Below are 1,153,433 nucleotides of genomic sequence, written 5' to 3'. Positions count from 1 at the left end.
GTTGGCATATAGTTTTTCATATCTTTTATAATTGTATTTATGTGGTATTGGTTGTTATTTCTCCTCTCTCACCTGTGATTTTATTTGAGTCTTTTTTCCTTTTTTCTTGATAAGTCCAGCTAGAGGTTATTAATTTTATTGATTTTTTCAAATAACCAGCTCCCAGTTTCATTGATCTGTCCTATTTTTTTTTAGTTTTATATGATTTATTTCTGTTATAATCTTTATTATTTCTTCCCTTCTGCTGGTTTTAGGTTTTACTTGTTATTCTTGTTCTAGCTCCTTTAGACATGAGGTTAAGTTGTTTATTTGAGATTTTTCTTGCTTCTTGAGGTTGGCTTGTATTGCTATAAACTTCCCTCTTATAACTGCTTTTTGCTGCATCCCAGAAGTTTTGGACTATTGTGTTTTCATTATTTATTTACTTGATGAAAATCTGAATTCAATTTCAAGGTTTTTTTTTAAAGATTTTATTTATTTATTTGACAGAGAGAGAGAGAGAGAGAGGTCACAAGGAGACAGAGAGGCAGGCAGAGAGAGAGAAAAGGAAGCAGCCTCCCCACTGTGCAGAGAGTCTGATGCAGGGCTTAATCCCAGGACCCTAAGACTGTGACCTGAGCCGAAGGCAGAGGCTTAACCCACTGAACCACCCAGGTGCTCCCCAGTTTTTGAGTATTCTGAAATAAAGCTGCTATGAACATTCACATGTTTAGAAGCCTTTAGAAATATGTTTTCAATTTTCTTGGCTTAATACCTAGGAATAGAATTAATGAACAATGTGATAAATATATATAACTTTATCTAACAAACTACCGAAATATTTTCCAAAGTAACTGTACTATTCTGTATTCCTATCAACAATGTATGAGAATTTTTAATTTTAGCAAAAATGGTACATATGTTCATGAGTGATATTTGAAGTTATTCTTTCTTATGATTTCTTTGGTTTTGGTATGAAGTTAATGCTGGCCTCATCAAATGACTTGAGGAGGAGTTCCTCCTGATATTTTCTTCAAGAGTTTACTTTTTAAACTGTATGATATACTTCACCAGTGAAACCATCTGAGCTTTGATTTTTTTTTTCCAGATAAGTTTTAAACTATGGACTAAATTTCACTAAGGAATGTAGGGATATACAAATCATGTATTTCTTCTTGAGTGAGCTTTGGTAGTTTATCTCAAATATTTTTTTTCCTAATCATCTAAGTTGTTGGATTTTTGGAATAAAGTTTTTCATTTATATTTCTTTATTATCCTTAATGTCCATAGAATCTATAGTAATATCCCTTCTTTCATTCCCGATATTTATAACTTGTGTTTTTCTTCTTGCTTTCTCCATTGGTCTGGTTTTTTAATTTATCAATCATTTCAAAGAAACAGCTTTTTGGTTCGCCAATTTTTCTCTAGTATGAGAACTAAAATAAGAAGCATGGGAATGTCTTGTTCAACTTTAGCTATGAACTAGCCCATGATATGACTCAAAGTTTTTATGGTTCTGTGCATGTTCATAAATGACCCCCAAAGTGCCCCGAGTACTGATTTGGGTATTGCAAATAAATTCAGTGAGAAAATGAATTTGCAAATATGGATTCTGTGAATAATGAGGATTGGTTGTAATTGAGTCTACTATTAATAGAAAGGGATGTTGGCAAGGCATGTTTTGGGGAAGGAAAGTGGGATATAGTGCATTCTAGCATCCATAATAAAATAAACAAAGCATTATTCATTTCTTTCTCAGGGCTGAATTGGAGAAGAGAGAAAGAACTGTGGGTATTCCTCAATAGAACTCAGGCTATAGATCTTTGAATTAGGTGGAATTTTTTGCCTTAACCTCATATGCATAAAACTCTTCACATTTAGATTTTTAGTGTTATTTTAAAATAAATTTATTCATTTAGTTACAAAAATACTTGGATGGGATTAAAATAAGATGTACGTTCATCCACAGTTTAAAATGCATTTGAAACTTGTTCTAGAATTTCTTCATTTTTAAAATAAACCTCAAAAATATAAATAGCCAGACCTTGCTTGACTTATCTGAGAGACCCTCCTTTTCTCTTTGGATGCAGAAAAAGAAGAGGGAAAGTTATGAATAAAAAGGACAGGTAGTGAATATAAATCAGCCTAAGATGACCTTAACCTCCCACAGAAATGTACATCACAGCTATCTGAATTCAGAGGTGGGCTGAGGGGCTGTGAGAGTGGATGCCTGAAAGAGCTGCCATAGTCATACTACCCCCAGAGCTTAGAGACTTTAGGCAACTTGGCCAAGATCACAGTAAGTGTTAGATCAATACTGTGTAGAAATCTTTGTATTTTAACGAGAAGTAAAAAAACCTTGGATCCAGTCATAATTTGCCACTACTTAGCTACATGACCCTGCACAAATCATTTAAGCTCTGCTGGCTTGTGTCTTTTTTCTGCAAGATGTGAAGCTGGAATACTCAAGGTCCTTTGCATGATATAAATTAATTTAATGTTAAAAGTAGTAGATTTAGGGGCACCTGGGTGGCTGTCAGTTAAGTGTCTGCCTTTGGTTCAGGTTATGATCTCAGGGTCCTGGAATGGAGCCCCTCATTAGGCTCCCTGCTCACCTGGGAGTCTGCTTATCCCTCTCCCCCTGCCTCTCTCCCCCTACCCACTCATGTGCTCTCTCTGTCTCAAATAAATAAATAAAATCTAAAAAAAGTAGTAGAGTCTAGAAAACAGAGTAAGCAGGGAAGATGCTTTTTTCTTTTTGAATACAAAGAATATTTTTTTTCTAGTGAAGTCCAAATGATTTTCTATTTTTAATAAAGTAGATCTTATCAAGTATTTATAGAAACTGCAGATTTTTTTTTTGCACATCTATAATTATTTGATGATATCTACATAAAGGCTTTTAATTATATGGGAATAGTAATAATAATTATAAAGGCCCACACTCAGCTGATAAAATACATATTGCTCAAGAAAAATTATAATGTCCATTAAAAATGAATTATTTTTGCCAGTGAATGGCTCACATGACATTTTTTCAACAATTAAAACATATTCAATGTTCAGTTTTTTTTTTTTTTTTACAGCTTTATAAACATATATTTTTATCCCCGGGGGTACAGGTCTGGGAATCGCCAGGTTTACACACTTCACAACACTCACCATAGCACATACCCTCCCCAATATCCATAACCCCACCCCCTCTCCCAACCCCCTCCCCCCATCAACCCTCAGTTTGTTTTGTGAGATTAAGAGTCACTTATGGTTTGTCTCCCTCCCAATCCCATCTTGTTTCATTTACTCTTCTCCTACTCCCTCAACCCCCCATGTTGCATCTCCTCTCCCTCATATCAGGGAGATCATATGATAGTTGTCTTTCTCCAATTGACTTATTTCGCTAAGCATGATACCCTCTAGTTCCATCCACGTCGTTGCAAATGGCAAGATTTCATTTCTTTTGATGGCTGCATAGTATTCCATTGTGTATATATACCACATCTTCTTTATCCATTCGTCTGTAGATGGACATCTAGGTTCTTTCCATAGTTTGGCTATTGTAGACATTGCTGCTATAAACATTTGGGTGCACGTGCCCCTTCGGATCACTACGTTTGTATCTTTAGGGTAAATACCCAGCAGTGCAATTGCAGGGTCATAGGGTAGTTCTATTTTCAACATTTTGAGGAACCTCCATGCTGTTTTCCAGAGTGGTTGCACCAGCCTGCATTCCCACCAACAGTGTAGGAGGGTTCCCCTTTCTCCGCATCCTCGCCAGCATCTGTCATTTCCTGACTTGTTAATTTTAGCCATTCTGACTGGTGTGAGGTGATATCTCATGGTGGTTTTGATTTGTATTTCCCTGATGCCGAGTGATATGGAGCACTTTTTCATGTGTCTGTTGGCCATCTGGATGTCTTCTTTGCAGAAATGTCTGTTCATGTCCTCTGCCCATTTCTTGATTGGATTATTTGTTCTTTGGGTGTTGAGTTTGCTAAGTTCTTTATAGATTTTGGACACTAGCCCTTTATCTGATATGTCATTTGCAAATATCTTCTCCCATTCTGTCAGTTGTCTTTTGGTTTTGTTCACTGTTTCCTTTGCTGTGCAAAAGTTTTGATCTTGATAAAATCCCAAAAGTTCATTTTTGCCCTTGCTTCCCTTGCCTTTGGTGATGTTCCTAGGAAGATGTTGCTGCGGCTGACGTCGAAGAGGTTGCTGCCTGTGTTCTCCTCGAGGATTTGGATGGATTCCTTTCTCACATTGAGATCCTTCATCCATTTTGAGTCTATTTTCGTGTGTGGTGTAAGGAAATGATCCAATTTCATTTTTCTGCATGTGGCTGTCCAATTTTCCCAACACCATTTATTGAAGAGGCTGTCTTTTTTCCATTGGACATTCTTTCCTGCTTTGTCGAAGATGAGTTGACCATAGAGTTGAGGGTCCATTTCTGGGCTCTCTATTCTGTTCCATTGATCTATGTGTCTGTTTTTGTGCCAGTACCATGCTGTCTTGATGATGACAGCTTTGTAATAGAGCTTGAAGTCCGGAATTGTGATGCCACCAACTTTGGCTTTCTTTTTCAATATTCCTTTGGCTATTCGAGGTCTTTTCTGGTTCCATATAAATTTTAGGATTATTTGTTCCATTTCTTTGAAAAAAATGGATGGTACTTTGATAGGAATTGCATTAAATGTGTAGATTGCTTTAGGTAGCATAGACATTTTCACAGTATTTATTCTTCCAATCCAGGAGCATGGAACATTTTTCCATTTCTTTGTGTCTTCCTCAATTTCTTTCATGAGCACTTTATAGTTTTCTGAGTATAGATTCTTAGTCTCTTTGGTTAGGTTTATTCCTAGGTATCTTATAGTTTTGGGTACAATTGTAAATGGGATGGACTCCTTAATTTCTCTTTCTTCTGTCTTATTGTTGGTGTAGAGAAATGCAACTGATTTCTGTGCATTGATTTTATATCCTGACACTTTACTGAATTCCTGTACAAGTTCTAGCAGTTTTGGAGTGGAGTCTTTTGGGCTTTCCACATAGAGTATCATATCATCTGCGAAGAGTGATAGTTTGACTTCTTCTTTGCCGATTTGGATGCCTTTAATTTCCTTTTGTTGTCTGATTGCTGAGGCTAGGACTTCTAGTACTATGTTGAATAGCAGTGGTGATAACGGACATCCCTGCCGTGTTCCTGACCTTAGCGGAAAAGCTTTCAGTTTTTCTCCATTGAGAATGATATTTGCGGTGGGTTTTTCATAGATGGCTTTGATAATATTGAGGTATGTGCCGTCTATCCCTACACTTTGAAGAGTTTTGATCAGGAAGGGATGCTGTACTTTGTCAAATGCTTTCTCAGCATCTATGGAGAGTATCATATGGTTCTTGTTCTTTCTTTTATTAATGTGTTGTATCACATTGATTGATTTGTGGATGTTGAACCAACCTTGCAGCCCTGGAATAAATCCCACTTGGTCGTGGTGAATAATCCTTTTAATGTACTATTGAATCCTATTGGCTAGTATTTTGGCGAGAATTTTTGCATCTGTGTTCATCAAGGATATTGGTCTGTAGTTCTCTTTTTTGTTGGGATCCTTGTCTGGTTTTGGGATCAAGGTGATGCTGGCCTCATAAACTGAGTTTGGAAGTTTTCCTTCTATTTCTATTTTTGGGAACAGTTTCAGGAGAATAGGAATTAGTTCTTCTTTAAATGTTTGGTAGAATTCCCCCGGGAAGCCGTCTGGCCCTGGGCTTTTGTTTGTTTGGAGATTTTTGATGACTGTTTCAATCTCCTTACTGGTTATGGGTCTGTTCAGGCTTTCTATTTCTTCCTGGTTCAGTTGTGGTAGTTTATATGTCTCTAGGAATGCATCCATTTCTTCCAGATTGTCAAATTTGTTGGCGTAGAGTTGCTCATAGTATGTTCTTATAATTGTCTGTATTTCTTTGGTGTTCATTGTGATCTCTCCTCTTTCATTCATGATTTTATTGATTTGGGTCCTTTCTCTTTTCTTTTTGATAAGTCTGGCCAGGGGTTTATCAATCTTATTAATTCTTTCAAAGAACCAGCTCCTAGTTTCGTTGATTTGTTCTATTGTTTTTTTGGTTTCTATTTCATTAATTTCTGCTCTGATCTTTATGATTTCTCTTCTCCTGCTGGGTTTAGGGTTTCTTTCTTGTTCTTTCTCCAGCTCCTTTAGGTGTAGGGTTAGGTTGTGTACCTGAGACCTTTCTTGTTTCTTGAGAAAGGCTTGTACCGCTATATATTTTCCTCTCAGGACTGCCTTTGTTGTGTCCCATAGATTCTGAACCGTTGTGTTTTCATTATCATTTGTTTCCATGATTTTTTTCAATTCTTCTTTAATTTCCTAGTTGACCCATTCATTCTTTAGAAGGATGCTGTTTAGTCTCCATGTATTTGGGTTCTTTCCAAATTTCCTCTTGTGATTGAGTTCTAGCTTTAGAGCATTGTGGTCTGAAAATATGCAGGGAATGATCCCAATCTTTTGATACCGGTTGAGACTTGATTTAGGACCAAGAATGTGATCTATTCTGGAGAATGTTCCATGTGCACTAGAGAAGAATGTGTATTCTGTTGCTTTGGGATGAAATGTTCTGAATATATCTGTGATGTCCATCTGGTCCAGTGTGTCATTTAAGGCCTTGATTTCCTTGTTGATCTTTTGCTTGGATGATCTGTCCATTTCAGTGAGGGGAGTGTTAAAATCCCCTACTATTATTGTATTCTTGTTGATGTGTTTCTTTGATTTTGTTATTAATTGGTTTATATAGTTGGCTGCTCCCACGTTAGGGGCATAGATATTTAAAATTGTTAGATCTTCTTGTTGGACAGTTCCTTTGAGTATGATATAGTGTCCTTCCTCATCTCTTATTATAATCTTTGGCTTAAAATCTAATTGATCTGATATAAGGATTGCCACTCCTGCTTTCTTCTGATGTCCATTAGCATGGTAAATTCTTTTCCACCCCCTCACTTTAAACCTGGAGGTGTCTTCGGGTTTAAGATGAGTTTCTTGTAGGCAACATATAGATGGGCTTTGTTTTTTGATCCATTCTGATACCCTGTGTCTTTTGATTGGGGCATTTAGCCCATTAACATTCAGGGTAAATATTGAGAGATATGAATTTAGTGCCATTGTATTGCCTGTAAGGTGACTGTTATTGTATATTGTCTCTGTTTCTTTCTGACCTACTACTTTTAGGGTCTCTCTTTGCTTAGAGGACCCCTTTCAATATTTCCTGTAGACCTGGTTTGGTATTTGCAAATTCTTTCAGTTTTTGTTTGTCCTGGAAGCTTTTAATCTCTCCTTCTATTTTCAATGATAGCCTAGCTGGATATAGGATTCTTGGCTGCATGTTTTTCTCATTTAGTACTCTGAATATATCATGCCAGCTCTTTCTGGCATGCCAGGTCTCTGTGGATAAGTCTGCTGCCAATCTAATATTTTTACCATTGTACGTTATAGACTTCTTTTCCCGGGCTGCTTTCAGGATCTTTTCTTTGTCACTAAGACTTGTCAATTTTACTATTAGGTGATGGGGTGTGGACCTATTCTTATTGATCTTGAGGGGGGTTCTCTGAACCTCCTGGATTTTGATGCTTGTTCCCTTTGCCATATTGGGGAAATTCTCTCCAATAATTCTCTCCAATATACCTTCTGCTCCCCTCTCTGTTTCCTCTTCTTCTGGAATCCCAATTATTCTAATGTTGTTTCATCTTATGGTGTCACTTATCTTTCGAATTCTCCCCTCGTGGTCCAGTAGCTGTTTGTCCCTCTTTTGCTCAGCTTCTTTATTCTCTGTCATTTGGTCTTCTATATCGCTAATTCTTTCTTCTGCCTCATTTATCCTAGCAGTGAGAGCCTCCATTTTTGATTGCACCTCATTAATAGCTTTTTTTATTTCAACTTGGTTAGATTTTAGTTCTTTTATTTCTCCAGAAAGGGCTTTTATATCTCCTGAGAGGGTTGCTTTAATATCTTCCATGCCTTTTTCAAGCCCGGCTAGAACCTTGAGAATCGTCATTCTGAACTCTATATTTGACATATTACCAATGTCTGTATTGATTAGGTCCCTAGCCTTTGGTACTGCCTCTTGTTCTTTTTTTTTGTTGTGAATTTTTCCGCCTTGTCATTTTGTCCAGATAAGAGTTTATGAAGGAGCAAGTAAAATACTAAAAGGGTGGCAACAACCCCAGGAAAATATGCTTTAGCCAAATCAGAAGAGATCCTGAATTGTGAGGGGGGAGAAAGGGGATAAAAAGGGGTTCAGAAAGAAAGAAAAAAAAAAGAAAAAGAAAGAAAAAAAAAGAACTATTAAAAAAAAAAAGCCAATAAAGAAAAAATATAAAAAGAGGAAAAAAAATATATATATTAGATAAACTATTTAAAAAACGTTAAAAAAAAGAAAACGGTAAAAGTTAAAAAAAATTTAGCAGAAGAAGAGAAAAAGAAAAAAAAATTGAAAAAGAAAAAAAAATTAAATTAACTGCAAGGCTAAAAAATCATGGGGAGAAAGCCATGAGTTCCGTGCTTTGCTTTCTTCTCCTCTGGAATTCCGCCGCTCTCCTTGGTAGGTGAACTTGGTCCTGGCTGGGTTTCCCATTGATCTTCTGGGGGATGGGCCTGTTGTAGTGATTCTCAAGCATCTTTGCCCCAGGCGGAGTTGCACCACCCTTACCTGGGGCCGCGCTGAGTAATCCGCTCGGGTTTGCTTTCGGGAGCTTTTGTTCCCTGAGCGCTTTCCGTAGAGCTCCAGAGGACGGGAACAAAGATGGCGGCCTCCCGGTCTCCGGCCCGGAGGAGCAAAGAGCCTGGGGCCCCACTCCCCAGTGCGCCCCCAGAGAACAGCGCCCAATGACTCCCGCCACCCCAGCCTCAGGCCGCGCCCCGAGCCGACCGCGCCCGCGACCGGTTCAAGGCAACCCCGAGCCGAGGGTCACTCCTCGGCTCCGTCCCTGCAGCTGGCTTCCCCGCTCTAACACCGGTAAGCTCTGCGACACTCAGACACCCCCGATCCTTTTGCAACCCTGCGGGACCTGAGGCCGCGCTGACCCCGCCTGGGCTTCACCCCAGTTAAGCCTCTGGAGCGATGTCCCTCAGCGGAACAGACTTTTAAAAGTCCTGATTTTGCTCCGTTGCTCCGCCGCTCGCCGGGAGCCGGCCCCTTCCCCGTGGTCTATCTTCCCGTCGCTTTGGATTCACTTCTCCGCCAGTCCTACCTTGCAGAAAGTGGTTGATTTTCTGTTTCTGGAATTGCTGTTCTTCTTCTCTTCAATCTCCCGTTGGATTTGTAGGTGTTTGCAATCTTTAGATAAGCTATTTAGCTGATCTCCCGCTACCCGAAGTAGTCTCAGCCTGCTACTTCTCCGCCATCTTGACTCCTCCTCCTAGAAACTGCAGATTGCTCAGAGACACAATCCAGTATCTCATTTTATACTGGCAAGAGACAAATGATGCCTCAAACTTTAACAAATGCTTAAGCTGATTCAATGAATAAAGAGTATCTGGAAGGGGCTCATATTTAAAGGAATCCATCCATATATTTCTTGAATGATATGATTTTGGGGGCTACTTAAAAAAATTAATTTTTTCTAAAATCTTTATAGCTGAGGCCTGAACCATGCACCTACCTATTTTTTTTTTTTTTAAGTAGGTTCCACACCCAGCATGGAGCCCAGTGTGGGGCTTGAACTTGCGGCCTAGAGATCAAGACCTGAGCCAAGATCAAGAGTCTGATGTTTAATGTTGTTTCGTCTTATGGTGTCACTTATCTCTCGAATGGTTTCACTTATTTGTGGAGCATAACAAATAGCATGGAGGACAAGGGGAGATGGAGAGGAGAAGGGAGTTGAGGGAAATTGGAAGGGGAGGTGAACCATGAGAGACTATGGACTCTGAAAAATGATCTGAGTATTTTGAAGGGGTGGGGGGTGGGAGGTTGGGGGCACCAGGTGGTGGGTATTGTAGAGGGCACGGATTGCATGGAGCACTGGGTGTGGTGCAAAAATAATGAATACTGGTATGCTGAAAAAATAAAAAAATAAATAAAAAAAAAAGAGTCTGATGTTTAAACAGCTGAGTCAGCCAGGCACCCTGTCCATGCATCCTTCTAAATGTAAGTTCTTTCAGTCATCAATTTTGTTTCTTGGCTCCATAATAACTACACCAGGAAGAAAAAGGAGCAACTAGAGATTATAATTACTAATTCTTTTTTTTAATCTTTTTTTTTTTTCAGCTTAACAGTATTCATTGTTTTTGTACTACACCCAGTTCTCCATGCAATCCATGACCTCTCTAATACCCACCAACTGGTTACCCCAACCTCCCACCCCCCCACCTCTTCAAACCCTTCAGATTGTTTTTCAGAGTCCATAGTCTCTCATTGTTCCCCTCCCCTTCCAATTTCCCCCAACTCCCTTCTCCTAACTCCCCATGTCCTCCATGCTATTTGTTATGCTCCACAAATAAGTGAAACCATATGATAATTGACTCCCTCTGCTTGACTTATTTCACTCAGCATAATCTCTTCCAGTCCCGTCCATGTTGCTACAAAAGTTACATATTCATCCTTTCTGATGGAGGCATAATCCTCCATAGTGTATTTGGATCACATCTTCCTTATCCATTCGTCTGTTGAAGGGCATTTTGGTTCTTTCCACAGTTTGGCAACCGTGGCCATTGCTGCTATAAACATTGGGGTACAGATGGCCCTTCTTTTCACTACATCTGTATCTTTGGGGTAAATACCCAGTAGTGCAATTGCAGGGTCATAGGGAAGTTCTATTTTTAATTTCTTGAGGAATCTCCATACTGTTCTCCAAAGAGCCGGCACCAACTTGCATTCCCACCAACAGCGTAAGAGGGTTCCCCTTTCTCCACATCCCCTCCAACACATGTTGTTTCCTGTCTTGCTAATTTTGGCCATTCTAACTGGTGTAAGGTGATATCTCAATGTGGTTTTAATTTGAATCTCCCTGATGGCTAGTGATGATGAACATTTTTTCATGTGTCTGATAGCCATGTGTATGTCTTCATTGGAGAAGTGTCTGTTCATATCTTCTGCCCATTTCTTGATATGATTATCTGTTTTGTGTGTGTTGAGTTTGAGGAGTTCTTTATAGATCCTGGATATCAACCTTTTGTCTCTACTGTCATTTGCAAATATCTTCTCCCATTCCGTGGGTTGCCTCTTTGTTTTCTTGACTGTTTCCTTTGCTGTGCAGAAGCTTTTGATTTTGATGAAGTCCCAAAAGTTTATTTTGGCTTTTGTTTCCTTTGCCTTTGGAGACATGTCTTGAAAGAAGTTGCTGTGGCTGATATCGAAGAGGTTACTGCCTATGTTCTCCTCTAGGATTCTGATGGATTCCTGTCTCACGTTGAGGTCTTTTATCCATTTTGAGTTTATCTTTGTGTATGGTGTAAGAGAATGGTCGAGTTTCATTCTTCTACATATAGCTGCCCAGTTTTCCCAGCACCATTTATTGAAGAGACTGTCTTTTTTCCACTGTATATTTTTTCCTGCTTTGTCGGAGATTAACTGACCATAGAGTTGAGGGTCCATATCTGGGCTCTCTACTCTGTTCCACTGCTCTATGTGTCTGTTTTTATGCCAGTACCATTCTGTCTTGGTGATCACAGCTTTGTAGTAAAGCTTGAAATCAGGTAACGTGATGCCCCCCGTTTTAATTTTGTTTTTCAACATTTCCTTAGCAATGCGGGGTCTCTTCTGGTTCCATACAAATTTCTGGATTATTTGCTCCAGCTCTTTGAAAAGTACTGGTGGAATTTTGCTTGTTTCCTTTCCCATATTAGGGTAGTTTTTAGCTATGATTCATTCAAATAAACCTGATGCTCCTTTTCTCCCACTCTTCTTCTTCTGAGACTCCTATGATATTGTGCTTTATGTAATTGCGAGTTCCCTGAATTCATTATCTAATAGTTTCTTTCCCTCTTCTTTTCAATCTCATTATTTTTCCTAAGTCTATCTTCTGTATCACCTATTCATTCCTCTGCTTCTTCCATCTCATTGTGATTACATCCAATCATTTTGCATCTCAGTTATAGCATTTTAATGTCATCCTGACTAGTTTTTAGATCTTTATCTCTGCAGCAAGGGTTTCTCTGGTGTCTTGTATGCTTCTTTCAAGCCCAGCTAGTATTCTTATGACTGTTGTTCTAAATTCTTGTTCAGATATATTGCTTATGGCTGTTTTGAGTAAATGGTTGGCTATGATTTCTTTCTTTTTTAATATTTATTTATTTTTAGAAAGAGAGGGAGCAAGCATGAGCAGAGGGAGGGACAGAGGAAGAGGGAGAGAGAGAATCTTCAGCAGCTCATGACCCTGATAGCATAACCTGAGTTTAAATCAAAAGATAGTTACTGAACTTACTGAACCACCCAGGTTCCCCCACCCTGTCCTGGATGTGATTTCTTCTTGATCTTTCTTTTGGGGAGTAGTCTTCTATCTTGTCACTTTATCTAAGCTTATGTCTTTTGCATGTAATTAAAACTTGTTAAGTTTCCTGTTCCTGAGAGTTATTCTATATTAAGAAGGGGCCATATACTGTCCAGGACCTGGCCCTTCAGGAAGTGTTTCTGGTGTATGCAGTGTACACTGTGCTGTTGTGTTTTGGCAGCTCTTTTCCACAGGCCAGTTCTCTGCAGAATTCCTCCTTGCTTGCAGTGGGTAGCCTTTGGATCTTTAACTAAGTGTGCTTTGATTTGTTAAAATAAGCCTGGGGTGGGGGAAGCCAGATCCAAAAAAAGGAGAAAAGGAAAAGGAACAGGACAAACAAACTGACAAACAGAAAACTATAAGCCTGATTGTAAAGAAAAAGAAAGAAAAAAAGAAGCCTGATCCAAAAAAAGAGAAAAGGAAATGAAAAAGCAAACAAACAAAAAACTATTCACCTGACTCCAGGGGTAAAAAGAGAAAAAAGAAAGCCTGGTCCTATTTTCCCCAGAACTGAAGCTGATGCTTGAAGTGCTCTGTGGTCAGTAGACTTGGTGTGTGCAGGGGTCTGTGGTGGTCTGGGGGAGAGGCCCGCTGTGTTGGCTCACAGTCCATCTGCCTTAATAAAGATGTACCTGGGGAGTACAGGGGTGTGCGGTTTGGTGTAAGCAGCTCCAGCCTCCACTGGGAACACTGTTTCCTCTCTGAAGTCCAACGAAACTGGTGGTGGGGGGGGGGAGGAGCAGGGAATGGCATCACCCTGCTTTCTCCTTCACAAATTGGAGAGCCCAGGCCTGTTGCTGTTCGAGAAGCTCTCACAGATAAGTGAACAATCTCCCCTTTTCGTCCCAGGCTTCCATCCGATCCTTGCCCTTTCCCTGTTTGTGCCTGGCATTTTAGCACGAACAGGGGTCACAGTTCTCCTGTGTTTTATTTCTGGTGTGTGGCTGGGATTCAAAACCCCAAACCTGAAAGACCCTGCATAGTGAGGGCCCACTTCTCTCCTCAGGAGAAGAGCCTTGACAAACTCTGTGGGGGCCATTTCATCCTAGAAAAGCACTCGCCTAGGCACTTGGAGTTTATGGTGAAGCATAGCAAAAAGCAGTGACCAGGTTATCTGCCCTCTGTGTGCAACTCTGTCTCCTGCCTATGAATGGCTGCTTAGTGGTGCCCTATGGGTCTTTTGTACTTGAAGAGGCAATAGATCCTCTTCTAAATGTACTCCAAAAAGAGGAGCATTCTCTTTCAGTGCAACCCAGGGGATCTCTACCTATACCACCAGACCTCCAGCCTCCTCCCCAGGAGCACCACCATGCCTACCCAGCTCATCTCCAGCAAATGGTGGGGACTTCCAAAACCTCAGAATGTAAGCTTTGTTGCTTGCAAAAGCTTGCAATCAGTTTCTCTCAACTCCCTAGTGAATGGTTTTGGGCAAGTGTTTAAGTACCATGTTCTCTCCCTCTAATTGTACAGATATTTATCTTAATCCTCAGATTGATTTCCTAGGTGTTCAAAATGACTTGATGCTAATCTAGCTGTGTTTGGGAGGTGGGTGGGGGGATGGGGCAAAACTGGCTGATGTGCATTAAGGATCATGTGTGATGTGATGAGTACTGGCTGTTATATGCAACTGATGAATTACTGAACTGAACATCTGAAACTAATGATGAACTATAGGTTGGCTAATTGAATTTAAGTAAAAAAAAAAAATCTAGCTGTGTTTGAGGGATGAGGCAAGCCCAGGGTCCCCCTACTACTCCACCATCTTAACTCTCTTCCAAATATATTATCTGTCTTATTTTCTATATTTTCTCCTACATGTGGAGTGGGGTAAGAAGAATAGGGAAGAGGTGGGAGCTAAATAAGGGTGTGGTTTCAAGCAAAGTCCCTCAGGGAGAGATTTCAGCCTAATCCTGTAGGACAGCCCTGGAGGTTAAGTTAATCCTGGGAGTGGGACTGTGTCTATCTCTTACTCCTACCCTCAGGCAGGGAGCTGGATTTTCTTGTTCTACATTTGTCCATAGTTGGTCAAAGACTGTTCCAGAGGAAAGTAAATTCTAGGCACTCTGGTTCTGTGCACCTGCAGGTAAGAGTCTGACATTGTCTGCTATAAATTATACTCTGGTTTAAAATGGGGTTATTTTTCTAACCAACACTTTATAAAAGCAGCCATAAGTATCAATAATAATCAACTATAAGTGACAGTTCCATATTTAGTTAGACCCTTGAAAGTGTGTTTAAACTGAATACCAAATAAACGTATATTTTAGATGGTACCTATCATTGTGTGCAATACAAAGTTTTTTTAATTCCTGCTTTATTTCTACCATAACAAATCAGAATCCATCTTCAATAAGGTCACGATACTCATAATGGGTTCTGTCTGAGAAGAATTTTTGTGTGGGGGACTTAGGACAACCTAGTGGGTTCTGAGAAATGGATTCAGAAATTTGTTAGGCTGTCCTATTCTCATTGTTGATTTCCCTGTAGAACAGAGGGAGTAAACATCACTCAAGAGCCCTTCTGCATTGCTTTGGAAACAGCTTTTACATTTTCTTGAGCTGCCCTCTCATCAGCAAGGGCGGCTTCACCTTATTCCTTGACATGAAACAACCTGTACCAGTTGAATGATTTGCATTGATTTTTTCTCATTCTTTGCATCTACCATGTACCATTGCATTTCAGCATCAAAAAGACAAATGCAGGACAAATTTAGCATAAGTCTCTGAATCAAAACCTTTCCTTCTCAGCCACAGATTCTGTCCTTTGCCCATAACAGAGGATCACAATCATTTCCTTGGAAAACTAAAATGTATAATATATTGAAGCAGTTTTTTTTTTTTCCAACCAACATAATAGGGCTTACCTCTCTAACTTACCATTTTTCTTCAAAATCGTCCTCTTGGGAGGCCATTTGTTTATTCCAAATAATTTAGGAACTAACTCATCCATTATAGTCATCACATAAAATGTCATAGACTGGTTCTCCAGAATTAGATGCTTTCAGCAGAGTTTGGGGTAAAATGTTTATCAGGGCTCAACATCTGTGAAGGGAAGGGACAAAGCAGAATTGGGCAGAGGGAGAAATGGAACTGCAGTGTAGTGCTGACAAAGCCTTAACCAACCTGGGACAGGCATATGTGCTGTGGAGCAAGTATTCTTCTAAGGTATCTTGCTTTAGACCAAAATGACTGTACCTTTGTGCCCCTCCTTGTTCATTTACTAGAAGTAGGCTGCTCCTGGGAATAGTATGACCACTGGTGAGGCAGCTTTCTGTGGCTAAAACAAACTCTGAAGCAGTTGATACCTGGAAGCTGTCCTGATGATCACAGTCCCCAAGCTGGGCATCAAGTCCTTCCTTTAAGGGGAGTTTGGGGGTGTGTGTGTGTATGTTCATATCACAGAATAAATTAAAAGTCCAAGGAAAAACTTGATCTTACTGCACTATTGTTATGATCTATGTTCAAATTTATTGACTGTTAGGATTGGAAAGTTTATAGGGATTTTCTTTTTTTTTTTAAATTTTACTCAGCTTTATTTGATTACTATTAAATTTTTTTAAAAATTTCTTTTCAGTGTAACAGAATTCATTGTTTTTGCACTACACCCAGTGCTCCATGCAATATCTGGTTTAACCTCTCCTCTCTTCCTCCTTTTACAGATATTTGACATTTAACACCTGAGACACTGCACCAAAAGATAGAAGGTGCATGATGTTTCCTGTAATCCATTCTCCCCACCCAGCAATTACCCTTTATACCCTCCTTTAAGGAACACAAGTAGCTTCACCACCTCAGCACCCCCCCCTTAGATTGGAATAAGAAGGGACAAAAACTTAAAAAGAGAAGAGAAGGATGGTAAAAATTGGGAAGAAAAGACTTCTTTGGGATTATAACTATGATTTGTGAGCATCATCCAGAAAAACCTAGATCATTCCCCAAATGCTGATGAATAATTGGAGAACTAAACAGGCATTATCAAAAGGTGCTCTTTCTACCTATTGAAACTCTCAAACAAATTACATAGAGATTTACCTAGGGAAAAGATAATCAAAAGGGGGCCTCCTTAGCTGCTATTAATGGCCAGGTGTGTGAAAGGTCATCTCTAACCCCTCATTCTCTCAACAGAGTAACTGTGTGAAAATTCTCATAAATCATTCATTCATTTGTCCATTAAGTGTATTTTGAATACCTACCATGTTCCAGGCTCTTGGAAGAGAGTAGAGAACTGTACTATGCCATAAATTGGTTCCCAGCCAAAGCTGGCTGAAGACATCAGCCAGTACTCCTGGCTGTTTTCCTCTGATTTTGACACCACTTTCCAAGTTATGCTAAACCTATTAATTTGCATGAAAGTGTTCTAAAGCTTAATGTGACAGATTTATTTTCCTTTTTAAAAATTTCATTTTCTCATCCACAATCTCTCTGTACAGGGTCTACGGGAAGCTGAGGACTGGCTTTCATTGCTGGTTTTCCTGCCTTCCTCCTCCCTTTTTTTCTTCCCTGTCGGCTCTTCTCTCCTTCCTTTACTATTTGGACACACACTCAACATTCTTAGGAGGGCCTGCAGTGTGCTGGTGGGGGTGGTAGTGAGGAGTGGGGAAAGGAAAGTGAGTATTAGGGAAGTCTCTGAAGCGCCTATCAAGAAGAATGGTAGACTGAGGTAATAATAGCTAATGTTTGTATAACAGCAGTGGTGTGCCAGCAACTATGTTAATTTAACTCCTTACAGCAACCCAGTGAGTTGAAGTTCTTCTGGTATGTTTTTAAATTGTTGTTTTATAGATGAAGAGACCAATACACAGAGGGGTTAAGGGACTTATCTAAAGTCACACAGATAATTGTCAGAGTCAGGACTGAATTCAGGTTCTTTAGTCCACACTCAGCAGCAACACCACTGTCCCTTGAAAGTGAGGGCAGTTGTCTGCTGAGACACCTCTGACTCAGTGGTTCTCAGCTGGAGGCAGTTTTGTTTTGCAGGCACAATTAGCAGTGTCTGCACTCATTTTTGGTTGTCATGACTGGGGACAGATACTACTGGCATCTAGTGGGTGGAGTCCAGGGATGTTGCTAAACATACTGCAGTTCTCAAGACAGCTCCTACAATAAAGAAATATGTCAAGAGTGCTGAGATTGAGAACCCTGCTCCACCTGGGTATTTACTCATTGTGTAGCCTGCACAGAGAACAGCAGTGTGACTATTTCTTCTCTTTAGCAAAAATCAGTGATGGTTATTAATTCAGCCAAGCACTGCTTATTAATTAATTTAGCCAAGCTAAAAGCACTGGCTTTTAGCATTTATTCATGTCACACTGTTGTCATATGTGGAGCTAGTGTCACCTAAACTCCTTCGGGTGGTTTCTCCCTCATGGATTAATTTCAATCCACATGTTCCCTATATTTTCATTCTATTATTATTTTTTTAGAACCAAGATGTAGATCTGTAAATGTAGCTGTTTAAATTTCATCTTCTTCTTTTTCCAGCCTATGGACCTCTTTTTGAACCCTGATTTTGCTTTCCAGTATATAGAATAGCACTGTCAACTTCATGTTGTTGGTGCTATTGGCAGATATAAAAATTTTGGTCTCTGAGTCTTCATCCATGCTGCCAATAAACGTAAAGGGGGCTACTAACTGAACCCTGGTGCATACGACTAGATGCTTTCCTTCAGATCACTGGTCCCTGAATGCAAATCTCTGTACCAGTTATAGCAGTGATACTTGGGAATCTTAAAAATAAGTAATTCTTTCATTCCATCCTTTGGTATTTTGTTTTTGTGTATGTGGGGTAGAAATCACAAATCAGCACTTTTAAAACTCTCCCTAGGATTGTGATTTTGATGAGCAATCATACTGGGAGCCATTGTTCTGTTCTGGCACTTCTCCATAAACTTCAACCAGCTGTGAATCTCCCTACTTATTTTATTCACATTTTTCTTCCTTAACAAGGATATATATGAGAGCATGTCACCTGTCTTGTTGAAATCAACATTAACTAGATATAAGTGATTGTGTTTATCTATAAGTATTGATTAATTTATTTGTTCCTGTGCATAAATTCCAAAATGATCTAAGGCAGTAGATTAACTAGGGCTTAATAACAAAGGAAATAATGTTCATTTGCAATAAATGATACCCAGAATAGGCATTATGTTTTGTAGATGTTAAAACAGTGTTTGGTAAATAGATGAATAAGTGACCAGTTCATGGTGTCTAATGTAGTCATTGCTTTACTTTCTAAATGAATAGTTGCTGATCATTGACCCAAATTTGCTGGTCTATAATTCCTGGAAATCAAAACTTTTCCCTACATTTGTTCCCATCTTTCTTGGAAAACTGGAACATTTCCTCTCTCTCATCATCTGGAACCTCTTTGATTCTTTATGACTTCCCATATCAGTGATGGTATAGAAGCATTTGTAATGTCCTGAAGGTAACTCATCTAGGTTTGAGCATTGGACTCATTTAAATAGCTGGGCAGGACACTGTGCCTTTAATACTGGGCTTCAGTTTCTTCTAATCAGTATTTGTTTTTTCTTTGTGGTTGGAGTTTGTTCTCCTTGGTGAGATGGTTTATAAAATCATAACTAAATTGCATGTCTTTCTCTGTTTTGCATCATCTTCCCTAAGAAGTGATTGTATTCCATCCTCAGTTTCTTGTCAGCAACTAAGGAAAAGAAATCACAAACAAAACAACACCCAGAAAACTTTTTCTTTTTTTTTTAAGTGTTTTTTACAAGCTTCTTCTCATTTTTGACCAGTTTTGGGGACACTGTTTTTCCAGGTTTTGGCTCTAATTTATTCCCTAATTATGTATCTCTTCTTCCTTTTGTAGAGGACGTTTTCTCTCTATGATTGACTTTTGGGCCAGATAATTCTTTGTTGAGGAGGCTGTTCTAAACATCATCGTATACTTAGCAGCGTCTATGGCCTTTACTCATTACATACCAGTAACAACACCCCTCCAAATTGTGACAACTAAAATCCCCACAACATTGTCAAATATTTCCTTGGGGGGCGGGGAGGTGATTGCTTTCTGTTGAAAGCCACTGCTAGAGATGTGAAGAAAAAAATAAAAACAAGCAAATTCTGAACCTGATTCTAGATGTATTCAATTATATTTTTTCTTCACAACTGCATAGTTAGATTTTTACTTTCTCAAGCATTGCTCCATTGGAAAAAAAATAGCAGTAACTGTGTTTAGTTCATTCAGGATGAAAGGGATACAGTACACATTCCACCTCTCTTCCATCTGGTAGTCACTGCAGATATCTGTAGGTGTTCATTTTTTTTTTAAATGAAAATGAGATTGGCAACATCAAAACTTGACAGAATTTTTAAAAGATATGATTCCTGGAAATTTTCATTTGAAAAAAATAGTGCTGATTTTCAGATACCATGTTCAAATCTCAAACTATTCTTTTTTATTTTTATTATTTTTATTATGTTATGTTAGTCACCGTTCAGTACATCATTAGTTGTTGATGTAGTGTTCCAAGATTCATTGTAAACAATGAAACATGCAGCTTTAAAAAAGAGAAAATATTTAATTGAAGTATAATTGACATGCTACATTAGTTTCAGATGCACATAGTGGTTCAAAAAACTTTTATTAAAAAAGGAACATTTGTATGTACTGATATAGAATGGTCTCTAAAAATATCTAAATATGAAAAAATTAGTACAGAAGAGTTTTATATCAAAAAAAGGACATTCACAAGCATTCTGATACACACATAGGATACCTTTGGAAGCATTCATGGAAACTTGCGTCAGTGATTGCCTCTTCGTTTTCTGAGGATTGAGTGTATGGTTTTTCAAAATTGTTCCTGTTTTCTCCTGATAATAACTAGGCATATTCTCCATGATTATTTTTTGTTTTTATCCCTATGAATCAGTTGTTGCTGCCTTCACATGACTTTGCCTTATTATCTGGATATTTTTCTTTCTCTGTCTTCATTTTTTTTTAAAGATTTTTATTTATTTATTTGACAGACAGAGATCACAAGCAGGCAGAGAGGCAGGCAGAGAGAGAGGAGGAAGCAGGCTCCCTGCTGAGCAGAGAGCCCCACGTGGGGCTCGATCCCAAGACCCTGAGACCACGACCTGAGCCGAAGGCAGCGGCTTAACCCACTGAGCCACCCAGGCGCCCCCTGTCTTCATTTTTTTGTTAGCAAATCTTTTAATCAGGTTATCAAGCCTTTTGCCAAATGTTTTTCAGTCTTTGCAAGATGTCCTCTAGTAAGCAGTATCAAAATAATGGACTTGCCAAAGGACGAAATCTAAGCACTCAAATCCCATTCTTTGGCATGAAATAGACTCTTACTGACCACCTCTACTTAAGTAACCCCAATTTACTCCTTAACACATTACCTTGTTTTGTTTTCATGATAATACATATTACTATCTGATACTTAAAAAATTATAGTGGTAATTATCTGTCTCCTCTCCTTGGAGACCCCAAGATAGATGGGCTTCTCTATCTATTGGACCTACTGTATCTATTCTAAATATTGTCTTGTGCCTAGGATAATGTGTTGCATTGGTGGGAACTCAATAAAAGTTTTCTGGATGTGTGCATAAACCTCCAGAGCTTCTTGCTTACTTTATACATACCCCCCCCCTTTTTTCCTTTTCTAAGCTCATACCCTTATTGTATTCCAAATTCTTCTTTTCCTACTCAGGACTTTAGGGCACTTTGTCCACAGCTTTACTGTGGCAATGGGTGCAGTGTACAGTGCACATTGCTGGTTTATACATTTATACCTTGAATGTGAGCTTCTTGAGGGTATACATCTGTCTGTTTAATCATTGTTTCTCCAGTTCTTTGAATCCAGTAGAAGAATGAAAGCACTGAAGAGAAGATCCAGGTTTCCTTATAAAATTATCAGAAGTCATGACCCTAAAGAATCTCCATGCTTTTAGTTGTTTGAAAGACAATCTTTTTTTGTCTGTAAATTTGTTATTTGCCATTAAAGGAATAAAAAAGATACTCTTTAAGACTACAGAAATAAAGAAGCAGATTTTGAAAGTAAACAAACCAGAGTGAAAGAAAAACTTTATGAAACCAAGAAAGTATAGACGTTTGTTGTTTAGGAAGAAGGAGTCCAGTGCACCATCTGAATCTAGGAAGGACACAGACACTAGCTGTTTAGTGGAAAAGCTTTTGAATAAAGTTCAAACAAAAAAATCCCAGGGATGAGAATCCATTGTCTGGCTGAATCCTTTCTGTGCTCATTATAGCTATATGTGAAGACAAGGTGAATTCATTTCTTCAGTTGAAACATGAAATGCCCATTCAAGATACAACTCAAGATGAATTTACAAAGCACTGGTTAAAAACCAGAGGCATATTACTCACAGAGATGTTTTTAGTCTAGCCCTGATCTCAGCTCTTTAGCCTAGCTGAGGAGGTTGACAAAAAAAAAAAAAAAAAAAAAAAAAAAAAAAAAAAAAAAATAAATCCAGCATTTCTTTGGAGAAAATAGACTCATTTTTAAATTTTGTTTATTTATTTATTTACTTATTTATTTTTTAAAGATTTTATTTATTTATCTGACAGATAGAGATCACAAGTAGGTAGAAAGGCAGGGAGAGAGAGAGGAGGAAGAGGGCTCCCCACTGAGCAGAGAGCCCAGTGCAGGGCTCGATCCCAGGACCCTGGGATCATGACCCGAGCTGAAGGCAGAGGCTTTAACCCACTGAGCCATTCAGGTGCCCCTAGACTCAGTTTTTTAAAATGTGGCTCAGTTACCTTTGTCAGGGGAGAATTTGAAGTTGTTTCCAAAGAATTTCATTGATTCAGCAGGATAAATATATAGGTTGAACAATTATTTTCTGATTTTCAGCATTCTTGAGAATCATAGAATACCAGTTAATTTTATTTTATTGCAATTGCATTTTAATTTTACTCAGCTAGGTAAGATAACAAAGGAAGAAATTGATTTTGAAACTCTGTAAACTATAGAAAACTATGCTAATACTAGTAGCTATATTAATTATGGCTATTATTGTTCTGCAGGCAAACTTGGCAAAGGGAGGAGTGAGTCTAGAGAAACAAACCATCTCTTTAAATGGAGTTGACTGGTTTATCTCAGCCTCATGCCTAAATAAAAAATATAGTTGATTCCTGGATCAGTGGGATCAGCCCTGAAGTGATTCCTGCAGAGCCTGGGGCTGGAAGCTGTCATACCATGGATGACAGCCAAGCTGCTGGATCCATTTCAAAGTGACTCACTGGGGAAGAGAACTATTAATATATTTATCACCACAGGTATTAGTTAGAATGTCATTGTTGAGAAACTGTTGTAGAGTGTTATTTTTTATTCTTTTATTTGTTTAACTATATGTCTATTTAAAAAGTTTTTATTTGTGGGTTGCCTGTGCTGGGTGGCTCAGTCAATTCAGCATCTGCCTTCAGCTCTGGTCATGATCCCATGGTCCTGGGATTGAGTCCCACATTGGGCTCCCTGCCCAGTGGGGAGCCTGCTTCTCCCTACTGCTCTGCCTGCTTGTGCTCTCTCTCTGTTTGAAATGAATAAATACAATCTAAAAAAAAAATTTTATTTTTTCATATGTGTTTGTTTTGTTCATTTGTAAATACTTTATTTCTGAGAATCCTTCAAATTTTATAGTTTATAGGGAGGTAGTGAAAAAGAAACCCAGAAAATGGGTGAGAGGGGCATCTGGGTGGCTTAGTAGTTTAGGCATTTACCTTTGGCTCAGGTCAAGATCTCGGGGTCCTAGGATCAAGTCCTGCATCGGGATCTCTGCTTGCAGGGAGTCTGCTTTTCCCTCTCCCTCTGATCCTTCCCCTAACTTGTTTTCTTTCTCACTCAAATAAATAAAATCCTAAACAAAACAAAAGAAAATAAAACAAAAGAAAACAAACAAACAAAAAAACCCACCAGAAAATGGGTGAGAGACATTTCACTGAAGAAGGAAATACATAGGTGAGATGTTTATAGGGAGATGTAATGGGTTATGTGATTAATGGGTAATGTAGTTAATGGGCCTATAGGGAGATGTAAATTAAACCATAATGAGGTATCACCACACACCTATCAGAATGGCTTAATTGGAAAATAGTGACAACACCAAGATGCTGGAGAAGATGCAAAGAAACTGGATCATTTATTCCTATAGAAAATTAGGTGGTACAACTACTCTGGAAAACAGGTTGGCAGTTTCTTTAAAATCTAAACATGCAACTACCATTAAGACCCAACAGTTCTACTCTTGGATGTTTATCCCAAAGAAATTCAACTTATATCCACACAAAAATATATATATTAATGTTTAGAGCACCAAATGATTAAAATATTACAAAATTTTAAATTGTGGTAAAATACACATATAAAATTTACTATTTTTGACCATTTTTAAGTGAGCAGTTCAGGAGTATTTAAGTACACTCACATTGTTGTACAATCAACCTCCAGAACTTTTTTTGTCTGCAAAAGTGAAACTCTATAGCCATTAAACAATAATACCCTACCCTTTCTCTTTTAGCCCCTGGCAACCACCATTCCACTTTCTGTTTCTATGAATTTGACTACTTGAGATTTCTATGAATTGGACTATTCATCTAGATAGAATCAAAGTATTTTTCTTTTTGTGGACTGGCTTATTTTACTTAGCCTAATGTCCTCAAGGTTCATCCAAGTCACAGCATGTATCTGAATTTTTTTTCTTTAAAGGTTGAATAATATCTCATTGTATGGATAATAACACATTTTGTTTATCCATTCACCCCTTGATGCACATTTGGGTTACTTCTGCATTTTGGCTATTGAGAATAGTACTGCTTTGAATGTGAATATACAAACATCTCTTCAAGACTCAGAGGTAGAATTTCTAGATCATATAATACTATTTTTTATTTTTTTGAGTAACTGCCATACTGCTTTCCAAAGCCATTTAATCATTTTGCATTCCCACCAACAGTGTATAGTGTTCTAATTTTCCCACATCCTCATCAACACTTTTTTTTCCTCACCAACACTTATTATTACTCTTATTTTTTGGTTGTTATCTGAATGGATGTGAGATGAAATTGCACTGTGGTTTTTACTTTTTTTTCTCTAATGATTAGTTATATTGAACATATTTTCATGTGCTTGTTGGCCTTCATCTTTGGCCTTCATCCTATGATCTTTGGAGAAGTGTCTGTTCAAATCCTTTGGCCATTTTTTTTAAAGATTTAATTTATTTATTTGATAGACAGAGATCACAAGTAGGCAGAGAGATAGGCAGAGAGAGAGAGGAGGAAGAAGGCTCCCTGCTGAGCAGAGAGCCCGATGCAAGACTCAATCCCAGGATCCTGAGATCATGACCTGAGCCTAAGGCAGAGGCTTTAACCCACTGAGCCACCCAGGTGCCCTCCTTTGGCCATTTTTTTTTAAAAGATTTTATTTATTTATTTGACAGAGAGAGATCACAAGTAGACGGAGAGGCAGGCAGAGAGAGAGAGGGAAGCAGGCTCCCCGCTGAGCAGAGAGCCCGATGCAGGACTCGATCCCAGGACCCTGAGATCATGACCTGAGCCGAAGGCAGCGGCTTAACCCACTGAGCCACCCAGGCGCCCCTCCTTTGGCCATTTTTAAGTTGAGGTTTTTTTGTTGTTGTATCATAAGAATTCTTTATATATTCTGATTATTAATCCCTTATCAAATATATGCTTTACATTTCCCCCATTTTGTAGGTTTCCCTTGTACTCTCTCAGTTGTATCCTTTGATGCACAAAAATTTTAAATTTTGATGTAGTACATTTTATAAATGTTTGTTTTTATTTGAGAGAGAGAGAGAGAGAAAAAGACAGAGAAGGCAGAGAGAGGGACAAGAGAAAGAGAGAATCTCAAGCAGACTCCCTGCTGAGTATGAAGCCTTCTGCGGAGCTCCCTCTCATGACCTTGAGATCATGACCTGAGCTGAATTCAAGAGTTGGATGCTTAACTGACTGAGCCACTTTTTTTTTTTTTTAAGGGAGGGGAAGGGGCAGAGGGAGAGAGAGAGAATCTTAAGCAGATTCCATGTACAACATGGAGCCTGACATGGGACTGGATCTCGCAACCCTAATATCATGACCTGAGCTGAATTTGAGAGTTAGATGCTTAACTGACTGAGCCACCCAGGCACTCCTATATATAAAAATTTTTTTAAAAATATTTTATTGTTTTCAATATGAATTCTGGTATAGATGACATATAGAGTTCTATAAGTTTCAGGTATAGTGATTCAACAATTCTATACACTGCTCAGAGCTCATCATGATTCACATACTCTTAATCCCCTTCACTGATTTTACCCATCTCTTCACCCATCTCCCCTCTGGCAACCACAAGTTTGTTCTCTATAGTTAAGAGTCTGATTATTGGTTTGTCTCTCTATCTCTTGTTTTGTTTCTTAAATTCCACATGATTGAAATCCTATTTATTTGTCTTTTTCTGACTGACTTATTTTGCTTTGCATTATACTCTCCAGATCCATCCTTGTTGTTGCAAGTGGCAAGATTTCATTCTTTTTTATGGCCAAATAACATTCCATTTTGTGTATATATACACATGAAATTTTCTTTATCCACTCATCTATTGATGGACACGGGCTATTTCTATAATATAGCTATTGTAAATAATGCTGCTATAAATATTAGGGTGCATGTATCCCTTTGAATTAGTGTTTTCTTATTATCTGGATAAATGTCTGGATCATAGGGTAGTACTATTTTTCACTTTTGAGGAAACTCCATGCTGTTTTCCGTGGCTACAATAGTTTGAATTCCCACAAATAGTGCAAAAGGGTTCTTCTTTAGCCACATCCCATCAACACTTGTTTCTTATATATTTGATTTAACCAGCCCTTCTGACAGGTGTGGTGTGATATCTCATTGTAGTTTCGATTTACGCTGATGAATATGTTTTCATGTGTCTGTTGGACATAGAGATATCTTCCTTGGTGAAATGTCTGTTCATGTCTTCTACCCATTATTTAATTGATTGTTTGGTTTTTTGGGGGTTGAGTTTTGTAATTGATGTATTTTGGATAATAAAACTTTATTGGATATGTCATTTGCAAATATCTTCTCCCATTCCAAAGGTTGTCTTTTGGTTTTGTTGATTGTTTCCTTGGCTGTGCAGAAGCTTTTGATTTTGATATAGTCCTAATTATTTATTTTTGCTTTTGTTTTCCTAGCTTCAGAAGATACATCTAGAAAAATGTTGCTATGCCTGATGTCAGAGACATTATTGCCTGTGGTATCTTCTAGGATTTTAATGGTTTCAGGTCTCACATTTTGTTCTTTAATCCATTTTAAGCTTTTTTTGTATAAGAATGTAGTTCAGTTTCATTCTTTTGAATGTTGCTGTCCAGTTTTCACACCATTTTTTCTTTTTGCTTGTGTTTTTTATTTTTTAATTTTTATTATTAATTATTTTTATTAACATATAATGTATTATTTGCCCCAGAGGAACAGGTTTGTGAATCGTCAGGCTTACACACTTCACAGCACTCACCGTATCACATACCATCCCTAATGTTCATGACCCAACCACCCTCTCCACACACCCCGTCCCCCCAGCAATCCTGTTTGTTTTGTGAGACTAAGAGTCTCTTATGGTTTGTCTCCCTCCTGATCCCATCTTGTTTCATTTTTTTCCTTTCCTACCCACCAAACCCCCCATTCTGCCTCTCAAATTCCTCATATCAGGGAGATCATATGATTATTGTCTTTCTGTGATTGACTTACTTCGCTCAGCATAATACCCTCTAGTTCCATCCATGTCATTGTAAATGGCAAGACTCCATTTCTTTTGATGACTGCATAGTATTCCACTGTATATATATACCACATCTTCTTTATCCATTCATCTGTTGATGGACATCTAGGTTCTTTCCATAGTTTTGCTATTGTGGACATTGCTGCTATAAACATTCAGGTGCACATGCCCTTTCATATCACTACATTTGTATCTTTAGTGTAAACACCCAGTAGTGCGACTACTGGGTTGTAGGGTAGCTCTATTTTCAACTTTTTGAGGAACCTCCATGCTGTTTTCCAGAGTAGCTGCACCAGCTTGCATTCCCACTAACAGTGTAGGAGGGTTCCCCTTTCTCCACATCTTCTCGAACATCTGTCATTCCTGAATTGTTAATTTTAGCCATTCTGACTGGTGTGAGGTGATATCTCACTGTGGTTTTGATGTGTATTTCCCTGATGCTGAGTGATGTCGAGCACTTTTTCATGTGTCTGTTGACCATCTGGATGTCTTCTTTGCAGAAATGTCTGTTCATGTCTTCTACCCATTTCTTGATTGGATTATTTGTTCTTTGGGTGTTGAGTTTCATAAATTCTTTATAGATTTTGGATACTAGCCCTTTATCAGATGTCATCTGCAAATATCTTCTCCCATTCTGTCAGTTGTATTTTGGTTTTGTTGACTATATCCCTTGCTGTGCAACAGCTTTTGATCTTGATGAAGTCCTGATAGTTCAATTTTGCTCTTGCTTCCCTTGCCTTTGGGGATGTTTCTAGGAAGAAGTTGCTGTGGCTGAGGTCGAAGACATTGCTGCCTGTGTTCTCCTCAAGGAGTTTGATGGATTCCTGTCTCACATTGAGATCTTTCACCCATTTTGAGTCTATTTTCATGTGTGGTGTAAGGAAATGGTCCAGCTTCATTCTTCTGCATGTGGCTGTCCAATTTTCCCAACACCATTTGTTGAAGAGACTGTCTTTTTTCCATTGGACATTCTTTCCTGCTTTGTTGAAGATTAGTTGGCCAGAGAGTTGAGGGTCCATTTCTGGGCTCTCTATTCTGTTACTCTGATCTATGTGTCTGTTTTTTTGCCACCACCATAGTGTCTTGCTGATGACAGCTTTGTAATAGAGCTTGAAGTCTGGAATTGTGATGCTACCAACTTTGGCTTTCTTTTTCAACATTCCTCTGGCTATTTGGGATCTTTTATGTTTCCATTTAAATGTTAGGATTATTTGTTCCATTTCTTTGGAAAAAATGGATGGGATTTTGATAGGGATTGCATGAAATGTGTAGATTGCTTTAGGTACTATAAACATTTTCACAATATTTGTTCTTCCAATCCATGAGCATGGAACGTTTTCCCCTTTCTTTGTCTTCCTCAATTTCTTTCATGAGTACTTTATAGTGTTCTGAGTACAGATTCTTTGCCTCTTTCTTTAGGGTTATTCCTAGGTATTTTATGGTTTTGGGTGCAATTGTAAATGGGATTGACTCCTTAATTTCTCTTTCTTCTGTCTTGCTGTTGGTGTATAGAAATGCAACTGATTTCTGTGCATTGATTTTATATCCTGACACTTTACTGAATTTCTTTATGAGTTCTAGCTATTTTGGAGTGGTCTTGGGTTTTGCACATAAAGTATCATATTATCTGCAATGAATGTGACTCCTTCTTTGCTGATTTGGATGTGTTTTATTTCTTTTTGTTGTCTGATTGCTGAGGTTAGAACTTCTAATAGTATGTTGAATAGCAGTAGTGATAGTGGACATTCCTGCTGTGTTCCTAACCTTAGGGGAAAAGCTCTCAGTTTTTCCCATTGAGAATGATATTTGCTGTGGGTTTTTTATAGGTGGCTTTGATTATATTGAGGTATGTCCCCTCTCTGTCTACACTTTGTAGAGTTTTGGTCCGGAAAGGATACTGTACTTTGTCAAATGCTTTTTTAGCATCTATTAAGAATATCATATGGTTCTTGTTCTTTCTTTTATTAAAGTATTGTATCACATTGATTAATTTGTGGATGTTGAACCAATTCTGTAGCCTATAAATAAATACCAGTTGGGCGTGGTGAATAATTCTTTTAATGTACTGTCGGATCCTATTGGCTAGTATTTTGGTGGGAATTTTTACATCTGTGTTCATCAAGGATATTGGTCTGTAATTCTCCTTTTTGGTCGGGTCTTCATCTGCTTTTGGGATCAAGGTAATGCTGTTCTCATAATATTAGTTTGGAATTTTTCTTCCATTTCCTTTTTTGGAAGAGTTTCAGGAGAATAGGAATTAATTCTTCTTTAAATGTTTGGTAGAATTCCCCTGGGAAGCTGTCTGGTCCTGGGCTCTTGTTTAGTGGGAGATTTTAGATGCCTGCTTCAATCTCTTTACTGGTTATGGGTCTGATCAGGTTTTCTATTTCTTCCTGGTTCAGTTTTGGTGGTTTACACATCTCTAGGAATGCATCCATTTCTTCCAGATTGTCAAATTTGCTGGTGTATATTTGCTCATAATATGTTCTTATAATTGTTTGTATTTCTTTTTGTTGGTTGTGATCTATCCTCTTTCTTTCATGATTTTACATATTTGGGTCCTTTCTCTTTTCTTTTTGAGAAGTCTGGCTAGGGATTTATCAATCTTATTAATTCTTTCAAAGAACCAGCTCCTAGTTTCATTGATTTGTTCTACTGGTTTGTTGTTGTTGTTTGTTTGTTGGTTGGTTGGTTTCTATTTCATTGATTTCTGCTCTGATCTCTCTTATTTTTCTTCTCCTGCTGGGTTTAGGCTTTTTTTTTTACTGTTCTTTCTCCAGCTCCTATAGAGTTATGTTGTGTACGTGAGACCTTTCTTGTTTATTGAGAAAGGCTTGTATCGCTCTAAACTTTTCTCTCAGGACCGCCTTTGCTGTGTCCCACTGATTTTGAACAGTTGTGTTTTCATTTTCATTTGTTTCCATGAACTTTTTAAATTGTTTTTTAATTTCCTGGATACCCAGTCATTTTTTAATGGGATGCTCTTTAGCCTCCATGTATTTGAGTTCTTTCCAACTTTCCTCTTGTGATTGAGTTCTAGCTTCAGAGCATTGTGGTCTGAAAATATGCAGGGAATGATAAAAATCTTTTGGTACTGGCTGAGGCCCAATTTATGACCCAGGGTATGATCTATTCTGGAGACTGTTCCATGTGCCCTAGAGAAGAATGCATATTCTGTTGCTTTGGGATGGAATGTTCTGAATATATCTGTGATGTCCATCTATGCCAGTGTGTCATTTAAGGCCTTTATTTCCTTATTGATATTTCGCTTGGATGATCTGTCCATTTTAGTGTGGGGGGTGTTAAGTTCCCCTCTATTATTGTATTATTGTCGATGTGTTTCTTTGATTTTGTTATTAATTGGTTTATATAGTTGGCTGCTCCCGTGTTAGGGGCATAGATATTTAAAATTGTTAGATCTTCTTGTTGGGCCGACCTTTTAAGTATGATATAGTGTCCTTCTTTATTTCTTATTATAGTCTTTGGCTTAACATCTAATTTATCTGATATAAAGATTGCCACCCCAGCTTTCTTTTAATGTCCATTAGCATGGTAAATAGTTTCTACCCCCTCACTTTCAATCTGGAGTTGTCTTTGGATCTAAAATGATTTTGTTGCAGACACCATATTAGTGGGTCTTGATTTTTTATTCATTCTGATACCCTATTTCTTTTGATTGCAGCATTTAGCCCATTTACATTCAGGTAACTATTGAAAGATATGAATTTAATGCCATTGTATTGCCTGTAAGGTGACTGTTACTGTATATTGTCTCTGTTCCTTTCTGGTCTACTACTTTTAGGCTTCTCTTTGCTTAAAGGACCCTTTTCGATATTTCCTGTAGGGCTCGTTTGGTGTTTGCAAGTCTTTTAATTTTTGTTTGTCCTGGAAGCTTTTTATGTCTCCTTCTATTTTCAATGATAGCCTAGCTGGATATAATATTCTTGGCTGCATATTTTTCTCATTTAGTGCTCTGAAAATATCACGCAGTCCTTTCTGGTCTGGTAGGTTTCTGTGGATAAGTCTGTTGCCAATCTAATATTTCTACCATTGTATGTTACAGACTTCTAGTCCCGGGCTGCTATCAGGATTTTCTCTTTGTCACTAAGACTTGTAAGGTTTACCATTTGATGACGGGGTATGAACCTATTTTTATTGATTTTGAGGGGGGTTCTCTGTGCTTCCTGAATTTTGATGCTTGTTCCCTTTTTCAAATTAGGGAAATTCTCTACTATAATTCGTTCCAATATACCTTCTTCCCCTCCTCTCTTTCTTCTTCTTCTGAGATCCCAATTATTTTAATATTGTTTTGTCTTATGGTATCACTTATCTCTCGAATTCTCCCCTCATGGTCCAGGAGCTGTTTGCCCCTCTTTTGCTCAGCTTCTTTATTCTCTGTCATTTGGGCTTCTATATCACTAATTCTCTTTTCTGCCCCACTTATCCCAGCAATAAGGGCCTTCATTTTTTAATGCATCTCATTAATAGCTTTTTTGATTTCAACTTGGTTAAATTTTAGTTCTTTTATTTCTCCAGAAAGGGATTTTATTTCTCCAGAAATAGATTCTCTAATATCTTCCATGCCTTTTCAAGCCTGGCTAACACCTTGAGAATTGTCATTCTGAACTCTAGTTCTGACATATTACCAATGTCCATATTGATTAGGTACCTAGCTGTCAGTATAGCCTCTTGTTCTTTTGTTCATCGTGAGTTTTTTGGCCTTGTCATTTTGTCCAGATTAAAAATATATGAAGGAGAAAATAAAATACTAAAAGGGTGACAAAGACCCCAGAATAATGTATACTAACCAAATCAGAAGAGATCCAAAACTGGGGGGAGAAGAAAGTGGAAAAAAGAAATAAAAATGAAAAAATAAAATATACAAAATTATATATATATATGTTTATATAGCTACATATAGCTATATAAATAAATCCATTTATCTATATATAGTTATATGTAAATATATTAGACTGGTGAATAGAACAGAGCCATCCATTTGATTTTGGGTGTATTTTGGTCTCTTAGAAAAAACTACGTTCCAAAATTTTAAAGAAAGGAAAATATAAGTGTAAACACAATGAAGGGATGGAATATGATTGTAAAGATGAAAATTTAAAAAATTCTAAAAAAGGCATTGATAAAATAAGTTGGTTGGAAAAAGAAAAATAAAAAGAGAAGGGAATGTTCTCAGGCTGGAGTCTAGAACAAAGCCATGTGCTTTGTGGGAATATTTTGATATATTAGAAGAAATTGTATCCCAAAATTTTTTAGTAAAAAAAAACTATAAGTATACAAAAAATAAGGTCAAATACAATAGAATGAATTTGGAAGTTCTCCTTCCTCTTCTGTTATTTGGAATAGTTTGGAAATAGGTATTAACTATTCTTTAAATGTTTGATAGAATTCAACTGTGAAGCCATCTGGTCCTGAACTTCTGTTTTTTTTTTTGGGGGGGGAGGTTTTTGATTACTGATTCAATAATTGGTCGTCCAAGTTTCTTATTTCTTCCTGATTCAATTTGGGAGGTATATGTTTCTAGGAATTTATCCATTTCTTGTAAGTTGTCCAATTTTTTGGCATGTAATTTTTCATAATATTCTCCTAAAATTGTTTTCAGTTGTTATTTCTCCTCTTCCTTTTCTAATTTTTTTGATTTCTCTCTGTTTCTCTCTCTCTCCCTTTCTCTCTCTGTCTCTCTCACTCCCTCTGTCTCTCTCTCTCTCTCTCTCGCTCTCTTTTTTTTTTTTTGGGGGGGGGAGTCTGGCTAACAGTTTATCAGTTTTGTTGATCTTTTCAAAGAACCGGCTCTTGGTTTCATCAGTCTGTTGTTGTTATTGTTGTTCTTATTCTTTTTTAGTTTCTATTTTATTTTGGATCTAATATTTACTGTTTCCTCCTTCTACCTTTTTTTGTTGTTTTGTTCTTTTTCTAGCCTTTATAGGTGTAAGGTTATGTTGTTTATTTGGGATTTTTCTTGCTTCTTGAGAAAGTCTGTATTGATGTGAACTTCCCTCTTAAAACAGCTTTTGCTGCATCCCCCAAATTTTGGACCACCGTGTTTTCATCTGTCTCCATATAGTTTTTGATTTCCTCTTTGATTTCTTGGTTGATCCATGCATTGTTTAGTGGCAAGTTATCTAATCTCCATGTATTTGCACTCTTTCCAGATATTTTTCTGTAGTTGATTTCTAGTTTCTTAATGTTGTAATCAAAAAGATGCATAGAATGTCTTTGATATTTTTGAATTTGTTGAAAATTGCTTTGTGGCCTAACATGGGATCTATTCTGGAGAATGTTCATGTGCACTTTTCAAGAATGTGTATTCTGCTTTTTAGGATGGAATGTTCTGAATATATCTGTTAAAACCAGGTGGTCCAATATATCATTCAAAGCAACAGTTTCCTTGTTAATTTTCTTTTTGGTTGATCTATCCATTGATTTAAGTGGCAAGTTAAAGTGCCCTACTATTATTGTATTATTATTGATTAGTTCCTTTATGTTTGGTGTTGTCTTCAATATTTGGGTTCTTTCATATTGGGTGCATATATATCTTCTTGTTGGATTTATTTAATGATTATATAGTGACCTTCTTTGTTTCCTGTTACAGTCTTTGTTTTAAAGTCTATTTTGTCTGTTCAAGTATTGCTATCCAGGTTTTCATTTCACTTCCATTTGCATGGCAAATGCTTCCCTATATCTTCACTCTCAATCTGTATGTGGGTTGAGTTCTGAAATATGCCTCTTGTAGGTAACATATAGATGGGTTTTGCTTTTTAAAATATTTTTAAAAAATATTTTATTTATTTGATACACAGAGAGAACACAAACAGAGGAAGCAGCAAGCAGAGGGAGAGGGAGAAGCAGGCTTCCTGCTGAGCAAGGAACCCAGTGTGGTGCTTGCTCTAAGGACCTGGGATCAAGAACTGAGCTGAAGACAGCTACTTAAGTGGCTGAGCCACCCAGGCATCCCAGGTCTTGCTTTTTTTTACCCATTCCTTCAACCTATGTCTTTTTATTAAAAAAAAAAATTAATTAATTAATTAATTGATTATTTTAATAAACATTAATGTATTTTTATCCCCAGGGGTACAGTGTGTGAATCACCAGGTTTACACACTTCACAACACTCACCATAGCACATACCCTCCCCAATGTCCATAACCCAACCACCCTCTTCATACCCTACCTCTCCCCAGCAACCCTCAGTTTGTTTTGTGAAATTAAGAGTCACTTATGGTTTGTCTCCCTCCCAATCCCGTCTTGTTTCATTTTTTTCCTTCCCTACCCTCCAAGCCCCCCTCTTTGCCTCTCAAATTCCTCATATCAGTGAGAGCATATGATAATTGTCTTTCTGTGGTTGACTTATTTGGTTCAGCATTATACCTTCTAGTTCCATCCACGTCATTGCAAATGGCAAGATTTCATTTCTTTTGATGACTGCATAGTATTTCATTGTATATATATATATACCACATCTTCTTTATCCATTCATCTGCTGATGGACATCTAGGTTCTTTCCATAGTTTGGCAATTGTGGACATTGCTGCTATAAACATTTGGGTGCATGGGCCCCTTCGGGTCCCTACATTTATATCTTTAGGGTAAATACCCAGTAGTGCAATTGCTGGGTCATAACGTAGCTCTATTTTCAACTTTTTGAGGAACCTCCATGCTGTTTTCCAGAGTGGTTGCACCAGCTTGCATTCCCACCAACAGTGTAGGAGGGTTCCCCTTTCTCCGCATCCTCGCCAGCATCTGTCATTTCCTGACTTGTTAATTTTAGCCATTCTGACTGGTGTGAGGTGATATCTCATGGTGGTTTTGATTTGTATTTCCCTGATGCCGAGTGATATGGAGCACTTTTTCATGTGTCTGTTGGTCATCTGGATGTCTTCTTTGCAGAAATGTCTGTTCATGTCTTCTACCCATTTCTTGATTGGATTATTTGTTCTTTGGGTGTTGCATTTGCTAAGTTCTTTGTAGATATTGGACAGTAGCCCTTTATCTGATATGTCATTTGCAAATATCTTCTCCCATTCTGTCAGTTGTCTTTTGGTTTTGTTAACTATTTCCTTTGTTTCCTTTGCTGTGCAAAAGCTTTTGATCTTGATGAAATCCCAATAGTTCATTTTTGCCCTTGCTTCCCTTGCCTTTGGCGATGTTCCTAGGAAGATGTTGCTGCGGCTGAGGTCGAAGAGTTTGCTGCCTGTGTCCTCCTCAAGGATTTTGATGGATTCCTTTCTCACATTGAGGTCCTACATCCATTTTGAGTCTATTTTCATGTGTGGTATAAGGAAATGGTCCAATTTCACTTTTCTGCAATGTGGCTGTCCAATTTTCCCAACACCATTTATTGAAGAGACTGTCTTTTTTCCATTGGACATACTTTCCTGCTTTGTTGAAGATTCGTTGACTATAGAGTTGAGGGTCTATTTCTGGGCTCTCTATTCTGTTCCATTGATCTATGTGTCTGTCTTTGTGCCAGTACCATGCTGTCTTGATGATGACAGCTTTGTAATAGAGCTTGAAGTCCGGAACTGTGATGCCACCAACTTTGGCTTTCTTTTTCAATATTCCTTTGGCTATTCGAGGTCTTTTCTGGTTCCATATAAATTTTAGGATTATTTGTTCTATTTCTTTGAAAGAAATGGCTGGTATTTTGATAGGAATTGCATTAATGTGTAGATTGCTTTTGGTAGGATAGACATTTTCACAATATTTGTTCTTCCAATACAGGAGCATGGAACATTTTTCCATTTCTTTGTGTCTTCCTCAATGTCTTTCATGAGTACTTTATAGTTTTCTGAGTATAGATTCTTTGCCTCTTTGGTTAGGTTTTTTCCTAGGTATCTTATAGTTTTGGGTGCAATTGCAAATGGGACTGACTCCTTAATTTCTCTTTCTTCTGTCTTGTTGTTGGTGTAGAGAAATGCAACTGATTTCTGTTCATTGGTTTTATATCCTGACACTTTACTGAATTCCTGTACAAGTTCTAGCAGTTTTGGAGTGGAGTCTTTTGGGTTTTCCACATATAGTATCATATCATCTGTGAAGAGTGATAGTTTGACTTCTTCTTTGCCGATTTGGATGCCTTTAATTTCCTTTTATTGTCTGATTGCTGAGGCTAGGATTTTGAGTATTATGTTGAATAGCAGTGGTGATAATGGACATCCCTGCCATGTTCCTGACTTTAATGGAAAAGCTTTCAGTTTTTCTCCATTGAGGATGATATCTGCGGTGGTTTTTCATAGATGGCTTTGATAATATTGAGGTATGTGCCCTCTATCCCTACACTTTGAAGAGTTTTGATCAGGAAGGGATGCTGTACTTTGTCAAATGCTTTTTCAGCATCTATTGAGAGTATCATATGGTTCTTGTTCTTTCTTTTATTAATGTGTTGTATCACATTGATTGATTTGTGGATTTTGAACCAACCTTGCAGCCCTGGAATAAATCCCACTTGGTTGTGGTGAATAATCCTTTTAATGTACTGTTGAATCCTATTGGCTAGTATTTTGGTGAGAATTTTCGCATCTGTGTTCATCAAGAATATTGGTCTGTAATTCTGTTTTTTGATGGGATCATTGTCTGCTTTTGGGATCAAGGTGATGCTGGCCTCATAAAATGAGTTTGGAAGTTTTATTTCCATTTCTATTTTTTGGAACAGTTTCAGAAGAATAGGAATTAGTTCTTCTTTAAATGTTTGGTAGAATTCCCCTGGGAAGCTCTCTGGCCCTGGGCTTTTGTTTGTTTGGAGATTTTTGATGACTATTTCAATCTCCTTACTGGTTATGGGTCTGTTCAGGTTTTCTCTTTCTTCCTGGTTCAGTTGTGGTAGTTTATATGTCTAGAAATGTATCCATTTCTTCCAGATTGTTGAATTTGTTGGCGTACTATGTTCTTAAAATTGTCTCATTGTATGTTCTTAAAATTGTCTATATTTCTTTGGTGTTAGTTTTGATCTCTCCTCTTTCATTCATGATTTTATTTATTTGGGTCCTTTCTCTTTTCTTTTTGATAAGTCTGGCCAGGGGTTTAACAATCTTATTAATTCTTTCAAAGAACCAGCTCCTAGTTTCGTTGATTTGTTCTATTGGTTTTTTTTGTTTTTTTTTTTTTTGTTTCTATTTCATTGATTTCTGCTCTGATCTTTATGATTTCTCTTCTCCTGCTGGGTTTAGGGTTTCGTTCTTGTTCTTTCTCCAGCTCCTTTAGGTGTAGGGTTAGGTTGTGTACCTGAGACCTTTCTTGTTTCTTGAGAAAGGCTTGGACTGCAATATATTTTCCTCTCAGGACTGCCTTTGTTGTGTCCCACAGATTTTGAACTATTGTGTTTTCATTATCATTTGTTTCCATGTATTTTTTCAATTCTTCTTTATTTTCCTGGTTGTCCCATTCATTCTTTAGAAGGATGCTATTTAGTCTCCATGTATTTGTGTTCTTTCCAAATTTCCTCTTGTGGAGTTCTAGCTTTAGAGCATTGTGGTCTGAAAATATGTAGGGAATGATCCCAATCTTTTGATACCGGTTAAGACCTGATTTAGGATCCAGGATGTGATCTATTCTGGAGAATGTTCCATGTGCAGTAGAGAAGAATGTGTATTCTGTTGCTTTGGGATGAAATGTTCTGAATATTTCTGTGATGTCCGTCTGGTCCAGTGTGTCAGTCAAGGCCTTTATTTCCTTGTTGATCTTTTGCTTGGATGATCTGTCCATTTCAGTGAGGGAAGTGTTAAAGTCCCCTACTATTATTGTATTATTGTTGATGTATTTCTTTTATTTTGCTATTAAGGCTTATATAGTTGGCTGCTCCCACGTTAGGGGCATAGATATTTAAAATTGTTAGATCTTCTTGTTAGACAACCCTTTGCGTATGATATAGTGTCCTTCCTCATCTCTTATTATAGTCTTTGGCTTAAAATCGATTTGATCTGATATAAGGATTGCCACCCCAGCTTTCTCCTGATGTCCATTATCATGGTACATTGTTTTCCACCCCCTCACTTTAAATCTGGAGGTGTCTTCAGGTCTAAAATGAGTTTCTTGTATATAACATATAGATGTTTTTTTTTTTTTTTATCCATTCTGATACCCTGTGTCTTTTGATTGGGGCATTTAGCGCATTAACATTCAGGGTAACTATTGAGAGATATGAATTTAGTGCCATTGTATTGCTCGTAAGGTGACTGTTACTGTATATTGTCTCTGTTCCTTTCTGATCTACTACTTTTAGGCTCTCTCTTTGCCTAGAGGACCCCTTTTAATATTTCCTGTAGAGCTGGTTTGGTGTTTGCAAATTCTTTCAGTTTTTGTTTGTCCTGGAAGATTTTTATGTCTCCTTCTATTTTCAATGATAGCCTAGCTGGATATAGTATTCTTGGCTGCATGTTTTTCTCGTTTAATGCTCTGAATATATCATGCCAGCTCTTTCTGGCCTGCCAGGTCTCTGTGGATAAGTCTGCTGCCAATCTAATATTTTTACCATTGTGTGTTACCGATTTCTTTTCCCGGGCTGCTTTCAGGATTTTCTCTTTGTCACTAAGACTTGTAAATTTTACTATTAGGTGACGGTGTGTGGACCTATTCTTATTGATTTTGAGGGGGGTTCTTTGAACCTCCTGGATTTTGATGCTTGTTCCCTTTGCCATATTAGGGAAATTCTCTCCAATAATTCTCTCCAACATACCTTCTGGTCCCCTCTTTCTTTCTTCTTCTTCTGGAATCCCAATTATTTTAATGTTGTTTCATCTTATGGTGTCACTTATCTCTCGAATTCTCCCCCCGTGGTCCATTAGCTGTTTGTCCCTCTTTTACTCAGCTTCTTTATTCTCTGTCATTTGGTCTTCTATATCACTAATTCTTTCTTCCGCCTCATTTATCCTAGCAGTGAGAGCCTCCATTTTTGATTGCACCTCATTAATAGCTTTTTTGATTTCAACTTAGTTAGATTTTAGTTCTTTTATATCTCCAGAGAGGGCTTTTATATCTCCCGAGAGGGTTTCTCTAATAACTTCCATGCCTTTTTCGAGCCCAGCTAGACCCTTGAGAATCGTCATTCTGAATTCTAGATATGACATCTTACCAATGTCTGTATTAATTAGGTCCTTAGCCTTTGGTACTGCCTCTTGTTCTTTTTTTTGTGGTGAATTTTTCCACCTTGTCATTTTGTCCAGATAAGCATATATGAAGGAGCAAGTAAAATACTAAAAGGGTGGCAAAGACCCCAGGAAAATATGCTTTAACCGAATCAGAAGAGACCCCAAATCGTGGGGGGGTGTGTGAGAAAGGGGATTAAAAAGATGTTCAGAAAAAAAAAAAACAATTAAAAAAAGAAAACAAATAAAGAAAAAATATAAAAAAGAGAATATATATATATATATATATATATATATATATATTAGATAAACTAGTTAAAAAACATTAAAATAGAAAAGGGTAAAAGTTAAAAAAAATTTAGCAGAAGAAGAAAAAGAAATTGAAAAAAATATTAACTGCAAGACTAAAGAATCATGGAGAGAAAGCCATGAGTTCCGTGTTTTGCTTTCTCATCCTCTGGAATTCCACTGCTCTCCTTGATATTGAATCTGCACTCCTTGATAGGTGAACTTGGTCCTGGCTAGATTTCTCGTTGATCTTCTGGGGGAGGGGCCTATTATAGTGATTCTCAAGTGTCTTTGCTCCAGGCGGAATTGCACAGCCCTTACCAAGGGCCAGGCTGAGTAATCCGCTCAGGTTTGCTTTCGGGAGCTTTTGTTCCCTGAATGCTTTCTGTAGTGTTCCTGAGGACAGGAATGAAAATGGCAGCCTCCAGTCTCCGGCCCGGAGGAGTCGAGGGCTCGGGGCCCCACTCCTGAGTGTGCCCTCAGAGAACAGCGCCCAATCACTCCTGTTGGAATGATTGGGCGCTGTTCTCTGAGGGCATTGCATGCTCGGAGCTCACCCAGCCTGCAACCAGTTGAAGGTAACCCCGAGCTGAGGGCTCACTCCTCGGCTCTGTCTCTGTAGCTGGCTTCCCTCTTCTAATACCTGCAAGCTCTGCAACACTCAGCCCCGATCCTTCTGTGACCCTGCGGGACCTGAGGCCATGCTGACCCCACGTGTGATTCCCCCCTGTTTAGCCTCTGGAGTGATGTCCCTCAGCGGAACAGACTTTTTTTTTTTTTTTTTTTTTTTTTTTTTTTTTTTTTTTGGAACAGACTTTTAAAAGTCCTGATTTTGTGCTCCATTGCTCCGCTGCTTGCCAGGAGCCAGCCCCTCCCGCCGTGGTCTATCTTCCCGTCGCTTTGGATTCACTTCTCCGCCAGTCCTACCTTTCAGAAAGTGGTTGATTTTCTGTTTCTAAAATTGCTGTTCTTCTTCTCTTTGATCTCCTGTTGGATTTGTAGGTGTTTGCAATCTTTAGATAAGCTATCTAGCTGATCTCCTGCTATCTGATGTAGTCTCAGCCTGCTACTTCTCCGCAATCTTGACTCCTCCCCCCACCCTATGTCTTTTGATTGGAATAGTTAGTCCATTTATATTCAAAGTAATTATTGATATGTATATAATTATTGCCATTTTGTTACTTGTTTTATGGTTGTTATTTTAGTTTTTCTTTACTCCTTTCTTCTTCTCTCATGATGACTTACTTTTTTAAAGTGATATACTTGGATTCCTTTCTTTTTATTTTTTGCATGTCTATTACTGGTTTTTGGTTTGTGGTTACCATTTGGTTTGCATATAACATCTTCTGGATATAGTAGTCTATGTTGAGTTGCTGGTTTCTTAAGTTTCAGCCCATTCTTTATTCCTCTCCTTCCCACATTTTAGGTATATTGTGTCATCCTTTTGTTGTGTGAGTCACTTGCCTGATTTTTTTGATATACTTATTTTTACTGTTTTTGTGCTTTCTACTTTCCTTATGGTCTTTGGTTTAGTAGTGATGAATTCCTTTAATTTTTTGCTTGAGGAAAATCTTTATCTATCTTTCTGTTCTGAATGGTAGTCTTACTGGATAAAGTATTCTTGGCTTCAGGCTTTTTTTTTTCTTTTATCTTTTTTTTTTTTTAATTTCAGCACTTTGAATATATTATGCTACTCCCTTCTGACCCACAAAGATTTTTTCTGAATAATCAGCTCATAGCTTTATGCGGTTTCTCTTGTATGTAATTGCTTTCTTTTCTCTTGCTGTTTTTAAAATTCCCTCTTTATCACTACTTTTTGCCATCTTAATTTCTATGTGTCTTGGAGTAGAACCCATAGAATGGATTTTGTTGTGGTATCTCTATGCTTTCTGGATCTGGATTTCTGTTTACACTCCTAGTTTTGGGAAGTTTTCAGTTATCATTCCTTCAAATACATTTTCTGCCCCCTTTTCTTTCTTTTTTCCTTCTGTGATCCCTGTAATGTGAATATTTTATACTTGCTGGTGTCACAGAGTTTCCTAATTCTATTCTCATATTGCATTATTTATTCCTTTTATCTGCTGAGCTTAGTTACTTTCTGTTACTCTGCCTCCAGTTTGCTGATTAATTTTTCTGTTTTGTCTAGGCTACTATTTATTCCATCTGGTATATTATAAAATTTCATTTATTGTGTTCTTCAAATCTGATTGGGTTCTTTTTTTAAAATTTAGTTTAATTTTTTTTCAGTGTTCCAAAATTCATTGTTTATGTACCACACCCAGTGCTCCATGCAATATGTGCCCTCCTTAATACTCACCACCAGGCTCACCCAACCCTCCACCCACTTCCCCTCCAAAACCCTCAGTTTGTTTCTCAGAATCCACAGTCTCTCATGGTTTGTCTCCCCCTCTGATTTCCCCCAACTCCCTTCTCCTCTCCTTCTCTCAGTGTCCTCCGTGTTATTCCTTTGCTCCACAAGTAAGTGATACCATGTGATAATTGACTCTCTTTGCTTCACTTATTTCACTCAGCATAATCTCTTCCAGTCCCATCCATGTTGATACAAAAGGGTATACATCCTTTCTGATGGAGGCATAATACTCCATTGTATACATGGACCATATCTTCTTTACCATTCATCCATTGAAGAGCATCTTGCTTCTTCCCAGTTTCCTGACTGGCCATTGCTGCTATGAACATTGGGGTAGGGATGGCCTTCCTTTTCACTGCATCTGTATCTTTGGGGTAAATACCCAGTAGTGCAATTGCAGGGTCATAGGGTAGCTCTATTTTTAATTTCTTAAGAAATCTCCATATGTTTTCCAGAGTGGCTGCACCAACTTAGATTCCCACCAACAGTGTAAGACGATTTCTCTTTCTCCACATCCTCTCCAACACTTGTTGTTTACTGTCTTGTTGATTTTGGCCATTCTGACTGGTGTAAGGTCGTATCTCCATGTGGTTTTGATTTGAATCTCCCTGATAGCTAATGATGATGAACATTTTTTCATGTGTCTGTTAGCCATTTGTATGTCTTCTTTGGAGAAGTGTCTGTTCATGTCTTCTGTCCATTTTTTGACGTGATTATCTGTTTTTTGAGTGTTGAGTTTGAGGTGTTCTTTATAGATCTTGGATATCAGCCCTTTATCTGTAGTATGATTTGCAAATATCTTCTCCCATTTCATGGGGGATTGCCTCTTTGTTTTGTTGACTATTTCCTTTGCTGTCAGAAGCTTTTGATCTTGATGAAGTCCCAAAAGTTCATTTTCAGTTTTGTTTCCTTTGTCTTTGGAGATTTACCTTGAAAGAAGTTTCTGTGGCCAATGTTGAAGAGGTTACTTCCTATGTTCTCCTGTAGGATTTTGAAAGATTCCTGCCTCACACTGAGGTCTTTTATCCATTTTGAGTTTATCTCTGTGTATGGTGTATGAGAATGGTCAAGTTTCATTCTTCTATACATAGCTGTCTGATTTTCCCAGCACCATTTATTGAAGAGAATGTCTTTTTTCCACTGTATATTTTTTCCTGTGTTGTCGAGGATTATTTGACCATAGAGTTGTGGGTCCATATCTGGGTTCTCTACTCTGTTCCACTGGTCTATGTGTTTGTTTTTGTGCTAGTACCATGCTGTCTTGGTGATCATAGCTTTGTAGTAAAGCTTGAAATCAGGTAACGTGATGCCCCCAGTTTTGTTTTTCTTTTTCAACATTTCCTTAGCAATTCGGGGTCTCTTCTGTTTCCATAAAATTTTAGGATTGTTTGTTCCAGCTCTTTGAAAAATGCCAGTGGAATTTTGATCAGGATGGCATTGAAAGTATAGATGGCTCTGGGCAGTATAGACATTTTAACAATGTTTATTCTTCCTATCCATGAGCATGGAATGCTCCTCCATCTTTTTTGTCTTCTTTAATTTCTTTCATGAGTGTTCTGTAGTTCTTTGAGTACAGATCCTTTACCTCTTTGGTTAGGTTTATTCCCAGGTATCTTATGGTTCTTGGTGCTATAGTAAATAGAATTGATTCTCTAATTTCTCTCTCTCTCTTTTTTTAAATTTCTTTTCAGTGTTCCAGAATTCATTGTTGTTGCACCATATTCAGTGCTCCATGCAATATGTGCTCTCCATAATCTAATTTCTCTATCTCTATTTTCATTGTTAGTGTATAAGAAAGCAACTGATTTTTGTACATTGATTTTGTATCCTGCCAAATTACTGCATTGCTGTATGATTTCTAGTTGTTTGGGGGTGGAGTCTTTTGGGTTTTCCATATGAATATCATGTCATCTGCGAAGAGAGAGAGTTTGTTTGTTTGTTTTTTAAAGATTTTATTTACTTATTTGACAGAGAGAGATCACAAGTAGGCAGAGAGACAGGCAGAGAGAGGAGGAAGTAGGCTCCTTGTTGAGCAGAGAGTCCGATGTGGGGCTCGATCTTAGGACCCTGGGATCATGACCTGAGCGGAAGGCAGAGGCTTTGACCCACTGAGCCACCCAGGCGCCCCAATGAAGAGAGAAAGTTTGATTTCTTCTTTGTGAATTTGAATACCTTTTATTTCTTTTTGTTGTCTGATTGCTGTTGCTAGGTTTTTGTTTTTTGTTTTTAAATCTCATTGTTAAGGGTCATTGTGATGCCCTCTACTCTTCTCTCAAGTCCAGTGAATATCTTAATGATTATTACTCTGAATTCTCTATTAGGCCTATAGCTTATCTCCATTTCCTTAGTCTTCTCTGCAATTTTGTTCTTTTTAAAAAAATTTTTTTGGGACAATTTTCCCATCTCCTCTTTTTTTTTTCTGTCAGTTTCTCAGTGTTAGGAAGGACAGCTATGACTCCTGCATAAAGTAACAGCCTTTTGAAGAAGAGGTTTTGTAGCACCCTGTCATGCAGTGTCCTATATTCACCATACTGTGGTGTTTTAGGGGTGTCTTCTATGTGTGATGCATGTGCCCTGCTATTGTGTCTGCTGCTTTTTCCTTCAGTGCAGTCATCTATAATGGTTCCTTTTGCCTGCTGTAGGCAATGTTTGGTTCCTGTGGTGTTAATGGGCCAGGCTGGGGATGCCTTGGGCTTAAGTTGAGTCAGACTAGGCATTTGCTAGAGATGGAATAGCAACACACTGCCAGGTACTTTCCCTTTGTCATGCTCTGAGAAGTTTTCATTAGTGGGTGGTGCCTGCAGTCAGACCAGTTGTCTGTCTCCAGCTCAATAAGTCCTGTGACTGAGTGGTGTGTGTGGTTATCTTTCCTGTCTGGAGACAGAAGTCATTTTGGAGCAGTGCTGACTACTGTAGGGGCTGCCAAGAGTATATTAGAGAGGGTGGATCCACAGAAGCACAGCGGGTGTGGGCAGGGCAGCAGGGTGATGGTACTAGCCTGCTTTATACCCCTCTTCTGTGGGGAGGCCCTGCAGCTCCAGGACTGAGGTGGCCTATCTGGAGAGATAGATCCTTGGAAGCAGGGTGTTAGCATAGTAGAATGGTGTTGTCAGTATGTTTTGAATGCCCTTATCTTCTGAAGGACTGGCCATGCAGCTCTGGGACTGAGGTGGGTTGTGGGGAGGGGTGGATTAGTAGAAGCACAATGTGTAGGGGAGTGGGACAACAGTTTTAGAAACTTAAGTAGCAAGTCTTGCTGGTGATTATGTGTTTACACTGTGTAGAGGAGGAGGGAGATAGCACCTGCTGGTTTCTTTGTTCCTGGAGTAGTTCCTTAGCAACTTTTGTCCCTTTGGGACAGTTCTGAGATTAGAAATAACTTTCCCTCCAGTACAGCCCAGGTGCCATTCAAAGTGCTGCTTCTATGCTCTATCTCTATGGGCCATTTATTGTGTTGTCTTTTAAGGACAGGGACTCAGTTTTCTCTCCTCCACCACCTCTCTCAGAGCTGAGTCTGCTGATTTTTTAAAAAAAATTCCAGGTATTAAGTCCTGCTAGTTGTAAGAGCTCATGAAGTTTGGCCCCTCTGGTTGTCACAGCAAATATTAATGGAGATCCATCTTCCCCTTGTGGGCCCTGGTGTGGGGTCTGTTTCTGTTCCAGTTTTCTGTTCCCACCACATCACTCCTTCTTGAGGACAGTCCTCTAAGTCCATTTAGTTTCAAACTATATCCCACCCTTCCAAACTCTTTGATGTGACCTCTTCTTTACATTTAGTTATGGAGTTTATTCTCCCATTTGTTTTTAGGTCATTTCGTAGGTATTTATGCTGACGTGAATGTTATCTAGTTGTATATGTGGGATGAGGTGAGCCTAGGGTTCTCCTACTCTGCCATCTTCCCCTGAAGTCCTAAGTTCTATTTGCTGTGCTTTTAGTATCATATCCAAGAAATCATTTCTAAATCCAATGTCATGAAGCTTTTCCTTTATGATTTCTTCTCAGAATTTTATAGTTTTGGGTTCTTATGTTTAGGTCTTTGACCCATTTTGAGTTCATTTCTAAATATAGTATAAGCTAAGGTTCAACTTCATTTTTTTATATGTGAATATCCAGTTTTCCCAACATCATTTATTGAAGTTTACATTATTTCTTAAATGGCATGTTGCCTATGTAAACTGTGTGACATTTATATGCATTAAAATATATGAATGAGTAAGAATCGTAATGATATACCTATAAGACAAATGATTTCATTTTGAAGAGAAAGGCTGTGGCCAGACTGCGAGACAGAAGTACTAAGCATGAAATGGAATGACAAAATAAATGGTCAGCTTTCACATAGAAGCAGCTTAGAAAGTATTGCTAGTGACAAAGCAGCCTCTCATATATCATATATTATATTTATACATGAAAAGTATTACATATTTACTCTAAGAAAACTCAACCTATCAGCCAAATACAGTCAAGAAAAGATACATTTTAATATCTAATAATGATTCAAGATTCTAATGATTTTTGAATCCACTGAAACATTGTCAGATTAATGTTGTTACAATTTGGTTTTGGTGATAATACTAGGTGATTCATTCCCAGTGAGTCATTATAATCTGGTAATTAAATGAATAGTTACTTACAGCTTCTTTTTAAAATTGCAGTGAACTTTTGTTCTAGAATTATCTCTAGGGAAAAGATACATTCTGCCTTTAGTCCCATTTGTTTCTACAACATCAACTGTACCTGTACTGTAAGTGATGTCTCTAACAGAAATGTTAAATTATATTTGGAATACTATTCAAAATCAAATATATATGAAAAGTTTGTTTTAAAGTTTTACAATAAAAAATCTGCTTCTCAGAGGATTAAATATCAGTTTTCTAGACACTATTATTCTTCAAAGATGCTGGATAAAAGGTTTTAGAATGGATCAGGGCATGGTGCTAAAATATACTATGGCTCGGAATACAAGTGAACAGTAATTTATGAGTAGGCTTAGATTAGAAAGTTACTAACTGGTAAAACATGCTAAAACTGTATGAAATTAAAATCAATTCTTTGTACAGCCACAATAAAGTTCTGGTCACATTCTTTAAGTTCTTCTAACATAGACATGACCAATAGCACAGACAAATTTCAATCAGGTAAGAAGAGCTTAAGTGTAGAAAATACATGATCAACCCAGTTTCCTCCTTCCTACACCACAGGGCATAGCTATATGCCATCTGGTGATTATTAGACAAAAAAGCTGCCATCTGCTACTTCTGCTAATACATGGGAGAGGGGTAGTTCTCCCTATTCTGTAAGCCTAGGAGATTTCATTATGGTTGTTTACATGTCTCAAGTACTCAACCGGTGAGTTAGAATTTATTCTCTGTGTGTGTGTGTGTGTGTGTGTGTGTGCACCCCTAACATAGTAAGCATCAAAATGAGACATCCCTTTCTTATAACCCTTACGTAGTATAGGTCTGCATTTGGCCAAGTTAATCCATTCCACAGCAAGCTTCTTCTATCCTGCCTGACTCAAAGCCAAAGTACTATTAAATACAACCTAAACTAGAGAGACAAAATTGGATTGCAGCCATAAAAACAGATTACAAAGTGGACACAAATAGGCTTTAAAGTACAGAAAGGACATGTTAGTCCTTTGTTTTACATCCCTTCAAGGAAAGACAAGACCTAAATCATCTTTAAATAAGTCTTTTCATAGATTCTCATAAAATAATTTTTAAGTTGTCATATCTTTCCTTATGCCAATCAGAAGTTCATTTCCTTATATTTAAAGAAGAAGAGAACATAAAATTATTTCAAAAAGTCCTTAGCTAAACTTCCAAGATTGAAACAGGAAGAAATTGACAACCTGAATAGACCAATATCTGGCAACAAGATTGAAGCAGTGATCAAAAACCTCCCCAAAAACAAGAGTCCAGGACCTGACAGATTCCCTGGGGAATTCTACCAAACATTCAAAGAAGAAATAATACCTATTCTCCTGAAGCTGTTTGAAAAAATAGAAACAGAAGGAAAACTTTCAGATTCTTTTTATGAAGTCAGCATTACCTTGATCCCCAAACCAGGCAAAGACCCCACCGAAAAGGAGAATTTCAGACCAATATCTCTGATGAATATGGATGCAAAGATTCTCAACAAGATCCTAGTTAATGGGATCCAACAGTACTTTAAAAATATTATTCATCATGAACCAGGTGGCTCAACATTCACAAATAAATCAATGTGATAGAGCAAATCAATAAGGGAAGGGAAAAGAACAACATGGTCCTCCCAATTGATACAGAAAAAGCATTTGACAAAGACAGCATCCTTTCCTGATTAAAACTCTTCAAAGTATAGGGATAGAGGGAACATTCTTTAATTTAATAAAATCCATCTATGAAAACCCACAGTGAATATCATTCTCAAAGGGGAAAAGCTGAGAGCCTTCCCACTGAGACCAGGAACATGACCAGGATGCCCACTCTCACCCCTGTTCAACATAGTACTAGAAGTCCTAGCAATAGCAATCAGACAATAAAAAGAAATAAAAGGTATTCAGATTGGCAAAGAAGAAGTCAAAGTCTCTCTCTTCGCAGATGACATGATAGTTTATGTAGAAAACCCAACAGACTCCAGCCCTAAATTACTAGAACTCATACAGCAATTTAGTAATGTGGCAGGATACAAGATCGATGTACAGAAATCAGTTGCTCTCTTATACACTAAAAATGAAACTGTAGAAAAGGCACTTAGAGAACTGATTCCATTTACTATAGCACCCAAAATGGTAAGATACATTGTAATAAACTCAACCAAAGAGGTAAAGGATCTATACTAAAGGAACTACAGAACACTCATGAAAGAAATTGAGGAAGACACAAAAAGATGGGAAAACATTCCATGCTCATGGATTGAAAGAATAAACATTGTTAAGATCTAAATTTGAACTATTTCTAGAGCTTACAAAGGTAGAAATGGGGAAGGAAAATCAGAAAATATAAACATACATAAATTCTTCCCCAACTATGTCTCATGCCTGTTAGTTTCTCAAACCTTTGCACATGATAGGTGCTTCATATTTAGTTACTGGATAAATGAACAGATAAATGTTTGTTTTGGGTTTCTCCTTCTCATTGCATGGAATTAATTGATTCCACTTGGTGATTCAGTCTCACCCACAAAATTTTATATTCTAAAGACATAAGAGACTCATGAAAGAGAAAGGTCATTCTATATTGGTAGGTGGCAGTTTTAATAAGCAAAAAACTTAACATGAGGCTCATTTGGGGCAGAAGCAAGGTGAATAGGTCTTTGCATCTGTTGGTCAAATCTTTTTTTTTTTTTTAAAGATTTTATTTATTTGTCAGAGAGAGAGAGCAAGAGTGAGCACAGGCAGATAGAATGGCAGGCAGAGGCAGAGGGAGAAGCAGGCTCCCTGCTGAGCAAGGAGCCTGACGTGGGACTCGATCCCAGGATGCTGGGATCATGACCTGAGCAGAAGGCAGCTGCTTAACCAACTGAGCCACCCAGGTGTCCCTGTTGGTCAAATCTTAACAGCTTATATAGATTAACTGGGCTCAGTCACCTATCATCCAGATGTCTTAACACCACATCATCCTCTCAAGGCTACATTTTTGAGGCAGCTTCTGGGAGTGGGAAGGCAAGCAGAATGTATATTTCAAGGAAAGAAGAGGAGGTGAGAAGCCTCCAATTGCCAGGGTCCTGGTCAACTGAGGGTCATGTCCTCTCAATGACTTTTCCCAACAACCCCAGGATAACCCAGAGTACTCTCCCTATCCTTAGGTCCTTAATTTAAGCACATCTTCAAAGTTCCTTTGCCATGTAAAATAATGTATTTGTAGCTTTGGGCGATTAAGGTGTAAACATCTTTGGGTCTCCTCTATTCTGTTTCCTACAGATTTTATAGGAGCTAATTATCTTAGGTCCCAAAGGACAGGGGCTGAATGAATTTGTGTGTGTGACCCAAGTGGTATCTTTCTGGCTATTCAAAAACAGTTGACGTTCTGCAATTCATTATATCATCAGCCTTTTTTCTGTCAGTGTCATGAGCTGTAACTCTTAAAACAATCCCAAATTCTTCACAGCTTCTCCACTGGTGAGACTTTCATGCCATGTCACATCAGGAATATTTAAAGCATTCCTATTGTTCTTTCTTTTCAACACCAAACTTTTGAAAAGAGGAATCAGTACTCACCATATCCATTTCCTTAACTCTCCTTCTTACTTCTACCATGAAAAGCTGACACCTCTCTGGGCTTCAGTTTCTTCACCTGGTCCAGATCCCTTAGTATTGAGATGTTCCTCTCCAGGCTTTGTGACTCCAGGCTACTCCTTCTTTTTGATATATGGTCAGGTATGGGCTGGTTCCCCTCAAGTCTCTTAGCTTCTACTCAATTATATTTCTCCCAGGATCTCAAGCCAAATTGTCAGTCTAATCAGTGTGTTGTGACGAGCTTTAGTTTAGAATTCAGCAGAAACTTTTTTGGCATTGTAGAATTCCAACAATTCAAGCTGGGAATGAAGGCTGCTCCTCCATCCCTGGGTGGCTTCTTTCCCAAAGCTGGGCTGCATACTGATGCCTTTCAGGCTACAGACTGCTTTGTACTAAGAAAACAAAAATATCACCATCTCAGAATAGAAGAAGATAGAAACCCCAGCACAGATGTGCTCAAGGCAGCCTGGCTTCTGAGGGACCTGAATTACGAACAGCTTTCACTTTCAGTTATGTATTTATTTTTCATATAATCAGTTACTTCGTTTGGGCTAAAGAAAAACAATACATCATCTAATCAGGGAAAGAGCTCCCTTTGAGAAGAGTTCAGTACCTTATTAAATATTTTAAATTACTTTGTAAAATATATCAAGTCAAGATTTTCTGTAATTTCATTTATAGCCACCACTGAGGGAGTTCTGACAATGGTTGATTAGGCTCCAAAAGCTTTTCCTGATCATCTTCAGAAGGATCTGATTATCTTTCTGCTTTTGAGGGAAGTGGTCTGAGGGAAATGCTCCTGAAATGAAGTGTGAGTGGGAAAGGGTTGCCTCAGATCTTATGTTAACTTGTAGTAAGTGACTAGCTAATACAACTTCATTTCTTTGTTTGTTCAGTATATTTACTGAGGCCTTACCATGTGCTAAGGTCTGTGCTTGGGCAGTAGGTATAGATATGAATTAGACACAGCTTGGTTTTTATGGGACTTCCAGTCTAGTAGGATAGAGGGATATGTCAATATCATGTAAACAAATGGCAACAAAATGTCATGGATGCTACTGAAGCATCTATATAATATACAATGAGGATAAAATAGGGATGGATTCATGATTTTCTTAGGAAATGGGGAAGCTATCTCTCATTTTCCTTGTAAGGTCTTATGCTGAGTAGCAGACATATGAACAAAAATGCATTCTGAAGGACGACTTGCATTATCCACTCATAGATTGAACAACACCCAAATATTTACGGAGTATTCACCTTAAGCCAAGAAATCCTTGATGGTCAGGGGCTCCTGTCTGACTCAGTTGTTAAGCATCTACCTTCGGCTTAGGTCATGACGCAGGGTTCTGGGACTGAGCCCTGCACTGAGCTCCATCCCAGGTTCCTGGAACTGAGCTTGCATCGGGCTCCCTGCTCAGCAGGAAGCCTGCTTCTCCCCCTCCCACTTCTCTGCTTATGTTCCCTCTCTGACTGTGTTTCCCTCTGTCAAATAAGTAAATAAAATCTTAAAAAAAAAAGAGAAATCCTTTATGGTTAAGAATTTATTTGACTGAATAATTGGATAAAAAGGGAGATCAATTATAGAAGACTCAAAAAAGAAAGAGATTCTTCTTGCCAAAATAATAGAAAATAAGAAAATAAAAAGGTATTGAAAATTTAACATAAAATTAATAAAAAATTAAGAGAGTCTACTTCAGTATTAAATGGTAAGGGCTAGAAGTTTTTCTATATTCTGGTCTATATTAGGATCTTTCTGGCAGTGGTAAAAACAGAATGTATGACTTTAAAAATCTAGGCTTTATAAATTCATGGGGAAAAGCTTAAACTCTCAAATGGTTCCTATATTTCTTGTGGAAGAAGAGATATTATTTTTTCTAGTAGTTACTTCAAACCAAAGCCGCACTTGAGATTTAATAATGGAAAAAACTAATAACTCAGTGAAAATATGGGTAAAAAAATAAGAATAGTTTATAGAGGAAGAAATATGAATGGATTATACAAATATAAAAAAAATTCAGCATTACTTATGAAAACATGCAAATCAAAACAAGGAGATACCTATGTCACATTTGGTAATATCCAGTGTTTAAGAATGAAGAAACGAGGAGCGCCTGGGTGGCTCAGTGGGTTAAGCCTCTGCCTTCGGCTCAGGTCGAGATCCTAGCGTCCTGGGATCGAGCCCCATATCAGGCTTCCTGCTCGGCAGGAAGTCTGCTTCTCCCTCTCCCACTCCCTCTGCTTGTATTCCCGCTCTCGCTGTGTTTCTCTCTGTCAAATAAATAAATAAAATCTTTAAAGAAAATAGAATGAAGAAACTATCAACCTCAAATATTTCATTGTTTATGCACCACTGTGGATGAGAGAAAAATGGATGGAACTATTTCAGAGAGCATTTGGATGCTTCCTAACAAAACTAAAATGCACACACATCTTTTGACCTGGTAATTCAACATGAGAAATTTATCCTAAGGTAATTGGTCAAAGACATTATGTACAAAGATGTTTCTATAGCTTTGCTTCTAATAACAATACCAAAATACATCTATTAACTGGAGAATAGTTAAGTAAATTATGGTTGATTTATACTATAGAATATTATATCAGTATTAAGTAGAACTATGGAAATACATTTATGCTAACATAAAAATATCTCTATTGTTAAAAAGCAGATATGCAGAGCACTGTGTGTAATGCATGTAAATAGATTTTTTAAATGGGTACACAAGAAACTGCTAACAGTGGTTCTGCAGGAAATGGAATTGGGAAGATTTGGATTAGGAAGGAGATTTTTACTGTATACATTGGAATCTGTTTCATTTGTTTCCCTATGTATTTGTGTTACTTTTTAAAATTAAAAGCAAAACCTAGTTTAGATCATAGATAGAATTGTCTTTCTCTGCTTGATTTACTTCACTCAGCATAATCCCCTCCAGTTCCATCCATGTCAGTGCAAATGGTGGGTATGCATCCTTTCTGATAGCTGAGTGATATTCCATTGAATACATGAGCCACATCTTTATCCATTTGTCTGTTGAAGGGCATCCTGTTTCCTTCCACAGTTTGCCTATTGTGGACATTGCTGCTATGAACATTGGGGTGCATGTAGCCCTTCTTTTCACTACATCTGTATCTTTGGGATGGTTTCACTCATATGTGGAACATAAAGAATAGCATGGAGGACATTAGGAGAAGGAAGGGAAAACTGAAGGGGGGAAAATCAGAGGCAGAGATGAACCATGAGAGACTATGGACTCTGGGAAACAAACTGAGGGTTTCGGAGGGGAGGTGAGGGATGCGTTATCCTGGTGATGGGCATTAAAGAAGGCATGTATTGCAATGAGCAGTGGGTGTTATATGCAAATAATGAATCATGGAACACTACATCAAAAACAAGTGATGCTACTTACTGTATGGTGACTAAAATAACAAAAAAAAAATTAAAAAATAGTAGACAGAAGAGCTCAGCAATGGGATGTTATTGTCAGAGGAATATTTTTTGTCCTGAAATAGAAATTCCTCAACTTAGTCTTCGTGAGTTCCAACGGTACTTTTAGTTCTTTTCTGGAGCCTCTACTTTCCTGGAGTTCACGGAACCTCCAGTGAACGGGGTAGAGTTCACCAATGTTTCCTTGACTCTCTGTGTTGGTTTCTGCACATTAGATAAAACAGCTAACTTTTCCAGTCTTGTCAGACTGTTTCATTTAGGAGATGAATTTTGTCCATCAGCCTGGCCCAAGTTCCTTGTCATCAAAAGTGACTGTCTTTGTTTTTAATGGTTCCCAGTAGTTGAGAGTGTGCCAAGACCATTAGTGTCCCAAAGTCAGGAGGACTGTAGTCAGCATCTAAATGTGGGCTGAGTAGGAGCTGGACTCTCAGGCAACATCTGGGAAAGTATTCAGTTCCAGGGAGAACTTGGGAGATGCTTCTTCTGCACTAAACCTGTATGTATAGCTGTGGAGAGCGCTCCTGTGCCACTTCTCTTGTTGCTATAGTCTTGCAAGACTCATGAATGCAAGCCCCACTGGAGATCAGAGTTACATGATTTAGTGGACCTGCTTGTCCCTTGAATGGCAGTTGTAGAGGGTGGAATCCTAGATGCTGGTGGTTTGATTTTATTGTTGGAGTGAGTTGGAGAAAGAAAGCAGGGGAAGTACTTACTAGCCTCTCCAGGCCTTGGGGAGGATCACAGTCAGCACATAGATGTATGCTAATTAGAGATGGAGCCTCAGACATCATCTTGTAAAGTACGCAGGAGCTTGTAAACCATGCAGTCAAACTCCTTCTAGGGAAAGACTGGGAGATGGTTGTGGTTTGTTTGTTTATTTTTTTTATTTTTTTTATTTTTTGCCTGTTTCTTCTTGCTGAGACCTGAGGTGATAGGCAAGATGAATGCTTGTGCACCTATAAAGACCTGATTTGATTGCTGTAGACCTGTGGGGCTCATGAAGTCAAGCCCCTTGGGCTTTCAGAATTAGGTGGATTGAGGGACTGATTGCTTGGGTGGGAGCCTTATAGGGAACCAATTTTATGGTCCAAATCCTTTGCTCCTCAGGGAGAAACTGGGAGCTGGGCATTCCCTCCTGACTATATGACAGTGTTCTGGGGTGAGGTTTATGAGGAGAATGACTTTGCCTTTCCTACCCATTTTGATGTGTGTGTTTTATCAGTCCACTGATGTGTAGGATTCACTCAGTTTCTGGATTTCTCTCAGAGGGAATTATTTCATGTGTAGCTATACATTCATTGTGTTCATAGGAGGAAGAAATTTCAGAAGCCTCCTATATTACCAACTTGGTCCTTGAATCTCAGTTCATTTGAGTCTTTTTAAGATACCCATGGATTCACTAAATACTAATACTAAATAAATGGATTAAACCATGAACACCTTTGACTCAGATTGCTTTTGCCTTTCATTAATAAATGAGATACTTGGTCAATCTTCCTGGTACTCAATAGCTCACTTAGGCTGAGGAGAGCAATATATACAGGTGGCTTAGGGACCTTTATAATGGGAAGAGGGCTTTCCTGATCCTCCAGACATATAACACATGCTCCCAAATCTTTATCTATCTCCTATCTATCTATCATCTATCTATCTAATCTATCATCTATCTATCTGTATGTCTATTTTTTTTTAAATTTTTTATTTTTTCAACATAACAGTATTCATTATTTTTGCACCACACCCAGTGCTCCATGCAATCCGTGCCCTCTACAATACCCACCACCTGGTGCCCCCAACCTCCCACCCCCCACCCCTTCAAAATTCTCAGATCGTTTTCAGAGTCCATAGTCTCTCATGGTTCACCTCCCCTTCCAATTTCCCTCAACTCCCTTCTCCTCTCCATCTCCCCTTGTCCTCCATGCTATTTGTTATGCTCCACAAATAAGTGAAACCATATGATAATTGACTCTCTCTGCTTGTGTATGTCTGTCTATTATCTTTCCACCTACCTACCTAAGTATCATGAGGAAATGTGTTAGGCTCTGAAACAGATGGGTCTGGATGAATCAAATTTCTTAAGTAATTTTTTATTTATTTGATTTGATTATTTTATTTGATTTTTTTGGTTTGATTATTTATTTGTCTGTATTAACTCTAAAAAATATACTTATTGTCCGTTAGAATGGCTACCTATCAAGTACAGGCATGTATGATTTTAAATGAGACCTGAGTATCTGAGTATCTGATGTGTAGCACAGTGCAGAGGCACTGAGTAAACTCTAATGTTTTGGAAGGGAATTTTTAAAAAGACTTTATTTATTTGAGAGAGAGAAAGAGAGAAGTAGTGGGGAGGGAGAGAATCTCCAACAGACTGTGCTGAGCACAGACTGATGTGGGGCTCAATCTCACAATCCTGAGATCATGACCTGATCTGAAACCAAGAGTCAGAGGCTTAACTGACTGAGTCATCCAGGTACCCCTTGGAAGGGAATTTTTAAATAGGGATATCAGGAAAACAATGAAATAATTTTTGGAAAATTAGTATTATGAAATGAAAATGTAGAAGTTAAAACATGTACAGATATTCAACAAATTGAAATAGATATATAGTGAGTTATGTTATTAATTTTCAATCTTTCTTCCTTAGACTGAAAACTACTGGAAAGTGTAAAGTTAAAGCAGTAGTTCTGCTCTTATTCTTCCTCTATGCTCTCAGAATCCCTTCAGGCAGTATGGTAGTGCTTTTCGTTCCTAATTATCTTATGCAGAATGCTAATAGCCTGTTTTACTACTGAATAAAAATGACCATTAAGAACCATAGATGTGACCCAGCAATGTTAGATAGCTGAAAAGATATTCCATTGATTTCAAAATAAGAAAATAAAATCACAAAATTGAAATCAATATATATTTAATTAAATGTTTGCAAAATATAACATCTTGTCAGCTAGTCAATAGCAATGCAACACAGGAATCTAAAGTTACATATATATTATCTTCCATGAGGGGTACGGGTATACTTTAATATAGTCTATTTACCATGAGTTGGGGCTTTGGCATATGAAATTGAGGAGGATGTACAAATGGCCACTAAGCACATGAAAAGATAGATGGTTAGCATTATTACCATCAGTGAAGTGCAATTTAAAACCACAAGGAGACATTGTTTCATACCTACTAGGAGGGTTAGAATAAAAAAAAAAAAAACAGATTATAACAAGTGTTAGTGAGGTTTTAAGAAATCAAAAGCCTTCTCATATGCTGCTGGTAGAATTTTAAGATGGAGCATTCACTTTGGAAAGCAGCCTGTCAGTTCTTCAAAAGCCTAAACATAAAGTTACCATATGATCCAGCAATTTCATATATGAGGTATATACTCAAGAGAAATGAAAAATTGTGTCTACATAAAAAGTTGCATATAAATGTTCATAAAGTTACCTTACATAATAGCCCCAAAGTAGAAACAACCCAAATGTCCATCAATGATGAATGGATAAATAAATGCAGTCTATACACATAATGGACTATTATTTAGTAGGTAAAAATAAATGAAATACTTATGCATGCTACAACATAGTTGAACATGGAAAATAATGTTAAGTGAACAGGGGACCACATACTTTATGATTCCATTTATATGAAATATCAAAAATAGGCAAATCTGTAGAGAAAGAAGGTAGATTAGTGGTTGCCTAGGGATGGGGAATGACTGTGAAAGGATATGGGTTTGGGGGAGGAGTTAAAATGGCAGAGTTGTAGGGTTTGCTCAGTCCCTTGAACATAGTTAGATAACATTAAATCATTCTGAACACCCAGGAAATCAATCTGAGGACTGAGAGAAAAAAACTACACAACTAGAGGGAGTAAAGAGGCCAGATTGTGGAAGGAAGGGCGTGCTGAGATGTTCTTTGGGGGAGAAAAGAATCACTGGTGCTATGGAGGGGAGGGAGCCCTGATCAGGGAGAGAGGGAGAGAGAGAATGAGAATGCAAGCACACTCAGTGTGAAAAACACTTCCACAAAACCATTGACAAGGAAAACAAGAGAGGCTGATTATCACAAACTTTATAAACAGTAGAGCTCAAAGGCTGAGGTTTTAGAAGCTCATGCCATTGCTTGGATGAAGCTTTATAGGTATAGTGGTGCTCCTGTAGAGAAGGAGGGCAGAGACCTGGGAGCACATGGTGTGGTCTGAGGATCCCCTGGGTCACACTGGGAGAGACAGTTTCCTTCTTGGAGTGCATTTGGAAGAGGTAGCACTGCATCTCAGGGGACAAAAGAGCCAGTGGACACCACTGAGCTGCCGCATTAATTAACATTGAAGCAGAGGCATCTGCTGAGGGCAGCTAACCTGGACATCTGCTTTTTGCTGCATTTTACTATACACTCCAAGACCCTGCATATTTATGAGACTGCCTTTCTGGGACAAACTGGTACCAGCCACAGTGTGATGAGACTTTCCCTTCAGAATATCAGCATGTGTCCATGCTACACAAGATCCCTAAAATTTAGAGTTTTGAAACCCAGCTGGTGTGCCTGAGTAAAACACAAGAGTGCTTCACTGTAGGGTGGCAGACAGCTTAGACACAGAGAGGGTTTAGGCAGAGATCTGAGGGATGCCTGGGACACAGGAGGGGAGATAGTTTGCTCATCTGTGAGGGCTCCCTGATCAGTGGTGCAAACTTCCAGAAAGTGAGCAGATGCCATTTTCCTCCCTGCTTGTAGACATAGATGGACTTCAATGAGAGCACAGTATCCACAATGGAGGCTTGAGTTGTTTATACAAAGCCCCACCTCCTGTGCTATGCAGGTATTTTTTTTTTAACTAAGCAACTGTGCTTGAAAGTCAAAGCAGCAGCAGCAGCAGCAGCAGGAGTGGGTCCCTCCCCCAGAAGCAGCAGGAGTGGGTTCCTCCCCCAGAAGACCCCTTGCATGTACCAAGTCTACTGACCATACAGTGCTACAAGGATTCAGCTCTAGGGAAAACAGGATCTAGCCTCTTTTATTGAACAGACCAAAACACATCTAGCTAAACTCACTACACACTGGACAAGGTCCAAACATTCCCCTCTGCAGGCAAAGAGAAACTGGATAGGACTGACCTGAGGGAAAGAGCAGCCAAAACATAACTGCAGAGTGCATACAGAGATCACCAGAAACACTTCCTGAAACATCATACCCTGGACAGTATATGACCTCTTCTTAATATAAAATTACTCTCAGGAAGAGAAAATGTAATAGACTTTCCTAAAACACAGAAGACAGAGACCTAGACAGAATGCCAAGATGGGAGATTTACCCCAAAAGAAAACAAAAAAAGGTCATGCCCAGGGATAAAATCAAAACAGATATAAGTAATATACCTGAGCTAGAATTTAAAACAACAATCTTAAGGATTCTAGCTGGACTTGAGAAAAGCATTGAAGATACCAAGGAGTCCCTTACTACAGAGGTAAAAGACCTAAAAACTAGTCAGGCAAAAAAAAAAAAAAGGCTATAAATCTGAGGCAGAACTGACTGGAAATAATGAACACAAGGATGAAAGAGGCAGAGGAATGAATAAATGATATAGAAGATAAAATTGTGGAAAATAATAAAGCTGAAAAGAAGAGGGAAAGAAAAATATTGGATCAGGAATGTAGACTCAAGAACTCAGTGACTCTGTTAAGCACAATGACATTTGTATCATAGAAGTCCCACTAGAAAAAGAGATGGAAAAAGGGGACCAAGGTTTATTTCAGCAAATTATACCTGAAAACTTCCCTAATATGGGGAAAGAAACAAATATCTAAATTTAGGAGGCATAGAGAACTCCCATCAAAATTAATAAGAGTAGGTCAACACCAAGACATATTGTAGTAAACTGTGCAAAATACAGAGATAAGGAAGACTCCTGAAAGCTGCAGGGGAAAAGAAGTCCATAACCTACAAAGGAAGACAAAATTAACAGCAGATCTCTTCACAAAAACTTGGCAGGCCAGAAGAGAGTGGCATGATATATTCAACATGTTGAGTGGGAGAAATATGCAGCCAAGAATACTTAATCCAGCAAGGCTGTCATTCAGAATAGAAGGAGAGATAAGGACTTTCCAAGACAAACAAAAACTAAAGTAGTTCATGACCACTAAACCAGCCCTGCAAGTAATATTAAAGTGAACCCTTTGAGTGGTAAAGAAAGAACAAAAGCAACAAAGACTAGAATGGAACAGAGAAAATCTTCAGAAACAATTTTACAGCTAATACAATGGTACTAAATTTATATGTATCAATAATCACTCTGAATGTAAATGGACTAAATGCTTCTATCAAAAAACATAGGGTATCAGAATGGATAAAAAACTAAGACCCATATATATGCTACATACAGGAGACTCATTTTAGAACTGGAGACATCTGTAGGTTGGAAGTGGGGGAATGAAGAACCATTTATCATGCTAATGGACATCAAAAGAAAGTTGGAATAGCCATACTTACACCAAACAAACTAGATTTTAAACCAAAGATCATAACAAGAGATGAGGAAGGGCACCATAAATAATAAAGGTGTCTATCCAACAAGAAGATCTAACTATTATAAATATCATTCTTCCAGCTTGGGAACACCTGAATATATAAATCAGTTAATAACAAACATAAAGGATCTAATAGATAGTAATACAAGAATAGTAGGAGATTTTAACATACCACTTACAGCAATGGACAGATCATCTAAGCAGAAAATCAGAAAGGAAACAATGGTTTTGAATGATATACTGGACCAAATGGACCTAACAGATACATTCAGAACATTTCATCCTAAAGCAGCAGAATATTCATTCTTTTTGAGTGCATATGGATCATTCTCCAGAATAGATCAAATACATGGTCACAAATCAGGACTCAAAAAGTACAAAAAGACCAAGATCATACCATGCATATTTTCCGACCACAGTGCTATGAAACTTGAAGTTAATCACAAAAAATTTTGGAAAGACCACAAATATGTGGAGGTTAAAGAAAATCCTACTAAAGAATGAATGGGTTAACCAGGAAATTAAAGAAATAAAAAAATGTGGAAACAAATGAAAATGAAAACATGACAGTCCAAAACCTTTGGGATGCAGCAAAAGTGGTCATGTGAGGAAAGTATATAGCAGTACAGGCCTACCTTAAGAAGCAAGATAAGTCTCAAATACACAACCTAAACTTAACACCTAAAGGAGCTAGAAAAGGAACATCAAATAAAGCCTAAAGTCAGCAGAAAAAGGGAAATAATAAAGATTAGGGCAGGAATAAATGGTATAGAAACAAACAAAAACCATTAGAACAGATTAATGAACCTAGAAGTTCATTCTTTGAAAGAATTAATAAAACTGATAAATCTCTATCCATACTTAAAAAAAAGAGAGAAAGGGATCAAATAAATAAAATCATGAATGAAAGAGAAGAGATAATCAGCATCACAGAAATACAATTACAAAAGAATATTATGGAAAATCATATGCCAACAAATTAGGCAATCTGGAAGAAATTGTTTAATTCCTAGAAACATATAATCTACCAAAACTGAAACAGGAAGAAATAGAAAACTTGAACAGACCCATAACTAGCAAAGAAATTGAATAAGTAATCAAAAATCTCCCAACAAACAAGAGTCCAGGGCCGGATGACTTCCCAGGGGAATTCTACCAAATATTTAAAGAAGAGTTATTACCTACTCTTCTCAAACTGTTCCAGAAGCTAGAAATAGAAGGAAAACTTCCAAATTCATTCTATGAGGCCAGCATTACCTTGATTCCAAAGCCAGACAAAGACTCCACTAAAAAGGAGAATTGCAGGTCAATATCCCTGATGAGCATGGATGCAAAAATTCTCAACAAGATAATTAGCAAATTGTATCCAACAGTACATTAAAAGATTATTCTACACGATCAACTGGATTTATTCCTGGGTTGCAAGCATGGTCCAGTATTTGCAAAGCAATCAGTGTGCTACACCATATTAATAAAAGAAAGGATAGCAACCATATTATCCACTCAATAGATACAGAAAAAGCATTTGACAAAGTACAATATCCATTCCTGATAAAAACCTTCAACAAAGTAGGAATAGAGGAGACATACCTCAATATCATAAAGGCCATATACAAAAGACCCACAGCTAATAACATCCTCAATGATAGGATGAGACCTTTTCTGTATGGTCAGGAACAAGACAGGGATGTCTACTCTCACCATTGTTTTTTAACATAATACTGGACATTGTAGCCTCAACTATAGGACAACAAAAAGAAATAAAAGGCATTCAAATCATCAAGGAAGAAGTCAAACTTTCACTATTTGCAGATGATATGATACTCTATGTAGAAAATCCTAAAGACTCCACCAAAAAATTACCAGAACTGATACAGGAATTTAGCAGAGTCACAGGAAGTAAAGTCAAAGTACAAAAATCTATTGCATTTCTACACACGAGTAATAAAGCTACAGAAAGAGAAATCAAGGAATCAATCCCATTTGTAATTGCACCAAAACTCATAAGATACCTAGGAATAAGCCTAACCAAAGAGGTAAAAAAAATCTGTACTCTGAAAGGCCCTTTATGATAAAGATACTACCCACCTTTCATCTCTGTGTTTTACTGATTTCAGTTTCCTAAATATTTCACATTCTCTTCTACTTCAGGTCTTTGTACATGCTGTTCCCTCTGTCTGGAATTTCCTTCATCATTTTTTTTTTTCCCTTAAGAGAATTCTTACTTATCCCTCAGGATCCACCCCATGTTTCATATCCATTGGAAGCTTGTCTGCTTTTCAAGCATAGTTACATGTCCCTGTGTGAGTTCCCACACACCTGAATTTGTCTCTATCACAGCACTTATCAAATTGCATTGCATTGTCTGTGTACCGTTTCCTTGGTAGACTATGAGTTCTTTGATGAGAGAACTCCTGCTTTGTTCAACTTTCTGCTCCCAACACCTTATTTTCTACAAGGCATCCAGGAGGGACCCACTGAGGGTGTGCTCAATGAATGAAGTATAGAAATCTCTTGAATTAGGAAGTATGCATAGGACATTTCCAAACTTAGCCAAGATGAGGATTAGCTCTGTGCCGTGAGCATCTCTTTAAACTATCATTTGGGTGCAGGACCCCTATGATATGATCCTATCATTTGGGTACAAAACTTATGATAAAACTAATATTCATATGTCAAGAGAAGGAGGGGATAACAAAGAACAGGAAATTTTCATGTAAATGAACCAAGAGCTGCATATGGATTGATCTGGTTAAATTATTTCAAAAGGAACAAAACACACACACATACACCACCAAACTTTTCTTACTTGTAGAGTAATTGGCATGTGGGAAGAAACCAGAAAAGAATATTCATCTTCAGAATTTCATGTGTTCTTAAGGTTAAGGTTGTGTGTGACTTAGAAAGACAAAGTGGTATCATTTTGAACTATTCTCTGCTTCATAGAAATAGCTTTATTGCAGAGAAATCCTAAAATGGGATTGTGCTAGTGTCTCTAAAAAATTGAAAATGATATTAAAAAATCATTTGTGGCTATAAGGATATTGGTAATACCTAACTATAGGAGGCTGCATGAATAATGGAGAGGTCTCCCAGCTCAGCCTCTAACTAGATTTGTAATCTTAGGCAAGACTCGGAGACTCAATTTCACTATCTATGTGTAATAAAGGAGCTGGAGTAGATCTAGAAACATAGAGTAATTGTATCAACTGGCTATTTGAAGTGTGTGTGTGTGTGTGTGTGTGTGTGTGTGTGTGTGCATTTCTATAATGGAAAACAGTCCCTGTAAGGCTGAAAGGGTTAAGTTTCTGTAAAAACAAGTCATAATTTATTAATTCAAAACCTAGTTATTTAAATTCCCAATAATATGAGCATGAGGCAGAACTCAGAAGAATATCTACTTATTTTAGTTCCTAAGCATGTGGAGGAATAAAATTGAAAAGAGGGCTCTGGGGTTAGACAGATGTGGTTTGAATCTTGGTTCTCTTATTTACTGTGCCCTTTTGGAAAAATTATTTAAGTTCTTTAAATCTAATTCCTCATCTGGAAATGTGGTCATTGATAGTCTCTGCCTCTGTAGGGACTCAAAAGAATTAAATATGACATAATAGTTTTAAATACTTAGCATACACACAGAAATATTTAGCACAACGTTTAGCCTATTGTAAGTGCTTAATAATAGCAACAACAACAACTTGAATTTCCCTTTGTTCTTACGTATGTAATATATGGTTTTAACTAATCTGTACTGCCAAAATTTCGGCCAGGATGGAGTCCTTAGAGGCATTTGAGGAAAGAGCAGTTAGGGAGTGAATATTGATCTTTCCTGATCTTCACTGAGAGTTAGAGTAATTCAAGGTTTTCATTTTTACAGATGAGGAAATTATATCCCAGATTGGTTTCAACATACCCAAAAGTCATAAAGGTAAAATTCCAGCAAAAATGTTATAGAAAAGAAAACCATAGGATGTTGTATGAGGCCACAAATATTATATTTAATGACATCACATAAGAAGCTTTCATATGGCTGAATTATACACCTGAATAATAGCGGGTGTGAGCTTTGGACTTGGGCTGATTTCTATACATGCTCAATCTGGGAATCTTTAGCTCAGGAGCAGCAACTGCCATTAAGTTTCTGGACTGTATTTTTTTTTATGAAGTGGGATCCTGGGGGCACCTGGGTGGCTCAATGGGTTAAGCCTCTGCCTCTGGCTCAGGTCATGATCTCAGGGTTCTGGGCAGAAAGCCTGCTTTCCCCTCTCTCTGCCTGGTTCTCTGCCTACTTGTGATCTCTCGCTCTCTGTCAAATAAATAAAATCTTAAAAAAAAGAGAAAAGAAGTGGGATCCTGAAAGACACCTGATACTTAAGGACTGGAGATACATGAGATAAATTTTCTTAACCTAGATAGGCATCAGAATTGCTTGGAAAAATTTTCAAATATTCAGGTAACTTGGTCTCATTACAAGATCTGGAGAGAGGGGTGTTTTAATATCTATATTTTTTGTCTCATATTTAAAAAAATTCTAAATAATAACTTCACACACATATAAAATAAAATTTAAGTAACAGAAATACTGTACTGCTAGAGAATATTTTTAAGATGAGGATTTACACATACAATGTATCCCATTGTTTGTACTGGATCTCTGAGAGTAGAAGTATCCTAAATCTCTGCTTGTGAAAAATCTCCTCTGGTGATACTGGTGCCCATCAGGATTGAGAACTCTTGACATAGGGAATTAGTTTTTGGATTCAGTGCTCATTTGTAAGTCCATTAATTATTATTAGGTTATTTACAATTGCAGTATTGTTGGTATTTAAGGTTTATTTCCCCGGTAGGACAAAGGAGAACTGATTTAAACAAAACACAGAGAATGTATTCTGATGTCTCAAGGGATGCTTATATGGCATGAAATTCCCCATCTCAAGGAATAAAATGTCCTTTATGTTGGACAACTCTCAGTGAGTAACTGGCTAGTGAGTAACTGGAGGTGATATGGCATAAAGGAAAGAGCACTAAGCTTGGAGTCAGGAGGCCAGGACCCCTCGATCTGATTCCAACCTCATTGCTTAATGAGATTTGTGAACTTTGCACGTTATTTTGCCTCATGTAATTTGAGGAGGACTTGAATTATATTATTGCTAAGACCCAGTGCATCTCAAAATTCCATGGTTTACTTAATAATATATTTGGTAGTTACAGTTAAAAGCTAAGTTCTCAATTTTGTCTTTCAGAGTCAAGCTCCAAGAACAAAAACAGATGATCAGATTGATCCAGGGTGTGGGAAGGCAGCAAGTCAAAGCTATAACCATGCTAATTGTGTGATTCTCAGGAATGACCATGCTTGGATCCAGGGTAAGTAAGATTGGCTATGAATCTATGGTTGGTAATTTTTTTGGGAAAAATAAGAGGGTACTAGAAGTAGTGGTAAAGTTGAAAAATAGGTGTGATGGGAAATACGGTGGCTAAGAGATGTGTAGTGGAGTACAGGTTTTGGTCAGAAAGTGGAATAATAGAATTTGACTTCAGAGGTAGAACAATTCTACATGCTAACCAGGAAGATCTAGTTGGCCATGGTTTTGGGTTCTGTTGTGGAAGTGAGGCAAGGTCACTGGTACTAAGGAAGTCAAGGAACTGTGTGACCATAGTCTACGTAGGTTGTCCATACCCATGTTGGGATCTACCAGAGTTGCGGGTAATGTTGAGTGGAGAGGAAAACTAATCAGATGTCAAAATTCTCAGTAAACATGAGGCTGGAATCAGAAGAGTGGTGGATAGCTAGCACAGCAGTGTTTATGAGGAGGGGAAATGGATGACCTGAGGGGCTTCTGCATAAAGGTAGAAGACGAAATTTCTGGAAGTAACAGTGGAAATAAGAGTGATGCTTATTTTATATTCTCACTTAGTGGCAGTGTGAGAATGAGCTCTCCTATGTGAGAGCCCATACTATGCTGTGATGCTGTTCTATCTAGAGATTACCACTTTCACTTAGGGAGTCTGCCATGGCAGAAAGAAGAGGCACTTAAAACTTTCAAGTAACTTGGTAGCCCTACTTTTAAGACTTTTTTTATTCCTATGTAATTTCCCTAACATTGACTTTGTTTGGGGCTTAAATATTCTCCCCAGTCCTCAAATTTTTTTTGAAGAGTGGTAGATATGTGGTTCCTCAGTCTTAATAGAAGTTGATTTTCTTTGGATGGAAAATCCAGCAAATCATTGCAGTAATGCATATTGATTCCTCCTGCTCCACCAGCTGGATCAAGTGAGGAGTGAATGTTATTATTTTCTATGCTGTCTATAAGCCCAGATTTATTCACAGAGAAGCTAGTGGTGGGGCTCTGAAGTTTTACTTGGAATAATTGTGATATAGTCTATTGCACCTCTGGAAAACTTAGGGCAGAAATCTAATTATGCCTGTTTGTGACCAAGGCCTTGCCAAAGATCAGAAAGTCTGGGATTTTTGATTCTGCTCTGGAATCCAAAAATGGTGGCCTTTAGTTCATGTTATAGGATTATGGGATGAACCCCTAGACATCAAGATGACCTTGAACTGCTTATCTGTGAATCTGCAGAATTGATACCCATACTTTTTATGAAATGAATATCACCATTTATCTTGGATTGAGATAGAGGTAAATATAAAAAACTGCATAGCTTTGTAATAAATAATGTAGTATAGAAACAAAAATTTTAGAACTTAGTTTAACATCATTTTACAACTGAGTAAACAGAGTCCAGAGAAGTAAAGAGGCTTTCCCTAAGTTACCATCCAATTAGAGGAGTACTGAGCCTAGCTAGGACCAGTATACCACTCTTCTTTGGTTGCTTAAAGATGCGCAGTGGGTGCATATGTATAAAAGTGGAACTAATGTGTAGTTTGAAGACTAAACAGTACTTTGTTTCATGGTGGTATTTGATCTGTTTTGAATTTTAGATGATATTTAAAGAAAAATAAAAAAAATGTCTGAAAGACATTGAAGTTTTCTGGGAAGTCTTCAACCCATTATGGTAATAAAAGGTGATTCTGAGAGTGGTCTTGGTGTGTGCAGAGAATGGGTTTGGTGTGGGGTCCAGGACAAGTTGGGTGTTGTAAGTCTGGAGGCCCTGACCTAGAGGCAAAACAAATATAGCCATTTAAGGCCCAAGAAATGTTGGACCATGACACCTAGACAATGTTAACCTGAGGGAATAGATTAACTATGGTGACGGAAAGATCTAGGGTTGGGGCATCCAGACAAAGTGTCCTGGTCTTCCTTGCCATAATGATAGTATAATGTCACAAGATTTCTAAATGGTCTTTAAAAACTATCAGATGGTATTGTCTTTTTTTTCAACATAATATCATTTTATTCTTATCTCAATTTCTTTTTTTTAATTTAAAAAAAAATTTTTGAAATTTCTTTTCAGCGTAACAGTATTCATTGGTTTTGCACCACACCCAGTGCTCCATGCAATCTGTGCCCTCTCTAATACCCACCACCTGATTCCCCCAACCTTCCACCCCTTCAAAACCCTCAGATTGTTTTTCAGAGCCCATAACCTCTCATGGTTCACCTCCCCTTCCAATTTCCCTCAACTCCCTTCTCCTCTCCATCTCCCCTTGTCCTCCATGCTATTTGTTATGCTCCACAAATAAGTGAAACCATATGACAATTGACTCTCTCTGCTTAACTTATTTCACTCAGCATAATCTCTTCCAGTCCCGTCCATGTTGCTACAAAAGTTGGGTATTCATCCTTTCTGATGGAGGCATAATACTTATAGTATATATGGACCACATCTTCCTTATCCATTCGTCCATTGAAGGGCATTGTCTTTTTTCTGTTTTTTTTTTTTTTTTTTTCCTTTAGAGAAAATTTCTGGGCAGATAGTAGTAGAGTGCCTAGGATGAAATTTCTCAGTGTTTTCAAATGGTATCATTAAGATGTTATTTATTTAAGCTGAAGATCCAGAAGGAAAGTATTTGTTCAATTTCCCTTTCTTAGGGAAAAGGTAATTGTTCATAACTCTATACATTTGAACATCTGTTTCAGAGCCCCTGGGTGGCTCAGTCAGTTAAGTGTCTGCCTTCAGCTCAGGTCATGATCCTGGGATCTTGGGATCGAGCACAGCATTGGCTCCCTGCTCAGTGAGAAGTCTGCTTCTTCCTCTGCCTCTCTCTCAGCAACCCCCCCACCCTGCCCAAACTTAGGCTCTCTCTCTTTTTCTCTCTCAAATAAATAAATAAATAAATAAATCTTTAAAAAAGGGCTATGTTGTTTCTTAGTGCCTTAGTTGGTTGAAAAAAAAGAAAAATTCAATTAATCAGGAGAATATATTGGTCATATGCTGTGGAACAAATGAGCCTATTTTGACTGATTTTTTTTTTCTTGGTGAGTTGACTGATTTTTGGGCCAAACTGGTTGGCTACTTTGGCACAATTCATTCACAACCCAGGATAGCCGTTACAAAACCAAAGTGAATTACAATAAATTCTTATTTTATTTGGAATTGTAGGGGAATAGTATATTCTGGTGAACTGAGAGTTATCTCTGAGATTATGTATAGATAAACTCTTTTGGAAGAAAAATCAGATGTTGAAATTCACCCAACACAAATCCTATGTTGAAAATAGCATAACTTTTTTATGTCCAAGTATGGACTCAATCAAGGTTTTTAGAAGCATGCACCTGAAGCTGGCTATGGCTGACTAAGCAGAAAAAGAGTGTGTTGTCAAGGTGTGATAAGTCAGACAGAGAAAGACAAATACTATATGATTTCACTTACATGTGGAATCTGTAAGACAAAATCAATGAACAAACAAAAAATTAACGGAATCAGACCTATAAATACAGAGAACAAACTGTTGGTTGCCAGAGGGGAAAAAGGAGGGGGATGGGGAAAATGGGGTGAAGGGAAGTGGGAGATCCAGGCCTCCAGTTACGGAATGAGTAAGTCATGGGAATAAAATGCTCAGAGGGAATATAGTCAATGATATGATAATAGTGTTGCATGGTAACAGATAGTAGCTACATTGTAGTCGGCATGGAATGATGTATAGAGTTGTTGAATCACTATGTTGTACACCTGAAACTAATTTAACATTGTCTATCAACTATTCTTAAATTTAAAAAAATGAAAAATGTGTTAAAAGGTCATGGAGAAGCTCATAGAATCATTGGCCTAACTGGAGAATCAGGACTGAAGTTAAATTCTCAGGAACCAAGTACATGACCACACCTCAGTAGCATCATGGCACTCTCCTTAGCTCTAATGACAGTTAGGCCCTAATAACTTTGCCTTGCAATTGTTCCCAACCCTAAATATGGACACCTTTTCAGTCACTTACAGAAATAAAATATTGATTTCTTCCATATTAAACATTTCTTATTAAGTTTCTCATTTCTGAATCTTAGTCTCATATGAGGTCCAGAGCACATGTCCATGTATTACCTTCTAAGGAGTTTGGGATAGTGATTTTCTTAGTTTTACCTTGATATGAGTTCTGTCTTAGAAGATTTTCTAAACACAGCAAGGTGTTCAAAATGTGCTGGCTCTCTAGAGAGCATTACAAATACCCGCTACCCTGTGTGTCTTTGGGAAGATAATGTAATTTCATGAAGCATCAGTTTCACTGTCTGTAGAATGGGATTAGTTATTTTTCCTCACATCTTTTTCAAAAGTTGGCATTTAAGCAAATGATGTTCAAATAAACATACAGGGCCCCAGAGGTACTTTTTAAAAAAAATTTCTGGGAATTCATGATTATTCATGACAGGTTAGATTTTCATACTGGGTCCCAAGATTCCTGGAAAGGAGTAATGACATCATTGTGAAAATTTATAAACTTATTTCTTGCTCTATTTATCACTATGTTTTCTGTTATAAAGGGCAGGCCTGCCAGAACAGAGGATAGGTAGGTCATGGCGAAAGAGGTTGTCTTCCCCAGCTGAGGATTCAGAAGATATGTGTCGTACTTCACGAGTATGGGGAAATGAAAGCTATGGCTCAGCACCATTACAGAGCTTTATTTACAATAACTTTTCCCAAACTGATTTAAGAGAATTTTGTCCTCAGCATGGAGAAAGGTAATTAGCAAGGCTTAGGCTTTTTTATAGCTAGACTGAGCATTTACTAATTTGTTAGAATCTGTGCTAAGTGCTTCCCATACACTATATTATTAAATTCCTATTGTATGTAATTCTATGACATATATATATCATCCTCATCTTATAGATCAGAAAACTGAGTCTCAGAGGGAAGATGTTATTATTCCAAAGCCACGAAGGTGTAAGTGACAGATCTAGCGCTTGAATTGAAGTCTATCTGATGCTATAGTTAAGCGTTCTTAACTATTGTTTATGGTGTACTGTGAAGCCCTCAGAATTCTGTTCACACAAAGGGCTTTTAGTCTTGAAGTGTAGGGCATCACTGAAGCCCTCCAAATGGTGTTTGGTTCCAGTAAAATATAACTCCAATCTGGCAGGCATCTCTAGTTTAGTTCTAAGGGTCCTCTTTACTTCTCATTTGAGCTTTCCTTGTGACTTGGCTCAGATTGAGATGTGTTCCCTTTCCCCAAACTTTTCTCTTTTTTGTTTGTTTGTTTTTGGTTTTTGTTTTCTTTGATCCAGTTTGATTCTTGTCTTGGATAAAGATTTTTTTTTCTCACACTTTCTTAATTTCTGACCATGGATATCCTGGGACTCCACTCATGGGTATTCCTCAGGAGTGGTGCCAATATATGATGATCCCTTGGCCCTTAAAAACCGGGCAAGTGAATGAAGAACTTTCTCCAGTCATGGAGAAACACTGTCTTCTTCATCAGTTTCAATGACACCATCTTATCCCCTTTCTTCACCTTGAGTTCTGCATTTCCCAAAGCATAATCAATGCCCTTTGATTCTATTATTTTCTTTTCTCGCCTTTGGAAAGGAAAATCTTAACCATTCAAAGGACTTAATGAGCCCTTACACTGAGGACTTCCAAATCAAGACTTTGGATTCAACCTCTTTCTCAACCTTTATTTATATGTCTCGAATTACTAGTAGATATCTGTCTTCAACACTAACTCCCAGCATGACTAAATAAAACTCCTCATCTTTTCTTTCTTTTCTGCCTCATTCCTCCTTTTAACTTTATTTCCAACTACTTTTGCCCAATATTAGAAACACTAATGTACCTACTGGTATCCTAGGAACATATATTTTGAACATGGATAGCTCAGTATTTTTCATAGAAGAATCATAAATTCTATTTCTCAGATCTATTTCTCAGAGCTTCAGTAAACAAGGAAGTTCACAGTGAAAATGGAGTTTATCTGAAAACAAATAAGCATTAAGGGAAAAAGAGGGGAAAACCAAGAAACAGACTCTTTAAAAAAAGATTTATATATTTATTTGAGACAGAGAGAGAGCATGAGAGCAGGGAAGAGGGAGAGAGAAACCTGAGCAGACTTTGGGCTAAACACAGAGCATAACATGAAGCTTAATCTCACAACTCTGAAATCACCACCTGAGCTGAAACCAAGAGTTGGCTGCCTAACTGACTGAGAGACCAAGATGGCCCAAGAAATAGACTCTTAACTTAGAGAACAAACTGATGGTAATCAGAGGGGAAGGTCAGCAGGTGGGTGGATTAAACAGGTGATGGGGATTAAGGACCACATTTGTGATGAGAACCAGATGTGGTATGTAAGTGTTGCATCACTAAATCGTACACTTGAAACTAGTATTACACTGTATGTTAACTAACTGGAATTTAAATAAAAACTCAGAAGAAAAAATATTGGAGTATATTTTAGACCCTGAGAGGTAGATGAAATCAGAAGGGCCAAACCAAAGAAATACACTAGAGTGGAAAAACCAGGTAAATGGAAACTCAGAACATTATTTTTCTTTTTTAAATGTGCTGTTGATACGAACTCCCTGAATTGACCTCTGGCCAGTGGATTTAGCTCACCTTTATTATTCCTTGTGATCAAATAAGGAAACTCTCCTGTCTCCCTGATTCTAATTCTCTCATTCTAAAACATCTTTCATCCCAACAGTAAATAAGATATTTTTTTGGGGGGGGGTTATGGCAGCGGGACTTATATCAACCTTTTAGCTATAAAAGCTACTGGGCGGATTGCTAAATTTTAAATGGATTTGTCATCCACCTTGGCAGATTCAAAAGCAGATTTTATGACTTGCTTTAGAATAAAGTTCAATTTAATTCTTCTATTATATCCCAAGAGACTTGTCTTTTTGAATTATTTAGGTCTTGCTAACAATCCCATGACATATTATCCCTGAGATGTGATGGATTGAGATAGGATAGATCTGCTTTTAGTGCTAAAGAAACCCCAAGACACTACTTCAAGACTAGTACATGAATTATTATCTCCTCTTTGAGTCCATCACATTATTAATTACAATCAGGAATAATTTAAGTGTCTATTCTGAAATTATGAGTTGTTTCTTTAGTGTTGAGAAGTTATGACAATTTATCAAATAATGACATCATGTGATATAGGACTCTAATGCCCAAGGTAATATAAATATCTGGGGACACATTTGCAAAGTTAATAGCTGGCCAAATCTCTTAAAATATCTGCACTCTGTGGAAAAAGATGTCTTCTGTCATCATTATGAGTAAAACTGCTGTGGGATGCCAAAATTTATGTGTAACATGAATGTCTCCTAATCTTATCATGTGATGACAAAATGGGCTCAACTGTATATTTATATTATATATGTATAATATATATTATATCATGTATAATTTATAATTACAATAGTTTATAATCAATACAAACTTGTATTTATATTCATTCCTAAATCAAAATGACTTTGAAACCTTTCCTGACATTAATTTAGCCCATAAAATATTTCCCCAGATGTATTTATGAATCCCTGAGGTGTATCCCTTATGCACATAAAAACTAGTTCATCAAATGCAGTGGCTACCAGTATTTTTTTTTTTTTAGTTTTTCATTTTGTTGTGGTACAAACCACATAACATAAAATTTAACATTATAACCATTAAGTATAAAGTTCAGTAATGTTAAGTATAGTCACAAGCATTCCAAATTCTCCACATCCTCACCAGGACTTCACTTCACTTCTCTTCTCTTCTCTTCTCTTCTCTTCTCTTCTCTTCTCTTCTCTTCTCTTCCCTTCCCTTCCCTTCCCTCCTCTCCTCTCCTCTCTTCTCCTCTTCCCTTCCCTTCCCATATTCCCTCCCCTCCCCTCCTCTCCTCTCCTCTTCTTTCCTTTTCTTTGTTCTCCCCTTGCCTCTTTCTCTGTCTTTCTTTTAATGATGGCCATCTTGACTTGACAGTTGTGAGGTGTATCTCATTTGGGTTTTAGTTTGCATTTCTCTAATGATTTGTGATGTGGAACATCTTTTTATATTCTTGTTGACTCTTTGTGTACTACTTTTGAAGAATTATCTAAGTCTTTTGCCCATTTTGATTATTTGACTTTTTGTTGTTGAGTTTTTTTTTAATTTCTTTTCAGCGTAACAGTATTCATTGTTTTTGCACCACACCCAATGCTCCATGCAATCTGTGCCCTCTCTAATACCCACCACCTGGTTCCCCCAACCTCCCACCCCCGCCCCTTCAAAACCCTCAGATTGTTTTTCAGAGTCCATAGTCTCTCATGGCTCACCTCTCCTTCCAATTTCCCTCAACTCCCTTCTCCTCTCCATCTCCCCTTGTTCTCCATGCTATTTGTTATGCTCCACAAATAAGTAAAACCATATGATAATTGACTCTCTCTCCTTGACTTATTTCACTCAGCATAATCTCTTCCAGTCCCATCCATGTTGCTACAAAAGTTGGGTATTCATCCTTTCTGATGGAGGCATAATACTCCATAGTGTATATGGACCACATCTTCCTTATCCATTCATCTGTTGAAGGGCATCTTGGTTCTTTGCACAGTTTGGCGACCGTGGCCATTACTACTATAAACATTGGGGTACAGATGGCCCTTCTTTTCACTACATCTGTATCTTTGGGGTAAATACCCAGTAGTGCAATTGCAGGGTCATAGGGAAGCTCTATTCTTAATTTCTTGAGGAATCTCCACACTGTTCTCCAAAGAGGCGGCACCAACTTGCATTCCCACCAACAGTAGAAGAGGGTTCCCCTTTCTCCACATCCTCTCCAACACATGTTGTTTCCTGTCTTGCTAATTTTGGCCATTCGAAGTGGTGTAAGGTGGTATCTCAATGTGGTTTTAATTTGAAACTCCCTGATGGCTAGTGATGATGAACATTTTTTCATGTGTCTGATAGCCATTTGTATGTCTTCATTGGAGAAGTGTCTGTTCATATCTTCTGCCCATTTTTTAATATGATTGTCTGTTTTGTGTGTGTTGAGTTTGAGGAGTTCTTTATAGATCCTGGATATCAACCTTTTGTCTGTACTGTCGTTTGCAAATATCTTCTCCCATTCTGTGGGTTGCCTCTTTGTTTTGTTGACTGTTTCCTTTGCTGTGCAGAAGGTTTCGATCTTGATGAAGTCCCAAAAGTTCATCTTCGCTTTTGTTTCCTTTGCCTTTGGAGACATATCTTGAAACAAGTTGCTGTGGCTGTAGCAACTTGTTGTTGAGTTTTAAATGTTCTTTATATATTCTAAATATTAGCCCCTTATCAGATAATATGATTTATAAATATTTCCTCTCACTTCCTAGGTTTCCTTTTCACTCTATTGATCACATCCTTTGGTGCACACAGTTTTAAAGTTTGACATAGTTAAGTTTATCTATTATTGCTTTTGTTACCCATGCTTCTGGTGTAATATAAGAAATTGTTGCCTAGTCCATTGTCATGAAATGTTTCTCTATTTTTTCTTCTAGAGACTTTACAGTTTTAGGTCTTGCCTTTTATGTCTTTAAACCATTTGAATTATCCTTAGTATTGGTATAAAGTATGCTTCCAATTTCATTTTTTTTATATGTGGATATCTAGTTTTCCCAACATCATTTGGTGAAAGACTGTCCTTTCCCTATTTAATGGTCTTGTAATCCTCAACACACATCCTCTGACCATGTATCCAAGGGTGTATTTTGGGGCTCTCTATTCTATTCCATCAGCTTGTTAGTCTTTATGACACTATCATATTGTTTTAATTACTGTACCTTTGAAATATATTTTGAAATCAGGAAATGTGAGCCTATGATTTTATTCTTTTTCAAAACTCTTTTGGCTATTTGGAGTCCCTTGAAATTCCATATTAATTTAATTTTTTTATTTTGGCAAAGAAGTACCATTGGGATTTTGACAGGGATTGCACTGAATCTGTAGATTGCTTTGGGTAGTATGGACATCATAACAATATTATGTCATCCAATCGGTTAATTTAGGATGTCTATTTATTTTTGTCTTCTTTAATTTTTTTGGCAATGTTTTATAGGGTTCTGTGTTTAAGTCTTTTGTTTCCTTGGTTAGGTTATACCTGAGTATTTTATTTTATTTTTGATGTGATTGTGAATTGAATTGTTTTGACAACTAGTATTTACTCCAGTGCCTCCTACTGACCACATATGCAAAGCAGCTTGTGGAGGCCTTGCCACTCTGTGTTGCAAATGCTCACTGTGTAAATGCCATTGTCAATTCCAAGGGTGTTGTCTACTTATGTCCCCCAAAATACTAGGGATAAGGGCACTAGAATGCTGTCAGAACCTTTGCAGAAGTAAGGTGAATGTTCACATCCCCACATGGTTCCATAAGCCTCCGGGCTATTATGCTTATGCCTCATCTCTCATAGTCTATTTGCTTTTGTTAATCTGCCCTTGACTACAGTCACATAAAAATTTACACCAATTTTAGGACTTTACCCCATAATCATAGCCTCAAATGAAATATATAGGAATATATATATAGGAAATATATATAGGAAATATAAGGGCTTCAGTCCAAATGCTATCTGTAAATATCTATATTTATATCTGTATCATCTCTCTCTCTCTCTATTATCTATACAGCTTCAGTTTAACTTGAATGGACAAGGTGATATTGTACCATGAAAAAGAAAACCAAGAAATCTGGTAAAAGCTATCTGCTTCAGAGAAATGCTAGAATCAATTAAACATATCTTCAGAGATGGCTTCAGTTTTTTGTTCCTGAATAATTTTTGATGTCTAAGTGTTAGGGATATTTCTTTGCAGATTTCATTAATCTCTTGGGCAATATGAGAGTCTGGTATAGGTTGAAATGATCACATAAGTTTCCTGAGTGACTTCCTTTTCTAGAGAGATGAAATCCTACAAGGGCCATCGGCCAAGGAAGTTCTCATTGGGAACAATATGACTTCTGAATTAGAAGAAGATCTAGGACTGAAAAGTTCCAGACTCCTCTTCTCTCATGTCTTTGGCTTTCCTAGTATTCACCATGTGAATAGCTGGCTTGCTGGGAAATGTGTAGGCTGGAACAAAGAGATGCCAGGCTCTATACATTCTCCCTGAGTAGGCAATAGGAATCCTAGCAGGGTGGAAAGTGTGTTTCTGAGGGTAATGCAGGTAAAGATGACTTGATTTTGTTGACTTGTGCCACTCCATAGCTCCCCTCCCCACATGACACACACACTCACGGAGTAATTCAGATGTGTGTGTGTGTGTGTGTGTGTGTGTGTGTGTGTGCACATATGTGCATGAATGTGTGTAACTTCATTGACAAATGTCAAGATATGCAGTCTTTGCTGCTTGTGTAGGTGTAAGACTATTTTTTTGGTTGGGAAGCTGGTTCTTGTTTATAATGTATCTAACTATGATTTGGATGTCTAGATGTGAAATGTCTAAAACATTTTTTTTCTTCCAGAATAACTTATCAAGACTAGCTCCACAGAATTGAATTGAGAAAGAAGGGTAATACATTCATTTCAGCGGAAAATTGACTCAGCTGAAAGAACATGATATATTGACATCTTAGGTCATAAACATGATGGGTATTGGGAAGAGGGATTTAATTCTTCCTAAATTAAAAAAAAAAGTCATTGTGGATATTAGTTTGGTACATGTGATTCATTTTCCCTACTATGCCTCAAGCACAATTGATTTTGGGGAAAGAATGAAGTAACCATGAATATACAACTATTTACTTGCTGGAAATAAAGTCACCAAACTTTATTGCAATTCAGTGGTAAAGATTGTTCAAACATTCTAGCAATGAACCAATAGAAAATGAATGCTTTCTTTTGTCATTGTATATGAGTTCTGAGAGAGTGTTTGGCATGCTTTCCTTGTATGCTATAGATTGGGTGTACCACATTTATTTTGGATGTTTTCACTAGCAATGGTTACAGTACCTAACTGACTACAGCATTTGAGGGGCAGAACAACCAAAGATTTAGTTTAAGATTAATAGACTTGGAAAAATTCAAAGTCAGCATCATGCTCCAGTTTTAGACATGGCAGTCCCCACTGTCCTGAAGGAACTTAATTCAATGAAAATGTGTTGAGTTCCTACTGTGTGCTACATATTATGCCAGGCACTGGGGAAATGAAAATAAAAGAGGCATTGTTCTTGTTGTTGAGAAATGTCAAGTGCTGATAGAGGAGACATATACAAAAAGAGTAATGAGAACATTAGCAATGGTAACTATTATGATACTTAATCCTTAGACAATGGATACCACATGCCCAGCACCATTTTAAGAACTTTATATATATTAACCAATTAAAACAATAACTAAAATTCAGTGAGATATGTGAAACATATTTAATAATAGTGAAACATAAAGGACTGTGGGAGGTGAAAGGAAGGATCAATTAATTCTGTCTATGAGGATGAAAAGATAAAGATATAGAGAGGAGATAATATTTGATTTCAGCCTTGTTAATAAATAGGAGTCCTCCTAGTTGAGGAGGTGGAGTGGAGGGTTTTCTAAATGAAAGAAAGAGTTTAAACAAAGTCATGAAAGTATGGTAGGTGCAGGACAAAGTGGATATGTCCTCCAGTGCTATAAATGACTGTCAGGAAAACTTACAGGGAAGTTCTATGCATGGCTTATGACATTGGAACTAGGAAGGGGGTTGGGAGAATAAGGGAGAGAAGAATGAATTTCTTCCCATAACCCAGTATAATGAGTTGGATAAATCCTGGGATTCTTAATGACATTTCAGAAAGTTAGTTCTCCCTCAGGAACATTAGCCAAAGAATAAACAGGTTTTCTTCAGAGAGGAATTCCCATTTTTATTGTTCCTTTCCTCCTTTCCTCAATCAGTAAGTGACATTTATTCTTTTTTTCTAAGAATCAGTTTCTCTTGTAAACCTATTTTCGAGTTATACATGCCTGCCTTCTGCAGGTGAATGTGGTTGGAAAGACCAACATCTTAGAACAGTCTTCAACTTGCATAATATTTGCCTCTCTGAATCAGACTACAGAATCCTGATGTATGAAGCCCATAACTCTGTCTGGCAGTCATAGAACAGAGGACGTAATATCTATCTTCAAAGAGCATGTACATTGTCACATCCTCAGTTTCTCTTAATTGACGAGGGAATGGTTATTCTAACTTATTAATAGTTCCAGACATCACTATCTCTTGGACATAATTAGTTCTGTACATTTTCAAGCATGTAAAAAGCACCTGGAGTAATATATTTTTCAAAAAATATTTTTTTCATAATTTAGGTGATATTTTAAAAATTCTGTGTCCCAATTCTGATGGAGAGCACCAAGATCAGAATAATTGGGAAAACAGCATATTCATGGTTGAATATCTTAACATTGTAAATTTGTCATTTTCCCACAAATAAGTATATAAATGAAGTTAAAGTCTATCTTAAATTTTAGCAGAACTTCGGAGAACACAGAACATCTATTCAAACATATATGTCAGTGAAATTGTATGTAGACAATCCTAAGGACTCCACCAAAAAACTGTTAGACCTAATAAACAAATTCAGTGAAGTTTTAGGGTATAAAAGTCGAGACACAAAAATCAGTTGTAGGGGGCGCCTGGGTGGCTCAGTGGGTTAAGCCGCTGCCTTCGGCTCAGGTCATGATCTCAGGGTCCTGGGATCGAGCCCCGCATCAGGCTCTCTGCTCAGCAGGGAGCCTGCTTCCTCCTCTCTCTCTGCCTGCCTCTCTGCCTGCTTGTGATCTCTGTCTGTCAAATAAATAAATAAATAAAATCTTAAAAAAAAAAAGAAAAAAAATCAGTTGTAGTTCTATATGATAACAATGAACTATTTGAAAGAGAACTAAAACAACCCCATTTACAATAGCATCAAAAAGAACAAAACACTTAGGAATAAATTCAACTAAGGAGGTGAAAGATTTATTCACCAAAAGCCACAAGACATCAGTGAAATAAGCTGAAGAAGACACAAGTAAGTAGAAAGATACCATCTTCATGGCTTAGAAAAGTTAATATTGCTAAAATGTTTGTACTGTTCAACACTATCTATAGATTGAATGCAATCGTTATCACAATTTCAATGTCACTTTTTACAGAAATAGGAAAGGCAATCTTAAAATTCATATGGAACCATGAAAGACTCTGGATAACCAAAGCAATCTTAAGAAAAAACAAAGTAGGAGGCATCACACTTCTTGATTTCAGACTGTATTACAAAGCTATATTGATCTAAACAGTATGGTGGTGACATAAAAATAGGCACATAGGTCAATGCAACAGGATTGAGAACCCAGAAATAAACCCACACATATATGGTTAACTAATATTTGACAAGGGAGCTAAGAATACTCATTGGGAAAAGGACAGTCTCTAAAACTAGGGGTACTAGGAAAACTAGGTATCTACATGCAGAAGGATGAAATTGTATTCCTATTTTACACCACTTACAAAAATAGACACAAAGTGCATTAAGAACTTAAATATAAGACTCAAAACCACAAAACTAGAAAAAAAACACAGAAAAATCCTTTGATATAGATTTTGCTGGTGATTTTCTGGGTATGGCAACAAAATCCCATGCAACAAAAGCAAAATCAAGTGGGACTGCATCAAACTCAAAGCTCTGTTTGTCAAAAGAAACAACCAACAAAATGAAAATTTAACCTATAGAATGCCAGAAATTATTTGAAAACCATATATCTGATAAGTGGTTAATATCCAAAATATATAGGGAACTCATATAACTCAATAGCAAACAAACAACTCAATTAAAAACAGGCAGAAGAATTAAATTTTTTTTTCTAAAGAAGATATACAAATGGCCAATTTTATGAAAAGGTGCTTTGCATTTCTAATAATCAGGGAAATGTAAAAAACATAATGAGATATCATCTCACACCTGTTAGTATGGCTGCCATAAAAAGAACAAGAGAAAACAAATGCTGGCAAGGATGTGAGGAAAAGGGAACCCTCGTGCACTATTGGTGGGAATGTAATGAGTATACCACTATAGAAAACAGTATGGAGGTTCTTCAAAAACTTAAGAGTAGAATTACCATTCCATCCACCAATCCCACTTTTGGGTATTTCAGTCCTCATAAATGGACTGAGTGAGGCATTTATTCTGACTCATCCATAAGCCCCCGGCAGCCCCAGACTGGCACAGGGACCAAATCCTGCCCACAACAAAGAGCACAATGCAGATGACAGGACTGAAGACACACATACCTCAACCACGATAGTAGAAAGCATGCAACACACATAGGAGTCACCCCTGAAGTGCCTGGTTCTTGTGAACAGGGAACATTGTACCACAGGACACCAGAGAACCATTTTTTCATAAGGCCACTATTTTCAAGATTCAAGATATAGTTGACTTTTCTAAAATAGAAACAAATACAGAAAGTTAGACTAAATGAAGAGACAAAGGAGCACACCCCAAATTAAGGAACAGGACAAAATCACAGCAAAATGAAACAGATAAGCCATATGCCTGACAGAGAATTCATTTAATAGTCATGAAGATACTTACTGGACTTGAGAAAAGAGTAAAAGATCTCAGTAAGACATTCTACAAAAAGATAGAAAATATAAAAGGAATCAATCAGAGATGAAGAACTCAATAACCAACTTCAAAACTTTTTTTTTTTTTAAAGATTTTATTTATTTATTTGACACAGAGAGAGACATCACAGTAGCAGAGAGGCAGGCAGAGAGAGAGGGAGAAGCAGGCTCCCCGCTGAACAGAAAGCCAGATGCCGGGCTCAATCCCAGGAACTCGGAACCATGACCTCGGAACCATGACCTGAGCCGAAGGCAGAGGTTTTAACCCACTGAGCCACCCAGATGCCCCAACAACTTCAAAACTTTATTTAAAAAAAAAAAGATTTTATTTATTTATTTGACAGACAGAAATCACAAGTAGGCAGAGAGGCAGGCAGAGAGAGAGGAGGAAGCAGGCTCCCCGCTGAGCAGAGAGCCCAATGCAGGGCTCAATCCCAGGATCCTGGGATCATGACCTGAGCTGAAGGCAGAGGCTTTAACCCACTGAGCCACCCAGGCACCCCAACTTCAAAACTTTAAAACAAAGACTGTAACAAGAAAAAAAGAGGGACACTACATAATCATAAAAAGAACAATCCAGGGGCGCCTGGGTGGCTCAGTGGGTTAAAGCCTCTGCCTTCGGCTCGGGTCATGGTCCCAGGGTCCTGGGATCGAGCCCCACGTCGGGCTCTCTGCTCAGCGGGGAGCCTGCTTCCTCCTCTGTCTCTCTGCCTGCCTCTCTGCCTACTTGTGATCTCTGTCTGTAAAATGAATAAATAAAGTCTTTAAAAAAAGAAAGAACAATCCAACAAGAAGATATAAAAATTGTAAATATTTATGCACCTATGTGAGAGCACCCAAACATAAAGCAACTATTAACAGACATAAAGGAAGAAATCAATAGTAATACAACAATAGTACGAGACTTCCAACATCCTGCTACATCAATGATTAGATCATCCAGGCAGAATATCAATAAGGAAACAATGGCTTTGAACAACACATTGGATTAGGTGGATTTAACTGATATATTCAGAACACTCCATCCCAAAGCAGAGGAGTATACATTATTTTCAAGTGCATATGAAATGTTCATCAGAATAGATCATATGTTAGGCCACATAACAAGTCTCAACAAATTCAAAAAGACTGAAATCATATCAGGCATCCTTTTTGACCACATCGTACGAACTAGAAATCAATCTAAAAAAAAAAAAATCTGTAAAGAACATAAATATATGGAGGTTAAATAACGTTACTAAACAGTGAATGGGTCAACCAAGAAATCAAAGAGAAAATTAAAAAAATACATGGAGACAAATGAAAATGAAAACAAAATGCTCCAAAATCTTTGGGATGGAGAAAAAGCTGTTCAAAGAGGGAAAACTATAGCAATACGGGCCTACCTCAAGATGCAAGAAAATATCAAATAACCTAACGTTACACCAAATGGAGCTACAAAAAAGAACAAAGCCAAAATAGTAGAAGGAAGGAAATAATAAAGATTTGAGCAGAAATAAATGAAGTAGAGACTAAAAACTAAAAGAAAAGATTAATAAAACCAGGAGCTGGTTCTTTTTTTTTTTTTAAAAGATTTTATCCATTTATTTGACAGAGATCACAAGTAGGCAGAGAGGCAGGCAGAGAGAGAGAGAGAGGAGGAAGCAGGCCCCCCTGACAGGCAGACAGCCCAATGTGGGGCTCGATCCCAGGACCCTGGGATCATGACCTGAGCTGAAAGCAGAGGCTTTAACCCACTGAGCCACTCAGGCTCCCCCAGGAGCTGGTTCTTTGGAAAAAAATCAATAAGACTGATAAACCCTTCACCAGACTCAAAAAAAAGAGAGAAAGAGAAGGGGAGGAGAGACAGAGAGAAAGAGAACTCAAATAAATAAAATCATAAATGAAAGAGAAAAAATTACAACTGACATCACAAAAATATGAAATATTATAAGAGAATATTAAGAAAAATTACATGCTGGGCTCCTGGGTGGCTCAGTGGGTTAATGCCTCTGCCCTTGGCTCAGATCATGATCCCAGGGTCCTGGGATCAAGCCCCACAGCAGGCTTTCTGCTCAGCAGGGAGCCTGCTTTCCTTCCTCTCTCTCTGCCTGCCGATCTGCCTAATTGTGATCTGTGTCTGTTAAATAAATAAATAAACTCTTAAAAATATATATAAAAAAAGAGAAATTACATGCCAATGATCGGGAAACCTAGAATAAATGGATAAATTCATAGAAACATAACTTCCCAAAACTAAATCAGGAAGAAATAGAAAATTTGAACAGATTACTAACAATGAAATTCGATTAGTAATCCAAAGACTCCCAACATTGTGCAAGACTGATGATTCACAGACCTGTAACCCTGAAGCAAATAATACTTTATATGTTAATTAAAAAAAAAAAGACTTCTGACAAACAAAAGTCCAGGACCAGATGGCTTCACAGTAAATTCTACCAAACATTTAAAGAAGAGTTAATACCTATTCTTCTCAAACTATTCCTAAATATAGAAGAGGAAGGGAAGCTTCCAAATTCATTCCATGAGACCAGCATACCCTCATTCCCAAACCAGATGAAGACACTATGAAAAAAGAGAACTGTAGGCTAATTACCTGATGAACATAGACCAAAAATCCTCAACAAAGTATTAGCAAACCAAATCCAACAATACATTAAAAAATTATTCACCCCAATGAAGTGGGATTTATTCTTGGGTTGCAAGGGTGATTCAATATTTGAAAATTAATGTGATAAATCCCACTGAGTCTGCTTTCTTGGTTTGTCTCTTTTTTTCCTTTGCTTATTTGTTTTGTTCCTTAATTCTACATATGAATGAAATCATATGGTATTAGTCTTTCTCTGGCTAACTTATTTTACTTAGCATTATACTCTTTAGCTCCATCCATGTTGCTGGAAATAGGAAGACTTCATTCTTTTTTATCACTAAATAATATTCCATTGTATATATATATACACTAATTCACTGTCCATTCATCTATCAAGGACACTTGGCTTCTTCCATAATTTGGCTATTGTAAATAATGCTGCTATAAACTAGGGGTGCACTAATCTTTTTGAATTAGTGTTTTTGTATTTTTGGGATACCCAGTAATGCAATTACTGGATCTTAGGGTAATTCTATTTTTAACTTTTTGAAGAACCTCTGTACTCTTTTCCACCGTGGCTACATCACTTTGCATTCCCACCAACAGCGCAAGAGTGTTCCACTTTTTCCAAGTCTTCACGAACTTATTATTTCTTGTGTTTTTGATTTTAGCCATTCTGACAGGTGCAAGGTGGTATATAACTCATTATAGTTTTGATTTGCATTTCCCTGATGATGAGTGGTATTGAGCATCTTTTTATGTGTCTTTTGGCCATATGTATGTTTTCTTTGGAGAAACATCTGCTCTATCTTCTGTCCATTTTTAATTGGATTGTTTTTCATGTGAACTGTATCAGTTCCTTATATATTTTGGTTACTAACCCTTTATTGTATATGTATTTACAAATGTCTTCTCCCATTTGATAGGTTGCTTTTTAGTTTTGTTGATTGTTTCCTTTGCTGTGCAGAAGCATTTTATTTTGATGTAGTTTTTGTTTTCATTTTCCTTGCCTCTGGGCACATATCTAGAAAAATATTTCTATGGCTAGTGTCAGAGGCATTACTACCTATGCTCTCCTCCATGAGTTTTATAGTTTTAGGTTTCATATTCGGGTCTTGAATCCATTTTGAATTTATGGTTGTATAAGGATGGTGTAAGAAATTGGTCCAGGGGCATCTGGGTGGCTCAGTGGGTTAGGGCCTCTGCCGCCTTTGGCTTGGGTCATGATCCCAGTTTCCTGAGATGGAGCCCCATGCCTCTCTGCTCAGCGGGGAGCCTGCTTCCTCCTCTCCTCTCTCTGCCTGCCTCTCTGCTTACTTGTCGTCTCTGTCTGTCAAATAAATAAATAAAATCTTTAAAAAAAAAAAGAAAAGAAATTGGTCCGGTTTCATTCTTTTGCGTGTAGTTATCCAGTTTTCTCAATACCATTTGTCAAAGAGACTATCTTTTTCCCATTGCATCTTCTTTCTTCCTTTGTCAAAGATTACTTGGCCATATAATTGTAGGTTTATTTCCGGGTTTTCTATTCTGTTACACTGACCTATGTGTCTATTTTCATGCCAGTGCCATGCTGTTTTGATTACTACACCTTTGTAGTATAACTTGAAGTGTGGAAATGTGATACCCCCAGCTTTGTTTTTCTTTTTCAAGATTGTTTTGGTTATTTGGAGTCTTTCGTGGTTCCATACAAATTTTAGGATTGTTTTTTCTAGTTCTGTGAAAAATGCTGTTGGTATTTTGATAGTGATTACATTAAATTTATAGATTGTTTTGAGTAGTATGGCATTTTAGCAATATTTGTTCTTCCAATTCCTTAGCATGGAGTCTCTTCCCATTTCTTTGTGTCTTCTTCAATTTCTTCTATCAAAGTTTTATAGTTTTCAGAGTACAAGTCTTTCACCTCTTTGGTTAAGTTTATTACTAGGTGTTTTATTATTATTATTTTTTTAAATTTATTTTTTATTTTTATTTTTTATAAACATATAATATATTTTTATCCTCAGGGGTATAGGTCTGTGAATCGCCAGGTTTACACACCCAGCACATACCCTCCCCAATGTCCATAACCCCACCCCCCTCTCCCAACCCCCCTCCTCCCAGCAACCCTCAGTTTGTTTTGTGAGACTATGAGTCACTTATGGTTTGTCTCCCTCCCAATCCTATCTTGTTTCATTTATTCTTCTCCTACCCCCTTAACTCCCCATGTTGCATCTCCACTTCCTCATATCAGGGAGATCATATGATAGTTGTCTTTCTCCGATTGACTTATTTCGCTAAGCATGATACCCTCTAGTTCCATCCACGTCGTCGCAAATGGCAAGATTTCATTTCTTTTGATGGCTGCATTGTATTCCATTGTGTATATATACCATATCTTCTTTATCCACTCGTCTGTTGATGGACATCTAGGTTCTTTCCATAGTTTGGCTATTGTAGACATTGCTGTTATAAATATTTGGGTGCACGTGCCCCTTCGGATCATTACGTTTGTATCTTTAGGGTAAATACCCAGTAGTGCAATTGCTGGGTCATAGGGTAGTTCTATTTTCAACATTTTGAGGAACCTCCATGCTGTTTTCCAGAGTGGTTGCACCAGCTTGCATTCCCACCAACAGTGTAGGAGGGTTCCCCTTTCTCTGCATCCTCAGGGTGATTTATTATTTTTGGTGAAATTATAAATGGAATTGTTTTCATAATTTCTCTTTCTGCTGCTTCATCATTAGTATATAGAAATGCAATGGATTTCTGTACATTGATTTTATATTCTGTGACTTTACTGAATTCAATTATTATTTCTAGGAGCTTTTTTTTTTTGCAGTCTTTAGGGTTTTCTATATATGGTATCATGTCTTCTGAAAATAGTGACAGTTTTACTTCTTCTTTACCAATTTGGATGCCTTTTATTTCTTTTTGTTTTCTGATTGTTGTTGCTAGGACTTCCAGTACTATATTGAATAAAAATCATGAGAGTGGACATTCTTGTCTTGTTCCTGACCTTAGGGGGAAAGCTCTCAGTTTTTCCCCAGTGAGTACGGTGTTTGGTGTGGGTTTTTCATATAAGGTTTTTATTATGTTGTGGTGTATTCTCTCAATCCACTCTGTTGAGAGTTTTATGTTGGATGTTGAATTTCGTCAAATACTTTCCTGCATCTATTGACATGATCATATAATTTTTATCATTCATTTTGTTGATGAAGTATATCATGTTGATTGATTTGGAAATATTGAAGTATTCCTGAATCATTGGGATAAGGATTTACTTTTGTTTTTAAGACTGAATAATATTTTGTTATGTGTTTGTATATACATATACACACACACAGACACTCCCCCACATTTTTTTAACCATTTCGCCAGATATTTAGATTTTGTTTCCATATCTTGCCTACTGTGAATAATGTTGCACAGACCAAGATAGTGCAGATATATCTTTGAAATAGTGATTTTATTTACTTTGGATATATACTCACATGTGGGATTGCTGAATCATATAGTATTTTTTTTTTAATTTTTAAAGGAACATACAAAATGTTTTTAACAGTTGCTATACCAATTTACATTCTCACCAACAGTGTACAAGGATTCATTTGCTCCACATTCTAGATATCTTCTGACTTTTTGATGATACCCATTTTAACCAGAATGAAGTAAAATATCTTTGTGGTTTTATGTACAATTTCCCTAATAATTAGTGATGTTGAGCAGCTTTTCATATAACTTGATGACTATATGTCTTTGGAAAAATGTCTATTCAAGTCCTTTGTCCATTTTTTAATTGGGTTACTTATTTATTGCCATTGAATTCAATGAGTTTCTTATATATTTTAATATCATTTATGTGGTATTCAAATAATTTCTCCCATTCTGTTGGTTGCCTTTTCATTTTGTTAATTGCTCCCTTTGTATACAGAAATTTTTTGTTGATATTATTGTATTTGTTTACGTCTTATTTTGTTTCGTGTGTGTTTGCTGTCATGTCCAGAGCATCATTGTTAAGGCCAATGTCAAAGATCATTCCCCCTATATTTTCTTTCAGGAGTTTTATGGTGTTAAGATTTACATTTAAGACTTTAATTCATTTTTGAGTCAATTTTTATATGTGGTGTGACTTAAGGGTCCAATTTCTTTACTTTTTTTTTGCATGTGGATATGCAGTTTCCCCAAAACCATTAATTGAAGATACTGTCCTTTCCCTATTGGCACACAGTATTCTTCATTCAGATGGTAGATTTTTATATAAGGGTAGTACAATATTTTATCTATTGTTTTCAAGATTTTCCCCAATATTTTCAAGTATTTTCTTGGTCTCTTTGCCATGACAAGTATAATGAGCTGCTGTTTTAGTAATATTTTTAGTCTGTAATTATTCTTGGATTTCTTTCCTACCTAACCACAACTTGAATTTCAACATCTTATAGGCATACATGAATTCATTTTCTTTAAACAAATGTCTTTAATCCTGATCCACATTGCAGTTCACTCGATAATTTTCATTTCACTTACATGATTTATTCCTATTGGCTTGGCATTTCACTACCTGGAAGAAATAATACCTTTTGAAAATTTGGCTGTACTATTGTGAATTGCCTTTCTAGATCTCTTATAACAACGCTAAATAGGGAAGTTCTATGTAGAATGTCATTGTTAATTTTTTCTGAAGAGAAGTGCTTATTTATTTATTTTTAAGATATCTTGCTATAATATAGTTTTTAGTCCACCAAAAATATACTTCTCCTTATCCTGCCTAGACCCGTGGTTTATTTTTTATTGTTTTAAATAGTCTTTGCTATGGAACATTTTCAGATATTTCTTTAAAACTAAGTAAGTTATGACTATTGCTTCATTTGGTGTCTATGTATGTATTATTCACTTGAAGGACCCTGGTAGATGAGTTTTTAAAATAACCATGTTAGTTCTCACATACTCTCACTGTAAGCATATAGTTTTCATTTGTTCAGTAAGCTAACACTTCATTTTATTTGCCATAAATCCAAATTTCCAATTTAATTTGCTGTGAAAATGGTCTGTTTTAAGATCTATGGTCATTTTCAGAAATTTCCATGTTGCCAAGGCTGATATTTAGCCAATGTACATATATATTATTATGACCAGTGTCTATTCTGACTGGCTAGTGCTAAGCCATACTGGTTGTAAAATATTTTGAATATCATCTAGATATATACAGATATACCTTAGGTGTGTGAGTGAGAGAAACCATCAGAAGAAGGAAAAATTAATAGCAATATACCCAATAATAATGGTATCTGATGTTTAATGAATGCTATGTGCCGAAAAAGGTACTTTGTGCTCTAATACATATCATCCCCTTGAATCCGAAAACAAAACTTTGTCATACCCATTTTATAGAATTATGAAGCAGGGAGAGGGTGAGACTTATACAATATCACATAGCTAGTTAGTGGTGGAGACCAAATTTGAATCCAATCTTTTTGGCTCCCAACTCTGTGTTCCTGTTAATTTCCTGATAAAGTTCCTGATAAAGAAATAAAGACACAAAGAGCTGGAAATGAATGTTTCCTGCCTTTCTTAGAGAGATTAGGACAGGAAAATCAATTCATCTTCGGCTGAGTGATGAGTCATTTTCTAATTTTTTTCGGAATGTAAAAAAATGGGAGACCTATAACCTTATTCTCTATTTCCCACCACCCACGATGCAGTGTAATGCTCCAGCCAAATGGATCTTTTACATTCCCTATCCACATTTTGTGATTTTCCTCTTATGTGCTGTTGCTCTTGCCACTGCATGGAATGCTCTTTCAGGCCTACAGGAGTTCCTAAGTCATCCTTTAATGTCCAGATCAAGGGTCATCCCACCATAAGAATTTTTACATTGCCCAGCTAGAAGTAGTCTCTTCCTTTATTTAATTGCAGCAAAATTTTACTATTGCCTCTTTAAACACACACCCTGTTTTCTTTGGATCATTGTTATGTACACTTAGCTCATAGTCAATGGAGTTGACAGAACACTACCTATGTTCAAGTCCTAATGTGTTACTTGCTACTGTGGGAACTTCTAAAAGTTACTCAGTTTTTCTGTGCCTCAGCCTACTTATTTTTAAAATTGTTATATCTCACAGGCTTTCTGGGAGAATTACATAAGTATAGCCTATTGTATTTAAACTTCTTAGGATATTGCCTGGAACGCAAAGTGTATTTAAATGTTTTCTATAATTGTCATCACTGTTATTGTTATTATTGTAATATTTTTCCTGCTAAATTTTCAGCTCCTTTAAGGGGAAGATCCAAGACTGATTTATCTTTATATCCTTTAATTTGTTTAAAGCAGTGGTTGGCATGTAGGAGGCATTCAGTAAAGTTTTGTTGACTAAATGAAGAGGGACATAGAGACAGTAGAACATTTTGTTTAAAAAAAACATGAGCCTTTGAACTGGCTTCATGTTCTGGTGTTATCTTTACCTTGCTGTGTTATTTTGGGCTACTTAATGCCTTGGACAGCAGTTTATTTATAAAACGGGGACAATAATGACATCTAACTTACAGGGTGGCTATGAAGATTGCATGAGCTAACATGTAAAATAAATAAATAAACTGCACAGTAAACTGGTATAGTTGGCATTTAATGCAGTTAGCTATTGTTTTTACTAAGTTTGTAGTTGAGAGGTAGTACCCAAAGAGCAAGTGAATATGTCTTTCCTTTGGTCATGTTGGAAGCACTAAATTTGAGCTTGTAAAGAAACAAGGACAAGTCTGTAGCCTAAAATGCTGGAAGCTGATGAAAATGAAATAAACAAAATCTTTGACCCAAAATCAAGATTCAAAATGATTTTTAAAGTTTAACTTTATTAATTTCTAAGTATTATATTTAGAAAAGTGAAGAAATCTGTGTGCTATGTCACACATGTTGTTTTGCTCTGATTTGTTTTGATATCTTCTGTTTCAGTTATGTTAAAAACTTTTCCAATACAGTATATACTAAAACAGATAGTTGCACTTCGCTGAGGTCTTGAGGAAGGAGCATCACCTTAAATCTGAGAAGGGGAATCACATTCCTCAGGTACCTCCTCTGTGCTTCTCAGGCATCCTTGTTTTACCCTTACAACGCTTTTTTTTTTTTTAAACACATTTTGCAGACAAGAAAAGTGAACCTGGCCAATGCCATTGGGCCAATAAGGGTTGGAGGGATTTGAACACAGTTCATCTCATTCTCTCTGATTTTACCACAGTTCATCTCATTCTCTCTGCTTTTACCACATGCTTCCACCTGCTATGTATGACCTGGGCATTCTTTTCATCTCTCTGCTGCCTCCATTTCTGTCTGATTCTAAAGAATAACTTTAGGAATAGGATGAATAAAAACAACCTCCTAATTTTCCTCTGGCCTCCTGCTGTGATAATGAGATTGAGTGTTTCTTGCAAAGGCCTTCTTCAAGTTCTCTCTCTGCCTTTGGCCCATCTTGCTTTCTTCTTTTGACTTGTGACAAATCTCTTGCACTGTAATATTTACTATTGTGTTAGAGGAGTGGATCTTTATCTCCCATAAAGATGTGATTCAAAAGCATAAAAGGGGGGCGCCTGGGTGGCTCAGTGGATTAAGCCTCTGCCTTCGGCTTGGGTCATGATCCTGGGGTCCTGGGATCCAGCCCCGCATCGGGCTCTCTGCTCGGCGGGGAGCCTGCTTCCCTCCCCACCCTGCCTGCCTCTCTGCCTACTCATGATCCCTCTCTCTCTGTCAAATAAATAAAATCTTTAAAAACAAAACAAAACAAAAAAACCAAAAGCATAAATGGGGCTTATCACTGAAAAGGGGACTGTTGTCTAGTGGTAATATAAAGAAAGATTTACCCTTGTTAATTGTGGACCCAGAAGGCTGAAAACTCTGGCCTCTAGGTGAAAGATTGAGGAAGACTTGGGTTGGCTTGAAAAAGGGAAGGGAATGCTAACCATCAGATACTCACTTGGCGGTAATGTAATAGAGGGTATTTAAAGGTCAGATAGAACTTAAGTTAGGTTCCAACACTGTGATGCCATGATTCTAAAAAGGAAGTGATGAGAATTTCAGGGAAGGGAGAAAGTGATCAAGAGGCCAGGAGGAGGTACAGAGAAAATGTGAGAGAGAATGTAAGGAGGAAGTGGATTTGAGAAGGGGGACATTCAAAGAGAGCAAAGGGAAACAGCATTAATGTGTTTGGGCAGGCGTGTAGTAGCCATTAGAGTATCATGTGGGGTTGGATCTTGTGTATCCAAAAGTGGGCTCATAGATCAGGGATTTGGGAGGTGTTGCTCCCTTACAGAATTTCCTTGAGTGTCAGATTGTATGTTTCTGATCAATCTTTTCTTATAATGACTTCAGCTCTTTGTTTCAGGAAGGGACATGATGCTGCATTTAAATGGGCTATGATAAAAACAAAAAACAAAAAACAAAAAACCCAGGAAGCACTTACCTAATAGAAGAGAGAATAAGAAAAGAGATTTATAATGAATTTGCTTTTTCCCTGCCAATGAGTAGCATTCTTAAGCAAAATTTCAAATGACTAGACTTTTATTTTAAACATGATTTTTCTCTTTTAGCAGAAATAGTGAAAACGGTAAAATACATCCTTAAACTGTGGCAAAGTATTCAATTGTGAAAGAGCAGTGCATATGGTGCTGGGAATTAAGTTCTCAGGGAATGGCTCTGGAGACTTTCTTCTTTAATTATAGATTAAAGCAGAACTTGGCAGTGTCCTTTTGGATCAATATGAAATACAGAGCATAAATCAATACTATTAAACAGTATAGTATAGAAGTTCTTAAAAAGAAAATGAAAAATACAAATTATCTTAAAGAAAAAAATGATTTTACTTGACAATAAATCCATTTTGACCAAATTAAAGATTATGCTGTGTAGATATAGCTCTGTTTAGATCTCTTATTTATCAGAATGTGCTCATTTTTTCTTTGCTAAAATGGCCCAGGATTAAACCATCAGTGTCCAAAACTAATTCTGCCATTAATTAGTGGAAAAGTTTTTTAATTTCCTAGGTCCAATTCCTTACCTTCAAGAAAATTGGCCTAGATAACTTCGAAGAGCTCCCATTTCTCACCTATGTTAAGATGTTCTTATCAGAAGGATCTTTGAAATTTACTGACTCCAAAGGGTTTGAGGAAATGCTAGATATGTGAAAGCACTGAGATTAGAGGAGGTAACCTGGTACAGAAGAGTACCTCTTTTAGAGGTACCTAGAGCAGAGAGGAAAAGCTGGTATGAAAAACTGGTGGAGATACTGAAACTTTTACTTACGTTGAATGTCATCCTTGGTGAAAAGTTTCTTTTGCATTGTTGTGTTTGAGACCTTTGATAAGGAGTTTCTAATTTGAAAGGCAATTGGAAGCTTGCACATTTTTTGAGGAGGATGGTATGTTTGAAATGATGCTTGAACAATTTGGTGATTTCTTAAGGTAATTATATATCAGCTAGAATGGTGCCTGGCATATTGCAAGTGTTTGTGAAATAAAACAATAAAATAAACAAAATGGCTGATTTTGTAGGATAAGGGAAGCCTGGTTGGGAAACCACAGCCAATATTATCTTTGTGCTGGGAGAGGAAACTAGGGAGACTTGCTTTCTGAAGGTGCTTTAAGGACTCTCAAGCTCTCCTTCCTTCCTTATTCTCTTAACTTGAATTAGGAGACCATCCTGATTTTTTCCTTCCTAAGCAGGGTCTCAGCTAACTAGAACTGAGTCATCTAATTATTTATTCCTTTTCTGAATTTCTTTTTTGAAAATAAAGAACTATAGATGACAGAGAACTGTATCAGAGTCCAGAGACTGAATAAATTTTTATTTTCAAATAAAGCAACTTACCTTGAATAGTTTCAGTGAAAAATATGTCCAGTTTGCAGAAGGGTTGAATTATAAAGACATTTAGCTTTTAGTTAGGAGCCCTTGGCTAGTCCTTGGTTTTCCAAAAAATGTTTGTTATGATATTGGTCAAGTCATATGATTTCTCTGAGCCTTTCTCATTTGTGAAATAGGAATAATAATACCAAGTCTCCTAGCTCATGGAACTTGTATCAATGTCTAGAACAGCCCAATTTCAGCGTGGTATGAAATGTCACTTTCTATGCAAAGTTAGCCAGCTGACCTTAAGCAAGGTGATAGTCACCATGTACCTTTATGGGAACAAGAGGAGACAATCTACTTTGGGAGAAATGACAGGATCAAGTTAGAAAGTGGACTATGAGGATAAAATAAGGTGCTTGGATTTGAATCTTGGCTCAACAACACTTGCTATGGGACTTCAGACAATTTTTTAAACTTGCATGCTTGAGGTTCTTCATCTGTAAAAGAGGATAATAATAGTAATACCTACCTTAGTGTTTTTATGACATAGAGTACTTAGCAAAATATGTGACAGCTTGTAAAGATTCAGTAAATGTTAGATACTTTTTGTTATCCAAAGGAAGGATGAGTAGTAATACAGACTGAAGGTAACAGAATAAAGGTATCTTTAGTGCCTAGGATTTGAAGAAAGTGGACAAGAAGGGTTGGCATGAACACCCAAGATAGGGACATTCTAAGTTTGGAGCATGTACATATCTCAGAAGATATTCAGGTAGTAGGAGAAGAGTTTGGACTATGCAATTAATGTTCTGCTTCTATATCTGGGACTTTATTAAATTTAACATAGCTTTGCTCTTATTATTCAGAGAATTGACATGGAAAGAACAAAGAGTATAATATTGAATGTGAAACTTTTTGATCCTTTGGCACATTAGAATGGTTCAACAGTGAGATGATTATTAGAAAAAAGCCTGATAAGAGTTATAATCATTTTTATTATTAATTTTGTTCAGTTTGAAGCATGAATGAGACTTAAAGAATAGTCATGTGATATAATTTCAAAGCTCTCTTTATGGGCCACAATTTCCAATCTTGCCTCACCTTACCTACCCTCACCCCAGGAATGAATAAATCTCTCGATCTCATATATAGTTAATACATTTACTCATTCATTATTAATTAGTAATTATTATTAATTATTATTGATTGACCAGGTATTATTTATCTAGGTGTTTGGGATACATCAGTGAATAAAACTATCAAAGATCTCATATTCTTAAAATTAACATTTTAAGTTAAGTTTTAAGTTAAGTTAAAACTAACATTTTAAGTTCAGTAGAGAGGGGATAGGAGATGGGGAGGCAGTCAATAAAAAATATCATAGTAGGAATGAAATTATATAACATGTTAGAATGTATAAGTACTATTGAACAGACAGATACCAGAATAGAGAAAGGGGGAGTGAAAATTTAGGTGCAGTTTGCAGTTTTAAATATGATGGTCAGAGTAGGTTTCATGGAGACAGTGATATTATAGAAAAGACTTGAGGTTATTGAGTTAGCTATTTGTATATATGAAAAAAAAAATTAAGTGAGGGGAATAGCCAATGCAAAGACCTTGGTGGTGGAGCATGCCTGGTATGTTTGAAGTAGAGTGAAAACAGAATAGCTAGAACAGAATCAGTGAGAAGGAGAATAAGGGGTAATCAAAGAGGTGAATGGAGAGGTAAAAGGTCATGGAGAGCCTTGGAAGAATTATAAGTATTTTGACTTTTAATCTAACTAAAATGTAGAGGAACATGATTTGATTTAGGTTGCAAATTTTTCCTTCCAGCTGCTGTGTTGTACATAGGCCGTTCAAAAGTGGGGATTCTAGTGAGTTTTTATCGAATATTCCAGGAAAGATATTATAAAGGTTTGAAGGGCATTTGCAGTGGAAGTGGTGAGAAGTGGTCATATTTTGGGGGTATTTTAAAGGTGGAGTCACTAGGACTTGCTGATAGATTAGATGTGGCATGTGAAAGAAAGTGAAGAGCCAAAATGACTTCATGGTATTTAACCTGGACAACTGAAATGGGAAAAGTTGAGGATGAAGCAGGTTTTAGTGGTCAAATAGCAGGAGCTCAGTTTTGGACAAGCTGAGTTTGAGATGTCTATTAGCTGTTACAGTAGATATAATTCTAAAAATGTCCCCCTTCCCCAGATCTCCCGTCCTAACTCCTGGCACTGTGAATATGATGTAATATCTTGCCTGTGAATATGTTATGTTACATAACAAGGGGATTTTTGCAAATGTGATCAAGGTTGCATATCATTTAACCTTAAGGTAGGGAGATTACCACATAAGCTGTTTCAAATCATAAAGTTTTTCTCTGGCTAGAGGCAGAATAAGATAGCAGAAGGGAGAATCATATTTGAAGCATGAGAAGATTTCTACTCACTGGTGCTGGCTTGAAGATGGAGGGAGCCATGTAATGAGGAATGTGGATGCCCTCTAGAAGCTGAGAACAGTCCCTAGCTAATAGTCAGCAAGGCAACAGGGAAATCTATCCTATAGCTGCAAGAAACTGAATTCTGTCAACAACTTATGAGATGGAAGCCAATTTTTCCCAGAACTGCCAGATGAGACCTCATTCTAGCCAACACTTTGATTTTGGCCTTGTCAGATCCCAAGCAGAGAACCAATCCAGTACACTCATACTTCTGACATACAGAAACTGTAAGATAATAAATGACTGTGGTTTTAAGGGACTGTTCTTGGTAATTTGTTCTACAGCCATAGAAAAGTACGGAAGACATATTCGTTGAGATGTTAAATAAGCAGTTGAAGTCTAGAGTTCAGGAAAAAGATTTGGATTACAGATATCTCTTTGAATGTCATTAGTATAAAGATAGTATTTAAAAAAACATATAACTTTGATGATTACCAAAGGAGTGAGTAAAGATGGAGTGGAGACTTCAACCAAAGAGTTAGCCCAATATATACTTTAAGGACATTTTATTTTTACTATATTGTAGTAAGAACACAATGTAAGATTTATTCTCTTAGCAGATTTTTTAAGTATACAATAAAATTTTAACTACAGGTACAATGTTATATGTGAGATTTCTAGAACTTGCTCACCTTGCATTATTAAAGCTCTAAACCCATTGATTAGGAACTCCCAATTTTCCCCTCTTCTCTCTGACCCCCTCAGCAACCACCATTTTGCTCTCTGCTTCTATAAGTTTGACCATTTAAGATACCTCACATAATTGGAATCATACAGTATTTGTCCTGCTCTGGCTGGCTTATTTCACTTAGCATAATGTCTCACAGGTTTACCCATGTTGTTGCATGTTGCAGGATTTCCTTCTTTTCAAAAGTTTAATAGCATTCTATTGTATGTATATACCAGATTTTCTTGATCCACTCATCCATTGATGAACATTTAAGTTGTTTCCACATTTTGACTATTATGAATAGTGCTGCAAAAAAACATGACAGTGCTAATATCTCTTTCAGATCATGATTTAAGTTCTTCCAGATAAATATCTAGAAGTAGAATTATCGGATCATATGGTAGTTCTGTTTTTAATTTGGGGAGTGCTTCCATACTGTTTTCCATAGGGGATATACCATTTTACATCCCCACCAACAATGTACAAGACTTCCAATTTCCCCACATCCTTACCCACACTTGTCTTTTTTTTTTTTTTAAATAATATCTATCCTATTATGTGTGGAATGATATCTCTTTGTGGTTTAGATTTGCATTTCCCTGATGATTAGTGATATGAACATTTTTTTCATATCTTTTGGCCATTTATATTTGTCTTATTTGGAAAAATGTCTCTTCAAATCCTTAACCCATTTAAAAATCAGATTATTAGGTTTTTGTCATTGTTTTGCTATTCAGTTGAGTTCTTTATATGTTTGGAAATTAACAAAGCTACAGTAATCAAAACAGTATGGTACTGGCATAAAGATAGACATAGAGACAACTGAAATAGAACAGAAAGCTCGGAAATAAATTCATGCATATACTGTCAACTGACATTTGGCAAGAGTACCAAGAATACACAATGGGGAATGAATAGTCTCTTCAACAAATAGTGTTGGGAAAACTAGCTATTCGCATGCAAAAGAATGAAACTAGATCCTTACCTTATACCATGCACAGAAATGAACTCACACTTAAATGTGAAACATGAAACTGTAAATCTCTTAGAAAAATATAACGGTTAAGTTTGATAACATTGGTTTTGGCAATGATTTCATGGATATGACATCAAAAGCACAAGCAACAAAAGTAAAAATAAACAAGTGGGACTTTGTCAGACTAAAAAGCTTCTGCATAGCAAAAGAAATAATCCATGGAGTTAAAAAAAAAAAAAAAGCAACCTATGGAATGGGAGAAAACACTTTGGAACCATGTATCTGAGGTCCTTCAATATTAAAAATCAGGAGAAAAAGAAGTAGCAAGGAAAGGAGATTGAGGAGGGAGCAGTTAGATTGAAGGAAAATCAAGACATTATGATAACTTGGAAATCATGTGAAGAAAGTACCAAGGAAGAGTTATGGATTGTATCAAATGCTGACAAGTCAAGTAAGATGAAGCCTAAGAATTGACCATTAGATTTAGCAATGTGGAGGTTTTGGTAACTCATTCAAGAGCAGCTCTGGTGGAGTAATATAGACAAAGAAGAACTGATTGAAGTGGATTTAAAAGAGAGTGGAAGGAGAGGAATTAGAGACCCAAATTATAGAATACCTTTGTGAGGAGGTTTGTTACAATGGGCATAAAGAAATTAGGCAATAACTTGTGGGGAGAGTGAGTCAATATAGAAGTCTTTTTTTTTTTTAAGATGGGAAAAATAATGGTATGTTTGTCTTCTTTTTGGAAAGATTCAGTAGAGATGAAAAAGCTGATGAGGGGAAATTTTCTGGAGATGTCCTTAAATAGGTGAAAGGGGTGGAATTTAGTGTGAAATTGGAGAGAAAGATTTTGATAGGAATATTTTAGTCCATCTTAGCAGGTGGGAAGGCAGAGTATGGAGGGATGATGCTGTCAGAAGGATTGATATGATAGTTGGGGTATTTCAGTAAATAGAAATGATAAGTTCTGACATATGACCATGGGAGTCAGTAGTTGAGGTAGGATAAAGGTTAAGATGATAGAAAAGAGGAGGTTGAGGAACATAGAGGCCAGGGTATTAGCAGGATCATTTATATTTGTATTGAAATTCTCAAAAATTAAAACAGGACTATATTAGGTGATAGTGAAGCAAGGACTAAAATTAGTGAGGACTGAGGTGAGGTTAGTCTGGGGGTTGCTAGATGAAAGTAACAATGAGGGATAGGAGAAGACATATTCTGATAACTTGACATTCAGAGCTGGAGGTTTTTAGGGAAAGGGAAAGGAGAATTAAAATGGTAATGAAGACCCAGGATGATATGTACTGTGCCACTAAGTCCAGTGGTTTGATGGCTGTAGAGGAAAAAACAAGCTCCATTGTAGGAGATTCAGGGAATAGTAACCTCATGGAAAGTGGGTTTTAATAACAAGATATTAAAGGGAACTCCCAGAGAGATAGAGAAAGAGGTAGAAAATAGGATTCTGCTGATGACTGACTGAATTCCAGAGAGAATAGCAGATTGGTTTCAGGAGTTGGGGAAGGATGGTAATGGGGAAGAGGTAGGAGGTAGATAGAAGAGCCTTTTGAGGACTAAAATGTAACAATGAGTGGTGATCTTGGAGTCTTGGGATTCTTACAATGACTGATATAATCAGGGATAAAGGGCTTAATTAGATTAGTATGGGGGGATTCAAGCAAATAGCAGCAAGGCTGTGAGTGTTGGGGAGTGGGGAGTGCAATTACTAACATATTTTTGTCCATATTGGCATTCCCTGCAGCCAAGTTAAACATGATAGAATTTATGATAAACAAACAACCCTCACTTGCACAATAGGAGCCTGTTGGAAATGCCAGGCCCCCAGTGGAAAGTCACCAGTGACTCAGCTCCCAAGAAAAATGTCAAATAATTGGCCTGATTCTAACTGGGGAAAAAAAAACCTGGAGAGCAGAATTTCCCCTCAAGTCATTTATCCTTCAGTCAGGTTATCATTGCTTGTGATGTTCAGGCAAGAGTGATAAGAGAGAAACAGGTCTTGTGTGTGTGAGCAACACCCCACTTTGCAGGAGGAAGGGGATTATCTCCAAGCAGTGATAGCCAGCCAGGTATGAGGTACTACCATGAGCCCAGATGGATAAATTTCTAATATGCTGGAAAACCTTCCAAATTTAACAATTTCTGATATCTCCATGAAAAGGTTGTAATGACCTCATAGCAAAAGCTGAGTATGGAAAACTTCTATGGGTGTGAACACTCACAAAAGTGTTGATAGAAGTACAAAATATTAGAACTAAGAGGGGCCTCAAGATCAATAGAGATCATTTAGTTTTGTGTTTTCAGATGTTTTACACTTTGCAGGGAAAGCTGTATTATATTTTATTTTTTAGAAATCTTACGAGGAACCACAACATACATGAAACAGATAAAAATACAACTGCAATGTATGACTTTTTTTTTCTTTTCTTTTTTTTTTTTTTACAGCTTTATAAACATATATTTTTATCCCCAGGGGTACAGGTCTGCGAATCGCCAGGTTTACACACTTCACAGCACTCACCATAGCACATACCCTCCCCAATATCCATAACCCCACCCCCCTCTCCCAACCCCCTCCCCCCATCAACCCTCAGTTTGTTTTGTGAGATTAAGAGTCACTTATGGTTTGTCTCCCTCCCAATCCCATCTTGTTTCATTTACTCTTCTCCTACCCGCTCAACCCCCCATGTTGCATCTCCTCTCCCTCATATCAGGGAGATCATATGATAGTGTCTTTCTCCGATTGACTTATTTCGCTAAGCATGATACCCTCTAGTTCCATCCACGTCGTCGCAAATGGCAAGATTTCATTTCTTTTGATGGCTGCATAGTATTCCATTGTGTATATATACCACATCTTCTTTATCCATTCATCTGTTGATGGACATCTAGGTTCTTTCCATAGTTTGGCTATCGTAGACATTGCTGCTATAAACATTCGGGTGCACGTGCCCCTTCGGATCACTACGTTTGTATCTTTAGGGTAAATACCCAGCAGTGCAATTGCAGGGTCATAGGGTAGTTCTATTTTCAACATTTTGAGGAACCTCCATGCTGTTTTCCAGAGTGGTTGCACCAGCTTGCATTCCCACCAACAGTGTAGGAGGGTTCCCCTTTCTCCGCATCCTCGCCAGCATCTGTCATTTCCTGACTTGTTAATTTTAGCCATTCTGACTGGTGTGAGGTGATATCTCATGGTGGTTTTGATTTGTATTTCCCTGATGCCGAGTGATATGGAGCACTTTTTCATGTGTCTGTTGGCCATCTGGATGTCTTCTTTGCAGAAATGTCTGTTCATGTCCTCTGCCCATTTCTTGATTGGATTATTTGTTCTTTGGGTGTTGAGTTTGCTAAGTTCTTTATAGATTTTGAACACTAGCCCTTTATCTGATATGTCATTTGCAAATATCTTCTCCCATTCTGTCAGTTGTCTTTTGGTTTTGTTCACTGTTTCCTTTGCTGTGCAAAAGCTTTTGATCTTGATAAAATCCCAAAAGTTCATTTTTGCCCTTGCTTCCCTTGCCTTTGGTGATGTTCCTAGGAAGATGTTGCTGCGGCTGACGTCGAAGAGGTTGCTGCCTGTGTTCTCCTCGAGGATTTTGATGGATTCCTTTCTCACATTGAGATCCTTCATCCATTTTGAGTCTATTTTCGTGTGTGGTGTAAGGAAATGATCCAATTTCATTTTTCTGCATGTGGCTGTCCAATTTTCCCAACACCATTTATTGAAGAGGCTGTCTTTTTTCCATTGGACATTCATTCCTGCTTTGTCGAAGATGAGTTCACCATAGAGTTGAGGGTCCATTTCTGGGCTCTGTATTCTGTTCCATTGATCTATGTGTCTGTTTTTGTGCCAGTACCATGCTGTCTTGATGATGACAGCTTTGTAATAGAGCTTGAAGTCCGAAATTGTGATGCCACCAACTTTGGCTTTCTTTTTCAATATTCCTTTGGCTATTCGAGGTCTTTTCTGGTTCCCAAATTTTAGGATTATTTGTTCCATTTCTTTGAAAAAAATGGATGGTACTTTGATAGGAATTGCATTAAATGTGTAGATTGCTTTAGGTAGCATAGACATTTTCACAATATTTATTCTTCCAATCCGGGAGCATGGAACATTTTTCCATTTCTTTGTGTCTTCCTCAATTTCTTTCATGAGTACTTTATAGTTTTCTGAGTATAGATTCTTAGTCTCTTTGGTTAGGTTTATTCCTAGGTATCTTATAGTTTTGGGTGCAATTGTAAATGGGATGGACTCCTTAATTTCTCTTTCTTCTGTCTTGTTGTTGGTGTAGAGAAGTGCAACTGATTTCTGTGCATTGATTTTATATCCTGACACTTTACTGAATTCCTGTACAAGTTCTAGCAGTTTTGGAGTGGAGTCTTTTGGGTTTTCCACATAGAGTATCATATCATCTGCAAAGAGTGATAGCTTGACTTCTTCTTTGCCGATTTGGATGCCTTTAATTTCCTTTTGTTGTCTGATTGCTGAGGCTAGGACTTCTAGTACTATGTTGAATAGCAGTGGTGATAACGGACATCCCTGCCGTGTTCCTGACCTTAGCGGAAAAGCTTTCAGTTTTTCTCCATTGAGAATGATATTTGCGGTGGGTTTTTCATAGATGGCTTTGATAATATTGAGCAATGTGCCGTCTATCCCTACACTTTGAAGAGTTTTGATCAGGAAGGGATGCTGTACTTTGTCAAATGCTTTTTCAGCATCTATGGAGAGTATCATATGGTTCTTGTTCTTTCTTTTATTAATGTGTTGTATCACACTGATTGATTTGCGGACGTTGAACCAGCCTTGCAGCCCTGGAATAAATCCCACTTGGTCGTGGTGAATAATCCTTTTAATGTACTGTTGAATCCTATTGGCTAGTATTTTGGCGAGAATTTTTGCATCTGTGTTCATCAAGGATATTGGTCTGTAGTTCTCTTTTTTGTTGGGATCCTTGTCTGGTTTTGGGATCAAGGTGATGCTGGCCTCATAGAATGAGTTTGGAAGTTTTCCTCCTATTTCTATTTTTTGGAACAGTTTCAGGAGAATAGGAATTAGTTCTTCTTTAAATGTTTGGTAGAATTCCCCCGGGAAGCCGTCTGGCCCTGGGCTTTTGTTTGTTTGGAGATTTTTGATGACTGTTTCAATCTCCTTACTGGTTATGGGTCTGTTCAGGCTTTCTATTTCTTCCTGGTTCAGTTGTGGTAGTTTATATGTCTCTAGGAATGCATCCATTTCTTCCAGATTGTCAAATTTGTTGGCGTAGAGTTGCTCATAGTATGTTCTTATAATTGTCTGTATTTCTTTGGTGTTCGTTGTGATCTCTCCTCTTTTATTCATGATTTTATTGATTGGGTCCTTTCTCTTTTCTTTTTGATAAGTCTGGCCAGGGGTTTATCAATCTTATTAATTCTTTCAAAGAACCAGCTCCTAGTTTCGTTGATTTGTTCTATTGTTTTTTTGGTTTCTATTTCATTGATTTCTGCTCTACTCTTTATGATTTCTCTTCTCCTGCTGGGTTTAGGGTTTCTTTCTTGTTCTTTCTCCAGCTCCTTTAGGTGTAGGGTTAGGTTGTGTACCCGAGACCTTTCTTGTTTCTTGAGAAAGGCTTGTACCGCTATATATTTTCCTCTCAGGACTGCCTTTGTTGTGTCCCACAGATTCTGAACCGTTGTGTTTTCATTATCATTTGTTTCCATAAATTTTTTCAATTCTTTTTTAATTTCCTAGTTGACCCATTCATTCTTTAGAAGGATGCTGTTTAGTCTCCATGTATTTGGGTTCTTTCCAAATTTCCTCTTGTTATTGAGTTCTAGCTTTAGAGCATTGTGGTCTGAAAATATGCAGGGAATGATCCCAATCTTTTGATACCGGTTGAGACTTGATTTAGGACCAAGAATGTGATCTATTCTGGAGAATGTTCCATGTGCACTAGAGAAGAATGTGTATTCTGTTGCTTTGGGATGAAATGTTCTGAATATATCTGTGATGTCCATCTGGTCCAGTGTGTCATTTAAGGCCTTGATTTCCTTGTTGATCTTTTGCTTGGATGATCTGTCCATTTCAGTGAGGGGAGTGTTAAAATCGCCTACTATTATTGTATTCTTGTCGATGTGTTTCTTTGATTTTGTTATTAATTGGTTTATATAGTTGGCTGCTCCCACGTTAGGGGCATAGATATTTAAAATTGTTAGATCTTCTTGTTGGACAGTTCCTTTGAGTATGATATAGTGTCCTTCCTCATCTCTTATTATAGTCTTTGGCTTAAAATCTAATTGATCTGATATAAGGATTGCCACTCCTGCTTTCTTCTGATGTCCATTAGCATGGTAAATTCTTTTCCACCCCCTCACTTTAAACCTGGAGGTGTCTTCGGGTTTAAGATGAGTTTCTTGTAGGCAACATATAGATGGGTTTTGTTTTTTTATCCATTCTGATACCCTGTGTCTTTTGATTGGGGCATTTAGCCCATTAACATTCAGGGTAAGTATTGAGAGATATGTCAAATAGGTTCTTAAAGTTGTCCAACAATCATACTTTACTTTCTTAGTCACTCTTTCATAAACCTAGATGATTATCTCATAGCTCTTCCTCTCTTCTTTTTTTTTTTTTAAAGATTTTATTCATTTATTCGACACAGAAAGAGAGATCACAAGCAGGCAGAAAGGCAGGCGGGGGGGGGGCAGGGGGGAAGCTCCCTGCTGAGCAGAGAGCCCAATGCAGGGCTCGATCCCAGAACTCTGGGACCATGACCCAAGCTGAAGGCTGAGGCTTAACCCACTGAGCCACCCAGGCGCCCCTCTCTTCCTCTCTTCTCAGCCTCTAAACCCTATATATATATACCCCAATCACCATTCACAACCAATGACTTTGATGCCTATGTGAGGATTAAGAAAATCCTCAGTATTTTATCTACCCATCTACCATATCTGTACTCATACATATTGTATTTATGGCATAGTGCCTTCCTGCAAGTTCCAAAATTCAACTATTTATTATCCTATCTTAAAAGCCTATGTTCCCACGTATCCACTAGATGCTATCCCTCAACCCAGTCATGGACATCATTCTAGTAATTCTCACCACTCTCTCTCACATTGATTTTCCCACTTCAGTAGATCTTTATTATCAGAAATGTGTTTCATTTCTCCCATCTTTAAAAATCAAACCATCTTTTAAATCCATTTTCCCTGGCATCTTATATTCAATTGCCTTCCCTCCTTTGTAGCAAAACTTCCCAAAAGAGTTGTCTAGGTTTGCTTTCACAAATTCCTCTTCCTATTTTCAGTTAAACCCTCTCAAATAAGATGCTTTCTTGTGTAACCCCAATGAAACTTTTCTGGTCAAGTTTACAAATTACCTCTGTGATCCTCATTCTAACCTCAGTTTTCATAACTTTGACACTTCCAAAATACTATACTTTCCTAGACTTCTTTCTGCCTCACAGATCCCTCCTCAATTTCCTTGTAGGTTCCTCCTCTTATCTCAGTCCTTCTGGGACACTTTTGCAGTGACCCAGAACTCTTCTTTAGCTCTATGGCCTTTGGGGATATTATGCCATCTTTCTTCTAACTTCTCTCAACTTAACATGCTAGCCTAGATATCTCTTCAGAATACCAGACTCACACACCTAAATGCCCACTTGGTGTCTCCTTGACAACTTAAACTCAAAAAGCTCAAAATTCAATTCCCGCTGTGCCAGAAACCTACTTCACTGGTAGTCTTCACCATCTCAGATAATGACAGCACTATTCTCACTGCTCAGGCCAAAAATGTTGGCATTATACTTGATTTCTTCCTTTCTCTCATACCCACATCCAAAACTATCTTCAACAGTTGTCACCACCCTCAAAATATGTCCAGAATTCATCCAGTTCTTATTAACTCCACTGTTACCACCTAGTCCAAGTCACCGTCATCTTTTACCTGGGTTGCTATGAAACCTTCTAATTGATTTCCCTGCTTCCACCCTTGGCCCTCTAAAATCTACTCTTAAAGCAACAAACAAAGTGATTCTTTTTCAACCTAAGTCAGATAATCTCACTCCTCTGTTCAAAACTCTCCAATAGTTTCCATCCCACTCAGAGTAAACCCAAAGTTTTATAAAAACACATTTTTCAGCCTCCTTGTTCATCTCTGATCTCATATCCTACTGCTTACCTCTTCACTCACTCTATTCTAGCAAGTCTGGTCCCTTACCCTTACCTCATAATACTTATCATCTTCTAACTTATTATGTACTTCATTTATTGTTTACATCCATTATTTATTGCCTTAATTCCTCTACTATACATGCATAATTAGACCAGGAATGTTTTGTGCACTGATATATCTCAACTACTAAAATACTGTCTGGCACATAGTAGGTGCTTAATAAATATTTGTTGAACAACTCCATCTACGTTTTAACATGTGTGCTTTTTTGAGAGCCAGGGAAATGTCTCAAAGCATAGCAGAGAACAAAGATCCAACATCATGTTCTAGTATCATTTGTCTCCCTTTTCAGGACACCCTCTTCTCTACCTTTCAAAAGAAGGATGTTGCAGACAATACTGGTGCCCATCCTATTTTCCCTTCACACTCACCATTCAGTACACACTTATAGTTTCCTACTGCAAGCACCTCCAACTCTACCTGAAGACTTTCCCTGACCACATAGGTGCACTCTGCCACACACAGCGGGGAAGAAATGCCAAGGAGTCCCTGAAGGAACTTAGACGAATATCTCATGATGGTTGATAGATAAATGAACCAATTTCTTCTTTCCTCAGGTAGGGTAGCTCAGAGGTATGTTCTACAGTGCCTTTCTAGTTGCCCACAGTGGTGACCTATATATTAATGGACCCTGTATTAGCTGCCTCCCCCTTCCTGTGTCATTCCCCATTCCCCTACTGGTACCCCTGGGATCACCTCCTGAAGAAACAACTTCCATTCAAAACCTTGTCACAGAGTATGCTTTTCTAACCCAAGCCAAGACAAGGCATTTGGATCAATGATTGTCAAAACAGCATGTTACACAATCTCTTGTTTCTCCAGAGATTCTCACTTTCATCAAGTGATAGAGAACAAAGAGTAGAAATTCAAAAGCATCTAAAAAGTCATACATTGCGAGGAGGAGTCAAGATGGCGGAGAAGTAGCAGGCTGAGACTACTTCGGGTAGCGGGAGATCAGCTAAATAGCTTATCTAAAGATTGCAAACACCTACAAATCCAACGGGAGATTGAAGAGAAGAAGAACAGCAATTCTAGAAACAGAAAATCAACCACTATCTGAAAGGTAGGACTGGCGGAGAAGTGAATCCAAAGCGACGGGAAGATAGACCCCGGGGGGAGGGGCCGGCTCCCGGCGAGCGGCGGAGCAACGGAGCAAAATAAGGACTTTTAAAAGTCTGTTCCGCTGAGGGACATCGCTCCAGAGGCTTAACTGGGGTGAAGCCCAGGCGGGGTCAGCGCGGCCTCAGGTCCCGCAGGGTCGCAGAAGGATCGGGGGTGTCTGAGTGTCGCAGAGCTTACCGGTATTAGAACGGGGAAGCCGGCTGCAGAGACAGAGCCGAGGAGTGACTCTCAGCTCGGGGTTGCCTTGAACCGGTCACAGGCTCGGTCAGCTCAGAGCGCGGCCGGAGGCCAGGGTGGCGGGAGTCATTGGGCGCTGTTCTCTGAGGGCGCACTGAGGAGTGGGGCCCCGGGCTCTCGGCTCCTCCGGGCCGGACACCGGGAGGCCGCCATCTTCATTCCCACCCTCTGGAGCTCTACAGAAAGCGCTCAGGGAACAAAAGCTCCCGAAAGCAAACCCGAGCGGATTACTCAGCTACTCAGCGCGGCCCCGGGTAAGGGCGGTGCAACTCCGCCTGGGGCAAAGACGCTTGAGAATCACTACAACAGGCCCCTCCCCCAGAAGATCAACGGGAAACCCAGCCAGGACCAAGTTCACCTACCGAGGAGTGCAGTTTCAATACCAAGGAGAGCGGCGGAATTCCAGAGGAGAAGAAAGCAAAGCACGGAACTCATGGCTTTCTCCCCATGATTTTTTAGCCTTGCGGTTAATTTAATTTTTTGTCTTTTTCAAATTTTATTTCTTTTTCTCTTCTTCTGCTAAATTTTTTTTTAACTTTTACCGTTTTCTTTTTTAACGTTTTTTAAATAGTTTATCTAATATATATATATTTTTTCCTCTTTTTATATATTTTTTTTTATCGGCTTTCTTTTTTTAAATAGTTTCTTTTTTTTTTTTTCTTTTTGAACCCCTTTTTATCCCCTTTCTCCCCCCTCACGATTTGGGATCTCTTCTGATTTGGCTAAAGCATATTTTCCTGGGGTTGTTGCCACCCTTTTAGTATTTTACTTGCTCCTTCATGAACTCTTATCTGGACAAAATGACAAGGCGGAAAAATTCACAACAAAAAAAGAACAAGAGGCAGTACCAAAGGCTAGGGACCTAATCAATACAGACATTGGTAATATGTCAGATATAGAGTTCAGAATGACGATTCTCAAGGTTCTAGCCGGGCTTGAAAAAGGCATGGAAGATATTAAAGCAACCCTCTCGGGAGATATAAAAGCCCTTTCTGGAGAAATAAAAGAACTAAAATCTAACCAAGTTGAAATCAAAAAAGCTATTAATGAGGTGCAATCAAAAATGGAGGCTCTCACTGCTAGGATAAATGAGGCAGAAGAAAGAATTAGCGATATAGAAGACCAAATGACAGAGAATAAAGAAGCTGAGCAAAAGAGGGACAAACAGCTACTGGACCACGAGGGGAGAATTCGAGAGATAAGTGACACCATAAGACGAAACAACATTAGAATAATTGGGATTCCAGAAGAAAGAGGAAACAGAGAGGGGAGCAGAAGGTATATTGGAGAGAATTATTGGAGAGAATTTCCCCAATATGGCAAAGGGAACAAGCATCAAAATTCAAGAGGTTCAGAGAACCCCCCTCAAAATCAATAAGAATAGGTCCACACCCCGTCACCTAATAGTAAAATTGACAAGTCTTAGTGACAAAGAAAAGATCCTGAAAGCAGCCCGGGAAAAGAAGTCTGTAAACGTACAATGGTAAAAATATTAGATTGGCAGCAGACTTATCCACAGAGACCTGGCAGGCCAGAAAGAGCTGGCATGATATATTCAGAGTACTAAATGAGAAAAACATGCAGCCAAGAATACTATATCCAGCTAGGCTATCATTGAAAATAGACGGAGAGATGAAAAGCTTCCAGGACAAACAAAAACTGAAAGAATTTGCAAATACCAAACCAGCTCTACAGGAAATATTGAAAGGGGTCCTCTAAGCAAAGAGAGACCCTAAAAGTAGTAGATCAGAAAGAAATAGAGACAATATACAATAACAGTCACCTTACAGGCAATACAATGGCACTAAATTCATATCTCTCAATACTTACCCTGAATGTTCATGGGCTAAATGCCCCAATCAAAAGACACAGGGTATCAGAAGGATAAAAAAACAAAACCCATCTATATGTTGCCTACAAGAAACTCATCTTAAACCCGAAGACACCTCCAGGTTTAAAGTGAGGGGGTGGGAAAGAATTTACCATGCTAATGGACATCAGAAGAAAGCAGGAGTGGCAATCCTTATATCAGATCAATTAGATTTTAAGCCAAAGACTATAATAAGAGATGAGGAAGGACACTATATCATACTCAAAGGAACTGTCCAACAAGAAGATCTAACAATTTTAAATATCTATGCCCCTAACGTGGGAGCAGCCAACTATATAAACCAATTAATAACAAAATCAAAGAAACACATCGACAAGAATACAATAATAGTAGTGGATTTTAACACTCCCCTCACTGAAATGGACAGATCATCCAAGCAAAAGATCAACAAGGAAATCAAGGCCTTAAATGACACACTGGACCAGATGGACATCACAGATATATTCAGAACATTTCATCCCAAAGCAACAGAATACACATTCTTCTCTAGTGCACATGGAACATTCTCCAGAATAGATCACATTCTTGGTCCTAAATCAAGTCTCAACCGGTATCAAAAGATTGGGATCATTCCCTGCATATTTTCAGACCACAATGCTCTAAAGCTAGAACTCAATAACAAGAGGAAATTTGGAAAGAACCCAAATACATGGAGACTAAACAGCATCCTTCTAAAGAATGAATGGGTCAACTAGGAAATTAAAAAAGAATTGAAAAAATTTATGGAAACAAATGATAATGAAAACACAACGGTTCAGAATCTGTGGGACACAACAAAGGCAGTCCTGAGAGGAAAATATATAGCGGTACAAGCCTTTCTCAAGAAACAAGAAAGGTCTCGGGTACACAACCTAACCCTACACCTAAAGGAGCTGGAGAAAGAACAAGAAAGAAACCCTAAACCCAGCAGGAGAAGAGAAATCATAAAGAGTAGAGCAGAAATCAATGAAATAGAAACCAAAAAAACAATAGAACAAATCAACGAAACTAGGAGCTGGTTCTTTGAAAGAATTAATAAGATTGATAAACCCCTGGCCAGACTTATCAAAAAGAAAAGAGAAAGGACCCAAATCAATAAAATCATGAATAAAAGAGGAGAGATCACAACGAACACCAAAGAAATACAGACAATTATAAGAACATACTATGAGCAACTCTACGCCAACAAATTTGACAATCTGGAAGAAATGGATGCATTCCTAGAGAAATATAAACTACCACAACTGAACCAGGAAGAAATAGAAAGCCTGAACAGACCCATAACCAGTAAGGAGATTGAAACAGTCATCAAAAATCTCCAAACAAACAAAAGCCCAGGGCCAGACGGCTTCCCGGGGGAATTCTACCAAACATTTAAAGAAGAACTAATTCCTATTCTCCTGAAACTGTTCCAAAAAATAGAAATAGGAGGAAAACTTCCAAACTCATTTTATGAGGCCAGCATCACCTTGATCCCAAAACCAGACAAGGATCCCAACAAAAAAGAGAACTACAGACCAATATCCTTGATGAACACAGATGCAAAAATTCTCGCCAAAATACTAGCCAATAGGATTCAACAGTACATTAAAAGGATTATTCACCACGACCAAGTGGGATTTATTCCAGGGCTGCAAGGTTGGTTCAACATCCACAAATCAATCAATGTGATACAACACATTAATAAAAGAAAGAACAAGAACCATATGATACTCTCCATAGATGCTGAAAAAGCATTTGACAAAGTACAGCATCCCTTCCTGATCAAAACTCTTCAAAGTGTAGGGATAGACGGCACATTGCTCAATATTATCAAAGCCATCTATGAAAAACCCACCGCAAATATCATTCTCAATGGAGAAAAACTGAAAGCTTTTCCGCTAAGGTCAGGAACACGGCAGGGATGTCCGTTATCACCACTGCTATTCAACATAGTACTAGAAGTCCTAGCCTCAGCAATCAGACAACAAAAGGAAATTAAAGGCATCCAAATCGGCAAAGAAGAAGTCAAGCTATCACTCTTTGCAGATGATATGATACTCTATGTGGAAAACCCAAAAGACTCCACTCCAAAACTGCTAGAACTTGTACAGGAATTCAGTAAAGTGTCAGGATATAAAATCAATGCACAGAAATCAGTTGCACTTCTCTACACCAACAACAAGACAGAAGAAAGAGAAATTAAGGAGTCCATCCCATTTACAATTGCACCCAAAACTATAAGATACCTAGGAATAAACCTAACCAAAGAGACTAAGAATCTATACTCAGAAAACTATAAAGTACTCATGAAAGAAATTGAGGAAGACACAAAGAAATGGAAAAATGTTCCATGCTCCCGGATTGGAAGAATAAATATTGTGAAAATGTCTATGCTACCTAAAGCAATCTACACATTTAATGCAATTCCTATCAAAGTACCATCCATTTTTTTCAAAGAAATGGAACAAATAATCCTAAAATTTGGGAACCAGAAAAGACCTCGAATAGCCAAAGGAATATTGAAAAAGAAAGCCAAAGTTGGTGGCATCACAATTTCGGACTTCAAGCTCTATTACAAAGCTGTCATCATCAAGACAGCATGGTACTGGCACAAAAACAGACACATAGATCAATGGAACAGAATACAGAGCCCAGAAATGGACCCTCAACTCTATGGTGAACTCATCTTCGACAAAGCAGGAAAGAATGTCCAATGGAAAAAAGACAGCCTCTTCAATAAATGGTGTTGGGAAAATTGGACAGCCACATGCAGAAAAATGAAATTGGATCATTTCCTTACACCACACACGAAAATAGACTCAAAATGGATGAAGGATCTCAATGTGAGAAAGGAATCCATCAAAATCCTCGAGGAGAACACAGGCAGCAACCTCTTCGACGTCAGCCGCAGCAACATCTTCCTAGGAACATCACCAAAGGCAAGGGAAGCAAGGGCAAAAATGAACTTTTGGGATTTTATCAAGATCAAAAGCTTTTGCACAGCAAAGGAAACAGTGAACAAAACCAAAAGACAACTGACAGAATGGGAGAAGATATTTGCAAATGACATATCAGATAAAGGGCTAGTGTTCAAAATCTATAAAGAACTTAGCAAACTCAACACCCAAAGAACAAATAATCCAATCAAGAAATGGGCAGAGGACATGAACAGACATTTCTGCAAAGAAGACATCCAGATGGCCAACAGACACATGAAAAAGTGCTCCATATCACTCGGCATCAGGGAAATACAAATCAAAACCACCATGAGATATCACCTCACACCAGTCAGAATGGCTAAAATTAACAAGTCAGGAAATGACAGATGCTGGCGAGGATGCGGAGAAAGGGGAACCCTCCTACACTGTTGGTGGGAATGCAGGCTGGTGCAACCACTCTGGAAAACAGCATGGAGGTTCCTCAAAATGTTGAAAATAGAACTACCCTATGACCCTGCAATTGCACTGCTGGGTATTTACCCTAAAGATACAAACGTAGTGATCCGAAGGGGCACGTGCACCCGAATGTTTATAGCAGCAATGTCTACGATAGCCAAACTATGGAAAGAACCTAGATGTCCATCAACAGATGAATGGATAAAGAAGATGTGGTATATATACACAATGGAATACTATGCAGCCATCAAAAGAAATGAAATCTTGCCATTTGCGACGACGTGGATGGAACTAGAGGGTATCATGCTTAGCGAAATAAGTCAATCGGAGAAAGACACTATCATATGGTCTCCCTGATATGAGGGAGAGGAGATGCAACATGGGGGGTTGAGGGGGTAGGAGAAGAGTAAATGAAACAAGATGGGATTGGGAGGGAGACAAACCATAAGTGACTCTTAATCTCACAAAACAAACTGAGGGTTGATGGGGGGAGGGGGTTGGGAGAGGGGGGTGGGGTTATGGATATTGGGGAGGGTATGTGCTATGGTGAGTGCTGTGAAGTATGTAAACCTGGCGATTCGCAGACCTGTACCCCTGCTGATAAAAATATATGTTTATAAAGGTGTAAAAAAAAAAAGAAAAAAGAAAGGTTGAATACCCAAGTTTTGTAGTAACATGGACGGGACTGGAAGAGATTATGCTGAGTGAAATAAGTCAAGCAGAGAGAGTCAATTATCATATGGTTTCACTTATTTGTGGAGCATAACAAATAGCATGGAGGACAAGGGGAGATGGAGAGGAGAAGGGAGTTGAGAGAAATTGGAAGGGGAGGTGAACCATGAGAGACTATGGACTCTGAAAAATGATCTGAAAATTTTGAAGGGGTGGGGGGTGGGAGGTTCGGGCACCAGGTTGTGGGTATTGTAGAGGGCACGGATTGCATGGAGCACTGGGTGTGGTGCAAAAATAATGAATACTGTTATGCTGAAAAAATAAAAAATTAAAAAAAAAAAGAACCTATTTGAGGTTCATAGTTAAGGATTTGAAGTGAGACCAGTTATAGATTGTATGTTGTTCTTCAGTCATGTTCAGCTGCACAGGGGGCAGGCATAGTATACATAGCAAGCTGTATTTAATGAGTGTTGTGATTTTGGCACAGCCGATGTGATGAAGAGAGGTGCAAGGGAGATGAGGGTATACAAGGGAATGAATTGATTATAGTTATTTATTACAGAATATGCTGGGTAAGGAAAGATTAGGAGATATCAGTGGGTGAGGGAGAATACGGTGGCAAGACCAGTGAATTGAGGGATCTTATCAGGGATCTTGGTAATGATGAAGTCTGGGCACCAGAGGGTGTCAGCCAGAAAGGTAAATAGTGGTCCTGGAGTAAGATGCATGAATTTTAGTTAATAGAGGGGTTGTAATTATTGGTAAAGACAAGGTCATTATGAGCATGGCCAAGGGAGTGAGTGGTTGAGACAAAGTGGAGGACAAAGATCATTTGTGGAGAGGAGTTCTAGGAATTGAAAGGTTAGGATGCTGGAATCATATGTATATTGAAACCTTGAGGAATTAGGACCAAAACAGTGTTGTATAAGAAAGAGAATAGAAAAAAATATTTCAATACATGTATGGGGTATTATCTGAATGGTGGATTATTGTTGCTTTAAATTTATTTCTTACAATTCATGTGTTACTTTATAATCAGAAGTAAATGATTAAAAAAGATAAATTTTTGTTTCATTTGGAGTTCAGCCAGGAAAACACAAATTTATTTAATTTTATGCAGATATTCAGGTGCTTATAAATCACTAGGAAGCCCAGAGGAGTGAAATTCATGGGGTCAGCTATCAGTTTTCAATTTTACCTATTCCTGTGGTCCAGAGTCAGAGTGCTGTCACCTGTGAGGCAGAAAGCTTCAGGAGACTGCTGCTGACTTCACAGCTTCTTCACATCCTGTGTTGAGTGAATGGCAGGGGAAAGTAGAGGCTGTTGAAAAACTTATTTGTGCAAAGCCCATGATTTTGGAGCTGGAGGAAGAAGAAAATGGCTACTTTCTCATTTACTCCTTTCAAATCTCATGGGAAAGCATCTCCCTGGCAGAATGTAAATCATATCCAACCCTCTGCAGGCAGGAGAATCTGTACACGGTAGTTCTAGATGCCAGCCCCCATGACACAGGGGAGAGCATGGGAATGGAATGGGAATGAATGCTGATTATAGAACAAAACAAAGCAAAACACCCTAAATATCCAGTCTACCAAATATCGCTTCATAGAGTCAAAATGTATTTCATGACTTAGTTTGTACTGGAGAGCTTGGGACTATGTCTTCTTTTTTTTTTTTTTATTTATTTGTCAGAGAGAGAGGGAGAGAGAGAGCGAGTGCAGGCAGACAGAATGGCAAGTAGAGGCAGAGGGAGAAGCAGGCTCCCTGCTGAGCAAGGAGCCCGATGCGGGACTCGATCCCAGGACGCTGGGATCATGACCTGAGCCGAAGGCAGCTGCTTAACCAACTGAGCCACCCAGGCGTCCCGGGACTATGTCTTCTTAACTTAAAATTCTCCCTGTCTTGTATTCTACTGAGTCCAGAGAGAAGGACCTTTCTCTTTCTAGCACCATTTTTGGAGATTGTAGGATCCAGCATCAATGGAGAGTTTTCTTAAAAATTGTGTGTAAGGGGCACCTGAGTGGCTCAGTGGGTTAAGCCTCTGCCTTTGGCTCAGGTCATGATCTCAGGGTCCTGGGATTGAGCCTCGCATCGGGCTCTCTGCTCAGCAGTGAGCCTGCTTCCCCCTCTCTCTGCCTGTCTCTCTGCCTACTTATGATCTCTCTCTCTCTCTCTCTCTCTCTGTCAAATGGATAAATTAAAAAAAAATTGTGTGTAAGTGTGTATGTGTGTGTTTAGTGCACAGATATGTTTACCCCACAAATATTCCCTAGTCTTAAAGGAGGGAAAGTGTTGGGTTTCAGTGGAGGACAGTTACCAATATACTCAGAGCTTTAAAGAATCAGAATAGCAGAGCAAAGGGAGAGCAAAGTGGGTCAGCATAGTCAGGGATAGCTTTGTGTAAAGGGTAGAGCTTGATCTAGGTCTTGAAGAATAGGGAAGAAGAAAAACTCATAAATTGTCTTCTAGTTTTGGTTTAGTACAGAGCCAACTACGACACTGGTTGACCTTAGAGCTGTTCATAAACATTGCTGTTCTCTTCCTTTTGGCTGGGTACCAGGATAGTACTTCCGTAGACTTTTAAAATGAGACAATGGCTGTGACTTCCTTGGGCAATGAAATGTGAGTGGAAAAGATGTACATCACTTATATGTAGACGTTTCAACTTGCTAGTTCCTGATGCCATCTTCCCTTTTCTCGTAATTGTGTAAGCATGTACTAAGATGGAGCCTCTGTCAGTCTGAGTCTCTGAGGGATTATGAAGAGATGTGTCAGAAAAACACATGTGTAGTGTATGAAGGAAGTACACCTTTGCAGAGGTAAGCTACTGGGATTTCTGGAGCTCTTGTTGGAGTGTAACCCTGCCCATCCTGACCCCTAGAGTGACCTCAAGCAAACCCCTTCCTGTGTGGAAGTACCAGTGTCCATGGTTAAGATGAAAGATTTAGAATAAATAAATTGTTTTAAACAAATTTTACTTTCCAGCAGCAGATTTCAAGAGAAATCTACCAAGAAACCTAAAGTATAAATGGATGCAAAGAATGCTCTGTGTCCTCCAGGTGAGAAATCCTGGATAGAGACCAATAACATTTTGTCCAGCCCCAGCTAATTATAAGTCTCTGGGATGACCCAGAGTTTGGAAATTCTGGCAGCTTGCCCAACTTCTCTCTCGCTGGAGCAAAACTGACAAGTATGAATTTTGGTACCACAAATCAGTTGTCCTTGGATTTCCACTCCTAGGTAAAGTGAACATGGTGATTCTGACTGTAGAACAGTCTTTGGAGTCTGACTGAAATGGCTTCTTGGTTTCTCCTTGACACACTGTGACAGAGGCAGCTAAGATGACCTCCTTACCAGGAAACAAGGCATGCGGCTGGCAGATAACACTGAAGATATGCCAGTGAATTCCTTTACTAATGCTAGAGTGAATTCATGTGACCTCAGCTATGGAGATACTGGACCACATTGTTAGTGAGCATGATGGCATTTCAGAAGCTGGGGAGTTGGTGGTGCTGGGAGGCTTGTTGGGTAAGCATCAGACTCTTGGTTTCAGCTCAAGTCATGATCTCAGGTCCTGGCATCAAGCCACACATCAGGCTCCATGCTCAGTGCAGAGTCTGCTTGAGATTTCCTTTCCCTTGCCCTCTGCCCCTTGCTCTATCCAGGCATACCTGATCTCTCTTAAGTACATACATACATACATACCTACATACTTTAAAGAAGCTGGGAAAAGAACTGTTAAAGAGACTAGTGTGGACTTCAGAGCTACCACTGGTTTGAACCTTTTCCACAAGAAGGGGTCTGTCATCTCCTGACAACTCTTTCTTCCTCTCCTAGTCCTCAGTGTTAAAATGATCTGGGTTTGAATCCCAACTCATTTAATGGTTGTCCCTGGGCATGTACTCTAAGGACCTTGTACCTCAATTTACTCAACTGTAAATTGGAATAATAACAACTACCTGGTTAGGTAATTGTGAGGATTAAATGAGATAAAACATGCACAACACTAGGTAGATACTTCCTTCTGACTTCCACCCTCCTGATTTCCTTCCCTTTCATTTCAGTCTATTTGGCAATGCATACGGTACATCTTTCCTACTTAATGTATTATTTATATCTTCAGAAGTGTTATGTTTTTATTTATTTGAAGTTTGTGGGCATCACTCTGTACTCAGGTAGAGGGGATGTTGAAAGTTCTCTCCTTTGATATATTTTATGAGAATGTGTGTTAAAGTTCTATCTTGGCTGCCTCCAAATGCCTTTTTGAATGGTGGAGATACCTAGCTGCATTTTTTTTTTTTTAACAAAAAGGAGGTCTTAGAACGCAATCACACCTGTTTACATTAAAACTGGCTCTTAAAACTCTTCCTGTGCTGAGTTGGATATGTGGGGAAGATGAATGATAGGACATCCTCAGCAAAGGAAAGAAAAATTTCTTGATTTAGTGGCTTCATTTGCAATGAGGTAAAAATGGCAGCCAGGAACAGGGTACCCGAGATCATGAGTCCCTACGTTTGTAACCTGGGAGGTCATTTCAGTTTTAAATGAGAACCACATCTAGTGGGAGGGCCCAGTGGCTTAAGGAGTGGGATGGATGACAATGCAATGAAATCAGAGCAAGATTCAGAACCATAAAACCTGGGCTTGGTCCTTGACTTCTGTACTGACCTTTGAAGAAATTTTATCTTATTGATCCTCACTTTTATTCACCTGTAAAAGGGAGACAACATTATTTAAGAGCAATGTTATGTGGCTTAAAGAGAAGGTACATGAAAAATACTTTCTGGACTCTCACCTGCTGTACAATGTTTAGAGTTATGATGATCATCCCCATCTTTGTGTCTTATTGGGTTAACATATGGGTAATACCTTACAGGGGGCTCAGGGGCCATATTAAGCAAGAAACCTCAGAGGCAATATCTCTGAGGTAGGGCTGTTGACTTTAGCTCTATCACTGTCTCATATATTTGGCACAACTCCTGTTCAGTGGTTGTGAGACCCAAAGTAAGCTGTGATGAGGAACTTGATGAATACCTTATAGAAGTTGGTAGCAGAGCTGAGACTAGAATTTATACCGAGTTCATCCTTGTATCCTGGTTAGTCGACTACTGCTAAGTGAATGAGTGTGAGATTAGACTTTGCATAAACACATACTAGCTCTATAGTAACATCCTTGTGAACTCTTGTGTGTTTAGAAAATGGCTTTCCAGAGGACAGGCAAAAGGCAAATTCATTCATAATGAATATGACAAAATTTGGAGAAAGAATTAGAGGTTATTTTCCTCAGGTCTTATATTACACATCCATTGCATCTGAGGAAAAGACCATTTTTCTCAGGACTTGTATTTTTTAAAAATTCCGTTGAGATTTGTGCTATTCCCATCACTAGAAATTGTCATTTGTCAAAGTATTTATCATCCACCTGTGGTTTTATACAACAAACATGTACTGGGTATCTTCTGTGTTTAAACTGCTATGTTAGAAAACCATGGATAATTATTTCCTTCACCATTTTATTATAAAAATTTTCAACCATAGAGAAAAATTGAAAGAATTTTATAACCAGAAACTGGCTTATATAATTATGTATCTAAACACATTTATTCTTCTATTTGTTAATCAATCTATTTACTGTTTCCCCTTAAACACTTGAGCATGCATATCAGAAACCATGAAAGGTTTTCGAGCAGGGACATAATAAAACTTAAGCTGCCTGTCATGTAAATGTTCTCTATGAAAATATGGATGTGACGGTGCTGGTTTGGTGGTTGTGCCCTTCTCACTTCCTTTCTCCTTCTTTCTCTTATTTTTAGGAGCATCAGTCATTGACTGATTGGAGGAAGGGCAGAGAGTTTCTATAAGGTGGATGGAAGAGATTAGGATGGTGCTGAACTATACAGGCATGTTTTCAAACATATACTGAAAAGATGGATACTGGATGGGATCATGTGGCATAGGGCTACTTAATGTTTCTAGGCCTAACTTATCCAGAGCATCATTTTCCAAATTGTGCAAATTTGCTACTGTGCTAGGAGTTTTATTGGTATTTTTTCTTTTCACCTTTATGGCAGCTTTTTGAATTGTTTTTACTCTTCCCATTTTTCTGACGTGTATTCTGAGTCTCGGAAAGTTTGAGTCACTTGTTTGCATTACTTGGCCGGGGGGAGGGACAACTGGACTCGTACTCTAGATACGGTATTCTTCTCCTTCATTGGCTATTGCCCAGAACCGACATTTATTCAATCACTTGTAAGCCACAGTACTTCAGAAGGAAGTTTTATAAAAGCAAAGGAAATCAGAAAAAAATGATGTCTCTTCTAATAGACAAATTATAGGATCCCTCAGTCTTATGGTAGCAATTATCCAATGTTCCTTTTGGTCTGTGGACATTGATGAGGAAACATTTGCCTTTTGAGCGTTCTGCTAATTTGCTATTGCTGGCACAATATGCACCTCTCTGCTGGCCTGGCTTCTGCTGATCTGATTGACCTCTGTTCACCAGTGGTATTTTTTTTCCCTCATATAAGGCACTCATTGCCCTTTCTGGCACCCATGAGAAGGCTTTCCCAACCTCATCAGGAACTAGGTCCTTTCCCAATGTTCATGTCCTAGCAATATGAAGTCAGATTAGCAACTTCCTTTTTGAGGCCAGGGCTCTCAATTTATGCATCAACTTTGTTTTGTGATAAAATGTGAAAAAATATGGAGAGATTGTTACTTCTGAGAGATTTACATATACCTGTTTTTAAAAGAATAGTAATGAAAATATATAAAATTTACCATCTTAACCATTTTTAAGTGTACAGATCGATGGTGATACATATATTCATATTGCTGTGCAACAGATCTCCAGAATGTTTTTATCTAGCAAAATGAAAACTATGCCCATTAAACAACTCCCAAATTTTCCCTCTCCCCAGCCCCCAACATTCTGTCTGTATGAATATGACACCTTAGATACCACATATAAGTGGAATCATACAATATTTGTCGTTTTGTGACTGACTGACTTCGTTTCACATTTGTCCTCTGTGTTCAGCCATGTTATAGCAGGTGACAAGATTTACTTCCTTTTTAAGGCTGAATAATAGTCCATTGTATGTGTATGCAACATTTTGTTTATTGGCTTATTTGTCAATATACCCTTGGGTTTCTTCCATCTCTTGGTTGTTGTGAATAAAGAGATTATGAATATGGGTGTGCAGATATTTTTTTTGGATCCTTCTTTCAACTCTGGGTAAATATCCAGAAGTGGGATTGCTGTAACATGTGGTAACTCTACTTTTAATTTTTTGGGGAAACCACACTGCTTTCCACAGTGGTTGCATTGTTTTATATTCCCACCAACAGTGCATAAGGGCTCCAATTTCTCCAAATCCTCACTAGTATTTATTAGTATTTTTTGATAGTAGCCATCCAAATGGGTGAGTTGACATATGATTGTGGTTTGGATTTATATGGCTCTAATGATTAGTGATGTTGAGCATCTTTTCATATGCTTGTTGGCCATTCATATACCATCTTTGGAAAAATGTCTATTCAAGTCCTTTACCCATTTTTGATAGGTTTATTTGTTGTTGCTGAGTTGCAGTTCTCTCTCTCTCCCTCTCTTTTTTTTTTAAGATTTATTTATTTATTTGAGAGAGAGAGAACAGAGGGGAGAGGCAGAAAGAGATAGGGAGTGAGAATCTCAAGCAGACTCCCCACTGACAGCAGAGCCTGACGCAGGGCTGATTTCATGGTTGGGAGATTATGACCTAAGCTGAAATCAAGAGTCAGATGTTTAACCCAGGTGCCCCTGAAGGAGTTCTTTATATGTTGTGAATATTAATCTTTTCTCAGTTATATAATTGCAAATATTTTCTCCCATTCTGTAGGTTGTTTTTCACTGTTAATTATGTCCTTTGACTACATCTACCTCTTTTTTGAAGATAAGCTTCTATGCTAAGTATAAGAAAAGCTTCTCAGATTAGAGCTTATTACCTATCTCTGGTATAGCTCTACTACATTTAACTATCACTTAATTAAGATCTTTAAAAACAGGTACAGTGTTCTATTCAACTCAGTATTCATAGTGCCTAGATCAATAATAGATTAAAATAAAAATTAAATTAGTTTCCCCCTTAGTTCTCATTTATATATTTATGTTTTCTTCTCCCAGAGTCACTTTTCTTTTTTTGTTGTTGTTGGGGCTTTCAGAGAAGGCCATTTCATCAGTTTGTCCTTGAGTAGGATGGTTCCAGCATGGAGGACTATTAGGAACGGGAAGTGGTCACCATCAATTTCTACTAGCAAAGCATTTTCTAAAGCCTGCCGAGTCTTTAGGGTCAGGCATAAAGAGTACCAAAATGGTACAGGGGTCATAAAGAGCATTGGACAGAAGTTAGATTTGGATTAACTCAAGAGAAGCTACTTACATAGGATGTGATCTTGGGTCTTGGGCAAATCATTTAGTCTTTCAGGCAGTTTGTTTCCCTCCTTTTAAAGTGAAAGTTTTGTGGTGCCTTGGTGGTGGGGTTGGTTAAGTGTCTGAATCTTGGTTTCAGCACAGGCTGTGATCTCAGGGTCTTGAGATTAAGCCCCATGTCGGGATCCATGCTCAGCATGGAGTCTGCTTAAGACTCTCTTTCTCTCAAATAAATAGAAATCTTTAAAAAAAATGAAAGTTTTGAGCTCTAGGTCTCTTTCAGTTTTCATGATTAATCTGTAATTCTCATAGGCATTTCCTAATTGTTTGTGGAATTGAAGTGCCAACTTGCTTTTTCATCAGATTTGTTATTCTAGGAATTCTTAAATTTATATGTAATCTTCCTTTTACATTTCTGAACAGGAAAAAGCCAAAGTGGCTAGGGCAACTGTTATCTCTTAGTAATTGTGATATGAATTTTAGCAATATTTGTGATATAGCACCCCTTTATATAAGGACACTAATATTATTTAATTTATTTTATTTAATAGCTACTGGTCCAGTAGATTTACAATGGGATTAGAGGCTAATAAATTAATACTAATTATGGCAACATTTTTGTTTCTTTATTGACTCTGGCAAACGCTAATTGTGATTTTGCACTAGGTTAGGATTTGCTTACTTATTTTGCAGATTTTTAAAGTGGCTGGAGGGACTGGTTAAAAGTTTCCATACAGGGGTGCCTGGGTGGCTCAGTTGGTTAAGTGACTGCCTTTGGCTCAGTCATGATCCCGGAGTCCTGGGATTGAGTCATGCCTCGGGCTCCCAGCTCCATGGGGAGTCTTTTTCTCCCTCTGACCTTCTCCCCTCTCATGGTATGTTTCACTCTCTCTCTCTCAAATAAATAAATAAATAAAATATTAAAAATAAAAGTCTCCATACAGAGTTAGTGTTGTTATATTGAATCACTTTTTTATTTGTCCCTCAAATTTTGGAAAATATGTGTATTTGAAATGTCTTAGAAGTCTGGAAATGTTTCATGATTTATTTAAAATGACTTTTAGATGGAAAGCAAAGAGTCCTTAGCTGTAGTTGTTGTTCCCAGTGGGATCCTGTTGCCATCAATTATATTAGGGAAGAGTGCAAAGTCATGGCATGTCATTGCTAAAAATAGTCTAGACTGTGGATCAACTCCAAGTCACTGCTTATGCTGCAGCAACATACCCAGGCTTGTTTTGGTGCACCTGAGCCTAGTGAAGCCTGGAGCCAGGCATTCAGTCAGTCACATCTCCCCTTCCCCTGCCTCACAGACCCCACCACACCACCCCACACCACATCCCACCACACCTTCCCCCATATGCATACCTCACACACATTGTCACCCACACAAATACATACCATACCACCACCACACACACACCTCACATCACTTACTACACACACACACACACCACTCACACATACAACATGCGTAGGGAAGAACTGAGAAATGTGGTGCCTCACTGAGGATCTGTGTGTAGAATGAGAGATCCATGAGCAAGAGCAGCTAATTAAGGCAACCAAATTGCTGTCAGGGATGCATAGGCCTCCCTCCTCCAACTCCCTCCCTCCACCTTTCTCTCTTTGCTCCTGCTTGTGCTCTGTTCTCCAAGTCTTTGTCACCACACTGCTCAGAGTCTGACTGAATTCCCATTCAGAATTAAAGGGTCTTTGTGCTATAAAATACTCTGCACAGCTTCCTGTGAATTACTTTGTATTCAGGAAGCAGCCAGAGGCCAGTTGGGTCCACTCCCCTTCCTTGATCCTCTAAATACTGCATCTGGTTACAGCAGTCCTGCCTGACAAACAATTCCATTTTCCTTGAGTGACTGACACTTCTCCTAGGAATTTCATCAGCCAAGTCCTTCTCCTGTGCTTGAGAGTAATGTTTTTAGGAGCCTAGAAGAAGTAAAAGTCTTCCTAGAAATTTTAGCTACTTGTCATTTTGATCCAATGCCTTAGTCATCTAGCTTTGTGGGTTTTGGGCTGGTTGTGCAGGTGACAGGTGAGAGATTATATGTCATCTAGGGCATGAAGACAGTCTCACTGCATTAATTCATTTATCAGACATCAAGTAAGGGAAGGTAGGGGTGAGACTCAAAGCACATGGGAAAAATTCTCCACTTTTCAATTTCAACATTTTTATGCCCTCAAGGTAGGGGAAGAGAGTTGGACTGAATTTTAGCTGATTCTGTATAGGTTCTGCATAGATAGTAAATAAGTTTCCTAGAGCTGCCATGAACAATTAGTATAAACCAGGTGGCTTAAACCACCAGAAGCTTATTCTCTCACAGTTTTGGAAGTCAGAATTCCAAAATCAAGGTGTTAGTAGGTCTATGCCCTCTCTGAAGAATCTAGGGGAAAGTCTGTCTTCTGACTTTCTCTTAGTTTCTGGTGGTATCAGCAATGTTTGGAGTTTCTTGGCTTATAGATGTATCACTCTAATCTCTGCCTCTGTCCTCACATGGCATTCTTCCTGTGGATCTCTGTGTTTCTGTTCTATCTTTTTATAAGGACAACAGTCAAATTGGATTAGGGCCCATTCCAACAGTGTATGACTTCATCATACATGAATATATCTGACTTTATTTCCAAATGAGTTCATATTCATAGATCTTCCTTGCCAGTTTTTGTTTGATTGCTAAGGCTGGGACTTACGGTGCTGTGTTGAACAACAGTGGTGACAGTGGATATCTCTGTTATGTTTCTGAACTTAGGGGGAAAGTTCTCAGTTTTTCCCCATTGAGAATGATATTTGCTGTGGGTCTTTTGTTTCCTCTAGAGGTATGTTTCCTCTATCCCTATATGGCAGAGGGTTTTTATCAAGAAAGGTTGTTATATTTTGTCAAACAATTTTTCTGCATCTATTGAAAGGATCATATGTTTCCTCACCTTTCTTTTATTAATGTGGTGTATCACATCAATTGATTTGTGTGTATTGAACCACCCTTGTAGCTCAGGAATAAATCCCACTTGGTTGTGGTAAATAATCCTTTTAATGTACTGTTGGATCTTATCGGCTAGTATTTTGGTGAGAATTTTTGCACCCATGTTCATCAGGGATATTGGTCTGTAATTCTCCTTTTTAGTGGGGTCTTTGGTTTTTTGGATGAGGGTAATGCTGGCCTCATAGAATGAGTTTGGAAGTTTTCCCTACATTTCTATTTTTTGGAACAGTTTCAGGAGAATAGGTATTATTCTTCCTTAAATGTTTGGTAGAATTCCCCTGGGAAGCCATCTGGCCCTGGACTCTTGTTTGTTGGGAGATTTTTGATTACTTACTCAATTTCTTTGCTGGTTATGGGTCTGTTCAGGTTTTCTATTTCTTCCTGTTTCAGTTTTGGTAGTTTATGTGTTTCTAGGAATGCATCCATTTCTTCCAGGTTGCCTAATTTGTTGGCATATGATTTTTCTTTCTTTCTTTCTTTCTTTTTTTTTTTTGTAATTGTTTGTATTTCTTTGGTTTAGCTGTGACTTTCCTCTTTCATTCATAAATCTATTTATTCAGGTCTTTCTCTCTTCTTTTTGATAGGTCTGGCAAGGTATTTATCTATCTTATTAATTCTTTCACAGAACCAGCTTCTAGTTACATTGATCTGGTCTACTTTTTTCCCCCAATATCATTGATTTCTGCTCTAATCTTTATTATTTCTCTTTTCGTACTGGAACAGCAAATAAAGCTGTTCTTTTTTCCAGCTCCTTTAGGTGTAAATTTAGGTTGTGAATTTGAGACTTTTCTTGTATCTTGAGGAAGGTCTGTATTGCTATATACGTCCCTCTTGGGTCTGCCTTTGCTAAATCTTTTCAGCTTCCTTTTCTTCCATCATTTTATCTTCTATATCACTGACTTTCTCTTCTCCCTCATTTATCCTCATTTTTAAAGCCTCCAATTGGGACTGCATCTCAGTAATACCATTTTTAATTTTAGTCTGACTAGAATTTAGTTCTTTTATCTCTACAATAAGGGATTCTCTAGTGTCTTCTATGCCTTTTTCAAGCCAGCTAGTATCTTTATAATCATTGTTTTAAATTCTAGTTCAGACATCTTACTTATATCCATATTGATTAAATCTCTGGCAGTGGGTTCTACTTCCTGTTCTGTCTTTTGGGGTGAATTTCTCCATCTCATCATCTTGTCCAGATAAGAAAAGAAGAAAGAAAGAGAAAACAACGACAACTACTACAACAACAACAACAGCAGCAATAACAACACAAAAAAGAGGAAAATCAAAAACCAAAACTAAAACAAAACAAACTAGGTATTGGGCATGTTTTGGTTTGCTTGTTAAAGGAAACTGAATCCCAAAATAAGAAAGTAAGAGAAACATATATATGTATATGTGTATTTATATATTTATATGTATGTATAGGTACATAATATAGATATAAATAAAATAAAATACAATGAAAGGAAACAGAAATAAAAATATAACATAAAAATTAAAATTAAAAAAGAATAAAAAAGAATTGAAAAATGAGAAAATAACTGAAAAAAGAATACTAAAAGACCGATGAATAAAAAATACAAAGAATGCTGTATACTATTTTCCCCAAGAGCTAAAGCTTTGCAGCCCTCTATGAGCAGTAAACCTTGTGAGAGTAAGTTGTTCGTGCTGGTCTTCTTGGGGGAGGGGCCTGTTGCACTGTTTCTCAGGTGGACTTACCCTAGAGCAAATATGCCTCTCATGCACAGAGGAAGGGCTCAGTGTAAGCAGCTCTGGATTCCACTGTGGAGTTGTTTTACTCCCTGAAGTCTTTCAGCACCCATAGGCAGGATGGATATGGCTGTGCTCTGCTTTCTAACCCTGGAGCTGAAGATTCTACTCCTCCACCCCCAGTTTCAGTGAGTCCACACAGAAAAGCAATCGATCACTCTTGTCTCCCCATTCTTCTTGTGATTCCAGGGATCCTGAGCTCACACTGTCACTCCTGGTTTTCCGCCCTGCTTTACCACCTGTACACCTTTAAGCCTGGGACATACCTCACTGTAGCAGAGGTCTGAAAGTTCTCATTCGGCACTCCTCTGTTAATAATACTTTGCAGTAGCCTCCTTAGGCAGGCATCCTCCCCTCTGCCATATCCTCAGCTGTATCACACCACATTCAAGTCTCTGCATTTCCTACCTTCCAAATGGTGATCAGTTTTCTACTTAAAGAAAGCAGCATTTGTTTTCTCAGATCTCTGTTTGATTTCTTAAGTGTTTTGTATGATTTGATAACTATCTAGTTGTATTCAAGAGGAAAGATACACTTAGGGTCCCTCTACACCTCTGCTATCTTAACTCCTCCCCCTGCTCTGTTGATTTTGTTTGTTTGTTTTGTTTTGTTTTCTTTCTGTATTTCATTTTGGATACTCTATTGCTATGTCTTCAAGTTCACTAATATTTTCTTTTGCAATAGCTCATCTGCTGTTAATCCCATGCAGTGTATTTTTCATCTTGGAGATTATACTTTTTAACTCTAGAAATTCTATTTGGGCATTTTTACATCTTCCATGTCTTCACTTACCACATTCAGTCGTTCTTCTAGCTTCTTGAACATATGAAATGCAATTATAATAACTTTCAGTATCTTTAGCTACTAACTAATTACCTATGTCATTTCTCCATTGGTTTCAATTGATTTTCTATTGTTGTTTTTGTTGTTGCTATTTATGTTATGGATTCTATTTTCCTGTTTACATTATTGATAATCTTTGACTGGATATCAGACATTGTGAATTTTAAATTGTGGCACTAGATATTTTAAAAATTTCTGTATTCTTTGACTTGGAGGTCTGTTCTGTACATCGTAGTATGTGTAGCAGTATCATTGGTCTCTATATACCAGTGGCGTCTCTCCAGTGTGATGACCAGAAATGTCTCCAGACGTTGCCAAATGTCCCTTAGAGGCAATATTGCCCATGATTAGAAAGTATTGGTCTAGGGCTATTTTTTTTCTCCAATAACTGAGGCCAAACTTTTCCAAGCACTTTATCTGGTGCTCTGGTTATCATGAGGTTTCCTATTCTGGCTAATGGGAACAGGAACTGTTTCTGGCTCTGAATCTCTTGGGTTTTTTATACTGGCCTCAGGTGGTTTCTTCACATGGATGTGCTGATTACTAAAACTCAAGGGGGACACGGCAGACCTCCAAACACTCTTACTAGCTATCTCTGGCTCGGTTTCTCTTTCTCTTAACAGCTCTGTCATCTCTGGTGTTCTGCTTTGTGAATTTTAGGTATCTTGGCTTCCCAGCCTTCCAATTCTGTCTCATTAACTAAGAAAGTCAACCAGGATCTACTTATGTTCCCTCTTTTTGTATCCCAACCTGGAGACTTCAAGCAGTAAGTTGGGGCAATCATAGAACTTACCTTACCTGTTTCATTTCTCAGGGATTATTGTCCTTTCACTGCCTGAGGTCTAAAGTTTTGAAATATATTGTTTTATTTATTTTCCCTTTTTTTAGGTGTTTCAGTTGGAAAGATAAATGTGCCTTCTGTTACTATATCTTGGCTGGAAGCAAAAGTTAAAACTATACCATTTTGACACATAGACATGTGTAGAATGTATATATGTATACTGCCATGGAGTATACTTTTTAATGTTTCTTGAGAAACATGTTCTTGAGACTCTAATCTTACCTTATTGCTCTTTCTATTTGATAGCTATGTTGTTCAAAGAGGACACAGCTACCTGTGGCCATTCAAATTTAAATATATCAAAACCAACAAAATAAAAAATTCAGTTCCTCAGTTGCACCAGCCACATTTCAAGTGCTCAATAGCCACATATGTCTAATGGCTGCTGTATTTGACTGGGTGGATAGAGAACATTTTTATCATCATAGAAATTTAATTGGACAGTGCTATTCTAGAGTCTAGTTGGAAGAACTAATTTAAGCCTAAAACTTTAATTATTATTTGTTCTCTAAGAACTCCAAATCTATATTTTCACTGTAGTAGATGTAGTAGATGTCTTTCCACCATTCCAGATCCAACACCTGTACATCTTTCTGTGGCTCCTTAAACATATTTTGTCTCAAATTAAACTCACCAGGATCTTTCTTCTGCCCAATTATGCATGGATATTTCCTCTCAGTGAATAGCAACATCCACTGCCACCCAATTACACAGGTCAGAAACTGAACATTTGCTCTCAATGTCTCATCCTATCAGCACTGAATTCTGTCATCTCAAAATTTCTAGTAGCCACATGCTCAACTATAGCACCCCTTTTTCCATGTTAACTAAGACCCTGCTTGCTTTGTGCCTTGATTCCAATATAGGTCTGCTAACTGAATTTTTCTCTTTCCAACTTTCTGCTCCCAATGAAAGTGCCTCAGTGCTATGTAACTTCAAGGATATAGAAGAGTATTATCCTACTGAGCTACTGGAAGGAAGAGAACAAGACCCATTGCTAAATATCACTAATGACTATGGCAGAGGGTAAGAAGATGACTACTAATTCATTAATTTTATACTCTGAATTTTGAATTAGTTTTCCTTCTAAATGTGGAGAATGGGTTGCCTCCAACTATTTAGTAGTCCTCCTTGTGTTTAATGTCTCCCATCCTTGGCTTGGCTAGTTTATATGTGCAATCAAATTGTCATCACTTTATTAACCATGGTGGAACTTTTTAAACTCCATAAAAAGGAATGACTGATATTATATGATATTCAGGTATCTGCCCTAGCGAATTTTAACTTGATTTTTCAGCACTTAACACAGTGCTTGAAACATAAAAGTATTCAAAATGTTTCTTGAGTGAAGTGAATGTGCTCTGCATATTAAGTATTTTGTCCTCCCAACCTTACTGTGATAATACATTTTTTTAAAAGCCACCCCTAGAGAAAAATGTGGAAGGACTGAAATATTAACTCTGATTATTTCAAGAGGTAGAATTAAGGGAAGGGGGGAGTTAACTCTTTTTAAAAAAGAGTTTTCCCTGTATTTCTAAACTTATTACCCAATGCAATGTATTTAATTTAATAAATCCAGTGAGATGAAAACAACTATAATCAAAATTCTCCATACTTCAAAGCAAAACTAGAATAACCACTAATGATTGTTGGGTTGTGGACTGAGTAGACGGGGATCCAGGCATGTTCTGGAGTTAAGAATGGATGGATAATAGCCCTAAAAAGGAAGAGAAGACAAGGAAAAGAATGGATTCAAGTAATGGAGAAGGTGTACTGACAGTTGTAACCACTCAACTTTGCCATTATAATGAGAGAACAGGCACAAACGATATGTAGACAAATGGATGTGGCTGTGTTCTTATAATACTTTATTTATAAAACTCAGTGAGCTGGTTGGATTTAGCGCATATGCCACTATAGTTTGCTGACTTCTATATCAGAGGGAGGAAAGGATTGAGGTAAAGTTGACAGTAATCTGAGACTTCACCAATCAGGCCTGCCAGAGGCAAAGTTCTTTCATTCCAGGACTTCCAGTGATAGGCATTCTGGTTCCATGTGATGATTATAACTGTACTAGTGTGAGCTACTGAGACCGCAGCTATGGGTCTCCATTAGCCCATTAGCCACATTAACAATCATACCTCTTTGGGAAGATGTGTGACTAATAGATTAAAACAGTTAAATATATCAACTAATATAAATTACTTTGGATATGATATACAAAGATGAATTTAACTGTTACCATCATAACCTTCTCAAACAGAGAGCTGATGAGGAGCATGGGTTAAGCCAGGCCAGGCTTGTATGAGTCTACTTCATTTTCTTGTGAGTCTTGCAAGATGCTCATAGTATCCCTTCAGTATGTCTTTGTGTCTGTGGCTTTGCTGGCCTCATTGCAAAACTCATTGTTTGAACTCATTCTTGATAATGCTTTTTTGTTTTGAACAATTTCTTGCCTGCTTGATCTCCATGTGCGGAGGCAGGGCCTCTCATTTCCTTTTGCTCTTCCTCTTACTATGGGGACTTCAAATTGTCACCCTGTCAATAGCCCATATCATTAACACCCTTGATGTTATTTCTGTTGTGTTGATGCTTTCTCATTTTACTCACTTTAGGTAGTCTTTATTTTCTGCTTCTTTGGACTATGCTGGCATATGGAGGATGGTCCTGGAGCATTCTTAACAAAATACACACAAAAAAAATGTCCATTTATTTCTCTCAGTATAATCCTTAATTTTGGAGTAATAAATAGGAGTCTGGGCTCTAATGGGCTGTTTGGGCAAAAGCAAGACTTTTATTTTGTCCTCATCTCTGGGATATCTCCTGGCCACTTTATTTCAAAGTAGCCTTGAGAGATGATATCATCCCCCTGAGTATTAGCATCTCTGGAAGAACTGTTTGGTTGTAATTCTTTACTGTTGTCCCTACAGCTGCTTCTCCCTAATGCTCCCTTGCATGACTGAACTTAAGAAGAGAAGATGTTTTGACACAGTCACACTGAAACCTGGTAGAGAGCCTTTAGGGTCTTGATTTATATCATGCTAGAATCTATTCTGCTGTTGACTTGGGCTCTGTTAGGACCCTGAGAGAACCTCAATCACCCTGGGGAAGTCTTAACAGAGGTAGAGAAAATTTTGTTGAATGAAATGATGTGTCATGAGATCTTTAAAAGATCTTCCAGGAGAGTTCCCACCACTTATATTATTTATGTGGTTATTTATATTTGTATGCACTGAAATCACATGGTGTCTTAGTTGTCAACATAAACTGAGGAGTAATAATGAAATACTAGCCAAACTTCTCATGCTTGTGCTCTGGATTGTTTTATCAATGGCAATATTTTAAAAGGTCCATGGCATTGTGTTGTAGATAAACTTGGAGGAGAATAGATATTTTATAAATGTAAAATATCAGATGATCTATGAAATGGAAAAAAAAAGATTTATGAAATGGCCTCTTTGGGACAGATCCCAGAACATGACCAAAGAGAAGAATGGCCTGATCAGAAGTTATTCTCTCATCCTAATATTTGAAAATGGGCATGAAAGCACAGAGCCCCAAGAGTCCTCAGCTTCCTAAGCAGCTAATATTGACCCAAGAAGAGTATAAACTCTGTCCAAAAGCTTTCCATTCAGTCTTGGGGAAGAAGTAAAGCTATTTCAGGTTTCTAATGTAGGCTGTTAAACTTCATTTCATAGGTCTTGACTTTAAAAACTCAAGAACATTGTCCTAAGTGTTTAATTTAGTCAGCTTCATTAAGAGTGAAGAAGAAATTAGAAACAGTAACAAATAATAAGGATGCTACATTTTCTTTGTATTTAAGACTAGTCAGGAATAGTATATGAGGACCCGTGAGGGACTACAGTTGAGGATCTGGTGAACTAAGTGTCAAGGAATGGAAAGGTCCTTTGAGAAGTGGGGGGAACTTAATGTTTGTGAGTTTGGCCCTACATTGGATGTGTGGGATGGAATCTTTCCCCAGAGTGGAAGTCCAATCCAAGCTTCTGATGGGACTGTGGGTATCTACAAAGAGTATTATGGGCATGATTGGTACCTAATTCTTATAAGAATCATAGAAGAAGCCCATGGGACCGAGCCACCTAGGTCCTTATTCTCAAATCTATCCACTTAAGACTTACCTCCAAGTCTAAATACAGGACCCTGGTGGGGTCGTTCATGAAGTGAGGGTTTGCCTGAAAAAGGAACTCCAGGTTGAGTGAGTGAAGGAGGATGGGTGAGTTTCCCAGAATAATGAAATGAAAAGAGCACTGACATCTTCTGGTCCTAGGGTTTTTAGACCTGGCTTTGCCACTTAGCACCTATGTAACCTTAAATAACTTACCTTTCTTGGTTGCACCTTTCTTCTTTTTCTGGAAAATTAGGGAGTTGTATTCCATAAGTTCCAAGATACCTTCTAGACCTAAAAATTCCCTAAATAAAAGGGGTTGGTACTGAAGGAAACATTAAAAACCAACCAGCAAGGAGGGGCTTCAGAAATGCCCTAAGTGATCACTGGCTAGCATGGCCCCTACTGAGTACTCTGCTTTCTTGGAAGTTAGTTGATTCCTATGTGTTTTTTCTTCCCTGAGACAAGCCCTTCAGCTCTGAAATTTGGGGGAGTTGTTGAACAGATGTCTCCTCCCAGTCTCCATAAATTATGGCTTTGAGTGAGTTGGATTCTTGTGGTCAAAAACTTGCCAGTCATCCCTCATGCTATAGCCTGTGTCAGGATTTCTCATCTAACTGGTTGCAGTCATTTCCTAGCTCTCTCTTATAGACCAGGTCAGCATATATTTTGTCAGTAGGTCTAACCAAAACACAAAGTGCAAAAGGAGACTTTTTGTAACAAATAGTAAATATGTGACTCATGGGCTGCTCCTCCCTGCTTCTGAGCTCATGATACAACCTTAGAGTCTTTCTCAGCACAGTGCTTCAATCACTCACTCACAATTAAAGTTGGCTTATGAAATGAAATATGTGTCATCCATATTCTTCATCTTAGTATTACAATGACATCTCTAAAAACTTTAACTTTGTACTCCTAAAACATACTGGTTACTGGTCACAGGGAACTTAGTCCTCTATAACTCTCACCAAGATTTCCTGTATATCCATCGCCACATGGACCTCTTTGTTTTGCTGTTGTCCATGTATGAGAGTGATGCCTAGCCATTCTCCAATATTACACTTCTTACCCCATGGGGAAACACATGGCTTCCACCAGCAAATCTCTGTCAAAGTCCAATCACTCTCAATATACAGCAGCTGGTGGGAGAGAATATGCTGCCAAATTGTTTCCATGGTTTCAGTGATCTCTCATGAAATGTTTTATCATAGAAGATGGTAATTTCAGTAGAATACAATGACCCTTCCATTATATACACTGCAAATATTTAGTATTCATATATACCGATAGAACTATCTGAAAAGCTATTTTTTTTTTCATTTGGGAAAACTTCCAGATGTCATTTCAGCATTATTATATAGATCACAGTCTTGTTTTCAGGACAGAAACTCAACTTGAGGTCAATTCTGAACTGTAGTTACTTAGAATCAAAGGGGAAAAGAAGCTAGTTTAAAAAACTTTATTTCAACAGTAATAAATATAACATTGAAGATGTCAGCTGCTGATATTCAATAAATACCCTCAAATGAACTGTATTATGAGTTTACCTCTTTCCCTGTAGGCATAGATTTTTTAGGATGTCTTTTGCATTCTGCCACAATGTATGTTTGTATAGGAATTTTCTTTTCTTTTCTCTCTTGGAAAGATTTTATTTATTATTTACTTGAGAGAGAGTGCACAAGTGGGGAAAGGGGCAGAGGGAAAGGGACAAGGAGACTCTTGCAGATACAACACATTACATATATGTTTTCCAAGAAAAATAATAACTGATTCTTAAATAAGAGGATTTCAATAACTCCATTTTGTTAGACATAATTCATCCTAACTTTACCTGGTAGTTGGGGTGACCATCTGTGTTGCTAAGTTGCTTTATCCAGAGGAAATATAAACTTCTTATCACTTTATAACAGGAGGTAATTTTGCAAAATTGAGTAAGTTGCCCCCTGAAATTTGTCCCCTACCCTTCACTTGAAAGTGAGAGATGGGGGTGTTGATCTTCTTTGATGTTGGCATCTCAAACAGATAGTTCCCAGGTCCTTGAGAAAGCCATTCTGGGTCATAAAATAGGCATAAAATAGGCAAATTATCAGTTGACAAAAGGTCCATGTGGGCTTCAAAAGGATTTATATACATTTCAAAGAATAGAGAAAGTACTTACAATTCCAGGGTTTTTAAGGTAAATGCTCAAGGCAAAAGGAGGAGTGGAAAATATCTTCCCCCTATTTTCAATAGGGAGAATCAAGTTATTTTTAATTAGTATTTGTTTTTGCTCAGCTAAACATTCTAGAGTAAGAGGACTCTAAGAAGGCTGAATAAAGCTATAGGAGCTAAAATGGTAAAAGGATCTACTTAGAAAATGGGGGTCTTGGGAAGAAGGAGGTGAACCAAGTATGCAGCTCATTCTTGTATAGATCTAAACAGATTCTTTTGGCAGTGAAAAGTTCCATTTGCCCAGGAAGGAAATAGAAACTCTAGGAATTAAACATGATAAAGAAGGGAGGAGAAACTGATTTCACTGAAGCCCAACCCACTCACTGTTCTTTCCATTCTTGTTTCCAAGCCTGTGAGCTATAGCTATTGTTTATTTCTTCCCTTCAACATTGAAGACATTTCATTATGCAGCTTCTTTCTATCCTTTCTATGTTTATTTTTCTTCTTCCTTTTGTCCCAATCTTTCTTCAAGTCTAGGCTTACTACAGGTTTTTAACAGCTTACTACCATTTTAAAAAATAATCCTAAGACCTCTTTTATAGTCATACCTGATGATGCATCTTATTTCCAACTTTTCTACATTTTTAAAGATTCTGGGCTCACCAGAGAACCTTCAGGGCATCCACACTAGTCCCTCCTCACTTAGTCTTCTCTCTCCCATTCTCGTTTTGAAAAAAAATCTCATATAACACTTATTTGAATGCATTTATTATTCTTTAAGTCAGGATGTGATGCTAAATAATAAAAGTTATTTTTAAAATCTTCCAACTTTCTGAGTCACTTTCTTTTATGGAGATGAGGGTATAGAATTAATTTTACTTTTCTTTTGAATGTCTTGGAATCCGGCTTCCCAAGTAGTATATGTTCTTGACTGAGCCAACTTCCCCTTTGGCCAGCTGTTGCAAAATCCAAGGTTATATGGTTACCTTCCCTCCAGGATTTGACATTTCTATTTAACCAAGTCTTCATTCCCTTTTAGATAAGCAGTTTTACAGGTTACTTTCTACACTTTCAGAGAGAAACACATTTTGGAAGCAAAGTCCAGAATTTCTCAGGTAGGATTTGACCAAAAAAGGAGTCTTGATTATTGATCTCCTATATCACTTGTACAACTTGTGCTTATAAAGTTTATAACCTGAATTAAGGTTTATTCACATATTTTCTCAATCTGGTTTGTAGTCTGTTGTATAATTATAGAATTATTTACTCTTTCCTCCAGCCCTATTGCTTCTAAAATCAAACACTGAAGCTTCCTTTTATTCCTCAATTTGCATATTTTCTTGTAAATATATACTTTCTTGACAATGAAATTTACTACATATTTATATTGATCATATGCTTTTCTTGAATCTGGTTTCCATTTCCAATGCTGTATTCCAGCTGTGTCGTCCTACCAAATCTTTGTGAAACTTCTGGACGTATATTTACCATTTTCTACCTCATAGACCACTTTTTTTTTTTAAATCATGTTGCAACTTCTATAATGGGCAGAAACTGTTTTTATTTTTATTTTTCCCTATGGTGCATATCATAAGGTTTGAGGCATAGGTGGAAACAACTATAATAAAATAGTGAAGGCAGAATCTGTTAGTCCTAATTATAAATTTACATAAGACTAATATTTGAAAAATTTTTTTCTCTTGTTAAGCCCAAATAGAGTAATCAGGGAAATAAAGAAACAGGATACTTAATTTAGAAGTGAAAACAAGACAAGTGGACCAAAATTAACTGACAGATCAAAGATTAAACAAAGTAATGTAAGTTTATTTATAGGAGTAAGAAACAAATAAAAATGGAAGTATATTCAGGGAAGAGTGATTTATAAACAAAAACTAGTTTAAAGATTTTATTTATTAGAGAGAGAGTGCGTATGAGTGCAGGAGGAGAGGTAGGGGAGGAAAAGAGAATCTTAAGCAGACCCCACACTGAGCATGGAGCCCTAGATGGTGCTCAGTCTCACAGCCCTGAGATCATGGTCATGATCTGAATCCAAACCAAGAGTCTGGAGCTTAATCAACTGAGCATCCAGGTGCCCCAAACCAAAACTAGTTTAGAAGACCTTTTATAATTGGTTATTTTGACTATGAATCCATGTATGAGTAATACATGCAGCAATAGTGAGCGGAGTTCTTATCTACCACATTTGTAATTCTGAACAGAATAATGTCTGATAATCCCATCCTTTGAACTCTCTATCTTCTCAGCCTTTGAATATATATTGTGGCTTATTTTGATGGTAAATGTCTAATGGAAATATTTTGGGAGTTAAAGGCACTGGCACTCAGCTAGAAATCCTACCCCACCAGCCAATTCTGCCTATCCATCAGGCCAGCCAGGCCTTGGTAAAGAGGCTTTTCCAATTGCAAAAGTAAGATAAGAACAGAATATGGCGAAAATCAATTTGCCTGACCTGTGTGATGATGTCTCTGAAGAAGGCAGGGAGAGTGCTTTCTGTAAGTGGGTTCAGAGTAGGCAATCAATCCAGAGAACAGAAAGCTTTTTGTTGTTGGAGGGAGTAATAAATTATCTCTCCACTGTGCTCTAGATGCTCCTGAGGGTACCCTTTGGATGGTGCTTCTTTCTGAAACACAAGTGAGAAACACACTTTTAAACTCCTGGCCCATGTTCCTTTCAAGCATATCGCTGATCCCCTCTCCTAGGAAACTGACTTGAGTTGCTGGGCCAGGTTAAGTGTGTGGGTGGAGGATGTGTCAGATGAGTATGGGTATTAAGGAAGACAGTTGTTATGACGAGCACTGGGTGTTATATGTAAGTGATGAATCACTGAATTCCACTTCAGAAACAAATATTGCACTGTATGCTAACTACCTAAAGTTTAAATTAAAAAAAATTAAAAAAAAAACAAAACAAAACAATTGCTCTCTTTTAAAAATTTTATTTATTCATTTGAGACAGAGAGATACAGAGAGAGCATGAGCAAGGGGAGAGGCAGTGGGAGAGGGAGAAGCAGGCTTCCCACTGAGAAGGGAGGCTAATTTCAGGGCTTGATCCTAGGACCTGGAGATCACGACCTAAACCAAAAGCAGACACTTAACCATCTGAGCCACCCATGCACCATTTTTGAAATTTATTTGGAGAATACCAAGAAAAGAAAGTTGTAAGCTAGTAGTTTCTAAACTTTATTAGGCATTAGAATTACCTGGAAGCTTTTAAAACTCCAATGGCCTGTCTTGCCTCATACAGATCCAATCAGAATGTCTGGGGTGGGAGCCAAGCATTAGTATTTTTTAAAGATATCAAGTAATTAACAAACACCACTATTTAAAAATACAAACATAAGAAATAATTTTTTACCTTGTTAATTACAGGAGCTTCCTGGACCAGAGACAGGGTATCTTTTTCTGCCTTTGGTGATTTTTCACTTTGAAAATTTGCCACCCTTCCTTTTGATGACATTGCTCTAGTTTGGTGTAGATGTGTTGGCAATTACCTTAATACACTGGGAGTTTTGGTAACAGCTGTGGTTGATCATTTATTGATAATTTGGGTGAACTATGTGTAGGTGCAATACCTGATTCCCTACATGGAGTAATTTCTTTGTGAAGGGAATCTTTAAGATCTACCTTTAAATATCCTCTATCAACAATCTTTCTAAAATTCTCTCATTTGGAAAAAGTCCATTTTTTTAAAAAAATGAACATATGTTAGCCATTTTTTTAATTAATTTTTTATTTTTTCAGCATAACAGTATTCATTATTTTTGCACCACACCCAGTGCTCCATGCAATCCGTGCCCTCTACAATACCCACAACCTGGTGCCCCCAACCTCCCACCCCCCACCCCTTCAAAATTCTCAGATCGTTTTTCAGAGTCCATAGTCTCTCATGGTTCACCTCCCCTTCCAATTTCCCTCAACTCCCTTCTCCTCTCCATCTCCCCTTGTCCTCCATGCTATTTGTTATGCTCCACAAATAAGTGAAACTATATGATAATTGACTCTCTCTGCTTGACTTATTTATTTCACTCAGCATAATCTCTTCCAGTCCCGTCCATGTTGCTACAAAACTTGGGTATTCATCCTTTCTTTTTTCTTTTTCTTTTTCTTTTTTACACCTTTATAAACATATATTTTTATCACCAGGGGTATAGGTCTGCGAATCGCCAGGTTTACACACTTCACAGCACTCACCATAGCACATACCCTCCCCAATATCCATAACCCCACCCCCCTCTCCCAACCCCCTCCCCCCATCAACCCTCAGTTTGTTTTGTGAGATTAAGAGTCACTTATGGTTTGTCTCCCTCCCAATCCCATCTTGTTTCATTTATTCTTCTCCTACCCCCTCAACCCCCCATGTTGCATCTCCTCTCCCTCATATCAGGGAGATCATATGATAGTTGTCTTTCTCCGATTGACTTATTTCGCTAAGCATGATACCCTCTAGTTCCATCCACGTTGTCGCAAATGGCAAGATTTCATTTCTTTTGATGGCTGCATAGTATTCCATTGTGTATATATACCACATCTTCTTTATCCATTCGTCTGTAGATGGACATCTAGGTTCTTTCCATAGTTTGGCTATTGTAGACATTGCTGCTATAAACATTCGGGTGCACGTGCCCCTTCAGATCACTTTTGATTAATTTGTTCATTAAACAAATCTTTGTTAATCATTCATTCCATTCTTAGGCTCTCTTCCCAGTACAGGAAATATGGAAATAAGCAAGACAGAGCTGGTCACAAATCTCATGGATCTCACAGTGTAGAAAGAGAAGAAAGTGAAGAGACTGAAAATGAAAACAGGAGTAAATGTACAAGTGCTATGATATAATTTAGGATGCTTTGGGGTACGTGGGTGGCTCAGTCGATTAAGCATCTACCTTCAGCTCAGGTCATGATCCCAGTGTCCTGGAATTGAGCACCACATTGGGCTTCCTGCTCAGTGGGGAGCCTGCATCTCCTCTCCCTTTGCTCTCCAGCTCCTGCTCTCTCTCTCTCTCTCTCACTCTCTAATAAGTAAATAAAATCTTTAAAAAAATTAAGATGCTATAAGTGCTCTGACAAAAACAAAATGGGGTAATAGGGTAAAGAAGTATTGGAGATGGGCTGGAAAACATCACTTCAACTGTGTGGTCTGGAAACATACCTATGAAAAGTGACATTTGAGCTAAGACTCCAGTGACAAGAAAGATCCAACCATGGGGAGGTCTGGGGCCAGAGTGTCCAGGCAGAGGGACTGCCAATGTCAGATCCTCATATAGAATGAGCTTTGTACGTTCAAGAAACTGAAGGCTACTATAGCTGGAACTAACAAATGCTGAGAAGAATGGAAGGGGTGGGATCTGAGAGGTAGTGTCCCAGGATGATCTTAACTATGAGAAATTGAGCACTGAGACTCAGACTGACTTAGACAATAAGGAAATTATCTCACATGGAATGTTTGAAGATAGGCCAGCCTTCAGGGTTAGTTGCTTCAATAGCTCAATGATGCACTCAAGAGGCAGGTTTTCCCCACCTCCTTAATATGTTATCTTTTTGCAGCTTCTCTCATGACCTCATGCTGGTTGCAGTTGATTTAGATATTACATTCAAGCACCATACAGGTATGAAAATATATGTGAACTCTAGCAAAACAAAACAAGTAAATACACAAAAAGCAGAAACACATCTGCAAATACAGAGAATGAACTGATGGCTGCCAGAGGGAGGAGGTGGGGGGAATGGGTAAAATGGGTGAAGGAGGCTGGGATATACAGGATTTCAGTTATGAAATGAGTAAGTCACGGGGATAAAAACACAGCATAAGGAATATATTCAAAGGTATTATACAAAAGCATTGTATGGTGACAGATCGTAGCTAGACTTGTCGTGAGCATAGCATAACATATAGGCTTATCAAATCATTATGTTGTATACCTGAAACTAATGTAATGTGTGTCAACTATTCTTCAATTTAAAAAAAAGAAGAAGAAATGAAAGACTTAAGGAATTAAAAATTCTGGATGTAGCATCCAGTCATCAATATTTTTACAGGCCTTCTGGTTGATTATTATGTACACTTAATTGTTAGTTTTAGCTTTTAAGTGTATATGCAAAGTAGAACAAGGTATAAACTTGTAAGATCTATTGACAATTGTAACCTATCTCTAAGTTTGAGAAAGTCAAAGAGAAGTGATTGCAGGATTTCTGCAGGTAAACATAGGCTGGGGAACCTCATACCAACTTTACTATGCCTTTGGGGAAAAGGAGAAACTAAAATAGATTTTATTTACATCTGGAGCATTAGAGCAGTGCCTAGTCTTAGTAAATTTGTGGTGTAAACGAAAAGTCACCTGGAATTTGAATAAGATTAACTCAAATTCTGATTTCAAGCCCTGGAGTAATCCACTCAGAGAGTTTAAAACTTCCCCATGAGGTTTGTCTTCTTTTCTTCTTTTCTTAAAAACTTTCAAAAAGCAGACATTATTTTTTAGAACAGTTTTAAATTTAGAAAAATTGAACAGATAGTACAGAGAGTTCCCATATACCACCCACCTCTTTCCTCTATTATTAACATTTTATATTAGTGTGCTACATTTGTTACAATTAATGAGCCAATTTTGACATATTACTATTAACCAAAGCCCATTGTTTGTTTAGATTTCCTTATTTATATCTAATGTCCTTTTTCTGTCCCAGGATCCCATCCAGATGCCACATTACAGTTAGTTGGTATAGGTTCCTCTTGGATATGATAGTTTCTCAGATTTTCTTGTTTTTGCTGACAGTTTTGAGAAGTACTGGTTGGGCATATTATAGGATATTTTTTTACTGGAGTTTGTGTTATGTTTTTCTAGTGATTAGACTATGCTTATGGGTTTTTTGAGAGAAAGACCACAGAAATAAAATGTCATTTTCACCAAGAGCACACACGATCAATATGATTTATAACTATTGATGTCGACCTTAATCATCTGGACTGAAGTGGTGCTTCTCAGAGTTCCCTTTAGGGTGGAATATCTGCATAATTTATTTGGAATTCTTCTTCATGAGAGAAGAATTTATTAATTCCCCATTTATTAATTTACTTGACCTTTCATTTATGGATCTTATACTTTGATTTACAATCCTTTGATTTACTACAACTTTATTTTGTTGCTGAAGTTATACCAGTTTTGGCCACTAGATACTCTTTCAGTTAGCTCCTGTGCCCCTTTAACATACTTTGTCAATAAGTATGTGTTACCACTTCCTTACTTTTTGGTGCTACAAGATGCTCCAGGCTCATCTTGCATATTTCCTGTCTCAGTCTTAGAATCATTCAACTTTGAGAATCACTGGTTTAAGCTAATTATTTGAGGAAAGAATATATGTTTAGGAGCACAGGAGCACAGGATCAGATCATTAGAAATGTAGACCAAAGTAAAGAATTAGATATTATTCTGGGCATTGTTAAATGCCACTGGAAGTTTTAGTCAGAGGAGAGATTTTCCTGGATATATCTGCTGAGTGAAGAATACATTGTAAAGGAAAGGAATAATAAACATAGAGAGATAATTTAGCAATTTAACCTAGAGAAAACTGACAGTGACTTGAACTGAAGTGGTAGCAATGGAGAGAGTGAGAGGTGGCTGGATTTGGAATGTGTTTTGGAGGTAGAACCCAAAATGTCAGTTGATGGATTGATGAATGGAATATGGAGGTAGAGTAGAGAGCTGAAGGGAATGAAGGAAAGAAATCATGTATTAAAAATAAAGGACACAAATGGATGAAAGACCTGAATGTGAGACAGGAATCCATCAAAACCCCAGAGGAGAACACAGGCAGCAACTTCTTTGAACTTGGCTGAAGCAATTTCTTGCTAGACATGTCTTCAAAGGCAAGAGAAACAAAAACAAAAATGAACTGTTGGGACTCATCAAGATAAAAAGCTTTTGTACAACAAAGAAAACAGTCAACTATACTAAAAAACAACCTACAGAATGGGAGAAGATATTTTCAAGCGTTTTATCAGATAAAGGGCTAGTGTCCAAAATCTGTAAAGAACTTATCAAACTCAACACCCCAAAACCAAATAATCTGGTCAAGAAATGGGCAGAAGACATGAACAGACATTTCTCAAAGAAGACATACAAATGGATAACAGACACATGAAAAAATGCTCAACAGCACTCAGCATCAGGGAAACACAAATCAAAACTACCATAAGAAACCACCTCGCACCAGTCAGAATGGCTAAAATTAACAACTCAAGAAACAGCAGCTGTTGGTGAGAATGCAGAGAAAGGGGAACCCTCTTACACCGCTGGTGAGAATGCAAGTTGGAGCAGTCATTCTGGAAAACAGTATGGAGTCTCCTCAAAAAAATTAAAAATAGAGCTATCCTGTGACCCAGCAATTGCACTGCTCAGTATTTATCCAAAGGATACAAATATAGTGATTTTAAGGGGCACCTGCCCCTATGTTTATAGTAGTAATGTCCACAATAGCCAAAGTATGGAAAGAGTCTAGATTTCCATCAACAGATGAATGGAAAAAGAAGATGTGGTATAGATATACAATGGAATATTACTCAGCCATACAAAAGAATGAAATCTTACTGTTTACAATGATGTGGATGGAACTAGAGGTTATGCTGAGTGAGGTAAGTCAGAGAAAGACAAATACCATATGATTTCACTCATATGTGGAATTTAAGAAACAAAACAGGGGACGCCTGGGTGGCTCAGTGGGTTAAAGCCTCTGCCTTCGGCTCAGGTCATGATGTCAGGGTCCTGGGATCGAGCCCTGCATTGGGCTGTCTGCTCAGCAGGGATCTTGCTTCCCCCTCTCTCTCTGCCTGCCTCTCTGCCGACTTGTGATCTCTGTCTGTCAAATGAATAAATAAAATCTTAAAAAAAAAGAGAAACAAAACAGATCATAGGGGGAAAGTAAGGAAAAATAAGATTAAAACAGAGAGGGAGGCAAACCATCAGAGACTCTTACCTATAGGGAATAAACTGAGGGTTGCTGGAGGGGAGGTGGGTGGAGAGATGAAGTAACTGGGTGATGGGCATTAAGGAGGGCATGTCATGTAATGGGCATTGTATGTTATATGCAACTGATGAATCACTAAACTCTACTCCTGAAACCAATAATACACTATATATTAATTAATTGATTTTAAATTAAAAAAAAAAAAAAACCAGCAAAGGACCAAAGAACCAAAGGATCAAGAACAATGGGTGGGTGGTGGTGTTATCAGGTGAGGCAGGCAAATTTGCAGACGTGCAGGTTTTGGGCTTGAGAATAAATTTCTGTGTTGGACACATTAAATTTGAGATGTCTATTAAACATACAGGACACAGTAAGTGAATAGCTTGTAGGTTTGCAAGTAGATAAGCAGGTTTGAACTTGGGGAAAGGTCAGGGTTGGAGATGTAAATCTGGGAATACTTAGCACTGAGATGATATTCAGAGTCATGATAATAATATTCTGAGTTGTATAACTACATGATAATGCCTTTAGGCAGAAAAGGAGGACTCAAGAAAGAGACTATTAAAGGGAAATAAATAGAATAAAACATGGAATCTGATGTCATAGAAGCCAAGCCAAGAATGAGTTTCAGGAAGGAGGTAATAACAGCCCTGCAGAATGCTGCTGAGAGATTGAGGAAGATGAAAACAGAGAATTTCTCATAGAATTTGGCAAAAGTGATGTTGGTGGTAATTTTGACAAGAGTGGAGTGGAGTTTCAGTGGAGTTTCAGTGGAGTGGTGGGGATGAAAGTTTGTTTGGAATGGTTTCAAAGAGATTGGATAGTGAGAAAGTAGAGAATGACCATGGGCAACTCTAGACTAATTTTATTGCGAAGGGTGTCAAAAAACGGGATAGTAACTTTAAGGTAATTTGGGTGTTGGTTTGCAAACTGACACTTTTACATGGAGGGTAAGGATAGGCAGACCACTCCAGATCGGTAGGTGGCAGGTTTTAATAAGCAAAAGAATTTGTTTATAAGACTTGTGTTGGACAGCCTCAAGATAAGTAAATCTGCACATCCACCCGCCAGAATCTTAAAATTCATGTGGAAACCTTAAACAGGTTCAGTCACAAAATATGCCCAGATGGTTACAGTAGCTCATTATTCTGTCAGGTCTGTGTCCTTGGTCAGCCTCCAGTGCAGGAAAAGCAAGTGAAATGCATATTCCAAGGAGAGGGAAGTGAGCAAGGAGTCTCTGATTGCTTTGGTCTAGCTCAGGGGTCATCCAGCCATCACATCCTTTTGATGACCTCTTCAAACAGTGGGGTTAAGGAAGATTTTTAAAAAGGATTTATTTGTTTATGAGAGAGAGACAGAGAGAATCCCAAGCAGCCTCCAGGCTGAGCTTGGAGCCTCACACAGGGCTCAATCGATCTCATGACTCTGAGATCATGACTTGAGCTGAAACCAAGTGTCTGACATTTGGCTGACTGTGCACCTAGGTGCCCCTCAAGGAAGATTTTTTTTTTTAAAGATGTGAAATATTTGAATATGCTTTGCCAGTGGGAATGATCCAATTGAAAGAAGTAAAATGATAATTAGAGAAGAGAGGAGATTATTGTTATCTAGTAGAAAACCAAGGGACTCTACTATGAGATGGTTACATTTTGATAGGGAAAGAGGATATGAAAAGATTCAAATAATGAGAGGTCCTAGAAACTAAAGAGAGTAAGTGAAGTGTGCCAAAGACAAACTTCAACTTAAATTAAATTTAAATTTAGTATGCGGGTTTGCTCCAGGTCTGACATTTAAATCTGTACTTAAGTTTGGATAGGTATCTTTTCTGCATGTGTTTTAACCTGAAGGGTTATATAGGGATGGGTGTTGTTGAAAGGATGCAAAGAAGTATAAATGAAATTTAGTTAAATTGAAAAGCATTTTGGCTAATGAATTTATAAGGGAGATTACAAGAATTAACTATAGCAAGATAGCAGGAGTAAAAACAAGAAAAGAAGTACATTAAAAAAAATCAGGTGACAGTTGTAATTGGCTTACGAAGGAGAGATACTTGGATCAAATTGAAAGACAGGGAGAGTAGAAAAAGGTTAATTGGATATCGTTATTTATAAGTTTGTATGTCTTACATTTCTTAGTCTATGAAAGTACAGACTACATTATGCTTATGTAGGCAAGAATTGTGTATGGAAAAAAATAAGCACTTTCTGGTGATTTTTCAGAAGTACATAGAGGTACACAGACAGTATCACCTTTGAAGAATTGCATTGTGACCCTTCTAGGACAGAACCTAAAGCTCTGCAGTTGACAAGTTGGCCCAAGGGTGGAAAAAGAGAAGGACAATTACCAGAATGCTGGTAGCACAGGTGCCACACCACATCATTACAGACATTACATTCTCCCTTCTCAATACCTCATTTCCACCCTGTATGCATACCAATATTTCTTTCAAAGTCAATAAGGAAGAAGGCAGCTATTTTACAGAGCTGGTAGAGTGGGATTGTTAAGAATTTTGTCTTTGGGGTAGATAATCTGTGTTTCTTCTATCTCAGTTTTATTACTCCTATTATTATATTATTACTATTATTTAACATTTTTGAGCTCAACTTTTCTCATTTGTCAAACGTCTGTAATAATAACAATACTCTCCTACCCCATGGGATAAGCATGAGGTTTACATCCAATCACTCCCAGAATCACACCTTTCTAAAGAAAATACCCATTCATACATGGAAGAGGAAGCAGATAACAGGTGATGACCTACAATGTCTAAGGTATTTGTGTGTATTATAATGTTCATTATTCTTAAAATGCTTTGAGTTAGTTGGTTTGGTTTTATCTCCATTTTATAAATGAGAAGACTGAAGTTGATTAAGGTAAAACCTTGCCCAAATCCACTGAACCAGAGGGTTAAACCCCAAGTTTATCTGATTTGTAAACTATTTTCTTTCTGAAAATAGTTTATGATTTTCTTTCTGAAAATAGTACATGATGTTACCATTCATCCCACTGATTTTAGGTTGAGGACATAAATAAATAAAGTAGTCACAATTGTAAAGCCAACATAATTGTGATTTGTATTTGTTCTGGTATACTGTTTCCATAGCCAGACCCCTTGCTATTGCCACTATTTATTGTAGAAGTGTTCTTCAATTTTGCCTGCAAATTGCAATCATCTGGACAGATTAACACCATCATTGCCTGGATCTGACCTAGAGATTCTGAACTAATTATGTGATAGACACTGAGAGTTTCAAGCTCTTTAGGTTTTTCTAATGTGCAGCCAAGATTAGGAAGCATTGCACTAAAGGAAACTGCATTCCCCACAGCCTTTTTGAGGAGCAGTGGTTATTTTAAGGTCATATGATCCTGCAATATTCACTCTTTGCCCCACAACTGGTTAGGTTAAAATTAGCCAATTTATAGGATTGTTAAAGGTGCACCACATAACTTTGTATAAAACTGAATAGCTGGGGCACCTGGGTGGTTCAGTCAGTTAAACATCTTTTTTCAGCTCAGGTCACGATCCCAGAGTCCTGGGATAGAGCCCTGTATTAGGCTTCCTGCTCAGTAGGGAGCCTGCTTCTCCCTCTCCCTCTGCTGCTCCTCCAGCTTGTGCTCTCTTGCTCTTTCTGTCAAATAAATCTTCAAAAAAAAAAAAAAACCAAACAAAACAAAACTGGACAGCAACATGCAGAAGAATGAAAGTGGACCACTTTCTTACACCATACACAAAAATAAATTCAAAATGGATGAAAGACTTTAATGTGAGATAGGAAACCATTAAAATCCTGGAGGAGAATGCAGGCAGAAATCTCTCTGACCTCGGCCCCAGCCATTTCTTACTAGACATGTCACCACAGGTAAGGAAAACAAAAGTAAAAATGAGTTACTGGGACTTCATCAAGACAAAAAGCTTCTGCAGAGCAAAGGAAATAATCAACAAAACTAAAAGGCAGCCTACGGAATGAGAAGATATTTGCAAATGACATATCTGATTAGTATGTACTAGTGTTTGTAAGGATTAGTATCCAAAACCTACAAAGAACTTATCAAATTCACCACCCAAAAAAACAAATAACCCGGTTAAGAAATGGGCAGAAAGCATAAGCATACATTTTTCTAAAGACATCCAGATGGCCAACAGACACATGAAAAGATGCTCAACATCAGCCATCATCAGGGAAACACAAATAAAACCACAATGAGATACCATCTCACACTTGTCAAGATGGCTAAAATCAACACAAGAAACAGCAGGTGTTGGCAAGAATGCAGAGAAAGGCAAACCCTCTTGCACTATTGGGAGGAATATAAACTGGTGCAGCCACTGTGGAGAACAGTATGGAGGTTCCCCAAAATGTTAAAAATAGAACTACCTATGATTCAACAATGGCAATACTAGGTATTTACCTAAAAGATACAAAAATACAGATACGAAGGGATACATGCACTCTGGTGTTCATAGCATCATTAACAACAATAGCCAAACTATGGAGAGAGTTTAAATGTCCATTGATCAATGAATGGATAAAGAAGATGTGGTATATATATGTAATGGAAGATCACTCAGCCATAAAAATGAATTAAATCTTGCCATTTGCAAAGACATAGATGGAGCTAGAGTATATTAAGCTGAGTGAAATAAGTCAGTCAGAAAGACAAATACCATCTGATCTCACTCATATGTGGAATTTAAGAAAGAAAACAGATGAACATATGGCAAGAATGAAAAGAGAAAAAGAAGAGAGAGTAATAAGCCATCAAAGACTATTAATGATAAAGAACAAACTGAGGGTTGATGGAGCAAGATGGGAGGGGGAATGGGCTAGACAAATGATGGGTATATAGGAGGGCACTTGTTGTGATGAGCACTGGGTGCTGTATGTAAGTAATGAATCACTGGATTCCACTTCAGTAATCAATATTGCACTGTATATTAACTACCTAAAATATAAAAAAATCAGCAAAACCACACAAAAAGATAAGATGAGTTAATCAGATGCTCTCTTTTTGGAAATTTAATTGGAAAATACCAAGAAAAAATAGTTGTAACTAGTAGCTCCCAAATTTTATTAGTCATTAGAATTACTTGGAAGCTTTTAAAACTTCCAGTGGCCTATCTTGTCACTGTATGATACATATCCAATCAGAATGTCTAGGGTGGGAGAAGATATTCGCAAATGACAGTGCAGACAAAGGGCTGATATCCAAGATCTATAAAGAACTTCTCAAACTCAACATGCAAAAAACAGATAATCATGTCAAAAAATGGACAGAAGGCATGAACAGATACTTCTTCAATGAAGACATACAAATGGCTACCAGACACATGAAAAAATATTCATCATCACTAGCCATCAGGGAGAATCAAATCAAAACCACATTGAGATACCACCTTAGAGAAGTTAGAATGGCCAAAATTAACAAGACAGTAAACAAAAAGTGTTGGAGAGGATATGGAGAAAGGGGAACCCTCTTACACTGTTGATGGGAATGCAAGTTGGTGCAGCTGCTCTGGAAAACAGTGTGGAGATTCCTTAAGAAATTAAAAATAGAGCTACCCTATGACCCTGCCATTGCACTACTGGGTATTTACCCCAAAGATACAGATGTAATGAAAAGAAGGGCCATCTGTACCCCAATATTCATAGCAGCAATGGCCACAGTCGCCAAACTGTGGAAAGAACCAAGATGCCCTTCAACAGATGAATGGATAAAGAAGATGTGGTCCATATATACTACAGAGTATTTGCCTCATTCAGAAAGGATGAATACCCAACTTTTGTTATCAACATGGACAGGACTGGAAGAGATTATGCTGAGTGAAATAAGTCAAGCAGAGAGAGTCAATTATCATACGGTTTCACTTATTTGTGGAGTATAAGGAATAACACGGAGGTCATGGGGAGATGGAGAGGAGAAGGGAGTTGGGGGAAATTGGAGGGGGAGACGAACCATGAAAGACTGTGGATTCTGAGGAACTAACTGAGGGTTTTGGAGGGGAGTAGGTGGGAGGTTGGGTGACCCTGGTGGTGGGTATTATGGAGGGCATGTATTGCATGGAGCACTGGGTGTGGTGCATAAACAATGAATTCTGGAACACTGAAAAGGAATTTAAAAAATAAAGAAAAATTTAAGAAAAAAAGAATGTCTAGGATGGGGCCAGGCATTAGTAGTTTTTAAAGATGTCGGGTAATTACAAGGTGCATTAAAATTTGGGAACCACTGCATTGAAAGGTAGAAGCTTAAGCCTAGTGGCCATGATATACAGCAGTGCCAATTCTGATTTAGTAGGTCTGGGGTGGAGCCCAAACAAACTCCCAGGTAAAAGCGATAATGCTGGTCCACAGACAACACTCTAAGTAGCAGTAAGAGGCTAAGAAACTGCAGGGGAGACACCAACCAGAGTGAGGAAATGGAGATTATGTGATTAATAACAACTAAAATATAAAATAAAACAGCACTGCAATAAAGATTTCTGAGCTCCTGATGCTGAGATTTGTAGAGGTTTCTTGGATAAAGAAAGGCCTTTAAGTTCCTATTGTGCTTTAAAATTCCGTTTGGATTTCCTGAACTTCTTGGCATGTGTGTTTTTACACTGACCCTTCATTAATTGAAGCAAGAGGCACTGGACACTGGTTGCTCAAGATGGTTTTTCTTTTCTTCTTTCCAGTTTTGTTTACTTATTGTATTAACTATTGTGGCATAACAAACTACCCTTAAAATTTAGTGGCTTATAATAAACATTTATAATCTTATAGTTTTTGTGGGTTGGGAATTCAGGAGCATCTGATGCGGGGGTGGGAGCGATTCTGGCTCAGGATCTCATGAATTTGTAGGCAGGATAATGGCAAGGGCTGTGGTCCTCTGATGACTTGTTTGGAGCTGGAGGACCCATGTGCAATGGGGCTCACTCTCATGACTATTGGCTGGAGTGAGATGGAAGCAGCAATGTGTTTTCTGACTTACTATTAAGTAGTACTATTAAGTTATAGATCATCACTTCCACTTTATTTTATTTGTTAGAAGTGAGCCACTAAGTCCCGGTCATAGAGAAGGGTAATTCAAGTCCACCTATTAAAGGGACTCGCATAATTTGTGGACATCTTTAAATAACCACAAAACCTCAACCTCTCTCACAAAACCATGTGTTTTAGAGAAAACTGCTTACACCTGCTCTAGGCAGGTGGTTCTCGAAGTGCATCAAAATCGCCTTAACTTGGGAACCAAGTATGAAAACACTTGGGTCCTATCCTGAATAAGGATTAGTACTGAATAAGAAATTGTGGGGGTGGGACTTGGTGACCTGTAGTTTAATAAGCTGAACAGGTGATTTTAATGTACACTTCAAATTTGAGAACCATCAGGTTTATCTAGTCTTGGTAATTCAGTTGCCATTGTCAGCTTGGAACCAAGGTGTGGCCAATTAGCTGTGAGTGGGTCTATACCGGGGGCTGCTGGGAAAGGTTTCCTTGCTATAAAGGAGCAGCTAGGGGGTGTGTCTGGGTGTATGGTATTGACGTGGCTGCAAGTTGTCTTGTTCCCAGCCTGAGGTGGGAGACATCAGGCAGGGCAGTTTGGGAGAGCTTTGGAGATGTATGGCTGCCCCCTGGATGCCTCTTCGTAGAAATCTGCCTGTGGACTTCTGACTGTGTGAGTTCATAAATTCCTTTATTATTAATGGCAGCTTGACGCAATGTTTTGTCGTCTTTGCTGTTGAAGTCATGATTGACAGTCTGAGTGAGTACTTAAAACTTGGAAGTAGTCAGCTCAGTGATTTTTCTCAATCCTATCTGCCTTTTTGGGTTAGATGGGAAATTTTTAAAAAATACAATTTTGAATCCCTTCTAGGGAATCTAAGTAGCTTTTAGCATGGAGACATGTTGCATTTTTCAGTAGGTTATTCGGAAATACAGGCGTCACTGAGAACCGTGGAGAACTCCAACTACTGAAGGTTTGCTTGTTCAGCTATTGAAAACCATATTTTTAAAAAGATTTTATTTATTTGACAGAAAAAGCACAAGCAGGGCAAGCAGCAGGCTGAGGGAAAGGGAGAAGCAGGTCCCTGCCGAGGAGGAAGCCTGATGCAGGACTCAGTCTCAGGACTCTTGAGGTCCTGAGCTAAAGGAAGATGCTTAACTGACTGAGCCACCCAGGCACACGGAGAACCATTTTTCCCCCCCTAACATTCCCAACTTCTCTATGGTGAGCATTATAAACCAAAAGGAATAGATAGGCAGTATCTTTTTAAGTGGAATAGGACTTTTCTTTTATATAATTGATGCTAAAATAACATTTTGCTAGGTTAACATGACCCTTTTTCTTAATTTGTAGACTAATTTTCTCTGAGACTTGAAGTTTCTTTTTGGTCCATGGTTGGTTCATTTGGGATGGTAATAGGAGGGAATCTGTGTGGAAGTAATTCTTGGTAGTTTCTTAAGTCCCTTTTGTTTGTTTGCATAAAAAGGCAATTCCAGCAACACTTCTCTAACATAATCAAAAAATTACTTGTTGTGTTAGGAGTCTTTGTTTCTCCACCAACTTCCTACCATCACTTCTCGTTTTGTAATTATTATTCCATTCTGTAACAGCCCAGTATAAGAGTATCAGGATTTATATTATAACATTGCTGGGAGGTAATTGGGTATTTGTGGTAACCTAAGTGTCCATCACTTGGGGAATGGAAAGATGAAATAGGGTAGATAGACTCCACGGAATAGTGTACTCTAGTTAGAATTAAAGAATAAGATGTACATCCAATTGCTTGGTTAGAACTAAAAAACCTCATGTTGAATGAAGAATATAAACAGCAAAGGTCTACAGCATAATACAATTTTTGGAAGTTGAAAACAGATCAGCTTGAAAATAGCATCAATACATTATATTTAAAGGATTATAAGTAGTTTTGTATATTTCTACCCACTTGCATTAATTTGAACATATGTAATTAGTGTTAAACACCCTATGTTTTCTATAAGGGAGGAGAAAGGAGAAGAGTGGTGATGAAGGGGGAAATACAAAAAACAAGAGTATTGTTAGTTCGAGCCCACCGAGGAATGCCAGAGCAGGGTGTGGGAGAGCCCCAGTAGTCTTGGAAGGAACAACAATGAGGGCATCCCATGGACAGAGGAGTAGCGTTATCCATTCTTTGTACCTGATATTACCACCCCCACCTAAACCTTATAAAGGCCTGTAAAGCCTTGAAATACACTGTAGAACTTAAAAACCTAGAACTGAGCTTGAGAATTTCGTAATAAATAGACATAAATAAGATGAAGGTTAAGCATAAGGCTTTGTTTAAATAAGAGTGTCATGGTGACTATCTGCTTGTACAGGTTGTACAGGTGAAGAAATTGTTAAAATGCAGCCACTGCTCCACTTGCTGTATGGAAACCTTTTTTTTTTTTTTTTTTTTTTTTTTTAAATTCACAGGAAAACACCTTGTGGACTAGTGGAGCCCCTGTTGTAATTTTTTATTTTTGGCAGTTGAGTGGCAGCTCCAGGAAGGTGGAGATGGCTTCCTCCAGATGGTGTGGCAGTACTTCCCACAGGGCTGGGTCACAAACAGTGCCTAGTAAACATTTCTTGAAACTGCGAATTAAAAGTGTTTGCTACAATGTTTGGGCAGGGTGAAGCTTCTGGATGCCTAATTTAAGTGGAATATCAGTGAATCCTATGCAAGACTTTACTCCGATATACACATGGACCTATAAATCAAACACCTATATGGTAGTGTAGAAAAAAATGTTTTAAGCAAAACTTCATCTTAGTAGGATAGGCAGTAGTGTCTAATGATCAAGGGTTTGGGCCCTGGACCTGGGCAGGGTGAAGTGAGTCTTAGCCTTGGATCACCATCATTACCCACACCTGGTAAAACCAACACTTGCTAGAACTGCATTTCTTGGGTTCTTCTTACCCAGGCCGGCTGAGCAGGAATTCTGGAGATGGGGCCCCAACTATCTGATTGAATGTGCTCTCTAGGTGATTCTGATACCTGGCTAACATTTGAGGGCTCTTAGCTTGAGCCATTTATTGTACGACATTCCCTCTACCTTTTCTCTTTGAAGACCCATGTTTTATACTTTAACATTTGCTTGAGGATCCAAAATAATGGCTGTATTCACACTGCACTATTTTTCTGCTTGTAGATAGTGGGAAACAAAGTCTTGTGGTATACCCTATTCAAGTGGGTTTTGCATTCAGTGGAGCCTAATACGTATTGTTAAGTTTATTTCTCTGAGTAGTGCATGTATGGTATGGAGACTAATAGACAATCTGGAAAAAGAAGAAATAAAAATAGTCAACATTTCATTGTAATGAATCATTCTTTAAAATATTTTATTTTTTGCTTAAGGTGGCTACATGTGGTTTTAAAACCTCCAAAAGATGAGGTACATAGGAAGAGGGTAAATATTTAATATTTAGGTCTAAAAATCATGATGGGGGAAAAAATCAATTACTTAGAAATAAGTAAATATGAAACAGTAATAGTAAATCAGTAGTGAAATATGTGCTATAGGAGGTACTTGGGAATTGTCTTGTTATAGGCAAGATCATGGTAACTGAATTAATTTTTGAGCTGAGGAAAATTTTCATCTTCACTTGCTTTGACAAATGAAACCAATGACTACCAATGAAGGGAACATAAAACAACTGCCTTTTAATATCCTAGACCTGGAAACTTCTCTAAAGTGAAAAATGGTAATACAGTAGTCAACAAGTATTATACTGCATTATCACTGGCCTACATAAGCCTCTTGGTTTTTTTTTTAATTTTTTTTATTTATTATAAACATATAATGTATTTTTATGCCCAGGGGTACAGGTCTGTGAATCTCCAGGTTTACACACTTCACAGCACTCACCATAGCACATATCCTCCCCAATGTCCATAACCCCACCCCCCTCTCCCAATCCCCCTCCCCCCAGCAACCCTCAGTTTGTTTTGTGAGATTAAGAGTCACTTATGGTTTCTCTCCCTCCCAATCCCAACTTGTTTCATTTATTCTTCTCCTACCCCCTTAACCCCCCCATGTTGCATCTCCACTTCCTCATGCTTAGCGAAATAAGTCAATCGGATAAAGACAACTATCATATGATCTCCCTGATATGAGGAAGTGGGGAAGCCTCTTGTTTTTCTTTTTATATCTCTTTGCAACTCCTACCTTTCACTTCTTTGGGTAACCATTCTGATGCATTTTACATATGTTTTCTTTCTTGCTTTTGGGCGGCGGTGGGGATTTGTATACAAGCATTTCAAAAAATAACAAAATTTTAGGTGTACAAGAGAGAAAATTACAATAAACTCTGTATACTCATTACCAGCTTGAGTAATAAACTCCTGGCCAGATTATCTATAACTGTCCCCAGTCTCTACTCCTCCCCACACCAGTCAGATTATTTTGAAGCAAATTCCAGGCCTAATTTTTATTTTATATATTTTAAACTATGTAAATGAGTTTATAGTATTTCTTGACCTTGATTTATGATTATCCATCTCTGGAGCTAGTGGCTACATCTAGCCTATTCTGACTACTTCATGGTACTCTGTGGTGTATCACATATTCATCCATTTTTCAGGAGTGGAAGTAGGGGGGGGCGGTACCTGGATGAACTTTACCTCCATCTTAGCACAAATAGAGCTGTAAGGAACATCTTTATACATGCCCCCTACTGAGACTGTGTGAAAATTCCTCTGTGATGTATGCTTAGGTATAGAATTTCAAGGTCAAAGTAAATAATTACTTGTTTTGATTAGGTGCTGCCTGATTGGATACAGGAAATCTGGAGGGCAGTCTATACATGCACCAGGAACATCTAGCATTATCTAGTATTTCCCCCTAGTTTGTTAGGCATAAAATTATACTGCATCATTTTAATTGGTTTTTCTAATTAGCATTAGGTGTGACCATACTTTCATAAGCTTGTTAGCTTTTTTGTGTTCCCTTTTCTGTAAATTGTTTCTACCTTTTGCCCATTTTCTCATTGGAATTTTTAATCTTAGTGATCTACAGGAATTCCTTCAGTTTTAAAAATATTAGACCTTTGCTAAGTTTGAGATTTGTTGTGTTTTATAAATTTGTCATCTGTAACTCCATGTTGACCTTCAATAGAAATTCTTTTTTTTAACTTTTTAAAAAAATCTTGTTAGTCACCTTACAGCAGTTCTTAACTAGGGTACAAATTCAATCTTCCTTGTGGTGTATTTCTGTTCTAAGAAATTCTTCTTTGCCTTTATCTTGAGGATATGCTTCCATATTTTCTTCTACTGACTTTGTGGTTTACTTTTCCTGTTGAGGTCTTCATTCCATTTGGGCCCACCCTTTATAGTTAAGTAAGAATTTCTTAATTTTTTTCTAATATATGAACACATTTTTTCCAGATCTGTCTAAATAATCCTTGCAACATTGATTTGTGGAGTTATTTCATACTACATACTAAGTTCCCTTAGATAATGAGTCTCTCAGCTCTCTCATGAGAGCATTTGTTTTTATACAAGTATGATACTGATTTTAATCTGTTTATAGTAGATCACGTCTGTAGTGTAACATAACATTTTCTTTTCTTTTTTTTTTTTTTAAAGATTTTATTTATTTATTTGACAGAGATCACAAGTAGGCAGAGAGGCAGGCAGAGAGAGAGGAAGGAGGAAGCAGGCTCCCTGCTGAGCAGAGAGCCCGATGCGGGGCTCGATCCCAGGACCCTGGGATCATGACCTGAGCCGAAGGCAGCGGCTTTAACCCACTGAGCCACCCAGGCGCCCCAACATTTTCTTTTCAAAGCTGTTATTCATGTATCTTTATTTTAACAGGCATTTTAGAATAAATGACTTCCTTGAGGCCGGCTGGAGTTTGGATTAGAGTTACTTTAAACTCGATTAATCTGGGATGAAATAGTGTCTCATAATGATTACTCTCACCCATGATGATGAAAACATCCATGGATATTCATCCATGTCCTTTGTTAGATGAAAAAGTTTTATCTACATGAGACTTTTTAAAAAAATTAACCTATAATGTATTTGTTTCAGGGGTACAGGTGTGTGATTCATCAGTCCTACACACCGGGCAGCACTCATCTTAGCACATACCCTCCCCAGTGTCGGTTACCCAGCTACCCTCCCTCCCATCCCCTCCCCTCCAGCAACCCTCCGTTTGTTTCCCGAGATTAAGAGCCTCTCATGGTTTCAGACCGTTTCTTTAGGCTAAAACCTAGGTACTTGACTGTTTCTGCTGCTAGTAAAAATGGTAACTGATTTTCGTGTTTCCTGAATGATTTCAGGCTTAGAGAAGTGTTACTGAGTTGCATGCGTGCTGTACATGCGCAACCTGGGGGTGGGGGGAATGGGAGGTGCTGTGCTGTGCCTGAACAGCCTGAGTTTTGAATCCAATCTTCGTGAATACTCTCAGTATAACAGTTTGATCATTTCTCTTGCTCAAGGTTTTCTGATAGATAATCATAGGGTTGAGAGATTCTTCTTTATTCCTGGGTTGCTAGTGTTTCTTTTAAATTCACGTATGCCTCTATTATGATTTTTTCCATTAGGATAAGTGCCAACAACAGGCTATCTTCCATATACTTGATGTTTTGGAAGCTTTCTCATTTTTTTTTTATTGTGTCCTGTGTTCTTCAGTATGAAATTCCAAATCCCTAGGTCTTTGGCCTTTGCCATACTACTTACTCCAAATGAGTTTTTAAAAATTCACCTGTTGCCACTTACAAAACTGCTTAATTGTAGGAAGAACTCTTAAAATGAGAACCTTTTACATATTTAAGTGTAAAATACAGTGTTAAGTATAGGTACAATGTTGTGCAATAGATTACTAGAACTTGTACATCTTGAATAACTTCAATTTTATACTGATTGACAGCAACTCCTTTTCCCCTTCCTTCAACCCCTGGAAACCACCATGTTATTTTGGCTATGTGAGTTTGACTATTGTAGACCACTCAAGTGGAATAATGTAGTATTTCTATTTCTGTGACTGGTTTATTTCACTTAGCATAGTATTCTCCATGCTCATGACTGTTCGCACAGCAGGATTTTTTTTAAGGCTGCATAATACACTGTTGTCCATATAGACGACATTTTCTTTTTATCCATCTGTTGATAGATACTTAAATGGTTTCCATATCTTAGTTATTAGGAATAATGCTGCAATAAACATAAGAGTGCAACTATCTCCCCAAGATCTTTATCAATTCTTTTGGCTATATACCTAAAAGTGGGATTGTTACAGATTATTGCATTTTTTAACTTTTTTAGGAACTGCCTCAGTGTTTCTTATAGTGGCTGCACCATTTTGCATTCCTACTAAGAGTACTTTAAAATATCTATGTTATCATGATCCCAGGGTCCTGGGATCGAGCCCCGCATTGGGCTCTCTGCTCAGCAGGGAGCCTACTTCCCTTCCTCTCTCTGCCTGCCTCTCTGCCTACTTGTGATCTCTGTCTGTCAAATAAATAAAATCTTAAAAAAAAATAAATATCCATGTTAACTGGTGTGAAGTGATAACTCATTGTAGCTTTGATTTGTATTTCCTTGATGAGAATTTTTTAAGATTTTATTTATTTGACAGATCACAAGTAGGCAGAGAGGCAGGCAGAGAGGGTGGCAGGAAGCAGGCTCCCCGCTGAGCAGAGAACCTGATGTGGGACTCGATCCCAGGACCCTGAGATCATGACCTGAGCTGAAGGCAGAGGCTTAACCCACTGAGCCACCCAGGCACCTGGGTTAAGCCTCTGCCTTACATTCTTAAAATATAAGAATATTTTAATACCTATTTCTCTTTGTATGGCATCTTTGGAGAAATTTCTACTCAAGTCTTTTGTCCATGTTTTAATAAAGTTACTTGTGGTTTGTGTGTTTGTTTTGCTAGTGAGTTGTAGGAGTTGCTTATATTTTGGATATTAGCCCTTTTTCAGATACATGATTTGTAACTATTTCTTTCATAGGTTGCCTATTACTTTATTGATAGTTTTGCTGTGCAGAAGCTTTTTAGTTTTGTGATCACTTATTCTGGCTCTTATGTTATCAGTATTTTTCGTGTCCTATCAGACAAATGCTATCTAGACCAATATCATGAAGCTTTCCCCCCGTTTTCTTCTAGGGGCTTTGTAGACTTAAGCGTAATACCTGAATCTTTAATCCATTTTGAGTTGGCTTTTGTTTATGATGTAGGATGTCCAATTCCATTCTTCATGTGAAAATGAGTTTCCCTAGCACCCCAAGCATCACAAAGCCACTGTTAACACCCCTCCAGGCAACGCTCTGGTCAGGTTTTTGCCCTCTAAGCCCCAGAGATGTTAAAATTGGATCCAGGGGGATTGGAATGTAAACATGCATCTTGAGGCTTTAGAGAAGTGCTAAGAGATGAATGGATGCTCAAGGATGGCTGGACTCTTTTCCTTTATTCCTTACTCTTGAGGGCTTTATGCTACCATGGCTTTATTCTGTCCATGCTGGCCTTTGTGACCTAATGACTTGGTGATGAAGAGGCTGGCAATCCTTTTTCAATGCAATCTGGGAAGAGAAATGAGAATTTAATTCCACCATATCCTTTCACTGTCACCATCATCTAAGACCTTAATCCTGCAGGGGATGTGATCCTGCAAGTGCACTGCCATGGTAGAGAAAGAAGAAACAGTAAGCTTGATAGTCCAAGGTTAACAATCTTGTACATGTGGCCAGTAGTGAAAAACATTCAGTGAGGTTACGAGTTAACGAGGAAAGTATACTTGCTTTCCTCAGGAGATTGTATTTCTTTCAATAATGGTACTTAAACACAATTTATGGCTCTTTTTTGGCTAAAAATTCCAGAATAACATATTGTCTGTAACAAACTGTAACAAACTCTGCAGAATCTGACCATAATGTTCTGACTCTGAGCAGATTTTTGGGTGATAGGAATTTCAGTGGAATTGAGTTGAGATTTGTGGATGAAGAAGGAAATTGGCAGGAAGGCTAAATCTGGGGCAGGTAGGAATTAGCCCAAGGCAACTCCGAGCTAGGAGAGTTGTGCATAGGAGGATGAGAACAGTACTGGTATAGCACATACTGGTATAGCACAACTATGCTGGAGGCCACATGTAGTGTGGGGATGTGATTGGATGAGAAATGATCTTGGGGAACGAACTGGGGGCAAATCAGGATAGGCTGCATACAACATGCTAGGGATGGGAGCCTTATATTAAAGACAATGAAGAAGCTTGGGAGTACTGATTAAAAGTGAAATATATTGTAACAGAAAAAGAGGGTTCATGTGGTTAAGTAATAATACATAAGGGTAATAAACTTTGATTTAGACTTCTAAAAAACCAAAACTAAAACAAAACAAAACCGCACAATTACTTGTGTCCCCCCCCCCCCACCTTAGTGAGTTTGGTTTTTCAGTAGGTATGTCACAAATTTTAAATAGTATATACTCATACTTAACTATCTGAAATGCATTTTTATTAAACAGGGCATCCTATTCTTAATTTGATCTGAAAACCCTAACAGGATTTATTAAGTCAATAGAACCAGGTGAATACGGCCCAAGTAATAAGAAAATACCTTGACTGCAGAGATAGGAGATGCTAGTTTGAAACTTGTGATCCTCTAGATGAGAAAGAGCTGGCTTAGAGTTCAGGAACAAATTTGTGCAGATGGCAGCGATCAAGTACCTATGGCAGGGGGCTTGAATTGTGGCTGAGCTTCTATCTGTAGGTAGTTAACCAGTGGATAATTGTTCTAGGGGATAACTGCCTCCCGTGAGGATCTCACCGGATGGAGCAACTGGTCCCTTAGTGGAAGCTAAATCTGTATATCCTTTTCCTGGGCTTTCCATGCTGGTCTGTTTTTGCTTTTGCTGTTAGTGCTGTAGTATCATATAGCTAAATAAGTACTTTAACAGAAGGGGAAAAGGAGAAGGGAAAATCTCCACCAAAATAGTGAACAAAGTAAAATGATAGGAATAAAACCAAATGCTTAAGTACTTTAAATAGAGTAAAATCACTGGAGGCTCTTAGAATAGGTGAAAACAGATCACTCCCCCCATCCAGAAAGGATATAATATGCCAGATACATACTGAACAAAAAGGAAGCCATAGTAGTTACATAGCAGACAAAAAGCAGTTATAAGGGTAGTTAAGATGTCTATAAATTTAAACTTACAAGAACCCCAATAACCCTAAATATTTAAAACTGAAGTCAATAAAATTAAAGATGAGCACCATAACAGCTGAATTAGGACTGGAACAAAATATACAACTTCCATTGCTCTAAGGAAATCCCATTTCTCATCCTTTATGGCAAGCGAGGAAGGGTGAAACCACCTGAAGTTTAAGGTTGAAAGGGTAGTTATCCAGCCAAACCTTGCTAAGGCATCAAAGAGAATGAAAACTGTTGAAGACTTAAAGAGGCCACAGCAACTTTTTTTTTTTAAATTGGTTTTAGGGAGGAGCAAAAGTCAGACTGTGGAAGGTTTAAGACCAAACTGGACGTAACAGTGTAGTTATTGGAAGCCCTTGCATCTCTTTGATGCCACTGGCAGCCCTGAAATCTTGGAGTTTCCTTTGGCCTGGATATAACATGGTGCTAATTCTATTGCCTTGAACATGTCCACAGTACAGTTTCTCTCAGACAGCAGCTCTCAAATCCCCAGCCATAAGTGAGACACAAGCACGTTTAGTTCTGATTTACAAATTTAAAGGGGTGTAAAATTACTCCTTTTCAGGCACTCACCTGACTAAATTACTACAATGGACCTGACTGAGACTGTCCTACTAAGGAAAAATAATCCAAACCAGATAATTCAATAGAAGCAATTTAATACAGAGAATTGTTCACATAGTTGACAGAAGAACTAAAGGAGGAAGTAGGGGATCACATAGGAACTCAGGGGCATCCTAGGCTGGAGGGAAGCAGGAAGGAAGGTATGGTGCTCCCAGAACCAGGAGGCTGGTGATGCCTGGAACCTTGGAGAAGACTGCTTGATGGAAACGAGAACTGCCGAGAGGAGGGCTTTCAAGTGGCAGCCGGAGCCATGGAGCAGGCAGCAGCATTACTGGAGGCATTGCCTGATTTGGAAGAAGAGGCAGAAGTAATCCAGCTTTAGCTCCTCACTTCCTTTAGTCTTTAATCAGTGTCTCACCATTAACTTCTGATACCCAGAAAGCAAATGATAAGGGAGCTGAGGCTGGAGAAAGGAGTAATCTAGACATGAGAAGCAAAAAAGCCGTAACAAACCCAGGTAGGCAGGCTTAGAGTATAGGCAACCTGCCTTCCTTTCTTCCTTCTGCTCTGGGATAGTTCTTTCTCCCTACCTAATCAGGGCAGGAAGAAACACTGATCTTTTTATTTGGAACCAGTCCTTACTGTTGGTATCTTCTATGAACTGTCCAGCTTTGGAGTTAGGAACATGGTATCTTTTCTCTGCAGTCAAACCCACAGCACTAAGTTGTTATGTCACCAATCTAGGGAGAGTAAAAAGGAAACTACCTAGTGGAGGGTACTGATTTGAGAGTCTGGTCAGGGCTGAATTTCCATGTAGAATTTAGATGATAAAAGCCACAGATCTAGCACATGAAACCATACACAATGCTCCAGCTCTGGCTTACCTGCTTACAAATGTATTTTTTATTAAAGGCATTAACTAATATCATGCTTAGCAAAATAAGTCAATCGGAGAAAGACAACTATCATATGATCTCCCTGATATGAGGGAGAGGGGATGCAACATGGGGGGTTGAGGGGGTAGGAGAAGAGTAAATGAAACAAGATGGGATTGGGAGGGAGACAAACCATAAGTGACTCTTAATCTCACAAAACAAACTGAGGGTTGATGGGGGGAGGGGGTTAGGAGAGGGGGTGGGGTTATGGATATTGGGGAGGGTATGTGCTATGGTGAGTGTTGTGAAGTGTGTAAACCTGGCGATTCGCAGACCTGTACCCCTGGGGTAAAAATATATGTTTATAAAGCTGTAAAAAAAAATAAAATAAAATAAAAAAAACACCTTAAACCATTCCTAGGAAAATAGCAATAAAATATATTTGAGCATGTACCTGGGAGTTGTGAGAGATGGGTAATAAAACCTCAGACTTCCTACTTTACTAACTGCATACCTGGGGAAACCAGGCCTCCATTTTCTCTTTTGCAAACCAGAGGTAGAGCTGATACTGGGTACATGCTGCAAGCTACCATGATTTATATTTATTCCCATCATATTTCAGGAAAGTGAGCAGGTACCTTTTCTTCCTGCCTGGGATGTGTATACAAAGCTGAAGGTGGGGCAGCTATCTTGCCCTGTGAAAGTAGCAGAATGATAGAAGGAATGTGGGTCTAACATTGCACGGAATGCCATGCCAGCTGGGTACTGCCCATCCGTGAAGGTTGTACTAAGTATATAAAACTCCAAACTTAAGCCACCATTGTGCAGGATTCTGATACTCACCACTGAATACAAGCACCATCTGATATAGTATTATGTGTGATTTTATTCTTTATGCTTTACATTTTTCCAATTTATAAAATAAAGAAGCCCTACATGGAAAGAACATCGCTTCCTTCCACCCCCAATTTCTATTACGAATTCATAATACTAGAAGACCTTGCCTATGGGTTCCCAGAAGTAATAATTCTTTCTTTGTAAAGTCCTAAAGAATGGCAATTTTTTGAAGATTAAAGAAAAAAATGCTTTATATGTTTTCTTAGAGCAGACCAATAGGTCTACTTCATTCCTATACGCAATTCTATCAAAGTATTTATGAGCACTTTCAGGAAATAGTCATTACCATAAAACAGTATAAATTCATTTAGATCAAGTCCTGTCAAATAAATGGCTTTTCCTAAAAATGAGGTTTGCAACAGTGATGGATTATAGGTAAGTTACAATCATCATCCCTGGATAAGATGGAAAAATATAGGTTGGCAGAAAATATAGCTAGATAGGTTTCTAGTTGAACTGTGCCCAAAGAGGGCCAACTAATGAATAGATAATAAGGAAACCCAACAGCCTCAGTATTCTACCAATATCCTAGAGGGGAAAAAATACTTAAAAGGTTTCCTGGACAATTTTGTGAGTAAATTATGAGGAATTTGTTATGTGAAAAAAAATATATAAATCTAATAATCTCCCAAAGATAGTTTTATGGAGATGAAGAGCTTTGCTTTACAACTGAGAGAATAAAATATCCAAGGAAGTTTTATGAAGCCATGCATGATAGTAGTTGATGCAAAGGAGACAAACTTCAAGTAACTGTTGAAAAGACCAAAATAGTTAACACAAACCCAGGCTAATTTAGCAAATTTATAAATTTTCTGATGAAGCTAGATTGTCTTGGTTAATGCCTTTTTTTTTATAATTTTTTTTATTTTTTCAGCATAACAGTATTATTTTTGCACCACACCCAGTGCTCCATGCAATCCGTGCCCTCTACAATACCCACCACCTGGTGCCCCCAACCTCCCACCCCCCACCCCTTCAAAATTCTCAGATCGTTTTTCAGAGTCCATAGTCTCTCATGGTTCACCTCCCCTTCCAATTTCCCTCAACTCCCTTCTCCTCTCCATCTCCCCTTGTCCTCCATGCTATTTGTTATGCTCCACAAATAAGTGAAACCATATGATAATTGACTCTCTCTGCTTGACTTATTTCACTCAGCATAATCTCTTCCAGTCCCGTCCATGTTGCTACAAAACTTGGGTATTCATCCTTTCTTTGTTCTTTTTTTTTTTGGATTCCTTTCTCACATTGAGATCCTTCATCCATTTTGAGTCTATTTTCGTGTGTGGTGTAAGGAAATGATCCAATTTCATTTTCCTGCATGTGGCTGTCCAATTTTCCCAACACCATTTATTGAAGAGGCTGTCTTTTTTCCAGTGGACATTCTTTCCTGCTTTGTCGAGGATGAGTTGACCATAGAGTTGAGGGTCCATTTCTGGGCTCTCTATTCTGTTCCATTGATCTATGTGTCTGTTTTTGTGCCAGTACCATGCAGTCTTGATGATGACAGCTTTGTAATAGAACTTGAAGTCCGGAATTGTGATGCCACCAACTTTGGCTTTCTTTTTCAATATTCCTTTGGCTATTCGAGGTCTTTTCTGGTTCCATATAAATTTTAGGATTATTTGTTCCATTTCTTTGAAAAAAATGGATGGTACTTTGATAGGAATTGCATTAAATATGTAGATTGCTTTAGGTAGCATAGACATTTTCACAATATTTATTCTTCCAATCCAGGAGCATGGAACACTTTTCCATTTCTTTGTGTCTTCCTCAATTTCTTTCATGAGTACTTTATAGTTTTCTGAGTATAGATTCTTAGTCTCTTTGGTTAGGTTTATTCCTAGGTATCTTATAGTTTTGGGTGCAATTGTAAATGGGATGGACTCCTTAATTTCTCTTTCTTCTGTCTTGTTGTTGGTGTAGAGAAATGCAACTGATTTCTGTGCATTGATTTTATATCCTGACACTTTACTGAATTCCTGTACAAGTTCTAGCAGTTTTGGAGTGGAGTCTTTTGGGTTTTCCACATAGAGTATCATATCATCTGCGAAGAGTGATAGTTTGACTTCTTCTTTGCCAATTTGGATGCCTTTAATTTCCTTTTGTTGTCTGATTGCTGAGGCTAGGACTTCTAGTACTATGTTGAATAGCAGTGGTGATAACGGACATCCCTGCCGTGTTCCTGACCTTAGCGGAAAAGCTTTCAGTTTTTCTCCATTGAGAATGATATATGCGGTGGGTTTTTCATAGATGGCTTTGATAATATTGAGGTATGTGCCGTCTATCCCTACACTTTGAAGAGTTTTGATCAGGAAGGGATGCTGTACTTTGTCAAATGCTTTTTCAGCATCTATGGAGAGTATCATATGGTTCTTGTTCTTTCTTTTATTAATGTGTTGTATCACACTGATTGATTTGCGGATGTTGAACCAGCCTTGCAGCCCTGGAATAAATCCCACTTGGTCGTGGTGAATAATCCTTTTAATGAACTGTTGAATCCTATTGGCTAGTATTTTGGCGAGAATTTTTGCATCTGTGTTCATCAAGGATATTGGTCTGTAGTTCTCTTTTTTGTTGGGATCCTTGTCTGGTTTTGGGATCAAGGTGATGCTGGCCTCATAGAATGAGTTTGGAAGTTTTCCTCCTATTTCTATTTTTTGGAACAGTTTCAGGAGAATAGGAATTAGTTCTTCTTTAAATGTTTGGTAGAATTCCCCCGGGAAGCCGTCTGGCCCTGGGCTTTTGTTTGTTTGGAGATTTTTGATGACTGTTTCAATCTCCTTACTGGTTATGGGTCTGTTCAGGCTTTCTATTTCTTCCTGGTTCAGTTGTGGTAGTTTATATGTCTCTAGGAATGCATCCATTTCTTCCAGATTGTCAAATTTGTTGGCGTAGAGTTGCTCATAGTATGTTCTTATAATTGTCTGTATTTCTTTGGTGTTCGTTGTGATCTCTCCTCTTTCATTCATGATTTTATTGATTTGGGTCCTTTCTCTTTTCTTTTTGATAAGTCTGGCCAGGGGTTTATCAATCTTATTAATTCTTTCAAAGAACCAGCTCCTAGTTTCGTTGATTTGTTCTATTGTTTTTTTGGTTTCTATTTCATTGATTTCTGCTCTGATCTTTATGATTTCTCTTCTCCTGCTGGGTTTAGGGTTTCTTTCTTGTTCTTTCTCCAGCTCCTTTAGGTGTAGGGTTAGGTTGTGTACCCGAGACCTTTCTTGTTTGTTGAGAAAGGCTTGTACCGCTATATATTTTCCTCTCAGGACTGCCTTTGTTGTGTACCACAGATTCTGAACCGTTGTGTTTTCATTATCATTTGTTTCCATAAATTTTTTCAATTCTTCTTTAATTTCCTGGTTGACCCATTCATTCTTTAGAAGGATGCTGTTTAGTCTCCATGTATTTGGGTTCTTTCCAAATTTCCCCTTGTGATTGAGTTCTAGCTTTAGAGCATTGTGGTCTGAAAATATGCAGGGAATGATCCCAATCTTTTGATACCGGTTGAGACTTGATTTAGGACCAAGAATGTGATCTATTCTGGAGAATGTTCCATGTGCACTAGAGAAGAATGTGTATTCTGTTGCTTTGGGATGAAATGTTCTGAATAGATCTGTGATGTCCATCTGGTCCAGTGTGTCATTTAAGGCCTTGATTTCCTTGTTGATCTTTTGCTTGGATGATCTGTCCATTTCAGTGAGGGGAGTGTTAAAATCCCCTAGTATTATTGTATTCTTGTCGATGTGTTTCTTTGATTTTGTTTATTAATTGGTTTATATAGTTGGCTGCTCCCACGTTAGGGGCATAGATATTTAAAATTGTTAGATCTTCTTGTTGGACAGTTCCTTTGAGTATGATATAGTGTCCTTCCTCATCTCTTATTATAGTCTTTGGCTTAAAATCTAATTGATCTGCTATAAGGATTGCCACTCCTGCTTTCTTCTGATGTCCATTAGCATGGTAAATTCTTTCCCACCCCCTCACTTTAAACCTGGAGGTGTCTTCGGGTTTAAGATGAGTTTCTTGTAGGCAACATATAGATGGGTTTTGTTTTTTTATCCTTCTGATACCCTGTGTCTTTTGATTGGGGCATTTAGCCCATTAACATTCAGGGTAAGTATTGAGAGATATGAATTTAGTGCCATTGTATTGCCTGTAAGGTGACTGTTATTGTATATTGTCTCTGTTTCTTTCTGATCTACTACTTTTAGGGTCTCTCTTTGCTTAGTGGACCCCTTTCAATATTTCCTGTAGAGCTGGTTTGGTATTTGCAAATTCTTTCAGTTTTTGTTTGTCCTGGAAGCTTTTCATCTCTCCGTCTATTTTCAATGATAGCCTAGCTGGATATAGTATTCTTGGCTGCATGTTTTTCTCATTTAGTACTCTGAATATATCATGCCAGCTCTTTCTGGCCTGCCAGGTCTCTGTAGATAAGTCTGCTGCCAATCTAATATTTTTACCATTGTACGTTACAGACTTCTTTTCCCGGGCTACTTTCAGGATCTTTTCTTTGTCACTAAGACTTGTCAATTTTACTATTAGGTGACAGGGTGTGGACCTATTCTTATTGATTTTGAGGGGGGTTCTCTGAACCTCCTGGATTTTGATGCTTGTTCCCTTTGCCATATTGGGGAAATTCTCTCCAATAATTCTCTCCAATATACCTTCTGCTCCCCTCTCTGTTTCCTCTTCTTCTGGAATCCCAATTATTCTAATGTTGTTTCGTCTTATGGTGTCACTTATCTCTCGAATTCTCCCCTCGTGGTCCAGTAGCTGTTTGTCCCTCTTTTGCTCAGCTTCTTTATTTTCTGTCATTTGGTCTTCTATATCGCTAATTCTTTCTTCTGCCTCATTTATCCTAGCAGTGAGAGCCTCCATTTTTTATTGCACCTCATTAATAGCTTTTTTGATTTCAACTTGGTTAGATTTTAGTTCTTTTATTTCTCCAGAAAGGGCTTTTATATCTCCCGAGAGGGTTTCTCTAATATCTTCCATGCCTTTTTCAAGCCCGGCTAGAACCTTGAGAATCATCATTCTGAACTCTATATCTGACATATTACCAATGTCTGTATTGATTAGGTCCCTAGCCTTTGGTACTGCCTCTTGTTCTTTTTTTTGTTGTGAATTTTTCCGCCTTGTCATTTTGTCCAGATAAGAGTTCATGAAGGAGCAAGTAAAATACTAAAAGGGTGGCAACAACCCCAGGAAAATATGCTTTAGCCAAATCAGAAGAGATCCCGAATTGTGAGGGGGGAGAAAGGGGATAAAAAGGGGTTCAAAAAGAAAGAAAAAAAAAAAGAAACTATTAAAGAAAGCCGATAAAGAAAAAATATAAAAAGAGAAAAAATAATCTATATTAGATAAACTATTTAAAAAACGTTAAAAAAGAAAATGGTAAAAGTTAAAAAAAATTCAGCAGAAGAAGAGAAAAAGAAAAAAAAATTGAAAAAGAAAAAAAAATTAAAATAACTGCAAGGCTAAAAAATCATGGGGAGAAAGCCATGAGTTCCGTGCTTTGCTTTCTTCTCTGGAATTCCGCCGCTCTCCTTGGTAGGTGAACTTGGTCCTGGCTGGGTTTCCCGTTGATCTTCTGGGGGAGGGGCCTGTTGTAGTGATTCTCAAGCGTCTTTGCCCCAGGCGGAGTTGCACCGCCCTTACCCGGGGCCGTGCTGAGTAATCCGCTCGGGTTTGCTTTCGGGAGCTTTTGTTCCCTGAGCGCTTTCCGTAGAGTTCCGGAGGACGGGAATGAAGATGGCGGCCTCCCGGTCTCCGGCCCGGAGGAGCCGAGAGCCCGGGGCCCCACTCCTCAGTGCGCCCTCAGAGAACAGCGCCCAATGACTCCCGCCACCCTGGCCTCCGGCCACGCTCCGAGCTGACTGAGCCTGTGACCGGTTCAAGGCAACCCCGAGCTGAGAGTCACTCCTCGGCTCTGCCTCTGCAGCCGGCTTCCCCGTTCTAATACCGGTAAGCTCTGCGACACTCAGACACCCCCGATCCTTCTGCGACCCTGCGGGACCTGAGGCCGCGCTGACCCCGCCTGGGCTTCCAGTTAAGCCTCTGGAGCGATGTCCCTCAGCGGAACAGACTTTTAAAAGTCCTGATTTTGCTCCGTTGCTCCGCCGCTCGCCGGGAGCCGGCCCTTCCCGCCGCGGTCTATCTTCCCTTCGCTTTGGATTCACTTCTCCGCCAGTCCTACCTTGCAGAAAGTGGTTGATTTTCTGTTTCTGGAATTGCTGTTCTTCTTCTCTTCAATCTCCCGTTGGATTTGTAGGTGTTTGCAATCTTTAGATAAGCTATTTAGCTGATCTCCCGCTACCTGAAGTAGTCTCAGCCTGCTACTTCTCCGCCATCTTGACTCCTCCCTTAAGGTGTTTTTTTTACTTTAAAGGATAAAGTTCTTGGTTTTGACTTATTTTACCCAAGAACCAAACTTCAGTGTCTCCTGTGATCCTTCCCTCCCTCATAATTAAAGCAGTCTTTTTCTGGGCACGCCTGGGTGGCTCAGTGGGTTAAGCCTCTGCCTTTGGCCCAGGTCATGATCTCAGGGTCCTGTGATTGAGCCCCACATTGGGTTCAGCAGGGAGTCTGCTTCCCCCTTTCTCTCTCTGCCTACTTGTGATCTGTCAAATAAATAAATAAAATCTTAAATGAGTCTTTTTCTGAAAGTAAAACTTGACATGATGTGCTCTAGGATCCAATTCCATTAGTTTGTGGTGGTGGTGGGGGGTGCTTTTTAACAGGATTGGACCCAATCCCAGATAAAGCAGACTTTGGAGGCTTGGTTCCATGAAAATGCATTTTTAATAAGCTGGACAACTGAATGATGTGACCGTTAAATTTTTAGAACTACTGTACTAGATGATCGTCTTCTGCTGAGCACAAACTTCTGAGTTGCAGCTGCTTCCAGGTCATTTAGTACTCGGGGGTGAAATGAACCAAGAGTACTACCTTGTCCTGAAACAAAAGGTTTCTTTGCTCTGAGAAGTGGTCCCACACCTCCTGGAGGCTATGGAAATGATTTCTGCCAGCAAATACAGTTGGTGAGATTGCTACGTATGTTTACCATATGTCCTGGCTAAAATTGTAGGGTCTGGAGTCAGAATGACTAAGCTCAAATCAAGACTGCCAATAACCTGGCTGTAAAACCTTGGGCAATATTACTTAAATCCTTGTGTCTCATTTACCTAGGAGGTATTATTATCCCCACCTTACATATCTCAGGATAGTTGTGGAGATTAGAGTAAAAACAAAGCACTTACGTTAGTGTCTGGTATTCTCAATAAGCGTTAGTTATTAATGATGTTTTTGTGATGTCATGATCCAAGTCTCAATACCTATATGGATGGTGCCTCTTTGCATTACTGTAAAGTCTCTTACCACCCTTGTACCTGGTAATCTTTTTTTTTTTTAAAGGATACATGATGAAATAGAACGGGTCATTATTAAACCATCACTGGCAAACAGCTTATGGCATAGAGCCTGTTAACGGCAGACAGAGCTTGTGGAGGTTCTCCTGCAGACTGTCTTTGTAGCAGAGTTAAGTTGTGATCAGCTGGCTGATTTCTTCAGTTGCAGCCTCAAAGCAACCAGGTAGTTGGGAGGGAGATGGGTCATGACTTCTCTGAACTTCAGCTCTTAATTGAGGAATACGTGATCGTATCCCTCCTACCTTGGAGGAAAGCTGAGAGACTAATTAAGCTATTTCTGTGGCTCAGCATTTTTAAGGGTCTTAAGTGAATCAACTACATTAAAATGTGACCATTGCAGCCTGTGGTTTATATTAACTATGATCCCTGAAGCTTCTACCTCTTCCAGCTTGGAATATGAACAATAATAATCTAAAATGCAAGAAGGTGGCAAATAATGAAATATGGTAAGTCCCTTTTATGTATGTGCAGAAACCGTGCACTCTACAATTAGAGTCAAACGATTTGATTGAACAGAAGACCGAATCAGAGGCTTTAGTTCAAATACCTAATGAGATTAGTTAAAAGACTCTGTTCTTGCTGTGAGGCTGAGGACAAGGAAGCATAAACTGGACTGTCCTTGTCAAGAAATGTCAGGTGAATGTGCTTATTTGGGAGGGAAAACACACCTTTTCAGATATTATGTCCCTCCCCATCTATTCTGTGCTTTAATTGTATAACACTGTAACTTGTAACATGTTCATATGATACCTTAACCTAGCAATTAAACAATCTTGCTTGGAATCCTTCTTTTTTTTTTTTTTAAAGATTTTATTTATTTATTTGACAGAGAGAGATCACAAGTAGACGGAGAGGCAGGCAGAGAGAGAGAGAGAGAGAGAGGGAAGAAGGCACCCTGCTGAGCAGAGAGCCCGATGCGGGACTCGATCCCAGGACCCTGAGATCATGACCTGAGCCGAAGGCAGCGGCTTAATCCACTGAGCCACCCAGGTGCCCGCTTGGAATCCTTCTTGACTGGTTAAATAAACCTCTGCTACTGAGTTTTGGTATAAGCATTGTATGGTCATCGCTTCTGCATTGTCCTCAGTAAGCTTCCTTTTTTTAAAATTTTATTTATTTTATTATTTTATTTTTTATAAACATATAATGTATTTTTATCCCCAGGGGTACAGATCTGTGAATCGCCAGGTTTACACACTTCACAGCACTCACCATAGCACATACCCTCCCTAATGTCCCTAACCCCACCCCCCCAACCCCACTACCCCCAGCAACCCTCAGTTTGTTTTGTGAGATTAAGAGTCACTTATGGTTTGTCTCCCTCCCAATCCCATCTTGTTTCATTTATTCTTCTCCTACCCCCTTAGCCCCCACCCCATGTTGCATCTCCCTAATATGAGGAAGTAAGCTTCCTTTTTATTTTCTATCCTACCCCATATCTTTCTGGTCTTGGATATGGAGTAGATATTCTACTTGTTCATTAATACTGCTTTCCAGTGATGGTTCATTTCTCCCCTGCCTCTTCTCAGGGCTTTTGAAGCATCATACTGTCAATTCCACCTTGATGTAGTAATCTGGGACTGTCATTTTCCCTTATATTTTGATGACCTTAGCACCAGATCTCCTGGGTTTTTGAAAATTTCAGTACCCATAAGGATGAGCCACCCAATGTCCTGGCCTTACAGTTCTTTGAACTCCTGTTACTTTTGTCCTCCATCCTACCTCAACAACTCCTCTTATTGTCCTATCAGTTTAGAGCCTCCTACTCTGGCCATCACCTATTTTTCCAAATTACTCTATGATGAACACTCCAATATCTCACTAAGAACATTCTACAGTTGACCTTTTTCTTTTCACTGTTCAAATCTTCAAAGGAACCTGTTCCCCTTTTTCCAGTTAAGATAACATTACTATCTCCATTATTACCTTCATTTTTCTGCATCTGTATTCCTGAGACCCTCTTTACCTTGAATTTCATTCTTAAACACAAGCACATGAAGAAAGTTGGAACAACCTATAAGCATGCAGAACAGTTTCACATTAAATTCCTCTATTAAATATGCAAATGGACTTTTAATGATACCAAACAATCCTATTTCATTATCTTTGTGAATTCCCCCTCTCCTATCTTTAAACTATTGCATACCTCTTTTTCAGCCTGAAAAACCCCTTCCTTCTCTCCACTCTCAGCTAATGATCTCATTGTACTGTGAAATGGAAGTAACAGAAGACAACATCACATCTTCCTAAGTACAATGAACCAACACACCTGCATTTGCACCCTTAACTCTGCTTTCATCCAGTGTTGACCTCTAAGATCAACTCTTCAACTTGTGCAATGGATCCCATTCTTTCTTACCTGCTTGAGGGCTTCACTCATCTATGTATTCATTATCTTTGGCATCCTTATTCCCTGCCATTTCCACCAGCATACAAGCAGGGTACTTTCCATCCTCAAACTCCTTTTCTTTTGACCTACATATTATATTACCTCCTATCCTCTTGATGTCGATTGGGTCTTCATTCCACTGAAAGTCTCTTCACAGTTAGGTGTCTCTTTAAATTAAATGGTCAGTTCTAAGTTCTCTTTTTTAATGTTGGTAGCATTTCATATTGCTGATCACCAGCTATTAATTTTGTTTTCTTCTATTGGTTTCTGGTATTCTACTCTCTTTGAAGGCTACCCTTCTCATTGACTATTTCTCAGCCTTCTTTGTTGAATCTACATGTTCTTAACCTCTAAATTTCTGAGGGTCTTCAATTTTTTCTATCTACGTATCCTAGGTAATCTATGGTCTTAAAGCTCTAAGTATCCTCTGTAAGCTGATGACTTCATAACTTATATCCCAGCTCCAACCTTCCTCCTGAACTCCAGAGCTGGATAAAAAGTTTTCTACCAGACATACCAAATGGACAGCTATTGTACACCTCAGCATGGCTATGACCACTATGTAACCTACTTCTTATCTTCCTTCATGAATTTCAGAAACTCCATTTACCCTATTGTCCAGGTAAAAACCAGCAAACAAAACCTTTGGCGTGATTTTCATACCTCTTATTCTTTCATATACCACTTCGAATTTACCATCAAGTTCTATAGCTTAATATTAAAAATATGTCAATCTAAACACTTACACAACTTCTGATACCACCCTAATAACAAGTTGCTGGCATCCCTGCATGGATGATGGTAAAGACCTCTTTTTAAAAAATGAAATTGGATCATTTCCTTACACCACACACGAAAATAGACTCAAAATGGATGAAGGATCTCAATGTGAGAAAGGAATCCATCAAAATCCTTGAGAACACCGGCAGCAACCTCTTCGACCTCAGCCGCAGCAACATCTTCCTAGGAACTTTGCCAAAGGCAAGGGAAGCAAGGGCAAAAATGAACTATTGGGATTTTATTAAGATCAAAAGCTTTTGCACGGCAAAGGAAACAGTTAATAAAACCAAAAGACAACTGACAGAATGGGAGAAGATATTTGCAAATGACATATCAGATAAAGGGCTAGTGTCCAAAATCTATAAAGAACTTAGCAAACTCAATACCCAAAGAACAAATAATCCAAGAAATGGGCAAAGGACATGAACAGACATTTCTGCAAAGATGACATCCAGATGGCCAACAGACACATGAAAAAGTGCTCCACATCACTCGGCATCAGGGAAATACAAATCAAAACCACAATGAGATATCACCTCACACCAGTCAGAATGGCTAAAATTAACAAGTCAGGAAATAACAGATGCTGGCATGTGTAAATTATATAGAACAATTCCATCAGATTTAAGGAACTTCCAAACTGTTTTCTAGAGTAGTCATTTTATACTCTTAAAATCCATGCATGACTGTTATGCCCCAATAATGGGTCCGTGATTAAAGGAGCGAGACTGATATAAAGCGAAGGTCCAGCAAAGCTTTATTTTGTGATAAGCATCAAGAATCTAACTGAACGTTCAGGGACACACTCTTAGAAGAGAGGGCGACCCTTTTCTGTTTCACAGTCTAGCTTTTAAGGGCAAAGGCCATGTGGTCGGGCCTGGCCACGCACAAGTGACCAATGAGATTTTAACACACACAGGAAACTCTACAGTGATGCTAAGTGACCAATTGAGTTACAATTTACCCTAGTAGACATTTGAACCAGCCTATTACACCTTGATTGGGATTGGCACCCAAAAGGCTCCCAAAGGGTGGGGGCCCATACTCCTTGGTAGCTAGGGAGACCGTATGCAACCCTCCCACTGTCGATGTCTCCACTTGGCCTGACCCACCGTTGTATCTGGGCTTTGTTACCTGGAGCTGGTTTCCGGGACTTGTTTTTAAGTGAATCCCCTGGGGGAAGGGGAGCAGGGACAGTTTAAGGGTTAAACAACAAGGTTTTTGTTTAACCTCAATGAAAGCCTCTTGCTAAAATATAAAAATGTAAAATAGGTCCTTACAATGACCAATCTAGTTTTTTCATGTCCTCTATGGTATTTGTTATTTTATTAAATACCATATTAAATGATTTTATTAAATCAGCTATTCTAATCAGTATATAAGGTCTTATCATAGTTTTAATTTCCATTTCCCCAGTGACGAGTAATGCTAAGCTTAATTGACATCTGTAAATCCTCTTCAGGGAGATGTTTTTCACTTGCCCATATTCCCTCAGGTCTATGAAAATTGTCCTGTTTGTTTGGGGGCATACTCCTGTCTCTTCATTTTGTCTAACTCTGTGTCTGTGTGTTGCTGTGTGTTAGGAAACTCTACTGTGTTTCCTGGTCCTGAAAACAATGACCTTATGAAGAAGAGGTCCTGCAGTGCAGTGTCACCTGTTGCCCAGAACCCGGTGTGTCCTTTGTGTTTCCTGTGACCTGCTGTGTCTTGGCCGCTTGTTTCTTTCAGTCCAGTCCTGTGCTGTGGCTCTCTGCCTGTTTTAGGGTAGTGTTTGGTCCCTGTCCTGTTAGTAGGACACACTGGGGCCACTTTGGACTTGAGCTTAGTCAGACCATCCATTTGCCAGAGGTACAATGGTACCAAACTGTAAGGTGCATTCCCTATGTTGTCCCTTGAGAAGCTTTTGTTGGTTGGGGCCTGCAGTCAGACCACTTCTCTGCCTCTAGCCCCCTGTTACGGCCTCATTTTAGTGTATATAGTTATCTTCCCCTCAACCCAGGCCAGGAGTGACTTGGGAGTGACGTTTGCCTGTCAGGGCTGCTTGCATACCATCAGGATTGTGGCCTCAGTTGGAATGGGCTCTAGGTAGGAGCAAATTGGAGGAGGATGGCTGTAAAGTACCCACAAAGTTTGTGCCTATGAGAGGGGCCACCAGGACTAGGCTAATTGGGGAGAGGCTTGCAGTTTTAACAAGGTGTGTGCAGGGCTTCCCTTGGTGAGGTCACTGCTGTGACCAAGGCCTCGCCAAGTGCATGGGTTGGGAAATGTGGTATTGGAAAGTTTTGTGCAATTGTTCTGGGAAAGGAGACCTGTAGTATAGGGACTTAGGCAAGCATGACTGGAAAAGGCAAATCTGTCAAGGCCCTTGGAGGGGGCAGGGATTGGTGTAAGGAAGTTAGTAAATCTCCCTGCTCCTCTGGCTCCTGTAGGTGGCTGTATGTTTATGCTGAGGAGTGGGGGAGGGAAATGGCAACTACCTGCTTCTTTATTCCTGGAGAAGTTCCTCAGGGAATCTGCTACCCTGAGATAAGTAAATAAATCTTCCTCCTATATGCCCCAGGTGTTTTTTGCCAAACTACTGCTACTATGTTGTGGATCACCACCGAAGATTCATTGTATTCTTTCAGAGAATGATGACTTGGCTTCTTAACACCTTCCAAGGCTCTCCCAGAACTGAGTTTGCTGATTTTTTAAGTTCTAGGCTTGAATCCTGATGGTCCTTAAGAACTCATGAAATTCAGCCCCTTTAGTTTTTTTTTTTTTTCATTTTTTAAAAATTTATTTTCAGCATAACAGTATTCATTGTTTTTACACCACACCCAGTGCTCCATGCAGTCTGTGCCCTCTCTAATACCCACCACCTGGTTCCCCCAACCTCCCACCCCCCACCTCTTCAAACCCTTCAGATTGTTTTTCAGAGTCCATAGTCTCTCATTGTTCACCTCCCCTTCCAATTTCCCCCAACTCCCTTCTCCTAACTCCCCATGTCCTCCATGCTATTTGTTATGCTCCACAAATAAGTGAAACCATATGATAGTTGATTCTCTCTTCTTGACTTATTTCACTCAGCATAATCTCTTCCAGTCCCATCCATGTTGCTACAAAAGTTGGGTATTTATCCTTTCTGATGGAGGCATAATACTCCATAGTGTATGTGGACCACATCTTCCTTATCCATTCGTCCGTTGAAGGACATCTTGGTTCTTTCCACAGTTTGGCAACCGTGGCCATTGCTGCTATAAACATTGGGGTACAGATGGCCCTTCTTTTCACTACATCTGTATCTTTGGGGTAAATGCCCAGTAGTGCAATTGCAGGGTCATAGGGAAGTTCTATTTTTAATTTCTTGAGGAATCTCCACACCGTTCTCCAAAGAGGCTGCACCAACTTGCATTCCCACCAACAGTGTAAGAGGGTTCCCCTTTCTCCACATCCCCTCCAACACATGTTGTTTCCTGTCTTGCTAATTTTGGCCATTCTAACTGGTGTAAGGTGGTATCTCAATGTGGTTTTAATTTGAATCTCCCTGATGGCTAGTGATGATGAACATTTTTTTCATGTGTCTGATAGCCATTTGTATGTCTTCATTGGAGAAGTGTCTGTTCATGTCTTCTGCCCATTTTTTGATATGATTATCTGTTTTGTGTGTGTTGAGTTTGAGGAGTTCTTTATAGATCCTGGATATCAATCTTTTGTCTGTACTGTCATTTGCAAATACCTTCTCCCATTCCGTGGGTTGCCTCTTTGTTTTCTTGACTGTTTCCTTTGCTGTGCAGAAGCTTTTGATTTTGATGAAGTCTCAAAAGTTTATTTTGGCTTTTGTTTCCTTTGCCTTTGGAGACAAGTCTTGAAAGAAGTTGCTGTGGCTGATATCGAAGAGATTACTGCCTATGTTCTCCTCTAGGATTCTGATGGACTCCTGTCTCACGTTGAGGTCTTTTATCCATTTTGAATTTCTTTGTGTATGGTGTAAGAGAATGGTCGAGTTTCATTCTTCTACATATAGCTACCCAGTCTTCCCAGCACCATTTATTGAAGAGACTGTCTTTTTTTCACTGTATATTTTTTCCTGTTTTGTCGAAGATTAACTGACCATAGAGTTGAGGGTCCATATCTGGGCTCTCTACTCTGTTCCACTGCTCTATGTGTCTGTTTTTATGCCCGTACCATGCTATCTTGGTGATCACAGCTTTGTAGTAAAGCTGGAAATCAGGTAACGTGATGCCCCCAGTTTTTTTTTTTGTTTTGTTTTGTTTTTCAACATTTCTACCAAACTTTCAAAGGAGAAATAATACCTATTCTCCTGAAGCTGTTTCAAAAAATTGAAGCAGAAGGAAAACTTCCAGATTCTTTCTATGAAGCCAGCATTACCCTGATCCCCAGACCAGGCAAAGACCCTACCAAAAAGGAGAATTTCAGACCAATATCACTGACGAATATGGATGCTCAGATTCTCAACAAGATCCTAGCAAACAGGATCCAACGGCACATTAAAAAGATTATCCACCATGACCAGGTCGGATTCATTCCTGGGCTACAAGGATGGTTCAACATTCGCAAATCAATCAATGTGATAGAACAAATCAATAAAAGAGAGAAGAACCACATGGTCCTCTCAATTGATGCAGAAAAAGCATTTGACAAAATCCAGCATCCGTTCCTGATTAAAACACTTCAAAGTATAGGGATAGAGGGAACATTCCTGAACTTCATCAAATCTATGAAAGACCCACAGCAAATATCATCCTCAATGGGAAAAAGCTTGTAGCCTTCCCGTTGAGATCAGGAACACGACAAGGATGCCCACTCTCACCACTCTTGTTCAACATAGTATTAGAAGTCCTAGCAACAGCAATCAGACAACAAAGAGAAATGAAAAGTATCCAAATTGGCAATGAAGAAGTCAAACTCTCTCTCTTCGCAGATGACATGATCCACCCCCAAACTACTAGAACTCATACAGCAATTCAGTAATGTGGCAGGATAAAAAGTCAATGTACAGAAATCAGTGGCTTTCTTATACACTAATGATGAAAATACAGAAAGGGAAATTAGAGAATAGTTTCCATTTACTATAGCACCAAGAACCATAAGATACCTGGGAATAAAACTAACCAAAGAGGTAAAGGATCTGTACTCGAGGAACTACAGAACACTCATGAAAGAAATTGAAGAAGCCCCTTTAGTTTTCAAAGCTAAATGTTAAGGGGATCCATCTCCCTAGTGTGAGGGTCTCTTCTCTACTATCTTCACACCAGCCAGCCCCTCCTTCCCTCCTGTGGATGGGCCCATGGTTTATTTAGGTCTTCACTGTGTCTCTGCCCTTACTACCTTCTAAGAGGTGGTCTCTTTATCCTAATTTGTGGAGTACATTCTGCCAGTCTTAGGGTTGTTTTCTGGGTTATTTACACTAATGTTTTGCCTAGTTGTATCTGTGGGATGAAGTGAATTAGGGTCTTCCTACTCCACCATATTCCCTATCCACACTCTATCATTTGTATTCCCAGTAAGTGCCTGTCATAATTTAACCATCCATTTACCCATATAGCCTACAATATCTCTAAGTAAATGAACAAAGATCTTCATTTATAAAAGGACCCTTAAAGTAACAAGTACAAAATAAACTTGATTAGGCTAAATAAACCACAATATTTATATTGGCATAAAACACTTAAAAATCCAAAGGAAAAACTTTTGAATCCTGGGCATTCTGGAATTGTGACTGTGTAGGATCTATGAGTTACCTTAAGTCACTCTAGGTACCTGGCCATGTGGACAAAAAATTTCAAAGCCATTTCTAAGCAGTTGACCACTGGGTTCTGTTCATCAGCCCTTTCTGGGTATTGCACTCTTAATCCACTTCCTGTAGGTTAACCCTTAAGGGGCTCCTATAGCTGCAGCGACAACTCTGTGTAAGTGGCTCTGGAGAGGATGGGTAGGGCTTTGTCATATGGTAGGAAAAGTTCACCATAAGAAGTCAGATCTGGTTGAAGTCCTTGTTTTGTTAATTGCTGATGGTCTAAACTCTCATGTGACAACTGTAAAATTCATATTTTTAACCTATAAAATGGGGGCAACTGTTAGGTGTTGAATTGTGTCCACTCCCTAAGTTGAAGGTCTAACTGTGGGTACCTATGAAAGTGACCTTGTTTAGAAATTTGGTCTTTGTAGATAAAATAAAGTTAAAAGAAGGTCATTATGGGGAGCTCTTTCAACATGACTGTTATTCTTACAAGAAGAAAATGCCCTGTGAAGAAAGACACACAAAGAGAACACAGTGCTATGAAGAACGAGGCAGACGTTGGAATGTTGCAGCCACAAGCCATGTAACATGAGGCTACCAGAATCTGGGGGAGGCAGGAAAAGATCTTCTCCTAGAGGCTTTAGAGAGCATAGCCCTGCCTACACATAGATTTCATATTTATGGCCTCCAGATGTGTGAGAATAAATTTGTTTTAAATCTCCCAGTATGTGGTAATTAGTGGTAGCAGCCTTAGCCAACAAATGCTATTACTCATTCCTACCTCATAAAGTTTTTTGTGAGGATGAAATGATGTAATACATCTGCATATGTGAAAGCAAGCATGTACTATAAGTTGAGCAAATGGAATGAACATTTCCAGTCAGCATCAGGGAGGAATGCCCATTGTCAGCTCTGCCCAGTATGACTGTCACCACCTTTTCTTCCAGTCTGTGACTATTTCATTGGTTACTCCTGGCCATTCTGATGAATGCTGCTCCACCCTGCCACCCCTTTTACTTCCAGTACAGGTACAGACTCACCTGTGGGAGTCCTGTGTTTTGTTTCATTTCCAGAATGTTCTTCTCTTGTGACAGTTGATGTTTCCCCACTCCAGGTTAGAGTAACTGTGCTGATGGTTATTTGCGGGGGTGGGGTGGTGGGGTGTGGAACATAACTATTTATCAGTTCATTCCTGAGGAAGGAAAGAAGGTTCTTAAGTACTGGCTGATTCCTACTTGAAATATTCCTGGGAAGATCTTGTGTTGTAATGTCCCAGAGAAGATTAATTGAACTAGATTGACTTCTTTTTTTAAAAAATTTAAAAACTTAAAAAAATTCTTTTCGGTGTACCAGAATTTATTGTTTATGGACCACCCCCAGTGTTCCATGCAATATGTGCCCTCCATAATAGCCACCACCAGACTCACCCTAACCTCCCACTCCCTGCCCCTTCTAAACCCTCATATTGTTTTTCAGAGTCCATGGTCTCTCATGGTTCGTCTCCCCCTCCAATTTCCCAAACTCCCTTCTCCTCTACATCTCCCCATGTCCTCTGTGTTATTTCTTATGCTCCACAAAAAAGTGAAACCATATGATAATTGACTCTCTCTGCTTGACTAATTTCACTCAGCATAATCTCTTCCAGTCCCATCCATGTTGATAAAAAAGTTGGGTATTCATCCTTTCTGATGGAGGCATAATACTCCATAGTGTATATGGACCACATCTGCCTTATCCAGAACTAGATTGACTTCTGCTAAGAATGAACTTCATCCTGGAGCCTTCCTTCCTGTCTTCCCAAACTTTGCACTTTTTCCCAAGTCACGTTAGTTGACTTCCTTTGTTAGTGAGGTTATCAAAAGAGTATTTTGCAGGTGTATCTGTGTACCAGATGTGAGAGGCCAATTTAGAACTTGGTCTATCTATCAGAAGTTAACATACCATGCCATCTCTTTCTTTCTGGGTTAATATGTGAGGAATGTCTTGATGTATAATCCTTGCTCCTAATTGCCGTTGTCCTGTGTTTCCCCATTATCTTGAAGTGTTACAGTGTACTAGCAAAGACAACAGATAAAATGAGGGAATAAAAGTCCATTTTCTGAGTGTGTGTGTGTGTGTGTATGTTCATGTGTGTATGTGTATAATATATATATACACACACCTATCCATCTATCTATCCTCTATCTCTCTATATGATTCTTACTGACTTGTCATAGGGAGGAACACTAGGAGATGCTCAAGAAAGAAATGGTGAAATATAAATACATTGTATCTCTTCTATTTGAAGGTGAGGTTTTCCTTGAGTGGTTAAAATGATTTGTCCTCGGGCACCTGGGTGGCTCAGTGGGTTAAGCCGCTGCCTTTGGCTCAGGTCATGATCTCAGGGTCCTGGGATCGAGGCCCGCATCGGGCTCTCTGCTCAGCAGGGAGCCTGCTTCCCTCTCTCTCTCTCTGCCTGCCTCTCCGTCTACTTGTGATCTCTCTCTGTCAAATAAATAAATAAAATCTTTAAAAAAAAAGATTTGTCCTCAAGTACAGGTATGTTTATTCTTCAGTAGAGGGTACATTTCCCTAATAGACTTCATTAAGGCTATTCAAATGAGGATTTCTTTGAAGATTTAGGGGGAAATAATACACAAAAATTCTTGAAGATTTTGGTCTAGAGTTCAGAAAACCATATAGAAATGTGGAGTTGAAGCCTAAACAAGGAATAAAAAACCGATAATGTTAATGTCCCAATTGGCTATTTATAATAATTCCTAGTAACAACCCCCAAAACACAGTGGCTTACCAAAATGAAGATTGCTCACTTAGAAGTTAATATGTCTTTCTATTATATCCCTCTTGGGCTTGGCTTGGATTGACTGCACTTGATGGGGACAGTTTGGGTTCAGATACTTGATGCTTACCTTTTTTATCTTGGGAGCAGTGGCTGAGACCTTTTTCTTATGTAGATTACAGATGCTTCAGTGGGCTCAATCCCATGACCATGAGATCACAACTTAGGTTTTGGCAAACCTAAAAGTCAGATGCTCAACATACTTCACCCAGGCAGCACAGAAGACTCTGCTGAGCACAGAGTCTAACATGGGTTTGATCTCATGACACTGAGATCATGACTTGAGCCCAAACCAAGAGTCAGCCACTCAACAGTCACCCAGGCACCCCTTAGTCTGAACAAGTTTATAGCCAAGCCCATCAATGGGGCAAAGAACCATTTGTATGTACTCAAATAGAAAGCACTTGTGGAGTTACAGGACAAGGGACATGGATGTCCTGTTTCCTGGGAGGGATTGGAGAGTTGGGAACACTTTCTCAGGTGGCTTCTCAAGAATTTTAAGAGTGTAGATAGAACAGGATGGTAGAGATTGTAACTAGTGGCCTAATTATCACCTGTATTAGCTTCCTAGGATTGCCTACCAAAGTGCCACAGACTGCAACCTAACACAACAAAGTTACTGTCTTATAGTTGTGGAGTCCACAAGTCCAGAATTAAGATGTCTGTAGGACCATGTTTCTTTCTTTTTAATTTTATTTATTTTTTGACACAGATCACAAGTAGGCAGAGAGGCAGGCAGAGAGAGCGGGAAGCAGGCTCCCCATTGAGCAGAGAGCCCAATGCGGGACTTGATCCCAGGACCCTGAGATCATGCCCTGAGCCAAACGCAGAGGCTTTAACCCACTGAGCCACCCAGGCTCCCCTATAAGACCATGTTTCTTTGAAACCTTGATTTTTCTTCCTGGCTTATGGTGGTTTGTTGGTAATCCTTGGCATTCCTTTGTTTGTAGGTGTGTAACTCCAATCTTTGCCTTTGTTGTCACATGCCATTTGCCCTGTGTGTGTTTACACATGGCCATCATGTTACAAGGATACCAGTTACACTAGATCATAGACCCATACTGCTCCAGTAAAACCTCATGTTTATTTTATCTCCAGTGACCCTATGTCCAAATAAGATCACATTTGAAGGTACCAGTGGTTAGAACTTCAACATAACTGTATAATTTTTTATGGGTGGGAACATAATTCCATTTAAAGCTTAACCAGTGTCAGATATTATGACTGCCTTATGCCAAATGTTAAGAACTAGAATTGTGTCATTACCTTGTTTTTCTGCCTATTACAAATAGACCTGATATAGTGAATGTTTTCTTTATGTATAGATATGTATGAATAATCATTTATAAAGGTATCCCATTGTAGATGTATTCCCATTGAGAGTATAGCTTTTATTTATTGATTTATTTTGAAGATTGGTCTATGTCAGAGTGTGAGCAAGTAGGGGGAGGGGCAGTGGGAGAGAGTCCTGAGGCAGTCTCCCCACTGAGCACAGAGCCTGCCATGGGGCTGGATCCTTGGACCCTAGGATCACGACCTGACCTTAAATCAAGAGTTGGCTGCGTAACTGACTAAGCCACCCAGGTACCTCAAGAGTCTAGCTTTTAAAAACAGTTGAGTCTATATGAATTTTTTATACCAATAGAAGGACCTGAGAAAGGGAATGCCTTATTCTGCAAGATTTTTTTTTTTTTTGGAAAAATATCAAGGAACAAAGAATACTAGCTCTATTAAAATTCCTTAATCACAGTGACCACATTTTCTTCACTAACAATGTTCAGCACTGAAAGACAGTATTTTTAAAGTCATTGATTAAAAAAAAGAAAAGTCACTTGTTTTCCAAAATTATTTCAGGCCACTTCAAGGACACAGGATAAGTCCTGAAGCTGTTTATTAATCTTGCTTTCTCTAATACATGAATATTCCTAGGATATACTTGCTAAGAATCTACCTTTAATATCCTTTATTAAAATCTGTTTTTTTTTTTTCCCCACATCCTGCCAATCTTTGGACAGGAAATATCACCTTTGCCTAAATTAGTGGTTCATCTACCTACACTACATTTTAGATCCTTAGCTCTTAAAAATACTAATATTTCTGGTAGTCCTCAGGGGCACTACATATTCTCAGAAACAAAGCTCTTACTTCTTTTTCATTTCAAGCTCTGCATTCATCTTTTCCTTGCTCATTTCTCTTCGTCTCCTAGCTATGCAGAGGGCTTTGATGAGGTGCTTTCTAGTCCTCACAGAACGCTATTAATGTTCTTGATCCTAGGGACCTCTATTGATAGGCCCAAAGCTGCCCAATCTAGGAGTTCCAACATGGTTTTGCTTACCCTGGGGCCTCACTGTATCTTGTACACGAGAAGGGAGAGTGTTCCTCTCCCAATCTGTGCAGTGCCTTTAACTTTGAGCTGCTAAGGTCCCTCATGAGACCCAGGTACCTAGCTTGAATGTCATCTTGGAAACCAGATTAAGAGGGCTCTTTCCCCTTACTCTTGCTGTGATAAGAATACATAATGCAAAATCTATCCTCTTAACCAATTAAGTGCATGACATAATGTTGTCTGTGGGCATGCTGTTGTTCAGTGGATCTTTAGAATTCAGCATGTATAACTGAAATCTTATACCTATTGGACAGTGATTACTCATTAGCTTTTTCCTCTAGGCATTGGAAAACCACCATTCTATTTGGGTTTAACAAATTTAGATAGGTCATATAAATCATATAATGCTTGTGCTTTGTGACTGGCTTGTTTCATTTAGCACAATGTCCTCCAGGTTCATCTCTGCGGTCACATGTGCAGCATTTCCACCTTTTTTTTAACTTTTAATTTATTTTTAAGACGGTATGGTCTACTGAATGAATGTACCACATTTTCTTTACCTACCTGTTGATGGCCATTTGAGTTATTTCCATGTATGGACTATTGTGAATAATCTGAAATGAATGTACAGGTGCAGTTATCTCTTCAACATTCTGCTTTCAATTCTTCTGGGTCTATACTCATTAATGAGATTTCTGGGTTATATAGTAGCTCAATTTTGATTCCTTTCATTACTGTTTTGACTGTGGGGACTGTGGGAGACTATGTCTTTACATTCTTCTGAACAGTATACAAGGATTCCAGTTTCTCTGTATTCTCACCAAAACCTTCAAAAATAATTATTGCAGAAGGCATAAGGTGCTATCTAATTGTGGTTTTATCTCCTTGTTATCAGAAATGCAAATAATAAATGAAATATTTTTGATACTTGAAAAAGAAAAAAAAAGAAATATTTTTGATAAAAATCAATGAAAATTTTTAACATGGTAATTCTCAAATTACAAATGTTGGCCATTTATAATTTCTTGGGAGAAATTAAGACATAATCTGCTAAGATTATCCTGGGACCTTTTGTCTTCATTGAACCCTGCTTAAGAGTGCTGTTCTACCCACTTTCCCCTCATCTCAGCTGTATGTAAAAAGTTCTTCCCTTGTTCACCTGCAACAAAATTTCAAAACAATATGAAGAAAAATAATGTGAAGTAAAATATGAGGACACTCTTAAGGAAACTTCTAGAGGTCACATGTTAATCAATTTACTAGTTGGGTCTGAGTATCTTTGTAAGCTTCTACTATTTCTTTAAAAACTTACTACTTTAATATATAAAACATCAAAATAGTAGAATAATAGAAGCTCAAGAATAGTTCTGGGAAGGAAACTATCCCTGCTGACAATAGCAGAGGTTGTGTAAAAAATGTCCAATGTCTGAGAAGAGCAGACTCTAGTTGGAGCCTGATTAAGTTGACTGATAGGCCTAAAAAGAAATTCAAATCTTAATTCCTTGACTTACAAATGTGAATGGCTTGGATGTTAAACCCCATACAGCTGTATCTTTAGAACAATCTGAGGATAGGGTAGATGAAGAAAGGTGATACAAAAATGTTATGAACTTAATCTCTAGGAATAATCTGGGTCTGTTAATTGAGGACCTCAGCTATGCTGTTGGATTTCTTAACAACCATTTGTGATATTCAGATAAGCCCCATGTCTTCCTTGTGCTTCACTTTCTTTATATGTAAAATAGGACTATTTGCCATGCCTCCTCCTGGTGGCTGTGAGAATAGCATGTGGCGTAGTTGGTGTAAAAATGTTCTGAAGTAAGCAGAATGAGGAGAATGGAGGGTCACTGTAAGGTACCGATCAAGTAAGAGTGCTGTGGTCACTGCTTTCCTTTAGGGTCTTTGTTTACTTAGGCTTCTGTTGACTCCAGGTCCCTCTCTCAGTAAATCGACGAATGACCAAGGGTGTTCCACCTTGGAAGCGTTAAGTCCTCTCATCCTTCACCTGTCTACTTCATGGGGCGAGGTTAGAGTGGTTGGTCTTGTAGACCATGCCAGCAAACCTCTAAGTTGTGGCAAGAGTGAAAGAGATGATTGTGGTATTTATGGAAAGAAACTTGCCATGGCTCTTGTTTCTATTGGAGGAAAGCAGTGTGGACCATGGAAACACTGTCTTGTCTAGTTAACAAAGTTAAAATGCAAGGGCAATAGGCATGTCATTAGGAACATTTCTTATTTTGGCAGAAAAGGAAAGATGTGCAGCTTTGTGACTTCGGCAAATGTTAAAATATCACAGGCCAAGGGAGAATATACGTGCTAACTCCTTTCATGAAGGGCAGGGAGGTTGACTTTGGGGGTAAACAATAGTGTTCTGGAGTTAAGAAGTTTTTGGTTTACCTTGTAGTGGTATAATAGATCCTCTGTTTCCCTATCTTCCTGTCACTGAGTACTTACATAGTCCATGGACTCCCATCTTCACGATGACTCTATGAGGTAGAAGTTTTCTTCCAGATGGAGAATCTGGGACCCTGTGATACTTGCACATGTCAAACACTCATTAAGTTTTGGAGCCAGTAGTCCATATCAGGGCTAACTCTGAACCAGGCTCCAATTTTTTTCTCCAATTGACTCTTGACTAAGTGAGAACTATTGATGAGCTATTGTAATCAGACTGTTATTTCACTCCCATGTTGAGCTGAAGAAATGATGAGCTATTCTGTTTTCTAAACTGTGACCTAAGAAGTATCTTCAGGAGGTTCTGGACAAGTAAAAAGCCTATGAAATTACTTCATGACAAAGTCATTTAACATAGCCTTATTTTTGTATTTAGTGGTTTCATTCCTTTGTATTTTGGAATCAATCCACACAAGCTTTATGAGGTAAAGTTTGGAGGAGTGTCAGAACTAAGGACACATTAACAAAGGGATATTTGGGCTGAGCTTTAGAAAACAAAGATTTTATTTTTATTTAAAGATTAATTGTGAGAAAGAACGCGCTCATGCACAAGCAGGGAGAGCAGCAGGCAGAGGTAGAAGCAGGCTCCCTGCCAAGTAAGGAGCCCAATATGGGACTTGATTCCAGGACCCTGGAATCATGACTTGAGCAGAGGGCAGATACTTAACTGACTGAACCACCCAGGTATCCCAAAAACAAAGATTTAGAAGAAGACAATGGGAATGGGGGTGCTTAAAGAAGACTATTCATTGGGACGCCTGGGTGGCTCAGTCGGTTAAGTGGCTGCCTTCAGCTCAGGTCACAATCCCAGCATCCTGGGATCGAGTCCCGCATTGGGCTCCTTGCTCCGCGGGGAGCCTGCTTCTCCCTCTGACTCTGCCTACCACTCTGCCTGCCTGTACTCTATCTCTCTGACAAATAAATAAAATTAAAAAAAAAAAAGACTATTCACACTGAGACTGGAATAAACTTATAGAATCATGGTGATGCAGTGTATTGGGTAGACATGCATTTGGGTATATCACAGGGCACATTTGTAAGACAGCAGAAGTTGACACTAAAAGTAAAACTTAGGGGCCAATTTTGAAGAGTTTTGACTTCCATTTTAAAGGCTTGGACGTAGACCAGTAGTCACTCGGTTACCCATTCATATACTTAAGATTTGTCATATGTTAGGACTTTTTGTTAGAACTTGGTCATATAGATACTGTTGTGTACTAATGATCTGGTGTAAGAAACAAATTAATGGTGTTGAAAGGAGTGTGAACAGAGTAACATGTGAAGATGTAGAGAAGCAAGTTAGAACTAATGGAATCTGGAAGGCTTTGCCAGAGGAGGTGAGAAGAGTTTCTAAAGGATAAATAAGTATTAGACGAGGAGTATGAGGTTGTCAGTGAAGAAGACAGAACAGGCAGAGAGCCCGGCATGTACAAAAGCATGGAAACATGAAAGAAATGTGATCCTTGGAGGGAACACCTAGTAGGATAGACTGTAGAACAGAGATCTTACACTGGAACTGGAATCCCAGGCCAGTCTTAGGGGCTGGAGATTAAGTTCAACTATGTAGACAATCATACTTAAGTAACAAAGCCCTAATATAAGCTCCCAACACTGAAGTTGAAGTGAGCTTTCCGGTTTGGCAATACTTCATATGTATTACCACACATTGATGCTGTGAGGTGTTATATTCTGAGGACAATTAAAGCTCCATGCTTGGAATCCTCCTAGACTCTGCCCTATGCCTCTTTTCCTTTAGCTGGTTCTTATTTTCCTTTTCCTATAATAAATGTAATGATGAATACAACAGGTTTCAGTGAATTCTAGGAGTTTTCCAACAAATGATAAAACCAAGGAAGGTCATAGAAAACTCCCAAACTGGTAGTTGGTGTCTGAAGTGAGGATTGTCTTGTGTGGACTCATCCTTCTAACTTTATAGTTGTATCTTAACTTTTGGCAGTTGAAGGTCAGAAGTCATGGGCTAACTGGTCAGTCTGGAGTACTGTAATCTTAACCTTACATCTTGCTAACTCTGGGTAGATACTATATTAAAAGTTCTGTTGAGACATGAAAACATAAATGCAAAGACAATAGAAATGGAGATAACAGAATGGATTCAAGATCCATTTTAGGGATGGAAACAATTTGATTAGGTGTGCTAATCAATTAGGTGTGTGATTATATGGGAATATGGCTGGGGCTGGAAAGGGGAAGGAAGAAATGGGTTTTGTTTAGAATACTTATAATGAGCATTTGAATAATCTCATGCACCTCCTGTTAAAGCCCAACAAAAACCATCTTTTGAAGCCATATCAACTCTCAATAAACTGGTCTGTGGCTCTATGCTTTATAACTCAGCCTCTCTAATGGAGTTGTCAATATTGCCATCCATATTGCCATCTTTATTTTTTAATTCTTAATCTTTCAAGTCAGTCCAGTCTGGATTTTACTGTTAACACTAACTACTCTTGCTAATATCAGAAATCTATTTGTTTGTAAGAAATTTATAACCCTTCATGAAGAACTTGGAGTCCTTAGATGACCTTGAAATGTCTTTATCTTAAACATTGGTCTTTTGAATTTTGATATTCCTTTTCCTGTTTTTTTTCCTACCTAACTTATCTTTTTTTATGTCAGTCCCCTTTCTACTAAAAACTTCCAAATACCGTATTCATCAGCATTCTTTTTTTTCCCTTTTGTCACTTTTTTTCTTAAGGACTTTTTCTTTTTTTTTTGCTTAAAATACCAATAATTTCTAAATTTGTTTTTATAACACATAATCCTGCTTAGATTTAGATTAATATTGCCAATACTCTGTGACAATGTCTTCTTAGGTATCCCATAAGTCTCCTAAATCTAACATGTTCCAGAGAGCTCACTCTTTCCACCAGCCCTTTCACCTGATTCATGATCTTTCTCACCAACTTACCTTTCCCTCCTGCTGCAGGAGCCAGTCATTTGGTAGCCATTATTGCCACCCTGCTCTCCATCACTATTCCTCCTTGCATTGTAACCATTATCACATTTGCCAACTCCAACTCCAAAATCCATTCTATTTATTCCCACTGTGATTACCTCCTGTAGGTCAGGGCCTGTCTTGCTGATTACATAAAATGTCCGAGTGAGTCTTGCTGCTTTCTTTGTCCAACAATCCAAATCCATTCTCCCCACAATGTCCAGAGGAATGCAACTAAAATATAAACATGTCTGCATTAAATAAAAACCTCAAGTACCCTCTACTGTATTTAGAAAACAGCCTCTTAAGACCTTGAATAATCCTGTCTCTAAAGACTTCTCTGCACTCATCCCTTAATCCTGCCCTTCTTGAATTGCTCACTATGTCATACCCTCCTGGTGTGCTTTCCATTCCTCATATGAATAATCTTTACTACTCCAAGGCTTTTAGATTTGCTATTCATTTTCCTGGAACACTACCCACCCACCCCCACGTGGCTCCTATGTCCTATTTCTCTTCTGGGTCTTAGGTCTTTCTATACCCCTCTGTATCACATTGGACTATGTTCTTTTTAATAACCTAATATATGAGAAACTCATGAGGGTTTTTTTTTTTCCTTTTTTTTTTTTTAATGTCCAATGTGAGTTGGTAAGTCACTCAAGGATTGTTTGAAATTCACCATTGCATAGGATGCTCATTTGAACTTAAGATCTTTTGTTACTGAGGTAAGAGAAGAACATGTGAAAAATTGTGATCCTGTTCTTAAATCTGCCTGAAATGATGCATCATTTCTACCTACATTTCATTGGTCAAGGCACTAGCCAGGGAAGTATCATTTTCTCACAGGCCTAGAAGGAGAAGAAAACTGGCAGTGTTTGTGATCTGAACCCTGGGATTGCCAGTAGACACTCATTTCCTTCGTTCTTCATTACATCTGATAGTACTCTGTTCGATTTCTAATTGTAGCTCTCAGAACTGGAAAACACCCACGAATAAAACTTCCATGTTTGAGGTGCATGAATGCAAGGCCTATGACTGTTCATCACTTGTTTATCCATTGTGCTTATCAGTGTCTAGAATACAGTAGATATTCAGTAGATACTTGGTGAGAGAATAATCTGTATGTGTAGAACAGCCTTTCCTACACAGTAGGAAATTGGATAGTCAGGTCTGGAACAAGTTAGAGATTGTTTTTCTGTTTCCTGGGCAATTTTGAGTTTTTGTTTTAGTGTTTTATTTTTTCCCCCAAGGTTATGTCTCTAAGTGATGACTCTAAAGAATACAATGTAATTAAGGTACAGCCTATCTTAACGTCACAATGTGAGTACTCTGTAAAAGTGTAATTCTACTTATCCCAGCTTCCCCTCCTTAGTACTATTGTTGAACATTCTACTCTACATGTGTTCTAATCACAATATATCGTATTTATTTTGGCAGATACCAAGAGACTGCGATATTGAGAAAAAGACTTAAAGGTCATTGAGGCAAAACAAAAAATTCAGAAACAGATGCACACAAATAGAATTTTTAAAAAATTTGACAAAGATGACAAGGTAACTCCATGAGGAGAGGAAAGTCTTCTTGATAAACTGTGCCAGAACACTGTATGTGTAAAAAAAGTAAACCTGTATAAAAATTAATATTAAATCTATCACAAACCTAAACATAAAAAACCTAAACATGCCAGATCTCTCAAACAGAAGAAAATCTTTGTGGTCCTAAATTAGGCAAAGATTTCTTAGAAAAAACAAAGCATAGACCATAAAGTACAGATTAGGGTTCATCAAAATTAAATACTTCATTCATTGAAAGGCACTGAAGAACATCCTTTGATACATATTAGGAAAATGGAGATTCAGGTCTAGAAAAAGCAAGAGCTCTTTTTTCCTGTCTGTTGGTAGTTAGAGGGTTTTGTATTTTAGTTAGTATTTTTGTATTTTGTATTTAGTTAGTACTTTTGTATTTTAGTTAGTCCTCAGCGACTTGTAAATTAAAACCACAATGAGATAGCACTACATATCTATTACAGTGGATGAAAATAAATAAAACACTTAGTACCAAGAGGATATGAAGCACCTGGAATTCTCAGAGCTCTTGGACCTTGGAAATCCAACATGGTAAAGCTACTTAGGAAAACTGTCAGTTTCTTGATACATGAAACATCAATTTACTATTACTAGTATGGAAAGAATTTTACTCCTGAATATTTATTCAAGAGGAACAAAAACATTCCACCAGAAGAACTTGATAGACAAGTGTTCATAGCTGCCTGATATGCAATTGCCAAAAATGAGAAGCAACTCAAAGTCTTCTCAGCTGGTGAATGTATCAACAATTGTGGTTCATTCAATGAAATACTCTTTAATAATAAAAAGGGTTAAATTAGTGATGCACGCAGAAACAAGCATGGCTATTGCATGAATTATGCTAAAAAGGAACATGAACACAAAAGATTACATACTGGAAGATCCCATTTATATGACATTCTGGAAAGGCCGGACTATAGGGATGGAAATGAGATCAGTGCTGGACTTGAGTAGGAGTTACCAATGAGTACAGAGGAGAATAAGTGACTTGGTTACACAAGTCGATATGCTTCTTAGTCATCAAACTCCATATATAAAAAGGATGCATGAGTGAAAACTATTGTAGAATTGTATGAACTTGATACTTAAAAGACTTTTTGTGGGTTTATACATACCACATACATAAGTATATATTTGCATGTGTCTGTGCATATTGATATACATACTTTTTTTAAAAAGATTTTATTTATTTGATAGAGACCACAAGTAGGCAGAGAGGCAGGCAGAGAGAAAGGGGGGGGGGGGAGTAGGCTCCCCGCTGAGCAGAGAGCCCGATGTAGGACTCAATCCCAGGACCCTGAGATCATGACCTGAGCCGAAGGCAGTGGCTTAACCCACTGAGCCACCCAGGTGCCCCGATATACATATTTTTAATTCCTGGAATGTTTTCCCATTTGGTATATTTCCATTGCTTTCTGGCCTGCATTGTACCTGATGAAAAGTTAACTTTTGTTCTCATTATAACATTCCTCTATGCAATGTGTCTTTTCCCCCCTATGGTTACTTGGGAGATTTTATTTTTTTCTTTCTTGTTCTCTCTCTTCCCCCGCCCCAATTTAACTATAATGTTCCCAGGTGTGGTTTTATTTCACTTACCCAGCTTGGGGTTCTCTACCAATTTATCACTTGGATTTATTCCCTACCAGTTTTTATCATTTTGCTTCATTTTTGCTAATTTGAATTGACATGTAGTTAAATGGAGTGATTCTTTCTCCTTCAGTGTATAAATTATCCATCAATCACCACAAAAGTTAGTTACTTAAAACAACAGCAAGTTATATCACAAGTATGAGTTGATGGTGCATTCTTCTACAAGAGACATCTAAGTCCGTCCATGGAGCTAAATTCAGCAGGTGTGTTGGCTAGAAGCTAAAGTCAGCTGGGAGAGCTGAGAGGGTTGTACCTCTCTGTCAAGAAGGGACATCATTTCAGGCTTCTTGAAGATATGGCATTCTTGAGCTCTGTGAAGGCTTGAAGTCTCTTTAGGTTTAGTCTCAGATTAAGGCCCACCTTAAAAGAAGGATTAACATAACTGCTGCTGCATTTTCTTGGTCAAAGCAAGTTGCTAAGCCAACTATTCTTTTTAGGGTATAGAAATTTTTGCTATCTCTGTATGAGAAGAATGGTAAAGCCCTATCACAAAGGGATGTGTGTCTACTAGATCGGGAGTAATTTCTGGCCATTAAACAATTTTTTACGTGCAGTGTTCAATCTGCTAAACACTCCAATGACTTATTTCAGACACTGTTTTTTTTCAGCTCTAGAATTTCTATTTTTAGTTTACTTTTCCCTTCGGAAATATCTTTTCACATATTATATCTATCTTTCCCTATAAATTCTTTAACACTTGTATAGTTGATTTTTAGAGTCATTGGCTGCTAATGCCAATGACTTAGGTCATCTGTTTTTTTACTGGCTCTGTTTTTCTTTGATTATGGGTCACATTTGCCTCCTTCTTTCCATGTCCCATCTTCTTATATCCTAGATACTAGGTGTAATAAAACGAGACTGAATTAGAGTTATTGGTTTTGTTTCTAGAGTGATGGCCTTTATTCCATGAAATTGTTAGAATATGGGGCTAATCATTCATATTCTTGGTATGATACAATTGAAGGGAGGGTAGCAGCTTGACCTAGATTGAACTTGTCTCTGTTCGGTCCAACCCCAACCTCCTGTACCACCACTGCCTCTTTGATCTGCCCAGTGGTTCATCTGGTAAGGGATTTTGCTCTAGTATCTGCTCTTGTTGCCCTACCTTATATTCAAATTTGGCAGGGTCCTAGGATGGAAGCCCTATGAGAATGTGTAAAATTGTTACTCTCTGCTTCATAGCTCTTTGTCCACTGCTGCTTCTGTGGTGGAGAGTTACCAGGTCAAGTGATCTGTTACTACATTTTGGGCTCCTTGAGATTCAAATTACTGCCATCCAATGTTGTATTGATCTCTACTGATCTCTATGGAGTCTGCCAGGCTACCGCAGTCTGTTTTCCGATTACTCCTACCCAGACCAAATGCCTTCCGGAATGTATGGAAGCTGCCGCAGCTCTTGCTTACAAAGATAAACTGAATTCCAGAGTAAAAATTTATCAGTCTTTTTTTTCTTGATTCTACTGCTCATTGTAGCCCTACAGAAAAATAAAATTTAATTAAATCTGTTTATCTTGTTACCCCAGGAGTGAGGTTTTTTCTTATCCTCTCTATCATAACTAATCCTAGAAATGAAAACTAATCCTGAATGATTTTGGCATTGAGTAGAAATAGCTACTGAACTAAACAGGTATTGATCCATATCCTAGAGGTTGTCTTGTTTCAATGTTACTGGTTATTGAATTTTTCTTAATTCATGTAGTTGTTTGCTGTAGCACATTTGATTTAAGTTAAAAAGAAGTTTCTTTTTTTTTTCTCCAATAAAGATTATTTTTTTGTGGCATATGGGCACCAAAAAGATACTGTGAGAAACTAAAAGAAATACAGAGAAAGAAAAAATATATATAAATACCTATGGTTGAATGGCATAACAACTAAATACTACTTTGGGGGGTAAAATTTTCAAGCATGTATGTATAAACAAATTGAGCTACAGCTGTGTATTACAATAATGTACAATGGTCCCTAATATACTCAGAGATCAAAGTTCTTGGCCTTAACAGTGGGAAGTAACTCTGGAAGATATTCTTGTCTAAGAATTAAAGGTGAGATCTTTATTTCCACACCTGATACAAGAACCAGGCTCAGGGATCTCATTATTATCCATGATGACAGTGGGAGTAAAGTGCACATGAAAAACAGAATGCATGGGAAGAGGAAGACACTAGACAAAATCCGTATGGCAAGGCGACAGCGTTGCTGTCAAAATTGTCTTTGGAAACACAGCCTGGAATAAATGTTCCTAGAATGTGCAGACATAGTCTTAGGTTACATAAGAGCTCAGTGCTGACCTTTAGGCTGACAAAAGGTAGAGAGCTTTGAGCTATATATTACCTGGAAAAATACATTCAGGTATGGCTATATATGCTTTCACCAGAAGAGCATGCCTGCTTTTACCTTCCAACTGTTGGCCATTACTTTATATTTGTTAATGAAACTGAGGTCATGGAAATATTGACACCTTTTTTCTGTCTTGAGTTGAATATCTTATATGGATCTGATACTAAAAATTTCTGTTGTAGGTCCCTTTTACCTCATATTCTCTTCAGTGGCAATATTACCTTTAGAGCGGGGACGGATACTCTTTTTTCCTTGCCACCCTTTAAAATTTGTTTTTAATTGAGGTTTAATTGAATTCTAGTGTACAACAGTGATTGAACATTTGTGTAAACTGTGAAGTGGTCAGTACACTCTGTTCTCTGTATAAAGTCTGGATTTTATTTTGTGTAGTTGTTTAGATTCCACATGTAAGTGAAATCATGCAGTACTTCTCTTTGACTTATTTCATTCACCATAATACAATCAAGGTCTACCCATGTTGTCCCAAATGACAAGATTTCCCTTTCTTTTTTTTTAATGGCTGATTATTAATTCATTGTACCTATACCACATCTTGATTCATTCATCCATCAACAGACACTTTGGATGTTTCTATGCCTTGCTTATTTTAAATAATGTTGCAATGAACATAGGGGTACATACCTTTTCAAATATATATTTTTACTTTCTTTGGGTTGATGTCCCAGTATTGGAATTTCTGGGACTTATGGTAGTTCTTTTTCACTTTTTGAGAGACCCCCATATTGTTTTCCAAAGTGGCACCAAATAATATTCCTGGCAACAGTTCAAAAAGTTTCCCTTTTCTCCACATCTCACTAGTTTCTTCTGTTTGGCAATAGCCATTTTAACAGGTGCATGTTGTATCTCCTTGCAATTTTGATTTCCATTTTCCATTGATGGTTAATGATGTGCACTTTTTCATGTACTTGTTGGCCATCTGTATGCATCTTCAGAAAAAATGTCTGAGCTCCCCTGCCCATTTTGTAATTGGGATTTTTTTTTTTTTTTTTTTTTTGTTACTGAGTCATAGGACTTCTTCCTATATTGTAGATACTAGCTTCTTACCAAATGTATGATTTGTGAGTACCTCTCCCATTCACTAGGTTGCCTCTTATTTTTGGTGGTGGTTTTCTTCACTGTGTGGAAGCTTTATAGTTTAATGTAGTACCACCTTTTTTTGCTTTTGTTTTCCTTACCTTTGGAGTGAAATCCAAAAAAAAAAAAAATAAAATCGCTAAGACTGATCAAGGACTATATAGCATATGTTTTCTTTTAGAATTTTTAGTTTCTTTTTTTTTTGTATTTTTTTTAATTTTTTTATTTTTTCAGCATAACAATATTCATTATTTTTGCACCACACCCAGTGCTCCATGCAATCCGTGCCCTCTACAATACCCACCACCTGGTGCCCCCAACCTCCCACCCCCCACCCCTTCAAAATTCTCAGATCGTTTTTCAGAGTCCATAGTCTCTCATGGTTCACCTCACCTTCCAATTTCCCTCAACTCCTTCTCCTCTCCATCTCCCCTTGTCCTCCATGCTATTTGTTATGCAACACAAATAAGTGAAACCATATGATAATTGACTCTCTCTGCTTGACTTATTTCACTCAGCATAATCTCTTCTAGTCCCGTCCATGTTGCTACAAAACTTGGGTATTCATACTTTCTTTTTTTTTTTTTTTTTTTTTACAGCTTTATAAACATATATTTTTATCCCCAGGGGTACAGGTCTGCGAATCGCCAGGTTTACACACTTCACAACACTCACCATAGCACATACCCTCCCCAATATCCATAACCCCACCCCCTCTCCCAACCCCCCTCCCCCCATCAACCCTCAGTTTGTTTTGTGAGATTAAGAGTCACTTATGGTTTGTCTCCCTCCCAATCCCATCTTGTTTCATTTACTCTTCTCCTACCCCCTCAACCCCCCATGTTGCATCTCCTCTCCCTCATATCAGGGAGATCATATGATAGTTGTCTTTCTCCGATTGACTTATTTCGCTAAGCATGATACCCTCTAGTTCCATCCACGTCGTCGCAAATGGCAAGATTTCATTTCTTTTGATGGCTGCATAGTATTCCATTGTGTATATATACCACATCTTCTTTATCCATTCGTCTGTAGATGGACATCTAGGTTCTTTCCATAGTTTGGCTATTGTGGACATTGCTGCTATAAACATTCGGGTGCACGTGCCCCTTCGGATCACTACGTTTGTATCTTTAGGGTAAATACCCAGCAGTGCAATTGCAGGGTCATAGGGTAGTTCTATTTTCAACATTTTGAGGAACCTCCATGCTGTTTTCCAGAGTGGTTGCACCAGCTTGCATTCCCACCAACAGTGTAGGAGGGTTCCCCTTTCTCCGCATCCTCGCCAGCATCTGTCATTTCCTGACTTGTTAATTTTAGCCATTCTGACTGGTGTGAGGTGATATCTCATGGTGGTTTTGATTTGTATTTCCCTGATGCCGAGTGATATGGAGCACTTTTTCATGTGTCTGTTGGCCATCTGGATGTCTTCTTTGCAGAAATGTCTGTTCATGTCCTCTGCCCATTTCAGGTCTTTAAGTCTTAATTTGAGGTTTTTATTTTATTTATTTTTTAATTTGTAGTGTAAGATAGAGGTTGAGGTTTTTTATTTGTTCATTTGTTTACTTTTTTTTTTTTTTTGCATGTAACTATCCCATTTTCCCAACACTATTTATTGAAGGGACTCTTTCCCCCATTGCATATTCCTGCTTCCTTTGTCCTAGATTAACATATTGCATTCTATTGATCTATGTCTTTGTGCCAATACCACACTCTAATTATAGCTTTGTAGTATAGTTTGAAATCAGGGATATTAATCTTTGGCTTCATTCTTCATATTGTTTTGTCTACTTGGGTAGGGTCCTTTGTGGTTCCATGCAAATTTTAGAATTGCTTGCTGTAGTTTGTGAAATATATCACTGGAATTTTGATAGGGATTACATTGAATGTATAGACTGCTTTACGTAGTGTGGCTATTCAGCAGTTTTCTTTCAGTCCATGAGTTTGGAATATCTTTTACTTGGATTTTATTTAGGTTATTTCAGCAATGTCTTAGAGTTTTCAGTGTACAGGTCTTTAACTTCCTTGGTTAAATTATTTCTAGACATTCTTGTGATGGTAAATGGGATTTTTTAAAGACTTCTGAAAGTTTACTAGTCTATAGAAATGCAATGGACTTCTGCATATTTTTGTCTCCTGCAACAGTACTAAATTCATTTAAGTTTTTGAGTGGAGTCTTCAGGGTTTTCTATATGTATAGTATCAGGTTATTTGCAAAAAGTGAATTTTACTTCCTTACAGTCGGGGTGACTTTTATTTTATTTTTTTAACTGATATGGCTTGGGGTTCCAATACTATGTTGAATAAAAGTGGTGAGAATGGACATCCTTAATGTCCATTAGGGGCAAAGCTTTCAACTTTTCATCATTGAGTATAGTATTCACTGTGGGTTTGTCAAATTTGACCTTGATGAGGTTGAGGTATGCTCCCTTTATATACTCACTTTTTAAAAAATCATAAGTGGTTGTTAACTTTTGTCAAATGCTTTTTCTGCATCTGTTAAGATAACATTTTCATTTTGTTAATGTGGTATGTCATATTTATTTTTGCAGATGTTGAACTATCCTTGCATCCTTGGAATAAACCCAAGATCCACTTGATCTTGGTTTACAATCCTTTTAATGTATCATTGAATTTTCTTTCCAATATTTTGAGATTTTTTGCATCTATGTTCATCAGAGGTGTTGGACTGTAATTGTCTTTGTGGTGTTTTTGTATGGTTTTGGTATCAGGGTAATACTGGCCTCATGAGTTTTGAAGTATTCCCTCCTTTTGAATTACTTAGAAGAGTTTGATAAGGATAAGTATTAAATCCTTGAATCTTAGAAAGAAGTTACCAATGATCTTTCTGGTCCTGGATTTTTGTTTTGGGGAGGTTTTAATGGTAGCTTCTATCTCCTTAATAGTAATCAGATTATTCAGACTTCCTATTTTTTCATGATTCAGTGTTAGATTCTTAGTTTGTAAGAATCGATCCATTTATTCTAAGTGGTCTAGTTTGTTAGCCTAACTACGCACAGAAGTCTCTTGTGATCATTTGCTTTTTTGTGGTATCAGTTATAATTTCCCCTTTCACTTGATTTTATTTGAGCCCCCCCCCCTTTTATTTTTCTTGGAAAATCTTGGTAAAGGTTTATCAATTTTCTACTGTCTTACCTATTTCATTAACTTTTGCTTTGATCTTTCTTTCTTTCTACTAACTTTGGGCTTGATGCTTTTTATATTTCCTTCAGGTGTAAAGTTACATTGTTTGCAATTCCTCTTGTTTTGGGAGGTAGGCCTACATTGCTAGGAGCTTCCCTCATAGAATTGCCTCTGTAGCATCACATAGATCTGTTTATGTTGTATTTGAGTAAGGTGTTACAGTGGAGTGTGTTCAATTCCCCCACTATTGCACTAATGTCTCCCTTTAGGTTGATTAAAATTTGCTTTATATATCTTAGTACTCTTATGTTGGATGCCTATATATTGATGAATGTTATATTTTACTATTGCCTTTCATCATTATATAGCATCCCCTTCGTCTTTTAATAGTCTTTGTTTTTAAGTCTGCTTTGTCTGATAGGAGTATAGCTACCCCAGAATTCTTTTGATTTCAAAATGCAGTATAATACTCCATCCCTTCACTTGCGGATTGTGTGTGCTTCTGGAGTGAGGCTCTGTAGGCAGCATATAAATATGCTTTTATTTTAATCCATTCAGCTGTCTTTTGGAGGATACAGTCCATTTATACTTGAAGTCATTGTATGTCCTTACCATTTGTTAGTTTTATTTTCTGGCTAGTTTTTATTTCCTCTGTACATTTTTCCTCCTAACCAGTAGTTTTTCTTTAGTGTTATGATACATGCACAAAGAAATAAGAAATCTAAACATAAGTTTTTGCTTTAAGGTTACTGTGAAGTTCACAATTATCATTGTATGTAAGTTTAAATTGATAGCAACTGAAATTTGAGTACATTAGCAAATTCCACACTCTATTCTCCCCCTCTTTTTTTTTGAAGTATAGGTGACATACAATACTATTTTTTTTAATTTTATTTTTTCAGTGTTCCAAGATTCATTATTTATGCACCACACCCAGTACTCCATGAAATACGTGTCCTCCTTAATACCCACCAGCAGGCCCTCCCAACCCCCAACCCTCCTCACCTCTAAAACCTTCAGTTTGTTTCTCAGAGTTGACAGTCTGTCATGTTTCGTTTCCGTGTCTGATTGCCCCCAACTCCCTTCTCTCCTTCACCCAATGTCCTCTGTGTTATTCTTTATGCTCCACAAATAAGTGAAACCATATAATAATTGACTCTCTCTGCTTGACTTATTTCACTCAGCATAATCTCTTCCAGTCCCGTCCATGCTGATAGAAAAGTTGGGTATTCATCCTTTCTGATGGAGGCATAATACTCCATTGTATATACGGACCATATCTTCTTTATCCATTTGTCTGTTGAAGGGCATCTTGGTTCTTTCCACAGTTTGGCGACTATGGCCACTGCTGCTATGAACATTGGGGTACAGATAACCCTTCTGTTCACTACATCTGTATCTTTGGGGTAAATACCCAGTGGTGCAATTGCAGGATCATAGGGAAGCTCTATTTTTAATTTCTTAAGGAATCTCCATACTGTTTTCCAAAGTGGCTGCACCAACTTGCATTCCCACCAACAGCATAAGAGGGTTCCCCTTTCTCCACATCCTCTCCAACACATGTTGTTTCCTGTCTTGTTAATTTTGGCCATTCTAAGTGGTGTAAGGTGGTATCTCAATGTGGTTTTGATTTGAATCTCCTTGATGGCTAATGATGAGGAACATTTTTTCATGTGATCCACAATATTATACTAGTTTCAAGTGTACAGCATAGTTATTGAACACATCGATATATTAGGCTATGCTTATCACAAGTTTGGCTATCATTTGTTACCAGACAGACAATGCTATTATAATACATTTTGTTTTTGTCATGTTTTGCATCTCTATCTTATGTATTTTTTTTTAACTAGTGTAGTTTTAATTTGACTACTTTGGTCTTTTAATTTTCATAGTAGCTTTAAGTGATTATTCCACTATTTCTAGTTTATATCTAACTTTTTCAGTGAGATTTTTACTTTTGTGTATTTTCTTGTCATAAATTAGTACCACCTACCCCACATAAAGTAGTCCCTTTAACTTTTCTGGTAAGACCTGTTTAATGGTGATGAGCTCCTATAGCTTTTGCTTCTTGGGAAACCCTTTCTCCAGTTCTGAATAAGAACCTCGATGGGTAAAGTATTCTGGATTGGAATTTTTTTTTTCTTTCAGCACTTGGAGTATATCATGACACTCTCTTCTGGATTGCTATTTCTGCTGGAAAATCCAATAGTTCAATGGAAAACAAATCATTTTGCTTTTGGTGCTTTTAAAATTCTCCTTATCTTTAACTTTTGGCATTTTAACTTATCACATTTGACTTATGATGTGTTTTGGTGTGGGTCTCTTGTGGTTCATCTTTTTGGAACTGTTGGGCTTTTTGGACCTGAATGTCCATTTCCTTCTCCACATTAGGGAATTTTTAAACCAGTCTTTCTTCAAACAATTTTTTTGTCCTTTTCTCTCTCTCTCCTTTGGAATCCCTGTAACGTGAGTATTAGTCTGCTTGATGTCTCATAGGTCCCTTAAATTACCTTCTTTTTAAAATTTATTACTTTTTCCTGCTCTGACTTTCATTGCATTGTTTTCCAGGTCACTGATCAGTCTTTTTGCTTGATACAGTCTGCTGTTAAGCCCCTTTTGTGTGTGTGTGTGTGTGTGTGTGTGTGTGTTTGTATGTGTGTGTTATTTATCCCCAGCTTATTTTTCAACTCTGACTTCTGCTCAGTACCTAAATTTCCTGCCCCTTTTCAAGTTCTCAAATGTATTCATGCATTCTTCTCCTGATTTCTTTGTTCATCTTTGTGAACATGAGTTTAATTCTTTCATCGGGTAAGTTACTTATCTTTCTCCCATTATGGTCTTTTTCTGAGCTTTTGTCCTAAATTGAAACATATTTCTGTTGCTTCATTTTCACTTGAGTCTGTGTATGTATTAGATGAGGCAGTGATGTCTCTGCCTTGAATGAACAACCTTCCGTAGCTGATAAACTTGTTCAACATTGTCCTCAGTCTGAGTTGTCTCTAAAACCGCTGTGATTGTCTGAATGCAAGTTTGATTTATTCTTTATGTCCCCATTGCTGAGGGTGTGCCAAGACCTATCCCTTTGGCTTCCAGGGAGAGTAATCTCACTGAGCACTAGTTTTGAGCTAATAAGAGGCCAGATAATCAGGCAGCATTATTTAAAGTATACAAATACATGTATTTGTATAATTGTATTTGTGTGTGTGTTCACAACTATAATCCTTGCTGACCTTCAGACCAGGAGATCTAGAGGTATCCCCCAGGCAACAGTTGTGCAAAAAACAAAAAACAAATATATTTATACACACACATATAAGTAGGAGCATACATATATATCTATATATGTATATAAATATAATATTGGGGCTCAGATGAATGTTTAAGACTTTCTTTCTGGGAGGTATTGTCAAACTGTGTTGAGGCCATAGAGGTATGCAAGGATGGCATCTTCCTGCTTATGTTCCCTGGGAGTGTTAGCTTAATCTTCAGATATGTGAGAAACCTGAAGCCTATCCTCAGGCTGATGTTCCAGGCCAAGTAAATACACCTTTTTCACAGGAAGACGGGGCTTGTGTCTAAGACTGTCATCTGTGCAGTTAGTTGGAGTGGTGTCCTGCTAAGAACTGATCGTTGCCTTTCCATTGATCTTAGGAATGCCAGGCTCCCACCCCCTACCCCCTACTAGGGCCAGATGGATGATCAAGGGGCATTCCTTGGGTGCATTACGTGTGCCTGATGGCTTTAACCAGGCAGTTGGTGAGTGTAGGGTTTGGGACATGCTCACTGTCTTCAGAAACAGTGAAAAAGTCTTAACTGTACATACTTATGGGCTTCTGGAATGCAGTGGGTGAGTGCCCTATCTGTGTGTGCACACTGATTATAGATTGGGAGTTGGGAGTATGTTATGGCCATGTGTACTAGCTCATCCCAGCCAAGGAGCAGGCAAGTGCTACAGTTGTTCTCACTCTGACTTCCAACAAGGTGCTGAAATAGTGTTATGGCTACACTCCTCCACCTGTTTTGGCAAGGCAGTGGACAGGGTACAACATGTGAGTTCAACCACCTGGGCTAGCAGGGTAGGTGGAGAGTGTATGAGTGTGGGGGGGAAATTGTCATGTGCCAGCACTTCCCTCTTTGAAGAGTCAAACCACGGTGTGGCTTTTTCTTTTTCAGGGACTCAGGGTGACAGAGACTGCAAGCCCTTTAAAGGGGAAATCTCAGGGGCACCTGAGGGGCTCAGTCAGTTGGGCGGCTGGCTCTTGGGTCATGATCTTACAGGTCATGGGATCAAATGTCACGCTCCACACTTTGTAGGGTGGTGCTGCCTAGAATTCTCTGCCTCTGCCCTTTCTTGTTCTCTTGCTCTCTATCTCTCACAAAAAATAAATCTTTAATAAAATTTAAAGATTGGAATCTGTTTCCTGTAGTACTTAGGGTCTTGTGGACATCAGCCCTGTTGGTTTTCTACACCAGGTGTTTTGGTATTGAATTAATGAAGATCCTTGGTGGTGGGTTAGAGACTTTTGGGGGAGAGTGAATGGCTGAGATGGACTAAAGCATTTTAAAGACTTTTGCCCTGTATTAAGTAAGTAGTTCACCCTTCAACTACAGACACAGACCTTTTTATTGTTTTTTTTGAAAATGAGAGATACTCATAACAATATGCCATCAGTCTGGGGGTCCCAGTTACATTTGGGATATACTTTCAATTGGTACTTTGCCTTAATTGATAAATATACAAATGATGTATAACTTCTTAATTTCCTCTGAGAAAACAAAAACAAAACTTCCTGTATCCCTTCACACATGGGCAACTATATTTCCACTTCAAGAACTTAATGTCTTTATTGTAAAGCCTTGTTTTTTTCTGAAAATATATTCCTTCTGGGGCTTTAGTGCCTCATTGTTCAGATGTACTTACACCTCAGGGTATGGGACACATTTTATACTGGTGGTGTAGAATGGAGTTTCAGAGAAACCTAGGTGGGGCTACTCAATGTTGGAGAAAAGAGGAAAGAAGAGGGAAGCCAGGGAAAAGGTTAAGAAATGTGCTAATTTCACAGCTTTGGTAAGAAGTGGTTATACCGCTGACAGTGTAGATTCTGACTTCAAGGCTCTGAAGCCTCATTACATTTTCACTTATGTCATGAAGTTAAAGAATTTTGGGACAAAAAGGAAACAGGAAGGGAGGGCATGGGTAGAACAGGGAAGAGAGTTTAACATTAGGACAGGTTTGACCTCTTACTTGGGGAGTCAATTAAGGCAGAAAACTAACATTGGCTAACAATAAGTAAGATCAATAACATGAAAAATGACTATAACTTATGAGTATTTATGTGCTAGGCACTGTGCTATGTACTGCACTTCTGTCACAGTAAAGTGTAGTTGTTTAGAATGTATTAATACGTGTTCCTATGCAGTGCTAGCGACTGAGTTAAAACAAGGCCTCCTTCCTTTACATTTCCTTTGCCTTTATTTTCCTTTTAAAAATTTATTTAAACTTGCTATATTGTAATACTCATGGTAAACTGCTTGAAGTTAAAAAAAAAAACACCCACCCATATACAAACTAGGGAAGCTATAGTTGCATGAATATCTCAGCCTCATGCTATTATTTCTAGTTCCTTTGGCTCTCATCAGAACTCTCTTTCATAAATTTTCTGGCTACTTCAGAAGTAGTCTTCTGGTGTGGCCCTAGGCATATTCCTCACTCTCTGGCATATCCTGAAACACTACTTACTGTCCTGTTAAATATTCCTTTGGTTATTAGTCATGACTTCTTAGTCTATAAGGTCTTTTTGACTTTAAAATCCTATGAAATGTTCTGAACTTCTAGGATTGTAAGAATTGATTCTTGGTAGGAGCGTCTTCTAAATACTCGGGTATTGATGGGTCTGAGGACACCAAGGAAGATGGGGATGAAAGCTAAAATAAAAACCTTGAGTCAAGAATACCTTTTAATTCTCTATTTCTTTTGCAATGATTGCTCTAAATATCTCAGCTTCCTGGCTTTCATATTCATCGATCTTGACAAAAGATACATCAAAATTCTGTTTCCATTTTCAAATTAGTTGGTAGAATAAAGCCATGAGTCACAAGGAGGCAAGAAAATTTCTGTGTGATATGAGATAATAGACACCATGTAAATTGTAGATTCAAAATACCAAATCTCTGCATTTTACAGATAAGTAAACTGAGGCCTATCACATGTCAAGTTGGTCAAAGTTGTATGAGGGCTAGAAAACATGGAATAGGTCTATGAGTCCTTGCCTTCTACAATGCATGGTCTTAGGTGAATCAATTCCTTTCATAATGAGATCACCAGAAGAAGCCTCCTGGAGTAGTTCAGGAGTCATAAAATTGGTGAGCAAGTTCATGATTTGTTTGCTAGTTAATAAAACTTCTGTACAAGTACAAAGCATCATTATTGTGACTTGAGGTATTTGATAGCACATATGACTCTTCACAAATGAAACCTAAAAATACTCCAGCATGTGGGCTGTAACTTGGTAGGTGTCTGTGACAATAAATGCAGAACCAGAAATAAAACGGGGTATACAGGGTGTTGCTTAGCAATACAAATGAAAATGGGATGAAAATAGTTCTTCAGCAGAGAAAAAGTTGTTTACTAGAAGTGAAGACATAATGGGGATGGATTTCTTTTTTTTCTCCCAGCTTCATCTACAGTGAGGCATATGAACTTTGTTCTCTGAAGTTACAGGTTTATCACTAGCAATACTAGAAGAAATCTTTCATCTTTTCTAACTTTTATGAGGGAGATGGGTGTGTGGATGGAGTTGGCCATATGCACTTTAGAGATTAAGACTTTGTTTCCTTCTTAGATATTGTAGCACCTAGTGGAGAAGAGGACCAAAACATGTAATACATAAATTATTAAGATGAAGATTGGTGACATGAGTAAACACATCACAGGTTAAGGGAAAATGAATAGTTATAAAAACTTTTGTGCTGGTACATGAAAATGTTTTTGTCTCATAACTTCATATGGTAAGGATTATTCTTCGAATTTCACAGATTAGGAAGATGAGGCTGAGAAGTGATGGTTACCAGAGGGAGGTGGTGGAGTATGGGTTAAATAGATGATGGAGATTAAGGAGCACCTTGTTGAGATGAGCCTTGGGTGTTGTATGGAAGTGTTGACTCACTCAATTGTACACCTGAAATTAAAAAACAAAAAACAAACAATAGGGAAAAAAATGACTTCAGCCTCCCTCTGTTGCCAAAACAACAACAACAACAACAACTCACCCCCCCAAGCAAACAAACAAAAACCATCCATGAACCATGAGTAAAGGCTTAGGAAACCTGCTTAGGACTCTTTCTTAATGATTTAAAGATGGGTTTATTAGAAAATTTGTACAGTCACCCAACTAATAAATGATCCCTGAGTGTCAGGTACTGGAGCTATCAAGGAATAAAACATATATCTCTCTCAATATAAATGTGCCATAAATAAATAGGTATAAACAGTGTCGGGTGTTCAGTGAAATATTGAAAGTATATAGGACATGAAATTGGTTCAGGTGTTCCAGAAGACCCTTGTATATTCTTACAGTTGGGTGGAGAGTCTTTGAGAATTAGCCATTGATAATTCTTTTCTTTGGAAAATTGGAAGTACTGTTACTGAAGTGTGGATGACCATGCTTTAAACACTCCAGACCAAAATAAAATGTTTATGTGTTCCTGTAAACAAACAAAAGATGAGTTCTGCTGTATGTTTAAATGATTTTCTGTTTAGCAATGATGCAAACTTGATATAGTACTGTTTTCTAGTAGAAAATGGGAATTGCCTCTTAGTGCCTTGCATGAGAAAACAAATCTTAAAACTCGATGTCCCTTCAATAGATGACTTATCCCAGAGTAGTTACTCTGATCTCTTAATTTTTATCGCCCTTGGAGAAGTCTCTAAGGTGAACCTTCTAATATTGACCTTGGGAAAATCCTTGTTCTGAACTTATTAGGTATCCAAAACTGCTTGGACTTAAAAAAACAAAATAAAATAAAGAGGGAAAGAAAAGCAATATCATTATAGAGGGCTGAGGAAATGTTCTGGTAATATAGAGATTAAAAGGGGCTTTAGAAAAATCCTTTTCACTGATCTATCTCATATAGTTAAATTTATATCTCATCTCAATTTTGTACCAAACAATAATAAATAAGCCTCAAAAAGTCCTCTGTGCTCATGCAGAAATCCTTCAAAAGCATAGGAAAGACTAATTGAAAAGATAAGAATGAGAGAGATGGCTATCAGAAAATCTGTTAAGAGGGAGGTGTAATGAAGATCAGATGACTATATACCTTCCTGTCATTAGACAGGAACAAATTTATATGTTTCTAATCAATAAGCCATTAAATGATCCTATTCTGTAATGAAAGTATAGTAAAACAAAACAAGCTCTGAGGTTTTAATTGCAGATGTATCCGATTCTTAGGCTGCCTTAAAGTATTAAACCCTGGGTGGCTTAACACAACAGAAGTTTACTTTTTTATGAATCTGAAAGCTGTAAGTTTGAAATCCAGCTGTCAGCAGGTCCATGTTGCCTCTGAAGTTTCCATTGGTGGATTGTTCCTTGTTTGGTCCGACTTCCAGTGGATGTCAGCAGTCCTTACTACCCTTTGGATTGCAGGTGCATCCCACCTATCCTGAGTTCATCTTGTCCAGGTGCCTTTGTAACTCTTTATCTCTGTGTATCTGGGCTGTGGCCAAATTTCCACTTACAAGAACACCAGTTATATTGGAATTGGTTCCAGCCTAATCACGGCATTTTAACTCAGTATTTCTTTAAAGACCCTGTTGCTATGTAAGGTCACATTCTGAGGTACTTGGGACTAGGGTTTTGTCATATCCTTTTAGGCAACATGGTCTAACCCATAACAGCATGGAAAAAGGACTTGTCATTGTCTCTTCCACAGTATCTAAAAGCCAAAGTCCTTCATTAGAGTATGTAAATAGTCTTTGGCAAGTATCTCTACAGAGAGGAAAAGTGATGCACCAGGCTACCACTGCTTGATGGAAGGAAGCACATTTTAATCCTATGTAATGACCTTTGCTCTGTTGGTATCTTTTCCAAGCAAATATTAAATTACTTATTTGTTGATATATTTCAGACCCAGGAAGATTATGTCCTGCCTAATGATTAAAGCCTGTTAATTGTAGTTATAGCCCACACAAAGCCCTTAAAAAATTGTAGGAAGGCTTAACATGAGATCTACCCTCTTCACAATTTTTAAATGCACAATACAGCATTAACTAGAGGCACAGTGTTGGATATCAGATCTCCAGAACATGTTAATCTTGTACAACAGACTTGATACCCATTGAATAGTAACTTTTCATTTCTGCAAGCCCACAACCCCTGGCAATCACCATTCTACTGTTTCTGAAAGTTAAGCTATTCAAGATAGAACATATAAGTGAAGTAATGAAGTGTATTTATCTATTTATTCTGTGACTATTTTGACTTAGCATGTCTTCCAGGTTCATCCTTGTGACATATGACAGAATTTCCCTCTTTAAAGGCTGAATAATATTCCATTGTATACATATATCACCTCTTCTCTATCCATTCATCCCTTAGTGGACATGTAAGTTGTGTCCACATATTTACTGTTACTAGTACTGCAGTGAACAGGGAGTGCTAATACCTCTTAGAGATCCTGATTTCAGTTCATTTGGATATATATCCAGAAGTGGGATTGTCAGATCATATGGTCGTTGTATTTTTAACTTTCTGAGGAAACCTCACTCTGCCTTCCATAGCAGCCACATCATAGTTTTTTTAAATGGCATACCAGCGGCGCCTGGGTGGCTCAGTGGGTTAAAGCTCTGCCTTTGGCTCAGGTCATGATCCCAGGGTCCTGGGATTGAGCCCCGCATTGGGCTCTCTGCTCAGCAGGGAGCCTGCCTCCCCACTATCTGTGCCTGCCTCTCTGCCTACTTGTGATCTCTGTCAAATAAATAAATAGATTTCAAAAAAAAAAAAAAGCTGATGAATCCAAATCAATCTCTAAGATTTAACCTAAAAAAAAAAAAAAAGTCATACCAACAATATATAAAGATTTCAATTTCTTGCCATCCTTCTCCACACTTATCTGTGTTTCTTTGGTTAATATCCTAGTACATGTAAAGTGATGTCTCATTTTGATTTGCATTTGCTTGATGAATGATGTTTGTCTTTTCATATACCTGGTGTAAGCTAAACAAAGTTTGAATATAGCCAGTGTCTGGAAGGATTGTAATAATAAAGGTGCCTTGAAAAACTGAAAGCTGATAATTGATTTTTATATGAACTTGAATTTTAAGAGTCAAATTGTAGGGTCTGATGATATCAAGAGAAGGTGATCAAGATTAGAATCATAGACCTGTGAGAAGACTCTAGACTTGAGGAGTCTTTCCCAGTTATATTCTCTTGGGTGGTGTGAAAGTTTTAATTGTATATGTAAGAAGTATGTTATGTTGGTACCTACTGTGTATCAAGGAATGTATGCAGCATTAAGAAGATAGGAATAACAAGACCCCTCCCAAATCCTATCCCTGCCCTTATGGAACTTATAGGAGCAGGAAATAGAACTAGGCTTCTGGAAGTTAACATAATTAAAACATAGATTGTTAGAGTTAGTTATGGTCTGCCTAATTCGCATCTGGATATTTTAAACTGAAGTTTTATAAGGGCATTAGTAATCTGGCAAGATGGAAATTACTTCAGAAAGCATCAGGCATTAGCAAATCAGGACTTCCTAGGTGTGATGAAAAAAAATAATGCAATTAACAAGCAGTGATAAAGAGAATCAAGCCCAGGTTCTTAGCCTTTTTTTTTTTTTTTTTTTTTTTATTTATTTGACAGAGCAAGCACAAGGAGGGGGAGCAGCAGAGGGAGAGGGAGAAACAGACTTCCCGCTGAGCAGGGAGCCTCATGTCAGGCTCAGTCCCAGGACCCTGTAATCATGTCCTGAACACAAGGCAGATGCTTAATGATGGAACCACCAGCCACTCCCCCAACTGGGTTCTTAGGCTTAAGCATTATTTATTACAATAAGATGGGATCCAGAGAAATTCTGGGGGGAAATCTGTTCACATAATGACCTATAATTATGTAACTATAACTAATATATATGATAAATTGCTACATGGTTAGATTTCAGTGCTGGATTGTTTTATTTTGACTAGTTGACATCACTATTTTCCTTTCAACTATAAGCTCTACGGGAGAAGGGTTTCAAAATATAGCACAGAATAACTACTAGGTTCTTGCTATATAATCTATACACTAAAACCATGGGAAGACCATAACTGTTGTGATATTTAAGAAAAAAAAGGACAAGGAAGATGAATCCCTTCTCTTGAGATGAATATTAAATACACTCAAACTCAAAATGATCTGGTTCTTCTAAATGTCATTTCCGAGTTAGAATTCAGGTATATTTTGGCCAGAGAAAAAGGATTCTAATAATCAGTATGTAATTGTTATCTTTTTTTATTAAATTACATAAATTTATACTTATATTTTTGTATTTGTCTTTTAAAATTTCATAAACTATTTTTATTTTTTATTTTTTTTTAATTTTTTACTTTTTCAGCATAACAGTATTCATTATTTTTGCACCACACCCAGTGCTCCATGCAATCTGTGCCCTCTACAACACCCACCACCTGGTGCCTCCAACCTCCCATGCCCCACCCCTTTAAAATTCTCAGATCGTTTTTCAGAGTCCATAGTCTCTCATGGTTCACCTCCCCTTCCAATTTCCCTCAACTCCCTTCTCCTCTCCATTTCCCCTTGTCCTCCATGCTATTTGTTATGCTCCACAAATAAGTGAAACCATATGATAATTGACTCTCTCTGCTTGACTCATTTCACTCAGCATAATCTCTTCCAGTCCCGTCCATGTTGCTACAAAACTTGGGTATTCATCATTTCTTTTTTCTTTTTTTTTTCTTTTTTCTTTTTCTTTTTTTTTTTTTTTACAGCTTTATAAACATATATTTTTATCCCCAGGGGTACAGGTCTGCGAATCGCCAGGTTTACACACTTCACAGCACTCACCATAGCACATACCCTCCCCAATATCCATAACCCCACACCCCTCTCCCAACCCCCTCCCCCCATTAACCCTCAGTTTGTTTTGTGAGATTAAGAGTCACTTATGGTTTGTCTCCCTCCCAATCCCATCTTGTTTCATTTACTCTTCTTCTACCCCCTCAACCCCCCATGTTGCATCTCCTCTCCCTCATATCAGGGAGATCATATGATAGTTGTCTTTCTCCGATTGACTTATTTCGCTAAGCATGATACCCTCTAGTTCCATCTACGTCGTCGCAAATGGCAAGATTTCATTTCTTTCGATGGCTGCATAGTATTCCATTGTGTATATATACCACATCTTCTTTATCCATTCGTCTGTAGATGGACATCTAGGTTCTTTCCATAGTTTGGCTATTGTAGACATTGCTGCTATAAACATTCGGGTGCACGTGCCCCTTCGGATCACTACGTTTGTATCTTTAGGGTAAATACCCAGTAGTGCAATTGCTGGGTCATAGGGTAGTTCTATTTTCAACATTTTGAGGAACCTCCATGCTGTTTTCCAGAGTGGTTGCACCAGCTTGCATTCCCACCAACAGTGTAGGAGGGTTCCCCTTTCTCCGCATCCTCGCCAGCATCTGTCATTTCCTGACTTGTTAATTTTAGCCATTCTGACTGGTGTGAGGTGATATCTCATTGTGGTTTTGATTTGTATTTCCCTGATGCCGAGTGATATGGAGCACTTTTTCGTGTGTCTGTTGGCCATCTGGATGTCTTCTTTGCAGAAATGTCTGTTCATGTCCTCTGCCCATTTCTTGATTGGATTATTTGTTCTTTGGGTGTTGAGTTTGCTAAGTTCTTTATAGATTTTGAACACTAGCCCTTTATCTGATATGTCATTTGCAAATATCTTCTCCCATTCTGTCAGTTGTCTTTTGGTTTTGTTCACTGTTTCCTTTGCTGTGCAAAAGCTTTTGATCTTGATAAAATCCCAAAAGTTCATTTTTGCCCTTGCTTCCCTTGCCTTTGGTGATGTTCCTAGGAAGATGTTGCTGCGGCTGAGGTCGAAGAGGTTGCTGCCTGTGTTCTCCTCGAGGATTTTGATGGATTCCTTTCTCACATTGAGATCCTTCATCCATTTTGAGTCTATTTTCGTGTGTGGTATAAGGAAATGATCCAATTTCATTTTTCTGCATGTGGCTGTCCAATTTTCCCAACACCATTTATTGAAGAGGCTGTCTTTTTTCCATTGGACATTCTTTCCTGTTTTGTCGAAGATGAGTTGACCATAGAGTTGAGGGTCCATTTCTGGGCTCTCTATTCTGTTCCATTTAAAAGGGAGTTACAAACTAAAATAATAAAAGTACTGTCTGTTACATTTGTCCATGTATTTACCTTTATCAGAAATCTTTATAACTTAAAAAACAAGAGAAATCTTTATAATTTCATGTCTTTAAGTTATCAGATAGTGTGTTTTTGTCATTTTTTTGGTACTTTATTTGGGGATGGGGGAGGGGCAGAAGTAAATGGAAAGAGAGAATCCTAAGCAGGTGCTACACTTGGTACAGATCCCAATACAGGACTTGATCTCAAAACTCTGTGATGATGACCTGAGTTGAAATCAAGAGTTGGATGCTTAACTGAATGAGCCACCCAGGTGGCCCAATTTTGTGAACATATTAAACAAATGTAACCGCTTTCACTGATACATTAGACAGAATTTTAGCCACTAAAATGGGTTAAAATCATGCAGAATCATTTAACTATTTTACAATGTTGCTGCTACTGTTAGGATTACTAACAGTTATAGATACTTTATCACTGGTTAAATTACATGATTGTTTCAACACTTTCATGCCTATAGTCCGGTTCAAAATCCACAATTGGCAGTCATAATATGTGGTCAAGCTGGCTTTTATTAGCTATCTTATGTGACTTAAGGCTAACTAACCAGTTAAATATTTTCACATGAAATATTTTATATTTTCCCTATAATATCTACAAAATCTGCTGGCCTGCCCATTCTCCTTTTCCATTTTTTAAAATGGGCATCATAGAATGCTTTCTCTAAAGTCCATACCATTTTTAGTTCTGCATTTAGTACTGTACTTCCATCTGACAAATTACATGAATCAGGCACAAGAGACTTTTACGTGGAAAGCTATAAGGCACTGATGATGGAAATTGAAGAGGAAAGAAATAAAAGCAAAGAAACTCTGTGCTCATGAATTGAAAGAATTAATACTGTTAAAATGTCCATATGACCCTATGTGATCTACAAATTCAATGCAATCCCTATTAAAACTCAAATGGAAGCATAAAAATAATTGTAAAACTTAAATGGAACCACACACACACACACACACACACACACACACACACACACACACCCCAACTCAAATAGCCAAGGCAATCCTTAGAAAGACAAAGCTGACTGCATCATACTTCCTGATTAGTTTTTTTTTTTAATTTATTTGACAGATCACGAGTGGTCAGAGAGGCAGGCAGAGAGAGAGAGAGAGAGAGAGAGAGGAGGAGGAGGCAGGCTCCCTGCTGAGCAGAGAGCCTGATGCGGGACTCGATCCCAGGACCCTGAGATCATGACCTGAGCTGAAGGCAGAGGCTTTAACCACTGAGCCACCCAGGCACCCCTGATTAGTTTTGTAATATAGTTTGCAATCAAAACAGTATGGTATTGGTATAAAAACATTTAGATCAATGGAACACTATCAAAAGCCCTGAAATAAACCAATGCATATACTGTCAATTAATGACCAAAGAGACAAGAGACAAGAACACCCAGTCAGGAAAGGATATTCTCTCCAGTAAATCCTGTTGGGAAAACTGGACAGCAAGATGGGGAAAAAAGGGGGTGGGAGGGAGAAAACATAAAAAAACTTAAAGGAAAAACTGTGCCCTTAAATCATACTAAGCATAAAAATCAACTGAAAGTGGATTAACAATTTGAACATAAGGCCTAAAACCAGAAACTGCTAGAAGAAAACATAGGGAACCAAGCACTTTGACACTGGTTTTGGTAATGACTTTTCTGATTTGACACCAAAAGAAAAAAAATATAACAAGTGGTACTACATCAAATTGCAAAGGTTTTGCGCAGCAAAGGTAACCCGCAGATGGAAGAAAATACTTGCAAATCATGAAGCTGATAAGGGGTTAGTAGTATGCAAACTATATAAATAACTCGTACAACTCAATGGAAAACAACCGATTATGTTCCTCAAAAAATTAAAAATAGAGCTACCTTATGACCCAGCAATTGCACTACTAGGTATTTATCTTAAAGATACAGATGTAGTGAAAAGAAGGGCCATTTGCACTCCAATGTTCATAGCAGCAATGTCCACAATAGTCAAACTGTGGAAAAAGCTGAGATGCCCTTCAATAGATGAATAGATAAAGAAGCTGTGGTCCATATACACACAATGGACTATTACTTTGCTATCAGAAAGGGTGAACCCAACTTTTGCATCAACTTGGATGGGATTGGAGGGGATTATGCTAAGTGAAATAAATAAGAGAAAGTCAATTATCATATGGTTTCACTCATTTGTGGAATATAAGGAATAGCATGGAGAACATTAGGGAAGGGAAAAGTAAAGGGAAGAAATTGGAGTGGGAGATGAACCATGGAGACTTATGGACTCTGGGAAACATGAAACATGAAAATGAAAACAAAAAAGTGAAAACCAAAGAGAGCACTTTAAACCTGTTGGGATGATTATCGACAAGACAAGAAAACTTGGCAAGGATGGCGAGAAAAGGGAACCCTTGTGCACTGGTGTGGGAATGTGAGTTGGTGGTGCAGCTGCTCTAGAAAACAGGATGGAAGTTCTCAAACATTAAAAAAAATAGCACTACCCTATAATCCAGCAATCCTACCTCCAGCTGTGTATTTGAACAATGCAAAATCATTATCTCAAAGAGATGTCTGTACCCTTAGGTTCTTTGGAGCATTTAGAGTAGCCAAGATATGGAAACAATCTGCCCATTGATGAATGAATGGAAAAGAAAATGTAGTATATATACAAAGGAGTAATATTCAGCCACAGAGAAGGAAATCTTGCCATTTGTGATAACATGGGCGGACCTTGAGGGCATTTTGCTGAGAGAAAAAGTCAAAGACAAATACTCTATCTCATATATAGAATCTTAAGAAAAACAAAACAAAACAAATACAAAAAAATGCAACCTCATAGATACACAGAACAGATTGATGGTTGCCAGAGGCAGAGTTTGGTGGGGTAGGAAGAATAGGTGAAGGTGGTCAAAAAGAATTTCCAGTTAGGAAAAACTCCTTGGGATGAATATACAGGATTGTAACTATAGCTAGCAATACTCTGTTGTGTATTTTAAAGTCGGTAGGAGTAGATACTGAAAGTTCTCATCACAAAAATGTAACTGAGCTTATGGAAGTTAACATATTGTGGTTAATGATATCTTACTAATAATTTCAAACCATTACATTTTTGTACCTAAATACAATGTTGCATGTCACTTAAATCTCAAACAGGAAGGGGCTGGGGGATACCAGACAATACAAGTGGGATAAAACTGGCCACAGACCAGCCACCATCACCACTTCATGATGTTTGGTTTGAAAAACAAATAGATCACAGAAAATGGGTCCTCATTACTGGAAGCAGTTGAGAACAAATGCCCCCGCAACACTATTGATATATTCCACAAAACCTATCAGTGGGTAAGTTTTCACATAAAAACTGCTTTTTTATTCATGATCTCCAAAAGTAACTTTCATCATCTCTGTCCATGATGCACCCTCTCCGAATGTTTATTTCCATGCCTTTTTAAGTAAAACACTTTAAAACTTATCTCTGGGTCTTGCAGGATTTGGGTAGAGTAGCTGGACCAACCTATGGAACTAAGGTCTTCCACCTCATCTATAGCTTTCATATAGGTCTTTGATTCCCGAGCATTTTAATGATGCATGAACTCTGGCAACTCCAAGCTAGTGTGAGAAGTGTCTATTTTCTTTCAAATCTATTATCATTTAATTCCAATTCTTTTCTTTTTTTTATTAATTTGAGAGAGATCACAAGTAGGCAGAGAGGCAGGCAGAGAGGAGGAAGCAGGCTCCTTGCTGAGCAGAGAGCCCAACGCTGGGCTCAATCCCAGGACCCTGGGATCATGACCTGAGCTGAAGGCAGAGGCTTTAACCCACTGAACCAGCCAGGCGCCCCTCCAATCATTTTCTTTGGGTAAATTTTTAATTTTTTAAAATCACCATGTGCCTGACTAGTAGAACTTCAAAAACTTTTTTAAAATTTAATTTTATTTTTTCAGTGTTCCAAGATTCACTGTTTATGCACCACATCCAGTGCTCCATGTAATACGTGCCCTCCATAATACCCACCACCAAGCTCACCTTTCCTTCCATACCCCTCCCTTCTAAAACCCTGTTTGTTTTTCAGAGTCCAAAGTCTCTCATGGTTCATCTCCCCCTCTGATTTCCCCCCTTTCATTTTTCCTTTCCTTCTCATAATGTACTCCATGCTATTCCTTATGTTCCACAAATAATTGAAACCATATGATAATCGACTTTCTCTGCTTGACTTATTTCATTCAGCATAATCTTTTCTAGTCCCATCCGTGTTGATACAAAAGTTGGGTATTCATCCTTTCTGATGGCTGAGTCATATTCCATTGTATATATGGACTATATCTTCTTTAACCATTTGTCTGTTGAAGGGCTTCTTGGCTCTTTCCACAGTTTGGTGATTGTGGACATTGCTGCTATGAACATTGGGGTACATATGGCCCTTCTTCACACATCTGTATCTTTGGGGTAAATACCCAGTAGTGCAATTGCAGGGTCACAGGGTAGGTCTTTTACCCCTCCCAACACAAACTGCTGTCTGAGAAAGACTTAAAGCAAAGTGCCAGGCTTCTAAGATAAACATTATCTCTCCTTCTCCCTGGACTGCCTGAAGATACAGCAAGAAAGATCTCTGCAAGAGTACTTTAATCTTTTCTCCATTGCTGCTATTGGGTGACTATCTGCTATTGGAAGTTCCTGCTCCTAGTTAGAGCAATCATCTGTTTTCCAGAGTCACTAGGTGTTATCCTGATGGCCACCACACCTACAGTGAGAGAAGGTGAAGGTCAAGGTTTTGTCCAGTCTCCCTACTTTGTTCAGGATTTTCTCCTTGTGTTGCTGAGACTGAGAGCGCTATGAAGTTCTGAAACTTCATTATATATATTTTAAAGGTTCACCAATGATGGATCCAGAGCAACACCCAAAAATGGCTCCAGGAGTTTCTTTGTAGAATCCAACTTCTCCTATTCATTTGGCTCTCAATCTTGTTGAGGGGCTACAGAAGATTAATCATGATATTCCACCCCCCACCACCCCAGCATCAATAGAAATCTTTCTGAAATTCAGATTTTAGTCATAGCATTAGACTTACAAATAGACTGGTGCTTTTCCATTATGTGGAAGCATTGTGGTAATTTTCTAGTCCATGAGAAATATATAGATGTTGTAGTCACCCTCCTGATGTAAGTTGTCATGTGCTCAACCTCCTTTTCATCAAGTAGGATGGTTTCTGCCCTGCTGGTTGTAGTTAGAGCACTGCAGTTCAGGTCTGTCTTGTTCAAGCAGCTTTTCAGAGTGGCAGGTTTATTGGGTTTTTCTAAGAGGCCAATAGCCAGGGGTTTATCCCAAGATTTGATTAATCTTCTCCCAATTTGTATCTTGTGGCACTCTGAGGGGTGGTGGTGTTTTAAGAGAAATTTTTCATATTTCAAGTCAATCTTCACTAAAGCTTTTTTTTAAAATTTTATTTATTTATTCGACAGAGAGAGAGAGAGAGATCACAAGTAGGCAGAGAGGCAGGCAGAGAGAGGAGGAAGCAGGCTCACTGTTGAGCAGAGAGCCCGATGCGGGGCTCGATCCCAGGACCCTGAGATCATGACCTGAGCCGAAGGCAGAGGCTTAACCCCCTGAGCCACCCAGGTGCCCTTCACTAAAGCTTTTGAAACAATAGGAATCTGTTTGGAGACAGTGCTGTGAATATTATTTTTGGATGATATAAAGGCAACATCTCCCTTAAGTACAGATCTGACACTAAATGCACAGCCTTAGGTTACTTCCTATAGAAGGCTTTCTTTGGCTTTGAGCTCAGCACTGGCTCTTGTGAGTTTTGGTGTTAAATTTTTGCCTATCTATGGCAATCTTCCTTCAAAAATTAAAACACTTGTATTTTCTCATAAAGCTCATATTTCAGGGTGACCGTCTCATAAATAGAGCAAAGTAGAGCTCCCATACCAGATTTTGGATTTCTTTGGGGAAGTTTCATTAATGTTTCTGTCTTAAGATACCATCTAATTTGAAAATTGGTGTGGCACTGCAGCGGCCTCTCTATGCTGTTGAAGGTCTTCTAGGTCAGCCTGACAATAAGGTAAAGACCCTAGAACTGTAGGAATTTGAAAGGATTCAACACAAATTGGGGTTTGGCAGCAGCGCCTATAAAAGTTCAGGCTGTGTTCTCCTCGAGGATTTTGATGGATTCCTTTCTCACATTGAGCTCCTTCATCCATTTTGAGTCTATTTTCGTGTGTGGTGTAAGGAAATGATCCAGTTTCATTTTTCTGCATGTGGCTGTCCAATTTTCCCAACACCATTTATTGAAGAGGCTGTCTTCCTCTTCGACCTCAGCCGCAGCAACATCTTCCTAGGAACATCACCAAAGGCAAGGGAAGCAAGGGCAAAAATGAACTTTTGGGATTTTATCAAGATCAAAAGCTTTTGCACAGCAAAGGAGACAGTTAATAAAACCAAAAGACAACTGACAGAATGGGAGAAGATATTTGCAAATGACATATCAGATAAAGGGCTAGTGTCCAAAATCTATAAAGAACTTAGCAAACTCAACACCCAAAGAACAAATAATCCAATCAAGAAATGGGCAGAGGACATGAACAGACATTTCTGCAAAGAAGACATCCAGATGGCCAACAGACACATGAAAAAGTGCTCCATATCACTCGGCATCAGGGAAATACAAATCAAAACCACAATGAGATATCACCTCACACCAGTCAGAATGGCTAAAATTAACAAGTCAGGAAATGACAGATGCTGGCGAGGATGCGGAGAAAGGGGAACCCTCCTACACTGTTGGTGGGAATGCAAGCTGGTGCAACCACTCTGGAAAACAGCATGGAGGTTCCTCAAAATGTTGAAAATAGAACTACCCTATGACCCAGCAATTGCACTGCTGGGTATTTACCCTAAAGATACAAACGTAGTGATCTGAAGGGGCACGTGCACCCAAATGTTTATAGCAGCAATGTCTACAATAGCCAAACTATGGAAAGAACCTAGATGTCCATCTACAGACGAATGGATAAAGAAGATGTGGTATATATACACAATGGAATACTATGCAGCCATCGAAAGAAATGAAATCTTGCCATTTGCGACGACGTGGATGGAACTAGAGGGTATCATGCTTAGCGAAATAAGTCAATCGGAGAAAGACAACTATCATATGATCTCCCTGATATGAGGGAGAGGAGATGCAACATGGGGGGTTGAGGGGGTAGGAGAAGAGTAAATGAAACAAGATGGGATTGGGAGGGAGACAAACCATAAGTGACTCTTTATCTATGCCTTTTAAGTCAACTTCCATTTGTATCAGTCTAGGATATCATATGATTAATTTTTTTTAACAATTTATGTAAGATAAGAATAAATGATTGATTTTTTCCCTCAAAAAAAAAAAAAAAAAAAAGAAAAGTTCAGGCTGCCCAGGGGACAATTGGCTTGAAGATGAGCAGACCTTAAGTAGCAACTTTTTGTAAGAAACTTTTCTTCTGCCCATTAATAAAGAATATCAGGCTGGATGTAGTTGGGATGCTATGGTTCTAGTTTAATGCTATGTGTTCTGAGAGCTTGAATAAATTGTGTAACTTCTCTGGGCCTCAGCATCTTGTGCTTGGGCTTCTGCTTCTGTTTCTTCTTTCTTTCTTTCTTTTTAATGGAGTAGATCTTATGGTACCCAGCTGTGATTGAGACCAGCATGTCTTTGGGCAAGCATATGGAACCATCAGAATTAGAAGCTTCTGTTCCTTGAATTTCAGAAAAAGTGATCCTTGAGCAAGTTGCTGAAGGTACATCATAAAATTTCACATGGACTAGGTCAAACTGACCTATAAGAACTTGCTTTTACAAAAGCATTTAAAGAGGGTCTGATGAGGAAGACAAATATGATATCAGGGGACTTTTGAAGTATCAAGAGGTAAATAAGGTAACTAACTGATTGAGAGAAAGCATAAAGAGAAGAAAGGATTAGGCATTGACTCAACCGAAATGATCTTTTCAGAAATAATCTAAGGAATGGTTCTAAAAGGAAATGAATCTTGGCTTTTAGGACTTAAAGGAACATCTCTGGCATATTAAGTTAAGACAGAAAATGTCTCATGAAACAAGGATATTAAGGCTGCCTGTTTTTAATGAAGTCAGAATCTTCACAGTCCCTGATGTATGTTCCAAAGGTGTCAAAACAATGTTGATTAGGGTCTGTTTTTAAGGTGGATTTTAGGTGGAGCTCACATGGCTGTGAGAACACACCAACAAAGACACATAGGTTTCTGTGTATGTGGACAAGGACTTGTGTAAGGAAGAAGAAAATTACCTGTTCAGTTACTCTATCATTCTAGAACAACATGCCATATAGAATACAGCATGGAGGTGGAAAGTCTGGTTTATGAGTGCTAGTCGTGCTGATCAGATGAAAAAATGTCCGGTAGGATAGAAATATAGATCTGGGTTTATAAATGATCAAACTGAAGACTCAGTCACAAGCAGGATTTGCAACTGAAAACAATGAAGTCCTACTTTTTACCCATTAAATAGGCAAACGTTAGTGTGCGTGATGCCAAGTGTAGCGGTAATGTGGTAGCGTTGCCTGGAGAAGCCATTCTGGAAAGCAATCTGGCAGAAGCCCAAATACAGCTAGCCCAGTACAGTGATGTTTTAAATGGGGTGGGAGATAGCAAGATGGGCTTTAAATTTGGCTCAGGAATCAAAGAATTCAGGAAGTTGTTTTTCCCAGAAAAAATATGTCAAGACTTAGGTAAGGCGAGGAGTAGTCCATAGAGGCAAACTATGAAAACAGTTAGATCTAATCAAGTGGAGCAGAGGCTTCTCCTGGCTGAACTAGGTGGGCAGTACTTCCAATGTCCTCAGTTATGATGCTCTTTCCTTCTGTTGGTGATTTTATGATGTGATAAACCACATGCTTATGAAATAAACATTATTACAGAACACTGCCTCCTTACTGGGGAAGTTATATGCAATGGACAAGAATGGGATCAGAGTTGAAGATAAAGGAGGTACTCCAAGTCAGCAAACACAAACATTTCTTGAATTCTGCAGACCTCCCGAGCTGTGGTGGCTGTAGGCACTGTAAACAATGCAAGTGGTAAAGACTCTGTATCACCTCACCTGCTATTCTCTGTTCATACCACTGCTTGGAAGGAAGGGTTGGGGAAGGGAAAGACTTTGAGTCTTGTGTAGATTGTCTTGGGAAACCAGCAAAAGAAACCTTTGCTTCCCCCTGCCTCACTTTATTATCTCCCCTCCCTCACTTTCATTTTAGATTTCAAGAGCAGCTGTACAAAAACACAATGTTTATTTATTTATATATTTATAATGTTTATTTATATATATACCCAAGGTATATAGCTTGATGATTTGATATTTGTATACACTGTGAAAAAATCACTACAACCATGTAGTTAACGTGTCCAAATCCTGCCATTTGTAACACGATGGATGGACTTGGAGTACCTTATGCTAAAAAAGCCAAACAGACAAATACTGGATGATATCATATATGGAATCAAATAGTCAAACTCCTAGAAATAGTGAGTAGAATGGTGGTTTTTAGGGGCTGGGGGGAAGGGGAAATGGAGATGTTGGTCAAGAGATAAGTTTGAGTTAAGCAAAGTAAGTAAAATCTGGGGAATCACCGTATAGCATGGTGACTATACATAACAACACTAATGTGTGATTCAAATTTGCTAAGAGTGTGTGCACATGTGTGCACATGCACACACATGAAACTGACTGCTTTGTTTACTTTCCTTTCTGCTGTCACTCAGCAGGGTTGAATCCAACTGAAACTTAGGATGGTTTGAGGAGTCAGGCATTCTCTCTTCTTAGGTATTTCCCTCTTAGTAAGTCGTAAACTCACAACACAAAAACTTGAGAATATGGAAAAGAAAATCACTTCCTATCTCAGCACTGTACCTATTAGTATGTCTTTCCATTCTGTTGTTTTCTAAGCATGTTTTCTTTTTAAAAAATACAAGAAATAAAAATGTTTTTTAACAATTAAATCCTATGGCTCTCCATTATTCTAATTTTTAGGCATCAGCTTAAGGAAGTTCATGTTTCAGTGAGACTTGGTTTTGAGACCTAGAGCTACTACTTTATAATGGTGTGACATTGGGCAAATTATTTGTGCTCCCAAGACTTGGCTTTTCATGTTTGCAAAATGAGACATTGGGGTAAAAGAAAAGCCCCATCCTTACCAACATTTTTCTTTGATTGTTGAAAAGATGTTTATTGCTGAATCAGTTTCCATGGCCAGAGTGTGAAACCACATGGCCCAGACATGAGAAACACTTAACTGTTTTTTTCATTCTTTCATAGATTAATTTGTTAATTTTTTTCTAATTAACTACCTTCTGCTTTAAATGTGAGAAATCCCATTGTGAGTCCTTTAGAAAACATCAGTTATAGATGTCAAGTGTGTACATGTGGTGTTGAAAGTCAGGGGATTTTTGCATTTAGTTACAAAAACTGACACAACAACTTAGACATTTTCTTCACAGTCTGTTTCCACATAAAAGGAATAAGCTTACCCCACTAAGAAGTGATATGCTCTGTGTATATAGATACTTTAACAGTGTCCTCCTTTGGCCTTCCCCTGCCATCATTTCGTAGGTACACGGGCTGGAGAATGTTCTATTTGAAATGGTCACAGGGCATTGGTTTAATTCACATAGTTGATAAAGTTCCATTGGCCACAAATGCAGGGGGTAACAGAGGCCAAAGGAAGGCATGGGAGAGTTTATTTATTAAAAGAGAAGTTTTAGCATCTCAACTTTTGATAATGGAAACTTAATGTTTATTTAAAAAAAATAGACCAATTATACAAGACTGCTTAGAAAAGTTAGAGATAGACAAGAGACCAAATAGAAGCTTCAGCCCCGGTATAAACAAAACGAATGTTTGGTGTAGCTTTGATAACATTGTATATTCACTGTACATTTGTTAATAAATATGTATCACCATTTAAAATGATTATTAAAATAATACAAATGAATGCTGAATGATAACAATCAAAGTTTTCTGTCCAATGTTATTCCCTCATTCTTCTTTCTGTATATACTTTTTGATCATTTTATTTGACAGCTAATTTTAGAACACCAAATAATCCTATAATGCAGTAATTGATTTATTAATAGATTCCTTCCCCGAGTGAAAATTAGTTTAAATATAAATGAAGACCCACCTATACTCTAATTTGCAAATCATATAAATTTGTATACCTATAAATAAATATATGTAAGCTTCTATTTGGTTAATAATTTTAATAACTATAGTTTTATTCCTATCTTACATATTTTAAATAACTCTAATTTTAAATAATAAACTTAAGTACAACTTATGGTTCCATTAACCTTAAATCTATATCTTGACTCCCTGTTAGGAAATATGTAACTCTAGTTGTCTTCTTTTTCACTTTTTTCTTCAAGTGTTAATTTACCTAAGGCCATAGTTGATCATTTTGCAGACAACTCCAGGGGGTGCCAATCATTCATAGTCATGATACATTTGTATAGTTACATAGAAGTAAAAGGTTTTGCTGAGGGGGTACTATTTTGTAATGTACACAAATATACTGTTTGGCTAATATAGACAAGACTGATGAATTTTGTGCAGTATTTTCTCCAAACTATAATGAAGTTTTTATCCATATGTCTATAGTAAAACCTGAAAGCCAATAAATGGGATAATTTTGTATCTTTACTCCAGAACTAAAGTGATGTGATCCTTCTGGAAATGTAGATGCCTATATGGCTGACACCCTGACTGTGGCAGAATGTCCTAATCATGAAGGCTGAGAAACTGACTTGTCTAATATGCCTTTACTTGGTCCAAAATCATGTTACATTTCAGTTTGCTTCATATTTTACCAAAATCTTTTTATTCTACTTTTTACCCTTGGACTTCTTAATTTTGGTTTCTGTGGTTGTTGAAATCTTATGACTAAATTTTAACTGAGCTCTTAAAACTTTTTCCCCCAGACTTCCTTCTAAGAATGTGTTGACTTCTTAAACTAGCTTAGACCAACTGGGTCTAAATTCCTAGGTTGGCAGTTGAGTTTTTCCTAGGATTTGTGGTGTTTCCAAACTTTTACCTCCCTTTGGTTATGTCCACAGCTTTTATTATTATTATTTTTTTATTCTGAAATTTTTACTGTGTTTGCTGGAATACATCTTCAAGTAACTTTGTTAGGAAATGTGTGTGGAAGAGGACTTAGAGTCTCTAAATGTCTGAATTTCTAACACTTCTACTCTCATGCCAAAATAAGGAAAAGTATACTTGGGAGTGTGATTCCCCATGCTGAAAGTATAATTTTGCTGAGTTGGTCAGTATACTTTATTTGAAAGAGCCTATCTTTTTTTGCCTAGGTATGCACATCATGCTAACCAACCTTACTAAAAGCTCTGCACCATTATGTTTTTTAAAGATTTTATTTATTTATTTGACAGATAAATCAGAAACAGGCAGAGAGGCAGGCAGAGAGAGGGGGAAAGCAGGCTCCCTGCTGAGCAGAGAGGCAGATGCCAGGCTTGACCCCAGAACCCTGAGATCATGACCTGAGCCAAAGGCAGTGGCTTAACCCACTGAGGCACCCACGTGCCCCTGCACCATTATTTCTGATAGCTTTTTAGCAGTCACCTATTGAAGTGATAAGCAATAGACATCTAAACTCTTCCTTCAAAAGCTTTTTCTATCAGAAACAATGCTATAAAGAACATATTTTTTCTTCTCTATTATTCTTTAAATTGTTACATAATGGTTACTGTATGCCAGTATCTAAGTATTTCACATGCACTCAGTTATTCCTACAATAATCCAAGGAGTTTGTTACTGTTGTTATCCCCATTTACAGATGAGGAAACAGATACACAGAGGTTAAGTGATTTTACACAAAGTCAAGCAGCTTGAAAATGGCAGAATTAAGATATGAGCTCAAATATCTGGCTCAGGTCCCTGCCTTTAATCCCACTGCTGTTATTTCTTTATCATAAATCCCTGGAATTGGAATTGAGGGGTCACAGAAAAGGCATCCTATTTTTATCGAAGAGGAAATCACTCCTGGGAATTACAGGCAAACAAGCAGAACATTAAAGGTGAATCTGGGGTTTTGAGATTCGTAGTGAAAATTCCAAAGACAGGCTCAAGAGTGGCCCAGAGATTTTTAGTGCTAACAGCCCCACCTCTGAGAACTGAAGGAATCCTATCCATTTACAATGCTGTAGTGGAAAATGACATTCTGCACTAGCAAAAGGGATTTTATTATCTCTTCCTTGTAGGGAGTCTTATGTTGTCCAGCCTATTCCCCAGAAAGGGAGGAGGGAAAAAGGCAGAATAGAAAAAGAGGTAAGTTATGGCCTTGAAATTGCACTAGGCTGAAAGTGGTATTTGGACAACCTCATTGGAGCTCATGCTTGTACATGTTGCTTTAGAAGTGTAATTCATAGTTTATATGGTTTTATTTTTAAAAAAAGCTCATGTGTTTAGGGAAGTAGAACCAAAGGCAGGGGAGGGAATATTAATCTATAAAAGCTATAGGGTTGTCAAAACAATCTCAGTGATATGATATTTATCCAGAGATTATATGGTCAAAGTTTATAACTGAACAGAAGCTGAATTTGCTTTTTTTTTTTTTAAGGAGTGAAGAATATTTAAAAATAACTATCACTTATTCATTAGTTTCTGCTGCCAGATTGCCGCATGCCGAAAGATTAAACTTTCAGAAGCTGATGTGACATAGAATGTGGCAATTATAAGAAATGCTGTATCTCTTTGATACCGGCCAATTGGTAGCAACAGAAGAGCAGTAAGGCTGAAAGATGTAAGAGTAGTCATTATCTATTGGGCAACAAAATAGCCATCTGAAAGGGTTGGTGTTCAAAAAATGAGAAAGTTAAGATACCTAGGAAGGTGCATTTCCAAGGAAGTAGACATGACCTAAAATACCATCAACAGCCCTAATGTTTTTCTTAGTTGCTGAATTGCATTAATATATTGAGCAACGTTTTTGTCATCTGAGAGAATCTTTCCAGGTATGTGCATAAGAATATAGAGAAGAATTAGGTATTCCTGGGAATTGGAAAGAAGATGAACTATATCTTGCAGGGCCAGACTTAGCAAAGTAATGATGCACAGGAAAGGGACCATGGGCATTCTAAGTATTTTTTTTTTTCCCTTTTAGTGAACAACTCCACCTCCATTAGCATTCGTACACATAGTATACTATTATCTACTAAAATTTCTGATAGAATCACAATCCCTTAAGTGGTGAAATAAACTTCAGTATGCTCTTGGGATATTTTAAACACAAGGAATAAAGTATTTAAAGCAGTTGAAGGTAAAAACACTTTGAGGAAAAAAGTTAGGAGACTTGGCCTGCTAGATATAAAGGTTTGTCTACTGTAGCTTTATAAGACCGTGTGGTATTAGCATAGGTACAGAAAAACAGATCAATGGGATTGAGTAAATCAGTGAATTGACTGGCATGCATATGAAAGTTCGATATATAACAAATGATATTCCAAAGTATACATACTAGACATAAGAATAAACAGATGATCATATCAATCTAAAATTGTCAGGGGGCAATAATTAAGTGAAATAATTTATTTGGGATCAAAAAGGAATTTGGGGTACATAGATTTGGGTAACATCCCCAATTGTGTTCTGCTTGGGAGCAGGAGTCAGGGCTTTTTTTTTTTTTTTTTTGACAAAAGGAGTTACTTGTTTACAAAGAATTTTTTTGGGGTTGGTGGAAGAAAACTACACTGAACTTAATTGGTTGCTAAGGCTATGACTGTATGTGAAAAGTAGCTACTGTAGCAAGTTGCAGGTGTTCATGCAGATTTCTTAAGAGTATTGTGTGGTTTGGCTCAGTTCATAAGCTCATGGTTCCACCTTGTGAAAGTGTGGGTAAGTCCTTCCTCCTTCATGGCCTCCTGACTCTTAAAACCCCTTGACATGGGTGACTCCATTTTATTTCACCTTTCACAATCTAAATTGGGAAAGCAGAATTTAGATTAAAATAAACCACTTGGGCGCCTGGGTGGCTCAGTGGGTTAAAGCCTCTGCTTTCGGCTCAGGTCATGATCCCAGAGTCCTGGGATTGAGCCCCACATTGGGCTCTCTGCTCAGCAGGGAGCCTGCTTCCCTTCCTCTCTCTCTGCCTGCCTCTCTACTTGTGATGTTGTCTGTCAAATAAATAAATAAAATCTTTAAAAAATAAAAAAAAATAAAACCACTTGATGACCATAGGGAAGGGTTTCTTAAATTAAAAAGTGCAATTCGGAGGGGGAAATATTGGACCACCTTACGTTAAAAATGAAATCTGCTGTTTATCAGAAGATACTGTGAGGAAAATCAAAAGATAAGCCACCAATTGAGAGGTAGGTGAGGCATATAATTTATAAAAAATTTGTATCCAGGGTATATAAAGGTCTCTTAGAAATCATAAAGACTAACAACTCAATGGAAAAGTGGGCAAAAGATAATAGATAACCCTCCATCAGAAAGTGAATGGCTGATAACCTCTGACCAAGCCAGCTCTGTTATGCCCCTCAGCTTGACTGAACTTTAGACAGTCTTCTTCCTGACTCTAGGCCACTGACGTCCCTTTTCTTAGAACATTTACCTAAGAAAACTTTTTTTTTTTAAAGATTTTACTTATTTATTTGACAGACAGAGATCACAAGTAGGCAGAGAGGCAGGCAGAGAGAAAGGAGGAAGCAGGCTCCCTGTTGAGCAGAAAGGCCGATGTGGGGCTCTATCCCAGGACCCTGGGATCATGACCTGAGCCGAAGTCAGAGGCTTCAACCCACTGAGCCACCCAGGCACCCTAAAAACTTTTTAATTGTAAATTCTTCCTTTGTGCCTTTCAGATGTAAATATTTTAAAAAACCTTTTGTGTCAGTTTTATATACTAAGAGTATCCTAAGGACCTGGGCACCATCCCTTGGAAATGTAATCATCAAGGGTGAGAGCACATACCTCTCTCTATAGGAGGGGAAGCCCAGGTGGCCTAGCCAGAGAAATATTTGCAACTGGAGGAATAACAGGATGTGCTGGACAGATCCCATTGACTGACCTCTTAAGGTCCTCCAGTACTCTTCCACTAGCTCATGCCAGCTTTGAAAAATCCTCCCATGCTTTATTTCAGCAGATAAAATTCTGACTGTACTTTGCTCTCTGTCATTGCAGTGGCCTCAAATGAAGTCTCCTTAGCTTTCTAAGTTTGTAACTTTTGCTTTAATAAGTCTAATCAGGAAAATGCAAAATTAAAACTGTACATACACAAATTATTTCACAGCCTCCAGAATGTCTGTTAATGAGAACAGAGAGCAATAGGAGCTCTTGGGCAAACTTGATATAAATTAGTATAGTCCTCTTCGGGTAGAGTTTGGCAATCTTAAGAGTGGACCGTGTCTCTCTTATGTAGCAACCCCATTGCTACATGTATACCTGAGAAAAAATATGCTTTAGGGGACAAGGAGATATGTAGGATTATACTTAAAGCAGCTACATTTATAATAAAAAAACCCTGGAGATAACCTAATACAAAGTTATGTATAATCATAAAATAGAATACTACAGAGTAGTGCATAAAAGTACATATACAGTTGAACAAAAATGAAATTGGAGAATACATACAGAATCACATAAACATGAAATTAAAAACACAACATTTTAAATTGCCTAGGGATGAAGAAATACCTTAATGCATTTTGTTGTTGTTGTTTGTTTGTTTGGATACACGATAAACTTGCAATTCTGAAAGAGTGGTTACCTCTAAAAACAGGGATTGGAAGGGGGGAGGGTAATTGATCCAGAAGGAACATGAGCAAGTCCTCATGAGTTGACGGTGGTCCCTCTGCCCTGGAGCTGAATGATAGAAACACAGGAGATAAAATATACATTTCATGTCTAAAGTTTTAGAATAAAAAGAAGTCATTTTGGGGAAGAGTTTGGTGCTAGTACTTTGTTTCAACATCTAGGTGTCACTTGAACTTTTTACTGTGTCCTTAAGGTAGAGAACTCTTTGACCTATCAATGCAATTCAGCCAAGTTTGAGCTGGTGATTGGATGTATCTCCAGTCCCACCCCAGCTTCTGGAACATGGTGTGATTTCTCAGTCATCAAAGTACTTTCCAAACACACAAGCTTCCTTCAGGGAATGGGGAGAAATGGCAGTATTTGGCACACAAATCTTGGGAATAACACTGGGTGTTATGAGCCCATTAGGCCTCTTTTAGCTCAAAGGCAGGTTGGTCAGAGACCATCACACTGTAGGTCCCAAGGAATTATGATTGAGATAAGAAGATACACAAGGGTCTGGGGCTGGAGATAGTGAGTGTTGTAAGATTTCTACCCTGCCTTATTTCTCTTCATGCTGGTCAGTTTTCATGGTGAGGAACTACTTTTCTTACAAATTGGGAAGTTTTTGCAACACAGTGGGCCTTTGACAGGACTTGTATTGAAGTCTGTGGCCACAAGGGACACTTGAGGAAAAGCCCCTGAGTGAAGGCTGGGAGTAGTGGTGGCAGGATAGGTCACTGCTATTTTCTATTCACTGCTACAAAATGCAGGCAAAGCAAGCAGAGGGATTTGGGATGAAGAGTGAGGCATGGGACCATGACCCAGTTGGTAAGCCTAACAGAAATGCCTTCAGATATGTAAGAAGACTCTAATGAAAGGATCCTCACTTCAGGATAGCCATGTAAGTTACAAGGGAAAAGAAGCAACATCTTCTGAGTGTTCTGTAGTTGATGTTACTTATCTTTGTTCCTTTAAATCTGTATTACAAAATGGCTTTAGATTAGCAAGAGAAAGACTGGCTTTTCCAAGTCCACTCACAACTTTCAACTTGATTGAGCAAACCAGTAAGCACTACATTTAAAAGAGACAAGCAACTTATGGAGATTTGTGGATGTAGCAGGCAAATATAGAAGTGGTACCAATTCCCCTTCTATAGCTGGACAGGTAGTCCCACGGTAGGACACTGATGGATGGATGATAGTTGGTCTTGTTGCTTGGTACCTGGGATGATTTTCACAGGAGTAGTGACAGAGGCAGGTTTATTTTCAAAGATCATCTGAGCAAGTTAAGGTTGTCCTCCAGGATGCCATCCTCTGGCTCACTAAAAACGTGACAATTCTTAGTGTTGGCTAGCATGCAGAAGAACTGAAACTCTCAGATTGCTGGTGGGAAGACAAGGTGTTACAGCTACTTTAGAAAAATTTGGTAGGTGTTTGCAAAGTTAAACACACTTGAGTGGCCCAGTGATTCCACTTCGAAAGTGTTTGAAAATAGATGTGCATACAGAGAATTGCAGGAGAATGTTCTCCACTGTTTTAATCAAAATTACTATTCCACCCTTAAGTATTTACCCAAGAGATCTGAAAATGCATACACATGCTAATACACGTAAGCAAATACTAATGGTAGCTCTCCTGGGGCTATTACCCCAAACTGCAAAGGATAAAAATGACCAATTAGTGAGTATCACATTATTGTAATTCATACAATGAAATACACTATTCAGTATAAAGGAGTATGAATTCATGCAACAACATAGATGAACACTGGAGGCATTATGCTAAAGGAAAAAAGCCAGACATAGGGGTAATGGATTTTACTATTAAATTTCCCTTTTTTTTTTTTTTTTTTTAGGATTTTATTTGACAGACAGCGAGAGAGGTAACACAAGCAGGGGAACAGGAGAGGGAGAAGCAGGCTTCCCACTGAGCAGGGAGCCCGATGTGGGGCTGGATCCCAGGACCCTGGGAGCATGACCTGAGTTGAAGGCAGACAGTTAATAACTGAGCAACTCAGGTGTCCCACTATTAAATTTCTTAAAATTATGATAATGTGATACTGTGACTTACAATAATATATACAGCTGACCTTGAACAAAGACAGAGATTAGGGGCACCCCCCATGCAGCCGCAACTCTGCATATAGCTTTGGACTCACCAAAACTTAATAGTTTGTTATTGTCCAAAAGCCTAATGTAAACAGTTGATGAGCATATATGTTGTATGCTATGTGTAACATATGCTATATTCTTAGAATAAAGTAAGCTGGAGGGACACCTGGGTGGCTCAGTTGGTTAAGCATCGGCCTTTGGCTCGTGTCATGATCCCAGGGTCTTGGGATCAAGTCCTGCATAGGGCTCCTGGCTCAGTGAAGAGCCTGCTTGTGAGGGCTCGTGCTCTCTCCCTCTTTCTCTCTGACAAATAAAATCTTTCAAAAAAAAAAAGTAAGCTGAAGGAAAGAAAATGTTAAGGAGATCAAAAGAAATTTATTGTATCAAAAATCTGCATATAAGTGGGTCTACACACTTCAAACCTGTGTGGTTCAAGTGTCAACTGTATTTGGTCTTTGCCCAGTTTCTGACACAGAGCTCCCCAAATCTTTGGAACTTTCTAAGAGCAGTAAAGGTGTTTTCTGATGTCAATGGAGTGACTTCATATCAAAACCTAAGGATTGGGGCAGGTTCTTTGGGAACCAATCATGTGATTAGGAAGTTGAAACTATCTTATCTCCTGTCCTCTTAGAAGTTTCGGTGGGTGGGTGGGTGGGGCAGCTGGAGGTTGAATTAATCACCAGTAGCCAATGATTTAAGTAACTGTGATGGCAATGTGATGAAGCCACCATAAAAGCCCAAAAAGATAGAGTTTGGAGAACTTCCAGATTGGTTTGAGGGTGGAGTGCTTCTAGAAGGCATGAAAGCTCGGCTCCCCTTCCCACATACCTTTCCATCTAGCTGTTGTTGAGTTATATTCTTTAATAATAAAGTAGTGATCTAGTGAGCAAAATATTGAATTCTGTGAGCTTCTCTAGAAAATGAACTGAAAGAGGGGGTGGTGGTAATCTCTGATTTATAGAAGTCAGTCAGGGGAACAGGGAATAACCTGGACTTGGGACTGGTGTTTGTAGTATAAAGAGGGGGTCATAGGAACCTCCAATCTATAGCCTATAGAACTTGTTCATCTTGCATAACTGAAACTTCATACCCATTGTTCAGTAGCTCCCCATTTTCCCCACCTTCCCATCCCTGGTAACCACTATTCTACTCTTTTGGATGAGTTTGAGTAGTTTAGATAATGCAGTGAGATCATGTAATATTTGTTCTTCTATAACTGGTTTATCTCACTTAGCAGTTAATGTTGTAAAGCACACTCTGCTATATTCCTGAAAAAAAATTTTTTATTGTATGGGTTTAAGCACAAATAAGTTAGAAAAATGAGTCTGGTGTGACCAGAAACACTTAGGAAAAACTGTTAAGAAAAAAAGACAAGGTAGTGAAAAGTATGGGAATTGTGATTCTGTTTCAGGTTTTTTTTTAAAGCTAAAAACATCTAATCTTAATAGTGTGTAAATATTTGAGCAAGGAGAAAGTATGAAAGGACACATATTAGATTGTTACTGTTGGTTACCTCAGAATGTGTGTTAGAGTCAGGGGAGAATAGGATTTTATTTTGTCCTTCTGATGTTTCACTGGTTTTAATACTCGTTTGCTGAGAATTATAAAGTAAAAAACCTCCCAAATGTTAAATGATATAATGGATATAAAGCTATTGGCATTCTGTTTCATAGATTGTTTGCCTTCATTCTCTATTATTTGTCCTTTGATATTTCTGGCTCCTTCTTTGTATCTTTTCATTCTCTACCAGGGTTCAACAAACTTTAGTAGCTCTTGGTTGCATGGGGATTAGGGTTCTTAAACAGTTCCAGTCTGAAATTTGAGGTTTGACTCTTGCTTATGGTATGTATGTATATATTGTCATTTCAAGAATCCAGTCTACAAATAGTTGGGTGACTACTATATCCTAGAAACTATGCTAAGCCTGGAAGTACAATAGGGTAATAATCTATACCTACTTCATGCCTCTATGGAGGCTACATTCTGATGGATGTACCCAGAAGGGACAGGAGTAGTTTCAAGCAGAGACATTCAAGTTACTGTCTAAAAGGGAACATGGGCTAACAACTTTGAAGTTCTGAAAATAAAACAAAATCAGTTATTTGGCAGAGGCCTCTGTGTTAAGAAAGAACAATATGTCCAAACCTCAGAACTTTCCCCCTTTAACTGATAATGAAGCAGAAGCCCCTCTCTCAGTCCTACCACGGAGTTTAGTGCTTGGGTTTAATTTGGTGAGAATGAGGCATTCTATCATTGGCAGTAAATGGTAACCATCATTAGTCAACTTCAGCCCTTAATAGCAGCTTGAAACATCATGAACTACGCATATGGGGTTTCTGCTTCAGCTGAGCGGTAGGCAATACAGCATATGTGGTCTCTTTGGGACTCTTAGATCTTGCAAAGGAAGTCGCAGTTCCTTTACAAAATCTTCCCCTTGTTTTCAAATGTATTGCATAGCAAGAACTTCTTCCAGCACCATATTAGAACTTCTTCTGCTTTAGCAGATGTCTGTAGTCCTAAAATAATTTTTTCCCACATTCTATGCTTCTATTAAAAGTCCCTGTGGCCACACATAATAGTAATCTCCAAATTACTAGGAACACTTGAGGGAAATCTGGTACAACATGCAGATTTGGAACGTGGGGTGATGTTAATCTCAAATATCTGAAGTTACCCTACTATCTCAGAGGACTTGAGAAAATAGTCATTTGGGAAAATAAGCAAAACTATAGCCCAGAGAAAAGAGATTTGAGTGCAAGTTGATACTGTGTGGTATATTTAAGAAGGCAGGATGGGAATCCCATCTGCTTCGTTTAAGTAAGACATTCAGAAAGTATGGAAGCTAGCTGCTCAGATAGTAGGATTTGAAAATCACTAGAGTCCTGATTTAAATCTTTCCCACTGCCTGTTTGTTTCCTTTTTGGTCTCTAGAAGTTCTGGATTGAAGAGGGGGAAAAAACCTGTCAGGGAAAACAGTGAAAGATGTTGAAATGTGCAAAGAAAGATCAGTGGGTGTCTTGCCTAGCTCATTCATCTGGGTTATTGTCTTTTGTTGTTTTGAGTTATTTTACAACTCAAATTGTAGCAAACGGTCATAATCAAATAATGTTTGTCCATAGAACTGAAGACTGTGTCCAGTGAAGTGCAGTTACTTATTCCCTTGTGGATAGCCCATTTTGTATTATTTGCAAATTTATTTCAGAGTCCTTCTTGTCTATATGTGTTTGCTCTTTGGAGTTCCCTTTGAATTTGTTACAAGATCTTACCAGCTCCCTCATTAAATTAAAAATCTATGATACACTTCTTAATTTTAAGTGTAGTCAACATAGTGATACATTAGTTTTGGTTGTACAATATAGTGATTCAACATTTCCATATATTACTCATACTCATCAAGGTAAGTGTGCTCTAAATCCCCTCACGAATTTCACCCATCTATCCCACACCTGCCCCCCCCATTCACCTCCTTTCTGGTAACCATCAGTTTGTTCTTTATAGTTAAGAGTCTTTTTTTCCCCTTTTTTTCTTAAATTCCACATATAAGTGGAATCATATGGTATCTGTATTTCTTGGACTGACTTATTTTGCTTACCATTATACTCTCTAGGTTCATCCATGTTGTTGCTAACGGCAAGAATCCATTCTTTTTTATAGCTGAATAATATTCTGTTGTGTGTGTGTATATATATACACACACACATATATATGTGATACACACACATATTCCATCGTATATGCATAAATACATATACATACACAAATATACATATATACATACATATTCCATTGTGTGTGTGTTTGTATGTGTTTGTGTGTGTATGTGTGGATAAAATATCACATCTTCTTTATGTATTCATCTACCAATGAACACTTGGGCTGCTTTCATAATTTGGCTATTGTAAATAATGCTGCAATAAACATAGGGGTGCATGTATCTCTTGAATTTAATGGTTTTGTATTCTTTGGGTAAATACCTAGTAGAGTGATTACTAGATAATAAGTAGTTCTATTTTTACTTTTTTGAAGAACCTCTATATGGCTTTCTACAGTGGCTATACCAATTTGCATTCCCACCAACTGTGCAGAGGGATTCTATTTTCTCCACATTCTCACTGACACTGGTTGTTTCTGGAGTTTTAGATTTTAGCCATTCTGACAGGTGTGAGTGGTATCTCAGTGTGGTTCTGATTTCCATGTCCCTGATGATGAGTGATGTCAAGTATTTTTTCATGTGTCAGTTGGCCATCTGTATGTGTTCTTTAGAAAAATGTCTACTTATGTCCTCTGCTCATTTTTAATTGGATTATTGACTTTTTTTGGTGTTGAGCTCTATAAATTATATATATCTATATGTATGTGTGTGTATATATATATGCATACATATATATATGATATTAACCTCTTATTGGATAAATTACTTGCAATTATCTTCTCTCATTCAGTAGATTGCCTTTTTATTGATGATTTCCTTTGCTGGACAAGAGCCTTTCATTTTGGTGTAGTTCCAATATTTTTTGCTTTGTTTTCCCATGCCTGCGGAGACATATACATAAATATATTGTTAAGGCCAATGTCTGGATGATGAAATTTTTGTTTTGTTTTGTTTTGCCAAATCACTTGGCCAAGAAATACTCTGGGAAAAGGACTTTTGAGAAATCCCGCTTCAAGGAGAATTGCTGTGGGAGTGTTGAACCCAGCTTCACTCTAGAGGAGGAAGGTGGAGAAAGTACGAAAGAGAAAGTAAATATGAAGAGGAGCTAATATAAATATTACATTTGTGGAATTTTGTGTAGGATTAGCCTTGATCGATGACTGGCCCCAATGATGTGCTCAGCTCTTTGACACTTCTGTGATCAGAGAAGTGTGTGTGCCCTTTAGTATATATTGCAGTCCAGGGAGTATAACCATGCTCAGTCTCAGGACGACTTTTGCTCGAGCTTCCAGGGACACTGCCATGCCCAAAGATTTGACAGATTTAGGACAGACCTCTCTAAAGCTTACAACCAACAGGTTAGGGCAGGTGTGGGTATTTGGAAGTGTGAGGAAGTCTAGTGTGTCTTGGTTTACAAGCTGGCCCTTTACCAGAGGACAGGGAGAAATCAAAGAAAGAGGCAGACTACCCCAGATTGGTAAGTGGCATGTTCAGTCAGCAGGGGAACCTCCTCCAGAGATTTGTCTTGGGCAGTTGCAAGTTGTCACAGGCCGACCAGAACCTTAAAAGTTGATACAAAGGCCTTAATTAACTGGGTTCAGTTAGTTATAGTCCCGATAGTTTCAACAATACCTTACTCTCTCAAGACTATGTCTTGAAAGAGCTCTTACTTTGGAGAAGGTGGGCACAATTCACATTTGAAGGACAGGAGAGAGAGTGAAGGGAGTATGATTATCTGGGGTCTAACTCTTGGTTAAACCAGTCTAGTTTTCTCAATTACCACCTTGTGCCATGGCCACGCTCTACTGGTGCTGTCTTTAGTTTATTTACAGAAGTGATGATTCAAAGGAGAATTTCCTATGCACAGCAAATAAGCCAATTGTGATTACTTGTTTTACCAAACTCAAGCAGTTTATTACAAACACATAGGCTCACACACAGAAAAAATAGTTATTAGAAAAAGAAGAGGAGAAGATAATAATGCGTATGGCAGTGTGTCATGGTCCAGCAGTCCAGGAGACCAGCTGTGGTCATTTACCTAGATCATTTGGAGGCCAGATGTTAAGCAGTGTACAGCTGGGATTAGCTCTGCAACTAGGCAGATCCTCCAGCAGCAGATGCCAGTCACAGTGAAACACTGCAACAAAGTGGGAAACACAATAAGATGATTCACAGAAATTCATCACAGTATGTTTTATTGTCCATTAGAGTAGAGGCCAGCTCTTATTTCCCTCTCCAGGCTTATGTTTAAACTTAAGCAGGATCAGGTGGAACATCTATTATTTTGGGGTAATTCCAAGTACATTGGGTGTGGCATGTAAAACATCTCTTCTTTGACAGGTAGTCTTAGGACATAACTATTCAAACACCTGTTACAGAGGCTGATGTGTCTCTTAGCCTAAGTGACTCTATTTTGTGGAGCAACCATTGTAAGTTGAGTCTTCACAACACAGCACTTCTCCTACAGTGTAGTTGGTGGAAAGGAAGAGTTGTCTTCTCCCAGTTTCTTGAGTATCTGGATGGTGTCCAGGTTCATCAAGTCCATCATGCATCTTCAATTACATTTTGCATAGAAATGCTGGGGTCATGCTGGAAGCTAGGGCTCAAGGGACATCAGCTCATGGAGTGCTATTCTTAGGAGCACCTAAACAGGCTTCTGTAGGCTCTAATTTCACGGTCATGCTATGAGTCTTAGTACCAGTCTAGGCCTCCTACAGACTTCCTGGCTCAAAACAAATTGTACCCCAAAAGATTTCTCAGTTTTCTCTTTTCTACAGCCCTGAATTGGATCAAGAACACAGAAATCTAACTGGATAGCTATAAAGTAGTTTTCATTTACCGGTAGAAATTGTTTGGAACAAGTAATGTATCTTGTGATAGATACTGTTTTCTACACTTTATTTTTTATGTGCATGGAGGTCTGTGTATCATCACCATTGAACCCTTCTGCTGTATACAAATGTCAGTTATCCTTACAAAAGATAAATGCATAGCAGTGATTTATGCTGGAACCTTAGCAGAAGTCTACTGGAGAATTACTGGATTTCATTAATCTTGAGGTGCCAACATCAGAGAGCTGATGCATTGAGCCCCTGGGTAGGAGCCCCTGGACATAGACCTAGCACCTGCACAGAGTTGTTGAAGCCTTGATTTGGGTAGTGCTTGAAGAATTACCTTCTCTTTGCCCCCACTTCTGGGTTTCCCCTTCAAATTGAGGACATTAGGATCTTGGTATAAAATCTTATAGTGAAAGCTATAAAATTTTAAAAAAGCATAAAATTTTGGACTCCGACTTTTTTCTGAGAATCCTTTTTTTCTTTGAAAAATTTTTAAATATAAAATGTGCTAACCATTACTCATGTTTATTTAAAATACTCTGGAAGATACTGAAAAAATTAAAATCAGTGATTAATCCCATTACACAGAAGTAGCCAGCAAAAATATTGTATGTTATTCTAGTCTTTTCCTTTTTTTTAAAAGATTTTATTTATTTATTTGACAGAGATATAAAGAGTACAAGTAGGCAAAGTGGCAGGCAGAGGGAGGGGGGAAAAGCAGGCTCTCCAGTGAGCCGGGAGCTCTACATGAGGGTCGATCCCAGGATCCTGGAACTTGACCTCAGCCAAAGGCAACCACTTAACTGACTGAACCACCCAGGTGCCCCATTCTAGTTTTTCCCTATGCACACATTTTATATATGTATTTCTTAATTACAGTATATTGAATTTCTGCATGCTGTTTTTTTTCACTTGAATTACAATGAAAATTTGAATTACAATGAAAATTTCACCAGGATATTAACTGTTGTTCAGAAGTATATTTTTGTGGTGAATAATATTTAATTTTGTATAGTATAATTTAATAAATTCCCTATTTTGCTTATAAATCTTTCATAAATGATACTCCAATTAACACTCTTACAAAGGACTTTGATCAAATCTTTGTTTGCCTTAGGATAAATGCCTTCATGTGAAATTACTATGTCAAAATGCATGTATCTCTTTCATCCTCTTAAAAGGTTGGGCCAAATTATACTCTCAACAGCAATGTATGAAAAAGATTACTTTGCTGATACTAATGTTTTTATAACCTGGCTGTAGGACTATGAGATGAGTGTTGAAAGAACTTTGAGCAAGAAGGCAGAGAGGAACTTGATGAGTTGATTGTTCCTTTTCTCCCTGATGTGGCTTCAGCCTTTGGGAGGAAACATAAATGTCCACCTCATCTTTGTAGAATGTCCCCTGCTGAGACCCAAATGATTTTGGAGGACAGCTGGCAAATGGGAGGTTGTGGGCTTAGGGATACACTGCCTGTGGATTCCTAAAGCTGCTCACTCTGGCCAGACCCCAGGGTTTGTATCCGCATCGGTCAGTCCCTGCACTCCTCCTCAAGTGTGGCTGAGGCCAGGTTCCCAGTGGTAGCTGCTCTAGTTTTCAGGGGGCTTCAGATCAACACCTTCATACTCCTTGAGGCGCGCTGAGACTTTAGGAAGGGAGAAAAGGAGGACTCACACTCAAAATAGCAGAATTAGCCAGTGGACTCAAGAGGGCTCAGAGCTGATAGGACATGTGATTTTCTGTGTCTCCTTGATGGTAGCTTTTAGGTGTGAAACTTGGGTTATGCATTTGTCACATCCACCTTGATTCTGATGCTTTTGAAGGTGAAATTTCATAACTTGCTCCTCTGTGTATTCAAGTATTGGTAATTGGTGTCACTTCTATATTATATTCATTTGGTGCAAATGTCTAAGTAAGCATAAAACCTGGTACAATACTGAGCAGTTAGTCAGCAGAAATCCATGAGAATCTTGTTTGGCACATTTGATATAATGTGTTTTTCTGCATTATTTTTTTAAGAAATTTTTTTATAGGTCACTGTTTTGACAAGCTACTGGTGCATGGTGATTTGCAAGCAAAGTTTACCTTATAATTGCAATGTTTGATATAGAGAATTTTTAAAAAGTGTGTATGTGTGTATCTTTTTAAATATAAACTTATAGGCACAATTTCTTAAATTTTCCGAGTCACAAGATTAATTCTGTTAATTTAGGAAGCTTACCTGATTGTGTGCAAATATAGGCATAATCTATTAATTCAGCACTTTAACAAGTGATCCACTAAGAAACTGCTGTATGTTTTGTAAATTTATCAAAATCAAAACTATTCCCAAACACAGCAGGAATTTTTCTTTCATTTTCTTCTCTTTCTCACCATCTTTCAACCATACCTCCACTCTGTGGCCCCAAGAAAATAATGATTTTAGGTATATTTAATACAAACCAAAGAAAACAAAACAGGTATTACTGTTAATTTTTAAAAAAAAATACACTTCAAGGACATTTTCTAATGAAATTAGAAGCAAAAACTGAAACTTGTTCTTTATTTTTTTGACTCTACATAATTGAATTTATTTCTAGTTTTTATCAACTTAGAAAACTCAGGGATAAAGAATAGTGAATAAACAAATGATGAATCAAAGAATATTTGAGAGGCCATATGAATGACCTAAAGATTCTTGTTTTATAGATGTGACAACCAAGACCTCTTCCTTGGAGAATTTTCACATATAAAGATCAAAGTTTTTTTTCTACTGCACAGAACAAATGTCACAGATTTGTTTGACTCTGATGAATTCTCTGTGAAGCACTTTTAGTATTTGCATGATGAAGTTGAAATGCTGTTTTTCCACTAATTATCTTTGGGCTGTCATTAACAAGCTTAGTTTTGGGCATTTAAAACTTTGAGCATTTGTTCTGCAATTGTTCAGTAATGGAAATACAGTATAGAGCATCAAAGTGACATGTGTTTGAAAATAATCTACAGTTTTAAATATGTATACATTAAGTACAGTTATTTAGAGAAAGGTTTAAAAAGACACCCCTCACTAAGACAAGTCAGTCTAGATCCTCAAATACTTGCAGCAGATTTTAGAAACTAGGCACTAATGTCCCAAAGGGCTCCTCTGAAACAAAAGCTCTATAAATGGACTTTCTGTGACAGAAGCTAGAAATTGATTCCCCCTACCTCGTAATCCAGGCCTAGCAGAGCGAAAATCATGGATCAATTTATGAGAAATACTTTCACAGAAAAGTTGGACCTTTTATCAAATAATTATAGGTACATCAATCCACTCTAGTATTTGTTTTCCTGATACATGATTTTTGTGCAGAAGGGAGTTGAATTCTTCAGAGGCACATAAGAATATTTTATTCTCTATAATTGTGGTTTTAAAAAATTATCACTGGGGCTCCTGGGTGGCTCAGTGGGTTAAACCCTCTGCCTTCAGCTCAGGTCATGATCCCAGGGTCCTGGGATCAAGCCCCACATCAGGCTCTCTGCTCAGCAGGGAGCCTGCTTCCTCCTCTCTCTCTCTGCCTGCTTCAATGCCTACTTGTAATCTCTGTCAAATAAATAAATAATATCTTAAAAAAATTATCACTGTTCATTATGCAGCTTTTTAAAAAATTACGCAGTGTGAAAAGGGACTATAAGAACTTCAATACATTCTACGTAAAATTGTTGATGAATTAAAAATAATGGTTAATGAAAATCTATGATAACTGATCATTAATTATAGAGAAAGCAATCAGTTGAAGGAAACAATTTGAGAGCATATTGGCTCTCAATAGGCAGTGGGAGGCTATTGGTAGCCATATTTGAATGCTGAGGGAAGTGGATGTTGTCTTTTCAAGTTCTCTAAGTGAGTCTGCTGATAGGCAATATTTAAAAACATCTACATTCTGTACCTGGCCACCACCTTTGTTTTTTTCCTTGCTAGTCCATGGATGAAAAAAATGTGGGGGCTTCTTTGAACTCAGGAAATAAGGAAATAAAACAAACAGAACTTCAAAATGTTTAGAATGTCAAACCATGGGTTTCTCTAACATCTAAGAAAAAACAAAAATTATTTAGAATTAGGAACAAATTGTTCAGGAGAATGTCTATTCTTTAAATGCAACAAAGGCTTAATGCTCTGCATTTTTCCGTGAAGGAGTCTGAATGCAAGATATCCATTAAAAAAGTACTGGAAAGAAATTCCCAGAATGTAAGAAGTTACATTTGGAGAAAGAAATATTTTTTTAAGTATGAAATGATTGTGCTCATTAAAAGTAAGAAAGGTATAAAATACATTCAGAATTTCATATTTTAATGTTCTCTACATGTCTGTCAACTTTGTCAAGATTGTAGGGAAATTTATTCTAAATGGTCAGTTAATCAAACCTAATGTAAGATACAAGGCCATATCTTAGGTTATTGTAACGAGGACATTGACTCTGCCCAGCTTGTATCTCCTCCAAGTCCTACCCTTCTGTTAGTGCCTCCTTCCTCCCTTTGAAGAACTGGTCAACCCTGTTCCAACTGTTTGAATACTAAACTTGTACTTCCCTTCCTCTTAGACCATGAACTCTTAGAATGCAACCTCAGAGTTGTCAGCCAGTATGCTCTCTGAGGAAAGGAGACGAGGACACAGACAATCTAGAGGGAGATAGGGAGCTCTAATGGTCTTTGTCTTTGGATCCAACTGATCTTGAAGCCAACATTACCTACATCCTTGGGACTTAAATACATTAAACCACCATGCTTAAGCTAGTTTGAACCTTTATGTCCTCTGCAAAGAACATTCTGATTGATACCCAGTGATCACTTACTCAGTTTGCATATTGAGAAATAGCAATTTTAAATAAGAAAAAGCTGATGGCAAAGTTTGAGGAAAAAGTATAATAAATTTTACATGGAAACTTTCAGTGTCAGAAGTGGGAACGGTGCTCCTTTAGAAGAAAATGCTAAAAATTACACTTATGATTCCATATTATGTATAAATTTTTGTCTAGGATAAAAGTAGATCATAAAATAAAATATTAATATTATGTCTAAAATGACCGTTAACTGATTGTCTTTAGATGGAGTTAAAATCTATCAATTGCTAAGTATACTGAGAAATGATGTGGTACTGAACCAAGTTTCTGGTGTTAAGTACAGTATTATTTTATCAAATGAAGAAAATTATCTCATTTAAATTTAGATATAATAGTAAATTATATTCTCTTTTTTGGGGGGAACAAACAGATGCTTTATTCTATTAAATTATGAGTGACAAATCTTTGAAATATATTAAACATAGATAAAAGGATGGGTAATAAAAAAAAAGTGGGAACGGGTGTTTCAGGGCAACTCCGTGGACTCTGTTCTACATAGACAGTATTTGGGAAATGTGATTTGACAAATGGGCATTTAAATCCATGCAATAAATGAGTTCTATTTTAAATGAGTAGCTGGATTAGCCAAAGAGTCATAAAGGTAATGACTGATATATGTGCTTTCAAGTGTATAAGAACTATTTAAGGAAATAGATCAGTAATTTTCAACCACTTGGTCTAATATTTGTTTTCTTAGTCAATGGCTTTAACAATAGGTTGGACCTTCTTCTTGACTGCATCTCATTTTTTTTTCAATATTTGAGAGGGAGAGAGAAAGCACATGAGTGGGGCAGTGGAGGGGAGGGAAAGAGGGAGACCATCTTCCAGCAGATCCCCTGCTGAACATGGAATCCAACTTGAGGCTCAATCTCAGAACCCATGAGACCATGCCCTGAGCTGAAAGTGAGTCTGAGTCTGAGGCTTAACTGACTAGGCCACCTGGTACCCCTCACATTGTCGTCTTTCTGTTTAAAAAAAAAATCTTTTTATGGCTGATGTTCAGATAAAATTTTGACTAAAGGAAGTGGGTCGATGAGCTCCATGGTAGAAAATACGGAGTTTTCAACAATAGTAATTAATATTTGAGAGATATTTTCAGTATTTCAAAGGTCCCAAGGTTAATATATAATAAAGTAGGTATGATTTATTAAAACTGTACAACATGAGGGAAAGATAATAAAAGAAGTTTGGAGAAAAGGTCAGTAGTTACAACCAGATGACCGTTAGTGACACATTGTTCCTTATTAGGCTGACTTGATTAGTGCCAGGAAATTTTCAGGTCATCTAAAGTTCTTTACACAGAGTTAAAAGTCTATTTTTGGCCCAAAGCATTCTTTATGAATGTTGACTTTCATAGCTGCCCCAGTATTAAGCAAATCTCTTAAATCTTTTAATTTTCAAATTGTTTTTAGCCCTGGTGTTAAATAATGTTCACTTGTCTGGCATAACTTGTGACATTTTCTGGCCAAAATGTATTAGCAAGAAACTGCTTTCTGGGAGCTGTAAAACTTTAAGAAAACCATGAAAATTTTAATGGCTCTGTGTAGAGAAGCTGGTAGACCTACTCTGGTTAGGGAATCAGTGATGTGGCACAGGGAATATATAGAACACAGTGTTTCTCAAAGTATGGGTCTCCAATTGCCTACATTAGAATCACCTGTATATTTCTAAAACATGTTTCTGGGCTTCAGTCAAGAGGTGGTCATATTTGGAGATGGGAATTTTTCTTAATTTCTACAGCTAAATCTTAGAGTTCTCAAACTGTGTAGTTTGAGAATCTTCCATCTGGAAAATAAATGCATTCTTAATGAAATGAATTCTTTATTAAAATAATACATGTTACTATTCATGTTGATTCTTCCTGCTGTGAAAACTTAGAATAAGAAAGGTATAATTGTCTAACTTTGGAGTGTGAAACTTGCAATAACTTATGAAGTTGTGCTTCCCAATGCATCACCTATCTCAAGATTTCTAGGCATAGAATTTTATTAGAATTCTAATGAGCTTGAATCTATAATTCAGAGGTTGATAACATAAAGCTAGCCGAACCCATTTCCCCTATTGGTTAATTCTTGAGCTTTGAGTATTCTTGATCTAGTTTGTGATATCATGAGTGTTTGCATTTGGGGTATGTCTTTTCCAAAAACAATGCCTTAACACAAACTCAAATGGTGGAGGTGGGTAGGGACGTGGGGATAGGGTCAGTCCCTGAAGGTAGGTGTGTATTTTCTGTTGAAATTAATTCATTTACATAGATGGGCTAATCTTAGCTCCAACTTTTTATTGTATTAAGTCCATGCCATACAGAAAGGACATGCATTGACTCTTTTAATCTCCTTCTCTTTTTATTAAAAGATGCTCTTCTTCTTTCTTGAGGTATCCTAGGAAAAAGTAACTCCAGCATCTTTTATGGGCCTTTACTTCATAACCCACAGAACTGTTGACTTGTAAACCTCTCAGTGACTCTTTTATAAATGTTCTGAGTCATGCTTGTTTATAGTACTTTTCCTTAGTTTATAAATATACACTATTTTCAATATTTATGTATTAAACCTAAAGGAAAATCCCTGCCCAGAATAGCAGGAGCCACCTGTGTGGGACACGATCTGAGTTTGTCTCAGATGGACCTATTAGATCAGCTGAGGCTTGCTTGGCCTGATTACAGATGATCTCCTTTGTAGACATGTATAAACATCTGATCTAGGGTAGAAAGTTTTGGCTCCAGTAAAAGAAAACAAACTAGAGGACTAATTTTCCCTAAAAGCCTAATGTCCATGCTCAATTTATGGGTCAGGTCCTAGGATGTCTTCCTCTAAAAAGAGCCAACCCAACAACTCTTCACTTACTGATACATCAGTCAGCAACCTTCATCTGCTTTGGTTTAAACAATGGGCTTTGCTCAACTTTAGTAAAGATGCTAGTTAAAGGATTTTTTTTTCCCAGTATGTTACTGAATGAGAGGTGTGTTGGAGTAAGCTCTTACCAATGAAAAAAGTGATAGATATCTTGTTCTATTTCTCACATAAGATAATATAGCATGGTTTCTCACCTTAAAAAGAATACTTTGTGGGGAAGGAGGATGTTCTTTATCTACCTTTATAGTTCCAGAGAACTGAGAAACAGTGCATGCTAAATATCTCTCACATAGAAGGCCATAAGGACAACCTTAAATATAGTTCATAGAGTGATTAAATGGAATGCTTTAATAAAAAAAAAACAAAAAGTAATTCAACTTCCATAAAATGTCTCCAATTTCTAAAACATGGTTGTGTGCCCATATAAATTTGACTGTATATATCATTACTAGACCGAGGAAAAGGTAAAGGAAAAGGAATTTCTGTAACTGTTGTTTCCTCAACAACATTGCTTTTACCTTTTCTCGATGCTTCTGGCTCATTCATTGTCTATGGTGAAGTGCAAACCAATTGTGGTAAAAATAAGCATAACATAAAATTGACCATTTTAACCACTTGGAGATGGTTAGCTCAGTGGCATAAGATGCAGTCAGGTTGTTGTATAATCATAACCACTATCCATCTCCATATACTCTGCTTCCCTATCAAGAGAAATTAACTGACTGCTGTTGTATCTATTTTCTTTGCCTTCATCCTGTTCTCATTTGGAAAGTAACTTTATTGTTCAAAATGTTGGGCTATTAAGAATAAAACAGCCGTGAATGTACATGTACAAATCTTTGGACATTTCTCTTGGGTAAGTACCTAGCAGTGAATTACTGGGTCATATGTTAAGTGTATGTTTCACTTTCTAAGAAATTGTCAGGGTATTTTACAAACTGGTTGTACCGTTGTACATATTCATCAACAATATATGAGAATTCCAACAATTTGGTAGTCAGTTGTATTAATTTTAGCCATTCCAGTGGATAAGTAGTAATATCTCATCATGATTCCAACTTAGATTTCCCTGTCACCAATGGTACTGAAGCATCTTTCATATGTTTATTGGTTATTACTACAACTCATCTGATGAAAGGTGAGGGTTCTTTATTCTGGAAATGAGCTTTATATCAGAAATATCTATGGCAAATATTTTCTCCCAGTTCCTGGTTTGTCTTTCCATTTTCCTAGTTATGTCTTTCAAAGGACAGAAGATTTTAATTTTGAATAAGTCAAATTTATCTATTTATGGTTTCATGACTTTGTGTCTTATATGTTTCTTTCCACCACAAAAATTTCCTTCTGTATTTTCTTCTAGAAGTTTTATAGTTTCATGTCTATGTTTAGGTTGTGATCCATGATGAGACAGTTGATTCTATTTTTAAAATAGTACAAGCTGGAGTTGAGATTTTTTTTTCTCTCCCCTTCCCACTGCCTCCCACCCTTTTCTAGTTGTTATGGCACATTGAAAAACTATACCTTTCCCAAAGTACTGTGTATACCTTTGTCAAAAACCAATTGACCACACATGGGTGATTCTCCTGGACTCTATTTTGTTTCATTGATCTAAGTGTTTATTTTAACAATCCAATATTGACTTGATTGCTATAGCTTTGTAGTAAATTTTGAAGTCAGTTAGTTTAGAACTTCAAATTCTGTTTTTTGAAATTATTTTTATTAACATGTAATGTATTATTTGCCCCAGGGCTACATGTCTGAATCATCAGGCTTACACATTTCACAGCACTCATCATAGCACATACCCTCCCCAATGTCCTAACCACTCTTTCTCTACCCCCCCACCCCACACAACCCTCAGTTTGTTTCCTGAGATTAAGAGTCTCTTATGGTTTGGTCTCCCTCCTGGTCCCATCTTGTTTCACTTTTTTCCTTCCCAACTCCCAAAACCCTTGCCCAGCCTCTCAAATTTCTCACATCAGAGAGATAATATGATAATTGTCTTTCTCTGATTGACTTATTTTGCTCAACATAATACTGTCTAGTTCCATTCACATCATTGTAAATGGCAAGGTTTCATTTCTTTTGATGGCTGCATAGTATTCCTGTGTGTGTGTGTGTGTGTGTGTGTGTGTGTGTGTGTGTATGTGTATGTATCACATCTTCTTTATCCATTCACCTGTTAATGGACATCTAGGTTCTCTCCATAGTTTGGCTATTATGGACATTGCTGCTATAAATATTCGGGTGCATGTGCCCCTTCAGATCACTACGTTTGTGTCTTTGTGGTAAATACTCAGTAGTGTGATTTCTGGGTCATAGGGTAACTTTATTTTCAACTTTTTGAGGAACCTCCATGCTGTTTCCCTGAGTGCACCAGCTTGCATTCCCACCAACAGCATAGAAGGGTTCCCCTTTTACCACATCCTCTCCAACATCTGTTGTTTCCTGGCTTGTTAATTTTAGCCACTCTGACTGATATGAGGTGGTACCTCATTGTGGTTTTGATTTGTATTTCCCTGATGCCAAGTGATGTGGAGCACTTTTTCTTGTGTCGGATGGCCATCTGGATGCCTTCTTTGCAGAAATGTCTGTTCATATCTTCTGCCCATTTCTTGTAGGATTATTTGTTCTTATGATGTTGAATTTGATAAGTTCTTTATAGATTTTGGATACTAGCCTTTTATATGATATGTCATTTGCAAATATCTTCTCCCATTCTGTCAGTTATCTTTTGGTTTTGTTGACTGTTTTCTTTGCTGTGCAAAAGCATTTTATTTTGATGAAGTCCCAATAGTTCATTTTTCCCATACTTCTCTTGCCTTTGGTGATGTTTCTAGGAAGAAGTTGCTGTGGCTGAGGTCAAAGAGTTTGCTGCCTGTGTTCTCCTCAAGGATTTTGATAGATTCCTTTCTCACATTGAGGTCTATCATCCATTTTGAGTCTATTTTTGTGTGCGGTGTTAGGAAATGGTCCAGTTTCATTCTTCTGCATGTGGCTGTCCAATTTTCCCAACACCATTTGTTGAAGAGACAGTCTTTTTTCCATTGGACATTCTTTCCTACTTTGTCAAAGATTAGTTGATCATAGAGTTGAGGGTCTATTTCTGGGCTCTCTATTCTGTTCCACTGATCTATGTGTCTGTTTTTGTGCCAGTACCATGCTGTCTTGATGACAGCTTTGTAATAGAGCTTGAAGTCTGGAATTGTGATGCCACCAACTTTGGCTTTCTTTTTCAACATTCCTCTGGTTATTTGGGGTCTTTTCTGTTTCCATATAAATGTTAGGATTATTTGTTCCATTTCTTTCAAAAAAAACGGGTGGGATTTTGATAGGGATTGCATGAAATGTGTTGATTGCTTTAGGTAGCATAGACATTTTCACAATATTTGTTCTTCCAATCCATGAGCATGGAATGTTTTTCCCTTTCTTTGTGTCTTCCCCAATTTCTTTCATGAGTACTTTATACTTTTCTGAGTATAGATTCTTTGCCTCTTTGGTTAGGTTTATTCCTAGGTATTGGTTTTGGGTGCAGTTGTAAATGGGATGGACTCCTTAATTTCTCTTTCTTCTGTCTTGCTGTTGGTGTAGAGAAATGCAACTGATTTCTGTGCATTGATTTTATATCCTGACACTTTACTGAATTCCTGTACAAGTTCTAGCTGTTTTGGGGTGAAGTCTTTTGGGTTTTCCACATATAGTATCATATCATCTGCAAAGAGTGAGAGTTTGACTTCTTCTTTGCCGATTTGGATGCCTTTTATTTCTTTTGTTGTCTGATTGCTGAGGCTAGGGCTTCTAGTACTATGTTGAATAGCAGTGGTGATAATGGACATCCCTGCTGTGTTCCTGACCTTAGCAGAAAAGCTCTCAGTTCTTCTCCATTGAGAATGATATTTGCGGTGGGTTTTTCATAGATGGCTTTGATGATATTGAGGTATGTACCTTCTATCCCTACACTTTGAAGAGTTTTGATCAGGAAAGGATACTGTACTTTGTCAAGTGCTTTTTCAGCATCTATTGAGAGTATCATATGGTTCTTGTTCTTTCTTTTTTAATGTATTGTATCACATTGATTGATTTGTGGATGTTGAACCAACCTTGCAGTCCTGGGATAAATCTCACTTGGTCTTGGTGAATAATCCTTTTAATGTACTGTTGGATCATATTGGCTAGTATTTTGGTGAGAATTTTTGCATCTGTATTCATCAAGGATATTGGTCTGTAATTCTCTTTTTTGATGGGATCTTTGTCTGGTTTTGGGATCAAGATAATGCTGGCCTCATAAAATGAGTTTGGAAGTTTTCCTTCCATTTCTATTTTTTGGAACAGTTTCAGGAGAATAGGTATTCTTCTTTAAATTGTTTGGTAGAATTCCCCTGGGAAGCCATCTGGCCCTGGGCTCTTGTTTATTGGGAGATTTTTGATGACTGCTTCAATCTCCTTACTGGTTACGGGTCTCTTCAGGTTTTCTATTTCTTTCTGGTTCAGTTGTGGTAGTTTGTATGTCTAAAGGAATGCATCCATTTTTTCCAGATTGTCAAATTTGCTGGTGCTCACAATATGTTCTTAAAATTGTTTGTATTTCTTTGGTGTTGGTCGTGATCTCCTCTTTCATTCATGACTTTATTTAGGTTCTTTCTCTTTTCTTTTTGAGAAGTCTGGCCGGGGGTTTACCAATCTTATTAATTCTTTCAAAGAACCAGCTCCTAGTTTTGTTGATTTGTCCTACTGCTCTTTTGGCTTCTATTTCATTGATTTCTGCTCTGACCTTTATTATTTCTCTTCTGCCGGGTTTAGGCTTTCTTCTATTTCCATCTTCTTTAGGTGTAGGGTTAGGTTGTGCACTTGAAAACTTTGTTTCTTGAGAAAGGCTTGTGTTCCTATATACTTTCCTCTCAGGACTGCCTTTCCTGTTTCCCAAAGATTTTTAACAGTTCTGTTTTCATTTTCATTTGTTTCCATCAATTTTTTCTCAATTCTTTAATTTCCTGGTTGTTTCATTCATTCTTTATAGGATGCTCTTTAGCCTCCATGTATTTGAGTTCTTTCCAACTTTCCTCCTGTGACTGAGTTCTAGCTTCAGAGCATTGTGGTCTGAAAATATGCAGGGAATGATCCCAATCTTTTGGTACTAGTTGAGACCTGATTTGTGACCCAGGATGTGATCTATTCTGGAGAATGTTCCATGTGCATTTGAGAAGAGTGTGTATTCTGTTGCTTTGGGATGGAATGTTCCAAATAATCTGTGATGTCCATTTGGTCCAGTATGTAATTTAAAGCCTTTCTTTCCTCGTTGATCTTTTGCTTGGATGATTTGTCCATTTCAGTGAGGGGTGTTGTTAAAGTCCTCTACTAGTACTGTATTATTGTCTATGTTTCTTTGATTTTGTTATTAATTGGTTTATTTAATTGGCTGCTCCCATGTTCGGGGCATAGATATTTAAAATTGTTAGATATTCTTTTTTTTTTTTAATTTTTTTATTTTTTTCAGCATAACAGTATTCATTATTTTTGCACCACTCCCAGTGCTCCATGCAATCCGTGCCCTCTACAATACCCACCACCTGGTGCCCCCAACCTCCCACCCCCCACCCCTTCAAAATTCTCAGATCGTTTTTCAGAGTCCATAGTCTCTCATGGTTCACCTCCCCTTCCAATTTCCCTCAACTCCCTTCTCCTCTCCATCTCCCCTTGTCCTCCATGCTATTTGTTATGCTCCTCAAATAAGTGAAACCATATGATAATTGACTCTCTCTGCTTGACTTATTTCACTCAGCATAATCTCTTCCAGTCCCGTCCATGTTGCTACAAAATTTGGGGATTCATCCTTTCTTTCTTTCTTTCTTTCTTTTTTTTTTTTTACAGCTTTATAAACATATATTTTTATCCCCAGGTAAAATTGTTAGATATTCTTGATGGACAGGCCCTTTAAGTATGATATAGTGTCCTTCCTCATCTCTTATTATAGTGTTTGGCTTAAAATATAATTTATCTGATATAAAGTTTACCACCCCGCTTTCTTTTGATGTCCATTAGCATGGTAAATTATTTTCCACCCCCTCACTTTAAATCTGGAGGTGTCTTTAAAACGAGTTTTTCATAGACAGCATATCAATGTGTCTTGTTTTGTAATCAATTCTGTATCTTTTGATTGGGGCATTTAGCACTTTGACACTCAGGGTAACTATTGAAAGATATGAATTTAGTGCCATTATATTGCCTGTAAGGTGACTGTTGCTGTATATTGTCTCTGTTCCTTTCTGGCTTACTACTTTTATGCTCTCTCTTTATTTAGAGGACCCTTTTCAATATTTCCTGTAGGGCTGGTTTGGTGTTTGCAAATTCTTTTAATTTTTGTTTGTCCTGAAAGCTTTTTATCTCTCATTCTGTTTTCAGTGACAGCCTAGCTGGATATGTATTATTGGCTGCATATTTTTATTGTTTAGTGCTCTGAATATATCATGCCAGTCCTTTATGGCCTGCCAGTTCTCTGTGGATAAGTCCAATGCCAATCTAATATTTCTACAATTGTATGTTATAGACTTCTTGTCCCAAGCTGCTTTCAGGATTTCCTCTTTGTCACTAAGACTTGTAAGTTTTACTATTAGATGACAGGGTGTGGACCTATTTTTATTGGTTTTGAGGGGGTTCTCTGTGTCTCCTCGATTTTGATGTTTGTTCCCTTTGCCATATTAGGGAAATTCTCTACTATAATTTGCTCCAATATACCTTATGACCCTCTCTCTTCTCCTGGGATCTCAGTTATTCTAATGTTATTTCATCTTATGGTATAACTTATCTCTTGAATTCTCCCCTCATGGTCCAGTAGTTGTTTGTCTCTCTTTCACTCAGCTTCTTTATTCTCCAACATTTGGTCTTCTATATAACTAATTCTCTCTTCTGCCTCATTTATCCCAGCTGTAAGAGCCTCCATTTTTTTATTGCACCTCATTAATAGCTTTTTTTATTTCAACTTGGTTAGATTTTAGTTCTTTTATTTCTCTAGAAAGGGATTTGACTTCTCCAGAAATGGATTTTCTAATATCTTCCATGCTGTTTTCGAGCCTAGCTAGCACCTTGATAATTGTCATTCTGAATTCTAGTTCTGACATATTACCAATGTCCATATTGATTAGGTCCCTAGCCATCAGTACTGCCTGTCTTTTCCTTTCCTTTCCTTTCCTTTCCTTTCCTTTCCTTTCCTTTCCTTCCCTTCCCTTCCCTTCCCTTCCCTTCCCTTCCCTTCCCTTTCCTTTCCTCTTTTCTTTTCTTTCGAGTTTTTCAGCCTTCTCATTTTATCCAGATAAGAATATATGAATGAGAGGGGTGCCTGGGTTGCTCAGTGGGTTAAGCCTCTGCCTTCAGCTCAGGTCATGATCCTAGGGTCCTGGGATTGAGCCCTGCATTGGGCTTTCTGCTCATTAGGGAGCCTGCTTCCACCCCTCTCTGGTGCTCTGTCTAGTTGTGATCTCTCTCTCTCTCTCTGTCAAATAAATAAATAAGTCTTAGAAGAAAAAAGAATATGTGAATGAGAGAGTAAAATACTAAAAGGGTGGTAAAGACCCCAGAAAAACATATGCTAACCAAATCAAAGAGACCCAAAACTGGGGGGAGAAGATAGGAGGAAAAAAATTTTATATATATATATTTTATTAGACTGGTGAATAGAACAGAGCCACCCACTTGATTTGGGGTATATTCTAGTCTCTGAGAAGAAACTACCTCCCAAAATTTTAAAGAAAAACTTACGTATATGTAAAAATAAGTATAAACACAACCAAGGGATGGAATATGACTGTAAAAATGAAAATTTAAAAAGATTCTAAAAAAGGAATGGATGAAATAAATTGATTAGAAAAGGGAAAAAAAGAGAATGTGATCAGGCTGGAGCTAGATTTAGGGTATATTTTGATCTATTGGAGGATATTGTATCCCAAAATTTTAAAGAAAAGCTATATGTATACAAAAAATAAGGTTAACTACAGTGAAGCAGTAAAATATGACTATATCAATGAAAATTTAAAACATTTAAAAAAAGTTATTGATAAGATAAAAGAGTTAAAAACATTAAAAGAGGGAAGAGGTAATATTAAAAAAATAGAATGAGAAAAAAATAAAATTCAAAAAATTTAACTTTGTAAGACTGAAGGGTCATGAGATAAAAGCCATGAATTCTATGCATTGCTTTCCCTTACCTGTGGAGTTCCTCAGTTCTCATTGATTAGTGAACTTGGTCTTGGCTGGATGTTCTTGCTGATCTTCTGGGGGAGAGGCCTGTTGCACTGATTCTCAAATGTCTTTGCTTGAGGTGGAATTGAACTGCTCTTGCCAGGGGCCAGGCTAAGTAATCTGCTTGGTTTCACTCTTGGAGTTTTGTTCTCTGAACGCTTTCTGTAGAGCTTTGGAGGAGAATTAAGATGGCATCCTCCCAATTCCTGGCCCCATAGGAGCCAAGAACTCGGGGTCCCACTCCTCAACACACCCTCAGAGAAAAGCAGTCAATACCTCTGTCTTTCTGGTCTCTAACTGTGCTCCATGCTCATCCAGCCCGTGACCAAGTGTTTCTATCTCTGGCACACAGCCCCATTTGGAGTCTCCAAACCCAGCTGATTCCTGTGGCATGCTCTTGTGCCCCTCTTTCCAGAGTAGGATAGAGGGGGGTTCTCTCCCGATTTGCCACTTGGGGGGGGGTCCTGGTCAAAGGACAGTGGCCCAACTCTGCCTTGGGTCACATTTTAAGGTAACTCTGGGTTGAGAGCTCACTCCTCATCTCCAGCTCCATCTCTGCAGCTGGCTTCCCTGCTCTGATACCTGGCAGCTCTGCCACACTCAGACATCCCCGGTCTTTCTCTGACCCCATAGGTCTGAGACCACACTGTCTCTGTGAGGGCTCCTCCCCCTGCCTGTCCTCTGGTGTGACATTCCTCTGTGGAGCAGACTTCTAAAAGTTCTGATTTTGTGCTCCGCTGCTCCACCACTTGCCAGGAGCTGGGCCATCCCCCCATAGTCTACCTTCCCATTGCTTTGGAATCACTTCTTCACACATCCTACCTTCCAGAAAGTGGTCGATTTTCTGTTCCTAGAATTGCTGCTCTTCTTCTTTTCTATCTCGTATTGAATTTGTAGGTGTTCAAAATGGTTTGATAACTATCCAGCTAGACTCTTGGGACCTAATCATATTTCAGTCTTCTTCTCCTCTGCCATCTTGCTTCCTCCTTCTCGGATCACTTTCTGTTTTGTTTTTTATAAAGGTTTTTTAAAAATCAGTATTTTGATAACACTGAGCCATCTAATTAATAACTATAGTAAATCTCCTGACTTATTTAGGTCCTCATTAACTTTCAACAATATTTTGTAGTTTTCATTGTAGAGGTCTTGCACATATTTTGTTAATGTATCTCTAATTGTTTCACACCTTGTTGATAGAACTATAAAAGGAATTTTTTGAAAATTTTTCTTGTTTTTTTTCTTTTTTTTGCTTTTTAATTTTTAATTTTTTAAAATTTCTTTTCAGTATTCTAGAATTCACTGTTTATAAAATGCATTTAAGAAAATTGTTCCTGTTTATTGCTACTATATAGAAACACAATAAACTTTTGATTATTGACCTTTAATTCATTCTTACTAAACTCTTCAATTCTAGTGATGTTTTTGTACAGGTTTTTTATTTTTATTTATTTATTTTATTTTTAGGTTTTTCTTTGTATATGACCATGTCACCTGCCAAAAAAACCTATTTTTTTTTCCTTTCTAATCTGACTTACTGATTTGCTTATTTTTACTTATTTACTTAATGCTTTAGTACACTGGCTAGACTTCCAGTACAATGTTAACTAGAAATAGTGATGATGGACATTCTTGATGCAATTGTGAAAGTCTGGTTTTTTGGGCGGGTCTTCTTTATACATTTTGGGTATTATACCCTTATCAGATGTATTATTTGCAAATCACTTCTCTATTAGGTAGGTTGACTTATTCTTTTGTTGATGGTTTCCTTTGCTGTACAAAATCCCTGTATTTTGAAGCAGTCCCAGTAGTTTATTTTTGCTTTTGTTTCCTCACTTCCAGAGACAAATCTAGAAAAATGTTAATATGGCCAATGTCTGAAAAATTGTTGCCTGTGTCCTCTTCAAGGATTTTTTGGTTTCAGATCTCACATTTAGGTCCTTAAACCAATTTGAATTTATTTTTGTGTATAATGTCAGAAAAGGTCCAGTTTCATTCTTTGGTACATAGCTGTCCAGTTTTCTGAGCACCGTTTATTGAAGAGACTGTCTTTTCCTCATTGTATAGTCTTGTCTTCTTTGTTAAAGATTGCTTATATAATTATTGGTTTATTTCTGGACTCTGTTCCATTCTGTTGGTCTACGTGTATATTTTTGTGCCAGTACCACACTGCTGTGATTACTACAGCTTTGTAGTATATCTTGAAATCTGGAATTGTGATGCCTCCAGCTTTGCTTTTCTTCCTCAAGATAGCTTTGGCTATTGGAGGTCTTTTGTGATTCCATACAAATTTTAATATGCTAGTTTTGTGAAAAATAGTGTTGATATTTTGATAGGGAGTGTAATTGAATCTGTAGATTGCTTTGGGTAGTATGGATAACAGTCTTTGGATAATCAGTATGATGTTAGCTGTAGTTTCTTTTTCTTTTATTTTATAGGTGATTTTTAAAAAATGTTTTTATCTATTAGTTTGTTGAAAGGTTTCTTTCTATCATGAGTGATTATGAAATTTTAGTGAACTTATTTTTACAGTGATTGAGATTGTTTCTTTCCCTCCACTGAAGTCAGTAGATTTTTATTTTTTATTTTTTAAAGACTTTATTTATTTATTTGACAGACAGATCACAAGCAGGCAGAGAGAGAAGAGGAAGCAGGCTGCTGGCTGAGTAGAGAGCCCAATGTGGGGCTCAATCCCAGGACCTGGGATCATGACCTGAGCCGAAGGCAGAGCCTTTAACCCACTGAGCCACCAAGGCACCCCAACATTAGTAGATGTTTAAATGTTAAGCCAACCTCACATATCAACCCCTACTTGGTCATGATTTACGATCACTTAACATATTGTTAATTCTATTTGCTAATTTGTTAAGGAATTTTTCATCTATATTCATGAGCTATGTAAATGATTTTTTTTTCTTTGTGATGTCTTTGATTAGTATTAGGGCAGTGCTGGTCACATAAAATGAATAGCGGGGAGTAGTGTTCCTTCATTTTCTGTATTTTGTAAGATTGTTTTCAGTAGAATTTACCAATGAAGCTGCCTGATCTGGTGTTAAGGTTTTCTTTTCTTTTCTTTTCCTTTTTTTAAAAGGAAAGCTTACAAGACTTTGTAGAAGGGGTAATAATTCTGGTTCCTGTGCAATAAACATTGACCCTGTCTCTCTGAGGAAGTTTTCAGTGCTGCTGCCCGAACGAAACAGACCCATGTCTGGAGGTCTCTGGAAGGGCCTGGTGGACACTCTTGGGTGATTGTGGTGCCACGGTTCTCGTGACTGCATCAGCAAACACACTCCACTCTGTGCCTTTTTAGTCCTTTCTGTGCTCCTTTTCTCTCCTTTACACCCGTCTGAACCAGCCTTCAAACGAAGGGAGAGATCATGTGCCAAAAACCTGATACGGTCTTCAAGAATGAGCCCTGGTTCTCCAAAACAGACTTGCCTCAAAGAACACCAGCATTTTTTCTTCTTTTCCGCCCTTCTGCTGTTCTGTTCTGCTTTAAATCATCCTGCGTATCTTCTCAATTCAGTACGGACAAGAATATCCCAAAGCAGATTAAAAGTACCCGTTTACGTTGTGCTTTGTTCCTGTAACTAATACTTAATTGGACTGATCATCACCTGGCCCAGATCAAGAATCTATGACCACATGCAACTGAAGTACTAAATTAAACTTACTCAAAACCAAAACTAATCTTTAAACCAAAAAGGACAATATGATTTGATACTGGATGAAAACCCCTGAATTTTTAAGTTTATAGGTGGATGATGTTAGTTTTGAAACAGGCTGCCTACATGGAATGCTGAAACCCTCCCAGCATGACAAATGAATGCTTCTCTCTCTTGCTGACCAGAAGAAGTAACTGGTGGTTTCCTAACTTCTATTTACCATATGGGTTGGCTGGTTTTTATTAATAATTATTTAGGTACCATAAGATCTGTAATATAAATGATATTCTGTTTCTATTGGCAATGCATTTTATAATCATTTCTATGAAATGTACTTTGTTTAATCAGATAAGCTAATAAATGAATTGGTTACTTTATATTTGTTAGCCTGTTGGACAAGAACTGTGCCTGGTGCACCCACCCCCCCGGCTTTTAATAAATACTCATTGGCTAAAATGCCCTGCTAAAGGCTAAAATGCCTTCCTCTGAAGGAAACACATAACCCAAAGGCCCAGTTTTCAAAATTGCTGTTCAAGACCAACAAATTAGCTAGAGGGGTAAAAAGGAATAGCCTCTCTTCAAATAATAAATCTACAAAATCCTCTGTCCTATACAGCAGATCCTTGTAAGTTTTCTTGTAAGCTTACAAGAAAGAAGGAAGCTCTTTATTTATTTTAGATTTTATTTATTTGACAGAGATCACAAGTAGGCAGAGAGGCAGGCAGAGAGAGAGAGGGGGAAGCTGGCTCCCTGCTGAGCAGAGAGTCTGATGCGGGGCTCAATCCCAGGACCCTGGGATCATAATCTGAGCTGTAGGCAGAGGCTTTAACCCACTGAGCCACCCGGGCACTCTGGAAGGAAGCTTTTTAAATGGAATTCAAGTTTTGTATGTCTGGGTCAGTTTTACTAATTTATATCTAAAATTTTTCTTTTTCTCTAAATTGCTGAATTTATTTGCAAGATATTTTAAATGATATTCTCCTAACATCTTTTTAATATCTGGATGACCTGTAATGATCTCTCTTTAAATAGTGATACCGGTAATTTTTTTCTCATTTTTTTCTCAGGTGGGCTAAAGATTTAGTACTTTATTCAGTCTTCCCTGAAGTCCAGCTTTGATATAATTCATGTATTTTTTTTTCTGTTTTCTAGTTTATTGTTTTCTGTGAGCTATTTCACTTACTCTATTTACTTAGAATATGATTTGCTCTTGTTTCTCTAGCTTATTAAGATGGGAGCTTGTGGTTTAGATTTTTGACCTTTCCTAATGTAAGTATTTAAAGTCATAATTTCCTTAAAATACTGCTTTAGCTCTATCCCATAAACTTGCAATGTTATATTTTTGTTTTGACTCAGTTCAAACTATTTTCCATTTCTTTTTTGAATTATGCCCTAACTTGCAGGTTATTTAAAAGTTATTTTTAAAATACCTCTGAATTTCTCAGATATCATTATAATAATTTCTCATTCAGTGCTATTGTGAACAGAATATGCACACAATTTTAATCCTTTTAAGTTTCTTGAAACTTGTTTCACGTTCCAGAATATTTTATATTCTTGTGTATGTTTTTTGTATATTCCATTTTTTTTTGTAAAGTGTCTAGTAATCATGATTTAGGCCATGGTTCATAATGTTCATATTTTATTCTGTGCTGACTTTCTGTCCAATTGTTCTATTGATTACTAAGAGGATTGTTGAATCTACGACTCTATAGATGGTCTCCTTATACTTGAAGTTGTCAGTTTTGATTCATTTATTTGGAAATTTTGTAGTGACTGGATGATGTTTTAGGATTATTAGGCCTTTTTGATGGAATGTCCTACTTTATCTATCATCATTTCTCTGAAAGTCTTTTTCTGTTATAGCTACTCTAGCTTTCATATGATTAATCTTTGCATGAGACATTTTTTTTCATCCTTTTACATTAAAAGTTTCTATGTCATATTGAAGGTGGGTTTCTTGTAGACCATTACAATTGGGTCTTTTTTTAATCAAGTCTGACATTCTCTGCCTTTTAAGTGGAGTGTTCAGAATATTTATGGTTAAGAAATGTTTATTTATATGGTTAGGCTTAAATCTACTGTACATGCACTTGGGGGACGCCTGGGTGGCTCAGTTGGTTAAGCAGCTGCCTTAGGCTCAGGTCATGATCCCAGCGTCCTGGGATCGAGTCCCACATCGGGCTCCTTGCTCGGCGGGGAGCCTGCTTCTCCCTCTGCCTCTGCCTACCACTCTGTCTGCCTGTGCTCACGCTCTCTCTCTCTCTCGAACAAATAAATAAAATCTTTAAAAAAAAAGTTTCTATGTCATATTGAAGGTGGGTTTCTTGTAGACCATTACAATTGGGTCTTTTTTTAATCAAGTCTGACATTCTCTGCCTTTTAAGTGGAGTGTTCAGAATATTTATGGTTAAGAAATGTTTATTTATATGGTTAGGCTTAAATCTACTGTACATGCACTTTGTTTTCTGCTTGTCTGGTTTGCTCTTTGTCTTCCTTTCCCTCTTTGCTGTTGTCTTCTGTATTTAACTGAGTATTTTTCAGAATTCTACTTTATCTCCACTATTGGATGATTAACAATGTCTCTTTGTTTTATATATAATTTTAGTTGTTGTCATAGGCTTAGAATAGTCCACTGTAACCTTTTCATAATACACCCTCATAAATGTTAAAATAATATTCTATCACTTCATGTGTCACAACCTTGAAAAAATACTTTTCTTTTCTCCATCCTATCTATTGTGCTATTGTCATAAATTTTACTAATATATGTCTTATAAACTCCACAATACATTATATTTTTTTCTTTAAATGCTCAATTCTATCCTAAAGAAATAAAGGTGTGGTAAAATAGCTTATAGTTAACCACCATAACCATCATTTATCACTTCTGGTTACCTGCCTGCCTTCCTTTCTTTTCTATTTCCTTTTTGTTTTTCCTGGAGAAAGTCCTTTACTATATTATGTATTGAATGCATGCTGGTGGATGGTTTTCTCAGGTCCTATTTGTCTGAATGTCTTGATTTTTTTTTTGTTTTTTGCCTTCATTTAAAAAGAATATTTTTTGTTTAATATGGAAATTTAAGTGTAATGGTTGCTCTTTTTTTCTTTAGCACCTTAACAATATTTGATTATTTTCCTGCTTGAATGGCTTTTGTGTTGAAATATGATATTCTTTATTATTCATTATGTATTCAACCCTATGTGCTTTTATAGTTTTCTCTTTATCATTGGTTTTTATCAATTTAATTAAGATATGCTTCAGTGTCCTTTCTTTTGAATCCTACCTGAGTTTTATGGAGCTTCTTGCATCTGTGAGTTTATAGTTCTCATTGAATTTAGAAAACTTTGAGGACTGAAAAATTGTTTCCCCTCCTTTCCTTTTGGGGCTCCAATTACATACATATTACTTGGCTTGATATGTTATCATAGGTCACTGAAGCTCCATTTTTCTGGACTTATTTATTTTTCTCTGTGGCTCCTTTTGGATAATTTCTATCACTATATTTTCAAGTTCACTTATATTTTCTTCTGTAATCTTCAATCTGATCCAAATCTAATAAAATGTTTGTTTCAAGAATTGTAATTTTCATCTCTAGTTCATTTTGGATATTTTGCATATCTTCCATTTCTTTTCTTACCATATTTTTTTCCTTCTAAATCCATGATAATTTTTATGTCATACCATATTCTCATGGTACTTTATACTTCCCTTTCTATAATGTCCAACACTATTTATATTACTCTGTTTAAAAACCTGGTCTTTATTGTAGGATTGTTAGGGTAATGAGGACAGTGACCAAGTCTGTTTTGTTCATTCAGGTACTTTCAGAATTTAAAGTGTCAAGCACAGATTAAATTCAGTAAATACTTATTGAAAGAATTAGTGAATGGATGACTTTAAGGACATTTTCTGTTCCTCAAATCCTAACCCCATGGTCACATGGAAACTTTCACTATGGTGTAAAGCTGCCAGAAAGTCTAAGGAACAAAATCCAATAATGAATATATAAATCTCTAAAAGATTAGAATGAGAAATTTTCTGAACAGTTGGGGCAAAAATTGTTACTGATGGGGGACAAGTTAGCAGGAGAATAGGGCTACAAAGGAGGGACAAGTTTTTCTTTTTAGAAATTAATGAATCCAGTGTTGCAGAGTATACAGAAATGGAAGAGAGAGAAGACAAAGAAGTAACAGGTTGATGGTTTGACTGAAAAACAAGCCAAGAGATTTTTAAAGAACAAAGATGGCTAATAGGGATTTTTAAAAGTTCAATATAGATCCCATCTTTTCACACAGAAGAGACTTGTCTAAGTGATGTGTGCACAGGCTGTGTGTGTGTGAAAAAGAATATGAAAAATTAATGGTAACCAATTAAAGGAACAAAGTTCCAGGTATAGAAAGTGTAACTGGGAATAAGAATAGTATACATGGGGCAGGAAGATAATCCATAATCTAAGCTAGCTCAGTGAGAATTTAGAACAGAAGTAATAAGAATATAAGCCCTTCCTCCTCACCTAAGAATTTGCAGAAATATTGGGACATCATTAGATTTGCGTACCTTTCTATTACATTTCTCCCTTTTCTATTATTCTATTTTCTATTTATTTTTCTATTACTATAATCTTTTTCTCACTTTCCTATTACTCCCACTTTTCTGTTACTACAATCCTAACTAGATTTTAAGAGACCTGGTAAATTCAGGCAACATTTGAGTCAAAAATAATAAGTCAGTATTAATTGGGAATTTATTACAGGTCAGGTGATTTACTTTAAAATATGGTATGTAATCCTTTAAAAACAAATACAAGAGAAATGCTATTAAAAAGTCAATGTTAGGGGGCGCCTGGGTGGCTCAGTGGGTTAAAGCCTCTGCCTTCGGCTCAGGTCATGATCCCAGAGTCCTGGGATCGAGCCCCGCATCGGGCTCTCTGCTCAGCAGGGAGCCTGCTTTCTCCTCTCTCTCCCTCTGCCTGCCTCTCTGCCTACTTGTGATCTCTGTCTGTCAAATAAATAAATAAATAAATAAAATCTTAAAAAAAAAAGTCAATGTTAGGTATGGGAGAAGATATTTGCAAATGACATATCAGATAAAGGGCTAGTATCCAAAATCTATAAAAAGCTTATCAAACTCAACACCCAAAGAACAAATAATCCAATCAAGAAATGGGCAGAGGACATGAACAGACATTTCTGCAAAGAAGACATCCAGATGGCCAACAGACACATGAAAAAGTGCTCGGCATCACTCAGCATCAGGGAAATACAAATCAAAACCACAATGAGATACCACCTCACACCAGTCAGAATGGCTAAAATTAACAAGTCAGGAAATGACAGATGCTGGTAAGGATGTGGAGAAAGGGGAACCCTCCTACACTGTTGGTGGGAATGCAAGCTGGTGCAACCACTCTGGAAAACAGCATGGAGGTTCCTCAAAAAGTTGAAAATAGAGCTACCTTACAATCCCACAATTGCACTACTGGGTATTTACCCTAAAGATACAAACGTAGTGATCCGAAGGGGCATGTGCACCCGAATATTTATAGCAGCAATGTCCATAATAGCCAAACTATGGAAAGAACCTAGATGTCCATCAACAGATAAATGGATAAAGAAGATGTGGTATGTATACACACACACACACACACACACACACACACACACACACAAATGGAATACTATGCAGCCATCAAAAGAAATGAAATCTTGCCTTTTGGGATGACATGGATGGAACTAGAGGGTATTATGCTTAGTGAAATAAGTCAATTGGAGAAAGACAACTATCATGTGATCTCCCTGATATGAGGAAGCGGAGATGCAACATGGGGGGTTCGAGAGGTAGGAAAAGAATAAATGAAACAAGATGGGATCAGGAGGGAGACAAACCATAAGAGACTCTTAATCTCACAAAACAAACTGAGGGTTGTTGGGGGAAGGGGGAGGGAGAGGATGTTGGGGTTATGGACATTGGGGAGGGTATGTGCTATGGTGAGTGCTATGAAGTGTGTAAACCTGGCAATTCACAGACCTGTACCCCTGGGGCTAATAATACATTATATGTTTATTAAAATATTTTAAAAATTATTTAAAAAATTCAATGTTAGTAATGAAGAGAGAGGGTTTAAGGAGATTGTCACTTATGTAAGGTCACACAATTTGATAAGAGGATGTTAGTAGAAGGTATCCTGTCAGATGGATGAAGGACAGGTGGTTGAAACAGTAGAAAAAATACAGCACAATGCAAAATTATAGTTTTTTTCTCAGGCAAGGTCCACCGAAGGGGATAATCTGACAAGCTAATTTTTCTACTTCTAAAATGCATACACAGAAAATTCCCAATGCCATTATTGCATTTGTACTTGCCTTGCCCCAGATGCAACCATCTTGGTCAGGCTGATGGTATGGTGGCTGAGAGTACAGGCACTAGAGCCAGAGAGTCCTAGATGTAAATCTTGGCTCTGTCACTTAGGGGTGTGCAATCTTGTCCCAGCCATTCAAATTCTGAGCCTGTTTCCTCATCTGCAAAATGGAGGATGTTAATACTAACTTTGGCTGTTCTTGTCAAGATTAAACAAGATGTTGAAGAGCTTGATACTGTGCCCAGCACATAGTCAGTTCTCAATTTATACTTGTTATATCTCCCTTGCTACATTCTTACCTGAGAGATGGATTAAAGAAGACTGAGTAGAGAGCAACACTAATTCCAGACCTAGAGTGAGCCAGGCATCCTTTTAGACATTTTTTGTTCCTTACTTGATACTAGAAGTCCTGTGCTATATTTCCCATAAACCACATTTTGCAGCAGAGAGAATTTGAGGCTAATGAGGTAAAGTAACTTAACCAAACTGACATCTCTGTGACATTAGCTATTAACTCAAATTTCAGATGAGAAAACTAAGGCTGAGAGAAATGAAACACATTCATGAATTTGTATACTCTTTCAACAAAGATGTCTTGAATGTACATTTGTTCCAGAAGTTCTCAAACTCCAAAACTTTTCCTATCTAACTATTATCTGTTTGTTTCATTAGGCTATAACTTGAGCACCCATGTAAGATTAATGGATGGCTGGAAAAGAGGTATATTTGCATGAGACATTCTACACAAAGGCTTTATGTCTGAAGGAAGATGGAGTCAGACAGGATTCCTTCGGAGACATTCTTAGAAAGGAAAATGTTCTAAAGTCTAGCACCGTTTGGATCCCCAGGGACTGATCATCTGTGAGAATGAAGGTACTTGAGTTCACAGGTGAAAATGTACTACCTAGGATTAAGGAGGTGGACCTACTTTTATACCTATATATGGAATACAGAAAAATGTAGATGAAAGGAGTGCAGGCTTTATACCTAATTGAACAGAATATCATTTTTCTGGAGGATGTTGTCAGCATTGGTGCCATATTACACTTTACAAGTTTGTCGGCCATGAGCTTCAAGGGGGGGAAGGGCAGGAAACTAGTGAGATTGGAAGAAATCTTGTTTGCCAGGCTGCCAGCAGCCAGCTCCAGGCAGAATAAGTGTGTGAGATGGTAGCTAGGCTGATGTAGTTGCTGTTGTGGTTGACTCATTGATAGCATTTCTACTCTTGCTAATGAGATTTGGAGAACTGTCCTCAGCTCTTGTGGAAGGCCTGATTGACATGAAAGTATTTTAATTCCTTTTGTCAATGATTGGTTCAAAAAGTGACACATAACTTGATGAGATACAAGAAACCTAAACTAAGGTTTCAGGGAAAGTTTTCTTGTTTAGAGGGCCTCATGAGAAATTAGTTTTTCTTTCCTCCATGAGTAAATAAGAAAACTGTTACTGATTTACAACTACTAGGAGAACCAGAATTAAGATGAAGCTGTAAAGAAATAGAAAGCATACAGGTCTTAGATAATGTGGTCAAAATGGTTGATCAACCAGGACTGAACCTATTCCACTACTACTGTAGTGGAAAAAAAAAATATTTTATAAACTACTGTTGGTTTTTATTTCAGCTAAAAGCATCCTGATCTGGATAACAAAATCAGGCCAAAATTCTCCAATTTTGTTTTTGCCATTTAGGTATCAGTCAGCTTGTGGTCTATACATAGACATAGGTGTAGAAACAAAAACTAAAATATTTCTACTAATTTAATAGAGGAGTTGTGCTTGGAACAGATTAAAGAGATGCGATGGAAGTATTAAAGAAAATGTATGCTTGGAATCAAGACTGGATGCTGAGGAGATGACAATCAAATTATTTACTTGGTAAATTTTGAGATTTGGTTATTCACTGAAAATGAGGAATGGGGTTCAGAGGACTGTAGGAGGATGGTAAATGGTTTAACAGCTGCTATTTGGTATGGAAAAGGAATTGATTAAAGATAAGTACTGAGAAGCTCTGAGGGCCCAGCTGAGGCTAGAGATCATAAATTTATAATGGGGATAACCAGTTTGTTTATGAAGCTCTGTCCAGTAGAGCTTTATAAGTAAGAAACAGAAGTAGAAGGAAAGTAAAATTACAGTGGGGATACTCCAAATTGGGGGCTGTAAAAGCAGGTGAAGTTCAAGGACTAGGACCAAAGAGAATTGAAAGTTCCAAAAATAGAGAAATCCTTATATTTCTTTTTAAAATAATGGACATTCTTCAGCATTTAAACTTTCAACAAAGTTTTGAAAAGTAGAATCTGATTTGATAGAATGATATTGTGAGGAAGATTATTAATCCTAGTTTACTGATGAGGACTTGCAGATAAAATTCATTCATTCATTCATCTTACTCATTTTTTAAACTCCTTAAGACATGTTAGGTGTATGAAGATAAGGCTTTAGTTACTAAAAAATCAGAAATGCAGGGTAGAGTGGTGCCTGGGTAGCTCAGTCAGTTAAGCATTTGACTCTTGATTTTGGCTCAGGTTATGATCTCAGAGCCAGGGTCAAGAGACTGAGCCCCTGATGGAACTCCCCACTCAGTGGGGAGTCTGCTTGAGGTTCTCTCTGCCCCTCCCCCTGCTCACATTCTCTCTATCTCAAAGAAATCTTTAAAAAAGAAAAGAAAAGAAATGCAGGGTATAGAACTTGCCCTAAAAGCTTTAACTCTTACCTGGTAATATAGACAATGTGGTTAAACACACACATGCATGTGCACACATACACAATTCAGTACAGAATAAGCCGTAACTGGATTTATGGAAGTCTAAAGAAGACTCCATCACCCAGACTATGGAGTTAGAGAAGTTAGTGAATTCCTGGGGAGGGTAATGTGTGAGTGAAATTTGAATGAAGAGTGTGCATTAGTTATATAAAAGAAGGGGTGGAGATTTCATTTCTTTTGATGCCTGCATAGTATTCCATTGTATATATATACCATATCTTCTTTATCCATTCATCTGTTGATGGACAGAAATGAAATCTTGCCATTTGCAACAATGTGGATGGAAGTAGAGGGTGTTATGCTGAGTGAAATAAATCAATCAGAAAAAGACAATTATCATATGATCTCCCTGATATGAGGAATTTGAGAGGCAGAGTGGGGGGGTTGGGGGTAGGGAAGGAAAAAATGAAGCAAGATGGGATCAGGAGGGAGACAAACCATAAGAGACTTGTAATCTCACAAAACAAACTGAGGGTTGCTGGGGGAAGGGGGTTATGGAGAGGGTGGTTGGGTTATGGACATTGGGGAGGGTATGTGAAATGGCAAGTGCTGTGAAATATGTAAGCCTGACAATTCACAGACTGGTACCCCTGGAGTAAATAATACATTATATGTTAATAAATATAATATGTTTTTAAAAAAGAAGGGGTGGAGAAAAAGGATTCTGTTAGAGGTGGCTATAGGTATAAAGGTATGTACTTGTAAGAGCAAAGGATGCATTCTGGGAACCATAGAAGTTCTGTGAATTTGGAGGGCACAGTGCAAGAGGAGACCATATGGAGAAGAATTTGGGAATTAATAATTATTTTTATGTTTTCTCCATGATACCACACTTAATAACATAGAGGAATCCTCACAGTGTGGTTCATCCTGAAAGAAGTTAAACTGGCATTAGTAAAAATGGAGGAAAGGATCAATTTTTGTCAAGACTGGTATTATCAATGAAGACCTATTACTGTTATTAAACCATCTGATCATTCAGTACCTTCAGTCTTAGGAAGTTATCTTGGGACTTAAAGGAACTCCCTTTAAAACAGCCTCTTGGCTATAATACCTCAGAGACCTTGTATTCCTGCTTTAGCATTTTTGTGTCTCTTACTCTCAAATCCATTGAAAGGGATTTCAGTATTGTCTGATTTGGAACATAAGGATGTCACTATCTATGCCTGAGGTGCCTTCTCCTGGTGTCCTCAGAGCCACTGTATTTTGTAGGTAGAGGGAGGTGGGGTCTCAACAAAGATAGCTATGTTCTCTGCTCTGTTTTACTTTGTAATCTGGTCCCAGAGCAGTAACCCAGCTAATGCCTAAGCTCTCTTCTCCTTGATATTTTAAGCTACTTGAAAGGGGTATCATTTCCCTTTTCTGGTCCACCCTAATTTTCCAAATTAGACAATAGCCCCAAATTAAGAGCCTTTAAGCATATCATTGCATGGAAAGAGATCCCTCTAAGTCTCCTTTCATTTTACACTAATTAAGATTGTGTTGGCTCCACTGAGACAGCCTGATGGATTTTATTTTCCTTGTTCATCTCCACCACTATCCCTACATGTTTCCACCCACTCACATACTTCCACTTCCCGTCTTAATCTGTATAATACACTTTCATACTGAGAACTGTTATTCCCTGAGGGGACATACCTTCTCCCCTCTAGATTCCCGGGGAGGGGAGGAGTGTTTGTAGTAGTCTCTTCCAAACCTCTTGGAAGTAACCCATAAAGATGTTCTTGGTATCTTTTGTCCCTTGGTAAAAGCTGCTAAGAAGATGTGGCTTGTTCTGTGGTATGTCCCTGTTTTTATCCTTCACAGTGTTGCCTTATTTTGTTCAGAATATCCAACTCATTTGTTCATATAATTCATAGTGTAATGAACTCTAGAGAAAGCACCCTCCCTTGTATCCTCTCTCAGTTGATACGTGACAGAGTCCAGAAGGTTCCTTGTGGCTTAGAACCAGGACTGGTATGGGACTCCTGACCTCCACATAGTGTATTTCCAATGCATGAGAATCAGGTGAGTTTAATAAACTTGGATTCATATAGTAGCATGGTAAGGTACTTGAAATTTATTACATGAAGAAGAAAGCAAACTGAGACTTTTTTAAGTTCATATAGCCAGTTAGCAGTGGAGACATTTTGGATTTCATTCACAGAAGTTCCCTCTGACTTAATGAAAATTTGAGAAACAGTGACTTGAATATCCTGAAGTCCACACTACCCAAACATGTTGAGATAGATACATGAATGATACACAAATATATATATATATATATATATATATATACACACATACACACACACAAATATATATATACAAATATATATATATATTTTTTCAGTGGGGGTGGAGGGTAGTGAATTTCCTGAAATCTGGAGCTGTTCCTATGAATTCGTTGAAAGAAAAATGAACTGTTAATTTATCCTCAAGCCTCAAAAAAAAAATGCCATTGGAGAAAAACCTTAATGAAAATCCATCAACTTGGCAGGAAGATATTTTATTTCTGAGAGCTCACCTATCTGTGCTGAAGAACTTTGAGGCTAGAGACAGTGTGAATATTTAGTTTATCATCTCAATTTTCTTGCCAAAGCTGAGGAGTTTTCTCTGATTAGTCTGGCTATATCTTCTGGTTATATCTTCTATGACAGGCTGATTGACATGCCTACTTATAAAAAAGAATTTTTATAGCGTTTTATTTTTGAGAGAAAATTAGATCTGTTCCTCATGGTATGGGAATGTGTGAATATATCCATCAACCCCCCATGTAGTTAGAAAATCCAACCAATAAACATATCCTACTAATTTAATCCTCTCAACTGGGAAGGAGAATCTTTGAATTTATATAAACACTGTGCTATAATGGAAGTGACCTCTTTCCTATGCCAGTATCTAGGTATATAACCTTGGGCGGACTTAAGGCTCTCAGGACCTTTGATTGCTATTTTCAAAAACTAGGTAATCTCTGAGGTCCCTTCCAGCTGTAGGACATTAGTCTCTTGCTTTTCTGTGATATTACCTGACTGTAAACTGAGAATAGAAGATCTGTCTTGTCTAGTTAGGGACTTCATGGTTGCTATAAAGAATAAATAAAACAATGGAAAAAAAGCAAAAATCCAACTGTTGGGACTACACAAAAATAAAAAGCTTTTGTACAGTGAAGGAAACCAATAAATGAAAATGCAAGCTACTGAATGAATGTATTTCTAAATGCTATATCTGATAAGGGATTAATATCCAAAGTATATAAAGAACTTACATGACCAGGTGGGATTCATTCCTGGGCTACAAGGATGGTTCAACATTCACAAATCAATCAATGTGATAGAACAAATTAATAAGAAAAGAGAAAAGAACCACATGGTCCTTTCAATTGATGCAGAAAAAGCATTTGACAAAATCCAGCATCCGTTCCTGATTAAAACGCTTCAAAGTATAGGGATAGAGGAAACATTCCTGAACTTTATCAAATCTATCTATGAAAAATACACAATTCAACACCAAAAGAACAATCTGATTTTGAAAAGGGGCAGAGGACCTAAATAGACAATTATCTGAGGAAGACAAACATGTGGCCAACAGACACATGTGAAGATGTTCACCATCGCAATCGTTAGGGAAATGAAAACCAAAAGCACAACGAGAATAGCATCTTACACCTGTCAGAATGGCTAGACTAAAAAAGACAACATGTTGACAAGGATGTAGAGAAAAAGAAACATTGTACACCATTGGTGGAAATGCAAATTGGTCCAACCACTGCAGAAAACACTATGGAGGCTCTTCAAAAGCAAAACAAACAAAAAACTACCAGGTAATCCAGTAATTCCACCACTGGGTATTTACCCTACCAAAAAAAGAAAGTACTAATTTGAAAAGATTCATGGACTCCTCTATTCCTAGCAGCATTATTTAGAATAGCCAAGATGTGAAAGCAACCCAACTGTCCATATCAATGGATGAATTCATAAAGATATAAGGTGTGTCTCATATATATATATACACATATATATATGTGTATATATGTGCGTGTATACATATATACATACATGCAAACACACACATATACATATATATCAGCCATAAAAAATGAAGTCTTGATATTTGAGACTTCATGGTTGTATCTAGAGGGTATAATGCTAAGCGAAATAAGTCAGAAAGACAAACACCATATGATTTCATTCATTTGCAGAATTTAAGACACAACACAATGAAAAAAATAGACAACCCCTTGGACTCCTAAGTACAGAAACTAACAGGTACTTGCCAGAGGGTACAGGGGTACGGGAAGGGATAGGTAAAATAGTTAAAGGGGATTAAGATGTACAATCTTCCAATTATAAAATAAATCACAGATGTGAAATAGAGCATAGGGAATATAGTCAATAAATTAAAAATGTTTGGTGACGGATGATTACACTTAACATTATGACCATTGAGTAACAGAGTTTTTGAATCATATACCTGAAACTAATATACCACTGTTAATTATACGTCAATAAAGAATGACATAATTGATATAACTATTCCTTGAAAACTAAAACTCATGAAACAAATGATAGGCATGATTATTATGTAAGTACTCAGACTATTCATTTTTTCCCAAGTAATAGCTTACTGCTTAAATAACACATTTCTAAGAAGACTTTATATGAGATGTGATTTTTTTCCCCCCTGTTTTGGAAGGAAAAGGATTAGAGGGGATTATGTTATACATAAAGTCTGAGACTATGCATGGTTATTTTACAAAATAATTCAGATTATAGAATGTACAGAATGTATGTATAGAATCCCATATTTGGGGGCCTGGGTGGCTCAGTGAGTTAAACATCTGCCTTCTGCTCAGTTCCCAGGGTCAAGCCCCACATCGGACTCCCAGCTCAATGGTGAGCCTGTTTCTCCTTCTGCTGCTCCTCCTGCTTGTTCTTGCTCTCCCTCTCAAACAAATAAAATCTTAAATCCCATATTATACCCATGAGGTCAGTGCATTCTGTAAGGCAAGACTCTGCTGGTAGAACTGTAGTCACATTAAAACAAGTATATTCTGGGCTCCCAAAAAGAACAAAGAAACAATTATGTAGGGAGAGGCCAGGGTAAATGTGAGAAGACAAAGGTTAATAAAACCTATGGTAGAAGGAACCATAGCCATCATCTGATAAAAGAACCATAAAATTAAATGTTTTCGGTGTTGAATGGGTTATGTCAGTGAGTGAAATGAGACAGTGTTGTACTAATCAGGACAGCTGCAACTCACCTCCAGCTGATTGACACCTTCTTGTAAATGTGGGACCAGTGTTGATAAGTTGAAGAAAAGCTGAAAATAAGGATTTTTTTTTTTTAGAGTAAACTTTTCTGCAAATGGTAGACTATTCTTCAGTTATGGGCAAGACCTAATATATGGATTACTGATTTGAGGTGTCTGGTCTAGACCAAACCCTAGCACTTAAAAAAACTTTCATTCTGTTACCCATCAAATAAATACTGAGTATTATGGGTTTAGAAACTTTCCTAGCTCTAGGGATACAAAGTGGAGTAGAGCCCAGTTCTGGGGGAGTTAGTCATACAACTGAGTGTAATCATGTAATATGGGGGCTACTATAAGAGATGTGTGTTTAGAGTCAAGATGGCGGAGAAGTAGCAGGGTGAGACTACTTCAGGTAGTGGGAGATCAGCTAAATAGCTTATCTAAAGATTGCAAACACCTACAAATCCAACGGGAGATTCAAGAGAAGAAGAACAGCAATTCTAGAAACAGAAAATCAACCACTATCTGAAAGGTAGGACTGGCGGAGAAGTGAATCCAAAGCGACTGGAAGATAGACTGCGGGGGGAGGGGCCGGCGAGCAGCGAGCGGCGGAACAACGGAGCACAAAATCAGGACTTTTAAAAGTCTGTTCCGCTGAGGGACATCGCTCCAGAGGCTTAACTGGGGTGAAGCCCAGGCGGGGTCAGCGCGGCTTCAGGTCCCGCAGGGTCACAGAAGGATGGGGGTGTCTGAGTGTCGCAGAGCTTACCGGTATTAGAACAGGGAAGCCGGCTACAGAGACAGAGCTGAGGAGTGAGCTCTAAGCTCCGGGTTACCTTGAACCAGTCGCAGGCTCGGTCAGCTCAGAGAGCGGCCGGAGGCAGGGTGACGGGAGTCATTGGGCGCTGTTCTCTGAGGGCGCACTGAGGAATGAGGCCCCGGGCTCTCGGCTCCTCGGGGCCAGAGACCGGGATGCCGCCATCTTCATTCCTGTCTTCCAGAACTCTACAGAAAGTGCTCAGGGAACAAAAGCTCCCGAAAGCAAACCCAGCAAACCTGAGCGGATTACTCAGCCCGCCCCGGGTAAGGGTGCTGCAACTCCGCCTGGGGCAAAGATGCTTGAGAATCACTACAACAGGCCCCTCCCCCAGAAGATCAACGAGAAACCCAGCCAGGACCAAGTTCACCTAACAAGGAGTGCAGTTTCAATACCAAGGAGAGTGGCGGAATTCCAGAGGAGAAGAAAGCAAAGCACGGAACTCATGGCTTTCTCCCCATGAGTCTTTAGCCTTGCAGTTAATTTAATTTTTTTTTCTCCTAAATTTTTTTAACTTTTACCATTTTCTTTTTTAACGTTTTTTAAATAGTTTATCTAATATATATATATATATATATTTTTCCTTTTTATATTTTTTATTGGCTTTCTTTTTTTAATAGTTTCTTTTTTTTTCTCTTTCTGAACCCCTTTTTATCCCCTTTCTCCCCCCTCACGATTTGGGATCTCTTCTGATTTGGCTAAAGCATATTTTCCTGGGGTTGTTGCCACCCTTTTAGTATTTTACTTGCTCCTTCATATACTCTTATCTGGACAAAATGACAAGGCAGAAAAATTCACAACAAAAAAAAAAGAACAAGAAGCAGTACCAAAGGCTAGGGACCTAATCAATACAGACATTGGTAATATGTCAGATATAGAGTTCAGAATGACGATTCTCAAGGTTCTAGCCGGGCTTGAAAAAGGCATGGAAGATATTAAAGCAACCCTCTCGGGAGATATAAAAGCCCTTTCTGGAGAAATAAAAGAACTAAAATCTAACCAAGTTGAAATCAAAAAAGCTATTAATGAGGTGCAATCAAAAATGGAGGCTCTCACTGCTAGGATAAATGAGGCAGAAGAAAGAATTAGCGATATAGAAGACCAAATGACAGAGAATAAAGAAGCTGAGCAAAAGAGGGACAAACAGCTACTGGACCACGAGGGGAGAATTCGAGAGATAAGTGACACCATGAGACGAAACAACATTAGAATAATTGGGATTCCAAAAGAAGAGGAAACGGAGAGGGGAGCAGAAGGTATATTGGAGAGAATTATTGGAGAGAATTTCCCCAATATGGCAAAGGGAACAAGCATCAAAATCCAGGAGGTTCAGAGAACCCCCCTCAAAATCAATAAGAATAGGTCCACACCCCGTCACCTAATAGTAAAATTTACAAGTCTTAGTGACAAAGAAAAGATCCTGAAAGCAGCCCGGGAAAAGAAGTCTGTAACGTACAATGGTAAAACTATTAGATTGGCAGCAGACTTATCCACAGAGACCTGGCAGGCCAGAAAGAGCTGGCATGATATATTCAGAGTACTAAACGAGAAAAACATGCAGCCAAGAATACTATATCCAGCTAGGCTATCATTGAAAATAGAAGGAGAGATTAAAAGCTTCCAGGACAAACAAAAACTAAAAGAATTTGCAAATACCAAACCAGCTCTACAGGAAATATTGAGAGGGGTCCTCTAAGCAAAGAGAGACCCTCAAAGTAGTAGATCAGAAAGAAACAGAGACAATATACAATAACAGTCACCTTACAGGCAATACAATGGCACTAAATTCATATCTCTCAATACTTACCCTGAATGTTAATGGGCTAAAAGCCCCAATCAAAAGACACAGGGTATCAGAATGGATAAAAAAACAAAACCCATCTATATGTTGCCTACAAGAAACTCATCTTAAACCCGAAGACACCTCCAGGTTTAAAGTGAGGGGGTGGGAAAGAATTTACCATGCTAATGGACATCAGAAGAAAGCAGGAGTGGCAATCCTTATAGCAGATCAATTAGATTTTAAGCCAAAGACTGTAATAAGAGATGAGGAAGGACACTATATCATACTCAAAGGAACTGTCCAACAAGAAGATCTAACAGTTTTAAATATCTATGCCCCTAACGTGGGAGCAGCCAACTATATAAACCAATTAATAACAAAATCAAAGAAACACATCGACAAGAATACAATAATAGTAGGGGATTTTAACACTCCCCTCACTGAAATGGACAGATCATCCAAGCAAAAGATCAACAAGGAAATAAAGGCCTTAAATGACACACTGGACCAGATAGACATCACAGATATATTCAGAACATTTCATCCCAAAGCAACAGAATACACCTTCTTCTCTACTGCACATGGAACGTTCTCCAGAATAGATCACATTCTTGGTCCTAAATGAAGTCTCAACCGGTATCAAAAGATTGGGATCATTCCCTGCATATTTGCAGACCACAATGCTCTGAAGCTAGAACTCAATAACAAGAGGAATTTTGGAAAGAACCGAAATACATTGAGGCTAAACAGCATCCTTCTAAAGAATGAATGGTTCAACCAGGAAATTAAAGAATTGAAAAAATTTGTGGAAACAAATGATAATGAAAACACAACGGTTCAGAATCTGTGGGACACAACAAAGGCAGTCCTGAGAGGAAAATATATAGCGGTACAAGCCTTTCTCAAGAAGCAAGAAAGGTCTCAGGTACACAACCTAACCCTACACCTAAAGGAGCTGGAGAAAGAACAAGAAAGAAACCCTAAACCCAGCAGGAGAAGAGAAATCATAAAGATCAGAGCAGAAATCAATGAAATAGAAACCAAAAAAACAATAGAACAAATCAATGAAACTAGGAGTTGGTTCTTTGAAAGAATTAATAAGATTGATAAACCCCTGGCCAGACTTATCAAAAAGAAAAGAGAAAGGACCCAAATCAATAAAATCATGAATGAAAGAGGAGATATCACAATGAACACCAAAAAATACAATTATAAGAACATGCTATGAGCAACTCTACGCCAACAAATTTGACAATCTGGAAGAAATGGATGCATTCCTAGAGACATATAAACTACCACAACTGAACCAGGAAGAAATGGAAGGCCTCAACAGACCCATAACCAGTAAGGAGATTGAAACATTCATCAAAAATCTCCAAACAAACAAAAGCCCAGGGCCAGATGGCTTCCCGGGGGAATTCTACCAAACATTTAAAGAAGAACTAATTCCTATTCTCCTGAAACTGTTCCAAAAAATAGAAACGGAAGGAGAACTTCCAAACTCATTTTATGAAGCCAGCATCACCTTGATCCCAAAACCAGACAAGGATCCCATCAAAAAAGAGAACTACAGACCAATATCCTTGATTAACACAGATGCAAAAATTCTCACCAAAATACTAGCCAATAGGATTCAACAGTACATTAAAAAATTATTCACCATGACCTAGTGGGGTTTATTCCAGGGCTTCAAGGTTGGTTCAACATCCTCAAATCAATCAATGTGATACAACACATTAATAAAAGAAAGAACAAGAATCATATGATACTCTCCATAGATGCTGAAAAAGCATTTGACAAAGTACAGCATCCCTTCCTGATCAAAACTATTCAAAGTGTAGGGATAGACGGCACATACCTCAATATTATCAAAGCCATCTATGAAAAACCCACCGCAAATATCATTCTCAATGGAGAAAAACTGAAAGCTTTTCCGCTAAGGTCAGGAACACGGCAGGGATGTCCGTTATCACCACTGCTATTCAACATAGTACTAGAAGTCCTAGCCTCAGCAATCAGACAACAAAAGGAAATTAAAGGCATCCAAATTGGCAAAGAAGAAGTCAAACTCTCACTCTTTGCAGATGATATGATACTATATGTGGAAAACCCAAAAGACTCCACTCCAAAACTGCTAGAACTTGTACAGGAATTCAGTAAAGTGTCAGGATATAAAATCAATGCACAGAAATCAGTTGCATTTCTCTACACCAACAACAAGACAGAAGAAAGAGAAATTAAGGAGTCCATCCCATTTAAAATTGCACCCAAAACTATAAGATACCTAGGAATAAACCTAACCAAAGAGACTAAGAATCTATACACAGAAAACTATAAAGTACTCATGAAAGAAATTGAGGAAGACACAAAGAAATGGAAAACTGTTCCATGCTCCTGGATTGGAAGAATAAATATTGTGAAAATGTCTATGCTACCTAAAGCAATCTACACATTTAATGCAGTTCCTATCAAAGTACCATCCATTTTTTTCAAATAAATGGAACAAATAATCCTAAAATTTATATGGACAGAAAAGACCTCAAATAGCCAAAGGAATATTGAAAAAGAAAGCCAAAGTTGGTGGCATCACAATTCCGGACTTCAAGCTCTATTACAAAGCTGTCATCATCAAGACAGCATGGTACTGGCACAAAAACAGACACATAGATCAATGGAACAGAATAGAGAGCCCAGAAATGGACCGTCAACTCATCTTTGACAAAGCAGGAAAGAATGTCCAATGGAAAAAAGACAGCCTCCTCAATAAATGGTGTTGGGAAAATTGGACAGCCACATGCAGAAAAATGAAATTGGATCATTTCCTTACACCACACACGAAAATAGACTCAAAATGGATGAAGGATCTCAATGTGAGAAAGGAATCCATCAAAATCCTCGAGGAGAACACAGGCAGCAACCTCTTCGACCTCAGCCGCAGCAACATCTTCCTAGGAACATCACCAAAGGCAAGGGAAGCAAGGGCAAAAATGAACTATTGGGATTTTATCAAGATCAAAAGCTTTTGCACAGCAAAGGAAACAGTGAACAAAACCAAAAGACAACTGACAGAATGGGAGAAGATATTTGCAAATGACATATCAGATAACGGGCTAGTGTCCAAAATCTATAAAGAATTTAGCAAACTCAACACCCAAAGAACAAATAATCCAATCAAGAAATGGGCAGAGGACATGAACAGACATTTCTGCAAAGACGACATCCAGATGGCCAACAGACACATGAAAAAGTGCTCGGCATCACTCGGCATCAGGGAAATACAAATCAAAACCACAATGAGATACCACCTCACACCAGTCAGAATGGCTAAAATTAACAAGTCAGGAAATGACAGATGCTGGCGAGGATGCGGAGAAAGGGGAACCCTCCTACACTGTTGGTGGGAATGTAAGCTGGTGCAACCACTCTGGAAAACAGCATGGAGGTTCCTCAAAAGGTTGAAAATAGAACTACCCTATGACCCAGCAATTGCACTGCTGTGTATTTACCCTAAAGATACAAACATAGTGATCCGAAGGGGCACGTGCACCCAAATGTTTATAACAGCAATGTCTACAATAGCCAAACTATGGAAAGAACCTAGATGTCCATCAGCAGACGAATGGATAAAGAAGATGTGGTATATATACACAATGGAATACTATGCAGCCATCAAAAGAAATGAAATCTTGCCTTTTGCGATGACATGGATGGAACTAGAGGGTATCATGCTTAGCGAAATAAGTCACTCGGAGAAAGACAACTATCATATGATCTCCCTGATATGAGGGAGAGGAGATGCAACATGGGGAGTTAAGGGGGTAGGAGAAGAGTAAATGAAACAAGATGGGATTGGGAGGGAGACAAACCATAAGTGACTCTTAATCTCACAAAACAAACTGAGGGTTGATGGGGGGAGGGGGTTGGGAGGGGGGGTGGGGTTATGGATATTGGGGAGGGTATGTGCTATGGTGAGTGCTGTGAAGTGTGTAAACCTGGCGATTCACAGACCTGTACACCTGGGGATAAAAATATATGTTTATAAAAAATAAAATTAAAAAAAAAAGAGATGTGTGTTTAAGGCAAAGTAAGAGAAGACACATGGATATAATGCATTGTATTAGGCATTGTGTATTTTCTTACCAGTTTGTTTTTATTGTTCATACTATTTTAAGAAAGCTCTGTGCCAAGCATGAGGCTTGAACTCATGACCCGGAGATCAAGAGTTGCATGCTCTACCATTAACCTAGCCACATCCCTCCTTTCTCACCAGAGTTTTTAGTGTACCTTTGCTGCTATCTAAGCCAGTGATGCAAAATTGTGACAAGTCTACTTTAGAGGCATTCCTAATTTTCATCAGACATAATTATTTGTAAATGAAAAATAAATTTTTATTTTTCCTGCTGTGACAGGGAAAGTTTTATCTATTGAAAAGTAATATAGGAAAATAACTCTGGAGTACCAGTTTTTACAAACTCTGGTAAAGACTTAATCAAATCGTAATAGCTAATACTTACAAAATGTTTTACAATTTAAAAAGCATTTTAAGGGGCGCCTGGGTGGCTCAGTGGATTAAAGCCTCTGCCTTCGGCTCAGGTCATGGTCCCGGGGTCCTGGGATCGAGCCCCACATCGGGCTCTCTGCTTGGGGGGGAGCCTGCTTCCTCCTCTCTCTCTCTCTGCCTGCCTTTCTGCCTACTTGTGATCTCTATCTGTCAAATAAAATAAATAAAATCCTAAAAAAAAATAAAAAGCATTTTAAAAAATAACAATAGTGACATATAGTTGCAGCTACTCATAACTGGAAAATATCTGGAAATGCTAGTAGCTGAGATAGTGGGTTGTCCCAGTTGAGCTACACAGGAATAAATGTGTCTGATATTGCCTCAAGGAATATAAAAGGGATTTTTTTTTCCCTTTCTTAACTGAATGAGAGAGGGGGAAACTGTGCTTCTCAACTTTTGAGAGAAGAATGAGATCAGAGGGACAACAATGCTCTACCTTGTAGGCTTTTTATTCTTTATTGCTTTGATCCATGATGGAAGGTTATTCTTAAAAAAGCCAGATGGAGTCAGGTTATTTTCTTCTTTTCTTCTTTAATTGAAAGAAACTTGACCTAGAATGCTGTATAAATTCAAGGTGTACAATACATTGATTTGATACATTTATATATTGTATGATTGACGTGTAACAATAATAGCACCTCTATCTTTTCACAGAACTCTTTTTAGTGGTTGAAATAATTAAGGTCTACTCTCTTAGCAAGTCTGATTACAATACAATATTCTGTGTAATGCCTGTATTGTACATTAGACCTTCAAGTTATTTTCTTGAATTGACATTGGCTTTTGGGGGTTGGGAAGATTGTCAACCAAGAAACAATATAACACAGAGTAAAGCAGGGAACATTTTCCTAGTTTCTTCCAAGAATTTGCAACTTAAGGAATGATGATATTGGGGACAAGGAGTAGAAAGCAGCCTTGCAAACACTGGCATTCTCTGGGAATGGGGATCTTCAGGTAGCAGAAGCTTGAGGTACTATCACAAAGCTTTTTGAATGAAGACATCTGTGGAAAAGGAGGAAAGAAAAGAGATGGCAGTTACCTTAGGGTAACTAGTTGTTAGACCAGCCTATATATGTCAAACACCCCCAGGCACTTCCAGAAATACTAGGAGCCATCAAAGGAGAAATTTTTAGATCACAAATACTCTTCATAAACAAATGAGGGCAAGGGTAGGAAATTGGGCTTGTGGGTTATTTTTTTCTTTTTAAAATTTTTTTTTCAGTGTTCCAAGATTCATTGTTTTATACACCACACCCAGTGCTTCATGCAATACATGCCCTCCTTAATACCACCACCAGGCTTATCCATCAACCCCCCCGTCCCGCCCCAAACCCTCAGTTAGTTCTCAATGTTCACAGTCTCTCATGGTTCTTCTCCCCCTCCGATTTCCCCCAACTCACTTCTCCCTCTCCTCATGTCCTCCATGTTATTCCTTATGCTCCATAAGTAAGCGAAACCATATAACAACTGACACTCTCCTCTTGACTTATTTCACTCAGCATAATCTCTTCCAGTCCCTTCCATGTTGATACAAAATTTGGCTATTCATCCTTTCTGATGGATGCTCCATTGTATATATGGAGCATATCTTCTTTATTCATTTGCCTGTTGAAGGGCATCTTGGCTCTTTCCTCAGTTTCATTCTTCTATACATAGCTGTCCAATTTCCCCAGCACCATTTATTGAAGAGACTGTCTTTTTTCACTGTATATTTTTTCCTGCTTTGTTGAAGATTAGTTGACCATAGAGTCGCCAGTCCATATCTGGGACTCTCTACTCTGTTCCACTGGTCTATGTGTCTGTTTTTGTGCCAGTACTACATTGTCTTGGTGATCACAGCTTTGTAGTAAAGCTTGAAATCAGGCAACATTTTGTTTTTCCTTTTCAACATTTCCTTAGCAATTCGGGGTCTCTTCTGATTCCACACAAAGTTTAGGATTATTTGTTCCAGCTCTTTGGAAATTATTATCAACAGTTATATGTCAATAAGTTAAGCAACCTAGAAGAACTGGATGCATTCCTGGAAACCTATAAACTTCCAAAACTAAATTGGGACGAAATTGGCAACCTGAATAGACCAATATCTAGTAATTAGATTGAAGAAGTGATCAAAAACTTCCCAGAAAATAAGAGCCCAGGACTTGATGGATTCCCTGGAGAATTCTACCTGACATTCAAAGAAGAAATAATACCTATTCTCCTGAAGCTGTTTCAAACAATAGAAACAGAAGGAAAACTTCTGAATTTTTTTCTTAAAAAAAAAAGATTTTTTTCCTATTTTTTCTATTTCTATTATATATTTTTTTCTTTTTAAAGATTTTTTATTGAGAAATAATTGACAAATTAGTTTAAGGTATGGAACATAATGATGTGATATTTGCATATATTGCAAAATGACTACCACAATAAATCTAGTTACTGTAGGTCATCATATGAAATTAAAAATTATTTTACTCAGGATGAGCACTTTAAAAATTTACTCATAGCAACTTTCAAATATGCAGTATGTTATTGTTGACTAATATTGTTGACTATAGTCAACATGTTGCACATAACATTTTCATGACTTATTTTATAACTGAGAGTCTATACCTCTTGAATACCTTCACCCATTTTGCCCAACCCTCAACCTACTTCCCCTTTGGCAAAGAACAATCTGTTCTCCGTATCTATAGGTCTAGGTTTTGTTATGTATGTTTGTTTTTATTTGGCACACATATATGTGAAATCACATTTTCACCCCACCCTCCCCATCCAGCAACACTCAGTTGGCTCCCCAGAGTTAAGAGTTCCTATGGTTTGCCTCATCTGTTTTCATTTTATTTATATTTTTTCTTACCTAATTGTTGTGGCTAGGATTTTGAATACTATCTTGAATAAAAGTGGCAAAGTGGTTATCTTTGTCTTGTTCCTGATCATAGCTTTTCACATTTCAGTATTATAGTAGCTGTGGGATTTTCACAGATGGGCTTTATTATGTTGAGGTATGTTCCCTCTATATGAACATTATTGAGAGTTTTTATCATAAAAGGTTGTTTAATTTTGTCATTATTTTTCTGCACTTATGGAGATAAGATTTTTATCCTTTATTTTGATAATGTCTCTAAACATTGATTTTTGTGGGTGTTAAACCATCTTTGTATCCCTGGAATAAACCTATTTGATTGTTGTATGATCCTTCTAATGTATTGTTAGATTGCTTTATTATTATATTGCCAAGGATTTTTATATCTATCTTCATTGGGGATAGTGGCCTATAATTTTCTTTTTGTGATGTGCTCTTGTTTTGGGTCTTATGATAATGTTAACCTCAAAAAATAAATTTGGAAGCATTGTCTTATATTCAGTTTTTTGGAATTTTGAGAAGGACACGCATTAAATGTTTGAATAAACTTCTACTTTTAGTAGAATTTAGTAGTGAAGTCATCTGGTCCTAGACTTGGGTTTGTTGGAAGGTTTTTGTTTAGTTACTGAATCTCTTAATGAGTAGTCTATTAGACCTTTTTATTTCTTTATGATTCAGTCTTGGAAGATGGTATGTTCTAGGAGTTTGTCCATTTCTTACAGGTTGTCTGAGTTGTTTGTATATAATTGCTCATTGTGTCTCTTATCCTTAGTATTTGTGATATCAGTTGTAACTTTGCTTTCTGATTTTATTTACTTAAGGCCTCTCATTTCTTTTTAGTCTATAATGTTTGTCAATTTTATCTTTTCAAAGAATCAACTCTTAATTTCACCTTTTCTATTGACTTTTTAGTCTTTATTTCATATATTTCTGCTCTCATCTTTATTATTTCCTTCCTTTTTTTTTTTCTCTATTTAGGTAAAATGTTACATTGTTAGAGATTTTCATTGTATCTCGAGGTACACCTGTATTGATAGGAGCTTCCCACTTCGAACTGCTCTTTTTGCATGCCATAGATTGTGGATTGTCAGATTTCTATTGTTAACTTGTTTCAAAGTATTTTCTGATTTCTTCTTTGATTTCTTCATTGATCCATTGATTATTCAGTAGCATGTTGTTCCATTTAAACATATTTGTGCATTTTCTAATCTTATTGTTATAATTGATGTCTGGTTTCATGCATTGTGATTAGAAAAGATGCTTGAAATGGGGGCGCCTGAGTGGCTCAGTGGGTTAAAGCCTCTGCCTTTGGCTCAGGTCATGATCCCAGGGTCCTGGGATCGAGTTCCATATTGGGCTCTCTGCTCAGCAGGGAGCCTGCTTCCCTCCCTCTCTCTGCCTGCCTCTCTGCCTACTTGTGATCTCTGTCTGTCAAATAAATAAATAAAATCTTAAAAAAAAAAGATGCTTGAAATGGTTTCAATCTTAGTAAATTTGAGTTTTGTTTTGTGGTCTAACATAATTTATTCTGGAGAAATGTTCCATGTGCACTTGAGAAACATGTGTATTCTGCTTTTAGATGGAATGTTCTGTATATATCTATTAAGTCCATCTGGTCTAATGTGTTAAGACAGATAAAAATCCTTATTTTCTGTCTGGATAATCTATCCATTGAGTAAGTAGAGTGTTAAGGTCTTTGATTATTGTGCTATTGTCACTTTCTCCCTGGAGGTCTATCAATATTTGCTTACTGTATTTATGTGCTTCTATTTTGAGTACATAAATATTTACAAATGTTTTATCTTTTTGTTGGATCAATCCTTTTACCATTATGTAATACCTGTCTTTGTCTTTCAGTAGAGCACTTAAAGTCTATTTTGCTTGATATAAATGTAACTTTATTTAGTTTCTTAATAAATTTATTTAGTAACTTTATTCAGCTTTTGGTTTCCATTTGCACAAAACTTCTTTTCTATCCCTTTACTTCTTGTCTGTGTCTATCTTTATAGATCCTCTTATATATGACATATATATGGGTCTTGTGTTGTTTGTTTGTTTTTAATCCTTTCAGCTAGTCTGGCTTGGAGAATTTAGTCCATGTACACTTTAAGTAGTTATTGATAATATGTACTCATTGCCATGTTGATTGTCTTATGGCTCTTTTGTAGTCCTTTAGTTTTCTTGCTCTCTTCCCTTGTGGTCTACTTTATTGTTATGCTTAAACGCCATTCTTATTATCTTGTGTATTTGCTAAAGGTTTTTAATGGTGAAAAATTTTTTTACTTACATATGTTTTCTTATTACTAATTAGTGACTTTTCTTTTAGTAGCAATGTGCTCCTTTAGCTTTGCTTGTTTGTAAACTCTGTTCTCTCCAATTCTGAATGATAAACTTGATGGGTAGAATATTCTTGGTTAGAAGTTTTTTCCTTGTAGCACTTGGACTTTATCATTCTGTTCCCTTTGACCTGCAAAATGAATCTGCTGAAAGCCTTATGGCCTTCTCTTGTATGTCACAAATTGTTTTTCTCTTGCATTTGAGATTGTTTCTTTAACTTTTCATACTTTAATTATAATGTGCCTTGATGTAGCTCTCTTTGGGCTCATCTTATTTAGAGCTCTGGGCTACCTGTATCTGGTTATCTATTTCCTTCCCAGGATAGGGAAGTTTTAAACCATAATTTCTTCAGGAAAGATTTCTGCCTCTTCTCTCTCTCATCCTTCTGGGGACCCATTCTCTCTCTCTTATGGGATCCCTATAATGTGAATTTTGTTGTATTTGCTTTTTCGTTTTTAAGATTTTATTTATTTGACAGAGAGAGATCACAAGTAAGCAGAGAGGCAGACAGAGAGAAGGGGGGGAAGCAGGCTCCCTCCTGAGTGGAGAGCCCAATGCAGGGCTTAATTCCAGGACCCTGGGATCATGACCTGTGCCAAAGGCAGAGGATTAATCCACTGAGTATCCAGGCACCCTGTTGTATTTGTTTTTAACACAAAGGTGCCTTAACTATCTTGAAAAGGGTTTTTTTCCCTGCCTCCTTCTTTTTTCTGCTCTTGCTGGCTGAGTTCCACTGATCTGTCTTCCAGATCACTGATCTTTTCTTCTGCTTCATTCAGTCTGATTGAACCCCTTTAGTGGGTTTTTTTTTTTTTTTTCAGTTTATTTAGTGTGTCCATCTTTATTTATTGTATGTGACTTTTATTTGGTACTTCTTTTGTTTTTAGTCTCTTTGTTGAAGTTTTCCTGTGTTCCTCCATTTTTACCCAGTGTTTAGTGAGCATTTTTATGACCACTACTTTGAACTCTTTATTGGGTAGAACTTACCTTCATTTTATTAAAAATTTTCTGGGGTTTTATCTTATTCTTTCATTTGGAACATATTTTTGTTGCCTCATTTTGCTGGACTGTCTGATTCTATGTATTAGATGAAATACTTCCCTTTCTAGTCTTTTTATAAAGATTTTATTTATTAGAGAAAGAGAGAGAGAAAATGAGAGAGCACAAGCCAGGGAGTTGGGGTGGGGACGGGGAGAGGGAGAAGCAGACATCCCGCTGAGCAGGGAGCCCAATGCATGGCTTAATCCCAGGATCGCAGGATCACGGCCTGAGCTGAAGGCCAACACTTAACCAACTGAGCCACCCAGGCACCCCTTTTCTTTCTAGTATTAAAGGAATGGCCTTATGTAAGGAACCTTGGCCTTATGTACAATGAACCTTGCCCTAGTTTGTGTGTATCTCTTGAAACTCTGTGATTGTCTAAGTAGCCTGATTTCTTTCTTTCTTTTTTTTTAAAAGATTTTATTTATTTATTTGACAGAGATCACAAGTAGGCAGAGAGGCAGACAGAGAGGGGGGGAAGCAGGCTCCCTGCTGAGCAGCGGGTCCAATGCGGGGCCGATCCTAGGACCCTGGAATCATGACCTGAGCCAAAGGCAAAGGCCTCAACCCACTGAGCCACCCAGTTGCCCCTGACTTATTTCTTGATAAGTTCTGGTTATTGAGGTGTCAGAGTTTCAAAGGGAAGGGTCTTATTCAGCACCTAGTTTCAGACTGATGGGAAGCCAGACTCTCAGGCAGTAGCCTTTAATATATACAAATACATACAGTTGTAGGCCTGCAATTGTAAACCCTTCTGGCCTCCAGGCCAGGTAATCAGGAGATGTTACCTTGGCAATAGTTGAAAAACTTAGGGTTCCAGAAAAGTGTATAACATCTTTCTTGGGAGGTATAAGTAAGATGCTGTGAAGGTGAGTGCAAAAGTGGCATCCATGTTCACTTGCAGCAACTTTGTGGCCTCTAGACGTGTAGTTAACCTGAAGCCTACCTCTCAGGCTGAAGCTCTAGGATGAATAAATTGGTCTTTTTCACAGGTAGACATAGATATGCTCCATTGGCTGTCTGTGGCACGTCTGGAGGATGGGAGTTATTCTCTAAGAACTGTTTTGCTGGTTGTTTCAATCCTCTGGGGCCCAGAAAAGCAAACCCCACTGACCATCAGAGCCAGGTTCTCAAGGGGTATCCCCTGTGTGGCCTGCATATGCGTGCTGGCTTGAGTTGGGCCAAAGAAGAGTGCAGGGCTGGGATATAGCCACTGTCAGAGCAAGATAGTGGAAGAGCATAGAAATAGTGCTCGCCACTGCCTCTGTCCCTGGAGAGAGTCCCAACAGTTATTTGCTCCTCCAGCAAATGCTCTAAGATTAGCTGATGAATCTTCACATATGGTCTTGCTATTTTCAAACTGCGGCTTTTGCACTGTGTCATAGTATGAGTCTGTGTGTGAGCCTTCTAAGGGTGGGGTCTCAGTTCCATATAGCCCTTTGGGTCTGCTGGATTTCAAAGCCATTCATTCTGGGAGTTGTCTCTCCTGTGCAAGTTCCAAGGGTTGGGATACCTGATGTAGGGTATGAACTCCTTGCTCCTCAGGGAGAAGCTCCATATTCATGAGATCCTTTCTGATTGTGGGTTGCTGTGACAGAGCTGTTTGTGATGAGAGTAGGTCTCTGCCTCTTTGACCTATGTTTATGTGAATTACTTATCCTTTATTGTGGAGGAGCTTTGCATCTAGTTTCCAGGTCATTCTCAGGAGGAATTGTTCCATATGTAGCAGTAGATTTGTTGTGGCTGGGAGGAGAGTTGAAGATCTTCCTATGTTGCCATCTTGAACAGCCTCCCCATAGTTGTTAATATCACTTCATTTGTACTATTAAATGAAATGTGCCCTAGGAATATATAGATTAAGTTAAATTTCTAAGTATACTTGCTTTTTGCTTGCAGCATTGCTATATCAAAACATGAAATTTTTACATTTATAATAAAAGACTGCATAATTCCTGGATGGTATACTTTTCTCATTCTAGTTGCAGAGAGCAGATACTGCCTATTCTATATAGTTGAGAGAGGCTGTCTTGACTCATTATGTAGAAAATCAGGTTACCTGAATTGCACAGAAGCACTAAGATTCTGCATTCTTAGATAAGATTTCAGTATATTTTCCAGAATCACTTGGGAAATTGTCTTTGGGCTGTGAACATTTGATAGTGTCATGTTAGTCCAATCCTGATATCACACGATGCTGTGGGGTTAATCCAGAATTTTATAATTAGGGTTGATATGGTAACTGCTGACAAGGAATTGCTTGACAAAGATTTATAAGGCTAGTAAATTCTAGAATACTTACCTGGTAAGAAGGTAAGTTATTTGGGGCTGGTGTGCACCTATTTTCCCTTGGGAAAATCATAAAGTAAGCAAAGCCATACTTGGTCTGTCCCCAAATATTCTCAGAGACATTGCATTGGCTTACACCCTTGCCTGCATTGCAATTTATTGTTCCTATCTCATATTTTCTTATTTGTATGATCATTTGTTTTTCCTCTTCCTGATACTCATAAGTGTCATAGAAGTGGACTTGGACTTTTACTCTATTTCTTGGTGCTGTATTCTTGTCATCTGATGATGCCTGCCAGATAGTAGATACTCAAAAATATGTTAGAAAATCAATACTTTCGGCATCTTTTGGCAATATTTTATTTTAATTGTATATGTTAGTCACCATATAGTGCATCATTTGTTTTTGGTGTAGTGTTCCATGATTCATTGTTTGCATATATCACCCAGTGCTCCATGCAGTCCATGCCCTTCTTAATACCCATCACCAGGCTCACCCATCCCCACCCCCTTCCCTTCTAAAACCCTCACTTTGTTTCCTGGAGTCCATAGTCTCTCATGGTTTGTCTCCTCCTACGATCCCCCTGCCCTTCGTTTTTCCCTTCCTTCTCCTAATGTCCTCCATGCTATTCCTTATGTTCCACAGATAAGTGAAACCATATGATAATTGACTTTTTCCACTCAGCATAATGTCCTCCAGTCACATCCATGCTGATGTAAAAGTTAGGTATTCATCCTTTCTGATGGTTGAGTAATATTCTGTTGTATATATAGACCACATCTTAAGCCTCTTCATGTTGGCTTTTATTTTCTATTTATGTGGCTTATCAATTTTTGAGCACTTCCTTTTTTTCTGGCACTACATGATAATTCAGGCTGATTTTGTATTTTCTCAGCCTCAGCTCTGGAATCAACCATTTTCCAAAGGATTCCTGATTGTTTTTATTGGAAAATAGTACTTAGAACCCAAGATCTTGGCTACAGATTCACTCATTATTCTTGCAGTATCATTGTTTTTAGTCCATTTCAGCACAACACATAAAATATATGTGAACAATGACATACACACACACACACACACATTGATATTTCCCATAAAACACATTGATATTTTGGGGGGGATAATATGACATTTATAAATTGGGGAAAAAAAACAATATTTTTAAATGTCATCATTTCTAGTAACAGATTAATTTCTTTCCACTTGTTCAACTTTTTTGGTGTGTATTTAGTAGGTATTTAACAATTACTGTTACATAGATTTTGTATATTTACTAAACATATAATCTGTGTTGTTATTGTAAACAGTTTTCTCTACATGGAAGTCTTCTAACTTTATCATCTGTATTATGAGGCTGAGATGTCCTTGTTATTCTGGAGGTAATATTTGATTGCCCAGAGATCCTTTTCCTAGCTTCTTCTGCATTTCCAGCAGTTTTATTTCAACCTACCCTTGCTTGCTATAAAGTCTCAGGGTAAGGCAATAATGGGACAGGGACATTAGAAATCACATATTAGATTTAGTGATTTTTCTTTTTTTCTGTCACTTTGACACATCATTGTTGTCTGTCTTTAAGCTGTGTGTGGCCTTTAATATATATCTTCCCCCCCCTTATTTGTATTTTTTAAAGGAAATATTGAGAAAATAGGTAGCTAGGTGGATGTCATTATCTTTAGCTATGTGAAACTCCTAGGTCAAAATTTTGATTGTTGAAAAGTTTTGTTATCAACAGTATTTTTCACAGAACTAGAATAAATCTAAAACTTGTATGGAACCACAAGAGACCCCAAACAGCCAAAGCAACCTTGAAAAAGACAGACAAAACTAGAGGTATCACAATTCCAGATTTCAAGTCATATTACAAAGTGGTAGTAATTTAAACAGTATGGTAGTGGCATAAAAATAGACATACAGATCAAAGAATGGAATAGGAAAGAAAACCAAGAAATAAACCTACAATTATGTAGTCAATTAATTCTCAGCAAAGGAGGAATGAATATATGATGGAGAAAAGATGGTATCTTAAACAAATGGTGTTGGGAAAACCAGATAGCAATATTAAAAAAAAAAAATGCAACCTGACCACTTTCTTCTATACCCTAGAATAAATTCAAAATAGATTAAAGACCTAAATGTGAGACCATAAAAATCCTTGAAGTGCACATGTAGGAATACCTCTGACAGCCATAGCAACATATTTCTCAATAGGTCTCCTGAAACAAGGAAAATAAAAATAAAAATAAACTATCTGGATTACATCAAAATTAAAAAGCTTCTGCACAAAGAAGGAAATGATCAACAAAACTAAAAGGCAACCTAATGAATGGGAGAAGATACTTGTAAATAACATATCTGATAAACAGTATCCAAAATATATAAAGAACTGACATAATTCAATGCCTCCAAAACAAGCCAATTAAAAATGGCAGGAAAAAATGGACAGAAGACATGAATAGACCTTTCTCTAATGAAGACATACAGATAGCTGACAAACACATGAAAAATTGCTCAACAAATCATCAGGAAATGCAAATCTAAACTACAATGAGATAGCATCTTGTACTTGTCAGAATGACTAATATCAAAAGCACAAGAAATAAGTGTTGGCACGGATGTGTGTAGAAAATGGAACCCTCTTGTACTGTTGGTGGGAATACAAATTGGTACAGCCATTATGGAAGACAGTATGGCAATTGCTTAAAAAATTAAAAATAGGACTACCTTATGATCTAATAATCACACTACTGAGTATTTATCCTCCAAATGCAAAAACATTAATTCAAAATGATGCATGCACTCCTATGTTCATAGCAGCATTATTTATAATAGCCAAACCATGGAAGCCACCCAAGTGTCCACTGATAGATGAACAGATAAAGATGTGTTGTATATATATATATACAATGGAATATAACTCCATTAAAAAGAATGAAATCTTGCCATTTGTGCAACATAAGTGGAGCTAGAAAGTATAGTGCTAAGCAAAATAAGTCAGAGAAAGACAAATACCATACGATCTCACTCATATGTGACATTTAAGAAACAAAACATGCAAGCAAAGGAAAAAAGGGAGACAAACCAAGAAACACTCTTAACTATAAAAAACAAACTGATGGTTATCAGAGGGAGGATGAGTGGGTAGATAGGGGGACTATAGAGGATGGGGTTTAAAGCGTACACTTATCATGATGAAAATGAATAAAACTAAAAAATTAGATAAAACAATAAAAACAAAGAATAAGCGAATACAAAAGTGAAAAAAAGTTTTGAGCCTCAGATTTAGCAAGATTGTGATTTATTGTAATTTATATTTGTAGTTTTTCTAAGTCTGTCCTTATTTCCTTTTCTTTATTTTTTTTTAAAAGATTTTATTTATTTATTTGCCAGTGATCACAAGTAGGCTGAGAGGTGGGGGGGAAGCAGGCTCCCTGCTGAGCAGAGAGCCCGATGTGGGGCTTGATCCCAGGACTCTGGGATCATGACCTGAGCTGAAGGCAGAGGCTTTAACCCACTGAGCCACCCAGGTGCCCCCTCCTTTTCTTTATTTAGACAGAGTAAAATATAAATAGAATTCAGATTGGGACCCAGAGAACAAAAGACACTGAAGAGATATAGGAAAATTCTTACTTGCAGAAAAGTAGGAGTCTGAAAATAAAAGTTCAGAACAGGAGAGAAAAATGCTTAACTGAAATTGATAAGGAAGAGGTGGAAAGTATGGCAGGAGAAGGGTGTGCCCCTTGCCTGTCCTCCTTGGGCTTCAGCATCCAGAGCTATGTTCCCATCTGGTCTGAGATTACGTTCTTTCATGACTCTCGAGCCCTTAACTCAGAGTCAGACTCTACCTTCATTCAAGAGTCCTGCCAGATCTTTGCCTGTGGTCTTCATCCATCTCTGTGGAAGGACCACTCTTTCCTTAATGAATCCTCCACTTGTCTACATGTTGCCATGTGCCTTGGTGGCAGTTTTAAGATGGCAGGTGCCACTTTCTTATCCCCTAGAGTCCATTCTTGCCCTCAGCTGAACGTCTGTGCACTTGTAGCTTTGCTTTAATACCTATAGGTACATTGACTTTTCTTAGAGTGTTCACTCTCACCTCAGCATTATTTCATTTGCAATAATTTGTTAACAATTAATTGGTTCTTACAAGGGCGGCTACTAAATGTCAGGCTCTGTACAAGCAGTTGTCATAAATATAGAAAAGCATTACCTGTGGTTTATACCCTAAGAGTCAATATGAAACATAAAACATACCTGTAAAAAAACACAGTACAAGGAAGAAAGTATAGAAAAAAGCCCTTAACATTCTCTCCTCTATTTGTTTTATGCCTAATTTGAGAAAGGTAGGATGGAGATGAGAGATGATTTTGGGGAGGGTGTGTCATCCTTCCCACTTCCCTGTCCTCCTTCCAACCTTAGTGTTCTAGCTCTAGAAATTGCTCTCCTTGCCTCTAGCCTGGCCACTTCCTTTCTGTGTCATGGATTTGAAGCAGCCTAAGTTTCCTGGATGACAGAAACATTGAACTAGTCTGTCATCATCATTCAGTCCCCTTAATTTTTCATTGAACCCCCTTTCTTACATCTGGCTGTGTCTCTAACTCTTCTTTTATTCACGTTGGGAGTTGTAGGTGGAATGTTGGAGTTTCAGAGGGGAAGGTGTAGGCGCCATTCCTACTTTCAAGATAGCATCATCTCCTGAGAGCTCATAGATTATGTTGAAACTGTGTAAAATCCCATCTACTCTCATGCTTTGATGTCTAATGGAGTGAGGGATCTGGAAAATCCATCATATTTTCTCAGGGTATAGAGTTGTTACTGAACTATGGTTCTCTCTGTTTCTTAGCTCACACATTGCTGAGGCTTTTAGGTGTCTCATATGGATTTTTAATTTCCAATAGTAACTCTAATTCTTTCTACATTACAATATTCTCTAACTTTGTTATTCTGTTTTAACTTTTCCACAACATATTCATATTCTCAACTTTCTGACTTAATTTCCCTTTTTTTCATTTTGTAAACTTTTCTTCATATTTCAATATGGAGTCCAGTTTTCTATCACTTCTAGTACCTTTGGTTTTATCTAAATGTTTCCTCTCCCCCCCCATAAACAAACTAAGGTTAATACACCTTGCAACACTTGCTACAATGAGCATTAATGTTTTTCCAAGGTCCAGTTCATGTGAGGAATGAATGTTTTTTTCAATTAACCTTCTCCCTACAAAATATTCACTCTAGTGTGAATTTACTGAAGTGACATTCCCCTCCTAACCATTCCTGGTCTTATTATTAAATGCCCCTGCTTTAATGGAGAGTGACTTTGTCTAAAATTCTTAACTTTGTGTAACAATTGGCGCAACTGCAATAGATTTACTTTGTTCCCTAATGTCTTCCTTGCTTGAAGATGCCTCAGTGTTTGTGCATGTATGGTCATCTCAGTTTGTAAACTACCACTATCAAGAGTCTATTACAAACATCAAGTTTTAATTACATGGAAAAAAAAAAGATTGTTCTCAATCTTTTGGAGACCTCTATCATTTTGAAAGGATGTATATAATCAGAATACATCCAATGGACTCCATGTGATGGCAATGATTATGACTCAAAAGAATTGAATTACTAATGCAAAACAAATATAAACCATTCTATACAGATTATCTAGGAAAGTAGTGTTGCTGGAGACTGAGACTTAAATCTTTAGATCATATTCCAGAAAAACTATTATCTATTGTTTAAAGCTCTGTGTCCAGTTCTTTCACTAGAAAGAATCAAAACATATAAGGCATTAAGAGATTTAAATTAATACATTGGATGCCCAGTCTATAGAGCACAAATTTCTGAATTATTTGGAAACAGTTTGAGTAATGGTGAAAGATTAAATGGCTTGAGGGATGATTAATTCTATCCCTCTGTGTAAATAAAGAGAATGTTTCATAAAATAAATGTGAGGCAAAAGGAACTATTTTACACCTCATCAACAAAGTAATGTGTCAATAGTAATGAAAATAAATATCTTGAGTTCTAACTCTTTGCTATAAGAAGCCTTAGAGTATTTTATACCAAATACAGTTTTATAATGTGTTGTAAAAGGTAAAATGGCAGGTTGTCCTTTTTTCCCCATGGGGCGTTTGAAGGTTTATGGTTCCAGCTCATTAGCCACAATTAAATAAAGTGGGTAAAAAAAATTTTTCTGATAGAATCTTATAGTAAGATTGTCAGTGAAACAGTGTGCATGGTTAAGCAAACAAGAATTTGGCAATATAGCTATACTTTTGAGATGAAAAATGAAAAAAAATTAAGCAGGAACAAATCAAAGAATAAAAAATACAGGCTTATGAAAAGTCTTTATTGTTATTACTATAATATATAAATGTTTGTATGATATAGTAGGAAAAAACTGCATTGGTCATAACCTTAACATGAATTCAGATAAGTCATCTAAACTTTCTGGTCTGAGTTACCTCACTGAAGAAAAGGATGAACTAATTGAGTAGATCCAGAATGCAATCCACAGATAAGGGCTACTTGATGATGAAATCTTTATTGGATAGAAGGTAAAAAAAAAAAAAAAAATAAGGGCATTAAAAAAAAAGTCCTTCTAAGGACTGTTCTTCAATTTGATACTTCATCTTGCCCTATGGGGATTATACATGTGATAGCAGATGGTGCTTATTTTAAAATCCTAACTTGAAAAATGTTGACAACTGTAGGCTAATACCAGAGGTAATTTTTTTTCTTTTAAGCCTATTGTTGTTTAAATAAAGCTTTCCTTCAACATCTAAGTTTGTATGTACCGTAAAATCTTATAAAAGCAAGTAGTATAAGTAATGTAATTTTAATAAAAATTTATGGCCACAATTTTCAAAAGTCATTGTAGGGGTAGTTGAGGTAATGACAGCTGTTGAAATCTGAATCTCATCACATATACCTCTCCTGAAGTTTCCACAGTTATATGGATCAACACAAAGATAAAGTAAAATCATGCAAATATTATACCTTCAGAATTCCTGGAATATAGAGGGTACGAAAACTTCAAGTTACCTGTAAGTAGGAAAAAAAAAACCCCACTAATTTTTAGTAGATCTGAGTCCTAAGTTTTTAGCCCCAAGAATTTGTGAAAAGCTAAGCTGTCTGGAAAACCTCTGTGGGGAAAGAAGAAGAGAGGATATTGCTATGAGTAACTTCTAAAAGATAAAGTCTTAGATTTTTACACTTAGACAATAATGAAAGAGTCCTGGGGGTTTAGATCATTAACATAAGAAAGGGATTTAAAAGTGTATTCAGGGCTTTATGAAGAAGTTTTAGGGAAAGTTAAAGGGAAATCCTTTAGGAAATTGAAAATGGAGAAGTCAATCTTTAGAACCTGAGAGGTAAAGTTAAAAAAAAAAAAGAATAGAGGGAAATTTTAGAATACTAAAGAAACTATAAAATGAAAGGACAAAAAAAAATTTCTTTGTCCGTGATCCCTCAAAATTAGCCACACATTGAAGAAAGTGGAGGAGGGCATTCTTGAACTAGGCTCTTTGTAAATCATCCCCAATGCTAGCTTTGCTTATGTAATGCAGAGGTGTAAGCAGTCTTAATATACAAAACTACATAAGGAAAAAAGAAAGTGAGAATCAGAACTTGTGGGCTGATGGTAATTTCTCACAACCATGAAACAGAAGTATGATATTTTAAAGTGAGTTAAATATCCTCAAATGATATAACACATCAAGTCAGAAATTCAAAGATTAAGAGCAGAAATGGATAGTAAAGAAAGAGTTATACTCAGTAAAAGGACATAATGAAAAAAATCATAAATGACTAAATTATAAATGCCTAAGAACTGATATAAGTGAAAATTTAATAAGGGACAGTTAATAAAGGCACCAGAATATAAATAAGGTAAAGAAGTAAAATGTATCAGAAAGAAAGTGCTGGAAATAGTAGCCAGGCAAAAGAGTCCCAACATATGTATAATTGGAATCCATGAAGCTGAAAAACAAATCAATGGAACAAAAGTATAAATCAACATTTTCCAAAATAAAAGAACTGAGTGTATGTACTGAAACGGTCTACAAGGTAACCTTAGAAAACTCATCATGAAAAATCAAATCTAAGACTTTAGAATTTAAATTCTCAAGGTCTCCTGGAAAAAGTGATAAAGTCACTTACACAACCAAGAGAATTATACATGCATTTGACTTCTCAAAAGCAATAAATAAAGCAAGGAGATAATGGAACAGCCTTTTCAAGAGACAAGAAAGAGAAGTGTTAACAATAGGTTTTACAGTTAGCCAATATTTCAAGTATCAAGACTGTAGAAATAAGCCAAAAAGAAAATTGGCTGATACATTGCTGATGGAGATAAAAATTTATACTCTTATGAGGCACAATTTGGCGATATTTAAGGAAGCTGTGTATGTGTCATTTGATTTAGCAATCCTCCTTGTATGAAACTTTTCTGAAGATATTCCTACAGCAATAAGTGCATGACACATATGCACATATGTGTTAATTGAAGCATTATGTGTAACTGAAAAAATACCAGGAATGACATAAATACCTACACATAGGAGAATGATTTAATAATCAATAGTATGTTAACAAACAGGAATATCACAGAAATTTAGATAGATAGGTCTTTCTTTCTTCCTTTCTTTAAAGATTTTATTTATTTGACAGAGAGAGATCACAAGTAGGCAGAGAGGCAGCAGTGAGAGAGAAAGGGGGAAGCAGGCTCCCTGCCAAGCAGAGAGCCCGATCCGGGACATGATCCCAGGATCCTGAGATCATGACCTGAGCCGAAGTCGAGGCTTAACCCACTGAGCCACACAGGCACCCTCTTTCTTTTCTTTTTTCTTCCTTTCTTCCTTTCTTTTTACTTTCTTTTTTGTAGTGTCTTTATCTGGTTTTGGTATGCCTCAGACAGTGAATTGGAAGTTTTCCTTCCTTTTCTATTTTTTGGAATAGCTTGAGAAAAATCAGTATTAACTCATTTAAATTTTTGGTAGAATTCACCTGTAAAGCCATCTGGTCCGGGAATTTTGTTTGTTGGGAGTTTTTTAAACCACTGATTTAACTATTTAATTTCATTGTTGGTAATCTGTTCAAATATTTTAATTCCTATTCAGTTTTGGGAGGTTAATATGTTGGCATATAATTTCTCATAATATTCTCATAATTCTTTGTATTTCTGTGCTGTTGGTGGTTATTTCTCCTCTTTCATTTCTGATAGTATTTGAGTTCTCTCTCTTTCTTGATGAGCCTGGCTATATGTTTATCAACTTTGTTGATCTTTTCAAAGAACCAATTCCTGGTTTCTTTGATCTGTTCTATTTCACTTTGTTTATTTTCTAAATTTCTTCTCTAATCTTTATTATTTGCTTCTACTGGTTTTGGGTTTTGTTTTTTTGCTAGCTCCTTTTGGTGTAAGGTTTGGTTGGTTGGTTGAGGCTTTTCATGCTTCTTGAGGCAGACCTGTATTTGTTATAAATGTCTTCTTAGAACTGCTTTTACTGAATCCCAGGGATTCTAGACCATTGTATTTTCTTTTTTCATTTGCCATTCATTTCCTCTTTGGTTTGTTGGTTTACCCATTCATTATTGAATAGTATGTTATTTAACCTCCATAGATTTGCACTCTCTGCAGATTTTTTCTTGTGCTTAGTTTCTAATTTCATAGCAATGAAGTAAAAAAAAGATGCATGATACGATATTTTGAAGTTGTTGAGATTTGTTTGGTGACTTCATATATGATCTGTTCTGGAGAATGTTCCATGTGCACTTAAAAAGAATGTATTTTCTTATTTTAGGTTGGCATGTTCTGAATATATCCGTTAAAGCCATGTGGTCCAATGTGTCTTTCAAAGTCACTGTTTTCCTTGTTAATTTTCTGCTTGGATGATCTGCCCATTGATCTCAGCGTGGTGTTAAAGTCCCCTATTACTGTATTACTTTGAGTTGTTTCCTTTATGTTTGTTAATAGCTGCTTTAGGTGTTCGGGTGCTTCCATGTTGGGTGCATAAATACTCACCATTGCTATATCTTCTTACTGTATTTGTCCCTGAATGATGATATAGTGTCCTTCTTTGTCTTTTGTTAAGGCTTTTGTTTCAGTGTTTATTTTGTCTGATATAAGCATTGCTGTCTCTTTACTTTTTATATCAATTTGCATCTTAAATGCTTCTCCATCTTTACAATATGTAGTTGTCTTTATCTCTGAAGTGAATCTTTTGTAGACAGCATGTATACAAGGGTCTTGTTTTTTAGCCATTCTGTGACCCAGTGCCTTTTGATGGGAGCATTTAGTCCACTTACATTCAAAGTAATTATTGATAGGTAAGTATTTATTGTCATTTTGTGACTCTTTGGGTTGTTTTTTTTTTTGTAGTTTTTCTTCATTTCTTTTTTGCTTTCTTCTTTCATGATTATTTGGCTTTCTTTGTGATATACTTGGATTCCTTTCTCTTTTGTTTGCATATCTGTTACTGGTTTTAGATTTGTGGCTACTATTCAGTTTGTGTATAACATCTTTTATATACAGCAGTCTATATTAAGTTGATGGTCACTTGAGTCAACCCATTCTCTACTTTTCTTCTTCCCTGGTCTCTTTTGTGTATGTGATGCCATACTTTCATCATTTTACTTTATGAATCTCGATTGATTTTTACAAATATACTTATTTTTACTGCTTTTGCTTCCTACTTTCCTTATTCTTGCTCACTTATGGTCTTTCCTTTCCACTGAAGGAGTACTCTTTAACATTTTTTGGAGGGCTGGTTTAGTGGTCATGAATATATTTAGCTTTTTTTTTTCTGGGAAACTCATTCTCTCCTATTCTGATTGATGGCCTTGCTAGGTAGAATATTTTTGGCTGCAGATTTTAGTCTTTCAGTGCTTTGACTATATCACACCACTCTCTTCTGGCCTGTGAAGTTTCTGCTGAAAAATCCACTGTTAGCCTTATGGGGTTTCCATTTTGTGAAGCTACTTTTTCTCTTGCTACTTTTAAAATTCTCTTTATCAGGGGCACCTGGGTGGCTCAGTGGGTTAAGCCTCTGCCTTCGGCTTGGGTCATGGTCTTGGGGTCCTGGAATCAAGGCCCACATCAGGGTCTCTACTCAGCAGGGAGCCTTCTTCCCCCTCTCTCCCTGCCTGTCTCTCTGCCTACTTATGATATCTCTGTCAGCTAAATAAATAAAAATGCTAAAAAAATAAAATTCTCTTTATCAGTACATTTTGCCATCTTAATTACTTTTTGTCTTGGTGTAGACCTCCTTGTGTTGATTTTGTTGTGGGATCTCTGTGACTCCTGTATCTGGATTTTTGTATCCTTGCCCATTTTGAGGAAGTTTTCAGCCATTATTTTTTTAAATAAATTTTCTGCTCTGTTTTCATTCTCTTTGTCCAGGATCCCTATCATGTGAATGTTATTTTGCTTGATGGTATCACTGAGTTCCCTAAATCTATTCTCATTTTGCATAATTATTTTTTCTCACCTACTCAGCTTTTTTACTTTTCATCACTCTGTACTCCAGGTCACTGATTCATTCTTTTGCTTTATCTAGTCTTCTATTTATTCTATCTAGTATATTTTTAAATTTTACTTATTATGCTCTTTATCTTTGATGGGTTCTTTTTTTTTTTAAATTTCAGTATAAAGGTCTCAATGATGTATTCCACTGTTTTCTCTAGTCCAGTGGAGTATCTTTATGATCATTCTGTATCTGGCATATTACTTCCATTTCATTGAGATCTCTTGTGGTTTTTGTCTTGTCTTTTCATTTGGAAAGTATTCCTTTGTTTTCTCATTTTGTGTACCTTTCTGTTTTTACTTCTATGTGTTAGAAAAGACAGCTGTGTTTCCTGAACACAAAAGTAGAGGCCTTAGGAAGAAGTAGTTTTGTAATGCCCTATAGTGCAGTGTTCCCTGTTTACCAGAATCTGGTGCTCTTTGGGGTTTCTCCTATATGTGATTCAAGTGCCCTCCTGTTCTGGCTAGGTTGCTTTTTTCCTTGAGTCATCTGCAATGGTTTTTGCATGTTATGGGCAGTGTTTGATCCCTATGCTTTCAGTGGGCTAGTCTGGGGATACCTTGGGCTTTAGCTGAATCACACCCTGTATTTGTCAGGAATGCCAAACTATAGGGCACATTCCCTGAGTTTACCCTAAGAAGCTTTTGTTGATGGTCAGGGCATGTAGTCAGACCAGTTGTCTGCCTACAGCCCACTGCTGGGTTTCCTTCCAACTGGTGTGTATGGTTGTCTTTCCTTCTCCCTAGGGCAGAGGTCACTTTGGAGTGGTGCTGACCACTGTAGGGGCTCTGCACACTTCCAGGCCTGGAGTACCACCCTGTATGGGCACTGGCCAAGGGCTTATTGGAGTGGGTGGATCCACTGAAACAGAGTGGCAGGGGTAGGGCAGTATGGTGGCAGTGCTAACATACTTTACAAGCAGCTAGTCCTCTTCAGGAGGGGTCCTGCAGCATTAGGACTGAAGCATCCTTCTGTCTCCACAGAAGCACAGCAGTGGGTGAGGGCAATGGGGGCAGTGCTAACAAACTTTGTATACTCCTGGTCCTCTGTGAGATGGGCCCTGTGGCACCAGGGCTGAGGTGGTCCTCTTTGTGTGTGTGTTGGCAGAGGGGGGGACCTCCCTGCAAACACAGCACAGCAGGGTAGTGGTGCTAGCAAGCTTTGTACCTCCCCCCTACCCCCCACCAGGCCCTGCAGTGCCTGGACTGAGGTGGTATCCAGAGGAATGGATCTGTGGAAGCTCATGCAGGGTATGGTGCTGCTGGGTAATGGTGTTAGTAAGTTGGGTAGTAAGTCCTGTAGGTGGCCATGTATTTATGCTGGGGGCTGGAGGAGGGAGATGTTATCTGCCAGCTTCTTTGTTCTTGGAGGCATTTCCCAATGATTTCTGTCCCTTCTGGAGCATACTATGATATTAGTAAATAACCCTCCCTCCTATATTCCCCAGGCATTTTTTAAACTGCTGCTTCTACACTATATTTCCAGGGGCTCTTGATTTTGTTCTCTTTAAGAGTGGGGACTCCATTTCCTCTCACCCTCCTGGCTCTCCCAGAGCAGAGCCCCCCCGCTTAATATTTCCTGCAGTGTCAGCTTGGTGGTTGCATAGTCTTTTAAGCCTTGCCAGTCTTGGAAACTCTTTATCTCTCCATCCACTTTGAATGTCAGTTTTGCTGGATAAAGTATTCTTGGCTGCATGTTCTTCTCATTTAGTGCCCTGAATATATCTTGCCAGCCCTTTCTGGCTTGCCAGGTCTCTGTGGACAGGTCTGACATTATTCCGTTGGGCTTTCCTCTGTACGCAAGGAGCTTCTTTGTCCTGGCTGCTTTCAAGAGGGTCTGCCTATAGTTATAATTCTTCATTCTTACTATTAGGTGTCTTGAGGACTTTCGAGAATCCATAATCTTGGGGGGAAACCGTTCTGCCTCTAGTACATGAACGCTGGTTCCATTCGTGAGATTGGGATAATTTTCATGAACAATTTGTTCCACTATATATGTTCTAGACTTCTTTCTTTCTCCTCCCCTTGAGGGATTCCAATAATTCTGACATTGGAATGTTTCATGGCATCACTTACTTCCCTGATTCTGTTTTCATGGCTTCTAAGCTGTTTGTTCCAGGCTTCCTCCTGATCCTGTCTCTCTGTTTGTCCTCCAGATCACTAATTCTATCTTCTGTCTCAGTTACCCTAGCTTTTAGAGAATTTAGATTAGATTGGAACTCATTGAAAGCATTATAAACATCATCCCTGGTGGCTTTCAGTTCTGTCCTAATCAATTCCATTTGGTCATCCATGACTTTCTCCAATCTAGCTATTGCCTGGATAATTGTTAGCCTGAATTCCCTTTCCAACATATTGTCTATGTCGATAGCCATTAGCTCTGTAGAAGGCCCATCCTCTGTATTTTCCTTCTCTTGGGCATTCCTCCTCCTAGTCATTTTGGTGAGAGATGACTGAATGGTTGTAGCTGGATGTATCGACCGTGGTGCAGTCAAGGTGCCCCCTGGAACGCTTCTGAGCAATCAGGATTCCCCACCCAAATGAGAGAAAAAAGAAAAGAAAAAGAGAGAGAGAGACAGGAAAAAAAGGGAAGATAAAAGTGAAGGCTTAGCCCAAATGGGCCCCAAGGTAAGATTTATGAAGTATACAAACAAAAACAGACAAACAAAAAGACTGATAAAATGGGGCGCCTGGGTGGCTCAGTGGGTTAGAGCCTCTGCTTTCGGCTCAGGTGATGATCCCAGGGTCCTGGGATCGAGCCCCGCATCGGGCTCTCTGCTCGGCAGGGAGCCTGCTTCCTCCTCTCTCTCTCTGCCTGCCTCTCTGCCTACTTGTGATCTCTGTCTGTCAAATGAAATGAATAAAATCTTAAAAAAAAAAAGACTGATAAAAGTATATGACAAGAGAAAAAAACATATATATATATATAAAAGCAAAAAAAAGGAAGAACCTTGTCAAAAAGAGCCCCAAGTATAAGATTTATATACTATCAGGACAAACACAAATACAAAGAAACACTGGCAGAAGAAAAAGATGTGAGAGTGGTTATAAATTCTCAGTGAGGGCAAGGAAGGTTATTTTGATTCTTCCTGGATGTATCTTGATATCTTTGTTAAAGGACTCAACTTTCCTAAGATAAAGGGGGATTAAAAATTGGTTTACCTATAGGGGTAGCATTGATTGGGGAAAGGGGGTTACCTTGAAGTTTAACTCTATATGAATATTAGAAAATAAAAATAAAAAAAGAATAAACTAGACTATACTAAACTAAAATGTAAAAAAAAATTAAACAGAAAAGCAAAAGAAAAACACGGGTGTATGTATCAAAAAGTTCAGGTTAGAAGGTTATTATGGAATTTGATGTACTGGATATCTCACTGTGATGGTAAATAGGTTAAAAATTATCTATATATATATGAAAGAATGAACCAGAATAGTGGGAATGAGTTAAAAATAAAAGTTGTATATATGAAATAGTGGTGGTTGTTCTCTTGTTATCTTTTTTTTTTTTTTTTCTTTCCTGGTTGGTTTTCTGTGGGAGGGGCCTGCCACGTGGGTTTTCAGTCAATGAAATTCCCTGAGTTGAGTCCTTCTGCCCCCCTCAAGGGGGTGGGCTCTGAGGAAACCGGTTTTTCAGGCTTTTGTTCTCTGTAGGTTTTTATGTTTGTTTGTTTGTTTTTTTGTTTTTTGTTTTTTCTCTCGTCTTGACAGCTTTTGATGGTTTTTCGAGGTTTAGAGGAAAGCAAACTGCACCCCGACCTCCCTCTCAGAGAGAAGCCTCAGTCTGCTCCCCTGTGGGTGCTGCAGAGCTACTGGCAGAGCAGGTTCTGAGTTGCGGTCCCTGGGGATGCAGACTCTCCTGCTTGTACCCAAAACCATGGCAGTGGCGGCTGTATGGGCAGCTCCAGACCGCCAGAGAGGTTCCAAGCAGGGATCGCACACTGAGATTTTCCCTCTGGCCCTGGCTGGGAGTGCCTGGTCTTTCCGGGTCCAAGAGCACCGGGATGGCACCTGCCCACACCTCTCCCAGGGGAGGGTGTGGGGCACATGCGTCTGAGGCTCTGATAGCATGTCCCGGCATTCTGCCATCTGACAAGTCTCCCAGCCCCTCACAGGAGCCGGACCCCACGCGTTCTTGGGCGTGCTGGTGACTCCGGGACCAAGACTTGCTTTCTCTGCCGCACTCTCTCTGACTCAGCGCCAGGGGTGGCTGTCCTGGGTCGGGGGACTTAAGCCCCTGTCCCTAACCACCCCGATTCCCACAATTTCCCCCCCACCCCGCAAGCCTTTGCTCATTTTGAGTGCTTTCAACCAGACTCCAAGTTAATGCTGGTCCTCAGACACAGGGCACTCTCATATTGGTATTACTTTCCAATTGGTCACCTCTGGTGGCTCCCTCCCCCTTTTTATATCAGTCCGACATTCCCACTCCACTTTACCTGCCCACTGGCGTCTTCTACCCCCGTAGAGATTCAGACGTGTATAATTCTGATCTCAGGCTGATTTCATGGGTGATTGGAGTTCTTTGGTGGGTAATCAGCTCACTTTAGGGTACAGGTTGAAAGGTTGCCTCCTCCTTCTTCCCTGCCATCTTGTCTCCTTTCTCCTCTTTGTATTTTTTTCTTAGAGCAAAGTATTACAGATAATAATAGAGGTAATAATAACCATGATAGTACTTGATTCAAGGGAAAATCAGTGATGTTAAAAATGATATTCACAAACTATACCTCTAAAATATTTATTAATGACAAAGGGAAGAATGATAACTTTGCAAAGCTGAAACCTGGCAGATAACACTGTAACCAAGTAATCAAAAATATTATGATCAAGAATGGGACAAACTGACATTATGTAGCTCTTGATGGGCATTGAGAGGGACACTATGTAACTTTCATTCTATAACTTACAAAACACATGTAACCTGAATATAATCATGAGCAAACCATCAAACCTAAATTGAAGGACATTCTCTAAACTAACTGGCCTGTAAATATTAATGTCACTTATTTTCAAAATTTATTTTTGAGGACATCAAGATTATAAAATGAAAAACATTAACTCAAGATCAAAGACAATAAGGAGACTAATCAACTAACTGCTATGTGTAATTGTGCACCAGGGTGTCTCTTTTCCATTAAGTGATTTATAAAGAATATTATTGTGAATGTTACCAAATTTGAATAAGGCCGGCAAGACCATAGAAGACTATTAATGTAGATTTTTGATTTTGGTAATTACATTGCAATTATGTAAGATAATGTCTTCATTCTTAGGAAATGCACACTGTGGCATTTATGAACAAAGGGCTTCGTGTATGTGATTTTACTCTCAGTTCAGAAAGAAGTGTGCAGAGGGTGAGACATAAAGGTAGTAAATATTAACACTGGAGATGTTGGTGAAAGTTAAGTGGAAATTCTGTGAGTTTTTGAAGATTTTCAAGTTTGAAATTATTTCAAAATAGAAAGGTAAAAATTAAAAAAATTAACACCCTAAAGCAAGAAATTGAATGCATATATCTCAAAATACATGCTTACAAATTACAGTATATGTTTACTGTTCAGTTGTAATTGCCTTAAATAATTTAAGTTGATGTTGTTTTCTAGCACTTTATATATATATATCTCAAAAGTCTAGAACATGTCCATGAGAAACACAGATATTATTTGAATAAACTGTGTTGCTTTCTACCCCCTGCAATACTTATTGATCGTTTTCTAATGGCTTTTAGAAAAAGTCTAAATAAAACATTTCATTTGTTTGCACATGTGCTATTCAGTGCAAAAATATAACTCCAAACTTTATACTGTCAAATGACAGAAGATTGGTGTGTGTTAATTTTTGGCTAATATTTAAGTTGTAGCTTGTTTTCCTTTCCAAATTTTTACTGTTGTTGAATATAATTCCTGTTTATATAAATATAAACTTTATAAATATAAACTGACAAGTTTATAACACATTTGGTCACCATTTCTTTTCTCATTTCAGTTCTTCCTCGATATTGAATAATTCTGTGTTTTCTAAAATACATGTTTAGTAATTACTCTAAGAATCTATTTTTAAACTCTTAGCATTTGTCTGAAAAATATCTTAATTTTGCTATAATTACTGTTTAAGGTAGTTATAGATTTTGTGGTTAATAGTGATTTTTCTCTCAATGTCTTGTAGATACCACTTTCTCATTTTAAAGTTACTCTCCAGTATTCTATATTTTTATCAGTATAATTATGGATCTTCCATAGGTCAGCTGTCTTTATCTCTGCTTGCTTTCTTGATACTCTGTCTTTGGTGTTCGACTTTTTACTGTGATGTATCTAGGAATAGATTTCTTGTTTTTCATTTTGCTTTAAATTTGTGATTTCTGTCAGAAGATTTTCATGTGCCTCCAAATATTGAAAAATTTTTCAGGGAATATTTCTTCAAATATTCCCCATGTACACTGAATTCTCTTTCACAAACTGTAATAGTAGTCTTTCTACTTCTGTCCACCATTCTTTCCTTCTTTTTTTTTTTTTTTTTTGGTGTTTTAAAAATTATTTTTATTGTTACCTTCCAAAGAGGACATGGGAGGAAAAAAGCCAGTTATTGTCCACCATTATCTCTTAAACTTTTTTGTTCTTCATGTTTTTAGTCTTTCTCTGTATTCCATTCAGAGCAATTTCTTCAGCTATGTATAAGCCAGATAATCAAAGTATGGTCTGTGGACTAGTGCTGATTCATGAATTGTTTGTCCATTGGATACAGAGAACAAGAGTAAGCAACTGGATATTTTTACAGCCATTTGACATGGTAATGACATTATTGTTTTTATTTTAAATTAATGTTTCAGTCTAAAATAGTTTGCAATTGTAAAAACTGCTGCTTCATTACAATTTGAAATGCACAATTGCTTATACATCTACAAATACTTATGTGTGCATTTTTTCTGAGCTGTCAATGCAATTATCTTAGGGAAAAGATTTAGGTATGAAACTACTTTGAATTTGTGTTACTTTATTTTTACACTTGATCGTAGCCAAAAGGCTGAGAAGTGATGTATGTTAATTTATTTTTAATTGTCATTTCATTTTACTTATTTTTTGCATTTCTCTTATCCTGTTGTCAATGTCATTTCTTCCTTATGTTTTTTTCTGATGTGAAATTGATCTCTCTATAATGGTTTTTGGTTTTCTTTCCCACCTTATTTTTGATCTGGGCATGTGATTTTTCTCTTACTGTTATCTTATCACTTATTCCACAGCCTTTAGGCAAATATTGAACTATTTTAAGGAGATATTTATTTCAATATTTTTAATTCAGTTGCTATTTTTGTTGACTTTTATTTTTTCCAGGCAATACTTTCCAATTAATTTTTGAATTCAAGTAAATTAACATATAGTGTTTAATTCATTTCAGTGTAAAATACAATGATTCAACAGTTCTACACATTACTGAATGCTCGTTATAAGTGTACTTTTGATCTTCTTGACCTTTTCACCCAACCCCCCACCCATCTTCCTTCTGGCAATGAACAGTTTGTTCTCTGTATTTAAGAGTATTTTTTGTGTTTTGTTTTGTTTTGGGGATTATTTGTCTTTTTTCTTTGTTTGGTTTCTTAAATTACACCCATGAGTATCGTGCCTGGGCATCACAGAGGACATTTCTGAGTTTTGGGTTTTTTTTTAAAGATTTTATTTATTTATTTGTTATTTATTTGACTGACAGAGATCACAAGTAGGCAGAGAGGCAGGCAGAGAGAGTAGAAGGGAAGCAGGCTCCCCACTGAGCAGAGAGCCAGATGCTGGTCTTGATCCCAGGACCCTGAGATCATGAGCTGAGCCAAAGGCAGAGGCTTTCACCCACTGAGCCACTCAGGTGCCCCTCAGTTTTTGTTTTTAATGAGACAGTTTTGTTTTCTTTCTTAAACAGAAAGCCCTTAACCTGGGAGTTTTAAGACCACGAAACTGCTTTTCAGATATTTTTCCTTTGGGAACAGGGTCACCTATATTTTTTCTTTCTTAAATTTTCAGTTAATTACTTTCTCACAATACCAGATATGGATTATTATGAGTGAACGGTCAAGATTGAGTGGGAATTTCCATATATTTCCATGGAAATATATAGAAGTTTTGGGTGACTATAGCCCACTATGGAGCTTTTGAATTTTGAGTCACTGCCTTAAGAGCTCCTGGTATTGGGACGCCTGGGTGGCTCAGTTGGTTGGGCAGCTGCCTTCGGCTTGGGTCATGATCCCAGACTCCTGGGATCGAGTCCCGAGTCGGGCTCCTTGCTCAGCAGGGAGCCTGCTTCTCCCTCTGCCTCTGCCTGCCACTCTGTATGCCTGTGCTCGCTCTCTCTTCCTCTCTCTCTCTGATAAATAAATAAAATCTTAAAAAAAAAAAAAAAAAGAGCTCCTGGTATCAGAATCCCAGTCTGTCTTTGAAATGACCTTCATTTATAATACTTAATTGAAGCCCATATAAGGCTTTTGGTAAAATCTTTGAATTCTCATGCCAAATGCCAATAAGGCAGAGGTGACAGAGTGCCCATTTTCTGGTACCTTCAAATCATCAGACTGCTAGGATTACTGTTTCTTAAAAATATTTGAATAGAGTGACACTGGTCCTCATTCCTTCATGTTGTAGGAAATCCAGATTCTTGCTTAAGAGCCTCAAGTAGCTTCAGAGTGTTTTTTTTTTTTTTTCCTGTTGTTGTTTTCCCACGCAGCAATCTTTATCCCTGGTCTCCTTTATCCAGGGAATTGTTTTTTGTTTTTTGTTTTTTTTTTTTAAGATTTTATTCATTTGTCTGACAGAGATCACAAGTAGGCAGAGAGGCAGGCAGAGAGAGAGGAGGAAGCAGGCCCCCTGCAGAGCAGAGAGCCAGATGTGGGGCTCAAACCCAGGACCCCGAGACCAGGACCTGAGCCAAAGGCAGAGAGAGGTCCAACCCACTGAGCCACCCAGGTGCCCCCATCCATGGAATTCTTGAACTCTGTTTCTTGTTTCCATAACTGCTGTCCTTTTTCTGTTGTCTTGGTCATGTTGAACATTGTGTTTATCCCTTCATTTCCTTATAGCACCAATTATCATAAGCTATGATGGCTGAATTTTGGCTGAATTTTAATGAAATGTTGGGTAATGGGATCACTGATTAATGCACAACACTGATTAATGCATAATCAGATAATAAGCTTGTCTGGTTAATAGACAACAAATTAAAATTGAATATTAGACACTGTATGAAACCCTCATTACTCCTCTATCAGGAAAGGAGACGTTGCTCATCCTAGGTCCTGACGATATCAATCATCTTGTAGACATTTCATTTTTTTCCTTGCAGCCTTCTTTCTGACTTCCTAAGCTGCCAGCTCACCCCTCTGAATTGTGCTCCTGTTGAGAGAAATTTAATTCTTTACCTCTTTCTCTCTAAACCATGCCCCAGGCTTGCTTTTTTATATTAAAAAATTACTTAAGTTTCTCTGTTTATCAAATGAAGTTTTTTGCCCTTATTAATATAAAACTTGGATGTTAAAATTTGAACATACAAAAAAATTCTTAAAGCTCAACTACTCTAAACCAGGCAGAGTATATTTGGGATATTTGTGGGTATTCCATTCAATCTTTTTAATTCTTATTCTGAAATAAAACATATACAGAAAAGTGCACAAAACTTAAATGCACAGGCTAATGAAATAATAATAACAATGATATTATCACTGCTTGGGTCTAGAGTATCTGCTCCACCTGCTCCAAATCTTCAATGAAATTGTTTCTGATCACTTTCTAATTACATCATCATGCCAGACAGGTACCACCTTAAATACTACATATTAATTTTGCCAGACAGGTACCACCTTATATACTACATATTAATTTTGACTCTTGTTGAACTTCATGTAAATGGAATCATACAATACATATTCTTTTGCATATAGTATTTTTTATAGTGTTCTCAGTGGTTCTGTGTGTGGGTGGGAAATAGGGAGATATTTACTGTTAAAATGCAGTTTTACTGTTAATTTACTGTTACTACTTATGCATCAGTAGGTCTGGGTTGGATATGAGATGGTATACTTGCATAAAAATCACAGGTGATGCTGATGCTGCCTGTCAGTGGACTAGACTTTGAGTAAAAAGGGTTAACACTCACGAAAAATAAAAACAGGACAACAATGATAGTTTTTTTTTTTTTTTTTGGATTCCATGTGTCATGGTTAACTTTGTGTTAACTTGTCTATGGTATCCAGTTGTTAGGTCAAACACAAGTCTAGATGTTTTTGTGAAGGTATTTGTGGAAGCAGCAAATACTTAAAATCTGTTAATGGGAAGCAAAACAGGTTATCTTCCATAATGCTGGGTGGGCCTCATCTAGTTAGTTGAAGGACTTGAGAGCAAAAACATATTTCCTAAAGAAAAAGCAATTCTTCGTCAGTATTGAAACATAGAATCCTAAGTTTCCAGTCTGTAGATTTTGGACTCAGACTACATCGTTCTTACCTGAATTTCCAGGCTGCTGGCTTGCCTACTGATCTCAGTCTTGCTAACCTCCACGGTTGCATAAGCCAGTCCTCTAAAATCTTTATTCTGTTTTCCTGAAGAACCTTGACTAACAGGTTACATTAAAATAAATGCAATGGTTGCTTATGGGGCAAAACATGTGAAAAAGTAATGTGATGAGAGGAGACAAATAAATCGAGAATATGCATAGGTCAGTGATGAAAGTATGCCATAAATTGGGAATCATGAATACTATCTCTAAACCTGGAAGTTTAACAAAAAAGAATCAATAGTGAACATACCCTCAGAAACAAAAAGAAATTGAACCCAAAGCATAGGCAGAAGATTGGCTTTAGGTCAAAGGGGTTGCAAAGTATGTTGCTTTCCTTATAGAATGCTTACCACACATAAATTGGTTAATGCACATGCTTTCTTAATATTAGCTGTTAGAAACAGTGATCATAATATTGAGAATCATGAGAATTATTTTTTTTCAAGTGTGACTCTTTGAGATCTTGCCTAGTCTGTTAGTGACCAATGGCAAGTGAATAAGAGTGACCCACGATAATAGTTCAGTTAAGAACAAAGCTCTTGTCCTTAATAGACTACATTTTAGAATCAATACTTATTAAGTACTTCTTTAAAAATGAGAAGGAAGGTAAGAGTCTATTCTATGTTTTCGTTCCCTAAAGGTTTCAATTAAAAGTTCTTCCATCATGCAAAGCATTATTGCATTATGAATAATGCATTATGCCTTTCCAGAGACAAGTAAGATGCAAAGAACCAAAACATATTTTCCCCCTCAAGATAGTTACTAGTTATGTTGAAGGAATATCTATTCTTGAGCCCAATTAATCTGTGTTTTTCTGTACTATGCTCATGAATGTTTTTGTTTGAACCAGCCCTTTTGCACTAATTCTCTGTGAATTAAATGAATAGAAAGATGTCACCCTCAGCCTTTTTTTCTAAGTATATATATATTAAACCCCTGGGTTTTTGTCTGTATTATGGGTTGAATTGTGTTTCCTTTCCCCCCAACCAATTTATATGCTGGGGTCCTAATACCTACTACATAAGAATGTGACCTTATTTGGAGATAGTTTTTGTTTTTGTTTTGTTCTGTTTTGTTCTGTTTTTGTTTTGTTCATTAGATTGTGGTGGTGGTATCAGAAGTATATACATATGTTAAACTCATCAAATTATATACATTAAATATGTGGGTTTTATTGTATGTCAATTATATCTCAAAGCTATGAAACATCAGTATAAGTGGAAAATCAAAACAGAACAGGGCAGAACTTAAATTTATGTGTCCTACAAGAATTACAATAAAATCTTCAGCTCAGTTAATATGAAGGACCATGGGGTTAAAATATCCTTAGGGTAGACTCTCATCCAATAATACTACTGTCCTTATGGAGAGGGAAAATTTAGCAACACACACAAGGAGAATGTGAAATGTGAAATGAAGCCAGAAATAGGAGTGATACATCTCAAGGATTTCCAGCAAACCATCAGAAGCTAAGAGAGTCATGGAACATGTTTTTCCTCACAACCTTCAGAAGAGACCAACTCTTCTGATGCTTTGCCTTGGACTTGTAGCCTCCCAAACTATAATTTCTGTGGCTTAACCTCCAGCTAGTATGCAGGACTTTGTTACAGTAACCCTAGCAAATGAATGTAAACTCTGAAAAGTGATCTGGGAGGTATCCTCTTTAGCAGAAGGTTCAGCTTGTTTTTATCTTTCAGCTTTGTTATACACTAGTTCTCAAGAGACTTAAGCTTTGAAAATCAATTTCCCTTCATTGTTAGTGGCCTTTTCAACAGTCTTCTTCATACCCCCTCTGCTGTGGCTTAGCTGGCAGAAATTATATTAGAGTCTGAGACTCCTGATAATTATTTTTCCAGCCTCTCTTAGGGTTTGAGAGACATTGGGAAAGCTTTGCAGGGGAAAGCTTTCTTTTTCTTAGAATGAGAAGCAGAAGTGGAAACAGTTTACTTTTCTACATGTAAAGCATGAAACTGTGGCCATCATCTCCTCACATGAGACTAACAGTCGACATACTGAAAATGAAGGGACAGAAGGAGTGGAAGTTCTTAGTGACATCACAGAAAACATGAACCTACCCTAGACTTGGCTTACCGCAGACTTCTTGGATTTGTCAGGCTCTGATTTTTTTTTTTTTTTTTTTTTTTTTTTTTTTTTTTTTTTTTTTTTTGCCAGGCTCTGTTCTAAGTGCTTTGCATTCAAACACTTTTACCGTTATATCAGTTTTAGGGTGAAGATACCATTTCCCCCCCATTTTAAAACTGAGGATGCTGAAGCATGAAGTGTTTTAAGTGAAGTGGCCCAAAGCTTTGCATACACTTACCAGTAGAACATGGATTGGGAAAACTGACATTCTGTCTTTAAAGCATCTGCTCTTACTCACCACTCCAGAAATATCTTAAACCATTCTCAGTTGGAAATTTTTATGCAGGGCTGGAGGCATCCTAATGGGCACCCTCCTCTCTAATATGAGAGCAAGAGCACTGTTCAGATTTGTTGTGAGGATTTAATGAAGTGATAGGAGAAATGCCTGGCAAAATGCCTTATATGCAGTTAAGTGCTTAATAAATACTCAATTTGCCTTCCATTCAGGGAGCAAGTGAAGTTATGCAGACAGGAGAAACTCTCAATATCCACTTCCTCAGAGCACATGGCTCACCCTGTTCTAGAGCCTGGGCTGGAGAGGGACTTCTGCCTTGTGACAAAGTGGCTGTTGGATGTGCAATTTGAACAGCAATGGCACATGGTCCTTTCAGGTGTCCCCTGCTAAAAAGTTTCAGTTTACTCCCGGCCTAGGGAAGTGGCTTGGCTGCTGAAGTCTCAGTATCATTGGTGGATGATGGCAACCTGACCCTTGGGGACAGAAGCAGAAGTTATCAGGGCATGGTGATTCAGAGAATTGGCCTTTGACTTTTATTTTCCTGCTGTGTGAGCCCTTAGCAGAGCTGAAAAAAAAGTGGTCTGGAATGGCTTAAAGTTCTTTTCTGGAGAGACACTATTAAAAAGGCTGGAGAGGCAAAGACACCCTGTCCTTACTAGAATACATTAATCTAAATACTGTTGACCTTTAGGCCATACATATCACCGAGCTTAGCAGTTAGTATGGAAGGGAATACAGAGTGTTTGACTTTAACCCAACTCAGGAATTAAGAAATCCTTTCCACGTACACAACTCTGGGCCCAGTGTGAGTTAGGATGTGGAATGAAGTCAGGTGTTGTGAAAATTGAAAAGCACATCACATCCAGTGACTGCTGCTCTTATGAGGTGGGGATCTTGCCCCGAAGAAAATATGAGTTACTTCATACTGACACCCCAGGAATTATTCTAATGAATGTAACCTAGTTCTTAAGTACCAACTTTTAAAGATTGATTTCAGTGAGTGAGCAGGGGAAGGGGCAGAGTCAGAGCGGAAGCAGACTCCCTGCTGAGGCACAGACTCCCCACTGTGTGCACAGGCACACAACCAGCTACTGGGTTGGGTCTCAGGACCCCAGGAACATGACATGAGAGGAAACTAAAAGCCATAGGCTTAACTGACTGAGCTACCCAGGTGCCCCAAGTACTAACACTTTTTGAATGCTTGATCTCTGTTTTAGATAGAGATAACTGATCATTATATTACATGGAGTATCTCCACTTGTGTATTTGGGAAGTAATTTACTGTTCCCTGTGTTCCAGTTGAAATTTCTGTCCCTTCCTAATTGATACAGCAGACAAGGCTCTGGCCATGCCACAATTTCTACAAATTCTACCTTTTACCTCTTCTAGTTTCAGAACCTAAAGCTTTTTCCAGTTGATGGAACACCTCTCGCTATAAAACATTTGATTTTTGTAGACTTCACTGAATACTAGGAGAATCTCAGGAGGAGTTCCTTTTTGGCCCACCTTCTTACTCACTTGTCTGTTTTTTTCTCTCCTGTCACTCAGTCATCCCACTCATGTCTTCTAATCAGGATCAACTTTCTCTTCCTGTCACAGAAAGTAGGTTTTATTTTTATTATACTATTACTCTGTAGCCCAGGGTCCAGGTGAAACCCGTGACCCATACCAACGAACCTACCCCTATTAGAATGATTTAAACATTTCCTCAACAACAGAAGTCTCTTCCTAAGAGAGATTATTATAAAAGTTATTCAAATATATATTTAAAATATGTCACACATTTTTTCTTGCTTTTTTAAATAGTATAAGCAAAACCCTAGCTGTTCTGTCCTGGATATTAATATGATCAGTAATATTTGACCCAGCTGTAATTCTCTCAAAACTTCTGGGGTTATTGATGTATGTCAATCTACAGAAAAGGACCACAGATAAATAGGTTTTTATAAATTCTAGAAACTTCTATTCTTAGTCTTTGATTTATCTAACATATTTAGTCTCCTTTTCTTCTTATGTTCTGCTTTTGTTATGCTGTGAGGCATAAAATCCAGAAAGAATTAGATAAGTAATAAGTGTCTCAATCAAACGGGTGTCAGGTTCTGTAGTAGGCCTTTTGTCTGCACTATTGCACAACAAACCTTGAGATAAATGCTCTTATTCTCATTTTTTTCCTCAAATGATAAAAAGAAGCCATAGTGAGCAAGTAGCTCCCCTCAAGCAAGCTGACATGATTAGTAAGTGGAGAAGCCAAGATTCAGTCAAAGGTTTGACTCTGGGACTCAGTTTTAACTACTACACTGTACTGCTTAAATTGTAAAGTCAAAGTAGGCTTTTCAGGGAGAGTCTGGGTGGTTTCCCTATAGCATACATTTATTTTAGTCCATGTAATTTGGGACATTTATATTATCCATGAAGAAGAATTGTTACCTCATTTATAGAAAGCCAAGTGTTGGGGTGTTGATGTGAGCTTAGAGTCAGGGAGGACTTTCTTGAGAGTGTGGTAACTGTAGTGACTTCGGGTCTATAATTATTTCGGGTTCACTATTGTTGTTTGTCATTCACTTGTTCACTAAGCACTTACCACGTGTTAGACACTGTACTAGATTTGGGGGACTCATATTCATGTAACTTAGTTGTATTTAAATACCTCTTCACTCTCTCTCTACTCTATCAAATAATACTCTGGCTTCAGCAAGATTAGGTAGAGGAGAGAAGATAAGATGCAATGAAGTAGAAAAGAAAGAATAGAAAACAAGACCTACTCAGGATTGGGAGTATAAAAGCTGAAAGGGTGAGTGAGTTTGACAAACAGGAAGAGAAGTAAGACTTGAGTTAAAAGTCTTGTGGAGTCTAGAAGATCAAGAGGAGGGCAGCTTCTATTTAAATTTCAGTGAAGATGAGACCTAATACTGTATTTTATTTATGGATCAGACCTCATGTTAGAGATGGTGGGTTAAGATTTCTTGCCTTTGGAGGGGTGCCTGGATGGCTTAATCAGTTAAAAATCTGACTCTTGATTTCAGCTTAGGGTCGTGGTCTTAGGGTTGTGGGATTGAACCCCATCAGCCTTCTTGCTCAGCTTGGTATTCTCTCTCTTCCTCTTCTGCTCCTCCCATAGCTTGCACATGCACTCTCTCAGAATAAATAAATAAATCTTTAAAAAAAATTCTTCCCTTGGAAGGCTCATTGTTTTGGGAAAGATGGAGTAAGTCAATTTTTCTGTAATTTAATTGGTTAAAAGTTATATGACAGGGATGAATATGGATTTGAGAACAAAATACCACTGCTTAGGGATCAGTCAGAAAAGGCTTTGTAAATGAAATTACCCATAAGCTGAGCTATTAATTACAAGATGGTTGGGCACTGAGGGAGTAGAATAAGAGAATCAGAAGAATTTTTCTAACTGGTTAGTTTGAAAATAGTTTTTGTGTGTGTTTGTATTATTTCCTTAATGACTTGTAGAAAGTTTTTAAGTAGAAAAGTGGTGAATGACTATTAAGTCATGGTGCACATTTAAACTAGAATAGGTAAAATGAATACCCCTTTTATCACCTCCATCCTCAATTTCTGTGACTTTTCTACATTTATTTTAAAGTGTATAAAAACAAATATCATTTTGTGTATTTAAATACAAATGGAATCATAACATATAGATTGTTCTGCAATTTGCTTTTTTAAAAATGTAATCTTCTAAATCTTTTTAATGCTACATACTGTAAGTGCATAGGACATGGGTATGGTAGTTTATTTAACCATTCCCCTAATGATAGATATTTTTTTTTATTAGTAATTACAAAGAATACTTACATGAAGACTCTAAGTGAAAATATACAAATATATAGATAATAAGCAGTAGAATTTCTGGGTCAAAATAAATGTATATTTAAAATACTAATATATACGGAGAGATGCTTTCTAAAATGTTCCCATTTACTCTCCCTTAAAAAAAAAAAGAGATAAAATGCCTTTGAATTTTTGCCAGGCCTCAATATTACCAATCTCGGTAATTTCTGCTAAACTGATGGACAAATTTAGAATCGCCTTATTTACGTTTCATTTTTCTACATATTAGTGATGTGGAGCATATTTTCACATGTTTGTTAGTCATTTGAGCTCTTATGTGAATTTCTTGATTTTGTCTTTTGCCCATTTTTAATATTTAGTTATCTGTGTTTTTTAACTTGCAGTGTTTTTAAAACTCATGATTGAAATAGTTTGTATATTATCCATGTTATGAAAGTCTTCTCCCAATTTCTTATTTTGAAAATGAGGAAATTTTTTAAATTTCTCATTTTGAGAAATTTCTCATTTTGAAAAATTTATAGTGGATTCTGAAACTTTCTATTTTGATATAATAAAATTCATTGATATCTTCCATTATGGTTCTTTTGTTCTGGGATATGTTTAAGAAACCTTTGTCTTCCCTTATATGTATTTATTAATATGACCACATTCACCATTATAACAGGGAATTGGAAACAAATCTGAATAGTTCAACCCAGTTTTAAATAAGTAGAATTCCTGTGAATTTCTATTAGCACATATAAAAATAAAATAGAATGTGAGGGAAGAGGACATAGAGTTATCAACAATATTATCCATCTGTCTCTAAGAAATAATTAAATGTCTTTGCATGAGTGAGTTGAATTGATGAATCTCAATGATAATTTGACCTACTTTTAAATAACTATTGAGTAAAAGGATTCTAGAAAGATGCATAAGAATTTTGATATTTCTTTAAATATTAGTGGCTGTGAGCTCCTTTCCTTTAGGTATCTTCAACTGGTTGGTTTTCTGTTTGTATATTAGTCAGTAAAGAGGATAAATCATTTCCAGATTTTCTAGAAGAAGTTTGACCTAAACATAAGGTACCAAAGCTGAATTGTCTCCCTGTTGAAAGCTACATAACCATAGGATAAAAGGCAAATAATATTTTCCATCCTCTGTCATTATGAATGGGAACAAAACTACCTAGACTATAGTTAGTTTTTAAATAGTGAATTAAAAACTGTAATACAAAAAACAAACAAACAAACAAACAAAAACTGTAATACAGAAAGGTCCCCATTCCTCCCTCCCTCCCTCCCTCCCTCTCTCTCTCTCTCTCTCTCTCTCTCTATATATATATATATATATATATGTATGTGTGTGTGTGTGTGTATATATATATACATATATATATATATATATATATGAAGACTCTAAGTGAAAATATCCAAATATATAGATAATAAAGAGTAGAATTTCTGGGTCAAAATAAATGTATATTTAAAATACTAATATTGTATATTAATTGTATAATATGTATATTGTATATTGTAATAATTAAAATACTAATATATGTATGTATGTATATACATACATACATATATATATATATGGCAATTGAAAAAATCCTAAAAATAACAGTCATTTTGGAGTGGACTTAAAACTAAAGCATGTTTATTTCTCAGAGATCATTGAGAAGTAATAACTAGCATAACATGGGGAAGATAAAATTATCTGTCTCTAGAAGAGATAGATCTGTGGCCCACAACCGCCCAGTGATCAGAAAATTTAAGAATTGTTTGGCCAAACATTGTCATGAGGAAAGTCCAATAGGTAAATTAACTCAGAAGTGGTGGAAATGTGTGGCGACATTGTTGTGGAGAATCTATCCACTGGTGAAAGGATCCAAAACCGTATTTGGCATATGAGAAGTAGGAGACATCCCTTGGGTAGGGCATTCACAAATGGCAGAGTTGGGTCCCAAAAAACTAGGCTGGGGTTCAGGGCTGGACTTCACTTCTATCGAAGGAATTATAGAGCTAATTGGAAAGTGAAGGCAAAGGATCATTTCTATTAACTGGAATAATAAACAGTTGTAAGCTCATTCACTGTTCATTTAGTAAATATTTGCTGAGTATCTACTATATCTCAGGTATTGGGAATAGCAGTAAAAATAGAAATCTGTCTCTGTGGAGCTTAGATTCTACTAGGGGAAGATAAATAGTAAAATAAAGACTATGTCACATACTTCTATGGAGAAAAGTAGAGCTAGGAATTGGGGATAGGGAGTACCTGGGTGGCTCAGTCAGTTAAGCATCTACCTTCAGCTGAGGTTATGATCCCAGGGTTTGAGTCCCACATTGAGCTCCTTGCTCAGCTGGGAGTATGTTTCTCCCTCTGCCTCTGCCCCTCCCCCCTGGCTTGTAGACGCACATGCTCTCTTTCTCCCTGTCTTGTTCAAGTAAATAAATAATCTTAAAAAAAAAAAAAAGAAAGGAATGGGGATAAGGTATATCAAAGTACAGGTGTTAAAATTTTAAATAGTAGACTGAAAGAATTTTCTGAGAAAGTAGCACTTGAGGAAAGATTGGAAGGAAGAGAGGGAGTGAGTCATGGGTCCATATAGAGTAAGAGGGTTTCAGAGGGAAGCAGTAAAGGATTTTGAGGTGAGAGAGTGGTTGGTATCTGTATCAGTGAGGGTTCAACTAGAGAAGCAGAACTAATAAGAGGCAAGCAAATACACACACACACACACACACACAGAAAGATTTATTACAAGGAATCTAAGCAAGTATGATAGCGTAGAGCAAGCAGTGAGTAAGGGAAGACTATGAACATAATGGAAGACTAGGGACATTGGGCTTTTGTACACAGGGTGCTGTGCTTTTGTACACAGGTAGAATTTCTTTTCATTCAGGAAAGCCATCTGATTTTTTGTAAATCCTTCTGATTAAATCAGGCTAACCAGATAACCCAAGATAATCGTTCTTTTTTAAGGTCCAGGAATTGGAATTTTTAACTGTGCCTGCAAAGTCCTTTCACAGCAGCACCTAGATTGGCGTCTGACTGAATAACTGGGGACTATAGTCTCATCAAGTTGGTACATCCAGAAAGCTAACACATGTTCAAAGAATGGCTAGAGGGGTGCCTGGGTGGCTTGGTCGTTGGGTGTCTGCTTTTGGCTCAGGTCATTATCCCAGGTTCATGGGATCCAATCCTGCTTCACACTCCCTGCTTGGTGGGGAGCCTGCTTCTCCCTCTCTCCCTGGCCCTCCCCCATGCTCATGCCCTCTTTCTCTGCCAAATAAATAAAATCCTAAAGAAAAACAAAAACAAAATAGCAAGAAGCCAATATGGTTAGAGGGTTGTGAGCACCTGGAAAAATAGATGCGCCAGAGGTTACAGGGGAACCATTTTAAAGACTTAGAACCTTACTCTGAGAGAGATGGGGAGTCACTGGAGAGCTGTTAGGAGGGAGAATATGACTAATACTGTAAAAGGATCACTCTGGCACTGAATAGTGGAAGAGATAGGTGAGTAAGATATTGTAACTTAGAGGCTATATGATGATGGGCCACTTCATTAAATGTTAGGAACTGTATTCAGTGATAAGTTGTTACTTCAAAAGCTCCAGTGGACCATATTCCTGAAGCTTAATCAGGAAACATTGTACAGTTACTAGGTTGCAAGAACTATGATAGGCATTAGGGATTCAAAGCTAATTAAGACAAAGTGGAGTATACCCTTTTGTTTTCCTCAAGAGCAATGCCATTGACAACAAGCTTTCTTATTAGCCACACAGGAATGGAACTAAACTGTTACGTGATGTTGAATTCTTGACAATGGTGTATAGCAAGGCTTAGGTCTTTCTGTTCTCTGTCCACTATGTGCAGGTTCCTGAGATACATGATAGAGGAACACTCCAGCTAAGCTATAGATATTTTTTTGCATTGATTTTCTGACTTCTTCATTACCTTTTTGGGTAAGCTAAAAAAATGAAAAAAAATCAACAAATAACTAGAATGATAGTAAAATGTGGGGTCTTGTCCACTGTTTCTTGGCCCTTAGTATCACGCTGTTCCTTCTGTGGTTTCTCCTCTGTCACAGTGTGGCAAGCCTGAGAACTTCATTTGCAACTTTGTAAGGAGAGAGACTGTTAAGAGGTTTCGAAGACAGAAAGGAGGTAGATATTTCTCCTCTGGCTGTGGTGGATGCAGACCAGAGAGGGTACCTGCAGTCATGGTGGCAATGGCTTCCTTAGGCTCCGTGACTTGCTGTGCGCCTCTGGTTTTGGGGCTGTGGACAGCTATGTTTTAGCTGAAGTTTCTTACAGTTTCCTGATTTCTGGGCGGAGTGACCTTACTCCCCTAACTTATGTTTCTGCAGGACTTGGGAAAATTTATCAGTGACTGATTTCACTGTGTTAAATCCTGGTCATGTTAGAAGTACAGCTGAGCCTTCACTGATTCAGAAGTCGTCTTTGCCTCTCCCTGCAGCCTGGGGTAGGCTCCGGTCAGCAAGCTCCTTCCTTTCCTTCATCTGATCCCAAACCTGAATCTTCTCCAAAGATAAATAGCTGAAAGAGAAGACCGCCTCTGTCCAAAGAGAAGGGAAGGGAAGGAAAAGAAGGGATGAGAGGAAGCCTAGGTAGTGGGCAGAGGATTGTAGGAGATAGGTATGGAGACTCATGAGTGGGAAGGGAAGTGAATAAAAGCCACTCATTCTAAGCTCTCCACATTCCTTAACCCCTTAAACACCTCCTGTCTTCAAGCTTGTGATTTAAATATGAGTGGAAGGAAGGAAAAGAGAGTAGCCTCCTTTATCTATGTTTCCACTTTATTTCCTCTTGAATTCTCCTAGCCTCACTGCTTTTTTCATTCTTCAGTCTGTTCAGATTTTGGGGGTAGAGATTGGAGGGGACACACATTTCATTTATCTAACATCTCCAGTCATATTTGTATATGCCAATTCATATAATTGTCACATGTACTAGGTTTTAATATTCTATATTTGATACGAAGAAAACTATTAAAAAAAAAAAAACAGTTGAAGAAATCTTGAATGTGCCTGAATTCACACAGTTAAAAAAAAGTTTTGAGCCCAGATCATAAGACTACATGTCCTGTCTTCCTTTTATCAAGCCAGAGCCACTTTGTTGGTGAAAGAACACTGGATTTGGAATTGTGGGCAACCAAAAATTGGAAGGAATTCTAGTATAGTTTTTTAAACTTTATTCTTCAAGAAGAGTGGGATGTATAATGTTCCTAGGGGACCCTGGTAAAGCTTCTTTGTCTACAGAATTAAAAAGAATTTAGAAAATTTTTAAGATTAAAAATGGCATTGCATTAGTTAAAATTCAGGAATCTGTTTAAGTGCAACCAGGGCCCTACCCCTGTGGGTTCTTTTGAAAACTACTTTTTTGGTCAGAGAAGAGGTTAGAAAGACTGCAGGAATTAGGGGAAAATAAGGTCAGGTCCAAGTGATGAACAACCTTATGAAAACCCCTATCAATCTGGTCTTATGAGTTTACTAAATTAAAACAATTAAAATAGCAAGAAGAAATGATGTTTCTTTACATGTCTCAATTTCGTGATAATGGCTAATGTGCAGTCAAATTCTGTTTCTCTTCCTTGCTTGCTAAAATGTTTTTGGAATTCATTAAGGTGCTTATAAACTCATTTAGTATTGCTGCAAGTAATATGCAACTCAGGTGTTTTCAAAACGGTCTGTTTTAATTATTCAAAGAATTTATTTTGTGGCAGTTGTTGATACAAGTCCCAATGTGACCACAGAAACAAAAGCATTTTTTTTTTAAGATTTTATTTATTTATTTGACAGAGAGAGAGAGAGAGATCACAAGTAGGCAGAAAGGCAGGCAGAGAGAGAGGAAGGGAAGCAGGCTCCCTGCTGAGCAGAGAGCCCGATTCGGGGCTCGATCCCAGGACCCTGGGATCATGACCTGAGCCGAAGGCAGAGGCTTTAACCCACTGAGCCACCCAGGCGCCCCGAAACAAAAGCATTTTTGATGTTTGAGAGAAAAACGAGATTTAGAGGCTCTTTTTTAAAATTATGTAAGTTTCAGGCGCACACATTTGTAATTTGACATCTATATACATTAGAAAGCTATCACCACCGCTAGTCTAGCCATCATCCGTCACCGTAAAGTTAACCCCATTTCTCCCATCTCCCAGCCCTTTTTCCCTCTGGTAACCACTAGTCTGTTCTCTGTATTTATAGTTTTTTTTTGTTTTGTTCTCCCTTAGATTCCACACATCATTGATATCATACAGTATTTGTCTTTCTCTATCTGATACTTTTCACTTAGCATAATACCCTTAAGCTCCATCCATGTTATCACAAATGGCAAGACTTTTTTTTTTAATGAATGACAAGTATTCCATTATATAAATTATACCACATTTTCTTTATCTATGGATGGATGGTTAGGTTATTTCCATATCTTGGCTATTGTAAATAATGCTACAAGGAACAAAGAGTGCATATATATTTTAAATTAGTGCTTTTGTATTCTTCAGATAAACACCCAGAAGTATGCTGGGTCTTAATGTAGTTCTATTTTTAGTTTTTTTTAGGAATCTCTATATTGTTTTCCATAGTGACTGTACCAATTAACAATCTCACCAATGGTGTATGAGTGCTCTATTTTCTCCATCCTTTCCGTTGCTTATTATTTCTTGTCTTTTTTTTTTAAAGATTTTATTTATTTATTTGACAGACAGAGATCACAAGTAGGCAGAGAGGCAGACAGGGAGAGGAAGCAGGCTCCCTGCTGAGCAGAGAGCCTGATGCGGGGCTCGGTCCCAGCACCCTGGGATCATGACCTGAGCTGAAGGCAGAGGCTTTAACCCACTGAGCCACCCAGGCGCCCCTTCTTGTTGTTTTTTTTTTTTATAATAACCATTCTAACAGGCATTAGATGATATCTCATTGTGGTTCTGATTTGCATTTCCCTAATAATTAGTGATTATGATCATCTTTTTATTTGCCTGTTTCCCTCTGTCTTCTTTGGAGAAATGTTTATTCAGATCCTCTGCCCATTTTTAATTGGATTATTTATGGTTTTGTTGTTGTTGTTGAGTTGTATGAATTCTTTATGTATTTTAGATATTAACCCTTATGGATGTATGATTTGCAAATATCTTATTTGGTAGAATCCCTTCTGGTTTTGATGAGTTTTTCATTTTTATGCAGAAGCTTTTTAGTTTGTTGTAATCATGTTTATTTTTGCTTTTGCTTCCCATGCCTTTGGAGTCACATCCACAAAAACATCACTAAGACCAATGGGAGAGATTACTGCCTATGTTTTCTTTCAGGAGTTTAATATAAGAAACTGGTTTATTTTCATTCTTTTGCAGGTACCAATCCAGTTTTACCAAAAATCATTTATTGAAAAGGTTATCTTTCCTTCATTGTTAATTCTGGCCTCCTTTGTTGTAGATTAATTGACCATGTAAGTGTGGGCTTATTTGTGAGCTCTCTATTGTGCCATTGATCTGTGTGTCTGTTTTTGTTCCAGTACCATAATTCTTGATTAGTTTAGCTTTATAGTATATCATGCAATCTGGGATTGTGATACATCTAGCATTATTCTTCTTACTCAGGATTGCTTTGCTTATTCGACATCTTCTGTGGTTCCATACAAATTTTGGCCTGATTTATACTTTACATATATTTACATATATATATATTTACATATATACTTTACATACATTACATTGACTCTGTACATTGTTTTTGGTAGAATGGGCATTTTAATAATATTCCAATGCATTATTTTTTTAATCTTTAAAAATCTAGAAATTTTATTTTAATTCCAGTATAATTAACATAGAATGCTGTATTAGTTTCAGGTGTACAAGGTGGTGGTTCAACAGTTCTATACATTTCTTAGTACTCATCAAGATAAGTATGCCCTTAATCCCCTTTATTACACTCATCCCACTACCTGCCTTCCTTCTGGCAACTACGTTTGTTCTTTGTACTTAGAGTCTATTTTTTGTTTCTCTTTTTTTCCATCGTATATTTGTTCTACTAAGTTCCACATATGAATGAAATCATAGAGTATTTGTCTTTCTCTCACTTATTTCACTTAGCATTATACCCGCCAGATCCAGCCATGTTGTTGCAAATGGCAAGATTTAATTATTTTTCATGGCTCAGTCATATTCTTCTATGCGTATGTGTCTTCTATGTGTATGTCTTTATCCATTCATCTATCAACCTGTGTCCAGGTTGCTTCCATAATCTGGTTATTTTAAATAATACTGTGATAAACATGGGGGTGTATATATCTTTATAAATTAGTACTTAGTGTTTTTGTGTTCTTTGGGTAAATACTCAGTAGTGGAATTACTGGATCATAAGGTAATTCTGTCATTAATTTTATTTATTCATTTATTATGTATTTCAGAGAGAGAGAGAGCATGACAGCATGACAGCATGAGTGGGAGGGGCAGAAGGAGAGGGACAGAAAAGCTCAAGTAGACTCCATGCTGAGTGCAGGGCCGGGCTTGGGGCTCAATACCACAACCATGAGGTCATAACCTGAGCCAAAGCTTAACCAATTGAGCCACCCAGGTGCCCCCTATCTTTAATTTTTTAAGAAACCTCCATACTGTTTTCCAGGGTGGCTACACCAGTTTGCATTTCCACCAGCAGTACACCAGGATTCTTTCTTCTGTGCATCCTTGCCAACACTTTTTGCTTCTTGTGTTGTTTTTTTGTTTTGTTTTGTTTTTAATTTTAATTTTTTTAAATTTTAGCCATTCTGACAGGTGTGACGTGGTATCTCACTGTGGTTTTGATTTTTATTTCCCTGATGCATAAGGTTGAGCATCTTTTCAGGTTTCTATTGGTCATCTGTATTTCTTCTTCAGAGAAATCTCTGTTCACACTGTTGGCTCATTTTATAATTTTTAGTTGAATGAGGGTTTTTCTTTTCTTTTTTGGGGGGGGGTTGTTGAGTTGTATAAGTTCTTTTTTTTTTTTAAGATTTTATTTATTTGTCAGAGAGAGAGAGAATGAGCACAGGCAGACAGAATGGCAGGCAGAGGCTGAGGGAGAAGCAGGCTCCCCGCTGAGCAAGGAGCCCGATGTGGGACTCGATCCCAGGGCGCCGGGATCATGACCTGAGCTGAAGGCAGTTGCTTAACCAACTGAGCCACCCAGGCGTCCCCAGTTGTATAAGTTCTTTATGTATTTTGGATACTAACCTTTTACCAGATGTCATTTGCAAATATCTTCTCCTATTCCTTAGGCTGTCTTTTTGTTCTGGTGATTGTTTCCTTTGCTGTGCTTTTTATTTTGATATAGTCCCAATAGTTTATTTTTGCTTTTGTATCCCTTGTTTAGGAGAGATAACAAGAAAAATGTTGCTATGGCTGACATCAGAGAAATTACTGCTTGTGTCCTTTTCTAGGATTTTTATGGTTTTAGGTCTCAAATTTAGGATTTTAATGCACTTAGTTTATTTTGTGTATGGTGTAGGAAAGTGATACTGATTCATTCCTTTGCATATAGACATCCAGTTTTCCCAGAACTGTTTGTTGAAGAGACTATCTTTTCTTCCTTGCATATTCTTATTTCCTTTGTTGAGCATTAATTGACCATATAAAAATGGGTTTATTTCTGGGCTTTCTGTTCTGTTTCATTGATATATGCTTTTTTTGTGCCACTACCATACTGTTTTGATTACTACAGCTTTTTAGTTTATCTTAAAATCAGGAATTGTCTACATCCTCTCCAACACACATTGTTTACTGTCTTGTGAATTTTGGCCATTCTAACTAGTGTAAGGTGGTATCTTAATGTGGTTTTGATTCGAATCTCCCTGATGGCTAGTGATGATGAACATTTTTTCATGTGTCTATTAGCCATTTGTACATCTTCATTGGAGAAGTGTCTTCTGCTCATTTTTGACATGATTATCTGTTATGAGTGTTGAGTTTGAGGAGTTCTTTATAGATCCTGGATATCAGCCCTTTGTCTGTATTGTCATTTGTGAATATCTTCTCCCATTCTGTGGATTACCTCTTTGTTTTGTTGACTGTTTCCTTTGCTGTGCAGAAGCTTTTGATCTTGATGAAGTTCCCAAAATTCATTTTCGCTTTTGTTTTCTTTGCCTTTGGAGACATATCTTTTTTTTTTTTTTTTACAACTTTTATAAGCATCTTTATTATGTGTGTTTTTTTTTAATTTTTTATTTTTTCAGCATAACAGTATTCATTATTTTTGCACCACACCCAGTGCTCCATGCAATCCGTGCCCTCTACAATACCCACCACCTGGTGCCCCCAACCTCCCACCCCCCCACCCCTTCAAAATTCTCAGATCGTTTTTCAGAGTCTATAGTCTCTCATGGTTCACCTCCCCTTCCAATTTCCCTCAACTCCCTTCTCCTCTCCATCTCCCCTTGTCCTCCATGCTATCCCTGATATGAGGGAGAGGAGATGCAACATGGGGGGTTGAGGGGGTAGGAGAAGAGTAAATGAAACAAGATGGGATTGGGAGGGAGACAAACCATAAGTGACTCTTAATCTCACAAAACAAACTGAGGGTTGATGGGGGGAGGGGGTTGGGAGAGGGGGGTGGGGTTATGGATATTGGGGAGGGTATGTGCTATGGTGAGTGCTGTGAAGTGTGTAAACCTGGCGATTCGCAGACCTGTACCCCTGGGGATAAAAATATATGTTTATAAAGCTGTAAAAAAAAAAAAAAAGAAAGAAAAAAGAAAGGATGAATACCCAAGTTTTGTAGCAACATGGACGGGACTGGAAGAGATTATGCTGAGTGAAATAAGTCAAGCAGAGAGAGTCAATTATCATATGGTTTCACTTATTTGTGGAGACATATCTTGAAAGAAGTTGCAGTGGCTGATGTCGAAGAGGTTACTGCCTATGTTCTCCTCCAGCATTCTGATGGATTCCTGCCTCACATTGAGACCTTTTATCCATTTTGAGTTTTTCTTTGTGTTTGGTGTAAGAGAATGGTTGAGTTTCATTCTTCTACACATAGCTGTCCAATTTTCCTAGCACCATTTATTGAAGAGACTGTCTTTTTTCCACTGTATATTTTTTCCTGCTTTGTCAGAGATTAACTGACCATAGAGTTGAGGGTCCATATCTGGGCTCTCTACTCTGTTCCACTGGTCTATGTATCTGTTTTTGTGCCAATACTATGCTGTCTTGGTGATCACAGCTTTGTAGTAAAGCTTGAAATCAGACAACGTGATGCCTCCAGTTTTTTCTTTTTCAACATTTCCTTAGCCATTCAGGGTCTCTTCTGATTCCACACAAATTTTAGGACTGTTTGCTCCAGCTCTTTGGAAAATGCCAGTGGAATTTTGATCAGAATGGCACTGAAAGTATAGATTGCTCTAGGCAGTGTAGACATGTTAATAATGTTTATTCTTCCAATCCATGAGCATGGAATGCTCTTCCATCTTTTTGTGCCTTCTTCAATTTCTTTCATGAGTGTTCTGTAGTTCTTTGAGTATAGATCCTTTACCTCTTTGGTTAGGTTTATTCCCAGGTATCTTATGGTTCTTGGTGCTATAGGAAATGGAATTGATTTTCTAATTTCCCTTTCTGTATTTTCATTGTTAGTGTATAAGAAAGCCACTGATTTCTGTACATTGATTTTGCATCCTGTCACGTTACTGAATTGCTGTATGAGTTCTAGTAGTTTGAGGGTGGAGCCTTTTGGGTTTTCCATAAAGTATAATGTCATCTGCGAAGAGAGAGAGTTTGACTTCTTCATTGCCAATTTGGATACCTTTTATTTCTCTTTGTTTTTGGATGACTGTTGCTAGGACTTCTAATACTGTGTTGTACAAGAGTAGTGAGAGTGGGCATCCTTGTCATGTTCCTGATCTCAAAGGGAAGGCTGTCAATTTTTTCCATTGAGGATGACGCTCGCTGTGGGTTTTTCATAGATTTGATGAAGTTGAGGAATGTTCCCTCTATCCCTATACTTTGAAGCATTTTAATCAGGAATGGATGCTGGATTTTGTCAAATACTTTTTCTGCATCAATTGACAGGACCATATGGTTCTTTTCTCTTCTCTTATTGATTTGTTCTATCACGTTGAACCACTCTTGCAACCCAGGGATAAATTCCACCTGGTCTTGGTGGATAATCTTAGCTATGATCTTGTTGAGAATCTTAGCATCCATATTCTTCAGAGATATTGGTCTGAAATTCTCCTTTTTGGTGGGGTCTTTGTCTGGTTTGGAGATCAGAGTAATGCTGGCTTCATAAAAAGAGTCTTGAAGTTTTCCTTATGCTTCAATTTTTTTGAAACAGCTTCAGAAGAATAGGTATTATTTCTTCTTTGAATGTTTGGTAGAATTCCTCAGGGAATCCATCAGGTCCTGGGCTCTTGTTTTTTTGGGAGGTTTTTGATCACTGCTTCAATCTCGTTACTAGATATTGGTCTATTCAGGTTGTCAATTTCTTCCTGATTCAGTCTTGGAAGTTTATGGGTTTCCAGGAATGCATCCATTTCTTTGAGGTTGCTTAACTTATTGGCATATAAGTTAATTTCTGATGATTGTTTCTATTTCCTTGGTGTTAGTTGAGATCTCTCCCTTATCCATAATTTTATTATTTGGGTCTTCTCTCTTTTATTTGGATTAGCTTGGAAAATGGTTTATTGATCTTATTGATTCTTTCAAAAAAACAGCTTTTAGTTTCATTGATGCATTCTACTGTATCTCTAGGTCTATCTCATTGATCCCTGCTCTAATCTTGATTATTTCCCTTCTTGTGTGTGGAGCTGGCTTAATTTGTTGTTGATTCTCCAGTTCTTTAAGGTGTAAGGACAGCTGGTGTATTCTGGATTTTTCAATTTTTTTGACGGAGGCTTGGATGGGTATGTATTTTTCCCTTAGGACCGCCTTTGCTGTATCCCATACGTTTTGGATGGATACATCTTCATTCTCATTGGTTTCCATGAATTGTTGAAGTTCTTCTTTGATTTCCTGGTTGATCCAAGCATTCTTAAGCAAGATGGTCTTTAGCTTCCAGGTGTTTGAATTGCTTCTGAGCTTTTTCTTGTGGTTGAGCTCCAGTTTCAAAGCATTATGATCTGAGAATATCCAGGGTATAATCTCAGTCTTTTGGTACTGGTTGGGCCCTGATCTGTGACCCAGTATGTGGTCTATTCTTGAGAAGGTTTCATGTGCACTTGAGAAGAATGAGCATTTTGTTGTTTTAGGGTGGAATGTTCTGTATGTATCTATGAGGTCCATCTGGTCTAATGTGTCATTCAAAGCTCTTGTTTCTTTATTGATTTTCTGCTTGGATGATCTGTCTATTACTGATAGTGGCTTGTTAAGATCCCCTACTATTAATGTATTCATATCAATATGACTTTTTATCTTGATTAACAGTTGTCTTATGTAGTTGGCTGCTCCCATATTGGGGGCATAAATATTTATAATTGTTAGATCTTCTTGGTGGATAGACCCTTTAAGAAGGATGTAGTGTCCTTCTGTATCTCTGACCACAGTCTTTAGTTTAAAATATAATTTATCTGATATGAGAATTGTTACCCCAGCCTTCTTTTGAGGCCCATTGGCATGAAAAATGCTTCTCCATTCCTTCACTTTTAGTCTGGGTGAATCCTTAAATTCAAAATGGAATGGAAGTTTATGCAGCCACTTTGGAAAACAGTGTGGAGATTCCTTAAGAAATTAAAAATAGAACTTCCCTATGACCCTGCAATTGCACTACTTGTTATTTACCCCAAAGATAGAGATGTACTGAAAAGAAGGGCCATCTGTACCCCAATGTTCATAGCAGCAATGACCACAGTCACCAAACTATGGAAGGAACCAAGGTGCCCTTCAACAGATGAATGGATAAAGAAGATGTGGTCCATATATACTATGGAGTATTATGCCTCCATCAGAAAGGATGAATACCCGACTTTTTTATCAACATGGATGGGACTGGAGGAGATTATGCTGAGTGAAATAAGTGAAGCAGAGAGAGTCAATTATCATATGATTTTGCTTATTTGTGGAGCATAAGGAATAACATGGAGGACATGGGGAGACGGAGAGGAGAAGGGAGTTGGGGGAAATTGGAGGGGGAGATGAACCATGAGAGACTGTGGACTCTGAACAACAATCTGAGGGTTTTGGAGGTACAGGGAATGGGAGGTTGGGTGAGTCTGGTGGTGGGTGTTATGGAGGGCATGTATTGCATGGAGCACTGGGTGTAGTGCATAAACAATGAATTCTGGAACACTGAAAAGAAATTTAAAAAATAAATAATTAAAAAAATAAAATCAAGAATTGTGATGCTTCTAGGGTTATTTTTCTTTTTCAAGATTGCTTTGGGTATTTGGAGTCTCTAATGGTTCTATATGAATTTGGTGATTATTTGTTCTAGTTCTGTGAAAACACATGTTGGTGTATTGAAAGGGATCACCTTAAACGTGTAGATTGCTTTAGGTAGTATGGACTTTTTAACAGTATTGATTCTCCCAATCCATAAGCATAGAATATTTCTGTTTGTGTTATCTTCAGTTTCCATTTTTTTATCAATGTTTTACAGTTTTCAGAGTTTAAGTCTTTTATCTCCTTGGTTAAGTTCATTACTAGATATTTTACTTTTGGTGCGAGTATAAATGGGATTGTTGTCTTAATTTCTCTTTCTGCTACTTTATGATTAGTGGGTAGAAATGCAATAGGTTTTTGGACCTGAAAATATCCTGCAATATTACTGGATTCATTCATTAGTTCTGGTAAGTTTCTGGTGATGTCTTTATGGATTCTTACATATAGTATCATGTCATCTACAAATAGTGAAAATTTTAGATCTTCCTTGCCAATTCAGATGCTTTTATTTTTGTTGTCTGATTGCTGTGGCTAGGACTTCCAGTAATATGTTGAATAAAAGTGGTAAGACTGGACATCCTCGTTTTGTTCCTGATTTTAGGGGAAAATTCTCAATTTTGTCATCATTGATTATGATGTTAGCTGTGGGTTTTTCATATATGGCCCTTATTATGTTGAGGTATGTTTTCTCGAAACCTCTTCTGTTGAGAGTTTTTATTATGAGTGGTTGTACTTTGCCAAATGTCTTTTCTGTACTTATTGAGATGATCATATAATTTTTATCCTTTGTCTTGCTAATGTGATATGTCATATTGATTTTCAAATAGTGAACCACTGTATATACTGGGATAAATCCCCCTTGATCATGGTGAATAATAATTTTAGTGTTGTTGGATATAATTTCCTTATATTTTGTGGAGGACTTTTGTGTTTATGTTCATTAGAGATACTGGCCTGCAGTTTTCTTGCGGCGTCTTTAACTGGTTTTGTCATTAGGGTAATGCTGGCCTAATAGAATGAATTTGGAACCTTTCTTTTCTGTTTTTTTTTTTTTTTTTTTTTTTTTTTAGGTTTAGGTAATAGTTTGAGAATAATAGGTATTAATACTTAAAGCATTTGTTAGAATTCACCTGAAAAGACATCTGGTCTGGACTTTTTGTTTATTGAGAAGTTTTTTTTATTTTGTTTTGTTTTTGTTTTTGTTTTTTAAATTACTTGTTCATTTTTGTTATGAGTGATTATTCTGTTCAAAATTTTATTTCTTCCTAATTTATTTTTGGAATATTGTATGCTTCTAGGATTTATCCATTTCTTTTAGGTTGTCCAATACGTTGGCATTATAATTTTCTATAGTATTCTCTTATGATCCTTTGTCTTTCTGTACTGTTGGTTGTTATTTCTTCTCCTTCATTTCTGATATTATTTATTTGAATTATCTTTTTTCTTTATGAGCCTGGCTAAAGGTTGATCAGTTTTGTTGATCTTCTCAAAGAATTAGCTCTTCATCTCATTGATCTTTTCTACTGTTCTTTTAGTATCTATTTTATTTGTTCTCTAACCTTTATTTCCTTTCTTCTAACCTTGGGTTTTAATTACTCCTTTTCTAGTGTTTTTAGGTATAAGGTTAAATTGTTTAAGACTTTTCTTGTTTCTTTCAGTAGGCCTGTCTCCCTAAGAAGTCTAGCTGCAGGAAGTGTGAGTGTGCTGGTGTGTGGTGTTAATTCCCTCCACCTCCCCAGGACAGGAGTAACTTTGGAGCACTGCCAGTACCAGCCCGGGCTGCATTAGGGCTGTGGCAAGGTGGAAGCCACTCTGGAAGGACTCCTATTAAGGAAGACATTTTGAGTGTCGTTGAGTCTGCAAGAGAATATTGGGTTTGGGTGTGTGGTGCTAGCAAGGTTGATGGAGGGCTCCTGCAAGTGTCTCTTTATCTAAGCTGGGGAAGGGCAGACAGAATGACACCATTCAGTTCTTTTGTCCCTGGAAAAATCTCTTGTACATTCTTGGTCTACCAGCATATGTTCTAAGATTAGTCAATATATCTCCTTAACTTATGCCCCAGGTACTTTTCAAACTGCTGCTTCTATGCTATGCTTTGTACTGAATTATTGAGCCTGATGGAGCTTTAAAGATGGAAAGTTGGTTTCCTATACCCACTCAAACTCTCCTAGAGATGAAGCCTCCCAGAGCTAAGTCCCACTAATTTTCAAAACTAGACATTGTGGGCACTCATCTTCCCTGTATGAGTTCCCAGGGTTGAGGTTGCTCAGTGTGGGATCTGATTCCCTCATTCCTCTGTACTTGTGATGTCCTTCTTGTTTGTGGTGAGTCATGCTGGGGGGTTGTTTTGCAACTGCATCTCTGCCTCTCCTACACTTTTTATTGTGCTTTCTTTCTACAACTAACTATAGAAGATCTGTTCTGCCAGTCTTCAGGTTCTTTTCAGAGCTGGTTGAATAGATGTAGTAGTTATTGCATCAGTGTGTCTGTGGGATGACATGAGCTCAGGATCCTTCTATTCCACTCTCTTCCCCAGCTCTTTTTCTGAATAAAACTGAATTTTAGTCCCATTCTGAAGTAGAGATGTTTAGAGATGTCAAGACATGATACATAAGAAAGTCAATGTGAAATGGACACTTTTTCATGAATAGTAAAACTATCAGATCACAATATTTCTATCACAACAAGAACAATGTGAATGGTTTATTATCACTGTGTGTTCTGTTGGGCATATTTTTATTGAGTCAGTTAATACTTTAAAATTCTAGACACAAAGTAAAGTTGACCAGGAGAATTCAGCTCCCAGTAGATTGTGGTTTACCCTTTTCCCTAAAACAAGCCAGGCATGATGCTGGAAATTTTTACACATTATTATAATTGTACAGAATCTGGTGTAGTTGTTTTTCCTCATTATTAGAGTTCAGAAAATTTAGCCATGAAGTACCTAAATTTTCTCAACATTACAAGCAAACCAGCACCAGGGAGAGGAAACCTAAAACCCAATTTCCCTGATCACAAAGTTGTTCCCTTCCTACTATGTCACTGGCTGCTCTTAATTGTGGGATGACTGAGAGAGAATGTGTGTATGTGAAAGTACTTGTATCATTTAAAGTGGAATAAAAAAAATCTGGCTCTATAATCACTACAAATGTAAATACCAAACTAAAATTTTTCATATCCCTGCATATGTCAATTTATGTATATGTAAACCATACATTGATATCACACTTGGAAGATATTTTGAACAGATACTTTGTCCTAAAATATTTCATTCCTTTATGTGTCAGCACAACATAGGACCTCTATTTATACTTATTGTAAATTCCTAGAAGCGGAAATTACTGCTAAAAATTAAACAATAGAATTACTAGTATAAGCCTATTTTTCTTCCCAGAATGTTGAAAAAAATAAAATCCCTCCATGTTTGGATTTCTGGAGAGCATGTTAGAAATAATATTATAATAATTTTATTTAATATCTTTAATTTTGTTCTTTTTTGCTAACAAAGATATTTGATCTCTGTGGCTCAATTTACTTACCAAGGAATGAACATTTAACTGCTTAAATCTTGTAAGTGTCAGTTAAGGATAAATATAGGTGGCTTCCAGCATGTCTAGTGAAAAACCTCTTTATTTAATTCATATACCACCTATTACCTTCAGAAGGATTCTTAACCTTTCTGGCCCCAGTGAACTCATTAGTAAAATGGGATATTATAATCATACCTACTTGACAGAGTTGCTATGGTGGTTCAGTAGGATCATATTTGTAAAGCTTGTTGAATAGTGTGTGGTGCATAGAAAGCATTATGTAAATGGTCTATTAAATAAATGAGTCAGATTAGAGCTTCATTGCAACACCACCAATGGTAATAAAACTTCATTGATTTATTTCTACATGCTGGATTTTCATTCAGAACAGTGAAGAAAGTTGTCTCAGTTGTACAAATGACAAATGGTAGAGCTGGGTTTTACATCAAGATTCTGAATCTGAAGACTACTTCTTCCTCACTCAAAGACTGCCACTTTCCAAAAAAAAAAAAAAAAAAAAAAAAAAAAAAAAAAGACTTCCACTTTCCTGAGAAGATGAAGCAATTTAACATGGCTTCTTCAACTTCCTTTCTCTCTACCTCAAAATGTTTCAGCATGCTATTTTCCTTTCCACCTCTGACTTCCTTCTCAGAGGGGTTGACTTCCCCTTCTACTCCAGAGTGAACTTTTACACGTCGCAGTTAATTCCCTTTTCCGAGACTCTGCTTTGTCCAGCTTTGTTTTTCACCTCCACTCTTTATTTTCACTTGAGACTTCACCTCCTCTTCCGTGTTTAGTCTGATCCTCAACTTTGAGTTCAGTGTGGCATAGGAGTCTTTTTTAATTTCTTTTCAGCATAACAGAATTCATTGTTTATGCACCACACCCAGTGTTCCATGCAATACATGCCCTCCATAATACGCCCACCTGGCTCCCCCAACCTCCCACCCCCTCCCCCTTTAAAACCCTCAGATTGTTTTTCAGAGTCCATAGTCTCTCATGGTTCATCTCCCCTTCCAGTTCCCCTCAACTCCCTTCTCCTCTCCATCTCCCTATGTCCTCCATGTTATTTGTTATGCTCCACAAATAAGTGAAACCATATGATAATTGACTCTCTCTGCTTGACTTATTTCACTCAGCATAATCTCTTCCAGTCCCATCCATGTTGATACAAAAGTTGGGCATTCATCCTTTCTGAGTCTTATTCTAATCATAGGTCTGCCATTGCTGTGTTCATTTAGGCAAACAGGTATGAAGGTTCTCAACCTCTCATTTAGATAGCAAAACACAATTCCACATTTGCAATTAATATGTAGAACAATGTAACTCATTGTCTAAATTTCTCACATCTGAACTATGCTTATAAGTGTTGGCCTCACCATTTATAACCAAACAATTACCTAAATTAAGTAGAGGTTCTCTCCCTTAGGGTGTTCTGCTATTCTTATTTCCCAGCTGGCTCAAATAATAGCCATCTTATTGTTGACAACTTTTTTCTTCATACACATTTTGGGGTCACAAACTAAGATGACTTGGTATTTCAGAATGCATATAAAATATTAGATTTTAGAAAACTATGAAAAAAACATGTTTTATCTTATTTCAACTAGCATTTCTGAAAGTATTTGTCCACTGAATCTTTGTTTTATTCTGTTTTTGGTTTCTACATTAAACTGATATATTGATTAGGGTTCCTCGGAGAAACAGAACCAGTGTGTTAGGGAGTGGTAGTGGGGGATGCAGAGAGAGATTTTAAGGAATTGCCTCACACAACTGTGGAGGCTGCCAAGTTTAAAATATATAGGGTATGCTGGCAGGGTGGGCACTCAGGCAGGAGCTGGTATTGCAGTTGAGGTCCAAAAGCAGTCTGCTGGTGGAATTTCTTCTAGGGAGGTCAGCCTTTACTCTCTTAAGGCCTTTAACTGATTGAATGAGACCCACTCACATTATAAAAGATAATGTACTTGGGGTCCCTGGGTGGCCCAGTTAGTTAAGCACCAATTCTCGGTTTTGGCATGGATCATGATCTTGAGGTTGTGAGATCAACCTTAGTGGGAGTCTGTACTAAGTGGGAGTTACTTGACATTCTCTCTCGTTCGTCTTGCCCCTCCCACTTGATCTCTCTCTTTCTCTCTCTGAAATAAATAACTCAAAAAAATAAGATAATGTACCTAACTGCAAGTCTACTAATTTAAATGTTAATGTCATCTAAGAATAGTTCTTCACTGAAACCTCTAGAATAATGTTTGACCAAATATCTGGGAACAGTGACTAGCCAAGGTAACAAATAAAATTAACCATTATAGTTAATTAACCTTACAAAATAGTATTTTATGGGAAGCATAATTTAGAAATATATGCCAGTGGCACTCTAATGCTAGGCTAAGGGAATTTATTCTAAGTAAAGAAGAATTCTAAGCTTTGAGCAGAGCTGTGACTTGTACTTGGAGAAGATTATTCCAAATAAAGATGGATTGAAGGAAGGAGAGATCAAGTTGGGAGAAAAAATAGGACTTTATTTCAGTGATCTCAGCAAGATGAATTATGGGATAAGTAGAAGAATGATAGCAAAAGTGGGAAAGAGAGAATTTGAAAAAACAGGTTGGAATGCAGCTAAGAGATTGGGTCAACTGACTACATTTTGGGGGCTAGGGAAGTGAAAATTCAGTAATAATGCAAAGCCTTTATACCTTAGTAACTGAACAGTGGCAGTGGCATTGAAAGGAATAGCAGACGTTGTCGGTACTGGTGGGACCTTCTACCTGATCGGTAGAAAAATGTTCTAACTTCTTTTTTTTTTTAAGATATATTTATTCATTTGACAGAGAGAATGAACACAAGCACAGCAGGCAGAAGGAGAAGCAGGCTCCCCATTGAGCAGGGAGCCCAATGTGGAGCTTGATCCCAGGACCCAGGGAACATGACCTGAGCCACTCAGGTGCCCCATGTTCTGGCTTCTTAATTTAACATTTCTTTAATAGCTTATAAAGATAATTGAGAGCCGGGGTTAATAACTTCATGGGAATTCTGTGAGGAGAGTACAGCTATGCATATGGATGATAGTGTCAGGCAGATTTTTTTTCTTTCTAGAGATGATGAATGTAAAAGAAATTAGCAAGAGAACCACATGATCTGCAGTCATGATTTCTTGGCTCAAAGGTGGTGTATACTGTCTAATAGACATTCACAAAACCAACCAGGTTTTCACTGGTAGGTAGGCTGCTGAACTCCTCACAGTAAATGTTTCTGAGATTGGGAGAATCAGTGTCAAGAGGCTTGTTATGATTTGATTTTAAAAAACAAACTAGTGGCCCCTAGTAATAACAGTTCTAATTTTCTTTTCAATTTGTTTCATCTTCATTTTTCCCTTTTTTTTTTGTTGCAATGAGCAATTCCCCAGCTTAGCCTGCTGGCTCCAACAAAGATATAATTCTCATTTTCAAGTCTTCAGTTTATTTTACTTTTGTAAGTTATCTTTGTCCAGCTGAGAATTCTAGTACCAAATTTGTCCAACAGAACTCTATCAACCCTATAGTTTCAAGATGAGAGAACGTTATTTGCATAAATGTATTACTATCAATAGGCATGGGTTGAAAGAAATCAGGAGAGCCCAACCAGTTAAAGTGGGCAAAGGTGACCTGGGCCAATTCTCCTCATGCCACAGATGAGCAAGCAGAGACTGGGAGAAATTAAGAAAAACAAAAACGAAACAGTTTCTGGGGAAGGCAGGGACAGGAACAGAAAGTATATGGTTTGATTTCCAATCCAGGAGTCTTTCAGCATACCATGATCTAAGCATTTGGCTTTGTGGTTGACCCTGTGAGAATGAGAGAAGTGCAGTCATGATCTTGGTCATCTTAGAATTATATATTTGAGCAGCAACAACAAAAAGTTTTCTAATACAGCAGAAGGCACTGGCCCTTGTAATATTTCACAAGTTGGGAAAGCTTTAGGTTCATTTTTGCCAGATCATCTCAATCTGAATTTTCCCACCAGACTCACAGAGCATTGTAACCATTTAAAAATAATTTTCTTGGGACGCCTGGGTGGCTCAGTTGGTTGGACAACTGCCTTTGGCTCAGGTCATGATCCCGGAGTGCTGGGATCGAGTCCCACATCGGACTCCCAGCTCCACGGGGAGTCTGCTTCTCTCTCTGACCTTCTCCTCGCTCATGCTCTCTCTCACTGTCTCTCTCTCTCTCAAATAAATAAATAAAATCTTTAAAAAAAATAATTTTCTTATTAATCCCTAGATTAGGGCCAGGAATAGTGACTAAATTTAACTAGGAAAAAGTGAATTGCTACATTGCCATGTGGTTTTCTCAGTTTACCACATAAATTGTAGCAAATCTTTTGGCCTCTGTACTGCCTGGGATATATATCTAGTCAAGAATTACATTTGTTAGGCAAACGGTATCGATGTGCCCTCATGCAAGTTGTTCCTGAATTGTGACTTATTTTTTTGACTGTAGGGGATGTTTACAGTTGTTGACTTCTGTTGACACCTGCTGTTGAGCTGGGACTTTTCTGTAAGTACAGGTGGTTGTTGACTGCAGGGTGTCGCTATGACCAATTACGTGTAGCTTAGAAATGATAGAAATCTCAGTGCATTTAGATGGGAAGAATATATATCAAAAACATCTTAGGAGCCTTGGTTGAAATTTAAAGTGTGAATTAGTTTCATAGAACATGGTGAAGTATTAGAAATGTATGATACAATAGTTTTGTGTAAGAGCCCACAATACACATACATGCATGAAAAGAATACATAAAATGGTAAGAGTAGAAAGATGCTGAATTCTTTGCAAAGTGTAGCATTTGGGGATTTAGGTCACCTGAGAAGCCAGGCTAGGAGTGAGGGGAGAAGAAGCCAGGTTTGATGTTGCCTGAGAAGGATGAAAAAAAGGAGCTCAGGAGCCAAGGAGAAGTTCTGAGATGTTAAAGCACAGATCTTACAATGCACAGTCAAGGTTCTGCAACTGGGAGCAAGACCAAAAGGTGGAAGTACAGACTGACACACCAGCAGAAAACACAGCTGGAGAGAGGAAGGGAGCACTTAATATGATGCCTGTGAGTTTATCCATGGTGGAAGAGGGCTCAAGGTGAAATAGGAAAGGTACTAAGCTGACAAGAAAACTTGGAGCCAGAATTATGAGGTTGAATTTCTAGCTCTACTATCTATAATTCTGTAACTTATATTTTGTAGTAAATACAATTCATGGGAAAATCTCAACTTCTCTGAAACTCAATATCCTCATTTGTAAACTAAGTATGATGATGCTATTCTGAGTTGTTAATAGAATTAAATGAACTTATGTATGTGAAAGCCCTTTGTGGCTAGTAACAGTCTATGTGGATGAAAGATATATTTTATTTATTATAAAGCAAAGGTGAATGTAAGCTTTAGGCTATATGTGGCCATTCCATTCCAATAAAACTATCATAAAATAATTGTAAATTTCATGTATTTCCATTACAAGATGAGAAAATGGCTATGAGCGGCTGGTTACTTGTCCAAAGTTGTCATACCAGATCAGAGAAAAGTTTGTGCATTTCAAAGAGCAGCACTTCTCTTATAATATATTCATTTCACTCTCAAAATCAAGAAGACATAGGTATATAATGACAATTTAAAAGGCAGAATTTATGTATTTCTTTAGTGCAGAAATCGTCATCATACCCCTACAGCATTAGTAGAATCTATCACCTATGCATTTTTTATAGACTCATTTGGGAAATGTCATGGTTTATCAGAGCCACATAAATCACAGTTTGCTGGATTTAATTCAATCTTTAAATGTCACCTGGAGATGAGGGAATAATATTGAGTCAATTTTTTTTGTGCTAGATTAAATAAAATCAGGTAGAGAAATCAAAGAAAATTTGAGGAAAAAAAATTACTTGAGCTCGGAATAGATATCGCTGGGTATAAGAACTTGCAATTTTTGTTGAAATGTAGGTTTAAACACAGCAGGCTTCACTTTATTTTTATACACCTTAAGTGATAAGTTTTGAACTATTGCTTTAATAAATAAACTATATTTATTTCATAAATATTTGCAGAGTTTCAGAATTCTCCCCTCTTTATCTGCAGTCTCTCTCCTGCCACATATTCAAATCCTGCTGCATCAGTTAGAATAGATTATGTTGCAGTCATCAATAGTCTCCAAATCTCAGTAGTTTATGTCAAGAAAGGTTATTTCTCCCCTGTTTCTACTTTGTACAGTGAGCAGGAAGTCCCTTCAGCTGCAGGTTGGGTTTAGGGTCTGCATAAGGACTGAACTTGGCAAGCTCAGTCCTGACAGGAAGAAAATTTTGGCAAACATGCGCTGTTAGTAATGGCAGTGAAAATGAGGGGGGAAACCTGCTTTCTGTGGCCTTGGGAAATTCTCCCTTTTATAGCTTAGGGAATAATAGCCTGTGGGGGGAAAAGAGCGGCCTCAGTGGGCATCATTCTAAAATGTAATGGTTGATACAGTAGACTCCATTTGGACGTGTGTAGGTATCCCAAGCACGTAGAGAAATCAAAGAAAATTCCAAAGGGAAGTATTCAAAGCATCATGATAAATGTACACTTAATCCTCTTCTCCTATTTCACCCATTCTAACCTCCCCCACTCCCCATAACATCAATTTGTTCACTATATAGGAGTCTTTTGTTTCTCTTTTTTCTTTATTTCTTAAATTCCACATATGAGTGAAATAATATGGTATTTGTCTTCCTCTGACTTACTTCACTTAGCATTATACCCTCTAGATTGATTCAGGTTGTTACAAATGACAGGATTTCATTCTTTGTGGCATACACACACACACACCATTGCTTTTTTATCCACTCATCTATAGATGGACACTTGGGTTGCTTCCATAATTTAGCTATTGTAAATAGTGCTGCAGTAAACATAGGGGTGCATATATCTTTTTTGAATTAGTGTTTTCATATTCTTTGGGTAAAATATCTGGTAGTGGAATTACTGGGTCGTGTGGTAATTTTACATCTAAATTTTTTGAGGCACCTCCATACTGTCTTCCACAGTGGCTGCATCAGGTTGCATTCCCACCAAGGTTCTTTTTTTAATCACGTCATTACCAACACCTGTTGTTTCTTCTTAGTCATTCTGACAGATGTGAGGTGATACCTCTTTGTAGCTTTGATTTGCATTTGCATTTCCCTGCTGATGAGTGAAATTAGTGCAATTTAGGTAGGCTGTATATCTTTTCAAGTGTCCAGTAGTGATTTTATATCCTTTTTGGAGAAATGTCTTTTCATGTCTTCTCATTTTTTTAATTGGATTATTATTACTATTCTTTGGTGTGTAGTAGTGTAAGTTCTTTATACATTTTGGATACTAACCCTTTTTCAGATACCTTCTGCCATTTAGTAGGTTTTTTTTTTTTTCTTTTTAGTGTTGGTTTCCTTTGCTGTGTGGAAGCTTTTTAGTTTAATATAGCACCACCTGTTTATTTTGGCTTTTGCTATTTTTGCTTTTAGTGTCCAATACAAAAAATCATCACTGAGACTGATGTCAAGGAGCTTATCCCCTATGTTTTCTTGTAGAACTTTTATGGTTTCAGGTCTTAAAGTCTTTAATCCATTTCACGTTGATTTTTGTGTATGGTGTAAGATAGGGGTCCAGTTTTATTCTTCTGCAGGTGCATATCCTTATTTTCCCAGTACCATTTATTGAAGAGACTATCCTATCCCCATTGTATATTTTTGGTGACTTGGTTGAAAGGTAATTGACTATATATGCTTGGGTTTATTTCTGGGTTCTATCTTCTCCATTGATTTATGTGTCTATTTTTATGCCAATACCATGCTGCTTTAATAATTATAGTTTCGTAATATAGTTTGAAATTAGGCAGTATAAATCTTCTTCAGATCTTTCTAAGATTGCTTTGGATATTTGGGGCCTTTTGTGATTCTATACAAAATTTATGATTATTTCTTTTATTTCTTTAAAAAATGCCATTGCAGTTTTGATAGAAATTGCATTAAATCTATAGATTGCTTTGGATAGTATGGACTTCTTAACAATCTTGATTCTTCCACCATACAGTGGTGGAAGAATATTTTTCCATTTATTTTTATCTTCAAATTCTCTCATTAATGTCTTACAGTTTTCAGTATACAGGTCTTTTATTCTTTGATTAAATTTATTCCAAGGTAATTTATTCTTTTTTTTTTAAATTTATTTGTCAGAGAGAGAGAGGGAGAGAGAGCAAGCACAGGCAGACAGAATGGCAGGCAGAGGCAGAGGGAGAAGCAGGCTCCCTGATGAGCAAGGAGCCCGATGTGGGACTCGGTCCCAGGACGCTGGGATCATGACCTGAGCCAAAGGCAGCTGCTTAACCAACTGAGCCACCCAGGCGTCCCTAATTTATTCTTTCTGATGCTATTGTAAGTTGTTCTTTTTTTCTTAATTTCTTTCTAATAATTTGTTACTGGTGTACAGAAATAATTTATTTTCGTATTTTAGTTTTGTACTCTGCAACTTTACAAAATTTCATTTATTATTTACTTGGTGGAATCTTGAGAGTTTTTAAAAAAATTTTTAGTTGAGTATAGTTGATTCACAATGTTACATTATTTTCAGGTGTATAACAATGATTCCACTAGCTACCACCTGTCATTATACAATGCTATTACAGTATCATTGACTATATTTGCTATGATATCTATTATTCCCATGACTAATTTATTCTATAACTGAAAGCTGTATCTCTCACTCCCTTTCACCCATTTCACTTATCTCTTAAGCCCATTCCCTCTGGCAATTGTCAGTTTATTCTCTGTATTTATAGGCTGATCCTGCTTATTTGTTTATTCATTTGTTCATTTTGTCTTATTTTTTAGATTCCACATACTGAGTGAAATCATGATATTTATCTTTGTCATTCTGATGACATCCATCTATGATGTCACAAAAAGTAAGATCTCATCTTTTTTATGACTGTATAATAGTCCATTGTGTTTGTATGTCACATCTTTTTCCATTTATCTATTGATTGACATTTATAAAATCATGTGATCTGCAATTAGAGAGTTTTACTTATTTCTTTCTAGCGTGGATGAATTTTACATTTGCCTGATTGCTCTGGCTAGGACTTATAATTGAATAAAAATGGTAAGAGTGGGCATCCTTGTTTTGTTCCTGTTCTTAATGTAAAAGCTTTCAACTTTTCATTGTTGAGTGTGATGTTAGCTGTAGACTTGTCATATATGGATTTCAGTATGCTGAGGTACATTCCATCTATATCTAACTTATTGAGAGTTTTTCTGTGAAAGGATGCTGAATTTTGCCAAGTGCTTTTTCTGCACCTACTGAAATGATTTATTATAGGGCTTTTATCCTTTGTTTTGTTAATGTGGTGTATCACCCTGATAGTTTGTATGTTGAAACTGGTGTGTCACATTGATTTTGTGTATTTTGGTGATAGCGTATAATCCTTTTAATGTGTTGTTGAATACAGTTTGCTAATGTTTTGTTGATGCTTTTGAATGTGTGTTCATCAAGGATATTGGCATATAATTTTCTTTTCTTCTAGTGTTCTTTTCTGGCTTTGGTATCAGCATAATGCTGAAACCATTGTTAAATGAGTTGGAAAGTATTCTCTGCACTTCACAGTTTTTTTAAGTTTAAGAAGGATTGGTGTTCATTCAATTTAAATATTTGGTAAAATTCACTAGTGAAGCCATCTGGTCCTGTAATTTGTGGGGAAATTTTTGATTACTTGGTTTCTTTACTCATAATTTGTATGTTTGTATTTTCTCTTCATGATATAGTCTTGGTAGGCTGTATATTTCTAGGAATTTATTCATTTCTTCCAGGTTGTCCCATTTATTGGCATATAATAGCTTACATTAGTTTCTTATGATCCTTAGTATATCTTTGTTATTATTTGTAATGTTTCTTTTTTATTTCTGATGTTGATTATTTACTTGTTCAGCTAAAGATTGGTCAATTTTGTGTATCTTAAAAAAACAGCTTTTAGTTTCATTGATCTTTTCCATTATATTTCTAATCTCTAATTTATTTCTGTTCTGATATTCATTTCCTCCTTTCTTTCTAACTTTGGGTTTAGTTTTTTTTTTTTTTTAAATAGTTCTTGGAGGTAGAAAGTTAAATTTATTTGATATATTTCTCTTTTCTTGATATAGATGTTATATACTTAACTATAGAATTACTTTTGCTGTATCTCATAAAATTTAAGTATGTTGTTTCCATTTTAATTTGTATCAAGATATTTTTTATTTCCTTTTTAAATTCTTTTTTGATCCATTAGTTATTCAGAATCACCACATACCCTTGCCTCCATATGTTACATGGAAACTAAGGCATAGGTAGAAATACTGCAAATGATGAGTCACTAGTGATAGGAGAAAATATAGTCTATCATGTTACACTTGGTTTTAGACCGTACAAGATACATAGGACTATGCTGCTATAAGCTGTGAGGCACTACTCATGACCACAGCCACCAAAATATTGTTTCTTTTCTCAGATCTGAACAAGTGAGATTCTCCTTACATGTTAGAACTTTCAGAGTTGCTCCTACTTTGAATCCTATTAATTTTTTGATAGACATTTTTTTTAGAGCAGTTTTGGGTTCATGGTAAAATTGAGCAAAGTACTGAGAGTTCCCATATATTCTACTAAGCAGAGCCTTAGAGAAATGGCCATACCTTGACAGTAAGTTTAAAGAGATAAGGATGTGGGAGTGGCCTGGGGACCAGCCTTCAGTCTAGAACAGACTAGAGATTTTTAAGCACTCAAGTGCATAACCTTCTGTTCTCCAGTTATCATATTTGTCTTACTCATTGCTCTTATCCTTTTCCTAACTAAAATTCTTACCTTTTTGCTTTTTCTTCTTAGAAGCCAAAATCTCTCCTGATTAAGTGGATATACAAAGGCTGATTTTTGTCATTTGATACTTTGTGTACTTAAGTAGCCCACTCTGATCTTCCATTTCATTAATAGTGGTTAATACCATCTCAACTGTCAAGTCCTATTTGGGACTGGATGTCCTTACACTCTGCATATTTCTTTTGACTCAGTAAAATTACATGTGTGAAGGCTCAGTATAGTTCATTAAAAATGTATTTGAAACATGGGAAACATGCATCACAAAAAGATACCTTAAATGTATTCTTTGTATAAAACTTTCATCATTCTATCAGTAATACTTTCAAGAAGTATGTATCTATAGATTTTTTAAAATATACTTCTAATTTTAAAAGCGCAAATAAACATTGGATTTTAACTTATATCAGCTCCTTTGGAGTCTGTATCCAGCCCACTTAACAAAGAAATATTTCATACAGGTTGATAGCCCTTAAAATAATTTAAGAAATAAAATAATTACATTTTGGAAATGTATGTGTAAAATGTTGAATTTGAGAACAAAAAACAATAGTCAGAAATCACAGTGATCATCAGTATTTTTAAATACCAATGTTCAAGGTGTATATTAAATTGTTATTAGAGGCAAGAAACTTCAAACCATCATTCTGAGAGAGAGTGCAAGGAATTAGTGTTCCCATGCCATAGATGGCTTGATCAACAAATGACAACTGCTAAGTCATAGCACCTCTAATAATTGTTTTATTAGATTTATTTCCATGGCTATATATCCTCTCCTTTTGATTTTGCTGTAGGTTTCGGAATGAAGGTAAGAAATTCCCACTAAACTGGAGAGCTTTGAGGTCTCACCAAGGATCTTGATTCTTGCCTGTTGTCCAGTTAGTTGTGTCTGAGACAGGAATAGATACAGACTTATCTTGGTTACATTCAAGGAAATACTTCTTGTCATTTCCTCATTTTCATAACAATTAAAAATCTGGGATGATAAAAATCTGATTTGATATGTTGTAAGTTTTCAAATTGTAAGGGTTCTTGGTCTATGAGAGTCTAATCTCAAGTGGATAATGATAGGACATTTAGCCCCAAAGTGTTGTAACTTCATTTAAGTGTGTATAGACCTGGGAGTAAAAGAGTAGAGCAGGGGATGAAGATAAAGGGAAGTAGATTTCTCTAGCAGGGACAAGGGAAAATGTTATTGAATGACTCAGTGCAAGGCATTGTGCAATGTGTTTTGCAGGTAATATCTTACTTGCTTCTCATAAAACTTTTTTTAGGTTAGGAACTATCATTCCTATCTTAGAGAAGCTAAGGTTACAAGAGATTAGGGAGCATAACCAGTATCAGAGAGCCAAATAAGCCAAAATGCGGAAGTTTTTCTGCCAAGGCTCCAGAGCTCATTCTCTTTTACTGTGCCTTGCTTTCTGTGATGATGAGCTTCTGAGATGAAAGGGAAGGAAGTTGAGCCAGGATTATACAGTTTTAGGGCTTGGGGCACAGTGATTCCTGGATAGGAATTAAATTTCTGGGGCTTTGGTTTTACCCACTCCTGAGGTACTCTGCCTAGGCCAGTTTATGTCTCAGTCTATGAATTACTGTCAGCCGTTGGAGAACTTATTATCCCCAGCATTTTGCCTAGGAGCTTGGAAAGACATAATAATGGCATAGCACTTGGCACTAGATCTCTAGTTTTTTCTTTTGAATCTGAGAATTACAATGTAACAGTTGGAAGGAAAATGGTCTGTCAGCTGACTAAACTGTGTAACAAACTTGTGGTTCCTCTTGTAGGCTATGGATGCATGGTAGAGAAAATGGTGCAATATACATACCCATAGAATTGTTTATTTTTTATGGAATGCTGAAGCACAACCGCTACGGTGCAAGGTGAGATTGTGATTATTTTTATCTTAAATGGGGCTATAGGGAAATATTAGTATAGCCAGTAACACATTTTACAGACAGACAATGCATTAAGAGATCAGAAAGGAAGGAGGACAAAGCAAACTGTTTCCATGTGGGAGAGTTTCATAAAAGCAGTGGTTTTTAAGTCCATAAGATTGAGTAGGACTCAACAAATAGAGGGGGAAAAAGACATTTCAGTTGTGGGGAACTACATAAACAAAGGCATAAACTGAATAGTATTTTTTTTTCCTTTGCTTATACTTTATTTAAAATTCAGTATTACTCTTACGACTTAAGCATTTCTTCTGTGCTCCAATAAACATTTTTTTTTATGTAACTCTACATTTCTATATTTATTTATTTATTTATTTTTATTAAAATATAAAGTATTATTCACCCCAGGGGTACAGGTCTGTGAATCGCCAGGTTTACACACTTCACAGCACTCACCATAGCACATAACCTCCCCAATGTCCATAACCCCACCAGCCTCTCCCTATCCCCCCTCCCCCCGGCAACCCTCAGTTTGTTTTGTGAGATTAAGAGTCTCTTGTGGTTTGTCTCCCTCCTGATCCCATCTTGTTTCATTTCTGAATAGTATTCTTACCATTCATAATATTCTATCTTACTCTGATTCCAAAAGGAATTAAGACACATTAAAAAAAACTATTAGTACAGCTTAAAATAATGTTAAAAGGTGAGGTAACATTAAAAAATCAGCCTTACATTTGTCTCGGAATTTCCTGGCAATAAAAGAATGAAAGGTAAATATGAGAGTTGGTCTGATGGATGGGCGTATACTAATTCTTTAGATGAGAAATGATGTCTGCTCCTTAATTCTAAACTGGCATGTTATAGCCATCATGGAACATAGTGCGCAATGTATTTGGTAGTAATATTAGGACGAAATGTGGCTCGGCTTTCTCCTGATCCTCAAATTTCTTTCCGTTTACCTAGGGGGTAGGTGGAAAGGGAAGGAGAATTGTAGCTGAGTTGTGGACCATATCAAGTTTTCATCACATCTGAATGCATTTCATTGTGTAACAGTCAGTCATCTGGCTACTGGTAACTTGAAGGGAGGTTCAGAAATGCAGTCTAGCTGTGACCCAGGAGAATAAGGAAAAGGATTTGTGCATTTGACAGTAATTTAGTGTGGACATGGTGTGCTGGTAATTGAAGCAAGATCCAGATCATTTTAATTTCAAGTATTTTTGTGAAAATTGAGGAACCCAATTGGCACACCTTGGTGAAGGAAAATAATTCTACCTATCTCTGATGGTGAGCTGAGGTTGGAAGTTAAGAGGTGGGTACCTTCATTAAGAACCAATTACTTATGTAGTGTAGGATAGGGATTGGTTTTATTTCAAGGGTTCGGTTGGAAAGATAAGGCTAAGATAACAGTTTAGAAAGTCTCTGAATGTCATACACTAGGAACAGTAGAGGACTAAAAATAAAACTTTTTTTTTTTTTAAGATTTTATTTGTTTGAGGGAGAGAGAGGGAGCACAAGCTGGTAGAAGGACAGAGAAAAACAGATAACCTGCTGAGCAGGGGGGCTGCACATGGGGCTCTACCCCAGGACCCTAAGATCATGACCTGAGCTGAAGGCAGAGGCTTAACTGACTGAGTCACCCAGGCACTCCTAAAATAAAACTTCTTAAATGAATAAAGGAGTCTGGGTTAATTGGTCCCTATTCATTCAGTTACTTAATAGAAATATCAGCATCATTACCAAATCTCCCATCTCCTTCTCTTCCCAAGAAGAGGCTTGACAAATAAGAAGAGATTGAGAAATAATAGATTCTCAAAAGTATTGTTATCCAAAACAATAAAAATTTAGTTTTCTAATATAATTGCTTTGTGAAAGCAATTTGCATAATACGGCCTTTGAAATTTCTTGCTTTACGGTCTACTATGTAATCTGTATGAACTATGTGTCTTTATAAAAAATGTGCCTTCTCGGATTGAGGAGTCAAGATGGCGGAGAAGTAGCAGGCTGAGACTACTTCGGGTAGCGGGAGATCAGCTAAATAGCTTATCTAAAGATTGTAAACACCTACAAATCCAACGGGAAATTGAAGAGAAGAAGAACAGCAATTCCAGAAACAGAAAATCAACCACTTTCTGCAAGGTAGGACTGGCGGAGAAGTGAATCCAAAGCGACGGGAAGATAGACCGCGGGGGGAGGGGCAGGCTCCCGGCGAGCGGCGGAGCAACGGAGCAAAATCAGGACTTTTAAAAGTCTGTTCCGCTGAGGGACATCGCTCCAGAGGCTTAACTGGAAGCCCAGGCCGGGTCAGCGCGGCCTCAGGTCCCGCAGGGTCGCAGAAGGATCGGGGGTGTCTGAGTGTCGCAGAGCTTACCGGTATTAGAACGGGGAAGCCGGCTGTAGAGACAGAGCCGAGGAGTGACTCTCAGCTCGGGGTTGCCTTGAACCGGTCTCAGGCTCGGTCAGCTCGGAGCGTGGCCGGAGGCCAGGGTGGCGGGAGTCTTTGGGCGCTGTTCTCTGAGGGCGCACTGAGGAGTGGGGCCCCGGGCTCTCGGCTCCTCCGGGCCGGAGACCGGGAGGCCGCCATCTTTATTCCCGTCCACCGGACTCTACGGAAAGCGCTCAGGGAACAAAAGCTCCCGAAAGCGAACCCCAGCGGATTACTCAGCACGGCCCCGGGTAAGGACGGTGCAACTCCGCCTGGGGCAAAGACGCTTGAGAATCACTACAACGGGCCCCTCCCCCAGAAGATCAACGGGAAACCCAGCCAGGACCAAGTTCACCTACCAAGGAGAGCGGAGGAATTCCAGAGGAGAAGAAAGCAAAGCACAGAACTCATGGCTTTCTCCCCATGATTTTTTAGCCTTGCAGTTAATTTAATTTTTTTTTCTTTTTCAATTTTTTTTTTCTTTTTCTCTTCTTCTGCTGAATTTTTTTTAACTTTTACCGTTTTCTTTTTTTAATGTTTTTTAAATAGTTTATCTAATATATATATTTTTTTCCTCTTTTTATATTTTTTCTTTATCGGCTTTCTTTTTTTTAATAGTTTCTTTTTTTTTTTTTTTTTTTTTTTCTTTCTTTCTGAACCCCTTTTTTTCCCCTTTCTCCCCCCTCACAATTCGGGATCTCTTCTGATTTCGCTAAAGCATATTTTCCTGGGGTTGTTGCCACCCTTTTAGTATTTTACTTGCTCCTTCATAAACTCTTATCTGGACAAAATGACAAGGCGGAAAAATTCACAACAAAAAAAAGAACAAGAGGCAGTACCAAAGGCTAGGGACCTAATCAATACAGACATTGGTAATATGTCAGATATAGAGTTCAGAATGACGATTCTCAAGGTTCTAGCCGGGCTTGAAAAAGGCATGGAAGATATTAAAGCAACCCTCTCAGGAGATATAAAAGCCCTTTCTGGAGAAATAAAAGAACTAAAATCTAACCAAGTTGAAATCAAAAAAGCTATTAATGAGGTGCAATCAAAAATGGAGGCTCTCACTGCTAGGATAAATGAGGCAGAAGAAAGAATTAGCGATATAGAAGACCAAATGACAGAGAATAAAGAAGCTGAGCAAAAGAGGGACAAACAGCTACTGGACCACGAGGGGAGAATTCGAGAGATAAGTGACACCATAAGACGAAACAACATTAGAATAATTGGGATTCCAGAAGAAGAGGAAACAGAGAGGGGAGCAGAAGGTATATTGGAGAGAATTATTAGAGAGAATTTCCCCAATATGGCAAAGGGAACAAGCATCCAAATTCAGGAGGTTCAGAGAACCCCCCTCAAAATCAATACGAATAGGTCCACACCCCGTCACCTAATAGTAAAATTGACAAGTCTTAGTGACAAAGAAAAGATCCTGAAAGCAGCCCGGGAAAAGAAGTCTGTAACGTACAATGGTAAAAATATTAGATTGGCAGCAGACTTATCTACAGAGACCTGGCAGGCCAGAAAGAGCTGGCATGATATATTCAGAGTACTAAATGAGAAAAACATGCAGCCAAGAATACTATATCCAGCTAGGCTATCATTGAAAATAGACGGAGAGATTAAAAGCTTCCAGGACAAACAAAAACTGAAAGAATTTGCAAATACCAAACCAGCTCTACAGGAAATATTGAAAGGGGTCCTCTAAGCAAAGAGAGACCCTCAAAGTAGTAGATCAGAAAGAAACAGAGACAATATACAATAACAGTCACCTTACAGGCAAGACAATGGCACTAAATTCATATCTCTCAATACTTACCCTGAATGTTAATGGGCTAAATGCCCCAATCAAAAGACACAGGGTATCAGAATGGATCAAAAAACAAAAACCATCTATATGTTGCCTACAAGAAACTCATCTTAAACCCGAAGACACCTCCAGGTTTAAAGTGAGGGGGTGGAAAAGAATTTACCATGCTAATGGACATCAGAAGAAAGCAGGAGTGGCAATCCTTATAGCAGATCAATTAGATTTTAAGCCAAAGACTATAATAAGAGATGAGGAAGGACACTATATCATACTCAAAGGAACTGTCCAACAAGAAGATCTAACAATTTTAAATATCTATGCCCCTAACGTGGGAGCAGCCAACTATATAAACCAATTAATAACAAAATCAAAGAAACACATCGACAAGAATACAATAATAGTAGGGGATTTTAACACTCCCCTCACTGAAATGGACAGATCATCCAAGCAAAAGATCAACAAGGAAATCAAGGCCTTAAATGACACACTGGACCAGATGGACATCACAGATATATTCAGAACATTTCATCCCAAAGCAACAGAATACACATTCTTCTCTAGTGCACATGGAACATTCTCCAGAATAGATCACATTCTTGGTCCTAAATCAAGTCTCAACCGGTATCAAAAGATTGGGATCATTCCCTGCATATTTTCAGACCACAATGCTCTAAAGCTAGAACTCAATCACAAGAGGAAATTTGGAAAGAACCCAAATACATGGAGACTAAACAGCATCCTTCTAAAGAATGAATGGGTCAACCAGGAAATTAAAGAAGAATTGAAAAAATTTATGGAAACAAATGATAATGAAAACACAACGGTTCAAAATCTGTGGGACACAACAAAGGCAGTCCTGAGAGGAAAATATATAGCGGTACAAGCCTTTCTCAAGAAACAAGAAAGATCTCAGGTACACAACCTAACCCTACACCTAAAGGAGTTGGAGAAAGAACAAGAAAGAAACCCTAAACCCAGCAGGAGAAGAGAAATCATAAAGATCAGAGCAGAAATCAATGAAATAGAAACCAAAAAAACAATAGAACAAATCAACGAAACGAGGAGCTGGTTCTTTGAAAGAATTAATAAGATTGATAAACCCCTGGCCAGACTTATCAAAAAGAAAAGAGAAAGGACCCAAATCAATAAAATCATGAATGAAAGAGGAGAGATCACAACGAACACCAAAGAAATACAGACAATAATAAGAACATACTATGAGCAACTCTACGCCAACAAATTTGACAATCTGGAAGAAATGGATGCATTCCTAGAGACATATAAACTACCACAACTGAACCAGGAAGAAATAGAAAGCCTGAACAGACCCATAACCAGTAAGGAGATTGAAACAGTCATCAAAAATCTCCAAACAAACAAAAGCCCAGGGCCAGACGGCTTCCCGGGGGAATTCTACCAAACATTTAAAGAAGAACTAATTCCTATTCTCCTGAAACTGTTCCACAAAATAGAAATAGAAGGAAAACTTCCAAACTCATTTTATGAGGCCAGCATCACCTTGATCCCAAAACCAGACAAGGATCCCAACAAAAAAGAGAACTACAGACCAATATCCTTGATGAACACAGATGCAAAAATTCTCGCCAAAATACTAGCCAATAGGATTCAACAGTACATTAAAAGGATTATTCACCACGACCAAGTGGGATTTATTCCAGGGCTGCAAGGCTGGTTCAACATCCGCAAATCAATCAATGTGATACAACACATTAATAAAAGAAAGAACAAGAACCATATGATACTCTCCATAGATGCTGAAAAAGCATTTGACAAAGTACAGCATCCCTTCCTGATCAAAACTCTTCAAAGTGTAGGGATAGACGGCACATACCTCAATATTATCAAAGCCATCTATGAAAAACCCACCGCAAATATCATTCTCAATGGAGAAAAACTGAAAGCTTTTCCGCTAAGGTCAGGAACACGGCAGGGATGTCCGTTATCACCACTGCTATTCAACATAGTACTAGAAGTCCTAGCCTCAGCAATCAGACAACAAAAGGAAATTAAAGGCATCCAAATTGGCAAAGAAGAAGTCAAACTATCACTCTTCGCAGATGATATGATACTCTATGTGGAAAACCCAAAAGACTCCACTCCAAAACTGCTAGAACTTGTACAGGAATTCAGTAAAGTGTCAGGATATAAAATCAATGCACAGAAATCAGTTGCATTTCTCTACACCAACAACAAGACAGAAGAAAGAGAAATTAAGGAGTCCATCCCATTTACAATTGCACCCAAAACTATAAGATACTTAGGAATAAACCTAACCAAAGAGACTAAGAATCTATACTCAGAAAACTATAAAGTACTCATGAAAGAAATTGAGGAAGACACAAAGAAATGGAAAAATGTTCCATGCTCCTGGATTGGAAGAATAAATATTGTGAAAATGTCTATGCTACCTAAAGCAATCTACACATTTAATGCAATTCCTATCAAAGTAACATCCATTTTTTTCAAAGAAATGGAACAAATAATCCTAAAATTTATATGGAACCAGAAAAGACCTCGAATAGCCAAAGGAATATTGAAAAAGAAAGCCAAAGTTGGTGGCATCACAATTCCGGACTTCAAGCTCTATTACAAAGCTGTCATCATCAAGACAGCATGGTACTGGCACAAAAACAGACACATAGATCAATGGAACAGAATAGAGAGCCCAGAAATGGACCCTCAACTCTATGGTCAACTCATCTTCGACAAAGCAGGAAAGAATGTCCAATGGAACAAAGACAGCCTCTTCAATAAATGGTGTTGGGAAAATTGGACAGCCACATGCAGAAAAATGAAATTGGATCATTTCCTTACACCACACACGAAAATAGACTCAAAATGGATGAAGGATCTCAATGTGAGAAAGGAATCCATCAAAATCCTCGAGGAGAACACAGGCAGCAACCTCTTCGATGTCAGCCGCAGCAACATCTTCCTAGGAACATCACCAAAGGCAAGGGAAGCAAGGGCAAAAATGAACTTTTGGGATTTTATCAAGATCAAAAGCTTTTGCACAGCAAAGGAAACAGTGAACAAAACCAAAAGACAACTGACAGAATGGGAGAAGATATTTGCAAATGACATATCAGATAAAGGGCTAGTGTCCAAAATCTATAAAGAACTTAGCAAACTCAACACCCAAAGAACAAATAATCCAATCAAGAAATGGGCAGAGGACATGAACAGACATTTCTGCAAAGAAGACATCCAGATGGCCAACAGACACATGAAAAAGTGCTCCATATCACTCGGCATCAGGGAAATACAAATCAAAACCACCATGAGATATCACCTCACACCAGTCAGAATGGCTAAAATTAACAAGTCAGGAAATGACAGATGCTGGCGAGGATGCGGAGAAAGGGGAACCCTCCTACACTGTTGGTGGGAATGCAAGCTGGTGCAACCACTCTGGAAAACAGCATGGAGGTTCCTCAAAATGTTGAAAATAGAACTACCCTATGACCCTGCAATTGCACTGCTGGGTATTTACCCTAAAGATACAAACATAGTGATCCGAAGGGGCACATGCACCCGAATGTTTATAGCAGCAATGTCTACAATAGCCAAACTATGGAAAGAACCTAGATGTCCATCTACAGACGAATGGATAAAGAAGATGTGGTATATATACACAATGGAATACTATGCAGCCATCAAAAGAAATGAAATCTTGCCATTTGCGACGACGTGGATGGAACTAGAGGGTATCATGCTTAGCGAAATAAGTCAATCGGAGAAAGACAACTATCATATGATCTCCCTGATATGAGGGAGAGGAGATGAAACATGGGGGGTTGAGGGGGTAGGAGAAGAGTAAATGAAACAAGATGGGATTGGGAGGGAGACAAACCATAAGTGACTCTTAATCTCACAAAACAAACTGAGGGTTGATGGGGGGAGGGGGTTGGGAGAGGGCGTGGGGTTATGGATATTGGGGAGGGTATGTGCTATGGTTGTGAAGTGTGTAAACCTGGCGATTCGCATACCTATACCCCTGGGGATAAAAATATATGTTTATAAAGCTGTAAAAAAAAAAAAAAAAGAAAGAAAGAAAGAAAGAAAGGATGAATACCCAAGTTTTGTAGCAACATGGACGGGACTGGAAGAGATTATGCTGAGTGAAATAAGTCAAGCAGAGAGAGTCAATTATCATATGGTTTCACTTATTTGTGGAGCATAACAAATAGCATGGAGGACAAGGGGAGATGGAGAGGGGAGTTGAGGGAAATTGGAAGGGGAGGTGAACCATGAGAGACTATGGACTCTGAAAAACGATCTGGGAATTTTGAAGGGGTGGGGGGTGGGAGGTTGGGGCACCAGGTGGTGGGTATTGTGGAGGGCACAGATTGCATGGAGCACTGGGTGTGGTGCAAAAATAATGAATACTGTTATGCTGAAAAAAATAAAAAAATTAAAAAAAAAAAAATAAACATTAACATAAGTAAAAAAAAAAATGTGCCTTCTCTAATTATTGTGCCAATAAATCAAAATACTGACTGTCTTCTTAGATTAGCTATGTTTCATATTTGCCTCTTTGATCTATCAGTTAGAGATGTAAAATCTCACACAATGAAGGTAGATTTACTGGTTTTATCTATAATCCTTGGCTAAGAGGGCTTCAGTTTCACCAAACTTCACACAGGATTTTTTCTAACTCTAGATCCCTGACCAGTTTTTCTTTAGAACATTTATTTTAGAAAACTTGTGCAGTTGATAACATGAACAACATGGGGTTGGGACACCAATTCCCATGCACTTGAAATCTATGTATAACTTTTGAATCCCCCCACCCCAAACTTAATTACTAATAGCTTACTGTTGACTAGAAGCATTACTGCTAACATAAACAGCCAATTAACTCATATTTTGTATGTTATATGTACTACATACCTTATTCTTACAATAAAGTAACCTAGAGAAGAGATTATTAAAATTATAACAGAAAATACATTTATAGTGCTGTTAAGAAATCTGCATATAAGTGGACACATGTAGTTCAAACCTTGTTGTTCAATGATCCATGGTACAGTTTTATGCAGTTTTAATTTAATACTGCATCTTTACATTTATTAACATTTCTTTTGGCTGCAAATAATGGCATGCATGGTTTGTGTTTATATAAGTTTTGATAAATTTTAACTTTGTGAATAGATTTATATATTTATGATAGTTAATGATAAAATAGACTATGTAAATTTTTTGCATTCATGACATGTCTAACTTCCCTAAAATTTTTGGATATTTCAGGGCTATGCTGTTTATATGCAAGTTTTTTTTAAATTGTCTGAAATCTCCAAAAAAACTTCCTATTTATTGATTGAAAAAATCTGCATATAAGAGGACCCATGCTGTTCAAGGGTCAACTGTTTTGTTAATTCTTTCTCTGCCTTTTTGAGATGTAAATCTTTTAAAAGCCTTTTGCCAGTTTTACAAAGGAGGGTATCTTTCTCAAGTACCTGGGAACCATTCCTTTGAAATATAACCACCAAGATGTGGAAGCAATTTAATCCTTAATAGATGAATGGCTAAGAAGGATGTAGTAGAATATTATACAGTCACAAAAAGGATGAGTTCTTGCTATTCATGACAACATGGATGGACCTAGAGAGTATAATGCTAAGTGAAATAAGTCAGACTGAGAAAGATAAATACCATTGGATTTCACTCCTATGTGGAATCAAAAAAAAAAAAAAAAAAGAGTAAACAAATAAAAAACAAAACCAGACCTATAAATACAGAGAGCAAACTGATGGTTGACAGAAGGAAGGGGTATAGAGAAATGTGAGATACAGGCTTCCACTTATGGAATGAATAAGTTATGAGAATAAGAGGCACAGCATAGGGAATATAGTGAATGGTATCATATGGTGACAGATGGTAGCTACACGTATCAGCATGGCATAATGTATAGAGAAGTTGAATCCCTACGTTGTATACCTGAAACTAATGTAACATCATGTGTCAACAATAAATTAAAAAAAAAAAAAGGACTAGAAAGCTGCCTTCTGCAAGGGTAGGAACCTAATTTCAAGGGTACTTTCCTCCAAGCTACAGAACTGCCTCCTATATTAAAGATAACATATAAAGTTTAGTTCCCTTTGGGTAAAGCCAGTTGACAAACACAGATAGCCTATAAATCTCCTGCACAGTTCCAAAAACTCTCCCACATCTTTGCTTCAACAGAGTTGAGTATGGAGTGCATTCTAATGATGATCTGTGTTTTTCTCCATTTCATTTGTCTTGGGGTAAAGTCTTCCTTTATTTTGCACAGGACAATTTTTGCTCAATTCTGTGAAGTTTGCAGTCAATCTAATTATAGTTCCTTGTAGGTTATCTGATTTTTTTTTTCTCTGACACCTTCAAAGACATTCTTGGGATCACTTTAATTTTTAAAATAAATCCTTTCCCTACTTTGTAGATATTGTATATTTGGATTACATATCAATGTGAAGGGAAGTTTATATTTACAAATTGTCTGGGGTACCACTTTAAAGAAAAAAAGATTTATTTATTTTAGAGAGAGAATGTTGGGGAGGAGGGAGGGACAGAGGGAAAAGGAGAGGAGAAGCAGACTCCCTGCTGAGTGGGGAGCCCTATGCAGGGCTTGATCTCAAGACCCCGAGATCACGACTTGAGCTGAAACCAAGTGTTGGCTGCTTAATGGCTGAGCCACCCCGGAGACCCAGGAGATACCACTTTTATTGCTGTTACTTTACACACAAAATGTTAGGAGAGAAAAATAGGTTTCCCATTACTGCAAGCAGGTAGATTTTTTTCTACCCCTCCTTGATGGTGATGCCCTTTTTAGAGTCTTGATTCTTGGTGTGGGTCTCAGATTTTGGTACCTTTCCCCCACGTATACATATACTTTGACAAACCCATGCCTAATTTCCTGTTCTCTCTCTCCTTATTTTTCAAGTTTTATTTAAACTGCAGTTAGTTAACATACAGTGTAATTAGTTTCAGGTGTAGAATTTAATTATTCATCCCTTACATCATTTGTCCACCTCCCCTCTAGCAAACCTTAGTTTGTTCTTTATAGTTAAGAGTCTGTTTTATGATTTGGTCTTTTTTCCCTCTCTTTGTTAATGTGTTTTGTTTATTATAACACACATATAAGTGAAATCATATGGTATTTGTCTTTCTCTCACTCAATTCTCTTGGCGTTATACTCTGTAGCTCCATCCACATCATTGCAAATGGCAGGATTTCATTCTTTTTTTATGGCTAAGCAACATTCCATTGCATAAAAATACCACATCTTCTTTATCCATTCATCAGTCGTTGGGCATTCGGGCTCTTTTCATAATTTGTCTATTGTTGATAATGCTGTTATAAACATCAGGGTGCATGTATACTTTTGAATCAGTATTTTTGTATCCTTTGGGTAAACTAGTAGTGCAGTTGCTGGATTGTAGGGTAGCTCTATTTTTCACCTTTTGAGAAAACTCCACACTGTTTTCCAGAGTGAGTGCACCCATTTGCATCCCCACCAACAGTATAAGAGGGTTTTCCTTACTCTGCATCCTCACCAACACCTGTTGTTTCCTGTCTTGTTAATTTTAGCCATTCTGACATGTGTGAGGTGATTCCTAGAGCTCTAGTTTTTCAGCATCAGCACTGTTCCAAGACAGTTACTTAGGTTGCTTAGGTTACTGAGGTTACTTAGCATTCTCATTTTAGAGCCCTGTTTTTCTTTATATTTTTGTCTTTTGGAAACTTTTCTTTTTGAAGGGCTCAGCAATGCATTTAAATTGTGTTTAATCTATTATGTAGGTGCTAAGCACAAATTTCAAAGTACAAAAAATGGGCATAATGAATGAAAATTTTGTATTTGATTCAATAGATTATTGGAGTGTTGTGAATAATTTTCTATGAAGGATGTAGTATTTTAGACAAGATTGTAGTCTGAAAGGAGGTTTATGAGAATCTGGGGGTAACAGAAGTTGTAGTGATTAAAGTTTCCTTACTATAAAAGAAAGCATGGTAGTTGAAGGTAGAGTGAGCTACTGGTTTCCAGAATGGCAGGAAGATGCGTTGATGACATCCTCCAAGGGGCAATAGAGGCAGTTCGTTCCATTATGATTTGGCATTTGCTACATAAGTATAATCTATTTGTTTTTCATTATGTTAGCATTAGACCAACACTCAAAACAGTCCCAATCTTTTTGATGGTTTACCTACTCTCAAAACAACAGGCCCTTGGGCTATTTTACCCCATTTTAGGCTGAAATCCTTTCTGAGGTGTGGAATAGGCCACTTTATGACCTCTCTTTCCCTTAGGGACATAGTAATAGCAATAGTTTTTCAGTTCCCAGGGACATGGCATGAGACTGAATTAGTTGTCCTAAAGTAGTGTGTTGTCTTCAATCTAAATGCTGGCCCAGAAAAATTTTTATCACTCAATAGTTATAAGGACAGCAGTATGGAAAGCATATTAACTATGAAAGCAGCTCAGTATTTTCTGATATGTGGTCATGTGACAAAACTTGAAATAAATTGGATTGCTCTGAAATGGATAACATGTAAGTAGATAAGACAAAAATAATGGTCTCACATGGGTTCACTTTTTTGGGGGGGCAGTAAAGTTGGCATTAGGAGATAGGAGATATTAGCTCAAAGAGTATACTGGCATGGGTGCATGGTTTTAGAGAAACACTTCAGATTGATGTTTTGACCAGTGTTTAAGTTTGGAGATGGGAAGAGTCCATTCATGGTTGGATTGGCAGCATCTTTTAAGAGGTTGAAAATGACTATGATTAAAGAATTAATAAAGACTTTAGTACATGACAGTTACAAAAATCCTTTCTTATGTAATAACTTGATTTTTGGCAATGCCTATAAGTTTCCTGCTCCTCAAATTTAAAACTGTGTACTGCCAGAATTTCTATGCGGGGAGGGCTTTGGCCCTTAAGAGGGGTGGCAATAACAGTGATGGAGTTGCAGGAAGGTGTGGGGAGGGCTTTTTCTGAACCTGTGTTTCATAAGCAAACTGCTTTTATTTATTTATTTATTTATTTTTTAAAAAGATTTGATTTATTTAAGACCAGCAGGGTTGGGGCGGAAGCAGGCAGCAGGATCCCTGCTGAGAAGGCCAGGCTTGATCCAAGGACCTTGGGATCATGACCTGAACCAAAAGCAGCTGCTTAACCCACTGAGTCACCCAGGTGCCTCCATGCAGACTGTTTTTATGCTACAGATAAATAAAAATAAATACCTAATTTTTATTCATACTTAGTATAGGATTGAGGAAATCCCAGTGGTCTATATCAGTAATGTATTTGATTTGGTAGTCTTGAGGTGACTGGAGATAATGAGGGGGCTCCCCAAAATACCCATTGCAGATACAGACTCAGACATATCTTTAATCTTATAAGAATGTCCTTGAAGGTTTTGCTTGAAATATATTTTCTTCATCTGAAACCCAGATTTACCTCCACTGTTCATATTTTCTTGTTCTTTTGGTGCTGGAACCCTTTGAAACACAGATTTGGGGAATAATTACAAAGTCATAGGCTAATTGTATTACACTTGATATTTTCCATATGTAGATCTAAAAATTTTTTGCACAAAAATAGACAAATAGGAGAGACTTAAAAGACATCTTAGAGATCTTCTGGTGCAACCTCTTCATGCTATAATAAACTAACACGCAGAGAAGTGGTTGAGATGTTCTCTGATTACTGGGGATAGAGACTGTGAATGCCCCTAATATGCATTCACTGAATATTCTTTGGTGACAAAAGCCAGATGGGAAATGACTGACTACCTTTTCACTATTGACAAACACCTTAGGAAATGTGGTCATGTGACTAAATTCTAACAAATAAGCCAAAGTGCTGTGTAGTATTTCCCAAATGTTGTCTTAAGAATAGGATGCCCTTCCTCTTTGTTTTCATTCCACTGCTGGATTAAGATAGAACATCGAAACGATGACTAGAACACTAGCTTTGATTCTAAATCAAGAACACAAGAGTCACATTCTAGGGATAGTATAGCTGAGAGTCTAAAGGAATCTGTTTTGATGACAATGATTGCCACATTGGCACTAGAGTGCCTAACTCTGGACTTGTATCTTACGCACTTCCAAATTTTTTGAACCACTGTTATTTTGGGTTTTCCGTCACATGACATTGAATCTATTCTTTTTTTTTTTTTTAGATTTTATTTTATTTGACAGAGAGAAATCACAAGTAAGCAGAGAGGCAGGCAGAGAGAGAGGAAGAAGCAGGCTCCCCGCTGAGCAGTAAGCCCGATGTGGGGCTCAAACCCAGGACCTGGGATCATGACCTGAGCCAAAGGCAGCGGCTTAACCCACTGAGCCACCCAGGCGTCCCCATTGAATCTATTCTTAACTGGTATATCTGTCAAGTGAAATGACATTATCATATGGCTTCCCTGACACCATCTTGATCTATGAAGTTGAATTATTTTAGAATATACTATATTCTCTTCAGTCATCAATTCAGTAATTCCTCATTTCACATTTGATGTCAGATTCTGTGCTCTGTACCAGTAGTGTAGAGAAAACTAAGACCAAGTACCTACCTTTGGCAAGCTCAAGGACCAGCCAGGGAGACTAATATGTGAACAAAGAACTCTGAAACAGAGAGTAATTAAAGTGATTTACAAGTGCTTTGGTAGAATCAGAGAGAAAGTGATCTGTTCCGCTTTTTAGGTGAGAAAAAGGGTTAACAGAGATGGAAGTACCTGAGCCATCTCTTGAAAGATTTGCAGTTTCTACAGGTAGAAAGGAGGAAGGTACATTTTTTGTCAGAACATTTATAAAGGGGTGCTTGGGTAGCTCAGTTAGTTAAGTTTCTGCCTTTGGCTCAGGTCATGATCCTAGGGTTCTGGGATGGGAGCACCTCATCGGGCTCCCTGTCTGTGGAGAGCCTGTTTCTCCTTCTGCCCTACGTGCACTCTCTAGCTCTCTCTTTGTCTCTCAAATAAATAAAAAAAAAATCCTTAAAAAAAAAGGACATTTACAAAGAATTTAGAGTTAGTGGGGGAGAAATAGGAGATTATCTTACAGATAGTCCAGACCATTTCCTAGCTGATAAAAATATTTGACATATTCTTAGACCTTTACATCAGTGATCCACAGAGGAAAAATGGTGTCAATGCCCTAGGCATCATATACTTGCAGAAAGATTTCGATTTTAGAATATTTGACAGTTTTTTTTTTAATTTCTTTTCAGCCTAATTCATTGTTTTTGCACCACACCCAGTGCTCCATGCAATACGTGCCCTCTCTAATACCCACCACCTGGCTCCCCCAACCTCCCACCGCCCCCCACCACCCCTTCAAAACCCTCAGATTGTTTTTCAGAGTCCATAGTCTCTCATGGTTCACCTCCCCTTCCAATTTCCCCCAACTCCCTTCTCCTCTCTAACTCCCCTTGTCCTCCATGCTATTTGTTATGCTCCACAAATAAGTGAAACCATATGATAATTGACTCTCTCTGCTTGACTTATTTCACTGACAGTTTTGATTAAAATAAGGAGATAACATTTACTGGGCACTTACTGTACCAAAATTGTACTTAATATGCATTATCTAATATAATATGGCATCTTTTGATGGCAAATGTCACCATGCCACTTTACAGATGGGAATATTAAAGCCTAGGAACAGGAAGTAATTTTTCTAACATTATATACTTAGTAATAGGGCTGAGATTCAACTTCAGGTCTGATTCTAGAGGCCAAGAGCTTATGCCTGAGGATTTAATCAATTTGTCTATTGATGTCCATCTGTAGTTTCTCTCTAAATTATCACTCATTTCAAAAAAAGGAGATCATTTATTTGAATATCAGACACTTTGACCATTGATAGTGCTATTGACACTGAAATTATTACAAGGAATACAAATATATCAAAAAATATTACAAGGAATATAAATATATACAAATATATCAAAAAGGAATAACCATCATTCATCTATGTAATACATATACATATATAAAATAATACACATGTCACATGTAATATATACATGTAATGTACATAAAACAAATATGTAATGAATATGTGTATGTGTGTGTGTGTACACATATCTATCTAATCACAGGAACTTGAATCTGGAAGATACCAACCTAGTAACTTTCTCAAAGCCTTAGGAAAACAAATCTTCCAAGACTATCTGAATTTCTGAATTTTTTGTTCTTTTGCAAATTACTTGCCATTAATGAATACCTGTGGAGACTTTCTGAGTTATAGAAATGATTTATTGATGTATTAATGATGGTAATTTAGAACCATTTGGAATAGGAGGAAGCATTTATAAAGTCATAAATAATGACAACTAATGAAGATGTCAACCAGATGATGATGCTTGTTCCGAAGAGTAAAGAGTGAAAAGGTATCTTGGTTTGCTCAGAAGACTTAACTCCTAAATATCTTTATTGGAAAATTGTACATGGGCAGCCAGTACTGGAAAATGTTTGAATTACTTTGCAAAGGTGGTGGGTCTATGATAAAGAGGCAGACAACTGAAACTGTGAATCTCTTACTGAATCCTAAGTCTGGCTCCTCTATCTTTGCATTTACATTATTGTAAAATATGTAATGCTTCACTAAATACTGTTTTCTAGTCTTCTCTAGTTATATAATTGTGAACCTTATAACTCCCGTAGGATCATTATTTCCTTGAGGGAACTGATTGTGCTTTCACTCAGTTCCATCTCTCTCTCTCTCTTTTTTTTTTTTTTTTTTGGATTCTCATGCTAGAATCAAGCGAGTGAAATATAGTTTGAAAGAGTTTGAAAAGTTTGAAAGAGTTAAGCCTGTATACCTTACGGAATTTACAGAAAAAAGGAAATTAAGGGAAATTAAAAATAAAACACCCTCTTTTGATTCCTAATTATGTTCAAGTAGTCCACAAACAGTGAGAGCCTGGTATATAAGTTCCTGTGTTAGGTGCGGAAGGAAATGCAGATAGCCTCCTCTCAGAAACATGAGATCTAGTAATAGAAAGAAGACATGTGCCTAAACTCTAAGCCAGGTAAAGAGAGCAAAGTGCTATGACAGGGTTGATTTAGGATGCTCAGATGGGGACATACTTTTAAGAGTGGAGTAAAGTAGTTTCTTCCCCTCTTATTTGCTTAAAAATCATTCCAAACAATACACAGAATAAGAAACAGAAGAAAAAATACCTACTCTGATGAAAATAGACTGATAGCTATAAGCTTGCACCATAGTAAGTGAAGACAGAGATGAGGAAAGTCAATTATAAATTCCTGTAGGGTTGATATCATTGAACATGCTGACCGGAAGCAAGACGGTTTACTTTCAGGAATGTGGAGATGAGCTATGGGCATCACAAGAAAATCTGTGTGAGGAGACAGAAGGTTATAACCCTACCCTCCAACCCACATAGTTACCTATCCCTCCTCCAACTCCCATGGGAGATTGGAGATTGATTTTCTAAGACACGGAGTCATAAAGCCTTGAAATACTGGCGACAGAGGAGACAACCAGATGACATGCTATAAATAGGAGGATTGGGACTGCATACTGATTGGGAAACCCTGAGGCCATTTCTTCTACCCATCTCCAGAATTCCAGCAGTCATATTTGTTTACTATCTCTTCCTTAGTTATTCAGCCGAGAGACACTGGTATGATCTTACTTCCCCAATCTTAGTGATGTCACTCCTTTCCTCTTCTGGGCAGCTAAAGGGATAACAGCTGGCACAGCTGCAGAAGCTGCTCCAGCCCTCCTGGCTGGTGGCTGTTTTCATTGGTTCCTGAGATATAGTGGCTTTTAATTATTTTAAGTGACCGCCTCCCCTCCTCATCCCTTCCTCTTACAGGGGACTGGATGGATTCTTCTCCAGCAATCCTTTCCTAGAGAAAACACTTAAATTGATATTTGTATATATATGTCCAGTAAGAATTACTTTTGTCCCATATGTAAAAAGTAGTCTAAAAGTTCTGCCCACCACAATGTAGAATTTCCAATCAACTTTTTAACCCTTGGCATATTAGACAAGCCTTTAATCTGAAAGAAAGAAAGCACATCAAGTAAATAGTAGAAGGGCAAAAAACAATATAGAAAAAAAAAGGAAAAAAAGCTCAGGCAAAAAACATTAAATCATATAATTAAATATCCACTGAAAGAGTGTCTTTTCTTCAATGAGATGAGCACTATCCTAATTAAAAGGAATAGTAAGAGAACCAGAAAGGGCTCTTGAAAATTCAAAATATAAGCTCTAAAATATAAAAATTCAGTGGGACATGTGAGAAAATACTTGGTGTGTCTTCTGGCTTGGTGGATGTCAAACGATGTGATTAATAGGTAAAAAATAGGAAATTCTTTTATGGGGCAGCTGGATAGCTACTTAATGAGTTTCAGAAAGGAAGATCAAAGGAAGTGTTGGGAATGAAAATATCAAAGAAATAATGGTAGATATTTTCCAGAACAAAAGGAAAAGAGTTTTCACATTGCAAAGGTCCAGCAAATTCCCAGTCCAATCACTGCTTTTATTTGTGAAATTTCAGTTGCTAAGGATAAAAAGGCATTCTTTTCACCACCAGTTTTTTTTTTTTTTTTTAGATTTTATTTATTTCTTTGACAGAGATCACAAGTGGGCAGAGAGGCAGGCAGGGGGTGGGGGGAAGCAGGCTCCCTGCTGAGCAGAAAGCCTGATGTGAGGCTTGATCCCAGGACCCTGAGGTCATGACCTGAGCTGAAGGCAGAGGCTTTAACCCACTGAGCCACCCAGGCACCCCTCACCACCAGTTTTACTGAGGTATAATTGATGTACAACACTGTATAACTGTGTTGTAGAGTATAATATTTGTCTTACATAGGTTGAGAAATGATAATCATGATTAGTTAACATCCATCATTGCATGCATATATATGTATATATATGTATGTATACATATATATACATATATATACACATACATATATATATACACACATGCATACATATATATATACATACATATATATATGTCTTTTTCTTTGTGATAAGAACTCTAGGTCTATTGTCTATGACTTTCCTGTATATCATACAGCAATGTTAGCCATGGTCATTATGTTGTACATTATATACCTAGTACTCATTTATCTTGAAACTGGGAGTTTGTACCTTTGACCACTTTCATCCAATTCCCCCTCCCCCTTATCCTCCCCTTTGGTAAGCACAAATCTCATCTCTTTTTCAATGAGTTTTTTGTTTTGTTATGCTAGATTGCATATTTAAGTGAGATCAGTGTTTGTCTTTCTCTGTCAGACTTATTTCACTTAGAATAGTACCCTCAATTTCCCTCAGTGTTGTTGCAAATAGTATTTCATCAAGTTTTATGTCTGAATAATATTCCATTGTGTTTATAAAACACATATTCTCTGTTTACCCATTGATGGACACTTAGTCCACATCCTGGCTCTTGTGAATAATGCTGTTATGAACACAGGTTATGAACAAAGATATCTCTTTGACATAATGTTTTTGTTATCTTCAGATAGATTGCCAGAAATAGAATTACTGGTTCATGTTGTAGTTCCATTTTTAATTTTTTGAGGATCCTCCATAATGTTTTCCCCAGTGGCTGTACCAAGTAACAATCCCACCAAGAGTGCACAAGATTTCCCTCTTGTCCACATCTTCTTCATCATTTGTTATCTCTTATATTTTTGATTCTTACAGGTGTGAGGAGATAATGTATTTTTGATTTGCATTTACCTAATTATTGGTGATGTCGATGATATTTTTAGGTACTTTTGGCCATTCATACATCTTCTTTGGAAAAATGTCACTTTTTAAAATTTTTGCTATTAAGTTGTGTGAGTTCCCTGTATATTTTTTATATCAGCCCTTTATCAGATATATAGCTTGCAAAATATTTTCTCATTCTTTAGGTTTCTTTTCTTAATTTTGTTGACTATATCTTTTGCTGTGCAGAAAGCTTTTAGTTGTTGTTTCACTGTTTTATTTTTCATTTTGTCATTTGTGCCATTGGTGTCACACCCACAAAATCATTACTGAAACCCATATCAAAGAAATTTTTCCCTGTTTTTTTCCCTAGGAGTTTTATGACTTCAGTCATTACATTTAAGACCTTAATCCATTTTAAGTCAATTTTTGTGAGTGGTTTAAGATAGGGGTCTATTTTTATTCTGCAGCATGTGAATATCTAATTTGTCCAGCACCATTTATTGAAGAGATTAGTTTTTTCTCCATTGAGTATTCTTGGTTCTCTTATCAAACATTAGTTCAACATATATGCTTGGGTTTATCTCTGGGCTTTTAATCCTTTTCCACTGGTTTATTTTATACCAAAACCATACAATTTTGATTACTATAATTTCATAGTACACATTGATATCAGAAATTGTGATGCCTCCTGCTCTTCCAGATTGCTTTGGCTATTGGGGTTTTAGGTGGTTCCATATCCATTTTAGGATTTTCTTTTTTTCTTCTGTAGATGTTATTGGAAATTTGGTAGGAATTTCATTGTGTCTGTGGTTGGCTTCTCATGCTTTGGGCATTTTATTTTATTTTATTTTTAATTTTTTTAAAGATTTTATTTATTTATTTGACAGACAAAGATCACAAGTAGGTAGAGAGACAGGCAGAGAGAGAGGAAGGGAAGCAGGCTCCCCGCTGAGCAGAGAGCCCGATGCGGGGCTTGATCCCAGGACCCTGAGACCATGACCTGAGCCAAAGGCAGCGGCTTAACCCACTGAGCCACCCAGGTGCCCCGCTTTTGGCATTTTAACAATACTTTTCAGTGCATGAGTATAGGATATATTTCCTTTTGTTGTGTGTCTCTCTTCAATTTCTTTCATCAGTGTCTTGTAGCTTTCAGGGTAGAGATCTTTGACCTCATTGGTTAAATTTATTCCTAAATCCTAAATTCCTTTTTTAAAAAAGATTTATTTATTTATTTGACAGACAGAGATCACAAGTAGGCAGACAGGCAGGCAGAGAGAGAGGAGGAGGCAGGCTCCCCGCTGAGCGGAGAGCCCTAATGCCTGGCTGGATCCCAGGACCCTGAGATCATGACCTGAGCCGAAGGCAGAGGCTTTAACCCACTGAGCCACCCAGGCACCCCTAAGTATTGTTTTGATTGAATTGCAAATGGGATTGTTTTTCTTATATCTTTTTTCAGATAACTAGTCATTAGTGAATGGAAATATGACTTATTTTTGTATGTTAATTTTCAATCTTGTAACTTTACTGAATTCTTTGATTAGATTTAACATATTTTGGTGACATCTTCAGGATTGTCTCTATATAAAATCATGTCATCATCAACTAGAGACAGTTTTATTTCTTCCTTTCCAATTCTGATAACTTTTATTTCTTTTTCTTTACTGATTGCTCTGTCAAGGACTTCCACTACAGGCATACCTGAGAGATACTGTGCTTTAGTTCCAGACTACTACAATAAAGGGAGTATTGCAATAAAGTGAGTCAAAGTGAGTTTTATTTCCCAGTACACACAAAAGTTTGCAGAATACTGTAGCCTATTAGGTGCAGAATAGCATTATGTCTAAAATACAAGTACACGTATATATTAAACCTTATTGCTAAATAATTTTTCACCATCATTTTATTTTCACAGCAGGTTGTAATCACTGATCATCAATCACCATAGCAAATATAATAATGAAAAAGTTTGAAACATTGCAAGAATTACCAAAATGTGACAGAGACAGAATGTGAGCAAATGCTGTTGGCAAAAGGGCATTGATATGCTTGACACAGGGTTACCACAAACCTTCAATTTGTAAAAAAGCAACATCTGCAAAGTGCAGTACAGTAAGCCTGATAAAGTGAAGTATGACTTTTATGTTGAAAAGGAATAGTGAGAAGGGGCACCTTTATCTTATTCTTGATCTTGAAGGAAAGGTCTCTTAACCTTGCACCATTAAGTTTGATGTTATCTGTGGGTTTGTTATAGATGGCCTTTATTATGTTAAGATACATTCCTTCTATATCTAATTTGTTAAGAGTTTTTTTTTTTAAGATTTTATTTATTTGTTTCACAGAGAGAGAGAGAGATCACAAGTAGGCAGAGAGTCAGGCAGAGAGAAAGAGGGAAGCAGGCTCCCTGCTGAGCAGAGAGCCCAATGTGGGGATCAGTCCCAGGACCCTGAGACCATGACCTGAGCCAAAGGCAGAGGCTTAACAAACTGAGCCACCCAGGTGCCCCAAGAGTTTTAAATAATAATAAAATATTTAAAATTTTTAATAAAATATATTTAATAAAATCAAAGTATAAAAAATAAAAATAAAAATGTTGAAATATGTCACATGCCTTTCTGCATCTATTTAGATCATGATTTTTTCTTTCATTCTCTTAATGTCATGCATCACACTGATTGATTTGTGACTATTAGACTGTCTTTATTTCATTCCAGGAAGAAATCCCACTTGGTTATGATAAATAATCCCTTTAATGGGCTATTGAATTTGATTTGCCAGTATTTTATTAAAACTTTGACATTTGTATTCATCAAGGTTATTAACCTACAGATTTTCTTCTCTGGTAGTGTCCTTTTCTGACTTTGATATCAGGGTTAAAACCATTTTGAGGTATTTTCTTTCTCTTTGATCTTTTGGAAGGCTTTGAAAAGGATTGACAGTAATTCTTCTTAAAATGTGTTATAAAATTCAGCCATGAAACCATCTGTTCCTGGGCTTGTCTTTGTCGAGAGATTACTGATTACTAATTCATTACTAGTGATTGGTCTGTTCAGATTTTCTATTTCTTCCTGATTGTCTTGGTAGTTTGCATGTCTCTAAGAACTTTTCCATTTCTTCTATATTATCCAGTTTGTTGCTGTATAGTTGTTCACAGTAGCCTCTTATCCTTTGTATTTCTGTAGTTTCAGTTGTAATGTTTCTTTTTTCATTTATAATTTTGTTGATTTGAATCTATTCCTTTTTTCCTTTGGTTAGTCTAGCTAAAGGTTTGTCAATTTTAGCTTTTCAAAAGAGCAACTTTCAGGTGGGTTAATGTCTTTTGTTGTTTTTCTGGTATTTTCATTTGTTTCTTCTCTATATAATTTCCTTTCTTGTGCTAAGTTTGAGCTGATTCATTCTTTTTCTAGTTTCTTAAGGTGTGGAGTTAAACATTTGGGATCTTTCTTTAGAACTGTATCTGATAAGTTTTTGTATATTTATATCCATATTTGTCTTAAGAAACTTTATTTCTTCTTTAAGTTCTTTTTTGATCCATTGGTTCTTCAGGAGAATGTTTGGTTTCTATGTGTTCATAAATTTTCTAGTTTTCCTCTTGTTAGTAATTTCTAGTTTCATATCATTGTGGTTAGAAGATACTTCATAAAATTTCAGTCTTCTAGAATTTGCTAAAACTAGTATGTATGGCCAAAAAAGGCTGGTGAGAGCACTTGGAAGCTGTGTAGCCCAATAATCCTCAATAAGACCAGCAAGCAGACAGAGATGATTGCCCATAGGGCAAAGCTAGTTCAGGCATAAATGTTCCCCTGCTATGCCCAGGCAGAGGAGCTAATTCACAGCCCTGCCTGCTATTGAGAATAACTCCCAAGCCCTACTAATTTGCAAGCCTGGTGGAAAAATGTTGTAGGTGGTTGGAGTAGGTCTTCATATCTTGCACATGTGAATAATGGTAGAGATGGTCACTCTTGTTCATCCTACAATGCCCCCTTTTGTGTTTCATGGAATCTTTAAAGCATTTTAAGTTTCCAGTTTTAGTTGTCATGTGTGTGTGTGTGTGTGAGATTAAATGAATCACATATATATGTGATTAAATGAGAAGTACATAGAACCTTATATATATATGGTATTACTTCTTTTTGACATAGGTAAAAACCTGAGATAGGGGAGACAAGCACCTACCCCAGGGTATCTAATAGGAAAGTGTCAATTTGATTTAAATAAATTCCTTTTCCCAAGAAACACTAGTAAGCCTTCGTTAAGAAACCTGTCACACAGTGTGATGATTTCTTAGGATTTCCTAAGACTGATCACCTCCTAAGGTCAAGGCTGTGTCATTATCTTCATGGTATCTTGAGTAAACCATGAATTGGTTGGCATCTGAGACGCCCGTGGTACATTTCTGTTGAACTAATGAAAGTACGAATGAATAAATACATTTATACACTGTAATTCTTCAACAAAGCACTTACTTGACCAATATTTGTGTTAAGTATATACTGAGTATGCACAAGAAACTACAGATTCTAAGGATTTAGAAGTAACTGACTCTTGGTCGCTGACTTCCAGATGCTCACTTGGTGGAGACATATAAGCAGATAAATGTGGTAAATGCCTGGACATTTTCCCCTACAGTGTAGTATTCAAGCTGGATCAAGAACACTGAGCTCTTGATTTGTCAAGTAGAGAAAAGAACAGTCAAGTTAGGTAAAGGAAGCTGGGAGCAAAAAAAGTTGTGTGAAAAAGAGGAGGAAATGAGTGCTACCGAATGAATGTAGAATAATTGTGAGAAAGAATATTGACAGAAAATACTTGAGGGAAAGCACCTTTTTTTTTTTTTTTTTTTTGATAGTCAATGTTGGTAACTCTGGTCTCCACTCTACATGAGATGGGCACATTTTTAGAGTGATTATCTATATGCACACATGTGGAAATAATGAATTTCAAATTTAATGATAAAAATGCCTCTAAGTTTATAGATAGTATGTTAAAAGTAACAAAGTCAAAAGTCAGCAGTATGAAAATATTAAAAGAACTTTTACAATTTGGTATAGTTTAAATGCATACCAATAAAATCATGTGTTCATTTTCTATGCTATCTAATTACTATTTTAACATACAAGTGCAAAGCAATAAAAACACTTTTGCTTGAAAGAATTCTTTGCTGTACCAATTAACACCTTAAGTTGTGATTAAACATTAACAGGTTTAATGTCTTTCCAGGGAGCCATGCATCTGGACAACATATCTCTTCTATAGACATCTGTTGCCATTTAAACATATCTTACTTTATTATTCAAATATAACTTGGATTTTTGAAAAACAGAATTTTCAGAATGGAAAAGATATAAGATATGAAACAGCTTGCTAACTTTTTGTTATGTATGTTATATTGCTGATCTGAAAAGCTTAATAACAATACAAATATTTGACCAATTCTTCCATAATGATATCAAAGGTTTAGCTTAACATGACTCTACAATTATGAAGAAACAAACTGCTTTTAAGCAAAAAAATAACTGTGGGGAGTAAATCAGAGTAATTGCTGTTAAACTGATATCAGGGCTAAACGCATTAACGTGCGTTACTTGTTGTTGTTACACAAGCTAATTTTAGCTTTGTAACACATATTTTATAAAATACATTTTCCTTCATTCTACAAGGCTAGGTGATTTTAGATTAACAAGGAGATGGACTAAGGAGATAATTTAAATACAAAATGATTTGCAAATTCACAAGCAGTATATAAGTTGATTTTTTAGTAGTAGAGATACAGTGTGGTAGAGGAAAATTTCAGCTTTGGAGTCAGACAAGACAGGATAAAAACTGGGTGACTTTTGATAAAATATGTTTAGACTTAGTCCTGTCTTCTCAAAAATGGAGAAATTGGGGCATCTGGTGGCTCATTTGGTTGGACATCCAACTTTTGGTTTTGCCTCAGGTCATGATCTCAGGGTCCTGGGATTGAGTCCCACTTGGGGCTCCTCACTCATCGAGGAGTTTGTTAGAGATTCTCCTTCTTCTTTTGCCCCTCTCCCCTGCTTGCACATGTTCTCTCTTAAATAAATCAATCTTTTTTTAAGATGGAGAAATTAACATCAAATTCATAAACTATCTGTGAGAATTAAATGAAATAATATGTAAAACATTTTACATTTCCAGTATTTCAGTATAGGTAGGAATTTTTTTTTTATCTTATTATTACTATCTACTGTGTGCCTGTTAGTTTTCTATTGATACCATTACAAATTATTGCAAACTTAGTGCCTTCAAACAGAAGAAACATTATCTTAGTTTTGTAGGTGAGAAGTCTGTGATGGTCTCATGGGCTAAAATCAAGATAACAGCAGGCTGTATTCCTTTCTGCAAGTTCTAGGGAAGACTCCATTCTCTGTTCATTTAGGTTGTTTTCAGAATTCATTTATTTGCAGTTATTGGACCAAGTTTTCATTTCTTTGCTGGGTATCATCTGGAGGCTGACTCCAGCTTCTAAAAGCCACCTGTATTCCTTGGTTTATGACCCCTTTCTTCCATCTTCAAAGGCAGGAATGTCCCTCTCACACATTGAATCTCTCCTCCTTCCCCCATGTGACTTCACTGATTTACTCCTCTGCTTTTAATGAGTCATGCAATTAGATTGGGCCCACCTGGATAATCCAAAATAATCTTACCCTCTGAAAGTCTTGAAATTAATCATATCAGAAGTCCCCTCTACCTGCTCTACCTTCTGTAAAGTTATATACTCACAGGTGCCTAAGATGAGGGCCCACTGTTCTGTCTACCATGACCAGGTGTGCTAACTTAGCAAATAAAATTACAAACTGGGTGATATGTTGGAATCGGGGATGAGGAATTAGGAGATTCAATGACCCCAATGCGCATTTATTTACTTTTTTTCCACGTCTCAAAATTTTTAAGATTTGAGTCTTGTGAAATAGTGTTTCTCATTCTGGACCTCTTGATCCTTTTTTCTTCCCTGAAACTTGATTCTGGAGGATGGGCTTGAGACTTTGAAACTCAGAAATTATGTTGTTTAAAAAAATAAACTACTACTATTATTATTATTATTATTATTATTATTATTGGATCAGTTTTAGATGCACAGCAAACTGAGTGGAAGGTACAGGCATTTCCTTTATGCCCCCTGCCCCAGAACACACATAGCCTTCCTTATTATCAGCAGTCCCCACTGTAGTGCATTTGTTACAGTAAGAAACTGACATTAATATTGCACTACTATGGGGCACCTGGGTGGCTCAGTGGGTTAAAGCCTCTGCCTTTGGCTCAGGTCATGATCCCAGGGTCCTGGGATCAAGCCCCGCATCAGGCTCTTTGCTCAGTGGGGAGCCTGCTTCCCCCCTCTTTCTGCCTACTTGTGATCTCTCTCTGTCAAATAAACAAAATCTTAAAAAAATATTTCACTACTACTCAAAACCTGTAGTTGTCACTCTTGTGCATTCTAGAGGTTTGAAAAAAATGTATGATGACACTTACCTATTGTTATAATAACACAGTAACTTCAGTGCCCTAAAAATCTTCTGTGCTCTTCCTATTCATCTCTCTCTCCTCCATCACTCTTGGCAACCACAGCACTTTTAACTCTTTCCATAGTTTTGCTTTCTCTGGAATGTCATATTGTGTGCAGATTTTTGTGTGGATGTAAGTTTTTGACTTGTAATGGTTGGATCCTATGCTAAATATATGTTAAGTTTTTTAAGAAACCACCAAAATGTCTTCCTAAGTAGTTGTGCCAATTTTGCATTCACCAGCAACGAGAGGTCCTGTTGCTCCACATCCTCACAAACATTTGGTGTTGACAGAGTTCTAGATGCTGGCCATTCTAATAGGTTTGTAATTGTATCTCATTATTTTATTTATTTTTTTAAGGATTTTTTTTTTTTTTTTGACAGAGATCACAAGTAGGCAGAAGGGCAGGCAGAGAGAGGAAGAAGCAGGCTTCCCACTGAGCAGAGAGGCTGATGTGGGGCTCAATCCCAGGACTCTGGGATTATGACCTGACCCGAAGGCAGAGGCTTTAACCCACTGAGCCACCCAGCACCCCTATCTCATTGTTTTAATGTGGGCTTCCCTGAAGATACTGATGTGGAACATCTTTTCATATGTTTACTTACCATTTGTATGCCTTTGGTGAGGCATCTGTTAAGATCCTTAAGATCCTTGGCCTATTTTTTAACTGGGTTGTTTTTCTTATTGAAATTTAAGAGTTGTTTGCATAGGGTCCTGTCCAAAATGGCAGAGGGGTAGAACTTAGTTTTGTCTGTTACCAGGAAATTTAGCTAGATACCTATCAAATCATTCTGAACACCTGTGAACTCAACCAGAGATCTAAGAAAAGAATATCTGCAACTCTACAAATAGAAAAGTGACCACTTTCTGCAAGGTAGGAGTGAATCCGAGGTGATATATGGAAAGACAAACTGAGGGGGGAGGGAGCCTCCCTGAGCTGGCTACCAGAGAGTGATAGAGCAATGGAGCACAAAATAGGAACTTTCAGAAGTCTGCTTTGTGGGGGGACATCACTGCCTGAAAGGCACTTAGCTAAACGGGGGTAGAATCATATGTGGGACAGTGTGGTCTCAGGATCCTCAGAGTCACAAGTAGACTGGGGGTAACAGTGTGGCAGAGCTCCCAGGCATTGGAGTGGAGAAGCCAGCTTCAATCAGTGAGCCCAGGAGTTGGCTCTCAGCTTGGGGGTTACTAACCAGGAAATAATAAATGATTAAAAGATACTAGCTGGGCTTGAAAAAAGAATAGAAGACAGAAGAGAATCCCTTTTTGGAGAAATAAAAACTCAAAAATTGAATCAAGTTGAAATAAAGGCTATTAATGAGATGATAAAAAATGGAGGCTCTAACTGCTAGGCAGTTAAGGCAGAAGAGAGAATAAGTGATACAGAAGACAAAATGATGGAAAATTAAGAAGCTGAGAAAAAGAGAGATAAACAACTACTGGACCATTAGGGGAGAATTTGAGAGAGAAGTGATACCATGAAGGGAAGCAATTAGAATAATTGATATCCCAGAAAAAGAGGAAAGAAACATAGGGGCAGAAGGTATATCGGAGCAAATTATAGCTGAGAACTTCCCTAATCTGGTGGAGGAAATAGGCATCCAAGTCCAGGAGGCACAGAGGATCCCCCGTCAAAATCAGAAAAATAGGTTAACACTGCTACATATAATAGTGAAACTTGCAAATTTCAGAGACAAAGAGAAATTCTTGAAAGCAGCTCAAGACAAGAGGTCTGTCACCTACAAGGGTAGAAACGTTAGATTGGCAGCAGACCTATCTGCAGAGAACTGGTAGGTAAGAAGGGACTGGTGTGATACATTCAGGGTGCTAAATGAGAAAAATATGCAGCCAATAATATTTTATCCAGCTAGGATGTCATTCAAAATAGAAGGAGAGATACAAATCTTCTTGGACAAACAAACTAAAAGAATTTATGATCACCAAACCAGCCCTACAATAAATATTAAAAAGAGATCCTTTAAGTGAAGAGAGAGCCCAATAGTAACATAGACCAGAAAGAACTGAGACAATCTATAGAAACAGGGACTTTCCATGAGAGACTATGGACTCTGAAAAACGATCTGGGAATTTTGAAGGGGTGGGGGCTGGGAGGTTGGGGGCACCAGGTGGTGGGTATTGTGGAGGGCACAGATTGCATGGAGCACTGGGTGTGGTGCAAAAATAATGAATACTGTTATGCTGAAAAAAAAAAAAGAAACAGGGACTTTACAGGAAATACAATGGCACTAAATTCATATTTTCAATAGTTACTCTGAATGTAAATCAGCTAAATGCTCCAATCAGAAGACATGGGGTATCAGATTGGATAAAAAATCAAGACCTATCAATAAGCTGTCTGTAAGAGACTCGTTTTTACACCCAAAGACACCTTCAGATAGAAAGTGAGGGGTGGAAACCATATATCATGCTAATGGACATCAAAATAAAGCTTAGGTAGCAATCCATACATCAGGCAGATTAGATTTGAAGCCAAAGACTGTAGTAAACAATGAGGAAGGACACTGTATTATAATTAAAGGGTCTATCCAACAAGAAGATCCAACAATTGTAAATATTTATGCTCCTAACATGGGAGCAGCCAGTTATAGAAACCAATTAATAACAAAATTAAACACATTGATAATATAGTAATAGGGGATTTTAACACCCCATTCACTGCAATGGACAAATTTGGAATGAACTCAAATACAGGGAGGCTAAAGAGCATCCTACTAAAGAATGAATGGGCCAACAAGGAAATTAAAGAATTAAAAAAATTCATGGAAACAAATAAAAATGAAAACACAACTATTTGAAGCCTTTGGGATGGAGCAACAGTGGTCCTAAGAGGGAAGTATATAGCAATACAACCCTTTCTCAATAAACAAGAAAGGTCTTGAATACACAAGCTAATCTAACACCTATAGGAGCTGGAGAAAGAACAGCAAATAAAGCCTAAACCCAGCAGGAGAAGAGAAATAATAAAAATTAGAACAGAAATCAATGAAATAGACACCAAAAGAACAGCAGAATGGATCAACAAAAGTAGGAGCTGGTTCCTTGAAAAAATTAACAGGATTGATCTGACCAGACTTAGCAAAAAAAAAAAAAAAAAAAAAAAAACAAAAAAACAAAAAGAAAAGAAAAGGACCCAAGTAAATGAAATCATAAATGGAAGAAGAGAGATCATAACTAACATTGAAGAAATATAAACAATTATAAGGACATATTATAAGCAACTATATGCCAATAAATTAGGGAATCTGGAAGAAATGAATGCATTCCTAGAGATGTTTTAACTGCCAAAACTGAACCAGGAAGGAATACAAAACCTGAACAGACTCACAACCAGCAAGGAAATTGAAGCAGTAATCAATAATACCTAAAAGGCATCCAAATGGACTAAGAAGTCAAACTGTCACTCCTTGCAGATGACATGATGCTTTATGAAGAAAACACAAAAGACTCCACCAAAAAATTGCTAGAACTCATACAAGAATTCAGAAAAGTGGCAGGATATAAAATTGATGCACAGATATCAGTTGCATTTCTATGCACTAATAATGAGACAGAAGAAAGAGAATTTAAGGAGTTGATGCCATTTACAATTGCACCGAAAACCATAAGATACCTAGGAATAAATCTAAGCAAAGGGATAAAGTATCTGTACTCTAAAAACTACAGAACACTTATGAAAGAAATTGAGGAAGACATAAAGGGATGGAAAAACATTCCATGTTCATGGATTAGAATAAATATTGTTAAAAATGTCTATGCTAAAAAAAAGTCTGTGCTTCCCAGAGCAATCTACACATTCAGTGTAATCCCTATCAAAATGCCATCTACATTTTTCACAGAGCTGGAAAAATAATCCTAAAATTTCTGTGAAATAAGAAAAGACCCTAAATAGAGAAATGTTGTAAAAGAAAGCTAATGCTGGTGGCATCACGATCCTGACTTCAAGCTTTACTACAAACTGTGATCATCAAGGCAGCATGGTACTGGTACAAAAACAGACACATAGATCAATGGAATAGAATAGAAAGCCGAGAAATGGATCCTCCACTCTATGGTCAGCTAATCTTAGACAAAGCAGTAAAGGATATCCAATGGAAAAAGAACATCTCTTCAGTAAATGGTGCTGGGAATACTGGACAGCCACATGCAAAAGAATGAAACTGGACCATTCCCTTACACCATACTCAAAGATAAACTCAAAATGGATGAAAGACATATGAGACAGGAATCCATCAAAATCCTAGAGAACACAGACTGCAACCTCTTCGACCTCAGCCACAGCAACTTCTTGCTAGACACATCTCCAAAGACAAGGGAATCAAAGGCAAAAATGAACTATTGGAACTTTATCAGGATGAAAAGTTTTTGCACAGCAAAGGAAACAATCAACAAAACCAAAAGACAACTGACAGAATGGGAGAAGATATTTGAAAATGACATATCAGATAAAGGGCTAGTGTCCAAAATATATAAAGAACTTAGCAAACTCAACTCCCAAAGAACAAAGAATCCAATCAAAAATGGGCAGAAGACATGAACAGACATTTCTCCAAAGAAGACATCCAGGTGGCCAACAGACACATGAAAAAGTGCTCCACATCACTCAGCATCAGGGAAATAGAAGTCAAAACCACAAGGAGATACCACCTCACATCAGTCAGAAAGGCTAAAATTAACAAGTCAGGAATGACAGATATTGGCGATGATGCAGAGAAAGGGGAACCCTCCTACGTTGTTGGTGGGAACACAAGCTGGTGCAGCCACTCTGGAAAACAGCATGGAGGTTCCTCAAAAAGTAGAAAATAGAGCTACCTTATGACCCAGCAATTGCACTACTGGGTATTCACCCCGAAGATGCAAATGAGTGATCTGAAGGGGCACTTGCACCCCAATGTTTATAGCAGCAATGTCCACAATAGCCAAACTATGGGAAAAGCCCAGATGTCCATCAACAGAAGAATGGATAAAGAAGATGTGTTGTATGTGTGTACACACACACACACACACACACGCTAGAATACTCTTCAGCCATCAAAAAAAAAAAAAAAAAAAAAAAAAGAAATCTTGACATTTCCAGTGATGTGGATGGAACTAGAAGGTGTTATGTTAAGGGAAGTAAGTTAATCAGAGAAAGACAATTGTATTATCTCACTAATATGTGGAATTTAAGAAACAAAAGAGAGAATCATAGGGGAAGAGAGACCAAAATAAAATAAGATGAAATTTGTGCGGAGACTTAAGTATAGGAAACAAACTGAAGGTTGCTAGAGGGGAGGGAGTGGTAACTAGACAAAGGGCATTAAGGAGAGCATATGATGTAATCAGCACTGGGTATTATATAAGACTGATCAATCACTGACCTCCACCTCTGAAACCAACAACATATGTTAACTTAAAGAAAAAAAATACCTCGTTTGAATGTTGTTGTATTCAAACAAGTTTAAGGCACACTGGTGTAAGAAAGTTAAGTCAGTCGGTCTTGGCACTGGCTGCACGTTAGAGTCACCTGTGGTGTTTTATAAAAAAATTAGCTATACCAGGGCCTTGTTGGAGACAATTAAATCAGAATCTCTGCAAATAAGTCTGGGCATTGCTGTTTTAATAGGTGATTTGAATATGCAACTAGCACTAAACTCCAGGTTAAATAATGACTCTAGAGAGCATATGAAAAAGAAGCCTGGGGTAATGTAAAAATAGAAGCATACCAGGCATATGGTAAAAATGATATACAAATTCAAACAATGATAAATTATTCAAAAGGAAATTGATAAAGTGGTAAAGGAACTGAATTATGCTGCATCCACAGGGATGTTTTCAACCTTCTCCAAATGAATATGTAAAAATTATCTTCACATCCTCCAGCAGAAATGATTAACTAGTATATCAAATACTATACACCTGTGTTTACTTTAAATCAGACACAAAACAAATACATCAAATTTAGATTCCCTCTTCATAAAAAGAATCAAAACATTTAAATGAAGGTAAATACTTTTAGACATAATCATTAGCATGCTTTGCAGTTATCTACATAATAAAGGCAGAACTATCATTTCTGCACTTGCAAATTTCATATTTTGATGTCTCAATGTTTGTTTTTTAAAATTACATTAAAAACTTGTAGTTTGTTGTTGTCTACTGGTGTCCATTGTGGAGAAAGTTTTACTTTAGCCAAAGCATACATAATAACATAACTACAAAAATTACTTCTGTAATAAATAAATTGAAAATTAACAATGTCAGTGACCTCAAGATCATCATCTTATTCACTAGCAATTAGGTCTATGATGATTAAAAAGAATCATCTAAATTTTAAAGATGTAAAGGTCTAGGGGGACCCCTATCTTTTCACACTTACTTATTTGAGCTCTATTATTTGAGTTCTAGCTGATACACAATACTGTGTGTACTTAAAATGGAAGATAAATGTGTATATTTAAAATGCACAGTTTAATCTTTTAGACATATACACACTTGTGATATTGGCATAACAAAGATAGTGAACATACCTGTCGACTTTCAAAGTTTATTCATGCCCCTCTGTAATCCCTAGCTTCTGCTCTCCCTCGTTCCCCGTCCACATACCACATACGTACAGAATGTATTCCTTTTTTGTTCCAATTTTAGTATTATGTTCTGCCAAAGCGAGCACAGAATGTACTCCTTTTTTTGTGTAGCTTATTTTTCCATCCAGCATAATTATTGATATTCAGCTGTGTTGCATGTACCAGTAGTTCATTTCTTACTGTTCCCAAGTCCATTGTATAGATATGCTACAGTTACACTGTTCCCTTCTTGATGCACATCCACGGTGTTACTAGTTTTTGGCTACTACAGATAAAGTTGCTATGAACGTTCACATATGAGAATGTATGAACACATGCTGCTTTTCTTTGGGCACCCAGGAGTAGAATGGCTGGATCAAATAAATATTGATTAATATATAGATAAATGTATAAAATATATATTTAAATATTTATAATATATATTTATAATGTATTAAATTTATTATAATAATGATAATTATTATGTATGATCATATTTCATCTATTATATTAATGTATTTATTATAATAACATAATATATAATATATAATGTATAAATACATTTAAATATTAAATATATATGTCATACATAAATACCTATATAAATGTTAACATATAAATAAATGTATATAAATAAATAAATATTGATTTTCTTAAGAGATTATCAAGTGATTTTATAAAATAGTTGTAACATTCTATATTCCTGCCAACATTTTCTCTAGAGACTCACCTTCTAAAGGCCGATCTCTATTTTAGAATGTGGATATGTGTGGGAGTATTACATTAGCTTTCCTTTAAATCTTCCTGTTTCTAGTACAGTACCTCACCCCAATATTTACTGTGCCTCACTGGATTCTGAAATTCTCGGACTCTCTTTCCCAGAGAACAAATAGGTCCTCTTGAGGGTGGGACTGAACAAAAAATTAAATCATTTGGTTGCATGGGAGCAGGGAAGGAGACACAGAACCCAACAGCTCTTGGACAGACTGCCAAATAATTCCTCATTTTCACAGTTGTGCCTCCCCCACCTCCCACCTTCAGAGACACTGGATATTTCCAAAATCTGATACTTTCCAGGGTTGTAAAGGGTACTCAGCATATTTCTCACTGAATCTTCTTTAACGTCCACTTCTCCTTTCTGCAGAGTTAGCTATCACTTTAATCATTACTCTGTTGTTACAGTATTTATTTATCGTTTGCTTGTTTGTTACAATGTTTAAAAAAGGACCTACAATGCCTTAGAAGACTTCAAAAGGAAGTCCAGTGAAGGCAGGACTGATAATCAGCCATGTGCATTGTTATGGTTATCCAAGTCCAAATACTCTAATCCTTTCACACACATTGGTTATTAGTTGCTACTGCAGGCATCTTGCCCCTTCTGGATATGACAACTGATGAAGTTATGCTTGGCAGATGAGGGAGACTTCCAGGACCCTGTTAACAGTCTCACCTCTGTCCATTCTGATTGCTTGGCATGTGTTCTGATTGAGCTGCATATTTTCTGATTAATTGGCTTTCAGTTTTGATTGGTCAGTATCCATGATGTACTGTGTTAAATAATTTTACTATCAATTTTGAATAAAGGAACTCTAACCTGTATCATCTGAGGAGTATCTGAAAGAAATGACTTATTACTTCGAAGTAGACCAGGTTCAGGAAGGGTATTTTGTTGTCAGATGCAATAGGGCTTATTGACTAGTTTGAGATAAACTGTGGATTACAGATTTAGACCTAGGACAGATTTATTCTCAATATAAACATGAATCTTCCAAATGTTAAACCTTACCAAAATTTAAATGTACTTTATTCTCTAACCTGAGGGATAATTATATGTTCAAATTTAATATCTATAATATGTTATATATAACAAAAGTATATGACTTTTAAGTATAACATCATACTTGTTGGGATTATTATTATCAGAAAGATAGAAGTGTTGGTCAGGGTATGGAGTAAGGGAACCAACCCTGTGCTCTGTTGGTAGGAATGCAAACTGGAGCAGCTGTTGGAAAACAGTATGGAGGTTTCTCAAAAAATTAAAAACAGAGCTACCATATGATCTCAGAGTCTCAGGAAATAAAATCAGTGCCTCCAATAGATATTTGCATTCTGTATTATTCACAATAGCCAAGATGGGAAAACAATCTAGGTGTCTGTTGATGGATGAATGGATGAAGAAATACATGGGTGTGTACAGACACACACACACACACACACACACACTCTCTCTCTCTCTCTCTGGAATATTATTCAGCCTTTAAAAAATTCCTGCCATTTGCAACAATATGAATGAAACTGGAGACATTGTGTTAAGTGAAATAATCCTGGTATAGAAAGAAAAATATTGCATAATCTCACTTATTGGTGAAATTTAAAATAGTTAAATACATAAAGGCAAAGAGTATAATTGTGGTTACCAGCGGCAAGGAGGTAGGAGAAATGGGGAGATGTTCAAAGGGTATGAAGTTGCAGTTAGGTAGAATTAATAAGTCTAGAAATCTAATGTATGAATTATTATATATTCAATATATATATAATATATATTATATATATATAATATATTCAACTAATGTTGAATATAGTTAATAACAATGGATTGCCTATTGGAAGTTTGAAGAGAAAGTAGATCTCAGGGATCCCTTATCACACTCAGCTCCCCAAGAATGGTAACTGTATGAAGTGATGAAAATGTTAATTAGCCTGATTATAGTAATCATTTTACCATGTATATGTAATCATGTTGTGTAGCTTAAAGATACAAATTGTTTTAAAATATAACTGTCTCATAAGGACAACATATACTTTTATAGAAATTCATACTGAAAAACTTGAAGAGCATAAGAAAAAAAAATCTTACTTTACAATTCACATATAATCATAATCAATATTTTGTTATTTCTGTGTAGGTTTTTTCCTAAGTAAAGGGAATTTGTTTCTGTGTTATAAATTTAATATTTGATTACTTCTTTTTAAGTACCTATGTTACAGAGATTTCAGACCTTTTCCTTTGGGTCACAGGAGGAGTCCATTCCTCTATCCAAGAAATCTCTGGAAATTTCCAAAACATGTACAGAATATGTACTGCAAATCTACTCTTTTGTTATATTTGGAAATTATTTTACAGTTTTGTGTCCTATTTTTATTCCAAATCTCTGGAATTACCTGGTCACCTTTTACTGTCTCCAAGGGCTTTTCTGGTTTATATTACTCTTTATCAATTCACTCACAGGATGAACAGAAGTCCTTTAATTTCTCCAAATTTTATGTTTGCTGAGTCTATGGCGTGTCATAAAATTTTAGTGCATGATTGTTGGTACCTAGAGCAAAGTAGGGGGAGTGTGTTTCGCTGCTGTTAGCACTAGTTTCTCTTAGCGCTCAGACACGAACCCAACTCCAGGGTTCTTGCCTAGCTCCTGGAGGGCTGCTCTGTGGCCAGGAATCTACCATCTTATACCATGGATACTCAGAAGCATACTTCCTGGATGCTAGAGAATGAAGCAGGTGCCCTCTCCTTTTGTCTAAGGAAGACTTACTAATTTCATGGTATTGGATGTTTGACAAGAATAATATCCGTTTCTTCTTAGAAACTCACACCCTACCTATAATGGTGTGATTATCCTTCTGGGCCCAGGAAACACTCATCGTGTTGCCAATCTAGTGCTCAAAGGTTGGACTATGTAGCTTGAAATGGCTTAGTGTGGAATACCAACGGCTCAAACTAAATACAATATTTGTTAGGGGAAAAGGGGATCCAAATTTCCACAGGCAAATGCTGCTAACACAAACATACTCATTTTATATTCACATACAGAATACATAATATATCAGCCTTCAGCCTCCATGTTGAGGTTTGTTGGGATTCCAAAGTTTCCGTGAATCAAAGGGTGTGTACTTGTTTTGTATCAATTAAGTGCTTAGTTTTGTGATTCTTTTTTTTTCCCTAAAATGCTCCTCTGAAGATAGAAGTTTGCAAAGGAAACAGAACTGTTAATTGTGCAAGTACTATTTTTCTTTTCTAAAACCATTTTAAGAGCTAATTCACATACTATTAACCCACTCATTTGAAATGTACAATACAATAATTTTTAGTGTAATCATGGGTGTAGGCATCTGTCACTACCATCAAGTTTAGCTTTTGTCACCTCAAAAAGAACCCATATCTCTCGCTGTCCCTCAGTTGCTGTCCCTCGTAGCCCCAAGCAGCCACTAATATACTTTCTGTCTCTATAAATGAGCATATTCTTGGTATTAATATAGGTAGAATAAATCATGGTGTTTGTGACTGGTGGCTCCTCTTGCATGGTCCATCCATGTTGTGGCATGTATCAGCACTGCATTCCTTCTTTGGCCAGAAAACATTCCATTGTATGGATACCACATTTTGTTGATTCATTTGTCAGAAAGACATGTGGGTTATTTCCCCCCTTTTGGCCATTATGAATAATACTGCTACAACTATTTGTGTATATGTTTTTCTGTGGATGTGTTTTTATTTCTCAGACAGGAGTGGATTTGCTGGGATTTATGTAAATAGTCATATAAGTTCTATTTTTCTTGCTTTGTAAGTAAAATTTTAGTGAGTACTCTGGTACAAATTATATGTCTGTATACACATATGCACATGTATATGTATCTACATAAGTATGTGTATACATGCATGTATATCTCACTTAAAGGGAGAAGGATAAAGATAAAAATATAAGGAATGTATATGCCCATCATTTAGTGATACACATTTAGCCATTTGGTGTACATATCCACATATAAATATATTCAAGTTTACATTATCTTCAACATAGCTTTTTTTTTCTTAAAGATTTTATTTATTTATTTGAGAGACAAAGATCACAAGTAGCAGAGAGGCAGAGAGAGGGAGGGAGAAGCAGGCTCCCTGCTGACCAGAGAGCCCGATGTGGGGCTCGATCCCAGGACTCTGGGATCATGACCGGAGCTGAAGGCAGACGCTTAACCGACTGAGACACCCAAGCACCCCATCTTCAACATAGCTTTATGTCTTTCCTTTTATCTTTGACATTGTCATGAGCATTGCATGCAGTACTACTTCATACAGATATTTTAGAACTTATTTAACCAATTACTGGACATTGCGGTCCTTCTAAAAGTTGGAGTTATTAATACTTAATGCCTAAAAATACCACATATCTTTTGATTCTTGGGATAAATTTCTAAGATTGGATTTGATCAAAGATTGTGAACATATTGTTGCATGTTCCCAGATTAAATTAATGGACTTCCAGTTCTTTTTAAAACTTTTTAAGGGGTGCCTGGGTGGCTCAGTGGGTTAAGCCTCTGCCTTCAACTCAGGTCATGATCCCGGGGATTGAGCCTGGCATCGGGCTTTCTGCACAGCAGGGAGCCTGCTTCTGCCTCTCTGCCTACTTGTGATCTCCATTTGTCAAATAAATAAATAAAATCTGAAAAAAAAACATTAAAAAATAAAAGTTTTTTTAAGAATTAAATAAGAAACCAAGAAAAATAAAGTGCGAAAAGTCACTAAGTCAAGGTAGCCCTTATGTAATGCTGTGAGAAATTTCATTTGTGGGGAGAGAGTGATTCTAGATAAACACTTAAAAAAAGAAGAAATTCGTAGGGTACCTGGGTGGCTCTGTCTTTTAAGTGCCTGCCTTAAGTGCAGATCATGATCCTAGGGTTCTGGGATCGAGTGTCACATCAGGCTCCCTGTTCAACCAGGGAGTCTGCTTCTCCATCTTCTGCCCCTCCCCACCTCATGCTTGTTTTCTCTCTCCCTCTCACACACTCTCAAATAAATAAAATCTTAGAAAAGAAGAAATTAGTTTATATGAGGAACTGAAAAGAAATGGTAAACCATGAGGCACAGATAGGTGTTCAACACTGATGCACTAGAAGGAAGGTAGGGGGTAAATGACCAGAAAGATGAGGGTGGAGTTGGCTATAACAATTCTTCTCTAATCTTGGTTTTTTTAATAAACAAAACATCTGTGCTCTGCTTTACATAAGCTCTGTTTATCCGAGTGTGTGTGAGCACAACATGTAACAACCACCCTTTGGCCCTGCACACTTGTTCTGTGGAGTGGCCCACAGAGAAATGTCTACCCATTCCATGTATGGATGCAAAGCCTCAAAACATAACCTGAAGCACCGAGTTAACTGATGAAGAAATCAAACAGTGATGACAACAGCATTTTTTTGGTGACTATATGTGACTTGGAAGAAGAGAAAATGTTCATGCAAAAGAGTATTTATTTGAAAGATAATAGATATATAGCATTAGTTGCAAGTGTACCCAATAATGACTTGACTTGACATTTGTATATATCATGAGATGATCAGCAGAGTAAGTCTAGTCTTAAACATTCATCACCACATAATTGCATTTTTTTTCTTGTGATGAGAACTTTGAGGATGTACTCCTAGGAACTTGCAAATATGCAATACAGCACTTTTAACTAAAAGCCACTAAGCAATTGGTTCAAATGCCTTGCAAAAGAACCAAAGTTAGTCTGGAAAACATACCTTAAGAGATAGTAACTTTTTTTTTTTTTTGCAATATTTCTTTTTTTTCCTTTTTTCTTTTGAGTTTTTTCCATTTTATTATATTTTATTTCTTTTTAGTGTTCCAGCATTCATTTTTTTTTTTAAGATTTTATTTATTTATTTGACAGAGAGAGATCACAAGTAGACAGAGAGGCAGGCAGAGAGAGAGAGAGAGAGGGAAGCAGGCTCCCTGCCGAGCAGAGAGCCCAATGCGGGACTCGATCCCAGGACCCTGAGATCATGACCTGAGCCGAAGGCAGCGGCTTAACCCACTGAGCCACCCAGGCACCCTCCAGCATTCATTTTTTATGCACCACACCCAATGCTCCTTGCAATACGTGCCCTCCATAATATCCACCACCAGGTTCACCCAACCCCCTGCCCCCCTCCCCTCTAAAACCCTCAGTTTGTTTCTCAGAGTCCACAGTCTCTCATGGTTCATCGCCCACTCCAGTATCCCCCAACTCACTTCTCCGCTCCATCTCCCAATGTCCTCTGTGTTATTCCTTATGCTCCACAAGCAAGTGAATCCATATGATACTTGATTCTCTCTGCTTGACTTATTTCACTCAGCATAATCTCTTCCAGTCCCATCCATGTTGATGCAAAAGTTGGGTATTCCTCCTTTCTGATGGAGGCATAATACTCCATAGTGTATATGGACCACACCTTCTTTATCCACTCATCTGTTGAAGGGCATCTTAATTCTTTCCACAGTTTGGCGACCGTGGCCATTGCTGCTATGAACAGTGGGGTACAGATGGCCCTTCTTTTCACTACATCTGTATCTTTGAGGTAAATACCCAGAAGGGCAATTGCAGGGTCATAGGGTAGCTCTACTTTTAATTTCTTAAGGAATCTCTACACTGTTTTCCAAAGTGGCTGCACCAACTTGCATTCCCATCAACAGTGTAAGAGGGTTCCCCTTTCTCTCCATCCTCTCAACACTTCTCATCTTCTCATCCTCTCCAACACTTGTTTACTGTCTTGTTAATCTTGGCCTTTCTAACTGGTGTAAGGTGGTATCTCAATGTGGTTTTGATTTGAATCTCCTTGATGGTAATGATGATGAACATTTTTTCATGTGTCTGTTAGCCATTTGTATGTCTTCTTTGAAGAAGTGTCTGTTCATATCTTCTGCCCATAAAGGTCTGAAGGTAATTTGGGAAGAAGAATACAGCAAAGAGAAAGTAAAATCAGTCTGTTTTGTTTTAAAATTGGATAGCCTTCAGAATTCTTATTTACGTATCTATTATCGACTAGTCTTGCATGTGTGATGCATGCATTCAATGCCATTTTTATCGTTTACTCTTTTCTGAACTACTGTGTAGGAAAACTTGTCAATCATGGTTTTCCCATTTTTGGCCTTTTTAAAAAATGAAATGTCTATGTTTGAAGGAGTGTGCAGGAGAAGTCTTCCTGGAAGATGGGAAGATTTAATGGGTCCTTCAAGGATGCATTTACTTCCCCAGTGTAAGTATCAAACAGTACATGAAGCCATAATTCAGTTCTCAGATGTGGAGCACAGCCCTGTGGGGAGTGTTTTGGGCAGCCTCCACTAGTAAGTGCCTATTGCAGTATCATTTCCCTGGAAATTCTAGAAGTCAGTGGTCAGAAACTAGAAGGGGTAGGGTGATAGGTTGTAACTGATTACTGAGAAAACACATAGAGAAAGTCCATGAGGGAAACTAGTTCCCTGTGGAAAGTGACTTAAGTTATGTTCTTGTCAGTATTCTCTGTGCTCCTTGTCCAAAAAGCTTTGTGGTATTAGCCTGAAAGCCACAGAATGTCAACAAGCAGATGTGGAAAAATGGCCTTCTGGGTGTCTTGGGGACACAGGAGGGTCATGGTGTGTGTATGGGGAGGGGGGCATGACTGTCCCTTTTCCTTTCCCTTTCATATTTTTTTCTGGCTGGTATCACTTAAAGTAATTGCTTCTCACTGAATGTAGTTATTTATAAATTTCCCACCAAAAGGTTAAGGACCTATTTTAGAATTACAGATCCACAGGGAACAAAATGTTTTAACAGTGATTAAAAAGATAATGTTCAAAATGTAGCTATTGGTTATTTCTTTACTCAGCTACACACAAAGGGTTCACTTATCTTGATTTTTAAATTAATTCTGGAAGCAGATAGCAGGGATTCTCAGCTCACTTCTCAGTGTCTAATTCCTAAATTAAAGGTGTTTAACCAAATGATCTCTAAGATTCATTTTGGGTCTAAATTTTAGTGAGCCTGCATGATTTCTTTCTCTAAAACACAGGATTATTTAATCAAGCATTGGACTCTCTTATAAAAAATGGTCAATGGCTTTAAACTGCCCCAGGTTTAGCCTTGTATTTAAATACCTTTGAGAGGGGTGCCTGGGTGGCTCAGTGGGTTAAAGCCTCTGCCTTTGGCTCAGGTCATGATCCCTGGGATCAAGCCCCACGTCGGGCTCTCTGGTCAGTGGGGGGGCTCTCTGCTCAGTGGGGAGCCTGCTTCCTCCTCTCTCTCTGCCTACTTGTGATCTCTGCTGTCAAATAAATAAAATCTTAAATACATACATACATACATACATACCTTTGACTAATTTGTCCCCAATCTATGTTCAGCTCACCTCTCAGCATTCCTCAATACAAATGCTCCACTGACCCTGTTGGTCTCCTAATTATACTACAAGTCTGGCTTATTTTTTCTCTTTTTATTCCTCTGTTCTTTTTCCTTATTCCTCTACCATTCTATCCTCTTATCCAAATTCTACTCAAGTTCTCATTTCAAGGGTACTCACTTTTCTACTCTGTCCATTTGGGAAGATTGGGCCTGGGGAACAAGAGGAACCTCTGATGTTACCAGTATAGTAAGCTTGGGCCACATACTTAAAACTTTTTCAGGTCCTGGTTTTCTCATAAGTCATAAGAATACCCAGCTCATAAAGATCTTCTGAGGGTGAGTCTAAAGTACTTAAACCTATTGTTGGTACATGGTAATAAGCTGACTAGGTGGTGATGAAGACATTGATAGGTATTCATTATTGCATATGTGGTCTTTGCCATGATGGATCTTCCCTCCATTTTATTCTCCCGAATGATAGCTTATTCTTCCTATACTAACCCGTGTGTGATTTTACCCCCAAATGCCCTCCTCCACCTATGAGGAAAACAGGCTGAAATTGATGAGAAAGAAAAGGTTCCTAGCCTCTGACAGAAAACATGCAATTTCATAACCTCAATTCTTCTGGCCATCTACCTTAGCTGTGCTTAGTTTGTTGAGTTTTTAGCCCATTACACCTTCTCTCTACTCATTCCTGGTTCACAGTAGTAAACTAAACTGCATGCTACAGAAGTTCACAGGAAGGAAGAGATGTCCTTCTGATCTATAAGCACATGAGTTGTGATGCATGTCATGAAGCAGGCGGTTAGCAGGCAGCCCACTCTGCCTTCTTAGACAGCATTTAAAATCTCACTCAAATTCACAGTAACTAGAGAAAAGTATTTCTACTGAATTACTGAGTGTTTGCATATTACATTTTAGTGAATACATGTGTAGAAAAATGTGGAAAAATTTTAATGCGATCCATACTATTGAATGCATCATAGGAGAACATTTCTGCAGTTACTAATCAACAAAAACAGTACATCTGAATGGATCACATTTCAATTCAATTACAGGTTTGGGTTGTTTAGTGGCTTATTTTTGTTTTATTCTCCAAAAAATGGTTTTGAATACAATTGATACCCAGTGGCTTATTTATAGAAATGCTAGACACTGAAGTGGTTGATTCATAGGCAGATAAAGTTCTTTTAAAGATTTTATTTATCAGGGTACCTGGGTGGCTCAGTGGGTTAAAGCCTCTGCCTTCGGCTCAGGTCATGATCCCAGGGTCCTGGGATCGAGCCCCACATCGGGCTCTCCGCTCAGCGGGGAGCCTGCTTCTTCCTCTCTCTCTCTCTCTGCCTGCCTCTCTGCCTACTTGTGATCTCTGTCTGTCCAATAGATAAATGGATTTTATTTATCTATTGGACAGACAGAGATCACAAGTAGGCAGAGAGGCAGGCAGAGAGAGAGAGAGAGGAGGAAGCAAGCTCCCCGCTGAGCGGCTCGATCCCAGGACCCTAGGATCATGACCTGAGCCGAAGGCAGAGGCTTTAACCCACTGAGCCACCCAGGCGCCCCACAGGCAGATGATTTTTTGACTTGGAAGTCATATCCACCCAAATTACAGGGGTTGTTTTTCTCTTAATTTTACCTGGACCTCTAGGATACATTCCCTATAGATTTCTCAGTAAAATTGGACAGATATTTTTTAAGTGGCTTACAACTGGATCTTTAGGTGTTCATGTCTTGGGACTCACTTAAGGTTGATTAGACCTTGGGAGCTTGAGTGCCACTGTGGTGAGCTGAAAGCATCCGTTCCCTGTCAAAGAGTAGCCATGTCATCCTTTACACATACAGCCCGAGGATATCTCGGCAGTGGGCCATGTCACCCATCATTCATTTATCAAACATACATTAAACTGCTGGCTCTCTGATCTGTGCCCCACCGATGCAAATATTAACAGAATATGCTCTCTTCATTCCAGTTGTTGCAAAAGTGTGATGTTATAAAAACTGAAGAGAACATTGGAAGCTTTCCAGTAACAGCAAGTCCAAACCTATCTAGTATTTATTTCCTAAACTATAAAATTAGGATAATGTCAATCCTGATTGACTTTAAGTGATCAGATAGGTTGTCCCATGTGGGAGTACTTTATAATGAACAAAAACAGTATAAGATTTCTTTTTTTTTTTAAACACAGCAGTCTGGTGGTTTATAAGACTTAAATGCCTTCCTCCTTAAACCTCCAATTTGTTAGAACCAGGAGGACTTAAGAATGTCAAAGGATCGAATGTCTTTTAAAGCTAGATTTCTCATTATAACTGTTGCTTAAAAATACCCAGACACAACTGAACTGAGACCTGCCATAAAACAAACGACAGAGGAAAACAAAAAACAAAAAACACCTTCCTTTTGAATCTTTAATGCTATTAGGGCCTTTACTTTTAATTTTCCACAAACGTAAAATGATTTTGCATTGTTAGAACTGTATAGCTCCTGAAATTATCCAACAGTGCTCCAGAATTTAATATGCTTTGAGGTAACTACTCTTTACCTCTCCATTTATTGCAACTTCGAAGCATACATGAAATTTACGAACACAGTAGTTTTCAGAACCCCTGTTGTTTATTGTGTAACTTGTTATTTCATTTGGTAACATACTGAACTATTATCACGTAAGTAGTGTTAGAGGAATCCATTAAATTAAAAGGTGGTTTGCCCATCCTTTTCCTCGTGTTGTAAGTTACTGACTCTCATGTTTAGAGTCTGCCCAAGGGACAGACTTGCTTATAACATTAATGAACCAAGAGATGGATGGTGAGGCTTTACCACCAGGGTTGATCTGATTTGTAAAAAGCTAATAGGTTTGTGAATTCAGTGTTCATTTTTCTCTTCTGTGTAATAATCCAGTAGCTAAATAGGTTTGATGCTCCTTTGAGGGTTCATGTTCATGCACAATAGCAAAACTAGACACTAGCTATGGATTGAAGTTAGACTGAAATTACATGGGTAGAAATTAGTGGTTGAACATATGTAAATTGAAACAATCTGGAAGAGATGAAAGTCGTGTGAAACGAAGTCAGAGACAGAGTTTCAGCAGCATAGTGCATTTGCATAGGTGACAACTGCTAGGGTGAGTTGACTTTATTATATTTCTATCCTTGTTAAATCCATTGAGTCACATTGTATGCATGCATTTAATTTACAAGAATAGAAGTATATATATAATGATAGAAACAAATGAACCAACAAAGAAAAATAGAGTGAGGAAAAGTAAGTATTAACATTTTGTAAATGAATGCACCAGTGATTTCTCTCCAGGAGCAGGAATGGCTTTTCCTTCAGTGGGTCTCAAGTGTCTATGCCTGTTAAAGTGTTAGCATCTTTCAGGATGTCTGGGTGGCTCCATTGGTTAAGCATCCCCCTTCTGCTCAGGTCATGATCCCAGGGTTCTGGGTCGTCACCTTGCTCAGCAGATAGCCTCTTTCTCCTTCTGCCTACAGCTCCCCACTGCATGTTCTCTCTATGTCAAATAAATAAATAATTTTTTTTTTAAGAAAGTGTTAACACCTTTCTAAGCTGAGTGGAACTTTAGTATTTAAACACATTATTATTTTAAAGGGACAACGTCTGCTTTTAAATGAAAGCCAAACACTTCAGTGTGATTGGCTCAAGTGCTAGAATTAAAAACAGCAGTGATGAATTTATTGAGTTTTTTAAATTATTTGATTTTCAAGGGTAATATTGATGGTACATTTTTGTCTTATAGATTGATTTAGAACCTAAGCCAGGAGTAAGCTGTGACCCCTCTGTGTTATAATTAAGAGACTCTTTGGCCAGGACAAGGTGCTAAGGTAGACACTAGACACTACTGAATGGTGCAGCCCTAGGCAGTGGGTGCTTCCTGTCAGTAGATAATAGAAGGAGTCTGTCAGGTCCTGGGTGATAAACAGGTTTCAGTGATAAACAATGACAAGGGGAAGAACACATTATTGGGATTCCGGGCTTGAAACACATTTCAGAGATGGAATGATGAGCAAAGACAGGAATAAATGAGAGTAGGGCTTGCAAATGGCAACACAATCTGCTACTAGTATTAAAAAGTCACTTCGTTTCGGGGCGCCTGGATGGCTCAGTGGGTTAAGCCTCTGCCTTCGGCTTGGGTCATGATCTCAGGGTCCTGGGATCGAGCCCTGTGTCGGGCTCTCTGTTCAGCGGGGAGCCTGCTTCCTCCTCTCTCTGCCTGCTTCTCTGACTGCTTGTGATCTCTCCCTCTGTTAAATGGGTAAAATCTTAAAAAAAAAAAAAAGTCACTTTGTTTCTGATATTTTGGATCAATTTAAGGTTACGTGCCAATTATACACAACAAATATGCCAGGAATTTCTTTGCCACAAAGACTCAATTGTTCTATGTCATAATTAGATTCTTTTGTCCTAGTCATCATCTTTCTTTAGGTATCTTAAGTCTGTTCCTCTCTTGGTGGAATCAAGAATTATTTTAAAAGTAATCTCGGATAATGCAGCTTTTGTTGGAAAATAAATACATTTGAGGGGAAATTTTGCTTTGCTTTTTGAAAGCTCTTAAGAAGAAAAAGAAAACCATACTGCAAGGATACAGACAGTCTATGTAAAATATAATCTGTGTAAAATAGATTAACTTTCTTATTTTAGTCTGGCAGGGAGACATAAGAGTTTTCCTAGGAAAAGTTATTGTTGCAGACTGTTTACCCAAGACTTTCAGATGGAAATAAGTGTGCCTGAAGTCGGCTGGGGAGTAGTCTCAGATCTACAGCTATAGAGAGAAGGAAAGGAAGGAGGATTAGGGCACAGAAAGAAATTGGGCTGTTAACACTTTCAAGGCAAGGACTCAGCTATGAAGCTGGTTTAACCCCTTCAGAGTTCCTTCTTTTGAGGAGTGGGGCTGGACTTTGTGCCCTGGTGTCAATCTGTCATTGGGTAGAGGCTCTCTGTGGAGAGAGGGGGACTCTCCTTCGCTGAGGCCCTACTCTGCTGGGAAAATAAGTTCTTTAGTCCTGAAGGGAGCACAGGGGAAAGGAGATTTGGACAGTGTGTCTCTTGTCCTCAGGTCTACTTGTCTTGTAAGTCTGGGGAGCATCTCCTTCAGGACTCTGGTGGGCCTTGTCCAGGGGGAAATCTTGTAAGAGAAAGGCTACTGGGGGAAATGTAGCCCCTGTTGCTAAAAGCTTGAAACAAGATTCCTTTATGATCCATTCTATATCCCTTACCCTGGGTTAGTTGTTCTGCTGGTTGAGGAGGCTTTCTTGTGGGTGATCCAGACCTTTATTCTTAAGGGGTCCAGTCCCTGTTTACCATACCCTGCTCAGACTATGCCAGTAATGGGTTTCTTATCCAAAATGTGGGGTGAAGGGAGTAGTCAGTTAGGTCAGTTACCCAAGTGCCAACATGTTCCTCTCTTCTTCAGCATATAACAGCAGCTCTACCTCTTCCTCATGATGAGGTCACCTACCCTGGTCAGGATGGTGATCCTGCTGTTTTTTTGTTTTGTTATATTTTTTTGTTTTTTTGGATTTTTTTTTTTTTTTTGCTAGCCCTGGACACCAGGTGCCCAAGTGACAGCCATATCAAATGTCCAATGGGTCTTTTGCTATATCTGCTGGTGGAAGGGTTCTCTCTAAATCTGCCAAACCCAGAGTTTTGGGAATAGGAGGCATACATTATCTAGGTGGGTGCCTGGTGGGGATGGTAAAAGGATTCTTTCTGTGCCTTTATTCTGAAACACATATATTCTCTCTCTGGGAGACAGTTTGTCTTGCACACACTGATGTAGCGTCCTGCACGTTGGTGTCCCATGCTGGCAGGACACTATCTCTAATCTGAGGCCTCAGCAACACCTACGGCTTTGCTGCAAAGTTTTGCTGCACTATTAGGCCAAGACCTTCTGGGTAGTGAAGTAAGGACCCATGGCCATACACCCACTGCCTTATTTCCTTTGGTTTAAAGTGAGTTTCTTGGCCTGAGTTGAGTGTGTGGGGGGGTGCCTGCCAGTGGATCAGATGTTCTGTAAGCCCTTTGATAGTGGTGCTTACAAAGCTTTATCTGGAATGTGTAGTAACTCTTGTTAAAATTAATTAGAGTGCCTTCTGAGGTAGAAAGAGTCCTGTTCAGCTAGCTGACCACCAAGTGGCCAACTGGTTTCTGTGGGATAGTGCTATGAGAGGGCTCATTATTGCAGTTTGACATGTCATTTGGCAGTAGCATTTCCAGATACTCCTTGTTGAATGAAATTACATGCAATTTGGTTCATGCATACCTTCATTCCTGCCATAATACCAACAGGTCTGTCTGCTTTTTTTTTTTTTTTTCCTCCCCAACAGGCCTATCTTGAGTACACAGGACTTTTTTTAAAGAAAGTCAAAGACTTAAATTTCTTTTGTTAATTGCATCAAAGCATAATCTTAAGAAATCTGAAACACTTTCCTGCTTTAAGAATGCTGGTCCAGAATCCCTGTGGGTAGTGTTTCTATAAGCCATCTCAGGGACATAGGGTCTGTTCTTGGTGGTCACCCATTCTTATGCTGTTTCCATTTTTTTTAAACAAAGAATTTGAGTAATTAGACATCTTATAGTAAAAGACTCAAAGTCTTATACTAATATAAAAATAATTTATCCTCACCCTGTTAATGTTTTTACGTTTAGATATTTTTTTTATTACTCGAATTGATACCAATGTTCAAAGTTTGTGGACACTGCTCAGTGTACAAATAATCCAATGGAGGAAAGCTAGAAATAGCTCCTGGAAGCATAAATATCTTAATCAAAACCTGCCATTGTGTATCAAAAACTCAGTTGTTGGATACAATTTCCCGGTGCAAATAATGCGCTTTATCGGTCCTAAACTTTTCCATCTAGGTTTGCCTTGCGGTAGAATTAGAATTTAAAACACTCCATCTGCCAACTCAAGGAAGTTAAGTTGTGAGTTGAATTTGTTTCCAAATTCTTTTACTTTAAAAAATGACCTGTCAGTTACAAGCTTCAGGATCTTCCTTGAAAAATGTATGGGCAAAGATTTTGTTGCTATAATCACTTGCTGAAAGAATGAAGTCTTAGTACAGGGGATGTGAATCTTAATTTGATTCACTTTGATTTAGGGGAAAATCCAGTAAGAGCATGATTAAATAAACCCATGAACCTAATCAGAACCCTCAGTTAACTTTTGCCTCCCACCCCCACCATGAATTTCATGTAGAAGAGGCAAACAATAAGAAATGGTTCCTTTTTAAGATTCATGTCCCTCTAAAAAAATCATCTTTCAGGGTGCATGAATCCTACACTGTTTCAGTCCAATGGGAGCACATCCCATATTCTCAATCCTATGCAGTGGTAATAATGATGTTTACAATAATGACTTGGAGGTACCCCAGGGCCTACAGTCATCCAAGGAAGATTCAGTAATGTTCAGAGACTGTTTCTATTTAGGAAAGAAAAGTTGCCAGTGCTTAAGAAAAACACAACACTTTGAGTAGTGCAGAGGTTGAGACAGACAGTTTTCCAAATTAGTTTGCAGTTAATCGGATTATCGATTTTTCAAGCAGTCTATCCACCCATGGTCTTACTGTGTTAGAATTAATCCATATTTCAGCTGGGAGCTTCCATGTCCTTAGACGTTTGGGAAAATTTTCCTTAAAACTCCAATTTCACAGTATTAGGCATTTCTGACTTGACTTCCTCAGGGCTTACTCATCTTCCCTTTGTGCAAGACTTGACAATTTCTTTCTTTCTTTTTTTTTTTAAAGACTTTATTTATTTATTTGACAGATCACAAGCAGGCAGAGAGACAGGCAGAGACAAAGAGGGAAGCACACTCCCCACTGAGCAGAGAGCCCAGTGAGGGACTTGATCCCAGAACCCTGAAATCATGACCTGAGCTGAAGGTAGAGGCTTAACCCACTGAGCCACCCAGGCACCCCATGACTTGACAATTTCTGTTGCTACCTGGTTGTACCAGATAATGTTTGTTTTTTTTTTCTAGAATTCAGAATAAAAAAAATCTAACCACACCTAATATATACAGATTGTTGTGGCTTTGAGTAGAAAGGTCACATCAGATAATAAGCAGTTAGTGGCTGGCTTGCTGTCCCAATCTAATTATCACACTTCTTCTGGGGTCATCCCCCATCCAACACTTCTATAGGCTGGGCTTCTGGCCAAAGGAACTTCTCCATGGAGCACAGTCACATAGTCTTAGAAGGGAGTGACTGACTCTTCAGGCTAATCAGTTTTATATATATACTGGCCTCCTCCCTTCTCTGTCCCTTTGGGTTCTAATGAATAATATCTATATCAGATTGAGTTTTTACTTCCTATAAAATGATTATTTTAAGTTGCCTTGTCTTTCCCCAGTCCTTAAAGAATAAACAACTCTTGGTTATACAGTTACAACAATCTTATTCCGTTCAGGTGCCTCATTTTATGGATAAAACCGAAACTCAGAAGTAATTTACCAAAAAATATAGAGCAATTTAGAAGCAGAGCTAACACTATAACATTGATCTTTTGTCTGTAAGGCCAGCATCCCTTTCTGTATGTCATTTTTTTGCTCCTTTTCAGCTTGGGTTGGCTTTAATGATGAGACTGTTTATATACCTTTTATACTTGTCTTTTAGAACTATAAACCTGAATGTACGTTTCCTATGATATGTAATCATGTAATAGAAGGAGATACTGTGATTTCCTGTCCTGCAAATCATGAAAAAATACCTCCTATATCTTATTAATGTTTGATGTATTATTATTCTTAGAGTACAAAAATTTTCCATAGTGTAATTGGCCATAAGTTTTTTGTTTCTCTTCCTGTGAGTAGATGCTGACACAAGGCAATAATTGGTTAATTGCATTAAGAGAGTAACAATTTGAAAGAAAATCACTGTAAATTTAGTGATGGTGGGGCTTCTTCTGTTGAATTGCTTAAGAGAGTAACAATTTAAAAGAAAATCACTAAGTCTGGTGATGGCGGGGCTTCTTCTGTTGAATGGAATAACTGTTCAGCTTTTGTGTTTACATGGATAGCACGTGTGTGGGGGGGGCTTAGTTCAGTCAAAAGACAATCAGATGCTATGAAAGAATTGAAAAACTACAGAAAAACAAATTGCGGCAGATATATTTGAAGACATGTTTAATTTAAAGAAACGCCTTTTAAGATTGCCCAACTTTTAATGAAAATTTGAACTAACAGAAAAGTTCAAAAGGTAGTATGATAAGGATATATAGATTCCCTTACCTATGTCCACTAATGGCTAACATCTTCTGGTATTTGATTTCTGTCTTTTTCTCTCTTTCCCTGTACACATACATACAGACACACAACACACATACACTTCAGTGGGCTGCACTATTTGAAAGTAAGTTGTGAACATCAGGACACTATGCCCCAAAGTACTTGAGCTGTTTCTCTTGAAAACATACTGTTTTCAAGGACATAGTATATACCGTAACAATAATCACAGGAAAGACATTTTCCATTGATAATTAATATTTTATAACAGAACATTCTAAATAATTCCAGTTGTTCCCAAATATCCTTTATGCAAGATATTCTATATTGGATTTTCTTACTATGTTTCTAATCCCTTTAAAATATAGCTCTGGTGCCTGGGTGGCTCAGTGGGTTAAGCCTCTGCCTTCAGCTCAGGTCATGATCTTAGGGTCCCGGGATCGAGTCCCACATCGGGCTCTCTGCTCAGCAGGGAGCCTGCTTCCTCCTCTCTCTCTCCGCCTACTTCTGATCTCTGTCAAATAAATTTAAAAAAAATTATTAAAATATAACTCACCCCCGCCTTATCTCTCCCTTCCTTCATCCCTCCCTCTTCTCCTTCCCTCCCTCCCTCTACCCTTCCTTCCTTCCTTCCTTTCGTCTGTCCGTCCATTTTCCAAAACAGTGACGTTTTTGAAGAGTTCAGACCAATTGGCTTGTGGGACGTTCCTCAAACTGGATTTGTCTGATTGTTTCCTCAGGATTAGATTATGGTTAAAATGTCTTGGCCAAATAGAACATATTTCCCATTGCATCACATCAGGAAGTTCATAATGTTAGTTTGTCTCAATATCGGTGAAGCTACGTATGAAGCCTTCATTTTAAATGTAGCTTCTTACCTTTGTAATTAACAAAAATCTGGTGAATAATAACTGGGAAGTCTACAGATATCCTTTTTTTCAGCAATCTTTTTTAGCTTATGGTTTTAGGTTTAATTTTTTCGCCTGCATCTTGTATTACATTGGTGGCTGGAAATGGTATTTATTGAATCCAGTCATTCTTCTAGATCAGAGGTCCACATTTTTTTCTGTGGCCACATAGGGTCTCTGTTGCATAGTTCATTCTTTCCTCTAAAAATGTAAAAAAATACTCTTAGCTCATGGACTATGCAGAAAAAAGAAGTAATAGGATGTAAGCCATGGACAGTAATTTAATGACCTCTGTTTCAGATTTTATTTATTTTTCATTTTTTCAGATTTTAAAGAAGAGCTTTCTCTTCCCTTGTGGGGTATGTGTGTGTGTGTGTGAAAGAGAGAGAGAGAGAAGGAGGGAGAGATTTCTCATCTTCATTCATTCCAAAGTTTTTCTTCTTCTATATTAAAAATTTTGAGTCTTAACAGCATCAACACATTTGCTGTATCCTAAAGTATATACAGTTTCATAATTACTGTATCCAGTAACAAAAATACCAAATAAATTTTAAGATTTCTTTATAGCTCTTTTCTTCTTACAAAACACTTTTTTAACATTTACCATCAGAACTATGTTATTTGAATTTTTTGTGTGTGGTTGTCAAGTTTTGTTTCTGTTTAATTTTAGTGTTTATCTGTCTTCATTCTTTTTAAACTTTACTTTTGGATATGTGAACTGCTTACATAGTTCAAAATCAAAAAATAAAAATATTATACTCAGAGAAGTCTTTTTCTTAACACTGTCCCTTTCACTTCTTTCTCATTCATTCTGTCGGTAACCATTTTCATTTTGCTTTGGTTTATCATTCCTGCTTTTTCTTTTTCCTTTTTTTTTTTTTTTTTGCAAGAATAGCTAAAGTGCATGCACATGTATATGAGTGCGTATATATATACACATTTTAAATTTTTTCATTTTCTGTGCATAATAGCATTACACATGTATCTATACACATCCTCACCAACACTTGCCTCTTGGTTTTTGATAATAGTCATTCTAACAAGTATTGTCGTGGCTTTGATCTGCATTTCCCTGATGATTAATGATGTTGACTATCTTTTCATGTACCTGTTGGTCATCTGTCGGTTTTCTTTGGAAAAATGTCTGTTCAGATCCTCAATTTTTTTAGATTTTTGTTGTTGTTGAGTTGTAGGAGTTTTTTAAATAGACATTTTGGATGTTAACTGCTTTTCAGATATATAATTGGCCAATATTTTCCCCATTAAATAGATTGTATTTATTAAAATGTAATAATTGCAACTGAACTCTTTATATCTCAAGATATAATGAAACCAAATACATTTTCTTCTACTCATAAGATTTCAATTTTTTCACATTTAGATCTCTGACCTATTTTGGAGTTGACTCTTGTTTATGATATGGGGTATGGATCCAATTTTGTCTTTTTGCAAATGGTTATCCAATAACCCCTAAAATGATTTATCTTTTCCCTGATGATTTGAGAATGCATTCATGTCATCTATATTTTTTATGCATAACTAGAACCATTTTGTTTCTTTAGTCTTTCCAAATATTCATAGATAAATCTCATACTTTTTTAAAAAGAGTATAATTGACATACAATGTTACAGCAGTTTCAGGTGTACAACTTAGTGATTTGACAAGTTTATATATTATGCTGCATTCACCACAACTGTAGCTACCATCTGTCCCATTATATCACCATTATGATATCATTGACTATATTCTTTACGTGTCTTTTATTCCCATGACTTACTCCTTCTCTAACTGGAAGACTGTATCTTCCTCTTGCCTTCATTCATTTTGCCCACCACCCATCCTCCTTCCCTCTGGATTTAAAGGTCTGATTCTGCCTCTTTTTTTTTTTTTTTTTGGTAGATTCCACTTATCAGTGGAATCATATTGTATTTGTCTTTCTCAGTCTGACTTCTTTCACTTAGCATAATATTATCCTCCAGGTCCGTCCATGTTGTCTAAAATGGCACAACTTCATCTTAATGGATGCATTATAGTCTATTGCATGTATACACCACATTTTCCTTATCCGTTTTTCTATATTAATTATAAAGGGGTTTTGTTTGTTTAATATCTTGTATGATCAGCCTCCCCAATCGGTCTTTGTTTCCTGTTTTCCTACCTATTATTACATGTTTATCCTTATAACTTTGGAATTAATTTATCTAATTCTAGATAAAAACACTGTTTTGTGGGGGAGTTGCCTTACCTTTATATACTAGCTTAAGCAGAAATGCTATTAAAAAATGCCATACTGTGGTATTCAGCAATCCTTTTGAAGAATAAGGGAAGGTTTTCTATTCATAAAGGTTTTGAAGTTTTCCTCACATAGGTTTGCATATTTCTTCTTACGTCTGTTACTAAGTATTATAACCATTTTTCATGCATTGTAAATTGATTTTTTCTTTTATTTCTTCTAGCTGGTTATTGTGTATATGTATAGATTATTAGCTTTTATATCTTAATTTTATATCCTGTAATCATTTACTGTATGTATTACTTTCTGGATACGAATTTCCTTTGGTTTAATGGGAATACTATTGTATCATATGGAAATAGATAGTTTATTTCTTCCTTTCCAATTCTTAAGTTTCTACTTCTCTTTCTTGTTTGGTTGCATTATGCCTTGTTTCTGATCATAACTGAAATGCCCCCTGATATTTCCCTATGAAGTATGACTCTGGCTTGGAACTGATATATGTTTATTTTATCATGGTAAGGAAGTATTAACCTATTTTTATTTTAAATTCACAAATAGGTGTTGATTTTGCTAAAGGTCTTTTCAGCATCTATTGACAAAATAGGATTTTTCTCTTTAGACCTTGATATGATGAATTATAATAATGCATTATTTTTTGTTAAAAAACCACTCTGACATTACTAGAATGTTCATCCTTATAAAATTTGTTACTGGATTCCATATGCTATTGCTTCATACAGGATTTTTGAAATGATATTCTTGTGATTCTTCTGTACTTCTTTTTCGGTACTGTCTTTTAAGGTAGGTATCAGGTTATACTTATTTAAATGAAGCTTTATATAAACTTTATATAAAAATTTGGTTCTTAACAAAATGCAACAAACCAAATTCAATAGTGTATTAGAAAGATCATATACCATGATCAAGTGGGATTTATCCCTGGGATGCAATTATGTTTCAATATATAAAAATCAACCAATATGATACATCACATTAAAAGAACAAAAGCTAAAAATCCATATGATTATATTAAAAATGCATAAAAACATTTGACCAAGTACAAAATACTTTCATAATTAGAACTCTCAACAAACTTTGTATAGAGGGAATGTACCTCAACATAATACAGGCCATATATGACTGGCCTAGGCTAATTTTTTATATTCAATGGTAAAAGTTGGAAAGCTTTTCCTCTATGACCAGGAAAAAGACAGGATGCTCACTCTCACCACTCTTATTCAGCATAATACAGCAAATTCTAGTTGGGTAATCATGTAAGAAACAAGCAATAAAAGGTATCCAAATCTGAAGGGAAAAGTAAAATTATATTTATTTGTAGATTATGTCATATTTTATGTAGAAAACCCTAAAGACCAAAGCAAAAAACTATTGAACCTAATCAATGAATTCAGTAAAGTTGCAGGATATAAATTCAAAATCATTTTCATTTTTATATACTAACAACAAAAAATTTGTAAAAAGGCAAAACAACCCTATTCACAATAGCATTAAAAATAATAAAATACTTAGAAATATATTTAACCAGTGAGGTAAAAAATTTATACTAAAAACGGCAAGACTCTGGTTTTAAAAAATGGAAGGAGACACAAGCAAATGAAAAAAAAAATCTCATACTTATGGTTTGGGAGAACAAATACTAAAATGTTCATACTACCCAAAACAACATACAGATTCAGTACAGTCACCATTAAAATTCCTGTTATTTTTCATAGAAATATGAAAAATTAAGCCTAAAATTGATATGGAACCATAAAAGACCCAAGATGTCTAAAGCAATCCTGAAAAAGAAGGACAGAGCAGGAGACATGATACTTGATTTCAAACCTATTACAAAGCTTTAGTAGTCAAAACAGAAATAACTACAGGAAACAAACTGGGGGTTGCTAGAGGGGAGGTGGATTGGGGAATGGGGTAATTGGGTGATGGGCATTAAGGAGGGCACTGGATGTAATAAGCACTGGGTGTTATATGCAACTGATGAATCACTGAGTTCTACCTCTGAAACTAATAATACATTGTATTTTAATTAAATTGAATTTAAATAAAAATAAAAATTAAAAAACAGTATGGCACTGGGATAAAAATACATACCTTGGCCAATGGAACAGAACTGAGAACCCAGAAGAAAACAACATATTTGACAAGGGATCAACGAATACTCATAATGGGGTAAAGATAGTTTCTTTAATTGGAAAACTGGATATCCACATACTGAATTAAATTGGGCCCCTTATCTTACACCGCTTACAAAAATTAATTAGAAATGAGTTGAAGACTTAAACGTAAGCCCTGAAACTGTAACACTCCTAGAAGAAAACATAGGGAAAAAAGCTCCTTGATAGAAGTCTTGGCAACAATTTTTTGGATAGGCCCCCCAAAACACAAGCAATAAAGACAAAAATAAGTGGGACAACATCAAGCTTAAAAGATACTGCACAGCAAAAGAAACCAACAATGTAAAAGGACAGCCTACCAAATGAGAGAAAATATTTGCAAACCATTTATTGGATAGAGGATTAATATCCAAAATATATTAAGGCCTCATACAAATTAGTCTTAAACAATTTGGGCAATGGACAGAGGACATGCACAGATGTTTTTCCAAGGCAGATACGCAAGTGGCCAACAGGTATGCTAAAAAGTGTTTGACATCATTTGTCTTCTGAGATATGCAAATCAAAACCACAGTGAGATATCACAACTGCTAGAATGGCTGTCATCAAAATGACAAGACAGTACAAGTGTTGGCAAGGATATGGAGAAAAGGGAACCATTGTGCACTGTTGGTGGGAGTGTAAATTGCTGCAACCACTATGGAAGATAGTATGGAGGTTCCTCAAAAAATTAAAAAGAGGAATATCATATGATTTTGTAATCCATCTCACTTCCGGTTATATTTATCTGATGAAGTTAAAACAGAATCTAAAAGAGATATCTGTACTCCTTCATAATAGTCAAGGTATGGAAACAGTCTGTGTCTTGCAATGGACAGATAAATAAATGGAGATAGATGATGCACTTTATATACATACAATGTAATATTTCTCAGACACAAGAAACAAGGAAACCCTGCCATTTGCAACAACATGGCTGGTACTAGAAAATAAGTGAAGTAAGTCAGATACAGAAAGACAAACAATGTATGAGAACAATTAGGCATGGCATCTAAAGAAGGGGCACTCGTAGGTACAAAATAGAAACAAAGAATGGTTGTTACCCTAGAGTGATGGGTGAGGGAAATGGGAAGATGTAGCTCAAAACATACACTCTCACCAACTAGAAGATGAGGGATATTCGGGGGATCTAATGCACATCATTGTGATTATAGATAATAATACTGTATTATATAGTTAGAAGTTGCTAAGATAGAAGATCTTAAATATTTTCACCACAAAAAAGAAATGGTAATTATGTGACAATAGTTAATATTGTGGTGGTAATCATATTGTAAGATAGAAGGGTATCAAATCAATACCTTGTACACCTTAAACTTATAGAATGTTATTTGTCAATTATGTCTTAATAGAATTGGGAAAAATTCAATTTTAAAGATGCATATAATATATACATTTGGACTTTCTTTATACCAGCAAAGTTCTTGGATTTTTAGGTATTCTTTTTTATTTTTTTCTTTCAAGAACCTCAATAATTTGTTGGAGCTTTGCTGATATACCATATCAGTATTGCAATAATCTTTTTTTTTTCTTACGCTTTTTTGGATATTTTTCTCTTCACAATTCTCCTTATTTTAAGTTATACTAACTCTCTTGAGCACATTATTTAAATTTAGTCTTCATTTTTGAGATGTTTTGTGTTTTCAGTTTCTTTTCTGGTTCTTATTCCATAGCTTTCTTTTTTGTCCATTTACATTCAGAGACTTAAGTACTTGATAAGAATATTTTTTAAATATTTGTAAATTCTTATCTAAAGATACTTAATTCAGCTTAAGATACTACATTTCAACCTTTCTCTGCTTTGTATTTACTTATTTGAGGGGGGTTTTCATCAGCTAAAATGTTTTTATTGTAATTTTTTTTCTTATAATAGTTTTGTAGGATGGCATCTACCATTTGTCATTTATTTTATTATTTTTTTTGGAATGAGAATTGTACATAGTTTATTGTTCAGGTTGCAATAGATTGTATGTAATGGTTATATTACATATATTAAATTGTTTATAGTTTTTTGCCCTGTGTGATTATGAAGTTGCTTCTTTATAAGTCCAGCCAGGACTTTCCTTCTCTTCCCTTTATCTCCACTTAGCTACCTTTTGGCATTCCACTCTGTCCGGTAAGGATTGAACTGATTACATAAGTAGATCAATTTGGAATGTGTTGCCATTGGAACAATATTAGGTCTTTAGATCCAAGAACCTGGGATATCTTTCTGCTTTTTAGTTCTTTCATTTCTTTCAACAATGGTTTATGGTTTTGCACTTCCTTTGATACATGTATTCCTAAGTGATACATTGATGATATTGTATATGGAATTATTTTCTGCATTTTCATTTTTGGATTGTTTGTTCCATTGTTTGGATCCATTTTCATTTTTGGATTGTTTGTTGCTAGTCCTGCAAACTCGCTGAGCTCATTTATCCATGCTAATTGTTTGTTTGTTTTTATTTTTTAAATTTCTTTTCAGTGTTCCAGATTTTATTGTTTATGCACCACAGCCTGTGCTCTATGAAATACGTGCTCTCCATAATACCCACCACCAGGCTCACCCAACCTCCCCCCAAAACAACCCTCAGATTGTTTTTCATTTGTCATTTATTTTAAATGTCTGTATTTTCTTGGATTAGCAGTAACAGATGATTCTATTACTCTGAAATTTGGGTTGTTTTCTTGATGCCTTAGTTAAGAGGCATCTGTTCAGGCTGAACAACTTTTAGTAGATTTTTGGGGTGAAGCAAGGAAAAAAGGGAGTGATATGTCTTCTGATTTTGATTTTATTCCTTTATGTCCCATATTTCTGCTGGTTATTTCCTCCTCACAAGCCTTAAACACTCCTCCCTAAGATTTCTACTATCAATCCCACAGGTTGAATTCCTGTCCTTTTGGTTTCCTTAGGAGCTAGTGGTCTGACCCACAGCCAGAGACTTGCTTTCAGTGATTTTCCCCATTCAATGTTTGACTCCTCAGTTGCTAGTTTTATCACTATCCCCCCACCATTAGGCCCTATTACTCTAGCCTCCATTCTGTGCAGTCTCTACCTGACTGTCTACTCCTGTGTGGGGTCAAAGCTGTGTCTACTACTTTCATATATTTGCCTTACTTACAAGTATATTGAATTGTGTTGTATTCTTGATCTCTCCCAGCTTATATTCGACATGGTTTATGGGTTGCTTAGTTTGTTCTTTCTTTCCATTGTGGTGGGATGATGGATAAGGAAGTTAGATTTAAGAAGTTGTTATTATTCCATAGGAATCCTGTATTCTTCCAATTGAGTATGTTCATTTTTTTTTTTAAACAGTAACAAGCACGGAGCTGACCACCTACTTAAAAGAGGTGTGGTGGGGGAGGAGTCAAGATGGCGGAGAAGTAGCAGGCTGAGACTACTTCAGGTAGCGGGAGATCAGCTAGATAGCTCATCTAAGGATTGCAAACACCTACAAATCCAACAGGAGATCGAAGAGAAGAAGAACAGCAACTCTAGAAACAGAAAATCAACAGCTTTCTGAAAGGTAGGACTGGCGGAGAAGTGAATCCAAAGCGACGGGAAGATAGACCGCGGGGGGAGGGGCACAAAATCAGGACTTTTAAAAGTCTGTTCTGCTAGAGAGTCAATTATCATATGGTTTCACTTATTTGTGGAGCATAACAAATAGCATGGAGGACAAAGGGAGATGGAGAGAAGGGAGTTGAGGGAAATTGGAAGGGGAGGTGAACCATGAGAGACTATGGACTCTGAAAAACGATCTGAGAATTTTGAAGGGGTGGGGGGGTGGGAGGTTGGGGGCACCAGGTGGTGGGTATTGTAGAGGGCACGGATTGCATGGAGCACTGGGTGTGGTGCAAAAATAATGAATACTGTTATGCTGAAAAAATAAAAAAACTAAAAATAAAAAAAAAAAAAAAAAAAAAAAGTCTGTTCTGCTGAGGGACATCACTCCAGAGGCTTAACCAGGAAGAAGCCCACGCAGGGTCAGCGTGGCCTCAGGACCCGCAGGGTCACAGAAGGATCGGGGGTGTCTGAGTGTCACAGAGCTTACAGGTATTAGAACAGGGAAGCCGGCTACAGAGACAGAGCCGAGGAGTGAGCTCTAAACTCGGGGTTACCTTGAACCTGTCACAGGCTCGGTCAGCTTGGAGTGCGGCCGGAGGCCGGGGTGACGGGAGTAATTGGGTGCTGTTCTCTGAGGGCGCACTGAAGAGTGGGGCCCCGGGCTCTCGGCTCCTCCAGGCCGGAGACCAGGAGGCCGCCATCTTCATTCCTGCCCTCCAGAACTCTACGGAAAGTGCTCAGGGAACAAAAGCTCCTGAAAGCAAACCAGAGCGGATTAGTCAGACCGGCCCCGGGTAAGGGTGGTGCAACTCCGCCTGGGGCAAAGACACTTGAGAATCACTACAACAGGCCCCTCCCCCAGAAGATCAACAAGAAACCCAGCCAGGACCAAGTTCACCAACCAAGGAGTGTAGTTTCAATACCAAGGAGAGCATCGGAATTCCAGAGAAGGAGAAAGCAAAGCACAGAACTCATGGCTTTCTCCCCATGATTCTTTAGCCTTGCAGTTAATTTAATTTTTTTTTCTTTTCTTTTTCAATTTTTTTTTCTTCTTCTGCTAAATTTTTTTAACTCTTACCCTTTCTTTTTTAACTTTTTTTTTTAAAGATTTTATTTATTTGATAGAGAGAGATCACAAGTAGATGGAGAGGAAGGCAGAGAGAGAGAGAGAGAGAGAGAGGGAAGCAGGCTTCTTGCTGAGCAGAGAGCCCGATGTGGGACTCGATCCCAGGACCCTGAGATCATGACCTGAGCCGAAGGCAGCGGCTTAACCCACTGAGCCACCCAGGTGCCCCTTTAACGTTTTTTAACTAGTTTATATATATATATATTTTTTTTCCTTTTTATATTTTTTCTTTATTGGTTTTCTTTTTTTAATTGTTTCTTTTTTTTTTCTTTTTTTTTTCTTTCTGAACCTCTTTTTATCCCCTTTCTCCCCCCTCACGATCTGGGATCTCTTCTGATTTGGCTAAAGCATATTTTCCTGGGGTTGTTGCCACCTTTTTAGTATTTTACTTGCTCATTCATATATTCTTATCTGGATAAAATGACAAGGCGGAAAAATTCACCACAAAAAAAAAGAACAAGAGGCAGTACCAAAGGCTAGGGACCTAATCAATACAGACATTGGTAATATGTCAGATCTAGAGTTCAGAATGACGATTCTCAAGGTTCTAGCTGGGCTCGAAAAAGGCATAGAAGATATTAGAGAAACCCTCTCGGGAGATATAAAAGCCCTTTCTGGAGAAATAAAAGAACTAAAATCAAACCAAGTTGAAATAAAAAAAGCTATTAATGAGGTGCAATAAAAAATGGAGGCTCTCACTGCTAGGATAAATGAGGCAGAAGAAAGAATTAGTGATATAGAAGACCAAATGACAGAGAATAAAGAAGCTGAGCAAAAGAGGGACAAACAGCTACTGGACCACGAGGGGAGAATTCGAGAGATAAGTGACACCATAAGATGAAACAACATTAGAATAATTGGGATTCCAGAAGAAGAGGAAACAGAGAGGGGAGCAGAAGGTATGTTGGGGAGAATTATTGGAGAGGATTTCCCCAATATGGCAAAGGGAACAAGCATCAAAATCCAGGAGGTTCAGAGAACCCCCCTCAAAATCAGTAAGAATAGGTCCACACCCCGTCACCTAATAGTAAAATTGACAAGTCTTAGTGACAAAGAGAAGATCCTGAAAGCAGCCCGGGAGAAGAAGTCTGAAACATACAATGGTAAAAATATTCGATTGGCAGCAGACTTATCCACAGAGACCTGGCAGGCCAGAACGAACTGGCATGATATATTCAGAGTACTAAACGAGAAAAACATGCAGCCAAGAATACTATATCCAGCTAGGCTATCATTGAAATAGAAGGAGAGATTAAAAGCTTCCAGGACAAACAAAAACTGAAAGAATTTGCAAATACCAAACCAGCTCTACAGGAAATATTGAAAGAGGTCCACTAAGCAAAGAGAGACCCTAAAAGTAGTAGATCAGGAAGAAAGAGAGACAATATACAATAACAGTCACCTTACAGACAATACAATGGCACTAAATTCATATCTCTCAATACTTACCCTGAATGTTAATGGGCTAAATGCCCCAATCAAAAGACACAGGGTATCAGAATGGATAAAAAAACAAAACCCAACTATATGTTGCCTACAAGAAACTCATCTTAAACCCGAAGACACCTCCAGATTTAAAGTGGGGGGGGGAGAATTACCATGCTAATGGACATCAGAAGAAAGCAGGAGTGGCAATCCTTATATCAGATCAATTAGATTTTAAGCCAAAGACTATAATAAGAGATGAGGAAGGACACTATATCATACTCAAAGGAACTGTCCAACAAGAAGATCTAACAATTTTAAATATCTATGCCCCTAACGTGGAAGCAGCCAACTATATAAACCAATTAATAACAAAATCAAAGAAACACATAGACAATAATGCAATAATAGTAGGGGACTTTAACACTCCCCTCACTGAAATGGACAGATCATCCAAGCAAAAGATCAACAAGGAAATAAAGGCCTTAAATGACACACTGGACCAGATGGACATCACAGATATATTCAGAACATTTCATCCCAAAGCAACAGAATACACATTCTTCTCTAGTGCACATGGAACATTCTCTAGAATAGATCACATTCTTGGTCCTAAATCAAGTCTCAACCGGTATCAAAAGATTGGGATCATTCCCTGCATATTTTCAGACCACAATGCTCTGAAGCTAGAACTCAATAACAAGAGGAAATTTGGAAAGAACCCAAATACATGGAGGCTAAACAGCATCCTTCTAAAGAATGAATGGGTCAACCAGGAAATTAAAGAAGAATTGAAAAAATTCATGGAAACAAATGATAATGAAAACACAACGGTTCAAAATCTGTGGGACACAACAAAGGCAGTCCTAAGAGGAAAATATATAGTGGTACAAGCCTTTCTCAAGAAACAAGAAAGGTCTCATGTACACAACCTAACCCTACACCTAAAAGAGCTGGAGAAAGAACAAGAAAGAAACCCTAAACCCAGCAGGAGAAGAGAAATCATAAAGATCAGAGCAGAAATCAATGAAATAGAAACAAACAAACAAAAAAAACAATAGAACAAATCAACAAAACTAGGAGCTGGATCTTTGAAAGAATTAATAAGATTGATAAACCCCTGGCCAGACTTATCAAAAAGAAAAGAGAAAGGACCCAAATCAATAAAATCATGAATGAAAGAGGAGAGATCACAACGAATACCAAAGAAATACAGACAATTATAAGAACATACTATGAGCAACTCTACGCCAACAAATTTGACAATCTGGAAGAAATGGATGCATTCCTAGAGACATATAAACTACCACAACTGAACCAGGAAGAAATAGAAAGCCTGAACAGACCCATAACCAGTAAGGAGATTGAAACAGTCATCAAAAATCTCCAAACAAACAAAAGCCCGGGGCCAGATGGCTTCCCAGGGGAATTCTACCAAACATTTAAAGAAGAACTAATTCCTATTCTCCTGAAACTGTTCCAAAAAATAGAAATGGAAGGAAAACTTCCACACTCTTTTTATGAGGCCAGCATCACCTTGATCCCAAAACCAGACAAGGATCCCATCAAAAAAGAGAACTACAGACCAATATCCTTGATGAACACAGATGCAAAAATTCTCAAAAAATACTAGCCAATAGGATTCAACAGTACATTAAAAGGATTATTCACCACGACCAAGTGGGATTTATTCCAGGGCTGCAAGGCTGGTTCAACATCCACAAATCAATCAATGTGATACAACACATTAATAAAAGAAAGAACAAGAACCATATGATACTCTCCATAGATGCTGAAAAAGCATTTGACAAAGTACAGCATCCCTTCCTGATCAAAACTCTTCAAAGTGTAGGGATAGACGGCACATTGCTCAATATTATCAAAGCCATCTATGAAAAACCCACCGCAAATATCATTCTCAATGGAGAAAAACTGAAAGCTTTTCCGCTAAGGTCAGGAACACGGCAGGGATGTCCGTTATCACCACTGCTATTCAACATAGTACTAGAAGTCCTAGCCTCAGCAATCAGACAACAAAAGGAAATTAAAGGCATCCAAATTGGCAAAGAATAAGTCAAACTATCACTCTTCGCAGATGATATGATACTCTATGTGGAAAACCCAAAAGACTCCACTCCAAAACTGCTAGAACTTGTACAGGAATTCAGTAAAGTGTCAGGATATAAAATCAATGCACAGAAATCAGTTGCATTTCTCTACACCAACAACAAGACAGAAGAAAGAGAAATTAAGGAGTCAATCCCTTTTACAATTGCACCCAAAACTATAAGATACCTAGGAATAAACCTAACCAAAGAGACTAAGAATCTATACACAGAAAACTATAAAGTACTCATGAAAGAAATTGAGGAAGACACAAAGAAATGGAAAAATGTTCCATGCTCCTGGATTGGAAGAATAAATATTGTGAAAATGTCTATGCTACCTAAAGCAATCTACACATTTAATGCAATTCCTATCAAAGTACCATCCATTTTTTTCAAAGAAATGGAACAAATAATCCTACAATTTATATGGAACCAGAAAAGACCTCGAATAGCCAAAGGAATATTGAAAAAGAAAGCCAAAGTTGGTGGCATCACAATTCCGGACTTCAAGCTCTATTACAAAGCTGTCATCATCAAGACAGCATGGTACTGGCACAAAAACAGACACATAGATCAATGGAACAGAATAGAGAGCCCAGAAATGGACCCTCAACTCTATGGTCAACTCATCTTTGACAAAGCAGGAAAGAATGTCCAATGGAAAAAAGACAGCCTCTTCAATAAATGGTGTTGGGAAAATTGGACAGCCACATGCAGAAAAATGAAATTGGATCATTTCCTTACACCACACATGAAAATAGGCTCAAAATGGATGAAGGATCTCAATGTGAGAAAGGAATCCATCAAAATCCTTGAGGAGAACACAGGCATCAACCTCTTCGACCTCAGCCGCAGCAACATCTTCCTAGGAACTTCGCCAAAGGCAAGGGAAGCAAGGGCAAAAATGAACTATTGGGATTTCATCAAGATCAAAAGCTTTTGCACAGCAAAGGAAACAAAGGAAACAGTTAACAGAACCAAAAGACAACTGACAGAATGGGAGAAGATATTTGCAAATGACATATCAGATAAAGGGCTAGTGTCCAAAATCTATAAAGAACTTAGCAAACTCAACACCCAAAGAACAAATAATCCAATCAAGAAATGGGCAGAGGACATGAACAGACATTTCTGCAAAGACGACATCCAGATGGCCAACAGACACATGAAAAAGTGCTCCACATCACTCGGCATCAGGGAAATACAAATCAAAACCACAATGAGATATCACCTCACACCAGTCAGAATGGCTAAAATTAACAAGTCAGGAAATGACAGATACTGGCGAGGATGCGGAGAAAGGGGAACCCTCCTACACTGTTGGTGGGAATGCAAGCTGGTGCAACTACTCTGGAAAACAGCATGGAGGTTCCTCAAAAGGTTGAAAATAGAACTACCCTATGCCCCAGCAATTGCACTGCTGGGTATTTACCTTAAAGATACAAACGTAGTGATCCGAAGGGGCACGTGCACCCAAATGTTTATAGCAGCAATGTCTACAATAGCCAAACTATGGAAAGAACCTAGATGTCCATCAACAGACGAATGGATAAAGAAGATGTGGTATATATACACAATGGAATACTATGCAGCCATCAAAAGAAATGAAATCTTGCCATTTGTGACGACGTGGATGGAACTAGTGGGTTCTTAGCGAAATAAGTCAATCAGAGAAAGACAACTATCATATGATCTCCCTGATATGAGGGAGAGGAGATGCAACATGGGGGGTTAAGGGGGTAGGAGAAGAGTAAATGAAACAAGATGGAATTGGGAGGGAGACAAACCATAAGTGTCTCTTAATCTCACAAAACAAACTGAGGGTTGATGGGGGGAGGGAGGTTGGGAGTGGGGGTCGGATTATGGACATGGGGAGGGTATGTGCTATGGTGAGTGCTGTGAAGTGTGTAAACCTGGCGATTCACAGACCTGTACCCCTGGGGATAAAAATATATGTTTATAAAAAATAAAAAAAAAAGAGGTGTGGTGATTGTGGTGGTAGGGGTAGGATTACAGAGTTGAGCAGGGTTGAGAGAAATGGATTAATATCTCAAATTTTAGATCTTTTTAATAACTACCTTATAAATGATATTTTCACAGAATTTTAATTCCTGCATTTATTTGTATTTCAGTTTGTAAATATCCTGGTTTGAAGAGTAGACAAGTGACTTCATAGCACAGTAACTGGAATTACTGTGTTATTTGAACTGGATAATTAGTTCATGAAGCTGTACTTGAGGTATGGCTCCACTCAGGTGTCAGAAACATGCCTAAAAGCTTTAAAGACATACAACCTTTATAAGTGTCATCTTAAAATGTGTGTTAGCTGTAAGCATAGTAAACGCACAATGAAGACATTTTCCTTAATATTTTTCAGTGTTGTATTTTAAGTGCACTATAAAAATGATTGGTGGTTAGAAATGTGTCCATTGTAAGAAAAAAATAATCATGGCAATTCAAATGATACCTTATTATATGTTTAAAATAAAGATATTAACAAAAGTGAAACATATGCAAAAATACCACTTTTCTTTTTAATCTATTATGAATAATCTGTTTTAAGAAATACCATTTTAAAATAATGGTATTTGGAATTTTACTGGCCTTATAGTTTTGTTGCCAATATGTAGATTTTGTATGGTGTTCTAGCTGTATAAGAGCTGTTAAGTATAGGGTTTATTCTCATTTTTATGTCTGTAATATTTTAAAAAATGAAAACTAATTGCAGTTAATGGTAGGAGTTCATGAGAATTGTTTTCTTGTTTCCTTTATGTTTGTAATATTTTTAAAAAATGAAAACTAACTGCAGTTAATGCTAGGAGTCTATGAGAATTGTTTCCTTGTAAAGTGTGTCTGCATTACCCAAGTTTGAGAAAAACTGATGTAGTACATTGGATATAACTTAGATGGGAAAAAAATTTAATTCATTATAGCACCCGGTCACTTACTAGACTGATGAATTACAGCAACTTTATGAGCTGCAATTCCTTCAATATAAAGTGGGAAAATGATTTCAACATCATGAGATTGTCCTAAGGTTTAAATTAAAAAGATGATGCATATGAAATGATAGGTGTTTATAAAACTGTAGCAATTATTGTCATGTTTATGATTTACATACAGTTGAGAACTGATTTAATTGAGAATTATAAACTATCAGAATTCTACCATGATTTTCAAGTAGACTCTGTCTCTCCTCTCCACATTAACTACTTTATACTGTTTATCTCCTCAAATTCCTATTCTTATTTGCAATGATGCTTGGCCCATACTTCAGTGAGAAAACAGAAGCACTAGAAAAGAACTCTTTCTTCTAATACCAAGTTTTGAAAATATCAGGAATGGCATTAAAAATATAGATTGCTCTACGCAGTATAGACATTTTAACAATGTTTATTCTTCCGATCCAAGAGCATGGAATGGTCTTCCATCTTTTTGTGTCTTCTTCAATTTCTTTCATGAGTGTTCTGTAGTTCCTCGAGTACAGTTCTTTACCTCTTTGGTTAGGTTTATTCCCAGGTATCTTATGGTTCTTGGTGCTATAGTAAATGGAATTGATTCTCTAATTTCCCTTTCTGTATTTTCCTTGTTAGTGTATAAGAAAGCCACTGACTTCTGTACATTGACTTTGTATCCTGCCACGTTGCTGAATTGCTGTATGAATTCTAATAGTTTGGGGGTGGAGTCTTTTGGGTTTTCCATATAAAGAATCATGTCATCTGCGAAGAGAGAGAGTTTGACTTCTTCATTGCCAATTTGGATACCTTTTATTTCTCTTTGTTGTCTGATCGCTGTTGCTAGGACTTCTAATACTATGTTGAACAAGAGTGGTGAGAGTGGGCATCCTTGTGGTGTTCCTGATCTCAACGGGAAGGCTGCAAGCTTTTTCCCATTGAGGATGATATTTGCTGTGGGTTTTTCATAGATAGATTTTCTGAAGTTGAGGAATGTTCCCTCTATCCCTATACTTTGAAGCATTTTAATCAGGAACGGATGCTGTATCTTGTCAAATGCTTTTTCTGCATCAATTGAGAGGACCATGTGGTTCTTCTCTCTTCTTTTATTAATTTGTTCTATCACATTGATTGATCTGTGAATGTTGAACCATCCTTGTAGCCCAGGGATGAATCCCACCTGAAAATATCAGGATCTACATTCAGTTTATTTATTACAATCATGAGGATGATGAGTTCTTATTCCTTCCAAAGGAAGTTGTGCTCTACTTTACCCTGCCTTTTAAGGAACTCTCTTTACTATCCTTTTTTTCTCTAGAATCATCAACATTTTTCCTTATTGGGTTACTCCTACTAGAATTCAAACAAGCTCTTTTCTTTTATTCCAGATTTCTTATTCAGCAATGACTTCCATATTACCAAACACAGCCGAGTCAATGGTTTTTTTGTTTAAAAAAACTATATATACTTAAGGTGGACAGCTATGTTTTGATGCATGTATACACTGAAATCATCACCACAGTCGTGCTAATTAACATACATCACCTCACATAGTTACTTTTTTAGTTTCTGGTGAGAACATTTAACATCTACCCTCTTAGCAAATTTCAAGTATATAGTATGATATTGCTAATTATAGTCACTTTAACTGTACATTAGAGCTTTGGAATTTATTCTTTTTGGATAGCTAAAACTTTGTATGCCTTTTCCCCCAATTATCTTTACCTTAGATCCTAGCAATCACTGTTCTACTCCCTTCTTCTATTACTATTTGACTATTTTAGATTCTATATGTGAGATCATCCTGCATTATCTTTCTACATCTAGCTTACTTCCCTTAGCATAATGTCCTCCAGGTTCATTTGTGGCTGGGTTTATTTCTTTGTGAAGGTCAAAAAATATTCCTCGTGTGTGTGTGTGTGTGTGTGTGTATCACGTTGTCTTTATCCATTTATTCACTGATGGACATTTAAGTTGTTTCAGTGTCTTGGCTTTTGTGAGTAATGTTGCAATGAGCAAAGAAGTGCAGATATTTCTCTGAGACAGTGATTTCATTTCCTTTGAATATATACCCAGGAATGCCATTTCCATATTATAAGGTAGTTCTGTTTTTAACTTACAGAGCAACCTCCATACTGTTTTTCACAATGGCTGTACAAAATTATAGGCCACCAGTACTGTACAGAGGGTTCCTTTGCTCTACATCCTTACCAATATCTACTTTTTACTTTTTGATAATAGCCATACTAATAGAAACAAGGTGATAAATTCTTTGATATTCATTTGTATTTCCCTAACAATTTATGATGTTGGACACCTTTTCATATACTTTTTGGCCATTTGTATGCCTTTCTCTAAAAAATGTCTATGCAGGTCCTTTACCCATTTTTTAAAATGATCTTTTTTTTCTGTTTTGCTATTGAGTTCTATGATTTCCTTATGTATTTTGGATATTAACCACTTAACAAATAAAAAATTTGTAAATAAGCTTTCCTCTTGCATACATTACCTTTTAAAAAAAAGATTTATTTATTTATTTGAAAGTGATGCATACAAGGAATATATAAGGAATATAAGGAAAGGGAGAAGGAAAGAAGCAGTTTCCCAGCAAAGGGCTGCATCTCACAACCCTGAGATCATGACCTGAGCTGAAATGAAAAGTTGAATGCTTAATTGAGACATCCAGGTGCCCCACATAGGTTTCCTTTTCGTTTTGTTGATTGTTTTGTTATTGTTGTTGTGCAGAAGATTCTTAGTTTGATACAATCCCACTGGCCTATTTTTGCTTTTACTGTTTGTGTTCTCGGTGTTGTGTTAAAAAAAAATTAGTGCTCATCCAATGATAGACACTTGAGTTGCTTCTGTATCTTGACTATTGTCAATGATGCTGCAATTAACATAGGGGTTGCATAAATTTTTTTGAATTACTGTTTTTGTGGGCTTGGGGAGGTTAATCCTCAGTAGTGGAATTGCTGGACCATATGGTACTTTAGTTTTTAATTATTTTTTGAGGAACCTCTGTACTGTTTTCCAAAGTGGTTACACTAATGTACATTCACACCAATGGTGCATAAGTGGGTTTTTTTTTCCCCTCGATGTCCTCACCAACACTTGTTATTTCTTGTCTTTTTGATACTAGCCATTCTGACTGGTGTGAGGTGCTATCTCCATATCAAAAAGATGTGTGTACACACACACACGCATGTGTGCACACAAAACACAATGTGGAATAATATTCAGCTGTGAGAAAGACTGAGGTTTTGCCATTTGTGACAACATAGGTGGACAGAGGATATTATGCTAAGTGAAATAAGTCAGAGAAAGACAAATAGCATATGATTTCACTTATATGAAGAATCTAAAAGACAAAGCAAATAAACAAACCTGACTCTTTAAATACAGAAACTAGGGGCGCCTGGGTGGCTCAGTGGGTTAAGCCGCTGCCTTCGGCTCAGGTCATGATCTCGGGGTCCTGGGATCGAGTCCCGCATCGGGCTCTCTGCTCAGCAGGGAGCCTGCTGCCCTCTCTCTCTCTGCCTGCCTCTCTGTCTACTTGTGATCTCTCTCTGTCAAGTCAATGAATAAAATCTTTAAAAATAAATAAATAAATACATACATACATACATACATACATACATACATACAGAAACTAGTGGTTGCCAGAGAGGGGGTGAATTGGGAAATGGGTAAAATAGGTGAATGGGATTAAGAACTACAGATTTTGGTAGTAAAATAAATAAGTCATGGAGAAGAAAAGTACAGCAGAGGGAATATGGTAAAAATATTTTAAAAATGTGTGGTGACAGATGATGACTTAATGCATACAGTAAGTATTGGGTAATGTTTAGAATCTTTGGATCAGTATGTTGTACACCTGACACTAATAATGTATGCTACTTACAATACACAATTGGAATGGGAGGTGAACCATGAGAGACTATGGACTCTGAAAAACAATCTGAGGGGTTTGAAGGGGTGGGGGTAGGAGGTTGGGGAAACCAGGTGGTGGGTATTGGAGAGGGCACGGATTGCATGGAACACTGGGTGGGTGCAAAAACAATGAATACTGTTATGCTGAAAACAAATTAAAAAAAAAATGCACATTAAATGTGATTTGCCAAAAAAAAAAAAAAAATTGTTGCCCAGAACAATGTCAAGAAGCTTCCTTCCTGTTTTTCCCTCTTGTAATTTTAGAATTTTAGGTCTTATATTTAAGTCTTCGATCTATTTTGCTTGAGCTTTTTAATATGGTATGAGATAAGGGCCCAGTTTCATTCTTCATGTGAATATCCAGATTGCCTAGCACCGTTTATTGAGGAAAATAACCTTTCTGCATTTTATATTGACACCTTGTCAAAGACGAGTTGCTTATATATGCCTGGATTTATTTCTGGGTTTTTTATTCTGTTCTTTGGTCTATGTATCTGTCTTATGCTAGTATTATACTGTTTTGGTTGCAGCATCTTTGGTAATCAGAAAGTATGAGGCCCCTAGGTTTGTTCATTCTTAATACGGTTTTGGCTTTTTGGGGTCCATGTAGTTACATATGAATTTAGGATTACTTTTACTACTTATGTGAGTAATGCCATTGAAGTTTTGATGTGAATTGCATTGAGTCTGTCAATAACTTTGGAGAGAATGGGCATTTAAATATTCTTCCAGTTTATGAATATGGAATGTCATTCCATGTATCTGTGTCTTCTTTAATTTCCTTCATCAAACTTTTTAACTGTTGAGGTACAAGTCTTTTTTTATTTGGCTAAGTTTATTCCTAGTATTCATTGTTTTTGTTGCTATTGTGAATGGAATTATTTTCTTAATTTTCTTAATTTACTGTTTGTGTATAGAAATGTGATTAAATTTTGGATGTTGATTTTGCATCCTTCAATTTTACTCAATTAGTCTATTCTAATTCAATTTAGGGTTTTCTATAGATATGGTTAGATCATTTGCAGAAATAAAATTTTACTTTTTTTATTCTGATCTGGATGTCTTTTCTTTTTTTCTAATACTTGTAGAATACAGTAGCAAGAGTTGTACCAGAGGGAAAGCTGGCAGTTATTTCTTATTGATTGTGATGTTGCCTGTGGGCTTTTCATAAATGCCTTCATTGTGTTAAATTCCTTCTATGCCTGTTTTTTTTATACTTTTTATTATGAATGGATGGTGAAAATTGTCAAATGCTGTTTTTAGCATCTATTGAGAATTCTGTGATTTCTTTAATTTTGTTCACATGGTGTATCACATTGATTTGTATATGCTGAATCATCCTTCCATCCCTAGAATAAATCCCACTTGGTTGTGATAGTTGAGCCTTTAATTTGGTGGTGAATTTTGTTTGCTAGTATTTAAATGAGCATTTTGACACCTATTTTCATCAGAGTTAATATCCTGTGATTTTCTCATGATGTCTTTTTTGGGCTTTCATATCAGGTTAATTTGGGCCTCAGATAATGAGTAGAATGATTTTTTGGAAGTGTTTACAAAAAAATAAACAATTTTCTTTGAATGTTTGGTAGAATTTACCCATGAAGCCATTTGGCTCTGAGCTTGTCCTTCTTGAGAAGTTTTGATTACTGAGTCAATCTCTTTATTTGTTATTACTCTGTTCAGGTTTTCTATTTCCCCTTAATTCAGTTTTGGTGTGTTGTATCTTTTTAGGAATTCATTTTTTCTAGGTAATTAAATTTACTGGCACATAATTGTTCATAATAATCTCACTTTTATTTATTAGACAGCTGTTGTAGTGTCTTCTATTTCTTTTATGATCTTATTTGAGACTTTTATTTTTAGTTAAGCCAGCTAAAGTTTTGTTAGTCTTGTTTATATTTTCTCAAAACCATATATATATATATATATATATATATATATATATGTATATATATATATATACACACACACACACATATATATAGTCTGTTGTGATGTTATTTTTTTCCCTTCCTCTATTGCTGTCTTCCTTCATTATTTTAGAGTTACTTAGTTACTTGCTTTTATTCTTTTCTATTGTTCTTTTCTGTGCCTATTAAAGGTTTTTTTCTTTGTAGTTAGCTTGAGGTTTGCATGAAATACCTTGGAGTTATAACCATCTATTTTAAGTAGATATCAACTTAACTTTAACCACACATAGAACCTCTCCACTTTTATTCCACTTAGTGCACTAACATTTTGTGTTCTTGTAGCATTTGCTTATTTTTACAATATACAATATACAAAATATACAATATACAATATACAAAAATATACAATTTTTATATTGTATATCCATTAATGTATTTTTATCTTCTAACTTTTATACTAGGGTTAAAAGTAATTTTTTTAAAAGATTTTATTTATTTATTTGACAGAGAGAAATCACAAGTAGGCAGAGAGGCAGGCAGAGAGAGAGGAGGAAGCAGGCTCCCCACCGAGCAGAGAGCCTCAATGTGGGGCCTGAACCCAGGACCTGGGATCATGACCTGAGCCAAAGGCAGGGGCTCAACCCACTGAGCCACCCAGGTGCCCCTAAAAGTAATTTTTTGTCCTCTTCTAGAAATATTCTGTCTTTGGTTTCAAGACTCTGCATTTTACTGTTTTTCTTTCATCTCTCAACCTACTTATCTGCTACTCCTGCTGGATCATCACTGTATCTTATTGCTAGGCACTATTGTCTTTAAACTTTCTGCCTGCATGACTTAATCTAATCACAGTAGTTTTAAATGACTTTTATGTATTCTTCTCATTACCCTCTATTCACTCTGTAGTGAAGAAGGGATCCCTTGCCCTAAGTACTATGATGGTTGAACATGTGACACCCAACACTGGACAGATGAGATTGGCAACTGTTTATTAGTCAAGTATATTTACACTTCGGTGAACAAAGACCCTGGAGATCGTGAAGGGCCACATGGGTGTTGTACAAGGGAATGGAGTGAACAGCAGGGGTTGTGGGAGGCAGACTCTGTGATAAGAGGAAAGATGGGTACCCCAGGCTTCCCATGGGTGGATGTGATTGACTTGTTTGAATAATTCTACAGGCTGTCAGAGAAGCAAAAAATTTGGGTGGAGTATCAGGTGAGGTGCAGCTCGTGCAGGGGATGGGGGAATTAGCTGGTTGAGAAGCCTACTTCTGGGTAGGGACCCTATCTGGTGAGAGCAGGAAAACTCATTGTTAGGCCTTTGGAGGCTATAAAGCTCAAAGATATTAAGGGAGTACTTAAAATTTAAGTGTCGAGGGTGCCTAAGTGGCTCAGTCATTTAAGCATCTGACTCTTGATCTCAGTTCATGTCTTGCTCTCAGGATCATGAGTTCAAGCCATATGTTGGGCTTCATGCTGGGTATGGGACCTACTTTTAAAAAATGTGTTATCATATACATACCAATTATTCCTAACCATGTATTTCATTCTAAAACTTGCCTATATATTCCATACTTTTTTTCATTTCTTTTTTTTTTTATTAATTTTATTTTTAATAAACATATATTTTTATCCCCAGGGGTACAGGTCTGCAAATCACCAGGTTTACACACTTCACAGCACTCACCATAGCACATACCCTCCCCAATATCCATAACCCCACCCCCCCTCCCAACCCCCCTCCCCCCATCAACCCTCAGTTTGTTTTGTGAGATTAAGAGTCACTTATGGTTTGTCTCCCTCCCAATCCCATCTTGTTTCATTTACTCTTCTCCTACCCCCTCAACCCCCCATGTTGCATCTCCTCTCCCTCATATCAGGGAGATCATATGATAGTTGTCTTTCTCCGATTGACTTATTTCGCTAAGCATGATACCCTCTAGTTCCATCCACGTCGTCGCAAATGGCAAGATTTCATTTCTTTTGATGGCTGCATAGTATTCCATTGTGTATATATACCACATCTTCTTTATCCATTCGTCTGTTGATGGACATCTAGGTTCTTTCCATAGTTTGGCTATTGTAGACATTGCTGCTATAAACATTTGGGTGCACGTGCCCCTTCGGATCACTACGTTTGTATCTTTAGGGTAAATACCCAGCAGTGCAATTGCTGGGGCATAGGGTAGTTCTATTTTCAACCTTTTGAGGAACCTCCATGCTGTTTTCCAGAGTGGTTGCACCAGCTTGCATTCCCACCAACAGTGTAGGAGGGTTCCCCTTTCTCCACATCCTCGCCAGCATCTGTCATTTCCTGACTTGTTAATTTTAGCCATTCTGACTGGTGTGAGGTGATATCTCATTGTGGTTTTGATTTGTATTTCCCTGATGCCGAGTGATGTGGAGCACTTTTTCATGTGTCTGTTGGCCATCTGGATGTCGTCTTTGCAGAAATGTCTGTTCATGTCCTCTGCCCATTTCTTGATTGGATTATTTGTTCTTTGGGTGTTGAGTTTGCTAAGATCTTTATAGATTTTGGACACTAGCCCTTTATCTGATATGTCATTTGCAAATATCTTCTCCCATTCTGTCAGTTGTCTTTTGGTTTTGTTCACTGTTTCCTTTGTTTCCTTTGCTGTGCAAAAGCTTTTGATCTTGATGAAATCCCAATAGTTCATTTTTGCCCTTGCTTCCCTTGCCTTTGGCGAAGTTCCTAGGAAGATGTTGCTGCGGCTGAGGTCGAAGAGGTTGATGCCTGTGTTCTCCTCAAGGATTTTGATGGATTCCTGTCTCACATTGAGATCCTTCATCCATTTTGAGTCTATTTTCGTGTGTGGTGTAAGGAAATGGTCCAATTTCATTTTTCTGCATGTGGCTGTCCAGTTTTCCCAACACCATTTATTGAAGGGACTGTCTTTTTTCCATTGGACATTTTTTCCTGCTTTGTTGAAGATGAGTTGACCATAGAGTTGAGGGTCTATTTCTGGGCTCTCTATTCTGTTCCATTGATCTATGTGTCTGTTTTTGTGCCAGTACCATGCTGTCTTGATGATGACAGCTTTGTAATAGAGCTTGAAGTCCGGAATTGTGATGCCACCAACTTTGGCTTTCTTTTTCAATATTCCTTTGGCTATTCGAGGTCTTTTCTGGTTCCATATAAATTTCAGGATTATTTGTTCCATTTCTTTGAAAAAAATGGATGGTATTTTTTTTTTAAGATTTTATTTATTTATTTGACAGAGAGAGAGATCACAGTAGGCAGAGAGGGAGGCAGAGAGAGGGAAACAGGCTCCCCGCTGAGCAGAAAGCCCAATGCGGGACTCAATCCCAGGACCCTGAGATAATGACCTGAGCCAAAGGCAGCTGTTTAACCCACAGAGCCACCCAGGCACCCAAAAATGGATGGTATTTTGATAGGAATTGCATTGAATGTGTAGACTGCTTTAGGTAGCATAGACATTTTCACAATATTTATTCTTCCAATCCAGGAGCATGGAACATTTTTCCATTTCTTTGTGTCTTCCTCAATTTCTTTCATGAGTACTTTATAGTTTTCTGAGTATAGATTCTTAGCCTCTTTGGTTAGGTTTATTCCTAGGTATCTTAATAGTTTTGGGTGCAAATGAAAATGGGATGGACTCCTTAATTTCTCTTTCTACTGTCTTGTTGTTGGTGTAGAGAAATGCAACTGATTTCTGTGCATTGGTTTTATATCCTGACACTTTACTGAATTCCTGTACAAGTTCTAGTAGTTTTGGAGTGGAGTCTTTTGGATTTTCCACATATAGTATCATATCATCTGCGAAGAGTGATAGTTTGATTTCTTCTTTGCCGATTTGCATGCCTTTAATTTACTTTTGTTGTCTGATTGCTGAGGCTAGGACTTCTAGTACTATGTTGAATAGCAGTGGTGATAATGGACATCCCTGACGTGTTCCTGACCTTAGCGGAAAAGCTTTCAGTTTTTCTCCATTGAGAATGATATTTGCGATGGGTTTTTCATAGATGGCTTTGATAATATTGAGGTATGTGCCCTCTATCCCTACACTTTGAAGAGTTTTGATCAGGAAGGGATGCTGTGCTTTGTCAAATGCTTTCTCAGCATCTATTGAGAGTATCATACGGTTCTTGTTCTTTCTTTTATTAATGTGTTGTATCACATTGATTGATTTGTGGATGTTGAACCAAACTTGCAGCCCTGAAATAAATCCCACTTGGTTCTGGTGAATAATCCTTTTAATGTACTGTTGAATCCTATTGGCTAGTATTTTGGTGAGAATTTTCGCATCTGTGTTCATCAAGGATATTAGTCTGTAATTCTCTTTTTTGATGGGATCCTTGTCTGGTTTTGGGATCAAGGTGATGCTGGCCTCATAAAATGAGTTTGGAAGTTTTCCTCCCATTTCTATTTTTTGGAACAGTTTCAGGAGAATAGGAATTATTTCTTCTTTAAATGTTTGGTAGAATTCCCCCCGGAAGCCGTCTGGCCCTGGGCTTTTGTTTGTTTGGAGATTTTTGATGACTGTTTCAATCTCCTTACTTGTTATGGGTCTGATAATGCTTTCTGTTTCTTCCTGGTTCAGTTGTGGTAGTTTATATGTCTCTAGGAATGCATCCATTTCTTCCAGATTGTCAAATTTGTTGGTGTAGAGTTGCTCATAGTATGTTCTTATAATTGTCTGTATTTCCTTGGTGTTAGTTGTGATCTCTCCTCTTTCATTCATGCTTTTATTTATTTGGGTCCTTTCTCTTTTCTTTTTGATAAGTCCGGCCAGGGGGTTATCAATCTTATTAATTCTTTCAAAGAACCAGTTCCTAGTTTCGTTGATTTGTCCTGTTTTTTTTTTTTTTTTTTTTTTTTTTTTGGCTTCTATTTAATTGATTTCTGCTCTGATCTTTATGATTTCTCTTTTCCTGCTAGGTTTAGGGTTTCTTTCTTGTTCTTTCTCCAGCTCCTTTAGGTGTAGGGTTAGGTTGTGTACCTGAGACCTTTCTTGTTTCTTGAGAAAGGCTTGTACCAGTATAAACTTTCCTCTCAGGACTGCCTTTGTGTCGTCCCACAGATTTTGAATCATTGTGTTTTCATTATCATTTGTTTCCATAAATTTTTTCAATTCTTCTTTAATTTCCTGTTTGACCCATACATTCTTTAGAAGGATGCTGTTTAGTCTCCATGTATTTGGGTTCTTTCAAAATTTCCTCTTGTGATTGAGTTCTAGCTTCAGAGCATTGTGGTCTGAAAATAGGCAGGGAATGATCCCAATCTTTTGATACCGGTTGAGACCTGATTTAGGACCCAGGATGTGATCTATTCTGGAGAATGTTCCATGTGCACTAGATAAGAATGTGTATTCTGTTGCTTTGGGATGAAATGTTCTGAATATTTCTGTGATGTCCATCTGGTCTATTTAAGGCCTTTATTTCCTTGTTGATCTTTTGCTTGGATGATCTGTCCATTTCAGTGAGGGGTGTGTTAAAGTCCCCTACTATTATTGTATTATTGTTTATGTGTTTCTTTGATTTTGTTATTAATTGGTTTATATAGTTGGCTGCTCCCACGTTAGGGCATAGATATTTAAAATTGTTAGATCTTCTTGTTGGACAGATCCTTTTAGTATGATATAGTGTCCTTCCTCATCTCTTATTATAGTCTTTGGCTTAAAATCTAATTGATCTGATATAAGGATTGCCACTCCTGCTTTCTTCTGATGTCCATTAGCATGGTAAATCTGGAGGTGTCTTCAGGTCTAAACTGAGTTTCTTGTAGGCAACATACAGATGGGTTTTATCTTTTTATCCATTTTGATACCGTGTGTCTTTTGATTGGGGCATTTAGCCCATTAACATTCAGGGTAACTATTGAGAGATATTAATTTAGTGCCATTGTATTGTCTGTAAGGTGACTGTTATTGTATATTGTCTCTGTTCCTTTCTGATCTACTACTTTTAGGGTCTCTCTTTGCTTAGAGGACCCCTTTCAATATTTCCTGTAGAGCTGGTTTGGTGTTTGCAAATTCTTTCAGTTTTTGTTTGTCCTGGAAGCTTTTAATCTCTCCTTCTATTTTCAATGATAGCCTAGCTGGATATAGTATTCTTGGCTGCATGTTTTTCTCATTTAGTACTCTGAATATATCATGCCAGTTCGTTCTGGCCTGCCAGGTCTCTGTGGATAAGTCTGCTGCCAATAGAATATTTTTACCGTTGTATGTTACAGACTTCTTTTCCCGGGCTGCTTTCAGGATTTTCTCTTTGTCACTAAGACTTGTAAATTTTACTATTAGGTGACGGGGTGTGGACCTATTCTTACTGATTTTGAGGGGGGTTCTCTGCACTTCCTGGATTTTGATGCTTGTTCCCTTTGCCATATTGGGGAAATTCTCTCCAATAATTCTATCCAATATACCTTCTGCTCCCCACTCTCTTTCTTCTTCTGGAATCCCAATTATTCTAATGTTGTTTCGTCTTATGTGTCACTTATCTCTCGAATTCTCCCCTCGTGGCCCAGTAGCTGTTTGTCCCTCTTTTGCTCAGCTTCTTTATTCTCTGTCATTTGGTCTTCTATATGATTAATTCTTTCTTCTGCCTCATTTATCCTAGCAGTAAGAGCCTCCATTTTTTATTGCACCTCATTAATAGCTTTTTTTAAAATTTATTTTCAGCATAACAGTATTCATTATTTTACACCACACCCAGTGCTCCATGCAATCCGTGCCCTCACTAATACCCACCACCTGGTTCCCCCAACCTCCCACCCCCCGCCACTTCAGTCCCCTCAGATTGTTTTTCAGAGTCCATAGTCTCTCATTGTTCACCTCCCCTTCCAATTTCCCCCAACTCCCTTCTCCTCTCTAACTCCCCTTGTCCTCCATCCTACTTGTTATGCTCCACAAATAAGCTTTTTTGATTTCAACTTGGTTAGATTTTAGTTCTTTTATTTCTCCAGAAAGGGCTTTTATATCTCCTGAGAGGGTTTCTTTAATATCTTCCATGCCTTTTTTGAGTCCTGCTAGAACCCTGAGAATCGTCATTCTGAACTCTAGATCTGACATATTACCAATGTCCGTATTGATTAGGTCCCTAGACTTTGGTTACCTCTTGTTCTTTTTTTTGTGGTGAATTTTTCTGCCTTGTCATTTTGTCCAGATAAGAGCATATGAAGGAGCAAGTAAAATACTAAAGGGTGGCAAAAACCCCGGGAAAATATGGTTTAACCAAATCAGAAGAGATCCCAAATCGTGGGGAGGGGGGATAAAGGGGATAAAAAGAAGTACAAAAAAAAGAAAAAGAAACAAAAAAAGAAAATGAATAAAGAAAAAAATATATATGTATATATTAGATAAACTAGTTAAAAAACGTTAAAAAAGAAAAGGGTAAAAGTTTTAAAAAAATCTAGCAGAAGAAAAAAAATTGAAAAAGTAAAAAAATTAAATTAATTGCAAGACAAAGAATCATGGGGAGAAAGCCATGAGTTCTGTGCTTTGCTTTCTCCTCCTCTGGAATTCCACTGCTCTCCTTGGTATTGAAACTGCACTCCTTGGTAGGTGAACTTGATCCTGGCTGGATTTCTTGTTGATCTTCTGGGGGAGGGGCCTGTTGTAGTGATTCTCAAGTGTCTTTGTCCCAGGCAGAATTGCACCGCCCTTACCAGTGGCCGGGCTGAGTACTTAGCTTGGGTTTGCTTTCAGGAGCTTTTGTTCCCTTAATGCTTTCCGTAGAGTTCTGGAGGACTGGAATGAAGATGGCGGCCTCCTAGACTCCAACCGGGAGGAGCCGAGAGCTTGGGGCCCCACTCCTCAGTTTGCCCTCAGAGAACAGCGCGCAATTACTCCCGTCTCCCTGGCCTCTGGCTGCGCTCCGAGCTGACCAAGCCTGCGACTGGTTCAAGGTAACCCCGAGCTGAGGGCTCACTCCTCGGCTCTGTCTCTGTAGCCAGCTTCTCCGTTCTAAACCTGCAAGCTCTTCGACACTCAGACACCCCTGATCCTTCTGTGACCCTGCGGGACCTGAGGCCACTCTGACCCCACGTGGGCTTCACCCCGGTTAAGCCTCTGTCCCTCAGCAGAACAGACTTTTAAAAGTCCTGATTTTGTGCTCCGTTGCTCCGCCGCTTGCTGGGAGCCAGCCCCTCCCCCTGCGATCTATCTTCCCGTCGCTTTGGATTCACTTCTCCGCCAGTCCTACCTTTCAGGAAGTGGTTGATTTTCTGTTTCTAGAATTGCTGTTCTTCTCTTCGATCTCCCGTTGGATTTGTAGGTGTCTGCCATCTTTAGATAAGCTATCTAGCTGATCTCCCGCTACCTGAAGTAGTCTCAGCCTGCTACTTCTCCGCCATCTTGACTCCTCCTGTTTTAAGTTTTTGATGTCATATTTTACATCCTTTTATTTTGTGTAAGCTATTTATCATAGTTATTTGATTCACTATTTTTGTTTTTCAGCCTTTATGATCACTTTTTAAGTGTCCGATTCACTGCCTGCATTATATATTTACCTTTACTAGTGAGATTTTTCTTCCATATGTTTTCTTTTATTTATATTCCTTTCATCACTTAAAAGTGACCATTTAATATTTCCTGTAAGGCTAGTTTAGTCATATCTAGGAAAATCTCTCTCCTTCAACTCTGAATCCCACCATACGGTGGGATATTCTTGGTTGTAATTTTTTCTTTCCAAGACTTTAAATATATGTTCCACTTGCTCCTAACCTGTAAAACTTTTGCTGAAAAATTAGCTGATAATCATATGGGGTTTTTCTTGTATATGACTGTTTTTTTCTTGCTGCCTTCAGTATCACTCTTTATCTTTAAATTTTGCCATTTTAATTAATATGCATCAGCATGGATCATTTTGTGTACATCTAGTTTGGGATCCATTTATTAGAAAGTTAGTATGCTTGATATTGTTCCAGAAGTCTCCTAAACTGTCCTCATTGTTTTAAAGTTCTTTTTTTTTTTTTTTCTTTTTATTGTTTGGATTGGGTGTTCTCTACTGTTCTACCTTCCAGGTAGCTGATTTGTTCTTTTGTATCATTTTATTCACTGCTTCTTTCCTGTAGTGTGTTTTTTCATTTCAGTTATTGCATTTTTTTTTTTGCTTGTATTTTCTAAGACCTTTTTGAAGTTCTCACTGTTCCTCCATTCTTCTCTCACGTTAATGAGTATTATTTTTTAATGACTCTTTTTAATGACTATTACTTTGGCCTTTTTATCTGGTAAGTTATTTATTTCTGTTACATTAGGGTTTCTTTGCCCTTGGGTTTTATGTTCCTTCCTTTGAATCCTATTCCTTTGTCTCCTGATTTTGTTTGACTTTTCTGTGTTTGCTTCTATGAAGCAAGCAGAACAGCTACCTCATCCAGTCTCAAGGACTGACCTTGTGTAGGAGAATCTTCTGCATAAAGTGAATCTGCCTGGCAGCTTTGGCAGGCTGGCTGCAGCAGCCATAGGCCAGGTGGTCCCTGGCTGTGCTGGGTTGGGCCCATCTTGGCTGAAACGGGAGTGTACTCAGGCAGGAATATCCTGGGTCATGGTGCACTGGGGCTACCTTGATGGTAGGGCTGGAATTGGTGTAGGCATAGCCCAGGGAATCCTGGAGCACATTTTGCTAGGGGTACCTTGCAGAAACAGCCAGAGCTGGCATGGGATGGGGGCCAGGGTGCACTTGGATAGTCCTAGGATGTCAGCTAGAGTGCCTGGACCATGCTTCTGTCCATACATCAAATTGGAGAGTGAACATAAAAAAAGGTAGTCACTAGTGCCTCCAACCCTGAAGAGCATTCTAGTAGTTCCCTGCTCGTTTGGTTGGCTTGCTAGGTTTAGTAAACAGATTTCCTTCATATACAATCTAATTGCCCTTGAAACTGCTGTTTGTTTTGTTTTAACTATGATCCATGGTGGGTGAGCCTGTGCAATGGGCCCTGTAGTGACAGCCCTCCTTACTTCAAGTCACAAATTTGAGGGTGAAGTTCCTATTATCACCAAATCTCCATCTCTCCTTCCCTTCTCTTTGTGGTCCCTCTAGCATCTGTTGTATAGAAGCTGTTCAGTCAGCCCTCAGCTCTTCAGAAGGAATTGCTCTATATGTAGGTGTAAGTTTAATATGTCTGTGGCAGGAATTGAGTTCAGGGTCTTTCTGGACCTTTCTTGGACCACCCTTCTTCACAAAGAACTTTTTAAAATGTAGATTATATTTATTGTATTAGAAACTATACTAGGATGTTTTAGTTTATTCATTTTGAAACAGTGATGACACTGTTATATGTTAAAATAGTTTCCTGAAAATTTCAGAAACTATTTAAGTCAAAAGAGAGGCTATTTTATTTATTTATTTATTTACTTACTTACTTACTTACTAACTTATACAATTTACAGATCTCTTTAATGACAACTTAATGGAAAAAAGCCAGATTTTCCTATCTGCTTCTATATTCAGTCTGTTGCCACGTCATATATCATGGAACTCTGGAGAACTCACTGTGCACAAATGAATGAATGCAAGTGAGAAAGACTAATAACATCTTAGTGTTGTCCTTGAACTATTTGAAAACTCTGGTCTAGATCATCACCTTTTGGGTGGAAGTGTCATGTACTATATCTAGATACACTCAGAAGTTTAGGTGAGAACTGGAGCAGTGTCAGAGAGGTAACAATCAATCGACTGAGTTATAATCTAAGTTTTAAACCAACATATAGCATTATCCATGCCTAGTTGTTAAATTTTCATGGGTTTTTTCTTCTATAAAGTAGAGATGCTATACCTCTCCAAATTTTTCTCTGATGATAATACATATGATATCACAGTTGTAAAGTGGCTCAAAAAAAAAAAAAGCAGAAGCAGAGAAATACAAGACTTTAACTGCTTCTCACCACATTGCCTTTCACCATACCTGCTTCACAAAGTGAGTAATGGATGCAAAATTTTCCCTTCAAACATCCTCTTTCCTAGTAAATTTAGTTTTTCATCATGCCCTTAGGAGTAGAGGGAAAGTATTGTCCTGATAAATGGCTTTGTAATGGTCTCTATTTTTATTGCAAAGTGTGAAGATAGGCGAGAGAAATTCTGCTACAATTTTTGGAAAATCTTTTAATGAAATTCGGTTATTTATATAATACAAAAAAAATCAGTTGCACTCTATTTCATATTCTTTATTCACTGAAAAAGAAGAGATTAACTGGTTGTGTCAGCGATTTAACTGCCCCTAGCAACAGCTCTGTGGCAGTAAGAACGTCTTTTATAACAAGGTGTTCCCTATATAGAATCAGAAATTAATGTCATGACAGTTTTCTTGTCTTAAAGCCCCACATCGTTACTGTCATGTTCAGCAAAGTCTGGCTTCTAATAAAATTGAGAGGCTCAAAATGTGCAATATTATAAGTTACATATTTTGTCATGAAAATGAAAACTTTAATGTTTCAGATAGTAAGAGTTGTTTCTTTATATATTTAATAGGCTATAACATAAGGATGACAGTTGTGCTAATATCTAAATCCTAGCTGTCTTCAGTAAATCCTGAATTTAATAATTCTGAAAGTATTTAGAATAAAGGAGGGAGATTAGCTAGTGCTACATCCCTACATTGACATACTCATACTCACCAGCTACTCACATACCTAAATACACATGGAAACACATAAACACACTCACAGTGTCATATGAGTCAGAATTTAAAGACTCTGGAGGGATAAGTAGTTATCTGTCTTTTATCATGTTCTGAATACTCTGATACTCCATCCCACTTATTTTAGAACAGGAGTTCTCAGACTTGAGCTTACAATGGAATCACATGGAGGACTTGTTAAAACACAGATTTCTGGACACTAATCCGAGAGTTTCTGATTAAATAGGTTTGGGATGGGGTACTAAAATTAGTATTTCCTACAAATTCACAGGTCCAGGGACTGTACTCTGAAAAATACTTACTATAGAATCCTGATACTGTGTTTTCAGATAGTGATCTCAACTCCGTTATACCATGTATCAAACATTTACTCACTGTATGACCTAGGGCAAATTTTTTTCTCTATGCCTCAGTTTCTACCTCTGAAAACATGGGGATAATCCATCACAAGGCTATTGCAAGTATTACTTGAGAGAAGGGGTTTAAGCATGGTGCCTGGACTGGTGAGTGATCTATAGTTGTTAATGTTTTTAATAATTCTCTTCAAATTAAAGTTTGTGTGTGTGTGTCTGCAGTGTGGATATTTTATGTCAGTGATTGAAAATAAGTCTAAGATTTCGGCACCCAACCAACAGGTGGAGAATCTGGCAATGCAATGAAAATTGAAGCTGATTTATTTTTTACATTCCAGAGACAGCAAACTACCTATTGTATCTTTCTTATTTTTTAACTAAAATTTTAATACTAGCTTTTCCACAGACCCTACGGTATTTCGTCTCAAGCCCAATTGCATAAGCCCCTTAGCAGTTACAAGATAAATCAAGTTTTTTTTCTGTGTATGTTTTCGATGATTCCACCAGATGTGGAGTCTCTTCAGGCCTTCACATTATCATCAGTGGGAGTGAAGAGTGGCTCCTGGGGCTTTACATATTCTTGGTAAGATCTTCTGTTCCCGTCTCAACAACACTCACTTCCTCCCCACCATATCCTGCTTAAGGACCCAGGACTAATCACATTGTGCCCTTCACTCTTGTCTCTGCCACTTAACCTGTGAGCTACATTTCTATCTCCTCTTCCATCATCTGCATTCATCTATCATCTCATTAAGTCTCCTTACTTGTAAAAATCTTTCTCCCTTCTTAACTTCCCAAATCTTCCATTGAGTACTCTGGGACCCAGTGTCTGTAATGAGCAAAAACCTCTGAATTCTTAACCTCTTTGCAAACAATTTTTTTTTTTTTTTACCTCCTTACTCTCTGAAACTTGATTCTTCCTAAAGAATCAGCTTCCTGTGACCCCTGTGAAGAGGGAGATGTTTTTCCTTCTGCGCTGTTCTGCCCCTGGACCTAGAGATAGGTAGATTTCCTTGGGACCTTTTAGGCATTTCCCATTATTCTCCTTAAAAGTACCTAGTCTGAAGTTTAAATTACTAGATTATACCATTCATTACTCCATGCTGGTAGAGCATCTGTTGACCCCAGGTCTCTCTCTCACACACATTTCTTCAAACTCATTATTTGGCAAATTCATTCTTTCTTTCTCCTTCCTTCTCTTTCTCCCCTTCTCCATATATATATATGAAAAAAGTTATATATAAAATATATCAGTATTTTATACAAATGAATAAATATATATGAGTGAATTTTCTAGGTATATATAATATATATAATTATGTAATTTGAGAGATAGAATGAATTTTATGTATAAATATAATTTTAACACTTTTATAATACACTTCTCTGCCTCTCAGTTCCTTGACCTCTTGTCCTCCACTGATTTCATCCTTTACCTTGACTCAGGTACTCATTTCTTTCTTTCTTTTTAAATTAACATATAATGTATTATTTGTTTCAGAGGTACAGGTCTGTGAATCATTAGTCTTTCACAATTCACAGCACTCGCCATAGCCATACCCTCCCCAATGTCTATAACCCAGCCACCCTATCCCTCTTTCCGCCCTCCAGCAACCCTCAGTTTGTTTCCTGAGATTAAGAGTCTCTTATGGTTTGTCTCTCTCTCCAGTCAGGTACTCATTTCTATGGTCATAACCTAGTTCACTCCCCCATAATCTTAATGTTAAATATTATACTTGTCAACTACCATTCCTCTTTTCCAGTTCACTCCTTTTAGTGCCCTGAGGTCAAATCTTAAACCCTTCCAAGATCTATAAGACACTCATTTTACTACTTCTCTGGTATTTCCACATGCTGCATGTCCTCATGTCTTTGACTTTCACATAGAGTTCATGACCTGTCATTCTAATCAACCCTAATACATATTTTCATGGCCTCTTTCTTCTTACATTGTATGTTTCCAGAATATTCTCAAGCTTGGCTGTATTCAATTCTTTCTACTCCACATAACTGAAACAATATTGACTGCTTCTATGTCCACATACACTACTTTTGTTCTTGTTACTAGCAAAATGTCTGTGACTCTATTGAAGGCCAACATCTTTTTTACACTGGATCCATTCCCTTTCAAGGATATGACTGCTGTAATTGTCCCGCCCCTCTGTCTTGCATTATCAATTTCCCCCCTTCACTGCTTTGTTCAGGTAAGGAGTCATATTCTCAATTAAACATAACATTTGCTCAACCTCAAATTCCTTGCCAGGTCCTGTTCTATTTCTCTGGGCTTTTTTTCAGCAAATTTCCTCAATAGCAATGCTTGTACTTGATGTCTCAATATGTGTAGTCTTGTTTCCATTCTTGCTTGAATTCACTTTAATCAGGACTTATTTCTACCACTCTATAAAAAGTCTTAAGTTATTATTATGCTGTTAAACCCAATGATCATTTTCTAGTCTTTGTCTTAACTAATTTATCAGCATGATTTGATCACTTGATCACTTCATTCTCTTTTTTTTAATCATTTTTTTTAATTTATTTTCAGCATAACAGTATTCATTGTTTTTGTACCACACCCAGTGCTCCATGCAGTCTGTGCCCTCTCTAATACCCACCACCTGGTTCCCCCAACCTCCCACCCCCCACCTCTTCAAACCCTTCAGATTGTTTCTCAGAGTCCATAGTCTCTCATTGTTCACCTCCCCTTCCAATTTCCCCCAACTGCCTTCTCCTAACTCCCCATGTCCTCCATGCTATTTGTTATGCTCCACAAATAAGTGAAACCATATGATAATTGACTCTCTCTGCTTGACTTATTTCACTCAGCATAATCTCTTCCAGTCCCGTCCATGTTGCTACAAAAGTTGGGTATTCATCCTTTCTGATGGAGGCATAATCCTCCATAGTGTATATGGACCACATCTTCCTTATCCATTCGTCTGTTGAAGGGCATCTTGGTTCTTTCCACAGTTTGGCAACCGTGGCGATTGCTGCTATAAACATTGGGGTACAGATGGCCCTTCTTTTCACTACATCTGTATCTTTGGGGTAAATACCCAGTAGTGCAATTGCAGGGTCATAGGGAAGCTCTATTTTTAATTTCTTGAGGAATCTCCACACTGTTCTCCAAAGAGGCTGCACCAACTTGCATTCCCACCAACAGTGTAAGAGGGTTCCCCTTTCTCCACATCCCCTCCAACACATGTTGTTTCCTGTCTTGCTAATTTTGGCCATTCTAACTGGTGTAAGGTGATATCTCAATGTGGTTTTAATTTGAATCTCCCTGATGGCTAGTGATGATGAACATTTTTTCATGTGTCTGATAGCCATTTGTATGTCTTCATTGGGGAAGTGTCTGTTCATGTCTTCTGCCCATTTTTTGATATGATTATCTGTTTTGTGTGTGTTGAGTTTGAGGAGTTCTTTATAGATCCTGGATATCAATCTTTTGTCTGTACTGTCATTTGCAAATACCTTCTCCCATTCCGTGGGTTGCCTCTTTGTTTTGTTGACTGTTTCCTTTGCTGTGCAGAAGCTTTTGATTTTGATGAAGTCCCAAAAGTTTATTTTGGCTTCATTCTTTTTTAAAACTCTTCTATCACTTGGTTTTCTGGAGACCAATCTCTGTTTTTCTTATGTTATTGGCAGTTAATTTTCAGTTTGCTTTTCTCACTTATAAGACCCCTGGATATTGGAATATTCCAGGGTTCAGTTTTCAAACTGCTACTCTTGTGTTTTCATACTCACTAACTCAGAGCACTTATCTATTAAGACTTTAATTACTATCAGTGAGCTGACAAGTTCTAGATTTATATCTCTCCCTTTTCCCAAAATACAGATTCATATATTTTATGATATCCTCAACATCTCTCTGCAGATGTGTAATAGCTATTAGAATTTATCATGTCTAAATATGAACTCAACCACACCATATCTAGCTTTATCCTGCCCTGTTTCTCACATCTCAGTTGATAACATTTTCATCCTTCCACCTGCCAAAGGCAAAACCTGTGAAGTTATCCATCATCCCCATGTTCCATTTGTCAACAAAAGCTGTTACTCTATCTTAGGAAAACATTTTGAATCTGTCCAAATCTTACCATTATTAGGTCAACACCCCAATTCAAGAACCATCATTTATTAGTTGGACTGTTGCAGTAACCTCATAACAGGTTTCCTGGCTTCCTTCTCCTCACCCTGCTATTTATTTTTGACATGTAAATCTGAGTGGTCCTTTAACAACATAAGTTAGATCATGTCACTTCTTGGTTTGAAATTCCTTGGTGGCTTCCATACTTCAGAGTAAAACTCCATGACTTTATAATAGCCCCCCAAACCCTAAACATTATAGCTGCACTCTATTTCCACTCTAATATTATTTAGATCATATGTATTCTGGCTTCCAATTTGTTCCCTTATTATACCAGGCATGCTTCTACCTCAGGACCTTTGCACTTGCCTTTTCTCTGCTTTGACTGTTCTTCTCCCAGATATCTGCCTGGCTCTCTTGATCCTTTCAGGTCTTTTTCAAATGTCATTTTATCATCCTGGCAGTGAGACAGTATCCCTCCTTGCCCATTCCTCTGAATTCCCTTTACCTTATTTTTCTCCATTGTCATTTTATTTTCTCATCATTTTATCATCTGATAAAATGTATTTTATATTTACCTTTGTATTTATTATTGTCTGCCTCTCCTACCTAGAATGTAGATTCTGTAAGGACTACAAATTTGGGCTCCCCACTTTATACTCAGTGCATAGAACTATTCTTGGCACATAGTAAGTGCCTAATAACTATTTGTTGAATGAATTGAATGCCATGAATTAACTTCATATTAGCACTTAAGACAGTGATTTGGGTGCTAAGTTAAATGAATCATGTAAGATGCAATTAGTTTTTATATTGTGTCTGATTTTTAAGAAAATATATTTTGCTTACATAATCTAATGGCCAGATTGTGCTGTGTATTTAAAATTCTCTGGATTGATGATGAAGAATGTAATTATAATAATTAAAGTAATAATAACAATAATTCCTTTCCCAATTTTAATGATTTTTAGTTCAATTAAGTACAGGAAAAACAAGAGAAAAAAAGCAAGAGAAAAATAAGCAAAACTTTTCTGTGTCCCTGATGATTGTCTTCTGTCCCTTATGATTGTCTTCTCTGATCAAGTGAAAGATTTAAATAAAAAAAAAAAAACAACTTTTCAGTTATGAAATTGCATGTTGTCAGTTAAGATATTGAAAAGAACTTTATATATAGCTAACTGGTCCTTATTCTCACATTGTAGTAAAAAAAGTTTCTAAATACTACCTCTGACACCTCTTATGTTATGAACAGTAGATTCATAATTGACTTTTTTTCCTCAGCATGCAAAGTAAATATTAAGAGTTATTCGATTTCCAGGGCACCTGGGTGGCTCAGTCAGTTAAGCATCTGCCTTCGGCTCTGGTTTTGATCCCCGGGGTCCTGGGATCAAACCCCACATTGGGATTCCTGCTCAGCTTCTTCCTCTCCCTCTTCCCCTCTCCCACCCCCAAGCTTGCTCACTCTCTCTTGCTAATTCTCTCTCTCAAATAAAATCTTTTCAAAAATCAGACAAGAAATTACTGAAATCTATTAGTCAAAATTGGTAATTAAAACAGACTTAGATAATGGAGTTTTCAGACACAAACTTGAAAATTATTTTAATATGTTCAAGAAACTAAAAGATGAAATGAAGAGTTTAGGTGAGCAGTTTGTAAATAAAATCAAAGATGATGAACAAATAAAAACTTTAGAACTGAAAATATCACTGAAAGTAATAACTTAATGGGTTTAATTGTAGATTAGATGCAACTGAAATCAAGCTGAGAAAGACAATTATCGTATGGTTTCACTCATATGTGGAACATAAGGAATAGCATGGAAGACCACAGGGGAAGGGAGGGAAACCTGAATGGAAAGAAATCAGAGAGGGAGACAAACCATGAGAGACTCTGGACTCCGGGAACTGAACTGAGGGTTATAGAAGGGAGGGGGCTGGGGGGAATTGGATAACCTGGTGACAAGTATTAATGGGGGCATGTGTGGTGATGAGCACTATGTGTTATATGCAACTAATAAATCACTGAACACTATATAAAAAATAATATATGTTGGCTAATTAACATAATAAAAAAGGTACAACTAAAGAGCAAATTAGGGAAAAAGAAGTTAAATCAAAAGAAAAACTATAAATGTTTTTATCCAGCCATGCAAAATGCAAAAAAAAGGCATAAATAATATAAAGTTACAATATATGTGAAATTAAAGTCTCAGAGAAAAGACTAGGGCAGTAGTAATGCGTGGGAGAAAAAAATATCTCTGGAAGCTTATATACAAAACTGATAATCAAAAGAATCTCATTAATAAAGAGCAAATGGACATTCTGAACCTCAAGTTTGTAGTACCTTGAGGACAAAATATCACTTATATAGTGTTCTGATTTAGAAGTCCTAATCTGAATATATTCACGGGAAAACATCTGCCAAACCCGTAATTAGGAACTTTCCATTAAAATGTAGCCTATTAAAGTGTCAACATTGTAAAAGACAGGAAAAAAAAAAAAAGTGGCTGTGGAAATGTTTCAGACTAGTGAAGGCTGCGGCATGAAAACTGAAGACAATGCCTGACCCTAGACTGCATCCTCTACTGGAGGGGAGGAATTATGTCAAAAGACAAAATTGGAATCTGGACTATAAATTATCCTAAGAACATTAACTGTGATGTGGCCATATAAAATCCCTATTCTTAGGAAATGCATGCATAATTATTTAGAGGTAAGTGGCCCCAATACATGTAACTTAATGTCACATGGTTCAGTTAAAAAAATAAAGATATACCCAGAGCACAAATGCACAAAGAGTGAAACAAATGCAACAAAATGTTATCCTTAGGTAAATCTGTGTAAAGAGTATACAGGAATTATTTGTGTCTTATTCTTGTAACTTTTCTGTATTTTGAAATTATTTCCAAATAGTTAAAAACTTACAAAAAAATAATTGAATGAATTGAATTGAGCGTGTTACAAAAAAAGAACAATTTTGTCAAACATTTTCATGTATTCATACATCCGTTTCCAAATATTTGTTGACGGCTCGCTAGAGGTAGGCTGACTAAACTTAGGGGAGATACTGTAATGAAAAGAAAGAATATGGTAACTGCCCTACGGGAATTGCATAGTGAGACGCAGACACTAAAAAGTATTAACAGAAATGTATACATACAAAGAATAAGTACAGGATGTTAGAAGGATATTCTGGTCACTCTTCAATGATTTAACCTCTTGGTCATAGTTAATTTAACGAGAAAGTAAGCGATCCAAGTCAGGTGGATTGGAGTGTATGCTAGCCTTTTTTCTTTTGCCTTTCCCCCCACCCCACAATTCTTTTCTTCTTCATCTTTCTCTGTCCTGTTCTGTGGCCATGTGGCTAGCCCCTGCAGACTGTATTATTAGGGATCCTTTGCTTTCTGGCTTCCAGTTGGATTTGAAGTACGGAGGAAAGTCTGAATATTTCTTCCTTTATTCACTATGATTCTTAAAGAGCATGCATCTGTCTTTAACTATGGCTCTTTTGGGGAAATGCCAACCCCCTTAATCTCCCTTTCCTTGTTCCCTCAAGTCTCAATGTGATAAATATCTCCTCCTTTTGTCAGATCTTGGGTGTCTTCTTCTCTTTATAAGTTCTTTTTTCCCCTCACCACTGTGAATATGCCTTTAATTAAATTCTGCTAAGAAATAACAGCTGAGAAAGCCTTCTGTTTTCTGTTGGGACACTGACTGATAACAGAGTGTTCATTTGGAATTAGGACTAAGTTTCAGGCCTCGATCCCAGATTTGATGTCTTAAATATAGGTTATGTGAAAATTCAGTTGTTATGGAATCATCTTACACTATATAAATGAACCTATAAAGAGAGAAAGCTGGTATCGTAAGAGAGTAATGAATCAGATATACAGAGACAAAAGATGGAAGGTGAAGGTCACCCCAGGTTCTCCATACTTTCTTTCTTTTTTTTTTTTAAGACTTTATTTACTTATATGACAGAAAGAGATCACAAGTAGGCAGAGGCAGGCAGAGAGAGAGAGAGGCAGAAACAGGCTCCCTGCCGAGCCGAGAGCGGGATGCAGGGCTTGATCCTGGGACCCTGAGATCATGACCTGAGCTGAAGGCAGAGGCTTAACCCACTGAGCCACCCAGGAGCCTCTCTCCATACTTCCTAAGTGATGATTCAGTCTTTCTGAAGGCCAGCTATATCTGCTACACTTGTGTCAAATGAGAGTATTAGTGCCACAAATAACCCCTCCACCCCACCTTTATTTTCTTAGGACAGCTCAAAATAGTGTTATTTTTAATGGTACAAATTTTGTTTTGTGCTTGAATTTTGGCTTTGTCTTCCAAACTTATAAAAAACTATGTTAATATAACTTTCAGCATTCTTCTATTAATAATTTGATTTTGAATAAAAAAGTAAAATTATGTAAAGTAATGAGAGGATATATAATAACATTTTATTAGTTGCAGGGGTAGAATATAATGATTTATCAGTAGCATGTAATGGTGATTATTACATCAAGCGCCCTCCTTAGTGCCCATCACCCCATTATCACTTCCCCCACCCCCACATTGCCTTCAGCAACCCTCAGTTTGTTCCCTAGAGTTCAGTGTCTCTTATAACTTGCTCCCTCTCAATTGTCATCTTATTTTTTTAAAGATCTTATTTATTTATTTTACAGAGATCATAGGTAGGCAGAGAGGCAGGCAGAGAGACAGGGAGGGAAGCAGGCTCCCCCAGAGACCCCGATGTGGGGCTTGATCCCAGGACACTGGGATCATGACCTGAGCCGAAGGCAGAGGCTTTAACCCACTGAGCCACCCAGGCACCCCGATTTTCATCTTATTTTATTTTTCCTTCCCTTCCCCTATGTTAGAACCAACTTTATGGATTTTTTGTCTGTGTATAGGACTATACTAGGATTTGCTTTTCTCAGTATTGTCTAAATTTATTGATAAGAATCACATAGTATCAGAAGCAAAACATTTGGATTTTTAAATTTATTCAGACAATTTCACTACATGTAAATATACTTTCAATTTTATTCATGGATGATTATTGGGAAAATGATACTAGACATAATTTTACTTGATCCATACAACTTACAAATGAGAGAACAATAATGAGCAGATATAAGGAAACATAGCCATATATTTTACATTTCAAAGTGAATAAAATATATACATGAATTCATCATATTATGTAACAATATGGTATATAAAATGCACATATTCCCCAGCCACTTGAAATTTTCCTATGGCTTCACTATTAATGGGAATTTCTTATTGTTAATGATGTGTTTTAAAACATTTTCTACCTAAATGGTCAGCCTACAACAGGCCTCATGAATCATAACTTAAATGAGCTAGGGGAAGAAGTTTCATCTACTGTAATTATGGGTAGAGAATTAAGCAAATGTATTTTCTGTAATATGCACACTTACATAGTCTTAATGGGTTGTTATAAATCTGCAGGTAAGTAGTTTTTATAACTACTGTGGAAGTTAGTGTGATAGAGGAGGGGACACTTTGCACTAGGATCAGAGAAGTGGTTTCTCTTTGTGCACCTGCTATCAGCTCATGGCTTCAATTAATCCATCAATACATTTGGGAATAAAAACTCTTTTAAAATTGTCCTACCTATCTCATCCAGTATTTTGAGATTGTATATAGTTAGTGGATGTGTAAGTACATTAACTTGCATAAAGTTCCTTGTAGCCAAGTTGATAAAATTATAATTGTTCTGTTTTAGTTTACAATGCAAAAACAATTAGCCAGGAGTGTTTAGTTTTATGTAGTCTATTAATGTCTCAAGGAACTTTCATATGCACAATTTTATTTGGTTCTTGGAAATGTTCTGGGAACTGGATGTAGCAGGAATTATCCCCCCCCTTTTTTTCAATATGGTGAAATTGAAGTTGAGAGGTTTTTATCACTATTGTAGCAATAACACTAATAGGTAACCTCTTTTAAGTCATCATGTGCTGGGTATTGTAGTAAGGTTAGATGATTTGCCAACAATCATGCAGTCATGTGGTTGTGATGACTGGATGTGTAACAGGATACTACAGGACAAATCTTGTTTTTTATTATGCCATTGTGGAATTGGAATTTATACTCATTACATTTGATTATTTGTTAGGTCAATTTATCCAGTCACTTTCAGGTTTGTATTTGAGTGTAAATTGAGTATTTGTCTTGTTAAATACTATTGGAGAAGCAACATTATTTGTATTACACTGGTGAAGATTTTGAGGGTAAACCTAGAGAAAATGACCTCAGAATGGCAGATGTGTACTAAGTGAGTGTGATTTTCTGAGGACCTAAAAACTTCCAGGATCCTTACCTACTTCTTATACTAACTTCTGTGATCATGGGAAATAAGTAAGAGCCTACTTTCTAGGAGTAAATACTTATTTGTCAACCTTTAAGGAGAACAAAACAAAACAAAAAAAAACACACACACACAAAAAAACAAGGAGTAGATAAGATATCTCCATGCCTCATGGTATTGGGAGACACAGTTAAACCAATTTAAGATAAATAGACAAGGGCAACCTATGAAATATGTGTATCAAACTTTACCATGTACACAGGCATTTCATATCCATAATATTACTTGATTCTTAGAAGAATTCTGTGATTTAACTATGGTGGAAATCATTTTTCTTTTTTTGTACGGGGAGAATGAGGTACAAATGTTATTATATTAGTAGTACCACTTAGATAAAATAAATAGTAATAGCATTTAATGAAATGGAAGGACAGAACAGGAAAGCAAACTAAATGCAATGATGGTGATCATTCCTGAGAAAGACAGAAGTAAGAAAAAATAAGTAACCACTTATTTCTACAGGTCAGCAGTCTTCAGAATTTTCAGTGCACAGTGATAGAAAAGACCTTTAACCATGAACCTCCATATTTCAACTTTGGCTATAAATTATGCAACTTTTTCCCAACTTAGGTATAAAGTTTCCATCTTGTCCCCTGACAATCAGTTACTATCACCAAGTAATCAGAAGGTGCTTCCTTTTTATATTTTTTAACAAGGTAGCCTAGAATCCACTGAAGCTTTTTGAACAATTTTGAAATCAGTTTAGAGTATTTTATTTCTGAATTTTTAAAGTGAGTAGATATGACAAATTTCAAAAAAGTTATCACAGTTAGATTAGGCTTTGCATCAAAATGACATGATCCTAGAACATTTTCCAAACATTGGTTCCTAAAATATTCTTGCTGAAATATGATCTTCTTTAAACAACAAAAATAAAAGGTACTACTTTTCTCACTGATTAAAATATTATCTTGAAGGACTAAATTAAATGCATCTGTACTTTTAAAAATCTGCTTGGGAGCACTGATCATAAAAAGGTTTAAGGACTACTAATTCTCTCTGAAAGAAGAATGTGTGACTAATTTCTAAGTTTTGCAGATCTTCTAAGTGCTTTGTCATGGGCAAAACTTTGTGTATATAAAACTGAAATGTTTTCATCTCATCAGCTATTTTAAAGATCCAACTGTATTTTAAAATTCTAATTTTTACACAGTTAGCAACATCATTTCATCCTTTAGTACTCTGTCCATCTTTTTTTTTTTTTAAATTTCTTTTCAGTGTAACAGAATTCATTGTTTATGCACCACACCCAGCGTTCCATGCAATACATGCCCTCTATAATACCCACCATCTGGTTCCCCCAACCTCCCACCCCCTGCCCCTTCAAAACCCTCAGATTGTTTTTCAGAGTCCACAGTCTCTCATGGTTCATCTCCCTTCCAATTTCCCTCAACGCCCTTCTCCTCTCCGTCTCCCTATGTTTTCCATGTTATTTGTTATGCTCCACAAATAAGTGAAACCATATGATAATTGACTCTCTCTGCTTGACTTATTTCACTCAGCATAATCTCTTCCAGTCCCGTCCATGTTGCTACAAAAGTTGGGTATTCATCCTTTCTGATGGAGGCATAACACTCCATCTGTCCATCTTTTTAGCCCATACCTTGTTGGTGTAGTTGCTTGTGTATGCAGTACAAGAATATCTTATTGCCTTGGAATAAATCAATAGATGAATAATGGAATGAATATGAATTATCTATATCATTTAAAGATGCTGGTCAAAGTACAACTCCATCAGAATTTCTACTTGTGTGTTTTCTTCTTAGAAATTTGTATTTATTAAATTAAAGAATATATATACTATTGAGAGAATGTGTGTGCATTCTTTCATTTAGTGTTTCATGAAAAAAAAATAGTTCTTGATGAATTACTGAGATGGAACCCAGCAAATATCATATGCTGAGATGTTAGAAACATCTGTTCCTTCATCCAACTGTGTAACAAACCTCCCGTAATAGGTAATTTCCTCTAATGCTTGTTTCTTCAAAATTTCAGCAATGTATCTTTGCATTCTCTGAAAACATTATTGGCTAGAAATGCATTTCAGTTACTATATTATATTCAGTGTGTTATTTTGGCTACTTTTACTGCTTCAGATAGATCAAATGCTGCCCCAAAGCCATGCCCCCTTCCTTCCGTTTTTTTTTTTTTTTTTTGGCTTGTAATGTGAAATAAGAAATTTCAAAACATGCTTTTAAAATCTTATTGTTATATTTTATAAAATTTGTCATGTCATGGATAAAGAACCACATGCCTTGCTGTAATATTGCATATATTTGTATCCAGAGTCAAGATGATTTATTTTCTGTTGTAATGCTAGCTTCATCCATCATGAGGTACTATCTCGAGACACAATATATACTTAAGATGAGGTTCTCCAGTATCAATGGTGGATGTATATGTAGATATGTATTTAAAATCTTGATTAATCCAAGTTTCTGGGGCCTACTTTTGGGAGGATGTGATTTCATATTTTTAATCTCAAGGCTGACAAAGATCTCAAAAATATTGGTTCTGCTTTTGTTTGTTGCTCAAATGATTTTTTTTCCAGAAATTTTTTAAAGTTGCTTTTCTTTTTGTCAGGGTTAGTTTGGACAAATAAAGACAATATAAACTGAAAATCCATTTAACCAACTTTACATGTAATGTAATACATTATAAGCTAGTGCGTGAGTAAAGGTACACTCTCATCTACTCTGTGGAGGAAGTTCCCCTTCTGTTTCAGGGTGGCACAATGCTGGTAATATACTATCTGACACACAGATGTGGTATTGGTTCATATGTCAAATGAAGTTTGTGTTATTTTTATACAAATAAAACTATAACTGTAAAAAATTAAAATTCCAGTATTTTCTTATGCTCCAGTGGGTATCTTTTCCATCCTGTAGCGTATGAGATAACCCAATTTTGTATATGCCTGGTCTGGACAGTTTGGTTTGGGAAAGACCAGCAGCAAATGCATTGAACTCCAGCGAGTCTGGTTCTGAATCTTGAGGTTCCTAAGGCTGTTTGGTTTGGTCATCATTTTATTTGTTTACTTTTTAAAAATTAACATATAATGTATTATTTGCCCCAGGGGTACAGGTCTGTGAATCGTCAGGCTTACACATTTCACAGCACTCACCACAGCACATACCCTCCCCAATGTCCATAACTCAGCCACCCTCTCCCTACCCCCCCCCTTACTTTTGGTAATAAACTCCTCTTTCCCCCCAGTTTTACTGAGGTAAAATTGACATAATGTTTTATAAGTTGTACAACATAATGATATATGTGTACGTATATGTGAAATGATTATCACAATGTTAAATACCATCAACTTGTATGGTTAAATTTTTTTTCTTGAGATGAGAACTTTCAGAATCTATTTTCTTAGCAACTTTCAAATATACAATATTGTTAACTGTAGTCACCATGTTGCATGTTCAATCCCTCAAATTTATTTTTGTAATAACTAGCAGTTGGTCTCTTTGGACCCCCCTCAACCATTCGTTCAACCCCATCTCCTGCCTAAAGTTACCGCCTGATTTCTGTTTTTCTAGGAGTTCATTTTTTAATATTCCACATAGATCATACAGTTTGATAATGTACCTACATACTCTTCGAGGCACAAACCCCGTACAAGACAAATAACTATGTATTTGTTGCCAGTTAAGAGTATTCTTTAAGAAGAGGAGAATGTGTAATTTGTAGGGAATCCATTATCCCAAGATCTGTCATTTTGGCTGTGAGGTTTTGGTAGATATTTCTATCAGCAGGAGGCATGTTTCTCTCAGTGCATAGGAATAAACCCCTAAACAAAATCAAATTTATACTATTGACTCTATTTTTATATCCATGTGTGGATATTTTCTATGTCTTCTATTGCCTCTGTCAGGCCAGGCAGGGTATAAAAATGAAGCCATTTATAAAAACTGTATATTTTTTACTTGGGCCCACATAATTAGCATAAGATTGGCTCTTCTCTCTCTTTTTAAAATTTTATTTATTTCTTTGACAGAGAGACACAGTGAGAGAGGGAACACAAGCAGGGGAAGTGGGAGAGGGAGAAGCAGGCTTCTGGCCAGGCAGCGAGCCCGATGCAGGGCTCAGTCCCAGGGTCCTGGGATCACAACCTGAGCTGAAGACAGCCACTTAATGACTGAGCCACCCAGACAACCCCAAGACTGGCTCTTCCTTAAAAAAAAAAAAAAAAAAAAAAAAAAAAAAAAAAAAAAAAAGGATAGCCTCTAGAAAGAGAAGCTTCATGGCTACTTCCTAATCATAGCCATTTTCCTTATTTCCTGGTTTCTTAGCTTTCACAGTGACACTTCCTCCATGACACTGATGCCCTTCCAAAGCATTATTATCAAAGCCTAAAGTAGTTAGTTCTGTTATCTGTGAGCCAAGGTTATCTGTCCCCAGCTTCCAGAGAGCTGGTGTCTAAAATGAGGACACAGAGAGCATATTCTCACCGCAAAAAGCATTGCTATTGCAGTTACTTCTACTTGCTGGTATCATCATGGAGACCACAAAAGATAAATGAAGAGAAAGTGGTCATGTTTTGGCATCAAGCAATTGTATATTTCTCTTTGCTTGAGGACTATAGCAACACAACATCGGAACATAAGTAGGTGCTCACAAAATAATTATTAAGGAAATAAATGAACCTTATGAAATGAAATTACAGGTTTTAAGGAGCTCATACCTCTATTTGCAAAACTTGGCAAAATTATAATTAATTATAATTATAATCATAATTGTTATAATTAAAATTATAATTAATTGTTTACCCTCTAGTTCTCTAACCACCTACCACATAAGCTTCAGGAGTCTAGAGACCAAAGCGTGTTTAATTGCATCATTGTATTTGGTTTTTGAAAGATCGTGATTGAAATAGTAGGGTAATCAGAATTTCCTCCATTTGGTTCCCTGTATTTGATTAAATGTATATACATCAGCTTTCCTTTCTTAGCATTGATCCCCCCCCCCCATGAGACTCCTTTGTCCTTTATGCATCTGAATTCTAGAAGTGCTTGTTCCCAATTATTCCATACTTGCTTAGGCATCCTACAGCCATGGGCTGGGTATGTGCTAGGACTCCACATGTACAAGCACAGACTTCAGTGATGAGGAATGAGGCCATGAAAGGAGACAGACAATTTATCTTGTAAAATGTGAAAATAGAAGAGCGAGATGAGCAAGGCTCGATGCTAAGTGCCGGATGACACATTAGAGTTGGAAAGTTTGAAAAATCATGGGTTTAAATGTTTCCATAAATTATTAATAGCAAAGATGATGTACTTTTTGTTACCCTTTGCATTTTCACATTTATTGCTTTGAGTAGACATAGGCAGTTTTGTAAGAAGAACAGGGTAAGACAAATGTGCTTTGTGAGCAACAAAGTGACAAAACATTAGTGGTCAAAATGAGAATATATGGGAGAGCCAAGGGCAAAGTTAATAAGAGGGAAAAATACAGAGTGCTCAGGATTCATGCTGATAATTTTGTTCTCTGAAATTAGAATTGCGTGGGAAAGCTTTCTAATTTATATCGATTACTGACTAGTATTGGCCTATTAGAACTATCTGCTGAAGTCACATAAATTGGATTTGAACAATGAAACCTTATTTCAAAAAAAAAAACTGTGCTGTAATAAATTCTACTTGGATTGGATGAGCAAAAAGCTTAGTCAAGAAGCTGCACAGAAAAACATGGTCAAAAGAAATTGGAAATTGAGATAAGATGAACAACTACCTTGCAAAAAATGGCTCTCCCTTACTACCTAAAAATTAAGGTGGCCTCACTTAATGAGACTGGGTAATTTAAAACAGTGAATTTCCAGAATGCCTCAGAATTACCCAAAGTAAGACCACTATCTTTCAATGTATCAGTTTTCATGTATGCTTTTAATACACATTGAACAGATGGTGAAACTTTGAACTATTTGGGAGGGACGGCCAATCTCCTAGCAAAGTACAGGGTATCTTTTTCAGGCCCAGGAGAAAAGGTCTGAGTCCTTTTCTGAGCAGACCTAAGCCTATTTGAGAATAATCTGAAGGAATTGAGCAATACTCTTATTGTAAGAGCTGCATTTTGCCACAGTATCACTAATCCCTTCCTAGATCTAGAAGGGAACTCCTCTGATAGGTAAATACTATGTAGTTCTTCGGGGATGCCATAACATCATGCCATGACTGGTGCATTTTAATAAGCTGTAAGGGAAGTGAAAGATGGACACATAGTAGGACCATGTGGTGACACCCATGAGCTGAACTTAACCATGGACAGGACCAGAAGCTAGTCATAAAAGAAGACAATAATTGAGGAGCTCTGAGCTTTGTTATTGTTCGTGGTTGCTCCTTTGTTTCCCATTAGCCTATTGGGTTACTCTAGTTGGTTTTAGTTAAATGTAGGGCTGCATTCTTGCAAAGTCTAACTGAAGGACTTTCACTCAGCTTATGAGGCTGTATAGAAATGGATCAAGCCACTAGAGGCATGATTTTTTTTTTTTTTGAAGACTCATTTGTTTGCTTAAGCCATAAAAATCTATAACAGAAAGATGAACCTGCAAGTCAAAAAACCGTTCTTTGCTTTGGGTCTGCTGTGTGTCCCTGTGGTCTCTAAGAAGCAGAGCAACGGGCTATTGGTGTTGCTAGTAGTAAGAGATTCAAGGGACAGTTTTCATTCAGGGTCCACCAGTGATCCAAAATGGGTGGTTGATTTCTAGCTACTAAAGCTAGAGAGGAAGGAATAATGAAAGGAGAATAGAAGAAGTAAGGAAAAAAGAAAGGAGGGAAAGAAAAGACTACAGAAAACATGAAAATTAAAGGAAAGGGATAATAAAGGATAAAAAAAAATTAAAGGAAAGGGATAAAGGAAGGGGAAAAAAATCCTGTATTTTGTTTGACCCTCATTTCCTTGTCCAGATATTTTCTACATTTCTCAAAATATTAATATCTTACTATCGATGGCAGATTTTAGTGTTTCTCACAATAGGAATCCATGAAAAGAAGTTTTTTTTTGTCTACCAAGCATACATCACAATTTGTCTGACACTATTTTGGTTAGGCTTTTTTGAAATACTGAACTCCATTTTGAAAGATTAGTGACAATCATTTCTATTCTCAGAAATTTTAGATTGTGGACCTTTAAGCCATACCTCCTCTGTTAATTTAGGGAAGTTAACTCTGTTAACTCTAGAACCACAATGTGGACTATAGGACTGTTCAAGAGGCCTCTGGATCTGCTAGAACTTACTATCAACCTTGGATGTCACCTCAGGTTGTTGCTCCTGTCCATCTACTGATTCGTCTTGTGTCAGGACCCTCTGGTCCCTTTATACAGGGACATCTGAGACTGCAGTCCTTCTTGTTTCCACCCTTTGATTCCCTAAGAGCCTATCTGTTTTCTACTTATGCAATTAGGAATCACTATTTTAAAATAGGTCAGCATATTATTATATTACTTTTAAGGAATTATTTTTGGTAAACCATGAGAGGAAAATGGGTATTTGGCTCTTAAAACTACATTCTAAAATTTTGTAGCCTGTGAAAAACATGTCTTTTAATTTATGTGATCTCTCATTACATGTCTGGGATTATTTAGCATCTTGATCATAATATCCTGTGAGGTATAAATTGGATGTCACTACATTGTATATTAGTTCCCCTAAACTGAAAGGAAAATGGCCTGAAATACTTTCTTTTGAAAAACCCCAAACCCTCCTCTCACTTTCAGTTATTTGACTTTCAAATAAATGTTCCTTGACCTTCCTTTCCACCTTACAAAATAGTTTGCTATATTTTAAAAATCACTGGGGCTTAGAACTTTTTTGAGTAGGAGGCAGTTTTATTGTCTTATTTTAATATCAAATGTTTTCCTTGGTAAAGCTGTGTTTATGTGACATTTGAATAAAATTTAAAAATTTTAGCCTAAAATCCAATTATTTCCAAATATATTGTTTTTTAACTGAAAAGAAAGTCTTCATGGCAAATTAATTTTTAACCTTTCCTATGTTACCTTTTTCTATAATTATCATGAAATCCAGAGGGATGTTAGAATTTTGGGAAGCCATAATGCTGCAGCTGTTATAAAAAGCAAAAACCAAAAAACCTGAATGTTCTGACACCAACCCTTTTTGGAATATTTTGCTTACAGTAATTTGTAGATTTATAATAATCATCAAAACTTCTTGATGGCAACACCAAATGTTTTATGCTAATCCAATGTGTGATTTACTTCAGTTTCATTAATCTTGCCACATGTAATTCAAGAATAAAGCCAGATGCTACAGAATTATTTTGTTTAGTCTAGAAAAATAGTTTTATGGCTGAAAATCTTTAGTGGGGATTCAGGGATGTATTAGGTAATGATTATATTGGGCAATGAACACAGTTCTTTATATGCTTTTATAAAGAACAAAATACAAATTCACATGACAAAAAAAATCAAATACACAGAAATATGTATTTGAGCAGAAAAGACAGAAGAAAATATAGTTGTCTGTTATTAGATAAAGTGGGTATACCTGAATCCTACATGTTTACAAATTTATATCACTTATTCATTTATTCCACAGATTGATGGCAAATTTTAGCCTATCTCCTGATCATACTATACATTAAGTCATGGTAAAGATAACATTTTGTTTGATTTGTAAAGAAAAATAAACCTCCTTAACCTCATCCAAAAATCACAATTTCAGAACTCACCTTGTCTTGGAATCATAGAATTTTAGGATGTCAGGAGACCTTGGAGATGATCTGGCTTGGCCATTTTATATTTGAGGAAACTTGGACCCAGAAGCCTGATATGACTTTTCCAATTATGTTGACATGGATAAAGAAGAATCTGGTTCTGATTTTCATGACAAACCTGTTTTGTTTCACTGACAGGTGACCAAGCACTCTACAGACACCCAAGCAAGTAACCCCTCACCTTCAGGTATATGAGAAATACAAACACAAACACTCGATTAGAGTAATGATAGCTACCATTCATTGGGTGTCTTCTATACACTACCTGGATATTATACAGTATTTATAACCCTTACAACTTGTGAACTGCTAATTAAGTTTTTCATTTTACAAATTTAAGGCCATAAAGGCACATGACCTTGTTCAAATCCACACATAGAGTAAATAGGTGAGCCAAGGCCTGGTCTGTTTCAGTCTCAAGAGAAGGAGTATGGAGGAGATACGAGTCTTCCCATAATGTGTAAAATAATGACAGGGTTAGAATCCACATAATGGGAGAGTTGGAAGGGCTTGGATTTCTGGTGGTGACTGAGATAAACAGCAATATCAGATAGGAATACATTGGTTTTTAAAAAGTTCATTAAGTCTAAATTTAGGACGTGATATATATATATATTTTTATAAACATGTAATATATTTTTATCCCCAGGGGTACAGGTCTGTGAATTGTCAGGTTTACACACTTCACAGCACTTACCATAGCACATACCCTCCCCAATGTCCATAACCCCACTCCCTTTCTCCCAATCCCTCTCCCCCCAGCAATAGGACATATTTATTCTGTATATTTAAAGATATGTAAAAACTGAAGTATATGTATATAACATTATAATTTTGTTTGCCAAAGAAAATTGAAAAGTAATACATACTATAGCTATAGACTCTCTTTACATTTCATGAAAGGAATGATGTAAGACTGATGATTCACAGACCTGTACCCCCTAAAGCAAATAATACATTATATGTTAATAAAAAAATGAGAGGGGCACCTGCGTGGCTCAGTGGGTTAAGCCTCTGCCTTCGGCTTGATCTCAGGCTCCTGGAATCAAGCCCCACATCAGGTTCTCTGCTTAGTGGGGAGCCTGCTTCCCCCTCTCTCTGCCTGCCTACTGTGATCTCTCTCTCTCTGTCAAATAAATAAATAAAATCTTTAAAATTATAAAAAAATTTAAAAATGAGAAACAGATTAGTAAAAGTCAACCAAACCACTCCTCTAACTCCTGTTATTTTGGCAATTAAGTAGAATATTAAGATACATAAATTTGACAAAATAGAAACAGATACCTGCTTCATGAAAAGAATGAGAAACAGGTTAGTAAAATTAAAGTCTGTTCACATTTCAGCATTTCATTTGACTGTTTTGTCTCTTTGATGAGATTTCCCATTTGTTCATGAGGACTGCCCACCCTTTTGAATTAGTTTAGCATATTTATCATAGATATTTTCAGTTTTTTTATCTGGAAGTTCCAACATCAGCCCACTCTAGATCTAGTTCCATTGACTACTTTTTCACAGGTCTTTGGGTTGCTTTTATCTTAGCCTTTTTTGGGGTCTTATACTTCTCACTTGAATGCTAAGCATGTGTATAAAAGAATGGTAGAGACTGAGGTAAATAGTATTTATGCCTGAAAATGGGCCCACCTCTTCTTCCATCAGATCATTAATGTAGGGAGTTGATTGAGTATATCTAGTCCATTGATGAGCTGGGTTTGGCTCTTGTTGTTGTTGTACTTGGATTTTATGAACCACGGTCTTCTAGCAGGGGCTACTGTTACCTGCACATGGCCTAGGTGTTGGGGAGCAGGGCACAAAGTTTTTCTCAATGTTCCTGCTCCACTTTGTATACCTGGGCTGTTTTGGGTATCTTTCCCTACACTCTGCTTCTCCCTCAGCAGCAAAGAACCCTTGCCACTATCCTCCTCTCTCTAAGGACAGTAAGATTTACTAATCATCTCCTGTGGCTTAAGGCTTTTGTTTCACAGAAGAATGGTTCAGAGAATGGACACAATTATCCCTGTGTACCACTGAGGGGACTCATTTGGACCTCCTGCTCTGATCCCAATTTTATTTTATTTAATTAATTAATTTATTTATTTGTGAGCACTTGGTGGAGACTTAGGAAAAGAGCTTGTGAGTGAATTCAGGCTTCTGTTGTGTCTGCATTCCCAGGATCACAAACCATCACACTGATACATAGCCTTGAAGAATTAATTACATTTGACCCTTGAATAACATGGGGGTTAAGGGCACTGACCTCCCCACAGTTAAAACTTCATGTGTAACTGGGTGTGGTGCAAAAATAATGAATACTGTTACGCTGAAAAAATAAAAAATTAAAACAAAACAAAACTCCATGTGTAACTTTGGACTTCCCCAAAACTTAACTACTAGTAGCCTACTGTTACCTTAAGGCCTTACCAATAACATAAAGCTGATTAATACTTATCTTTGTTTTATGTATTATATACTGTGTTCTTATAGTAATACATTTTTCTTAATTTTTTAGTGTTTAGAGGTTATGTGGTTTATCTGAAAGTTTTGCAAATTCTTGAAAATCTCCAAAAAATTTGCCAGTATATTCTTTGAAAAATATCCATGTATAAGTGGGCCTACTGGATTTCAAATTTGTTTTGATCAGAAATCAACTGAAGTTACCTTGCTCGTTTCTTAAGATCTTTGATGGCAGTTGCCTCTTTCTTGACTGTGTTTTATCAAAGGTGAAATAGTTCAAAGGTGGAATAGTATCTTATCTCTCCTCTGGAACTCATTTCAACACATTGTTCTGAAACCTCAGTTCTGTGATAGGCTCAAGAAAATTGATTCTGGAGATTTTTCAGGTCTTTGTTGTTATTAGGTAATAGTTATGTTTCTTGCAGTTTTCCATTAGTGGTAGTAGAAACCCCTGTTCCATTCATAATTGAAAAGAAGAAAGCGTAGCTATTTAATTTTCCTTATTCCTGGTTCTAGGTATTTATGAAGTAATAGTGGAATGAATAGTCTCGATTTGGGTACTTTTAGCCCTTGAGCATATTCTCATTTACTTAAAAAAGAAACATGAGCCAGAAGCCATAATGTGACTGGGGGTTATGGTGAATTTAAAAGCTTGCACTTGTAGCCAGACAATACTAGGTGGAAACCAAAGTTTTGCCACTATCAGGTGGCATTGGAAAACTTAATCAGTTTGAGCAGTAATTACTTTGTAACATAAAGAAAATGGCATATCTTTGTACTATTATGAAGACTAGAATATATTGTTTATTAAACATTTCTTTTGGCATCTGCAGGCCATCAGATGTCATTGAAGATGTCATTGTATAACTCATACTTACACTGAAGATGGTTGGGACACAAGGATGACATTAGCGAAGCAATCCCTTGTCCTTACAAGGATTGCATTTTATTGGAAATAGACATGCTTTAAACATGTAAGAAAAAAAATATAAGTTCAGGTAGTTATAAGAGCCTTGAAGAAAAATAAAGCAGAACAAGAACAGAGACTAATGGATCAAGTGGGAACTGTATTGCATTGGGCAGTTAGCATGTAAGAGTAGGCGACTTTTGACTGGAAACTGAATGACAGTAAAGAAAAAAATAGTCCTTAAGAAGGTCAAGAGGGGAGAAGAGCATTCTAAGCCCAGGTAGCAGCAAGTGTGAGGCCCTGAAGTGGAATGGGCTTAGATTTTGAGCAATAGGAAAGCCACAGGCTGCAGTGAAGTGGGAGGAAGACAAGTGGAATGGAATAGTTAGCAAGAGGAGGAGGAGCCAGATTATGTAGGGTTTGTCAGGCCAGGTTAAAAAAAGTTGTATATATGCATGACTCTATCCCCCAAACTGACAAATAGTGGTTATTTAAGAAATGTTTGTTCCAAATCATTATTACTCATCTCCATAGAGGAGTCTGTCCTACCCCAAATAAATGAAAGACCAGAAAAAAAGAAAGGTGGGGGGATGGTGATACACTCTTCTGGAATTGTGAATGTGAGTAAGTCTAAATTGCAAAGACACTACGTGGAATTTAGGAATCTAAGAATTTTGTCCTCCAAACTGGTCCTAATATCCATACTCATCTATATGCTGGTTGCAACTGGAATTCTGGGCAAAATCTCAGTGGTAGAGTTTGTGTTCTGATGTCCTAACTCCTTTAATTACTGCTTTCTTTCAAGTGCTCTTTGGCTCTACTCTGCAGATACCAAACATCTTTCATATCATCCCCATGAAAGCTAATGTTAATTAGGAATTGAAATAAAAATAAGAGATGAAGAGCTAATAGTCTTTTAAACTGCTATGTCGTAGTCCATATGAACACATTCCTACAGGGGTATCTGTCTTTGGGACCAAAACAGCTAACCAAAACATTTTTGCATAACTCATACTTACAACTGTTGTACAATGAGGAAAGATGCCTTTGAGCAAGGGTTAGCTTGAATTTTCAAATTTTCTGTCCTCAGTCTGTATTGTGACTAAACATGATACATTCAGCATTGTTTATTCACATGTAGTCACCCTACCGACTCTTCTTTCGTTCTCTTTAGAAAGCCTTAGCATTAAAACAAGTAAACATCAACTTTCTTTTTGATAGAAATCGACTTAGCACATCACAGAGAGGTCTCAAATTCATTTTCTCATATAACCTTTTTGTTTTCTGTTTTAATAAAAAAGAGTATATTTACATTTAAGAAGAGAAATGTAGAATCAAGCCTGGAAGGCACAAAGAGTTACCTAACAATCTATTAAATTCCAAAACTGCTTCTCCTCTCTAGTCTAGCCACATATCACCAGCTTATCATTTGTTGGATAAACTTCTCTGGTCATTCCAGAGAATCCAGTTTTTCAAAAGGTGGCCCACTGAATCTTGGATTGATTATTTTACAGTTCTACACATGTACACATTCCTTTTAATTTTCTTGTCTCAAAGTATTCATAAACATTGCCAACTATTGCATTCTAATCAATTCACTGCTCTCAAAATGCTGATGTTTTTCCTTCAGTTACTTTATCATCTTTTGGGTAATATTTTGAACCCTCATGGTTTCTTCTCTGGTAATTTTTTCGTATTTCTATTCTTTCTCATTTCTATTGCTAACCTGTCAACACGGTGATTTTTTGTTGTTGTTAAAGAACATAACATCTTTTATTATTAACACGCTCATCAGAAAAGGCAAGTTCATTTATTCATTCATTTAATAAGTACTTACTCAGAGTGAGGTGTTTACCTAGACTCTAAAGGTGGAACAGTGAACAAAATAAAGTTTCATAAACCAGAGGTTCTGACACCTGACCACACGTGTTCATCTATTGACTTGTTGATGACCCCAAACTTTATACAGGTCCTATTCAATTCCCTTGAATGTTAAGAGTGAGAAATTCTGAAAATTTGATTTTTGAATATTTTTAAAATTTTGAAAATTTCAAAATTTGAAATTTGAAAATTTGATGGGATTTTAATTATTGTTATATCATAAATATCAACTACACTAAAGTTAGAACCTCCCATATGCTTTTTATCATTGTTAAGAATTGGGTACCTTTTTTCCTTCCTGGAGGGTCAGCAGATTCACCTGTAAGTCTGATGTCTTCAGAGTCTTAGTGCTTTGGTGCTCCATCTCTCCTACTGTGTTCTCTTCTAGGTGTTCTCTTGTCTCGTCTTAGAAACTCAGAACTTTGTTCTTGGTTTAACTAGAATTTTCAAAGCAATGTACTCCATGTGATGTATCTGCTCTGAACTATCAAATTTCCTTTAGTTCCTAAGAACACTGTAATCCATATCTAATTTTATATAATACCTATTTTTATAATAATGAAACAGTTGTGTAAATTTCTCAGTGCTCATCAAGATAAGTGTGCTTTTAATCCTTTACATGTTCCACCCATCCCCCCACCCACCTCCCCTCTGGCAACCACCAGTTTGTTCTCTGTATTTAAGAGTCTGTTTTCTAATTTGTTGCTTTTTTTCTTTGCTCATTCATTTGTTTTGTTTAGTGAAATCATAAGGTATTTGTCTTTCTCTCACTTATTTCACTGGCATTATACCATCGAGGTCCATCTATGTTGTTGCAAATGGCAACACTTTATTCTTAAGGCTGAGTAATATTCTACCGCATGTGTGTGTGTGTGTGTATGTATACACACACACACATTCATACATATACATATATATGTGTGTGCATATACATATATATACACACACGCACATATATATGTATATATGCATAAGGCATACATACCACATCCTCTTTATCCATTCAGCTATGGATGGATGCTTTGGTTGCTTCCATAGCTTGGCTATTATAAATAATTTTGCAAAAAACACAGGAATGCATACATCTTTTTGAACAGGAGTTTTCAAATTCATGGAGTAAACCCCATAGAGGAATTACTGGATCATATGGTAATTCTATTTTTTAATTTTTTGAGGAACTTCCATACTGTTTTCCACAGTGGCTGAACCAGCTGCATTCTTACTAACAGTGATTTTTTTCTCCACATCCTCACCAAAGCTTGTTACCTCTTGTGTTTTAGATTTTAGCCTTTCTGACCAGTGTGAGGTGACAGCTTCATTGTGGTTTTGAAATGTATTTCTCTGGTAATTGGTGATGTTGAGCATCTTTCATGGGTTTACTGGCCGTCTGTATGTCTTCTTTGGGAAAATTTCTATTCAGTTCCTCTGCCCACTTTGTAATTCGATTATTTGTTTTTGTGAATTGTAGAAGTACTTCATATATTTTGGATATTAGCCCTTTTTTTTTTTTTTGCAATATGTTCTCCCATCCAGTTGGTTGTTGTTTTGTTTTGTTGACAGTTTCCTTCACTGTGCAGAACCTTTTTATTTTGGTGTAGTCCCAATAGTTTAATTTTGCTTTTGTCTCCTTCCCCAGAGAAAACGTAAGTAGAAAAATGTTTCCATGGTCAGTGTCAAAGAAATCAATATCTATTTTAGGAGTAGTGAAAACCTCTTATGAGATTGTTTTTTCCAGTTTTATTGAGAAACAGTATATTACCATATAAATTTAAGATCTACAGCATGATGGCTTGATTTACATATCTTGTCAAATGATTATGACAATATGTTCAGCTGACCTCCAATATCATATAAATCAAATAAAAATAAAAGAAAAACTTTTCTCCTTGTGATGAGAACTCTTAGGATTTACTCTCTTAACTTTTCCATATAACTCTAATTTGGAGTTTTTTTTTTAAAGGGCATCAATTTTATTATTAATTTCTATATCTTAACAATACTAAAGTAATAATAGACATAAAGAAAACATAATATCATAGAAATGTACTTTTAATTATTCATAATTTTAGATATTACCTTTCTAATATGTTAGATGGTAGCTTTCCTTGAACAACAATGCATATTTCAGTCTAAGAAGAATAATATTTTTTAGGAAAGCATGGTATATTCATTTTTCACTATTAAATTTGAGTAGTAAAGTGCATTTTAAAAAATAGAACAGATTTACCTTTGTATAAAAATAATCTATCCTAAAAAAATCATCTATCCTAGGCATTATTCATAGAAATCTTAGAAGCACATCTTTTCTTGCCAAATTTTTTTCTTGTCAGAAGCATTAACTATAGTTATCATGTTGTACATGATATCCCTAATACTTACTTATCTAATAACTGGAAGTTTATACCTTTGACCACCTTCCCCAGTTTTCCTTCAGCCTCTGGTAATCCCAAGTCTGATCTCTTTTTCTATGAGTTGGTTTTGTTTTTGTTTTTCATTCCACATATAAATGATATCATATGGTGTTTTTCTCAGTCTGACTTATTCACTTAGTATAAGGCCTTCAGGGTCTGACTACATTGTTGCAAATGGTAGATTTCCTCATTTTTTTATGTCTGAATTATATTCGTGAGCATGTGTATCACAATTCCTTTATCCATTAATGGACACTTAAGTTGCTTCCATGCCTTGGCTGTTGGAAATAATGCTGCGATGAATGTGACGGTACAGATCTTTTTGTCAGAATTTTGTTTGCTTTTAGTATTTTTGCTTGCTTTGAGTATATTCCCAGAAGTAGAATTGCTGATCATATGCTATTTCTATTTTTAATTTCTTAAAGATTCTTTATACTGTTTTTCATAGTGGCTGTACTAATTTACAATCCCATCAATAGTGCATGAAAGTTCCCTTTTTTCTACATTCATTCCATCATTTGTTATCTTTTGTCTTTTTGATAATTGACATCCAAAGATAGGAATTAACACCTCATTGCAGTTTTAATTTACTAATGACTAGTGATATTGAACAACTTTTCATGGACCTATTGCTCTTTTATGGAAAGGAAAAGGCCTTTGAAAAAATGTCTATCTGCCCAGTTCTTAGGTGAGTTACTTGTTCTTTTGCTCTTAAATTGTATGAGTTCTTTATATATTTTGAATATTAGCCCTTTATCAGATACATCATTTGCAAATATTTTTCCCATTCCTAGGTTGTCTTTTTACTTTGTTGATTGTTTCTTTTGTTGTACAGCAGCTTTTCAGTTTGATGTAGTCCCATTTGTTTATTTCTGATATTTTTTGGTGCTTTAGGGTCATATAGAAAAAAAATCATTACTAAGACCCATGTTAAGTATTTTATGCCTATGTTTTCTTCTAGGACTTCTATGGTTTCAGGTCATACATCTAAGTTTTTGATATATTTTAAGTTAATTTCTGTGAGCAGTGTAAGTTAGGAGTCCAACCTGCTTCTTCTACATGAAATATCCAATGATGCTAGCACCATTTTTTAAAACTGTCTTTTCTTCATTGAGTATTTTTGACTCCCTTGTCAAATATTAGTTGACCATATCTGCTGATATTTATTTCTGGGTTCTTGATTTTGTTTCATTTGTTCATCTGTGTTTTGTTTTGTTGTTTTGTTTTGTTTTTGCCAGTACCAGATTGTTTTGATCATTACAGATTTATAGTAGCTCGAAATCAGGAAGTGTGATGCCTCCTACTTCTTTCCTTTTTTTCTGAGGAATTCTTTGGCTATTTGGGGTCTTTTGTTTTTCCATATAAATTTTATGAGTATTTTTTTCTTCTGTAAAAAATGCCATTGAAACCTTTATAGAGACCACCTTGAATGTAGAGATGGTTTTTGGTAGTATTGACATTTTAACAATATTCTTCCAATGAAATTAAGACAGATACCTTTCCATTTATGTATGTCTTCTTTGATTTCTTTCATCAATGTCTTGCAGTTTACAGAGTAAAGAATTTTCAACTCTTTGGTGTAGTGTGTTCCTAACTACTCTTTTTTTAGATTTAAATTCCAGTTAACATACACTGTGATATTATTTTCTGGTGTACAACATAGTGATTCAACACTTCCATACAACACCTAGTGCTCATCACAGGTGCACTCCATCATCCCCATTGCTATGTAATCCATTCCCCTACCCACTTTCCTTCTGGGAACCATCAACTTCTTCTCTATAATTAAGAGTCTGGCTCTTGGTTTGCCTCTCTCTCTCTCTTTTTGTTCCTTTTTTCATTTGTTTTGTTTCTTAAATTCTATATGTGAGTGAAATCATCTGGTATTTGTCTTTTTCCTACTGACTTAATTCCCTTACCATAATACTGTCTGGCTCCATCCATGTTGTTGTAAATAGCAAGATTTCATTCATTTTTATGGCTGAATAGTAATTCATTGAATATATATACTACATCTTCTTTATCCTTTCATCAGTCAATGGACACTTGGGCTTTTTCCATATTTGACTATTGTACATAATGCTCTATAAACATCAGGATGCAATTAGTATTCTTGTATTCTTTGGGTAAATACCAGTAGTGTGATTGCTGAACTGTCAGGTAGTTCTATTTTTAACTTTTTTAGAAAACTCCATGCTGTTTTCCATACTGGCTGCACTAGTTTGCTCTCCCACCAAAGTGCAAGAGGGTTCCCCTTTTTCCACATCCTTGCCAACATCTGTTCCTTGTAGTGTTGATTGTACCTATTCTGACAGGTGTGGAGTGATATTTCATAATTTTAATTTGCATTTCCCAGATGATCAGTATTATTGAGGATCTTTTCACATGCTCTTAGCCATCTGTATGTCTTCTTTGGGAAAATGTCTATTTACGTCCTCCAACAATTTTTTATTTGGATTATTTGTTTTGATGGTGTTGAGTTTTGTAAGTTCTTTATATATTTTTGGATACTAACCCTTTATCAGACAGGTCATTTGCAAACCTTTTTTCCTTCCATAGGTTGCCTTTGGGCTTTATTGATTGTTTCCTTCATTGTGTGGAAGCTTTTATATTTGGATGTACTCCCAATAGTTTGTTTTTGGTTCCCTTGCCTCAGGAGACATATCTAGAAAAATGTTGCTATGGCTAAGGTCAAAGAAGTTACTTCCTGTGTTCTCTTCTAGGATTTTTATGGTTTCAGGTCACCATTTAGGTCTTATCCGTTTAAGTCTTTATCTGAGTTTATATTTATAGATGGAATAAGAAAGTTGTCCAGTTTCATTCTTTTGCATGTTGCTGTCAGTTTTTCCGACACCATTTGTTGAAGAGACGGTCTTTTTCTCATTGGATATTCTTTCCTGCTTTGTTGAAGATGAATTGACCATATAGTTTTGGGTTCATTTCTGAGTTTTCTATTCTGTTCCATTAATCTGTGTATCTGTTTTTGTGCCAGTACCATACTGCTTTGATGACTACAGCTTTGTAATATAACTTGAAGTCTGGAATTGTGATGCCTCCTGCTTTGCTTTTCTTTTTAAAGGTTTGCTTTGGCTATTTGGGGTCATTTGTAGTTCTGTATAAATATTAAGATTGTCTGTTCTAGTTCTGTGAAAAATGCTGTTGGTATTTGGATAGAGATTGCATTAAATGTGTGGATAGCTTTAGTTAGTATAGACACTTTAACAATATTTGTTCTTCTAATACATGAGCATGAAATGTTTTTCCATATCTTTGTGTCATCTTTAATTTCTTTTCTTAGTGTTTTATAGTTTTCACAGAGGACGACTTTTACCTCTTTGGTTAGATTTATTACTAGATATCTTATTATTTTTGGTGAAAATGGGATTGTTTTCTTAATTTCTCTGGTCTTTCATTATTAGTCTGTAGAAATGCAACTGATTTCTGTACATTGATTTTGTATCCTGTGGTATTACTGAATTTGTCTATGAGTTCTAGTAATTTTTTTGGTGGAGTCTTTAGGGCTTTCTACATATAATATCATGTCGTTTGCAATTAATGAAAGTTTAACTTCTTCCTTGCTGATTTGGATACCTTTTAATCTTTTTGTTTTCTGATTTCTATGGCTAGGAACTCCAGTACTACATTAAGTAGAAGTTGTGAGAGTGGACATCCTGCTCTTTCCTGACTGTAGAGAAAATGTTTTTCTGCATTTAGGATGTGGGTTTTTCACATACATCCTTTGTTCTGTTAAGGCATGTTCCCTTTAAATATATTTGTTGAGGATTTTTATCATGAATAGGTGTTGTACTTTGTCAAATGCTTTTTCTACATCAATTAAAAAACCATATGGTTTTTATTCTTTCTCTAGTTGATGTGATCTATCACAATGATTGATTGGCAATTACTGAACTACTCTTACATCTTAGGATCAAATCCCACTTGATCATGGTGAATTATTTTATTTTAATGTACTGTTCGATTTGGTTTGCTCTTTTGTTGAGGATTTTTACATCTATGTTCATCAGATATTGGCCTGTGGTTTTCTGTTTTTGTAGTGTCTTTCCCTGGTTTTCATATCAGGGTAATGCTGTCCTCATAGAATGAATTTGGAAGCTTTCCTTTCTCTTCTTTTTTTTTTTTTTTTTTTTTTTTTTTTTTTTTTTTTTTTTTTTTGTAGTAGTTTGGGAAGAATAGGTCTTAACTATTCTTTAAATGATTGGCAGCATTGACTTGAAGGTTTCTTGTTTTGGACTTTTGTTGGAAATTTTTAATTATTGATTTCACTGTATTGCTAGTAAATGGTCGGTATAAATGTTCTATATTTTTTTCTGATTCAGTCTTGGGAGGTTATATGTTTCTAGGAGCTATCCATTCCTTCTAGGCTGTCCAGTTTGTTGGGATATAATTTTTCATAGTATTCTCTTATAATCTTTTATGTTTCTGTGGTGTCAGTTGTTATCAATCCTCTTTCATTTCCATTTTATTTCAGTTCCCTCACTCTCTCATTTTGATGGAGCTGTCTTAGAATTTTATCAGTCTTGTTTCCCAGACTCCATGGTCTCTCTGGGAAATAAACTGGGGGCTTCAGAGGGGAGAGGAATGGGGGGATTGGGTACCCGGGTGATGGGTATTGAGGGCAGATATTGTGGTGAGCACTGTGTGCTATATGCAACTAATGAATCACTGAACACTACCTCAAAAACTAATGATGTACGATACAGTGGCTAACTGAACATTAAAAAAAAGTTTATCAATTTTGTCAATTTTTTCAAATAAACAGCTACTCCTGGTTTCATTGATCTGTTCTATTGTCTAGTCTCTTTTTCATTTGTTTCTGTTCTAATTTTTATTATTTGCTTCCTTTTACTTGCTTTGGGCTTTGTTTCTTTTTCTAGTTCCTTTAGATATAAGGTCACATTGTTTACTTGAGATTTTTCTTGTCTAGTTTTGAAGCTCTGTTGAATTCTTTAGTTTAGTTATTATACTATTCACCTCAAGGATTTATCCTTTTTATGTCCTTATTTATGTTTTTGTTGTTGTTGTTTTTTTCTTGATTGCTATTTCCCTGCTGAACTTCTAATTTTGTTGAACTGTCTGTGTTTTCTTTGTTTCACTTAACTTAAGACAATTACTCTTAATTCTTTGTCTGACAGCACATGGATCAACATGTCCTTAGGATCAGTTATTGGAGCTTTATTAGTTTTCTTTGGTGTTTTCTTGTTTTCCTGTAGTTCTTGATTCCTTACGTTGGTATCTACATATTTAGGTAATATAATCTCTCCCCCAGACTTCACAGGTTTCCTTTGGTAGAATAAGATCTTCACTGATCAGCTCAGTTTGGGTTTCTGGCTCTGTCTTCTGATAACGGTCTTGGGCAGGTGTTGCCTGCTGCTGTGGTCTATCTTGGGGTGAGGTAACTGTTCAAGCCCTGAGGTTGGGGGTAGGTGGTTTTTCCACTGGCTGAGAAGAGTTGAATATAATTGTGGCTTGATTCCCCACCTAAGCGAGGCTATAGGATGTCATCACAACGGCCTGGATTCTCTAGACAATCAGGACTAGGTAGCAGATGGGCCTATGAATTAGCTTACCTGCCCCGGTAGGACAACAGAAGAGAACCCTATACAGAGTGTTGTTTGGGAACCCAAATCAGGCAAATCTGTGCCCTGAATTCCTTGGTCAGGGAGGCCATCAGTTTTGCTCTGCAGATGGGGAGAATCACAGGTTGTGTTTTCTGTTTAGTTGTCACTGGAAGCAGGCTTGTTAGATGAGCTCTGTATCTTTCCATGTGATCTGGTTGGGTCTGCTGGTTGGGCAAACAGGAGGCTATATTCAGCGATAAGTGGAGCTATGAATTGGTTTCTTTGCCTGGGTAGAGTGGGAGAAGCAGCTCTAAAGCCAGTAAAGCTTTGTTGTCTTTTTTCAAGCTGACCCTCACCCCAAGTTCTCTGGCCAAACAGGTCTCTGTCTTTGTTCTGCCAACTATCATCTCTGTCTGCACTTGTCTTGGCCCACACGCCAGTGGGCTGCACAGCTTCCGGGTGTTCTTGCCAGCCCTTCTTGTCAGATGGGGGCAGGAACCACAGTGCATAGGGCTATGTCTCAGTCCCTTGCCTAGGTGGCAACGAGAGGTGCCATTACAGGTAACTCTCAACTTCCCAAACAGACTTTCCAGTTGGGAGGGTTTGGGAGCTACCCTTATCCTTGGCTAAGAATTAATCCCCCTGTGTGTGCTTAGCATACAGGTTCTCCATGCTTTGTCCTGGTTTTGTTCTGGGAGTGATCAGCTCCACTCACATGCTCCTCTGAATACTGCTGGGAAGCACTATTTCCAGGTGTTCGTGCCAGCCCACTAGTCAGGTGTGACCAGGAGACACTCACCACAGCCAGTGGGACTCTGGCTTAGCTCCTCAGCTGGGTGTGGGCTAGCCAGGCTCTAGGGCCAGCAAAATTCTTCATTTGGGGATCCAAATCAGGTAGATATGCCATCTGCCAAGTTCTGTGCTCCAAGTACATGCCCAGCTTGGTTGTGCTGATGAGCAAACCTGCTGGTTGGGGTTTCTCCTTGAGCACTGCAGGTATGAACTCAGTCTGCCAAGACCCATGTGCTGTTTGTTGCAAACAAGCCACTCCTCCCTACTCTGTCACAGATTCTGAGTGGCTGGGCCCTGCAGACTCCTCTGAAGTCCCCGTGGGGTGCAATCCAAGTGGAGATTACTTCAAAGTGACCCACAGTGCTGGGGGGGAGGAGAAGGCTGTTTCTTTTAGGTTGTCCTTTCTCACTGGAGGAACCAGAGGCTCAGGGGAGAGCTCTGTGCTTTGGTGTGGATGAGGGACAATGCAGTCAGTGTGTGACTGCTGCAATTTCTCTTCTAATGCATTCTGTTTTGGTCTTTGAAGTACAGAGGTGCTTTCCCATCACCTCCATATTCTGGAATTCTATCAATGGGGTCTTGCTCATGAGTACTGGTTAGTTGCTCCTGTTATGAGGAGAAATGAAATCAGGAATGACAAGTGTTACCATCTTGGTAATGTCACTCCTTGAGATTTCTTCGTATGATCTTTGCTCTCTCTCTAATTCCTCAGGCTGTATCCTCAACCATGTCACCTTTTTCACTTTTGTGTGTTACATTGTTTTTATGTTAAGATGGTTCCTCTTGTGGGAAAGATCATTCGACTAGTCTTTCAGTCTTGCTAAGTAGAATCTGGATTTGGAGCAAGTACTACAACTGGTAACATCCTCTGCTTTTTTTCTTTTTTCTTTTTCTTTTTTTTCCCATGCAGAAACATTGAACACCTCTGCACTTTTGTTTAACTTGCCTTTCTCTACTTACAGATACATAAACACCTCTAGTCAGGCACATCTTGTTTTTTCATAGGGTTATCAGGGACCCATTGGCAGGCACTGTCAACAACCGGTAGAGAAGAATAAATATTTACCAAGACCATATTGTCATTTTCTGTCAGCTAGTAAATTACCCATTTACTAGCTTAAGTACTTTGCTTAATACCTCACTTATTTCCAGTTCTTTCCTGCTACATAGGACAATAAATAATGTTTTTGGGCTCCTCCACTGATTTCATTTCTTCAATTTAGTTGTATTTACTTTTTGCCCACTTTTATAGTTTTTATAGTTTTGAGTCTTACCCTTAAATTTCTTGGCTGAACTTTGGAGAATAGTGTGGAGATTCCTCAAGAAATTAAAAATAGAGCTTCCCTATGACCCTGCAATTGCACTACTGGGTATTTACCCCAAAGATACAGATGTAGTGAAACGAAGGGCCATCTGTACCCCAATATTTATAGCAGCAATGGCCACGGTCGCCAAACTGTGGAAAGAACCAAGATGCCCTTCAACGGATGAATGGATAAGGAAGATGTGGTCCATATACACTATGGAGTATTATGCCTCCATCAGAAAGGATGAATACCCAACTTTTGTAGCAACATGGACGGGACGGGAAGAGATTATGCTGAGTGAAATAAGTCAAGCAGAGAGAGTCAATTATCATATGGTTTCGCTTATTTGTGGAGCATAACAAATAGCATGGAAGACAAGGGGAGTTAGGAGAAGGGAGTTGAGGGAAATTGGAAGGGGAGGTGAACCATGAGAGACTATGGACTCTGAAAAACTATCTGGGGGTTTTGAAGGGGTGGTGGGTGGAAGGTTGGGGAAACCAGGTGGTGGGTATTGGAGAGGGCACGGATTGCATGGAGCACTGGGTGTGGTGCAAAAACAATAAATACTGTTACACTGAAAATAAATTAAAAAAATTTTAAAAAAAATTTCTTGGCTGATCCCCTAACAGACTTTTTATATCTTTTGGTTATTTCTAGAGAAACATCCACTGTACACGCCATGACTAGATTGGCGGCACTTGGATATCCCCATTTATTATGCATATTTATATTGTTCTCAATTTTGCTAAGTGTTCCCTAAGAAATGATCTTGAAATTCTATGAATTTCAATGAACTTCAAGGGACTAATGGAGCAACCTATTTATTCTCATGTTAGGGTTTTTTTTCTTCTTCCCATATCCAACTTAGGGATACACGGGGATGCTGTCATATCACAACATCCACAGCCTTTTTTTAGGTGAAGGTTATTTTGCAAAATCTTCAAAAGGAAGTCGTCTATTAGATTGATAACTTTTAAATATGTTCTTTATACTTCCCTCCTTTGTGTTCTATGATATTTTTTCCTAAAGCTCAATCAGCTATTTTCTATCCCTTCATAGCACCTTCCACTCATTGTCACTGTAGTTTTGTCCCCTTGCATTCCTTTACTTGCCATGACTCTATTCATTAATAATGTTCATCTTCTCTAATTTTCCACTTTTTAAATTCTGTGCATGCATTCTGTTAAATGAGTGGGGTTTTGTAATATCTGTCTGGTTCTGTAAAGCCTCTGGGTTTTCTCTTTTAATTAATTTTTTCTTAGCTTTTTATTCTTCATGGTTTAAATTTTTCTCTAGGCATGGAAATTTGTTTAGTGTATATTCTATACCTCTTTGTAAAATTTCTCAACTTTTGGAGAAAAAAAGCCATTGCATGTTTAGAAAAGTAGTATTTTAAAAACTGAAAAAAAAAAGAAAAGTAGTATTTTTCTCATTTATTTTTTTTCCTTAGCCCATGCTTATTCTCATATTCTCAGAATTATTGGGTCACTTTGTTTTTGAGTAAGTATGTTCCATTTCTTTGAATTGATATAAATATTTGTAAGATTTGGATTCCCACATGGTTACTTCTGTCTTTTCTTTTTTGAACCCTTCCCCTGCTCCAACTACAATATTTCTTGTACTAGGTAGGAAAATATTATATCTTCAAATCATGTTTTTTTCTTTTTTGTAAGAATTAAACCAATAATAACCTTCTAACCTAGGTATCCTTTATTTGGTGTTTATTCACTGAAAATCAACAGTGTGAAAAATTATGCTTTACCATCATCTTTCTGTGGGGCCCAGTGTGAATGCTCCAGATGGCTTGCTGTGTTTGCCAGCTGATATGTAGCACAGCTCATGTATTAGGATAACAGGACTTCTTGGTAGAAAAGAGAAAAATCACTCTGCCTATCTCCCCCTCCCCTTTTAAAATTCATTTGAAAGAGAGAGAGGACGAGACAGAACAAGCAGGGGGAGAGGCATAGGGAGAGGGAAAAAGAGATTCCTGGCTGAGCTGTGAGCCTGACATGGGGCTCCATTCCACGACCCTGAGATCAAGGCAGATGCTTAACCATCTGAGCCACCCAGGCACCCATATCATCTCCCTTTGTGATGATTTTAGTCCTACAAGGTTTTCTGTAAATTTTCTCTTCTCATTCTACCTGTACTACCTCATCTTCTGTTTCTTGATTTTATCCTGGATATTGTTCTTATGTATCTTGCCACAGAGAGGCAATGGTCTGTTTTTGTCATGCTTTCAGGATTTTCTGCTGAATTTTTTCCATCCACTTTCACTCTTACTTGATTTTACTTTCTGCTTTCTATAGTTTCAATATATCAAAATTCTCTATATTAAAATTTCATAAATTAAAATTCTCTAATTGTAAGTGGACAGTTTGGCATATATAAAGTCTTATAGCCACCACAACATTTATGAGAAAAAAACATTTCCATTGCTCTCAGAAATTTCCCTTGTACTGCCTATTGGCAGATCAGTTTTTTTTTTCCTAGAGGAAGTATTGGTTCCTCTTTTCCTCTGAAACTAATCTTATCTCTTTCTGCACCAGATGACTTTCATTTTCCTGCTAAAATTACCTATCATCCTCTTCCTTCTCCTTAATTCAATATCATAAACCAACCACCATTTTTTAATTTCTCCCATCTCTTTCTGAATTCTCCTCTTGAGATTTTCCTTTCCACAGAAGACTATCCCGAATTTATTGGGGCAAATTTCACCTGCTCTGTTTGTTCTTTCCCATCCTGTGTTCTTGGCTCTGAACATGTGTACCTTGCTCCCAGTATTTTTCATTGCATAGTCTCTGGCAAGTTGAAGAGATTAGTACTTTTCTAAAACACAAATTACACAAATTTATCCCTGTTTTTCTCCCCTAAAAAGGTCTGTGATATTGTTTGTTTTTATGATGTTTTTATTTACTGTATATTATATTCAGTTAATTTCTGGATTCAAAAACTGTGACTTTATCTCACCCTAAGTGAAAATTGTCTGGTAGGGCCTATCCCTTCTGTGATTGCCACAATTTTACTCCATCTTTGTTTTCCTAGATTCAAGATGACAGACTTTACTCAGATTTTTCTTACATGATTTATTTTTTATTGCTTTTACGATAACTCTATTTCAAAGAGAATTTAAAAAAGAAATTCTTTGGGCTTTCTCTTCTTATTGCCACAGTTCCCAAAATGATAGGTGTGTTTACCACTGATCCAAAAGCTTTGACAAAAGCTTTAATTCCTAAACATCCTTGGGTGTTGTGGAAAGACATCAGATCTTGAAAGCAGACAGAATGCACTTCAAATAACTTCCATTCTGTGTTCTGATTATGCGGCCTTGATAACTAGTTTCCTCATCCATCAATTTCTTACATTGTATAATGCAAACTATACTTTTCAGGATACCGAAATAATAAAACTCTAAGATTGTATACGTAAAGGATTACGTATACGTAAACACATACACATAGTGCATATAATGATTATGATACATCTAATACAACATCTTGGTCCATAAAAAGTATTCATTAAAAGGTTGGTATTATGATTTCAGCCAGTGCATGATTCAGATGCTTTCCAAGTGCAAAACTGCCATGACCATGTATCTTTTGTACTTAGTGTCAGAGCTAGTTTTTCTCCTCTTCCAGAAGTTTTACAGATTTTCTTTCTCTTTGTCACTTAGATTAATTAGTGTGTGTGTATGTATGTGTGTGTGTGTGTGTGTTTCTCATAAATTTTAGGTTTCTAGGAAACAAAGTGAGTAAACCACATCTTTGTTGCAGATTTTCTTTTCCATGGCTCTCTTTGACTTCCATTTTCTCTTTTTCTTTTTTAAGGTCTCCAGCTTTGTGCTCTTTTCTCTCAGTTTCCATTTTTGACTGACCCTGATTCCTTGACTTTCACTAATGGGTATCTGAGAGAATGGGAAGAAGGAACAGATAATGAGTCTCAGAACATCCAATTCTCAACAAATTTTTTTTTCTTGTTGTACTCAGTTTTTCTGTCTCCTTAAGAAAGAAAAGTCAAGGCTCTTTTCCCCCACTTTTGCCTCCAGACACTTCTCATCACTGTCTACTTTGGCTTTTTCCCAGGTAAAACTCAGTTTGGAAAACTCACAACAACCTGCGAGTGTGACCGCTATTGTCTTCTAAATAAGAAAATTAGGACTCATACAAGGTTCTTACATCTGACAAGCATGTCTGGGTTTCAACTGAATCTTATTACGAGACCTTTTCTGACTGGCCAGTAGGTCTAATTCAATGTTTCTCAAATTTGGCTAAACGTGAGAAGCCCTGGGGGAGGTTTTAAACAATTCTAAATGCCCAAGACATATCATGAATGATTTAGAATCACTGAGGGTAGGGGTCAAGCCTCTGTGTTTTTTAAAACCTCTTCTGGTGATTCTAATGTACTTACAGGGTTAAAAAAAAACTTTGCTATAATGAGCTATCTAGCTTCCAAGCTCACTTGTATTTTTCAATTCAGTTTCAATGGCTCTAGAACCAAAGGAGTAATTTTCCAAATTATTTATTTTTTCCCTCATGGAATTTTTTCTTTAACCTAGCAGGAAAAAGGGGAGCAGCTGTGGGGTTAGAATGTGGGGATCTACCTACAGGATACCTCAGTCCTCATCTCAGAACCCATATGGCTGCCTGCAGTAATGTTTGAGAACCCTTAGCCTAGGCACAAGGTGTATCATGAATACATTAAGAGGACCCCTGGGGCGCCTGGGTGGCTCAGTGGGTTAAGCCTCTACCTTCATCTCGGGTCATGATCCCTGGGTCCTGGGATGGAGCCCCATGTCGGGCTCTCTGCTCAGCAGGGAATCTGCTTCCCCCTCTCCCTGCCTACCCCTTTGCCTACTTGTGGATCTCTCTCTCTCTGTCAAATAAATAAAATCTTAAAAAAAGAGGCCCCTGGACATTTATCCCCCTAGTTCTTGGTCAGCTGGGCAGGATGCAGACAACACTACTATCTGGTTACTATCTGCCTCCAGTAGTCTAATTCTGTACAAACATTCCCATTTCCTGGGTGTCTTGTGACGTGTCTTTCCCTAATATATGGAAGCCCTGATCTAAGAAATTGTTTTTAAATCAGTTTTGTCACTATAGACGTGGCCTCAGACTTTGCTGCACAAACACTACAACAATTAATAATTTAATGAACACATTTCAGCACCTTCAAAGGTTTTTTTTTTTTTCCTGCAAGTTCATACATTCACTATTGTTGCTTTCTTCTGTTTTGCTTTCTTTCCAATGTTTATTGGTAATACTTGCAGAAAAGGTATTATTTCAAAATTAATCCACAACTGGTTATGACAGGTAACACTAAACCAAGGAATCATTTCCTATTGCCATTACACAGGATTCCTCAGTGGGTGCTACCATAGCGTGTGTGTGTGTGTTTCTTTTTTCTTTTTTTTTCTTTCTTTTTTTTTAAACAATAGAAATCTTTCTACCCGGGGTGGAATAGATTTTGCATGCAGCTTCTCACCTGCTTCTAGAAGATTCCCAGTAGGCACGCATACACTCTGGGTCATTGATTCTCATCTCATTTCATGCAAATAATGAATTGTTTTTGGGTGTAGTTTCAGGTACGAGTGAATTTCAGCTGTCATCTCTAGGGCAGCTTACCTAGAATCAGATCCTGCCATTTCAAATGTTATTTGTCTTCATTAGTCTTCACTTTTGCCCCATTTATCCCGTACAGTTAACGTGACCCGAATCACTTACTGGTGCCTGTGTGTTGTCCAGACAGCTAAAACAAATACAGTTATACCCTCTAAACACTGTTACCTATACATCTAAGTAATACTAAACCTATTTTTGTAGCTTCGTTAATAATATAGCTCTTCTGTTACTATCTTTTTGGTAATTTAGCACTGAGATTTCTGCTGTTCCTCTCTTTTATTTTTATAGTACAGTAAGCATGGGTAAAGAACCACCTACAGGCTCCTAAAATCTAAACCAGTCTGAACATTTCTGTTGAGGCTTGACTATCTTTTTGGTCATTGTTTTACTAGATTAAAAGTTCTCTGAGGTCAGGGAGCATGTCTTGATCTTCATATTTCAACTCTGACACTTAAAGTCCTTGATTTATAGTGGGCCCTTGAGCAGATAAAGTTTAATGATAAACTAATGAACTAGCAAATACAGAAGAAGTTTATAAAAGGTTAATTGTTTTAAAAATCTCTTTGCAAAGAAGATATTCCTCTGGACTAATGCTTTGCATATATTAACTATTAATTAATGCTCTTAATAACACTGAGGTGGGCATTATTATCCTCATGGATAGATAACGAGGCTCAGAGAGAAGGAAACTTACGCAGGTTACACAGGGTAGTAATAGAAGAATTTTTTAACCTTAAATACAGTTCATACGGAAAGGCAGAATCAGTGTTTAATTTTGCCCATGAATTTTCCAGCTTTTAGAATTTGCTGGTATCCTGGAAACCTCTAAGGAGGACTAATAGTTTTATTTTTTAAAAGTATCATTATAAAATCATGGATTTTAACAAATATATGTGCTGTTTCAATCAATAATAGTCCTTATTCTTTCTGATGTTTAATTTTTCTTTTAGCCACTGTATTTTTTCAAGATGGTTTTGGTGTCTTTTTACACTAGCCTAGTAAGTACTCTTAGAGATTTTTCTTTCTTTCTTTCATAAAAATATGGACCACATTTATTTTGTGTATTTCCTGTGTAAAGATCTGGACTTAGCAGTTTTTCCAAGGATCCTTGGTTCTAGTGGGTTGTTTTTTAGAGACTATAATCTGGGCAATTCTGCTGTTTATTGCTACTGGGTTGTCATTATTTCTAGGCTATTTCTGTGGACAGTATTAGAAAATACATTTTTTAAGAAATAAATTATGACTTAATGTTGATATAATACTTCAGGAGTAAAAATGCAAGGTTTTTTGTTTTTTTTTTTTACTTAATTTAAAAAATAAGTTTATTGGGGCACCTGGGTGGCTCAGTGGGTTAAAGCCTCTGCCTTCGGCTCAGGTCATGATCCCAGGGTTCTGGGATCAAGCCCCGCATCGGGCTCTCTGCTTAGTGGGGAGCCTGCTTCCTCCTCTCTCTGCCTGCCTCTCTGCCTACTTGTGATCTCTGTCAAATAAATAAAATCTTAAAAAAAAAAGTTTATTTTCTTTTCTTTTAATTGATAATCTTAGTTCCTAATAACATTAGCATAATGATTCCCTTATTCCATATTGTACATATAATAATTACAAAATAACAATATTATTTGTCCTAATAATAATGCACATTGTTTTTCACTTAAATATACCCTGAAGATCACTCTTTTTCAGTGTATAGAGATAATCCTCACTACATTTTTCACAATTTATCTTGAAATATCTTCAAACCTAGATTATAGTTGCAATAATGGTAAAACAAAAACAAAAAACCACAACAACAACAACAAACCCAAAACCAAAAACAAACTCTCATACTCCTATATTCCCTTTACACAAATGCCCTCCCTGTTACTTGACCACTTATACTTCATCAGCCATAATCCCTTTCTCCCTCTCTCTGTACAGTGTATATCTGTACATGCATATAATGTTTTATGCTCATAATCAGTTATTTTCTGACCCACTTAAAAGCAAATGGCAGGCGTGGTGCCCCATCACCCCAGAAAATTCCATTTTCTATTTACCCTATGCTTTCTTAAAAGCACTATACAATTTTCCAGATAGGAACTCAACATTCATACATGACCAGCATCCAACTCGCAAACCACACTAAAATCACACCAACTGTCCCAACAGCATTTCCTTGTTTCTGTCTGATCCTTGATCCAATCCAGTATCCTGCAGAGATTTTAGTTCTCATGTTACTTAAATTTCTTTTGAATGGTTCCTTGCTATTCGTTTGTCAAGACTTGAGAATTTTAGAAAACACTCGTCTCTTAGTCTGTAAGATAGTCAAAGAAGGAAGGAAGGTTTCTTCATGACCATTCTCAGGTCATATGTTATTAGCAGAACTATAATAAAAAATTATGCTGGGCTCCTTTCAAGTATATCAGGTCCAGAGACATGTGTCTCAACACTACAGTGTTAACCTTGATCACCTGGTCATATTGGTGTCTGCCAGGAATCTTTATAATGATGCCACTCTTTTGGTTTTGTAATTGACCAGTATTTGGTGGGTAAATGCTCTGGGACTGCATTAGTATCTTCTTCCTATCAAACATCCACCCATTAATCATATTGTTATAGATGATTCTTAACTGAATTAGCAACCACTATATTGGCTCTGAAGAGTGATTTTCTATTTATATTATTCCTTCTTAACTTTACTTAATATTTTGGCCTAAGGAAGAGATCTCCTTTATTCTGTTTATTTATTCATTTATTTATATAGTATGAATTTAGAAATTTCCATTTTAACAGTATGCTGTAATCCATTATTATTATTATTATTATTATTATTATTATTTCTTTTGGTGCTCAAACTATTACATATTTGGCCAATGGGAATCCATTCAAGCTGACTTCACTATCCTTTTTACTTTAAAAAAAAATATAGGGGTGCTTGGGTGGCTCAGTGGGGTAAAGCCTCTGCCTTCGGCTCAGGTCATGATCCCAGGGTCCTGGGATCGAGCCCCGCATCGGGCTCTCTGCTCAGCAGGGAGTCTGTTTCCCTTCCTCTCTCTCTCCCTGCCTCTCTGCCTACTTGTGATCTCTGTCTGTCAAATAAATAAATAAAATCTTAAAAAATATATATAAACAGATTACTGTAACAGTGGTATGCATTTTAATTACATATTTAAAAATTTTGACGAATGTATACATCTGTATAGCCATCATCCCTATCAAGATATAGAACAAGTTCCATAACACCCAAATGTACCCCTGTGTTCCTTTCCTTCATCCTCTGCCTCAGGCAACAATTAGAAACCTGGAAATAAGTTTTAAAAAAATTTCATTGGAACACATTTACTTCATTTATATTTAATATCATAATGGCCATATAAATTTCTCATTACCTTCTTGTTTTTTTTATTCCTTTACAAAAATGTATTTCCCCTTATCTATTAGCCAGATGATTATTTTTCTTTTTTTTTTCAGTAATTACCTTGCATCATTATTTTATTAAAATCTAACATGAAAAATTTTTGTGTGGACATTTTAATTTTCATTAAACATGATCCACACTGGACATTAACATCATTGTTTTTGTTTTCTCATAATCAGTACTTATTCTCTTCGTTATTTTTCTATCCTGAATATCTAGCCTTTCATTTAGTTGATTTTCTTTATACTCAATGTCACTCCTTTTAATTCAGATCTACAGTTGAGATATTCTTTTATTTTTTTGGAAAATATCTTTAATTTTATCTTCATTGTTGAATGGAATTTTTGCTGAATATAGAAGTCTAGTTTGATAGTAATTTTTTTCAACATTTTCTTTTTAAATCAACAGATTGCTTTCTGGCTTCCATTTTTTTCCATTGGAAGTCAGTAAGTCTCTTCTATTTTTTTCTGTCTTTCTGTTTATGTTTTGTTTGTTTTTAAGATTATCTCCCTTTTATCTTACTGTCTTTAAGAAATCATGGCTCACTTGGTAGAGCATGTAACTTTTGATCTTAGGGTTGTGAGTTCAAACTCCATGTTGGGTATGAAGCCTATTTAAAATTAAAAAACAAACAGAGTATGGACTCTGAAAAACAATCTGAAGGGTTTGAAGAGGTGGCGGGGTGGGAGGTTGGGGGAACCAGGTGGTGGGTATTAGAGAGGGCACGGATTGCATGGAGCACTGGGTGTAGTACAAAAAACAATGAATACTGTTATGCTGAAAATAAATTAAAAAAAAATGATTAAAAAACAAACAAATAAAAAACTAAAACTTTGTTCATTTTTTTTGCAGGTTTACTAAGATGTGGATTTCTTTCTCTTTATCCTTATTGAGGGTCATAGTACTTCTTGAATCTGTGGCTTGGTGCCATTCATCAGTTTCAAACAAATTCTTAGGCAATATTTCTCCAAATATTACTTTCTTCAGTCTTTTCTCTTTCCTTCTGAGATTCCAATTTAAAATGATAAAATTGGGTTTTTAAAATCATTGAATGTGTATCTTATTTTCTATTTTTCCCATTCTGTTGCCTCTTTAGTCTTACCATCTTCAATTTTGCATTCCATTCAATATTTATCTCTCCAGCAATATCTCATTCATTCAGTTATTTTTCTTTCATTAGTTGTATCTTTCATTTCTAGAATTTGTATTTGATTTCTTTTTTGTAGTTTGCATTTCTGTGAGAAAATCTCAATTTGGTCATATAATTCCTTGAAAATAATAGTCCTTGTTATTTAAAATTTGAATCTTGGAGGACATTAGGAGAAGGAAAGGAAGAGTGAATTGGGGGAAATTGGAGGGGGAGATGACCATGAGAGACTGTGGACTCTTAGAAATAAACTGCAGGTTTTGAAGGGGAGGGGGGTGGGAGGTTGGGTGAGCCTGGTGGTGGGTATTAAGGAGGGCACAGATTGCATGGAGCACTGGGTGTAGTGAATAAACAATGAATCTTGGAACACTGAAAAAATAAAATTAAAAAATTTGAATCTTAATAATACCATTGCCTTAATTCCCCTTTAGTCTGCTATTGTTTTTGCTTTGTTTTTGATTGCCTCATTTTTCATAGGCTTATTTACTTTTTATTGTGTGCTGAACATTGTTTAGGAAAAATTATCAAACTAATTTGAAGCCCTGGTTAATCTTCTTGTAATATGGAGTTACTTTGGTTTCTTGGAGGCAGCTAGAGATTAAGTATCACAATGCAATCAGGAGATAAAATGATTCTGGTATGAGGGGAATTCACCCTCATTACTCTTGGGGAATGTATACTCTTGGGGAACTTTTGGAGCTTACCCTTATGGGATATTCAGTCTTTATCCACACAGTCCAGGAAATCTGTAAGCTCTGTCCCTAGCATGGAAGCTGATGTTTCATCAATCAACAATGACCTTGAGAAGAAAAACTGCTGCAAATGCTGGCTCACCTCCCTGATTACCTACTCTCCCAGGTCTTATGATTCCTCACTAACTTGGAGCTTTCTAATGCCGTTAAACATCATTCTTATAACACATCGCCCCAGGTTTCTAATTGTTCTCAGCAAGATGTTTCATCTACTAACTGAGACTGCCGCTTACAGAATTGAAACTCAGTATCTTCCCCCCAAAATCATCTTTTTTTTCCTAATTACTCTTTGTTACTGTCTAGAAATGTTTTCTATATAGATCTTATAAAAAAGTTTATCAAATGTATTAATATATCTTAAATAATTTTCCTATTCATGTTATTCCTCTTTGATGATTTATCATCGTACTTAGGAAGATGTGGTCCATATACACTATGGAGTATTATGCCTCCATCAGAAAGGATGAATACCCAACTTTTGTAGCAACATAGACGGGACTGGAAGAGATTATCATTGTACTTAGAATAAAATCTAACTTCTATATTTCAAACAAACTTTAAAAAGAAAAAAGTTTTATTTATTTGTTCATTTGAGAGAGGAGAGAGAGAAAGAGAGAAGCAGACTCCCCACTGATCAGGGAGCTGGACACCGGGCTTGATTCCATGACCTGAGGTCATGACCTGAGCTGAAGGCAGAGGCTTAACTGACTGAACCACCCTGTTGCTCCAAAATCCAATTTCTCTTTAATATCCTATATAGCCATATGTTATCAGTCTCCTGTATTTTCCCACAAACTCTGGAAAAATGGACTTTCCCCTATGCAATTTGGAGAGCTTTACTGCCAATGCTTTGTATTAGAGAAAAATACTTAAAGCAGATGTGCTAAGAAGACTATGTATTCTTTGTATTTCTGTTTAAATGGCATAATTACGGAGATTTTTTTTCTCTGACCACTTTATCTAAATTGTATCTAGAATTCTCCCTCTGGTCTTGCTACTCATTTGTATTAAGTCTTATTTTTCTTTATAGTACTTCTCATATGGTTATGTATATATTTTTTTAACTTAAAAATATTTTTTAAAGGTTTTTAATTTCTTTATTTGACAGAGAGAAAGAGAGAGAGCAAGTTTGCACAAGTGGAGGGGAGCGGCAGAAGCAGACTGCCCCCTGCGTAGAAAGCCTGGTGTGGGTCTTGATCCTGAGATGATGACCTGAGCCAAGGGCAGATGTTTAACCAATTGAGCCACACTGGTGCCCCTTAAAAAATTATTTTAAAATTGTTCTCTCATTAGAGTCATGGAACCATAAGGGCAGGGATGGTGTGTTTTGTTCTCTTGTATTCCCAGTACTTAGGATGGTGCCTCACACACAGTAAATGCTTAATAATTATTTCTTAAATTAATAATTTCATCTATGAAATAAATGCTAAAAGAGCTCTCTTTGGAAAGATACAGCTTGTAAATGTGATTCAGAATTCAAAGTTTAGGATTTCTATTCTGTTCCTGTCATCAGCAGTATAACACTTCATCTCTGATTCCCAACTTCATTTGTAAATAACAGGCTTGGGTTCTATGTATTAGGAGAACCCATTCTTCCTTTAACCAGTTGCCCTTTGGATTTGGGGATACCATCTTAGAAGAAGAAAAGTTAACGTATATTGGTTGTTTGTTTGCTTTCTCATATATAACTCTTACCATGCAGTGGGAATCAGACTATATAAGCTTATCTGAGAAAGGAGAAATTGAATGATGATCTCAGAAGTACAATAATATAGTGTTTCTTACTTCTCAAGTGGATCCCTTTCACATTTCCATTTTAACCATCCTGCAAAGGGTAAAAAAATCCTGATGCCTATTTTTCTTCAGAGCTGTATCTTCTTTGATATTGCATGACTTATGACTTAACTAAATAGATCTTAGACTACTATGCATTTATGTCAAGCATCAAAAATCCCAATTTAGGGGGTGCCTGGGTGGCTCAGTTGGTGGAGTCGGCCTTTGGCTCAAGTCATGGTCTGGGAGTTCTGGGATAGAGTCCTGCTTCAGGGTCCCTGTGCAGCATGAAGTATGTTTCTCCCTCTGCCTCTCCCCCTTTCCACCCACCCCAGGTCGTGCTGTCTGTCTCTCTCAAGTGGATAAATACCAATTTTTTTTAAGTCCCAACTTAAGTTTTACATGTCATATAGGACATTGTTCTAGCTGCACTTCTGTGCACAAAGGGATGTCATAGGCCCAGGAAAGGTTGGGCTGCCATGGTGTTCTATATCAATTAACAGGCACTATTGAAAAGCTGTCAGCAAATATTTGCCCTGTCAAATCTATCACGCTTAGAGAATATAAAATCAGATACCAAGTATTGAATAGGCTAAGGGTCAAACTCAAAGTTTTTCTGTTTGAGTGTATTCTGATTTTATTATAACACTTGAATTCATAATTAATATTTGGACATTGCAGTCACGGGCCCTTGAATTGTTAATACATCTCTGTCTTCTAGAGATGTGACTTCTAGACCTAAAATTCCTTTATTCTGCTATGAAATATACATACCCATTTTAGATAAAATTAAGTTTTTTAATTCTTTAGAATATAAATAAGGCTTTAAACACTAATTCGTATTTATATACTGACATGTCAGTTAAACTGGAAACAAGTCAAATTAACGTCTTATTAAGAATTATAAAACAGGGGTGCCTGGGTGGCTCAGTGGGTTAAAGCCTCTGCCTTTGGCTTGGGTCATGAACCCAGGGTCCTGGGATCAAGCCCTGCATCGGGCTCTCTGCTCAGCAGGGAGACTGCTTCCCTTCCTCTCTCTCTGCCTACCTCTCTGCCTACTTGTGATCTCTGTCTGTCAAATAAATAAATAAAATCTAAAAAAAAAAAAGAATTATAGAACAGACTTAGAAATAGGACAAGCCTACATTGGAATTCCATTTCTGTAATTTCATATTTAAGTGATCTTGGGATACCTAAGTGACATACTGTTTCCCTCTACCAGATTCCTTGCGATTTTCCTATTTTATTTTGTACTGAAAGAAACTACTGCTTTTTATCAGTGGCCTGACTAAGGGTTAATGAACAGGTTTGTATCATTCCTTTTACTGCTTAAATGACTCAAATGCTTCTGTTTATTTGCAGGAATGGCTCCCAAGTATAATTGAATATTAAATTCCCATTCATTTCCATAAATTGTCTTTTTAGGGGAATTATGAATAGGAACAGGATAGACAACTCAAAGTTATACCAAGCCCATGCATTTCCAATAAACTCAATAATGGTATGTTAAGACTTACTGGAAGCAACAGAGCATGATACTTAATAGCTTAGATTTTGGAATCAAACAGACAGTGTGTGAATTCTAGCTCTACCATTTGAAGGTTTACTTTTTTGTTTAGGATGAGGGACAAAATCCAATATGTGTGAAACAGACTGAAAAAGGTTAAGCTCTCTTAGCTGTTATTGATAGTCTGGGGAAGGCACTGAGTAGTCTGCAACCCCCCAAGTCCAGACTTTAAAAAGTAATGTATTTACCCTTGTGTTATACTAAATGTTAATAACAGAATATCGTGAAGACATTTGAAGCATTATAGTAGTCCTGTCCTGGTAACCTGGCCCTGTTGATCTCTACCCTGGGTCCTGGGCTGCTTCTCATCTCTGTTTCTCAGACAGCACTGCGGGTCTTGGCCCATATGAAGTGTATTTCCCTAATGTTTGTCTTGAAGGAGACTTCTACTGGCACCTTTAGTGGCATCCGCGAGATAGCCAGAGAACATTCTTTGGGGGGGATTCCAACTTATTCAAGTTTGTCCGTGGCAGGGAAACTAGCTCAGATGCTTTCCTACAGAGTGGAAAGAGTGGAAATCTGTCCATTTTTTTGAGTATGCTTTTTATGCCTTTTAACTGAGATGATGGATTGGCCATCATTCTCTTCTCCCTGCCACCTCTTGATCTTGTTATCCAATCAGTGCTCTCTGATGTGAACTCTGGAATATTCTAACTCAGATATTTCTGGAAAGCTACTGGCTTCTAGGATGATTCTTTAACATTGAAATGTCACATGAAATCCAGGGTGATTTTTAAATGAATTTTGAAATGATATTCAGAAATTAATACTACATTCTTTGAGGCATATGGAATTATAACAACACATAGTGTCTAAATTTACATGACCATTGTTTCAATGACTGCTTTGTTAGTTTGCTCACATTAGGTCCTGAGATCTCTGAGGATCTCAGTACTAATTAACAGCATCTGATATCACTAGTTTCTTACTCTCATTGTAAATAGCTCTGCTCTTAAATTATTTCAATTTAACTTCATTCTGAACTCCATGCTTTTAATGCAAACGTTTAATCAATCACTTAAAAACTAACTTTCCTTGTCCTTTAGTATTTCTTTTTTTTTTTTTAAAGATTTTATTTATTTGACACAGAGAGATCACAAGTAGGCAGAAAGGCAGGAAGAGAGAGAGAGGGAGAAGCAGGCTTCCTGCCGAGCAGAGAGCCTGATGCGGGGCTCGATCCCAGAACCCTGAGTTCATGACCTGAGATGAAGGCAGAGACTTAACCCACTGAGCCACCCAGGTGCCCCTGTCCTTTAGTATTTCTTACTAAAAGGAAATGTACTGAGAGAAACATGCTATAGTGTCATCTCTCTGCACCATGAGCAAACCCCCCTCCTGTCTCCTCCCAGCTAAGGGGCTGACAGCTGTTTGGGACATTTCATGGTGAGGATATTCCCAAACTGGCCAAAGAAAACACAAGGAACACCTCAAAGAGAGATATAAAAAATTCAGTTCCTACTATGAGCTCATGACTCTTGCTGAGTTCTAAGAATCACAAAAAGCTAATTAAGGCTTTGCCATAAAGAGAGAATAATCACACCTCATATATGGCTGGTGTGTTACCACCGAAATACACAGTTACACTCCATATGCACAGCTAAGCCAGCCTGTGAGGCTAAGACATTGGTGCTCTCTCAGATGTGTTGTTAGGTAAACAAATATCAGGGCAGGAAGGAATATGGGTGTCAGAACCACGATGACCTATACCTTAACCCCACCCAGTTCTCCCACTTATTGGATATGTGACCGTGGACAAGTTACAAATCTCTGAGTCTCATCTAATGAAAGATGATAACGCTATTTGTTTCATGCATCTGTTAAGGGAGTTCATAATGTAAAGTACTTAAAAACTGAGCACAGTTTCTGTGCTCCTTAAACAGGAGCAATTATTGGGTGGCTCAATGGGTTAAGATCTGCCTTCGGCTCAGGTCATGATCTCAGGGTCCTGGGTTGGAGCCCCACATTGGGCTCTCTGTTCAGGAGGGAGCCTGCCTCCCCCTCTCCCTCTGCTGCCTCTCTTCCTACTTGTGATCTCTCTCTCTCTCTCTCTCTCAGTCAAATAAATAAATAAAAAATTTTAAAAAGGAGCAATTATTGTTAGGACAGGAAAATATCTCAGGTTTCTAAAAGATCCCCAGGCTCTGTGTTTACAGTAGCTTGTAAAATAATCATACACAGTTTTCTGTCCCAGTAAATGATGTTGATGGCTATAAAGAAAATACCTCCCAAATCCCAAATGCTTATTTTTTCAAAAATTGCTTAAGTCAATAAGAGAAGTAAAATATTTTAAAAGGGGTGACCCCAAGGTATAGCAAGATTGACGCCTGGTAGTCAATTAATACCCACACATATTAAAGAAAAGTTAGGGTTGATCAACACCCATTACTGGGAAAAAAGCTTGATTTACAGTAAATACACTTCTCACTGCACAATTGCTCAGTGGCTCCCAGAAAGGTATTTAATTGTCAGTGGTCAAATGGATTAGACATAACACTAGACTAGTTGATGGTTAGATGATCTTAAAGGAGGTGCTGTGACCGCACCAGTACTTGCTGATTATGTACTCGCAACTTCCTGAAAATTCTCTATTTGGCACATCTAGAAAGCTATACTAAAGGCCAAGTCCATGAATATACTTAATTGTAGCTTCCTGATGTCCTGAAAAACACCTGGATATAGTCATGCAACTGTTTTCAGAATTCAAGCTTTCGTCTGGCATTTGTTTCTGTGGTGAACCCAGAGTGAGCTCATAGCCCTACTGACCAGAGCTAGGCAGCTTTGAGAAGAAGAGTAAATGTCATTTAGGATTACATTTCAAATCTGTGCGTCAATCAGTCAGGTTCAGTAGGGCCCTGAGAACAAAGCTGGACAGGAGAAATAGATGTATTTAGACCTGAGGGAAACGGAGTATCTTTTGTTAGCGGGTCCTGTCATAGTGAAAATTACCTATCTGTGGAAGTGATCTTACTTTGCTGGTGACTTCACTGATAAGAATTGGAACATGGTGTATGGGAAATCGTAGTGTGCTTTCTTTCCTGAAAATTCTCACTTTGCCTCAGGTTTCACTCTCCAGCTGTATCTTGCTTTGTGAACCAGGACACTGACCTCCAAGTTTTGTCTAAACCGGGCTCTCTTGCCTTTCAGCTTTTGGTTGGAGTGGCTAATGGGAGGAATCAAAAGGAGATTGGAGTATGAGGAGAAAAAGAGGTTGGAGTGTTTTTCTTTGGTCCCTCTCTGTATCTTTCTACTTGACACTGCAATTCCTGTTGGATGTCCCTTTCTTAGAACTTTCTGTGGTTTCCAGTAACCATTCCCTCTGTTTGCTTTCCACTGTTGCTTGCCCCAAGATGCCTCCCTGTCCTTTGTGGTTTCCCTTTCCTGTGTCTACCTATGTGAACAGTCCCTTTATTCAATTTCCTGAAGTCATCCCTTTTGAGTGGGCTGTTGCCTGCTGTGACATCGTTTCTAAAGGAGCTAAAAATGGAAGAAAGGGTGGTTCAGTGAAACCCTGGATTTCTAGCAGCTTTTAGTAAATGCTGTCAGAAATTGGAATTTAGTAACCTCAGCCTCTATATATCCTTAACTATTGGCTCACAGCCTGAGGGGATTGAGCCCTCAAGTATCTGGCAGTGTGCAAAGTGTAGACTGGAGAAAGATAATACATATTTGGAAATTACTGTATTTCTGAATAACCCATGGGGATAAGAAAGAAAACATGATGGAAATTGAAAATATTTTGAAATGAATTAAAATGAAAACAGAACATAAAACTTATGATGCAAGCCTAATGCAGGATGCAAGTTTAATATATAAAAATCCATCATATTCCTATATTTTAGCAAAGAACAGTTGGAAAATAAAATTTAAAAATTACCATTTAAAGTATCAACAAAAACCAAGAAATAATTAGGGATACATTTGATACAACATTTGTTTGACCTATATCTTGAAAGGTGCAAAACATTGCTGAGAGAAATTTAAAGACTTACATAAATGTTCATAAATCAGAAGATTCAGTACTATTAAAATGTTAGTTCTCCTCCTTAAGATACAGATTCAAAATGCCAATTAGAACACTTGTAAACTTTTGTTTTGTTTTGTTTTGGTAGAAATGGAGCTGCTTCTGAAACTTACATGAAAATATAAGGAGATAATATAAGGGAATTAGAATATTCTAAATCATTTCTAAAAAGAAAAGGAAAGTTGGAAGACATAGACCTGATTTTAGGGATTTGTTTAGTTATATGGTCATCAAGACACTGTAGAGTTAGGATGAAAAGAAACAAAACAAAATAGAAACGTCAGCATGTCCCTCCTCTCCTTCCCCCTCACCACAGTCTCCGTTTTTTGAGTTCAGTGGAGGAAGATGTCAGAGCCAAACTCTTAAGTAAGCAAGACTTTAAAAGCAGTTAAAGTGAAAGTACACTCTTAAGGTGGGAGAGGGGACAGGCCCAGAGGTGCCAACTGCACAGAGGGTCAGGGTCATCTTTGCATTTTCTGCATGCAAGGATTGTGGGTCATAGCCAGAGTGGTCTCTGACTGGGGGTGCCTCCCATCATCTAAAGGTCTGCTCCTACAGGGTGAGAAGGGGAGATTTGGGATCTGTATGGTCCTCATCAGAACTGGCAGGGCAGCCGTCTCCTGAAAGCAGAGTCAAAACCACAATGTAATTGTACTGTCATGAAGCTATACTTTACAGTAGGGCAGAATATATAGAGCAGAACACAGGCTTGTTCTCCAGGGTTTCTCCTGGCTGTTTGAAACGTGGTTTCTGCCCTTCTTAGCAGTTGGAAAACACCTGCTCCCTGCTCATATCTGGCTAACTGCCTATTTTATCAGAAACACAATACAAAGTCCAGAAACAGATACACACATTTAAAAAGAACTTCAATTCTTAAACTATATATAAAGATTAATCCAAAATGTATCGAAGTCTTAAACATAAAAGTTAAAATTCTAAAACTTCTCAAAGAAAGCATAGGATAAAAACAATAAAATCCTTTTAACCTTGGCATAGAAGAGCTGTCAGGATGCAAAGAGCATGAATTATGAAAGAAAAGTGATAATTGGACTAGTTTGAAATTTAAAACTTCTCCTGAAAAGGTAACCTTGAGAAAATGGATAGGCATGGCACAGAAGACTAGGATGAAATTAGGTATATGTGTATATCTGTATGTGTATGTACATGCCACCCATGTATAAAACAACCCAGTAAAAAATGAGAAACGTATTTGAATAGATCTTTCACATATTGGGGTATCCAAATGGCTAATATACACATGTGAGTATGCTCACTATCACTTACCATCAGGGAAAGGCAAATTAAATCTTCAATACCATATGACTTCATATGGTATCCCTTTAGAATGATTAAAATTAGAAATGCTGATACTAATAAAAGTTGGAAGTGATGTGCTACACCTGGAATGCTCATGCACTATGTTTAAAAATTCCAAAGGAAACACTCATTTTGGAAAAGATTCTGGAAATTTTAATACAATTAAATGAATGTACATTTATAATAAATTCTAGTAATTCCACTTTCAGGGAATTTATTCAAGAGAGAGGAAAATATGTAACTATGCAAAATTTGGGCCTTCTTATTCATGGCAGCGTGACTTACAGTAGCCAAAAACTAGAGGTAATTTTAGTGTATCAGCAAGTATAAGGACAAATAAGTTCCATTTGGTGGAATTACTACTCAGTCATGAAAATGAGCAAAATACTGATACATTAAAAAATGTGGAATAATGTAAGAAATACTGAGTTGAATGAAAGCAGTCAACACAAAAATTATATACTCTATATTCCACTTTTTAAAAATTCTAGCAAACACATCTAATTGGTAGGAAAATAGAGCATATAAATGAAGTTGGGACAAGAGGGAGGAATGGCAGGATTCAGAAGGGGTGGGGGGTAAAATGTAACTTTTTGGGTGGATGGGTGTATTTGATATCTTTATTGTGGTCTTGGTTACATGATTGTGTACATTTGTTAAAACTCATCATACTGTACCCTGAAAATGTCTAGGGAACAAGCCACACTATGCTGAAACACACATTTTTCTTTTAAACTAAGAAACGCTTTACACTTCCAAGAAAATACCCTTTTTGCAGCCATGATGGATTTTGCTAATTAACTAAATTTACCTTAAAATTTAGTTGTAGTGTAGCTTTTATTTTTTTTAAGGGGCTACTGAACAGTAAAAAAGCTAGGCATATTTTTGTGATGGGAAGAGATGCAAATAACTTTAAATAACAAGGTGGAGTTCCTCCATAAGATATCTGTGGTCATTACAGACTAGTTATCTTGTCTTCTTTGTTCTTACATTCCTGATGCCTGAAATCTTTTAGTTAGCATTTGTGCCTCTCGCCCATGATTTAAGACTCTTTCTGTATCTATCTATGCCACTCAAAATCACCCTTCTAAAAGCATTTTCCTGTGATGCAGTTGTTTTCACATCCATATTTTAAACTTTTTTTTGCAGAATCGTTCGTTATCTGTTTTTACTACAAGTATGATGTGTGCTTTTATAATTAACTGTGGACTCTGAGAGACAAACTGAGGGTTTGAGAGGTAGGAGGGCAGTGGGGGGGTTGGTGGTGGGTATTAAGGAGGGCATATATTGCATGGAGAACTGGGTGTTGTACAAAAACAATGAATTTTGGAACACTGAAAAAAAATCAAATCAAATTAAAGAAATAAAAAGCATGAACTATATGGAATACTAACTGCTATGTATAGTTTATAGACAGCAAGCTAAGGCACAGAGAGATAACAAAACTTGTCAAAAGTTACCTAGCTAGTAAGTAACACATTAGATTGTTGTCCAACAACTGGATTCCAGAATCTCTGCTGTTAGTTCTTACCTCCTATTTCGCCTCATCAGCTCATCATTCTTAAAACATAAATCGCCATTTTCTTTTATTATTATTATTTTTTATTAACATATGATGTATTATTAGCCCCAGGGGTACAGGTCTGTGAATCGCTACATCATCATTTTCTACATCATTTACACAGACACAAAAAAGTAAGTAACACCATTTCTGTTTCATAGATGAGGGAACTTGGTTGTAAAGTCATTTGTCTAAGGACCTCTATAATAAATGGCTAAAAAAGCAAAAACAAAAACAAAAACAAACAAAAAAGTATGTAAATTTAAAAAAATGATAGTTTCCCCCCTTCTTCTTTTCCTTAATAAACACCATTAATGGTTTACTATGTATTCTTTACTATGCTATAGAAACAAACATGTACTTAAGTTGTCCTTATAGTAGGTTAATAGGTAATCATACTTTGTGTAGTATTCTGCAACTTTTTTAATTTAACAGTATGAAGTGAACATCTTCCTAAAGTGTATTTGTGTGTACATGTCTATGTATAATTGTTTCTCATGGATACAGAATATTTCTCATGGATACAGAATATGCATGAACCACAATTTAAATATTTGCCCATTAATGAGCATTTGATTTGTTTTGGTCTTTTCTATCACAAACTATGCTATGCCAAACCTCTTTCTACATATATTTTATATACTTATGCTTTTGGTTTTTTGAGATAGAAGATAGACAGACCTGAGCATGACCTTAGATACCTACCATTGTTTGCTCATGACTTTGAAAAGTCTCTGTGGATAAGGAAATAAAGGTTCTTTAAAAAAATGCAAATTGCTAGGACTTACCCACCTCTCATAATTCAGAAATGAACTCAATACTTTCCACCTTTAATTTTGAAAATTACTGGAATGGTAATTTTCCAAAATAGAAAATTAAGATGTAGGTTTAAGAGCTTTAGAGACAACATAAACATTGAATTTCAGAACAACAATTATTGTATTGGAAAGAGTAAAAATCTCATCAGGCAATTTTTTTCTTTCTTTCTTTCTTTCTTTTCTTTCTTCTTTCTTTTGTCTTTGTGGGGAGGTTTAGGTAGTTAGGATGGTTTACCACAAAAAAAGATAATACTTTTAAAATGTTAGCTATTTCTCCTAAAAAAAAAATAAGCTAAGGTGATGTATTGTATTTTATATATGAACATAATGTTAAGATCATGTCTTTACAGTGAGTTAAAGTGGAATATTATGGAAGATCTTTACAAGGTGGACTAGTTAACTTTGTCAGTTTTTCCAGGTGATTGAGAGAGCTTCTGGAAAGGTATGACATGTAGGGAGCTTCAACCATGATTTGTGACCGTATGAGATTTCATAGAGTTGGTGTTGGTTAATGTAACAACCTAAGAGAGAAGGAATAACATTTTTGCCCCTGAGGGGACTATATATTACCACATGTTCCAATTCAGAGGTAAAAGTAAAATTGATGCAGGGAGAAAGTATTTACTTTCTTTGTCCAAGGTATATAGCTTCTAAGAAGCACAGCTGTTACAAAAATGTCACTGACATAATAAAGAAATAAGATCCTTGAGATTTCTGACTCTTACTAGATTTATAAATGAAATTAGCTGCCAAATAATATATCATTTCTTGGATAGAGAACATTACATTAATCAACTGAATGGGGTTTTCTGGACATTTTTCCCTGGGAAAGGTGAGCTCCCTTGGCCTTAATCTGACTCCATGGATGGCAGTTGCTGGTTCACAAAAGCAAGGCCACCTCATACATTTGTGGTACCCACCTGTCCTAACGACATTGTGTCCAGTCCTCTCATACCCATTTCTTTCAGGCTATCTGGATTTGTAGTATCTGTTCTGCCTTTGTTTTAGATATTGAGTATTTTTCCCTTATGTAGGAATTGTGCCTGTTGGGTGAGAATGCAGTGTATAGATTGAAAGTGTTGTGTGACAGAACAAGTTTGACTTCTTCCTTTGAATGCCAAAATGAGTTTCCAAACTCATGACAGGCAAGCCTACCAATGTCCTTTGTGCACACAGAAATGTCTTCTTGGCTCTGTTACAGCTTCTCCTAATGTTCTAACTTTATCCTAGTTACCACCACTATGGAATTCGTACACATAGCTTGAACGTGGCTGGTTCAGGATAAGCCAGGTATGTGGGCACTTGATCCAGATAAACAGATGATGCTACCAGCCGAGGCAGCACTTTGAATAAAGGCTTAGAGGTAGGCCTATGTGTCGTGACTCATAGATAGTGGGGAGAACAATGAGATCAGTCTGGTTAAAGCAAACAATAAATAGAAAAAAAAATGGACTTACAACCATGGTAGTGTCAGATTTCCGCCATCATTGAACTGCAGACAAAGAGTTTCAATATGGAGTTGTAGGTGGTGTCTCAAGATGGAATGGAAATCATATATGGAGACCACTGTAGTACTTTTATCATATTCTAAGCTAGAAGTAATGAGAATGTGACTTGAGAAGAAAAAGCAAACACCAAAGCCATTAATAAAAAGAAACTATAGTTCATATATTACCAAAGTCATAATATGGATGGTGTACCCCGCTGTATTTATTGGTTAGATTTGCCTATCAGTAAGATAGTTCTTATAGTGATTTGGAGATTAAACGCCAATATGATAAGCTGTTATTGGGAAAGTGGCTAGTCCATGGCGGATGCGTTGTTATACCTGACAGAGACCACGGACAGGCAGGCTACATTCAGGAAGGAAGGAAGGCAAGCAAGTTTTTTTTTATCGCACCACTTACTCCTTCACTTCAACTGGACTTCAGATGCCAAAGATCTCCTTAGCTCTCAGACTTGTCACTCTGAGGAGACAAATCATCCTCAAGGACTATAGGTCACACACTTGGAATCAAAATGTTACTAAATTGGCAGTGGGGGATTTGAATGAACTAGACTTGGCTAAAGAACCACAGGTGTCATAAAGAGATAATACTCAAAACATACGACTCATATTAGAGTTTTGTGTAACTGACTGCCAAATAATCTTAAGATGTTTTTCAGGGAGAGAACATTTGTTGGATGACTTCTGGATGCTGTACTCAGACAAAGGCAAGTGTGAATCTCTGGGGCTTCTGAGTCCTGTCCTCTGTGCAAATGTAGGTAAACAGAGTTTCCGGTTTGTTCATTTGATAATTTGTTTCCTCATACATTTAAAGCTTCAGGCTTTCAAGCTTTCAGGATGCACAAATAAAGGTTTTCTTGTGGAAAGAAATAAGTAAACAGGTGCATAGGATAGGAGGGGGTACCTGTGTGTCAGGTGGGAAGATGGACATAAAGAGGGATACATCATCATTAAAATGTGACTTCTGGACTTCCGTGAAAGAAAGGCTTGAAGGATGTAGCCCGATGAGAAAGAATGAAGGCAAGGGCATTCTAGGCAGAGGACATTTTGTTTTACCAGTTCAGAGAGATGTTTACATTATCATCAGTATTTGAAAGGCATTTGTTCCCTGAAAGCTCTCTTTTGCTTTCATTCAAAAATATGGGAGGGGCGCCTGGGTGGCTCAGTGGATTAAAGCCTCTGCCTTTGGCTCAGGTCATGATCTTAGGGTCCTGGGATCGAGCCCCGCATCGGGCTCTCCGTTCAGCGGGGAACCTGTTTCCCTTCACTCTCTCTCTCTTCCTGCCTCTCTGTCTGCCTCTCTGCCTACTTGTGATCTCTGTCAAATAAATAAAATCTTAAAAAAAAAAAAAAATATGGGAGTTGTGGCTTTCAGTAACAGCTGGCAGTGCCAGAAACTGCCTGAAGGAGAAGAGCTCCTTGAAACACTTAGTATGACTATACCCTCCAGGAAATTGGAGGAATTGGTGAATCTGAAGCATCATTAGGTTTATTAATAGTGATGGAGGACTTTCCTGAAGTGGGAGGAAGGGCTTAGAATGCTTCCTGTAGATCTCTTCAATCACCTGGTTTTATCTCTTTCAAAGGAGGTGGAGTTTATTTGGTGAAGCTATGTGGAATTCCTCACCCAGCTGAAAGGCATAAATGCTGATAGAGAGCTGGCTGTCCAGTGAGAAATAGAAGTGATTCTATCTTCTAAACAAAGTGTCTTCACTCAGCAGTCACAGAGTGCAGAAAAAGTAATCTTTGATAAAAAAGACATTTATCTTAGGAATTCATATTCTCTTCCTTGTGGAATGTCAAATTTCAGCATTACCTCTCCTCTAAGTAATAATTATATGTGAATATTACACCAGGGCCACACACTGATTGGCATGAGGAACCATTTTAAAAGTCAACACAAAAGGACTTAATATTTCCAATATGAAGATATAGGAATGTTTGTATTTTTCAATGAATATCTTAATTTGTTAGTTAGCAAGGTGATAATTAATATCTTTATTTGCTATTAATGTTTTGTTAGACTGTCCATGCTTGTTTAGCAGTGGAAAAGGCAGCAGAACATTGACAGCGACTGTCTACATGATACTAAATGAAAGCCATCGTCAAAGTGTTGTATGATATTTTTCTTTGAGATGACCTTTAGTGAGTGTTCTTTAGAAGTTGTAGCTCCGATTGCACACTTCACACATCATCCACATCAAGCTCCCTGCTATTGCTCGTGTGTCTCCAGTCAGAGAATCTTCTGTCAACAGTGCTCCTATTCTCACATTTCTATTTTGCCATTTTCTGTTAGAGTTTAACTCAAACATTTTTTTCATGAAACAAAAAACTTGTTGAAATCTCTAAACACCTCATAAAATCCTTTGTTTAAATGCTATCCAATATGTAATATAGTTTCTGAAAAGGGGGAAGGAAGCTAATATTTATTGAGTGCCTATTTTGTGCTGGGACATGAAGTGTATTTTTCTTATCAGTTCTTGAAACAAACTCATGAGGCAAGTATTACCCTGCATTTACAAAAGTGAAAGTTGAAATTCAGAGGTAAACCAGTTGTTCAAGTTCACTATGTTAATGCAGAGGGAGGATCTGAGACGAACCTGCATGATGCCAAGTTCTTGCCCATTCTCTTAAACTCTGTCAATAGGAGGGAATCCCAAAACATTAAGGTGTCACAGACTCTAAAAGCAAAGAGAAGTGTTAATATGTATTGATGTTTCAGGAAACAGCTTAGTATTTGGCACCTCAAAGTAGCTAAAATGAAACACAAAATGACAACAAAAACCCAGCCTAACATAAATCCTTATCCCTTCTGACAAGGTATGGGATTTGAGATGTTTTGTCCGGTTTTTAAAATACCAACAAGTGATAGGACTTTTTCTAATTTTAGAAACAAAAAAATTATTAAACAACACTCCCACACAAAATCAAAAAAGGGAGAGGGTTTTTGAATCAATTAGTTTTCTTCACCAGGATTTATGTATTACTAGACATTTTGACATTTCTTCTAACTCACATCATGTTTAATAAGAATCACAAATGGTGAAAATCCTCAAAGTGATTCTGGACACATAGGAAAACTAAGCATTCTTGTTTGGTGCTCCCCCCGCTTAAATGAATGAGTAAACATTGTGTTAATCAGTGTTTAAAAAGCATTTACTGAGTATCTGGGATAGATGCTTTTTATGGCAAGATCACACAGTGGTTAGTAAGATGAAGGATCAGAATAGAAAAGCAAAGATAAAATCAGCAACAAAATCTTAGCACAGGAGCCCCATATATGAAAAAAGACAAGCTATTTGACTTTAAGTGATGTGATGAGCACAGGGTGTTATACGCAACTAATGAATCATTGAACACTACATCAAAAAACTAATGATGTGGGGCACCTGGGTGGCTCAGTGGGTTAAAGCCTCTGCCTTCGGCTCAGGTCGTGATCCCAGGATCCTGGGATCGAGCCCCGTATCCGGCTCTTTGCTCAGCGGGGAGCCTGCTTCCTCCTCTCTCTCTGCCTGCCTCTCTGCCTACTTGTGATCTCAGTCTGTCAAATAAAAATAAATAAAAATCTTAAAAAAAAAAAAAAAACCTAATGATGTACTATATGTTGGCTAATTTAATTTAAACAAAAAAAAAAAAGTAAAAGTTTCATGTAAAACAAGCAAGTTGCCTGAGAAAGGGTTAAATAAGGGAGCATTAAACTGTATATTCAGATAGGGTGTTGAAATCTCACTAGTACTGTGGTAAAGCGCTGTGCGGTTCTCTTATTCCTGAGAGTCTTTTTCTTTACTTCTTCATTTTTTTAAAGATTTTATTTATTTATTTGACAGACAGAGATCACAAGTAGGCGGAGAGGCAGGCAGCGGGGGTGGGGCGGTGGGCAGGCTCCTCGCTGAGCAGAGAGCCCCATGTGGGGCTCTATCCCAGGACCCTGGGACCATGACCTGAGCCAAAGGCAGAGGCTTTAACCCACTGAGCCACAGGGACCCCACTTCTTCATTTTTTTTTACAGTGTTGTTGGACGAAGATGAATTTATGGTATGTGTAGATACTGGATGTCTTGTTTAAGAAATATTGGAGTTCTCTATTTCTAGCACAGGACTAGGCTAGTAGATGTTTATTATTCTGGGAAGATAAGTTTTTATGGAATTTTCTGGTCAACTACTCTGTGACAGCTTTAGCCTTTGCAAAATCCACTACTGTCAAGGAAAAATGTGTCATTGGTTTAATTAAGAACTCTTACCTACCTGACAGAACTGAATTGACTATTTTTTAAGATTAAAGGGAAAATAAAGTATCTTTAAAAATTATTAATACTTGAGGGCACCTGGGTAGCTCACTCGGTTAAGTGGCTGTCTTCAGCTTGGGTCATGATCCCAAGATCCTGGGATCGAGTCCCACATCGGGCTCCCTGTTCAGCAGAGAGCCTGCTTCTCCTTCTCCCTCTGCCTGCCACTCTGCCTACTTGTGCTATCTCTCTGTCAAATAAATAAATAAAAATTTAAAAAAAAATTAATACTAGTTGTAGGAAAGGAGAAACAGAAGAGGAAAATATCGTAACCCTATTTCCCATTACTAATATTTTAGAATATTTACTAATATTTTGAATATTTACATATTAATTTATTGTATCCATTTTATCAAACTCTATCTCCCTCCATATATACATCTATATCAGTGCCTACTCAGTGTCAGGTACTGCATAGGAATGCAATAATTAATAAAACAAATATAATCTATGCTTTCACAGTTTTGAGAGAGGGGATAAATAATAACCAAATAATCACACGAATATATAATTGTCACTGATTTAGTGGTGTGAAGAAAAGTATATGACCTGAGATACCATAAATAAAATTATCAGATAATCAGAAATAAAAAAAAAAATAAATGACACAATGAGATACAAAGAAACTACCTTGTTGGATAAGTTCTTCAGTAAAGAAAATTTTAGAAAACATCTTAAGCCTGAGTAGAAAATAAGAAATAGGGAAAAAATGTGAAGTAAAGAGAGAAGCTGGGAAAGAAATTCCAGGCAAAGGAAAGAGCCAAGACTCTGAGGGGGAACACAGGGTATATTTGGTGAACATAAAGAAGATCAGGTATTAATCTCTCATTGGATATGTCATTTTCAAATATCTTGTCCCATTCAGTAGATTCCCTTTCTGTTCTGTTGATAGTTTCTTTTGCTGTGTGAAAGCTTTTTAGTTTGGTGCAATCCAATTGTTTCTTTTTGTTTGTGTTGTCTTTGTTCAGGGAGAAATATCCAAAAAAAATATTGCTAAGGTTAATGTCCAAGAGATTACTGCCTTTGTTTTCTTTTAGAAGTTGTATAGCTTCAGGTATTACATTTAGGTCTTTAATCCATTTTGAGTTGTTTTGTGTGTGTATGGTGTAAGAAAGTGGCCCAGTTTTATTCTTTTGGATCTAGCTGTGCACTTTCCCCAACATCATTTATTGGAGAGACTGTCTTTTCCCCATTGTATATTTTTGCCAATTTTGTCATAGACTAATGGGCCATATAACCATGAGTTTATTCCTGAGCTCTCAATTCTATTCTGTTGATCTATGTGTATATTTTTGTGCCAGTACCATACTGTTTGGAGTACTATACTGCATCGTGAAATCTGGAATTGTCATATCTCCAGTTTTGTTCCTTTTTCTAAAGTTGGCATTGGTTATTTGGAGTCTTTTGTTGTTCAACACAAACTTTAGAATTTTTTGTTGTGTGAAAAATGTGATTAGTACTTTAATAGGGATTGTACTGAATATGGAGACTGCTTTGGATAGTATGAACATTCTAACAATATTCTTCCAATCCATAAGTATCATATGTCTTTCCATTCGTTTGTGTCATCTTCAATGTCTTACATCATTGTGTTATAGTTTTCAGAGTGTAGGTCTTTTATCTCATTGATAAATGAAAAAATAAACCTACTGAATGAGAGAACATGCTTCCAAGTAATAAATCTGATAAGGGTTAATGTCCAAAATCTGTAAAAATTGCATACAACAGACACTTCTCCAATGAAAACATACAAATGGCTATCAGACGCATGAAAAAATGTTCATCATCACTAGCCATCAGGGAGATTCAAATTAAAACCACATTGAGATATCACCTTACACCAGTTAGAATGGCCAAAATTAGCAAGACAAGAAACAACATGTGTTGGAGGGGATGTGGAGAAAGGGGAACCCTCTTACACTGTTGGTGGGAATGCAAGTTGGTGCAGCCACTTTGGAGAACGGTGTGGAGATTCCTCAAGAAATTAAAAATAGAGCTTCCCTATGACCCTGCAATTGCACTACTGGGTATTTACCCCAAAGATACAGATGTAGTGAAAAGAAGGGCCATCTGTACCCCAATGTTTATAGCAGCAATGGCCACGGTTGCCAAACTGAGGAAAGAACCAAGATGCCCTTCAACGGACGAATGGATAAGGATGATGTGATCCATATACACTATGGAGTATTATGCCTCCATCAGAAAGGATGAATACCCAACTTTTGTAGCAACATGGATGGGACTGGAAGAGATTATGCTGAGTGAAATAAGCCAAGCAGAGAGAGTCAATTATCATATGGTTTCACTTTTTTGTGGAGCATAACAAATAACATGGAGGACATAGGGAGATGGAGAGGAGAAGGGAGTTGAGGGAAATTGGAAGGGGAGGTGAACCATGAGAGACTATGGACTCTGAAAAACAATCTGAGGGTTTTGAAGGGGTGGGGAGGTTGGGGGAACCAAGTGGTGGGTATTGGAGAGGGCACGGATTGTGTAGAGCACTGGGTGTGGTGCAAAAACAATGAATACTGTTATGCTGAAAATAAAATTAAAAAATTTAAAAAAATAAAATAAATAAACTTAAAAAAAATGCATACAACTCGATACCAAAAAGCCACAGTCTGATTTTAGAAAGGGGAGAGGACCTGAGTAGACATTTTTCTGAAGACTTACAGATGGCCAACAGACACATGAGAAGATGCTCAACATCACTAATCACCAGGGAAATGCAAATCAAAATCACAATGAGCTATCATCTCATACTAGCCACAACTGCTAGTATCAAGAAACAACAAATACCAAGTGATAGTGAGGATGTAGAGAAAAGGAACCCTTGTTCTTTGTTGGTGGGAATGTAGAGAAAGACCATTTACTATCACCTGTCTGTGGAATCTTAAAAGCAAATGAACAAACAAAAAACAGAAACAGACTTATAAACACAGAGAACACACTGGTTGCCAGAGGGGAGGTGGGCAGGGGAATGGGTGAAGGGGCTTAAGAGGTACAATCTTACAGTTATGAAATAAGTCATAGGGATGAAAAGTACAGCATAGGGAATTTAGTCAATAGTATTATAATACTATATGCTGACAGATGGTTTTACACTTTTTGTGGTGACCATTGAATAATGTATAGAATTGTCAAATCAGTATTCTGCACATCTGAAACTAATATATGTTAACTATATTGAAGTTATAAATGAAATGAAAGAAGTCCAGAGAACCTGGAGTGTAGGATCTGATGTTGAAGAAGTACCAGGGGCCAGACGATAGTTTCTTTTAGATTATAATTAATTTTGATCTTGATCATGAAGACAATGGGAAGCCATTATATTGTTTTAAGCAAAGGACTGGCATGATGAGATCAACTTTTAAAAAGTCACACTGGTTCCAAAGAGATTCAAGGCCTCTCCTCAAGGAGAGGCCAAAATGGGTTCAGGTAGAAAGGTTTGGAGGTTTTGGTGATAGAAAATAAGAGATATGACAGAGGCATAGACCTGGGTGCACTGAAGAACAAGAAAAATTGGCAAACTCGAGAGATACCCAGGAACTTAAACAGATAATACTTGCTCATAAGTTTGGTGTGGCAAGTTAGGGAGATCCCCTTAAGTTGACCCCTAAGTTATGGCTGGCTTAACTCAGCAGAAGATAATCACTGTGATAGGAAAGAGTTAAGGTAGCCAGGTTTGAAGGGATGCTTCTGAAATCAGCTTTGGTAATGTTTAATTTAGTGCCTCAGACTTTTATATTGAAATATCAGCAAGCAGTTGGGTAGGATGTTCAGGATCCACAGGGTCTATGCTGATAAAATGTATTTGGTAACTTAGGGCCAAATGGTAACTGAAGTTATGTGTATGGTTGAATGTGCACCACTGGGATTTTCTTCACTATTTTATAAAGTTAATTCCTCACTTAAAGTGATGTGCCAAAAGAAGAATGTCTCATCAGCTTATGATCAGATGCAGTTTAACCTTTTCCCTTAGGTGTTTTGAAGAGATAAAACTCTTCTTCAAACACTGAAGGTTGGGTAAAGGACTAAGTTGATTAAGATCACTTTAAAGGTTTTAAAATACTTATGTCCTATGCTAAAATTTCATTACCTCTCCTGTGGTATAGAGAAAGTAGCATGTATCCGCTAGAATTAGGTTCTACTCTATATGAACAGTAACTTAAACACCCAAGAAACTATTTTTCTTCCTGTTAAAGGAGTGAAAGATTGCTGTCTGGGAACCAGTGTATGGGTTCCACGGTCATCAGGTTTCCAGGCTTAGAACATGTGTTAGGACCTAACGGTTGCCTCATGGTCCAAGATGGCTGCTACATCTCTAATCATTAAACCTCTATTCCAGAAACAAATACAAAGCAGAATAGAAAGGCATTGTTTACCTACAGCTACAAGAGAAACTAAGAAATCTCCTGTTTTAACAGGGCGCTTTACCACCTGAAATAATGTCTTGTTTCTCTGTTAGTGAGGAAGAAAGGGAAAAAGAATACAGGCAGATAACTAGAGCTCTCTGCCACAGAACATGTGGAGATGGGGTCTGATTGTAAGCCTCACAGTTAATGGGCTTTGTTACCTTTAAAAACCCCTCTGTGAGGAATGAGTAATGAATCACTAAATTCTATAACTGAAACTAATATTACAGTGTATGTTAATTAATGGGATTTTAAATGAAAACTTAAAAAAATCCTCTGTGAAGAATAAATGGTATACTGTAAGTGAAAAAGGTGTTTTGGAAATGTTATGCAGTGTTAGCTATTGTTATTAATTCCAAAGTGATTAGCTCTGTGGGTACTTGAAAAGTAGTTCAGCTTTTGTTATAAATATTGAAAAACTACTTGGGTTTCAAAATTATGGCTCTAGAAATAAAAGTTATTCTTTTAAATGTATGAGTATTCCTTTTCTATAGTTCTACTGAAATATAATTTTGTATCTTGTTTTCCTGTTAATATTAGATTCTAGAAATTGTCCCATGTTTTCATATAATACTCCTAGCCATCAATTTTAGTGGCTGTATAAAACAACAAAAATCACTATTTTCTATATCTGCCCTTTTAATAATTTTTATGAGTGAAGCAGAGAGCTTGCTTTTTCTTTGATTCATGCATTATTGAATTATTCTAAAATTTTAGAAAAATGTTGAGTAATACTACAAAGAAAACTTGTCCTTTCCCTCATTTTAAAAGGATAGTTTCTTGTGATGAGAGCTATTGATTTACTCCATATTGTCTCTAAACTTTTATCTAGCATATTTGTTAAATTTCACAGTTTGTAGTGTCAAATGAGATGATTTTATGTATCGATGAAACAACTTATTCATGGATTTCCTGATGTTAAATATTGTATTCCTAGAATAAATTTACTCTGATAATTTTCTTGCGATGCTATTGAATGCAGCTTGAAATAATTTTATTTACAATTGAGATTTTATTTAAAATAAAGATTGATATATTATTTACTTGTAGCATAATAAGAGCATACATTATTTTTTTGTACTCTGGGCCATTTTACATAATTCATTTAATACTCTCAATAATTTCAACATTGGGAATATTGTTATCCCTACTTCACAGATGAGATAGATGAGACGGTATTTCTATCACAGTGGAAATCAGTGTTAAATTGGCTTCATAAATTAAATTGGTTTCCAAAAAAATTTTTTCAAGTAGTTTCTTTTTTAAATACTTCATAAATTGTGTAAGGTACAGAGATGGACTGCTTCTTAAATATTTCAGTGAGCTCACAAATAAAAAACCAAATTGCTCCAGAGCTTAAGGGGAGAAGATTCTCTTACAATAATTTCAATGTGATTCATAGTTACAGTTCAACCATCTTTGCTGTTTTATTATGAATCAATATTGATATGGCAGAAATTGGCTACATACCTAGTAATATTGGGTTTTTTTCAGGCAACACAGGATGCCTTAGTCTCCCTTTCTCATCCTCCTTTGCAGTTAGGTAGCCTTGCAGTGAGATCAGTGGAATGTGTCTGTGGAAATGATGTATGCAACCTCCATGACTGCCTTAAAATGGCCCATATGACTTCCATGGTTATCTTCTCTTTCATTTAGATGGTTGAAGTAGAGGAAGAATGTCAAAGTCACTGCTTAAAGAAAAACTGCCCAGGAGTCAAACAACACATATGGGTTTGTGGTGAGTAAGAAATAAACCTTTATTGTTTTGAACCACTGACATTTCTTGCTGCAGAAGCTACCATTAGTTACCGACTAATATATTTAGTAAATGAATTTGCTGGAGAAGTGGGCATTTTATTCATACTTTAATTTTAATAGCATGGGGTTATACATTTCTTATGTCTTTATGGTATTTTCCTTTTTTTTAAGTACCTTTTTCATTCCCAATTTTGCCTGTATTTTCATCTTTTACTTTGCTAAAGTTGAATTAACTTTATTATTTGTTTTACTACCTTTTAGTATGAGTCTAGTATGACCTATACTCTTTTTCCTCCCTCCCTCCCTTCCTACCTATTTAATGATATTTCCTTCGTAGCAGAATATTTGGCTAATATTTTTAAACATTCTATATAAGCTTAAGAAAATGTGTGTACTGTTTATCATATTTGCAGATTTCAAGAGTGACTTAGCAATTCCTTCTAGTTAAGGATATTATTCAACTGGTTATATACTTTCCATTTTACTTGGTGTATCAGTATCTTTCCAAATTTCAACTCATGTTTGCTTTTAGTCCTTACTCTTGGCTCTTGTATTTATTCAAATAATATTTTTAATTGAGATATATTTGACAGATAACATCATGTAAGTTTAAGGTGTACAACGTATTGTTTTGATACATCCATATATTGCAGCATGATTGTCATTGTAACGTTAGTTAGTACCTCTACCATATAATTATCAATTCTTCTTGTCATGGGAATAAATAAGATCTAGTCTCTCAACAAATGTGATGTTTATAATATTGTCTATAATCATTATACTGTGCATTAAATCTGCAGGGTTTATTTACCTATTAGTTTTAAGTTTTAAGTTTATTTACCTATTAGTTTAAGTTTTAAGTACCTATTAGTTTAAGTTTCTCCTATTCCCCCTTCCTCCAGCTCCTGTTAAGCATTTTGCTCTATATTTTTGTGAGTTTAGCTTGTATTAGATTCTACATCAAGTATAATTGGTATCATACAGTATTTGTTTTTCCCTGACTTATCTCACTTAGCATAATGTCCTCAAGGTACATCCATGTTGTTGCAAATGGCAGGAATTCCTTCTCACTCATGGTTGAATCATACTCCATTGCGTGTGTGTTGAGGGGTGTCATATGGTAGTCCTATATTTAACATTTGAAAAACTTGCACATTGTTTTCCATAGTGGCTGTACTAATTACAGTCCCACCAATAATTCACAAGGATTCCCTTTTCTCCACATCCTTGCCAACACTTATCGCTTGTCTTATTGAGGATAGCCATTCTAAGCTGTGTGTGGTTGTTACCTCATTGTGGTTTTGATTTATACTTCACTGATGATTAGTAATACTGAACACATTTTTATATATCTCTTGGCTGTTACGACGTCTCATTGGAAAAATGTTTAGTTTTTTGTGTATTTTTAAATTGGATTCTTTTTCTTTTTTATTTAGTTGTACAAATATTTTACATATTTTGGGTGTTAACCCCTTATCTGATATATGATTTGCAAATACTTTCTCCCATTCAGTAGGTTGGCTTTTTCATTTTGTTTTTGTTGTTCATGATGATGATGATGATGATGGTGATGATGATTTGCAGTGCAGAATCTTTTACAGTTGATACAGTCCTATTGTTGATTTTTACTTTTGTTGATTTGTGTTTGGGGTCATATCCAAAAAATCAGTCTTGAGACCAGTTTCAAGGAACTTCTTCCTATGTTTTCTTCTAGGAATTTTATGGTATCAGGTTTATGCTTTGGTCTCTGATCCATTGCAAATTAATTTTTCTAAGTGGTGTAATATATGGGTCTGATGTCATTTTTCTGTATGGGTTTCTCCTGTTTTTTCAACAACCATGTTTAAGAGACAATTTTTTCTATATTGGATGTTCTTGGCTTTCTTGTCAATTATTAGTTGACCATACATGTACAACTCTAACTCTCTATTCTGTTCCATTGATCGATGTGATGATTTTTACACTACCATAATGTTTTAATTGCTATCCCCTGGAAGTACAGTTTGAAATCATGAAGTATGATGCTTTTAGCTTTATTCTTCTTTCTCATAATTGCTTTGGCTAAATCCAAAGTTAGTGAAAGGAAAGAAGCAAAGATCAGAGTGGAAATAAATGAAATAGAGACTAGAAGAAAAATAGTTTATTCAAATTGAGTGTATTATTCTTTCATGAACAAACAACAATAAAAATACCCAGTTTCTTTAGTGACATTTGACTCAAAAATAAATTTAAAAGTAGTATAAATTAATAATCTCTGCATGTCTGATCTCTGACATGCTGGCTAAGCTTACAATAAGAGCTGTAGTAATAGCAATGATCTAATTATGTGCCTAGGCTTTTCTACATTGCAAAGGAGGGGTCCGCAGAAGAGGAACAGTGGAAATACATGAAGAAATCATGAACTCCAATAATAAACTTTCCTGACATTTGAAGATTTTCCAAAATAAGGAAAGTGTGTTTAAGGAAGCCATTAACATTTATGTTGCTTAGAATTGATTAATGACTGAGAACAAAACTATTTGCAGATATAAGAGTAAAAGCATTTTACCAAAATTCAAGCATTTTTCAAGAACATTAATCCTAAAATTGAAACACTAGTATAATTTGATTTTTCTTTTAGTGGAGATGTCATATCTAGGGTATTTATTGTGATTCAAGCAGAAATAGATGGTTAGAAAGAAGGATCTTATAAAATTTTTCCCAAATGTGTTTACTTTCTAAAATATTTTAAAATGTTTTCTTAATCCCTCGTCCCCATTCCCATTATGGACCTCAGTCCCATGGATTGCAACTGTCTCATGATATTTGTTTTTTGTTTTTTTTTTTACATGTGCTATTTTAAAATATGTATTTTTCATGAACTGTATTTTTTTATTAATACAAATAACAAGCTCTTGATTTTGTCATTTCATACTTTCAAAAAACCATAATGTGTTTTAAGCTCTATCCCTGTGCTGCATGTTCATATAATTAGTCTCACATATTTAGGCCTGTGTGAGCACTTCTTTGGAATATAAAGCCTATAGAGTGGGACCACTGAGTGCTGCCATATTGCTTTTCCAAGTGGCTGTACCAGTTCACACACCACTAGCATATTGGGGAGGTGAATTTCTCAATAAATTTTCAAAATGTTCAAATGCTTAAGAGTTTGAAGTTTTATATAGGTTTCAGTCAGTTTGGGCATTTTATATGTTTTTCTAGGAATTTATTCATTTCATCTATCCATTAGATTATTGTTTTTCCCTTTATTATTACTATATTTCCAGTGTATCCTATTTGCCCTTCTCATTCTGTGTTCCACACAGTAATATTTTCTCTCTTGTTTTTCTTGGTTAGTCTTGTCAAAGATTTATCTATCTTACAAATCTTCTCAGAAAAATAGGTTTTGATTTTGTTAAACTATATGGATTTTCTTTTGAGGGAGACCTCCAAGGTCTCATTTATTTTAACCTTAATTTTAGTATTTAATTTTTTGTTGTATCTTTGGAATATTCTCCTATTTGTATTCCAACATCTTGAGTTGGATACTTATATTTTCAATCATTTCATATTTTTAAAATAAAAGCATATAAGGTGATAGAATTGCTCTTACATATTGCTTTCACACACACTCTGACACATTTTTAATTTGATTCAGCTTCAAATATTTCTTCTTATTTCTTTCATAATCCAGAGGTTATTTGATGATTCACTAGTTTTCAAACATACAATTTTTAGCTCTCCTTTTGTTATAAATTTATACCTTTATTTTTTTGGTTAATGAACACAGTCAGTGTGTTATTGATCCTTTGGAAGGTATTGAATTTGCTTTTGTAACCTATTAGCTATTTTACCAAATGTTCTGCTCCTGCTGAAGAGCAATTGATATTTCCCACTTGTAAGATATAGAATTCTCCCTATGTATTTAATAGCAAAGACTCATTAATTGTTGAGATCATTGATGTCTAAGACTATTTTGGAGGGCCTTATGAATTTCCGAGATGTTATTATACTAAGTTCCCAAACTGTACTGTTTTCTCTTTTTTTCTTGATTTGTATGTTGTTGCTTAAATATATTTTGATATATTGACTGTTCATGATAGTTATATCATTGTCTCTTTTTGTTCTTAGATATTTTCTTTTGCCTTTAATTTAAAATTGGAATTGGACTGAATTTAAATCTTGATTTCCTAAATAACTTCATGACATAGGACAATTTATTTAATCTATCTAAGCCACAATTTTCTTATCTTTACAATGATTATTATAATAACAACCTCATAATGATATTGCAAAGATTAAATAAACTGATGCACTTCAAGCATTTAGAATAGTGGCTGGCATATTCTAACACAACTAATAGCAATGATTAGTTATTAAGTATTGAGGCCATAAAGCCCAAAAGAAAATTGAATGAAATAGTGAACCACTTGTGGGAGAAATGTTGACACAGCAAATATAAGTATTTGATTAAATAGGATTGTAATGATAGGTATAAAAATATTTCGATCTTGAAAATATTCATGTTTTAAATAACAGGACTAATTACCCCAGGAAAAAAAAAAAGCAGTCTAAGAAAGGTCAGTAAACTGAAAAAAAAAAAAAAAAAAAAAAAAAAAACAACCAAGGAGCAAAAAAAAAAAAATTCCCCAAGAAATAAATGTGTTAAATTTTTTGAATAGTAGGTATAAGATAAAAATATTTTTGTGTATATAAAAATAATAAATATAAATGAATATTTGTGAAGAAAACTATAAATTAATCACTAGTAGAACTTTAAATGGCATATTTTTCTTGCAAATTATTGTAGAAGATAAACTCTAGGAAAACATAGTCAAGGCCTCCCTGCGTGTTAAAGAAGGGAGAAATGAGCCACAGGCAGAGTCTTTGGCACTAAAGAGACACTGTCACCATGGGCACTGCCCCACTAGAAAATATCTGGCTGTCAGAGGTTTATCTCTGAACTCTCAAAAGAAGTAACACTGGAGGGACACAGTTTGCTTAAGTTGCAATTTTTAGGCCCTGGGAGTTTAGAAGGGTGGGGGACAGAGAGACTTGGTCATGACAGGTCGCTCATGCAGCCAACCTGCTTCCACCTGGTTTAACAGTGCTTTCATGGCACTGGGTGGTCCTTGCCAGTTTCTGAGGTGAAGATCATAATTACATTGACCTAGGGTAGAAGCCACTGATACTGCTAAACATCCTATAATGCACAGGACAACTCTTTACAACTAAGGATTATTCTGCTCCTAATGTAATATTTTCTCTCACTATTCTCTTTCTTGCCATCATAATTACAATGTGTGCTGTTTATTGTATCTCATGAATATTTATTTTGGTTTTGGCTCATAAAGTTCATATATACACTGTCCTCTTGGATCTTGTTTAATGACATTGATGAAGCATTGTGCAAAATATTATGTTGATTCTTGAATCAAATTTTTGACTTTTTTGTCAGTTTGATGAGTGAGAAATATTTTGCATTCCTATTATTTGTATTGAGAGCAAGCATTTCTAAATCTATTTCTCGTCATTGGTGGTTTTTCTTCTATTGATTGCTCATTGATAATCTCCCCCATTTTTCTATTGGAATTTTAAATGATTTGTATAAATTTGTGCCAAAATGTAGTTGAATCCCTTATTGATTAATCATATGAAAATAGATATTTTCTGTATGACTATTCATTGAACTTTTTTTTCTTCCATCATAAGAAAGTTTTAGCATTTAATATGTTCAAATTCATTAAGCATTTTTCTTTTATGCTAATTCCTGCTGAAGAAATTGTTTCTAATTCTCATTTTGTGAAGATCCTGTTTTCTTCTAAAATGTCACTATTTGGGCGCCTGGGTGGCTCAGTGGGTTAAGCCACTGCCTTCGGCTCAGGTCATGATCTCGGGGTCCTGGGATCGAGTCCCGCATCGGGCTCTCTGCTCAGCAGGGAGCCTGCTTCCCTCTCTCTCTCTCTCTCTCTCTGCCTGCCTCTCCATCTACTTGTGATCTCTCTCTGTCAAATAAATAAATAAAATCTTTAAAAAAAAATAAAAATAAAAAATAAAATGTCACTATTTGACTTTAATTATTAGATGTGAAATCCATCTCAATTTCATTTTGTTTTTGTTGTGTTGTGCATTGAAATTTGGTTGTATCTATTTCTATATGACATAGAATATATATGTTTATTAAATGTATAGTATAAAAATGTATATTAAAATATCTGCATTTATTAAAAGTCCCACATGGTACCAAATTCTCACATATCCATAGATATATTTCTAAAGAACCTATTTTATTTCACTATCTTTTTCCATGTAAACTCTACACTATTGTATTTATTACAGCCTTATGACAAACCTTGATAATTGGAAGAGATGTGCAACTGGTGGAATGCTTGATCATTTTTCAAATTTGCTTTGGCTATTGCACATTTATTAATTTTTATATGAGCTTATAGTATATTATCAAGAAAATACGTTGAGTTTTTCATTGGACGGTAATGAAACTTTTAGATTAATCTGGAGAAAATTGCCATCATTATATCAAGCTTTGTCATCTATAAAGAAAACTTGGTTTTTCTTTTTTGTGTTATCTTTTGTACTCTTGAATAGAGTTTTAGAATTTGCTTAAAAATTTGTATGCCTTGTTAGATTTCTTCCTTGGTTTCTTAAAACTTTCTTGCTAATATGAATAAGATATTTTTTCCTTTAATGTATTATCTAACTGGTTATGAACATGTCCATCCATCTTTATATGAGTGTAAGCAAATAAGAATGTGTATGAATCTGGCCAAATCATTTAAATTCTTCAAAGCTCAGTTTCCTCATATATAAAACTGAGATTAAACACATGTTTTATAGAATGAGTCTTTAGAATTTATCTATTAATATTTTTAAACTTTTCTTCATACAATGCTACAATTTTTTTTTTTTTTAGTACAGATGATACAAATTGTTATATTAGTTTCAGGTATACAACATAATGATTCAGTTACTTTGTATGTTATGCTACACTGACCACAAGTGTAGCTGCCATTTGTCACCAAAGCTATTCTAATACCATTGACTATATTCCCCGTGCTGTACCTTTTATTCCCATGACTTATTCATTCCATAACTGGAAACCTGTGTCTCTGGCTCCCCTTCACCCATTTTCCCCATTCCCTCATCCCTCTTCCCTCTGACAACCCTCTGTTTGTTCTCTCCATTTATAGGTCTGAATCTACTTTTTGTTTATTCATTTGTTTTGTATTTTAGATTCCATACATTGAGGTAGACAAGACCATACAATTTCATCTATCTGACATATTTCACTGACCATAATACACTCTAGGTCTATCTGTATTGTCACAAATGGCAAGGTATCATTCTTTTTTATGGTTGAATAGTGTGTGTGTGTGTGTGTGTATGTGTGTGTGTGTGTACACCACATCTTCTTTATCCATTTATCTATCAATGGACACTGGGCTGCTTCGATATCTTGGCTATTGTAAGTAATGTTGCAATAAACATAGGGGTGAATGTATCTTTTTAAATTAGTGTTTTCATTTTCTTTGGGTAAATACCTGACAGAAGAATAAAGACAGAGGTATCCAAATTCCAGATTTTAAGATATACTACAAAGCTGTAGTAATCAAAACAATATGGCACTGGGACAAAAATAGACTCATAGATCAATGGAAAAAATAGAGGGTCCAGAGACAAACCCATGCATGTCAATTAATCTCTGACAAAGCAGGCAAGAATATGCATTAGGGAAAAGACAGTATTTTCAAGTGGTTCTGGAAAAACTGTACAGCTGCATACAAAAAGAAGGAAACTAGACAGCTTTCTTATACCACACACACACACACACACAAACCCAAATGAATTAAAGACCTGTGAGACTTGAAACAATAAAACTCTTGGAAGGTAGATAGTAATTCCTCTGACATTAGCCATAGCAACATTTTTCAGATTATGGCTTCTGAGATAAGGGAAACAAAAGCAAAAAAGATAAACAGAGGGGGAAGGAGTCTCTGAGATCCTGCACCACTGGAGTGCAAAATCCTCCCATGCTGGGGACCAGGCACAGACTTACAGACCAGTAGGGGAAGGGATAGGACTTTAGGGCAGTCCCCCAGTCTGAAACCTGGAGCTGTGGGGACACATGTACAAACTGAGGGCAGCTGGTGGTTTTAGAAGCACAAGGGGCAGAAATGTGCCTAGACCAGGAAGCAAGTGCTGGGAGTGCTGCTGTGGGGTGCATATCCCAGGATGCTGCAGTTTTTAGCAGCACAGATTGAAACAGAGACTATGTGGCCTGGAGAGTTCACTGGAGAGCAGAGTGCTATCTCTCTGTTCTGAGTCAGAAGTTTGCATATAGTCACTCTGCTCTCACTCTCAGAAGAGACACAGAAATCCGTCAGAGAACAAAAACCCCCTGCAAAAAAATGGTTTTCACTAAGGCCATCCTCCCCACAAGGGGCAGGGTCACTCTGCACAAACAGGGTTGCCTGAGTAACAGCACGGCAGGCCCCTCCCCTGGAAGACAGGCTAGAAGAACAAGTAGCTGACAACCCTAAGGTCCCTATAAAACGGTGCATCTTGCTTGGGTTGATATCAGTAATTTGGACTCTGCACATTCCCTCAACCACCTCCCAACAGAATGACTAAGAGGAACACCCAACACAGGAAAAATTCAGAGACTCTGACCTTTGCCACAGAACTAATGGATATGAATAAAAGCAAAATTCAGAAACTAGGGAAAATGAGGCAGAAGAACAAATTAGTGGTCAAGAAGACAAATTGATAGAAAAGAAGGTACAGGAAGAGGCCTGGAACAAAAAGCTTAAAATCTATGAGAACAGAGAGATAAATGACACTATGAAACATTTCAATGTCAAAATTATTGGGATTCCTGAGGGGGTGGAGAGAGAGAACTAGAAGGTATATTTGAGCAAATCATAGCTGAGAACTTCCCTAATCTGGGGAATGGAACAAACATTTGTATCCTAGAGTCAGAGAGGACCCCTCCCAAGATCAGGGGGAATAGACCAACTTCCAGGCATGTAATAGTAAAACTTGCAGATCTTAGAACAAAGGATCTTATGGGCAGTTAGGGGCAAAAGATTTCTTATGTACAGAGGGAGGAACATCAGAATAACATCAGATCTGTCTACAAAGACCTGGAAAACCAGAAAGGGCTGGCAAGACATATTCAGGGTACTAAATGAGAAGAACATGCAACCAAGAACACTTTATCCAGCAAGGCTGTCATTAGAAGGGGTGGAGAGATAAAAAGCTTCCAAGACCAGCAAAAACTGAAAGAATATGTGATCACCCAGCTGGCCCTGCAAGAAATATTAACAGGGGATTCTATAAAAGGAGAAAGACCAAGAATGATATAGAACAGAGATTTACAAAGAAAATCTATAGAAACAAGGACTTCATAGGCAACATGATGACAATGAAATCGTATCTTTCAATAATCACTCTCAGTGTGAATGGCCTAAATGCTCCCATAAAATGGCACAGGGCTCCAGGTTGGATAAAGAGACAAGACCCATCCATATGCTGCCTACAAGAGACCAATTTTTAATCTAAAGATACATCCAGACTGAAAGTGAAGGGATGGGGAACAGTCTTCCTTGCCAATGGACCTCAAAAGAAAGCTGGGATAGCAATTCTCATATCAGACAAATTAGATTTTAAGCTAAAGACTGTAATTCGAGATACAGAAGGACACAATATCATGCTTAAATGGTCTATCCAACAATTGTAAGGGTCTGTCTAATAATTGTAAATATTCCCCCAAGAGCAGCCAACTACATAAGCCAACTGTTAACCAAAATAAAGAGACATATTAATAATAATACATTAATAGTAGTAGACTCCAACACTCCACTCTCAGCAATGGATCATCTAAGCAGAAAAAAAAAAAAGAAACAAGAGCTTTGAATGACACACTGATCCAGATGGACCTCATAGATATATATAGAACATTCCACCCTGAAACAACTGGAAAGTCATTCAAGCATACATGGAACTTTCTCCAGAATAGACCACACATTGGGTCACAAATCAGGTCTCAACTGATTCCAAAAGATTGAAATTATTCCCTGTATAGTCTCAGACCACAATGCTTTGAAACTGGAATTTAATCACAGGAAAAATTTAAAAGAAATTTGAACACTTGGAAACTAAAGATCATCCTGCTCAAGAATGTTTGGGTCAACCAGAAAATCAAATAAAAGAACTTAAACATCTCATGGAAACCAATGAGAATGAAAACACATTGGTCCAAAACCTATGGGATACAGCAAAGGTGGTCCTAAGGGGGAAATACATAGCATCCAAGGCTCACTCAAAAAAATAGAAAACTTATGAATACATAAATTATCGCTACACCTCAAAGAACTGGAGAATCAACAACAAATTAAACCTAACCCATGCATAAGAAGGGAAATAATTAAGATTAAAGATCAATGAATTAGAAACCAGATATATAGTAGAACACATCGATGAAACTAGAAGCTGGTTCTTTGAAAGAAATAAGATCAGTAAACAACTGGCCAGATTTATCCAAAAGAAAAGGGAAATTACCCAAATTAATAAAATTATGAATGAAGGGGGGGATCATGACTAACACCAAGGAAATAGAAGAAAATCATCAGAAATTATTATCAACAGCTATACGCAGTAAGTTAAGCAACCTTGAAGGAATGGATGCATCCCTGGAAACCTATAAACTACCAAGACTGAAACAGGAAGAAACTGACAACATGAATAGACCAATAACCAGTAACAGGACTGAACCAATGATCAAAAACTTCTGAAAAAACAAGAGTATAGAACCTGATGGATTCCCTGGGGGAATTCTACCAAACATTCAGAGAAGAAATAGTACCTGTTCTCCTGAAGCTGTTTCAAAAAGTAGAAACAGAAGGAAAACATCCAGAATCTTTTTTGTGAGACCTGCAATACCTTCATCCCAAAACCAGGCAAAGACCCCTTCAAAAAGAAGAATTTCAGACCAATATCCCTGATGAATATGGATGCCAAAATTCTCAACAAGATCCTAGCTAATAGGATCCAACAATATTAAGAGGATTATCCACCATGACCAGGTGGGATTTATCCCTGGGATGCAAGGGTGATTCAACATTCTCAAATCAATCAATGTGTTAGAACAAATCAATAAGAGAAGAGAGAAGAACCATATGGGCCTTTTAATTGATGCAGAAAAAAGCATTTGACAAAATATAACATCCTTTCCATATTAAAACTCTTCAGAATATAGGGATAGAGGGAATATCCCTTAATTTCATAAAATCTGTCTCTGAAAAACCCACTGCAAATACCATTCTCAATGGGGAAAAACTGACAACCTTCCCATTGAGATCAGGAACACAACAAGGATATCTACTCTCATCACTGTTCAACATAGTACTAGAAGTCATAGCAACAGCAATCAAAAAGAAAACATATTCAAATTGGCAAAGAAGAAGTCAAACTAACTCTCTTTTCACAGATGACATAATATGTTATGTGGAAAACCCAAAAGACTCCACCCCCAAATCACTAGAACCCATACAGCAATTCAGTAATGTGGCAGGATAAAAAATCAATGCACAGAAATTAGTTGCTTTCTTCTATACTAACAATGTAACAGTAGAACAAGAAATTAGAGAATCAATTCCATTTACAATAACACCAAAAACCACAAGATGCCTTGGAATAAACCTAACCAAAGAGGTAAAGGATATATACTCTGGGAACTACAGAACACTCATGAAAAAATATCAAAGAAGACACAAAAAGATGGAAAAACATTGCATGGATCAGAAGAAGAAACACTGTTAAAATGTCTACACTGCCAGGACATTCCATATTTTCAATGCCATCCTAATCAAAATACTAAGGGCATCTTAAAAAGTGCTGGAACAAATGATCTTAAAATTTGTATGAAGCCAGAAAAGACCCTGAATCACCAAGGAAATGCTGAGAAAGAAAAACAAAGCTGGGGCCATCACATTGCCTGATTTCAAGCTATATTACAAAGCTGTGATCACCAAGGCAACATGGTAATGGCACAAAAACAGACATATAGACCAGGGGAACAGAATAGAGAGACCAGATATGAACCCTCAACTCTATGGTCAACTAATCTTTGACAAAGCAGGGGAAAATATCCAATGGAAAAAAGAGAGTCTCTTCAATAAATGGTGCTGGGAAAATTGGACAGCTATGTACACTTACACTACACACAAAGAAAAATTCAAAATGGATGAAAGACCTCAACAGAGAAAGGAATCCACTAAAATCCTCGAGGAGAACATAGGCAGTAACCTCTTTGACATTGGCCACAGCAACTTCTTTCAAGAAAGGTCTCCAAAAGGAAACAAAAATGAAAATGAACTTTTGGGACTTCATCAAGATAAAAAGCTTCTGTACAGCAAAGGAAACAGTCAACAAAACAAAGGCAACCCATGGAATGGGAGAAGATATTTGCAAATGCACTACAGACAAAGAGTTGATAGCCAAGATATATAAAGAACTTATCAAACTGGGACGCCTGGGTGGCTCAGTTGGTTAAGCAGCTGCCTTCGGCTCAGGTCATGATCCCAGCGTACTGGGATCGAGTCCCACATCGGGCTCCTTGCTCGGTAGGGAGCCTGCTTCTCCCTCTGCCTCTGCTGCCACTCTGTCTGCCTGTGCTCATGCTCTCTCTCTCTCTCTCTAACAAATAAATAAATAAATAAAAATCTTTAAAAAAAAATAAAGAACTTATCAAACTCAACACCCACAAAACAAATAAGTCAAAAAATGGGCAGAAGACATGAACAGGCACTTCTCCAAAGAAGACACACAAATAGCTAATAGATACATGAAAAAATGTTCATCATCACTAGCCATCAGGGAAAGTCAAATCAAAACCACATTGAGACCTTACACCAGTTAGAATGGCAAAACAAATTGACAAGGCAAGAAACAACAAATGTTGGGGAGGCTGTGAAGAAAGAGGTACCCTCTTACACTGTTAGTGGGAATGCAAATTAGTACGGCCACTTAGGAAAACAGTGTGAGGTTCCTCAAAAAATTAAAAATAGAGCTACCCTATGACCCAGCAATTGCACTACTGGGTATTTACAGATACAGATCCAAAGATACAGATGTGGTGAAAAGAAGGGTCATCTGTACCCCAATGTTCATAGCAGCAATGGACACAGTTGCCAAACTGTGGAAAGAGCCAAGATGCGCTTCAACAGATGAATGGATAAAGAAGATATGGTCCATACATATAATGGATTATTATGCCTCCATCAGAAAGGAGGAATACCCAACTTTTGTATCAACATGGATGGGACTGGAAGAGATTATGCTAAGTGAAATAAGTCCAAGCAGAGAGAACCACTTATCATATGGTTTCACTTATTTGTGGAATATACGGAAAAGCATGGAGGACATTAGGAGAAGGAAGGGAAAAATGAAGGGGGGGGGAGTTGGAGAGAGAGACAAACCAGGAGAGACTATGGACACTGAGAAACAAACTGAAGGTTTTAGAGGGGGAGAGGTTGGAGGGATTGGTGAGCCTGGTAATGGATATTAGGGAAGGCATATATTTCATGGAGCAAAGGGTGTTATAAATAAGCAATGAATCATGGAACACCACACCAAAAGCTAATGATGTACTGTATGGTGACATAATAAAAAAATGATAAAATAAGTTTCTTAAAAAAAGAAAATTTGTGTCATTGGTACTTAAATTTTAAAAGACAAAGGATATCAAATCAATAATTGAAGGTCCCACTTTAATGAATTAGAAGTAGAAAAGACCTCACCAAGCAGATGTAAGAAAATAATGAACAGAAGATGTTGAAATTCAAAGCAGAAAAGAAAGGAAAATCAGTGGAATCACAGCTGGTTCTTTTAAAAGATGAATGAAATAAGTTAAGTCCTTATATTGAACAAGAAATAAAGAATCAAGATACTAACATAGCAATATAAAAATTAAGAGGGAAAATCAGTATAGATCCTATAGGTGAAAAGGATAATTAAAGAGTACTACAGAAACTTGATATTCATAAATTTGATCAAGTAAGTGAAAGGGAGCAGTTCCTTAAAAGAGACACAAATAAATTTAAACTCAAGGAGAAATAGATACCTTTAATAGTTTTATATTCATTAAGGTAGTTGAATTTGATGTTTCAAACCTCTCAATAAAGAAATCTAGGTCCATATATTTTCAGTGTTGAATTTTACCAAATTTTAAGGGAACATTTAAATCATTTCCATATAATCTCTTCCAGAAAGTAGAAATGGGGTAAACAATTCCCAGTTCATTTTAGGAGGATATCGTGATGACAAAATAAGACATAAACATAACAAGAAAAGATAACTAGGGGTCAATATAGCTCCTGAATATAGGTGCAAAAATATTCACCAAACGCAATTCTATGAATCTGTCAAAACACGAATGTATAGCCAAAGAGTATATGCAATTTAAAATATATATGATGTGTTAAATAGATAACTAACCATCACTTTCTTTTCCTATGTATATAAACCTTCATAAATATACTTACTATTTCCAAGCAGTTATTCATTGAAATATGACCTATTTGTATATATTATTAAGGAAACATCAAACTATAATGTACCAATGTTTGTAAAATGTATCCTGATTTCAAAGCTGTCATAATGTGAAAAAATAATTTAGAATATATCTAATGTGATATTCATAAATTGGAATTTATCCTCTCTTAAGTGATATATTCTAGTTTTGGATTTAAACAAAACAAAACAAAAAACAACAACAACAAAACACCAGAAGTGTCAAGCAGAGAGATCAGCAGCCTGTGGAGGGCTAAAGTTCAGGAGCAAGAGCCCGCTGTTTCAAAGGACTGGAGAGAATATACACACAAGGTACTGCCAGGAAAGGCAGTCTCCTCCTCCCTGTGTGTCCAAGAATTCTGCATATGGTAATGTGGGAATCAGACATCCATCCACAGATAGTTTCTGACTCCTGTAAAAATGATTATTTAAGTATAAAGATTTGAAACTATTGCTTCATGAAAAAGGTCATGTAGCATACCTTTATATAAGTTAGAGAAATTAAAAGGAGACCATAAAGCTCACTCCAAACATTTTTTTTTAAGCCAAGTGAAAAACATGAGGCTAGAATTGTCATTTGTAAATGTGCCTCGTTTAAGGGAAATTCAATATATAAATTATCCTAGAAATAGAGGGACATCTGATTACTTAAATGATCATTCTTCAGAGTTCCTTTAAATAGTAAGTGCTCCACTATCGTTTTCATTACTTCATTTTGGTGGAATTTGATTTTCACGGACGGGTTTAAGAACTTTTTTTTTTTTAAAGATTTTATTTATTTATTTGACAGAGATCACAAGTAGGCAGAGAGGCAGGCAGAGAGAGAGAGGAAGGGAAGCAGGCTCCCTGCTGAGCAGAGAGCCCGACGCGGGGCTCGATCCCAGGACCCAGAGACCATGACCTGAGTTGAAGGCAGAGGCTTAACCCACTGAGCCACCCAGGCACCCCTCTTTAAGAACTTCTAATGTGAGGTTTATCTGTAGATGAATAACAGAGCTTTATCTTTGTGTATCTTATCTAGAATAAGATAAATTACCACACACTGTAATAGATCCTTACATTTGACAGTGATCACTGTGAACCTCAAGTGATTACTACTTTGGGAGAAAACAACAAAGCCTACAGAATTTAGAACCATTTCTTAATTATGAAATGTGTTTTGTGATATTAATAAATAGACTCAATTCACAATGCCACCATTAGCATTTGATATATATTGTATACAGCTGTATATAAAAAAGACAATGTCTACATTCAATTAAATACTGGGGAAAAAATACTTAGCTCAAAAAATTTTTAAGTGATCCATGAGAACCCAAACTGCCATTTCTTTGAGTGTGTCATGCTTTATGACAACGTGATCCTTAAAGAGGTCAAGTTCATGTTCTGTAAAATCATTGTAAGATGAATCTAGAATTAATCATGCAATCAAATAATAAAATCTTCTGTAACATAAGTTTTTATTTAAGAATGTTGCTTGTTCGTATGTTAAATGTTGAGTTTTCCTCTTGGGGCTTAACAGTATTCAGAGACCTACAGGTGGATATCTTAGTTCTTCCTTATGTTCAGTGTCATTATCTATAATGGGGAGCTGTTTCCATGAACACAACACCTGGAAAAATTTTCTCAAAAAAATTTTTAAAGATTTGATTTATTTATTTGACAGAGAGATCACAAGTAGGCAGAGACAGGCAGAGAAAGGGGGCAAAGCAGGCTCCCTTGCTGAGCATAGAGCCTGATGCAGGGCTCGATCCCTGTACCCTGAGATCATGACCTGAGCCAAAGGCAGAGGCTTAACCCACTGAGCCACCCAGGCACCCAAATTTTCTCAAATTTTAATGGGACATTAAAACCAAAAAATGTATAAGTGTTCTAGGCAGTAAAAAGAGTCTGGGGTTTTTATTCTTAAGGAAAGAATTATGCTGCATAAATGAAATAAAAAGGCAGAAAATATAATAGCATTGCATGTGTTCAATATACATCCATTTATTAATGCATATGCCAGAGGACAGCACTGTACTATGCATTTGGAGAAGTCATCAACAAAGCAATTGCCTAACAATTTAACATGAATTAGTGGATCTCACTGGTCTGTTGTTTACACACCCAGTAGCAAAATGTTCTGAGAGTCATGATACCAGTCATTTCTGTCCTTACCATAGCAGACCAGCTTATTCACAAAACATAATCATTGTAACAGGTTCTTGTTTCTGCATGTGTATGTTGTCCACTAACAGTTATGACCAGAAGTTACAATTACAAGGAACTGTTCTACAGCCAAGTATTTAGATACAGACTCTAAAAAGTCAAACCATAAAAAGACAGAAAATGCAAATATTCATAAACTATTTCATATTCAAAATCCAACCTAGTTATATTTTAATGTACCAAGCTGTATTGAGTTGTTTTCCTATTGTATCTGATGCATTTTGGGCTTGTAAATAACATAAATTATAAAATTATAAGCAGTTTCTTCAGACCTTATTTTACATTTTTCACTAAATAGATGAAGACGTGTCTTTTTGCTCCAGTGCAATATATAGGAATGCTGCATTCAGTATAGATTGTTGAATATTTTTTTAAAGAAAACATGTAACTTGATTAGAGTGCTAAGTAAATAAGGAGATAGTCATAACTGTCAGAGGCAAAACACTAACAGTATAGTTACTTATTATAGATAATTTGAAGAAACAAACCTTCCACTGCATCTCTAAACCCTTAATCCTATGACTTTGTAAAGAATGACATTTGGTAAAGCCAAGACATAATGCTAGATGGTAAATGTATCAATTTACCTTTTTCTTTTTTTTTAAACAAATGTGATGTGACCTTGGCAGTTTAAAAGAACAAAGTTTTGTCAATATATCAAACAGTGTTAACAAACTATTTAGCATTGCTTTGTATAAGTTTGCTTTAATAGCTTTTCTTCACAGTGATATTTCAGAAAGGTTGGAAACTTGTCAGCATAAAATATTTCCCACCTTTTCTATTTTAATTTGTATGCAAAAATCATCACAATAGATCTGCAACTATAAAATTACAAACACTTTCTAGAAGTGACTGTATTTCTAGTTATGATAGAAAAAGTTAACTTGTATGACATCTACAATGAGATAAGTCTAAATAAAACAAAATTTGGTAACAAATCCTTTCTGATCTATGGGAAATATAAGCGAATTTAACAAAAGACAATGGACAAATTGAAAAAAGGAGGGTTTTTTTTTGTTTGTTTTGTTTTTTTTTAGTATGCTTAAAGGATGAGAAATTGGTAATGAAACATTTTAAAAGATATTCTGGATTTTCACTTAACATCGTAATTTTGGCACTTCATGGAACATTTATTTCCCAAAGACCAGAATTGGTATAAAAGTTCAGTAGGTTTTCCACATACTTTGTAGACATTGTACTTGAGTACTGGCAAACACTGAAACGTAGTGAGCTAAACATTCCCATGTATTTGCACATGCATGCAGTAGTCAGAGTTTGTGGTTTCTCAAAGATGATATCTTGCAGTATTTGTTTCAAGCACTCTCTTCAGCTGATCTGGTTTCAGATTTCAGTCTTACAAATTCTTTAGCCACATCATCGCTGGTCCTCTGAGAGAGTATTCTAAGGATAGTCAAACCAGTTTCATCCATAGAGACATTTTTCAGAAGGGGATACCATGCCCCATAGCTTCCCTTTTCTGCTATGTTCTGTAGTTGAATTACCGTCATTCCGATAATTCGATCTTCTCTGGCAAAGCAGTAATCTTTAACTGACAGATGAAGTTCGTAGGCCCCTGGCCGGTTTTCATTACCCAGAATGCTGTTGTGAATTAAAAATAAGAATTTTGAAAAAAAAAAAAATTTTTGAGCAAAAACTTGACTTCACCTAGGGCTCCATGTGGTTCTAAAATACTGTTAAAATTAAGTTTTCTCCATTCCTCAGCCATTTATTTGGCAAAATGCAGTATCGTGTATTTATTTTTTTTGTTAACATATAATGTATTATTTGTTTCAGGGGTAGAGGTCTGTGAATCATCAGTCTTAAACGATTCACAGCACTCATCATAGCACATACCCTCCCCAGTGTCCATCACCCAGTCACCCTATCCCTCCCCTCCCACCCCCAAGCAACCCTCATTTGTTTCCTGAGATTCAGAGTCTCTTACGGTTTGTCTCCCTCCCCTGATTATCATGTACTTTAACTCTGATGTGAGTATCATTTCCATTTTAGATTGTCTTTACATAGATAGTACTTAGCAATCTAAATTAAGTACTTTTTGCCTATATAGAAATAGGAAATCAATCTGAATATGCTTTGCTGTCTTGATATTAAGCATATTAATAGATAATAGATAAATATTAGATACTTATTAGATAGCTTAGATAGATAAGATAGATATTTATTAGATATTTAATAGATAAATATTAGATAATAAAGATTAATAGATAATTTAATAATAATTAAAATATGTTATACTTAATTCTTGGAGGTGTGGTCTTCTCACTGATATAGGAGTAGGATGGGGTGGGGAAGGGTTGTGGAGGGTAGACCAAGGAAAGCGGTAGTTCTTCCCAGAAGCTCTATGCCTTTTCACAGAACTTTTTAGAATAGAAGTTCTGTTCTCTTTTCTTTACCTAGGACTCCTGGCCATGCTATTATAGCTAGGAGGCTTTTCTCAGGGGAATACACAACCTAGACTATCAAGCTACCACAGACAACAAGACTCTTCACAAGATGCCAAATTAGATCCAAATCTCCAGAGTAAATCAGTTCCAGCAGAGCGTGGTGCTTCCATGCTAGTTCTTTCTGATGGCAATAGTTAGACACCTGTCAAGTGTGGGGCTGAGGATGGCCTAGACTAATAACAACTTGGCAGTGCAGAACTGAGCATAATGAAGAAGGCTGAGAGGTAATACACTGAGAATAATCCTCCCCTGCCCCTTATTTTACTGCATCCTCAGATCTCCTTCACTTTTTTTTTAAATTTATTTATTTCAGCATAACAGTATTCATTGTTTTTGCACCACACCCAGTGCTCCATGCAATCTGTGCCCTCTCCAATACCCACCACCTGGTTCCCCCAACCTCCCACCCCCCGCCGCTTCAAACCCCTCAGATTGTTTTTCAGAGTCCATAGTCTCTCATGGTTCACCTCCCCTTCCAATTTCCTCCAGCTCCCTTCTCCTCTCTAACTCCCCTTGTCCTCCATGCTATTTGTTATGCTCTGCAAATAAGTGAAACCATATGATTATTGACTCTCTCTCCTTCACTTTCTAATGAAGGCACATCTGTTCCTCAGCAGTAGGAGGTTCCAAATCCCTTCCTTTTCTAAGTGACTTTCTTAGATCAAACATTTTGCAGAGACCAACTTTTGTTTCTGGGCAATGCTGATAATTGAAGTATGTACTTATTTTAGAGTACAAAGAGTACCTGAAATAATGTGAAAGAAAATGAAGGCCTGATGGGTAAGGAATAGAAGAGCAAAATCTGATGGGAGCCAGATCTTCTTATGAATTAAAATGCACCAAAAGGCTGCCTTTCCCCAGAATTATGCATGGTTTTACGACCTCACAGTGTTATATCTGAATTTTGCGTGATTCAAGTAATTCCTAGAAACTTGTAGAAGACATTTTAACTGGATCAATTTGTGTGTGTGTGTGTGTGTGTGTGTGTGTGGAGAGGAGTACATACAGGGAATCTTGTGAGCTGGTTTATTAGCAGAGATTTTGAATATGGTGAATCTTTTACAGCCATTTTAAGAGATGTGATAGGATGGTTAATTTCTGATGAGTGGTAACAGAGTTTAATATTCAGAATTTACTGTGCTGAAAAATCTCTGGGAAACTAAGGATGCAAAACAAACAAAGAACCAAGCCAGTGAGAAAGTATTCAGGTAAGCTAAGCATGTGTGCACGTGTAAACCCCAAGGGCTTGGTCCTCCTCTCTTCTCTATCCCTGATAGATTCATCTAGATTTATGAAATTATATCTATACACAGCTAATTCTCAAGTTAGATCCAACTATCTATTTGATAGCGCATCTGGAATGTCCCTTAGGCATCTCCAAATCAATCCATTTAAAACAATCTTTGATCTCACCTCTTGTCCCGATTTTCCCACCTCAGGAAATCATTATCTATGCAACTGCTTATGCCCCAAACCTAGAGATCATCTTTGATTTCACTCAGAGCCAGATAACTTCTATTTGCCTCAATCAGATATACTTTCCATCCTTCTCCGTGTACTTTGCAAAAGAATGCTGACCTGTAAGGACTGTATCAATAGTTTCTTCATACTGTGGCTTCCTGTTGGTTTTAACCAAAAGGAAGCTCCTTCAGGATATCAGAAGTAATAGGGGCAGGTCAGAGTCTATTTCCCTGACCCTTCATGTGTGATGCTGCCTCTAGGGTACTCCAGGGAAGGCCACTGCTCCTTTTGAGGTGGTTGATGACACGTGAAGTCCCCCCTCGACACCCCAGTTTTAGTAACTAATCTTTATCTCCTACATGCACAGTAGGGGGAGTAGCCTGACCCCTACTAGACCCAGTTTATATCACTATGGCTTATAGTCCTTCAATTCTCACAGCCTGGTAGATTCCTTTGTAAATAAGGCTGTTTTGATGAAATATCCTAAATTAAGTGTTTTCAGAAGCCTAGCTTATATACTCCTTCTTTCATGGGCTCCTTCCAGTCGACTGCAAGTTCCATTCCAATTCATAACCACAATTTTTCCACTTCTTTCCCTCTCTCTACTACTCACTTCCATTTCCCTCCTACCAACTCTACCAACTGTGAGTAAGTATTCTCTCTTGCCTGGACTATTGCAACAGCCTTCTAACTCATCTCTCTATGTTTGCTCTTGTTTTCCTATCATTTTTTTTTATACAGCAAACAGAATAATCATTTAAATATATAAATCAGATCATTCACATTCATATCTGAAAAGTCTTCAAATTGAGGCTTCTCTGAACACCCACTCTAAGCAGCCAATCAACCAAACTATGATATCAGCCTGTTTTAATTCTCTGTATAGTATTATCCTATGATAAATTTTTGCTTATTTGTGATTTTGATGTTTCTCATCCATGACATTCCTCATTTCCAGAAAGTAACTTCCATGAGAGCAGAGACCTTTTGTTATATATACCAAATTCCTCCAATAGTGCTTAATGCATGGTAGGCACTGGACAGCTACTGGGCAATGGAAGGGAATTAAAAACTTAATTCAGCTGTCTTAATTTGCTGGGATCAGGGATGAGCCAGAATACATCAACCTATAGGTTTTGCTTTCCTTAGCAAAGCCCAGTGCCATTCCCACCCTAATCCCCTCAATAAGTTTAAGCTGTATAATGGCTATTGCCTGGTTGAATAGGTGAGTGGGGTCCCAACTTACAATTGAAATGTTTCATTGTACTTTGGTGACCATGTGTTGCTTTTTGTCTTCGTGCCTTGTTTTCTCTTCTTGTCCCCAAGGTTAGGTCCCAGTATACAGACTTCCACAAAGGGCCGGAACATTGCAGTGGTCTGCCAGTTTAGGTCATTAATAGCAATCACTAAAAACAACAAAGGAAAGGAATGCAAAGTGTTAGCAAACAAATGTGTGGAATCTTAGCCTCCTCTTCGGTCCTTAGAGTTAATTTTTTTTTAGAATTAATTTCTTTTTAATGATGTATGAAGCCATAACTTGCCCTTGATAGTGCCATAACCCTACTGATAAACATGCATGCACATATACACACCCACACCCACACACATAAAGCAATTTACTCTTCTGAATGCACACTTGACTGAGCTTCCAGTTCTAAACTGTGTGGTACTGGTATAGTGAAAATTTAGCTAAAATTGAAATGACACTTTTTTACTAATGAAAAGTTATCATTCTTGTTTAAGTAAAAATGTGATTTTTTTTCATATCAAAAGTGAAGATATGTTCATCATGAAACACCTAAAAAATATACAGAAAATAGGGAATAGATGAAAATAAAGTCTGTAATTTTATCAGTAAGGGGCAACGATGTAATATTTTGGTATGTATGCTTTCAATATTTATATGTAGAATGGGATCAATTGGAGTCTTATGAGTAAGCTATATTTTTAAAGTCTATCCTGGATATCTTTCTAATTCATTATATATTTTCAAATTGCAAATATTCAACTATATGGATATTCCATCCTATATTTAATGAATAACTTACTGTTATGGCTGTTTCCTAATTTCAGGCATCATAAATAATCTTAAATGTACATTCTTATGTATATACTTTTGTCATCCTTTGAAAAATGTTTAAAAATATATTATAATTAAAATACTTATTGTAGGGGCACCTGGGTGGCTCAGTGGGTTAGGGCCTCTGCCTTTGGCTCAGGTCAAGATCCCAGGGTCCTGGGATCGAGCCCCACATCGGGCTCTCTGCTCGGCAGATAGCCTGCTTCCCTCTCTCTCTCTGCCTTCCTCTCTGCCTGCTTGTGATCTCTGTCTGTCAAATAAATAAATAAAATCTTAAAAAAAATACTTATTATAAAAGTTCACAACTCTGGGCATTTGATATGCAGTGTCAAAATATTTTTGAAAAATATTTAAAGACACTGGCAAGTGTAGGCATGTCCATTTACCAACACAGTACATAATCCATTATAGACTATAAATGTGTTACTTTTATAATGCAAGCATACATCAGGCAATGCAAATTTAAAATGTGTCAGAAGGCCATGGTTTTTAATAAGGTGGATATTGTGACTAACTCTATAATAGTATAAAACAGAATAAGGTTTTATTGAGCAAAATTAACCATTAAATTTCACCTTTGAAATATCTGCAGCATTCAGATTATATTTTTGCAATCTAAAACCAATAGATTGAACTAGTCATTAAAAAGAAAAAAATCAAGTCTGTTGTTGAAAATCACATAGAAAAACAAGTATATAGGTAGATAATGTGAATGGTAAGAACATAGTGACCCAACATATAAGATTTGACAGGTTATGGAGCTGACCATAGCCCTAATGTTCAATGTATATCCTAGCATCAACAAGAGAAAATGTTCAATGTATGCCAGTTTGAAATGTAATCTCCAATGTATTTAAACCATTTAGATACTTCAGATAATATAGGCTAAATATCTGTGCCATTAATTTTTTTCAGTTTTAGATCAAAAGTTCTGGTTTCATGAAAAAATTATGAGCATGCCCTAAAATCATTACATGATTTTAAAAATAGATCTAAGAAAAAATTACATTTTTTATATTATTGTAAAGGTTAAAGTCTACTAGGCTATTTGGTCCATCTGGACTTGATACATACCTTTTACAGTGACTTTATGCTCTCCAGTTCCTGGAGTAGTGGTGATGTCCACATGAACAGATATCTGACCCACTGAATCTTTGGAGGGGCGACCTGCAAATGAGCAGACATTTACTGCCTCAAAATTTCAGGCTACTTTAATAATAGGTACATTTTCTGCATAAGGGACTTTAAAGTGAGTTCATGGAAATGAATGGTTCTTTTGATTAATAGCACATAATAGGTATCGACAAATGTTCACAAAGTTAAATTTGCTCTTCCAGGTTGAAGCTTTTGTATAAACATATGTAGCCCACTGAGCTAAAATTTCATATGATCCTCAGATATTATAAGACACTGTGTTAGTACTCTTTTTTTTTTTTAAGATTTTATTTATTTATTTGACAGAGAGCGGTCACAAGTAGACAGAGAGGCAGGCAGAGAGAGAGAGAGAGAGGGAAGCAGGCTCCCTGCCAAGCAGAGAGCCCGATGTGGGACTCGATCCCAGGACCCTGAGATCGTGACCTGAGCCGAAGGCAGCGGCTTAACCCACTGAGCCACCCAGGCACCTGTGTTAGTACTCTTATAGTTAGAAGAACTTGCACTTGCCTTACTAGGCCCAATTAAGCTCTCTTCATTGTTTATGTGCAAAGGTGTGTTATTGCCTTTCGTGCCTAAAAGAGCTTTTCTACAATGTGCGCTACCAAAGCAGTAGGGCCACAAAGATGGCTCTGTAGAGCTTCTACTTTCATGAAGCCCACAGTAGACCAGGAGAGACCAACCTATGAATATATTGCTGCAGTACAGTGTGACAAGTTCTATAATGTGTATTTGCAAGGTCTACTGATGGTATAAAAAAGAGTAGTTCATTCTCCCCTAATAAAGTTTACTTAAGAGTTAACATGCTGTATTGGAAAGTCCCTGTGATTTGGGGTCAGATAAATTTAAATTCAAATCATAGTTATACCACTACTGGTTCCCTGATCAGATTTTACCATATTCTCAAGTTGGTTTTCTTATTTGTAAAATAAGGATAATAACACCAACCTCTTAATATACACACATGTATTAACATCTATGAACATACATATTTTTCCACAAATAGGAGCATATGTTCTAACTATCCTTTACCTTACCTTTATCTTTTCACCTAAAACTTCATAGATTATTCCATTTCAATATTCAGTATTTCAATATATCTAGGGATAACTTTATCCCTAGATAGCCTGGAATAGCACAGCGCTAACTACAAAGTAAATGTTCAATGAGTAGTTGCATGAAAATGAATCACTGAAATGTTTACAAATAATTAAAACATGGAAATATTTAAAACATTTAAAATAATGTTTGGCCTTTACTCCATTATGTGAATATACTACAATTTATTAAACCATATTTTGTTTTCCGATCTTTTGCTGTCAGGAACAAACTATAGTAAGTATTTTATTATTCATATTTACAAGTTTATAGTGTAATTTCTGTAAGTGAAATTTACTTGTCAGAGTAGGTGAACTCTAATATTGTCCCATAGAGATTTTTTAAAGCAGATTCTTATTTATTTAAATTTTTTTAAATTCCAATGTAATTAACATAGAACATTATATTAGTTTCAGGTATATAATACAGTGCTTCAACAATACTATGACACTACTCAATGCTCATCATAAGTGTACTCTTTATCTCTTTCACCTGTTTCACCCACCCGTCCCCACTATCCATCATTTTGTTCTCTGTAGATAAAAGTTTGTTTTTCAGTTTGTCTTTTTTTTTTTTTGTCCTTCATTTTGTTTTCTAAATTCCACATTTTTGAGTAAAATCATATGGTGTTTGCCTTTCTCTGACTGACTTATTTCACTTAATATTATACCCTCTAGATCCATCCATGTTCGTGATCTACCACCAGGTTGGTGATATATAGGATAGTTTTATGTTACCCCTAAGTTGGTGATAACCTTATGAAATGAAGTCCTCCTCTTCAAGAATAGAATATAACTTCCTATTATTCAAATCTTCTTCTGTGTACTTCAATTATGTTTTATAGTTTCACATTTTTCTTTGTGTGAATGGTACATATTTTTAAAGGCTTTTTTTTTTTTAATTATTTATTTGAAAGAGAGAGAGCACAAACATGAATGGGAAGGGTGGAGGGAGAGAATCTCAAGTAGACTCCTTGCTGGGTGCAGAGCCCAACATGGGGCTTGATCTCACAACCCTGAGTCAGATGCTTAACTGACTGTACCACCCAGATGTTCCAAGATGTTACATATTTTTGAAAGCTTATTCCTAGTTTATCTTATCCTATTTTAAATGGGACCACTTCTTCCATATATTGATAATAAGAAGGCTAGTGATGATTGTATATTAATTTTTTTATCCATCCAACTGAATTTTTTTTTGAGAGAGAATGAGTGAGAGAAAGGGGGGGACAGAGGGAAAAAGAGAGAGAGAATCTTAAGCAGGCTCCATGCGCAGGGTAGAGCCCAAAGAGGGGCTCGATCCCACAACCCTGATCATGACCCGAGCCAAAATCAAGAGCTTGATGCTTAACCAATGGAGCCATCCAGATGCCCCCCCAACTGAATTTTTTAATGAAAAATGTGCCCTTAATTCTTTTGAGTGTTACACATATATAATCAATTATCTTTAATCAGTGAAACATTTCACTTTTCCTTTCTAGTTTCTATGCCTCTTATTTGCCTTTGCTAATTTTATTGGCTTGTACTTCTATTATATTACATGATAGTATTTAAGTAGATATGTTGTTATCCTCCATTTGGCTCTCCAAATTCATTTTCCACACTTTTCCACTCTGCCTTCTGTCCTCAGAGGCTGTCTGACAATTTTAGTGATGTCTTCTATACTCTAGTGTCTATTTGGGTCTGGCCAAAGGGAAGCCCTGGCAAGAGATTAGAAGAAGGGAAGAGAATCACATCAGATATTTATTTCTTTGGTCACCTTCTTATGGGCTTACCTTGTGCTGACTGAATCCTGCAACCAAACATCATAATTTCCTTCAAGCAGCCCTCACTAGGTGACAATATTTTTTCGAGTTGTTGCTTCCTCCTCCCTTGTTATTGTTAACGCGAAGAGTAGTTCAACAGTTCACTATTCCTTCTGGTTTCTTTATATCCCCTGCCCATACCTTTCTATGTAGTTTATTAAATCCTTTCCAAATAATCTTAATTGGGGTGTGCCACCTGTTGGGACTTTGGTTAACAGAGTTAATGTTTTTGATTTGCTCATAACTTTAATGAAAATGCTTCTAGTATTTTCCCAATACTCCTTCGTGGAACAATGAGACAGTTTTTGAAGGGAGGAGCAGGCTAAAAATAGACACTAATTTCTTAGGAAATATTACTCACAGAGGAGAAAATCCTTAAGGAGGCTCCTAAAGGCTGAGTTGAAGTTCATCTCTTAGACAAAGTCAAGGAAATAGCATGAGAGCACATGCATCAGACAGAATGGCGCATCCTGGAAACTGCGAGTAGCTTAGTATGGATGGAACACAGATGAGGGAGTAGTAGCAAGAGGAAAGCTTTAATAAAATGTTGGTACCCTGAATGCCATTTAGAAGTGTTGAGATATTATCTCAGAGCTGCTGAGAAGTCTCTTACATTTTTGGCTCTGAGAGGCGTAGTCCGATTTATTTCTAGAAATAATTCCTCTCATGTGAGTAAGAGATGGATCATTGTCATTACTCCATTCTCTTCTGGAAAGACCATTGCATCTTACTGTACCGTGAATCAAGTCCTAAAACCTAGCTCTTTCCTAGGATGCTCTTGATGACCTTCTACTTGATCCATGTCGTAGGTCTGTGCTGTTCACATTAGTCAATTCTTGAAAACTTTCTTCATGTTTTCACCAAGACAAACCACATGTTGTGGACATCCTTTCTCTGTTATCCTATGAAGCCCTATCCAAACACCTCTACTATAAAAATATGTTCATTTCTTTATCCTACAAACAATCTGCAATTATGGTCTTGATTTCTTCAAATGCTAAAAATCCTGGGCAGTGGAATCATACTGCTTTGATTATGCAGATGGTCTCACTCACTCATTAACGGATAATTAAAACTCCATGAACTTTCATTTTCTTGTTTTTAAAGTGGGTATAAAACCACCTACCTGGCAACACTGTGGTGAGGCTAAAAAGAGATAATTAAAGAATACATAGAATATTTTGAGCCTTGCATTTAACAGCTGCTAGGAAATGCTTCCAAGTTTATTTTGACAATAATTCAATTCTTAATAAGGGAATATTTCAAAATTATTAAATTCCTTTAAGATTCAGGCATAATGCCCACATATAGAAATTATGAAAAAAATATGGACATTATGGTTATCTAGATCAAAGACTGTAAGAAGATCCAGAATGATGGACAGTCTGCCTAGCAACCTTGGAATTCTACTTCCTTCACTCAGACTTCCTGGGTTGAGTAGAATAGAGATGGCAGATTTTTAGAGCCCTCAAATGTCTAATAAGGAAGACTTCCTTAAAATGTCAGACCACTTATTAACCAAGAATCTGGTGAGATGAGTTTTCTTAATGAACAAAGGTTTTTTGATTGATTTTGTAGCTATTGCTGAAATCACAGTTGATGGGAAAAGGTCTCTAAGCGACAGTGAAAATGCATGCATCTAGTTTGCATATTTTCATTGTTTTACTAAAGATCTGAGCCTGCTCAGTGCTTGGGTTTGTGGTTAAAACAGGTGTGGCTTATCTTGTATGTATTCTTTGAGCGATGATACAGCAGTGGCTGGTTTCTGCCCAGAGTAAACATCATGAAATGGTCGTTAGGCAAGTTATTGATTGAATGTGTTTATAACTGAGGAAAGCCTTCCATCAGGACACTCGCCAGGAGGTGTCATTTCTTTGTTTGAGTGTCTAATCACCAAGATAATTTAAAGTCTTTAATTATGTTACAGAATTTGAGAGATTTTTATAGCAGGGAATATTAAAGTTCTAATTAGGGAACTTGGGTTTCTGTTTGCTGCCTATATTTTGGAGGAAAATTTTTATACTGTTTTAAAACAAGGAACAGCTTATGAGACTTGCCCAAAACCTTTTAAAATGTGCTGTTTTAATGCACAGATACACGTTTTCCCTTTTTACAATTGCTTTTCTGCCATCTTCTACATGTACCCACTGTCTCTCTGTGTGTGTGTGTTCCCTACAGAGATTTGGACAGTTGCATTGGGAAGAGAAAAACATTAAAAATCATACTTATGTACTCAGCAGTGAATGAACACTTCTGTGAAACTGCCTGGGTAGAGTCATTTATACTAGACTCTAAAAATACACATTTCCCTTTCTAACACAAAATGTGAAATTTACTGCTCAATCAAGTCAAACATAGGCTTGAGAACGGACTTCTTAATGTGTCACAACCCTAAACAAGTGGGGTTAAGAAGTAGTTTAGAAGCGTTTATCATTGATTGCCATTATTGCTTTAATAGTCATGCTGTGCACGATTGTCACTTTAGGACTCCAGGTCCTGCTTTCGTGGCCAGTGCCTATACCACCCCCTAGAAGGCGTGCTAATGCCTAGTATTGTAGTAAATTATGTAGTGTTTTTTTCTTCCTAACTATATTCCATAATGGCAGGGAGATTATATTAATAATTCATACATTTTATCTCCAATTATATAATAAACTTATGATGTTATTTTGATACATACTAAAGGGCCAATTCATTGATTAAACATGCCAGCAGTCCTCACTTTACATGGTGTGATAGGCCTAGATTCCAGCTCCCATAGTTTAGTAAAATAACACCCCTGTCCCTACAAACAGGTTCAGATTTCACTTATCATGGTGTAGTAAATGTGTATCATTGCACAAAGTATAAACTTTGCTGCTGGGTTTTAGTCCACAAATCACTACATAAATAACAGAGATGTCATCAGTGATCAATTACATTATTTCTTTCACAGTCTGCTAGTATTCACCTGTTCAGTTTACACATACAGCAAAGGGTGTAGTTGTGATGCTGCCTTCCCAGTGAGGAACCCATGTGACATTTTACAAACATGGACAATCAAAAGAGGGGACTCACCAGCAAAGATGAAAGGACAGAAAAGAAATAAAAAGTGATGAGGCTGGAGTGAAATTGGCATAGAATGTAAATGAACTAATGGACAAGGTTATTGAACTTGGGAATGTTGACACTACCACTAACAGAGAGACTAGAGAAACAGACGGGGAACTCAGTGAAAGTGAACTTACTGGCAATAGATGAGGCAGAAGATGAAGATGTCCTAGTGGAAGTGACACTGGGGGAAAATCTTCACATTTAAGGAACTCTGAGAGATGTTATGATGTTGAAAGTAGAAAAGATACATTGTCAGTAATTGACCCAAACTTCGGAAGGAACATGACAGACATTCCATCAAGGCGTACGAAAGATGCTTTGTCTTTATAGTAACATGATGAGATGAAAAATGCAAGTACTAGGCAAACTACTCTTGATTAAGATTTTAACAAGAAATAAAACACTTTAATTCTCAATGTTTCCAGTATTTCCAATTACAATGTATTGAGTGTTGTACTATTTTTTCATTTGCCTGTACATTTATAACTGACAGTAAAAAGTCTTGTTTCTTCTGACAATGTTTGCGAGTCACAGTAGAATCCTAATTTTTCCTGTTAATTAGCAAAAGTGCTTTGCACAGATACAGTTTGCACAATTATTTTTACAGTCCTGCATCAGTGTGCAAAGTCATCACTGTGTCCATATATCTGAGTTGACTTATTAACTACTTTTGCAGGTGCTAAAACTATGGAAGCTGCTTACTTAAGTCAGGTGTGAGTTACAGGTGTGTTATACAGGGCAAGATACTGTTCCTCCTATCTGGTGGGTGTGCTATAGACTTGAATCTGATTATCCATGTACATGGTGAAATCTGTTGATTGCCTATCCTAGGATTAAAAAAAAAGAATGGGACAAAAGCATTTGAAGAAAATATACATTGATCAGGCAGTTATTTCCCCCAAAGAGAAAGAAAACATATAAGAGATTCCATTTCCCATGGAATGGAATATGAAAATCACCTAATATTCTTTTTATTAGCAATTTTTATGAGAATTGAATGAAAACATAATCTGAGGCTGTGCCTGTTACATAATCTTGTCTATACAAAATCCATAGGAATTAGACACTTGTATCTCAGATCAACACGTGGGCCTCTGGAATGTGTCCTTTGTCACTGATCTTAGTAGTTCAGACTTCCCCTTTGGGAATGAAAACTGCTTATGTGAATAAACATTGGCAAATGGTCTAGGACTGCTTTATCTGAAGTCCTTTTAAGAAGAACAGCTTTTGAGTGAAATAAGTCAAGCAGAGAGAGTCAATTATCATATGGTTTCACTTATTTGTGGAGCATAACAAATAGCATGGAGGACAAGGGGAGATGGAGAGGAGAAGGGAGTTGAGGGAAATTGGAAGGGGAGGTGAACCATGAGAGACTATGGACTCTGAAAAACGATCTGAGAATTTTGAAGGGGTGGGGGGTGGGAGGTTGGGGGCACCAGGTGGTGGGTATTGTAGAGGGCACAGATTGCATGGAGCACTGGGTGTGGTGCAAAAACAATGAATACTGTTATGCTGAAAAAATAAAAAAAAAATTAGAAAGACACACAAAAAAAATATAATATTTTGGAGAAAAAAAAAAAAAAGAAGAACAGCTTTTGAGGATAAAAGATCCTGAGTACTATCAGATTATGATACACTAATATATAAGCATGCTAATAGAGTTAGTCTCCCATCTTTCATAATTTTAGCACACACTGTGAGGGACTAAATAATATTATAAACATTTAGTAATAATTATTCATGTGATAATTAACTCCAAGTCCTCAATAAGCATTCTGTAAAATGTCAGATGAAAAATATTACAACTGCTCAAGTGACCAGTACATTTTAGCCAAACTAGCTAAGCCTCTGAAAAGGGGGCTTGAATCTATTCTCATAGCTCTTTCCTGGGACCCTCAAAGGGAAGGCATGGGGATTTCATGAGGAACAACCATTCTGGCAATGTCACAGTTGAATATCGGAGCTAACAGGTCTACAACTCAAGGTGGGAGTAACCTACCTCCATTAAGTTCTCTAAGTTGTTAGACTACCTTAAAGATGGTAAGGTCAGCTTGGATGGCTATGTATTTCCCCCTTAGGACCGCCTTTGCTGTATCCCATAGGTTTTGGACCAAAGTGTCTTCATTCTCATTGGTTCCCATGAATTGTTTCAGTTCTTCTTTGATCTCCTGGTTGATCCAAGCATTCTTAAGCAAGTTGGTTTTTAGTTTCCAGGTGTTTGAGTTCCTTCTGAACTTTTCCTTGTGACTGAGCTTCAGTTTCAAAGCATTGTGATCTGAGAATATGCAGGGAGTAATCTCAGTCTTTTGGTATCAGTTGAGTCCTGATTTGTGACCCAGTATGTTGTCTATTCTTGAGAAGGTTCAATGTGCACTTGAGAAGAATGAGTATTCTGTTGTTTTAGGGTGGAATGTTCTGTATATATCTATGAGGTCTACCTGGTCCAATGTGTCATTCAATGCTCTTGTTTCTTTATTGATTTTCTGCTTCGATGATCTATTTCTGAGAGAGGTGTGTTAAGATCTACTACTATTCATGTATTCATATCAATATGACTCTTTATCTTGATTAACAGTTTTCTTATGTAATTGGCTGCTCCCATATTGGGGGCATAGATATTTACAATTGTTAGATCATCTTGGTGGATAGTCCCTTTAAGAATTACGTAGTGTCCTTCTGTATCTCTGACTACAGTCTTTAGTTTAAAATCTAATTTATCTGATATGAGAATCGCTACCCCGGCCTTCTTTTGAGGCCCATTGGCATGAAAGATGCCTCTCCATCCTTTCACTTTCAGTCTGGGTGTATCTTTAGGTTCAAAGTGGGTCTCTTGTAGACAACATATGGATGGGTCCTGTCGTTTTATCCAATCTGCAACCCTGTGCCATTTTATGGGCACATTTAGGCCATTCACATTGAGAGTGATTATTGATAGATACGTTTTTATTGACATTGTGTTACCTTTGAAGTCTTTCTTTCTGTAGATTGTCTCCATATTAATGTTCAATGCTATTCTTGGGATTTTTCCTCCTTTACAGGACCCCCCTTAATATTTCCTGCAGTGTTGGCTTGGTGGTTGCATAGTCTTTTAAGCTTTGCCAGTCTTGGAAACTCTTTATCTCTCCATCCATTTTGAATGTCAGTCTTGCTGGATAAAGTATTCTTGGCTGCATGTTCTTCTCATTTAGTGCCCTGAATATATCTTGCCAGCCCTTTCTGGCTTGCCAGGTCTCTGTGGACAGGTCTGACGTTATTCTGATGGGTTTTCCTCTGTAAGTAAGGAGCCTCTTTGTCCTAGCGGCTTTCAAGAGATTATATCTACAATTATGATTCCTCAATTTGACTATCAGGTGCCTTGATATTTTTTTGGAATCTATAATCTTGGGTGGAGACCGTTCGGCCTCTAATACATGAACGCTGGTTCCATTCATGAGATTGGGAAAATTTTCATGAAGAACTTGTTCCACTATATCTTCTAGGCGTCTTTCTTTCTCCTCCCCTTAAGGGATTCCAATAATTCTGATGTTGTAACGTTTCATGGCATCATTTATTTCCCTGATTCTGTTTTTGTGGCTTCTAAGCTGTTTGTTCCAGGCTTCCTCCTGATCCTTTCTCTCTATCTGTTTGTCCTCCAGATCACTAATTCTATCTTCTGTCTCAGTTACCCTAGCTTTGAGAGAATTTAGATTAGATTGGAACTCATTGAGTGCATTGTGAACCTCTTCCCTGGTAGCTATCAGACACATGAAAAAATGTTCATCATCACTAGCCATCAGGGAAATTCAAATTAAAACCACATTGAGATACCACCTTACACCACTTAGAATGGCCAAAATTAGCAAGACATGAAACAACATGCATTGGAGGGGATATGGAGAAAGGGGAACCCTCTTACACTGTTGGTGGGAATGCAAGTCGGTGCAGCCTCTTTGGAGAACAGTGTGGAGATTCCTCAAGAAATTAAAAATAGAGCTTCCCTATGACCCTGCAATTGCACTACTGGGTATTTACCCCAAAGATACAGATGTAGTGAAAAGAAGGGCCATCTGTACCCCAATGTTTATAGTAGCAATGGCCACAGTCGCCAAACTGTGGAAAGAACCAAGATGCCCTTCAATGGACGAATGGATAAGAAAGATGTGGTCCATATACACTATGGAGTATTATGCCTCCATTAGAAAGGATGAATACCCAACTTTTGTAGCAACGTGGACGGGACTGGAAGAGATTATGCTGAGTGAAATAAGTCAAGCAGAGAGAGTCAATTATCATATGGTTTCACTTTTTTGTGGAGCATAACAAATAGCATGGAGGACAAGGGGAGTTAGAGAGGAGAAGGGAGTTGGGGGAAATTGGAAGGGGAGGTGAATCATGAGAGACTATGGACTCTGAAAAACAATCTGAGGGTTTTGAAGGGGCAGGGGCTGGGAGGTTGGGGGAACCAGGTGGTGGGTATTGGGGAGGGCACGGATTGCATGGAGCACTGGGTGTGGTGCAAAAACAATAAATACTGTTATGCTGAAATAAATAAATTAAAAAAAAAAAGATGGTAAGGTCAAATAAACCAGGAAGTGGCTTTATTAACTTGAACTCCTTTTTGTCTCTTAACCCTTCTTTTGCTATCCTCTGTTTCTTCCCTGTTCTTTTCTCATTACCTCCACAGTATTTAATATGTATTTGAAGGAATTCATGGTAATCATGCATGGCTGTAATTTTTGACCACTTATATGTGGCAGGCATTGTGCTAAATGCTTTAGTTATAAGATCTTGCTTTGATATTAAAGGTGATAGGTACATTTTACAGATGGTGAAACTGGGGCCTAGATGTTACCTGTCCAAGTCACTAAATGGGAAATCTGGGGTTTGGTCTCAGATCTCTGGTTTAGAGGGTCTGGTGTATATGGTGCTGTGATGTTCATTAAACACTACTCTTCTCCCAGCACTTACCCTTTTACACATCAAAGAGGAAAAAGCAAACTCTGTCTTGGTGTTTTGTTTTATGGCATTTAAAGTCTTGCTGAGCTAAAATGTAGAAAAGATGTGAAATCAAAGATAAACATCACATTATATAGACAGATAGCATCTGGATATCTTATGATTATGTGTTTTTATGTGATAACATTAAGCTTGCTTTTGTAACTTTTTATATTAAATTCCACAGTATTTTACCTATCAAATTCAAATTCAAATATGCATTTAAATTAATTTTGCTTCTTGGAACAATATGGTTTCTTAGATTTCTGTGCTTTATCCTTAAAGTTACTACTAATTGAAATTTTTTTTTCTTTTCTTGAAATTTTGAGTTCCAATTATTTAATGTAGAGTGTAGTATTGGTTACAGGAGTAAACTCTAGTGATTCATCATTTACATATAATACCCAGTGCTCATCTCAACAAGTGTCTTCCTTAATGCCCATCTCACATTTAGCATATTCCCCACTCCCCACCTTCCCTCCACAACCCTCAATTTGTTCTCTATAATTAAGAGTCTCTTATGGTTTGCCTCCCTCTCTGTTTTTATTTTACTTTAAATTCCACATATGAGTGAAATCATATGATATTTCTCTTTCCCTGACTTATTTGGCTTAGCAAAATACACTTTAATTCTATCCACGGTGTTGTGAATGGCAAGATTATTTTTAATGGCCGAGTAACAGTCCATTGTATATATGCACCACATTACTGATTGATAATTAGTCAATAACCACTCCCCACCAACTCTTCCTGGGGAAGTGCTTTCATTGTTAAAATAGCTGGAACACTAGGAAATTGTGATGTTGTTACTTTTTTTTTAACTTTAACAGCACTTCTTTAATGTTGCATTACATTATTTATGTGCTTTCAGTCTGTCTTGCTTACCAAAATATAAGCTCAGTGAGCAAATTATCTTTGCCCTGGTCACAGATCTTTAGTGAGTAACACAATGCCCAATACATAGGAGGCACTCAATAAATTATTGCTGAATACACAGTTATAAAATTTTAAAGAAAGGTTAAGAATAATGCTTAAAGTTCAAGTTTGAAGTTCTAAAGAATAATTATAAATGACAAAATGGTTTTATGACTTGGGAGTTTTATTGTGATCTACCTTTCTATTTTGATCTACAGATTTTAAAAAAGAGATAAAGTATTATAGAAACAGTTGAGATTCCAAGAATACTTCTTCCTGTCCCCATTCTCCATTAGTGGATTCAGAGCTTATGCCTTAAATGTTTTATACTTTTATTGATCAATCTATAAATATTATGCATTTATAATTATATTATTCAATACATTTAAAACTATAAATGGTTCTGAGTATGATTGATTTTATATCTTGCTTTATTTATTTATTGGTTTTAGAGGTTTAATAAATGTTGCTATAGTTCATTCATTTACAACCTCTGTATTATTTTATGAATAGATCATTATTTATTCACATATTCCCCTATTAATGATTATTCAAGTTGTTTCCAATATTTTGCTATACAGCAAATGAAGCAACAAAATAGCAACACAGTTTCAATAGCCATTTTTTATTTTGTCTCCTATTGAGATTTTGATCAGCATTGCACTGAACTTGTAGATTTTTGGGGACCTTGATGATATTGTTGTATAGGACATGAGCACGGTACTTCACTCTGTTCACTCACTTATTTTCTTACATCTTACCTTGAATAAAATTTCAGGTTTTTTCCTAGAGGTCTTATATATATTTTGCCAAATTTACTTGTAGGTATTTTAATTGTTTTATTGTTTTAAATGATTTTTAAATTTCATATTCTAATTAGCCACTCATGAGCAAAGGAATGCTGTTGAGGTTTTATGTTGATTTTTTAAGGAAGGGTCTTGTTAAAACTTTTTATTCTAATAGTTTACAGATTTTCTTATGACTTCTATGTAAATAATGTCTGCTTTTAAGTTTTTTTCTCTTTTTCAATTCTGTTTTTGAGTAGAGAATTAATTTTATGTGTCTGTAACCTTGAGATAAAAACTTAACATGGACAGTATGTAAAGGGAACCCCATAAAACTAGTTTGTACATATAACTATAAAAGCTAAATGAAATACAGATAAAATACAATCCTTTCACCAAATACAGCTTATTTTAACTAGGAAAGGTTTGTTTAAACTATAATCATAATAAATATAACTATTTGATAAATTTTATAAATTTGAATTTATTTCAATTTGATAAATTTGATAAGTTTTAGTGCCCATTCATAACAAAAACTTACATAATTCAGATTTTAGGCATGGTTTCTAAATGTGATAAAGATTCCTTTTAAAACAATAACCAATATCATACCCACATGTTAATTATTAGAAATCTCCTTTTAAAATTCAGAGCAAAATGAGAATAAATACAATGGTCTGAAAATTTATATGAAACCAATGATTTAAAAAATAGAAAGTATTGTTTAGGTCCTAGAAATGGCAACAATTTTTTTGCAACCCTATGTTTGTTAAAAAAACAAAATAAAACAAAACAAAAACCTAATGTTTTTTCTTTGAGTTTCTTGAATTAACTTGATGAGATAAAAATCATAAGAAACGAATAGTTATATGATTTTGAATCACAATATATATCATTCTCAAAGCAGCAAAATAAATGTGTGTGTGTGTGTGTGTGTGTGTATGAATTTCTCACAAAGAGAAATTTGTGAGAAATTCGTGTGTGTGTGTGTGTGTGTGTATACCCTGAAATAAATGTAATTAAAAATGTGATAAAACCATGAAATTTGATTCAGGCATAAAAGGATAATTATAAATAAAAGAAAAATATATCTCTAACATAAAGATAAAATACATTAAGGATGGTCACTTATTTGCATATTTAGTTATAGATTTACTGCAATTCTAATCAGATTCCCAAAGGCTCTTAAAATATATATTTTCTTACAGACTCCAAAGCCCATTTAGAAATGAATTTCTAATAGAAACTAAGAACTTATTAAAAACAGAATTTATTAAAGGGAACTAAGATCTTATCACAACTTATTCAAGGAAGTACCTAAGAACATATTTAAACGGAAAAATTAAGACTTATTCTTATAAAATATTAAAGCATTTTATTAAGCCACAGTAATTAAATTGGTCTAATTCTGGACTGTAAGTAGACAGAATAGGGTAAGAGGTCCAGAAACAGAATTCCAGTATAATTAAGATATCAGTGGCAAAGGGACCATTGGAAGATGACTTAATATTGGTGGAAGAATTGGGTAATACCAGGAGGAAAAAAGTTTAATTTACATCCTCATCATATATCATATACCAAAGATAAATTCTGATATATTTTAAAAAGTTAAAATTGAAAAATCAAACTAAAGGAATATAATATAGACAAATTTTATTTGATATTTGTATGTGGAAAGACCCCTTGGACTTACAGAAATATATCACAGATGAAAGCACATTGAAAACATTTGTAGGTCAAAAGATATCATAGGCAAGTAATCAACCAAGAATGTTTACAATGTTACAGAGAGTTACTCTCCTTAATTTATAAAGCAATCATACAAATTGATAAACTCTATGATGCCAGTAAATAACTGAATATAGGTCATAACCAGACAATTCACAAAGAGAAATTCAACTACTTAATATTAAAAATACTAGGGATTTAGTGGAAAATCAAAAATTCTAATCTGCTTTTGATGGGAATGAAAGTTGGAACAAGCTTTTGTTGGAAAAATACTTGAGTATTACATGCTTTCTAGATATTCACAACTTTGGGTTTAGGATTTTCATAGTGGAATTCTATTCAAAATGTAATTCTAAATACATAAAAGAATTTACATGGAAATGTTTATAATATTAATTGAAAATTGAGAAATTTAAGTATTTTGGGGAATAAGCAAATTATGAAATATCATCTATGTGATTGTATGTAAGTATGACATATTGATAAAGAGCAGATAATACCATGTAAAATACTTAGCTTGAAATACTATATGGAAAAGGTACAGTTGCATATAAAGCTCCTGAAGTATTTCTAAAAAATATGAATATCAAGAGTTGAATAGTTTCTTTAAGATTTTATTTATTTATTTGACAGAGCGATCACAATTAGGCGGAGGCAGGCAGAGAAAGGGGGAGAAGCAGGATCCCTGCTGAGCAGAGAGCCTGATGTGGGGCTCGATCCCAGGACCCTGAGATCTTGACCTGAGCCGAAGGTAGAGGCTTAACCCACTGAGCCACCCAGGCAGCCCAGAATATGTTACCTTTATAATCACAATAAAATAAAGGTAGTTAAAACAAGTCTAAAAACTCTTATCAAGGGAGTTTGATTTAATATTGTTTAAAACACAAAGTTTGTCAATAAATGGGAATTTTAAACTCCCAGTTATAGAAGTTTGAAATACTACATCCATATATTTTTACAGAAGAATTTGATAGAGATTATAAATAGCTGAATCAGGATCCCTACAAGTTCCTCCAGAGTTAACTTAACGATGTTCTCACACCTCCTCCAGTTGGCACCTTCTCCTTTTCCAACCTTGGAAATGCCATCCAAGCTCAAATCATTGAAAACCCCATGGGATTTTCCCTGTTCTCTGTTTACTGATCCTAATAACCAAATTTTGTCTGTTACTCTTTACATAGTTTATTTGACGCAATCTCTGCTTCACCATGCTACTCTGTTAGTTTAGGACCTTTTCACCACATCTAGATGGCTATGTCACCTTCCAAGAAATCACCTTGCTTTCATGTATTTCGGTTCTATTTTATAGAACTTAGCAGGACTAAGCTTCCCAAGCTACAGATCATCTTACTCTTCTCTGAAAACCAAGGGCTTCTGTTGCTTTGACAGAAAATTCCAAATTCCCCTAAGTAACTCATGGCTTTAGAAATTCTCCTTCCATTAATTAGAACCAAATTTCTCTCTCACTACACTCAGCAATGTCCCTTTTCACAAACCTTTATTCCACATTCATATCCTGCCCTTCTCCAAGCTTTGCCATCCTTCTCTGGCTTTCCCAGTCACTCCAGTCTATGTTATTTACTGTCACTTGGAGCCACTTCTGCATTCTTATTCAATACCACTCATTTTGGCAATTGAAAATATTCTACCTTATCATGTATTCCCATTTTCTCTCCTACCAAACATTATTGCATCAGAAGTTACAACAATATTAAAAGAGTTTCAATGTTAAATTTAAAAAAAACTATAGTTGTCTAAAATGTTTGACAATATCTGCTACTGACAAAGCAGGTAGGATTTTTGAGGTAGAAAAGCGTCAGTTGGAAAGTAAGTTCTAGAGATACAACGTTGTTATGACGCAGTGCAGAGAAGGTAAGAGCTCAGTCTCTGGACTGTATTACCTGGATTTGAAGCAGGCTCCACCTTATATTAGCTGGGTGACCTTGGGCAAGTTGTGTAGTCTCTCTGTGCCTTAATTACCTCATTTTTAAAAACAGAAATAATAGTAGTACTTGCCCCATTAATATGTTACAAAGATTAAAGGCATCACCTGTAAGGGACTTAACAAATATATGTGGCTTATAGGAAGTCTTTCCTGTAATTGTGGTTGTTTCTTAAAATATTACACCAGTCCTCTCCTTTGACATAGAAATTTCCTTTTTTCTATTGAGGAAATCTTGAATTTATCATCTTCTATGAATCTGTCATATAGAAATACTTGCATAAATGTACAAAGACATGACTGACTAAAGATATTAATGGAAACATTTTTACAATGGTCAAAAGATTAGATACAACCAAAAAATTAGATACAACCTATATAGTTTATAAGTAGTAAAATTAGGAAATATAATCATATTTCATTATTAAATATGAATGTGCATTAAAAAATTGAAAAATCTGTATATAAGTTATGAAAAGATAAGTATGAAAAATCAGATAGCCTAAAAGTATGCACATTATCCAACTAAGGAGGGTAAAGAAAGATGAATATAAGTTTTATATTGTGTATGACCAAAAGTCTGGGAGAATAAATAAATAGAATCAGCAAAGTGTATTAGCTCTTACATATGAAACATTTTCATATCACCTGATTTGATTTTAGTGAGCATCTATCACTTGTTAATTAAAATGTTTCCATATACAAAAAGAAACCTAGGGTAGGAAAATGAAGACGATGAGTTCAGTTCACTGACTTATAATCCTCTGCTTTCCCTAACAATGAGAGTACATTCTTTACTGATGTGGCTGTCATTTTGACCAGGATGTTATCCACCCTGCCGAGCAGATATCATGAACAAATTGCTGAATGCAGCATGTGAGCAAGTAATTGAACAGTGTTGAGAGGAAAATTAGTAATATGCATTGATGGGTTGATGGACCCATGTCCGCAGTGATCCGGTAATAGATACCTGGATGACAGCAGAAGACAGAGCTCACTTCCTTAGGGTAATCAGTCAGGAATGCTCACCCAGTAGAATATTCTCAAGCAGCAGTAAAAACCATTAAAAATCAGTTTTGCTAAGGATAACGGAAAGATCCCAGAGATTACCATGGCTACCAATAGTAGGTCTGAGGATTCATTTAATTAAAAAGACTTTATTGCAGGCCAAAACCATGAAGAAATGGAGACTCATGTTGAAACAGTAAAATGTAACTTCCCCATCAGTTTGGAGCAGCTGCCCTGCAGGAGGTGGGTATACACAAATTAACTCCTTTGCAGAAAAGGCAACAGACTTAGTAGTGCAAGGCTCTGACCTTTTCATCAGGAACTGGTCTAATCTAATGTAAGCAGTATGGACAACAAGATGGAAGAAACTCTAATGGACAGACTAAATAGCATTTGTCAGAATAGAAATAAGAGAATAGTTATGGTTCCACTTCCCAACAGAGTGAACATAAGGAACTTAATGAAAAGAACCCCCCCTCACCCCCACTGCTGCAATTTCTTTTCTTCTCCTTCTTGCTTTTTTTTTTTTTTTTTTTTTTGGCTTATTAATCATTCTACAGTACTGAATAAGACTTTGAACTTCAAAATCTGGAATGTGTAAAAACTGAGTCACCTTACAGGTTTTAAAAAATAAACAATTTCTTCATTTGGTAATTTATTTATAAAATCTCCCACTCTGGAGGTGCTGTGGGGGGAACAGTCCATGAAATGAATGCATTACATTCCCTACCTTCAGATAAGCAAAATAAAATATATACTTAAATAACTGTATTTGAGGGGAGGCTGGGTAGCTCAGTTGGTTAGGTGTCTGCCTTCTGCTCAGGTCATGACCCCAGGGTCTTATGATCGAGTCCCACATCAGGATCCCTGCTCAGTGAGGATTATGCTTCTCCCTCTTCCTCTGCCTGCCACTCCCCCCTGCTTGTGCTCTCTCTTTCTCTCTCTCTCAAATAAACAAATAAAATCTTTAAAAAAAAATAAACTATTTGAAGATACTATTTTTGTAATCTGAAAGATTTGGATTTGAATCCTACCTCTGGCATTTACTAGCTGTGGCCTTGGCAATCATTTTACCATCCCTGAGACTCATTTTCTTTACCTCTGGAACTGAAATAAACAAACTGTTTATTTATAAATAAATAAAAAATGAGATAACACTGACTGAACTCACTGTTTAACACATATTAGGTGCTTATAAATGTTAATTCTTTTATATTCTTTCATTTTAAATTGGGTAAAATAATCTATTTACTTTTTGTTTTAAAAACTCATATTTAGGGGCGCCTGGGTGGCTCAGTGGGTTAAGCCGCTGCCTTTGGCTCAGGTCATGATCTCGGGGTCCTGGGATCGAGCCCCACGTCGGGCTCTCTGCTCAGCGGGGAACCTGCTTCCCTCTCTCTCTCTCTCTCTCTCTCTGCTTGCCTCTCTGTCTACTTGTGATCTCTCTCTGTCAAATAAATAAAATCTTTAAAAAAAAAACAAAAAAACTCATATTTAGAGCAAAAAAAAGTTGTTTTAAAGACAAATATCTGGATTACATCAATATGATTTTAGCTTTAGATTTAAGCAGAATTATTTAAACATCTACTCTTTGATAATGCATATTTTCTTCCAAAAACTTTGAACTTTATCTGACAAGTAAAGAGATTTTTTTTTCTAAAGAATGAATTTCATTCTTTAGAATGAAATTTAGAATTTCTAAAGAATAAAGAATTCAAAAATACCTATTTTGGGGGGGACTTTAAGTTTTGAAGTAAACACACATAAAAATATAAAATCAACTGTTTGTTGAAGCCATCAGGAACAAAGCAAAGAGCCTCAGAAATGATTCCCCCAAATGGTATTCTTTACAACTATATCACTGTAAAGACTTTGTAAGTTCAAACAATGTTGAGGAACTCCCAGGTTGGGTACAACACTAACTTTTTTCTTTATAAAGAAAACATTAAGTTTGACTCTGATAAATGGAGAAACACAGATAAGAGACTGTGTTCTGAAGGAATTTAAATACTGGCTTCTAGTAATTTCCATGGCCCAGTGCCTCCCTGTGTCCTGTGGCTTGGTTCTAAACCAAGACTTGCTAGCATTCTTATGATTCACTCCCATTTTTGTTTAAACTATTTAGGATTATACGTCTTTCAGAGCCAACCACTGGTTGCCTTCATAATGCAGAATTTGGCATAAAACTGGACACCACTGTCCTAAAAATCCATCCATCCATCCATCCATCCATCCATCCATTATCTGAGGCTGAAGTCAAATGCCATCTTCATGAAGCCCTCCTTGACCACTCTACCAGGAAAGTTTCTCCTCTGATACAACTTCATTTATCATTCTTTCAAAGCTCTTAATAGTTTTTACTTTGATTATAGTTATTGGAATACAAACCACTCATATTTCCAATTCAGTAAACTATAAACTTCCTAAGGACAAGGGATTTTAATACATTCCTCTGTATAACTGTTATGCCTTCCCCAGTGCCACAAACTTGGTAAGGGCTCAGTAATGGAATACAGAGAAAGTACAAGAAAGCAGGCTCTGAAGTCAGATGCCAGAATAATCCAGCTTCTAACTTAGGGTGTGATTTTGAGCAGCTTCTCAATCTCTCTATCCTTGGCTCTTCATCCGAAAAAAATGGGATAATAATAGTATTTACTTAATAGTGTCATTATGAAGACTGAACAGTATAAAATACTTTGTGGAGTGCCTAGCTCATAATAAATGCTCAGTAAACGCTAGTGGCTAACATTTTCTCTAAAGTACAGTCTCCTCAAAAGCATTTGCATTCAGAACTGTGGGGCTAGGTAAGGCATTTGAGTAGCTAAAGTTTACCTTTTTTTTTTTAACTCAAAGCTGACAAAATGACAAAGTTTGGCCCCCTTGATCCCCCTGAGGAGCCCACAAATGGTTCATATGATTCTTATAGTATACACTATGGTAATTCCTATGGTAGTATTTGAGTGACAAACAACCTTTAATACAATCTACTGGCCAAATATGGGACACATGTGTTCCTAAATTTGTCAACAAACTCTTTCAAATCATAATGTCTCTTGTGAACACTTGCAAAACTTTATAAGGTTCATTGTATAATATTCTCATTCTGAATAAAACTCTTAAGCCTTAGGTTCTTGCTCAAATTTGTGCTGAAAGGTAAGATGATTCAACCATGTTGTCAATCAGAGAAATGTAATCTGTGGTCTGGGGAGTCCACAATTTCTGTTATAATACTAAATAACAATGGAATGTATTTGCTTAATCAATCTTACTTGTCTTCTATAGTAAAATTAAAAAAAAAATTCACAACAGGGGAGAGAGGTAGCCCAGCCATGACATGCAGGGGTCTTGCAGACAGATAGCCTATGCTTCCCAAAGATGAAAGAGACCACACTCTGCCCAGGGTACAGCACCCGGCTCTGGCTTACTCTCCCTATCTGCAAAAACTTATTATCAGGAGTTTCAGGCAACATTGACCCAGTGTCCAGGAATAATCTTTACACTCAGCAGAAATGTTCCTGAATTTTGCCTCTTAATCAAAGGAAAAAGAGAAGGAGCATGTTGCTTGGAAAGTATTTAAGCCTTGGAGTTACATGGGTCTGACCAGTTCCTACCCTGTTCTAGCTCCATCTTAATTGATTGAAACTAGCATTGAGTCACTCATTTATTCATTCAGGCATCCATCAAACATATATCTCAGGCACTAAAAGTGGTTGAAGTCCATGATTCCCACACATTGTGTTCTACATTAGAAACATCTGGGAGCTTTTAAAACCGTACATGTGGACTCCATTCCAAGCCAGTAGAATCTCTGGTGGAACTCCAGCATTTACATTTTTTAAAAGTTCTGTGGGTGGTTTTTGTTCTGCCAAGTTTGGGAATTACAGATACAGCAGCTCCCAAGTGAGAAACACAAACCTTTGTAAGAGCTCATAGGCTCAAGGAGAGGTAGCAAAGTAGATGGGCACTCAAGAGCTAGTGAGATTTTTGTGATGTTAGGAAAGATAGGGGACTTGAGGAGCGCATAAGAGGACACTTAACTGAGACTAGGGGTGAACCGGCTCAAAAAGGGAAACCTTCATCTAGTACCTGGCTCAGAAGTTGAATATTGAAGCCCAACTTCAGTGCTCTTATTCTGCACCATTTAGCTGACATTTTCCTAATAGTGGACCTTATTAGATTTTAGTCATCTGATCCAGAGTAGGGGTGGAAGATGTTGCCTTGCTGACAGGCCTGAATGCAGACTGTTTGACCCTTCCTCAGGAGCGACAGTTGACTTGTGTCTCTGAGTTTCCCACTGATGGCCTCGCCCTCCAGCTTTGCTACCCAGCGGGTGCTGTGGCCTGCGTCTCAGGCAGTGAGTCCTAACCACAGCTGGGAACAAACCCTGACAAGTTTCCCTCCTGATGCAGCCTCTTTAGGAGATGAGGAGATTACCCATCAACACAGAGAATAAAGATTTTTCAGATTTAGGTAGGCCTTAAGTTTGGATCATTTATTAGGCTTTAGCCTCTACTTTTTCTTAAGGTCTAGGAGGGGTCCATTTTGTTTGATATTTCTCATGCTATTATGACCTTTCTCTTCAATGACCTCTCAAAATAACAGCATCCATATGCAGCAACTCCGTGTCCTCCAGGACACTGCTGCCATAGGACTGCCTTGTATTGGCAATGAAGGATGTGTTGGATGAGAATATTATCTCACCAGAAATAACATGGTCTAAGAAGGACTTTAGATATGAAAGATCAGAGAGAAGTCTGCTCTGACAGGAGTGACTTCTTGTTTTCTGGAATCAAGATTTAGAACAAGAGCTGCTTCTACAGAATTGGAGAGTCAGGGGAACACCTTAAGGATAGAGACAGTAGTGATACCAAAGACATACTGCTCTAGTCAAAATAAAGTATGTATGAGCAAATCTGCACCTAAACTTGGAGGTACTGTAGCCGTGACTACATTAATTTTTTAAGAATTAATGCAATTTCAAACTTGTAGTTGCTTTTCTTGAAAAATAACTGAAAATATCCTACTACAAGTAGTAGATCCATGGCTAAATACAGTGTAGCCTATCTGTATGGTGGGAAATTGCATTTCTTTAAGACTTATACTTTTAGAGATGTTTAATGATGTTTAAAGGTGCTATATAATGTTATTAGGAATAAATCAGACAACACTATAATGTACAATATGGTGTATACAGTGCCAGGACACTGACCACAATGGGGCCAGCCCATCCAGTGTAGGATTAGAAAAAGCCAACTCCATAAAGAGATGGGCAGGGTTCCATGACTCTGATCACTAAGCTGAGGGTTAAAGCACTGAAAGTAGATCAAAGGTCTGAAAAAACTTGGGTATGAAGCTCTGGGATGAGAAGACATCAAAGTTTAGAATAAGTATGGTTGAGCACTTAGATTTGGTAGTAAAGACAGTGGAAATGCTATGTTCAGGAATTCAGGTAGAGAAAATTCATGCTTAGGAGTGAACTTTCAAAAAGGTCTATTTAAACAGAAAAGTTCTTTGTATCTTTACCATCCATGTAGGAAGGGATTTGATATTCTGTATATGGCTAAGAAAGAGTGCAATGCTACAAAAAGTTCTGGTATCAATTTGACTGTGGAATGATAAACAACCAGGTAAGCATCTTTCGATATATAGAACAGGCATGTTCTTTCAAAGTTGCCAGTAAAGTGACTTTCTAAACATGAGATATTTTTCTTATTTAAAATTCAAGAATCTGGGACAACTGGGTGGCTCAGTGGGTTAAGCCACTGCCTTTCGGCTTAGGTCATGGTCTCAGGGTCCTGGGATTGAGCCCCACGTTGGGCTTTCTATTTGGCAGGGAGCCTACTTCCCCCTCTGTCTCAGCCTCCCCCTCTGCCTACTTGTGATCTCCCTCTCTATGTCAAATACATAAATAAAATATTAAAATTCAAGAATCTATTCCTTCAAAAATATATGATGAAAAAATCATAACAGAATTCTGGGAAGGTGGTTGAGAAAGTGGCAGCCTAGTTTTGGGGTCTTCCTAAATCCACAGAAGACCAAAGGGCTGAAACCAAACACCTAAGTAAAACATCTACCATGAAACAGGTGCCAAGGTAGCCCTATGAACCCCTAAACATAAAGATGGATGCAGGAGACATCACCAACAGCCGTGAGGCTGTTGTGTAACTGGAGAAGCATGGGAACATCTGACATACTTGAGAACCAGAGAACCCCAACACAGCTAACAGGTTCTTATGGGAGGGTTCTGAGGGCCAACTTGAGATAGTAGCTGGAATTGGGAGGGGATTTTCCAAATCCAAGAACGGGTGAGTGCATAAGGAACAGAGTAGGGACCAAAGGGCAGGAGCAACCTAGTGCCTTTGCACTCTCCCTATGCACCTGGATTCTACCCATCCTTTGGCCTAAGGAATGGAACTCAAGTTCAGTCAAGCCTCTGGAGCCAGTGGCCAATTTGTAGGAACATAGAAGGATGTGCTGAATCCCAGTCTATATCCTCCATTAAGAAAATCCAGACTGGGAGATTCTACAGTCTTGCAATCCGTGTTCTTCAAAACATAAATTGTAAAGACAACACAGAGATGGAGGAGGAACTTCTAAATTAAAGGGACTTAAAAGCCATCAACTTAAGGTGATATCTCAATGTGGTTTTAATTTGAACCTCCCTGATGGCTAGTGATGATGAACATTTTTTCATGTGTCTGATAGCCATTTGTATGTCTTCATTGGAGAAGTGTCTATTCATATATTCTGCCCATTTTTTGATATGATTATCTGTTTTGTGTGTGTTGAGTTTGAGGAGTTCTTTATAGATCCTGGATATCAACCTATTGTCTGTATTGTCATTTGCAAATTATCTTTTCCCATTCTGTGGGTTGCCTCTTTGTTGTGTTGACTGTTTCCTTTGCTGTGCAGAAGCTTTTGATCTTGATGAAGTCCCAAAAGTTCGTTTTCGCTTTTGTTCCCTTTGCCTTTGGAGACATATCTTGAAAGAAGTTGCTGTGGCTGATATCAAAGAGGTTACTGCCTATGTTCTCCTCTAGGATTCTGATGAATTCCTGTCTCATGTTGAGGTCCTTTATCCATTTTGAGTTTATCTTTGTGGATGGTGTAAAAGAATGGTCGAGTTTCATTCTTCTACATATAGCTGTCCAGTTTTCCCAGCACCATTTATTGAAGAGACTGTCTTTTTTTCCACTGTATATTTTTCCTGTTTTGTCGAAGATTATTTGACCGTAGAGTTGAGGGTCCATATCTGGGCTCTCTACTCTGTTCCACTGGTCTATGTGTCTGTTTTTATGTCAGTAAACAACATGTGTTGGAGGGGATGTGGAGAAAGGGGAACCCTCTTACACTCTTGGTGGGAATGCAAGTTGGTGCAGCCACTTTGGAGAACGGTGTGGAGATTCCTCAAGAAATTAAAAATAGAGCTTCCCTATGACCCTGCAATTGCACTACTGGGTATTTACCCCAAAGATACAGATGTAGTGAAAAGAAGGGCCCCATGTTTATAGCAGCAATGGCCATGGTCGCCAAACTGTGGAAAGAACCAAGATGCCCTTCAACGGACGAATGGATAAGGAAGATGTGGTCCACATACACTATGGAGTATTATGCCTCCATCAGAAAGGATGAATACCCAACTTTGTATCAACATGGACGGGACTGGAAGAGATTATGCTGAGTGAAATAAGTCAAGCAGAGAGAGTCAATTATCATATGGTTTCACTTATTTGTGGAGCATAACAAATAACATGGAGGACAAGGGGAATTAGAGAGGAGAAGGGAGTTGACGGAAATTGGAAGGGGAGGTGAACCATGAGAGACTATGGACTCTGAAAAACAATCTGAGGTGTTTGAAGTGGCGGGGGGTGGGAGGTTGGGGGAACCAGGTGGTGGGTATTGGGGAGGGCACGGATTGCATGGAGCACTGGGTGTGGTGCAAAAACAAGGAATACTGTTATGCTGGAAAAAAAAAAAAGCCATCAACTTAAAAAGAATGACAAGATGAAACTCTGGTGTCTAAAGATACTCTTGGGTATACCACTATAAAGCATTACAAGGAGGGATTTTAAAAGTGAGGGGAGTGGTTACCTCTGGAAGGAGGATGGGAGTATAATGGAGACAGGGCACATGGAGAAGCATCTGCAGTGGCTGGCAAATTCTCTTTGTTGACCTTCATTTTGTCCTTACATTTTTTAATGCTGTTCTCTGTAGCTATTTTACAGTAAGAAGGTAAAAAATACTGAAAAACCATTATCTATTGATAATAAATCTAAAGATAAAATATTAAAATACCTATTTGAGTTAGAATGGTGCTGTTTCATTTCTATGAGGTTGTCTAGGGGTGGTACGATTCTTGTCCTACTCTTTTTTTTTTTTAAGATTTTATTTATTTATTTGACAGATAGAGATCACAAGTAGGCAGAGAGGCAGGCAGAGAGAGAGGAGGGAGCAGGCCTCCCACTGAGCAGAGAGTCCGGTGTGGGTCTTGATCCTAGGACCCTGGGATCATGACCTGAGCTGAAAGCAGAGGCTTTAACCCACTGAGCCACACAGGCACCCCTCTTTTCCTACTCTTAATTTGTTTAACCTCCCTTTTAGCCCAATGAAATTAATCTCTTCATCAAAAACTAGAAACAATTGCATTTATTACTCTGAATAGGGTGTTAAAGGGCTACTGTGATAATTAAGGTGTTTCAGAAGTAAAGTTATCGCCCATACCATCAGATTGCAGATCTCCATGGAAAACATTTATAGTTTTGCTTCCTTCGGAGGCTTTCTTGGTCCTCTGAGGGCAGTAAGAAGCTGATCTCTTCTCTATAGCTGTTAATGGATGGAAAAAAGGTTTCCTGTTGATGATAAGCCAGGGTGAACCAGTGAAGGAAGGTGCTAGTGAGGAGGGCAGAAAGAACAGACTGAGGGGCCGGCTATGGAACCACAGGAGTGAGGTGCGTGAAGTGTGCAAGTCAGTCCTCTTGTTTTCACATGGGGCAGTGGCAGGGGAGGACTAGAAGTCACTGCAGTAGATTTTAAGGACCAGGCCATTCTCACCTCACTCTTTGCTTGCCTTTTTCTACTTCCACTTCTCCATGTTGAGGGGCATCAGGGCCTTTGATGAATACTGGAGGCCCAAAGTTGATACCCGGCTGCTTTTATTTCCTTTTGTCTATTGTTAAATTCAATAGCACAGACAAAACTCCTTTAGGGTATGGAGGTAGGAGGGAAGTGAGCTGAATGTCTGGATTGTTCAACCATGCTGCCAGAATGAAGGAGCATATTGGTAATGATCGGGGGAGGGGAGGTCTCATTCTCTCTGTGATCACCCAAACTTCAATACCTTTTCCTGTTGATCTAGTCAATGAAAGTCAAAGTTACTTTTTATGAGCTGCCTGCAGAAGACACTGATATAAATCACATAGTTGCTACACCACTTTGCCTGCTTTTTGTCTTTCCTTCCTGTCCTGTGATGCTTTGATAGGCCTCCTGTGGACTGTCTAGCAATATTGTTTGTGGCCGATGCCCCCAGGAACTTTTCTTCTCCTTGATGTTAGAAACCCTGTTACATTGTGCTTTAGATTCCCTGTAGCATCTAGCAGGGTTCCTCACATAGAAATCATTTATTTGGTGGATTTTGTTACTCCTATCCATTGCATGACATGCCAAATGTTCTTTGGAATTGCAGAATTACTTGCTAGGAAGAGAGCAGTAGTTCCTCCTAATCTAACCTAAGCCATTAGCCGGTGGACTACCTGAGAGGAGGGGCTGAAGTCTTTAATTGTGTGTCACCACTATCTCTAGTGCAGTGCTTGGTTCATGATAAACACTTAGCTTACATTAGTCCCAGGAATGAATAAATGATCAAACTATGGAAACTCTTAAGGTATAAAACAGATAATTTTTTAAGAGATTTAAAAATCTCTTAAATTTTTAAATTTAAAATTATACAAAAACATTTGCTTTTGTATAATAAGGAGAAATAAAGGCCCCATTAGGTGAGAAGTATGTTTCATAACTCAGAAATGTTGTTTATCAATAAGCACCTGAAAGGTAAGGCACCAAAAAAGTGAATTATAGTGATTATTCAGATGTTACAATTACTATGCTTTTAGCACTATGAAAGTCCTATATGGAAAGAGAAATATAAAAGGCTTCCTGTAATCTAATCTCTTCTACCTGAGCCCATCTTATTCTCAAAGTAGACCTTTTGTTCCCGTCTGCCTGGCCTCCTGCCTCTTGCCCGGAACATAGCCTGCTTGTTTGTACCTCTTTGCCTTTGGTGATACAATTTTGTTTTCATAGAAAATCCCCTTTTCTTCTGTAAATCATAGGCTTCCATGAATATCCCTTCCTAGATTTTGCTTTACCACACAGTATTCCATGGAAAACAGCTCTATTCTTTTGGAATTCATAGAGGTCTCGCCCTAAGGAGATCAAAGAACAGTCCAGGGCTTGCTATGTTCCCACACTAATATGTGCTGCTTTGAAATGACATTCTTATAGTCCCATGCTTACCTATTATGCTCTGGTGAATTAGATCAATACTACTTTGGAGTAGGACTGGTACCCATTATTCTTTTTCGCTAAAGCACTTCATAGAATAAGGACTTAGTGAATGATGATACGCTTCCTAAGTTACATCTATGAAATCTCTTTCTAAAAACAAAAATAATCATGTTAAAGGCAGAAGAGGAAGTTAATCTTTTCAAGGTCTCTAACTTAAAGAGTAGATAATTATTGTTCTCTCCAGGTTTACTTGCAATGGTTGGGGAGAGGCAGGAAAGAAAGGAAAGAAAGGAAGAAAGGAAGAAAGAAAGAAGGAAAGAAAAAGAGAAAGAAAGAATCAGAGGAAGACCGTATTTTTCTTTAATTATAGGTTCCTGAGTAGGAAGAAAAGACCAGATGCCCTTCATTTCCACAGAAACCTAGATACAATAGAGTTAACACATGCCTAGAGAACTTGACTACATGTGGGGAAGAAGTCCTTAACATACCAGTGATTAAATACTGACCACCTGAAGAATGTTTCAAAAAGGAGACGATCATGTGTTTTGGGTTGTTTAAACATTTGACTACCATAGGAAAATTGCTTTCTTGAAGTTTTTCCAGGATCCTGGATCCACAGTGGTCAAAACTTGGACAGTTATCAGAATTTGAGAAAAGATTCTTATCTTTTATACTATTATAGATAAAAATAGTAACAATACTTTTTTTTAATTTTTTTTAAAGATTTTTATTTATTTGACAGAGATCACAAGTAGGCAGAGAGGCAGGCAGAGAGAGAGAGGGAAGCAGGCTCCCTGCTGAGCAGAGAGCCCGATGCGGGGCTCGATCCCAGGACCCTGAGATCATGACCTGAGCCGAAGGCAGCGGCTCAACCCACTGAGCCACCCAGGTGCCCCAGTAACAATACTTTTAAGGAGATACTGAGGAAATATAAATTATTTCACAGATTTATAAAAGATGCAAATTCAAAGCAAAAGAAGTCAAATGCAGTAGAAACTGCTCAAGTTTTATCTTTTCTTGATTGCATCTCTGAAGCTGCGTAAATGCTCATGTTTAGTAGAGAAAGTCCTGTACATGGAATCTTGAAACCGGGATTTGTGTCCTAGTTAGTAACATGTGACTTTGAGTAAGTCTTTAACTTTTCTGATAAAATAGGAATGTTAATATCTCTCTCTACCTGTGGTTCTGTGAGGATAAAGTAAGACTAAGAAGATAGATTTGATAAACTCTAAAATCTGCTCTTACTGTAAGGTCTGATGATCATTATGAAGGGGTTAATCAGGAAGAAGTGGGAAGATGAGAGCCATAGAAGAGAGTATTTTGTTTTCTGGTTTGTTTGTTTTTGTCATAGCACAATTACTGATTTTTTTCATTCATTCATTATTTATTGAGCACCAGGAACCAGGAGTATAGGCAAACAGGCAAATGCCCCTTCTGTCATTTTTGAAGAAAAATAAACTCTTACTTCAAATTCATGTGTATATTCATATGTTTTAGATAAACCAATACTTACAAATGCATTATGAATCATCTATACCAAAAGGGTTTTATAAATAAGAGATTTCCATAAACAAATATATGTGGAAATATCATACCTATGTTCTCCTCCCAAGGCACATTAGAAAATGAAAAATTAGAGGAAACTGTGTTTTCCTTTCAAATTTAAGCCCAAGTTCCCTAAATGAACTTGACCATATAGCCTATATTTTTGTTCTGTATTTTTTCCCTTATATCCTCTGTATCACCCACAAGAACAACTGGGAAACAAGGAGCCCTTCTTTACTTGGTAGTGCTTAAGTAGAATGACTCCACTGTTCTATTTAGCTTAACAGCCTAATAACCTAAGCACATATGTGCATCCTGTCAAAGGTTGGCCTCACTACCAAAAAGAAAATCTTTTGGTTTTGCCTCCTTCATGACAAATGCTCTATGTATGAATGTTCTGACATAAACTTTAGGAGCTGAATCTTGATGATTAAAGTAGTGTCTGACATGGAAGCAGCCAAATCTTTTTAAAACTGGAGGGGAAATTTTAGGAAATTTAGTAAAAATTATGTCAACAGAAATGGACTCAATCTTTAGTATTTGAACTTTACAGTTCTTGGCCTAATCAGCATAAAGTCTTTTAAGAAAACCTTAGTAAAACTTTCCTAATGCTGCTTTCTTCCTCTTGATTCAGTGGAATTTGAATCCACTCAAATCATCCATATTGTGCATGGACGTATCTCCAGATGGAATAAAACTGTAGGACTATACTCAGGACCTGCATGGTTTTTTTTACTCTGAACTTCTAAAATCCCAACACAATGTCATAGACTCTGAGAATTAAAAAGGACCTTAAGTTAAAATTTTCCACTCGTTGTAGGAGTCCTTTCTCCAACAAGCCTGGAAAGTCTTGACCAATCTTAGCTTAATTACTTTCTACAAGGTAGACATCACTATCTAAAAGGCATCTCATTCCTTTATGGGATAGCTCCAACTATTAGTACCTTTTCCGCCCTTGATCCAACCTCTCTCTCTCTGGAATACAGATGATAACTCAATTTTTTTTTTTATATCATTGTGCTCCATGAAAATTAGATCTAGTGAAAAATGACTTATATTATTAGCTGAACATAACAGTGTTTTTATATCATCAGAATAAAAAATATATATTTGCTTTTCTAACACGTCACTTGATCTTAGCCAAAAGGCTTGAAATCATCATTAATGATAGTATCTCCCTGTGATATCTCTGATACACTGTCTTAATACTTTATATACTAATTGATTTAATCAAATGATATTTTGAGTATTGTGTTAGGTAATAGGTTTCAGTGCTGAGAAGATCAAAGTCAATTTTTTGTTGTAATTATTACATTTCATACAGGTGGGGCTCTCTTGCCCCCTTGTACAATGCCCCAGGGATGAGATGATTAACTCTTCCTCCCCTTCCATATGTCTTCCCCCAGATTCATCTGTGGGATTCATAAACAGAGGACTCCAAACCCTGGGCTAGCACAAACCCTATTAGTGTGGACAGCCTAACTAAGCAGCAGCTGTGGCCTGGAGGTACTGTGGAGTATCTTTCTACCAGAGGAGCCTGGTAGAAAGGGGGGCCTGAAGTAGGGGAGCATTTGTCCTCCAGCCAGTATATCATACACCACTAAAAAACACAGCTTTTTGGTAAATAGAGTCTGTGAATTAGAACTTACATGTATTTTTAAAATTTTAACTTTTAGACTAAGCAGCTTAAATCCTGTCCAATCCAGCTAGACTTAGTCCTGTTGGATGTTTGACCAAGATTACTTGTTCAGTCAAAACATTCAAACCAAACCCTAAACAGACAGTTATAACTGCTAGTGAAGGAATTATTTTCATTGAAGGTTTTTAGTCATTTTCATATTTCACATTCATTACACTATGAGGAAATCAGCTACTTCATTAAGCTTTATTTTTCAAGAGGTTGAGTGATAAATGAGTAAGAGATTATTTCTTAATTATTTGGCTACATTTCTGTACAATACCAAGTAAGTCATTCAAAAGTGATGCTGTTCAAATGAGCCAAAGAATGAATCAAATAGAAGTTGTCCAAGAATTTTAAATTATTTCTGCAGAAAAATGTTACATGCTTACTCACTAAAACCACTCTTAGATTTAAGGATTGAAAATACATTTCCATATAGTTTTCATAGCAAAATAAGAGGTGAAAAGTGGTTACCTTAGTTAATTTAAGTAAAAACAATAAAATATCATTAGTTTCATAATTAAGAGTCTGGTTATAAAATACTTATTAGGCACCAGGCAATGTTTTAAGAGCTTAAATATATTTAATTAATCTTTTCCCCATACATACTTGGGAATACTATTATCCTCATTTTACAGATGAGGGAGTGAATGCACAGAGATGTAAATAACTTACTCAATGTTACATAGTTAATAAGTGGCTGAGTCAAGATTTGAGGAAATCAATAATATGATCTTATTTACAAATGAAAGTTCCATTTGTTTGAGAAAATAAACAAATTTAAACTATATTAGAATTTCCTTTGTATTTGAGCAGATAACTCTTTGGACCCGGGCTGCTCGATAAACCGTCACACCTAGGGAACTCTACTTTCTACCCTTTGATTCTGCCTGATCCAGAAACTGGTATAAAATCCATCCTTCTGAGACTGAAGTGTGTCACCCCCAGTTGGTGCCAGGACCAATTTTATTGTCTTCTGAAACTTAGAATAACAAATGCACAATGAATTATCTTCTTTTCCTTAAAAAAATGGTAACTCAGTTATGAAAATATGTCCGATTGGACTCTCCTCCGAGATTATACATGATGTGGTCTACTTTTTTACCTGACCAAAAAAAAAAAAAAAAGATGCTTTCCATTGTATATATAGGGGTTGTCTGAAGTAGAGAAGTAGAAAATGGGAAGTTTTATGGAGGAGGCTTAGTATCATCTTGCCTTTACTTACCGTCCCACTAAGCTTAATTGTCTGAGGGAAGGGGCAGGGTAGGATGAACCCCACCATAACAGAGATGCCTATAAACTGGGAAAAGGGGTGGCACAGAGGCCTCGAAGACTGATACCCAACTCCTTAGTTGTCAGGTTACTATTTAAATGAGGAAGTTGTAAAACTACATAATCTTTAAAAGTGTTGGAAATTCATACTCTGTCCAGATTGCCTTTTATACCATTTTGAGTCAGTTGTATTAATTGCTTGGGGGTTGTTTTTAGGAATTAGGAAGGGCTATAGAAAACCCTGTTTCCCATAGTAGACTCTGAGCATGGAGGAAGCTTCAGGCCATATAAATGTTTCATGGGATTCTGAATTGTATTGGTAGAAGTCTGCCATCTTGATATTCTGTCATGTCACTTCCTAGATATTTGTGTTAAATCAACACGACACAGCAGTCTGAAATTGAAGTCTAAGTGTGAGTCCCAATCAGTAGTTTTATAAAATCTATACTGGCAGTAAATGATTTCTGGGAGGAAACATATTATCTGGGCAGTTTCTAGCTGTGCTGGTGTGTGAAATGTATCTATGAATGACTAAGTGTTGAGTGAATGAATACATTAATTAAGGAATAAATGGCTGCAGGTAAATTATTATCCATGTCCCGAATAGTCTGTACAACCTAGTTATATCTTTTGAGTCATCTCTGTAATTCTACTTTTATACATTCACTTTTGTAGCTTCTCTCTTCCCAAAGATTGGGAGGAAATGCTGTTTTCAGCTATATTTTTCCAAACATCTCCCAATGCAAGAGCAAACACTAAGCAATACATAAACAACTGATGAATTAATATCCTTAGTTTCCTATCTCTGTTACTATTGTGTCCACACAAAGAATAAGAGGTTCTATTAGAATTTATTCTATCTTAATTCGGCTACTCCTACGGGATAGCCAGTGGCAGGCTGGTAAGAAAGAGTACTGACTGTAGACCAACACTGTCTTAACTCACATGTCCACAGAATCGCTCTTAAGTATTTAGAAAATTTGTTTTCTCTAAGCGTTGGTTAGTGAAAAATGTCCTGTGTTTATACTTGGAAGAATTTAGATTTGAGCCCAGTTCCAACCTCATCAATGTGACTCTTGTAAGTCACCAATATCATCTGGAAACCTCTCTGATCATTAGAAAATGGGTGTATTCTTGTATCCTTCTATTGATAGATCAAGTAGGACACACAGGTGTGCTTTGTACAATGCACATGTAGACCATGTTTGCCTAGAATTCACTAACCTTGTCATCTAAATAGCTGTAAAATTTACCTGCTCATTTCCAAATTGGCTTACTCCAAAAGAAAAGAAAAACTGACTTCCTTTCTCAAACCCAGTGCAACTGGCTATTCTTCCCTTCTCCTGAATTTCTTCGCAGTGCCTTTCCTGCCTTTCCACACCACCATTTTCTTTCCTTTCTTTAATGATGTAGGACATGTTGCTTATAGTTTTGCTCTGTTTAATTTGGTTCTATCTTGGGGGCTATTATTGCTGAGGAGGATGTTCTATCAAGTTACCTTGCTTTTTCCATTAAAGAGATTTTAAGGTGTTTGTAAACCAAGGGAATGAAGTGACTTCGAGCGGAAAATAAAACAAAACGAGGCGTAACTGCATACTACAAGATAGCAATGCAGTTTGGAGTTAAAATAGACCTTATGTGTTCAAAATCGTAAAATTGTACATTGTAAACATACATGTAAACACCTAAGCCTTCCCACAGAAACTGGCTTTAAATCACTTACAGAATATTATTGGTGAACAAAAACTAAACTGAATGGAATTGAAAATAACTCCTTTTGCGTGGAATAGGCAGGAATCAAATTTTTATGTCTTTTTTTAAAAAAGATTTTTTTTATTTATTCGACAGACAAAGATCACAAGTAGGCAGAGAAGCAGGCAGAGAGAGAGAGGGAGAAGCAAGCTCCCTGCTGAGCAGAGAGCCTGATGCGGGGCTCAATCCCAGGACCCTGGGATCATGACCTGAGGAGAAGACAGAGGTTTTAACCCACTGAGCCACCCAGGTGCCCCTTTAGGTCTTTCTTTTATATGTAAAATGTCATTTTAACTGAAAGCTAAAATATGGGAAAAACCTGAGGGAAATACATAGACCCAAATATCATCTTTGGCAAACAATAAAGCTCTTGTTTTTCTCTCTTAAAGGGCTTCCTCTATTTTAGCTTTCAGTTTTGTTTGGTTTGCTGTCTACATGAAGATCTTCCTATAAGGCTGTAAAGCACATGCTTTCATTTGGAAAGGAACAGTTTTATTGAGTCCATACTTTGCTCTAATGCTTTTCAAGTATTCCTTTTATCTAGAGGTTTCAGCCTGGAAACACAGTACCAAAATAAATAAATACACACACACACACACACAGATATATATATATATATATAGATAGATAGATAGATAGATAGATAGATATAGATATATATAGATCTATATATCTATATATATATATACATGCCTGAAATTATAGTCAACACCGTGAATTAGCTACTGGTAGCTCTCATTGTAGGGAGTGTCCCTGGTTAAGGTTTAACTGTGGTTCTCAAAGTGTGGCTCCTGGACCAGCAGCACTGGCAGCTCCTAAGAACTTGCCGTGTAAATTCTGAGACTCCATACACCCCAGGCCTAATGAATGAGCAACTCTGAGCAGGGTCTGCAGATAATTCTGATGTGCATTAAAGTTTAAGAACCACAAGTTAGTGGTTGTAGAAACCCTAAGGGAGGTGACACATTCCCCTCTTTAATTGAGAAATACTTAACATATAACATGTGTAAGTTTAAGGTGTACAGCATGATGGCTTGATTTATATATCTTGTGAAATGATACTATAATAGGTTCAGCTAACATTCATCATCTCATACAGATACAACATACAGAAGAAAAAAATGGAAGTTTCTCTTTGTGATGAGAACTCTTAGGATCTACTCTCTTAACACGTTTCCTATATATCCTATAGCAGTGTTAGCCACAGTCCTCATACTGCTCATTACGTCCCTAGTATTTATCTTATAACTGGAATTTTGTGCCTTGGACTCCCTTCCTGAGTTTCCCCCACCAGCCTCTGGTAACCAGAAGCCTGAGCTCTTTTTCTAAGTTTTACTTGTTTTAAATTCTGCATGTAAGTAGATCATATGGTATTTGTCTTTCTCTGACTTCTTTCACTTAGCGTAATACCTTCAAGGTCCATCCATATTGTTGCAAATGGTAGTATTTCCTCATCTTTTTTTTGTGGCTGAATAACATCCCATTGTGTTCACAAGTTCTTTTCCCATCCACCCGTGGATAGACACTTAGGTTGTTTCCATGCCTTGCCTATTGTAAATAAGGGGGCTATGAACATGGTGGGGGGTTATATCTTTTCAGCTGAATGGTTTTGTTTTCTTTGGATATATTCCCAGAAGTGGGATCATTGGATCGCATGGTATTTCTATTTTTAATTTTTTGAGGATCCTCCCCACTGCTTTGCATAGTGACTATTGCACCTTACCTTCCCACCAAGAGTACACAAAGTTTCTCTTTTCTCCACATCTACGTTGGCATTTGTTGCCTTTTGTATTTCTGATGATGGCCATTCTAATATTCATTGTGATTTGAATTTGAATTTCCCTAGTGATATTGAGTAGCTTTTCATGTATCTGTTGGCCTTAATGTCTTTGGAAAAATGTTTATTCAGGTCCTAGTTTTAATTGTTTTCTAATTTAATTTCCCTAGTTTTCATTTTGTTATTTAATTGTATGGGTTTTTTTTTTTTTTCTTCCTCACACACTTCAGATTATAGAGTGACATTAACATGGGTTACTTGCAAACAAATTCAAGCTTGAGAGTTATGTAACAAATCCAAGCCCACGCAGCTAATAAGCAACAGAGCTAAAAACTGAATATACTTTTCCTTCCATAACCCAGGCTTTTGCCATTTTAACCTGCTGCCTCTCAGGCATGATGAGAATGTAATTCTTCTTTTCTGAAATTACTGCTAAGCAATCCATGTATAGTTAACCATGACTGCCAATGTTGCTTTCTAAATACTTCTCAAAACTTTCTGTGTTTTCCACACTTACTGGCAACAAGCTAGTCCATTATCTCCTACCTAAGCATCCATAATCATTTTTTATTTAAATTCAATTAATTAATATATTATTAGCTTCAGAGGTAGAGTTCAGTGATTCATCAGTCCTATATAGCACCCTTGCTCATTATATCACATGCCCTCCTTAATGTCCATCACCCAGTTACCCCATTGCCCTGCACCACTCCCCTCCAGCAACCCTCAGTTTGTTTCCTATGCTTAAGGGTCTCTAATGGTTTGTCTCCCTCTCTGATTTCATCTTATTTTACTTTTCCCTCCCTTCCCCTATGATCCTGTTTTTTTCTTAAATTCCACATATAAGTGAGATCATATGATAGTTGTCTTTCTCTGACTTATTTCACTTAGCATAATACCCTCTAGTTCCATCCACATTGTTGCAAATGACAAGATTTCTTTTTATGATGGCTGAGTAGTATTCCATTATATATATATACACCAAATCTTCTTTATCCATTATCTGTCCTTGGACATCTGAGGTTTTTCCATAGTTTGGCTATTGTGGACATTGCTGTTATAAGCATTCGGGTGCACGTGCCCCTTCAGATCACTACATTTGTATCTTTGGGGCAAATCTCTAGTAGAGCGATTGCTGGGTCATAGGGTAGCTCTATTTTCAACTTTCTGAGGAACCTCTGTACTGTTTTCCAGAGTGGCTGCACCAGCTTGCATTCCCACCAATGGTGTAGGAAGGTTCCCCTTTCTCTGAATCCTTGCCAACATCTGTCATTTCCTAACTTGTTAATTTTAGCCATTCTGACTGGTGTGAGATTCTATTTCATTGTGGTTTTGAAGTGTATGAGTTCTTTATGTATTTTAGATATTAACCTCTTAAATGGTTTGCAAATACTTTTTGCCCATACCATTGGTTGTCTTTTCATTTGGTTGATGGTTTCTTTTGCTGAACAGAAGCTGTCTAGTTTGATGTAGTCCCACTTATTTTTTATTTTGTTGCTTGTGCTTTGGGTATCATATTTATTTTCAAGGCCCACATCAAGTTTTATCCCTATATTTTCTTCTAGGTGTTTCATGGTTTCAGGTTTTACATTTAAGTCTTTACTACATTTTGAGTTAATTTTTTATTTTTTGTAAGAAAGGGATCCATTCCAGAGGCTTAACTGGGGTGAAGCCCAGGCGGGGACAGCGCGGCCTCAGGTCCCGCAGGGTTTCATTTTTTATATGTGAATATCCAATTAGCCTATCATCATTTATTGAAAAGACTGTCTATTTTTGGCTGTCTTGTCAAATATTAATTGACTCTATATGCTTGGATTCATTTCTGGGCTCTTGATTCTGTCGCATTGGTCTACATGTCTATTTTTATGCCAGTGCCTACTGTTTTGATTAGTATAGCTTTATAGTATAAGCTTGAAATCAGGAAGTGTGATGTCTTCTGTTTAGTTCTTGCTCAGGATTCCTTTGGCTATTCAGAGTCTTTTGTGGTTCCACATAAATTTTAGGAGTGTTTTTCCTACTTCTATAAAAAATGCTACTGGAATCTTGATTGAGATTGGATTGAGTCTTAAGATGGCTTTTGGTAGTGTTGGCATTTTAACAGTATTCTTCCAATGCATGAACATGAAATACCCTTCCATTTATGAGTGTCATCTTCAATTTCCTTCATCAGTGTCTTAAGTTTTCAGAGTGAAGATCTTTTACGATGGGACACGTTTCTGAAGTACCTATAAATGGCTAACACCCTTAGGTCTTTCAGATGGTGCTACTGGCCATTATCCTGTTTAACAATGTGTCATACTAATACCAGTGACAGCTATAATTGACATTTATCCTAGTTGGCTGCATTCACAAGCATGCTGACCGAGAGGACTCACACTGAGTTACAAACATATCCCTTCGGAAGTACTCAGACTCAAAAGAACTTTTGGGGAGATAGTAGCCAAAGTGTTTAGATGGTATTGCTATTTACCCTGCTCTGATATTCACCCCGTATTTCCAGACCCTTCCTTTCTTTTGAACGATGGCTTACACCACGAGTTTGCTCATTCTCCCTTGAGTTGTATCTTTTCTCAGAGCTTGTACCCACTCCCCAGGATTCAATAATTATCTCCTGCATGTAGTTAGAACTGACTGCTCTCTTGACCATATCTTCCATCTTTCCAGTGAATATAGTCACCTTATGTCCTATTATTAATACCTATAGAAATAAATACAGCTGAATTTATCATATGCCTCAAAACATCTACACTTCCACACTTTGGTCTGTGGTAGGTGGCACAGATCTGCATTACCTAAGATACCACTTTGTCCTTTGCTTGCTTTATCTTATAATGACTTACAGATTCTTCCTTCATGATGTTTCTCATTCCCATTCTTCATCTATTTCTGCTACTGCTATATTTAGATTCCAAGTATTTAAAATGCAAAACTGTTTTTTCTAAAGATTTCTTCCCTCCCTCCCTTCCTTTCTTTTCCTGTTCCTTCTTTTCTATGTAAAACAGATAGCATAGCATGAGTATTTTAAATTAACCTGTCTGACGTCCCCTCTTTTTGTACCTCCCACTGACTGCAGATCAATCTCCACACTCCTGGGCCTGACATTCAAAGCTCTCCAAGTTCTAACCACAACCAACTTCTTTCTTCTCTCTTTCATTCACTCCTCCCTACAGTCTCTTTACTCTGATGGTTCTTAATGTCACCTAGAGGGCTGGTTAAAATACAAATTTTTAGACCATACTCTTGGAGTTTCTAACTCAGTAGGAATTGGGGTAAGACCCAGATTTTGCATTATTAATAAGTTCTCAAGTATTAATGGACAAATTGCATATGCCCTTCCCTCCTCCGATTTTCATTATTGAAACCCTAATCTCCAATGTGACCCTATTTGGAGACAGGGCCTCTGAGGAAGTAAAGTCAAATGAGGTCATAAGAGTGGGGTCCTGACCCAATAGGATGTGTCCTTATAAGAACAGCCACCAGAGACTTCTCTTGCTCTCTGTCATGTGAGGACACCATGAGATGGCAGCCATTTGTAAGGTAGGAAGAAGGTTCTCACCAGAAACTGAAATCAGTCAGTACCTCCAGCTTTCAGAACTGTAAAAAAGTAAATTTCTGTTGTTTATGCTACCTAGTCTACGGTAGTCTGTTCTAGTGGTCTGAGCTTACTGACACACCAGGAGATCCTGATGCTGCTGTCCCAGGGACTAGATTCTGAGAGTCTTCTCCAGTCCTCCTGATGGTCTCCTTGTCAACCTGGCTTCTGTGTCTTGCTGATAGGCTTCTCTTTTCTCCCCTTATCCAAACCTCATGCATCCTTCAAAGCCCACCTCAGGCCACACTTCTACGAAGCCTCCCAGCTCTTCTGCCCCACAGTAACTTCTCTTTCCTCTGAAAACCCCTAATATTCTGTCTTTAGATCCATCTGATATTTAGCATAAATTACCTTGTATGGTTATTTTTCCCTCTGTGTAGTTGTTATAGCTTCACTGTAAGCTCCTCAGAGTAGAAACTTTTTCCCATGTCTCACACCGATCACAGTGCTTTGTGATAGCCAGAGTGTGGCATGTTAATCTTTGACGAGCATGGCATGTATGGAGAAATTCACAGGAACTGCTGGTGTGATTCCTTTAGGTGTCCATGTCCTAGGTTTCTCTATCTACCACTCTGCCAGCCTCTCGGCGATGCAAAGTTACATTCACAGGGAAATGTGCTTGTTGATTTTCTTGCTTGGCTGCATTTGAAGAGTTTTTTGTTCATGTTTATAGAAGAAAGGGGTACTTTCTGGACAGTACATCTCATGGTAATGATGATGATGCAATAAGAATTGACATTTATTGAGAGTTTGCTGTGCACTAAGTGTTTCACATATATTAACATGTTTGATCCTCCCAGCAACCTAATGGAATTAGGATTTACTATGATAGCCATTTGCCAGATGGGAAAACTGAGGCTTAGAGAGGTTAGGTGATTGATCTCAAGGTCATATAGCCAGGCAGAGGGAGAGGAGATGTTTGGGTCATGACTTAATGGTTACCCATTCCCCTGTCTTAACCAACCTATTAGTTCCTTATCCCTTTTCTCCATAACTGAGAATACTTTATGCCAGAGATTATAATCTTGCCTTTTAACCTTTAGAGATTTAGTCAATATTTCCATGCCATATAACATAGTTCATGTATCTTTTTCTAAGCAAAATCAAATACCTAATAACAGACTTAATTTCTAGTGCTAAGAGGTGATTGAAGAAGAAAATATCCCCTGTCTTTTCTCAGAAGTCAGTTATAAAGGGCATATGGAACTTGTGAGGCAATAGTCTGTGGTTTTTCAATTAATACCACTGACCCCATTGGTCACAAAACCTGTTCTCAGTGAATAAAAAACAGATGTGATGGTTCGGTAGGTACATAGATATTATATTGCATTTTGCTTTCTTGACTCAGTGATTTGTAAAATGTTTTTCTGACATCTCAGTTTGTCAGCATTTCCATAAATTTACCAAACAACTGATTCTGACCTTGGTTTTACTTTCTAATCAGATCTAAAAAATAACAGCAATAACAAAAACATTAAAAAAAATCATAGTTACTTACAATAAGAAAGTGTTATATGATTTTGAAAATACCTAAACAGGTATTATCATTGACTTAGCATTTGCTTAATTTTAACCAATGCATTACATAATTACTCTGGTAAATTTCTTCATTAAATAAGATTTATAAATTATCAATTACATATACACATCTAATGTATATATGTATGTAAATATAAGGTGACTGTGTGTGTGTGCAGTTCCCAGATAATTCTCCTACCCCCAGAGCAATTTTCAGATCTTTTGATCCTAAGGAGGAAGCTTAATTGGGCTATTTATTCGAGCCCACAGATTTAAATCTAAGGCCCTGAAAAGACTTCAAAATCTACCACTTTGGGTTAATTATATTTTGGAATCCAATTAAACTAATTTACTTTTGACAGAAATGTTTTTCATATTTCTTTTTAAGTTTTTATTTAAATTCCAGTTAACATACAGTGTAATCTTAGTTTTGGGTGTACAATATAGTAATTCGACACTTCCATACATCACCTGGTGCTCATCCCAAGTGCACTCCTTAATCCTCATCACCTATTTCACCCATCCCCCACCCACCTTGCCTGGGGTAACCATCGGTTTGTTCTTTAGAGTTAAGAGTCTGTTTCTTTAAAAAAAAAAAAAGTCTGTTTCTTGGTTTGCCTCCCTCTCTGTTTTTTCCCTTTGCTTGTTTTGGTTTCTTAAATTCCACTTATGAATGAAATCATATGGTATTTTCCTTTCTCTGACTGACATTTCCCATAGCATAAAACTCTCTAGCTCCATCCGTGTCACTGCAAATAGAAAGATTTCATTCCTTTTTTGTGGCTGAGTAACATTCCAGTGTGTGCATGTGTGCGTGTGTGTGTGTGTATACATACATATATACCACATCTTTATCCATTCATTAATTGATGGGCACTTGGGCTATTTCCATAATTTGGCTATTGTAGATAATACTGTGATAAACATCAGGATGCATGTATCTCTTTGAATTAGTATTTTTTATTTTCTTTGAGCAAATTCCTAGTAGTGTGATTGCTGGGTCAAAGGGTAGTTCTATTTTTAACTTTTCGAGGAAACTCCATACTGTTTTTCAGAGTCGCTGCCCCAGATTGCATTCCCACCAATAGTGCAAGTGAGTTCCCCTTTATCCACATCCTTCCCAACATCTTGTTTGCCAACAACATTGTTTCTTGTGTTACTGATTTTAGCCATTCTGATAGTTGTGAGTTGGTATCTCACTGTAGTTTTGATTTGCATTTCCTGATGATGTGTAATGTTGAGCATCTTTTCATGTATCTGATAGCCGTCTGTAGGGCTTCTTTAGGAAAACGTCTATTCATGTTTTCTGCCCATTTTTAAATTGGCTTGTTTTTTGATGTTGAGTTTTATAAGTTCTTTATATGATTGAAAAAGAAATGCTGGGACAAATTTTCAGATAATTTGAAAGTACAGAAAATTATAAGCACGTAGAAAAAAAATCCACCATAATTTTACCACACAGAAGTAAACGTTGCTTTATTTTGGAATCTTGTAAAAGAAATTTATTATCCTAGATCTTTACTAATTTAACAAGATTTATTTCACTAGCCCATGCCTATTGTACTGCTGAACTAAACTGTGAATTTCCCCATATCTCTCCATCACTATTGCCAGCCCAGCTTCCAAATTGTCTGCCTGCTTCCTTCTTATCTACTTTGCATTCTTTTTTTGAGATGTCAGAGAAACATTCTACTTTTTCACAGTGACCCCTTGCTCAAATCACTTCCATGCCATCTCTTGCTCTTGGGTGAAATGATTATCTCACAAGAACACCCAGAGGAAGTGTGTAATATCAGACGCATAACTTGAAGACCTCTGTCTTAATTTATAGGGTTGTTCTGAGAATCAAGTGAGAAAAAGGTATTTGAGGATGCCTAAAAAGTCAACTCCAAGTGTGGGTACTTATTATTTAGATGTTTGAATTGTAATGCCAAATGTCACGTGTTTTGTTTCTAATAGCAAAACAAAAATTTTGTTTAATTTTAGACAAATATACATTACATTCAGATTTATTTTCACAAGATTAGCCTTTGAGAGGCAAGTAACAGAACAATTTAATCTTAGAAAACAAGGTTCTAATTGCACTGATCTTCTTCATGACCTTAGAATGAGATCTGGTCCTCACCCAACTGAGAAATGAAAAGATGGACAACACACACACACACACACACACACACACACATAGATTTTATATGGGTAGTATTAGGACAAAGTCTTTCAACTATTCATCTTAGAAAAACAAAAAAGAAGCGATGAAAGTATATCAGTTCTGACTTAAAAATACATATACTTAGCTTAGTGCTCTAGAAATAATAATTTCCCCATTGCGGGGTCCACAAGCAACACCTGCTTAATCTGTGCCATAAGGACTGTCTTATTTTGCAAATGATTTTACCAATGACTCTCAGTTGTCTCAAGTTGCCATCAGATTCAGAGAAGATGAGATGCTGGGTAAGACAAATTGCATTATGAGAAATGGAGATCTGAAATTTTGATGCCCTGGCCAGAGTGTAATGGAAATATTCCTGAGAATGGAAAACTAATACATTTCTTTTTTTTTTTTTTTTCATTCTGGACAGCTCAGTCATAAAAATGTGATGTTTTATCTCACTCCAAAGAGAATTATTCTGACACTTGACTCTCTTATTTTTATGTATTAATTTTTGATGATGCAAAGGAGAGTCAGCATGAAAGAGAAACCTAGCAAAGCCATGAAGATCTGCCTTTGTATCAGCCAGTATATCAATAGCAAACAATTAATTTTGGATGGTTTAAGAAAGTGACTGTTTATGAAGGTTTAGGTAGGGATTTAGGGAAAACCTAAGGAATAGTGGAGTTGTTAACACCCATGGTCCATAAAATATGAAGGACAGAAGTAGCTTCTGGGATCTAGAAGGAAAGAGTACTATAGGGAAAGGTACTTTGAAAGGACACAGTCAGCCTGAATGGACCATGCCCAGAGAGGGCCTGGAGAATGAATACTTGACTCACTCTTTCCTCCCATGGAGTTTCAGAGGAGCCCCCTAGGGGCTGACCCAGTGGGAAACGAGGAGTGAGAGAGTCCATAGCTGTCATCCATAGAACTCCGCTTTCTGGAGAGAATAAGGGTATATTTGGATGGGTGCATTGAAAACATTTTGCCTAACCTTTGGTTGCAGCTTATCTGGCACAAAGGCTGACACACGGTGAATCCTCCTAAATGTGACTCAGATGAAAGCACATATGAATCTGCCCGTGGCCAAAACTGAAAACAGTCATGTATTTCATTTTTTTTTTTCCTGGTTGCTTTTGAGTTTTATGTAGCAGATTAAATAAAACATGATTTCAATAGTTTAATAAAAATTATAACTTTACACATCCCTTTGTATCTCTCTTAGGCACTTAGTACCTTTTACCTTGTCTGAGAACTACTGAACAGTATCACCATCAAACTGTAAGCTTTTTTCCTAAGTGGGGCGCGCGCACACACACACACACACTTCAGGTGTTCTGCAGTGTCTAGCATAGGGCTATGGGCATACTTTCAGTAAAGGTTTTTTGAAAGGCTTGTAATTTTATAAATTCAAATATGAGAACTATGTCATATTACATAATTTTTAATTTCCTACATTTAATTTTCTACCACTCATTAGTTCTAAAAATCATTGAGCACCTTTTTCGTATCTGGCATTGTTCTAAGCACATAGATTTCAGGGATGAGTAAGCAAGGTCTCTGTCCTCCTACAGCTTACATCGAGATAGGAGAGAAATATAAACTAGCAATCATGATATGAGTCAATGTGCTAGGGAGTGTTACAAAATTATGTTTCTGCTGGTGGGGGACAAGAGTGGTGAAGATTAGGATAGGCAAGGTAGTCTAAAGCCACAATATCCTATACAGTAGATTCTCGAGGAATGAAATCAGGCTATGTTAGAAAGGGCTTTCTGAAAGCAGTATGGATTTTCTTTTCTTCAACTTGAATTTTTCCAATGCAATTACTTCTAATTAATATTTAGTGTCCTGGACACTAAGCATGCCCCGTAACAGCAAATAGAATGAGGAGAAACTGTAAAGCAAAGGAAGAAGTTTGGGGATGCAGTTTGTTGCTGACATGAAAAAAAAATTAAAAGATTATTTCCTGCAGAGAAGGGAGATTAAGTCATACTAAAATGAAAAGTAAGGAGCCTGAAGTAAACTCGGTTATTCAAAACAAGAGAGAAGAAGGGTTCCTGGCTCAGTGGGTTAAGCCTCTGCCTTCAGCTCAGGTCATGATCTCAGGGTGTTGGGATCAAGCCCTGCATTGGGCTCCCTGCTCAGCGGGAAGCCTGCTTCCCCCCCACTCTCTGCCTGCCTCTCTGCCGGCTTGTGATCTTTCTCTCCTTGTCAAATAAAATCTTTTAAAAAAGTGAAAAAAAAAAAAAGAAGAAAGCGTGAGCTATAGAAAGTAATATATATTCTAATTTCTGGTTAAAATAAGTATGAGAAAAAAATAAGTATGAACTGGTAGGAAGTACATTGTTTCTGCCACTTCTCTACATGACTTCAGCATGTATCTTAATCTATTTGTGATGCCATTTCTTAATCTTAGAAGTATGGATAATGCTACCAGCCTCTGAGGATTATTGGAATGCACTGCATAGTGGTAGACAACTGACTTGCTATATAGTAATGCTCAGCAGTACAGTAACATTATCGACACCATTTCTACTTTGGAAAAGGATTCAGCATATTCCGAACCACATCACATCGCCACTCCTAGTAAAGTTATTTGTGTACACCTTTTTGTCTGGACTGAAGAGCCTCATCCAGCTTTGTTTTCAGACCCACTGCAACTTTTGAAGAACCAAATGTCATAAATTCTCAATTTCCCCCCTATGCTACTGAAACATACTAACATCTCCTCTTGGAAGGCAGTGCTAGCTAGTTGAATTCCACTGGCCCAGGGGTAAAACTGTGACATGAAATCCTTTGGATGGGATTCCAGATCTCTGGTTACCTCTGTAAGGCTTATCAGCTGAAATGAGAAACCATTTCTGACCGTGCTGTCCAATCAGTATTAAACTGAAGATGGCCAAGTGGATTTTAATATTACTTCCCCCATGTTAGCTGAGGATATTTCTTGGTGTTTTTGCCCATAGATGACATCCAGTAGGTCATTTCTTTATTCTGAAGCCAGTTCTTTAGAGAAGTAAATATTATCAACGTTAAATTCTCCTACATTTCTGATAAGAAGAGATCCTTTCTTCAGTGAGCCATTTCAAAAGGGTTTCTTTTCTACTTATGGACATAACTCCCCATAGCTGGAGGAAGCTAATTAGCGATAATGAATGCCTTATACATAATGTATACATTGGAACATATTCACAGATTCCAAATGTGAATCAGTAGCTATCTGATTTCTGTTTCAAATTTAAATACTTTATACTCTACTTTAGCAGGAAACAGGTCATTAAAATGACCAAAAGGATCTGATTTTTTAAATAAGCAGGGACTCAAAGATGATAAAAAGTTAACAGGAGGACAGATCATGGAATAAAACATTTTATCTCATGTATCTTAAATCACATAGTCATTAAATTTAATTTTTTTTATGAGCCAGTTGTAACGTAGCCATAAATATCCCTTTGTCTGTAAAGCTTTTAAGATTCAGGTTCCTCAAGCTCTTACAAAAGCTTAGATAAGGAAACAATATGACAGAGAGTAGCTCAGCAATTAATCATTCTGTGCCTCATTCCAAATTGTGCTATACATTTAAAAAAATTCCACTTAATATGTTAAACTTTTATACATTTTTCACTGTCCGCTACTGCATGAAATATTCAAAGAGCCCTTGATATAATGAAATAGCTCTTTGAAAAGTTTTTATAATGAATATTGTAATCAAGATGCAAGAAAATAATTTTGTAGCAGCTTCTAAAACTGTAAGTAATATATCCCTGAAAAACAACAAAAACAAAAGTATAATTTTTTAAGCTAACTACCCAATCTGAGCCATTAGATCAACTATGAGAGGAAGAATAGGTGATAATTATTACAAATATTAAAGTAATTGCTAATATTATTACACAAAACCTATACAGTATTTCTGTATATTTTAATGGTACAGAGAAATCTAAGGTACTTTCAAATATATCTACTGATCAAAAATTGGTGGTGAGGAGAATTTTGTTTTAAAAGCAAAATAATTTTTCATAACAAAAATAAACCATAGATGGTCTTGACATAGTGGGATTCTAAAATTAAGAGAAGTAGATACACTTTCCTGGACAGTTTCTGTATCCAGAATGCCTTCCTCTTTCTACCACCTCATGACTCAGTTTACCCACTGGCCTTTCTGCCTTTCCTGTCTTCTCAAGTTAAAATTTTTCCTCTTCTGATGTGACCTATGTTACAACACTTCTCACTTCAGTCTAGTAATAAGAGCAGGGTGGCCTGATCTCAGCATTACTGCCATTTTGAGCCAGATAAATTTTTATTGTGGGAAGCTTTTTTTGCACCATAGATAATTAGCAATGTCCCTGGTCTCCACTCACTAGATACCAGTAACATGACCACCACTCCCAGATACAACAACCAAAACTCTCCAGATATTGTCAGATGTCCTTAGGGAACAAATCACCCCTGCTGGAGAATTGCCATATTAGAGCAACTGGTATATATAACGTCATGTTCAGTTTTGAATATATGCCTCAATGTATGAAACATTCAGAGGTGATACTCAGTAAATATTTATAAAGTGAATGCAGAATAAGACGGTGCTTTCTTACTGCAGTTCATTGCTAGAATAATAAACATTCTTATAAAATGAACTATCAGTTTCACTTGAGGACTTAATACTTCTATATCCATTTTGGATTGGCTTATTTCCCGATATTTGGAATAGAAAGAGAAGACAGTGTTTTTCCAAATTGATAGTTCTCACTTGAACTCTGTGGTTCATAAATTTCTAATGGGACTCGATCCCTAGCAGTTTTTTCTTTCTTTCTTTTTATTACTAGAGAAAGAGGATGTCGAAATTTATTCCAAAACAAAGAAGAAGGAAATCAAGGTGAAAACGGGAGAGAAAGGAGCAAAAGAGAAAGAAAGAGAGCGAGGAGGAGGAAAAGAAGTGAATAAGATGTAATAGGTTCTTCTATACTTATAAGATCCATTTATGACAAAGCTGAATTAAAATAAGCAATTTTGGTTTTGATTTTGACACCATTTTCTTTCTTTCTTTTTTTTTTTTAGCCCCTTCTATTTCTGTAACAGTTTTTAAGCATACACAGAGCTAAATGTTGTTAGTTACATATCACAAAGAGAACATCTGGGTCAAGGTACTGTAAACTGCCAACGCCTCAGAAGTCCTTAGTCCCTATTCCCTGGAGAGAGCTGCTCTCCTTACTTCATAGAAATCCTTTCCTTGTTATGTGTTGTCATTTTACTATGTATCCCTGAACACTGAGGTTTAGGTTTTGGAATTCTTATTGAATATTTTTTTGTTCTGATTCATCCATGTTATATGTAACTGTAACTTGTGTAGGTTTATAGTTCTATAGGATCTTATTGTACGAATATGCTACAATATTTGTTCAACTGTTAATGGACATTTTTTTTCCTAGTAAATTTTCTTACGCATGTCTTCTGGTGCACATACACACACATTTTTTTTGGATTCGCACTTAGGAGTTGAATTGCTAGGTCATAGGGAAGGCAAATCTTCAACTTTAATAAATAATACCAAACTCTTTTCCTATTTATCCTTATACCAAAACTGAGATACATAATGTAGTTTTGTGTGCTGTGACATCTATGCTAGAAAATGGGCTATGTGCGTGTGTGTGTGTGCGCGTGTGTACACATATGTATACCTATAAAAGCAAAGCAAAGGTTTCAAACACAAATTTTCTGGAAATAAAACTGATATGATATGATATGATATGATACATTGGAATTACATTCAAGATGTTCCAAACTTGAGGGATGATGGGTTGAAGGGAGCAATGTTTTGAATATTTCTGTAACTCTGGACTACCCCTCTTGAGTTCAACTCTTTTTCCCTTTCTCAAATTATCCCAAGATGTAACCTGGGTTTGTGTAGCCCATGGAAAGTAATATTTGTAGCATTTTATTGGGCACTCTCAGAAACTACAGTGTTAAAGACAGGTGAAGGTTGTACCTAGCACATGCCTTGGTATTACAGGCAAAGCACCTACCTGTGACATAGTTAGAAAAGTTCAAATATCCATGAAGAAACACAGACAAGTTTGGAGCATTTTCATCACGGGAACAAAAAAATCTGTATACCTTCTTTCCTGAGGATAACTCATGGATGAAGATAGTGTCCTCATATTCATTTTTAATATTTCTATGGCATGATTTATTATGTTCTAAGTTTGATCCTGCATTTGGCTCTTTGTGACTCATATTGACATTTTTAATAATCTCTCAGAAATGCCAGATCTTAAATGCATATAATTACCAAAATATGATAAAGCACAAAGGAACTTGAAAGAGAGTCTGCTTACTAGTAATATCCTATAAGCTTATGAGGTGGAAAGTTTGCCACATCAAACAAATCTAACTGTGTTTGCTTCTTGGTCCATTTCAAAGTAAAATTTAAAATTTCTTTCATGTAAAATTAGAGTAAAATGAGATTTCTCTTCTAGAAATCACAGAGCAGATTTTACAATTTAAGTCAAGATCTGGGGAATTATTATCATATTTTGGAAGTTACCAAGAAGAGCAAACACTACACCCTTATACTGAATTGAAGAGACCGCCATGGCTGTGGATATTCAAAACTAGGTTTTACTAAATTTAATGACGTTAGAATCACCAAGAGTCAACCACTCCATACAGTTTTAGTATTAAGCTGATCCTCATGTTACTGAAATTATTTCCAAAACTGTAATTCAGGAGGGCTGAAATATATTGATCATTTTCTATTAAACATAATCTTCAATTCTTTTTTTTTTTAATTTTTTTATTTTTTCAGCATAACAGTATTCATTATTTTTGCACCACACCCAGTGCTCCATGCAATCCGTGCCCTCTACAATACCCACCACCTGGTGCCCCCAACCTCCCACCCCCCACCCCTTCAAAATTCTCAGATCGTTTTTCAGAGTCCATAGTCTCTCATGGTTCACCTCCCCTTCCAATTTCCCTCAACTCCCTTCTCCTCTCCATCTCCCCTTGTCCTCCATGCTATTTGTTATGCTCCACAAATAAGTGAAACCATATGATAATTGACTCTCTCTGCTTGACTTATTTCACTCAGCATAATCTCTTCCAGTCCCGTCCATGTTGCTACAAAACTTGGGTATTCATCCTTTCTTTTTTTTTTTTTTTTTTTTTTTTTTACAGCTTTATAAACATATATTTTTATCCCCAGGGGTACAGGTCTGCGAATCACCAGGTTTACACACTTCACAACACTCACCATAGCACATACCCTCCCCAATTCTAATTGGTTTAATTTATTGTAGTAAAAATTATTAATAGTATTTATAATAATTCTTCTGTTGAATTTTAGTTGTATTCAGTTTATTCTCACATCCAGTGTATTACTTACTCTGTGATGTCTGAGTGTCTATGAATTTCTTTATCAAGGCATCAGTAGTTTGGGTATAAAGACTGAGAGCGTATCTCAGAGACTGAAGATCTGGGCTTTTCTCCAAGAAATTCTTTTTCAGGCCATTTCCTCCCGCATGAAAGTATTGCTGAAGAGAAAAAAAAAATAATAATGTAAGCAGAAGGATTTAGAAGGAAGTATAGTAGGAAGGATTTTATTGCCATAATAGTGACGCTCAAATGGAATAATACAATATGATCAATGTGAAATTGTGACAAAAGGACAGTCCTGATGCTTTCCCATTACTAGGTGATAAGCCTGTCATTCAGGTCCCCTCACTATCTCTGAACTGATGCTTTACATCACAGACCCCAGATTCTTGAAGTTTAAGGTTTTTCCTCTCATTCAAAACTTAAGTATATGGGATCATGAAGATGCAGCAGTAAAAAGCCTATTTATAGAATGACAGGTTTAGATGACAATCGTCGACTTGGTTATTGGCTTGTTTCTAGAAAAAAAAATATATATAAAATTTATTTATTTCCAGGGTTGTCAATATTTCACAAAGACTGTAGTACCTGCATCACATACTGTCCAGATACTAGTTTGTGATTCTAGGCCAGGTGGCTGCTGCTCCATTTTCCCCTGCTCTAAGCACACAGTAGGGCAGATATAGACCAACCTGAGAAGGCAGAGTAGTCGTTGGAAATCCAACATCTCCTGCACCTCATGTCTGATGAATGTAATGAAACATAGGGATTTTTTTTATATTATTACCCAATACTCAAAACATTAAAATATCTGCAGCTAAGATACCAGAGAAGATATATGCTCTTTAATAATAAATATAGTCATTGAGGGACATTAGCATTTTTCATGCTGAAAGTATTATGTGCAGATATCACCTAGAAAGCAATTACATACAAATATGTGACAGAACTAAGGATATTTTTTCCCCAGCCATTTATAGATGGTAACATATTTACAGTATACTGTTAGAGTTAGATAAATAGTTCTCACTCTCTCCCTGTAATGACAATACTAAACTATACACTTAACTGCAACCTGACTTGCTTTGATCTGATTCTCACAGAATGATGTATTTTTTTCTAATTTTTTTCAGTGTTCCAAAATTCACTGTTTATGCATGACACCCAGTGCTCCATGCAATACGTGCCCTCCAAAACACCTATCACCAAGCTCACCCAACCCCTCCACGCCCCTCCCCTCCAAAACCCTCAGTTTGTTTCTCAGAGTCCATAGTCTCTCATGGTTTGTCTTCCCCCTCCGATTACCCTCAACTACTTCTCCTCTGCATCTCCCCATGTCCTCCATGTTATTCCTTATGCTCCACAAATAAGCGAAACCATATGATAATTGACTCTCTCTGCTTGACTTATTTCACTCTTCCAGTCCCGTCCATGTTGATACAAAAGTTGGGTATTCATCCTTTCTGATGGAGGCATAATATTCCATAGTATATATGGACCATATCTTCTTTATCCATTAGTCTGTCGAAGAGCATCTTGGCTCTTTCCACAGTTTGGCAACTATATCCATTGCCGCTATGAACATTAGGTACAGATGACCCTTCTTTTCACTACATCTGTATCTTTGGGGTAAATACCCAGTAGTGCAATTGCAGGGTCATAGGGTAGCTCTATTTTTTAATTTCTTAAGGAATCTCCACACTGTTTTCCAAAGTGGCTGCACCAGCTTGCACTCCTAACCAACAGTGTAAGAAGATTCTTCTTTCTTCACAACCTCTCCAACACTTGTTGTTTACTGTCTTGTTGATTTTGGCCATTCTAACTGGTGTAAGGTGTACCTTAATGTAGTTTTGATTTGAATCTCTCTGATGGCTAATGATGATGAACATTTTTTCATGTGTCTGTTAGCCATTTGTATGTCTTCTTTGGAGAAGTGTCAGTTCATGTCTTCTGCTCATTTTTTGATGTCATTATCTGTTTTTTGAGTGTTGAGTTTGAGGAGTTTTTTATAGATCTTGGATATCAGCCCTTTGTAGTGTGATTTGCAAATATCTTCTCCCATTCTGTTGTGGGTTGCCTCTTTGTTTTGTTGACTGTTTCCTTTGCTGTGCAGAAGCTTTTGATCTTGATGAAATCCTAAAAGTTCACTTTCGCTTTTGTTTCCTTTGCCTTTGGTGACGTGTCTTGAAAGAAGTTGCTGTGGCTGAGGTCGAAGAAGTTACTGCCTATGTTCTCCTCTAGGATTTTGATAGATTCTTGCCTCACGTTGGGGTCTTTTATCCATTTTGAGTTTATCTTTATGTATGGTGTAAGAGAATGGTCAAGTTTCATTCTCCTATACCTAGCTGTCCAATTTTCCCATAACCATTTATTGAAGAGACTTTTTTCCACTGTATATTTTTTCCTGCTTTGTTGAAGATTAGTTGATCATAGAGTTGTGGGTCCATATCTGGGCTCTCTACTCTGTTCCACTGGTCTATGGGTCTGTTTTTATACCAGTGCCATGCTATCTTGGTGATCACAGCTTTGTAGTAAAGCTTGAAATCAGGCAATGTGATGCCTCCAGTTTTGTTTTTCTTTTTCAACATTTTCTTAGATATTTGGGGTCTCTTCTAGTTCCATACAAGTTTTAGAATTATTTGTTCCAGCTTTTGAAAAATGCTGGTGGAATTTTGATCAGAATAGCAATGAATGTATAGATGGCTCCTAAACTAGGTAGGTGCCATCCCTTTATCCCACTCATTAAAATTTCTGAGTAAAAGAATTTCATGAATTGAAAACTTATAATTATCTTAATTTTCTCCCCTAGTCAAGAGGAGATGCAGAAAAATATTCTGGGCATTTGTTGGCAGCTGAGTGCACTTTAAAAGAGTGTAAAGTAGAGAAGATTCAGGGCATAAGCCGGAGCAAGTAGACAATGGAGATAGAATCTGCAGAAGGACTGTGACCACTCCAGACACCCTCCCCAAGGAGAAAAACCTCTAGTACTTAAAAATGCCTATACTGATTCTAGCTGGGTGTGTTGTGAAAACGCAAGCTGTGCCAAAAGCAGTCTATGGAAAGGAGGCATAGAAAAATGGCAAAAGCCTGTTCCTTTTGAGAGATGATGAGATAAAACACTTAAAATTTTCCCTACACCTTGCTCTTCTAAAAAAAAAAAAAAAAGAAAAAGAAAAGAAAGTTAAAATACTTTCACAGGCAGAAAGTACATATTGAGGAGTATGAGTCCAGAATTGTTTCAGGATCCTTAATGGATCAAAAAATATGATACCTCCTCAGTTCAGGAAACATGATATGAGAATTAAGGTAGAAAACATTAAAAGGATATATTGAGAGGGGAAGGTTCAGGTGGGATTTGACTCTTTCCCTAGAGGAATGGAGGGGTGCCCCCCCTCTGGAGATCTATTTATATAATGAACCAAGGAACCATCAGATGAAATAGCTCACGCTCATTATATAGTATAGCAGTGGCATACACCGAACAGGAATAGGCATGATCTCTGGGCACATTTGGGAACACATTCTGCTTCTCAAATTTTTTCAGACAAGCTCCATTCTTACCAAACTGAGCACAAGAGCTAGAAAATTAGGATAAAAAGCAATGCAAGAGAAACCAGGAGCAGCACCTAAGAGGATGTTTTGCCCTCTCTTGGGACGATGGAGACTTGTCAGGAAAAACTCCCAAAGATTCTGAAATGGACCAAAGAAGATTAGTGGGTGTTCTGCTTAGTCTGCCTGGCTGGGTTATCTTTGCTTTTCATTGTCTCTGAGCTATTTAAAACTCTGTAAATGATAGAAAATGGATAATCATGTAAATGATTCTTGTTCATAGAAATGTAAATTATTTCTGGTGGGATGCAACTGATTATTGTTCTGTGGATAGATCCTTTTTGCTTCTATTTGTAAGCTGATTTCAGCTTTCCTTTTTTCCTATTTTTCTGTGTGGTTCTTGGAATTCTCCTATAAGCTAGTTGTAAGATCTTACTGGTGCCCTCATTAACTGATGAGTTAAATAACATTTTTGACAAGTTTTACAACTGCGTGCATGTCACAATTCCACTCTGCTTCAAAAACTGTTACTGGTGCCCTCATTAACTGATGAGTTAAATAACATTTTTGACAAGTTTTACAACTGCGTGCATGTCACAATTCCACTCTGCTTCAAAAACTGTTCTTTCATGGTATGTATAAGGCAGCATGGTGACAGCATTCACAAGGATGGGCATGGTTTTCACTGTGGTTTGTGAGGCTAGAACTGTGGGCTCACACTGAAACTATGAATGGTGGGGTCTGTCTTCCTGCCTGTTCTCTCTGCCTCTGTCCGTTAACAAATGTTTATTAAACTTGTATTGTAAACCAGACCTTGTGCTGAATGCCAAGGATATGAAGCCAAAGAGGTGTACAGGCTGTTCTCAAAGGGATTATAATCTAGTAGGAAATGTCACCAGGATGTCAATGAATGACTCCAATAATGTTGCAGGTGTAAGAAAAACAATTGGAAAATACAGATCATGGGGTTGGCGAACATTTCTATTAGGGAAGGGTCCGTAAAGGCTTCCAAAGAGGTGTCATCTTTGGTATTTATCATTTTTTTTAGCACTGCCATTTTTTGTTGTTGTTGTTGTAAGATATGTATTTTTTTTTTATTTCTTTTCAGCGTAACAGTATTCACTGTTTTTGCACCACACCCAGTGCTTCATGCAATACGTGCCCTCCCTAATACCCACCATCTGGTTCCCCCAACCTCCCACCCCCCCACCCGCCCCTTCAAACCCTCAGGGTTTTTTTCAGAATCCATAGTCTCTCATGTTTCATCTCCCCTTCCAATTTCCCTCAACTCCCTTCTCCTCTCCATCTCCCCATGTCCTCCATGTTATTTGTTATGCTCCACAAATAAGTGAAACCATATGATAATTGACTCTCTCTGCTTTCTCACCACTCTTGTTGAACATAGTATTAGAAGTCCTAGCAACAGCAATCAGACAACAAAGAGAAATAAAAGGTATCCAAATTGGCAATGAAGAAGTCAAACTCTCTCTCTTCGCAGATGACATGATTCTTTATATGGAAAACCCAAAAGACTCCACCCCCAAACTATTAGAACTCATACAGCAATTCAGCAACGTGGCAGGATACAAAGTCAATGTACAGAAATCAGTGGCTTTCTTATACACTAACAATGAAAATACAGAAAGGGAAATTAGAGAATCGATTCCATTTACTATAGCACCAAGAACCATAAGATACCTGGGAATAAACCTAACCAAAGAGGTAAAGAACTGTACTCGAGGAACTACAGAACACTCATGAAAGAAATTGAAGAAGACACAAAAAGATGGAAGACCATTCCATACTCTTGGATCGGAAGAATAAACATTGTTAAAATGTCTATACTGCCTAGAGCAATTTATACTTTTAATGCCATTCTGATCAAAATTCCAACTGTATTTTTCAAAGAGCTGGAGCAAATAATCCTAAAATTTGTATGGAACCAGAAGAGACCCCGAATTGCTAAGGAAATGTTGAAAAACAAAAACAAAACCGGCGGCATCACGTTACCTGATTTCAAGCTTTACTACAAAGCTGTGATCACCAAGACAGCATGGTACTGGCATAAAAACAGACACATAGACCAATGGAACAGAGTAGAGATCCCAGATATGGACCCTCAACTCTATGGTCAAATAATCTTCGACAAAACAGGAAAAAATATACAGTGGAAAAAAGACAGTCTCTTCAATAAATGGTGCTGGGAAAACTGGACAGCTATATGTAGAAGAATGAAACTCGACCATTCTCTTACACCGAAAACAAAGATAAACTCAAAATGGATAAAAGACTTCAATGTGAGACAGGAATCCATCAGAATCGTAGAGGAGAACATAGGCAGTAACCTCTTTGATATCAGCCACAGCAACTTCTTTCAAGATATGTCTCCAAAGGCAAAGGAAACAAAAGCGAAGATGAACTTTTGGGACTTCATCTAGATCAAAAGCTTCTGCACAGCAAAGGAAACAGTCAACAAAACAAAGAGGTAATCCACGGAATAGGAGAAGATATTTGCAAATGACAGTACAGACAAAAGGTTGATATCCACGACCTATAGCACTGCCATTTTTAAATTCAGCAGCCACTAGATCATTTGCTGCAGTGGAAAAGAGAAATAGGACAATCCCACTTAGGTAATCAAGGGAAACTAGCAGTCCCAGCTCTACTTAAGAAGAATTGAAGTGGTAGTTCTCATAATATAATTCCTAGGTATAGTTTAAAATATACTGTTTGCTACTGTTATTCTGTTCTCATCACTAACTTGGGGGGCCAGGGAGACACCAGTTGCCTCTAGGCAGTAGAGGGCCTGAAGAAGTTGAGATGACTTTTTACCCCTGAAGATTCACAAGACTTCTTGACATGTGAAAGGCTCTGAGACCCACTGTGGTTAAGAAATCTGCTTAACCTTTCAGTAACATACCTGCTTCTTATAATTATTTGGCTTCAGGACACATATCCCATACAACATCTATTGACACTATGGGGCACATAAGTGTTCCACGGGCTAGATTTAGGAAACCCTAGAAGAAATAAGAAGACTAAACTTTATAGAATGGAGATATTTCTAAGGGTGGAGAAGGCTTCATGGAAGAAGAGAACTGGAGTCGGGCTCTGAAGACCTAGACTGTGTATTTGTTCTTGAACCTTCATAATTGTAATAGGAGAACATGTTTTTACTACCAAGACACTAGTTTATAGACATCTGGGACACAGGGAACAACTATGAAGTGAAAACATAAACAGGGAATGAGTTTGTTCCTGGGTAAAACCTAAGGTTCCCCCCCTAGAGTTTTTGGTTATGATACTAAACGGACTTTGTAGCTGGAGGGTATCATGAGTCATTCTTCTAAAGGCTCTAGCAGGATCCTAAGTGAACAGTAGAAGATGCTGCGCAAGGACAGAAATGATACTTTTGTTTCTTAAGTGCATTGTATAATAGGAAATGTTGCAAGACAAACCCTGGACAGAAGGTGGCAATTTTTGGAGAAAAAAAACAGGTTGCAAGATCCTAAGAGTGAATGCTTCCATTCAGTGAGCACAGATAAATAACACATGCCACAGGCTCCTAACTCAGACAGCGGAGGAGAGGACTTCTATGGTTATGCAAATGCAAACTGGATGAAAACGTTATTTTCATGGAAACCTTTCACACAGTGTTCAGAACCTGGGTGACCGCTCCTGAGAACATGGGTCTGTTTCTCTCACCGGCACAGATAGTAAGAAAGAGGGCTGCAAATACGGCATATACCTTGGCATTCAGAGATTTTTTGATTCTGCAAGAGCCAAGCAGGAGGGTGGAATTTGTCTTTTGCTGAGGCTTAAGTCTGAAGGATATAAACTGGAGGCTGATGTGTGGGAGTGAATGTCTTAGCTATTAAACAGACCCCACTATCCATAGCTCAGTACAGCTTAGTAGTTCTCCCTTCATTATAGTAAGCATTGGGAGGGAGATTATATCCTAGAGAATAATTTGTGTACATGGGGTTTTAAAGCCTTCTAGATGTTTCCCTTATGCATGTAAAAGTGGATTTTTCCCCATTGGTTCTAAACAAACAAAAACGGGACTCAGTTTCATGTTGATTCTCTGCAGCCAGCTGTGTAAACCAAGAACCTCCAATTTAATCTATTCTGTTTACTTAGATTAATACAAAATAGCAGAAAACAATTGGCAAAATAAGTTAGCACTACCATTTTCTTCCAAGAAAGGGATTTTTAATCAGGAAACTGTGAGCAAGTTGGCTGTTCACAGCTTTGAAAGATAAGGATGTCAGCTGGATGTCATTCTCTCCATCCTTGGTGCTGTCCTGGCTGATATTTTCACAATGGACTTGGACAAAGGCAGAAAGCATGTTTTTAAAATGTAAAGTTGAGCCAAGGCTTGACGTTATTACTTTGAATGACAGAATGTGGCTTCAGAAAAGGTCTTGGCAACCTGGAATCATGGGTCAACATTACAGGATGGCATGACAAAAAAAGAAAAAAGAAAAAAAAAGGAAAAGGAAAGAGACTATATTCATGATAAAAAGTTTATTTCAGAGTATGGAATGGGGGTGACCTGGATTAATGTCAGTAAAATTTCAAAAGCCATAAAGCTGCATTTTTTCTCATGTTTCACATGATTTAATAAAGTGACGGGGAAGCTATCAAAGATAATGAATTCTGATCATGCATTAATATACATAGATGGGTCAAGATGAAGGGTTTGATGGAGCAAATACATTCTCTGCTGATTAGAACACATCTGAAATACTAGGGTCATTATAAATTTATTCCCAGGCTTCATGATTTATAAGAAATATGAAAAAGTGGAGGGCATCCAAAGGTAGAGGGCCAGAATATTGTAAGGTCTAGAAGGCATGTCATTCAATAAATGGCTGCAGATAAATTGGGGAGGCATGATAGCTTTCTTCAATGTATGAAAGGCTATCATGTGGAAAAGGAAGTAGAATTATTTTTCAAAGGACAGAAGGACCAAGATAGCACTAAAAGTACCAGGGAAACAGATACTGGTTTGATATAAAGATGACCTTTCCGGGGGCGCCTGGGTGGCTCAGTGGGTTAGAGCCCCTGCCTTCTGCTCGGGTCATGATCCCAGGGTCCTGGGATCAAGCCCTGCATCAGGCTCTCTGCCTGCCTCTCTGCCTGCTAGTGATCTCTGTCAAATAAATAAATAAAATCTTAAAAAAAAAAAAAAAGATGACCTTTCCGGTAATAAAGTGCATCTTAAAAATTGAAGCTGCTCCTTGAGAGTCAGTGAGGTCTGTCACTGGCCATTATTAAGTGGTGGCCATTTGTCTATAGGCCAACAATGCTATAGATGACATGCCCGTCTGAACGGGAAAGGGGAGCTACTGGGTTATGTTTCCAATTCTGAGATTTTAGAATCTTTTTTGCCTCTTTGACTCTTTTTTACTTTAAAATGTGTGAGGAAATGTAAATTCACCCTCCTTCCTCTATGCAATGCGATGTGTGCATGGGTTATGTAACCTCAGAGAGGATCAGTCCTTTCATTTGAAGGATGGGGACAGAGATGTCCCCCCTGCCTGACTCTGGTACTGTAGTGATGAGATGAATTATTCCTTCTGGAAGAGCTTTGTGACCTGTGACGTTCTTTCTACTTGTGAGAAAATATGCTTAATTGGCAGAAAAACTGCCCAAACTTGAGTCCTGCTTTGTTTCCTAAGCAGCAGCCCCTGTCTCCAGCGATGTACCAGCTATTATTTCGATGTTCCTGCCACCAAATCTAACTTCGGCGAGTAGGAAAAACAGCCTCCTGCATGATTTGTCATTTTTCTCGGGGGAACCATGCTTTTCCATCCTTTCAGTTAAAACCTCCAAGTCACCTCACCCTTGCCCCAATTTGGGTTGCCAAGTTCCAGTGACTCTCTCCTTCCTGTCATCCATATCCGACTTCTACTTCTATTCCTCAAGCCACCCTCGTAAGGACTGCCCTCATCACCTCATGCATTAAATAACTGTAACTGATTTCTGTGACTAAATCTTCAACTACCCCATGCATTTTGTACATTTTGTAGGATTTCCATTGCTAAAATGGCACGTTGAGTATGCCACATGTTTATAAGATCATCAATGGGTCTTCTCTTATAGAAAACACTGAGGATGTAAAAGGATCTCTTTACTTTCACCTCGAAGATTTCCTGAAATGTCATTTTACCTGGCTTCACTACCCAAACCTCTAGTCAAATCCAGACCAGGCCATTGAGTAGTTTTGTCACTGACTCCCAGCCCTCTGGTCTTGCGCCTTTCTATGATGAAATGCTTTTCCCCCTGGTTTACATTCAAGTAGTGAATCTTTCTCCAAGAGAAACTAGGGTCTTTCCTATCCAGCTGTGAACTCCCATCTGTCCTTGAAGATCGCTGCTCTAGCTTTTCCTGATTCCGTGAGCTCCCACTGGTTGCTCCCTCTTCTGAATCCTGACCACTTTTTATCTGCCCCGCTTAATTGGCATCTGTATCACCTGTTACATATCTTACACTGGTGTCTTATAAGTTAACATAGATCACTTAATTTTTAATGTGCCTTTTTCATTTTTCAATCTGGATTAGAAACTCCTTGGGGAAAAAAAAAAAAAAAAAAAAAAAAAAACAGCTCTGCTTCCCAGAGGAGAGTCTCAGGAAACACTCAAGAATCCTATGGAGTCTATGTCCTTATAGAGAAAGGATGCTGAGCACAGAAAACCAAAAGCCCAGGGGGCAAGGCCAGAGGGATTTAGACTATTGCTTGGAGCAGACTCAGATTTACTAGTTAACCTCACTGAGAGAGAATGACGGGATTAGGGAAGGTGGGAAACCAAACCAAACCAAACCAAACTAAAACCTGATTGCAGTTGAATAGGTAGGATCTTGGGTTTAACAGTAGAAAGGGGCTCATCCAAAATAAACCAGTTTTCAGGTGATTGGATAGTTACATTTGTAGAGAGCTTTCTGTAAGTCAGGAACTGTTTTAATTGTTTAAAATGTGATAACTCATTTAATTTTCTGACAATAATTTTTGAAGCCCTGTTATTCCCATAGGAGTGATTTACACACTCTAGTTTCCTTCTCTCTTAATCACTTACTACCCTGATACTCTGGTCATTGTCAGTGGTATAATTCCCCATGTGGTTCCCAATATTTTATTTATATTTGCATTAACATTCATATTCTGATATTTGCAAAGGCTTCCACCCTAATACAGTGATACACTGGATTTTGTAATATAAGGGTGGGTGATGAGGAATGTTGTTATTACATTTGAACAGAGATTGAAAGAACTTGTATAAGTATCATTTTCTTTCTCTTAAAAAAAAATCAGAGATTTTGTTCTGTTTGTTATATTCTTCATAAAACTACAAAAATTAAAGCACTTCACACCTGGTTGTGATCTGTGAGAGAGAAAGAGTTTTGCCAAATTAAAAATCAGGATAAATACTGTCTGTATGCTTAGCAAGCCATTCTTTTTATAATCCCAATAAAAATTCTAAATTCCTCTAATTCTTTAAATTTGTCATATATTTGAAGAACTTTTACAATCTATTTTTACTGACTGATGGGAACATGCTAATGTTTCTTTACAAGTTTGCAAGAAGAATTTTCATCTTGGTTTCATACACTATTTTGGTAGCAATTTCCCATCATCACATATTTTTTTTCCTTCCAATATCTATATCGTAATTTTGGAAAATCCATGCAGACAGTTTATTTTGCAAACTTAGATAAAATTATCATCTGCCCTTAACAACTAAGGTTTACTTCTTTTTTTTTTTTTCTTTTTCTTTTTTTTTTTTTAGGAATTACTTGAAAAATATTTTAGAAACTATTTCTACCACAGCTGGAGTCCTCTTTTTACATATATCAGATCCGAATATGCTACTGTGTCCCTTTGACCTTGGTGCCAACAAGTGTCAACATTTGGCTCCAATCCAATGTTCCTCTTTTATTTCCTACAATACTCAAGCTGTCATGATCTGTTCCTCTGCACTAGAGTACTTGAAGTTTTCAGACTGACCTACTCTTTCCTGCATTTCACCTCAAGCTTTTCCCTAAGCCTAAATGACTTTCTCCCTTGCTTCTCCCCGTGCCAGCCCCTTTATAAATCCCCAAACTTCCCTCTCCATGAAGCCGCCCCCCGACACTCACAGACACTATAATACTCTCTCTGCACTCTGCAGCATGTTGTCCACACCTCTTATTTTATTAGTTGTAGAGGTCTAGGTTCCCAAGTCTAGAGCAAGACCCCCCTTCTCTTCAGCCATCTCCTCATTGCCCACCATATTTTCTATGCACACGTAAGCTTGCAAGTAATGATTTTTGAAATGCAATAATCCAAACTAGGTATTTTGCTCTTCTCATGAGCAGCTGAAATTTAAATACTGCAAAAACTATACTTATAATGATAAAAAAGATGCTAAGAAGCAGCCACCAAAATTGCCTCATGAATAATGGATGGCAGGATGGGGATGGGCCTCAGTCAGGAGTAAGAGCCTCAGAGGCATAACGTCACATATTCTGCCATTTGTCTGGAATCTAAATGATCAGAAATGGTGCTGTATAGGATTAAATAAGTAAGAAGTAAATTCCAAAGCTATATTTGAATAGATACTCATACCTACTCCCAATTTTCTCCTTTATACCAAGCAATTCAGATTTCTAGAAGGCCCTAATTCACATGGTTCTTGTTTTTAGGGAAATCTCTGTGTTGTCCCTCCATGATGTCAGACATCTGCAACACACATGGTGGAGTGTCATGTTTGGGTCCAAAGAACAAGTGTTCCAGGGTAATTTGGAAGGCTGGGCAAAAAGTGAAACCAGCCAGCTTTTTCCCCAGGTTTTTTCATTTTCAAACTTCATCAGAAAGTAACCTGAGGATTGTTCAAGACTTAAGAATTTCCTTAGCTCTTGGGATTCATGCTCAGGTCAAGAGTATCTATTATTGGAAAAAGGTCTCCTTCTTTTCTTTGAAAGAAATCCACATTTCAGGGAATCCCACAGCAGTCCCGAGTCTTCCTATTGGCTTTTTAGCTCATACATACTGATTAAATTGTTGGCTATATATCTATATCATCACCACTATAACAGCAGTTATACTTTCACTTTCAAATACTAGCGATTTGGTTGCTTGTTGGCAGGTGAATAAATAAAATGTGTCACAGCCTACTCACACTAGCTGTAGCACATCACTGTAATTTCTGATACTTGTGCCACAGTCCCCCCACTTTTGACTTACAATTGAAACTACATGAGACCAGTATGACAAAATACTCTAGTCCAGCCAAAATTTTAGTCTTTAAGAGAGTATTTTCATCAATACTTTTGAGAGTTGAAAGATTTTAAAGCATCTTTAGAAAACCATCTAAATATTGAAATCTGGTATTTTAATCTAGAAATAACTAATCTCTCTGAAGAAATATTATTCATTTTGGTCTGCTGTATTTCACCAACCCTTTGTTGGTTGTTGGTTGTTGGTGAAATAATGATGTAGAAGCAAGGACAGTGATCTTCAGGTTTGGGGTCCTTTCTCAGTGCTGCCAATTATTAGCAGCTCTCTGGCTTTTGTCAGTAATTTAAACCTGCTCAGCCTCCGTTGTTTAATCTATAAAATGTGAATGATCACTCTCGACACACCTAACAGCCAGATGTTTCTAAAGATCAGGCGAGACAATGTACATACATGGAAGATACCTGGAAAAATGTAAAACACTATTTCAGTCCATAGTCTACAAACTCCATCCTTGTTCACTTTTTATTTCCACCCTGTTTGCCTAAACTGAGTTCCAGAGGAAGTAGGATTAGGTCTTTGGCAGCCTTTGTGAGGTAGCCTGGGTAGCAACTGCTGCTTTTGCATATGAACATCCTCATGAAGTTTTCACTTACCTTATAGGGTTCCCTCTGCTGGGCTCTGAGAAGACCTTCCATCACTAGCTGGTAGGGCTATAATTCCTTTAAGTAGTTATTCCTCTTTTACCTGAATTCTTTTGTAGTCAACATCAGAATTAGGGCGTGGTAGGACATTCAGTTGGGGCAAATCTCAGAATTGGACAAGATAAAGGGAGTTGCAGTTGTGGCAAACTGATGACAGAGCCATAGAAATGAATGCCCAGGTGTATGCCTTGGCAGATGGGCAGACCAGAGGGATAAGAGTCTCATAATAGGGATAGGAGGTAGAGACCTGACCTCAGGCTCTGATGTTCAGGAGGACCAGAGTCAGACCCTAGAGGAACAAGATAATGGCATGAATCCATTTACTGGATCTTAGACAGCAGCTAGTGGAACTATTTAAGACTGAATTAAAAGATTATCCCAGATGACCTGGAGAGAAAGATGGGATAGTTGAGCTGTCAAAATGTAGAAGGGGGAACCTGTTTGAAGATCAGGAATGTCCCAGACTTTGGGTATAACTAGATGGCGATCATGTGCCCCAACCAAGAGGAATAGAATAAATGCTGTTGGTGGGGACAGAAGCCAGGTCTGAATGCCATTTCTTTTCATGGAACACATTTTTCTTCCTCTCTTGAAGTCAAGCATTGACTTAATAAAATTCAAAAAGGACTAAATTCAGAATCTAAAAATTTTACTTTTTCTTCTCTTCATGGTATACTTCAAAGTTCTTATTTTTTCTACTAGCATTTCCTGATTTGTGGCCATTAGTTCTACTATAACTCCAAAGTCAGTCATTTCTTATTCACTTTTCTGAAAACAATTTTTTAGAAAGAGCTTGTTTTGCATTTTTTTCTGTTTCTTTTTCAAGTTTTCCATTTTTTCCCTTAAAATGATTGTGCAAAATTTCCGGACTTCCGGATAACACTCTAGCTGTAGCTTTAGAAACTCCATTGCTATAGACTCACTGCCTAAATCCACTCTCCAGTTTCCACCAGGTGTCACAAAATTCCCACCTCACAACTTTCATTTTATATTTCATTTTTCATTTTACACTGAAGCAGGAAAAGATGGCCTCTTATTAAATGCTGAAACTATAAAACCAAAGCTGGGAGGTAACAATTTTCTGGAGGTGCCCAATTGTTGCACAAGTCTATTTTAATGAACAGCATCATAATGTCTGTTTGTATCCTCTACAATTCTGTGCTCTGAAAATGGCTCATGGTAGCTAGCAGTTTTTGCTATGCTGTTCACGCATGCTGGATAGGCGATATTCCCCCAGTGACACGTGGAGACAATGGACGTGGTTTAAATTCAGACAATAAATTAGTTAATTCACTCTTAAATAAGCTTTCACATAAGAATACAAAATGCATATATGTAAATATGAAACATGTATAAAAATATAAAAGGAATTATATGGAAACAACTTCTAAGTTACATTTTGAGGTCTGTCCATTTTTAGCCCCCACCACAATAACTTCTGGTCAACCTCTGGCTGTGAAAAATTTGATGCACACAACACAATACCTTTGGGTTTCCAGCAGAAAATTAAATTATTGCACTTACTAAGAGAAAGGAGAAGATTGATCTTTTAAAACCCATTTCAACAAGTGTAGAAAACATGAAAAGAAATTCTGTTAACCCCAAACCTCCTGAAGCATCTATTTAATTGAACTTGGGGGGGGGGGCTGTACGTACATGTCTTTCTTTGAAAACACATGTTATAACATAGGTTTCACACACATTTTCTTCCAGAGACAAAGGAACAAGGATAAGGGCAGAGGAACACGGATAATGTGGTGAGAGTACAGGCTCAATCTGACATACTCTGGGAATATACCCATACAACCATCTTCTGTGTCTATGGATGGCACAGCTCTACAGATATGCATGTGGGATACTTTTCTCTGAGGGCAAATAGAGGACTGGGGATGTATAATTCAGGAGTACTGTAAGCTTACCTTGATGGTAGCCAAGACTACCTCCATTATAGCACACTGTCTTGGCGTCAGACCCTTGGCATCCTCCCGACTCATGTGCTCCTAGAAAACAGGTTAGCAATTACTTATGCATTAACCAATTAATCCATTCAACAACTGTTTTCAAACAGACTCTGCATAATCCTCACATGGACACACCTGAGAGGATTATTTTGTCATATATTCAATAAATATCCCCTTTTCCAAAAGAAGAAATGCTGAACTTTGATTTGTATGTGGTTTTACTTTTCACTTGCAAGTTAATGTTAGGGGAAAAAAAAGAGAGAAATCTGGAAACATGTGTCAAAGCTTTTTCACCTTATCTGTTACTTTGAGGAAAATCAATCGTGACAGGGAGTTAGGAGGTGAATTTTAGCCTCTTTCAATTGCTACGATAAAGTCTACTTTATAATGGCCCCAATTCCTTCTCTTTCTTGATTCCCCTTAATGCTTAGTCATTACTAAGCCCCCAAGAATTAACTGAATTTGGCTCTGCAGATTTTCATTATTTTAAAATCTTTTTTTTCCAAAATTTTAGAGCTGATTTTCACATTTCTGGTGGATTTTCCTCATTGTTCATTATGGACTCTCTCAACCCATCATTCAAAACTTCCTTAGGGAAATGATGGTAGAAAGTTGAAGACAACCACAAAGGAAAAAGAAACCTAAGAGAAAATTTTAAAAATTCCTGACACGCCCCCCGCCCCACCAAAACTGAGTCTCCCCGGAGGTGCCACTATTCTAGTCAACAATATTCAACAGATATTTATTGAGTGCTTATTATATGCCTCTGCCGTCCCAGGTAATTGTGATAGGTTGTTCATTCAAAGAAAGGCTTTTGTCCTCTGGAAGCTTCACTGCGAACTAATACAGGTGTCTTATGTAAATTAGAGGAAAGCCCACATGAACGGACACAGCTCTGAGAATGCATGGCTTGACTAACGGTTCAATCACTGCCTTTCCTTCTTAAGAACAGGTGCTTCTTCTTCTACAGGGCACAGATCTACATCAAGATGTACGGCTTGGCAGGTGGAGCATGGGCTCTCTTTCAGTGGTCATTGCACAAAAGTGGTCAAGCACTTGGGTGCAATGCTCAGATTGTTCAATCCCCAGTGCCTCACCCTATTCTAGCCCTTTTCTTATTGTTATTTGGTAGATGCCATGACTTTCTCAAGATAATCTTGATCTATGTCTTACTCAAGTCTGCAGTCTTTCAGTACCTATCTTGGCAATTATAACCTGCTAGGAATTCAATATATTTTTGGTAAATGAATTGTACTTCTTTCAAGTATAATGTTGTAGGGTTCAATACCCTTGAATGAAGTCATACTCCTTTGAAGATTTGGGAAAAAAAAGGTATACAATGCCCCATGGATCCATGACATCTCACTACATGTTTGTCTGATACAGGATTTTCAACACAAACATATGTGTCCTTTTAATATTTTAAAAATAGGAATAGTAACTACCCATTGAGACTCAAACAGTAATGGGAAATGTTTACTAAATTGTAGGTGGAAATGTTTAAGGGTAAGTAAGTACAAACCAGTCTGGCTTCAACTCTTTGTTATAGAAAAATATAATTTTAGCAAGAAATAATTTCAGAGATCTAAAAATAGCTCATTAAAATAAGGGAGTCTCTGAAAGAGGCTGGCAATGAGTTACTGCATGCTTGCAGTAAATTTACAGTCTCTGATGTAGTAATTGGTTTTAATATTCTATCACCTGTCTAAAAATACTTATGTTTTCAAAAAATTATGCCAAATAAATCTGATCCCATTAAATAGTAATAAGTTAGGCATACATAATATATCTACATTATGAAGTTCCAGAGCATAAAGTAATGTATCAAATGGCTGAATAAATACTTCTTTAATGGATTAATCCTAAATGGTAGTCAAATGCAGAAAAACAATTTCCTTCATTGTTCTATTTTCCTTGACTCTGCATTCCTTTAAGTAAGTTAGATAATTATTAAGATTTTTGGATTTATCCCAACCTGCTTTCAAACTAAAATACAAATATTGCGAAGACTAAGTATTTAAAATGGAAGTGACATTTTGGTAAAATAAGGGAAAATGATTTGGAAAATTTGAAAAAATTCTTTATTATGGTCAGAGTTTTAATTTTGCCAAGTATTGTAGAGGCCTTATTCTGTAATTTGAATAATGTTACCCTTTTAGGACATTTTACTGTTTTTAGTTTGTTACAGTCTTGAAGAAGTTTGGAAGCTGCAAAGGGACCTAATGTGTTCTGTTTTGTTTGAGTTTGGTTTTTCCCACCTAGCATATGTATGCACTCTGGGGAGCTATCTCCACCCCACTCAGAGTTCATAAGATGCAGGCAGAACTGACTGCACCCCCAGCTCATAGGCTGGTATGTCAGTTAAGCCTGTGTCACAGTGGTTGGCTTTGAAGTGGTGATAACGCTATCAGAGACCAGGATGTGCTGGTGGGATTTGTTGGAATTTCTCACATCAAGCTTGGTGTTCTTTTCTACAACATTTCAAGTTCAAAGGATGTTAGATATAGAGCAGAGACAACCATCTTACAAATAAGAAGGTAGGTTTATTACAGCCATGCATCACACAAGGAAAGAACAGAGTCGAGAGATACTAACCAGGTTCCATAACATTCTTTGAGTTCCTAATCAAGCAGTAATGGAAAGCAGAGTTATCTAGGACTATAAAATTTCATGTAGTAATAAATTCCTTCCTTGCTTATGTTAGTCTGGCTTTCTAGCACTTGGAACTGAAAACAGTTCTGGCTGATAAGACTTCCAACTCAGGAAACTGAAGCTGTGGGAGATGGAGGATGTTTTCTAACATCACATGGATGCGAGAAGCATATCTAGGACCATTTCTTTTGTAATGAGATACTATGCTGTTTCACCTTCATGGTTTTATTGAGGAATTTCAACCCTGTATAAATCCATTTCTCAAAGTGGGAATATAAATCCCAGGAAGATAATAAGAGGGATAAAGGAAGGGATCAAGATCTAAGATCCAAAGCAGTAGTGTGGGAATAACATCTACCTTTGACCTTTCCTCTAAACCATCAACATAACTGAACACCTGTAAGAAGAAATTTTAGGTGATGTCTTTTAAATGGATTATTGACTTTCAATTTTTTTTATCTGAGCAAGGGGGTAATATAGGGTACTGAAACTATAGGAAACCTATTTCATCTCAGTAAGTAATTATGCAGTTAAATGGATTATTCTTCCCCTGTGTTATACACATAAAACAATCCCAGTGAGACCTGACTCTGAGCTGCCAGCCTCTGTGAGTGGGTGGTGGCATAATCTTGGCAATTACCATGCAAAGATAATGTATGCATTATCTCATTTATCCCCACAAAAATCCTACAAAGCAAGTGTGAAAATGTTCTGCAGTTTATAAATGCCAAATCTGAAGATTAAGAAGTTTAAATACTTTGGCCAATGTCAAATGTCCATGTGTCATGGACACATGGCAATGACAATGTCATTTGTCAATGTGTTGGAAACAGCTGAGGTAGAATTTGAACTAAGGTGGTCTGCGTCTGGAATTATATTTTAAGAGAAAGAAATGGAACTAAAGCAACACATACTTCTAGAATAGGCACAGTGTTGGCCTGTATGTCATCCATTGATGAATGAATGGATGAAGAAAATGTGGTAATCTTATTTGGCCCTTAAGAAGGAGGAAATCTACCCAAATGCAACAAAATGGAAGAACCTAGAGGACATTATTCTAAGTGAAAAAGCCAGTCAAAGATGCACAATATACATTTTAATCAGTCGAGTTCCTATTCTAGAAGGACAGAAGCTGATGTTCCCCGCATAACTGCACAGTCCTGTGAATCTGAGCAATAAGAAAGGGCAGAGTTATTAAGTCAGCAAATCCTCATTTACAATGTGCTTGAATATATTGACAAGTTCAAGGTCTGCTTTGAGGAGTTTCATTTTTCCACCCTAGCTTTCTTGCCTTTAAGATTTTTCTAAATTTTACTAGATTTCTACGAAGCGCTCCATTTTGCCTTTATTTATATAAAGCCTGTTTCATATATGAAAAAAAAAAAACATGATCTAACTTAAAGCCAAAATTTCCCAGTTGTCCTACCAATTGGAAAGTATTGGAAATCTTTGGGGAAAAAAAGGAAAACCATAAAGTTCAGACTCTAACTTTTGACTTGATTCATCCTTAAAGCTTGTCTGTGAGGTCACAGACTTGCATCTTAGTCCTGCCATGCTGGATACCATTACTAGTGGGAGGATAGTTTCTTGTAGAGCTGTAATTAGCTCATTATCTTTCAGAGACAACTGATAATCCCTTTATTCTTATTACCTTCAGTTTGGATAATTGTCCAAGATCTTTAGCTGCGATGAAAATCATCTGAGGTCCCTAGAGACACACATAGAAAAGGAGAGAGAATACTCAGTCAGTCTTAAGATCTTCAGTAACAATAGAAATGTAGTCAATAGAAAATTAAATTTCCCTTCTTATACTTGTGACTTTTATGCCATATACACTTAACTGGTTTTACAGATTGGGTCAAAGATATCTAGTACTGCTGGCAATATAATTGTCCTCACAGGCACCCCACTTCTGAGAATTTTAAGTCTGAGTTAACACACAGATTACTACTAACATAGCTGATTTAATGTAGCACATGGATTTAATCCATGATCTTTAACGTTTATTCATTTTTAGTAGAGGCATCTCCCTCACTCCATTTGGCCCCAAATAGATCTATGCAAACTTTCAAGATACAGAGTTGAGGCAGGTGAAGCTGCTGCTCTTCCAATGCTGTCCAGTCTATCAGAGACCTGCCCTTAACTCTCCCCTCAGCCAGAGGCTCTTCCTAGAATGCCAACGTCCCAGGAAAAGCTTGAAGAACAGAGGACTAAACCATCCACAGCACTGCTAGAATGAAAACTAGAGGTATGCCTATTGGTAAAAGTAGCAGGAAAAAAGTAAATTCAGTACAAAGTTCATTATAAGTCCCTAGAATATTTTCTCAGGAGGGAAAAATCAGCTATTCTGGAATAACACTTTTCATTTTTTAGCAGATCCTGTGAATTGATTAGGAAATGAAGGACTACAAAGTTTACGAGAACAGCAACTGCATCTAATTTTGCTCCTATTTTCATCCCCATCACGGTGCCCAGCACACACCAGAGCTCTGAGAACACATAGTGAATGAATGAGTGACAGATATTGCTTCATGCTTTGAGAACTCAATGCTAGAGAAAATTGAGGTGATGGTAAGCTCTCCTAGGGAAGGCCTTATAGAAAAAGTGGTATGTCATATACTTTCTACTATAGCATGATGTATGTATTTTTGAAAAACCTCGTTCTACAAAATGGTGCTCTGGAAATAACAGGGCTCATGGGCAAAATAGCAATGGGCAGCATAGTCAAAGCTTATGCAATTTTATTGCCAATGAGTGATCAAAAACAGGAAGTGCTTCTTTGGGAGATATCTTGTATGGCACACAGGGAGCTGATTGATGGCTGCCACAGCGGGGTAGTAGAAATGCAAAATAATAAATAACCCAAAGGAGGACAAATGTGGGCTGGGGCAATACTCACACAACTGGAACTCTCAGCAGGGGGAGGGCAGCCTTCCCTGTGTGAGAGCCATACAAGCTTCATCTGTTTGGGTAGAAGAACCATGTCCAAGTGTGCCTTCCTGAGTGTAGTAGCTTAGCTGAGTGTCCTTTTCTTTTCTGCTGAATTTATAGGTCTTATATTATATTTCAGAGCCTCCCACCTAGGAAAATTTATACATCAACCAACTCAACTTCCAGATTATACTGACGCCATTCCCGCTGCTCCCAATTCCATTAGAGCTAACGGGTGTTACAGAAATGTAGCAGAATCAAGGGTGCATGTATGCTTATGTATGTATGTAATTTGGCTTTCTATATGTGTGTAGGCTATAACAGATTTTATCACTTGCTGGCAGGAAATCAACAAAAACATGAATCTTTGCGTCTTTGAACACTTTAGAAGAAAACAATTCCTATAGAATTTCATGAAATATGGACTTAGTCTGCACGATTAATGGTGTCAAAACATTTGAGTTTAGCTTATAATTACTCATTATTTGCATCAACTTATATTTCTCAGTCACAGAAAATAAAATACTTATTCCATAATATGTGCATGCTAGGGTTATTTCTTTTTTGTGTTTGATTCAGGATATGTGAACTGAGATACCTGGTAACGTGTGCATCCATTTGACCACTGCCTAACTTTGCTGCCAAATGAGCTTTCTGGTTCCTTTTTATTTCACTATGTATGATACAACCATGTTCTTTGAACCCAGTAAAAGGCGTCTCCTCTATTAACCTTCAAGTGGAAAGGTAATAGATGAAAATAAAATGGAAAGGAGAAAAATATTCCCTATAGCAGTGTTGGATTTATCTTCTTAAACTATAATGTTTTAGAAAAAAGCACAGTGGGGGTATTCTATCCTAAATTTATTTCCCTGGGGTTTCACAGTAAAATTAAGTTTAAAAATTATGTGTATAGACCAGATAATGCTGTAAGTTAAACTTTCATACTTTTTTTTTCCCAAAAAATGAAGTTCTGAATGTCAAGGAATTGTGAAATTTGACTGCTACTGACACTATTTCAAATTGATTTGTATAGGAAAATGTCATCTGAATGATCGTTGTTTAGTTACTGTTTGCTGAAGACTTTTTCCCAAAATGGATTTAATCGTTATTTTAGCTGGATGAAAATCATTCACTAAAGTATAATTAGATGGGTTACTAAAAGTGTGACCAAGGGAGAGAGGAACAAGATGGAACGGGAGGATCACTTCCTTCCACAGACACACCAAGGAAATGACTACCTCTATATAACTAACTCTGTAAACAACCTGAAGACTGGCAGAACAGATCTTCCAAAGCTAGTCGTAGAGAAAAGTCCCTATCGGAAAGGGTAGGAGGGGCAGAGACACAATCAGGAACCAAACACCTGGTGTGACTCACTGCAAATAGGAGAGATGTCACAGGTCAGAGAAGTGAGGAGATCAGACCCCACACTGGGAACCCTTAGCACTGGGGACCCACAGAGGGCAGAGAAGTCCACATAACATCTGGGTTTGAAAATTAGCAAGGCTTAACTCTGGGAGCCCTGGAAGGTGAAAGGTAACCAAGTCCTGCTCCTATAGAGAGAGCAAGCTAAATAACTTGGTCAGGACCACAGAGGCAGTAGTTTGAAAAAGTGCCCAGGTATACAGGAGGGCTGATTGACTAATTTTCGGGTGTGTGCCAGAGGGTCAGCTATCTGCAGATTTCTCTGGAAATAAAAGTGGCAGATGCAAATTTTCTTGTCCTCCCCAGCCAGAATAGCCAGACACTTGTGGGAGTCAGTGTTAAAACTCTACCTTGCCAGCAAACATGCCCTGGCCCAGTACCCCTCTAGACTGGCTCTTGCTCTTGGAATGGGAGATAACCCACACACACGAGCATGTCCATCGTTCCTGCAGCTGGACCTCTAAATGGCTGCACAGGGAGCAAGCACTGCCCTTTGCTGTGCAAGAAGCTGTCAGAGTCCAATAGTAGATATCTAGGATGCGTGCTGGCCCCACCCACCCAACGGTGAGCTCACAGCAGTCACAGCTCAGCCACAACAGAGGGGTACACACAGGGCAACAACCCTATAGCTGCTGGTTCTAGTGACCAGAAGAGACTGTGCTACAAGGGACCATGGGACATCTCTACAAGGCCACAACTGTCACAACCAGGAAATGGCAGTGACCTACTTAATACACAAAAACAAACACCACATTAGACAAACTGAGGAGACAGAAAAATATGTCCCAAATGAAAGAATAAGACAAAAGGCACAGAAAAGATCTAAACAGAACTATTCAGTGTGCCTAATAAAGGTTTCAAAGTAACAGTCATAAAGATTCTCAACAGATTTGAGAAAAGAGTCAATGAATGTAATGAGGATTTCAAAAAGGAGATAAAAAATATAAAAAAGAGTCTGAGCTGAAGAATACAATAACTGAGGTGAAACATACACTAGAAGAATGGATTAACAATCTGGAAGACAGGGTCACGGAAAGCATCCAAGCTGAACAGCATCAAGTAAAACCCAAGAATAACACCATCAAGAGTAATAACATTTGAATTTTAGGCATCCCAGAAAGAGAAGAGAGAGGGAAGGGGGTTCAAAAATTTCCTAATCCGGGGAAGGCAACAGACATCCAGGCCCAGGAAGAACAGAAAGCCCTTACCTAACAAGATGAAACCAAGGAAGTACACAACAAGATGCATGATAATTAAAATGGCAAAATGTAATGCTAAGGAGAGATAAGGCATCATGAGAAAAGAAAATAGTTACATCAAGGGAAACACTGTAAAGCTACCAGCTGAATTTTCAACAGAAACTGCAGGCCAGTGTGCTGAAAGGAAAAAATCTACAGTGAAAAATATTCTACCTGATAAGGTTATCATTCAGAATGAAAAAAAGTTTCCCAGCAAAAAGGAGTTTATCGCCACAGAACCAGTCTTATAAGAAATGTTGAAGTGTTGAAGAAATGTTAAATTATTTAAGTAGACAAAAAGGCTTAAGTATGGGAAAACTATGAAAGGAAAAAATTCACAGATAAAAGTAAAACTGTAGTAAAGGTAGTACATTAATCACCTATAAAACCAGTATGGAGACTAAAACATAAGAATAGCAAAATCAATTCTATCTACCCAAAATAGGTCAAGGGATATATAAAATAAAAATATTTAAAATATAACATCATTAACAAAATGTAGAGGGGGGGATAAAAATTTAGTGTTTTTAGAATGTGTTCAAACTTGAGTGACCACCAACTTAACATTTGGTATTTATATACACTCAATGGTAACCACAAATTAAAACCTCTAAGATATACAGTAAATAAAAAGAAATTCAAGGGTAACACTAAAGAAAGCCATTGAACCACAGAGAGCAAAAGAAGAAAGGGACAAAGAAGAGCTACAAAAACAACCAGAAAACAACAAATTGGCAGTAAGTACATACCTATCAGTAAGTACTTTAAAGATTTTATTTATTTATTTTGACAGAGAGAGAGATCACAAGCAGGCAGAGAGGCAGGCAGAGAGAGAGAGAGGAGGAAGCAGGCTCCCCGCAGAGCAGAGAGCCCGATGCGGGGCTCGATCCCAGGACCCTGAGATCATGACTTGAGCCGAAGGCAGCAGCTTAACCACTGAGCCACCCAGGCGCCCCTCAGTAAGTACTTTATTTATTTTTTTTTTTTTAATTTTTTTATTTTTTTTCAGCATAACAGTATTCATTATTTTTGCACCACACCCAGTGCTCCATGCAATCCGTGCCATCTACAATACCCACCACCTGGTGCCCCAACCTCCCACCCCCCACCCCTTCAAAATTCTCAGATCGTTTTTCAGAGTCCATAGTCTCTCATGGTTCACCTCCCCTTCCAATTTCCCTCAACTCCCTTCTCCTCTCCATCTCCCCTTGTCCTCCATGCTATTTGTTATGCTCCACAAATAAGTGAAACCATATGATAATTGACTCTCTCCCTCAGTAAGTACTTTAAAAGTAAGTGGACTAAATGCTCCAAACTCAACGGAATAAAAAATAAAAAAGACCCATGTATATGCTGCCTACAAGAAAATCACTTCAGACCTAAGGACATGTAAAGACTGAAAGAGAAGGGATGGAAAAAGATATTCCATGCAATTGGAAGCAAAAAAAAAAGCTAGAGTAGCAGGACTTATATCAGAGCGGACTTTTAAACAAAGTCTACACAGCAAGAGTCAAAAGAGGGCATCCCATAAAGACAAAAGGATCAGTCCAACAAGGGGATATAACACTGGTAAATATCCAAGCACTAACACAGGAGCATGGAAATGCATAAAGCAAACACTGATAGTCATAAAGAAAGAAACTAACAGTAATGCAATAATAGTAGGGGACAGCAACATCTCACTTACATCAATAAATAAATCATCCAGACAGCAAATCAGAGGACACAGTGGCTTTGAAGAATCCATTAGACCAGATGAATTTAACAGATATATACTGAACATTCCATCTCAAAAAAGCAGAATACACATTTTTTTTCAAGTGCACATGGAATATTCTCCAGGACTGATAGATGACATGGTAGGCCACAAAACAAATCTCAATAAATGTAAGAAGATTGGTATCATTATTAAGCATATTTTCAAACCAAAGTATTATTACTCTGATACCAAAACCAGATAAAGACACTCCAAAAAATAAAAAGAGAACCATCTCAATAGATAGAGAAAAAGCATTTGACAAAATACAACATAATAAAGGGCATATCTGAAAAACCCACAGCTAATATCCCCAGTAGATGAAAAAAAAAAGCTTTTCCTTTATTATCAGGAACAAGATGAAAATGTCTATTCTCACCACTTTTATTCAATACAGCACTGGAGGACTGGCTTCACAATTGGATAAGAAAAAGAAAGAAAATACATCCAAATTGGTGAGGAAGAAGTAAAACTGTTACTTTTTGAGGATGACGTGATACTACATATATAGAAAAATCTAAGGACTCCACCAAAAAAAAAAAACAAAAACAAACCAACTATTAGAACTGATAAATGAATGCAGTAAACTTACAGGATAAAAAATTAATATACAGAAATCTGTTACACTTCTATACACTAATAATGAAGTAGCAAAAAGAGAAATCAAGAAAATAATTCCATTTACAATTGCACCAGAGGAATGAATAGAATACCTAGGAATAAATTTAACCAAAGAGGTAAAACACTTATATTCTGAAGATGGTATAAACAAATGAAAAAATACACCACGCTCATGGATGTGAAGAAATAATATCATTATAATGTCCGTACTACCCAAGGAAGTCTATATGAAATCCATATCAAAATACAAATGACATTTTTCACAAAACTAGAACACATAATCCCAAAACTTGCATGGAAAACTTGAACGGTCAAAGGAATCTTGAGAAAGAACAAAGTTTGAGGTATCACAATCCCAGATTTTAAGATACTACCAGGTCATAGTAATCAAAACAGTATGGCACTGGCACAAAAACAGACACATAGATAAATAGAAAGAATGGCAATCCATGAAATAAATCCATGCTATTTACCCAGAAATAAGTCCATGCTTATATGGTCAATTAGTTTACAACAAGAAAGACAACAGTGTACAATGGGGAAAAGACAGTCTCTTCAATAAATGGTGTTGGACAAACTGGACAGCTACATGCAAAAGAATGAAATCGGGATACTTTCTTATGCCATAAACAAATATAAACTCAAAATGGATTAAACATTAAATGTAAGACCTAAATCCATAAAACCCCTAAAAGATAATAGGCAGTGATCTCTTGGGAACTGGCCTTAGCAACATATTTATGGGTCCTTCTCTTTAGGGAAGGGAAATAACAACAACAAAAAAACTACTGGTTTCTATACTACTATAATAAAAATATTTTGAAAAGCAACGCAAATCAACAAAATGCAAAGGCAGCCTAATGAATCCGAGATATATTTGCAAATGATATTATCTGTTAAGGGGGTAATACCCAAAACATGTGAAGAACTTACAAAGCTTAACCCTGAAAAACCTCAAAACAACCACAAAATAACCCTAAGTAATTTGATTATAAATGGTCAGAGGACCTGAATAGACATTTTTCCAAAGAGGACACACACATAGCCAAGAGACACATGAAAAGATGTTCTACATCACTAATCATCAGGGAAAGGCAAATTAAAACCAGAATGAAATATCACCTCACTCTAGTCACAACGACTAGAATCTAAAAGACAAGAAATAAGAACTATTGGTGAGGATGTGGAGAAAAGGGAATCCACATGCACTTGATTTTGCTTGATAGGAATGTAATTTGGGGGAACCACTATGGAAAACAGTATGGAGGTTTTTCAAAAAATTAAAAGTAGATATACCATATGATTCTGTAATTTTACTGCTGAGTATTTACCCCAAAAAATATGAAAGCACTAATTCAAAAAGATATATGCACCTCTATATTTATTGCAGCATTATTTCCAAGAGCCAAGATATGGAAGCAGCCTAAATGTCCATCCAACAGATGAATGGATAAAGAAGATGTGGTGTGTGTGTTTGTATATACACATACACACATAATGGAATATTATTCAGTCATAAAAAGAATGAGATCTTGCTATTTGTGACAACATGGATGGACCCACTGGGTGTTATGCCAAGTGAACTAAATCAGACAGAAAGGGACAAATACCGTATGATTTCACTTATACCTGGAATCTAAAAACCAAATCAAATAAACAAACAAAAAAACGGAAACAGACTCATAAATACAGAAAACAAAGTGGTGTCTGCCAGAGAGGAGGTGTGTGGGGAGATGGGCAAAATATGTGAAGGGGATTAAGAGGTACAAACTTCGTTATAAAATAAATAAATCGAGATGAAAAGTACAGTATAGGGAAGAGTCAATATTTTAATAACCTGTTTATATATTAATAGATGGTGACTACATTTATTGTGTGAGCATTGAATATAGAATTGTCAGATCACTGTTGTTCACCTGCAACTAATTTAACATTGTATGTCAACTACACGTCAGTAATAAAAAATAAAAATTAGAACAAAAAGTTTAATTGAATCTTGGTTTTAAATACTTACTGTTTGATCTGTCAGAGGAGGGAGAACAATTTGTTTTTCTATTTTGTTAAGAACTAGCTTCCATAACTCCTTTAGAACTCGCTTCAGGACTGTTTTCTCACAGATTTTTGCTGAGAGACTTAATCTGAAATAAAGCAAAACATATAATCACTTAAAATAAAACTTTTAATCATTTAAAAGCCTCATAGGAGAGTATCAACTTATTTTATTGATCAGAAATTCAAGTTTTTCAATACTGAGATTGATTGTTTGATTTAGATTTTATTTATTTGACAGAGAGAGAGAGAGCGCACAAGTAGGCAGAGCAGCAGGCACAGGGAGGGGGAGAAGCAGGCTCCCTGCTGAGCAGGGAACCCAATGTGGGCTTGATCCCAGGATACCCTGGGATCCTGGGATTTTAAATATATGATTTAAATTCCTGGGATTTTAAATCTTGGAATAAATTCCTGGGATTTCAAATATATGAATAGGCCTTTATAATTTTCAAATGTTAAATTTCATTTATCGAACAAAATACATAATATCAAATATATGTTTCAACACATATATTTGACAATTTGCTATTTGGTAGAAAATGAATTCAGGGTCTCTCTCTGCTTAAATTGTTTCCTAAATTGACATCAAGGCACCCAACGTATGTGATTTTCATCCACATTCCTAACTTCTATTTACTACATACCCCATATTCATGATACAGGCCAAACACCAAAGGAACATGCTTTCTTCACTACCTGACACTGCTCCAACATAAAAAAGATGCATGTAATTTTACTCAAGAGGCAAAACTTACCAGCTTTACTTATGTTGCAGTTTTACGGATAGACAATGAACATAGAACATTTTGTAAGTTTAGGTGTATAACGTAATGATTTGACATACATATATAGTGTAAAATGATTACCACAGTAAATGTAGTTAACATCCATGACCTCAGACAGTTAACAGTTCTTGGAAGATCTATCCTACCTTTGGCAATTGTTAAATATACTATAAAATATTGTTAATATAGTAATCGTGCTCTACATTACATTCCTACGACTTATGTATCTTCTAACTAGAAGTTCCTAACTTTTGACTACTTTTACCCATTCTCCCCACACCACCACCCCCCACCTCTGGCAACTACTAATCTGTTCTGTTTCTCTAAATTCAGTTTTGAAGATTCCAAATTTACCAACTTTTAATCGGTTTAAATGTATATTTCTTACAAATTCTTCTCAGCGTGAGAATGACAATAACATCACCTATTTTTATATAACGCCTTAGTTTAAAAACCCCTTCTGGCAGATCTTTTTTTTATTACTATACCCATTTTATAATCCAAAAACAGGTTCTGAGAAGTTAGGGTACTTGTCCAAGAAGTGAAGCTAGTACGTGAGGCCTGAAACATCCTCTGAATTCAGGGTGTCGTCCAATGCCCCCCTGCTGCCCTGCACAAATACATTACTGTATGAAGACCCAGCAGTCTGTGAAGTCCCAGAGCTGCACAGACATTTACTGAATGTGCTGTAATAGGACACTGAACTCTCTGAGGCGCCTTTAATAAAAGCCAATCAAACCTGTTGCGCAGAGAGCCTGAGGAGAGCCTCATTAACCCCCTATAACGCTGCCAGTACTCTGTGCTTTTGGACTCAGAAATTACAACTTGAATTCTGGTTTCTAAAAGAGTCAGAATTTATTATTTTAAATGCATGTGATTAATATATAAAGGCATGTGACATGTGAGAGGCAAAGGGAAAGATTTCCCAAATACACATTTATGTAGAATTACTTGACACTACTATATGCAGATTCCTAGTATATGAAAATGCAGAAGAGCCCCCTTTGGATGAAGAGGAAAGACGGGGCCCCTGTGCACAGCTGTGGAATGTGTAGCCCCGCTCTTTTGCATAACACTGTTGGAGGGCAGCAGCCACGATATGGACGTAGGGTAGAAACCAGCAGATGGATCATAGCCCAACGACAGGACCTAATCTCAGAGACATCCCTAGGGTAATTTGAGACAAAACGAATCTGCCAGTTTTGTAGCAGACGTGTCATTTCCATTTTCAAAAGGTCTGAGTTTAAGAATTGACCTTGTTTTTATGGTCCACTCATATACTTGGCATGCCAGCTAACTCGGCTTAGACTGGAATCGAATGAACAGGTATAAAATCCTTGACCTGTTTGCAGCTCTGCATGGGATTTCTGCCAGCTGGTCAAAGAGTTTACAGCTTGCTTTACAGAGTGGGGAGGTCTTGGTGAAGAAATGGAAACATAAAGAAATAAGATGTTATATTTAGAGAACCTGTACATTTGTAACATAACACGATTTCTAAGGGGATTTTTCTCAAAGCTACCTTGAAGACTCCCAGCCCTTTATTATTCATTTTAAATGAACAAACAGGAGATCTAGCAACTGCTTCCTTAATTTAGTCAGTTAACCAACAGCATAAGGCAAGCTGAAAAGCCTATATTTTGGAAACAGAGTTATCTAGGTTGGTTGACCACAGACTAGTCAACCAGACAATTTTCAAATGCCATGTATACCAGCTGGCAATAGGAATTTGTTGTCATACAGTTGATCAGATTTTTATGAAAACCATATCCAGGTGTTCTCGCTCCCCCGAAATCCCTGTCCCTCATTTCCATGCCTCTAAGTCCTATCCACCTGGAAAGATCCAACCAAATGGAATACCTATCCATGATCTGAACAAGGAATTAAAACTTACACCTTATTGTGTTTATTTTTCCTGTCTAACTTGTTGGTTCCCTGAGAACAGAATAATATCTGACTTTTAAAAATCTCCCCTAACAAATGGCTTTAGGGTTACACATTTTTTATTAGCTCTGAGAATTTCTGCAACTCTTTATGCCTCATGTCTCTTTCCAAAAATTTTAATCTTTCACAAATTTTTAAAGCTCAAAGGTTTTTTTGTATCTTTATATACTGTCCCTTTCTCCTATGAATTAGAAAGTTATATAGAAGATGATATAATGATGTATAATTCTAAGTAGAAAATTAAATAAAACTAGAAATAGAAATAAAATAGAAACAGAAATTAAAATAATTTAAATACACTGAAGAAAAAAGGTCCACTGACTTTATGTATTAGCCCCATTTTACAGATGGTGAAATGGATTCAAGGTCTCTCAGTTAGTAGTTGACTATATTAAGATAAGTTAGAACTTTCTGTATGTTCTATAATGTTTGGCTACAATATATACAAAAATACGTAGCTTTGCTAATGATAAATGACATGTCTCCAAACTGCTGCTGGACGTCAAAAAACCAGAAGGCATTCTTCCAGTAGGAGTTTTAAGAGAATTGGCACTGTTTTGTCCTGCTCTCCATTCACTATCACACTCCTGACAAAATGGTGGTATGTTTATATGATTTGATTCCATATTGGCCAGAGAAAAGAGCCATCTAATACAGTAAAAACATGAAGGGATTGTGTAGGAAATTAGATGGTAAAAGTATACATTAAGAAACTAAGGAAGTGAAGAAGGCTTTCTGAGTTTCTGCCCTTTCTTCTACATCACTTGCCTACCTCCCTTCTGCTAAGCTATCTCCTAGATATTTTCTCATAAAGAACAGAAAACTTAATTTGTCTACCAAATATTAAAATTAAAGTCATAGGAACATTAGTCTTGCTTATGCAGTAACACTTTAAGGGAAGGGAAATGGAATTAAAATGTAAGTTATAGAATACGTCCTCCTTAATAATTCTTTCTTTATTGTCTTTTTCTTTAAAGAAAGGTACTGTATCCTTATTTATCTTGGTCCCTTTGGTATGAATTAATTTGCTGCAACAATATTAAATGAGGTAACGTGCAAACTACCATGTATAACACTGGTCCGTTGGTAGGTTTTCGAATTTTTTTTTTTTACTTTTCTACCCTCAGTTTGGTGCTAAGTATCACTGTTTAAGAAAACATGTCTCCTGTGGACTCTGAGAAACAAACTGAGGGTTTTGGAGGGGTAGGGGATGAGAGGATGGGTGAGCCTGGTGGCGGGTATTAAGGAGGGCACATATTGCATGGAACACTGGGTGTGGTGCATAAACAATGAGTTTTGGAACACTGAAAAAATTAAATTTTTAAAAATCTTAAAAAAAAAAAAAGAAAGAAAACATGTCTCTGGTTGTTTTACATCATTGGTTCCCAATTGTGGACACATTTTAAAATATACGTGCCTAGACCCTACTCCAAACTTATAAAATTAGAGCTACTAAGAGTAGGGACTTAGTAGCAGCTTTAAAAAACAAGAATTTTTGGTTAAGAACACTGTCTTAGTTGGTCACAAAGGTCTGCTTTTCCACTGCTATGAGACCATCATTTCCATCACTCAGGGACGTTGACTCTCTTTTTCATCACTACCTAGGGCCTAGAATAAAATTTGATAAAGATAGGTACTTAATAAATTATTGAAGGTTGACTCAGGCACTCAACTTGTCTCTGAGCTGAATTAATTCTAGTCGTATTTGTGCTATTCTCTTCTTCAGGTTTGTGACATGAAATCAGACATTCTGGACTTAACCCAGTCTTTTTTGACGTCCAAGAGGATGCAAAACAATGTCTTATCTGAGGAGCATCAAATCCTAACGCTCCTTCCCCTCAGAACACCATACTCGTTGGTTACCAGTATTTATTTCCTCTCCATTTTTTTTCCTTTCCTGCACAAAGTCATTCCTACTTTTTTCCCATCAGGTAATGAACTAGAAGTCTTTTCCTTTTTAATGAATTATTATATTTTTGTAGAAAACTTTTTAAAACTGTCTTATGTAGAGGAAAACAACTTTTTCCTTAACCCCATATCAATCAAATTTAGGGTAGTGGTTAAAGAGAAAACCAGGTGGAAGACTTACGTTTTGTCCAAGAAGTCCATGAGGGGTCTTAATACAATCTCTGCATTCATTGCTGCATTGTTCTTATTTGAGGCAGTATTTCCATTTGTTCTCATTTGGTTTAGTTCAAAACTCATCTGTTTTATACACTCTTCAATGATAAGCTGGAAACTAAAAATAAGGAATATAAATTCTGAAATAAAAGCAAGCATTTATGACTTCTTTGTCTGTGTCAGTTTAATTCAACTCTGAGGAGTCTGATTGGCTCCAAATGGTGTGAATTCCCTTGCTGCTTAGTCTTCAGACTTCTGGTTCAGCTGCAAAAAATTTTGCTGGAGGGAATCTTACTTGGGACCCATATATATAAAGCAGATAAAAGGAATGCTTTTTGGGTTGAATTAATTGGAGTGGGTGTTCATGCGACCCCCATCTCTCACAGTAATAGTTGAGATATTCCTCTGAGCATTGTTTGGAAAAATGACTGCTCTTGAAAGATTCTCAGCATGTAGGTACACCTTCTTCACTTGGTATCTGGGACTCCATACCCTCTTGGTTTCCCTCTAACCTCATTGGCTATGCTTCTTTCTCTATTACTTGACCTCTAACAACTGGAGTTGGTGGCCCGACTTAGCAAATGAAAAGTCAGGATACCCAGGTAATTTGAATTTCAGATAATGAATTATTCTTTAGTACAAGTATTTCCCAAGCAATATTTCAGACATATGTATACTAAATATATCCATTGTTTATCTGATATTCAAATTTAATTGTGTGTATCCTATATTTCATCTGGCAACCCTACACTGTAATCCTCTATGCTTGATAATTGGATCACTCCATTTCTCCATCAAATAGAGTTTTTGTTTTTTGTTTTTTTTTTCAATTGTATCTAGTTTCATGGCTTTCACACCATCAATATACTGGTAATTCCAAAACACATCAGAACCTGACTTCTAATGTGAGCTCCAAGCCTACAAAAACTTTCCACTTAGAAGTCATTAGAGTTTCTCTCATACCCAATATCCACTAGCAAATCATTATAAAGTATCCTAAATCTTAGTGTTCTTAGAATTCTCTGAGGACACTCTTACCTCATGGCCACTATTATGTTCCCTCCTCCATGAAATTTCTTATGGGTCTCTTGACCTCAATCTGAAATGACATTTCTATCATTCACCATCCCCTTGCAGTTCTTTTTTTTTTTTTCTTAATTGCATGCATGCATATATATATGTGTGTGTGTGTGTATAGTAATTATTTGACACATTGCATATTCTTTATTCTTTATTTGTTCATTGCCTGTTGCCCAAATAGAATGTAAACTTCACGAGGGCAGGGACTTCTTTTTTCCCCTTCTTTTAGTGCTATATATCCACACCATGGAACAAGATGAACAAAGAGGTTGCTCAAGAAAAAGATGGCTGAATGTATCAAGGACTCTCCTCCTTCCACCCACTTTTATTACCTCACCACTCTGAGAATCTAAATAACTCTGTGAAGAGTAATATTTAGCATTATTTTTCATCCTTTATATCCCTTACAAAAGTAACTGGCACAACATAAGCAATTTAAATAATGGAGACTCATCATTGCCACCATTCCTCTATTTTGTCTGTCACCTTCGTATTTCCAACAAGAGGAGTAATTATAACAGATATACAGGCAGGCAGGAAAAAAAACATTTAGGAGAATGGAGATAAATGAAAGCTTGGGAAACAGTTCTGTCACTAGAATGTTGATAATTAAAAGGGAAGAGTCCATCTTATAAAGTACTGCAATCAAGTCTGTCCCTTCTTTCTCCACACACAAAGGTTATAGGGTTCATATTATTTGGCCAACTGTACAAATTCCTAAAATTTTATAAAGAAGTTTAGGAATTTTCACTATATAGTGTTTCCATTATTAAGTAGAAAGAATATAAATATTTATCAATGCATACATGCATTCTACAAATATTTAAAAATACTATGTGTCTCTTTCAGACTCAGGTCCAAAGGAATCCAGATGTGTGAACATTTGGCTTTGATTTGGCTAGGCCTGCCTTTGGATTTTTGTCAGGCAGTGGTTATGGAGGAAGGTAGTGTTGGGCATGGTGGAGAAGGTGAGAAATTTAAGTGGTAGTGTGTGTATTTATTGAGGACTGAGGTGGTAAATACTTGGGACAATAGAAAAGAAAGGTACATAATGTTGGAAAATCTGAACTAGTTTGATTCCCACTGGGTTATCAATGGTCCTGCTGACTATAGTAATAAGAACCTTTGAAATAGCTACTTTCTTTTGCACTGATTCTCAAATCAGTGTATTAGGGTGGAGGACAGACTGAGCAGAAGGTATGACAGTCATGTTACAAGAATGCTTAAATGAGTTCTCCTCCAACAGGTGAACTCCCACTGGAAGCCAGCTCTGTGTGTGTGAGATCACGTATGTAGAGGAAGGGTTATCAGTGTATCAGAGATAATGGCATTTTATCTTAGCATTAATTCAGGGTGAATCAATTTTTGGTAAATTTGTCCAAAATACTTTTTCTCTATCCACTTTTTAGTTGGAGAGGTCTTTAGTAATCAGCTTGAATAAAAGTGGTACCAGGTAATATTGATGGATTTTGTGAGCACTCATGAAACCAAATATTAAAGGGAATATTCCTAGGAAATGTTCCTGAATTCTTTATGCAACCCAGCTAGCCCCTGGTACCAAAGGCATCATTAAAAGAAATGTAGTAAACCAAAAGCCAAAGTCCAAAGTGTAATCAAAAACTGAAGTGGCACCAGTTTTGAAAAATGTACGAATATCTTTACGAACATCTTTAAGATATCACTGAAACGACATCACTTAGTTTCAGTCACAAGTGGGTACCCCGTGAGCGTGTCAAGAACCCAGAAACCCAGGTTTCAGATGTGTGATTTGGGTCTGCACTGGCTATCCTGTGATGTGCAATTATCCTCCCAGCAACATACACTAGGATTATTTAATTGTGGGGTTTAAGAACACCAGATAAAATAGGTTTGGGACAATTAATTATGCACTTAATTTTAAAGCTTTAAGCTGCTAATTAAGACTCTAAAGAGGGTAGATTCAGACTAAAATGATCCGGTTTGACTTAACAGCATGGTCGCCCTGAGCATTACAGACTTGCTCCCCACCCTGTGTGTGTGTGTGACGTAGATCTAGGTGGTTGTGTGAGAAATAAATGGATACCAACAGATATATAATAATCATTCTTTTTATAAGAAAATCAGGACATGTGGGTTGTTTATTCTAATAATCCTAGCCCTAATTGCACAAAACATTAAATTCTTTCCTATATTTTAAAAAACAATGAAGCCATAGTACAGGGTAATGAGGAGTTTCAATATCTAGGTTAAAACAGCTGGCTTCATAGGATCAAAATACCTCCAGTGCCCTTCTAAGAGCACCATTCCTTATTTCATAACTGAAGTTTGCTCAAATTTTTTAAATCATAATTCCTATTTCAGCCTTTGTAACCTGAACTCCCTTTCATTAAACAAAACAGAACAAAACAAAAATTTTTTTAAAAAACTATTTTTTCCTAAGGATGACTTGACTATTTACAGAAAGTAATTTGCATATACTTTTTCTATTTCTATTCTGATTACTATTCTGTTTAGTCATCTTATTTCCCAGGAGGTTCTGAACACCCCTTGCTCTCCCTGACACCTTTTTATTTTCCCTGACTTTGCTAAATAACCTCTATTTTTGCCTTCCCAGCTGAAGGCAACAGTCTTTTGCTAACCACATATTAATTCACAACTACAATGAAGAGAGGTAAGGCTGAACTGGCTGACCAAAGGCCCCATCAACTAGGTGTCACTCGAGTCAGAGCCAAAGAGCTACCATATCTCTGGGACAATGTCTACATTTCCACCTCCAGGTAAACAGAACCTTCAAATCACTTATTAACATCTAGGCGAAGTAAGGAGACTCATCCAGTTCAGCTAACAACACGAAACAGAAGGCAGAGCAGTCACCCTGCACTCAATGCATTAGGCTATCTCTGGCTCGTCACCTGTGAAGGTGGGCTGTATAAAGACAATGAACATCCCCCTGATAATAAAGAAAACGCCAGTATGGGATTTTTTTTTACTTTGCATAATTGCTATATTTGAAAAAATCTACATGAGGCTTTTATTGTCTTTTTCTTTTCAGTCTTTCTGATATAAATGTAGCATATCTAATCAATAAATGTTTATTAAGCATGTATCTTTCCAAAATTCATTAATAAATAATGAGTGGTGTTCAAAGAGATAGCCAGCCTTCACCATTAGAGCAATTTTTATAGTGTCACTTGAGAACTAACACAATAAGTCAACATTTATTGAACTAATATTTAAAGCAAATTCTATATGAAATTAATAAACCTCTCCAAAGATGTGTTTGCTTTTCTATTTTAACATTTGATGATGATATAATGGCCTTTTCATATAGGACCAAAGTGAAGTTTATCTCAGATGAATTGTCCCTTCTTTAGAGCCACACTATAGACAAACAAAGTTAACTTTTTTTTTTTTTTTTTTTTAAATTTTTTTATTTTTTTCAGCATAACAGTATTCATTATTTTTGCACCACACCCAGTGCTCCATGCAATCCGTGCCCTCTACAATACCCACCACCTGGTGCCCCCAACCTCCCACCCCCCACCCCTTCAAAATTCTCAGATCGTTTTTCAGAGTCCATAGTCTCTCATGGTTCACCTCCCCTTCCAATTTCCCTCAACTCCCTTCTCCTCTCCATCTCCCCTTGTCCTCCATGCTATTTGTTATGCTCCACAAATAAGTGAAACCATATGATAATTGACTCTCTCTGCTTGACTTATTTCACTCAGCATAATCTCTTCCAGTCCCGTCCATGTTGCTACAAAACTTGGGGATTCATCCTTTCTTTCTTTCTTTTTTTTTTTTTACAGCGTTATAAACATATATTTTTATCCCCAGGGGTACAGGTCTGCGAATCACCAGGTTAACACACTTCACAACACTCACCATAGCACATACCCTCCCCGATATCCATAACCCCACCCCCTCTCCCAACCCCCTCCCCCCATCAACCCTCAGTTTGTTTTGTGAAATTAAGAGTCACTTATGGTTTGTCTCCCTCCCAATCCCATCTTGTTTCATTTACTCTTCTCCTACCCCCTCAACCCCCCATGTTGCATCTCCTCTCCCTCATATCAGGGAGATCATATGATAGTAGTCTTTCTCCGATTGACTTATTTCGCTAAGCATGATACCCTCTAGTTCCATCCACGTCGTCGCAAATGGCAAGATTTCATTTCTTTTGATGGCTGCATAGTATTCCATTGTGTATATATACCACATCTTCTTTATCCATTCGTCTGTTGATGGACATCTAGGTTCTTTCCATAGTTTGGCTATTGTAGACATTGCTGCTATAAACATTCGGGTGCACGTGCCCCTTCGGATCACTACGTTTGTATCTTTAGGGTAAATACCCAGCAGTGCAATTGCAGGGTCATAGGGTAGTTCTATTTTCAACATTTTGAGGAACCTCCATGCTGTTTTCCAGAGTGGTTGCACCAGCTTGCATTCCCACCAACAGTGTAGGAGGGTTCCCCTTTCTCCGCATCCTCGCCAGCATCTGTCATTTCCTGACTTGTTAATTTTAGCCATTCTGACTGGTGTGAGGTGATATCTCATGGTGGTTTTGATTTGTATTTCCCTGATGCCGAGTGATATGGAGCACTTTTTCATGTGTCTGTTGGCCATCTGGATGTCTTCTTTGCAGAAATGTCTGTTCATGTCCTCTGCCCATTTCTTGATTGGATTCTTTGTTCTTTGGGTGTTGAGTTTGCTAAGTTCTTTATAGATTTTGGACACTAGCCCTTTATCTGATATGTCATTTGCAAATATCTTCTCCCATTCTGTCAGTTGTCTTTTGGTTTTTTTAACTGTTTCCTTTGCTGTGCAAAAGCTTTTGATCTTGATGAAGTCCCAAAAGTTCATTTTTGCCCTTGCTTCCCTTGCCTTTGGTGATGTTCCTAGGAAGATGTTGCTGCGGCTGAGGTCGAAGAGGTTGCTGCCTGTGTTCTCCTCGAGGATTTTGATGGATTCCTTTCTCACATTGAGATCCTTCATCCATTTTGAGTCTATTTTCGTGTGTGGTGTAAGGAAATGATCCAATTTCATTTTTCTGCATGTGGCTGTCCAATTTTCCCAACACCATTTATTGAAGAGGCTGTCTTTGTTCCATTGGACATTCTTTCCTGCTTTGTCGAAGATGAGTTGACCATAGAGTTGAGGGTCCATTTCTGGGCTCTCTATTCTGTTCCATTGATCTATGTGTCTGTTTTTGTGCCAGTACCATGCTGTCTTGATGATGACAGCTTTGTAATAGAGCTTGAAGTCCGGAATTGTGATGCCACCAACTTTGGCTTTCTTTTTCAATATTCCTTTGGCTATTCGAGGTCTTTTCTGGTTCCATATAAATTTTAGGATTATTTGTTCCATTTCTTTGAAAAAAATGGATGGTACTTTGATAGGAATTGCATTAAATGTGTAGATTGCTTTAGGTAGCATAGACATTTTCACAATATTTATTCTTCCAATCCAGGAGCATGGAACATTTTTCCATTTCTTTGTGTCTTCCTCAATTTCTTTCATGAGTACTTTATAGTTTTCTGAGTATAGATTCTTAGTCTCTTTGGTTAGGTTTATTCCTAGGTATCTTATAGTTTTGGGTGCAATTGTAAATGGGATGGACTCCTTAATTTCTCTTTCTTCTGTCTTGTTGTTGGTGTAGAGAAATGCAACTGATTTCTGTGCATTGATTTTATATCCTGACACTTTACTGAATTCCTGGACAAGTTCTAGCAGTTTTGGAGTGGAGTCTTTTGGGTTTTCCACATAGAGTATCATATCATCTGCGAAGAGTGATAGTTTGACTTCTTCTTTGCCGATTTGGATGCCTTTAATTTCCTTTTGTTGTCTGATTGCTGAGGCTAGGACTTCTAGTACTATGTTGAATAGCAGTGGTGATAACGGACATCCCTGTCGTGTTCCTGACCTTAGCGGAAAAGCTTTCAGTTTTTCTCCATTGAGAATGATATTTGCGGTGGGTTTTTCATAGATGGCTTTGATAATATTGAGGTATGTGCCGTCTATCCCTACACTTTGAAGAGTTTTGATCAGGAAGGGATGCTGTACTTTGTCAAATGCTTTTTCAGCATCTATGGAGAGTATCATATGGTTCTTGTTCTTTCTTTTATTAATGTGTTGTATCACATTGATTGATTTGCGGATGTTGAACCAGCCTTGCAGCCCTGGAATAAATCCCACTTGGTCGTGGTGAATAATCCTTTTAACGTACTGTTGAATCCTATTGGCTAGTATTTTGGCGAGAATTTTTGCATCTGTGTTCATCAAGGATATTGGTCTGTAGTTCTCTTTTTTGTTGGGATCCTTGTCTGGTTTTGGGATCAAGGTGATGCTGGCCTCATAAAATGAGTTTGGAAGTTTTCCTTCTATTGCTATTTTTTGGAACAGTTTCAGGAGAATAGGAATTAGTTCTTCTTTAAATGTTTGGTAGAATTCCCCCGGGAAGCCATCTGGCCCTGGGCTTTTGTTTGTTTGGAGATTTTTGATGACTGTTTCAATCTCCTTACTGGTTATGGGTCTGTTCAGGCTTTCTATTTCTTCCTGGTTCAGTTGTGGTAGTTTATATGTCTCTAGGAATGCATCCATTTCTTCCAGATTGTCAAATTTGTTGGCGTAGAGTTGCTCATAGTATGTTCTTATAATTGTCTGTATTTCTTTGGTGTTCGTTGTGATCTCTCCTCTTTCATTCATGATTTTATTTATTTGGGTCCTCTCTCTTTTCTTTTTGATAAGTCTGGCCAGGGGTTTATCAATCTTATTAATTCTTTCAAAGAACCAGCTCCTAGTTTCGTTGATTTGTTCTATTGTTTTTTTGGTTTCTATTTCATTGATTTCTGCTCTGATCTTTATGATTTCTCTTCTCCTGCTGGGTTTAGGGTTTCTTTCTTGTTCTTTCTCCAGCTCCTTTAGGTGTAGGGTTAGGTTGTGTACCTGAGACCTTTCTTGTTTCTTGAGAAAGGCTTGTACCGCTATATATTTTCCTCTCAGGACTGCCTTTGTTGTGTCCCACAGATTCTGAACCGTTGTGTTTTCATTATCATTTGTTTCCATAAATTTTTTCAATTCTTCTTTGATTTCCTGGTTGACCCATTCATTCTTTAGAAGGATGCTGTTTAGTCTCCATGTATTTGGGTTCTTTCCAAATTTCCTCTTGTTATTGAGTTCTAGCTTTAGAGCATTGTGGTCTGAAAATATGCAGGGAATGATCCCAATCTTTTGATACCGGTTGAGACTTGATTTAGGACCAAGAATGTGATCTATTCTGGAGAATGTTCCATGTGCACTAGAGAAGAATGTGTATTCTGTTGCTTTGGGATGAAATGTTCTGAATATATCTGTGATGTCCATCTGGTCCAGTGTGTCATTTAAGGCCTTGATTTCCTTGTTGATCTTTTGCTTGGATGATCTGTCCATTTCAGTGAGGGGAGTGTTAAAATCCCCTACTATTATTGTATTCTTGTCGATGTGTTTCTTTGATTTTGTTATTAATTGGTTTATATAGTTGGCTGCTCCCACGTTAGGGGCATAGATATTTAAAATTGTTAGATCTTCTTGTTGGACAGTTCCTTTGAGTATGATATAGTGTCCTTCCTCATCTCTTATTATAATCTTTGGCTTAAAATCTAATTGATCTGATATAAGGATTGCCACTCCTGCTTTCTTCTGATGTCCATTAGCATGGTAAATTCTTTTCCACCCCCTCACTTTAAACCTGGAGGTGTCTTCGGGTGTAAGATGAGTTTCTTGTAGGCAACATATAGATGGTTTTTGTTTTTTTATCCATTCTGATACCCTGTGTCTTTTGATTGGGGCATTTAGCCCATTAACATTCAGGGTAAGTATTGAGAGATATGAATTTAGTGCCATTGTATTGCCTGTAAGGTGACTGTTATTGTATATTGTCTCTGTTTCTTTCTGATCTACTACTTTGAGGGTCTCTCTTTGCTTAGAGGACCCCTTTCAATATTTCCTGTAGAGCTGGTTTGGTATTTGCAAATTCTTTCAGTTTTGTTTGTCCTGGAAGCTTTTAATCTCTCCTTCTATTTTCAATGATAGCCTAGCTGGATATAGTATTCTTGGCTGCATGTTTTTCTCATTTAGTACTCTGAATATATCATGCCAGCTCTTTCTGGCCTGCCAGGTCTCTGTGGATAAGTCTGCTGCCAATCTAATATTTTTACCATTGTACGTTACAGACTTCTTTTCCCGGGCTGCTTTCAGGATCTTTTCTTTGTCACTAAGACTTGTCAATTTTACTATTAGGTGACGGGGTGTAGACCTATTCTTATTGATTTTGAGGGGGGTTCTCTGAACCTCCTGGATTTTGATGCTTGTTCCCTTTGCCATATTGGGGAAATTCTCTCCAATAATTCTCTCCAATATACCTTCTGCTCCCCTCTCTGTTTCCTCTTCTTCTGGAATCCCAATTATTCTAATGTTGTTTCGTCTTATGGTGTCACTTATCTCTCGAATTCTCCCCTCGTGGTCCAGTAGCTGTTTGTCCCTCTTTTGCTCAGCTTCTTTATTCTCTGTCATTTGGTCTTCTATATCGCTAATTCTTTCTTCTGCCTCATTTATCCTAGCAGTGAGAGCCTCCATTTTTGATTGCACCTCATTAATAGCTTTTTTTATTTCAACTTGGTTAGATTTTAGTTCTTTTATTTCTCCAGAGAGGGCTTTTATATCTCCCGAGAGGGTTGCTTTAATATCTTCCATGCCTTTTTCAAGCCCGGCTAGAACCTTGAGAATCATCATTCTGAACTCTATATCTGACATATTACCAATGTCTGTATTGATTAGGTCCCTAGCCTTTGGTATTGCCTCTTGTTCTTTTTTTTGTTGTGAATTTTTCCGCCTTGTCATTTTGTCCAGATAAGAGTTTATGAAGGAGCAAGTAAAATACTAAAAGGGTGGCAACAACCCCAGGAAAATATGCTTTAGCCAAATCAGAAGAGATCCTGAATTGTGAGGGGGGAGAAAGGGGATAAAAAGGGGTTCAGAAAGAAAGAAAAAAAAAAACTATTAAAAAAAAGAAAGCCGATAAAGAAAAAATATAAAAAGAGGAAAAAATATATATATATTAGATAAACTATTTAAAAAACGTTAAAAAAAGAAAACGGTAAAAGTTAAAAAAAATTTAGCAGAAGAAGAGAAAAAGAAAAAAAAATTGAAAAAGAAAAAAAAATTAAATTAACTGCAAGGCTAAAAAATCATGGGGAGAAAGCCATGAGTTCCGTGCTTTGCTTTCTTCTCCTCTGGAATTCCGCCGTTCTCCTTGGTAGGTGAACTTGGTCCTGGCTGGGTTTCCCGTAGATCTTCTGGGGGAGGGGCCCGTTGTAGTGATTCTCAAGCGTCTTTGCCCCAGGCGGAGTTGCACCGCCTTTACCCGGGGTCGCGCTGAGTCATCCGCTCGGGTTCGCTTTGGGGAGCTTTTGTTCCCTGAGCGCTTTCCGTAGAGTCCGGAGGACGGGAATAAAGATGGCGGCCTCCTGGTCTCCGGCCCGGAGGAGCCGAGAGCCCGGGGCCCCACTCCTCAGTGCGCCCTCAGAGAACAGTGCCAAATGACTACCGTCACCCTGGCCTACGGCTGCGCTCCGAGCTGACCGAGCCTGCGACCGGTTCACGGCAACCCGGAACTGAGAGTCACTCCTCGGCTCTGTCTCTGCAGCCGGCTTCCCCGTTCTAATACCGGTAAGCTCTGCGACACTGAGACACCCCCGATCCTTCTGCGACCCTGCGGGACCTGAGGCCGCGCTTACCCCGCCTGGGCTTCACCCCAGTTAAGCCTCTGGAGCGATGTCCCTCCGCGGAACAGACTTTTAAAAGTCCTGATTTTGCTCCGTTGCTCCGCCGCTCGCCGGGAGCCGGCCCCTCCCCCCGCGGTCTATCTTCCCGTCGCTTTGGATTCACTTCTCCGCCAGTCCTACCTTGCAGAAAGTGGTTGATTTTCTGTTTCTAGAATTGCTGTTCTTCTTCTCTTCAATCTCCCGTTGGATTTGTAGGTGTTTGCAATCTTTAGATAAGCTATTTAGCTGATCTCCCGCTACCCGAAGTAGTCTCAGCCTGCTACTTCTCCGCCATCTTGACTCCTCCCCCAAAGTTAACTTTTTAAAAATACGAAAAAAGGGGCACCTGGGTGGCTCAGTTGGTTAAGCAACTGCCTTCTGCTCAGGTCATGATCCTGGAGTCCCAGGATCAAGTCCCACATCAGGCCCTCTGCTCATCAGGGAGCTGGCTTCTCCCTCTGCCCCTCACCCCTTTTATGCTCTCTCTCTCAAATAAATAAAAAATCTTAAAAAAAAAATACGAAAAAAGAATTTGCCAGTACTCTCCCATGGGGTAATTACATTAAGATTCCTAAGCCCTAAAACATAGAACCCTGACTTAATTAGGTTATGGGGTTGGATTCAGTTATTTGGAAGTTCAACTACATCGATATAAATGCCCTAAAGGCAAGTCAGTCTTCTTTTGTATGTAAAGGTTTTCTCCGTGCCTTTCTCCCTCCCTCCCTTTCTTTCAACAGCCAATTGCTAAGCTCTAAACACTAGAATTTCATGTAGGAATGAGGGATGTGGTTTTTGCCCTTAAGAAGTATACCAGTAAAGTCAGGGAGACAGGCAAGTAAACCAGAATTTAAAGCATAGTGTTGTATGTGCTACCCAACTGAAGGATTACACGGAGTTCTGGGGAACATGTAGCAAGACATCAGGTTATTGTGCAGTTGTGAAATTGGTCAGATGAGCTAATGCCTGGATAGATTCTTGAAGTTAAATGGATTTACCTGTCAAAGGAGAGAAACAGCACTGAAAGCATGATTACTATTAGCTGAAACCTAACACAGTTGGTTAGTAACTACTCAGGTCACTTACCTTTCACCATAAGTGATGCTGAGCTCATCCAGAACCCCACTGAGTTTAACCTGAAGTTCTTTCAGAATAGTACTAGCTTCAGGATCTAGCTGCAGAGAGACCATAAAGAGTATTACTCTGGAGTTTTGAGAAAGCATGCTTTTGTTTCTCCTACAAGTGTTTTGCTTGTTACAAGGCAAACTTCAAACAACAGAACATATATACCTTCTTTCCGTTCCTTTTTTTCGATCTTTGAATTCAAGTGAAAAATTTAGGAAATTCTCGATATATATGAAAAAAAAAATTGATCAAAATGCATGGCATGCATAGAAATAAGAACTACATAGCAAAGCCTTTTTGGTTACAGCAATGGGATGCAAGGCATGACAAGATATCCTCTGGAACACAGTCACTTCATAACTTTGAAAACATATCATATTATACATTAGTCAAATACACATGTTGCTTCAAAATGTATTTCAATCTTTAATATCCCTGTAAATACATAGGCCCATTACAAATTTAAAAAACAGTAAGAAAAAATAATTTTTGAGTGTTCCATTGTAGCTTATTTGAAGGCATTTTTATATTTGCCTTCAACTATGAAGGCAACTTCATAGTTGTCTAGCTATATTGTCTAACTATGAAATTAAAAGAATAGGAAAAATAAATTATCCAAGTACTCCAATGTTTCTCTGAGGTGATAGGACTGACTTTTCTTCCTCAATGCCAATTTGCAGTTCAGAATTCAAGATCCAGTGTTTCTCATTTTGTTTTCATTTTTCTTTAAGAATTCAAATATTTATAGTTTGAAGTTAAACTTTTGAGCAAATTTAGGGTCAAAAGAAAAAACAATGAAATCAAGATAACGTATCTGAAGCTTACTTTTCCAATGCAAACTTTAAAAGGCACCTATTCTTTTTACTTGGTTTAAGTTCTTAAAATAATGTTAACGATTACAAAAAAACCCCTATACTATGCATAAACATAAACAAATACATCAATCTATTAACTGACAGAATATTTTTTGTAATTAAAGTTCAGGATCAACCGAAACTCTACTAGCACTTTAGAAACGTATTCTGTTCATTAAGTGTGTTTTTGCAAACTAGTTGTCAAAAAAAAAAGAATGACTTGTAAGAGACGCATTGTCTCAAGTTGATAGGAATTCATGTAAAGCAATCTAGAATATTCTCTGAAATTTAAGTCATCCTTCCTTTGAATCTTTAGAAATTATTTTCCTGCCAAGGAAAATATATATAATTCTTGTATAAGAGTCTACTATTGAAAGTAGGGATAGGATAAAGCCAACTTTTGGGAGTGGAACAAATTAATGGAAGACTTAGTATAAACAGGAGAACCTAAGAAGTACAGTAAAAATGCAGGACCCAATAGCAACTTAAACTCTTGGGAGTAAGCCCAGGACCAATTGATGTTCCAGTATACACTGGTCATTAAGTACTGTAATCCTCCAGGAGTGTTTTCTAGTACTAAGAAAATGTTAGGAAGAAGTAATATTTATATATCTCAACAAGCTTGTATTAACAGAACTAAAAACACTTGAATGGAAATAAAAAACTGCATTGGCATCTAACTGTTAATTATATCAGACCAATCCTTGATGTCAGCTTTGACTCAAAATCAGGTGGATACCACATTGGTTAGTTTCTGCTGCCCTTATAGAGCTGATGTGATTCTTCTGGACTTTATCTTTTTTCTGTCCCTATCAATAGACAGGGTCCCAGCTCTTACCCTCAGCACACAAGCCAGTATAACAAATACTAATTTCTCTAGGAGTTTGGAAAATTGGAATATCCTTGAGTCTCATACTTTCTGAGAGTTCCATTAAGCTATAACTGGTTGTAAGGCAGTGATTCAGAAAGACAATTAGAAGGTATGTACTTTAAAAAGACATTTACAGATATTTAAAACACAAATAGCCTAATAAACCTAACTCCTCAAACTTCAACCAGGAAGACATTTGTGGATTTCCTGTCCTAATCCTAGGGAACCATGCAGCCTGAGTTTTTTTTATTATATTGTCTTGCTATTGACCTAATAGCAATTTTAACCTGATTTCATTTGGGTAAGATTGTGAAGGAATAAGAATGAGAGAGAAGCCCTTCCATCATTTTCTTCAGGCTCCCCACTCTTTGGTAAGCCACTTGGGGTGACAGATGGTAGTTCCCCACTAACACATCTGCCATCTCCAAGGAAATGGCTACAAGAGTAGAGTTTTCTTTAGGAAAATTGGGTTACTTCTTATTTAAAATGTTTAGTTGAAACATTTAAAAGTGCTTAGTTTTCTTATTAGTTTGATATATATTGATGGTTTTTTCACTTGTTAAGATAATGACTTTAAAGTCATATACAAAGGTCAGTTGGATGAGATTATGCTATTTTCCCATAAATTATTTTAGTCCACCTTTGGTATTTTGTGAATGGAAATTTCTTATCAAATAATTGGTTGTTGCTTGAAAATCTGAAACTGTCAAAATCTATAGCAATTTCAATATTGGATGACAGTTTCCATTTCCTAAGAGAAGCTTAAGTTTCTAAGTAGGTGGAGACAAACAAATCTGTCATGTAACCAGTCCAAAAAAAAAAGGAAAGTTTTAGTTAAGTACTCGATGTTTATCTGATCCAAATCATACCATTAAACCACTGAAACAGTATTCAGTATTATGAAGCTAAATTGAAGGTCTTTTGTAATAATAACTGTCATAAATATCATACTCATCTAGTTATAAAACAATCTCTTTAGGCAGAAAAGTAACCAATTTTTGAATTCTACATTTCTTTATGTGCCTGTATTGGAGAAATTTTCCTTGCTACTACAAACTTCCTAAAGTTTGTGAAGAATAATAACTTGGGCTGTCAGGCTTTATTACCTAAATTACCAACATGTTTTACAAATTATTGGCTACTTTGAAAAGGTAAAAAACTACCTGACTTTTATTTCCTCCAAGATTTAAAACTTAGCCAGGTTCTAACTGTAATATGGTATCAAATAACAAAATTAACTTGCATTTTTGTAGTGTTGTTTAGTTATTAAAAGCACACACACATACACACACAAAAAAAAACCCATAAAAAAAATAAACTAAGGAACCAAGCATTCAAAGTAACAGTTATTTACTGTCCACAGAAACCTGGCAAGACAGAAAGGGCGGCAAAACATATTCAGGACACTAAATGAGAAGAACATGCAGCCTGGAATACTTTATCCTGCAAGGCTGACACTCAAAATGGATGGAGAGATAAAGAGCTTCCAAGACCAGCCAGGTTTAAAAGAGAATGTGACCACCAAGCTGTCACTACAAGAAATATTAAGGGGGGGGGGTAGTTTATAAAAGAAGAAAGAACACAAGAGTGACATAGAACAGAAATTTATGGAGACAAACTATAGAAACAAGGACTTCACAGGCAACATGATGTCAATAAAAACATATTTTCCAATAGTCACTCTCAATGTGAATGGCCTAAATGCTCCCATAAAATGATACAGGATTACATATTGAATGAAAAGACAGGACCCATCCATATGGTGTCTACAGGAGAACCATTTGGAACCTAAAGATACATGTAGACTGAAAGTGAAGGGACGGAGAAGTATCTTTCATGCCAACAGGCCTCAAAAGAAAGCTGGGGTAGGGATTCTCATATCAGATAAATTAAATTTCAAACTAAAGACTATAGTCAGAAATAGGAAGGACACTACATCATTCTTAAATAGTCTATCCACCAAGAAGATCTAACAATTGTAAATATTTATGCTCCCAATATGGGAGCATCCAACTGCATAAGCCAACTGTTAATCAAGATAAGGAGTCATATTGATATGAATACATTAATAGTAGGGGATCTCGGTAATAGATCATCCAAGCAGAAAATCAATAAAAACAGAACATTGAATGACACATTGGACCAGATGGACCTTATCGATATATACAGAACATTCCATCCTAAAACAACAGAATATTCATTCTTCTCGAGCGTACATGGAACTTTCTCCAGAATAGACCACATACTGGGTCACAAATCACGGCTCCGATACCAAAAGATTGAGATTATTCCCTGCATATTCTCAGACCACAATGCTTTGAAACTGGAACTCAGCCACAAGAAAAAGTTTGGAAGGAATTCAAACACTTGGAAGCTAAAGATCACCCCGCTTAAGAATGTTTGGATCAACCAAGAAATCAAAAGAGAACTTAAACAATTCATGGAAACGAATGAGAATGAAGACAAATCAGTCCAAAACCTATGGGATATGACAAAGGTAGTCCTAAGGGGAAAATACATAGCCATCCAAGCCTCCCTCAAAAAAAAAAACTGAAAAGTCCAGAATACACCAGCTCTCTTTACACATTAAAGAACTGGAAAGTCAGTAAGAAATTAAGCCAACCCCACACACAAGAAGGAAAATAATCAAGATTAGAGCAGAGATCAATGAGTTAGAAACTAGAGATATAGTAGAACACATCAATGAAACTAGAAGTTGGTTTTTGAAAGACTCAATCAGATTGATAAACTACTGGCCAAACTAATCCAAAAGAAAAGAGAAAGGACCCAAATTAATAAAATTATTAATGAAAAGGGAGAGATCACGACTAACGTCAAGGAAATAGAAACGATCATCAGAAATTATTATCAACAGTTATATGTCAATAAGTTAAGCAACCTCGAAGAAATGGATGCATTTCTGGAAACCTATAAACTTCCAAAATTGAATCAGGAAGAAACTGACAACCTGAATGGACAAATATCTAGTAACGAGATAAAAGTAGTCATCAAAAGCCTCCCAAAAAACAAGAGCCCAGGACCTGACAGATTCCCTAGAGAATTCTACCAAATGTTCAAAGAAGAAATAATACCTATTCTCCTTGAAGCTGTTTCAAAAAAATTGAAGCAGAAGGAAAACTTCCAGACTCTTTCTATCAAGCCAGCATTAACCTGATCCCCAAACCAGGCAAAGACCCCACCAAAAAGGAGAATTTCAGACCCATATTCCTGATGAATATGGATGCCAAGATTCTCAACAAGATCCTAGCTAATAGGATCCAACAGTACATTAAAAAGATTATCCACAATGACCAGGTGGGATTGATCCCTGGGATGCAAGGGCAGTTCAACATTTGCAAATCCATCAATGTGATAGAACAAATCAATAAGAAAAGAGAGAAGAACCACATGGTCCTCTCAATTGATGCAGAAAACGCATTTGACAAAGTCCAGCATCCGTTCATGACTAAAACACTTCAAAGGATAGGGACAGAGGGAACATTCCTCAACTTCTTAAAATCTACCTATGAAAAGCCCACAGTGAATATCATTCTCAATGGGGAAAAGCTGACAGCCTTCCCTATGAGATCAGGAACATGACAGGATGTCCACTCTCACCATTGTTGTTCAACATAGTACTAGAAGTCCTAGCAACAGCAATCAGACAACAACAACAAAAAAATAAAAGGTATTCAAATTGGCAAAGAAGAAGTCAAACTCTGTCTTCACAGATGACATGATACTTTATATGGAAAACCCAAAAGACTCCACCCCCAAACTACTAGAACTCATATAGCAATTCGGTACTGTGGCAGGATAGAAAATCAACGTACAGAAATCAGTTGCATTCTTATACACTAACAATGAAAATACAGAAAGGAAAATTAGAGAATCAATTCCATTTACTATAGCACCAAGAACCATAAGATACCCGGGTATAAACCTAACCAAAGAGGTAAAAGATCTATACTCAAGGAACTACAGAACACTCATAAAAGAAATTGAAGAAGACCCAAAAAAGATGGAAGAGCATTCCATGCTCATGGATTGGAAGAATAAACATTGTTAAAATGTCTACACTTCCTAGAACAATCTATACTTTCAATGCTATCCTGATTAAAATTCCACCAGTATTTTTCAAAGAGCTGGAACAAACAATCCTAAAATCTGTATGGAACTAAAAGAGACCCTGAATTGCTAAGAAAATGTTGAAGAAGAAAAACAAAACTGGGGGCACCATGTTGCCTGATTTCAAACTTTACTACAAAGCTGTGATCACCAAGACAGCATGGCACTGGCATAAAAACAGACTCATAGACCAGTGGAACAGAATAGAGAGCCCAGATATGGACTGGCAACTTTATGGTCAACTAATCTTTGACAAAGCAGGAAAAAATATACAGTGGAAAAAAGAGAGTCTCTTCAATAAATGGTGCTGGGAAAATTGAACAGCTACATATAGAAGAATGAAACTCAACCATTCTCTTACACCATACATAAAGATAAACTTGAAATGGATAAAAGATCTCATTGTGAGGCAGGAGTCTATCAAAATCTTAGAGGAGAACATAGGCAGTAATCTCTTTGACTTTGGCTGCAGCAACTTCTTTCAAGACACATCTCTCCAAAGGCAAAGGAAACAAAAGTGAAAATGAACGTCTGGGACTTCATCAAGATCAAAAGCTTTTGCACAGCAAAGGAAACAAAGAGGCAACCCACGGAATGGGAGAAGATATTTGCAAATGACAGTACAGAAAAAGGGCTGATAACTCAACACTCAAAAAACAGATCATCATATCAAAAAATGGGCAGAAGACATGAACAGACACTTCTGCAAAGAAGACATACAAATGGCTAACAGACATGAAAAAATGTTCATCATCATTAGCCATCAGGGAGAGTCAAATCAAAACCACATTGAAGTACCACCTTACACCAGTCAGAATGGCCAAAATCAATAAGACAGTAAACAACAAGTGTTGGAGAGGATGTGGAGAAAGGGGAACCCTCTTACACTGTTGGCAGGAATGCAAGTTGGTGCAGCCACTTTGGAAAATAGTGCGGAGATTCCTTAAGAAATTAAAAATAGAGCTACCGTATGACCCTGCCATTGACTACTGGGTATTTACCCCAAAGATACAGATGTAGTGAAAAGAAAGGCCATTTGTACCCCAATGTTCATGGCAGCAATAGCCACAGTCACCAAACTGTGGAAAGAGCCAAAATGCTAAACAGAAAAATGGATAAAGAAGGTATGTTCCATGTATACAATGGAGTAGTATGTATTATGTATGTATATATATCAGAGTGTTGTGATGGATGCAGAAAGGATAATTACCCAAATTTTTTATCAACATGGATGGGACTAGAGGAGATTATGCTGAGTGAAATAAGTCAAGCAGAGAGAGTCAATTATCATATGGTTTCACTTACTTGTGGAACATAAGGAATAACACGGAGGACATGGGGAGATGGAGAGGAGAAGTGAGTTGGGGGAAATCAGAGGGGGAGATGAACCATGAGACTGTGAACGCTGAGAAAAACTGGGGGTTTTGGAAGGGGGGGTGGGGGGTATTAAGGAGGACACATATTGCATGGAGCACTGAGTGTGGTATATAAACAATTTTTAAAAAAGTAAAAAAACAAAAATAACAGTTATTAACTTTATTCTAATGAGAAACTGAATTATCATGTGTACCTAAACAACTTCCCTGGCAAAAAATAAACAATAAATGGCTCCACATTGAAAATTTAAGAATATGAAGTCAAAATGTGAATTTACAGTAAAGCTTTCAAAACAGATCTTAACCACATTCCATAAAGGGTTTTAGAATCCCAAAATCAAAGCTGGTAACATGTGGGTAACACCACTGAGCTGTGATAATATAAATTACTTGTCTGGAAGAGATAGCCAGCATGCAAGTTATCTTTTTTTTTTTTATTTTAAATTTTATTTTTTATAAACATATATTTTTATCCCCAGGTGTACAGGTCTGTGAATCGCCAGGTTTACACACTTCACAGCACTCACCATAGCACATACCCTCCCCAATATCCATAACCCCACCCCCCTCCCCCAACCCCCCTCCCCCCATCAACCCTCAGTTTGTTTTGTGAGATTAAGATTCACTTATGGTTTGTCTCCCTCCCAATCCCATCTTGTTTCATTTACTCTTCTCCTACCCGCTTAACCCCCCATGTTACATCTCCTCTCCATCATATCAGGGAGATCATATGATAGTTGTCTTTCTCTGATTGACTTATTTCGCTAAGCATAATACCCTCTAGTTCCATCCACGTCGTCGCAAACGGCAAGATTTCATTTCTTTTGATGGCTGCATAGTATTCCATTGTGAATATATACCACATCTTCTTTATCCATTCATCTGTTGATGAACATCTAGGTTCTTTCCATAGTTTGGCTATTGTAGACATTGCTGCTATAAACATTTGGGTGCACGTGACCCTTCGGATCACTACGTTTGTATCTTTAGGGTAAATACCCAGCAGTGCAATTGCTGGGTCATAGGGTAGTTCTATTTTCAACATTTTGAGGAAACTCCATGCTGTTTTCCACAGTGGTTGCACCAGCTTGCATTCCCACCAACAGGGTAGGAGGTTCCCCTTTTCCGCATCCTCGCCAGCATCTGTCATTTCCTGACTTGTTAATTTTAGCCATTCTGACTGGTGTGAGGTGATATCTCATGGTGGTTTTGATTTGTATTTCCCTGATGCCGAGTGATGTGGAGCACTTTTTCATGTGTCTGATGGCCATCTGGATGTCTTCTTTGCAGAAATGTCTGTTCATGTCCTCTGCCCATTTCTTGATTGGATTATTTGTTCTTTGGGTGTTGAGTTTGCTAAGTTCTTTATAGATTTTGGACACTAGCCCTTTATCTGATATGTCATTTGCAAATATCTTCTCCCATTCAGTCGGTTGTCTTTTCGTTTTGTTCACTGTTTCCTTTGCTGTGCAAAAGCTTTTGATCTTGATAAAATCCCAAAAGTTCATTTTTGCCCTTGCTTCCCTTGCCTTTGGTGATATTCCTAGGAAGATGTTGCTGCGGCTGAGGTCGAAGAGGTTGCTGCCTGTGTTCTCCTCAAGGATTTTGATCGATTCCTTTCTCACATTGAGGTCCTTCATCCATTTTGAGTTTATTTTCGTGTGTGGTGTGAGGAAATGATCCAATTTCATTTTTCTGCATGTGGCTGTCCAATTTTCCCAACACCATTTATTGAAGAGGCTGTCTTTTTTCCATTGGACATTCTTTCCTGCTTTGTCGAAGATGAGTTGACCATAGAGTTGAGGGTCCATTTCTGGGCTCTCTATTCTGTTCCATTGATCTATGTGTCTGTTTTTGTGCCAGTACCATGCAGTCTTGATGATGACAGCTTTGTAATAGAGCTTGAAGTCCGGAATTGTGATGCCACCAACTTTGGCTTTCTTTTTCAATATTCCTTTGGCTATTCGAGGTCTTTTCTGGTTCCATATAAATTTTAGGATTATTTGTTCCATTTCTTTGAAAAAAATGGATGGTACTTTGATAGGAATTGCATTAAATGTGTAGATTGTTTTAGGTAGCATAGACATTTTCACAATATTTATTCTTCCAATCCAGGAGCATGGAACATTTTTCCATTTCTTTGTGTCTTCTTCAATTTCTTTCATGAGTACTTTATAGTTTTCTGAGTATAGATTCTGAGTCTCTTTGGTTAGGTTTATTCCTAGGTATCTTATAGTTTTGGGTGCAATTGTAAATGGGATGGACTCCTTAATTTCTCTTTCTTCTGTCTTGTTGTTGGTGTAGAGAAATGCAACTGATTTCTGTGCATTGATTTTATATCCTGACACTTTACTGAATTCCTGTACAAGTTCTAGAAGTTTTGGAGTGGAGTCTTTTGGGTTTTCCACATAGAGTATCAAATCATCTGCGAAGAGTGATAGTTTGACTTCTTCTTTGCGGATTTGGATGCCTTTAATTTCCCTTTGTTGTCTGATTGCTGAGGCTAGGACTTCTAGTACTATGTTGAATAGCAGTGGTGATAACGGACATCCCTGCCGTGTTCCTGACCTTAGCGGAAAAGCTTTCAGTTTTTCTCCATTGAGAATGATATTTGCGATGGGTTTTTCATAGATGGCTTTGATAATATTGAGGTATGTGCCATCTATCCCTATACTTTGAAGAGTTTTGATCAGGAAGGGATGCTGTGCTTTGTCAAATGCTTTTTCAGCATCTATGGAGAGTATCATATGGTTCTTGTTCTTTCTTTTATTAATGTGTTGTATCACATTGATTGATTTGCGGATGTTGAACCAACCTTGCAGCCCTGGAATAAATCCCACTTGGTCATGGTGAATAATCCTTTTAATGTACTGTTGAATCCTATTGGCTAGTATTTTGGCGAGAATTTTTGCATCTGTGTTCATCAAGGATATTGGTCTCTAGTTCTCTTTTTTGATGGGATCTTTGTCTGGTTTTGGGATCAAGGTGATGCTGGCCTCATAGAATGAGTTTGGAAGTTTTCCTTCCATTTCTATTTTTTGGAAGAGTTTCAGGAGAATAGGAATTAGTTCTTCTTTAAATGTTTGGTAGAATTCCCCCGGGAAGCCGTCTGGCCCTGGGCTTTTGTTTGTTTGGAGATTTTTGATGACTGTTTCAATCTCTTTACTGGTTATGGGTCTGTTCAGGCTTTCTATTTCTTCCTGGTTCAGTTGTGGTAGTTTATATGTCTCTAGGAATGCATCCATTTCTTCCAGATTGTCAAATTTGTTGGCGTAGAGTTGCTCATAGTATGTTCTTATAATTGTCTGTATTTCTTTGGTGTTCGTTGTGATCTCTCCTCTTTCATTCATGATTTTATTGATTTGGGTCCTTTCTCTTTTCTTTTTGATAAGTCTGCCCAGGGGTTTATCAATCTTATTAATTCTTTCAAAGAACCAGCTCCTAGTTTCGTTGATTTGTTCTATTGTTTTTTTGGTTTCTATTTCATTGATTTCTGCTCTGATCTTTATGATTTCCCTTCTCCTGCTGGGTTTAGGGTTTCTTTCTTGTTCTTTCTCCAGCTCCTTTAGGTGTAGGGTTAGGTTGTGTACCTGAGACCTTTCTTGTTTCTTGAGAAAGGCTTGTACCGCTATATATTTTCCTCTCAGGACTGCCTTTGTTGTGTCCCACAGATTCTGAACCGTTGTGTTTTCATTATCGTTTGTTCCATAAATTTTTTCAATTCTTCTTTAATTTCCTGGTTGACCCATTCATTCTTTGGAAGGATGCTGTTTAGTCTCCATGTATTTGGGTTCTTTCCAAATTTCCTCTTGTTATTGAGTTCTAGCTTCAGAGCATTGTGGTCTGAAAATATGCAGGGAATGATCCCAATCTTTTGATACCGGTTGAGACCTGATTTAGGACCAAGAATGTGATCTATTCTGGAGAATGTTCCATGTGCACTAGAGAAGAAGGTGTATTCTGTTGCTTTGGGATGAAATGTTCTGAATATATCTGTGATGTCCATCTGGTCCAGTGTGTCATTTAAGGCCTTGATTTCCTTGTTGATCTTTTGCTTGGATGATCTGTCCATTTCAGTGAGGGGAGTGTTAAAATCCCCTACTATTATTGTATTATTGTCGATGTGTTTCTTTGATTTTGTTATTAATTGGTTTATATAGTTGGCTGCTCCCGCGTTAGGGGCATAGATATTTAAAATTGTTACATCTTCTTGTTGGACAGTTCCTTTGAGTATGATATAGTGTCCTTCCTCATCTCTTATTATAGTCTTTGGCTTAAAATCTAATTGATCTGATATAAGGATTGCCACTCCTGCTTTCTTCTGATGTCCATTAGCATGGTAAATTCTTTTCCACCCCCTCACTTTATGAGACTGACCCACCCCCTCATTTTAAACCTGGAGGTGTCTTCGGGTTTAAGATGCGTTTCTTGTAGGCAACATATAGATGGGTTTTGTTTTTTTATCCATTCTGATACCCTGTGTCTTTTGTTTGGGGCATTTAGCTCATTAACATTCAGGGTAAGTATTGAGAGATATGAATTTAGTGCCGTTGTATTGCCTGTAAGGTGACTATTATTGTATATTGTCTCTGTTTCTTTCTGATCTACTACTTTTAGGGTCTCTCTTTGCTTAGAGGACCCCTTTCAATATTTCCTGTAGAGCTGGTTTGGTGTTTGCAAATTCTTTCAGTTTTTGTTTGTCCTGGAAGCTTTTAATCTCTCCTTCTATTTTCAATGATAGCCTAGCTGGATATAGTATTTTTGGCTGCATGTTTTTCTCATTTAGTACTCTGAATATATCATGCCAGCTCTTTCTGGCCTGCCAGGTCTCTGTGGATAAATCTGCTGCCAGTCTAATATTTTTACCATTGTACGTTACAAACTTCTTTTCCCGGGCTGCTTTCAGGATCTTTTCTTTGTCACTAAGACTTGTCAATTTTACTATTAGTTGACGGGGTGTGGACCTATTCTTATTGATCTTGAGGGGGGTTCTCTGAACCTCTTGGATTTTGATGCTTGTTCCCTCTGCCATATTGGGGTAATTCTCTCCAATAATTCTCTCCAACATACCTTCTGCTCCCCTCTCTGTTTCCTCTTCCTCTGCAATCCCAATTATTCTAATGTTGTTTCATCTTATGGTATCACTTATCTCTCGAATTCTCCCCTCATGGTCCAGTAGCTGTTTGTTCCTCTTTTGCTCAGCTTCTTTATTCTCTGTCATTTGGTCTTCTATATCGCTAATTCTTTCTTCTTCCTCATTTATCCTAGCAGTGAGAGCCTCCATTTTTTATTGCACCTCATTAATAGCTTTTTTGATTTCAACTTGGTTAGATTTTAGTTCTTTTATTTCTCCAGAAAGGGCTTTTATATCTCCCGAGAGGGTTGCTTTAATATCTTCCATGCCTTTTTCATGCCCGGCTAGAACCTTGAGAATCATCATTCTGAACTCTATATCTGACATATTACCAATGTCTGTATTGATTAGGTCCCTAGCCTTTGGTACTGCTTCTTGTTCTTTTTTTTTTGTGGTGAATTTTTCCGCCTTGTCATTTTGTCCAGGTAAGAGTATATGAAGGAGCAAGTAAAATACTAAAAGGGTGGCAACAACCCTAGGAAAATATGCTTTAGCCAAATCAGAAGAGATCCCAAATCATGAGGGGGGAGAAAGGGGATAAAAAGGGGTTCAGAAAGAAAAAAAAAAACCTATTATAAAAAGAAAGCCGATAAAGAAAAAACATAAAAAGGAAAATATATATATATATATGTATATATACATATACATATATATATATATATATATATATATATATATATATATTAAACTATTTAAAAAAACGTTAAAAAAGAAACGGTAAAAGTTAAAAAAAATAGCAGAAGAAGAGAAAAAAAAATTGAAAAAGAAAAAAAATTAAATTAACTGCAAGGCTAAAGAATCATGGGGAGAAAGCCATGAGTTCCGTGCTTTGCTTTCTTCTCTGGAATTCCGCCATTCTCCTTGGTATTGAAACTGCACTCCTTGGTAGGTGAACTTGGTCCTGGCTGGGTTTCTCGTTGATCTTCTGAGGGAGGGACCTGTTGTAGTGATTCTCAAGCGTCTTTGCCCCAGGCGGAGTTGCACCGCCCTTACCCGGGGCCGGGCTGAGTAATCCGCTCGGGTTTGCTGGGTTTGCTTTCGGGAGCTTTTTTCCCTGAGCGCTTTCCGTAGAGTTCTGGAAAACGGGAATGAAGATGGAGGCCTCCCCGTCTCCGGCCCGGAGGAGCCGAGAGCCCGGGGCCCCACTCCTCAGTGCGCCCTCAGAGAACAGCGCCCAATGACTCCCGTCACCCTGGCCTCCGGCCGCGCTCCGAGCTGACCGAGCCTGCGACCGGTTCAAGGTAACCCCGAGCTTAGAGCTTACTCCTCGGCTCTGTCTCTGTAGCCGGCTTCCCTGTTCTAATACCGGTAAGCTCTGCGACACTCAGACACCCCCGATCCTTCTGTGACCCTGTGGGACCTGAGGCCGCGCTGACCCCGCCTGGGCTTCACCCCAGTTAAGCCTCTGGAGCGATGTCCCTCAGCGGAACAGACTTTTAATAGTCCCGATTTTGTGCTCCATTGCTCTGCCGCTCGCCGGGAGCCGGGCCCTCCCCCCGCGGTATCTTCCCGTCGCTTTGGATTCACTTCTCCGCCAGTCCTACCTTTCAGATAGTGGTTGATTTTCTGTTTCTAGAATTGCTATTCTTCTTCTCTTCAATCTCCCGTTGGATTTGTAGGTGTTTGCAATCTTTAGATAAGCTATTTAGCTGATCTCCCACTGCCTGAAGTAGTCTCAGCCTGCTACTTCTCCGCCATCTTGACTCCTCCCCCTCGCAAGTTATCTTTTAAGTTCTTTTTCCTTAAGACCTACTTTTTTTTTTTCCTTTAAAAGACAATTTACCTATCACCTCAATTCTCCCTCCTTCCTTTGTTTCTGGCCCCATGCAGTTAGGAGCTCTAACTTCTGCACCAACTGTGCTGTCGACTACAATGTTTTATATGCTCTCTTTTAATTGTTCTCTGATTAATCTCTTCCACTGAAATCTATCTTCCTTAACTGTCCATCCTGGGTGTCTGTCCCAGGATGCCCAGGCATTCACCAAATATTTGAGGAAGGAGGTGAGGGCCAAAAGAAGCATGAAAATTTTCCCTCAAAGGAAATCCTGATATCCAGAGTGCTCCTTCTTGGAGTCATAATTTGCATTGACTATTAATAGAATACTTTTGCATGTGAAATGTTTCATTCCTTAGCAACCATATATTCTGGAGTTATAAACTCAGTCCTGATTTCAAATTTTTGTCTCATTGTCAGACCAAGTCAGATTATGTCTTGATACTCAGCTGGTTCTAAAAATACGGTTACCATATCCACTCTGCATGTTTTGCTTGTTCATTTTTTACCAGCATGAAGTCTCTCCCTAAGGGATATGAAGGGAGTAAATGTTGTTTCACCCTCTTAAAATAGCAACTGTATATCCAACCATCAAACTCTTGCTAGAGATGTAACTAGTCAGTTGGAAAGAGGCATTTAAACTCTTTCGAAAGCTCAATACAAACTCTTAAAAAATAAAGTCTTTGTGGGAAGGAAGATATTTTGTGTGAATTTGATTCCTTTTCTCCATTTTTCATTACTCTTTCATTTCCTTTCTGTTGTTTACAGTTTACTAGGTTATTTTTCCTCCTTTTCAGCTCATCAGTGTTAGAGTTACCTTATTTGCTTCGTGAAAGCAGTACAGAGCAGGGAGACTAATTACTCCCTGAGCCTCATCTACACGGTGTCTAAAATATGATCATCAGACTGACGGATTTTAAACTCTGAAGATTTTTGCAGAAAAATCCTTTAATAAGTGCAAATCTCATAACTCTTTCTATGAAAAAGAAAGTCTCATTTCCAAGAAAAACACTGTTCAACTTGAGCTCTTGGTTCCTCCTGTTGGATTTTGTCCCATCAAATATCCCCTTCTATTTTCCATCCCTCTATCTTTACCTCTATGACCACATCCTGTAAGTGTGCTCAAACAGTATTTTGTTAAAATAAAAAAAAAGAACAATTTAAAAAATAAAACCCCAACTTATTTTGTACTATCTTCTCATCAACATCTTGTAATTTTTTTCTTCTCTTGACCAAACTGTTCAGTCTCCTTATTTCTTAAATATTTAACTATGCTAGTACAGTTTCTGCTGAGTACACCACTGAAATGTTCATATATAGATCACCAGTGATCTCTTAATTGTGATTTCTAGTGACTTTATTCAACCCACTCATGCTGCATTCACTTTTGCTTTCTCAAGCTCTTTATTCCTTGCTTCTGTAGAGACTACCTTCTCCTAGCTCTATTTTTCTGCCTATCATTTGTCTCTGACTTTCATTCTTCTCTGTACTCCTTAGATATCAATATTTTCCCTTCCTCATCTACTCTTTTTTTTTTACTCTATTTTCTCTTCTTGAGCAATCACATCCATGCCTATGTCTTTAACTCCCACCCCTGTGTTAGCAACCCCCTGAATCTATATCTACAGCTTTAACAAGGGTCTGAGCATCATGTCTATATTCTCCCATGCCTATCCACCATTTCTACATGGAGGACCTAAATGTCAACATATCAAAAAGTGAACTTGTTACCTGCCCATCCTTAACTTATGTCTCTGACTTGATTGATACCATACAGTTGTTTAAGGCAGAAATCTGAACATCATCTTTGACTCCTCTTTGCCTTCTACCTTCCACATTCACTTGGATACCAAATATGATGATATCTATAAAATATTTTCTCTAACCGTCCTCTCCTCTTCAATTTCTGACACAGAATTTTTCTCATCTAGATTATAACACAATTATCTCAAAATTGTGTTCTTGTTCCCTTTTTTATTCTATCCTCCTAACTATACCTAGAGTTGTTTTAATGAAGGCTAACCCTGCTACCTCACCAGTTGGCTTTCAACAAAGGAAGTGCTTCAAACAATTTATTATAATCTTATCTGGGCTGTACCTTTTTTTTTTTTTAATATCACTTCTCTCCAACCCTTCTAGGTGATCAGAATTTATCCATCCTAAAATGGCCAGCTCAACTTACAATATATGATTGAGGAATCACTGAACATTCCCTAGTGAATCCAGCAGGAAATTGCTCTTCTTGAAATGCCCTAAATCACTTTGTAGAGGTATGGCATTCAGCACGGGTCCTATGGTACGTTGTCTGAAATTTAAAAATGTACCTGGTCTTCTGTATTAAAAAAAAAAAATGTGTTCTAGCTTCACCCATGCTTACCTGGGGTCCTTTTTTCTTTTTTCCTTTTTTTATTCCTCCTAGAAGAGATCCTCCCCAAGAACTTACAAAACAAGACCATTTTAAGAGATAGACTATGACATTTTCTTTATGCCATTCAGGTTTGCATGAACTGTTGTGGTAGAGTATCAGTTATATAAATTAATGCTTCTAACTTCTGGTTTCAAAAGTTGAATGTCAGTAGCTGTCTCACATCCTAATTAAAGCGAGTATGTGGTAAATCCAACTGTCACAGTTCTTCAAATCAACTAAATGCTTTTGAGATATGTTAAGGTAGGTTCTTCAGCCTAAACAACTGAAGGGGGGAAAATGCCTTTCCTTTTTCTCTGTACTTGGGAAAAAATGACTCCTTCAAACCTTGTATGAGTAACATGACATTAATTTCTCTTAACTGAAAGTTTTTTTTCTGTCTTACCTATAGACTATACCTCTACTCAATGGATTGCTAACAAGATTGTCCTTATAACTACAGAATTTTAAAATTAGAATGAATTTCAGAAACCATACAGTACCACTCCAGCTCGTTTTTTCAAGTGGGAAAACTGAGGCAATGTGCCATGTTCCCTGACGTTATCTGGGGACACATGAGGATTGAGAAGCTTTTTTTTTTTTTTTTTAAGGCAGTGTCTCCTGAAAACCCTCATTAAAAAAATAAGTAAGTATAATAACTGGACTGAGAAGGAACTTTGGGCTTTTTAGCTCCGTCTATTGGCTGACTAACCATGAAACCGGACAGAGTAGGATTCAGTCAGGGGTAGAAGAAACAAAACACAGAACTGATGTTCAGGAATTATTCTGTTAAAAGCCGCCTTTATACCCTGTCTCGCTCTGGCTTCCCTGTTCTGCTGTCTGCATTACTGCATCTATCCACTGTTAGGTGATGTGAATGTGGTCTGTTCAGTGAACTGGAGTGAGTACCTGTTGAGCATTAATCAGTGGGGACACAATTCCCTCAGCCATTTGCATGAGGTGCGGGAGGGCCCTCCAAGCAACTACAAGAAGAGAGGGGGCACTGGCTGGGTTAAAGAGGTGAGCTTGTCTCGTTTGCATGGATCGATGGTTTGTGAAGGCAGACAATCACAATAGAAGAGCATCACAAGACAATAAAATAGGCCTATTTTAGAAAATGGCAGTTAAATTCTATTTTTTTTTTTTTTTTTTTTGCCTTCCTCCTGGCTGCGGCTTGAATTCTCTTTCAAATTTTATTAAGGTTCAGAGACAGGTGAGTTTCAAAAGAGGCCCGATGGCACAAGAGTGACCCTGTGCCCTCCCGGGGATGCTCTAGAGAATGAGGGTGACCAGCAGCACCTGCTTCAATCTGTACTTCATCGTGACCTGGGTCACCTGCCCAGAAACTCTTCCAGAAACCTCCTAGATAGCACCTTGCCTTAATTTCACAAGCGTAGCACCTAGCTGAACTTTCCGTGGTAGAGGCACTACATTCTTAATCATATTTATTAATCACTTCTATGCGATTTGCCCTTCTGGCCCTCATTATTCTTTTAATTTTCTATTAAGTCTGATTTGTTAACCATAATTGTAGAGATAACTCTGAGGAGAGAGAAACCCCGTAAGAGATGAATGCTGCGGAATGAAAGGCCACAGCCTCAAACGCCCACTTCTCCTTGTTATCTGCCATCATAAATCTAAAAATAGCTGCTCGCTCTTACTGAATTCAGCCAGAGGACAGCCCACCTTTGCACTCTGTGTACACATTAAGAAGTTAGAGGTTTCAGTTTAGTTTTCAAATTGTTGCAGGGCGAGATGTAACAGTTACAACTTTCATTTAAAAGGTATTTTTAAATTTAGAAAGTGTTGGGTTGGTGGGCGGTGGGGGGAGGTGAGGGGGCCTCCAACTCCCAAACTTTATTACTTTAATTGTTCTGACTCCATTAATAAACTCCCATCTCAACTCCTGCTGCCCTACGGATTTGGTAAATATAACTGGCAACAACAGATTCTTCTATAAAATAGGGAAAAAAAAAAAAACAACTTTGCAAATTGTTTTAGGAAACAATTTTAGAACTAAAAGGAAGCTACAACTAGTTTACATTGTCTATTTTCTTATCTAAGACATCTGATGCATATGTTGTAATTTGCTTTGTAATTGCTGGAAAAGATGAAAATAGTAGATTGATTCTCATTAATGTATTAACTAGTGAGTCATATCACTACTTACATTAAGAAGAAAAGGTGAGACAGATCAGAAACTTGAACATAAAGCTTAGCCTCCGTACATCACCACCTTTTGATAAGATTATATGTAAAACGTAAGCATAAAGTCTAAAATGTTAAAGAAAAATTCTGAATGTTCATTTATCACTACCAATTGGTCACCTATATTTATGGATTACTGCATGCCTTAATACAACAGGATATTTGCTTGTATGACTGCACGCTGTCTCAAGGCCCATTCAAACATATGGAATCATTTGTGTCCTCAAGATTCAAAACATTAAGTAGATCAGTCAAGTATGTTGCCCATATTAGGCAAAGGGGCACTCAGAGCCATTTCCTAATTACTGGGTAGCTGTTCTGAAAGCAAAGAGAGGTAATTCTCAAAATGTGGTCCCCTGAGCAGTAGATTGGCATCAGCTGGGAATTTGTTAGGAAAGTACATCATCAGGCCCCACCCAAACTACAGAATCAAAAAGTCCAGGGATGGAACTCAGCAATGTGTGTTCTGATGTATACTGAAGTTCAAGAACTATCAGTGTAAAGTATTATTTCCTTTAAAACAGTGCTCTTTCAATCCCCCTGTTGCCAGCAAGTATAAAGTTAAAAGGATAATGCTCAGAAAAATATGATAGGGGTTCATTTCTGTCCTCTCCAGTGGGGATTTGCTTAGCTGAAGACTAAGTCCTTACAGCTAATAGGTTTTACAATGAATTTCAATCAGGTACATGCATATACTTTTGGATCAGATGCAGTTTCTAACTCTTCAAATTCAACATTAAAAAAATGAAAAAGGATATAGACAATGATTTTTGAAACAAAAGAGTAGTTAAATTGCTCATGAAAATATACACATGTTTAGGATAGGTGGTGTTATGTTCCAGATTCCATGGCCCTGTTCAGGAAAGTTTATCATGGTGAAATGCATCAAGAAATTCAATTATGTTTTTGAGACACAGCAATGAAAATAATATTGCCACTGTGCCTAATTAGTTTGCTTTGTGGCCGACAGAATTAAGAGAATTTGGTAAGTGAACAAATGCCCTTATTTCCCCTAAATGTCTTAATGATGACTAACTTCTAGCATATGAAATACTGTCAGGAAGTTAGCAGGGTTATGGATAATTATGAATTCTATTGTTCAGATGATTGTGCCAATACAATATTGTGAAGGAGTAATGCCTCTTCCGTTTACAGAGCATGGTCATAATTCTTCTAAATCAATTACAAGTTCTCCAGAGCTCTATAACAAATACCTACGACTTCCTGAAATGAAATGAAATTTTGGAATATCTGATTTTCTTTTTCATGTACTTATACAAATTAGATTGCAGATCAAGGAAATGCAACAGAGTCCTTTTCGTAGGCTGTAACAATATATTTTTAAGAAAAAATGAATACAGGTTGTATATTTATTTGCAGTTGCTCTACACTGAATTATACTAAGTTATACTGAGTTTAATAAGCTATTAAAATAACGTAAACCAAAGTACATCCCTTTTACTTTTGAGGTATTTGAGCTATGTGAGAATGATAAAACGATCATTCACCAGTAATGAAAATTATTACCTGGCATCCCAACAATATTTTTGCCATTACTATGTCTTAAAAGGACTGATAATGCAGCAGGGCGATTGTGGGGCACATAATTTAACTTCCAGCACAATACCAGGGCTTAGCTACTTCATCTGGTTTAGTTAATGTGTCCCAAAACAATATGCACATGAAAATCACATGAGATGCTTTATTAAAGAAACACACACACACATACACACACCCAATAGACTCCAGGCCTCGTTTCTAAGATTATATTCGCTTCATGGCCCATGTGACTTATTATGTTCTTTATATTGTTTACAGTGATCAGAGTTGTCATGCCAAAACATGCTCCTCATTTTTACACAAGGAAGTGTGTGGGAAAGTCACAATAGAGGAAAAGAAATTCAGTAGTTTGCTTTTCTCTTTTCAAGTAGGGCGCTAGATAAAAAAAAGAAAAGTGTGCCTACATGACGTCCAGGATATCATGCATGCAGGTGGTAACAGGATCTGGTTAGGACTGCCTGGGGAGTCCCCGACAGGAAACAACCTCACCCATAGACTCAGAGAGTTAGGCCAACTTGGACTCCAGAAAAAGAAGTTTTTGTTTTGTTTGTTTGTTTGTTTTTCTCACCTTAAGGAAAAAAAAAAAAAAAGGTTTTCAACATATTTGTTTCCAGAGGGAAGAGAGGCTGATCCTATTAGGAGAGAAGACCTACCCCAACAGTGGAGGTTCAAGCGGCAGAGAGCTACAGCATCAAGCAACCGGGCCTGCGAGGGGTGAGCACTTGGCAGGGGTGGGAGAGGCGAGCCATGCTGCTGTTAGGGGCCAGCGGAGAAACACGTGGCATCCAAAACGATACTGAGCAAGTACGTAAGCAATTAATCATTTGTTAATTAGACTTTTCCACAAGAAGTGCACATCCTAGCACAAGTGGTAGGGGACAAAAGCTAAGAAACTCCTAAAAGGAGAAGAAAGAGGCAGGGAAGCTTCCCCCCACAACACCAGTCAAGGTTTTATAAGGAGTTCCATCCAGGGTGAGAGAAGAACCGGCATCAGGACACACTGAGCTCCCTCTCAAGGCCACGGAGCATGGCCACATTAAGTTCCATATAAACCTCTCATATCAAAGGGTCAGTTGTGTCATTCTCGATAAAATCCTTTTCCATCCTTATAAAAGCCCTCAGTTAAGCAACTCGTGCCCATCCTGCCATCTACAGGTAACTGTTATTTTGAGATTCTGGTGCCCTGAGGAGGTCGAGTGTAGCAACGAGCAACTCTAACTTAAATCTGTGTCAATCACGGTTCTTTCTCTTGGGAGGTTCAATGTGACACCCAGACTTGAGTTCAGGTCTTGCTTCCTCCTGACATTTCACCAGTCCCCATGGCAGTGCTGACTGGGCCTGCTGAGAGCTTTTTTCCGGTAACAGATGATGAGGTGAAAGTAGAAAACAATAAGATTAAAGAAACTGTGTGTAGAAAGGAGACAGAACATCAAAAGATGATCGAGAGAAGAAGGGAAGGAATGTATAAGATTTAAATGCAGGAAAAGAAAGGAGCTAGGGCCCATGCTGCCCCCTAACAAATTACAGTGTTAGAAACTGGACAATTATTTCATTCACTGAATTGCATTTTCCCTTTAAATTATGTATGAGGAATTTAGCAACTGACCTTGCAAGAGTCATGAGGGTAGAAGACACGAACCCCAGGATTTCTTTCTTCATTACTTTCTCCAGTAAGAAGAGTCCTATGATTTAGCTATAGAGTTGTAGCTAAATTTTTCATGTGAAACCCACACACTGCCAACTGGTGATTTTATGCAAGGTAAAGTATCCACTCTTGTTTGGTGAACAAGCTGCCCCACAACATTTTTGGTTAGTGAGTAGCGTGGCCCACACAGCTTCCTGTGAGGACAGGTTTGCTTTGTCTTGTTAATACTCAGCTCAACTGGGTATTGGTCACATTAGAGTCCAACAATATAAGAGTAAGGAAGCAGAAGTAGCATTAGGAGAAATTTCTGGAAATGTGGCGTTTTTAATATAACTTTATCCTTCCATGGTTTATGGTCTTTAAAATTCAGTAAAAGGAGGCAGAATTTCCCACAAGAAATCACTGATCTCTTCATGGCTCTTCAAACAGTAAGTGGACTTAAAGTCTGAATATAAAACATCACTCCAATTAAAAAGGGGCTCTCTAACTATGATCCCCAGTTGTTTGTGCTCACCTAAGTCAGCAAAAGAATTTAAAAATGAGGCTCATGCCCTCACACTGCAGAAACCACTAACACACTGTGAGGAAACGGAGCCGTATTTTATACAAAATAAAGACACTGAAGCGGAAGCATAACCCATGAAAGTTCATTTTTGAAGTTCTGTACCTTCTTCACACACAGATCCTAGTGCTTCTCATTTGTAGCGCCCTAAATGGCAAGTTCAGTTTCAAAAGACTGAGGCTCTAAGAGAGGAAAATGGACAAATGGCTCCTTGGGATTAACGGCAACATTACACTTGAAGAAGCCCTTTCTTAAAAGAAGCATTTTCAGCCTTGTAAATTTAGAAGGAAAAGGAATCTTTGCTTCGAAATCCAACCTCGCTTCACATACATGTTGTACACTTATCACAATAAGAAACACTGTAATTGAAATCTGAAACAGAAATATTTCTACATTCTAGCTGCCCTTGGGGTTGTTTTAGGGAGGGGGAGGGGCGGGAGAATGCCAACCCCATGACCTTCCCTCTTGGCACCAACTCCAGTCCCCAAGTCCCTGGATGCTCGTGGCGGTTCGTGAAAGACTGTGGCAACAGCAGGAGGCAGGTGCACAGCTAACATTTCACTGTCTGCCTGATCCAAACAAGCAAATGAGAACAAATGAGAGGTGCAGTGGTCTTTAGGTTTGGAGGAAACAGCCAGGTAAAGGATAAGATGCTTACTATCACAAACCTCATAAGAGAATCTTTCTCCTTCCTTCTTCTGCTCAGGGAATGGCAAGTCAAAGATGTTGGACAAAGACACGACACATTACAGACACAGCACACAGCACATTTTGACAGAGACTTTTAGATGTGAACCATAAACCACTGATACATCAAAAATCGCTAGCACCACAAAGCACATCTCAGAACAAAAAGTCTGATACCAACTTGACGTTGCGCAATACGTTGAAAAAAAAATCTGTAGTTTGTAGAACGGTACAGATCATTAGCATATCTTCCATATTTGTGTACATACAACTACATCTATACATACACACTACAGAAGGCTACTGGCCATCTCCCTCCTGCCATTCACACTTCTAAAGCATTTACTTTCAGTATTCTGTTGTGGTTAATGATCACTTCAGTTGTTAATGGTGTTTTAGACTATTATCATATCCTGTTCTTTAGTTAACCCATGTAAAAAACTTGACTGACACTTTCCATAGCAAAGAGATGCTGCTGATGGTCTCTAAGTAGATATTTGGCAAACACAGGCATAAAAATATACCCACCTCTTTCCCTCCCATGGATTCAAACATTTTTTCCAGCTGGACCCGCAGTTGCTGAATATTGTTCATCAATATACAGGGCTATAAATAAAGCAAAAAAAAAAAAAAAGTGGTGTGAGAATCCTTCATACAATAAATTATTGAATAAGGTTACCTTAAATGTGATTTAAGTATACAACTATCACTGATGTCCTATTATATTTGGCAATAATCCTTCTATTTTCATTTTACTTTTTAAAAGTTAAGAATGGAAGAGGGAAATCTTACCATTTTGGGGAATGCAATTCAATAATATACCCCAGACAATAAACCATGGGGGACTTACTACTACTATTTCTTTTATTATTAACATTGAGCCGAATTCTGTTTTTAGAGATTTACTTACTTTAAGAAAAAGTTAATAGTTTAATTTTGCCAATATTTCACCATTTAGAAAACCAAAACACCATCTGAATCTTAAAAATCCAGGGGAGGGGAAAAAAAAAAAGACATTTAATAGACTCTCTTTGGCTATAGATAAAGCCTGCACATTAGTACTCAAGGCCCTTAATTATCTGGCTCCAAACTAGTTTTTCCTTCCTATCTCTGTCTACTGAAATATGAGTAACTTCCCCCTTTAAGCAGATTATTCCCCCCAAAACACCTGTGCTTTCTAGACTCTGACCTGGCTTGGCATGTGGCCTCTTCACCTGAACCTCAGTGTCTATCTGAATCACATCCATCATTCCAGGTTTGAGCTTTCTCTTTCCCAGACTATATCCCTTTGTCACTCACTTGACATTTGTTTTATTTGACTTTACATTTATATTGCTTTTCACTGTCTCACCCACTGACCTTAAATGTACCATGCATGCTGCTGTGTCTTCTGCTTTTTCTTAATCCGAGAGCCTCAGAGCTTTCCACAGAATACATGTTTAAAAATGTTGTTTGATGCCATGTTTCCACAAAGGTGGAAATAGAACAATAACATGCAGGTGGAAAGCTTTGTGACAGGACTACATACGGACTTCGAATAATGGGAATTAATTTATCACTGGAAAATGGAATTGAGAATAGTTATAGAATAATTTAATATTTCTTGCATTCTGATTCAAAAAGCCAGTTGATTTGGGGGAGGAAAAGAATGAAAGAAAAGAAAATGGATATATCTTCCAAGTTTCTGGGAAATGAGCCAATAAGGAATTAGAGAGGCGTAGAGAGGACTTAAAGGACAACAGGGAGGTGTTAGCACACATCGGTGGAAAGATTTTATTATTGCTTCAACCACATTACTGACCTTTGAAAAACTTTCTACTTGATTCTTAAAATGACCACATCCTAACTTCGATTTATGAAAACAATTTTAAACTTTGATTCTGTTCCTTTGATTCCGGTCATATAAATATTTTATTTCTCTAACACGGATATCTAAGATTTATCTGCCATAGATTCTGTTCAGTAAGCTGAACCACAATATTCCACAAATAACTCTGGTCTCCAGCTATGACTGAGAGCCACTTGCTCTAGGCTTAAGCTTTCCGCAGGATGCATGACCACAACTTTCAGGGATTCAGCATCCTGACCCAAAGGCAAAGTGAACCCCCACTAGGGGGTGGAGGCATTGGGATTTTCTTTGTTTGTTTGTTTGTTTCTTTCTTTCTTTCTTTCTTTCTTTCTCTCTCTCTCTCTCACTCTCTCTTTTTTTCTTTCTGTCTTTTTTCTTCCCTTTCATTGCAGAAGGGGAAGATTTGGCTTGAATTTGACAAAGAGTAAATGAAGGTCTAAGAAAGACCATGACTCTTAATGAGAAGCAGGAAGAGTGCATGGGTAAATGTTGTATCACTCTGCTCCCCATGGATCTAAGTTAGCTAGGAAGACTCTTCTATGATATTAAGTTTATCTTTTTTGGCACACGCAATAGTACTTTAGTACCAAAAACAGTACTTTAGTACTTTAGCACCCTGGTTGTATAAATAAAAACCAACCTCCAAGTCTTTTTAATATGACTATTTCCAATGGAAAAGAATAACTAAGAAACAAAATGAACTACAGGCTCACTTAATATGACTATTTCCAATGGAAAAGAGCAACCAAGAGACATAATAAATAATATGCATGGATTGATATTAACCCCAGGTAAGGCTACATATATTAAAAAAAATGCAGTCATCTAGAGAGAGAAAAATGAGACTCTTCTCTTTCATTAAGATTTCCCTGACTTTGAAACGTTGAAATATCAATTTTATGGAATCAATTTATCAAATCACTACTGAGGACTGAATTCCACAAATCTACCTTAAACCTAATCTGGAAACAGCTTTTATTTTAAGCACCTCTGTAGGTACTGAAAACAAAACAGAAAACACACACAGTAAAGAGAACATTAACAACTCAGAAATATCATTTGTTGATGAGTTTAATTAGATAAAATAACCTATGTTGAAGTTGTCATCTTTTTATTTGTATACAGTTTGGCTTTTCCCATAAAAATATCATAATGCCTTTCATCTGATCTAAATCTGGAACAAAGTTAGGAACCTAAACTACAATGAATATGAAATTTGTGTTGGGACTAGGGCCATTTCTCTATGACCAAAGTATGTTTCTGAGTTGAAAAAGGTTTTTTTTTAAATATTCAAAATCAAATAATTCTGATTTATATGTGTTGCAGTGCTGTTTTTGGAGTATGAGAAAATGGATTTAAAAAGATGAAATGTGATGTTTCAAGGTGAAACATCACAGCTAGAGAAAATATATATTCTGTTACAGACATTCTAACTGTCATCTTTAATTCTGAACCCTGAGAAAGCAAATGTTAGGGGGATAGCTCTCTTTAAAAGTTTCTAGATCAATTTGCAGATGTTATAGGCATATGGCCATAAATATACTGAGAAAAAATAACTTTAATGTTCTTGATACTGAAAGAAATAGTTATATGTACATGCACGAATCTACAAGAGAATTTTTTTTTTTTAAAGATTTTATTTATTTATTTGTCAGAGAGAGAGAGGGAGAGAGAGCGAGCACAGGCAGACAGAATGGCAGGCAGAGGCAGAGGGAGAAGCAGGCTCCCTGCCGAGCAAGGAGCCCGATGTGGGACTCGATCCCAGGACGCTGGGATCTTGACCTGAGCCGAAGGCAGCTGCTTAACAACTGAGCCACCCAGGCGTCCCTACAAGAGAATTTCTTCAATTTATCTCAGCTGAAAGCATACACTAAGCTGTTGCTTTTCTTTCATGGACACACTGAAATGATGCTTGGCATTTGAATGAGAGTCTAGGACTCATCAAGATATCAGGCACTAGGAAAGAAAAGCACTGAGGAAAAGTTTCTGTGTTGTAATATTTGCAAGGGTGTTTTCTTTCTTTATAAATACTTGATTTTAAAAGTATAAAATATATAGAAAAATACAAAGAATAAAATAAACTTTGATGTATGATTTTTCTCCAATGTTTTAAAAAATAAACTACAGAATGTTAACTCATAATACAGCAAAAAGTCTGCTGTCTTTAAGGTTGTTTTTCTTTTCTGAATGACAAGAACTATTCCTGGTAATTCATAGCTACCTTTTAAAATTTTCAAGTTGGCTATCCTGATATAATCAGAATTTTTCCTGAAATTATCTGGCACTGTTTCAATTTTCAACATATTACTTTTCAAATGTATTATGAATTTAATTGCAAATATACAGTTTCAGTAAATAAATATCCTGTCTTGTCTATGAGAGTATAAACCAATGGCAGTTAGAAATCACCGCTGAGATATCTGCGAGTTTTAATAAAATTTCTGGGCAACATATTAATTTTAGAGAAAGAAGCATCTCTGGGACCCTCGAGAACCATTAAGACTGACTTATATTAATGAGCTGTCAGCGAGAGGTCAATGAGGTTTCACCGAGAATTCTCTTTAGACTTGCCTGATAGTGGGAACTAATTTTTTGAGGAGGAAAAACTGATATTCCTCCTTTAAAATCCTGTTTTTAAAAAACAAAACAAAACTGATTTTCCTCTTTAAAAAGCCTCTTTAAAATTTTTTTTGTGTTTTAAAAAAATTTCTATAATGTTACCAATATAATTCTCCTAAAATGACATTTGGTGAATAGGAAAGATTTCACCTTCCACCACAGACTACCACTGATTATACTCCATATCACTTCAGTTTATCCTGCTTTAGTTTATCTCTTGGTGCCTTTTATTAAGTTGTAGTGCTGGTTTCAATTTTATAAAGATTTTCTTTCATTTTTTTAATTTAATTTTATTTTTCCAGTGTTCCAAGATTTTTCTTAATCATCTAGAAAAGAAAAGGCTAAGTTAATGATGTAGAGGAGAAACCAGCATTACTTCTTACACAAACTATCTTTCTCAATTTATTTGAAAGCTGAAAGAAAAATTGTACTCAATTAAATTGTACCAGTGTCCAAACTATGTGACTGGTATCAACATAAACAAGTTTTTAATTCCTAGTTCTCTGCTTCAGTGTTTTATGATTATGTGGGTCTTTAATTGTTTATGTGAGTCTTCTCCCTATTGTCATGGAAAACCACAAGTTGGCTTGGCATTGAGATGCTCTCAACCTTCCCCTGATTTCTGTACTGTAGCCAGATTGGGATTCCCAGAGAAGTATTCAAACAATTTCTTGAGATCCCTATTCCCTATTACCCTTGAAAACAGAAAGAAAGAAAGAAAATCTCTTGCTTACTCATTTGTTTTTTAAAAAATGGATCTCAACTGAGGAATACGTGAAAGCAGACACAGGTTTACTTACCACATTTTCCTTATCACAATATAAACTGAAGTCACTTGATAGGATCGCAGCATACTGAAGCAGTACTTTATTGATAGTCTAGAGGAAAAGCAGGAAATGTACCCGGTTAAATGTGTCCAGTTATACACGCACTAGCCAGCTTAATGCTAACCAGGCAAATTTTTCACGTCTTTTTCAGCTAAGAGAGGGACAGATGCAGTGATTAAATGTATACCTTTGCCAAAAGAAGGATCTCAAACTACCATGCTTAGATGACAATTTGTAATATTTCTGAGTACATGTGAAAGATATTCTACATGAACTCATTAATTCATTCCATTTTAACATAATCTGCTCCATCCTGAAATTCTTTATTTCTAACTTTACTAAGTATGCAGAAGAGACCTAATTTTGTGGCAGCCTCCTCTATGCTTGGATGCTTACTACCTAGGGACCCTAATGCTCTTTTTTCCCCCCTTAATAACCGAACTTTTCTTTGACTCCTTCCTCTTGGTTTCCAGTTCCTAATGAACTTCTAATGAAGTCACGTTGGTGCTTTCTAGCACTGCATTTTAACACATGCAGCATAACGTAGAATATCCCCCGAACTGCCTAGGCTTGGCCCAGAGCATAAAAAGAAATGTTGAGATTCTGCTCTCCAACTCACCAATTGATTCCTGGACACCAGACTGGGAAGGTAGTATGGCTTAGTGGTTAAAAGCATTTCATGAACCATGCCATTTCTAGTTGGGTGCTTCTTTGAGTTATTTAAATTTCTAAACTTATTTCATCATTTGAATAATTAAGAAAAATCACAGTGCCATTGTCACGGGGTTGTAGTGAAGAATAAGTAAAAGATTATTAGCACATAGCAATGTTCAATTAATTATCATCATTACTTTAGAAAATTAGGATTATGTTCCCAAAGAACAAGAAATACATGCATCTCATTCAGGATTGTATCTCCAGTGTCCCTGAACACTCAAAAAAAAAAAAAAAAAAAAAAAAAAAAAAAAAAAAGAGAGAGAGAGATTGAGAATGAGAGAGAGAGAGAAGCAGTAAAGCCATAGAAATATCCATGACCTGTGTACACTCTTCACCTCTCATCACAGCTATGAAATGTGAAGCATTTGATTGGTATATTGAGTCTTATATATGCTTTAGTAAGGACAAACCATCCTTTCAAGCCCCATTTTACAATGCCAAATTTTCCCAACTGTTGCAGATATCATTAATTATGTCTTTTCTCCAAGAGATAGTTTAAATCAATATAAGTCCTAGGAAGAGAATATGATTTCAAAATTCTGATACAAGGATCCCAATTCCAAAAAGGATAGGGTTTTCAAGACCAAAGGTCCCATCTGATGAAACAAAACGAATTCTAACAGTCTGAAGTTACTGTGAAATAGCTAATTATATTAACCACAAAGTCCTATCTTCATTTTTATGATTTTTTAAAATCATTCCAATAGAATTTATCTTTCAATGAAAATTACCAATTTCTGCTTTCCCAGTAAATGGGTTTTTTTCCTTACATTATTTCCATGGGATGATAATTGGTAGTATTGAATTTACATAGATTAAGAATATTTTAGGTATTTAAAAAAAATTTTTTAAAGATTTTTATTTATTTATTTGACAGAGAGAGATCACAAGTAGGCAGAGAGGCAGGCAGAGAGAGAGAGGAGGAAGCAGGCTCCCTGGTGAGCAGAGAGCCCGATGCGGGCTCGATTCCAGGACCCTGAGATCATGACCTGAGCCAAATGCAGAGGCTTAACCTACTGAGCCACCCAGGTGCCCCTAAAAAAATTTTTTATTGTGCCAATAAAAGCTCACATTTCCTCAGTGACACATGGAGCCTAGTTCTTTTCTCCTCGCTTCAAAGAAGGCATTTTCCTGTGTGGATTCTAACATAACCCTCTTTGTAACCTCCCACTTCTTTACACTTTCCTGCAACCCACTTGTTTACACGTGGCTGTGTGCAACCTCACAGCTACAGAAAGGTCAAAGGTACCCAGGAGGGGAGGGTGGTCTGGAGCCCAGCAGCTTAAGCCCCAGAGCCCTTTTCCTTCTGCTCTCTCTCCCTGCTTCCATACCTCCACCTTACATAACCTTCTTCCTGACTACTCTGAGGGTGAATTCTAGTTACTTTTCTAATATTGTGCACCATTTAATAGTATGTCACCAAATATATTAACTCTGAGATTATTAAATTCTCCATATGACCCTGCTTCCATGAGTCCCACAGAGTTACAAGAATAGCATGTGACACACTTTTTTCAACAGTATGCCTAATGACCCCATTTCATTCTTCTCTTGGCAGTCACCCAAAATGCGGCTGCTTGTCAAGAAAAGACGAGATTTCCCCCCCCCCCCCCCCAGAATAATCCTCCTGCAGAGCTTACTTGCAGGTTTTACCACACTGGGAAATTGAAATCAGTGGCTACCAAGAAAGTCCCCTTTGGAAAGGATCAAAGTAAAGAATTTTTACCTATTATCTTTAAAAGCAGGAGGTTACTTTTGTCTATCTAATTAACATATAAAGACTAGAGTTCAAAGGTTAACAATACTTGATGGTTACTTGATGGTAACTAAATAATATAATATGGTTTAGGCTGATAGCTTATGTACCTAAAGGCCTTCATTGGCTTCTCATTTTCTTTTCAGCCTTTTGATTTTTTTAAATTATGTGATTTCAATATTCTGATACAAGGATCCCAGTTTTCTACTAAAGATGTTTCCACTTTGCTTGTTCCTCCAGAATCCTTAGAAGGAGGACCTAAATGTCAAATGGTACAATTCCATCAGCTATAGTCCCGCAGTCTCAGAAAAGAAAGCATTCGTTCCCTTTAACCTACCTTCGCAAATCTTCTCATTAAGTGAGATAATGCTTCAGGATTAGGGCATTCCAGTTTCTTAATAATCTCAAAGCTCTGATTAAGCTGGGCGAAGACATCAACCACGGAACAAGAGAAGAGGGCATGATCCGATGTCTGCTGGAACTGAGGGGAGAGAAGAGGAAACCAGATGAGACCATCCCAATAAGCACATTAGAGGGAGTGTGGTGAGAGGAGAATCATTTCACATAAATAACTCGGCCTCCTGTATCATGTACCTTCATTTCACGTGCCTTCTTTTCCTATTTAATAAGATGCTTACCCGTTTGAAAATCATTCATGTCCTTTTCTGGAAAATGTATTAGAACTTGTATCACGGGGCAGGCTGCTATTAATTCCCCTATTAATTCCCCATAGATATGAGAACAGTTTAGAAAGATATTGTGGCTCAACACGTAAGTTGTTCCAGAGGGGTTTGGAGGGTGTCTGCTCCCAGTCTTAAAATCCTGGAAAGGTTTCAGGACAAGCAAGTTTGTATGACCCTACTGAAGTTTTAGACTGCCATTCAGGAGGTAAAAGAATCATGGAGCAAAAGGGGGATTGATTTTCTTTTTTTAATTTAAATAATTCCCTAAGGTACCTACCAGCACTTTATAGTTGTGTTTCACATTTATTTTGGTCATTAGAGGATTAAAATAAACCTTAAATAATAACAACGAGCCTAACAATTCCCATTATCTTAAAAATGAGTCACGTGAATGAATCTTGACAATAAGCAGTCTTAAAGTAATTTAAACTCACTCCGTCTTTTTTGTCTCTTCCTAGTGCTCCGTGAAGGAACTCCATTGACACATCTTCATTTTCATCTAGCCACTGCATGACAAAAGGCTCAAACCACCTAAAAAAATTAATAATGTCACATACCATAAAAGATATCACTTGCACATAATTAACACTGAATATTGCTCTTTTCTTAAATGAGAGTAATTCAGAACCAAACATTTCTTTTTATTCCCTGTTTTCAGTTCTGTTTTCTCAGAGACTGTTAGCTTTTACTTCATCAAACACATCCCTGTTTATTTACTTTCAATGTCTATCTCTTTCTTGGCTCCTCCCATGGTACTTTAAATATGCTTAGTTCCCAATTCCTACACTATAATGTCCTTCACAATTCAAAGTCCTATAAAATGTACACCTTGTGTGCTGACCCCTATCATGCCATTTGCTCACTTTTTAGTACTTTACTGATGGGCTTCCTTTCATCCATACCTACTCATCTCCTATAACTGATCCTGGGTGCCCATCTCTGGCTTGTTATGATCTACAATCCACCTGCAGTTGTGTTTTGTGAACAGTCTTAAGTTTCAGAGTTCTTTTTTCCATGTGGAGGTACAATTGCATAACACCTCTTATTTAGAAGACCATTCTTTACCCCACTGCCTTGAATTGCCATCTTGGGTATAAATTAGGCAATGGCGTATATGGGTTTGTCTCCAGACTAGTTTGTCCTATTGGTCTCTTTGTCATGAACTAACACTACACCCTTTTAATAAGTCTTGATAACTGATAATGCAGCTCTCCAGGGTTTTTTGTTTTTTTTTTTTTTCTTCCTCTTCGACACTGCCTTGGCGATTCTTAGCCTTTTGTATTTCTTTATACATTTTTTGAGTGAATCTGTCAATTTGCACAAAAATACCTGCTGGAATTTTTATGGGATTGCATTAAATCTCTAAGTCGATGGGGGGAGCATTACTCTCTTTACAATAATGCATCTTTTTAGGAACACTTTTATTTCAGTTCATCTTAAATTTCTCTTAGTAACATTTTATAGTTAGAGTAGAGGGCTTGCACATCTTTCATCACCATTTGTTTCTCATGGTTTTAATGCTATTTAAATGGTATTGTTTAATATGTAATTTTCTAACAGCTTGTAGCTACTATATAGAAATTTAATTAGGTTTTATATAGACTTATTATATTCACTTTTTTTTGAGAGAGAAAGAGTGTATGAGCATGGGGGGGGGGGCAAAGAGATAATCTTAAGCAGGCTCCAAGCTCAGCATGGAGCTCTACCCAGGGCTTGATGTCACTACCCTGAGATCATGACCTGAGCCAAAATCAAGAGTCAGACATTTAACCTACAGAGCCACCCAGGAGCCACTTTTTAAATTCTATTAGTTATCCTATAGTTTCTTTTGGATTTTCTAGATGTACTATTATGTCATAGACAAATATTAACAACATCAATATATGCTTTTATAATCATTATACTTTTCTACCCCTTATTGTATTGCATAGGACTTCTAGTAAATTGTTAAATAAAGGTGATGTTATCAGCTGTCAGTCTCATTCTTGATTTCAGGTGGAAGCTTTCAAAATTTTATCCATAAGCATAATGTTTAGAGAGGAGATCAAGATGGCAGAGTAGGAAGATCCTGAGCTTCTGTCCTCACATCAACACACTAAAATGTACAATTGCATATAGAACTATCACAGAGAATGAAGTGAAGACTAATAGAACAGATTTTTTACAACTAAAGATATAAATAAAATGTCACACGGAGACAGTTAAGACAAGGAGAGGTGGTCCGGTCAGGACCAGTAACCCCAGTGAAACCCACAAGTGTAGAGGCCTTTCCTGAAGAATAAGGAAGTCTAAGGCTTCAAAGCTCAGAGAACTTGCACCAGGAAGATGAACACCCATATCCAGGAGAGCCAGAAAGTAGCAGAAAACAGAAACTCCACTCAATCACAGTCATCCACACCAGAAGCCTGACCCACCTTGGGCTTTGCAACTAGTCACACCAGGGCCAACACTGCACACTAGCACCCCTAAAGCAATTATAGCCTGGTCCCTCAGCCATACAGGTCAGGGTCAAGCTCCACTCACCAGCATGCCCATAGCAGTTGTAGTAGGGCCTAGCAGACATCTGTGCCAGGGGACAGCACCCCCCACAAGCAATTATGTACTAAAAACCCAACAACAACAACCTCCAGCCATAACACGAGGGTGCATATGAGTCACACAGAAGACACCCCTGGGACACCTGGCAGGAGACCAGGGAAATTTGTGATTCTGGGCCCCATAGCACACCTTCCACATAAAGCTCCTCCTTGAAGACCAGGAGAATTAGCTGATCTAAACACAAAGAAGCATAATGAGAAGACAGAACAATATGTCAAAAAATATGACAGAAAGAACAAGACAAACCGCCCCCCCGAAAAGAAGTAAGTGAAATGAAGATAAGTGACTTACCAGATAAATAGTTCAAAGTAATGGTCGTAAAGATGTCTACTAAACCCAGGAGAAGAATGAATAAATACCATGAGAAGTTCAACAAGGACAGAAAATATTAAAAAGAACCAATCATAACTGAAGACTACAATAACTGAAATGAAAACTGTACTACAGAAAATCAATAGAACATTAGATAATGCAGCAGAATGGATCAGCAATCTGGAAGACAAGCTGGTAGAAATCATCCAAACTGGACAGCAAAAATAAAAAGGAATTAAAAAATGAGGATAGTTGGGGCACTTGGGTGGCTCAATCAGTTACGCATCTGACACTTGGTTTCGACTCAGGTCATGATCTCAGGGTTGTGAGATCAAGCCCCACATCAGGCTCTGTGCTCAGTTTGTAGTGTACTTGAGGTTCTCTCTCACCCTCTCCCTCTGCCCCTCCCCCTTCTCATGCTCTCTCTTTCTCTCTCTTAAATAAATAAATAAATAAATACATCTATCTTTAAAAATAAGTAAAATATAAGGATAATTTAAGGGCCCTCTAGGACCTCAAGCATACTAACATTCATTGTGTAGTGGTCCCAGAAGGAGAAAAGATAGAAAATGGGACAGAAAACCAATTTTCAGAAATAATAGCTAAAAATATCCCTAAACTGGTGAAGGAAGCAGACATCCAAGTCCAGGAATCACACAGAATCTCCGAAAAGATGAATCTAAAGAGACCCACACCAAGACACATTATAATCCAAGTGTCTACAGTTACAGATAAAGAGAGATTCTTAAAGGAGCAAGAGAAAAGAATTATTTATGTACAAGTAAACCCCAATAAGACTATTAGCTGATTTTTCAGCACAAGATTTACAGGCCAGAAATAGTGGCACAATATATTCAAAATGCTGAAAGTAAAACAATGACAACCAATAATAATCTCCCTGGCAAGATTATCACTCAGAATTGAAGGAAGCATAAGGAATTTTCCAGGCAAGCAAGAGTAAAAGGAGTTCATCAACAACAAACTGGCCTTCTAAGAAATGTGAAAGGAACTTCTTTAAACATAAAAGAAAAGGCTATAGCTAAAAAACAAAACAAAACATAATAAAAAAATCTCAGTGTAGAGGTGAATACATAGTAAAGGTAGTGCTTCAACCATCAACACAGGTAGTATGAAGGTTAAAAGACAACAGTAAAATCATCTAGACCTACAATAATTGGTCAAAGGACACACAAAATACTTACATGTAAAATATGACATCAAAAACAAAAAAATAGGAGAAGAGTAAAAATGTAGTGCTGTAGGCATGTAGGAACATGCTGGAACCTAAACAACTTAAAGTAGAATGTACATTTAAGATATTACATATGAACTTTGTGATAACCACAGCCCAAATACTTATAACAGATACACAAAAATTAAAGAGAAAGAAATACAAACATAACACTAAGGAATGTCGCCAAATCCCATGAGAAGAGAGTAAGAGAGAAAGAAACAGAAAAAAAAAAAACCTACAAAAGCAACCATAAAATGGTTGAAAAAGAAAACAATCATAAAATGGTAAGAAGTACATATTTATCAAGGGTTACCTTAAATGTAAATAGATTAAATCAAAAGATATAGGGTAGCTAAACAGACAAAAAAAAAAAAAAAAAACAAGACTTCTATATATGCTATGATAGATTCACTTCAGATCTAAAGACACAGACAAACTAAAAGTGAAGGAATGGAAAAATCTATTCCTTGCAAATAGAAACAAAAAGAAAGCTGTGGTAGCAATACTTACATCAGACAAAATAGACTTTAAAAGAAAGGATGTAACAAGAAACAGAATGGGGCATTACGTTATGATAAAGGGTTCAATCCAACAAGGGGATATAACACTTGTAAATATCTATGTGCCCAACATAGGAACTCCTAAATACATAAAAGAAATGTTACTAGACAAGGGAGAAATTCATGGTAATACAGCAATAGTAGGGTACTTTAACACTCCAAACAATAGAATGATCATCTAGGGAGAAAATCAGTAAGGAAACATTGGCCTTGAACAACACAGTAGACCTAATGGACTTAATGTACATTTAAGATACACAACACTCCATCTGAAAGCAGAAGAATACACATTCTTTTTAAGAACACATAGAACATTTTTTAGGATACATCACATGTTGGGCTGCAAAACAAGTCTCAGTAAGTTAAAAAAGACTAAAATCATATCAAGCATCTTTTCTGACCACAATGGCATGAAACTAGAAATCAATTACAAAAAGAAAAGTGGACAAAACACAAACATGTGAAAACTGAACGACACCATTATAAACCAGTAAGTCAATGAAGTAATCAAAGAAACAAAGAAAAATCCTTGAGACAAATGAAAATGGAAACAAAGAGTCCAAAATCTATGGGATGCAGAAAACACAGTTTTAAAAGAGAGGTGAATAGTGATACAGGCCTACCTCAAGAAACAAGAAAAAAAAAAATCTAACCTTATACCTAAAAGAAAAGAAAAAAAAGAACAAAGATCAGGGTTAGTAGAAGAAAGGAAAGAATAAAGAGCAAAAATAAATAAGATAGAGACCACAAAAACAATAGAAATAATGAAACTAAGAGTAGTTCTTTGCAAACATAAACAAAATTGGTAAACCTTTAGCTATGAAGAAAAAAAAAGAGGCCCAAATAAATAAAATCAGAAATGAAAAAAAAAAGTTACAACTTATGCCACAGAAATACAAATACAAAAATTAAAAACCTAATTATGTACCAACAAATGGGAAGAAATGGATAAATTCCCAGAAATACGTGATCTTCTAAGACTGACTCAAGAAAAAATAGGAAATATGAGTAGACCAATTATTAGCAATAAAATTCAATCAATAATAATAATAAATTTAAAAAACTCCCCAAAGAAGAAAAGCCCAGGACCAGATGGCTTCACTGCCAAATTCTACCAAAAAAAATTTTTTTTAAAGATCTTATTTATTTGACAAAGAGCGAGCGAGAGAGGGAACACAAGCAGTGGGAATGGGAGAGGGAGAAGCAGGCTTCCCGCCGAGCAGGAAGCCCAATGTGGGGATCAATCCCAGGACCTGAGCCAAAGGCAGATGCTAAAGGACTGAGCCACCCAGGCGCCCCTGTACAAATATTTAAAGAGGAGTTAATACCTATCCTCAAACTATACCAAAAATTAAAGAAGGAATGCTCCAAACTCATTCTACATTCTCACTGTTACTCTGATGCCAAAATTAGACAAAGATAAAACAATACGGTTACAGGTCAATATCCCAAATGAACATAGAGGCAAAAATCCTCAACAGAGTATTAGCAAACTGAATTTAAAAATACATTAAAAGGATCATATACTGTGATCAAGTAGGATTTATTCCAGGGATGAAAGGATGGTTCATTATCTACAAATAAATCAATGTAATACCACATTAGCAACAACCAAAAAAGGAAGAAAAATCATATAATCATATCAATAGATGCATAAAAAACATTTGATAAAATTCCACATCTACTTATGATAACAACTCTAAAAAAAATGAGTATACAGAGAATATGTGTCAACATAATAAAGGCCATATATAACAAACCCATGGCTAATATCATACTTAATGGTGAAAAATTGAAGGTTTTTTCCTTTCATATCAGGAACTACACAAGGATGCCCAGTCTTGCCACTTGTTTTCTACACAGTATTGGAAATCCTAGCAACAGCAATCAGATGAGAAAAAGAAATCAAAGATATCCAAATTGGAAAAGAGGTCAAACTGTCATTATTTGCAGATGATGTACTTTGTCTAGAAAACATTATAGACACCACTGAAAAACTATTAAAACTAATGAATTCAGTAAGGTTGCCAGATATGAAAGTAATATACATAAATCTGTTTCACTTCTATACACTAATAATAAACTATCAGAGAGAGAAATTAAAGGAAAAAACCCATTTACAACTGCATCAAAAAATACCTAGGAATAAATTTAGCAAAGAAGTTTAAAGAACTGTACTCTGAAAATAATACATTGATAAAAGAAATTGAAGATGACCCAAGTAAGTGGACATATATACCATGTTTGTGATTTAAAGAATTAATGTTGTTAAAACGTCTACCCAAAGCACTTACAGATTCAGTGCAATCCCTATCAAAATTCCAATGGTAATTTTTTACAGACTAGAGCAAATAATCCTGAAAATTGTATGGAATCACAAAAGACCCGAAATAGCCAAAGGATCTTGAGAAATAAGAACAAAGCTGTAGGTATCACTCTTCCTGATTTCTAACTATACTACAAACTATAGTAACCAAGCACACACACAAAAAGACACAAAGATCAACGGAACAGAACAGAAAGTCAGGAAATAAACCCTTGTTTCTATATGATGAGGAAGGCAAGAATATCCAATGAAGAAAGATAGTTTCTTCAATAAAGGTGTTAGGAAAACTGGACAGCTACAAGCAAAAGAATAAAACTGGATTACTTTCTTATACCATACACAAAAATAAACTGAAAATGTATTAGACTTAAATGTAAGACGTGAAACCATAAAATTCCTAGAAGAAATCATATGCATGAACCCTTGGGCATCTTAGCTATACATATGTGTGTGTGTGTGTGTATATACATATATATATATATATATATATATATATATATATATATATATATATATATATACATATTTTATTTTTATTTATTTATTTTTTTTGTGGATTCATCTCCTCAAGCAAGGGCAACAAAAGCACCGAACTACACCGTACTAAAAACATTTTGCACAACAAAGAAAACCATCAACAAAACAAAAGGTAACATACTGAATGGAAAAAATATTTACAAATGATATGACCCATAAGCAGTCAATGTCTGAAATATAAAAAATTCAGCAAACTCTATGTAAACATACCCATTTAAAAATTAGGCAGAACACCTTAATAGACACTGCTGTAAAGAAGACATACAAATGGCCAACACCAACAGACACACCAAAAGATGCTCAAGGTCACTTATCATCAGGGAAATGCATGACCAAAAGCACAAGATATTGCTTCACAGTTGAAAGAATGACTATATAAAAAACAAAACAAGAAATAACAAGTATTGTCGAGGATGTGAAGAAAAGGGAATCCTCATGCACTGTTGGTGGAAATTCAAAATTGTGCAGCCATTATGGAAAAATTTATGGTGGTTCCTCAAAAAATTAAAAACAGAAATATCATATGATCCAGCAATTCCACTTCTGGGAATTCATCTAGGAAAATGAAAACAGTAATTCAAAAAGACATATATAGCATTATATTCATTACACCATTAATTATAGTAGCCAAGATATGGAAACAATCTAAGTGTCCATCTTATAATAGATGAAAGGATAAAGATGTGGTACAGATATACAATGGAATATTTACTCAGCCATAAAAAAGAATGCATTCTTGCCATTTGTGACAACCTGAGTAGAGCTAGAGGATATTACACTAAGTGAAATAAGTCAGTGAAAGATGCCAAATGATTTCACTTACATATGGAATCTAAAAAAAAAAAAAAAAAAAAACAAAAAAAAAACCAACAAACAAAAAACAAAAAACCATGCAAAACAGAAACAGATTCATTGATACAGAGAGAAAACAGGTGGTTGCCAGGGGCTAGGAGAGCAGAGGGATGGGTAAAATAGAGTAAGGGGAATGAAAGATACAAACTTTCAGTTATAAAATAAATAAGACATGGAGATTCAATGGATAGTATAGGAAATTGATATAACAATTTTGTATGGTGACAGATAGTAGCTAGATGTATGGTGGTGATCAATTTATAATGTTTATAAATGTTGAATGATTATGTTGTACTCCTGAAACTAAAATAATATTTTATGCCAACTACATTTCAATTAAAAAAGAGGCATACTGGTTTTATTGTTGTTTCTTTTTTGAAAGAGTGTGTCTTTGGGGCACCTGGGTGGTTCATTGGGTTAAAGTCTCTGCCTTCAGCTCAGGTCATGATCCCAGGCTCCTGGGATCAAACCCTGCATCAGGTTCTCTGCTCAGCAGGGAGCCGGCTCCCCCTCCTCTCTCTCTGCCTGCTCAATGCCTACTTGTGATCTCTGTCTGTCCAATAAATAAATAAAATCTTAAAAAAGAAAAAAAGAAAGAATGGTCTTTTATTAGATTAAGATAGTTCCATTCTATTCTTAACTTCTAAGAGATTGTTATAATAAATTGATATTGTATTTTATTAAATTATTGTTCTGTGCTTAGTGTAATGACTGTAGGGATATTCTCTTTCATTCCTTGAATGTGGTGAATTATATTCATTGCTTTTAAAATGTTAAACTAATTTTATATTTCAGTAATAAATACCCCTTGGTCATGTTATATTAGTCTTCTTATAAACTACTGGATTCTATTGGCTAATATTTTATTTTATTTTACTTTTTAAATATATTTTCAGAGAGAAATCGTTCTTTAATTGTATGTCATATTCTCAATAGGTTTCAGTAGTTGAGGATAATTGGTACATTTTTGCCTAACTTTTAAATGTACTGGCATAAATAATGTCTTGTTATGTTTTATATTTTTGGATCTTTAGTGATGTCCTTTTCCGGCAATGATAATTTGTGATATCTGCTTTTCCTTTTTTCCCCCATTTTTTATTTTTATCATGTTTTTCAAGAATAAACTTTTGGCTATGTAATTTTTCCTATTTAAATTTATTTTGTTCCAGGTCTTATTGATCATTTTTTCCTTTTATTTTCTTTTGACTTAATTTGTTTTTTTAAATTAGTCTTACACTATTGATTTCATACCTTTCTCCCTCTTTGTCTCTATAGAATTAGAAGATACACACTTTCTTCTATTTCCTAGTTTGGCTGCAATCCACAAGTTTCAACATGCCATATTTTACTATCACTTAGTTCAAAATATTTCGTAATTTACACTGATTTCTTTTTTACTCAGGTTTTAGAGAGTTCTGCTTAATTTGGGTATCTGGTCATTTTCTAGTTATGTTCTTGGAGTTGATATCTAGCTTAATTCCACAGTGGTCCAAGACCATACAGTATATATTTCATTCTTTTAAAATACATTAGACCTGCTTTATGGTTCAGCGAATAGTCTGTTTTGGTAAATGCACCATGTGCATGTGATAATAACCTGTGTTTTGTCACTGGTGGTCATCAGTTGTAGATAGAGGGGTGTGTGTGTGTGTGTGTGTGTGTGTGTGTGTAAATAATTCCCATGGAAAATTGTGGAACCTGTATGTGACCAGATACAGATAGATAAATATCTTTAAGTGTATTATTCATGTTATTGAAACTTCTATTTTTTTTTTAAGATTTTATGTATTTATTTAACACAGAGAGAGAGATCACAAGTAGGCAGAGCAGCTGGCAGAGAGAGCGGGGGAAGCAGGCTCCCTGCTGTGCAGAGACTCCCGATGCGGGGCTGGATCCCAGCACCCTGAGATCATGGCCTTGAGCTGCTAGGCAAAGCTAAAGGCAGAGGCCTAACCCACTGAGCCACCCAGGCGCCCTGAAACTTCTATATTTTAACTGACTTTGTCTGTTTCTTGAGTTGCTATAATCTCCAAGTAAAATTGCTGAGTTGATGATTTTTCCTTTTAATTCTGACAATTTTTGCTTTATATATTTTGTTGACATGTTATGACATACATTTATAACGATGTTTTTTGAATTGCTCCTTCAATCATGAAATATTTCTCTTTCAAAATTGTTTTGTTATATTTCTTATTTGGAATTCTATTTTTTTAATATTAGTATAGCCATGAAAATTTGATCTCAATTATTGTTTTCATTCTTTTACTTAACCTGTCTAGATGCTTACGTTTTAGGTGAATCAATTATAAGTAATAGTTTGGGATTTACTATTTTATCTGTAGGACGATATTTGTTGACTAGAACCTTAATCCGTTTATGTTTAATGATTATACTTAATTTTCTGATAAATATAATTCTTAAAATGTCATCTTGCTTCCCCTATCCCCCCTAAATTTCCTGCCTGCTTTTTATTTTTTGCATTCTCCTTTCTTTTCTCCTTTCCTTAGATATGTTTGTTGTACTCTCCCTTCACCCTATTGTTTTATGGGTGCATAATACTTACGGGTTACACTGTAAATTATAACACCCATCCATGACACATTAGAAGATTTTTAAATTGAGTATTTTACACTTTCTAAACAATTCAAGGATTTTATACCATATTAACTCCATTTACTGCTTTTCTACCTTTTTATGCTACTGTTGTCTTGTATTTTAATTCTATGTATATTTTCTTCTACAGATTTTTTATTTTAAATAGTTGATGTATTTTTAAGTGTCCTTTTTTGCTTATCTATTCTAATGCTTTTTATTATCTAATACATTCCTGCATTTTTATCTTCAGTCATTTTCCTTCTACCTAAAGCATGGTTTATATATTTTGGTGAAGGTCTATTGGAAATGGGTTCTTTTAGCTTCTCAGTTATATAAATATACTTATTGCACCTTGTTTTAGAGGGATTTTTTTTAAAGATTTTATTTATTTATTTGACAGACAGAGATCACAAGTAGGTAGAGAGGCAGGCAGAGAGAGAGGAAGGGAAGCAGGCTCCCTGCTGAGCAGAGAGCCCGATGCGGGACTCAATCCCAGGACCCTGAGATCATGACCTGAGCCGAAGGCAGTGGCTTAACCCACTGCGCCACCCAGGCGCCCTAGAAGGATATTTTTGATGCTTATAGAATTCTAAGTTGTTAGCTGTTTTCTTTCAGCACTTAAAACATATTGCAGTGTACTCTGGTTTCAGTCCCTCCTACTGAACAATCATCCATGAGTGTTATTACAGCTCCTTTGAAGATAAAGTGTCTTACCTTCCTTGACTCCAATAAGTGGGAAGATTTTTTTATGCTTTTCTGGTTTTAAGCAACTTTGTATGATGTAATGACCAGTAGTTTTCCTTGCATTTGAATATCCTGCCTAGGATTTATAGAAATTCCTCAGCTATAACTCCCATGTTTTTCAACCATTTTGCAAAATACACATCTACTATCTTATCAAACACTGCTCTGGTACTACTCCTTCTCTCTTTTCCTTCTCTGGGACTCAATTCTTTGCATATTAGACCTTTACAATTTATCCCATATATCCCTTATGTGTTTCTCTCTTCTATATTTCTTTCTTCCATTTCTTTTATCCACTCTTCTGCTATGTATAATCTGCTATTAAGCCCATTTATTACATTCCTAATTTCATCCCTTTTCAGTTCTGTAGTTTTTATTTTATTCTTCTTATAGATCTTATTTTTCTGTGGAAGTTTTCTCACATTTTCAAGTTTAGATCAAAGTCTGTATCTGGTAAGTCTAATAACTATTTTTCTCCTGGATCTTATTCGTTTGGTCCTGTTGCCTAGCAGTCTTTAATTTTTTTGTTGAATATTATACCTTGTCTATGGAAAAAATATGGAAACTTTGGTCATTTCCTCCAGAGAGAAATCTAAATTTTTCCTTATATTTGCAGGGAGAGAGTCATAAAGTAGACAAGGCTGATTTTTAGGCTGGGCTATTTCTAGCTCTTATTTCTAGGGCAGAGCGCTCTGGGATCTCACCTGAAAGACTGGGAAGTCTCGTTTCTTAGGAAATCTTCACTAACTTTTATCTCCCCAGCATTGTGAGGATGCTCAAGTGTCTACTTAAATTTTAATTTCTCAGTGCCTTCTTTCTATACCTGATTATTTCTGCCTCAGTCCCAATACCTGAGCAGATAAAGAATGAGAAAATACCTCAGGGAGAAAACTGTGGGCAAGGCACCATGCTTACTTTTCTGTGGTTTGCATTTCTCTGGGAGTTTGGTCCTACAGGTCCAAACAACCTTCATAGTCCTAAACACCAACGTTTAATTCTCTACCCCATGGACATTGCTATAAGCTGGGCTACTGTTCTCTGTGCGGTCACAATGACATTGTAAATGTCATTACAAATTAGCAAATTCATAGGAGCAGGGAGGACAGGACTGAGGGGGGAAAAAACTGGCAGCAAATACAAGATTCACTTCAATGCATTTCTCTTTTCTCAGGGACAGTAGTTTCTCACTTCCTGGTTGCCTTGATTGCTCTCTGATGCTGTTTAATTTTATTCAGCTTTTATGCCACTCTTCAGTGGTCATGTCAGTCTGATTTTAGTTAGTAGTGTAGTTAGCTTAGACAGACTCAAAGCAAAGGTCTCTGGCTAATGGCATCGTTTTTTTACTTCCCTATCCCAAGTCAGTATCACTAGCTGCTTAGGCACATATAATTTATCTGCAATTCTTCCCTATTTCTTTCATCCTCATATGTCTTAGTTGACAAATTATGTAAACTCTATCTTTGAAATCTCTCTCCCACACATATTCATCCTATATGTTCTTACTACAACCATTCCAATGTATATAGATTTTTTTTTTTAATTTTTAAAGATTTTATTTATTTATTTGACAGAGATCACAAGTAGGCAGAGAGGCAGACGGAGAGAGAGAGGAAGGGAAGCAGGCTCCCTGCTAAGCAAAGAGCCTGATGCGGGGCTCGATCCCAGGACCCTGGGATCATGACCTGAGCCTAAGGCAAAGGCTTTAATCCACTGAGCCACTCAGGCACCCCCCCAATGTATATAGATTTTAACTTGCCCCAGTAACCCACAGTATCTTATAAACTTCTATGGGAAAGTCATAAAGGGAAGTTCTAATCTCATCATTACATTATTCACTATCTTCCAAATCTCTTTCCTGTTGCCCATCATTGCCTCTCACAATGCCCACAATGCCTCGTGAATATGGGGCAAGCTTCATAGCATTTACTTATAATAATCTAGTTCAAAACTACTTTTCCTACCTACTCATTTTGTAAACATACTCTACACCCCACTATAATGACATTTCCTATGGACAATAGCCCATATATTCCTACTCGCATAATAATGCCCATATTTTCCTTTCAATCTAAATGCCTTTCTTGCCATCAACTGACCTAATTTTTAAAGCCTACATCAATGTTATCCCATCCATAAAGATTATGTAGAGTCCTCCAAATAGGGGTAATGTCTCTCTTCTTTGAGAACCCATTGCACTTTGCTTGTCCTCTTTGAATTAGTACTTATTTAATTGTGCCTTGGTTTATCATGATTTTTATACTTATCAGTATCTCATCAAGTACAAGCTTCTTTCAGGGCGAGGTCTTTATCTTATTCACTCCTGTCCTACAGCACTTGGCTCAGTGCCTGGTATGCGGAAGACCCTCCTCAACAGAATTAAATAGAATTCTGGAAAATATCAGATGCAGAGTATTACAAGTCTGTGTGCTTAGGAATGTATCTGATACAGGTATGTTTATGAAAAATGTTACCTGTTTAGTTAGAACTTCTATTTTAGAAATACTAATGCCTAAGGTATTTCTTTGAATTAAAGGCAAAATCTGATTCTAAAGCTCAGTATACAAATACCCTCATTTTCCCAATAAAATCAGAGTTTGAACACTTTCACAGAAGATAACCTTATCGTGGAAGCCATATCCTGTTTTGCATTTCTTTTTCTTTGAGTTGAATATCTGAGGAAGGCATAGTTGAAAAATGAAAACAATTCAATTAAATATGGTCCCAAAGAAACACAAATCACTTAATATTAATTTTATAATAGAAATGTCTGCATTCAAGCAAAGACTATGAAAAGAGATTTTAAGACAGCATAATTCAGGTATAATTTTTACAGGACTATGAATTGAGAACTTGGGGATGAAAATCACCACTTACAAAGAGTATTCAGGAACGGCATCCTTGAAGGCAGGAAGCTCCCGCACATACTCATTATAAAACCATTTCACTTTGAAATGCAAATTCATATAATCGGTGCTCTTGCATAACCGCTGCTTCTCATGTTCTGTAACAGATAAAATCGAACATTTAATGAAGTTTGGTTTGCCAACAATGCTGCTGTATTCCAATCTACTGTTACTAGTAGTATTTTAAAAAGGAAGAGAATTGTGTATTTGAGGTAAAAGCAAAGGGAACTGTCAAAGACAGACTTGAAATTTTACAAAATCCAAAAGTACCACAGATGCCATGTAGAATAGATCAACTAGTAATGAGCAGTAACTTGAATGTTCTAATGTGCCTTCATGAAAAAGGTGAGAATTCTGATGTCAAGGGTGGTAACACACCAAAAATTTTCTGTTTGTTTGCAAGCTTTCATATTTTGCCTACTTTAAGCTTATTGCAAACAAAATTCCAGAAAGAATTAAAACTCTAAGCATGGATAAAACATGAATCAAACTAAGAGACATAATCCTTGATATATATTGGAAATGTGAATTAGTAGATCACATTTCTGGTCTGGATATTGAACACTTAAAGAATTAAAAGTTGAAAAGGAGAGGAAATATATCTAACTTCTAAGTCAGATGATTTCTTCTTCCCATTTTAAGTTCAGCTAAAATTATTTTGTGCCCTGTGGCTTTTTTGACATTTCTTTAGCAAGATTTCTTAATATGTGACATTTTCTTCTCTCTAGCTTAGAAAGTGTAGCTTAAAAACATTTTTTGTTTTTTGTTTTTTGTTTTAATCTAATCTGGATATATAGTACTGGGAAACAGAGACAAGTAATAATACTACTGAACATGTTTATCTCTGCTCCTCCCCTACCCCCAATATTAATATCTTTGCCAATTCCAGCTATAAGTATAGACATAAGCAAACCCCAAATATCCCAGACTATATTGACATTTAAGTGTCCTCTAAGAAGTTCTGGTTGAGGTCTATGGATCTTTTTTTAAGCCAAGGGCTTTGATTTATGGTAGAAACATCCTTTACTTTACATTCCAGACTGAAAATACCAATTGAAGCAATTGAATTGTTACAAACAAATTGAGGACATCCTTGCTTTCCAAAACCTCACTATAGAGGGACTTAAATCCCAATGATAAACAGAAGAGGGAACACAGCCCCAAATCAAACATTTTCAAAATATCTAAACAATGATTAATTTAAGACAATTTGTAGAAAAGAGAGAAACACACATATATACACAGAAACAAGAATAAATAATACTTGTAGACTAAACTCGCAAACAAAATTATGAACGAGATGATATTGTGCTTCAACTCCCTCCAAATTTATTCCATTCATTCTTTCTTTTAATGTGAGTTCTCTCCTATCTCTCTCCTCACATGAATAGTATCCCTCTACATCTTAAGGGTAAGACATTTATTTGATATACTCATAGGTAAGGATTTAATTCAATACTACCTTGAAACCTAGACAGGAGAAGACCCTTGCCCTAGGACCCATACACCAAAAGGGCTCTACTCATCCCAAATAGAAACTCAAAAATTAAATAGATCATGGATTCCTCTGTCACTTGGGATCTCACACTTGGTGTGGACAGAGTAAGCCAGAACCCAAAACATCTGCTCTTGTGACTAACACCACCTGTTCTTATAATTAACACCTTGTAAATCCCCACAGAAACACCTTTGGACCATCTTTTGTTTTATATCCTGAAAACAAAAGGTGACTGACTATGTCCAGTTTGCAGACTGTCATTGCTGATGACAGAAATAGATACTGCTTTGGAGTACGGGGAGGAATTCAAGCTATGGATGCATTTAAGTAAGAGAAAGGGCAAACTAACTCACCAGGTTCTTTCCCTGGATGGCATAAATGTAATAGGTCATTTCATAACAAAATATTATTTTAAAGTTTTAATAAGTACCCATTTTCATTGGTTTCAATTTATGCATTGGAGGGCACTCATGAATCAATGCAGCATGCAAAACAGGTGCACTTGCTGGCTGGGGAGTATTTTGAATACTAAATGATTCATATTACTCTCAAAGTTATGTGTAGTTCTAGATGTAATATACATGAAGCCTCAAATTCCTTGCCAACCGGTTATCTACTGAATTCCAGACTTATCAACAGTTTTATTTTTGAAATTTAGATTTATGAGTTCTAATGCAATGATTTTTGTTTATTCAAATGATTTACCTAAAAATTTATATGAGATGATAATTGCATTTTGTCCTCATCTTAATAAATATTTTTAAATATCTTAGAAGAAAGTAACTTTCTGCAAACCATAGGTGAACCATATTGGAAAACACACATGGAAATAATTTAAAAATTTTGTATTTATAGTTTAAATTACATCCGTATTCAAATCATGTGAATTTTGAATACATTTTTTTAATCCTTTAAATATTAAGAATGTGCATAAACTGTAAGTGGACCTCAGAAAAGAAAAAAAAAGGCTGAAAAGAAATAGAAAAGAGTTCAATGGCAAAGTATATTTAAATTTTTTAAGTCAGGAAAAAATTGAAGATGGCAGACATCATGTGACCTGATTTTGCAAGTGTTAGGGTGAGTCTGATGTAATGTGCTACCTGTTCCAAGAGTGTACATTAACAGAATCCTGAAGGTAAGGGTACCCCAGTTCCAGCTAATACCAAAAATGTTTATTGAGCATTTATCTTGCACTAAGTTATGTGGGAGGCACTGCAGATATAAAGATTGAGTGTGCAGAGCTCAGATAGGTTGAAATAAAACTACATTTAATACAACATGGCTAGTGTCATGATTTGCACAGGAGGATGCTATTTATTGGAGGAGATGAATTTAGCCCAAATTTTGTGTGTTAGATGAACAAGACAGAAATGATTTGTGAGCAGTGGTGCACTGCACAAAGATGAATTTTAGTCAAAGGACACATATTATATAAAATAAGACATTTTACTTTAAGAAATACTATTTAATATATGTGTCTCATTCATGAAAATGTAAAACTATGTCTCCAGTGAAGACTTTGGGCTTTTCAACAGAATACACATTCTTCTCCAGTGCACATGGAACTTCCTCCAGAATAAATCACATACTGGGTCACAAATCAGTTCTCAACCAAAACCCAAAGATTGGGATTATTCCCTACATATATTCAGACCACAATGCTTTGAAACTTGAATTCAATCACAAGAGGAAATTTGGAAGGAACTCAAACACTTGGAGTTTGTTAAAGAGCATCCTACTAAAGAATAAATGGGTTAATCAGGAAATTAAAGAATTTAAAAAATTCATGGAAACTAATGAAAATGAAAACACAACTGTTCAAAATCTTTGGGACACAGCCAAGTCAGTCCTGAAGGAAATAAATTGCAATACAAGCCTCTCTCAAAAAATGAGAAAAATCTCAAATACACAAGCTAACCTTACTTGTAAAGGAGCTGGAGAAAGAACAGCAAATAAAGCCTAAACCCAGCAGAAGAGAAACAATAAACATCAGAGCAGAAATCAATGAAATAGAAAGCAAAAGAACAGTAGAACAAATCAATGAAACTAAGAGTTGGTTCTTTGAAAGAATTAATAAGATTGATTAACCCCCGGGCCAGACTTATCAAAAAGAAAAGAGAAAGGACCCTTGGGGCACCTGGGTGGTTCCATCATTAAGCACGTACCTTTGGCTCAGTTTATGATCCCAGGGTCCTGGGATCGAGCCCCACATTGGGCTCCCTGCTCAGCAGTAAGTCTGCTTCTCCCTCTCCCATTTCCCCCTGCTTATGTTCCCTCTCTCACTGTGTGTCTGTCAATAAATAAATAAAATCATAAAAAGGAGAGAGAGAGAGAGAGAAGGGACCCAAATTAATAAAATCATGAATGAAAGAAAAGAGATCATGACCAGCACCAAGGAAATAAAAACAATTTTAAGAGCATATTATAACAACAATATGCCAACAAATAAGGCAATCTAGAAGGAATGAATGCATTCCTAGAAATTTATAAACTACCAAAACTGAAACAGGAAGAAATAGTAAATCTGAATAGACCCATAACCATCAAGGAAAGTGAAGCAATTATAAAAAACCTGCCAAAAAACAAGAGCTCAGTGCCATATGGCTTCCCAGGGAAATTCTACCAAACATTTGAAGAAGAAATAATACCTATTCTAATGAAACTGTTTCAAAAAATAGAAATGGGAAGAAAACTTCCAAACTCTTTCTATGAGGCCAGCATTACCTTGATCCCAAAACTAGACAGAGAACCCAGCAAAAAGGAGAATTACAGACCAATATCCTTAATGAACATGGATGTGAAAATACTCACCAAGATACTAGCCAACAGGATCCAACAGTACATTAAAAGAATGACTCATCATAATCAAGTGGGATTTATTCCTGGGATACAAGAATGGTTTGACATTACAAATCAAACATGAGAGAGGAAATTAATAAAAGAAAAGAACAAGATCCATATGATCCTCTCAATTGATGCAGAAAAAGCATATGACAAAATACAGCATCTGTTCTTGATTAAAAACTCTCCAAAGTGTAGGGATAGAGGGAACACACCTCAATATCATAAAAGCCATATACGAAAAGCCCACAGTGAATATCATTCTCAATGGGGAAAATCCAAGAGCTTTCCCCTAAGGCCAGGAACATGACAAGGATGTCCACTCTCTCTGCTGTTGCTCAACATAGTACTAGAAGTCCTAGCCTCAGCAATCAGACAATGAAAAGAAATAAATGGCATTCAAATTAGCAAAGAAGAAATCAAACTCTCATCCCTCACAGATGATATGATGCTTTCTGCATTTCTATACACTAACAATGAGACAGAAGAAAGAAATTAAAGAAGTGATCCCATTTACAATTGCACCAAAAAACACAAGATACCTAGGAATAAACCTAACCAAAGGTGTAAAGGATCTGTACTCTAAAAACTACAGAGCACTTATGAAAAAACTGAGGAAGACACAAAGAGATGGAATAACATTCCATGCTCATGGATGGAAGAATAATTTTTAAAATGTTTATGCTACCCAGAGCAATCTACACATTCAATGCAATCCCTATCAAAATGCCATCGACATTTTTCAAAGAGCTGTAACAAATAATTCTAAAATTCATATGGAACCACAGAAGACCCCAAATAGCCAGAGGAATGTTGAAAAAGAAAGCCAATGCACGTGGTATCACAATGCCTGACTTCAAACTATATTACAAAGCTCTGATCATCAAGACAGCATGGTATGAACATACAAACAGACACACGGATCAATGAATAGGATAGAGATCCCAGAAATGGACCCTCAACTCTATGGTCAACTCATCTTTGACAAAGCAGGAATGAATATCCAATGGAAAGGAGGCAGTCTCTCCAATTAATGGTGCTGGGAAAATTGGATAGCCACATGCAGAAGATTGAAACTCAACCATTCTCTTACATCACACACAAAGATAAACTCAAAATAGATGAAAGACCTAAATGTGAGATAGGAATCCATCAAAATCCCAGAGGAGAACAGACTCTTTGACCTCAGCTGCAATAACTTCTTTCAAGACATGTTTTCAAAGGCAAACAGTTCCAGTAGGAACTCCATCAAGATACAAAGCTTCTGCGCAGCAAAGGAAAGAGTCAACAAAACTAAAAAAGCAACCTACAGAATGGGAGATGATATTTGCTAAGGACATATAAGATAAAAGGCTAGTATCCAAGATCTATAAAGAACTTATCAAACTCAACACCCAAACATAAATAATCCAGTCAAGAAATGGGCAGAAGACATGAACAGACATTTCTCCAAAGAAGACATACAGATGGCCAACAGACGCATGAAAAAAGGCTCAACATCACTATCAGGGAAATACAAATCAAAACCACAATGAGATACTACCTTACACCAGTCAGAATAGCAAAAATTAACAAAACAGGAAACAACAAATGCTGGCAGGGATGTGGAGAAAGAGGAACCCTCTTACACTGTTGGTGGGAATCCAAGCTTGTACAGCCACTCTGGAAAACAATATGGAGGTTCCTCAAGATGTTAAAAATAGAGATATCCTATGACCCAGCAATTGCACTACTAGGTATTTACCACAAAGATACAGATATAGTGAAACAAAGGAGCACCTGCACCCCAATGTCCATGGCAACGATGTCCACAATAGCCAAACTGTTGGAAGGAGCTGGGATGTCCTTTGACAGTTGAATGGCTAAAGAAGATGTGTTTTGTGTGTGTATGTGTGTGTGTATGTGTATAAGTGGAATATTAGCCATCAAAAATGATGAATACTTACCAATTACATCAACATGGATGGAACTGGAGGGTATTATAAGCAAAATAAGTCAATCAGAGAAAGACAATTATCACATGGTTTCACTCATATGTGGAATATAAGAAACAGTGTAGAGGATCATAAGGGAAGAGAATGAAAACTGAATGGGAAGAAATGGGCAAACTGAATGGGAAGAAATCAGAGATGGAGACCAACCATGACTCTTAATTATCTAAAACAAACTGAGGGCTACTGGATGTGAGTGGGGTGGGAGGGATAATTGCATGATGTGTATTAAGGACTGCATGTTATGTGATGAGCTCTGGGAGTTATATGCAACTGGTGAGTTGTTGAACACTATATCTGAAACTAATGTTGTACTATGTGTTGGCTAATTGAATTTAAAAAAAAAAAAACTTTCAGCTTTTTTTTTTCTTTCCCTCTATTCATGTTTTCACATGTTTTGGTAGTGAGTTTGAGTGAACCTTAAGTTTATGTTGTACCATGAAGGGAAAAAGTTTACCAATCTTTGCTCCTTACAATGAAGTCCTCTCTCTACTTCAGAAAGCAGGTAAAAGCCAGCTGTGGGCAGTGTCCCAGTCAGTGTTTCAGGTAAAACTTTCATTTTATTTGCAAAATCCATGTGCACTTCACTTCCCCATGATTACAATAGTCTTTCCTCCCGAGTTAGCTACTCTGCTCAGACACACAGATCATCTTAAACTCATTCTCTTTGACTCTGCAAGCTCCCTGCATGCCTACTACCCTCCCCTCATTCCTGCTGTTCCCACAATTCAGAAAATAATCACCTGTGTCTAATTTTCTGTAGCCACACTGTGGCTAGACTCCTCTTCTTCCTTTTTCCCCAACTCCTAAGTCCCTCCATTGTGGATCAGTATGGGAGAGGAGACAGGAAAGATGCCAATTATCCTTTGGCAAAATGAAATCTGGTACTGCTCTAATCCAGAGACCACTGATTCTAGTTCCTAAGAATATACCTGATAGGATATCTCAAACTATCAGGGTTTTACCAGCTTCTTTGCAGAAAAAAACTTAGATTACTATTAGTTTCATTGTGATAGAATTGCTTTCACACCCATATGAATGTGTTTCCATCCCCTGAAGTTACATATTTCTCATGCACTATCAACTGATATTTACTGCTATGTGTGGACAGAAACAGGAGACCAGTCCCATCTGTTTTCATATTCTGCCAATTCAACAAGAATAATTGACATCTTTACATGCATTATGCACTTCAGCTGATACAGGAAGAGGTTTCCGGTTTACTGAGTTGGTTGGTGATGTAGGTTTGATCTTGAGGAAAATCCAAACAAAAGACTATGCAACTATATAATAAAACCCATCTGCGATGTTTGTTTTTAAGTTGCAAATATTAATTATAATCTAAACTTTTTTTAGCAGTAACTTGTAATGATCATAAACCTCAGTATTTGTGGTGGATTTAGCTAATTGGTTACCAAGCCATGCTCTTTTCATCCCAGGCACACAACCAGATGCCACATGTCCCAACCTTTATTGCAATAGCCCTGCCTTATGACTAAATTTTGTGCTAAAGCAATGTATGTCATTTTCAGTCTAGCCCTAAAATACCTACTGTGAAATAATTCTCTTTTCTCTCATTTGCTGGTCAGATGCAGAAGATCCAGCCAAGGATTTTAAGGCTCTAGGGGAATCACGGAGCCACTAGAGGGTAGAAGTCTGGGTTCCTGAGCCAATTCTCAGGAGAAAATTGCCCAATCAGAAATACCTGCTTTGATTTATGCAAGTAAGAAATAAAAAACTGATACTTTGTGAAATTGAGTTAAGCTACATGGAGCATCACTAAAAGGTTTTCAAAGATTGAGACCCACTTGCTAATTAACCTCCAAACTACTCTGCTTTCTAAATTCCTGTTTCATTCATATATATATATATATATATATATACACACACACACACATATGTACATATATGTATATATACATATATGTATATACTTATATTTATTTGTGTTTATATTTATATATGTATATGAATATGTGTATTCAGGTTATCCCCTTGCTTTGTGGAACTATGTCAGCAAAACTACCTCTCGCAGACCCCACTATGAGTTGATCCACCATGACACAGCAAATCACATAATCACACTTGTAATGTTTATGTTAAGAAAATGATAAATAGGTTCTGAGAGAGGAAAAATCATAGAAGTAAAATACATAGACTTTGTGGATAGACTAATACCACTTTTTATTTTTCTGTCAGCTTTACTTCATACTTGTGGGCTCTCAGCTATATTTTGAGTAGTTATTATTACCACTTAAATGATTCTATAAAAAGTGAACTGTTATTGTTCCAAAATCTATGCCTGTTTTTCTTGTGTATTTATATATTCCTCCCATAATGTGTAATTATATATGAGACATTTCAAATAAACTACAATTACATCTTAACTACCACCTACCAAATATCAATGTTAAGAGATTATATCAAATTCAAAAATATTCTTCAAATTATCTTTAATTCTGCTCAAATTATCTTTGACTTAGTGGTAGACCACATTGACAAAGGTACATTTATCTCATACAATATAAATGACTCTTAGAATTTATTTAGCCATCAGTCCTCCTACATTTTTAATTTTGGCAACAAAGATTTAACCAGCTCATTACATTTACAAAGTAAACATTTAATTAGTTTTCCAAACTACAGTACAATAATTTTGTACAAAATTTAATCTTTGAATTTCAATGATAAATATGAATATTTTACTACCAGTATAAAAATGCTTTGCTAAAACTGTTCAAAGAAAAAGCTTGGCAGAGTGCCTGGGCAGCTCAGTTGGTGAAGCATCTGACTCTTGATCTCAGAGACGTGAGTTCAAGCCCCACACTGGACTCTACACTGGGCTCCACACTGGGCCCCACACTGGGCATGGAGCCTACTTAAAAAAAAAAAAAAATCTTGGCAATTTGAAAGTATAGGACTATTCTCCTTTAGATGGTATTTACTAGCCCTTACTTGAAAAGAATGTATTTTTTTTTCTGAAAGTTATTGTTTATGCATGAGATTTTTTGTATAAGACAGAAATGTACAATTATGTATTAGTTTATAGGATGGGGCAGTATATGCTCAACCTATTCTCATGCCAGAAGCAAATGTGCTGCCATCAACCATCACAGTGTTATTTTCTAGTTCTTTTTTTTTTTTAAAGATTTTATTTATTTATTTGACAGAGAGAAATCACAAGTAGGCAGAGAGGCAGGCAGAGAGAGAGGAGGAAGCAGGCTCCCTGCTGAGCAGAAAGCCCGATGTGGGGCTCGAACCCAGGACCTGGGATCATGACCTGAGCCGAAGGCAGCGGCTTAACCCACTGAGCCACCCAGGCGCCCCTATTTTCTAGTTCTTAATTTGAGACATAATTTTATTGAATAAAAGCTGTGTTGTCCTGTAGTTGGTAGTGTGCATTTTTTTAGAACTATCCTAAACATCTCTCTGAATGTGTGACACTCTGCTTTAAGAGGGGATGATATCAGGGCACTGGGTGGCTCAGTCATTAAGCATCTGCCTTTGGCTCAGGTTAGGATCCAAGGTTCCTGGGATTGAGCCCTGATTCAAGCTCCTTGCTCAGTGAGGAGCCTACTTCTCCCTCTCCCTCTGCCTGCTGCTTCCCCTCCTTGTGCTTGCTTTCTCTGTGTCAAATAAACAAATAAAATCTTTAAAAACAAAAAAGAGGTGATGATATGGAAGCTATGGAAGTAATTTCAAATAATAAACCAGTATTAGGGGCCCAATGACATGATGTTTTATGAGATACTGTGCTCAGAAATCTAAAACCGCATCATCAGAATCTTTGGTTCTAAAAATAAATATGTATCAAACTTCTATGTATCATAGATACATATAAACATCAAAGGTCACCATAAATTCATATTAATAACCAATGGATGGGGATAACGTCCTCCTTTTTATGCATGAGAATGCCAAGCCATGTAATTAGAAATTTAAAAAAAAGGAGAAGAAAATACAAGTTATAGTTTTCCACTTTGAAGCAGCTCTATAAAGATCTTTTAGTATCAGTGCATCTTTAGGTTAAGAAATCATCTAAAATTCTGGCTACCAAAGTAAGCTGTTATTACAAAGCTATAAAGCTTGGACTAATAAAATAAAAATGAAAAAATATATATATAACATGTTAGCAAAAAAGTAATTTGGACCAATGTGAAGCTTCCAAGGAGGAAAATCCGCTAACAACAGAAGAGATTATGCACAACAGTAAATTATTGTAATCGACTTTCTTAGATTCAATGACTATATGGGAACAAATATAAATTTTTACAGGGTAAGAGAAAATACTGGTTTCTTTCATGACACATTTCTGATAACCCAGCCTTAGAAAACACTAGGAAAATGAAAAGCCAGCAAACACTAGTAAAATGTTGCCTTACTCCATGAACTGCAACCGATACTAGGAGTGATCTTACCATTGGGAGCAGAAGCTAACAGTCCTACTCATAAATGCAACCAATCTTTTGGTAGAGTCCCAGAATGAATCTAAGCCCTCTGGGTTCATTAAACAAGGAATGATGTAGATTCAGACATACTTCATAAACACACTCTCTGCCACATCTGGTTAGAGTTTAGACATAGATCAACCCACATACCTAGAATAGGACCCGTTCTTTCCAGTGGGACCCAAACCTCTGGAACTTGTATCAATGTCATCCAAATTTGAAATTCCTCTATTTCAGGATAAAACATTCATTCACAAATGAGCTGTGCAATTCAATCACCTTCTTTTACTTTAAAATTTCTTTGCCAAATTTAAATAGCACAACATCAACATTTCCTCTATAGTCTCCATCCATGACACCAATTTCTACATCTGTGAAGTGTTTTCTAACCAACTCAGAATGTGGAGCTACTCTTCCATAACACCTAGAAGGAGAACATACCATTTCGTGACCTTGGAAAATCAGGAAGCAGTATGAAGGCAAGACCACATAATCTGATGGTAGTGAACTAGAGATGGGTAGTTGTAAGAAAAAAGAATGGAATGAGATGAGAAAAACTATTCAAAATCAGAGATGGCCAAAAGGCTGGAACGTAATGATAAAATTTGGGGGACCCCAAAAAAATATTGGAATCGAAAAGTCATGGAGCAAGGGCATAAAAAAAAGGAACAAAAACAAGCTTTATTTGTAACATATTTTTACCGAGTCCCAGCAAGAAATTTAGTATAGAGTGTTTCCACGAGAGTTAGAGCTGAGATCTGAAATGTAGTTTTCATTTATTTATGCAACATGTATTTATTAATTATCTACTATGAAGCGGGTACTATTCTATATACTGAGAGTATAACAATGAAAACAGTGTTTCTGCCATCTTGAAATTTATAATATAGTGAGGAGAGGCAGACAATAAAAAATATTCCATATAATATGAAGTATCATGGTCTCTAAAAAAATAATGCAAGGCAAGGGAGCACATGAGCTGAGAATGCCTCTTTCAATAAGGTGCTCAGGGAAGACAGCGAATGAGGTGACATGCCAGCAGAGCTGAATGAAGTCAGAGAGCAAACCAGGAATCTATCTCCTGGAAGAACATTTCAGGCAGAAACACGCAACAAAGAGTGTGGTTGGCAGGTTCAAAGAGAGGCAAGGAAGCTAGTGTGACTACAGCAGAGTGACTGAGTGAGAATGGTGAGAGCTGATTTCAGAGAAAAACCAAGGCCAAGTCACATAGGTTCTTATATTTGACGATAAGGACCTCTTCTCTGAATATTCTTTTATACTGATTGTTTCAACGATATAAATCTTATATTTTCAAAAACAAATACCTGATTTAAAATATACAACTAGAGATAGTAAAGAGCAAAATAGAAAATTTAGGAAAACAAACAGTACTTTGAAGAATAATTTAACAAAATCTTCCAGAATTCAGGGATAATTCTTAAAGCAGAAAATTAGGGAATGAATGATTGACATGGAAATTGAGACGACTTCTAATACTAGAGACCCAACACAATTGAAAAAAGTCAAACAAATGGAACAGAATAATAAAAGGCACAGTTAAAGAAAACTATCTTGCAGTGGGAAAGGGAGAGAGGAAAGCAAGTACAAACTTAAGGAATTTTCCACTAGTGAAAAGATACTCACATCTAGAGATTAGTGAATATTAGTGAATAGACACTTTTGCCAAAATGTCTGAAGGACAAAATAAATTTTAAAAAATCTTACAGACTTCTAAACAGAAAAACAAACATATACAATTAAACAGGCTGTCTCTTCCATCCAGTAGAAGCTATGTGATAACAAAACAACATCTATAGAGTCATGAGAGGAAAACCTGTTAGGACTAAATATTCAATCTTATTTCTGACAGGGAGGCAAAGCACATAAGGCTAAACTGTCTGGTTCCATTAATAAACATACAAAGATGTGGAGGGACTGGTTCCTTCTTTCCCAACAACATGAGGATAAATACATTTTATCATGAATCATTATCTTCCGCTATAGAAATAAATCTATTTATTGAATGCAAGGAGTTCCTATTTAAAGCCTCTCTCTCAGGTTAGACTTATACCAGATTCAGAAGTTTAATTAAATAGGAATTACAATTTTTATTAAAGGATGAAAAAGCCACCACCTCTCTTTGCCAAGGAAAATGTAGAATGGAGAGATCTGAAAGGTTATTGTGGTTATCTCTGGATGATTCTCTTCCTGTAAGTACTTGTTTGTATTTTTTTTTTGTATTTTAATAAGAACAATTTTCATGTTTATTTTGGAAACAAAGATACATGTTCATTGAAAAAAATTCAAACAATATAGGGAAGTTCACAGAAGATATAAAGAGTACCGGAAATACCATGATTCACAGATTTGCCATTTAACTATGATTGAATACCCTTCCAGATAATGCTCTATGAATTATGTAGCTATAAATATATATTTATGTAAAATATATGTTTATACATTATACATACATAAGTATAAATACATAAAATATAATAGATCTACATAAATATATAGATACACACATACAATTTGTGTAAATACTTTGTTATATAACCCATGCCTTTCACTCAACATTTTCCATGCCAATAAAACTAGACTTGCATCATCATTTAAAATTATTTCTAAGAAACTATGCTTTGTCTATTCTTGGGCATGCACTTTACATATAACTGCTATTATTTTTTAGATTTATCTGACTTTAGGATCTAAGCTCTTACCGTTATGTCAAGGGTGGTTTGGTATACACACACACACACACACACACACACACACACACACACACACACACAGAGACAATGAATTTCAGATGGACCGTAAATCTAAAATTTTAAGGTAAAACAATAAGCTTTTAGAAGAAAACATGGGAGATTATTTTTCACAATTTTAGGTAGAAAAGATGTTAATAAGACAAAAATAGCACTAGCAAGAAAGGAAGTTATCAATAAATTGTGGTTACAATTGAGAATTTCTATTTCTCTAAAGACATTAAAAGAGTAAAAAAGCCACAGACTGAGAGAAAATATTTGCAATCCAAATACCTAACAAAAGGCTAACATCTACAATACATTAAAAAATTTTAAGTATTAAGAAAATGTCAGAAAACTTAGTGAAAACATGGGGCAAAATACTGAAAACTTAGCTCATAAAAAATATCCAAATGGCCAATAAGCCTATAAAAAGATGGTTCACTTTATTACTTATCAGGAAAGTAGAAATTAAGCCACAATTTTAATTAACTACCATTACAGACCTACTAAAATGTCTGGAAAGAAAAAGACAATACCAAGTTGGTGAAGATGTGGAATAATTAGAACTCTTACATACTAATTAATATAATTAGTAGTTAGCATAATCACTTTGGAAAACTATTTAGCAATATCTAATAAACTGAACATATGTATACCTATGACCTAGTAAGTTTACTCCTTGGGTAGATCCATGACAGATAAGCACTGAAAGAAACATTCACGGTAGCACAATTATTAATAGCCTAAAATAAGAAGCTATACAAATATACCTTAGAAGTAAAATATATTAATAGTTGCATATTTGTTCACTGGAATAGAATAATAATAATGACCTATAATTGGATGAAATGATATGCATCATTTTTATGTGTAAAATCCCCCCCAAAATAATGCTTAATGCATAAAAGAGAATGTGCCCTATGATTTGACCTAATGAAGTTTCAGAACAAGCAAACCTATTATATGGTGTTAGAAGTCAAAGTAGTAAGTAACTGTATTCGAAAGATTGGGTATTGACTAGAAAGGAAACGGTTCCGGTAACAAGTAAATTCGGTGTGTGAAAATTTATCCAGCAGGACACCTACATTTTGTGTACTTTATGTATCTTATAGTTCAATAAAATGTTTACTTAATAAAAATACACTCCACCCTCTAGGCAATGGTCAGTAATTCAAAGTACTTCATGTAGTTGAAGCTTTATGAACATAGAATTTGCATGATGTCAACTGCACTGTCTAGATAGTCAAACTAGACAGTGTGAAATATATAAATGCCTTAGCATAGTTCCCTTATTTAGAACTTAACATCAACAGAATTACCACCTGAAAGTTAAAAATTCTAATAGAGTGCTTGCATGATCCAGCATAATGGACACTCAGGACTCCAGGACCCAGCATAATGGACACTCAGGACGAGAAGAAGCTCATGACTGTCAGATTAGGAAAGCTGCCAAGTTGGATGGTGATGTGGGATTTCATCCCTGAAGGCATGGCTGGAGCATTTCAAAGAGGTACTACTGGTAATACAAGTTGCCAGTGTGTAGGTAGGGGATGTCCTGGGATCTGTATGGTGCTGGGATTTTTATGTGCTTTTCAACTACTTTCTTTGTTTTTTTGGGGGGAGGGAGGGGATGGCGGCGGGATGGGCAGAGGGAGAGAGAGAATCCAGGCTCCATGCCCAGCACTTAGCCCAAAGCAGAGACGGGACTCCATCTCCGGATTGTGAGATCATGACCTGAGCCAAAACCAAGAGTCTGAGGCTTAACCAACTGAGCTGCTCAGGCACCCCTCAACTACTGTCAACTGTTACAAGGAACTCAAACAGGAGCTTCTATGCAAGTACCACTGAGGAGGGCCCAGTGTGGAGGCACATTCTGCATTCCTGACCATGACCTTTGCCTGGCACCCTTGAATCCTTTCAAATCCTTATTGAGAATTAACATCCAATAAAATATGACCAGTATGGGGAAAAAAAATACTGGTAAAATATTTTGTATCTTTTTTTTTTTTTTCATAGAAAGGTATATTCTGTATCTTTTAATTACATTTTAAACACTACTTTTATAATTACTCTTCCACCTGTATTCATTTATCTAACTTTGTCATTGTGTCAGCCAACAAATTTTACTCCTTAGGTGAAAGTTCAGATAAATAGAATTTTAATATATCTAGGGAAATAATGAAGCACAGACTTTTCTTCTTTCTTCTTTTTCCTTCTATTTATCCATACTACGTTGTAATTTAATTCAATTCAGCAAGTACTACTGATTCTTATGTGCTAACCACTGTTCTACAAGCTGTGTGGATACAAAGGAAGCCTTGAGAGTCCCCACATTCAAACAAAAGGGTGTAGAACGACTACTCTGTCCTTTAGGTTGAATGGATACATTAGAGGACAGACTACCGAGAGCAAGGGAGCCGGAAGACGTGGATGTCAGTCTTGCCTGTATCAATTATTGGCTTTGTCAGTTTGGGCAAGCCATTTTGCCACTAGAAGTCTCAGTTCCCTTTTACATAAAACAGGACCATAATTATAGCTTCCTTTCAGTTTTGGGGGTTTTTTGTTTCCTTGCTTGTTTTTTACGGGGAAGGGGAAAGAGGAAATCCAGTTATATAACATTATATAAATGCCAAAATTGAAATACACTTTATAAATGGCAGTATTAGTTTTAAGAACCACCGCCATGTGAGAAGGGTATTACATTCACTTGGTTAAAAGAGATCAAAAGCATGAACTAGATATAATGGTGGCAGGAAATGATATTGTTTAGTCTATTCTTTATCTTCATTATTCAGAAATAATGAAATTTGTAATATTTTACTTTGATATAATATAAAAATTACAGAAAAAGTTCATAAATAGTACATTGGACTCTCATATATTTTTTACTCAGACCCAACAGTGATTAATACTTTGCCAAATTTGCATTATGTCTCTATTTCTCATTTATATCATATATTGCATATATTTCATATATGCACACATACATAGATATACAAACATATATAATTTTATGACATATGCTCAGAAAATATCCATTAATTTCAATTTTCGTGAAAGTTTTTTCAACAATGTATAATGAATTTTGTCATATTCTTTTTTAGCATCTGTGGAGATTATCTTATGCTTTTTCTTCCTATGAATATTAATATATTATATGATATTAATAGGTTTCCCAATATTAAACTAGCCCTTTGTCTTGGTCTACTCAGGCTTCTAGAACAAAATATCATAGATTGGGTGGCTTATGAACAACAAACATTTCTCACAGTTCTGGAGGCTAGAAAACCCAAGATTAAGGCACCAACATGGTGAAGTTTGCAGTTTACAAACTGCTGATTTTTTTGTATTCTTGAAGTTTTGAAGGAGGAGGTGGGTTTCCTAAATGTTGTCGTTATTGTTGTGTGTGTATAAGGGTAATGATCACATTCACTAGGACTCTACCCTCATGACCTAATTATCACACTAAAGCCCCACCTCCAAATACCATCACACTGGGCATGAGGTTTAAACATATGAAATTTGAGGGACACAAACATTCAGACCATAGCACCTTTCATCTTTGGACTGAATTCCATCTGACCATGATGAACTATTTTTGCAATATGACTTTGGATTTTGTCTACTAGTATTTAATGTTTTTGCATCAATATATCAAATCTGATTCACTATTCCAGGAAATTATCAATTTCATTAAGTTTTTCAAATTTATTTGTGTATAATTTTGTACAAGTCTTTTCTAAATTTTTAAAATCTCTTCATACAGAAATTTTCAGTGGCTATTTTTCACTTATAATTTCTTATTGATATATTTGTGCTTTTAGCTAAAAGCTATTCTAATTTAATTTTTCAAAAACTAAGATTTTTATTTATTACCTTTTTATTCTCTACCTCATATATTTCTATTTTTATCTTCATTATCTTCCTCCTTATTAATTCTTTTGGTTTACTTTGTTGCTTTTCCTTCTAAATTTTCAAGTTGAGAATACAACTCTTATTTTCAATTTTATGTTTTTATTGATCTAAGTGGTTAGAACTAGGTATTTTCTTATGACCCGTGCTAAAAATATAGCCTATAAATCCATGTAGTGTTTTTTATCATTATTTTTTTCTAAATTCTGTAATTTGAGTTTTTATTTCTTCTTTCACCCAAGGATAGAGAATTTTTGTTTAATTTTCAGTTAGGACCTTTCTTTGTTATTAATTTCTAGTTCACTGCATTTTGATCAGAGTGTTTTTTCATATTTCTACCATATGAACTTTCTAATTGCTTTTTTTGTGATCTGTGATCACATATATATCAGTTGTATATTTTTCTTTGTCAGAATATATAATATTGGTGTATTGTTTTTCCCCTTGGTGCTACCTTGGTAATCTTAGTTTCAGTCTTAGCTCTACAATTAAATCAATTAAGTGCTCCCCATAAATTCTTTAGCTGGAGTTTCTCCTATCATCTCTTGATGGATAAAGCTCTTACTAACAGATTACTCAGAAAGGGCTCCTGGATATAAAATCCTTGGTTTTATAGTTTCTTCCCTTGAGATTCTTCAAAATACTGCCTTATTAATGTTGCCATACTTATATATTTCTAGAGACATCAGATTTTTTTTTTCCTTTCGTTTGTTCTTTGTGCCTATACACCCTCTGGATATTTTCTTCATTCTTAAAATAATTTTACCAGGATCTGTTTCAGAGTTAACCACTGCAGGTTGATTTTTCTAGCATCAAGTAGGCCTTGTCAATACATATCCGGAAGTCTTTTTTTGTTTCCATAAAGTTTTTTTTTTTAATTAAAGTTTTAAATGTAAGTTCTATTTCTTTGTTTTATTGTCTCTTTTTCAGGGATGCTAATTATATATATTAGAAGTTATCGCTTGCTAGTACTATTTCGTAATGACCTCTTACTAATCTGGGGAATCATACTAATGGCTCCTTGTATTTTCTCATTAACTCTTACCATAAACAAGCCTTAATGCTGAGAACCCTCTTTTGATCATGTCAACAATGTGTACAACAGTGTTTGAAAGAGTAGTTCAAACAACTTTGAATAAATGAATCAGAATTCACCATTCAAGGACCAAAGGATATGTATATCACAACATAGACTGAATCATCTTCTGATGTAATCTTGGTGACAGAATATATGGGATAATTCAAAGATGAATGGAGTCATAAAATAGTAGAATTCCTTTGAAATGTGAGAATTTACCTTATTATCTTTATTATCTCATTAATTGTCTCCTTTTGGTTCATGTATTGCTTCTTTCAAGTTGAAGTACTTCACAAACAAATCACAAAAGCAGATAACAGCAGCATCAATGCATATTGAAATTACATGATACTGAATGCTGCCACCAGAATATATTATCAATTTAATACACAGAAAAATTCTGTATGGTAAGTCAGCTTCCATTATCCTTGGAGCCAGACAATAAATGAAAATTTTCTAAAGCATGTTATTGTAGATGTTCCAAAATAAGAGAAAATCAATGTGTGAATACCTCTGAAATTATTTATAAAAAGAGCTCCATTTGTGAATCCTTAATATCTTTTCATTACTCAGGAAAATAGTCAATAAAGTTGTATTACTCTTAACAATACATTGATTTACTTTTATTTCATACTGAAAAATCCAACAAGTTTATCTGAAGCAGTACTAACCTTATAATATGTGTATGTTTGCTATTGAGAACCTAAGCTAGTCAAATCAAATTTTGATTAAGAGGCCTTTAAACTTATGACATGTCCATTCCCTTGTGATGAATACAGCCCTATAGAGTTTTCAAAACTATGTTTTACTCATATACAATGAGTTTTCATCCTTTAGAAGGAAAAAAAAACAACCCATGAAATCCAAATAAACAAATATCTCAACCTGACGCTTTATCTACCAGAAGTTAATTAGTAAATACATTAATTATAATATTTATTTTTGAGAATGGAAAAATTATTAATACTAAAATATCAATTTAAAAATAATTGGAAAACACTTGCAAGGCAGTTGATAACTCAGAGAGGTTCTCTGGTACAGAAAGATCTCTTTCAAATAGCTAACAAAAAATAGTAATAATAGCTCAGAAGAATGGGCAAAGGTCCTGGATGGAAAAGGAAATACAAATGACTATATGGAAAAAGATGATCAATTTTATTCATCATTAGACAAGGACAATCCAATTTCAAGACTGATTGAAAAAGATTAAGGATATTTCTCATACTGGTATTGACAAGATATGGTGTTTACAAGCACTATTAAATACCATTAATGGGAACCTTTAACAATATAAAGTTATTGAAAATTACTATCAACATTGGACTTACATCCCTTAGCCCACTACTTCTTTCCCCCTCACTATCACTCCTGCCATCATTTTTCATGATCTTAATAATGATTTAGATAAAATATTGAGTGGCCTGGATCTCAGCCTCTGAGCTCCACTTCTCTACTGGGCTTGTCCTCCCTATACTGCAGCCATCCCTTTCCATGGTCTTCCCCTAGGTCATGTCATTATCAACAAGGACATTCTCTCCAAAATCTCAATTTCAAGCACTCTTCTCTTACAAAAGCATCCTACTCTGACTACTACCTCATCTTGCTCCCTCTTAAATCCACTGAGCTCCGCATTTCCTCTACAAATGACCTCCCTCATAACTTTACTTTCTCCTTATCTAATTGAGAATTGAATGTTCATGATTGTAATTTCTCTTTTACATACATTCTCAACTACTTGCCTCTCCTTGTCTTTGTCATACTCCACTGGCAAAGGCCTAACTGGGGTAGACACAACTACTTACCTATGTTGTACCTTTATCAGAAATTTCTATACACTAATAACAAAGTAACAGAAAGAGAATTTAAGAAAACAATACCATTTACAGTTGCACCAAAAAAGAAGAAAATACCTAAGAATACATTTAACCAAGGAGGTGAAAGACCTATACTCTCAAAAATATAAAACGCTAATGAACAAATTTGAAGACAACACAAACAAATGGAAAGATATACTGTGTTCATAGACTGGAATAATTAATATTATTAAAATGTCTATATTCCCCAAAGCAATTCACACCTTCAGTGCAATTCCTATTAAAACACCAATAGCATTTTCCCAGAACTACAACAAATAATACTAAAATTTTTAAGGAACAAAAAATCCCGAATAGCAAAAGCAATCTTGAGAATCAAGAATAGCAAAGCTGAAGGTATCACAATCCCAGATTTTAAGATATACTGCACAAAGCTGGATTAACCAAAACAGCATGATACCGGCACAAAAAGAGACACAAAGATAAATGTAACAGAGTAGAGAGTTTGGAAATAAACCTGTTCTTAGATGGTCAATTAATCTATGGTAAAGGAAGAAGGAATATACAATCAGAAAAAGATAATCTCTTCAGTAAATGTGTTGGGACAAAATAATGAAATTAGACCTCTTTCTCATACCATTCACAAAAATAAATCAAAGTAGAGTAAAGACCTAAATGTAAATGAAAAATAAACTATTAGAACCATACCAAAATAAAAAGTTTTTACATAGCAAAGGTAATGATCAACAAAACAAAAAGGCAACCTACTTAATGGGAGAATGTATTTGCAAATGATATACCTGGTAAGGGGTTACTATCCAAAATATATAAAGAACTTATATAACACACACACACACACACACACACACACAATCTCATTAAAAAGTGGACAGAGAACCTACATAGACATTTTTGTAAAGCATACAGATGGCTGACAGACATATGAAAATATGCTCAATATCACTAATCATCATGGAAATACAAATCAAAACCATAATAACATATCACCTACAGCAGTCAGAATGACTAGTAGCAAAAAAACAAGTAGTAGTAACTGCTGGTAAGGATGCAGAGAAAAGGGAACCCTCATGCAATGTTGGTGAAAATGTAAATTGGAACAGTCACTGCGGAAAACAGTATGGAGGTTCCTTAAAACTTAAAAATGGAAATACCATATGATCCAATAATTCCACTATTGGGTATTTACTTAAAGTAAGGAAACAAGAAAACTAAAAGGCAGCCTATGAAATAGGAGAAGATATTTGCAAATGACGTATTTGATAAAGGGTTACTATCCTAACTCTATAAAAAACCTTATCAACTGAACACTCTTAAAACCACAATGAGATACCACCTCACACCTGACAGAATGGCTAAATTAACAACGTAGAAAACAAGAGACGTTGGTGCGGATGTGGAGAAAGGGTAACCCTCTTTTACTGTTGGTGGGAATGCAAACTGGGCAGCCACTCTGGGAAAAGTATGGAGGTTTCTCAAATAGTTAAAAATAGGACTACTCTATGACCCAGCAATTGCACTACTAGATATTTGCCCAAAGGATATCAAATACTGATTTTGAAGGGATATGTGCACCCTAGTTTTATAGCAGATTATCAACAATAGCCAAATTATGGAAAGAGCACAAATGTCCAACAACTAATGAATGGATAAAGATGTGAGATACACATACACACACAAGGAATATCACTCAGCCATAAAAAAGAATGAAATCTTGCCATTTGCAATGATGTGGATAGAACTAGAAAGTATTATGCTAAGTGAAATAAGTCAGAGAAAGATAAATACCGTATGTCTTCACTCATATGTGGAATTTAAGAAAGAAAACAGACGGACACAGGGGAGAGGGGGGGAAGAGAGAGGGGAGCTAACCATAAGGAACTCTTAATTATAGAGAACAAACTGAAGGTTGCTGGAGGGAAGATGGGCAGGGGATGGGCTAAATGTGTGATGTGTATTAAGAAGAGCACTTACTGTGTTAAGCACTGGATATTATATGTAAGTGATGAATCACTAAATTCTACTTGTAAAACCAATATTACACTATATGTTAACTAACTAGATTTTGAATAAACATTTTTTAAAAAAGTAAATGAAAGGACTAATTTGAAAAAATATATGCACCCCTAGATTTATTGCAGTATTATTTACACTAGCCACATTATGGAAGCAACCCAAGTGTCCATCAATAGATGGACAAGGAAGATGTGGTGTGTGCATACATATATATGTATGTACACACACACACACACACACACACACAGAGGACTATCACAGAGCCATAAAAAAGGAGGATATGACCATATCATTTGAGACAGCATGCATGAATATAGAGGGTCCTGTGCTTAATGAAATAAGTCAGTAAGACACATGTCATATGATTTCATTCCTAAGTGGAATCTAAGCAGCAACAACAAACAAATAAACAAACAAAAAAGGTAGAATCAGACCTATAAATATTGAGAACAAACTAGTGGCCGCCACAGGGAAGAGGGTTAGGAGTTTGGGCAAAAATGGGTAAAGGAGAGAGGGAGATCCACGCTTCCAGTTATAGAATGAATAAGTCATGGGAATAAAAGATACAACATAAGGAATATAGTCAAAGATACTTTAATAGCGATGTAATCAGACAGATGATAGCTATACTTGTGGTGAGCAGAACATAATGTATAAACTTATTGAATCACTATGTTGTACACCTGAAACTAATATAACATTCTGTGTTAACTATCCTCAGGCAAAAAAAAAAAAAAAAATATATATATATATATATATACACACACACACACACACACACATATATACATAAACATGTATAAAATGAGAATGAGAAAGCTCTCATGTAGCAAGAGAGAGGCGGTTTGAGACCCTAGTACCTAGAAAGAACTCTATGGGGAAAATGATGTTGTCCTGGACTAGTGCAGCTATTGGTGGGTGTGTGAAGAAAGGGGGAAAGAAGATACTTACAGAGAAAGGTGGCAAAGCTTTGACTATCCAAGGGTAGAGTAAGGGAGATGGAGAACCTAGTCTGACCTGAGGCTATGACTTGTGGTACTGGGCTCAGAAGGATCCTGCCAAGTACAATAGGGAAGGCAGGAAGAACAATCTTGGAAAAAGGATAAATTCTTATTGTGCTTTGGGGATTTTAAAGATATTCCTTACCAGCAGCCCCCTAAAGAGTCTAATTGTAACTCAGAGATACATAGATCAAGGCAGCTGAAAAGATAGAGATTGTACCTAGATATCAAATCTGAGATTTGATGGCAGGCATTTATGGCAAGGGCATAAACATTAACATACATTTTCTTTATTGTTTTAGAGTTGAGAAGATTCTGATTGTATGAAACCAGGAACTTAGAAATACGACTCCTTATGCTGACTAGAGAGGTCAATCACAAAGTATATGCTTACAACTGAACACAAACCTGTGGAAACAAAGGAACTGAAATTTCAAAATACAACTGCTTTGTAGATATGACATTTTCTACTAGAAGAGAAGCAAAGGAATGAGTATCTTTTTACTGTCGTCCCCTTCCATCTGTTTTCAGTTAGAAGAACCATAAGCATTAAAAGACACACTTTGGGGAATCGTTTGCATTTGTAAGGATTTAGTCACAAACTCTATATAACTTAGAATTCAACTTAGAATTCACCTAGCTGCTGACTGGGTGATGTGACCTGAAAAACTGACCTAGGCTGAGCCAGTAACTCGGGATTCCTGCCGCCCCCAACCCCCACCAGAAATGTTTATAGGCTTTCCTTAAGACTAAACCCCATGAAGTATTTTGTTAAGGTACTAAACTTGTGATTGCTTAAAATTTAGTCCACTGTATTTCTTTTTTTTTTTTTTTAAAGATTTTATTTATTTATTTGACAGAGATCACAAGTAGACGGAGAGGAAGGCAGAGAGAGAGAGAGAGAGAGGGAAGCAGGCTTCCTGCCGAGCAGAGAGCCCGATGTGGGACTCGATCCCAGGATCCTGAGATCATGACCCGAGCCGAAGGCAGCGGCTTAACCCACTGAGCCACCCAGGCGCCCTAGTCCACTGTATTTCGACTTATGGACACACCTCTGCTAACTAGATAAATTTATATAATTTTAGATAGTCAACAAATACAAGAAATGTAAGGACACAGGAGTACTTACTCCTATCATATATAGCCAAAAATGTAGCAGTGCTTTGAGCTGGCTATAAGTAGCTTAGTCAAAAACTATTTTTAATTTCATGCATTTCAAAAGTTCATTTTAAACATTAGCCTACAGAATGTGTCATACAAACTATACTAGACAGATGCTGGAGAATGGAACTCGTAGCCCTCAGCTGTGTTCTAGCCACCTGTGTGACCTTGAGCAATCACTTGATGTTCCTTGTTACCAGTGTTCCTGTTTGTAGGAGAGCAGAGTTGCACTGACTGACCTCACTGTTGTGTCTTAAATTCCAACTGGTATGATTCTCTTCATAAAAGCTTCCCTATCACTCAACTTCCCTCTTGACCTGACTCTGGGAAGACAGCCTAATTCTGAAGAAAGAGAACACATGAGAGCCCAGAAAAGAAACAGACTGTCTAGATTCAGGGAAAGGGAGAGTTGTAATGTGAACAATCAGATCAATCATAGATAAGACTCAGACTTTATGATAGAAACACCAAATGTTTTGAAAATTACAAGTTTTTATAAATTTTGGACCATCTGTTGAGTTTCTTTGCAGCTTATGTAATAGATACAACAACAATATTTAGATGCTTGCTGTTGAATATGTATGCCAGGCTTGCCAGCTGGAAATTATTTCATGACTAAAATACCATACACATAATCAAATAGCTAAAGATGGACATACATTTCCTCTTTGAGAGCTTTCTGGGGACTTGCCAGCACACACACAAAAAAATAGCTGAGGCTAAGTGGTAACCAATGAGAGCTATTACCCAAGGGGAGGCTAATTTTACAATGGGAAGAAGCAGATTTGTTACCAGACATGACAAATTGGTGAATGTATATGTGCATAAACCAAGTACTTCCGCTGCAGGCAGTCAACAGAGAAATGTAAATTTTAAATTTCAGAAGCTATCATCCACTTACAGGGTCAGTGATGGGATTTATAAACAGTATTTTGGAGGAAAATATTTTGCCATACATTTACTGGCTTAAAAGTTTTACATTACAACAGATCTTCCCATCCCTTTTCAGCCTGTTAACTCCTACTTGTTTTTGAGAATTCGGTGGGAAAATCACTTCCTTAGGATCACGTTTCTGAATCACCTCATAAAATAAAGTGTCCTTCTCAAATGTTCTTATAGCACAATATACTTCTCATTTAGAGAAGATATCACAGTTACTTTTAGTTAAAGAAGCATGAATATTTGATAAATACCTATCTTCTTGACAAGATTATGAGCTCCAGAAGGGCAGAGACTCTGTCTTTTCCATCCCAAATACCTAACATAGTGCCTGACATAGAAGAGATATTTAAATATTAGCTTATAAAGTGGTGAAATAAATGAGTAACATTTTTTTTTTATGGATCATGGAATGGATTTAAATACAAATGACAGATCAACTCACACCTTAAGAATATTTTTTAGTAGTTTTTTTTTAAATGACCTTACAGAATGACTGCTTGATACTCTCCGTACTATAGCTATGGAGATCAAACAGTCTGGGTTCTCTGAGATTGTTCCAGTTCAAATACGTTGTTCTACATTGTATGAAAATACTCTCTTACTTGTCAGACCATGTGTCTTGTTATTTTGGCTAGAGGAAATAATCAACATCACTATAGGGTATTCTGAATTCCAGAAAATGCTAAGAAAGAAATTTGCATAAAGCCAACAGTCTTCAGCAAATACTTGCTCAGTGGCAATCAATTCACATTACAGAAGATTACAGCACATGTTTTAAGTAGATGTGTTTTACAGAATGTGAATCTTACAAGAATGGTTAAACAATCAAAATTCATTTCCTCAAACTTCCAAGTTTAAAATAAACAAAGCCAGATGGATGTACATTTTAATATTGTGGCATGTGCCTACGAGATGTGACATTGCATATTCGATGCTCTATTACACATTTGAAACAGACCTGATGGAAAGAGGGGATAAGTTCTGAGACCACTGTAAAGACAGAAGGAAAATATTGAATCCCTGGCTAGGATACAGTCTTGTGATTCAGAAAAGTTCAACTGGCAGAGGTGATTTCTCAGCATGAAGACATAGCATCTGAGATTTCAGATTTTAAAATTTTAATTATCCCAGAAAATTCTCATATTGTAATCAGCTTTATACATTACTTTTCTTGAATATGTAATTTAGCAAAACCAAACATTCACCAACATAAGTCCTAAAATCCAGTACTCTGTTAGCAATAATTATTCCGAATGTTCCCCCTAGCAGTGAGTTAAGAAATTACTTTGTTTGCAAGGGCAGTGGGAAAAATAAAATGTTAATGTCACTGCTTTGGGTGTTATCATCTCCTGTCCAGGTTTTTTTCTAAAGAGAATCTGCAACATGGTTCATGATCTCTGAAATTTCCCAGAGGAAGACAGTTCACAAAATAGGCAGAATCTGCCCAAACCCACATACCAACTGTTCCCTTGGTTACATCAGTTTTTGAACATAGTTGCCAAATTCCAGACCTCTCAGAGGAATAAATGAATGAAAGAACTCCATTACCCAGCAGGCTCATTCTGCTTCTTGAAATTTCTTGAGATAGTATTTAGTGCAGTTATCAGTATCTCTCGAGATCCCTCTTTCATGTAGTGGAGAGAAAATGGGATTCAAATTCCCATGCAAACAATCTTATTCAGTTACTACAAAGGTTAAGAAGATAACGCTTTTAAGAGTACATTTTACAAGTGTTGAAACTTATAGATGAAAAGCAGAATTTAATATGAAAGAAGCATGCAAAGACTAGTAATAATATAATTTTAAGACCGCTTCATACTTTACCACAAATGGTAGCTGATGCCAGTTGGATTTGGTTATCAAGTAGCAACCAAAACATATAAATTACCATAATTTGAAGAGTCTAAAATTAAATGGAATAATGCTTTCTCACTGTAAGTTAAGTGGAATAAGAATTGAGAAATCATAACTTAAGAGGGTAGTTTATTTTTCCTTGCTCACAAGACACGTGAGTATGGAATCTGAGACTTCCACTTATCAAACATTTCAAAATACTGTGAGAGACTGTTTTATGGTTAAAGATATGCCTGAATATGAACTACACTCTGAAAAGTAAAGTGGCAGTCAATTATACGTTTGTTCATAGGTTCATACTCTCAAATTGCCTTATTATAATAAAGTATTTTAGTGACAAGTATACATCTCAGTATATCTTTTGGTTTTGACCAGAAAAGATAAAATGCCACTAAAATTCAATTTTTACTATCTAAATCAAATCTCATACATTTTATTTAGAACTTAAGTATTCTCCATTTTCTGATCCTTACTTTTAAAGTCACGTGACATATTTCTCCTTAGGCAAATAGAAATAAATTAAAGGAATAGCAAAATGGCAACATTGTCAGTACACTGACTTCAAAGTTTCAATATCAATTTTCCATAAAGTATAATACTTGGTAGATGATAAAATCTGAAATTAATGAGCTTGGGTAAAATCCAACTCAGGAAAAAAACTAATGAATTACAAGTGAATAAATATTCATAAATAATACTGATACCTATTAGCAAAGGAATTTATACCTCTATGTGAATGAATTTGAGAAAAAAATAATGGAAAAATTACTAGTTAGAGTTACTATGTTAAGTCTAATAATTACTGTATGTTTCCATATTTACTTACATAGAACCACTGATTAAGGTGAATAAGAAATAAGTGTTATGACTTGAGACAAATAATGGAAAAAGTGTTAAAATTATACACCACTGATTTTTTTTTAAAGGGGAAAGGATGGAATACATAGGAAGTTTGTAAAAGAATAATGCTTTAACCAGTTACTCTCAGAGGCTTCCCTGTGCCTGTTTTCATCATCAGAATTGAAAATGTTTACCTAACATTCTTGTTTATAAATCACTTTTTAATGCAACTTTATTGAGATATAATTCCCATAGCACAAAGTTCACCTATTTAATGTGTACAATTCAAAGTGGGTGGGGGGAAAGTAAACCACTGCTAACAGCAGAAGCTTTGTTTTTGCTATGATGAAAATGTTCTAAATTTAGATTATGAGGATTATTGTGCAAACAACACGGTAAATATACTAAAACATTTTGAGCATTATTTCATTCCAGGCTTTGGAAAGCCTCTAAGAGCCAAGACCCAGCAAAGGATGGTACTCATGTGCCAGAAACCTTAAGAAATTATACAAGACTTGAGGAATATGGGACCAAGAGAAAGGAAGGAGGCATATGAGGAAAAAAATGTTAACAAAGAGGCAACAATCCATTAGTTTTTGGTGAACCACACATCCCAGAAGAGCTGAGGCAGGAGGCAAGAGCCCCATGGAGTGTACTTGGAATCCATCAACCTTCTGGGGACCACGGAAGGAGCTAAAGAGTACACTGCCTGGGGAGCTGTAGCTTTGCTTGCTTATGTCCACTGTAGAGCTGGCATAGACAGAATGCCAGGAACCTAAATTGAGGAAGTCGCTCAAGAACATTCATTTGTTAAGCAACTAGCACCCAGGTGTCAAGGTGTTTTGTAGATGCTGGATGTACAGAAGCAAACAAAACAGAAAAGTCCTTGCTCTCATGGAGCTTATATTCCACAGGGGAAGCCGTGATAGACTGGAGGCAGATCTATTCTCCTGTTTTATAAGATGGCAAGGACTTTCTTATCAGATACCTGAAGTGGATACCTAGGACAAAAGCACTGTAAGGCAGGGGAAAAAGAATGTGCAGAGAACCTGCAGGAGAGATGTGCTTCATACGATGGGGAAGGGCAAGGTAGTCCGAGTGGCTGAAGAAAAGAGACGAGCTGAATGGGGAAGGAGATGAGTTCAAGGGAAGCCACCAGCAAGTGAGCAGAGCCTTATGGTCCAGGATAACGACTTAGGATTTCATTCTGAGTGTGATGAGGGTTATGAGTCGAAGAGTGATGTGTTTTGCTTTTTGTCAGTTCAAACAAAGAAACAACAGAAAGATATTTTCAGAATTGAAGAAATAACCAAGTAAAGAAATCTTAAGATCCCACTGACTACCAGGCAAAACTAACAAGGAAAGCAATCCTTTAATATTTTTTCAAACTTTGAAATAAATGTTTAAAATCCAATAAGCAGGGTGCCTGGGTGGCTCAGTGGGTTAAAGCCTCTGCCTTCAGCTCAGGTCATGATCTCAGGGTCCTGGGCTCGAGCCCCACATCGGGTTCTCTGCTCAGTGGGGAGCCTGCTTCCTCCTCTCTCTCTCTCTCTCTCTGCCTGCCTCTCTGCTTACTTGTGATCTCACTCTGTCAAATAAATAAATAAATAAATCTTAAAAAATAAAATAAAATAAAATCCAATAAGCACCTAGGCTACAACGAAACAGATCATTTGCAAAGAAAAAAAAATTCTGGTCTCATATTCCTTTACTGTAACCCTGTATTTATTATGACCCAATAATTCACACTTCAGTGAAGTTATCATTCAAGTTCAACATAGAGATATTTTCAGACATGTAGGGACTTATAATATATAATCATGTACACTTTCTACTAAGACTTGCAGATATATGCTGGACAAATAACTAAATTAAGATCAAGGATGATATATAAAAAAAATTTTTTAAATAAAGCAATAGTAGGATATCTTCACATAAAAAGTATTTTGGGGGGCACCTGGGTGGCTCAGTGGGTTAAGTCTCCACCTTTGGCTCAGGTCATGGTCCCAGGGTCCTGGGATCCAACCCCGCATCGGGCTCTCTGCTCAGCAGGTTGTCTGCTTCCCCTCTCTCTCTGCCTGCCTCTCTGCCTACCTGTGATCTCTCTCTCTCTCTGTCAAATAATAAATAAAACCTTTTAAAAGAAGTATTTTGGTTAGTTGTAAAAATTAAAGGTATAAAAGTATATGACAAATTTGTGAAAATATATACAAAATATGTATTTTATATATGTGTTTATATACATAATTTCTGAATAATAAGACTGGGTTATTTTAATGCTCTTTTCTGTGTTTTTTCAATATCTTCCACATTTCCCATAATTGCTTTTTTCAGGCAAAAATAATTGTATAATTTTTCAACAGAGAAAGAATAAATCATTCTGTAATACCCTCTGGTGCTAAATAAAATGTTATGTTCCATATTTTCTATATATTTTAATAGGAGAAAAAATGAGTTTTTATATCATTGATGAAATACAAAGATTCTTAATTTACCTAAGGCTTTAAAATATATCTAAACAACTCATCTTTTCACACTGAACCCTTCATTTAAATGAAGACTTAAATAATCATCACTAAAGCTAATATTCACCAAGAACTTATTCATAGATGCCAAGCAACTATCTATCCAGTTTGCTTATTTCATTTAACCTTCACACAATATAACTTCTCAGATAAAGAAGCTGAAGTATAGAGTTGACATGACAATTATTCAATGTCATATGGACAGTAAGTAGTGGTGACAGTTTTTGTATTCAGTCTGTCCAAGTAAATATAAAATAAAAGTAAAATTCTGGCCAAGGAAAGCCAGTATTATTTGTTATTAAGCACTCTGTGGAAGACATCCTCTAAAACAATCCCCAAATTATCCGCACCTTCTGGTATTCATACCATTGGGTAATCACTTCCCCTTCACTCTAGGCTGGACTTAGTGACTTCCTCAGTAAGTAGAATACAGTGAAAGTTAGGAGATATCACTTTTGTGATTGGGTTAAAAGAGATTATGAATTCCAACTGCTAAGAGACTCTCTCTATTGCTTTCCACACTTTGATGAAGAAAAAAGGTCATGTTGGAGAGGTGCACCTGCCCAGGAATGAAGAATGGTCACTGGCCAACTGCCAAGAAAGAAGTTATGCCACCAGCACAACAACTTTTGAAAAACTAAATTCTGCCAACTGCCACAAGAAAGAGCTTGGAAGCAGAGTTGAGCCTTCCAATGAGATCACAGTCTTGGATGATTCCTTGATATCAGCCTCCTAAGAGACCCTAAGCTAGAGGACCCAGTTGAGCAATGCCCTGATCACTGTGTTCAGCAAAATAATACCACGTGCTCCCCGAGGGGGAAAATGTTCATATTTTAATCCTCAGAGCCTGTATTTTCTGTTACATGGCAAACAAAAATTAAGTCTGTAGTTAGAATTCAGTTTGCTAATAAGCTGACCTTAAGGTAGAGAAGTTATCTTGGATTTAAGATGGGCCTAATGTAATTGCCAGGGTACTTAAATGTGGAAAAGGGAAGCAGAAGAGTCAGTGTCAGTGATTCAGTGTGAGACAGACTTGAATAAATATGGCTGACTCAGCATCAGGGAAATATAAATCAAAACCACAATGAGATACCACCTCACACCAGTCAGAATGGCTAAAATTTACAAGTCAGGAAATGACAGATGCTGGTGAGGATGCAGAGAAAGGGAAACCCTCCTACACTGTTGGTGGGAATGTAAGCTGGTGCAAGCACTCTGGAAAACAGCATGGAGATTCCTCAAAAAGTTGAAAATAGAGCTACTCTATGACCCAGCAATTGCACTACTGGGTATTTACCCTAAAGATACAAACGTAGTGATCCAAAGGGGCACATGCACCCGGATGTTTATAGCAGCAATGTGCACAACAGCCAAACCATGGAAAGAACCTAGACGCCCATCAACAGATGAATGGATAAAGAAGATGTGGTATATATATATACAATGGAATACTATGCAGCCATCAAAAGAAATGAATGGAATGTGGATGATGTGGATGGAACTAGAGGGTATTACGCTTAGCGAAATAAGTCAATCAGAGAAAGACAATTATCATACGATCTCCCTGATAAGAGGAAGTTGAGAGGCAACATGAGGGGTTTGGGGGATAGGAAAAGAATAAATGAAACAAGATGGGCTCGGGAGGGAGACAAACCATAAGAGACTCTTAATCTCACAAAACAAACTGAGGGTTGCCAGGGGGAGGGGGATAGGGAGAGAGTAGTTGGGTTATGGACACTGGGGAAGGTATGTGCTATGGTGAATGCTGTGAAGTGTGTAAACCTGGCGATTCACAGACCTGTACCCCTGGGTCTAATAATACATTTTATGTTAATAAAAAATTTAAAAAAAATTTTAAATATGGCTGATTTCTCAAGAAATTAAAAATAGAGCTTCCCTATGACCCTGCAATTGCACTACTGGGTATTTACCCCAAAGATATGGATGTAGTGAAAAGAAGGGCCATCTGTACCCCAATGTTTATAGCAGTAATGGCCACGGCACCAAACTGTGGAAAGAACCAAGATGCCCTTCAACGGACGAATGGATAAGGAAGATGTGGTCCATATACACTATGGAGTATTATGCCTCCATCAGAAAGGATGAATACCCAACTTTTGTGGCAACATGGACAGGACTGGAAGAGATTATGCTGAGTGAAATAAGTCAAGCAGAGAGAGTCAATTATCATATGGTTTCACTTCTTTGTGGAGCATAACAAATAGCATGGAGGACAAGGGGAGTTAGAGAGGAGAAGGGAGTTGAGGGAAATTGGAAGGGGAGGTGAACCATGAGAGACTATGGACTCTGAAAAACAATCTGAAGGTTTTGAAGAGGCGGGGGGTGGGAGGTTGGGGGAACCAGGTGGTGGGTATTGGAGAGGGCACGGATTGCATGGAGCACTGGGTGTGGTGCAAAAACAATGAATACTGTTATGCTGAAAATAAATTTAAAAATTAAAATATATATATATATGGCTGGCTTGCAAGATGGAAGGTGGCTATTAGCCAAGAAATGTGGGAGGCTTCTAAAAGGCAAGGAAATGGATTCTTCCCTAGAGCCTCCAGAAAGAAAGGCAGTTCTTCCAATACCTTGATTTTGCCCAGAGACTCACAGACTTCTGACCTACAGAACGGCCTAAAACAATAAACTGCATTGCTTTAAGCACTAACTCAGGGGATAATTTGATATAGAAACAGATATATTTTGTCACATAGAGGAAAAAGTAGCTGCTTTGGAGTCTTTATTAACATTTCACATACCACCAAAGTAGTCCCTGAAGTATCAACCTAGTGTCCTATAGAGCAAATGTGAAGGCAACCGATCTACACTAACTTCCCAAGAGACGGAGAAACTCCTTTCAACAGTATCAGTAAGATGGACTACGGTCACTGAAAAAAGAATAACCAAGTATTCCAGGTCTTGTTTGCCTTTGGGTCTATCAACACCGATCTCTCATGCCTAGTTGTACCTGCAAGTTTTTCTTCTGTGGAGCACGGGATGGTACGTGAGGGTCATACTCGAATTACCATCCTCCTGTGCTGGGAGTTCTCCTGCTTGCAAACTGTTTACCACTGGTTGCCTTCTTTGTGTCTGCAGAATCTTCACACATACCTCCACCCTATCCCCTTGTGTTCAGCTTTCTTTCCTTTTCTTTTTCCTTTTCTTTCTTTTAACTTTCTGCCTTCGTATTCCTCTAAGCCAGAGCAGTGGATTTTGGCCATGGTGCTGTGGCGTCCCGCCGTCTACACAATGAGTAGTCAGACGCACCACAATGGAGCTTTTGTTCATTGCAGTGATGGTAGATGGTACTGAAGCCTCTGTACTCTGTACTATTAAAAAACCTGATTTTAAATATTATATTATCATACTGAAATAATGTATATGTTAATATATAATAAAACTCACACTCTGTTGTATGCTAAAGTGGTGAACACTGGGATAGAAAAGGCTGTGGTTTCCTGTAGCACATGGCATTTATGTGTAGCTCGTCAGACTCAGCTCTAGTCAAACCTATTCTGAAGTGAGGATTAGCATTTTGGAGAATTCCTCAAGAACCCTTCCAATGACAAGCAGTTTACAGCATACTTTAGTCTCTTGGGGAGATGGAGGCGAGAATTACCATACAACGCAGCAGAATGTACACGTTCCCCATCAGGGATCCTCTCCAAACTGCCCACAAGCTCCAACCTGCTGTGTTTCTCCAGCATCAGACTGCCATCAGGCATAACCTCTGTCTTCCTCTGCTAGTAAACTAAGCTTCTAAAAATCCCCTCTTTTTGCCTCCTAATTCATCTCTTTTGCCATCTTGAATATTGTTATGGGACTGAAATGAGTCTGAGTTTATACAACCATCAAGCCACTCACAGATAGATTCTTAATAGGGTAAAATATTTTACATGTTGTCTGACATGCTTGCAAAGCTCTGGTTTAAAGAACAAAAGGGGTGTGGACTGCCTGAGTGACTCAGTCAGTTGAACATCCAACTCTTGGTTCCCGCTCAGGTCATGATCTCATGGGTCATAGGACGGAGTCCCATGTAGGCTCTGTGCTCAGTGAGTCACTTGAGGATCCCTCTCCCTCTCCCTCTCTGCTCTTCCCCTCACTCACACATGCATGCACATCCACATGCTCTCTCAAAATAAATTTTAAAAACCTTAGAAAAAAAAAAGAATAAAAGGATTTTAGCCAGAGCCTTTCCTCTTCTCCTAGAGTTATAACCAGGTCACATCTCTACATATCATTTATAGTCTACATGGTTGGCAATCACCCCCAAAATGCCCACAGGAGGTCATGTCTTCAGAGATTTCTCTGGAAGTTCTCCGAATAAAAACATGGCAAAAGCAGGGTTTTCAGGACTCCTTATTAGGAAAGTTTCTGGAACCCTGCTTTTATACCAATTATCATCTACTTTCCAGATTTTCTTCTCTGCCAAACATTTTCACTTACTGAGTATTGGCAGTCTCCAAACAAGACAGATTCCTGGCCAAATATTACCAAAAAAGTCACGGATACTTGCATTCTTTGGTTCCATCTGTAGATGTGCATGCATGGCTGCACCTGTGATTGATTCGATTTGATTTAATTAGAAGATTAAATTTACAATGTTTACAGTTAAAGTTAAGCAGTTTAGATACTGTTTATTCACTCTTAAATCATTTTGTCTTCTTTAATAGCTACCAGGGGCAGCAAGGCAGAAATCGGTATCTAAGGCCATGATGTTTAAATATTTGTATTTCCTGTTTGAATTGGATTTTTCTAAATTTTAATTATTTCTTTTATTTCTCTAAACCTTTTTTCTCAAATGCTACGAATAAGGAAGAAAAATTTAATCAAGATTTTATCACTTCTTTGCTTTTCTTTTTCCCCCTCCCCCAGATGAGATATAGCTGGAAGATTTATACTAGGAAGACAAAAATTAACACTAAATAAAGATTTTTCATATAAGTAGATAATTTATTATGTTATGATATTGACATATACAAACGCATTCCTTTGTTTTCAGCAAATGCCAGCTTTATTTTCCTGATTGTACCCTTACTACATTTTCCTCCTGATAATTATAAACTACCACAGAGTTCCACATTCAAATATTCCATTCAAATAGTTTGCCCAAAAGATGTGATAATTGGTCAGGAATATTTTAATTAGTCTTAAGGGGAAAAAAGAGTTTATGCCTAAATATATCGTTCTCATTATAGATATTTATGAGAACTCAGTACACAAAAATCAGACCCAGGTTGTGTCATATTCCCAAATGGCACAGGGGAGATAACATATATACTTTATTGGTAATTGAAAATTCATGAATTAGGAAATATGTCTAATGTTCTTTTGTGAGACTTAAGGTTTACTGTACAGGGTATTATTAAATGATTGAAAGATTAATATATTAATAAATATATAAAACATATTTATATATTTATTGATTATGAATATTATTAATAATTTTATTATTGTTATTTATTATGTTTATTATTTATTTGTTCATAATGTATATATTTATATATTTTATATTATATAATATATACTTATATGTTATATATTATTTATATATTAATTTATATATGATTTATATTTATATATAATTTATTATATTTATCAATAATTATATTATTTATATCATATATATATGACAACCTGACCTGCTATTTTGGTGTCAAATGAAAGGATGTCATGGGAAATATGTAGGAGTGCTTTTCCCTATTTCTCAAAGTATAGCTAAAAACCATGGACATTCTATATAAAACAACATTAAGATTCTGAAAGGTGGGGAGAATAAAAACTGGCTGGGGACCTCAGGACTTGAAGAACAACATATAATATAATAATTATATTATTATATAATAATAATAATATATTAATAAATATATAAATATACATATATTTTATATATTATGTATATATAAATATATTTGTATATTTTATATATATTATATATCATATATTTATTTTATATATTATATAAAATATAGCCTATATTTATTTTATATTTTTAATATTTTACTTTATATAATATATATTTTATATATTATATATAAAATATATGATTGAAGTATATAAAATATATATGAGATATATATAGAGAATTGAAAAAATAGAATGAGAAATTTTCAGAGTTTATCACCTCTATCCTTGTCAAGAATCTGTGTTTCATGAAATTTTTGTTTTGGTTTTGTGTGTATCTGTGTATTGTCTCTGTGCGTGTGTGTGTTCTGTGTCATTGCAAAGATAGTTTTTACTTTGGATTGTGACCCAAACTCTTACAAACAGTGCTATAAAACAGGAAAAAATTAGTAAACATGTGAATAAATAATAGGCTAAATGATTCGGATACAGTACATGTTGGAGTGGAAATGGGGGTGGTTTGTAGAAGAGTAGTGAGAGATGGGATGGTCAGGACAGGTTATGAAAAGAGATGATATAGAAAATGAGATCTATAGGATAGGAAAGTGCCTGCCATATAGAGAGTAAAGAAGAGCTTTATAGGTGGAAGAATAAGTCTGAATGTCCTGGTGTGGGAACAGATTTGTCCCCGTTGAAGTACAGGCATGAGAACACTGGGGCTAGAGATAAGTGAGAGGAATGTGAATAAATGAAGTTGAAGGGAAGGGTAGACTACATAGCACATTAGAAGCCATAGTAAAAATAAAAAAAAATTTATAAAAAGGACTTTGGTCTATTGAAAGAGGCAGATTTTGGAAGCTTTTATATGCCAGAGAATGCCTTGATCTAATTTTAGTTTGTGTAGGTCAATCTGGAAGCTATGAGCATAATGGAAGGGGTACAAATCATTGAGGGAGCTCTTATGGCTATCAAAGCAAAGGAGGTGTGAGTGGCTGCAATTAGTTGGAGGTAGTAGAGATGAAGAAAAGGTTGCAGAGGTGAATAGGTTTTAGAGATAGTACAGCTATCATTTATTTATGGATTTGTGTGTGTTGTTTGTCTGGAGATGGTGGGAGAGTAAGAGAAATAAAGGCATCCAAGATGATGTCCAAACACTTCCCAATGGTGGCATCTTCTACCGAAACGAGAAAGGCCAGGGTAGGACTAGGATTTGGGTAGGAAGGTTTTAGTTCTAGACATTTATTTTTAACATGTATGTTCAAGATGCCTCATGGACACATTTTTCATTCATAGCACTGATCATATTTTCTAATTATATATTTATTTGGATAATCATTTGCTTACTGTAAAAAGTTCCTTGAGGCAGTGCTCAGGACTCCTGCTTATTTTGTGTGTTGTATCAAGCCTTGCATGCCTGACACAAACAAGCATTCAGGGAATATCCACCGCATAAACGGCAGATGTTTTGGAATTAACGAACCCCCGAATGAATATTAGTGATCAAGTTTCTTTTAGTGATCATTTTTCTTCACAGAAATTAAGTTTTAACAGAGGAGAATTTCTACTAACATAATGGTAAGACAAGAACGATGAGATATCTACTCAGAACTATGACGCTAGCATCAGTCTCTAGTTCGTCACACGCTTCTACACAACAGCCTTCTAGAGTAGTGGTTCTCAAACTTTAGCACATATTGGTTTCCTTGTGAGAGATCTTGTTAAAGATGGGATTGCTGAACCCTATTCTTAGAGTTTCTGATTTAGTAGATCGAGGGTGGGGCCTGAGAGTTTCCATTTCTAACAACTTCCTGGTGAAGGTAGTGATGCTGATCCAAGGAAAACCAGTGCTCTAGCAAAGCAAATGTTCACAGGTTTCTGAAAGAAGTCTACAAATGGACTGTGAGGTACTCACAGTATATACACCATATACACTTTCCTGGAAGGAAGTATGCACATTTTTGAGGTATATGCTATGTGCATTTTTTTGGTAATTGAGCCTGCCTATTTCATCAGATTCTCAAAGGGCTTCAAAAATTTTTTTTTTTAAAGATTTTTATTTATTTATTTGACAGAGAGAAATCACAAGTAAGCAGAGAGGCAGGCAGAGAGAGAGGAGGAAGCAGGCTCCCTGCTGAGCAGAAAGCCCGATGTGGGGCTCGAACCCAGGACCTGGGATCATGACCTGAGCCGAAGGCAGCGGCTTAACCCACTGAGCCACCCAGGCGCCCCAAGGGCTTCAAAATTTAATTCACATTAAGAGCAGTGGTATTCAATCATGGATGTATATTAAAACTTTCTAGAGTCCTAGCTCTTCCAGTCAATTGATGTTTGACTTTAGGCAAAATATTTAACCTCTTTGTGTCTCAATTTCTTCATTCATAAAATGGGGACAATAATAGTACCTATCACTTAGGTATTGTTATTGAAATTCAAGTAAATTAATAGTGCCCATCATTCAGAGATGTACCTAATAAGTACTAAATAGGTGGTTGCTAAATAAGATTAGAAGCCTGGAATTGTTTTTAAAAAGTGTAGGTTCCAACCCCAGTGGTTCTAATGTACATCCAGAGTTGAAAACCACTGCTGTGGAATGAAGAGAAAGCAAACAAGGAGATAAACAAATGTCTTTCTTCAGAGTGTGGGATTAATTTCCTCTCCATGAATCTGACTCCCCTTCTCAAAGGAGCTGCTTAGCTAAGAAATGAGAGAGGGCTAACAAGAGCCCTAGCATCTTGGAAATGAATTTATCTTCATAAAATTTCAAGAGTTGGATCATGCTGTCTTTCTTTCTTGTGGTAGTGAACGGGCTGAAGGGAAGGAGAAGGAAAAACATTGGTTTTATCTATGTTGATTGTCAGTTTTGTTTAAGAGCAAACAAATCACAAAAGCGTGTCCTACCCTACAACCCAGCAATTGTACTACTGGGTATTTACCCCAAAGATACACAGGTACTGATCGGAAGGGGGAACGTGCACCCCAATGTTTATAGCAACAATGTCCACAGTAGCCAAACCATGGAAAGAGCCTACATATCCATCAACAGATAAATGGATAAAGAAGATGTGGTGTATATATATACAGTGGAATATCACGCAGCCATCAAAAAACCTGAAATCTTGCCATTTGCCACAATGTGGATGGAACTAGAGGGTATTATGCTAAACGAAATTAGTCAATCAGAGAGGGACAATTATCATAAGATCTCACTGAATTTGAGAAATAAGACAGAAGATCACAGGGGAAGGGAGGGAAAAATGAAACAAGACGAAACCAGAGCGGGAGACAAACCTTAAGAGATTCTTGGTCTCAGGAAACAAACTGAGGGTTGCTGGAGGGGACGGAGGTGGGGAAGGATTGTTGGGTAATGGACATTGGGGAGGGTATGTGCTATGGTGAGTGCTGTGAATTGTGGAAGACTGATGAATCACAGACCTGTATCCCTGAAACAAATAATACATTACATGTTAATTAAAAAATTGTTTTCTATAATGTGCAAAAAGTTGCCAAAATTCATTAAACAAAAATAGTTATAATAAAAAAGTGTCCTAATAGAAGACCATACTAATATAAAGAAGTGATCAGAGAAGTACACACTAATTGTGCATGCCAGGCTTCAAGAGGATACCAGTCATCCTTGCTTCTTGGAGTTTATGCCCTTGTCCACTCCCTCCCTCACTAAGCTGAACTGTGTGACCAAGAAGTTGTGGTCCAAGTGACGGGAGCCTAACTTCCCAGGCTCAGTCAGAAAAGACACTGCAGTTTCTACCTCTTCTCTTACGGCGCTCACTCTGGGAGAAGTGAGCTGCTGCCAGTGAGGGCAGTCAAGCAGTTTGTGAAGAGCCCCACACTGAGAATAACTGAGGCCTTCCACCAAGAGCCTACAAGGACTTGGTAGTCCTGTGAGTGAGCCACCGGGTAAACATTCTTCAGTCCAGCAAGCCTTCAGCAATTCAGCCCCAGTCAGCATCCTAACTGTAACCTCACAGGAAACCCAGCCTAGAACCTTCTCTCCCACAGAAACCATGAGAGATACTCTGTATTTATTTTTGGTTTAATACGCAAGGGTTTTGGACAATTTATTACACAGCAATAGATAACTGATGTACTAATCCCAAACTTTATATTTTTTAGACAATTGCCTGAGTTTCTCTTTTGTTATTTTGGTGCTACTGCAGGTGATAGAACATTTTATTCATTACACCCACTTAGGATATAAAGAAATGATTAGCTGGTGAAGTGGGCACATCATATGAAGGAGAGAAGGAGAACCCAGTCTCTTGCCTTATATTTTCCTGAGGACTCACATTCAGACAGGAAAAGAAAAAAAAATCACAAGACTCTTGACCTGTACCAATCTCAAGAGTTAGAGGCCAGCTATGCTCATGACCCTGAATTGAGTCAACAAAATATTTAAATTCAAATACAGTGGTAAAAGAAAAATGTGACAAAGCTCGGTGTTTTTCAGGAGCTCAGATGGCCTGGTTGCTTATCTGACTCCTTGGATTGTTGGTGTACATGAGTGTTCTTTATTTCAACATCAAATAAATTACCAGATTACGTGAAATACTACGAGAATTTTTTTGTAAGAGCCTGAGTCTGGGTAGACAGAAAGAGTTTTATTGCTACTTACATATGGCTATGTAAGAATTTAAAATACTTGAACTGGTGATGTTCCATCTCTTTGTTCTAAAAAAACCAGTCCCTGGGCTTTGGGGGACTCATTTCTATTTGCCTGGGATTTTGCTAAAGTTAAAAAAGATAGCTTAAAAATCACTGAACCTAATTTCAGAACACACACAGGGTGTGTCTGACAAACGGATCTCCTTGTGTGGCTAGTGAGGCCACATTCACAGTGTAAGTCAGTTTAGACCCGTTTTTGGTGTGTGATTACGTTCTGAGTTGGAGATTGGGGAACCCAGAGAAAACGGCAGACCATTTAATTAGGTTTTACTCTAATACACTCATTTCTATCAAAGGAACACAGTATATTACTCAGGTGAACATATTTTAATTATCTTCTACTGAAATAGATTATAAGGTGAGTTAGTAGACAGTTAAAGGTTAACATGAATAATGGTATTCCAAACACTCCTGAATGCCTATTTTTCTTTCCTTGTTATTTTGAAGCTAAGTGTTTTAGTCAGCATGTTCTGGATTAATTACAGACACAGTTTATACTCTCAATCTTTTCCGGAAATACAAAACATGTAGTTTTAACTTAATTGTTGGTGTGGGGGTAGAGGGGTGCTACCAGAGAGGAGGAAACTGTGAAATACATTTGCTGTAAGTGTGAAAGAGGCTCCCTGCCTCCCAGTTTAGGTCATTTGAACTAACACTGATGAGCGAGATCCCCTAAATGTCTGAGAAATACTATGTTTAGAAAGTGAAAAGCAAAGGGTTTACAAGCTTCATTTCTAGTTTCCATTTTATGGCCATTCCCAGCTCACCTTGTAAGCAGCATTTATTTCCTATCCCCATCTCTCCTAATTTTTAATTTTTTAAAAGACTTTATTTATTTATTTGACAGAGATCACAAGTAGGCAGAGAGGCAAGCAGAACAGAGAGAGGGGGAAGCAGGCTCCCCGCTGAGCAGAGAGCCCGATGCGGGGCTCGATCCCAAGACCCTGGGATCATAACCTGAGCCGAAGGCAGAGGCTTCAACCCACTGAGCCACCCAGGTGCCCCTCCTAATTTTTAATTTTAATATCTATCCTTTCTTATTTTGATTTCAGATCTTTTGGAAGGATTATTGAAGATGTCCCAAACACCTTAGTCAAGTCAATCTGCTGGAAAGTCCTAAGTGTACCCTGAATAGATCAAAATCTTCAAGAAGATGATAAAGAAGGGGCAGGGACAGGTAGGAGTAGGAAGGAAAGAGCAGAGGGAGAAGAACAAGCAGAGGAAGGTGGGGATGAAAAACATTCGTCTACCTTGGTCTCTCCCTGTTTTCAGCACTTACTCTCAGTGATCTCTAGTTCCCCTTTAAATGCCATGGGGATCTAATGGAATGTTTTTAGACTTCAGATTATAGAGCTTGACAGTTGGTTTTTATTAACTGGCCTGTGAAAATCTGTTTGATGGCTAAAATCTGGCTCTCTCTCAGTTTTACCATATGTTTTGTGAGCTGTGCTTGCTAATGTAAAACAGATCATTATGTATTAGATCACTGTCTGTGTTATTTAGTTGACACTTGAATCTCAAAGGCTTATCTAATGAAAGCCATCCTTATGGACTGAAGCTTTACTATGCTGTTTTCCAAACATCAATAAGAACAATTAAACTGATGAGGAATATACTTCAATATAGAATGTTCCTGAAACCATATAGAAAGTTTTAGCAAGTACACTCCCTGGTTCTAATCAGGACAAAAATCTTTCTGAACTATGTAGTTAACCTACACCGCATGCATATATATATACAGCTTTCATACACCTTGGATATTCATTCAATGATTATTTATTAAGCACCTATAACTGCCAAGCTTATGTAAAAGATTAAACACGGTCCATATGGTCCTTTACCCCAGAGTTCATAATGTCGTATAATTGAGAATGTCATTAGTAAGACCATGTGTTCTCTTAAAAACCATGAAAAGGTTTACTCATACATTGAAGCACACTGAACAGTTAAATATGTAAAATACCACTAGGCCAATTTTTACCAAAATCACCCGTTAAAGTCCCACCATAAGATCAATAAAACATATGCAAATGGTAAAGCTAGTCATCCACCTTCTATGATATTTCGCTTTGTAGCATTATGGTACAAAAAAGCACCAACTGTTTCAAAATGCATTGCGTTTTGTTCTACAAAAAGTGATAAAGTTAAAAAAAAAGATGTAAATACTAGAGGAAATTTATTTGCTTCCATTGGAATATGACTCCAAGGAAAAAAAAAGAAAAATGGCTTAACATGAATCCAATATGTATTTCTATTTTTTTTTTTTTTTGAATAGAAGACTTAACAAAATAAGCAGGTTTTTCATTCATTTTTAACAGAGGTTTGTTTTCCTTTATATTACTGAATTCTCTACAGACTTTTCTTGACATAGAGTATAAGCCTTCTTGGCTGAGTTATTAATATCTTCCTTGTCATTTTTCTCCAAATGAGTTTCATGCTAATGGACTTAACTCAGCCTTTCTCCTTTCATTTCCTTGAGACTTATTTTTTAGTTCTCTTCTCCTTTTAATTGTTATTTTTCTTCTATTCTTCTTTCTCTTATAAATTTAAAAAAAGTGATAGTCTCAAACTGCATCAGAATGTTTGCATCAGAATCAACTAGAGGTCTTATTTAAAAAACAGACTGCTAGGCCCTATATTTGGAGAACCAGTGAATCCAGAAAACTTAAATATCAATAAATATACTTTGCTTTTGCTTTATTTTGGGATGGTGGGGACAAATGTAGCACACAATATATTTTGTTATCAGCTTTATTTGGAGGGACTGAGGGGCAAATATAATATATGATCTCTCAAATAAACTTATACCATCTAAACTGATATATTAGTCCAGAAATCCTATTTCAGTTTTTGGGTGATTCATGTGAACAGTCACTGAAAATTTAGATGAATAGAGCTGTATTTTTGTAGTAATGAGCATCAAGAATTAGGGATCATTTGTTGTAGTTTTGTTTTCATTTGTTGTCCATTAATCTAGATATGGAATTCCATGTGAAGATAGGTTAATACAAATTAGCAAGATGTCACAAAAATGAAGGTGGGGCTCATAAGCAGGGTATGGCTGGAAAGAATATTTTATAATTTACCAAGGAAATATAGCTTGAACATCACTGTAAACATACCATCTTCTCTTACCACACACACACATGCATGCACACTTTGTGGGTAAATGAAAAGTATTCAGGATTTTTTTTTCACATCTATGATGATTTTTTTCCCATTTTATTTAATTTTTTATTTTTTTTATATACATATAATGTATTTTTAGCCCCAGGGGTACAGGTCTGTGAATCGCCAGGCTTAATCACTTCACAGCACTCACCACAGCACATCCCCCCCCCAAAAAAAGTCCATAACCCCACCACCCTCGCCTGACCCCCCTTCCCCCAGCAAACCTCAGTTTGTTCTGCGAGAATAAGAGTCTCTTATGGTTTGTCTCCCTCCTGATCCCATCTTGTTTCATTTATTCTTTTCCTACGTCCACTCCCTCATATCAGGGAGATCATATGATAGTTGTCTTTCTCTGATTGACTTATTTCACTATGCATAATACCCCCTAGGTTCCATCCACGTCGTCGCAAATGGCAAGATTTCATTTCTTTTGATGGTATAGTATTTTGATAGTATTCCACTGTATATATATATAGATAGATATATATATATACATATATCTATCTATATATATATACCACATCTTCTTTATCCATTCATCTGTTGCTGGACATCTGTTTTTTTCCATGGTTTGGCTATTGTGGACATTGCCGGTATACACATTCAGGTGCACATGCCTCTGCGGATCACTATGTTTGTATCTTTGGGGTAAATACCCAGTAGTGCAATTGCTGGGTCATACGGTAGCTCTATTTTCAACTTTTTGAGGAACCTTCATGATGTTTTCCAGAGTGGTTGCACCAGCTTGCATTCCCACACATCTATGATTATTAAACACGTCCTAGAACTGCTACAACCATAACACATGGTGAAAATAATTATTGGGAAATGTTCTCCTTTGAATGAGTATGAGTAGATTGCATCAGGCCTGTGTGATTGTACTGAGTTGTGGCTGGAACAGAGCATTTAGGAATAAAACAAGCTATGTTTTTGCCTGTTTTTAAACATAGGTGTATATTCATGTGTGCAATCATTGGTTCAGAGCATTTCTATTAAGTGTCAGAGAAAGGAGAGAGTAGGGAGATTTGAACAAAGAAGAGTAGGAGCTCAGAGTATAGCAAGTCATGTGTTTGTGAAGTGTAACACAAGAACAAATGTTATAATAGGAAGTACTATAGGAGAATAGGGACAAAGTAGTTATTTCTCTCTGAGAATCTCAGGGAAGACTATGTAAGAAGTAACTTCTGAATTAACTTTGAAGAATACGTGAGTCTTTGAGATGGCAAGTAGGAAAAAGCTTGGGCAGGGTGAGGGAAACTTAAAAGAAGTTTTCAGAGAAATGTCAAATATCTGGATGCAGCTAGGACATATAGTCTATGTATGGGGGGAGGCATTAAAACTAGGGCTACAATCAGGTACAGAGAATCAGGTACTGGCCCAGGCTCTGCTAAGGAGTTTCAACTTTATCCAGTGGTCAAGGAGGCAGCTACAAAGGAAGAACCTGATCCATGAACGTGGAAGCAGGAAAGATGTGTCTAGACAAGGACAATGGTAAGAAGCGTAGAAAAGAAAATCATGGAGGAGAATTTAGATATAGAACTTATACTACATATTTGCTAATTAGATGCTGAAGAAAGAAAGAAGTCAACCATGACTTCTCAATTTCTAGCTTAGGCACCTGGAATGATTATGAAGCTATTTTATAACATCAGGAAAGTGGAAGTATCCTCAAGTCAAGTTTAAATGTCTCTGTGGTATCTTGGTAGGCGTTGCCAAACTCCTGAAATCTTAACAAATGGCTTTTAGAATAGGAAAATGACTTATTAGTTATATGAAATACAGAATTTTTACTTTCAGGTACAAACATTATCCATTAAAAGCTAATACTGTCAAAAAAAAAAGCTAATACTGTCACAAATATGTGTTGTGCTATTGCTTTGAATAACTGAAAAGTTGTCTGTTTCTGGACGACAGTGATAATTCTCAATAGGACTCAGTAGGATGAAGGAAAACTACCTGCCATCTCTCCGTGTTAAGAAACGCCAACATTCCTGTTACTCATGGGAGTTTCTGCACCTCTGAGTAATGTTGGAAAATGGGAGAAAAAAAATAGGTTGATTATTATTGCCTTAAGAAAAGGAGGCCAGAGAGATCCTCTACAAGGTGCTTTCAATCTCTGTTCCATCCAGAGTATCTGAAATGTACATAGGTAGAGGTTTAATCTCCTCATTCAAGTAACATCAAGAAAGACTGAAAGTAGGAAATAGGAGAAGAAAGAAATCAGTTGTTTCTAGGGAGATTTTATTCACTGTAGAAACTAGTAAGAAACCATTCTTGTCTACTAAAAAATGAGGACCAACATAAATTGACAACCAGTGATTTGTGAGGGTACACTTGAAAATCAGCAGAAAATGGATGAGAAGTAGACCAGAAAGATGACAAGTGTGAAATAATAGTTTGAGGTAGACCAAGTAGGAGGTAGACCAAAAAGATATTAAATATAAGAATACTTTAAGTGAGGCTAAAGACATTTATGGGGCAACAAATTAGTTCTGGTATAGTCAAGGTAGCCAAAAGACCAGTAAAGATGTCAAGGTCAATGGTCTTAAATGTCAGGGTGGCCTGACATGCGTATTTAGGCAGAGAACATTTTTAGAAGGAGATCATACTTCTTTGAGAGAAGGCCTTCACAATAAATATGTAGAGAGTAAAGAACTCTCAGAAGGTGTTCAGTATGCAAATATTTGAATTTGTAAGTTAAGAGAAGATAGTGCAGGGGAAATGTGAAGAAAAATTAATGGTACTCGTTGTGCTTACTAGGATGATGATATGCTCAAAAACTATAAAAGCAGTCTGAGAATCTTCTTCTATTGAAGTCCAACATGGTAACTCAGTAGCAGTCAACAAAGCTCAGCAATAAGAAGGCAGAAGGTCCAGAACTATCACTTACCTTAACAGCACTGAAGCCTTGCTATACTCAGCATGTGGTACACCAACAAGCTGGCTGGCATCATTTCAGATTTTGTTAGAAATTAAGAGAATTCCACCTCCCTCAAAGGTCAACCCACTCAAAACCTGTGCTTCACAAGATTCCTAGGAGACAAGTGGGAAACTAAAGTTTGAGGAGCACTGATATGGGCGACTTTACTAATGCCAGGTGAAAGACGATTGGGTGTTCCATATTGTAATTTTATCTTTATCTTAGCCTAAGTTATTATTTTAACCAATTTATTTTCAGTGACTTTGTTTTTCTATTCAAAGATTCATCTGAGAATGGGACAAAGGCCTGAGACACCTCTCTCCCATCCCACCACTTCCTAAATGTCGATGCAATTTCAGGATATGACTTGAGGACCAGCCACAAGTCCCAATTTAAGAATCGGTGTTTAAAAGCATCCCAAATACTCTTTTTACAGAACTATTAATTAGAAACCACCTGAATCCTTGTGGACCCCATCTACCATCTGGCTGCTATCTTGAGGCCTGGCAGGGTTTGTTCTTAATAAAGACTTTGAAGACACAGACATATGTTACACAATCAATGCCCTGAATAGGACTCTCCTGATTTAACAATTGGCAGGGAACCAAATTCTGTGGATATCAAGATGACAAACACAATCTCTGCAGTCAACTGGAATTACCAATTAAACATTTCAGTCACTTACAGGCATCTAGATATTTTGGTGGTGTTATAAATCATTTCCAACTTGTTGCTTACTAAATTATAATCCTCAAGTTTGTCATAATGGCTAGTAATTGTTGAATATTTATTATGTGCTAGGAAACCACTCTCCCTCATTCCTGTCTCTCCTGGTTTTCCTGTTTCTCCTTATAATAATTTACAGGCTAGGTATTTCTGTCCCTTGTTTACAAATGTGGGAAGTAAGGCTTGCTGAGCTTAATAAACTATACAGAACCAGAGCTAAGAAGCTTATGTAAAGTAGCAGAGACTGAATTCAGACCTATGTCCAAATTATTGCTAAACCTACATTTGTACCTGCCAGGGTAATGACTACAAGAGTTTTTAGAATAAGTTGTTTAGAAAAAATTCCACAAAACCAAGTTTGTTTCACAATTTTCTCCCTTCCTGTGCTTTCTTTTTCACAGAAAGTACATCTTTTTTTTTTTTAATCAACAATATAATTTATCCTGGCTTTATTCAGTAAGTTATCACCATAGTGATCAGATGAATGACTGTCTATTACATTGCAAGGTGGTCAATGTCAAATGTTAAAAAACAAAATAAGTTGGCTCATACACATTGAGTAAAGTTGGGAAAAAGTTCTTTGATTTTAAATTAGATTATTTCTTTTACAGCAGTTGATGGGTTCATGAAGTAAAGCAAAAAGCTGCCAACAGCTACAAGTCTGGAAGTTCTAGCTGGTTCCTTCCTCTCTGTTGACTGGACTCTAGCACAGGTTGCTCACAAGTTGGGGTCTGCTGCTTTAGTCACAAGATGAACTATGGAGCCCAAACTACGTAACAACACAGAGTCTTTCCAGGTCAACAGTCCAAAGCACTACTCCATAGTCAATTAATTTTAACAACATTTTAGAAGGCAAATAGGGAGAGTCAAAAAAATCACTATCAGTGTGCACAAGAGCCTGCCAGATGAATGTTTTTAATTGTATGCCCTCTACTCTGTGAGGTACTCGAAGTCCTCATTTTCTCTAATTATTATGCATGTCACATTTTAAAAAAAGGTGTAGTACACTTCTTGAAGTGACCTATTAGACTGAAATAGTGAAAAGGAAGAAGGGAGAGAAAGTGATCAGATTCACATGCATTTGTGAACACTCTTCTAGGGGTCTAAACCTTGAATGACCCTTGAAGGAGACTGCTTTGAGACTTTGACAGATCTTTCCCCCTTTATATAAAAGTAATCATGGGATGCCTGGGTGGCTCAGTTGTTATGCCTCTGCCTTCAGCTTAGGTCATGATCTCAGGGTCCTGGGATTGAGCCCTGCATTGGGCTCTCTGCTCAGCAGGGAGCCTGCTTCCTTCTCTCTCGGCCTGCCTCTCTGCCTACTTGTGATCTCTGTCTGTCAAACAAATAAGTAAAATCTTAAAAAAAAGAAAAAGAGTGAGTGCTACTATTTAAAAATCATCATCATCATCATAGTCCCGTCCCATTAGCATAGTGCTTTCCAGTTTGCAAAGTGCATTTAACATATCATGCAATCCTCACACCAACCTGGGGACTCCCTATGGCTTTTTTTTTTTTTTTTAATTTAAATTCATTTAGCCAAGGTATAGTATGGTTTTGGATTTAATGTCCAATGATTCATCAGTTCAGTTACGGCTTTTTTTAAGAAAAAAAAAAAAAATCAAGGTTTGAAGAAGCATTAATTGCCCAAGTTTCCATAGCCCATGAGTGATAAAGCTTTCTGAAGTTGGGTTTCCTGGACTCAGATCCCCTGCTGCCTCCTGGCTTGCAATATCACAAATGTTTAGTTTGAACATGCAGGTATCCTGTCCTTGTCTCTAAGATTGTTTGTATAGGATTATCCCATTTGTAATTCACTTCAAGTAAACAAACACATGGTGCATTTTTATTACAGTTCAATAAATACAAAGATAAAAAAAAAAAAAACAATCTTTGCTCCCAAAAGTCTTCTCTTCTGGTGGAAAAAGAAGATGCATAAATCATAAACTGCAATCCAAGTTACTCCCTTAATATATTTACCATGACTTCTTGAAAATGTGTGTGAATGTGCAAACAGAAGAAGTACCGAATTGTACACTTTAAGTTGGTTGAACTGTATGGTATGTGAATTACCTCTCACTAAAACTATTTTAAAAAGTCAGATAAAAATTCTTTTTAAAAAGGAGATTCTTGGGGCGCCTGGGTGGCTCAGTGGGTTAAAGCCTCTGCCTTCAGCTCAGGTCATGATCTCAGGATCCTGGGATCGAGCCCCACATCAGACTCTCTGCTCAGCTGGGAGCCTGCTTCCTCCTCGCTCTCTCTCTCTCTAACTACTTGTGATCTCTGTCTGTCAAATAAATAAATAAAATCTTTAAAAAAAAATAAAAAAATAAAAAGGAGATTCTTATCTCAAAAAAGCTAAGATAACTACAAAATTATTTACTCGTGATCTTGGATCTGATTTTTGATGCTACAGTCTCAGCATTTTGGGTATTCTTCTTACATAGATTTATTAATCTATAATAAGTAAACATCTAAGCAAAGTTACATACACTTTACTTGTAGCATTCCTATCTTCATTGCTGTTTCTAACGAATATTAAATTTTTGAGATTAAATTCCTTAACAGAAATAGCATGCTTAATCCTCTAAAATAACTACTTATTTTAAAAGTAAATGTAACATAAAACACCAATAGTTACACAAATGTTATTACATAAGAAAAGAGAGGCCTGGCCTGAAGAAAATGTGTACTGGCAAACAGTGCCACCATGGGATTGTTCTAAATAATCACATTCTTCCAAAGTGTGGGCAGAAGCCCCCCCTGCCCATGGCCCAACCCTCTGATCCAGTGTAAACTTTTCACATTACAGGTGAGAATGATAATGCACAAAGGCGTTGACCTCTTGGAATGTCCCAAGAAGATCACAAGTGGAAGTCTCTTCCTCTGCTCACCCCTCCACTGAGTTGGGATTACCCAGTGAAGTCTTTGTTTATTCAGCAAGTAGTTACTCAGTAGCTTCTATCTTGTAGGCATCACTCCAGGCAAGACCCTTACATTGTTACAGCAGGTTAAGAAGCAATCAAATGCATATACATAAATACACAAATAAAAGATACTGATTAGTTGCTAGATAGCTGATTAAAATAAAGTTATTCCTCGCAGTGACTTTGGATCCCGAGAGGATGAGATTAAAATGAGGGCCACATCACTGCTTATGAAGACTGGTGGGAAGAGAAGTCAAGGAAATAGCAGCAGGTTGGAAAAAGTTGAACTTAGAATGTGCTGAGGAAAAGAAAGGAATCCACAAAACCCTTTTGTGTTTGACTTGAGTAACTGGATGAGTGGTCATGCCAATATTGCAATATGTGCAGAAGGAAGAAGCAGGTTTTGACAGGGGAGATTAGGAGTTCTTTGTTGATCTTACAAAGTTGAGATGCCTGAAAGACATTTGAGGAGGGGTGGAGAAATATGAGGGATGGGACTAAGGGAGCACATGCTAACTGAAGAAACTTACCAGCTGAATGTATTGGTGCTTCCCATTTGACCTAAGGAGTCTAAGGAGACTCCTAGATTTGCAGCAGAGTGGCATGAAAGGATGTGGTTGGTGGGAGGCAGAGGTAGAGAGAACGCTCCTGGTTGATACAATGGAGAACAAATATCTCACTGCAAAATAAGGAATTTCTGCCTCCAAAGAGTCTGGTTTAACATTAAGGATAGAAAACTTCTGTATTTGTGGGTGGGAGACCCAGACTTTACCAGAAAATCAGATGTTAAAATCTACTGTGTGCCTCTTTCAAATAATGAAAATGTCTGTATGTTTCCACCGTGTCCCCTAGCATCATGTTTATGTTTTAGCAATGCCAAAAAACAAAACTAATAAAAACAAAAACAAAAACAGTGATACAATGAGAATGAACTCTGAACCACTCTTACCCTATTAATCTATTTTTCATGTTACAGTCAAAATAGTTGCAAATCTAAACAGGACATGAACCTCTGAAATGCCTTTACCATCTTTTGTCAAACTCCTCACCATGGTCCACCAGCTCCTGTATGCCAGTCCCTGTCAATGTCTCCAGCCTTTCTTCTTGCTACCTCTTGCTCGTAGGACCTGCTGAGTGTGCTTTCCTCAAATGTGCCTTGTGCTCACTCTCATTGCCAATGCTCTGTCCTCTAACAGGACAAGACAGAGGATTCCTGCTCATCTCTTCCCAGAACTAACTCCTACTTATTCTTCAGGTCTTTGTCATATAACACTCGCACAGAGGAAGTTCTTCTAGAAAGGCTGCCTTGTTCCCTTGTCCCAAATCTGATTTAGATGCTTTTCCTCCAGACATTCTATCATCATTAACCTTAATCACCTCATATTACTTGTGACTACCCTCCATAATTTTGTTGAAGGCAGGGACCATGGTGGTCATGTTCTCTGCTCTACCCCCCACACTGAGTATATTTGTGGGCACTTAGCTTCTAGGGGCTCAAAATATACCGTTGAACAAATGCAAAGAAAATTTTCTTCTAGACTATAAGTTACTAGAGGACAGGAAACCTGGACTGGTTTCTGGTTTTCTAACTAAGCATTGTGTGAGGATATGGATAGAATTTTTTAACTTAGAGTTCTGTTTGTTTGTTTTTAAGATATATATAGACAGATTTGTATAATACATACAATATATATTTCAGAAAGATATATATTATATATGCATCATATATATTATATATACATATGTATACATATATATATACACACATATATATATGTATATATATATATATATATAGATAGATAGGGAGAGAGAGAGAGATAGGGAGAAGAACAGAGAGGCAGGGAGAGGGAGGGGGAAAAATCCCAAGCTGACCCATGCTGAGTGCAGAGCTAAGCTCACTGGATCAGGGGCTGGATCCTATGGCCCAAGCCGAAACCAAAAGTCAGAAGTTTAACCTACTGAGCCACCCAGGTGCCCCTAAAGTTCTATTTTAAAGAGCTCTATTTCCCTTGTAAGATTTGGACTTATCGAGAACAGTATTTCAGGCAAAGAGCCCTGCCACTGTCTTTTTGAAGACTTTGGTCAGATTTTAACTTTCATAGCCATGGATGCAATTTCCAAGTCCATCTAGACAAATATTTGTAACTACTCACGCCTTCAATATGGTCTGCCCTGGTAAATGAACTTCTGTTAGGTACCCCTGCATCTGAGCATGAGCCTACGAGTGAGATACTTGGTACGATCCTGAGGCTTCAATGACTTGATTAAAAAATATGTTTTTGAGGGCTTTGAAAGACTTGGAGACCTTTATTTTCCTACAATGTGGAAATAAGTTTTAGAACTAATCACAACATTTAATGCATCAATTCTTTTCACTTAAAATCAAGAACACAAAATCACAATCTACCTAAAACATGTATTTTAAGAAGTATAAATATTTGTAATTACCTTCTAGTGCGTATTTCATATCTTGAGCGAAAAGGGTCCACATAATTTCAGCACTTATTTTTCCCATGTTCAGTTCTTGAGGAAACCTAAAACCAAACACATATATGAGTACATCAAAAAGAGAAATCTGTCTAAAAATGAAACACCTCACTTGACATATATGCCACAGTAATTGATGTCTGGTTCATAAATACTTTTATTCATGAGATTTTTCGTTATAAACTTTCATAGGCAGTGGCAAAGCTACATACCAGAGTGTAGAAATAAACACAGTTATTTGGTGCTGAAAAAATAGACTCTGTAACGTTAGTCCAAGGTAGTGGTGCCTGGAACTCCTGATGGATGTCTTAGGCTATGTGTGTGTTTGTTCTAAAGAGCCCTTTTATTTGTATCTCAATTTTGAACAGAGGGCAAAAGACTCTTAGTACGTAATAACCAAAACAACACCTTACATTCATCTGTTAGTCATTTTCCTTAAAGCATGCTTAAGTCCTTCCATTCTTTATTTGCTTAAAATAAATTATTTCAGAAAGACTCCCTACTTCTCTAGTAAAATGGCCCACGGGGACCCATTCCTCAAGATTCCTGAATTCCCAAGTATGTCTATGTTTTAGATCAAATAAACTTCAGGATTAACATTCCTAGTGCTGCTAAATATGCATTCCTTTGTACGTGCTTTCAATCTTATGATAAGGCTCCCAGTAATATAAGCCCAATGAATAGAATGACTAAGTCTTTTCATTATATTGAAAACATGACATGCCAATATATTAAGACTGAAAGTATTTTCTGTTCTAATAAGTATTTAATATATACATAAATACAAAAATAATATATACTAAGAAAGAAAAAAATACAGTAAGGAATAAAAATAACTCTCACGTTCATTTATATTTTTGAGTTTAAATAAAAAAGGAGTAATAGCAATGCTGAATAGCAAAGAAAGTGTTACCTAAGTTAACATGACCTCAATATGACCTCAAAAAAAAAAAAAAAACCACTGACACTACATAAAACTATTCTAGCCCAACTTTGCACCAAAAGAAGCTGTGTTTCATCACATATCCCTTACCAACTGTCATCTATCAATTTGTCTAATAATGTCAATTGATATTTTAAAATTTATGTGCAGAATCTGTACATTTATCAAGTATTTAAACTCAGGACACTTGCTATGATCGAAAAAAATTACATAACTTGAATATATGCAAATTAGTTTCAATATTAAATTTTATTCTATGGATATAAAATAAACTTAGACATATAATTTATTTCAAAAGTTTTCATTTATGGATAGCCACTAACATCGCATAATTTGTAGTGTATTATTTATTTATTTTTTAATTTTATTTTTTATAAACATATATTTTTATCCCCAGGGGTACAGGTCTGCGAATCGCCAGGTTTACACACTTCACAGCACTCACCATAGCACATACCCTCCCCAATATCCATAACCCCACCCCCCCTCTCCCAACCCCCCTCCCCCCATCAACCCTCAGTTTGTTTTGTGAGATTAAGAGTCACTTATGGTTTGTCTCTGTAGCAACAAAATTGTAAGTGATAACATAATGAGAGTGCTTTAAGCTCATAAAAGGAGGAAATTATTTTAACTTTTTGAAGCAAGAATGAAGAACATATTAATTCACTTTATAATGCTTTGGTATTAAAAAAAGTACAAAAAGAAAACCAAAACACTATCTCTCATAAGAATAGTTGCAAAATTCTTCAGTAAAACATGGCAAATTTGACCCTGCCATAAATAAAAAGGATAATATATCATGATCAAGAGAGGTTTATCCCCAAAATGCAATGTTGGTTCAACATTCAAAAATGAATCAATGTAATTTATTGTATTAATTGACTAAGTAGAAAAACTTATCTGACAAAGCTTTATATTTATTCATGATGAACAAATAAAATTCTGAAAACTAGGGATTAGAGGGAATTCAACATTATAAAGAGAATGTACAAAAACCTACAACAAACATTATACTTAATTAATACTGAAATCAAAGCAGTGATATTTACATCACTACTCTTATTAAACATTATACTGGCATTCCTAAAGTTTAAAAAAAAAAAACAAGAAAAAGAAATAAGAAAAGGGATATATAGAGTCCCTGGGTGGCTCAGTCGATTGGGCGTCTGCCTTCAGCTCAAGTCATGATCTCAGGGCCCTAGGATTGAGCCCCATGTCTGGTTCCCTGCTTAGCAGGGAATCTGTTTCTCCCATTCCCTCTGCCCCTCCCTGCTGCTTGTGCATGCCTGCTCTCTCTCTCTCTCTCAAATAAATAAAAGCTTAAAAAAAAGAAAGAAAGAAAAGGGGCATATCGATAGCAAAGGAAGAAATAAAATTCTATTTTCAGACATGATTATCTATGCAGAGAATTAAAAAAAAAAAAAAAACCACTAGAGAAAAAGCCATTAATGGTCCAGCAGCCTCATGGAATATAAAGTCAATATCCAAATCATTGTATTTTTATACATTAGCATTCAACCATTGGAGACTGAAATTTAAATAACAGTATCAATCATAATGTCACCAAAAGTTATGAAATACTTAGGTATAAATCTATGAAAATATGTACAAAATTTATATGAAGAAGACTATAGAGTGTTGAGGAGAGACACCAAATAAAACCAAAATGGAGAAATATATTGTACTTGTGGATAGATATATCCAATATTGTTAGGATGTCAAATTTTCCCAAATTGATTTATAGATTCAATCAATCTCAATGAGAATTCCAGCAGGATATTTTTGTGGAAACTGACAAAGTGATTCTAAAATTTATATGGTAAGGCTAAAGACCAGAAAGAACAAAAAGTAATGTTAAAAAAAGCTGAAGCAGTTACAACACCTGTCTTCATAGTTTACTATGAAATACAGTAATTAAGACACTGCATCTTCAAATACAAGGTTAATTATTGTTCGATAAATGTTCCAGTGATTCAGTGGGGAAACGGTAGTCTTCAGTAAGTTGTCCTAGAGTAACTGGATATCCATATGCAAAAAAAAAAAAAAAAAAAAAATAGACCTTGACCCATACTTTATGACATATAAAAAATTAACTGAAAATGGATCACATACCTAAATATAAAACCTTAAACGATAAAACTTCTAAAACAAAACATAGAAAATCTTTCTGACTTTGCACTAGGCAATGGTTACTTAGATGTGATGCAAAAAGTTCAAATCATAAAATAAAATATTGATGAATTATACTATGAAAATTAAAGTTTGTTCTTCAAAAAGTACTACTGAGAAAATGAAAACACAAGCAACAGTATAGGAGAAAACAGTTTGCAAAACATGTAATTGATAAAGGAATTTTATCCAAAATACATAGATTACTCTCCAATCTCAATAATAAAAAAATTACCCAATAAAAAAAAAATGGGCAAAGGATTTGAATGACACTTCAGCAAGGAAGATAATGAAAATTAAGCACATGAAAATGTGTTCAACAGTACTATTAGGTAATTTCAAAATAAAACTATAATGTGGTACCATTATATGTCTGCTAGGACAGCTTAAAAACAAAATGAAACAAAGTAAAACAAAATCTGCCAATACCACGGCTAGCAAGGTTGCAGAGGAGCTAGAACACGGATATATTTTGGTTGAGAAAAAAAGAATGTTAGATTCAGATTGGGAAGCAATTTGGCAATTTCTTATAAAGCTAAATATACGTTTAACCAGCAGTCCGTCTCCAGGTAGTAGAGAAATGAAACTATATTTATAGCAAACACTGTACACGTTGCTTAATTCTTAATCACCAAAAACTGCAAACATCAGTGTCCTTCAACTGATGAATGGATAAATCAGCAGTGATAGAGTCATAGGATGGAATTTACTAAACAATAAAAAGGAATAAAATACCAATACATGTAATAATGCAGATGAGTACCAAATGAATTATGCTGAATGAGAGAAGCTGGGTTCAAAGGCTTATATACCATGATTCCAATACAGTATTAGAAAGACAGAAAGAGAAAATGTATCAGTGGTTGCCAGTGGCTTGGTGAAGAGGGGTTGACTAGAAAGGAATGTGGAGAAACTTTTGGGGTGATAAATATATTTTATACCTTAATGTTGGTAGTTACATGATTATGTTTTTTATTTCATCAGTTTCTGCTCTTCATTATTTCCTCATTTTCTTTGAGTTTAATATGTTGTTTCTTTTCTGAATTCTTACGAAAGATTCTTAGGTAATTAATTTGGGGACTTTCTTCCATTGTTTTGTGTATGTAGGGCATAAATTTCTTACAGGAACTACATTTAGCTGTATCTTAAAAAAATATTTTGCTGGATATACATATTAATCTAATCAGACTATTTTAAAATTTTAATTTCGGTATTTTTCTACTTTGAGAAGTCTCCAATTTTACTGTCCTAATTTTTTTTAACTGAAGTATAATTGACACATAATGTTACATTAATTTCAGGTGTACCACATAGTGATTCAGTATCTCTATTATACTATGCTTTGCTCACTACACCTGTAGCTATTATCTTTCACAAGACAATACTATTACATAACATTGATTATATTCCCTATGCTGTACCTTTCATTCCTGTGATAATTTATTCCATAACTTGAAGCCTGTATCTCCCAATCTCCTTTACCCATTTTGTCCATGGCCAAACCCCTCCTTTCTGGGAACCATCAGTTTGTTCTATTTATAGGTTTCTGCTTTTTGTTTGCTTATTCATTTACTTTGATTTTTAGATCCCATAGGTAAGTGAAATCATATGTTGTTTATCTAATCTTGATTTCTTAACTTCAGCTCTTTTTGTTGCTGTTTTCTCCTTAGCTTATAGTCAAAAAACACATTTTGAAGGATTTTGATCTTTTGAAATTTGTTGAGATTTCCTTTACACCCCACCATGTAGTTAACTTTGATAAATAATCTTTATTTTACATTTTTTGTGTTCTTGAACATAATTCTGGTTTTTTTTTCTGTACTATCTTCATGTTAACTAATTTTCTCTTCATTTGTGTCTAACATGCTGGTAAATCCAGTATTATTTTCATTTGTTGTAGTGCTCAGTTCTAGAATTTACTTTCAAGTGCCTAACTAAATATTTCCTTGTTAATTTCTTAAATATATATTAATCACAATGATAACATCTGAGTATCTAAATTCTGTTGTATTAACCTCTTATAATGTCTACTGTTTTTTATTGAATGAAAGAATTTTTGTGAAAAATGTATATACAATTTAAGTATCTATAGGACGTTAGTATTCTTCAGAAGGATTTATTTTTCTTCTGGCAGAAGTGTTTTAGGGTTTGAGACAGATGGCTTTTATCCATTTAGGGACTGAGTTCATTCAAAGTAGGTCTGTATTTTACTCATACTCCTCGCAGGTATCCCTTCGTAACCTGGGTTGTATGCTTGGGATGTTCGTGTGGACCCACTACTTCACAGGGCCTGGATTTCAATTATGCTCCAGTTGCTGTGTTCAGCTTTCTCAGTTTTTCAGCTGCTACTTTCTGTCGAGCTTCTCGGGCTCTCAGTCTTTGTCTCTAGCTAAATCAGTTGAGGCTTCTAGGGGAGAGGGTCATCACATATCCAACACAGTTTTCTGGTAAATGCATGTTTAAATCATAAGAAATTCAAGAAGATAAATAAATAAATATATACTGACTTGGACGCTTGGGTGGCTCAGTCAGTTAAGCATCTAGTGTCTACCTTTGAAGGTGGTCATGATCCCAGGACCTGGGGATCATGTTCTGCATTGGGCTCTTGCTTGGCAGTGAGCCAGCTTCTCCCTCTGTCTGCAGCTGCCCCTGCCTGTGCTCTCTCTCTCTCTGGCAAATAAATAAAATCTTTAAAAGAAAATATCAACTGATGGAAGAGATAAGCTGTGCACCCCAATTAATAGTTGTAATTACCATAAGAAAAGACTCTAAAAGTGACTCCTAAAATACTTTTTTTCCTTTAATATGGAAGCCTTAGTGAGATAATTTCAAAACAAGGAACCTAAAAATTAGCTGTTTATCTAAGGATTTTCTCAATTACATAATCAATCAATGTCAAGTGTGATTTTCATCATTGAGAAACTGTGGGTTAAGAGGTCTCATCACTAGTATTAAATCCTCAACATGGCAAACCTAAACCAAACCAAGTCACCATCTAAAATAAAAACAACACTGGGGCGCCCGGGTGGCTCATAGGGTTAAAGCCTCTGCCTTCGGCTCAGGTCATGATCCCAGAGTCCTGGGATCTAGCCCCACATCGGGCTCTCTGCTCAGAGGGAACCTGCTTCCTCCTCTCTCTCTGCCTGCTTCTCTGCCTACTTGTGATCTCTGTCAAATAAATAAATAAAATCTTAAAAAAAAAAACTGTAGAAAAACACACACTATATATAAAAACCAAAGGAATAATATTAATATAAAAGGAACTGTTATAAATCTATAGGAAAAAAGATGAGTATTAGAGAAAAATGGTTAATGGAATGGTCATTTTTAAATTTTTTTTTGAAAAGATTTATTTACTTATTCATTTGTGTGTGAGAGAGAGAGCACACAAGCAGGAGGAGCAGTAGGCAGAGACAGAAGCAGGTTCCCCACTGAGCAGAGGGCCCAATGGAGGGCTCCATCCCAGGACCCTGGGATCATGACTTAAGCTGAAGGTGGACACTTAACTGAGTCACCTAGGTGTCCCTGAATGCTCAATTTAAAAAGAAAAACACAAAAGGTTAAAAACAGAAAAAGAGATGTTTAACCTTTCTAATAATGAAATCTTCATTAAAATAGTGAAAAAATTTTATTGAAAAAATTTCAGATTAGAAAACATTAAAAATGGTTAAAAAAATTCATACTTGTTTAAACTTGTTTTTCAAAAGTCATCTAATGACTCTCCATGGGCTTCCAATGCTTATGCAATTCCAATACCTGTGTATTTGCCACTCCTTTCTGTCATATCTCAGGAGTCCCCTCTCTGGGCTGCATCATCTTGATGTTACATGAAACCACAGAATAATATGCAACTATCAAAAAGAACAAGGTAGATTTGCTTGTACTGACACAAAAAGATGCCTACCAGGAAGTGTTACATGAACAAAGGAAATTACAAATCAGTATACATAATATGATTCCATATTTTGTAAGAAAACAAAAAAAAATTGATGTATGTGTATTTAACATATGTATAATAAACATTATAAAATGAATGTTTATGCTTGTATGTGCAGAAAATATGAGCTAGAAAAATATATACCCAACTATTGAAAATTTGTAAGGCTTGGGTGAGGGGGCTTCTTTTTTTTTTTTTTTTTTAAAGATTTTATTTATTTATTTGACAGAGAGAAATCACAAGTAGGCAGAGAGGCAGGCAGAGAGAGGAGGAAGCAGGCTCCCTGCTGAGCAGAGAGCCCGATGTGGGGCTTGAACCCAGGACCTGGGATCATGACCTGAGCCGAAGGCAGCGGCTTAACCCACTGAGCCACCCAGGCGCCCCGGGTGAGGGGGCTTCTTACACTTTTTATTTTCTTCACAAAAATGATGCATAAACATGAGAACTTTCTTTTTCTGCTTTACACAGCCCTGTGAAGCTGGATAAGATTATTTTTGTAACCACAAAAATTTTGAAAATCATTTCTCTTTTGAAATAAAAATCAATGGGAATTTTACCAAATATGTAATTTTTTTAAAAATTTATTTCTCACAAATTATGTATTTGCTTAGTAATATTCTCATTTTACAAGTGGTCAGAATTTGAGCATTGAGCTATCTTCCCCAGAGTTCATGATGTCTTCAATAAAACAGAAGATATTCAGCAATTATTTTTTTGATACTTATAAGAGACATAAAGGTAACTGTGATTACATTCATTTTAGACTCAGGAACATTAGAGATTAAGATATGTGTCCTAAACCATGAAACAAATTGTGGCAGAATCAGAACAGAACTTGTGCTTCTCAACCATATTTTTCATTCTTCTTCTTTCATTCAGTAACAAAAATTCCTTAGCATTGAAAATGTCTTCATAGTTCATTTTCTTTTTTGTGATAGCCTATTAATTTTGCCTTAAATTATTTACAGTTTAAATTATTAGCTTCATAATTTATACAATAGTTCCTCTTTCAATTTAAATCTCAGTATCTACTACTTGCTAAGCTCTACTACTATGCAGGAGACAATCTTTGGAGCTTGAGATATTTTCGAGATCTGTTTTGGAAGTTTTGTTGATAGTGTATTATGATATGCTGGTTCCAAATTTAGTTGCACTTATCATTACCTATGGAGATAATGGATACCCTCTGCTAGAAAAAAAAGAACTCAAAGCACGTTTATTTATTTAATGTTACAGAGGTTCTTCTGAAATCTATACTTTTACTTTGCTACTTCTTTATGGTATTTTTGGTGCATTTAAAAATATTTCTTTGGTTCTTTCTTACAAATAATCTAGTTAAATAAAAAACATCACTATTTAACCCTGAATTAGAGAGCAAATGGAGTCATCAACCTCTGCCACAATCCATAGCATCTTCTCCTTTCCACAATTTTGTGGATTCTTCTATTATCAAGCCTATGAAATCTGTTGTCCCTCCCCTCTTCCTACCATCACTTCCCTAATTCATGCCTTAACCTTCATTTGCCTCAAGACTTGCACTCCTTTATCTATTTGCCTCCATTTCTCTCTCCTCCAGTACACTTCCATATTACCATGTAAATTACCTTTTAAAAAAACAGGCCATACTATTTCAACACATTTATTTTTAATCTTTTAAAATTTTTATTTATTTTTTAATTTTTATTTTATTTTTTTAGGCCACAGTATTTTATTTTATTTATTTATTTTTTTAAAGATTTTATTTATTTATTTGTCAGAGAGAGAGAGAGAGAGCACAGGCAGACAGAGTGGCAGGCAGAGGCAGAGGGAGAAGCAGGCTCCCCACAGAACAAGGGGCCTGATGTGGGACTCGATCCCAGGACGCTGGGATCATGACCTGAGCCGAAGGCAGCGGCTTAACCAACTGAGCCACCCAGGCGCCCCTAGGCCACAGTATTTTAAACTACTGCTTCAAAACCATCAACTGCTTATAACACATTCATTAGCATAGAAAAGTATCAACTCATTAATCTTACTTTCTTGGCCAGTGAAGATCTCATCCTGACTTTAACTTCTATCTCTACTCTCCAACACTTTCATGCTCTACCTACCAAGCTTACTCAACATATCTGATGTCCCATATCTTCTTATCATTTTCCCCATCTATTCTCTTTCCTCCTGATTTTCCATTTGACCCTAACTGCCTCTTCCTTCAAAGCACAGCTCAAGTATGGCCTCTCTCCAAAGTCCTCTGTTGCACTCAAGGCAGAATTAGCAGTGATTTCTTAGCTGTGAAGGATAGGGGCAAAGAAAAGGATACCATGACTATTAACTGCATCACAGCTCACTTAATATCAGGAGTTAGTAATTGTATTGGTGCTTTTTTACTATGTAAATACCACAATTTTACCGCTGACATTAGATTTAACAGTATAATTTCATTGCCATTTGCTTTATAGTTCAAAACGGATGAAAATTATATACTTTTTTTCTTCAACTAATTTTGTTTAGCATTAGAAAACAACTCCTCTCCACTTAGAATCTCTTCACTACCCAATATTAGGTTTATACCATCTTCTAAACATATACATGTATTTCTTCTCCATATGACAATTCCAGAAGCCAAGATATAACCTGTTGACAATATCTGCAAAGCTAATAATTTCCACAACAATTTTATTTCTACCTACCTAGAGAAAAAAGGGGAGAAAAAACTCACAGCTATGAGCAAAATAAAAGATGAAAAAAAATCTGTCATTGGAGCAAGAAGAAAGATATCTAGTATGTGTCCTAAGAGATTTTATCAAGTCCAAGTAACTACTTGTTCGACATTCTCTCTAGTTTTTAAGGGGGCAAAAAAAATCCTATTCCCCCAAAAGTGGTTTTTTTTTTTTTTTTTTTTTTTTTTTGCACTGTGTCCAAATTTCCCTTATAGATTTGCAAATACACAATCTCACATCGGCAAATTTTATATGCTTTATCTGTGCTGATTCCCCAGTTCCAAATTATGATGCAGAAGGCTGAGTTGTTTTCTTCCAACACACTTCAAAGTTGAATATTCTTGCCTTTTCTTGGAACTGGCTAATAAGCCCATGCAACCTGCATATTGGCTAGAGGCTTTTCTTCCACAGTTTAACACCACTCTTGGCTACTTTGTCCACACAATCCACAACAGTATAATGGAGTGTTTAACCTCAGTGCAACCCAGAAGAGAGATATTTGATTTCTCCTCTGCTGCTTAACTAATTCACCCAGTGGAGTAGTGATTAACCTCTTAAAACTCAATGTCCTCATCTGTCAAATAGGAATGCTAATAAATTTGGGATTTTTTCCCTATGGCTGTTATGAAAATTAAGTGATACTTTATATGGAAGTACTTTGTACAGCCCCTGGCACATTGTGAGCCCTCAGTAGGGTTTACTGATGATAATGAAATTTTAACTATAAATGAGACATAGATGAGAACATTATTTAAGTTCCATTGATTTCTAATGTGAACAAAATTATCATAGAAGCCAAATGGAAGTTTATATTTGAATTTGCTAGTTTTCAGTTTTCCAGAACAAAGTGAGTTGCTAATAAGATTAATAGCAATAAACTTGATTGCAGAGGGGAATTCTTAGCACTCAGAGGAATAAACTGTCTCACCAACTTCAGAAATCACAAGTACACTCCAATAATGTATATACTAATCACAAACTCCAAACTATGAGATAAGCAGTTTGGAAGAGGTTTTGACTTCCACAACGAGTCCCTAACCTCGTAAATATTCTATGAACTTACAAGCTAAAACAGACCCACATAGGACCCATTAAATTTTCATATTTCATTATTCATATTTTACAAACATAATTGTCACTCCTGCTCATCTGAATTTGTGAGGTTTCACTGTACACGAAGTAAATTCTCTAACATACAGCTACCTCTTCATTTCAAAGCAGTTATAGCTTAACTTAGTCTATCATTTATAAAAGGAGGTTTAATGAAATTACCCCTCTATTCCAACACTGTTAGAATGTCTCCTGTTTTTAATTTGTAGCAATTAATACAAAGCATAAATGTTTTAAATCTTGAATCCCATGAGACACAATCATTAAATAACCCCATTCATTATCTGCAAATCTTTGTGAAATAAGAAAAACAATCTACTACTGCCAAATTTGATAATACTGATTCATTAGTCACAACAGATAAGATTAGAATCCATTAAATGTGAAGTATTATTTTGATATGCAAAGTCTGTCTCTGAAGAAAGTATTCTTTGTTACAAATGAGTAAGCAATGGTTCTGTTACTGCATGTCTCGCATGTAACCAGAACTTCATTGGTCAGAATCCAGGAGATATTTAGTTCGCTGTGCTCTTCTCACATTCTTTCTTTCCTTTTTTTTTTTTTTTTTTTAGATTTTTTATTTATTTATTTGACAGACAGAAATCACAAGTAGGAAGAGAGACAGGCAGAGAGAGAGGAGGAAGCAGTCTCCCCGCTGAACAGAGAGCCGGATGCGGGGCTCAATTCCAGGACCTGGAATCATGACCCGAGCCGAAGGCAGAGGCTTTAACCCACTGAGCCACCCAGGTGCCCCAACTCTTCTGACATTCTTAAAAAAAAACACCTTTTGTTAATATGTTCTCCATTTAAGAACACTTGACACATGCAATTAACTGTCATCATCATGAGGAGAAGGAACAGCTAAGAAGAATGAACTTAATTGAGCAAGACTCTGCTAATAAATTATACACTAGCCTTACAAGTTAAAGCTGTATTAAAGGGAAACTAAGACATACTAGAACATTGCAGTTGAGTATCAAAGTTAGCTTAAGAATTCAGAGTGCTAACTCATCTAATGGAACATTTCCTTTGGTAATAATTTTTCTTTTTGTACTGTCTCCTGCACCTAAACAGAGTAGATCACCAACACCATTTAAACCCAATTACCCTTTTATCTTTTTGTTTTCTCTTTATTTACAACCTAAGGCATTATTTTAATGAACTCAGATCTTTAAATAGAGATGGATCATTTAAATAGAGATGGATCTAGGTTAACCATTATATAACCATTCTACTTAATACTTTATATGTTATATTTTATAAATATAATATTTTATAAGGCAGTGAAAATGCCACCTGGCAGCAGAGAGGAGGAGAAGATGGGCAGAAATGGCCTACAACCTTGCGCTATGTGCACGGGGGAAATAATAAATGGAATTTATTGAGTTCAGATCATTGTTTCTCAAGCTCTCCAAGTACCTCCAGGTTAGAGACCTGGAGGGAAGCGAGTCCTCATATCCACTATGTGGGGCAGGAAGCTTGAGGCAGCAGAAAAGAGATGGGAATTCACACCTATAGAGGGTCTAGGCAATGCCAGGCTCTGGGCTAACTACTTTAAATGCATTATCTCCTCGAATCCTGATAATGGTCCTATGTCTTAAGTGGTACCTTCCAAATTTTGAAATGTGGAAATCACCCTGAGAGACATTGCAAAACTTTTCTAAGTTCTCCTGGCTCCATCTGTCTCACTCAGAAATATTAGATCACTAAACCACTCAAGTCACCTTTCCTTCTGGATACTTAAAACACAGTCATTTTTCTTTATTTTACTTATTACTTATGTATTCATCTTATTCAAAAATATTAAGGTGATTTACAAAATTACTATAATAAAGTGAGATTTGCCTTTAAAGTAGAGAAACTAAAGGAAAAATGAGGCTATAAAAATAAAAAGAGATTAGACATAGAAATGTGTGCTGTTGGATTCTATAGAGTTATTAAATGTGGACCTCAGTCCTGACATTCATGGCACCTAACCCACAATGAAAAATTGATCATTTTTATCTATCTCAATTGTTTAGGAAGCAAAGTTCTTTTAAGCAGTGAATTGAGGGGGGAAAAAAATCATGGTTTCTCCTGAGGGTGCCAGTAAGTATACACTGTTTATTAATATTTTTCTTCTGACAAATAACAAATTTCATGTATTTTTTGATTGGCTTATATATAACTGCAATTGGTACTGTTTGGCACATCTCGTGCAATTTAAATTTTTTTGTGAGTCATTGTTACAGGTTTATCGTGACCAGATCCAGACTAATCAGGAAAAATAAAAAATATTTGGGTTGGACTGAAGGATTAACACTCATTGTTTTACTCATGGGATTTTAAATTTACAATTAATCCTGTTGTTTAATTTACAATTATTCCTGTTATCTTCAGAGAGATGCTGAGGTTCTGGTTCTGCCACTTGCTGGGTGTATGATCTAGATAGTTACATAGCCTCTGTGGGTTTCAGTTTCATCATCTGCAATTTGGGGATGATAATAGTACTGATGTCGTTAGAATTAAGTTTAGGATTAATTCAATCGCTAAACTGTATAAGTGCTTAGTACAACGCCTGGCTCCAGTTAATTCACTATATTTCCCTCCATGATAATGATCAGTATTTAGAACATATAGATATCTAGTTGTGCCTAAATTATCTGGCAAGCATAAGAACCCTTGAAAATCCAAGATGAACCTTTTCCTTCCTCTATGATATGCATGCAGAGAGGTAGAAAACTGCAATCTTCACAAGTGATTGAGTTAGTTCAACTCTTAGTATGCATTTTTATGAGTGCTTTTAGAAAAGTATCCTTAATCTTTTCAGATAATGTACTGTCTCGGGAATTTGCAGAGAAACACTTTATCTGTTTTAAAAATTCAAACTGGCTGTAATTAACATGAGTAAAACTTTCAAAATAGCATCTTTTCTTTTGTACCTCTAGACAGATAGTTTTAGCTCAGATTTTTTGATTTTCTGATATCCATTCTCCCCACTGTAAACCCCAGCTCTGCACAACCAATCACATGTAGGAAGCAAATTGTTTGCTCATATTCCAACAATTCAAACTGAAAGATTCCTTTACACTTCAACATTAGCCTAACTGTGCTTCCAGTGGAAGACATGAGTTGTTCCATGAAATAGCATACTGGGTTAGTCATACTACTTTGGTTATAAGAATCATAGACTCAAGTTTTAACTACAAATAATTAACAGGTAATTTCTGTAAGCATAATTTGCATAACGGAGAATTAAGACTAAACTGCTTTGCATATTATATGGAAACCCAAGGAAAGCTGAATTCCATTTAACAGATGGAGCAATGACCAGTAGAGTCAGGCTTCACAGAACCATGGACAAGAAGCTTTCACAGTTGAAGGCAGTCAGGGGAGGGCAGCACACAGCCAGCCATATAGATGGGATCCTCACTCAAGAACTCCAGCAATACCATGACTCTGCTACTCTCACCATTTCTGCTCTCCCTTCCAGGTAGCCTTTTTCTTCTTTCACTGACAACTGCCTCATTCCCCTTCCATGCTGTTTATCTCCTGGCTTCTGATTATACTTCATTTATTCTTTTATTCTTAATTCTTGTATTCATGTATTCTTAATTTTTTTTAAAGATTTTATTTATTTATTTGTCAGAGAGAGCAAGCACAAGCAGGGGGGAAGGCAGGCAGAGGGGGAAGCAGGCTCTTCATTGAGCAAGGAGTCAGATGACGGACTTGACCCCAGGACCCTGGGATATGACCTGAGCCAAAGGCAGACACTTAACCAAGTGAGCCCCCCAGGCATCCCTGATGTATTCTTTTTTTTTTTTTTAAAGATTTTATTTATTTATTTGACAGAGAGAGATCACAAGTAGGTAGATAGGCAGGCAGAGAGAGAGAGGAGAAAGCAGGCTCCCTGCCAAGCAGAGAGGCTGATGCAGGACTCGATCCCAGGACCCTGAGATCATGACCTGAACAGAAGGCAGAGGCTTAACCCACTTAGCCACCCAGGCGCCCCCTCCTTGATGTATTCTTAATGTGAGATCACTTACTATACATATCTCCAAACCTGTAACCTTTCAGTGTCCATTCTCCTTGTCCACTGTCTCATTCTCTGGATTTCTCAGTCTGAACCAGAGAGCAAACCAAGTTTTTTTCATTAGGTTATCTCGACAAAGGACTATGAGGAAAAGAATTGAATTCCAGAATGACTTGTGATGTGGCAGACACAGTGATTAACCAATTGAAGACCAATGTTTAATTTTGTACTTATCTCTTTTCCAACTAAATCTTTGGGTCTTCAACTTTGCTTAGTGCCTGACATATATTGAGTATTCAATATGTATTTGTTCAATTTAAATGAGAATGTTAATGAAAAATGATAAAAGTAAATAGAGCAGGAAATAAAAAATGGAATCAAAGTCTTTCAGCTAAGAGAAAAAATTAAGCAATTGTCCTATCTTTCCTGTCCTTATTCTATTTCAGGGTAATCAAGTAAGTAAGCCTAGTCAATAAAGGGAAGCTCTTCATTACAGAAAAAATTCTAACTAACAAATATTGAAGGAATAATATTATAGAACCACAATTTTGCAGTCCCTATTGGAAAAAATGGTTTTGAACTGATTATAAATAAACAAAAGCATCAGAGGAGAAGTCAACAGAGAATTCTAGAGTGGAGGGATCAGGCTGCAAGCACTAACTCATCTTAGCCTCACCACAGGGGAAACAGCCAGACCTTAATGTGACCCTCGACATGACGGAGTAGGGAGTACACAGAATTATCTGTTCAGTATCTTGAAAAAGATCACTAAAAGGAACCTGAAAGACCTTCTAAAGCTAAAATTCAAATATGGGGAGTATCACAAATGGAAGAACAAGTTAAATATATAAAAAAATTAGTGATCCAGAAAGCACAACATTCTAAAGGGCAATGAATATGGCCTCCATAAGAAGTCCGTGGCATGGATAAAAGAAAAGTGAAGGGAGCTGAGATAGAATAAAAGAGAGTTGGGCTACATAGTTGCCAAATGTAGGATGTGAGCCTTATTTGGACCCTGATTAAAACAAACATAAAAAGGCATTTTTAAGGAAAAACAGCAGTATTTAACTGTGGAACAGAAAACACAATACCATGGCATTACCGGTGATGTTATTAATTGTGATACGCAAGAAAATAGTCATCAGTTTTAGACATGAATAATGAAGTATGTAGGGACGAAATGATATGATGTCTGAGTTTTGCTCAAGATAACTCAGCAAAGAAAAAAAAAAGTTCAAAGTATATATGAGGAAAATATGACAAAATCTTGGTAATTGTTGAATGTGAGTGATGGATATAAGGCTGCATTATACAGAGGCTCTACTTTTTAGAATGATGAACAGTTTTGTAAGACATTTTAAATTTTAGTGTTTACAGAGTTTTTGTTTTTTTTTTTTTTTGAGGGATGCCTGGGTGGCTTAGTCAGTTAAGCAGCTGCCTTTGGCTCAGGTCATGATGCCAGTGTCCCGGGACTGAGTCCGGCATCAGGCTCCTTGATCAGAATCGAGCCTGCCTCTCCCTCTGCCTGACATTTCCCCTGCTTGTGCTCCCTCTCTCTGTTGGACCAATAAATAAATAAATAAATAAATAAATAAATAACATCTTAAAAAGAAGTCACTTCACTAAAAAGACAATTTAAAAAATTAATTTTTTTTACTATAGTTACATGTTACACACACATAGTTACTATATGGAACACACAATGTTACAGTAATTTTAGTCATACAACACAGTGATTCAACATCTCTATATGTTATACTATGTTTACAAGTGTAGCTACCACCTGTCACCGTACAATGCTATCAAAATATTGTTGACTATATTCTCTTTGCTGTGCCTTTTATTCCCATGACTTTTTCATTCTGAAACTAGAAGCTTATGCTTCCTGCTCCCTTCAGCAATTTGGCCTATTTCCATCACCCTCTTATCCAGCAAACACCAGTTTATTCTCTGTATTTATATCTGACTCTGCTTTTTGTTTCTTCTTCTTTTTTAGATTCTTTTTATGCTTGGAATTGAATGTTACTTGTTTTCCTTAGTCTGCCTTACTTCACTTAGCATAATACCCACAAGGTTCATTCACATTGTTGCAAATGGAAGCCACAGTTTAAACAAATCAACAGCTTTAATACTTTGAACAGCATTAGCTCCAAAATAGAAAGAACAAGATAGAAGTCCCTGTTTAAAGTATCTTAAATCCAATCTCCTCAAGCAGCAAATAAAATATTCTGTTTTTTTTTTTTTTTTTTTTTTTTTTAATGATTTGGACATAATGCTCTGGTTCATCCCACAGTCTTGAGAACATAAAAGCAGCATATTTTATTATTGCAAATCAAATAGATCTTTGAAAACTGGTCTGTTTCCTACTCAACACATTGGTCCTGATCTATACTCTTAATTCAGAGAGAAAAAGTGAAACTTTACTATATGTATCTTTTGAAGGAAGCTAAAAGAAATTACAGACATTAGTAGCATACAAATGCACAGGATCACACAAAACATATTTTGGCTTATGTTTTGGTGAGCATTACAAAAACAAAATGATGTAAAGTCACAGTAATTTAATGGATATTTGAAAAGAAATAGTGTTTCTTCCTTTCAAGTACACATAGCAAACTTCCCCCTACTTTGTAGATCTATTGGATGCCAAATCTATAGGACTTTGACATCTATGTACGCAGTTGCCTGGTTCTTATAATTCATGGAAGTCACAGATAGCCAAATCTCTACATATCAAAATATAATTCACTACGTAGTTCCTTTTTTTCTATGTACTTCCTTAAATTGATCATTTCTCCTGAATTTACTAACTCAATTAATGATGCCCCCATAAATACAGCGTCATCATGGTCTCTACACTCTCTATATTCCACTCAAGGCAGTTAGTCAAAATATCCCATTTTTCCTTAATATTTACCAAATCTGATCCTACATTTCCATTATCTCATATAAAGCCTTCATATCTCCTCACTGGATCACTGCTGTAGCTACTTACCAGTTCTTCCCTCACAAAAGAAGGAATGTAATAAAAAGAAGAAACAAATTTACTTTAAAACCAAAAACAATATAAAAATTTAATAAAACCAAAATATTTTTCGAGACTAATAAAATTCATAACTGTCTAGCCAGTAAAAAAAGAAAGAAGATACAAAATAGCAATATTAAGAATGAGAGGGGGAAATGACTTTTGATCTGGTAGACATTTAAAAGATAATAAAGAAATGTCATGAGTAAGCATATGATTGCAAATTTGACCACTCAGATTAAATGTAAAAATTCCCTGAAAGACACAAACTCCAATGCCCCATCAAGAACAAGTATGTTTGGGGCGCCTGGGTGGCTCAGTGGGTTAAAGCCTCTGCCTTTGGCTCGGGTCATGATCCCAGAGCGCTGGGATCGAGCCCCGCATCGGGCTCTCTGCTCCACGGGGAACCTGCTTCCTCCTCTCTCTCTGCCTGCCTCTCTACCTACTTGTGATCTCTGTCAAATAAATAAATAAAATATTAAAAAAAAAAAAAAAGAACAAGTATGTTTGTGAGGGACCGAGATGGCAGCGGGAGAGGCTCCTGAACTTTTCTTTACCCATGGATGGACTGAATGTACTACTACACATGGAGCAGTTCCCTCTGAGGGAAACTGGGAAGTATCTTAGTGACTACTACACATCAGGTGAATGAGAAAAAAGCCCTATCAAATGGGTAGGAAAGGCTGAGACATAGTTTTGCCATAAATTCCACCCATGACACAACACCATATAGTCAAGAGGAAATCCCCAACTCCCAACTTCTCCCTGAGGAGCAAAGAGTTTGGACTGCACACCTAGTTCTCCAGTTTTTAAGACTACCACCTGAGGGAGGGCCCTCAAAACACCTAGTTCTAAAAGCTAGCTGGGGCTTGAATCCTCAAGACTCACAGGATGATAGCAGATGAAGAAGTTGTTAATAGGCTTGTGAGCACTCCCTATGGGAATCTCCTCGAGGCTCAGTCCAGACAGAGCAGGCAAAATGCCTATCTGCCTGTCTTCTGGAAAGCGTTTGACTGCATACTTTACAAGCCAGAGGATCTGGTTTCTAATTTAGCATGTGTATAGGAGCTGGCTAAGATCCTTCCCAGAGCTTGGTGGAACTGGTGGGCACTTCTCACATGTTATCCCTCTGGATTGCTCCAACAACAAAACCAAATTACAAGGAGGTTGATTGAAATTCAAAGGAGGTTGTCTGCACATTTGGTGCCCCAACTTATGGCTTCTGAGGGATGGGTCCCCACATCACCTACATCTGACAGCCAGTGGGTCTTGCATTCACAAGTCCCACAGGACTATAGCAAACAAAGCAGCAGCTTTTCAACACATACAGGAACACCCCCTCCTCCACCCCTTGGGCCCAGTGCAGAAGGAATAGGCAAAAATGTCCATTTTCCAAGTTTCTCCCTGGAAGGGGGCTTAACTACATATTTTTCCAGTGGTTGCCTCAGGGACTGGCTTCTAATTAGCCCGCATCTACATGCTGACTGCTATCCCCATTCCCCTTTGGGGACACTGACAAGTCTTGACAAACACTCAACTATGGGAGACTAAAAAAAATAAAATAAATAAATAAACCTGTGGCCTGGATAATCATAAATGCTTGAAAGACAACCTGGAACTCAGGCTGGGATGACTGATGAGACCCATTCTGTCAAGACTGGGAGAGATGGCTGTTTTTTCTAAAGTGCAGAAACCAAAACAGTCAAGGAAAATGAAGAAACAGGGGACTATGTAACAAACAAACAAAAACCAAGTTACATCCCCAGGTGTAACTGATTTTAGTGAAACAGAGGTAAGTGATTTACCCAACTGAGATCTCAAAATAATGGTTGTAAAGATGCTCACTAAGGTCATGAGATCATTGCATGAACAAAGTGAGAACTTCAACAAAGAGAAAAAATAAAAGACAAAGAGAGAATCTTAAAAGTAGGAAGAAAAAACAACTTGCTATTCACAGGAGACTCCCATAGGCGATCAGTGGACTTTCAGAGGAAACTGCAGCCCAGGAGGGAATGAGATGATACATTCAAAAGGCTGAAAGGAAAAAAAATAACTGCCAACCAAGAATACTCTAGTTGGCAAAATCGTTCTTCAGAATTGAAAGAGGTAAAGAGTTTTCCAGATAAACAAAAGCCGAAGAATTTCATCATCACTAAACTGATAGATATATGGATCAATAAATCAATGGAACAAAAAATACAGAATTACTCTCATAAGTATAGCCAACTGATTTTTTGCAAAGTTGCCAAATTAATTCAGTGGAGAAAGGATAATTCTTTTAACAAGTGGAATTAAAAAGATAAGCACAAAAAAGAAAATCCCAAAGAATCTTAAACTCTATAACTTGAAATGAATCATAGATCTCAATGTAAGACATCTAGAAGAAAACTGTGATATTAAAAGTTGGCTTATGGGTGTTGCAAATATTTCTTAAATAAGACACAAAAAGCTCAAATTATAAATTAATAAATTCGACTACTCCATCAAAAATTTTAAAAAGTTCTTCAAAAGATACTAGTAAGACAATGGAAAAAAGTCACAAACTAGGAAAAAACAATGCAACATTTTATCTGACAACAGTACCTTATTTGGTGTATATAAAGAACAATTATAACTCAATAATAAAATGATAAACACCCAATTTGGAAATGGTAAAAAGCTTTTGAACAGATACTTCACCAAAGATACATAGATTGCAATAAAATATGAAATGGTGGTCAACATCAGTATTTAGGAAAATGCAAATTAAAACCACAGTAAGATGCCACTATACACCTATGTGAATGACTAAAAAAAATCCTAACCATATTAAGTTTTGGCAATGTACAACCACTTTGGAAAGAAGTTCAGCTATTTTAAGAATACAAATCATGTACCTACCATGTGACCCAAAAGAAAAGAAAGAATATGTCTATGCAGAAACTTGTAAACAAATATTCATAGCAACCTAACCTAGGGGCAAAAAAACAACAAATTTTGACCCTAATCCTAAAAGACGAATGGAGGAACATTTTGGTGTATATCTTATAGTGGAATATTACTCAGAAATAAAAAGTGACAAAGTATTGCTACACACAACAACCTGTTTGAATCTCAAAATAGTTGTGACGAGGGAAAGAAGTAGACCAAAAAAATGTACATATGATTCTTTTACATAAAAAGGTAAAATTTCTAAACTAATTTATAGTATCAGAAGTCAGCCTAGTGGTTGCCTGGAGTGAGTTACAAAAGAATATGGAATATGGAAACTTATTAGGGTGTTAGATATATTAATTATCTTGATTGTGGTGAGGGTTTTGTGACTAGATACATATGCCAAAACTAATCAAATCATATAAATCAAATGTGCTGTTTTACTGTATTAAATTTAATTCAATAAATGTTAACAAGGGAGAGAGAGAACCACACCTTACTATCTGAAAATAATTAATGGTTTTCAATTTCAATAAAATAGTGAAATTTCTATGAGCATCTAGAAAGCTACTTAATAAATTTTAAAAATGTGAATAAATATTGCTCAAATACTCTAGTGTACCTATTTTTTTCTTTTTTTTGGTAATTTTTTTTCAGTGTTCTAAGATTCGTTATTTATGCACCTATTAATAATGAAGTAGGAACAGAAAGAAGAGATGTTAACTACATATAAGGTTTACTTTAATTTCTTTATTCATTCAACCAATATAATGCATGGATATATACTAATATTAAAAAAAAACCTCTTTTCTCAAGTGTCTGTTCTATAATTATTATAAATTGTCAAAATTTGAATAAATCTTTAAAATAGCCTCAGAATCTGAGCAAATAAGATCATGAAACATAGATTCCAAATACCAGAAAGACATTCAAGTTTTTTTTAGGGCTAGGTTCTCACAGGGAAAAAAAAGTGACTCTAAATTCTGACATTAAATTAAAAACAAAAATAAAAAGCAAAACAAAGATATCCCTTTCTTGTCTCATTGCCTCTTTTTATACTTAGTAGACTTAACTTAGGTCAGAATTTAAATTTTTGCCATAACTTAATGTATTTCCTCCACTTCTTTTAATATAGTTCCAAAAAGTCAAATAAAATCTTTGTATATATTTCATAGTATATGATTAAAAATAATTCTGGGAAACTCTGATTCCATGATTTTATGATATATCTTTTACTAGTCACACCTGGATTTCTAGTATTTGGTAAATGTAAAGAATTTCTCTGATTAGAAGTAAAATCTTTTTCACATAACTTTTAATTAGCATTTCTGAGAAGATATCTATTTTCATTCAATAGTCATTTACCAAATGACCTATAGCAGATCAAGGGCATAAAACATGTATTGATCTCCCTATCTTCAGGAAATCTACCCTGTCTCAAAGAAGGTCCAAAGAATGAAGGAGAAAACATATCTGTTCCATAAAGCTGTCCAAGATGAGCGGATGACATGTCATATATTAAAAGAGAAAGGCATCTGGGTGGCTCAGTCAGTTAAGCATTCAAGTCTTAATTTCAGCTCAGTTTGTGATCTCAGGGTCATAGGATTGTGCCCCCAGTGCAGCTCTGCACACTCAGCACAGAGTCTGCTTGAGATTTTCTCTCCCTCTCCTACTGCCCCTCCTCATATTCATGCTCCTTCTCTCCTCCCCTACATACATATATGCATACATTAAATACTTTAAAAAAATAAAAAAGAAAAGAGAACATACAGTCCTAAGCTATCAGAAGAAAGTAAAACCGCAGAGGGTCATCAGGAGGTCTTCAGGCAGAAAAGGTGAGTGTAACAGGGCAAGGGAAAAGAACGTATAAAGGCAAACCTAATGACATTATCATGGTTGCATATCAAAAAGGATCAGTTTCTTCACAGTTAGGAACTGGGGGCAGGTGAAAATCGATAGTTATGGAACAAGCAAAGGAGGAAAATTGGGAGACTTACATTTATTCCTTCTGTCACTGAAATTTCAGTTGAATTCAACATAAGCTGTTTGACACTGTCTTGGCTATTATAGAGAAACAATAAAACAAGTTCTCTACAAGAAGTCTGAATCTACTGCATACTCTACTTCATGGTTTGTCTATTGCTATCCTTGCTGCCCAGAGCATTCCAGGTATTACCAGTAAGTGAGGATACCCTCTCCATTAATCACATTGCAAGTGCCTAGTTTTGTAGACTCAGCTGTTATTTTGCTTCTGCTATATAGCCATCGACATGTAGGCATATGATAAATCCTAAACAGGCAACGCTGAGGTTGGACTGGACCTTTGATATTATCTAGTAATATATGAGGAAACTGAGACTCACAGTAATTAGATAATTTGTCCAAGTTCTCATAGCCAGTGCATTTTGATAAATTAATAATTTTAGACTCTTCTAGAATCTGTTATTCTAGAATAGCCATGAATTTCAAGTCATCTGCTTGTCTCTCTGCTCATAATTTGCAAATTCTATGCAGGGGGTCATAGGCTTAACATTGGTACTTGAGAAAATGGACTTCATTCTGTTACACACTGCAATACATCCATGGTACACAACTGCTTTGAAAGCAGGTGTTCTTTTGACAAATCTTTATTATTACAAAGTCACATTGAAATATGTTTACTACCAACTTTTCAACATTTTAGTTCTAGGGGAAGTACAATGGGATAGTTTTGTGGGTTTTGTTGTTGTTGCTGTTGTTCTTTTTGAGACAGGGAGGTAATTAAGTAAGGAACAAATGAAGAAACTTTTCTACATCAAATAAAAATAAATTTGGGGAACTATTTGTCTCTATATCCAAAGAATCTCACCCTATGGGGCTTGAACTAAAAATTCATAATATCACCAAATTGATATTTACTGCTAAACATACAAAAATCCTGCTTTATATAGCTTAATTTTGGAAAACAAACTTTTCCAATGAGAGTATAAATCATGAGTACAAACCATCTTCACATATTTTATGTTTTCATAACTTTAGTGAAATTAAATCCATTCATTTCCAAGACAATGTACTTACTGATTTAGGACAGGTGTGTACGCAGTTTTATCCTCATCAATAATAGTGACCATCAGTGTAATCAGCTGGGGCCAAAAATCCAAATTCTTGGTGGTCGGTCCTTGATCTTCCCGAGGAATGTCCCGTTTCTTACTCTGCTCACAAGGTCACACAACATGTAAAAGAAAAGAGTAAATGATATGACCTTAGTTTGTCACTGTTAAATGGAAGGATTAGAAAAAAAGTGGCTCTGGAAAAATTCTTAGGTTATGTGAGCCAAAACTATTAAATTCAGGTTTCCCATAGGATAAAGTCACAATAGCCAGGCCAGGCTTGCATTTCTACATCTTTGGTTTTGAATTGGAGGTTGTGCTTTCTAAATTGCAGTTCATTATTATTGTAAAAATCATCCCTTTAAAGTGGCTTCTTCCAAGGAGAGGGTTTGAATTCTGTGTGTACAAAGGTGTGTGTGTGTGTGTGTATAATTTATCCTTTCTAAATATTTTGTCCACAGTCACATTGGTGGTAAGTGTGCAGAACTCAGGGCTGCCTGGTAACAAAGCCAGTACCATTAAATTCTACAGTATATAAGTGTTCTCTGAATGGCATGGACCACTCTACTTCCACCCACAAATGCACCTAGTCAACCAAAAGTTATGTATCTTTCTTGTGTGTGTGTGTGCATATTTAAATCATATTTGAATCCTTGATTTATAATGCTTACTGAATTCTCCAGCTCTCACCTCTGAGAGAGTTATCCAGAATGATCTAAGTTTATAATGAGATGAACAGAGTACAGTAACAATCTTGTATGTTTCACATATCAACATCATACTCAACACAGACAATTGTTTTCTTTGGTGGGTAATCTTCTTAGAGAACTTCTTTTACATTTACTTACATTACTTACAATTTACTTAAAATTACATTACTTACATTTACATTTACTTACTTAAATAATGAGGCAAAAAAGATAAAGGCAGAGCCAACTTTCACTCAAGTATACAAATAAGTAAGAAGCATGTGGCTCCCCCCACCCCCCAATTGTATTTGCCAAATGATTTACAAGCTTATAGGTCCAGGGTATCTGAAAACTTCAATTTGTAGCTCAGGAAATTCATGGGTTCTCTGGTAGAAAAGGTGGATTAGATTTTTGGGGGCCCAAACTATTGCCATTTCCAATTATGTCTCATCCAAAGATCAGCTACCCTCTGCTGAATGATTGAATGCATATCTTGTAACTGCTGCCTCAGACATGTAACCCGACCTGAGTGAGTCAGCACCACATTATTGTTCTCACTTAAGCTAAGATATTAGCCCTCTGTTGAATCCACTTACTAGTAAAGACCTCCATACACTATAATGTACCTTTAGGAAAATACAATGTATCTTTAGGGACATGTATTTTCCTAAGGTGCTTCTAAGTGCTGCTGACTTACATTTATGCTCAAAATGCAACAGATATTAAATGTTGGAGAGCTACATTAGTCCAAAAATCAGTGGCTGGCACAAATTACTTCAGATTGCCAGAATGAACTGTAAGTACTCTACAAAGGTTCTTAAGAACCTTGTATATGTGGTCCTGGAGAAACACTTGAAACTTCTTGGCAGGCTTCCTCTTTCAATTCCTAAGGTACCTCAAGGCACATTGGAAGACCTTCAAGAAGAAAATCAGGCGGCAATACAGGCTTGCAAATATTCAGCTTTGCCTACTTTCAAGTTATAGTTTCTTCTTAAATTTATCTTTCTTTGATGAGTAAAATTTTATTATTATCACAATAATGTAATTATTTACTCATTAGATTAAGTTCAATAGAGTTCTTCCTCTATGAATTTAAAAATCGAGAGAACCTGGTAGATTATAAAGGTTGTAAATAAAATTAGTTCTGATGGCCACAGCATTTGTTTCTCAAAGGCATCTGACCTTGATTAATACTGTCATTAATCGTCCTGATATGTGTATAGCCAAACTATATGTCTAGGTTATTTCAAGTAATATGGTTAAATGAAAGCAAATGACTCTAGATGACATGTCTAACATCACAATCACTTATTGTCATTCTGCAAAGAGTAACAAAGGAAAAAGGAGAGAATAAAGTAGTTGCATATGTATGAATTTCAAAATCCCTTAGCTGTCACAAATCCTACTTTCATTATACTTTTTTATGACATTAGAGGATTACAGATGGTACAGTTTTTTCATCAAATTCTGTATGTTGCCCCAGAATAAACCAAACTGGATGTTGAATCATTGAGTTTTTACATATCCCATAACATTAAAATAAATCAAGCTATCCTTAATTTAATAGTGCACTTTAACAGCCTGCATGTTTAAAAGGATGGGATGCAATCCTGTATGTTGAAATATTTACCAGATTTCTTAAAGATTAATTTTTTCCTAAGCAACACTTTATTAATATCCTAGAGGTCTATCAGGGCATTTGATCTTATGGTCAGAAAATATAAGACAATGGTAACAGAAATTTAGGAAGCTAGTAATAAGTGCATTAGTATTTACTGAAACTCTTAAAAATTAATATTTATCATAAGAAAAATGTATCTTATATATTTATACTCCATATAACATATAATGATAAACCCATTAAAGCCAAGGGGAAAAAAATGGGAATATAGTTAGTTCACAAAACTATAACTTAGTAGATTGATTTTGATTATGATGATTAGAATTATGGTGACTAAACCTTATTTTCTTAATGGACTATTAAGGAAAAGGGATGATAAAAGCTGTGAGAGTATAAGAGAAGAGAATTCGTGAATGTGGAAAAGTTGCCAAAGTGTAGTATCAGTTGAAGAAAGTTTCTAATGGTCATGTTTATAAAGGATATTTCAATACAGAAAAGCTTTACCAGACAGGCTGAAAAGATATACACTATGTCAAATGAGAAAATATGAAGATAGATTTCCATATAGAAAGAACCATTACATGTGAGGAAAAAACTATCAAAATAACAGATACCATCTTCATGTTAATGTAGGGCTTACACAACGTATCGGATCGGTTATAAAATATGGGGCATTCCATGTATTTGTTTAATAACTATATAATTTTGAAACCCCTCCTCTAAGGAGTTGGCTAGACAAGGGTTGGGGGAAGATATTTAGTAAAGTAAGGTGATACTGAAATGCAGAAGTACATGACAGATACATAATTACGGAATTACCAGCAATGTTAGGATACAAGGATGTAGCCTTTTGACAGACTGTGTTTCTCTATCATTGGTTCTAGTGGATATCAGCATTATTTATACACACACACACACACACACACACACACACACAGTCCATGCTCAAAACAAGTGAGAAAATGCTTGCTTAAAACAAAGTTAAATCAATGTTTTCTAGATTCCTGGAGTAACAGGCTACTGTGCCCTGTGATTCTCTAAGATGGTGGTTCTCCAACTTTAGCATTCAGCAGCACTGTTAGAAAAGCTTGCTCAATCACGGACAGGCTGTCCTCACCCCAGAGTTGTTGACTCACCAGGTCCAAGGTGAGGCCTGAAAATTTGCATATATAATAAAGTTCCTACTAATGCTTGTGTTACTAACTCAGACTAGTTTGAAAACCACTACTCTGAGAGCTAAAAATGGAGCATTAGTTCCTCAAGTGTATTTGAACTTGACAAAGCCCTCCATCCCCTCCTCTTCCCCATATCTCATTCTTGCACAACTTCCCGCAGAATGATCTTCCTCTGAACTTACTTTGGGAAACAAAAGGCTACAAAGATAGTTATAGTGGTTAAATCCTTTAGGACCTGTGTGTCAGGTCAAGGAATTAACATTTATTTATTTATTTATTCATTTTAATTTAATTTATTTTATTATTATTTTATTTTATTTTATATTTTATTTTTTTATTTTTTAAAGATTTTATTTATTTGACAGAGATCACGAGCAGGCAGAGAGGCAGGTGGGGCGGAGCAGGGGTGGGGTGTGGAGAAGGCTCCCTGCTGAGCAGGGAGCCCCATGCAGGGCTTGATCCCAGGACCCTGAGACCATGACCTGAGCCGAAGGCAGGAGCTTAACCCACTGAGCCACCCAAGTGCCCCAAGGAATTAACATTTAAATCCTACTTGAGGAGGACTAGTAGAAGATGTCAAACATGGGACTACTTAATTACATTTTGTTTTAAATGATTTGTCAGTAGCAAGAAGTTTAACTGAATTTAAACTAATGAAATAGTTAATGAGGAAAATTGATAGACTCATGAAAATATTTATGAAATTGACCAAAAGTGAAGTTGACCAAATTCATTGCCTAAGTGGTGAGAAAGAAGAGAGAGAGAGGGAAAATCAAATGGGACTATCCAGAAGGCAACTGGGTAGATACGTTTGGATTTTTAAGTAACATCCTAGACTGCTGATGTAGCTAGACCCTGATGTATACCAGGGTATATGTGGTAGCTGAAATTATGGAGTAAATAAGATTACTCAGAGAGAGGGAGAATATATGACCAGAGGCAAGACCTTAGAGAAAAATATGAATAAGGAAAATAATACAATTTTTTGAAAGAGAGATATAGGTGGGGGAGTGAGCTGAAATGGGAAAGAAGGGATCCAGAGTGTATGTGGGAGAATCAGCCTCAAACAAATGAAAAACATGACTTCTTCCAGTCAGAAGATAGTCTTGCAGGTAAGTCTTGTTGATGGTGAGAAAGAATATTTAAGAATTTCTATCCTGATGGGGCGCCTGGGTGGCTCAGTGGGTTAAGCCGCTGCCTTCGGCTCAGGTCATGATCCCAGGTCCTGGGTTCGAGCCCCACATCGGGCTTTCTGCTCAGCAGGGAGCCTGCTTCCTCCTCTCTCTCTCTGCCTGCCTCTCTGCTTACTTGTGATTTCTCTCTGTCAAATAAATAAATAAAATCTTTAAAAAAAAAAAAAAAAGAATTTCTATCCTGAGAGAAAAGGAGGAATAAATAGTAAAGATTTGAAACAGCCTCCACAAGGAATGACAGAGAGCCTGAATTGGACTCATGGTGGCACTGGAACCCATGGTGGCACCGCCAGTTAGCTTGGGAGCTTTGCTGAGAGTGGGGCCCTGAACTTACAGTGTTACTACTCAGGATAATCATGGCTTTTCTGGATTTAGAAGTCAAGGGCATTGGATTTGCTACTGAGGTATAGTAAAAAATAGGAAAAGAGAAAGAGATTTAAATGTTTGACTTGAGTGGTTGAAGTGCTGGAACAAATATTTATTTTGGTCCAGAGGAAGGAAGAAGAGAAACACAAAGGCACAAGGAAATGCAAATCTTTTTTTATCTCAAGTCTTTTCAACTTTTGCGAAGAGCTCATGGACACCCCGCCCCTCACATCACTACACTTCTTTTCTTTGTTCTGTAATCATCTTATAGTGCCGAAAAGGCTACAAATAATTATGGTAATTCCTGTGTTCTACAGAAGAGAAAACAAAGGCTGACCTGGTTTAAAGTGGTCCATCTAAGGTCACAGAATGTCCTAAAAGTCAGAACACCCAGACCTTGAAAATTTCATGTTCTCAAGGGAATGTCCTTTGTTCTACCCTCCATTCTCCTCAAGTTAAAAATTATTCAAGTTAAATAGAAAACAGAGTTGGATTTTGTTTGCTAAGTCATAAAGGAACAAATTAAGTCTGATTAACAGAGTTTATGACAGCTCCCTTAATTAAAAAGTTTGAGAGCCACTGTAAATGGAAACATTAATAATTTTAATTGATGACCTAAATCTCCATATATATATAAATCAATGGAACATCCTTTTGAAGGTGGTATCAACATTTCCTATTACTGTTTTTTTCTTTTTTGCTTCTGTCAAAGTTCCACTCACCACTTACTTAGACCATTTGCAAGTTCATGACCTTTCATCTACGTGCTTCAAAACTTTTTTTCCACTATTGTTCTTTAATGCAAGTACTGTTCTTTAACTGGGTTTTAAAATCCATAGCAAAAGTACCTATGGCAATGTGTACTGCAACAATGAGACTCTCAAAGAAACATACTAAGGAGTGAAATTTGAGACTATATTCAAAGCGGCCACTGACCAGTGTTTTTCTAAGTCTGGTCCACAGATGTACATCAGAATCACCTGGGTTGCTTATGAGAAATACATTTGACTTTAAAGCCTCTGTTGCAGACACAAAATCAGCTTAGTTAGAGGTATGGCTTGGGAATCTGGACTTACACATACAGCTCTGCTCTTCTGAAATCCTCATATTCATAGGAAGAGTCAGACTTATAATTAAATCAGGTAAAAGTGGGTTTTTTGTTTGTTTTTTAAGGAAGAAGAGTGCTACTGTTCCTCCTAAAAACCAGTATCGGTCATAGATTTGCTGGAATTTGCATTTCGTCAGTATAACAAAAGGCTTCTGTTTCACTTTACATCTGAGAAATTTCCAACTACATGCAGTTCCCTAATTTTAAGAGGAAATGGAATAGCTTTCTGGATATTTATGTGGATCCTCTTCCAAGCACTGATAAACTCCTATGCTAGATCCCTCTGTAAAACATTACTTTTTAAATTAATAGTCATTGGGAAATTACTGTTCTACTCAAATAACTTAATAGACGTTGCTAACTGAGAATAAAAATTGAGCAACTAGTGGCCTTAAATAGGACTAATTACTGAAAATTAAAACTATGCAAATCGAGTTAGAAAAACTTGCATATATTAGAATAATTCACTTTTACTCTAGCAAAATATTTAAAGAATCTTTACTAGGTCCTTTCAGCTTCAGTAAATCCAATGTATCTTGACATTTAAATTGCCAAAACTGCATTTTAAAGTGTTTGGACATTCTCAGTGGTTTTTAACAGCATTTAATGGTTCCTTGAATTTGAATAGACTGTACATGGGTAAGTTATCTATACACAACCATAAAGTGTCATAACTCTGAATTTAGATTTAAATATACAAATTACTTAACAGCATGGTTTAATTGAAAAAGTAATAATTTAACATAAAATCAGAAACTTATATTTTGTTCTCAGCTTAACATGAATGTGTACAGTTTGGAAAAGGATTTTATTTTTTCAACTTCAGATTTCTTCTATTAAAATAGGATGATATATAGCCAATCCTGTTTCTGATAATTCGAGCAAGTATATAGGTAGAATTGTGGAGGCCAAGAAAAACAAGACTGTACCCACCTCGAGCCTAGCCCAATTTCCAGAGACAAATAACTCAGTTCCTTAAGCCCTAATGTCACCCTCCCCTCCATAAACAAAACTGAAGGAGGCTGAGGTAGAAGGAAAAGTAAAGAAAGTTAAATTTCTTCTAAACCCAAATCTCACTACCAAGGATGCTTGATAGCAAGAATGTGACATTCCACCAGCAAACTCCCAATTGTCTTCATGCTAGTGCCTCATTAAAGGGAAAAAACAGCCTTGGCTTGATAGTAACCAGGACTTCAATATCCTGACAGTCTTCTTTACCCTGATAGCCCTTCTGAACACCGCCTTTGTCCTCACCCACGGCTGAGTCCACCCCTACTCTGCTTTTAAAAACTCTGACTGTAATCTGGCTCAGGGTCCAAGTCCCTACTCTGCTGTATCGGGTATACTTGGGCCCAAGCTTAAGCTTGCCAAATAAACCCTCGTGTGATTGCATCGGTGCTTGGCTCCTTGGTGGTCTCTCGGACGCGAAAACTAGGGCACAACAGAATATCTTCAATAAGAGGACATTTATTAATGTAACAGGTGAATACTTGCCTTTAATTAAATTTATGGCATATGATATATGGTCTACCTAACGGATAAGTCTCTTATCTGAATCCCAAGAGAGATGCAAAAGAACATTCCTTAAATATAAAATGATTCCAGTGGGTAAACTCATAGTTTTTGTCCTTTTCTCTTTATATAAATTAAACTTACATCAAAAAGGAAAAACGCATCCGGTCACATGTAGCTGGCATTTATTTTTCACTGAAGACACTACACCTTTAAAAGAACTAGCAGTGCTTAGACCAAACTCAGGAGTAGCATGATAGTGGACTTCAAAACATGATAGGCTGTCATATAGGAAGAGATTAAAAGATAAATTAGATTTGTCTTGTGTGGTCAAGAAGAAAACTAGTATCTATGAGTAAAATTTTCAATACAGAAGATTTTAGTACAGTGTAAAGAAAAAATTCCTAAGTATCAGATCTCTCCAAATATTTTAACTCCCAGATGTTAAGTGTTATGAGGCATATAGGAAGTCCCTTGTCTACATTGTACCTAAAAATTGACCACATGCTGAGTCTCTTTTTAATATATTTTCTGCGATTATACCTGTAATTAAATTTACAGAGAAGAAAACATAACCCCTAAGTTTTAAGCACTTGATACGTTGATTTAAAAGTATATGGTTACTATTTTTAATAGTTTTACTGAGGTATAATAGACAAAAACTGCATGTTTGATGTATACAGTTTGATAAGTTTGGACATATGCATATATCCATGACACCATCACCAAAACAAGGTAATAAACCTATCCGTCACCTCCCTCCCAAATTCCCTTATGTCTCTGCTTTTTTCCCTTGCCCCACTTATGACAAGGCACTTAACATGAGATCTACTCTCTTAATGAATTTTTAAATGCACACTGTGTTGTTAATTGTTGGTACTACAGTGTACAGCAGATATTTAGAACTTAATTTGTCTCACCTAACTATAACTTCCTACCCCTGAACATATGGGTACTGTTTGATTTTAATTATTTTTTATTTTAAGCTTTAATTTTTTTTAGTGATTTATTTGAGAGAGAAAAGGTTAATACACATACCTGAGTTGGGGAGAAGGGCAGAGGGAGAGAAATCCTCAAGCAGTTTCCCTGCTGAGCATGAGGCCTGATGCAGGGCTTGATACCAGGACCTTGAGATCATGACCTGAGCCGAAATCAAGAGCCCAATGCTTAACCAACTGAGCCATCCAGATGTTACATAGATACTATTTTAAATGGCTGGAATTAATTGTGGCAGAAAGTGGATAGCTGTTCCCCAAATCAGTTTTCCCTTTTTCCTTGAGTGCACATCTACATTACTGTGGAAGATTAAATAAGACTAAATTCTTTGATAATCTTTCCATTAAAACGTATGTTTATATTTCCTTTCCTTGAATATGGGTGACTTTCACCAACAGAATATGACAGAAGTGACCTATGTCAGTTTTCAGGCTGAGGTGATAAGAAACTGGCGATTCCCAAGTCCTGTCTCTTGGACCATCTCTCTTAAAATCCAGCCACTAAACTGAAATTGCCCAAGTAGTCCTGTGGAGAGGTTCATGTGGAAAAGAACCAACCAGGGGCGCCTGGGTGGCTCATAGGGTTAAAGCCTCTGCCTTCAGCTCAGGTCATGATCTCAGGGTCTTGGGATGGAGCCCCGCATTGGGCTCTCTGCTCAGCAGGGAACCTGCTTCCCCCTCTCTCTCTGCCTGACTCTCTGCCTGCTTGTGATCTCTGTCAAATAAATAAATAAAATCTTAAAAAAAGAAAAGAACCAACCAACACATTTGGTACACAGTTCCTACTGACAGCACCAACTTGCTAGCCATATGAATAAGCATGTCCAAAGTAGAACTTCCTCTCTGGTCAAACCATATCAGCTGAAACCACAAAGAAAAGAGTTGAGACTTTACCACTCAGCCCTGCTTAAATTGCATTTATGTGAGCAAAGTAAGCTACTGTTACTATCTTAAACCATTATGTTTTAGGGTAGTTCTTTATTCAACAAATAAGTAGAACAGAAAGTGGACCCTTAATGTAGCAAAACTTAAAACATGTGGCAATGATTTGGGACTGAGTGGTGATAGGCAGAAGCTAGAAGGGTTTCAAGAAGGTAATTAATGATATCAGAGGACTTGTCAGGGAGAAACTGAAAGACAGTGAAAAAATTATTTCAAGCCAGGTAAAAGATGACTCCTACTATTTAGTGGGGAAAATTTGTCAACATTGTCATCTACAATAAATATAGAAAATAGAATTATTTTCTGAGCTGATGGATTTAGCAGAATAATGAACATGCCAAGTGGTTTCTTATAGCCATGTAGAATACGATATAGCTAGAGAGAGGGAAGCTAAACTAAACAAAGCAAAACAGAACAAAAACACATCATTTTCCAGGCAGAAGTGTACTTCCTGGGTTCAAAAGTAAAACTTTCTTAACCTTAATCTTTCCAGAAGCTAAGGCTTTCAATGTGCAAAATATCTTCAGGGAACACATCAAATCCAGGGCACCTTACGTGTATGACTTTACAGTCAAAATGTCTAGGTCCAAAGAAGTTTTCTGAGAGTTTTATGAATATTTAAGATATATCTAGTACAGTTTCTAAGAATCTTAAGGATGTTCTTTTTGAATTTTTCTGCTAGAAGAAAATGGCTTGTAAGAATCTCGTAGTTTCTTGTGCCTTGTAGTTCCTTTCAACTAGACAGAAGACTTCCAAGATTCTTAAGTGCATTGTCCAATCTTAGCCCAAGATTTTCCATTCACATTAAGAAGGTCTGTCTCAGTAAGAAACATGAGTGCCATTTTTGTCTAATGCAAGGCCCACAGATACTTAAATTAAATTGTATCAGTTTGGACAAAAAAAATTAATTCAGCACAAAATAAAAAGATGATTTTGAATCATCTATGGGCAGGAAGCTGAGAAGAAGGCTACTCCGTCGTAACCATGAGCTGTTCCTTATGCAGCAGGATAAATGACCCAAGGGCAAGGCTACAAACCCAGCAAATGGAGCCAAGAGTCATGGAGAATAATTCCCAGACAGCGGGACTGAGCTGCAATTAAGAACTGACAACATGTTCCCGGCTAGATTTCAGAATTTTTATGGACAAGTGAGTGTCACGTGTCTCCTATTTTTGAACAGAAATATCTGTATTGGTTATATTATTTCTATCTCACCATTGTACCTTGGGCATGTGGGAGAAGCCAACAACCAGGCTCTGTAGTTTCCAAACATTTAGATGAAGAGGAACCATGCTTCAGAAATGGGACCCAAGGACCTTCATCTCCATCTGGACATGATTTAGAGTGATTCTGAACCTCAAGCATGAGCTTGAAACTATAACAGCACAAGGATTTTGTAAGGTGTTGGGAGTGAGTGCAATAGGCACTTGAGACAAATGTCATGAATCTTTGGAGAGGTCCACATGGAAATAAACTCAAATTCCAAGAAACCCTTCCGCTAAGCTTTCAGATCAAAGTCGTTACCAACTTTTTAGCCATGTGTGTAAGCACTCTTGGAAGTGGACCCCCTCAGCCCTAATTGAGCCACTTTGGTTAATGCTGTCTGGAACAGAGATAAGTCATCCCAATCGGCTCTGTCCAAATTGCAGGATAGATTAATGAGCAATTTTTTTTTTTTTTTGTCATTGAGATTTGGTATCTTTTATTAAACAGCGACAGATAAGCAAAACAATTCTACTTCCTAGCTTCCTTTGCAGTTAGTTGTGGAAATCTGAGTTCTAGCCAGTAGAATGTGAGCAGAAGTACTACAGCCTACTAACTGTCCGTATCTAATCCACTATGCTCTTTTCTCCTCTTAAAGCATAGCCTTTAAGTACCAAGTTTAAGATGGAAGACTCATAAAGAAGGGACTTGGTTCTCCAAATCATGGCTGGAGATGTGAAGCAGTTTTGCTTGTGGATACACGGTCGCATCCCTTCAGCTCACCTGACATCAGTGCATCTCTGGTGAATAATTCCGTGTATGTTGGCTGAGTCCCACATCAAGCACTTGCTGCAGCCTCTCTGCTTTGCTGCTTGGGGCTTCTTAGGAAGTCAGAGGCAGTCGTTCTGTGACCTTCAAGCGTGGCCCAGAAGTGTGAAAGTCTCAACAGCTCAGCTTCCCTATATTAGCTTCCTAGTCCTACCATAACAAATTACCAAAAATTTGGTAGCTAAAAACAAAAATGCATTCTCTCACAGTTCTGGAGGTGAGAAGTCCAAAATCAAAGTGCTGGCTGGGTGGTTTCTTTCTAGAGACTGAATTCCTCCCATGTCTCTCTCCTCACTTTTGATGACTGGGCAACCCTTGAGAGTCTTTGGTCTTTGAATGGAGAACTCCAATCTCTGCCTCTACATTCATGTGCTCATGTTTTCTCTGTGCGTCTGTGTCTTCTTTTCTGTCTCTTGTAAAAATATCTGTATTTGGATTTAGGACATTACCTAATCTCTAGATGCTTACCTTAATTACATCTGCAAAAGTCTTACTCAATATAAGGTCATATTCTGAGGTTCTGGGTGGACCATTCAACCCATTACACTCCCCATCCTTCATTGGAACAATTCTGAGGTGTGTGCTCTATGGGTTTTCCCAGCGGGCTCCCAAAGGAACAGAGCTTCAGGTGACAACAGAAACAAGCAGCTCATTTTCTATTCTTTCTTGCTTTTCTGACTTCCATATCTCATTTTCTCTACCTATTATACTTCTCTTTCTGGGGTCATGTCTCATACTACTGACAAGTTCCTTTTTTTAGTCTCTGCTTTCAAAGAACCCCAAGTATCACAGGAAGAACCACTTGTGTACCAGGAGCATCCATTTTTATAGACATTACATGAGTAAGAATAAAATATGACTCATATTTGACTTTGTCTAAGCAGATGGTTTGATCTGAAATGATATAAACCCCATTGTTCTTTATAAAATGTGAACTCTCTGTAGGCTTTTTCTGGCTATGTTTTTGGTGTCATCCACATTTTCCTTTTGTTTCTGTCATTAGCTTCTAAAACCATTTTTGTCCTTAATGGAATCTTAAAGCACTGTGAAAATCTGTACATTTTATCTTCTTAAGCTTAGCTATTCTTAGATGTTTCAGGAAAGTGATTATTAGATATTTTATCCTTAAAATAAATAATTTCTCTCAAAAAAAGGAATGTAATTTTTTAAAGGAAGCAGTTACTATTGGATACTATAGTGCAACAATTTGAAGTACACTCAGTGGCTCTTTTCAATGGATTAGAAATTCTCTTAAAGAAAAAAACAATAAAGTCTTCTGCTCCAAATATGAAAAACCCAAGGAAATGAAATCGATGGAGAAAATAAGATGTTGTAATTGAAATAAACAAATTTTGCTGTGAAGCAGGTGTATTTACTTTCTGTTGCCTTGTGACAAATTACCACAACTTTAGCAGCTTTAAATAGCAGACATGTACTGTCTCACAGCTACTATGGGTTAGGCATCCAGGCTTGGCATACTGGGTACTCTGCTCAGTGCTCCACCAGGCTGTAATCAAGATATTAGCCAGAAATGGGATCTCATCTGAGGTAAGTCTATGTGGTTGCTGGCAGAATTAATTTCCTTATATCTAGAGAACAGAGAGAAACTTGATTTTTCAAAGCAAGCAGGACAATCTCTCTGACCTCAGAAAAGGTTCAAGTGTCCTTTTAAGGGGTCACCTGATTAAGTCAGGCTCACCTAGTTTAATCTCTCTTTTCATTAAATCATAGCCAAACTGATTAGGGACCTTAATCAGGAAAAGTCCTTTGCCTTTACTATATAGCATAATCTAATTGCAGGTTTAAACTTTTGTTTTAAGTTTATGTTTTCTTTTCTTCTCTCTCTCTCTCTTTTTTTTTTTTTTTTTTTTTTTTTTGTTGCCATTTTCTGTTGGCTAGAAGCAAGTCAAAGTTTCCCCCCACACTTTAGGGAAAAGCATTATATAGGAGCATGATTCACTGAGAGTGGTCTCAGAATTCTGCTAACAACTGCAGGGTAGAAGTTATTTTTAACACTTACCCAGGGGGTGGGGTGTGAGAAAATGTTAAAAACCCAAGTTTGTCTTGCTGAGTGGTTGAACACATATTCTCAGTAAGCCTCTCACAGTTGACACAGCTGAGATACTGAATGAAGAGTTGTAATTTACAAAATATACAACCATTTTAGAACACAGATTGACATTATTACGTGAAGGTAATTATACACATATTCTAACTCTCTATAATGTCACTTAAACATATATATCCTGGAGACACTTTCCCATTCAAACACCAAGAGACATATACAGAAATGCTTAGAGAAATATTTTCACCATAGCCACAGTTCCCCAAAGTGGAAGTAACCCAACTCTATCGTCTGTAGAATATATAAATTGTGATTTATTTATGTGATGGAATTTCCACAGTGTACTGAAAGCGAATGGCCAGCTGTGTAGCAGATACTGCAGAGCTCTGCTCCAGTTCCCTCTTCAGGGACAAGCACAGCCCCCTCGCCACTGGTAATACAGGTTGCGAAAGGATCAGAGTTGTGTTCTTCGCTGGGAGTGGCACTCCGAGGTAAGGAACTGATTCACCTAAATTATTCCCTCTTCTAAGATAAAGTACTAATGACATAAAAGCATAGCTTATGCTGTGTAACAAAGCTCACTTGCTTTGCGTCAACGGGGGACATCTCTAAAGAGCAATCTTTCACCTGTTGCCTGTAAGATCGGCTGTGTGCTCTGATATATCCCAAGTCAGCCTCTCTGCCTGATCTTCCCTTTCCCACTTCCTTACAGATAGGTCTCTCCAGAGCTGAGATGTCAAAAACACTAGCCCACTGGCTACTGGATGTTTAAATTTATATTTAAATTAATTCAAGTATGCAATAGCTGTATGTGGCTAGTGGCAATGGCCACTATATAAGGCAGTATAGACAGAACACGTTCACTATTACACAAAGTTCTATTGCACAGTCCACTGTTCAGAGCACTCTTATGGGGATACTTTTTTTTTTTTTTAAGATTTTATTTACTTATTTGACAGAGAGAGATCACAAGTAGGCAGGGAGGCAGGCAGAGAGAGAGGAAGGGAAGTAGGCTCTCCACTGAGCAGAGAACTGGATGCGGGGCTCGATCCCAGGATCCTGGGATCATGACCTGATCCGAAGGCAGAGGCTTTAACCCACTGAGCCACCCAGGCACCCCTGGGCACACTTCTGCATGCAATTCTCCACCTCAGGATCTGTTTCCAGAGGACCCAGCCTAAAACAAACCGTGACATACAGCAGCACATACCAATCTCAAATACACAATGCTGAGGAGAAAAGATCATGACACAAAAGAATATATTCAGCATGGTTCCACTTACATCAATTAAAAAATGAATTAAATTAAATAGTAACTAATTTAAGTAAATATTTATGTGTGGTAAAACTATAATGAAAAGCAAAAGGATCATTAGAATGAGCTTCATGAGGGTGGTTATTTCTGAGGAAACAGATGCTGCCTTTTAAATCTGGTTAACAAGTACTCAGGTGTTCATTTCAGTATTATTAGTCTTAAAACGTAAGCATTTACTATTTTTTACTTAGGACATTTTTCAAACTAATAACTTAAAAAGTAATCTGGGGAGGGGTGCCTGGGTGGCTCAGTGAGGTAAGTGTCTGCCTTTGGCTCTGGTCATGATCTCTGGTCCTGGAATCCAGTGCTGTCTAGGGCTCCCTGCTCAACTGGGAGTCTATTGTTCCTTTGCCCACCAACCCCCAGCCCCCCAAATTGTGTTCACTCTCTTTCTCTCTCTCAAATGGAATTTAAAAAATCTTAACAGTTAAAAAAAAAAAAAAGTAATCTGGGCCCTAAAAAAAGGAGGTTAATATTAATGTAGGATAAACTCCACTAATATGACATATTATCATTATTAAGGAGTCTTTTATTTTGAATAAAGCTGTAGTAAAAATCATAGGTAAACCCTGAGCATCCAATAATTGTCCATGGAAATAAGATTAGAGACATCAAGCAAACCTACAATTGAATAGTGTCATATTAAAACTTTCTATAAGGTAGTCTTATCCGTAACAGACTAGCTAAGAACTACTGATAAGCCTCAGACCATCCAAAAAGTTTTGAAATGAGTTGGATATGTTTATGCAACTTGGGATCTTAACAGGATGCCTTGTTGATGACATGAATGGAAAGTGAGCAGTGTGTGGGTCTCACTGGACCTAAGAAGAACATCTATTCCATACACTTCCTGAAAATGCTTGATCATCACTCCAAATTTAAAAAAATACTAATGATTAGTGAAAATGTACATTTTAACAAAGATTAATATTTTGTTTTTTAAAGCTACTATCAGTGGGGTTTTTTTGTTTGTTTGTTTGTTTGCTTTTTTTAGATTTCTTATGCTTCTCAGGAGAAATTTAGATTCTTCTACTTTAGCCAGCGATGAAGGTAAAAGAGTGACTATAGACCGAAAGCCAGGAAGCTGTAAATAGTCTTTGAAGTGCTGGCTTGTAAACTGAAATCTATAAATAAAAAGATGACAAGATGTCAGTTTAGAGATCAGAATGATCAACTAGAAAATACCCAATTCCTGTTTTGTCAAACGTAGGCTGAAAGTCAAGATGCAGGCAGGGGTAATTCGAGGAGAATTAGCACGCAGGTACCTGCAGATGTTGTCAGGATATAATGTAAACTGTCAGACTGCTCACAGAGTTACAGAGTTGCAAGGAGCCTTAAAGATTTCAAGAGCTATTTTCTACTCTGAGCTTAATGCAAGTAAGCCAGCTTTATCTATAGACCTAACTGCCTGTATTTCCTTATAAGGAATTTATTGATTATATGTCCTGAACTAAATTGCTTGAGGGTAATTCAGATTTCCAAAATTTATGTCAGACTTAGCAAAAACAGACAGTCGCTTGGGTGTTGCTTCTCTAAAGTTGATTACTTCTCAATGTTTAATAGCCATGCTAAATGGGGTCAGTAAAAAGATTGGATATCAGTTGACTTCCATCTCCTACTGTTTTTTTTTTTTCTTTTTTCCATCTGTGCATGGAAGGAGATGAGCGTAGTTAATGAAAGCACTAAATAAATACTAAGTTTATAGAAATGTCAAGTGTTAGCTTTATAACAGCGCCAGAATACACCAGTGATAATGGCATAGAAAAACTCAACCATGGTATTCGGTACAAGCAATGAGTTTATAAGAAAACAAATGTCGTTTATTATTTCTTATCACCCTTAAAAACACAAGAAGAGTATGTAGTCAATGCTGAGGATCTCTGACTAACCAGAGATTCCAATAGAGCCAAAGCGCATTTTTCTTAAAAACAGCAGAAAATGTTAAGTTGGGTAACTAGAAGAGAATATAAGTCCTGATTTCCTTTTGGTACTCTTCTTTATCTCTCTTTTTAGGCATGCAAGTTGACTGATCTGAGGGTCCACCCAGTACTGGAAAAATCAATCAGTGAAATTTTCATAAACAAAAAATAGAAAAGGGAAATCTAAGTATCTTTCAAACTAGGTAACTCATCTGCAAATAACCAAAAGGATGCTAATCTTTCTTCATATCCTATCTTTAATTTTACAGCTGATGGCACCCATCTAGTATTTCCTTCTGGATTTATCAATTCATTGGGTAAACATAAAATTGGTGGTGCGTTTTTTAATTCTTCTTATTAATTCCTGGCTTCTTATTAATTCCTGAATCGTTACTTATGAATTTACTGTTGCATAGGGAACAGTGATCCAGATAGTCAATTACCAATTTAATTGTAAAAGTGGCTTATTGCTGGATTACAATAAGCAAGTAAAAAAAGGAAAGGGGTTCAGAAAAGCCGTTATTTCTGTCAACGGAGGAAAAATCACCATATTAACCTTGCCCCAAATTATTGCAGTTCAAAACTACCAACATTAAAATGAAATAAAAAGGTAATATCCTACCATTCAGCTGGTAGACACCAACATTCAAAATTCAACTTTTCTTTGGTTAACAATCCTTTAACCCACACAGTCTATTTATGTAATTTACTTGTGGATGTAAAAACACAATGGTGTACAACTTTATCACTTGTGATTAGACAAAACTCATTTATTCTTCATTTGTAGCTCTGGTAGGGCCTTACAAGGCATATCTGAGCAAATCATTATTTCATGAAGGAGGATTCTAATGGCAAATGGAGGAGAGGATTCCAGTTATGTGTTTGTTTTTTAATCAACAAACTATAGTGAGATAAATCTGCAGCTGTTAAGCACCGTGATGCTATAGTAACTCATTCGTTATCTGGATTCTCAGTCTTGATAATAATAGAATAATATTAAAAAGTACTGTTTAACAAATGCCTGCTACGCCTGCTCTGTTTCACATTCTAAAACAGGAGTTGTGCAGTCATAATAGGCATTTATTGCAATTGCTTATGTAATTATTGACCTAGATCTATTTTGCATAAGGAAAAGCCAGGCGGTCTTGCCACAGAATTAACTACATTGAATGCAAATACCAAGGACACAGCAAGCAGTCATTAAAGAATTTTTAAGAAAATAATATGAATCAGTTATTAGCATTATCATATTTTGAGGGAAGGTGCTGGGAGAGGAATTGAGGCTTGGGAGAGTTAAATAACTTGTTTAGGTAACACTGCTTACCCACTGTTCAAACTTAATTTTGTCGGGAGAAGTAAATACACATAGCACCAAGCATCAGTTCACAGAAGAGATTACATTTGATGTGTTTATATAAGGAAGATCTGATAGTGAAGAAGCTACCAAGGGACAGGGGCAGGGTAAAAGCAAACATATCTTGATTCCCACTACAGCAGAAAGGGCATTTCTCAGATCTGTGAATAATCCATTTTACAGATGATATTGTTCTTGAATAATGAGTTTCAAGTAATCAAAAGTAAGTAATGGTGCCCCAGTGCCATCTGTGACTTAATGGGGTTTCAACAATATAAGGCAATATGTCCATGGTAAGAAACTCTTGTTAATAGTCATTGAAATGCATGTTTAGTACTAAGGTGAGACAAGCCTTGAGTGCAAAATTAAAAGTTGGCCCTACACTTGCACAATCCAGGGGATCTTAGCCTAGTGAATCCCAGTCTTGACCCAAATCAAGTGTTGTGAACAGTATGAATACCAATGGTTGCTCTAAGTTCCAGAGCTGTGTTTTGCAATGTGAAAGCCACATCAAATGAGGCTATTTCAATTTAAATAAAATTAAAATTTGGTTCCTCAATTGCTCTAGCCAAAATAGCTATAATTTGTTGAATCATTTGCATTTTCTCTCTACAAACTTTTAAATATTTATTTTGAATTCATTCATTCTACCAATATTTATTGAGCCAGTAACAAATATGAGACACTGTGTATAGGCAGGGGAAGGGGAAGAAAGGAATTCTCAGAGATGAATCAGATGCAAATCTTTCCTTCAAATGGCCTATGGTATAATAGGTGAGCTAAAATTTGCAAAAAAAAAAAAAAAAAAATCATATGAAGTGGAACAAATTCCCAAGTAGGAATTTAGACTGAGGTGAAATTATTTACTGTGGGATCTATCAGAAATCTTTATAGAAAAGGTAGTATTTAAAATGAGAATATAGGGATAGGTACAGCTAGTGTGCATATGTGTGTGTGTGTACATGTATACATATATGGCACAGCAGGAAAGCTCTCTTTTCAAAAGCTTAGACAAGAAAATGTGAACCATATATAACAGGATCTGTTTGGTTTGCTTTGAATGTAAGGTGTTACAGAATTGGTATTCTCTATGTTTATTGGTAACTTCTAAAAAATAATTTAGATAGTCACTATCAATAGCTTTAAACTAATGAGTAATTTTTATGTTATTAATAGCTGATCTCATGCATCATTAAATTCCATGAATTGTAAGGTCATTTTTAGCTCCTGAGTTTCATTCCCATGAAAAAATAACAGTGCTGGAGTGAAGTGATTCTTGATCTAAGTGGGTCCTACAGAATAGCGTCCTGCTCTGTTTTATGGTTACTTCAGTGCCTTATAGCCCTTGGATAACTGAGTGTATTACACACATAACATACAATAGAGGGCTGTCCAAACATGCTTTAAAGACAGGGTAGCCATTTTTCAGAAAAATGAAGATAAATACCTTCTATGGATTTTGTGTAAAATACTTGTGAGTGCTCAGGCACAATGCCACAATAAAACACCATCCGTTTTCAGGACGATGTTTAACAGAGATATCACAGAGAGACTTCCTCTTCTTATCAATGTGTCTAACTTATTTCTTCCAGCTAACTGGGAATAGAATTACTGCCAGTATCCTGGATCAAACAGTTCATCATTTTCAAACCAATTACCGGATAATATTTATCATTCTAGCCAATACAAACCATGTGAAACCAAGATATCAAAAAGAATAATAAAATACTACAGGTACCAGGTAGAGGGGGGTGTGTGTGTGTGTGTGTGTGTGTGTGTGTGTGTGTGAGCACGTGCACATAAGTAAATTATAATGAAATGTTTTCAGACAAGAGTGCTTTTTATCCTAGGGATCTAACTTTGGACTGGGGAGTAAATCTCAGGGAAAATACAAAGCTGGATTAAAATCCACATCTGTAAAGCCATAAGGGAAATCTGGAAGGGCTAAACATAAGTACCTTAAGCTTCCAGCCTCTTTATAACATTTTGCCATGTTACGGAATAAATCTGTTGAATAGCAGGTAGAAAATGCATCAACACAGTTATATGTAGATGAAACATTAGTAATTCATTCTCAATAACAGGGTAAATCATACTTAAAAGATGCTTTAAAATAAAAACAGGGTCTTTCTCATGAAAAAAATGTTCAACATCACTAGCCATCAGGGAAATACAAATCAAAACCACAATGAGATACCACCTTGCACCAGTTAGAATGGCAAAAATTAACAAAACAGGAAACAACAAATGTTGGCAAGGATGTAGAGAAAGGGGAATCCTCTTACACTGTTGGTGTGAACACAAGCTGGTACAGCCAGTCTGGAAAACCATATGGAGGTTTCTCAAGATGTTAAAAACAGAGCTACCCCATGACCCAGCAATTGCAATACTAGGTATCTACCTCAAAGATACAGATGTAGTGAAAAGAAGGGGCATATGCAGCGTGGTGTTCATAGCAGCAATGTCCACAATAGCCAAACCGTGGAAGGAGCTGAGATGTCCTTCAACAGATGAATGGATAAACAAAATGTGGTACATATATACAAAGGACTATCACTCAGCCATCAGGATGAATAACTGCCATTTGCATCAACATGGATGGAACTGGAGGGGATTATGCTATGTGAAGTACATCAAGCAGAGAAAGACAATTATCATATAGTTTCACTCATATGTGGAGCACAAGCAATAGCACGGAGGACCATAGGGGAAGGGAGGGAAACCTGAAAGGGGAGAAATCAGAGAGGAAGATGAACCATGAAAGACTATGGACCCCGGGAAACAAATTGAGGGTTTCAAAGGGAGAGGGTAGTGGGGGAAGGGGGTAACAGGGTGATGGGTACTAAGGAAGGCACATGCTATGATGAGCACTGGGTGTTATATGCAACTAAAGATTCACTGAATGCTACACCAAAAACTAATGATGTACTATACAGTGGCTAACTGAACATAATAAAAATAAATAAATAGGGGGGAGGAGTCAAGATGGCGGAGAAGTAGCAGGCTGAGACTACTTCGGGTAGCGGGAGATCAGCTAAATAGCTTATCTAAAGATTGCAAACACCTACAAATCCAACGGGAGATTGAAGAGAAGAAGAACAGCAATTCTAGAAACAGAAAATCAACCACTATCTGAAAGGTAGGACTGGCGGAGAAGTGAATCCAAACTGACGGGAAGATAGACCGCGGGGGAGGGGCCGGCTCCCGGCAAGTGGCGGAGCAACGGAGCACAAAATCAGGACTTTTAAAAGCCTGTTCCGCTGAGGGACATCGCTCCAGAGGCTTAACTGGGGTGAAGCCCGGGCGGGGTCAGCGCGGCCTCAGGTCCCGCAGGGTCCCAGAAGGATCGGGGGTGTCTGAGTGTCACTGAGCTTACCGGTATTAGAACGGGGAAGCTGGCTACAGAGACAGAGCCGAGGAGTGACTCTCAGCTCGGGGTTGCCTTGAACTGGTCGCAGGCTCGGTCAGCTCGGAGCACAGCCAGAGGCCAGGGTGACGGGAGTCATTGGGCGCTGTTCTCTGAGGGCGCACTGAGGAGTGGAGCCCCGGGCTCTCGGCTCCTCCGGGCCGGAGACCGGGAGGCTGCCATCTTCATTCCCGTCTTCCGGAACTCTACGGAAAGCGCTCAGGGAACAAAAGCTCCCGAAAGCAAACCCAGCAAACCCGAGAGGATTACTCGGGCCGGCCCCGGGTAAGGGCGGTGCAACTCCGCCTGGGGCAAAGACGCTTGAGAATCAGCACAACAGGCCCCTCCCCGAGAAGATCAATGGGAAACCCAGCCAGGACCAAGTTCACCTACCAAGGAGTGCAGTTTCAATACCAAGGAGAGCGGCAGAATTCCAGAGGAGAAGAAAGCAAAGCACGGAACTCATGGCTTTCTCCCCATGATTTTTTAGCCTTGCAGATATTTTGATTTTTTTTTCTTTTTCAATTTTTTTTTCTTTTTCTCTTCTTCTGCTAAATTTTTTTAACTTTTACCGTTTTCTTTTTTAACGATTTTTAAATAGTTTATCTAATATATATATATATTTTTCCTCTTTTTATATTTTTCTTTACGGCTTTCTTTTTTTAATAGTTTTTTTTTCTTTTTTCTTTCTGAACCCATTTTATCCCCTTTCTCCCCCCACCCCACGACTTGGGATATCTTCTGATTTGGCTAAAGCATATTTTCCTGGGGTTGTTGCCACTCTTTTAGTATTTTACTTGCTCCTTCATATACTCTTATCTGGACAAAATGACAAGGCGCAAAAATTCACAACAAAAAAAAAGAACAAGAAGCAGTACCAAAGGCTAGGGACCTAATCAATACAGACATTGGAAATATGTCAGATATAGAGTTCAGAATGACGATTCTTAAGGTTCTGGCCGGGCTTGAAAAAGGCATGGAAGATATTAAAGCAACCCTCTCGGGAGATATAAAAGCCCTTTCTGGAGAAATAAAAGAACTAAAATCTAACCAAGTTGAAATCAAAAAAGCTATTAATGAGGTACAATCAAAAATGGAGGCTCTCACTGCTAGGATAAATGAGGCAGAAGAAAGAATTAGCGATATAGAAGACCAAATGACAGAGAATAAAGAAGCTGAACAAAAGAGGGACAAACAGCTACTGGACCACGAGGGGAGAATTCGAGAGATAAGTGACACCATAAGACGAAACAACATTAGAATAATTGGGATTCCAGAAGAAGAGGAAACAGAGAGGGGAGCAGAAGGTATGTTGGGGAGAATTATTGGAGAGGATTTCCCCAATATGGCAAAGGGAACAAGCATCAAAATCCAGGAGGTTCAGAGAACCCCCCTCAAAATCAATAAGAATAGGTCCACACCCCATCACCTAATAGTAAAATTTACAAGTCTTAGTGACAAAGAAAAGATCCTGAAAGCAGCCCGGGAAAAGAAGTCTGTAACGTACAATGGTAAAAATATTAGATTGGCAGCAGACTTATCCACAGAGACCTGGCAGTCCAGAAAGAGCTGGCATGATATATTCAGAGTACTAAATGAGAAAAACATGCAGCCAAGAATACTATATCCAGCTAGGCTATCATTGAAAATAGAAGGAGAGATTAAAAGCTTCCAGGACAAACAAAAATTGAAAGAATTTGCAAATACCAAACCAGCTCTACAGGAAATATTGAAAGGGGTCCTCTAAGCAAAGAGAGACCCTAAAAGTAGTAGATCAGAAAGAAACAGAGACAATATACAATAACAGTCACCTTACAGACAATACAATGGCACTAAATTCATATCTCTCAAACTTACCCTGAATGTTAATGGGCTAAATGCCCCAATCAAAAGACACAGGGTATCAGAATGGATCAAAAAACAAAACCCATCTATATGTTGCCTACAAGAAACTCATCTTAAACCCGAAGACACCTCCAGGTTTTAAGTGAGGGGGTGGAAAAGAATTTACCATGCTAATGGACATCAGAAGAAAGCAGGAGTGGCAATCCTTATATCAGATAAATTAGATTTTAAGCCAAAGACTATAATAAGAGATGAGGAAGGACACTATATCATACTCAAAGGAACTGTCCAACAAGAAGATCTAACAATTTTAAATAGCTATGCCCCTAACGTGGGAGCAGCCAACTATATAAACCAAGTAATAACAAAATCAAAGAAACACATCGACAATAATACAATAGTAGTAGGGGATTTTAACACTCCGCTCACTGAAATGGACAGATCATCCAAGCAAAAGATCAACAAGGAAATAAAGGCCTTAAATGGCACACTGGACCAGATGGACATCACAGATATATTCAGAACATTTCATCCCAAAGCAACAGAATACACATTCTTCTCTAGTGCACATGGAACATTCTCCAGAATAGATCACATTCTTGGTCCTAAATCAAGTCTCAACCGGTATCAAAAGATTGGGATCATTCCCTGCATATTTTCAGACCACAGTGCTCTGAAGCTAGAACTCAATAACAAGAGGAAATTTGGAAAGAACCCAAATACATGGAGACTAAACAGCATCCTTCTAAAGAATGAATGGGTCAATCAGGAAATTAAAGAAGAATTGAAAAAATTCATGGGAACAAATGATAATGAAAACACAATGGTTCAGAATCTGTGGGACACAACAAAGGCAGTCCTGAGAGGAAAATATATAGCAATACAAGCCTTTCTCAAGAAACAAGAAAGGTCTCAGGTACACAACCTAACCCTACACCTAAAGGAGCTGGAAAAAGAACAAGAAAGAAACCCTAAACCCAGCAGGAGAAGAGAAATCATAAAGATCAGAGCAGAAATCAATGAAATAGAAACCAAAAAAAAAAAAACAATAGAACAAATCAACGAAACTAGGAGCTGGTTCTTTGAAAGAATTAATAAGATTGATAAACCCCTGGCCAGACTTATCAAAAAGAAAAGAGAAAGGACCCAAATAAATAAAATCATGAATGAAAGAGGAGAGATCACAACGAACACCAAAGAAATACAGACAATTATAAGAACATACTATGAGCAACTCTACGCCAACAAATTTGACAATCTGGAAGAAATGGATGCATTCTTAGAGACATATAAACTACCACAACTGAACCAGGAAGAAATAGAAAGCCTGAACAGACCCATAACCAGTAAGGAGATTGAAACAGTCATCAAAAATCTCCAAACAAACAAAAGCCCAGGGCCAGACGGCTTCCCGGGGGAATTCTACCAAACATTTAAAGAAGAACTAATTCCTATTCTCCTGAAACTGTTCCAAAAAATAGAAATAGAAGGAAAACTTCCAAACTCATTTTATGAGGCCAGCATCACCTTGATCCCAAAACCAGACAAGGATCCCATCAAAAAAGAGAACTACAGACCAATATCCTTGATGAACACAGATGCAAAAATTCTCGCCAAAATACTAGCCAATAGGATTCAACAGTACATTAAAAGGATTATTCACCACGACCAAGTGGGATTTATTCAAGGGCTGCAAGGTTGGTTCAACATCCGCAAATCAATCAATGTGATACAACACATTAATAAAAGAAAGAACAAGAACCATATGATACTCTCCATAGATGCTGAAAAAGCATTTGACAAAGTACAGCATCCCTTCCTGATCAAAACTCTTCAAAGTGTAGGGACAGACGGCACATACCTCAATATTATCAAAGCCATCTATGAAAAACCCACCGCAAATATCATTCTCAATGGAGAAAAACTGAAAGCTTTTCCGCTAAGGTCAGGAACACGGCAGGGATGTCCGTTATCACCACTGCTATTCAACATAGTAGTAGAAGTCCTAGCCTCAGCTATTAGACAACAAAAGGAAATTAAAGGCATCCAAATTGGCAAAGAAGAAGTCAAACTATCACTCTTCGCAGATGATATGATACTATATGTGGAAAACCCAAAAGACTCCACTCCAAAACTGCTAGAACTTGTATAAGAATTCAGTAAAGTGTCAGGATATAAAATCAATGCACAGAAATCAGTTGCATTTCTCTACACCAACAACAAGACAGAAGAAAGAGAAATTAAGGAGTCCATCCCATTTACAATTGCACCAAAATAATAAGATACCTAGGAATAAACCTAACCAAAGAGACTAAGAATCTATACACAGAAAACTATAAAGTACTCATGAAAGAAATTGAGGAAGACACAAAGAAATGGAAAAATGTTCCATGCTCCTGGATTGGAAGAATAAATATTGTGAAAATGTCTATGCTACCTAAAGCAATCTACACATTTAATGCAATCCCTATCAAAGTACCATCCATTTTTTTCAAAGAAATGGAACAAATAATCCTAAAATTTATATGGAACCAGAAAAGACCTCGAATAGCCAAAGGAATATTGAAAAAGAAAGCCAAAGTTGGTGGCATCACAATTCCGGACTTCAAGCTCTATTACAAAGCTGTCATCATCAAGACAGCATGGTACTGGCACAAAAACAGACACATAGATCAATGGAACAGAATAGAGAGCCCAGAAATAGACCCTCAACTCTATGGTCAACTCATCTTCAACAAAGCAGGAAAGAATGTCCAATGGAACAAAGACAGCCTCTTCAATAAATGGTGTTGGGAAAATTGGACAGCCACATGCAGAAAAATGAAATTGGATCATTTCCTTACACCACACACGGAAATAGACTCAAAATGGATGAAGGATCTCAATGTGAGAAAGGAATCCATCAAAATCCTCGAGGAGAACACAGGCAGCAACCTCTTCGACCTCAGCCGCAGCAACATCTTCCTAGGAACATCACCAAAGGCAAGGGAAGAAAGGGCAAAATGAACTATTGGGATTTTATCAAGATCAAAAGCTTTTGCACAGCAAAGGAAACAGTGAACAAAACCAAAAGACAACTGACAGAATGGGAGAAGATATTTGCAAATGACATATCAGATAAAGGGCTAGTGTCCAAAATCTATAAAAACTTAGCAAACTCAACACCCAAAGAACAAATAATCCAATCAAGAAATGGGCAGAAGACATGAACAGACATTTCTGCAAAGAAGACATCCAGATGGCCAACAGACACATGAAAAAGTGCCCCACATCACTCGGCATCAGGGAAATACAAATCAAAACCACCATGAGATATCACCTCACACCAGTCAGAATGGCTAAAATTAACAAGTCAGGAAATGACAGATGCTGGCGAGGATGCGGAGAAAGGGGAACCCTCCTACACTGTTGGTGGGAATGCAAGCTGGTGCAACCACTCTGGAAAACAGCATGGAGGTTCCTCAAAATGTTGAAAATAGAACTACCCTATGACCCAGCAATTGCACTGCTGGGTATTTACCCTAAAGATACAAACGTAGTGATCCGAAGGGGCACATGCACCCGAATGTTTATAGCAGCAATGTCTACGATAGCCAAACTATGGAAAGAACTAGATGTCCATCAACAGACGAATGGATAAAGAAGGTGTGGTATATATACACAATGGAATACTATGCAGCCATCAAAAGAAATGAAATCTTGCCATTTGCGACGTCGTGGATGGAACTAGAGGGTATCATGCTTAGCGAAATAAGTCAATTGGAGAAAGACAACTATCATATGATCTCCCTGATACGAGGGAGAGGAGATGCAACATTGGGGGTTGAGGGGGTAGGAGAAGAGTAAATGAAACAAGATGGGATTGGGAGGGAGACAAACCATAAGTGACTCTTAATCTCACAAAACAAACTGAGGGTTGATGGGGGGAGGGGATTGGGAGAGGGGGCTGGGGTTATGGATATTGGGGAGGTTATGTGCTATGGTGAGTGCTGTGAAGTGTGTAAACCTGCGATTCGCAGACCTGTACCCCTGGGGATAAAAATATATGTTTATAAAAAATAAAAAAAATTATTAAAAAAAAAAAGAATATTAGAGATGAGTTTCCCAAAAAATAAGAGCTAAAGGAGTTCTTCACTGCTAAACTAGCCTTACAAGAAATGTTAAATTACTTAAGAGGGGGGAAAAAAAAAACATTAGTAGAAATAAAATTATGAAAAAAAAATACACAGGTAAAAGCAAACCTATAATAAAAGTAGTAGATTAATCACTTATAAAGCTAATATGGTGGCACCTGGGTGGCTTGGACAGTTAAGCATCCAACTTTTGATTTTGGCTCCGGTCATAATTAAACCTGGCATCAGGCTCTGTGTTCAACAGGAAGTCTGACTGAGAATCCCTCTTGCCCTCCCTTGGCCCCTCTCCCCATCTATGTACCCTCTTTCTAATAAATGAATAAATCTTAAAAATAAAATAAAATAAAGCCAGTATGGAGGTTAAAACACAAAACCAGTAAAATCAATTTCAACAAAAATTAGTGAAGGATAAATAAAAATATATAAAATATGACATTATATACATAAAACACAGAGCAGGGAATAAAAATACAGTGCTTTCAGAATGTGTTAGAATTTAAGTAACCATCAACTTAATAGAGACTGCTATACGTATAAGATGCTATAAATGAACCTAATGTAACCTCCAATGAAAAACCTATGAAAGATACAAAGAAAAAAAAAAAAGAGAGAGAGAGAAAGTAATCCAAGTATATTACTAAAAAAAGGCATCAGGGGCACCTGGGTGGCTCAATGTGTTAAAGCCTCTGCCTTCGGCTCAGGTCATGATCCCAGGGTCCTGGGATCGAGCCCCACATCGGGCTCTCTGCTAGGCAGGGAGCCTGCTTCCCCGTCTCTCTCTGCCTGCCTCTCTGCCTACTTGTGATCTCTCTCTCTCTCTCTGTCAAATAAATAAATAAAATCTTAAAAAAAAATTAAAAAGTCATCAAATTATAAGGGAAGAAAGCAAGAAAAGAAGGAAGGAATAAGGAAGAACTATTAAAAAAAACAGAAAACAAATGACAAAATGGCAATGAGTACATTTCTGTCCATTTTTAATTGCTTTAAATATAAATGGACTAAATGCTTCAATCAAAAAACAAAGGATGACTGAATGAATTAAAAAAAAAGACCTATTTATATTCTGCCTACAACATTCACCTTAGACCCAAGGCACATATGGACTGAAAATGAAGGGATTTTGAAAAAGATATACCCTGAACATGGACATGGGGGGAAAAAAAGAAAAGAAAAGAAAAGGAAAAAGCCTAGGGTTGTAAACTTATATTAAACAAAATAGACTTTAAAACAAAGACTGTAACAAGAGACAAAGGCATAATATAATGATAAAGGGATCAGTCCAACAAGAGGATATAACAATTGTAAATATCTGTGCACCCAATATTAGAGCACCTAAGCAAGGCAATACTGAAGGGAGAAAGTGAAAGTAAATACAATAATAATAGGGGACTTTAATACCCCATTTATATGAATAGATAGATCATCCAGACAGAAAATCAACAAGGAAACAGTGGCTTTGAGTGACATATTAGACAAGACAGAACTAAGAGATATATACTGAACATTCCATTCAAAAATAGAATATACAGTCTTTTCAAGTACACATGGAACATTCCCACCACAGATCACTTAAAGCTGCCAAAAAAGTCTCAATAAAGTTAGTATGATTGATACGATATCAAGAATTTTTTCTGATTATAACAGTATGGAACTAGAAATCAATTTTAAGAAAAAGCTAGGGAAAACACTGATACATGGAGGCTTAACAACATGCTACTAAACAACCAATGGGTAAACCAAGACACCAATGAAGAAATCAAAAAAATACGTCAAGACAAAGGAAAATGGAAACACATTGGTCCAAATCTTTGAGGTGAAGCAAAAATGGTTCTAAGAGAGCACAATATAGGTCTGCCTCAAGAAGCCAGAAAAATCTCAAAAACCCTGAAACGTCCTTTTCAAACACATGAAAAGGATGGAAATAATAAAGATTATATCAGAAATAAATGAAATAGACACTAAAAAACAGTAGGAGAGACCAATGAAACCAGGAGCAGCTTCTTATAAAAGATCAACAAAATTGGAAAATCTTTAGCCATACTTAAAAAGAAAGAGAGAGAAAGAGCTCAAATAAAATCAGAAATGAAAGAGGAGAAATAACAACCAACACCATAGAAATGCACAGGATTACAAGAGAATATTAGGAAAAATTGTATCCCAACAAATTAGACAAACTATAATAAGTGGAAAAATTCCCAGGAGCATATAATCTACCAATACTGAATCAGGGAGAAACAGAAAATTTGAACAGACAAATTATCAGCAATTAAATTGAGTTAGTCATCAAAAACTCCCAACAAATAAAAGTTCAGGACCAGATGGCTTCACCAGGAGAATTCTACCAAATATTTAAAGAACAGTTAATATTGGGCTGCCTGGGTGGCTCAGTGGGTTAAGCCTCTGCCTTCGGCTCAGGTCATGATCTTGGGGTCCTGGGATCGAGTCCCACATTGGGCTCTCTGCTAGGCAGGGAGCCTGCTTCCTCCTCTCTCTCTCTACTTGTGATCTCTCTGTCAAATAAATAAAATCTTAAAAAAAAAAAGAACAGTTAATACTATTCTACTCAAATTATTCAAAAACAGAAGAGGAAGGAAAGCTTCTGAATTCATTCTCTGAGGCCTATATTACCCTGATACCAAAACCAGATAAAGAAACTACAAAAAAAAAAGAGAACTACAGGCCAATATCTCTGATGAACATAGATGTAAAAATCTTCAACAAAATATTGGCAAACTAAATCCAGCAATATATGAAAAAATCATTCACCATGATCAAATGGAATTCATTCCTAGGATGCAAAAGTGGTTTAATATTTGTAAATCAATCAATCTGATACATCACATCAATCAAAGGAAGGATAAAAACCTTATGATCATTTCAATAGATACAGAAAAAGTATGTGACAACATACAACATCCATTCCTGATTAAAAAAAAAAAAAAAACCTTTACAAAGTAGGTTTAGAGGGACTATACCTCTATATAATAAAGACCATATATAAAAAAATCCACAGTTAACATCATATTTAAAGGTAAAAAGTTGACAGCTTTCCCCATAAGAGAAGAACAAGATAAGGTGTCCACTCTTTTTTTTTTTTTTTTTTTTTTGACAGAGAGAGATCACAAGTAGACGGAGAGGAAGGCAGAGAGAGAGAGAGAGAGGGAAGCAGGCTTCTTGCTGAGCAGAGAGCCCGATGTGGGACTCGATCCCAGGACCCTGAGATCATGACCTGAGCCGAAGGCAGCGGCTTAACCCACTGAGCCACCCAGGCGCCCCAAGGTGTCTACTCTTACAACTTCTATTCAACATAGTATTGGAAGTCCTAGCCACAGCAATCACGAAACAAAAAGGAATAAAATACATCCAAATTAGTAGGGAAGAAGTGACACTTTCACCAATAACAGATGATAAGATACTATATATAAAAAACCCTAAAGATTCTACCAAAAAGCACTAGAATTGATAAATGAATTCATTAAGGTCACAGAATACAAAATCAATGTACAGAAGTCCATTGCATTTCTATACACTAATGATGAAACAACAGAAAGAGAAATTAAGAAAGCAATATCATTTACAATTACACCAAATATATAAAATGCCAAGGAACATATTTAACCAAGGAGGTGAAAGATCTATACTCTGAACACTCTAAAACATTGGTGAAAGAAAGTGAAGATGATACAAATAAATGAAAAGATATTCTATGTTCATGTATTGGAAGAAAAAATATTGTTAAAATGTCCATACTACCTACAGCAAACTACAGATTTAATGCAATCTTATCAAAATACCAAAAGCATTTTTCACAGAACTAGAACAAATAATCCTCAAATTTGTATGGAACTACAAAAGACATTGAATAGTTAAAAAAAATATTGATATAGAAAGAAACAAATAAGAAAGAAAAAGAAAAAAAACAAATAGAAAAAAACAAATCATAATTCCACATTTCAAGTTATATTACAAATCTGTGTAATCAGAACAGCATGGTACTGATGCAGAAACAAATAAGAAGATCAATAGAACATGATGAAAAGCCCAGAAACAAACACATGATTATATGGCCAATGAATCTTTGACAAAGCAGGAAAGAATATCCAATGGGAAAAGGACAGTTTCTTCAACGGATGGTATTGGGAAAATTGGACAGCTACATGCAAAAGAACGAAACTGGACCACTTTCTTATGCCCTCCCCCACAATCCTAAATGAATTAAAGACCAAAATATGAGACCTGAAACTGAAAATCCTAGAAGAGAGCACAGGCAATAATTTCTCTGACATCAGCAGAAACAACATTTTTCTAGATATGTCTCCTGAGGTAAAGGAAATAAAAGCAGAAAAACAAACTATTGAGACTGTATCAAAACAAAAGGTTTCTGCACAGCAAAGGAAACCATCAATAAAGCTGAAAAACAACCCATTGAATGGGAGAAGATATTTGCAGATGACATATCTGATAAAGCATTATTATCCAAAATATATAGTGAATACAATCCACACCCAAAACCCCCCAAATAATCCAATTAAAAAGGACAGAAGACATGAACCTATGTTTCTCCAATGAAGACATACAGATGGTCAACAGACACATGAAAAGGTAAATTCCTAGAATCATACAACTTCCTAAAACTGAATCAGGAAGAAATAGAAAATATGAACAGACCAGCAATGAAATTCAATCAGTAATCAAAAAACCCCCAAAAGTCAAAGTTCAGGATTACATAGCTCCAATGATTTATATCAAACATTTGATGAGGAGTTAATATTATTTCTTCTCAAATTATTATTCTCAAACTATTCCAAAAAATAGAAGAGAAAGGCAAACATCCAAATTCATGAGGCCAGCATTACCCTGATACCAAAACCAAAGACACTACAAAAAAAGAAAAAAAGAAAGAAAACTACAGTCCAAGTTCTCTGATGAATATAGAAGCAAAAATCCTCAAAAACATATTAGCAAACCAAATCCAACAATATATTTAAAAAATCATTCACCAAAATCAAGTAGAATTTATTCGTGGGATGCAAAAGGGTTTAATATTTGCATATCAATGTAATATAACACATTAATAAGATGAATAATTTAAAAAGGTATAATCATCTCAAGAGATGCACAAAAATATTTGACAAGATGCAACATTCATTCATGAAAATACTCTTGACAAAGTAGATTTAGGAGTACATATATCAAGTCAATAAAGGCCATATATGAAAAACCCAGAGCCAATATCATACTCCATAGTGGAAAAATGAAAGCTTTTCCTCTAAAAATCAGGAATAAGACAAACATGTCCACTCTTACCACTTTTATTCAACACAGTACTGGAAGTCCTAGCTGCAGCAATCAGACAAGAAAAAGAAATAAAAGGCATCAAAATTGGTAGCGAAGAAAAAAATTTTCATTATTTTCAGATGACACGATACTATATATAGAAAGCCCTAGAGACTCCCCCAAAAAACTATAAGAAATGGTAAATGAATTCAGTAAAGTTTCAGGATATAAAATCAATATGCAGAAATCGGATGCATTTCTATACACTAATAATAAAGTAGCAAGAATAGAAATTAAGAGAACAATCTCATTTATAATTGTCCCCCCAAAATAAAACACTAGGGATAAATTTAACCATGGAGGTGAAAGACCTATACTTTATAAAGTATAAGACAGTGAGAGAAATTGAAAATGACACATATTTAAAGATATTCCATGTTCATATTGTTAAAAAGTCCATACTCAAAGCAATCTTTAAATTTAAGGCAATCCCTATCTAAATACCAAAAGCATTTTTCACAGAACTAGAACAAATAATACTAAAATTTGTATAGAACACAAGAGACCTGAAATAGTAAAGGATCTTAAGAAAGAAGAATAAAGCTGGAAGTATCACAATTCCAGAGTTTAGGATATACACAAAAGCTATAGTAATCAACATAATATAGTCTTGGCACACAGACACATAGATCAATGGAACTGGATAGTGAGCCCCAAAATAAACATACATTTATGGTCAATTTATGAAAAAGGAGGAAAGAATACACAACGGGGAAAAGACAGTCTCTTCCGTAAATGGTGATGGAAAAACTGGACAAGTACATGCAAAAGAATGAAATTGGACCACTTTCTTAGACTGTTAAGAAAATAAAATCAAAATGAATTAAAGACCTAAATTTGAGACTTGAAAACATAAAACTCCTCAAATAAAACATTGGCAGTAATCTCGTGAACATCAGCCTCAGCAACATATTTATGGATATGTCTCCTGAGGCAAAGGAAACAAAAGCAAAAAATAAACTATCGAGACTATACCAAAATAAAAAGCTTTTTTACAATGAAGGAAACCATCTACAAAAGGAAAAGTTAACAAACTGAATGGGAGAAGATATTTGCAAGTGACATATCTGATAAGGGGTTAATATCCAAAATATATGAGGAGCTTATAAACCTAACACCTAAAGAACATAAGAATCCAATTAAAAAATGGGCAAGGATCTAAGTAGTCATTTTCCCAAAGAAGATATACAGATGGCTAACAGACATATGACATCACTGATCATCAGAGAAATGCGAATCAAAAGCACAATGAGATACCACCTTACACTAGTGACAATGGTTAGCATCAAAAAGACAAGAAATAACAAGTGTTGACAAGATGTGGAGAAAAGGGAAACCCTGTGAACTTGGTTTGTCTTTGTAGGAATATAAATTGGGGCAACCACTGTGGAAAACAGTATGGGGGTTCCTCAAAAAATCAAAATGATCAGTAATCCCACTATTGCATATTTATGCCCTGCAAATTAAAAACACTACTTTGAAAAGATATATGTACTCCTGTGTTTATTGTAGATTTACTTACAATAGGTAAGATATGAAAGCAATTCAAACATCCACTGATAAAAGAATAGATAAAGATGATGCGGTACATATATTTGGTGGAATAATCATGAAAAATGAATGATGTCTTGTCATTTTTGACATGGATGTTCCTAGAGGACATTAGGCTAAGTATGGTAAGTCAGACAGAGAAAGACAAATACCATATGATTTTATTTATACGTCATATCTAAACAAAACAAAGCCAACAGAAAGACTCAAATGCACAAAACAAAATGGTGGTTGCCAGAGGGAAGGTGGGGGGGGGATAAGCAAAATAAAGGTTATTAAGAAGTACAAATTTCCAGTTATAAAATAAGTCACAGAAATGGAAGCATAGCATGGGGAATATAGTCAATAATATTGTAATAACATTTTATGGTGGTAGATGGTGAGTACACTTATTGTTCTGAGCACCAAATAATATACTGAATTGTTGAATTGAATGTTGTATACCTGAAACTAATATAAGACTGTATGTTAATTATACATACATATATATGTACATACATATATACCTACCATTTGTGCTTTGGAGTTTTATGAAGTCTTTCTTATCCTGCACTAGAAAGGTATTCTCCTATACTACCATCATTTTTACTACTTATACTCACCTCTTTCATTCTTTTGCGTTTACACTGTATATAGTGTTAGGCAAGAATCCAGTTCTTTTATTCCTTTATCTCCATATGATGAGATTCCATATAATTTTCTTAACACTCTATGCTAAACTGTTGTTCCTTTCCCTAATAATATGAGCACAATTTCTGGTGTAAAAAAATTCCTGGTTTTGTACTTGTTTAGTGAGATTTGTTCTTATGTGAACCATTAGCTCAGGTAGATTCTGTTATTTTTGTATGTATATAGTCATATCATCATATAAATTATGAAAGTTTTTTTCTTTCCCTAATACTTATTATATTTCTTCAAATATTACATTATATAACAGTATTAATAGGATAATTATATCTCTGAATTATATTTCTTAAACTTCATCTGTTTAACTTTAAATGTTAGCCATAAACATTTTTTAATATAACTTTAACAATTAAAAAAAATTATGTTCCATCCTAGTTTTCTGAGTTTCTTTTTTAATCATAAGGAGGCATCAAATTTCAACATATTTTTTATACTTATGTTGAATAAATATATATTTTTCTTTTAGTTAAGTACTAAAGTGAATTATAATATCTATCAATATGAATATCAATAGATTTTTCTAATGTTGAACCATCCTTGCATTTCTGGCATAAAAATTCTTGGTCCACTTATATTTTAAATATGTCATTTGATAGTTTATTTTGAAAATGTTTCATCAGTGTTTATGAAACACTATGGATTTATTACTTTCTTTGCATTCATTGTCATAATCCATTTTTAGAAGCAAGAGTTTCCTAGTTTCACTGATACAATATACTCTTGTTATTTTAGAATTTTTATTTTTGTTTTCAAAAGCTTTCATTTGTGACTTTTAATTTTACTTTGTTAGAAAAACTGAAATACACATTGATGAAAACAAAGGTCTAATAATGTTTTAGGCTTTGAATTTTCATGTTTCTTCTTCATCAATACATTAGTAAATACACCTCTCATTTTCAGCAATTTCTTTTTATAAGAATTTATGTATCACTTATGAAGCTGGTATTTAAGAAGAAATTTCATATTCATAAGCTTTCTCCTACACATTTTACAACAAACTTTAAAAGAGAATTAAATTTTAAATGTCTATATTTACTTAGATTCAGTGCTCATACAATAATCTTGTGAGGTAGTGAAAAAGTACTTTATGTGCAGAATGAACACCATTCCCTAAACTAATGCTACTGATTGCAAAAGAAAGCCCACTGCTTTAAAAAAATAATAATAATAATCACCATCATCATCATCATCATCATCATCATCATCAAAAAACTTAAGTCAGGGATACTTTCTAGCCAGTACCTTAATAATCACTATTTAAATAATATCTCAAAAGTTAAAGAATTAAATTTGTAAAGAATTTGTAATTTCAAAATCATATCTTATTTTTAACTTTCCTTTTATTACTGAGTTATTTAGAATTAGCTAGAGCAAAAACAAAGGCAAAAGAACAAAACTAGATAACTAAAGCAACTGCTCTGGCTAAACTAATAGGAAAAGTACACACCTGTGGCCAAGGTTAGACTTTTCAAAATTTGATACCTTAAAGTTCATGTAAGTTGCCCGTTTAAAATATTCTTGGAGGGGGGCGCCTGGGTGGCTCAGTGGGTTAAAGCCTCTGCCTTCAGCTCAGGTCATGATCTCAGGGTGCTGGGATGGAGCCCTGCTTCAGGCTCTCTGCTCAGCAGGGAGCCTGCTTCCCCCTCTCTCTCTGCCTGCCTCTGCCTACTTGTGATGTCTGTCAAATAAATAAATAAAATCTTTAAAATATATATATATATATATATATATATATATATATATATATTCTTGGAAGGTATTTTCTGTCCCAAGAACTTTTCAGAAGATAACTTGGTCAAGTTTTAAATAAACAGCAGGATACTTATCACATGCTACATACATACAAACAGATGTTTCTGTATGGAATTTCCATTAAATAAGTATTTGCTGATTTCTGCTACTCCATATGATATATAGTGTTATGTGCTGTAAATTCAATACTAAATAAGAGAGTTTTGTTCTTGTTAAACTCAGCATGTACTATGGGAGTTAGACAAGTAAAAGGACATTTTAACACATGTGGGGAAAAAAAGGGCATGCTTTTGATCACATGGTACTAAATGGCTTACAATGAAGTTTACATTATTTCTAGTAAAACTGGGAAAGAAGAGGAAAGAAGGGCCTGCTGCTGTTCTTTAAGACCACAGACTGGAAGTTGCAAACATAGTTTCTACCACAGAAATATTCATTGCATATTATTTGTAAAAGTGCAACGTTAAAATTGATACGTACGTTGTGGTATCAAATGTGGTACATTTATATGATAGGTAGCTGTAAAACAACAACAACAAGAACAAAAAAAAAAAACTGAACAAACAAAAAAACAAGAAACTGTTCCTAAACATATCAGCATAGATAATTATCAGAAAGTAATACTGAACTTTAAAAACTGCAGAATTCCTACCAAATAACATTTAGGCAATCTGGCTCTGAAGTTAGCACATGTAACTATACAATTGTTCTGCCTATTCATATAATGTAGTACATGAGAGACTGGTTGAGATATAGATGGTACCACAAATAGATAATAGACATGTATATTAATTGTACACAAAATGAATCAGAAAGCTAATATCAAATTCGTAACAGAGATTGCCTGAGAAGAAAGAGGCAGGGTAATTTGATTTGGGAGGAAAATAAAGAAACTCTAGGCATATATATATATATATATATATATATATACACACACACACACACACATACATACAAACACACATACATACATATATATACATATATACACATACGCACTTTTTCTCAATTTATAATAGGATTATGTCCCAATGAACCCATCATAAATTGAAAATGCTGTAAGTCAAAAATGCACTTGATAAACCCAACCAAGCCATACATCTCATTTTAGCGTAGCCTATCTTAAATATGCTCAAAATGCTTACATTAGCCTCCAGTGAGGCTAAAGCATCTAACACAAAGACGATTTTATAATAAAGAATTGAAGGTCTCAAGAAATTTATCGAATAATGTCCGGGAAGTGAAAAACCGAATGGCTGTGCGAGTACAAAACAGCTGCATCAGAGGTTTACCCTTTTGATCCTGGGGGTGAAGTTGCTATGGCTTACTCTCACTGCCCAGCATCATGGGAAAGGATGATACCACATATCAGTAGTTCACAAAAAGATCAAAATTCAAAATTTCAAATATGGTTTCTCCTGAATGTCTATCACTTTCACATCATTGTAAAGTCAAGAAATCATAAGGTGAACCCTCCTCAGTTGGAGACCATCTGTATGTGATTTTCCATAAACAGGTAGGTACATATTAGGTGGTAGGCAGGCAGGCAGGCAAGCAGGTGGCTGTTCATTCAGCACTATTATATATCAGGCACTAATGTAAGTGTAAACTCGATGCAAGGAACAAATGATAGTTTTCTAAAATAAAATATAAACAGTTCAATCAGACTTGACAAGTACTTTTTTCAGACTTGAGAATTTTTGGCCTATCCTTTCCTAGAAAAACATCTATATAAAAAGACAATCTGTGGAGGGCACGCATTGCATGGAGCACTGGTTGTGGTGCATAAACAATGAATTTGGGACACTGAAAAGAAATAAAATGGAAAAATAAAAAGACAATCTGTAATCTGAAGTTTGCCTTAGGAGCATGGAATAGAAAGGGAAATTAACTTAATGATCTTAATAATCATATCATCAAGCAAGAAAACATCCATTTTATTAAAGTCCACAGAAGGAGGCACTCTATTTGTGGGATGGGTAGAACAGACTCTTTAAAACTCCAAACCTCAAATTTAAACAGAAAAAACCCCACCTGAGTATATTGAAATTGAGAATGTTTTTTAAGTGTACACTGTGACAAAGATAAAGACCACAGTTTGTGAAAAATCTTTGCCATGTTAAAAGCTGACAAAGGACTAAGAAACTCAAGAATATTAACCAAGAAAAGACAAAAATTCTATTTTTAAAAATAGGCACAAGATTTAAACAGATAATTTATAAAAAATGGTCACTCAAAAAACTAATATAGTTATGAGAGGATTCTTAAACTCATTATTAATTAAAGAAATATAATTAGAACATTGGGCGAGCTTACAGATTATCTCATGTGTCTTTATGCAGGAGATCAATCACCTATGTCCACATGGCCACACTGGAGTTCTTAGTTCTGCTAAACTCAAGGACAAACAGAGCTAGGTGACTCAGCCATGGTGAAGGCTGTTCCTTGAGTGTGCAGCTACTTTGACTTTTCTCTTAAACCTATTTTTATTCCATTATTCCATATTTATCCCATTATTCCATTTTTATTCCATTCCAATCTTTTACATGATTCTTCAAAAACCCCTTTGGAGAAAGTATGCTTCCACATTTAAATAATCAGAATTATACTGTGTCTAACAACCCTGAAATTCTTGGTGTTTCCGGCATTACTTCATCTAAAGAGAACTCAGATAAAAGAGAAGTTTCCGGCATTACTTCATCTAAAGAGAACTCAGATAAAAGAGAAGTAGCATGAATATTAAAAATACATCTTGGGCGCCTGGGTGGCTCAGTGGGTTAAGCCTCTGCCTTCGGCTCAGGTCATGATCCCAGGGTCCTGGGATTGAGGCCCGCATCGGGCTCTCTGCTCAGCGGGGAGCCTGCTTTCTCCTCTCTCTCTCTATGCCTGCCTCTCTGCCTACTTGTGATCTCTCTCTCTCTGTTTCAAATAAATAAATAAAATCTTTAAAAAAAAATACATCTTGACGAAGAAACTAGGACATGAAGAGACTCAGTAGTGCATCCAAGGCTACAAAAATAATAATCAGGAAAGCCAGGATTTGAACTCAAGGGTTCTGACATTAGAGACCATGTTCTTGATCACAGATTTTGAAGTGGAGTCATTGAAAGAGACTCTAAATTGCTAATAAAGAGCTCTTTTTACAAATTTTGGTTTTTATTAATTTATTATTTTATCAACCTTACTCTTTGTCAGGCACAGCATTGAACCCTGGGGCTACAAAGAGGAAACTCACAGCTTAGTGGAGAAGACAGGCTAAGCAGTTATTATACTATTTTGTGCCTACTCAATTCAGCACGATAAGTACCCTAGTGAGAACATGTCAGGCTATTATGAGACCAGAGAGCAGGAGCACCTAATTTAGCTAGGAAAGGCCCTAAAAACTTTCTGAAGAAACAGCCAGATGAGCCAGAGTTAGCCATGAAGGGGGTTGGGGAAAGTGAAACAAATCCAGGCAAGTAAAGACAACACAGATGAAGGCATCAGGAGTTTAGTGCTTCGAATCATAGAATGCAAGGTGGAAAAGAGGTTGAAATAAGGAAAGGATAATGGCTAACTGAATTTAATCCCATAAGTGAATGGGATTATAGAGTTAAAGATAGGCGAGTCACAAAAACCTGGATATATTTTAAATAAAGTTTGGGTAGCAGGTTAGAAACTGATTTGAAGGTCTGTTAGTTAAAATAAGCTAAGCTGTGCTGTGGTAACAAATAAATCTACAAATCTCAATGAGCTAATGCAATAATGGATTATTTCTTAAATATCCAAGGGTGGAGAGCTCTCTTCCACCTGGTAGCTATACCATCTAGAGTGTGTGTACTTCAAGGTTACTGCAGCAGAGGAGAGAGGGCTGCAGGATATTGTGGGATGTTTTCAAGCACTGAAACAGGATGTGGTGTTCATTGATTTCTCCCATATCTCATCTTTTAGGAACCTGCAGCATGACCCAGCATAGCTCAAGAGGCTTTAGGCAAGCACTTAAGTGTCTACTATAGAATAGAACACTCCTTTCTCTTATGACAGACCATCTATTATGATAGACCAAATATACCTATAAATTGTTATTGTATTATGTGAGAAGAATTATTGTTTGTTCATTTATTCAATTCATTCACCAAATGCTTTCTTGAGCACTTACTATGATCCAGGCATTCACATAAAAATCAAGGGGTCCAACACTATTCCTGTGGGTAAACTCTTACTTAACTCTCCATTTCTACGACGACATGCGCAAAGGACAGAGTAACAGAGTTAATGGAGCGGAAGGTGTAATATGGGCCAGATCCTGCATCTTATAGGCAATCATGAGGACTCTGAATTTGACTGAAAAGAAGGGACTTCAGAACATTCTGTGCAACAGAGGGATATGATCCTACTTACTTTTTAAAGGATCATTCTTGCTGCTCTACTGAGAATAGACATAGAATGGTAGGGTGCAAGCAGTGATCTCTATTAATAAACTATGGAGTAATCCAAGTGAGCAATGGTGGTGGCTCAGATCAGAATGGAAGCATGGAGCTGGTGAAAAGCGGTCAGATTCTGGATGTATTGTGAAGACAAGGTATTTCGTTTGAAGATAAAGTCATCAGAATTACAGGACAATTTAGATATGTGGTGTGAGGAAAAAAAGTCTTGCACTCCCAAGAGAAGAACATTGAAGTCCACTGAGGGGAGATGAACCTTTATCATTAAAACTTTTCTGAGATGGTTTTAGAAGGGCTCTAGAGAGAATTAGTTTCCTAAATTATTCAGATCCAATAGATGCTTCCTTTAGAATTTCAAATGATAATGTTATTTATGGAAAGGTCTTTTTCTTAGATGGAAAGGTTAGCTCCAAATACTCCATTTTCCCATGCTCACAGGATTTCTTATACAATCTGTATAGATCTCTCTACCTAAAAAGAAAACTAACTGGTTGGCGAACTACATAAATGTCTTTGTTTTTAAAGCCAAGTTGGCAAATATTAAGCTAAGCTCAATTCATTTTGATGTGACACCTCATTTACTTTCTGTTAGGGACATGTTTGCTTTCTGGGACCTGCCTGCATTTCTATATCTTTTATAAAAATAAAGCTCTTCATGCTATTTATTAATCAATAGTAGTAGGAGAGTAGAAAGACAGTTATAAATAAGGTATGCCACGTTAGTGATTCGGTTCATCCACTGGGTGGGAATTAGTAGAACAGGAGGTCATATTTAAGTTGAATTTGATGAAGGCAGAGAATGGGGAAACATTGAGATGTACGTGACAAATAAATGCATGGATATAAAACAGGATGGCCAATTCATGAAAATAACAGACTTTAGAACTCATGAGAGGGGACAGTGGATTTGGAGTTATAAGGAGTAAGAAATTGAGGCCAACAAGGTTTGGTAAGATTGATTACGATTTATGTATCAATAACATACCTAAATCAATAATATACCTAAATACCATAAATAACAGTTAAGTTTCAATTTTAACTTTTAGTTAAAATCAAGACAGTGAGGATGCCTGGGAGGCTCAGTTGGTTAAGCCACTGCCTCTGGCTCAGGTCATGATCCTGGAGTCCCAGGATTGAGTCCCACACAGGACATCCCACACAGGACGCCCCACTCAGTGGGGCCTCTGTTTCTTCCTCTTGTCCTCCCTCCTCTCATGCTCTTTCTTTCACCCTCTCTCTCAAATAAATAAAATATTTAAAAAATAAAAATAATAATAAAAAATAAAGACAATGAGGTTGAAAATGTAAAAGAACTGAAGAGTCTTACGGGAGGAAGTTTGTAGAAAATGGACAAAGGAAGCCATTAGAAAGCCACCCAATGGAAAAGCACAGTTGAGAGACAATTTGATCATTAGAAATCCAAGAGAACTAAGTTGCTAAACTACAGCACATCTAGCAGGAACAATAAGCTAAAGCTATGAATAATTATGTGGTTATACGTTGCTTTCTTATAAAATGATAAACTCCATTTAAGTTTTTTTCTCCTACTAAGTTTAGGAAGTCAGAAAGTTTTAATACCCAGCTTGAAACCTAGCTTAAAAGACACTCACTTGCTTTCATCCACTGTATGCTATCTAGTTCCAGCCCCACTCAAGTAATTAAGAAGTTCCAGAGGCAAATGTGAAGTTTTCAATATCAAATGGAGTGACTGCTTTCTTCAGGAAAGTGGATAGGCAATAAATACATATTAAGAAGCCATCCCTAAACACTAGAAGTCTTTGAAGTGATAGCAATGCATAAACCGTAGAGTGCATTAGAAAACTTGAATGTTGTAAACAATGTATCACATATAAAGAGGGAAGTAATGTTTATGAAATTACATTACTAACAAAGGATTCGTATTCAGAATCTATTTTAGAATTTGTTTACAACTTAATAAATAAAAGACAAACCCACAGAAAAGTCAGCAGAGGATTAATAGGCAATTCACAGAAAATAAAACTGAAGTGTTTATTGTGCATATGTGAAAATATGTTCAAACGGACTAATATGAGTATTTATCTCTGAAGGAAGAGGAGGGAGGAAAATTCCATTTGGAAAAGGCATAAAGGGGAAGGTTGCTTTGTGTGTAACATTTAATGCCTTCAGATAACAAAGAACAGAGCAAATATTACTAAATGCTAACATTTGGTGATATTGGTGGCAATAATATGTACGTTTGGCTTGCTTTCTCTATTTTCTTGTGTATTTTTGAAATATTCTTTAATAATAAATTTACATGTATGATGATTTTACCATCCATTATATAAATATTTCCACATCTATCACTTTTATGAGGTAACATGATAAGGAAGGCAGTTATGACTTAGGGGAAGAACATAAGAGTCGAGCTGGAGTCCTAAATTCTAGTTCCAGATCTGCCACTTGACCACTGTGTGACCCTAAGCAAATCACTTAATTGTTCTGAAACTGATTCCTCATCTGAAAAACTTAAAAACAAAACAGAAAGAAAACCAATATCTATCTCTACTACATAAAGTTATTTTAAGCGGTGAATTATTTCATGTAAATGAAAATGATGTTCATATGTGAAGAAAAGATACTGGGACTTCTCAAAACCCATAGTTAATGTGAAATTAATTGAACATATTTTCCCATTTAGTGTCATTCTAAACTTACAGAAACATACATTAGAAACAGAAAGGAAACATGTATCTTTTCTTACCGGGTCTATTAGCTGAGAATAGAGTTCATGGCAATTGTCAAAAATATATTTGTACGTAGAATCCAGGCATGCTCTAACACAGTCCTTCACCACCATGCTGGCCTTTGGGGGGCTTTGCAACTCCAGAACCTGACAGACAAATTTTTTCCTTAAGTTCAAAAATAGAAGATTGTGCAATCCAGTATAAACAACTTAACCTCAATAACTGTTTTTAGTTGATTTTTCTATGTTCAGGAAAAAATGTGGTCTTAGCAATGTTTTAAATGTGTAAATATTTACTTTAACTTCCTGATGCAACTCAATGAAAATGATCACAGTTGTAAATATTCAGCTAGAAGCTCTTAGAGCGACTAATCACATTATTCATCCACCTATAATTTGCAATAATGCAATATTTATCACCTACTGTATGTGTGACAATGGTTATATTGCGATGAACAAAAGAAATAAAAATCCCTTTCCTCATGGAGCTAAATTCTAGTAGATAACAAAATTAATCAATAAAATATATGATGCACACTGAAAAGAAAAATAAAGCAGAGAAAAGGGGATGGAAAGTGTTTTAGTGGAACAGAATTAAAACAGAGGATACAATATTAGGTGAGTTCAGAGAAGTAAAAGGATGGGACTAGGAGGAACATCTGTATCTAGACCATTTTTACAAACCTTAGCTTTGAGTAAGGTGGGAAGCAATTTGACATTTCAGCAGAAGAGCAAAATGACCTAACTGAACTATCTTTTAAAAGGTTCCCTTAGGCTACCTAAGGTGGGCTATGGAAAAAGTAGAGATACCAGTAATGAGGACAGCACAGTAATTCAGTCAATATAGTGCTTGCACTATGGTATTAACCTAGGGGAAATCATGTTTAGAATAAATCATGTTCTGGTTAATTTGGGAAGGAAGAACTAACAGGATCTGCTGGCAGACTGGATGATTGGTGTGAGAAAGAGAGCCGTTGGGACCCCATGGTTTCAGTCTAAGAAACTGACAATGGAGGTGGCTCAACTTAGATGGGCAAAGCCATGCACAGGAAATCAGGAACTTGGTTTTAGACAAGGTAAGGATGAATAGGTTGTTATACACAGAAGTAGATTTCAAGTAGACATTTAAATATATTAGTCTAGACTCATGAAAATGTCTGGGGCTGGAGATAGAAATTTAGAAATTATTAGCTTAAAGAAGAATTTAAGGAAACAGGACCAGATGAGTACGTATATAAAAGAGAAGTCTAAGAAAAAACAACAACAACAACAACAATCCTGGATAATTCTAGCCATCAGGCAAATGAGAAAGAACAAAGCAGTGGAAACTGGGAAAAAGCAGCCAATGAGATAGGAGGAAAACTAAGCAAGAAGGAAAATCTAGGGAAGAAAGGGTCTCCTGGAGGAAAGACTGATGACATATATTGATACTAAACATTGTAGGATAAGGATCGAAAACTGACCACTAGATTTGACAATGGTCCTTAGTAATTTTGACAAGATCATTTTTGGTGAAATGATGGAGTAGAAGTCTGATTGGAGTGAGTTCAAAAATAAGGGTGATTTTGAAGATTTATTATTGTTAAGATTTCAATTCTCTCCAGATTAATCTGTAGATTTAATCCAATCCCAAACAATGTCCCGATAAGAAATAATACCAACTAAGCAATTCTGAAAAAGAAGAAAAAAGATGTAGGACTCACAATATCTGACTTTAAGACTTGCTATTAGGCTACAGTAATCATGACAATATGGTAAAGGTGAAAATATAGACAACTGAACAGTATAGAGCCCAGGAACAGACTCAAGCAAAATGGACAATTGATTTTTTATAATGATGCAAAGGTAATCCAACGCATAAAGGATAATACTTTAAATAAATGGTGTTAGAGTGATTGAACATGTGGTATGCAAAAAAAGGACACCATACCTTATATCATATTTAAGAAAAAAAAAAACCTCTCAAAACACAAGACTAAACATATAGGGTAAAATAAAACTTTTAGAAGACACATAGAGAAATCTCTTGATGACTTTAATTTAGCCACTATTTACTACTTACACTACCTGTAAATCAAAAAACTGATGAAGTAAGCTTCATCAAAATTAAACACTTTTGCTGTACAAAAGGTACTGTTAGAGAATGAAAAGACAAAGCAAGCAGGAAGTATTCTAGCAAATACAATACCTAAAAAGTCTTGTATCCTAGCAAATACAATACCTAAAAAGTCTTGTATCCAGATTATATAAAGGACTCTTTTTTTTTGAAGTTTTTTAAAAATTATTTTTTGTAACCTCTAAAATGTGGGGATTGAACTCATGACACCAGAGATCAAGAGTGTCATGCTCTTCCAACTGAGCCAGCTGGGGACCCCAGAGAACTCTTTTTTTTTTTAGATTTTTTTTATTTATTTATTTGACAGACAGAGATCACAAGTAGGCAGAGAGGCAGGCAGAGAGAGAGAGGGAAGCAGGCTCCCTGCTGAGCAGAGAGCCCGATGTGGGGCTCGATCCCAGGACACTGGGATCATGACCTGAGCCGAAGGCAGAGGCTTTAACCCACTGAGCCACCCAGGTGCCCCCCAAAGAACTCTTAATACTCAAAACCAAAACAAAAAGAAACAAACCAAAGAAACCCAAACAAAACACTAATAGAAATGAGCAAACTATTTAAACAGATTGTTCATAAATGAAATTCAGATGGCAAACCAGCCCAAGAAATGATGATCAACATTATTAATAGAGAAATAAAATTAAGACAGTAAGCTACAATTTCATAATCAGAATGGCTAAAAAATTAATAATAATTACAACCACGGAAAATACCAAGAGCTTCACCAGAAGATGTAGAGCAACTGGAATTCCCATACATTGCTGCTAGGAATGCAAAACTGTACAAATGCTTTTAAAAAACAATTTGTCATTTCTTGTAAAGTTAATCATACATTTATGAAATCACCCAGGAACCTTGCTTCAATGCAAGTGAAAGCTTCTGTTTACACTAGTAATATGTACATAAATATTTTTAACAGTCTTATTTATAACCCAAACTAGGAACAACTCAAATGCCTGTAGTGTATACATAACCAAGGATTCTACTCAGCAATCAAAAGGAATAAACAGCTGCTACTCTCAACAAGATGAATGAAAAGCCAGTGTGTCGTGCTATGTAGCAGAGAATTTTATTTACACGATGTTTTGGAAAAGGCAGAACTGTAGGGAGACAACAGATCGGTGGTCACCAAGGGCTGGGAGAGGGGTTGAGTCTAAAGGAGCAGCCTGAGGGAATTCCAGAGGACCATGGGACTGTTTTATATGTTGACTGGAGCGGAGGTTATATAACCCCACCAAAACTCATAGATATGTACAATGAAGGAAGGAATTTTACTGTCTGTAATGAGAAAAGAAAATGGGAGGTTGAAATTTGCTCAAAAGGTACTGGGAGATTAGAAACTGGGAAGCCAACAAAGAGGATGATTTCGAGGAGTTTGGGTATTACAGGAAAAGAGGAATTAGGGTTGAGCTGCTGGAGAAGGAAGTGGAGTCAATCACTGAAGAGAATGGGGGGGACTGCTGCACCAAGGCTTTAGTGCTCCAGAGGGGATGAAATCGATTGTACAGGTGGAAGAGATGGCCTTTTCTAGGAGAACAGACAGCTAATCAATAGTAATAAAAAAAGAAAGAAGAGTAGATGGATACGAATGCAGGTGTGTAGAGAGATGGGGTGGGTGAGAGGAGGACGTGGTCTGAGCTTAAGGAAGCTCTCCAGACTTTGCTCCTGTTTTTTTTTTTTTTTTTTTTTTTTTTTTTTTTTTTTTACAGGGAAATAGGAAGCAAGGTCCTCAGCTGGTAGTGAAGATGGTAGAGGAGGGTGCTGTTAGTTCGAGACTTTGTTTCCAAACACAAGACTGGCGACTGAGGAATGGCAGATACGTAGCACACGTTAGGCACCCTCTACCCTCACTCCTATTTCCCCAAGGCCACAGTGCTGATGGCGGGCATCACCTGTCAATAAAGTAACACTTCCCTCTGAGCCTGGTTGGAGGCTTACCATCATTCTCTACTCACTGTTCTGGCAGCTGCTGCCAGGAGGTCAGAATGGATATAAATTCTAGTTATCCCAGTCACCCAATTTAACTGTGATTTTAAGCCAAATGAATTTTATCTGAACTTCAAAAAAACCTAAGTGACTGCTGATAGAGTATGGTTTTGTTTTCTGTCTCTCCTATTAGTACCATTTTTAGTGCTTCTAGTGAAAACAAGCATGGGCAGCTGAAAACTATATATATATATATATATATATATATATATATATATATATTTTTTTTTTTTTTTCTGTACAGGAGTTTTCTGAATAAACATCATAAAAGAGAAAAACTTTTTTAGTGCATAGCCTGACAAGTAGTTTTAGGAAACACTTTCCATGAATTGTCCTGCTAGCCAAATTATGATTGCAAAGAATTTGCTGTTAAAGTGGAGGGGATGGATCTAAAAAGAAATGCCTGCATAGTTTGGTAGATGAGAGTTATACTAATGATTTAAGCAATCAAATCTATTCCTATGTAGACATTTCCAGGGCTGAAAACAAGAGTTGCCACAACTGGGGCAAACTTAAAAGAATCAGCTGCTCTCTTGGGATGAAAAAGTCAGCAAGACATCTGAGTTAAAAGTAAAATAAGAAGTCAACTTGAAGAAGTCAACTCATTTCCATTTAGCATTCTCAGGGATTTTTTTTCCTTTTTTTTTTTTTTTTTTTTTTTAGTAAGTGCCATCTTTATTTAAGATGGATTTAATTTAAAACTACATTTGAGCCAAATGTATCGTAATATTTAGGTGTTTAGGATAATCCCTTTTCAACACACCTTAGACTGGAGGATTCACTTAGCACTGGAAAGTCATCACAGCATAATCGCTGGGGTTGAACGGTAGTGATCAAGAGACGCACAAAAACCAGACTTCAATGGGCAACGAATGTGGTATGCCACACCAGATAGCAACAAATAAAATAAGGTACCTTCATCCTAAAAAAGGTGATACTTGTCAGCAGGTCAACAGTTGATTTCAGGTCTTGTAGCCGTTCAGCATTGCTGGCAGGAAAGTTTTCCTGGTTCATTAAGAAAGAGAAAATGGGTAAATCATCAGCCTTAAGACCTTGTGATGGGAAAACAAACTAAAACCAACTTTCTGGGGAAGAAATGGGAAGTGAATTGTGTAAAAATTATAAAAATGTACCTGTATTATTCGGAAAATATTCTATCATAAAACATAAAGAGTAAACAATTTGGAAATATTCTCTTCTTAGTCTTAGAAAACCACATCCTTCTATTTATTTCCATGGTGCAATAAAAATATACAAAATAATATCATTCGTGCTGTGTTATCATTAATCTTGTTCATATCATAGTTTTATATTCATATAATAGTTTTGCTACTAGAAGTGGAGGGGACAGCATGTAGTTGGAAACATTTTTTATAATTTTCTGAAGACAGGCAATTTTTTCCAAAAATACCTTGGGAATTTTACATGTGCTGCATTTACCTTGAGTCACAAAAAAACTTTTAAAAGCTACAAGAAAAATCAGAATACATGGCAGTGTCTTTCCTGGAAGTACTATGGGTTTCAACAAGTTGATTAATGTGTTCTGGTGGAGATGTGATACAAAAATAAAAATGTTCAGAGCTTTGATGTAGAGGGAAGGTATAATTATGAAAATGTTTGATCTAAAGAACAATTTTCACATTGAGAAATTTCTCATTTTAACATGCTTTCAGTTGGCTTTTTAAAGAACGATCAGAGGGTGCCTGGGTGACTCGGTTAAGCGACTGCCTTTGGCTCAGGTCATGATCCTGGAGTTCCGGAATTGAGCCCCTCATCAGGCTTCCTGTGACCTTCTCCCCCACTCTCATGCTCTTTCTCTCTCTCATTCTCTCTCTCTCAAATTAAAAAAAAAAAAAAATCTTTCATAGATAAATAAATAATAAATAAATAGCGATCAGAAAAACCACATGTAATTTTTAGATATTCATGAACTCACACAGAGTTAGTGTCCAAATGATGACAAATGAGGTGGCCTCCAGGCCCTTTTGGCCCCCAAATACCTTTTTAATTGCCTGCATAGCAGTTGTCTTCTATTAGTATTGGCCCCAGTTCCAACAGGAAGGGTGAATTTGACAAAATGTAGTTTTATAATTTCCAGAAATATGCAATTAAGGTACCCATCCACCATGAACTAAAACATGAATGCAGAAGGTCTACATTGTGCAGATATGGAATTATGTTTAAAATACATTATTAAATAAAGAATACAACAGTTATTACTACAGTTTTTTCTGTAAATAAAATTGATAACTAAATGTTTTATAACTAAGTTTTTTTATAACATCGTATGTATATTTACACACACATACATGAATATATTTTTTGTGTGTGTATTTGTGTGTGTTTCACCTGGAGGTGAAATGTAGAAGAGTTGACAAGAACTCTGGACAGCTTCAAAAGAGCACATTGGGGCGCCTGGGTGGCTCAGTGGGTTAAGCCGCTGCCTTCGGCTCAGGTCATGATCTCAGGGTCCTGGGATCGAGGCCCGCATCAGGCTCTCTGCTCAGCAGGGAGCCTGCTTCCCTCTCTCTCTCTCTCTCTCTCTGCCTGCCTCTATGTCTACTTGTGATCTCTCTCTGTCAAGTAAATAAATAAAATCTTTAAAAAAAAAAAAAAAGAGCACATTGTACTGATCTAGGAAGAGTAATTAAGCAATGAGTCTAAGAGGCATCTTAAAAGCTGGGGAAATAGTAGCAGGATATTTTCATTAACAAGGGGTGAGCTTTTAGGACGAGGACTCTGCCACATGTCTACCTCGTGGATTAGCTGCTCCTCAATCTGATAGCTATTATAATAATTATAAAAGTAAAATTACATACACACGTTACTATTGTAGGCTTATGTGGGGCAAGGTCCCTGAACAAGAGACACCAGCTTGCTTACTTAGGGGCTTAGCTGTCCAGTGTGACAGAACCTGAGATCCCAACACCAGTATTTTTACTTTCCCACTACACAGTGCATGATTTTTCACAGTACGACAAGAAAGCATCTCAGCCAAACATGACATTTTACCTTCAGGCAGATAATTTTGTACGTACCCTATACTTTGACAGGTCAATCCTTAAAGAGTTATGCAATTGGTCCAGTAGTTTTATGAATTTTTCCCTCTGTACAAAGCAAACACAAAAGAGGAGAATGGAAATAAAGGGTCATTCTAAATGCAGTCCTCACAACAACTCTGAGTTACTGTCCTCCTTCTACAGAAAGGAGGGTTCAAAGATGTCAATGATTATCTGAGTTGATAGCGCGGCTATGTGACATAACAATGCTTCAAATGCAGACCTCTTTCACACCAAATCCAGGCTCTTGCCAATAAGCCACAGGGCCTCTCTGTGATGAATAAGAAAGTATCCAGAAAGTCGTGTACTTCAGAAAGAGTCCAGACAACTGAATTGCCACTGTACTAATTCACAACACTGTGAGTCAGCAAGAAAAACACACTTCCTCTCCCCACACACCACTCCAGAAAGAAATGATTGTTTTTTAAATTTCTCCTAACTATTGAAGTGAGATAGCTATTGTTCTCATCAAGAACAATTTCAAAAAGCATTTCCCTTTTGGTGACAAGTATAGACCTCATAATCTGAAAGTATCGATCACCTTTAAAGTATGTTTATGATTTAGTGTTTTTTTTTTTAAAAAAAGCACAAAATATATCAAGCCTCCCTCTGAGGCAGTTGAACTGACCTCATCATAGGATGTGAAGATAAGAATAGTGAGTCTGCTTATAAGGATGAAGTTGTGTTGATTAATTAAAGTAAATTAGTTAGATAAGGTAAAAACATCAAAATCACACAAACTTTATAGGATAGACAATCTCCCATTCTGAGTCTTAGACATCTAATCAAAAATGAAAAAAAAAATATGGGAGTGTAAGTAAGTAACATTAAATGTCTCAGCCTACATTACTATTCTGTAAATAACAAACTGCATTTTGGAAGAAGTAGAAACTTTCCTAATACTTTCACATATGAGGTGGATTTATGGGGTTATAACTCTTCCCTTGAAGTCACCGATTTTGATGAAGTGAGCTGAATATTAACAGGAGTTGATGAATCATTCTTAAGTTGAAACTCCAATTTTCTGAATAACTGCCTTAATCAGGTTTATCTATCAGGCAATAGAGCTTGATATCTCCTCTGTGTTAACCCCCTGTGGAGGCAATGAAGGAGTCTAAGAAATGAACCTTGCCTTCAACTTGCTTGCCATCTTGTTAGGCAGAGAAGACTCTCCGGTAAAACTCTCCATGAAACATACAGATGAGTCGAAGGTCTTAGGTATTTCTTTCCTACTCTTCATCATACCTTTCCAAGGGAAGAGGTGAACTATACTGTCCTTTTATTAACCCCCATCCCGCAACCACCTGGATCAGTAGCTCTCAATAAAAATAGAAAAATGGAAGAGCCATGATCATCACCAGTTTAGGCCACAGCAAAGTTAATCATTCAATGATTATAAAAGTTAACGTGTTCATGTCATGCCTTGGGATGCTTGATCTGACCTCTGTGGATGGTACAAATCATCAGGACAGGTGACATGACTCTAGTCATCCGTGCTAATGCCCAAATCATTGGGCCTCTTACTTCCACTGGGACTGACTGTTTCTGGTTGTCTGCTTGATATCCATTTTTTCATGCTTCCTTACTAAGAGAACCTCATGACATTGTGAGTCATATGTGTCCATTATGAAATACCTACCTTCCCAGACCTCTTTTCCTCTAGCAATGGCCATGCAGTAGGATTTTGGCTAATGAGATACATGTAGTTTATTAAATAGGATGGACTCAGCTAGCATATTGCCAATGAATTATTATTTTAAAGGATTCTAGAAGAGTTTGGCAAACACTATCATATTGGTGTCTGCTATATAATTCTTTATTGGGCTGTTCTCCATCTGCCGTGGATTTCTTTCCTTCTCCCATATGAAACTCAGACTAGACACAAGAAGGCATAACAGATGTGGGACCACCAGATGAAAAGCTAAACAAGAGATTAGGCCTGGTGGAGCAGGAAGCTGAGAGCCCTCGCTCCGCCCCTTAGCCTGTCTGCCCACCCTTCCAAAAAATGACAATCCTGAGCAGCTACGCTAGCCCTGAATTCCTTACTACCTTTGGACTTGGGTTCCATGGGGGAAAAAATCTTATTAAGTCTGTTCAGTTGAGTTTGTTTCATGCAGCCAAACAGAACGGTGACTGATATAGATCACACGTGTGGTCTTCTTACCCAAGTCTTCCGCGCCCAGCTGGAAATTTTACATTCAAGGAACACAGAAATGTGGAGAAAACTGCCAGGCTTGTTGTCTCTAAATCCCAGACAGTATCAGATGATGGGAAATTAAAAGTATGCTACTGACTGAATTTTCATAGAGATTCTTTAAACAGCAGGACAGCTTGAAATTAATTTTATTTATCACTTTTCGATTTAAGTAGAGATTGCCTTTGCAAGAACTGTGGAGGCCTATCTCCTGCATGGTGCGACTGGAGGAATAACAAAAGGCTGGGTGATTAGGAAATTATTCTCCCGAGGCACATGCCCACGACATCAAAAACCGTCCTGTCGCCCTGTTTTTCCTGCCGGGGAAGGTCTACACAGGCCTGGGATTTGGTAGTGACCACATTAATCAAAACACTGCTTGGGGCACCTGGGTGGCTCAGTGGGTTAAGCCGCTGCCTTCGGCTCAGGTCATGATCTCAGGGTCCTGGGATCGAGCCCCGCATCGGGCTCTCTGCTCAGCAGGGAGCCTGCTTCCTCCTCTCTCTCTGCCTGCCTCTCTGCCTGCTTGTGATCTCTCTCTGTCAAATAAATAAATAAAATCTTTAAAAAAAAAACAAAACACTGCTATCGGTTATCAAAAACTTATGTTTCATTAGTTGATAAGAATAACTTTAGGGGGGCGCCTGGGTGGCTCAGTGGGTTAAGCCGCTGCCTTCGGCTCAGGTCATGATCCCAGGTCCTGGGTTCGAGCCCCACATCGGGCTTTCTGCTCAGCAGAGAGCCTGCTTCCTCCTCTCTCTCTGCCTGCCTCTCTGCCTACTTGTGATTTCTCTCTGTCAAATAAATAAATAAAATCTTTAAAAAAAAAAAAAAAAGAAGAACTTTAGGGACGCTTGGGCAGCTTACTCGGTTAAGCATGTGCCTTTGGCCCAGGTCATGATCCTGGGATCCTGAGATCGAGTACTACATCAGGCTCCCTGCTCAGGGGGGAGTCTGCTTCTCCCTGCCTATGCTCTCTATCTCTGTCTCTTGCTTTCAAATAAATAAAATGAATTTAAAAATCTTAAAAAAAATAAAAATAAAAAAATTTAAATTTAAATTAAAAAAAAAAAAAAAGAAATAACTCTAGGCCAGGGGTCAAAAAACTGTCTGGAAAGAGCCAGGTAGTAAGCTTTTTCAGCTTTGTTGCCAGTCGCAACTATTAAACTCTGCCACTGTAACATAGTAGCTCCCAGAGACCATATATAAACTAAGGGGCATGGTTGGTCTCCCATAAAGTTTTGTTTCTTGGACAGTGAAATTTGAACTTCATGTAATTCTCATGTGTTGTAAAATGGTAGTCCTCTTGATATTTTTTAACCCTCTAAAATGTGGAAATTATTCTTATCTCCATATGAAACAGCTGGTGGGCTGATTTTGGCCCAAGAGGACAGGAGGGATTTTGAGTAGGGGGGAAGGCATTGTTACCCCACAAGTGCATTCAAATCAACATGAAATGTCAACATGTTGCCCTCAGATCCTGGGAACTGGAGAAGGGAAAGTCTTCATAATGAAGGTGTGTAAACACCTCTGCATCAACCTCAGCTTCTCTCTTCCATTTCTTTGTTTTTCAGTATCTCAATCCAGAAGCAGGGGTGGGTTTCACTTGAAACTGATGCTGCTTCAATGTTGGGGGCCCTCACTGACTTCAGCTTCCCTGAGAAGATCCCTAGCTAGGTGTTCACATGACCTCAGGTTTCCGTAAACTTTGGAAAAAGTAGGATAAGAAGTATTCTGACGTGGATCAGCTAATTGGAAGAACTTTTTTTTCCAGATCATATCAAAAGCAGTAATTCGTTAAGAAGAACAGAACATTTCAAGTAGAAATTATACATAGCCTATTTTGATATTTTTTGATAATTTAGTTAATCATGGGAACATATGGAAAATAGGCTTACATTTCTTACTGATTTGAGATTAATACTTCTATCAACAGATACCATAAAACTATAAAATGTCACTACATGATGGCATCAGTGACAGACTAATAAATGTGATCGATTCAAAGAGTATTTAAGGAGTCACTTCATAGGCACTGGGAAAGCCCTGAGACGGTGCTCCTCATGGACCTAGAGAGCCCCAACATCTCCCTCTCTGACTAAATTTTAGACAGGTTTCTTCCTGACTCTAGGCCCTGATCTCTCTCTCTCTCTCTCTCTTTTAGAGCATTCTCTATAAAAAACTTACAACTGTAAATTCTTTCTCTGCTCCTTTGAAATGTAAATCTTTTTAAAAGCCTATAGCTAAGGGATAGTATCTGCAACTCCCAGCCTCTGTGGGGAGAGTAGGAGACTAATTTTGGTAGGTACCAAGTAGCAAACACAAACAGCCTCATTACAGAAAAAGACACTTGCACACCCAAGAATATGTTAATGAGCTGGACACATGCCACTGATCAAATTTCCCCTCAATATCTTCAGGTATTTTTTTCTCCAGCTTATTCCAGCTCTTAAAAACTCTATCTTTTGTTTTAGTATACTAAGTTCAGAGGGAGCCCTAGCCTCTCCCGCTAGGGCAATAAATTGCCTCAGATTGTTTTCATTGCCTGTTTAACTCTCTCAGGCACAATTTTTGCTTTGATATTACATATGAAAGAAACATAATAAATGTTTTCCCAAACTTGATCTAAGTCAATAAAATGTGTGTTGCATTATCAATGAATTTTGAAGTTAATAGAAACTTTCCTAAAAACATCAAATAAAAACATTTGATCAACTCCAAAAAAAAGAAAAAGTTTGATCAACTCTTGTAAAGACTGCATTATCTTTTTTTAATAAAAAATTATATTGCAGGATTTTCATTATATGAAGAAGTGATCAAAGAATTTGCCCTCAAAAACTCTAGAAAAACTTTTAAAGAGATGTATCAGGAAGTTAATGAAAATATCATGTTGTTTTTCTGGAATTTGTAATGTTTGTGGTATCCCACTGTAGTGATTTAAAATTCATCAGGATTCATTTTTTATTAGAAATGAATATTACTTTTCTATTGACAATGTGTATTCTTCTGAAAAAGAGTCTCATCAAATTACATAAGGTTTAGGCAGCACAAAACTTAGATCCACCTTTGCGCACATCAGCCCTATCACTAATTTCCATCTTGTCCTCCTGTATTCAATACTGGAGCTGGTTTAATCATTCCTCCTTCCTCCGTGTGGCTTTCTGGAGTTCTGAGACTAGAAAACTCAGCACCATATTTGCCAAACTCCTTTGCAAATGTATGCAATTATGTTAGTTTCTGCCTTCTAGACGCATGTGTACTCTACATTTGTAAAGTAGACAGGAAGAGATGGAGGCCCACCTCCTGCTTCTTGGTTTACTTCTGCTGCTAAGTCAAGTCCTAGAGACATGCATTTCCCAGTCTCTGTCACTCTAGGTTTGTAGTTTCAAAAAGATAGCTGCATTAGCAGAAGCCACCTTCTGATTCCTCACCTTCCTGACTGTAAGTAAGCTCACAACTTCTCTTGCAAATCAGTTTCACTGTGATATTTTGAGGATTATTATAGAAGAATCTTCTGCCAGGACTTCCTATGATATTATAAGCACCCAATCCCCTGTGCCAAATCCCTTTCTACTTAAAATTTCTAGGATGGTTTCTATTACTACACCTGAACTGTGTCTGATACACATTCTCTCTCTCCCCTCTACAACATCTCTTCGACAGAGTTAACTTTCTAAATCAAAGGTTCTATCAGATTACACCCTAAGCTTCAAGAATAATGTACAAATATCTCAGTAGGCTTAAAAGGCCCTCAACAATCTATTATCAACCCAGTTGTACAGCTTCTTCTTCTACTACCATTTTTTATTCTATTTGCCCTACTCAGTAGGCAGGCTACCTTCCACACACTTTGAATTTATTTTGTATCTTTACTCTTGATGTTACTCAAATGTCTTTCAAAACCTAAGTAGTTTCCCTACTACTTCTTGGAGCTTGGGAAATACTACTCATCCCTAAAAACCCTGTTTCTTTTATCAAACTTTCATGAGCCCCTGAGAAGAATCAGTCATTTGTTCCTCTTAAATCTCAAAGCAAATTTGTTAACATAACCTCCTTTGACACTAAACATATTTTGGGAGTGACTTACGGTTATCACTACATATGGTTATGTAACTACCCCATTAATTTCAGACATTAGAAGTCACCTTTTATCTTTCAGTCCCTTCATTACCTGCTGTAGTGCCTTAAATGAGGTATCACATAAATACATATCAAATGAACAAGTGGACAAATAGAAGAACATATGTAAGGCAAAGAAATATTTATTAGCATTTGCTTAATTATTTTTGCCCAACACTGGCTGGGTCAAAGAGGATATATATGTTAGAAAAAAATGAACTAGATAAGTATCAATTTTACTAATACTTCATTGTATTTTAAGATAACTCACTAAATAAATTTTCTAAATACTTCTCTTTATAGTTGAGATATTGAACCCCAACTCACGGGGTTTTCTTCCTTTCCAATCCCTGATCTACCCATGGTGTTTTCCACACCCACAGGGATGTTTTATCCAAAAAATTTCTTTAATCTTCCTGACTCCAAGCTTTACAATCAATGGTGTGCTATTAAATCATCTCTTCAAAATAAAAATGCCTTGATTTTTAGCATTTCCCAATTTCCATGATGTTAGTATTCTCAGTACTTCTGGTTTCAAGGACTGTTATGTTCAACAATTATCTTGCAGTATTCCTGAAAATTCAGCGGTCATGGCCTGTGAGCAGGTTTAACTAAATTATAACGGTTTTATACTCAATTTTCAACAATCTACTTCCAGAGCTACATCTTGGACCCAAGACTTTCCCTTTGAAATTTTAACTGAAATGTATTACGTTCCTACATAAATCTTTTGTCTCTATCTCTCATGGTGCAACTTCTCAAACCTAGACCCCATGGTGAAATCTATGTACTAATTCACTCACCCTTCCATTGCCTCTTTTCTACAAAATTTCTATCTGGAGTCAATCCAATCTTCTGCCGTCTCCATTACATGAGCAACAGAATGCTGCAAAATTCTGAGAAAATCTCACAGCCACATGCATTGTGACAATGTGATTTATGCTTCTCAACATCAAATGAGACCTTCAACTTTTCTAGGAATTCCTGTGACATGGCCCTGAAGCATTCCCCTTTCTATTCCCTCTGATAATTTATCTAAACCTGTCATAACCTCTTTCCCCTCCTGCATCTGTATCATAGCCCCTATCTTATAGGTGAGCATTTCCTGTTCCTGCAGACAACCACAGAGAAAATTATGTTAATGGGGTATGAAAACCCAACTTTTCACTCCAGTATCAAAAAGTCACAGTTGTTTGCAAGGATACTTACCTTATTCCTGAAATTTCAGAAAGGAACTTGTCCTTTCTCATTTCAAAGAATGTCCCTCCTTTTGTCCTCTCGACTACCTATTCTTCTTTCTCTTCTGCAATGTCACTGCATCACATGTTCTCCATCTGATAAATCTGCAACTTCACTATCACAACTTGTTCCTTTCCTGATAACCTATAAACATGTTTCAATTTACCTTATTAAATTAAAAAAAAAAATCCTTACCCAACCAGCCAGTAAAAATAAAATCTTTTTCATGACAAAATCTTCCCTTGACCAATCTTTGCCTTTTCATTCCAGTTCGTTAACAAAACAGTCTATTTCCTCTGCCATATTCACCCTTTCATTCATGTTTATTAAAAAATTAATATAAATATAGGTAAGTTTTAGAATACCAATATAAAGATGACTACAAAGCAAAACAACAAAATATTAACTGTCATCCTACCAGGTGGCTCTATCATTGGCACTTTGGCACATCTCCTTCCAGTCTTATTTTTAAACCAGTTGTGTGTGTTGTTTTCAATGTTGGAGTTAGATTTACAGAATTAATTTTGTTTTCATTTATTGTACCATGGACAGTGCTCAATTTTATGAACTTCTCTTTAAAAACATGATTTTTAGTGATTGCATTATATTTTAATGAACAAATGAACCTAATTTACACAACTATTCATCAATACCATTCACTGAAGGACACAATGAAATTAGGCTTCAATGTCAACTGCTTGACTAAATAATTACCTCCTATTTCCCAAATTTAAAGGGGTCATTTCTTTCCCCATCTTACTTGAAGTTTTTGCAACAGTTGAGAGTATTATACAGATTCCTTTTCTCAAAATAGTTTCCCCTTACCTTTCATAATATGACATTTTTTATTATCGTGTTCATCCAATTTTTCTAATCATTTTCCTCAATGAAGTTTCTTTGTTCCTCTTCTTCACACCCAAGACTTGAACATTTTTTATCCAAAGCATGACTAGAAATAACGATTGTACACATGTCTGAAATGTCTGAATTGTAACAGTGATGGGTTTTTTTTTTCCCCAAATATGTGTTTGTTTACAATCCTCATAAGTAAGAAAAGTTGGGGCACCTGGGTGGCTCAGTGGGTTAAAGCCCCTGCCTTTGGCTCAGGTCATGATCCCAGGGTCCTGGGATGGAACCCCACATTGGGCTCTCTGCTCAGCAGGGAGCCTGCTTCCTCCTCTCTCTCAGCCTGCCTCTCTGCCTACTTGGGATCTCTCTGTCAAATAAATAAATAAATAAAAATCTTTAAAAAAAAAAAAAAAGTAAGAAAAGCTTTTTCCACTGGCTTATTATTTAGATACTCAAAATGTCTGGGTTATACCTTTGAGAAGGATGAAGAAGGACCAATATAATGGTATTCTTGAATCAGAAGAAACAGATCAGATTCAGAATTCAGGTGAAAAAGAACCTTTGGCCATAAATTGGAGGTGGGAAACATTATACTTAGATATCTCTGACTGAGCAAGTCACATTATTTTCAATAGGCAGAGAAAAACACACTCCCATTTATATACCAAATCATCAATTTACGAAATGTAGCTTGAGGAAAAAAAATTTGGGGCCCTCTTCTACAATAAGTTATTTGATTTGTAAAATACAGTTTTTTATAATCATGTTGTCACTGAAAAGTAGTGAAATCAATTTGGTTTTTCTTCTTTGGGTCAGCAGGAAGTTCTATCTCATTTTCCTCCAGGTAGCTTTTATGACAGATATTAATCATATAGACATGTCTTCTTTTTCAGAGCTACAAAGGCTCAGTGTTCCCCAACACTGGCTTATTCTCTACAAGGTGCCCAGGCAGAATATTAAAAGCAAAACAATTTCATTACACTGTGTACTTTATGTTACAAGTAAAATCTCAAAACAATCTTATTATCAAGATGAGTTTTTTTAACAAAACCATTCTGATGATCTGTTATCAGTTATAATAGTTTTTTGTTGAGTTGGTCAGGGAAGGTTCTTTGGTCCTAGCTCTTACAAGACTCAACGTGTCTAACAGTATGATGTTTATACTGTAGGTAGAGCAGGAGAGATGAAATCCTCACACCTGATATCTATAGAGCATTTTCAACTTTTACAAACTGGATTATCATATTTTACCTCATTTGCTTTCATCTTCAATTTGGAAACACATTAAAAAGGTAGTTGTTATTTTCATTGAGCAGATTGAGAAATTCAGGCTAGAACGACTGGCTTGGCTTGCTAAATTTGAACACAAACTCAAATCCCATGACTCCTAACCCAGATAGTATTTTCATCTACTAGTACTTAATTTGATTTGTCGTTAAATAACAATTACTTTTTCCTTTGATTCCAATTCATTTCACATGCCTCATATGTATTTTCTTTCAGATAAAAAAGGACAGAAAAACTGTATACACAGCAGCACATTTTCCCCCTACTGACTTCACACACTTTTATTTGCTGAGTCTCATTTGTTTCTACTCTATGACACATATCCCAAAAATTTAATTTCTACCAACATAATAACAAAAATCTATTCAGTGAACCAATTCTGATGTACAGTGGAAAAAGTAACTCTGTTGTCATGAAAATCATTTTTCTACAATGGATCTTAGTTTCATGTATACACACACACAAAAGTAAAAATACTTGTTTCATAGGGTTATTGAACAGAGCTACTGCCAGCCACATACGTGCCCTAGTCAAAATTATGTAAGTGAAGACAACTTTCTCTCCAGACAGCTTTCCCTTTCCTTCCCTGTCTTCATCCCCAAAGACACCAAGTACTATTGATTCTATGCCATGAATAGTTCTGTAATTTGTCCTTTCTCCTCCATCTTTACTAATTTTGTCTTAGTTTAGATCTGTACCATGTTACTGCACTTACTATAAATTATATCCTGTTTCCAGTCTTGTCAATTTCAATTTAATGAGGCTTATAGAGAATGAGTTCCAGTGACAGTTACAACCACTAAGTACTTGAGTTTCCTTGAGATACCTGCATTCCTACTTTTCAATGCATCTTTGATGCATGTGACTACTTCAGGTGGACAGTCTTCATTGGGTACAGATAGTTCTTAAGACTCTTTAAACACCTACTACATTTTACTTCAATGTGGCAATATCTATAAGTAACAGTAAAAACCAATCAAAGGTATAAATGGAGGCTAATAGTCTCAAGAGAAGCCAACCAAACTCATTTTTACCAGGGAGCATCTGAAAGGGTAAATCCTTACTTTGCATATATGGAGAAAGTCCTATAAGTCCCAGTACTCTTTCAGAAAATTTATGTGTCCTCATTGAGAAAAAGATTATTCCAGATAGGGTGACTTCATTCCATGAAGATGCCTACTGACGACCCAAGTTATTTTACAGGGTATGTTTCCCATGAACTTTTAGCTTTCGCCCATTATACTGTAAGATATTCCCTAAGAAGTGCCTCCTGCAGTGAGATTCCAAGAATATCTAGAATCCAAAGTCTGTTGAAAATGTAACTCCCATAAGCTAGTAGGAATCTGAAAATCCAAAAATACTTACACCAAAGTTGGTAGCAGCAAATCGATCTGAGGCAGAAACTTGCACATTTGTTGAAACAGTTGTGTGAGCATAGAAAGCATTTATATTTGCCAACAAGGTGCTCATGACAGCAGGGACGCCAGGGCACATGTATTTAGAAGACAGACATGAAAAGTGCCTACAAGACAAAAACATTAAGCACTCTTAAAATACAAACCAATTAATTCATGTAACAGCGCACCCTCCAATGCCAGTGATTACTTCCTTAACTACATCTACGAAAAAGAACAAAAACTCCCACAATCTCCACTACATGAAAGAGAAAGCGATTTCAGCTTTTAAAAATGTGTCATTCATAAATGGGAGGTGGTTTAATTAGAATGTGATTTGTCCCAGGGATGAGTGCATAATTCAACTGTGGGAGTGTTGTGTGTACACATCCAAAGTGCAATTTCCAATGGAATCCAGCACCGATGGAAAGCAATCCCATGGGAGTCTCCCGTTCTCCACCAACTATGCCGTCACTTACTTCAGTTCCCCAAATGCTCTATTTCAACCAGAATGCCCTTTCATTCTTGTACTCCTATCACATTGATGAACCAAGAGGCTCTCTCTCTTTTTTTTTTTTAAAGATTTTATTTATTTATATGACAGACAGAGATCACAAGTAGGCAGAGAGGCAGGCAAAGAGAGAGAGGAGGAAGTAGGCTCCCTGCTGAGCAGAGAGCCCGATGTGGGGCTTGATCTCAGAACCCTGGGGTCATGACCTGAGCCAAAGTCAGAGGCTTTAACCCACTGAGTCACCCAGGCACCCCGAGGCTCTCCTTTCTTTGCAAGTTTACTGAACAAGTGAACTTAACATCTGACTTGAGTCCAGTTTCTGGAATTTTGTCATCAGAATACCTTCCAGAAGCAGTTGGGCTTTCCTGCCATTTTGCTGCAACCAGGATTTAATAAGGCAAACGGATGAATAGTGAGGACAGATTGAATTATGCCAGCTCAATGTTTAAAGACCATTTCTTTTAAACCCTGAATAATAGTATCATTCACAGAACATCAGAAGCATCCAGTGTTCAGTTTTTGTTACTTCTCTCAAGAAAACCTGTTTCATTTGAACTATAACAAAAGAGTTGAAAATTGAAAGCACATCTTATGATAAAAGTGAGAAGATAAAATACAGAGGAAAGAAATTTTCAGTATGCGATCTGATGCTATTTTGTTCTCCTATGTCAGTAATTTTTCCTTCACTTAGGCATCTCTGAATTCCGTATTACTAAACCCAATCACAGAATGAACAAACATAAATAAATGCTCTGAATGACACCTCAAAAGAAATGGATGATGGTCCTGGAAATGGTGGCTTTTCTTAGATTTTAGCTATGTCACTCACGCAGCTTGTCGCGATACTAGCTGATAAAGATAGGTTAAAGTTTTAAACACGGATCTTTGAGGATTATGAATAACAAAGCCTACCGTGGGAGTTGCATGATGTTTTGCTATTTAACCCTAGAAATACACGATCACGGATTGCTTCCATTAGGTAAATGATACCTACTTTGACTTTATTATATACTAAATTAATTATATCTGTTAAGAATATCACAAATAATATAAGGATATTAAAAATAGAAAGCAAAATCTCTTAACAAATGTATCTTTTTTTTTTTGAGCAATTCACAATAATAAAATTTGTTAGACCCAAGTTAGAGGTTGAGTTGTGGAATATGCAAGACCTAAATGTAAATGTATGGGGGATGGCACAAGGAAAATATACATACCTAGGGGGAACAAGAGTTATAGAAACATCAATTGTCAAAATAAATTGGTAAGAAGCTCAAACACAAGAAGTTTATTATCCTGAACATGCTTTATATATTTAAAGGGATACTGGAGGTCACCAGGATGAACAATCTTGCTCTTGGTTTATTAAAAAAAAAAAAAAAAAAGGCATCCATGTCTCCCTGATGCAGCCAAGTGTTACCTACTATTTAAATCTGGTAGCTGCCACCTTCTGATTTTTGGTGCCCATGAGATCAGTAATGATTTAGTAGGGACTTTAAGCAGAAATAATGGACAAACATAATAAATATTCTGAAGGTGCTTCTAGCGTGAATTCTGTAGGTGAAATTGAAAGTCTTATAAGGAAGATGACACAATTATTGAACAACGTTCATTGCTTATAAGGCATCTGAGAGGGAAAATGAGCATAATATGGGGAGACCAGGGATATAAACAAGCAAGCTTTGCCTCTTTTATACTTTGAGTTGGTAAACTTAGTGTTTTAATCTTTTAATGATGAAAATGCCCTACAAAATTGTGGCTTTGGGGGCTTTGAGAGATGTAATTTTGAGTTACCTAGTGTAACACAATCTTTGCTATGTACTTATCATTATGTTAATACATACTCATAAAATCAGAAAGGCAGTAAAAAATACACTGGTTTTCATACTTTTAAATTTTCTTCAAAAAACAATTCAATTTATAGCTAAATGGTAGGATTATAATACTTTCTCCTATTAGAACTGATTAGAAATAGAATTAGAATTGACTATAGTATTTTTCTATGCTTTAACCTTTCATTTTGCTTGTTCATTTTTTTAATCAAAGGCATCTGGCCAGAGTCCTCTCCCTTCAGTAACTACACATCTACTATCTTTCTGGAACTATTTTTCATGACAGGAATCTAAAGTTGTTTAAAACATGCTCCTGGAGTAAAATATGTATACCCTAATCAAGAGGACACACATTAAAGACTAGTTTTCCCATGCAAGAGAAAGTGCTATTACAGAATTATGTAAAAGTTTTCATGCTATTACAGAGGTATCCATTGGATAGAGGAAGTCCGGAGGCCCAGAGATGGAGGACGCAGGTTCAAAGGCTGATTGGAGCCCACTGGTGGTAAGCCCACAGAGGAGACATCAGAGGGAAATGTCTGAGTCAAGGTCTTGAGGATTAAAATTCATGTAATGGCTTTACAGAAGAGTAAAGAGTTTAGAGTCCCTAGAATTTGGTCCAATAAATACATATTTTTAATATCTTAATTTTATTTTTTTCAGTGTTCCAAGATTAATTGCTTATGCACCACACCCAGTGCTCCATGCAATATGTGCCCTCCTTAATACCCACCACCAGGCTCACCCATCCTCCCATCCCCCTCCCTTCCAAAACCCTCAGTTTGTTTCTCAGAGTCCACAGTCTCTCATGGTTCATCTCCCCCTCCCATTTCCCCAAATTCACTTTTTCTTTTCTTTTCCTAATGCCCTCCATGTTATTCATTATGCTCCACAAATAAGTGAAACCATATGATAATCGACTTTCTCTGCTTGATTTATTTCACTCAGCATAATCTCCTCCAGTCCCATCCATGTTGATACAAAAGTTGGGTATTCAACCTTTCTGATGGCTTCATCTGGGAAAATTGGACAGCTATGTATAGAAGAATGAAACTAGACCTTCTCTCACACCGTACACAAAGATAAACTCGAAATGGATGAAAGACCTCAACGTGAGGCAGGAATCTATCAAAATCCTAGAGGAGAACATAGGCAGTAACCTCTTCGACATCAGCCACAGCAACTTCTTTCAAGACATGTCTCCAAAGGCAAAGGAAACAAAAGTGAAAATGAACTTTTGGGAGTTCATCAAGATCATAAGCTTCTGAACAGCAGAGGAAACAGTCAACAAAACAAAGAGGCAACCTACGGAATGGGAGAAGATATTTGCAAATGACACTACAGACAAAGGGCTGATATCCAAGATCTATAAAGAACTCCTCAAACTCAATACTCAAAAAAACAAAATTACATCAAAAAATGGCAGAAGACATGAACAGACACTTCTCCAAAGAAGACATACAAATGGCTAGCAGACACATGAAAAAATGTTCATCATCATTAGCCATCAGGGAGTTTCAAATCAAAACCATATTGAGATACCACCTTACACCAGTTAGAATGGCCAAATTCAACAAGACAGTAAACAACAAGTATTAGGATGTGGAGAAAGGGGAACCCTCTTACACTGTTGGTGGGAATGCAAGCAGCCACTTTGGTCTAATGAATATTTATTCTAAGTGTGAGATACTGTGTTAGGCATTGGATATATATTAATGAATCCACTTACAGACAAATGGGAGAATTAGCCACACAAGAAATGTAAAACAATTAGGCAAATGTTATGAGAAAGAAAAGCCAAACAGAGTGCTAGAAGAGTAAGTTGGAGTGTGCATATTGTGCCCTGGTGGGTCTCAAACTGAGACTGGGCTAAGAGTTAATGCATGACCCAGAAATAGCCAAACCCAGCATAGGGTTTGCTGTCACTGATACGTAAAAGATCTATTTCAGAGGAATAGAGGAGTAAAAACCAAGGCACAATGGGGAAAAGATATTATGTGCAGTGAACCCTAGCAATTTTAGGTTGGTAGAGCCCAAATTTCCCAGAGAATACCCTACACTTAGTCTGACCAGAGACAACATTGGGGGTATGTAGGAGAGTCTCGTGAAATAAGTTAGGCAAGTTGGACCTATTTTCTAGACCAAAGGACTTTTTCACACAAAATTCAAAGTCTTAGAGTGAGTTTAAGTAAAAACAGTATCTCCAAGGAACTCTAGCTTTTTACATGGATAGAAAGTACCATCATGAGAGTTGAATTTAAATAGAGTAACTTGGTAGGAAGGAGACTTTAGGAGAATGGGTTTAAAGAAGGTGAGACAGGGGCACCTGGGTGGGTCAGTCAGTTAGGCATCTGCCTTCGGCTCAGGTCATGATCCCAAGGTCCTGGGATAGAGTCCTGCAGCGAGTTCCTTGCTCAGCGGGGAGTCTGTTTCTCCCTCTCCCTCTGACCGCCCCCCTGCTCATGCTCTCCCTCCCTCTCTCTCTCTCACACTCTTTCTCTCAACAAATAAAGTCTTTAAAAAAAATAAAGAAGGTGAGACTGAAGAGTCCAGTCAAGAGGATACATAGGAAAGAGATGGAGGGTATCTGAACTATGGTAATAGCTATATGAAATATGAAGGAGGGAATGAATGTGAAAACATTGAGGGAAGAAAAACTGTCAGGACTTGGTGACTGATGAGGACTGAGAAGTAGAGAAGTAGGGAAGAGAAATGGTTAAGTTCCTTGGGGCTTCTGGGTGGCTCAGATAGTTAATCATCTGCCTTTGGCTCAGGTCATGATTTCCAGGTCCTGGGATCGAGACCCATGCTGGACTCCCAGCTCAGCAGAGAGTCTGCTTCTCTCTCTTCCCCTGCTTATGTGCACTTGCTCTCTCTCTTTCTCTCTCTAAAGTGAATAAATAAAATCTTTAAAAGAGAGAGAGAGAGATGGTTTGGTTCCAAGGTTTCAGTTTGGGTTACTGGTACCTCTGCCAAGTGAACTAGGAATTAAAAAGGAGAAAGAAATTTTAAGGTGGGGATTAGATGTTCAGTTGAGTTTAAGCTTAAGGTACTTATAGGGCTTTCACATAGGAATGTCTACCAGGTTACTGGACACCTAAACTGGACACTTGGATCGGGGTGGAGGGGGTCACCAGCGTGTCAGCATCAGTCAAAACCATGAGAAACAATAAGATCATCCTGGAAGATTATGTAGCATGATGAGAGAAATGCCAGGGTTTAGAGCCTGGGAAACATCAACATGTAAGAGACTATTGAAATAAAAGGTGGGGGGCGGATTCTATGATTGAGGCCAAAGGGGGTGGGGGGGACAGATGGGACCAGGGAAACCATGAGAATGGGAGGTTTTCAGGTAAAGAATAAATGATGCTGTTAGGTAAAGTGAGAAAGTCTTTTAAGGACAGAAAGTAGACTATTGGACTTGACAAATATACTTTATTGTGACCTTAACAAAATCAATGTTAGTGGAATGACAGGAGTTTGCAGTAAGAGTAAATAGGATGAAAAGTGGGTAGGTGCTGGGGGTGACCAAGGTAAGCGGGTCAAGGCCACATTCTGCTGGTTTCCTGCTAAGGGTTTTCACATCTCATGTGGATTATTTGGAGTTGGTGGAGATTTTTGCAGAGGCAACTGACATTATCAGACAAATTTGGAAAGATGACTCCAGAGTGTTGTAAAGATAAATTGAAATGAGTAGGTACTGGAAGCAGAACAAAAACAATTTAGGAAGATAGAGAAGTAAAAATGAGGGACGCCTGGGTGGCTCGGTTGGGCAGCTGCTTTCGGCTCAGGTTATGATCCCAGCGTCCTGGGATGGAGTTCCACATCGGGCTCCTTGCTCGTTAGGGAGCCTGCTTCTCCCTCTGCCTCTGCCTGCCACTCTGTCTGCCTGTGCTCGCTCTCCCTCTCTCTCTCTGACAAATAAATAAATAAAATCTTAAAAAAAAAGAAGTAAAAATAATACTTCTGTCGTGCTTCCAAAATGATGAAGTACATCATCATTCTGGAACAAAATAATCTTGAGGTCATCTAAAACTCACAGAATCACATGGTTTCTGACCTCCAAGATCTAAAACCTTGAATATTTCTCTGACACCTAAAGTTTCTAACAAAATAATTTTGAACTTGCTTTTACTCATTATATCTGAAAATTTATTATGACCTCTGAAAATATGGACACCAGCTTGGTGCCTCACCAAGAACAGCACAGGAATTCCATGTAAAATACGTACCTTTAGGTAGGTTATGTTTTTGCTTTGTTTTGCCAGTGCTTTTGAAGTCTGATCCTCTCCCTGTCTTTGCGGTAATTAAATATTTATTTTCCTTTTCTAATTTTCTTCTTTTTTAAAGATTTTTTTCTTTGATTGAGAGAGAGTGTGCATGGGGGACAGGGACAGTGGCAGAAAGAGAGGGAGAATCCCAAGCAGGCTCCCCTTTGAGTGCAGAGCCCCATGTAGGGCTCAGTCTCATGAGCCTAAGATCACGGCATGAGCTGAAACCAAGTGACAGATGTTTAACCAACTTGTCTACTCAGGCGCCCCTCTATTTTTTTTTTTTTCCTTCTTAAGGTCACAGAACAAGTAAGGTGATTCAGGATTGGAGCTCAGGCAATATAAGTTTAAAGCCATTGCTCTTAACCACTAGGAATCTTTCTCTTAATTTATCCTCCTCCTTACTTCTTCAATGTTGTATATTACCTGCACATGTATCTGGTCCTTTCAGCATGTGTCTAGTACATGCTTTGTCGTCTCATCTTATTCAGCCTGCCTCTAGCATGGTGTTTTCTTGTACAAGGGAGATGACCGATGTTTATTAATGAAAACAAAAACAATGTGAGCCAAATGTATTTACATAGAATTAGAGTGTAGAGGACATGTGGTTTGTTACCTTGAGTACAACAGTTTATGAAAACAGATAATTGCTTTATAAACATTTGTTGAAGTACCTAACGGTTAATAGTAATGATTACAATAACTTTGAAGGTTAATAGCATTCTGCTTATAACTGCTATATATTTTAAATTTTCCAGAGCATTAGGCATATATTCATCTTAGAGGATAGACAGAAATACTTTGCTTTCTGGTTTTAATTTAACTGAGATAATTTCTGGGGTATGATTGGAGGTAGCTAGCTATATGTGATTCACCCCTTGAAACTTCCCATGGAAATGTCTGAGGAAAACAAAAAAGAATGTCAAGTCATAAAAGCACTAGATATTAGAGTACCAATCAAAGATTTCCCGGTATCTTTAGATTAGGAAAAGATACTTTTCCTAAGTAGACTCTGCCTAAGTTTAGGGCAGCTGGCTGGGTTGAGAGATGTTCAGTGGCTGACTAGTGTGTCTAAACTCCTAAAATATTAACCTGACTAGAGAGGAAATGGAAGGATATTTCTAGCAATCATACACTGCCAACCCTGTATCTAAGACTGGGGCTGAGACTGCTGGCCAGCAGGCTCTCCATCACTCCCTATTCCATGCTAATGGCTTCTCAAGGCCGCAAAGAGCTATCTCTTGTTTCTCACACCTACTCAACTCTATATCCATTAAAGAATATACAAATCCCAAGATTGCAGTACAGCTTGTGTAAAAGGGACTAGGCAATAGGATTTGAAGCTTGTTAGAAAAAAGGCCCGGAAGAACACTGGGAACAGTGTATCCTGGGGATTATACATAATCTTTAATGTTTTACTTCCAGTAAGACAAGAGTTCACAGCTTGTTTAGATTATCTGGGGGAGGGGTGTGGATAATCCAGTTTTTATATATAGAGAATCCACCAAAAAGAACAAGTAAGTATCTTTTCCCAGTCTGGATGAGAGCTGCATTTAAATAAAGTCATGGGTAATGGTGGAGCATTTTTAGAGACTTGACTTCCAGTTTAAGGTCTTTAGGTGAATGCCAACAATACCTAGGTGGTCAAAAAAATATGGATTCAAAGGAACCTGTAAGTTGCCAAACAAGAAAGATGCAAACATCTTTACATATTATTTTAACATATAAAAGTGTAAAAAAAAAAAAGTATATAATCCATATTATTCTTTAAAATACTATTAAACAAGATTTTTACAGAAGAAGTCAACAACATATCACACGTAAAATGTTTTTTCTTTCAAAGTTTATCATAGACCTCACCAGTTTCTGGTTAATGTGTAGATGCAAAAAAATTACTATAAAATTACTATAAAATAGATACCACTCTGATTTCACTAAATAAAATATATTGAGACTTAATTTTGAAGATATTAATGGAATGATTTTTCACTCATAACTTCCTAAAGCAAAATACAGGGACGAGAACAGCAATGTGAAAATCAAAGGAGAACAATGAGAAAAACTCACTATTTCATTTAATGCTACTTTTCATTCCATTAGAACTTTACATCAGTGTAAACATCAAATTAACCTCACAATGGTGTTTTTCTTGTGAGCTAATTAAAATTATAAGCAATAAAATTTTCATTGTCTGGTAAAAGGAAGAAGGTAAATAGATTAAAGTCATAAATATGGTCCTTCTTAATTTGGTCGGAATTAAATTGAACATGTTTCAATATATCTAAAAATTAAAGATACAATAATTGTCACTTCTTAGCACTTACATTAAAATGTTCTTCTTAAAACTAGTGACTCCGGAGTTAACTAGGAGTTGAAATACTAATGTTAAAAGTTAAAGCACTTGGAAAAAAAAAAAAGTTTAAGCATTTTATAGTAACTTTTAAAATAAAACATTAAAATTCAGAATTTCCAAGTCACTCTTATGAATATAACCTTTTCCCTGGCTAGTAAAAAATACCTGTCTTCTTCTTTTATTTATTTATTTATTTATTTATTTATTTATTTATTTATTTTTTTGAGGGTGGGGAGAGACAGGGAGAGAGAATCTTAAGCAAGCTCCACACCTGGCACAGAGCCAGATGAGGGGCTCAATCTCACAACCCTGAGATCATGACCTGAACTGAAATCAAGAGTCTGGCCCTTAACCAACTGAGCCATCTAGGTGAGCCTGTCCTTTTCTAGAAACTGTGATGAGGATAATAGTAAATCACAGCTGGTATATCTTAGTACCAAAGTAATAGTCTACATTGAACTTGCCATTTAACATTCCCTTTTAACGTAAATGGTAAATGATGAGGCAGTCAATATAATCAAGAAAATATTAAGCATCAAAGTAGACATTTCTCAGATGACAGAAAGAAAAAAAAAGAGAGAGACTTAAATTTTGAAGAAGGCTGAGTATTAATCAGGGTTAGTGGCTACACTTTTTTTTTTTTAAAGATTTTATTTATTTATTTGACAGAAAGAGATCACAAGCAGGCAGAGAGGCAGGCAGAGAGAGAGGAGGAAGCAGGTTCACTGCTGAGCGGAGAGCCCAATGCGGGGCTTGATCCCAGGACCCTGGGATCATGACCTGAGCTGAAGGCACAGACTTTAACCCACTGAGCCACCCAAGCACCCCAACACTTCTTGAAAACCTTGAAAAAACAGTCAACAAATTGCTTTTGGTGTGTGGGGCAGAAAGAGGGATTTTGGGTGGCTAATTTAGAGTTATAGGTACTATGGCAAGGCATGATTCACTCTAATCCTAGCTCTTAGAAAAGTAACTCCATCACTCTTAGATTCAGTTTCTCCATCTTTGAAGTGAAAGTGAAAGCTTTAGCATGTTATGCATCTCTGAACACAGATAATTGCTTGTGTCCAGCCATAAACATTACTTCCTCCCACCATCAACATCTGATTCTATCGGAGCCCTGGTTAATAAGGATAGCCAGAAAGCAGGGGACAAGGGAGCCATCGGCAGGCATCCTTCGCTCCTTGGGAGTTACCAGCTAACAGACTTCTACATAGTCTTTAATTTGCAAAGCACATTCTTCTGACTTTATGTGTGTCTCTTCTTTATGTGTGGTTATTGCAAAGGTGAAGTTTCTTGCTTCTAAGCATCTCCTTGAAAATCAATTCCTTTTAAAGGCTGTAGTTTCAATAGTTTCAACGCTACTTATATTGTTGTAGGACCGAGAGGGAAAATGGGATTTAAAGTACAATTAGCAATTTAAAAGGACTGAAGAGTACCTTGCAGCAAACCACCCCTTCCAAAAGTATACCTTCAAACAAAAGAAGCCCACAAGTACTATTGTAATCTCAGAAAATGCTAACATTTCCCAACACAGGTACAACTGAAAACAATGGATCAATAATGTTTAAATCCCCTGACTTTGCCTTGTTGAAGAAAATGGGGTTAGTGTCAAACCAATTTAACAAATGGAATTTCAGCTTCATGCCAAAAGTTAGAGTAACAAACTCAAAAAGATGACGCTTAAACTGGCAGTGGTAAGATAGTTACTGGCAGGTTTTAAGCTAACGCAATTGCTACAACATAATCAATCATTAATTCTCAAATATTATTAGCAAAATGTTGAGAAGTCATGTGTATTTCAAAATATGCATCCAGATTTGGTCCCTTGTTATTGTTTTGTAGGTATCACGATGGGGCTGGGGTGGGGGACAAGGAAGGATAATCATCTAACTCATGCCTTTTCAGGATCAATTGTCCCCAATCATATCCTCTTGTGGTTTTCAAGGGGTCCAAATGCCTTTAATTCAAAAGATTTAAAGATCAGTTATTGCTTTTCTTTCTTTCTTTCTTTCTTTCTTTCTTTCTTTCTTTCTTTCTTTTTTAATAAAAATATGAGCAGGGTGATTGGAAGGGAGCACCATAAAGACAACAGTAATTTCTAGATCCTTTGGGGATTTCAGAGAAACAATATAAGGTGAAGGGAAAGACTATCTGTATTCTAATGTCAGAAATATACTGAAACAGTATTTATCACATTTGCTCCCTAAAAGTCAAATTTGCATGCATTTCAGCGATTGCATACATGCTTGTAAAAGGTCCCCCAATAATGGGTCCATGATCAAAGGAGCGAGACTGATACAAAGCGAAGCTCAAGCAAAGCTTTATTTCACGCCAAGCATCGAGAATCAAACTGACCGGCCAGGGCCAACTTTTGCAAAGAGGCGACCCCTCCCTGCCTTACTGACTAACTTTTATAGAGCAAAGGCCATGTGGTTGAGCCTGGCCACACAAAGGTGGCCAATGAGATTGTAACACACAGAGAAAGCCGCACAGTCATGCTAGGTCACCCACAGGTGGCCAAGTGAATTACAATTTACCCTATAGTAGCTATTTGAACTAGCCTATCACCTTGGTCAGAATTGGTGCCCAAAAGGCGGGGCCCACACTCCTAGGTAGCTAGGGAGATAGTATGCACGCTTTACTGATTAGATGTCTCCATCTGACCCGACTCATCCCTGCATTGGGGCCATTATCTCCACCAGAACTGACCCGCCCTTGCATTTGGGCTTTGTTACCTGGGACCGTTTCAGGGACTTGTTTTTAAGGAAGTCCCCTTGGGGGAGGGGGTGGCAGGGACAGTTTCAGTTTTACTGCATAAACAAAGTCATTGTTTAACCGGATGGAATCCCTCTGGCTAAATAGGCCCTTACACTTGTCACTAAAGAGGGGGTCAAACACTTCAGGATCCACTTCTCTTCTGGCGAAAAGCATCATAACTTTTCACAGATCCTATGGATTGCTGGAACTCAACTACAGAGATTTGGTGTGTGAGGACAGTGGTGGGAGACAGGAAGGCGACAAAATGCGTAGGGTTTGGCGGGGGGTGGGGTGAAGCTAAAGAGTCAGTAAGGCTGGAACCCCCAGTTTACCATCAGCTTTCTCTGACACCTCTCCACGTCTGTGCCTGGATTTGGTCCCTTCGTGTCTATGTTCTTACAGGACCCATGTATACCTCTATTACACGGTCTTGCTATTAAATTTCTTCTTCCTCTTTGCTCTAGATTAGGAGCTCACTGAAGCAAAAGAGATCTTTTACTGCTGTATCCCCATGCCCTGTATCAGTCCTCATACTTAAATGCTCAGAATGTCTATCAAATAAAGGAATCGTATTTTCTGGAATGGGGACTCCACCAGAGACTGGATCTTGACTTCTTGTTTGCTGATGTATTCTTAGTGCCTAAAAAACTTCTTGGCACATGGTAGGCCCTCAATAAATATTTCTTACAGGAATGAGTGATTCACTCCTCAATGAAGCAGCACTTTCCTTAGAAAGCAGGCTCATGGCTCAAGCAGCTAAAATAGACCAGTGCCTTTAAAATAAACTATATCCCAATAGTTCCAGTTCAAATGTAAATTCAATCAAGAGGGCCAGTACCAAAGTCAAGGTTGTTTTTTAAGGACATAAAGGTGAAAAACACTGACTAAATGCTTTTCTCACTTGGTAGTAGAGTTGCATGTCCATAGTCTAAGGAAATCTCAGATTCTGTGAGATGCCTGAGGCTTCATTTTACTATAAATTTAAGACTCATTAAATACTCAGTTAAAATGTATTTGTTTGACAGAAATCACCTCTAGAGGACAATTTCATCTCTGATGCTGACATGGAATTCCCTGCATGTATTTAGGAGTGAATAGCAAGTCTGTCAGAATGTTTTCAAGAGCATTTATGTTTGCATTGATAGATGAAAAGCAAGAAGGACTCCAAAAATTCTCATGTAGAAAACAGACTCCATGCCCAGCATCACGGTGCAAAATATGTAAAATAGTGTGCTTCTTTGGAAAGGAAACAGATTTTCATTCTTGCTATCATATATTGGAAAATTGCTCTTTTTTTTTTTTTTTTTTAAGATGGATTTACTATGTGAGAACAAATCCTCCTGGTCCTTGATCAATCGGCTGTCCAAACAGGAAAATTGTAATCCTTTTTCTCCTCCCTCATGAATGTCCCAAAACAAAGAGTCATTTTTATGCAACAAATTGGGCCAATAAATTATGCCCTTATAGAAAATGTTTTGTGGTAAAAGGAGAGAGATTTACAGTAAGCAAGAAGTACCTTAGAGGACTGGGAAGTTCAGTATTAATGTTCAGATTATTTACCAGCAAAATAGATTCAGCCTCCTTCTTATGAGGAGAAATACACAAGAGGAAAACGTAATAATGTACAACCAGACTCTCTGGCTTAATACATACTTCCCCTTTATTTCTGCTCCAAATCCATCTTCAAAGAAATGGGAGTACGCTTAAAAGGAACCAGGCAATCTCTACTAAAAACAGGAAGAGTAGGAGGTTACCTGGGGATTTGGCTAAGCATAAGTAGGCTTTAAATATCAAAAGAAACTGAGTTTTGACTTTTTTTTTCTAATCAAATCATATCTAGGAAAGCCCACAAAAATTAAACCATTTTGTCCTTTCCTAATTTTGTAAATGCCCTTCCTATGCAGACAGGACGTCTGTTTCTTCTTTGAAGCTGAGTTCCCCAACTTTGTGTTTTTAAAATTAAGGGAAATACTTCTGAGGTAAGTTTGACATACTTAGTTCTAGGTTGTTACTTGGTTGGTTTTCTGGATCCCCGGAAGCCAAGTTTCAAGTCAACAGGAAAATACTACTGATCCAACAGGCAACCAATTTAAATTTGAAGATATAGCTGGTTATTTATAAATTCCTTTTTAAAAAAATGTGTTATTCATTGGCCAACAATCGGTTAGGAATCAATTTACAATTTAGCTGCAGAGTATCACTTGGAAAATATGGTAAAAAATATATCCCTACATGATCTCATTGATATGAGGAATCTAGGAAACAAGACAGAGGATAATAGGGGAAGGGAGGGGAAAATGAAACAAGTTGAAACCAGAGAAGGAGACAAACCATAAGAGACTCTTAATCTCAGGAAACAAACTGAGGGTTGCTGGAGGGGAGAGGGGTGGAGGGATGGGATGGCTGAGTGATGGACATTGGGGAGGGTATGTGCTATGGTGAGGGGGGGGGAAAAAAAAACCCTGAAAGTTACATTTCAATGGCTAACAGAAGAATGTCAGTACTCTGATATTTCTCCAAATTATCATAAATTATCAATCAATATGATATGCTCTAAAACACTTATAAGGTAAAATAGATACCAATACCAGCTTAATCTTTCAAGTTTCATTTTGTATGCTTTTGACAAGTGGGAACTTTTTTTTTTTAAGATTTATTTATCTGAAAGAGAGAGATTGAGAGAGAATATACGTGAGTTGGGGGAGAGGGAGAGAGACAATCCCAAGCAGACTCCCCACTGAGTTTGGAGTCCTATGCTGGGCTGGATCTCAAGACCCAGAGACCCTGCCTGAGCCAAAACCAAGAGAAGGACACTTAACTGACGGAGCCACCCAGGAGGCCTGGCAACTGTGAACTTCTGACATGAAGAAATATGCCATGGGAAGCTGAGAATAAACAGTTTCTGCTTCTGATGCATTCAATTAAAAATATGTACTGAGTTTCTATCATGCACCTAGAATTTTTTATAAGGCAGTAATAAAACTTATGGCTGTTGGATTCAAGATATCAGTTTGTAAATCTTTGAACAGAACTCAAGTGCCCTGTGACACCATTCTGCCATCTCTCAAACTAGATTACACAAGTAATTATAATATTAACATACTGATATAAAATGGTTACAGTTGTACTTTTCTATAAAAACTATTTCAACAACTAATGACCATCCATGAAGAGTAAATGAAGAGATCATATTCATACTGGTAGCCAAACTTTTTAGGAGTTAGACTGTCAAACAACAGGAATATTTTTTATTCTGGTGAGAATACAAAATTTGTACTGCCAAAGCAAAATTGCACTGGACATAATGAAATAGGCCAGAAAAATTTTATTCAAGGGTGTGCAGTAGGGAAGATAAATCAGATCTCAGTCCGAACTCAGTTCTGCTGAAATAACAGATGGGGACATTTTTGAATTGGAAGGGGAATGGATGGAAGGTTTTACGACCTGGAGTTGGGGGAATCACAGTCACCTGTGTTTGCTAGTTGGTATTATCCCCCCAAAGAGATAAACTTTCTCTTATACTCATGACCCAAGACAGTATTACAACTTGGATCAAGGTACCTGTCCAAATTAGGCTCCTACCCTCCAACAGAGACTGGGAGACAGAGATCTATACTGCTTGATGACTGCATTGAGAGGGATGCCTGCCTGTCCTTGAGAAAGCTACTCCTTGGTTAAAACTGGCAAGAGGCTTTCAAAAAATTACAATTCAAAGAATTTACCATTATAAGTTTTCTAAAGTAAATGCTGTATAAAAAAAAAGGGGGGGGGGGAGTCAGTGACCTCTGGTTTAAGCCTTCTGGATTTTGTAAGGGCCAAGTGTGAGAAGGAGGTCAGGAGCCTAGGGGCAAGTAACAAATCTGTCTAAAGTTTTATCAAGTTGAGGGAAATGTTAAGTCCATCTTGGTCAGTTCTCAAAGCTTAAAGTTACATATAATAAATAAAAATATCATTATGAGGGGCACCTAGGTGCCTCAGATGGTTAAGCATCTGCCTTCGCCTCAGGTCATGATCTCCAGGTGCTGAGATCGAGCCCCACATTGGGTTCCCTGCTCAGCAGGGAATCTGCTTCTCCTTCTCCCTCTGTCTCTCTCCTTGCTGAGCTCTGTCTCTATCTCCCCATCAAATGAATAAAAAATAAATACATGGAAATATCAATATCAAATAAAATGCATAACCAGAAGTAGATAGAGTTGATCCTTGAATAATACAGGGGTTAAAGTCACTGACCCCTACATGGTCAAAAATCCACATATAACTTTGGACTCCCCCAAATCTTAACTAGTAGCATACTATTGATTGTGACATACATATTATTTACCAGTCACATAAATAGTCATAAACACGTATTTTGTGGGTGATATGATTATATGTATTCTTAGAATAAGAGAGAGAAGAGAAAGCATTAAGAAAATCATAAGGAAGAGAAAAATACATTTGCACTACTGTTAAAAAATCTACAATCTGTAAGTAGACCCACAACAGTCCGAACCCTTGGTGTTCAAGGGTCAACTACATAATCTACTGTATTTTATTATCATCAAAGTACATTGCTCAAATTATTACCAAAAAAAGAAGACATTTTTCCCCCTTATGCCTATCTACCCTGCTTTCACTCTTTAGACCAGCAGTTGGCAATCTAAGGCCACAGCCAAACCCAGCCCATAGTTTTTGTTTTTAAAATAAAGTTTTAACAGTACATGGCCATGCCCATTTGTTTATTTAATATCTATGGCTGCCTTTGCACTTGGAGTGCAGTGATGCAGTTGTGACAGAGACTGTAGGACACACAAAGCTGAAAATACTTGCTATATGGCCCTTCATCATTATGGGCTCACATGCAGGTCACTTGGTACAAAAGTAGCCACAAGTATTTTCTTGTTACTGTTTAATTAGGCTAAAGATAAGAAAAAAAAACACAAGTGATAAAATGAATAAAGGATGATCTTCCTCATTTCAGCTTTTAACCTTTTTCTATGTTAACGTGATTATGCTTCTCAGAACATCGGAAATATGGCAAAGAAGTAATGTGATATCAGCTTACAGAGATATTTTGGAATGAATTTAACTTGATCACTTCTTTTACTGATGATTTTTCCAGAAGCAGACTTCTCATTGCTGTTGTTTTACTGTTGTCTTTTTTAACATAGCTCCTTTTTGACAGAACAGTATATTTTAGACTCTTAATCATAGTTGCATTTTTATTTGTGCTTAATTTGATATGAGGTATTCTGAGTTATAGCCAACGATGTGGGACAGAGCAGATGACAAACTCAAGGGACTTCATTATGGCTGCCCAGTTACAAAATAGGTTGCCTTAAAAGGAATGTGCTGTTGCCATGTGTGAACAGGCAGAGGGATGAAGGCCATCAGTAATGGACGCAGCAACAGGGTTTCTCATCTGGAGAGAGGTTCAACTGTATGACCATTAAGTGCCTTTTCATCTCCATAATCTATAAGTCTTACTATTTAGACTTAGGACATTCCATCAACTAAAAAAACCATATAATTGGTCAAGAAAATTTTAAATGTAGTCTTATATATGCTCTTCTGGAATTATGTCTGGTGATTAAATGCTAAGAACAGTAAACCTTTGAAGTAGAGCATTGATCTTTGTCCAATCCACATCTGTCACTCAGATGGTTCAAAAGGACCCATTATCTGGGCCGGCATCTAGTGAAAATTTTCATCCTTAAAATGAAAGTACAGTTTTATAATATATGCACATAAAGAGTTTAAGTATTATACATCATATATATCTGAAAAAGATACATTTATACTCTTAGACCAGGTTTCAAAAGGTAAACTGTAGGCAAGGGATAACCCAATTCTAAACCCTTATGGAAACTCCTCAGTAAAGGTCTACATGGGTCACTCCCATGGAACCACATTTACTGCAGTATGTGCATTCTCAGTAAATTTTGCTTTTGCTGAATTAGGGACACTGGTATAAATATAGGAAGGAAGAATATGCAGCCTATTGTTTGGGTCAAGACACTGTTATGGCTCCAGATGTGTGTCTCTCTGACATTAACAGACTCTATCAAGTTTGACAATGCACTTCAATCATCAGGCTTTAGTATCCTCAGATAACAAATAAGGCATTGGTTCTCAAACTTTAGTGTTTATGAGAAGCATCCAGAGGGCTTATTAAAACACAGATCAGGGCACCTGGGTGGCTCAGTGGGTGAAGCATCTGCCTTCAGCTCAGGTCATGATCTCAGGGTCCTGGGATTGAGCCCTGCATTGGGCTCTCTGCTCAGCAGGGAGCCTGCTTCCCCACCCCCCCCACCTGCCTCTCTGCCTACTTGTGATCTCTGTCAAATAAATAAAATCTTTAAAAAAATAAAATAAAACACAGATCACTGGGCCCCACTTTGTGAGTTTCTGATTCAGTAGGTTTGGGGTAGGGTGGAGAAGGTGCAAGTTCCCAGGCGTTGTAAAGGCTCTGTATCTCCATGGAGAACCCTCTGAGAACAAAATAAGGTTTGGGAAGATGGTGGTAGTGAATTAGTAGATCCTTAACACTTTATAGCTGGGAGAGGGACGATCTGGCATCCAACGTGCACATTCAAATGTAATTGACTTTGCAATCAAATTTCGTTTGAATTAGAAGAAGGAGATGAATGCTTTTCTTTCTTTTTCTTTAGATTTCAAGAGACTTTCGAACATTGCACGTGTTGTAGAGTACTTACGTCATAGCTTGATAAATGGATTCAATCCCATAACGCATGGCAAATTCATCGACTATTTCTTGGGAAGCATCATCAAAGAAAACCTTCCAGGCTTCCTCCCCTTTGACCTCTGGGATTTTCACTCCACCATTAGACTTCACTTCAGTCAAGTAATGGAACAGATTCTAAAAGCAAGTGGTTTTCAATAGTTCAGTAATTCCTCGGAATAGGCCGGAACTATGTAACTGGAACTCTCAGTAATTTATATGTGCAATGTGAAGGCATCTAATGTTTCATTAGCATATAGAAGCAATAGGAATACATTGGATTTTTATTCTAACTCACCTCCTACTTATGCAAATTGGTTTTATGTCTGCCTAGATCTACAAAGAATCAACGATTCCAATGTTTCATCCCTACCGATTCATCGTAGAAGGAAGTAAACGTTTTTGCATGGAAACATTTCTACATGCTAGAATGTATTTTGGGCTCATGGGCTCTGAGTAAATTATAGGGCCCTGAAGAATACTGTAATTGGGGCTATGTTAATACAGACTTTTATTGTATGTATGTACAATATGTAAAAAGTATGTAAAGAGTTTTGACTGTGAAATGATGAGTCAGAGCTACGAGCTGAGGTTAAGAATGAATGTTTGAGAAATGTGTAATGAAAGAAAAATCACGACGTACAATTTCTTTCTGCCTCTGATAAGTTTGGTAACTGCTACATTGGATGCACCTGGGTCACTAAAAGATCCTTCCTTTCTTGGATTTAATTCTTTTTGGTTCCTGGACTAGCAGAAAAGGACTCTGAAAAGCAAAGTATAATGCTGTTCCTCTGATCCAAATGTTCTCTGCCCAAACTATAAGGCCAGAGTTGGCTCTCCATCTTGTCAGTTCAGGAATTTCTCTTTATTGATTTGAAAAACTGAACCACCTTTCTTAAAGTTATAATAATACTGGCCAGATTGGGGTCTGGAAATTAAGCGTGGGTCCTACATCTCATTATGTGTAAGGTGTAAATGATTTAAATACTGTTCCCCACTCCTTCTTTAGTAAAATGGAAGTGCAAATAATTCCACATATACATTTTCATAGATATATTTAGGAAAATTATATGCAAAAGGCAAGGATTCTCTGTTATCTTTTTCTACCTTAGGAAGCTATTTTTTTTTTTCTCCACCTCTCTGAACATGGGGAAAGGTTCATTCCTCAGCTTCACCTCTTATTTTCGGATACATGGACCAAGAGTCATTTGTATCAGAGAAAGGCTCTGGGCACAACTCTAAGCTCTCAGATGCAAAGCATTCAGTCGAAGCACAGATTATGTGTTTGTATATCTACACTGAGGGAAATCTGCCCTTTGGATTCAAATTGGGTAGTCTAACCTCTAAGACAACCAAGCCTTACTTTTAGGGTGGGTATATTCTCTGCTATCCTTGGGTGGTAAGGACATTTTGGTCCTTCTCATTCCCAACATGTTTGTGGAATCAGTAATTAAGATGGAGGTTGGTTCAACATGTATGAAGCTCTTTGTTATTCTAGAAAAAGAAAATCACTGCTTATTACACTGGCTACCAAAACCCACTGAGCAATATCAACATTTTTGTATTTCTAATACTCCCAACTAAACCTTTAGTAAAATCTGAACACTAACTCAGAGTTCTTAAAAAAAATTATATTTGGAACTTCTCCTGCTTTACTAAAGCATCGCATGTTTAATGCTTCCAAAATATTTGTCATGACTTATTTTTTTTTAACAAATGTATTTGATATTTTTCTTCCTCCTTGGTCAACATCATCTTACTGTCTTTTTGTTAACACCTGCCTCATTCATTTGTTCTGACTCTCAGTGGAGGACATGTGCCCACTCTTCAGAGAGCAAGACATAGGCTGTGTGATTCCCTAGCACATCACATGCTATAGTACATAGTACAGGGTCAGAACTCTAGGAACAACTGCACAAACCTAATTCAATTATACATTAAAGACAAATATCTTGTTGTATGATCCATAAAGACCTATTTTCTAGGTTTTATCATTAATACAATTCAATTCACTTACCTCATGTAAACACGTATATTGTATATGATATGGGGCAACCTTCTCCTCTCCTTTTATTTCCACATTGATTTTCAATCGAATGGCCCCAGACACAGCTGACTTATCTGTCCGTTTCTCTGATAAAAGAAAACAGTGACTGGTCATTTTTGAAAATACTGTATTTCTCATAGAATTTCTCAAAAGCTTTTAAAAGGCTTACATGGCTAAAAGGGACTTTTCTAGATTAGGTTTGATTATTAATTAACCATTATGATTCTGGTAAACACAATTTAAAATAATGTGCCTATTGTGTGACTAATTGTCAAACCACATTACAGGTAATTCAAACAAAAAGCTTAATCAGAAGATCCTGACATTCTGATACAAATTTCTGTGTACTTGATTAGTTTCTGCAATGAAATTAATTGTTTGGACAATTAAAAGCAAGATAACTTAAAAATATAATTAATCAGAAAACTATTTCATGTAAAAGCGTTTGCTTCTCTTTGTATGCCTGAAAAGATAAGTCAAAGCTCTAACAAAAAAATCTGTTCACAGTTTTCTTTATCAGTGATTCATAAAGACCTACAGTCTATGGCCTTTGTTTACTAATGTGTTGGATTAACTGTTTATTTGGATGGAATCAATATTTAGTCAATTCAGTCAAATAATGTGTATGGGGGTTCAATATGACCTGATCAGTAGCTTTAAGAGAAAAAAAGAAGAGCATAATCACAAAATTCCTAAACTTTGTACATAGGGGACCTACATTTGATATGTACTTCACAGATGAAATAAGAGGCAAGCTGACCCATTTCACAAATAAAACACAAGGAGGCAGAGTGACAGAGAAAGTGGCAAAGACTTACTGACCTTCTTTCTTAGCATAACTCTATTTATAGTCATAAAAGATACGGTTAAATCATGAAGTCTGCCTTCGTCTTGTGGAATGTCTGCTGACTCTTCATTGTTAATATTTGATAATCATTGTGTTATGAATATTCTTCTTCCCTGAGGAGGGCCAGGATCATGAGAGTTTCTCCTACTGGCAGGGAGACAGTTGATTCTCAACAAATATTAAAGTTTTCTGCTGGAGCTGGAAGAAATGCCAGTGCTAGAATCTTTTTGTCACAGACCTTTGTCCAAAGTCCCAGGGAGCATTACTGGTTCTTTGATTTTAACTACCATCAGCCCCAGAGACCTATGGGACACAGATTCTGCTTAGATGCCCAGGGCTTTGGCCAAGTCCTCCTCTGCGGGGTGGAATGATTCTATGTGATGAACACGATACAAAGAGTAGACATATGATACTTATGGGGATTGAACCTACCGAGGGATTTTACACAAATCTAAAACCTGTCCTTCACAGCCTCCTTCTCTCTCCTCTAAAACTCCCAATATCAGCAAAAGAGGGCACAAACACAAAAACTGATGGTCAGCAGGCCACGATTTCCCTATCCTGCCACATCCTACTTTCCTCCCCATTCATGGAAGGACGATTTCCGCATAAGAGCTGAATAGCCAATTTTTACTAATTTACTGATTTTACTAATATCTCATTCAAGCTCCTTGGCAAAGTGAATTTACCCACATCAAAAAACATGTGACAGGAGGCAAAGAACATCAAAAGAATTGTTCTTTTGTCAAAAGAATGATTTAAGGAATTTCTGTTTGGGATTCTAACTGCCTCAATTCAAGGACATGCTAACTTACATCAGAAGAAACAGTCTGTGTATGGGTGAACCACTTCGTAACATAATTTGTGGAATGATTTAAGGAATTTCTGTTTGGGATTCTAACTGCCTCAATTCAAGGACATGCTAACTTACATCAGAAGAAACAGTCTGTGTATGGGTGAACCACTTCATAACATAATTTGTGAGTACTGGTTACACAGAGTTAATGGCCTGAAGTTTACTCTTACCTAACATCTCCGTTTTCATATAGAAAGTTGTCTTACATAGAAACAAGATACAGGAGGATGATCACTATAACCGAACTAAAAATTTTAACAGTAATGTCAAAGCACCAATTTTGTTTAAGGAAGATTTCTTTAAAATATATTTTCATATTGGGTTCTTATTCTAGCTTGAATCATTTGTATCCAGATAAGTTATATATCTTTCCTTCTTTAAAATTATTGTGTTATTTAGAGTTTCATTAATTCTATGACTTTACCACTATGCCTTGTCAAATATTACATTATGTGAAGTATGTGTGTTTTTCAAAAAGCCAAAAGTACTCTTAAATTTACTACAGTATATTGATATCCTAAATGGAAACTCTTTGCAATCCTGGGACTGTATAAACACTTCCTTGATTTAACCAGCCCTTAAAAATTTAATTAAAACATTTCAAATGATAGGACTAAAAATTGTGGATCTGGCCATCATCAGTTTGTTCTCTGTATTGATAGATCTGATTCTGGTTTTTGATTATTCATTTGTTTTGTCTTTTAGATTCCACATATAAGTGAACTGGGGTTGGGAGAATGGGCAAAATAGGTGATGGGGCGTGGGAGAAACAGGCTTCCAGTCATGGAATGAGTAAATCATGGGAATAAAAGTTACAGCACAGGGAATACAATCAATAATACTGTAACAATGTTGCATGGTGATGGTCAGTACTACCCTTGTGTGAGCATAGCATAAAATATAGAGTTGAATCACTATGTTGTACACCTGAAGCTAATGGAATATTGAGTATCAACTATAGGCAAAAACGTTTAAAAAAAAAAGATATTTTGGGTCACGTCCTTTATAGAAACTGAGCTGATCCATATATTTTTTACTATTATTGAATCAGCACTGAAGATTCTAGGTTATTATTCAATTAATGTAAAAGTCAAAATAAAGATTTATTTAATTCTTGGTCCCGTAATAAAATTTCATTTAAAAAGTCATGCCAACTAAATATATTCTCAATATTTTTATCAACAGAGTAAACATAAGTCCACATTTGTATGTCTTGGCTAACTAAACCCTACTTTTATATCATCATTCGAAAGATATCCAAAATACACCTTTCCTTTATTGCTAAAATGTCATTAAGGGACCAAAAGGAAATAAGTCAAACAGCATAACGTCATATGTTGTTTCCTATACATTCAGCAAAGTTTTTAAAGCTGTATTTATGAATTTAAAATCAAGAATGGGATATTTTTATCCTAAAAGACAACCAGCTGATTTTTTGAAAGCCTTCCTCATTTCATCTCAAATTTACCAACATCTTACAATAATACTGAATTTGAATAAATATCTCAGCAGAATGTTGTAGAAAGACACTGCTTATTTTGACTTATATGGGAATATAACATAGGACACAGATACTCAAATTTTATTTAACTGTTTTTCAAGTAAATTGAAAAATAGTCACCTAAGTTGTACCAGACATCCATCTCTCCACTCAGGGTCCTCACTTCTACAATTGTTTGTCCCAAAAAATCATCTGACTCCTTTTTGAAATGTTGCTTGACTCTGGATTTAATGTCATCATCTTCATCCCACACTCTGACTTTGATTCGATCTGTGGAGTTATGGCACTCACTGAAAATAAATGTGGATAAGTTAACAACCATTGGTAACTGCTCTAAGTGGCATTTAATGTTAGCAACTCCTTTTAAATCTGTCTAATCCAGAAAGGTGTAGTATGTTATCTAAGAAATGAGATTTCCCACTGACCCATTCTATCTAGAGGATGTTACAGGTGTCAGGGACATCGAAAAATGTTGCGTTAGTTAAGCAATGTTCCTAAGGGGTAATACCCTATTCAAACATATTTCCTTTAACTGAATTGAATGCAATCAAATATGGGTCAAAAATATTTAGTGTATTTTCTCTTTGATATATTTCTTATTTGCAATGGTTTTCTAGAAAAACACAGCCATACTCAGAAAATCCTGTACCATCCATATAAAGTTAATGTTACTTCTATGGATGTCACAGAGTATAAATGACAATACAGTTATTTGCTTGTACTTAGTAAACTATAAATCCCAGTAAGTATAAGATACTGTTAAATCAATTAGAGTTAGAGAAAAACCCTTCTGTTTTTAAGAATAAACTGCACACTTGAATCCATTTTTCATTTCAAGGTTTCTTCCACCTACTTTGTTGAACCCACACATATGATGTTAGTATTGCCCACACATATTATGGTGTTTCCTGACCCTATACACTGTATAAACTCTTCCCTATGCTTCTCTACCTGCCAACCAATCATTCTTTAAGCATTGGGTCATCGCCTGTTCTTTTTTTTGTAGCTATTGAACCAGTTAGGATGATCAATGATGAGCTCCAATTTGCTCTGCACATGCATTTACTTTAGCATAAGGATCTCCAACATGGGGTAGGTGGATGAAAGTGGATGAAATATGGTCAGCCTAGATGTTCATCATCAGATAATGGATAAAGAATATCAAAATCATATCAAGAACTTATAAAACTGAATACCCAAAAACCAAATAATCCAGTTAAACAATAGGCAGAAGACATGAATGGACATTTTTCCAAAGAAGACCTATAAATGGCTAACACACACATGAAAAGAAGTTCAACATCATTCATCATCAAGGAAATACAAATAAAAACTACGATCATATATCACCTCACACCAGTCAGAATGGCTAAAACTAACAACCCAGGAAACAACAGATGCTGGCGAGGATGTGGTAAAAGGGGAATCCTCTTACACTGTTGGTGGGAATGCAAGCTGGTGCAGTCACTCTGGAAAAGAGTATGAAGGTTCCTCAAGAAGTTAAAAATAGAACTACCTTCGATCCAGCAACTGCACTTGCAGAAGAATGGAACTAAATTGGACCACTCTCTTATACTGTACAGAAAAATAAATTCGAAATGGATGAAAGACCTGAATGTGAGACAGGAATCCATCCATCCAATTAGAGAAGAACAGAGACAGCAACTTCTTTGACCTCAGCCATAGCAACTTCTTGTTAGACAGTGTCTCCAGAGGCAAGGGAAACGAAAGCAAAAATAAACTATTGGAACTTCATTAGGCTAAAAAGCTTGTTGCACAGTAAAGGAAACAATCAACAAAACTAAAAGGCAACCTACACAGAATGGGAGAAGATATTCACAAATGAAATATCAGATAAAGGGCTAGTATCCAAAATCTATAAAGAACTTCTCAAACTCAACACCACTCCCCAAAATAAATACAGTTAAGAGATGGGCAGAAAACATGAACAGACATTTCTCCAAAGACAACATCCAAATGGCCAAAAGACACATGAAAAAATGCTCAGAGTCACTTGACATCAGGGAAATATGAATCAAAACCACAATGAGATACCACCTCTCCCCAGTCAAAAGGCTAAAATTAACAAGTCAGGAAACAATAGATGTTGATGAGGATGTGGAGAAATGGGAACCCTTTTATAGTGTTGGTGGGAAATTAAGCTGCACCCACTCTGGAAAACAGTAAGGAAAAGAGGAATGGCCTATGACCCAACGATTACACTACTAGGTATTTAGCTAAATGATACAAACATAGTGATTCAAAGGGGCACATGCCCGCCAGTGTTTATAGCAGCAATGTCCACAAAAACCAAAAGATGGAAAAAGCCTAGATGTTCATCAGATAATGGATAAAGAAGATATGATAATAGAATACTACTTAGCCATCAATAAGAATGAAATCTTGCCATTTGCAATGATGTGGATGGAACTAGAGGATATTATGATAAACAACATAAGTCAGAGAAAGACAAATATCATGTGATTTCACTCATACATGAAATCTAAGAAACAAAACAGAAGAACATCGGGGAAGGGAATGAATAATGAAATAAGATTAAAAAAATAGTGAGGGAGGCAAACCATAAGACACTTTTAACTATAGAGAACAAACTGAGGGTTGCTGGAGGGAAGGTGGGTAGGGGAATGGTATAATCGGATGATGGGCATTAAGGAGGACACTTGATATAACGAGCACTGGGTGTTATATGTAACTGATGACTCACTAAATTCTGTCCCTGAAGCTAATAATACACTATATGTTAATTAAATTGAATTTGAATTAAAAAATTAAAACAGGGGCACCTGGGTGGCTCAGTGGGTTAAAGCCTCTGCCTTCGGCTCAGGTCATAATCCCAGGGTCCTGGGATCAAGTCCCGAATCAGGCTCTCTGCTCAGCAGGGAACCTGCTTCCCTCTCTCTCTTTCTGCCTGACTCTCTGCCTACTTGTGATCTGTCTTTCTGTCAAATAAATAAATAAAATCTTTGAAAAAAAAATTAAAACAAAAACAAAAAAGAGTGGACTACCAGATGATCCAGCAACTACACTACTAGGTATTTACCCAAAGGATACAAGAATACTGATTCAAAGGGGCACAACACTCGAATGCTTACAGCAGCATTATCAACAATAGCCAAATTATGGAAAGAGCCCACATGTCCATCGGCTGATGAATGGTTAAAGATGATGTGGCATATATATATAATGGAATATTTCTCAGCCATTAAAAAAGACTGAAATTTTCAACAACGGGGATTGAGCTGGAGTTATCATGCTAAGCAAAATAAGTCAGACAGAGAAAGACAAATACTATATGATTTCACTCATATGTGGAATTTAAGGAACAAAATAGATAAATATAGGGGGGAAAGAGGCAAATCAGAAAATAAACTCTTAACTATAGAGAACAACTAAGGTTTGCTGGAGGGGAGGAGAGTCCAGAATGGACTAAATGGGCAATGGGGGGAGCGTATAAAGGCAGGCGCTTGTTGTCATGAGCACTGAACACTGTATAAGTGATGAATCACAACTTCTACCACTGAGACTAATATTACATGATATATTAACTAACTGGAATTTAAACAACTTGAAAGAAGAAACAATAATAAAGTAATTTCACCTTTATTTTCCTTTAATTATGAATATAAACAATAAACCACAGCTATACTATGAGTACCTGAAAAATTTTGTCACCAATAAAACCAAGATATTTACATGTAACATTATCATTGTTAAGAAATTTGTAATATTATTTGTAACTATCATTTACTGTACTGAAAGTATTCTTCAACGTAATTGATTTTCTCTTCAATTCTATGTAAATTATGTTAGGAATTTACAAATAAATGATTTTGAAAAGCATCCATGGTTTTCACCAGATTGCCAAATGGACTCATGGCATAAAAAATACTTAAGAACTGGGGCGCCTGGGTGACTCAGTGAGTTAAAGCCTCTGCCTTCGGCTCGGATCATAATCTCAGGGTCCTGGGATCAAGCCCCACATCAGGCTCTCTGCTCAGGGGGGAGCCTGCTTCGTCCTCTCTCTCTGCCTGCCTCTCTGCCCACTTGTGCTCTCTGTCTGTCAAATAAATAAATAAATCTTAAAAAAAAAATACTGAAGAACTATTGACAGAGTTCTCTCTCTCCCATTAACCTACGGCAAGATCATACAGCACATTTAAGAATAAAACTTGCCATATGACATAGGCATGTGAAAAGTAAGCCCCACTATTTCTATGTAATGCTAGAGCTTTCTACATAGAACATTTTGGCAATTTCTGTTTTTTTTTTTTTTGATTGCTGTAAACATTTAGGTGCACTAGTGGCCTTAGGTTGGGGAAGGCCCAGGATTTGGATACCTTACCATCTACTAGACAGCTTGCATGATTTGAAATGATGCAAAGACATTCAATTAATAATTGAAAATTATTAGTAAGTCCCCTCAGTTTGGGACTTACTTATAACATATTACATATAAACACCAACTCTTTTGCTTATTTTAAGACATAGAAATTTCTTAGAAAACAGCTAGAGTCTAAAGCACTAATCAAAGGAAAATTTTGTTTTTGCTGCTCAGAACTATACCAAGAGCCATTTCCCACTTTGAGGAATTATATTACCAATGTCAAAATAGCTCAAAGTATCTGAATCAAAGTATTTGTATCAGTCTGTACTTGAGATAGTCACATATATGCTCATTCTGCCAACATATGAAAGCATGTAACTACTAAATTATGTATTCCAGGGTAGTTGTATTTTACTCTTAAATGCTAAAATACATATTAGAATAGATTACATTAAACATTTTTTTTTCTTTGGAACATCACGCTCATTTTTTAAAAAATTACATTGATAGATGAAATTACATATTATTTTGTTTCAGCATAAAAAACTCATCGTGAATTACTTTATATAAAGGGGGTCATTAGGTCTAATAGGGTTTGAGAACTACTAACTACTTCTACCTGACTTCATCTCTATGAATCTGTTTATAAAATGTTTCTTAGGAAGACACAGGGCTCCAGGCAGACAGCAATCCCAAAGTGAAGGCATGGTACAGTGACACCGCCTGTTTCTATTATCAGCTCTAAAGTGAGGTGACCAATGGTTGTGAAACTTTACATAACCAGGCTGAGAAAGACCCATCAATGCATGTGGGACAGGGAGAGGGACTACCGTTCATTTCAAGCTGCTCCACTTAATAAAACTTTGTGGAGGAAATGTCCCCTCATCTGTAAAATGGGCATCATCCCCACCCCACACTTGTTGAAAGGATCAAAAGAGATCATGCTTATAATAAACCAATTACAATACTTTGCGTATTTTAGTGCTTAGGCATTAGTGTCTGCCAGTGCTATTACTAATAAACACAGAAAATGTTTTTCTCAGGTCACACAAATTATGAAGGCACTATCACAGAACATTTATTTTGTAATCCCAGCACCTACTGCAAATGAGCACCCTGCAATGTCCTTCCTGCTCGGCTGCAAGTTCTCCTCCCTTCTATGTATGCAGGACAAATTCAGGTGCTCATCAGAAATGGAAAGGTTCTATTTAAAAAAACTGCCTAATGGCCCAGTGCAATTCCAAGGGCCAGGTCTCAGTTGGACCAGTCTGCTTTCTGTCCAAAACCAGCACAGATTTTTCAGATAAGATCTCATTCTGGTGCTAAATAAAATGTGACATTTTGACTCATAAAAAAAAAAATGGGGTTAATGATACCAATCTTAAAAGATATTTATAGAAATTAACTGAAGCAATATCTTACAGCAGTTAGTACAGTGACAGACACTTAAGTATTTGATCTATAGTAGTCATTAATATAATGTCCTCATTTCATAAGTTATCTTTGAAGGTAGGATCTAGGTTTATTAATATCTCTATTCTTAACATAGTTTCTGGCATGCATTTCACATTCACAAAATGTTCATTAAGAAATCTGCAAAGTTTTACCTCAAAAAATTCCCTTTATTATATTTGAAGGAAAAATAATGTCATTCTTAGAAATATCATGTATATTAGAGAAATTCTCCAATCTTAATAGCTAGTTTACTATTAAAATGTGGTGGAAATAGTGGGGAAGGAAAAATGACTAGTCAATGATACTGTATCCATTACAGCAAAAGAAACCACTTTCTGCCAAGGACAGTGGTTAGAATAGATGACAGCACAGCTGTCTCCTATTTAATTCAGAATTCCAAAGATAACATACCTGAAGTTATAGTAGTGAGAATATTGAGATAGAGAAATTTTGGGCATTAACCCAAAATTTATATTAAAGATAGCTCAGATTTTAATTTCTTTGCTATCAAAAATTTAAAAATCAATGTAGAAACAAAAAACCCAGCTCTCAGCTCATTTGTGTCATTCTTAGAAAAATGAAAGAAAACCTAGAATATCAATCAAAATAGTTATCATTGCCATAAACTCAAAATGCAAAATATTACAAAAGCAGAAATAAATCCTTTTTGTCACCTTTTGATAAAATACATCATCAGAGTTCATGTACATCCTGGGAGACAGACATGTAAAAAAATTTTACCTGCAAATAACAGGTGCAATAAATAGCAAACTCTACATAACAAAGATTGGTAAATATTTCTAGAATCCATTATTTTTTTTTAAAGATTTTATTTAATTTTTTGACAGAGAGATCACAAGCAGGCAGAGAGGCAGGCAGAGAGAGGAGGAAGCAGGCTTCCTGCTGAGCAGAGAGCCCGATGCGGGGCTCTATCCCAGGACTCTGAGATCATGACCTGAGCCGAAGGCAGCGGCTTAACCCACTGAGCCACCCAGGCGCCCCTAGAATCCATTATTTAACAAAATCAAAATATCCTGTTTCATTTTTAAAAATAAGTATTTGAGGCCCAAGCTTTTGTCATGAATTTAAGGTAAAGATTTCTAGCTTTATACAAAGACACACATACACACACACACACACACACACACGTGCATATACACACACAAACAGTAAATAATAATCCATATAAAACAGTATAACTATATATATAAAATATACATACATGTATTCTAACTTTTTCTTGTACATAATTAATAACTGTATATGTATATATACACATTGTTTCTGTATGTGCATATATCAAATAGAGAGGTAATACTGTAATATCTCTTTTCAAATTCCTATTAGAAATAATTTCTCTGTACCAGATGGAAGCACACCTTCCAAATGCCTGCTCACATTTCCATTATTTTCTTCATTAATTTGGTTTGTACTTTTTGTTATTGTACCATCAAGAGTTCACCATTCCCTCACCCATAAACCCTTCTACTCATCCATTCATGTAATAGTTATTTTGGGGGCACCTATTAATGTACAGACACGATCGAGTCTTTGGTTAGATAATTCAACTGACCATAGTCTTCCTTCTTTAAAGTCAAAATAAACTGCATGTGATATTAATGGATTCAGAACAAACATAATCAGTGACATGCCCTAGTTCTTGTGATTTTGCTGAAGGGAATTTGAATATCTCTGTATTTCTCATTGATTCTTTTTCATTTCTTAATTAAAATTTTAAATTTAGAATAATTACATATTTAGAGAAAAGCTGTAGAGAGAATACAGAGAGTCCCCATATGTCCCCCAGCTAGATTTCTCTATTATTAACATCTTCTATTACTAACATGGGTTCTGGGTTTCTATGTTTTTTGTTTTTTTCTCATACGGACATGCCAGTTCCTACTTTATCTTTCCCAAAGAGCTTTTGTAAATAATACTTAAAAATAAACAATGTTTGCTATTATGTTTCAATTTTAAGCTGTCAGAAACTTACATTTTTTCATCTCTGTAAGGACAATTGTGGGACTGCTGTTGTGAATACTGAAAATGACATGAGGATTTTGCAATGCATATAAAACAGGAGATTTAGGGGCGCCTGGGTGGCTCAGTGGATTAAGCCTCTACCTTCAGCTCCCGTCATGATCTCAGGGTCCTGAGATTGAGCCCCACATCAGGCTCTCTGCTCAGCAGGAAGCCTGCTCCCCTCCCCCACCCCCACCTGCCTCTCTGCCTACTTGTGATTTCTGTCTGTCAAATAAATACATAAAATCTTTAAAAAAAAAAAAAAAAACCCACAGGAAATTTAGTTCACGGTAGTGCAGTGGAGAATCATCGCATATGGATGCTCGGCCTCTTTGAACACTCCCCTTCCATTTTGGCTATAGGCCTCCTTATATTCCTCAACTTCCCAAGACTGAAGCTAGATAACTCTCATTCCTAGATTCCTTTGTAGTGACGGCCCAGATATCTGACCTACATTCAAGCAAGATCTGGAACCCAAAATTAAACCAAGGGAAGCAGTGGTTCTATTCTGAGAATTTGCTCATTTGACAATAGTGGTGGTGGAGCCTTTAGTATTTTGATGAAAGTTTCTGGTATTTAGTCTTGAGGAGCAAAAATATTAACGAAGGAAATGTTGTTTTTTCCAAAGAAACCCTATGATGGGGCGCCTAGGGGGGGCTCAGTCAGTTAAGGGCCTGCCTTCAGCTCAGGTCATGATCCCAGGGTCCTGGGATAGAGTTCCGCATCAGATTCACTGCTTAGGAGGAAGCCTGCTTGTCCCTCTCACTCTGCCTGCTCCTCTTCCTGCTTGTGCTCTCTGACAAATAAATAAACAAAATCTTAAAAAAACAAAACAAAACAAAAAAACCCTCTGCCAAATAAAATCTTAAAAAACAAAACAAAACAAAACAACAACAACAAAAGAAGAAGAAGAAGAAAAAGAAACCCTGTGATATAATTGGATATTGTTTCTCTACAGTGGCTTCAAAGGCAGGTACTCTGACCTCTCCAAAAAGTCTTTCGCAACCTAACAGTAAATAATCTTTTTCTGCCCAAGCCTAATTAGAACAAACCCTAGTTCATTTGCAACTAAGAATATTGATGAATGTAGCAACTTTGAAACAATGAAGGGAGCTTTAGTAACAGGATATTGTTATACTTGGAACTGACTGGAGGATAAGATGGGAGCAGCCAGTGAAGATTTCACGACCCGGGTCTGCAAAGCCAATTCACTGCCAAGTACAATAGCAGAACAGCTGGTCAAACTGTTGCTTGTTATACCTTGCAACTCTGAGCACATGCCAAGCAAAGCTTTTCTATGATGTGAATGGTTTGAATAAAATTTAGAATGTTGCCACGTTTATTAAGTTTGGCTACTTTCAAAAGTGCACTACAGGGGAGATGTACTCAGACTAAATCCAGACAGTCTGTCTGTAAGCAGAGATGCACGGGAACACAGCTATGCCCAAAGAGGCTCACTCTGCTTGTGTCCTGCAATATAAATTGACTGAGAATATCATAATTTGGAACCCTACAAGTTCGAGAAGAACCAGCTGTTTCCATATATTTAAAAAAAAAAAAAGTGTAATTTACATGTAACAAGTGAGGGTTTCTAAGTGCAACTTCAAAAAGAAAATTGTAGCCCCTGGGCTTTTCAAATGGTTTCCTTCAGGAAATCTGAGTGACAATGAAGGGAATTCAGAGCCAAAGGTAAAATCAGTGGTGTTGCATTCATTCTCACCTTGGCATGCTTACTATTTTGCAGAAGTTGAGACAGCAACCATCAGGTCAAAAGCAAGAAAGAAGAGCAGAGGAGCCGACAGTGAAGAGTTAAATTTGGTGGTTAAAGAGTTAAAGGTTTATGTGGTTACTCGTAAAATTGTCTTGAAACCTATCTCCTGGAATCTTGGTAAATTTTCCAGGGAATAGTATTGTCCAATGTGCCTCAGGCTGGCTACAGCTGTACTTAAAATAAATGCTTTTTTTTTTTTTTTTTTTTTAATTGAGAGAGAAAGGGAGAGAGAGAATCCCAAGCAGGTTCCAGGTCCAATGTGTGAACCCAATGTGGGCCTTGATCTGACAACCCTGAGATCATGAGCCAAAATCAAGTCAGGTGCTTAACTAACTGAACCACACAGGTCCCCTGCAAATGCCTTAGTCTTATGCTGCTGCTTATCATCCTCCTTCTAATCAAATAAGGAATGCTTCACTAATTTGTTTGTTATCCTCATACAGGAACCATGCTAATCTCCTCTGTATTTTTCTGAATTGAATATAGGTCCTGCAAAGTGGGGACCTTTTAATTATTTTTATAGCCCTCTTTCATCTGCTTTCGTTTTCCAGAGTACCTGCTTATAGTGTAGGCACTGACAAGCTGGGCAAAGAAGGTCTCCCCAGATGTAGAACCAAGGACCTGGAGGAAAAATGGATAAAAGAAATTCATCTGGAAAGCACAAGGGCCTGCCAAATTGGTTAGCCAAGTAACTACTCCTGCACCAGGGTCAGAAAGTCCTGAGCGTACCTGTCTAGAAGGAGTCTGTCTAGACCACTGTACCAAAAGTGGTCAAGTCTTTCCCACTTCCCTGATTACTGAATGAGACTTTAAAATTGCTGTTACCCTATCTTCTTCTCTCATTACAATAACACACTGGGCATTTTGGAGGAAAAAGACATAAGTCCCAGGGTCACAAGTAACCGTACATGGAGCTGAGGCAGAGACGACCCAAAGATCACAGACTTCAGGCTAAATGCAGTAACTGGATAAAATTTTGGGACTGTCTACCTTGGAAGAGAGAGGATGAATTCTTTTTATTTAAATTAAATATAGAGATAGAATGATTGTATATAAACATTGAATAGTCAGTAAGGTGGGAGGCAGCTGACATAAATATATTTACTCAACAACCTTTCAACCCCTCCTTTTCCTTTTCCACTTTTATGCAGTATCTCACCCTTCCTTTTAACCAGAGATGACCACTTAACATAGTTCTGACAATCAGATATATGCTAAAGTCTTCTGGTCTTCTCTCTTATGTTTTCCTCTTTTATTGAATATGTGCATATAGAACAGCTTTCACTATAGATGTTAAAATAGAAAAATGGAATAAGCTTTCTTCTTTGGCGGAATAATTCAGTTACTCTGCTAGACCTCAAATGCCTATACCTGTAATTCTTATTGAACGAAACAGCTTTTTATTAATCTAGAACTGTGGCATAATGTGACAGTGAATGAAATTCTAATAAAATCAAATAGGAAAATAATAAACTACAAAGTTCATTTTGCTTGATTTTATATAAGCAAATATACTTCTCGACTATTTAATACGTGTTACATAAACCCTGACTTTTATGAAAATACAAAGTTTTTCATTTCAGATGGGAAATGATAGGCTCACATAGGAAACAGAATCAGGCAGCAAGAGAAATATCCTTTCATGTAAGAAAAAAAAATCTGTCACAATTAATAGAAAAACAAAAAACATAGTCCCATTAAATCTTCCTCTACTAGACCATATCCAACCAGGTTAATTAGCTAGCCAAGATTTCTGGTTTAGTTTACCAGTTTGTGAATTTGGCTTTTTTTTTTTAATCAGTAGAGAATAAATATTTTACTACATAAACTCTTGATAAATAAAATAAATATTGTTAGAGCCATTTGCTTTGTAGTTTTCCTTTAACTAAAAATAATTCCCTTCTTAAGGAATGATTCATATGTCTACTTTTACATTTTTATAATTATTGAAGACTGGTTTTGTTTCCACAGGAATAAGATATTTTATTTCTTCCCAAATTAAAGGAACATATTTCCCCCTCTAGACTCAGGATTTTTGTGTGTGTCTGTGTTTTGGTTTTAATTCACAAGTACTGTATCTCTATTGAGCCATCACTATTTGGCTAAATTTTCTTTATTGGCAGCCATCAAAATGACTAATTTCTTTGCAATTATTTATTCCAACTTTGGAAATGGTATCAATGCAAGTATTTTTAGATTTAGAGTTTCCTGGAGAAGGCTCAATAATACCTATCTCCAATGATTAAAGCAAAAAAACAAAACAACAGAACAAAAATAAAACCCAGCCCTTCCCCATGTTATCAGAGTTTAACCCATTCTGAGAAAAGTTGCTTTACATTGAGAGATGTCCATGAATTTCATAGAGACCATAAAGCCTGAATCCAATGGGAAGAAAGAAGCCCTTGACCAAGTAATCACACTGCGATGGGAAGTCCTCACTAATCTGAAGAAAGAAAACTGCATCTGGGGCGGCGCTAGATCTAACGAAGTGAGTAAAATATTCCCCGCGTGGCAACTCTGTCAGGAAAAACGCCAATGGAAAGTGATGTAACGTTAAAAATCACATCTATTAAAATTATATAAAATTACAGCCACACATTTTATGTGCAGCAAATGAGAATTCTATATTTTAAATGGTATTATACCAAGTTTGGTTAACAGAAACATTAATAAGGGAGATTACATATGAATAAATGTGTGTGTGCGCGCGTGCGTGCATGTGTGTGTGTGTGTGTGTTTGCATTGAAACAAGCTGTAAGGGTATGCATCGAAAAGTAGGTGGCAGAATTAGTAAACATTTGTATTTTACTCTTCATATTTATCTGGTACAATCAACAAAAGTGTATTTTAAAACATCTAGTAATTATAAATAATTCCACTTCAACTCGGGCTTCAAGGAAAAACATGGAGAAAATCAGCAACCAGAAACCAGCAAGAGCCATCCTGAGGCAAAGCAGCAGCAGCTTTTAAACAGTAATTAAATTCTCTAGTTACAGCTTAATTCTTTAATCTCTGACCCAACAAATGGAAATACTATGAGACACTCAGTGTTCACATTTCCTTTTAGTGATTTATTATGAATTACATAACCCACTTCCATTGCCATATTGATGTCTCATTTGTTCCTAAATTAAGATCCCAACCCTATTACCTTTGAATTCTATTACAGTAGATGAACAGACTCTAAGTTCAAAACCCAGGGACAGTGCACAGCAACTATTCCCACCTGCATTATTAGGGACAATTTAGTTATGGGTATCAGGATCAAAAAACAGTCCCAAATATTTCACTTTTAAGTTTTCTTGAGGTTTTTCTTTTTTAGTAATTGGGCATTGTAGATGCATCCTGTAAGCTGATTACAAAGAAGATGATAAAAATAAGAACAAGAAATCAATTATATTATTAGCAGCCTTTTTTTTCTTATTCTAATCTAATTATTTTCTTTTTTTTTTTTAGTTTTATTTTTTTCAGTGTTCCAAGATTCACTGTTTATGCACCTACCCAGTGCTCCATGCAGTATGTGCCCTCCTTAATACCCACCACCAGGTTCACTTTTTATTAGTAGCACTTTTGAAGAAGGACAGGAGTGGGGGAGGCATTCATGCCCTGGCTGATAGAAGCCCTTGTAGTGTAACAAATCACAGAACCAAAGGGCAAAGTAATACCTTATAAGACCCATTTGTCTGCCCCAACTTCGAGCCTCACCGTGAGATCATGAATACCTCAAAGTTTTATATTCTTTGTTATCTAGTACTATCTTCACAGATGCTAATGTTGCAGAATAAAATGATTTTAATATCTGTCTTAAGAATTTTTAAATGCTATTCCAATATTAGCATTAATCAAAATTGATTAATGTTAAATAACAGAGGTAAAAAACCTTTAGACAAATACTTTGGTGTCCATCTTGCTGTGAAGAGAGAGGCCACTTATGAAGACGGAGATTAGAAGATCTATATGGTATCACTTATATGTGGAGTCTAAAAGAACAAACTAGTAAAAAGAGAGTAAAATGGTGACTATCTGGAGCTTGGGTTGGGAGAATAGGAGGGGTTTTATTTAAGGTTACACACCTGCAGTTAGTAGATATAGGAACCCTGGAGTGCTAACGCACAGCACTTCGAAAGCAGATAACATTATAATAATCATCTAATATGCTGAGAGACTGGATCTTAATTATTCCCACCACAAACAAAGAAATAATTACGTGACACGTGAGAGGTACTATTGCTATAATATTACAATATATAAATGTATCAAATTAACGCCTTGTATACCCCAAATTCATATAACGCTATACCTCAAATAGATTTCAAGTAAAAATAGCAGGTAGAAAACTGGAGGACCAAATGGCTCTCTCATGTGTAAGAGCATGAGCTGTGTAAGAGCATGTATTACACACAATGGGCGTGGTTTCTAATCACCGTTTCTTTGGTCATCATGTATTTTTCCCAATGCAGACACGTTGTTCATTGTCTTTCTTAGGACAAGGATTTCTTTTCTCTCTTTCTCTACCTGATGAACACTTACCTATCTTTCAAGACCCATAGAAAATATCACCTCTGAATGAAACTTCCCTGGTTTTTGTTTTTGTTTTGTTTTTATTGTTTCTCATGTTTCAATCTCTATCCCTGTAGCAAATAGATATTCAAAATTGCTTACTAAAAAAAAAAAAAAAAAAAAAAAAAAAAAAAAAATTCACAGGGTTCCTTTTGCTCCACATTCTCAACAACATTTATTTCTTATCTTTTTGTCACTCTGACAGGTGCAAGATATATCTCATTGCTCATTGTGTTTTTTTTCCTTTTGAAGGCATATACATACACAGGCACACACACACATCTGTGTGTGTATGTATGTGTATGTGTATAAATATATATATATATATACACATATATATATAAATTTTTAAGTTCAATTAGCCAACATGTAGTATATCATTAGTTTCAGATATAGTATTCAATAATTTGAATACTATTGTGTGTATTGTAGTTTTGATTTACATTTCCTGGTGATGAGTGTCGCTGAGCACATTTTTTGTGTGTCTGTTGGCCGTTTGTATAACTTCTTTGGAAAAAAAATGTCCATTCACGTACTCTGCCCATTTTTTTTTTTTTTTAACATAACTGTTAGTGGGGATATTTTGGTATTGAGTTTTATAAATTCTTTACTTATTTTGGATATTAACCCATTATCAGATACATCATTTGCAAACATCTTCTCCCATTAAGTAGGTTGCTTTTGTTGATTATTTCTTTCGCTATGCAAAAGCTTTCTATTTTGTGTTGGCAAGGATGTGGAGGAAAAAGGAATCCTTGTGTACTGTTGGTGGGAATGTAAATCAGTACAGCCACTGTGGAAAATAATACAGAGGTTCCTCAAAAAATCAAAAACAAAAATACCATATGATCCAATAATTCTACTACTGGGTATGTACACAAAGAAAACAAATGCAAATTCAAAAAGATATATGCCCCCACTGTGTTTACTTAAGTATTATTTATAATAGCCAAGATATGGAAGCAACCTAAGTGTCCACTGATAGATGAATGGATAAAGAAGATATACATGTACACACACATATACACACAGAATATTACATAGTCCTATAGAAGGATGAGATCAATGCCATTGGAGGCAACATGGATGAATGTAGAGGATCTTATGCTAAGTGAAATAAATCAGACTAAGAAAGACAAATACCTTATGTTTTTATGCATATGTGGAATCTAAAAAACAAAGAATAAACAGTAAGAATCAGGCATATAAATACAGATGATTTATATGATGGCTGCTAGAGGAAAGGGGTGTGGAAAGATGGGCAGATGAGGAGGAGGAGTTATGGAATGAATACGCCTAAGCCATAAGAATAAAAGGTACAGGACAGGAAATAGAGTTAATAATATTATAATAGCATTGTACAGTGACACATGGTAGCCACACCTCTGGTAAGCATAGCGTAACATATACAGTTGTTTAATCACTATGATGTATACCAGAAATTAATGTAACATTGTGTGTCAACTATCCTTAAATAAAAGAATAAAAATAAATATTATAGTAAGAATAATCATACTCTTCTTTTTTGTTGCTCATTAAATATTACAATTACACATGTTCTAATTAGTGGCATAATGAGGTACCTGAAATTAAACCATTTGTTTGAAATCAGAAATAAACTCTACTTTGGATTTGTGTTTGACATTTATTTGACATTTGAATAAAGACATTATCTTCCTAAGTCTGACTCTCAGTGATAACATGCATTTTTTTTTCCCTTAAACTTACTTGTTGATCCATGAAATAAAGAAGCTGTATGGCAATGACCTCTAAAGCAAAATTTACCTATAAAGAGCCTGGAACACTGCATGTTGCCAAGGTTTGCAGTGGTCCTATCGTACGACAATATTCTAAGATGTGATTTATTGAAGTTATGCCATTTTTTAAAAAGATTTTATTTATTTGTTTGAAAGACAGAGATCACAAGTAGGCAGAGAGGCAGACAGAGAGAGAGGAAGGGAAGCAGGCTCCCTGCTGAGCAAGGAGCTGGATGGGGATTCAATCCCAGGACCCTGAGATCATGACCTGAGCCGAAGGCAGAGGCTTTAACCCACTGAGCCACGCAGGTGCCCTGCCATTTTCCTTTTTAAAAGATATTTCACTTATTTGAAAGAGAGAGAACACAAATGGGGTGAGGGGGCAGAGGAAGAGGGAGAAGATGACTGTCTGCTGAGCAGGGAGTCAGATGCTGGGCTCGATCAGGCAGATGTTTAACACACTGAGCCACCAAGGAGCCCCAAAGTTATGCCATTTTCATTTTACTTTCAAGAGTAAGTTGTATGAGGTCTGATGGAGTAATACAACAGGCTTGGAAAAACATCTGACTGATTCAAATTTCATTTGAGCCACTTACTAGCAGCATGACTTCGGGCAAGTTATGCAGTTACATTGAGCCTCCATGTCTAATCTATAAAATTAGAATATCAATAATTATCATTTTTTAAAAGATTTTATTTATTTGACAGAGAGATAGCACAAGTAAGCAGAGTGGCAGGCAGAGGGAGAAATAGAAACAGGTTCTCTGCTAAGCAGGGAACCTGATGCGGGGCTCGATCCCAGGACCCTGGAATCATGACCTGAGGCAAAGGCAGCTGCTTAACCCACTGAGCCACCCAGGTGCCCCAATAATTGTCATTTAAAGATGATTACATATGTAACACTTAGAAGGGTACTGGGCACTTAGTAGGTTTTTAATTATAGCTAACTAATGTAGTCAATTCTATCACTCAAACATACACATATCATTTGCCCTTAACAGTAAAGAACAAGTTACTAAAGATATAAGAAATAGGAAAAATTTTAATTAGTCTAGTTATCAAAACAAGAAATTGATTAAATAATTGATGAATACTAATGTGATAAAATCTCAATCAGTTATTAAAAATACTGTTTGAGGTGAGGGTTTATTTGGGGGTTCTCTATTCTGTTCCATTAATCCATATGTCTGCCTTTATGACAATGTCATACCATTTTCATTACTGTAGCTTTGTAGTTTTTTTTTTTTTGTCTTGTTTTGTTTTTTTTTACACTTTAACAAATGTTTAAGCATATGGTATATTGTTGTTGACTAGAGGTATGATGTTGTGGAGCAGATGTATAGAACTTACTTCTCTTGCTTAATTGAAACTTTGTGCCTGCTGATTAGTATCTTGCCAATTCAACCTCTCCCCAACACCTGGAAACCACCATTCTAGGGTGTGATTCTACAGATAGGACTCTTTTCGATACTTCATTTAAGTGGATTCATGCAAAGTTTGTCTTTCTGTGACTGACTTATTTCACTTTGCATATATGCCTTCAAAGTTCATCCATGTTGGTGCATACTGCAGAATTTCCTTCTTTTGTAAGACTGAACGATATTCCATCGTATCTATATATCACATCTTCTTTATTCATTCACCTATTGATGGACATTTTTGTAGTTTCCACATCTTGGCTACTACCAATAATGCTGTAATGAAAATGGGAATACTAATAGGTCTTTGAGAGTCTGATTTCAATTTTTTTAAGGGAAACACCCAGAAGTGGGGTTTTGGGGATCATATGATAGTTTTATTCTCAATTTGTTATGAAAATTCCATACTGTTTTCCATAATGGCTGCACTGTTTTGCATTCCCACCAACTGTGTTCAAAGATTCACTGACAAGAGTGCCAAGACTACACATAATGAGACAAGATAGATAGGAACTTGGATCACAGAGAGGGGATCCCATCCAAATGGAGCTTGAATCATGGAGGAGACTCAGACAATGGTGGTGCTGTCCAAGCAGAGAGAGAAGTAAAGAAATACTATGGCTTCCCCTGGCCTCCCACCTCTGACCTTATATCCAAGGGTCTCCTCACAACTAAACCTACTGAGCAAGAAAATTTGGGAAATGTAACTTTCGGAATTTAGTTCCTTGAGATGCAGAGCACACTGCAGAAACTTCAGGGACTAAATGGAAGAGCAAACAGGCCAGCACTTAAGCCAAAGTGCCCTAGAGAGATATGTCAAACTATATACTTAGCTAGAAGTACTTCAGTGGTTCTCATTCTTATTCCTTTCAGCATTTCTTTGACATTCCCTGAGAGGACTTAGCATTTGCATCTTGAGAGATAAAACTCCGGTGCTAAAAGCATTTTTCTAATTTTACTTCAAGAAAAGAACTGATAAAAAACATTTTTGTACGAGGTAGCGTGAGTGGTTTGCAAAGAAAATTATGGTACAAAAATGCTTTAGAGAAAAATAATAGAGCTTTATAAATGTAACCATTTCATTATCACTAATGTTCTACAGTCATTCTTCACAAGTAGACAGATGTTTTACAGACTTTAAGATTGAGCACCCCTTTACCAATTTTCACTGTAATGAATGAAATTCATGTTATTATATACTTGTATTCAGTGCATTCCTTATTCAATGTCATTGTCAATATTATAATGCAAACACTGTTTACTATTAGTATTTACTTCTGAAAGATTTGACACATTATTTTCTCTATATAAGTGTATCTAATTTGAATTGTTACAATGCAGGATTATACTATACATAAAATTTGGCATCTGGACTTTTAAACTTAATATATCATGTACATGCAGACATACACACAATTACATTCTTTTAAGTGACATGACATACTGCATTATACGGATGTGCCCTAAATTATTCAGTTTATGCTCCCCCCTACCGTAGATGGGCATTTGGGTAGTTTCCATTTATTGTTACAGCACTACACAGAACACCTTGTATGTATATTTTTATGAACTTGTAAAACTACTTCAGTTTGACAAATTATTAAAAGCGGATTTTCTAGTTTGGAAGGCATCTGTATTAATCACATACACATCTGCATATAGCTACATGTAAATCACATCTGCATTACTAAAATATCCTCCAGAAAGCATGCACGTGCTTACCCCTGTAACTCTCTATACTCTCACAAATACTGAGTATTAGCACTTTTAAATCTTTACTAATCAGATAGGTGAAACCTACTTTTCATATTATGTTAAGTTTAGGGGACATACTTGTTATACATTAAATGAAATGTGTATATATAATATATGTGCAATATATCCCTCCTTCCCATATGAGTCCACCTGAAAAGGAGGAAAAAAAGAAAGAAAACAAAAACTAATAAAAAGTACCTTTTTTCACCCCACCTTCCCCTTCTCCTGCCCCCCTGCATGTCAAAGAGATCTTTCAAGAGCTTATGACTACTTCTGACCACAGAAAAATGGTTCAACTAAATAGCCAGAATTTTTCTCTGGGAAGAGAACAGAATTAGTCACCATTAGTTTCTATGGCACCTAATTTGCCTTCACTCTTTGTTAGAAAAGAAGAGCTGCTAATCTCCCAAGAAACTTTAAAGCAATGATGGAAATGTCAGTAACAAGCTACAGTTGCAACAACTGCCTGATCAGACTTTATCTGAACACCTCACTGGGGAGGAGCAACAACCACAAAGGTAAAAGCTATTAACTAACAGCCTTCTCATTCCAAATATGAGCAACACAGGACAGCTTATGGAAGACTTCTGCAGTGATCACCAATGAATTGCTAAAGAAGAGAAGAAATGTTAAGAAATCTTACACCCCAACTAGCTTATCCACTTAAACCTAAGCTTTAATCAATTATCTGGAAGGGAATAACTTCGTTTAAGAACCCATATATAGTAACATGGGTTATATTTTAGTCCTGTCTGGAACCCTTCAGAGCTGGATAATACAGAAAATGCCAAGAGACGGAATCCAGGGACACCTGGATGGCTCAGTTGGTTAAGCGGCTACCTTCGGCTCAGGTCATGATCCCAGTGTCCTGGAATCGAGTCCCACACCTGGCTCCCTGCTCATCAGGGAGCCTGCTTCTCTCCCTGCCTCTGCCTGCTTGTGCATTCTCTCTCTCTCTCTGACAAATAAATAAATAAAATCTTTAAAATAAGTAAATATATATATATATTTATTTCTTAAAAAGAGAGAGACAGAATCTAAAGAGGAAAAAAAAAAGCCACTGCACAAACAAGACAAAACACTTGACAGCATCTATGAATATTTTGGCATCTACATGAGCTAACCCTTATCACTAAAATGAAAACAAAGTGTCTTGAAACTTTAAGTTGAATCTAGGTAATTAGGAACAGCTAGAAGAAAAATTTAGCCAAACATCTGATTGTTTTCAAACTTCCAAAAATTTGAGTAATAAATATAAAACTGTAGACACACAGTTTAAGTTAATAGAAAAAGTGCAAAAAAACCCCACTACTAATCAGATAAAAAGTTAAGACTATTCAGACGAAATTTTAATAGAGGATGTTACTTTAAATTAAATCATATGAAGTTGTCATTTCTATAGGTCAGCAGAGTTGAATATCAGCAATTTCATATGACTCAACCTAGTAATAACCAGATTTCATAATCAAGTTTTGTGTCCTAGTTTATACCTGGCATGTACAAGAAATTCCATTTGGGGGATGCCTGAGTGGCTCAGTCAATTAAGCATCCGCCTTCGGCTCAGGTCATGATCTCAGGGTCCTGGGTTCAAGCCCCACATCAGCTCCCTGCTCAGTGGGGACCCTGCTTCTCCCTCTCCTCCCCCACTGTTATCTCTCTTTCTCCCTTGCTCTCTCTCTCTCAAAAATAAATAAATAAATAAATAAAATCTTAAAAAAAGAGATTAAGTACCAAGTAGTTTAACAGTGAAGTTGAGAAACCCATGGAGATCTTTCAAGATTTACTAAATTTGACTGACCTGACCTGAGTTTTATCTTTAGCTCTGTGTGGACAGAATGGAAAAGGATGACATGATCTAGTCATAGTAAAAGCTCAAGGGTTACGTTCACTGCTTATTTCAGTGCTTTAACCAAATCAAAATATCTTTTGTCCTTTTCATTCCTTCAAGTCTGACTCTAATCAAAAGTAGCAAAGCTTGTCAGGTGGAGACATAACCAAAAGGAAAAAAAAAAAAAAAGCCTATCATGAAGATTAAAGTCATTGGTAGAATTTTCATCAGGCAGGAGAGCAGACACCGCAGAAGCTAATAAAGCACTAAATGTTCGAGTTCGCCAAATGACGCTCAAGTGGCATACACAGAGAACAAAGTTCTTTGGAATTCCTTTGGGGAAAAAATGGCATTGAAAGATTAGCAAGAGGGGCGAAATCAGTGTTAATCAATACTGGAAATGAAAAATAAAGTTTGTAAGCAATTAACCTTGGAAATTATCATTTGAAAATAATTCTGTATATTTTTAGGCTTATTTTGTACCTGACATTATTTTAGGACGGTCTCTCCCTCAAAAAGCTCAAAACTTAGGTGGGAAGACAACCCTAATGTACATTAAAGACATGAAAATCATTATGGTCCAAAACAAAAGTGATCTAAAATGCTGTATAACTACTGGGGGGAAAAAACATCAGTGGAAGTAGATGTGCCTAAGATGTCACATTCTTTTGAGTAATGACTTACTATACAGCAATCAATAAGCTCTGAAACATTTACAATGGTATTATGTACTAATTGGCCCCTCCAGAAACCTCTAGTGAGAGAGTCAAGTACTTAGAGAAGGCGGCAGACCCTAGGGTTTTGACTGCACAACCTGAAACTTCAGGAAAGTCTGAGACTCCTTTTTTTTCAGCTGTAAATGTAAAGATACAAATGCAGATGACACTGAATTTCTTCTAGAACTTAAATGCTATTAGATGTGTAGAACACTTGAACGATAAACTACCAGATCGCGAGGGTGGTAGTGACGGAGGTCACGGACATCACCCCTGTTGTGGTCCTCATCACTACCACCAAACTCCTCCTCCTAGAAGAACAGTTTTGTATCATGAATTTGTAGTGTGTAAATGCATCATTAATGTAGTACTGTTAGTAGAATGACGAGATTAATGTTTGTCAGTGACTTTTTACTTAGTTAATTGAAGTATAACCAGCATACAATTATCTGCATATATTTAAAATGTGCAGTTTACCAGGTCTGAGCACACATATTCATCCATGTAACCACCACCACAATCTATATAATTAACATATCCATCACCTCCAGACGTTTTCTTGGACTTCTTGTAATCACTTTCTCTTATCCTTTCCCTGTCCTACTCCCCAGGAAACCGCTGATCCGACGTCTTACATTTTAGTTCACTATTAGTTTTTCTATAATTTTATATAAATGGAATCAAACTGTACACTTTAATCTCTTCACTTAGTTAGCTTGAGATCTATTCATGTTGTGTACACCATTTGCTTTTAGTATTCTGCATATGTCACAATTTGCCTATCAAATGTCACAGCATTCGGGTGTTTAGTCTTTATCTATTACAAAGCAATCTGCTATAAATACCTGTGTATAAATCTTCATACAAGTGCCTTTTCTTTTTAAGAAACCTGTGGTTTAATCAAGCAGTTGTACCATCTTGTATTCTCACCAGCCATAGAGTTCCTTGCCAAGAACTAGCAACAAAAGCATAAAGGTCTAAGGGAGACAACTGAAAGTATACTATTATAAAGTTTTTATACTGTGTGTGAAGTACAATATCATGCTAAGTTCACTGTGGTAATTTAAAGATATATACTATACACCCTAAAGCTACTACTTACAAAATGAGATACAACTCAAAGTAAATCAGACATAATTATAATAGTTGATTGGTCCAAGAAATAAATGCAGAGAACAAAAAAGAGACAAAAAACTCATCCTTCTACTAATTATGGAATGGTGCTCCATTGTAGTTTTGCCTTCCTGAATGATTAATGATATTGAACATATTTTCATGTTACTTAGCTATCCATGTAAATGTTCCGTGAATTTCAAATTAATATGTACTCTGTTGTTTTTGGGTGAAGTGTTCTAAGTAGCAGACCTACAAGCAATAAACGTATTTGTATCTTCTTAAATTTAAAATGTATTTCTCGGGGTGCCTGGGTGGCTCAGGGGGTTAAGCCTCTGCCTTCAGCTCAGGTCATGATCTCAGGGTCCTGAGATCGAGCCCCGCATCAGGCTCTCTGCTCAGCAGGGAGCCTGCTTCCTCCTCTCTCTCTGTCTCTCTGCTGGTGATCTGTCAAATAAATAAATAAAAGTAAAAAATAAATAAATAAAATAAAATAAAATGTATTTCTCACAGGTTAGATATTGTTGGTTTTGGGGTTTTTTTTTTTTTGTTCAATATGATAATCTCTGTCTTTTAAACCTGGTGTTTAGATTTTTTTTACAATGAATGTGATCACTGACATATTGAGGTTTCTGTCTAACATCTTTACTATTTTTTTTAATTTCCCCATTTTTTTTTAATGCTCCTTTCCCTTTTTATTTTTTTTGTTTTGGATTTGTTATTTTTTTGAATTAAAATTGATCTATTTTGGTGAAGTATTAGCTATAATATTTTTGTTTTCTTTTTATTGGTTAGAATTTATAGTACACATCTTTTATAGTAAACATCTTTAAATTACCATAATCTATAAATATGATATCCTTTTATGTACAGTATAAGAATCTTACAATAGCATGTTTCTAGTTGTGTCCTCCAGACCTTTCTGCAATCATTTTGTTTTGATTATTACATAAGAACTAGTTGTTATTGTGTCTAAATATTGAGTAATCTTTCAAATAAATCAAAATAACTTAATTGTTCATTATATTTGTCAATGCAGTTAGTACTGCCAATGTTCTTCATTTCTTTTTATGCATTTAAATGAACCTATATTTTTAATCTGGTATTACTTTTCCTCCGTATAAAGGACTTTCATTAGCATTTCTCATAGTACAGGTTGGAAGGAAAGGAATTCTTTTAGCTTACATCCGAAATAGCCTTTATTTTGGCTTAAAAATTATTTTGTTAAAAAATTATTTTGTAGGGGCGCCTGGGTGGCTCAGTGGGTTAAGGCCTCTGCCTTCGGCTTGGGTCATGATTCCAAGGTCCTGGGATCGAGCCCCACGTTGGGCTCTCTGCTCAGCAGGGAGCCTGCTTCCCTTCCTCTTTCTGCCTGCCTCTCTGCCTACTTGTGATCTCTGTCAAATAAATAAATAAAATCTTTAAAAAAAATTATTTTGTAGCCTTTAATTTTGAAAAGCGTTTTCCCTGAGTTTAGAATTCAAGTTTGACAGTTTTTGTTTCAATAATATAAAGATGTTGTCCTACTTTATTATTGCTTGTATCATTTCTTATGAAAAGCTGGCTGCCATCTTTATTTTTCTTACTCTGTATTAGTATGTGTCTTTTTTCTCTGGAAGCTTTCAAGATTTTCTCTTCTTCCCTGGTTTTGAACAATGTGATGATGATGTACCTGGGTGTAATTTTTTTCCATTTTCTTATGCTTGAGGTTAAGCTTCTTGAGTTTATGTGTTGCCAATTTTGATTGAACTTGAAAAAAATTGGCTATTATCTACTCAAATATTTTATATTTATATAAATATTATATAAATATTTATATAAATATAAATATTTTATATTTATATTATCTTCCCTTTTGTCCTTTAGAAGACTTCAATTACTTGGTTTTGGGTGCTTGAAGTGGTCTCATTGCTCTATTTAAAAAAAAAATTGTCTGTGTTCCATATTTTTTCTATTATTATGTCTTTATTAACCTTTTCTTCTGAGATATCCAATCTGTCATTCCTAATCAATGTGCTTTTCATTTTACATATTGTATGTTTCACTTCTAGAAGTTCAGTTTCAGCTTTTTTTTTTTTTTTTTTTTTTTTTCTCCCCAATAGCTTCCATATCTCTCCATTTAACCTTTTACTCATGTGGGGTTTTTTGTATGGACTTCTCCATGGTTCTCTTTGGGTGGCTATTTGAACACATGGCAATAGTGGGTGCATGAAATAGTGTGGAAAGGACTTTACTGTGGTAAAAGAAGAAAATGAGTCCTGCTTCTTTTACTTCACTTATTGGAAGAATTCTTCAGAAACATTCTATCGACCTCCCTGAGCTTTAGCTTTCTCATCTATAAATGACAACAACAATGCTTTGTAAAGCACTCTGGAGTATTATACCTGTGACAGGAATTCAGTTACTGTAAATAGCTACACAAATTTCAGTGCCTATGAGATTTGCAATGATCTGAGTTTTAGACTTTCCTTCCTAGACATTTATATTTCTTCAACAAGGCACTTCCCTAGCTAGAATTTCTTTTGCTCAGCCATCAAATATTAACATCCTTTAAACACCCTTTATTTGTGGGATGCCTGGGTGGTCACTGGGTTAAGCATCTGCCTTCAGCTCTGGTCATGATCCTAGGGTCCTGGGATTGAGTCCCGCATCGGGCTCCTTGCTCAATGGACAGCCTGCTTCTCCTTCTGCCTGCTGCTCTCCCTGCTTGTGCCCTCTCTTTCAAATAGATAAATTAAAAAAAAAAAATAAACAATCTTTACTTAGAAAAACTAACTATCCTATTGTCAAGTCCAGCCACAATGACAGCACCAGGCAGAATTGCCCATTTCCCCTAACTTCTGGGGATTGGCTCCTCCTCCCCAGCTAATGACAGAAGCCTTAGCACCATCTCCACCCCAATTAGGAAACAAAAAAACAAACAAACTCTGTAATGGGGAGCAATCATCTTTCATATTTACCTCAGTGTCTGTAGAAACTACAAGAGTGCCTCATGAATGAATTATTTCTCTAAAGATTATCAGTGCTGGTACTGGGGACAAAAAACCCCAGAAAATTAGGTTTTATACTATTTTTCCAGGCCAATGGAGATGTGCCAACTTTCAGTCTGGCTATATATAGGACTAGCATGTTGCTCTCCTTTTCCTGCCTTCAAAATGGTTGGTCCACACATGGGGTATAACCAAGAGGTGGGAGGATGAACTAAACAGAGGTTGATTAGAATTGTTGTATTTGGGTCTTGAAAACCCTTGACAGATCCAGAACGTTACAGTGCCTTAACTAGATATATTCCACTCAGGGGTAACTGCTTCGATATGGGGCCAAATCAGTTACCAACAGACCACTAGGATTTCCCTCCTCTCTGTTCCTCATACGAAGCACAACTGATGGATGTAAGGTGCTCTTACCACAGCCTGGTATTTCATAAGAATGAATTGGATTAATTGGTTAAAATGCAAAGAACCTTCCTGGCAGAAATCTGTGAATGCTAGAGTTGAAAGACATATGGTCACAGGACCGAGGCTATTATGGACCACACGGACGCTGATGATATGAACAGCTACTGAGTAGTGACCAGCAATCAAACCAGAGTACAGAGGAAAGAGGGAAGAAGAAAGAGCCATGGGTTGAGGGAAGGAGGGACCAAGTAATAGAAGAAAGAGGGAGAGGAGAAATAAGAAGTAGAGATAGAAAGGGGCACCTGGGTGGCTCAGTGGGTTAAAGCCTCCGCCTTCGGCTCAGGTCAAGATCTCAGGGTCCTGGGATCAAGCCCCATGTCGGGCTCTCTGCTCAGCAGGGAGCCTGCTTCCCACTCTCTCTCTGCCTGCCTCTCTGCCTACTTGTGATCTCTGCCTGTCAAATAAATAACTCTTAAAAAAAAAAAAAGGAGATAGAGAAAAACAGATACAGATGAACAAACTGTCAGAGAAAAATAGAGAGGAATCAAAGGGCTTATAATTGCTGCCATTTTGTAGTTCTTACTTGCTTTTTCCTGGTTTCCTGCAAGGGCATTCTGCGTCCCTTTTCCATGGTCCGATTTAAGTGTGAGGGGGTTCTTTTTCTTCCCACCAAGAAGCATCCTTACAGAATAGTCCTCATGCCCCAAGGGTTTGTTGTTCGTAATCCCACTGCTTCCTCAAGATTTGGGGGATTGTGTTTGAATTCTATTTAATCCTCTGTTTGAAACAAAAGTACAAGACCTTCTGTATCTTGGTCAGTGGAACATCACAAGGCCATCTCCAAGGATATGTCCTGATCTGAAAGCTTACGGTTTGTTGACTGGCAAGAAGTTCTCTTTGGGGACTCTAAGTTTAGTGAATTCAGCCCAGATCTCTTTCCACATACCTTTCCTCTCCTTATTACAAATCCCTTTGTTTCTGGAGTAAAGCAGTGATAACGTAAACGTATTCTACTGGCTCTGTTGTGTGTGGATGGGTAATGGCTCAATCTCATTTACTAAGTGAAAGGCAGTACTGGCTGTCATGTCTCCCCATTGCCAGGCTTATTCGCAATGTAGACAATGATTAGTAAACAAATTTCCAATCCCATAAAGTGTGACTAAACTCCTTGCTTTAGACAATTGTGGAACAATCTTCCTGACAAATGACTTCCTGATGCTAATACCATCGTTGTAAGCTAGCTCAGACAACTAAGGAAATGCTCCCTTTCCGTGTAGCACCGAAAAAGCCTGTGCTAGCAATCTAGGCAATAAATCAAATCACTGATTACATTCAGGCTGTCATTTTAAAATATTAATCGGCTGTGCTATGGAGCTAGTTGTATTTAATTGCAGTATTTAAATAAGCTATCTTCTATAGAGCTTACTTTATGCTTAATTCCTGCTAGGTCCTCAGCAGAGCGGCACAGGGCACGGTGGAGAGCCACGGGCCTGAGGCACTCTGTGTGCCACACATTTGGTTGATTGTGAATTAAACATGGCTGACATTCTTGTAGATGGCCAAGACAATTATGCTTCTATAAACAACAGCTTTAGGAGTTTCTAATGCTCACATCTTAAGAGTTTGCATGTTCATTGCCTCTTGTCGAAAATCTTATTGTGTCAAGGTGGGAAGTAATTTTTTTTTTTTTCCACAGTGCCCACTGTGAGACAGATTTACAGGGGCTAAAGGGTTTTCTTGAGGTCAAGGAGCATGTTAATCCAGAAAATTTTTGAAAATCAAGTCTATAAACTAGTAGGTCAACAGCTCTTTGGTAATAACGTGGAGTCACTTTTCAAGTCAGTATTTCTATGGAACTTGTAAGTACAGCGATTTGCATGAAATGGGGACTCAGGAAATGTGGATAGAATTTAACTGATACCCACTGAACAAGTGGAGGTGATTGTGCAGTCATTTAGGTAAGGTGTTTAAACACCACTGCTGTGCCTATTCCTACCACAGGCATTGTGTTGACTAGACCTTGTTATTAAAATAATTCTTTAATACAAATTAAAAATATAACTAACAAGGGGAACCGTCTTGCACTGTTGGTGGGAATGCACACTGGTGCAACCACTCTGGAAAATAGTATGGAGTTTCCTCAAGAAGTTGAAAATAGAACTACCCTATGATCCAGAAACTGTACTACTAGGTATTTACAAAAAGACTACAAAAATACTAATTCAAAGGGGTACATGGACCCTGATGTTTACAGGAGCATTGTCTACAATCTCCAAATTATGGAAATAGCCCAAGTGTTCGCCAATTTGTGAATGGATAAAGATGTGTACACACACACACACACACACACACACACACACACACACACACACATACACACACAGAGGAATATTATTCAGCCATAAAAAAGAATGAACTCTTGCCATTTGCAATGACATGGATGGAGCTCATAAGTAATATGGTAAGCCAAATAAGTCAGTCAGAAAAAGATGAATACCATATGATTCCACACATAGGTGGAATTTAAGAAACAAATGAACAAATGAAGAGAGACAGACAGACAGACAATCTAAGAAACAGATTTTTAACGACAGGGAACACAGTGATGGTGACCAGAGGGGAGGTGGGTGGAGGGATGGGTGAAATAGGTGATGGGGGTTAAGGAGGACACTTGCTATCATGAGCACTAGGTGTTTTATGGAAGTGTTGAATCACTATACTGTACACTGTTTTGAAACAAATATTATATTGTACATTAACGAATTTAAGTAAAAACTCAAAAAAATAAATAATAGATATAAAAAAATTATGCATGCCTGCCAGCTTCCCTCAAAGACGGAATCAGCTTTAAGTTTTATTTAATAAGTTAGCAAAAACAAAGCACCAACCATCAACTATAGAGTCTTCTGGAAAGGACAGTATCCATGTAACATAAATGCAAGCCTCTTAATTCCAAAATTTCTTATTCAAATAGACCATACTGCCATTTTCTCTCTAAAACCCACTAGAAAAAACTTACTCATTTTCTTCTTGAGGCAATGATTTATGACAAGCATAAAACATTTCATTAACTATAGTATAGGCAAATAAAATCAAATGTCATAATTAATTATGAAATGATCAAATATACAACTTACCAGGAACAAAGAACAAAGATAACCAGTGCCTTTGATTTATGTCATACTTTATCATTTCAAAGCACTTTCATATACCTTAATACATACCCATATGATGCTTTAAAAATTATGTGTGTTTACAACACCTCCTAACCCGTATTTCTGCCAGAGAGCAAAGAGTCAGGCCTCTGTTCTGGGCCAACATTCTCTCAAGTGTCTCATTCTTAAAATCATACAACATCTTGGTCTTTTTAAGATAAAAATTTCAAACTTCTTTTTTCAACTCATGGTAAGAGAGGTAAAATTAAAAGTGAAATGACTTAGCATTAATCTCTGGAGGCTATCAAATTGCCATTAATGATTGGGGGAATTATTAAGCTTTCAAAAAACTTTACAAAAATTTCTTCATTTGCATTTTCATTTTACCAGCTTTGGAACTGTCTGGTTTGGTTTTTTGTTTTTGTTTTGTTTTTGTTTTTGTTTTTGTTTTCAGGTCAAAGCAGTTTTCCTAAGACAATAGTTTAGGTGTTGGAAAAAACATCCTTCTTTATTTTTACTTGCATCTTCTTGGTGGTTTCAGAACAGGGAACTGCTTTGTAGTCGTGTCTCTGCTATAACCTGCCTGTGAGATTCAAGTGTCATCAGTAAAATGAGGGAGTTGAATAAAACAGTCTCTCAGATCCTGCGCCAATTTCGGTTCTGTAATTCTTATTTCGGCAATACTTTCCTTTTACAGCACCCTGTTCATTAGTCTTTTCTCAGCCTCACTATTCAGATTAGAACTTTTTTTTTTTTAATGCAATCACTACTGCCATCTTTGCTGTGAAGTCCTGAATCTTACCACAAAGAATGTCATCATGTTATAAATGCTAATAATAGTAATTGCTGATAATACTGCCATTTTTAAAAGATTTTATTTATTTGACAGACAGAGATCACAAGTAGGCAGAGAGGCAGGCAGAGAGAGGAAGACACAGGCTCCCTGCTGAGCAGAGAGCCCGTTGTGGGGCTTGATCCCAGGATCCTGGGATCATGACCCGAGCCGAAGGCAGAGGCTTTAACCCACTGAGCCATCCAGGTGCCCAATAATACTGCCATTTTTAATGCTTACCAACTGCCATGAAAGCTATATACACTATCTCAATATAACAATCCTTTTATATTACATTATATTATATACATTATATGTATGGATATCTAATGTATACCTATATACATTATCTCAATTTAACAATCTCAATTTTTCATATTGGAAAAACCAAACCTCAGAATTTAATTCCCCCAAATGCAAACAATAGTCATACTATTAATAAAATATCTTATTTTCAGAATGCCAGCATACCATTTTACACTCCAGCTTACAGGGCAGTGTGGTAGGAAGCATGGATGACCTCATCTATGACATGTATGCATTTTTCAAAATCTGCATATAAATTCACTATGAACTCATTTTCACCTGCAGCCCCCCAAAACTGCAACAACAAAAAACCTTACAAAAGAAGATAAATTTGCTATTCTCTCGCCATTTCATGGTAAAATGGAAGTATGCATAGGAAGATCCAAAACAGTGTTTTTGGAACCAGTGATGTAGAACCTCAGTATTAAGAATGGAATTGTAGGGGCGCCTGGGTGGCTCAGTGGGTTAAGCCGCTGCCTTTGGCTCAGGTCATGATCTCAGGGTCCTGGGATCGAGCCCCGCATCGGGCTCTCTGCTCAGCAGGGAGCCTGCTTCCTCCTCTCTCTCTGCCTGCCTCTCTGCCTGCTTGTGATCTCTGTCTGTCAAATAAATAAATAAAATCTTAAAAAAAAAAAAAAAGAATGGAATTGTAGAGTTCTAGAAACTGGCAACAAAAAGGGACACTGTTGAAGATTTAGGCACTTGTTTTTGGTATTCTAGAGGGGACAAATAGAAAATATGTGTGAGTGCAACTTAATACACATATTTTGTCAGTAAACTGAAAAAATTATGAAAAAATTGTGCAAATTATATACGTATTACATGAACAGCAGGGCGGAATGGGTTTGAATTTGAATTTCTTCTTCCTTGAAAAGAGTGTTGCTTTAAACATAGATATATTGGTATAGACACTGTAGATAATGCTTCCTCTCAAAAATAAGGCATAGAGTACATTATAGGAAAACTGCCCCCAAATATAGATAATTCATATCTTAAGCATCCATTCCAGTATACTCTTCTGTGTACTTGACCCATCAGTTATGAGGCCTTCTACTTTGTTTAGTGGGAACAAACACTATTCCTGACCTCGATGAGCACCAGACACTGTTATATCTATACCTAGATCTTTTGGTGACGATTACCTTATTCTTGGGTAGTTTCCCCGCATCCCTGTATTTATCATTATTCAGCTGATTTCTCAAGGGAACCCTCTGCAGGATTAAAATATTAGAATAAGTATTTCCGCTACTGTGTTCCTTTGGATGAATGCTTTATTTCACACATGTAACTAACAACCTATGGATCAAATATGTCTAGAATTCAGATGTTGTTTGACATGCCTTATGTTGGTTCTTATACTATTTCACTTTGCTTATCAATTAAATTGAGATTTTCAGACTTTCTAATTGTAGTCAAGAGGGAATAACAGACTGGACATACTCTCCACATGAAAAATCAAAAAGTGAACAAAGTCTAAGGTTTTCAATATATTGGAGATCTGTCAAAGAAGAACAGTGATCCCAAGGAAACAAAAAACGAACACGGTGAGTCTTATGATGACTTCAGCTGACTGCGTGGAGATAGTTTTCCGGTCACTGTACAAGGAGAAGGAACTCAAGTGGAGTCTACTAGATTCTCTGAGTCAACAGTCTGGGAACACCAAGGCAGCTAAAGGCCACAGGCATGTCAAAAAGAAGAGAATTGAACAGAAGGAAAACTTTGACAATCTGCAGAGGGTTCCCCTTGAGCAATCCAGTGAGTCATGGTAACTGCACACACTGAAACTACCCAAGGCCTGGTTAAGACGCATCAAAAGGGGGCCTGGGTGGCTCAGTTGGTTAAGCAACTGTCTTCAGCTCAGGTCATGATCCCGGGCTCCCAGGATCAAGTCCCACATCTGTCTCCCTACTCAGTGGGGAGCCTGCTTCTCCCTCTAACCCTCCCATGTCTCACGTGCTCTCTTTCTCTCTCACATTCTCTCTCAAATAAATAAATTAATAAAATCTTAAAAAAAAAAAAAAAGACGCATCAAAGGGATGAGTTCAAACAGTGTGCGGCACTCACCCAGACCAGAATAGCCCTTGTTTCTACCTGGAAGCCTTGAAAAAATTGATCATTTCATGAGTCCATAGGCAGAGTACTTGGCAGAGTCTTGCTTCAGTATTGAGGAATAATTAGCCCAAAGCTGAGCACTATTTCATTTCCACTTAACAGATTCTAAAAGCAACATCCAAAAAAACCAAACTGTTTCTATGTGACTTAACTATGTCTCAAAGTAAAGTTCAGTAGTATTTATAGGATGCCAATAATATCCATCACCCAGCGAGATAATATTTACAGTGTCTGGCACTCAGTATAAAATTACGAGGCATCTGAAGTAGCAGAAAAATATGACACGTAACAAAGAAAAAACTGATCAGTCAAAACTGACACTGATTTAGAATTGGCAGTCAAGGACATCAAAAGAGTGGTATGTTTTGCATGTGCTCAGAAAGGGAAGTAGAGAAAGTGTCAAGGGAATAAGAAGACAAGTCACAGATGGGGAGAAAATATTTTCAAAAGGCACAGGTGATCAAGGACTAGTATCAAAAACAGTTAAAAGACTTTTAAAATTCAACATTAAAAAAAAAAAAACTTTAAAAAATCCTTCTTAAAACTTTGCCAAAGAAGATAGACAGATGGCGAGTAAGCATTTGAAAAGATGCTACTTAGCTGTCATCAGGGAAATGTCAATTAAAACGACAATATCCCACTATCCACCTTCTGGAATGGCCAAACTCTTGAACACAGACAACACCAAATGCTACAGAGGATTCAGAGCGACAGGAACTTTCATTCATTGCTGGTGGGAATGCAAACTGGTACAGTCACTTTAAAAGACAGTTTGACTGTTTCCTACAAAACGAAATACACTCTTACCATACAATTCAGCGATAACATTTCTTGGCATTGACCCAAAGAAATTGATAACTTATGTTCACACAAAAACTTGCATATGGATGTTTATAACAGCTTTATTCATAATTGCCAAAACTTGGAAGCAACCAAGATGTTCTTTGGTAGGTCAATGGATAAACAAACTGTGACACATCTGGGCAATGGATTATTATTCAGTGCAAAAAAGAAATGAACTATCCAGCCACATAAAAGACACAGAGTAAGCTTAACTGTATATTACCAAGTGAAAAAAGCCAACATGTAAAGGTCATACACTGTATGATTCCAACCCTAGGACCTTCTTCAAAAAGAAAACTATACAGAGTAAAAAGAAATTCAGGGAGGCGAGGATGAAAGGTGGAACATGGGATTTTTAAGGCAAAGTACTCGGTATGATACCATGATGATGGACACACATCATGATATATTTGTCCAAACCCATAAAATATAAACCACCAGCAGTGAACCATAATGTAAATGTGGTCTTAAGATGATAATGCTGTGTCAATGTAGGTCTGCCAATTGTAAAAAAATACACCACTTTGGTGGATGGGGGAGTGTTAGTAATAAGGGGAGGCAATGGATATGTGGGGGCAGAAGGTACATGGGAAATCACTGTATCCTCCCCTCAATTTCTCTGTGAACTTAAAACTTCTCTAAGAAAATAAAGTCTTACCTAAAAAAAAGTTAAGTAGGACCATGGAAGATATAAAGACTCAACTTGAATTTCCTGAGATGGAAACTGAAATATCTGAGATGAAAAATACAGTGGCACTGGGTATTTACCCCAAAGATACAGATGTAGTGAAAAGAAGAACCTCTGTACCCCCAATGTTCATAGCAGCAATGGCCATAGTCGCCAAACTGTGGAGAGAACCAAGATTCTCTTCAACAGACGAATGGATAAAGAAGATGCAGTCCATATACAAAATGGAGTTTTATGCCTCCATCAGAAAGGATGAATAGCCAAATCTGTATTAACATGGATGAGACTGGAAGAGATTATGCTGAGTGAAATAAGTCAAGCAGAGAGAGTCAATTATCATATGGTTTCACTTATTTGTGGAGCATAAGAAATAATATGGAGGACATGGGGAGATGGGGAGGAGAAGGGAGTTGGGGGAAATCGGAGGGGGAGACAAACCATGAGAGACTATGGACTCTGAAAAATAGTCTGAGGGTTTTGGAGGGGAGGGGGACAGGGGGTTGGGTGAAGCCTGGTGGTGGGTATTATGGAGGGCACGTATTGCATGGAACACTGGGTGTGGTACATAAACAATGAATTCTGAAACACTGAAATTTAAAAAATAAATAAAAATTTAAAAAAAGAAAAAGAAAAATACAGTGGCTTGGATTAATAATAGATTAGACATGACCAAAGAAAAGGTGAGCAAATGTAAACACATAGCAATAAAAATAATACAAAGTGAAACGCAGAAGAAAAGGAAAGAGAGAGAGAAAGAGAAAAGATAAATTCTCCATCAGCGGTTGTGGGACAACTTCAGAAGGCCTAATGTATTTTATAAGGGGAATCTCCAAAAGGCAGAGGGAGAAAAAATGTTTACAGAAATAGCCAAAATGTTTGCAAGTTTGAAGAAAACTGCAGACTCACAGTCCCAATTGATTTAATAAACCCCACGCACCAGAAATATAAAGAAAACCACATCATGGTACAACACCACCATATTGTGCAACCGAGTAAAGAAACTGTGATCTTTTAATAGCAGCTCAGGAGGAAAAAGACGTGCACAGAGGAGCAAAGATGAGGGCAACAATGGCTTTCTCACCAAGAATAAGAAAAGCATGTAAACACGAAGATGATGGGAAAATATCTTCCAAGTTTTTTTTGTTTTTTTTTTTAATGGCATTCAGAATCCTATGAGCAACCCAAAAATGCAGTAAATGCATTAGACAAACTACAACATCTGTTTCTGATCAAAACTCTCCACATATCAGAAACAGAGGATGACTGCCTCAGTTGCATAAAGGGCATCTACAAAGAGCCTAAAAAAACAATGTGTCCTATCTGAGACTGAGAACAAGGCCAGGAGATGCACGTGTGTCACTTCTTCTTGGTATCATATCAGAAATCTTAGCCAGAGCAATAAGGCAATCAAAATTGTATCAGGTTTCTTTTTGTGTGAAGAAGGATAGCAGATTCTAAAACTCATTTGGAAATAATTCAAAGGCTCTAAGATAAATAACTGAAAAAATTAAAAGTTGGAGGACTGACACTGATTTTAAGACTGATTTTAAAGTAAAACTGCAGTAATCTATGCTGTGTGGTACTGGCATACAGATGGATAAACAGGTAAATAGAACAGAACAATCTAGAAATGGATCAACATATCCAGGGATGCGTGAATTTTATTAAAGTTGCAAAAGCCATTTAGTAAAGAAATGACGGTGCTTTCAAAAAATGGTGCAGGAACCACTGGATATCCATATGCAAAATAATGAACTTAGGTCTATAACTTCTACCACATTAGAAAATTACCTCAAAAATGTATGATGGACCTAAATGTAAAATATAAAACTATAAAAAAAAAAACTTGCACAAATACAAAACAGAAAAACAGTAAAAATGAACAAACTAAAAACTTAATGAAAAAAGATACATGGACAGCCCATGAAAGATGCTTGAAACCACTTGTCATCAGAGAAGTGCAAAATACAACCACCATAAGATACCACTACACTACACATATTAAAGGATTGCAGAAATCTAAAAGACTGACCTTACAGTGTTAGAAGGGTGTAACGACCTGGAGCTCCCATACATTGGTGATGGAAATTTAAAATGGTATAACCACTTGGAAAATTTATCTTAAATTTTAAAAATTAAAAATTACATATATTCATAATAGATGTCCCATCTATTCAACTCTAGGTATTTATTCAAGAGAAATGCATATAAATATTTGTATAGACATAGTTTACAAGTTTCCAAACAGCTTTATTTTTTTTCAAATGACTTTATTTTTAATAGCTTAAAAACTAGAAACAAACCAAATGCCCCTCAAAAGGTGAATGCATAAATAAACTTTGATATTTTATTACAATGAAATGCTATGCAGCAAGAAAAAGAAATGATCTTTTGCTGAATCCTACAACATTGATGGATTTCAAAATAATTACACTAAGTCAATCAAACCCTACAAAAGAATGCATAATACATGCCCTATATAAAAGTCACAAAATGCAAAATGCAGAGCATTCTATAGCCTCATAAAGGAGACCAGTGATTGCCTTGCCATGGAGGGAGTTAAGGAGGGACAGTTTTCCTGGGACATGAATATGGGGCGAGATATATGTTCATCATATTGTCTGTGGTGATGGCTTCATTGAGGTATATGCAAGTCAAAACTTAACAAAAAGTACACTTTAAATATGTAGACTTACATTTTGCCAATTTTACTTCGATAAACCTGATTTTAAATTTTCAAACTTACAGCTTCTCCTGAGAATCTGTGGGCTCTAGCTTCATTACATCTGCATGAATACGCGGCCATTGAAGCTGGATTTTTCTAAGTCGCTTGCTTGGCTTGACGTTTGCCATAGTCCTGTCCTTTCTTTGTTGCCCTTATCCTGCTTGATTCATTTATTTGACTGGTTTAGAGATTTGGATTTATGACTACCAATGGATTTCTTGTCTTCGGTTAACAAACAAATGGAGGCTAAAATAGTTTCTTCCATCAGTGAAGAGGGAGGAACTATCCAAACTCATTCTATGGCATCCCGTTATTTGGTCCCAACTGATTTTCCAAACCTATTTCTGAACACACTCTTCATCAGCCCAAACAAACAAAAGCGCTCTATTTCTTATCCACTATTGCCTACATCTCCAAACAAGCTGTATGTTTTGGGTTTGCTCACTTGGTATGTTAATAAATCCTTGTTTACACCATCAGCATAGAAAGGAGGGAAGAAAAAGAAAGGACTCAGGGTTTGGAATTTTCATTTCTATCAAATGCCAATTGGAAAGTCATCTTTTGTCTTTAGAAAGAAAAGAACTTATGCCAGAAAAATAATTTCTTACCTTTTGGTACAAATATAAGAGGCTTTAAAAATAAATGACCTCTTAGAAAATGAGAGGCTATAAAAGTTATCATCAACCATTTCATCATGGTGTAGGTGTGATGGGTCAGGTGATGCCCCAGATCTTTCTCCTGCCCTTAGTCCTAAATCATTAGATGTGAGGATATTGCTGAATCAAGCCAGTAAATTCGAAGTTATGTTAGGTCAACTCAAGTTACAGATAATATCTTAATGTTTTTTCCCCCTATACAGTCATCCCAACCATGTCACCCTTTGTTTGAAAAATTCTTTTTATTCACTTTCTTCCAAAGATAAAGAATAATAAATGTATTAAGTGACTTCATAATATTAATTTCACTTTTGATAATTTCTGCTTAGTATTAAATATGAGATAATTACTGCTTCTATATTTTGCATGCCTGTATTAAATTTATTCCCAAATATATCAATACTTGTAATAGTTTCACATGATATACTTACAAATAAAACTTCTCATCCCATACTGGATTCAAATTTCCAAAAATGGTTTTGGTTCTTCTTTTGTTCTTTCCCACTTGAACAGTAACATATGGGTCACTCGACCCTGTTTTGTCTTTTGCCTGTAAGCCTTGTGCCGAAACCACTGAAATAAATAAAAATAAACATTTTAATATAAAGATTTCCTCAAACAAACAAATAAAAATGATAACGAAGAGCAGCTCTTCTAACACTTTGCACACTGGGTTTGTGGATACATTCCCATTGCTTTTATTGTCATGAACATTAGGACTTTAAAAATATTTAATGAAAGAATCAAAACACTGAGTATTAAAACCTTCCTTGAATAAATATTTTCTTTTGCCTGTAATGAGTAGCAGCTATACACATATACTGCCCTATTCACACCAGCTATATAATTATATACACGTTACTATATATATGTATAGAGAAATAAAGATGCACATACAATATGCCCAAAGTTATCCAACATAATTCAAAGGTCTGTGATTTAAAATGTATTTCTAATTGCGAGTTTGCTGTCACTACTGAACAATTCAACCTAGTTAAAAAAAAAAAATGGCATCTTTATTTTATCTTGTAAGTACCATATGAGTAAGTTAAGAGGCTTGGTTAATGTTTATCTAGTTATAGGCAACTTCAGAAGTTCATATTACCAGACATCACTAAGCTCAAACTGCCTTGACTCGAGGATCAAATGTTTGAGGGGTATTGATCAAGAATTAAGTGAAATGATGTGTGTTTTCTTATTAAGAAAAACTGGCTAAAGAGATTTTTAGCTACTCTTGTAATTTATCAGTGGCAGGCAGCTACAAAGCTAATCTCTTGTAAATTGCAGGATATTGATGAGTATATTGTAAAAGAGAAACTTCTTCCTCTAGAAGAGCTTTTGATTAGAACAACAGACTGCAATTACTTCAATTATCTAGGACATACTTTAGAAATTTCAAGTACAGACTATACTTCTTATCAAATATTGACAAGACTGGAAAATTCTATTTATTTTATCTATAATTTTCATTAGCAGTAATTTCTAAAACATATAAAAATCTCAGTGCAGAATAAAAATTTTAAAGAAGACTTTTTACCTGTAATGGTAATTTTAGCTGACCACTTAGATGTCCCATCTAGTACACTCTGCTTGGCTGCTTTTGTGTACTGCACAAAATCTTCTTTAGAAATCTGAAACATTTCCTGAATGACTTCAAACACCTCTGGCCTGTTTTTCTCCCTAATCTTCATTCTTTCTTTCATAGCCATAATAATGGTCTGAGTCTTATCTTCAGCACCATGCTTAGAACTCTTTTCTGCTGCTCCTATAATGGAAAAATCAATTGTGACATAAATGCACATAAAGTTACTTTTGGATGGCCCGAGAGAGGGAGAGAAAGAAGAAACAGAAGGATGAATAAATGGTTTCATTCTGAGGAGTCAGGGTACCTACTTCACAGAACAGCAGGACAAGATAAATGCTGCTGGACAAAATATCTAGGCTGAGATTCAGAACCAGCCTTTGTGTTAGTGGCAAGTAAATGGACTTCCATCATTCCCAGCTTTTTCAGTTGTATTATTTAGTTAAATCAGGGGTTGAACAAAATGAGTGGTTTGAATTTGCAAAGAGCAAAAAGAATGCACAAGTCAAATATGGTATATACCACATGCCAGACAAAACTGAGAAACAGGATATAGAGGGCAAATGTTTCCCCAAATTCAGTATTTCAAATACTTGTGTCAAAGTGTTTAATTATTTCTAATGATGGAATTCATCATGACTAAGTGTTTAAATTCTTCATGTAAAATAAATACCACCATTGGTAAGATTTTACTTGGAATTACAGAGATTGTGCTGTTTAAAAAGGATTTGGAAACCATGTAAGTACATGATGGATCACAGGCCCGAACTCTCATTTTGTGATATGGCCATTGTTTTCAATAGGCTAAATTCTTTCTACTCAAAAACCTTTTTGAGTTCCACGATTTTTTGTTTGTTTGTTTGTTTATGATTGGTCTCAACTTTCCGGGTATTTTTGTTTTTAACACTAATCCTTTTGGCAATAAAAAATTTCCAAAATTCCATTCTTGGGTCCCTCACCTTCCCCAGGCACCCGCCAGGTATTTTCAAGGCTGTGTGTGGCCTCTGGGTTAAGCAACATTCCATGACAAGTTAACAATGAACCATGATTCCAACTCTCATAGTTCCTTAGTGAGTTTGAAATGAGAAAGCAAAACCCCAAGGACCAGCGTTGCAGGAGAAGCCACTGCTGATACCCAATATTTTTGGGTGCCAAACAAAGGTGATGTAATGAAAAGAGTAAAAAACAAAACTCAGGAGTCAAGATGGCAGAGAAGTAGCAGGCTGAGACTACTTCAGGTAGCCGGAGATCAGCTAAATAGCTTATCTAAAGATTGCAAACACCTACAAATCCAACGGGAGATTCAAGAGAAGAACAGCAATTCTAGAAACAGAAAATCAACCACTATCTGAAAGGTAGGACTGGCGGAGAAGTGAATCCAAAGCAACGGGAAGATAGACCGCGGGGGGGAGGGGCCGGCTCCTGGCGAGCGGCGGAGCAACGGAGCACAAAATCGGGACTTTTAAAAGTCTGTTCCGCTGAGGGACATCGCTCCAGAGGCTTAACCGGGGTGAAGCCCAGGCGGGGTCAGTGCGGCCTCAGGTCCCACAGGGTCACAGAAGGATCGGGGGTGTCTGAGTGTCGCAGAGCTTACCGGTATTAGAACAGGGAAGCCGGCTACAGAGACAGAGCCGAGGAGTAAGCGCTAAGCTCGGGGTTACCTTGAACCAGTCGCAGGCTTGGTCAGCTCAGAGTGCGGCCGGAGGCCAGGGTGACGGGAGTCATTGGGCGCTGTTCTCTGAGGGCGCACTGAGGAGTGGGGCCCCGGGCTCTCGGCTCCTCCGGGCCGGAGACTGGGAGGCCGCCATCTTCATTCCCGTCTTCCAGAACGCTACGGAAAGCGCTCAGGGAAGAAAAGCTCCCGAAAGCAAACCCAGCAAACCCAAGCGGATTACTCAGCCCGGCCCGGGTAAGGGCGGTGCAACTCCGCCTGGGGCAAAGATGCTTGAGAATCACTACAACAGGCCCCCCCCCCAGAAGATCAACAAGAAACCCAGCCAAGACCAAGTTCACCTACCAAGGAGTGCAGTTTCAATACCAAGGAGAGCGGGGGAATTCCAGAGGAGAAGAAAGAAAGCATGGAACTCATGGCATTCTCCCCATGATTCTTTAGCCTTGAAGTTAATTTAATTTTTTTTTTCTTTTTCAATTTTTTTTTCTCTTCTTCTGCTAAATTTTTTTAACTTTTACCGTTTTCTTTTTTAACATTTTTTAACTAGTTTATCTAATATATATATATTTTTTTTTCCTTTTCATATTTTTTCTTTATTGGCTTTCTTTTTTTTAATAGTTTTTTTTTTTTTCTTTCTGAACCCCTTTTTATCCCCTTTCTCCCCGCCTCACGATTTGGGATCTCTTCTGATTTGGCTAAAGCATATTTTCCTGGGGTTGTTGCCACCCTTTTAGTATTTTACTTGCTCCTTCATATACTCTTATCTGGACAAAATGACAAGGCAGAAAAATTCACAACAAAAAAAAGAACAAGAAACAGTACCAAAGGCTAGGGACCTAATCAATACAGACATTGGTAATATGTCAGATATAGAGTTCAGAATGATGATTCTCAAGATTCTAGCCGGGCTTGAAAAAGGCATGGAAGATATTAAAGCAACCCTCTCGGGAGATATAAAAGCCCTTTCTGGAGAAATAAAAGAACTAAAATCTAACCAAGTGGAAATCAAAAAAGCTATTAATGAGGTGCAATCAAAAATGGAGGCTCTCACTGCTAGGATAAATGAGGCAGAAGAAAGAATTAGCGATATAGAAGACCAAATGACAGAGAATAAAGAAGGTGACCAAAAGAGGGACAAAGAGCTACTGGACCACGAGGGGAGAATTCGAGAGATAAGTGACACCATAAGACGAAACAACATTAGTATAATTGGGATTCCAGAAGAAGAGGAAACAGAGAGGGGAGCAGAAGGTATGTTGGAGAGAATTATTGGAGAGAATTTCCCCAATATGGCAAAGGGAACAAGCATCAAAATCCAGGAGGTTCAGAGAACCCCCCTCAAAATCAAAAAGAATAGGTCCACACCCCATCACCTAATAGTAAAATTTACAAGTCTTAGTGACAAAGAAAAGATCCTGGAGAAAAAATAAGAAAGAAACCCTAAACCCAGCAGGAGAAGAGAAATCATAAAGATCAGAGCAGAAATCAATGAAATAGAAAGCAAAAAAACAATAGAACAAATCAACGAAACTAGGAACTGGTTCTTTGAAAGAATTAATAAGATTGATAAACCCCTGGCCAGACTTATCAAAAAGAAAAGAGAAAGGACCCAAATCAATAAAATCATGAATGAAAGAGGAGAGATCACAACGAACACCAAAGAAATACAGACAATTATAAGAACATACTATGAGCAACTCTACGCCAACAAATTTGACAATCTGGAAGAAATGGATGCATTCCTAGAGACATATAAACTACCACAACTGAACCAGGAAGAAATAGAAAGCCTGAACAGACCCATAACCAGTAAGGAGATTGAAACAGTCATCAAAAATCTCCAAACAAACAAAAGCCCGGAGCCAGATGGCTTCCCAGGGGAATTCTACCAAACATTTAAAGAAGAACTAATTCCTATTCTCCTGAAACTGTTCCAAAAAATAGAAATAGAAGGAAAACTTCCAAACTCATTTTATGAGGCCAGCATCACCTTGATCCCAAAACCAGACAAGGATCCCAACAAAAAAGAGAACTACAGACCAATATCCTTGATGAACAAAGATGCAAAAATTCTCGCCAAAATACTAGCCAATAGGATTCAACAGTACATTAAAAGGATTTTTTACCACGACCAAGTGGGATTTATTCCAGGGCTGCAAGGTTGGTTCAACATCCGCAAATCAATCAATGTGATACAACACATTAATAAAAGAAAGAACAAGAACCATATGATACTCTCCATAGATGCTGAAAAAGCATTTGACAAAGTACAGCATCCCTTCCTGATCAAAACTCTTCAAAGTGTAGGGATAGACGGCACATACCTCAATATTATCAAAGCCATCTATGAAAAACCCACCGCAAATATCATTCTCAATGGAGAAAAACTGAAAGCTTTTCCGCTAAGGTCAGGAACACGGCAGGGATGTCCGTTATCACCACTGCTATTCAACATAGTACTAGAAGTCCTAGCCTCAGCAATCAGACAACAAAAGGAAATTAAAGGCATCCAAATCGGCAAAGAAGAAGTCAAACTATCACTCTTCGCAGATGATATGATACTATATGTGGAAAACCCAAAAGACTCCACTCCAAAACGGCTAGAACTTGTACAGGAATTCAGTAAAGTGTCAGGATATAAAATCAATGCACAGAAATCAGTTGCATTTCTCTACACCAACAAGAAGACAGAAGAAAGAGAAATTAAGGAGTCCATCCCATTTACAATTGCACCCAAAACTATAAGATACCTAGGAATAAACCTAACCAAAGAGACTAAGAATCTATTCACAGAAACCTATAAAGTACTCATGAAAGAAATTGAGGAAGACACAAAGAAATGGAAAAATGTTCCATGCTCCTGGATTGGAAGAATAAATATTGTGAAAATGTCTATGCTACCTAAAGCAATCTACACATTTAATGCAATCCCTATCAAAGTACCATCCATTTTTTTCAAAGAAATGGAACAAATAATCCTAAAATTTATATGGAACCAGAAAAGACCTCGAATAGCCAAAGGAATATTGAAAAAGAAAGCCAAAGTTGGTGGCATCACAATTCCGGACTTCAAGCTCTATTACAAAGCTGTCATCATCAAGACAGCATGGTACTGGCACAAAAACAGACACATAGATCAATGGAACAGAATAGAGAGCCCAGAAATAGACCCTCAACTCTATGGTCAACTCATCTTCGACAAAGCAGGAAAGAATGTCCAATGGAAAAAAGACAGCCTGTTCAATAAATAGTGTTGGGAAAATTGGACAGCCACATGCAGAAAAATGAAATTGGATCATTTCCTTACACCACACACGGAAATAGACTCAAAATGGATGAAGGATCTCAATGTGAGAAAGGAATCCATCAAAATCCTTGAGGAGAACACAGGCAGCAACCTCTTCGACCTCAGCTGCAGCAACATCTTCCTAGGAACATCACCAAAGGCAAGGGAAGCAAGGGCAAAAATGAACTATTGGGATTTTATCAAGATCAAAAGCTTTTGCACAGCAAAGGAAACAGTGAACAAAACCAAAAGACAACTGACAGAATGGGAGAAGATATTTCCAAATGACATATCAGATAAAGGGCTAGTGTCCAAAATCTATAAAGAACTTAGCAAACTCAACACCCAAAGAACAAATAATCCAATCAAGAAATGGGCAGAAGACATGAACAGACATTTCTGCAAAGAAGACATCCAGATGGCCAACAGACACATGAAAAAGTGCTCCACATCACTCGGCATCAGGGAAATACAAATCAAAACCACAATGAGCTATCACCTCACACCAGTCAGAATGGCTAAAATTAACAAGTCAGGAAATGACAGATGCTGGCGAGGATGTGGAGAAAGGGGAACCCTCCTACACTGTTGGTGGGAATGCAAGCTGGTGCAACCATTCTGCAAAACAGCATGGAGGTTCCTCAAAATGTTGAAAATAGAACTACCCTATGACCCAGCAATTGCACTGCTGGGTATTTACCCTAAAGATACAAACGTAGTGATCCGAAGGGGCACGTGCACCCGAATGTTTATAGCAGCAATGTCTACAATAGCCAAACTATGGAAAGAACCTAGATGTCCATCAACAGATGAATGGATAAAGAAGATGTGGTATATATACACAATGGAATACTATGCAGCCATCAAAAGAAAGGAAATCTTGCCATTTGCGACGTCGTGGATGGAACTAGAGGGTATCATGCTTAGCGAAATAAGTCAATTGGAGAAAGACAACTATCATATGATCTCCCTGATATGAGGGAGAGGAGATGCAACATGGGGGGTTAAGGGGGTAGGAGAAGAATAAATGTAACAAGATGGGATTGGGAGGGAGACAAACCATAAGTGACTCTTAATCTCACAAAACAAACTGAGGGTTGATGGGGGGAGGGGGTTTGGGGGGGGTGGGGTTATGGATATTGGGGAGGGTATGTGCTGTGGTGAGTGCTGTGAAGTGTGTAAACCTGGCGATTCGCAGACCTGTACCCCCGGGGATAAAAATATATGTTTATAAAAAATAAAATTAAAAAAAAAAAAACTCAGTAACAGATCCAATTTTCATCTACATGACTGTATCACCCAACTTACAATTTTTTGAAATATATCTCTGAAATAACCACATTAATATCTGGTAGAATGTTTAGAGGTTAAATAAGAGAATTTATCTGCATGATTTCTACCACAAAGGATAGACTTATTAATGTTCTTTGAGTCTAAGTCTTTGAATGTTAAGCCTAAGACAAAGAGGAAAAGGTCAGCTGTTAGCTTTCCTTGTAATAAATTCATATTTAACAGCAGTACTTAAGTTTAAATCTTGATTTATTTGAAAGTATGACATTTGTTTCCCGAAGTGGAAAAAACACATTCATAATAACCAAGGTGTAATTAAAGAACGTTAAAGGGATGAATATTCTAATAAATCTAGAATATTCTAATATTCTAGATATTAATAGATATCTAATAATTCTAGAATATTCTAATAATAAAGAGCAGATTCCCTGTCTTTATCTTAAAACAACAACAAAAGAAAAAAAAAAAACTTTGAGAACTTAAACCACATTAAAAAAAAGAAAATAATATAAAGAATAAATGCATTACATTTAAGATAACTTGAAAGTACATTCCAAATGCCCTAGTCTTCTGTTAAAACAGGCCATAGAAAAGCTACGCATTTTTAAATTACATATCCTTAAGCAATTCAGCATGTTTATAATTTAGTGTCAATTGTTTGACTGCGCATCCTTAATTCTTATACAATAAAACTAGCTCAGGCTCCATTGAATAATCCCCAGCTAGCCAATAGGCATATTTTACCTCAAGTACAGAAATAGTCATTAAATAGAAAGAGCAGTGTTGTCTTGAAAAGATTATTGCAAGATTCAAAGTGCCCCAAAACTTGAGGATGTGACAGCCATCCTAAGAATGAATGTTCAAAAGGTGAGAAGTGCCATAAGATGTAACTCTCCCCCAAATTTCTAAGTAACTATTACTGTTTCAGCTCTTAGTGCTCTCAAAGGCTACAGGGAGGGGAAAAAAAAAATTCCTTGAGAGTTAAAGTCCTTTGGATTATTTTTCTAAATTCAGGAAGAGCTAGCAGATGGCCACCCACATAATAATACTCATTCAAGTAATCACTATCAAATTCAGGTAGAATATACTAAAGGTAGAATATACTAAAAATTTTTTACCTAAAGGAATCCAATCTCTGTGCTTAACAACAGCATCCTGAATTTTTTGAATGAGTTAATTAAGAAAGCATGACTATTAGCTGTGAAATCTTTCACCAATGCCCTTGATGTTGGAGTAGAAAACTCTTAATTTGTGGACAACAGGAAAACCCCCAACTGCAAAACCACTATTCTGGGGAGAGCAGGTTAACAGAGGCTCATGTTTAAACCTCTCATCTGTTATTTCTAGAAAAAGATATGTGGCATTTTAAAAGTTCTACTTTTACATGTTTTGATCTGAGGGAAATGATTCCACTTAAATCTATGTAGTTTGGAGATACAGAGAAAAATCTGTAATTAATTTTTGTCACCGATCTACAAGCACTTTCCACTGCCTATTGTTTATCGAACCCGATTTTCCTAATGAAACTATTTCTGAGATGGCTGCAATTTGCCATTAATTTCCAACCCTTTGGATTTGTTATTTTCCTTCAGGTTTGGTCTGTTTATCTCAAAGTCACCAGAGATAAACTTAAATTTGCATTTATATGACTCTTCCTTCAAAGTGTATGGTAGAAGATCTAGTAGCTTCACTGAAATACGGTGAGTAATATGTCAATCAGGGATCAACAATAAATGAGATCAAAAGATAATGTACACTGAAAGCACTTTGTAAAATGTAATACATTATCCAAATGGAATGTATCACTGTAACTTTTTAAAAATGCTTAATTGACAGATCAGAGGATACAATTATGCACAACAAAATTCATCCTTGCAAGAGATACAAGAGAATTCATTTGTAAACAGAGGCAAACTTAGCTAACACGGTCCCTTTCTACATATTTTAATGGGAAGACCACTAAATCGGAACCTTCACTTTTTCTGTAATTTTTATTTTTTTACCCAAAACATATAAATTTCATGTGAAATTCACAATTTCACCACCTTTGCATGGCAATTTATGATAACAGCTGCAATAGTCTCTCTTGGTCTCAATCTCTTTCTTGTTTTTCTCAAAAGCAATTCCAAAAATTTCTATTTTCTTCAAGTCTCTTGCCTCACCCCATTAACCTCCATTCTCAGCATATGATCTTATCTCTTCCTTAACAGGGATAGAGTTTCCCTAACTTACTGGCACATTTTCTCCCCCCCCCCCCCCATGGAAGAAGACAAGCAAGCAAAACCAAATAGTAACAACAACAAAACCAAACCTTACCTGAAATATTAGCAGATTTCTATGGTATAAAATATTCCTAATATGGCTTATTTCAAGAAACTGCCTTGGAAAATCTTAAACATTTATCAATCACCACTGGCTCAGACGCCTGTAACTCCATGTAGCTTAACCGCGAGCCTGTAAGGCCAACCTCAACTAAATGTGTATTTCAAGTCTCAAGCATGTCTTTAGAAAACAGGATACATTCAACAAAAAGAGAAGATAAAATATTTCCTGGGAAACCTAAAACAAAATTATTGCCATATTTGAGTATTTAATTTGGCTCTGGGTTCAATTTTACTTAGGAACTTTTTGTATGCTCTCACCCTAAGGCCACAATCCTGGAAAAAATGAAAATAAATTCAGTGTAAAATGATACACATGTTGTGGAGTCTTATGAAAAGACAAAATAGGGGCACCTGAGTGACTCAGTCATTAAGCGTCTGCCTTTGGCTCAGGTCATGATCCCAGGGTCCAGGGTTCGAGCCCTGGTGGGGCTTCCTGCTTTTCGGAAAGCTTGCTTCTCCCTCTCCTACCTCCACTTCCCCTGCTTGTGTTACCTCTCCCACTGTTTCTCTCTGTGTCAAATAAATGAAACTCTCAAAGGAAAAAAAAAAGATAATATATACTGGGCACAGGTTTGGAATTTTCAGAAAACAAAGGCTACGCCTATCATTAGAAAGCAGAAACTGGTTGGTTTACATATATCATGCACTTAGAGTCAGCATAAAACGAGGACATAAGTCCAAATATGAAAGGCAAGAAATACATCAAGAAAATCACTTTTCAATAAGGCAAAGGAGCACAGTGGTTCATGATGCTTTGCGAATACTAGAAGGTGACAGTCCTATGTGACTCCTAAGTTGCCACTTACTAACCATCTGAAATTGGGCTACTTTATCTATGTAAACCTTAGTTTCCTCATCTGAAAAAACAAAGGAAATAATAGCAGCATTTTCTTAACAGAGTCATTTTAAGGATTAAATGAGATAATATATAAAAGTTTCAATACTAATAATTGAGCAAGTATAAGGTCTAGATGTCACAAGGTGAAGAAACAAGCACTTACTAAAGAATTTTACATTAATATGGAATTTGGGGATTTTAGCTTTAAGATTACTTGACCTGTTGAGTGCTGTGAAGTGTGTAAACCTGGTGATTTACAGACCTGTACCCCTGGGGCTAATAATACATTATATGTTAAAAAAAAAAAAAAAAAAAAAAAAGAAAGGATTACTTGACCTGTGAAGCAACTCCTTGGGGCCCTGGATGGCTCAATGGATTAAGCCTCTGCCTTTGGCTCAGGTCATGATCTCAGGATCCTGGTATTGAGCCCCACATTGGGCTCTCTAATTAGCAGCGAGCCTGCTCCCCCACCCTCTGCCTGCCTCTCTGCCTGTTTGTGATCTGTCAAATAAATAAATAAAATCTTTTTTTTTTAAAGCAACTCCTTAAAAGCCCTCCCCACAGACAATGCCACATCTGATATCTGCCACGTGCTTAATGCTCTAGAACTACTTACAATGGGAGTCAATGAAGTATTTGAAGATTTAAGAAAATAAAATCCAGGGGTGGCAGGGTGGCTCAGTTGGTTAAGGATTTGCCTTTAGCCCAAGTCTTGATCCCATGGTCCTGAAATCAAGCCCCATCAGGCTTCTTGCTCAGCTCCCCCTGCTTGTCCTCTTTATTTCTCTTTCACTCTCTCTCTCCCCTCTATCAAATAAATAAATAAAATCTTTTAAAAAAATAGTTCAAAGAAACCAGAAGAAATTATTATTATAGTATTTTAATTTTTCATATCCATAAATGCATTTGAGGCTGGTGAAGCCAGAGGAGGTAGGTAGTTGATATGCATGGAAAGGTCTGATATTAAGGCTTTCTCCTTGTAGGAGTCTCTAGCCTAAAAAACTTTATTGCTTTTCTTTCCTTTCCACATAAAAATCCTATAGGTGGCCCCGCTCTTGGTGCCTCTGTTTTTCTTTCTCATGACATCATGTAGGTGGGCATGTAGCTGGCATTTTTTACCTCTTCCTTTTAGTTGCTTTACAGCCAAGATCATCTTAACCCTCCCCTTCTAACATGTCTTCAGTCTTTCCCAGGAGCAGACCTACAACTCCCATCTTCAAATCACCTTTCACCTTTGTCTTATACAATCAAAGCTACACACTCCACACAATTTCTGGAACACAACAAAGAACTGACATTTAACAGAAGGATAATCAGAGGGTCACAGTCCTAGCATAGCATCACCTCCTATTCTCGTAGGTGTCCCCATCACTGACAGTAGGAGAATATGGGCAGGGAGCCCCCTTACAAGGAACTGCCACCTTCTCTAAAGTAATTTTACTTTTGTTAGCTTGGGTCCAAAACCAAAAGTCAACCTTTCTTCACTGCCCACCTCTACCATATTTAATCATCCCATTATTGGTAAATGCAAACTTTGAGAACAAGTTCAGAAATATTTGCATATTAAAAGATGATGAAACCAGGAATGTATTCTCAAAATTGGTTGTCAAAGCTACAGCATTCTTTAGATACTAACTTCTGTGCTCGCTTTGGCAGCACATATACTAAAATTAGATACTAACTTCCTTGAAATTTCTCAATTATCTCAGAGTCAAAAATTGTATAGATGAGGGGAAAACTAATTTTAACAAAAGAAAAAAGAGTCCTCGATTTCAAAAGTATTTTTACTATGTAAGGAAATAAATCAAAGGAGAGATGGAAAGAGGAAAGATCTTTTTTGTTATCACTTTTCACAACAGGTTTTTTTTTTTTTAACAAGATAAAAGAAAATAAAATTTTAAGCACAAGATTTTTTTCTATTTCTCTTTTCTTAAACAGCCTCTGAATGGAAGTGGGCTGACATGACTAGTTCACAGTGTTATTGGAAGCTAGCCTGGCATTAAAAGGCCATACTGTTCTCCTATTGGATGTGAGCAAACTCACAGGACACCAACTTCACATGATCTGTGTGACCATGACCATGTTGATATGAGACAAACAAGGCCATCTTATAAGTTTGTCTAACCACAAATGAAAACAAACCATAAAATACCAAACAACCCCTCTCCTAACTAATGAGTGACCATTATTTCTTTGCTAAGTACAGCTATTTGCCTCACTCTTGTCCTTCCTCCTGGTAGATAAGAATTCCTTTAACCTACACAATCATAAATTTTCCTCACTTTCAGACCAACCTCTGCTTTCTAACACCATCTTACTGAGATGCCCCATGGTTTATCCTGCTGTATATTCTCCTTTGTAGCAATAGATAATAAACTGAACTTATAAAACTACAGATGCATTACCTCACTCCAGTCAGAATGGCTAAAATTAACAACACAGGAAATAACAAGTGTTGGTGAGGATGTGAAGAAAGGGGAATCCTCTTATACTGCTGGTAGGAATGCAAGCTGGTGCAGCCACTCTGGAAAACAGTATGGAGGTTCCTCAAAAAGTTAAAAATAGAGCTAAACTATGACCCAATAATTGCACTACTGGGTATTTACCCAAAAGATACAAATATAGTTATCGAAGGGGCACCTGTACCCCAATGCTTATAGCAGCAATGTCCACAATAGCCAAACTATGCAAAGAGTACAGATGTCCATCGACAGATGAATCAATAAAGAAGATGTGGTTTATATATACAATGGACTATTATTCAGCCATTAACAAAATTAAATCTTGCCATTTGCAAGGATTTGCAAGGACTAGAGGGTATAATGCTAAGGGAGATAAGTCAATCAGAGAAAGCCAATTATTATACAGTTTCACTCATTTGTGGAATTTAAGAAACAAAACAAAGGATCATAGTGAAGGGAGGGAAAATAAAATAAGACAAAATCAGAGAGGGAGACAAACCATAACAGACTCTTAATCACAGGGAACAAATGAGGTTGGTGGAGGGGAGGTAGATGGGGGGATGGGGTAACCGGGTGATGGGCATTAAGAAGGGCACATGATGTAATGAGCCCTGGGTGTTACAGACAACTGATGAATCACGGGACTCTACCTCTGAAACTAGTAATATATTAATGTTAATTAAATTCAAATTAAATGAAATAATAAAATACTACATATACAAATACTACATAAAAATACTATAAACATGTTTTCAGTGGTCTTTAGCTAAGGGGCATTAAAAGTATTAAAAGAAAAGAAAGGTTTTGAAAAATTCCAGTAGCAGCAGGATTAGCAACCAGATCTTTCTTAAGTAACTGAGGACTATGAAATCTAGATATGGATATAAAGATACACAGTACTTACTGATGTTGAATACCTGTATGGTGTCAGGTATGACATACTCATCATTTTTGTCCCTCTACAGCAACCTACCCTAAACCTGAAGATTTATTATTAATTAGTTTATTCCTTAAGATTAAGAAAATGACCATTGTATTACAATAACTCAACTATTGATTCCATTTTTACCCAAATTAACTTATTAGATGATCTTCTCCTTAATGTTGTTGAAAAGTCAATGCAGTAGGTATACTGTGATAGAGATATACTCAAGCTTGGTGGGTTGGCCATCGAGGACAGGACTTGAGTCATCATCATGATGTGAGGCCAACATCTGGGCAGCATAATTTGCCTAAAAGTCAGGGATACTGCATGGGAGAGTGGGAAAGAACCATAAATAAAATTCCTGAAATTGCCATTTTTCCCCCTAATACAAGTTTTGCATATTTCTTTATAAATTAGGTCAGAATACTACGCTGGATGTTCAGAGATATGGGATCTAACTTTATGTAAGATATCTATTTGATTCTTTTTGACAAGAAACTGGATTATGTGAACTCAGTAAAATCAGTAGATTGGGTTCTCCAATCCACTGAACTCAAAGGCTCCCTTAAAAATCTGTGATTTTACAAAAGAATGGTCTTTAAACCACTACGTTATTTCGAACTGCAGTTCTCATGCCCTCATTTGTTGCTTAACCAACATTTATTAAGCATCTGATTATGCTACAACATGTGCTAAATTCTGGAGAAATAAAGAGAACAATTCTTGTTTTTATTCTGAGTGTGTGTGTTTGTGTGTGTCTATGTTGTCAGACTGCAAAGTCTTCAGAAGAAGAGTAGCAAAATAATAAACGTTCTAAAAACCCGAAGACTCTGATTTGAAAAAGACAAGTATTTGAAAAACTGTCATAGGAAGTCCATTTATTAAATATTTTCTCTAGTGATAAGATTAAAGGGTAGAAGTTTAAAGAATAGAAGTTATTAGGAAGCGGGGCTTTGTTCAAGCTGTTAATTTACACATTGCAATTTTCTAATGATGAATTAAGCTCCTGACAAGGTCTACATTTTTCTTAGAAGTGTTCAAATAGACTGACCATTTTGAGAAAGAAATCATAGAACCTCCTCATTTTCGCAGGAGGCTGGCTACATTAGCTAGACTTCCCACACTGATTTCCCACTTTCTTATTCTCTCTTTTTCTTCCATTGTAGACATAGGTGGAAGTCTTTTACACAAGGGGTGTCACAATTAAAAGTTTCTTGCTTAAAGCAATGAAAAGAGAAATTTCTTAAAGTATTATTGATTCTGTAGAGTCAATTTCAAATTTTACTGATAGCTATTGTGCAAAGTGGTGTAGTTGAATTCATATACTTGGAAAGCCTCTTTCTGTTCATGCAAGGTGGATTTTAGGAAAACAGTAGAAAGGTATTACTAAAGAAAATACTCTCTTCCTGGGGCAGTCACACCTACCCTCGTTTTTCTCAACTATTTTTGATTCTTTCAATTTATATGTGCATTTTAATGAATAACCTTGAAGAAAATGTTGCCTAATTTAGCCAATATCCATCAATGTATCTTAAGAAACAGAATATAAAAATGTTTCCAAAGTCTAATGAATGTGTGACATCTTTATTCTCTAAAACACTGAGAGAAGAATCAGCTCATTTCTGAAGTATAATCTACATCATTTTTTTTTCTTAATGGATTCAAGTCATTTGTTTCTAGATGGCAATATTTTTGTTTTTTTCAAATGTCACTGCCCTAATACGCTAATTTCTTAAAATGCCTGTTTACAATTCATTTTTTAAATATGTAGAATTCTAATCAGATTATGAGATTATGCAAGTTAGCTCCATAGTATTGAATCAATCCCCCTTCCTTTTAAGCAGTTATTCCGAAAAATACTTTTTATTTTTCAAAGAGACACTACCCATTTTGGAAAAACAAAACAAAACAAAACATTCATTACCATTAGTAGCCTCCATGTGATCTGATAGTGTAGGGAGAATACTAATAAAGTAGAGAAAACTGTAGAATGTGCATGACTTAACACAAAACCAGCTGTGACAGCATTTATGATTTAATCTTTATTTTGACATTTTCCTCTGATCCCCCTCAATTTTAGGCAACCCATGGATGTTACACATTCACTGTAACATGTGATATAATACACATTCACTGTATTCATATGAACAATAAACAGAGGGGACAATGTTTACACGTGAAGAAAGGTCTACAAATGAAAGTCCCTGTTTAAATAGATTTCACTGGCAGTATTTTTGTTTTGTTTTGGTTTTTGGTTTTGTTTTCTGTAGTAATTTAAGGGTTGTAGCCACAACCAAATCAATGCAGCACTGAAAAGACAGTAATATGTATTTTAGATGGTGATGTTTTGGCATTTCTGGACCTAATCTAAAGCAACAGTACAAAGAATTTTTTCTGGAAATGGAAAATTTAAGATAACTTGTCATAAAGGTCAAAGTGACATGTACCTATTCAGAAGTGTAAAAGGATGGGGGAAGCCATTAATATTGAATATTGAGTATCTACTATGTGCCAGACTCTTAGCAGAGACTACTTCATTTAGTCTTCCTCATAACCCTCTGAGGTAAATTTTATTATTCTTGTTCATTTGGTGGAGAAAAATGAAACCGTGAGAAGCTAAAAAACTTGCCCAAGGTCATATATATGGTTAGATGTGTCTTCGATATTCAAACACAAAACCTCCCAATTCCAAGAATATGACTCCTTCAGGCCGACTCCAAATAGGCTTGGGAAGGAGTTCAGATTGCTGTAATCACAAGGGTGTGCCTTAGCCCTTGTCTGAGGAAAATGATTTTACAGGGTCCCACTTTCCACACAGGGCTATTATGAGATGGAAGTGACCAAACAGATCAGAAGTTGCTTTCAAGTTTTCTACTGGGCAGGTGTGCCATTGCTTTAAGGCATCTAAGTTAGCGCTCCGCACTATGGGAACAGATCGTCAAGGATATGACTTGATGGGTGGTTTGTGAATCTTTGTGTGATAGGAGGGGTGGGGGTTGGAATTACTGAAAAGCAGCAAGAGCTGAAGAGGTCTAATCTGAAAACACGGAGGATGAGGCAGGCTCTGCATATATATCTCGACCCTAACCAGGTACTCACTCTGCAAACAGTCAGCATTTAGGAGGTCCTGACACTTTTCATGGCACTTCACTCCACACTCCAAACACTTCATGCCTTGACGAGCAATGCCCCACAGGAGCCCTTCACACTCGTAACAGTAGGTGGGTGTTGTTGCCGTCCAGACTTCGAAGTTGTGGGGGGTAGTGGAGGACATGGGGTAGATCAGTGCCTGCAAAGTCTTCTTGAAGACATGTATTTTCTGTAAAGATAAGTTATAATGCCAGCCAAGTCAGTGGATTTGGAGAATTTCAGCATAAAATTATTTTATCACTTCTCCCTGAAAATACTATTTTGAAAGAGCCTCTTAGTTATTGACAAGCCATGATAGTAAGCACAGTAATTCTGCTCACTTATTCTTCTCTCAGCTTTCTAGGGCCCCAGTCAGTCATTTGTACACACAGAACTCCCTAATCTCCCAGATTAGACTGGGTTCCACTGTTGTGCAACTTCTTTCATAGCAGCAAGAAGCTCTAATTACTTGATAATACCCATGTCCTGCTACATTGTGGACTCTATGAGGCCAAGGATGATATAGATCTCCTTGGGCTAAACTGGTTGTTGACAAAATTGTGAAGTAGATGGGAAGTAGATTCTCAATGCTGACAGTATCCCTCCAAAAACATCCCACCCCTCTTTTGTATTCTACTAAGTCCTCTCATTCCTGACTCTGTACTCTCCCTGACACTTCCACCCTTCCCAGCCCCGAAGTATGCTCATTCTATAATTCCTTCTGTACGGGACTGCTTTCATTGCCTATCCTTTTGGAAGGAACTCATCAACTAATTCATAAGAGACCATTAGTAATAGGTAAAGGCTAAAAGTGGCACTCTCCCATGGTAATGGTAATATTTTAAAGGGAGATAACTTTATAGCATATGGAAAGACTTTCAATGATAAGCCACTGGTGCAGTAGAAAAACTCACTGCATGAGTAGCCAGGCGACCTGGGTTCCCTAGCATAGGCCCAATCACATGACATTTCACATGGGTTTTTTCAGGCCATATTTACAACCAGTCTTCCAAATTTCTTTTCCTAATGTTTAACAGTGGTTATCATTGTCCCTGCCACATACTTGGGATACAACACATATTTTGTGGAGTGAATGTTCTGCCACTTAGGAATTTTATAATTCACAGAGAGACTTAGGTCTCTAAGGCTTACTTTCTTTCCCTACATATCTACCTACCTGCAGTATTATTTTGAAGATCAAATTGTATGATGGTAAGCAACGTATTATACAGATTTCAAAATAATAAATAAATACCAACTGTTAGTACTCATAATAGATTTTCCAGAAACCACCATAGGTTGATAGGAAAGAGACTTGTCTGGATGAGTCCTTTTCTGTGTTTTTCATATCTAACTATGTAGGTGACTTTTTTTTTTTAAAAGGTTTTATTTATTTGACAGAGAGAGAAAGAATGAGCTGGGGGAGAGGTAGAGGGACAGTGCAAAGGGCAGACTCACTGTTGAGCTCAGAGCCCTCATGGGGCTCAATCCAAGGACTCTGAGATCATGATGTGACCTGAAGTCAGATGCTTAACCTACTGAGCCACCCAAGAATGCCTGCAGGTGACTTCCTGAAAGAAAGACTATCACTCTCTGAAGTTACATTTACAGGTAATTTCACACAACTGCCTCATGCATAATGAATGAATATTTACAAAAATCCTGCAGGAGCCTAGCATTTATAAGAAACAATTTTGCATTAATAAATTAATGCAAAAAATGATAAATTTTGCTTTAATAATCCTTAAATCTAATTTCAAAATATCTTCAACCTCATTTCAGAGTATCTTCACAGTGTTGAAATAACCAATTTTCCACAATTTTTCAATTCCACGGTATAGTAACAGCATATTCCCCTTTTTTAGTACATTCCCCTCATTGTGTGTTTTCCCAGAATATGTTTGGTCATGGTACTGGAAGACTCCCTGCAGGGAGTTAAGCTTCACCGAAACTTTTTCTAACTTTTAAACAGCAAGATCGAGCCTTGCTATTACATGAGTTTCTAGTCAAGACTTGCAACACTTCCCGTGAATCTACAGAGCAGCAGTATGACCTAATACGGGAGTGGGAGACCCCCATATTAAGGTTTATAATACAACTGGATCCATCCTTTTCAATAAATACAGCCTAAGCCAAGTGAATCTTTCAGCTTCCTTTCATAACGAAGACGTCTTATCTTGCAAAAAATTATTCAGAGTTCTCTCAGAATTAAAACTATGTATTATTCATGGTTGCTTCCATTGTAACGCTTAGCAGAGTGGGTATCTTCAATATCATTAAAGTGAATTGAACAATTTTTGCCATAATAGATTTTCAATCAGTCATCCATGGACAGCTTCCTATTCTAACTGAGCTGAAGGGGTATGTGTGTGTAATGTAGCATTTTTAGTTTAGGTTAAAAAATAAGTAGGAAATTTAGTTATATTTGCAATCACATCAGGTAATTTGTTTGTCTTAGTAGAGAGAAGTAATTTTAACCCAAAAGAACACCAGGTGGGAATAGTCTGCTAATGAACCCAAGAAAAGTAAAATATACATGAACTTAGAAAGCAGGGTTAGCTGAAAGGTTGTTCTGAATGTGAACTTATCCATATATTTCAGAATAAGTAAACGATTCATACATTTTCTCCAGGTCCCTATGTGTATATTTTCTTTTTATTGAATTCAAGGGATACGTAGTTGGCCTCCTTAGGTGTAATAAATATAAGAAATAGTTCCTAAAAAATTAAGCATGATAGAGAAAAACAAGAGAGTTCTGAATAGACAGCTGAGAAGTTTTCATTGAAATGTTTTGTTTGGTTGGGATTAAAGAGCCATGATCTACTTCATAAAAAGAGAGGGAAGCTAATTAAAAAAAAAAAAAAAGGAAATAGGGAAAATTTACTAGACAGAATAATGAAAATCAATTGAATGGGACATTAAAATAAATATAACATTGGGGCGCCTGGGTGGCTCAGTGGGTTAAAGCCTCTGCCTTCGGCTCAGGTCATGATCTCAAGGTCCTGGGATCAGCCCCGCATCGGGCTCTCTGCTCAGCTGGGAGCCTGCTTCCTCCTCTCTCTCTGCCTGCTTCTCTGCCTACTTGTGATCTCTGTCTGTCAAATAAATAAATAAAATCTTTAAAAAAAAATAAATAAATATAACATTTAAAAGCTACGGACACCGGAGAAAATACTGGTAGCTCACTAGAGGGTATATATCCCCAGTCTTAAAGAAATGAAAATATGCATCTTTTTTACTTGTGATTTTTGGGATATTAGCGTTGTCTATCAGGCTGAAAATTACTCTAAAATAAATGACACATGGAGAGACGTCAGGTTGGCTCAGTCAGTTAAGTGTCTGACTCTTAGTTTTGGCTCAGGTTGTGATCTCATGGCTCATGAGATCCAGCCCAGCATTGGGCTCTGCGTGGGGAGAGTGTGCTTGAGGATTCTCCCCTCTTGCCCCCATCTCATTTGTGCACACTCTCTCTCAAACAAGTAAACCTTTTTTAAAAAATGACATATGGCAACATTTCCTACTGAAGCGAAGTATAAGATGCAAGGATGGCACTTTAGAAACTCAGGAAGTGAGTAGTTAGGAAAGCTTGTACAAATCTATCTCATAAAAAGGGATTCTTACTCTCAGGAAAATACTTCATCCTGAGGTAATGAGGTATTTTCCCAGCATTAAAATAAGACTACATCAAACCAGATTATAAGCAAGGACCAAGAGTGTGAGAGTTTTGTGGAATAAATTTAAAAAGATAGGGTAAGGAGCACTGAATAAAACAAAGGGGAAGAAATCAAGGGGAAACTCCAACATTAGCCACGGACCATAGAAAATGGGAATCTAACACCATTAGGAGTTGAATTGGAAGCAAAGAGATTTTTTTTTTTAAAGATTTTATTTATTTGTCAGAGAAAGAGAGAGAGAGCACAGGCAGACAGAGTGGCAGGCAGAGGCAGAGGGAGAAGCAGGCTCCCCACAGAACAAGGAGCCCGATGTGGGACTTGATCCCAGGATGCTGGGATCATGACCTGAGCCGAAGGCAGCGGCTTAACCAACTGAGCCACCCAGGCGTCCCAGAGATTTTTTTTTTTTAATGTAGTGCTTTTTACTAGAAAGATAACTAGTTGCAGTTAGTAGGATCCTAGCTGACATGAAAGGATGGGACTGGGTATGTAATCTAGAGAGGGTCTCTGGCCTAGGTAAACCAGAAGACAGGTGTGTAGAGACGGTGGTCCCAAGAACAAGCAGAGCCTTCATCTACTGGGATTCGGACTCAAAAACATAATGAATTCAGCAATATGGGAGAATTACTATAATCTATTTTAAAGGTTTCTAAAATTCTCCAATCTTCACAATAAACATATATACTTTCTAAAATACATTTTTCTTTTTTTTTATTATCCTTTCAATAATTATAGATCAAGCTGCATTTTACATCAGATAGGAGTCTCTTGTTTCTAAATGATACTGGTATTTTAGATGTGTATATACATTCTATCTCCCCCCCCCCCTTTTAAGAATCACAAAGATTGTAAATCATGCTCAACACTTCACAGAAGTGACTTGCAAAATGAAATAATTCTTATTGGCAAAAAATAATCCTGTCTTTTTCCCACTCAAAATGAGAACAAAACAAACAAAAATTTCATATGTCATTTTCCTCTCTAGTATGTATTTTCTAATTATAATACAACACATACTCACTGTAAAATTAATTTATACAACAAAAATTGCACTAAAATTTTTATAAAGTTACTCAATTTAATTTCTCAAAGTTAGCCATGGTTCTTTTGTGATTTTTGTTTATTTATGAACAGAATATAAGACAACACAATTAGGAATAAAACTGATAAAACATCAGTTTTACATTACTGAAGTGATTGCAGAAAAAAGAAGTCAAATTTTATTTTGTGGAGACATTTTTATCTGTAGAAATGAGGTTAAGGAATGCTTTGACTCTGATAAGCCTCTTTAGCAAAGTACAGCTTACAGATTACAAAAGGTAAGATGCTCATATCCTGAGCAATTATTTTGTTAATAATTTCTCCTCTAAGAAACTGGAATCTAAGGTGAAAAGTTCTAATATGTCACTTTTTGAACAATAAGGACACAGGAAAAAAAAGTGAATGCCTTTTCTGTTCATAACTATATAAGAAAATTAAAATGAGCCCCCAAAATAAAACAATAAGGCATCTTGCCAAAGGTGATGACTAGTATTTTTAGACCATCAATATTCCAATCAACTAACTCTTAATACAACAGGAACAAAGCAGGTTTGCCTCCATTTGCCATATATCTTTTCTCTTTTTCCTCTACTATGTTAACCAGTGATACAACTAATGAAGTTGCATTTTTCTCATCATACTCTGGTTTTTCCTCATGGGATTATGTGAACTATGACTTTCCCATACTCAAAAAAAAAAAAAAAAAACCCACATTTTGATAATTACAAGAAAAAAACATGCTTCTTGTTTTGAAGCACTTTTCATGTACCTTGACATGCACTTTTTAGAAAAAAAACCCAAAGAACCTAGGGGCATCTGGGGGGCTCAGCTGGTTCAGCATCAGGTCATGATCTCAGGGTCATGAGATCAAGGCCTGTGTCAGGCTCTGAGCTCAGCAGGGAGTTTGCTTGAGATTCTCTCTCCCTCTCCCTGTGCCTCTTCCCATGCTCACACACTAAACAGATAAATAAACAAATTAACATCTTTCAAAAAAAATCTCTTTGCTGTCCTGTAGGTATCATTTTGCATTATTTCTGGACAAAAACATCAGAAAGATCTGCAGAACAAAGATTGGGTACAATGTGACCTTTGAAATTTGTTATAAACATGAAGACAGAACAATGGTATAATAAGTTCTTGAGTATAAAAACGGTTTAAGTTTGGGGCACCTGAGTGGCTCAGTCAGATGAGCATCCAACTCCTGATTTCAGGTCAGGTCACAATCTTATGATATCAAGCCCCACATCAGGCTACCCACTCAGTGGTGAGTCTGCATCTCTATCCCTAACCTCTACCTATCTTCCTCTCCTCCTCCCTCCCCCACCCCACAACTTGAGCTCTCTCTAAAATAAATATATATTAATCCTAAAAAAATAAAAGAGCTTAATTTCAGGTCCAATTTGCTCATGAGAGTAATCATCACATAAGACTGTAAAAGCTAAAGTTATTCAGGTAACATTTTGTATCTGAAAACGTAAACAGAGACCAACAGTTATTTGCCTATCTTTGGAAGAGACTGAGTACTTTGTTTTTACTTATACAGTTTGTTAATAGACACTAATTATTACTGACCTAAGTAACTGGCTCAGTAAGTCCAAATAGAGTGAATAATGGTAAAGAAGATGATTCAGTAATTCAAGAAGAGTGCAATATAGAATATGCTTGTTATGATAAAAAACATGTTCTGGAAACAAATTAGGATAGATTTGTCATGTACTGTATGTGACACTTGTTCTCCAATTCAAATTTAAATGAAAATGTGTATATAGGGCGCCTGGGTGGCTCAGTGGGTTAAAGCCTCTGCCTTTGGCTCAGGTCGTGATCTCCAGGTCCTGGGATGGAGCCCTGCATCGGGCTCTCTCCTCAGCAGGGAGCCTGTTTCCACTTCTCTCTCTGCCTGCCTCTCTGCCTACTTGTAATCTCTGTCTGTCAAATAAATAAATAAAATCTTTTATTTATTTATTTTTTTAAAGATTTTATTTATTTATTTGACAAATAAATAAATAAAATCTTTTATTTATTTATTTTTTAAAAGATTTTATTTATTTATTTGACAGAGAGAAATCACAAGTAGGCAGAGAGGCAGGCAGAGAGAGAGGAGGAAGCAGGCTCCCTGCTGAGCAGAAAGCCTGATGTGGGGCTTGAACCCAGGACCTGGGATCATGACCTGAGCCGAAGGCAGCGGCTTAACCCACTGAGCCACCCAGGTGCCCCATAAATAAAATCTTTTAAAAAAAAGTTTAAAAAAAAAAGAAAAACCATTTAAGTAATTAAGGAGATTATTAGCAAAGTTGAAAGAAACAATTTATTGGGAATATAGAAGTCCCCCCAAAAAAGCTCATATGGGATATCTAGAAAACTGATTATGAAAGCCATAAAATGGTCAATTAAATGCTAATCACTGAATATACAGTCTATGTGCTCTGAATATGTGCTCTGAAGGTAGGAACAACAATAAAGGTCATATGGTTTGTCTTTGGGAGAATAAACACTCTAAATTGAGGAGTCAAAATAATTGCATCATTTATTAAATCATTATTTTCCTCTTTCTAAAGCTGTTATAGATACACAGGTATATGCATTGTTTCTTATGTTGTAAATATTCTTTTGTGTATATGTGATAATTAATACACTTTAGTGAACTATATATTCAACTCAGTATGTTAGAAAAGTAGCTTCAGGGCAAATACAATGAGGACAGAAGATGAATCTGAATAAGAAAAAAAATAAAATAGAAAACAATGTGGAGTCAACAAACACCAGAGAATCTCTTAGAGTACTGACCAGAAGACAGAAAGAAACAAAGACAGACAGACAGACACATAAGATGAAAACAGCACAAACTTAAATCATGAACAATTTGTTGGAATTTGAAATTTCAGGAAAAAAAAAAAACAATGTTCTAGAAAAAATATAAATGATCAAAATGGACTCAAAAGCAAATGTTTAAAGAATATGGATGGGATCATTAAATTATTTGAGAATAGTCAAATAACCACCCTCAAAAAAATTACAAGATGGTTTTAGAGATAAGTTTACTCATCTTTCAAGGCATAGCAACAATTTGTTTTACACAAATTATTCCAGTGAAGTGATTAAAAAGGACAGTTTCCCAACTTATTTTAACTAGTTAACTGATGCCAAAATTGCTCAAAGACACAGGAAACCATAGGCCATGGGTGCAAAATCTAACATAATTACAAGGCCAAGAGTTTCAGTAACTTGCCCAAGTTCCCACAACTAGTCAACGGTGAAGCTGGACCTACATCTATCTCAAGCCACAGACTGTGCTCTTGAAGGAGCATAGAAACAGGACCAAGAACAATACTCGCAAGCAAGACAACAGTATTTACATGTGTGGATAGATGGATCCCCCACCAGTACACCCTGGAAGCTGACCCTCAGCGGCAAAGGGGGCAGGGAGGCCCTGGACTCAGCCCCTGCTCTGGATACCCCATTGCGAGTCCCTCCCCCAACTTCTCTTGACTACCACCTGCTCTGTTTGGGGAGACACGTTCCTTTTTGATTCTCACAAACTGTGAGATAAGCATTATTATTTTCATTTTACAGACGAGGTGAACAAGTCTCAGGGACGCAAAAAGTATTGAAAAGAAATGACTTCTCAAAGGTAATAAGAGGTAGAGCCAAAATTCAGATTCAGGCCCTTATCACCTTAACTCTCAGTTATGTGGTTTGACATAGTTCTTGCTCCTGAAGAGACGTCCAGACTATCTGCATATTGTGAGCCTGCAGCTTCCTGACCGAACCCCAGGCACCAGACAGGTGTGCTGATCTGATTCCTGCTTCCAGGTCACCTTTCTAGGATTATGCTAGGAACAGGGCCCAGGTCTGATCTAATGATTCCCATACATAGTTCTTGAAAATCCCTTTCATCAGGCCTGATCCTAATCTCACTACTGGAAGGAGGACCTCTACTCTCCTTGACAAACCAAACTTGATTGAGAATTGACACTTCCTGGAAGCAAGCCATTAGACCAGCCCCTCGTGGTAGTTAGATATGAATTAACTATATAGAATAAATGGGGTTCTTGAATCCCTTTCAGTCTTGGTGATTTGCATTCCTCACTCTACTTGAGTTTCCCATAACCTTCATCTGACACTGTCAGTTTAAATACTCCCACATTAGAAGCTTCCATTATGACCTGTAACAATATGGCATGCAAAACATATTAGCTCAGCTCCCCTATGACCATATTACAAGCCTCATGATGGCAGGGATTTATAGCAGGGTTGTTCAAGGTCTCATTTCCAGAATCTGAAACAATGCCTGACAAGTACACACTCAGTTTATATCTGACTTACTAAACAGTTCTACTTGGATTGCCCCCTCTGTTGGAGGCTACATGTAGGAAACTATCACTCCGTGACAACAAGCCCAAAGCTGGATAGTACAGTGTCAGGAAGACTACTATTATATGGAGACTAGATCATTACCCCTTCCTGAGCTATTAGGCCAGAGAGAAATGTTCAGAAACTATGGTCCTTAGGGGCTCTTTAGACTGAGATTTCCGATCAGCCCCAGTAGCTCCTGGTGGGTGAGGTGGAACTGGTGATGGCTGGGCTACCTGGCGTGCTTCCCCCACTGTTCACAGAGCATCACTGGAGGCGGTGTCTGCTAGCCCACTGTCACCTTACATCAGACTTTAGAGCCCTGCCCTGCTGTGCAAGAGCTGACTGGACGTTTTACCATATATCTATTTAATTAAAATAGATCTGCTACCATTTGATATTTTCCACATGGCCAAGCCGTTTTCCTTCATGTAAAGACACACATTTCACGCTTTCACATTGAGGGTGCCTGGGAAGACTTCCAGCATGGAAAAGTGGACATTATTTGCTTCAGCATTTGCGTTAGTTGTCCATGTAATGACTTAATGTGACAGCTTGTCAACAGTGACATTTAATATGCCCGTTGTGCAGAAGTCATCTTTCATTTACTTTTTGAGACATGGGCCCCAGGGAAATGGGCTTTATGAATTTTAGAGGGAACTGATGGACTCCATTTATCCACCCAACACCCACACAGAAAAGTCTTTTACATAGGTCTTCTGAAACTAAAGAAATACTATGTATTTTTAAGTGGATGAAAAGTAGATCGATAACTAATTTAACCATAAAGCGAGGGTATGCTCCCTGTTCAGTGCCTCAGAAAATGGAGTAGCATTCTCATTTCTATCTCGTTCCTATTAACTTTTCAGAGGAATGAGTATTTGTGGCTCAGACCAAACACTGTATTTTATTTTATTTTTTTTTAAAAAGGATTAGTATAGGAGTTTAATCATAAAAACCTTCAACCCTGATTACTCCCTCAAAAGAAAAGATGAGATACTTGAAGAATAGGCAAACATTATGGGGGTTTCTCATACGCCAGAGGATGTTTAATTTCTCTTGTATCCAAGCTTTACTCAAATAGTACATAGCATCATAAAGCTACTAGCTAAGGATAAGACCCTTGGGAAAACAGCCACATTTTTTAATCCTTGGGTACAACAGAAAATGTTTTAACTTGCTGTAGCACCCAGATATTCAGATGGGCATATACTGTAGCACAGATGTACATGGGGAGTTGGGGGACTTTGCTAACAGAGACCTAGGAAAGGTTGGCTTTTGGGTGGAAGAAGACAATGACAGGAAGAAGAAAATATGAAATATACATATAAATAATGGTGTTAAATTCCAAGTGTATGGAAATTTAAAGCAAGTATTATTACTGGCAAATTTTTATTCTACAGGAAAGATAAAGCCACTAAAATTGGGAGAGGTAGAGTATATATGAGTTTTCCTAAGGGAGGACACATAACTTGTCTCTAATAGTAGCCCAATAGAGTGGCTGGGCAGGAAGGAGTTACCAGGGCACAATATCCACTGCATATTAGAATGGCCTGATTGTTTGTTTTCTTTTTTTTTTTTTTAACCCTTGTACCCAGACTACATCTGAAGCCAATTAAATTAGAATCACTAGGAGTGAGACCCAGGCATCTGCATGGTTTAGAGCTCTCATAGGTGATTGTAATGAGCCAAATTTAAGAATCCCTGACCTAGATATCTGCAGCCTACTTGTATTTTCTAATCATGTTGGTTCTTTCAAAGTATCTACCTCACACCAGACTAAGCAGAGGGATCAAAGTATTTACAAAGAAAAACAAACAAGATATGGTGTTACACTTAAGAATATCAGCCTCTAAAGGAAAGGTTTATGCAAAATAACAAAATTAATTGTTTACAAAAATAATAAAACCAGCACCTTGCATTTATTCTTTTCTACTATACTCTAAGCTATGCCGAGTGTTAAACACATTTCCCCTCCCTTCATAATTTGTCTTATTACCTCACTAGACAGATGAGAGAAATCAGACTCAGAGAAATTAGAAAATTTGCGAGGTAGAACAATGCTAGTTTTAACTGTACAGATGGGATTCGCCCCGAGCAACCTTCATTGATGTCATACTACACTATAGAGGTCATGATTAAAGGCTAGAAGAGCCCAGAGGAGGAAACTTAAAATTCAGTCAGAAGAGGAGGAAGACATCTGGGGTCAGCCCCAGAAAGGAGGCAAAATTTGAACCTTACGAACACATAGTAGGACTTTTCTCAGGGGGAGAATTGCAGATAAAATGTGTGAGGATGGACTAGCATTTGTAAAGATGGATAGGCACATGGATATTAGATCAGCAGAGGATCATCTGTACAATAGTGAAGCTGAGTTCCTGAGGAAATTTGTTTAGGGTCAGACTTCCCCCATGTTCCCAGTTATTTCTGGAATTTTGGGATCAACATCACAACTGAGTGGCTTGATCAGAATCACTCTCCACTGGACTATGATCAATACATAGTAGTTGACTCTGCACCTACCAGTTCCTCATTGTTTAGTGATGTCCTAATCACCATAGCCAGGGAGAGTCCAGATTTCCGGGCAGCCAGAGTCTAAAATAAACAGAATTAGGAGTTATTGGCACACAATGTGGCTGCCATGAACACATGGCTCAGCAGCATGTGAAAAAGTAAGAATACAGACGATCATTGCTCATGTTTTAGCCAACAGGGACCTGCCACTTTGAATAGTCGTCAAGTTCATCCAGAATGTGGAATAGTGGAACATCAAAGCTGAAAAAGTCCCTTTCTGTTGTTGAACCCAACCTCTACACTTTGCAGATGACAAAATTGAGGCCCAGAAAGGCAGGATGATCAGCTCCAAGTTTCCAGGCTAACAAGAGGCTTCTATAACTTTGTTTTTCCCAAGGTGATCATGATCACATTCCTTCATAAAACATGGTCACGGGTACAGAGCCACAGGCTCTGTGTGATGGCCATGAAGCACAACTGAGGTTAGATGATTCTTGAATTGTTCACAATTCCCCAGAATATTCTTTCATCTCTAACCAGGATATTTTTTCTAAGTGTTCACTTTATCAACTGAAAAGCATTATACCCAGATTGGTTTTCTTAATGCAATGCTGCTAAATACAGTGATTTTAATTAAAAATCCCTTTAGTTCCCCCACCATAAAATAGAACCATTATGTAGCTCCTACGTGAAACGGGTGTGATATAATGCACTCATCAGTGCTGTTAAGAAATTTGGAATCAGAAGTTTTACATGGGAATGTTCAGTATGTTATTCCACTAGGAGCAAAGGGAAGTCATAGTGGTATTCTGTACCCGGTCTTAAATCTATCTCCGTGGAGGACAAAGCCATAAACTTAGATAAAACTTCAGCACAGTGCTGAGTGAGGGAGTCACTGTCCACTCATCTCCACCCCGACTGTGTAAACCTATATAGGGATTACCTCTCCAAGGACTTACCCAAGACGATCTTCCAACTCTGACAACTATTATCCTTAAAATTATGTCTGTATTCTATTTTAGTCTGTTTTGACACCTGTCGTATATATAATTTGGTGTATCTTTCAGAATTGAACTAGAGGTTAAATACTTGGAGAAACTAAATTTCTTATTCCTATGTCTCTTTTTTACTTCCCCATCTTGCCCTCTTTTATCCCAAGAATAAGTGAAGTGTATATTAAATATGAAAAATATTAAATTAAAAATCACTTACCATAGCCTGAAGGTTCCAAGTGTCAGAGGAAACAAAGCATAAAAAATTAGAAATAAGAAATGTGAGAAGAGTATAATGATGTTAAAATAAACTTAACACTTTAAAATAATGTTCGCACTGTAGTGACAGAAATATGAGCTGTACAGACACGTCATGCTTTTCAGTATAATATCTTTCCAATCAAGATTTTGCCTTTCCTAATTTAAATCCAAAGTGGTGGTTTTCACATGATGGTTTTCATAGCAAAATTAAAAATTGCTGATATAAGGGGCGCCTGGGTGGCTCAGTTGGTTGAGCGACTGCCTTCAGCTCAGGTCATGATCCTGGACTTCCAGGATTGAGTCCCGCATTGGGCTCCCAGCTCCTTGGGGAGTCTGCTTCTCCCTCTGACCTTCTCCTCTCTCATGTTCTCTCTCACTCATTCTCTCTCAAATGAATAAATAAAAAAAAAAAAATCTTTAAAAAAATTGCTGATATAAGATATTGTGTACAATGTTGCAAAAAGGAAATTTCTATTTCTCTTGGATAAAACAAATTTTTATGTCATAAACTACTAAGAATATGCTTCCAGAAAAAAACGTGAAGACAATTGAGATAATACAAAATATGCTGGTAGGGGATTTGTTTTTAGAATCTAATGCACACCATTATAAATTCTTTGCATCTTCATGCGGTCCCTGTGTATTTTGTTATAGGAGAGTTTGAGTTATTGAAAGTTATGTTCTGGCTTTATAAAGTTTTAAATAACTTGGGAGCCATAGATTTCCTTAGACAGTGGAATCACTTATTAATGTGACTAGATTTTAAGAAAATAAAGAATTGGTTAATATTATCTGCTGGTTTTTTTTTTTTTGTTTTTGTTTTTTTTTTGACAGACAGAGATCACAAGCAGGCAGAGAGGCAGACAGAGAGAGAGGGGGAAGCAGGCTCCCCACTGAGCAGAGAGCCCGATGTGGGGCTCGATCCCAGGACCCTGGGATCATGACCTGAGCCTAAGGCAGAGGCTTTAACCCACTGAGCACCCAGGCGCCCCTCTGCTGTTTTTTAAAGTAGAAAAATTCACTGGGTTAAGGTGAGGAAGTCAATCAAGACTGAAAGTGTGCCTTAAGCTTGTGGTCATTTGCAACATTGTATGTATCAGAGCCCAGCTGCAGCAGCTCACTTGGCATGCTGTGTGACTTTCTGCTCAATTATAGTGTCATTTTAGCTCAGTTTGTAATTTCAACCAATATAAAAAGCTGTCAAGGCGCGTCTGTCTGGCTCTGTAGGTAGAGCATGCAACTCTTGATTTTGGGGTCATAAGTTCAAGTCCCACAATGGGGGCGGAGGAGGGGGCGGTGGGAAGGAAAGCTAAAAAAAAAAAAAAAAAAAAAAAAAAGCTGTCAAAAGGTTGGAGTTATCTCATTCATCTAAAAGATTTTAAAGAAATGATAAATGCAATCCTTGGTAGAATCCAGCATCTTATATATTTTATTCTATGAAATACAGTCAAGGCACTTAATGAGAAGGCCAAAACAACAGTTAATGAAGAAAATGGGGACACATGCAATCAGACAATGAAACAGGAGTGAGTTACCACATCTCGCACAATAGGCAAAGTTTTTTTCCTGCGGAGATCTGGCATACTGTCAATGCCATAAAGTCCTCGGCCAGCCCTGAAAGGAAAAACAGGAATGATTCCAATGGGAAACAGACTTCCTTTAAGGGGGGGGGGGGGGGGACATACAAAAAAAACCCATTCATGGTAAAAAGGCTGTGAAAAAGATGAAATGTATACCATACTTTTCAACTGGTTCACAAAATAAGAACTATCCAGCCTCTAAGACTTCACCCAGGGAGAAGGAGAAAGACTGTAGCTACCAAAGTGCTCACTTGTATTCTTGGATAGTTCTATACATTAAAACTTTAAAATATCCCTGGCTTGGTTTGATACACAGTTTTTCTGTCAATATCACAGAGAACATTTTAAAAAATGGTTTCTTATATGAAACTTTGTATCTCCAGGAAGAGACAGAACGAAACCATGGTCAGTGTAAGGTGTAAGTTTGGTCCTCAATAGTAAAATAGTTACCTGTTATTTGTAAAAGTATCATTCTTTTTTGATGTGTTGCATTTTCACAGATTAAACCCCAAGATGGTATCCCAAAGAGTCATAGCTGCATGTAAAATATATGTGGTAACCCTTATAGCAGAATTTTCACTTACTTGAATTTATCCCATGTAAAAATGCCAGTAAGAGATTGATTTATTGTACAAGGATACTCACTGTGACATTTATTTTTGTAATAGCAATAAAAGTTGGGTAACCTAAATATTTATTGAATGAATTATATTATCCAATGGAAGGAACATAATAATCAAAGTAAATGAGTTAAATATTTATGTGTATAAATGCCAAATATTCTCAGTATGTTAAATGAAAAAAAAAAACCATAAAACCAAGTTTGCCTATTAGTAAATTTAATACCGTGTGTGTGTGTGTTTACATATGTACAGAAAATATCTGGAATGATATTCATTAAATTGATAACCAGAATTACCTTTGTGGACTGATATTGGGTGGGAAAAAAAAAAGGGAGGAGTCTCACTACTTTATAAATTCAGTAATAGCCAACGTTTTTCTACTAAGCATCGCCGTTTCTGCAATTTAAAATAATCTTAAAATATATTTATCTTTATTAAAATGAGTTCAATACATTGAATTTGATTTTCGCTGGATTTGAGCTAGTCATTTCATATCACCAAAAAGGTGCTCAAGTCACTGATGAACAGCTTCTCCTATGCTTATCTGACCTACAAAACTCCTGCTTAACTCTGGCTTAGTGTCAACCTTTTTCACTAGGAACACACAATTGAAAGGCTGGGGTATTAGGTAGACAGCTCTGCTGCTGTACAGGCCACAACAGCATCTCACAGTCCAGTTTTTCTGTGACACAGAGATGGCCCCTTTCCTCCTGCTGCTTAGCTTAATTAAGGAGCAGTTTTGCCTTATTGGATTTTTCTTAGTAGCCATGGTCTTAACTCTAATACTTCTAGTTGCATCGATCACTAGCTTGATGATCTTGAATAATTCACTAAATTATCATACAACTCATGTGAAATAATAGAAGTATTAATAAGGATAGAATGATAATAAATAGTAGTGTTATGACATGCATGACTCAAAGTGAAGATCAAATCCAGTAATACATGTGAAATAGGAAAACCACTGCACATGTGTAAGAAGGATGTTAATGGTGAACAAATTATACTTCAGTTCATGAATTTCAACAAGAAGGTATCTTTAGTTTAGCTCATAGAACACAGGAAAAGGGTAACAGTGGGGCAGAGAGCAGTGCCTGTGTGGCTCAGTGGGTTAAGCCTCTGCCTTCAGCTCAGGTTGTGGTCCCAGGGTCCTGGGAATCGAGCCCCACATCAGGCTCTCTGCTCAGCAGGGAGCCTGCTTCCCCCTCTCTCTCTGCCTGCCTCTCTGCCTCCTTGTGATCTCTCTCTCTCTCTCTCTCTCTCTCTCTCTCTCTCTGTCAAATAAATAAATAAAATCTTAAAAAAAAAAAGAAAAAAACAGTGGGGCAGAGATCAAGACAGATGAGAGAAGAGCAACAGAAGAAACAATGGGAGGGGAGATAGCACGGGTGCAAATATGTGTGGTACAGATGACACTTGAGATCCTGTCTACAATAGACTCTACAAGAGTTCACACAGCCTCCATCATTACCCAGAATAAAGCCAACTGACACTCTCTGGGCCAGTGGCAGTGGTAGTCACGATGACAGTCAAATATCAAGACTGAGATCACAAAAAACAATCATTAGCAGTATGCCCTTACGAACTATAAGAAATACAAACATCAAGTAGGGGGAAAGGGAAACTAACTCTTTTTTCAACACCCATTTTAAGAACGTGAGCCAGCTACTCCAACAGTGTAACTTCTTGCTTTCCTCCTATTCTCTTTCCATAGTTTTTCCCTCTCCCTGTCAGTTCATGCTTGATTCTGCTGCATCCCAAACATCACATTCATGGGAAAAGGACTATGCTAGTGGGTTTCTAGAAGGACCTTTTGAGTTTCATTTGCTCCAATATTCTGATTCCACGTGGTTTCTTGTGAAGAAAATTAATAATGACATAAAGTGTAATTAATAAATGTCTTTCCACCACTACATGGCAATCATATTAACTAGCTGCCTTCGAGTTTTCTGAAATGTTCTGACTGCTAAATAATGTGACTTTAATAACCATGTAAAAAAAAACAATATTTAATTGTGGTAATGGTTGACAAAGTGATTTATAAACTACAAAATGTAATATATAGATGGGTCACTTTCTTTAATGATTTGTTTTCCCTCTCACAAACTTAATTCAAATTCCTAAGAGCACCTAGAATTTTGAGCAAACTTACACACTCACTAATTCAGGAATCCATTACACACATGTATTTTCTTGGGTCTTACACTTTACTCCTTAGCTTGTTTCATCAGAACAGAGAAAGCCAAGGACCCAGGCCAAACCTGAGCATTATAGAATAATGACCCCAAGTTAGAAGACCTGTATCCAAAATTTATCTCTGTCCTGAGTCTGTCGTCAATTTCACAAAACCCATATTTTGTAATTTGTAAAACTGCTATGCAATAAAAATATTCTCTTAATCTTCACAGCCTTAAAAATATTCAAAATCATGTTGTGTTTCCTTATACTTTTACCTTTTCATTATTACTATAAGACATTTGTATAAGCTTATACTTTCATTTGCTTATTCCTCAAGTAATAGTAAAACTTTCATTTTAGATCTGAGCTTTAGAAAATGTTTCCCTAATGGCCTTACCTCAAGAGTGGAGAAGTGCTTGGTTAATACTATAGAGGTCCATACAACTGCAAAACATTTTTTAATATTTATTGAAAGTGTTCCTAACCAAGAGACATCTGGGAGAGATTAAATTAAAAAATGGTGAAGCCCAGAAGTATCAATAGATAAGTAAGTCTTTGACCTTCTAGGCAAGAAGTCAAGTTCAAGGAGATCAGTTGAAATCTAGAAGAAACTAGCTAGGCTCAGGGATAAAGAGCTCAGGGAGAGTCATCAAGATAGGCAACAGCAGACAAGAAACTCCAGGGGTGAGATCTGATTCTAGGGAAGAAGCGGTCTGATTTCAGTCCTTTTTGGTATAGCTGATTTGACTAAAAGCCGTTGCTAACCACCCACAGCAAACTAGCTAACAATCAATATTTATTTGGTACTTACCAGGAGCCAGATGTAATGCTAACAAATAGAATCAAACTTTACATATAGTCCTCATTTTATTCTCAAAAAAAAAAATCAGTAAAGTAGAGGCACAATTATTCAAGGAGGAAATGGATGAATGAAATGTTTAGAATCATTCTTATAATTAGTCTAAATCATAGATAGCAGTGTCTGGATTTGAACCCAAACTCTAGGGCTTATCATACCCTACTGCTTATACGATTAGATCATTTCATATTTAGAACAATAATATGAACCGAGGATTATAATTAATCCTTCCTATTTTACTTTTAATGAAACAAAAGCAACTTACCCAGGCCTAGAAATGTATGGCAGGGCTTGATTTGCACTGAAAGACAGTCTTACCTGAAACCCCATGTTTCATTCATTCTTCCTAAAAAAGGAAAAATGTATGTATGTGTGCCTAGTATGTGTGTGTATGTGTATATGTGTATGTACATATGTGTATACACATGTGTGTACATATGTATGTATATGTGTATGTATGTACATATGCATGTGTATGTACACATATATGCATGTATAAACAGACATGTAATAGGCAGACATACATACATTTTTCCTTTCTTAGGAAGATATAAAATGTCTATCCCAGTTACTCTAGAGTTGTTACCATTATTTGAAATGCTTTCACTGAATTCCAAGACACTATTATCTTCATATCAGAAACACTGTATCACTGAATAAAACAGTTCCAATCCTCCCCAAGCAGTTCCTCTTCAACTGTTTAAGAGTTCTCCCTAGGGAAAAAGAGTTCTCCTTAGACCATAGGCATTACAAATGAGATGAAAACATCAGATCTACAGAAATATTTGGAAAGTCAACCATCAAATAAAACTGAGAAAATGGGTGCCTCGGTGGCTAAGTCAGTTAAGCATCTGACTCTTGATCTCAGCTCAGGTCTTGATCTCCAGGCTGTGAGTTCAAGTCCTATGTTAGGCTCTATGCCTATTTTAAGTGAAGCACACTTTAAGTAAATAAATAGATAGGGTAAAATTTAAAGAATGACAAAATGGATACAACTTAATAAATTGTGATATATTCTAGTTCATTATGTCTTATATTACATAGTTCATATTTTTCATGCTTTTATTTCTTAGTTCTTTGGATATTTAAAAGTTTGCTGAGTTTAATAAAATTGAAGATTTTACCTTGACTCATTCAGTTAACCATCTTGTTATAGAACACAACACAAATTATCTAAAAGATATATAATCTGTAACAAACAATCTGATATCTAAGGTAGAAGATGTAAGGTTTATTTTAATATATGAATAATTATCTTAATCCAAAATTGGTGATAATACACCGACTATACATTGATTGGAAAAGAACTGTGAGAAGTGTGCTGTTTCCATAAGTGTGTAGCTGATGGTTAATTGGCAATATTCATAGACTATCTAATATCCATTAGAAATCAGAAAATTAGTAGACTCTCTTTATATGCAAAGGAGTTATTAAATTAATTGAAGACCATAAGCCTAAGAAAGGAAAAAAAAAAAAAAAACAGATCACAGTGCTTCTGTTTATTTCTGTGTTTCCAAGACAATTATTGAGCAGGGCTATGTAATGAATCTTTTTTAGCATTATGGAACACTAAGGCAATGTAAAAAATTAATAATGAATCACTCTAAATCCCTCTCCTGTAATACAGCTCTCTTCTTTCAGACTTTTAGAAAACAAATCTTTGTATTTATTTAGTTACTTCATGGTAAACATACAGTAACTTTTTTTTATTACAGTCGTATATTTTACATACATTTTAACAATTAGCCTGATGATCAGTATGAACTGTATTTACCTGCTCCGTATTAGAATCCATTATTCAGGATATTCTCTGTTCGCCTTTTTTCACCTTTTTATTTTTATTATTGTCAACAACTGAATGAGTATTTGTGACTGTGTAATTGGGTATTTCACTCCCCACATCCAATTAATCACCAATTTCTAAAGATTTTTTGATACTATATTTCATCACAATTAACACACCATCTGTCATAAGATGCAGCATTATATAATTATATGTTAGGGAAAATCAAATTAATCTCTGACACTGTGTTTTCTTAGCAAGTAGAATTTAAATTGTGCATTTATTCAAAGGACCCTCTTAAACGGACTTCATCTATGGCACAGATTTGTCATATCATTTCTCTATACATGAAAATAAAAATATAAAAAAAATAAAGTATTATTCCTTAAGTTTCTCAGTCAGAGTCCAGCTGCTTAAAATTACTCTTCAACACAGAATTGTCAATGTCTTGGTCTGTGACCAAATTATGGTCTTTTAAGCCATCAAGAGCAATGGCAATGTAGCATTTTATAAAATGGCACTTCTTTATTGTTTCTTTTATTCCAAGAAGTGGGCCGCTCTGCTGCAGATACTGATTTTGGTAGGTTCTCAATCTCACCTAACGCTTCAAAGGAGATAAACAGTTCTCCCAGTCTTCCTCAAATCATCCTGAGTTTTCTCTGGATTAAAACATTAAGAAAATGCAATTATCCAGCCCATACCATCTGCAAGAACAAAATCATAACGCTTTCCCAGGACACTTTTAACTACGCTTATAAATGTACAGACAATGAAACTCTTGTAATTGTAATCATTACCAATGTTTTTAAGATACCATCGATTAGGGGCATCTTGATATTTTACAATGTATAAAAATGTATGTTGTAGGATTGATAAAATATAGTACTTTTGGCATCTCCCTCCTGAACCCCCACACTGATAGTGCTCTATTTCAGGCCTTACTATTTTAGCTAATCTCTTAGATTTTTTTTTTTTTTGCCAGCTCATTTTTTTTAATTGCCAACAGTTCTTTTCCAGAATACAAATCTAAAGATATCTTTTTCATATTCAACATCCCTTACTGCTTCCAAGATAGAGAACAAATTCCTTTTCATTTCAGCAAGGTAGGACTGCCCCTCCAGTCTCCTCTCCTCTGAGTTCTCCCTCTACTTTCTTGTTCCAGTCGTCCTGAATGCCTTTGTAGATCCCCAAATACCGCACACTCTTTCCCCTTGCTGTTTTCACTCCACAATTTCCTCTGTTGCTACTGGCCTCCTTGCGAGTGGCACAGGCTCACACTTATCTCTCTTAAATAAAATTTGAATGTAATTTTGAGGTACCTCCTCCCCATCTCAATTAACTGTGCCTCTCTATAAGCTGAACATTGGCGATTCTCAGTGGGAGGGACTGGGGTCACGGGTGGACGAGGAGAAGGGGAAACCATGACTCCTGGCCTCTAGATGGGCTTCTTAGCAGCTGTGAGGATTCAAAGGCAAGTATTTATTGCTAATAGAGGAGGGCATACTTTTTAGGTGAACTGGAGCAGAAATGCTTTTTAATTTTTAATTCCAGTATAGTTAAGGTACAGTGTTACATTAGCTTTGGGTGTACAACACAGTAATCTAGTCCCATCCATTACTCAGTGCTTATTATGATAAATGCACTCTTCATTCCCTTCACACACCCCACTCCTCTCTGGTAACCATGAGTTTGTTCTCTACGGTTAGGACTCAAGTTGTTTTTGGCTTGTCTCCCACCCCTCTTTTCCCCCCTTTATTCCTTTAGTTTCTTGAATTCCAATATTAGTGAGATCATATTGTATTTGTCTTTCTCTAACTGGCTGATTTCGCTGACTGTACTCTCTAGCTCCATCCATGTTGTTGCAAATAGCGAGATTCCATTCTTTAGGCCTAGATGATATTCGTGTGTGTGTGTGTGTACACACTACATCTTCTCTATCCATTCATCTATCAATGGACACTTTGGCTGTTTCCGTAATTCGGCCATTGTAGGGGTGAAGCAGATAAACTTTTGAGAACAATTGTTCTAAGTCTTCTGTTATAACCTCTGTAAAACTACTTTCTGTTTATTTGTTTGCATGGATGTCCCCATTAGAACATATGTTTCAAAAAACTGACAAATCTTAGTCATCTTTACCGCCCTCGGGCTAACTCTGGCATGGAGCAGGGAGAAATAAAAGGTAGAGGTTCAAGTGAACAGGCCTTGACACCAGAGAGATTAGCCATTAAATAAACCATCATCTTGACTTAAAAATTAAGATTCCTATCTTTGAAAGAGTATCTGGAAAGAGCAAGACCAAAGCCTGGGGGCCAAAGAGAAAGTCAATGACCTCACACTGAAGTGAGTTAGCTGGCAAGAGCTTTCTCACTAGAAGAAGATAGGAGTCTGGGTGCCTGGGTGGCTCAGTGGGTTAAAGCCTCTGCCTTCAGCTCAGGTCATGATCCCAGGGTCCTGGGATGGAGCCCCACATCAGGCTCTCTGCTCAGCGGGGAGCCTGCTTTCTCCTCTCTCTCTGCCTGCCTCTCTGCCTACTTGTGATCGTTGTCTGTCAAATAAATAAATAAAATCTTAAAAAAAAAAAAAAAAAGAAGACAGGAGTCTTGTTACTAGACCAGTAAATATTGTTTTAACTTTTATGAATCTCAGTTATCTTATATGGAAAATGGAATAATGACAGCCTCTGTAGCATTTGGGGGAGCACTGAGATATTATATTAAAGTAGGTTATCTATTATTGGTAGTAATTATTATAGACTTGTGTCGGCAGGGACATTATTGAAGTTGACCAAATATATCCTGCCTCACTGCTGCCCTGGGCCTGTCAATACTCCTTCAAACTAAGGAAGAGATTTGTAGCACAGTTTCTGGCACTCGGGATATTATAGGTAGCTATCTACTTGAAGAATTAAAGAAAAAGAAGGGCAAAAATCAAAGTTGTGATTATACTCTACACTGTACTCTGAGCTCTATTAACATTCTCTTTGGACTCAGTTTTGGTAGACTTCTTTCCTCTGCCAATCCCTTTTGTGTAGCACCTCAGCTCTGGTGATGATGGTTGTTGGCGGAGATCATTCCTTGTCCCACACTCATCTACAATCCTGGTCCCAGCTATTCAACTTCCTATCAGACAAGAGTCTCACAGATGCCCCAACCAAGTTGCTTTTTTTCCCTGTTAATTCTAATCTTTGAAAAACACTACTTTTATCTTTTCAATTTTCTAAGCCTTGTCTCAAAATAGAAAAAAAAAACTCAAAGCACAAAGCTCCTCCTCATTACTAATCATTCCAGTCTCCTCCATCTTCTCTTCATTACCTCCTGGATTCTCTTAACTGTGGCCATAAAGTAGAAATGTTTGTCTTTACTGGAATCACAGAGAGTCCTCTACACTACCCTTGATGGACCCTTTGGCGGAAACTCTGTTAGACACCAACATGCTCTCTCTCCATAAAACCACTACAGCCATAGCTCCTCTTGCCTTGGAGTGATCACTAACTCTCTTGGTGAAGCGAGAGATGAAATAATTGGCTTGAGTTTAGAGGATATGGCTGTATGACAAATATATAAAGTTTTGTACAGTGGGAAAATACCGTTAACATCTGAGAAGAGGAAAATGAGATGTAAACAGGGTACCGAATATTCATATCTTCTTTCTCTCCCTCTCCCTGGCATGTATTAATAAAACGGTGAACTGACATGTTGAAGTGCCCATCATTTTTAAGCGGTTTTTCTTCCACTGGCTTGCTTTCCCTCTTTTGCTCTTTCTCGAATTCAGGCCGTAAATTTGTATACAAATTATTTCACTGAAGTAGGCAAGAGGCATGTTTATTCTGCTGAGTGCCTGGAACACAGTGGATATCAATAAATAGTTTTTAAATGTTCTTGAGTATTTCCACAAATCTGTCAGCAGTTTTAAGCCAAGACATCCATTTTAGGATCAATTATTTTCTCTGCAAATTTTTTTTTGGATGTCTCATTTTTATTTCACGGTTTTTAATACTATCACCATTTGGCTGGTCCCAGAGGTTTAAAATCCTAAATAACAGCTAATCCGAGTTGTGAGCCTCAAGCGACGTAAGAAATGGCATGTTCCCACATTCTTGTATTTTAGGGCTATTGAAACTGAGCTGCAGCTGACTGGCAGAAAGCTAGAAATACTTAGGGCTCCGGATCATCACTGCAATCCTTCCTTCTCTGCTTCTAATATACATGAGGCATCGATCTTTGTTAGTATTTGTCCATTTTCTTTCTCAGCCCAGTCTCTCTTCTGTCATCCTCAGATCCTCTCCTCAATTACAACTTCCTTTATATTTGGATCACCTCAATTTAGCCATAAGTCTTACTGTTAGGCCGAGAATTCTTTTTTTTTTTAAAGATTTTATTTATTTATTTGACAGACAGTGATCACAAATAGGTAGAGAGGCAGGCAGAGAGAGAGGAGGAGGAAGCAGGCTCCCCGTGGAGCAGAGAGCCTGATGTGGGACTCGATCCCAGGACCCTGCGATGATGACCTGAGCCAAAGGCAGAGGCTTTAACCCACTCAGCCACCCAGATGCCCCTAGGCTGAGAATTCTTTTCGTAATGACCAGTCTCCCCATCTGCATTCTCTCCCATCTTCCATTCATCTTGAAAAAAACCTGCTGCTTCCACCTTCCTATAGTTTATGCCCACAAGACTAACATGACCAAAGGATGTTGGAAGAAGACCAGTCTGGCAGTGCTGCTCATGGGATATTAGAGGAGGGGTAAAGGAGACAGATGGTCTGAAAAGATTATTGAAGTAACCCTAGGTTCTTTAATGGATTCCTTATTGAGGATCTTGACTTAAGTGGTTTCACCATTTTCTTTTCCAACCCCTTCATTCTGCTTTATGAACTCTGGTAGAATTCCCAATTCAAACCACTATAATATTTTAAAGTACAAATGGCCTCATTGTCAAGGAGAGTCTTTGTATCCACTAAATTACTTTCTCCTTTCCTGGGCATTTGACCTCTTAATGCCCCATAATGCTCTTTAACACTTTAAGCAGGCTCTTTTTTTCAAACCCTTGTTCCTTTGAAACAAGGTTTCAGAAGTGCTGACTACCTCATTATTTATCTTTATATTATTTTTTTAAGCTAATGCCATTTTTAACTTTTTAAAGAAATAAAGGGGATGTGAAGGATTTACTTTGCTGGTGTAACATTTTGTACTTCCAGTGATTAAAAATATTTTTTTTTATAGCAGAAACAACCAAATGGTCCTAGGTTTTATTATAATGAGTTGCAGAAGTGAAAATGTAAAAAACAGCTATTAAAACATTCCCCTGAAGTCTTTTCTCAATGTTAGGCTTGAAGAAACAATGTCAGGTGTTGGGGACTAACTTCTAACAACTCAATTACAGTATGTACCTTCTAGGGCTCATTTTCTTAACAGATTGTTTATCAAGTGGACAATATAGCCTTTCCTGGGGCTTGCAATTCCCTGTAACAAAAACCTTTCTTCTTCCATAACATTGTCTACAGCTAAATTAACCTCAGACATTATGACAGGCTACAGAACAGAAAATACAAAATTCAGCCCCAAACTTTCTCATAGTTCAGCACCCATTATTGTTTTGGAAAAAATTTCCATTTAATTAGAATTCATGCTACGAAGGGTCTCAATTTAAAGTGTTAGTTTTTAAACTCCTAAACCATGCTTCTGTGGCTCAAAGCTGCTACAAGTATTACATTGTGTGTATTAATGCTCCTTGTTTTGAAGCTAATTTTCTTAGTAATCTCTCTGTGGAAAATCTCTGCATCCATTTGTACATAGTTTCTAAGCTAGTTATTCAGAAAGTAATGAAAGACCAATTTCTTAATATGCTTTACTTAAATGCCATTACATAGAATCAAACATCCAATAGCAAAGAAGCTACATTTATCAAAGCTGAAATCCTAGATTTCTTTTAATTATACTGTTCTTTATACATAGGCTGCATAGTTAATCCCCTGAAATTTTTCACAATCCTTCTCCTATCACTAATGAAAATTAGTAGTCCCTGCTGGCAGAGACTAATGTCATTTACTGTTTGCCTCTCCTCTCATAACCCAGGCCCCTCTTATTATTGATAATCTATTCTGTGTCCTTTTTTTGACTATTTCCTTGCACAATGCTAACAGAAACACAAAGCATGACCCAGACTTTAACTGAGAATAAACACACATTCAACCCAGCGGTCCAGATTTGATACCAAGAAATGCCCTGAAACCCTGCTCACCTCAAATGATAAAAAATGAGAGAGAGAGAAGAAAACTGTGCATCTCGGGAAGTACTCCAGTCACAGACAGAACAACTGAGTCAAAGCCCTGGTTGTATGTTATCCCATGGGTGTCCTGTTATTTTCAGGAATTTATGGAATTTTTAAAGCAGAATTAAAACCTACTTTCAGAAAAACAATAAATATATACCAGGTACTGTTTTGATGAATCACCAAACAAGGGGGTATGTGTTGAAGGGATTCCAAATGCTTCAAACATGTAGGCATAGAATAGAATAATACTGTAATAGCAATTACATATATTTTAAAGATTTTATTTATTTGACAGAGAGAGAGATCATAAGCAGGCAGACAGAGAGGTGGGGAGCGGGGGGAAGCAAGCTCCCTGCTGAGCAGAGAGCCTGATGTGGGGCTTGATCCCAGGACCCTGAGATCATGACCTGAGCTGAAGGCAGAGGCTTTAACCCACTGAGCCACCCAGGCACCCCAAGCAATTATAATTTTTAAGGAAATGTTTTTCTCACCAATTTCCAGTCCATTACTTCTTTCTCTCTGTAATTCCACCTGTGCTCTGATTTCCTGGATATATGAACTCAAGTCCTATGGCAGGCGGACTTCTGGTACCACTGAACTAGAGAATATTGTCGTACCTCTGAAAATTTTAAGCACAACTACCAGCTATGCTGGGCAAGTTAAGAAGTGGCTTCCCTTATCTGTCCATCGGCTGCAAATCGTTGCTCCGCGACCTATGAGGGTGCTCAAACAAGTGACTGCCCAGGGTTGTGCAAGTAATCAGAAGCTTACAAAGTTTTTAACTCAACTCCATGGTCTTAAATAACAACTGAATAGCCTACAACCAATTTGACCATGCTACCATCATACTCTATTTTATTTACGATGTACATTATTATTACTTGCCCGTCTATCTTATTTTCACCTAGATTATGGAATTCTCAAAGGAGGAAGTATATACAATTTATTTTAATCCCCAGTATTTAGTGTAGGACTTGACACTTACTAGTATTGGTTAACATATTACTTAGTACCTAAAAGGAAAATTAATGATTGGAAGAACTCCTTTCAGTTAATTTCTAGGCACTCCTTGCGAAGGCAAATAAACATACACAATTAGAATTCTAAGTCATTAGGAATTTTAAAACTGTTCTAGATTTTTCAACTGCCTCAGGATTTGGAACAAAGATGATTCTTGTAATAGGTATGCTTCTCTGAAAACTGAAGAACAAATCAATTCATCATTTGTGTAATCCAAAATGTTGTTCTTACGGTTCTTAGCATAGGAACATTTTGGCAACTCAATGCAATCAAGGGTTAAACAGAGAATAAGTATTGTTTGTTCCTGGGGAACATGTCTTGCCATTTCAGGTACAGTTATTGGCATTGAAATGGAGCTTTAAAAACACACACACCCAACCAAAAGGTAATTACAGCTGTTGAGACCAAGACAAATCCATCTATGTTTAGCTTAATGTACAAGCCACTCTGCTAGCAGACTGTCAAACCAGTTTTCTAGAAACTCTTCTCAAACACAGTATTTAAAACAAATGAACAAAAATCTAATTAAAATGGAGGGGAGAGGGTAGGAACCAAACTAGGCAGATTTTGGGGATTTGACTGTACTGAATGGGAGGCGGAAGGAGGAAAGATCTTTTGTATTCTGCCTGATAGCTAGGAGGAGACTTTCGTGGATAATCAGCAGTCTCTCAATACATGGTGATATTAGAACTGGCTTTCAATGACTGTATGATTCTCTGGATTAGGGCAAGAATCACCTGGCCAGTGGTGCAGAAGTATAGTTACTTGGAAACAGGTATGTTTCTGATATGGTCACTAATAGAAAAATTATACAAAGATGTACCTGAATTTTTCCTTTGGGTGCATGCCTGCCTGGCATTTGTCCGTCATGTGGAGCTCTCTTCCACTATTTGGTACCGTGGGAGCTGAGCTACTTACCCTATTGTGATTGTTTCATCACGGAAAATGAGGAAAAGAGAATACATGTCAAGTTTGTTTATAAAATGCAAGCAATTTGATAACATAACCAAGGTAGCAACTTTCTACCAGTTACCAAGTGCTAGTCACAGACTGTATTAGTTCCTGTTACCCTAAGTTGGTCATTTTGGCCCCCTATGCGACATAAAGCTCTTGAGCCAATGACAGTTAGGACCCCATATAAAATAAATGGGTAGTAATCGACTGCTTCTTAACTTATAACTTGGCGGTAATGTATGAGGGAAGAACAGAATTTTGCCACAGTTTGTAATAGTGTTGTAGGGGATGGGAGCGAAGTCTGCATCCCGAACTGAGTCCTGCTTGCTTATAGGCTGGGTAGCTGTCATGCAAACTCATTGCCTTTTATTTTCTCTAATAAAAGCATCTAAGACTAGTTATGTCAAACATGCATATCCTAAGAAGTCTCACTATAATTGCACTTATTACCCTTTGTAAATTGAGAGAGGAAACTAAGACAAAGACTGGAAGTTGGGGGAACGGGCATTTGGTGCTATTACTTCCATTTTGTCCAATGTAACTAGTGGTGCCCTGGAGACAGTCTCATGATTCTGGAAAGCAGACTGCGCACATCTTTCCTGAATTCCACAGTTAGAGATGTCACGTGGATAGCTTGTAACTGGCCATCGTAGATTAACTTACACCAGGAAAATAGGCAAACACTACAAATTAGTTTTGTGGGGTTTTTTTGTTCTTGTTATTTTTAATGGAGAGCCAGTTGTAAAACATTTACCAACATATCACTAATCACAACTCTTGCTAATATTCCCAGTAGGAAACTCCTAAAATTTGTCACTTCTCTACCTGAACTCCTTGTTCCCATTCATCCCTAGTTTTGGTTGACACAGACCCTTAGTATCTTCCTCTATATCTCTGTACAAATGATTCAGTTCTTAATATCTTCCTCAGAAACTCAACTAACAGGAGGTCAGTATAGAATACATATAAAAAAGAGTCATGGAATTTACAAAAATGGCTTCAGGATTCTCTGGTCAAATTCATTCACCCTAACATTTATTGAGTTCCTATTATATATCTGGACTACTAACCTCCATGAGTATTGAGAGACAATTATTCATGGGTCTCTTGCTTTTCTGCACACCTTGTGAGTGGAGGCACTAACTTTGGTTCTAGACTAACTCTAACATAGAGTGCACACAGAAATAGTATCCTCCTCTGGAGTAAAGGACGGATCCATGCACTAGCTAGTAAAGTCAATATAATGTCTCCCTCTAGGGCAAAATTTGAATTGGTTTGCTTTTAAAAGATTGGGGTTTCCTGAGCTCAAAAACTGATGCAAACCCACTGTGCATCTTGCATCTTCCTATGACCACGTCCACATTGTCTACCTGGGGTCTAAAAGACAATGGAGAGGCACCTGGGTGGCTCCGTGGGTTAAAGCCTCTGCCTTTGGCTCAGGTCATGGTCCCAGGGTCCTGGGATTGAGCCCCGCTGAGCAGGGAGCCTGCTTCATCCTCTCTCTGTCTTTGCCTGCCTCTCTGCCTACTTGTGATCTCTGTCAAATAAATAAATAAAATCTTTAAAAAAAAGACAATGGAAATGGATGCAGACATAAAGCTCATACTACCTTCTCTGTCTTGAGTAATAGTGTCCAGTGTTTGATCTAGTGGTCTAAATAAACACACATATAAGTTCAGTACTCTAAAAAGGAGAAGTGGACAATCTGAAACACTTCAGAAATAAAGGCAAATAGATGAGCTCGCAGCACTTGCAATAACCCAGGACCTCTGAACAAGCATAACAACACAGGCACACAGCATAATCCAGACAAGAATTCACGTCTTCTGCCAGCATCTATGAAATTGATCTAGGCTATTGTATCAGTTAGTAAGGAGGGTAAATTATTAGATACCTCACAGTTTCCAACATGGAGGACATATAATAAGTTTATTCTTGCTCTTAAAGATACATAGAAGCTCGCTGAGCTATGTGATGATGTATGAACACATGTAATTATAAAGCACTGAACTGGATATAGCCAAAATATATAATGCTTACCTATTGTCATTAAAAAGGAAAATATTTGTACCGTAAATGTTTGGACTTCTCATCATGAAATTTATGATACAGCATTGCATTTCATCATAAAAAATAAGTATTTTATGCCACACAACCCTTACTCATGATCATATTAGATAAGAGCATTAATCATCTAATTAGTGACAAAACAACTAATTTGAAGAACCAAGATCTAAATGACTTTCAACAAATCACTGGTTAGAAAAATTAACTTTTATTCTGCTAGATGAAAAAAATGTTTAGTTTTTCTTGCTTAATAAAATAAACAATATTAAATATTTCATCAGTGTTTTGAATACTAACTGTATGTTAGGTAGTATACTAGCTCTTTATGTTTTTATTTTTTAAGATTTTATTTATTCATTTGACAGAGAGTGAGTGAGACAGCACAAGCAGAGGAAGCAGTAGAAAAAGAAGGAGAAGCAGGCTCCCTGCCCAGCAGGAAGCCCTATGTGGGGCTCGATCCTAGGCCCCTGGGATCATGACCTGAGCTGAAGGCAGATGCTTAACCATCTGAGCCACCCAGGTACTCCCATTAGGCTCTTTATAAGTATTCTTTATAAAACAGTAACTTGTCAAGTAGAAATTGCTATTTCTATTTTGTAGAAGAGGAAATTGTGGTTCAGAGAAGTTAATTTATTCAAAATAAATACAGCTACTAAATAGCAGGAGATTGTTTCCAAATATTAGTCAGGTAGTTAGGAAACACAATGTCATATACATACTTCTAATAAAACAAACATATTAACACATGCCAGATCCTATATTCTCCCTCTGGAGCATTTAGGGTAGTTTATAATTGAAGGATGGAATTCAGGGTCCCAGTTGTTTCTGGAACATTTGCCCCACTATACTCTAATTCAATCCTGAAGCCATTCCTTCTCAGGCACTTATTTCTCCATACATTTAACATTCAGAATGGAATGGGACAAGGCAGAGGGGTTGAGGACAAAGGCTCAAGACCAGTGGACAGTTGCTTTCAGCACGGGAACCCTGAGCCATGAGGAACACAAGGTCAAGTTGTTCAAGGTCCAGTGACTTGCCTAGTTAACTGTGGATCCCCCTTGAATAAAGAATCTCCTTCTCTCTTGGAGACCTTGAATCACACAAAGCAAGAGTTCTCCCTCCATTTTGGGTTGACCGTGTAGAGAAACACTGGTAACCATAAATATATTAGGATCAAAATAATATACAAGAATCAAAAAGTGATTTTCCCTTTTCCTTGAAAAAAAATATACCAGAACTCAAAAATACTACAGTTTAGAACTATTACATATAATTTTTGTGTTTAAATCTCATCTTCCAATGAGACTAACTTAACCTTACCACTCTATTGCACTAATGGAGACGGCAATCTGCATACTTCCCCTACTCTCTCCCCAAATCTCACCCCCACTTCGGAACTCCCCATCTCCTTCATGCTGCTCTACTTTTTTTCTACTGCCATAGTTCTTATGACCATCTTACACATTATATAGTTTAGTTGTATTTAGTATTATCTGTCATCCCTATTAGATTTCCAACTCTACAAAGAAAACAAATCTTTCTTTTGTTTCCATTTGGTTTTAAAGATGCTTAGAACATAATTACTCAATATATATTATGGGAATAAATTAGTAAACAACCATTAACTGTTCAAGGTTACCTTCTGAGGCTTTGCAATGTGCCAGACACTGTTGTTACAGCTGCTCTCCACACATTAACTCATTTAGTCTGTACAATAAATCTGTAAGATGCAACTACTATTATTCTTATTTTAGAAGTTAACAAACTGAAATACAGGGATGTTAAGAATCTTGCTTCCAAAGCATACTACTAACAATCGTAGAACTGAGTTAAACTCAGGAAGTCTAGTTTCAAAGCCAAACTTCCTAACCACCACATGAGTGATTAATATTCATTATAATGACCTGAGCCATTTCAAGAAAAGACAAATATGTTCTCAATATTTTAAGAAGGCAGAAATGGTATGTAATACTTTTTAGAAAGAAACTTAATCAAAATTACTGTAATAAAATATTATTTAGGTATCTTTAATGGGCACTTCAGTTATCTAAATATTTTATATGGGTTACCCCATTCCCTCATAGTAGAATTTTCCAATGGGACATATTTCTGTTTCCATAGTTTCTTCCCCTCTCTCCTTCCCCTAATCCTTTTCTCTTTCCTGTTCTACTCCTGTCCTTCATCTTCTCTCATACTTGATCATTATCATCACCATCATCATCACTACCAAGGTGTCACTGCTCTCATAAATTGACTCATTGCATTGCATGAGAATGCTTCCTCTGATATGGTGCAATGCAGAATTTCATGCAAAACTTTCATTGAGGGGCACCTGGGTGGCTTAGTGGGTTAAAGCCTCTGCCTTTGACTCAGGTCATGATCTCAGGGTCCTGGGATCGAGCCCCGCATCGAGCAGAGAGCCTGCTCCCTCCTCTTGCTCTTCCTGCCTCTCTGCCTATGACCTCTCTCTGTCAAATAAATAAATAAATAAATAAAATAAAAAACAGAAAACAAAAAACTTCCAATGAAAGCCTCCATTATTCTCCCTACTTCAGAGGCCTTAAGTTTTATTTCCCACTGGAAGTAGGTTGTATTTTAACAACCACAGCACAATGCTTTCATATTGGGACTTATAAATGTAACTGGAGGTCCCCACATTATAGACTTCTGACATTCATGAATTGTGTTCTTGCCAGAGCAATTTCATAAGCCAAGAGCCCTTCCCCTGCAGTTTCACTTTGTCATAATTTTCCAGATTGTGATCGTCTGCCCACACTAAGAGGTGACGGCTTAGATCCATTCGCTTCATCTATGAGAAGCACCATGCGGTTCCCATTTTTACATTACACTTGCTGAAAAGTGCCACAAGTACCTTTAACACAATTTACTGTCTGATCTAGACAAAATCGTATCTGACAGGCACTTCCTTCACCTGTTCCTCATTTGGTGCCCAACTGTGAGGATGATCCTCTTTACCCTAGGAAGTAGAAGCAAGTAATAGAGTCCTTAAATCCGGTGGGCATTGATTCACGGCCCATACTTCACTAGCTGTCAAGCATTTAAATGTCTAAGCAGGGGCGCCTGGGTGGCTCAGTGGGTTAAGCCGCTGCCTTTGGCTCAGGTCATGATCTCAGAGTCCTGGGATCGAGCCCCACATCGGGCTCTCTGCTCGGCAGGGAGCCTGCTTCCTCCTCTCTCTCTGCCTGCCTCTCTGCCTACTTGTGATCTCTCTGTCAAATAAATAAATAAAAAAAATCTTTAAAAAAAAAATAAATGTCTAAGCAGAGGCAATCTTCTCATTTGCTAACCATTTTCTGTTAGGACTGGTGATGGAGGGAGGTGGGCAGGGGATGGGCTAAAAGTGTCATGGACATTAAGGAGGGCTCCTCATGTGATGAGCATTGGGTGGTACACGAAAGTGATGAATCACTAAATTCTACACCTAAGACCAATTTTGCCATCTATGTTAATTAACTGGGATTTAAATTAAAACATGGGGGCAAAAAAGGAATGCTACACTGCACTGAACTGTTTGAAGAAGGCAGAACTGAGTTCAGAATAATTTTTCCACAGAAAAAAAGTCCTTTTTTGCTATTATGAAACTAATTTCTATTCATGTAAATGAGTATTTAAGTTGATTAGAGGAGGAGGGGTAGGAACCTTATGAAGATTGATTTAGGCAGGGCAAGTGGTTGGCAAATGAACAGTGCCAAGAGGAGAGAGACTATTACAGGACCCAAACAAAACAAAACAAACAACAACAACAAACAGGAAAATCACCATCTATAAATGTTTTTAGAAAGGTGATATTTAAAAAAATTTTGTAGAGAGTACAACATCAGGAATAATGGTACTCTTAAAAATGGATTATTTAATACAAATCCAATTTGCTACACATTAATACTTTAGTATCCTTGGTTTTATATTTTGTTATCTTACATGATAGCATTTCTTGATCTAAAATTTAATTCTCCCTAATTCATCAAACAAAGAACTTAATACTTCTGCTAGAGAAGTGTATCCCTAGATATGCATAGTTTAATCCTACATCAGCCATAAATTCTCAGAATCACAATTGTAATTTCAACTAACTTAATTACTTCCCTGTCTCCTCACCGGTGACCCCACTTTGGGGATTCTGCATTACACTGTCTCCCTGTGTTACTGTACCCCACAACATACTCAGAGGAGTGTGCACAGAAAGGTGAAGGGTATCTATGCCAGATCATGGTTGCAGGTTAGGAGCTCGGCTTCTGGTTAGAAACCTACGTGTGAATTCTCAGGCTGGACCATAAGCAATTAGGAAGGCTCTACATGGCAGGCTTCATGGAAGTCAGTCAGTTGCCTTCCTCGACCAGATTTGGTGCATAGCTCTGGAGGGAGGTACAGTCACAGGCTCAGACCTACCTGGCTGGACATGTTCTTTCACGTATTTTCATTCCTGGATCTGGTGCCTTTACTCCTAGGCCTCTTTATCTGAGGTGTATAGGTGGCTCTTTAGGTCTCCGTAGAGGGGCTGGAGAGGCAAACCGGGAAAACATTTCTCCCCACACTGACCCAGTACTCAGTGCTTTTCCACTCCTAATCCTTCCCTCTTCCCACCTGAAACACCCACCTGAGGATCAATAAAACTCTGGAGCCTTTTGCTCTGGGCTTCCTAAACAGTGAGAAGGACTCACAAGTCTGCACTGATTCCCCTGGCCCTCTATCCCTGATCCATGGGTGAAAATGGATTAGGAGTTGGCACTTCGTCTGGTTTTAGACTCTTGCTTTTACCCTAACAGTAGGTGATTAAAGGCTTAACTCTTTCATTTTTGGCTTGCTATTTTAATCGGATGTTCTGAGCACCTGGCAGCTCGGCTCTCTCTCTCCCAGCTCAGCTAAGTTTCTGACAGTAAGAACTACAGATAATTTGCAAAACACAGAGAAAATTCAAAGATGACATGACAAGACATTTTAAATGTTTAAAGAACAAGTACTATGGCAGACAAAAGAGGACCTGCTTTCAATTACTGTAGAAATCAGAACTAGGACAAATTGGGGGAAATAACAGGCAATCAGAAAGTGAATCATCACCGATAACTATAACTACAATAAACCTGGAAACAACCAATATTTATAAAGCCTTCACTGTATGCCAGGTATGAAGCACAATGCTAAGAGCTATGCAAAAGGTATCTCACTGGTTTCTCATTAATGCTTTTGAAAAATGAGGACCTAATGTTCTTGGAAGAATTGCTTTAATGAGTTCCTTGCCAATGGAAATATACAAACTGAGACCTTCTGACTGTCTAGTATGACAGTGTAGAAAAAAATCTTACTTTGGTGGGGAAGGAGGAATGAGAAAACTAATAGTTCTCTTAAATGGCTGGTCATCACCATAATCTACAAAGTAAAAAAAAAAATGGAAGTAGGTGTTTGTTTTTTTAAAAAGTATTACATTACCAACCAACATGCCTATTACCATATTCTCCTGACCCAAGATCTGATTTAGCAAGGTTCTGATTAAAGAGATCTATGGATACTGGTGAGGAGAATAAATTGAATGCCTTTATAACAAAAGAGAGAGAGAGAGAGATCGATCTACAGAGAACAAGGACATCTAGGTCTTAAAAAATCCTTCAGTACTCTGATGAATCAGAATTAGGAACCATCACTTTAATACCTCCCAGGTCTAAGATTTAAGAAGTCTCAAAGAAAACAGTAAAATAAGGTCTATTCTAGGATTAAAATTATTTTAATACGTCACTTAAGCTGTTTTAGGATGAAATAACTTATTTACATAATAATGTAAGGGACATATATATAACACTTATATTTATTACTCAGTTCAAAAAAAATATTTCTGATACTATTCAGCTCTCCTCAGTTTTATTCTCCTTCTCCAGAGGCAACTATCTTGAATTTTTAGAAGTTAATTCCCTTGCTTTCCTCAACACTATTATTTTAATTACTAGAGTTTAAAAATAAGTTAGTTATCTGGTACGGTAGGTGCCTCTGCCTTGTTTATTTTCTTTAAAAACTGCATTAGCTATTATACCCTTTGTCTTCCATAAATGTTTTAGATCACCTTTTCAATTAAATTTAAAAACCTACTGAGATTTTAACTATGTTGAATCTATAGATCCATTTACTCAGAGTTCATTATTTTAACTTTGGACCAACCTATCCATAAAGGTGGTATATCTCAAGTTTTGTATTTTTCTAAAAGTGGCACAAATATCCACTGGAGAGATCCTATAGTCCATACACTCGTATTAACATGGTGAATTCTTCCAAAATTGTATTTCTAACTTTTTGTTGCCAATATAGAGAAATGTAATTTTGTATATTAAGCTTATCCAGTATTCTAACAGGCTTATTAAAACTAATAATTTGTTTGAAAATTTTTTTTCTATTTAGAGCACTATATAATCTGCAAATAATGAAGGTTTGGTTTTTCCTGTCCAAACGTTTTCACTCTTATTTCTTCTGCTTTTCTCAGGAGGCTGTTTAGAATCTCCAAAACAATGCTGGATAGAGGTAGTGAGAACAGATGTTTTCTATTCTCTCTTAAAGTGAATTTTGTTTCTACTATTAGGAATGATATATCCTATAGGCTTTTGTTATATAAATTCCTCAGGTTAAGCCTTTTTTTTCCTAATTCACTAGGATTTTTTTTTTTTTTTTCAAAAACTACTAACGGGTTTCCAATCTTACTGAGTGATTTTTTACCATCTGATGAAATGGTCATAAAATTTTTCTCTTTTAATCAACTCAGATAAAATAGATTACCTGCTGTTAAATCAGACTTGTATTCCCAGGATAAACCTAAGTTGGTCATGATATATCATCCTTCTATACACTACTGGATGCTATTTAATATTGTCTTTAGTGATTTCAATCTACACACATAAATGTGAGCATGACCTGTAACTTTCTTGCTTCCTATTTGGTCTGAATTGGCTATCAAGATTATTCTTGTTCCCTCAATAAATTGGAGACTGTTTTTCTATTCTCTTTTAAAAATGAATACAGGAAAGGCCTTCCTTGGGTCTGCTTTATGTAGGAAACTCCACTAGAAAAACTCATTTTTGGAGGTCCCTAGTCCTTTTCTCTTATGGCCTGCATAGTGCTAAAGCTAAAAATCTAGTCTGAGATTAGCAGGTGCCTCCAGGACAGGTGATACTTTGCTTGTCTGGATTTGCACTCCCAGGTCATTATGAGGATTTTCCTTACTTTCTTATAAACTCAGCCATACATTTAAGAGGTGGACTTTAATGTTTTATTTAGGAAATAAGTGTGTATCATAATTTTAGTGGAGAGAAATATAAACCTTGCCCCATTTATAGGAGACCCTTCTAACCTTGAAACTTAATTTGCTTGAATGACTATAGGGACATAATCATAGAATTAGAGAATGTGGGATAAAACAAAGACGGCCATGCCCATGCAGTACTGTGTGAGAGAGGGAGAACGTGTGTATATTTGTAAGGTGGCAGTAATTAGGTAACATATGACACAGCTGTGGTACAGCAGGCTCTAGAGCTTATTTAAAATTAATTCAGCTTCTGACTTATTTCATTTGGCATAATACTCTCTAGGGCCACCCACATTGTTGTAAATGGCAAAATTTCATTCTTTTTTTATGGCTAAATAATATTGCATTGTGTATATGTATCACATCTTTTTAATCTATCTATAGATGGACTTGACTAATGTAAATAATGCTGCAATAAACATAGGACTGTATATATTTCTTTGAGTTACTGTTTTTGTTTTCCTTGAGTAAATAACAAGTTGTGGAATTACTGGATCATATGACACTTCTATTTGTAATTTTTTGAAGAACATCCACACTGTTTTCCACAGTGGCTGTGCCAATTTACATTCCCACCAACGGTGCTTGAAGGTTCCTTTTTCTCCACATCCTCACTAACCCTTGTTATTTCTTGTCTTTTGATTCTAGCCATTCTGACAGGGTGAGGTGATGATATCTTGTGGTTTTGATTTGCACTTCCCTGATAATGAGTGATGTTGAGATCTTTTCTGCTGTTGTTTTCTTTTGTTTTGTTGTACTCATACAGTATTTTTATTTTTATTTTTATTTTTTAAATTAAATTTCTTTTCAGTGTTCCAAAATTCACTGTTTATGCACCACACCCATGCAATATGTGCCCTTCTTAATACCCACCACAAGGCTCACCCAACCCCCCACCTCCCTCCCATCCAAAACCCTCAGTTTGTTTCTAAGAGCCCACATGAACAGACACTTCTCCAAAGAAGACATACAAATGACTAACAGACACATGAAAAAATGTTCATCATCATTAGCCATTGGGGAGATTCAAATCAAAACCACATTGAGATACCACCTTACACCAGTTAGAATGGCCAAAATTAACAAGACAATAAACAACAAGTGTTGGAGAGGATGTGGAGAAAGGGAACCCTCTTACACTGTTGGTGGGAATGCAAGTTGGTGCAGCCACTTTGGAAAACAGTGTGGAGATTTCTTAAAAAATTAAAAATAGAGCTATCCTATGACCCTGCCATTGCACTATGGGGTATTTACCCCAAAGATATAGATGTAGTGAAAAGAAGGGCCATCTGTACCCCAATGTTCATAGCAGCAATGGCCACAGTCGCCAAACTGTAGAAAGAACTAAGATGCCCTTCAATAGATGAATAGATAAAGATATGGTCTAATATACAATGGAGTATTATGCCTCCATCAGAAAGGATGAATACCCAACTTTTGTATTAACATGGATGGGACTGGAAGAGATTATTCTGAGTGAAATAAGTCAAGCAGAGACAGTCAAGTATCATATGGTTTCACTTACTTGTGTTGAGCATTTTTTAATGTATCTGATTGGCCCTCTGTATGACTTCTTTGGAAAAATAACTATTCATGTCCTCTGCCTTTTTTTTTTTTTTAAGATTTAATCATTTATTTGACAGACAGAGATCACAAGTAGGCAGAGAGGCAGGCAGAGAAAGAGAGGAAGGGAAGCAGGCTCACCGAGCAGAGAGCCCCATGTAGGGCTTGATCCCAGGACCCTGGGATCACAACCCAAGCCGAAGGAAGAGGGTCCAACACACTGAGCTACCCAGGTGCCCCCCCCCCCCCCGCCTTTTTTAAAGGTCTGCCTATTTTTTGATTGATTTTTTTTTTTTTGGTGTTGAATTGCAGGCGTTCATGTATTTTGGATATTAACCCTTTATCAGATATGTCATTTGCAAATAGCTTCTATTCAGTAGGTTGCCTTTGTGTTTCGTTAATGGTTTCCTTTGCTGTGCAGAAGCCTTTTATTTTGATATAGTCCCAATAGTTTATTTTTGCTTTTATTTCTCTCACCTTAGGAGACATAGCTAGAAAAACATTGTTAAGGCTGATGTTCCAAGAAATTACTGCCTATGGTGTCTTCAGGAGTTTTATGGTTTCAGGTCTCACATTTAGGCCCTGAATCCACTGAGCTTATTTGTGTGTATGGTAAAAGGTGGTGGTCCAGTTTCATTCTTTTGCAGGTGGCCATCCAGTTTTTCCAGCACTATTTATTGAAGAGACCCCATTTCCCCCCACTTTATTTCCTTTCACTCTTTGAGGCAAAAATGCCTATATATTCAAATGAAAGTTTTTATGGGCTGGGAATTCTGGACAATCCTTTAGAATTTGGGGGGAGTAAAGAGTATGGGAGAAATTTCAGAATGCGATATGAAATGGATCCTAGAGGACGTCATTGACTATACTTTAATATAGCTAAGTGATATCTTATTTAAAAGAAAAAAAATCAACTTCAGTTTATTATAGAGCAAGAGGCCACTTTGAGCAATTTTAACAAATGCAACAAGTTTCTCTCTGTGATCATCAGCATTATATCCTCTGGCTTTACTTTCCTGAAACCTTCTTTTACTATGTTACATAAAACAACATTGATAAACATCCCTGGGAAGAAAGTACAAATAGACTGATGATGAAATTGATTTGCTATGAGTATGGAGACTGAAGAGCAAGTAGTAGAGGATTTTGAGTCATCAGAGGAGTCTGGGTTATGTAAAGTTTGACTCAAATTTGTACCTGTGAATCTTCATGATATTAATGCTCTATCTGCTAATCTATCTGTGGTACCCAAGGACTACGTCTGTCCTCCTTCCAATATTCTTCAATCAAGAAGAGCAAAGTTGAGGCGCCTGGGTGGCTCAGTAGGTTAAGCCGCTGCCTTCGGCTCAGGTCATGATCCCAGGTCCTGGGTTCAAGCCCCACATCGGGCTTTCTGCTCAGCGGGGAGCCTGCTTCCTCCTCTCTCTCTGCTTGCCTCTCTGCCTACTTGTGATTTGTCTCTGTCAAATAAATAAATAAAATCTTAAAAAAAAAAAAAGAAGTGCAAAGTTGGCTACTCAGTAATATTCATCAAATGAATTACTATACCCATGGCCTTCTTCAAAATCACTGTCGTTTATTATGTACTGGTTCAATACCAAAGCTACAGTGGAATGGTAGCCTGGAATGGTGGTGTTTGCATTGTTGAAATTATCGAATGATTATTCTCTCCACCTACATTTTTTTCTGCCAGCCAGGCTTCTACTTAAAGAATAATGTAGAATACAAACTTGCCTCCTTCTGAGGGCACAGACTTTTTCCTTTTCCAGCAGGGTTAACAACTGGAGAACACTCAAAATGGAAATTCTGCTTTCTTTATATGTTCAGTATCAGAGATCTTGAGGGAAGAATAAAAAAATCATAAACACATATAAAAAACTCTTTCTTGTCCTGATAGGCTAACTGAACTGAATATTGTATACATGGAATGCCAGTAGTAAATTGTAATTTTTGGATTAAGGATAACAGATTACAGGCAGAGCAACTTTAAATTGTGAACTCTACCATCATTTCCTGTTTGTCTTTCACTGATGATTCTTGTTTGCTGGTTTCTTCTTTTATCTTTTTTCTCCATAAATGTGTTCAGTGTCTGAAGTTACAAGTATATTTTAATTTAATTTAATTTAATTTTTTACCTAATCTCAAAAAACAGAAAACCAACTCAGAGGCCCTTAGCTGTATCTGTGAGCATAAGCATGTCTATGGGGCTGATTTGGGGCTTACTAAGCAGGAATGGCCTTTCTCCAAAATGTGGGAGTGTGTGGATGGCTTCTGTTCCCAGGCAGTATCTAACTCCACACCCTATACTTGACTCCCTCCCAATACAGTGGTAAAGGCACCTCATGACATTTTACCTAGGCTTCACATTGTAATTTCACAAACGAGCTTTCAAACTATTTGAATTCAAAGGAGTTTTTCATCATTTTGCTTTAATCCATAGAACTAAACAAAATTATAGAATTCTTACATGGCACTTAATGTAGAAATGTACATTACAGCTGCACTCTTCATTACAAATGATAATCTAAAAGCTTCAATTTTAAAGCTTCTATCTCTTAAAATTAAAAATGTTATGACTAAATCACAGGTCAATATTATTCTTGCCACAAAAGATGCTGAAGAACTTTGAAAAATAAAAAAAAATACTCAACTAATGGAAGATGATGTCACTATCATAAGGATGAAACCGTCCCTCTGCATAAAGATGAAAATTAAGAGCATGTCAGAGAAAATATGAAGTAAGCTTCATAAAGGAGGATTTGACTAACAATCTTAAAGAATCTTCAAAATATGATAATTTACGTCTATCACAGCTCTAGCCCAAATCATCATTCCCTCTAGTGTGGATTATTGCACAGTCTCTTAACTGTTCTAACAGAGCTACCAGAGCGATCACTATCCATATCAGAATTGCTAATTAAAATCCCCTTAATGCATCACACTAAACCTAGAATAAAGCCCACACCCTGTATGTTCTAGTCCAGCCCTCAGTATTCTAGTCCGCCTTTCCATACTCATCTTCAACCATTCTTCTGCTTGGTTTACTATATTTTGCCCACATTAGTCTTTGTTCTGTTTCCCTATTTGCCTAGGCTCATCTCACCTCTGTTCCCTTTGCGAGGGCCTTTTTGGCTCTAGATTTCATTATCCAGGTATTAATGCATATTTTATTTTGAAAAAAGCCATGCAATAGGTTACATTGGCACTCCGTACCACATTGTCTTGCTTTATTTTCTCCATGGTATTTAACATTATCTGATAATTCGTGGTTTATCTACTTAATTCTCCCTGTACATTAGAATTTTAGTTCCATCAACATGAGATCTTGTCTTGTGACAGCTACACTAGAACCTAAAACCACTGTAGGAGGTAAATAATTATTTGTTGAATGAATTAAAGAATATTCTTCAATGTTTTGTAGAGAACAAGAGCAACTTCTAAGCAAGGAACTGATACATTATTCACACATACAGAGCACTCACGTAAAAATATGTTTAGACTTAGCAGAGATTCAAATTATGATGGCTAGCAGAAACCTGTGGTGAATTACATTATTAAACTGGATTTAAATGAAGACAGACCACACAGAGAAAGATGGAAGAGTTTATCAGTATTATTGGGGTTTTAACCCTTAGAAAACAGGTAAGCAGGATTATAACTGCTAGAGAAAAACTGTAAAAAAATATTTCCTATATGGAAATAAAGAAGAAAAATTAATGTATTTTTTAATATTTAATTTTCATTTATATAAAAGACTCGATTTTGGAGCACCTGGGTGGCTCAGTCAGTTAAGCATCTAACTCTTGATTTTGGCTCAGGTCATGATCTTAGGGTCATGAGACTGAGCCCCATGTCCAGCTCTGTGCTCAGTGCTGAGTCTGCTTGAGATTCTCTTTCTCTCCCCCATCTCTTTTGCCCCTCCCCTGCTCATGTGCTCTCTCTAAATAAATAAATAAAATCTTAACAAAACAAAACAAAACACCTCTTTTAATTCACTAAAAATAAAGGCGACCTAAGTGGAAAGGAAAAATCAAATCTACATATGTACTTTTAGGAATTGATATTATACAGGTAATAGAGAAATCTTCATGGGAAGATGAATTTTCCTTGAGATAAAGCTCTATTGAGGGGTGCCTGGGTGGCTCAGTCCGTTAAGTGTCCAACTCCTGGTTTCTGTTCAGGTCATGATCTCGGGGTCATGAGATTGAGCCCCACCTTGTGCTGTGTTTAGCACAGAGTCTCTGCCTCTCCCTCTGCCCCTCCTCCTACTCGTGCACATGCTCTCTCTTAAGTAAATAAATAAATAAAATACTAAAATAAAATATAAAAAAAAATACTAAAAAGAAAATGCTGAAGCTTTATATACTGAGTTAAGGTTAGGTCACTTTACCTCTTCCTGCTTTAGTTCCCTTATCACTAAAATGGAGATAAAGGTAGACACCACTAGGTTGCCTAGCTTTTCAACTTTTTATTAGTAAAGGGTAAAACAGAAATGGCAGTGTAGATCTAAAGGCCCCAGGATGTGAGTAAAGGGATTTTTGGTAGTTGGAACAGGAGGAAGCATTAAAAAGTCACCTCAACATAGATGGAAACTTCTAGGATAGAAGTAGATTGGGAAAGGGGAGAGGGGATAAGAAAGTAGTGAGAAGTGATGGGCTGCAGGAAAAAATAAAAAGGGTAAGCTTTTGAAAGAAAGCAGTGATTATGAGGAGCTGTCAACATGTACTGAGTAATGGTAGGAAATGTGTGCCTTAAATACTTAGGCTTCTTCGAGAATGGAGGCATGAAGGGTAGGTTATCATGACAAACATATCATGTGGTCATTAGTGACCTGGGAGTTTCAAACTAAATTTTTGATTCCCAAGGAGTTATGTGAAGACTCTGATAACTTTTCTAGAAAGAATTTTTTTCCTACAAGCCTCAAACCTTAATGTCTTTCTCATTTGCCGCATATTAACTAGTACCTCATTTAATACTTTAAAAAGTAGAAGAGGGGCACCTGGGTGGCTCAGTGGGTTAGGCCTCTGCCTTTGGCTCAGGTCACGATCTCAGGGTCCTGGGACTGAGCCCTGCATCCGGCTCTCCTCTCAGCAGGGAGCCTGCTTCCCGATCCCACCTGCCTGCCTCTCTGCCTCCTTGTGATCTCTGTTTGTTGAATAAATAAATAAAATATTAAAAAAATAATAAAAGTAGAAAAAAAATGTGTAAGTACCTGGAGCCCCAACTTTAATGATCATAAATGTAAGGTGGTAGAGTATTTTGGAAAATAGTTGTGGGGTGTGTAGTGTAGCAAAGTAATTGAGAGGATGAGCTTTGAGTCACACAGGTTTCTATTTTGAAAGTGGATAAAAAAATAAATAGCACCGCCTTGTCACCCCTTTCCTCTGGAATTAATGAGAGGACGAAGGAGAAGCAAATTCGATCTTAGATAAAACCAGAAGATATCTGTAATCCAGACCACAAGATCCGAGAAAGGGTTGCCAAATGCAGTGAAGGTCAGACAAGGTCCAGGAAGGCGCTTCGCGAGAGTCGTCCTACGGCTACAGCTCTCAGACGGAACTAACAGATCACAATGAGCAAAATCAGATATCCCACTCCAAATAATAAAGCAAATAATCCATTGTAATGGTGAAAAAAAGATATGCCCCAGATGCTGTGTGGTGGTAAAGTAAATCAAGGAAGAACCAATAAAAAGAGGAATTATCCAGATGTAGTAATGAGAACTAAAACTTTGGAGAAGACGGCTGCTTTGTAAATAACCTGGAGGCTCTGTCTCAATTGTTGGGAGAGAGGTCACAGCTTAAAGAACTCAGTTCTGTGTCACCAGATACTCCTCTTAATCATACACAATCCATTTTATTCCCCCTGGGACACTTGTCTACTGGTAGAGGATTTAAGAACAACTCAGCTTTTTTTTTTTTCTTTAAGATTTTTTTTACTTATTTATTTGATGGAGAGAGACACAGCAAGAGAGGGAACACATGCAGGGGGAGTGGGAAAAGGAGAAGCGGGCTTCCGCTAAGCATGAAGCCTGATTCGGGGCTCCATACTAGGACCCCAGGATCATGATCTGAGCCAAAGGCAGACTGAGCCACCCAGGCACCCTTGAACTCAGCTCTTTTTAAAGAGAAAAATTTTTTTTAAAGATTTTTATTTATTTATTTGACAGAGAGATCACAAGTAGGCAGAGAGGCAGGCAGAGAGAGAGAGGAAGCAGGCTCCCTGCTGAGCAGAGAGCCCAATGCGGGGCTCGATCCCAAGACCCCGGTATCATGACCTGAGCCGAAGGCAGAGGCTTAACCCACTGAGCCACCCAGGCGCCCCATGAACTCAGTTCTTTTTAAAAATAACTGGGTGTTATACACAACTAATGAATTGTTAAACAGTATATAAAAAAATAATGATGTACTACATGTTGGCTAATTGAATTTAAATTAAAAATATAAAAATAACTGAATAACAACATAAAACAAATGATTGACACAAAGGTACTATAAAAATGAAGGTGACAAAGAACAAGAAAATAAAATGCCAGGAAAGAATACTACCAAGTATACAAGATTTCCCTTGAAGAAACGAAAACTGGAGATAAACACACAATCTGGCATATAAGAATTAATTTGAGGAATGAAATGAAACAATTGGCTCTGTAAAATGAAAGGTCACAGGAAACATACAAGCTCAGAGACTATACACTTAGATAGCATCTACAGACAAATCATTGGAAGAGAGAACTAAAAATGGAAGGAAGTAAAGAAAAAACATTACAGATAGGTGGCTCAGTCAGTTAAGCGTTTCTTGGTTTCGGCTCAGGTCATGATCTCAGGATCATGGGATCAAGTCCTGTGCTGGGTTCTGTGCTCAGTGCAAAGCCTGCTTTCAATTCTCTCTCCCTCCTGCTCATTCTTCCCTTTTTCTCAAATAAATAAATAAAATCTTTAAAAAAATTATAAATAGAAAGAGGAACAAAAGAGGAGATCCCATTCATGCATACTCAATTCTCCAAAGGTAAAGGATTAAATAATAACACTAATTATACATTTTAAGATAAAATATTTCATAAATAAGTGAAGGTTCAAAATATATTGAAAGTACATTATGTTCCCATTTTTAAAAACCTCAGAATAGGGACACCTGGGTGGCTTAGTCAGTTAAGCATCTGCCTTCAGCTCAGGTCATGATCTCAGGGTCCTGGGACCGAGCCCCACATCGGGCTCCTTGCTCAGCGGGGACCCTGCTTCTCCCTCTGCCGGATGCTCCCTCTGTTTGTGCTCTGTTTCTCTCTCTGACAAATAAATAAAATCTCTGGAAAAAAAAAAAACAAAACTCAGAATGATAAATGTCAAGATATATCTTATTTAAATTACCAAACTTTAAAGAATACTTCAAGTAAATAGGCAAAGACACTAAGTTACCAATAAAGGGGGAAAAGGAGTTATTCTTAGATTCCTTCACAGCAACATGCAGAACAGAGAAGTGTTTATAAGTTCCTTAAGAAAAGAAAATATGACCCTAATGTATTACCCAGATATTGGGAACTGTTTGATATTGTTGGTTAATTTGATCTCCATATTACCTTTTGTTTAGTATATATTCCAGGATTATCAATGAGGGAGGTAAAAACTCCCTTCCCAGATTCACAAGCAAGAGATGGCCATTAAATTGGCATCCATCAATTCTATGCAGTCAAGTAAGATTTGGAAGGCAGAAGTGCTGCAAGGTTCATTCCCTGCTTCTTTGGATCAAGCATGGTAACAGGTTTTTCTGTATAACATTATACTTTTCATTCTCCAGGTTTCCAGGTTCAGTAGGAGGTGGGATGATAGCAGCAGTAGCAACTTTTTTTTTTTTTTTAAGATTTATTTATTTTAGAGAGAGAGAAGTGCATGAATCCGGGGGGGGAGGAGGTCAGAGGGAGAGGAGGAGAATCCTCAAGTAGACTCCCCATGGAACGTAAAGTCTAAACCAGGACTGGATCTCGAAACCCTGAAATCATGACCTGAGCTGAAACCAAGAGTTGGGTGCTTAACTGACTGAGCCATCAGATGCCCCAACAGTGGCAACTTCTTAATTATGGCTTCCTCAACCCTCAGTGACAGCTACAGGCTTACGGATTGAATTCAGTGTTTGCTGTGGTTGCCTCAGAGGTGATAACTGTGCTGTTGAATGAATTCTGAGTTGTTTGCAGGACATTTCTGAAGGGGGTGGAAACTGGGTGGCTCAGTTGTTAAGCATCTGCCTTCAGCTCAGGTCATGATCCCATGGTCCCAAGCAGGGAGCCCGCTTTTCCCTCTGCCTTTCCTTCTGCTTGAGCTTTTCCTCTCTTTCTCTCAAATAAATAAATTTTTAAAAAATTTTTAAAAAGTCATTTCTGAAGGATATTTACAATACTCATGGTGGCTTTTGTTTCATGCACTGAGTTCTGATTAATAAACCAGTTAAATTATTGCTCAATTATAAAGACAAGAAGCCAACTTTTGTTAAATGTTGAGAATTCAGAAAACACAGTTAAACCATGAGCTCTTCATGGAAACAGTAGAAGATGAATCTTAACTAACCAAAAGGTAAATGGAAAAACTATGGCAAAAGGACTTAGAAGGAACGTTGAGTCATTTTAACTGTTATACAAGGTCAACAACAATAGGATAAACATTGAAATTGCAAAAAAGAATGTAAATATAAGCCCCGATGATGCAAAATGGATATAACTGACAGAAGTTGCAAGGGGAAGGGAACTAGAAGGAGAGAAGTGGTTTAAATTAGCTGAACTCATTATCCATGAGCTGGACTCATTATCCATTAACCATGGGCAAGGCTAACATTTAAAGTACAAGTTCAGAAGTTATATTTAAGAGAAATAAATAACAAAATTACATTTGGGTGGTAGTGAAGAGAAAACTGAAGGTTTAAATTAATGGAGTCTAAACTATTCTATCATTACTTATCGTAATAAAATAGATAATGATGTCTCAAAAACTGAAAGACCAATTCCAGATTAAAAGGATAACCTTATAAGAAATAACAAATATCAACAAGGATGTGGAGAAAAAGGAATCTTCAGGCACTGCTGGTAGGAATGTGAACTGGTGCAGCCACTGTGGAAAGTCATGTAGAGGTTCCTCAAAAAATTAAAAATAGAAACACCGTATGAGCCAATAATTCCACTCCTAGGTCTTTACCCAGAGAAAATGAAAACACTAACTTGAAAAGATAGATGTACCTCTATATTCACTGCAGCGTTATTTATAGTAGCCAAGACTTGGAACCAACTTAAGTGTCCACTGATAGACAAATGGACAGGGAAAATGTGGTGTGTGTGTATATATATACACACACACACACACACATACATACATACACCACATTTATATATATACCACATATATATGTATACATATATATTTTATATATATGTGTGTATATATATACACACACACACACACAATGGAATATATAATGTGGTATATATATATACACATTCTATATATTCTATCTATCTATCTATATATATACACACACATAGAAAAGATGATATTGTGCCATTTGATATTGTGCCATAATGGAATATATAATGTGGCATATATATATATACACACATTATATAGATAGATAGATAGAATATACATTTTTTTAGATTCTATTTATGAGTGGAATCCAAAAAAATGTATAAGGAAAAGTAGAATCAGAACTATTAAAATAGAGAACAAACCAATGGGTGAAGAGGACTGGTAGATCCAGGCTTCTAGTTATACAATAAGTAAGTCAGAGGAATAAAAAGAGGATAAGGAATACAGTCAATGACATTGTAATAATGATGTAATGAGACAGATGGCAGCTATACTTGTGGTGAACATAGCATCACGTATAAACTTGTCAAATCACTAAGCTGTACACCTGAAACTAATGTAACATTTTGTGTCAACTATACTAAAAAAACAAAAAGATAAACTTAACAGATTACTAAAGAAATATATAAACAGATCGCCAACAGAAAGAAATCATAGGTAACAGAGAGAAACCATAAAATGATAAACCTAAAACTAAGTCACATATCAATAAATGTAAATGGTTTCAATATTGTAGCATTCAGTCAAGAAAGTAGAATTCAACTCTATTGCATGCATAAAGATATACCTAAAACAAAGTTACTAAATGGCATATATAAAAATAAGTCTTTTTAGCATTTTTAACATTTGTAATAAAACAAAGCTGGAAGTAACTTAAACATTCCTCGTGGAAATAATACATTAGAGAACAGAAGACTGTATAGCTTCTAGAAAATATAAGGCAGCTCTTTATCTATTAGTATGAAAGAATCTCTAGTAGGATATGTGAAGTTAAAAAATATACAGGATAACTTATGTGGCATTCTGCCATAATTTTTACACACATAATAGCATACGTAAAATTGCTTACGGTACACAGATCGCCAGAAGGATACATAAGTAAATAAGTAATGTCTTTGTCTCTAAGGAAAAGGAACAGGTGGCCAGAAGTAGGGCTTTAAGAGACTTTACTGCTATGTGCTTTTGGTGCCTTTTGAATTTTTGTGTATGTGTACTGGCTATTTTTTAAGACTTTTCTTTTTGAAGAAAAATCTTTCAGGTTGGTAGGTTTTGAACTGGAGTCTTGGCTCGGGCACTCAACATGTTGTGCCATAGTTCATCATTGCAATGGAGGTGTCTTAGTGAGCTTGGGCGGCTATGCCAATGTAACACACGCTGGGTAGCTTATAAAACAACAGAACTTATTTCTCCCTGTTCTGTAGGTTGGTAAGTCCAGGATCAAGCAAACTTCAAATGGGAAGATTCTGAGTTCATAGGCAGCTATGTTGTTGCTGCAAACCCAAAAGGTGGGGGCTCTCTTTGGGGTATCTTCTTTAAAGGCACTAATGGCATTCACGAGGGCTGATCTAATCCCTTCCCTAAATCCCTACTTCCAAAGTAGGGATTAGGGCGATTAGGTTTCAGCATATGAATTTGGAGGAATAGGGAGACACAAACCTTCATTCTATAGCAGAACATCATAGTATTAATGCATATGGTCTGTTAACGTATCTCTATTTATATAAATATATATTCATAAATGTAGTTGTTTTAGCCAACTGCAAGGACAAGAATACTAGCAACTTTAAACTTATTGACCTTACAAAATTTGCTACAACCTTAAGGAAGAAAGGTGGATGCCACACAGGACATTTTTAGAGAATTCTGTAGAATCAGTCATGTCCCCTAAAGCCTTCTTACAAATGCAAAAACATTAACAATGACAACAAATAGCATTTGTCTGAAGTGTTACATCACACTTATTTTTTTTCCAAACTAACCACTTCTTTCTTTATAGCAGCATTTTCTTTCCTAAATAGGATTTTTTTTAAACTGAAATGTATATCTAGCGGCTCCAGAGAATAAAGAGGACATAACAGGGTAGCTGTGGGTGGCCCTGAAAACTCCATCTGCACGTGTGCTCATAAACTTTGCTGCAACTAATATTGACTCATGACCAAGAAGCCCCTTGAGTTCAATAATTCAATGTTCTCTTATCTTGCTATTTGCTCAAAATATCTAGAATATTGCTTCAACTACCTTCTTCATTCTGCCTCCGTTGACACAGCTCTATACCCTAAGATACTCTTAAAATCTGCTAATAACTTCTCTTGAAGCAGTCACTACTTATGGAGCTCATTTTCCTAATAGTTATAAAAGATTCAGTAGGCAACTGGTGCTATAAAGGCACTGTTTTTCTTGAAATTGCTATTAAAATAAATGGAATTTTTAAAAACAGTAACATCAAAGAACTCACTTTATAAAAAAAGAAATTCTAAATAGAATATGAACAGTCAAGCTGAACACCCACGTCTTCCAGCTCTTTTCTCCCTTGTGTGCTGAGGGAATGTTTATTTTCTGGGTGAGGAGAAAAGAAATTTTCCTGAGTTACTTTTATACATTCTACCCTGATTCCACACACTGGCTCGCAGGCCAAAAAAAAAAAAAAAAAAAAAAAAAAAAAAAAGGGGTTTCATATATAAAGAACAGATGACCAGTACTCATACTAGCCAATGGGATGTCCCTGATATATGTAAACAACAGAAATTTATTTCCCACAGTATATTATATATATTATAAATGTGTGTGTACCATTTACATATATATACTATATATATATATATATATATATATATATATATATATATAAATAAACTTTTCTAGCAATGACTGACTTTTTTGGAATATCACTTGGCCAACACCAACTTCCCAATCAACAGCACTCCTGATCTTTAAGACAGTTTTTATCAAAATAGTATTATGCAAGCATATGCTATGCTGCTAAAAAAATTTGTAAACTGTAACAATGGAAGAGTGAACTTCCATTGCTTCCTGATAAAAGCTCCTGTTTGGAAAAGGCAGCAATAGTTAAGGTTTAGTGATTTCCCCTATTGGGTGTAGTCAATTTTAAATTTCTAATACATGTAACTACACAAAGAGGGCATCTAATAAATAGAGATAATAATTCATACTTATCTAGCAATGAGGCTCAAGTGGGATCACATAAAGCCCTTAGCAGAGTGCCTGGCACATAACAGATACTGTATGGGGAATAACATAATATAAAAAGAAAAAAAAGAAATAAAAATAAATTTTAAAAAATAAAACTTTTTAAAAGTTAAAAAAAAAAAGAAAAACAGATGCTTAACAAAAGGTAGATAATAGTGTACATATAAAATTGCCACAGCAAAGCAGAAGTATAATTAAGAGCATAGGCCAGGCAGTCAGGCAATCTGATTCATTCAGTTTGACTTGTGAGAAGTGAACAAACTCTTAAAAACTGTTCAGCAGATTCCACCCACATAATAAACTCAAAATAAATGTGGTTTACTGTATTCTGTCATCATAAAATCATTTTATTAAATTCTATTAAAATTACATAGCTTTTGACAATGAGAAAATCCCTTCTTCTATAACTCCTATTTTCCCTTTTCTAGTACATAAGTGAGATAAAATCTTTGTTAAGTATTTTAATATACACCACGATTGGAAAATTACTTAAATTTGGGTTTTATCCAAAACCAAAGTCAGTTTATGCCTTTTTATGGTATTGGAATTGACTTAAGTTGTAATGACTTTCCACTTGGTTTAAATAATGTAAAAACATTAAACAATTGTTTACTGAGTCCTACTATGTGCCAAGCACTCTGACCAGGACCTGGAGAATCAATGGAAGATAAAAAACACACAGAATGCATCCCCGGGGCCATCACTGTGTCATGGAGAGAGATTTATCAAACCACTGCACTGATACAGGGACAGATACAGCTGGTTGCATGATGTAGGAGAGACATACATGGTGCTGTTGGAAATTATTATTGAAGAAAATCTTATCCCAGAGGCCACAAAGGCTCTCCTTGAGGACATGCCGACTGAGATTTGAGGGGTGAACAGGAATTAACTGTGCAAAGTGGAAAAAACAGGCCAACTACTCTAACCAGAGGGGGCATTAGACACAAAGGACCAGAAGCAGAGGGAGCTAGATACATTTTAGAAATTGAAAATTTGGTGTGACTGGAATGCAGAGCAGGACTATAGGCTTATGGCGAAGTGTAAAGCCATTTCATAGATGGTTTTGATCTTCAAGAGCAATGGTGAGTCTGTAAGGAATTTTAAAGAGCGGGATGGCCTGTTTACAATGGCATTTTGAAATAGTTCACTCGAGCCATGGTAAGGGAAAGATCTGAGTGTGGGGCCAGAATGGGTGCAGGGATGCCGCACAGAGGACCCTGACAGAAGTCTAGGTCAGAGCAGGGGAGCAATGATGGAGAAAAACAGAAGATAATTACAAGTTTGCTTTAATTTGAAAACTATCCTCAGAAAGATATGTATCCTCTTACATACATACTTTAAATGCATAAATACCATACCAGCTATGGTTTTTTGTGTGTGCTATAGGTTATAATACTTTAGTGATTAGGGGTATTGTACATTAAGTAATTAAGTCAAAGACACAGTCTCTTTTCTCAACTACGTAATAGAGACCATCTCTGAAAGCCCAAAGGTAGTAAGTGGTTCTTATATTGTGATGGTATTGATTCATCTTTACTATCAATTCATAATAAAAATTTTTTCCCCACAGTGGGTATGAATTTGTTCTGTTATAATGTAAAAATCATAATGTAAGTTATTTACCTTGAGAAAATTATATTGTATAACATAAAATTAAAGATAAATATTTTTAAAATCCTAAAATACAGGGTATAATTGAGCAGAGAATATTTTAAGTACTACTCTACTCGACTGTTCCCACACGATTATTCTGTGGCTTAAGACATCATTTTTCAAGTGTCAAGTATATACCAGAATTTATTTTATTTTCTCTATCTACTTTCAGTGAAAGAAATTTAAAACACAAAGCAAATGCATACTGAATAAAATACAGAAATTGTTTAAAAATTCACCATAGGAAAACACCTTGACTTGTTTTCTTATTAATGTTCTTATTAGCATTTTTACTTAAGAAACTAGACAAAAGAAACCAACTAAGTCAGATGTCACACTTTGTGATGGAAAAACAGTATTTCATAGACTATGATGCTGAAAAACTCTCATACTTTTTAAGATTATTTTTATACTTTTTTATAAGTTATGAGCCTACCTGCAACTTTTTGCCAAAACTAGTTAAAAATACCCCTTCCTCTACTGAACTCAATTAATTTAAGAAACAGCTAATGTGCCTGGTCCTTCGTGACTTCCATGTCTTGCTCCAACAAAATCGGTTCTTCTCTTTGTGTCCCTGCTCAGAGTGGGACACTTGTTCTCCCATACTTATAACTGTCTGCAGTGATGGGTCTCCACCAGAAAAAGACTGAAATGCTTTTCTACCTCACTATGTCTTGTGCCTATGACAAAAACTAGCATATATTATGTGCTCAGTAAATACTCAACGCACAAATGACTGAATTTCAACTCATGGTCCATTACTCATATTTTCCAGAATGTCATTTCAGTAACTCATTCCCTCAACTTCATAAATCCTCTCTGTTGACATATTTCTTTCTGATTTTTAGCACATATATTGTCCCTCAATAACCTTGTCCTTTCATATGTACATAGGTTTGCAAGTAAAATAGTACTACTTATTTCCTTAGGAAAAAGATAATTTAAGAATCACAGGTATTAAAGAAAAGTTTTTAAAAATTATGTTTTGCTTTGTAGAGACAACTTTCTATCCCCTTGCTATACAAATAGTTATTAGTAACATATTACTGGGCCCAGTTTGCCTAAATTCAGAAAGTATTCTCTCTCGTTCTCTATAATACTTAATGTGTTTTCCAGATTTCTATCCTCTACATACAATTAGTACCACTTATTTTTAAAAGATTTTATTTATTTGAGCGATAAGAGAAAAAACGGAAAAAACAAATGGGGGAGTGGAAGAGGGCCAAGCAGGTTCCCTGCTGAGCAGGGAGCCTGACTCCAGCTTGATCCCAGGACTCCCCTGGATCATGACCTAAGCCGAAGTCAGACACTTAATTGACTGAGGTCTCCAGGCACCTCTGTACCACTTTTTAATATTTTTCTTTAAATCAAACTTACTTTTCATTTAAGTGTATTTGTAAAATAAACTTTATATTGACATAAATATTTTATAATATGTATTAATATGTGATATTCATTGCCATAGCTCTTTTGTTCCTTTATTTCACCTTCTTTCCTTCTCTTGGATAAAACATTTTTTATTTTTTATTCCATTGTTCTCCCCATTACCTCCTTTGTTGTATCTTATTTTAGTAGTTATTCTAGATCTTAAAATTGTATCTTTTTTAAAGTCAACCTCAGATAAGTAATTTTATATCTTGCATAAGAGAAAGATAATATTATGACCCTACTTACATAGTATATGTGGTATTTATTATTACATATGTTGTAGATCAAACACTATTTTATTTACCTTTTATATCTATGTACATATTTTCTCTTTCTGGTGCTTTCTTGTCTTTCCTAAGTTTCCATGCTTCGATTTAGAATTACTTTCCTTCCTTCTAAAGTTGTTCTTAGGACTTTGTATTTGTTAAAATAAAGTTATGCTGCTGAATTCTTTCAGTTTTTATTTTTGAGGGTATTTTCCTTGGTTATAAAGTTATATAGAATTCTAAGTTGACATTTAAAACAACTGTAGGACTTAAAAATGTCATTTTAATTTCCTCTAATGTCCATGGTTTCTGTTGAAAAATCAACTGTAAATCTTTTTATCTTTTTAAATAACATATCTAATTGCTTTAAAAATTATCCTTTTCTTTGGTATTGAACAAGTGGACTAAAATGTACCTTGGTGAGATTTTTTTATCTAACCTACCTTGGTGCTTTTGGATTTTGTGATTTGATGTCATTTATCATTTTTTGGAAATACTGTGGTTATTTACTTTTTCAGTACTGATTTTCCACTGGTTGAACATCTCTCTCCTTCTGGGATGCCAATTGCAAATATACTTGAACTTCTCATTGTAGCTTGTATTTTTCTTACGGTTTTATTTTTTTTTTTTCCCTCAGAGTTTCATTTAGACCTTTCCAGTCGGTTTGTCTTGACTACATTTATAACAGCATCTTCTCCATGCCTCTCCATTTGTTAGATCCAGCCAATGATTTCTTAATATATTACGCTATGTATCTCTAAAATGTCCACTTGTTTCATTTTTAGATATTTCAGCTCTCTAATGAAATTTGCCATCTAGTCACATATTTAGTATACCTTTTCTTCTGTTCTTTAATATATTAAAAGTAGTTATTTTAAATCTGTATTTACTCAACCTGATATTGAATTATTTGTTGGTCTACTTATTTTTTGTTCTTGTTATGGGCCACAGTTTTCTGCCTATTCACATTTCTATTAAGTTTTTATTATGTGTGTATATTACATAAAAAGAAAGCATAAAGGCTTTGCTGGTGGTGGTGGTGGTTGCTGTGTGTGTTTTGCCCTGGACAGAGTTCCCCTTTTCTTTTGTAAGGGAGATAGGGTTGGGGGGATGGTTAATCACTTCCACTCAATCTTGCATCGAGATGGGTTATGGGCTAGGTTGCTGTTTTTTAAAAAAAAAAAAAATGGTGTATTTCTAATTCTTTTTCTTCAGGCACAGCCCAGGCTAGAAACAGGTTTCTACAATGTAATCTCTCAATGACTAAGGAAGATTCAGTCAGCCTTTGTAGATTTTGACTGTTTGGCCTTCCACTCCATGCTACTTTCAAATTTGGTAAACATTTTAAGAAGACAAACTATGTTTGAGGCAGACCTATTCTTCAAGTGGGACTTTGTTTCCTCGATTTTGTGAAATTATGGGAAAATGTCAGACACCCCTATAAAGCTTCCTACCCTTCAGCATGACCCAAAATTCAGCGAATAGGCCATAGGAAAAACAGGTAGAATTTAAGGGTCTCTATAGTTTTTAACATGTTGTTTAAGTTCTACATAGAATTTGCTCATTTCACTTTCCTCTTTGTGTGAGCACAGCCTCATCTTTAACTCATACTGATAAGTGGTAATTACGCCCAGGGAAGAAAATAACAGGTGTTCAATTTTCCACCTTGAAAAAGGCTTGTCCAATCTCTCTTGGATTTTTTGTTCATTTAATCCTCTTTCTTTCCACAAATCTCTCTTTTTAGGAACTACTTATTAAACACGGGTGAGTTAAGTCTCTATTATTCTCCTCTGTATTTGCAGATACCTTCTGTTTTGAAACTTGGGGATACCTCAAATCCAGCAACTTCTAATCTCTTCCTGAGTTGCTTTATATGCTCGTCAAGGCTATCCTGACATGGACAGGAAAAAACCATGGTGAGAAAGAAGTCCCTAAACTTCCTAAAGGGAGTTTCTAAATCCCATGTCAAACAAAATAGACCTGTTTTAAATGGCTTTACTAATTCAATTTATATCCAATGAGCCATTTAACACAGAATTCTATAGTTTGAAAACCATGCCCAATGACCAAATAATTGGTTTGCCATGGCTGAAAATCAATACAATTTTTTTCTGCTTAAAAAAAAAAAAATACAGTGTAGCACCTGCGTGGCTTATTTGGTTGAGTGTCCAACTCTTGATTTCAGCTCAGATCATGATCTTAGGGTTGTGATATCAAGACCTTCATGGCGGGGGGGAGGGGGCGCCTGAGTGCTCAGTGGGTTAAAGCCTCTGCCTTCGGCTCAGGTCATGATCCCAGGTCCTGAGATCGAGCCCCGCATCTGGGCCTGCTTCCTCCTCTCTCTCTGCCTGCCTCTCTGCCTACTTGTAATCTCTGTCTGTCAAATAAATAAATAAATAAAATCTTAAAAAAAAAAAAAAAAGACCTACATATGGCTCCACGCTCAGCATAAGTCTGCTTGGGATTCTCTTTCCCTCTCCACCAGCCTCTCCTCCCCCCAACTTGCTCTCTTCCTCCCTCTTTCTTAAATAAGTAAATCTTTTTTAAAAATATGGTAGAATTTAGCAGAAGGAGAAAAGTATATATATTTTGCCAAAACATCCTGTGAAAAAGAAAAATGGCACAGACAAAAATTTCAGAATAAATTTCTGTAGGATCACAGGCCACCAACTATTTAAAAAAAAAAAAAAAGGACAAAAGGGAAGAGAAAGTATGTTTAATAATGCTACCTACAAATAATGAGTGAAACAGGATTTTATCTGTTACAATAAATTATTTCCTTGGGAATGAAATAACAGCTATTATACTTTACTAACTCAAGAAGAGGATGAATATACAGTAATTGAATTTTCTGTGAGAGATTCTAACAAAAAATGGACATTGTTTGCATAATCTTTGTCATATAATCAATTCTATAATGTGCAAGCTTAAAATATGAATTTATCCTGACTATAAAAATGCTTCTGCAAGTCTGAACTTCGCAAGATAAAAGGGAAGTGTTTTCAAAGGAACAAAGCATTTGTACCTTCACAGGCTCCTGAGATATGTAAGTGGTCTTTAAGCCTTCCTAAAGGAGAAATCTCCACTTTTGCTACCTTTATGTCAAGAGTCCTAAAAAATGGAAGTATAAGAACCCCTAAGTGAACTCAACCCAGGTTCTCTGGCCAAGAAAATAACCCATGACTCCAGGCGACTGTGTGGTGTAGGGCTGTCCACCCCTCTATTTCCAAGACTTGCTTAATAATTTACCTTGTCAGAGTTTATACATGTGATACTTAAATAAAAACTTCTAAGTTAATTTACCAGGAAACAAATCCATAGAAGATAGTATGTACTGGAACAAAAGTGGAAAAATAAGGGTCTGCTTGTCTGTTCTTCAGTATTTGTTCTGCTTTTCCTCTGAATTTGTGTATGATCTTTCTTTGACCTCTTTGTGAGGACAGACTGTTGGCCCATGCCATAACTAAAATCTAGTTTTATCTGTATTTATTTCATTACTACATATCTTCTTATATTAATACAAGTAGCAGTTTGCAGTCCTTTCCCAGAGTAAGAGAAGTTGCCTTAGCCCATTTGTGTGGGTATGTGGCAGGGGACACACACTTATGAAACCCTGAATTGTAAAGAGCCTCTTCGTGTATTAAAGGAGAACCCAATAGATTGATGTAAGTCATTATCCCAGTCTACACATATAGTACCTCTGGTAACTATTAACATCACTATCATTTTTTATTACTGTTGGTGGTCGGGCTAGTAGTAGCAGCATGTTCTAGAATAGTAACTTTATAGAATCAATTCTCTGTGTTAATCCTTAGACATGCAAGTAGCTTGATCCTAAATATATGTCCATATTACTAGATCTAGATGATTTTTAAGATCATCCTTCAGAATGCCTTTGAGGTATTTTAGGTTTTCCAGTTTCTAGGCTACAACCAGAGAAGAGCATTCATTTGGGAGGTGAGAGTTAGGCAACTCAATCATATATCCAACCTGCCAGCTTAAAGATAGTTTGGTATTATCCATCTCAATCCTACTGGTATTCACTTGATAAAGAATATTAACCTCTCTTCACCTTAGCTTCATTTTGTTATCAATAGCATTTATTCTTTTATAGCACTGTAAGACATCTCCTATAAACTTTCCATCTTCTTGCTCCATAGAGCAAGGTGGAAACCATGACTGCATGGTGAATCAAAAATTTAATTTTAGATCTGGTATCAAAGTCCTCAAATATTAAACCCATATTTGTGCTTCTAAAGTACTATTTGAGTATTGAAAATCAAATCTATTTCAATTAAATCTATCATTCAATGTTAAACTCTTATGAAAGATAGCTCTATAGGCTTAACTCTTTTTAATTCTCTCTGGTCTTATTATGTATGTAAATTATTATAATTTTAATTTTATCCCTAAGAACTTTTTGAAGGGCTTAAGGCTTTCACACAACTGATCCAACTGCATTTTTGATATACAGTATTTATAGAAATATTATCATAAAAGCTAAATAGGTGTTATAGGAGATATTATAAAAAGGTAATTGTAGGTTATAGACCAAAGTAAGTCAGATCTCAAAACTTAGAAAGATGGAGGCAGAAATCCAGAACAGATAATCCAAGTGAAATAGTATATAGTTTCTTTAATGAAAGGTAATAACTCCAATACCTTCTCTGGAATTGACTCATATCTTCCAGAAGACACTGTTCCACTGCATGATTTAGAAATCTACTAAAAAGTGGGGAACACTTTCTTATACATCATTGGAAACACCATCATAAAATTTAAAAGAGGAAAAAAATCTACAGCTTTGAAGATTGTGGCTGAAAAAGAATTCTGGCCTGCCTGTCCTTTCAGATTCTCTTCATGATGATCTAGGATTGATTTATGACAGGATTGATCTATGATTCTATGAGGTTGAAATGAAAAAAGATATTATACAAATTTGAGTGCAGATTAGACATCTATGCCGACTGTAGGTTGTTTGGGCAGATTGTTTGTCTCAGAGGTGGGGGAAGAGAAACCCTCCACATGGCAGACATTGTTTTAGGCACTAAAAGTATGGTCTGTAGTAGTGCTTCTCAAACAAACTATGATTTTTTTTTTATTTGTTTTAGATTATGAGATTTCAAGATTTCACTTGAAAAAGTTCCTGTCTATGGTAGACCACTATGTGGTCTTACTTCTCATAACAGTATGCAGCTCACACCACACGATTCCTACTCCTTTTTAATCACATGAGTCCACTGATGATGGATTTAACCGCTGGAGTTACATCAAATTACTACAGCATTTTCTAAATCCTTACTCTCAGCCTCTGTACATCTTGTGGAATGGTAAGTGTGCTTGGACCACAACAGGGTTTGCCTATTTTCCTCTGACCTCCTCTCCATTCAACTCTATCCTCATTTCCTCACAAGAACAAGTAATTTTATTCTGATTGGTCAAGTTCCGGATGTCAGGTTGGCACTCTGCATAAGAGCCTAGGATCATTCCATACTCAAATATGGCTTCCATGTAGTGGTTACATACTTAGGCAATGATCTTATTCTCCCTCCCCTTCTCATCCTGCCTCTGGCCCCTCTGCTCTCCCCCAAATTTCTACTTCATGAAAGTTGGTCACTTGGTAAACTCAAGTCCTGCCCAAGTGGTGCTACCCTCCTCTCCTCAATTGAATGCCCAACCTGTCTGCTAAAGACAATAATGGCAGGATTTCAATATTCAAATTCAGACTTTACAAGGAGGATGAAATGCACTTAGATCTCTGGCCTGAGCAAATGCTCAGTATCAGATTTGCAGGAGAATCCTACATTAAGTTATCAAACACTAATCTAGATACTAAATACTATTTTGTTTGTACTGGTGACTTGGAATTCCACACAAAGAAAAGCTGATGGAGAGATGCGATTTATGAACTTCAACGATTACTGGTCATGGGGTGTCAGGTTGGCTCAGTCAGTTAAGATTCCAACTCTCGATTTTAGCTCTGATCATAATCTCAGGGTTGTAAGATCGAGCCCTATGTCAGGCTCCACACTGGGCATGGAGCCTTGGAATTTTCTCTCTCCCTCTCATTGCCCCCCCAAAATATTAATGGCCATTATGCCATCAAATATAATTTTAAAATAAAATAGTAAAGGAGGAATTTTGATAGTTCAGTTGATGAACCAGCTTTTGAGAGCAAAGTGTCTCATGGAGACAACCGGGCTTTAAGTTACGCAACTTAAGACTACAGCTGCTAATAGATGCACAGGACAGACTGACCAGGGGAGACTACAATCAAAAATGATCTTATACCATACACAAAGATAAACTCAAAATGGATAAAAGACCTCAACGTGAGACAGGAATCCATCAGAATCATAGAGGAGAACATAGGCAGTAATCTCTTCGATATCAGCCACAGCAACTTCTTTCAAGATATGTCTCCAAAGGCAAAGGAAACAAAAGCCAAAATAAACTTTTGGGACTTCATCAAAATCAAAGCTTCTGCACAGCAAAGGAAACAGTCAAGAAAACAAAGAGGCCTCTCTTGAAGATGGCGGGAGATGTAGCAGGCTGAAACTACTTAAGGTGGTGGGAGATCAGCTAAATAGCTTATCTAAAGATTGCAAACACCTACAAATCCAATGGGAGATTGAAGAGAAGAAGAACAGCAATTCTAGAAACAGAAAATCAACCACTATCTGAAAGGTAGGACTGGCGGAGAAGTGAATCCAAAGCGACTGGAAGATAGACGGCGGTGGGAGGGGCTGGCTCCCGGCGAGCTGCGGAGCAACGGAGCACAAAAGCAGGACTTTTAAAAGTTCCGCTGAGGGACATCGCTCCAGAGGCTAAACCGGGGTGAAGCCCAGGCGGGGTCAGCATGGCCTCAGGTCCCGCAGGGTCACAGAAGGATCGGGGGTGTCTGAGTGTCGCAGAGCTTACCGGTATTAGAACAGGGAAGCCGGCTACAGAGACAGAGCCGAGGAGTGACTCTCAGCTCGGGGTTAACTTGAACCGGTCGCAGGCTCAGTCAGCTCGGAGCACGGCCGGAGGCCAGGGTGATGGGAGTAATTGGGCGCTATTCTCTGAGGGCGCACTGAGGAGTGGGGCCGCAGGCTCTCAGCTCCTCCAGGCCGGAGACTGTGGGGCCGCCATCTTCATTCCCATCTTCCAGAACTCTACGGAAAGCGCTCAGGGAACAAAAGCTCCCAAAAGAAAACCCAGCAAACCCCAGCGGATTACTCAGCCCGGCCCTGGGTAAGGGAGGTGCAACTCCGCCTGGGGCAAAGACACTTGAGAATCACTACAACAGGCCCCTCCCCCAGAAGATCAATGAGAATCCCAGCCAGGACCAAGTTCACCTACCAAGGAGTGCAGTTTCAATACCAAGGAGAGCGGCAGAATTCCAGAGAAGAAAGCAAAGCATGGAACTCACGGCTTTCTCCCTATGATTCTTTAGCCTTGCAGTTAATTTAATTTTTTTTTCTTTTTCAATTTTTTTTCTCTTCTGCTAAATTTTAACTTTTACCGTTTTCTTTTTTAACGTTTTTTAAATAGTTTATCTAATATATATATATATATATATATTTTTCCTTTTTATATTTTTTATTGGCTTTCTTTTTTTAATAGTTTCTTTTTTTTTTTTCTTTCTGAACCCCTTTTTATCCCCTTTCTCCCCCCTCACGATTTGGGATCTCTTCTGATTTGGCTAAAGCATATTTTCCTAGGGTTGTTGCCACACTTTTAGTATTTTACGTGCTCCATCATATACTCTTATCTGGACAAAATGACAAGGCGGAAAAATTCACAACAAAAAAAAAGAACAAGAAGCAGTACCAAAGGCTAGGGACCTAATCAATACAGACATTGGTAATATGTCAGATCTAGAGTTCAGAATGACGATTCTCAAGGTTCTAGCTGGGCTTGAAAAAGGCATGGAAGATATTAAAGCAACCCTCTCGGGAGATATTAAAGCCCTTTCTGGAGAAATAAAAGAACTAAAATCTAACCAAGTGGAAATCAAAAAAGCTATTAATGAGGTGCAATCAAAAATGGAGGCTCTCACTGCTAGGATAAATGAAGCAGAAGAAAGAATTAGCGATATAGAAGACCAAATGACAGAGAATAAAGAAGCTGAGCAAAAGAGGGACAAACAGCTACTGGACCACGAGGTGAGAATTTGAGAGATAAGTGACACCATAAGACAAAACAACATTAGAATAATTGGGATTCCAGAAGAAGAGGAAACAGAGAGGGGAGCAGAAGGTATGTTGGAGAGAATTATTGGAGAGAATTTCCGCAATATGGCAAAGGGAACAAGCATCAAAATCCAGGAGGTTCAGAGAACCCCCCTCAAAATCAATAAGAATAGGTCCACACCCAATCACCTAATAGTAAAATTTACAAGTCTTAGTAACAAAGAAAAGATCCTGAAAGCAGCCCGGGTAAAGAAGTCTGTAACGTACAATGGTAAAAATATTAGATTGGCAGCAGACTTATCCACAGAGACCTGGCAGGCCAGAAAGAGCTGGCATGATATATTCAGAGTACTAAATGAGAAAAACATGCAGCCAAGAATACTATATCCAGCTAGGCTATCATTGAAAATAGAAGGAGAGATTAAAAGCTTCCAGGACAAACAAAAACTGAAAGAATTTGCAAATACCAAACCAGCTCTACAGGAATTATTGAAAGGGGTCCTCTAAGCAAAGAGAGACCCTAAAAGTAGTAGATCAGAAAGAAACAGAGACAATATACAATAACAGTCACCTTACAGGCAATACAATGGCACTAAATTCATATCTCTCAATACTTACCCTGAATGTTAATGGGCTAAATGCCCCAATCAAAAGACACAGGGTATCAGAATGGATCAAAAAACAAAACCCATCTATATGTTGCCTACAAGAAACTCATCTTAAACCCGAAGACAACTCCAGGTTTAAAGTGAGGGGGTAGAAAAGAATTTACCATGCTAATGGACATCAGAAGAAAGCAGGAGTGGCAATCCTTACAGCAGATCAATTAGATTTTAAGCCAAAGACTATAATAAGAGATGAGGAAGGACACTATATCATACTCAAAGGAACTGTCCAACAAGAAGATCTAACAATTTTAAATATCTATGCCCCTAACGTGGGAGCAGCCAACTATATAAACCAATTAATAACAAAATCAAAGAAACACATCGACAAGAATACAATAATAGTAGGGGATTTTAACACTCCCCTCACTGAAATGGACAGATCATCCAAGCCAAAGATCAACAAGGAAATCAAGGCCTTAAATGACACACTGGACCAGATGGACATCACAGATATATTCAGAACATTTCATCCCAAAGCAACAGAATACACATTCTTCTCTAGTGCACATGGAACATTCTCCAGAATAGATCACATTCTTGGTCCTAAATCAAGTCTCAACCGGTATCAAAAGATTGGGATCATTCCCTGCATATTTTCAGACCACAATGCTCTAAAGCGAGAACTCAATCACAAGAGGAAATTTGGAAAGAACCCAAATACATGGAGACTAAACAGCATCCTTCTAAAGAATGAATGGGTCAACCAGGAAATTAAAGAAGAATTGAAAAAATTTATGGAAACAAATGATAATGAAAACACAACGGTTCAGAATCTGTGGGACACAACAAAGGCAGTCCTGAGAGGAAAATATATAGCGGTACAAGCCTTTCTCAAGAAACAAGAAAGGTCTCAGGTACACAACCTAACCCTACACCTAAAGGAGCTGGAGAAAGAACAAGAAAGAAACCCTAAACCCAGCAGGAGAAGAGAAATCATAAAGATTAGAGCAGAAATCAATGAAATAGAAACCAAAAAAACAATAGAACAAATCAACGAAACTAGGAGCTGGTTCTTTGAAAGAATTAATAAGATTGATAAACCCCTGGCCAGACTTATCAAAAAGAAAAGAGAAAGGACCCAAATCAATAAAATCATGAATATAAGAGGAGAGATCACAACGAACACCAAAGAAATACAGACAATTATAAGAACATACTATGAGCAACTCTACGCCAACAAATTTGACAATCTGGAAGAAATGGATGCATTCCTAGAGACATATAAACTACCACAACTGAACCAGGAAGAAATAGAAAGCCTGAACAGACCCATAACCAGTAAGGAGATTGAAACAGTCATCAAAAATCTCCAAACAAACAAAAGCCCAGGGCCATATGGCTTCCCGGGGGAATTCTACCAAACATTTAAAGAAGAACTGATTCCTATTCTCCTGAAACTGTTCCAAAAAATAGAAATAGAAGGAAAACTTCCAAACTCATTTTATGAGGCCAGCATCACCTTGATCCCAAAACCAAACAAGGATCCCATCAAAAAAGAGAACTACAGACCAATATCCTTGATGAACACAGATGCAAAAATTCTCACCAAAATACTAGCCAATAGGATTCAACAGTACATTAAAAGGATTATTCACCATGACCAAGTGGGATTTATTCCAGGGCTGCAAGGTTGGTTCAACATCCGCAAATCAATCAATGTGATACAACACATTAATAAAAGAAAGAACAAGAACCATATGATACTCTCCATAGATGCTGAAAAAGCATTTGACAAAGTACAGCATCCCTTCCTGATCAAAACTCTTCAAATTGCAGGGATAGAGGGCACATACCTCAATATTATCAAAGCCATCTATGAAAAACCCACCGCAAATATCATTCTCAATGGAGAATTTCTCAATGGAGAAAAACTAAAAGCTTTTCCGCTAAGGTCAGGAACACGGCAGGGATGTCCGTTATCACCACTGCTATTCAACATAGTACTAGAAGTCCTAGCTTCAGCAATCAGACAACAAAAGGAAATTAAAGGCATCCAAATCGGCAAAGAAGAAGTCAAACTATCACTCTTTGCAGATGATATGATACTATATGTGGAAAACCCAAAAGACTCCACTCCAAAACTGCTAGAACTTGTTCAGGAATTCAGTAAAGTGTCAGGATATAAAACCAATGAACAGAAATCAGTTGCATTTCTCTACACCAACAACAAGACAGAAGTAAGAGAAATTAAGGAGTCCATCCCATTTACAATTGCACCCAAAACTATAAGATACCTAGGAATAAACCTAACCAAAGAGACTAAGAATCTATTCACAGAAACCTATAAAGTACTCATGAAAGAAATTGAGGAAGACACAAAGAAATTGAAAAATGTTCCATGCTCCTGGATTGAAAGAATAAATATTGTGAAAATGTCTATGCTACCTAAAGCAATCTACACATTTAATGCAATTCCTAAAAAGTACCATCCATTTTTTTTCAAAGAAATGGAACAAATAATCCTAAAATTTATATGGAACCAGAAAAGACCTTGAATAGCCAAAGCAATATTGAAAACGAAAGCCAAAGTTGTTGGTATCACAATTCCGGACTTCAAGCTCTATTACAAAGCTGTCATCATCAAGACAGCATGGTACTGGCACAAAAACAGACACATAGATCAATGGAACAGAATAGAGAGCCCAGAAATAGACCCTCAACTCTATGGTCAACTCATCTTCGACAAAGCAGGAAAGAATGTCCAATGGAAAAAAGACAGCCTCTTCAATAAATGGTGTTGGGAAAATTGGACAGCCACATGCAGAAAAATGAAATTGGATCATTTCCTTACACCACACACGAAAATAGACTCAAAATGGATGAAGGACCTCAATGTGAGAAAGGAATCCCTCAAAATCCTTGAGGAGAACACAGGCAGCAACCTCTCCGACCTCAGCCACACCAACATCTTCCTAGGAACATCACCAAAGGCAAGGGAAGCAAGGGCAAAAATGAACTATTGGGATTTTATCAAGATCAAAAGCTTTTGCACAGCAAAGGAAACAGTTAACAAAACCAAATTCAGCTGACAGAATGGGAGAAGATATTTGCAAATGACATATCAGATAAAGGGCTAGTGTCCAAAATCTATAAAGAACTTAGCAAACTCAACACCCAAAGAACAAATAATCCAATCAAGAAATGGGCAGAAGACATGAACAGACATTTCTGCAAAGAAGACATCCAGATGGCCAACAGACACATCAGAAAGTGCTCCACATCACTCGGCATCAGGGAAATACAAATCAAAACCACAATGAGACATCACCTCACACCAGTCAGAATGGCTAAAATTAACAAGTCAGGAAATGACAGATGCTGGCGAGGATGTGGAGAAAGGGGAACCCTCCTACACTGTTGGAGGGAATGCAAGCTGGTGCAACCACTCTGGAAAACAGCATGGAGGTTCCTCAAAATGTTGAAAATAGAACTACCCTATGACCCAGCAATTGCACTGCTGGGTATTTACCCTAAAGATACAAAAGTAGTGATCCGAAGGGGCACGTGCACCGGAATGTTTATAGCAGCAATGTCTACGATAGCCAAACTATGGAAAGAACCTAGATGTCCATCAACAGACGAATGGATAAAGAAGATGTGATATATATACACAATGGAATACTATGCAGCCATCAAAAAAAAATGAAATCTTGCCATTTGCGACGACGTGGATGGAACTAGAGGGTATCATGCTTAGCGAAATAAGTCAATCGGAGAAAGACAACTATCATATGATCTCCCTGATATGAGGGAGAGGAGATGCAACATGGGGGGTTGAGGGGGTAGGAGTAGAATAAATGAAACAAGATGGGATTGGGATGGAGAGAAACCATAAGTGACTCTTAATCTCACAAAACAAACTGAGGGTTGATGGGGGGAGGGGGGTTGGGAGAGGGGGGGTGGTGTTATGGATATTGGGGAGGGTATGTGCTATGGTGAGTGCTGTGAAGTGTGTAAACCTGGCGATTCGCAGACCTGTACCCCTGGGGATAAAAATATATGTTTATAAAAAATAAAATTTAAAAAAAAAAGAGGCAACCCACAGAATGGGAGAAGATATTTGCAAATGACAGTACAGACAAAAGATTGATACCCAGGATCTATAAAAATTCCTCAAACTCAACACACACAAAACAGATAATCATATCAAAAAACGGGCAGAAGATATGAACAGATACTTCTCCAATGAAGACATACAAAAGGCTATCAGACACATCAAAAAATGTTCATCATCGCTAGCCATCAGGGAGATTCAAATTAAAACCACATTGAGGGCGCCTGAGTGGCTCAGTGGGTTGAGCTGCTGCCTTCGGCTCAGGTCATGATCTCGAGGTCCTGGGATCGAGTCCCACATCGGGCTCTCTGCTCAGCAGGGAGCCTGCTTCTCTCTCTCTTTCTCTCTCTGTCTCTGCCTGCCTCTCCATCTACTTGTGATCTCTCTCTGTCAAATAAATAAATAAAATCTTCAAAAAAAAAAAAAAAACCACATTGAGATATCACCTTACACCCATTAGAATGGCCAAAATTAGCAAGACAGGAAACAACATGTGTTGGAGAGGATGTGGAGAAAGGGGAACCCCCTTACACTGTTGGTGGGAATGCAAGTTGGTGCAGCCTCTTTGGAGAACAGTGTGGAGATTCCTCAAGAAATTAAAAATAGAGCTTCCCTATGACCCTGCAATTGCACTACTGGGCATTTACCCCAAAGTACAGATGTAGTGAAAAGAAGGGCCATCTGTACCCCAATGTTTATAGCAGCAATGGCCACGGTTGCCAAACTGTGGAAAGAACCAAGATGCCCTTCAATGGACGAATGGATAAGGAAGATGTGGTCCATATACACTATGGAGTATTGTGCCTCCATCAGAAAGGATGAATACCCAACTTTTGTAGCAACATGGACGGGACTGGAAGAGATTATGCTGAGTGAAATAAGTCAAGCAGAGAGAGTCAATTATCATATGGTTTCACTTATTTGTGGAGCATAACAAATAGCATGGAGGACATGGGGAGTTATGAGAAGGGAGTTGGGGGAAATTGGAAGGGGAGGTGAACCATGAGAGACTATGGACTCTGAAAAACAATCTGAAGGGTTTGAAGAGGTCAGGGGGTACTGGGAGGTTGGGGGAACCAGGTGGTGGGTATTAGAGAGGGCACGGATTGCATGGAGTACTGGGTGTGGTGCAAAAACAAGGAATACTGTTATGCTGGAAATATAAAAAAATTTTTTAAAATGATCTTTAGTTTTGTGTCTTTATGGGTACTAGTAGAGTAAATAAGATGTAGCTATTGATATTAGATTGGCCACTATGGATTCTGTTTCTCTTGTGCTTATTTTGAAACTTTTTTTCTCCTTTAGTCTGATTTCTCATTCAGGGATGATCAATGGCTTGCTTTTCCATGGTAAGTTAGTTTCTCCCGCAAGACAACAAGTTGTGGAAAGGAAATATTTTGGCCCCATTAAAATAATCAAAGTCAGCCACAGCCTGGGGTGTTCAAGAGGTAAGCAAAGATAAAGGCACAGATAAGCCTGTTTTTCACTACCCCTAGACTCACAGCTTGGAAAGTACATGGAGAAGCATGTGTGGTCAGGAGGTTTGAGCTTGGCCAAAGTAAAATTTTCAATATTTGGCAAATTTACTTTCATGAGAGATTTCTTCTGACCGCATTTAAACTCAAACTGAAATCAAGACCCCTATCACTATGATCACCTGCTTTATCTGTGTGTACACTCAAATTGCTTATGCCTGGAAAAAAGAGAAGACTATACATTTAGTTAAGAAATGCTGTTACTTCAGAGAAAATACTGGATTCTGAATTGTGTGGGCTTGGAGCTGGTGGTATGATTTTCTTACGTGTCCTGTTAACTCATTAGTGCTTTGGACGAGTGGGACTCTGGATGGACTGAGCCATGGATTAACTGAATGTTAGAGATGCTAAAAGAGCTAACCTATTCCCATGAACAAGGTCCTGGGCTACTGTTCTTGATATAAGGATTCAAGATAATGCTAAATTCTCTGAGACTAAGCATCAAGTGATAAAAACAGTGAAAACTATCAAAAAGAAAATCAAAGAATTTTAAATTTTAATAATTTGGAGAATTCAGTTTCTGTGAAGAAAATTAAATAGTTTTGATTTTAATCTGATAGAATGTAATAATACAGATTTTTACTGTTCATACTATTATACTGTTTGTACTGTTATACTATTTTTATATTAATGCTGCAAATTTAGGATCTAGAGTCAGGTTATCATTCAGACTTTACTATGTTATACTCTGGTTAATAACATAGGCAGACTCTTAATTTCACAAAACAAACTGAGGGTTGCTGCGGGGAGGGGGTTTGGGTGAGGGAGGTGGGGTTATGGACATTGGGGAGGGTATGTGCTATGGTGAGTGCTGTGAAGTGTGTAAACCTGGCAATTCACAGACCTGTACCCCTGGGGATAAAAATATATTATGTGTTTATAAAAAATAAAAAATTACAAAAAAATTAATACAGCAACAACCTTTCTACAATCCTGTTTACTCACCATGTTTATGTCAATCATATTTTTTAAAAAAACATAGTCAGATAACACAGTTGGGAATTATTAATATGAATGAATTGTAGGTCTATGCTACAGAATGGCTATGAAGTTAACTCAGGATAATTAATCACACTGGTTTATTAGGATGTAGCAGAACCAGGATATATTTTGGGGAAATAGTCTTATAAATGTGAGAGCTGGACACCCTAACTATAAATTTAGACTTCAGCCCATAGGATTAAGAGAAAAAAAAAGTGGAAGAGTGTAGGGAAAGTAGACTGTTTTCCCCCTTGAGGACATCAGGGTATTTCTTCTGTTACACACCTCCACAAGGCCACATCCACCATTTTACTTTGGGAGGAGCTATTGCTAATCTCATTAAACTGGTAAAGTTTAAGACATTTATTTGGCCATATGTACCAGTGGCCATACCTGATGTGTACTAAAAGGCTAAGAATCCATATTCTAATAACTTTCCAATTCTCTGACATGCAACTTGCTGGATTAATTCAGCTAGTTCCAGCCTCCTGGAACAATTAGTAGGATTCCTCCTGTTCTTTTCATTGGATTCCTTGAAGTCTGGCCTTAGCCTGAAAATTTCATACACGGACTTCAGGAGAAATACAGTATACAGGTTAAGAGACCAAATTCTGGAGTCAGACTGTCTGGATTCCTATCCCTAACTCTGACCCTACTTAGTAAGTCTGGGCAATTTACTTAACCTTCCTGTGCCTTATTTTACACAGCTACAAAATGGGGATACTCATAGTACTTCTCTTGTAAGGTTATTGTGAGGCTGAAAAAAAATGATCTGATACATTTCAAGTTCCTAGGACAATCCTCCTATAAATGTTAATCACCATTGTTGTTATATAGTTTCACTTTGGGATCAGGGTCTAAGCAATGTTCCCTAATTGAGCTTTTCACTAAAAGGTCTGCATTGGGGTTTAGAGGGTACCCAGCAATTCTTTCTACACTAACATTTAATTCTTATTTATTGCTTTAATCTTGTAAATAGAGGAGAGGTGGTTGGCAAGGAAGGATTACAACATTCCTTCATCCTCAGAAATCATTAAAATCTCACCTCTTCCCCTTACTTAGCAGAGATCCTTAATCAGGCTTTAACAAAAGCTAATGAGATCTCAGTGTTGTCCAACAGAAATACAATGTAGCTGTATTAATAAAGTGTATTTTAGTTAACCCAATGTATTTAAAATATTTAGCACATAATCAATCTAGAATTGAGATAGTTTGTATTTTTATCATACCAATTATTTGAAATTCAATGTGTATTTATGCTCACAGTACATCTCTATCTGGACTAGCAACATTTCAAGTGCTTGATACTCACTCGTGGCTCATGACTATTGTATTTGACAATGGAATCCAAATCATCCACCTCATTTTACTCATTTCATGTTTCATAATCCATTGATTATAATCTATTTTATTTTATTTTTTTTTAAAAGATAGCTAGCTTTATTTTTTTTTAATTTTCTTTCTTTTTTTTTTTTTTAAAGATTTTATTTATTTATTTGACAGAGAGAAATCACAAGTAAGCAGAGAGGCAGGCAGAGAGAGAGGAGGAAGCAGGCTCCCCGCTGAGCAGAAAGCCCGACACGGGGCTCGAACCCTGACCTGGGATCATGACCTGAGCCGAAGGCAGCGGCTTAACCCACTGAGCCACCCAGGCGCCCCTATAAGAGTTGTTTTGTTTTTTTTTTTTAAGATTTTATTTATTTATTTGTCATAGAGAGAAGCAAGAGTGAGCACAGGCAGACAGAGTGGCAGGCAGAGGCAGAGGGAGAAGCAGGCTCCCTGCCAAGCAAGGAGCCCGATGTGGGACTCGATCCCAGGACGCTGGGATCATGACCTGAGCCGAAGGCAGCTGCTTAACCAACTGAGCCACCCAGGCGTCCCTATAATCTATTTTATAATCTATTGACTCAGTATTCTGTATCCTATGATGTGAGAAAGTAGATGACCTAATTAGTTTAATTAAAAGTATATACTCCAATTTACTAGGATAAATCAGTTTCAAATAAATTTATATACCATGGTCCAGTTATCATAGGAACTAAGCTTCCCTGAATAAGCTCACTTTACCTTTACAAACTTACAAAGTGGCAAGAACAATTCTGCATAATTGAAATCCCTCAAAATATTACCAGCATGTGATGTCTTAGCACGACACAGCCAAACTCCTAAATGAACAGTTGTTAGAACTAAGTTATTAAAAGTAAATGTAACTTAAATTGTACCCTGAAGTCTAAGGAGATTTATCAATTTTGCATTCATTCAATAATTTAGTTGTACCACAGGAGTAAGTTGATTAGCTGTAAGGTATAAGATTATGGAAAATCACACTAAATCTTAAATTTGGGGAAACAGCCTGACTTCATTTAAAATTCAGACCACCTCAAGGAAATCTATGTTAAACCTCTTACCACAAGTCACATTATTGAAGAATGATGGACATTCGAATTTCTAAGTCTTAGAAATAAATATTTTAAGATAACTATAAAATAGAGCACCTAAATTGTAAATTCTTCTGAGAGTGAATGGAATATACTATCACAAATGTAAAAATCACACTAGTTAATAATTTCCCTCATCAGTGTTAAATGTGGCCTCCTTATAAACCTTCATATATATCATGCAATGCACAAGTTGTCCCTTTTAGAGATAGCCTTTAGGAATAAAGGTTTAAACTACTGACTTCCTAACAAGATTCTAGATCTAGTTTGAAGTGACAGATTATACTTATGAGAAATATCAGAGGACAGAACCCAAAATCAGATGATCTCAAGGCATCATTTTCTCTTGAACATTATAAGGCCAGCACAGTTGTTATTTCCTCCCTGCACTCAATTCTCATATCACTTTTATCTCTTTTGGAATCCTGTGAATTACACGGATTTCAACAAACTTGGGTTCTCATTTGGGTTCTGCTGTCTACTAGCTGAGTGACTTTGGGTAGATAACTAATCTCTTTGAGAAACTCCTTTTAGACGTGAGTAATGATATTGGTCTCACAGGACTCATGAGTGAGTGACTTCCTACAGGCACTGTAGCATGTAGTATGCATGGACTCCTGCCTAGCTCTCTTTTCTGCTGTTGTATTGATCTCTATATTTAAATCTTGATTCTGATCCACTGGCCTTGAGTAAGCATGGAGTTCCAGGGTATACGACTTTGACATTAGTGGCTGATACCTTCCAAACGTATGGTAATTGTTCTCTTCTATTCTTCATCCACTGCCACATGGAATTTAAACCTAACTTTTTCTCCCTCTCTCAATGCCATGTCCCTCCAACACATCTTGTTCGTCACAAGTCCTTTGATTTTTACCACCTAAATAAGTTAGAGAATTTATCTTATTTTTACTGCTATTTCTTCTTTTCTTTTCTTTTCTTTTTTTAAGATCCTCATTTTGAGTTTCCTTTCATCCAGTTTTTTTTTTTTTTTTTAACAATAGTATTCTAACTGGTTTCTCTCTCTTCATGCTTATAAGCTAAGAGTTCAATATACTGGGTCAGTTCTATTGTTTAAAATCCCACAAGAGTTTCAAAAAAGCTTTCTGTGTAAAACCCACATGCCTCAGGGAGGAGTCAATATGGCGGAGTAGCAGGCTGAGACTACTTCAGGTAGCAGGAGATCAGCTAGATAGCTTATCTAAAGATTGCAAACACCTACAAATCCAATGGGAGATCGAAGAGAAGAAGAACAGCAATTCTAGAAACAGAAAATCAACCACTTTCTGAAAGGTAGGACTGGCGGAGAAGTGAATCCAAAGCGACGGGAAGATAGACCGCGGGGGGAGGGCTGGCTCCCGGCAAGCGGCAGAGCAACAGAGCACAAAATCAGGACTTTTAAAAGTCTGTTCCGCTGAGGGACATCGCTCCAGAGGCTAAACCGGGGTGAAGCCCAGGCGGGGTCAGCGTGGCCTCAGGTCCCGCAGGGTCACAGAAGGATCAGGGGTGTCTGAGTGTCGTGGGGCTTGCAGGTGTTAGAACAGGGAAGCCGGCTACAGAGACAGAGCCGAGGAGTGAGCTCTCAGCTCGGGGTTACCTTGAACAGGTGGCAGGCTCAGTCAGCTAAGAGCGCGGCCGGAGGCAGGGTGACGGGAGTAATTGGGGGCTGTTCTCTGAGGGCGCACTGAGGAGTGGGTCCCCGGGCTCTCGGTTCCTCCAGGCCGGAGACTGGGAGGCCACCATCTTCATTCCCGTCCTCCAGAACTCTACGGAAAGTGCTCAGGGAACAAAAGCTCCCGAAAGCAAACCAGAGCGGATTATTCAGCCCGGCCCCTGGTAAGGGTGGTGCAACTTTGCCTGGAGCAAAGACACTTGAGAATCACTACAACAAGCCCCTCCCCCAGAAGATCAACAAGAAACCCAGCCAGGACCAAGTTCACCTACCAAGGAGTGCAGTTTCAATACCAAGGAGAGCAGCAGGATTCCAAAGGAGGAGAAAAAAAAGCATGGAACTCATGGCTTTCTCCCCATGATTCTTTAAGCTTAAAGTTAATTAAAATTTTTTTTTCCTTTTCAATTTTTTTTTCTTCTTCTGCTAAATTTTTTTAACTTTTACCCTTTTCTTTTTTTAATGTTTTTTAACAAGTTTATCTAATATATATATATTTTTTTCCTTTTTATATTTTTCTTTATTAGTGTTCTTTTTTTAATTGTTTCTTTTTTTTTTTTTCTTTCTGAACCTTTTTATCCCCTTTATCCCCTCTCATGATTTGGGATCTCTTCTGATTTGGCTAAAGCATATTTTCCTGGGGTTGTTGCCACCCTTTTAGTATTTTACTTGCTCCTTCATATACTCTTATCTGGAAAAAAGGCCAAGGCGGAAAAATTCAGCACAAAAAAAAGAACAAGAGGCAGTACCAATCAAGTACAATCAATACAGACATTGGTAATATGTCAGATCTAGAGTTCAGAATGACGATTCTCAAGGTTCTAGCCGGGCTCGAAAAAGGCATGGAAGATATTAGAGAAACCCTCTCGGGAGATATAAAAACCCTTTCTGGAGAAATAAAAGAACTAAAATCTAACCAAGTTGAAATCAAAAAAGCTATTAATGAGGTGCAATCAAAAATGGAGGCTCTCACTGCTAGGATAAATGAGGCAGAAGAAAGAATTAGCTATATAGAAGACCAAATGACAGAGAATAAAGAAGCTGAGCAAAGAGGGACAAACAGCTACTGGGCCACGAGGGGAGATGTCGAGAGATAAGTGACACCATAAGACGAATAACATTAGAATAATTGGGATTCCAGAAGAAGAAGAAAGAGAGAGGGGAGCAGAAGGTATATTGGAGAGAATTATTGGAGAGAATTTCCCCAATATGGCAAAGGGAACAAGCATCAAAATCCAGGAGGTTCAGAGAACCCCCCTCAAAATCAATAAGAATAGGTCCACACCCCGTCACCTAATAGTAACATTTACAAGTCTTAGTGACAAAGAGAAAATCCTAAAAGCAGCCTGGGAAAAGAAGTCTGTAACATACAATGGTAAAAATATATAGATTGGCAGCAGACGTATCCACAGAGACCTGGAAGGCCAGAAAGAGCTGGCATGATATATTCAGAGCACTAAACGAGAAAAACATGCAGCCAAGAATACTATATCCAGCTAGGCTATCATTGAAAATAGAAGGAGAGATTAAAAGCTTCCAGGACAAACAAAACCTGAAAGAATTTGCAAACACCAAACCAGCTCTACAGGAAATATTGAAAGGGATCCTGAAGCAAAGAGAGACCCTAAAAGTAGTAGATCAGAAAGGAACAGAGACAATATACAAACAGTCACCTTACAGGCAATACAATGGCACTAAATTCTTATCTCTCAATACTTACCCTGAATGTTAATGGACTAATTGCCCCAATCAAAAGACACAGGGTATCAGAATGGATAAAAAAACAAAACCCATCTATATGTTGCCTACAAGAAACTCACTTTAAACCCGAAGACATCTCCAGATTTAAAGTGAGGGGGTAGAACACAATGTACCATGCTAATGGACATCAAAAGAAAGCAGGAGTGGCAATCCTTATATCAAAACAATTAGATTTTAAGCCAAAGACTATAATAGAGATGAGGAAGGACACTCTATCATACTCAAAGGAACTGTCCAACAAGAAGATCTAACAATTTTAAATATCTATGCCCTAACGTGGGAGCAGCCAACTATATAAACCAATTAATAACAAAATCAAAGAAACACATCAACAATAATACAATAGTAGTAGGGGACTTTAACACTCCCCTCACTGAAATGGACAGATCATCCAAGCAAAAGATCAACAAGGAAATAAAGGCCTTAAATGACACACTGGACCAGATGGACATCCCAGATATATTCAGAACATTTCATCCCAAAGCAACAGAATACACATTCTTCTCTAGTGCACATGGAACATTCTCCAGAATAGATCACATCCTCGGTCCTAAATCAGGTCTCAACCGGTATCAAAAGATTGGGATCATTCCCTGCATATTTTCAGACCACAATGCTCTGAAGCTAGAACTTAATCACAAGAGGAAATTTGGAAAGAACCCAAATACATGGAGACTAAACAGCATCCTTCTAAAGAATGAATGGGTCAACCAGGAAATTAACGAAGAATTGAAAAAATTTATGGAAACAAATGATAATGAAAACACAATGGTTCAAAATCTGTGGGACACAACAAAGGCAGTCCTGAGAGGAAAATATATAGTGGTACAAGCCTTCCATAAGAAACAAGAAAGCTGGGGCGCCTGGGTGGCTCAGTGGTTAAGGCCTCTGCCTTCGGCTCGGGTCATGATCCCAGGGTCCTGGGATCGAGCCTCACGTCGGGCTCTCTGCTTGGCAGGGAGCCTGCCTCCTCCTCCTCTCTCTCTCTGCCTGCCTCTGTGCCTACTTGTGATCTGTCAAATAAATAAAAATCTTTAAAAAAAAAAAGAAAAGAAACAAGAAAGCTCTCAGGTACACAACCTAACCCTACACCTAAAGGAGCTGGAGAAAGAACAAGAAAGAAACCCTAAACCCAGCAGGAGAAGAGAAATCATAAAGATCAGAGCAAAAATCAATGAAATAGAAACCAAAAAAACAATAGAACAAATCAATGAAACTAGGAGCTGGTTCTTTGAAAGAATTAATAAGATTGATAAACCCCTGGCCAGACTTATAAAAAAGAAAAGAGAAAGGCCCCAAATCAATAAAATCATGAATGAAAGAGGAGAGATTACAACGAACACCAAAGAAATACAATTATAAGAACATACTATGAGCAACTCTACGCCAACAAATTTGACAATCTGGAAGAAATGGATGCATTCCTAGAGACATATAAACTACCACAACTGAACCAGGAAGAAATAGAAAGCCTGAACAGAACCATACCCAGTAAGGAGATTGAAACAGTCATCAAAAATCTCCAAACAAAAGCCCAGGGCCAGGGGGCTTCCCAGGGGAATTCTACCAAACATTTAAAGAAGAACTAATTCCTATTCTATTGAAACTGTTCCAAAAAATAGAAATGGAAGGAAAACTTCCAAACTCATTTTATGAGGCCAGCATCACCTTGATCCCAAAACCAGACAAGGATCCCATCAATAAAGAGAACTACAGACCAATATCCTTGATGAACACAGATGCAAAAATTCTCACCAAAATACTAGCCAATAGGATTCAACAGTACATTAAAAGGATTATTCACCATGACAAAGTGGGATTTATTCCAGAGCTGCAAGGTTGGTTCAACATCCGCAAATCAATCAATGTGATACAACACATTAATAAAAGAAAGAACAAGAACCATATGATACTCTCCATAGATGCTGAAAAAGCATTTGACAAAGTACAGCATCCCTTCCTGATCAAAACTCTTCAAAGTGTAGGGATAGAGGGCACATACCTCAATATTATCAAAGCATCTATGAAAAACCCACCGCAAATATCATTCTCAATGGAGAAAAACTGAAAGCTTTTCCGGTAAGGTCAGGAACACGGCAGGGATGTCCGTTATCACCACTGCTATTCAACATAGTACTAGAAGTCCTAGCTTCAGCAATCAGACAACAAAAGGAAATTAAAGGCATCCAAATCAGCAAAGAAGAAGTCAAACTATCACTCTTTGCAGATGATATGATACTATATGTGGAAAACCCAAAAGACTCCACTCCAAACCTCTAGAACTTGTACAGGAATTCAATAAAGTGTGAGGATATAAAATCAATGCACAGAAATCAGTTGCATTTCTCTACACCAACAACAAGACAGAAGAAAGAGAAATTAAGGAGTCCATCCCATTTACAATTGCACCCAAAACTGTAAGATACCTAGGAATAAACCTAACCAAAGAGACTAAGAATCTATTCACAGAAACCTATAAAGTACTCATGAAAGAAATTGAGGAAGACACAAAGAAATGGAAAAATGTTCCACGCTCCTGGATTGGAAGAATAAATATTGTGAAAATGTCTATGCTACCTAAAGCAATCTACACATTTAATGCAATTCCTATCAAAGTACCATCCATTTTTTTCAAAGAAATGGAACAAATAATCCTAAAATTTATATGGAACCAGAAAAGACCTCGAATAGCCAAAGCAATATTGAAAAAGAAAGCCAAAGTTGGTGGTATCACAATTCCGGACTTCAAGCTCTATTACAAAGCTGTCATCATCAAGACAGCATGGTACTGGCACAAAAACAATCACATAGATCAATGGAACAGAATAGAGAGCCCAGAAATAGACCCTCAACTCTATGGTCAACTCATCTTTGACAAAGCAGGAAAGAATGTCCAATGGAAAAAAGACAGCCTCTTCAATAAATGGTGTTGGGAAAATTGGACAGCCACATGCAGAAAAATGAAATTGGATGATTTCCTTACACCACACACGAAAATAGACTCAAAATGGATGAAGAACCTCAATGTGAGAAAGGAATCAATCAAAATCCTTGAGGAGAACACAGGCAGCAACCTCTTCGACCTCAGCCGCAGCAACATCTTCCTAGGAACATCGCCAAAGGCAAGGGAAGCAAGGGCAAAAATGAACTATTGGGATTTTATCAAGATCAAAAGCTTTTGCACAGCAAAGGAAATAATTAACAAAACCAAAAGACAATTGACAGAATGGGAGAAGATATTTGCAAATGACATATCAGATAAAGGGCTAGTGTCCAAAATCTATAAAGAACTTAGCAAACTCAACAACCAAAGAACAAATAATCCAATCCAGAAACGGGCAGAAGACATGAACAGACATTTCTGCAAAGAAGACATCCAGATGGCCAACAGACACATGAAAAAGTGCTCCATATCACTCGGCATCAGGGAAATACAAATCAAAACCACCATGAGATATCACCTCACACCAGTCAGAATGGCTAAAATTAACAAGTCAGGAAATGACAGATGCTGGCGAGGATGCGGAGAAAGGGGAACCCTCCTACACTGTTGGTGGGAATGCAAGCTGGTGCAACCACTCTGGAAGACAGCATGGAGGTTCCTCAAAAGGTTGAAAATAGAACTACCCTATGACCCAGCAATTGCACTGCTGGGTATTTACCCTAAAGATACAAAAGTAGTGATCCGAAGGGGCACGTGCACCTGAATGTTTATAGCAGCAATGTCTACGATAGCCAAACTATGGAAAGAATCTAGATGTCCATCAACAGACGAATGGATAAAGAAGAGGTGGTATATATACACAATGGAATACTATGCAGCCATCAAAAGAAATGAAATCTTGCCATTTGCGATGACGTGGATGGAACTAGAGGGTATCATGCTTAGCAAAATAAGTCAATAGGAGAAAGAGAACTATTATATGATCTCCCTGATATGAGGGAGAGGAGATGCAACATGGGGGGTTAAGGGGGTAGGAGAAGAGTAAATGAAACAAGATGGGATTGGGAGGTAGACAAACCATAAGTGACTCTTAATCTCACAAAACAAACTGAGGGTTGATGGGGGGAGGGGGGTTAGGGGGGGTGGGGTTATGGATATTGGGGAGGGTATGTGCTATGGTGAGTGCTGTGAAGTGTGTAAACCTGGAGATTCGCAGACCTGTACCCCTGGGGATAAAAATATATGTTTATAAAAAATAAAATAAAAAAAAAAACTCACATGACTCAGCATAGCATACCCTTCACAATGGAGGCCTTGGCTACACCCTCTCCCGGCTTTGTGCAGGTACACATTAGCTTTATTATCTCCATGCTGAAATTCCACTAGTTTCCACCAGTTTCCCATTACTATGTGCATGCTGAAATTCCACTAGCTGAAATTCACTGTGTCAGTCTATACCTCATCTCTTAAAAATCCTGTGTTCTTGGCACTGAAAATTGTTCCTTCTAGTCTGTGTGGAGATCTCTATTCATTTCTCGAGACCCGGCTCACAAGAACACATCTCTATTACCACTTTCTGAATGGCGCTCTCTCTCTTGCCCCTCTTCTTAGGTCTACTCTGTTTTATTAAAGCTCTTATTTTCATTAGTTGTTTTTGAGTCCATCTTCCCTAATAGCCTATTAGCTCTTGGAGGCCAAGGTCCAAAACTAATTATGGAATTAATGTGTGCTTCGGGCCTCATTCTGCTTTAAGAATTTGAGACTAAGGTAGAATCATAGTTTATCTAAGAAGCTGGTTTGTTGTAAACACAAGTTGGTTTTAATCCTTGTGTGTTAATTTTATTCCTTGATGTTATATATTAGAGAATACGATTATAGTGCACCTGAACCAAAGCATTTGCTCAATTTTGATATGAATTAAGACAGCAAGAGTATGATTAAAAATTAAAAGCAAGGCATTACCATGAATTATCTATACAAAATTAATGAGTTGATTATGTAAATAAGCCAGCTCACTAGCAGTAGAAACTCCTATATTCCTGGAGAGGATGGAATTTGTATAAAAGAAAATTCTATTCTGTGCTGCAATCATTTACTTTCTTATTATTTTTAAGTGTAATAGCCCAAATATCTAAAATAAATTCACAGAAGTAGAAATAGTATTTCCTCACCCTCTATGCAACAGCTATATATGGAAAGGAAGGATAAAAACTATCTATTAAACACCAAGGTTGTAAATTTAGAAAATGCTAAGCAAGCTATAGGTAGAAAAACTAGTGATTTTGGCAAGGCTGCAGAATATAAGGTTAATATTTCAAAAATAAATTCCAACTCTAATTCTGAGAAACAAAAACCAGGCAAGAAAAATTTTCTAAAGTACAATTTACAACAGCATTCAAAACCATGAAACACTCAGAAATGAATTTAACAAATACTTGCAAACATCATACACTACAAACTACAAAAAATAAATAAATGCAAGGAGAAATCAAAGAAAACCCAAATGGAGAGATATTTCATGTTCTTTGATGAGAATGCTCATTATTTTTTTAAGATGACAGCCAACCAGGGGCGCCTGGGTGGCTCAGTGGGTTGAGCCGCTGCCTTCGGCTCAGGTCATGATCTCAGAGTCCTGGGATCGAGCCCCGCATCGGGCTCTCTGCTCAGCGGGGAGCCTGCTTCCTCCTCTCTCTCTGCCTGCCTCTCTGCCTGCTTGTGATCTCTCTGTCAAATAAATAAATAAAATCTTTAAAAAAAAAAAAAAAGATGACAGCCAACCAGAAATTGATCAAGAGATTTAATGTTTCAACAAGCATAATTACAGCAGACATTTTTTAGCAGAACTTGTAGAAATTTATATGGAAATTCAAAGGACCTAGAATAGCTTAAAAAAATACTACTCAGCAACAAAAAGAAATGACCACTGATAGTGTCAGTGACATTATGCAGAGCCAAAGAAGCTGGAATCCAAGAGTACTTATTGGGTTATTCCATCTATATACAAAGAGTCAAGAACAGGTACAATTCATCCATAATGATTGAAAGTTGTTGATTGCCCACAGCCTAGGGTTAGGGATTGATTGTGAAGGGACAAGTGAGCGTGTTTTGCAATGATGGAAATATTCTACATTTTTATTGAGTTGGTTAAACAAGTGTGTGCCCATTTGACAAAACTCACTGAACTATACACTTAAAATGGGTTCGTCCTACTGTGTATAATGTATAAGCCCATCCTGTGGTTTTCCTATATCCACACTTTGGTTTTTTTTTTATTTTTTTAAAGATTTTATTCATTTATTCAACAGAGAAAGATCACAAGTAGGCAGAGAGGCAGGTGGGGGCGGAGGGAAGCTGGCTCCCTGCTGTGCAGAAAGTCCCTGATGTGGAGTTTGATCCCAGGACCCTGAGATCATGACCTGAGCCGGAGGCAGAGGCTTAACCCACTGAGCCACCCAGGTGCCCCTATATCCACACTTTGTATACAGTCCCTTTTGCAAATAAACCTCTTGGATTCTCCTGTTTTGTAATCCTATCTGTTCCCTGCCCAGTCCCTGACTAAAATAGTGGCTTATACCTTTAGGCCAGTTTAGTCACTAGGTATTTGTGAAAGATGGGGGATTCCTGAAGTGTCTTCTTGTGGGGGAAAAAAAAAAGCCTAGGGAAAAGGGCTCACCTGTGGAGTACTGTTTGCAGAACTCTAATGGAGTACTGAGCCTTCCACGCATCACCTCTAAAGTCCAAAGAACTTAATGTACTGGATGTATATTACAACACATAAAATTCTATAACTTCTTCAAATGAAATGCCTCCATCTTCCTCAGAAAAATATGACATTGTAAGGAAAAAGGCAATTAAAAAAAAAAGCCCTTACCCATTTATTTAATCTTAAAAACAGTCTCTCAGTACCATATATGACAATATAATTATTCTGAAATCCCCCAAAGTATAGAGATCATATTCTCTCATATTTATATACTCCCTCTATACCATTTATATATTAGGAGATCTTATCTTTTGCCAGTTATGAACTTGGAATTAACAGTCACCTGTGTGGCTATGAGCTAAAACGATTGTTTTTCCCCATTTTTCTTCTTTTGGCACAATGTAGATTTATGTCTGAGAATTCTATCATTAGAAAAACTCTCCATTAACACGTTGTATATTTCTCAAATACAAATGCTTCTCAAGTGCAAATCTATTAAGTCACTATCAGACACGCGTATAATTTAGCAACAAGCTCTTCTTTCTTTCTAAACAGATAGGTGAGAGCAAGGTCTTATCTAAAAGAAACAGGAACTTATTCTGATAGCATTCAATTTTTAACGGTATTTATAGAGCTCCCATTATCTAACATGCATTCTTCTAAACATAGGAGTATACTGACTGGCCAAAAAAAAAAAAAAAAAAAAAAAGATACCATCTTTGCTGATATGAAGCTTACAACCTTGTGGGAATGGAGACAGACATCAAACACATCTCATAAAAAGAGAGAAATTCATAAACGGTGAAATGTTCCTTGAAGGAAAAGCAGTGCCACTACGAAAGAGAACAGGGTGATCTATATAAACTGTAGGGCAGGGGAATGCTTCTTGGAAGAATGGTTCCCAAAGCAGAGATCTAAGGCATGGACAGGAGTTGGTGAGGAGAGGTATAGATATGTGTCCAAGAGCACTCCAGGTAATGAGAACAGCAAGCTTAAAGCCCCAACGCTGGAAAGTAGAATCATCACACTCAAGGAAGCAAAACCAGCCAGAATGGTGGGCAGTAGAGTAAAGGGAGAGAAGAGGGGTTATTAGATGGGTTAAGAAGGCAGCCTGGGCCGTCTAGCTCACATTCAGCATTTGAACTTTTAAGTGGAATGGAATGCTGTTATTTACAGAGAAGGACCCTGGAAACACCAGTAGTCAGTTGCACCAACTATCAAAATTGATAGGAAAGTTTAGTAAGGTGGCCAGTAATATGTAAAATACTAAAAAAAAAAAAAAAAAAAAGAATCAAGAGTTTTTCTACACAGGGAAAATCCCATACTTAGGAAGAGGCTGGGTTCTGAAAAGCTGTTCATAATTCCATTAGCATAAATGGAAAATGACTGAGAGAAATTTAAGCTTGTGCCCATGCCGTGTATTTTCACCAAATGGGCTTGTGAATTAGTCCATCAAAGCTGTTTAATGCTAAGTGCAGTAAGTCAGTCAGAGAAAGACAAATATCATATGATTTCACTCATATGTGGAATTTAAGGAGAAAACATACGAACAACAACAACAAAAAGGACAAAAAAAAAAATAAAAAACTCGACTCCAGAGAACAAGCTGGTAGTTGCCAGAAAGGAGATGGGTGGGGGATCGGTAAAATAGGTGCTGGGGATTAAGAGTACATTTACCATGATGTGCACTGATGTACACAACTGCTGAATCACTATTTGTGCACCTGAAACTAAGAGGACACTGTATGCAAACTAGACTGGAAAATAAATGAAAAATAAATGTGTTTAACCAGACACACTTCTAAATATTCTAAATATTTCCTCAAGCTTTTTTAAAGGGACAATTTTCATCTACGTCGAAAAGTTTCAAGCAAATGCCCACTCCCTTTGATGGTCTCTGCCAGGTTCAATGGCTAAGTTACCTGCAACACCTTCCTTGTCACCTTTCATTTTGATGTTGTGCCTCTCTGGATGGGCCCTTGGCCTCTCCAACCTGTGGCCAACATCGGCTTCATTAGCAGGACTCCACTATGCTTCACCTTCTGAATTAATACTCAGTTAATGGGTGACCAAATTGATACAAATGTTCTAGCCATATCTTTAATATTTTTCCATTTCACAAGTCACTTTTATTGATTCTCGATCAATGCTGATTGCATATGGGCACTTGTTGTGTGTTTTAAGATTTATTCATATCCTTTAAATGTGTGGCTTGCCAATTTATTTCATGTGCATGTATAATATTTTCTTTTTTTTTTTTAATTTTTACTTTCATTTTCAATTTAATCCTAGAACTCTACTTTCTGAAGTTTTTCATGCTTGGTACTCTCATTGCTGTTGAATTTAATAAACATGTTGGGGTTACAGTATTCATAAGCTACCTCAAAAATGACCAAACACTGAAAGCAAGCCATAACCTGAGCTAAGAACAAAAGGACTGTGGGCAAAAATTCCCTCCATCTGATGTTAATATGAGCAGTGATACACTTGTGTTATAGAGGATATGAAAGTTAGAAGTTGAAAACACTTAAATAGGGAAGCATCTTTATTAATAAAATTTTTAACACGAATGCAATCATGTTTAGTGTAATATTTAAAAATTATCTGCACTTAAATGTGTAGCAATAATTCTTTGCATATATTTAGAATATTTCTGGAAGGCTATTAAAAACTAAACTATAATAAGCACTATGTGCCAGATATTACTATTTTTTAATCCCACTGTCTCACTTAATTTTCACTGTATAAGGCTATTACTATCTTACAGATGAGGAAATTGAGGGGATAGCATTAAGTCCAAGGTCATAGAGTAAGGAAATGACAGACTGAAAAGAGCAGTAGGTATTTCAGAAGATGCAAAGTGCTCTGGTGGCAAGGTTTAAAGATAATTTAGACCCATTAAAGTATATATAGAGAGAGGGTGTTCAGTTCCTATTGGCTGCTATAACTAAGTACCACAAATTGAGTGGCTTAAAATAACACTAGTTTATTATCTTACTATTCTGGTAAGAAGTCCTAAAATCAAGGTGTCAGCAGGGCTGTGTTCCTACTGTGGCTTTAGGGGAAAATCCATTTCCTTGCCTTTTCCAGCTTCTAGGGGCTGAAACTGCCCATGTCCCTTGGCTTGTGGCCCCCTTCGCTCCATCACTCCGACCTCTGCCTCCTGTGTCATCACATCTCTTTCTCTAACCCTTCTAGTTCTCTTATAAAAACGCTTATAATGACATAGTTAATAGATAACCCAGAATAATGTCCCCATTTCAAGACCCTGAATTTAATCATATTCACAGTATTCCTTCTGCCTAAGTAATATATTCACAGGTTTCAGGAATTAAGATGTGGAGATATTTGCAGGGCTGTCATTATATATAAATTATATTATAACTATATATTATATCTATGATATCTATAACTATAATAATATAGTATATATTATATATAATATATAGCATATAGTATATATACTTATATGTAGTTATAATGTAAATCATATATAATGATTATATGTATGATTACACTATAATGATTACATATATAATATAATATATATAAAAATATATATGCTATAATATTTGCATAGGGAGACAGAGAAAGACAAGATGGCATAATTTTACTTTATCTAGAAGTCTCTTCTGTCACCTGCTTGGGGAACATAGTTTGGAAAGTTAAAACTAAACTCAGTCATTAGGATTACTCAACATGTACTTTCTCTAGATTTCTCCCTCATGCTTTATCTGGTAGGATTTGAAAAGGGATTATTTAGGGGATTATTTTAAACTCAGAATTTTTTTTTAAAACACAGCTCTATAAAAGATTAGAGAGCTGATAAATTAAGTGGAAACTAAAAACAAAACAAAGCAAAACAAAACAAAACAAAAACCCATGTTAAATAGAACGTAAACTGGTTTGTTTTAAATACAAAGGAAAGGCATGGGGGAAGATTCTTGAGTCCAGAGACCCCAAGAGAACTTTCTCACTAATAGCCAGGGAAAGGTGAGTTTTCTGGAACTGGTCTAAAAGGTCGGCGGGGGGGGGGGGGGGGGGGGGGGGCATCTGGTGGCTCAGTCAGTTAAATGTCTGCCTTCAGCTCAGGCCATGATCCCAGGGTCCTGGGATCGGACTCCTTGCTTATTGGGGAGCCTGCTTCTCCCTTTAGCCTCTCCCTTCTGCCCTTCCCCATGCTCATTCATACTCTCTCTCTCTCTCTCAAATAAATAAATTCTTTAAGTAAAATTTAAAAAAAAATAAAAGGTGGAGAACATACGGAGATAAATTGATTTAAAAGCAGGACCCTGGTTTTAACAAAAAGACCTTTAATCAGATAGCAAAGCTGATAAAATATCAGAATATGATCTAATGGAGCACAACAGTTCAAATACTTCATGTATCTCTGATCGCAAAGGCTGGCCCAGGTAATGTCTCCAGATGTCTTTTGGTTCTTTCATCTATTATTTCATAATGGCACAAGCCAAAGGAGTTGGTTCCCTGAATTATGCCATTACAGGGGATGACGCCTCTATTGAGCCAAACAGGGAAATGGTTGTGTCTTTACCTTTCTAATGCAATTAATAAGGATTATATTCAAGCCACTTGTCTGGGATCACCTCAGCCCTTTTGGAGTCATAGGCTGTAATGTGCTATATAAGAGAAAAAAAAACAACAACAACAAAGAAAAAAAAAAACCAGCCACCCCTTGAGAAACAGACACTTGTTTTCTCTCTCACGCATACACTCACACATAGAGATTTACATATAGTAAAATGACTATCATAGGTCATTTCCTAATAACTAGAGGGCAAGGCAGAATGGAAATGGGGATTTCAGATGGCCAACATAAACTCTGTGCTTTAGCAAAATCACAAATCCATCCATGGCAGGGACATGGAGCTGCTTAGAAAAAGCAATTTGCTTGCTAATTCACAAAATGCCTGCTCTATCTAATATAAAACAAAACATAAAAATACCAAAACAAAACTCTGAACTTACGAAAATATTGAGAGGTTTAGTCCCATTTTAAGAGAAATTGTGGCACTGTTATTAATTCTCCCAGTTCACTGAAATATTCATAAGTAATTAAATCAGCCAGTTGCAGTTTCCCTAGACAAAAACCATTGACCCCAGAAAGCCTTACCACTGTCCAACTAGGCACAACTACCAGGTAGCAAATTAAGGCTTTATGAGTAATGCTAGTCTAGACCTCCATCCTGGGCCCAAACTGGCCAGCTTATTTATTCTTGTTTATTATTCGACTTATGGAATGAAATGGAGATTAAACATAGACCAAAGAACTATTTATAACAACCCACTGAGTCTGGACCAGCTGAGCCTTTTAATTGTGGGGCTGTCCTGTTACCCACCATTGGCTTTTCCTAGCCCACCTTAGATTCATATATCCTAGTCAAATCTGAATGTGCAGATGTGTGTATTTCTCACATTACAAAAGGTTTTCCCTATGTGACTATTTAAATTCTCATTAAATTATAGCTTGGTATTTAAAATCTAAACTATTAAAAAACTATCAGATATAGTTAGAGACGCATATTTGAAAACATGGTATGATCAGTGACCAGCTTGTAATGAACATTGTCTATGAGCTGTACGTTGTGTGAAATGTCTCCCTATGTTGATTCATTTACTTATGTTGGTTCATTTAATACAACAGAATGAGGCAAAAATTGGGCTTATTCTCTGGTATTGGTGAAGAATGGTTTTATAGAAATTAGGTAACTTGCCTGCGGGTATACTGCTGAATAGCTATTTAGCTAGAATTTTAATTCTAGACTGCAGAATCGTATGCCAGATTTAAAGCTCAGGAATTCCATTTCTAAATAAAAAAAGAGGATGGATGACTCTAGATCTTTTTAAGTTAGTCTTGGAACACAAGTATATGTAAGCAAGTTAAGGATATCCTGGAGTGAACAATAGCTTACCATAGTTTTTGAGACACAAACACATGCCATAAGCTTTTGTTCCTTGATAAAAGGAAGAAAGAAGTTCTAAGCATTGTTATGAGGGTTTAGCAACATTCTTTCTTCTTGGCATTTAACCCAGGTTTCTACGGTCTCTCTGCGCCATTTCCACCTAGCTAGCTACTCCCATGAGTTCACTATCCAAACTCCATGCCAGTGTGAAACTGTCCCACAGGGTCTAGCCCCCCACTCCTAGTGGGCCACCCAATATTTCTGTTTGACCATCCATTTTATATTTTCTCCAAGTTGAAGATGCTTAAAGCTAAAGACATCAATTATCCTGAAATAGTCCCTCTGCTCTCTTCTTGTCAATAATACTCCAAACGTCTTTCAATGGTCTGGTTTCTGGTATATATTACAAATAACTTCTACCTATATAGGATATATAACTTCATTATGTAAAAAATATATTTATTTTTAATTTCCTATTCAGATGTCTCCCCTGGCTCCTGATTTCCTTAAAACTGGTGTTTTACTCAAGAAATCAAGAAAGGATAAATTACACGAATGATATAATATCCCAAGGAAGAGGAAGGTACATATGGCTCTTCTTCATTCACAAGATTTAGATGCTTTCTCCAGTGTGCCACTGCCACAATGGTGAGCCAACATATTCTTCAGGCATTTGCAGTTATAAAAGCAGATTAGGAAACAAAACAAAACAAAATCCATACTTCTTAGCCAATATTTAAGTCCCTTCCCAATCTGGCACTAGCCTATCTTTAACACTTTTCAGATCCCAACAAAACCCCTTGTGAACCTTATTCATCTACCATGCTAGATCACTAATCCCCATCTCCAAATCATTGTCTGTGCCAGTAGAGCCTTAAGTAACAAGAAATCATTAATATACATTTTGGCCTCAAGACCACCTGGTTTTTCTTGTTTCCTATGATCTCTTAATTCACATGCCTGTCTTATCCACTCAAAGATCTTCTCAACACAATACAACATGCACAAGGAGAGAGATGGCCTCATGCTTCTGCATCCTCCAATCGGAAAGAGTCACAGAATAAACAGTGCCTTTGTGCTCGGTGTGCCCTCAGTACATGTGCTGACCTGATTTTGAAATAATTTTGCAGTTCCGTTCCTTTCGTTTTCCCTCTCTATTCAAGTACATGGACACTATATATATATATATATATATATATATATATATATATGGTATGTGTGTGTGTCAGATTTTTACTGTGTTCATTCTGCCTGGTCCAGTAGTCTCAATAGAATTGGGATGCTAGAGAAACTTGGCCATTATTATATCTGCATGTTTATGAGGTAGTTGTACTGCAGCCTGTTCAACAGTGAACATGAAATGGCTGAAGTAGAAGTAAGACGCATCGCCATTAGGGAGATGTTTAATGGTGTGATGCAGGAAGTGACAAGCTTCTAAGAAGTGGTAAGATCAGTTTTCAGCTTTGACTCCAAGAAGTTGGCCTTTCCTGCCAACATAGTGGAATAAACCCTGCTCATGCCCCAGCCTGGATAATAACAAGAAAAAGTCTTATCTCAGTTGAGAGGAATATCTAGCTAACAAAAGCAGAAAACTGCACTTTGAGACACAATGAAATGGAAGAAGTTTGTCAATATCTGTTAGGTCTTCACTCAAATGTCAATCTTTTTTTTTTTTTTTTTTTTTAAATGAGACAGTCCTACTGAGTTTTATTTACTTGGCTTCCTCCAAGAGTCAATAGAATAGATTTCTGCTCAAATTTCTCCTCACTGTTCAATTCAGAAATGGACTCTTCATTCTATCTCTTAAGGTCTCTCTTTTTTTTTTTTTTAATTTTATTTATTTATTTGACAGAGAGAGAGAGATCACAAGTAGGCAGAGAGGCAGCCAGAGAGAGGGGGGGAAGCAAGCTCTCTGCTGAGCAGAGAGCCCGATGAGGGGCTCAATCCCAGGAACCTGGTATCATGACCTAAGCTGAAGGCAGAAGCTTAACCCACTGAGCCACCCAGGTGCCCCAAGGCGCCTCTCTTTCATGTTCCTTTGTCTTTCTGGAGATGGGTTCTATCTTTCTTGAGATAGGTTTTCAAGAGGCAAATAATCAATTCCAATGAAATTTGCCAAGCAGGAAACTGGTATAGATGATTACGTTTTCAAGCTTGAATCTATGCGTTTTCTCAGGCAGAAGCCCTAAGAAGTAGAGCTTCATAGGCAGATGCACATTGCCTAATTTAAAATCTCTACAAGAGAATATATGAGCTATCTATGTTACAAGTGTGGGAATCATCCCAAAGAAACCTTCTCAGTGGTCACCCGGGGCAGCTAGAGTCCCCTAAATTCCCTCAGGTGGCCAACTAATCCTGGTTTGCTCAGGATTTTCCCAGTTTTAGCATAGAAGGCCCTGTGTCCTGAAAAACCCCTCAATCACAGGAAAGCCTAATGTTGACCACCATGAGCAAAGCTTTTACTTTTTCTATAATGTATCATAAGACTTTTTTTTTAATGTGCTAAGTACAAAAGATGAGATGCCCTAAATAATCCTGTGAGCTCATTACAATTATAATCCATAGTTCAAATGAGGCATTATGATTCACAGATTAAATGACTTGTCCAACCTCACCCAGCTAATAAATGATGGAATCAACTTAAAACTAGGCCTTCTATTCCAAATTCTGTATATTTGCCATTATAACATATTGTCTGTCTTTTCCTCAGAGATGATACAGAACAGTCCCCTCTTTAGGTCCCACTGACCTAGTGGAAGAAATAAAGATATTATCTGCCCTCACTTACTGTTTTATTTGTAATTTGTATCCTTTGAATTGTTTGCACCCAGTTGGCAAGAGGGGATTTCAGAACTGTTTCCCAAAGAAACAGCTCAATGTCACATAGCTTTTTGTTTCTCCTTAGAAGTTACTTATACAACACAATATAAATACACACACACACCAGAATTACTTCTTTCCCCTTGATGTTTGAGGTCTTACTGAAGAGTCTGAATTGCCCTACCAGGTTCTTTGTTCCCTTATAAGAAAGGAACTCCGCTGTCCTTCCTGAATTCTGTGACCCATCAATTTCCTGACTGTTAACCCAATCTTCCATAAAATAGGTCTTAATCCAAACCTCAATTGTGATATTGTCCAAGTTCTCTCTTCAGATTCTGCATAAACTGGAAACAAACACTGAGAAAAGTTTTCACAGATCTCATCACATTGGACAAATCTGAGCCTCAGCTCCAACCCAGATAGGGTACTCTGTAGTATGCCAATCCATGGTTTCATTTAATCTATAGCTTGGGTACTTCCCATACTTGATAAAAAAATAAATGTATCTTCTTGCAAAAATTAAGGAATCTTCGAAAACATGAGTTTCTGTAGTTGTCACTCTGACTCTGGAATAACTACTTCAAATATTGTTTCCTGAGCAGATCTTTGTATGTAAAGACTATGTGGCAGATGGTGTCCTCTTATGTGAAAAAAATTATATTCAAATTGTTCTTAGCAGTGATGGCTTCCCCCAGTCTCCTGCTTTGGCCTTTCCTACCTGTGACCTTAGAGTCTGAACATCAAGATAATGAGCACGAGATATAGTGATGTTTATCATGGTTGACAGAGTTATGGGAGAAATACTCAGAGCAAAAGCCATGTCTGCTATGCTTGAATGCACTTGCTTATGGAGACTAATTTCTATCTAAAAATTAAGTTTCATGTACTTTTGGCAGATGACTCTGCTCTAGTTAATGAAAAGTATACTATCTTTTGAAGAGAAATTCACAGATTCTTTCTTCTCATTGTTATTATTTAGTGGTATTGGCTCAAACACTATGTTCCCAGAATATCTGAATCATTTTCACAAGACACAGGTATTCAAAATTATAGATATAGGATTCAAAAGATGAATATATTTAGTATCTTCAGTCAGGAAATCAAAGTTTCAGCTTGTCCAAATATACCTTCCACTGCTCTCCTTAATATACTCTGACCTGTTATTCTCTGATATATTTTCTTGCCTGTGAAACTATTCAAGTTTTTATACTGCTTCCTGCTCTGCCTTTTCTTTTCCATATGCAAATATCAAAATTCTTGGGGCGCCTGAGTGGCTCAGTTTGTTAAGCAACTGCCTTCGGCTCGGGTCATGATCCTGGGGTCCCGGGATTGTGTCCGGTATTGGGCTCCCTGCTCTGCAGGGAGCCTGCTTCTCCCTCTCCCTGCCACTCTACTTGTGTTCTCTATCTCTGTCAAATAAACGAGCAATATCTTAAAAAAAAATCAAAATTCTATCCAAACTTTAAAATTAAATACAATGTCCTCTTCTCCATGAAGTGTGCCTTGGTAACTCCAAATCAGGAATATCTTCCTTAAATTTTCAGAGCTATTATCCATTATCAAGCAAATCTCCCTGTACCGTAGCTAATTGGGTAAATACCCCAAATGAGATTCTGATGTTTCTATAGCAATTGCTATCTTATTATTCAACTTACAGAGGATGTCATATTATAAGTGGAGATAAATATATGATGTGATGAACTAACATTCTATATTCTCAACTTATGAGACATAGGTAATTCTGAAGAACATTTAATTGTAGGTATGCATGCTTATAGTTGATCATAAAAATGGCCTTGGTTCTTTACTCTTCCCATGGAGTCAGGGTCTATGTCCAGGTCCCTTGAATATGGATTTATGACTTGCTTTGGACAAAAAAAAAAAAAAAAAAAAGTAGCTAAAATGATGGTTGTCAGTTCCAGTCTTGGCTTCAAATGGCCTTGCAGGCTTCTACTTGTTTCCTTAGAATTCTGTCACTGCCAATACAAACAAACTTGGTCTGACCAGCTAGACAACAAGTACCACATAGTCCAATCCCCTCTGTTGCCCAGACAATAGCCAGACACCCACAGACCATACTGACCATACATGTGTAAGGGAATGCAGACAAGATCCCTGGAGTCATTATTTTAAGCCACTGAGTTCTAGGGTGGTTAGTGTGATCATATTAGGATATAATATGTATATATTATAAGATGTAACAGAATCTTCAGATGGGAAGAAGCTTTAATCACTCAAGCATCTGATACTTAAATTTCCCTTTGCAACACTTCTAACACGTCACACATAAGCTATTTAAATAACTCTAGAAATGGGGAACCTAGTTTTCACAAAGACAGCTCTTGCTTTGGAAATTTCTCCTCATATTGAGCAGAAGCCTATAGACTGTATTTTGCCCTATGGGAAGCTCAGGACAATTTAACTCCTCTTCTTCCACACCTCCTCTTGTCAATATTTGAAGACCTCTAACCTCCTCTCTTTTCTAGATTCGGCTTGCCCAGTTCTCAGGTGGCTTTTCCTATGGTCTGATTTGAGATCCCTTTCCAGCTTGCGTGTTTGATCTGCAAGCTGTCTCTTCTTTCTACATCTGTTTAACTGTTGTGCCCTGAACCAAGTGCAGATGTCCCGGGAAGCAGCAGGGCTCCACTGGCAGCAGAGCTACCCGCCCCCACTGTGGACCTGGTCCTTGGTGCACCCTAAGGCTGCTTGCCTTGCCAGTCCACCCACTATCACCACAATCCTACTTGATCCATCACCAGATGTGATGACTATTTTAATTTTTTCATGTGTTGACATTAAACATCTTCCTCTCTTCTATAGAACCTAAGACTATTCCAGTGTTTTTCTCCTCTCAGACACATGATGGAATTACACTTCAACCTTCCCTTTAACCTAGTTACTGCCCTGTTATCTGCTTTGCTCACTGCAAATATCAGCGGAAGGGAGGTATGTCACACCTGTGTGTTAAGTTTTAAGGGTCTGAGCCCTGGTTGCCGCATTCCAATTTCTCTGCAGTGCAATCGTGAAAGCATGGGTTGGAGAAAACCTCTGCCAGCCTGATACCCCAAGCAATAATGAAGAGGAAAGTGCATCTTCTTCCCCTGTATTTATATGCACTAAAATTGTAGCATGAGTGACAAATAAACCTTTACTTAATACATAGAGATTTGGTAGATGTTACTGTATTATAACCTAGCTTATCCTGACTGGCACACTATTTATACATCTTGTTAGCTTCAGATTATTGTGGTATGCTAAGAGCTTCTGGATATTAATTGCAACATCTAATACACTAGTTATTTTGCCCAGCCTTATGTTTGTTTTTTTTCAAGATTTTATTTGACAGAGATCACAAGTAGGCAAGGAGGCAAGCAGAGAGAGAGAGAGAGAGGAGGAAGCAGACTCCCTGCCGAGCAGAGAACCCGATATGGGACTCAGTCCCAGAACCCTGAGACCATGACCTGAGCTGAAGGCAGAGGCTTAACCCACTGAGCCACCCAGGCGCCTGCCCAGCCTTATGTTACCTCCAAAGCCTATACAATCAGATCCTTTATATTTCCATCTTGATCAATTAAAGGCAATCTTCCTATAGCAATTCTTAAAGCACTCCCTAAAAGCCTCCCCAGATACAGAATTATTCATGAATTATCATACTTTGGGTCTAATTATTCAATCCATTTTTTATTCCTTTAGGTGATTTTTTAGGGGTGATTCTGAAAATCCATAGCAAATACCTAGGTAGAAATATATCTACAATATTTAATTGATATATCCACTTAGAAACCTCATAAACACCAATGCATAATGAAACATTAAATTGAAAATAGAATATTGAATTCAAAAGAACTGAAACCAGAAATAAGCATGATTTATTTGCAAATTAATCAGTTTGGCCTAATAGTGAAGCAGCTAAGCTCTGCCCTTAGGTAGACCCAGTTCAAACTTCGACTCTGACACTTAGCCACTGTTTGACTTTGACCACACTTAATGTCTCTAAGCCTCATTTATGTTACCTGAACAATGGAATGATTGTAACATTTACCTCAAAACGCTGCAATGAGGATCAAAGGAGGTAATGCACAAATAATGCTTAGATGTGAGGTTGTTACAGTCTAACATTAAAAAAGGTATTAGTTATTATGTCTTTATAATAATTATGAATTTGAGGTAGTATCCCATTTTTAAAATGACATGGAAAATGTTTCTTTTTTCTCTACTTCATACTGTTTCTAAATGCTAAGGAAGACTAAAAGTAACAGAATTGAGGCAGAGTTCTAAGAGCAAGACTTCACATTTAATTAAGAATTGCATATTAAACAAACTTTTTTCTAAAAAAAAAAATAAGTAAAATAACAAAAGTGGGGGATTGGAGGGCAGGGAGGGGCAGAGGGACAAGGGGAGAGAGAATCTTAAGTAGGCTTCACACCCAGCAGGAGCCTGAGGCAGGGCTGGATCTCATGACTGAGTTGAAATCAAGAGTCAGATGCTTAAATGATGGAGCCACCCAGATGCCCTTAAAACCTGCATAAGGAATAACACGGAGGACATTGGGAAATGGAGAGGAGAAGTGAGTTGGGGGAAATTGGAGGGAGAGACAAACCGTGAGAGACTGTGGACTCTGAGAATCAAACTGAGGGTTTTAGAGGGAAGGGAGGTGGGGGGAGGGGTAAACCTGGTGGTGGGTGTTAAGGAGGGCACGTATTGCATAGAGCACTGGGTGTGGTGCATAAAACAATGAATCCTGGAGCACTGAAAAGAAATAAAATGAAAAAAAAAAAAAAAACCTGTTAGTTTCAGTAAAAGTAGTTACAGGGTTATGGAAAAATACTAATTTGCTGACAGTGATTATTTTATGGTTCTATTGTACTATAGTCTGCTTATGAGAGAAAACACTATTTTTATGGTATGTGGTATTCATTTATCAAAAGATACTTAAAAACACATTTGATATATGCTGTATTAGGAAAAATAATAATCAAGTTCAGTGCTCCTCTTTTCCTAAGATGTTTTATGTATGTTAGGTGTACTCAACAGACATATCAATTACATTTTGGAAAGAACCAGCAGGCTTAAGAACCATGATACTCATTAAAATTGCCAACTTATTTACTAGGGTTATTTTCAATATTTTCTGACTAAAACTGGTGATGACACAAGTCATCTAACTTTTCCAACATAAGTGATTATTCTGCTCAGTATAACAGGTATTTTCCATAGTTATACTGAACTGAAACTAATTTAAAAGACTGACTACTTGAATATTATCTTTATAAAGGATCTATCAATGATTTTAATTTGCCAGTCCTCAAACACATACTCTCTGGAAGGCCTTAGAGGATTAAACTTGATTCTATATGGTATATCTCAAAAGATTCATTGATTTTCTAATAAATTTAAGCCAAGTCAGACTTACATGTCATAATTAAAGAGGTTTTAAAAAACAGGAAATGAATAACATGCATATAGTCAATAAGCAAAGAACACAGAGAAAGCTTTAATAAAGAAGGCTTTAATAAAATGTGCTTCTACAAAGCCCCCCCACCCCCGCCCAACAGATTTGCTCTTAAGTTTCTTAACTAGCAAGCTTATTTTTATTAGACTAGATTGTCCCTAGTAGCTGCTGGATTAATTACATGGGTCCTTCCATTATGTTCAGAATTCAAAGAAATTATAACAAGTGGTAGCTTGAGAGATGTTTTTTATTGTTTTGTTTTGTTTTTTTTTTTCTTTTGAGATGGAGCCAGAGCAGTGAAAGAAAACTTGAGTAAGAGTTGCAAAGTTGAGAAGGTAGAAGTAGCACCACACTTAAGCTTACATTGGTTTCCTTACTTTTCCAATTGAGAAAGGGTCTCAGGGTCTGGGTGTATGATACAACTTCTACCACCAAAACTGAGCTGACCTTAATAAATACTGATCTTTGGAAAATATATGATTTGGGATTCCTTTAAATTATGCCTCAAGTACTATGAAGTGGAGATAGTGATTTGAGAAACTAAGGAAGGCAGACACCTGGCTGGGTGTAGTTTCAACTGGCAGTCACCTAAGGATGAAAGGAAACACAAGCCCTTTCTGGGGAACCAACCAGCACTGTGCACAATTATGGAAGGCTCCAGTGCAAGGAACTAGCTAAAGGAAAGTTGCCAGAGTTGATGGTGGCTATGATTTCCTTCCCTGAAATGAAGATATTATCTGTATCTTGGGCTGATACAGAAGAAGGGTTGTGTGCATTCTGTGAATCTAAAATACAAACCTATCTCGAAGAATAAAAGAGTGGCCTTTATACAATGAATAAAATTTGGGGTTGCCCTTGCCTGCAACCCAGGATGATCCTAAAGATTTTTTTTATCCTAAGTATTAAGTAATAAAAGTAAAAAATGGATTTGGAAGAATTTTCTATGGCCAGCCATCTCAGCACAGAAAAAGGCTTCTATGATGGGAGAAATGAGATTTCTTGTAGATATGTAAACCTGGGAGAACCTGTTCAACAGTATCACTGGGGATTAGAGCTGGTAGGGGATGGTCTTATACAGTATCCCTGGGTTGACTGTGGATAATATTCACATGTCTCTTCTGTGTCTGTAGTCTATTACTAAGAAAGAATGTTAAGCTATAAACTCAGACCTGAACATGAGAGGATAAAAAGGTGTCAGTCTCTAATGTTGTCAACTATAAGCTATTAGTTGCCTGAGCTTAACAGCTTCATTTTCTTAGCCCTTTGACTGAGTACTTAACTAAGTTCTTTGCCATTGGCTGTGTAGGAAAACAATATGCCTAAACAAAATGGTTTATAATCCACTCCACAAACACTATGAAGCTTATAAGGCTGATTTAGATGGTAGTGACTTTGATTTTACTTCCATAGATTCCATGTCAAAATGTACTTTCCATGGTTACCTAAGGGGTCATGGTTGTAGTTCTGGGGTCTTAAAGGTCCATACATCGAAGATGTGGCTGGCTTCTGTGGCTAGTATCAAGATAAACTCTAATGACCCCATGATTTTCTAAATAAAGAAGGTATCAAGTGCATCCTGAGTAGTTTCCAAGAGAGCCTTGGGAAGCATTCAGCTGATCTTGAATTAGAGAACTGATTGTCAGTAGTAAGCCAAAATTAGATAAGCAGGTTTTTTGGTGGGTAGTGAAGGGAGAGGAGGGCATAGAAAGCTAATGGCAGCTTAGCAACCAGTTCTTAATATATGGGTTTTAGAATGTTGGTGGCCTTATTGCTGTCAGCTTTCCAAATTAAGAGATTCTTTGTCTAGGCCAAACCTTGGTCTATAGGATATAATGTATCTGCCCAGTAGGGACTGTAGGCAGAGTGCTGGGGACTAAGAAGTATGGAGAGTTTATGGTAAGGTTGGGACTTCCCCTAGCTTTGCATGAGATTCATTTCTGGCTGATCTAACTACCCTGTGGCACGACTATATCTGACATTAGCCAAGAGATGCCAGGTCTTATTCAACCTTTAATGGATTAAGCAAGAAAACTTCCTTTATTACTTTTGCAAAGAGCAAGGTGACAAAAGTCATTCGATTATTAACTATAAAAGCTCTCCTTCTTGGAGTAATAATGGAACTGATTAAAGAAAAGTTTTTAATATGGTATGAATTTATATCTAGGATATTCTAAAGTGTGAAGGTTTTCAGATGGGAGAAGAAAAGGGCAAAATTTATATCTAGGCATAATTAGAGTAATATTTTTATGGATTTGTTCAACCTAAACTTCACAAGTTTCTCCCAAGTAGAGAAACAGGGATTCAAGCTCAAAAGCAAAGTAGCCTTCTGATCAACTGGGGTTAAATCCAGTGTGAGAAAAGTCCCTTGATTTCTTTTTTCCTTGTAGGGATTTAGTGACACTGAATTTAGGGGGAGAGGAGGAGCCAGATTTTTTTTTTTTTTTAAGATTTTATTTATGATAGAGAGAGAGAGAGATCGCAAGTAGGCAGAGCAGCAGGCAGAGAGAGACGGGGAAACAGGCTCCCTGCGGAGCAGAGAGCCCGATGTGGGGCTCGATCCCAGGACCCTGAGATCATGACCTGAGCTGAAGGCAGAGGCTTAACCCACTGAGCCACTCAGGTGCCCCGGAGCCAGATGTTTTTAATGCTCCCAGTACTTCTCATTTAGGTCTTATCATGAATGCATGATTGCTTCAGGATTATTTTCTTCCTAAAATGCAGTAGGCCTGAATCTTTTATGAAATAATTCTAACTAACTCATCTAAGAGACTGACAAATCCTAAACAAGGTTAATATGTAAGTGAGGTCCTCATAGGGGCAAGGCACTCTCATAAGCTTTATGGAGGACAATCTAAGTGAAAAAGATCAACTTTAGTCCTTTAAAGAGTTTAAAATCAGATTGGAAGATACAAATATGTGTTAATTCATGCAACTTGAATTCATACATGCTATAGAAATGACACAAATAGGAACATAAAATGGAGATGATTCCTTATTTTGTAAAGGGAAATAGAAATCAAGAAGAAATAGAAATCAAGATATTCAAAACCATATAGAAAGATCTACACTGCAGAAATGAGGAACCATTAAATATATTTAAGTAGAAATGACTATGCTTTAAGGAGATTAATCTTTAACAGTGTACAGACTGAATTTAATGTGGAGGAATTAATGAAGGAATATCAGTTTGCTTTCACCTAGGTAAAAGGTATTGAAGATTAAAACTAGATTAATGGAAATACAAATAAAAATAAGTTGAAAATTATGAGCATGGTGATCTGAATTGCTATCCAATAGTGAATTAGGAATGCAGAGCCATCTGTGTCTGCTAGCTCTTATAATAGTTAATAAGCTCTAATTTGAATTCATTTTTACCTAAATCTATAGTGACCTCCTTCTATACCTAACACCCTGAAGGGAAAGGAACTCTTACATGAAAACTTACATACTGAAGTTTTTACCTACTTATATACCTGAACAGCTAACTGAGAAGTAAAAGAAAGACAAAGGCTTCCCTTTCTCTCCAAAGAGTAACCTGCCACTGAGACTGAAGCAAACTTACATGCGGGCTGTCATTTTCTTAATAGTTGGCACATTTGGTTCAGAACATGCAGGGGTATTTGTGTAGTATGAACCAGTGACCCAAGGAAGGGATTATAGAAGTGGAAACAGCCATTGTCTAGACAGGAGAATTTCTGGGCTTTTCCTTAAAAGTAAGGAAGTTAAATGAAGGGATGAGGGAGAACCTCATTTATAGACTAGGGAGGAAAAAATGAAATGGATTATTCTCAGCTACCTAAGAGGAGACTACTATGAGAAAAGATGAGTTAAGAGCCTCTGGAGAGTAAGAACCACCTTAGCTGACATCTTAAATGATTTTAGGCATTGGCCAAATGTGAATGTCAAGACCAGGAGTGGGGAAACAGGGCATGAGGACAGTATATAAGCTTTTCAACTCTAGAGAGAAATACAAAAGCCATGTCAGAACCATGGCAAGTATCAGGAATATATTAAACCACTTATATCCACATATCGTGCAACCTAACTCATTTTAGGTGTTATAACAGTAACAATAACAAAAAAAAATCACTATTTTAATCAAGGTAAATTTAAAAACAAAGGAATTATTCAGAACTTTGGCTGATAATTGCTTGCTCATGTTTTCATGTTACTCATTCATGGCAATAATCAAACTACCTTGAAAATTTTGGCAAAATTTTTATATATGTACATATGTATACACATATGCATACAAATACACACTTTTTTTTTTTTTTTTGCAATTGTATCTATTTGGGAATGAAATCAAAATGGAAGCTTCTCTTTTTCTATTTGGAAATCTCTTAATGTCCTGCCTTTCAACAATCCCTTTTCCTCACCTCTCTCAACATACACCTCTTTTCTGCCAAGGTAGTGGCTGCAAAGTCACCACCAGGTTCCTGGGATCAGGAAAGCAGCTCTATAGCCTAGGTCAGAACCATGACAGGAAACAAACCTTCCTTTCACATATGCTTGAGGAGCTTAGCACCAAAAGAGCTATCCTAAAGAGAACTTGGAAAACTAGAGAAAAAAAAAAACAAAGAAGGTCAGAATTTCCTCTCCCCAACTATCTTCCTCTTGTTCTCACCACTGTTTTGTGGACTTCCTTGAAGTCTAGTACAGACAATGCTAGGACCATGAGACTAGAAAGACATTCTATAAATGCCTTGTAATTTTCCTCATCATGCAACCAATGAAACCCTGACTACAAATGTCCAGTGAAGGGGGAACTTAAGTTATACACAAAGAACCAAAGAATTGCCATTCTAATTTTAAAAAGTGATTCAGAGGAGGAGTCAAGATGGCAGAGTAGTAGCAGGGTGGGGTGACATCAGGTCGCAGGAAATCAGTTAGATAGTTATCAAACCATTCTGAACACCTACAAACCCAACAAGAGATCAAAGATAAGAAGAGCAGCAGTTCTAGAAACAGAAAATCAACCACTTTCTTAAAGGTAGGACCTGTGGAGAAGTGAATCCAAAGTGACGGGAAAATAGACCAGGGGGGAGGGGCCAGCTCCTGGCAAGCGGCAGAGCAATGGAGCACGAAACCAGAACTTTGAAAAGTCTGCTCCACTGAGGCGCATTGCTCCAGAGGCAGGGACAGCGTGGTCTCAGGTCCAACAGGGCCACAGAAGGATCAGGGGTGTCTGAGTGTCACAGAGCTTGCAGGTATTAGAGCAGGGAAGCCGGCTACAGAGACAGAGCAGAGGAGTGAGCTCTCAGCTCAGGATTACCTTAAACTGTGATCCGTGGCACAGTCAGGCCACTGCTTTTTGAGCAGGGACCCCATAAGTAACAGATCCGGGGAGACCCCCCGCCCTGGAAGAGTGGCAGGGATCTGCGGGGTTTGAAGACTCCAGGCGGGGCTGTGTGCCAGAGACAGAAATGCTCAGTCACAGGCTGGGTGAGCTTAGAGTGCTGCTGGGGACCAGGGAGATGGGAGTGATTGAACATTTTTCTCTGAAGGCACACTAAGGAGTGGGGCCCCAAGCTCTCAGCTCCTCCAGGCTGGAGGTTGGGAGGCAGCCATTTTCATTCCTGTCCTCCAGAATTCTATGGAAAGCATTCAGGGAACAAAAGCTCCCGAGAGCGAACTGGAGCAGATTACTTAGCCTGGCCCCTGGCAAGGGCAGTGCAATTCCGCCTCAGGCAAAGACACTTGAGAATCACTACAACAGGCCCCTCCCCCAGAAGATCAACAAGAAATCCATTCAAGACAAAGCTCACTGATCAAGAAGAGTGGAATTCCAGAGGAGGGGAAAGCAAAGCATAGAATTCATGGCTTCCTCCCCATGATTCTCTAGTCTTGCAAAGTTAATTAATTTTTTTAAATTTTTTTCTTATTCTAATTTTTGTAACTTTTACTCTTTCCTCTTTTAACGCTTTGAAACTAGTTTATCTTAACAATACCTTTCTTGGGGCGCCTGGGTGGCTCAGTGGGTTAAAGCCTCTGCCTTCAGCCCAGGTCATGATCCTAGGGTCCTGGGATCGAGTCCCGCATCAGGCTCTCTGCTCAGCAGGGAGCCTGCTTCCTCCTCTCTCTCTGCCTGCCTCTCTGCCTACTTGTGATCTTTCTCTGTCAGATAAATTAATAAAATCTTAAAAAAAAATTAAAAAAAAAAACAAAAAACAATACCTTTCTTAAAAAAATCTTTTTGAAACTTTATTATTATAGTTATATTTTACCCTTCATTGTATCTAACTTTATCTTTTGTATACACATAGGGTTTTTTTCTTCTAAAAAATTTTGGGATTCAACTTCTTCTAATAGATCAAAATATACCCTAAATCTAGCACAGGGTTTGTTCTAGTCTCCAGCCTGAGCAAATTCTCTCCACTTTCTTTTTCTTTCTTTTCCCAACCAACTTATCAACTCTTTTTTTAGAATATTTTTTTTAATTTTCATCCTTACAGTCATATTCCATCCCTTCATCATGTTTATCCTTATTTGAGTGTGTGTCTGTGTGTGTGTGTGTGTGTGTGTACACATACATACATGTATGTTTCTTTCTTTAAAATTTTGGAAGGTAGTTTCTTCTAAGAGTACAAAATACTGCCAAAATAAAGTGGGTAGCTCTATTCTATTCACCAGTCTAATAAATATATATATATTTTCTATTTTCTTTTTCTTTAATTTTTTTTCTTGAACTTCTTTTTACCCCCTTTCTTCTCCCCATGATTTGGGGTCTCTTCCAATTTGGTTAATGCACATTTTTTTGGGGTCTTTGCCACCCTTATAGTATTTTATTCTCTTGTTCATGAATTCTTATCTGGATAAAATGACAAGGTAGAAAATCTCACCACAAAAAAAAAAAAAAAAAAAAGAACAAGAGGTAGTATGGAAGGCTAGGGACCTAAACAATACAGACATTGGTAATATGTTAGATCTACAGTTCAGAATGATGATTCTGAAGGTGCTAGCTGAACTCAAAAAAGGCATGGAAGATATTAGAGAAACCCTGTCTGGAGAAATAAAAGCCCTTTCTGGAGAAATAAAAGAACTAAAATCTAACCAAGCTGAAATCAAAAAAGCTATTGATGAGATGCAATAAAAAATGGAAGCTCTTACTGCTAGGATAAATGAGGCAGAAGAGAGAATTAGTGATATAGAAGACCAAATGATGGAGAATAAAGAAGCTGAACAAAAGAGGGACAAATAACTACTGGACCATGTGGGGAGAATTTGAGAGATAAGTGATGCCATAAGACAAAACAATATTAGAATAATGGGATTCCAGAAGAAGAGAGAGAGGGGGCCAGAAGGTATATTGGAGCAAATTACTCTAGAGAATTTCCCTAATATGGCAAAGGGAACAAGCATCAAAATCCAGGAGGCACAGAGAACCCCCCTCAAAATTAATAAGAATAGGTCCATCATCTAATAGTAAAACTTCTAAGTCTTACTGACAAAGAGAAAATCCTGAAAGCAGCCCAGAACAAGAAGTCTGTAACATACAATGGTAAAACTATTAGATTGGCAGCAGACTTATCCACAGAGACCTGGCAGGCCAGAAAGAGCTGGCATGATATATTCAGAGCATTAAACGAGAAAAACATGCAGGCAAGAATACTATATCCAGCTAAGCTATCACTGAAAATAGAACTAGAGATAAAAAGCTTCCAGGACTGGGACGCCTGGGTGGCTCAGTTGGTTAAGCAGCTGCCTTCGGCTCGGGTCGTGATCCCAGCATCCTGGGATTGAGTCCCACATTGGGCTCCTTGCTTGGCGGGGAGCCTGCTTCTCCCTCTGCCTCTGCCTGCCATTCTGTCTGCCTGTGCTTGCTCTCTCTCCCAATCTCTCTGACAAATAAATAAAAAATCTTAAAAAAAAAAAAAAGCTTCCAGGACAAACAAAAACTAAAAGAATTTGTAAACACCAAACCAACTCTACAAGAAATACTGAAAGGGGTTCTCTAAGCAAAGAAAGAGCCTAAAAGTAGCAGACCAGAAAGGAACAGAGACAATACACAGTAACAGTCACCTTATAGGCAATACATTGGCACTAAATTCATATCTTTTGATAGTTTCCCAGAATGTAAATGGGCTAAATGCCCCAATCAAAAGACACAAGGTATCAAAATGGATAAACCAACAACAAAACCATCATTATGCTGTCTATAAGAAACCCATTTTAGACCCAAAGACACCATCAAATTGAAAGTGAGGGAATGGAAAACAATTTACCATGCTGATGGACATCAAAAGAAAGCTGGGGTGGCAATCCTTATATCAGATCAATTAGATTTTAAGCCAAAGACTATAATAAGAGATGAGGAAGGACACTGTATCGTACTCAAAGTGTCTGTCCAACAAGAAGATGTAACCATTTAAAATATCTATGCCCCTAACATGGGAGCAGCCAAGTACATAAACCAATTAATAACAAAATCAAAGAAACACATTGACAATAATATAATAATAGTAGAGGACTTTAACGCTCCCCTCACTGAAATGGACAGATCATCCATGCAAAAGAACAACAAGGAAATAAAGGCCTTAAATGACACACTGGACCAGATGGACATCACATATATATTCAGAATATTCCATCCCAAAGCAACAGAATACACACTCTTCTCTAGTGCACATGGAACATTCTCCAGAATAGATCACATCCTGGGTCATAAATCAGGTCTCAACCAGGATCAAAAGATTGGGATCATTCCTGCATATTTTCAGACCACAATGCTCTGAATCTAGAACTCAATCACAAAAGGGAATTTGGAAAAAACCAAATACATGGAGACTAAAGAGCATCCTTCTAAAGAAGGAATGGGTCAACCAGAAAATTAAGAAGAATTGAAAAAAGTCATGTAAACGAAAGATACTGAAAACACAGCATCCTTTCTGGATCAAAACTCTTCAAAGTGTAGGAAAAGAGGGTACATACCTCAATATCATCAAAGCCATCTATGAAAAACCCACAGAGAATATCATTCTCAATGGAGAAAAACTGAGAGCTTTTCTGCTAAGGGCAGGAACACAGCTGGGATGTCCATTATGACCACTGCTATTCAACATAGTACTAGAAGTCCTAGCCTCCGCCATCAGACAACAAAAAGAAATTAAAGGCATCCAAATCGGCAAAGAAGTCATACTATCACTCTCTGCAGATGATATAATACTTCATGTGGAAAACCCAAAAGACTGCACTCCAAATCTGCTAGAACTCATACAGGAATTCAGTAAAGTGTCAGGATATAAAATCAATGAACAGAAATCAGTTGTATTTCTATACACCAATACAGAAGAAAGAGAAATTAAGGAGTCAATCCCATTTACAATTGCACCCCAAACCATAAGATACCTAAGAATAAACCTAACCAAAGAGGCCAAATACTCATGAAAGAAGCTGAGGAAGTCACAAAGAAATGGAAAAATGCTCCATGCTCATGGATTGGAAGAACAAATATTGTGAAAATGGCTATGCTACCTAAAGCAATCTACACGTTTCATGCAATCCTTACCAAAATACCATCTATTTGTTCCAAAGAAATGGATCAAATAATCCTAAAATGTATATGGAACCAGAAAAGACCTCAAATAGCCAGAGGAATGTTAAAAAAGAAAGCCAAAGTTGATGGCGTCACAATTCCAGACTTCAAGCTCAATTACAAAGCTGTCATCATCAAGACAGTATGGTTCTGGCCCAAAAACAGACACATAGATCAGTGGAACAGAATAAAGACCCCAGAAATAGAACCTCAACTCTATGGTCAGCTAATCTTCAACAAAGCAGGAAAGAATGTCAACGGAAAAAAGGCAGTCTCTTCAACAAATGGTGTTGGGAAAATTGGACAGCCACATGCAGAAAATTGAAACTGGAACATTTCCTTACACCACAAACAAAAATAGACTTCAAATGAATGAAGGACCTCAGTGTGAGAATGGAATCCATCAAAATCCTTGAGACAACAAACTCTTCCACCTCAGCCGCAGCAACTTCTTCCTAGAAGCATCACAAAAGGCAAGGGAAGCAAGGGCAAAAATGAACTATTGGGACTTCATCAAGATCAAACGCTTTTGCACAGGGGCACCTGGGTAGCTCAGTGGGTTAAAGCCTCTACCTTTTGATCAGGTCATGATCCCAGGGTCCTGGGAAAAAGCCCTGCATCGGCTCTCTGCTCAGCAGGGAGACTGCTTCCTCCTCTCTCTCTGCCTGCCTCTCTGCCTACTTGTGATCTCTGCCAAATAAATTTAAAAAATCTTAAAAAAAAAAAAAAAAGCTTTTGCACAGCAAAGGAAACAATTAACAAAATCACAAGACAACTGACAGAATGGGAGAAGATATTTGCAAATGACATATCAGATAAAGGGCTAGTGTCCAAAATCTATAAAGAACTTACCATACTCAACACCCAAAGAACAAAGAATCCAATCAAGAAATGGGCAGAACACATGAACAGACATTTCTGCAAAGAAGACATCCAGGTGGCCAACAGACACATGAAAAAGTGTTCCACATCACTCAGCCTCAGGGAAATACAAATCAAAACCTCAATGAGATACCACCTCACTCCAATCAGAATGGCTAAAATTAACAAGTCAGGAAATGACAGATGCTGGAGAGCATGCAGAGAAAGGGGAACCCTCCTACACTGTTGGTGGGAATACAAGCTGGTGAAGCCACTCTGGAAAACAGCATGGAGGTTCCTCAGACAGTTTAAAATAAAGCTACCCTACGACACAGCAACCACACAAATGGGTATTTACCCTAATGATACAAATGTAGTGATCTGAACGGGCACATGCACCCAAATGTTTATAGTAGCAATGTCTACAGTAGCCAAACTATGGAAAGAACCTAGATGCCCGTCAACAGATGAATGGATAAAGAAGATGTGAGATTATATATATAATGTAATACTATGCAGCCATCAAAAGAAATGAAATCTTGCCATTTGTGACGACATGGATGGAACTAGAGGGTTTTATGCTGAGCGAAATAAGTCAATCAGAGAAAGACAATTTTCATATGATCTCCCTGATATGAGGAAGTTGAGAAGCAATGTGGGGGGTTTGGGGGGTAGAGAAGGAAAAAATGAAGCAAGATAGGATTGGGAGGGAGACAAACCATAAGAGATTCTTAATCTTGCAGAAAAAACTGAGGGTTGCTGGGGGGAGGGGCGGATAGGGAGAGGGTGGTGGGTTTATGGACATTGGGGAAGGTATGTGCTATGGTGAGTGCTGTGAAGTGTGTAAACCTGGCGATTCACAGACTTGTACCTCTGGGGATAATAATACATTATATGTTAATAAAAAAAAATTTAATAAATAAAAAGAGATTCATATTTGCAGTAGGTATTTGTGTGACTTCATTCACTATCATTTATTAAAGTAGTTTCATCAGATTGACTTATTTGAGGCTGGGTAGCTATGGGCATGTGTCATTCAAAATCCCTCAGAGTAAATCTTCTGAGAAAAGTGTAGTTGGATGACAGCCTTCAGCCACCACGCTTGCAGAATCCGCTGTAGCATTCATCCAAAGGCCATACTCATCAAGCTGATTCAAACCAATGACTGAACATAATGGATGGAGGTCATAGAGCTGGCCACATATGCACAATGTGGGACTCTCAACCATATACTTATCTAGGACTCCTCATTGGTCTGACACTTTTCTCTAGCCTCACTAGTCAAGTTTTTCTCCTTCCTTTCCCCTCTCCTCTCATAGATGTCAGACCCATATTATGGTCCAAAGGTTTCTCTCATCTACTCCAGCTGCCTCTCTACTTATCTCAGATGTTTCCCTCCCCAAAAGCTCTTGTACTTCCAATATTTTGCTGTGTGCTTCTGGTAGGACTCTTAGCTTATGAATATGAGAAAAGTTACCAAATTCCTGTAAAACAACTGGGAGAAGTACGATGTTAAATACTAATGTTATCACTAAAACATGCATTTTTCCAGGTTTTTCTTTTCCTATCTTTTGATTTTTCTTTCTCCTGATTCCTCTTCCAGAGCCTGCCTGATTTTTTTTCTTTTTTCACAAATGGGAAAAAGAAAAAGTTTGCTACGTCTTTTCTAGCAACACTTATAAGAGATGTACAGAGAGATGAGCAGAAATCAGAGCAGCACTATTAACTCTATTATCTGGTTCCAGTGTCTATAGATTATTCATTCACTGATGCTTGAGAAGGGGGAGGGAAGGATCAATGTGGTCTGGTTCTAAACTGGTTAGGAATGTTGAAGGTAGAGGAGCGAGGGACAGAGAATTGTCATGAAGAAGTGGTGACTCCATTCTGAAAGTCGGCTACAGGTTCTTTTCCAGGACAACAGAAGTTATAATATTTGTAAGATGTATAGTAAATCTTCTCAATAGTGATTAATTCTACAAAAAAATATATTTTAAAGTGTTTATAGAAAAAGCAAAACAATTAAATCTTGCTGAAAGAAGTTGTGATCGAAGGTTATAGTTAAAGGAACTCTTCAGGTTCTTCAAGAAGTAATAAGCATTCAGATAAGGGCAAACTCTCTTGATGACTGAAAATTATCACCCCTTTCCAATACCATCACAACACGAAAATCTCTTGGCACATCTTTGAAAAGAAGTTTCTGGAAAAGTGGAAGGGATTTGTTCAATATGCAAAGATAATCATTTTAGCTAACCCCTTACACATCTTGCACTTAAAACATGGGTGTAGATTAACTCTGTTGCTTTAATACTGATAAACTTCATATTGAGACAAGAGTTAGGAAAGCAAGATGTTATGAAGTACTGGATGCCAAAGGGAGGCGTTGCAGGAAACCTGAGGCCATAGACTCAGGTAAGTCTCCAAGATCAGGACAAACATGTTTTCATAATCAAATTGGAATTCAACCTATTATTTTCTAAGAAACTTTCATTTTGTCAAGTTATCGTTTTCTAGTAAACTTAAAGACACAGTCTGTAGGAGGTAGGAGAGTGAGTAATCTGCTGATTAAATTTTCTATGAATTACATAATGCTCTTTTATCACAGCTAATTTCCTAATACATTTAAAGCACTGTGACTTTGTAATGGGAATGTGAGTAGTTCTTTACATATTTAAAAACATTGAAGAGTTTATAGATATAAAAGTAATGAAGATATGACTTGTTATTTGACAAAAATCAAACTTCTATTTGATGTATATCAAGCTAACAATGGTCTATGTTATTTTCCAGGAGCTCCATATTTAAAATTTGAAATTCTACGTATTTCACTTAAAGCAAAGTAACATGTGGATGTATCTAACAGAAGATTTTCAAAGGGTGAGAGTATTATAAGCATAAATGTAAAACTAGGTCTTTGCCTAAAAAACATAATACACAAACTTAAGTGTTGCTTCTCTCTATATTAGACACACATGTATTCAAATGTCAACATGTATAAAACTAATCTTTCTATATGTCTATACTGTACATAAGGTTTGGTTGATAATTTCACTTTAAAAATTTATTACATTTTGCTATAGTATCATTTGCAATACTGGCACCTAGAAATATTCTTGAAAATCCATTAAGAGAAGAAATAAATGTCTTGAAATATTTGCATCACTTTGAAATAATGAAATAGAAGGCATGTTGTTAAATGACAGAGAGGAAGAGGAAAAAACCCAAAGCTGGAGATGCAGGATAGCCTACCGAATAAGGTCACAGATCCTAGAATCAGACTAGATGGGTTTGAATACTGATTTGGCCACTTATTAGCTATATGGAGGAAAAGGTTTTTTTGTTTGTTTTGTTTTTTGTTTTGTTTTTAAACTGTTTCATACAAGAGTTCCCTAATTTGTAAAATGAAGGTCAAATGAATACTTACCTCACAGGGCCATTTTAAGGATCAGATCAGACATTATGTAAGAAACAAAACAGTACTTGCTACAGTGTCATTACTAAATCAGTGCTTATTTGTTTCTAGAATGGCCTAGTTTATGGCAGAACTACTTATCCTACAGGAACATAGACATGTAGTCAAGCGACAGAAAAAAGGCTACAAATTGATACCAATGTGTAACTGTGGGCATTAAATGAGATTCTTTGCTTTTTGAGTATTATACAAGCAAAATATACTTCATATGTCACTTTGTGATTAAATTTTAAACACTTTCATTCAGCCATTAAATAACAGTGAAGTTTACATTTACTGACTTATTGACATAGAAAGACATTCTTGCACATTTCATTAATTGCTAATAAGCAGATCAAACGATAATATTAATTGTATCAATATGAACTCATTTATGTAAAATTATATGTATTTGTGTATACAATGATAACCTTAACAACTAATCCATTTAGGTGATTTTGACTTTCTTCTTTGTACTTTGTATAAGACACATGTAAGCGTAATTTTATACACACACACACACACACACACACATATACACACACAAACTGTACATTATTAAAAAAAAAAACTCTAAAAGCCACTTTGTGAAAAAAGAAAGCAACCGTAAGTCTAGTTAGTTATACCATCATGCAGTATCGTGCATTCAAAATGCATATGGTGAGAGCACAGCCAGGTACCACTGTTGAACGCAATGAATTAAAAAGATTATGAATGTACTCACCCACCAATCACCTGGAGTCCAGAGAATTTGCAAGCATCCAAATCACTGCCACTTACTATTCGAGCCTTAAATCAAAAACAAGAAAAAAAAAAAAAAGAAAAAAAGAAAAACAAACAGGCTTTTAGCATACCAGAGCTGCAAATTCATGAATTTGGGACACGAGTCAACTGCACTAGACATGTAACACCTAGTATGACAGATGCTAAGCAGGGTCAGCTCCAAGTCAAAGCTAATATGTTTTTGTGAGTGGAGGTTTCACAATTAGCTGTCAGCATTTAAACAAAAGCACTGGCACAGTCCAGGAAAATATATTATGTTCCCAATAACACTTGCCCTTAAAACTTGCTAGGTGCAGTGAACATCATGAATCAGTCAAGGAGATCATGATTAGCCAGACTTAAGAACAGATGCTGAGTTTGACCGCAGCAGACCCCGAGGCTGGCAAGTATAAGCTAAAGTAAGCGCAGCTGGCGAGGTGTAACCTCTTCATAAATGCAACATATCGGGGGGCACACTTAAAGGACAACCAAAGAATGGAAAGCTGGGATATCATGCACATCTCACAACTAAAACAGAGGAACCAAAACAGGTCTAATAGGTCACAAACAAACATATACAAAAGACAAGGTCCCTCAGGAGAGAAGAAAAAGTATGATTTAAAACCTTTTCATCCACAGAACTGCTATCTGAAAGAGAATCAGGAAAAGAAGGAATAAATGTTAGATGGAATATTTTAGAAGTCATTTAAACATATACATGAATAAAATGTTACTAGTTTACATTGCTTAAAATCATAAACAAACAGAATTTCAAGGCTGAACCCTCAAGGGGAGAAAGATATTTGGTCTTCATCATTTAAAGAGCTGGAAAATGTGCCCAAATGCTTGCAAAATATCAAAAGGTGATTAAAGGGTTTAATGGAAGACAATGTGTCATGTAAAGGAAAAGAACACAGTTGAAGAATCAGAAGTCCTAAGCCCCATCTGGGGTTCTGCTACTTACTAAGCACATGGGGCAAACTATCAAATTCTCTGGAGTCTGGAATCTAGACACAACTCTGCAAAAAGATCATGGATATTGTGCTTATTGGCATCCAAACATTGTTCAGAGAATCAACAGAGATGAATATATGTCAAAGTAAACCCCAGGTGACTACATAAATCAAGCACGTTTTATTAAGGGATTATTTATTTATGGCTTGTCATAGAGACTCAAGCGCTAAAAAATTAATCCAATATATTCCACTCTGCAAAACAAACAAAAAACAACTGATACCTGAAAGCACTTCAGTGACTTAAGATCACAAAACTAGTGAATGGCAGAAATGGGACACAAACCCAGGGCTCCTGATGCCCTAGCTGCTGCCCTATAGATCCCATTTTTCAGGTAAGTTGAACAAAGCAGAGAGGGAGGGGTGCTGGTGCACAGTTTTCCAGCCCAGTTTGAGATACATCACAGAGTAAACATTTCTCAGTTGCAACTTCTCTTGGGCCCAATGAACAATGGTAAATGATGGACTTTTTTTTTTTTTTTTTTTTTTGTGGGCAGCGAAGCACGGTTTATTGAGCAAGAACAAAGTGATAGTACCAAGCTCCCAAAGAGGGAGTAGACCCAAAGGAGTTGCCCGAAATAATTTTTTTTTTAAACTCAAATCTGAATCTATGAAGGCCCTCCTAGCATGGTCCATTTTTACTTTACATAGTAGCATTGCTCTTAAATTTATTAATCCAGTTTTGCTTATTAGTATAAAGCTGGAGGAATGTCTCTATGAATACAAGTTGGCAGAAAGCTAGAGCTGAAATGACCTTGGAGTTCATGGAGTCAAAACTTTTCATTTTTATGGATGAGCCCCAGCAATATAAAGATTTATCTAGGTCATGTAGCTCTCTGACAACTTTTATTGATAAAAAAAATGTGAGATGTATTTGTTTTCTTGACTCATTAAGTATGGCTTAATTAATTACTTGGCAATATTTTTGGCTGTAGTTTAGATATTTCACAGTATCTCAGAATCACGTCTTTGAATATAAAAGAGGATAAAAGCACAAGTAATAAAAACAGATCTTATTTCTGGCCATTAAAAAATTAAGATACTGCATTCAATATAGAAAGTTAAGCTTTAAATAACAATACCTCCATGAAAACTGTCACAAACAATATAAAATCATAAAATAATTTAATATGAGGTAACTGGTCAAGAAACATGCACCTACTTTTCAACAGGTACCAAAAAGCTATTTGATAAAATTTCAAAACAAAACCCTCTAAATAATTTTTAAACATTGAAAGTTGATTTGAATGAACCTTGAGCTTAATATGTTAAAAAAAAAAAAAAGTTACTCCAGAGACATAAATCTAAGTGTAAAGTATTAAGGCATTCCCATAATTCCAAGCAAAACAAAAATGTCCACAACCATCATTTTAATGTATTTCTTGAAATTCTGATAATATATTAAAGCAGACCAATTAAAGCAAAAACAAAACAATATAGATGTTAGAAGGCAGAACAAACACAAAATTGTTATTTTCATTTTAAACCCAGAAGACAAGTCACCTGGAAAACTTAGGGTTAATAAAATAGGTAGCAACGTGAACATAAATAAGAACAGTTATTTCCTACAAACCCACAATAACTAGCTTGAAAAACAATGACATGAGATCTGATTTCAAATATCCATTACTTTGACATGGTCTCCTATTAATAACTGGATTCTATATCAACCATTCCAACGAGTAAAGGTAATCCTAAAGTCAATTATCTTTCAACTGCTACATCTAAAACATTAACTTTTTCATTCATTATTCAATGTTTCCCTCATTCCTTCACTGAATACGTATTTTTATTAATCGCCAACAAATATATTTTATATATTTATAAATATTTATATATTTTATATTTATATTCGCTCCTACTCCTTTCTCATCTACCTGCTATCCTGTCTTCCTTGAAAGCTTTCTAAACACAGTTAAAATGACACCACTTCCCTTCCTGTTTAAAATCCACCAAGGCCACCCAGTACCTACAGTAGACAGAACAGATGTGTATCTATGGCAGGCTCATGAGCCCTCATTCACATCCCAAACTTTGGCCGCAATTAAGTTCTTGACATTTCATCTTCATGCCATGCTCTTTGAAATCTGCATGCCTTTGCATTTCCAGTTTCCTTCTTTTGAAACAAGCACTCCCCTTCCTCATCTAGTTGTCAGCCTCCAAAAGGCAATTAAAGCATAACCTTCTGTCCTGGAAACTAGTAACGTATCAGGGATTCATACATAGCCTTTGTGCAGGAGCACTGCACATCGCCTTCCTCCTGGCTAAACCTCATCTTTTGTCAGTTTCCCCACCTGCAGTTCTCCTAGATAAAAGTGCCTTTTGCCTCCTCCTCCTAATTTCTAGTACATTTCTTTTTTTTTTTAAAGATTTTATTTATTTATTTGACAGAGAGAGATCACAAGTAGGCAGAGAGGCAGGCAGAGAGAGAGAGGAAGGGAAGCAGGCTCCCTGCTGAGCAGAGAGCCCGATGCGGGGCTCGATCCCAGGACCCTGAGATCGTGACCTGAGCCGAAGGCAGAGGCTTAACCCACTGAGCCACCCAGGCGCCCCTCTAGTACATTTCTGAACTAGAATAGATGACCAACAAATGTTTACTGAACATTAAGAAAACAACCTTAAATAAGCTACCACACTTTATGGAAGTATCTAAAAAATCGAAATAAAACTTATTTCATCTTCCCGTGTAGGAAGATAAATTGTTTTATAACACATTTGTAGATTTAGTCATTAAAATCATAATGGCAAGTTGTGGTAGGGTTAAGAATAGTTCAAGTGTAACTGGATTAGTAAGTCAAAAACATCGATGACCTTTTAAAAGGAGAATTATGAGGAAAGTCTGTAAGGGTTTTATCTGTAAGGATTTTAAAAATCTGTACTAACCAAATATTACTGTCCCGGCAAAACAGATTGAAAGATAAACTCAACAAAATTAGCCAAGTAACAAACCCTTGTACTTAAAAATTTGACAAATAAGGATGGGTGGATTGTTATCGAAGACAAATAACTGGCCAAAAAAGGCTGCTTGGGGCACCTGGGTGGCTCAGTGGCTTAAGCTTCTGACTTCGGCTCAGGTCATGATCTCAGTGTCCTGGGGAGCCTGCTTCCCCTCTCTCTCTGCCTACCTCTCTACTTGTGATCCCTGTCAAATAAATAAGTAAAATCTTTAAAGAAAAAAAAAAAGGCTGCCTAACACATAGGTCAAGTATCTGTAATGTTATTTATATCGTCTTACACAGTGTCCATGAAGTTACGGATGCATTAATTAAATATCAAGTGAGAGAAAATCAGTAAAAATAGAAAGGAATACTTATTAACTCTTTGGAATAAGAAGATACATTTACAGTTAGAGGTAAAATTCATTAAGTCTGTTATGCCCATTTAGAACTTTTGCATATAAAAAAGAAAATGAAATACACTTGCTAAAAACACAAGTGTTTTTGGTATGCTTAGTATATAAAGAACTCTTACAGGTCTCTGAAAAAAAAAAAATGACACTACCCTCCAAAATTGGTCAAGAATGTGACCAGATAATTCACAAATTAGAATACAATGGTAAATAAGCATGAAAAATGATATAATTAAAAGTATGCCTCATCAGATTATAAAATCAGTAAAAATCAGAGTAATGATATGTTAATTGTATTAAAAGTAATATTTAAGGCTGTTAAAGATGCGATTAATCTGACACTCTGATGCATCGTTAATGACAGTGAAAACAGTTAATAAAATTCTTAGAAAATTTTTAGTGTTGTCTAGTAGACTGTTCTAATGAGAAAAATTTTTTGAATTTGATGCTAAGGAAATTATTTTTGTTACAGACTGAATTATGTCCCCCAAAATTCACATGTTGAGGTCCTAACCCACAGCACCTCATACTGTAGGCTTCTTTGGAAATAGAGCTGTTGCAGGTACAGTTAGTTAAGATAAGGTCATACCTGCATATGGTGGTTCCTGATCCAATATGACTGGTGTCTTTGGGGAGACAGATGCACAGACAAGAAAAACACCGTCTGAAGATTGCAGCTCTGCACCACAGGCCAAAGATATCTACCAGATAGTAGAAGAGAGGCCTGGACAGATCCTTCCCTAACATTTTCGGAGGGAGCACTACTCTTTCAGCATACCTTCATCTCAGACACCTAGCTTCCAGAACTGTGAGACAAGAAATTTCTGTTATCCTAAGTCACTCAGTTTATGGTACTTTGTTTTATCATCCATGGCAAACTAACATAATTTTAAGTCATGAGAAAAAAATTAATGTGTAAATATTTGCTCTTTCATTATTTACAAAAAGAACCTAGAGAAGGATGCATAATCAACTATAGAAATATGGGTTGAAAGTTATGTTCTAAGGATGTCTGGGTCGCTCAGCTGGTTAAGTTCCTGCCTTCAGCTCAGGTCATAACCCCAGGGTCCTGGGATTGAGTCCCAAATCAGGCTCCCTGCTTAGTGTGGAGCTGGTTTCTCCCTCTGCCTTCTGCTCCCCCAGCTCATGTTCTTTCTCTAACAGATAAATAAAATCTTAAAAAAAAAAAAGACAAGAAAATTATGTTCTATGATCTTGATTCAACAATTTGTGACCATTAACACTTTTTTTTTTTTAAAGATTTTATTTATTTACTTGACAGAGATCTCAAGTAGGCGGAGAGGCAGGCAGAGAGAGAGAGAGAGGAGGAAGCAGGCTGAGCAAAGAGCCCGATTTGGGGCTCCATCCCAGGACCAGAGGACCATGACCTGAGCTGAAGGCAGAGGCATTAACCCATTGAGCCACCCAGGCACCCCATTTGTGACCATTAAAATAAACATTTAAAATACTATCTAAAAATGTAAAAAATGTTTATGTATATAGACATATTTACATATGTAATAAAGGTTTAATATACATTATACATGTATCTATTACATTTTATACACACACACATATATATAAAATCAACACACACACACATACACTCACTCACAACGGCTTTGTTCCCTGACAAACTGCCTTTTGTTCTACATGCAGTTGTTTTGCCTAGTCAAATGCTGACTAAACCCCTGTAATTACCAAAAAACCAACCAACCAACCAACCAACCCTCGGTTAGTATGGATATTCAGTAGTTAGTATGGATGTTAGTATGGACGCTTCTTGTCTCAAAAGTCCTATCATTGCACCAGGTCGTCTCGCAGTTCAGTGACTTAATGTTGTTAATGTCAGACCACAATGCGTCCCTCTACTTTATAGCGAAACCTCCTCTAGAAATAGGATTAAAATGAAGTTCCAGGGACCTTAAATTTTTATAATGTCTCGAAATTCCATAAGCTGGGTATTTAATTTTTTTAAGCTTACAAAATATTTACTAAGTGAATATCATTATTTAATCACACTGTGTAAGAACTTAAACTATTAAACTTTTAAGAATATATGTGATCTAAGTGTGTCTCCTGAGTACTGAACTCAATGTTTCTCGTGTGAATATCCTCAAGAAAGAACTATGAATGTGATTTAAGGCAACATGTGACCTGCTGAGCACTCAATTTTCCCTCCTATGGAAGTGAGATAAGAGGGTTTGGCCAGCGTGTATCTAAAGCTTCTAGCTCTAGATTCTATGATTTTTGTTTCTCTAGATATAATTTTCAGTGTAACAACTATTTACTCACCAGTTACCCCTCAAAATATTAATATCTACTACCTAAATTTGAGATACAATTATTTCACAATTTAAGATAAAGGTAAAAATTGTGTTGTTGTGTTTCCTTTCTTGGTATTTTATCCTTGTTGGAACACTTTTTGAAGAAAATTAGGTGGAAGAGATCTGAAAGCTTATAAAGAATCTGAGTTCTGGATGCCTATCTAGCTTAGGAATTTCCTTAAACTTTTTTCCTCTAATGCCCTTCTTTGCTCTCCACTCCTTCAAGGATAATGCAAAGCTCTCACTAGTGATACTGTTCACTACCCACTTTGGAAACAGGTTTGCTTTATTTCCAAGCATATCAAAATACATAGGACTTTTAAGACATGTATATTATGCCTGAAAATCACAAGATGGGAGCTGAAAACCATCCAGAAAAGAGCCTATATTGTAATCAGAAAATTGTTCAATTTCCATTGACCTTTACAGAGTACCTCCTATGTGTTAGACATTTTGCACAGCACCTTATCTGCTCTTTTATTAAATCTCATCAATTGTTTTGTGAGGCCATCAATATTCATTAGATCTTGCCAAGGCAGAGGAAACCCTTTGGCCTGGCTCACATTTCTGTTATAATTCTGGATATAATGGGGTGGGTGCTGAGTGAGATATTAATGCTCATATCTCATACACTTTTTCGTTCAGTTATGCACTGGGGGGTTAACCTAAAAAATGAGAGACAATAACAATACAATATGGTAAGGATATATGAAAGATATGAGTAAGTTGGTGGGGGAACATAGAGAAAATATCTCCTAACTCTGCTGCCAGAGAGGACACTGGGTTTGTAAACAATTCATGGGGGCAATGATTTATGAATAGGCATTTGTCAGTTCAATGAAATCATTCTTAGAGGGAAAGAATTTGCAAAGGCACTGAAGCTTGAAAGAGTATAGAGTATTAGGAACTGAAACATGGGAGTGTGATAGTAAAGAACTTTAAGAAATGAAAGTAGAGGGACGCCTGGGTGGCTCAGTTGGTTAAGCAGCTGCCTTCGGCTCAGGTCATGATCCCAGCGTCCTGGGATCGAGTCCCACATCGGGCTCCTTGCTTGGCGGGGAGCCTGCTTCTCCCTCTGCCTCTCCCTGCCATTCTGTCTGCCTGTGCTCGCTCTCTCTCACTCTCTCTCTGACAAATAAATAAAAAAATCTTAAAAAAAAAAAAAAAAAAAAGAAATGAAAGTAGATGAACAGGGTTTATTGCATAAAAATCTTGATAGATTCCATTAAGGAATTTAAATTATACTCTAATTGTAATGTAGAACCACAGACTGTTTTCAAGCAAGACTGTGATGCATAACATGATCAGAGTTTTATTTTGTTTTTAAAAATCAAGGCCAGTCCTCTGGACAATGAGGCAGAATAAGATGACATACAAAGATTCTGCTGTCTGCCCCACTTATATCACTACTCTACACCCATGCACACCTGCTAGGTTGGTTGATTGGTATGGTTATTTATTTATTTATTTTTATTTATTTATTTATTAGCTCAGACTCAGCATGGGCCATGAAATCATGAACCTGAGATAGAGTCCCATGTTCTATCAACTGAACCAGCCAGGCTCCCCAAGTAACAGCTTTTAATATGTTGTATACCTAAAAATAATCTAACATTTTGTGTCACCTATACTCAAATTATTATAAAACTTTAAAATCTATCCAAGCTTAGGGGTGCCTGGGTGGCTCAGTCAGTTAAGCAACTGACTCTTGACTTCACTCAGGTCATAATCCCAGCTCTATTTTGCTGAGATCAAGCTCTGAGATAGGATGGGCTCTGCACTTAACAGGAAGTCTGCTTAAGATTCTCTCTCTCCCTCTGGGCCCCAACCCCTCCACCCCCATGCTCACTCATGCACTTTAGCTTGCTCTAAAATAAGTAAATAAATCTTTATTATAAATATGCATACACACACACACACACACACACACATACATGCATGAGATAAAAACAATGAGTGTGGAGAAACAATATGGAAGCTTTCCATCTACCTGGAAACATCAATGGAAAAAAAATTTACCCCGGATAAAGGAAACCTCAAAACTATATGAAAATGTAGGTACAATTTCACTCATACGTAGAATCCATAAAACAGAACAAATGAAAAGCAGAATCAAATCTATAAATACAGAGAACTGAGGATGACCAAAAGGTAGGAGGGTGAGAGCATGGGCAAAATGGCTGAGGGGGAGGAGATACAGGGTTCCAGTTATGGAATGAATAAGTTATGGGAATAAAAGCTATGGCATAGCTAATATATTCTATCATATTGTAATAATGTTGTATGGTGACAGATGGCAGCTATCCTTATCCTTGTGGTGAGCATAGTGTAAGAGTTGTTCAATCACTATGTTGTATACTTGAAACCAATATAAACTTGTGAACCATACTCCAAAAGTTATGAAAGAAAAATTGCTTCTTTAAAGCATTAAATAAAAAATCAAGACTGATTACAAAGAGACCATGTACATATGAATGGTATCATTTTGTAAAAAGGATATAACTGAAGATGCAGTGGAAATTTTTTTAAAAATTCAAAGTGTGCTACAAACATCTTTATGTCAATACAAAGACTTAAGGTAATTTTCTAAACACTAACAAAAATGTAAGAGGGCATGTATTGCATGGAGCACTGGGTGTAATACATAAACAATGAATCTTGGAGCACTGAAAAAGTAAAAAAAAAAAAATAAAAGGAATTAATAACATTTATTCAAAAATATAGGAAACTAAAACCATTACTAAGGAATCTTTATTCAGTTGGAAAATCTCCCCAAGACAGAACACCAGATGGTTTTTTAAAAGTTTTATGAAGTCTATATTAAAAAGATAATACCACTGTAATACAAATTGACTACAGAAGTGAACACATAGAATGGAAACAGAAAAGTATATTTCCTGAGGCTAGTATAGCTTGCTATTAAAATCAGAAAAGAATGGTACAAACTAATATTATATAACAGTATCATATAGGAGAATTCATAAGCAAAATCCTAAATAAAACTTTTATATTTGATCCAACATGGGTGTACACATTTACCCAAATTGGATTTATCCCCAAAATAAAATAGTGCTTTAACAATATAAAAATCTATCAGACTTTTGCTTCCAGAAAAAAAAAAAGAAAGAAAGAAAGAAAGAAAATGGATAGATCACCGTCCCTCTTACTTCCACTAAATAAAACTAAAAACTTTGGACATAATATATAAAATAAACACAAAACTCTGAAAGTTGGAAAGATGGCACAGTGACTAGTGACTGTGACTTTTGACTCAAAGTATAGTACACTAATGAGTTTTATGGGTTTTCTGTTTGCCTCCAATATCCCAAACTGAACATTACAACCCAGAGATATCAATGGTGCAGACAAGAAAGGCTCCAGGGAAAACCTACTCTCTTTAGCAGAGGAACCAAGAAAGGAACAGGCCACTCAGACAGAAACATTCAGATGATAATTAACCCACTCCAGCCAAACATCACAGACAAAAAAATCCTGTGGCCCCCATTTCCACTCCTGTCAGTGAAGGTCAAAAGGAGTACCTAGACTTCTACCTTTGCTGGATTGTAATGAGTACTCCAACCTTCCATACTGACTTGAGTGCTGTCAGAGAAGACCAAGTAGGGAGTTGGAAATCACAGAGGGCCTGAACTTCTCCCATACAAAAGTAGTAATAAGAAATCCTTTACCTCCTCACTGTAGTTTTATTTAAAGAGGCCTAGTGGAAAGTAAGAATTTTCATCACTGCTCAGCCATAACAAAAATCACCCCCTCAGTATCAGTGGTGTCTACACAGGAAGCAGCAATTAGGCACCTGTTCCCTTCTAAGCTACAGTAGTATAAACAGAGACTCAGTGGAACAGTGGGAAGGCTCAACTCCCAGTCATGCCCACCACAGTAACAAAAAGTTCCTCCTGCTGGGTGTCTATGAACACCTAGAAAACACAAACAAACAAACCTAAATTTCCATCTCCACCTAGAAGAAAGGAGTCAGAGTTCTCATTCAAGTACTGGAGCACTGTCAGACAAGATAAAATGCATGACTTAAGTAAGACCCAAAGTCTTATGACAGAATCCTCCAAATGTCCATATTAAAATCACTTGTCATACCAGGGACCTCAAACCAAATGAGAAAAGACAACAGTTACCAGGTGATAATCCAGATGTTAAAAGTATCTGAATTAGGCTTTTAACACAGCCGATTAAAAATGTTTCAATAATAGTTATAAATATGTCTGGAACCAATGAATAGAAAGTTTTACTGAAGGAGTAGACAGTCTCAAAGAAATTGAAGATATGATAAACAAATGGGAATTTTAGAAATGAAAAATACAGCAACCGAAATATTACTAATTGGAAAGACTCAACAGCTACGTGAAAGAAAAATCAGTGAACTTGAATATAAAACAGTAGAAATTACACAGTCTGAACTACAGAGCCTGAAAACAAGTGTTAGGGACACTTGGGATTATGATTAAAAATGTTAAAATATTCATCTCACTGAAGTTCCAGAAAGACAGGAAAAAGAAGAATAGAATTCTGAGTCTAGTCAACTTTTGCTTTAACAATATATCAGACTGAGTAGCTTAAGCAACATTTACTTTGCATAGTCCTGGAGACTGGAAAGTCCAAGATCAAGGTGCTATCAGATTTGATTCTTGGTAAGGTCTCTCTTCCTGGCTTGCAGAGGTCCACCTTCTCACTGTATGCTCCTGTGACAGAGTGAGCTTTGGTCTCTCTATTCTGATAACACTGATCCCACCATTGAGCCATACCCTCATAACCTCATCTAAACATCAGTAACTCTGAAATTTTCAGTTGTATTTTCAAATACAATTAAGTAGGAATTAGGGCTTCATCATCTGAATTTTGGGAGGACACGTTCATAACAGAGCTGGAAATGTGTTCAATAAAAAAATGCCTGAAAAACTCAAGTTTTGCAAATGCTAAACAAAACACAAGTCTGCAGAATAAGCTTATAAACTGCACACCTGAAAAATTCAGGTCAAGACAGACCACAAACTTCTGAAAACTAAAAGCAAAGAAAAAATGTTTACAGTAGTTAGAGAAATGGCACATTATCTATAGGGGAGAAAAAACTTGAATGAGAATGGATTTTCTATCAGAAACCATAGAGGCAGAAAGGAATGGCGCAACACTTTTCAAGTGCTTTAGAAAATGATCTAAGATTACATATTCAGTGAAAACATATCCTTAGGAATGAAGAGGCAATCAAGACATTCTCAGATGAAAGAAAACTGAGACTTTATAACCAGCGAACTTACTTTAAATGAATGGCTGAAGAAGGGAGAGTGAACAATAAAAACAAAACTATAGGTATATACAGTATGCTTTCCTTTTCCCCTTGAGTTTTCTAGATTATGTTTAATGGTTGAAACAAAAATTTTAACACTATCTAATGTGGTTCTTAATGTATACAGAGGAAATATTTAAGAAATTTTACTTTAAATGTGAAAGAACAAAGGAATATGGTGGTAGATAAGGTTTTTGCACTTCCCTACAACTGGTAAAATGTATTCGCCAGCCAACTTTGACAAATTATGTATATGTAATGTGTAGTAGGCAAATTAATGGCCCCCAGGGACAGCTATGTTAATAATTCTTGGAACCTGAGTAATTTATTTACATTTAAAAGGGAAATTAAAGTTGCAGACAGAACTAAGTTTCCTAATCACCCAATCTTAATATTGGAATATTATCCAGGGTTATCTAGTGGGTCCAATGTAATCAGAAGGACACTAGAAGTGGAAGAGGAAGGCAGATAAATGAGGTCAGAGTGATAAAATATTAAAAAGCTCAATACACAGAGTTGGTTGATCGTCCAACTCTGGGTTTCAATTCAGGTCATGATTTCAGGGTCATGGGATTGAGTTCTGTGTCTGACTCTGTGCTCAGCAGGGAGTCTAGTGGGAATTCTTTCCATTTTCCTCTGTACCTCCCCTCCTCAAATAATAAATAAACCTTTCAGAAAATGCTCAACACACAGTTGCTGGTTTTGAAGATAGAGGAAAATGTTTATGAGCCAAAAAATATAAATACCATCTAAAAGCTGAAAAAATCATTGAAACAGATTCTTCCCTAAGCCTCTAGCAATAAAAAACTTATTCATAACACAATACCAAGAATTGTCACTCAAAATGTTATACAAAGAGATACACTGAAAAACTCAAAGTGTACAAGCAATCTATAGAAATGTAGAAAAGATAGACAATGAAAACCAGAGAAAACAGAAGACAAAGAATAAAGTAGCAGATTTAAGCCTTATCAATAATTGCACTAAATATAAGTGGTCTAAATATATCAAACTCAACACACACAAAACTGATAATCATGTCAAAAAATGGGCAGAAGACATGAACAGACACTTCTCCAATGAAGACATACAAATGGCTATCAGACACATGAAAAAATGTTCATCATCACTAGCCATCAAGGAGATTCAAATTAAAACCACATTGAGATATCACCTTACACTAAAATGGCCAAAATTAGCAAGACAGGAAACAACGTGTGTTGGAGAGGATGTGGAAAAAGGGGAACCCTCTTACACTGTGGGTGGGAATGCAAGTTGGTGCACCAACTTTGGAGAACAGTGTGGATATTCCTCAGGAAATTAAAAACAGAGCTTCCCTATGACCCCGCAATTGCACTACTGGGTATTTACCCCAAAGATACAGAGGTAGTGAAAAGAAGGGCCATCTGTACCCCAATGTTTATAGCAGCAATGGCTATGGTTGCCAAACTGTGGAAAGAACCAAGATGCCCTTCAAGGAACGAATGGATAAGGAAGATGTGGTCCATATATACTATGGAATATTATGCCTCCATCAGAAAGGATGAATACCCAACTTTTGTATCAACATGCACGGGACTGGAAGAGATTATGCTGAGTGAAATAAGTCAAGCAAAAAGAGTCAATTATCATATGGTTTCACTTATTTGTGGAGCATCACAAATAACATGGAGGACATAGGGAGATGGAGAGGAGAAGGGAGTTGAGGGAAATTGAAGGGAAGATGAACCATGAAAGACTATAGACTCTGAAAAACAATCTGAGGGTTTTGAAGGGGCAGGGGGTGGGAGGTTGGGGGAGCCTGGTGGTGGGTATTATGGACGGCACATATGGCATGAAGCTGGGTGTGGTGCATAAACAATGAATTCTGTTATGCTGAAAAGAAATTAATAAAAAAATTAAAAAACACAATAAATATATCAAATAAAAAAGCTTAATGGGATAGATAAAAAACATCATTACCTAACTATATGTTTAGGAACTCAAATATAATGATATAGACAGGCTAAAAGTAAACAAATGGAAAAAGTTACACAATACAATCAAAAGGATATAGTAGCTAACCTAATATCTGATAATGTAGACTTAAAAGCAAAAGAAAACTAAGAGAGACTCATATGTATAATGAGATAAAGGTAAATCCACCAGGAAGACAATAATCCAAAATGAATATGAACCAAATGCAGAGCTGCAAAGCATGTGAAACAAAAACTGATATAACTTAAAAGTAGACAAATCCACAATTGTCAGTCACTTAAATCCCCACCCTACACTGATGAGAATAATCAATGAAAATATTAATACATGAAAAGGTATACCATGTTCATGAATTGAAACCACTGAGATACAAAATGCAAACTGTCTCCAGATTTTATTCATACACACACACACAACACACTATAATACATATACATATGTAAAAATATACATATTATATATATGTATGTGTGTATATAATATATAAATTCTTTTTTCACGACTTATAATCATAGTAACCAAGACTGTGTGATACCAGTAGAAAGAATTAAACATTGATCAATGTAACAGAGTAGAGAACCTAGATAGAGACCCACACAAATCTTTTTATGATTTTTGACAGAGACAGAGAAAGAGGGAAGACAAGCAGGAGGAATGGCAGAGGGAGAAGCAGGCTTCCTGCTCAGCAGGGAGCCTGATGTAAGGCTCAATCCCAGGATCCTGGGATCATGATCTGAGCCGAAAAAAGACAATGACTAAACAACCCAGGCACTCCACAGATCATTTTTTATAAGGATGCAAAAGCAACTCAGTGAAGATAGACTTTTAAATAACTGGTGCTCAAGCAACTGGATATTTATAAGCAAAAACACTGCCCTCAACCTAAACCTATCTTAATGTGAAAATTATCTCAAAATGAATCATATTTAAGTTTAAAATAAAAATTTTTAAAAACCTTAACTCGGGAAAAGTCTTCAAGACATAAAACTGGAAGAGTTCTTAATCATGACATCAAAAATACAATACAAAAATAGAGAAGTCAATAAGTTGGTCTTAAAAACTTTACTCTTGGAAGTCCCATGTAAAAAGGATTTAAAGAGAAGCTAAACATTGGAAGAAAACATTTGCAAGCCATATACTAAACAAGGAACTAGTACCTACAACACATAAAGAACTCTCAAAACTCAACAGCAAACACCAACCATACATGCACAATTAGAAAATGGACAAAAGATGTAGAGACATTTCACTGAAAAGGACATATGAATGACAAACAAGCATATGAAAAGATGATCAGTATCACTATATATTCAGGAACTGCAAATTGGAACATGATGAAATGTTTCTATGTATTCGTACAGTTAAATAACAAAAACATTGACAATACCAAATGCTAGAAAGGATGCAGTGAAACTGGGTCTCTCATACATTGTCAATGTAAGATATAATAACTCTCAAATAGTTTGACCATTTCTTATAAAATTAACTCTATGTCTACAGTACAGTCAACAATTGAACTCCTTGGCCTTTATCCTGGAAAAATGAAACATTCACACAAATCTTACAAATGACCATTCATAACAGCTTTATTTTAATAGCTTCAAACTGGAAACAACCAAAATATCCCTCAACAAGTGAATAGTTAAACTGTGATACATCCCAGAGATACATTAGTATTCCTTAAATACAACTCACCAATAAAAATAAACTGATACACATAGCAACTTATATCTCAAGGGCATTATGTTAAAGAAAAATCCAGATGACAGATACTACATGAGTCCATTTATATATAATTCTACAGATGGAAAACAGATTAGCTGTTGCCAGGGGTTATGCAAGGTTAAACATGGAGAGGGGTGGATGAGAGAGACTACACAGGAATAGCACAAGCATGATGGAGTAGTTCTGTATTTGGATTGTTATAGTTTTATGATCTACATATATGATAAAATGACATAATTACATACATTATACTAGTGTCAAATTCCTGGTCTTTATATTGTACTTCAATTATACAACATGTAAATATTGAGGGAAACAGAGTAAAAGTTATATGTGATCTCTACACTATCTTTTCAATATTCCATTAACCTATTATTTTTTAATTTAGCAGTTGGACAAAAAATTTGAGCAGACACTTCACAAAAGAAAATGCATGAGTGGCCAAAAAGCACAAAAATTATGCCTGTCATCATTCGTCACTGGGGAAATAAAATTTAAAACCACAATTAGATACCTTGACATATCCTGTAGAATGGCTAAAATTAAAGAATAACAATAACAATGTTGGTAAGTATGTGAAGCAACTCAAACTTGTTTACCCTATAATCACACTGGAAAACAGGTAGTTATTTCTTAAAAATTTAAACATGGGGGCACCTGGGTGGCTCAGTGGGTTAAAGCCTCTGTCTTCAGCTCAGGTCATGATCTCAGGGTCCTGGGATCGAGCCCGCACTGGGCTCTCTGCTCAGCGGGGAACCTGCTTCCTCTTCTCTTTTTGCCTGCCTCTCTGCCTACTTGTGATCTCTGTCAAATAAATAAATAAAATCTTTAAAAATTTAAACGTGGTACCAAAATATGGAAAGAGCCCAAATGTACATTGACAGATGAATGGATAAAGCAGATGTGATTTTATAAACACACACACACACACACACACACAAACACATACACACAGAGGAATATTATTTAGCCATCAAAAACTGAAATCTTGGGCGCCTGGGTGGCTCAGTGGATTAAGCCGCTGCCTTCGGCTCAGGTCATGATCTCAGGGTCCTGGGATCGAGTCCCACATCAGGCTCTCTGCTCAGCAGGGTGCCTGCTTCCCTCTCTCTCTCTCTCTGCCTGCCTCTCCATCTACTTGTGATCTCTCTCTGTCAAATAAATAAATAAAATCTTTAAAAAAAAAAACTGAAATCTTGCCATTTGCAACAATGTGGCGGGAACTAGAGGGTATTATGCCAAGCAAAATAAGTCAGAGAAAGATAAATATCATATGATTTCACTCATATGCAGAATTAAAAAACAAAACAGGTGAACATAGGAGAGAGGAAGGTAAAATAAGACAAAGGAGGCAAATCATAGGAGATTTGTAACTATAGGAAACAAATGGAGGCTTGAGGGGAGGTGGATGGGGAGAAGGGGTAATTGGGTGATGGGCATTAAGGGGGGCACTTGAAGTAATGAGCACTGGGTGTTGTATGCAACTGATGAATCACTAAATTCTACCTCTGAAAATAATATATGTTAATTAAATTGAATTTAAATAAAAAATTAATTTAAAAATTCACCCTGAAAAAAATTTAAACACGGTACATTAAAACCTAAATGTGGACAAAGTTTAAATAAATTAAATATATAAATTCTTAAATAAATTAAATATATAAATTCTTTTTTCACGACTTATAATCATAGTAATAACATAATAAATATTTATTTATTTATACGTGGTACATTAAAACCTAAATATGGACAAATTTTATATATAGAATATACATGTTATATCTATATGCATATATATAGGTATATGTTCTGTGTAAATTGCCATAAGACACAAAAAGCATAAATGATCACAAATAGGAATGAAAAGTGTGTCACATCAGAAGAAACAACAACAGAGCAAGAAAATGTATTTGCAACACACAACAGAGGATTAGCTTTGCCTCTGTAAAAGAATTTGAAAAACAGGTAGAAAAATAAATTTCATGTTGAAATGCATTTCCCAAGAGGAAATTAACATAGGAAAAGGCACTCAAACTGTTCAGCTATGAGGATTGTGTAAGTTAACATTAAGCACTCACACCTTATTTCACTACCACCGGAACAGAAAAGAAAATCAACTATCTCAGACTGTCAAGTTGTTATGGATGGAAACTTCCATGAAGTACTGTTAAAAATGTATATGGACACTTCTGAAATTGAAATCACAGTTCCTAGGAAGGTTGAAATTTGCTCACCCAATTGCCCAACAACTTTGTTAGGTATGTAACATGAAGATAATCTTATACTTATGTAGCAGATTACAAATAAAAAGACCTTTACTACGACATTATTTGTCATGGAATATGGAATATGGAATACCATATTTTTCCTATTAGCAAGGAATAATTTTGATGTACTTATATGGTAAAATACATTTGAATGAATTAATTAGACCAATAGGCATGAATGTAGTTTTTTTAAACATTTTAACATCTTAATTTTTTTCCATGTTCCAACATTCATTGTTTATGCACAACACCCAGTGTTCCATCTAATACATGCCCTCCTTAATACCCACCACCAGGCTCACCCATCCCCTCCCCCTCCTCCACAACCCTCAGTTTGTTTCCCAGGATCCACAGAAAGTAGTTTCTAACATAACACTGAGTTTAAAAAGCGAGTTCCAGAATTATCTAGTCTGGAATGCTTATTTCGGCAGCACATATACTAAAATTGGAACAATATAAAGAAGATTAGCATGGACCCTGTGCAAGGATGACAGAATTATCTAGCAAGGCATCATTTCTATATTTATGGGCAGTAAAATTATAATACATCCTGGAAGAATATACTTGTGATTTTTTTATGGTGATTGTCCCTAGGAAAGTAAGGAAAGACTAGAGAGTGAATAACCTTTAAAGTCGAGCCGCAGCTCCTTTCATATGTCCCTATTTACTACCAACAACCCATTCCATTCTTCCCGGCCTCCCATGACTGGCTCCTGGTGCCCTGAAGTATTCTTTGGCTTCTCCATTTACCAAGATACCCGGTCACTGACACATGGGGCAAAGCAGAGTACAGAGAAAATAACACGCAAACAAAAATTGCTTGCTGGAATCTTCATTATCTCAGAACCAAAAGGGTTTTTTTTGCTTTGTGGTTTTCTTTGTTTTTGTTTTGTTTGTTTTGCTTGTTTGTTTTAGAGGTCATGTTGCCTAGTGGGCTTCAAATTGTGTTCTGAGAAGCCCTGAGCTCCTGAAGAGCTTCACTGGGTGAGGAAAGGCTTGGCACCTAGGACTCGGCACCCACCACCCCGGATTGAAGCACAGCAGTTCTGACTTTATCTGCTTTATAACTGGGTCAGTGCTCTTAAGAAGAACAACAAAAACCCCTGGAGCTTAGGCATCAACTTTACTTTTCTATAAGAACATAATAAAGTCATTTTCTTGCAAGATCGCGTAACTCTTCTATGTCTAACTGATTTGACGTTTACAGAACTTTTGGTGCAATGGGAAACTGTTAAGGAAGGTATGTAGGAGCCCTGGGTTCCTAACATCTATCTCATCATATCATATAAACAGGAGGATGCTTTTCCAAGTGTCAAGTCAAAATGAAATGATAATTATGCTTCATTTACCAATGCAGCAATTCTGGTATAAACTCAGGGCGAAAGGAGAAGGTCGTGCTCGCTCCATCAAATTTTAGTGTGCATCACACCCTGCTCTCTCACCAGGAAGAGTAAGCGTCATCACCAACTCGTACAGGCAGAACTCTTTGATTCATTTATCCTAGTGATAACCCTGTAAATAAGCATTATGTGTTAAAAAAAAAACTGCAATGGGGTGTGAGCTTTTGGAAAGCAACTGTTTACTCCAATAGGAAGTTGCCAGAAGAAGAACTAAGTCATCAAGCTTTCCATCCCTGCCTGTTAGCTATGTAATCTCTAATGGAAGTCATTCATGAAGCTAATAAGTTCTCTGCAAGGCAATCACTTTAAAGAAAAGGGGGGGCAAGTAATTATATTAGGCACCAAAGTTCATGAGGAAGAAAATTCACAACAAAACAACTCTGATCTTTGCTCCAGGCTCTGCTTAATGGTCCGGAAAACTAATAATCATTAATTTTCACAAGAGATGTCATATGGCTAGAGCTATAATGTTCAAATAATATTCAATTACATTTTTCTTCTGATGAGTGAAAGCCTCTTTTAATCATTTTGAAACCAGTTACCACAAAACTAATTATTTTATTCTTGTAATCTCTTATCTACAAGTCTTCAAAACATAGACTGGAATTTCACTTCCAAGGATATACACTGAAAACATAGAAGTTGATTTTGCATTCAGATCTCATTCGACCTAACAAACAGAATAATGACATTTTTTTCTACCCCTCCTGGTACAGATTTTTGTAAAGTACTATTTGTCTCTTGCAGAATTTTCCAGATTCAAAATTATCTATTAATATTTCTACTTTTAACAGAAGGCCTGCAACCGTACTTAGGATGTTTAGAATAGACCTCTTCTTGACAGCTAATGCCTAAGGAAGATGGTGTCACCACAAAACAGAGGGACTTTGATAGGGAATGTTTTTCACAATCCTTCTGAACAAATTTGGCAGGAAGCAAGGGATTATTCACCCATAGTATCTCTGGCCCCGCCCCTGCAATTTATAATCCACACTATTTCAGGATTCTACCTCTTATCAAAGAGTGCCTGCACACACAGAGCTAACAGTATACGGATTATTCTGAAGATTAAAAGCAAAAGTATTTCTATCAGTCGGAAAATATAGTTTGTACAAATTTTGCCTCTGCTGGCAAAGAACCTCATATTTTTAGCTCTGGGTTTTGTAAACCTTTAGTTGGAGGCTAAGACAGCCACACATGGAAAAGATCCTAGGAAACATCCTAGGAGACATCTGTCAATGCAGGGGTGCAGAAGATAAAAAAGGTAGTGGGTTATCCTCATAAAAGGTGGAGAGGACAGGAATCACACTCTAGGTAGATGAATTGGAAGTCTGCACCCACATTCCAGGTTCTGACTCTCATCCCATAGACCAGATCTCCTCCCAGATGAATGTATAAAAGCAAACAACCCCAAGATCAAACCGCCACATGGAATGCTCCCTCTTTTGAATTTGCTGAGGAGTGCCTCTGTGTATAGAGTTGTTTGAATCTGTAGTATTCCCCATAGCAGACTCATTCTCCTGTAATCACGGAGTCGAACCATGAAGAAAAATCCAGCTGACTGTATATTTTTACCTCTTTAATCTACTGCCACTAGTTTTCCATCAAAATAATAGAAATGGAGGGAAAACATTAAGTTACAACTAAATGAAAGACAAGCCCCTCTCCTTTGATCACTAATTCTTACCTAGGTTTGGAGGTAAATCTACATTCTATGGCAGGGTGGAGAGGAAATCTGGTATACTTTGAGACAGTATCAAATCTACTACATACTTGATAATTTTTTCTTCACCTACATTGTTTGTGATTTTAATTTAAAGGGTTTGCTAAAATACATTTTTGTAGAAGTAACAGAAAAACTATTGTCAAACCATTATCTTCAAAAATCTACTACAGAATCAAAAACAAAAGAGGCTTGAAAAATTCTATCTGAAGCATGTTTTATTGTTTTGCAAGGTGTGGTATCACACAGGCACAGAAACCATCATTCTCTCTTTTGCTCGTACCAGTTTTCAGTAACTTAGTATAAAGGATTAAAATTTCAATTCCCTCAAGATTCAACTCAAATTCTCTAATGAGAACTTTCATTTCAAACGATGTTTTGCTCTTTTTATATAATCCTAGAATGAAAATAAAGAGGGCTTAAGAGATGGTCTAATCTAGTCTCACGTTTCCTTAAAAGTAGACAGCAAAACCATCTGGAAGTAATGGGAATAATGCTATTTAATATATAGGTTTGAGAGGAAACTATTTCCTGTAAATGTTGTCTATTACTCTAATACCTTTTAAACTAATAGCTGAGTTTTCATTCTGTAGGAAAGCAGTGTCATTGAAAGCCAATTCTCCTCCAGTACTCAGCTAGGTTCCACAGTTGGGTTAATAACATAAATTTTTTTTAAAGATTTTATTTATTTATTTGACAGACAGAGATCACAAGTAGGCAGAGAGGCAGACAGAGAGAGAGGTGGGCAGGCTCCTCGCAGAGCAGAGAGCCCGATGTGGGGCTCGATTCCAGGACACCAGGACCATGACCTGAGCCGAAGGCAGAGGCTTTAACCCACTGAGCCACCCAGGTGCCCCTAATAACATAAATTTTAAAGACTGCCTTATTTTACTGCCCCTCTGCAGATTGTGAGCTCCTTCAAAAAATCATCTTTATAACATGTTCACATTTTAATTCCATGCCTAGCACATACTTGTATACATCAAGCAATACTAGTGTGTCAGACACTACTTAGACAGGCTTGGAAATGTTTATATTGATTTTTGAGTGATTATCATTTACAATACAAGTTTTCTTTTGTTATAACCTTTCCCATACCCTTGTACCAGGTAGTCCTTATTTTCAGCTTTATTCTGTTCAATTATTGATATATTAAAAAAAAAAAAAAAAGTCAGGGGCACCTGGGTGGCTCAGTAGGTTAAGCTTTCAACTCTTGATTTTGGCTCAGGTCATGATCTCAGGATTGTGGGGTGGTGACCTGTGTTAAGCTCCATGCTTAAGCCAGGTGTCTGCTTGAGATTCTGCCCCTATCCTGACTCAGTCTCTCTCTCCCTCTCGTCTCTCTCTCTAAAACAAATATTTGGGAAAAAAAATCAGAAAGTCAGACCGTGACTTAGGTATTTAATTTTTACATGGGAAATATTTCAAATAAAGAAAACCATCAAAAATATTAGTCACAAGTTTCTTTTTGTATCAATGAAAACAAGTACTTGAGTGATATATGGGCTAACTTTCTGATATTGTTTTTCCAAAAATATATTTCATTTCAACATGGTCAGTTGATGTCTACTATTTATTGAACTGTGAGCTACTTTGGAGAATTTATTTTTCCAGGACTGCAACGTCATTCTAAAAGTATCTTTCATTATACAGTATAGGACCATATATGAGAGGAAAAAAAAAAAAAAAAAGCAAGGAGAGTGCTTTTGCTGTCTTTTCCATCTTGCCTAACTGCTACTATCAGTGCCACCTTTGATGCAGCTTTCACTGCTATCTAATGGCCATTAAACACGTGTTGGGGAAGATCATCAAAAAGACAAAGGCTACTGGACTTGTGAGCTGGGCCAGGGCATTTGGAGCCTCCTCACCTTCTTCCCTATCCTTAGAATGTGTGTTCCATTTACCCTTCCTTAGGCTGTTCCAAGATCATAGCCTTGAGATGGTGATGTGGTGTTGAAAACACCTGCACAGTATAGATGACTGAGCAAAGCTTTAGGGCCTCTTTATAAACTTTTAAGAATTGGAGGGTGGCATGGGGATCCATTTACTTTGCTGCCACACAAGACAAGGCTCATGTGGAGCCTTATTCAAGTGCCCACCCACCAAACTGGAATGGTCTGACTCTTACTTTAGCGTCTCCCAGTCTTGAGTACAGGAGCAAATTTCAGATCTGGAAAGCATCCAAGAGGGTTGCAAACCAACAACACACCCGCTGATTTGACATTCTGGCCAGTCTAACCCTGAGTCATATGGTAGTTATCTATTAAATATCTTCTCAGAGGATGAATGGAAGAAAAGAATGACTGGAAAAAGAAACTTGTTGGTTAAAAAAAAAATACGAAGACCTATGAAACAGAAAGGATTCACTTTATTTGAAAGGATGACTTTTCTGCTGCAACTAAAGAAAGTAAGAGAAAAAGAATGTGTGTGACATGATGCTTCCAAGCTACTTTTATTCTAAGCAAGCCCATCACAAGCTGTTAAGCTTTCAAAACTTAAACACTTCAGCAGCAAACCTGAAAATAGTTTTACTTGATGTATTTTTTAAGGGTTAGAAGACTTTAGGTGGTCCTTGGGGTATTTTGGAGTTCTTGTTTTAATATTTATTCACTTCCAAATGACTGGAGGACAAATAATTCATTTTTATAAGAAAGGAAATTATCCACCCTGACAACCCAAATTCTAGGCTTCAGATCCTGCTCTCTATGCATCATCTCTTAATGCTATAAATGTGAATCTCAGAGGTCTTATAATTCTTTCTCACTTCAAATGAAGGCAAATGCTTCTGAAATAGATTCACTACATTACTTATATCTACTGAGTCAAGGGATCTGAAAATACTGCTATACCAACAAATAGAATTATTGTAGCTCATTACAACGGCACCATGAAGGATGACTCTAGTACATGTTGCAGTCATTGGATTTAAGAACAAAATATCTAGCTGGTGACCATCCCTACTTGGGTGAACCCCAGGCATCTCAAATTCAATTAAGTTTAAAAGCTGAACTCATCTACTGTTCTGCTAATCTTACTCCCATATTCTCTTTGTGTAAAGGATGGCAATGGCTTCCATCTAGTCATGAAGTCAAAGCCTTGAAATCACCCTCAATTTTCTATTCCATTCATTCCATTCACCCCCAAATTCAGCTAGTCATTAAATTTGGTTGAACCATCTCCTAAACCTCTCACACTCTTCCACCCAATCCTATCACTACCATAGTTCGGATTTTCTTGATTTCTGAAACAGTAGGATTTTCCTGCTTCTGTATTTTTGTCACAAACTAGAAATGTCTTTTGTCATTTGTAGTAGAGGGTGTTGTTTGATTTCAAGCGTTCTATTCCTTTCCCATATGACGGCTTTATGATACGACATTAAACTTTTGTTTAAAAATGAATTGGCCAAAAATATGTATATCTTCTCCCTTTTGTCACTTAAATGATAATAAGATTAAACATATAAAAACTTTAGAATCAAAGAAGCAACATTAAAGAAACTGAAGTGTAAACTTACTCCAAAGAACACTTCACAGATTCCAGACTATAAAGTGTGGGGTTGGGGGGACAGTAAAGAATATAGACCAAGAGAAAGGAGCTGAAAGCAAGAGAATGATTTACTATCTGAATACAGTATTTGGACCCCCAGGTCCTGTTCTCCACCAGGCACAGTCAAGCTGCCTGGCCCAGGAAGGAGACTCGAGGTTTATTCTCATAGAAAAACTGAGAAGTATGGACCCCAAAACTCCAGGTAAATGATGAAAATGAGATAAAAACAGCAAAGTTAAATAAAATCCTTTATATGAACTACTGAACTATCAGACCCCTTGCTCAATCTACTTCCAGAGCCACAAAAGCAGGGAAATGATTTTTCAAAACTGTTCAATTAAAGTGTTGAGAAATATAGGTAAGAAAAATTTCTGAAAAGTCAGAATAAGAAGGGGCATCTGGGTGGCTCAGTGGGTTAAAGCCTCTGCCTTTGGCTCAGGTCATAATCTCAGGGTCCTGGGATCAAGTCCCCCATCGGGCTCTCTGCTCAGTAGAGAGCCTGCTTCCTCCTCTCTCTCTGCCTGCCTCTCTGCCTGCTTGTGATCTCTGCCTGTCAAATAAGTGAATAAAATCTTTAAAAAAAAAAAAAAAGAACAAGAAGAAATGGGCAATGAAAAAATGAATTTAGACACAAATCCTGGATATCCACTCTCAAGTTAAAACAATTCCACAGAGAAGAACAAAGAAATTTGTGGAAAATAAATCAACTCAAGGACTTAAGGGGGAAAAAAGTTACTATGGACAAAACCAACTCCAAATATAAGTATAATCCCTCCAACCCCCCCCCCCAAAACTTTTTTTAAGTCCTATGCATTCCTTCTCAGAAAGTTATCAACCTCCACAATTGCAAAGAGCTAATTACAAAAAGAAATAGAGTCAAGGAAGCATATGAGAACAATAAAAGCAATTCCCAGGATGGTTCCCAATGGACATCCCAGGAAGAGTGATGAAGGAGGGATCCAGATCAATGAGCCAATAATATTGATAGTTGTCTGATAGGGTATGATGGTCCACATATGGAAAAAATGACTGGGTCATGTAAAATTAAGCAAATGAATGAACAAGGAAATTGATAATTCTAGGTAAAATGAAAGATGTTCAAGTAAATTTAACAGAAGAATTCTCTTGAGTTTATAGTAAAAGCTATATTCGTATCATGGAAAACATAAATGAGAAATGTGAAATAGAGAGCAATGGGAGGGTGAGGAGAGGAGAAATATGTTGAGTTTAATGCGTATCTACTATTAAATCTACTATTTATTGAGAATCAAGGGCCAGCAATATAAGCCATTATTTTGATACATGGAAGCCAAGATACTTTTGAGAGGCTATTGTGAAATAAAGTTCTTTAAAAAAAAAAAAAAAAAAAGAGAGAGAGAGAGACAGAGATAGAAGAAAGGCCTGCTCTAATTCCATTAAATGTCTTTTAGATCAAGGATTAATACAATACATTCTTGAGCTCCTTATTGCTGGAAAAAGAAAAGTGAGGGATGAAGGAGGAAAATCCCCTGGATCCCTATAGGATTAATTTATTAGAAAACAACAACAACAACAACATAAAACTACTCAGCATGTAAAAGTCCTCTGAAGAAAAGTGAGGAAAACCACCAAATATGCTAACAGCGGAGGCAGACCACCCTTTGGAAAATGTACCACAGGAGGCAGAAAGAAATCCTCAACCTTCCAAAGAAGCCAGGAAACAAAGGAAATCTTAGAGGAGAGCTGACTTGACCTGACTGGGGATTTAATAAGGACATTCCCATGAGGCATTTGGACCTTAAAATAAGAGATACAGATGTGTTGGGAAGGCTTAGGGGAGAGAGAAGAATAAACAAGTTTGTGATGATGCACTGGAAGCAAAGACATTCATCCTATCATCCTTATCTTCTGTCCTTTAGGCTTTTTTTTTTTTTTTTTCTTTTTTTGACGGGGGAGTCTGATGTTAATATCTGGCTCTTGGTTTCTTTCTGTTAACATTTTCTGCTATATATTTGACCTTCATTTGACTTTTACTCATCCGGTGAAATTTTGTTTTGCTAAATTTCCTTTAGTTTCCTTGGTACTAGAATCTCATCAGATTTTGTATTTTGACCCATTTTCCAGCTCTGTTTTTCAGTTGGAAAGTTTCATGCACATATGTATGCAAATATATTCATTCTATATTGTAAAGTAAAACGTAACAGGTTGCAAAGCAATATATTTGGTGTCAGTTCACATATGTAGGATTAAATCCCAAATGGCGTATGTATACATACATGCATATATCAGACACTTAGGTGCTTATTTCTGTGTGATGTGAGTTCTTTTTGCTTACATGTATTTTTTCATGAACATGTGTCACATACACATGTAGAATTTATTTTTCCAGGACTGCAACATCATTCTAAAAGTATCTTTCATTATACAGTATAGGACCATATACGAGAGGGGAAAAAAAAAAAAAAAAGCAAAGAGAGTGCTTTACCTAACTGCTACTATAAAACTAAAATTTTATAAGTAAGAGTCAAATAATTTGCAGCCATTTTATAATGGCAAAGGCATTTATAATGGCATTATAAAAGTTCTTGATGGAAGAACTAAAAACAAACAAAAAAAAGTAAACCTCAAGTTACCTCTGGTTCTCTTAGCCAGAGGAACAAAACTGACACTGCAGAAAAAAATATAATAATAAAACAATAAGTTCTCTGAATATGTAAATTTTAATGATAAATTAGGCCAATTTTGTTGAATTATAAGTCCTTTAACCAAGATTTTTACTTCCCTAATAGGTTTAAACCCTTTATAAGTACAGACAACATCTTACATGTTTAGTTGTTAATTCCAGCATTCCTTAGTCATTTGTGTGGATTTCTATTTCTCTCTGATATGATTTTGCTGCTTCCTCAAAGACTTCTTTTAACATTTCTCGGATTGAGATCAGCTAATGTCTTTTATGCTCTAGATGCTTTTTTAAGTTTGTTTGTTTTTTATATTTTGGCAAAAAAAAAAAAAACCCACAATCAAATTTATATATAACCATAAAAGATCCCAAATAACCAGCAGAATCCTGGGGAAGATGACTTCAAGCTATTATTATAAATCTCAAGTAATCAAAATTGTATGGTACTAGCATAAAAACAGACAAATAGATTAACAGAACAGAATGAAAAGCCCAGAAATAAACCCATGCATATGTGGTTAATATTAGTTTTCCATATATGAGAAGAAAGCCAAGAATATTTAATGCAGAAAAGACAGTCTCTTCATAGTGCTGGAAAAATGGGATATTCACATCTAAAATAATGAAACTACACCCTTATACCACCCACAAAAATTAAGTCAAAATGGGTTAAAGACTTAAATGCAAGACCCGAAACCATAAAACTTCTAGAAGAAAACTGAAGAAAAACACTCCTTGACATGGGTCTTGGAAAGGCTTTTTTTGGATATAACACCCAAAGCACAAGTAACAAAATGTAACAAACAAAGGCAAGTATATCAAACTAAAAAACTTGTGCACAACAAAATAAACTATCAAAAAAATGAAAAGACAACCGAAGGGATGTGAAAAATATTTGCAAACAATTTATCTGATAAGGGATTAATATCCAAGACACATAAAGAACTCCTGCAACTCAACAGCAAAATCCAATCCAATTTAAAACTGGCCAAATGGAATCAAGATGGTAGAGTGGGAGGATCCTGAGCTCACAGGGGCATAAGAAAACCTACAGTTACATATAGAACTATCTCTGAGAACAAACTACAGAGGAACAGATTAAAACCAATTAATGGTATAAAGAAAAAGCACATTGATTAGTAGAAGGGGCAGAGACAGTTTTGTCAATACCCTCACCTCTGGTGTGACAACACACATGCAGGAGGGTTAAGAAAGAGGAGTCCCAAGCTCAAAACTGGTCTTCAAGGCCCTGGGGACAGGCATTGGGAAGACACCTATAAGGTTTGGTCCGGAGAGGTAGAGAGCAGTAGGAAATGGAGATTCCACTCTTACAAAGTGTGCCTACCATCCCACTGGCTCTGAGTCCCAGTGCACAGGCACCATTTTGAAAAGTACCCAGGCTCTATCTGAAGGAGATCCATTGACTAATTTTAGGGTATGTGCCAGATGAAGAGGTATCTTCTGGAAGAGTCTTCGAGGACAAAAGCCCTGGCATGTACCTTCCCCCATCCCACTTGTCTTTTACCTAGCTGGCCCAGCACCCTTGAGTGCCATTTCTGACACTCTCAATCTACTGTGCTAGCACTGCTTACTCAGCACCAGAGCCCTTCCCAAACAGCTCCCCACCCCAGGGCTCTTGGCAGGCACCCACCCTAGTGCTCCTGGTAGATAGCCTTGGCTGCCACCAGAACCCATCCCAAGCACGATCGTTGTGGTGGGCCAGCACCACACTCTAGAACACCTGTAACTATCACAGCCAGACCTCATGGCAAGCCATGACAATGCCTAAAACAGCTGCAGTCAGGCCTCTCAGCTAGACGGGCCAGGGATCAATTCTATTCACCAGCCTGGCCATAGCAGTTGTGGCCAGACCTTACAGAGAGCCATGCCAGGGAACAGCTCTGCACACCAGATTCCACACCAGTTGTGAACCAGCCACAACAGAATAGTGTACACAAGCCACACACGGGATAATCCCGGGGTACCTGGCTCAGGTATCCAGGTGGATTTGTGCTATTGGGCCCCAGAGGACACCTTCTGCACAAAGCCAATCCTTTAAGACTGGCAGATCTAATTGATCTACCTAAATCACAGAAACAGACTTAGCAAAATGAGGAATATGCCCAAATAAAAGAATAAGACAAAAATCTCAGGAAAAGGACTAAATGAAATGCAGATGAGAATACCAGACAAACCATTCAAAGTAATGGTCATAAAGAAGTTCAATGAACTCAAGAATGTATGAACATAATAAGAACTTCAACAAAGATGGAAAAAATTTAAAAAGAACCAATAAGAGCTGTGAAATACAGTAACTGTTAAATACCCTAAAGGGAAACAATAGCAGATTTGATTAGCTATCTACAAGACAACATAGTAGAAATTAACCACGAAGAACAGCTAAAAATTTTATGAGGATACTTTAAGGGAACTCTGGATAACATCAAATACAGGAGCATTAACATTATAGAGCTTTCAAAAAGGGATGATAAAGAGAAAGGGATCAAAAACCTATCTGAAAAAAGAGCTGACAAATTCCCTAACTTGAAGGAAGGAGATACCCAAGCCTAGGGAGCACCGAGTCCAGAATAAGATGAATCCAAAGGGACCTGCAGCAAGACACATTATAATCAATGTGCCAAGAGTTAAAGAAAAAATATTAAAAGCAACCAGAAAAAACAAAAAACAAAAAAACAAACTACTTATACAAGGCATCTCCCACAAGATTATCAGGTGATATTTTAGTAGAAACTTCATAGGCCAGAAGGGAGTGGCAAGATATATTAAAAGTACAAAGTTCTGGGGCACCTGGGTGGCTCCAGTCAGTTAAGTATCTGACTGCAGCCCAGGTTATGACCTCAGGGTCCTGGGATTGAGCCCAGCAGCAGACTCATTACTCAGTGGGGAGCCTGCTTATCCCTCTGTCACACCTACTGCTCACTCTAATAATAAAATATATTTTTTAAGTAAAAAATGCTAGAGAGCATTAGCACAAGCACAAGAAAGGAAACTTTCAACCAAAAGTACTAAATCTGGCAAGATTATCACTCAGAATTAAAGAAGGGATGAAAGCTTTTCAAACAAAAGCTACAGGTTCATCAACATCAAATCAGCCTTAATAAATGTTAAATTCGGGGGTGGGAGGTTGGGGGAACCAGGTGGTGGGATATAGAGAGGGCACAGATTGCATGGAGCACTGGGTGTGGTACAAAAACAGTGAATACTGTTATGCTGAAAATAAATTTAAAAAATGATTAAAAAAATAAATGTTAAATGTACTCCTTTAAATGGGAATGAAAATGCCATAATTAGATATTTAAAAGTTATTAAAAAAAGAATTCTCACTAGAAAATATAAACACATAGTAAATGTAGTAGACCAATCTGCTACATAGCAACTATTAAGGTTAGAAGACAAAAGTAGCAAAAATTATCTAGACACATAATAATTAGTTAAGGAATACATCAAATAACATCTAAAATATGACATCAAAAATATAAAGATGGTGGGGGAGTAAAACCTTTGTGCTTTTAGAATGCACTTGGACTCAAGCAACCACCAATTTAAAATATGCTGCTATATGTAAGGTACTATTTATAAACCTTATGATGACCACAAACCAAATACTGGAAATGGATACACAAAAAATAAACAGAAAGGAATAACACTAAGACACCAAATCATCAGGGAAGAGAGCAAGAAAGAAACAGAACTACAAAAACAATCAGAACACGACAAAATGGCGGGAAGTATGTATCTGTTAATAACTACTTAAAATGGAAATGGACTAAATGCTCCCATCAAGAAACACAGGGTGGAAAAAAAAAAAAAAAAAAAAAGAAACACAGGGTGGCTGAATTTTTAAAAGACCCACTTATATGCTGTTAACAAGAGACTCACTTCAGATCTAAAGACATATATAGAAAGAAAATAAAGGAATAGAAAAAACATAGAAACCAAAAGAAAGCTGAGGGTTATACACATGACAGAACAGACTTTAAAATAAAGACTAGCAAGAAAAAAAGAAGGGCATTACCTAATGATAAATCAATCCAAGAAGATTTAACACTTATAATTATCTATGTACACAACATAGGGGCATCTAAATACATAAAGAAAATATTGACATAAAGATAAATGGACAGTATAAAGTACCAGGGGATGTTAACACCCCACTTCCATCAATGGATAATTCATCCAGGCAGAAAATCAGTAAGAAAACAGTGGACTTAAATGACACAGACTAGATGGACTTAATATATACATAACATTCCATCTGAAAACAGAACCCATTCTTTCAAGTGCGCATGGGGAATTCTCCAGGACAAATCACATGTTAGGCAACATAACAGTTCTCAAGAAATTGGAGAAGGCTGAAATCACATCAAGCATCTTTTCTGACTACAATGGTATGAAACTAGGAGTCTATTACAAGAGGAAAAAAAGAAACTAGGAAACGAAACTACCACAACAAAACTATGAAGGATAAACATACTATTACACAACTAGTAAGTTAAAGAAATCAAACATGAGATCAAAAATACTTTGGGACAAATGAAAACAAAAACAGTTCAAAATCTGTGGGACACAGCAAAAGTAGCTCTAATGGTTACAGGGTTATACAAGACGATCTAAAGAAATAAGAAAAATCTCCATTTATCAGTACACCTGAAGGAACAAAAAGAACAGACAAGTTCCAAAGTTAGAAGAAAATAAAGATTAGAGCAAAAATGAATGACTTAAAAATGATCAGTGAAACTAAAAGCAGCTTTTTTTCTGAAAACAAACAAAACTGACAAACTTTTAGCCAGACTCATCAAAGTAAGACAGGGCCCACATAAACAGAATCAAAAAAAGAAAAATAAATGATACCAGAGAAATACAAGGGGTAGTAAGATACTACTACAATTATGTCAACCAATGACATGACTTAGAAATGAATAAATTCCTAGAAACATACAATCTTCCAAGACTTAATCAAGAATAGAAAATCTGAACAGAATGATTAGTAATGGAATTGAATCAGTAATCCAAAAACTCCCCAAAGTCCCAAGACCAAATGGCTTCATAGATAAATTTTAAACATTGAAAAAGTTAATACATGTACTTCTTAAACTATTTCAAAAAACTCAAGCAGAAGTAACGCTTCTAAACTCATTCTGTGAGATCAGCATTACCCTGATACCAAAACCAGACAAAGACACCAGGAAGGAAGGAAGGAAGGGAGGGAGGAAAAAGAAAAGAAAGAAAATTACAGGCCAATATCCCTGATGAACACAGAGGTAAAAATCCTCACCAAGATATTAGCAAACCAAATTGAAAGATACATTAAAAAGATCATATGCTGCAATCAAGCGAGATTTATCCCAGGGATGCAAGGATAGTTCACTACTGCAAGTTAATCAACATAATATACTACATTAACAAAGAGTAAAATTATCAACCATGTCAACAGATGCAAAAAAATGAACTTGATAAAATTTAACATCCATTTATGATAAAACTTTTCAACAAAATTGCAAAGAGGGAACACACTTCAACACAATAGAGGCTGTATATGACAATGCTATTGCTAATATCATAACCAACAGCAAAAAGCTGAAAGCTTTTTCTCTAAGACCAAGAAAAGGATGTCCACTCTTACCACTGTTGTCCAACATAGTAATAGAAGTCCTAGTCACAGCAATCAGACAACAAAAAGAAAAGGCATCCAAATTGGGAGAAAAAAGTAAAACTGTCACTATTTGCAGATGGCATGATACTAGATATAGAAAACCCTAAAGATTCCATTAAAAAAAATTAGAATAAATGAACTCAGTGAAATTTCAGGATACAAAATTAATACATAGAGATTATGTATGTAATAATACATAGAGATTTGTTACATTTCCATGAATAATGAAGTGGAAGAGAAATTAAGAGAAAAATCTTATTTACATTGCATCAAAATACCCAGAAATAAATTTTTTTTATTAATTTTTTATTTTTTCAGCATAACAGTATTCATTATTTTTGCACCACACCCAGTGTTCCATGCAATCCGTGCCCTCTACAATACCCACCACCTGGTGCCCCCAACCTCCCACCCCCCACCCCTTCAAAATTCTCAGATCGTTTTTCAGAGTCCATAGTCTCTCGTGGTTCACCTCCCCTTCCAAATTCCCTCAACTCCCTTCTCCTCTCCATCTCCCCTTGTCCTCCATGCTATTTGTTATGCTCCACAAATAAGTGAAACCATATGATAATTGACTCTCTCTGCTTGACTTATTTCACTCAGCATAATCTCTTCCAGTCCCGTCCATGTTGCTACAAAACTTGGGTATTCATCCTTTCTTTTTTCTTTTTCTTTTTTTTTTTACAGCTTTATAAACATATATTTTTATCCCCAGGGGTACAGGTGGGGGTTGAGGGGGTAGGAGAAGAGTAAATGAAATAAGATGGGATTGGGAGGGAGACAAACCATAAGTGACTCTTAGTCTCTCAAAACAAACTGAGGGTTGATGGGGGGAGGGGGTTGGGAGAGGGGGGTGGGGTTATGGATATTGGGGAGGTTATGTGCTATGGTGAGTGCTGTGAAGTGTGTAAACCAGAAATAAATTTAAGGAGACAAAAGACCTGTGGTCTGAAAATTATGAAACATTGATGAAAGACATTGAAAATAACACCAACAAACAACAGGATATATCAGATTCATGAATTAGAATATCATTAAGATGTCCGTACTACCCGGGGCACCTGGGTGGCTCAGCGGGTTAAAGCCTCTGCCTTCGGCTCAGGTCATGATCTCAGGGTCCTGGGATCGAGCCCCACATCGGGCTCTCTGCTCAGCAGGGAGCCTGCTTCCCTTCCTCTCTCTGCCTGCCTCTCTGCCTGCCTGTGATCTCTGTCTGTCAAATAAATAAATAAAATCTTTAAAAAAAAAAGATGTCCGTACTACCCAAAGCAATTTACAGATTCATACATTCCCTATCAAAATACCAATGGCATTTTTCTCAGAACTAGAATAATCCTAAGATTTGTATAAAATTGCAACAAGCCCTGAAGGGCAAAGCATTCTTGACAAAGAACAAAGCTGAAAATGTCACGCTCCCTGATTTCAAACAATAAAATACAGTAATCAATACAGTATGGTAGTGGCACAAAAATAGATGTGTAGACCAACAGAACAAAACAGAAAGCCCAGAAAGAAACCCATGCTTATATGGTCAATTAATCTTTGACAAAGGGAGAACATACAGTGATATGAAGAACTCACACACCATAATAGCAACCCACCCCCACAAACTACCTAGTTAAAATTGGGCAGAAGACTTGAATAATCATTTCTTTAAAAAGCAAGAGATAGCCAAAGACACATGAAAAGATCCTCACCATCACTAATCACCAGGGAAATGCAAGTCAAAACTACAGTGAGGTATGACCTCACACCTGTCACAATGGCTATTATCAAAATGACGGTAAATTACTACATTGGTGAGAGAAAAGGAAGTGCTGTGGAGGAAAGGGAACCCTCAAGCACTGTTGGTAGGACTGAAAAATGGTGCAGCCACTGTGGAAAACAGTATGGACGTTCCTCAAAAAATTAAAAAGTTCAACTACTGGGGCACCTGGGTGGCTCAAGTCATGATCTCAGGGTCCTACGATTGAGCCCTGCAACCGGCTTCCTGCTCAGCAGGAAACCTGCTTCTCCCTTTCCCACTCCTTCTGCTTGTGTTCCCTCTCTTGCTGTGTCTCTCTCTGTCAAATAATAAATAAAATCTAAAAAAAAAAAAAAAGTACAACTACTATATGATCCAGGAAAACAATATTGTATACACACACAAGTGGAATATTACTCAGCCATTAAAAAAGAATAAACTCTTGCCATTAACAACATGGTATTACGCTTAGTAAAATAAGTCAGATCCAGACAAAGGTCTTATGATTTGACTTGTATGTGGAATCTACAAAATAAAAAACAGAAATATACTTATAAATACAAAAAGTAATCTCATGGTTGTCAAGGGGGATGGTGGTGGAGGTATGGGCAAATAGGAGAAAGGAATTACAAACTTCCAGTTGTAAAATAAATAAGACATGGGGATACAAGATGCAACATAAGGAATTTAGTTAATTGTAACAACTTTGTATGTTGACAGATGGGTGTTATGTTTACACTGGTGATCACTTCATAATGTATATAAATGTTGAATATCTATGTTGCACACCTGAAATAAAGTATTGTATGTCAACTACACTTCAAAAAAAAAAAAATAAAGAGTAAAGGATCTGAACAGATATTTTTCCAAACAAGATATACAAATGTCTAACAAGTACATGAAGAGGTGTTCAACATCGCTAACCATCACAGAAATGCAAATCCAAATCATAATGAAATACACCTCACATCTGTTAGAATGGTTATCAAAGAAGATAGCTAATCCTGTTGAGGACAGGGAAGAAAAAGAGACCTTATGCACTGTGGGTAGGAACGTAAATTAGTGCAGGCACTATGGAAGACATATCTAGGTTGCTCAAAAAATAAAAATAGAACTACCATATGACCCAGCAATTCCACTGCTGGGAATATATCCAAAGGAAATAGAAAGACTGTGTTGAAAGGTATCTGCACCCCCACGTTCACAGCAGCATTACTACCAATAGTCAAGATGTGGAAACAACCCAAGTGCCCACTGAAAGATTAACAGATGAGTTGTGGTGTTTATATACACACAATAGAGTACCATTTAGCCATAAAAAAGGAAATCCTGTCACTTGTGACAATACAGATGGACCCTGTACTAAGTCATATAATTCAGAAGAAAACAAATACTCTGTGACGTCACTTATATGTAGAACCTAAAAAAATAAACTCATACTCACAGAAAAAGTGATCAGATTTGTGGTTACCAGAAAGGACATGGGATGAAGGTGGTCAAAAGGTACAAACTCAGTTTTAACACGCATAAGGGATGTAACGTATAGTATGAGGACTATAATTAACACCACTGTATGGTATATATGAAAGTCTTCAAGAGGAAATCCTGAGTTCTTTTTTTGTACATATATGAAATACTGGATGTTAACTAATTATGGTAATCATTTCACACTATATAAAAGCCAAGTTATTATGCTATGCCACTTATACAGTGCTGTATATCAATTAGATCTCAAATTTTTTTTTGAAAATAAAAATTCAAATATATTAACAAGGAAAATGAAATCTTTATAATTTTGAGTCACCCTATGCAAGAATGGGAGGTGTCTTTTTATTCAAAATGCTTTTTTGTTGAAAAATGCTTCTGTGTCTGTCAGGAGTATCAAACTACATTTTAAAATTTATTTTCAATCATCTTAGGGACTATAGGAGTATTTAGTAATAGAACATGCAAAACAGAGATAACATACACCACATTCTACGCGGAAGAAAAGACCAATATCTTAAATGCTAATATAACTTCTATACTTTTAAAAAAACATGTAGCCTAATTAGCCAAGGCCTCTGATGAAATTTTATCAATGTCAGCTGTAGCGTAATGCTTTGGGCAGTGAGAAAATGCCAGAAACGCAGAATCATTTCTTTCTTGGACCTTCCTCTCAGGGCTCTGTAGGGAGCCAGATCTTTCCCACATAAACCATAAAATTTCTTGAAAGAGAAATAGCTTCTCTCTTCTTGAAGAGGGGAGTGGGAAGCTGATACAAGCAGTGAAGTCAATGGTCTGAAATAAAAACCCTTCAGGACAGAGTGGAGGAGAAAAAAAGAAAGTTTTGTAGCCATTGTAATGGAATAACAAGACACATAGATGTACTGAAAAAAATTTACACATATAGGCCCACTCTTTGCTCTCACACACATATAGAGAGTACAGAGAACGACAGAAGAAAAATTGATCAAGACACAGAACAAGGTCGGTCTGAGAGACAGAAGGAAGACAGTACAGCCACCCTTGCTGCAAGATCTTCAGCAAGCTCCCCGGGTAAGTGAAGCCAAAGCATCTGGATACATTAGATGTCCAATTAATTGTAATATTTAAAAATTTTTCTCCATTGCTGATACTTCAGTTATTTTGAAAATATTGTGTACTACAAGTACCAGACTGAGAACCTAAAATGGTTATATGAAAAAAAATGCAAATCTGGTTGGTTCCTACTGCCCATTAGCCCCTGGTTCTGGGACAGACAGACCAGCATGTCCATCTACCTCCATTCTACTGGCTCTGCCTGATACCCCTGATGAGCCGAGGAGAGCCTCCAAACCTCACCTGTAGGTCAGGCATAGTGAGATTCAGACAAAGTTCTGAAATTGTATGTACTTTGGGTAAGGGGACCACCCGAAGAGGCTGACCTCCCTTCTGGATTCAAGTCTGTGCCTAACTTAGGCTGTGACCAAAGACAAACCTTTGATGTGCCTTGGTTTATCTTTTTTATCTGTCAAATGAAAAGGACACCTGTGCTACCTACTCTACCAGCATTGCATAAAGAGAGACTATTAACACGAAAATACATTAAAGAGAATAAAAAGCACTGAAAAGATAAGGGAACCCAGAGTGGGTTGGTGCACTATTTCCCAGCACTTGCCAATGTCCTAATTAGGACGAGGGAACAATTAGATAGCTTTCAACCACATTTGTCACACATCAGAAATATTTTCAATGGCTGAGTCACTGTTCTGACCACAGTTGTATGTATGTTAGATCATTTTAAAGATTTCTTTTTTTTTTATTTGACAGACAGATCATGAGTAGGCAGAGAGGCAGGCAGAGAGAGAGAGAGGAGGAGGAGGCAGGCTCCCTGCTGTGAGCAGAGAGCCGGATGTGGGGCTCGATCCCAGGACCCTGAGATCATGACCTGAGCTGAAGACAGAGGCTTTAACCACTGAGCCACCCAGGTGCCCCTGTTAGATCATTTTAAAAGGGCTGGAAAAAACATCTGTGTTCCACTAGCTGAAGAGACTTCCAAGCCCCCATAACCGGGCAAACAGACTTTGGAATGAGGTCATCCCCACGGGTGCTGGCAGGGGAGGCCGAGAAGATGAAGAGGGTATGTCAAAAGGGAAAAGTGTCATTCTGGAGAAGATTTTGTAGACACAGAAAAACAGGGTCTTATATTTAACTACAGAACCAATAGAATGAAAGACTTCATGTTTATGTCTGTCTATTTTTGGACCTATTTGAGTTCATGCCCATGAACGCTATCTTCTGAGGAACTCAAAACTTGGAAGCATTTTGCAGCACAGAGATCTGTGAAACACGTCTACACCACAGTCTCAAGTGAAATCTCGGGCAGATGAAATAATTGAGTGGCCCACGCTGGGCTAACATCACCACCATGGCCTGGCTCACATCAGGAGCTCTGCCCCCGCCCCTTTCTCTGGGTCCGAGATTGATTTCAGGTAAACTGCCCGGGAGAAATGGATGAGACTGGGGATAAGGGTCTTTTAGGACCACAAGGTCTCATTTCAGGGCGCTTTTCCAAATAGGGGAGGTGTCCCTTTCCCCCACCTTTATCGGCGTTGGGACAGGTCTTTTTTCAGTCACTTATGCGCTACTACTACGAACTCATTTGGGGTCAGGAATCTTCCGTCCTTTGTGTTGTCGTTTTAGTCTTCTAAGTAGGGAAGTGGAAGGTCTTACTTGGTATTAAGATCATTTCAGACATCAGCAAATGGGTGTGGGGGGGGCATGTCTGATTGCCCTCGAGCCTCACCACTCCTGCCAGGGATGTTGGCCCCCAGAGGAAACTCGATTTAGCAGTACTTGAGGGTCATCTGGGGTACATGGGTAAAGGGGCTTTCATGCCTCCCTCCAGAGCTTGCCGCCTTACCTGCTCCCCCTCCCAGAGTAGCCAAGGCTTCGTCCAAGTAGCTCTTGGGACAACGCGGGCTCCGTGCTCCGGTCCTGTCCCTGCTGGGCAGCCTGCCGCCTCCCCTACCCACCCTGTGCTCTGCGAGGCTCCTTAGCTCAGCCTCCACTTCCTCTCCCCCAAGACTTCCCCAAGTTCTCGGAACCTGTTCTCACCTCCCTCCTCAGGGTCCTACCTACTGTTTAAGTTTCTCCACCCACTCACGCTTCCTCGTGCATTTCTAGGGTTTTCCTCATTGGCGCAGTTATCGGCAGGGGCCGGGCTGGAGGGCCGCCGCTCTAGCCCTACAGCACCTGGATGCTACCGTACTGCAGACCCGGCAGGGTGAGGCACCCGCAGGGTCTCAGCGGGGAGCCAGCGAACTGAGATCTGGCCTGGCCCAGGGAAAACTGGGAGTGGGAGCCGAGCTCCAGTCATCGACAAACAACAGGCTGCAGGTGTGCACGCTTGTGCGTGGGGGAGGGGGTCGGGCGCGCATCAGCCCCCAGGGGAGAAAGCTGTTGGCAATATTTACGAGTCCTGCAATACCTAACAAAGAAGGAAGAACGATCTAAAATCTGGGTTTGGGCTAGAAAAACACTACCGATTATACTGTTTATAGTCTTCCCCAATCACCAAGTACTCTATTAAATAAAAAAAAATAATAAAATTAACTTACAAAACTTTCCCATTTGTGTGGAGCAAATTGCTGCTTCTTTGTAGTAGAGATTATGAAAATGTGCCCATCTCCTTCCTTGAATTTCTTTTGATGGCGCTTTGTTCATCAGAATTTTCCTCCAGCTTAACCTGAGGAGGCCCAGGATCCCTTTTCCTTTGTTCTGTGCCTTTAGAATCTCAGAGTTGAAAGTGTTTTATTAATGATTTATTTGCAAATCTTTTGAGGTGTCCTGATAAGATTGTAGTTTGTAAACCATACCTCTGACAGCAGTAATTAAAATTAACAAATATCAGTTTTCCATTATCCCATTTATTCAAGTGTACTTCTCGAATGATGACTGTGAAAGGTACCATGAAAAATTTCATGTGTTAGGGCTCAATTTATTACAGAGCAAAAAAATGAGTAATTATTTACTGGCGCATATATCAATGAAATTGTTCTCAAGCAGGTAAGACGATTTAGAAGTTCCTCCTCTATGCCAATGCATTTGAAAGCTTGGTCTTATAAAATAGTAAAAATAGCAGCTACTAATTATTAAGCACGTACTCTCTAGAAGTGCAGTGCAAAGTTGAATCTACTTTTTTAAATGTCTTTAATTTTTATAAAGACCTTAAAGGAATTATCTCAATATCTTTAATAAGAAACCTGACTTCTCCTGAGATCACATAAGCAGTAAAGAGTGATGTCCAGATTCTAAGAAAGAAATGTCTTATTCCAAAGCCTTTCTTATTTCACTTAACATTTTTACAAACTGTAAAAGAAATCATCCTTTTAGCCACTGAAAATTAATTGAACCACTTCTGTCACTAGCTCAAGTAGTCAAATCACCTGCAAATAATGTTTCTTCTTGCTTCTCAGCAAAAATTTGGGTACAATATCCTGAATTTAGTTCTTCTAAAGAGGAAGGAAATTAATGTTTTATTATATACCTACGACATAGAAGACAGCATTTCACATTTACTATCTCATTTATTTTTACCCAGACCTTGTAAGCTGCATATCGTTACCTTCATTTACAGATGGGAAACACAAACTCAAATAAGTGATTCCGCATCAACCCCGTAAGCTGTAAAGTCTGTGTCTGAGAAGGTGCAAGTAATTATAAAGTCAACGTTCTTTCAAGAGCATCCTGCTGTGTGCTACAGCAGCAAAGAAAGAGTCTGAACGATGCTAAAAGGATAATCAGTCTTAGGATGTAACTTAACCTTCTGACATTTACCCACTGAAGTGTAATTATGTCTTTGGCTTTTTAGTTAATTCTAAAATGCTGATGGGAATAGTCATTTTTAGTTACCTAAATTCTGACACTCACACCCTGCTCCAAAGCAAATACCAGTACTTAGCACTTATTGGGTACATTACCACCCTCCCCCCCGAACAAACACACACACATATACACACACAAATATAAATCTGGATCCAAAATGGACCTCCCCAAAGAGATCAAAATCGTATTGTCACAAATCATAGAAAAAAAAGAGAGAATGAAGAGTTTTATTGTGCAAAAGGGCAATATAGGGGACGCCTGGGTGGCTCAGTTGGTTAAGCAGCTGCCTTCAGCTCAGGTCATGATCCCAGCGTCCTGGGATCGAGTCCCACATCGGGCTCCTTGCTTGGCGGGGAGCCTGCTTCTCCCTCTGCCTCTGCCTGCCATTCTGTCTGCCTGTGCTCGCTCGCTCTCCCCTCTCTCTGACAAATAAATAAAATCTTAAAAAAAAAAAGGGCAATATAGAGCGATGGAAATAATATGACAATCAAAATATCCATGGTGCTTTTCACTGAATTTGAGCAGATTCTTACATTTCTACAAAAGAGCAAAGGGCTAAAAATATCCAACAAAAAAACAGAGCTATAATAAATATTATTTCATGTGATAGTTAAAGTAATTAAGATTGTGAATTTGGTTTAGAGACAAATACCCCAATAGAACAGAAGAGCATCCAATAGACCCTGCATAAACATACATGGTAAAAGACAGAGATAGCACCGTGAATCAGTGGAGAAAGAATGGAAGACTGAATAAATTATGTTGAGATAACTCTAAACATATGAAAAAAAGAAAATTGGGTTTCCATTTCATGTTATCCCTTTATAAGTTTAGAAAAATAGAGAATTATCCCTAGAAGGACCTTCCCAATCTGCTCCACCTGGCTCCATCCAGAGCACTGAATTTGTCGTGACTCATTACTGACCTCTGTACTGGTAAAAACACACTCAACTGTATTGTTCTATAACAGTTAGTGCAAATTTAAACCTACATCTGAAATATGGCAGAAAAACCTTCTTAGCCATTTAGCATTTATGAAATGAGGCTCTATAGGAGAAAGACTTATTTTTCCTTAAAATTCCTGTGTCTCAACATACAAATAAATGTTGGTCTTACCTTACCACTCATTTTGCAAGCAAGTTCTTCCAGCAATGATCTCAATGTTATTTTGACGGATTCTTCTTAGAGCTGGTTTATCAGGAATCTACAACTACCAGTCTCATTGCTAGACACAACTATTTCAAATCCTTTGTAGACCAAGAAGGATGGACAAGTAGATCAACCATTGGATGAGCTGTAGATAAACTTGAGGCCACAGCACCGACTGGGCCTACCCCTAGAATTTTCTATGAGAATAAGTGGGCTATTTAAATTCCTGGGCCTCCAAGATTTTCTGCCTAGAAAGGAATGCATTACTTTGGGCCCAAGATTCCCTTACAAGTTATAGAAGGAATAAATGAAAAGTGTCTGAAAGTCAACAAACTAAACAAAACATCAGGCATAGTACTTTGTCAGCATCTCAAAATCTCTTAAAAAGATTTGTCCCAAGTTCCCCATTAAAACAAAAAAAAATTTCTTACATTTTGGTAAAAAAAAGATAAATCTATATCCCCTATAACTTTGAACTATATTGTTAAAATGAAAAAAAAAAGCAAACTAACAAATAGTATACATGGTAAAATAGATCACTTTAAAAGAGAAATTGACACTAAGAGCAATTATGCAAAGTGATCTTCTTCAGGGAAGGGGCAGTGACTATCTTAGCAATCTACATGTTCATTGGGTCTTTCATAAACATTTGTAGAATAAATGCAACATTAGACTAGAGCCAAAACCAAACTAGTATGAGGACACAGAAGAAGAAGGTCTAATTATCTCTGCTTGGGACATCAGAGTGTTCATCCATATCCTTTATTATATCCTTTATAATAAACCAGTAAACATGTTTCCCTAATTCTGTGAGCCATTTTAGCAAGTTATGGAACCCAAGGAAGGGTTGTGGACGCTTCAATTTATAGCTGACCTATCCGAAGTGTAGGTGACGGCTTGTGAATGGTATCTGAAGTGGGATCGATCTTGTAGGACTGAGCCCTTAGCCTGTGGGATCTGGTGTGTCAGAACTTAATGAATTATAGGATGCTCAGACGGTGTTGCACAGGATTGCTTGATGTGTGGAACTGAATTAAAGCTGTAAGCTATTCCTCCAAATCACTAGTAGCTGCTAAAGAGAGTAGCAGCTAAGGAAAATACTTTCATAGACCACAAGAGTAACCCCTTCACTTCATTTCTAAATGAAGTATAAACTCCAACTCAGCATTCAAGGCTCCCGTATATCTTCCTTAGTGTGGTTCCAATATTGCTTTCCTACACCCTCTCTTCCAGTCAAATGTGGCTACTCTCCAAGCATTTGCCTAGTATTTGCCCCTCTGTGACTTTATTTACTCTAATTCCTCCACATAAAAAGACCAATGTCTCAACTCCATATGGCCAAGTGCCATGTATCTTTCAAGGCTCAATTCAACTGATTTCATTTCAGAATCTTTAACCAAAATGTAATCCGTCCTCTTGTCCTCCCTTAGCATCTTAATTTTATTCTTTCCATTGTATGTATAAGTATGTTCCATCTTCCTTCCAGGACTCTAATTAAGCCTTTTTAATATGTCCTGTACCTAACAGAGGTCAATAAATATTTGTTGAATACATAATAACAGCAGTTGTAACAGAATGGTAAAACTGTTTCAGCTGAGTAGTCTAGTCTAGTGCCTCTCAAAAGTTCCTAGAAATATAAATCCCCTGGGGACCAGTTTTATATGCAGATTCTGATTCAGTAGGCTGGAGTTGGGATTTGAGATTCAGCATTCATACAAGCCCACATGTGAGGATGCTAATGATATTTGCACCACCCTTTGAACTTCGATCTACTGAATTGGTGCCAACTATTTGCACATTCCATGGTGGGACCCCAAAATCAGAGAAGGTTGTTTGATACTAGTTTAGTAGCATGGAGCAAAAAATGTCCCTCTGAGGTGCCAGAAAGTTTAGCGTGGTCACAGGTGGGATTTGGAAGACATACTTACATAGCCACCTCAAAGCTTGATACAAAATGCAAGCTTATGAGTTCTGTTGGCCTTAAAATTAAGCCAGTGATACTACCTTCACTTGAAAGGTGATGGTGTTAAGCAGGTCCCCCAAGAAACAGATGTCATGATGAGATTGATTAGCTACATAAAGATTTATTAGGAGCAACATTTGTTGGGGAAAATAAAGAGGGAAACAGGAGAAGTTGAGAGCTGTCAGATGGAGATGCAAACTGACCCTGGCCATAGGTGAAAGAGAGAGAAAGGAAGTTTCGCTGGCAGTGCCTTACACAGCACTGTGGTTCTGAGAACTTGGCAGAGACTTTAGAGAGTCCTTATGTCAAAGTCACCTGTCAGAGGAGTCCAATGTCACCAAAGGTCTGCCTTTGCTTCCCTGCTCTGCCCTGGCATTGTCTGGCATAGCCAACAGGAAGCATGGCCTCAGCAGAAATGCAGTAATGAATTCCAGAGCACAGAATCTGGGACTATAGGTCAGTTATGCTCCTCACAGAGATCCTGGAGATGTAGTCTCATAATTTCTAGAGTAGTTATGCAGATTTTTAATTTATTTATTTGTTTTTACCATGAGAACTTGAAATGAGAAAACAGCAATCTGAAAATGAACCATGGCTCATAATGTCATATTTTCAGAAGGTGTTATTGAACTACTCTTGGACAATGTATTTATAAAGCTGAATGTAACCACTTTTCTTCATCAGAATTGAAAAGGTTCTATTAATATGGGCATATACTCAACAGCAGCAAGAAGAAGTCACATTGAGTACAGAATAGATCTAAATTATATCAGGAATAATCTGAATATGGATTTCCAAGGACTCTCAGATCATGGTGAGTCGCATCATTGCAGTAACTGCTGTAGCATTTGGTAATTATTTACTGATATGAGCAATATCTCAGTATAAAAACTCATTTAAAAACAAATAATGTTCTCATTAAACTGTTTACTTTGAGTGAGCATCATTGATATCCAGCGTGACAAAGGTTACTACCCATGCTTTTTATTGGTTGCTAATCATCAAATTACACCTTCACATAAAAGCAAAAAACAATGCAAGAAAACCAATTCAAAGCAAAGTATAACCCTTTAGCCATATCTGTTGAATGGATATAAAACTAAAGGGCTCTGGGGAAAGTGAAAATTTAATTCCTTGTATCCATGCAATAAGAAATAAATAATTTAAACACATTTTACTGACTCAACTATTTATTTGGAAACTGCCTTTGATTGTATTGTCAAAATAGCCAAGATTGACATCTTTTTAAAAAACATTTTACTCACAATTTTTAGCATCCTGTAAACATAGCTTTAGGGATGAGTAATAGCAGCATAAATATAAGTAGGAGTACAACTGGTAATCAAGATTAGATGCCAAATAAGAACAGAATCCTAAGGAACCTAGTGTCACGCGGCATGAATGAGTAGAAGGGAAAAGGAACCGGGACACTTCAATCGTAGAAGATCATTTCCTCTTTCTCAGAGAGGAAGACATTGTCAGACCCTTATTCTCTAAGCATAGAAAATCTTTTCCTGTGTTTCTCATAGAGTAACTGGAAATTTAAAAACTGCTGTCATTGAGGTTTCCAGCAAAGTAATATCAAAATCTGTATTAATAAACAAATCTGTGATGATATTATAGGCAAATACCCCCCTATAATCCCATTATATCTTTCTTTTTCATTTAAATTCAATTAGCTAACATGTAGTCCACTGTTAGTTTCTGATGTAGTGTTCAATGATTCATTATTTGCGTATAACACCCAGTGTTCATTGGATCACATTACATCTTATATATAAACTCCTGTTGCAGTATATTTATATTTTAAATGTTATGTATTATTTAAATATATATCTCCAATAGCCTTCTTTTTTTCAAAAGATTTATTTATTTTAGAGAGCAAGAGCACAAGGGGGAGGGGCAGAAGGAAATGGAGAGAGACACTCTTTTTTTTTTTTTTTTTAATTTTTTTATTTTTTTCAGCATAACAGTATTCATTATTTTTGCACCACACCCAGTGCTCCATGCAATCCGTGCCCTCTACAATGCCCACCACCTGGTGCCCCCAACCTCCCACCCCCCACCCCTTCAAAATTCTCAGATCGTTTTTCAGAGTCCATAGTCTCTCATGGTTCACCTCCCCTTCCAATTTCCCTCAATTCCCTTCTCCTCTCCATCTCCCCTTGTCCTCCATGCTATTTGTTATGCTCCACAAATAAGTGAAACCATATGATAATTGACTCTGGAGAGAGACACTCTTAAGCAGACTCCCCACTGAGCGTGAAGCCTGACCCAGGGCTCAATCCCACAACCCTGAGATCATGACCTGATCCAAAATCAAGAGGATGCTTAACTCTCCGAGCCACCCAATCGCCCCTTCCCAATAGACTTCTAAGAATACGGAAGAAGTTCAGCACTTCTTGTCAACTTCTTCACATCATCAGCAACTAGCAGTGCTCTTGGTAAATAAGAGGAAGGATTTTTCTAGGTTCAGATGTTAGTCTCAACACTAAATGTGTTTCCTCGAACAAGTTCGTAAACCTCTTCAAGATGCAGTTTAAAAAAGGGATTATAACACTACCTCACTGTGTTGGTGTGAGCATAAATGGAATAATGTATGTAAGGATTTAGGTAGTACCAGATACAGCTATTTTATTTTACTTTTTTTTTAAGATTTTATTTATCACAGAGCATGGGTGCACACAAGCAGGCGGAGTGGCAGGCAGAGGCAGAGAGAGAAGCAGGCTCCCTGCTGAGCAAGAAGCCCGATGCAGGACTCGATCCCAGGACCCTGGATCACAACCTGAGCCTAAGGCAGCAGCTTAACAGACTGAGCCACCCAGGCATCCCAGATACAGCTATTTTAAAATGTTAACAGTTTATCACTATGATTATCACATTTTTTTTAACTACAGGAAGCACTCTATAAATATTTTTTGAATGAATGTTTTGTGACCCCCATCAACCCAGTAACAGTTCCTAATTTTAAAAATTATAGAGGTTTACAATCAGCATAAATGACGTTATATACTTGAATCCATTTTACCAGATTCTGTCATCCCTCAATCATTTGTTCAGGAAGCATCTTAAACCAGAAAGCCTCAGGGAAGGGCTTTCTGGAATCTCAGGTTCTGCCAGTGAGGCAAGCAAATCACAGCCAAGGCTTCAAAGGGTGGCAATGTGGAAAGAAGAAATTTAAAAGACACAGCAACCTTCCCCCTTCCCCAGCTTCTAAGAGAGAGACTCCATATCCAAATTCCTGAATCTCAAAGGTACAGTAAGTTTGCATCCAAGACACGCCAATATTTTTGACACCAAATCTCTGATGGCTAAGGAAAGAAACATGGCAAGGCTTGCCAATGATGAGAACACTAGAAATTAAGGAATAATCTCAACAGGAAAATGCTAGTAGGTGAAACCAAGGCAAATGGAACATCTTAAGTGCTTTGCATCAAAAAACAATAAAATTGTGCCTCCTGAAAAGTCCATCCACTGAAAAAGTTTAAGATAAATAAGGGTTTCAGAAAGGGGACAAGTTACAAATATTCACACATTGATGGTTTCCCTACATACTAGCAATATCCAGAAAAAAATACTGAAGGTACTAGAAAAGATACTGGAAAAAAAAAAATTCCCCATTTAAAAAAGCAAAAAAAATATAAAACTTACAGAAATAAACATAGCAATAGAGAACTATGTTTAAAATCTACAAAGATTTATATAGAGATAGAAAATAAATCTCAAATAAATGTAAAAATACAGAATGGTAAAGATGAGAGGATTAACCATTATAAATACATCAACTCTTCCCAAATTAATCCGTAAGTTTAAAGCAGCTCCAATATAAATTGCAATGGATTATTTAGAACCTATAAAAAGATTCTAAAATTCATCTGGAAGAACACATGGGAAAAAACAGTCAAGAAAAAAAAATGGTATCAAGGCTGCACAAGGACAGAAGTAGGGAGAGATTTTATCTGAGACTGTTAAAAAGAGTTGGAAAACACATCATGGGAGGGTCAATTAGGGGAAAAGGGCAATTCTAAGTGCAGGAGGGACAAGTGCACATTCTAAACTGAAATACAGAGGTGGGCTCAAACCAGAAGCACAAAGCAGGAGTTGAGAGTGAGTCAGAGGAAGTCAGAAGAGATCCAGTGAGAAGGGCTATGGGAGGCTTCTGGGGCAAGGCCTCCTGGCCTTCGTGGAAGCTGCATGATTCCCAGGCATCTGGGGATAACTGTTAGAGCTGACAGAACTGAGGCTAAGCAGGCATCGGCAGCATTCTCACAGCCCTGTACGTAGGCTCCAAATTCTGAGTACCTACCAGTCTACCCACCAATATGCACCAGGCCCCTCCCCACATGTGTCAGTTACATCACACACTCTCCATCATGGAGGGCCAGAACAATCCTGATGCCTCCCAGAGCTAGTGCACCCCCCTAAGTCCCAGGCAGCTCTGCCCCATGATGGGGGCTTCCAGTCTGAAACCCTCTCCACAAGGAGCCATCAAAAGCTATGTGACCTACCATCTCTATGAACTATCAATATCCAGATGGAAAAAAAGGAGGCTGTAACTCTGACACTTCTGATTTTTTTCAAGCATTTCGATATTTGGAAGTGTGCAGAATAAGCTTCTTGATGACTGGCCACATATAGACTAACTTGTTAAGAGCATGAACATGAGCCAGGGGGCTATGGGTTTGAATCCCAACTCAACAATTTTCTAAACATGGAAGGTCACCATTTCTCTAAGTCTATCTTGGGTAAACTGGGGTTAATATCTTGTAAGAATGTTATAAGGATCATAAGCAAACACAAAAAAGCATTTAGAAGCATGCATATTGTATGAAGTCCTGTAAAAGCACTTGCTCATTTTAAATAGGGCACTTAGTATTGGGTAGATGGAACTTCTAGTCCCTTCATCCATAAGCCTTTTAGACAACAGTTCTTTTTCTACAGAAATAGCAGCATCCTAACTGAAAGATGACAAATGACAAATCATTTTTTTCAAAACAGTATCTAAAGAAATCTTTCAGAATGGCCTACAAGGTCCCAAGAGAAGGCCCATCTAGAATGTATTCTTGTCCTGCAATCTTAAATTGGTTCCATTTTCAGGAAGCTGATTCGCTTTGGCTAGCACAGAATTATCACTTGACATTTGCAGGTGATACATATCCTCAGAGAAAGAACTTTAACCAATGTCAGACTTCTCCTGTACATCCGCAAAGGAAACACATGTGAGCCCCAGGCTGTTTGCGTCTGGGCCAAAGCCCTTCCCAGTAATACGGGTCAGGGCTTTGCTGTGCTCCATGGCACTCTCTCCTGCGTCTACCGGACTAAAGCACTGCATTTAGGAGTCTTACTGCCTATGATAGCCTCACTCCCACAGGAATGGAAAAGATGTGGGAGTGGCAGGCATTCTAATGCAGCATAGCAGAAGGGTAGAGCAATGAGGCTGAGAATGTTGGAGGACACTGAGGTGTGGTACACAATCCAACCATACTGCCACGCCCAGCATCAGCTTTCTGGAACTTCCATGATGCTTCTCTCCCTAGCTATGTGCCAAAGACAGGTGGGGTCGATCTTGAATTTTCTCTTTTTCATTAGTATGAAATTAGTTCCTTCTTCCCTTCTCCCCAGCACTGGAGAAAGGATAAGTACGTTACTAATGAAAAAAGCAGAAAATGTTTAAATCCTCATTTATTACCTTCAGTAGGAGTGTTGTCAAACTGTACATGACATTGTCTCCACTCTATATGTTCAGAAATTAAAGAGTAAAAGAGAAGGGTGCCTGGGTGGCTCAGTTGGTTAAGCCTCTGGTTCTTGGTTCTGGTTCAGGTCATAGTTTCATGGGTCCTGGAATCAAGCACCATGACAGGCTCCGCACTCAGCACAGAGTCTGTTTGTGGGTTCTCTCTCTCCCTCTCCCTCAGCTTCCCCATCTGTGCATGTGTGCATGCTCTCTCTCTCTCTCCAAAATAAATCTTTTCTAAAAAAGAGTAGAAGAGAAATTGAGGGAATGTATTCACTCTCAACCTGTGATTCTAACACTTCTGTCAAATTTAAACTTAAAAGAATATTTTGGAGAAAGGAAGTAGCATGCACTGGTATGAGATAAAGTCCAGGGGTAGTTAAACCTCTTGTAATTGAGATCTAACTTAAACAACCACAAGATCAAAAACAGCACAAAACAACAAAAATAGGGTTTTTTGAGAAAAAAAATCAAATTCCAATGAATCAGCTCAACATCCTATCCATTTAAAAGCATTTCTTGTTTGGAACCACACTCACAGTCACAGTCACATTTTCACCAGCGCCATCTAAGAATGCTACCCTCCCTCCACAATCAGGACCACATGTCCCACTTTTTCTCTGCCCAAATTTTCCAACAAGTGAAAGACTGAGTTCCCTCAAACTGAAGGTATAGGAAACAGGTAATGATAATGGTAGGAGGTGATCCCTGGGCCCAGATCCTAAGAATTTGGGATGGGGGAGTAGAGGGTTTTAGCGACTGAATAAAGAAAACAAGAAAAAAACTTGCATCTAGTTCTACAGTAATGCCATGTGTGTGCGTGCACACGCATTAAGGACAATTCAGTAGAAACTCATTTAAGGCCATTTATTTATTTTTTAAAGATTTTATTTATTTATTTGACAGACAGATTACAAGTAGGCAGAGAGGCAGGCAGAAAGAAGAGGAAGCAGGCTCCCTGTCGAGCAGAGAGCCCGATGTGGGTCTCGATCTCAGGACCCTGGGATCATGACCTGAGCTGAAAGCAGAGGCTTTAACCCACTGAACCACCCAGGTGCCCCTAAGGCCATTTTAAAATCAAGAGATGTAATATTCTGGATTCCTAAGCTACATGGGGTTCATCTGTATACATTTTGGTAGTGTCTTTAGAACAATAGATGTATTCTTAAATATTGGATGCAATTTTAAGTCAACGAAATTACATTCTTTCCATTTTATCTACATTTTGACTAGTTTTGTGATAAATACCATTGGAAATTATCTCTAAGCTCCTTCCTTCTCAATATCCAAGTTCCAGAATTAATTTAGTCAGAAGTTATTTAATAACTTCCCCAGTCAGGGAAGACCCTGGTACAGACGAAGGATTTGGGCCCTTGAGAAAATGAACTTGAAGAATATGATACAAAAAGTTCTTTTTAATTCAGCTTCTTCAGTGCTGGCGCTAATCTATAATAATACTCCCTTGTGCCTAGACAGGGCTCTGCCTACAGCAACTGCTCCGTAGGCATCTCTCAGTGGTAAGTGAAGTACACAGGCACAGGAAATTCACTTGTGGTGTTAAGAGTCATCAAATGAATTTAAGTCTGTGGTCTGCACAGCTATAGACTTGAGGGACCCTTCTGACAATCTGCAAACACCAGTTTAGCATATGCTTATGACAAAGAAGTATGGAAATAAAAATTATCACAAATACTACAAGGATAGAACAAAGGGGATAAGAATGGCATGGAAAATTTATGGTTGCATATTTCAACTTAATACAGAAGATAACTAGCTCATAAATAGAGCTTTGCAAAATTGCAGAGAGTTTCATAAGATAATGAGCTCCTTGACACCAGTAGTGTTCAACTACAGGCTAAAAATCCATCTGTCATATCTGATGAACTAGAGGATTTCCACGGGCTCTCTAAACTGTAAGATTCTTTGATTCTATTAAAAAATATATGATTTCTTCCTTTTTCCCCAAAGCAGAGCACATGTTAAGACAAATGATCCACCTCCAGAAGTTAGAATTAACATTACAATATTTAGCACAGAGACAACCAGACTTTAAGCCTGTTCTACTGTCTGGAGCAGAATTTATAAAAATAGTGCTTGAAATGGGAGCGACAAGAAAAATATATCAGAGGTGAATGACACTTGTCTGAATCAGGTAAGTTCAATTTACGTTGCTAGGAGAAAAGGAAATAGTGCTTCTAGCAACTGACAAGCGCTGAGACAGAAAATCAGAGCTCCTATGTTACATGTGAAGTCAATGGTAATGTTTCAAATCTACAACAAAGACGACAATGGCCACGGCAGCATACTGCTGCATTAAACAGATTTGATTCCTTTTTGGGCCTTTTTAACCTCATTTTCTCTCTTTTGAACTCTCATTTTAGGGAGGTTACAAAACAAACACAACAGCTGAAAAGAGATTTATATTCTTTTGATAGAGGCATAGCAAACCCATCTCATCTCCAGGCCCTTTGATTAATATTTTGAGTGGTCTAGCAACCTTGATTTTATCATTTATCATTTATAAATTTTTGGTTATGCTATGTGACCCTTAAGGAGATAAGTGTTATTTCTGAGAATCTTAGACATGAATCTCTTCAAAAATGTGGGGGTTTGATGTTCCATTCTATCTATAAAACTTCCTTCACACAGATCTCAAATATTTTTTAAAAGATTTTATTTATTTGGCAGATAGAGATCACAAGTAGGCAGAGAGGCAGGCAGAGAGAGAGGGGGGGGGAAGCAGACTCCCTGCTGAGCAGAGAGCCTGATGTGGGGCTAGATCCCAGGTCCTGGGATCATGACCTGAGCCCAAGGCAGAGGCTTTAACCCACTGAGCCACCCGGGTGTCCCAGATCTCAAATATTATTTGAACAAACAATGCACAAAGGTTCCCTTTTCTCCACATCTTCACCAACACTTATTTCTTTTCTTTTTGTTTCTAGCCATTGTGACAAGTGTAAGGTGACATCCCATTGTGGTTGTGATTTGCATTTCCCTGATGATTAATGGTGGTGAGCATCTTCTCACACATCTTTTAGCCACCTGTATGTCTTTTATGGAAAAATGTTTATTCAGATCCTCTGCCCATTTTTTCAATTTGATTATTTGTTCTTCCTGATGCTGAGTTATATAAGTTCTTCATATATTTTGGATATTAACTTCTTATCAAGTTTATTATTTGCAAATATTTTCTCCCATTCAGTCCGTTGCCTTCTATACAGAAAAGTGAACTGCATGAAATAAAATATGGAACTGACAAATTGTCATAGCGTGAATACCCTCGTATCCTTCACACTGGTCGGGAAATAGAATATTGTCAGCACTCTTGAAACTCATCTTATGCCTCCTTTAAATCACTAGCTCAAAGGTAATTAGCATCCAGACTTCTATGTTAATCACTTTCTTTTCTTTTTAGTTTTACTACAAGAGCTGTTAATCCTAAATCCTATAAATTAGACAATTTTTTGAACTCCTATAAATGAGATCAAACAGTTATGTATTCTTTTGAGATTGGGATTTTTTTCCTCTCAAAACCATGTTTATGAACTTCATCCTAGTTTGTATAGTTGTTTTTCATTCATTTTCATTACTATTGAGCAAGATTTCTTAACCTTGGCATGACTAACATCTTGGGCCAGATGTTTCATTTTATGAGGGACTATTCTGTGTATTGTTGGATAATTAGCAGCAACCTTGGCCTCTATTCACTGAGTACCAATGGCATTCCCCCCATACTTGGTTGTGACAACCAAAAACATCTCTGGACATTGCTAAATATTCTCTGGGGGTCCAAACTACACCCTGTTGAGAACCACTGCCATACAATATTTCACTGTATGACTGACCATAATTTATCCATTCTACTGTTGGTGAGCATTGGGTTGTTTCCAGTTTGAAGCTATTACAAATAATATTGTTCTGAATATTCTTATTCATGTCTATGCCTTTAAGTGTACTTAGGCATATCTAACAGCAGAATGATGAGGTCACAGGGTATAAGTATTTTAACTTTGACAGATTAAGCCTAATTTCATCTTTTATATTTCATATATTATATATTATATAATAATTTCATATATTATATTTTTTTTAATTCTAGATTTTCCATTTGGTCCCTTTTCTAATATTATGTTACTTTGTTATAGTCTCCAGTTCTCAATCTTGCCTTTTATTTTCTTGAACATAAAAACATATCTAAATCTAATCTATTCTAATAACTCCGACATCTAAAATTACAATGAGTAGGTTTTATTTTGCTGATTTTTTTTCACCTATTGGTTCTTATTGTCTTGTCTCCTCATGTGTCTGGTTATTTTTTATTGTGTGCTAAACACTGCATTTTTTAAAAAAATGTAAAAATAATTTGAGGCAGGGTGCCTGGGTGGCTCGGATGATTAAGTGCCTGTCTTCATCTCAGATCATGATCTCAGGGTTCTGGAATTGAGCCCCACATCAGGGTCTCTACTCAGCAGGGAGTTTGCTACCCCTCTCTCTGCCTGCCTCTCTGCCTACTTGTGATCTCTCTCTCTGTCAAATAAATAAAATCTTAAAAAAAAAAAAGAAGAAGAAAAGAAAGAAAGAATTTGAGGCCAAGGATGGCGTATCTTCTTTTAGAGAATATTTTTGTTTTTGCTAGGCATCTGGGCACTGGCAATCCAGAATCTTCTTAATCCAAATTCAGTTATTGAGGTGATTTGAAAGCATACATATAGTCCCTTAGAAGTCTGTCCTGAGCCAAATTCTGAGGGATCCCTACCTAGAAGTCTGAGGACCTACATGGGTATTGCTCCTTATAAAACATTAAACTCCAATTTATGTATCCCTAGCTTTGGAAGCCTGGCAAAAGTGCAGTTAAACTTTACCTTGGGCTGATTCTTCTGAAATAAGCAAATGTACCATGAGAAAATGGCTCCAAATTTTGGGCACATTTCTGTGGATTTTCATCTCCCTTGGGATCTTAGCCCTGTAAATCTCCACTACCTGCTTAGTTCTCTAATGTCTTTAAGCAATTTTTCCCCAGATTTTCTATTTGTGCTCAGAGGGAGAAGTAATCCAAATTACTAATCCACCAATAAGTGTAGCAGAAATCTCCATAACTGATACCCAAATGTCTACTTGTAACAATAATTTAGGCAAACTGAACTGTTTAGCTTCATAAGAAATAAATCAATTTTTAATAAATTTATCTATAAAAGGAATATGCCTCCCACATATCAAAATTACCCCTAAATAATAATCATGTCCTGCTGTTATTCAAAAATACCAATATTTCTAGATATAAAATAAAGCATCATCTTTTCTTAATTCTTGAAAATATGATATTGAAACCCAAAGACCTGATGTCTCATGTTTATAAGGGGAGAGGATTTCTTCCAAAAGAGAAGATAATGGATTCCTTAGTATATGACCTGAATGTGCTACATACTGTTATGAGTACTATCTTATTAAATATACATTGCATATATTGAAGTAGATGTTTTCAAAGATGTATTTATTTATTTTAGAGAGAGGGCATGTGAGTGGGGGGGGTGGAGAGGGAGACGAAGAGGGAAAGGGAGAGGAGAGAAGCAGACTCCCCACTGAGCAGTAAGCCAGAGGCAGGGCTCTGTCTCATGACCCTGATATAATGACCTGAGCTGGATGCTCAACTGACTGAGCCATCCAGGTGCCCCTGAAGTAGGCAAATAGTACCACTCTTTTACTAATGAGAAAACTAAAGTTCACAGAAGTCAAATAACCCACCCAAGGTCACATGCCTAAAAGATGACAATGGCAGAAGAGAGGACAGATTCAGACCCAGGTGGAAAATAATCTAGACATGAGACTGGGAATCTATGAAGCCAGAAATCAAGAGTTAAAATGAAATATTTAATTTAAGAAAAAAAGGAAAATGGGAGCGTCTCCATCCACATTCATCACTCCCGAGTTAGAAAGACGATCCAGGGGGCACCTGGGTGGCTCAGTGGGTTAAAGCCTCTGCCTTCGACTCAGGTCATGATCCCAGGGTCCTGGGATCGAGCCCCACATCGGGCTCTCTGCTCAGCAGGGAGCCTGCTTCCCTTCCTCTCTCTCTGCCTGCCTCTCTGCCTACTTGTGATCTCTGTCTGTCAAATAAATAAATAAAATCCTTAAAAAAAAAAGAAATAAAGAAAGATGATCCAGGAACCCATTAAATGTGATGGCAAAAGGGATCTTTGAGAGATGGAAAGCCCAATCATTCTGCTACATATGAGGAACTCAGATCCATCTGACTAAATGGAATAGAATAATGGAATACACAGAGTATATAAACAAAGAAAAAAAGGTGATGAGGGAAAAAAATTACAAGGCTAATTTAGGTAATGATTTCTTATTTGGTAAGTTGACTTGTAATTATTGCTATTAAATTTAATAAGATACTCTAGAACCAATAAAGCAGTAACATTTGTGCTAATTACTGAATGGGTGTTTTAAGATTAAGTCTTACTGAAGAAATATATTTTCCAAGTAAGAATATACATTAAAAACACACCATAAGAAAGAAAACATTTAATAATGTATCTTAAGAATGCATATTTCACATCTCCTAAGCAAGATATTCAGTAAGAAATAGCCTCTGCATGCTGGGCAATCTTTCCTCTTCTTTCTTTCCCTTTACCACCCAAGTTAAGATGCGTGAATATAGGAAGAAAAAGACTCGTGGTCTTTGCAGAATGACCCTGGACTTATTGGCTAAAGACAAAAATCTGAGACCAAGTTTAACCTCAACTAGGCACATGACCTTGAAAAGTCATCTCTCAGATGTTGTTTTATGCATACATATATGGATAAAATGTCCATTCTACACATTAGAAACATGTATTAAAATAATTTGTAAAGATCATGATGCAAAGTAAGTTTGTATAATCACCCATCTAAATAACTCTGATCACAAGTTCAATGTTTATAGAAAGAAAGCAAGTAGAAACATTTGTTCAGCAGCAACCATCTTTTTCCCCTCCATCCCTACTTCACAGCAAAAAATATCCTCACACAGATTTGACCTAAAACAGAACACGGTAGTGAAGTTATAGTTATGTAGGCATTTGTGTATGTGTTCGAGTGGGAGGTAGTGACAACAATTTCAACTCCTAGCTTCCTAATATTGAAGCAAACTCATTATGAATTAAAAATAGATACTTTCCCTTCACTGCTGGCAGCCTCCTGGGCACCTGGTAGAAAACTGAACTACTTCTATTTCTATGACTCAGTAAATGTGGTATTTTCTAGGGAAGTGTAAACATTGAAAAAAAATAATTCATCTAAATATTTTCTACATTCATAAATGAAATAAGAGGAAGCATTTAAAAGGAAATGAAATTAAGTGCAAGAATCTGAGTGAGAAAGTGGAAAGAGGTACCTTAGAACTTGAAAAGACCATACTCCCAACCGGGCTCTGCCATGAACTAGCCATGTGACTTTGAGAAAATTACTGAGCATCCTTATCTATAATATGCAGACTTAACTAGATGGTTTCTAAGTGCCTCTCCAGTTGTTATTTTTTTTTTTAAGATTTCATATTATATTTTTGACAGAGAGAGAGAGAGATCACAAGCAGACAGAGAGGCAGGCAGAGAGAGAGGGGGAAGCAGGCTCCCTGCTGAGCAGAGAGCCCAATGCAGGGCTCAACCCCAGGACCCTGGGATCATGACCTGAGCCGAAGGCAGAGGCTTACCCCACTGAGCCACCTAGATGCCCCGCCTCTTCAGTTTTCAGATTAAAAGTAATTATGATTTGCATGTTCTTGTATCTAATATTTGGAAATTGTTTCACAATATTATATCTGGAGACAACAGTTATACAGAGAATGGTTTTAGATATGGGCATACATGAAACCATGAATGAAAATACAGTGATGCTTCTTTTAAATGATTACATTATGCATGAGTTATTTGAAATAATAAATTATGGTACAGTTGGCCAACTCTGGCTGTTCAACACTCCCAATAGTATTATCCATCATTTATGGAAAGCTGAGTAAATCTGAGATGCTGGACAGTTTATGCATACTTACAACCCTCTCATTATTCTGTGAGTAGCATTAAGACACTGACATAGAGCTGCCCTATGACCTAGCAATTGCACTACTAGGTATTTACCCCCAAAGATACAGATGTAGTGAAAAGAAGGGCCTCATGCACTCCAACATTCATAGTAGCAATGTCCAAATAGCCAAACTGTGGAAGGAGCTGAGATGCCCTTCAACAGAAGAATGGATAAAGAAGATGTGGTTCACATATACAATGGAATATTCCTCAGCCATCAGAAAGGATGAATACCCAACTTTTGTTTTGACATGGATGGAACAACAGGGGCTTATACTAAGTGAAGCAAGTCAAGCAGAGAAAGACAATTATATGGTTTCACACATATGTGCAACATAAGCAATAGCACAGAGGACCATAGGGGAAGGGAGCGAAATCTGAATGGGGACAAGTCAGAGAGGGAAATGAACCATGAGAAACTATGGACCCTAGGAAACAGACTGGGGGTTCAGAAGGGGAGGAAGGTGGGGGAAGGGGGCAACAGGGTGATGGGTACTAAGGAGGGCATGTGTTGTGATGAGCACTGGGTGTTAAACACAACTACTGAATCACTAACACTACATAAAAACTAATGATGTGGGGCGCCTGGGTGGCTCAGTGGGTTAAAACCTCTGCCTTCGGCTCGGGTCATGATTCCAGGGTCCTGGGATCGAGCCCCGAGTCGGGCTCTTTGCTCAGCGGGGATTCTGCTTCCTCCTCTCTCTCTGCCTGCCTCTCTGCCTACTTGTAATCTCTGTCAAATAAATAAATAAAATCTTAAAAAAAAAAAACTAATGATGTACTTACTATACAGTGACTAACTGAACATAATAAAAGTAAAAAAAAATTTAAAAAGACACTGACAGATGAGGAAACTGAGTCTCCAGCCACTAATAAATGTTGGAGCAGAGGTCTGGTTGACTCCAACCACACCATACTGGTGACACTAAAAACTTACATCCACCGGGACAGACCTTTCAGGTGATCGATTCTTAAAGGACTGTGAATAGGAAGAGGCTGTGGACCGACCACAGTTTACATTGTTGGCCAAACTCTTAAGGTTTGGTTAGTCAATTCATTATTCAGTTATATAATTACACCTACAAGTAGTAGAATGTCCTTTTACACAGATCAGCCTGAAAGACTTGAAAGCGCACATTACCCAAGAGAAATGAGGACAAAACTCTCTTGTTAAGAGTTCCTAGATAATTCAAATCCCTTCTCAGTGTACCTCGGCCTACCCCAAGCTGAACTTTCCATGAAAATCACTGCGGTATGAAAAATGAAAATGTATCGGCTCGAAAGACAGGGCGAATAAAAAGATCTTGTGTTGTCTATGCACATCAAGACCCATGTAACAGTGACACAGCAAACACCCAAACTGGGTGACAGTCACAATTTTCCCCTTCTCATGCTCTACTGACTCCATTGAAGAGATGGGTGTGAGGTGCCGCCTCAAGTGTTATCAAGGATTTTTTCTAGACATTCTGATGGAGACTTCAGGTTGCCCTGGATTTGGGTTTACCATCAACTTTTTTTTCTACAGATGGAGTAGGGGGCAAAATACCTGAAGTGTGGGGAGTACAGATCTTCAAAAAGGGACCCACCAGGCATTTTCTGGGCTTGGATTTTGACATGCTTGAAATAACAACTGAAATTGCAGACCACATTATCCCAGAACAAATGTACCTCACCCTCTACTTCCACAGATCAGTCAGAAATCAGCCAGGCTCCTGGTCAGGTCAGGCTCCTGGTTTCCACTCCTAGAACAGGGAAAGCAGGGGAGTATACAGTCCATGATAGAAGGGATAATAGAAGAAAGGTGAGGGTCAAATTCTGCAAAAGGGAAGAAAGATATCCAAATCATAATAAAAGCAAGACCCCGGTCATCTTATGTAAGTAGGTACAAGGAAATGGGTTTGCTTGGCAAGGCAAGATGTGGGAGGAGAAGGGCAACTGAGTCAGGAGCCAGAGAAACTATAAGCAGCAGAGAATGTGTGACCAGGAATAGGTGAGAGCAAAGGTTGGTAAACTTTTTCTGTAATCTGTAATATTATAAATATTTTAGGCTTTGCAGGACATATGGTCTCTGATGTAACTACTCAACTCTGCCATTAAAACAGCTATTAAAAAAACATGAAAATAAATGAGTTTGGCTGTGTTTCTATTAAATTTTATGCAAGTACACTGAAATTTGAGTTTTATATAATTTTCACGTTATAAAATATTGCTCCTTTCTTGATTTTTATTTTTATCCATTTCATTTTTTAAGATTTTATTTATTTATTTGACAGCGAGAGGGAAAGCAAGAGAGGGAACACAAGCAGGGGGAGTGGAAGAGGGAGAAGCAGGCTCCCTGCTGAGACCCTGAGACCCTGAGATCATGACTTGAGCTGAAGACAGATGATTAACCAACTGAACCACCCAGGTGCCCCTTATTTTAATTTTCTAAGATTCATTTTTTTATTTTAGAGAAAGCACACAAGTGGGGGGGAGAGGGATAGAGAGAATCTCAAGCAGATTCTGCGCTGAGTGTTGAGCCTGATGCAGGGCTGGATCTCGTGACTCTGAGATCATGACCTGAGCTGAAACCAAGAGTAAGATGCTTAACTGACTGAGCCACCCAGGAACCCCTGTTTTTAACATTTTTTTAAAAAGATTTATTCATTTTAGAAAGAGAGAGAGAGCACATGCAGTGGGGAGAGGCAAAGGGAGAGGAAGAGAGAAACACAAGCAAACTCCATGCTCAGGACGGAGCCCAACGTATGGTTCAATCCCATGACCTTGAGATCAGACCTGAGCCCAAACCAGGAGCTGGATGCTCAACCAACTGAGCCACCAATGTGCCCCTGTTTTCATCCATTTTAAAATGTAAAAAAACATTTTTCAGTCATGGGTCCTACAAAGAGGCAACAGGCCACATCAGGCCCATGGGTCACTGCTTCCTATTCAGGGTAAACCATTCAGAATTTTGACAGCACAGAGTGTTTTTGTACGCTTAAAAGTGCACAGTTACGAGGTGGTTGTAGAAAATAAATCAAGGGACGCCTAGGTGGCTCAGTTGGTTGGGCAGCTGCCTTCAGCTCAGGTCATAATCCCGGCATCCTGGGATCGAGTCCCACATCGGGCTCCTTGCTCATCAGGGAGCCTGCTTCTCCCTCTGCCTCTGCCTGCCATTCTGTCTGCCTGTGCTCGCTCTCTCTCTCTCTCTCTCTCTCTGACAAATAAATAAATAAAATCTTTAAAAAAAAAAGAAAATAAATCAAGAGTCTGATGTATGAAAAAAAAATTTTTTTAAGCAAAAATAATGATAAAAAATAGTAATAGGGGCGCCTGGGTGGCTCAGTGGGTTAAGCCGCTGCCTTCGGCTCAGGTCATGATCTCAGGGTCCTGGGATCAAGTCCCACATCAGGCTCTCTGCTCAGCAGGAAGCCTGCTTCCCTCTCTCTCTCTCTGCCTGCCTCTCCGTCTACTTGTGATCTCTCTCTGTCAAATAAATAAATAAAAATCTTTAAAAAAAAATAGTAGTAATAACCATTACTTAAATATATCTTACTACATTCCAGGCACTGCTCCTTACATACATTAAATCCATCATAAAGTAGGAATTATTATTATCCCCATTTTATAAATAGGAAAGTTGATACAGTAAACACAAGAGTATTAAGAAAACTTCTGCTATCCATAGGCCTTTTTCTATAATTCTAAAACCCTAAGTGGTTAGAAATAGACAACAATAAAAAAAAAAAAAGGTATTGTAAAACGTGACCTGAACTGATCTGATAGCAAAGCCTGACCTGAACTGACACGTAGTTCTGCAAAGTCATTATTTCTCCCACTGGAGGTTAACATTTACACATTTCACAGCAGAAATACGACTTTAATTTAGGCCATGGCCTCAGACCCAGCTGAAGTTGTTCCTGGAGGTTCAAACGATCCTGATTTTCCAAATATATGTGGCCCACCGATGTCTGATGCTGAATGGTCCTCCTGTTCTAAGCCCATATTGTCCATGAAAGTATGAATGGATTCTCTTCAAGGGTAGTGTGGTCTAGTAAACAGAAAACTAGATTCATAGTTCGGAGTCTTTGAGACTCATCAGTCCTGTTACTACTATATATTAGGAAGCTTAGGAAATTTACATCACCCTTCCTGGGCCTCATTTTCCTCATCCTGACCAGCAGTTACCAACTCAGGTGCTCATCAGGCCAGGCAAGACAAGCTGCGGGCAAAGCAGGGTGACAGTTGTTCCTGGGAGGGCAAAGCTCCAGAAAACTGGAAATACAGACTCTGACCTTTGCTATGAGAATATGTGTGACTCAGTTCTTCTTAACTTTTCTTTCGAGAAGACACCCAAACCAGATTTCTAAGTGAACTGACTTCAAATGAGAAAAATTTATGCAGGCCAACAAAACGGATCTGTCAGTTAAATGTGATGTCCATGCTGCAAGCCTCAAGGGACTGAGGAGCTGTAATCATGCCTTTTCCTCCACTGACGCTCCTAGTCCTTTCCCTTGTGCTTTCATGTGCAGCTGGAAGGGACTGCCCGTTTCTAACCCTGCAGCAACTTACACATTCCACTCAGTCAGCGGTTGGCATGGGTTGCCTTCCATTTTCAGTCATAGTTTCCTATTGTCATGTCTTTTATCCTAGACTAGATTATAAGATCCTTGAGGGTCCTTGAGGGGGGAAATGTATCTTGAATTTCTGTAACAACTGGCACAGTGCCTTGAACACAGCAAGGGCTTAATGGAAACATTTGAATTGATGTTAGAACAGGCTATAAATAGCTAAGGCTAAATCAGAACGGCCCCAAGTCTGAATTACTTGGATTACCCACGGCTGGTGGGAGACACCAGTAAAATCACCTGACAGGGGCTTTGGAACTGAGCCACCCTAAGCCAGAATGCCAGCATCTTTGCTTCAAGCTATCTGACCTTGAGCTTATCACACCATTTCTCTGAGAATCAATTTCCTTATTTGTAAGTTGGAAGGTTAATGACACTTCTGTGGGTTCAATGAAATAATGTATAAAGTATGCAGCGTGGAACAGATGTCGGTAACTATTAATTCTCATACTTGCTTATGTGGCCAAGGAAAGAAAAGATTCTTCCAGAAGATTGAGACTACTCCTCATAGGGCTCTTCATCATCTATAGAGAATCAAGACCAAGAATTGCTGTGGAATCTCCAAGAGTTAGGTACATCTCACAGTAGCTTAAGGTGTGATCTAGCTTCACAGTGTTATCTGTGATTTCAAATCAGCAATGCTTTTCTAAGTTGCCTTGAGAAATCATTATTTTCTATCAAAACAATAAAAATACCTCTGCAAGTGCAAGGCCTGTGACAAGAAGATACTCACAGTTTCTTTTCTTTTTAAAGATTTTTTATTTTATTTATTTAACAGAGAGAGAGAGAGAGAGAGAGAGACTGCAAGAGAGGGAGCATAGGCAGCGGGAGTGGGAAAGGGAGAAGCAGGCTTCTGGCTGAGCAGGGAACCCGAGGCAGGGCTCGATCCCAGGACCCTGGGATCATGACCTGAGCCAAAGGCAGCCACTTAATGACTGAGCCACCCAGGAGCCCCAATATTCACAGTTTCAAAAAAAAAGTTTTGAGGCAAAATTGGCAAAGCACAAAGCTGCATGTGATTTTCAATAAATGATCAGATACTTCAATCAAGGATGTGGTCCCCAGCATTATTTTTGCAGTAAGCAATAAATCTGTAAAATAAACAGTCCATGAGGAAAGTATGTGCTGTGGTTCAGTATTCATAGACACACTTGTGATATTATTAATTTCTACCCATGTGGGCTGCATGAACAGATTACCAGTAACTGATAAAAAGGAGACTGTAAACAGGACTTCTAAAATGTCGTAGGCTGTTAACGACAGACTCTCAGCATAGAAAAGGACTTTACTAGCCACCTGTCCCAGCTTTTATATCTACAACTTCTTGAAAGTCAACATGGAGCTGCTTACATGCTTGTAACCTGACAGGGAACTTGCTCTTCCCAATGATAACCCTTGTCATATCGAGTGGAATACAGCTGAGACAAGGAGAGCTTCCTTAGAGCTTCTTCCTGTTGTCGCCTCGTCTGGTCTTACAGATATAAAGGATAATTTAATGTGTAAGCACCCACCTTTGCTTGCATATACACTCTATCTCTCAGTGTGTTCCAGGAATTATTTACGATGTGATGGATAGTACAGAGAAAGTCTAGTACCATTTTTTACGTGCTGCCATCTTGATGGCAAAACCCATGTGGTATGCCTTACTTTAGAAAGCCTAAAACAGACCTAATGCCTTGTGCATAATGACCTCTCCATGTTATCATTCACTAACCATTTGTCCATAAATTATGGGATCAAAAGTATAGAGGGAAAAAAATTCAGTTCTGGTAATTCTAGAGCACCTTACTGAAATTCAGTGACTATTCTGGAATATAGGAATTCAGGTATTCATTCATGGCTATGTACAGCTTATGCTTTATCATTTCTGAAAAGAAAATTATACATTGGGTATGGTCATCCTGCAGCAATTAGAAGAGCAAACCCAGTTATGTCCTTACAATCATGAGATGAAGACAACACTTTCTCCAGCGGCTTTCAACAGACTTCTTGTCAAGAGCCAGATAATAAATATTGCTTTGTGGGCCATACGGTCTCTGTCACAGTGACTTAATTCTGCCATCATAGAGCAAAAGAAGCCACAAACAATATGGAAACAACCGGTTGTGTCTGTGTTCCAAATAAAGCTTTATTCACAAAAACAGATAGGTGCCTGCATTTAGCCCCTAGCTACAGCATGTCAGAGTGGGAAGAACACTGGCCCAGGAATCAGGAGAAGAGAGTTTTAGCTGTGGTCCTTCCTCTGGCTACCAGACAAAGGTGAGCAATCACTTCACCACTTCGGGCTTGAGACTTTATCTCTAAATGGAGCACATTTGATGATTTTTAGTTGAGCTTCAATTTCAAAATATCTATGAGACATTTATCAAAATCTCTCAAATAGTTGTGGCTACTGAATTATTCAGGTTGCATAGCAACTACATTCAAAATGGTTTATCAAGGCTTCCTTAAGATTGACTAAATGAGGGGCCCCTGCGTGGCTCAGTCAGTGAAGTGTCTGCCTTCAGCTCAGGTCATGATTCCAGGGTCCTTGGATCAAGTCATGTGTCGGGCTCCTTGCTCAGCAGGGATGCTGCTTCTCCCTCTGTCTGCTGGTCCCCCTACTTGTGCTCTTTCTCTCTGACAAATAAATAAATAAAAAAAAAAAAAAAAAAAAAAGACTGCCTAAATGAGCTCCTGAAGGCCTTTCCCCAGAATATCGGTCACCAATGTAGGTAACAGGATGTGATAGGAAATTTCTCTTCCCCTTGGAAAGGAACAGACACTGCCTCTTGCAGCTTCACAAGAACATCAATCTACGGAGAGCAGATTTAGCAAGCATTGATTATGTGTTCTTTACGTGCAATTTAACTGAACATCCTGCATTTCACATGACAACCTTACTTCAATCCCTTAATTTGAGAAAGGAGTCAGACTATAGTAGTTGGATGGATGTATTCTTACATGTATTGATTTTATTATGTCTCACAGCACTCCGCATGTTGAGCACAGGGAGCACTATCGTCATTCTTATAAAAAAAAGGCAGAGGTAAAAGGACTTATGGGGCGCCTGGGTGGCTCAGTGGGTTAAAACTTCTGCCTTTGGCTCAGGTCATGATCCCAGGGTCCTGGGATCAAGTCCCAAATGGGGCTCTCTGCTCAGCAGGGAGCCTGCTTCTCCATCTCTCTCTGCCTGCTTGTGATCTCCATCTGTCAAATAAATAAATGAAATCTTAAAAAAAAAAAGGACTTATGAATTACCCAAGCTCAGAGGGTTAGCAACAGATCAGTCTGACTTTCCCCTAGTAACTTCAGACACACACAAACATTGAATTCATTGCAAAATTACTATCCAATTTCATAAAGACATACCTGTCAAAAGTAAAAAACTTTAGTTTCTCCTTTGTCTCATTTTGTGTACATGGTTTATGGGTATTTCCTAATATAATATTCAAATGAGTCCTCATTGGGCCAAACTTCATTTGTCACAGCATGACGTATTGACTGAAATAATGAATTATCCTTCTCCGGGAGAAAGGACAATTTTTTAATCAATTGAAGAAAGTCAAATAGTTAACAATTTTTATAACACACTAATTAAATCTGAGAATAGAAAATCCAAAATTAGGTGTGGAGTGTGTTGCCCTAAAAGACAACTTAACATATACTTGTTCTCTCGGAAGATAAAGTAAGTGATGGAAAGTTATTTTAAATATGGCATTGATATAAATATTCAATAATGTTTATATGAAGACAATCCAATATTCCTTGAGGTAAAAGTAATTACTTGAGTCAATATCACTTTCAGGAATACTAAGCCACGATTAAGAGAATAGTCATCAAATTGAATTAAATAGGGATATGGGGAAGAATTACTGTCTTAATAATCTTAGAAACTCATTTACCTTGAGAAATATCAGCATCAGTCTAGGTTAGAAACTTAAAAAGACTGTCAAAAGAGGGTTGCCTGGGTGGCTCAGTTAATGAAGTGCCTGACTCATGATTTCAGCTCAGGCCATGATCTCACGTGTTGTGCAATCAAGCCCTGTGTGGGGCTCCACACTCAGCGGGGAGTCTGCTTGAGATTTTCTCCCTCTCCCTCTGCCCCTCCCCAATCTCTCTTCCTCTCTCTCAAATAAGTAAATAAATCTCAAAAAAATAAAAGATGGAGGTGTAGGGGCCCTAAGTTCACCTGGTCCCTGGAATTCAGTTAATTATCAAATCATTTTGAACACCTGCAAAATCAATCAGAGATCTGAGAAAAAAAAATGCTTCAATTCTATAAGTAGAAAAGTAACTACTTCTTGGTAGGAAGGATGTGTAGAAACTTAAATCTGGGGCAATATATCAGAGGCTTGGGCAGCAGGGAGGGAGTTGGCTTAAGGAGACTACCTCGAAGTATAAGCAGCAGAGGGCAAAATCAGAATTTTTAGAACTCTGCCACAGTGGGGGGCATCCTTGGCTTAAAGGTGCTCAGGTGGCAAAGCAAGGTGGAATCTCAGGATCCCCAGAGTCACAAGAAGAGGGGTGCCTAAGTGCAGCAGAGTTCCCAGGCATTGAAGCAGGGAAGCCAGCTGAAAACAGTGAGTCCAGGGCTCAGCTTTGTGCTTGATGTTGCTATAAACCACAAACTGCTGCCCTGTGTGGCAACCATTCTCTGAGCAGGAGTCCGGCAAAAGGCAGAAACACTGGGAGGCCTCCTTCCCACCCAGGAGGAACAGCTTGGGTCCACACTTCAGGAGTCCGTAAAATATGGAGACTTGAAACTCAGTCACAAGTCTGAGATAAAAATACTTGGTCAAAGGCTGGGTGAACATAAAGTTCATTCTGAATGAAAGGAGACAAGGGTGATCAACTGTTTTTTTGAGGGCTCACTGACGAGTAAGGGGTGCAAAATTTCAGCTCTGAGGCTAAAGTGCAGGGCAGCACAATTTTCATCCCACCATTCCTTGCTTAAAGACTTCAGGGAGCTTACCCTGAACTGGGACCCCTGGGAGAGGAGGCACAATCCACAAGTTCAAAGACACCTGAGAATCAGGACCCTCCCCCAGAAGACAAGCAGGAACAACTGTCTAGCACCAAGTTTACCAATGACAGAAAACAGCAAAACTTTATATAGCATTTGTGACGTTTGTTTGTTTTTTTTTTTAATTATTCTTTAGTCTTTCAGGGTTTTTTTTTTTTCAGCTACTTTCTTATTTTTTTCAATTCTTTTTTATTGTAGATTACTTTTTATATACGTATTTGATTTCCTTTCATAGAGTATTATTTTATTTTTGTTTTGTATATATGTGAATTTTTCTTTCTTTTCTATTTTTGGGATTTAGTTTCTTTTAACAAGCAGACCAAAATACACTCAGGATCGGGTTTTCTGTTTTGTTCTATTTTGTTTCTTGTTTGACTTTTTCTTATTTTGTTTTGCTTTTGTTTTCTTCTGCTTTTCTTTTTCCCCTGTTGTTGTTGTTGTTGTTACTATTGTCTTTTCTCTCTCTTCTATTCTTTTCTGGACATAATGATGAGACAGAGAATTTCACCCCATAAGAAAGAACAAGAGGTAGTACTCACTGCCAGGATTTAATCACTACAGATATAGTAAGATGTCTGAACTAGACTTTAAAACAAAGTATATAAAGATACTAACTGGGTTTGAAAAAACCATAGGGGATGCCTGGGTGGCTCAGTCGGTTAGGCGGCTGCCTTCGGCTCAGGTCATGATCCCAGCGTCCTGGGATCGAGTCCCACATTGGGCTCCTTGCTCGGCAGGGAGCCTGCTTCTCCCTCTGCTTCTGCCTGCCTCTCTGTCTGCCTGTGCTCGCTCGCTCTCTCTCCCTCTGTCTCTGACAAATAAATAAATAAAATCTTAAAAAAAAAAAAAGAAAAAACCATAGAACACACTAGAGAATCCCTTGGTGTAGAAATAAAAAAATAAAATCTAATCAGGCCAAATTGAAAAATGCTGTTAACTGAGATGCACAAATGGAGGCTCTAACAGCGAGGATAAATGAGGCAGAAGATAGAGTCAGTGATAGAGAAGACAAAATGATGGAAAATACGGAAGCTGAAAAGAAGAGAGGAAAAACAACTACTGGATCAGAAAGGAACACTTTGAGAGCTCAGCAATTCCATAAAGCTAAATAACATCCCAATAATAGGGGTCCAAGAAGATGGGGGGTAGGCAGAAGGTTTATTTGAAAAAATTATAGCTGAGAACTTCCCTAATCTGGGAAGGAAACAGGCATTCAAGTCCAGGAGGCACAAAAAACTCCCCACAAAATCAATAAAAATAGGTCAACACTTGGACATATAATAACAAAGCCTGCAGATTTCAGAGATAAAGAGAAAACCCTGAGAGAAGCTCAGGACAAGAGGCCCTTAATCTACAAGTGTAGAAACATAAGGCTGGCAGCAGACCTGCCTACAGAGACCTGGCAGGCCAGAAAGGACTGGCATGATATATTCAGGGCACTAAATGGGAAAAATATATAGCCAGAATACTTTATTGAGCAAGGATGTCATTCAAATAGAAGGAGAGATAGAGTTTCCAAGACAAACAAAAAATAAAAGAATTTGTAAACATTATGCCAGTCCTGAGAGAAATATTAAAGGGGATCTTTGGAGCCCAAAAGTAACAAAGACTAGAAAGGAACAGAGACAATTTACAAAAACAGTGACTTTACAGGTGATACAATGGCACTAAATTCATATCTTTCAATAATTACTCTAATGTAAATGGACTAAATGCTCCAATCAAAATACACAGTGTTTCAAATTGGATTTAAAAAAAAGACCCATCTATAGGTTGTCTCCAAGAGACACATTTTAGACCCAAAGATACCTCCAGATTGAAAGTGAGTAGGTGGAAAATCATTTATCATTCCAAAGGACATCAAAAGAAAGCTGGAGTAGAAATCCTTATACCAGACAAACTAGATTTTAAACCAAAGACTGTAATAAGAGAAAAAGAAGGACACTATATCATAATAAAATGGTCTATCCAACAAGATCTAACAACTGCAAACAATTATGTCCCTACCTGGGGAGCAGCCAAATATATAGACCAATTAATAACAAAATTAAAGAAACACATTGGTAATAATACAATAATTGTAGGGGACTTTAGCACCCTTCTCACAGAAAAGGACTGATCATCTAAGCATAAGATCAATAAGAAAACAAGGGCTTTGAAGGACACACTGGACCAGATAGACTTAACAGATATATTCAGAGCATTTATAGTAACAGAATACACATTCTTCTCAAGAGCATATGGAACGTTCTCCAGAATAGATCAAATACTGGGTCACCAATCAGGTCTTAACCAGTACAAAAAGACTGAGATTATACCATGCATATTTTCAAACCACAATGTTTTAAAACTTGAACTCAATCACAAGAGAAAAATTGGAAGGAACATAAATTCATGGAGATTAAAGAGTATCCTACTAAAGAATGAATGGGTCAACCAGGAAATTACAGAAGAATAAAAAAAATACATGGAAGCAAATGAAATGAAAACACAACAGTTCAGAACCTTTGGGACACAGCAGAGGTGGGAACTAAGAGGGAAGTAGCAATTTCTCAAAAAATAAGAAAAGCCTCAAATATACAAGCTAACCTTACACCTAAAGAAGCTGGAAAAAAGAAAAGCAAAAAGCCTAAATCCATCAGGAGAAGAGAAATGTTAACTATTAGAGCAGAAATCAATGATATAGAAATTAAAAAATGGAAAAGATCAACAAAACTAGGAGCTGGCTCTTTGAAAGAATTAGTAAGATTGATAAAACATTAATCAGAATTTTAAAAAAAGAAAAGAGAAAGAACCCATATAAATAAAATTTAAAAAAAAACAAATTAATTAAAATCAGAAATGAAAGAGGAGAGATCACAACACCACCAAAGAAATAGAAATAATTATAAGAGAATATTATAAGCTAACAAATATATGCCAGCAAATTAGACTATCTGGAAGAAATGGATAAATTCCCAGAACATATAAACTGCCAAAAGTGAAACAGGAAGAAGTAGAAAACCTGAACAGACACAAAACCGAAATGAAATTGAATCAGTAATCAAAATAAGTCAAGCAGAGAGAGTCAGTTATCATATGGTTTCACTTATTTGTGGAGCATAACAAATAGCATGGAGGACAAGGGGAGATGGAGAGGAGAAGGGAGTTGAGGGAAATTGGAAGGGGAGGTGAACCATGAGAGACTATGGACTCTGAAAAACAATCTGAGGGTTTTGAAGGGGCGGGGGGTGGGAGGTTGGGGGAACCAGGTGGTGGGTATTGGAGAGGGCACGGATTGCACGGAGCACTGGGTGTGGTGCAAAAACAATGTATACTGTTACACTGAAAAGAAATAAAAAATAAAAAATAAAAATTGCCCAAAAAACAAGAGTCCTAGTCTGAATGGTCATCCAGTAGAATTCTACCAAACATTTAAAAAATAACTAATGGGACGCCTGGGTGGCTCAGTTGGTTAAGCAGCTGCCTTCGGCTCAGGTCATGATCCCAGCATCCTGGGATCGAGTCCCACATCGGGCTCCTTGCTCATCAGGAAGCCTGCTTCTCCCTCTGCCTCTGCCTGCCACTCTGTCGGCCTGTGCTCATGCTCTCTCTCTCTCTCTAACAAATAAATAAATAAAATCTTTAAAAAAAAAAAAGATTTAAAGAATAACTAATACCTGTTCCTCCAAAACTGTTTCAAAAAATAGAAATGGAAGGAAACTTCCAAATTCATTCTATGAGGCCCACATTACTTTGATCCCAAAATGAAAGACCCCACCAAAAAGGAAAATTATAAACCAATATCCCTGATGAACATGGATGCAAAAATTCTCACCAAGATATTAGCTAATAGGATCAAATGGTACATTAAAAGGATTATTCACCATGACCAAGTGGAATTTATTCCTGGGCTGCAAGTCTAGTTCAACATCCACAAATCAATCAATGTGATACAATACATTAATAAAATAAAGGACAAGAACCATAAGACACTCTCAATAGGTGTAGAAAAAGCCTTTGACAAAACACAGCATCCTTTCTTGATAAAAACTCTACACACTGCAGGGATAGAAGGAACATTCCTCAGTATCATAAAACCTATTTACGACAAACCCATAGCAAATATCAGCCTCAGCTGGGAAAAACTGAGAGCTATTCCACTAAGGTCAGGAACACAATAAGGATGTCCACTCTCACCACTGTTGTCTGACATAGTAGTATAAGTCCTAGCCTCAGGAATCAGACAACATAAAGAAACAAAAGGAATCCAAATTAGCAAAGAAGTCAAACTTTCATCTTTACAGATGATATGATACTCTATGTAGAAAACCCAAAAGACTCCAACAAAAAATTGCTAGAAATGATACAGGAATTCAGCAAAGTGGCAGGATATAAAATCAATGCACAGAAATCAGTTGCATTTCTATAGACTAACAATGAGGCAGAAGAAAGAGAAATCAAGGAATCAGTCCTATTTATTATTGCACCAAAAACCATAAATACCTAGGAAAAAATTTAATCAAAGAGGAATAATCTATACTCAGAAAACTATAAAGTACTCATGTAAGAAATTGAGGAAGACACAAAGAAATGGAAAAAGTCCCATGCTCATGGATTGAAAGAATAAATATTGTGAAAATGTCTATACTACTCAAAACAATCTACACATTCAATGCAATCCCTATCAAAATACCTTCAACTTTTTTTTTCATAGAACTGGAATAAAAAAAATCTTAAAAATTGTATGGCAATAGAAAAGACTTCAAGTAGGCAAATCAATGCTGAAAAGGAAAACCAAAGCTATAAAACCAAAGCATCACAATTTCAGACTTAAAGCCATATTACAAAGCTTTAATCATCAAGATCATATGGTACCAGCAGAATAACAGACACACAGATCAGTGGAACAGAATAGAGAACGCCCAAATGGACTTTCAACTCTATGGTCAACTTATCTTCAACAAAGTAGGAAAGAATGTCCAAATGGGAAAAAGACAGTCTCTTCAACAAATGGTGTTGGGCAAATTGGACAGCTACATGCAGAAGAATGAGACTGGACCACTTTCTTGTATCATACATAGAAATAAACTCAAAATGGATGAAAGACCTAAATGTGAGATAACATTCCATCCTAGAGGAGAATGCAGACAGCAACCTCTTTCACCTCAGCTGCAGCAACTTCTTGCAAGATATGTCTCCAAAGGCAAGAGAAACAGAAGTAAAAATGAACTATTAGGACTTCATCAAGCTTAAAAGCTCTTTCACAGCAAAGGAAACAATCAATAAAACTAAAAGCCAAAAGAATGGGAGAAGATATTTACAAATGTCTTACCAGATATAGTGCTAGTATCCAAGATCTATAAAGAACTTATCAAACTCAACCCGCCCCCACCAAAAAAAATCCAGTCAAGAAATGAGTAGAAGACATGAACAGACATTTCTCCAAAGAATACATACAAACGGCCAACTGTCACATGAAAAAATGCTCAGTATCACTCAACATCAGATATAAATCAAAACCACAGTAAGATACACCTCACAGCGGTCAGAATGGCTATAATGAACAAGTTGGGAAACAACAGATGTTGGTGAGGATGTGGAGAAAGGGAGACCCTCTTATACTGTTGGTGGGAATGCAAGCTGGTACAGCTGCTCTGGAAAACAGTATGGAGGTTCCTCAAAAAATTAAAAATAGAGCTGCCCTCCAATCTAGCAATTGTACAACAAGGTATTTTTATTCAATGGATACAAACATAGTGATTCAAAATCTCACATGTACCCCAGCATTTATTGCAGCAACATCTACAATAGCCAAACTATGAAAAGAGCCCAGATGTCCACTGACAGATGAATGGATAAAGAAGGTGTGGGGTGTGTGTGTGTGTGTGTGTATGTATGGAAATATTACTCAGTCACCAAAAGAATGAAATCTTGCCATTCAAAATGACATGGATAGAACTAGAGGGTATTATGTCAAGCAAAATAAGTCACGGAGAGAAAGACAAATACCAATTATTTCACTCATACGTGGAATTACAGAAACAAAACAGATGAACATAAGGGAAGGGAAGGCAAAATAAAATAAGATGAAAACTGAGAGGGAGGTAAACCATAGAGATGCTGAATTCTAGGAAACAAAACAAGGGTTGCTGGACTAAGGGATAACTGGGTAACGGGCATTAAGGGGGGCACTCGAAGTAATGAGCACTGGGTGTTATATGCAACTGATAAATCACTAAATTCTATATCTGAAAGTAATAATAAAAAAAGACTGCCAAAAGGAGCAAGCATTAAATAGAGTGAGCACGGTAACACTTTGAATTAGCATAGCAAAATCTATTCTTCTGGATTTAAAACAACTGAATGCAAAGTTCTATATTCCTCTTCAACATTAATGCATAGCTTTCAGAGGTTAAATTTAGATATTTCTATGGGAGAGGCTCTGCCTTCTGGACTACTGTGCTGGACAGTATTGGATGTTCTGACCCTACCAGGTCTAGAGCTTCTTTTTCCATTCCTTAATTTTGAGTGTTCGAATAACCCCCATTGGCCTCATTTCTGGTTCCCACTTCTTAGAGGAAAGAAATGACCTGTCGATTTGGTCATTAACTTCCTGAAAATGAAGGTATAGACAGCGACATACCCTCCATATCTCAAATCTAGTGCAGTGGGCCTCTGTTTCTGCTGAGGGCTGTGGGGTGTGTCTGAAGTCAGGAGGCTGAATGAGGTCCTTGGCTCACAGCTCCTCTCTCTGTGGCTACTGAACCTAATAAGTGTGCAGATAACTTTGCCTTTGAACAGGAACTTCCAAGCCCAGAAAAAATATTTGAAGACTTAGTACAAGATGAGCTGGTTCTAAACAAACATTAAGTCCCAATGCTACTAGGAAATGATTACAAAAGACTAACTCAGATTCATTAAGTTGTCAGAGGAAGGGAAAGAAATCAGCTTTTATCTAGTATCTGCTATGTACTAGGCTGTTGTCCATGGTGACAGGAGATAGGAAATCCTTACACAGAATCTTAATAAATCCACAACTACTTTCTTATTAAATTAGATGACCTGTGAGTATATTTTATTGACACTTAACTTAAAAAAAAAAAAAGAAGAAGAAGAAGTAAAAAACTATTTCCAAAGCTATTTTGCTGACTGGGTTAAGGGGGTTTTTTTAAGTCTTTTTTTCTTTGTGCTTCAGACTGATTTAAGTAGCATTAAAATTATAATTAGAGATAAGTAAATTCAGATCTTCAGAATTTTACCATGGGTGTTCATACAAATAGAGAGTAAAATTTGTGGGTATGGTTAATTATTCATTCAAGAGAAAATAATTAATTTCAAACCGTGTTTGCTTTTCCTCCCTTGTATTATAATCGCTTAATATGACTTCTCTTATAAGTCAATATATCATTCAGTGACAGGTGTGGAAGAGAATCGTTGATGTTGATTGACTTTTTTTTTTCCTAGACCCAGAGGAAGAGCACATTTCCTAATCTCATTTGCAATTAGATTGGAACCTTGGGATTAGCTCTGACCAATGAACGGACTGGGTCCTAAAAGTTCCTCCTAAAAGCCCTTGACTTTCTCTCAGTAATTGGAAGCAAAGGAATCCAAGATGGTAAATGCTAAAGAAAATGCCCAGATGCCTGTGTTCAACTTGGAAGATAGCCTCCTGATCTGTACTGGGCTGTCATGTGAACAAGAAAAAAACTTCTAGGGGCGCCTGGGTGGCTTAGTGGGTTAAGCCTCTGCCTTCGGCTTGGGTCATGATCTCAGGGTCCTGGGATCGAGCCCCACATCGAGCTCTCTGCTCAGCGGGGCGTCTGCTTCCCCCTTTCTCTCTCTGCCTGCCTCTATGCCTACTTGTGATCTCTCTCTCCCTGTCAAATAAATAAATAAAATCTTAAAAAAAAAAAAAGAAAAGAAAAGAAAAGAAAAAAACCTTTACATAAAGGCACTGAAATGCTGGCACCATTTGTTATAGCAGCTTACTAGTATGACCTGGGTGTGGAGGAAGGGGCTCCCTCAAACCCAATATTCTGAGTCAGCCTAGCATGGCTCCTCCTTACAGAAGAACAGTCTTAGATCTAAAAGGGAGCAGTGGAGAAATGGTGAACAGTGAGGGCTGGTGCCATAAATCATGTAATGCAGAAAAAACAAAACAGAGAGTGGTGTTGGGAACCTAGGGAAGCCAAGACTGTTGAAAAATCAAAGGCAGAAACAGCAGAGGACTTGGGAGAGCTGGAGAACATATCTTGGAGCTGGTTTCCTTGTTAGGTAGGCCACCCACGGGGAGGAGAGCCCCCTATGGATTTCCTGCCTGTACCTGGTGTTGAGCTCTCTGATCCAGGCTAGAAGGTGAGCTCCTGTACAGACAGGCCAATTGACATGCATACTGCAGTCAGTCCAGAGCTTAGAGAAAGGCACTGTGGCTTGCACATCTAACTTGGAGACCTAAATATTAGCTCAGAATTCCAAAAGTGCTATGAAATTGGAGTGAATGAGTCACAAACCCCGGCTGTTTTCTATAATAAAAGTGGTATTAGGTAGCTAGACATCCCCACAGAATGAATTTATTTGTATATTTCACTTCTCAAACATTGTCACCCTTTTCCAAATTTGAGAACTAAATACAAGACTGTCTTCAATGAAAGCTTTTTAGCCCAGTGACAGTCTACAATGGCAAATTAAAACCCGTCAGGATTCTGGCAAGCACATCCAGAGATGGGGACTCTTCGGTGATAGCCTGTTTCCTGAAGGCAAACTAAATGGTACCTCTGGTTGTTCCTATTTAACTACTCCTAACAAGACTTTTAGGCTGTAGTCCTGCTGATAGACTGAGTGCAGAGGAGCGAGAAGCCCAGAAAATAAAAGAGGGAAGTGAAAGATGTAAGTAAATATGTATTTGGAAGATTTCCATTTAATGCCTCTGAATGAGCTTCTGGCTCATGTTAGCATCATCTCGTGGGAAATCAGCCACACTGAATTTGCTTCACTGTTCCTACCTGCATATTGAATGATACTGTGCAGTCTCAATACTAATCCATTCTCTGTTGGTCCTAACCAGGCAGAGCACAATGGAAATTTGAGGTGTAGACTTGCCAGCTCCCTACACTAAGCTCTACAGAGAGGAGAAGACTCACCACGGTCTCCTTAAATGAGCTACAGATTTTATTGAAGCTTCAAGGTTGTGACCATTTCTTTAAAATCTTGTTAGCAACAAATTGGCCACATTTATGTAGAGCCAGTAGGTCTACTTATAGATGGAAATAACAGAAATGAAATTATGGTGACACTGTGGACCCATGCATCTCTGTGTCACCACAAAAGAGCCCTGTGACCTTGAGAGAGCATCTCTAAATAATTCTCTGTCCCGCACCTTTGTAGACTACTGTGAGAACAATTTCACCAAACATTAGACACAAAAAGTCATTTATCTTAAGAATCTAAAGGAAGGAGGGAAACTGAGGCAGGGAGATGGCGAGGCGAGAAGCTAGACATAAGAGCCATCAGGTCCTCTCCATCCAGGTTCTTTTGGACCTGGCTCTGGACTGGATCTCAGAAATTTATGGAAGACAACAATGATTATACTTTCTATTAAACTCCTACTGCCCTTTGCTCCCCATAAAATCCCTTATTTTCAGATTGTAGTACAGTTATTTTTCTGCCATTCCTTTCCCCTTCTCCTCTGTGACACAGAAAAGAGAGGCTGCCCTATGTCTTGGTATTCGTGTTATCTGTGGTGGATTCCATTAGCATTTTTCTGTGCGCGCGTGCACACACACACACACACACACACACACACACACAATCTGTGTGGAACTCAACAGAAGCATGGACTTTCTTCCAAATACTTAATACGAAGAGTGGTCATTTTGTAAAGGTCAAGTGATTCTTATAGCATTTACTAGATACCTAAAATTCATTCGTGAGAGATTCCTCATAGATGTTTTTTTTTTCATCATGCTCCTGCCAGAAAAAATATGAGTTTGCTTCCATACACTCCAATATTCTGAATCCAGGAAAATGAAAACGAGTGATGGCAAAGTAAGTAGGGATGTCTGGTGAAAAAAGCAAAACAAAGAACAGACAATAAAGCACCTAGCCTTGACTGAGAGCAGATGGCCTCTAGATGGCCTCCTCCTAGGAGGAATCTAAAATAAAAGTGAGCATCAGACAGTATTTGCTCTGCCATTTACCTTCAGTACCTCCCTCCTCCCCCTGGTTGCCCTGTGCAAAATCATCAAGGCCTACAACTGCTTAAATCCTTTCCCCATCACCTCTCCTCTCCCTTATGAAGGCCCACACTTCCTACTCATCCTTTTGTATGTCTTGTTTTGAAATTACCTTCCCTGAAATCAAAACTCTCATTTTCTTTAGGCCTCCCAGCCAGGTTAGAATGAAAGCTAATTAAGCTAATTCACATTAAGTTTATGACTAATCATTTCCCCATATACTCTTTAACCTACTCAGAAACGTCTTCTTATTAACTCTAATTGGTGAAATTTCAGTCACTGTGGAGGAGATATTTTGAGATAGGAAGCCATCTTCTCTTTTCCAGGAAGGGAAAACCAAAAACTTCAGATTTTCTCTTAAACCATCCCCACCACAATTCCCCATGCCTCTCCATGATAGGAATAAATGTGTGTGTGTGTGTGTCTGTGTGTGTCTGTGTGTATCTGAGTGTATTCCTTCTCTCCTTCTCACCAACTTCCTGAATCAATACCAGTGAGCTTTCCTAATTATAATTTTGTCTTTTTTAAAGAAGGTTGGGGTAAAACAACTGGGATGTCTAACCTTATAACAAACTACAGCAGGACCTCCCTCAGTTCCCAATATTTGTAGTTGCCAATAATCATAAAAGTAGTTCTCAAATTTTATGGTAGATCAGAATCACCTGAAGAGCTTGTTAAAACACAGATTTGAAAACAAACAAACAAACAAAAAAAAAACAGAAAACACAGGTTGCCAGCATCTCTAATTCAATATGTTCGGGTAGGGCCACAATTTTGCACTTCTAACAGGCTCCCTGGTGATGCTGATTGTCCCAGGACAACATGTTAAGAACCACCACCTTAAACTAAACTTCCCTTCCACATGGGAGGGAAAGAATAGGAGGAAAGGACATATTCAACAACATAGAGGTGCGAAAAAGCATGAATCGTTTGAAATAGTGGCATTTCGCTTTCTCTGGAGATTGAGCTTCAGGGAAAGTAGAAAGAAAAGGGAGTTGAGGGCTAGGAATGAGAAACCATATTGTTTCAGAATCATGGGACCTCTAAGTTGTTAGGAGAGTAGCACAAGAATGGAGACTGCTAAAAAGGTGTATAGAGTCATGGTGAGTCATTCCGCATCTTGACATAAACTAAAAATCAAGTTACTATAAAATAAATGTCCTCCAAATTCTGAAATATGTGTGTGTGCGTGTGTGTGTGTGTGTTTTAGTCTATATTCATGACCCTGATTTCACTGACACTTGTGGTAGAAGGGAAGGATGAGAAGGTCTCTGCCTCCTTCACTTCCCACACCCTTCTTCCTTCTTGATACCTCCTACCTCCAAGACATTCTAGAATCATACTTGGGCTGTATTTATACAGAGCAAGGCCATTGTGCATGAAAAGTTTTGTGGAATGAAATGCTTCTACATTTTCTTGTCCCCATGATGGGGGACTCATACACTCTTTTCTTCACTATCTTGCTCCCCTTGTTCTTTCCACATTTATGCATGCCTAAGGGGCTTTCTGTATCATTCTGCTAATAAGGGAGGTAAGATTGCAAGATCTGGACTTAGACATAGAAGACTCTATACTTCCCTTGAGGCCTTAGGCTGGTCTTTCCACTTCAACCCAACTTTGTAGACATAGATATACCATTAAGGGAAATTCGGCAGTAGTCCAATTTGTGGGAAAAAAAAAAATCTCTTGTCTAGGGTAAATGTAAGCAATGTTCTTAAATAAGCAAAAAAAAGTGTTTTCTCTATTTATACAACCAAAGTGTACTTGGTAGAGCATTATTTTTCTTCCAGCAACCTGCATTCGGGGGAACACAGTCATCAGTCACCAACTTGGATTGAGTTCTCTCAAAATCAGACTGTGAAGTAGGCTATAAGTGCAAGCAGTTTATCTGGGAGGCAGTCCTAGAAAGCAGTGGCAGAGGGTTGGGACAGTGAGAAAGGGAAAGGAAAAAAGCCAACACAGAAGAGCTTGCCCCAGAGGGAACTGGGCTTCATTCCTGCTGGGAGCTCCAGGCCTTGGTATGGAGCACACCACAGAGTTGTCCTTCTATGGTGTATAGAAGTAGGGGGATATATTTGCCAGCTCCCTCTAGTCATTAGTTAAGGGCTACTCCCAAGATGTGAACTTCCTGACATTTCTAGCTTGTCGTCAGATGGACCATGTGTGCTCCTTCAACCAAAGAATTCACAGAGATGCTCACAGAGCTGATGAAAGGCATCCAGTGAGGGGTTGGGGGGAGGAGAGCACCCACAGCTCTCCTACAGTTATCCCACACATTTCACCTCTTCTGTCATTAGTTGTCTGAAAATTCCTTGGTGTCCGTTATACATTGTACTTACTGGAAGCAAAGAAAATATTTCAGTTTCATATCCTTTCAGTTTCCATTAGTGTCACCTTAATTCTGTTCCATCCTGTTATTAGATTGACTTTATCAATGTTTCCTTATACAATGTTTGTAGGAATAAGTTCATCCTGAAAAATCAACCACCGCCTAATACAAAGATGTCTTAACAGCCTTGAAAATTAATTCTATAAAACAATTAACTCAGAGAAGTATGCTTAACACTTTCCAAATGTTTACTGACAGTAAGAAAAAAAAATCAAATACCCACATTTGCATTTTGTCTAGACATGGTTACAGACTAAAATACCTCAGTTGATCAGCTTGAAGCACCAAATAAATCCATCATCAATACAATAGTACTTACTTGCTTGTTTTGTAGCAGTACATATCAAAAGAAGCATACACAAAAAAGAAAACCTTAAGAAATATAATATATTTCCCCAAAGTAAACACTTACCAAAGTATAACTGAATGGTTAGTTTGGTATAACTTTACTAGAGAAATGACAGGGAAAAAAGGACAACATATAATAATCAAGTTGGTAAGGACCAACTCCTAAGAAGCTAATTTAGTGTTCGAGGAAACCCAAATATACAGAAATGTGACTTTTTGTCTTTTGTTCACATACTGCCAATGATGTGTTCTAAGCAACTTAGAGGCAAGGGATGAATATTTTGTTATAACAGATTAATGAGATGATATCCTATTTTAATGAATTCAACCAAGTCAATTTGCTTTTGTAGATAGAGTGATTCTTGTAATGTAGCATATAGCAAAACCAAGTTCTACTACTAAAATAGTTCCTGTTTATCTATAGACTGTAATTATAAAACAAGAAAATAAATAAAACAACCCAGTGATTTTGATCAAACCATATAGGCCAGTTGGTTCAGATGTGGCAATAGTTGATCCAAATCACTGAGCAGCAGATATCATGAGCATTAAAGGAAAATAAAAGTCAAACTTGCAAAAGTAAATTGAGTTTATGGCTAGCATTCATCAAGATCCAGCAAGATAAAATAAAAACCAAAAACTAAATGTCTTCATGAAAATCTCATTTGGACTCTCATCTAGTTGGCAGCATATAAAAGGAAAATACATATTTGAAGTAAATAATTGATATTGTGATGTGCCTTTTTGACTGAAGATAGTTTACTTAGAACACTGTAGAACTGGCAGAGTAAATGGAACATTAATAAGGAGCAAAGAAAATCGGTCAAATTGGGATCATGCATCCATATTTAAATTATAAAGAGTGAGTAGTTGCTGAATATCCAGTTTAATGACTTAGCTTCTTGATTCTGCAAGAGTATAATTACCTTTAAATACAAAGTCTTAGATTCATAATGTTTAAAGCTATTCACAAAACTTTACACCAAATCACACAATTAAATACATAAGAGGTCCAGTCCTAAAACGAACATTGGGATGGGCAAATACAGAGACAAATCTGTCTTGGTCATTGGCATCCATGAGCTTCAGTTTAAGAGGAAGTGGCTGACAAGAGTAAAAGAGTGGGTGGGTACTCTGAGGGAAGTATCTATTAGGTAAGTGGAGGTGCAGAGAAGGGAGCCATCAAATCATAGGTGGACAGGAATGTACATGTTTCTGAAAGCTTAATAAAGTATGTGACACTCAAGTCCAAGGTTCCTGTGGGGTTCATATTTGCATGTTTGTACCTATCAGTCAGAAATTTCCTTCTTTTTTTTTTTTTAAGTTTATTTTGACAGAGAGAGAGAAATGTTGTGATCTCACAACTAAGCAGAAAGGCAGGCAGAGGGAGAGGGGGAAGCAGCCTCCCTACTAAGCAGGGAGCCGGATGTGGGGCTCAATCGCAGGACCCTGAGATCATGACCTGAGCTGAAGGCGAAGGCTTAACCCACTGAGCCACCCAGGCGCCCCAGTCAGAAATTTCTAAAGCACAGTCCAGCCTAAGCATGAGAACAGTTTTAAGAATCAAATGGATTCCAAAATTTCATTTTCTGTATCCTTTTCTTTAGGCAGTAACCACTTCACTGAGCATCCTGTTTCTATCACTGGATAACTACAACATTGAATAAGCAATTATATTGAAGACATTATCCTGGATGGTAAGTGAAAGCAAATAGAAAGGAAAAAGGGAGGGAAGGAAGGAAGGAAGGAAGGAAGGAATGGAGGGAGGAAGGAAGAGAGGGAGGGAGGGAGGGAGGTTGAAGATAACCTTTACAATCCAAGAAAGGAAATGACCCATAAAGTGAACTTTAGCCTGTAAATAGTTAAATATCAAAATTTAAGATAGACTTTAACAAACAGAAAAGCATCCCTTCTTTTTGGATAGTACCTCACATCACCATTAACATATCGTTTATCATCTCTCGATGTCTGTTGTCAATCAGTCAACAAGCTGGCTTTAAAGTTCTTATGAAAAACATTACAAAACATGTAGAAATAGAATAGAAAGCCAGCAAAAATTTGACCATGGAGTACACAGCTACCTGGTCAGCAACAAAACTTTCCAAATACTGAAACATAAACCGAAGCCTCTATGATTAACGGACTGTGAAACAGCACGTAGACTAAACAGTGGGGGTGGGGAGTCCCAATACATATAAAAATTTCATATAGTATACTATAAAGATGTCAACTCAAGCCACTAAGTAGAAAATATATATACACTCTTAAATAATTAGTATTGGGACACTGACTCGTGATTTGGAAAATGATGACATTGGACCATGTGCTTATACCACACACCAAAATAAACACTAAATGGATCCAAAATATAAATGAAATGCATGAAATCTTAAAACTACAAGAAGAAAACGTGAATCTATTTCTTTAGAACCTGGGTTTTTTCTAACCATGGTTGGAATCTGCAGGCAGTAAAAGATTGATAAATGCGAATAAGTATGAAATCCTGACATAAAAAAGCACAATAAGCAAAATAAAGAAAAGTAAAAAACTGAGAGAAAATATTTGCAACATATATCACAGCTAAAGAATGAGACGTCAACCTAAGGCATACTCTTAAAAATTGAAGGAAAAAGCCAATAGGAAAAAAAAAGACAAAAATTATGAATAGGCAGTTTACAAAAACAGACATACAAATAACTCTTACATATGTTTATTCACAATAAGAGAAATAAAAATTTAAATGACATTGAAATGCAAATAAATGACAATAAAATAAGCTGTCCATGGGGATGGGCAAAAACTCTGCTTGACAGCATACCCTGATGGCGAGGCTCCAACAAAATGAGCATCCTTATATGTCACCAGTGAAAAATCACAGTTAAGGCTTCACCTACAGACCTGCATTTTCAATGATAAGGTCATCATTTATTAATAAATTCCAATATGTTTTTTAATTCAACTTTTTCTATTAAGAGTGAAAGTTTTAGAAAGTGAGAAACATTTTTCTAGCCATTATTTAGATCTAGGGTTTAAAAGCCTGAGTCTGTAGTACAGTGATTTCTTGTGATGACAAGCCCCAACTCTGTCATGCTAAATGGGAAAGTACAGAACCAAGTTTTGAAACATTAAAGTCTCCATAAATCTTATGAAATAATCCCTTTCACCAGTGACAGCACTACACTCCCTGGACAGACAAGCTTCACTAGGGATAAAGTGCTAGAAACATTTCAAAACCCAGAATTGTGCCCAGCAACAGCCTCCTTTGACTGATGGCATCAAATTATTCATAGGAAGCCAGACATTTTGTGTGCACTGGAGAACACTTGTTCCACAGACTCTTGTAGAATGTGGCCTCAAGTTAAAACTTTCAACTATGGGAAAGTCAAAGTTAATCCCCCCTGCTAGTTAGCAATGTTATGGGAGATCGTGCACAGCAACTTCAGAAAGCATGGAGGGACTCATGAAAATGTTGGAAAAGAGCCTTCCTATGAAAGTTCAAGTCACCCCAGTTTCTTGTGCCAGCATTAGAAAATCAGCTGATTTTTTTCCCCATTTTTACTCAAAAGAAGTAGTAGACTAATTTGGAAATAAAGGTCAAGTTAGAATTCAGTCCCTAAAAAAGAGTGAAATGCATTTTAGGATAATAATCAGAAAGTAAGCCAATAACAGTACCAATAAAATCTAAAATGTAGGCAATCATCTCTCTGATTTCTGAATAAGGAAAATCTTCTACACTTAAAAATGAAGATATGATAAAGGAAAATATTAACATATTACCGTATAACATATGCAATTTATAGATATCAAACATAAACAACTGAACAGCAAACAGGAAAATATTTACCCCAAAACAGCAGAATAATATCTTTCCTATGCAAACCAGTAAGAAAACAGTAGAACATAAAATTCTCAAAAGAGAAAATATAAATGCCAAGTATAAAGAGAAATTTTCACCTTCTTCAGGATGCAAGTTCAAAACACACATAAGAGAAAAGCAAGGTACCTTTCATTCACTTGCCCAGTTGACAAAGGGGTTGATACAATGCTAGCTAGCAGCTACATAGTGATTATCCTGTACCAGCTACTCATCGAAGTATGTTAGCTTTACTAAGTCCTTTCATCCTCACAGCAGTCCTATTTGGTAAGTAATATTGTTTTCATCATTCCCACTTTACAAACGAAGAAAGTGAAGCACAGATAAGTAACTCGTCCAAAGTCACACAACTTGTAAGTCAGAGAACTGGCTTACAACTGACATTCAAGCCAAGCCCGTTTATCTCCAGAAACGAGCTCCTAACCACTATGCTAGGCTGCCTCAGGTTGATGGAAACGGCATGGTGATTCATGTGTATATGTTCCTTGCTGGTTACAGGCTAAGAAATTTTGTATGTATTTATCAAAAGTCTTGACAATTATTTTTGTCTTTGTCTCAATATTCTGACCTCTAAGAATCTGTTCTAAAGAAATACTATTTTTTTTTCAAGATTTTATTAATTTATTTGATAGACACAGCTATAAAGGGAGCACAAGCAGGGGGAGTGGGTGAGGGAGAAGCAGGCTCCCCACTGAGCAGGGACTCCATCCCAGAACCCTAGGATCATCACCTGAGCCAAAGGCAGATGCTTAATGACTGAGCCACCCAGATGCCCCAAGAAGTAAGATTTCTAATTAAACAGATTTATGCACAGAGAAGCTCATGACAGCATTATTTATAATCACCCTCCAAAAAATAGGAAACAACCTAAATGCCAAACATTATAAGACTGTTTAAATAAAAGCATAATTAAAAAACACAAATAACAACAAAAAAACAACAGAAAAGAATGTTTAATTATCATTTCTAGAAGCAATGTAGTATTTGACAGCCAATAAAAATGATATTTACTAAGGGTTTTCATGATGTGAGAAATATTTATAATGCCCAACAAAATGCAAAACATAAAATTTTATATCTACTACTCTCTTCTTTATACTTAAAAATGCAGAAACTTATTTACTCAGGGGTGCCTGGATGGCTCAGTGGGTTAAAGCCTCTGCTTTTGGCTCAGGTCATGATCCTAGGGTCCTGGGATCGAGCCCCGTGTCAGGCTCTCTGCTCAGCAAGGAGCCTGCTTCCTCCTCTCTCTCTGCCTGACTCTCTGCCTACTTGTGATCTCTGTCTGTCAAATAAACAAATAAAATCTTAAAAAAAAAAAAAGAAACTTATTTACTCAAATAATCAAGCAAAAGAGACAAAATTTCCCGCTGTGATGATGCTAACTTTCTCGTAGAGCAGACAAACATTGAACATAGCAAGGAAATGTATGATACAGTGAATTAGAAGGATAAGTACAATTGAATTTTTTGGAATTTTTTTTTAAAGGGAAGAAGAGAACAATGGAAGAATGAGAATTCCAGGTTGGTGCCTGCAGGTCACAAAATTAATAGAGGAAATCCTCATTGAAGAGTAAGCTTTGAGCAAAGACTTAGAGGAAGTGGAAGAGTCAGCCACATGAATCCCTGAAGAAAGCCTTTCAGGCTACAATACGGCTAGCACAAAGCCTCCGTAGCATGCTCCATCAGTACATGAGACAATTTGGAAATGAATGACAATGACTCAACCACTGACAATCAAGAAGCTGAGGAACATACACCCCAGACTCCCTGCCCTTCAGTGGGATAACTCTGACGCATGTTCTACATCCGTTTCTAGAGCCTTCTCAGACATCAATTAGGAGTCCTTGCTCAAATGCAGATTCTGAACCAGTAGGTCTGGAGTAGAGTCTGATGTCCTCATTTTAACAAACTCCTGGGTGATGATAGTGCTGCTGGCTCATAGCCCATGCGTTAAGAAGTGAGGTTCTAAAGTTATTCAGAGGGGGCAGATCCATTTGACCCCAGCAGTGGCACAGCCCTTATCGGCTTCTTTCCCATTTCTGACCCATTTCCTCTCTTCCACATGGTGTTAACCTGGCCTCACTTTTAAAATAAACTCATTGCATTCACTTCATCTCCAGGTGTGAGAAGACAAGCCTACACCATACCCTGAGGCAGGAGTGCCACTGATGAACTAGAGGAGGAATCCAGTGTGGCTGACACAGAGCGAGTGAGGTGCTCAGCAGCAGGGAAAGAGTTTGGAGAAAGATGACACAGGGCCACTGTATGAGTACTGGCTCTGACCCAGAGTAAAAACAGGGGACCATGCAAAGTTTTTAGCAGAAGATGGTACGATGTTCTCTAAGATTAAGAGCCTCATCCTAGCCACTAGTAAGGGTCAAAGGCAGAATAAATGAGGTCAGCTTGGAGGCCACTGCAGTAACCCAGGGCAGAGATGAGGGAGGCACACAGTAGCACACAGGCACACAGGGAGAAAGATGGCTAGCAATGACCATGTGAGAAGCAGTTAGATTCTAGACTAAATTCTAGTTAGATTCTAGTAGTCAAGTAACAGAAGGATCGTAATAGTCTAGAGTTTGGGAAAGAGGTCTGTAGTTGCAGATATAAAAGAAGCTGTCAGTAGCATATACGTGGCATTTAAAATCAGTGAACTGAATGGGATGCTTAAAAAGCAAGTGTAGGTAAAGAAGAAGAAGAGGAGGAGGAGGAGGAGGAGGAGAAAGAAAAAAAAAGAGTCCATGAACTGAGCCCTGAAACATTTTAACCATAGGAATCCTGGAAGGCAATGTGCTCTTTGGGATCCTAGGTGGTGATTTTTTTTTTTTTTCTTATTGTCATTAGCTTGACGTCAGTGTAATATCTGTGGAGGGACATACTGTATCCAATGCATGCCATTCTAGCTCATTATGGCTTTGCCAGTCGGGAACAATATTGGAGAGAATACAGAATTTCAACAATACAAAAGAGCAATAAAGTTAAATGAGATTTCAAACATTTTACACATGTGTGTGAAATAGTCGATGGCATACAAAGAAAAAGTGTTTTGGGCTAGATGGGAAAACATTAAAATGCTCTAAAAAAACAGCATGGAGGTTCCTCAAAATGTTGAAAATAGAACTACCCTATGACCCTGCAATTGCACTGCTGGATATTTACCCTAAAGATACAAACGTAGTGATCCGAAGGGGCACGTGCACCCGAATGTTTATAGCAGCAATGTCTACAATAGCCAAACTATGGAAGAACCTAGATGTCCATCAACAGACGAATGGATAAAGAAGATGTGGTATATATACACAATGGAATACTATGCAGCCATCAAAAGAAATGAAATCTTGCCATTTGCGATGACGTGGATGGAACTAGAGGGTATCATGCTTAGCGAAATAAGTCAATCGGAGAAAGACAACTATCATATGATCTCCCTGATATGAGAGAGAGGAGATGCAACATGGGGGGTTGAGGGGGTAGGAGAAGAATAAATGTAACAAGATGGGATTGGGAGGGAGACAAACCATAAGTGACTCTTAATCTCACAAAACAAACTGAGGGTTGATGGGGGGAGGGGGGTTGGGGGGGGTGGGGTTATGGATATTGGGGAGGGTATGTGCTATGGTGAGTGCTGTGAAGTGTGTAAACCTGGCGATTCGCAGACCTGTACCCCTGGGGGTAAAAATATATGTTTATTAAAAATAAAATTTAAAAAAATGCATTAAGAGAATCAAGCAAGTGTGAAACCGAAGCAAGCCATGAAGAAAATTATAAAGACGCTCAACAGGGGTAGATAGAAATATTATATGACAATAGTCTGAACCCAGGAATGACAATGTCCTCTAAAGGACACAGTGTCTCTGTTGTTATAGCAAATGTAACAAGCAGGTCAATGTGTAGGTAAGGGGCACGGGGAGAATCAAATACTGCATCCAGACCCCAAACTGCCCACTGATTTGCAATCTCAACTGGCCTTAAACAGGAATGTTTACAATTTAGCATAGAGATGATAAATCAAATCCATAATTAGAAAAAAATGTGTTAAGTTTAGGAAATTGCTTTTGTAAAAATGGAAACAGTCTGTGTTTAGTAAATTATTAGAAATATTTAAAGCCATTTATTAAGCTAACATAGAAGCCTCAGGATTCTAAATTTAAACATAATTGATTTTAGAATTGGGGTCTTAGCTATCCAAAGCAAATTTAGTTAAGTTTCCTTTTTTTTTTTTTAAGATGTTTATTTGTCTACTTCAGAAAGAGACACAGAGAGTAAGAGAGTGTGACCCAGGGGAGGAGCATAGGAAGAGGGACAAGCAAACTCCTTACTGAGCTCTGAGCCAGAACAGGCACTCCATCCCAGGACCCTGAGATCAGGACCTCAGCAGAAACCAAGTATCAGATGCTTAACCAACTGAGCCGTCCGGATGCTCCAAGAATTAGTTAAGTTTCTAAATATTGTTGGGATGTATAAAAGAACTTAATATTCACCTTATTTATGAGTTTAACTTAATTCTTTTAAAGAACTACTTAATCACTTGGGAAGGTTCTGTTTATCAATTAAATGCTCAAAGAGAAAGCTAAATATTTTAATGTATAAATGAAATTTTAAACATTTACAATTATATAATCTTATATATAAATGGAAGATAACATTAATTCAAAATCTCCTTGATTTTAACAAGTGATTTTTAAAATTTTACTACATCTATAAATAGAATAAGATATACAGGTTGAACACAAAAGCACAAGAAAAATTTTTTTAAAATTTTAACTAATAAATTGAATATTAGTTTTAAAACAATACATGTAAATAGAATTTCCTTGCTCAAAAGTTGTCCTCAGACACACACACACACACACACACACACACACACACACACACACATACCAGGCTCACTTTTATACCTCCCATTTTTTTGGTAAAAAAATAGAGATTCTCTTACATTTGTCACATTTTATACAATAAACATATTTGAGGTTTTGGGGGGAAAAATTAATAGGACACAAAAAAACCCACCAGTGAAACAAATTGCTGGATGTACTCCCCAAAAATACTTTTGCAAGTGGTGATGTGAGGTGTTAGAAGACAAGAACAAAGTGAAGAACTTCCAAAGTTCTTTTACCTCTGAATTCCTATGATCACACAAACTTGGAAAAACTCCAATGACTCAGGATCCTGGGTACAGTAAAGAGAATCACTAAGCTAATGAACTTTCTGCCCTTATTTTACTTAGGTCACCAGAAGCAGACCACTCCGCCCGCATGAAAGGCAGAACTGCCAAAAAGTTGAGCCCAATGTGAAGACTAAATATAATGTATTTTATATTGCTTGGGCTAACCGAAGGAGCTAGCATTCAGCAGAGACCTGTCCTAGTACTCTCTGTGCTTTCCATTTAAAAGCATCCTAAGCCTGGAATGCTTCTTGAAAGACAAATTGCTGGCTCAAGTTTAACATCACCTTTTCCAGCTATTTTGAGTACTGGTGGCTCTCCTTAGCATTCCCATAATTTTTCAGGTTTCCCTTTCAGTAGTAGTTGTACTTTTATTTATTTTTTTTTAAAAAGATTTATTTATTTATTTGACAGAGGTCATAAGTAGACAGAGAGGCAGGCAGAGAGAGAGGAAGGGAAGCAGGCTCCCTGTTGAGCAGAGAGCCCGATGCGGGGCTCGATCCCAGGACCCTGAGATCATGACCTGAGCTGAAGGCAGAGGCTTTAACCCACTGAGCCACCCAGGCACCCCCAATAGTAGTTGTACTTTTAGACACTGCAGTGAAGTGGATAAAAGTGTTTTATAGTCAAAAAGACAAGGTGTTCTACTCTGTCTTCATCATATGCTCTAGGCAAGTAGTTTAAACTCCTTATTCCCTGCATTCCTCAGTTATAAAATGAAGGTAACAATTGTATTCTCCTCATTTGATCATTGTGCAAAAAAATAAATACATATATTTATTATTTTTATATAATACATATATTATACACACACACACACACACAAACACACACACACACATCCAAAAGGATAATGACAATGCTTGCCAGTGGGTAAACAATCAGAAAATGTCACTAGTTATCTTGCTATTAAAACATCAATTGATTGTAGCAATAACAACTTTGAATTCAAGTGTACATTGAAATGAGTTTATAATTTATTAATTATGCTAGCATCTATATACATCTGAAATATAGTAGCAGATTATCTATTTGATAGAGTAACCACTAACCTGACTTCTAACATTAGAAATTAATTTAGACTGTCTTTGGATGTAGGGTAGCTGTCCAATTTATACAAGACATTCCTGTGACTTCCCCTGTAAATGTTCTAACACTACTCACTTAGCTTTTAGAGACAAATCATTAGGGTTTAAAGTTTCTTCGGGAATGAATAAGAGACTGAATAAGGTAAGTAGAGGCAAGTGTCCCTGGAAAGGAAAGGGGTTGTGGTCTGGAGACAAACCTCTCAGCTTGGCTTGCAAGCCCCTAGCATGGCAATAATTCTTCACAACCTCACATCCCAGATGGCCAGCCTACAAAATCGCTGAAGTATTACTACCCAAACTGCCTTTTAAGATAGAGGAATTTATGACCATCTATTTATCTTTTCAGTCTCTTTCTGGCAGCCAACGGCTTCATCTAAAAATGTAAACCCTGCTCTCTTTAACACCTTTCCTCTGTGTGAAACCTCTCTGTTGAGTTGCTCCAGCTTTTGGAGTCTTGTCCTGTTTTCCTGAACTCTCCCCACTTCCTGGCATAACACTCTACTAAGCTCTCCTTTGTGTTGCTGACATTTTGGATGATGAAAACTTTCCCATTACCTGCAAAAATGAGCTTCCACATTCCCAAGCGACAGGACACACAGGAATTTCTCTGTAAATGAAGTCAGAGCTTGAGTCCCCTCCCTAGTGACAAAGGGCACATACTCAGCAATGGGTTTTAGATGTAAAGTGTTTGGATTAAGGGGATGGGATTTGAAGGGGGCTCCCACATAGAGGTATCTCTTAATTGGAGGTAATAAGTTCCTATGAAGTCAGTTAATTAGCAGTAAGCGTCTCTATGTTCTCACTGTCATCACCATGGCATATGGTTTATTTTATTATACAAATAATATATGTTTACGATTTAAAAAAAAAGAAAAAAGTAGGGATATATTTCACAAATGATGACATAACATGTTGTCTGCCTCTTGGAATTTTTCACCTTAATATATCTCAAGCATCTAGATATTTCTCATTCTTTACAAGGTGAGAAGAGCAATCCATTGTCTGAATACATTATACATTTTAAACAAGTCTCCTTGGATGCATCTTTAACCTATCTACTGTGTTTCATATGACACTGAATGTTTAAGTTATACACTAAATTACATATGATGGTGGATGTTTAGGCTGTATACTATGTTACACGGGACAAAGTGGAGACAAAGTCTTACATGTGTATATCTGAAGCATCATTCATAAAAGGAAAAAACAATGAAAGAAAGGATACATTTATTTAAAACTTTGGTAGATATTGCCAAATTGTCCTTGAAAGTGGTTGTACCAATTTATACTTTTCTGCGGGGTACTTTGAAGGGTTTGTTATAGACTTCTGGAATACAGTGAAGTGTAGGTTGTAGAGTTAGATCAGTTGAATTTTTTTTCTACTTTGTTCTCTTGCTCTATGATCTCCCTACCAGTTTTAAATTTTGTTATGATATGTATAGTGAAATTGCACTCAATCATGGAAGTAGGTTCTGAAGTCAGTGTCTAAGGAGGAAAGCCTCTGCAGTCAAATTACCTTTGAAAATATCTTAAAGAGTTAGTGGAGTATAGTATATATACTTTTGTGTCAACAAATTTGTGTATTCAAAAGGTGCCTGTATGGCTCAGTCAGTACAGCATCTGCCTTCCGCTTAGGTCCTGATCCCAGGGTCCTTGGATCAAGCCCCACGTCAGCCTCTCTGCTCAGCGGAGAGTCTTCTTCTCTCTCTCCCTTAGTCTCTCCTGCCCCCAACTCGTGATCACTATCTCTCTCTCTCTCTCTGCCAAATAAATAAAATCTTTTTAAAATATGTATTCAAAATGATAAAATGTAATGTGCAATGCAAATCAAGTATTTGTGCAAAGGAGAATTTTACATCATTGTTTTCTTAAAGATAAATCATTTTTGGTTCAACGAGATACTGGCAGTATACAGGAACTTTAGAATGACTAAATGTTTCCCTCTTGTATTAATCTAAGTGCCTGCAGGAAACAAAATTAATGTCAGTGGTTCAAATGAAGAAGAAAAGGACCAATTACAGAATGAGAGCTGGGTTGTGGGAACAAAAAGGGGAGGGTAAGGTCCTAGAGTCTAGATATTGTGGGAAATGGTTACTGTGCCTGGGGCTTAATTAAGGACAAAGGGGAGGAAACAGTGTGCTCAGTGCTGGGGATGGGGGAGATGCTGTGGTGGCTGACACAGCCATGAACCAGACAGACACCAGGAGCCAGAGCTAAGGAGACAGTGAGAAGAGATACACTGACCTCCTTTCCCTTCCTCCATCTGACCTCCTGCAAACCTGACCAGAAGTCTGTTGGCAAAGGAGACTGGATGCAGTAGACATAGGTCAGCCTCCTGGGGCAGAGAGCAAGCCAGAGACGTCCACTCAAGGGCAAAAGCTCTTTGAATGAACTGGCAAAAAGCATTACTGGCACTATTTAAATTTCTCTCTCCCCCTACCTCTCTCCCTCCCTGCTCCCTCACACTCTCCCCATGGAGCGAACTAACTCAATGGCCCCATGATAACACAGCACTGTATAAAATGGGGGATTTTACTAGAGAGCTCATTCCTGTTAGATGCTTTTCCTAGCCCACAAAAAGAAATAGTAAAAGGACATATCGGTTACATGTGTTGAAGCAACGCAGTTTGATAGCTTTCATGAAGTTGAAATTTGGATCAACTTCCTAAAGATGCTGGCTCCCTTCCCATCACTCAATGTGCTGATTTGCCACCACCATGCCCCCCCCCCCGCCCGCCCAAAAGACCCAGGCATGTAATATCTGGGTTTTAAGTTTTCTCATCTGTGAAACAAGGAGATTGGATTAGTTTTCTAAGCTGGCTGGTCTTCAGAAACTTAGGGAATCCTAGTGGCAATACAAATGCCCAGGTCCTTCTCTAGACCCATAAATCAGAATCCTCAGGAGTGAGAGCCTGGAAGCTTTGTATGTAAAACATGCCCAGGTCATGTTAGCACACATCTGGGCTTGGAAACAACTGTACTCAAACTCTGGAAGACCCAGTCTAGCCATTCCAGCCCCAAAATTCAGTGACAATGACATGAAGTTAGAACGGTGATCGTAAGAATCATTCTTCTCATCTAATAGAGAAAATTAGGAATGAAGATATATCAAAAGTAACAATGTTTCTCTAACCTCATTCAAAAATGTTTTAACATTTCCTTCGACTTTTATTTTTTGTATCTTCAGATTTTCATTCTAATATTGGCAAACAGAAGTGCATTGAGCATTTTTGCATTTGTATTTCTAGAAATTAAGTAGTGGGTTCTGAGGCCATCGGTCATTCATAGCATCTATGCTGTCATTGAGGGACAGCTGTTTGACTAGTGGCATCCTTCTACTGCAATTCAGTGTGTAGTTTTATAACCGACCATATGAGGAGACCCAGTTCTTGAGCACAACGCCTGCACGATCTGAGACCAAAAGACAAACAAATGAACAAAAAACCAAACCCACTTGACCTCTAGACCCGCATTCCTCTTAACTGTTAAATGACAGAATAGGCCTAAATGATTTAAAAGTTTCCTGATAGCCTAGAACCCCATGAGTCTAAGAAATGTCACATCAAATCCACATGCCTTCGTTTATCTTCTGCTGCTGAACTTTAAAAGAGTGAGTCTGAGTTGCCAAAACATCAGATACCTTGTGCCACAGGGAATATGACAAATAGTTCTCTAAAAGTTATTTACACTTCACACCTGAGTCATCATCCCCCAATGCAATGGTGAAGGACAACAGGATGGACAGAGTTTCTCCGAAGAGTCCTCTTTCAGGCTTGTCCAAGCATTCCTCATGTTTATTCAGTCTTGTAATCAAACTGTTCTCTTATCAATGTGATTTGATTTACCCTGACATGGAAATGACTCCCTTCCCCACAAACTACTTTTCTTTCTAAATCGTTTATACTCACATTGAACAATGCCAGAGAAATCAAAGCCACCAAGAGAATCAAATTACAGAAATAATTACATTCAAAACTCAATAATACTACTCAGGACAAAGCAATCATCCAACCCTGGACCATAAATTTGATGTAACTTTTCCTCAGGCTTTAAGACATAGAGAGTCTTTTCCATAAGAAAAGGAAATCCTTCTAATTAATACTTCATTAATTTGCTTAGGTTGTGGGCAGAAAATTAATTATCCAAACAGCAGGTCACGAGGCTCAAGCACCCATTAATAGTGTTGTAACAGGCAAATTTAGGATAAAGTTCATGAATAATATACAATTAGTTTTGTTTAAAATTTAAAAAAAAATGTGACCAGGGAAGGCAGAGAACATTTGCCTGTGAACATGGTTAATTTTATGCAGCCAGAACAGAACTTTGCTGTATTTGACCCTTATTGCCTATAAAAGTCATCAATGAACACCATTTGCCCAGAGACCTATACAGTTAGGACATTATGCACTCATGCACATTCACACAGGTAAATGCACACACCTGTGTCCCTTCCGAGGAAGTGGCCAGAAAGAATGCTGTTTCTTTCCCTTTGATCAGTCCTTCCACCTCAAATGTAGATAGAGCCTTCAGATCGTTCAAGGATGATTTCATTCAAGCCCAGCCTTATGTGTGCTCAGTTGCTAAAACGGTGTGATTTCAGGATATCTGGGCAAGCTCTGCTATCCAAAAACTGTTTGCCACTGCCTAAAATGCCTTCATCAGCAGAAAAATCTGCCACTGGGTAACAGAAAAAGCATAAAAATGCAACCACTCCCAGGAGATGTAGCTTATTAACTGAAAATCAATAACAATAAATATCAGAGTCACTGTACAAAGGAATGTTGAGAAGGGCAAGAGAGGATGAAGCAGAGAGCAGGTGGCCACAAGACACTTCATCATCAGAAGACACAGCACTGCCAGCCCAGGAGATTGGGGCAGGAAGGTGGGGAGCCAGGGGGGAAGCGGATGATGGAAGCGCTGCTGATTTCCACACAGTTTTGCCCTGATGTTTTTCAATGACTCAGAAGAGTTTTTGCTCACTTACTATTGTCACTAACGAAAATTTCTAACCCAATTCACCTCACTACCCTGAGACCAGTTTTGGTTGTTTTTTTGTTTTGTTTTGGTTTTGTTTTTTTTTGTTTTTTTTTTTTTTAGATTTTATTTATCTATTTGACAGACAGAGATCACAAGTAGACAGAGAGGACCCCGAGTCCCAGGACCCCGAGACCACGACCCAAGCCGAAGACAGAAGCTTAACCCACTGAGTCACCCAGATGCCACCCCCCGCCAGACCAGTTTTTTTTTTTTTTAAGATTTTATTTATTTGACAGAGAGAGATCACAAGTAGGCAGAGAGGCAGGCAGAGAGAGAGAGAGGGGAGGAAACAGGCTCCCCGCGGAGCAGAGAGCCCGACGCGGGGCTCGATCCCAGGACCCCGGGACCACGACCCAAACCGAAGGCAGAGGCCCTAACCCACTGAGCCACCCAGGTGCCCCACCGCCAGACCAGTTTTAAGGCCCCTCAAACCTAGATATTCTTATTGTGATTAGTTAGGCCTTTCTCACAAAGACCTTTATATTGTTCACAAGAGGTTGGGTAGTAATGAAGAGCAGGTATTCAAACCCTGGTTCCGCTTAAGGTGAGTCAGCTAGGTAAGGGACACTCAGCTCAATGGGCCAAAGCTCTGTCCTCCCATTGATAAAAGGAAGACATAAATAGTCTTGACTTGGGCTTGGACTGGGTCTTGGCTTGGGCTCCCCCAGCAGAGGCTGAGGCAAAGACATGAGGATAGGAAGTTTCTTTGGGAGGTGCTCTGGAAGCCAGAATGAGGAACAGGGAGAACGACCCAGAGGAGGAGGGTGCATTCCTGAGGCTGCCACTACAGGCAAGAGGGGCTTGACTCAGTCAGGACCTCCAGAGGCATGGTCTCCTACAGAGTGGAAGTCTGCAACCTTTACCTAAGAACCACTGAACACCTTTGTTGAGGGTTGCTGAGGGAATCCCTGAACGTCAGGGAGACCTAGGGGCAGAAATCGGAAAGAATGAATTCACTGCTGAGGTGGGAGGTTACCAGTGGAAGAGGAGGCTGAGCTTCCACAGGGTGGTCCACCACAGCCACAGCTGAAATCAGGGGAAGGATCAGGAGGGAGACTCAGAGTTCCAGAGACATCTTCTGTGACTCTCAAGCACGTGTGGGTGGAGACTTCAATTAAAGAAGTGCACCCAAAGTGCCTACCTCTAATATACACTTTGGGTTGAATAAATGTCAGTTATAATTGTTAATGTTAAGTCTCCTTTTTAATCTTCTAAGGTTAGTAGTGATAACGAATAGCTATGAATTAAATAATAATTACTAATTAAGAAGTAATTGTCCTTAGTCATTTCGTTATACATTACCTTTTCTGTGTCTACTCTTCTATGATGCCTGACACAGTATACATTCAGGTGCATGCCAATCAGTACTTTCTAAATAAACTATGGGATAATAATATTTGGTCATAAGCCATCACGTTTCTCACAACAGCTAGCTTAAGAAATAATTTTGAATTGACCGGAATGAGACTGTAACTTCATCAAAGAAAGAATCCATGTATTTGCATCTTGTGTTTTCTCTCTTCCTGGTGCCCTAATCTTGAGCTCATCACACTTCTAAGCACTCAATAAATGTTGATGGACTTACTCGCTTCTGTGTGTTGAAGCTGCCCCAAGGCAAAGCAGTTAACGAGCCAGGGAGTTCAGGCAGTTGCATATTTTTGTGTTTCATGAAAACATCAATAACTAACTATTAATACCGCGTGCAGCAGCTTGTGCCGAGAGTCTTTCAAGGATTCCAACCATAAAAATAATCACATAATTGATCACTTCCCAAAATGCATTCTGGATGGTACTTTAGCTCAGTTAAAAAGTACATAAGAAGGTAATTGTAGCATTTGGCTTCTGGCTCATGTTTCTCAGAAATTATTTAAGATCAGAGGAAGAAGTCTTTATGCTTCTTAGGTAGCTTGGCTCCCTACTGATAACCTACTGGTTCAGCTGGAAGTCCATCTTATTTTTGTTTTATTATCACATGGAGATATTCTTATGATCTCTTTATGTTCTCAGTGAGGAAAGTGAGTCACAGAGAGATGAAACAACATGCTTGAGACTGCACAGTTGTAGGCTGACTCCAGAGCCCACGGTCCTAACCGCAATGTTCCACTGTCTCACTGCTGACCACAGTGGGCGCCCTAGGAGATGCCAGGGTACATGGCACAGCCCCTGCTTCCTTTAAGCTTATGTCCTCGTGTTAGGCGGACAGTAAGCCAATAGGCATCTTCAACACAATGGGTTCACTGATTGATTGGACTTCATCCTAAAAGCAACTACGATGATTTCTCTTTGTAGTTTTGTAGATTTGTATGTGTCTCTGGATGCAGAGAGAGGATATTTTAGAAGAAGGGGCAGGGGTAATAGGACAAAGAGATGGGAAGACTAGTTAGGAAGCTCTAATATAGTCCACAGAAGAGATGGCAGTTGCTAGACGAGGGTGGAGATAATGGAGACCAAAAGAACTGTATTTGAGAAATAATTATGTGGCCAAAATATCAGGGTTTGTGAAATGATGGATTCACATTCAAAATACTTGGCAGAAGCTTCCCATCAGCCAGTTCTGAGTCATGTGCTCAAGCCAAGGCATGGGGAGAAGGAAGTTCCAGCTCCCTTCAGCTTCTCCATTAAGATACAGGGTACTCTTTACCGACCAAGGGCTCACACACCCAGGAACACCAATAAGAAAGGAATTCAGATTATGGGTGCCCGAAAAAGGAGCAAATGTCGACTACAGTGTGACAAGTAAGGAGCCACGAGCAAACAGGAGGACCGTGGTATCATGAGACAAAATCCAGGAGGAGAAGCAGGATTAGGAGACAGAGGAAGAAAAGAGTTCAGTACTAGGCATGAGGCTTGAGAGATACACCCTTTGACGGAAGTCCTACAACTCATTATAGTAATCCTTTTCATGAATTTCCACGGTTACTAAGAGAAAAAAAAAAAATCCCCAAGTGATGCACAAGACTCAGAAAAATCTGGCCCCTGATCACTATACTAGAGTGTCACACCACTGTCTGCCTTTCTTGAGGTATGTCAGTCACACCTGGCTTTCTTTAGGTTCCTCAAATACGTCAAGCCATTTTTGGCCTTAGGACCCTGGTTCATGCGATTTCCCCTGCCTGGAATGCTCTTTTTCCTACCTCTTAGCTTAGTTCAGCATTTTTAGTCTTCAGATCTCAGCTCAATATCATTGACTATAGGAAGTCTTCTCTATCTTCCAAACTAGAATATGCTCTCTTAACAAAATGATATATTTGTGTAATTTTTTCATTTAAATTCATCTCACCCACTTAACAAAGACCAGATAAGATTTGTCACACTTTATCCCAGTGCTCAGCCAGGAAATTCAATATTTGCTAAAGAATGAGTTCACTAGTAAGTGAATTAATGATAGAATAAATGCATATAAATGTATATAGGCTGGGAGAGTTGGTCCACAGACACTGATTTAGAACCATCAGCACAGCGCCTGGGTGGCTTGGTGGGTTAAGCCTCTGCCTTTGGCTCAGATCATGATCTCAGGATACTAGGGATCAAGTCCCGCATTGGGCTCTCTGCTCAGCAGGGAGCCTGTTTGCCCCTCTCTCTCTGCCTGCCTCTCTGCCTACTTGTGTGTCTCTCTCTGTGTCAAATAAATGAATAAAATCTTTAAAAAAAAAAAAACCATCAGCACACAGATGGGAACTCAAGTCAAAGGAGCAAATGAAGTCACTCAAGAAAGAACGAAAGCAGAAGAGAATTTAGGATCTATTAACTATTAGCCATTAAGCATTTCTTTTTTTTTTTAAGATTTTTTATTTATTTATTTGACAGACAGAGATCACAGTAGGCAGAGAGAGAGAGGAGGAAGCAGGCTCCCCGCAGAGCAGAGAGCCCGATGCGGGGTTTCGATCCCAGAACCCTGGGATCATGACCTGAGCCGAAGGCAGAGGCCTTAACCCACTGAGCCACCCAGGCACCCCGCCATTAAGCATTTCTTAATGTGATTCATGGGTCATCCTGCATTGAGACCAACTGGAGATTAGACCAAGAAACTTATAAACTTATATTTTTAACCAAGCACTTCCTGGTGATTTTTATGCATTCTAAAATCTGAGAACAACTAACTTTAGGAACCAGTGGAGAAATGCCTCGACATAGTCCCCAGAAGTTCTTACAGACTAGATGCTCTATGTCCAGGAGAAAAAAGCACAAATGTGTGCAAGTAGCTAAGACAGTGTTGTTGCACAGAGTACCAGAGTAGGATACAGAAGTCCTGGGTTGATACCTGGCCCGATCACTTGCTGGTTTTACCATCTATATAACTACTGCTAATTACTTGAGGTAAGAGACTTGAAGAGGTTGGTCATAGTCTATCTCATTGTTGTTTTATAAAGATTAAGTATATGCGAAAGTTAACTTTTAAAAATATTAAAATTGCTTTATGTGTCTAGAAAATGCAAAAGGAATGTTGACCAACTTGGGAATATCCTATTCGTTTCCCTCAGAAAGTAAATACCATGTCAAGCATTCAGTGAATTCATATTTTCTGTGTGTGTGGCTGTCCATGAGAGTGTATGTATCATTCACTACAATCACTAAAGAATAGAAAGAGACGACTAAAACCATGGTCTTTCCACAACACATCACTAAGCTTCAAAAAAGGCATTAAAAAAAGAGGAAGCTTAACCTACATCTCTGAGAAAAAAGATCATATTCAATCTGCCATTTATTGTCGCCACTGTTACATGCAGTCAACAATTTCTTTTATCACAAGTTACACAGAAATGACACCTGGATAATCATGTTGCCTATAATAATATTATGTGAAATAGGAGAATGATCTGATAGCTTGAATGCTAGCCTATGATTTCAGAGAATAGTTTGTAATTATAGGTCTGCTGACAGTTCAGTGCTGTCAGGTAAATCAACATTTTGCCACCTCAGATCTCCATCATATATTGTTGAATATCAACATTTAATTTCCAAAATCCTCAACTAGGCTGGCAGTAGGTAAGCACATAGAATCTGGAAGAAAAACACCTAATTCTACATCCTGGTTCTGCCACTTAAATGTTTTTTTCCTCCCCTTAATTAAGTCACCCTGTTTCTGCTTCTCATTTATAAAATAGAGATAATAGCACCCAGGTAATAGGGTTATTTTGAGGATTATATGACTACAGTGTAAAATATTTAGAATTGTGTCTGGCACATAACAAAGGACTCAATAAATGTTATCTATTACCAAGCTACCTACCTTATAGGGCTCTTAAGAAAATATGTATGTGCTTGTGTGTGTCAATACTACATTTTAAAAATATGCCCACACAAACATCAAATTTCATACTTCAAAATAAGCACTCTCCTTTTTAAAGTAGTAACTATTCTTGAACTGGGGAAAAAGAGAGGGATAAGTTAGGACAGTGAGTATTGTTGAAAGGAGTAGGGAGCGATACATTTATTCTAAATAAAATCATGTTGCTCAATATATTTTTAGGACCCTTTGGGATTGCCCACAGAGTCATAGCACATTTGTTCCAATCTGCTGAATGGTAGGCACTTTATCCTCTGAAGACTTCTTTTATTTTGGGGATTAGCTAAAACCCAGCATGAACCAAGTTTGATGAATGAAGTAGTTGACAAGATTCTATAACATGCTTTCCTTTAAAAGGAGAAGTAGCGGCATACTATAAGTTGAAATAAGACATAATAAAAGAAAAAAAAAGGCCCAGGGGCACTTGGGTGGCTCAGTGGGTTAATGCCTCTGCCTTCAGCTCAAGTCATGATCCCAGGGTCCTAGGATCGAACCCCACATCAGGCTCTCTGCTCAGCGGGAAGCCTGTTTCTTTTCCTCTCTCTCTCTCTCTGCCTACTTGTGATCTCTGTCTGTTAAATAAATAAATAAATCTTAAAAAAAAAGTCCATTAATGCACTTAGTTCTAGCTGGTCTTGTAGTCTACAGAGGTAATCCAAGAGAATAGCTTAACCATGAGAAGTCGTTCTATTTGGGTCAGGGTATCCCAGCAACCTGGGACTCAGCCTCAAGTCCTTCTGCCTGCAAATGGCTTTGGACGCCAGCAGAACAATCAGGCTTTTTTTTTTTTTTTTAACCTGTTTCAGGGACTCAATCCTGATCTTGGACCCTAGCACAGGTAACTAGGTCACTTCCTGATAACTTGTCTAGTATACCACTCCCACTCCCTCTGGGGAACATTCTGGGATGTTTAGAGCCTTCCCTACTCCCTAGTCCCTCACCAAGTAACCAAGGTCCTATCAGCAAAAAGCAGCTTCCTGCTCACCTCAGTTCTCAATCCTCTCTGCTCCCAGCAGTTCTCCACCTCCCAACTGACATCCAGAGGTAGACTAGCAGATGGTTTAGTAGTCACCCATTATCCAAAATATTATCTCCAGGTGGCAGATTTTCTTGCCTCTTCAGACATCCTCCCCTCTCTTGCTCCTGAACTTCAGATCCTGAATTACCACAATGGGTACATCTAGTCCAGGTCCTAGCATCTCCCATTTTAATCTAATCAATAACAACTGATTAAGCTATACTTTACCATATCTTACATCAGGTTCAGAGTTTATCTCATTCCACACAGAAAGTTCACAAATGAGTCACAATTTCTATAGAATATATCTCTCTTTTTTAACTTGCAGGAATAATATGGACAATGACATTAGCAGAAACATAGAAAAACCTATTTATGTGAGATTTTGACATAACACTCTTGAAACGCTGGAATTTGGAAATTTGCACTGCAGTCTCCTAATACTATCTGGAAATCACCACATTTCATTATCAGTTCATATTTTTTTGAAAAATGGGTTCTGTTTCTAACTTTCCTACAAAGATAAGTGTTCCAGGTATATAGTTTGGGAGCCATTAATAATTATAAATAGATAAAGTCTTTGAACTCTACATTTTTATTGTTACTGTTAATAGATGGCATTTATGTATCCTTGTGAATTTCTTCCCTGCCTTCTGTAGAATGGTTTCAAGCCTCAAAAGCTACTGTTATTAGTACCTCTTCACTCCTAATAAAGTCTTTTAATGTGACAAATGTCACCCTTCCAAATTTCTAAACTGCCTAAAAATGTGATACTACCTCTTAGCCCAAATCATTATTACTCATTTTGTGTTGACAGAGATCACTACTATAGCAATTAACACAATACTGGCTGACCTTGACGCACATGGGCCAAACCCTTTCATGATAAGACTTACCCACAACTTGCAATGGGATGTCACAGAAATAACATCAAACTTTGCATTCTGTCAGATGTATATCAGATTCCATCAACAGCTGTATGACCTGGACCTGCTTCTACTTCTCTGAGCCTCAGTCTCAGTCATCTCATATTCAAAATGTGGAGATTATGTGTGTGTGTGTGTGTGTGTATGCATGAATATCTGTGATATCTTCCCAAGATTATAGTGAAAATTAAGTATGTCCTTAAAATTTTTAGAACTGAATCTATTAGGATGGCATTAAATATGTATCAATTTTCTACTCTTTCTCTTTGCTCTATCTCACACCAGAATATCCTTTGAAACCTTTGGCTTCACTTAAAAAAAAAAAGTATAAATTTTAGGATTATTTGTTCCATTTCTTTGAAAAAAATGGATGGTACTTTGATAGGAATTGCATTAAATGTGTAGATTGCTTTAGGTAGCATAGACATTTTCACAATATTTATTCTTCCAATCCAGGAGCATGGAACATTTTTCCATTTCTTTGTGTCTTCCTCAATTTCTTTCATGAGTACTTTATAGTTTTCTGTATATAGATTCTTAGTCTCTTAGGTTAGGTTTATTCCTAGGTATCTTATAGTTTTGGGTGCAATTGTAAATGGGATGGACTCCTTAATTTCTCTTTCTTCTGTCTTGTTGTTGGTGTAGAGAAATGCAACTGATTTCTGTGCATTGATTTTATATCCTGACACTTTACTGAATTCCTGTACAAGTTCTAGCAGTTTTGGAGTGGAGTCTTTTGGGTTTTCCACATATAGTATCATATCATCTGCAAAGAGTGATAGTTTGACTTCTTCTTTGCCGATTTGGATGCCTTTAATTTCCTTTTGTTGTCTGATTGCTGAGGCTAGGACTTCTAGTACTATGTTGAATAGCAGTGGTGATAACGGACATCCCTGCCGTGTTCCTGACCTTAGCGGAAAAGCTTTCAGTTTTTCTCCATTGAGAATGATATTTGCGGTGGGTTTTTCATAGATGGCTTTGATAATATTGAGGTATGTGCCCTCTATCCCTACGCTTTGAAGAGTTTTGATCAGGAAGGGATGCTGTACTTTGTCAAATGCTTTTTCAGCATCTATGGAGAGTATCATATGGTTCTTGTTCTTTCTTTTATTAATGTGTTGTATCACATTGATTGATTTGCGGATGTTGAACCAACCTTGCAGCCCTTGAATAAATCCCACTTGGTCGTGGTGAATAATCCTTTTAATGTACTGTTGAATCCTATTGGCTAGTATTTTGGTGAGAATTTTTGCATCTGTGTCCAGAAAAGACCTCGAATAGCCAAAGGAATATTGAAAAAGAAAGCCAAAGTTGGTGGCATCACAATTCCGGACTTCAAGCTCTATTACAAAGCTGTCATCATCAAGACAGCATGGTACTGGCACAAAAACAGACACATAGATCAATGGAACAGAATAGAGAGCCCAGAAATAGACCCTCAACTCTATGGTCAACTCATCTTCAACAAAGCAGGAAAGAATGTCCAATGGAAAAAAGACAGCCTCTTCAATAAATGGTGTTGGGAAAATTGGACAGCCACATGCAGAAAAATGAAATTGGATCATTTCCTTACACCACACACTAAAATAGACTCAAAATGGATGAAGGATCTCAATGTGAGAAAGGAATCCATCAAAATCCTTGAGGAGAACACAGGCAGCAACCTCTTCGACCTCAGCCACAGCAACATCTTCCTAGGAACATCACCAAAGGCAAGGGAAGCAAGGGCAAAAATGAACTACTGGGATTTTATCAAGATCAAAAGCTTTTGCACAGCAAAGGAAACAGTTAACAAAACCAAAAGACAACTGACAGAATGGGAAAAGATATTTGCAAATGACATATCAGATAAAGGGCTAGTGTCCAAAATCTATAAAGAACTTAGCAAACTCAACACCCAAAGAACAAATAATCCAATCAAGAAATGGGCAGAGGACATGAACAGACATTTCTGCAAAGAAGACATCCAGATAGCCAACAGACACATGAAAAAGTGCTCCATATCACTCGGCATCAGGGAAATACAAATCAAAACCACCATGAGATATCACCTCACACCAGTCAGAATGGCTAAAATTAACAAGTCAGGAAATGACAGATGCTGGCGAGGATGCGGAGAAAGGGAAACCCTCCTACACTGTTGGTGGGAATGCAAGCTGGTGCAACCACTCTGGAAAACAGCATGGAGGTTCCTCAAAATGTTGAAAATAGAACTACCCTATGACCCAGCAATTGCACTGCTGGGTATTTACCCTAAAGATACAAACGTAGTGATCCGAAGGGGCACGTGCACCCGAATGTTTATAGCAGCAATGTCTACGATAGCCAAACTATGGAAAGAACCTAGATGTCCATCAACAGACGAATGGATAAAGAAGATGTGGTATATATACACAATGGAATACTATGCAGCCATCAAAAAAAATGAAATCTTGCCATTTGCGACGACGTGGATGGAACTAGAGGGTATCATGCTTAGCGAAATAAGTCAATCGGAGAAAGACAACTATCATATGATCTCCCTGATATGAGGGAGAGGAGATGCAACATGGGGGGTTGAGGGGGTAGGAGTAGAGCAAATGAAACAAGATGGGATTGGGAGGGAGACAAACCATAAGTGACTCTTAATCTCACAAGACAAACTGAGGGTTGATGAGGGGAGGGGGGTTGGGGGGGTGGGGTTATGGATATTGGGGAGGGTATGTGCTATGGTGAGTGCTGTGAAGTGTGTAAACCTGGCGATTCACAGACCTGTACCCCTGGGGATAAAAATATATGTTTATAAAAAATAAAATTTAAAAATAAAAATAAAAAAAAATTTAAAAAAAAGTAAAACCAAAGAGAAAAGAAAGAAAGAAAGAAAGAAAGAAAGAAAGAAAGAAAGAAAGAAAAAAGGAAGAAAGAAAGAAAAAAGGAATAAAGAAAAGAGAATGGAAGTGAAGAGAATGGGGAGAAAGAAAGAAAGAGAGAGAGAGTAAGCAAGCAAGCCAGGAAAAGAAACAGAAGAAAACTTTTGGCTCCACTTGGAACTAATCTCCTTATATACACCACCATTATTATCTGTCTCTCTTCTCAAATGTTCTTTGAGTTCCAATCTTGTACCCTAGAAGGACAGAGAAGAATTATTCCCCGTGCATTGGGGTTTTATGTTGAACAAGAAGTAGAGATGCCAGCTGTGTCTACTGCCTGTAGGGGTCCTCGGCCACTTCATTCTTCACAGGTCTCCTTTCTAGATCATAGTTTATTTCAAAAACTGAAACAATCACTTTATATTATAAGGTAATTCTAAAGCATTAAAAACAAAAAGTTTATTGCTATGCATTGCACTTTAATGGAACACTGACAAATGGCTTGTCTTCTACTATAACCAGTATCATTACACTTACTTTGAGTAAACATGTACTACTACTATTACTACTACTACTACTACTGCTAACAATAATAATGAATCAAACCTCAAATTTGCAAAAACAGATAAAATGTGGGATATGTAGGATGGTGGGAATTTATTTGTAGACAAAATATGAATTGAATGGTTTCTACAGCAAAATCTCCTAGAATTTTTGAAATAGATAATTTCTAAAATTTTCAGTTTACACACACCTTTCAAGGAATACATCTATTACTTTCTATGCTTTAATGTACAAATATTACCAAAATCTTTTCATAAACGTAATAACGTTCTATTCTGGAGAACTAGGAAGTCATTCTGTACTTGTTTTTAAGTGTGAAAATTATTCCTGTGTTTCTTTACAATGATTCTATCTCTTCTAATTTGAAATGAAAAGCTAGAAACAACTCTATGTAGGCAGGTGAAATATTTGCTACAAAGTATTGAGTAGCACTCTTTAAATGTGTTCTGATGATCACCAGCATCAGAAACACCCACGGCGCATATGAAAAAAGGCAGACCCCGTCCCTCCTGACCTGGACCCTAAAGTTTGAGAGGCACCTCTTGATAGAACTGGGCCAGCAAAACCCCAAAACTAAGTTGAAACATTTATTCATTTTAAACATTAAGCCTGGCATTTAAGTAAATTCAACTAAGGTTTTGTAGACGTACAGGTTACACCATCATGGAGAGAATAGCTAGCCTTCTCACAAATGTGATTGAGCCAAAGGAGGAAAAGTCATGCTCTCATTCTCAATCATGTTTTGCTTATCGTATTACATAGAAATATGTATAGTTTTGAAATGTCCTTTTGGTTGAAAGAAAAACAACCAAAGTGTATTTTAATTTTATGAGTTCTCCACCATATGTGGAACAAGGTAGTCCAGCAACATAGCAAGTAGCCTAGCATGTATTAATCTAGTCAACAAAAACTTATTGAGGGGCGCCTGGGTGGCTCAGTGGGTTAAGCCTCTGCCTTCGGCTCAGGTCATGATCTCAGGGTCTTGGGATCAAGTCCCGCATTGGGCTCTCTGCTGGACAGGGAGCGTGCTTCCTCCTCTCTCTCTCTCTCTCTCTGCCTGCCTCTCTGTCTACTTGTATCTCTGTCAAATAAATAAATAAAATCTTAAAAAAAAAACAAAAAACTTATTGAGTACCTACTCTATGCCACTGACCTAGGCTCTAGCATCAGAATAGTAACAGAAAGAAAAATTCACTCATTGACCCTACCAGCTAGTCTAGTAGCAGAGATCTACAATAACCAAATAATTATATACATAAATATAAATTTACAGTTATGATAGGTGCTATGAATTGATGTAGACTCCCTAAGATCCTAACTCTCCAAAGCTGGAGGACATCCATTAACTGAGTAATTTTCACATCTAGGAATTTATACCTATTATCTCATTAGCACAAAGGCAGCTAATAAGTCTGCATTGTTTTTGAGTTTGTAAGAAACCTCACTGTTCATGGTAGGGCACTGAGTCAATAAATTATGGAATAACTATAGTGGAAATCTCTGTCACTAAAGATAATACAGCAGGTAATCACATAATAAGATCTTTCAAATACATATTATGGGAAAAAAAGCAAGGTGCAGAACGACATGAATATATGAAATGCAATACTATTTATGTTAACAAAAAGAAAAGAAGTGTATGTGTGCTTATAGAGTGCCAGAAATAAATTATCTTTCTCTGAAGAATAGAAGTTGTTATTTTTACTTTTTACTTTGGAATTTTCTGGATTTATTTGTGTGTATGTGTGTGTTATTTACAAGGGCACATATAATTCATCAATAACACATACAGTTTTGGATAAAGATCCATGGGCCCCAATACAGAACCACAGAATCAAAACATTTAGTGACAGGATCCTAATATGTATACATATACATACACATATATATTAATTAATCCTAATATGTATAATTAATATTATATATATAATCCTAATATATATAATTAATAATTTTACAACAACTCTTGGGAACAAGTACTACAAAAGCTCTCCAGATGATTCCAACAATCAGCTAGATTAGGAACCACTGGTCTAATATAATGAAGTCTGAACTTTAGGGAAACATTCTACATCTAATTTCATATCTTTGTTGGAGCCAAAATATTTCCACAACTACTTATTTCTACATACTTCTACAATATTTCTACAACTACTAGAAAACAAAAGGCACACCATGGTAAAAATATCAATTATGTTAATTACAGGTGTCACAGTCTCTTTCAGAGTCTACAGACAGCCTGGGAATGGCATTTCTTTTTTTTTTTTTTTTTTAAGATTTTATTTATTTATTTGACAGAGAGATCACAAGCAGGCAGAGAGGCAGGCAGAGAGAGAGGAGGAAGCAGGCTCCCTGCTGAGCAGAGAGCCCGATGCGGGGCTCGATCCCAGGACCCTGAGATCATGACCTGAGCGGAAGGCAGCGGCTTAACCCACTGAGCCACCCAGGCGCCCCGGGAATGGCATTTCAAAACAAAACAAGATTTTTGTTCTGCTAAAGAAAATTTACTTCAGACTCTAATTCCAGGTCAAGTATACCTGGACGTCAAATACATCATCCTTTGAGCTGCTATTGTACTGTATTTATTGGGCTCTACAAGTCTTGATTTATAAGATGTACCAGGGACTTGAGACAGAAAAACTGTGAATGAACTATTTTATATCAAAACCCCAGTGCCTTTCATATTATTACTGTTTTTTTTAAAGAAAATCCTTTAGTTGCAACAAACCTGCGGCTAGTGCTGTCCCTTTCCCAGCATGTTTTTCCACCTTAAAAAGTGAATAAACCAGCTCTGAAGTAAGGATATGGCTCTCTAAATAACTAAAATAACCATCTCTTTAACTCTAGATCCACCCCTTCCTATCTGTAAGACATCGGGTAAGTCATGCATGTTTTCAGCATCTCAGTTTCCTCACTTATAAAATGGAATACCATGGAATCAAATTCATTGTGGTATTGTAAGAAGTAAAAATAAAAACAGAGAAACTGCCTGGAAAATATCTGGTACATAGTAGTATTCAATAATACTCTTATTAGTTCTAGTTTGAACTAGCTCTTACTAGTTCAAAAAGATAAATGCACCCCTTCTGTTTTTTGTAGCATTATTTATAATAGTCAATAAAGCCAGCAATCTAAGGGTCCATCGATTGATTAATGGGCAAGGAAGATGAGGGGTGTGTGTTGGTGCATGCACACGCAAATATCATGCAGCTATTAAAAAAAAGGATGAGATCTCGCCATTTGTGACAACAAGGACACACCTAGAGAGTATTATACTAAGTAAAATAAGTCAGACTGAGAAAGACAAATACCACAGGATTCCACTCATCAGGAGACTCTAACAAAAAAATAAAAAAATAAATGAACAAACAAAAAGCAGAACCAGACCTACAAACACAGAGAACAAACTGATGTTCACCAGAGAGGAGAGGGACGCAGGAATAGACAAAATTGGTGAAGGGGAGTGGGGGAGATATCAGCTTCCAGTTACGGAATGAATACTTCATGGAAATAAAAGGCACAGCATAGGGAACAAAGTCAATGGTACCGTAAGAGCACTGCACGGTGACAGATGGTAGCAACACTTGTGGTGAGCATAGCATAATGTAGAAGTTGTCAAATCATTACGTGGTACACTGAAACTAATATAAGATTGTATGTCAAGTACACTCAAATTTTAAAATTTACTATTTAATAATGATAATCTTCCATTTCTAATCATACTTCTGAATTCTCAAAAAATAAAGTCATAGTCTTAGCAATTAAGGCCACACTTTAGTTTTGATGTGACTTTGAAGCTTGTTGCATTTTTTAATTTAGCATTCTGTTCCAATTGATTCAGACTTTAATCCAACACATATTAACTCAGTGCCAACTCTGTATAAAGCACGGATCTAGGCACAGTGCAAAAAAAAAAAGAAGAAGAAGAAGAAGAGGACAAACCTCTCATCTCTAGATTACTTTAGAAGAGCAAATGAGAAATGTGCACAAACTGTCATTATGTAAGACAGAAGCCAGTACCATAAGAGGCAAGTATCTGGGAATTCAGAAGAGACAATAGTTAATTCCACCTGATGGATGATACAGGGCTGGAGGTGGGAGATCCGAGTAACTATTATGGTATAGGGTTTAGGCCAGCTACACAAAAGGCACCACTCAGCAGGGTTCAGCAACAGGGGAAGAAGATGACCTCATGGAGTTTCTGGCTACACATAGTCCAAAATCTCTTTCCCACTGGCTATTCAAGGTGAAGGCCCTCAAAAACAATACGACCAAATATCCATATGTATAAATACTGGGGTCTTTAGAATTCCTCTTTACAAGGACCCTATAGACAAAAGTTGAAATAATTCACATTTATGAGCTTATAATTCCATAAAGCTCTATCAGGGAAACAGCATCCCATGGAGTTTTACAGCAAGAGCTCTACAGTCTAATCTTGCCAGATTAGTAATGGAAAAAAGACAGCACTGCTACCCAATGATGACTAGGTAGTCATGGAGCGAAAAATCTGTTGGCATCTGCCCAAAGTCCAGTAAGCAGATGGCCTTGGGCACAAAATCCATCATGACGATTGGCACCTCATTGGGATGCTCGGAGCAGTGAAGGGGCCTAAAAAATGCCCTTCTTTGGCTGCCCTTTCTCCTGAGGCATATTGGTGGCACAGGAGGGAGACAACTGCCTGACTCCTGCCAAAGGGAGAAAAGATGGCCTTTAAAATCTAGGCTACTGCAGCCTCCTGGGTAGTCAATCTGGTGCCTTTCAAGCCACCAAAGAGCATCTTAAGGATGTGTGTCTGATTTCCTCTAGGACAGATGATCCCCAACAGATTCCATTCAAAGCTGGCTCAAAGATAACAAGCCAAGCTCCAAGATGGTGGAGGGGGTCTAGGTCCTCAGTAGCCATGGCTAGTGAGTCAGCTTTACGGTTCAACGTCTTCTTACCTATTTGAGGATTCTTAAATTGGTAATGTATAGCTACTAAGTGAATTTCTGTTCTCTAAGATTAAGTGCACCTGGATGATTAAGGTTGTTAACTACTTGAAGGGGCAATCCCCATAGCAATCTATTTTGTAGATGCTTGCTAATTTGGAATTTTTCAAAGTTAATGAAGATCCTTTTTTTTCTGAAACATATGGTTTTGTAATATTTATAATACTGCCTAATATTTCAAATATTTTAACCACTTGACATTAAAACATCGATTATATCACGACACGACACACATGCACACACACTGGTTAGTCTTAATATGCTCTTGAGTAGACTTCTCTGAACCCACAGCAAATAAAATCCAATGGCAAACTGCTGGCCTTTATCCCAAGAAACTATTAACTGAGTTTCAATCATAAGGATATTAAATATCACTCTTAAATAAGAGAGTTATTATTCTAATATGAATTGTTATTTGCACAAAATTTTGACTATTCCCTACTTTCACAGTTGTTTAAATGTAGTTGAGAATTACCTCCTGAAAACAACAACAAAGTCACAGCCAATGTACACAAGATCCCTCTGACTTAGGTTGTACTTAAATTAATAGGGTGTGTTGTTTTATATAAACATATTTGTTTAGAGCAGATAATCTTAATTGTTATTTCAATTACCTTAGGGCCTAAAACAGTTTAACAATAAAATTTTCTGATTATTCAAGAATCCACCCATATCAATGAGAAAATGACCAGTTTGGAAGAGTGTCTGATCACAATTTTGTTCAAGACAAGGATGCTATAATCAGCTACTAGCAGCAGAAATTGTTAAACTACCTCATAATGGCAAGTACCAGTTAATCACGTAAATATATAGCTTTATGAAATATTATGTAAATACTTCAAAGATTATAATACCATAAATAATGAAAATTTTAAAACATATAATTCATTACAACTGAGATAATCAAACTATCCCAGAGATATAAAGTGATAAGCATGCAAATAAAATAAATGGTGAGGGATTGGGTAAGTGTGGGTGAAGTTTAAATGGAAATAAAAAGTAAAAAAAAAAATTTTCTTATTTCTAAGTGGCTAATTTTCACATGTGTGATCCAAAATTGTTCCCCCAGAAATCAAGTAAAACTGTTAAATAAGGTACTCTTTTCATTTCCGTAAGTGTGGAGAGATTTCCAAACCACTCCTTAGAGGGGAACTTGACTCTACTCAGTACTGACTCTACTCAAAGAGTGACTCATGACCATTCAGGCATGGTCTAGGGTTTTGCCTCTAGTGTACTCCCTCAACTCCATCAATAAACAGTGAGGGAGGCAGCGGTTCTCCATGGGGCTGGTTAGGGTTGGCTGTGCAAACCCACCTCTTCCTACTGACAGGCCCCAAACTATAGATTTGATGGGAAAGGGAGTCATTATCCTGGAGGTCCAACTTTCCTAATTCTTTAAGATTAACTACATCATTCTCCTCATCCCTATAAACCTATTAGAACCGAAGAATAATCCCAGGCTGCTCTTTGATTTTACTCACACTCTTTTTCATGACTAATGCCACAAAGTTAGTTAATATGAAATGGGGTTTGTACCAATGCTAATAGAGAAATCTCGATCCACAGACAGTAGGGCTCATTTCAGTATGAACTAGTTGAAAACACTTTGATTTTAAATCATCAAGCCCAGCCTATTGGGGGAGCAGAGTAAAATAATACCCTTTTCAAAATAAACATGCAAATTTCTTGCAAATACATTCTTTTCCAAAGAGTAAACACAGAACATACTCTAAAGAAGCACCGACCACCCAATGTTAAAATACAACTAGCTCAAAATGTAGCAAATAAACATGAGTACCTCCAGCCAAGATCTTCTCTTCCAGTTCTGCCATTTGCTTCTTATAAGCTTTTAAAGCTGCTTCTTTGAAAGAGGGACGGATTCTCTTTGGCTTTGTGATTTCCGCTGGCTGTTCAGGGATGTTTTGGTTTTCATCTTCTTTTATTTCCATTTCAGTTGATGTTTCATTTAAGGGTTCCAATCCCCCTTCACTAACCACATCATCTCCCTGCCCATCATAACCCTCATCTTGTGGAGTTTCATAGGGTGTTTCATATGAAGGGTGATCATATACCTGCATTTGCTCATCTGTTTCAGTCATACTAGTCCTATTTTCTAGCTTAGCAAGGACTTGTTCCATCACTTCAACATAATCTGTCTCGTTATCAGCCACTGGTTCACTATAGTCCTCCTCATCCTCTGCTTTGTAGTAAAAAGGCTCTGTGTAGACATCAGAGTCAAGGGTGGTACTTGATTCATTTGCAGTTGATTGGGATAATGTCCGAAATCTCCCCATTAAGGAAGAGCCACTGTCTTCATACCCACTGAGACTCTGGGTGCTTTTGTTCCATACCACCTCTAAGGCTGATTTAGCCCTCTGTAATGTAGATCCAAATTTTGGAAAGCTGAAAGCCTTATCAGAAAGGTCAATGCTTAATCGACTATGCCATGATTTGGGTGGGACATCCTCTGAGTCATCACTTTGCAATTCACTTTGACTTCCATACATCATGGGCAATTGGTTTTGATTTTGGTACAGCTCATTAGAATTAGCTTCCTGATAAGAATCATACTGGCCAACCCACTGGCCTCTTGGTTCATTATCCATCCCAGGGCATGGAGATGAGTTGTCATCTTGGGTGAAATCATAGCTCTCAGAGTCATCCTGAACATCACTGTGGCACTTTCCCAAGTCTTCTAGGTCTTTATTATAAACGTCTAGCTGTTGATCAGATAGACTGTTTGTGTCATAGTCAAGAGCTTCCTGGGTGGATGAATCCAAACCTAAGTCAGCTCCTTGCTCTGCTTGATTCCATTCCTTCCAAGGAGAAAGATCCTCCTGCAAAGAGAACTGAGAATCACTGTAATGACTTTGATCTCCAGATGCACACACCATGCCATTACTCATTCCACTATCCACAGTTTCTGTGTTCCCAATTTCACTCTGTCCTTGGACACCTTCCATGGCCCCATTCAAATGTTGATCCTGCAGACTGTCATACAAGGTAGGTGTGCCCTCCTGTTTCCTCTGCCAAAGTTCCCGGTCTGAAGATGACAGGAGGGAGCTTCCATTAGCTCTAGTAAAAAACTGGTTTTCTGAAAAATCCTCTGAGTAAGACTGACACAGTTTGGAAAAATCTGATTCAGAATGACTAAGTTTAGCAGTGAAAAAATCACTCTGTGAATGCCAGAGGGGTGTAGCATCTGCATAACGGGTTGCAGTTTGTTTTTCCAAATTATCTGATTCTGGCAATTGTGAGGAAATTTTATCATAATCAGATTTATTTGAAATTCTGCTGCTACTAGCAGTTTTATTCTTGGCTCTAGCATTGTGTGATTTTGAACTTGACTTGGAAGTACTTCCTTTTGTTGGAAACTCTGACTTGGAAAGCACAGCGTAACTGTTTCTATTGAGGTCAGGTTCCAGCTCTCCATCACTGTCATCAGGTGACTGCCAATTGTTCTTCTTGCTTTTGGGCTCTGGAGTAGACAGCTTTATATCCATGCTCTCATATGTCTGGGAGGATGGTATCCCTCTCTCTTTTCTTTCTCTTATATCATGAGTAAGAATATCTGTTGAGATTCCAATTCCTGTTCCTTTGAGTTTGTAGGATTTTTTTAAGACGGAATCCCTTTGCTGAGGGGTTTCAAAGTACACAAGTATGGGTCGAGGCTTTGCATTTGGGCAGTCCCTCTGGTGCCCTATCCTTTGAGCAAATTCAATTTTAATAGCATTTGGTGCATCTGAGAAACCCATTTTATCTATTAGAATTTGATATACCACACTTTCAACGTATTCGAATCTTTCTTCAGGCACATTTAGAAATCTCAGGCTTGCCTTGCTACCCATATGACCTAAATGTTTAATATAATCATGGATGTCTCTGGTTTCCCTTCGAGACTGGACAAACCCTGTACGTAGCTGTTCGATTTCACTTTGTACAACCTCCACACTGCTGGAGATCTCATCGATGGAATGCTTGAGAGCATTGACATGCCCTCGTAGTTCAGAAAGTTCTGTTTCAATCTGACTTATACCCTGAAGTTCCTTAAAGATCATTTCCATGACATCATGTGTCTGGCTAATGCACCCAGAGGAACTGAAACCTGGTTCCAGGGGATTTGTCTTTGGGTTTCGTGCAGTTCTGTCCAAAGATTTACTTCTTATTCCCCAGGTTTTCTTCATTGTGCTCAACTCTGAATCTGACGAGACACACTCCTGACTCTTCTTCCATTTTCTCAGTTTGCGTAACGCTCCTAGTTTCAAGCTATGTAGAGTGCGTTCTCCATCGGAGCTGCCCTCTGAGGGGGCCAGGCTGCTTGAACTCTTTCTATTGCGTCTAACTGGCATTGTGTGTGTTGATTGCGCCTGGTTTTCTGTACTACTCCTTAGTTCATTGAGTGATTCCGAATAGGAACTCTCAATTGAAGATAACTCTTGAAGCTGATCCTCATTATCACCGTTGGTTACATTAATGTTCTTTCTGAGGCCATTGGCAATAGCTACTCGGTAACTGAATGTTGGCGAGAGGGAAAACTCTTTATTAACCCCCTCCTCTTCGGTGGATAAGTTGCGAGTAGATGAACACTTTGCAATCTTCTTTACAGTGCTTTTTAAGGTATTAGAAAATTTGGGGGTTTTGGTCTGGCCAGCAGTGGGAAAGTCTTGATCCTTTTTCTGTGGATGATTCTTTTTTTTAGTTGTATTTCCCAATTTCTTTGTAAACATTCCTTTGCAAAGCTTATGTATGTAAGGTAAAATCAGGCTCTTGAAGAGATTAGCCACCATGGAGAGCAATTAGTGCAAGCTTTTCTGCCCCAAAGAAGTAAACAAGGTACCGGGATGAAAATCTGTAAATTCAAGGCAAGCATCTCTGTTCAGATGTTCTGTGAATTATTGAAAATAGCAGGCAGGGCAGCCATGGCTCCACCGCCGTGTCACAGTCCCATGAAAACCAGAAGCAAAGCTCCATTTATGAAAGACATTCTCTCCTGGCGAAAGGGTTTCATGACTCTCTTTCATTTCCACATAACTTCATAGAGTGTCTAAAAGAAAGGAAGGTTAATATGAATATCAGAATTCAATTCTAGATTTATCCCATTTCTAACATTTTTCAGAAGTATTCAAGATACACAGTGTGTGAAAAATTGCCGGGGTGGGGAAGCAGGGGAATATTTGAATTTCAGTACGCATTTATTTTTAAAGTAATTGTAAAGCAAATCCTTACCAATAACTATGTTTAGGACATATTTTTCTTCCTAAATCACTTATGGGTGGACACAACTGAACTGAATAAATGAGCTGATATAGTAATAAAAGGTAACAATGGTTATTTAGGAAAGGCTATGTAAGAAAATAAGCAAATTTAAAAAGCTATATTGACTACATGACATTATCATTTCCACCTTATTTCCTTTCTTAAAAGTACATTTACTTATACAAACATAAGCATAAGCATTCAAAATTTAATGTTCTCCCTATCCTAGACATTCAAAATTCATCAAATTAATATTATTTATGTATGTAAGACCTTTTCTTATTCAAATAACATTTTCTTTTTCTAGGTATTCAATGACTAGAAATTTCTTAAATAATAAAGTAACCCAAGTGAGAAATATTTCATAGGATGAAATAAATACCAAGAGGAAATATATTTGAAAACATAGATAATATATCCAAATTTTGAGAGGACATGACTTTGAAGAGTTGAGCCATTCCAATCAACTGGCACAGCCTTATGGCAGATGCCGGGGAACCCATCCCTAGGCTAGAACTATGACTGGACATTGAGTACCAAATTACAAAAGGAAATTGTGCCACAAATTAGATGTGCCCACAGATAACCAAAAACTGGTCATATATAATTCATCCAATGATTCAGTATTTTATAATGCATGTGAACACACCAGCAACTAATCTTTATGATGGTTAGTTTCTTGAATTACATGAAGTAGAAGAAGAAGCAAAGGGAGAAGGAAGAGAGCAAAGTTACCTTCAATTTCCTGGCTCACCAGCACCATGCCTTGTATGTGGTAGTATTCAAATAAAATTTGGTGGGACTAAACTAAACTATTTTACAGTTGAAAGATACCATAGAGTAACGGTAACAGCCAAAAGCCTTTGCGAACGTTGAACTACATATTTGGGTAGATAAATAATTGACATAATTCTTTAAAGAATACATCATAAACTGCATATGGTTTTAGGAGCTGGCTGACTCTTCATAAGCTCCCTCTGCTTGGAAATCTGCCATGTTTACTTCACTTGCATTCTTCAGGGACTCAGGGGAAAACATGCTCTGGCCAGGAGCCAAGTTTCACAAGAAACAGAGCAATGTAAGTGAGAAAGGGAAGCATAAAGACGGAGGAGAGGAAGAGACAGATTCTAAAGAAGTCCTTGTCTTTGGGGTTTCATAAACTGTTAAAGAGTCTAATTCCTCTTGTCTAAAATGATTTGATATTCATTCATAATTACAAGCCAGGACCTGTTTTCTACTAATATAAATGTCGAGAAATTGACTCTTGAATTAAATTTTAAAAATACTTCTTGTACCCCTAGACAACCTTTCCTTGAGGAGAGAAGACTTGGGAAATTTAAGTGAGAGGAAGGAAAGGAAATTATTTTAAAACCAACTTTCACACAATAAACTATTCTACTAATCACTCAACCCAAGATTCTGAGTCTATCAAACCTCAAAACAAATACTTCTTGTTTGGGGTGCCTGGGTGGCTCAGTAGCCTAAAGCCTCTGCCTTTGGCTCAGGTCATGATCCCGGGGTCCTGGGATCGAGCCCCACATCGAGCCCCGCGTGTCGGGCTCTCTGCTCAGCAGGGAGCATGCTTCCCCTCCTCTCTTTCTGCCTGCCTCTCTGCCTACTTGTGATCCCTGTCTGTCAAATAAATAATAAATAAAATCTTTTTTAAAAAGTACTTCTTGTTTGAATTAGAGCAACAATTTTGTCAATGTCTCTGATGTTTCATGAAATTGTTATGTATTTCCTGACCTGCATTATTTGCTCAGAACTATCGTTCTAAGCAATAATTGTTGGCAAAATTTTGAGCAGGAAAGTTCAAACTGAATTGAAGTCCTGCCTCAAAAAAAAAAAAAAGAAAAGAAAGAAAGAAAGAAAACAAAAGAAACAAACAAACAAAGGGCCTATGTCCACCATTCCACCTACAAACTCACCCGTTCTACATTCCAGCCACACAGAGTGACTTGTTATTCGCTAAGGGCTCTATGCTCCTTCACGCCTCAGTAACTTTTCTGTTCCCTACCTAGAATATCATTTGTATCTCGCCCATTCTGTCTATAAAAATTGTATTTAAATGCCAGAATCATTTGTCCTGTGAACACTTCACCAGCCACCCACATCGAGCTGTCCTCTCTTTGCCACACTCTCCCATAACCCAGTTCATAGGAAATTAGAACTTTTCTGTGTTACAGTTTTCTTTCTTTCTCCACTCATAATGTCCTCTTTAAGGATAAAAACTATAACTTGTCTCAGCATACATGATAAGCTCTCAATAAATGTTTACTGAATAATTGGCCTCGAGGTACAAAGTTCTGGTAATATAAGAAGAATAAAGCCTAGAAATCAGCTGTATAGCATAGTGCTAAGAGTTAATAATGTTGATTATATACATAAAATTTTTGCCAAGAGGGTCGATCTTATGTTAAGTGTTCATATCACAAAATAGTAATTTAACAAAGGGTGGGTGGAAACTTTTGGTGATGATGGATATATTGTGGCGTGGACTGTGGTGATGGTTTCACAGGTGTATATTTATTTTAAACTAATTTTAAAGAAAAAAGAATTGACCTCCACTTCAGCCACTTACTAAATATCTTCATCTGGTTGCCCCAAATTAAACTCCATCCAACCTAGTCATTTTTGTGAATTATTAATCTCATGATTATAGATAATTATTATTATAGTTGTCTAATTCCTCAGGACATATACCCAGGAGTCATTCCAGCTTCCATATGATCCATCCTGGGTCCAAACTGATATGAATATGTCACCTCATCCTGCTAGTAATGCCTTAGTTCCGAACTCCACAACTTCTCATCTGAACTATTATCGTTGTACTCTCTGTGGTCTTCCCAACTCTAACATGGCCCTTTTTTCAAATCCTCCTCTCTAAACTTAATAAAAGATATAATTCCTCCTACTTAAAACTCTGCCAGTTTTAGCAGATGCATTCTCTGTCACTCCCATGAGCACATCTGTCCCAGCCACACTGAGGTGTAACAGTTCCTGATTACCATCTTGTTGCCTCACCGATGTGTCTTTTTCCATGCTGTTCCTTCTGCCGCCAATAACTTATCCTTTCCTTTACCTCCACATGTCTCTCTCATGAACATCTCTAGAATATCTATATATCCTAGACCCAGCAGGGGTCAACATCAACCTGTTTGACCTCCTCAGAGTCAGTACTTCTTACTGTGGGCTCCCACAACGCCTTCAGTGTACCTTTTTTATGGTAACTCTCAAATAGGACTGTGAACTCTTGGAAAGCTAAGATCGTGTTCTTTTCCACTTTAAATATCCATATCTCAAATCACATAGTTAACTCATGATGTTTGTTGTACAAATGAGTGACTATGTAAATGAATGAATAGACAAATAGTAAGTCCATGAGTTAATAGAGAAACAATGGAGATCCAAGAAGCCTGAGATAGCCGTGCTGGACTTTAAAAATCCAGAGGAAGAGATGCAGTCTGAGCAAAAGGCATGTATCATAAACATCCATGTCCCGTCCAAAGAGGGAGAAGTATCCACCTTGAAGAAAGTTGGGGACCAAAGAGAGAGAAGCCTGGATGGGCAAAATGGTAACAGAATGTGACAAGTTTTGAAACTTAGGTTGAGAAGTTCCCTTTATGCGGAAAGGGGGTTAAGGAGATGGAGAGAAATCAGGATATCATCATATGATTCTCAACTACCTGTATGTAAAATCTTATACTTCCCCCCTAGTTGCGTTACCTTTATTAACACAGCCACACATTAATTTTGGTAATAAAGTTTGGGGGTAAGATTAAAGAGTTTGAGAAGATCTTTGAGGGAGATTAAAATATTAGACTACGTTTTTCAGAAAGGCTAGTAATAGTATTTCATTGTTACTATGTGCCAAGCACCACATGTGTCTAATTTTCTAAAATTTACCTCATTTCATTTAATTCCCATAATTGTGTGAGCTATGTATTATTATTTTCCAGATAATGTAGCTGCAATTTCAAGGTTTTTTTTTTAAAGGGAAGGACTAACAGATTTTGACTACTTTTTTTTTAAAGATTTTATTTATTTGTCAGAGAGAGAGGAAAGCGAGTGAGCACAGGCAGACAGAATGGCAGGCAGAGGCAGAGGGAGAAGCAGGCTCCCCACCAAGCAAGGAGCCCGATGTGGGACTCGATCCCAGGACACTGGGATCATGACCTGAGCCGAAGGCAGCCGCTTAACCAACTGAGCCACCCAGGCGTCCCCAATTTCAAGTTTTTTAGGAAATTTGACTTAAGTCATGTAATTAACAAGAAACACAACCTGACTCCAACCCCAGATTCGGACCGCAAATTTATTAGGTCTGAAAAGCATACTAGGGTTGAATGGGGAGTAAAATACATTTCACAGGTATGTTCAATTCATTTTGTAAGAGAGCTATTTATATATGATTATAAAGCTGGGTGCCCTACTGAGCTAAAAGAGCTAATGAACCTTTAAACAGTAACTTATTGCTAAATCCTTACCAGAATTAAGTTAAAGCACTGTCAGATCAATAAATAATTTTATGTTTCTTACCAAATGCACTAAAGTAGGTGAATTGGGTATTTATGTATCAAAATTCTTTTAACAAAAATGATCAAACCAGAAAGTGATTAAGAGGTTTATCCTAAGCTAATAAATTATTCTTAAAAAAATAAACAGAAAGACTCATTTCCCCAAGAATGAAGGTTAAATGAACTGTGTCTTTTTATTCTTGGTAAGTAGATATTATGTGAATTTCTTTATCCAACTATAGCCCATCTACATTTTTTACTCACTCCCACTGCTGCTACTTTAGGAGTAAATAATCATATCAAGTACGGATATAGCTATAAGAGCTTTGGAATCTACAAAGTACTTTTGTGTTTATCAACTCATATGTTCCGCATGGTAACCTAGTGAAGTTATTATCTGCAGTTCATGGTTAACGATGATAAGTCTCTGACTTGCTAAAGTAATTGCCTGAGAATCCTAACTCCAAAACTTGACTCATTCACTATAGTAATAATGTACATTCTCCTTAAACAAGTAATACTCTAATATCTTAATAACCTCAAATAATATTCCCCACCATTCTAAACCATGCCAAGAACTGATTTCTACCTAAATTTCCCTACATACTTTTTTTTTCTTTTTAGTCTCCTACTAAATACTATTGCGTACCTTCTACACTGGGCTGCTTTCTGGTTCCATGGATGCACTTATTCATTCATTGTTTCTTTTATTATTGCTCTTACCTTGCCTAGAATACCCTCCAGCCATACTGATCTCAATCATTTAAAGGATAGATCAAGACTAATCTTTTCCACTAAAGTTGCTTTAATTATTCTGTTATCTTCTCCTTTTCATATAATTTTTATAACCTGGACCAAGGTATTTAGTCCTTAATTATCTTCTACTCATCACATAGCTCTTTTACATGTTTTCCATTGTTTTTTATCATGTTCAATTAGACAACATACAGTACATCTTTAGTTTTTTATGTAGTTAGTGCTCAACAATTCGCGTATAACACCCAGGGCATGTTTTCCATTTTTAATGCTTATTTTAGGTCATAATTTATCTTGAGTGATTTGTATAGGTTACTACATTAAAGTTTGATTATAAGCTCTGCAAAATAGGTACTGTCATTAATCTCCATTTTACAGATCAAGAAACCAAGGAACTGGGAACCTAGGTAGCTAGCCCAAAGCCACAAAGCTAGGAAGTTATGTAGCTAGAATTTAAACCACACTGACTTCAGAATCCTTTTTATTAAATACCATGCTCTACTGTGAAGCCCATAAGGACCAACCCTAGAGAAAAATGTGGTTTCCTATGTACTATGGTTGAAGAAGAACTGCCTCTTCCAGAAGAATCTATACCAGTTTCTACTATTAGAGCTTTACTCCCTTTATTTGAGATTTCGGTCCTTGCTGAAATGAAAATCTCACCAAGAGGACCCTATGCTTTTTTTTTTTTTGAAGATTTTATTTGTTTATTTGACACACGGAGAGAGAGAGATCACAAGTAGGCAGAGAGGCAGGCAGAGAGAGAGGGAGAAGCAGGCTACCTGCTGAGGAGAGAGCCTGATGCAGGGCTCGATCCCAGGACCTTGAGATCATGACCTGAGCTGAAGGCAGAGGCTTAACCCACTGAGCCACCCAAGCGCCCCAAGGGGACCCTATGTTTTAAAGCTTATCAGACATTCTGTATCTTGGTATAAAGGGCCTATGAGAATGTTCAATAGCATAGGAGGGCGATCACGAAGACAGAGAATACAAAGAAGCTTGAGGATAGGAAGAATTCACTACCAAAGGAGACAAGTAGGAGGGTAGGTCAGAAAGGAGAGACTGAGAAACTTACAATAAGCTTCGCCAACTCACTGTCTTGAGCATGGCCTTGCCCTATTCTTAGCTACACTACTCGAGGGTAAAAACTGTCTATTTCACACTTTGCAAGTTCTTCCCACTTACATGCAGAGAGAACAGGGTACAGCACAGATAAGCAACTTGGAACACTATTGTCCCAAAGCCGAGTTATGTGTTTTTGTTTGTTTTATCCTTAAAATCCATCCTTTTTTTTGTTTCTCCAAACAAAGTCAGATGTGGAAACTCAATGATACAATTAACAAAGCCAGAGCTCCTTGGGCTGACTTAAGGGAATATAGCCAGAGTCCCACAATACCTGCTGCTTCCACGTGAGCTACAGCCCATATAGACTCTCTACAGGATCCTAGGGTTTGGGAAATCCAGAGAGAACTAATCCTCAAATTGGACACAGCATCAGTGAAAACCCAGAAAGGTTAAAACACTAGTCTGAGTTCACATGGCAGAGCTGGAAAGAAAATGCAGGTCGCCTGCCCTGACTTCACTGAGGATTTTTGTTTGTTTGTTTTTCTCCCTTTGCTATGCTGCCTTCCTCTAAAGCAATCTAACCCAAGGGTTTGGCACCTTCCTACTGTGCCCAGTGTTCTCCGATACGATATGATAATCTAACTCTATCCTCAGTAATTTGACATTTACCTTGATTTCTACAGTCAATGTCTACAATTTTCTGGAACTGGAAATCCTTTGATGTTAAAAGGGTTTTTTTTAAGATTTTATTTATTTATTTGTCAGAGAGAGAGAGGGAAAGAGAGCAAACACAGGCAGACAGAATAGCAGGCAGAGGCAAAGGGAGAAGCAGGCTCCCTGATGAGCAAGGAGCCTGATGCGGGACTTGATCCCAGGACGCCGAGATCATGACCTGAGCCGAAGTCAGCTGCTTAACCAACTGAGCCACCCAGGCGTCCCTTAAAAGGGATTTCTAAAAGAAAATCTTGTGAGCAATTTTGATCTGGTTGGAATTTTTACTAGAGATTTAGCTGTACTTTAATAAGGCCATTGAGTAAGAACACCCGTTCTGGAAAAAACCCATTGCTACTTCTAATGTTTTTCACATCTCTGTCTCATCAGGTTGGATGGACACATTACCAGTCTAGTGTCCTATGCCTAAGTAGGGTCCCAGATTCCTGCAAGGCAAACCACCTCACACACACACACACACACACCTGTGCTTCCCAAACACTTTTCGGTACCTCTGTCCTAATGCACAAGGTTTACTTGGTTTTCAGTATGTTAAAATACTTTGTCCTCAAAACAACCTCCAGGTAAAATATTACTCTCATTTTAAAAACAAGAAAACCAAGACCCAGAGATCCTAAGCAATTTACTCAACACTTATTCAAGCAATAGGGCTAGAATCTGAACAATTTCTGCATGGTCCCAAACCATACTACAACACATTGTTCAAGCAGGATGCCGTCAATTCCATCAGAGAGTACCTCCATCCTTAGTGAGTAAGAGGTATATTTTACTTGGTGCGTAGCTGAGTTCCAATATACACCATTCATTACTTTAGGGAAAGAGCACAGGGTGGAGGCTTAATCAGAGAGCCTGCTTTGAATCATGGCTCTGCCACACACCAGCTGGGCATAATGAGCACAGAGTTTAACCTCTGTTCTTCACTTCCTGTGTCTGACAAATGAGATAACGGTACCACTTCCTCACATTCCTGTAAGGACTAAAGAAAAATTGGAGCAGTTCTTGGAATATCAGGGATATTCAAAATGCTAGTGTTATTAATAAGTAAAAATAAGATTGCCATCAGAGCATTTTTTCCACTTGTACTATTCCATCTAGCTAAAAGGTAATTCTTTTAAAATGTTATGTACTCTAAAGGAGGAGATAAGAAACTCACAATGGTTTTATTGTATTTTATTGATTCTAAGACATACATTTTAACATTTTAACATTTCTGAAACAAAGATTGGGGCCACAGAAACTTTGTGTTTCTCATCTATGGACCACAAATGATATGACTTATTTCACTGGAATGTTTGCAAGATGTGTAAGATAAAGTGATAATAACACATCAATCATATTTCTTGGTGGGACACATTGTTTGGTTTCATTAATATCCCTTTTATTCCTTATCACTCCCTCTTTTACTCCAACAAAATGTTACTTAAGCTGAAACTCATGAACACAGCTAGAGTGTCTTGAATTTCTTATTTAGGTAGTTGAATTCTATGTCTAGGTCAGGCAATACCTCCCTGTAGAGGTCTCCTTGATGGCCCAGACAGAGTTAATGCATTCTTCCATCTGTGTCATGAACTCATTTGGAAAACATGGATACATTCTCTAAAGTATATGCACACCCTTACTAAACTGCATTACATGTATTAAGCCTGCTTCTGGAGGTAATATAATCCCCCATTTTTGCATGTTTTCCCTAATGAAATACATCAAGGTGCCTGATATTTAATAGCTGTTTAATTAATTTTCATTGGAAATAAAAGTAATGAATAAATTAATTTATTTTCATTAACTTGTTCAACCATAAACAGAAACCACCCTAAATGTTAGTAGGTTGGAAGAGAAAAGGAATTATCCTGTTCTTAATATAAATTTAATACTTTCCTAGATGAAGTCATTATCACACATTCTGAAAGAATGAGATGCAAATTTGGAAGATATTATTGTATTTCTAAAAGAACTGTCTATACAATTAAGTTTTTCAGCCAAAAACATGTCTGATGCTAACTGGTACATTGATTAGATGTCCACATGTCTAAATAATGAAATCTAAAGATCTCTATGTCTTGAGTGTCTCAATAAAAATCTGTTCACAAAGTACTTTTCATAGATGATTAGGTGATGCTAGCTCATTTTGCTCAGTTTTATTACTTCTGACCTATCCAAAAATTCATTCTAATGCCAAGAGTACATCCTTAAAAGTAATACAATGGATTAGTAATTAGTGACCACATCAGACTGATTTCTAACTGGCCAATAAGCATATGGAATTTGTTCGACAGCATTAATTATCAGAAAAATGCAAATTAAAAAACAAAATGAGATGCCATTTTACAGAGACAAAAATGTCTCAAATTTAAAAAGACCAGAATAAATGCTTTTACAGCCTCAAGCTACTGCAATTCCATCAAAGTCTCCAAAGCACAGAGGACACCTGTGGTCTCTACTTCCTCATGAGTCCATTCTTCTTCAACTTCTTGCTATCTGGTTCCAGCCCCAGAATGCTACTAAAATTCCTCTTCTATTGGGCATGAATAATGTTTGTACAAAACGCAAATCTTCCACAACTATCTTTGCACCTGAAGCCATTAACCGCTTGGCCTTTCTTTAAATCATTCTATATACCTACCTGACATCAAGGTCTACCAGAGTCTCTCTCTGGACAACACTACTTGCACCAGAGTCATCACGTGATAAAAACTAGGTCAATCAGGGCCTCTCTTGAGAATCAGGAGTTGGAACACGGGGTTTGTCAGCTCTTTTTAGTCATTTGAACAAGGAAGTGACATAGAGTTGTGACTTGAGGTGTCAACATTTGAACTTTGTAAAAAATGCGCAATGAAGACTTGTTTTCAAGAAAACAAAAGAATGCAATAATGAGAGACTATATGGCCACAGAAGGAGGAAATGCCTTTGTTTCTGACTCTTCTAGGCCTAGGTCTGGGGCCATTATGAGTTTTGTCTAAGGTATGAGGAGATACCAGTTTCAGTAAGTGTTCTCATTTACAAAGAAGCCCTAATGAGCTCCTTCACTGCCTTCTTTTTCTCTTTTCAGATTTTTATTCCTTTTTCTTCTACAAAATTAATACATCTGCATTTAGCTTCTCCTCTTTGTATTAATTCCTTGTCGTGTGTTGGCCAGTTTGATCTGAATGACCATTAACATCTCAAACTGAATATTCTTCAACTCCTCTTCATCCCTAACCTATATTATCTACATTTCTGATACAGTACTAATTAACAAAATCAACATTCCCCTACTTATACAGACTGGAACTTCAGAACCTTTAATTCCTCTCTTTTATTGTCCCAAACTTCTAGCCAGTTCTAAATCTTATGGTACTTCACTTTATAATTTCTGTCATTCTCCATACCTCCTTTCTACATGCCAGAGCCAGCATCTTGGCGGGCCCTCATCCGTGTTCACCTTAGGTCAGTATCTTCTTTTAGAAAACTCACAAAAACATAAGCATATTTTTGTAGGCCCTAATATATTCCAGTCATTAGAAAACATAAATTCACTTACTCCTCACCAGAGACTATTACACGTGACTATTGATAGGACTTCCTACCTGCTCTCACCTCCCCAATTGTGCATAACTCTAGATGCATCCTTGTTCTGTAGCTAAAGTGAGAATTTTAAATTTTAATAAATGTTATACAACATGGCAATAGACCAAAACTTACATGCTTTCATAATTAGTATCCTTGCTTCTTTCCACTTTAGAGTATTAGATGCAGCACAATTCTCTTCACACAAAGGAACGTCATTTGATTCTAACTCTCTGGTGAAAGTCAATTACTTATGCTTCAAAGCACGCAAGCAAAACGGGTGTGGCACTTATAACTGAAATTAAAATCAGTTTCTTGCTAAACAGACCTGCCATTTCCTTTTTTCTGTATCACACAGTACTTTTGAGAAAAGCTGTAAAGAACTTATTTCAAAATTCAAAGAGAAGCACATGTTTTAGCTTTTTCAGCAAAGAGAGAGCATGTTCCATATAATAATAGATAATACATGCCACCAATAAAGAGCTCAAAATATCAAGGCAGTTCTTTAAAAATGTCTTAAACTTTTTATTATGGATTACTAAATTATGCATGTCAAGTCTCTTTAGTTTAAAACTAAAACATACTTAGCATCAACCAGGTCTTACCTCAAACAGCATCTGGGAATAAATAATCACAATGAAAGCAGTTGGTAACTTGATCTACGGCAAGTCTAGATGCTGGTGTAAATTGAAATATAAAAATAGAAAGAAATTAAAGAAATTAAAAACACAATACAAAAATACATCTCTAATAACCACAGGAGTTAAAATATACAATGTCTATCTATCCAAATTCAAGTGTTCCAAAGCCCCCTCTCACAAAGGAAGGTAAGTCCTTCCGCCCTTCCACAAAACCACCTTAACATTCAGGCTCTGATGGTACCTGTGCTTGTCTGTTCCCCCTGACTCAGTCCATATCCTTCATTTAGGTTTTGATGACAACTAGAAAGCAATGACCTAGAAGAATGCTGTGTGAAATTAGACTATTTTTGTACTCAGGAACCACAATGTCCTATTTTTTTTTAAACATTTTAGAAATATAAATGAGAAAAACAAGAAAAAATAATCAGTGAGAAAAACCTTCTGAGTAAACTTCTATGCCTTCAGCAAAAGAAGGACATTTAAAAAGGTATCCCAGAGAACATATACTTTCTGTATACCTTTGAAATTAAAATCAATGTAATCTCAGTCATAATATTTGCACTCCAGCCTCCCATCTGAATCTACTTTCAGAACTAATGAAAAGATAAGCACAGCAGAATTGCGGGTGCACCACAGAGATACCCCTTCAGGACTAAATCACTCATTCTTTCAATTGCCAAGAGTATTATGTTCATTGCCAAAGGCATGTGATTAAGTCACTCTTTGAAAATGGCCCATGGCCAAGGGTTTATTGCCTCTCCTCTAGGGTAATCCATAGCCAATGACTAATCAATATGAGGGTTCAGATACCTACCCCCTATGCTGTATTGCAGGGGCCAGCCCAGCATCAGAGCTTCCTGCAGGATTAGCTAAAGCCTCCATCACAAATCTGTTACAGTTCAGCTTTTCCCTCTACCAAATTCAAAAGGACTAACCTAGTCTTTCATAGTTTATTTCCCAGGGAAGCTGATGAATGAAACTTGGTACCAAGGAAGCACTGAGGAAGTGATTCTAAACTGACATATTTTATTTGGATTTTTCTCTGTTGGGACTGGCAATGAGAACCTAATTACTAATGCTGTATGCAAAACTGATCGTCTGTGGTATACTGAAGCAATGCAATTGTTAAAATATTTACCATTGGTGGACTGAGGTGTGATACCAGTAGAAGGAAATGAACTCATGTGTGCAATATCTCAGGGTATTTGAGAGGCTGAGAAGAGGAGACAGTTATCACTATGGAATAGAATAGCAGATGTTGGGGCCTCCGGATGCAGTGAAGAAAGATAATCAAAGACTAAACGTGATTAATCACCAATTTAAGGCTAAGTATAAATGCAACGGATGTTCATGTCACCAGATAAATAAATTCTTACCTCTTGCAGCAGATGCAGAAAAAGCTGAGCACCGGACTCAGGAATAAATCATAAAAGTGGCAGAGCTCCAGAGGTTTACTTCTCAACCTAGGCAGGTTGGCTATTTCAAGGTCAGCGCCTTAATTGGGAAAAAAAAAAAAATGGGACTATGAGTCATGAGGTGGGGACATCTGGGTTAATTCACTAGAAACTTCTGAATCTTCATATTCCCCTGAATATTCTGAGACTGCAAAAGTGGCCCATGAGCAGCTAGTATTCCATCCTTGTTTGAACACAATGCAGAGGACTCTAACTTGCAGGAAATCTGTGCATTCTTCCCAAAGACCTACCACAAACACTTCCATGAGCTCCCAGATCAATAACTAGGGTAAAGTCATGACATAATCCAGCTGAGTAAATGTGGGCTCTGCCAAGAGAGGAAAGAGACTACATATTGAAGAAACTGTAGGACCTCACCAATATATATGCACTCATATGCACTCACAGGAATTGAGACAGCACTTATTAACTGGAATCTGTCAGTACTGGATTAGTGGGGAGGTAGAAGAAGTTACATAGGGAAGAATGTATTGCTATGGAAGCATCCTCCTATGATACTGAATTCCTCGCCTGGCAGGGATTATAGAAGACAGTATAACACAGAACTAGAGTGGTTCTTGTAAACTTGGAAAAAAAAGTATAGTCTTCACTAAGTAGAAATAATATGGCAAATAGTAGAGAGAGGGATCATAGTCTCAGAGAAAGGGATGTTCTAGAGTGGCTATACTACATAAAGCCAAAAAACCCATCAGCCCAATGTTCTATGGGAGGACACGTCATTTAACAGTGTCTCAGTGGAATCATTGAACATCTCAGCAGTGGCTACCTCTATAGGCTAGTAATGTTACAGAACTAGGCTCTTATAACAATAACATTGACAAGATCATAGAACAAATGAATTAGGGAGTAGCATTTAACTATCAGAAACATAATCGGTACAATTATCATAATAAGCTGCAATGTTGGAATGGCAGCCATGAGGCAACCTAGAGCTAAAGGAATGGTTAGAATGCAGTTCTTAGAGGTAAAAATAGATGCACACTCCTCCATAGATAATGTTTAATATAGAAAAGCCAAAGAAACCATGGCTAGATCATCAGGAGATTGAGGGCAGCCTTGACAATAAAAAGATAATCTCCTACCCAGTTTCTGGACCTGAGTCAATATTCAAATCCAGAACCTATTGACTAAAGGAGAGGCCAGGTCCCAACAAGGTTTGGATCTCAGTACATCATAACAAATGACTATGGTAATGATTCCTATAGACCTTCACCAAGGGACCTACTTATATAACCATATTCTAGGGAAGAGACTATCCAAACATTCTGAGGCTTGTGAGACATAAGTCTGAGTTGACACTACTTCGTGACTTGAACACCATTATAACATTCTTTTAGGGTAGGGGCATATGAGAACAGATACCAAATGTAGTCCTAGCTCAGATACAACTCTCAGTGATCCAGTGAGTCTGTGGACTCACCCACCAATAATTTCTTCAGTCTTTAAATGTATAATTGGAATGAATATATGTGGTAGTTGGCAGAACCTCCACATTGATTCCTTGGCCTGTGGGATAGGAGATATCATAGTGGAGAAGGCCAAGAAAGTAAATAAAAAGCATTATCACACTCTGGGGAATGTAGAGATCAGTACTACACATAAAGATTTAAGTGAGGCATCGTGGTCTCCATCATATTCATATTTAATTCATCTCATTTAGTTTACCAGATGTGCCCCTATAAAAGCCAAATAGATCCTAGAAGATGAAAGTGGACTACCACAAATTCAATGAGGTAGTCACCCCAATTGAAGTTGGTTCACAGATGTGATATCTTTGCTAGAGCAGATTAATGTAACCTTAGATACATGGTATATGGTCATCAAAATGGAAAATTTACACTTTTCTATACTTATCAGGAAACTAGCTTAGAAACAAGTCACATTCAAGTGGGGCAGACAAGAATATACAGCCTTGTCCTGGAACTATGTTAATTCTCCCCCTGGGACCTAGACCATCTGAGTATTCAGAAGAACATTTGACCACTACATTGATATCCTGCTAATTGTATCAGTGAGTGAAAACTGGCAAGAAGGTGAATAAGAAGGTGTTAATAAGACATATGAGCTCCAGAGGAAAATTAATCTTATGATGATGCAGAATTCCACAACAGTGTAGCTTTTCAGAGAAAGTGGTCTAGAGCATGCCAGGTTATCCTCTCCAAAATAAAAAAAAATAAATCATTGCCTCAAAAATGTAGTAGCCTCTGTGGGTTCTGGAGATAACATAAACCATACTTGGGAATATCCCTATAGTCCATATACTGGTAATATAAGGGGCTGTCATGTTTCATACATTATGGACAGAGACATCTGTGGTAAAAATAAATAAGATAAAATAAGTAAAGTAAAATAAAATAAAATAAATTCTTTTTTAAATTTACTTTGTGGAATTATGGTCAGACTCAATAGGAGAATCACAATATTGACTCCTTGATTCTGGAGAAAGTTCATGACATCTGCAGTGGAGACCTATGCACTATTCAGAAAGATATTTCCCAATCTGCAATTGGGCTCAAATACATGCAGAGCCCTTGAATATGTGGCATTAACTGACCATGTTACCAGAACTACTCATTGTGAGCTTGGTTCTCTTTGACTCACCAATAGCTATTCACTATAAAATGGAAATGGTATACCTGGCATTCTCAGGCATTAACAGTGCCACAGGACACAAGTAACCTGAACAAATATGTGGTATAGATGGTTGTCATCCACTATTATTGTACCAATGCCTCTTCCTCAGAGTATGTGTATGTGTATGTATGTATGTATGTGCACATGTGTACAAGCACATGAACACATACACACATATCCTTATTGGAAGATATCCCATGGGGCGCCTGGGTGGCTCAGTGCGTTAAAGCCTCTGCCTTCAACTCAGGTCATGATCCCAGGGTGCTGGGATCAAGCCCCATGTCGGGCTCTCTGCTCAGGAAGGGGCCTGTTTCCACCTCTCTCTCTGCCTACCTCTCTGCCTACTTGTGATCTCTGTCAAATAAATAAATAAAATCTTAAAAAAAAAAAAAAGGAAGACATCACATAAGGGCAACTAGGGGAGAAGAAAACAATCTGAGCTTAGTGTGGGGATGTGTTGTCTCTGCATGTGGTGGGGGGGGTCTCAATATCTGGGAAGTCCATGAAAATGGACTACTGCTACACAGCCCGCTTAACATGGCACTGAGTGATAGCAGTGAAGGGAAATCCTCCCAATGGGCAGAATTTGTGGTAGGTTACCTGATCATCCACTTTGTGTGGAAAGAGAAGTGGCCCAGGGTAAGAATATAAGCAGACACATGAGCAACGGTGAATTTCACTTGGATAATTTCTCAGGAGCCTGTAAAAAGAAAAATTGGAATATCAAAGTAAAAAAGAGCCAGGAAAGAAACATGCAGATAGATTTAAAGAAAAGACACAAAATGTGAAAACTTTTGTTTTGTACATTGATGCCCTCCAGAGAGCCTCTGCCATAAAAGAAGCAATAAATAACCAAGTAAACAGAATGATTTGGCCAAATGTGGCTGAGATGGAGATAATGCACAGACTCAACAGTATGGGCTGTTATTCATTTATTAACCAAGGCTGATCTGGGTACTGCTGCTGCTGAATGTTCAATGTGCCAACAACAGAGAACAATGCTGAGCACCTGATACATCTTTCAAGATCAACAAGCAACTTGGTAATAATTGATTACATTGAATGTCTATTCTCTAAAGGGCAATGTTTCATTTTAACTGAAATCAACACAATCCCAGATACTAATTTGCCCTTCCCATCCACACAATTTCATCATGGACCAAGAGGATATGCAGCAGTGGGCTCATGACTCTGCATCTCACTGGTCCTATGATGACATCAAAGTCCAGAAACTTCTAGGCTGATACAATTTTAAAATGGCCTTTGAAGAAATATTTGAAGTGCCATCTTAGAAATAATATCTTAGAAAGTATAATGGGACACCATACCTCAGAATGTAGTATACATTCTAGATCCATGATCATCCCATGGTATTTTGTCCCCAGTAGACAGAATACATGTGTCTGGGAACCATGTAGTTGCCCTACTTATTATCACTCTCAATTTTCCACTTGGAGTATCTGTACTTCCTGTTCCTAAAATTTTATTTTCTGTGATTACAGAGCACTCGGTTCCCAGAGGAAGACTGCTTCTATGAGGACACAGTGAAAGTGCCATGAAATCTTAAAATATGGTTGCCATCTGGTCACTTTAACTCATGGCAGGAAGAACTAACTCTGATCATTAGGAGAGTGTAGGACTAAAATTACACTATGGGGATAAGGAAGAATATGTATGGCACCCAGATAAGCCACTAAGGAAATTCTTCTTTACTCCCTGCCCAATTTGATGGTAAATGGATAAGCATGGCAAAATGACAAAGGGCTCAGACCCTTTAGGTATCATAATCTGAGTCACCCTACCAGTTAAACCACCTAGACTAGATAAACAGAGGTGCTAGCTATGGGAAGATGATATCCATAATGGAAGGTACATAAGAGAGATAATGTGTTGTGGTCTTGAGATTAGCTATAAATAAAAGCGCTCTAGTTATTCCAATCACCTTCACATAAGTTTCTCCATGAAAAGAGATAAGCCAACTCTTCCAGGTGGTGTTAACTTGCCATATGAAGCAAGTGGAATTGAGTGACACACAGAGAAGACTATAATGGATGCCAGTACATGATACCTTCAGGACCAAGCTACTTAGCCCCCTGAGGCAACTTCTGGGAATGGCCCTCAACCACAGGGAATATTTGTGAAATAACAGTTCACAGCCTTTCCATACTGTCCCTGAAAATGCTCTAGTTTTGACCTTTAGCTTAAGTGATTCAACATCTACCAAATATACTATTTTTATTTTCACAATGCATCATAAGTAGCAGAGATAGCTAATAGGTAATAGAATAATTATAGTAGCTACCATTTAGTATTTGCCAGCTCTTTGTCCCAGCACTATGCTGAATATTTTTTTAATTATCTAATTTAATCATGACAACAATCATCCAAAAAAATGGATTATACTATCCCATCCTAGTTAGGAGAGAACTATGGCACAATTAAGTACCATTCTTAATACTGTAATTCCAGGAAGTACCTACATTTTGAATGCAGGATATGAAACACCAAAGCCTTCACCTTATGTCACTACATCATACACACAATCTGCAAAATATAAAAAGTACATACTTATATCAGAAGAAAAATAATTTCAATTTAAACTGCCAGAATATCCACTTAAATATATTACTGGATATACTAAATATAAATATAGTAAACATTCTATTGAAAAGGCCCTATGTAGGTATATTGTACTGAACTTCAGAAATTATTCTTGAGGTAGCTGTTTTGCTAATACAAAGAAACACAGAGAACCAAGCAAACTGAAGAAATACAGTTATATGTTCTAAACAAACAAACAAAAATGATAAAAGCTCAGAAAAAGATCTTAATGAAATATAGAGAAGTAATCTACTTGATAAAGGATTCAAGACACTGGTAATAAAAAAAAAAATGCTTGCCAAACTGGGGAACAGAATGGATAAACACAGTAAAAACTTCAACAAAGACATACAAAATATAAGTAAGTACCAAACAGAATTCACAGAGCTGAAGAATAATGACTATACTGAAAACACACTAGAAGGGTTCTACAGTAGATTAGAGGAAGGAGAAGAAAGGATAAGACAGCTGAAAGATGGCACAGTGGAACTCACACAATCAGAGCAGAAAAACAACAACAACAACAAAAACAATAAAAAAAGTGAAGATAGCTTAAAAAACATAAAACATCAAATAGACTAATATTCTCATTATATGACTCCCAGAGGAAGACAGAGCAAAAAGGGTAGAAATCTTATTTGAAGAAATAATTGGTTGAAAACATCCCTAACCTGGGGAAGAAAATAAGACATCCAGATCCAGGAAGCCCAGAGAGTTGCAAATAAGAGAAAACAGAGACACACAACATTACACATTATAATTAACATGTCAAGAGTTAAAGACAAGGAGAAATTATTAAAAGAACAAGAGGGGGGAAAAGTTTTGTTATATATGAAGAAAACCCCAAAAGACCATCAGCAGAATTTTCAGCAGAAACTTTGCAGGCTAGAAGAGAGAAGCACAATAAATGTAAAGGGCTGAAAGGGGTAAGGGGAAAGAAAAAAGAGCCCTGCCAACTAAGAATACTCTAATCAGCAAGACTATCATTCAAAATTAAAAGGAAAACAGTTTCCCAGACAAACAAAAGTTAAAGGAATTTATTACATGAAACTGGCCTTAATAAAAGTGTTGAAGTGTCTTCTTTAAGCTAAAGAAATGGCACTAATTAATGACAAGAAAACATAAAAAAGTAAAAATCTCACTCGTAAAGATAAATTGATAGTAAATGTAGTGAACTAATCATTTATAAAGCTAGCATGAAGATTCAAAGATAAAAGTAATAAAATTAACTAAAGCAACAATAAATATTTAAGGGATACAAAAAATAAAAGACATTGAATGTGACATCAAAAACATAAGCTGTGAGAAGGGGATTAAAAGTAGAGAGTTTGCAATAAGTTCAAACTCAAATTGCAATCAATTTAAAATCAACTGTTATACATATAGGATGTTGTATTTGAACCTCAAGGTAACCACAAGGCAAAAACCTATACTAGGTTCACAATAGAAAATGAGAAAGGAATCTAAACATAACACTAAAGAAAATCATCAAACTTCAAGAGAAGAAAAAAGGAAGAGATAAACTACAAAAAGCCAGAAAACAACACAACAATAAATACAACCTATCAACTATTACTTTCAATGTAAATGGACTGAAGTCTCCAATCAAAAAACACAGAATGGCTGAAAGGATTTTTTTTTTAAGTTCATTTATATGCTATCTATAGAGACACACACTGACTGAAAGTGAAGGAATAGAAAAAGATATTCCATGCCAACAGAAATTAAAAGAAATGTGGTATAGCTATACTCACATTAGACAAAATAGTATTTAAAACAAAGATTGTAATAAGAGACAAAGATGGACATTGGGCATTACAACATAATTATACAGAAGTCAAACCAACAAGAAGATGCAACATTTGTAAATATATGTGGCATAAAAACACCTAACATAAAACACGCAACATAGAAACACCTAAGTATATAAAGCAAATATCAACAGGACTAAAGAGAGAAAATAACAGCAATACAATAACATTAGGGGATTTTAACACTCCACTCACATCAATGGATAGATTATCCAGACAAAAAATCAATAAAGAAATATCAGCCTTAAGGGAAGCAAGGGCAAAAATGAACTTTTGGGATTTTATCAAGATCAAAAGCTTTTGCACAGCAAAGGAAACAGTTAAAAAAACCAAAAGACAACTGACAGAATGGGAGAAGATATTTGCAAATGACATATCAGATAAAGGGCTAGTGTCCAAAATCTATAAAGAACTTAGCAAACTCAACACCCAAAGAACAAATAATCCAATCAAGAAATGGGCAGAGGACATGAACAGACATTTCTGCAAAGAAGACATCCAGATGGCCAACAGACACATGAAAAAGTGCTCCATATCACTCGGCATCAGGGAAATACAAATCAAAACCACCATGAGATATCACCTCACACCAGTCAGAATGGCTAAAATTAACAAGTCAGGAAATGACAGATGCTGGCGAGGATGCGGAGAAAGGGGAACCCTCCTACACTGTTGGTGGGAATGCAAGCTGGTGCAACCACTCTGGAAAACAGCATGGAGGTTCCTCAAAATGTTGAAAATAGAACTACCCTATGACCCAGCAGTTGCACTGCTGGGTATTTACCCTAAAGATACAAACGTAGTGATCCGAAGGGGCACGTGCACCCGAATGTTTATAGCAGCAATGTCTACAATAGCCAAACTATGGAAAGAACCTAGATGTCCATCTACAGACGAATGGATAAAGAAGATGTGGTATATATACACAATGGAATACTATGCAGCCATCAAAAGAAATGAAATCTTGCCATTTGCGACGACGTGGATGGAACTAGAGGGTATCATGCTTAGCGAAATAAGTCAATCGGAGAAAGACAACTATCATATGATCTCCCTGATATGAGGGAGAGGAGATGCAACATGGGGGGTTGAGGGGGTAGGAGAAGAGTAAATGAAACAAGATGGGATTGGGAGGGAGACAAACCATAAGTGACTCTTAATCTCACAAAACAAACTGAGGGTTGATGGGGGGAGGGGGTTGGGAGAGGGGGTGGGGTTATGGATATTGGGGAGGGTATGTGCTATGGTGAGTGTTGTGAAGTGTGTAAACCTGGCGATTCGCAGACCTGTACCCCTGGGGATAAAAATATATGTTTATAAAGCTGTAAAAAAAAAAAAAAAAAAAAAAAAAAAAAAAAAAAAAAAAAAAAAAGAAAGAAAGGATGAATCCCCAAGTTTTGTAGCAACATGGACTGGACTGGAAGAGATTATGCTGAGTGAAATAAGTCAAGCAGAGAGAGTCAATTATCATATGGTTTCACTTATTTGTGGAGCATAACAAATAGCATGGAGGACAAGGGGAGATGGAGAGGAGAAGGGAGTTGAGGGAAATTGGAAGGGGACGTGAACCATGAGAGACTATGGACTCTGAAAAACGATCTGAGAATTTTGAAGGGGTGGGGGGTGGGAGGTTGGGGGCACCAGGTGGTGGGTATTGTAGAGGGCACGGATTGCATGGAGCACTGGGTGTGGTGCAAAAATAATGAATACTGTTATGCTGAAAAAAAAATAAAAAATTTAAAAAAAAAAAAAAGAAAAAAAAAAAAAAAAAAAAAGAAATATCAGCCTTAACACATTAGACAAGATACCCGTAATAGATAGTGTACAGAAGATTTCCTCCAAAAGCAGCAGAATACATGTTCTTATCAAATGCCCATGAAATATTCTCTAGGATAGATCACATATTAAGCCACAAAACAAGTTTCAATAAATTTTAAGAAGACTGAAATCATATCAAGCATGTTTCCTGGCCATAAAGGTATGAAGTTTGGAATCAATTACAGGAAGAAAACTCGAAATATCACAAATATGTGGATGTTAAACAACATGCTATTGAACAACCCATCGAATCAATAAAGAAATCAAAGGAAAAAATGTTAACAATATCTAGAGACAAATTAAAATGGAAATAAAACATACCAAAATCTATAGAATGCAACAAAAAATGGTCTAAGAGGGAAGTTCATAACAATACAGGCCTACTTGAAAGAATGATGGAAAGAAAGAGAGAAAGAAAAGATCTCAAACAGTCTAACTTTTCACCTAAGGGAACTAGAAAAAAAGAACAACAACAACAAAAAAAAGCCCACAATTAGTAGAAGGAAATAGTTAATGAAGAACAAGGTAGAAATATAAAGTAAAATAAAATAAAATAGAAAAGACCCATAAAACTAAGAATTGGTTCTTCAAAAAAAATAAATAAAATTGACAAACCTTTAGCTAGTCTCACCAAGAAAAAAAAAAAAAAAGAGAAAGGGCTCAAAAAAAAAAAATCAGAAATGAAAGAGGAATTACAAATGATACCACAGAAATGCAAAGGATTGTTTAAGATCCAATCAATAGTTATACACCAAAAAATTGGACATCCTAGAAGAAATACATACATTCTTATAATCATATAATATTCTAAGATAATCAGGAAGAAATAAAAACTTTGAATAGACCAATACTAGTAAGGAGACTGAATGGCTTTACTGGTGAATTCTACTGAACATGTTAATATCTATCCTTCTCAAAATTCAAAAAAGTTGGAGGGAACACAGTCAAACTCATTTTATAAGGCCAACATTACTCTAATATCAAAAGCAGACAAGATATGGTCCATATACACTATGGAGTATTATGCCTCCACCAGAAAAGATGAATACACAACTTTTGCAACAACATGAAGGGAACTGGAGGAGATTATGCTGAGTGAAATAAGTCAAGCAGAGAGAGTCAAGTATCATATGGTTTCACTTACTTGTGGAGCATAAGTAATAACATGGAAGACATTGGGAGATGAGGAGGAGAAGGGAGTTGGGGGAAATCGGAGGGGAAGACAAACCATGAGAGACTGTCAACTCTAGAGATAAACTGAGGGTTTTGGAGGGGAGTTGGGAAGGGGGCTGGGTGAGCCTGGTGGTGGGTATTACGGAGGGCACATATTGCATGGAGCACTGGGTGTGGTGCATAAACAATGAATTTTGGAACACTGAAAAAAATTAAATTAAATTTTTAAAAAAGCAGAGAAGGACATCACACACAAAAAATTACAGGATGATATCCCTGATAAACATAGATGCACAAATCTCAACAAAATATTAGCAAACTAAATCCATATTCTGGGGGCATAAAAATAGGTATTTTGTTCTTATTTCCAAACATGAGAACTCCTTGGCCCTGAAATCTTACCAAATAAAATTTCTTTTCTACTTCTAACACACCAAGTTTATTTTTCTTTACTTTTTTATTCTCTATAGGTTCAAACTTTACTAGTAGTAAAAATTAAATCCACTTACACAATAAATGAAACCACAAAGAAAATGTATAATATTTAGAAGGGAGTATGAGGTAGGAAGAATGTTTGCATCTACTGTTACTCAAAATTTTTAAAAAATAAAAGATCGAAAAATTTTATCATATAACACAGATATGATTCTACTATGTACTTTATTTTTTCAAGATTTTAGTTATTTATTTGAAGAAAAAGACACTGAGAGAGGGAACACAAGCAGGGGGAGTGGGAGAAGGAGAAGCAGTCTTCCCACCGAGCAGAGAGCCCATGATCCCAGGACCCCAGGAATATGACCCAAGCCAAAGGCAGACACCTAATGAGCCACCCAGGTGCCCTTCTACTATGTCCTTTATATATAGATATTAATAAAGCAACTGAAGCTTGAATTGTGTCACCAGTTTTTTGGCCAGCAGAGAGTAAAACAGTACCCTACACTCCTGTTCTACACTGAATCTTCCTAATCATTTGCTGCATTCTCTTAAAAGTATTATAGTTGTTTATTCTTTATTTATGGTCTCTCTTTCATAGATGATATTGTGGATAGGTGGGATAATTATCTGCATGTTTGGAAAAATCTAAAGAGTTACAAATAAGTAAGGATATGAGACACAAAACAGGTGTGTTTTAACAGGGAGAAGAATCTACACACACACACACACACACACACACACACACACACACACACACACACACACACACTTCAGGATGGTAAATTGGATTAAGGTGAGGAACCAGATACTCATAGTTGTCATGGCTTATTTACCTTTTGGGCAAGTTGGCCTATTCTCCCTTTATGAGTTCTCCCATATTGAAGTAATCTGTACCTCATTATCCTGCTTAGAGATAGTAGACAAGATCATTGAAAGAAATGGGAATATAATCTTAGACTTTTCAGCCCAATTCTTCCTCTGATATCCGTATTATGACAGTACCAAAGAGCTCTGCCTCAACTGAGATGCAGGGCTATGGCAGTGTTACATTTCAGCACCTAGGACAGGTCTTTTTAACCATGGAAGACAAAATGACCACGTTGTCCATTTAAAAAAAAAAAAATTCAATTATGAATCAGTATAAGCAAGTTTACATTAAAAACATAGGTAACTCAATGGAGTGATACTTGCTTTACAAAAATAGTTAGCAACTTTTCCAGAAAATAAAAAGCCAGTTCTCTAGAGAATTTAACATTGATATTACCTTGCAGATATTTTGGAAACACAGATGGTGTATAAATTAAGAAATACCTGAACACATAATCAGAAATAATCTTCCCTCTGATTTGTATTTGGCTGTATTTGTAATAGTAAAGAAAAAAAAAACAACAAAAAGAAAACAGGTTCTACATGGCATAGTAAGTGAAACACAAGATCCTATATTAGCCAAAGAAGAAATCTGCAGATTTAATGGCATAAGGAATTACAGGTTTTTTAAAAGATTTTTTTTATTTGCTTATTTGACAGAGATCACAAGTAGGCAGAGAGAGAGACGGGGAAGCAGGCTCCCCACTGAGCAAGAGCCCAACTCAGGGCTCGATCCTGGGATCATGACCTGAGCTGAAGGCAGAGGCTTAACCCACAGAGCCACCCAGGCACCCCTAGGTTTTACAGTTTTAATTTAAGGCCTTTGTCCTGCCTTGATGTCTTTAGGAATTGTTTGGATTAATGTTTTGTTTCTTTGTTTTTTTTTTTTTTTCTATTTTTATCTCTGAATTTTCTATAAGGCTGTTACTTCAGACAGAAACCAAGAGAGATGGCTTAATATTTTTTTTAACAATTAAGCAGTACTTATTAATCAGAATTTGTTGACAATTTTCCAAGATTGTAATTGAGGTTACATAACCTTGCCTTCATTGATAAATGCAAATTGAGTCACAGTGTTCAGGTGAGAAATATCTGATCACAATTTAGAAGGGATGTATTTATTTAACACCCAGAATATTGAACCACATGCTGACATTAGAGAAACAGCTCAGTGTACTCTGTAAGGTTCTCATTTACACCAAGTGTGTTATGTTTCTATGTCTCCCCTCCCCAATAAGGCTGTAAGTCTCACCTTTCAAAGACAGTCCTGCATAACCCTGTTACCTCTACAGTGATCTACACAGAATAGGTTACTGGTGAAGATGAAATGAAAAATAAATTCAGGAGGAATCTAACTCACTATACATTTGAATTTGAATTAAAAAAAAACTTTAAAAAATATTGACAGTATGGATTTATCAATATTTTCTTCATTCACCCAATAATATTTATTGAGCACCAGGTAGATGACTTATACTAGGTTTAGGGGATACCATAGTTTCTGCCTTCTGTAAGAGCAATAGAAATGGAGAAAGTTACTTAAACAAGCAATTTCAATAAGTAGTAGTATTTTCCTTCCAATTATTTCCATCAAAAAGTGACTCCTGGGGCGCCTGGGTGGCTCAGTGGGTTAAGCCGCTGCCTTCGGCTCAGATCATGATCTCAGGGTCCTGGGATCGAGTCCCGCATCGGGCTCTCTGCTCGGCAGGGAGCCTGCTTCCCTCTCTCTCTCTCTCTCTCTCTCTCTGCCTGCCTCTCTGTCTACTTGTGATCTCTCTCTGTCAAATAAATAAATAAAATCTTTTTTTTTAAAAAAGTGACTCCTTGCTGCATACCCTGTAAAATTCAGACCTATCAAGAGCCCTCCTTCTCACTATATATTATCTGCTCTCTCAAGACATGACTTTACCTCTTTGCTTGAAGAGAATGTACTTTCACTGCCTCTTCCCCAGGCCATCACTGTTTCAGTGTGGAACATTCTAATTAATTCCTCCCATTTATAGCTCATATTTAGCCCACATTCACTACTTTGGCAGCCCCCCTTAATCCACTTCTTATATAATAATTTGTGTTCACCTTTCCCTCTCACAATAGATGTAAGAGCTTTTGATGGCAGGTGTCCTTTTTTATTCATTTCCTCATTCTTCCTTATAGGGCCTAGCCAAGTCCCCAAAAGCTTCTTAGATATCAACAAAAACAGCTTTCTGATCTCCACTCACAACTTTATGTCCTTTTGCCCCACAAGGATTCCCTCTGACTGGAATATTCTCTCTGACCAATAATCATAGTCTCTACCACCCCATCTTCTTTAAAATATCAATAAAAACTCTTTTAGGCATTATGTTTTGTTATTAATGATGTCCAACACAGGTATTTGTTGTATTGTATCCATCAGAATCATTTTAATTCACCAGGTCTTTTTTTTTTCTCTTCAACTAATATATGTAAGTATTCTGCCAGTTTGGCAGTGAGAACAATGGCACATGTCTTGCTCTCACAGAAGTCACAATCCAGTGAAGAATAGAAGATAGGTACAGACATTACCAGTTAAGACCAGACTAGACAGTGAGGAAGACAAATATCAAGAAAGCCAAACCTTTTAGCCTCTGCACAGGCAACCACACATTAAAGCCTCACAGACACATCTTGTCTAAAATTGAACTTGCTTCACTTCTGCAAAAGCTGCTTACAGCTCTGTAATTAACCCAGAAGGAATCCCCTAGACTCCAAATGTTTTATAGCTCATCTAATTAGGACAAAGGCAGCAGCTCAAGAAGCAGGATATACATCTCTCAGTCAGAATGGTACAGGAGATGTCCCTCAGGCAGCCTAAGGCATACAGCAAGAACAGAAAATATAAACACAGTCATTCTGGCATGCTGGGATTTCTGAAACGTGAATTTTGCAGACATGTTTCAAATCCAAACTTAATTTTCTCCTATTGTTTGTGACACTTTGGCCTTAACTTTTGTATCCATTTGCTAAGGTTTCAGGACTCTCAGACAAATTTCAGTAGTGATATTGATCTAAACAAAATGTAATTATTATAAACCTGCTAATATTCAGAAACATTAAAAATGTACTGCTTTCATGCATAGAGCTGATATTCAAGTTTCCCTCCAGTAGAATCCTGACTTTGAATATTTTTCTGGAAAAAAAGATGGATTTTGCATAACATTAATTCCTTTTCCATTCCTCTTTAGACCAACTGTTTTCCTCTTACTATGACATGTTGGGAGCCAGTCTGTGATCTTGATATGGAATATTTCCCTTAACACTAATAATCAATCTATATAAGAGTTAACTTACTTTCCAAAGGTTATTTCTACTATGTCTCAAAACAAATTAGAATTCTAATTACCCAGCCACTTCTCATCATTAACATTGTGTTATTTAACTAAATATGAAATGCCTACTTATCTAAAATATCTACTTACCAAATAATTAGAAAATATTAAATAAAGACCAATTATGCTAAACATAACTTAATATTTTATAATGTGAAAAGTGCTAAGGGGAAGCCTTGGAAATCTTCCAAGCTGTCATAATGAATACATATCATTGTACAGTATTACAGACATAAGATGACATCTTAATCTTTAAGTAGTATCGTCACCTACAAATATCTATTTATTCCATTTATTCTTGTTCCAAAGTTACTGGCATAAACTAATTAATTGTTCACTAATGTTTTAATTTTTCATAAATAAGAGTTCACAGTATCTCTCCATGAGATTTCAAATTGCTTGGTTTTCTCATTCATCAATATTTACAGACATATAGTAACAAATTTCTTTGCATAAAAATGTAAACAAGCTTTACTTTTTGGTCCATTTCCAAGTGGTATTAAGTAGTACTGTAAATTATCTTCTACGAGTTTCAGATAACCAAACTAAAAGGTTGAGTTCATGATAAAAATGGATCTAATTTGTGGATTAACTGAGAAATAGTTGAAAAACAGCCACCCAGAAACTATAACTACTATGACATGTATCTTCTTGGTGCTCCTATAATTTCTTTAAAACCCTATCTAGAGTTTTATAATTCTAATTTGACATTTGAAATTTGTTTCACTTCTTGTGAACTTTTTCAAATTTTCCTCATTCTAAGAAACATCTTCATTCTCACGGAAGGAAGCTCTGTATTCCAAATACAACAATCAGCAAACAGTATCTTTCAGTATCTTTCAAACATTCAGCAAATAGTATCTGAAGCACAGGCAACTGAAACCAACTAAGAGAAATTCATCAAGGCTTATAGTGTCAAGTACATTAAGAGAAAGTTAACAAGGAACATTGAAACTCACAAAGAACACTTACAAAGTTAGGCTCAAGTTTTCTTTCAGTTGGTTCTAGAGTTCACCATACTTTTCCCCTAATAGGCAGCCTCTTTCCTTACCATCATTACTGAGAAATTTAAAGATTTCAAGCTCAACCAAGGAATGAGGGCAGATTTTTGCTCAGGATCCCCATTCACTCTTTTTTGGGGAAATTTTCCTCCAAAATGAAATATTGCAAATGAAAGCACCTGTCTGTAATTAACCATATTGCCTCCAATGTCAGAATTAACAGATGCCCTAAGAATTCCTTTCAAAAACTAAAAAACGCCTTTGGAAATTCTGTGGATTTCATTCCACAATTGTGTCTATTGCTGAATTTTTGGAATCTAGAACACAAAGCAGGAACCAGGACAATAAAAACCAATAAAGTGGACACAAGTTGGATGTGCTGCCATAGTAAGCAAGGAGCCACAGACCACATTCTAGATTATCAGGGAAGATTTAGATCAAAGGGGGGGAGGATATGGGACCCAGAGTTAACGAGGGAAGTGTTATTACTAGAGACATCAAAGAGCGGGAAGACATACAACAGATCAAATTGACATGGATCTATAATGTGACACGGTTCTGACCTACGTGAAGTCAGGCAGGCATCTCCCCTGTTATTAATCATTCATCTTCCACCTCTCTTAAAGGTACACTTCTGCCTTTTAGTGGTTCTGTTCATGAGCTACATGGGCACTAGATCCTGACATCTGCTGTAGAACTATCAAGGGTCTCCTGAAGAATGAGGATAAATCAGAGGTCACCGGTCATACTCTAATCTCTGTTTATTTCCAGACGCATTTTGAAGTGGTGGACTCTTCACGAAATCTCTATCAGCTGTAATACTGAAAGTCATTAAGACTTACTGCTTCATAATTCTATAAAAACCACACATAAGAATATTGGAATTTCAGGGCCTTGAATTTCATAAAAAATAGGTGTTCAAAGCTATTCCAATTTGTTCTAAATGTAGTTGCTAAGGTAATTATTATCTTAGGTCACAGTAGAGGCTTATATTTTTCCTTCTGACATTTTTTCTTTTGGCTATTTCTTACTTTGTATACTAGTCTCTCTCCTTCCCTTTCTAGTCTCTCCTCTAATATCATTATAGAGTTCACATTAAATATAGAAATAAAGAGACTTACTGAGTGCCCAGCTTCTACACGTAAAGTAGTGAGGAATATGAACATCACTACAATTAATGATAGCTAGTATTCTTTAGGCACTTTCTATGATTTTATTTAATTCTCATAAAAACTCTTTGAAGCAATGCTCTTCATGGTGCCATTATTTTCTGATTGAGGAGTTAAAACAGAAATTTTGAGTAACTTGCCAAAGTTTACTCAGATCATGTACTTAATTGGTTTATAGGATTGCTAAAACATTTTTTAACATTACATGGATTAATAAATGTCTAAATTTTACGTTGAGACCAAAAGAGAAATCTCATAAGAAAGTATATGATGCATTAGCAAATGAATTTTGCAAATATCTTGATACTATATAATTGTATAAAATTTCAGCATTTGGGAACTGTGAGTAGTCTATTTAATCAGGTCAGAGACTCAGTAAGGAACTGAAAGAGAGTAAAGCTGGAAAGGCAGTCTGGAATCTGGTTGTAAAAGAGGTTTTATGTTTTGTTTCTTTTTTTTTTTTCAAATCTAAGTAGTTTAGGATTTTATATACAATGTGGTATCCTTGAAAGTTCTTGAACAGAGAGTGACACATGCCATGATCAAGGCATTTTTTAGGACAATGAATCTGGCAGTAGTTTGCAGAACAGATGCTCAGAGGAGAGGCTCATAAAGATTGAACAATTGTAAGATCAAAGTAGTATTTTACTCATAAAGACATAAGAATTTGAACAAAGGTGGAAGGAGGAAAGAAGACATGGCTAGAAATGATGTATCAAAGAGAAAACAAGATTGGTCATTGAATATGGGTCATGAGGAAGAATAAGGCAGTGCAAATTACTGAAGATTTGAGTCTGGGAGATAGGCAAGCAGGAAAAGAAGCAGTTTGGGGAAAACTGGGTTTGAATCTCCTCGCTTTGGTGAGACATAGACTGCAAATCCCCTTAATGAGGTATCACAGGCCACTAAAGAAATTCAGTTCACCAGAAGAAAGAGTAGACAGAGGATCAAAAGAATGCCCCTACTCAAGGCTAAATAGAGGGAAACAGCAACTGATGTATGCATTTATTATAACTTTTTGTATTTATTTATCATTTGTATTATTGTATTATTTGTATTATTGTATTATTTGTTTTATTATTTATATGTATTTTGTATTTATTTTGTATTATTTTGTATTTTGTATTTGTATTTATTTATTTATATCTTATTTACTATTTATTATTTATTTATTTATTTATTTGAGAGAAAGATCACAAGTAGGCAGAGAGACAGACAGAAAGAGAGGGGGAAGTAGGCTCCCCATGGAGAGGAGAACCCAATGCGGGGCTCGATCCCAGTACCCCAGGATCATGACCTGAGCTGAAGGCAGAGGCTTTACCCACTGAGCCACCCAGGTGCCCCTCTTATTTACTATTAAAAAAAAATAAAAGGGTTCTTCACCTACTGTCCAGTAACATTGTGATAATTTATTGGGTATTTAGCACAATCTTCTAATCCTATCAATTACTTTCCAAAAAGCAACCAGAATTAAATTTTTACACATCGGAACTTAATCCACATATTTGGCCTCCTGTCAATCAACCTTTTTTGCAGTTAAAAAGGAAATGAGAGAGCCCTGCAATCCCCTTCTAGCATGTTCTTACAAGTGTGCCCATCCAGAGGGGAAGACAGCTGAAAGGAGAGAGAACAAACTCACTCAAATGACTGAGTACGCACATACCCTCTGATTTTAAAAGCACTCAATAAAATTGTACTATGAATGATGCTAATAAAGTGAGCAGCTAAGTACCTGAATACTATTTGTTTCTTGTAACGAAATGACAGCACTTCACATCTATCAAAGTTGCAGCCAATATTTTATGACTCACAACTATAAGGCTGTATATAAAATATGCAGTTTCATGGAATATGATTAAGCCAATGCTTATCATTGCCCCATTACGTGAAGGAAAGCAAGTTGATAAATTCTGTAAAAATCCTGACAGGATTAACACTGCTTCTTCAGCTTGTCAGGCAGGAATTAAAATTTAGAAACCTCTACTGTTGAAGGAAGCAAACTAGAATCAAGTAATTCTCCAGCTACCTTTCAAACACCGTCAACTCCATGCAGTCTTCATTATGTAGATTTTATAGAATTTCTGAGTCTGAGAACTGGGTCTTCATGAGCATCAAAGTCTTTTACAGATGAGAAAACCAATGCTTAGAAAATGACAGCCCCAGTTTACCCAGTCAGTTGGAAAATGAACCAAAATTCGACTAACTATAGTATTTTCTACTACAGAGCCAAAAGCATGGGACTCTGGTTGGAATGCATGCATTAATTCTTTATTTTTGTCTGGTTGGCAATTTTTACTAAATGGTTCTAATAGAGCAATCATTTAGGGTTTTTTTAAATTTTAGTGTTGTTTTTTTTTTTTTTTTTTTAGCTATGTGCCACTTAATAATGACATGATTTAAAACATGGCTATTCTTTCTCCAGTGTTTCTAGAAGCAGATCAACAGCACCCCCCTCAGAATCACACCTCAATGATTGTGCCCAAGTCATCAGTTCTTCTATCTATAAGACAGAAATCATCATCCCTATCTGAAAGCTACTCTTTTGCTTTTTTTTTCCCCCCTTTAGTTCTAACGTGCCTAGAAAAGTTACTTCTGGAGTACCTTATTTCAACTTATGAAACACATGAAGCAACATATTTTCATTCAAAATATTTTTTCTGTCTATCAAGAATGTACTGCACTTAGATTCTCAAAAGCCAGAATGCTCAGAAGAAGAGTATATTTTACCTTGAACATAGGTCTTGGACCAAGGAAGACTGGCTGTTGAGAATAGAGACAGGCTGAAGGGGAAGTTGTAAAAGTCTAAGGGAGACAGGAACATATTTCAGAATACCCATCTTCTCTGGTCACTTTTTAAAACTACTTTGAAAGCCGTGAGTATTATTCATAATGTTTAGTTTATAGCTTGATAACCAGTATTATCTCTGCAAAATACTTTAACTCAGTATGCAGGAAAAATAATATAAAACATTTCCCCCATCGAGATTATATTTTCTATATGCTGAGGCTAAACTATAGAATAAGGATATGCAAGACACAGGAAACATTTATGCTTCTTGGATCACAACCATTTTCACAAGAGAAGGAAAATGATTCCATGTGTTTTCATTTCTACTTCTCCTCTGAAGGACTTTTGAGCTAGAGGTTAGAAGACCACCTGACTTCCTAACTATGCCTTCAAATCCTACAAGTGGAGCAAACTACCGCTGAGCCATCAGATATCATGGCTCTACAGATATCATAGAACTGAGCCCTCTGTCTTCTGCACACTCAAAAGCTGCACAAATTGAGAGGGCTATTAATAAATACCCCCCTCTTTGAGCTGGAAGGGAACTGGAGCTTAGCCACACAAGCACAGAACACTTACGATCCAGAAAGGATTCGCAATGATAAAAAAATCACAACAAATGATGTAAATTTAATTTCTTGACTTTGCAATTATTGCTTGACTGGAATTATCTTAAAGGTATTATCAAATACGCTGATATTATATATAAACCATAAGACATTCAGAAAGTGGCTTATCTGTAAGACTGTGTGTTAGAAACAATTTTGGTGTGTATTTAAAATTCCAAAAATTTCCAGCTGAAAAGCAGGCAAATTTTTCTCAGGTGGGAACATAATTCCCATGTTTCAAAAATCCTGGGGAAAGCCCTTCCCTGGTAAAGACTATGTTCAGGATGGAAAGAAAGGACAGAACAGAAGCTGATGGTATTAAAACTGGAAGACAGTGTACAGGTGGCATAATGTCTCAGAAAACTGATGGTAGGGACATCACATTGCATTAGCTGAATAGGTCAAAAGATGAAAGTGCATGGAGCATTGGGAAAAAGATATTATCGTACCAAAATTCACTGATATTCAAAATCACAGATTTGCCCTGTATCAGCAAAGACACGAAGGCCATTCTGTTCTCAAGTCTCTCTCTCTCTCTCTCTCTCTCTCTCTCTCTCTCTCACACACACACACACACACACACACACACACACACACACACACACACACTTTGTATAATTTGTCTTCCAAAGGGGAATCATCACAGTTGTCATCTCCATGGACTCTTAAGTAAGTAGGTCTGGGTACCACATACTTCACTGCTCCATATTTAAAGACTGGCAACCAAAGACAGGTGTTGGATGGCCAAGGAAGGGAAACAGTTTACCTTGTTAACAATAAGCACATGGTGAGTAAATTCTCTACATTTTACATAGCACATGGTGATGATAATTTCCAGAAGAACTTTCCACATCTCTATAATGGAAACCTGACAATAAACAATCATGCTAGGAAATAAGCCCATACCTGCTAAATCACCTTCAAATCCATGTTCACAATTCTACTGAAGTTACACTCGTTACAGAATTCTCTTGTGGTCTCAAATGGGCAGCTTTGATTATGAGAGTTCCAACTAGTCTTTTAAATTATCTCAGCTCAGTTTATTCATTAGTTTGAAAAGTGACCATTTAATGGATTTAGTAAAATAACTGTAGCATCATTGCTATTGTGTTTCATCTACAGATATTTTAATACTTTTCATAGAAGATGTCAAAATACAAGAAATATACAATTTTTTCACACCCTACTAATGAATGCAAACTCAACCTTTTACCCATCTTTCAAATTACTCTTGTTGCCCAGGAATTGCTTATAGTTACTTACCATACTTTGGTATTATTGTTATTATAATAATGTGTGGAGTTTTGAAACACCTGATTTATCCATTTCTCTCTCTCTCTCTCTCTTTTTTTTTTTTTTTTTTTTTTTTGTATGGCCCAATTTAGTGCTCTGGATCACTAACATTTGGCAAAAATGGGGTTTTGGTTTTAAAAGAGCAGGATAGTGATTTACTTTTCAGTATGCATAAATTACAATTTAAATTTCATTTACTTCTACTTCATTTGGACTTTCAAGTCCTAAGAAAATAACACCAACGATAATTTTAAGTCAGGTTCTAGAGCTTTGGCATTAACTCTTTGTTATTAACACTTAAAAATCTACATTTTGATATATACAGAAACGTAGCAAACTTTCTCATTCTCTTATTTCTCCCCTCTGGTAAAACTCATTGAATTTAAATACATGTATGTTTCATTTATTGCCAGTTGTACCCAATTTTATGAAAATCATGTATTGAAGTGTAAAAGACAGCAAGATTTTTTAAAGCATATTTGCTATTAATCCAGAAATGAGATAAACTTATATTCTTAGCTTTTTAAAGAAATGCAGAATATTTCCAAAAACTCATTTTTATGTGTGTTATCCACCCACCTCTTTCCTGTTTCTCTTTAAAGCCTAATAAAGAAAATTGACTTTAAGCTTTGTCATTTCAGCCTAAGGTACTAAAGGCAGCCAACATTACTATTGTTGCCATATCTGTCTTTCTCTTTATTATACAAGTATATTGATGATGTAATTGCAGAAGTTAGGGTTTCCTCGAGGTGTTGGAGCACAAGGATTTTTTTAGACTGCCTCTTTCAGCCCCGTAGAACAATTGTGAAACGGAACCAAGTATACAATTTAAGCAATTCATCTCTTGAAAGCAAATCTGCAGGATCTTCATCTTGATCAAGAGCTGGAAATGCAGAACCACTAGTAAAGCTCAATTTGCTCCAGACTGACGCTGAGCTGGAAAAACGCTTCAGGGACATCGTGCTAGTCCATGGCATTTTGGCTTTTAACCCCTTCTTAGAAGCCCTCAACTTTTCTTTTTGGCTCTAATTGTATCCCCAAAGCCAAGGGATTAGGAAATATCTCAGCCTTTTGCCCCAGCCCTGTTTGTCCATGAGCCAATATTCCTCTGAAAGTTGAGTGGAAACTAAGCAATCATTCATCATTCTGCATTTAAAAACAAAGCAGTGATTGAGAAGTTCGTGATCCCACACTGAGCCACCCATATTAGAAACCCTGAAGAGCTGAACATGTACAAAAGCATCTACTACACTAGGAGAACCCCCACGGTTGTGATTCAAAGTGCAAACAAAAATAAACAAGAAAATACAGACACAAAATCACATGCAGATGAGGCAGCGCATACAGGGAGAAGAGGACATACCTGAGGGATTCTCCTTTAAAAAATATATATATATATATATGGTACACACCAGCTGGGCTGTTTCTCCCGTCCTTTTGGAGTGTATATGTTTTCCTTTCAGGAATGACACTTGGAATCCTGTTCCCAGTCTGCTTTCCTTTATTCAGCCACCAATAGTTAGAGCAGGAGAGGAGGCTGCATCCCAGCGATCCGACTCAAGTGCAATCAGGCATGCCTTTGGTCTGCAACGGTGTCTGTTCTTGTCAATTCTACCGTGCTCCCGGGCGGCAACCTCCAAAGCAATTTTACAACTTAGCTGCTGGCATGGAACTAACTGCCTTTCACTCTCCTCATCGCCAAATTCCTTCGGCAGCTCGTTCCTCACCCCTGTCTCTAAGAAAGCAAAACGGGCAGTCTCCCGTGCGTTGAGGAGCGCCAAGGTTCATCCACAATTGAGGCGGAGAGGCATCGCGGCTAAGTGCGTGCAGGGAACTTCGTACAGCGCAGCCCCGGCGGCGGCTGCTTTGGGGAATGCAGCACAGACACTGCGATCCCCCAGCCTCCTCTGCCCAGAGCGCCTCGACTCCCTCTGCTGCCGCCCCTGCTGCCGCACAGAGCAGCTCCTCCAGACTGAGCCACACCAGCCCCTGCTCACGGGAGATGCATCGTTGGCGCTGCCAGGTGTGGCGGCGTCACCACCGCACTGACAGCTAACTGTGGGGTGCAGCTTCATCGCTGGGGAAAACGCCTGGACGCCTGAACTCCTCAGCCTTTTTTTTTTTTTTTTTTTTTTTTAATCTCGTTGCGATGACCTAGGAGACAATGGTACGGCCAGTTCCGCTAGCCCTGTGTGCAACCTCTTTGATAACATGGGTAATTTAATAATTACTGGTTTGGACATAGCTGGCTGTGCTCGGAATCATGAAAAGTACACTGCACACAGTATAATTCCCAAATAGTCACTGAGAGACAGCTAGCAGGACCCTGTGTTTGGAGAGCAAAGAAGCTGGTATCTCATCCCAGATGGTTTTCTCCTTCTTAACCTGTCAAAAGCCATTTGAAGGTGATTCTTGAAAAAAATGTGAATTAAAGACACCTACACAAAGTGGGAAATGGAAAACTAACTGTGATGCAAAGGGTTTGCTTCTCACTTAGAAATAACGCCTTTCCATTTGATGTTAATGTTCTAAAGATCTGGCTAGGAGTTGGATGGGCTTGCTTTCTTTTTTAGTTTTGCTGAGTCGAGGAGGTGGAGGGAGTAATAGCTCCCACTTTCCATCAATAAAGCATTTTCTATCCTCTAACCCTCCTGTTGAAACAAACAAACAAAAAAAGTACTGGATCTTTAAATAGAGGCTTAAAGAAGCTCAGGTCCTAGAATAATTTATAGATTTTAGGATGCATCTGGTCTGTTGGCTTTCTTCTGTCTCCTTTTCCTCATCTTTAAGAAAATAGATGGATGTTTCCAGGACTGAAAAAGAGTCAACTATTATTAGTTGAGATCGAACAGGAGAAGAAACATACACGTGCATTTGTGTGGCATTTTTCAGTACATTTAAGAATGACTATGCCATGACCAACTTTAGAATTGACTCTACCTTACCTAAACATTTAATATATAATAGCGGACAGCAAAATGAACAGCTAAGCCTGATAGAGCATTTTTGGCAAAGACTTGCGGTGAAACACATTCCACCCACTATCTGTGACAACCAATAAATAGTTATCTCTGTGATTAAAAATAATTCTCCCCAATTTAACACAATCTATGGACCGGGTGCCAACAGCTGAGCACCCCCCACCACCACCACCATCCATTCCCAGTTCTCAGCCCCACCTTTAGCTCACAGCAGCACAGCTTCTTCAACCTGCTGCTCAAGTGACTGTTAATGGACTTGAGCAGCTGCTCAAGGTCTAATGAGCTGCATCAGGGGCTCACAATGGGGCAGGGCGAACCCTGCCTTCAATAGCACCAGAGCAGTGAGCAGGACAAAGCTCTGCTGCCCCCGGCTGTAAGCACTCAAGAGTAGCACAAGGGAAACTGGCAGACCTAAAAGTAGATGAGACAAGAAAACTGGATGTTTTTATACAGAAAAATTCAGGCTAGCCAGTACACGGTTTTGAAGAATGCCTTCAAAACACAGAGGGAAGAACACCTATTTACAGAGGCTGCTGCTTCTTTTTTTAGTGTGCAATGCCCAGAACAAAGTGCTGGGACTATGCTCAGCAGAGAGCTCCCAGCACCCACAACAGGGCAATGGACGTGAGTCCTCAGTAAATTAGGATACAATGTCAGTGGTTTAAATGTTGAAGTCTATAGAAGGAAATCCAAGTAAGACGATCCTATTCCTGTGTGATTCTCAGAACGTGTGTGTATTGTGATGAAAAGACATGTGTTAGTATTGCTCTAATTCAAATACCCTCTTTGAGGAAATAACAGGGGTGCTGATCATCAGTTTCTGTTTTTTGTTGTTTTTTTTTTTTAAGATTTTATTTATTTATTTGACAGAGAGAGAGATTACAAGTAAGCAGAGAGGCAGGCAGAGAGAGAGGAGGAAGCAGGCTCCCTGCCGAGCAGAGAGCCCGATGCGGGGCTTGATCCCAGGACCCTGAGATCATGACCTGAGCCGAAGGCAGATGCTTTAACCCACTGAGCCACCCAGGCGCCCCGATCAGTTTCTGTTTTTAAGAAGAAATGTTTCATGAAGGCTCCAAAGTCAGTGTGTGTTCTGATAAATGCACTGTTCAGCTATAATCATCAGGATTCTGGTTATGTATTTTATTTTATTTTTTTAATTTTTTAGATTTTTATTTATTTATTTGACAGATCACAAGTAGGCAGAGAGGCAGGCAGAGAGAGAGGGGAAGCAGGCTCCCCACTGAGCAGAGAGCCCGATGTGGGGCTTGATCCCAGGACCCTGAGATTATGACCTGAGATGAAGGCAGAGGCTATTCCCACTGAGCCACCCAGGCATCCCTGGTTATGTATTTTAAAATAGAAACTATTTGCATCTCTGAAAGTGGCAGGAATCATGGATCTGAGGGACACCAGCTGCTAATAAAGTATGTCACTACTAGAGAGAGTGACAGAGCTTTATGACTTCATTGACCTGCAGGGACACCAAAATCCCTAACAGAATTTCCACCTGCTAAGTACCTGATTTGAATAATGGGTGATCATAATCATATGAAGACGGCCATAGGTTAGCATTCTACACATTCTTATCAATAAGACACATTCCATTTTTGCAAAGAACTTTTCACATTCTTGAATTAATAACATATAACAACACAGGATAAGAAGTCAGTGATTTCCATTTATATACTATCATCTCTAGAAGTATGTACCTGCCCCAAGCCTTACTCACAGATTCATTAAGACAGTAAGATAATTTCTCCTTTAAATCTTTCAGCAGTGATTTCAGGAGGAATAGACCTCTAGGGTACCATTCATCTCCCATATCCCAAGACATAAGGTGGGACAGATCATTTGTCTCATTGGTTCAGGTGGGAGAAGACCAAATGTCTGGGTCACTGGTCATTTTTTCTCAGTA

General features: G+C 37.2%; 1 protein-coding gene, 1 long non-coding RNA gene and 2 other non-coding genes across 6 annotated transcripts; 2 read left to right on the top strand and 2 right to left on the bottom strand.

Annotated features, from left to right (window-relative positions):
- Window positions 1-35,432: 35,432 nt before the first annotated feature.
- On the top strand, window positions 35,433-78,883 carry LOC125105309 (uncharacterized). 3 transcript variants are annotated; one of them, XR_007128869.1, is made up of 4 exons: window positions 35,433-35,485; window positions 65,409-65,529; window positions 76,960-77,006; window positions 78,776-78,883. It is a non-coding gene; the product is annotated as an uncharacterized LOC125105309 (long non-coding RNA). The 3 variants fall into 3 exon arrangements; XR_007128867.1 differs by lacking the exon at window positions 35,433-35,485 and adding an exon at window positions 40,161-40,194; XR_007128868.1 differs by lacking the exon at window positions 35,433-35,485 and adding an exon at window positions 42,973-43,004.
- Window positions 78,884-518,359: 439,476 nt separating this feature from the next.
- Window positions 518,360-1,130,305, bottom strand: UNC13C (unc-13 homolog C). Its single transcript, XM_047738968.1, has 35 exons — window positions 1,130,227-1,130,305; window positions 1,126,894-1,127,011; window positions 1,125,482-1,125,553; window positions 1,110,809-1,114,054; window positions 998,304-998,326; window positions 997,641-997,705; window positions 900,388-900,466; window positions 898,812-898,817; window positions 897,609-897,680; window positions 885,991-886,210; window positions 869,990-870,217; window positions 868,884-869,025; window positions 831,118-831,287; window positions 827,764-827,879; window positions 825,721-825,884; window positions 807,270-807,426; window positions 796,196-796,264; window positions 794,073-794,162; window positions 789,077-789,205; window positions 744,900-745,033; window positions 720,996-721,081; window positions 667,556-667,682; window positions 653,358-653,454; window positions 652,578-652,721; window positions 649,741-649,818; window positions 645,001-645,078; window positions 621,231-621,319; window positions 609,254-609,403; window positions 604,404-604,527; window positions 596,070-596,126; window positions 591,725-591,805; window positions 576,346-576,493; window positions 525,745-525,837; window positions 523,837-523,996; window positions 518,360-520,263 (listed from the first exon to the last, which is right to left on the bottom strand). The coding sequence occupies exons 4-35, from the start codon at window positions 1,113,795-1,113,797 to the stop codon at window positions 519,978-519,980; spliced, it is 6,651 nt and encodes a 2,216-aa protein (XP_047594924.1). The 5' UTR covers window positions 1,113,798-1,114,054; window positions 1,125,482-1,125,553; window positions 1,126,894-1,127,011; window positions 1,130,227-1,130,305; the 3' UTR covers window positions 518,360-519,977.
- Window positions 840,989-841,094, bottom strand: LOC125105778 (U6 spliceosomal RNA). The gene has a single exon (XR_007129042.1). It is a non-coding gene; the product is annotated as a U6 spliceosomal RNA (small nuclear RNA).
- LOC125105770 (U6 spliceosomal RNA) lies at window positions 1,016,063-1,016,170 on the top strand. The gene has a single exon (XR_007129036.1). It is a non-coding gene; the product is annotated as a U6 spliceosomal RNA (small nuclear RNA).
- Window positions 1,130,306-1,153,433: the final 23,128 nt, after the last annotated feature.

The sequence above is a fragment of the Lutra lutra genome, chromosome 7, assembly GCF_902655055.1.
Source record: "Lutra lutra chromosome 7, mLutLut1.2, whole genome shotgun sequence".
Taxonomy (NCBI): Eukaryota; Metazoa; Chordata; class Mammalia; order Carnivora; family Mustelidae; genus Lutra; species Lutra lutra.
This window is presented reverse-complemented; position numbering and strand designations above follow the sequence as displayed.

What these genes read in the sequence shown, in the direction of transcription:
- UNC13C (XM_047738968.1), bottom strand. Translation starts at nt 1,113,797, where the DNA reads ATGGTGGCTAATCTCTTCAAGAGCCTGATTTTACCTTACATACATAAG. An exon ending in TTGACCTGTCAAAGTATAGG is followed by an intron (nt 794,163 to 796,195) that starts GTACGTACAAAA and finishes TTAATGAACCAG; the next exon opens with GAAAACTTTCCTGCCAGCAA. An exon ending in GAAGAGACAAAAAAGACGGA is followed by an intron (nt 652,722 to 653,357) that starts GTGAGTTTAAAT and finishes CTCTCCCCTCAG; the next exon opens with TTCCAGCAGACATCGGATCA.